Source organism: Triturus cristatus, chromosome 3_1, assembly GCF_964204655.1.
Source record: "Triturus cristatus chromosome 3_1, aTriCri1.1, whole genome shotgun sequence".
In the NCBI taxonomy this organism is placed as follows: domain Eukaryota; kingdom Metazoa; phylum Chordata; class Amphibia; order Caudata; family Salamandridae; genus Triturus; species Triturus cristatus.
This window is the reverse complement of record NC_140583.1, coordinates 426,956,244-428,109,676: the sequence shown is the minus strand read 5'-3', so window position 1 is coordinate 428,109,676 and position 1,153,433 is coordinate 426,956,244. Positions and strand designations below refer to the sequence as shown.

The following is a 1,153,433-nucleotide window of genomic DNA, read 5'->3' as shown; positions in this document are numbered from 1 at the left end:
AACACCACTGCCATTTGGAACTGCAATAAACAGGGTGGGTGGGGCCCTGGTCCCATTGACAAGAGGTCCAGCCATCGCTTGACATGGCTGGAACGTCAGGGCATATCCCTCGCGGTTCAACAACTGGCAGGCACTCTGAACATCAGGGCAGGCAAACTCAGCCTAAGATGCCTAGCGGATCAGTAGTGGCGTCTCCATCCAGAGGTAGTGCAAGGTCTCTTTCAGCAGTGGGGAGAGCCTTTTTTAGATCTGTTCACCACTGCAGTGAACGTGCAATGTCAGCAGTTTTACGTGCTGGAGTTTCCAAGGTGGCTCTCACTCGGAGACGCTTTTTGTCTCGAGTGGAGCTCAGTACTACTGTACGCCTTTCCACCCATAGCACTACTGCCCAGGATTCTCAAGAAAATCAGGTACTACCGGGCCCAAGTTACCCTTTTGGCTTTAGACTGGGCTTGGAGAGTCTGTTATACGGAGCTGTTGAGAATGGCTTTCTGTCCTCCAATCAGGCTGCTCCTACGGAAGAATCTTCTGTCACAGCATCAGGGGAGGTTCTCCACCTGCATCTGGCAACGCTCCGCCTTCATGTGTGGAGATTGAGCAGGGACAGTTTTCGATCTTCCGCACGAAGTTTTAATGTCATCTTAGCAGCTAAAACAACAGTTGATGGACAGAATGTAGAACAATGTCATACATTCACCCCAGTACAGAGATCTGGGCCTAAATCCATCGTTTTTTTGCTCACCATGCCATTCCGGTTTGAACCCAGCCATATGCAAATCAGTCTTGACCCTATGCCTCATGGGAACAGTCCAGCCTGAACTGCCAAGCCAGGTCCTCCCTGGACTGGAAACAAGCATCCTAGGACCGGTTTCGGGGTTTCACCCCTCTTCAGCCAGGATAGCTTGATTCCACTGGCATGGAGAGCACGGGACCCACGTCTGGGCTGGATACTGGTAAAACAAGATGCTTTACACTCCCCCTAGACTAAGCCTGAAGGCTTCGTTGAGTTGGGTGTGCTCTCCACAGCTACCACTTAGAGAGCTTTCTAAGGTTGTCTAAATCACCATAAGAGTTGTCTGGATTGGTGCAGGGTGCTACACTAAGTGTGCACAATATACCAAGCCAACCTCCTACAGCCTTAAAGAATTGTGTTTGTGCAGGAAGTTACCCATTCTATCTAAAGGATTTATACTGTATTATATACAATTCTTGAGCAAATGTATGTACAACCAATGATGAATGAATTTTTTTTTTTTATGAACTGTATGAAGAAAAAATAACAAAAAATACTTTTTTGTGTCTAAAGAAAATACCTTAGAAGTTTGATAAAATAAACAACAAAATTATTTTTGTGATTGAGTGTTCTGTTTAATATTGATATTGGTTTTGTGGCAATTCTGAGCCTATCATGGTCACATTTAAATAAATATAGGTCAGAATAGAGGTTTTCTTTGCTAGCTTTTTTGTTTCCCTCTCCTCTTGGACCTGAAAGCAATTAGGGGGTGCCTTTTTTTCATAGTTTAGAATTCCGCCCTCTGCCATTTCATCTACATTCAAGTTTATTTTTATTAGCGTAGTAACTTAAAACCATTGCTACACAATGTATCAATTAAAAGAAATTTAATTGTGAGGTATGTTATAGGTAACAATTAAAAGGAGTTTGGTTAAAACAGTTGCACATTCATTTCCATTGCAGTTTGTAATGATTTGCTGAATGACCAGCCCGTAATTTTAGGGTTCTCTTCCCCACCTGTCTCAAAAATGTCACCAGGTGGCAGTATAGCTGTGGGTCCCCTGGTGCAAAACAGACCAGCACAGCTTATCTCCGTTTACGAATACCTCTTTGGTTAAAAAATGATTTTAAAAGTTGTTTCCATTCAGCATTCAGTTCTTTACAATTGCAAAGTAGGTGCAACATGTCCTCCTGTGCTATTATGCCCTCTGCCTTTCACATACCACAGCAAGGTATCTTGCAGCTTTGCATTGCTTGATCAAATGATTAATATGGCCCTCAGTTTGCAGAAGACGTTCCACCAAAATGTATGATAAAAAGCCTGTGCTCTGGAGGGGAAAAGGTGAGAGTGATATGGTATGTTATATTAATGTATGTTATGTGGATTGGTAAATAACGCTTATCACCTGAGTGGTATCCAGGCACTGTAGTAGATGAATAGGCCATTCGGGCTCGTAGTTGAATAGCCAGGTCTTTAGTTTCTTGCGTAATTCGAAGGGATGGGGAGGTTGTGATGTGGAGTGTAAGGTAGTTCCAGGATTTGGTGACGATGTAGGAAAAGGAGTGTCCTCATGACTTGCTCCTGCAGATGTGTGGTATTTGCTTGAGGTGGAGAGAGGCTGAGCATAGTTGCATGGTGGGCTGGTGAAAGTTGCAGTGATGGTTAGTGAGGACAGGTCTGAAGTTGTGTAGGGTTTTGTATGCATGGGTGAACAGTTTGAATGGGCAGCGCTTCTGGATTGGTAGCCAGTGTAGCTCTCTGAGGTGAGACGTGAAGTGTGCATTGTGGGGGATGTTGAGGATGAGTCTGGCTATAGCGTTCTGGGTGATCTGAAGTCTTTGTATGAGTTTATTAGTGATGCTTGCGTAGAGTGTGTGACGGAGAGTCTGATGTCAGTGGAGATCCAATCAATTGCGTGGCATGGTTGCGTGGCATGGTTAGGATGAATTAGCAGGAGGAGTTGATGGCATTCACTTGTTTGTCTGTCGTCCATGATAATGGCAATCTTTTTGGGATGGGATTGGGCGTGGGTCCATGGTCTGATGGCCACCATGGAGAGCTCTTGTTCCTGAACATCAGGACTTTAGTTTTATCTGTGTTGAGCTTTAGGCAGTTCTGTGTCATTCCCTTTGCTGCTTTAGACATCCAGGTGTTGAAGTTGGTCCTGATGGTGTTGTTGCTGTCTGTAAGAGAGGGTGTCGTCTGCGTAGGATACAATGTTGATTCTGTGGGAGCTTATGACGTGGGCGAGTGTTGCTATATAGATGTTGAAGAGGGTAGAGCTCAACAATATTTCTTGAGGGAATCTGCAGAGGCGGTCCTTAGGTTTTGAGATTGAGGGTGGGAAAATTATTTGCTGGGTCCTGTTGGAGAGAAAAGAGACCAGCCAGCTCCGGGGAGGACCATGTATTCCAAAGTTGTGGAGGCTTGTGATGAGGGCTTTGTGGGAGACAGTGTCAAAGGATGCAGAGAGGGCAAGTACTCTGAGTGCAGCAGTTTTTCCTTTGTCCATGATGATCTGGATGTCATCAGTTGCTGCGTTTAGGGTGGTTTCCGTGCTGTGGTTATTGCAGAATTAAGCCTGTGAAATGTCTAGCAGGTGGTGTTCGAGATGGATGGAGAGTGCTTCGTTAATAGCTATCTCTACAACTTTTAATGGGAAGGACAGGAGTGAAAGGGGTCTGTAGTTGCTGAGTTCTTTTGGGTCTGCCATGGGGTTTTCAGGAATGCTGTGATTTTGCGTATTTCCAGGTGTCTGGGAAGGTTCCACTTTGGATGGAGGTGTTGATGATCATGGTAAGGTGGGAGCTGATCAGTGTTCTGCTTAAGTTGAAAATATGGTGGGGGCAGAGGTTAGTGGGGGCCACAGAGTGGATTGTTCTCATGATTTTGGCAGTGTCTTCTGATATGAGGGGTTTACAGTTTGTGACCTGGTGGTCCGATTTGGCAGCGGTGGGCTCCTGGTTGATGAGTTCTTGTGTCTTGCGATCAAAGTTGCTGTAGATGTTGAGGATTTTGTTATGGAAGAAGTTGGAGCGGTTTCGCAGAGGTCTTGCAAAGGGGTGATTGAGTTGGTGGCATCTGTGGGGTTGGAAAATTCTTAGGTGATGTTGAAGAGCTCTTTGCGGTTGTTGGAACTGTTTTCCAGTCTGAGCAGTAGGGCTGTTTTTCTTGCATCGTTGAGTTGGGTGTGGTATTTCCTGGGCACAGACTTGTGTTTCAAGTATTGGTATCCCAAGTGATTCTTCATTTTCTCTCCAGCTGTTTGCAAAGTTGTTTGTAGTTTCTAAGGTTTTTCATGTACCAGCTGGCTTGTGTGTTGGTTCTTTAGTGTCTAACATTCTTCAGGGGGATAGGGTCTATGCTGATTGCGATCCAGCTGTTGAAGGCTTTGATGCCTGCATGCAGCTCACCGATGAGCTTGGTTGGTGGGCGGTGAGAGTGTTAGTCCAGTCTGTGTCCTTTATTTTGTTCCTGATGCGCCTGAGGAGATAGGTAGTCTTGGCAGAGGGGTTTTGGGGGTGTACATGAAGAAGTGGATGATACATTGGTCTGTCCAGGTGAGCGGAGTGAGGTGGCCGAACTTGACCTTTTTGTTGGGTGTGAAAATGGGGTCAAGTGTGTGTCCTGCGTTATGGGTGGGGTCCTGGATGATCTGGGTGAGTGCTAGGATCTCAATGCTCTCGAATAGGGCAGTGGGGCTGAGATCTTTATGGTCATCAAGATAGAAGCTGAGGTCACAGAGTAAGGTGATTTTTTCAAGCTGATCGTGACTGGGACTATAGAATCTGTAAGAAGGTTGCTGATGGTGGCGTGTGGTCCAGGTGGGTCAGTAAGCTAGGGGTGCTTTTGATAGAAGTGCGGTTGCCAGTCTGAAGTCGGAAGTGCATGTATTCCATGAAAGGTGTGTCCTCGTCAGTGGAGGTGGTGCAGGTGACAGAATCCTTGTGTATGGTGGTGATCCTCCTCCTGGTTTATTCAGTCTGTCCTGGCAGGAGAACATGTAGACCAGTTGAATGGCTGTGATGATGGTTGGGTTTAGCCATTTCTCTGTCAGTAAGATGATGTCCGGGGAGTGCATCTCTATGGTGTCCCGGATCTCGGTGACATGTTTGCTGAGAAGTCTGATGTTGAGAAGCATGCATGCCAGACAGGGTGAGATGTGAGTGGCACATGGGGAGTGCGTATTGGTGCAGGTAAAATGGCAGTGAGTGCATGAGAATGGTTCTACCATGGAGAAAAGTAAGGCACGGAAGCAGGTGATTTGGCTGTGTCCAGTGTTGAGTGCATGCAGACTGGAGGCTGTGTAGCTGCGGCGTTCAGTCGGACAAGAGTCCGGGGAACTGAGCACATTCCAGACAGGGATGGGTGCAGATGGGTTTCCATTAGCATGCTAGCGGCCAGCCTGCTACACAGTCACGCAGTAGCTGCCATTAAGTGGGTCCTGAGAGGTTGGTTGGGTGAGCACGGGGCGGAGGGTGGGGGATTAGAAAGGGTGGGGCACAGGAGAGGCACCCAATGGAGATGAAGGGGGAAGAGGAGGCAGGAAAGCGCTGTTGTAACAGGGTTGAAGGAAAAGTGGGCACAAGAAAAATTAGAGAGAGTGGAAAAACCGGCACAGAGAGAGAGAGAGAGAGAGAGAGAGAGAGTGGAAAATACGCCCAAAGAGAAAGATTGGAAAATGGAAAAACAGGCACAAAGAGAGAGAGTGCAAAATGTGCAAAAAGAGAGAAAGTGGAAAACAGATACAAAGAGAGAGAAAAGGATGAGAGATGGGCAAAAGGAAGGAGCAGAGAGCAAGAGAAAAGAAGGCGCACAAGAACAAGGCGGGTCCTCAAGGCAACGAGCCTGGATCCAAAAGAGCCTTAGATTCGTCGTAGTACCAGTCCTGGTAAGTGGGAGCTTGGACCTGGGTATAAATGTTTACTCCATACCTAGGATCGAAACTGAGTCATTCCTTCATAATGAACTACTGTGTTTGAGAGTGTATATCAATCCTGTTTTCGGATTCACATTTTTAGGTCTGGCTTGACAGAGCAGCTGTCGCATGATGTTATGTTATCAACCTGAATACAGCTCTCAGGAGTACTATAGCGATGGGATTGGGCTCCACTCACATGCTAGCAACCATGAGTAAATGTTTTGATTGGACAGACGTGTAATTCCACAGAAAAAAGTGCCTCCCCTCCACGTATGTGTAATTATTTTGTTTAATTATCTAGGTGCCTGAACCAGCAACAGTATGGCTGCCTGAGCTTGAATTTTCAGGGGCACACCTGTGATACTGACATTCTGTTAAAATGTCTTAGATAGCTAGATAATTTACAGTGTGAATAGTGTATTGCAGTCCTAGAACCCTCCCCGTTTTGTGTTTGAGAGCAGTATGGAATTCCCTGGTCTACACTAATCTACATAGATGTTGAGGTTCGGCTTGATAGTGCTATTATCGCCTGACCCTTAATGATCAACCAATAAGATCTTTCAAGTACTATGTGAGAGAGGGGTTTAGACTTGATCCACTTGTTGGTCCCCCTATGTACTGGATTTAAGTGGGTCAAAGTTGTGTGCTTCCACCAAAAGTACTTCTTTTATTGCACTTTTTGGCTTATGGCAAAGCATATAATTAATACCGCAGGGCTGAGTTCGCTATGGTGGAAAGCCAATGATCATGGCGTTGTTCATGATCGATTTATTAGAAAATTGTATGATAAAGGCACTAGGCCTGAGGTATTTATTGTGAAAAGCATATGTTAAAGTTAATAGTTATTTAAGTGTGGATTGTTATTAAATATATTAAAGCCTACATATAATTACATTGTTACATGGACTCTCACAATTGTTTATTGTAGGCAATGGATTTGGTGTTGGTTGCCCTATGTGAAAAATCATGAATATTGAAGGTTTGCTCTGTGAGAATCTATGTTAGGCCCTCTTAGGAGCAATAGTATTTTATTTTTCTAGGTATTGTTTTGTAGATCTTTCTAATTGTATAACTGGTTTTCTTGTGAAAAAGCATACACTCAAAACTATAAGCTAGAATTGGTTACGGTGACAAGCTATAGGCCTGTTTGGTGCCCTGGGAAATGTTATGTCAGATGTCCTAGGCATGTCAACGGTTTGTTGCGATCACATTGGGTTACAGGCTATAGACGGGTATTTAGTAACATTAAATCTCAGATTACCACAGTAGCCCAGAGTTTGACCTGGAGCTCGTCCACGGCCAAGCCGGCGAACCCTCACCAAGCTCAGCCTGATGAAGAGCATCGAGGTACCCCAGGAGGAAAAGCTCTGTAAAAGTTTCTAAATCCGATGGTTAAAGTCTTGACCGGCTCAGTCACGACAGTCATGCTGCCAACCTTCAACCGTGCACTGGCCTGGATCCCTGGTTCATCCCGCTGGAAAGCTCCAGGGGTATGACATCCAAAGTTTGACCAGGAGCTCGTCAAAAGGCAAGCCGGAGAACACTCATCAATCCTGGACTGGTGGAGAGCCTAGAGGGATCCCAGCAGAAAAAGCTCCAGGAAAGTCAGAAGGTAAAAACTTTGACTGAGGTCTACCGCGAGGAGTAGCCGCGCAGGACTACATCGCTGTTGGCCAGATAATTTTGACTTTGTCCCGGTCTAGCGCGACCAGATGTCCCAACAGGCGCTCTAGGTTTCTATGTGCTATATAGTGCCACATCTTTAAAAATGCATATCTCTGGTTCCCGAAATTTGATTCATTTCATTTTAGTGTCATGTCAAAGATAAAAATAATTCCTATTTATATAAATTGGTGTTGGATTTTTATTGTGTGTCGTGTCTTAAGTAAATACTGAATTGGTGTTTTTAAATACTTTACATACCTGTCTCTGTAGTTAAGCCTGCCTGCTCGCAGACAAGCTACCAAGGGTTGAGTATGGGAATAATTTTCTGAGACCTATTCTGAGCCATTGACTGTTGTAATGGCCTTCTTGCCTGTGGTAGATATATATTTACTACTACTAATAACCCACTCTCCAACAGATAGTATTTTGCATTGCCAACTGTAACTTTATCTACAGTTGCAATTTTTTATGACTGTATGCCTGATTGTTACCTTGTGGGGAAGCTTGTGCTCAGTACAGTAAGCATGAGTTGGGTACTGTTAGAACTGGGGATCTCTAGTTGGCAATGGTATACACCTTTGTCCAAATAGGGACCCTTCCTTCTAGTCAGGGAAAGGGGATTACACTCCTGGATACCCCCTGCTCACCCCCTTGGTAGCTTTGCACGAGCAGACAGGCTTATCTCAGAGGCAGTGTGTTAAGCATTTGTGAACACATACAGTAACACAGTGAAGACACTACAAATGGACACCACACAGGTTGTATAAAAATAAATATTCTTTATATAGACTTAACACAAGACCACAAATGACAAAATCCACAATACTGTACTCAAAATAGACTTAAAGATGGTAGAAGTAACTTAGTTCAAGTTGATGATAAATGCGAAATGTTTCTCACAAAAGTACCTGGATGTGTAACGCAAAACAAACAAAAGGTTCGCAGGGATGGTGATGCGTCGGTTCCTTGCTTCGGGGGAGGCGATGTGTCGCTCCTCAGTGCTTGCGCAGAGTAGGGGATGCGTCTGGTTCCTTACTGGAGAGGAGGTGATGTGTTGATTCTCATACTGCGTTCCGGTTACGATGCGGCAAGATGGCGCCCGATGCGATGCGACAATCCAGTGCGATGCAATAAGATGGCGCCCTTGATGCGATGCTACGACATGAAGATTATGTGTGCAGACCCGATGGCCGTGTGGCATCTCGACAACTTCTGAGCCACGACAGGCCCTGCAACACGCTTCTCCGGTGATGCGACGGCGACCATTGCGGTGGCGACATGCTTCTCTGGTGATGCGACGGCAAGCAACTGCGGCGAAGACAAGCTTCTCTGGTGATGCGTTGGCGGCCTCTGCGGCAGCGACATGCTTCTCCGGCGATGCGAGGGCACAACTGCAACAGTGACATGCTTCTTCTCATTGAGTTGCGCTTCCAGCTCCCAGCGACATGCAGGCTTCTGCAGACAGAATTCCCAGCAAGGAAATTCAGAGGGCAGCTGGTGGTGAAGTCTTGTAGCCTTGAAGCTTCAGCAGGAGGCAAGCACAAGTTCAAGCCCTTGGAGAAATATTCTGCAAGATGATAAAAGTTCCTTAAAAGTTCCTTCTCCTTTCCTTGGCAATAAAGAAACCACTGCAGGCCAACCTAGCAAAACAGCACACTGGCAGAGGGGCAGTCCAAACTCCTGCAGCTTCCTTGGTTCTTCTCCTTGGCAAAGGTTTGTCTTGTTTTCCCAGAAGTGATCTAAAGTCTTGGGGTCTGGGGCCCCATATTTATACTACTATTCTCTTTGTTCAATGAAGGCAGAGGGTCCTGTACCTAGTCCTAACCAGTTCTGGGTGCATTCTGCCAGTGCACACCTTCTTTCTTTGTGAGTGTTGGCCAGGGTCATCAGACGCACCACAGGAGGTGGAGCCAGCATTGAGGAAGGCAGGCACAGCCCTATTCAGGCTCAGGTGCTACTCCTTCCACCACTCCCAATGCAGATAGGTCTATTCAGCCTAGTGCTGACTCACCCTGTCTCCTGGAGCCCCCCAGCCCCTGTCACTCACAAAACCAGACATACAATACACAAGCTAGCAGAGGCAGGCTGGATGGTTAGGCAAGAAAATACCTACTTTCTAAAAGTGGTATTTTCAAACACAGAATGATAAAAACAACTTCACTAAAAGATGTATTTTATCATTTTTGAGTTCAGGCATACTAAACTCAAATTTTTACCATGTTCCAGGGTCAGTTAGGATTATAGGATGTTATAATCAAACTGCCCATTCTGGCCTATGGGGACAGGTAGCCTTGCAATAGTGAAAAACGAAATAGGCTGTAAATCACTATCAGGTCTTGCCCGACACATCAGGGCATGACCTACCTTTTACATACAATGCACCCTGCCCCAGGGCCTACCATAGGGGTGTCTGATATGTAGAAAATGGAAGGTTTAGGTCAAGTGGGTGCACTTGCCAAGTCGACATGCAGTCACAGACTGCATACAGGCTCTGCAATGGCAGGCCTTAGACACACTTTACAAGCTCCTTCTGTGGGTGGCACAACCAGTGCTGCAAGCCCACCAGCAGTATTTGATTTACAGGCCCTGGGCACACATGGTGCACTATACTAGGGTCTGACAGGTAAATCAAATACTCCAATCAATGAGTCACTAATCAATACATGAATTCACAATAGAGAGCACTTGCACTGAATAACAGCGGCACAGTGCCCAAAGCATCTAAACTAGTAAAACATATCAAAAACAGAGGAGGCAATCAGTAAAAAATGGAAGAGAGACTCACACCAATGGTACCAGGTCTAGCAGGTACTGTGACAAGTCAATGATAACAGATATAAGCTTGATTGCTATGTAGACAGATGTTATGCCAAATGCCATAGGTGTGGTCTGTTTATTTAGTAAAAGGTATTACAAAAGTAGTAGGCCTAGCTTTATTTATTGTTAAAAGCATATGGTAAAGCCTATATTGGCCTCCAACAGTTGATTGTTATCAATTATGTTACAGGCAGTAGAAAGGTATTTGGTTATATGTGATCTCACAGATTGCCATAGTAGGCAAGGGTTTTGGTGTTGGTCATCCACTCTGAAAAACCCTGGGAGTAGAACTTCACATTGATTATTCTTGTTAGGCCCTGGACGGGGGCTGTATACTGTTTTCCCAACTGTAATTTTGAGCATATTTTTTATTATGTAAATGTATGCCTGATGTTTGCCAGTTTATGTGCATTTCAGTAGATATGTGTTGTATATAATGTCAAGCTATTGGTAAATACTAGAGGCCTTGTCAGTTCACTGGGAAAAGTTATGTCGGATTCCTTAGGTGTGATCTATTTATAATGAAAATTTGTGAGAAATCAAGTAGGCATTACTTAAATATTGTTTAAAGGCATATTAAAGGCAATACACTTTCAAGGATTGAATGTTATTGCACTGTGCAAAAACTCATAGACAAATATTTCGATATATGGAATCTTGCCGACTACTAAGGATTTCGGTTTTGGAGACCAACCGAGCAAAGCATAGATAAAAAACCTCATTAAGCTTTATTATTAGAGATTTTTGACAACTGTGTTTTGTACATATTTATAATTTGATTGCAGTATTTCTAATGCTTTCCTTGTGCGAAGGCTTATGGCCAGCACAATAGGTCTGAGTTGGTTTTGATGACAAGGCAGTGATAAAGGTTATAGGCCTGATGGTTTATAATTAAAAGTTACGATAAAGGTTATAGGCCCCACATATTATATTGTGAATAGGCATTTATGGATAGATTGTTATCCCTCTGTATTAAAGCCTACAGACAGGTATCCTGTTAAAGGAAATTTTAAGACTACCTACTGCTGAAATCAACATTTAATTTAAGTATTTTTTTATCATAAACAGCAACAAACCAATATGTTGTGACATTCACCTACTTAGTAGTCCTAGATTTTCCTTCTATATCAATATATTTATCTTGCTGGTCTCCTACAAAACATGTTGTTCATGGTCCACTTTGATGCCCATTACCCGCCGACGTCAAAGCTATAATCCCTCAACTTCCACGCCTGTTAAAACATTTTAAAGATTTTTTTAAATTATATTTGCCAATCCTTCAAAGGGTATTTTAGAGAGGTGAAGCTATAGAGTGCACATCAAATCCTGTTTTTTAAATACCTATATGTTCTTTCATTCTCTCCTTTGGTGGCTGATGGTTCAAACTACACAGATATTTTGCAGGTGAATTCGAAAATGCATACACAAAGAGAAGTGTTACAATTTATAAACATTTTAATAGTAAACCCTTTCCAGTTAATAGTGCAAGTCTGCATAAGACACACAGTTAGTTACATTTCTAAATTGATTTTACAAGAGTACCAACTACTTAATATAGACATTTACATGTTATAGAATATTGATTCAAAATAAGGAAATTGAGGAATATTAATTAAGAGCACATTTAGAATATTATTGATGGAAATTGTAGTCTGTTCTTTATGTTGATTCAGAGAATTAGAAACAGTTACTGTTTGTCTTTAAAGCGTATCTAACAAACAACTTTAATGTTTTGCAATTCAAAATGAATTGTGTATTTCAGCAATGGGCAGCAAGAAAACGTAATTGGACATGTCCTGTATACTTTGTCATGTAAGCAATAAATGAGGGGGCATGGCCTGATGCCAATGGAGTGAGCAGCTGTATTTGGAGTTCCTCGCAGCTGGGCCCAATCTGGCACCATCCTGACCCCTTGCACGCATGCGAGGGCCCTAATATCTTGCCAGACACTGCCGAGTGGTGATTAATATATTTATTTATTTATTTATTTTTTAGATTTATACAGCGCGTACAATTGCCCGTAGGCGTCTCGGCGCTAGAAACTTTGAATGTATTCCCGAGGTTAAGCCGGTAACTATTCTTGATCAAACAGCCAGGTCTTTATCTTTCTACAGAAATGCATCAGGGATGGGCTGTCTTTGATGGATGCTGGCAGGGAGTTCCATAACCTGGGAGCTGCCACAAGGAAGCGTCCATCGCCCCAGTTAACTGTTTTTGTTCGTGGTATTTGAAGGATTTTAAGGTTGTTAGATCGGAGCGATCTTATGGAGGACTGGTATCTGAGATGGGATTTTAGGAAATGTGGACCACAGTTGTGCAATGCTTTATAGAGTATGCACAGCGCTTTAAACTTGATCCGGTTTCGAATCTTGAGCCAATGCAAGTCCCTTATAGTCTCAGAGATTGGTGAGAACTTAGGGATTCCAGACAGGAGGCGGGCTGCAGCATTCTGGATGGTCTGCATTTTGTTGGTCACTCTTGCTTGGGCGTTGATGAATAAGCCGTTACAATAGTCAAGAGATGACAGCACGAGGGCGCTTACCAGCGTCTTACCTGCTGAGGTTGGTAAAAACGGCATGATTTTCTTGATCAAACTAAGTTTGTGATGGGCTGTTGCTGCTATTTTATTTGAGTGGGCCATAAAATTTAATTTATCGTCAAAAATCACCCTCAGATTTCTGACGGTGATGGCTGGTGTAGGTGGTGTTCCGTGCGTGGGGGGCCACCAGGTGTTTGACCATCCTGGGGAGAGATGTCCAAATATGACGACATCCGTTTTTTCGGCATTTAACTTTAGACAGTTAGAGGCCATCCACTCACCGATCGCCCGCATGCCCTCTTGGAAGTTTTCAGCTACCTTGTCTCCATTCCCGTTAATGGCCACTACTGTGTGGCGTTCTCCTAACTTTGTGACCTCCGGTTGCTGGTGAAATCTAACCAGAGCAGCCGTCTCTGTACCAAGATGGCGACGATTGATAAGAGCGACCTCGGCCCGGCAGAGACTGCGGCGTGAAGGAGTCGCCCAAGGAGACAGTGCACCTACCCTCACAGCCGACCTACCCCTGATTGAGACGATTGAGGAGAGGTGGTGACGGCCGGTGAGAGGTGTCTGGCCTGACCTGGCGCATAGCGTTGACTGGGGTGGAGAACCTCTGGGGTCGGAGAGTGAAGACCCTGCATAATGAGGACGAGTGGGCTGAAGTGATGGCGATTGGCTGCTGCCCTACTCCAGAGGACGGCGGCTCGGCCAGTCGACAGCCTGCAACTCTGAGTGAGCCCCAAGGCTTGGAGAGTGCTCTGGGAGGTGGCCTGTGGCGCTGGAGGAGTACGAGCGCTGACAGCCCCTAGCAAGAGCGTGCAGTCAACTCTGCGTGCAGCAACGCTGGGCTATGCACTGCGCCTCCACAAAGGTAGGAGCGGGGATCGCTGGCAGTAGGACTGGGATTGAAGGGACCCCTGCCCGCTGTAAGGCCCGAAGCAGAGGCCCACGCCCCTAAAGAGACCTTGCATTGCTGTCCCGACCTGTATATTAAGTAGGGACTTCATTGAGCGAGGAAGCCCACCCCACACCACCTTTGCAATTATCGGGGCTCAAGCCTTTCAATCACCGGTCTGACCCAACGCCCCACGGAAGAGAAAACTGGGGCATTGAGTGCACCTACTGTGGGACTGTGGGGGGAGACCTCCTGCCTACAGAGAGAAGACACACAATCCCTGACGCTGGTAGTCAGTGCCCAGCATCAACCTCGCAGTTGCCTGCTCGCTCCAGCACATCTTGGGAGACGGGGTTTAGGACTCCGGCTCCCTCGGAGCTGTGAGACTGGAGCGGTAAGGGGATTGGACGCCTCTGGGCACAGGAGATACTGCACCTGCCCAAGGGTGGCCGAACAATATTAGACTGCATGTGCGGACCTAATGGGGAACCTGCTGGCCTGCCCACCTAGAAGGACGAGCAGGCCTGCACATATAGAGAGTGGGTCCTGGCCCTGCACAGCTGGAACCCTTGGCTCACTCATAGAAGCGCAGCTAGTGCCGAACTCGCAGCCCCTAGCACACCATACAAGTCTGGGCCTCAAGACTTTCTGGTGGAGACCGAGGACGGAGAATAGTGGACCAGCAGTACATGTCAAAGACACACCCGCCCAGAACCCGATCTCCGGAGACAATGGGCAAAACCTCCAGACGGAGGGAACTGGATTGAGAGGAGAGGAGTGTGACAGTGACAACTGTGCCGACAATAACGAGACCAGCCAATGATTCTACCCTGCAGGACATACTGCAAGCCATCACTGCCTCTAGGGAAGCCTTGGAACTCAAAATTGATACCATTGGCACTGACCTTAATGTACTCAAGGATAATCATAGGAAATTAGCAGAGAAGGTAACCAATAATTAACGTGCACTGGCAGACCTCACCTGGGGATGTTTGTTGTTGATTTTGGGATGGGTACGCAGCGAGTCACACAGTTGGCATAAACAATCTGTTCTGAAACACATTAAAGAAGGGTGAGTGAGCCTACATGCCGAGAACGGGGGAACCCTTTATCCACACCCAGAATACGCATGACTGGTAACCCGGTTTTTAAGTGCCTGACATGGAATGACAGAGGTATGCATACCATGGCGAAAGGGTACAAGGTGTTTTCTTACCTACATAGGAGGGGGGCACTTATTGGCTATAACAGGAAACACACCGCACTGACAGAGAAGATCAGGCACTAAGGAGGGGCCAGTCGTACTTTACCACATACTCAGAATATGCCAAAAGAGTACTTATATGGGTTTGAACGGAGGTCTAATTCCAGCTTATAAATGCCGTAATTGATACAGAGGGCAGCTATGTAGCAGTGTGGGGTCGGCTAGAGGGTAAGGAGCTCACTTTGATAAACGTATATGCCCCAAACACTGAACAGGGTAAATTTTTTGCGAATTTGTCGCAACGCCTAGCTCCACTGTTGACAACAACGACATTATTTGGGGGCAATTTTAATTGTGTTTCCGACACACTGTTAGACCGCTCACACACACCCCTGCGAGACTCCCAGAAGACCCGTACAGCCAAATTGTTCACGGACTGACAACGGCAATGGGGCCTGATAGACTCCTGGAGACGCATGAACCCACAGGGCCAAGACTACTCCTTTTTCTCGGGCCTCCATGAAGTCCATGTTCGCCTGGATCTGTTCCTTTCCTTCTATGACGTGCATGGCCTGATTGGCACGATTGAATATCTATCCCGCACTATCTCGGATCACTACCCAGTGCTGCTACAGCTGCGGTGGGCACATCCCAGATCCTCAATACCTATGTGGAGGCTCAAACCTGAATCGTTGGAGGGCCAACTCTTCCGCGAAACGATCAGGACCAAAATCACCCAATATTTTGCTGACAACATTGGTACGGCTCTCACTCCCCAAATAGAATGGGATGCCTTCAAGGCGGTGCTGCAGTGATATTGTATTGCTGAGTCAAAGGGGATTAGACAAACTTTATTGACTGATACAGCAAAGGCAGAAGATCGCCTGAGGGACATAGAAACTTGACAACGGGGTTGCCACGAGATTGAACAGGAACTTCTGGCAGGCAAAGAAGAGGCAGCGACCCAGGTGGAGAGACTAAGGTGCTTTGGCTATAGGAACTATATAGACAAAACACATGCAGAATGGAATAAAACGGGCTCTTTGTTGGCTTGGCTGGCTCATCCAGACAAGAGAGGTTCACCCATCCTAGAACTAGAGAATAGGGAGGGTTCTAGAGTATATACACAGGAAGGGATTAATTAGATATTTGCAGGTTACTACACAGCTCTGTATGCTAGCGCACACGTGATCTGCAGGAAACGTGAACATACCTGGCAGACCTTCAGATTCTGCGAATCATGAAGGAGGACTCACAGATGGGTTTCCAGTAGAATTTTACTCCACATATTCTGCTGCGTTGATTCCTCACCTTGTGAGGCTCTACTAGGTGGCTGGCAACACTGGCTACCTCCCAGACACTACGAAAGAGGCTGTCATTGTCCCCTTTCTGAAACCAAATAAAGCTGCCAACGACAAATTGGCTTACCGCCTGTTATCGATGTTAAACATCGATTACAAAATTCGGATTCTAGCCACCCTCCTCATGCCCTTTATGACTACACTAGTGCATGAGGATCAGGTTGGGTTCATCGCATCTTGCAGCACAGCAGGGAATATCAGATGCCCGTTGTCTATCCTGGAGGTGAACGAGGGGACTGGGAAAAAGCTGCAATCTACGCGGTCGACATAGAAAAAGCATTTAACAGCCTAGAAAGGTCCTACTTCTACATACAGATGGCGAAAATGGGGTTGGGGGAGAGGTATATTAATTGGACTAGACTCCTGTACACCGGACCTACGGCCAGAGTCTGTTCAGGGAGAACCATATTGCGGAGCTGACTGGTAGAGTGAGGCACCAGACGGGGATGCCCACTCTTTCCCCCCCCCCTATTATTTGCACTTGCCATAGAACCCCCTGCAATTGCATCTAGAACAGGACACTCCTGTAGAGGACTAAATGTTGCCCAGACCTACCATCATATAGCACTTTATGCTGACGGTTTGCTTCTGTTTCTAGAGGGGGGGAGACATGATCTGGCAAAAGTCTTTAACTCTTCCCAAAGATGCAGACGGGACGCCCCCGAGGTATCTCCAATGCCTGCAATTGGAACCTAGTTGCCTGCTGTATCTCGGAGTCCACATTTACCATACCTGGGCAGATCTATATGAGGGTAATATAGGGAGGGCCTTGTAGATACTGAGATTGGCTATAGACATCTGGCGAACCCTGCCGCTCTTGGTGGCTGCCAGAATCGCACTCCTCAAAATGCTGGCACTTCCCCTTCTGTTGTACTTTTTAATGCACTCCCAATATGGATCCCTGTGGTCTTTTTTAAGGACCTGAGTTCCCAGATCCAGTCCTTTATCTGAGGTTCAGGGCGACATAGGGTTGCCCTCACAACAATGCAACAACCAATGGTTGCGGGCGGTCTGGAGGCCCCGGACTTCGAGACCTATTACATAGCAGCACAGATGCAGTGTCTAGTACGAAGTATAGCTCTAGGGAGATGACAGACGGAAGCCCCGTGAACAGCTGGACCATTGCTACACGTCCTTTTACGAGTGTTCATAAGGGTGAACAGATCAGCTAGGAAAGACCCTCAAGCGCTTAAAGTGCAGGCCAAATGCTGGCATCGGGGGTTGCACAGGTTGGGAGTAATGGTTTCATACTCACCGGACATCCCGTTGGACATGCTACAGGTACTTCCACATGGGGTCAATTGGCGAGACTTGGAAGCTTGGATGAATGCGGGGGTGACAAAGATGGATGACCTCTATAGAGATACTGAGCTATTGCCGTTCGAGGAGCTTCAAAATGAGTTCGGATTACCTTGGGGACATTTCTTTTTACACAGAGCACTTACAACAGGAAACCAAAAGCACTGGAAGATGGGATCTGCGGAGCTCCCACTGCAGCAAAGCTGTTGTCCTTCCTGTACAGGGCACTCCACATGGGAATACCCCGATTTGGGCAAAGGACTGGGATAATATACTAGCGGGAATGTCTCGAGTGTCTAGAAACGCACGTTTCAAGCTGATAAATTACTACATCCTCCATAGAGCCTACCTGACTACTGAATGCATGAATACATACTTCCAGATGAACGAAGCAGATTATCCACGCTGTAGCGAGGCACACGCACATATCCTGCACCTGCCCACAACTGTGTGAATAATGAGAGGGGGTGACACACACTGTAGTTGAGGTAATTGATAGGAAGATCCCTTGTTCGCCAGCCCATTGCCTATTAGGATGGTTCCCCCACACAGCAAAAACCAGTCACTAGTAAATTTCAGGACCTAGTTTTTGTACTAGCGAAGCGCGAAATAACCAGGAACTGGAAATCAACGAGGAGCCCCCGAATGACCACCTGGAAAAAAGAACTCCTGAAGTGGGCAGGGTGCAAGGGAAGGATACTGATCAGGGAAGCTAAAAGAGCGTTGTGAAATATAGAGATGGCCAGAACCTGGGAGGCCCTCATGCATGACCTAGCACAACCGTAATCAGAGACTCCAGAAGGAGAGAGGGAAGACCTGTAGCGAATGCCCTCCAACACTGACACACTAACATCAACCGGACTGCCTATATGGTTCATGTGCGATCTGGACTTCGTAGACCTACATACTGATCCTACATCACATTGCCTCACAAATGCATTCTGGTTGATTGCTGTATACATTGTTCTGTATCACTCACATGGACTATTTCACTGATGTCTTGGGGGGGATGTTCACTGTTGTACTTCTGATGTTAGTTGACTTTCAGATCGCCTGGCAAATAACACTGAATACTACAGAAGAGCTTGTTACATATGCTCTAATTTGAACTGCTGACATGTCATGATATTATTGGAGAAGATTGATAAAATGTGTTTATGTAAGCAATAAATTAAAATGGGATTATGTTTTAATGCTTATGCTGAAACAAGTACTGCAACACAATAGATGTGCTAATTGACATGCCGACTTTTCTAAATGCTGCTTATGTACATTACAGCTAGTGCTAATCTGGAGCACTATATAGCAAGAACTATATGCATTTTGTAGAATTGATGTGTACTGAAATAGACATTCAAATAAAATGTTTATCTGAAAGAGACTATTAGTTATGGATTCCTTACCTTAGAATTACCCCCAGGCGTCAGACTGCATCCGGAAAAAGTTTCTTCAGCAGTACCCCTGCGCGTCGGTAGGTGGCATCAGTCGACTCCGCGGTCGTCGTTGGCGTCATGATCGCCGGAATCTACTGAGACGCCACCCCTGCGCGCTGACATCTGTTCTTCGCCAGCCAGCGCAGAGAGAGCGGTACATCTAGTCACTTTTTGACTGTCCTTTTTCCGACTTTTGTCGACATCTTGTTCGAGTTGTTAGACTCCTGGTGCACAGGGATGTCACATTGGCGAACCGGCTTCAAGCCTTGTGGCTCCTGCCACAAGCTGATGTTGGTGACGGACCCACATCTAGTGTGCCTCTGGTGTCTGGAGCGCGACCACGACCCAAATTTCTGCTCTGACTGTCGTGCCATGGCACGAAGTCTTTGCGGGAGGGGTCCCGAAAGCTTCTGGAGGTCCAGCAGTCCGCTCCGCGCCGCTCAAGGTGCTGATCGAGATGAGCCATCACCACCACTCATCGTCGAAGTCTTTGTCTTGGGGTAAATCGAAGCACAAAAAGAAGGTGAAGAAGTACCGACGCTCTTCGCGTTCTCCCTGTCCACCAGCCAACGCGACACTGGATGCGGAAGGTAGTCGTCCGGCTCCGCCCGCGGAGCCAGTTGGTTTAACCTTGAGCCTTCCCCCCCTTCCTGGGAGCCCAACTGTGTAGTTTTTGCGAAGCCCTCCACTCCATCTTTTGGCAGCCCGACTCTGCCGGTGCGCCTTCGGGCCCTGCGGACTCCGCTGGGGGTTATAGGCCTTCGAGGCCGGAGGCTTCGACCCCGGCACCCCAGGGCCCCTAGGGATCCATGCCTGAATCCAGATCGGCGCCCATCGACCTTACGACACCTCCGGCGCCAAATCCATTGGCGACACCTCCACCCCCTCCGATGCCAGTTGTGTCCCCAACCAACGTCGACCCCAGCCTCCCCATCGACATAGAAACGTAGCCAGACCGGTGTCGACCGATGTCGGTACAGGCGCCGGCCGGTACTTTTGTACCTCTGTTCTCCCCTGGTGTTCTCTATCGCCCTGAGTGGCTACCAGAGGAGGGTGAGGAGGACTGGGAGGGGTCTGTGAACCCTATGGCAGACCAGTTGGAAGAACCGTACTGGAGGGAGGAGTTGGGTGAGGCCTGTGGTCTGGACACTTCTCCAGACCTTGGCATGCTTTCTCCCCCTACCGTGGCTACGGAGGATGTAGTCTCTTACTCTGTGGTGTTGCGTAGGGCGGCTGAGGCCTTGAACCTTGAGTATCCTACTGTGGCGGTCAGGACTAACCTCCTGACCGAGGTGCTTCAACCAGCAGCGTCCTCTTCAGAGCCCTTGCTGCCGTTCAATGAGGCCCTCATGGACATCCTTCTGGGCACTTGGTCCAAGCCCAGCACAGGGACTCTTGTGGATAGGATGATTGCCCGACACCACCGCCCGGCCCCAGGTGACCACATTTTCCACTCCCAACACCCTACCCCTGAGAGCTTGGTGGTTCAAGCTTCGACTTCCAAGGGCGCATTCCCTACTGCTCCACCTGATAGGGAATCCAAGAAGCTGGACCATCTTGGGAAGAAGATGTTTTCTTCCGCCAGCTTAGGTCTGCGGTTGGTGAACACCGCATGTCTCTTGGGCTGTTTCTCCCATTCTGTGTGGGACACGGTCGCCCAGGTGCTGCCACAGTGCCCGGAGGAGGCCCGGGCCATGCTCCCCCGTGCAGTTGCTGAGGTTAGACATGCAGAGAAGTTCGCCATTCGATGTGGACTGGACACCACTGACTCGCTAGGCCTGACACGCTATGCCTGGCTGAAGTCCACTGGCTTTTTTGGTGATGTCCAATCAACTCTTTTGTACATGCCTTTTGATGGCCGTCGCTTGTTTGACAATAAGGTGGACAACGCGCTTGTGTGCTCTAAGGATTCCAGGGCTACAGCCAGATCCTTGGGCCTCGCTACCACCTCTCGCCCCACGCAGTCTGCTTTTTGCCCTTTTTGTGGCTACGGAAGGGGTGCCCCGCCACGTTCCGCCCAGAGCCACAGGCTTGCGCAAGCTGTCCAGCCTCTGCGCAGCCGGGAACGTGGCACCCAGCGTCGTGTGTCTGGGGGCCAGCTGGCAGGCCAGTCAACCAGCGCCCCCTCTGCAGCAGCCTCCAAGCCCTCCTAGTCCGACTTTTCAGGGCCACTAGTTGCCAGTGGGAGGCAGGATTCGCCATCACCTCCCCCACTGGCTCAACCTCACTTCGGACAGGTGGGTTTTGCAGATAGTCCGAAGGGGCCACTCCCCTTCGAGACTACCCCTCCCTCCATGCCATCTGCCTTCCTTCACATGTCGGAGGATCACTTGGCCCTTCTCTGTCAGGACTGTCAGGAAGTTACAGCTCTCTTGGCCAAGTGAGCCATCGAGCAAGTCCCTGTGCCAGAAGTAGGGTGTGGTTGTTATTCCTACTACTTCCTGGTAAACGAGCAGGACAAAGGCCTGTGTCCTATCTTAGATCTCAGGAACGTCAACTGCTTCCTCCCAAAGGAGAAGGTCAAAATGTTGACACTGGCTCTGGTCTTGTCTGCCCTCGACCCTGGAGACTGAATGGTAATGTTGGACTTGCAAGACGCCTATTTTCACATCCCTGTCCTGCCTGCCCACCGGGTTGCCTACAGTTCATGGTTAGCCACAAGCATTTTCAGTTCACCGTGCTCCCCTTTGGCCTTACCAGCACCCCTCGGGTGTTCACAAAAGTGATGGCGGAGGTCGCAGCTCATCTACGCAGATCAGTGTTTCCAGTCTTCGCCTATCTCGACGACTGGCTGTTAAAGGCGAGTTCGCCCCGGGCTGTTGTCTCCTACCTCCAGACTACGGCGGACCTCCTGCATTCGCTGGGGTTCACTGTCAACGTGCCAAAGTCACACCTGATTCCCTCTCAGAAGCTCCGTTTCATCGGGCCATTCTGGATATAGCGCAGTTTCGAGGCTATCGTCCCAAACAGCGAGATCGGGCTATGAATCTGATCTTTCAGCCTTCAGCGGGTTTTGCTGGGCCTCATGGCCTCCTGCATCCTCCTGGTGGACTATGCGAGGTGGCATATGCGGTCTCTGCAGTGGGACATGAAGTTCCAGTGTGCACAGCATCAGGGGAATCTTTCTGATTGCGTCCAGAACTCTTAGGGCACTGCACACCAATTGTAGTGGTGGCTAACGAACCAGGATTGGGTCAACGGCAGATCAACTCTTCCTTCTCCAACCAGAGTTCGCAGTGGTAACGGATGCATCACTTCTGGATTGGGGCAGCCACATGGGGGAGGCGGAGATCAGAGGCTTCTGGGCTCCACATCAACCTTCTGGAGCTCTGGGTGATTTGTCTTGCACTGAAGGCATTCCTTCCTTCTGTCAAAGGAAGAGTAGTGCAGGTGTTCACGGACAACACCACCACCATGTTGTACTGCAACAAACAAGGCAGGGTGGGGTCGTGGACACTATGTCAGGAGGCTCTTCGCCATTGGACATGGCTGGAACATCAGGGCATGTCCCTGGTCATTCAAGATGGGCCGGTTCTCTGAACGCCAGGGCGGACGAACTCAGCCGCTGGTGCATGATGGATCACTAATGGCGTCTTCACTCGAAGGTGGTGCAAGGTCTCTTTCAGCAGTGGGGAGAGCCTTGGTTAGATCTATTTGCCACCGAAGAGAACGTGCAATGTCAGCAGTTCTGCGCGTTTGAATTTTCAAGGCGGCACTCGCTAGGCGGCACTTTTCATCACGGGTGGAGTTGCGGTCTTCTATACGCCTTTCTGCCTATACCACTTCTGCCCAGAGTGCTGAAGAAGATCAAGCGCGACCGGGGTCAAGTCATTCTTGTGGCTTCAGATTGGGCACAAAGAGTCTGGTATCCCGAGCTCTTGAACATGGCCATCGATCCTGCGATCAGACTGCTTCTTCGGGAGGATTTCTGTTGCAGCAGCAAGGGACAGCCTCCACTTCCTTGCGTGGAGATTGAGCTGCGACGGTTGACAGCCTTCGACCTTCCTCCTGAAGTCTGTAACGTTGTCTTGGCAGCCAGGGGTCCCTCCACAAAAATAGTATACGCCTGTTGATGGAACAAATTTGTGGCATGGTGCACAGCAAAGGCTCTGGGTCCTCAATGGTTTTGTTATGTTATGTTTATTTGTACTTCACGCTAATCACCTGTGAAGGTATCCATGGTGCTTTGCAGGTGGGCAGGCAGCTGTCACCTAGTGAATGTGATAGAAAACTCCGGTCTTCAGCTTCTTGCAACACTCGAGAAGCATTGAGGAGGCTCTGATGTGGTGAAGGAGGTCATTCCATGGTTTCGAGGAGAGAAATGAGAAGGTGCGGCCTCCGGCTGTGCCTTTGCAGATGAGAGGTATGCGTGCCAGTGAAAGTCTCACCGAGCAGATGTGCCTGCGAGGTGTGAAGAAGTTTATACAGCTGTTAAGGTATGCAGGGTCAATATTGTGTGGTGCTTCGTATATCTGTTTGAGTAGTTTGAATTGGATGCGTTTGTGGATTGGGAGCCAGTGCAGTTCTCTGAGGTGTGGGGTGACGTGGGTGTGACAAGGCAGGTTGAGTGTGAGTCTTGCTGTTGCATTTTGAATGATCTGGCACTGGTTCAGGGGCTTCTTAGTGATTCCTGCATAGAGTATGTTGCCATAATTGAGTCTGTTGGTGGTCAAGGCCTGTGTAAACATTTTACTGGTGTTGTTAGGTAGCCATTTGAAGATATTTCATAGAATTCAAAGGATATGGAGGTCTGTTAGAACCGGCGGTCTCTAGTTGGCAGAGGTATACACTTCTGACAAACAGGGACCCACCAACTCTAGTCAGGGCAAGGGGATTACACACTCAGATAACCCCTGCTACCCCCTTGGTAGCTTGGCAGAGCAGACAGGCTTATCTCAGAGGCAGTGTGTTAAGCATTTATGACCACATACAGTAATAAAGTGAATACACTACAAATGGACACAACACAGGAGTTATTATAAAAAATAGTATTTTTATATAAGGCTTAGCACAAGACCAAATAACGACAAAAATATACCATAATGTTAATAAATACTCTTTGGAAGGAAAAATAATAGTTCAGGTAAAGTTTCTTCTTAGGTAATAGTTCTTTAGCAACAAAAGTAAGTATTCTTCTGAAACACAGTTCTTGGCAACAATGTGACCCCCACAGGAGTCACACGACGTCGAGTTTACGATATTCCCAAGGTTCGGCGTCGACCGCGAGGAGCGCTACGTCGAGCCTGGAGTTGCAACAGAACCCACAAACACAGTACCTTTGGAAATGAAGAAAACGATGATCCACGGCGTCGAGATGTCGAGGTCGGCGTCGATCGTGCCTCGGATTCGGGTCGATCCGCAGCGGAGTCGAGGGGTGTCGGGCCGGAGCAGCGCTCACGGCGTCGAGATGGGCGTCGAGGCGATGCGGTCAGCAGCGGCGTCGAGACAGGGTCGCTTGGAGCTGGAGCCGAACTCACTACTCACTGGCGTCGATACCGGCGTCAAGACGGGGTCACTGGGAGCTGGAGCCAATACTCACTACTCCTGGCGTCGATAGGGCCCGGCGGCCGGCGTCGAAGGCTCGGAACACTGGAGCCGTTACTCACGATGTCGAGCTGGATTCGGCGGCGTCGGCGACGTCGAGACTGCAGATTTCCCCTGTGCACTGGAAATAACACTTTCCAGCAACCAGCAATTCAGCAGAGGGTGAAGTCCTTTGGCCCTGTGACTTCAACAGGAGGCTGGCACTCTTCCAGCCCTTGGAGATTTTCTAGCAAGCTTTTGAGAGTACACACCAAGTTCCTCTCTCCTTGTTCCTTGGCAAAAATAAAGAAGCAGCTTCAGGTTCCCCCCAGCAAACCGCACACTGGCAGAAGGGGGAGGCAAGTCCTTAGATCAGCAGGCTTCTTGTCCTTGGTAGAGGTTTCCTTGTCAGAAGTGATCTGAGTTCTTGGTTCAGGGGTCCTTTTCTTATACCCCTTTTCTGCTTTGTTCCCTTTGTCCAAGCAGGGAAATTCCCCCCATCCTGGGTTTGTTGTGGGTGTTGCCAGGCAAAGGCACCTGGCCTATTCACTGAGCAGGGCAGGGTCCTCAGCCGCCCAGCAGGAGGCGGAGCCAGTATTGTCACTGGCAGGAGCAGGGCTATCAGTCGCCCTGCAGGAGGTGGAGCCAGCATTGTGTCAGGCAGGGCAGGCTATCAGGGACTACTCTTCCCCCACTCTAAGTGTAGATGCCTCATTCACCCCACACTGACTCATTCAGACCTCTGGAGCCACCCAGCCCCTGACACACACACCAAACCAGCAGAGACCGGTGGATAGTTGGACAAGAAAATAGCCACTTTCTAAAAGGGCTATTTTCAAACACAGAATTTAAAAACCATCCATCCTAAAGGGTGTGTTATTAAATTCTGAGTTCAGGGATACTAAACTCGACCTGCTACCATGCTCCCTGAGTCAGATAGATTATAATGGAGTTAATAATCAGTCTGCCCAGTCTGGCCTATTGGAGGCAGGTAGCCCTTCAATAGTGAAAAACGAAAATGGCTGTAATTCACTATTAGGTCATGCCGCACACATCAGGGCATGACCTACCTTTTACCCACAATGCACCCAGCCCTAGGGCCTACCATAGAGGTGTCTGAAATGTGGCAAAGTGAAGGTTTTAGGGACTGGCAAGTAGGTTTCCTTGCCAAGTCGACATGGCAGTCAGGGACTGCACACAGGCTCTGCGATGGCAGGCCTGAGACACATTTTACACGCTGCTTCTGTGGGTGGCACAACCAGTGCTGCTAGCCCACCAGCAGCAGTTAACTTACATGCCCTTGGCACACGCGGTGCACTAGACTAGGGTCTGAACAGTAAGTCAACCAAGCCAATCATGGTAACACCAATCAATGTATCAATTTAACATAGGGAGCACTTGCACTGTGGCACTGATCAGCAGTGGCACAGTGCCCAAAGCAATATTTCAGCAAAAACATCGTAAACAGAGGAGGCCAACAGAAAAAAAATGGAGGAGAGACTCATGCCAATGATGCCAGGTCTAACAAGGTCATTGCGTTTTTTTTGGGTTGACATTTTAAGCTTGTTATCCAGGATTATTCCAAGATCTCAGGCGTGGGAGGTGGGATTGGTTGAGGGTCTGAGGTTAGTTGGCCGCCAGGTGGAGTCCCAGACAGAGGCTTTCCTTCCGAAAGATCACAACTTCAGTTTTGTCTGTGTTTAGTTTGAAGCAGTTGGTTTTCATCCATGTGTTAACCGTGGTCATGCATGTGGCAATAGACATTAGACAAAGTCCGGGGCACACATTCAAAGTATAAATGTACAAATATGTTTTTTTTCCTATTGGAGGTACAGTAAGTTGTGGTCGACACCAGTAGGTTCTTTATGATGAATTGTGTAATCCCTGGAATAAAATAGAGAAACAACCAGCCGACACGTGTTTCGTCATCTGGGAAGTATCCCATGACTCTTCAGGGCTGTATGAGAAGATTCTGATCGAGCGATATCGCTGGACCGGTGATAATTCCAACCCGGTCTGAACAGGTGTAGTGAAAAAGATTCCGACGATTAAAATGGTGGCAGTACAATAGTGAAGGAGACTGGGAGGACAGGTGGGTCACAAACCCTGTTTGTCGGATCCAAATGGATATAACGGGCAGATAAGTCCATCTTGGGAGTGGTCCTAATGCAATGGTGGTTCATGGTTGTCCGGATCAAGGAGGAGTGAGCGGGCGGGTGCGTCCGTCTCACGAGTTGTCCTGTGTCCGTGGTAGCAATAGAGTATGCGAAGGACCCGTCTCGATTTCCGGTTGCGGAATCAATCATGTGGCAATGTTTTTTGTAGTAGAGTGCTTATCTGACAGGTAGAGTATCAGTTGGGTACCATCTGCGTAGGAGAGTATGTTGATGTTGTTTGATCTGATGGAATCAGCTAGCGAAACATGTAAATGTTGAATAGTGTTGGGCTGAGGGAAGATCCCTGAGGGGCTCCACTTGTGATGTTTTTGGCTTTCGATGTGTATGGTGGCAGGGTGACTCTTTTTATTCTACCTGTGAGGAAGAAAGAAATCCAGTTGAGGGCGGGTCCTGTATGCCTGTTTCATATAGCCTTCTGATCTGGTGGAGTGGGACACCGAGTCAAAGGCAGCTGAGAGGTCAAGTGGTATAATGGCTGCTGTCTCCACGGTCTAAGATTATCCTGATGTCGTTAGTTGCTGCGATGAGGGCAGTCTCAGTGCTGTGGTTTGGCCAGAAACCTGATTGTGTATTGTCTAGGAGCTGGTGTGCTCTGAGGTGGTGAGAGATTTGTATGTTTATGCTTTTTATTACTTTAGCCGGGTAGGGTCGAAGGGAGATCAGGTGGTAGTTTGCTATTTGAGTAGGGTATTTTGAGAAGTTGGCCTGATATATGCTGTCCACTAGTTATAGTGGGCACCTTGTATCAGTCCAAACAACCCCTTATTGGTTATAGGTTAAAGACAGCCTTTATTGAAAGCTATCTTAGTGGTACCTATGGAGAGCAGCCTTCAGGCTAAGTCTTGAAGGAATGTAAAGCAGCTTGTTTTACCAGTCTAAAATCTCTTGAGTCACTAAATGAAAGATATCCACACCAGGTATATATATAAAATATATGTATTTATTACTAAACACACCCTCCTAGTCTCTTTATGAGACTAGAGGTCAAAACACATAAGTTACACTTCAATAATCACAGTAAAATAGCACAAATACACGTCAGGCCCTAGGGGCGAGCCAAACCATATACTAAAATAGTGGTATAAGAACCACGACTTAACTAGACACAATGCCTAGAGCCTGTAGAATCGCTCGGATCCCAAGGAACCACCCAAGGTAGTGACACAGGGGACCCACGGGGGCCATGTGCAGTGTGTGAACACAGCCGCGAGCTCCCGTTAGCTTCTATGGGGAAAGTCGCGGTTAGATTTTTAAAGATTAGGGTCACTTAGAAATGAGTCAGGACCAAACCCTTTTGGACATAGGAAGTTCTAGGGCTAACACCCACGGGAGCACCGGAGTACTCGTGTTACCTCACCCAGGGAAGCCGGGTGCATAGGTGTCTATTGGTGTCGGGTCGCGTCGTCGATTTCAATGGGAGCTGGCGAAGAAGTGCTGCTGCCGTGAAGATGCGAAGTGTCTGAAGAGATCCAAGCCTGGATAAAAGATGAGAAGAACCTGAAAGCAGAGGGGACAGAGTCTGGGTCACTAGCCAGTAACCAGGAAGGCGATGAACAGATGCCCACCGATGTCGGGTGATTTCAGGTGAAAGAGGTGAAGCTTGACTCTTCAGGCACGAGGCGTCAAGGACGACCAGGAGCTGGATTCGATCTGTCCCTTGAAGGATGTCGAGTGCTGCAGCGTCGGTGCCCGGATTGGACACAAAAGCCTAGGCAACAGCAACCCATGCAGAAACGAGAAAGATGCTTTGGTGCAGACCAGCAAGGTCTGGGGGACTCACCACTTGGTAGGGAGTCGGGGCACGTCTGGAGCAACCAGGGAAGCCCAAGGAAATTCAAAGTTACCCCCTCAGGTACCCACCAGTCAACGGACCAGGGATCGCGAAGGGACCTCGAGACGAAACACAAAATGGCAGCCCATGGGTCACTCGGAATGACCAGGCCGACAATCTTTGGTGGATTCAGTGCTCGAGGTGGGGGCTACCAGTCAGCCCACGCACAACTTCAAGAGACGTCGAGAAGTCAATGCACTTGCAGAAATGCACGGTGACCAGGAGTTCCACGCTACTCATGAGGGCTGCGTTTTTCAGCTTTGCTGGGTACTCGGGTCGGCCTCTGAGATGTCTGGAAATCCTCTTCCTGGGCTGCAATTACTTTGGAGTCCGGCGGGAGCTTCGATGATGCAGACCGGCAAATTGCTTCGTTGGTGCCTGCCAAGCAGGGGAGTAACACCTTGACCCCAAGGGAGATTTCTTCAGTCCTCTGGTCTTTAACAGAGCGTCGAAGGTCCTGGATTCGGCTTCAGAGTTTCGTCCAGGGTAATCTAAAGTTCTGGTTACAGAGGTTCCTTACTTACCTAAGGAAGGGGTTGGACTAGCTCTGGGGACCCACCTATGGGAGGGTTTGGAAAGAGGGGTGGCTACACCCATTTCCTTTGTCCAGTTTCACGCCAGAGCAGGGGCTGGAAGCCCCTGAACCGGTCTGAGTTGGACTATGCACAGGGACACCAAATGTGCCCCGAGTGCAGGACTTCAAAGCACTCAGAGTGCTCCCACCCAGCCCCAATACACATAATCCTGTCTGGGAGGTGGTGACACTTCCCTGTGACAGGAAACCTATTGTCCAGGTCTCCCCTGCCGGAGTTTCGGTCAGCAGTAGGAGGTCAGGCTTGTGTCTGTGGCTGCAGCATCCATTTTGTGATGCCAGGGCTCTATTAAGTTTCTACCGGGTATACCAGTGCTGTCATGTTTCTCCCTCTAGCAGGGTGGGATCATACTCCCACACCCTTTACTGGTGTGGGGTATGATTTCAAGTTGTTTGACACCAAACACAACATGTTTCCGTGCAGCCAGTCCAAAGTTAGCATTTACCGTTGGGTTATAATGCACTTAAGAGTATATGGTCAGGCTGCACTACTGACAACCCCGGAGAAGAGATTCCGAAGTCTGCAGAGGGGCTCAGCTCATGCCTGAGCACCCCCTCACATATAACCAAGCACCCTGCCTTCAGGATTGATAAGGCCGGCCATGGGGTGACTGATGGGTTTGTATGTGCAGTATATGGTGAGATATAGTGAACCTATATCTCAGTAAGGGGTGCATGCACCACCTTACCCAGGCTGCAGTAGCAGACCTGTGGTGTCATTTTGGGTGGCTTTCCAGGGGTGGCATAATACATGCTTGAGCCCCAGGTGGGCCTCTGTGGTACCTATGCCCTGGGTACATAGTATACCATATACTAGGGACTTATAAGGGCACCTCAGATCCAATATGAACTGTACCTAAAGTACATAGAATCATTTTAGAGAGGAAGCAGCTAGGCTGGGGCCCTGAATAGCAGGGTCTCAGCCAGACTAAAGTCGAAAAAACAGTGAAACACCAGCATAAAAGTGGGGGTAAACATGTGAAGCAGATCCTACTCTCCTACAGGTATGCTGAGAGTTTCTTTAGCAGTGCGTTGACTATCGCGTGTTTCCAGGCATCAAGGAACTTCTCGGAAGTGATGTAGGTTTTCATGATGTAGGTTTGGACTTTTCTGATGGAGTTGGCTCCCATGTAGTTGATGTGTTTGGAGTAGGGGCCAGAAGGTGCCTCTGAAATTATGATTTTCATGATGCTGGCTGTTTCTTCCATGGTGAGTGTTTCCTAGCTATCAGGGTTTTTTCCATCGATGTTTGAGGGTAGGCTAAAGGTGAGGGTGCAGGGTTTTGGTTGAGGGTCAAATTTGTTCTATTGTGGCTTTGATTTGTTGCTGAAGAATTCTAGGAGGTTGTCTCATAGTTCTTGTGAGGGGGTGATGCAGTTAGTGGTGGTGGCTGGTGAAGTGGTCTTTGTTCTCCAAGTTTTATTTTCCGCTGTTGAAGCTGTTGTCTATGTGCTCTGCTAGGTCTTTGTTCTTTGTTTCTGTGACTTGTTGGTGGCATATCATGACTGTCTTATATGTCTTTTTGTTATTTTCTAGGTACTTCGTTCTCCATTTTATTTCCAGTTTGCAGTATTGTTTTGCTGTGCGGAATTCTTCGGTGTACCAGCTGGCCTGCTTCCATATTATTCTCTATGCATTGTGTTTACTAGGTAACAGGCAGTTGGTGCATTTTATGATCCAGTTGTCCAGGTTTTTGATGTTGCTGATTAGGTTGTTGATGGGAGTTGGTTGATTCAAACGCAGGGTGTCAACCCAGTCCTGGATGCTGCTATAGCTTTGTTTGGCCATATTTGTGATGGTGTGTCTTGTTTGTCCTGGGATGCTGACAATGAATTGGATGATGGAGTGGTCTCTCCAGGTGAGCAGCGTGTTTGCTGTGATTTTAATGTTGTTGAAGGTGGTGAAGAACTGGTCGAAAGTGGGTCCAGTGATGTCAGTTTTAGGTTCTCTAAGCTCTTGAGGAGTCCGGTAGTGTTTGAGCTGTTCATGTCTTCAAGGTGGAAGTTGAACTCTCCTAGTAGGATATATTTGAGGGTTAAGGGAGCGATGCTGTTGGCGAGAGTAGTCCTAGGTCCCTGTGGTCAGTACACAAGGGTTCCTCTTAGAGTGTATGTTGCTGACATTTGTAGTGCAGGTGCTCCATGTGGGGAGCTGTGGCTTCTGTCATTGTAATGTAGTTGAAGGAGTCCTTAAATATAATTGCACTTCCTCCTTAAGGTCTGTGTTGGCGGTCTTCAAGTACAAGTCTGTATCCTGCTGGGTTGGCCGAGCAAATTTAGGTGCTGACTTGGAGGTTAGCCATGTTTCTGTAAGGAAGAGGAGATCCAGAGTGGTGTTGTGTAGGAGTCCCAGATTTCCATGGCGTGTTTGCTGAGGGAGCGGGTGTTGAAGAGCATGCATGAGCTTGCCTTGCGGTGTGTGTTTATAGGTGGGTACGGAAGGTGCTCAGTTAGTGGATGGTGTGGGCATGGTGGGTGTTTTGTTGCAGGTTAATGGCATTGGGTATGGCAAATGCTTCTCCCGTGTGGTGTGGTAGCAGTGAGTAAATGGGTGCCCCAGGTTCAGAGACCAGAGGAGCTCTACGGAGTAGCATAATGGGACCAAGATTTGTGGTGCTGGAAGTGTTCCAGATGCAGACGGGCTTGCCTTTGGTGAAATATAGCAGTACAAAAGGGGGTGGTGATGGACGGAGCATCAGAACCAATCAAACACTCACACCCAGTCAACAGATCTGGGTTTGATCCATCACCGTTCTTTAGCCCACTCTGCCACCCAGTTCAGACATGGCCATATGCAAATCAGTCTGACCCTGTGCCTCATGGGAACAGTCCAGCCCGAACTGCCAAGCCATGCCTTCCCTGGACCGGAAACAAGCTTCCTAGGACCGGTTTCTGGCATTTCAGCCGTCTTCAGCCAGGCTTGCTTGAATCCAGTGGCAAAGTGAGCAAGGGACTCACGTCTGAGCATACCCTGCCAACTTATGGCGAACAAAGCAGTACAAAAGGGGGTGGTGATGGACGGAGCATCAGAACCAATCAAACACTCACACCCAGTCAACAGATCTGGGTTTGATCCATCACCGTTCTTTAGCCCACTCTGCCACCCAGTTCAGACATGGCCATATGCAAATCAGTCTGACCCTGTGCCTCATGGGAACAGTCCAGCCCGAACTGCCAAGCCATGCCTTCCCTTGACCGGAAACAAGCTTCCTAGGACCGGTTTCTGGCATTTCAGCCGTCTTCAGCCAGGCTTGCTTGAATCCAGTGGCAAAGTGAGCAAGGGACTCACGTCTGAGCATACCCTGCCAACTTATGGCGAACAAAGCAGTACAAAAGGGGGTGGTGATGGACGGAGCATCAGAACCAATCAAACACTCACACCCAGTCAACAGATCTGGGTTTGATCCATCACCGTTCTTTAGCCCACTCTGCCACCCAGTTCAGACATGGCCATATGCAAATCAGTCTGACCCTGTGCCTCATGGGTACAGTTCAGCCCGAACTGCCAAGCCATGCCTTCCCTGGACCGGAAACAAGCTTCCTAGGGCCGGTTTCTGGCATTTCAGCCGTCTTCAGCCAGGCTTGCTTGAATCCAGTGGCAAAGTGAGCAAGGGACTCACGTCTGAGCATACCCTGCCAATTTATGGCGAACAAAGCAGTACAAAAGGGGGTGGTGATGGACGGAGCATCAGAACCAATCAAACACTCACACCCAGTCAACAGATCTGGGTTTGATCCATCACCGTTCTTTAGACCACTCTGCCACCCAGTTCAGACATGGCCATATGCAAATCAGTCTGACCCTGTGCCTCATGGGTACAGTTCAGCCCGAACTGCCAAGCCATGCCTTCCCTGGACCGGAAACAAGCTTCCTAGGACCGGTTTCTGGCATTTCAGCCGTCTTCAGCAAGGCTTGCTTGAATCCAGTGGCAAAGTGAGCAAGGGACTCACGTCTGAGCATACTCTACCAATTTATGGCGAACAAAGCAGTACAAAAGGGGGTGGTGATGGACGGAGCATCAGAACCAATCAAACACTCACACCCAGTCAACAGATCTGGGTTTGATCCATCACCGTTCTTTAGCCCACTCTGCCACCCAGTTCAGACATGGCCATATGCAAATCAGTCTGACCCTGTGCCTCATGGGAACAGTCCAGCCCGAACTGCCAAGCCATGCCTTCCCTGGACCGGAAACAAGCTTCCTAGGACCGGTTTCTGGCATTTCAGCCGTCTTCAGCCAGGCTTGCTTGAATCCAGTGGCAAAGTGAGCAAGGGACTCACGTCTGAGCATACCCTGCCAACTTATGGCGAACAAAACAGTTCAAAAGGGGGTGGTGATGGACGGAGCATCAGAACCAATCAAACACTCACACCCAGTCAACAGATCTGGGTTTGATTCATCACCGTTCTTTAGCCCACTCTGCCACCCAGTTCTGACATGGCCATATGCAAATCAGTCTGACCCTGTGCCTCATGGGAACAGTCCAGCCCGAACTGCCAAGCCATGCCTTCCCTGGACTGGAAACAAGCTTCCTAGGACCGGTTTCTGGCATTTCAGCCATCTTCAGCCAGGCTTCCTTGAATCCAGTGGCAAATTGAGCAAGGGACTCACGTCTGAGCATACCCTGCCAACTTATGGCGTACAAAGCAGTACAAAAGGGGGTGGTGATGGACGGAGCATCAGAACCAATCAAACACTCACACACAGTCAACAGATCTGGGTTTGATCCATCACCGTTCTTTAGCCCACTCTGCCACCCAGTTCAGACATGGCCATATGCAAATCAGTCTGACCCTGTGCCTCATGCGAACAGTCCAGCCCGAACTGCCAAGCCATGCCTTCCCTGGACCGGAAACAAGCTTCCTAGGACCGGTTTCTGGCATTTCAGCCGTCTTCAGCCAGGCTTGCTTGAATCCAGTGGCAAAGTGAGCAAGGGACTCACGTCTGAGCATACCCTGCCAACTTATGGCGAACAAAGCAGTACAAATGGGGGTGGTGATGGACGGAGCATCAGAACCAATCAAACACTCACACCCAGTCAACAGATCTGGGTTTGATCCATCACCGTTCTTTAGCCCACTCTGCCACCCAGTTCAGACATGGCCATATGCAAATCAGTCTGACCCTGTGCCTCATGGGAACAGTCCAGCCCGAACTGCCAAGCCATGCCTTCCCTGGACCGGAAACAAGCTTCCTAGGACCGGTTTCTGGCATTTGAGCCGTCTTCAGCCAGGCTTGCTTGAATCCAGTGGCAAAGTGAGCAAGGGACTCACGTCTGAGCATACCCTGCCAACTTATGGCGAACAAAGCAGTACAAAAGGGGGTGGTGATGGACCGAGCATCAGAACCAATCAAACACTCACACCCAGTCAACAGATCTGGGTTTGATCCATCACCATTCTTTAGCCCACTCTGCCACCCCAGTTCAGACCTGGCCATATGCAAATCAGTCTGACCCTGTGCCTCATGGGAACAGTCCAGCCCGAACTGCCAAGCCATGCCTTCCCTGGACCGGAAACAAGCTTCCTAGGACCGGTTTCTGGCATTTCAGCCGTCTTCAGCAAGGCTTGCTTGAATCCAGTGGCAAAGTGAGCAAGGGACTCACGTCTGAGCATACCCTGCCAACTTATGGCGAACAAAGTGATGAGTACAGGCCCCAGCTAGGCCCGCATAATACAAGGGTTCGCTCTCCTGTAACAAAAGCTAGAAGGAAGTTGGCACGGAAACTGCAAATACAAAGACAGAGTTTATTAACCCTTAAGGGTGGTCCTACAACCTACACAACACTCTTTAGTATTGCATAGAGTAGCACAAAGAACTTGCATACACGGTCCCCTTTTATACACAACAGAGGGGCTCATAAGTGGGTGGATACAACATAGAGCAAAATTCATCACCATTTATGGACATTTTCGATGCAGGATCAATATATGGGCGGAGTTAACAATTTCCTAAGCCCGCGAAAACATGGTCAAAAAAGGACTAACTGATAACAGATGTGGTCAAGTCTGGACATGCGCCAGACGGACAAAGGAGCTATTTATAGACTGTTACTAGGCAGATTACAAGAGCAACTAGCGAAAAGGTAGGACTCTTCTCGTGCAAAGCACGTGGAGACATGACAATACAAAATGGAGTCCAGACATTAGTCAACATAAGACAAGAAACATGCTTTAACTAGAGAGAATTCATGTCTTCAGTGAATGCTTAATCATATCGCTGTTTTAGTTTTCAACAGACGACCCTTTCAGCATTTACTGAAGACATTCGGCTTGTTGGGATAATCATCATATATGTCAATTTTCATCATCTCTTCCACTTCTTTGTTTAAATGTTTCTGATAGGTGACATTGGCAATAGCTTTCTTATCAGGAATACAGAATGACACACATAAGAAACAGAGTAAAGGACCACACAGATGCAACAGGAAAACAGAATTGCTACAACAATACAAAGACCAGTTAAAACTTTCCATCCCCATGTAGTAATCAATGCCCAAAACCATCCAGAAAAGGTCCAAGTGCCATTTTCTGTATGAATTTCAGCTGCGATTTTATGCAATTTATTAATAGCGTTATAGACTGATGGCGTGTGGTCAGGAATAAATACACAACAACTACTTCCGATAATTCTACATGCTCCACCTCTGTCAGCTAACATAACATCTAATACCATACGATTCTGTAACGCAACAATTCTAGTGATTTGTAATTCTTCCGTAAGATTCCCAAGAGCAGCAGCAGCTTGATTCGTTACAGCCTCTACAACTCTTGTTAATTGTCGAACCTTCCTACTATTTAGGGCAGCTCCAACAAAGAAAAACAATCCTAAGTTAAAATCAACATACTGCTGTAAGCTATTGTCAGTTTGGTCAACATCATCAATAGATAGAGTACGTTTATACCTATTTACAGTTACATTGTTCAATAACTTCAAGTCTTTATGATAGGATGCAGGTGCTAGGAATACAGGGGGTAATAAGAACGCTACATAACATACTCCGGACCAGCCGGCTGGTAAGCGATAATAACCCTTATTCCCACATACGAAATACGTATTATGGGAAGCTAAGAAAGTACTATTATTTAATCCATCTATATTCAACACAATAATACAGTCACTAACACCAACAGGAATATGACCCACACTCTGAACACACAGGTCCGCTTGAGCGTGTGCCACTTGAATCACAAATTGTTCTTTTCCAGCAGTGTCTCTGGTGTTCGTGAAGATGTAGGGGATTGATTCATTATCTGGTCGATATTCTTCCCACTCCCATATTGTTCCATTCGCTTGTGGATAGCCTTCTTTATCTTGATGACATTCCCTATTAAGTCTAAAAAGTAGTCGTCCCACTGTAGGTTTCCGTGTGGCAAAAAGCAAAGTATACCATGCTCTACAAGAGCCATTATGAGAGAAAGGAAGAGGTATAAACGGCGTTCCTCCTTTCTTCTGATGAGCTGGCATCATACCACATATCCAACAGTTCGTAGCATTTGTAGCAACATGGGTATGATGCAACATCTGGATAAAAGTATTATTCAAATAAGACTGACGATGCTTCAGTTCTTGATACGGAAGGGTATAAAAGTAGTGCTCCTCAGGCACTGGAGTAGTCAAAACAAACAACTCACGGGCAGGAGTCACATCCTCAACAAACCAAGTGGTTATACCAACAATAGCAACAATGATAATAAAACTTGTCGCACAAAAAATCTTCTTCTTCTCCATTTTATGGTAAAAGTCAATATCTTCCTGAAACTAAAGGGTTGTCAGAACTCTTCCCCTTAGGCAGCCGTTGATTTCTTCACCAGCGGGCCAAGACGGGTGTCGCTACACTAATGCAGGGCTGATCCCCCCCCTTGCCTCATTGGCTCTCCGTTTCACTAACCTAAGGGCCGTTCTGGCAACGTGTCCTGATACTGGAGAAAAATCACTTCCTCGGTCTGAGATGATATCTTTCTCCTCCAGGAATCGCTTGGTCCGGGAAGAGCTCCTCAGTGTCGTTCGGTTCCACAGCACGGCCTTTCTCTGCAGTCAGGATTTCTCGATGGTCGGTCAATACAGCAGGCTCCACTAATCCAGGCGGCACTTTGCGACAGTGCAAGGAGTGGATCCAGTTCTTCCGATTGGAGACTCGCACAGCTGTCCTCGTCGCGAGCAAGACTTGCTCAGGACCAACCCATCTCGGCTCCAGACTGTTCGTCCTTTCAAACACCTTGATCATAACATGGTCTCCAGGCCGGAGGTTATGTCCTTCACCTGTGGACCGATCAGGGAGCGCTTCTCGAACCTGTTGATGAATAGAAACCAAATTATCCGTTAACTGTGCCAGATAATCATTCATCATTACACAAGGTACATCATACACTGACTTCGGTTTCGGGGGACCCCAAATATTCATTGGGCGTCCAAACACGATCTCATATGGCGTGAGACCGGTCCGAGAATGCGGTATCGATCTAGTTGACAAAAATGCCTGCGGTAAAGCGTCTGGCCAAGTCAAAGAAGTCGAAGCTTGGATCTTAGCGATCTTAAGCTTCAAAGTACCGTTATATTTCTCAACCAATCCCGCAGACTGAGGGTGAAACACTGCATGAAATTTCTGGGTAATTCCCAGTCCTTTCAGGACATACTTGGTAACGTCTGCTATAAAATGAGGTCCGTTATCACTCCACAACAATCTACAAACACCATATCGAGGGAAGAACTCCTTCAATAGCATTTTGGCTGTAGTCATTGCAGTATTGTCTTTCGTAGGGTATGCCTCAACCCATTTACTGAAGGCACAAACCACTACTAGAACATACTTCAGATTGTTACAGCGCTCAAGCTGAATGTAATCCATCTGCAAAACCTCAAAGGGTGCAGTAGGTGTTGCAAATCCTCCTGCTGGAGTTCGTGTACCCTTTCCTGGGTTATACCTCAGGCAAATCATGCAAGTCTGCACTACCCTCTTTGCCGTACTAGCGATCTCCGGATGCTCCCAAACTCGTGTGAGTAATTTTACAATTGCGGAAGCTCCGACATGCGCTAGTCCATGTGCCATCTGAACCATAGGTTGTACGAAAGCTGTGGGTAACTTCCATTTATCCATCTGCTTATTTCTCCAACACCCTTCATCATCTAATTCGCCATCATTGGACCATTGCTCCCGTTCCTTATCGGAAGCGGTCCTCTGTATCTCCAGCACTTCTCTCCTAGCATCATGCCATCTTTCTGCCTGTGACTTCACAACATACATTGCAGTAGAGCCAGGCTGCATCTCCGTCTCTCGTGCCACCCGGTCTGCCAAAGCATTCCCTTCTCCAACTTTATCAACCACCTTTTTATGGGCACTACATTTAACTATAGCAATCTTCTTTGGATATGTCAATGCAGTCAAAAGGTTGTGAACTAACTCTCCATACATTATCTGTACTCCATGTGACGTTAGGAACCCTCTCTCCTTCCAGAGTAGGCCAAAATCGTGCGCTACTCCGAAGGCATAGCGGCTATCTGTATAAACATTCACACACAATCCTGCACTGAGCTCACATGCTCGTGTTAATGCTATCAGTTCCGCTGCTTGAGCTGATTTCTGCGGTATGCGTGCTGTCTCCACTATTGTTTGTAATGTGGTAATTGCATACGCTGCTGAAGTCGTACCATCTGGTAGCTTCAGGCATGATCCGTCTACCCATAGCTCTCCATCTACATCTGTAAAGGGCGTATCCTGGAGATCAATACGACCCTTTGTCTGTTCCTCAGTCACAAGAATACAGTCGTATGCTTTTCGTGCTTCAGACTGAGTTTCCGGAAACGGCAACAATGTAGCTGGATTTAACGTTGCACACCTCTTTAACGTAATATGAGGAGCCAAAAGCGTCAACTCATATCCCGTTAAACGAGCACTGGTCAAATGCTGCGTCTTTGTCTGATTAAGCAGGGCATCAACAGCATGGGGAACTAATACCAATAACTTATGAGATAACACGATTCCCTCACTTTGGCGTATTGACACAGCTGTCGCCGCAACCGAGCAAAAACAACCAGGCAATGCTCGGGCAACAGGATCAAGTACAGCCGAAAAATATGCACAAGGGCGCTGCTTGTCGCCGTGCATCTACACTAAAACTGATAATGCACATCCATCTTTCTCATGTACATACAATGTAAAGGGCTTCGTATAATCAGGGGTCCCTAACACTGGTGCTGAGCAAAGGGCTTGTCGCAATTGCTGAAAGGCAATTTCACACTCATTTGACCAGGGAAGAGGAATTGGGGTATCTTTTGTCAAAAGTGCTAACAAAGGCTTGGCTATGTGTGAAAACCCCAATATCCATTGACTACAGAAAGAGGCAAGACCCAAAAATGCACGCACATCCTTCTGTGTGGAAGGTACTGGCGTGTCCAAAATTGCTTGAATACGATCTGGTGTGAGTGCACTCCCCTCCTTAGACAAAAGGTGACCCAAATAAGTCACCTTTGGTCTACAGAATTGCAATTTCTTCCTCGACACTTTGTGATTGTGAGATGCCAAAAAGGAAAGCAAAGATAACGTACACTTCTCACACAACTCAGGAGTGTCGGCCGCCAACAAGATGTCGTCGACATATTGTATAAGGGCGACACCATCAGCCAGAACAAAGGAATCCAATTGTCGTTTCAATGCTTGACTGTAAATACTAGGACTCTCTGTATAACCCTGAGGGACTCTACAAAATCTATAAGACCTATTATTCAAAGTAAAGCCGAAGAGGTACCGGCTATCAGGATGAATAGGAATCGAAAAGAAAGCATTTTTCAAATCGATAACTGAAAATGTGGTCGCCGTTGGTGGGACCAGAGTAAGTAACGTCGTGATATCAGAAACCACTGGATACTGAGGTATCACTATCTTATTCACTTCCCTTAAGTCAATGATAAAACGATAAACCCTAGTATTGGTATCTTTCTTCAAAATGGGTAAACTAGGACTGTTTCAGACGTTGTAGGGAACTTCCTCCACTACTCCCACCTTAATCAAATCCTGCACAATCTGTATGAGTGCCTCCTCCCCCTCCTGGGAAATACGATACTGAGGGAGGCGTGGTAATACCGCACCCTCCTGGACACTAATGTGGACAGGCGGAATCACCATCTGTCCCACATCAGTATCCGAAGTGGCCCACAAAGTACGAGGGAGAGAAGCTAATACAGCATCCTCTGCAACCACACACATCCGTTCTGTCATAGGGTGATTATCGTTTAATATCACACGTACTCCAGTAGGGGAGCAGCGGATCGTAGCTCTAAAGTGCTTAAGCATATCAAGACCCATAATGTTGTCAGGCGTGTTCGGGGCAAGCAAAAACGGACAAGGTGCAGAAAGTTGTTCAACACGAAATGCAAGGGGTCGGGATAGAGGGCTTCGAGAGAGTGTACCATCAAACCCTACCGATGTAACCATTAAGCCAGATGGGGGAGCCCTCGGAACCAATTGTTTAGACAGCGCACTGCGAGTAGCTCCTGTATCAACTAGGAACCGATCAGTAGAACCCAGAACATTTGCTGAAACATAAGGACCCCTCTGATCAACCGGCACTTCAACTGATTCCAACCCCCATCCAACGCAATCCTACGCATGCTGCGAATCATGGTACCCAGAACGGTCATTCCCAGACATTTGATACTGATTTTGCCGATCAAATACATTAGGTCTATCTCGTTGCTGCACGTTAGGCTCAAAACGAGCACGATCATTGGAATTCCCTCTGAAATTCGATAAGCCCCCTTTACCTCTCGGCGGTCCCTGACCACGTCCCTGACGGGGTGCATATAGTACCGGACAATCCCTGGCCCAATGACCCAACTGTTTACAATACGCACATTGATTTCTATTAACATCTGACCGACCCGAAGGGGGACCATAGAATCCTCCTCTACCTCTTTCGACACCCCGACGAGGCGGACCATACACTTGTGCTAACATCACCTTAGTTTTCAAATCTTTCGATTTCTTCTCCTCATTCCCCTTCGCTTCTTGTTCCTGACGCTCATAATACTGAGCCATAGTCAGGAGGGATGCCGGAGACGAGGTGGACCAAGAACTTTCACTCGCCTTTAATCGAGCTGCTATTCCCGGTAATAAATTCGCCACATATTTATCAACAAAAAGGTGTCGACCCGTATCATCCGTAAGCGACTGACCACTGAAATCATGAAATGTTTCCTCAAAGCGCGTAAAGAAGTCTGAAACTGATTCATCAACCTTCTGTTTACACAAGGCTAACATATTCCAGTCAATCGTTTTAGGGGGAATAATCGTTTTCAACTTAGTCAAAATAGCAGCAGGGAGATCTAAAATAAGCCGGGGCGGTTTTTGCGCGGGCTTTCTCTCCCTATCCTCATCCTCAATCTCAGACCATTTGGCCTTAAAAGCGGCTTGATCATCCACTTTCCGCACAGATCGCCACATATCCGGTGGTAAAATAAGCCCAAAGAACAAATCTATATCTGCCAAAGTCACAGTACAAGAATTCAAAGCCCCTTCGACCTCTTCATAAAAGGCCGCTGGATTCTTGCGGGGGTCGGGCAATGCATTCTTTAATGCCATAACATCAGTCCTATGCCAGGGAGTATAAACCCAATTATACACAAAATATCCCCTAGCATCGGGGGAAGACATGTCTGAACTAGTACCCGCTCCTTTTGGAGGAACATACAAAGGTGCCGCCTCTCGCATCGGTTTAGCATGCAGTAGTTCGCTCTTATCTGAATGGGAGGTAGACGATTGTTTTCCGCCGACGTGTGAATCCGATTTCTCCTTCTCCCCTGTCTTTTGGCGCGCTCTCTCTTTGAGTTCAAGCATCGCGTCCCGCAATGCAAACAGCCGTCGAACCGCATCGGGTACCTTGGAGGGAGAAAAGACACCGTTACGTAATGCTTTAGAATCTGATACTACATCTTCAGGCTCAAAGACATCAGAATATTTCCGAAAGGCAGTAACCACTTCTTCAGAAAAAGTTTCAACAAAATACAACTTCTCTCTATCCTGCCAACTTCCCAAAAATTCCAATAATTCAGTAAGAGATAACTTGCCTTTAAGCGCGCGAAAAGAAATTTTCCGAAGCTCACCCATACGCTCAGTTGATAACATGGACCGCGTGTCTACCTTATCCGAAACCAATCCAGAATCCTGTGACCTCGGGGCAGACGCGCCAACATAAGGGGGCGGAGAGCGATCTAATAAATGAAAATCATCTTCAAGATTAGTAAGGACAAGATAAAGTGGCTGGCGGACAGCATATTGACCCGAGACTTGCAACCTACGCTCTTTCTCTTGTCTCTCCGCCAGTTCTCTTTCCTCCCGATGCTTCGCTTCCTGTGCTCTCACATGATCATTTTTCCGTTGCTCTTTATCAATCAGCGCTTTCTCACGTTTCTCTCGCTCACGCACTTGCTTCACCCATAACCGTACACATTCAAACATGTCTTGCCGAGCACGCCGTTTACACATACACTGTTCCACATATTCAATCTTACGCATATCAAACGATCCATACAAAGGCCATCGTAACTCAGGATCCTTTTTGGTGTATTTCCTCCACACTGTGCTGTACATTATAGAGGAAAGACCATGCTTCACATACATATCCCTATTAGGAGTCCCCTCTGGGGGGGCTGGAGCGGATTCCTCGAGATTTAACCGGTTTCCAAAGCAGCAGCACCACTTACGGAGTGCGCTAAAAGCAGGCATGCTCAAAAATAATGCAAAATATGCAGTATTATCAAAAATGGCACTTAAACTTTGCGCCGTTCTGATTTAAACAATTCCGGAGAAATATCTCCACATTACCTGCCTATATGTGTTGCAACGCATATATTCTCACAGTAATCAATACAAAATATGACCGGTCATCACAAATCAAACTCAAATAGCCAACCCAGACTCGGAGCAAGTACCGTACAACGGTTCTTACCAATCAAGAGTGTCCAGATTCCAACTGCCAAGTTCCAAAATTCGCCCAAACGGCTATCACACGGCAAACCGACAGAAGAGATCTCAGTCGAGGACCAGCGCCACCCAGATGGTCAGCTCGGAAGGGAAGGAAGAAACCTCGGGATGCCAGGACTAAAAGACGCCGCTGGCAGTGACCACATCCCCGGCCAAATTCCTCACCTTCGTCATGACCAGTCCTTCGAGCATCCGAGTCGCCGATGAGCCCCACGTGACGGGCGCCAATTGATGAGTACAGGCCCCAGCTAGGCACGCAGAATACAAGGGTTCGCTCTCCTGTAACAAAAGCTAGAAGGAAGTTGGCACGGAAACTGCAAATACAAAGACGGAGTTTATTAACCCTTAAGGGTGGTCCTACAACCTACACAACACTCTTTAGTATTGCATAGAGTAGCACAAAGAACTTGCGTACACGGTCCCCTTTTATACACAACAGAGGGGCTCATAAGTGGGTGGATACAACATAGAGCAAAATTCATCACCATTTATGGACATTTTCGATGCAGGATCAATATATGGGCGGAGTTAACAATTTCCTAAGCCCGCGAAAACATGGTCAAACAAGGACTAACTGATAACAGATGTGGTCAAGTCTGGACATGCGCCAGACGGACAAAGGAGCTATTTATAGACTGTTACTAGGCAGATTACAAGAGCAACTAGCGAAAAGGTAGGACTCTTCTCGTGCAAAGCACGTGGAGACATGACAATACAAAATGGAGTCCAGACATTAGTCAACATAAGACAAGAAACATGCTTTAACTAGAGAGAATTCATGTCTTCAGTGAATGCTTAATCATATCGCTGTTTTAGTTTTCAACAAAAGCGGTACAAAAGGGGGTGGTGATGGACGGAGCATCAGAACCAATCAAACACTCACACCCAGTCAACAGATCTGGGTTTGATCCATCACCGTTCTTTAGCCCACTCTGCCATCCCAGTTCAGACATGGCCATATGCAAATCAGTCTGACCCTGTGCCTCATGGGAGCAGTCCAGCCCGAACTGCCAAGCCATGCCTTCCCTGGACCGGAAACAAGCTTCATAGGGCCGGTTTCTGGCCTTTCAGCCGTCTTCAGCCAGGCTTGCTTGAATCCAGTGGCAAAGTGAGCAAGGGACTCACATCTGAGCATACCCTGCCAACTTATGGCGAACAAAGCAGTACAAAAGGGGGTGATGGATCAAACCCAGATCTGTTGACTGGGTGTGAGTGTTTGATTGGTTCTGATGCTCTGTCCATCACCACCCCCTTTTGTACCACTTTGTTCGCCATAAGTTGGCAGGGTATGCTCAGACGTGAGTCCCTTGCTCACTTTGCCACTGGATTCAACCAAGCCTGGCTGAAGACGGCTGAAATGCCAGAAACCGGTCCTAGGAAGCTTGTTTCAGGTCCAGGGAAGGCATGGCTTGGCAGTTCGGGCTGGACTGTTCCCATGAGGCACAGGGTCAGACTGATTTGCATATGGCCATGTCTGAACTGGGGTGGCAGAGTGGGCTAAAGAACGGTGATGGATCAAACCCAGATCTGTTGACTGGGTGTGAGTGTTTGATTGGTTCTGATGCTCCGTCCATCACCACCCCCTTTTGTACCGCTTTGGTGAAATATAACACAACACTACTCTATGTACTTCATCCTCCCGGGTTTGTTTACATTGATTATTTTCTGCTTCACAGTTCTCTTTGTTGTGCTAGTGTTCAACATTGTATCTGTATGTATGTAGATTCTATAATATTAGTGCATTACAGCTTGATTTATCTTGCTTCATTTTCTCTCTTTCAGCCTTCGGTACATCCCTGGCCCTCAACTCTTTCCTGTTTTACAATATAACTGTAGCACATGCACATTGTTCCTCGCCTGCACATTTTTGCAAACCAAGGCTCATTGAATCCTTGTTGAGTACATTGTTGATGGATTACTGGGGGCAATTCTGGATAAGGGTAAATATCATCACTCTATGGGTTAATTAACCTAATGCTTTTATCAATTGAAGACCCCCACCTCTAAACTAGGATAGGCAGTAATCTCATTCCGCAAATTAGATGAGCCACAGTAAACTTTAATCATGTTGGTTGTTTTTCATTACTTGGACCTGAGCTCTCAGTGGCGGATGGTAGGGGATGGGGTGGCAGGGGGTGGGGGGTGGCAGGGGGAGTTGGGTAAGGTGGGGTGGTTCGGATTTAAATAAAAATAAAGCGTATCTGCTCGTTGCCATTGCACTCGCCATTACCAGCTGCCGCCTCTCCTGAAGCAGGAACAGGCAGCACCCAGGCTTCCAGACTCTCCTAGCCAATCATGACACTGCTGATTGCAGCTTTGTGATTGGTCTGAGTGCCGTGGTTCAGTGCTCAGAGAGGGAGTTGAAGCCTGGGCATGTTCTCCACACAGGCTGTAATGCAGCGTTAGTGGAGAACGTGCAAAGTGCACATGACTGTTTGGCTGGCCAGAGCCAGCCAGCCAAACTGTCATGCTCACTTTAGGTGCAGCATCATCCATCCACTCCTCCTCCCTGTGACACGGGGGCACAGACCCGCCCTGGCGGCAACTCCAATACAAAAAATAAAATGATACAAAATCTTTATTATTATCCTTTTTTTTCCTTTGCGCTGCTGGAGCCGCCACTGTAGGTATTGCATGCGAATGGTGAGGCATCCACTTCCTGTAAAGTTTTATTTGATCTCACTCAGCTGCTGACAATTCTGATCCCTCGGGAGCCGAACCCTCAAAATACCCGCCTTCCGGCAGCACCAAATCTGCACTGGTTGATCGGAGTGGCCAGATAAGGGGGGGAGGTTGGATGAGCACAGCGGGGGAGGAGATCTGGCGCCAGAGAAGGCAGTAATCATTGAATCAAATAAAAATGAATCTATTAGTCTCATGTGATTTTCTAATGACATTCTTGAATTAGATTACTTTGACTTGATCCCTTGCTTTATATATATTCATGGCGGAGTCGTTTTACAAAAGTGCAACATATATTTATTCTTCGAAATTGCGCATAAAACTTGACTCCTCAGCGTTTACCCTTAATGACCCTATAAAGTCAATGCAATCGTCCCTTCAAGCCAAAAGCGTTCTCAGACAACAGAGATATTGTTTATTTAAGCAGATTGTATTGCTTTAGAGCAGTCTTTTCTCTAATTTCAAATTGATTTTAATAATCATTATTTAAATGCCATGTGCGGCTGCCATACAACGTTGCATTGCTTTTCACACAAGAATTCGTGTTTCTCTTTCAACTCTTCCCTTCTATTAATACGTTTTTGTCTTTAACTTTCTTGGATTGCAGTTTGTCCCAAAAAGAAAGACCCAGAACGTCCCTGCAAAACTACTTCTATGGCATCGTAGCGTGTTTTCAGTGACGTCACTGGAGGTCGTGTGGCAGAAATGCCACAAGTCTCTCAGGGGCAGGTAGAGATCTGGGTAGGCCCTGCCTTCTGTCCTAGTGGTGCGAGCAGTGCTCCACGGACTCACTAAAAATATGCAATGTATTTCCTAGAACATAAATCCAACAGAACTACATTATGTAGACCGTTACTATGCCCAGGTTCTGAGGAATCCAGGGACACGTTTTGGAGACAGGCTGGAGGCGAGCTGGTTGAAACATCCTGTCAAGCTGTGCTGGGGCTGCAGATAAGTGATACATTATCAATTTTGATTAATCCTGTTGCAAATAGGCTAACTAGTTTTGCACACACAAATCCCGTCAAAAGGAGGTCATTTGATGAGGTAAATAACATTTTTGCAACTGTAGTTTGTTAATGAGTGCACGTTGCCATCGTATTAAAAGATAAGTTTATTCTTTAGAAAGTTACATGCTCTGCATTTTTTAAGTTAGTAGAACCCAGTCAAATGTGGTAATCCCCAAACTGCAGTGACGGTGTTAACAGTAATTTCATCTCTATAGCTGTGCACTTGATGGTCCAAGTATGTTCCTACCTTTTTTAAACTCAGAGGTATGATTTTCAAACTAGACTTCTCAGCTCTCAAGCTGTGCCAGTTTTGCAATTTGAGTTTTGATTTTGCTGTTTACACAAAAAATCACAGCCGGGGCTCCTCTACCCTGGACCACAGTTACATGCTCTAGCCTTCACATGTTTCGGATAAAGTATCTGTGAATGTGTATTGCAGAAAATATTTAAGTCGCAATTGAGATGAATCCTCAAGAATTTTCAAAGGTAATACTACAGCCCGGGAGGGTTGTTTTTTTAATTTAAAAGTGTGTTCTGATGGGGGCGTGGCTTGGACGGCAGTGGGGATGGCTGCCTGAATTTGTCACTCCTTCGGACCAGGGGAAAACACTGTCTTTCCCGAGCCCTGTGACCAGCTGATCGTGTATTTAGATCAGAATAGCACTTTGGAACTTGTCTGGCGCAAGAAGAACCCTCTATATTTGACAGCGGAGGCTAAATAGTCTATTTTTCGGAGGATTCTCTTTGCAACGCGCTACGAAGGAAAACAACAAAATGGCGCCCACCCGAAGGTCTCGATGAAATGGTCCCGTTCGGCTGACCCGATGTCTCACTGCAGGTTTACAACTATCTGCGTAGCCTAGCTGATCGCTCGCACTGATGTCAAGGTACTTTCAGCAACTTCAGTAACTTTGGTGAGCTTTATGTTAGTTTATCGGCGTGCCTGACCCTAAGATGGCGGCGATGCCGAAGGACTACAAGCTACACCAACGTTAACAAACACTCTGTCCTCCCAAAACTATTGTCTGCCCTGGAGAGACAAGAGCGTGTCATGTGGCTGCCTGGGAGTCGTTTGGTGTCCTTTTACAGCGCTGACTATTTCAACATCTGAATGTCATTTAATAATGCATGCCTCGGGATTTGACAACTGGCAGTGTCCTTGGCATTCCTGTTTAACCACTCTGCTGGGGGCCAGTGTTTGAGTTCTGATGCTCAAGTATGCATATCTGTTGTGGGTCTTGCGCAGCATTGCCTCCTATGGTCAGTGCTGCAGCCACAAGTTAACACCGGTTTAGCCAGTGTGTGTTTCTACGTGCGGACTGTGGTGTGAGGGAGCTGCACACCGAGCTGGGGACAGGATCGATCCCCCTTCCAGGCTCGTCTGTGCAAGCTGTCATACTACCTGCTACCACCGGCTGCCTACTTGGGTCAATACCTTTTATCTGCTACACGCTGCTACACTGCCATCTGTCAGCGAGTCCTCTCACACCTGGGCAAATTAACGCAAATTGGCATATGTGTTATGGCCACCTGGAGCTTCATAAGTACCCACATAACGGCCATGCATCACTACAGGGAGCTGCTATTATCTTTATAGGGGGCCTTCTTGGTGCCCTCTTTTTCTTCCCTCACAGCGCTTTTGGGAGTCTCTAGGCAAATTTCACAAACCAAGCAGACAATTAAGGAGTTACAACGTCCCAGGCTCTGCAATCATCTTAAGCGGCTTTTGACGATACCACCTTAGTGCTTACAATCTCTCTCAAAGGAAGCCACTCTGTAACAAGTGTTACCCTTTAACCTATCTATCCATCACTGCAAGTTCATGAACATGGTGGACAGAGACTCCAAACTCTTAAACAAGAGGAACAAAGGCGAAACCTCGTTGTCAGACTCGCCTATCAAAATCAAATCTGACATCAATAGCACACTTGACACGATCCTTAAAAAATTGGCTGATGTTCATGAGTTGGCCAAGTCCACCAAGCAAGCTACAGACACTATCCAGTTGGAAATCACAGCCATTAGAGCAGATATGAATACTGTGAACAACAGGCTGTCTTTAGCGGGGCAAAGGATCAGTGACGTGGAGGACATCTCAACTAAATCCTGTAATGAAATAAATGTCCTAAGGAACGCAACATCTATGCTTCTTAAACAGACGGCTGAGCTCGAAGATCGTAATCGCAGAGGGAACATCTGCATTCTTGGTGTCCCGGAGGGCTCAGAAGAATCCTCCGGATCGTGCTTAGCCTTCTTGGAGGAGTGGATTCCTAAGTTCACCGGCCTTCGACCAACAGTTCGAGCTTGATCGGGCACACAGGTTACCAACCTTCAAGTCCTCCTCAAGACAAATGGTCCGCCCTATTATATGCAAGCCTCTAAGGTACCAGCATACAGAGGCTATCCTTGCTCATGCTCGTAAGTCTCGTCAACTTACTTGGAACGGCCACAAAATTATTTTCACACGATTACTCTAAGCCTACAGTAGACATTAGGAAGGGTTTCCTTGCCCTACGTGACAGATTGAGGAACAAAAACATCCAGTTATCCTTCGTTGGCCCTACTAAGTTTAGAATTGCAGACAACGGCAGACCTCTCTACTTCAATGACCCTAGTGACCTTCAGTCCTATCTGGATGGCCCTTCGACCCAGGACATGGATTCCTCACAATCTCTTTCTAGCAAAAGGAAATCATCACCGGGCCCAGTCTGAAGTTGGTTTTGCCTGCTCTGTGCTACGTGTAGAAACTTAGCTCATTGCTCACATACGCTGCCAGACCTATAGGATGTATTCTGGTTTTGCTGTTTGCTATGTTCTGCACCTGATTTACATCTCTGAGGATAATGTCTTACCTCGGTCGGATGCTTTCAGGTTTATACTGTTTTGGAACATGCTTAATCCTCTTTGATGTTATAGTTTCTCTGCTCAATTCCAATGAGTCTGATACTGTCTGGATTTTGTCGTTGTCGCTGGCCTTTTTAGAAGGACCACTCTAGTGTTGACAGAGTTTTACTGTACACTCAATTCCTCCGGGGGATGGTTTGACGTTCCTGCTGTCGCACCTCCTGCATGCAAATTTCTCAGGGGAGGGAGGGGTGGGAGGGTGACGAGGGGGGTTGGATCGAGAATACCTAGGAAGTGCAAAATTATCTTTGCTTTCATGTAAACTGTGTGTTGGTTGCTCTCTTTTTCTCTATGATTTTCCTATTCTCTTCTGTTTCTCTCTTACTATTCTGTTCTTTCACTGTCCTCCCTTCAAGAGTACATGTATCATTTTGTTCTCCTTGATATAATGTACCTTGGTACAGGTCACGTGCCAATTGTTGCTCTGAAAGTGCATATTGTGTCCCAGTGCTGTGTTCTTCTCCGGGTGTCTGGCTTTTGGCTTCCGGTGGTTGGGTTTGTTGTGCCGCCTACATACATCCCCACATGATGGCTCACAATAGTTCACATACCTTATCAGAAGATCTTAAGATAGTGTCTTTGCATGTTAAAGGCCTCAACCATCCCATTAAACGCCGTAAAATTATTGACTATCTGGCTAAAATGAAAGGGGATGTTATATTATTGCAGGAAACTAAACTGTCTGAAGAGGTTACTAAACTTATTAGATGCAATTGGATTTCCCAAATGGCCTGCTCTCCAGCTGTTAAAAAGAAACGGGGTGTGATTACTTTAATATCAAAGAATTCGAATATTTCTTTAGAGTCTCAAACACACGACAATGAGGGCAGACTGTTGGTTACTTGCTTGAAGAAAGGAGAGGACTTAATCCATGTGGTAAATATATATGGGCCTAATTCTGGTGACCTGAATTTTTGGTCCGGGGTAGTTAGCACCTTGGAAGGTCTCCCTCAGGAAGATCTCATGGTTGTAGCAGGGGATTTCAACATCCCACTAGACCCGATGATCGATAGACAATCCAACTGTCATTACAATGCAACAAGCTCGAATGCCATACTCCAAACGATTTGCTCCGAAATCAACCTGAAAGACTCTTGGCGCCTCCAACATCCAGATACCAGGGACTTCACCTTTTACTCTATCCCTCACAGTTCCTACACCAGGATAGACTATATTCTTGTCTCTGGTTCCTTCACTCGGTTAATCGAACATACGGATATTGCCCCGAGGCTGGTGTCTGACCACTCATGTATTAGCCTTAAACTGGTGGGTTGTCATAACGAACCTGTGCCTAGAAGATGGCGGTTTAATGATGAGGTTCTATCTGATCCGGTGGACAAGAAAAGGATTGAGGAGGCCATTGTGAATTACCTCAGACATAATAACATCTCTGAAACCAACATAAATAATCACTGGGATGCCTTAGACGTATACATTTGGGCCTAATCCAATTAGAACAGGAGATTAAAAGTCTAGAATCAGCTCATGCGAATGCTTTACACAACTCTAATTTACTCACTACTTTGATGCAGAAGAAATATGAATACAATAAGATATTAAGCGAACGTGCGGGGGTGTGGGTCAATAAATTCAAAGCTCTGAACTTATTTGAAGCCAATAAGGCAGGTAAATTGCTTGCTTCCTACCTTAAACACAAACCGAATCAACAGGTTATCTCATCTAGTAAAGACTCTAATGATCAAATCCATACCAAACATAAGGACATCCTCAATACTTTTAAATCGTTTTACCAGCAGCTATATAACAATAACCAAACTTTCAACACAGAGGAGTGCACCAAATACGTTGATAGCCTCAAGTTACCGCAGCTTTCAGAAGAAAACAGATTCATGCTAGAACAAGAAATTAGTGAGTTAGAAATTGAACGGGCTGTAAAGTTTTTGAAGAATAATAAAGCTCCCGGGCCCGATGGCTTCTCTGCATCATTTTATAAGGACTTCTTAGATCATTTGAACCCAACTTTAAAACAAGTTTTTAACCATATTGCTTTTGATGGTACACCACCAGTCTCTTTGCCTGAGGCTAATATAATAGTTATTCCAAAGGAAGGGAAAGATCCAACTATGCCAAAAAACTATAGACCTATCTCCCTTATCAATGTAGATTGTAAGATATATGCAAAGATTCTGGCCGCTAGACTCAATTTGGTTCTCCCTAAACTAATAAGTAGCTCCCAAGTTGGCTTTCTCCACAATCGCATGTCGAACGATAACACACGCCTGCCTTGTCATGTTTTGGAGAATGCCGCTACCAAACCTGAGCCATCAATCGCAATTACATTGGACGCTGAGAAGGCCTTCGTGGACTTTCTTGGAACAGTGTATGCTTTCCTTCAACTTGGGGAAGGCTTTCTCCTCTATGGTTCTGTCCCTCTATTTGAATCCATCAGTCCGTATTGCTGTCAATGGTTCTCTATCCGACCCCTTTTCTCTACAGCAGGGCACTCGACAGGGCTGTCCTTTATCCCCCTCACTGTTCCTGTTGGCGCTTGAACCCCTTATTCAGAGCATTAAACTAAACCCGAGTATTAAAGGTGTGAACATCCATGGCGTTCAAGTGAAATTAGCTGCATATGCAGACGACATCTTAATAGTGACAGAACAACCAGGACCATCAATTGCTGCCCTGATGGATACAATAACAGAATATTCTGCTCATTCGGGGTATAAGCTCAACAGGGATAAATCAGAAGTTAAACCACTGAACGTGCACTGCACCAGAGAAATTCTAGGGGAATCGGGTCTGGCCTGGCAGTCTGGATACATTAAATACCTGGGAGTTGAGCTTGATTATAACATTATGAGTACGTTACTTCAGAACGAGAAAGTATTATTGGAAAAAATTAAAAAACTTCTGGACTCCTGGTCCCCGAAGTTTATCACATGGTGGGGCAGGATCAAAACAATAAAAATGATGGTAACTCCCCAAGTTAATTATGTCATAAATATACTTCCACTCTTTTTGACAGATGATTTTCACAATATACTGGACAATTTCTTATCAAACTTTCTCTGGCGCAACAAAAAAGCTAGGATTAGTATTAAAAAACTGAGGCTTGATAAAACGATAGGAGGTGTAAATCTCGCAGATTTTAGAATATACCAGTATGCTTTTCTCCTGCTTGCTTTTTAAAAAATACTAAAATAGCACTCTTGAAAATAGACCAAAAGTTGGAGGTCAGTGTTAAGGGCTCCAAAATGGAATCATTATGGTATAATAATAAAGTATTCTACAAGGGCAAATGTTTGGACTTCGATTCTTGGCTTAAGAGGGGGGTGTTTTTCCCTTGTCAATTAGAAAATGCCTCTTATCCAATAACGTTCTCAAATCTCCAAGCTAGGTACAATTTAGCCGATATTGAATTCTATAACTTTCTAAAAGTACAAGCGGCCATATCAAAATCCAAACTATCCTCTACCCTGCCTTCGCTACCATTGTTCGTGACTAAAATTAACAAGCTAGGCCATCAAGTTTCTCTGATATATAAACTCTTGTGCCCCAAAACCTCGAATTTCAATGCTCACGTGGTTGAATTTTGGAACATGCATTCCTCTGTTCCTTTAACTGACACATTGTGGGCTAAACTATGGCAATCTGTCTCACGTAACAAGGTGTCTCCAGTACTTTCCCAGACCAAATATTGGCTATTACACAAGGCCTTTTGGACGCCTGCACATTTATTTTCTTTGAACATACGAGATGACGCACTGTGTTGGAATTGCAAACATGAAACGGGGGACGTAGCTCATCTTATTTTACATTGCTCAGAAGTGGAATCCTTTTGGGATAAGGTCTTTGCATTTTTGTCAAAATTATTTAAATGTACATTGGCTAAAGAATTCTCCACCCTGACTATGGGATCTCTGAGGGTTGACCTGGACTCTGATGGCGACAAAGCTCTCTTGGACCTCTTGTTGATGGCAGCAGTGAAAATGGTCCTTGCTAACTGGAAGGACACAAGTAAGGCCTCCTACAAAGGATGGATAAATTGGGTTACTCACCTGAGAGGTGCGGACAATGTGGCCTTGCAAAACTCACCTTGGAGATCCCCTTCTAGACCAAGGTGGTCCACTCTGGACAATTACTTTGACTCTCACAAACCCCAGTGAGCTTCCTTGCAATCCTATTGTATACCCTTGTTGTATTTCATAATGATGAGTTATGTGTGGTTTCCCTTATCTGCACAGGGTACATATGATATAGCTGGATTATCCTGTTGTCAAGAACTTCAAGGAAATGTCTTATGTATGAACTCTTGCTTCTCCTCTGCTCATATTTCTTTTCTTTCTTTTTATTCTTTCCTTTCTTCAACTTTCCTCTCTCTTTCAGGAACGATTGTTAGAGGTATCGCTCAGGTTTAAATTTTGTGCAGCCAATGTATTTTTGCTATTCCAATGTCGACCTTTTGGCATATGCACACCGTGTCCTTATCTTAACATTGTTACACACCCATGGGTTGTTCCTGATTCTCTCTCTATTTCAAAATCAATAAAGCATTTGAAAGTGTGTTCTGATCAGAAGCCTTTGTGCATCAATTGGTGATAGACGACCATCTTCATAATAAATGATCAAATCTAGAGAGTGGATTTTGCTCTTAGTGACTGTCCGTCTATAACCTAAAATCGCCACAGCAATTACTGAGCTATGCACGGAAGGTTTCACAGTCTTAATAAGTTGGTCTATTAGGAGGATTAGGACATTTTAGAGAAATATGGGTAGGTTATAAAGTGATTCTTTTTCAGAGTCCATGCTGTTCAAAAGTTAAATCAATGCTTGCTGATGCGGCCACCATCGACACCTGACATAATCAGTGAAAGGACATTGTTTTGTGAATTACTTGTTGACTTTATTTGGAGTTTTTTCTGTGGGGATCTGTATTGTTGCAATACATTTAACTTTCATAATCTGTAGTAGTGTTAAGAATCTTTGTCTCCCTCTTTATCTGCTGGTTTGTGTATTATTCTATTAGGTGTAAGCTGTGAATTGTCCTCTGGGGAAGTTCAGTGTAATATAGTTTTGTTCACAAAACACCTAAAGGCATGGTGGGTTCTGCAAAGCAGTGGTTTTTTTTGTACACAATTTTTATTGATTTCAATATATTTATTTTATTTATTTGAAGAGTATTATATAGCGCTGGCTAGACCCAGAGGTATCAGAGCGCTTTACATGAGGATATGGTTACAAAAGAACTGTGTTACATAGTTACATTAGTTTCCAGAGCATAACATAGCATAGCATAGAGAAAGACAGTGTTACATAAATACATCCGTTGCTAGAGCATAAAATAACATAGAAAACAAGTCATAGATGGTAGAGGGGGGAAAGTAAAGGGGTTGGAATACATATCAAGTCAGGTAGATATTGTGGTTAATGTCCTCACACCAAAGATAGATAAGAAGAGTAGTTTATTGAAAGCACAGAGAAGCGTTGGCAATCCCACCAGAAATCAGCTTACAGTGGTAACGCTCCAGAACATAGCTGTGTCACTAAGCATAGCAACATCAGAATGGTATAAGTATTCCATACTTAAAGTAACATGACACACCTCATGTAACAAACCAATTTAAGATTACAACACATCCCCCTTCCTTACATAAAGAAAAGAGACGTGAATATTAACATAAAAAGAAACTAATAAACAAGAGCAAAATATATATCAAAAATTCATATAACCACCAAAACATTTGATCACAATTATCACTACTCCCGATCCTCCATCTTAACACATTTATTATGAATCCCCACATACATAATCTTGTAAATATCTCGGTGGACATCTTGACCTTTCAGGCCTAATCCTATTGGTACTGTTGTCACCACAATCACTGGGTGTAGTGTCAGTAACCCTTCCACTAGCCTCCCCATCACTCACGAGGAAATGAGGATTAAAACCCTCACCCTCATTACTACTAGTAGTCCCATCTCCTAACTTCTTCTTCTTATAAAGTGCCACCCTTCTCAAATTCCAATTTTCACCATTGTAATGCGTAACATGTCTACTATGGACAAATTTCACTTTATACGGTCCACGAAACTTGGTAAATCCAGCACTGATACGTCCAGGTTTCACCTTCACCCAGTCATTGGGTTCTATGTTTATTTTATGTGTCAGATCTTTGCCTACCCCTTTATCATCACCACCAAGTCTAGCTAAACCCAAACATTCTTTCATCCAAGCAGGAATTAATTTGGAACTGGCCGTACGCCCCCTCATAACAACAAATGGAATTTTCCCAGAAACTGTATTTTCTGTCGTACGATACGCCCATACCAAATCATCAACCATTTTTTCCACATCCTTTCTGCTTGCCACAGCCAATTGTATCACCCCTTTTATCATACGATTAGCCCTCTCAACCATACCATTCCCCTGTGGGTTGTACAGAGATGTTTTAGTATGCACAATCCCCCAAGACTCCAAAAATGAGGTCATTTCAGTCGAAATTAGTTGAGTACCATTATCAGTGACTAGTTTAACAGGATAGCCTTCCTCCCTAAAAGTTTGATATAAGATCTTTATAGTACTTTTAGTGGTTATCTCCTTAACAAACCTTACAACCAGCCACTTTGATGTGACATCCACCATGACTATCCCAAACTTTAGATTGCAGTTCATGCTGGAAAATGGACCTATAAAGTCCAAACAAACTGTGTGCCAAGGTAATTCAGGATCTACTATTTTGCCCAAATTCAACTGGTTACCCACTTTCAATCTTTTCTCACTCTCAAAACACTCTGCACAAGACTCAACACAATCAGAAATCTCTTTATCCATAACTGGCCACCAAAAGTGTTCTCTTATCCTCTTCTTTGTAAGGGACTGACCCATGTGACCCTCATGAGCAAGTTTAAATAACACAAATCTCATGTCTAACGGAGGAAAAATGTTGTCTTCCTTCATTATAATATTAGCTTCACTATCAAAAATGGACAAGTCCTCAAGAACCTTTAGAAAAGGTCTTACAGCAATGGGAAGAGTACTCTCCCTTCTACCCCCCTTTCACTATTAAATCTCTCACTATTTTTAAACTCCCATCATTGTCCATACTAGTACTCCATTGTTTCTTGTCAATAGCACCATTAGTCCACTCCACCATATCAACAATTGTAGCTACAGCACCCTCACATTGGAAAGACTCAACATTTGACTTATCTACTTCCTCCCAAGGTAAAGGTAACCTAGATAACCCATCCGCGTGGCAATTTCTCCATCCAGCAATATATTCAATTCTGTATAAGTACTCTTGTAAACGAGCAGCTAACCTAGCTAGCTTTGCAGATCCTTTATTCGCACCTCCAGGAGACACAATTTTAATAAGTGGTTTGTGGTCCGTCTCCAATGTGAACTGAAAACCCCACAAATGCATTCTAAAATACTCAGCACCCCACGCCGCAGCCAAAGCTTCTTTCTCTATCACCGAGTAATTTCTTTCAGAGCCAGTAAGAGACCTTGAGGCAAAGGCAACCGTTTTCCTTTCCGAACCATGAACCTGTGCCAAAACTGCACCAATCCCTACCGCACTAGCGTCCACAGTTAAAATCGACCTCAACTTCGTATCAAACGGAGTCAGAATCTTTGCATCACAAATTTCTTTCTTGATCTTTTCAAAAGCAAGTTGTTGATCAATGGACCATACAAACTTATGTCCTTTCCTAAGAAGAGCTTTAATAACCTCCGTTTTCCCCGCAAAATTATGCACAAATTTTGCATAATATTCTATAAGACCCAGGAATGATCTGAGTTGGTCTTTGTCTGAAGGAGCTGGAGCTTTCTTTATGGCCTCCAACAAATCTCTCTTTGGCTTAATCCCACTAGCTGATAATGTATACCCTAAATATTCTACCTCTTCCACCGCAAATTTGCATTTTTCTTTCTTTAAAGTTAAGCCTGCATTATCCATTTTCTCCAACACTTCCTTCAGCACAAGATTATGGTGTTCTTTTGTATCTCCAAACACCAGCACATCATCCTGGAAGTAAACCACATTCTTTGTACCTTTCAACACTGACCCCATCATCCTCTGAAACACCCCAGCCGCGGACGCCAAGCCAAACGGCATCCTGGTAAACTGGAATATTCCCTCAGTAGTTATAAACGCTGTTAACGGTTTGGACTCCACATGCAATTTGATTTGATGGTATGCACTGCGTAAATCCAATTTAGAAATATATCTCCCACCTTTTAGTGACAAGATCAGTTCATTTATATTAGGCAGTGGAAACGTATCTATTACAATATTCTGACTTAATGTGCGCAAGTCCACACAGAACCTGTAACTACCATCAGGTTTGCTCGTGATCACAACCGGTGAAACCCATCTAGATGTTTCAATTTGTTCTATAATGCCTTGCTCATTCATTTCATCAAGCATACGCTTAACCTCCTGTCTGGCAATAATTGGAACCTTTCTCACTCTGTGTTGAATGGGAACAGCATCTGGCTTGAGTACTATCTTATGAACGTACCCTTTAAGTTCACCGATCCCTTCAGAAAAAAGATTTGTCATACTTTCAACAATTCTCTCCGTCGTGATCTCATCTACTACCATTACCTGTTATTTCGCCCTGGGGTTTAAGATGATATGAAGATCATACTGGTGTGCCCAACCTAAAATTGGTGGACCACTACGTTCTACATACACTTTACCTTCCACACACCTTCCCTGAAACACTATGTCAGTGAGCATGTACTTCACAATGTCTATCCTTTCCCCCTGATACCCTCCTGGATTTATATCCTTAGGGAGCAACGTTACCTCTGGCCAGTATTCCTCAAAAATAATTTGAGGAATAATTGTCCAGAAAGACCCTGAATCCACCATTAACTCAGTGTCTTTTCCATGTATTTGAAATATCGCTTTGGGTCTTAATCTTCTTCCCAATGCCATAGTCAAATCATCCTCTTCAACACATAATATCTTATTCAGACCTTTCTCTACACAAGTTGTCACCACATTGTCACCATTATTTTGTACAACCGCTATCTTAGGTCTATTGTTTGTTTTACACGTTTTGTAGAAGTGACCTTTGCGTCCACATTTTTTACACACTTTGTCAAGAGCATAACACCTCTTGTAGTCAGCCATGTGGTACGTACTTCCACACCTGGTGCACATTTTCTCGTGCATTTTGTTATAATCTGGATTCCCTTCATAGTTGTTACTAAACTTTTTAAAGGGTATCACTTTCTTCCCACTAGTCTCATTGTTCCTGTTACTGCTTACAGCAGCCACATCCTCTTGTATCACATTTGTTGTACTTGTTGTACTCTCTTTTTTTCCCATTTCTTTCATACATGTCTCCGACTGTTCCACAACCTTAGCTATATCAATGGCATTTCCTAACGTTGGATTTTTTGCTGCCCACAAACTCTCTTGCATTTTTTTGTTGCAACATTGCACAATAAGCTGGTCCCTAATCATCTCATCCCTCATTGCGCCAAATTGACACTTAAGAGATAACTCACGTAAAAGTGTGACAAACTGATCAATGGTTTCATCGCATCTTTGGGGTTGCGTATAAAACTTATGCCTGCACATTACAATGTTTACTTCCTTAGCATACTGTTTCCTTAATCTTTCTTTTGCTTCATTATAAACGTTCGTGATTACTCTACCCTCACTGTCTGTACCCACAGGTAGAAATCTAAAGGCATGCTGTCCTTCTTTTCCCAAAGTGCTTAATAATAATGCTTTTTTTCTTTTGGCATTAAAATCCTTCCCATCTAGTGCTATTATATAATTTTCAAAAATTTCAATCCATTCGTCCCATTCTATGGGAGGGTCACCTGGTTGTTGTAGGAACAATGGTGGTGGTATTACAGTGCTCCCCTCCATGGTCTATGACTAATTGTTTTCGTGCAATTTCCTGATGAAATATAGTATTATTGTAATCACACCCAAATTGATCACCTAAAGTGTGAACAACAAAACAAACCAATTTCTATAGCCACATGCACTCTTATTACTCCAGCAACGTACTTACTCTTCTACAATATCTATATACCTATATATGTATACTAACTAACTGGTGCCACAACTATTTGCCCAAAAAAATAAAAACATGCACTCGAACTGTATTCAGTATCTGTGAAAATAACATTAATGTTATTTCTCCCTCCTCTTTTTTTTATTTTTTTTAACCCAATTTGCATATATCGTTAATGTTCTTTAAAATAATTACTTTCCCTTCTCAGCGTGTTAGTATTTTGTCCCATTCGTCGAGAAGAGTACTTCGTAAATGTTTTCGCGTTAAATCCTCATTTCGTTGCCTTGGTAGCCGAAGAACACATACACAAACAAAGGGCACGCAGTACGCACATGCGCCAGTGAGCGTAATGATGTAGATCTTCTGATGACACCGCGGCGTGTAAACGTAGTGATGCAAATCCTTTGCTGACGTACCACAACCAACGCGGACGTCGATCCTGATCTCGCTCCACCAGTCTCCCGAACAGATGGCGTCGTTCAAAATGCTTCACGCGCGCTCGTCAATGTCGGGATGTCCTCGCGTTGTATACATCAACGGTAAAGTGCACGCTCACTATTTCCTTTTGAAAGTTTTAACGCTTACCTTTAGATACGGACATCACCTCAATTTAATCCGCATATACCATGAGTAACTCGAATAAAGCAGTACTTCATGTTGAATACACGAAGTTTTGGTCGATTACACGCATATGTTCGCTTCACAGTAGACTCTTCTTCAATATTGAAGGATTCCAGTATGTGCTTCCAGATCTTGGCAATCGCGGTATTTACTCAATTCTTTCACGTTGGTTATTCCAATTGTTTTGCAAGCAAATGTGGATTCTTCTTTTGCCAATTGAACACACAGGTTCACTCTGTGCTTCCCTTGATTCTCTTCCTCTTCCTCTTCACACTCTTCTTCACTCTTTTTCCATTTTTTTACTAAATCTTCATGGTTCAAGATGTGTCTTCCTTGTATGAGGTGTAGCTCAATCGTCGCCATTTGTTGTGGTTAATGTCCTCACACCAAAGATAGATAAGAAGAGTAGTTTATTGAAAGCACAGAGAAGCGTTGGCAATCCCACCAGAAATCAGCTTACAGTGGTAACGCTCCAGAACATAGCTGTGTCACTAAGCATAGCAACATCAGAATGGTATAAGTATTCCATACTTAAATTAACATGACACACCTCATGTAACAAACCAATTTAAGATTACAACAGTAGACTGGTCATGGAGAAGAGTACTTCAGTGGATACCAAAAAAAGTCAGAGTAAGCAAGTCGAACAAAACTGGAGAGGGTCCAGGGATCAACAACAACCAGTGCCGGACATCTTTACTGCGTCAGGTAGAAAATTAGAAATAGAAGGGGTGTTAATGAGGGAGTGAAAGGGTGCCTCACAGTGGCCAAACCAGAAGAGAGGGGTGTAGTTGACTCGGAGGAGGTCTACAAAGGGCAGTGGTCACTCCGGCAGCAAACTGCGCTGACCAGTGGCAAGGATCAATCAGGGGACAGTCGGAACCGCAATATGGAGGAACTAGGACAAGGACCCCAAAAGCTCGTAAACAAGATGGCGGGATTGCGGGTAGACAAAAATCTGATAAAAAAAGCCAGCATTTAAAACCTACCCCAAAAGCAGAGCTGAATGGGCAAGGCAGCAGTCGTTTTTTTTGGGAGGAAAGGTTGAAGGTCATCCAAGTCAGGGGAAGTCAGCAAGGGCGTCCAGGCAGCAGTCCTGGAAGAGGAAGGCAGCTGCAGAGTCAGGAGGGTGAGCAACTCAGGTAAAAAAACGAAAGCAAGTTCAGTGGTGCAGGGCAGCAGCGTCACGTAGTTCTCTTTGCTGCGTTCTTGTTGATTCACGTTCCTGCGTAGCGGGATGCCAGGCAACCGCGTCTCAAGTCCGGAAGGCAAGAGACGGCCGGAGGATACATTCCCCGCCATCGCCCCAGCAGTCACCTAGGAAGAAAGGCATTTTGCTGACCATTGTCGGCAAAATTATCGGTGTTTTGTCATGCACATACATATCAGGTTGTTCCCGAAGAGGGTCTGAATACATTGAATCAGCAAATCTTACACAACAGGAAGCATTGGTTCTAAACAACGTACAGGTAAAAAAGAAATCGAGCAAGTTACCAGGTCTTAGCGCAGTCACAGCTAGTAAGCAAATATTGAAATGGTGAATATGTGTGCCGACCCATACCAAAGGATCCCACATTTTTACACATTGCCAACAATATGGGGATGGAATGGCATTCATATATTAGTTCCAGGTATACCTTATAGAATAATCGATCTAGAGGAGAGATAAGCTACGGATGCAGTTGAAATGTTAAATGAACACAGAAGTTAGCCAGTTATACAACTGCTCACTCGGGTCTACTTTTCTGACAGCACTCGTAATTGGTTTATTAGAGTGTCCCATTCCATTGCAGTTGGAATTCTGCTGAGAACCTCTACCTGCAGAGGGCCACTGATTTGGCTTTACCCCTGGTGTACCCCTATAAGTCTCTAGTAGTCTCTTAGGACAGTTTAACTTGAACTATTGGTACTTTATTCTCTGGCCGTATTTCACCTGCTGTTTTTTTAGCGCCGGGACACCCCTATTTGGGGTAGCTGTCGCGCTCTATAAGCTCTCGTATTTATTTATTTATTTAGTATATGGTACTGAGGTACCCAGGGCATAGGTACACCAGGGGTCTCCCATGGGCTGAAGCATGTATGGTGCCACCCATGAGAGAGCACTCACCTGGGACTACAGGCCTGCTGCTGTGGAAGCACTTACGACAGACATAAGTTTCTTTCTATCTGAGGTTACAACACTTAAACCCTATAAGTCACCCCTAAGGCAGGCCTTTCAATCCTGAAGGCAGTGTGCTGCGTTATACGTGTGAGGGTGCACCTGCATGAGCAGGACACCTCTATAAAACCCTGAAATCGATTCCCCAGGCTTTGTAAGTGCGGTCAGCCATTTTGATAAATATAGTGGCCATCCATCACTATGTGATGGATAACTATAGTGGCAGTGCTGAACCTGAGCATGTTTGGTATCAAATATGTTGGAATCATACCCCAACACCGTTACCGGTGTTTGCGGTAATATTCCATGCACTGGAGGACTGCTCCGGGAAGCCCCCAGTACTCCCGGTAATAGCCTTCCAGGGTTTGCCACAAAGCTAGTGTTGCTGCAGAGCCCAGACACAATTATGCCCTCCTGCTGCTAGGCTGAGCTCAAGCAGGGTATGGTAGTCCAATAGGTTTCCTGTCACAGGGAGGTGTGCCCACCTTCCAGACAGGACTTAATGTTTTGGGCTGGGGTGGGGGCGCTTGCCAGCACCACCAGGCTGCTTTGAAGGGCAGATTTGGTGCCCTCCTTGCATACTCCAGTTGACTCCAGCTCTGGCGCAATACTGGACAAAGAACATTGGAGTATCCTCCCCTTTGTCCATTCTCTCCTATGGGAGGGACCCCTGAGTACTCTTAACCTATATCTTAGGGTATAAATGGGCTTACCTGCGGGTGGGTCCATAGATTCGTAGTGGGGAAGACTAAAGCCTAAACCACGTCACGTTTTGACCATGTGGACACTTGGGCTTCACTGGACTTCGCCTGGAACCGAGACTACATCAAGGAAGATTCCTGCTGCTCCTGGTCTCGCTGTTCTGCAAGTCTTCTTCGTCGTCTGTGTCTGTGCTTGTTCCAGGATCTTCAGCAGGCCTGTGGGCTTCAAGGCCACCTGATGTAATCTACCTTGGAGTGAAGGAGTCACTCCCCTGCATTTGTAGGTACCACAACAAAGTTGACCGGTCTGCTGCTCCTGAGGTTCCACAGACTCGAAAGGCACAGCAACACAGGTGGTGGTTCTGAAACTCCCCCGAGGCCTGACCTGTCCTCTCTGCAATTTTGAGGCCAGAATCCCTCGTCGAAACCGCTGGGACCGAAACCCCATGCACCACGTCGACTTGGGGTTGCCAAGACTTGTTGGCTGTGCACTCCAGAGATCTTCAGGCTACAAGAAGCTCCAGCATCTCTTCCTGCCAAGATCTTTGTCCTCACCACATCCTCTGCACCGTGGGCCTTCATCATTGGTGAGCTGCTCGAGGTCCTCTTGCAACTCCTATGCCTTAGGCCTGTGGGTCCTCTCGAGGGTCTTCTCCTGCTTGCTTGCTCATGGCCTGCTCCGATTTTCCTGCACTTGGTGAGTCCCTTGGACCTTGCTGGTCCCAATGTTGCTCCTTTTTCACTTTCCATGCCTGTTGTAGCTGCCAAGGTTTGTTGGTGTCCTCGCCGGACACCGACCCCCTGGTTCTCGACTTCCAACATGGAATAGCTTGTGCATGGCTCCCGGTCTTCCTCAGCGTTGCCTGGTCCTCACAGCTCCAGAGACAAGGTCACCGTCATAACTCTTGCATCATCCAAAATCCTTGGGCTTTGCTCCTCTGTGCCTCCTGGTCACCTCCGGGTGGTCCCCTCTACTTGCAGGTTCTTCTTTTCAAGAATCCACCCTTGAATTCCACCGGACTCTTGCACAGTCTTTGCCAGTGGCATGTTTACTGAAGCCCTCCATATGGTCTACAGCGTTTTCCGCAGTCACTTCGCACCTATGCACCCGGCTTCCCTGATTTAGGTATCCTGGTTCCTGGGGTATCCACAGGTGGGGTGACTCTCCAACCTTCTGTCATTCACAGGGTTTCTTCAGGGTCTTCTGGGAAGGGTCTTTCTTCAAAACTGTAACCTCTGCTTTCCCATTGACTTCTGTTGAGTACGCAGCTGTGTTTCCCCATTGAACACAGCCTCCATGGGATTCCTGGGTACTTACCTTGCATGGTTCCTTGGGTCCCCAGCTCTTCTTAGTCTCCTTATCCAAGTCCCAACTTCAGTCGCAGTTCGCATTCTACATTCTTTGTATATGGTTTGGCCTCCCCCTGGAGACCACTGTGTACTGTGCTTACCTACCTCTTGAACCTGAAATGTTCTTGTGTATTTGTGTTGATATCTCCCAGTAGGAGATATACCAATATGTTAGTGAGTGTTGTGTAATAAATAGACATATTTTTATAACTACACTGTGTGGTTCTTTTTTGTTTAACCTACACTACATGATTTGATCTGGTAAAACAAGCTGCTTAACACTCCTTCTGGATTAAGCCTGAAGGCTGCTCTCCACAGCTACCACTTGGAGAGCTTTTTAAGATTGTCTAAGACCACTAAAAGCACCGGAAGTGTTGTCTGGATTAGTGCATGGTGCTCTACTTCAATACTTGTGCACCATATACTAAGCCAGCCTCCTACAAAACTGATATACCATCCTGACCAGAATCAACTACTCTAAGAAAACAGGGTCATCAAGCTAGAGTCCACCAGGGCCCATTAGATGAGATGCAGGTGGGAGCCTCTCTTGGCAGATCCGGGTAGCTGTGATTTTAGGAACCAATCTTTTTTTATTGGTAAGAAGTCGAAATGTAATAACACAGCCTCCTGCCTACATCCAATGGCCGGCAGAGTGCGTCCTTCATGGCAAAACACCCCTTTCGTGCCCACAACCCGGAGGCCGCCAGCATTTTGACCGGTATGGCTTTCGTTTCAATCAGCGACTTCTTACTTTTCAGGGGAAAGAAACACATTAGACTAAAGGAAGAAAGAACAACTAGGGTAACACTACAGAAACAAACCCAGCTGTAGACCCACCCTCTTCCGCACCAGTCAATGCCGCCTTGTTGTATCTCAGGCACCCTGAACAGAAGTGTTGGTAGAGTGTCACTCCTAAATTGCAGTCGGTGGTGCAGCAGCATGTGCATCTTGTGGTAGTAATTTAAGGATTTGCAGATATTTAGGGCAAGTGATTTCTCTCATGTCCTTGGACAACAACTGCAGAAATAGCACCCATAGTTTTGCGTAGACGACCTCCTTATCCTCCACAACGAGGGACATCCACTCCATTGCCAAAATATACCACAGATGATGTAGCCAATTCATTACATTGGGAACAGTCCTCGTACTACATTGAGCTAAAATAGCTTGTCTTGCCGCTAACAGGGATAACGCTATTTGCCTACCTCGCATAGACATTAATGGAAAAACTCTTGAGTGTGAGAGACCAAGGAGAGTGTATTCTGGGGATCGAGGTAAGGTAATGCTAAAGACTTTGTCTATGTTGTTAAGGACCTCAGTCCAGTAGCACTGCAGTTTGGGGCAATGCCATAATAGGTGTGATGGAGTGCCGGACATCCCACATCCTCTCCAAAATAGTTCAGATTTGCTCTTGTCCCAACTATGAATTCGCATAGGAGTATAGTACCAGTATGAGAAGACTTTACATGCGGATTCCGCTCCAGCAGTATTGTGTGCAGTGTGATGTGTTCTGTAAAGTATGTGATTCCATTCCTTGGGGGTTAGTGGTCTACCCAGCTTGTTTTCCCAGCGGACTTGCCCCTTTGTGCGTTGGTCGGTGGGTCGCGCCGTAATCATATCATGCGGTTCAGCGATAAGACGGTGATCATCACGTTTGCAAAACAGCCATTTGTCAAACGTGGTAAGGGGGTGAGACATTTTGGTGTAATTGGAGGGCGCAGTGATACAGTGTTACAGTTGGTGATAGGCATAGTCATCAGTCACTAGGAGACCATAGTCTTTCTTGAGCTGCTCAAACGGGGCCAGCCCCTCTGTGTCAAAGAGGGACCCCAACCTTTTGCAGCCCTCTTCTCTCCAGCGCTGAAACACCACTGAGGCCTGTCCTGGGGGAAAGTCCAGGTTATCCACAATGGGGGTCAAAGGCGAAGGAAAGGAGGTCCACCCCTTCTTAACAGCCACCATGTCCCAGACCTTGAGAGTCGGGAAGGTGACAGGGGAGGAATATTGTTAAATGGTAGCGGCAGTCGCAGTCGATAACCTTTCAAGTATTGCCCGGCGGTAATCGCCTCTTATACCATTCGATGCTAAACCAACAAAGAGGCAGGCGCCGGAGACTGGAAGGCAGGAAACAAAGTTTTATTCTCTCCGGAGGAGAACACATCAGATCAGACAGCAAGGTATCGTCACGAGGTGCTCTCTCTGCATCTCTGAGACCTGGCCTCTTATACACACGTTTATGACTTTATTGCAGGGTTATCATACATGGCACATTCTTGAGATCACTTTGATGCATGAAAGAACATCCTCAGAATCCCTGGCTCAGGTCCGATCCCACGCATAGCTTCAGTAGAAGTTCTCACCCCACCCGCAGGAGGAGATGGCTATCACACAGCAGGATATTCCGCCAGTTCCCGGGGGTGTGTGCAACCGGTCGGGTCTCAGGGGGTGGGGGCCTTGATCTGCTGTAATCCCTTTGATGTGGGGTGTTTCCCTTACAGTAGGGGCAATAAACTGCATCCGCAGGGCTAGGTGATGGCCTGGGATCGGTTCGGACAATCGGGCGCGGAGGAAGGGGGTTATCAGAAAGGATGTATGACCATGTATGGGATGAAAGGAGGTGTTGGTCAGGCACGGGGTGCGATTCCATGGCAGGGTCGCGCAGAAGGAGAGGTTTTACGGCCCATGTATGAGAGAGCGGGGGTGGCCAGCGCGCGGGGGATGTTCGCAGCGCCTGAGATGTTCGCAGCGCCTGAGGGGCGCGCTGGTGATCGGCAATGAGCGGGGAGAGAGAGTGGGGTGCCTAAAATGGCGGCCGTGCGTTCGCTGTGCGTGGCGCTGGGGAGAGGCAAGATGGCGCAGATAATGTTCAGTTGTAAACTAAATTTCCACAGTCCTCCCTTTTAACATATCTCGCCAGCTTGCCTGGCCGACATTCACCTTCGTTAACCCTTTAGCTATAATACCGTGAATGTTTTTCATGCATTCCTTAAAAGTACAGAGTTTTTAGGACAGGCAGGAGCAATCTGACACAATTGTACATAGTTACATATAGTTGATAAAATAGGCGAGGAGGTAGTGCATACAAAATTACATCAGCTGTGCCGCATGTCAGGCCCAGGGATAGGAGGAGGGGAGCTTGTTTGAGCACAAACATGATACCGTAAAGCAAAAATGTTTCTGGCAAAACAAGGGATATTTCGTACATTACTTAAGGCCCAGACTTCGTGTGGATCAAAAATAGTCAGCATAGTCGTGTGCACGGCTGGTGTTATACGAATGTCATTATACAAAGTTAGAGTTTCTTAACTTATCAATGTACAGTTGGAAGTGACTGACGCAATATCATGAAAACTCGATTGGAAGATAGTCAATATAAAAAGGTGGTTGGGAGAGGAATTCAACTTAACATGAGTTACAGTCATGGAAGGGAGTTCTTCTTTCCAGTGTCGTATTATAACGAGCCATCACTGGTAAGCTCTTATTGTTGTTCTTCTTTTGTTGGCACTGTTGAGCACCGGCGGTGGAGCTAAGGTCCAGCTCAAATCCAAGTTTTCACGTAGCAGGGTGTGACCATTCGTTATTCTCCGATCACAGTCCTGTTCCCTAACACATTTTATCATAGGTACTTTGAGACGGGGTACCCGCTTTTTGTTCTTCTGTAGTTAAGTCAAATTCAAAATCCATATAAAAGAGAGAGAGAGAGAGAGAGAAGGGGTGTGGCGTGCTTCGGGATGCCGAGGGAAGAGGGGGTGGAGTGGGATCGGATCAAAAAGCGGACCAAGGAGAGCAGAATCTTCCAGCACTGGGCCCATCAATCGGGCCCGACGGGTTGGGACTTCAGGCACGCTGGTCAGCGAGCAGGGGGCCTCGAGATAGCCCTTCGTTCTATCGCTTATCATCCTGATAATGGTGCCTCGTCTCACGCCCTTTTTGCTTCGTTGCTTCCCCCTTGGTCGATGCCATAGATGTTCCATGGTCCGCAGCCAGGCTGTGCGTCACGTCCGACCCCTCTCTTCCGATGGCCGCAGGTTATCTTTGAATGAGTACAAGAAACAAAATCTTAGAGAGTTGGCAGGGAAGACATTTTACACACTTCATCCTCTCTCCCAACCACCGAGTAGTTAGGGAAATGCTTTTGTCGGTCGCTGCATGATTGATGTCTATTAACTCTTATGTCGGTGTGTGTTACTAATCTATTAATCATTGCTGTGGTGCAGGTTTCTGTGGGTGTTCCTGTTCATCGTCTGGCCTGCTAGGTGTCGATTCCTGTGCCCTATAATCGTTGCAGGAAGCCTGACATCTGTTGACTTTCTGGTTTATCAAAAATTCGAACCGGCTTCTCCGGTAGAGACTCGTTCATCTTAACACAAGTTCTGTTAATACACATTTTCCTCCGAGGACTGCTAAGTTTATGAAAAGAAAAAAAATGCGAGGTGCTACTGTCATGGGTTCACAGGTATCTATTTCGGGGAGGGACATAAGCTAAACATTTTTCTTGCTGGAGACAATAGGTAACCCTTATCAGCTTAGGCGATGTACCTTTAGAGAATAAGGTCATCAGCTGTTTTGTTCGAAATACTCTGAGACGGCTAGTACAGGGCTGGGGTTATTTTGGGAGAACGGGGTGCTTAGACATTCTAGTTCGGGGTAATTGGGCGGGGGCAATTCTGGGCGGTGGAGATGGTGTTTGTTAAAGCTCTAAAAACGAAAACCACTGACATATAGTCCCCGTGATGAGGGCCAAATTGGGAGACATCAGTCGTCTTACCTGTCCTTTCTTTCTCAGCCAATTAAGTTCAACATTTGCAGAAAGGAGAGGTAGTAACGTGGTAAAGTACGGTCGTTTTTGTTTCTGTCAATTTGTTCGAACACCGCCGCGTTCGAGGCCAATTATACACATACTGAGGAGGTATGTGTCGCTAATTTGTTAAAAAAAAACAAAGAGGGCAAGAAAGCCTTCAGCGAGGGAGGGAGAGAGAGAGAGAGAGAGAGAGAGAGAGAGAGAGAGAGAGAGAGAGAGAGAGAGAGACGTGCGCATCAAGTAGGCTATTTGGCATACGTACGACACAAAACGAGAGAGAGTAACATGTGTACGATAATAGGCCACTTGGTGCACACACAATATTGGAGTAGCATCGGTCAGTCCTATGTAAGAAAACACAAGCGGGGGAAAGACATAAATTTGGTGATCACGTACACAAAAATACCGGATAGGGCGTGTCAGTACATACATCAAGCGCAGAAACTTAAGACGGAGATACAGGGCTACGCTGAGTATGGGGACCTTTCCTTTCTTGTCCTCTTTCCTATGCATGCTGCGTATTTTTAGTATTTTGTAGTCTATCTTGAGGGGGGTGTCGGACCTTTTACTCCCCTCCCTTTGATTGATAGACAAGCATTTCAATCATACGATGACGCTCTCTTCAAGCGACCCAAGCATGAAATGCATACACATTCATGCCGCATAATCGTAGCACACACGCACAATCATATCATACAGTTTTTCATGTTCCCAATGGTGGTCTGCACTTTGCGCATTATCCCACAACGTTTGTCTATGTTTTTCCCTATATTGAACATGGTGCGGTCCATGTCCACTCCATTCTTTAGTCGGAACTTCGTCGTGACCTATAGAGAGGGAAAAGAGGGGAGGGGATGTGGATCAAAAATAGTCAGCATAGTCGTGTGCACGGCTGGTGTTATACGAATGTCATTATACAAAGTTAGAGTTTCTTAACTTATCAATGTACAGTTGGAAGTGACTGACGCAATATCATGAAAACTCGATTGGAAGATAGTCAATATAAAAAGGTGGTTGGGAGAGGAATTCAACTTAACATGAGTTACAGTCATGGAAGGGAGTTCTTCTTTCCAGTGTCCTATTATAACGAGCCATCACTGGTAAGCTCTTATTGTTGTTCTTCTTTTGTTGGCACTGTTGAGCACCGGCGGTGGAGCTAAGGTCCAGCTCAAATCCAAGTTTTCACGTAGCAGGGTGTGACCATTCGTTATTCTCCGATCACAGTCCTGTTCCCTAACACATTTTATCATAGGTACTTTGAGACGGGGTACCCGCTTTTTGTTCTTCTGTAGTTAAGTCAAATTCAAAATCCATATAAAAGAGAGAGAGAGAGAGAGAGAAGGGGTGTGGCGTGCTTCGGGATGCCGAGGGAAGAGGGGGTGGAGTGGGATCGGATCAAAAAGCGGACCAAGGAGAGCAGAATCTTCCAGCACTGGGCCCATCAATCGGGCCCGACGGGTTGGGACTTCAGGCACGCTGGTCAGCGAGCAGGGGGCCTCGAGATAGCCCTTCGTTCTATCGCTTATCATCCTGATAATGGTGCCTCATCTCACGCCCTTTTTGCTTCGTTGCTTCCCCCTTGGTCGATGCCATAGATGTTCCATGGTCCGCAGCCAGGCTGTGCGTCACGTCCGACCCCTCTCTTCCGATGGCCGCAGGTTATCTTTGAATGAGTACAAGAAACAAAATCTTAGAGAGTTGGCAGGGAAGACATTTTACACACTTCATCCTCTCTCCCAACCACCGAGTAGTTAGGGAAATGCTTTTGTCGGTCGCTGCATGATTGATGTCTATTAACTCTTATGTCGGTGTGTGTTACTAATCTATTAATCATTGCTGTGGTGCAGGTTTCTGTGGGTGTTCCTGTTCATCGTCTGGCCTGCTAGGTGTCGATTCCTGTGCCCTATAATCGTTGCAGGAAGCCTGACATCTGTTGACTTTCTGGTTTATCAAAAATTCGAACCGGCTTCTCCGGTAGAGACTCGTTCATCTTAACACAAGTTCTGTTAATACACATTTTCCTCCGAGGACTGCTAAGTTTATGAAAAGAAAAAAAATGCGAGGTGCTACTGTCATGGGTTCACAGGTATCTATTTCGGGGAGGGACATAAGCTAAACATTTTTCTTGCTGGAGACAATAGGTAACCCTTATCAGCTTAGGCGATGTACCTTTAGAGAATAAGGTCATCAGCTGTTTTGTTCGAAATACTCTGAGACGGCTAGTACAGGGCTGGGGTTATTTTGGGAGAACGGGGTGCTTAGACATTCTAGTTCGGGGTAATTGGGCGGGGGCAATTCTGGGCGGTGGAGATGGTGTTTGTTAAAGCTCTAAAAACGAAAACCACTGACATATAGTCCCCGTGATGAGGGCCAAATTGGGAGACATCAGTCGTCTTACCTGTCCTTTCTTTCTCAGCCAATTAAGTTCAACATTTGCAGAAAGGAGAGGTAGTAACGTGGTAAAGTACGGTCGTTTTTGTTTCTGTCAATTTGTTCGAACACCGCCGCGTTCGAGGCCAATTATACACATACTGAGGAGGTATGTGTCGCTAATTTGTTAAAAAAAAACAAAGAGGGCAAGAAAGCCTTCAGCGAGGGAGGGAGAGAGAGAGAGAGAGAGAGAGAGAGAGAGAGAGAGAGAGAGAGAGAGACGTGCGCATCAAGTAGGCTATTTGGCATACGTACGACACAAAACGAGAGAGAGTAACATGTGTACGATAATAGGCCACTTGGTGCACACACAATATTGGAGTAGCATCGGTCAGTCCTATGTAAGAAAACACAAGCGGGGGAAAGACATAAATTTGGTGATCACGTACACAAAAATACCGGATAGGGCGTGTCAGTACATACATCAAGCGCAGAAACTTAAGACGGAGATACAGGGCTACGCTGAGTATGGGGACCTTTCCTTTCTTGTCCTCTTTCCTATGCATGCTGCGTATTTTTAGTATTTTGTAGTCTATCTTGAGGGGGGTGTCGGACCTTTTACTCCCCTCCCTTTGATTGATAGACAAGCATTTCAATCATACGATGACGCTCTCTTCAAGCGACCCAAGCATGAAATGCATACACATTCATGCCGCATAATCGTAGCACACACGCACAATCATATCATACAGTTTTTCATGTTCCCAATGGTGGTCTGCACTTTGCGCATTATCCCACAACGTTTGTCTATGTTTTTCCCTATATTGAACATGGTGCGGTCCATGTCCACTCCATTCTTTAGTCGGAACTTCGTCGTGACCTATAGAGAGGGAAAAGAGGAGAGGGGATGTGCAGTATTCAAAGTACATTAGCGCGCGTAGACACGAAAAAGTTCTACTTACCACGTACCAGGCTAGCCGCAGGAGTGGGTAATACCACAGACCTATTATTCTTTTCTTCCGAAACAAAGATGCTCTATTTCATTCATCTCCTAAATTCGGGTTCCCTGATCGTACATGTATTTCTCAATCGGTCGTATATTATGGTGCAAGATACCATACCTTGCATTCGGCATATACCTCAAGCTATAGTCGATCATTTTCTGACAACTCTTGGAAAAAAACACGTGTGACAGGTACAAATTCCGTTAATAAAAAGATTCAGGTAAATGGGGTCTGCATTATCTGTTTTCTATTGCTTGGGAGTAACAATCATTTATTCAAAAGAAAACCTTTACCAACCTAGATGATTTGTCATGACACTGATTCCGTAATTCCTTTAAGAAGCCCTTTATTTAAAACAATGTCAGTATACAAATACGGGCCTACAACCGTTCAGGCCGTCCACGGTGTGAGAGGCGTCTCGGCGCCATTTTGGGGCGAGGTCGTGTGGGTTCAGTGCATAATTATAAGTCTTTCCACTAACTAGCTGCCGGACCAGAATCCCCTTCGGTAGTTAGAGAGTTTTTCATCAGCGTCAGCTTGCGTCAGCATGGCGTCACCGCGGTCTTGTAGCGATGCCGTGGTTCGTCCTTGGGGCGGGACAGCAGGCGGGTTCTTCCGCCGTCGCCCTGAATCAGTCTTTCTTTTACGACACCAAACGGAGGCAAGATGGCTGCCGCCCGGGGCAAGGACAAGTTAACGTGGAATAATCAAGAAAAATAGCGACGATTGTCCCCATCGGAGGCCCACGGGAGTCGAATGTCAATGACTCCCGCAGAACCTGCAAAGCTGAGAGGGTGTTTTTCAAGGGGTGGGGCCCACGCCCGAGCAGACAAGCCTCCGAGTCCAGGGCCGTCTCACGGTGGGCTAGGCCTGGATCCGAAGAACCGACCGCCGGAGTCCAAAGGCAGCAGCAGCTCTTCGTTACAGCCACCGGGGTGGGTCCCTCGATCCCTCGGCCGCGGGGACCCATTTCTCGGGTGAAACGCTAATGGCAATCTTAGTGGATCTGCGCCTGAGTGGCTACCCGGCAGGCAAGACTTGAATGGCTGTCCCGTTGCAGCCGGTCGGTGAGTGCAGGGGTGCCCACTCATCTGGGCGGCGAGTGAAATGGCTGGGTGCAACTCAGCTGGCCGGTGAAAGAAACGGCGGGGTGCAACTCAGCTGGCCGGCGAGTAAAATGGCAGGGTGCAACTCAGCTGGCTGGTGAAAGAGACGGCTGGGGTGCCCTCATCTGCTGGCGAGCCTCCACCTGGGGAGGCGGGGGAGGCCCGTCCGCGTCGCTTCCCCCCGCCAGGGCACCCTTCGTTGTTGAAGGAAGAAGAAGAGAATGGGAAGATCCGCACAACGTGGCAGACCCCACCTCGGCGTTGCCAGGGTCTTGGCGCCGCATGTAGCTTCCGGCCTATTCGCACAGTTGTCCGCCACTGATGTCGATGGATTTTTTGCATGGCTTTTATAGCCCAAAGCCGACTAAAAGGACCGCCCAAAACAGGCCAATGTTGCAACTTCGAGGAAGGAGAGGCGAGGACGGTGTCACGCGGACGTAAATGCTTTGGGATGGAGGTTGCAGCAGATTGTCATGTAAATAGTTGTTTAAAACGTGTTTTAACTTGTTCACCCTGTCGGAATGTTGTTATACCTATAAGTTATTAAAATGTTTTAATCATACTACTTTGTTGGAGTGTTGTACATATTTGCAATCTAGTTACTGTGTAATCGGAAAATGGCATAGTCCAATTGTGCGTGATCCTAGTCCAGTTCGGTGACGTCGATGGTGGGTATCAGCAGGCTTCCGGTTGTGTGGGATTTTTGTCGTGTTTACTGGGCGGGGTGGGTGGTAGGGCAGACATGTTTAGGCAGCGAGAGCGATGGAGCCGAGCTACCTCGCGGCCGTCTTGACCGTGAGCTTGGCTCCTTCCCCTAGTTTCATATATCCCACAAAGGGCTATTTCCTAGCGTCTTTTTAGTTTTGTAGGGTCAAAAAAAGATCCCACCAGTGGCCACTGACTCTCGGGGTCCCCCTTTGTATTTTTATGCCATGGCTTGCTATAAGCTACGGCGACTAGTCCATATTTAGTGAACATGTCCTTATTAGGGGTGCCCTCCAGTGGAGCCGGATGGTTCACCTCTAATAAGCGGTCTGGGCAGAACCAACTACCAATCAGTGGGGAGAAGATAGGCATGACGGGTTACAACGGGGACAAAAGTCAGCACTACCTATCTTTTTACTGCTTGCAAAGACTAGACAGAATATCTCTATTCCTCGTTATTTGTAAGCAGAGAATACCTCCAAAGAACCAATATCGAACAACTAGTGTTCGGACAATCAATCAATCAATGGGGAGATAAAGATAGGCACGACGGGTTACAATGGGGACAAAAGTCTGCGTTACCTACCCTTCACTATTTGCAAAGACTAGACAGAATATTTCTATTCTACGTTATTTGAAAACAGAGAATATCTCAAAGAGCACTATCCTTCAAAACAATCAATGTTCGGACAATCAATCAGTGGGGAGATAAAGATAGGCACGACGGGTTACAACGGGGACAAAAGTCTGCGTTACCTACCCTTCACTATCTGCAAAGGGAGAGAGAGAGAGAGAGTATTTCTACTCCTCCCCGTTTGTAGACAGCGAATATCTCAAAGAGAACAATCAATAAGCAATACTAGTATTTTTCCATCAATCAATCAATCGTTTCGCAATTTGTCGTGTTTCACGACCTTACCCGGACCGCGTGGACAGTTTCTCGTCTTCCGCCTCCAGCGCCCGATCGTCCTCTACTCTCCGTTATTGCCGCGGCACTCCTGATGGTTCCCAGTCAGGACCGTAGATCACTCGAGAGAGGTCTGCTCGGAATCAGTGAAGTTCGGATGATCGGCTGCCAGACGAGGGTCTATCGGGCAGGAGCTCTCCCGATCGTCACAGTCGTTCACTCTGTCGTCAGGACCTCTCCCACTGGATCCACGTGTCGCTGATGGGCCCCACGCTTGGGACGCCAATTGTTAAATGGTAGCGGCAGTCGCAGTCGATAACCTTTCAAGTATTGCCCGGCGGTAATCGCCTCTTATACCATTCAATGCTAAACCAACAAAGAGGCAGGCGCCGGAGACTGGAAGGCAGGAAACAAAGTTTGATTCTCTCCGGAGGAGAACACATCAGATCAGACAGCAAGGTATCGTCACGAGGTGCTCTCTCTGCATCTCTGAGACCTGGCCTCTTATACACACGTTTATGACTTTATTGCAGGGTTATCATACATGGCACATTCTTGAGATCACTTTGATGCATGAAAGAACATCCTCAGAATCCCTGGCTCAGGTCCGATCCCACGCATAGCTTCAGTAGAAGTTCTCACCCCACCCGCAGGAGGAGATGGCTATCACACAGCAGGATATTCCGCCAGTTCCCGGGGGTGTGTGCAACCGGTCGGGTCTCAGGGGGTGGGGGCCTTGATCTGCTGTAATCCCTTTGATGTGGGGTGTTTCCCTTACAGTAGGGGCAATAAACTGCATCCGCATGGCTAGGTGATGGCCTGGGATCGGTTCGGACAATCGGGCGCGGAGGAAGGGGGTTATCAGAAAGGATGTATGACCATGTATGGGATGAAAGGAGGTGTTGGTCAGGCACGGGGTGCGATTCCATGGCAGGGGAGGTTTTACGGCCCATGTATGAGAGAGCGGGGGTGGCCAGCGCGCGGGGGATGTTCGCAGCGCCTGAGGGGCGCCCTGGTGATCGGCAATGAGCGGGGAGAGAGAGTGGGGTGCCTAAAATGGCGGCCGTGCGTTCGCTGTGCGTGGCGCTGGGGAGAGGCAAGATGGCGCAGATAATGTTCAGTTGTAAACTAAATTTCCACAATATAGTCCCCAGGCTCTGTGCTTGCGAGGCAACCAGAGCTCTCTCCAGATATTAATTCCAGCTACCGTCTGGTCCATTAAGTTTCAGTTCTTGCCGGATAGGGGTTTGTTCCATTCCTATGTTGCGGAGGCAGGACGCCTGGTAGTAGCCACTAATCAAAGGGAGATCCACCCCACCCAGATTCTTCGGGCAAACCATTTGCGCTTTCCCCCCCATAAAAACTTATTGATAAGGGTCTGCAGTTGTGCTAGCGCCTGCGACAGGGGCGTCATGGGGATCGTTTGAAATATATAAAGAATGCACGGGAGAACTGTCATTTTCACCGCCGCGATCCTACTGAACCATGCTAGATGCAGGCGCTCCTAGCGTCCAGCACTTTGGCAGTGTGTTCCAAGAGATTCGCATAGTTAAGAGTGACTGTTCGAGTGATGGTCGGCGCAAGGTGGATGCGCAAGTACGATATGTCGTGTTGGGACCACTAGAATGGGAATTGTTGCTGTAGAGCATCCACCATAGCTGGGGGCATCGACAAGTTCAATATGTTGTATTTCCAAGGTTGACTTTAAATCCAGACACCTCCCCAAAGGCGAGCAGTTCGTCAAGGAGAGCCGTTATAGTTGATTGAGGATTGGTGAGGGAAAGAATCACATTGTCTGCATAGAGACTTATTTTGTGGACATCAGCCCCAAATCTCAAGCCTTCTATGCGCTTGTCCGCTCAATTACGTTGGGCCAGTGGCTCCATATAGCGCGCAAATAAAAGGGGGTATGGGGGCAACCTTGGCTGGTCCCGCAGGATATCTAAAAGGCGGCTGATTTTTTGCCATTGACTCTCACAAATGCTGTGGGCGCGCAGTAGATGCCTTTTATCCACTTTTTGTAGCTCTCCCCAAACCCGAAGCAGCTCAGGGTATCAAACAAATCTGTCCAGCCCACCCTGCCGAATGCCTTTTTGGCATCAATAGACAGGAAGAAGGCTTGCTTACCCGATCGCTGTATGCTCTCCATAAGGTGGAAGGGAGGCTTAGTATTGTCCCCCCCTTGCCATCTGGGGATTAAACCCGCCTGATCAGGGTCTATGAGGTCTGCCATAAGTGGGTTTAAGCGCGCCGCCAAAATGCCAGCGAAGATCTTCGCATCTACGTTGAGGAGGGATATGCGCCTGTAGGAGCCACGTTCTCGCAGGTCTTTAGCAGGTTATAGAATGACTGCGATAGCCGCCTCCGACATGGAGGGTGTTACTGCTCCCGTCTCCAAAAAGGAATTAAACAGTTTAGTTAAAAAGGGAGCCAGCTCTCTACAAAAGGTTTTATAAAAAGAGGCCAAAAAGCCGTCTATGCAAATAGCGGAATAGAGTAGGTCTGCTGTAGTCTTGGGGAGAGGGGAGATCTCACAGGTGCTCAAGTATGAAAGCGGGTCCTGTGCCGGCGGGCCCTGCCCAGTGTACAGGGTGCCATAGAACGAGCGGAAGGCTTCCACTATGTTCACATCAGCACTCAGTTCCTCCCCGTTTTGATCCCTGATCGATCGAATCAGAGTCTTCTGTGTTTTAGCCCATAATCTGTGGGCCAGGAGCTTACCACACTTATCACTGCTAAGGTAGAATTTGTGGCGGAGGCGAAGAAGGGCATTCTCTGCCCTATCGAGATCAAGATGTTTCAACATGCGCCTGTGGCTCTCCAACTTCCTCCACACCCCCGGTGCCCCAGTTCGTTTGTGTATGGACTCAAGCTCCTCCAGCCCTTTCTCTAGTTCGCTGCGCTTCTCTTTCCGGAGTTTACCAGCTGCAGATATGGCCATGAATTTACCCCTCGTGACTACTTTCAAGGCCTCCCATACTGCCGAGAGCAACGTTGAACCCACATCATTAAGCTGTAATTAGTCCTCCAATTTTTGTTTGATGCGTTGCACCGTGTCCGTGGAATGCTGGAGACCCTCCCGTAAGCGCCACCCAAGGGGAATCGCATGTGATGTCTACGCAGGAATATGTACAGTAATGAGAGCATGATCTGACAAAGATCGTGGCTCGATCGTGGCAGTGTGCAGGTGACGGACTAAGGGAGTGGAGGCCAGAAAATGGTCAAGTCGCGCATAGGTTTTGTGGGCTGCGGAGTAATAAGTGTAGTCACGTACCCCAGGGTGATGGGTGCGCCAAACATCATCTAGCCCATTGTCTGCCAACCACTCCTGACCCTGTGGAGAGAATGCCCCAGTCTGATGTGATCTTTGACCTGATCTATCCAGCTCTGTGTCCATTACTAGGTTAAGGTCCCCACCCACCAGTAACGCAGCATCCTGTGTTGCAAGGACCTCCGTGAGGGCAGTGAGAATAAAGGACTGCTGTTGTGTATTTAGAGCATAAAGTGAGGCCACAGTTAAGTGTAATCCCCCCACTGCACCCGGAACGCTAGCAGGCACCCCTTGATTTCTGCCACAGTTGCTATGACCTTACCTGGGAAGTGCGCTCCAACCAGAATCGCTACACCATTTTTCTTGGGTGGGCCCGCCGACCAAAATTGCTGCGGGAAGCGCCCAGTGCGCATACGTGGGGTTGCCTTCAAAAGAAGGCGTGTCTCCTGCAGATGACAAATATCGCCCCCTGCATTTTCGAGTAAGGATAGCACCGCTGCTCTTTTCACTGGGTTGTTTTGACCCTGTACGTTAAGACTAACTATTTCAAGGGCCTTCCCCATCGGGTAGGTGTGGAGGTGTAGCACTCTGTTGTGCCAGCATCCCGCCACCTAGGCCTATATTGATCCAAAGACCCCCCCTGCTTCAGCAGGGTAGCTGTACAGGAGGGCTGACTGGTGCGGAATACCCCAAAAAGAAATCTCAACTACCAAAAATGTAATCAAAGGGAAAACAAGTGCCATAACATTTATAAAGAACAAAACACAACCATAGTTCATCAGGGAATGGAGGACCAAGGAGGTCGTGGTGAAGAAATCAAAACCTTCTCAGGGGTTTCACTGATACACCTGGTCCCTTTAAACCAACAGCAAAGAAGAGATTGGCACAGAAGCTGTAATATAAAAGACATCTTTTTATTAACCTCAGAGGGAGATTGCGTCATACAGTAATCTCAAGTCACTGTAGGAGGCTTTCTAAGGAGTACAGAGAACAGGGGCCTTATATACCCACACAGGGGCTCAAAAGAAGGCGGTACAAGTACACATGAGAAGAGTTACACACATAGATGGTCATACAGAAAATGCACAGTCAACAAGTAGGAGGAGTAATAAGTTGCTGACATCAGTTAGAACAGCCTGACAGTTCTATACTAGGAGCAGGTGCATTCTACTAGCTAGGCCCTTCTGAGCATGTGCAAGGCTCTGAATGAGGGAAATAGCAAATGGCCAGCACATAGGAAACTAAAATGGCTGCCAAGTACAAAATGGCTTTCAGCTCATGCTAACGGATCCCTGTAATCTTTAACAGTGGCTCGAACAGCAATCCGGGCCGCAGAGATCAGAGGCCGCCCTCGCTCGCCAGCGGAGAGTTTGTCAGCAAGCATCAGGGATAGCCACCCGTGCCCCCCCGGCAGCCCAGCATATTTCCCAATCCGGTGCAGTCCAATTGCGCAGCTCATGGGGTAGCCGGACTTCCGACGGCTGTGATAGTGAGGAGAGCACCGCCTCCCTTTCCTTGGTCATTGTAGCCTGGTTGGGCTTCAAGGCGGAGGCCGGTTTGCCAACTTGCTGCCATCATGTTGCTCGTCGAGAAGCCTGCTCCTTAGGCCCCTCCACCTGCTCCGCTGTCGGTGTGCTATCAATGCCAAGTACCTCAAGGGCCTCCGTGAGCAAGCAGCAAATCTGGTGTCATTTCCCCTGTAGTTTAAAGATGATGCGGAAGGGATGGCCCCAGGAATAGGGGATGCCGCGCTCACGGAGGCAGGATGTGACCACCCTGAAGTCACTTCGTTTGGTCAAAGTGGAGGCAGCCAAATCCTGGAAAATGGAGGGCGTCTGGCCCCGGAACTGGACTGGTTGGGCCTCCCGCACCCTCCGTATTATCCTTTCTTTGAATTGGAAATGATGGACGCACACAAGAATGTCCGGCGGCGGAGCCTTGTTTCCTCGGGGAAGACCCACTCTGTGGACCCGGTCCATCTGGATATCACTCGAGCCCTCCTCGCCCAGCATCTGCTGAAACAGAGCCCCGACATAAGCCCTGAGTTCGCCCCCTTCCTCTCGCCATGGCACACCCCGGATCTGTTTATTATTCCGCCGAGAGGGGTTCTCGAGATCATCGGCATGTGCTTGGAGATCGAGGTGCTGCTCTTGGAGGTGAAGCATGTCTTGCTGCAGTTGGTGAAGTTCCTCTTCCCGGCTGAGTTTGTGCTCCTCTAGCATGGCCACACGTACTCCCACCTCATCTAGATCCCTCCGCACCTCCCGGAGATCAGCAGAGAGCTGGCCCTTAAGCTCCTGTATGTCTTCTTTTATGGCTGCAAATAGTTCCATTATTATGAAATCTGTTTATTGGCAGTTTGTTAATATAGACACAGCATAAATCATAAATGGCTGCAAATAGTTCCATAATAAAAGTCTTAGTGGCCGGGCCATCGTGCCTTCCACGGCCCCATCGAGTCTCTCGCTGGTAGAGGCAGTGGACCTCGGCTGCTTCAGAAGCATTTCTTTCAGTGTTTTGTCCTTCTTGGTGCGTGCTGCCGCCATAGTGCAAGGGCTAAGTGTCCATGCTCCTCTCACTCCCAGCCAGCGACTGGGACCCAAAGCCTCTGGGACGGCCCACTGCGGGGCTATGCCTGTCACCGTCAGTGAGTCAGGTCCTCTCAATCAGCTTGCCGGCGTCCACTAAGGGGGTTTATCACAGGGAGGCTGTGCAAGATAGGCTGGGCCGCACAACACAACAGCCAGGGTCCCCGCCGCCAGAATCAGGCTCCGTGTACACCCGGCCGCATAGGCCCCAGGGGACCCCCGGTCTCCTCCCTGTTGCACCATCAGGCCTCACTCCTTCACGGGCACAGGGCTGATGACTGCTCTGGGAGCTTGCTCCACGTCGCAGTGTGGGCTCGTCTGACGCCTCGCCAACGCGGGCCTGCGTAGTGACAACTCCACCCCTCGAGGGCTCTGTCTGGGCCCACCCAGCCTCTAAGGCCCAGCAGGCACAAAGTGGGAGTATGGTCCAGGCCGTTTCATCAAGCAACTGCTGCCTCCGTCAATGGCCCCAGAGACCGTCGTATCCGAGTTCAGGGCCCGCCTCACAGTGTTTGATCTTGTGGAATGTAGGGTAGGGCCACAGGACCCGAGGAGCCCAACAAGAATCCTGTTTCCCGGGTGTACCAAGGCCCTCGCCTTCTGCCTGGGTGCTGCCAAGTCGACAGCAAGGCCCCAAATCGTTCCCCGTCACCAGGGGCCTCCACTCACTACCATCCGCCGGGAGAGGCTGCCCCCTCACTTGGCTGCGTATGCTCCCCGTCAATCAAGTGTGGTCCGCATCCAGCCCTTGGCACTCAGCGGGTGATCTGTAATGGCGGGTCCTCCTAGATGGCGGGTCCCACGGAGCCCTGCACCCCAGCCTCTGTACTATCGCTAGTCCTCACCTTCTTAAAAGCTACAGCGCACGTTGGTTCAGCACTCCGGGACCCGCCGACCCCTCTGCTCTGCACTGCAACCAGCATCCGTAGCGCGGCAGCCTCCCGCAGCTCCACAGCCAGGCTGCACCTAACAGAATGCGCCTCCAGGCCACAGGCCAGCTAGTTCCTTCCGCTAGGCCGCCTCTCCGGCTCTCGACTCCGGCACCAGCAGGGAGCGGTCCACACGTTGGAAACACGGCAGGCAGGCACAGTACTGATCGCTGGAGCTGCCAGGTCCCGCTACAATGCTCAAGGGCACTGGGAATGGGCTTGATCACAACGCTATAGGGTGGTGGAGCCGGAGGGACATGATCCTGCATCCTACTTAGCCGCCATCTTGGCCACGCCCCCGTAGCTGTGATTTTAAAATATCTGACTTCCAGTAATAGAAAGGATCTTTTGGGGAAAAACTCCAAAGGTAATACGTGGATGCTTCAAGTTTCAACAGAATATCAAGTTGTGAAACGAAAAATGTATGCAGGTCACCACCAATTGTTCGATGCTTCAGGTAGGAAGAACACATTTTACAGAACTGTTTATGATTTGATATGAACCAGTGATAGTCTCTGATACTATTGGGTTAAGATGTTAATAATAAAGAGAGATGAGAAAGTACAACTGAATGCCTTATTAATGTCACTCATAAGATGAAAGTAAAACGAGAAAAGATAATTTGCCTTAAGTAATTTCATATGTGTGAAAATGTTATAGATGCAGTCAGGTCAATCAATTACATATTGCATAAGTTAGCTATGCAGAATTTTCAGGTGATTTTGGAAGACTGCGTCCTGAGAAATAAACAAAACGAATCCTAGATTTCTTCTGATAGCTACCTCCAAACCTCCTACAAAAATGTTGAATTCATTATTGCTCAAAGAGAAACGTGCAGTTTATAAAAAGAAGAGACACGAGGGCTTCGGTAGGAAAGGTACCCATAGTCTCACAAAGAGCCATGAGACAAGCTGTCCTTCCGAGATGTAAGGGAAGATAAAGAAATGGTGAGATGTAATTAAGAAAAGTCTTCAAAAATACCCCCAGTTGGTTAACTAAAGAAGTATACACATACTACTTAGCTCCACTATCAACCTGAGTGTGTTTACTGCATTAGTTTATTCAGTGTCTTAATAATTCACACTCATCCGCTGAGGGCAAAAGAGACCGATGGGAGTGCTCGCTTCTCTGTCAACAGAGCACATTTTAGTAAGAATTCTTGTGGGCTGTCCTGGGGCTTGACTAAAGACCACGGGGATGTTTATTTGCGGTTTGTCTCCAATGAGCACTGACCACAATTAGCTTAGAACACCATGTTCTTGAAGTGCAGAGAAACAAAAGGACAATATTTCTTCTCTACATTTATATTGCTTTACCGTATCCATTCCACAACCTTGTAGAATTGAATGATCTTAAAACTTGGAGCATGTATTTATCCATATTTCATTTAAGATATTGTGACTGAAAAATACTCCTCAGTATCGAGTTTGAAGATCTGCTATTTACAATGTACGGCATTCTATATATACACACTCTCTCAGTATGGAAACAGACTGAATTTAAAGTCAGGACCGGCCTACAGCCAACTGAGCTCATTGAAAATGTGGTTAACTATATTTCCTCCTCTACTCACCGTTTAGCAGATCATAAACTATTAGTGGATGTAAAATCTGAAGATCGTGGAATTACTGTCCATGGTCCAAGCTTTTCGAATATTATTCCATTCTCGAAAAAAATCTTCCATCCTGCCGGTCCCAGTGAATCGTCTGTTTATATCCTTGTGCAGTGTTCTGAAGCTGGGAAACCGTAGCAGAGACATTGCACATGTACTGTGTGCTTTGTTTTACTATGCTGGGTGATGCAAATTCCTTAATTAATGCACGATCGTCTCTGAGGTCTCTCCTAGATAGGGGCAGTTCAAGCTCATATGGCGCTTTAAACCTAATTTACCCTCAGCATGTATGTTGTGTTGTTGGCCCCTTGGCCCACATGCTAAGGAAATGATAACACAGTGCGTGTATAGTACCGGAACAGGCCAAGAGCATGTGCAATCGGGCTCTTTTAATTGGCAGGGTCAGCTGACCAGTGATGCCTGTGTCGGATCGGTGTGGGGTGGGTGCATGGACCAGCCCTCATGGGTGAGGCTAGTGAAACACTAGATTGTGTCCAGCAGGATACAACAATCCTCCCAAATTTTTATTAAAAACAAAAGTCCAACCTGTGGGAAGGAATGAAAAACAACTAAAACAAATTAAGTCTCACAACATCGAGAGGCAGTCCGCAGGACAGTGCTAGACAGGTGCGGCTGGGAGCACTTGGGCATCTCGGCACGCATCCATAATTTAACCAGATACCTCTGGGCATGAATACAGTGCTGATGAAGTTCAGACCCTTCGGTGTCACATCAGTTGGGTGACAGTCCACCTAAGTGATGTCGATCAGTCCAGCGTGCTCCTGCTGTGATGCAGTTGGTGTTTTACAGTTCAAACTTGGTGCGTTTGGAGCGTCTGTGGAGTCCATTGTGAACGCTTGACTATGGTGTTGCTTGATCCACTGTAGACAGTCTTGGTGTGCAGTGACCTGTTGAAGTCCGTCTCCCACACTTGGGCGGAGGCCCCTTGGTTGAGTTGCCATGGGACTGCCTGTGGGCTGCACTGGGGCTGCATATTTGCCTGCGTCTGGACATCCGCAAGACCACCTTGGAGCCACTACCTAGTCACTTGTGCAACGTCAGGGATGGATGTGTCCTGGTCAGAACATGCACTCGCTACCAGGATCAGGATTCAAGCCAGTTGAGCAGGTGATCACTGGTTCTTCAGATCGTTGCTAGTGTTTTTATTGTCATTTTGAAGGGCAATGGTGAAGAACTCCAGTCATGTTACTTGATGCTCCAGGATGGTGGTGATGCACATGGCAATGATAGAATGGTTGCCATTAAATTACCTGTACGACAGGTGGCAATGTCTTTCATGGAGTAATGGTGACTTAAAGGGATCTATGCACCCACGTACCTGGTTGCATAGTTGTTGCAGCTTGTTTTTGGCATGTGCGTTTGCAAGCAGGGATGCCATTTGCTTTAAGCAGCCGGTGACAGCCTGTGAAGCATTGGGGAAGATACACGGTTCGCACATGCAGGTGGCTTATGCTTGGTACTTTCGCTGAGCTGTCCCCCATGATGTCACTGCACCCCGATGGCTGGCTTGTGTTAGTAGATGCACTCAGGTATTTTTTCTTTTATTTATTTGTGGGATTTGTAGAGCGCACAGATACCCCCCTGAGGGGGGGTCCCGGCACTGAGGCTAAACTGTAGGCGGCAGAACTAGTAGGGGCAGAAAATGTCAGATAGGACTTGGTGCTTGTAAACAACCAGGTTTTCAAGGTCCATCGAAAAGTACGTTTTAACTCTGATAGGCGGATGGAGAGTGGCAGGGCATTCCAAAGTTTAGAGGTTCCAACCGCAAAGGCTCTGCCGCCCCCTCCTGGCCCTACGAAAGCAGGGGATGACTAGGAGACTCTGGTGGTTAGATCTCAAGGCCCGGTCATGATGGTTGTGTTGGAGTCTAGCTCTCAAATTTTGCAAATAAGTTTGGTGGTGGCGTTTTGAACTATCTACAGCCGCAGAGTCAAATAGGCGGGATCCCTTAGATAGAGGCCGTTGGCGTAATCCAGGTGGGATGTGATTAGAGCATGGACGATTGTACAGCGGCAATCCAAGCAAAGGAAGTGGAGGAATTTTCGCAGCGTACGCAGTTTCCCAAAGCAGGAGGAGGAGACCTGCTTAATTTGTGCTTTACAGGAGCGATCATTGTCAAATCTGAAGCCAAGATTTCTCACAACAGGTACTGGGGGTGGAAACATCTCCTGAGGCCACCAAAGCACAGGGAAAGGGGGAGATTTTTGATTAAAAAAGAATACCTCATTTTTTTCCAAGTTAAGTTTGTGACAGTTCAGTGACATCCAGGCCGGGAAGGCTGCCTCGGAGTACTGCTCAAAGGAGAACACCAGCTGGGTATCATCAGCGTAGGAGACAACCCTCACACCGCAAGATTCCACCAACACTGCAAGGGGTGAAAGCTATGCGTTGGAAAGGAGAGGACTCAAAGCAGAGCCCTGTGGAACACCGCAGAGCAAGGGCTTCTCGTCCAAAAGAAAAGGGCGGAGAAAGACTTATTGAGACCGGTTCTGTAGATAGGACCGGGTCCAGGACAGGGCCGTGCCCTGGATACCCAGGTCTCTTAACCTATCAATGAGTATGGGGTGGGCAACGGTGTTGAATGCCGCGGATAAATCGAGCAGCACTAGCATAGCTGCTTTGCCCAAGTCGATGCTCATACAGATACTCTCGGATACTTCAAGGAGGGCCGTCTCTGTGCTGTAGCCACAATAGGTAATGGTACTTCTTGTCCCCTTGTTAGTTTCTCATGCGCACTCGTGGTCATCTGTTCTTAAGTGTGTCAGGATTGTCACACTCCTTACTCTCCCTCCTTTTTCTATTTGGCAATATGGCAACATGCCACGCTCTCTTCTTCTTTGGTTTTGCTTGCTGTGTAATGTGGCGTCCGGCCAAAAGTCTTCTTTGCACATGCTGCAAAAATGGCGACAGGCTACATGTTGTCAGCTCTTCTCCCTGGGACCTCTTGCCAGCTCCATTGTGCCTGTTGGACTTCATATCTTCACCTGTCATGGACCACTCTCAGGTCCGGTCCTGTCTGTAAAACTGGGTGTCTCTTCGGTGTGTCATTCATTTTTTGGAAAGCAGTGGAGGTAGGTGTGCTTTGATGAATCTGGTCTGCAGCCACGTCCATACCTTTCTTTTCCTCAACAAGGTATTCCAGCTGCAACTCAGAATCGCTGTGGGAGGTGAGGATCTCCTTTCTTATGCAGTGGTGGCAGCTTGCCACTTGGGGATGTGCGACTCTCCTCATGCCTGTAATGGGCCAATGTGCAATGCAGTCTTAAGGCAGTGTTTTAGGCCTCCTGCGGGGCAGTGTTACTGCGGTTAGGGTGCAAAGCTGTCCTTCCTGTTCTTGGACCACACAAGGCCCCTCCTCTGGGATTTCTCTGGTGCTTCACTCCGCAGATGGCAGTCAACCTTCCTTCCGCCTTCTCTTCGCTCAACGGCATTGTGCTTGCTCCTTGAGACTGCGCCATCAAGGCGCTGGGTTTTGCCTCAGTTCTTGTGCACCTGGCAGGGTTGGTTACTCCGTGTGACATTCTTCTTGATGGGCCAATGGTGGTCATTTGGTTCCGGGGGCTGGCTGGCACAGACTCTTTCGTGCTGTCATTAATTGTCTGTGCATCCAAATGAGTAAACGCTCAGTCTGTCTCATACTTTGCTCATGGTTTTCACTCCTCTCTTGGGATTCCTGCCACTGATGATCAGGAGGTGCTGCTCCGCATCTGTGGAGCACTAACCTCCCCCGTTATCTCTTGGGAGTACTAGTGGTGCTCATGCATAGTCTCTTGCACGGTGTCCTCTGCTGGCACTCTGTCTGTCTGTGGTTTGCCACTAGGAGCCATGCAGTACTTTCCTTCTGCATGTGATGCCTGCCAGTCGCCACCAGGCGGAGGTAGGGGTCGTGCAATGCTCTCTTTGTGCTGCTTTTGGCCTGCAGGTACCTCGGTCTGGCAGGGAGAGCAGTGCAACCTTCTCTTTGGGCTGGTCATAGTGTGCAGTAGCAACTGCTATTTTGTTTGTCTGGGGCAATGTCACAGGACCCTGCAGGCTCTTTGTTGATCAGGGCAGCAGGGAAGTATTGTGCACAGCACCAGTGTGTAATTGGGTCTGTTAATTTGCAGACTGTGTGCTGTATTCTAGTGCAGTAGCTCAGTCGTCCTGTAGGTAGCACTGAAGCCACTCTTGTCAATTCCGTGGTAGCTGAGATGAAGAACTCTCCCTTCATCTTTGCGGAACAGGCCTTTGGCCTTCAGCATTCCTCCCAATCTCCCTGGGCTTCTTCTCGAGTGAAAGTGTATCATCGGCAGTCATGCATGCTGGGGTGCTGTGTCCTAAGTATCCAATGTGTGGTGCTGTGGATGCAAACCACACCAGGGGAAGAGGCCTGGCAGGAGGAAAAGTGCAGAGTACGGGTGAAAGGAGCAGGCTGACAGCATGAAAGGATGAATGCCCACTCACGCGCAGGTAGGGACACACAGTGCCGGTTTTCAACAAAGTGCCTTCTGATGGGCAGTGTCCGCATGTAGTGTCAGTCTTTGTTATTGCGCCATCGAGGCTTTTACTGCAAGCCACGTCCTCACAGGACTCAGGCCAGTTGCTATGCATCCAGCAACTGCTATGTGGCACCGCATCCACCTCTCCTCTCTGCCGCTGTAGCCTTTCTCGAAGGCTGTGGTCCTTACTGGAAAGACATGTGCATGAGGGGTGGCATACAGAACGGGTGTAGCTATGATCGCCCCTTCCAGCGGGCTGCTGCTGCCAACAACCTGCAGATGATATGGACAGCACCGCCTGCCATATCTTCTTCATGCATGCGTGCTGCCTAACGGGCAAGTGAGGGTGCGGGACTGGCATGGTTCTGTCGGTGGCATTCGCTCTGAAAGGGGGCATGCATACGTGCCTTGCTGGAGTTTGTGTGTACAGCTCATGTAAATGTGGCAGCTTAGTGTCGGAGCCAGCCTGAATTTGCCATTTTTTTTATTTTTTTATTTGCGTCGTAAAGACCGCATCAGTAAGAGTCTGGGTGTGGTGTGACCATCAGGCGCTAGGTGGCGCTGCTTTTTCCCCACCGTGGCTGTTTTTCTATGACTGTGAGCCATGCAGGACTGGGGATATAGGTGTGGAAGCTGTGCAGTAATGGTGCAGCAGGGCAGTGCACTGCAGCTTTCTTTCCATGCGGCAGAGACCGCATTAAGCTGTTTGCTTTTCAATTCCCGGCAGGCGATGGCCGGTGACGCAGTCATCTGCCAGCAGCAGGCCTGCACCGCATCACTCGCCAGGTCACTGTGCCCCTCTGGCATTCAGCAGGTACGTGGTGCAGAGGGAACAGACCTGTGAGGGCAGGTTGCTTTCGTTGGCAGCTGCTCTGCACTGGGGATTGCCCATGCGACTCCCTCATAGTTGGGAGGGTGCTCCTTTCCTGATAAACCGGAGAGCAGCATGACGGGGCAGCTTGCTGGCGTATCAAACACGGTTCTGGCTGCACGCTACACCCCTTTTTCTGGACCCTCACCGTGGGGACGGTCAGTACGGCGGGTATCTGAAAGAGACTGTAGTTATAGATTCCTTACCTGTCGAATTACCCCCAGGCATCAGACTGGATCTGGAGAATTTTTTCATAGCAGTACCCCTGCACGTCGGTAGGTGGCGTTGGTCGACTCTGCTTCCGTCGTCTGCATCGTGGTCACCAGGATGGCGTTGCAGTGTCTACTTAGACACCGCCCCTGTGCGCTGACGTCAGTTCTTTCTTTTTCCGAGCCAGACAGCGCAGATCCAGAGAGACCATGCCCCTTAGTAATTTTTTGACTACTCTTTTTTTTTTTTACTTTTGTCGACATCTTTTTTGAGTAATCTTTGACTCCTGGTGCACGAGGAATGCCCATTGTAGGACTGGCTTCAAGCCTTGTGACTCCTGTCACAAGCGGATGTCAGTCACCGATCCGCACCTCGTGTGTCTCTGGTGCCTGGAGCGTGACCACGACGCAAAGTCGAGGTCCGACTGCCGGGCCATGAATCCGAAGTCTTTGCAGGAGCAGTCCCAAAGGCTCTGGGAGGCCCGAAAGTCTGCTCCGTTCGAAGTCCCAGTAAAGAGGAAGGTCTCAGGACTGGTCATGGAGCCACTACCACTCGTCTTCGAAGTCTTCACAGTAATCTGGTAAGTCAAAGCACAAGAAGAAGACGAAGATGCATCGTCGTTCTATGCCTTCTCCCCGTCCGTCGGGGGACGTGATGCGGGACCCAAAGTGTCGTCGCTCTCCAGCTCCGTCTTTGGAGCCTGCTCCAGGGATGGCTCCGTGCTTCCCTCCCTTTCCCAGAGCTGGAGCACCCCCTGCCCAGCTTCGAGCTTTCTACAAAACGCTACGCAGCATTTTAGGGCAGCCCGACTCTGCAGGTGCACCTTCTGGCCCTACATACTCGGCTGGGGGCCATGGGCCTTCGATGCCGGAGGCTCCGGCACCGGAGGGCCCTAGAGGATCCAGATCTGGATCGGCACCGGTCGACCTCACAGTACCTTCCTTGTTGCTGATTACAGTGACGACAATGGTTGTGCCCCCCACTGGCGTCGACCTGGGCCTCACCACTGACTTGGACCCAGTGCCAGACCATCATCATCTGATGTCGGTACCAACGCCGGAGGGTACTTTTGTACCCCTGTTCATCCCTGGTGTTCCCTATCACCCTGAGTGGCAGCCAGAGGAGGGTGAGGAGGACTGGGAGGGGTCTATTGACCCTTCAGCTGACCAGCTTGAGGAGCCGGACTGGCCAGAGGAGTTGGGTGATGCCAGTGGTTTAGATACCTCCCCAGATATTGGCATGCTCTCCCCACCTACCGTGGCTATGGAGTGTGGAAATTTAGCTTGCAAACTGAACATTATCTGCGCCATCTTGCCTCTCCCCAGCGCCACGCACAGCGAATGCACGGCCGCCATTTTAAGCACCCCACTCTCTCCCCGCTCATTGTCAATCGCCAGCGCGTTCCCCTGACACTGCAAGCATCCCCTGCGCGCCGGCCACCCCCGCTCTCTCATACAGGCCGTAAACCCTCTCCTTCTGCGCGACCCTGCTACGGAACCACATCCGACCGACATCCCATACATGGTCATGCCTCTCCTTTGATAACCCCCTTCCTCTGCGCCCCATTGTCCGAACTGGTCCCAGGCCATCACCTAGCCCTGCGGATGCAGTTTATTGCCCCTACTGTAAGGGAAACACCCCACATCAAAGGGATTACAGTAGATCAAAGCCCCTACCCCCTGAGACCCGACCGGTCACACACACCCCCGGGAATTGGCGGAATACCCTGCTGCGCGATAGCCATCTCCTACTGCGGGTAAGGTGGGAACTTCTACTGTAGCTATGTGTGGGATCGGATCTGAGCCGGGGCTTCAGGGGATGTTCTCTCATGCATCAAGGGAATCTCAAGAATGTACTATGTGTAATAAAGCAATAAACCTGTGTATAAGAGACCAGGTCTCAGAGCTGCAGTTAGAGCACCTCGTGACGATACCTTGCTGTCTGATCTGATGTGTTCTGCTCCGACGGAATAAAACTTTCGTTTCCTGCCTTCCAGTCTCCGGCGCCTGCCTCTTTCATTGGTAAATTATCGAGTGGTATGAGAGGCGATTACCGCCGGGCAATACTTGAAAGGTTATCGACTGAAACTGCCGCTACCATTTAACAATTGGCGTCCCAAACGTGGGGCCCATCAGCGACACGTGGATCCAGTGGGAGAGGTCCCGACGACAGAGTGAACAACTTCAACGATCGGGAGAGCTCCTGCCCAATAGACCCTCGTCTGGCAGCCGATCATCCGAACTTCACTGGTTCCGAGCAGACCTCTCTCGAGTGATCTACGGTCCTGACTGGGAACCATCAGGAGTGCCGCGGCAAATACGAAGAGTAGAGGACGATCGGGCGCTGGAGGCGGAAGACGAGAAACTGTCCACGCGGTCCGGGTAAGGTCGTGATACACGACAAATTGCGAAATAATTGATTGATTGTCTGAAGCTTTGGAATACTAGTATTGCTCATTGATTGTGCTCATTGATTGTTCTCTTTGAGATATTCGCTGTCTACAAACGGGGAGGAGAAGAAATACTCTCTCTCTCTCCCTTTGCAGATAGTGAAGGGTAGGTAACGCAGACTTTTGTCCCCGTTGAAACCCGTCGTGCCTATCTTTATCTCCCCACTGATTGATTGTCCGAACATTGATTGTTTTGAAGAATAGTGCTCTTTGAGATATTCTCTGTTTGCAAATAACGTAGAATAGAAATATTCTGTCTAGTCTTTGCAAATAGTGAAGGGTAGGTAACGCAGACTTTTGTCCCCGTTGTAACCCGTCGTGCCTATCTTTATCTCCCCATTGATTGATTGATTGATTGTCCGAACACTAGTTGTTCGATATTGGTTCTTTTGGAGGTATTCTCTGCTTACAAATAACGAGGAATAGAGATATTCTGTCTAGTCTTTGCAAGCAGTGAAAAGATAGGTAGTGCTGACTTTTGTCCCCGTTGAAACCCGTCATGCCTATCTTCTCCCCACTGATTGGTAGTTGGTTCTGCCCGGACCGCTTATTAGAGGTGGACCATCCGGCCCCACTGGAAGGCACCCCTAATAAGGACATGTTCACTAAATATGGACTAGTCGCCGTAGCTTATACCAAGCTATGGCATAAATATACTAAGAAGGACCCCGAGAGTCAGTGGCCACTGATGGGATCCTTCGACGACCATAAGATAGAAGTGCTAGAAATAGCTCTGCGTAGCAATAAGACGATGCCTACTATGCTTGACAGTATTGGCATGTGGCGCAAAGAAGCAACGCAACGGAAAAGGAGGGAAGAAGTAAAAGCAGAAAAGGAATTACGAAAAGCAGCTCACCTTGCCGCTAGAAAGTTAGAAGAAGAAATAAAGGAGAGAAGGGAAACTAAACTAAGACAGGAGCCCGAAACATCAGGCCAGTACGCTGTTAGGACCCCTTCTTTGCTCTACCCTGAGTTATCCTCTAAACAGCGAACGAATGATGAATTACTATTAGGTCCCCCGATCATTTACATGCCCCCTCCATACGCACCCTCCCAATCAGTAGTGCAACACCCACCACCCCCAAACACGAGCGAAAGCAGTACAGGGGCCTCGGTCCTCACGGCCTCCGCGCCGGCCGAGCCTCCTGTACTGAACACAACGTCGGCAATAACGTTGGATGACCCTGAGATGAGAAAGAAAGATTCCACCAGAATGAATCGACTAACGAAGGATGAACGAACAGGAATCGACAAAATAGTAAAGGCACTGGTGGGATCCTTTTTGGCCTTACAAAAACTAAAGTAACGCTAGGAGTTAGCCCTTTGTGGGACATATGAAACCAAGGGAAGGAGTCAAGCTCACGGTCGAGACGGCCACGAGGTAGCCCGACTCCATTACTCTCGCTACCTAAACATGTCTGCCCTACTGCCCACCCCGCCCAATAAGCAAAACAAAATCCCGCACAAACGGAAGCCTGCTGACACCCACCATCGACGTCACCAAACTAGGGCTAGATCGCGCACAATTGGGCTATGTTATTTTTCCGATTGCACAGTAACCTCCTTGTGCTCGTCATCAGATTGCAAATATGTACAAACACTCCAACGAAGTAGTATAGTTATAACATTTTAATAACTTATAAGATATAACAAACACACCAACAGGGTAAACAGGTTAAAACACGTTTTAAAACAACTATTTACATGACAGTCTGCTGCAACCTCCATCCCAAAGCCTTAACGTCCACGTGACACCGTCCTCGCCTCTCCTTCCTCGAAATTGCAACATTGGCCTGTTTTGGGGCGGTTCTTTTAGTTGACTTTGGGCTATAAAAGCCATGCAAAAATCCATTGACATCAGTGGCGGACGACTGTGCGAATAGGCCGGAGGCTATACGAAGCGCCGAAGTTCTGGCAACACCAAGGCGGAGTCCGCCACGCTGTGCGGACTTTCCGTTTTCTCTTCTTCTTTCTTTAATAACGGCTGATGCCCTGACGGGGGGAGGCGACGCGAACGGGCCTCCCCCACCTCCCCAGGTGGAGGCTCACCAGCAGATGAGGGCGCCCCATCCATCTTTTCATCAGCCTGCTGAGTCGCACCCTGCCACGTCGTGTGGGTCCTCCCATTCTCTTCTTCTTTCTTCAATCACGGCTAGGGTGCCCTGGCAGGGGGGAGGCGACGCGGACGGACCTCCCCCGCCTCCCCAGGTGGAGGCTCGCCAGCAGATGAGGGCACCCCAACCGTCTTTGACTCACCGGCCAGCTGAACTGCACCCTGCCGCTGCACGCGACCACCGGACAACGGCCCAAGCACGGGTTCACCAGGATCGCCACTAGCTCCCGACGCGGGGAGTGGGCCCCCGCAGCCAAGTAATCGGGGACCCACCCCGGTGGTGATACCAACCAAACTGCTGTCCTCGCTGCTACTGGAATCACCCCGGTGGTAGTACCATCCGAACTGCCGTTGTTACTGCTGTTGGCTCCTCTCCGGTGGCTGTACCGAAGAGCTGCTGCTACTGCTGCCCTTGAACTCCGGCGGTCGGCTCCTCCGGATCCAGGCCTAAAGCCCACCGTGAGACAATTCTGGACTCGAAAGCTTGTCTGCTTGGGCGTGGGCCCCACCCTTGACAAGATGCTCCCCTCAGCCTTGCAGAATCGGCTGGAGTCATTTGACACTCGACTCCCGCGGACTTCCGGTAAGGACAAACCGCTGCCACTGCTCTTTGCCCCGGACGGCAGCCACCTTGCCTCCGCTTGGTGCAGTGAGAAAGACCGGTTCGAAGCGTCGGCGGAAGAACCCGCCTGCTGCCCCACCCCAAGAACGAACCATGGCATTTCCACGGGGTCGCAGTGACGCCATGCTGACGCAAAGTTGACGCTAACGAAAGTTCTCGAACTACTGAAAGGAATTCTGGTCCAACAGCTAATTCATGGAAAGACTTAGACTGTACTCTGGCCCGACCTCGCCCCAAGATGGCGCCGATGTAGGAGAGGCCTACAAACCCTTGTGGCGTCCCAGTCACGTGACATTTGTGTTAAAAAGAGATATATACATATATATATATATATGCGATGCTTCCACACATGATGGTCGGGGAGGGGCGGGAAGGGAACCGATTTTATGCCGTAGTAGCGTTGCTCATGACACTCGACGCCTCCCACCACGTGGCCGGCCTGAACGGTTGTAGGCCCGTATCTTGTATGCTGACATTGTTTTAAATAAAGGGTCTCTTGAAAGAATTACGGAATCAGTGCCATGACTAATCACATAGGTTGATAAAGATTTCTTCATTTGAATAAATGATTGTTACTCCCAAGCAATAGAAAACAGATAATGCAGTCCCCATTTGCCTGAATCTTTTTTGATTAAACGGAATTTGTACCCATCACACCTATCTTTTTCCAAGAGTTGTTAAACAATGGTCAACCATAGCTCAGGGTATATGCCGAACGCAAGGTATGGTATCTTGCACCTTAATACACGACCGATTGAGAAATGCATGTATGACAAGGGAACCCGAATTTAGGAAATGAAATAAATTAGAGCATCTTTGTCTCGGACAAAAAGAATAATAGGTCTGTGGTATCACCCATTCCTGCGACTAGCCTGGTACGTGGTAAGTAGAACTTTTTCGTGTCTGCGTGCGCTGGGGTACTTTGAATACTGCACATCCCCTCCCCTCTTTTTCCCCTCTATAGGTCACAACGAAGCTCCGACTGAAGAATGAAGTGGACATGGACCGCACCGAGTTCAATATCAGGGAAAATTTAGACAAACGTTGTGAGATAGTGCGTGAAGTGCAGACCACCATTGAGAACATGAGAAACTGTATGGCATGATTGTGCGTGTGTGCTATGATTACACGGTATGAATGTGTGTGCATCTCATGCTTAGGTCACTTGAAGAAGGCGTCACTGTATGATTGAAGTGCTCGCCCGTCGATCAAAGGGAGGAGAATAAAGGGTCCGACACCCCCTAGGATACACTACAAAATACTGAAAGTACGCAGCATGCATAGGAAAGGAGGACAGGAAAGGAGAGGTCCCGATACTCAACGTAGCCCTGAGTCGCCGTCTTAAGTTTCTGCGCTTTATGCATGTACTGTCACACCCTATCCGGCATTTGTGTGTACGTGATCACCGAATTTATGTCCTTTCCCCGCTTGTGTTTTCTTACATGGAACAGACCCATGCTACTCCATGTTGTGTGTGCACCAAGTGGCCTATTATCTTACCCATGTCTCTCTCGTTTTGTGTCGTATGTATGCCAAATAGCCTACTTGATGCACACCTCTCTCTCTCTCTCTCTCTCTCTCTCTCTCTCTCTCTCTCTCTCTCTCTCTCTCTCTCTCTCTCTCTTTCTCTCTTTCTCTCTCTCTCTCTCTCTCTCTCTCTCTCTCTCTCACTCACTCCCTCCCTCACTAAAAAGCCTTCTTACCCTCTTTTCTGTTTGAATAAATTAACGACACATACCTCCTCGGTAAGTGTATAATTGGCCTGGAGCACGGTGGTGTTCGAACAAATTGACTGAAACAAAACGACCGTACTTTGCCACGTTACTACCTCTCCTTTCTACAAATATTGAGCTTAATTGGCTGAGAAAAGAAAGGACAGGTAAGACGACTGATGTCTCCCAATTTGGCCCTCATCACGGGGACTATATGTCAGTGGTTTCCGTTTTTCAGAGCTTTAACAACACCATCTCCACCGCCCAGAATTACCCCCGCCCAATTACCCCGAAATAGAATGTCTAAAGCACCCCGTTCTCCCAAGATAACCCCAACCCTATACTAGCCGCCTCAGAGTATTTCGAACGAAACAGCTGATGACCTTATTCACTAATAATACATCGCCTAAACTGATAAAGGGTTACCTATTGTCGCCAGCAAAAATAATGCTTAGCTTATGTTCCTCCCCGAAATGGATACTCGTGAACCCGTGACAGTAGCACCTCGCACTTTCTTTTCATAAACTTAGCAGTCCTCGGAAGGAAATATGTATTAACAAAACTTGTGTTGAGACAAACGAGCCTCTGCCGGAGAAGCCGGTTCGAATTTTTAATAGACTAGAAGGTTGACAGATGTCAGGCTTACTGCAACCAGTATCGGGCGCAGGAATCGGCACCTAGAGGGCCAGACGATGGGCTGGGACACCCACAGAAACTTGCACCACAGCAATGATTAAAAGATTAGTAACGCACACACTAACATCAGAGTTAATAGACACCAATCATACAGCAACCGATAAAAGCATGTCCGCAACCACTCGGTGGTTGGGAGAGAGGATGAAGTATGTAAATGTCTTCCCTGCCAACTCTCTAAGATTTTTGTTTCTTGTACCCATCTAAAGATAACGTGCTGCCATCGGAAGGGAGGGGTCGGACGTGACGCACAGCCTGGCTGCAGACCATGGAACATCTATGACATCGACCAAGGGGGAAGCTACGAAGCAAAAAGGGCGTGAGACGAGACACCATTTTCAGGATGATAAGCGCGAAGGGCTACATCGAGGCCCCCCTGCTCACTGACCAGCGTGCCTGAAGTCTCAACCCGTCGGGCCCGATTGATGGGCCCAGTGCTGGAAGATTCTGCTCCCCATGGTCCACATTTTTGATCCGATCCCACTCCACCCCCTCTTCCCTCGGCGTCCCGAAGCACGTCACACCCTTCTCTCTCTCTCTCACCATCTTTTATATGGATTATGAATCTGACTTACCTACAGAAGAACAAAAAGCGGGTACCCTGTCTCAAAGTACCTATGGTGAACTGTGTTAAGGAACAGGGCTGTGATCGGAGAACAGTGAATGGTCACACCCTGCAACGTGAGAAATTGGATTTGAGCTGGACCTTAGCTCCACCGCCGGTGCTCAACAGTGCCAACGAAAGAAGAACAACAATAAGAGCTTACCAGTGATGGCTCTTTATAAAAAAGGACACTGGAAAGAAGAACCCATGTCAAAGTTGAAAATCCTCTCCCAAACCACCTTTTTATATTAACTATCTTCCTATCAAGTTTTCATGACGTTGCATCAATCACTTCCGACTGTACACTGAGAGGTTAAGAAAATGTAACTTTGTATAGTGACATTCATACAACACCAGCCCTGTACACGACTATACTGACTATTTTCCACCCACACAATGTCTGGGCCTTAAGTAATGTATAAAATATCCCTTGCTTTGCCGGAAACATCCTGTTTGCTTTACAGTATCCTATTTGTGCTCAAACAAACTCCCCTCCTCCTGTCCCTGGGCCTGACATGCGGCACAGCTGATGTAACTCTGTACGTACTACCTCCTCGCCTACTTTATCACCTGTATGTAACTATAAGCAAATGTGTCAGATTACTCCTGCCTGCCCTAAAAACTCTGTATCTTTAAGGAATGTACGAAAGACATTAACGATATTATAGCTGAAAGTTAACGAAGATAAATGACGGCCAGGCAAGCTGGCGAGACATGTTAAAAGGGAGGACTGTGGAAATTTAGCTTGCAAACTGAACATTCTCTGCGCCATCTTGCCTCTCCCCAGCGCCACGCACAGCGAATGCACGGCCGCCATTTTAAGCACCCCACTCTCTCCCCGCTCATTGTCAATCGCCAGCGCGTTCCCCTGACACTGCAAGCATCCCCCGCGCGCCGGCCACCCCCACTCTCTCATACAGGCCGTAAACCCTCTCCTTCTGTGCGACCCTGCTACGGAACCACATCCGACCGACATCCCATACATGGTCATGCCTCTCCTTTGATAACCCCCTTCCTCTGCGCCCCATTGTCCGAACTGGTCCCAGGCCATCACCTAGCCCTGCGGATGCAGTTTATTGCCCCTACTGTAAGGGAAACACCCCACATCAAAGGGATTACAGTAGATCAAAGCCCCTACCCCCTGAGACCCGACCGGTCACACACACCCCCGGGAATTGGCGGAATACCCTGCTGCGCGATAGCCATCTCCTACTGCGGGTAAGGTGGGAACTTCTACTGTAGCTATGTGTGGGATCGGATCTGAGCCGGGGCTTCAGGGGATGTTCTCTCATGCATCAAGGGAATCTCAAGAATGTACTATGTGTAATAAAGCAATAAACCTGTGTATAAGAGACCAGGTCTCAGAGATGCAGTTAGAGCACCTCGTGACGATACCTTGCTGTCTGATCTGATGTGTTCTGCTCCGACGGAATAAAACTTTGTTTCCTGCCTTCCAGTCTCCGGCGCCTGCCTCTTTCATTGGTAAATTATCGAGTGGTATGAGAGGCGATTACCGCCGGGCAATACTTGAAAGGTTATCGACTGAAACTGCCGCTACCATTTAACAGGAGGAGGGAGCTTCCTACGCAGTGTTGTTGCGTAGGGCGGCTGAGGCCTGGGGCCTCGAGTTTCCTATGGTGGCAGTCAGGACTCACCTCCTGACAGAGGTTCTTCAGCTGGCAGCGGCCTCTTCGGGCCCCTGCTGCCTTTTTTTAATTTATTTTTTAGAAGTTTGTAAAGTGCAAACTAGACCCGAGACATTGGGTATCCGAGCGCTTTACATGAGCACCAGTTTTGTTACAGAAGGACACATTCATTTTTGTTAGGCACAAGGAGATTAAATGATTTGCCCAGCATCGCAGAATCATGAGCGTTGTTGCCGAGACTCGAACCCAGTTCCCAAGCTCTGAGGTCGACAGCTCTAGCCGTAAGGCTACATCCTCTCCCTTTAAATGAAGCCATCACAGACATCCTTCTGGGCACTTGGTCCAAGCCCAGCACAGGGGCTCCTGTGGACAGCATAATTACCCAAAATCCCGCCCGGCCCTGGGCGACCCACTTTTAGTCTCCCAACACCTAACCCCCCGAGAGCTTGGTGGTCCAAGCCTTGTCCTCAAAAGGCGCATTTCCTACTGCTCCCCCAGATAGGAAATCCAAGATGCTGGACCATCTTGGGAAGAAGATGTTTTCTTCTGCCAGCTTAAGGCTGCAGTCGGTGAACACCGCATGCCTCTTGGGCTGTTATACCCATACGGTGTAGGATGCAGTTGCGCAAGTGCTGCCACAGAGCCTGGAGGAGACCCAGGCCATGCTCACACGCACAGTTGCTGAGGGGCGAGACACAGCTAAGTTCACCATCAGGTGTGGGCTGTATACCCCCGACTCTCTGGGCAGAACGGTTCCCACGTCGGTAGCCCTAAGGCGCTACGCCTGGTTGAGGACGTCTGGTTTTTGGGGGATGTCCAATCTACCCTTTTGGACATGCCCTTTGATGGCCGTCGCCTGTTTGGTGACAAGGTGGATTCAGCGCTCGAGCGCTTCAAGGATTCTAGGGCTACGCCTAGATCCTTGGGTCTCACAGCAACCTCTCGCCCCACGCAGTCTGCCTTTCATGGCTACGGAAGGGGTGCCCCACCACGTTCCACCCAATCGAGCCACAGGGACACGCAAGCTACCCAATCTATGCGTGGCTGTGGATTTGGGACCCAGCGACACATGTCTGGGGCCAGCGGGCAGGCCAGTCCACCCAAGCCCCCCTGCAGCAGCCTCCAAACCTTCGTAGTCTGACCTTTCATGGCCACCAGAGGCCATTGGGCGACAGGATTTGCCTCCCTCCATGCCACCAGCACTCCATCGCATGTTGGAGGATCACTTGGCCCTTCTTCACGAGGAAGTTACAGCTCTCTTGGCCAAGGTAGCTATCGAACGGGTCTCCTAGCCAGAAGTAAGTCATGGTTGCTATTCCCACTACTTTCTGGTACCCAAGAGGGACAAAGGCCTGTGTCCTAACTTAGACCTCAGGGCCCTCAACCGCTGCCTCCGGAAGGATAAGTTCAAAATGCTCACGTTGGCTCAGGTCCTCTCTTCCCTCAGTTCCAAGGACTGGATGGTTGCGTTGGACTTGCAGGATGCCTATTTCCACAGCCCCATCCTGCCAGCCTACAGGCATTACCTACGGTAGGCCAAAAGCATTTGCAATTTACTGTGCTCCCCTTTGGCCTTACCAGCGCCCCTCGGGTGTTCACAAAAGTGATGGCGGTGGTCGCAGCTCATCTGCGCAGATCAGGGGTTCCAGTCTTCCCCTATCTTGACGACTGGCTGTTGAAGTCGTCGTTTCCCATCTCCAGACTATGGCAGACCTCCTGCATTCACTGGGGTTCACTGGCAACGTGCCGAAGTTTCACCAGATTCCCCCTCAAAAGCTCCTTTTCATCGGAGCAGTTCTGGATACAGCGCAGTTTCGGGCTTATCATCCCAAGCAGTGAGTCTGGGATATTTGGGCTATGATACCGATGTTTCAGCCTCTATCCCTGATTTTGGTAAGAATGACCCTGAGTGCTCTCTGCCAGGATTAAAAACAGTGCACCTGCGGTATGGATTTAAACCGCATGTGTATGGTGGACAAACGTGGTCAACATGTTTCAGCCGTAATATCCCCAGATCGGGCAAGGCTTTCATCAGGACCTATTTAGATGCTGCTGCTGCTATGGTGTCTTAGTGAAAAAATCAAAAATACAATCAAATAAAAAGGAACCACTAGTGCTCCTAAATCGTCTTCTCAAAAGGTAACTCTACCTAAAAGGAACAGAACCAATGGATCAATGAAATATAACCAATAGATGAGTGATACATAACCAATGGCTTCAACTGTGTTGATATACAAACATAAAAAATAAAGAGAAAAGGTCTTACCCGCAACTGCTGGGTTAGGAACTCCACCTCAACCTGGCAACAGCTCAGGAAGGCGGCACCACACTAAAAAGAAAATCAATGGCGGTGCCTGTGTCAATCGCACATTCATGTACTCCCCACAACCATTATAAATATTCCTGGTTAGTTGATCTGGGTAGGCATAATTATCGGAAAAAGGAAGAGAGAAAACGAGATTGGTGGGCTGATACAAAATGGGCGGTAAACTGATGATCTATAGAAGTGACTCAAACGGATGGATAAAAATATATGCCACTCCTTGTTTATGATGTTAAGCCTTAGGAATAGGAAACAGAAACATAGAATGTCCTGTCTTTAACGCGCTATCAAGTGTAAACTCTAACAATGTGTTGGTACACACTACAAAGAAATTAAGACGAATCTTGCGAAAAAAAGCTAGCAAGTTTGATGACTAAATCGTCTTGTTTAGTGGCAACTGAACCCGGAAGAACATGCTCTCTTGAGCAAGGGACTAGGCTTTGTTCCCTCTCACAAAGGTGATACCTTCATGATCAAACAAGAACTTGATCGCTTTTTGCGCAAGATTCGTCTTAATTTATTTTTCAAAGATAAGACATAGGAGATCTATGATGAGATTGATGCCAATACAGGGTTAAAAAACAAATCCACATTCAACCCTCCTATGCACCAGATTACCACCTTTGAAAAAGTGGTCACGACTCAAGTGACCAATATTTGTGCGGGTTCTGCCTGGCAGTATCACAAAGAAGGAACATCAAGCTATGAAATCACTGGCTAGTGATGACTCAATTACGATTAAAGCAGCGGACAAGGGTGGCGCCATTGTTGTAATGGACACCTCTGCCTACCGCACTGAGTGTGTATGACAACTTGGCAATACCCGCTTCTATACTCCCCTGAAAGAGGTTCCTACAAAGAGGTTAGAGAATGGGATAAAAACACTAGTGAAGAAGGCACTTTTAAATGGCTGGATAACCACACAAGAAGCGTATGTTTTTTTATCAAAGCCCACCCAGTTATTCCATACTTTTATGCACTGCCCAAAGTGCATAAAGAACAGAGACCGCCTCCGGGACGCCCTATTATCTCTGGCCTGGGTTCCCTGCTGGAACCCCTTTCCACTTTTGTGGATCATTTCCTTAGACCTTTGGTCATGGAAATGCCAACATACTTGAAAGACACTAAAGATGTTCTGGGCTGGTGGAAGACGTACAATTCGATATCGACTGTAACCTCCTGGTATCCTTTGATGTGAAATCCTTATACACGTGTATTCCCCAGGATGAAACCCTGGCTGCCATACAAACCCTACTGATGGACAGGATGTTGGATACCATTACCCCGGTGCACTTTATTATTAACTGTGCCCGTTTGGCAATGAAAGAAAAAAAATTCAAATTTGAAGGCTAACTTTTTCTCCAAATATCGGGCACTTTAATGGGGGGTGTTTTTGCCCGAAGCCTGGCAAACCTCTATGTACACATTTTTTAACAGGATAACATCTTCTGTAGCAATAATCCTTACAAAGATCATATACGCTTATAGAAACGCTACATCGATGATGTATTGGTAGTTTGGAGAGTTGTGCCTGAATCCATCATCGAATTTAAGGCACGGTTGAACAGCAGGAATGACTTCCTGAAATTTACCTGTGAATACAGTAACATCAGTTTACCGTTTTTAGATGTTCAGATTTTTCCTACAGAGGGCGGCCTAGGTACTGAACTATACAAAAGACCTATGTACAGGAACTTGCTCTTGTCGTACGAGAGCTTTCATCCTAAAGCTCTTCGTGACAATTTGCCATTTGGGCAATTCTTACGAATCAGGAGGAATTGCTCCTCGACCTCTAAGTATCAAGAACATGCCCAAAATCTGGCAGTTCAACTAGATGCGAGGCATTACCCCAGGAAGCTGGTGAAGAGATCACTGACACCTGCTGCCAACAATAACAGAGAAGCTCTGATTGAACCCAGCAAACCCAAGGAAACCAATAACAGACTGACTTGTGTGAACACTTTTTGCAGTTTTTCTAATAAAATAAAAAAAAGCATTCTTTCGAACTGGAAGATACGGAACATCGGCAGTACCCCGTTGCCACGCCAACTGTTCGCCTTCAAACGTAGTACCAACATTAAAGACCACTTAGTACATACACCTCCACGTATGATGCAGACAGGACATCAACACACTCTCTGGGACCTACCTCCCATGAAAGGCCACTTTCCATGTGGCTCGTGCACAGCCTGCCCACAAACAGCACACACAACTGAAATAGATATTGGGTCAAACAGACCGTGGATACTATCCAATCATACAAATTGCAATAGTGATAAGTTAATTTAACTCATCACTTGCCCCTGTACAATGTGTCATGTAGGCATGACTACACGAAAGGTCAAGACCCGCATTTTAGAACATAAAAGCACCATTCGGTGTAAGAAATCGTCAACCCAACTGACCAGCCATTTCCTTGAAGTTAATCACTCCCCTGAAGACCTCAGATGGACGGTCATTGAGAAACCATCTAACCCAAATCATATCACTGACATTTCCGCATATCTATTCAGACGGGAACATGGGTCTCTCTATGAGTAATGAGAGTACACCATGCGTTATACCTATAGATGGTTTTTCCCCCACAAGGAGCCTAACCGACTCTTGCTCTATGCTAATGCATTGCTTTGGTAACCGCGCAAAGGCATCGCACTGGATACTGACAGTATGTGCTACTTGAATGAATACAAAGCAATGGCTGTACAACTTTACATTAAACCATTGAGTTATGACATTACATACTATTCCAGTTAGGCCGCAGGATGCACTAAATCATGCTAGTGCGACTTATGACTGGTACAACGCTTTGACTTACAGCTGTGAGCATTTTCCTTTTTTGATACAAATTCCATACGAGCATACTATGTGCTCATTCTATAAAGTGCAGATTGTGGGCCTGAAATATAATTCCCATCATGTTAATTTGCACATGTGCTGGAGAGTGACAGTATTTCTTGCCACATGTTGATCGTAGGCTGTTTGTGTCATTCATATACCAGCCCCATTGATTTTGTCTTTTCACAGCGGTACAACACCAAGCGGTCTCTTTTAAAGCTATCGAGCATATGGGCAGAGTACAGACTCTCTTGCTACGGGTTGCGCACTACATTTCCCGGCATACTGGGTGCGTTTCGCTCATGCGCTGTGGATTAGCAGCACCCCCTGATGCATGCGTGTTGCAGGATAATGAGGGCTTTCCACACCGGTTTCGCGTTTGCTAAGGGCTTTCCCCGCATATTAGAGCGCGCATTCCCCCTGACTCTCACCTCTGGTCACAGGCTCTTTTTCAGCACGGAGTACCGACTGAGAGGTGAGTGTCGTGGTGGGGCTTTTCCCAAGCTGTATATTCCCGGGAAACGAACCGTTTTGCGACTATGGGGGTTTGGGCGAGTTATGTTGTATTCGACTCTGTTACACCCCAATAATATGTACAACATAATGGTAGCATTGAGTTAAAACTCTTTGTGAGGACGCCCCATTTTGTTTTATATTTTATTTATTTACTACTTATGTGCAGCCTTCTTTGGTGCCTGCATCAATGCAGGGTATAATAAACAACATGTGCCTGCAGCACTACCCTACACAGCAGCGTGTAGAATCAAGTCTCCCTCATGTATGTTGATAGTACGCTACAATCAACACATGTAGTGTGTACCAACACGTCATTAGAGTTTACACTAGATAGCGCGTTAAAGACAGGACATTCTATGATTCTGTTTCCTATTTCTAAGACTTAACATCATAAACAAGGAGTGGCATATATTTTTATCCATCCATTTGAGTCACTTCTATAGATCATCAGTTTACCACCCATTTTGTATCAGCCCACCAATCTCGTTTTCTCTCTTCCTTTTTCCGGTAATTATGCCTACACAGATCAACTAACCAGGAATATTCATAATGGCTGTGGGGAGTACAGGAATGTGCGATTGACACAGACACCGCCATTGATTTTCTTTTTAGAGCGGTGCCCCCTTCCTGAGCTGACGCCAGGTTGAGTTGGAGTTCCTTACCCAGCAGTTCTGAGTAAGAACTTTTTTCTTTATTTTTTATGTTTGTATATCAACCCAGTTGAAGCCATTGGTTATATATACATTACTTCCTGCCCGCTATCGGCGGAGGAGGAGCCCTCTGACTCTTTGGGCTTCTCCCTCTCTCGGCTCCCTGTGCTCGAAACACAGGACCTGGCTCGCTTAGTGGCTAAAGTGAAATCTGGGTCACCTGAGGATTCTTGTCCTCCAAAGGTGCTCAAAATGATTATTCCTCTGGTTGAGGCTGAGTTGCTGTCTGTTCTGAATCTATCATTGACCTCAGGAACAGTATCTCAGAAGTTTAAGGAAGCTATAGTACTCCCACTGTTGAAGAAAGGGGGGCAGATACTAGGAATCTGAAGAACTATCGCCCCATTTCCCAACTCCCGTTCCTGGCCAAAGTACTTGAACAGCATGTACTTAGAGCTCTTGCGTCATACACTGAACAACATCACCTGCTGCATCATCGGCAAGCTGGGTTTCGGGCGCATAACAGCACTGAGTTAGTTATGCTCTCAGTCTTGGACGATCTACGATTCGCAGCAGACAAGAAGACCCACTCAGCTTTAATCCTACTTGACCTCTCAGCCGCCTTTGATACGGTGAACCATGGGCAGCTACTTGCTCGTATGCGGCGGCTGGGAGTCTGTGGGACGGCTCTTCAGTGGTTCACTTCATTCTTGGAGGATCGTCGGCAGAAGGTCCAATTAGGAGACCTCATGTCTAAGCAGGGCAATCTTCGCTGGGGGGTCCCGCAAGGCTCGGCATTGTCCCCCCTGCTTTTTTAACATCTACCTCTAACCCCTGATTGAGGCTCTGGCAAAGGCAGATTGCCAGGTGTTTAATTATGTGGACGACACTCAGCTAATAGTTCGCATCGACAACTCCTGTGATTCACAGCGGAATGTTCAGAACATTCTCCGATACACCATGAATTGGATGACCTCCAATTCCTTAAAGGTGAATCCAGACAAGACTGAAGTCCTGGTACTCTCCCCAGATTCTTTCCCTTGGTCCAGCCTTTTTTGGCCCCAAGAGCTTGGCACTACTCCAACGCCAGTGCCAGCCATGAAAAGTCTGGCTATCAGACTGGACACTGGACTGATCCTGAAGAACCAGGTGTCTGCTGTCGCGGGAAGTTGCATCGGATTGATGCGTCAACTTCGGAAATTATCAATCCTATTGTCATCCACCACCATGCAGGCGGTGGTGACTGCTTTAATACTATCCGGTCCTAGACTATGGGAGTGCAGTCTACATTGGCCTCCCTGGCACACTTCTGAGGAAACTCCTGGTGGTCATGAACGATGCAGCAAGGTTGATATTTAAATTGCCTCGTAGAGCGCATGCTACCCCCTTGCTGCGTCAATTACACTGGCTGCCTATTAAACAAAGGGTAAGCTTCAAGGGCTTGTGCATTGCACACAAATCCCTGTTTAGTGAAGCCCCCAAATATATCAAAGACTGTCTGAAGCCCTATGTACCGGGCCGCCATCTTCGTTCATCACAGGCCAGTCTCCTTACCTGCCCTCGTTTCAGGATGGCGATATTTGGAGGCCGGTCTTTTCGATCTTTGTACCCCAGATGTGGAATAAGTTACCAGATGACATGCGCAAGAAAGTCAGACTGCTCCCATTTCGGAGGAGGCTCAAGACGATGCTGTTCTTAGAGGCATTTGACCAGGCCTATTAGGATCAATGTTAAGCTTAGTGACGCAACGTAACTCGGACTGTCGTCTATGATGCAGCACTTAGAGACCTTTGGTGATTAGCGCTTTATAAATGTAATCTAACATTAACATTAACATATCACTTATCTATTGGTTATATATCATTAATACATTGGTTCTGTTCCTTTTAGGTAGAGTTACCTTTTGAAGAAGATGATTCAGGAGCACTATTGGTTCCGTATTCTTTGATTGTATCTTTCACTAAGACACCATAGCAGTAGCAGCATCTAAATAGGTCCTGACGAAAGCCTTGCCCGATCTGGGGGTATTACGGCTGAAACATGTTGACCACGTTTGTCCACCATACACATGCGGTTTAAATCCATACCGCAGGTGCACTGTTTTTAATACTGGCAGAGAACACATCAGAATAAAAGTCGCATTTTGTCCTCTCTAGCTAGTTTTATTGTCACATCCCTCACATTTTTACATTTTTATCTTTTATCCTTTGCGCTGCACCCTCACTCACACTTTAGATCTCATCTGTGGATTTAGAATATCATGGTAGAGTACACACCAAAACATCCCTGAGCTCCTCCCTCTCATTGAGAGGGTTGTAGCCCTCAAAGGAACTAGGTTTTCCTTTGGGAGGAGAATCCCAAATGATAAAGCATGTCACCTCTGGTGAGTGAGGGATATTGTCCTAAAAAGGGATTTTCCCACCGCTAGGTCTGTGTGTTATAGTGTGTGGCTTCTCTTTTCACATAACCACTTTTGTTTGAGTAGACAGATGTGTCACTCCTGGGATGGGGCGGCCACATGGGAGAGGCAGAGATCAGGGTACTCTGGTCTCCGGCGGAGTCTGGGTTGTACATCAACCTTCTGAAGCTTTGGGCAATCTGTCTTGCACTGAAGGCATTCCTTCCTTCTGTCAAAGGAAGGGTAGTGCAGGTGTTCACGGACAACACCACCTCCATGTGGTACTGCAACAAACAGGGCTGGGTGGGGTCGTGAACCCTATGCCTTTGGACATGGCTGGAACATCAGGGCCTATCCTTGGTGGTACAACACCTGGCAGGTTCCCTGAAAACCAGGGCAGACGAACTCAGCCGCCAGTGCATGATGGATCACGATGGCGTCTTCACTTGGATGTGGTCAAGGTCTCTTTCAGCAGTGGGGATAGCCTTGGTTAGATCTGTTAGCCACCGAAGAGAACGCGCAATGTCAGTAGTTCCGCTGGTTGGAGTTTCCAAGGCGGCGCTTTTCGTTACGAGTGGAGTTGCGGCCTCCTGTACGCCTTTCCTCCTGTACCACTTCTACCCAGAGTGCTGAAGAAGATCAAGCGTGTCCGGGCCCAAGTCATTCTTGTGGCTCCGGACTGGGCACAAAGAGTCTGGTACCCCGAGCTCCTGAGCATGGCCATCAATCCTCCGACCAGACTGCCTCTTCTGAAGGATCTTCTGTCGCTGCAGAAGGGGGCGGTCCTTCACCTGCACCTGTCCAGCCTCCACCTCCTTGTGTGGGGATTGAGCGGAGACAGTTGACCGCTTATGACCTTCCTCTCGAACTCTGTAACGTAATCTTGTCAGCCAGGCGTCCCTCCACTAAAACAGTATATGCCTGTAGATGGAGCAAACTTGTGGCAGGGTGCACAGCAAAGGCTGTGGATCGCCTTTCTGCCCCTCTTTCAGAGGTTCTCCTCTTCATTCTATCTTTGGCCCAGCAGGGCTCTGCTCTGGGCACCCTTAAAGGTTATCTTTCAGCCATTTGGTCCTTCCTTCGCCTTCCTGATCAGCCTTCTCTTTTCAAGTCTCCCATTGTAAATAGATTTCTGAAGGGCATTACTAATCTCTTTCTGCCTTCTCCTTTCGTAATGCCCCAGTGGGACTGGAATCTTGTCCATACTTATCTTATGTGTGCTCCCTTCGAGCCACTACATAATTGTCCTCTTCGTCTTCTTACTTTAAAGACTGCTTTCCTGCTCGCCATCACCTCACCTCTGCCCACAGGGTGAGTGAGCTTCAGGCTCTGTCCTCCAAGTCTCCCTTTCTTGCTGATCATCCAGACAAAGTGGTCCTTCACACTAGGCCCTCTTTTCTGCCCAAAGTAGTTACCTCTCTCCACATAGGTCAGACCATCACATTGCCCACATTCTTCCCGCCTCCACACCCTTCCAAAGAGGAGGAGAGACTCCACCGTCTGAACCCAAAACGTGCACTGTCCTTCTACCTTGACCGCACTAAAGATTTCCGGGTGGACGATCAACTCTTCGTGGGTTATGTGGGCACAGAGAAAGGTCGGGCCGTACAAAAACCAGTCAACCAAGTCTTTGTAAGATAAGAAGGAAGCTATCATCACAGCTCAGCACTAAAAGATCTTTAGCGGTAAAAAGGAAACACTTCACTTTTTGCCTCGATCACACTAGCATTGCAAAATCTTTTAATTCGTCAGTTGTTTTAAATTGTCAGTTCGTTTTATTTTAATTCATCAGTGTTGTTAAATCACGAGCTCATTTTAAAAGTCACCAGCTCTTAATTGTTAACCTGGTTAAAAACTACAAGTTTTAATCATCTATGGTACATATAGCATAAAACATTGAGTGCGGTAGAAGAGGTAGGGTTAACCCTCTCTACCATAGAGTGCACTCGTTCAGGAAATATGCAGGTTAGCGGTCTAGTACACTGAAACCAATTAACCGGCACCTTCAAATGAAGGACGGCCAGCGGGCATGCAGCGGACGTGTACAGCGGGCGATCCAAAGGCAAGCTTGTCTGAACCCGTCCGCCCTGAACGAGCCCAGGGGCTAGGGACCCGGTACCATCAGTAAACCGTACCTACTCCAGACCTGACCTACTTAGTTTCAATATATCCAGAGCAGCAGGCTGTGACAAGGGCTGGAACTTTGAGTGACAGTCTCAAAGAAGGTCTGCCAGCATTGCAACTTGAAGTGGAAGCCACCTTACATACCAGACTCAAGTAAGAATATTGACACAAAGGAGATACAGACATGGAATTTAGGCCTGATTAATTGCCGCTCCCTTCCCAAACACAAAACGGAAATCCGCATGCTACTAGAGGACACTAACTTAGACGTTTTGTTTGTCACAGAGACCTGGCTTAAAGACCACTCCTCCCCGGACATAGTTATGGCCATGCCTCCAGGGTACAAAATCCTTAGACTGGACAGGACCGGGCAGGGAGGAGGGGGACTGGCCATTTTAGTAAAAAATTAGTACAAGTGTAACAGCGACCCCTTCCCCATTAAGGGATGTGAATTCCTCTATTTCTCAATAGCATTAGCTCCCACATATACTCTATATCGGTTCCTAATATACAGACCCCCAGGCCCTCACAGTGATTTCCTAGAGGATCTGCACAAAATTCTAGCTAGTGCACTCCTAAAGAAAGCGTGTATCACTATATTAGGAGATCTAAACCTACACATGGATGATCAAAATATCCCCAGTGTAAAAAGACTCCTATCAGATCTAGAAAGCCTGCAACTTACACAACTGGTAACAACCACCACACATGAGAAGGGCCACATCTTAGATGTAGTGATCTCCAACGACTCTAACATCAAAATGGCCCCCCCAGTGCTGCTTCCCTGGTCAGACCACCTTGTTATTCCTTTTAACCTAGAAAAGACCAGCAGAGAGCAGGGGAAAGACCCAGCCAAAACAGAAACAATGAAAAGGCGATGGCCCAAGCTCAATTCACAGACTTGGGGAAACATTCTAACAAGCACAGCTTCGCCTAACAACAATGAACCAGAAGGGGCAGAAGAAGCTTATTCCAGATGGGAAGAATGGATCGCCCAGTCTCTGGATAAAGTTGCCCCCAAAGTTCTATCCAAATCAAAAATTAGGTCCAGGATGGTTGGATGGTATAACCCCCAACTATTAGAGCTAAAGAAAAATTGCAAAGAAATTTAAAGGGATTGGAGAAAAAACTATGACCCACCATTGAAAATCAATTATAAAACGGCCATAATAATTTACCATGACAGTATAAAAGTTACTCAGGCTAAGTATTTCGAAGAACAAATTAGCCTGGCCCAGAACTCCTCAAAGGACCTGTTTGAGGTAGTTAAGGCGCTGACCGCCCCCAACCAGAACCTCCACCCCGTAGAGACGTCCGAGGAGAGGTGTAATGAGTTAGCATTCTTTCTCTCAAAAGTTACCAACATATAAAGCACCTTTGGAGCAAATAAGGACGCTATGGCAAGGTTGGGAGGAGGACCAGGAGCAAACCCCTCTGCCAAAACCCCTCTCCACTTTCCAGCTAATAGAACCCAAGGAAGCAGAATCCCTAATGGATAAAGTGAAGTCTGGCTCACCTCTAGATCCAGCTCTGCCCCACATTCTTAAAACAGTCAAATCTGTCATACTTCCCTCCCTGATCAACATCATGAATCTTTCTCTTGATACGGGCATCGTTCCTGCTGCATGGGAACACACTATCATTAAACCCCTGCTAAAAAAAGCCAACACAGACCCATCGCAACTAGCTAATTACTGCCCCATTTCCCTGCTGCCTTTTGTGGGCAAGCTAGTGGAAAACACATCAATAGGTCAATGGCGGAGTTTCTAGAAACAAACCAATGCATCCACCCAACCCAGATGGGTTTCCGTGTACAACATAGCACGGAATCCGCCCATGTGGTGGTAGTAGAGGAACTTAGAGCATCAATAGATAAGGGGAAATCAGCAGCCTTACTTCTCCTGGACCTAAGTGCGGCCTTCGATACTGTTGACCACCAAATTTTATGAAGGAGACTCGCAGCCATCGGGGTGCAGGGAACCACGCTCAAGTGGCTAGCATCATTTCTGGAGGGGTGAACATTCCAAGTATTAGAGAACACCACCATCTCTAAAACCATGTCAATAAGCTGTGGGGTACCACAGGGCTCCTCACTAAGCCCAACACTATTTAATGTATATATGTAGCCACTAGCGGAGATTGTCCAAGAATTCGACATCTTTATGACATCATATGCGGACGATACTCAACTGGTGATCTCCCTGGACCCAGAAAACAGTAGGGACTCCAAGAGATTAGCTCCCTGCATGGAAAGAGTCAAAGAATGGATGACAAAAAGCTACCTAAAATTAAACAGAGATAAAACCGAGCTAACGGTCCTTGGGAATAAACAAATCCCCAGGCCTCCCATAAGCTGGAAGGTATGTTTAGGTAGCACTCCGGTACCCAAAGAAATCATCAAGAATCTGTGTTTCTGGCTAGACGAGGACCTCTCCATGGCGACACAAGCCAAGAAAGTCGCAGCAACATGCTTTGGACTACTAAGAAATCTCCTAAAGATCTTAGACCAAATCCCCATGCAGTATAGGATGACGGTACTCCACTCTTGTCACTTCACGACTGGATTATGGAAACGCTTTATTCCTGGGGACACCGAAATACGTAACCCACAGACTACAAGTGGTCCAGAACACGACAGCGAGACTGCTGTGCAATGTTGCCACACGGGAGTCAGTGAAAACACACTTAAAAGGTCTACACCAGCTCCCCGTAGAGGCTAGAGTCAAATTCAAGGTGCTGTTTATGACCCACAGAGCCCTACATAACAGGGGCCCAGAGAAAATAAAGAGTCTGTTAATACCTTACACTCCAAACAGGTACCTAAGGTCAAGCTCAGAAGGACTCCTAAAACCTACCAGAGCCAAAAGGGAGAGATGGGGAGGAAGGTCCTTCTCCCACCAAGTTCCCAAACTCTGGAACTCTCTGTCTCGCGAAGTTCGATTGCTAGATAAATAACTGCAGTTCAGCAAAGCAATTAAAACCTGGCTGTTCAAACAACACTTTTAAGCTCTGCCTGTTGTACTCAACTAGGTGTCTCTTAGCGCTGGGAAGCCCTAGGGCAGTTACGTCCCTTTCAGATACATCATTGCCAAAGGTAATTAACTTATTCATCAGATGCTGTGCTGGGCTTGCCGCAGGGTTGCTATATGCTCATTCTTTTCTCGCCCCTGTGGGCGCTTCAGGTGCAGAGGGAGTTACAGTATCTGTGTGCAGGTCCGATCTATGTCTTCAGGAGGCGGTGCCGCTTTGCTGGCAGTAACCTGTACGGCCCGAGCACTGTGCAGGGATGCAAATGTCTCTGTTTACAGGCCACAGCAGTCTACTCTGACTGCAGGCCATGACAGTAACGGTTTGTGGCGGTGCATGGCTTCTCTCACCGTTGGAGCAAGCTCAATCTTGGCTCAAAATACTGGCCTCAGTTGGTGCGCTGCACACAAAGCGCTTGGCGACCCTACTGCATACAGGGACCACTTCTGCACATTTCCCACCTGAGGGCACTCTGGCAGCTTCAATGTCGGCACTGTCTCTTCACCCCTCACAGGCGTTGCAGAAGGGGTTTCCACTTCTTGCAGACTGGGTCAGCAGCATAGAGACTCCTCGAGTGTGGTGCAGGCTGTAACCTATCCTCCTATCACTGCTCTTGGTTGCTGGCAGCAGGTGCAGGCTACCCTAGACTTGTTCTACTCCTTCCTCCATGAGGAACAGCTGAGCAACAGGCATGGTACACGCTGGGTCAGACCCGCTCGTTGCCATTGTTGTGGGCTTGGGAAATGATGACACAATAGTGTTGGAACTGGCCACGAGCTCGTGCACTTGTGTTCTTTTTATTGGCAGGATCACCTGACCGGTGACGCCTGTGCGGGGTGGGAGTATGGACCAGCCCTTTTGGGAGAGGCTGGTAAAACATTAGAGTGTGTCCAGCAGGACACAGCAGCTTCAACATGGCAACTAAACTAATTTTATGAACCTTGATAAAGAAAGATTGAGCAAAGGTCAGAAAGGTTTCTGTTGTCCCTGACAGGTTACATAGAGCTGTTCCAACATTGCGTATTAGCCATTCAGCCTTAACCAGGATTGTAACTTATCGCCTACAAGTAAATATGGATTTCTGCAACAAGGTGATTAACCAGGTGTACTATGTTGCATAAAACACAAGTCTGTAACCTACACATTACAGGCTGCCCTCTGAAGCAGTCAAGCGGACATCGAGCATGTGTCACACTCCTATCCTGCGCATCACGGAGAGAGTGTACCGCACGACGACCGCGTATCTATCTGACCGTGTGCCCACTAAATCTGTTCCAGGCTTGTTTTTCAGCCAGTCCCTCTAACTGGATATACACGGGCCCGGTTCTTGCTTTCCCTTGGAGCCCTGACCCAGCGCTTGAACTCCGCTTTCAAACCACAAGCATGCTTGGGAGCAAAAGACTTCGGCTGGGAAAAACGGAGCCTTAACAACCGAACCGTGAAGCCGGGCCCAACATTTGCGACTAATTTGTTTTCTTTGTCATCATCCAAGTATGCTTCACCCTGTCTGGGCCTGGTTACCCCTTTTAAGCAGCCCAGATTTGTTGGTGGGCAGCCATGTGATTTGGCTGTTCAGCTTAAGGTGAACGACAGTGTACACTCAAGCAAAGCATTTGTCAAGGCCAGACCACTGAGGATCAGACAGAAATCAAACCCACAACTTTCCAGTGGCCGCTGTCCCAGGCTGTCTTTGTCTGGTGTCTGAAGGCATTTCCTCCAGAGACTGTTTTTCTTTCCTATCCCTCGTATTTACGAAGGTTCTTTTAACACAGACGACGAAAAGCAAAAGTCGCAGCTGTCCACCCATAATATTTTACATCATTTTTTATTGTACTTCACCCCAGGAACCTGGCTGAAAGGTGGACTTAAGCTGTGTCGGGAAGGCATTATGTAATGTGAAGCCGCAGGCCTCCTGGCACTGGCTGAGGGGCCCAAGAGCACACACCAATGCGACTCATGGCAATGTTATTAATTGAAAATGTGGAACTTAGGAATGTGTTTCACTTTCTACAACTTTGCACTTCTAATTGCGTTTTTTGCAGCCGCTCTGTGTGCCTTCCTCAAGCACAGGGGCTTTCACTGGGAAGGGCAGATGGCAGCAAGAGGGATCTCCTTGGTTAAGGCAAAGGATGAAGGAAAATAGAGGAGTGCCTTTGAAGATTCTGCTCCTGTACCTGCACGTGCAGGGTGGGCGGAGTTAGTGTGGATGAAATCAATGCTAATTCCCTCCGCCCAAGGTTCATAGAGAGACTCTTGAAGCATAGCTTTAATGCCCCATTATAGTACACACATGCTTACTTCTAACCCTGTTCATTTTCTCACTCTTTCACTCTGTGTAAAGTAGTTTCCATATCTATGCAGACATATTTAAACAATACCAACGTTTATTATCTCTCCGTTTATTACTATCAACATAGAGACTGCGGCCAAGATTTATTAAGGTTTTACGTCGCCCTTGCGCCACGCAAGAAGATGCAGGGCGACGCAAAACCTGGAGTGTAATTTACCAAGCCATGCAGCAATGCCACCCTGCGTGGCTTGGTAAATCTGGAGTGACGCAAGGCAGCGCACGTTGCGGCCTTGCATTACTCTGCATGTTGGGTCATTACATGGGTGGAACGTGTGTGTTCCCATGCATCCATCCATGTTTTCTGAAGCATTCCCAGATTTACCAACACTGGTATATATGGGAATACGTCAGAAATGTACACCTTCCCGCATTGTGCAGCTCACTTGGAAAGAGAAAAATGCTTCTAACGATTGTTTTTGCGTAGGAAGGTATCCCTTCCTGCACAAAAACAATCCCGTCTGTAACACAGGCACCCTTGCTCCGTGGCGTAATGGTGCCTGGCGTAATGGTGCCTGCATTGGCGCTGAGCAGCAGATTGTGCACCAGCGCACCTCATCTTGATCAATTTGGTGCTTTCCGGCCCTCTCCATTTCACGCAGCACAGCAAGCTGTCTTGCTACATTGTTCTGCGTGAAAGAAATTAAATCTGGCCCTGGGTACTGTAGAAATGTGTACAAACAAAGTGACATTTATATTATCTGCAACTTTTCCACAGGAAGAAATAGTTTATACTCTGTAAAGTGTGCTTTGCACCCCTTGTCTTAGCAGTACCCTTGATATGATGTTTTAAGATCTGCAAGCACGTTTATCTGACCTTCAAGAACCAGAAAAGGCGGCTCTCGGGTTTGTCATTCTGCATGAATCTCAGTTGATAATGCGTGCTATAGATGCAGCTGCTTTGAAGACTCTCAGGACATCATTTTGTGGTATAGGAAATTGATTAATAGTCACTCAAAGATTCCTACTGATTCCTTATTTTGGCTGAATATTACCGTCCAAGGCATTTTGAGGTGTACTTTTAGGATGCCAAATAATTGTTGGACTTATCTAAGAATAGTTGCATATTAAGAACAATCTACCTACAATATCTTGGAGCATTCATGCCATAGGGCATAGTTGAGAACAGTGAACGTGGCCATTTTTAGGTCGATTATCAGCACGCCTGCGCTGTATGCAAGACCTGTTGCATTCACCAAAACCACTTTATTCCCGCTTGATACATGCCATTGGGTCGCTGCTGCGTCCCTCTTTGTTGCTGCTGTCTAAGTCGTTCACTCAGCCGTACTTCACTCCCAGTCAAAACGAAGGAGCACCAGCCAAGCACAGTCTTCTTACTCTCAGTTTCTTCATCTGTGTTTTAGAGAACTTTTTTTTTTAAAGTTGCTTTATGGCTGTTGCTGCTTCCATCCTCCTAACACCTTCCGACACAAACGCATGGATTTCCATAAGCAGACAGTAAATGGGCACGTACTTTGCACCCCGTCTCTCCTCTTTGGATGTGGCAATTTAGTCCTTTATGTAAGTGCAAGTTCATTTTTTTTTCTCAGTTTTATAAAGCGCAAACTCGACTTGCTGGTATTAGAGCGCTTTACATGAGCAACTGTTGCATTACAGACACACCTTCATTTTACAGGCACGGGGAGGTGAAGGGATTTGCCCTGAATCACCGCATGCTTGAGCCTCCTGCCGTGCGGCTAGATCCAACTGCTGGTCGGGGAGGACGAAGGATCTGTGAACTTCCCGGGATGTGAGTGAGTTAAGCAGTCACCAAAATGATCACTCTAGACAGGGGAGCACGCACCGAGGAGCTCATCTGTGCGCATTGCTGCCCACTCTAGCTCTATTCCTCTTCCATATGACCTCCTCACGCAGAGAGGGCTGTGCTGTGCAGCGAGGTCTCTGTGTGTCGAGCAGAGGCAGCCTCCGGTTCTTCTTATTGTCAGCATTCGGTTTTTTTCTGGACTTGTCCACGCCTCAAGGACATCTTTAGCAGAAGAATGGGGAAGGTGACCGGGAAGGACTATGGCCATCTTTTCAAGCTGCTGATAATTGGCGATTTGGGTGGGACAAACCTTCTATTTAGACTTTTAATTCCATACTTTATTTCTGTCCATCTTTCCGCCCATAGCTCTCAGCTCCCCCTTCCTTTCGGTTTACCTTTACCCTTTTACTCTAGCTCCTCGCTCTTTATTTTTCATCTTTTCCTGAATGTTATTTCATTTGCCTAGTTAAGAAATCAGCATTTTTAAGCCTCGTATCAGCTGAAAGTCTCTTGTCAACTGTATTCTGCGATTAAAAGCTAAAGATCCTGCACTATGCTTATGATGAGGGAAGTCTCGGTGCGCATGGCACAGTCACATGGTAGCAGTAGTTGTAAGCTGAGTAGTCCATTTTCCCTGGTCCACCCAATAGTAACCCATCCATTTAATTTTTGGTTGCCTCTCATTCTGATACATGTAGTGTATTAGGACTGCAAATCCCAGAATGCAAAGCAAACATTTAGCCTCAATGTGAACTCACGCTTGGACCTGAAAAACTTGAAGTGGGTTGGAGGCGATTTAGGGCGTATACAAATACAATTATAATTTTAAGGGATGTTTCTTCAGGTCTGGCCCTAGGTATGGCTTATCTACTCGTGTAGAATTGTGACCATGCATTGGTTGCTTGGTAAGCTCCCAAGTGGGGCTTTGTCAGGTATGAGCAGAGCACCCAGCTCATGGTTGAATTTTGCATTTTGGTACTTTTAATTTCTTTTTTCTTACTATAAGTGCAAGGCTACATGTACTAGAATAACAAAACTATAATCGGAAATTGATGAGCTACTTCCTATGTTTGGCACCATCTTTATGAATTTTGGCCAAATTAATGTTTTCTTGTCCAAAAGCCTGCTGCGCTTACCAAGATAGGTGGAGGTAGGGTAGATGCGAGAGAGAAAAAACTTCTCAAGCGTCCCCTGTTCATCTGTGAGTAATGCACCCATTCCAGATAGTTTCCTTTGTATTTTTGTATAATGGGATAAACAGTTTGCAAGGCAAAAATATGGACTGCAAGACGTATGCATGTTACAGGTAGACCTAAGAGCCATGCTTGTGAATCTTTGAGTGCAGTGTTTGAGAATGGCAGAGCATAAGGTGACTATTGTTGCATGTAATTGGTTACACTGACAAATGCTAGTCTTTATTGGCATCTGGTGGCAGTTTGGCATAGGATGCCTCTTAACCATAAGGCAGCCCTTCCTATCACCTGCAGTCCATCCATTTTGCATGTATAAATCACCCCGGGCATACTGGAATTATCCGTGACATGCAGTCCTTGGCCTGTGATGCTGATACATGTCATTCTGATCTGTACACATTCAAGTGAGGTTTAATCATTGCAAATTATACTGTTTTTTGGAATGTACACAGTATATGTCCATATCCGTACATAAAGCAGTTTAATTTGGGAACAGAAGGTGCATAATAATAAATGAAAATTCTAGTGCTTTAAGGCAAATGTTTCTTAGTTTCTGGCTGTGTCATTTTGAGATGTAGAAACATATTTTTAGTAAAAAGTAAAATCTGATATTTGGTCAAATAGATTTTTTTCCCCGATAAAATTTAAAGCTTCGGCCTGTGGAAAACTATGAATTTGTACCAAAGTAAGTGCAGGGACAAAGTAAATGCACATATTGCCATGTACTTCCATTACCTACATTACAGCACCATTTGTTGGTGAGAGTCCACAAACCAGCATCTGTGGTACTTATTTCATTACTTATGTGGAGATATTTCAGAATTGATCGTGATATCTTTTCATAACGTTAGTATCTCTGTGTGTAACTGTTTTCCAGGCCCTGTGTTTATGTGATTGGTTTAACTTGAGGGATACGCCTATTGAATGAGGACGGATATTTTGAATGTACCTTTTTTGGCTTTTGTTTTGAATAATGAGACCTTCCAAATTTCAGAACCAAGGCATTTCAACTGCCTGAGAAACCTAGAAATTCATCTTTGGAATCATTTCACAGATTCCCGCACGTTGGAGATGGCCCTTTGCAGGGTTATCCCCAAGCGTTTTGCTTCTTCCTCCTATTATATCCTGACCTGCTGTTGTTGGTTTTTGGACTGTGGGCCCTTTACAACTGCTAATCATTGCTAACGTGCATATGCTCTCTGTAAATTGTGTTATGGATTGGTGTTTCCATGATTGGCATATTTGATTTGCTTGTCTGTCCCTAGTAAAGTGCACTGAGTGTGCCAGGGCCTGTAAATCAAATGGTGCTACTGGGCTACAGCACTGGATCGTGCCACCCACCCAAGCAGCCTGCAAATGTAACTTCGGCCTGCCATTGCAGAGCCTGTGTGCAGTCTGGTGCTGCCATGTCGACTTGGCAAGTGTACCCACTTGCCAGGCCCTAACCTTCCCTTTTCTAACATGTCAGTCACGCCTAAGGTAGGCCCAAGGTACTCCTGTGGGCAGGGTGCAGTGTATGTGAAAGGTAGGGCATGCCCTGGTGTGTGTGGCATGTCGTGATAGTGAATTACTTCGTTTTTCACTATTGCAAGGCTACCTGTTCCAATAGGACAGAATGGGGAGTTTGTTTGTAACATCTTTTAAACATAACTGACCCTGGGAACAAGGTAGAGAAATAAAGGTTAGTATGCCTGAACTCAGAATCTAAAGATGCATCTTTTAGTGAAGGTGATTTTTAATTTCTGTGTTTGAAAATACCATTTTTAGAAAGTAGGTATTTTCTTACTCAGCATCCAGTCTGCCTCTGCTGGGTTAGTGGATTGATTGTCTGGATTTGGGTGGCAGGGGCTGGGGAGGAGCAGTGGCTCCAGAGAGTCTGGATGAGTCGGGCTGGGTTGAATAGACTTGGGCTGCATTCAGAGTAGTGGGAGGAGTTTTCACTAGCACCTGAATAGGCCCAGTCTGCATTTAGAGTATTGGGAGGAGATTTCCCTTGCACCTGAATAGGCACTGTCTGCCTTGGACAATGCTCCTGCTGGGAAGCTTCACCAGAGAGGACGCAACTGGTTCTGGCTGGGCACAGACACTCTCTGCCTGAGAGGACAAAGGATTTTGGGCTATAAAAAGTGGGGCCTAAACCCCTGAACTTTAGAACTCTTTTGGACCAAAAAGACTTCCAAGAAGAAGAGCTGGAGAAGCTGTGAGGAGGAACTACCACTTTGCTGAGTGCTTTTCTGTGTTGGCCTGCAGTGGCTGCTTCTGTCTTGGGCAGTGAAAGGACTGGACTGAACTTTCTACAACTTCTTTCTTCGAGAATCTCCAAGGGCTTGAAGTAGAGCTTGCCCCCTGTTTAAGAAGTCTCAGGAACAGAAAAGACTTCAAGTTCTTCTGCCACCAGCACTGGCGACTGTGTGTTTTGTGCTGCAACAGAAGAAAAAGCAACCCGATGCCGACTACGATGCTGCTGCCGACTCCGTGTCCTGAAGCCACTGCAGAGGGCACCGCCGCAATGCTGCACCGCGACCCTGGTCTCACCGATGACATTATCTGACGCCGCCACCGAGCCCCTGCTCGCACCGTGACCTGTTGTCACCGCACTTCGCACCGCCTCGCTTCACGACACCACCTTGGTATCCGCGATACTGCTGCTCCACACCAAAATTGATGCCGATGCTTGCACTGTGGTTCGTGAGGGCATCGCACACCGCACCGTTACACTTTGCACTGCAGCACTCTATGCCTGCTGACGCCAGCACTCCTGACTTCAACCGTGAGGAGTTCGATCTGCAACGTGTGTGACTTCAAGTGCCCGACGACTCCTGCACCGACCTCCAGAACAGACCATTGCGGATGCCGTGCTTTTGGAGCTCAACAAGAGGCCGCTGACACCCTGCATTTCTAAAGGTTCTGTTTTGCGGGTCTTCCCGACACCGTAGTTGGCTCGTGACGCCGCGTTCAGCCAGAACTGTTTGGATTTGTTTGTTCACGACTCCGTGATAGCCCCGGACGGAGCAATGGACTTCAAGGAACTGTATTTCAAGGTTATTTTGATAACTCAAGATTATTTCTAAGTCCTGTATTGTGGATTTCTATTGTTTTTGGTCTTGTCTTAAGTATATACAAATATTGGATATTTTTCTAAACTGGTGTGGTGTCCTTTTGTAGTGCTTACGCTGTATTACTGTTGGTAATGTGCAAATGCTTTACACACTACCTCTAAGATCAGCCTGAGTGCCCTTTGACTTCAAGGAACTGTATTTCAAGGTTATTTTGATAACTGAATATTTCTAAGTACTGTATTGTGGATTTTTATCTTTTTTGGTCTTGCCTTAAGTATATAAAAATATTGGATATTTTTCTAAACTGATGTGGTGTCCTTTTGTAGTGCTTACACTGTATTACTGTTGGTCATGTGCAAATGCTTTACACACTGCCTCTAAGATAAGCCTGACTGCTAGTGACAAACTACCAAGGGGGAGAGCAGGGGTTATTTTAGGAGTGTAACTCCCTTATTCTGATGAGGAAGAAGGGTCCCTATTTGGACAAAGGTACCTACCTCTGCCAACGAGAGACCCCCATTTCTAACACTGCACAACTAGGAGAGTTGTGCTCAATCAGAAAATTATGAATTATTGGACTATTGCAAGAGTGCTCTTCCAGAGTGGTGATCTGTAAAACCTAGCACATTTAGAACTTCTTAAATAATTTGAGAAGAGTAGGGCGATATCGCTGATGTCTCCTTCAAGGTAGGTTTTCTCATACTTACTACGTGCTAAGTGTCACTTTTTTAGGTCAAGCCTGGGCAGTGCATGCGCTGCTCTGCGGCATGCTGTATTGGTGTATGGAATTGAAGTCCCGCCCACTCTCCACCCATATTTGTCATTGGCTTGTGTCATTGCCCTTCGTAAAGGCTGCATTCTGATTCATTATTAGGCTTGTTAATCCCTCCTAAGTACCGCCTTGTCTTCATTTGTAACCTACCATGAGGACTGGCCCTTTTCTTCGGTTGTTACACGGTACATCTTTTTTAGTCTGTAAGCACTATTTTCTTTGATGAGTTTCTCCTACTAAAGGCACAACATGCTTTCCTGCAACATTCAGCGTGCCATGCGTACTTCCACATTCCGAGCAATCTGGGACAATAGCGGCCTCTTCTTTGAATAGGTCTCCTATTTACAAGAGTTGGAGCTATTGGCATTGTAAATGACAGTGCTTTTTATTTATGTGTTAATTAGAAAAACAGATAAATAAAAGGCATTGTCATTTACAATGCCAGTAGCTTAAACTCTCGCAAAGACGACACCTATTGCATTACAAATGCTTGTTCACCCTGTAGATAGGGCTGTTTCTAACAATAGGCAAGACTATGCGGCCGCCTAGGGCGGCAAAAGGATTAGGGCGGCAGAAGGGGGAAACAATTTTCAATTTGAAGGCAGCAGCACCTGTATGTGAGTGCAAGCGCACCAGCTTGTACATGCTGCGCAGTGCACCCTATCATAGTGGTGTGTGGAGCGGGCCGGCGGTACCAGTATATGTGGGTCCCCAGGGCAATTAATCTTGTAGCGAGGGAAAGCGCTACCAATGACGGCCCTGGGCATCATTTTTGGGCCAGTCCCCGAGCGGTGCTTTATATGCAGCAGCCAGTGATGGTGACTTGCACATCGCACCACCCTCTCTCTCGGCGTGCGGGGGACGGACTGTGTTTGTCGGATACTCTGGTGCGTTGGTGAATTGATTACTGCTGCCAGTGCCACACAGTCCTGTCCCGTCATTTACTCCAAGTCCTCCCGCTTTGAAACCCCAGACCGGATGCTCACTCTCTGGACGGACTGACGTAATGGAGTAATACTAGTCACGCTCACGCAGTGTCTGTCGGACTCGGAGACCGGCCGGCGTGCCCTGGGCCTGGCGTGTATGCTGCTGTGGCCCCGCGGGCGCAGCCCGGCCCCAGCCTTCTCTTGAATAGGTTGAGAATCTGATCGAGAGAGACCCACCACTGCTGGTGAGAAGCACGCCCCCTACCCTAATTTAAGTAAGTGAATTTACATTTTTACCTCTCCGTCCAGGCTATACAGCAGCAGCAGGAACTGGTCTTGGTTGAAATGTATGCCACAGTGGGTGTGTGCACTGACCAATGCATTCCTGGCCGGGTGCAGCCAACCTAATATTTGTTAAATTAAATGCAGGGTGGCTGTTTAAGGTATCACTGGTCCCGTTTTTCGATATGGGTGAAAGTTGGAAGGACACCACATGTGAAGTTACCCGAAGGGAGGGGCAGGCCAGTGGAATGCATGTGGATGAGAAAGCATGGAACTGCCTTCCCTGTGTGTTTTATAGTTCCTTTTTCCATGGTGGGACGGTGTGTTACTTTTGCTGCTGCATGAAAGGAAAAAATATGTAAATTGTATATTTTTACTCTTGAAATTAATGGAAATGTTTTTCGAATGTTTGATGTATTTTATTGTTTAATGTTGAATACAAGTTCTTTTATATCTAATGCATTAATTCTTCTAGCCTGAATGACAGGGGGAGAGAGTGATGGTAGTAAATGTGAGGTGGGCGGCATTTTTCAATTCTCGCCTAGGGCGGCAAAACACCTAGAAACGACCCTGCCTGTAGACATCACACTGCATATCTTTCCCCTATAGACAGCATACAACTACCAGTCCTTGGTGGGCAATCTCTCTCGCACATCTGTCCCTCTATCTCTCTGGCAGTTAATGAAATTGAGAATTAGTGGTGTAAAAGCTGGTGAGAAATATGGCCTCACTCACTATCTCATTGCTTTAAACCTATGGGAATCCTCATACCAATAGCCCACCCACGTGTAAAGCTCACTCCCATTTGAGACAGTGGAGGCGGGCTCCTTAGTCCAGCAGGAACTCTCTAGAAGATCTTGTCCAGCAGCGCCAGAAACTCCATGAATCCTCATGAGCGAGGCTACTTGGGGTGGTTCTCTCAGAGGGGCTGCAAGGACCGAATTATATGACTCGTCTCTTTATACCTAAAGTAATTCCTTGTTGGCTCATCTACGGATGCGGAATTCCACGACACGCCTATGGCAGAATATGTTTGAAGCGACTCAGAGTGAGGACTGGCTGTTCCATTTAGCAAGAATGGAACCCAGGCCTCGCCTTCCCAAGCCCCGACCAGTAAGTCAGATGAGAAAAATGATCAAATGTGTATAGTCACGACGTTTCCTGTTATTGAACAGTGGCAGCAGTCTCTCCTTAATTCTGTTTCCAAATTGACAGCCAGCCAGTTTGGATAGGGGAGTTTGTCAACTGCAGGCTTCCCATCAATGCCTGGGCCTGCCTACATAGACGCCTGGCAGACCCTTGGTCTCGGTGGGCCTCACAGGCATCTGAAACCCAAGTACCTACCTCCCAGCTGCTGCATCATCTCATTCTAGATATCTGAGGCTTCATCTGCTGTGTACCTGACGAATAGCTCTCGTTACTTAGCATGCGTTTAGTATACATGCCATTACAACGCGGTCGTTAGAACGACCACGTTGTTAGTTTGCATACCTTCACTACGCAATTCAGAACAACAAATTGCAGAAGGAGGCGCTGGATGTTGGAATAGTATAATTTACTATTCCAACTCCAGTCTGTGCGCACACTAGGGAAGGTGTTGGATTTAAAATCCAACACCTTGTCCCCCACTAACGCAAGTCGTTGTTCTGACTTGCGTAGTAAAGGTATGCGAACTAACAACGCGGTCGTTCTAACGACATGTGACAGGTGGATCTGACAGGGGTACATGTGCAAAGAGAAATCCTCACCTACTTCAGCGCCCTATTGTACTTACATTTTAAGACACATTGTGCCACGGGCAGACCCAAGAGAAAGTAGAAAAAAAAACATGCCATCCATATTGCAGTGGTAACAACCAATCCAAGGAAATGTTTAACATCTTCAGGAAAAATACGAAACACGATTTTTATCATCCAATAACATTGTAAAGTGTTTCAGTTGTGCTCGGAAAGAAAATTCACAAAAATCAGTGATGAAATCAACTGCAGCAAGCTTTAAAATATTCCACAATCTACCTCCACAAGGAGGACAGGGGTCATTACCTTCAAAGCAATGAAAGCAGAGACGTTCTCAAATTTTGCATTAAAGAATGCAGCAAATCTCCTGTTGATTCCACCCAGTTACGTGCATGAAGAAACACTTTTGTATGCCAGCTTTTATGTTAAGGAAATGCCTCTTTTTGCATTTTGTTTTTGATGCTATGTTTTTTTGATTTCTCTGTGCACTGGGGCTCTGCTAACACAACACAAGCGCAAGTGCTCTAATCCTTAAAACATGTCAAAAATGGCTGTATTTCTAATTGGCATATTTAGGTTACTTATAAGTCCCTATTATGTGGTATAAACTGTACCTAGGGTCTGTAGGTTAAATGTCACTAGCGAACTGAAGAACCATTGTGCCACCCATTACAGTGACAGTGCAAACATGTCTGCAGGACTAACACCGTAACCTTTCTATGCAGTTTTAAAACTGCAAATTCGACATGCCAAAATAATCCTTTTTGACAGGCATAAATCCTCCTTTTAAATATTATGAGGCATCCCCAAGTAGGCGCGATGTATGGTATTTAAAAGTCCGACACACATGTAAATGTTTAATGTTAAACATGTCCTTACAGAAAAAAGGTCCCAAAAGCTATTTTCACTGTAGCAGGTTTAGCTGTTTCAAAGGAATGCATTGAGATACAGTATTAAATTGAATAATGTTATCTCCAGCCAAGTAACAGCTACATAATTAATTCTTAGATTAAAAAAATATTTATTACAAGCTCAATTCACTGTCAGATTTGTTATATATACCTTTGGAAAAGGTACTTTTAGAAAGTGACCTGCCTAAAGCCTCTAGAAGCCCATTTGCATGAACTCTCAACTGTCACTCAGGAGCTGAAAAGTCCCCCTCGATGTGGTATGAACTTGTTCCCAGGGCTGAGACAAAGGCGGGTGTGAGGTGAGGTGTTCTGTTCCTCAGGCTTAATGACCCTCTTGACTGTGACCGGGGAACTAGATTCACTTCCAAGAGGCCTACTCTGTCACAAACAAGTGTCACCTGATGCCAGGGCAGAGCTCTCTCTTGTCCACTTGTCAGACAGGCAAAAATCCCAGTGGGAGAGGAGCTGCCCTCGTTCATAGTGACGACAGGGAAGAGGTTGCTCACATCCCCGGCCACACCTCTGATATAAACACAGAAGCTCTGCACAGGGGATAAAAGGTTATGCCATCTGGTTTTAGGTAGAGAGGGGCACTGTGGGAGGTTTTGCAGTAAGGCACAAATAAACTAATGCAAAGTTAGGTAGGCTTACCCCTGGGAACTTTTTCCCTTTTGGATAGGGAGGGAATAGGAGTCAACCCCACCCAAGGCTAGTGCCAGGGATAAATATGGCACCCTGTGCACCCTGTTCAGAACACTACTGGACCTTTGCAATACAAAAGAGGGACTGCACATGCTGTTGAGACCTGTGAGGAGACCTGAACAGTTAGACCTGCTCCTACTTGTACCCAGGTCAAAGAAGTGGACTCCAAGGGTCAGTTGGCTGACCTCCTGTTAAACTACCGGGCCACAACAAGCTGCTCGAAGCTGCGTCAAAGTGTACTCCTGCTAACGTCCTGAGAAACCTGGGAATAAGAAACTTTTTGGCTCCAAAAATCTTTGGAGGACAATCTGATGAAATTGCTTTGCCACCTAGCCAAATATTCAAATTGTTCCTACTTTGAACTTTTTCTCAGCAGCGAATCTGTTTCAGAAAGACATCGCAGAGAGGGTATCTAGCCTTGTGGAACCCTGTTCGGCTACAGTTTGCAGCCTTGCCCCACTGAAGGAATCTGATCTCTAAAAAAGTGACTGAGTCCAAATGTAGAGTTCGTCAAACAAATCCAGCTGGCAAGGGACCTTACCAGGGTCTAAAATATAGGTTTGTCCTGCTCAGAGCTTTCCCACCAAATGTCAACAACTTCACCAGGAACTTGTCCAATGGCTGTCCGGCCTTGTGGAGCTCTTCTCGGTTACAGTCTTCTGCCTTGCCACGCTGAAGATTTTTTACTTCTGTTCCAGAGATTAAGTCAGAAGGCAAAACTTCTGACTGGGGCTAACCCAGCTTCTGTATCTGACCTGCGCTTTATTGCGGCCGGCCTTAAATGCTTCTAGATCCTGGTCAAGCACAACCAGATGACTACGGCTGACAATGCTTGTTGGCTATAGTTTTAAATTTAACCTTTGAAAAATGTATATCATCAGTTCCGACTATTGGATTTTTGTTGTTTTGGTGTCATTTTGCTCATAAGATTAGTCTCTATTTTTGTGAATTGGAGTGGGATTTTTATTATGTTGTTTGTTTCGACATTTTAACTGTTTTGTACTTCTAAATACTTTAGACATTTTTCTTAAGTTAAGCCTTTGTGTTCTGTGCCATAGTGGCAAGGGGTTGAGCACAGGTTTACATTACTGAAACCTGTACTGGTGCTAAGAAGAGAGTGATATTATTACCTTTGGTGGCCCCATGTGTGCCCCAACTAATAATCCACTCTTTAACACTAACAGTATGGACGAACTCATTCTTCTCAAAGTGATTGAGTCCACATCACTAGAAACAGGGAAGCAACTCCACACTAGAAAACAATATTGTACTTGTCGGTATTAACCAAGTATCACCTTATTGGACACCATCCATACTCAACCAAATACTTGTACATTTATTAGAATGGAGCTTACAGTAAATACTGAGCTTAACCTCCTGTTTCCCAAACACAAATTGGATTTTAGATGATAGAGAAGAAAAACCTGTGAAAAACCTGTGACTAATGTCACAGAGAATGTCGCCCATTATAAATGCCACAAAATACTCTGATTCTTCCTTATCCCTCAGCAGCCTATGCTAAGGTAGACCACAACATCCTTTTTGAAAAAGCAGAACTGTCTATCCAGAGCACACTTCCACTGGACTTGCCCCCACATCTCTGAACGTAGTCAACTAGAATAAATTAGTTTTATGGAATCCTACATCAGAAATTTAAGGTGTGATGTGGCTTGGAGGCCTTCTCCGTCACTTGAATGCTTCCCATGGCACATTCAGGCTGATTGCAGATAAAGTAAACTTCCTGCTGAACTCTGATACCCAAATTAACATCCAAAGGGAGAATGACACAAACTGTCAAACAAACATAACAAGATGGCTGGACTGTTTACATCACTGAACGAGAAGAAGTTTCTTCTGCCTAAATTGAGCCACATCCAAGATATCTCTAGGGGGTTTCAGTCTCAAGCACAGTTTCATTCAGCTGGCCTTCAAGTATGCCTTTCTATTGTAACAGACTGTTCACTGCCTTTCTATTTGAATGTTCTTGCCAGAAAGTAATCACAAGCAGACATGCAGTAATGTACAAACACCCAAAAAAAACACAAATGCATGAAGAGGTCCTTAAGCATTGAATTGCAGTCACTGTTTTGAACTGGCTGGTGCTGTCTGGTACTGAGTACCTGCACTTCTTTATTTTGAGAGGAAGATTAGCCAAGTTATTCTCTTCTTATGATCTCCTGTTCTATTTGTTCTCAACTCGTTCCCTCCTGACCTAATCTCATTGGCCTCACCATGCATTCTCAATGTCCCACTAGCTCTCTCTCCAACCTAAGACCACTCTTCATCTACTCTCCACCTATATAGAGCCATGTTACATCTGCAATCCTCCATCTCTTTTGCCTATAGCCTTCACCCATCCCCACCTACTGAACCCCTTTGCAGACCGCTCTCCCCTCTGTGCTTACCCCTCCTTTCCCACACTTCCCTGGTGAAGCCTTTACAGATAAGCTAGCCATCTTCCACATTTTCCAGAGACAAGCTAGCCACCTTCCGTATTTTCCAGAATGCTCTCTCCCCATCTCACTCCACCTGCCTCACCATTCCTTTTGTACCATACTTTACATGCCTGCTTCACATTCCTAGCTTACCAACACTTTCACACTTCTCCCCATCACGTCATCATTCTTTCTTGCTTCCCTCACCCACCTAGTCACTCCCACTCTCCTATGTTGCTCTTTACTACCCTCTAATACCATTAATTCTTCTCTGCCTACCCCACCCTCTAATGCTTGCACCTCTTCCTCCTTTCCACCTCTCTCCCAGGCATCCCATAAAAATCTCCCAAGCCTACCTCAGCCCCCTTTCAAGGCTTTCCCATGCTCCCTTGCAATCTTCCAAGTGCATTCTAACAAACCCCACATTACAATAATGTCCACGACGTGATCACTGCCAAAACCCCACATCGGCTGTCCTTCAAGGAGACCTAGCTAGCAAACGGTTCCACCCATTTATATAATAGCAGATGCTTACATCATGTTAAAGAACCAAATAAGTTGAAGGCTTAACTATAGTGAACAGAGTCTCCTTCTCAACCTCGGACCAACACTTTGATTTCTAATTGCTATCCTTTCTTTGAGAGCTATCTCTGTGTGCTTCACAGATCTGTTTGACTGTATCTAGATCCTATTCACATAGCAAAGAATTGGCCAAAGCCTTCTGCAACTCCTGTACTGCCATCCACCTCAACCACCCTGTATCAACTATCTCCAGGCCTCAGTTAGCTATACCGTCAATGCCATCTTCACCAACCTTCTGGGCAGTGTAATTCTTGCTCTACTCTACATATGTCATGTATATACATTTATACACTCATGTATGACATTTATATAAGTGTTGTCTAACTTCATTAACATGTGTGGCACATAGAAATGAATTTATAGTATGTAATCATTTAAATCACTAGGAATTTACACACATAAGTATATTAGGTTGATTAGTAGACTGATGTAACCATATTCATTACATATTCACTTTATGTTAATGTTGAATAACAAAGGTTTGCTTTTTACTGATTTATAGTGTGCATCCATTTTGATTCTTAAGTTAACTGAACTTGACATTAGGCCTTAGCTGAAAATGGTTGCTTTGCCGCCAGTATGCAATTTTTTCTCCTTTGAAGGTGTGATATTGTGCTTCTTGCTAGCTAGAGAGAGGCTTATTGATATGTATTAGATTGCTGTTAGTGAGGCCTGAGACAAAAACGTTGGAAACAAACATCGAGCAATGATGGTGAGAGAAAACCTCCTGTTCACGGTGTACGAGAGGGATGCAACACTCAAGGACAACAGATGTGTACCTCCTTGTGTGGAGATGGGAACTTAGGGGGTATGTCGACTCCCTTCAGATGCAGTTGTGGGATTGGGTCCCAGTGGTGGGAACGGGATATGGATGTTCTCGAAACTGTTGGATGTACTTTTAATTGGTGTTTCATAGTTAGGCAGATTTGATTCTGACTTTGAGAGGGTGCAGAGCTCTCTGCTTGGTCTCTGTTTCCCTTTTCTTTGAACGTCTACTGAATATTCGAACTATGCTGACACCTCCTATGTTTCCTGTTTAGAAATCCTTTATGGTTTATCTGTCCTAGCTTATATTTAAACTAGAAAAGGAAATGTCTTTATGGAACCCCCTGATCACGTTAATCTTTTTCCTTTGTATCGTAGCTGTTACTATTTTGTATCTCATTTTATTACAGCTTAATTTACTGGAACATTTTGCTCTCCAGACTGTATTGTTGTATCTTTTAAATCTGTGGATACTTTGCATATATGCTGGATGGATAAATGTTTTAAAACAGGGTTCTCCAAAGTGGATCCTGGAGTGCCAGATCCATGCACGATTTTCAGCATATACCCATTTAGATAAATATAGTTATCTTAAAAAGCTCCCATGGATCCGTCTCTCCAGGACCGACCTTGGAGAGCCAAGGTTTTAAATAAACCTTTATGTTTGAGATAGCTGATTCTTGGTCATTGTGAAGCCGCATTGTTTTCGCAGAGACAGAAGTGTATTTCTGATGTTAGCTCCCTTACATCGCTTCAAGTCGACTAACAAAGGTCCATACGATCAATGGGGAAGTCCCATCTAATTGTAGATTTTTTCAGAAAAGCAGTGGAAAACATAATTTGTCTAAAATTGTCTCTTAGCCTTGAGAATTATATTTGTTCCTTGATTGGGTGAGACCCTTAAGCCCATGACTCCAGGCAAAACAAGATGAACTTCCCAACAACTATTATCTTAATCTTCAATCAGTGCCGATCTAATGACTTCAATACTGTAGTTATTTTCAAGGACCCTACATTTTTCAACAAATCAACATTCACAAAATGGAAACAGCTTGCCATGCTTAAAGCTGCAAAGCTGAACCGGGCCACTTATTCCAAATGGATAGAATCAACAAGTTCCACTGGCATGGGAGATAGCACTATCTCTGCCACTTGAGGCTCCAATGGACTAGTATACAGAAAGCCAGGAAGATAATCTATTGAACCCAACTCACACATGACTGTTCTCTCTCTAATATTTCCTCTGCTGAATGAATATCTTTTCAAATCGCTGGCCAGGTATTGCATTAAAAAACCAGCCCAGGATGTACACTACTACCTTGTTACCAAGCTGTCACCTCTTCCGGATTGACTTCTACCAGACAGCAACCCACTGGCCCTCCTCTTCAAGGATATCCAGTGCCCAGTCAGCTCAAAGCAGGGCCTTTTGCTGGATGTATTTGTTCATGAAGTAAATAGAATAATCTCTGTCCCTCCTTGCCTTTCCTCATGGATTTCAATTGGAGGAGCTAGAAGTAGTAGCTTGTCGGGGATAGCGGGAGCAGCAACAGAAAGTAACAAGCATTGCCAATGCCAGTTGGCCCTGCGTACCAATGTGAGGTTTTCTGCTATTGCCAGTGCCTGAGCAGCTATGTCAAAAGCCTGGAAAGCAATAAAAGCATTGCTTTCTATACTTCCAAGATGGCTGCCCCACTGTGTGAGTAATGTTTGACAGGAAGATTGAAAATAGTAAAATATAAACCTTTTAAGTTTAATCCTTTTTCTCTGCCTTGTATTGTTACGCAGAGGGCATCCTTTAGCCCAACGTAGTTTTTCTCTCAATATGTCTTCATTGGTTGAACTAGTGGTATCTCATGGTTTTTCAGTTTCATCTTATTCTGAGAATACTAAAATTGTCATTAATGTATCCAATGATCCCTTCGCTGTTGCAGCAAAACTTCAGGAATACATGTGTGATGTAGAGACCTGCATAAGGACAAATTGCCTGTAACTAAATGGAAAGAAGATTGAGGTCCTGATGTTTGGTAAGGCTTCTAATACCTGGTCTAACCTGTAGTGGTCCCCTGAACTATGAATCCTGTCTATACAAGTAGATTCAGTGCACAATCTAGGGTCTGTTTTGGATAAAAGTCTCTCTTTTGCTACACATATGAAACAAGTTTAAGCGACCTGTTTGTATATTATTAGTGTTTTTATTATTAGGATAACGAGTAAAGTTTTTATTCCACTCCCGGCACGCATAATGGTAATCCAAACACGGATAGCATCCTTATTGAATTTCTGTAACTTTCTGGACCTTGGTTTGAATCAGGCACTGTATGTCAGATTGCAGACTGCTCAAAATGTTGCAGCAGTATTGATTCTGGGGATTCCGAGACATCAATCAGTCTCAGAGGCTTTGAAGCGGTCTGTATTGGTTGCCTATCTGTAAACAGTCAATGTTGAAGGCTTTGTGTATGGCACACGGGGCTTTACATGAAACCTGCTGAGCCTCTACTAAGGCTAGGTTCAGATGGTGTGTTCAAAAGAGATCTCTAAGATCTTTGGAAAAGAAAGATGTGGTGGGTCCAAGAACCAGACGGAGTAGATGCGGGGCAGGAGATCTTTTCCCGACCTCACTGCTAAACTCTGGAATTCTCTTCCCTGTGAAAATAAAGGTACTTAATAATCATTCTCATTTTGGGATGTTTATTAAAAACTGACCATTTCACCTCTAAGGTTGATAGAGTCATTCCTTACTATCAGGACAGGCTTTTCTCAGTTCCAAGATGCCTATGGAAAAAATCTGTTCTTTAGAAATGTTTGTTGTTCATTCATCAATGTGCATTGAGTCATCACATGCGCTAGTGCAGCAAGACAACACAATGCACACTAACTGGTGGTAATCTTGAAGTATAGAAAACAATGTTTCCAATGTTTTCTAGGCAGCTAACATAGCCTCTTGCAATCGCAGAGGGAGGGAGGGGACATCCAAAGGGTAATGGAAACTGCCTTCTGGCATGCCGTCGATGGACACAGACAGGGAAGGAGGGAAGGGCCTGATGGAGAGAGGAAATTAAAGTGTAGAGAACAAATGCCTTCTGAAAAAGACACATATTTTGATAGAGTGATAAATTAAAATAAAACAAAGTAGTTTCATGAGGTCAACAGTGGAAGGCTACAACACAACAACCAATCACAAACATGATATAAGAGTAATACTCTGGAGGAAGAAACATCTCAAGAGACATTAAGAAGCAACAAATGCCAAGCACAGGTTTGCAAATTGACAATACAGCCACCCAATAGAAAAGGAGTAAGTGGCTGGCAAAGTATGGAATACAATAACTATAGAGTACAATGCTGCTTGCAACAAACAGCAAAAGCTGTCCCTAGTGAGAATGCAAAAAGGACACTGAAAAGCATGTTTACTTTCTGCAGTTTAAGAAAGTGGATAAATAATTGGGGTGGGTGACTGCCCACTTCAAGGAATAATAACATTTCTTCGCATGGTGATTCTTCATAGTCACTAAATTAACCAGAGCTCCACCACCTGGTAGCTATGGCAAAGAACAGACAGGCTTAAATTAGGGCAAGATGTAAAGTATTTATGCAGTACCAAAACAATAACAAAGTCAAAACACCAAGCAATAAAAATCCCAAATGAATTGTAAAATGGAATAAACATGACACCAAAACGACAAGAATCTAATATGCGGACTTGGAGATTTTATTTTTTAAAATTTTAATTGGAAATAGCACCAAAAGGTTCTATGCACCAATGATAGTATATGAAAGTGGTAGATCCGGACTAAGGTGAAATTTAAGGCTGACTGTGATGGAGTTCTGTTTTGTCCAAGTGTATTGGTCCTGGCAAAAATCTTGAAATCAAAAAGTTTGAAAAAGGTTCTCAGTCCCAAAATAGAATGGGAATTTGTCAGTGTTTTGAAGAAAAGTCCTCCCTGTGTCTAACCCGGCTGAAATTGTAGCTGCCAACATGGAACCAAAGGCCAGATACCTGAAGCAGGTTGGTCCCGCTGTCGCTCTGGAGCTTTGGAAATGTCATGCTGAAAAGTTCAGACACAGAAAGGGGCTTAGTCGGGAAACACACGCACACTATACACATACACACTCACAGCCATGCATTCACACGTACACACACACACAAACACATCCATCCACTTTACTTATTAATAAACATTCATACATACACGCACGCACCAAACATGGGGACCACTGAGTGGCATGAAACTGAAATTCAATTCAATACTGTGGAACTGGGCTTGGATATTTTTCTAGCAGGTGTCGCTGAAGCTCCGGAGGAAAGGTTTTTAAAGCGAGCCAAACTTTATTCTGATACCCAAATAACCACAGGAGTACAATTATAAGGCTCCTGGGAGTTCCTGTCTGGAGCACGTGTGCCCCGCAATTCCACGCTACTTCCGAGCGGTTGGATTGGCGCATGTACCCTTTGGCTAGTAGGCCAGGACAGATGTGGTGAATTCTCAAACAATTGATGGCTCCAACGGTGGAAAAACTGAACATCAGGATCACTGGTTCAGTATAATACACCGTCGATACTGCGCATTTTCTTTTACATGTTCATGTATCTCACTTTGTTGCCGTAGCTGTATGCTCGACCCTGATGCCTCAAAAAGCTGCTGGGAGGTAAACGCGGCGTCCAGTCAGACTGAACCCACCTCGGTTAGGGTCTCCTCACCAGCGCTTGTACCACGGACAGCCCGGGTCCCTTTGCCGCTTCGGGTCAGGTCGCCGGTGTTGTACAACACTTTGTACCCCACGGAATCCGTTTGTTTATCCCCAGGCTGCTGCTCGGCTGTCCTCGGGACTCCTCCCGCGTGAAGAACGATTGGCTCTGTGCAACTCCGTACCGGCTTGCCTCTGACAGCTCTGTGCTGGCCCCGCCTCCCTGCGGAGAGCCGTGCCTCTGCCCGGCCTGGGCATGAGCAGACTGAAGCAGCGGCGCACCGATCCGGAGCTGACTGTTCGAGATTGTGTTTGGAAGCGGTTTGAAAGGTTTTTTAGACACGAAGCCAATAGGATCTGACTGAGTGGGACCTGTTTTTCGTTGAAACAGCTCAATTCTTTCACTAAATTAACAGAGACCATTTTAGTATCCGGGATGTAGTTATAATATTTTCAAATTCAGTGTTGTTCGGTTTTTAGACGATATTGTATTTTGATGTGAGGCAATGTTTATTTGTGTATGTGCCGCTCGCAGGCTTGCCACTGTTGCTGGACTATTGTGGGCTCTGCACGAGGACGCTACGCTGCTTGGGACGTGCTACTTACCTCAACCATCCTAAACCGGGACTGCGAGGACCAGGCTGCTTGGCGGTGATCGCAGCTGTCTCCTCTTCCCGACTCCTCCTTCAGCAGGTATTTGACGCCTCGCGGCACCCGCTTCGCGGGCGCCGCTCGCAGGCTTGCCACTGTTGCTGGACTATTGTGGGCTCTGCACGAGGACGCTACGCTGCTTGGGGGGTGCTACTTACCTCAACCATCCTAAACGGGGACTGCGAGGACCAGGCTGCTTGGCGGTGATCGCAGCTGTCTCCTCTTCCCGACTCCTCCTTCAGCAGGTACTTGACGCCTCGTGGCCCCCGCTTCGCGGGAGCCGCTCGCAGGCTTGCCACTGTTGCTGGACTATTGTGGGCTCTGCACGAGGACGCTACGCTGCTTGGGGGATGCTACTTACCTCAACCATCCTAAACCGGGACTGCGAGGACCAGGCTGCTTGGCGGTGATCGCAGCTGTCTCCTCTTCCCGACTCCTCCCTTTCCGCCCCTCCGCCTTTTTAGTACAGCCCTGTCTCCGCGCGCAAGCGGGACGCGCGCGGGACCTAGCCCGGGGCGAAGACCGGGCAAAGAGCGGGCCGTTTGAGGCCGTTCGAGCACGGGCGAGCCAGGCCCAGGCCCCACTACTTTCATTTATTCCGGTAAGCCAAGGGCTTCTAGAGGTTCCCCGCTTGATCCATATCATGTGTGCTAGAGAAACTAGAAGTAAGTCAGCGCTAGCTGCTGGAGCTGCCGCCGGCACTTTGGATAGGTATTTCGCCAAGGCGGGCTCTTTGCTGATTGACGAAATTACCATCTTAGAAAGGTGCATCTCCCAGGAGATCGATTGGGTAAGGAGATCTTCCTTGGGACCTCTTGCACAGGCTATTTCTCCAGCTCACGCCCATGACCTCACGGCACCTAATGCAGCCCCTGAATCCGGAACTTCGGAACCAGATCTGCTGATTTCTTCTGTTACTGATTACGACATTTCAGCCCCAACTGAGTCAAGTATTTCTTCTCTTCCCCCACCTAGATTGCACTCCGCTCAACATAATTTAAATCTTCCTATTCCTGATCAGGATGATACCCCTTGTAGCAATTCTCCAATTAAACAACCTAGCCAGGGGGAGCGGGTAGGTGCAATCCCGAAGAGGAAAATAAAAGCGCAAACTATTAGAGGGCATAAGCCCAAAATTGCCAAGCCCAATTTGAGGAGTGTACCTAATCAATTAAGACCAATTGAAACAGGGTCAGATCCATTAGATATACCTGCTCACACACTTCAAAATCACAATCCAACACCATGTGTGGCTGGCTTCTCTGTCTCGGATCTAAGTTCACTCCTGAAGAAATCACTCATTCCACTACTAGACCGTTTGGTTCTAATAGAAACATCTCTAGGGAACCTTCAGAGGGGAATCCAATCACTCCTAGAAGTATCTAGACTAGATAGCCAACAGGCAAGCACAACCCAAACACTTCCAGTAAAAGAAGGCTGTCCTCCACCTAAGCTTTCCCAGCCACGCAATCTTAGTGCACCTATCCCTCATATAATCGAACCCTCGACCGTACCCTGCACTACTGACTCCAGCTCTCACGGGTTGGCTTTGGAACCTAGAGCAGGGACGCAAGATATTGATATGGGACATAGGCCAATCCATCTGCCGCCGGAGGCTGCCCCCTACACTGTCATTTTAACTGGCATTCCTGAACTAGGACCTTCTGCTAAAGAACCAGTTGACGCATTAAAAAATAAGGTCATCCACTGGCTCTCTCTTACTAGACCCCTCCCCCAGGGTATTTATAGCGAGGTTCTTATGGTGAGGAGGGCCCCATGGCTGGGAAATACCAGCAAATCTATCAAAGGAGTCTGTGTACTGATTAATTTCAGGGACCCCCGCACGGTTTCTCATATTTGCAGGTGGCCTCAAATCACTCAGGGATCCTCTATCCAACCCTACCCACTGTCATTTTTCTACCCAGATACGACGCCCGACCAGGAGGAAGAACGCTGGGTACTGGTTGGCAGGAGAGGGAAACGGGGTGGCCAAGGGTTTAGTAGGGACCACCTTTCCATGGTTCCTCCTCGTTATGACTATTTCCCCACTTATAATAGATTTAGTTCTTTAGATATGGTGGATTGACCGCCCGCTTGGGGGGGTGGCGTAGTCCTGCATCAAACCATGTCTTGCATTTCCCTTGCCCATCCCGATACTTCAACTGTGCAGGAGCATTCGACCCACTTGGTTTGTAATAACCCAAATATAGAAGGTCCCGTGGGGGTTATCTGCTCTCCGCCCAACTCGACCATGGCTATGATCCCTCATATCCCTAATTCCTTTTTTAACTTACACAAGGGCCCGAGCTCCGAACCGGCTCTTATCCCAGTTACACACCCCGCGACGGATGCTTTGTCTCCCCTCAAGATTTTATCTTGGAACGTCGCGGGCCTAGCCACTAAATGGATCAATCCGGCCTGGAACTCGTTTATTGGGGATAAAGATATTTGCTTGTTTCAGGAGACCTGGGCAAGGCAGGAGATTTCCCATGCTGGCTTCGCTGTATTTTCTGTACACGCGACCTGGGGGGGGGAAAGGCCGCCCGTCCGGAGGCCTAGCCATATGGGTGGCTATTGATTTGGGGTGCAAGGCCTCCATATTCCCGACAGATTCCGCAGATATTCTAGCCGTACTGTTGGAATGGCCCAACTCTCATAATCTTTTATTAATCAACATCTATGCTAGGCCAGTAAACATTGCACAGGAATCGTCTTCAATTGCGGAGCTAGTGACGGTCCTGGAAGCAATCCCGGAGGGCATCCCCTTTATAATTGGCGGCGATTTAGACTGCCAGTATGAGCCCCTCCCAGGTATAATGGAGGGGTTGACCTCGGAAGAAGATCTCCTGTGGTCCATCCCTCCCCCACAGGCCCCGGCTGCTAGAGCATGCTCCCCCCTAGCCTTACAAATCACTTCCCTGTCCCTCCAATTTGGTCTCAGGGCCTGCAACGGAAGGTTCAAGTCAGATATCCCTTCCAGATGTACTTTTAATCGAAGGGGCAGTGAATCGCGTTTAGATTATGTCATGGTTCACCTGTCTTTATGGACTCACATAAGGGATTTTAGTGTTTTAGCCAGGGAGGACAGTGACCACAATGCCCTTCAATTAGTTTATGATCACCCTGGGTTGGAGGTTAGAGATATTCCAAGGACTAACTCGGAGAATTCCTTGGATCTCGCTAATAATAGGCGCAGAATAAGATGGAAGCACCTAGCCGCATACCACGAGAAGATACCTCTACTATATGCCCAGGTTGTTCCCATATTCGAAAAGAACACTTTTATGCAATTGGGGCAGATTCATGAGGATTTGATCAAACATCTTTCCAAATGTCTAACTAAAAATATAAATAGGCTTGATAGGAAAATTTCCCTCCCCTCCTGGTTTAATAATGCTTGTCGGAAGGCAAAAACCGAACTTCTGCTCCTCATCAAAGAGGGAAAGGGTAAAGATGAAATCAGGGCAAGTAGAGTAGCCTATAAATCCCTGATTACTAATGCTAAAAGTGAATGGGAGCATGACAAATGGGCAAGATTGACTTCCTTCCTGGCCAGTGGAGACTCACGCAAATTTTGGTGTTGCGTCAACTCTGGCCTGGAGGAGCTGACCCCGGCCACACTAGCTAATATATCACCAAAGGTCTGGCAGGAACACTTCCAGTCTCTTTATAAACTACCGCAGGATGCCCCGACTATTATCACCTCTACTTTCCAGCAAGGAGGGACGGGGGAACTCTTCAAGGTGGGTGAGGTGCGCGCGGTTGTAGCCGGCCTGGCATCTGGAAAGGCACCAGGGTTGGATGGTATGCCTGGTGATTTATTTAAACAGGAGCCGGATGTCTGGGCGCCCTATTTAACGATCCTTTTTAATGCTATCCTTGAAGGCATGGCTATTCCGGGTACTTGGCTGGGCGCAGAGATTGTCCCAATCTTTAAGAAGGGCTCTCGTCTGCTCCCAGCCAACTACAGACCTATTAGCCTTATTGATGTCCCACAAAAGATCTTTGGTAGACTCATGTTAAATCGCCTCCAGGATTGGATCGAAACAAATGAGATCCTGAGCCCATATCAGGCAGGTTTCCAAAGGGGCATTTCGACTACTGATCAAATCTTCCGCTTGCACCTCATCTACTGGAAGACGGTTCTCTTCGAGGGCGGCAGTCTATACACGGTTTTCGTGGATTTACGTGCCGCCTTCGACTTGGTCCCAAGGGACAAACTGTGGGCAGTCCTCTTGGACCTGGGGGCCCCGGCTGATATCCTAACGATTCTAAGGAGACTGCATCAGGGGAATTTCGCCAGGGTAAGGTGTGGCAGGGATGGTTCCCTCTCTGATGCTTTCCCCGTTGACAGAGGGGTCAGACAGGGGTGCGTTCTTGCACCTACCCTCTTCTGCCTCTTTGTCAACGGGGTTATAAGCTTTCTTCAAGAGCTGAGTAACATCGACGCCCCCAAGCTTGACGGCAGCAGGGTCCCCGCAATTATCTTTGCGGATGATACCCTGCTGCTTTCTAAATCCCCCATGGGTTTGCAGAGGGTCTTGGATGGGTTCGCGTGTTTTTGTGCGGACCGGGGATTGGAGATCAATGCCGCAAAAACAAAATACATGATCTTCAATCCCCCCCCCAGGACCCGAGCACCCCCCTTTATAGGGACATCAAGTTTAGAACGGGTGTACACATTTGAATACTTGGGGTTGGTATTAAATCAGTCTATGTCCTGGGACCCTCACTTAACTAAGATGAATATGAAACTCTCCCAGCTTGTGGGGGGCATTGCAAGGATGGCGAAAGGATTAACGTATAGGCCATTCGCGCCCCGCTTGCAGATTTACAAAACCCAAGCCAGAGCATCAGCGACATACGGAGCTGAATTATGGGGCCATACTTTGGGATTGAAGCTCCAGACCACGGAAAATAATTTCCTCAGACAACTGACTGTCTTGCCAACTAGCACCCCACTTTTGCCGCTAAGATTGGATCTTGGTTTAAGACCGATTTCAGAGGTCCTGGGTCTCAAACCCCTGACCTTCTGGTGTAAAATCTGGTCTTCCCCGGATCTTCTGAAATATAGAGCTGAGCTGGTGGAGATTCTGCGTTTGTGTAAAAGTATTCCAATCCCATGGCTCAGCTATATTAAACGTATCTGTGAAGCACTTGGCAGATCAGAATTGTGGTCTGATCCGGCATTGGCCTGTCCTAAGGTCTCCCGAAGGTTCATATCCAAAGTTTATTATGACTATCATCTGAATCTGGCAATTACGAGCGCACGAGTGGGCTCACAAACAGCACATTTTTTAGGATTCAAAGACTTTTTTCGCCTTGAGCTCACTTATGATGATATGGGCCCGCCTTTAACGAGGAAACTCTTTATGCAATGGCGCTATAACACACTGCCCCTAAGGGCTTACACGGCTCGGTGGGCACACTCAAACCACACTGCTCAATGCCCCATATGTTCATTTTCTGAGGAAACGGATCTACACATTATATTTTTCTGCCCGGCCTACCGTAGAGCAAGGAAGTACTGGCTCCGCCCCCTTCTGACTAACATGGGTTTCAGATATTTTGACCCCGCTTTTAGAATACTGAAATCAGACCTCTTCCCCTCCAATAGTATTCGCGGTGGCAAAATTTTTAACATCAATGTGGTTTATTCGTATGCGCTACCTCAAGTCTTTCCCACTGAGTCCAATACCCTGATGAGCTCAATTTATTGTTTATGAATTGTTTTTATTGTCTTATTTTGTTTAAGTAATGATGTATATTTGTACTCTTTTATGGCCCTGGTGGCCGAAATAAAGATTTGATGATGGTATGCTCGACCCTGATGCAGGCCATGATACTTGGATATGTCACAGGCCGAAACATGTTGGTCATACACTAACACAGAAGCCTCTAATGACGGCAGCTATGTTGTCAGCTATTTGTTTTAAATGCTGTCACAAGGTAGCTGATTAAAGTTGCTACATAGCTAACCTCGTAGCCAGTTTTAATCATGTTCACTTTAGCACTGCACTACCTATAAAGCACACCACGCTCACAAAGGGATTTAGTTAAAACCACCTCATCTACACTTAAAACATCCCTGTGGACCTCCCTGGCAGCGAGGGGGTTGTAGGTTTGATAGGCCGCACTACAGGTTTTACACTGCAGCTGTCAGGCTACAATGGTAGGCCTGAGGCCATGTTTTCTAGGATGGCACCAACGGTGCTGCAGTTCACAGGTGGAATTTAACTTCCTGGCCTTTGGTGCATTTTCTACACAGTATTCTAGGAACTTGTCAGTGGCGGCCGGTAAGTTTAGGAGGGCAGACGGAATGCACACGTACACACTCACAGCCATGCATTCAAACTCGCACACACACAAACATATCACTTCACAACACTCATTACCAAACTTTCATACATACACGTACGCACACAAGCACCAAACATTAATTAAAAAATAAAAACACACACTTACCTGCAGCCCTGCCTCGGAGGACCCAGGAGGCTTGAGGCTGTTGCCTTCCCTCATTGGCTGCGAAAGAGGGAAGACAGCAGTCCCAGTGTCATCACAGAGTGCGATGGGGTCAATGAGACTGCTGACCCCACCCCACTCTGTGATGAGGTGGCACTGATTGACACTCGATCCTGGACAAGGTTTTAAAACTGATGCACCCAGATGCGAGGCAATCAGTGACGCTGCCCCTCGTCACTGAGGGGAGGGCAACAGGGACCTTTGCCGAGCTGAGGAGATCATGCCCACAGGACCTGTGACTTCCTCAGCCCAACAAAGTACAGCTCAGGCAGCCAGGAGCCTGCACAGTTAACGCATTTCTGGCTGCTGGCTGCCTGACCTGAAAATGAACAGTGTCTGTCAGGGTGACCTTTGTTCCGCCTGACAGACACTGTTAGTGTGGGGCAAAAGGTGGGGGAGGGGCATGGCCCCTCAGCCCCATTGGACCAGCCGCGGCTGGGACTTGAGGGCAATATAAATGTTTCAGTTGAGCCAATTATTATAGGGAGGGGGAGGAGTGTGTTTAAAGGGAGACCACATGCTCTTTATTTCTCTTTTACAGGGGTAAAGTCCACAGAGTATAAAAAAAAAAAAGGAAAGCAAAAATAGGGTCCAGAAAAAGGCAAATAAATAAAAGATGGGACAACAATGCAGAAAAGGAGCATTTCCTACAAGTTTCTTTTAACTGGCTATGTCAGTAGGTTTAGATTTTAAGTGTATCTCAACCACGGCATCCTTTACAGTAAGGTTTTTCACTGAATTTGTGTGTGTCTATGTATACGTGGGTGCATTACACTAAGGCAGTGACAACACTGAGCTGTATGGTCCCTTTTGCCGGATTTTTGAGTGGCTAATATCTTTGTCATAGATTAACCAATATGTGTTCAGTTTAGTCGCAACGTGACTCATCCACTTAAGTCCCCTCGTAATATTTTAGGTAAATTGGCCAAGGAAATCCTAAAGTTACAGGAACAGTTCCAGAAGCTGCTGCTACCAACCAGGCGTGGTGGGGTGGGGGACAGAGCGAGAGGATGGAAATGATAATAATAAAAAAAAAGAACTTACCTCTTCTCCGATGACCGGGGCTGCTGCCACTTTGTTCTCCATCTTCCTCCGTGGTTCGGCACTCAGACAGGGACTGGCAGGCTCCGCATGTTCTCCAGCCAGGCTGTAATGTAGCCGCGAGGGCCGTTCAAAGCGCCATGCACACTGCAGGTGCAGCCAGCACTCCCTCCCCTGTGACGCGCAGGGCGCCCGCCCCGACCCCCCCCAGATTCAGGTGAAAGCTGAATGAAATAAACAAACTGAGGATAAGGAACGTTATTATCATTTGATTGTTTGCATTCGGCTTGCAGCTGAAGCAGTTGGGGACGCTCCTCCGCCTTAGCGGAGGAGCTGCCCCTGCCAGGATCCCATTTCTTATCTGAACTTCCAAAGGAAATCATTTTTAAACTTTCGTGTGAATCCTTATAGTGTTTTATGAGTTATTTGTCAGACAAAAATGAGTTGAATGAAGTTGTATATTTTCCATATTTGGGAAAAGAAATTGATGAATTATTCGAAAACTAAATGATTCACGAATTGCACTTGACCTATGTAATGACTAGTTTTGGTTGAGGTAGCTGTTTTTGCATGCTATACTAGGCAGGCCCTGAACCAAGAGGTGGTTGTTGGGCGCCATGATGTGATTGGCTGCAAAAGATTGAAGGTACTGCACCAGACACCGTTGTACTTAGTGAATAGTATGGGAGCACGCCTTGTAGAGAAAGATCTCCAGGGAGTGTATGGAGGGGGAAAGACAATCTAACCAGGGGTGAGAGGATTCCTCAGTAAAGTTAATTAGCCATAGAAAATACATTTAAAAATAAAATAAAATGAAGGTGAGCAGTTCTCAGACTAAGAGTCACGAATCACAGTTGTTGGAGGTGGTGGCCATGATGCCTTGCAGTTAAAGGGATGTGTCTGTGGCACAAATTGGTGTTGGCTTTAGATGGTGGCTGCGCTTAAAAGTTGAGAGTCATGACTTTTATAATCAATATTTTGGTCGAAGTCTTCTATGCTCTCACTTTGCTCATCCACCAGAAGTATTGTAAATTTGCATTCAATTCATATAGGATGTGGGGGCCGGTAGGGCTTTAGTAGGAAGGGGATTATCACATTGTTTTAATTATGCTTTTTCCTCTCTATTTCTTTGGGGCCCGGTGCAGGGGACATGAAAACAGGGTTCCCTGCCCGCAGTAAAACTGAAGGTAACATCAAAAATTTTTGTGAGCTAGCAGTTTATTAATTTAGTTTGTTATTCCTCAATCAAGAGCTAACTTACTGTTAAATCAGCAAGTGACAAGGGGCAGTAACTGTTTGCAGGCACACCGCAATAATGCCTGTGTTGGCTACTGGTTTACCAGTTATTAATGGAAGCGCGGGCTAAATATAGACGGAACCATGAGTCAATTAAGGATTTTAGATTCAAGACACTTGGAGCCAAACTTTTATTATGTACAGATGACTTGCTTTTCCTGCTCCAAAATTAGACAGAGTGCTGGCCTTATTTATAAACTTTAATACAGAGTAGTTATAAATGTGCAAGGTACAAATGACCATGTGCTGAAAGTCGGAGATACATTGGGATCGATTGCTCGGGCCAATCTATGAATACCAGTACTGCTGGTGGCATGTATGTATGTGTGTGCCTTTGGTCAACCCTGGCTCAGCCAGAGAACCGTAGAGAGCTGTACAGGAGTGTGAGCCCACGGTGCAATGCAAGGATCTGTTACAGACCGCATAAGGGAAAGTGGTGATGCAATGTTCATTGAAAGGTACGGCTTCAGGTATTTTCTAAATTGCAGGAATGTGGGGGCAATTCTGATATTGATGGGGGGAGATTGTTCCAAGGGCTGACAGTTTTTGGGAGGTATGGCTTCTGGACTTCTTCTTTTGGCAGTTTTTAGTCTTAAAAGGTACGTAAAGGTAATTGCATGTTTAAAAATATGAAATACATTGGTTTGCCACTGCCTTGCAGGATCTAATATGGTGATAGTAAGTTTATTTATTTATTTATTATTAGATTGGAAAATGCGTTTTTGAGCATCCTGTACATAGCACAGTCGATGGGTAGTGGAGTCACATCTACCAATGACAGTTCAGCACGAAATTAAGAAAAAGCTGTTGTTTGCAGAGTGAGAACAGCAAGTGCAAACAGGCAAATGAAACACTGTACATCAGAGTATATACAATCACAACAAAAAAGGCTGAGCGTATTTACAATGTGATGCTTCTGTGTCAAAATGCTTAATCGCTTTGTCCTACTATTGTTAGATGTGTGTTCAGTTAAAATTTAAGTCCTGGACCACCCGACTCGATGGGGCACGGCGGAGGCAGTCCGGCCACTGCCGCACCTGCTGTCCAACTTTGGTGGTCAGACTGCCATTGCACTGCTGTAACCACCAAGGAACCACATTCTCTGGCGGCCCCGCAGCAGGCAGGGGCTCACAATATCCTGGTGGTGCCGCTGCTTCACCGCCATTCATATTGCGAGTTTCCATACTGCCAGCGGTGTTCTGGAGGTTATGCTGGTGGTCATGAAACAAAGGGGGCACTACAGGGCCCCATGCCATGCTGGAACGTGCTGTGGGCGTCCTGCCGCAGTGCCTTTCTAAGGCATACATAGATGCCTTTGAAAGGCCCCGCTGCAGGACAGCCATGCCGCCCGCCCGCCAGACCACGAAAAACTCTTAATCTGTCAGGTGGTGGCCCAGTTTGGCAGTCCTGGAGTGAGGCGTGGTGGCCCGCTCCAGGACCGCCAAACTTGTAATCAGGCCCTAAGTTCTTTGACTATCCGGGATATGTAGTTCTCTTATTTCTTTATAGCAGGCGTATTATTGTAATTTGAGGGATGCGATCATCTGCTGCTCTGAATGTGTTGTTTGTGATTAGGGTTGGGTTGTGCCTGGTGTTTGTCGGTTTAACTGTTTAGAGGAACTGCAGGGTTTTGACACAATAGGCAATTTGTTTTGTTGACCAGGTGTGTGCGCATGATTTTCGAGGGAATCGATCAGGCAATTTTGATTTGGATGTGATTTCACTCTGGGGTTTTATAGATGTTGAACTGGCATTTAACAATATCTAGATAATCTTCAACTGCTTGACTTATCACATTTCCATCTAATACTGTGCATGTTTTTTTTTGTTTAAGTTGTAGGGAGAGTTTGTGTTTAGATGGGTTGTCTAAACTGTTCTGAAGAAATTGAAAAAGTAGTTTGGGGAGGTATGGCATGTTAAATCTGTTTAAATGTTCATCTGTGTTATAGTGTTCAGTGATGAGATTTTTGAGGAAGGTTCGTAAAGGTGTCTTTCTAAAATTTGTATTTGCGTTTTTAGATGTGATATTGGTTGGGAAGAGGATTTTGTAGTTGTGCAGACAAGACATTTTGTTTGCAAAAAGGAGGCGTGTGTGGTTTTTCCATTGTACATGAGGAGTTGCCTGGATTTAGGTGTAAGGGTATGGGGGCAGAATCTCTGATTCTACATACCTCAGTCTCACTAATTGTAAGTTATTGTCCCCAGAATGGGAAACAAGTATGCAGACTCTGGAACACCAGGTGAAAATCCAGATATTTTCTATGAATCTTTGGACTATTCTGGTGCCATACTTCAGGGTTACCATAGAATGGACTTCAGCGCCCTCCCCGATCAGCTGCTGAAGGCTGGGCTGAGGGGCTGACTACCAACCTGCCCTTCATGTCAGTCACTGCAAAGCATTCACTTCTCATTGGATGTTACCAATTACAGATGCCACAGTGTGAGTTCCAGTCCATCAAGGAGGGGGTCTGTCAAAGAGCCAGGTTTTGAGGTTTGTTGCGAAGGTGGGGCACAATGTTGTCTGTCTGAGGTGGAGCGGAAGGTCGTTCCAGGCTTTGGCCGTAAGGAAGGAGAAGGCGCGGCCTCCCGATCTGGTCTTTCTGGTGCGGGGGACCACAGCGTAGGAGAGCTGGGCTGATCATAGGGTCCTTTGGGGTGCGTGGAATTTGAGTCGGCTGTTCAGGTATGCTGGTCCGGTGTCGTCGAGGGCCTTGTGAGCGTGGGTGAGCATCTTGAAGGTGACTCTAGCTTCGATGGGGAGCCAGTGGAGTGTGCGCAGGTGCTGGTAGATGTGGAAGTGTCTTGGCAGGTTGAGGACCAGTCTTGCAGCTGCGTTTTGGATGTTCTGTAGCTTGCGGGTGAGGTTTTTGTTTATAGAGTGCGTTGCCATAGTCGAGTCTGCTGGTGACCAGGGCGTGAGTGCAGGACTTTCTGTGTTTGAGGGGGCTCCATTTAAAGGTGTTACGTAGGAGGTGGAGGGTGTGTAAGCAGGAGGACGAGGCGGAGTTGATCTGGCGGTCCATTTTGAGCTCTGAGTCCAGGATGATTCCCAGGTTGCGGGGGGCCACCAGGTGTTGTTCCAGGTGTCGGGGTTTGGGCCCACTATGAGTACTTCAGTTTTGTTGGTGTTTAGTTGTAGGCGGCTCTTTTTCATCCATTTGGCAACGGCTTCCATACCTTCTCAACAGTTGTGTCTGGCGGTGTTGTGTTCGTTGGATAGGGAGAGGATGAGTTGGGTGTCGTCTGCGTATGACACAATGTTGAGTCCATAGGTTCTGACCATGGGGGTGAGCGGAGCCATGTGGATGTTGAAGAGCATAGGGCTGAGGGAGGACCCTTGGGGGACTCCGCAGGTGGTTGGTGTAGGGTCCGAGAGGAAAGGGGGGAGTCTGACCTGCTGCGTTCTGCCAGAGAGGAAGGAGCGGATCCAGTCGAGGGCTTTGTCTTGGATCCCTGCGTCGTGGAGTCTGAATATTAGGGTGAGGTGAGAGTGTAGGACCTGGGGTCTCCAGGCCCTATGGGGCGGTAACGTGACACGAGCGGTCGGGCCACCAAAGTTCTGTGTGTAAAGCAACCATACAACACGCACCTCACATGGGACGAGGAACACACACAATAAGTGACGCCACACTGGAGGAGTTATGTAAATCCTCAAGTTTATCCAAGTAGATCACGTTAGATGCAGTTCATGAGGTAGCAGTACATTTCAGAAGCTGATAACACAATTCCTAGCGATATACAGATCAGTCAGGAGTTATAAATGTTGGTCATACCATAACTGCAATTCATGAAATATCAGTACTGCCTGAGATATAATCACCATTCACGTGTATGCACTCGCGCGCTTCACTTTCCTGTAGCGCCTGAGGGGGGGGGTGATTATAGCGCTAGGCACGCTAATCGGTGACGACCTCAGAACGGGGCATCTAGCACAGAGAGCTACTCGTAATCAAGGACATTTAGCACTTCAATATGGAACATGAATAACAGAGCGCTATTCGTAATCAATAGCACTTAGCACTTTAATATGGGCGCGAATAACAGAGCGCTACTCGTAATCAATAGCACGTAGCACTTCAATATGAAATATGAATAACAGAGCGCTACTCGTAATCAATAGCAGGTAACACTTCAATATGGCACCTGCATAACAGAGCGCTACTCGTAATCAATAGCACGTAACACTTCAATATTGCACATGAATAACAGAGCGCTACTCGTAATCAATAGCACGTAACACTTCAATATGGCACATGGATAACAGAGCGCTACTCGTAATCGATAGCACGTAGCGCTTCAATAGGGCACATGAATAACAGAGCGCTACTCGTAATTACTGACATGTAGCACTTCATTATGGCACAGGAGCAACAGAGCGCTACTCGTTATTACGGGCACTGAGTACTTCAATACGGGGTATGGCAGTCAATGCACCTCACGGAGCTCTTAGCGGGGAGCGCCCGGGACGGGAGGAGCGAGTCTCTCGGCTCCGGTGCAGTTCGTAGGGCACCGCGCTTCAGAGCAGTCACGGGGACACCAGGGAGGGATCCCTCGGCGGGGTCTCTCTGTCGGGAAGACAAGGGGGGCTCCCACGGAGAGGGAACCCGGGCTGAGGGTGCGGTGTGGCTCCCAACCAGTAGGGGGCGCACCGGGGACAATCCCAGCCTCCAGGCTTACCTCGGTCTCGGCGTCGGAAGGCGTCCGCTCCAGCGACGATGGGGAAACTCGGCCCCAGGCCTCGCGCACCTTCTCACACAGCTGCGACGGCAGCGGCGGGGCCCCGGGCTTCTCACAGGCCTCGTGACTCTGCAGGGCACTTCTTCCGGCCTCCGGGCCGCGGCGGTGAGCGCGCTGGCTTCCACGTCACAGGGGGGTGCTCAAGTTAAGGATGGGGGTTCCGCGCTCAGCGGAGCACGCTGCCGGGGGTCCCAGGCCAGGTCAGGGAGCGCAGGGGTCACAGCGCTAATACCTGGTCGATCCCCGGTGGCTCTTCAATCGGCTTTGCATACGGCGTCAGGGGTCAGTCTGGACACGCAGTCTCAGTGCTTGGCATATAAGTTTTAGAGTTCAATCTGGACACGCAGTCTCACTGCTTGGTATATAAGTTTTAGAGTTCAATCTGGACACGCAGTCTCAGTGCTTGGCATATACGTTTTAGAGTTCAATCTGGACACGCAGTCTCAGTGCTTGGCATATAAGTCTCTGTTCTCAGATGTTAGATGAAGTCTTGTTGGCGCAGATGTATCTGGCGCCCTTAAAGGGGTTCTGTTACAGGGGGGTAGGGATGGAGAAGGCGACTAGGTCCTTCCTAGTCAGGCTGGGCAGAGGTTCTCTGGGTCCTCCTACTGCTGGGCAAGATCAGTGGGTTTCACAGGGTCCCTCACTCACTTAAGAGGCAGCACCTAAATCCTGACACTCTCAGAGGCATAATTTCCTGGCTAGGCCCTACCGCCTACACTCCTGGTGGATTCTTCCAGCTCTGCTTCACCCCACTGGCCAACTCAACACAAAAAGTTCCCTCCCTCACTTAAGTAGCCCTAGGTCAGGTGACCTCTGGCCAAGGCGGCAAAAGAAAAACCACACCTCCCTTCTAGAAGGTTCCAGCACATTCCAGGAGCTTCCCCACTCTACCTATGGGACAAAAAGGCGGACTGGAGTCGCAACATTGTTGTGGGGTTCCAGCCAGCTCCTGGCAGCTAGGGTGCTACTATGAAAGACCACTCTGCAGTAGCAGGGGCCTGTGGCAGCCATCTTGGGAGAAGGGAGCACCTGCACCTTAACACTGATTGGCAATGAAAAGACGCCCGGAGACCTAGTCCAACATAAAAATGAGGGTGGAAAAAATGAGGCACGATCAAAAATAGACGGGGAGACCACCCTAGGGCTGACAGGTCCAACAGAGAGACTGTGTCAAACGCCGCCGGTTGAGGAGGATGAGGGCCGCTGTTTCTCCTTTGTCCAGTAGGGTGCAGATGTCGTCTGTTGCGGCAAGGAGGGTGGTTTCCGTACTATGTTTTTTTCTGAAGCTTGATTGGGAGGAGTCGAGGATATTGTGCTCTTCGATGAATGTGGTGAGTTGGCTGTTGATGGCTTTCTCGATGATTTTCGCTGGGAACGGTAGCAGGGAGATGGGTCTGTAGTTTTTGAGGTCGGTGGGGTCAGTCAAGGGTTTCTTCAGGAGGGGGTAGATTTTGGCGTGTTTCCAGTTGTCGGGAAAGAGGCAGAGCATGGGTGCGATGGTGTCCACAAGCTACTACAAGGCTACAATGAGGAGGGACCCGGTGACTGGCCTCGGTGCTCGGAGCTCCTAGGGGGAGGGTTAGAGAGATCAGCTCTTCAGCACCCAGCCAGGTAGGGTGGGTAAGCAGCGGTAATTCTCAGGTCAGCACCAGCATTCTCTGATGAAGCCCCGAGCCGCATCTGTAACCATGGCTTCCCCGCTGCTCAACTCCAGTGACACCTTCAGTCTTTTGGGTGGGTGCTTGCAACACCGGGCCCAGCAAGGCCCTTTTGTGCTCCCTCCTGCACCACTGTTTCTTCTCCCATTTATTACCAGAATGCACAGGAGCAAAGAGGAGAGTAAAGAGGAGTAAGGGTGCAGTGAAACAGCGTCACAGAGATCAAGCATAGAGGTCATAGAAATCTGGAAAGCATACCATATGAGTTCAGGCTTAGAGTCTCATGGGACCCCCAGGTAGGGTGGAAGCAGCCAGTGGTAGGCCGGTGCGGCTTGCATCTCCTGTGGAGGCCCCGCATTTCCCTCTGTAATGTTGACTGTTGCCCTCTGTTTGCTGCACATTGCTCGCTGCCCCCCCTCCCCTAAAATTCAGGCTAATGCCTCATTGGAACCTATAGGCCCACAATAGGAGTACAGTTGTGGTGTGTCAGTTTTTCCTGCTGTCTTCTCAAAGTAACAAGCTTGCAGTATGAGATCAGGTCGCCCGGGGGGATCAACACAACCTTCCTCACATGCTCATTTACAAAAAAGGCAAAAGGCCTCAAAGAAAATGCAAACCTGTTCTCAAAGAGATATGTTACATGGTAATAATATGAATCATGAAGAATTGCCAGCCAAGAATAGGCCATTATCAAGTCCGGAGTGTGCCTTAACTGCTGTGGATCAAATACACAATCCAACTTCCGCCTATGGGACTCACTTTTTTCAGCCCAGTATTATGGAGTATTTTAAACAGTCAGACAATGTCCAGTGTGAAGCTGAGGAGTTTTCACCCACACCTGAATCTACAAATTTGTGTCTACCAATAGTCCAGACTGCCTGTGATGGTGACCTACCCTGGGGTGAAGAAACAAGAGAATTCTTGAAACAGTCTGTTGCTCCTATTTCTGTAAGTTAAAATGCATCTGCTGTAACACATATCCCATATGAAAGGGGGCATCCTCATGTAGTGGTAGCTAAAGCCCAAGTCCATCATGTTCCTGAAGTTTGTCTAGTAAACACGCTGTCAACCCCAACTGCTATGTTGCACCAAAAGAACTATGCTCTACAGGAGGAAGATAAACCCTGGGTCACAACCAAGTGTAATAAGGAATCAAATGATTGTGATGTCTCTTTTATCTGCTTGGGTGAATTTCAAACCAGTCATGGCTCTTCTAAACCTCGGTTGCCTAAAACTGGGAATGAGAGTGTCTGCGAGAGTCTAGGGCTATCTATAATCCAGTCACCAAACAGTAAGATTATTTTAAATCCATTTAGTCTTGGATTATGTGACAGTGAACAGGTCACTAATGTTAATCGAACCTTAACCCATTTAAAGAGTAAATCTATAAACATTGATCAGGGGCCAAAGAATTTAGCTCAAGTAGATAATTTCTTGAACCCTGCAGACCTCTCATTCTTGAATAAATATGAGGTTCCTACTATAACAGATGAGTACCCTGCTAAGCAGCAAAGTATAGATATAAAGGAGTGTGGCGAAACCTGCTGAACACAATGGATGCAATAACTACAGCATTCCATTTTCACTCAAACAAGCTTGACATACAGGTGGAATTATTAAAATCTTTAGCAGTTTATGTGGCGGGCATAGACACAAAATTACATTACCTATCCAACTTGGTGGTAAAAGCTCAGACTGAAGTTAACAATCAATTAATCAAATGTACATGTTCACGTATCCTAGACAAAGTATCAGACCTCCCGACTATAGTAGGGTCTCTCATTGAAGAAGTAAAAAAAATAGTGGTATATTCATACCCAGAACGAACACCAGTTTGTTGTAATGAACTGGGATTAGGCGTGATAAGTATGGGCACAAATATGCAACAGACTCAGTAAAATGTGTCCCCCCATAATACTAGGGTGTCTTTGGGAGATGTTGGGAAGTCGGAAGCATGTTTAGGTATAGCCACTTCAAAAGATGAATGTCACGTTATGCAGGGAAAGGTTAAAGCTGAGATAAATCAGGTTGCTAACTCCTTAAGTTCAGGTGAAAGTTTTAGTGATGTTTCTCTATTATCAAAAAAGGCAAGGAACAGGTTGCATAAGGCCCGGAATAAAACCAAGAAGTCCACCATCTCAGTGGCCTTAGTGGCTAATCCAAGGGACTGTTACCCTATTTTTAAACCAGCTAATCAGAAATGTCAAGGTCAGGATTTCCCCCAAATGGGTGCGGAATCTCACTCTGACTCAATGAACCTCGATCTGAGGAGTGAGGTTCAACTCTCTATAAAGGGTAGTGAAAAATAACTTTCGACTGTCGCGGATATGGCGACCTCTGATATAGTCGGCACTAATAATGGAGCGCTCCCAAAGTATGATAGTAAGTTCCAGATCTGTAGTGGCAGTAAGCAGATGTCGATAAAATGCAGGTAGAGAAAATCTGTCATCAACAACTCAAGACTGTATCATTAGTACACAATGAGATTACACTCCTGCCCAAAGATGATGTAATTTACACCATGCATGGGACCAGGCAAGCAGATATGATAAAGCCCTGTGCCACTCAAAGTCTAATGCCTTTTAAGGAACATAAAATTAACAATTTAGCTTATGATAACAAACCAGGCTCAATGAGATCTTCAAGAGGTATTTCGGAAAACAATACTTCTAATAGGGTGAAATTCGTTTTTCATCCTTTATATGAATCCAGGGACATTCATGTCAGCCGAAATTGGAGTTTGATCCTGAAAATAATTTCAACTATTCCTGATTTATCATTTCTTAAAAACACTGATCTCTTGTCTGTGCAGTTTAAACAAATACAGCCTAATTTATCTCGTAAGTCCACTATAACAACTTGGACTACTAATGAAATAGTGGACAAAATCCTAGACAAATGTGTATTTTATGGAATGTGGCATTAAGGTCGAGAATTGCATTCGTATAAAATACCCCTCGATTCTGGTGGTATTAGCACCAAATATGGAAAAAGAAAGAATGAAGGTGGAAAGTAAAAAGTTAAATCCATGACTTTGAGGTGCGGCCGGCCCATTGGATAAATCATCTTGCAATTCTGCCTTGTTGATTACTAATACTCTGACAGGTGTGCGTATCTGCGAATTGCTACTTAGAAATAATATGCAACTGGAGGATTGGTCTTGGCTTTCAGCTACCTTTGCAAATGTGCATCGAGGAGACAAGAATTGAATTCTGCCTGTTGCAAATTGTAAAGATGGGCAATTGAGGATATGTTCATGGAATGCGCATGGGCTGGCCCATCTATTGCCCAATCCAGATACTTTTCTATTTTTAAACTCTTTAGCAATTTTACTATTCCAAGAAACGTGGACAGAACAAGCAACACCTTTGCTTGGGTTTATTGAGTTCAATCTCTCGGCAGTACGCATTAATAAATCGGGCCGTGCAAAGTATGCGTTCTCATGCTATATTGCGGCTCAACTAAATTTAACAGTAGAAGTAGTTGACTTTCAATTGGATTGGTTACAATGCCTTGTATTGCAGTATAAAGGTCTAAGTTTGATAATACTTAATGTATATTTAAGTGCAAGGAAAAATGAGATTACCCAGTTGTATACTTTATGGGATATCATAAACTCATTAATAATTCAGCATTCCGAAGCTGGATTTATAGTTTCTGGTGATTTCAATTTACATTTGGCCGCTTTAAATCCGGTAAACGTAAAGAGTAATTGTATTTCAAAAGAGTTTTGTGATGAAATGTACCAGCTTGGTTTTACTTTGCTAAAAGAAAAATCCAGATTCGTTCCATCTTTTTGTTTAACTTTGTTTTATTGAGTTTAACATAAGGCAAGCACAAAACAATTCTCTTGTGTCCCATGAAACATGACAAAAAGGAGACCCGGTGCCCGGTCTTCCTGTACACAAGAACACAAGTCCACCAAGGTGCTGTGATGAAGCGTACAGTTGTGCGTGCTATCGGAGCCGAAGCTCCTGCTATCGGTCTCGTGCTGGCCCGTGAAACCCCCACCAAGAACAAACCCCCCCTCCCCTAAAACTCCCCCCACCCCAACCAGTGTGCCAAGGCTTTATCCCCATTAGATGGGGGCATGAAAGCAGGTAAGTGTCTACATTCCAGAAGTGGCCTGCTGGGGTCTGTGCGCCAGTAAGTCGCAAGAGGCGGAGATACTTTGGGCAGGTTATTTAGTTAAATTCCGTTAAGAGGAGCAACAAAATGCGTTGCCAAATTGTATGAAAAGATGCAGTAGACTGCGTAAAAGTGGCATGGATGCGCTCCATACCCAGCGTGTACCACACCTTATGTAGCTAGCCGGTGTGAGTGGGCTGAGTGCAAGTACCCCAAAGAGATAAAATGTGCTGAACAGCTGCATTCATGACCATCCCCATCTGTCGTCCTCTGATTGATTTCAGAGGAAATGTAAGTGCATGCGGAAGCCCCAGTAGTGTGTAGGCAGGGAAACGGGGAATTGCTGTGTCAAAGTGACTGTCAATATCATTAAGGACTGCTGTCTAGTAGGACGTGACCTCCCTACACTCCCAAAGCAGGTGTGTTAGTGTACCCTCCTCGTCACACTCTCTCCAACAGGTCGGGCTGCGGTTGGGATTACCTCTATGTAGCCGCACCGGTATCAAGTACCAGTACGTCACGAGTTTCACCGCCGCTTCCCTACTGGCAGTGTTCCTAGTCGTGTGATGGGCTCTGTAATATATATCCTGCCATTCCTTGGTCGTGAGGGTTCTCCCCAACTCTACCTCCCAGCGCCGCTGACCTGCTGATTTATGCCCATCTGAGAGAGGGAAGGTCATCTTATATAAATCCGTGAGAGGTTTGTGGTCCGACTCATTGGTAATTAGCCATTTTTCAAATGTCGTCAACTTCCTACCAACTAGGGAGCGTATGTCGGGATGTGTGAGCCAATGTCGGAGTTGAAAGTACTGAAAGCGTTGTGGGTCGGTGATGTTGTGATGCTGTGGGATCTCGAAAAACTGTAGAAACCCCTCAAGGCCAAAAAGATGACCCGCCGATCGGCATGCTGATGCTCGCCATTGCTGGAATGCGTTTGCATCCATTCCTGGGGGAAAGTCGGGATTATCGAACAATGGTGTAAGTGGCGAGGGGAAGGTAGTAAGCCCTCTTTTAGTTGCCACTGAGTCCCACACGTGGAGCATCGTGTGGGTTATGGGGGATTGCTGAAGGTATGCAGGCCTGTCCGCGCTTTTTAAGAAGGGTATCTTCCAAAGCGAGGTTTGCGCCAGCGCCCGGTCCTGGAAGAGACATCTCTTCTCTGACTCGGGTCTGCACCACTCCACAAGGTATCGTAATTGGGTCGATTGGAAGTACTGTTGTAGATTGGGGATCCCGAGGCCCCCCAGAGCTGGTGCCTGATAGGATAGGCTTCGTCGCATCCTTGGCCTTTTCCCGGCCCAAATAAAGTGCTGCAGCGCATCTTGCAGCCTCTTGAGGGTGCCCCTGGGGGGAACTACCGGAACGGTTTGAAAAATATACAACATTTTGGGGAGAGCGGGCATTTTTACCGCAGCAATGTGCCCCAGCAGCAACAAAGGCTGTTTCTGCCATCTCCTAAGGTGCCCTAGAATTTGGGAAGTAAGATTCGTATAGTTTAGGGGAACTGTTCGCTCAGTGGAGGGGGTAAGGGTGATCCCCAGGTATGGGAGCTCCGACTGTGTCTGCAAGTCCCCGTAGGTCACAGATGCTGCGCAGGTGATTTGTGAGTTACTGCCCATTGGTAGGAGCATGGATCTCCCCCGGTTCAATTTTAGGCCTGACACCCTCCCAAAGGCCTCTATCTCGGCTAGGAAGGCGGGGACTGACTGTGTGGGGTTGTCTAGCGCGGCCAAGATTCGTTCCATCTTTTAAACATTTTAAACATGGTTCAATCATTGACTATACGTTTATTTCAGAAAATGTAAGCTTAAAACTGATCGAATACCGGTGGAACCCCTCGATTTGAGAGTGATCATAACCCCCAGATAGTTAAACTACAATTCCCAATAAACTATAATATTAGATCTACAGAGCTTTCCAATATGACCCATTCTTCAAATAATCTGAAAAGACTAGTTTGGCATATGATAAACATGAAGAAATAATACAGGCTGCAAAAGCAATAATAAAGGCTAGTGAGCAGTGCGTGGAGGGGGTAGGTTATATGATTAATTAATGGAATTATATAATAACATTCCTGGTGGGAAAATTTTCAATACGAAATCATAAGAAAACGAATATTATATTAAGTTCCCCGAATAAATGGTTTACTTCTAAGATATGCAAGCTAAAAAAATCACTTAATATAGCTGTACAAGACGCCTAATCCAACAGATACCAGTAATCCTATTATGTCTATAAGGACAAAATGATGACACTAAGAAGATCTTATAGACGAGAAGTTTGGGTGGCTAAATCCTTTTACAAAACTGGGCTTCGGAATAGTTTACTTCACGCCTCCAAACAAAATAATGTAAAAACGTACTGGAAAATAATCAACAATCTAGAAAGGGGAGGCAGTAGGACCTATTGTATTAACATTATGGAAACTGAATGCATACATTTTATCACCAATCTGTAAGGCATGGTTTACCCAGTTGGGAAAAAGCAACATGGTTTACCCAGTTGGGAAAAAGCAAGATATGGGTTTTAACTAAGAAAAAATTTGTAAACCCATTACTGAGATAGAGAATGGTACAAGCCTGGGTATGAACAATACTGGGAAATTTAGCAACAGTAGCCCTGAATTGAAGAATGATCTGGATTGTATAAATTGTAATGAAATAACTACTGACCTATGTTTATTATGGAAAAAACTGGCTGGCTGAGACATTCCACAGAAATTGATAGAGGCCATAGTTCTGTTGTACACCAATACGTGGGTTCAGGTTAGGCTGGGTGATGGCACTTTATCACAAAAAATTAAAACCTATAATGTCTTAAAGAAAGGTTGTGTCCTCGCACCATGCCTTTTTAATCTATTTTTTATCAGATCTTCTGCAGCATTTGGATTCTGTTAACGCCCATTTTCCAAGATTAGTTGAGGTGCAAATTAGTTATCTTCAATATGCAGATGATACTATTCTGTGGAGTCAAACCCCTATAGGTCTTTAAAGATTGATCAATGCTTTTGACAATTATATATAAATGAATGGCCTGGATTTGAATGTGAAAAAAACGAAAATTATGAAAATTGGTCCAGCAAAATAAAAGACTAACTCATGGAGGGCCAGAGGTGGGTCAATTGAAGTTGTAAAAACCTATAAATATTTAGGTATTTTATTTGATAAAACAGTACCATTTAAGAATCATTTTAAAGATCTAAGGGCAAAAACTGTAACTTTAATTAATGCTATTAAATGCCTGCATAAATCACTCAATTGCCAATCATAATAACATCTTCTTGAAGTCATGAGAGCAAAGCTCCAGCCAACTATTACATAAGGCTCACTGATCACCAAGGGGAAAGATGCAAAACTATTGGACCTATTTGTAATCAAAGCTTAAAAGGCAACATTTGGGATCCCCAAGTCAGTGGGTCAAGCTGAAATAAGATTAGAGTTTGGTCTCCAAAGACAGTGTATGGTGTCGTAAGGGGCATTTTTAAAATACATGTACTCTATGTTTTAATCCGACCCAATCTCTTTAGCGAACAACTGCTGGCTTGAAATAACTAAATCTGTTTATGCTGCTACCTGGAGAGCGTATATTTTAACTTGTTTACATGAAATTGGCTCACAGATTTGGCTTAATGAATTAATTATGCCGAATTACAAATTAATCCTAAAAAACAAATATAAACTAACTCTTTTAATGTGGATAAAACTGTTTTAGTTGCAAAAACTCATGCATGGACTGTGATCAAATCACATCAGTCTTTACGTATTCAGCTATACCCCAATGTTTGGGATTGATTTCTCATGGTATACTATAATTACTATACTATAATTAAATTAAATGATTCTAAGAGAAATATTGGATACATGAATGCATTTTAACTGCTTATTTTGCACACTACAGCCACCTGAAAGATTTTGTGCCTATGCTGCTAAGGTAATTTATTAGAAACTCAAATAATAAAGATACTGATGCACCTTTATAGCCTGTCTGCACAATGGAAGATACTGATGCACTTTTATAGCATGTTTGCACAATGGAATTGATGTGTACAGCACTTCTGCACTTTCATGTGTAATGATCCAGTCCATGTCTCAATAGATCTTACAGATGATTTAAATACTGATTTATAAGGTTAATTGGATTCTAATGTATAACTATGAATGTAATTGCAAACTGTTGAGGATATTTGTATGGCTGTTTTAAACAGAAGCTTACAAATGGTTTTATGGTTATGGTATGGCCTGTAACTATAGATGTGTTTTATAGGTGCCTACCAGCAATAGGAATGTGATAATGCTTTTATATTCTGTTTTGTTTTTAAGATGTTTTAATTGCAATGATTGATTACATTCTTTATTGCTTGATTAACACCAATCACTTTGCTTAAAACACGTCTATTTAAAGCCAGATGTACCGTCGTTCTTTCTCCTTTCTGGTGCCCGCTTTTCACTCTCCCTCTTTTGCCTAAGCGACGCTTAATGCGTTCAAGCAGGGGATGTGAAAGGAGCAGCTGGGATGAACGTTTCTGTCATCAGATCCTGCCCCCATCCACAAATACATAACAGGAGTGCCCTGCAACACTCTGCTTGCAATAAAAGCTGCAGAATATGTGCCCATTACAAAGCAATTTAGATGGAGACAGTGATATGCCTGAAAGATATACCTGCAGGAAATTAGAATTGTGCATGAGATTACTACATAAATATTTGTTTTATTTTTTGTTTTATTTTCTTGGTGGCTCGAGATTGATCATAAAGTGCAGTGCGGCATAAGTTAAAACATGTGTATAGCAGCCTGACAAAAGGGATCTGGAGTGCTATCTAAATTCAATGACAAAACATGCCAAATATGTATTTCGAAATAGATGCCTTTTACGTAGAGGTGGGCGAGCCAGAACATTAACAGGGAGAGCTGAGCCAAACCCAGGGTGTGGTTTGACTCTAAGAGCATGTGTACAAGCCAAGCAAACAAAATGTTTGACATTTAAATTGTTCAACAAAGCATCACGCAAAAATATGATAAAGTTGATGAAAATTCAAAAAAGTCTAATTATTTAACATGTAGAAGTGTTTCACCCTAATACATCAAATTATATCACTGCACTGAGGAGTATTTATTACAAGTTATTGTTTTTATCATAAACTTAGAAAAACATTATGCCCCCTCCATCCTAACGGCAATGCCATTAGCAAACTAAGAGGCAAGAAAGTTGTTGTGTATATCCTAAATGTGGCCTAGATTCCTATTATACTTGTAGAAGCATTATACACTATTAAATAAAACGCAATATGTTTTTGTACAGAACACATTTTGAATTCTTCAACTTAAAGGTGCTGTCGTGCAGTAATGAAATAAAGGGAGGTATGGTGAAATTAAATATTGCTTAAGATCACACCTTTTGGTCAAGCAGGGAAACCACAATAGATCTCTGTTTTTCTGGTTTCACATTGTGAATTTCAGCAATGAGATGGCTATTACGTTCTCCCGTTTTACATCATGAGTTAATGCTTTGATTTTAAATCTTGCTGCATGAGGTCAGAGTGTGGGTGGCTGTGAGAAGCCTCAAGCGAGTTTGGCTCGTTTTGGGCCTAAGGGTCTAAGAGGACCTCGAGCTGATCCAGAGCACAGCATATGTCTCGAGCCTGGATTGAACCTTCAGTCCTTCAACCAACTCTGTTTTACAGAGACATACAGCCCACTGGCCATGGATTTGAATTCGAATTCCAACAAGGACATCTTTCCCTTTCATCCTTTTGGGATTGATGAAATGGCTAGCACCTAAGAACATTTGCAATCCTGTAAAACTATAAAATATTGTGTAGCCTGTTTAATGTAGAACACAAATTGGATATTTAAATTAAACAGTTTTCAAGAAATGCTATGGCTACAACGTGTTGCAAGTTTTAGCCCCTATAAATAAAAGTCTCAAAAGTACAGATGAGCATCAGTTGTGTTACTTTTTAAAATCACAGCACTTGACAGATATCTAAATTATTAAGTCATGTGCTGTGAAGTAATTGATTGTAGTCATTTGGAATTAGATACAGCTTCAAAAGGACCATCACTAATGCATTTCAAAATCTTTAGTATATATTGTTGTGTTGTAGGTTGCAGTGCACAACTTTGTACCATGCTTAAAACTTTGAGTTATGTGAACTTAACCGGTCTGGCCCAGTTAAATTAGAAAAGTATGGTAACTCCTGCTACAGAAACTCACAACTACTATCACAGGTCTAGTGGACTCGACAGAAAGCCAAGGTTGGCTTAGCAAGAAGGAGACTTCCTTCCTCATTAAGAAAGATCCTAAAATCCCCTATTTCTACAACTTGCCCAAAATTCACAAGGGCATTAGTCCCGTACCGGGCAGACCAATTGTATCAGGAATCGATTCAGTCTTAGAACCACTCTCACAATTTTGTGATTACTTTTTACAACCGTTGGTAAAACTGATACCCTCGTACCTTCAGGACACAAAGGATGTACTACGCCTCTTTTCCCAATTCCAACAATCTGATGAGATCGATTTCCTCATCACTCTAGACGTAGAAGCCCTTTACACCAACATCCCCCAAAGGGCTACTCTAGATGTGATTGAAGAGGATCTCAATGCGACCACTTGGGAGTCACCTACACCCCCAAGCTTCATAATGGAGTGCGCAACACTGGCCTTGATGGAAAACATTTTCGAATTTAAGGGCCAACTCTACCATCAGACACAAGGTACTTCCATGGGAAGTACCTTCGCACCGAGTCTGGCCTGCCTTTACATGGCAGCCTTCGAACGACAATATATCCACCATGAATCTAATCCATATCAAAACAATATACTACTATGGAAACGTTTCATTGATGACATCTTGATCTTTTGGAAGGGGAGTAGTGAGATGTACAATAACTTTTACGAATGGATTAATAATCTCAATCCTTACCTGAAATTCACCATCTCAGCATCTTCCACCCACATACCATTTCTAGATCTGACTATTAAAATCGAGGGGGGGCAATTGACTACAACAATGTATAAAAAAAGCACCGACTGGAATAGCCTCCTACTCTTCGGTAGCCATCACCCTAAGTCACTGAAGGAAAACTTACCATTTGGTCAGTTTCTAAGAGTACAGAGAAATTGCAGCACAGTGGAAGACTATAAAACTGAATCAGCTATCCTTGCAAGGAACCTCACTGCAAGAGACTACCCCTCTAAGCGTATCGCCCTTTTGAGAAAAAGAGCATGCAACAATAATAGAGAAAGCCTTCTAGAACACAGAGTGAAAAATGAGATGACACAACTCACCTGTGTCACGACCTTCACTCCAGCTTTGAACCAACTGACTAGAATATTGAAGAAAAATTGGAGCATTCTTAACACAGGATCCCTAAACTTTGATCAACCACGTTTTGCATTCAAGAAACCTTAAAGATATGCTTATTCACACAAGACCAAAAAACAAAGCCACCAACCAACAGGGTACTCTGTGGCATTTACCAGCAGTCACTGGTCATTATCCTTGTGGCTCTTGCACTGCGCGCACGTTCACATCTGTCCACAAAACCATCACACTTAAAGAAACTTTCTTGTGGGAAATGCGCTCCCACACCAATTGCAATACAGCAAATTGCATTTACCTACTCACATGCCCATGCGACCTCCATTACGTGGGCATGACAACTCGCCCCATCAAATTGAGAATTTCAGAACATCGGAGCAATTTACGCTGCCGAAAAATAACACCAAGATGTGTGCACATTACCTCGAGAAGTCACATTCACCAGACTCCATAAAATGGTTAATCTTAGAAGCATCACCCAACATATCTAACAACAATTTATTTGCAAAAGAACAAAGATGGATACATCGTCTGCCGACACATGATAAAGGACTCAACGAAGATATACCATGGAGCGCCATTCCAATCTAAAAGAATTAACTTGTATACATACCAGTTACTTTTTTCTTTGAGACCCAATTCTAAGTGAATATATACCTGTCCTATTTACAACATTGACCATTTATTACATCTGCCACAAGGTCTAATCTTCACTCGTATATTCACTAGCACCTTAACGAGTCCCAATACTTATGCCTGTCATCCTAAGTTACATGGCTCATTTACGAGATATTTATCTCGCTAATATACGCAAATTGACTTTTTAAATTCAGTTCAATAGGTAAAATCACCTTAACCCATCATTTACATCTAGACCAGTTCACAATAAACTCGTCCTAGATATTCGAATACTACTTTCCTTTAAAAATTTCTTGATTAGTTAATCCATTGCGAGCCACTTTTTAACACCATTTAACAATGGCCGCCGTCTTTGCACAAACATCAAACATAGTATATACGCTCGAACTACCACGTGATGAGGATCCATCACGATTGGTTACATGTGTTAGGGTCAGCTGTCAGGATCATGCTCAATCCCTTGTACATACTGAACTGTAATCTTGTAAATATTGAACTGTAATACACCTGTAGGTATCTTTTGTTGTTTCTAATTGTATTATATTCATTTCTCTTATATGGCACTAATGGGGGAGTCATATATAGGCTTTTGTCTTTTTACATGGTGTTATACTGAACTGCTGACAAAAAGACATCGTTATTGCCCTGTTTGCATCGTGCACGTGTAGCTGTTAGTGTTCGTTTCAGTTGAACAATCACGTTGCCGATTAGACCGTTAACACGGGCTGGAGTCAACATGTGCATCCGCTTTCCTGTATTCCACACGTGAAACCCCAGGTGCACGTTCCGGCGCCGGTAACCGCGAGGCACGTGTACGCAGTGTGTTGGGAACCCCACCCGATCTAAAAACTATTTAAACCCCTTGCACGCGTGAGCCGCCGCTTGCGCTCGTTACAATCTACCCGCTTACCTGAAGTCAGAAGTCATCGCGTCTTCCGCTGGAGCTCCCGTCCTGGAATCCTCGTCCTTCGGTTTCTTCCTGCTTCCGTATCCAGGAGGCTGGTTCCGGTCCTCACCCGCTTGTCTTCCCCTTCGGCAGCAAACGAGAACCCAGCTTGCTCGATCCTGCTTCAGTTCTTAAAGGAGCCACGTTCTACAAAGACAGAAAAGAAAAGAGACACAGTGAGTTAGTGAATTTGCGCAAATCCACTCAGACTATTCAAGTAAGTTCACATTCTTTCTTAAACAAAAAATCAAGACTTATCTTTGTGAGCTTCTTCCTCAGTCAGACAAGAACTTCTTGAAAAAGACCTGAAAAGGAAAATACAGAACTGTAAAGAAAAAAGCCAAGAACCTAGAACATTTAAAGCGTACTATTTATTTTCCTTGGTAATCAGAGTTGAGAGTACATATGTGTAAATATATAGACATTTAAAGGTGTTTTGAGCTGAGTTAAATGTGTTTTGCTTATATTGCAGAGTACAGTATTATTCAGTACACAGAAAGGTTGACTTATTTATCAAGAAAACATTCTGGCAGCTCTAAGACCAGAATTGAGAGGTATATGAATGTTATTTGCGATTATTTGTTACAATGAGAGTTTATTTGACATTTCAAGATTTATAATTGTACACTTTGTGTTTTGCTGTTCAGAGGGAAGAGACTTCTGAGGCGACTGAATCCTCACAACGCGGTAGAAGAGTGGCGTGTTTGTCTCTCTCTCTCTCTTTTGTTATTTTGTCCACTTCCCCCTTCCCTTAAGCGTTTGCATTCAGTAATCCGCATTTGTAGTTGGATTGCTGGAGGTAAGCTCTTGGGGGCAGCCGAGAAAAATCTTCACGTCTCTCAAGGTGACACACCCCAGGCTTCAGGTGAGTGAAGGTTTGACAGAAGCGCAAGCCTTTACCAACCTAAGGGGTGTTGAGAGACATGGATTTGGAAGATGAGGGAATAGATAGTCGTGCTATGACTCAGGCCTTAGAAGAAGATGTTAAACAAGATCACACCTTCACGGAGATGATGCAGAAAATGCAGTTAGAAATTAATAAGTTAAAACAAGAAAATGTGGAGTTGCGACAAGAAGTAGTACGTTATAAGCCAAGAGAGTCTCTATGGGGAGCACTTTTTACACCTTCTATTCCAAAATTTTTTGAATCAGATAAAAAGGCTCGATCTTTTAGAGGTGGCTTGGATTCAGATTCTAATGCATCTCAGCCGGTACAAGTTACAGTTTCGGTTCCTAATGTAGTTCTACTCTCTGCTCCAGAGCGTTTCTTTGGGGATAGTAATAAGTTTAATGTATTTATTAGTCAATGCCAGTTACATTTTATTTGTAAACCGCAGTTGTTTCCCAATGACGCAACCAAGGTGGCTTTTGTGCTTTCTTATCTAGGAGGTACGGCGGCCAATTGGTCTATCCCTTATATCAATAGGAATGATCCTATTTTGCATAACTGGCCTCAGTTCAAGGACACTATGACTAGATTGTTTGCACGGCACACGTACATTCAGGCCAGTGACAACGAATTGCTAAGCTTAAAACAAGGTAAATCAGATTTGTTAACCTATGTTACAGCTTTTAACAGGTTGCTAACTGAGACTCAGTGGCCAGAGGAAAAGCGCACCTCTTTATTTTATAGGGGCTTGCGAGATGACTTAAAGGATGCCTTGGCACATATTGTAGATCTCCCCGATGATTACTCTGAGTTTGTGGATCTGGTGGTCAAATTAGATCATCGTTTGGGGGAACGAAAGGGGGATAAAACACGGTATGAGCCAAGATTTACAGTTGTGAAACAGGACAAAAAAGACTTTGAAGCAAAGTCAACAGAAGGTGAACCTATGCAAATAGGTACTATAAAAGGGCCTTTGACCGTAGAGGAAAAGGATAGAAGACGGAAGTTGAATTTGTGCTTATATTGTGCTCAATCCGGACATTTTGCAAAAGAATGTCCAAATAAGCCGAAGGGTTTAAAAAAGGTTAATGCCCTCACACAGAGTACTTCTGAACAGGAAAACTAGGCAACTCGTCAAGGAGGGAGGTCACTTGTTCGAGTAGGAATCCTTTACAGATCTCCAAAATAACTAACATGGTGCCAAAAATACCACGACATTTTGTTATCCAAGTAGTGTTAATCATTAGCACTCATCTGCGCCATTCAATTCCTGTTTTGTTGGATTGTGGGGCAACTGGTAATTTCATAGATATTAAGTTGGCTCAAGACTTACAAATTCCCACAGAGTGGAAAACTCATCCAGAAAAAGTATGTGCAGTGGATGGTTCCGCACTCTCCTCAGGCATGATAACAAAGAAGACAAGTCCACTTGTTATGGTTTGTCAGAATGGTCATACTGAAAAAATATCTTTTGATTTAATTGACACTCCTACTTTTGGTCTTATTTTAGGGGTGCCATGGTTATCTTTACACAACCCTAAAATAAATTGGTCTTCTAGAACGGTGACGTTAGATTCCTCTCACTGTAGGGAATTATGTTATCAGGAAGCATCAAATGATTTTATGACAATCTTACATTGTGCGAATACAGTAACATCCATTCCTAACATTCCACCTGAATATCAGGATTTTAAGGATGTTTTTGACCCTGTAAAAGCCGCCTTTTTGCCACCACACAGGTCATATGACTGTCGCATAGATCTCATACCTGGAGCACCTCTACCTAGTAGTAGAGTTTATGCACTCACTGAAGAGGAAACCAAATATTTGAGAACATATTTGGATGATCTTTTACTATCTGGATTTATTAGACATTCCACATCACCAGTATCCTCGCCATTATTTTTTATACCAAAACCTGACGGCAGTCTTCGCGCCTGCATTGATTATCGCGGATTAAACAAAGCAACCATAAAAAATAAATATCCATTGCCATTGATCCCTGTCTTGTTAGATCAGTTGCGTAATTCTACCATCTATACGAAGTTAGATTTAAGAGGAGCTTACCATCTTGTTAGAGTGAAAGAAAATGATGAATGGAAAACTGCTTTTAAAACTAAATTTGGTCTATTCGAATACACCGTGATGCCATTTGGCTTGTGTAATGCGCCTGCGGCATTTCAATATTTTATAAATGAAGTGTTGCATGAGTTTCTTGATGTGTGTGTGATTGTCTATATTGATGATATTTTGATTTATTCAAAAGATAAGGAACAGCATATCCACCATGTCAGAGCAGTCTTAAACAAACTACTGGAAAATCATTTGTTCGCAAAATTGGAGAAATGCATCTTTAATGTAGATACAGTTGACTTTCTTGGTTATTGCTTGTCACCTGCAGGAATAATGATGGACCCAAAAAAGGTTAGCGCTATTCGAGAATGGCCTGAACCCACAACTCTTAAAGAAGTGCAGAAAGTTTTGGGATTCGCTAATTTTTATAGGCGTTTTATTCCTCAGTTTGCTGAAACAGTTGTGCCTCTTACCAAGCTTTTACATAAGGGGCAGGTATTTTCTTGGTCTGACCAAGCCGCCCAAGCATTTGAATCTCTTAAACAAAAATTCACCTCTGCTCCTCTGTTAAAACATCCTGACCCAGACTTTCCATTTTTTGTTGAGGCGGATGCCTCACAGGTGGCGGTCGGAGGAGTCCTTTCTCAAAGAGATGTTCAGGACGGACAGTTACATCCTGTAGCTTTCTACTCTAAAAAATTACTTCCTGCGGAGCAGAATTATACTGTGGCTGAAAGGGAGCTTTTGGCTATAAAACTGGCATTCACAGAATGGAGACATCATTTGATGGGGACAAGATTCCCTGTCACTATTTTTAGTGATCACAAAAATTTACAGTTTTTTAGCTCTGTAAAAGCATTAACCCCACGGCAAATGCGTTGGTTGAATTTTTTTAGTGCTTTTGATTTTGTAATCACTTATAGACCAGGTACTCAACAAGTACAATCAGATGTCTTATCCCGATATGGCTATACACAGGAATCGAAAAAAGATCGGGCAGGACCTCCTATTATCCCTCCACAAAAGATAGTAGCACCATTGGTTCAACAAGGGTTTCTTACCGAATTACGTGCTGAACATTTAAAAATAGATGCACAAAGTTGGTTAAAAGATCCTAACCATTCGATACAGGATGGTTTGCTCTACAATAAAACTATGTTGTTGGTGCCTACCAAAGAGTTACAAGATATGGTAGTGGCATGGCATCATGATTCTTCATTGGCTGGTCATCCAGGATATCAAAAGACGCTAGATAGTTGTAAGAAACATTTCTGGTGGTCTTCTATGATTTCAGATGTTAAAGACTATGTAAGTGCCTGCGCTATTTGTGCTAGGAATAAATCTTTGCATAAGGCTCCTATGGGTTTATTGCAACCCTTGTCTACTCCACCCTATCCTTGGCACACAATCAGCTTGGATTTTATAACCAGTTTACCTAGATCTAATGGTTATACAGTTATTTTGGTAGTTGTGGACTATTTGTCAAAAATGGCGCATTTTATACCATTGAAAAAACTCCCAACTGCGGTAGAATTAACAGATGTATTTCTTAAGGAAATAGTAAAATTACATGGCTTGCCCACGAAAATTATTTCGGACAGGGGGGGTCAGTTTACTTCTAAATTTTGGACACATGTGTGTAAAACTTTAAAAATGGAAGTTGCTTTGTCCACTGCCTTTCACCCGGAAACGGATGGCCAAACTGAACGGGTGAATCAAACACTATTGCAAACAATACGATGTTTGATGGCTGATTTCACATCTGCATGGGATAAAGCTGTTCCTGTCGCTGAATTCATTTATAACAACAACATACATTCAGCAACACAATGCACCCCATTTTATTTTTTAAATGGTTATCATCCAAGGATTCTTCCAATAACAATGAGTCCTTCTTCACCTCCAGGAGTTACAGAAAGGCTTACCTCTCTGTTAAACATTCAGGAAAAAGCCATAAAACATTTAAATAACTACAAGAAAGCCATGAAACAACAGGCAGACAAACATAGGAGTGACATTCAGCCATATCAATTAGGTCAGAAGGTATGGTTGTCAACTAGAAATGTAAAAGTGTTAGGTGTCAGAAAACTATTGCCTAGATACATTGGTCCATTTCCCGTAATCAAGTTACTAACCCCTGTGACAGTGCAATTGAAATTACCTCCAGAATATGCTATCCACCCTACCTTTCATGTCTCCTTGTTGAAACCATTCAATCCAAACACTAGATCAGAACCCCCACCTCCTCCACTTCCTATTGATGGTCATTTGGAGTATGAAGTCCGAAAAATACTAGATGTGAAACGCATACAAGGAAAGTTGTATTATTTAATTGCCTGGAAAGGATATGATGCTTCTGAGAATTCATGGGAGCCGGCATCATTTGTGCATGCTCCCAGGTTGTTACGACAATTTCATTTAAAATTCCCACACAAACCACGTCCGGAAGGGAGGCCTTTGAGGGGAGCGACTGTTAGGGTCAGCTGTCAGGATCATGCTCAATCCCTTGTACATACTGAACTGTAATCTTGTAAATATTGAATTGTAATACACCTGTAGGTATGTTTTGTTGTTTCTAATTGTATTATATTCATTTCTCTTATATGGCACTAATGGGGGAGTCATATATAGGCTTTTGTCTTTTTACATGGTGTTATACTGAACTGCTGACAAAAAGACATCGTTATTGCCCTGTTTGCATCGTGCACGTGTAGCTGTTAGTGTTCGTTTCAGTTGAACAATCACGTTGCCGATTAGACCGTTAACACGGGCTGGAGTCAACATGTGCATCCGCTTTCCTGTATTCCACACGTGAAACCCCAGGTGCACGTTCCGGCGCCGGTAACCGCGAGGCACGTGTACGCAGTGTGTTGGGAACCCCACCCGATCTAAAAACTATTTAAACCCCTTGCACGCGTGAGCCGCCGCTTGCGCTCGTTACAATCTACCCGCTTACCTGAAGTCAGAAGTCATCGCGTCTTCCGCTGGAGCTCCCGTCCTGGAATCCTCGTCCTTCGGTTTCTTCCTGCTTCCGTATCCAGGAGGCTGGTTCCGGTCCTCACCCGCTTGTCTTCCCCTTCGGCAGCAAACGAGAACCCAGCTTGCTCGATCCTGCTTCAGTTCTTAAAGGAGCCACGTTCTACAAAGACAGAAAAGAAAAGAGACACAGTGAGTTAGTGAATTTGCGCAAATCCACTCAGACTATTCAAGTAAGTTCACATTCTTTCTTAAACAAAAAATCAAGACTTATCTTTGTGAGCTTCTTCCTCAGTCAGACAAGAACTTCTTGAAAAAGACCTGAAAAGGAAAATACAGAACTGTAAAGAAAAAAGCCAAGAACCTAGAACATTTAAAGCGTACTATTTATTTTCCTTGGTAATCAGAGTTGAGAGTACATATGTGTAAATATATAGACATTTAAAGGTGTTTTGAGCTGAGTTAAATGTGTTTTGCTTATATTGCAGAGTACAGTATTATTCAGTACACAGAAAGGTTGACTTATTTATCAAGAAAACATTCTGGCAGCTCTAAGACCAGAATTGAGAGGTATATGAATGTTATTTGCGATTATTTGTTACAATGAGAGTTTATTTGACATTTCAAGATTTATAATTGTACACTTTGTGTTTTGCTGTTCAGAGGGAAGAGACTTCTGAGGCGACTGAATCCTCACAACGCGGTAGAAGAGTGGCGTGTTTGTCTCTCTCTCTCTCTTTTGTTATTTTGTCCACTTCCCCCTTCCCTTAAGCGTTTGCATTCAGTAATCCGCATTTGTAGTTGGATTGCTGGAGGTAAGCTCTTGGGGGCAGCCGAGAAAAATCTTCACGTCTCTCAAGGTGACACACCCCAGGCTTCAGGTGAGTGAAGGTTTGACAACATGCACACAGCGCCGGGTTAAAACCCAGCACGATTGTTCACTGAATTACCTCCCGGACACGGTGGATTGGGCAGGTTGAGAGATTACGCGCAGTGCTACAATCGTGAGTATCGACTAACATTAGAGTCTTACTGCTACTTTTTACGAGGTTTTCCAGCCCTAGCGACACACGCCTTGCCGTTTCTCAACTTTCAATCGTTCTGCACCGGTAATAGCCATTAGACACTAAGTACCTCCCGCTCCACCATTGATTTATACATTGCGAATAGGTACCCCCGCACAGTATGTAAACTTCTTAATACCGCTCTCATACACCCGCTCAAGGTACAAACTCCATTTCAACTTGAACATCGGTTAACGGAACATCGGCACAAAACCGGCATTGATCCAATCATTTTAGCATATACACCACCCCGGGCCTCAAGTTGTCTACAATTTTTGTGTAGACTCTGACGAAAGGCTATAACTTCACACACGATGAGCAAATAGCATCACCATTATTGTACACGCCACGAGGTCCTGAGCTTTTTAGCTACAATGCGAAAATAGTGTCCCTTAACCGCTAAGACCATACGGCGGTTCTCTTTCAATAGTCATGAGACCATACGCTAATACTGACTTTCTGTGTTAATAACCTGCTGTGTTACACCAATATACACGTGACATCACTGGAATGCTACAAACGGACATTTGTCATATTGCATTTAGCTTCCTCAACAGATATTACCACTAATCATGACGACTACTCAGGGGCATCATCTGTGTTCAACGAACTCGTTCTATCTGACAACACCAACCGCAACATCATTACATTGACAATGAGTGCCAAACACAATCGAATAGTCTATTGATGTGTACCCTTCCTATAAACCAGTGCATAACAGTTGGCTGAATAAGGATGCCGCCTTATAGCTGACAGATCCACTATAGATCAGATTCTGAATGCCTTTTTAATGAATGTGATATAAATGACACAGCAAAAAACGTGTCTGCAGTATAGATATTGTTGTTTTTTCCACTTTACCAGTCATTTACACACAGGAGCTAAGCATTGTGCGTGAATCCATCGGGTACTGTTGATGCCTAGGGACCTTACTTATTGGGTGAGTCCTTGCTTATGTTTTTCTGCTTCAACAATGTTTGTCCACAGGGGCTTATAGTCATATTAGCTCACTGTGGAAACCCACCACTTGTTTTAATTTATTGTTTTTAGTTGCCTCTGAACGCCGTTGGGTTCACCACATAGTTTTATAGTTTAGTTTTGATCAGTCACGATGTTACCTTGGTATTAACTTGTGATGCATTGCATCCCCATAAATGATACCTCTACAATGTTTTTTGTCTCCCAAACAAGTAGTTCCAGGTTACCAACAGGTACACTTAGTAACAAACACTAATGTCATGAGCAAAACCTGATGCCACTAACAATAGATATAGATAGTTCACTTAATTTTGGTCCTGAAGAATCGCAAGTTGATTAAGACACATAGCAAGAAACATGTTGACCCTCAAGCTTTGAAGAAAACGAGGACGCCATCACTTGAGATTTAATACTCAAACAAGTGCCTCGTTCACTGTTTTTACATAGGGTAGGAGACCCCCAGAATAAAATTGCCCTTCTAGATACTCCCAATCCTATTTTAAACACCACACTACGTCTACACAGCCTTGTCCCCACACCGGCACTTCACCATACGGCTGTTGGATAAAAGATCTCCGACAAAGAGCCCCTACTATAGGGAGCCCACGAGGAGTAGCCCATATGATGAAGCATGACACCTGCAAAGGTCAGTAAGACATATACTTGCCTATGCTTATGGATACGAATGTTGCATTTTTCCCTTACAAGGAGGCATTTTGGTGTGGGGCATGTTGACCAGAGGGTTGCTATAATGCAATATTTCAGATGCACTTAAGCTTGGATTGGAGCTAAGAGGAGTGAGAGTTGCGAATACCTACATAGGGGACTGACTCAACTTTGTGGGCTTGTTAGGCACTAGGACTGCTTTGAAGTAGGGGTGGGTCTTTACTGCATCTCTCAATCTCAGGTGGTTTTGGATGTTTCTTATCTTTGCTAGGAGTGAGTTAATTTTTTTGTGGACAGAGACAAAAGTTCCATCAGTCTGTATCTTCCTGAAGGAAAGGACGGAGGGCTGAGGTACCAGTTTTGAGGCCATTGTTCTAGTCTGTGTGCATCACTGAAGCACTGTTTAGATTCCCCTGTGGGCAATGAAAAGTGCTTTGATTGAGGCACATAAAACCAACTATTTGTGGAGCAGGAGTAAAGTGGTCTCTGAGATAGAAGTGAAGCAATTACCTTGTAGTCTTTTGAGTATTAGAATGGCTCATCCATTTTCTACTCGTAAGTACCTTGTTTCAAAAGGTTGTTTAAGGTGATTTATTAGCATTCAATGGTCCACGGCTTATAGGCAATGGTCAATGCCAGATCACTCTTTGCTTACCAGCTTGAGGATTATCTAGGTGTCATCTGTGTAGCTGTAATAGTTTAGATTAAAGGACTTGATGAGGCTTGTTAATGGGCTCAGGCAATAGTTCAAGAGGAGTTGCGAGATAATTGAACCTTGCACCATTCCTGTGTTAGAGTGGAATACATTTACTGAGTACGATGGGCACAAGATGATGCTTTATCTGCCAGAAAGACAGGCAAATGTTCAGTCTAAAATGATTACTTGCAAGATCTCATAGCCCTATAGTAGGTTAGAGTGGCAGACTATATCAACTATTGCATATAGGCCTAGGGGCAGTATGTGGCAACTCCATTCATATTCTGTGATTTTCAGGTGGATATGGAGATGTGTTGTGAATCAATAATGGGGAACAAATGGTGATCCACTGCCAGAATGGAAGGCAGTGTGACAATTACAGGCAGTTGGACATTTAGTGAAAGTAGCTCTTTCTTCCAGTTTGCACAGGAGTGCACTATTGGAGTTTCATTAGTAGCTGGCTTTATCAACTAGATTAAGGTTATTTTTTTTAATGATTTGCTTTGTGTAAGAGGTATTGAGGGGAAGATATCTGAGTTTAGGAGTGATGTTTCAGGCCTGGATAGGGGTGTTAATAGAAAGTTGGATGTACTCTATAGGTGCACAAGTGTCTGATAGGGGAATAGCTGGCTGAGCGGTATTGAGGATTTCCCAGAACTGGGTGGAGAGGAGTTGTTGTCCACCAGCACAGATTGTCTTGTGCTTTGTGGACTGACGATGGAGGTCACTGGGTGACTTATGTCTAAGGTAATGTTCCAGGATATTGGTTATCATGACAAGGTCTGCAAGTGCATCACAAAGTTATTGCTGTAGTTTGGTCTTGGTAGCTGTGGAGGCTAGGTTGTGGAATTTGTCATTGCATTGATCTGACGTCTTCAATTCAGCTTTGCTTTTATTCTTTTACATTTTGTACATTTATACTGAGCAGCAGTATGTTTAGTCTGCTTTGCAAGAAATGAGCAGGTCTTAAGTGGCTGCTCTTAGAGCCATTGGATAGCCTTCTCTTCTGTTATGCAATTGTGATGGCAAGAATCTAGTGGGGTGAGAGTTGAGTGTGATGAAGTAAACTAGTCTGCCAAATGTATTGTTGCTCTTTGATATTGTAAAAGTGGTAATAGTGGCCAGGTTTATATTTAAGGAGATGAGTTGGTGGTTCTCCAGATGATGTGTAGATTTACCATCCAGTCACTGAGTATCGGTGTGGGAACAATTGTGTCCTGAGTTTGTCCAGTACAATGGGTTGTTCTGAAAACCAGTGGAAGTTGGTGAGCCATTGGTCTGACACAAAGAATCTAGTTTGAGGTTTGGTTGGACATTCCAGATGTTCATGGTTCTGAAAATGTAGAGGCTGTTGTATTCAGTTGCATAGACTATATGCATACATAGTTATCAGTAAACACATTGTCATTCTTCAAGCACTGTTGCAAATTATGTTCAAGAATGTTATTACTATTTAATAATCTGCTCCCATTCATTTGTGTTCAGGGGTATGTTGCAGGTTTGGATATCAGCCCAGAGCTGCCATGGCATTTATTTACAAAAAATGCCAGCACTAGTTGAAGTGGCATCCCAAGTTGATCCCTTAACCCATACTCAACACCACAAAAGCTACTTATTAACATCCATGTGAGATGTGGGGGTATCATGGATAATCACACATGTGTGCTAAGTTTCTATCTTTAATGCATGTTATTAGAGCAAATCTTATCAAATATGGGTTGTATTTCATGCTAAAATGGCAAGCATTTCAAATCCAAAAATATTTGGATGGAGTTGTCACAAAGTACCAATGAACGTCTATTCAACATTCTGTGTACTATAGAGCTAGTATATAAGGCAGCCCCCACCAAACAGCAACAAAGTTCATTACTATACTAACATCATATTCGGCAAATAGCATAAAAGTATTGTGTATAGGTTAATGAAGCATGAACAGAACAATAACTAAAGAAATGTGCTTAAAGTACATTATTTGCTTCCTATTTTCCAAACATTCCTTTGGGTAAGGATGCTCAAATATCTTGTAAAACGTTTTTTTTTAAGACCGGTTAGGATGCTGCAACTGGCCCAGTTTGTTTGGATTGTACGATATGCCACAGATTGCTAAATAAAATGGAATATGGTGTTTCACATTGCACCAGGTTTAGTGGCCTAATGTGTATCAAGATAAAATGTTTGTCATTCACTGTGCTAAAATTCCTTGAAGGAGAGCCCCAAAATCCTGTTATGCCGAGAACAATGTTACTGACCCAGTGTGCTTTAAAATGCACTATTTGCCTCATGTAGTCTCATATAATGACTGTGTTTTATGTGCTGTGCCAGAAAAGCAAAGGTAACCCCGTTGCAAGTAATTTTGATTCAGCACTTATGTCTCTGCCTCCACTAATCAACGTGTTAGCCCTCCCCCCCAAAGCGTGAGTCTAGTGGCGCCCCTGCCACAGATTTCTTAAAACTCTAGTAACCAATACCCAGCCCATTATAATACATAAGGGCTAAGTGGGAGCAATATCTTGAGATGCTGGTGGAGGCTGACTAGGCAGAGGCAAAAATGGCATTCGGTAGTCTAGCAGTGTCAGTGAGTTTCAGCTGATAAAGTTGAAATACTGTCATAGAGTGTACTACTCCCAGGAACGTACAAGGACACGCTGTATACATGTTTTGCAAGGTATGGAAGGCTGCATGGGTTTGAGATTGCAGCAGGCAATGTTTGTTTTAATATCAGAGAAATCAACAGTAAAAACCGTTCCGGCAGACTATAAAACACATACAGCCACAAAACCGTCCGACACACTGACCTGTCAAACTAGCCCATTGGGCACTGCCTGATTGCCCTGTAGGCCAGTCAGTTGTTGACTACAACTCTGTAGATTATGAAAATGAAGAGGAGCCCTGGCTCTAATTACTTCCAGTGCAGAAAAGAAATGGACACTTTGTTTTTCATCATATGGCTATACTGCAAGATTCAACAGCACTGGGCTGATGTACCCAATAAACCGGACCAAGCAGCTGGTGGCTCTACTGCACTTGACCCAAAAATTGCACTTCTTGGGCTTATAGACGAATGGTGGAATCCTAAAAATGCAGCGTCCTGATGGCGATGGGGCTTCTTGTGGCATAAAGAGACATAGCGAAATACTAGAACCCTCAACGCAGCACGCTCGATTGAGGAATGGATCACAGGTGTGGACTATTGTGCCATAACAAAGAATGGATTTATAAAGCTTGAGAGTGACCTTACAAGCATGTGAAACTATGAGATCAAATGGTTGGAAGACTTTCGTAATGTCTGCTACACATTGAGCAGAAATATGATATATGACAAGGTGTATTATTACTTAGTTGTTATTCAGTAATATGATAAACATAACTTTCAATCCATGTGTGGATTTGTTAAAACCCAATAAAAAGGTGTAAAAAAAAAAAAACGTTCTGTTGACATTTGTCACGCCTTCAGAGCTGGTGGTCAATGTCAGGGGGAGGGGTGGATGGGGCAGAGCACAGGGAGTGGAGTCCATGGGCAGGCCAGGCTGCTCTCCCATTGGGCTGCACGGGGTCTGTGGTGGCTGAGCTGTGCCCACATCCCCTGACCTCTGCTCTGTGGGCTTACCACATGCAGGTTTGCATCGGGTAAAACTTGGTCCGTTGTTTACATACCCAGTAATCCCTGGTCCAGAAACACCAGACAACTCGTAATATAGCAGGGTGGTGAACCTCAGAGAGTATCACTTAGCCATATGCATCATGATGACCTGAGTAGATAATTCTGTTGAAGCCACTCATGTGGACTCAAGTTGAACAGTTGCCCATTTTACTGAGATGGACAGACTCTTTGCCACCGCCTGTTTACAGCTTATGGATTCCCTAGCCCTGTTCTCACAATGGCTGTCAATGCCTTGCTTGACTGTAGAGAAAATAGAGCACTGATAAGCACACCCTACAGCAATTAAAGTCACCCAGAGTACCGGATAGGTAAGATTGCTCCAGATGGCAAATACCAGAAATGTGTCACCTAACCAGTGATGCTACTCATAGAAATCATTCAATGTTCTTAATCCCACGAAATTTGTCCACACTGTTCGGATTCTACAATTTGGCGATTTTTTATTCTTGTTGTTGTTACATCCAGCACGAAAAACTGCCACTATGCCAACACGTGTTTCGTCTCCCCTTAGACTTTATCAAGGCGATTGGCGAAAAGCTCGTTGTCCAACGTGTTCATAAGAGGACCAAAGTTGTATGTCTCTCCCGGTTATATAAGCATCCAAAAGCTTTATATTGTGATTTTTTTTTCATCAAAGGATATCACAACCCTCTACTGGAAATGATGGCGAAATGATGGCGCACCCGTCATATAATAAGGCTGGGTGTTTGCGTCCTAGGAAGGAGATAATCCTAGTCCTTCTCCTCTTTGTAAAAGTGACCAGTAAAAATTTAAAAGTAGTTACTGTTCTCCTTGCTGTGGTGTGTTCACGCCACAGCAAGGAGAACGGTAGCAAGGTGGGGAACATACTTCAACCAAACTGCGGAGTGGAACTTATCAGGGTTCCTTACCAGCATTTTACTGGTCACTTTTACAGAGAGGAGAAGGACTAGGATTATATCCTTCCATAGACGCAAACACCCAGCCTTATTATATGACGGGTGATAAAGTCTAAGGGGAGACGAAACACGTGTTGGCATAGTGGCAGTTTTTCGTGCTGGATGTAACAACAAGAATAAAAAATCGCCAAATTGAAGAATCAGAACAGTGTGGACTCTGTATATTTCGTGGGATTAAGAACATTGAATGATTTCTATGAGTAGTATCACTGGTTAAGTGAAACATTTCTGGTATTTGCTATCTGGAGCAATTTTACCTATACTGTACTCTGGGTGACTTCTGTGTGAATAGCATCTCCTGGAAGTAGGTGCATTGGAGTGAAGCAAGCACCCCTGAACAAATTACAATGTATAACCATTATTGATTCACACTGTATTACTGTTTATTTTGACACTTTTCGAGTCATTGATTGTGCGGTCCTTTTTTCCTTTTTAGGGAAACACTACTACCAATGTATTTGTAGCCTTGCTTGACTGTGTTTGTGTGTGCTGTATTCTAGCACAGAGTTTGTGGTATTCTGACTTCGAGAGCCAGGTCGTTCTTATGATCTTCTGGGATCTTGGTGGAAAACGCCTCTTGAATGGTTCTAGATTCGTCTGCTGCTGCCTGAGCTTTCAAGGGGTGGGAGGGTACCTGTACTTACCTCAGATTTAGATTTCTGATGCAGCCCTATCTGTACATGTTCACATACCCTGCAAAGACCCATGGATGCTAATGCTTACTAAGACAACACCGGCAAGCACCTCGCCACATCACCCATAGAGTGACAGGCGGTATGCGCCTAACTCACAAAAGTAAATCTACGGATAGAAATTCCATACATATTTACTTTTGCCGACGCCTATATGTGAATTTTTGCCTAAATGCCATTCAGCACCTCTAAGAGGAGATTTACGCCTCTTGGTAAGACTATTTGTCCCTTTCCCTTACATAAGGGGGTGAGACATGTGCAATTCAAATTACAACCTCAAAGATGCTAATAGTTACTTTAGGGGCTTACTGAATGTTTAAACTACTCTGGCATTATTTACGTATTTTGGGGAATTTCGCGTTCCACATGTTACAATCATTTCCTGAAATTAAGGTATTACACCATGCTGCGTAATTATGCGCCTTTCGCTTTAAAAGTTTACCATGAGTGCACAAACTTTCAGAACGTGAGGAGCTTGTTACTCGCTTCACATGTGTTTTACCACAAAATACGTCTTTGCATCAAAAATTGAGCCAAGAACGCATTTTGCACTAAAATATATATCGCTAAAAGATGGATTTGCTTCTTGCCAAATTACGCGTAATTTCACATTATTTACTAACATTTTACATAATTAGGCAGATTTCACACACCTCTGGTCTAAATCCGTCAAATGTATTTTTTTAGGGGGTAGACCGACATTTCTGCACAATAACAAATAAAAAAGTTTAGGGAATCGGGCATCACCTGAAGAAAATAACACGCTTTGAAAACGTTATTGCTGGGAGCACATACGTAGAGTCGTCACCATGGGCTCTCTCCTCTTCCCCTTGTGCTGCAGTCAGTTGGATTGTGCAAGTGGGGTGGAACATGTGAAGTGTCAGGATGTGTTCTTTTGTGTGAGGAGAGTAGTGTGAGATTGATTAATCATGCATTGAACAGTTTTCGTGTTTGTAATTTTCTATGTCTGTGCATCTATTATATTTTCATTGTTATAATGTGATTTCTCTAGGCTTCTGTAACGTTTTCAGTTATGATTTTTATGCACATACATAGAAAATTATGAACATGAAAACTATTAATGAATTTTTTTGCATTCTTTTTTTTAATACTTTTTACGTACAATATCATATATGTGGATGTATACAATGTCTAAAGTGCTTTGACCAATATTTACTTTTTTTTGGTTTATTTGTTTCCTTACATATTTTCTGTACATTTATACAATGGGATGATTATGGGTGTTTCCATTGCCAAAAGTCTAACTTAATATGATAATTATCTACATGTTTAAAATGTTCTTTATTGTAGTTTTTAAATCTTTTTATAATATGTGGTATATTGGTGCCTACTATGTTTAGAGTAACATGGCCATTTTTTCTTTTCTTCTTTAACATTGTTTTTCAGTGTTGTGATGATAGTGTTATTCCTGTCCTCAATGGATGCGATTCCCTTGCAGTACCGGTGAGTGTAAGGTGTGTAACTTATTTCAAGGGTTGAATAGAATGGGTTTGAGTACTGGTTACTGTTACAACTAACAACCTTAAAGTGGCCTTCCCCCAACTTTTTGCCTACCTCCTCCATTTTTCTGATCTAGTTTTTGCTGCCTTTAGGACTATGTGCACTTTACCACTGCCAACTAGTGCTAACGTGCTTGTGCTCGCTCCCCTAAACATGGTAATACCGGCTCCTCCCCAATTGGCATCTTTTTTTTTTTTTTTTGAAACCGTTTATTACAAATCTCAAGAATATACAAATATGGGCCCACAACCTTCCGGCCGGCCGCTAGGAATGGCAGAAACATATGGCATACGTTCATAGAACACTTGGCGTTACAAAGGAGCATAAGCAGGAGTTATCAACATCATGGGCCACAGCCATAATACGTCACAGTACGGTTTCATTTTATACAAACAACAAGAAAACAACACCCACAAGGCTACCCTACAGTCGAAAGTAGCAGCACGTGCTCCCCAATGGGGAACCCCAACTATCAGAGGAGTCCAAGGAGAGGAAGGGAAACAGAGCGAGGACTGGGGGAACCCTGTGCCCGGGGCTAGGGGAAGGGGTCAGCTAAGGGGACGGGGCTGGTGAGGCAGCAGGCAGCAATGGTGGCGCGCAAATACTCCCACGGTAGGCGTTCCAGGGGCCCCACACTTTCACCCATGTCCCAGGCTTACCCCTCGCCACATACACCCAATTGGCATCTTTAATTTACTTGTAAGTCTCCAGTAAAGTGCACTACATGTGCCCAGGGCCTGTATATTAAATGCTACTAGTGGGCCTGCATTATTTAATAGGCAAGGGAACCTACAGGTATATAAGTGCTCCTAAAGGGTCTGCTATGTCACCCAGATTGTATGTATTATTTACATTCATTCATACATTTAGGGGCCCATTAGGATGGCAGGCGGATCGCCCCCACCGGTCCGGCAGTAGCTACCGCCGGCCAAGCGGGGGCGATCCGCCTGGCATCCTCACTAGAATGACCCTCTGCCACATTAGGATGGCTGGGGGGTCCGCGGCGGACGCGAAGACCGTCCACCGCTTTTCCGCTGGTCGACTCGTTGACCGGCAGAAAAATTGCCTGCATATGGTGGCGGTGTCTGCGAGACACCGCCATCCATATTAGGATGCTGGCGGTCAATGGCCTTTCCACGGCGGTGTTGCCCCCATGGAAAGGCATGCGGTCTTTGCATTGGGGGCCCATTGCGGGCCCTCAGGGTGAAGGGGAGGTAGGGGGTGCACATGGGGGGTACCTATGGTACCCCTCCTCATTGCCATGCACTACATGGCAGGCACCATGTGGTGCCTGCCATGTAGGGATCCTTAACATCGTAAAGTGAATGAAAATGATCATTCCAGGCTTCAGCCACAATATTTGGCTCTAGATTGTTTCTCCCTCCCTGATTGCCAAAGGTGACTATATTCCAAAATGCTCTTAGATCTTTATATTTAAGTGCCTGTAGAAGAGACTCCCATTTCGACATACCCCAATCAAAATGTGCCTGTTTGTTCAATCATATAACACAAACAGAAAAAATAAAAGTGGGGAACAACAAGAAACACAAATTTCAAAGCTCAGACCTTTCTTAGTGACTGTAGAAATAATAAACAGGTTATGTCACATTTCAGTTTAGAGTACCAATGCTATCATAACCTAAAAACATTTGCAGTAGTCATGGTACTATTTGTAAATGACATTTCGAACCCTCTTTACAATATGGGGATCATCATCAGGACTTAAATAAATATGCCTGAGAAGCAAAAAATGTCTGTGCGGAAAATGAAATACAAAGGAGAGAGAGAGAGAGAGAGCGGCAGAGAGAGCATTATGGATGGGAAAAAGGGGAGAAAGGAGTTTGATTAGCGATAATTGAGCCATAATGGAAAGCAACGACTACTCAATCCATGAACATACGTGGTCAAGTGTCAACCAAACGTGCATCACACTGTAGATAAAATATTGCCAGACTGTGAGGTAACAAATGCGAGTGGTAAGGTGAAAAACTGGGGAAGCCAAACCCAGAATAAGAAGGTGATTGATCTGTACATGGGTTCAGAGTTCCAGAGCAAAACATTGAAAACAATGGACCTATACATAAACACCCATTGGGGTACTACAGTACTGAAAGAGGGCGGGAGCAGTCCCTGTTGAAGCGGTGCTATATATTCTAAAAAGAGTAAAAAGGCAAAGTGAGTATGCAATAGCCTGGAGAGAATTAACTTAAGGAAAGAGAAATCACAAATAATGCACCTGATGGCAAGATAAGATGTCCAAACAGATAAAAAATTGGACTTCGAGAGAGCAACGAGAAAGTGGGGCTGCAGATCTAAAAACAAATTAAAAGATTGGTCAAGGGCATACATGGTCTCATGGCCGTTGGTGCAAACGTGGTAAGCTAGGGAGACGCCGCTTACCATTAGTAAAAAGATTTGGGAACTTTGACCGGTGCACAGACAGAATATCGATGTCGAAATATCGAATTGAATGAATATCGAGTCAAGAATATCGAGGGTGGAAAATATCGAGGTTAGCCTTTTCGTAGTTAAAATATAGATTTTTGTGTAATGTAGAAATATCGATTTTGTAACTATCTTTATTGTTACGATTGCCTGGCGGACGGTCCAGATAGGCTAAAATGATGGCGGTGCCTAGCAGGCACCGTCCGCCAAATTAGGATGCCGTCTTCAGCCAGCCTTTCAATGGTGGCGAAACCGCCATGGAAAGGCTGGTGGGGATTGGTTTTGGGGGACCGTTGCGCCCCCCCCTTGTGTTGAGGGGAGGTGTGGGTGCACTAGGGGTACCCATGGTACCCCACTACATTTCACTGCACCAGGTGGCAGGCACAGTGTGGTAATAGGCCTCTTAGTTTTTTATTAATTATTATTTATATGAGAAAAAGTAAATATTTTAGTACATTTGTTTTTACATTTTATTAATACATTTTATATAATTTTTTCTATTATTTAGTATATTAAGAAAATAATATTTAATATTTAAAATAATTAACAATTTCTTTTACAAATATCTTTTTATATCATATATTTTTTTTAAAAATATTATATTGGTTGCACATTTACAATAGTTATATTGTAATTTTATATTTTGAAGGTGAGTACATGAAACAAACATACATCTTAATATATATTAAATATTATATTTGTTAGTTTTTTGATAATATAATATTTAATGTATATTTTACAACTTTTTGTAAATTTTTTGAACAGTTGAACGATTCTGATGCTTCCCGACCGAATGGGTTTGGGAGTGGTTTCCGACCGAATTGGATCGGGAGAGTCCAACCCACCAAGTACAATGCATCTGGATGCTTCCAGATATGATTTGGTTAGGCTCCCATTGACTTCAAGGGGAGCCTTTTGTTCCTACCAAATTCATAGGCTCACATTGAAGAAAGGGGTGGCTGGGGAAAATCGGGCCTCCTGTGGCAGGCAACCCCTGGTGCCTACCACACTGTGCATGGCTGGTTAAGGGGGACCCATGGGTACCCCCACGGGCCCGATTGGGAAGGCTGTGGGTTCAGGGTGGGCCACTAGGGGCCCCCAAAGTCTGATTCCGACTGCAGATTGGAGTTGGACGGTACGATTCAGAAAGGCTGTCCAAATCCAGCATCGTACTCGGTCGTTTGGAAATGCGGCCCGTAGAAACAGACAATTCTTCTTCGTACGGCACGGTCATTCCAAATGCCGTCTGGTTGGGATTGGGATATTCCTAACTTCTAACTCGCATCATACACGGTCGATTACAAATCTTTCCGAATTGGTTGGAAAGACACATTCCTGATCTGACCAAGCTACACCCCTGGTGAAGGAGAAGGCAGTGTTGTCTGGTCACCTGAGGAAGTACGTGATTTTGCTGATAGCGGGCCCTCCTTGCCCTCTGCAGAGTTCAGTAATAAACACCACTAGAGCCTGTAGAAGTGCTTGGACTGGCTGTTGGTTGCCCGTCCAGCTCCAGCCCGTCGCTAATTGCCCTGCCCTATCCAGGGAGCAGCGGGAGGAACGCGCCGCACCTGTGCAGGGAAAGCTACAGGTGCCTGCGTGGAGGAGTGTCGCTGCGTGGAGGAGTGTCGCTGCGGTTGCCGCCGCAGTTCGGGTCCTGGTGGGGGTCCCGGGTTCCGGGCCCCCGTCTGCTGTCTGGGGCGGCTCCTCGTGGGCTTGGTGTCCGAGCGTGTCTGAGTGTGTCCCCGCTACGCTTGCAAGGAGGCCAGCGAGGAGGAGTCGAGGTGACTGCCTGACACGGAGGTCAGTGGAGATCACGGGGGGTTTACTGCACGAAAGACAAAGGGGCGCATTACTAAATTGAGGACTCGAAGTCCCAGGAATCCTCTTTGCTGCACACACCTGCTCCCGGGATAGAGCAACGCCTCCCCTATTGACGCTATTCACTCCACTAGCACTTCCGTTGCAGGAGTGCGCGGGAATAGCCTGGGACTAGGGCGGGGTCCGTCTGTGGCCGGGCTGGGCCATTCCTCTTTTGCCTGTGGCCCTAGGTCTGTATTACATCTGCCACAAGTACTGCTGGGGATATCATTAATATGACTGCCCAAGGCACAAGGAGCAATACAATGGCCAGCAGAGGGTTGGTTACTGGTACTTTAGACAATTTTATCGTTAGAGCAAACTCAGTGATTGACCAGGGTATTATCCTTATGGAGCGCAGAGTGTCTCAGGACCTTGCAATGGCTAAACGATCTTCCTTGGGCCACCTTGCCAATGCTCGGACGCCTGTGCATGACAATCTTAATAATATTACCTGCGTCCCAACCCTGGTACATGCTCCTCAGGACGACGGTCACATCTCTTCAACTATAGGCTCCCCAATTCCAGAGGCAACTGTGACAACTGTGGTACCAGAGGTTTCATCTTTCCCTACCTCGCCCGTGAAATCACTGGCAAATCCATCGAGGGGGAATCAAGGAGCGTCAAAATGCAAAAGGAAGCGGGCTGCCACTAAAGTGGATTGTCACAGGAAGACCAGAACAGCGAAGGGCCGGACTAGCAGTGTTACATCCTTAAAACACAAGGGAGGTCCTACCCTGAATAACTCGATTGGCGCGGACACTGACTTATCCCTTTCGCCTCCAGCTGCAAAAGGACCCATGACCCCGGAGGTCCAGTGCCTGGGTGGGGCCAAGGGCGAGTACGATATCCTCATAGAGAGTCTGGGGTCCTTATTAAAGATAGCGCTTGATCCGTTAGATCAGAGATTAGCTCGCATGGAAACCCAGCTCTCCCAGCTACAACAGACTATGGCCGGGAATGGGGTAAAAAGAAAGGAAAAAATGCAGATGGCGGATACAGCCCAAAACAGTCCTGTGCCTACTGGTGTTGCGAGTCTTGTTCATTCTCCTACTGCCGCGCCTTCTATCACAACTGCAAATAAGTCAGCTTAGGCCGCAGGAGCTGGTACAGGGGCAGTATTGGCAGTCAATCTGAGCACGCACACTTTAGACGCGATAGCACCAGAGGAGGGAGAGTCTCTACCTAATTTTACACCTCAGGTTGTGACAAGAATTGATTTACCGCCTGAAACCAGTCCGTATGTGGTGGTTTTGACAGGCACTCCTGAAATTAGCAACCCAGGCCAGGAATCATTTATGTCTTTAAAAAATAAAGTGACCCAGTGGCTCAATCACAATCGGCCCATACCGCATAATGTTAAAAGTGAAGTACTGATGGTACGTAGGATAGCTTGGGTGGGACGCAGTAGAAAAACCATCCCAGGCGATTGTGTTCTGGTTAATTTTAGGGACCCACGCACAGTAGAACATATTTGCAATCGGACTCACGATAGTTTAGGCTCAAGGATCAAACCCTATCCCTTGTCCTTCTTTTACCCTCGATCTGCAACGCCAGTTTGCGCATCGGATTGGTCACTGGCGATGCAAAAGCGGGGTCTAAGGGTAATCAGGGGCGATCACAGAGACCTAATCACCCAAAACTACCCTGTGACCCATAATAGGTTTAGTTCCCTTGAAATGGTGGACTGACTTCATGTGGATAGGGAGCTGAGGGTGGGTAATTCCCATTCCATGGTCCCTAAAAAGATTACTGAAAGTGCAGAGGAATTTGAGGGTGGTTCAGAAAGTGCGTTTCCAATTATCCAGACCTGGGTTCCTAAAACGGTAGAGGGGCTTGTGACTCAAGAAAGTGTGGTGCTACAGCACCAAGCTCAACCTGATTGTGGGGCACAGAGTGTAGGTGAGACACTAGGAAGTGCTGCAGTTACCAAAGCAGCCACGGCACAGACCTCAATTAAAATACTGTCTTGGAACGTGGCGGGTATAACAAACAAGCTACATTGCCCAGAGTGGGGTGCCCTGGTAGACCAGATGGATTTATGTTTGTTCCAGGAGACTTGGGCCAGGGAGGAACACTCAAGAGTGGGATTTGCCACTTATCATGTACCCGCAAGGTGGGGAGGGAAAGGAAGACCTTCTGGGGGATTGGCTATATGGGTTGCTCTTCATTTGGGTTGCGTGGTGGAAAATATGCCCACTCATTCAAAGGATGTGCAGTGTTTAGTGCTAAAATGGCCCAATGGGTATGGACTGGTGGTTGTGAATGTTTATTCGCGGCCAGTTCGGATAGGGCTTGAGTCACCCACAATCGATGATCTATCCCAATTCTTGAGTCTATTGTCAGGGGATTCTAGGCTTTTGGTGGCAGGGGATGTGAATTGCCAATATGAACCTTTTTTTGGAAGTAGCGAAGGCGCGCTTATGGGAGAGGATGACTACTGGGCGATCCCCCAATGTCAGTCCCCACGCCCTAAGGTGTGGTCCCCATTGGCTACTCAGATCACAGCCCTTGTATTAAATAATTCCCTTAGGGCTTGTAATGGCCGTTCAGCGTCCGATAGCCCGTCAGTATGCACATACAACAAGAAGGGGCAAGAGTCCCGAATCGATTACATCACGGTGGAAACCCAGATGTGGTCGATGCTCATTGATTTTAGGGTAGTTGAGAGGGCTGATAGTGACCATAACGCGTTACGCCTGGAGTTGGTGAATCCAGGGCAACAAGAAACTGACTCACTTAATGTAGGAGGGGACGATGAGGGTTTGGGTCTGATCTTATCAGGTAACAGGCGGAGGGTAAAGTGGGGGAGAATAATAGGTTCGGAAGAGAACTTAGCTAAAGTCTACAACATAGTTCTATTACGACTCCTGGAGGTCGAAACTCTAAGCTCCCAAGATGTTCCCAGTGACTTCAATGGAGAACTTAGTGTAATCCATTCAGATTTGGCCAATAGCCTGGCTGAAGTTTTCTACCCCCAGGCACCCACGAGAAGGCCCAGACAACCTGTCTCTTCCTGGTATAATTCAGCATGTAGGAGAGCAAAGAGCAATCTTGTTATAGCAATTAAGGCAGGGCATAGCAAAATGGCGATTCGAGATTGCAGATTGCAGTATAAGGAGGTCATGGGACATGCAAGAAAAGAATGGGACACGGAAAGGTGGATGAACCTAAAGCTAGCCCTGGACACAAAAGATGTGTGCAGATTTTGGTCACTTGTTAACCATGGCTCGGGTGACCTAAAGTCTGCCATAGAACCGAATATTGCGGCATCATCATGGGAGGCCCATTTTAAAGGCTTATATGGGGGGGAAGCCGCGTTGTGTAGTTTGCCCGACTCACAAGTCCCAGTAGACAAGCAGGAGCCCCTGGAGTTTACCCTGGGGGAGGTATTAAGTGTAATAGGCAGACTTCCAGTGGGAAAGGCCCCGGGACTGGATAAATTACCGGGGGATCTTTTTAGACATCAACCTGAGATCTGGGGCCCCTATCTCCTTGTCGTATTTAACGCTATCTCGAGGGGCATGGAAATTCCCAGTACTTGGCTGGGGGCAGAGATAGTTCTGATATTTAAGAAGGGGTCACCTCTGCTCCTAGTCAACTATAGGCCAATCAGCTTAATTGATGTTCAACAAAAAATATTTGCAAGATTAGTCCAGGACCATTTGTTGACGTGGATGGAGGATCACGACGTACTGAGCCCCTTCCAGGCGGGATTCAGAAGGAATACGTCCACTATGGACCAAATCTTCCGACTGACCCTTTTGTACTGGAAGCCGGTAAAGGTAGAGGGTGGCAGCCTCTATATGGTCTTCGTGGACCTCCGGTCCGCGTTTGACCTAGTTCCTAGGGGTAAACTGTGGGCTGTCCTTCAGGATCTGGGTCTCCCGCACCAGATTTTAGTGCTACTCATGAGATTGCATGAGGGGAACTTTGCCCAGGTTCGCTGTGGCAAGAATGGGACGCTATCACAAAGGTTCCCCGTTGGCAGGGGGGTGAGACAGGGTTGTGTCTTAGCACCGACCCTGTTCTGCCTTTATGTCAACGGGGTAATCTCTCATCTGGACAGTGTCCCTGATAATGACGCACCAAGACTGGCTGGTAGGAGGGTGCCGGCGATCATGTTTGCGGACGACACCCTCCTACTCTCCAAATCTCCCATGGGGATTCAGAGGATATTGAAAGGCTTTGGGGACTTCTGTCGGAGTAGAGGCCTTGAGATCAACGCTGACAAGACAAAATTCATGATCTTTAACCCGCCAGTGTATACTCGCGCAAATCCATCACTGGGCGATGTATGTCTGGAAAGGGTTACAACCTTCCAGTACCTGGGTGTTACAATTCATGAAAATTTGTCATGGGGTCCGCAAAAAGCCAAATCCCACATGATACTTTCACAGCTGTCGGGTGCTATCTTAAGGGTTTCTGACTCATCAAGCTTTAGACCAGTGAGTCCTGCCCTGGAGGTCTATAAGACGCAAGCAAGGGCAGCTGCTCTCTATGGGGGTGAGCTTTGGGGTCACTGTGCTGCCCCTCAAATCACCAAAGTTGAGTCTAAATTTGCAAGGCGATTACTATCGCTTCCTCAGGGTACTCCATTAACACCGCTGAGGTTAGATCTGGGACTGACGCCTATTGGAAACGAGCTAGCAGTAAAACCCCTAAGGTTCTGGCATAGACTATGGACCACTCCAGATCTTTCAAACTATAGGAACGAACTTAAGCAGATCCTTAGTTTTAATTGTGTAAGCAAAATGCCCTGGCTTGCGTTCATTAAGCGTGAACTTCTAAGTCTAGGACTACAGTCTATGTGGGAAGGTCCAGATAGAGCATGTGGCCAGATATCACAAAAGATGTTTACTAAAATCTACAAAGGGCAAAAGCTGGAACTTTTAATTACGGCCCCTCATGCAGGTTCCCTCACTAACTCTTTTTTAGAATTCAAAAATTCTTATTATTTTGAGGACTTCATGGATGTTGTCTTCCCGATTTTAGCGCGTAAACTTTTTATCCAATGGCGACATGGCACTTTACCCCTCAAGGCCGTCACAAGCAAGTGGACGGCCTCCTGTAATAAGTCCTGCCCGGGCTGCAGCGGCGATTTAGAAGATGAGCTTCATGTTCTCTTCTTTTGCCCAGCATATACCAAACCAAGAAAATATTGGTTGTTGCCACTGTGCAGAAGTTTGGGTTTTAAACATTGCTTGAATGCTTTTAGAATTTTTAAAACCAGTACATCGAGCCCTATTGTTTTTGCACTTTCTAAATTTTTGCTAGCTATGTGGTGCAAGAGGCGTAAATTAATCGATATCAACTGCTAGCCCCAATGTTTTTGAAATAAGTGTTTGGAATCTGACGCATTTTTAAATATTTTACAGATGAGAGGGTGTACGAAAATATTGCCATGTGTATACAAATGAATTTTAAATGCTATTTGCCTTCCCTTCCCCCTTCTTCCCTTTTCTGTTTTACTCTGTAATCTTTTATGGCCAAACTTTACATTATTTCTCCATTCTTGTCTATGGGGAGTTAGTCTTTTTTCATTTTTATCACTCGGCCATTTTTTTCCCCTTTTTCTCACTTTTCTGTGCATCTGTTTCGTTTTCATGTCAATTTGCAAGACAGAACTTCGCGGTTGGGAGCTGTGTTTCGTTGGTTAAGGTAAGTTTGATTTATTTTACTTTTAAGGTACTTTTAGGGTAGGGGCTATGTAGTAGTAGTGTAGTTTGATTTGTTAGGATGTTAATTGTTCATTTGTGGTGTAGTTAGATGTTGTTTTGGTAGTTTAGCGTTTTATCTGTTTGACGTAGTGTTGGGTAGAAATAGAGTGTCATGTAGTGTTAGCAATATGTTATGTTGATTTAATGTTGATATTAATGCTTGTGGGTTTGTAAATGTTGTTGTGGGAGGGTGATATATTTTGTTTTTCTTTACAGGTTTCCCATTTTGTGAACGGTTGGTGCTGACGATGCATTTTTTTTTTTAAAAGGAAAATGTCTTTTGTTTCTTTGAAACCAGTTAATTTTTTACATCTTTCAGGTTTGTTGGAGCGTTTTTTTTATAAACTAATTTTTGGGGATAGTATTGTTGGAGCCTTTTTTCTACAGTTCTATTTCTGCAGGGTTTTTAAGCTAATTTTTGGGTTTTTGAGTGTTTCGTTATTGAGAGGATTGTGTCATTGGAACCTTTTTACTACAGTTGTATTTTTGCATTTTTGGGGGGCATTTTATTAAATATATTATGTCATACATTTATATGTACGTTCTTAGGTTTTAAATGACATAATTATAATTATTAATTAAAAAAAGTGTTGAATTGTGTAGTTGAAATGTTTTGTGATTTTAAAATGCTTATGATGTTTGAAAATTGTTAAGTTTTATGTTGTATGTATTCATACATTGTTTTTGTTTGTTTACTGCGATTAGGGCTGATTTTAGTTAGAGACTGCTCTAGCCTTAGCTCTTGATAGCTCTGTTCTTTTTTTATGGCTTCTATTAGTATGTGTAAGATTGGTTGTCCTCTTCCTATTCTGGCTTGGAAGGTATTGTGCCATCCTTCCACCGCATTATTAGTTTTAGCTTTTTGAGCTAGAGTGCTATTGTAGACGTTCCACCAGGCGATTTGGAACTTTGGTTGTCTACGGTGCCCTGACCTATGTAGCCTTCCCACCCAAGTGTCTTCAAAGTAGTCTAGGAAGGAAGTTAGTTTTGTTTTGTTTGCTTGGTAGAAAGGGCTTTTAAGAAGCATGTTATAGTGGTTGACTACTTAAGTTGTTGGTGCATAGGCCAGGGCTATAAAAAAAAATTGATAGGCAAAGTTGCTATTGGTGGCGTAATCTATACTTAGGGCCCGATTCCGATCTCGCTCGGAAGGGCCCCTGACGGCATCCGTCAGGAGCGAGTCTGAGTCGCGAGTGTGATTCCCGAGTGACTCGTCCCCCCGTACGAGCGAGCGAGAACGATGAGAATCTCGCTTCGCACTCCGAGCGACTCGAACCCGTCACCGAAACCCTCTGGATGACTACAACATGGCCGACTCGTGCAACACAAGGGGCCGATTTGCGAGCAGCCAATTACAATGCATGCATCAAGCAGCCGGATCCACTCGGAGCATCCGACTCGAAAAAGTTTCGGGAAGCGGACTTTGGGGGGCCGTAGCGGACCCCCCTTCATTCGTAGCCCTACGACTTGGTCACAGGGGGAACCCAAGGGTCCACCATACACATGTATGTATGGTGCGGGGGCACCGACACGTCCCCACCACAGTGTGCACCCTTCTCCGCAATGTACTTTTTTCTCGATGGAAGCCTATGTACACAACGTACAACAGGCTCCCATTGACATCAATGGGTCTCCAAGCGACCCGAGTCCATGAGCGTGTACTTGAATCGTACCCACTCATCTGGACTCCTGGAGCAGGTTTCGCTCAGAAAGCCCTCCGGATCCGAGTCGGATGTAGGGCTTTACGAGCGCGATCAGAATTGGGCCCTTAGAGTAGATTTTTGTTGTGTCTCCAGATACTTTCGTTGAAGTGATAATAGCAACCTTGTATTGCAGTGTGTGTGTATATTTTTAAAATTGACTGAATCATTGCTCGTTCAAAGTCTATGATTGTTTTTTGTGGAAAGTAGTTGTGGGTGTGTTGTTTTATTATTGTAAGGAGCTCTGTGTAGGTGGTATTTTTCTTATTAATGAGTAGTGCATATATGAAGAGGATGTTAGTGTCTTCATATTCACAGTGGATGGTATATAGTTGGTAAAAAGGCTTGGGGCAAACTTTGAATGTGCCATCCATCATCCACGTTTCACAGTTTTTTAGTTTTTGTATGTTGTTGTTGGTGGCAAAGATGATAAATCGTTTTTCATGACTGTTATTGTCATGAAGAATGAATTTCTCATCTATGTGGGTGACAGTGTATTGCAGTAAGATTTCTATTTCTGCAAAAGTTTGGGTTTGTGGGTGGTGTTTAAGCTATAGCTCTTTTAGTTCTGGCTATTAACCTCTTCCATGCGTCGGATGGCCCCCGGCCGTCCGACTTCACAGTGGGCTTGTGCGTAGGACGGCCGGGGGCCGTCCGATTTGCACATTTGTGAAATTCGCCCGCACAGCGGGGGAATGTGCACCACGGCGAAGCGGTTAACCTTTTTAGAGTGGGGATGGATGGTAGTTGTCCTGTGACCTTTTTCAGAGACCCTAGTTAATACGTTTTTTAGTATTTTGGTACTGGTCTGTTGGGAGCTGGTGCTTGCTTCTCTGATTGTTTCTAGAGCATCTCTGACCTCGATTTCTGTCACATTGGGGGGATGGTTGTGTTCCCTGACATTAACTAGATTTGTTACTACTGTTGTGGCTCTCCCATATCAAGAATTGGAGTAGTATTTACTACATTTCCAATGGGTTTTGTTTCCAGGTATTTTTTTCTTGTGTGTAAGTGTAGCCCATGTAACACAGAAGTAGTTTTCCCTTTTGTGGTGTGATGAATTTTTCTCCTTCTGCCATTTTGTTTGTTTATTTGTGAATATATGTATATCTATATATATTAATTATAGGGTCTTGAATAGTAAACATGTTTGTATAATTATTATATTTGAAAATAAACTTAAATTTCTCTTGTTTTAATTTTCTTGTTGGATATTTTATTGATGGTTGTGGTTGATAAACTGGTTTCTTTTTTTCCTGTTGGTTTAAAAGCAAAATGTTATTTTACTTAATTTGATTATTTTGTTTATTTAGTTTCTATATTTATTTAGTTGGGAGAAAAAATACTTACTATTTTTAGTTGATGACGTTTATTTCGTTGATGTTGTATGTTGAAGTTTGTAGAAGCTGTGAAGAGAAAAAGTATTTGTTAGTTATATTTTCCTTTTTTATTTAATTTATTGTTTTTTTTTAGTTTGCTCTATTTGTTGGTTAATTTATATACTTAGTTTTATATTTTTGTTTAATGTTGATTTTGTTCTTGTTTTCGAAGTTAATCTTTGTTTCGAGTTTTTTTGCTGGAGTTTTAGTGAAGCGTAATCTGTGAAATATAAAAGAAAATGTTACAGTTTTAGTTAATTTGATTATTTAGACTCCATTTATATTTTGTTGTAAAACATATACTTACTATTTTTAGTTTCTTTTGTTGATGTTGTGGTTTTGTTGCTTTCTGTAGAAGCTGTTAAAAGAAAAGTATTTGTTTGCTATGTTTTGCTTTTTTATTAAATGTATTAGTTTTGCATCCTTTACTTTATTTGTTGTTTGTCATATACTTACTTTGTTATATGTTTTTTGAAATGTTGATTTTATTGTTGTTGTGGATGTAAATCTTTGAATTGAATTTTCTATTTGGATTTTTAGTGAAGTTTAATCAGTGACATATAAAGGAAAACTTGTTATAGTTTTAGTACTTTTTTAAAGCTAATTTTATGTATTTAGTTCCAAAGTTTTGTTCTTACGTTTAATGAGAGATTTTCAGAATAGTTGTTTGTGTAGTTTTTTTTGTTCTGTTTTCTGTCTTGTAAAGGTTTGTTCTTCCGCTGTGTTTGTCCGTTATACAGTACATTTTGTGTTAATTAATTGATTGTTTTATAGTGTTTATTTTAATTAGTTAGAGTTTTCTATTACTTTGTGTTGGTGTATTTTAAATTTATTGGTCGAGATAGCTTTTTAATTTTTTTTAGCAGTTACCTTTTAATTTGTGTAATATTTATTATGTTTATTTAATGTTTGTTTTTATTTTGTTTATTATTTTTGTTTAAATATATGTGTGGATAAATGTGATATTTACTTATATATGATATATTTATGTTTATTTTGGGTAGTTGTGATATTTTTTTATGTTGTATTGTTTGATTTTTAGTGTTTGTATTATTTAATGTTATTTTTTTTAGTGTATGTTTAAAATGTTTGGAATATGTTATTTTATTATATTATTGAAAATAGTTTATTTTTATGTTTAAATGTTATTTTTGGTATAGTTTACATGTATTTTATTGATGTTTGTGTTGTCAATATTATTTATATCGATGTTTTTGTGTTTCATTTTATTTTAACCCCTTCTATGCCCATGACGGAACGGTTCCGTCATGAGCATCGGTTGCGCTGTGCTCATGACGGAACCGTTCCGTCATGGGCCCGCCCGCGCTCGAACCCTTCAGCACCGCGGGGGAATTCCCGCAGTGCTGAAGGGGTTAATGCTATATCAATATTTTTGTGTTCTTTATTTTTGTTGATATTTTTGTCATTGAGATTTTTTTAAACAATATTTCTTTTATCAATGTTTGTGTTATTTCTGTTTTGTGTATTGGGTGTTTATATTTTTGTATACGATATTGTTGACTCAATAATTTTGTAGTTTGATGTATCAGTGATCCACTGTCGCTGACGCGCCGGATGGACACCAAGCATGCAGTGTCTGGTTGGCCAGAATATGGAGGATGTTGCACAAGAATCTGATATAAATCAGACAGTGTCGCAATATAGAGAGCGACATAAAAAAAGTGTGAATGACATGCAGGCTATCAGGGAAGATTGTGTGACTTAAAATGCAGCCTTCAGTTAAATTAATGTGGTCAGAGGGCAGGTGCCTGGATGCTTTTACAAGCATCCTTGCGTTTGAGGGATACAGTGCGGATGCATTAAATAAGAATAGACGGAAAGTGAAAAGGGGAAAGATTTACAAAGAATAGGAAAATATAAGGCGGCCATACTGTAGTAGGTCATAGATACAGAATCCGGACCAAGGAGTACCTAGAAAAGGGTTGGAGAATATTCAAAAGTCTCATAATCATAGGGGAATGAATCACTACAATCAATGAACCAGAGTCTCACATATGTTGTATTTGAGACCTCAACCACACTTTCACAGTGTGCTGTAAATATTTTTTCTCTGCTCGTGTGGTAAGGTGGGTAGTGTCATCATTGGGTCGTAATCACTTGAGGGTTCGGTTCTCCAAGTGATTAACCAATCTGTCCCCTGTAGCCTCTTTTGTTTGACTTATACCTTGAACCTGTGGCACAACTGCTGAGGAAAGATAGTCAGGTCATCCCTTTTCAGGTCGAGCTTGGGCAACTCATGCGCTGCTCTGCAAGGCAGGCTGTATTCGAGTATGGACCTGAAGCCCTGCCCACTCTCCCCCTGTTTTGTTATTGACTTGCGTCATTGTCCTTCATAAATGCGGGCTTTCGATTCGTTAATAGGCTTGGTAGTCTCTCCTTAGTATTGCCTTGCCTTCACTTGCAACCTCCCATGAGGACTGCTGCTTTTACTTCGGTTGTTACATGGTATGTCTTATTTAGTCTGTAAGCACTATTTTCTTTAATGAGTTTCTCCTACTGCATGCACAGCATGCTTTCCTGCAACATTCAGTGCACCATGCGCGCTTTCACTTTCAAGTAGCCCAGGACAATGGTGGCTGCTTCTTTGAAATGCAATAGGTCTCACATTTACAAGAGTTTGAGTTATTGGCATTGGAAATGACAATGCCTTTTATTGATGTGTTAATTACCAAACCAGATACATAAAAGGCATTGTCATTTACAATGCCAATAGCTTAAACTCTCGCAAATGTGAGACCTATTGCATTGCAAATGCTTATTATTGTAATCTTTAGTAGTAGGATTGCGCTGTGTGCCGTTGATTGGATAATTTACACATCAGACCCTGTTAAAACTGTACCGAGGGTGGAGCAGGTGGTGGCAGACTTCGGGGCTCTGTCTGGGTACTCGGTGAATAAGTCCAAGACGGAAATAATATGTTGGAATATAGAATGCTGGAGAGGGAGAGTGAGCGCAGAGATAAAATATTTAGAGCTCACCATTGTCAACCTAGTGGAGGAAATTCCATCACATAATTTAAAAATGCTGGCTAAGGAAGATGACTCTCTACTGTCTAGATGGAAGAACTTGGCACCAACAATCTATGGGCGAGTTAATTTAATTAAGATGTTGATCCTCCAAAAACGGACATATCTTTTTTAAAATTGCACCCCCCTTACATTCCCAAGATTAATTATAGATAAGATCCAGGGGAAAATAGCCAGTTTCATATGGGCTTCCAGGGGGGGTTAGGTTGGCATGGAAGAAGATGAGGCGAATGCTTGAGACGAATGGCTTTCCCCTCTCAGAACTAAATCTTTATTGTTTAGTGTTTCAGTTCAAGAATCTCGGGAGGCTATTGGGAAAGCCGGATAGCTCAATATGGGAAATGCTATTAGGAGACGTGATAAGAGAGTTTGGAGCTAATGGGTTTTTGTATAAGTTTTGGGCCCTAAATGATTTTTAAAAGGTACGAATGAAGGTCTTAATAACAGATCTTAACCTTTGGTACAAGGTGAGGAAAACGCTTAGCATTGGATATTATTCTGACTTTTCACCAATATGGGATTCCCATGGCACCCCAAAATGCATGAAGGATGGGTTGAGTCTCTTTTAAGGTGGGCAGACATTGTCACCTGGGGAGACCGGATGACAGTGTAAGGGATACTACCCTGGGAAGTCCTGAGAACCAAAGTTGGAGATAGTCTATCCAGGTTCAAATATGTGCAGTTCTCATCCTGGATCAATTGATGGGCGGAATGCAGACCAAATCAAAACATTCACCCCCAGTCAAGAGATCTGGGTTAAATCCATCATTCTTCTGCTCACCATGCCACCCCAGTTTAGACCTGGCCATATGCAAATCAGTCTTGACCCTGTGTCTCATGGCAACAGTCCAGCCCGAACTGCCAAGCCAGGTCCTCCCTGGACCGGAAACAAGCATCCTAGGACCAGTTTCGGGTATCACCCCTCTTCAGCCAGGATAGATTGATTCCAGTGGCACAGTGAGCCCAGGACCCACAGCTGGGCATACCTGGCGCACTTAGGGCGAGAAAGCAAAAGACGTACAATTGATGGACGGAATGCAGAACAAATCAAAACATTCACCCCCAGTCAATTGCATTTGTCACCCCGAGTGAGACGGGTATGCTCAGACGTGAGTCCCGTGCTCTTCCATGCCACTGGAATCAAGCTATCCTGGCTGAAGAGGGGTGAACCCCCGAAACCGGTCCTAGGATGATTGGTTCCAGTCCAGGGAGGACCTGGCTTGGCAGTTCGGGCTGGACTGTTCCCATGAGGCACAGGGTCACAACTGATTTGCATATGGCTGGGTTCAAACTGGAATGGCATGGTGAGAAAAAAAACGATGGATTTCGGCCCAGATCTCTGTACTGGGGTGAATGTATGACATTGTTCTGTATTCTGTCCATCAACTGTTGTTTTTGCATTTGTCACCCAGAGTGGGATGGGTATGCTCAGGCGTGAGTCACGTGCTCTCCATGCCACTGGAATCAAGCTATCCTGGCTGAAGAGGGGTGAAACCCCGAAACCGGTCCTAGGATGCTTGTTTCCAGTCCAGGGATGACCTGGCTTGGCAGTTCGGGCTGGACTGTTCCCATGAGGCACAGGGTCAAGACTGAATTGCATATGGCTGGGTTCAAACTGGAATGGCATGGTGAGCAAAAAAACGATGGATTTAGGCCCAGATCTCTGTACTGGGGTGAACGTATGACATTGTTCTGCATTCTGTCCATCAACTGTTGTTTTTGCATTTGTCACCCCGAGTGGGACGGGTATACTCAGACGTGAGTCCTTTGCTCTCCATGCCACTGGAATCAAGCTATCCTGGGTGAAGAGGGGTGAGACCCCGAAACCTGTCCTAGGATGCTTGTTTCCAGTCCAGAGAGGACCTGGCTTGGCAGTTCGGGCTGGACTGTTCCCATGAGGCACAGGGTCAAGACTGATTTGCATATGGCTGGGTTCAAACTGGAATGGCATGGTGAGCAAAAAAACGATGGATTTAGGCCCAGATCTCTGTACTGGGGTGAATGTATGACATTTTTCTGCATTCTGTTCATCAACTGTTGTTTTTGCAGTTGTCTTCCTGGTACATGACCTCTGTACAGAAGACTGTGGGGAATGGGAATTTAAGTCATCTCTCCTGGATGTAGGATCTAAAAAAAGAGAGGTCGCCATATGGTATTGGTAACTCCTGTAAGCAGAACCTTTCAGGGGTGGACTTACAACCAATATGGCGTGACTCTCTGCAATTATTATACTTGGTCGTTAAGCTGGCAAACCTAAAGTGAAACCACTACTTCACTATCAACAGACTATAGTAGACACCACAAAGAATTGCTACGTTCGCTTCGCTGCCCATCCCCAGGTGTAGGAGGTGTGGCATTTTAAAAGCTAATGATAAGCATATCTTATTTTTGTGCCTTAGGATTAAAGCATTCTGGACTGACATCAAGACCATTTAAAAATATATTTTAGGTGTATTAATAGTCTTAAATTCTTTATTAGTCCTGTTGGGAGTAGAGAAGACCTCGCGTAGCCTATTGAGCATGGAGCAAAGAGGCCTCATGTTCTATTAATCTGTAAACGGTTGATCGATCCATCACTTCTGAACGTTGCATACTGGATCAAAGTAATTAATTGGACTTGGCATAGAGAATGTAAGATAGGAAGGCCTCCCGGGATATGGGTGGATTTTTCTAGGTGGTTTGGAATGTAGGAAAGAACCTCAGGTAGAAAAATGAGCTCCCGTGATTACACGGAGGCACCCCTCCGGGTGACAGCCCCGCTTGGGTGGCTCTGAGCAGCGGAGCCAAGTGCGAATGCAACAGACCTTGAGGCGGACAGATAGAGCGGTCCGAGATTTGCAGACGCTATAGTGTTATGAGGACAAAAAAAAATCAAACATATTGTACAGCATAAGCAGCTATAGCGTTCGTTATATTCTCGCAAGGGGCATGATAAACCACAGGTGAAGGCAGTTGAAAGGGTAATTATCAATTGAAGAGTGCTTAGATCCAGCTCATTAGAAAATTGTCATTTAAGTGGGGGTAATATTAGAGTAAAAAAGATAATGATGTGACCAGGAAAACAATTGCAAGCCATATTTCATCACTAACATTGTGCTAAATCCACATCTGTAAGTGTGGAAAAGAAGCTCATGTAACATGCAGGTAGTGAATTAAACATATTGTTTTAAACATTTAAGAGAATTGGTGACAAGCTAAGGGCACAATGTAGTCCTTGAAGAACCAAATAGTCATTAAAGGAGCAAGCAGGATTATAACAGAGTAGTTAAGTCCTCTGCTCTGTTCAAGCCAGTATGTAAGCTGTTGGTACGAAGTATCCACTTCAGTTCCTCTTTGCTGAGTAATGAGGTCATGTCTGCCCCTCTGGTTGGTGGCTTTACCGCAGAGATCAGCTACCATCGTAGCTCATTCTCTGTATGACCCTTGAGTGTAAAGAGGATTACTAATGGTTGTTGCTACTTTGCATCGAATGAGGCTCCTGTGCTGACAGATACGAATGCACGCATTTTGTGTAGTTTGCACTATATAAATCTGTTCATATGGGCAGGTAATGGCATATATAACAATCATGGAACTGCAATTAGAGAATTGATTTAACATGATGTTTAAATTATTGTGTACAAATTTCTTGGTCTCAACAGGGAAAGGGCAGACACGGCAAGTATCCCATTTATAATGTCCCAAGCTGGGGTTCATACCTCAAATGTCTGGTAAGGTTTGAGCAGGTTTGGTGAAAGGAAGACTGGCCCTGACTAAGTAATCTTTAATACTCCTATTCTTAAGGAACACAAATAAGGTTTGTTCCAACTGAAGTGCATCCACATTCAATTGTGGCCAATGTTTCAGTATACATTTCTTTATCTGATTGGCAACAGGGGAATATGTGGTCACACAAACCATGTGGTCATTGTCTTGCGTGATTTTGTTGTCGAAAGTGCCTCCCTAGGACGGTACCATGCCCTTTTCATGGACTGTCCTACCAATCTGCGTGAGTAACCCCTGGCTTGTAGTTTGGTGCATAAGGTCTTGGCTTCAGAAAAAAAGTCCTATTTATGGGAACAGTTTCTCCTGAGATGGAGGTACTGTGAAAAGGGTAAGGAATCCCTAAGTGCTTTTGGGTGATGGACAATGTAGGTGGAGAGGGTATTCCTCTCTGTGGGTTTGCGGAACAGGGATATAAAATGTCTGTCTACAGATGACCGAATAAGTAGATCCAGAAAGACAATTTCGGACCTGTTGTGGGTGAGTGAGAATTGACATCTGTGCTGGAAAGGCTTAGTATAACTTGGCTGAACACACCTAATGTTACTTCTATCACACTTAGGGCCTGATTAGGTGTTTGGCGGTGTGGGACTGAACTGCAGCTGAACCCGTGAAACTGCCTGCCAGATTAGAGGGTTTCTCCTGGTCTGGTGGGCAGTTTTTTGTCGTTCCCATTGTGGTGAATGGGAATGTTAAATCAGTACCTGCACAGCATGAACTGCTGCAGTCCATGCTGTGCAGGTACTGGGATGCATGCGCACAAGGGGGCCCAACATGGGGCCCTCCTGCATGCATCCCCAGACCCGAGGCAACAGGGGGCCCTTTAGGGCCCCCTTTGCTTCCTCTCTGCCACGGTTTTCATGAAGGTTGAACCACCACGAAATCCGCTGCAGAGAAGAAACTTGTAATATGCTTGGCAGGACTGTGTCAAGCCTGCCAAGTATATTGCTGCTTCAAGACCGCAATGGCACCACCAGGGATCTATGAGCTCTCTGGTTTGAGGCGAACCTAGGGCAGGCCGACAGCCCTACTTGTAATAGGGCAGTTAGAAGACCGCCTCTGCACCCTCGTAATAAGCTCCTTATTGTTCCACCACTTATGTAACCCTCTAACCACGTCTCAGGCCTGCCATTGCAGAGCCTGTGTGTGTGCAGTACACACTGCCATTTTGACCTCACAAAATTTATCTTTTGCCAGGCCCAAATCTTCAATTTTTATACATATGTCACCCCTAAAGTAGGCCATAGGCAATCCACAGAGAAGGGTGCAACGTATTAAACAACCAGGTCATTTACATTTAAGTTATGTTGTGGTAGTGAAAAACTCTTACATTTGTTTTTCACTACTGCAAGGCCTAGTTAAGATTACCTTATTAAATTCTTTTAAATGTAATTCCCAATTGTGAAGAGACAGACTTTTCATGTTTGGCGTCTCTGGAATCAAAATTTAAAATCACAACTCATGGTGAAGTCGGATTTTACATTGCAATTCTGAAAATGCCACTTTTAGAGAGTATTTTCTTACTTTAGCCATTTGTAGCCTGCTGTCTGTCTCCGATACTTGTCTGGGAAAGGTTACAACTGGGCTTGTGTATTCCCCCTAGACAGTCACACACAATGGGAGCTTTGGTGTGACTTGATGGGCCATCCTGGCAGGATGGGAGGGAGGATCTGGCACCCACCTCACTTACACCTGAATAAGCTATGTCCTGTCCCCACAAGAAGGGCTTCATACCCCCCTGTAGTGAGTATGGAGCAAGGGCAGGAAGGGAAGACCTCTGTGTACTTCAAAGGCATGTCTTTGAAGTCTTTCTCACTTCAAAGGCGCAACTGGTTATGGATACTGGACCTCTGATACAACCACTTCAGTACACTTGTGGACCTGTGAAGACTCTGCCAGGAAGAAGGACTGATGTGCTGCTGAAGGACAAGCACTGCTGGACTGCTGCTTTGCTGGACTCCTGCCTTGCAGTTCTGCCATGCTGCCTGCTGTCCCTCTGCCTGGGTGAGAAGGACTAGACCTGCAGCACTTCAACCCAGAGTGACTCCAAGGGCCAGCTGGCCTCTTGATCCGACGTCTCAAAGAGTCTAAAAGACTACGGGCCAGATGTACGACCATTTAATTTTGCGCCTCGCTATTTGCGACTAATTGCGAGGCACAAAATAAAATGTACAACAGTGTGTTTAACACTGTTTGCGATTCCCAATGGGGTCGCAAATTGCGAGGCTCATTAATATTAATGAGCCTCTCGCAATTTGTGAGCCCATTAGAAAGGACAGGCCCTACCAGGGATGGTGACCTGCTGTGCTCAGCAGACCACCATGTCTGGGACTGCTTTGAAATGAAGCAGTTTTTTTTAATGCAGCCGAAAAACCGGATGCGTTTAAAAAAAAAAAAAAAAAGAAACATTTTTGTTTCTTTTTTTAAGGGCAGGCAGTGGTCCCTTGGACCACTGCCTGCAATTGCGGTCGCAAAACATTAGTACATGATTTTGAGACTCGCTATTTGGAAGGGAAGGCCCCTTTCAAATAGCGAGTCGCAAAACGTATTTAGTGAGTTGCAAATAAATTACAACTCGCTAAATAGGCTTTGTACATGGCCCATGATGTTTTGCGTGCACAAATGGGTTCGCAAATCCGTTTGCGCATGCAAAAACGGGTCGTACATCCGGCCCTTCCAACTTGCCTGCTTCTGCACCCGGATGCTACAGACTGTGAGTCTGCCCTGCCAAGTGGTGTCACCTCAGTCCTGGACCCTTGGAAGTGAGGCCTGAGGTGCTTGCTTCAGCAGAAGCCAAACGTCCCCTTTTGAACCGGCACATCGGTGCTGTTGAGTGTATCAAAACCGGCGCATCACCCCTGTTGTGTGGATCGAAACTGGCGCATCGCTCCTGTTGTGTGGATCAGAACCAGTACACTGCTTCTGTTTCATGACTAGAATTGGCACTTCTTCGGGGTGGATCAGCCTCCACCATCGTCTTCAAAACCACCACTGCACAGTGTCTCTTTTCACCGTCGTTGGCATCTTCGCCGCCGCACATCTGCTTTGCAGCTCTGCTCTCATCAGAGGCAACGCATCATCGCTGCTGCATGGATCAGGACCGGCGCAACGCCACTACTGCGTGGATTGATACTGACACATCGCTTCGGCTGCGCACTGCATCTTCAATGTCGACGCAGCCAGGATTAAGGTACTTTTGTTCAATGGTCCTCCCTGGGCCCCTGTATCCGGCTGGCCCTCCATCGGTGTCACCGTGAACTTTTGACATTGTCCCAGACCAGATATCCCAATTAAGCGCTTATTGCTTCTGAGCCCTATTTTAATGTTTATTCTTTAAACACTCATATCTCAAGTTCAACTTATTGAATTTCATTTTAGTCTTGTTTTATTTATTAAATTAAGTTCAAATTTTCTAACCTGGTGTGGAATCTTTTTGTGGTGTTTTCACTGTTTTACTGTTTGAAGTGTTGCACAAATACTTCATACATTGCCTCTGTGTTAAGCTTGACTGCTCTGTGCCAAGCTACAAGAGGGTGACCACAGGTTATAGATTATACAGAATGTATGGACTTCTTGTTGTAGGGGATCAACGGTGTTTCAATCTCAGTGATTTGAGATCATCTTCAGGGCATAGCATATGTGAGCAGGCTGAATCTATAAGAAATATTACATGTGTTAAAATAAGGTCCCTGCGTATTTATTTATATTATTTTACAATAACCTCTACTTGAAATTTATGTGAGATGGTGCTCCCAGAGTGAAAAAAATAATAGTAAAAACAACCTCTTATTACTAGGCACTTAATCAATTAGTACCATTCATGGTCTGATACACATTTCCTCGGACATAATTTATGTGAGAGAGATACGACAAGAACAATGTGCCAATGTGTGAACAAAGTTGCATGAAGTATAGATGTAAATTCAAGGTAGACTGGTTTGAAAATGAGACAGGGGGGCGCGAGTTAATTAATGACAGGAAGAAGCGCGAAAATTAAGAGGAGCATCGAACTTACTCTAGGCCGGGCAATGCCGGAGGGAATGTAGAGAAATAATGTAGATGACCACAATTGAGGCGTTAAAAGCTGTGGCTGAAGGGAGAGCATTAAGCGGCTCCCGTTGGGACTGGCGTCCGACAGTGGATAGCGCTGACTTGATTAGGGCTAATGGAGCCCGTGGGTGAGGTAAATTGAATTAATTAGTGAAAATAGATGCACTTACAAGGAACCAACGCGCGTGTGTTCGAAGAAGTCCTCATGGCGGTGCAAGGAAGAAGCACTCAATCTAGCTTCACCCGATCAATATCTGTAATAATAAAAGACATAATGTGGACTCTGAGCCCATGAGGCATACGTGGCTCTCCTCCTACCGTGCCTTCTTTTTGCCTACAAGGAGGTGTCACAAAAAGGAGTAGGGTTCACCCCCTGTGAAATCAACCATGGCCAACCTGTTAGAGGACCTCTGAACCTTGTCAAGGAGGGGTGAGAGCAAGCTCCCAGAACCCCACCACCCCACCGGATGTGGTTATCTACATGATGGCCCTCTGCAACCAGATGCATATCTTCTGGAAGATGGTATAAAGCAATTTAGAGGCCAGTCAGGAAGCCATGAAGCTCTTATATGGCTACAAGGCCACTCTGGTGGAGTTTCAGCCTGGAACCAGTAGAGCTCAGGGCTCTCCAGGACTGCTGGTCCATATGAAATCAAGAAGCACAAGGGTGAGGCCACCTACTCAGTGGATCTCCAGGCCCCTAGGAGCCCCTTAAGGGTGCTCCATTTGAACAAACTCAAACCTAAATTTGAGAGGTCCGAAGTGAGCATGCTCTTCGTGACAGATGAGGGGGTGGAAGAGGGGACTAAACCTCTCCCTGACCTCCTCTCTTCACAGAAACACAATGGGTCAATGGAAGGTGTCAACCTCTTTTCCACCCTGACCCCAGAGCATCAGAGTGACTGTTACCAGTTGCTGGGACAGTTAGCCACACTGTTCTCACGCACACCTGCACTCACACATCTGTGTGTCCATGATGTTGACACTGGAAACAGTTCACCTGTAAAGAACAAAATGTCAGACAGGGTGAGGGCCAGCATCAAGTAAGAAGTCTCCAAGATGTCGGCATTACGGCTGATAAGGCCTCTAATAGTCCCATGTCCAGCTCTGTGGTGCCAGTACCAAAGGCTGCCCTAACGGGCACCACACCGGTTCTGTGTGGACTACCGAGGACTCAATTCCGTCACTAGGACTGACACATACTCCATCACCTGAGTTGACATGCTCATTGACAGGCTGGACACTGCCAGATTCCTCAGGACCTTTGATTTGACATCATGGAACTGGCAGATGGCTCTGACTGAGGGGGCAAAAGAGAGGTCAGCATTTTCAACCCCATAGGCCCACTTCCAGTTACGTGTGATGTCCTTTGGCTTGAAAAATGCCCCAGCTACTTTTCAAAGGTTGGCTAACAGGGTCATGGCTGGTTGGGAGGCCTTTTGTGCCGCCTACTTAGACAACATTGCCATTTACAGTTCCATTTGGGAGGAACACCTGCATCACGTCCACAAAGTAGTTCAGGCCCTGCAACAGGCAGGCCTGACCGTCAAGGCCAGTAAGTTCAAGACTGAACAGGTTTCTGTGATGTACCTGGGACATCTGGTAGGTAGAGGCAAGGTTCAGACCCTCCAGGTCAAGATTGAAACTAAAAGCAGCTAAAACTCATACAGAAGTGAGAGCCTTCCTAGGCCTCACAGGCTACTACAGAAGATTTGTTAACTGCTATGGCACAATTGTTGCCCGATTAACTTAGCTGACTTCCAAGAAGCAGCTCAGATTGGCGATCTGTACAGAGGCTTGTCAGAAAGCCTTTGATTCCGTCAAAGAAGCCATGTGTACACTACCTGTACTCAAGGCACCTGATTTATTCAAGCAATTCTTCTGCAAACGGCCGCTCAGAGCAAGACATAGAAGCAGGGAATATACTTTACCGCGGAACACTGACCAGGGTCAGACTACGCCAATACTGATGATCTCTTCAGGTTTCTCTGCCTTAGTGAAAAGAACCCCAAGGGTTTGGGTAGCTCTCCTCACTTTCAGCAGGGGGCGCACATGTTAGACCTGGGTCTTTCCCCCAACATTTTGCCTACCTCCTCCATTTTTCTGATATTGTTTTTGCTGGCTTTAGGACTCTATGCACTTTACCATTGCTAACCAGTGCTAAAGTGCTTATTCTCTCTCCCTTAAACATGGTAATATTGGCTCATCCCCATTAGCATATTTTATTTATGTATAGGTCCCTAGTAAAGTGCATCACATGTGCCCAGAGCCTATAAATTAAATGCTACTAGTGGGCCTGCAGCCCTTTAACCATGTGTCAGACCTGCCATTATACACTGCCATTTAGACCCGGCAAAATAAACCTTTTGCCGAGCCAAAAGCTTCCCTTTTTATACATATATGTCACTCCTAAAGTAGGCCCTGGACAACCAAAAGGGTAGGGTGCAATGTATTTGAAAGGCAGGGCATGCACTTTTAAGTTTTATATGTCCTGGTAGTGAAAAACTATCCGATTCATTTTACACTACTGCTAGGTCTATTTCTCCCATAGGAAAACATTGGTATTACCTTATTACATTCTTTTAAGTGTAATTACCGATTGTGAAGGGATAGACTTCTCAAATTTTGTGTCTCTGAAATTACAATTATAAATCACAACTTATTGTGAAGTCGAATTTTACATTGCAACTGTGAAAATGCTACGTTTAGAAAGTTGCCATTTTCTTACTAAGGCCATTAGGTTCCCGCAGCCAGTCTCTGATACACGTCTGGGAAGGGTGAAAGCTGGGCTGTGTGCATTCCCCCTAGACAGCCACACACATTGGGAGCTTAGGTGTGACTTGATGGGCCATCCTGGATAGAATCTTTTTGTGGTGTTTTCACCATTTTACTGTTTGAAGTGTTGCACAAATACTTTACACATTGCCTCTATGTTAAGCCTGACTGCTCTGGGCCAAGATACCAGAAGGTAAGTACAAATTAATTTATGGTTTGCCTGCTACTTACCCTGACTAGGATTGTGGTTGTTGCTTGAATAGGGCTCATACCCCAGGCAACCTACAACCCAATTTCGCACAATTACTGGAGTAGATGTGGTTGCAGCTTTACTGGACTACAAGTGACTTTGTAGTTGTGATTTTGTATTTGCATGATTCTCTTTGTGGCCCTTCTCTACTTCCCTTTGGTCTTTCTACGTTGTAGTAGATTTCTCATTTTACATCCTATTTCACTTGCCTCTCCCACATTTACACCTAAAACGTAGGGATATTTGCATAGAGTTCTTTGCACTCTTGGCAGAAAACTCCACATGAGACAGAACCAGATTAAGCATAGGTCTACTTCTCTACCCATGTCAACTGCATTTAGTAAGTGTAAGTGAAACAGTAATAAGATGTTATCCTGAACTTATGTGAATTGGAGTAAGAGTAAGTGAACTAGTACTTCAGTAGTACTACCACGGAAATCCATAAAGGACTTACTGGCACATGCATCAACAAAGACTTTTGCGATTCCTTAATAGCGATTTTTAAGGAATCGCAATTAAGGAATTGCAAAAGCCTATGCATGTAGGAATCGCTATAAAAATAGCGATTACTACAAATTCCTTAATTGCGAGTCGCAAATTGCGAGTCGCAATTAAGGAATGCCGTCCCATTCATTCCTATGGGCCTCCAGGCCCATAGGAATGAATTGGAGATTGCATGAGCAATTTGCGAGTACCAGTAGGTACTCGCAAATTGCTCATGCAATTTCAAGGGTGCAAGGGTGTCAAAATGACACCCTATTGCACCCCTGAAATTGATCTGTGAACATATGTTGCACACACACATGCTCTAAGGGCATGTGTGTGCGCAACATGAAACTTTGAAAAATGCACAAAAGTGCATTTTTCAAAGTTTTTGCAAATTACCATGAAGTTCAACTTCATGGTAATTTGCTCCCCCTATTAGCGAAATCGCTAATTTTTTCACTTTCATGCATTGCATTTAAGGAATCTCAATTTGGGATTCCTTAAATGCAATCGCAATTTAAGGAATCGCAATTTAGAGATTCCTTAAATTGCGATTTTTGCATTTGGGATGATGCATCCCAAATGCAAAAATACCGGTCGCAAAGGGGCAGATTCTGAGAATCTGCCCGTTTGCGACCGGTTTTTACATTGATGCATGTGCCTGTTAGTGACTATGCCACTGTGTATTCTGGTTCTAAAAACTCAGTTTCTATTGTATTTATTTAACAAATACACACTAGTGAGCAAGGTCTAAGCTCATTAAGTTTTTTCTGTTTCTCTTAATTGTAATGGAATAGGTGTTGGTCTTCAGAATAGATGCATGCGCTGGTCTGCAACTTCATCCTGCCGAATTAATGTGCAAATCTCCAATTTGATTTTCACCCACTGCACCAACAAGTATTGCAAGCCCAATCAGCCTTCCTTTTGTCAATGCATTTTGATCACCTCTATTGGCTTTGTCTATGCAGGATACTTTTAAAATAAACCAGCATTGGCAGAGCAAAGAGTTGCAATGGGCCTTCTTGAAAGTCTATTTCTTACACTTTAAAGGTGGCCACTACAATACATGGCATAATGTTTTTATTAAACATCTGAACATACGCTGTACAACCACAAGTGATTAGTATACCAGGTGTGAAGCCAAGACCTCGGACCAGGCCAGCACTTTCCAATGCAGCTCCGCCTCACCGCCTCTGCCTCGAGTCACTCGCAGGTCAGGGTTCGCGCCAGCCGCCTGCCCAGCCTCCTGGTGATTCTAGCATTGAGTTTAACATTGTGTTTCTGTATTTTAACTAGGAATTTATAGGAACAGTATTTTATCGTTCAGGACTCTCTGAGTCTTATTTTCTTATTGTATTTTTCCCACCTCGGCATTTCCATGAGCCCGCTTTGACCGCCGCTTCTGCCCCTGCGGCCCCTCCCACTCCGACACAGTCCCTGCTCCCGCCGCTCTACCGCTGGTCCCGCCCCCCTCCCCTACTTAATGGCACACCTAAGGCAAACTCGTCTGCGTCCGTCCGCGACCCGACCGCGACCAGCACCAGGAACCCTGGCTCTCCCTGGCCACACCTCTATGACTCCACCGCCCTCCATGCACTCAACCCCGGATGACACACTGACTGCGCAAGATCCTCGCCAAACACCACCCATGGGCAGTTCTCGTGCAGACCCTGCCGCAAATCCTTTACCATCGACAGAGCCCGCTCGACCGCCAAAGGAACGCCCAATGCAAACACCACCGAAAGCCTGACTTGCATCCTGCTCAACGTGCGCTCCCTGCAACGACACGCCATTCAGATTTGGGACCTGCTCGACACCCTCTCGCCCGACATAGCCTTCTTCACGGAAACCTGGACCAACGCAACCTCTGGTCCCAACTTTGCCACCGCCATCCCTGACGGGTACAAGATCCAGAGAAAGGACAGTCCACACCGCCCAGGAGGAGGTCTGCCATCGTTCACAAGACCCCCCTCCGGCTCTCCCCTTCCAGCACGAGTGACCCCCACTCCAACACAGAACACCTCCAATTCCAGATCCAGTCAAATCCCAAGACCACGCTACGCGGCACCCTCATCTACAGACCGCCAGGACCTCGCACCCACCACACAACTACCATTACCAAGCTCGCCGCACCCCACGCCATCACCTCCACGGACTACATTCTACTCTGTGACCTAAACTTCCACCTCGACAACGACAACGACCCCGACTCCACTACTCTCCTCGACAACCTCGCCAACCCAGGGTTGAAGCAGCTTGTCAACACGCCCACCCACAGAGCAGGTCACACCCTCGACCATATCTTCGCAGGAGGAACTAACATCCGCTTCTGCCACACCACCCAGCCCCTCTGGACTGACCACCACTGTGTCCATTTAACCTTCAGCACCACCACCGCACCCAGACCTGCCCTACGCCCGCCACAACGGAACTGGAGCAAGGTCACAGAGGAGCACCTAAACACCATCCTCCGTAAATCCCCCCCCATTTCCGCGCCCGACACCAATGCCGCAGCCAGGGAATTTCACCGCTGGGTCTCCCGCTGCGCTGACAAGCTTGCACCCCTCCGCCCCCCCGCCAAACAACTCCCGCTGAAAGCTGCCTGGTTCACCACAGAACTTCAAGAAGCCAGACGCTCCTGCAGCCACCTAGAAAAAAACGGTCAAACCTGAAAAACCACGGAAGCATGGAACGACCACAAAAGCGCCCTGAAGGAATACCACCAGTGCATAAGAGACACCAAACAGACCTTTGTAAGAGACAAAGTCCAGACCAACGCGACCAATGCCAAGGAACTGTTCAACGTCATACAGCAGTTCGTAAAACCCACCTGCCAAGCCACGGACGTCACACCTTCCCAGGAACTCTGAGACAATACTTCCATCTGAAGATCAAGGCCCTCTACAACGACTTCAGCGAACCGGTGACGAACACCACCCCCCTACCCACCGCCGCCGATAAGCCGACCATCATGTCCTGGGAACCTGCTACCGTCAAACTCCTCACAGCTACCATGAAGAAAACCCACTCAAGAGCCCCAACGGACCCCTGCCCACCGCACATCTTCCACAGGGCCACCACCGTCATCGCACCCGAACTAGGACGCACCATCAACACCTCCCTCAGATCAGGCATCTGCCCAGACGACTGGAAACGGGTGGAGGTAAAACCCCTCCTCAAGAAACCATCGGCAGACCCAACGGACCTGAAAAACTACCGGCCCATCTCTCTCCTCCCTATTGCAGCCAAAGTCACCAAAAGACTCGTAAACGCCCAGCTGACCACCTTCATAGAAGAGAACTCCATCCTGGACGCCTCCCAGTCTGGATTCCGCATGAACCACAGCACCGAGACCGCCCTCCTTGCCGCCACTGAGGACATCCGCATGCTACTCGACCATGGACACACCCCGGCCCTCATCCTTCTAGACCTCTCCGCAGCCTTCGACACCGTCTTACATCGCACTCTCGCAGCCAGACTGCACGACGCGGGAATACAAGGAGCCGCCCTCGACTGGATCCAATCCTTCCTCTCCAGCAGAACCCAGAGGATTTGACTCCCTCCCTTCCTCTCCAAACCCACGGAAATCAACTGCAGAGTACCCCAGTGATCATCACTCAGCCCCACACTCTTCAACATCTACATGGCCTCCCTCGCAGCCATCGTCAGACAGCATGGGCTCAGCATCGAATCCTACGCCGACGACACCCAGCACATCCTCTCACTCACGAAGAATGCCGCAGGCACCAGACTCTGTTTCCAGGAAGGTATGAAGAACGTGGCAGCCTGGATTAAGGAAAACTGCCTGAAGCTAAACTCAGAGAAGACCGAGGTTCTCATCCTCGGTCCCTGCACCTCTGCCTGGAACAACACCTGGTGGCCCTCTGCCCTTGGGAGCCCACCCACCCCTACAGACCACGGAACCTTGGCATCATCCTTGACTCCTACCTCTCCATGGACCACCAGATCAACACCTTTGCCTCCACTAGTTTCAACTGCCTTCGCATTCTCCGCAAGACATTCAAGTGGATCCCCCCCGACTGCAGAAGGACCATCACCCACACACTCATTACCAGCAGACTGGACTACGGCAATGCCCTCTACGCCGGAATCAACAAAACTCTCCTGCACAGACACCAGACCATCCAGAACACCGCAGTCAGACTCGTCCTCGGGACACCGCGCCATGAGCACATGACACAACACCTACGAGGCCTCACTGGCTCCCCGTCGAGAAGAGGGTCAACTTCAAACTCCTCACCCACGCCTACAAATCCCTCCACAAGATCGGACCCAAATACCTCAACGAGAGAGTATCCTTCCACGTACCCAAGAGGAACCTCCGCTCCGCAGACATCGCCCTGGCTGAGGACCACCCCCGCATCCACAGAAACAGCGAGAGAGCTTTCTCCTACATCGCAGCCAAAACCTGGAACAAGCTCCCTGTGAACATCAGATGCTCCCCGGCCCTGCACATGTTCAGGAAGGACCTCAAGACCTGTCTCCTTGACCGATCCGGAGCCGCCCCTTCCACCCCCAGTGCCTTGAGACCCTCACGGGTGAGTAGCACGCTATATAAACCCCTGATTGATTGATTGATTGATTGATTGATTGAAAGTAGTCCATATGTTTCCATCCTTTCAAGATTGGCACCACTTTGTGTGACACAATCTGATGTGATGCAATACAGCAGGCATATTGGATGTATAGAAACTAATGTTGTCATAATTTCAAGACGGCTTAGCCCTTGCCACATGGCATGTTGCATCATACAATGTAGTAATCAGTGGCCACCCCTTTTTATCATTATACCATGTAGTATCATGCAATGTGAAAGTGATCCTATAAGTATAAGATAAAGGCTCTCAAGATGGCCAGTTGAAGCTATTGGTTTTACCAATGCCAATGTGTTATAACAGCATTTGGCACTGGCAAATCAAGTAGCAGCTCTCCCTTGGAATAGGAGAGGAGCAGGGGAAGAATAAAACATTGGAGAAAGCTTGTACCAAGAGGCACAGAAAAGTGTTGTGGGACATCAAGGGCATCACCAAGCCCATCATCAAGGGTCTGATGTGCCTTGAAAGAGTCAAGCACATCGCTGGCTAGTACTTGGAAAGAGGATGGGTTGGGATAGGCTAGGTGGGGTAGATTTGGGGGAATTTGGAGAAGAGTATAAGTGCATTCTAAGTGTACACAGAACAGAGTAAGGAGCTAGAAAGCGCTCAAATGGATTGCTAAATAAAAATAGCATTTGCAAAAAAGAATGTAGTCCCATGACGTTAAACCTCTAAGGAAACACTGTATCTAATTAAAAACTAGGGTTAAGAAGAAATTCTTTGGTGCAGGACGAACACAAGCATATGGAAGTAAGTGATCCAATCCAAAGTAGAGAACTGAGATAGACAAGAAGGCCATCCACTTATGATCAAGACTCTTACCTACAGCCTGCTCAATGTAGTATTGTTAGCAGTTCGAGCTGCTACAAACAGCTGAAAATGTCCGTAGCAAAACAAATAACAAACATTAGCAAAGTCACTAGCTCTCGACTATGTGAGGATGACTGCTGTTCAGTATGGTTAAAAGATAGTGCTGTGGCATAGATTACAGTAGAGTGGTATAGAGGAAAGGAGAGTGGCACATAGTGGCGTGGAGTGGTATAGAGTAGAATTGTGTAGGGTTGAGTGACGTATAGAGGAGTAGCGTAGGGTAGAGTGGCATAGGGCAGAGTACATAGGCATGGAGTGGCGGAGAGTTGAGTTGCATAGAGTAGAGTGGCATACAGTAGAGTGGTATACAGTAGAGCTGAGTAGAGTGGAATGGAGTGGTGAGTAGGAAAGTGGCCTACTGTGGTGTGGCATAGAATAAAGTGGCATAGGGTAGAGTGGCATTGAATAGAGTGGCGGTGTGTGGAATGGCATTGAGTAAAGTGGAGCAGAGTTTAGTGCCATTATGTGGAGTGACGTAGAGTGGAGTGGAGTGGCGTAGAGTGGGTTGGCATTGTGTGGAGGGGAGTGGCGTGGAGTGGGGTAGAGTGGAGTTACATGAAGTGGCATAGAGTAGAGTGGCATATACTGGAGTGGCATAGAGTTTTGTAGAGTGGAGTAGTTTAGAGTAGAGTGGTGTAAAATAGTGCAATTATGGGTGTAAGCAACTAAAGCTTCAACAGGGATGGCAGGAAGGGTGAAAGCAACATAAATAAGAAGCCATATGACTTGTGTTAAAAGTAGGAAAGCACATTGAATGTCCAGATATAATACAGATTTGCTTATAAGATATTTACAAAGGTCTGTTGCAAAAAGATGAGGAAGAACACAGACAAGGAAGAACATGTGTACTTGGTCAATGCCCCAGGAAAGAGCTAGCACAAGAAAGTAAGGGAAGCCTATGGGAGTAAAGAAATTGAAGGATTGCAAATGAGGGTGACAATGAAAACTAATGGTATGCTGTGGGAGGGTTTTAAGCCTACTGAATTGTAACCAAACAATATGTTTTTCAGCACAGCGTATGCTAGACCTAAAAATGTACACAGAGATTAAGATAGTGTCAATCATAGTACGAATAGTGTATTTAAGTAGCTGATAAGACAGGTAAATGTTGAATACTCCACAGCCCAGATACAAGCAAATGATCATGCCGCACATGGAGCTTGGTTTTACACAACTTTATTTCCCGATGTGTAACCATTAACTGAACATTCTACATCATAAATTCTGGCACCCACACCCAAGTACTTACCTCATTGCTCTGTGGATCAAAAGGGTCCCGTCATCTCAAACTCACAAAACACTGCATCTCCCCCTTTGCTAAATAAAAAGTACAAATAATAAATATATGCATCACAGCTCTTCAATGAGTCATTTTGGTGCTCATATCAATCACCCAGATCTTGTTATGTGAGGTTGTGGAGATACAGGAGAAGTGTCAGTGACTGGCAGTGATGACAGAGACACTGGTACAGTTGTTGGGCTCTCTCGACTCTCAGGTGGATAAGTCTCACCTCTGACATCTGGAGCAGGTGAATGTCAAGGCAGGTGCTTGAAATGCGAAGAATCTCACATAATGGACTTTCCAGGGCGGTAAGCAGTCACCATGCGTCCTTTTCTAGTCACAAACCTCAGCGTTCAGCATCAAAAGGAGCATCAGACTTGTGTGTCTGTTTCTGCCTGACATTAACGTGGTCTCCTGTTAGAAATGGGGGTCTCTAGTTGGTAGAGGTAGGTACCTTTGTCCAAACAGGGACCCTTGCTTCTAGTCAAGGTAAGGGGGATACATTTCTAAAATAACCCCTGCTCACCCCCTTGGTAGCTCGGCACGAGCAGACAGGCTTATCTCAGAGGCAGTGTGTAAAGCATTTGTGAACACATACACTAATACAGTGGAACCACTACAAATGGACACCACACCAGTTTAGAAAAATAAGTAATCTTTATCTAAACCAAAACAAGACCAAACCACAAAAATCCACAATACAGTAATAAAAATATGACCTTCAGATGGTAGAAATAGTTCAGTTCAAAGCAAATTGCACTTTTCACACAAAGTACCTGGGATGCGTCACGCAAACAAACAAAACGGGCTGCAGGGGAGGTGATGCGTATGTTCCTTACTGCTGCGCAGGGGAGGTGATGCGTTGGTTCCTTGCTCCGGGGGAGGTGATGCGTCGGTTCCTTACTGCTGCGCAGGGGAGGTGATGCGTTGGTTCCTTACCGGAGAGGAGGTGATGCGTCGGTTTCTTACTCCATGGGGAGGTGATGCACCGGTTTCTTACTGCGTCCCCCAACAATGCAACAAACTTGGGGCTGCGATGCGACGATCTGGCACGATGCGTGGATTCTTCCAGCTCCCAGTGGAAAACAGTCTCTAGAGGTCCAAAACAACAGCATGGACCTCTGTGCAGGTCAGAACTCCCAGCAAGGAAGTTCAGGGGAGCTGGTGTTGAAGTCTTTGTGTCCCTGAGACTTCAGAACAGGAGGCAAGCTCAGTTTCAAACCCTTGGAGAACTTCTTTCAAGCAGGTGACAAAGCAAACAGCAAAGTCCTTTTCTCCTTTCCTTGGCAGTAAGCAGCCACTGCATTCCAACCCCAGACAGCAACCAGCACAGGAGCAATATTCCGCCTCAGCTTCTCCGGCTCTTCTCCTTAGCAAAGGTTCCTCTTGATTCCCAGAAGTGATCTAAAAGTCTGGGGTCTGGGCCCATCTTTTTATACACCAACATCCTTTGTTCTCTGAAGGCAGAGGGTGTCTGTACCCAGCCAAAACCAGTTATGTGGGGCACTTTGCAAGTGCACACCAACCTCATTTATCAGAGTGAGCCCTTGCTCCAGACACAACACAGGAAGGCGGAGCCATCATTGTGAAAGGCGGGCACAGCCTATTCAGGTGAAGGTGCTACTCCTCCCACCACTCCAAATGCAGACCAGGCTTATTCAGCCCAGCCCTGACTCATCAGACTTCTGGAACCACTGCCCTTCTCCAGCCCCTGTCTGTTAACGTGGCAGTGCGCGGTCTAAGACCCGCTCCACCCTCTGGCGCAACAACGCCGTGGTGGTTCTGTCCTCGGCACCAGATATCCCATTGACCGTGTGGTAAGGCACATTTCTCTGGCCCACGGTCCCGTTGGTGGTGGCGCTGCACTGTGCACTGAGGTGCTGTATGGTTATGTTCTGTACTATGGTTGTGCAGGGATTGGTGCCTCCTATGTGTTTATGGGTACTCCTTTGTTTTCTCTTGTAGCCCTTGTGTGTTTTTCCCTGTCTTTCTTCAAGGGGACTACAAGTCCCAGAAGTCTTAGGTGGTGGCCTTCTTGAATGCTGACTGCCTATGAGTCAGCGTGAGCACGTATCTCGGGGCTCACTATCCTGAATCCCCGTTCCTGAGGAGACATGTTTTGGTGCTGGCTGCTGGAGAAGTGGCTGCCAAAAGCTGTGTTTTGCCCCCGAATCAAATACAACAGTGAGTGTCAAGGTAAGACCGGACCGGTCTTAAAGGGTAAGATCTTTTCTATCACATTCACCGGCCGGCATGGAGTTTTCAGCTTGCGGCGCGGTAATTGTATTTACCCAGAAGGGATTGATGTTGGTAGTGCGGACAACACAGTAGGGGAGATTGCTCATAATCCAAACAGGATCATTAAGTGGGCAATGTTTATTTAGTCAGAGTGCATTCATTTACCTCGCTGAGAAGCATTAACAAGCGTGCTATTGAGTTTGAGTACATTCATTGCGCTGTGAAGCTTTAACAAGTGCGCCATTGAGTTAAAGAGCATTCATTAATCGCGCTTGTGAAGAATCTAACAAGCGCGCATTGTAAGGACAATAATTACTAGTATGCTCACTGGAGACTTATGGTTATTCTCACCCTATGCATCACATGATTAGAAGTGCTTGTGAGTTGAATATGTTAGGAATGTAAATTCTCTTTTTTAGTAACTTAACTACATCTCGCTGGCACAAACAACCGGTATAATTGTGACACATTCCCAATTAAACTCCCATGTATAGCTGGTGCATTGTTTTCGTTTAAGTGAACTGTTTTCCTCGAAGGCACACCTGGAGCAAACTTAAGACGCATTAAGTAGAAAAGTCTGCTAACCTATATGTGATTGGCATTGTGTATGTATCTTCTTTTCTTTTACAGATCTCCCTCCCCGCAGACCCCTTCCTTCCCTTCCCTCACCTGGCCACTCCAATACTCAGTGCTATTATAGCTTCTCTGAGTTGGAGCTGCCTGGAGGTGGAATAAACAATCTTCAGGCAGATCCTGAGGAAGGCGCTCCCTTGACACTGTCATCCAAAAGCCAGACATGCAATACACAAACCTAGCAGAGGCACACTAGATGGTTAGGCAAGAAAATACCTACTTTTTAAAAGTGGTATTTTCAAACACAGAATGTAAAAATCACCCTCACCAAAAGATGCATCTTAACATTCTGAGTTCAGGCATACTAAACTTTAGCCTATCCTGTTCATAGGGTCAGTTATGTTTATAAGGTGTTATAAACAATCTCCCCATTCTGGCCTATGTAAACAGATAGTCTTGCAATAGTGAAAAATGTAATTGCCAGTATTTCACTATCAGGACATGCCACACACACATCAGGGCATGTCCTACTTTTCACATACAATGCACCCTGCCCACAGGGGTACCTTGGGCCTACCTTAGGGGTGACTAATATGTAGAAAGGGGAAGGTTTAGGGACTGGCAAGTGTGTGCAGTTGCCAAGTCGACATGGAAGTTCCAGACTGCACACAGGCTCCGCAATGGCAGGCCTGAGTCACATTTTACAAGCTGCTTCTGTGGTTGGCACAACCAGTGCTGCAAGCCCACCAGCAGCATTTAATTTACAGACCCTGGGCACACATAGTGCACTGTACTGGGGTCTGACAAGTAAATCAAATAGCCAATCATGGAAACACTAATCCATAACACAATTTACAAAAGAGAACATATGCACTTTAGCACTGATCAGCAGTGGTAAAGTGCCCAGAGTCATACAACCACCACCAACAGGTCAGAAAAAATACAGGAGGAAGGCAAAAAGTTCTGGGATGACCCTGCAAAAAGGGCCAAGTCCAACAGCTCCCCCAAACATTAAGGTGGCAGGGCTTTCATCCATGGTAGAATGGAGAGTTAACCTGTACTCATGAAGCTTAGACTGAAGAACTAATTTGAGTTCAAGCTTTTCCAGCATAGGACGCTTAGCGGTTTTCCTGAGGGTGCTTATAAATCTCTTGATAAAACCATTCGCCTGTGGCCAGAGAGGTGTGCTTTTCTGATGCTTGACATTTAGATGAGGGAAAAAATCTTTACATTCTCGACTATTGAAAGGCGAGCCATTGTAAGATTTCAAAATCGAAGAAACACCCCCATGTTGCAAAAATACTTTCTAATCTCTCAATGACTCTGTCATGAGTAGTTGGCAACAGATCTTCTGCAAGGGAAAATTGAAAATATTCATCAACAATTACTAGCAGATGATTTCCATTGTGAAGAGGTCCCAAGAAATCAATTGCAATCGTCTCCCATACATGCTTTGGAATATCAGACATGCTTAACGGATATGGGGTTGTTTAAGATGACAAGCAGTTGCACAAATTACATACCTGTAACTCCTTTTCAACTCTTGCATCAAAAGGAGGGAACCACACTAAGTCCTGCAGAGCTCGTTTGAGAGCAACAACTCTACGATATCCCTCATGGGTCAGTTCAATAACTTGTTGTCTCAGACTCTCTGGTATGCAATTCTCGACCCTTATAAGCTGATACCTTCTGGGGTAACTGAAAGTTACTCCTGCACATTTTTGAATTTCTGGTATTCAAGGTTATCATGAAGAAGTTGAGTATGCTTTTGCCATGATTGATGTGTAATAATGTCTTTGAATATTAGAAAATCTCTGTCAGTGCTCGTGGCAGCATTTATTTGGTCCACCAATATGGCAACAGGGGTACTGGATGTCACGATGAAGTTAACATAAGCATCAGCAGCATTAGAAGTAGCGTCAGGACTTTCGATTGGTACACGTGAGAATAGCCAACTAAGTTTTGATCCTTTCCTGGACTATACACAATTGTATATTCATACTCCTACAATTACAACCCCCATCACTCAATGCGAGGGGGCATCTTGGCTTTAGGATTGCCAAAAATGGTGAGCAATGCTTGGTGCTCGGTGACAACTGTGAAATGCTTTCCATGTAGGAACACATGAAAATGCTCACAAGCCCACACACAGCAAGACTTTCTTTTTCAGGTTGTGAATAGGCACTTTCTATTGATGACGAACTTCGGCTAGTATAAGCCACAATGTGTATCGGGCATTGGGGTGTCCAGTGAGCTGGGTAAGGATGGCACCCAACCCCACTAGTCTTGCATCAACACCAACCTCCCTCTGCAATTTCAGATCAAAGTTGCCATTTCAGTGGTGTTCGCAATTGCATGCTTGATTTTCTTGAAGCTTTGCTCACATTCACGGGACCATCAAAATGGAACATTTTGTTTTGTTAAGTCTCTCAATTAGGCACCTACAGTGGCTAAGTAACGTATAAACCTTGAACTGTAACTGGCCATACCAAGGAAGAATCACAGCATAGTTACATCTTGTGGGGGAGAAATAGATGACAAGGCTTGTACTTTATTTTGATACAGAGTCATTCCACCATCATAAAAGATATAACCAAAGAACTTGAGTTTAGTTTTATGAAACTCACAACTTGCCACATTTAAAGTGAGTCCTGCATTGGCAAGTATTCAGCGCACTTGGGTAAGAGATTTATCATGCTCCTTTTGTGTGGCCCCAAAAACTAGTATGTCATCACTGTAATTGAAAGCATTTGTGACGGGCTGCATTATGTGACGAATGACATCATGGGACCTAGAAGTCATTCTCCTTTAATCACCTTGTTTGCTGAAAACAGAGTAGAAGCAGATAAAACTGAATCCGAGGAAGAGGAGGAGGAACAGTCAGAAATGAACACAGGACAATTTGAATTACCAGCTAGACAAGCGATAGCTTATGTAGGAAAAGGAAGATCCTTTAATAAAACAATACGTCCGATACGTCCAGAATGTAACAGAATTTTTCAAACAGTTATTACAAATCCAAGGACCCCTGAACACTTATTCCAGGCTACTGATAAATTACTTCGAGAACGAAGGGGGTACCATGTGCTTGATTCTATGGATGAACAAGAATTAGCCAGGTCAGCAGTACAATGGGCTGACAGCCCTGAAAAATATAGTGATGATGCGCTAGCACACACGTTTCTGAATCTCGTCCCAGACGAACAACGTTTGGCTAGTATATACATGATACAACATCTCCTTATAATATATAAAGGCCAACACTCCGTTCCTGGTCCCCTACCTGATATATTGATAGAACTACTCACGAATAAATGGAGAGGTCTAGGTACCGATCTAATTAAAGTAATTCTAGAATACCGACATAGATATAGTGCCTTTTTGGGCCCAGAACATGATCCAGCTCCTTCCATGGAGAGAAACCAGTATTACATAGACAGACAGAATCCCTTACGCGAAGTACACCCAGTCAGGAATGATGACAATACGTTTAGACGCGTGTTTGTGTACACGCCCATAACGAAAATAGAACTATTAGAAATGAAAAAATTAGTGCCCAGCCATGACAAAGATCCAGCAGGTTTCCACCGTGAGCTAAAAGACATGTTACTCATGGGTGATTATACCTATCCTGACATTATGAAAATATTGAAAGTATTATTGCCTGCCGGTATTTATGAGAAACTCAAGGAAAAGGAATGGGAGGTGGGAGACCAAAAGATTGATTGGACCGCATTAGAAAATGAAGAAAATAACCGAACTGCCGGCGTAGGGCTTGGGGACAAAACAAAAGCATTGCCAGGTCTATTAGTACAAGTATTGCCACGTTTATTAACTACGAAAAAGGAAGATTGGGGAGCAATCTCAGCCTGTAAACAGAAACCCGAGGAAGACACCAGTGATTTTTATTCCCGATTTGAACAATGTTTTGGTATTAATAGCGGCCTGAAAGCAAATAGTGAGTCATATCCACATCTTTTTGTGACAAAACTAGTCGAGAATTCTCTGCCGCAGGTTAAAAACAGAGTATTGAAAGTCGAGAGCACTTGGCAAGCTAACACCCCTTCACAAATGTTACAAATGTTACAGTATCACCAGAATAGAATTAGAGAAGAGCAAGAACACGAACTTAGACGTATGAAAGACACGAAAATGAAAATGCTAGTCGCTCAGTCAGTTCCAGCTGACGGTCATAAAAAGGGTGCAACACAGTCCAGTAATTCAGCGGTTCCCGTTAAAGGGACATGCAACTATTGTAAACAGCCAGGTCATTATATAAACGATTGTGCAGTTCTGAAACATAATATCTCTACGGGTAAAACCAAGGAGAGACCACGTCCGCCTAGACAGGATCAGATCCAACAACAAGAACGTCAGAATGTACAGCCTATGCAAGCTGCACAACAGACCGTACCACAACAACAGTCACAGCCTATTGCTGCAACACAGAACACGACACAACAGATGTACCAGTATGCACAAAATGACTATCCAGAGTATCAGCGATACACATGAAATAGCCTAGAGAGGGAAGTTGGCTTACCCCTTATTGAGGTTCCTGTAGATCAAGAGGGTCCCTATGTACAGAGTCAAGTATTAGGGAAAGACAGAAAGTTTTTACTTGATACAGGGGCAAGCAGAACAACTATAAGTCACGACGAAGTCCCAGGGGCACCCCTCTCAGGCTCACAAAATATTTCCCTTGGTTTTTCAGGAAAGCCCACTATTAACGAAGTATCGCAACCACTTGCATTTACAGTTGGTCCATTAACACGGACTACAGATCTATTGCTTACGAAATCATGTCCAGAAAACTTGCTAGGTATAAAAACATTGAAAGCTCTAGGAGCTATAATATGTTGTTCTCCGGACGGAGTACGACTATTTTTGCGTGACTTTAAAGGTCACTACGTGTCTAGAGACATGGATCACCGGTTACAGAATCTACCTGCACACTTATGGGCACAAGGCCCCACTGATGTAGGTTGTATGCACATTACACCATATCGAGTCACACTCAAAGCAGGAGTGGTATTACCACGAATGCGACAATACAAATTACCTCCAGATGCTGTAGTGGCTTTACTGCAAATCATTGACGAGCTCATCTCACAAGGAGTGGTTGTAGAAACGGACTCCAATATATGTAATTCTCCGATTATTCCGATTCTTAAACGAACCGACCCAAAAGCACCCCCTGTATATCGATTAGTTATTGATCTACGAGAATTGAATAAATGCATTGTACCACAATATCCCGTGGTCCCAGATATCTCGTCATTGCTGACAGCTATTGATTCAGAGGCAACGTTCTTTACTGTAATTGACCTCAAGAACGCCTTCTTCAGCGTCCCAATCGATCCGGAAAGCCAATATTTGTTCGGATTCAGTTTAAATGGACGAAGTTTTAAATTCGCACGCGCACCACAAGGATTTACAGAAAGTCCTAGCATCTACAGCCAAGCACTGAAAAGACAACTTGACAGTATCCACATGCCTGTTAACACTGCACTGCTTCAGTATGTCGATGATCTGCTGATCACCGCCCGAAGCGAACACGAATGTGAAAAAGCATCACTGACGGTTTTACATTTCTTAGCCGACAAGGGGCACAAGGTGTCCCCTTCAAAGTTGCAATTTTGTGCCCAGCAAGTTGTGTACCTAGGGCACTTGCTGTCCAAATGGGGGAGACAGCTCACACCTGATCGCATCCAGTTAATTGTAAACATGCCACCACCCAAGACACAAAAGGAGGTACGGGCCTTCATAGGCCTCACTTCGTACTGCAGGCAGTGGATCCCCCAATATGCATTTTTAGCTAAACCACTCATTCAGTTGACAACACAGGAGGCGGCGACATCGACTGTCCTCCCTTGGACTCCAGAACATACACAAGCCTTTGAAGACTTAAAGAAAGCTTTATGCCAAGCACCTGTCTTAGCGACACCATGTTACAGTAAGCCTTTTACACTCTTTGTTACAGAACGTGAAGGTACTGCTTTGTCAATACTCATGCAGGAACAAGCAGGATCACACAAGCCATGCGCTTACTTTTCTAGCACATTAGATCCCGTAGCTCAAGCTCTTCCTGCGTGTCTGAAATCAGTTGCAGCGACAGCTCTAGCGATTAGGCAAAGCGATTCCATAGTATTAGGACATCAATTGACAGTACAAGTACCACACGCAGTAGAGGTTCTCTTGAACCGGACACAGACACAACACTTGACTATAGCACGACTGACAGGTTACGAACTCACATTGTTCCAGCCACACATAGAAATCAGACGTTGTAGTACATTAAATACTGCCACACTTTTGCCATTAAGTGGAACAGACCCACTGGCACATGATTGTATTGAAGTCATTACTATTACGACCAAACCCAGACAAGATTTGACAGATGTCCCATTACCAGATCCAGACCTGACACTTTATGTAGATGGTTCATGTATGAGAACAAGTACAGGAAAGTTAGTGGCCGCCTATGCAGTCACGACAGACACCGAAGTCATTGAAACAAATTGTATCGACACATTATCAGCTCAAGCAGCAGAGCTTATTGCTCTGACACAAGCCTGTATTCAAGCCAAGAATAGAAAAGTTAACATATACACAGATTCACGTTATGCTTTCGGAGTCGTACACGACTTCGGAGTCCTTTGGCGAGAGAGAGGTTATTTGACTTCTCACGGTGCCAACATTCAACACGGTTCCCTCATTCAAGCTCTATTAGATGCAATACATCTACCTATTTCAATATCTATCATGAAGTGTAAAGCTCATACAAAAATCACCGATATCATTTCCCAGGGTAACGACCTAGCAGACCGAACAGCTAAGCAAACAGCACAGAATCAGACTCATGCAACTGACTTGACAAAGACAATAGTTCCGACGCCGACACACTGCATGACAGTTAAGGATCCCGCTCTTGATGTAATTGACATACAGACACATGCTACACCAGAGGAAATAAAGAAATGGACTGAATTAGGAGGGATCCAAACCGATCAGGGATGGATGACGAAGGGAAAATCTATATGGTTTCTCCCCGACTCAATGGTTCAAGTTATCATTAACACAATACATAGTCCAGCACATCTAGGAGAAAAAGCTATGTTAGATAGTATTCAACACATTTGGTTCAACAAACACTTACGAGCTGCAGCCAAACAGAAAGTCCGAACTTGTATGATTTGTTGTCAGTTCAACCCAGGTAAAGGCGTACCTGTAGAGCAGGGTGGATTTCAACCTCCCGATCACCCTTTTGAAGTCCTCCAGATGGATTATATCCAGATGGAACGATGTCGAGGATTCAAATATGTCCTCGTAGTTGTATGCGCTCTTTCCCGTTGGACAGAGGCGTATCCCGTTTCAGATTACACTGCCCCGACTACTGCCAAACAATTAGTTCGTGAATTCTTCCCACGGTATGGTTTGCCTCGTATCGTGTACTCAGATAATGGCCAGCCGTTCTCATCCGAGCTAATGAAACACGTTTCACTTCTGTTAGGCTATCAATGGAAATTCCACTGTGTCCGACATCCCGAGGCAGCAGGTCTCGTGGAACGCCATAATCAAACTCTGAAAATTAGACTGTCCAAAATCTGTAGAGAAAAAGGTGTCGACTGGATAGTAGCCTTACCAGTTGCGCTCTTTTACATGAGAATGGTAGCACATTCTCGAACAGGGCTATCCCCGTATGAGGTGGTCTTCGGCAGGCCACCAAATATGTGGGGGACGCCTATACCTCGTAAGATCACTGATGTTGATTGTAATATGCTGACAGATTACCTGGCTTCCTTGATGTCTGCACTACAATCTTGTCGTTCACAGGTAGTTGCAGTTTTTCCCGATAACACTGAGGCGAAGCCCCATGACGTGGTTCCAGGTGACCTGGTACTTGTAAGAAATTTCGACAGGAGGAGTCCATTGGAGCCTCGCTGGCAACAACCGAAACTCGTTTTACTGACCACGAGGACAGCCGTGAAGATAGAGGGCCGCAAAGGGTGGTTACACTCGAGCCATATCAAGAAATTTCATGGACTACCATCGGACTTAAACGTTCAGTCCTGCATTCCCTCACAGACTGACTCAAAACTCCCCCTGGTTGAAAAGACAGAAAAAGAAAACTATAAACTGAAACTAAGGTCTAGCAAGTCAGACAATTTGATTGTTTAAGTCCTCTCCAAGGTGAATCGGTTGAATTAAGTCTTTGACATGTATCCTCTAGACCGAATGAGAGAGAAAAATAGACAGAAGCAGCTCAAGAAACATGCATACTGTAAATCACTTCATAGTCACTGTATAGTGACATTGGTGATTATGTTTTTTCTAAATCTTATTATTATTGCTGTAAGTATACTGTTACATATGTATTATCCTATTTCCAAGCGTGCTTTCAATACTACTGCCGAACATTCTTTTAGCGAATTACCTCCGCATGAGTTGTCCTATAGATTTGCGCTGCGCAACAACACATTCATTAGTATGTTACATCATTTCCATCAGACCAGCAATGCTTCAAATTGTTGGATATGTGGCCGACTTCCTCCCTATCAGAAATACAAAGGAGTTCTGCCTCTCTTCCCGTACCCGTTCACACACAATGGTTCCTGTGGAGCATGGTTTAGTTTGATTAACTCTTTAGATTTAAACACTGTAGTTTACCAGAGCAACTGGGTATGGGGAAACCTGAACTCAGCTTTACTTAAAGCCTGTTATCCTAACAAGGAGGGACTTCCCAAAAGAACAGGAACTGATCTAGAAAATGAAGTATATGGATTAGGTAATTTTACACTTAACCTCATGATTCTGAATGTTGAATCTGAAGCTGTACTAGTCTTGCCTGCTATGTCAGTATTACCAGTCAAAGGTGAATTCTGTGTAAGAAAGAATGGTTCAGTACACCTGGGTCATAGTAAATGTACTACTGTGATCGAATTCAGTGATAAAGGCAAGTCTACATTTAGAGCTTTCCGTCATTCCTACTTTATATGTGGTCATACCGCATATATACGCCTACCTCTAGATTGGGATGGTACCTGTTACATTGCATTCCTTCTGCCACCTGTTTTCCTAGCCCCTCCTGATTATCATAGAAATACCAATCTAGTACACCATAGACCCCAGAGAGATATCCCGATTGTTGACTACACTGAAACAGCATGGGAACAATATACAGACTTCAATAAAGGTCTCTTTCCTTACATAGGTGTGGTCTCAAATAGTAAACTGATACGAAGATTAACCAGAACCCTTGAAGCAGTAGTGAATGAAACTACCTCTGCCCTAGGCAACTTAACAGAGGAACAGTCTGCGATGCGGATTGTTGTTCTTCAAAATCGTCTTGTCCTTGACGTCATCCTAGCAGATAGGGGCGGAGCTTGTAAGGTCATCGGATCAAGTTGCTGTGTTTTCATCCCAGAAAACGCGCCATCCGTATATAAAGCCATAACTCGTCTTCACAAGATTGCAAACCAGATACATCAGAATCCAGGCACCTGGACATGGTCCGGTTGGATCTGGAGCGTGTTGTCAGCCTGGGGATGGAAAGTCCTATCCTTCCTAGGTATTGGCCTTCTCATAGTATTCAGTTGTTGCCTGTGTCTACAATGTGGACCAGCGATTTGCGGCCTGTGTGCCACATCGTGTATTCCACGTTCAAGTTTTCATTCAAGATTCCGGAAGAAGAAAGAAGAGCAAATGATGTTACATGAACAGATTGATGGATTCCTGAAGATCGATATTTCATGAAGGGTCCGTAGGGGACAAGGAGGGAATGAGGAAATATGAATTTTTATGATCAATTGTGTCCCCTATCTAGACCCCAACGGCTCCATGTACATGCCACAAGTACATGTATGTTCCCTCCGCTTCAAGCTATGAAGACGCTATGAAGACGCTATGAAAACGCAAATACAATTGTGTCCAACGTTAATATGTCCTCTTTCAGATCTGCCATGAATGGGTCAGATATTCCGTTCCTAAGTATGCCTTGCCACCGTCTTTATATGGTGTACCTTTCACGTTTTCCAGCTCTGGCAAGGTAGGCCCTGAATTCTGCCATCGAGCTTTTCCTGCTTCTGCCTCTGAATGCTCCAGCCTGGACCTGCATCTGTATCCATGAACTTTGTCTTACTTCCTGCGCGGTTAACGGTGCCTAGCCCGGCCTGTTGCCTGCCAAAACTGTATTCAGCCTTCAAGTTATCTGTTCCGCTCCTCGAGAAATGCATTCCTGTCTAGTAGCTTAGGTAAACATCACTCCAGCTGCAGAGCAAAGGGCCCGGCCTTACTGTCTTCTAGCAAGTAATTCATGACTTTCGTTACCATGGTAGGCCCATGCCCCCTCGCATCTCATGTAGACACTTAGACGCTTGTACACGCACTAGCAGTCAGTATAGAATAGGCTTTGTCCGAAAAGACCTTTCCTTCTAGATAATATAGTTCCTTAAACACAAGATATTAGATATGATTTGGGACTAGGTTGTCCTGACATCCCAGACTTCTGTCTCCTCATGTAGGGCTAAATGTCAAGTTCCCTTCACCCTCTAGTTACACGTCAATCTCACGTCATGCGGCTGCGCGCGCATCTCTGCCATGTATTTTTGCTGACTTTGCAGGATTCTCTTATGGATCCACCCATTTGTGTCACCATCATAATGACGTTTTTAGTATACGCCTCTATGCACGCCTATTATTACGACTTTTTATTACGTATGTATATTCTTATCTGTATTATCAAGCTGTTACGCCTCCTGCATCTATCTTAATGTAATGCCTTTCTTATATATACTGATACTTGTCAATAATGTATTGCTGATCCCTTCCTGAACCTTCGTGGTGACGGAACTCGATTGCCTGGTTCGAACCATCATTCCTTTGTAAGGAATAAATACCCTATTATACCCTCGAATACCACGGATTCTGCCTCTTATTTTTACTGAGTTATTCATATTGTATTTTACCGCATAAAAATAGTACAGGTAATTTAAATATTTACCACACTACACTAGCCTTCTCTGGCACTACCACCATGGGTGATACCCTTGGGCTCGGACCAGTGGAACGCTCAATGACGTTGTGCTTTAAGAGTGTCTCAATTTCTTTCTCAACAGCCTCTTGCAAATGAAATGCAATTCGACAATGCCGTTGAGAAATATGATGGATGTCCTCATTTATGTGAAGGTGCCCTTTCATGGTCTTAAGTCTTCCTAGTCCATGAAACAAGTATGGTAACTGATTCACTATCTCGTGATAGGCATTGACATTGTAGTTTATCGAAATCAGCTTCATGTCAGCAGCATTACTGAAACTGAATAAACATGGACTCGATAAAGTGCCTTGCATGACATGAATTGGTGCTTGTACTTTCGTCTTTTTATGCTTTACAGTTGCTATAAATGAACCTTGACTTTGAAGTAGCATTGAAGCAGCCCACGTATACACTTTTGTTTTTGATGGGGTTAAATGTGGGCGCTGGAGACAGTTCATTGTACTTTTCCGCTGGCATAATGTTTATTGTCGCCCCACTGTCTATGACAAAAGGTTTGGAGCACCTATTCACTTTCAGTGTGATTTTGGGACAGCGTTCAAATGAATTTTGCACTTTCACTTGTCGATCTAACTTTGACTGGCATTCTTCCTTGCAAGAAGCTAATCCTACATTTGCACTTAGTCCAGCAGTCAACATTGACATTGCACACCCATCTTCCTCACTGTCGCTTGACAATGACAGTGTTCAAATTTTAAACGAGGAATTTAATGACAATTGATGTTGTTTAGTTTCTACTTGCCTCAACTGATGTTGTCCATTAGACTTTTGTGCGTAGATGGAACATCTCTGGAACTTTCTGCCATCCCTTTTGTTTTCTCGATGTAACTAATTTGACCTTTCCTCCGTTTTGTTTTCTCGACATGACACACTTGATCTTTCCCTTCCTTTGCAAACCAATACAGAAAGGTTCTCTCTCCCACAGCCTTTTCATAACTGTCCAATGGCGGGACACTTACCTTCGTATTGAAAGGAAAATCCAAATCAGAAATGCAACTTCTTTATCTTCTAAAACATTATTTTATGGCCTTTTACCTTGTGTTTCGACTTACTTTTCACACTCAGTGCTGATTTTTTTGGGCTGTTCCAGCTTCCATGTTAGCTGCTGGTCTCTCAGCTGCACTAGCAGTCTTGAGTACTCACTCCAACCTGAGTGTCACTTTCAGCATTCAACGTCTGAAGGAATCGGAGAGACAACCATATATTTCTCAGAGACGCACGACCTCTTCATCTTTGAACTCATTCAACGTGCAATGATTGATGAGCAAATCAAGTCTTTCTACAAACTCATCCATTGTTTCATCAGCTTTCTGCCTTTCTTAGTTGAAAACGTACCTAGCATAGTCGACATTTGGCATTGGATTGAACTTGGTGTTTAGCACCTCTTGTTTTGACAGTACTTCACTTCACCACATGTGGTATTTTCTTTATCAATTTATCTACTCCTTCATCCACTAAATTCTTCAGATATTCAATGATGTTTTTGCCATTTGCTTCTTCAGGCGCATCAATGAAATCATCGAAGGATTCCATCCAGGCAGTCTATCTATTGCCAATAATCTGGTTTTTGATATTATCAAAGAGAGGTGGTGGTTTTAGGAATGCGGCAGCATCATAACCTGTGGAGCTTTCTGCTTTCAGGATCGCTTAGACCGGTGCCTTCGTCATGCACTAGCTGCATGCTAACATTAGGATTGTTGCGTCTGCTTTCTGGTTGCGAATGCAAGTTTCCGCTTTTTTGGTCGTGAGTAGCGGCTTTGTTTCCTGCATGGGTTCTTCACCCTTCTCACCGCTTTGCTTTTGCACCTGGTTTATACTGCCTTTAGTGTTTTTTCCGTCAGAAATGTTTCCTCTTTTAGCGCTTTCTTGCACTCAGCTATCACTACCTTTAGGCTTCTCTGTACCTGGTTGTCGCTGCCTTTAGCATTATTGTACTGTATGAATGACAGCTCTGTGTTAGGCTGTGGTGCAGTATCGCTTGTCTCAACTTTACCAGCAAATTTCTAACCACCGACAACCAAACTTTCTGTAAGGCCTTCACTTTCTTCAGAGACCTTGCACTGACTGGAGCTGTGCTTTGACTCAGCAACACCAATGGTCAATATTCACTTCGAATGAGGCACACGTGGCACACACGAGCAGTTTGCTGGGCGATGACAAACTTTCCAGGAGAGCATTCTCAGTTTTTGGGTCACGGAGTGTACGTAATCCCACCCTCGTCGCCAGTTATAGTGTCTTGCCCAGCCTGGAAACATGCAAATGATCACATCACACATGGAGCTCGGTATTTCATGTCTTTATTCCTTAGCGTGTGTAACCATTAACTGAACATTCTACACCATGAATTCTAACCCCCACACCCGATCACTTACGTCACTCTTCTACTAAGTCCATCCGTGATCAAAAGGATACCGTCATCACTATCTCACAAGACACTAAAGTAAAAGAACTGGCACTGGGTAAATCCAACAAATTTAGGAGTGGTCTGCTTGTTTGGTTCAAGGGGCACATAGGAAAGATCTGAGTGAGTGATGTGGTACCTCAGATAAACAGTCCCCACATGATGATGTTGTCTTTATCCCCTAACGTGGATGAGACATATTAACAGAAATAACATATTGATGGAAGTTACTATAGCCAAGGCATACAATTGTTCTACTTCTTTGGTTTGACATTGTTTTGTATCCAAGGATTATAAAACTTTTGTGTGAAGAACTGCAGAGGCAGATGGCTCAGTGGGGAAGAGAACATCTGCATAAGATGCATACTGTGATATGTGAACAAACACATTTAAAAAAAAATGTTAAACAAATTTTATTGAGTTTGTGAAAGTCAACACAGGATTTCCATAAGATGGTGGACTTATAAGTCATCACATTTGTATGTAGGAGAAAAATTGCAGTCCACATCTTATCAAGTATCTTATGATTTCACACATTAAACAAAAACAACTGCATCAAACTAATCCTGACTCTGCGTCTAGTCACTTGCATGCAATTCTTGGTTACTTACGTCACTGTTACAGGTGTATGGTGAAAGTGTAAACCCTCAATCTTTATTGGAATGTTATAACTTCATTCATCAATTGATGATCTTCTGCAGTGTGCATCTCCATGGGCATGTTCCTATATGTGGTCCACCGTTTACATATTTTGGTGTGCTTCTTTGGACACCCACGAGCTATGAATACGGGTCGTTCTAACTCCAAAGCTTCCCTTCCATGTCGATACACGAGGGGGTGTCAGCCTTCCAGTGTTTGCCAATATCCCATTTTTCAAGGGTCAGGCCCAAAAATAATAAATGTCTTTTATAATGATTACCCCCAAATTCATCTGTGCAATGGAAAAGCGTGAGTTTGGGAGATCGAGGAATATCCCATGTTAATACTGCAGATAGGCTTTGTAGCACCCCCCCCCGTCAAAAGCGATCAAGAGTGGGGCATGTCCATACTGTGTGTAGGAAGGTGCCGTTTTCCGAGGGACAGCGGAGACACCGGGAGAGGCAATGAATCCAGCCCACCTTAATCTTTGTCGGGTGTAGCACACCCTATGTAAGTATTTGAATTTATATATAACATAGGCGGGGGAGATTGAGGCTCCACGTGGTGATTGAAGTGCCTCGGAACAGTCATCGTCATCTATGGGTCCTATGTCCGTTTCCCATGAGGGCCGTAGGGAGGCAAGGGTTGTGGAGCTGTTCATCACTAGGGTCTGGTAGATGTTGGAGATTTTATGGTCCCTCAAGCCCCCCATCAGGAGCTTGTCCTCTAGTGGACTAAACTCGGGCAAGGCTGTCAGATCCTTAATGTAAGGTTGCTAGGCATGACATAGTTGTAAATATTTGTAGAGTTGAGAGTGGGGCATGAGAACTCCCCCTGGAGGTCCTGAAAGGACCTCAGTGTGTGCCCCCCCATAACATCCCCTAGAGTTGAGATTCCAATGTGATCCCAACCGCTGAACCACTGTAAGTCTGCAACCTGAGGGAGTAGGCGGTTTCGCCACAGCGGGTCTCCCGTGTAAGGCGCCCCCACCAGCCCATGCAGTACAACGTCTGTCTCCAGGACAAGATTACCACCTGTGTAGCGAGGGTAGGCCCTTAGGGGCTGATCTGCTGTACAGGAGCGGGTATAGGGATGGTTCTTCCATAATCCACCGTTCGATCTTATATGCGTGTTCGTCCCTAGGCCCATACCAAAATTCATTCAAGACCTGTAGTTGTGATGCTGCATAGTAGGAACGTATGTCTGTAGTGGCGATGCCACCGCAGTAAGAGGATTGCATACACGTGTGCAGGGCGACCCTAGCTGTGCAACCCCCCTCCACATGAATTGGTCCAATGCTGCATTCATTTGCCGAAACTAGGTCATAGGAATTGGGTATGGATGAGATTGTAATTAATATAGTAGTTTCGGCAAAGATACCATCTTGAAGATGGCCGACCTTCCATAGAGTGAGAGGGGGAGTGAGGCCCAATTATTCATCTCAGCTTTGACTTTGGTTGTAGTTATTTCCAGGTTTTTCCTCCAGGAGAGTGTTTGACAGTCTGATACAAAGATGCCCAGCTAAGTAAAACCTTGTGTTACACGCTTCAGACCATCGGGCCCTCTGAGTGGCCATATTTGGGACTTAGTAGGGTTCATGTGAAGGCCCAATGTCTCACCAAAAATGCACATAACATTAATTATTCGGGGCTCTGTCCAGTGGGTATCGGTCAAGAAGAATAGGATGTCATCTGCGTATAAAGCTATACAATCCGATATGTCCGCAGTCCACTCGAACCCACTATAGAAAGTATCACATCTTACCCAGGCTGCTAGCGGCTTGATAGCAAGGGCAAATAATAGAGGTGAGAGGGGGCAACCCTGACGTGTACCATAGACGTGTTACTAGGGAAATAATCTGAAGTAGTTCCGGCCACCCGCACTGATGCTGTTAGGTCTGTATATAGTAATCTAATCAATGCGATGAGGCGGGGGCCCATGTTTATGTCCCTCAATAAGATGAACATATAGATCCAGCTCACCTAATCAAATGCCTTGTTCATATCTACCAAGAGCAGGGCGGCCGAGAGAATGCCAGGAAGATCTTGACCGGTGCTGCCGTTTGTCCTTGGGAGTTGTAGTCTTCCCTGGTTCAGGCAGGTCGCTCCCCCATGCCGCACAGCACCACCTGTGCGTCTGTGCCCTGTGCTCGCTACCGCCGCTGACGCTGTGAGTTCGAGGCCCTCTGCTTCTGTTGTATTCTTTCGTACTGCTGCTTCCTCTGTGCCCCTTGTGCCCCGCTGTTGCCTTACTTCTATTCTATGCCCGTTGTTGCCCTTTTTCTCTCTGTGCCCCGCTCTTGTGTAATTTTTATCCTGTGCCCGTTGTTGCCCTTTTTCTCTCTGTGCCCCGCTGTTGTGTAATTTTTATCCTGTGCCCGTTGTTGCCCTTTTTCTCTCTGTGCCCCACTGTTGTGTAATTCTTATCCTGTGCCCCTTTGCGCCTTGCCTCCTGCCTCCTGCCGCCCCGCCCCCCTGCTCGCCCATTCGCCGCCCGTCTCCCATCTCCCAGCTGCTCCTCCCTCCCTCCTCCCCTTATATGGCGGCTGCGCAGCAGGTGCGCGCAGCAGGTGCACCTAAGGCAAGCCTTCTGCGCCGGCCGTGCCTGCACCGCGCCCAGCACCAGACCCCCTGGTCCCCGCGAACGCCACACCGACAGCCGCCACTATGCCGTCAGCACCCGCCACGCACTCAACACCGGACGACCGCACACCGCCCGAAGCACACCAAAGGACCCTTCTCCTGCCGTAGCTGCAGCTTCAGCAGCCTCTGAGCCGCCAAACCGCCCACCGTGACAGGATGCAGCCACCTCAGATGCATACTACTGAACACCCGCTCCGCACGCACATCCTCCCCGGACGTCGCCTTCCTGACAGAGACCTGGATGAATGCCTCCTCGGCACCCGACATCACCATAGCCATCCCAGACGGCTACAAGATCAACCGCAGAGACCGCACCAACGGAGTAGGAGGTGGAATTGCCATCATCTACAAGAACACCCTCAGGGTCTCGACCAGCACCGATGACACCCTCAGCACCACTGAACACCTGCACTTCCAGATCCACACTGATCCCAACACCACCCTCAGAGGAACTCTCGTCTCCAGACCTCCCGGACCCCGGCCTCAGTTCAGCGACTCCATCGCCGACTTCGTTAGCACACACGCCCATGCCTCCACAGACTACATCCTCTTTGGAGACCTGAACTTCCACCTCGAGAACAACAACAACACCAACTCCACCACCCTGAATGACAATCTCGCTAACCTCGGACTCAGACAGCTCGTCACAACGCCCACCCACTCCACCGGTCACACGCTTGACCCCATCTTCTCCGCAAGCTCCCACATCACCTTCAGCCACACCACCGAACTCCACTGGAATGACCATCGCTGCATCCACTTCACCTTCCGGAAACCCACCACGCACCATCGCACTCAACAGATCCCCCGCCACAGCTGGAGCAAAGTCACCGAAGACCAGCTAAACACCACCCTCGCCCGAAGCCCACCTGCTGACCCCACCGCCACCGCCACCCGCAACCTCACGCGATGGATCGACGACTGCCCCAACACCCTCTCCCCGATCAAGAAACCCTCCAACAGACGCACTAACAAGAAAGCCAGCTGGTTCACCGCAAACCTCCAGGTCTCCAAGCAAACCTGCCGAAAACTAGAGAAGAAATGGCACCGCGAACAGACACCGGACAGCTACGCAACCCACAAGAAAGCCATCCGCAGACACCATCACCTCATCAGATCAGCCAAAAGGGCCTCCTTCAAGGACCGCCTCGACAACAATGCACACAACAGCAAAGAGCTCTTCAACATCGTGAAGGAACTCTCCAACCCCAGCTCCAACACCAACGACATCCCACCATCGCAAGACCTGTGCGACGCCCTTGCCACCTTCTTCCATCGCAAGATCGCAGACATCCATGACAGCTTCAACAACCTGACCGCCCCGACAGCCACCAACACCTCAGACCCCACAGCCACCACCCACATCGATCCCCTGCTGACCTGGACCAACATAAATGACGACGGCACCATCAAAATCATGAGCACCATCCACTCCGGCTCTCCGTCAGACCCATGCCCACACCACATCTTCAACAAAGCTAGCGCCACCATCGCACCCCATCTTCGCAAGGCCATCAACATCTTCTTAGAGACCGCAACCTTCCCGGAGAGCTGGAAGCACGCCGAGATCAATGCCTTACTCAAGAAACCCAAGGTGGATCCGAGGGACCTCAAGAACTTCCGGCCCATCTCCCTGCTCCCGTTCCCGGCGAAGGTCATCGAGAAGACTGTCAACAGACAGCTGACCCGCTACCTTGAGGAGAACAACATCCTGGACCAGTCCCAGTCCGGGTTCCGCAGCAACCACAGTACCGAAACTGCCCTCATCTACGCCACCGATGACATCAGGGCCCTGCTGGACAACGGCGAAACCGCGGCCTTCATCCTCCTGGACTAATCAGCCGCCTTCGACACTGTCTGCCACCACACCCCATGCACACGCCTCCACAACGCAGAGATCCGAGACAAGGCTCTGGACTGGACCACCTCCTTCCTTTCTGGCAGAACCCAGAGCATCCGCCTCCCCCCTTTCCGTTCCGAAGCCTCCGAGATCATCTGCGGCATACACCAAGGATCATCCCTCAGCCCGACATTGTTCAACGTCTACATGGCACCGCTCGCCCACGTCGCCCGACTGCATGCCATCTCTTATGCCGACAACACCCAGCTGATCCTCTCCCTCACCAAGGACCCCCTCACCGCCAAAACCAACCTCCACGAAGGAATGAAGGCAGTCGCCGAGTGGATGAAGAGCAGCCGCCTGAAACTGAACTCGGAGAAGACAGAGGTCCTCATACTCGGCTCCACCCCCTCAGCCTGGGACGATGCCTGGTGGCCGACCGCACTGGGAGCAGCACCGACACCCACCGACCACGCACGCAACCTGGGGTTTATCCTCGACTCAACACTCTCCATGACCAAGCAAGTCAACGCCGTCTCGTCCTCCTGCTTCAACACCGTCCGCATGCTCCGCAAGATCTACAGGTGGATCCCAACCGAAACAAGAAGAACGTTAACCCAGGCCCTCGTCAGCAGCAGGCTGGACTATGGAAACGTCCTCTATGCAGGAGCCTCGGCCAAACTCCTGAAACGACTACAATGCATACAGAACGCCTCTGCACGCCTGTTCCTCGACATCCCTCTCCACAGCCACATCACACCCCACCTGAGAGACCTGCACTGGCTTACCGTCAACAAGAGGATCACCTTCAAGCTCCTCACCCACGCACACAGGGCACTCCACAACACCGAACCGGCATACCTCAACAGACGACTCTCCTTCTACACCCAGAAACCGCCAGCTCCGCTCCGCCGGCCTCGCCCTCACCACCGTTCCCTGCATCCAAAGAGTGACCACCAGCTGCAGGTCTTTCTCCCACCTCACCGCCAAGACCTGGAACACCCTCCCCATCCTCCTACGGCAGACCCAGGACCTACTAACCTTCAGGAGGCTACTCAAGACCTGGCTATTCGAGCAGTAGCAGCACCTTTTCCCCCAGCGCCTTGAGACCCTCACGGGTGAGCAGTGCGCTTTACAAATGTTCTGATTGATTGATTGATTGATAGATGTGGGTCTCCGGAAGATGAATCTGAGTCTCGAGGTGGTGGAGTGCGGGCCCTGATCGGCAGGCGTTAATCCGTCCATTGAAATACCTCCTCCGGTGTGTCGAAGAACAATGTATTATTTTTATAGTTGACTGAGTCGAGCCAGAAAAAGCAGAATTAGGATATTTGCAATTCAGGCGCACTTTGGCAGCAGTAAATAACTGTCTCTGTTGTTCGACTATTTTGGTATAGTCCGGAAAGATCATAATCAGATGGTACTTGAAGGTTAGGGACTTTTGACCCCGGGCTTGTATCAGGATCACGTCGCGGTCGTGGTAGTTAAGGATCCGCGCAATTATGGGGCGGGGTGATCTCCCGGCAGTGGCCTGGCCGCAAGTGCCGGTGTGCATGCTCCAGAATGAAGCAAGACGACAGGGCGTCGTCTGATATCCAAGATTTGAGCCCGTGGTCCAAGAACGCACACATATCCAAGCCTTCACACCCCTCCGGGAACCCCACGAGGCGCAGGTTATTATGACGGGCTCTCCCTTCTGCATCTTCGACTCAAGAGGCCAGCCCATGAGTAAGTCCCTCTAGGGTACGGACTTTGCCTTGCAGTGTCGCAATAGACTCCTCTGCCCCAGATATCTTATTTTCTGCGTGTGTCACGCGCTCTACTGCATAGCGGAGATCCTGCTGCAATAGCATGACATCCGCTCCGACTGCTCCAATTTTGACATCCAGTGTGTCCCGTGCTTGTGTGATCGCCGCAAGAAGCGTGGCATTGTCTGGTATGGCTGTAGGGTAAGGGTATCATTAGGGGTGGTATGGCTGGTGGCGCCTCCAGTGTATTTATCCAATATGCTCTGCTTCGAGGCCTGGCCAGATGCCTGACCTGTAGACATGATGGTAGTTTTGAGGATAGAAGGGAAGAACAATATATATGCGTCTTGATAGCGGGCTTGAGATACTAGGGCCTCAGTCAGACACTGGGGAAGTCTGCGCAACGCTGGAGCATCCCACCCACAAGCCGCACCGGGACCTGGCCCAGCCTCTTCCACAAGTAGGATCACGACCTCAGCCTCTAACGGGCGCCTCCATTTGATTTGGTCCTCTCAATCCAGCGTGGCCCCAGCTGCTTCACTTAGGACTAACAGGTCTTCCACATGGTCTAATTGCCTCTACAGAATTGTAGCAGTAAGCGGAGATCCCTGCCTGTTATCGGCCTAATTACATGGGGCCCCTCGTGGCCCGTGCCCTCTGTACTTTGCGTTGACTGTGGGGGGACACAGGATGTATCCTGATGTAATGAGCCAGTACAGGCTGACTCGCAGATGTCTTTATGTCCTCTCCTATGCAGTTTACTATACCGCTCCATGCGTTGGGCCCCACCGCTCCTCACCTGCTTTGCTAGTAGTCCAGTTTGTGGCGCAAAGCCCGGGCACAGTCAGGGAGAGTCACGGCCGGCAGCCTCACGGCGTCGACCCCAGCTCACAGATCGCGAGCGGCTCAGCAGTCCCCGGCAGCCTACACGACCATGAGGCGTGGCCCGGGCAGCACCTCCACCGCGACCCCATTGGCCATCAGGGAAGACCACGGAAGCTGAGACACCACCCCACAAGGATCAAGGGCGCTCCCTCCACCCAACGGAGTTCTGATCACCGCTGAGTTCCGGCGGGTGGAGTCAGGGCCTCCGCCTAGCTCCAGGGCTACGCAGCACATGAGCGTCGGCACGCCGCTTCAGCAGCAACTTAGGCCGCACCCTCTACTCCGCTGTTGGACAGCCCCGGCCTGGCTTCACCACAGTCTGTTGCAGCCTCAGAGATTCCAGGGCGCAGCCCAGGGCGTGAAGTAGCAGGGGTGTCAAGTAGAATTTCGTGGGCTAAGGATTTACGGCATGATTATGAAGGATTGTGACGGGCTACGGAACCGGGCTAAGACGTGTCCGCCATGTTGGACCGCCTGGCCACACGCCCTCCACATTTCAAATTTTGGAAGCAGATTAACCATTGCGAGACTGTTTCCTCCAAATCATTCTCATACGCAACGCCTATGGTTCTGTTTCCGAACCTGGGACATGAATGATGCACTCATTTTGTTGTAGCTGCAGTCTTACAATTAGTAATATATCTGCACACCTGGTCCATTGTTTGAAGTGGGTTTGCCTGATTGCAGTTAGCTGTCGTTTTTTTTTTGCATGCACATTTCCCACGCCTTAGCATCTGGATGACTGGCTGGGCTTGTAGTTGGCAATACCCTAGCGACAGTGCAGAAGCCAAGAACTGTTCAGAAAATATGTTCCTCTGAACAGGAAATGAATTTCGTAGACTTTATTCCAAACTCTTTCCAAACACTTTTTAAATAGATGATAAAAAGTAGATTATTTAAATAGATTATTTTGCCTTTAGCAGGTTCTAACGAACGTCTTTCTCAACCAACCTTGTTTTCCGCACAACTGGGCACCCACACATCTCCTGTGGCTGCCTTACGGTGGATAACATGTACAGAGGTTTAATAGCAGGGCAGTGTAGAGCCCGGTTGCTTACACAGCCGGAACTGTTTGCACCAATTCGTCAGGGAAATGTGACGTCAACGTATCTTTCCCAAAGTAAAGCATTATACCGCTGTGCAAACCGAACTATTGGCGAGCGGTTGTTTGTTTCCTATGTAGAACTTGGAATGCGTTGTTTTGCAGTTCTTCCAAGAAAGAAACAATTGCTGGCATGCAGTACGGCCCATCTGTAAGTAGTCATTTATAATGTGCTCTTACACATCAGAGAGACATGCGACTGTGAAAAAATGGAGGCGTGGAAGTATTCAGCGGTTTGGCAGAGAACTGAGTTCCATACATGACACAGGTTGCCTGCATGTACGCGCCATATGCGTTATTTGGGAGTGGGCAGAGTTATTCGTGGTACTAAGTTGACTTTCTCTTCAAACCAAAACATTTTGGCGAGTTGACAAACACATATTACTCAATATGTTTCTGTAATAGAATCCAGGAGCTTACCAGCAAACTCACTATGTTCAATGGCCCTTCGGACTACTTTAATTTAATTATTTGTCACTTATGTGCTGTGGGTGGGTACACTTAATGTTTACTGTACCTAAACATTTGTCATCTGACAGCGAAGGTGCTGTACGTCGTCAACAAATCCAGCAGATGGAGTTATTGCACATTAAAGGAAAACTCAGATATCTTATTTTCTGGATATTCGGTACTCTATCCCCCCCACAAGCGCACGAGACATCCCTTGTTCGAATAAGTGTGCTACGCGAATGCCTTCTAATCTGTTTACATTGGGCTTTGTTTGGCACATGTTGATGGCATTCGGAAGCTACATCAAGTGACAGATGAAGGTAAACTGCTGTTCGCCGTTATGATAACACAAAGGTGCCTATTCACAAAAGTCCCTGCTGGCAAATCAGAAAGGTACACGCGTAGACATGCAGATGGTACTTGTGCACATTTCCAGTTTCGTGGAATTCGCAGCAAATTCCAGGACTACTCGTGTGAACCTGTGACTGTCAAATATAGCCTATACTATTCAAATGGATAAACATTTTACTTCATATGGACGTATAGTCAGCCTACATTTGAGTATGTGTAAATGAAACGCATATATGCATTTGCACTTTCAAACTCCCTACGAGAAAATATTTTCTCATCATCGGTTCAACTCCATTCTCCCTTCAATAAGCATTTATCCTGTCCTGAGTATGCCCAGTGCTGTTTTTTCCTTGCCAAAAGTGTGTTTATATCTACAAACCTGCACGGTTGTCAGTGTTCACCCATCTTGGCCTGTATCCCCTACCTGAAATACCCGCAGCCCTCACCTGTGAGTAGATGTCAAGTAGTAAAAATGAAACTTCGTCGATAATAGTGGATTTTAAGTCGGAGCACATTCGTTTAATATTGTGAATTCACATGTTGTCAATTACTGATTTTTCACTTGTAAATGATGATATTTGAGCTCGTAATGACTTTTGAGCGCAAAAACGTTTTGTGGACCCACCGTCAGTGGCAAGAGACAATACCGGAAGTAGAACACCTACATAAATTGTCAACATGTTTTTATTATCCATGAACCAAACCAACTGTCGACAGAAGGAACGCGCACTCTCCGATGAGCATTTCAGCCTCTTCATCCTCTTACTGTATGAACACCCCTGATAAAGATCCGCTTACTAACAGATATTTGTATATATATTTAGGGGTCGTTATAGTCGCTATTCATTTATACCACGGGCCATGATAGCTGTTTTCTAAAGTTGTTTGATCTCCCCCTTCTAGAGGTTTTTATGACAGTTTTCTGGCTTTGTCCGTGGTGCGGGGATTGTGTGTGGGTTTAGAATGCGTGCTTGGTGCAAGCGGGTGAATGGACTAGGTGTGACTGAGTGGGTGAATGTTTGGTGAGTTTAGTTGGCGCTGGTTCTTACCATTGGCACAGCTCTGCCCTGGTGCTCCTTTCTGCACCTCCGTCTTGAGGAGTAAATTGCCTTGAAGTAATCTGATCGAGCATCGCATCTTTGCCCCCCCTACAATCATCCCTTGGTTTTCTTAGAACACCTTACCCAGCCAATCTTAGCTGCTATTGGCTCGTTGCATAACTCATGTTATTTGAATAATGGCTTCCTGCTCCAAAAATTCAGATCCTTTTCTACCCTTGGCACTGCCCACTGCCGTTGCTAATCATCTGCTAATAATCTGGTTAGTGAGAGGTGAATCAACAGGAGAGTCACAAGCCCCTTGCCAGTTCTTACTGCAAGAATACCCACTTGATTAAGGTTATTCCAAGCTTTGAAAAGGCTCAATCATCCTTTCCTTCAGGACCAAAAAAGGATGTCTACAAAACAGGGCAGCCTTCTTGTTAGACTTGGCATTCTTGGCGTAGTTTCCTCTGACTTTTTGTCTTCTGGCCTCCTGTTTTGCTGACTTCATCTCTACTGGCTTTTGGATTTTGGGCACTTTACTACTGCTAACCAGTGCTAACGTGCATGTGCACTGTACTCTAAACTTGGTAGCATTGGCTTATCCACAAATGGCATATTTAATGTACTTGTAAGTCCCTAGAAAGGGCACTATATGTTCCCATAGCCTGTAAATTAAATGCTACTAGTGGGCCTGCAGCACTCATGCCACCCCCACTTCAGTAGCCTTTTAAACATGTCTCATGCCTGCCACTGCAGAAGCTGTGGGTGCAGTTTTAAACTGCCATTTCGACCTGGCACGTTACCATCCTTGCCAGGCTCAAACCTTCCTTTTTATTACATATAAGACACCCTTAAGGTAGGCTCTGGGCAGCTCTAAGGGCAGGGTGCAGTGTTTTTCAAAAAGTAGGACATGTACATTTAAGTTTTACATGTCCTAGTAGTGAACTACTCTTAAATACGTTTTTCAATACTGCAAGGCCCATCCCTCCTATAGGTTAACACGGGGACTGCCTTATAACATTTTGAAAGTGTAGTTTCCCACTGGGAAAAGATAAGAAAATAAAATTTGGTGTCTCTGGAGTCACAATTCAAAAACACTACTTATGGTGAATTTGGTTTTTAAACTGCATTCCTGAAAACGCCACTTTCAGAAAGTTGACATTTTCTTACTTAAACTATGTGGTGCCTTCTGTCTGTCTCTGGGTTACACGTCTGGGGTGCGTGACAGCTGGCTTTCTGCATTCCTTTTAGACTGCCACACACAAAGGCAGAGTAGGTGTGACTGAGTAACTATCTACATGTTGATGGGTCAACCTGAGGCAGGATGAGAGAGGAGCTGACACTTGCACCTGAATATGGCTCTGCCTGTCCCCACAAAAAGGATTGTATACCACCTTGTAGTGAATCTGGGGGCAAGGTCAGCACAGGCAGGGCCTTGTGCACTTCAAAGTATCTCTTCAAAGTCTCTTTACTTCAAAGGCCTAATTGGGTAGTACTGGACCTCTGACACCATGATTGCAGAACAATGCTGGAACTTAAGACATTCTTCCAAGAAGAAGAGCTGCTGTGTTGTAGGAGGGGCTGCCACTTTGCTACCTGCTTTGCCTGAGAGTGAGAAGGACTGGACCTACTCTCTACATCCTTGACCCCAAGTTCTCCAAGGGCTTGCTGGCTTGCCTCCTGTTTTGAAGTCTCAGGGCCATCAAACCCTGCTTCAGCTGCTGGACTCTGCCAACCATAAAGCCTGCCCTGCCAAGAGGTACCAATCCAGTTCTGGGTCTTGAAATTGGGATCAGCAGTTGTTTTTCTACAAAACTCGATGCAGTGAGGACTTTGCGCTGATCAGAACTGACACAGTGCCATTTGGCACCGACACAGCGCCGCTGGTTGGAGGACATCCCTGCACAGGTTGATGACAACGCAGGACCCGACTGCGAGGCTAGATGATGAGGCAGCGCCAGCATCATAAGCTGTACGACCCCGATGCAGGACCCAGCTGTGAGGCTCGATGATGCCACATCACCTGCATTAAAAATGGTTCGATGACGACACAGGACCTGGCTGCGAGGCTCGACATGACACATCTAACCGACTGTGTGGAACTGAACTAGCACATCAAGTATTCGACTCCGGCGCTTGCTCTATCCTACGTGGGTCCTGTAGCCGGTCTGCCCTCGAACACGGTCAGCCTGAACTTTGGATTTACCCCAGTCTATCGCGACCTCAAGTAACCCTTAAGTGGTATTGTCTTTCAAGCACTATATTGCAGTTTATTCTTTAAAAATTCATATCTCAAATTCTACTTTTTGGATTTTTGTCGTTTTGGTCTTGTTTTACTCAAATAAATATTCTCTATCTTATTCTAAACTGGTGTGAAGTCTTCTTGTGGTGGTTTCACTGTGTTGTACAAATACTTAACACATTGCCTCTTAAGTTAAGCCTGAGTGCTCTGTGCCAAGCTACCAGAGGGTGGCCACAGGTTAATTTAGGTTGTGCATCTGACTCACTCTGACTAGGATTTGTGTCCTACTTGGACAGAGTGCATACCTCTACAAGCTAGAGACTCAATTTCAAACACTTCTTGATTGTGTGGACCCTCAATCATTTGTTTCACATATTACCAGGGAAACTAACCTACTGTTCTGTCATGATTATGCTCACAGGGTTTTAAAAATGCAATCAGTGCTGCAAGTAAATTATTTGCTAAAGAGTCCTTTTTAAAAGAAGAAAATGTAAATGTTTTCATTAGTGATATCTTAAGTAGTTCTTCAATGTCTTTTGTCCAACCCTGTCCCTCGTTTTTCCACCATCATACTAGTATCAATCCTGAAATTACAAGGTTGCTGTGTGGGCATCAAATCAAACTTAAAAAATGTAGATTCCTTAACTTTATTCACATCTTGTAGCAAGGTTGAAAACCTACATGAAAAGGGTTGCAACTAATCCCCATCCTTTATTTACACGTTTCTAATTACCTAATTACCCATCCTGGGCCATGCAACCTCTTCAAGATCAACTCTGTCATCGCTAATCTTCATTTCAGGGTTCACGTATGTACCATCATGAACAAAAGGTAACCAGAGCTTAAGGAACCCTGTTAACTTTCTGTAGTTCTCAATTCATATACTTCTCTCAGTGCCTCAACCATAAATAGGAGATTGTTGAGGGGCTAAGACTGGTATGAGGTAAACCACCTTCTCTAATTAGAAGATCAAAGGATGAATGATGCCAATTCTGCCACCCTGACATTTTGCTGAATTCCTGTCCATGAATGTGGACCATTCTTTCTCCTGGTCTTTCTGATGTATTCCGTAATAGATGTCCTTTCATCACAGGCCAGCCTTCACCTATCAAAGGAAGTAAACCGCACTTACAATGTTGACACTGTACTATAGTGAATTGTCAGTACCTACACGGGATGGTCCTTGAGGAAGTACTGTGTCCGTACAGCTTTTTGGGGAATAACGGATTCTTCCATAAATTCACCCTTGGTATTTTCAGTTGGAAAGTACTATATATGAGGTTTAAAAACCTGTGCAATGAGACAATTTGACAATATTATTAATTAAGATAGAATCGATGAGTCGAACATCATTGTCAAACTCAGACCGCTTGAAGCCACTTTAAGTATACACTGTATGATTTTTCTATATGAAGTAGTCATGGCAAACGTTTTACAAACACTTTATGTGATAATCTACTGAGCTAAGTATTTTTCCAATGCTTGTTATTTGAGTAGTAGGTGCCAATGAAAGGCCCTGTTCTAGCGGGCTTTAGTGTCTATGTGCTAATTAAATATAAGATGACCAACCAGCTCTTGCTTTCGTATTTCTTTTATTTCTATGGTGAGCAGCCCTTTTGTGGTGCTGAGTTAAGACCAGACACCGACGTGGTCACATGTGACGGTGGGCAGTGACTGCAAGAGCCAGTGAGATAGTGAAACGTGCATACACTCACGAGCGCACAAGGGTACAGGTATGCCCTAGCGGGGCAGTATCTTGGAATATTAAAACAGAGACGCATTGGTGCAGGGTGGAGTGATCGACCCACGCCCTGAAGAAATTGCCGTGAGTTTTCCTTTGGCAATGAAACATGTTGGCTTTTAATGAGCAGACACACAGCACGGAATAAAATTACATAGCCAGTGTGATCTAGCTCGGTTTTAATTTGGGACGAGCGGAGTAACAGTACTGACCCCGTAGCTCCAATTTTATATGGGTTGATTCTGCCGCACACTGAGATAAATCACCTAGTGCCGAGGCAGTAATTGTCATCATACTCTTGCACCTTGTTCACACATATATTTTTCATTCACTTTTTCACAGTTGTGTTAAGGATTGGTGGTTGCTGATGATGAGAACCTAAGGAAGCAGGCGAATACCATCTTGCTCTCTCCCTTGGTGTTACTTACGTGAAGCACCACCAATCCCCCCTCAGATTTTTCTCTCGTTTTTCCCACATTTCTTTTATAAAAATGTTTTTCACAATTTTTTACTCAATTGAGCTGGTCACACCACATGAGGAGATGGGTTTGACTATGGGGGACGCTATTTAGAAAGAACGCAACAGTCAGTTTTTAATTGTTTAAAAATGGTGATCCAGGTCCCAGTAATACAGACGGTATAGGTGTAACCGCTGGTCCAATAGATTTCTTTGAGTAATTCATAAATGGATTTGAAGGGATCTGAGTATTAGAATCACCATGTAAACAGGTCTTTTTGTTGTGTATGATTACAAGAGTGGGGGATGACCTGTTTTCTACCCCTAAGCTCCTTATTATATGTGAGCAGCACTTTTAACCTGTCCCCGCTTAAAAAGAAAACACTCAATTGTGCCTAACCCAAGTGAAATTAAGAGCCTCCATTCTTTTTAGTATAACAAGCAGCATGTAAAAAAATGTAACATTTGTCACTTCTTTTTTCTTAAATTAATTGTTTTGTGTTTTGAAACTTATGAAATTGCACCATGTTCCTTGCAAAATGTCAGGTTAATGCTTGCAAAGGGCACATAAGCGTGCCAGTGCCGAAAAGTCGCAATGGCACACAGAAACAGAATAGCAAATACTGTATGTGCACCTGCACGCTCATACAAGAGTAGGAGGCACCAAACATGTGCCGCTGTGCACATATACAACGGCACCACTGACATATGAAAGGTGCGCGTGGTGAAGCCACCCTGTTCTGCTACTTGTGACACACAGTTGAGGGAGTAAAATCATACTGATTTTGATGTCTAGGAGAAGAATATGTGAACCTTTACAGTTTGCCAATTTAGCACTGGTGTAACCATTACCCCTGGATAAAAAACAGTATTGGTAGCACATTGTTTTCTGGGGAAGAGCAAACTTAGAGTAAGCTATGTCAGAATAACACTGGAACAGAGAATCCAGGAAGCATTCTTGGAAAGAATATATCAAATAAGATCCACAGATAACTATCTTATCTTCAGAAGACTACTCAAGCGTTGCCTCTTTCCTACGTACCCACCATACTCAAATCACTAATGTGCAGCATATCCCTGTGTATGTAAACATTTATAATTAGATTTTATTTATGTATCTAGATATGTGTATTTCTTAGTACAATATGTATAATATATTACTTGTGATGATATATATATTATTCTTTGATTAATATGTATATAGGTCACTGCGTAATTTTCATATAAGTTATTTGATTAGATTAGAGGGTATCTGTTTTATTTATCACAATATGTAAATATTATTATAACTACTTTATCTACAAGTGCTTCACTATTGAAATATTGAGGAAAATATAACATTAAAATAAAATAAAAAAAGTAGCTATAAAAATACACAAATACATTTGCTTAAAATACAGCAACACTTGAAAGTCTGAGTTTATACAATACAACTTTGAATCTCTATATATTATCTTCCTTATACATGTATACAATTTCTATGTAATTAGATATTTATATATTTATTACTTTACTCCTACTGTAGAAGAAAAAAAACCTTTGAATCTCTCCAATGCACTACTCTATATGCCTCACCCTATGCTTCTCTCAATATATCCTCAGCCTCCACTCCCTGACTCAGCCGAAAAACTCATCCTACTACTATGATCACCAAAATAACCCTTTCAAGACTCTTCCCCTCCTGGCTCACCCCAAACCTCATTTTACTACTATGATCTCCCAAGCAATCCTTTCTAAATTCTTCCCTCATGTATCCCTCCTTTGACTCATCCTAAACCTCATTTTCCTACTATGATCACCCAATTAATACTTTCTAGACTCTTCCCTCTTCAATGCCTCCATTATCCTATTAAATCCAACTAACAGACACGCATGTGCACTGCTCAAATGAACTCATATTTCCCTATACTATTCCACCACTAATCTTTTTGGGTTCTGGAATAGCGTGCTAATTGCCTAAAAGCGCTTTGATGCCTCGTCTAGGGTAGTAAGCGCTATATAAATACAACTAATTAAACAACCTATAGTGTTTGCACCTGTCTTTATAGAACCAATGATGAATGGCATATATTAATGACATGACTATTGAATGAATGAGTGCAAAACAGCACAAAGAACAACACTGCAAAAAACACCAATAAGTAACACATGGCAGGATAAGCTTCCGTCCTGCTAACAGCCATTGGTACAGAGCAAATGCTGGAGATGACCCCAGGAAACCTCATCGGTGAGGGAGAACATTTGTACAATTGCTTTGTAGACTCAACGGACCCGATTCACAAAGCCATTTGGCACCTAAATCAAACTTAGGTATGCCAATGTTTGGGTCCACAAGGCCAGAGTTGCTTTTACAATTCACAAAGCATGAATTTAAACTAGAAAATCAATTTACTCATTTGCACTTGTCCCCCAGTATGATGTAATTTTAGATTGAAGTAAATCTGCCCCCATGAGCAGGTGGTAGTCAGTACACAGGAGAAGTGCCCTGGAAGATTTTTGCACACCCACAACCTTGCAAGTTGATGGGTATTCATAAACCTTTTCACTGACGAATAGGGTTTTTGCAATATTTCCCACTTTTGTACATCCACTCTGTATTTCTGTGCCAATTCAGATAACTTTTCATGTGTGCTTGGAACATGTCTGCTAATGTCTTTGCAGATGAAAAATCATCATCCTGATAAGCATCGATCCTATCAGGGCTTATAGTTCCTATAATAATTTCTTCCAATTCCACCTTGAGACTTGCAACATCAAGGCACTGATGTTTTTTCATTCCCACGGCATTTGTTCCATTTATTCCAACACCTCTATCATTTGCAGGAGTAACTATTCCTTTAAGCCAATTATCATATTCTTGAGAGGTAAGACCTTTTTCTCCTTCTGTTGTATTTCCTAGTAAATCCTCATGCTGACCTTCCATTCTTGCAATAGGTGTAGAATGTCTGGCATTCCCATCGGAATAATGTTTATAGTAGTATTCTTAGTTACCCGTGTTGGAATTACCATACCATTCTCAGGTACAAAGAAAGATTGGGCCTGTCCTAACCTTCCACTGGAAGAATTTAATCGAGTGGAATGTACGCTCGAACTAGTGATAGCTCCGCAGGGAATATTAGCTGGAGTTGGAATTAAAGGTGTCCAGGTAAGCTGTCTCAATCTCAAATCTGAAGGAGTCGAAGTTGAATCAATTACCCCAGTAGGGACAGACAATGTTTGTACATGTTTTCCTCTATTTCCAGGCTGTTATAAAGGAACTAGAGGACCTATAGTCACTGGGACAGTCAAAGCATCTGGTGGATTCAATACAGTCTGATTATTCACATCAGGCATCCCTATATTTCCACCTACTGGCGTGAAGTGGGTGTGCGGGACTGAATCTATGGGCACAGCAGGTGCATCAGGAATTTTCCCCAAATAAAAATTTGTTAAACTCTGGGGTTGATCTTCATTATAAGGTGGTGGATGGTTCAGCAATAATTCATTTAAGAATTTGTCATCAAATTCATGATCACTATCTTCAACCAGAGCTAGTGTTTTCGACTCCTAAAGTTGCCTTTTCTTTTCCTTACGCTTCCCTCCATCCTCTTTCTTTGCACCTAAAATGGGATACATTATGGTTTCCTCTGCTATATCTGTTTTCCAAGCCTTCTATTGAGCATCCCATCTAGCCTCGAAATTTCGCTTTAAGTATTCTAATACTTTCCCTGACATTTCTGTTTCTCTTTTTGATGGGCTATATGTTCCCATTCACTAAGCGCCTCCAATTGAATAGGCCTAGGAGGCAGTTTAATCTTATAACTTTCTCCTCAAATTCTGATATTAAATGTTCCCTATTGTGGGAAAGCTAATGGTCCATCATTTTCACAGTATTTCATCCACTTTTCACGCCATGTACACATGTAATATCCTCTCTCTTTGGACATATACAATGCTGGTGTACCCTTGGGTGGGACCGCTACCCCTCCTTGAGTAGGTACGCGTGAATCCCCCTGCATTAAGCTCTTTAAATTTTTAAAATTTTTACTTTTTCTGCAAATTAAAAATTCTGTCCTTCACAAATAACTCTCCTTAATCAATCGATTTCTCTTACACATCCTTGTTTAGCGTCTTCACAGCCAATATCAGCGTTCCACACTGTAATGTAGTCACCTTATCACAGCGCGGCGTTACAACAACCAACCAATACCAGCGCGGCACACTGTAACATCAATCTCAGTTCTCGCAGCGGCTGGCCCTCCTTTACAATCCTTTGTGCGAGTTTTCACTAAGCAAAAATCTTCACACTATGCAAGCTATTTCAAAAACTCTGTCTGCTCCACCAAAAAAATAATAGATCCTTTCACACAAGAAGTCTAGCCAAATACAATGATCTGACCTACTTTACATATACTTCAAGTAAGACTTCGACCAGCACGACCTCACTCAGGCTGATTCACTATGTTCCCTGTGCACTGAAAACAATTGTAACAACCGTAACCCTCAATCTCACGAAGAAATTCCCCTTCTTTTGGTGGTACTGCTGATGATGTCTCACGTACAGAACCCTCGAAACACAGAAAACAACGTACTCAGCGTATGCCACAGTGAGACCACCCTTCGGTGCATATCCCTGAATCTTAGGCCACGACAGACCCGACCCAACTTTTCTGCAAAAAACGCATCATTCAAACATGGACTCTAACCACTTTGCATAACCTCATACAGCCATTTCACAATACCCAATCTAAGCTTAAGCATTTGCAACACCAAACCCTATTGATATTCACACCATTGCTTTAAACTGTCTTCGTCGTACTCCTCCGTTGGTACCGGCACTTGGACTCCTACAACCGAACATGAATTTTGAGCTTGAGCTTGAGCTGGGGTGGGCAATCTTTGGACAGGGAATTTCAATAGGAATCTCAGTAAAGACCCCCCTATATCCTAACTCCATTGTACAGATAAACCATCCTCTGCTACCAGAATTAGTGCTGCAGCACCACTGCGCTTATTTTCTTAACAAACCCTTTATCTCCTTACGCTACACTTCTGGTTCATTTACTTGGTCCACAGATGGATCTTGCTTTATGCTGAGAGGGGTCAGACATAGGGGATCCAATCCAGTTATCAATGGGGACCAGGAATTAGGTAACTGACCTACAAACTCATAATTAAATTCATGCATATAACTTTCAGAACTAAACCAGTATAAATCAATAATTCAGTTAGAGCTATGCAGAATATTTGCATTAGTATATGCTGTCCAGAGATCTCTCCATTAGAATTCCCTCCTACCATTGACAACCCAATTGGAATGCACAATCAATCAGTGGAGACAAATCATGGAGAGACAGGAACATGGTTTAGTTCGAGTTGGATATAGCATAATTATTAAAAGGAGTAAATAGAATAATATCAGGCATTTAAGACCTAAAAGTGCAGGGAAATCAAATCAATTTCTAAGATTGCCATTCATTGCCAAAGCTCTGGAAAAGTTCAGGAGGGGACGTGAACTGTGACAGCTCAAAGGTACTCTCCCATGAGGGAAAGAAGTGTGGGAATAGCACACATAGTGTATGCGACAGCCAAAGGAAAGCCAGGAGAGTCTGCAAGGTAGTTCCAAAAAATAAGAAGCAAGCGTTCTCTCTGCGACCTTTCATAATATATAATATAATCCTCAAGTTGCGGGGTGACAGCTCCCGGGTCACCTCATCTGGTCAGACCACTCAGTCAGTTTGTCAGTTTGTATAGGGTGATTGTCATGCAGCATAAAGAAGACACATATTATAGCAAAAAGGTGGTGATCATCATGTAAGAGTCAAACCATCCAGTGTATATAACTTTCAATCAATAGTGCTTTTGCAAAAGTACATGTTTGAGTTCACGAGGGCAGTTTCTCATGGCAGATGTTCCCAAAGTAACAAAATTGTTGCAAGCAGTTCTTGTATGAGCTTGGAAACTCTCCCTATGAACCATAGTTTCTCTTCACATTGCAAGTTTGAGAAGCCTTTCCATGAGAACAGAATCAAGCAAAATAAGGAAAATGCAGGCTTAAATTGAATTCGGTTCATGAAATACATAATATAATATAATAAAATTATACATTTTATTTGTAATCTTTGGGACCTTATATGTTTCTTTCAACTTATTTTGCACTGATAAAGCAACTTAGATTTGTTGTAAATAGCACATGTAACAATGACATATTACTGCATTTCCAAAGTACCAACGTATAAAATTATTTCAAAGATTAAATTATTAATATCGTTTCTAATGATTCATATTATTACATGTATGAAGATTATTCCCTAAAGGTTTCAGAGCATTTGATTTTAGCATAAACATGCACCACCCTTTTTTTCTTTTTCATTTGGTGCATAATTTCACCTATGTAAAATACGGAGTTTAGAATAAGACTCCTCAATAACACACAGGGCCGGACTGGGAAGCAAAACCGGCCAAGGTAAAGTGCTCGGCCGTTCCTGGTGGGTTGGGGGTCCGGCCGAGGTGTTAGCCAGGGCCGGTTTTGGCTGATTTTGTTACAGGGGCCGATATTGCAGCTATGCTGCAAAAACGGCCCCCAGTGGCCCAAAACTGGCCCCCGCCCTGGCGGCCCACAGGGTAAATGCCCGGTGCCCGCTACGGCCAGTCCGGACCTGATAACACATATAATGTACTCTACATGACATTAATTTTCATTAATTATTCACGCACATTTTATTTCATAAGTGTAATTGAGGAAAATATCCTAACCCTGTGAATTTATCACCTAATATCTTGTATTATGTTATGAAAAGCTAAACCAGTGCTAGTTAATAGAGAACAATGTAGGCTGTTCGAATGACTTATTAGCATCTAATTTACTCTCGTCTGCATGCTTTTAAGATGCAGTAACTAAGTCTTCAAGATTTTCTCATGTTTTCTGAAACGTATAGTTAGTACACTTAGTGCATGTTTGGCATCTTTTCTCTCAAATGGGTCATACTTGGTTTTATCTGCCAGGTAAAGGGTTCAGCAGTTTATCTGCTTCTCCTATGCTGTCCAGATCTCACAAGAGATAGTTCAGGGCCTTATATGGTGGGCAGCGAGCACCAACCTGACCCATGGCAGGCCACTCTCCCTTCCACAACCAGGCTTCATGTGACAGATGCATCACTGCTGGCGAGGGGAGTGTCATCTGGAGCCAGTAATTCGAGTTATCTGCGGGAAAGGATTATGAAGTCTGAACATTTTTTGAGCATCCCTAGGTGAAATATTGTGGGAAAATGATGAATTAACGGCGGTATATGGACTGAAATTACTGATTCTCCTGGTAATTCCTAATTTCTAGTGAGACCTTGAGGATCTCCCTAATAAGTACAAGTAACTCCGCCCCCGGAGATGTGGGGAAAATAACTGCAACCTCTTAATTAGGGGTGGGATAAACTACCAGAAGGAATTCTTCAGAGTTATATAAAAACTCAGCAAGATTCTGCAAGGGAACAGAATTGGGCACTTTGCACCGATTTTGAGTGCTGGGAGCTTCCTCAGTGTGACTGGTACCATGCAGCACTCCAGAGGGTGCTGCTTCTTTCTGCCTCTCGAATAGAGTTTCTACCCGAGTAGCAGCTTTTTAAACACAAATGGTCGCGACTTGCCATGACTGCCCACGTTGGGAAATCTCATGGGGAAGCATTCTACCACCCAAAAATCACGCTAGGAGATGCAAATTCTCTATTCTCACATGCGAGAATAAACTCTGCAAGGACAGCACGTTCAAAGCAGAACATGTAGTGGGGAAAATTCTGTGAACTATGCCAGTAGAGCAAAAAATTATCCACTCCTAGCAATAGGTGTTTTGTGACACATGATTTTTACTAAATTTAGATTGAGAATACTCAGATTTCTACCTATACAAATGTAGCCTAATTGCTCTTGCAAATTCTGATAGTCTCGCAATGGATTCCTCATTCATGTGATAGCTGAGTGATGCATCATTATTTCCTCAATGTCACTGTTAGACCTGGCCCTTTTGACAGGTTTATCCCCAAAGTTTTTGCCATTTGCCTCCTATTTTTGTGACCCTGTTTTTGTTGGCTATAGGATTCTGAGCACTTTACCACTGCTGATCAGTGCTAAAGTGCACATGCTCTCTGTGTAAATTGTGATAATGATTGGTTATCCATGGGTGACATATTTGATATACTGGTAAGTCCATAGTAAAGTGCACTGACTGTGCCACGGCCTGTAAATCAAATGCTACTGCTGGGCTTGCAGCACTGGTTGTGCCACACACATGATAGCCCTAAGTAAATGTGTCTCAGACCTGCCACTGCAGTGTCTGCTTGTGCAGTTGTAAACTGCCATGTCGACCTGGCAAGTGCACTCACTTGCCAGGCTCTAACCTTCCCTTTTCTTATATGTAGGGCAGGCCCAAGGTATTCCCATGGGCAGGGTGCAGTGTATGTGAAAGATAGGACATGCTGGTGTGTGTCATTTGTCCTGATAGTGAAATACTGTGCATTTCGTTTTAACTATTGAAAGGCTGTCTGTCCCATAGGTTAACATGTGAACTGCCTTGTAATATCTTACAGGTGTAAATTTCCATTGGGATAAAATAGAGAAATGGAGTTTAGGCTCTCGGAACTCAATTTAATAACACGCCTTTTAGTGAAGGTGTTTTTTATTTAATTCTGTGTTTGAAAATGACACTTTTAGAAAGTGGACATTTTCTTGCTTTACCATTCTTTGTACCTATGTCTGTTTGTATACTTACTGTCTGGTTTTGGAGTGACAGTAGCTGGGGATGTGCATTCACTCTAAACAGTCACCTGTGGGGCTAGAAGTGTGTCCTGCCTGGGTGAGTCATCGCTAGGCTGAATACACCTGGTCTGTATTTAGAGTGATGGGAGGAGAATTCACTAGAACTTGATTAGACTGTGTCTCCTTCGCACAATACTCTCCACCCTCTGTGGTCAAGCTGGACCAAGAAGGACAGAACTGGTTTGCACTGAGCTCAGAGACTCTGTAACAAAGACATCAATGAGAAAATGGGGTATAATATTGGATCTTAAACACCAGGACTCAAGATTACTCCGGGAAACAAGAGGGCCCTGCCAAGAAGAAGAGCTGTAGATCTGTGTGAGGAGCATTGCTTTTTCTGTGTCAAGGGTGTGTTGGCCTGCAGTGCTGCTTCCATCTGTGGCAGAGCAAAAGGACTGACCGTTTTGCCCTGCTGTTGTATCTTGCTTGAGAAGGTCTCCAAGGGCTTGTGTGTACTTGCCACCTGTTGGAAGTCTCAGGAAGATAAAAGACTTTCGAAGATCCTTGCTACATCTAAAAGGAAGCTGCTTGGAAGGAGAGCTGGGAAAGCTGTGTGGGGATTACTGCTCCTGATGTGTGAGGGTTGTGTTGGCCTGCAGTTGCTGCTCCTGTCTGGAGCAGGGGAAGGACTGGATTGTTCTTCACTAAGTATGCATGTGTTGGGCGCTTCATTTTGTGGTACAAGCGTGTGGAGATTGCTCTGTGTTGCAACGAGGCACTCTAATCTAGTGCGTGTTGAGTGCTGGTAATGTTCTTGGGGGCCTATGTAGTACGTGGAGAGTGCTTCCTCGCCTGACCCCCAGAAAAAGTCAGTGCTACTTGGGCATTCCCTTCAGCAGGTCTGTGCAGCACTGTATTTCTTGGGCCAAGTTCCCTGCCAATGCAAGGGAAACCCAGCGTGGCTGCTACTGAACTCCGCTAGACCAAGGCATACCGTTGTGGGGGCAGTGAGGACGCTGTGACGTGAGGACTGGTGCAACCAGCTCCAAAGGGAAAGTCTGGTGTTTAAAACATCGCGGGCCCCACTCCTGAGTCATGCCAGATGCTAAGCTGGACTATGGCAGTCCCGAGGGTCCCACAAAGCTTCTCCAATGTCCCCAAACAGTAATATGGGTGAGTGGTGCCAGGGGAAGCCTTGAGACTGATGACATCCATCAACAGCCACTTCGTAGAGGGGCCGCCCCAAGGCCAGGGGTTGCTGCTCCACTGCCTTCCAGTTGAAGAACCTCAGAGAGACGGCTCTCACTGTAGAGAAAAGTACTGCTGTGAAAGAAGCTCCTGCGTGGATGAGAACCGGCCCAGTGTCCATAGGGAAGGCGTCACAATGGGAGGTGAGCAGGTGTGCCGCGTGGTCGTTGGTAGCTGCACTGCGTGGTCGTTGGTAGATGCTTAGGTGAAATTCTGCCGCAGAGGGACTCAGTGAGGTCTCCCCATTGATTTTACTTTCAGGGGCATTCCTTCTTGATGATTGCTGGGGGCGTCCTCGGTGCTGGATGCCTGTTTAGTTGATTGAGGTTTCTGGTGCCCACAGGAGTTACCAGATTAATTGTAGTGGGTGTGCAGAAGCTCCTGTGCCCTACAGTTGGCCCAGAATTACCACATCACATGTAGAAGAAGTGCAGAGCACTATGGCTCCGTGTTTAGGGTGCAAGTTGGTGATTTGTGTTTTACCTTTTCTCCTAACCTGCTTTGCAGTTTATAAGCTGATTTGGGGGATACATGTTGTTTGCCTCACATGTCCATGGCTGGCATGGTATGACCAGCAGACAAAAATTATGCATGACCTAAACCTGCATTTCATGCCCTATTACTATTTATGTTATTTTATGTCTTGTGACAGGACAACCAGTATTACTTCAGGAGTGTGTGTGTATGTGTTGCACAAATGCTGTACACATAGTCTCTGGGAAGCTTTCAAGCTACCAAGGGGGTGAGCAGGGGTTATATTGGGTGTGACACTCCCTTACCTTTACTAGAGTGGTGGGTTCTGCCTGTCTTAGGTGCATACACTAGCCAACCAGAAACCCCATTTCTAACAGTCACAGGAATAAATAGTCCTTATTTTTACATGTCTTTCCGAGAAGAAAATAGAAACAAACGTGATGTAAGAAACTCATTTGATGGAGGAAGTAAGGATTATGCCCTTCACATGAAACATAATATGTGTGTGTTTAGTTGCATCATGTCCAAGTAAATGAGTACATATTTTATTATTAAGAAAATGAAATAAATAATGGGATGTATTTCTAAGGAGCAGTACAGGAGTGCCTGTTATTCCTGCAAGGTATTTCAATTGTTATAAAAGATAATTAAACTATTTTGTGACCTGCCATGTATTTCTTGCAGTCCCACAACAGTCACCCAAAAATTGGCATTTTATTGGGTTTTAGCTTAATGTATTTATTCTTTTACCATTGACATAGCTCAGTTGGACTGATAGATATTAAGGTGCTTTGCAGTGAAAAACAGCATGGTATAACTGGGTTAGACCAAAATAGGGAGCGGTTTCAGGCAATTAGACAGATTATTTATATTTATAACAGTTGCATAATTGTGTTAGAGCCAAGGGAACCTTTGCACAAATTAAGATAGAGATATAAGTTGAGCTGTGTATAGTTGGTGGTGACCATAATCAAAGTTTTGAGATCTAAGTCTATGTTTGCACAATTCCAAGTTATTGTATCTCCAACAGGACCAACCATCCAGATTCCACTAAAATGTAAATACTAATTTGTTAGAAGTGGTTGCATGGATCTGCTCCAAAGTACAAAAAGCATGCCTTCTGAGTAAAGATCTAACTTTCTACCAAATTTGGTGTATTTCTGTACAGGCGTTTTTTTTCTATATAACTTCCCAGAATTCCTGTGGGAATTAATGAGGGAAAAATACATTTTGGGAGCTCCCCATTTTATCAGCGTTCACTTTTGACAGATCCACCTTAAAATTTCCAGGAAGGAGCTGAGGTGGTTAAACATTTTTTGTTAAAATTCGACGGTGCTGAACCTATTAGCAAAACAAAATATGGTGACTGCGACCTACAATATAACTATAACAGTGGTGACCGCCACTGTGACATATCTATATTACTATCTATATACACACACATATATACATCTCTCTTCCTCTCTCTCTCTCTCTCTCTCTCTCTCTCTCTCTCTCTCTCTCTCTCTCTCTTTCTCTCTCTCTCTCTCTCTCTCTCTCTCTCTCTCTCTCTCTCTATATATATATATATTACCTACTGGCAGTTGCCAGTAGGTAGTTCTAGTTAGGACCTATTTTCCATAGGAAATCCGCAACATTCTATTTGGAATAACGTTGGCGACGATTGATGAATCTTCGCAAAAGTTTCCAAACTTTTGGCCAGCTCCGGTCCGCTCCAATCCTGAAAATTTCACAGTGATTCGTCAAGCGGGGGCCGAGAAAAAAGGGGGGTCCCAAAACACGTTTTCCCCATGCATTTTCCCATAGGACCTGTTGACGCAGCTACAGCCCGAAGTGCTGAACGGAATTACACCAAATTTGGCAAAGAGGTAGTCCTCAGTTCAGACTCGTGCCTTTTGCTTAAATGGTGTAAATCCGTTCAGTATGTCCCTGAGAAAATCAAAAGTAAAATCAGATATATATCTGAGCGGAGCCTAACCACACATCTCATCGTGAGATCTGATTGGCTGTCAGCACTTCATCCAAGAAGTGTTGGCAGCCATCTTGGGACCAATATACATGATAGCACCTCATTAAAAAGCATTGTAGTTAAAGAAGGTTTTAAGACTTTAGTTACATTATAAATCATTTGTTGATGGTACCATACTCATTTTAGGAATTGTGGTGTGTTCTAAGGTGATTTTACCATGTGAAAAAGCCTTCTGCTGTGATATCATGAATCATGTTTGAGAGAAAACTTTTTTCTCATGCTTTTCCCACAGAGGTTTGGAAGGTGATCTATAAGCTAAACTGAGAGCATATTTTCTGTAATTCACATTATCTTTCTCAGTCATGTGAGAATGAAGTCTGACATTCTCAGTAAAACATGTACATCCAACAAGGGCAGAGACTGTCAGTTGATTCCTTTGTGTTCTACTGCAGCTTCCCAGAGTGTTCTAAAGAACAACTAGAGCGCTAACAGTCCTACTTATGACAAACGTATGGCACACCTGAAGCCATCTTGGTTGGAATAAAGTGGTAACTCGTAAAACATTTAATTTAAAAAGGAACAAACTGAGGGTGTTCATTTTGCCACAGAAAGTATGATTAGTGCTGCAGAAAGAAACATTGGGGCACATTTTGAGTGACTTCTCAAATCCTCTTCTATTTCATTAAAAAATTCTGACATGCAGACTGAAATATGCTCTTTCAATACCAGCAGCATACTTCCCTGGTGAGTAGTAGCTTTACTACAGTGATCTAATAAGCAACTAGAGTGCTAACATTCTGAATTTATGGCAAATGTGTGACACATCTGAATGCCTTCTTGAGGGAATCAAAATAAAAAACTGAAAGTATTTCCTGCTGAGGAGACTGTAGTAAATGAGGAAATTAGGAAACATCATAACAAATAAGTCTCCCAAAATGGCCACCAGAGACAAACGAGCCCAAATGTAGCCCAAATATCACCCAGATGTAGCCCAAGTATAGCCCAATGACAGAATGTCCCAGAGTGTTCTAACGAACAACTAGAGCGCTAACAGTCTTACTTATGACAAAAGTATGGCACACCTGAAGCCATCTTGATTGGAATAAAGTGGTAACACTTAAAACATTTAATTTACAAAGGAACACAATGAGGGGCTTCATTTTGCCATAGAAATTATGATTAGTGCTGCAGAAAGAAAAATTAGGGCACATTTTGACTTCTCAAATCCTCTTCTATTTCATACAAAAATTCCGACATGCAGACTGAAACATGCACTTTGAATACCAGCAGCAGACTTCCCTGGTGAGCAGTAGTTTTACTACAGTGATCTAATAAGCAACTAGAGTGATAACATTCAGAATTTATGGCAAATGTGTGACACATTTGAATGCCTTCTTGATGGAACCAAAATAAAAATCTGAAAGTATTCCCACTGAGGAGACTGCAGTAAATGAGGAAATTAGAAAACTTCATAACAAATAAATCTCCCAAGATGGCCACCAGAGACAAACGAGCCCAAATGTAGCCCAAATATCACCCAGATGTAGCCCAAGTATAGCCCAATGACAGAATGTCCCAGAGTGTTCTAACGAACAACTAGAGCGCTAACAGTCTTACTTATGACAAAAGTATGGCACACCTGAAGCCATCTTGATTGGAATAAAGTGGTAACACTTAAAACATTTAATTTACAAAGGAACACAATGAGGGGCTTCATTTTGCCATAGAAATTATGATTAGTGCTGCAGAAAGAAAAATTAGGGCACATTTTGACTTCTCAAATCCTCTTCTATTTCATACAAAAATTCCGACATGCAGACTGAAACATGCACTTTGAATACCAGCAGCAGACTTCCCTGGTGAGCAGTAGTTTTACTACAGTGATCTAATAAGCAACTAGAGTGATAACATTCAGAATTTATGGCAAATGTGTGACACATTTGAATGCCTTCTTGATGGAACCAAAATAAAAATCTGAAAGTATTCCCACTGAGGAGACTGCAGTAAATGAGGAAATTAGGAAACTTCATAATAAATAAATCTCCCAAGATGGCCACCAGAGACAAAAGAGCCCAAATGTAGCCCAAATATCACCCAGATGTAGCCCAAGTATAGCCCAATGACAGAATGTCCCAGAGTGTTCTTAAGAACAACTAGAGCGCTTACTGTCTTACTTATGACAAAAGTATAGCACACCTGAAGCCATGTTGATTGGAATAAACTGGTAACACTTAAAACATTTAATTTAAAAAGGAACACAATGAGGGGTTCACTGTGCCATAGAAATTATGATTAGTGCTGAAGAAAGAAAAATTAGGGCACATTTTGAGTGACTTCTCAAATCCTCTTCTATTTCATTAAAAAATTCTGATATGCAGACTGAAACATGCACTTTTAATACCAGCAGCAGACTTCCATGGTGAGCAGTAGCTTTACTACAGTGATCTAATGAGCAACTAGAGTGCTAACATTCAGAATTTATGGCAAATGTGTGACATATCTGAATACCTTCTTGATGGAATCAAAGTAAAAACTGAAAGCATTTCCTACTGAGGAGGCTGCAGTAAATGAGGAAATTAGGAAACTTCATAACAAATAAATCTCCCAAGATGGCCACCAGAGACAAAAGAGCCCAAATGTAGCCCAAATATCACCCAGATGTAGCCCAAGTCTAGTCCAATGACAGAATGTCCCAGAGTGTTCTTAAGAACAACTAGAGCGCTTACTGTCTTACTTATGACAAAAGTATAGCACACCTGAAGCCATGTTGATTGGAATAAACTGGTAACACTTAAAACATTTAATTTAAAAAGGAACACAATGAGGGGGTTCATTGTGCCATAGAAATTATGATTAGTGCTGAAGAAAGAAAAATTAGGGCACATTTTGAGTGACTTCTCAAATCCTCTTCTATTTCATTAAAAAATTCTGATATGCAGACTGAAACATGCACTTTTAATACCAGCAGCAGACTTCCGTGGTGAGCAGTAGCTTTACTACAGTGATCTAATGAGCAACTAGAGTGCTAACATTCAGAATTTATGGCAAATGTGTGACATATATGAATACCTTCTTGATGGAATCAAAGTAAAAAACTGAAAGCATGTCCTACTGAGGAGACTGCAATAAATGAGGAAATTAGGAAACTTCATAACAAATTAATCTCCCAAGATGGCCACCAGAGACAAAAGAGCCCAAATGCAGCACAAATATCACCCAGATGTAGCCCACATGTAGCCCAATGACAGAAGTGTGCAAAACACTTATTTATTGTGTATTTGCAGTTTTATATAGTGCAGACTTGTCAGGTATTGGAGTGCTTTACATGAGCATTGGTTACATCACACAAGCTCAAATTCATTTTGGTTGTAGACATGGGGAGATTAAGTGATTTGACCAGAATCACAGAATGTTGAGCTGAAGCAGAAACTCTAACCTGGTTCCCCAGTTACAAAGTCTGCAGCTCTGGTAGTAACACCACATCCTCTCCCCTAGGTGCAACATTTAATCAAGTGGTCAACTGGATAAAAAAACATAAAGATTACAAATAATTTAAAAGCTCTTTGTCGCTATTTGAAAACTCAGAAAATATGTCCTCATTTTAGTTTTTTAGAGCACTAACCATAATTTTGATGCAAATAAGACCCTCTCATATATGTAATTTCTAAAGGAAATACTCTAGGTATTACAGTTTTGATTACATCAAGAAGACGTCAGGCATTCCACACTTTTGTAATAAATATAGAATGTTAGCAATCTAGTTGTTCATTGGGATACTGTTGAGAGGCAGAGGCCAGGGGCACGGACTCTGAAAATTGAAGGCAGGTAGGAGAGTGCAGAGGCAACAATTTTGCCACACTGGGCAGGCAGGAAGGGCAGTGGCAGCACAACAGACTATGGAGGGCAGTGGAAAGGGGGGCATGGGCAACAAACCACCAATACAGGACTGGCAAGAGAGGCTGTGGCAATATAATAGACCATTGTGGGCAGAAGGAAGAGGCAGTGGTAGTACAACCATACATGCCACCAGACCCGTTTCAGCCAGGAAACGTCCAATGTTTTTAAGCTCAAATGGGCTTTATTTGATCTGTCTCCTGTCTACAATCTCCTCTTTTTCAATGTAACTCAAAGGGGAAAATCAATACCCAAGTTTTTTTTTTAAATCTCCCTCTTACCAAGTTCAAAATGTTTGCAAGTATGGTACATTGGATCATGGTAGGCAGGAGGAATTGGGGTAAGGACATGGACTCGGATAACAGAGGACAGGAGGGACATGGAGAGGTGCACCAAACTGACCCTACATGGCAGGCATCAGGGTTTGCAGCAGCACAATACACCACACAGCGCATGCGGGACGGAAGTGCAGCACAACAATCCATAGAAAGCAATAGGGAGGGGACAGGACCATGCACATGGACAACAGAGAACAGAGGGGACAGAGGCAATGGTAGCTAGCTGACCATAATGGACAGACAGGAGAGAAAGCTGCAGCATAACAGACCATAAAGGGCAGGAGGGACGGATCAGGGGCATTACAATGGAACAGACAAGCCGGGAGGGAATAGGGGTCTGCACATGGAAACAGAGGGCTGGGGGCAAGAGGGCAGGGCAGGAGCAGCAAGATGACTATGGAGGTCAGGCAGGATGGGCACTAGAAACAAGACACACCATGGAGAGCAACAATGAGACTATGATGGCATACACACAGACCATGGAGGGAAGGTGGGAGGGGGTCAGGGGCAGCTAGCTGACCACACAGGGAAGGTGGGAGGGGCCATGGCAGCACAGAAGACCATGCATGGCAAGCGAGAGGGTTAGTGGCAGCACAATGGCTATGATGGGCAAGAAGGAGGGTGCAGGGGCATGCACAAAGGACCATGGAGGATAGAAGGGAGGGTCAGGACCTGGACACAGACAAGAGAGTTCAAGGGAAGGGGCCTCACAACAGACCGCGCGGGGCAGGCAGGAGGAGCAGTTGCAGCACAACAGACCAGGGAGGGCAGAAGGGTGTGGCAGTAAAATGGACCATGGAGGACAGGAGGAAGGGGATAGGGGCATGGCATGTGGACAGGCAGGGTGGAGGTGGCAGGGACAGGTTACAGTCATCTGACAATGCTAGGCAGGTGGGAGGGGAGTGGCAGCTCAACAGAACACTCAGAGTAGATAGGAGTGGCAGGTCCATGGAACATGGTGGGCAAAAAGGATGGAGCAGGGGCATGCACAAAGACATCGGAGGGCAGGGGGAAGGAGAATAGGGGCAGCAAGCTAAGCACAGAGGCTAAGCAGGAGGTCAATGATGGGCCATAGAATTGGGCAATGGAGGGCAGGAGGAGTGGACTGGTACATCATGCTAAATGGAGGGCAGTGGCAGCACATCAGACCATGCAGGGCAGGAGGGAGGAGGCTAGTCCATGGATTCAGACAACAGAGGATAGGGAGGAGGTGGATGGGGCAGCAAGCTAACTGTTCAGAGAAGGTGGGTATTAGGAACTGTATTGTTTTTAAAATGTGTGTATGTGCGAACTACTTAAAATATGAACAATTATGCAGCATAATCTCACTTTTATTCAGGAATAAGAGGACATTTGTGACTGTGACTCCGGGCTCACTTGGCAGAAACACCCCCTGACCCTCCACCCCCCATCGCAAAATGTAATGCCCGTGAAAAGGGTAGGTGGACGTAGTGTTATATAGAACATAGTCCTGAGAGCAGGATTGAAAATTATATAGTATATGGTATAAACTATGCACCAAAAAGTGCGATATAAGATGAACCGGGGCGTGAAATATAATATGCAATACATTGTGCGCAATGACAGATTCATTGGAGAGCACGAGATAGCACAGGCACTAGCGCGTGCTATGCGATATGCGCCTTGGAGTATAATATGCACAGGGCAGTGTTGTGTAACCTAACTAGTCTCTAAAGTTGTAACATAAAATATGTGCTGGGGAGTGTAACGTTGCATATGCACTCTGACAAATATATGGATCCCAGATTGTAATATGTATGGCATAGCGCTGTGCGTTATAACATAGGCATCGAGGAAGGCACGTTAGATGGGGCAATATAACCGGTGCGAAGGTAAGTGTGGCATGACATATTCACGGGGTGATGTTACAGTGCACATGGGCTAGAGAGTGTCATAGCATACGCACCAGCTGGTGGAATACAACACAGAGGTGTGAGGCACTCGGCGGGCACTGGTGGGTGTAACACAGCATTGGGCTCAGCCCGGAGCACGCTGTGACTCTCAAGTGAGGTTCGTCTCCTTTCCAGAGAGTAAAATAAAAAGTATTACACATCCGGCGGTGGATGTGTATTTTATTAACCATGAGGGGGGTTTCTTGCATAATTTGGTCAAATTTTTGTCGAATCCCCTTTGAATGGCTTGGTGTGTGTGTATATTAAATGTGCCTGTCAATAGCTACCCATGTTTGTATAAATAAACAACAAGGGTGTCTACTTGGAGAGTACCCACCGGCGGGGGCGCCGAGATTAGGCACGGTAGGGCGTCAGACACGTCAGAGCTTCACTAGCGGTGTAAATACATTCCATGTGGATTCATTCTATGCATAGTCGCCTTTTAATGAATATCACGCAAATCATCATGGTGATAGGTACATACGGTTTGTCCAGCATGTCCTAGGTGTTTCTATAAATATATATTTTTTTAAAATAATAAAAAACAAAGGCCGGCCCCAGGGGGCCTGAGGAGGGGGGCAACGCATCCCCCAACTAAAGAATAAAAAAAAAAAAAGGCCATGACCCGGAGGTTGGGGTCCCCGGGGCCGATTAAGGCCTTGGGAGGGCCAAATTTATTTTTTTCAACAAAAAAAATTAGGGTGCAGGCCCTGGGGGATGGGGTCCCCAGGGCCAGTGAATTAGAAGAAAAAGGGGGGCCACACAGCCCTCCTTCTTAAAAAAATAAAATAAATAAAAGACCGGCATTGCGCCGGAGGCCACGCCCCCTCCTTGCAGCACTCTGCAAACGCGCCCCCTGGCCAGTTGTAAGTTGGGGAATTAATTCACCTTCAATACTGAGGGTACCTGAGGGCCAACTAGCCCAACAGGTATCTCCAGTATGTGCCAGGGAGCTGCGTTGCAGACAGGTGTTCTGAGGCCACGCCCCTTTTTACACCTCTATGCAACGCAGCTCTGTGGTGCTTACTGGAGGTACCTAGTGGGCTAGTTTGACCCTAGGGACCCTTAGGATTCAAGGGGACTTGATCTCTCAACTTAGAACGGCCACAGGGCGCGTTTACACAGTGGTGAAGGGAGGGTACGGGGCCTGACTTGACGTGCGCAAACACGCCCAGTGGCACGTTTTAAGTTGGGGAAATAATTCCCTTTCAATCCTGAGGGACCCTGGGGGCCAACTAGCCCACCAGGTGCTTCCAGTAAGCGCCACTGCTCTGCGTTGCAGAGAGGTGGTGCAGGCCGTGCCCCTTTTTACACCTCTCTGCAATGGCGCTTACTGGACGTACCTAGTGGGCTATTTTGCCCCTAGGGATCCTCAGGATTCAAGGGGACTTAATCTCCCAACTTAAAAAACGGCCACAGGGCATGTTTACACAGTGGGGAAGGGAGGGGACGGGGCCTGAGGTGACGTGTGCAAACACGCCCTATGGCGCGTTTTAAGTTGGGGAAATAATTCCCCCTCAATCCTGAGGGACCCTGGGGGCCAACTAGCCCACCAGGTGCTTCCAGTAAGCGCCACTGCGCTGCGTTGCAGAGAGGTGGTCTTGGCCGTGCCCCTTTTTACATCTCTCTGCAATGCAGCTCTGTAGCGCTTACTGGAGGTACCTAGTGGTCTAGTTGGACCCTAGGTACCCTCAGGATTCAAGGGGACTTAATCTCCCAACTTAAAACGGCCACAGGGCGTGTTTACACAGTGGGGAAGTGAGGGGACGGGGCCTGAGGTGACGTGTGCAAACACACCCTGTGGCGCATTTTAAGAGGTAGTTTTAATCCCCTGCCCTATTATATACTAGGGGCTTACAGAGGAGGTCATGCTGATCACAGGGGGACCCCAACGCATAGTGTTCCCTAGTGTATGTAGGTGTTTTCACTGTATTCTGAGTGTCTTTTAACATAGCACTGGCTCTAGGACTGGTTAGTCAGACTCAGTTACCACCAGTATCCGTCTTAAAAAGTTGAGGGTAAAGGATGATTTTGCAACAAGGCTTCTTTCTGCTCTTCTGTTTGTTCTTTCTGCACGTTATCCTTCTTCCTGCACTTTTCTTCGTCTTTGAGGACTTCTGTTGCTTCTTTCTGCATTTCTTTTTTTTTCTTTCTGTGCGTTTTTTCTCCTTTCTTCACATGTCCTATCTCTTTCAGGGGCGTTATAGTTAGCTGGACTTTTCACTCGTACAAAACCATTGAAATTCCCCCGTTATAGTTAGTTCAGCTAACTATAACTCGCGCGCCCGCAATGCACTGCTGATGATGTCACATATTACATCACTCATGACATGGTCAGTGACATCACTCATGACATCACTGATGACATCTCAAATGACATCACTCATGACATCTTCCAGTGAATGTGTGTTTTTCTGAAAATTACATATGTTTTATATATGTATATCTCAAGGTCGAAGGAAGAATAAATGGGTATATAAGTGTCTAAATGGATGATTTGTTTTTGAAAAATTGATTGTATAACTGAATAAGTGTATCTTAGTGAATACATGGCTTAGTGAGTAATGTTTAAATATGTAAATATCTGTATCTGTCTCTCACTTTGTGTATAAGTGGCTGCATTGTTTGGTGAGTAGCTACATGAGTGTCTATATAGGTTATTAGTTGTTTTTTTGTGTATCAGTATGAGTGAGTGTCTGTATGGTTCGGTGGGGGGTAGTACGTAGTGCATAGGTGCATGAATGAGTGACTCACTGTTTGTATGTGTTGAAGACAGCATGTGTGCAGGACTGTATGGGTGGATGAGTGTGTGCAAGGGTGTGTTAGTGAATGAATGACTGTCTCAATAGTGTCTTTATGAGTAACTACATATGTTTTAAACTAGTATATGTGACTATTGGTGTATATAGGTGAGTATATGTGAGAGTGAGAGATTGAAAGAGTTCCTGTATGAATAAGTATGTGTTTCTATAAGTGATTGTTTAAAAGACTAAGTATGTGTAAGTTTCTGTAGAAGTAAGTGTGGTGGTGTGTGTACAACTGTATATGCAAGTAAATGGATGCTTGATTCTTTATTAGCATGAGTGACTATGTGTGTGAGTAACTCTGTGGATGAGTGGCATTGTGTAACAGGATGTATAGGTGTATGAGTACATATGATGAGTGAGTACATGTATGAGTGACTGTATAGGACTGTTGGTGAATGAGTGGATGTGTATGTGGATCTTGGAATTACTGAATAGGTTGATGTAACTGGTATTGGTATGTCCATTGTTTTGAAAATTTTAGTTTCTATTTTTGAATGTGTGTATCAAAGGTTATATTAGGGGGAGAGGAGGTCTGCCACTCTATCACAAGGAGGATGTCATCAGTAATGTCATTTGAGATGTCATGAGTGATGTCACTGACCATGTCATGAGTGATGTAATATGTGATGTCATCAGCAGTGCATTGTGGGCGCGCGAGTTATAGTTAGCTGAACTAACTATAACGGGGGAATTTCAATGGTTTTGTACGAGTGAAAAGTCCAGCTAACTATAACGCCCCTGAAACCTATGTTTTTTTCATTGAATTTCTAAGGTTTTTTAAATGCTAATTCCTAACTATAACGTGCCTGAAACCTATGGTTTTTTCAGTGAATTTCAAAGGTTTTTTAAATGCTAATTCCTAACTATACCATGCCTGAAACCTATGGTTTTGTCAGTGAATATATATATACATATACATATATATCTACATATTTATATATATATATATATTCCATCTAATCCACAGGGAACCAGCGAAACCTTTCAGAACGGGTACTTCCGATACATGAGTGTGGTCTCATGTCTTTAATATTTCCATCAAAGACTCTCTTTAACGGGTTTCAGGTATCAATTTATTAACCATACAGATGCGTTTCGTTTCAATGCTGGTTATTGTTGGAAACGTCACTGTCAATTATGTTTCAATACATCGCAATAGGCTATTATTGGTGAGTGAAAGATGGCAAAAGAGGACTGATGCTTCTCCCTGGACACTCTTGGAAGCATCTACTATTACTGCAAATTGTCATTGTCAATCAAAGGTACTCTTACAGTTTTTTACCTTGGGTAGGTGTTATTCCTCAGTGGGTACGAGCCACAAATAGAACTTAATTTCTGGACAAATTAGCAGTCTCAGAGTGACAAACCAACTTTGTTTACCCTCGTTTGGCCACGATATCCTTGCACATTTCAAACCCGTAAGCGCTAGTTGAGTAACCTGCACTTATCCATTCAGTAATGTCCCAAAACAAAGCTGGCGGGCATGACGATCTTTAAAGGTTGCGGCGGTTCTGCCAGTTATAATCATACTCCATCAAATCCACAGGGAACCGGCGAACACTTTTCGGAATGGTTGCTTCCGATACACAAGTGTGGTCTTGTGTGTTTAATATTCACATCAAAGACTCACATCATCCAGTGAGTGTAAGTATTTTCCAAGAGTTTATGATTGTTATATATATATACTGCGCTACTACAAAAGTTAAATTAGTATACTAGGTTTACTACTAATAACTTATATTATGCGAACGGCTGTGTGACTGTGTATCTGTATGTGAGTGGCTGTATAGGTGTGTGAGTGGCTGTATGGGTGTATAAGTGGGTGTGTCACTAGCCATGTGGGTGAGTGAGCGGGTGTATTGGTGAGTGAGTGGGGAGTACTGTGGTACTTTCTCTGGATTACCGTGGTACTTAAAATAAATTTTAAAAAAGGTAATACGTTCAAAATACATTGCACCATATTTTACAAATATAGTGTAATAGCGCATATTTTCTATTTTTAACATGTTTAAATGTACACTGCACAAAAAAAGTGTACGGCTTACAGGGGTAACACCTACGAATTACTGTGCAACTTTTTTTTTATGTGAAGTTGTCCTTCAACTGCTGTAAAAACATATAGAAAATGATAAACACATTTCTATACCTATTACTGCTTTAATACCGCTCCATTAAAAGCCACTACACTCTATGTTAATTTACAGTACACCACTCCACTCTGCTTCACTACACTCTACGTCACTACGTCACTACACTGTACACCACTCTACTCTACACTACACCACTCTACACTATTAGACCCTACTGCACTCCATTCTATTACACTCCACTGTACACCCCTCCACTCTATGCTACTCCACTCTACGCTATTCCAGTGTATGCAACGCCACTCTACAACACTACACTCTATGCTATTCTACTACTCACTGTACTGTACAAGACGCCACTCCAGTTAATAAAACTTTACTCAACTCTACACTGTGCCTGCCCACTCTAGTGCACTCCACTCTGGTATACTATACAGCACACCACTGCCCTATATAACAATTTACTACACTGTCCACCACGTCGCTCCACTCTACTCTACTCTATGATACCCTACCCTACTCTACTCTACGATAGTCCACTCTACTACACTCCACTCAACACCACTCCACTCTACCCCACTCCACCGTACCACTAAATTACACTCCATTCAATTACAATAAACTCTATGATTTTGGACAGATTTATATTAAAAATAAATTAAATCCAAAGATAAAACAAAGGTTAAACCATTGTTATAGTTAGGAAAACTGTACTTATTCTTTCTGTACAAACCAAACTTAAAATACACAAACATTACAAATTGTAGATATGAGAGTTTACTTATGTGGAGTGGTGTTCCTGGTGGCACTCCTTCTGGTCAATAGCAAAGTCCCGCAATAGATGGAGTCCCGCAAAGACATCCTTCCTGGAATAAAAGGAAAGAAAAGACTCAGCTGTTTGTAATCCCAAGAAGGGCCTGTCTCTTTAAATAGGCACAAGCACACAAACAATGTGACTTCGCGGGAGAGGAGGAAAAGAAGAATCAGACCCTGGAAGAGCAGCGAAGCCGGAACCAGACCTGAGGATTCCAAGGGGAAGGAAGAGAACCGACAACCGAAGAGGAGAGAGGTCTCTGGCCATCACTCGAGGAGGAGAGGACCGGTCTGCCTGACAAAGGAGTCACAACGAGACTTAATGTTGGAACCCAGTGGGAGATACCCGGTTGAAAGACATCGAATCAGTACCAGAAGCTGGAGGGACACTTAAATTGTGCCTACCTTATGTGCAATGTAACAAGGACTACATGTCCCAGGAGGCAATGCTGAAGACGATTCCTAACGGAATCTATAGGAAATGAAGGCCCTATGTGAGGGGGATGTAGAGATATTCTCTTTACTTTCTTTGATATTATTATTTGAGTGGGAGGGTTAAGGAAAATATTGAAAAGAGAAGCATTCAGAAGAATATAAAGAAAAGGGTCACTTTAGCTCTCTGTGAGTTTATTTTTTTTCATTCTTTTCCTTTTTCCATCCTTTCCATGGAGTGGAAAGGGGTTCCTATGTTTTCCCTCACACAAACTGCTGACGGATAATCATAGTCTGGGTCTACCAACCATACTAACCACTCACTTTCTCTTTTGCGTCGAGAATACCCCTTGGGTGACCCAGCCACGCCTGACATCCTGTAAAAGAGGAAGAGAAAAAAGACACCTATTATTTATGAGAAACATATGTGAATTACCAATAATGTCTATTATACTAGCAATCCTATATAAATAAAGGACACCATTGTGAAACCAGACATGCCTCCTCGCCTTTACCTCCAGTCCAGTCTCCTAAAAACACCACAGTAAAGTTATACCTTCAGTTTTTACATTAAACACCTCCTTTAAATGAATATAACTTTATTTATTCTTTAACTACAAACTAAAATTAAACTACACAAACTAAAAATTGAAAACTTTGACTTATTCCTTTATTATTTACGCAAGAGCTTCAAATTATTGTAACTTGCGCACCTTCATACACGATGTATTCAATTTGGCAGCCACACTACATTTACTATAACAGTTTGTGTAGTTTAATTGTGGTTTGTTGTTAAAGAAAAAAATAAAGTTATATTAATTTAAAGGTTGTATGTAATGTATAAATTGAAGGTATAAATAAAGCTTTACAATTCGTAACGTTTATGTATTTGGTTTGTATGGAAAAAGTAAGTTACATTTTCCTAACTATAGCAATGGTTGAACCTTTATTTTTTTCTTTGAATATGTATACAGCTTCACTCTCCTTACGACATGAGCACGTGCACTCAAGTACATTAAAGACGTAGTCAGGCTCCAGTGGAAAACGAGTTTTTAATCAAGTGCAATCACTATTGCCACATAAACCCAACACGATTGGGCGTTTCACATGCCTTGCTCACGGGTCAACTTACCCTGTTACCAGCACCATTATATTGATGTGACACACAGTGAGCAAAACAACATAAGCAAAGGGTTGAAGGCACCCGAAACCAATGCAATCATGGCGGCCATGTAGTAGTGAAGTATACATTAATGTATTGGAAAATATTGATCTCAAACATAATTTCTAGCCTCTGTCAGAGCAATGCCAATTAAAAGTAGCGTAAATGTCCATCTTATGGGGAATGCGAGATTGTCATATATATAACGACACCGAGAGTGTTGTATTATAACTTAGTATATAAATAAGCCTGATAACATTCTAAATTTCTTCATGTTGCAACATTGTCCATTGAAAAACAAAACAATGAAAACTCAAGTCATTGAGCCCAAGTAGGCTGCTTTGGCATTGTGTGACATTATGTTCTATATTAAATAAATATATAGCAGTAAAACTTCATGTTAACGTTATGGACATGTTAATAGTGCATCATACTGTCAACCTGATGAGGCCTCAATCGTGCCCAAGTGGGCTAACACCATATAAAGAATGTGGCATGCATTGAATACAATCATTGATAAAACCAGATTTGATAGCCTGTCATGATCTGTATCCTGCTTAGTGTCAGATATATGGTGTGCAATAAATATACTGAACAATAATATAAATTCTTGCAACGTACCATCCAGTCGACAGCAGATTGGTCTTTCACCTGTTATCAACCGCAGGTATTGTAATAGTTAGTGCATATAAAGAGAACTCACATAGGATAAAAACACAACAGATATTGCTGTGCCCAGACAAACAATAAAGACCAAATAGGCTGAATGGGCATGATTGGTTCCCCATTATAAGGGCCACAAAAGCAGTTCTGATGGAAAAATAAAAATTAAACAATGTTGTCAGTCATGTTGTCATGTCCATGCCATATGAGGAAATGCTTCCATCATGGGCATAGGCAATCCTTGATAACCAAATACAACAATAGAGGAAGAAGATAACCAAATAGATAAAGAAAACAGAAGAAAAATATACACGAAAGGCCATATATATATATATAGATAACAGAAAAATGATATTTTAGCTCTTTTTTTCCTCATCTCGTGTCTCTGGACTCAATGGGTGTAAAGGAAAAAAATATCGCCATACAGTTATACACAGACAGGAAAGGATCAGATGATCTTGCCATGCCAAGGTGGGGGCCCCAACCCTGTGTGAACAAAGAACATATGTAGAAAAGTGCAATTAAAAACTATGTACAGATAGTGGACTTCAAATCATCATAGAAAATGTATTTACAGCGAATAAAAACATTCGACACCAAATGTGCAAGACATCTCCCAAAAATACAGAATAGAGACTCAAAACACAACTGTAGTGAGACACTGGGAACCAGTGTTAATCTCCTAAATGTATAGCCATTTCCTCATCAGTTGTTAAGCATCTTGGTATTAAGCTCCAAGATATATCTAGATTCCAGTTGTCTGAGGATTCATGTGCGGTTGTCCTCTCTGCTGCTAACATGTACCCGATCAAGTACAAAGAATCTCAAAAGGTCACTTCTACCATTATGTAAACTGGCAAAGCACTGTGCTACTGGTTATTGTCGGTCTGAGTTCCTAATTGCCCGCATATGCTCCAGCACACGCTTCTTGACCTACTGAACGGTACAACCTATTTACAACTTCTCGCGGGGACAAAGTAAGGCATACACATTTGACAGTTGAGAAATCAATTGATTTTCTTTTCCTTACCTGACAAGGTGGAAAAATATTAGTTAACATTGTGGCTTGATCTGCATGCTTTACATCTGGCACATTTATAGAACCCGTTCATAGTACAACCAGATTTTTTCAAAGTAGAGGCCAATTTGTTTCTACTAATGTTATGTTATGTTAAGTTAATTTCTATAGCGCACGACTCACCTGGGGGCATCTCAGCGCTCGCATAGAAATTTGACCTGAGAGCTGGAAGTTGGAACAGAGTTAGAACAGGAATGCTTTTAGTTGTTTCCTGAAGGTGCTGTATATGGAGATTTTACGTAGGTGCAACAGTAGTTTATTCCAGTATCTTGGAGCCAGATACGAAAAAGCTTTTCCCCCCGTGCGACTCAAACGTACACGAGACACCTGTAGCAGGCCTAGAGTACTGGATCTGAGATTTCTACTCGGTGCATGTTTTATGAGTTTCTTTTATAGATAGTAAGGGCCTCTGCCATTCAGTGCATTGTAAGTGAGACAGCAGATTTTAAATTATGATCTCTTTCTTACAGGTAGCCAATGCAGCTCTCTCAGCAAGGGAGCAGAGGGGGGGCCTGCAGGGCGGTTCAGTATCATTCTGGCCGCCGTGTTCTGAATCACTTGTAGTTTAATAAGCAGCGACTCTCCAACTTCCGCCAACAGAGCATTACCATAGTCTAATCGACTGATGACCATGGCTTGAACTAAGGTTCTGCGGTAATTAGTGGGCATGTAGGGAAGAATTTTGCGAAGTAGATGCAAACTATAGAAGCAGGAGCTAGAAGTGGCAGCAATGTGGTCTTTCATGGTTAAAGTCTGGTCTAACTTTAGGCCTAGATTTTTAACACATTGTTTAGGAACAGGAGTTTCTCTCAGTTGTGGGGGCCACCATTCATCAGACCAGCTAGCTAAGCCTGTCCCTCAGGAAAACACCTTTCCCGAATGTTACATTAGGATGCTCACCTAGTAAGTCAGATAAACTGTCCTCAGTTGATAAAACATCCCAGTATATTTTTAGGATGTTTCAAACTTCACCAGATTTATTGTTGAATGTCAAGATAAATCTCACCTGGTTGGTGGTTTGGGTGTTATGCTAAGGTTTAATGGCTAACAAGTTCTCCCTGTTTGTATTTTGGGCCTTAATAAGGAAAGTTTTGAGTACACCATCCATATAACATCTTTCCTTAAGTCTGGTGATTATGGTCTAGCATTCTGTGTAAAATGTATCAGAGCTACAATTCCTCCGAGCCCACAGAAATTCCCTATAGGGAATGCTGTATTCAAGTTAGGAGGATGACTGCTGCGGGCATTTAGAAGGGTGTTACCTGCAGTACTCTTTCTGTACAACTTGGATATCAATTTGTTACCCACAACCTCCACTTTGGTGTTAAAAAAATCAACACTTACATTGCTGATAAATCCCTTAAGTTTCAAATTCAGCTCATTGTTGTTGAGTTTGGCAGTAAAATTGCTCGCCTGTTCCTTGTCACGCCTTCAAACCAGGAACAGGTCATCAATATATCGGGACCAGAGGATAATATGAGAGTTGTAGTCCTCTATGTCTCCTGACACCTGCTGCTCCCACCACCCCATAAAGAGGTTGGCATAATTGAGATCAAAACTGGTGCCCATCGCTGTGCCCTTGATTTGTCGGTACAGCTTTTTGTTAAACCAAAAAAAACGTATTTTCAAGACGGTACTGAATCATGGTGAGTAATATCTCCGTATGGAAAAGCTAGGGAGCTTGCCCTCAAAAAATGTCTGCAAGCTTGAATATGGTCAGTATGTCTGATACATAGACTGTCAACATCAAGAGATCAGTGATGTTTCTGACCATGTCATAAGTGATGAATATGTGAGGTTATAAGCAGTGCATTGTGTGGGCGAAAGTTATAGTTGGCTCAAGTAACTATCCAAGCGCCCTTTTCACCCAGACTGCCGAACTCCAGGACGGGTGTTTTGTTCCGCCAGCGTGAGGACGAAATCACGTTAAAAATCAAAGCTACCAGGTGCAAAGTAGATTTTATTAAACAAGCAAATGCATTTCGGCACACAGCCTTCTTCAGTGCTTTTTCCTCGTGGCATAAAACATGGCACTTGTTTGAATTATGCCCAAGTTGATTTCATTGGAGCACCACAGAGACATAGACAGCAACGAAGGATTTGCAAACTACTTGGTTTAACTACCAGTTTCACTGGCTGCCATGTCAGTGTGTGTCTTTCCTGCTTTTAACCTTAATGCACATTTCGTTTTTCTCTTGTTCACTTTGTTTTTAAAGTCTCTCATAGACAATACATCATTTCATCTTGCACTTTTGTTATGTAAGTGACATCTAGCACTTTTGTTTTCTCTATACAAGATGAATTTATGGCAACACTTCAGGACATCACTCTTCAATAACTAAATGCGGTAATGGTTTTGGCACACAACCCACTGGAGGTATAAAAGAAATAAAAATGGACTATGTACTCCAGCATGCTTTGGGAGAATGACGTACTGGGTGGCCCACCGGAGGGTCATTATTTCAATTAGCATTCAGTCGAGAGTGATGTCCTGAAGTGTTGCCAGAACTATGCATAAATGCCTGTGAACAAGAGCCGTGGGGCTCGAAACACGTAAGGCAATGAAATTCTTTCGAATGCGGAATGCTGTTTTCCCACAATAAAGGACTTTGGAGAGTTTGTCTACCTCGAGAGTGCTTCTTCAATGAAGGGTAACCTTTTTGGTTTGATATAGTACGGCAGCCCAGCCGTGAAGACAGCACCACCACCAGAGATTAGTGGGACCAGGGGCTCTGAATTCCTCAGAGCTTCTCTACGGTACGGCGGACTTATAAACAATCAAACCGCATCCTTCATTTGAGAGGCCCACTGGAGGGTTTTCAATAACTAAATGCGGGTATAAGTATTAGACCTAAATCCCCAGAGAGTTAGATTACTTCTGGACTCAAGAGGAACCTTTGCCAGGGAGAAGAGCTGAAGAGCTGTGAGGAGGAGTACTGGCCCTTTGCTGTGTGCTATGTGGGGTTGGCCTGCAGTTGCTGTTTCTGCCAAGAAAAAGACAAAAACGGGAACTTTGTTTTGAATCTGCTTGAAGAAGATCTCCAAGGGCCTGGGCGTGCTTGTCTCCTGTTCTGAAGTCTCAGGGACACAAAGACTTCACCCCCATCACCCCTGAACTCTGCTGCTGAGAGTTCCGACCTGCCAGGAGGTGCCTGTTCCAGTTCTGGACCTCTGGAGCTGGAAGAAACCTAAAAAACGAAAGAAATTGAAGCACCACTCTTCTTGTGGCTGATTTTCAGATGCAGCACCGCTGTGCAAGAAGAATCTGCATGCATCGCCACACCACTGCCGAAATCTCCATTGCACCTGTTGCCGCTGCAAGAACCGACACATCGAAGGATTGCGGCTGAAGAAACTGATGCAGTGCCACTCAATGCCTCCTCATCAATCGCTGCCGCATCCAGCATTTCCCTGCATCATACCTGTGCGGCAAGTTTTCCCGACGCATCACCCGTGGATCAGAACTGTCTTAGAATCAACGCATAACTTTCCCCTACAGACCGGATTTGACGCATCACTTCTCCTGCGTGCAGTAGAACTGCCGCATCGCCTCCCCATGGTCTAAGGTACTGACGCATCTCTTTGTTTTTCGACGCTTCATCTCTGTGGCTGTTTGGCCTGGTGAATTTTGATGCATCTACAGGTACTTTGTGAGAAATCACACATCCATTGTTTTCTAGGGACCAAGTTGTTTGAAACCTTTCTAAAGCCATATTCTTTTTACATGTATGTTGGATTTTTGTCGTTTTGGTCTTTTTGAGTTTAGATAAAGATCCTTTATTTTTCTAAACTCGTGTGGTGTCCATTTGTGGTGTTATCACTGTATTACTGTGTGTTTTGAGTACACATATTTTACACATTGCCTTTGGGATAAGTCTGTCTGCTTATGCCAAGCTACTCAGGGGGTGAGAAGGGGTTATCTAAAGTGTGTATCTCCCTTACCCTGACTAGAAGCAAGGGTCCCTATTTGGACAAAGGTACCTACCTCTGCCAACTAGAGACCCCCCATTTCTAACATAACATATCTCATCTGAGTGGCTGTCTGACTTTACCAGTGTGTGAGTGGATGTCTGAGTGGCTGTATGGGTGTGTGAGTGGCTGTATAGATGTGTTAGTGGATATGTGAGCAGCTGTATGGGTGAGTGAATGGCTGTGTGAGTGCCTGTTTTGGAGAGTCAGTTGGTGTGTAAGTGATTGTATGGGTGAATTAGTGGCTGTGTGAGTGGCTGCATAGGTATGTGAGTGGATGAGTTGGTGACTGTATGGGTGGTTGCACAGCTGTGTGAGTTGCTCTATGGGTAAGAGAGTGGGTATTTGAGTGGATATATGGGTGGGTGAGCAGCTTTTAGAGTATGTGTATCGGTGAGTAGATGTGAGTGGCTGTTTTGGAAACTGAATGTGTGTGTGAGTGGCTGCAAGTGTTAATGAGTGATGGTATGAATATGTGAATGGGTATATAAATGGTTCTGTGGGTATGTGAGTGGTTGTATGGGTGAGTGAGTGGCTGTATGGGTACATGAGTGGGTATGTCAGTAGCTGTATTGGTGAGTGAGTGGCAGTGTGAGTGGCTGTATTGGTTAATGTGTGGGTGTGTGAGTACCTGTATGGGAGAGTGAGTGGTTTTGTGAGTTTCCGTATAGGTGTTTTAGTGAGTGTGTGAGTGGCTGTAACGGTATATGAGCGGGTGTGTATGTGTCTGTATGACTGGATGTGTGAGTGACTGTATTGGTGAGTGCGTGGGTACATTAGTGGCTGTATGGGTGAGTTAGTGGGTGTAGTGGGTGTGTGAGTGGCAGTATAATTGAGTGACTTGTTATGTGAGTAGTGCTATGGGTTTGTGAATGGGCATGTGAGGGGTTGTGTAGGAGTGGGATTGGGTACATGAGAGGATCTACGGGGTGTGAATTGGTGTGTGAGTGGTTCTGTGGATGATGTCATCAGTGATGTCATTTGAGATGTCATCAGTGATGTCACTGACCATGCCATGAGTGATGTAGTATGTGAGGATATAAACAGTGCATTACAGGGGCATATGTTATAGTTAGCTCAGGTAATTATAACTACTGAATTTCACTGTAACCTTTGTATTTTTGTGTGAATTTCTAAGGTTCTTTTAATTCTATTTCCTAACTATAATGTCGCTGTAATCTTTGAGAGTGAGTGTGTGAGCGAGTGCATGAGAGTTTTAGTGGGTGTGTGAGTGAGTGTGTGAGTGTCTCAATGGGTGTGTGAGTGTCTGAGTGGGCCTGGGAGTGACTGCCTAAGTGCCTCACAGGGTGTGTGTAGGTGCAAAAGTGCCTGAGTGGGTCTGTGAGTGGGTGCGTGAGTGGATACATGAGTGTTTAAGTGAGTGTCTGATTGGGTCTGTGAGTGGATGTAAGAGTGTCTGAGTGGGTTTGTGAGTGCCTCCATGTGTGTGTGTCAGTCTGTGAGTGAGTGCATGAGTCTTTGAGTGGGCCTGTGAGTGAGTGCAAGAGTTTCTCAGTGGGTCTGTGAATGGGTGCATGAGTGGGTCTGTGAGTGTCTGAGTGGGTTTGTGATTGTCTGTGAGTCAGTAAGTGGGTCTGTGAATAGATGTGTGAGTAGCCAAGCCACATTTGAATGGGGGTGGGGGACCTATTTCAGCCCTGTGGACCCCATCACTTCGGGCCAGGACATATTTGAATAGGGTAGGGAGCCACGTGTCCCCCCTTCCTGAGCCAGTTTTGGTCCGAGGACCCTATCCCCCTAGGCACAGCCTCAATAAACATATTTTTGGGGGTCCAGAGTACTTGCTTTTGCAGAAGCAAACAGCTATGTCCCAGGGGTGAGCAGCCTGGGATATGGCAGGAGCTGGAGCCAGCCCTGGGGGTGGTGATCCACAGGGCCATAATTGACTCCAAGAGGGGGCCCCCTCTCCTTTCATGTTCGTGGGACAACCCTGGGAGGTGGTGGTTCCCGGGGCCCTATGTGGCCCAGAAGGTGAGGCTGCTTGGCCCTTCTCCCATTTAAAAAAACAAAATCTGCCCCCCGGGAGGTGGTATTCACCGGGACCCGAGGGGGCAGCACTGCCCCCCCTCCATTGTGCTATTTAAGCTCGTAGATGTAGTGGTCCCTGGGGCTTAGAGGGGTCCGCGCAACCGCCAACACTGTTTTTTTGTCTCGAGGTGGTGTGGTCCCTGGGGTTTATAAAGTCTCAAGGGGAGGCCCTCTACACCCTCTGGCTTTTTTATAGTATGCCCCCAGGACCTGGCCCACCTGGGAGCCCTTTTGAAAACAAGCATGGGAGCCTGTGCAAATTTTTGGTAAAACAATTTGCTATAAATTTGTTGCAAATTCTTAAAAAAAAATGCTTTTTGCCCAGCCAGGGTCCCTCTGAGGCCCCAAGACCAAGGCTAGGGGTCAGGTTATTCCTACCTTGACCCCTTTTCTTTTTTTCCCCTTTTTTGGGGGGAGACTCGGCTTCAGCTTCAGATGGCTGCCAACACTTCGTGATTGAAGTGTTGGCAACCAATCAGAGCTCTGCAGATCTCTGCATGAGCTCGTTATTATTTGTGAATTGGCCACGACTGCAGATATCTAAATTTAGATTTCACCTGTCAAAGTTATCTCAGGTAACTATAACTCATGCCCTAAAGTAACTATAAACTCATTCTTCCACTATGCACCTAGTTGTCTTGATTGGTCTCATTTCAGATGATGTGGTCATTTTTATCAATGATGCCATAGAACATTGCCATGAGTGATGTAATATGTGAGATAATTAGCAGTGCATGGCAAGGGTGCAAGTTGTAGTTCTTTTAGGACACAAGTTATAGTTACTTAAGATAATTATAACTAGTGAATTTCAGTATGTTTTTTTTACATTTTCACCTAACTATAACTACCTTTTTTTATTTTTTTAAGTAGAGCATAAAGTCCATCGGTGTGTGCGGTGTGGGGTTGAGACAAGCCCTGGCCTGTGGCTGTGCACAGCATGGGGATACTATAGGGCCTTGCTACAGGCCCCACCCCTGGCATGCATACTCCACCTCCCACGGCCCCCTGGAGGCAGCCACCCATATTTAATCATTTACGTTGCCACTCCTCTGGATCTGTGACTCTACGATGATTCTCCAGAGGGCCGCGCTGAGCACCACGGCGGATCCATACATTTGCAGATTTGAAGCCTCTCCACATAGCTCAGTTGGCCCAAGGGATCAGGGTACCCCTACTCTTCCCCTTATATTCTTTTTCTAAAATTCTCTTGGACCGAGCCCCCTACTCCTAAAATGGGGGGGTGTAACATACTCCTCAGGCTGCAGGTAACCAATGGGATCCCACGCTTGTACTTGTAGATCTATCATGAATAGTACTGGTCAACCAATTGCAGTGCAGCAGGATCTGCGGCTCCTCTATGATGGATCCATAAATGGCCTGTGGTGTGAACCTTAATTTCTCTGATTTACACCAAATCACCAAAAGCTCACTTTTTGGACTAAGATCTAGCATTCTGCCTAATTTGATGTAATTTAATTTGGCCATTTTGGCTGTAGCTTTCTAATTCTCCTGTGGAATAAATAATGGGGAAAGCATGTTTTGGGACCCCCCCTTTTCCTCAGGCCCCCTTGATTGATCACCACGATAATTTCCAGGAAGGAGCTGAGGTAGATGAGAGTTTTTTTGGAAGGTTTCATGGAAATTTGTCAAACAGCACTAAATTTATAAACACACCAAAAAATGCCTTCACTACAGAAACATGGTCTTAACTAGAACTAGCTAGTGGTGACCACCACTGGGTTTTATGTATATATGTAGTTGTGAATAAAAGCCTTTTATTGTATCATGGCCTGGTAAAACAATAGAATGAACAATCAATATTGTCCAGTATTACAGATCTAATTTAATGGTGAAAGTAGATGTTGGTAGCTTTAATGGAACAGTAACTTTATAAAAGTGTACTTTGTGCTGCCCACGAGTTATCTGGCTTGCCTCGTATCCCTGATTCAGAGACTGAATTCACATCCCTGACTGGCTGTTAATGAGCCTTCTCCTGGAAGAGAACAACTTGGTTTCTGGCAGCAAGAAAGCTTGAGTAGCATGAGAAGTGACCATTTGGCAGGGATAAGCCATCTGGAAACAGGCTGAAATAGTTGTCAGAATAAATGGATGCTTTCCTAGCTCTCTTACTTTGAAGTGGAGATCCCAAGTGGGGTTGTCGGGAATTCTAACCATTCACGCCCTAAGCCTTCGTAGACTTTCTGTCTGCGCTCCCATCAGGAGAGGAACTAAGTATTAACACCACTGCCAGAGAGGATGAAACCTTATCTTTTATGATAGGGGCTACAAGGAGGGACAAAGCTCTTGTAGTTGTTAGAGGCCTAAGGCAATTTGGGAAAAGGGACAATGATGGGAAGGTTTGCAGTAAATTGAGAAAGGTAGAGCTATAAAAGGAGTTTGGAATTTTGCAAAACAAATGCCAAAATTGTGTGTGGGCAATTCTTCAATTATTTACTAGTGCTCAGAATAGGGATAGCATGTTACCACTGTCTCCTGATATCATTCCTGGACCTGGGAAGACAACACTTAAAGAAAGAAGACCCCGCCTAAAAGCTAGAATAAAAAAGCCCCAAGAAATTCTGACTCCGGCATGAGTCTAGAGCCCGGAACTTCTGTGGTCAAGTGATTGGCCTCTTATTGCTGCTACAATGACACAAAAGGCAGAAGGATTGCTGATTCTATGAAGGCCACTGACCATTGTGTACTGGACCCTGAAGGATCCCTGGCTGGAGCGGGACCTGGTACTTACAGACCTGTTCCCAGGAAATGATTGGAATTTAGGGGGTGATTTAATTCTTGGCAGACAGCCCAGTGTTCCGCCATGGGGATGGAGTAAATTACTCCAGGCAATTCCAGGCAATGCATATTGATTGTGTTATGGGGCTGTGTCAGTAAGATACAGCCCTGTAACACAAAGAAATGTATTACAATGTTTTTACTGTTGCTTACCGCCAGGCTTTACCTAGTGATAAGAAACAGCAAAAAATGACCATGTTGCACTTCTAAATTGGGCAGGCGGACATGTAGCCATTTCTCCAAAGGCCCTTACTCCCCAGGGACATCAGAGAAGTTTGGCCACGACGGAGACAGAGTAGTCGCCTTCATTGCCAAACTCAAGGCCCACTTGCATTTAATTCAGGCAGGCAGACCTTCATATTGACAGTATTACATAACACCAACATATAAATTACCCCCTTAGTCATTTTGGCACACTTGGAAGCGTGAGATGAATTACTGAGGCTTTCCTAGAGAGGATGTATCTTCAGAGTGCAAAATATGGCTATTTGTCCACTTAGAACTTTTTGCCATGGAGATAAAGGCCTTTATAGGGACATCTTAGTAATGGTATTTGGCCTTGTGGAACCCTGGCTGGCTATAGCTTCCACCCTGTCTTGTTGGAGAATTTTCAGAACTCAAAAAGTGGCTGCCTCTGATGGTTAAAGCTTAGAAAGGGATGAAGTGGCAAATCTACTCCAGCAACTAAGCAACCTTGGTGGCTATGAAATGTGGCTTTGTCCTTCTCAGCGCTATTGGCACCAAAATTGAAGCCTTCTAGGAGAGATGAATGACGACATATCTGACTTTGAGGGACCCTCACCACCTTCGGCATCCTGACTTGCTCCACTGGAGTACTTCAAGCTCAGAAAAATCATCTAAGTCTGAAGTTAAAAAGATTGACAGGTGTATACTTCTTGGCTTCACCAAACTTTACTCCATCGTAGTAATTTTTAATTTGTGCCTAAATTTGGTCAGCAATAAAAAGTAACTTTCATTTGTCCCTTTGTGTTTTCTTGGTGCCTTTTTGCCTTAAAACTTGAACAATTCATATCTCTAATTCCCCCTAACGGATTTTATTCTTTTTGGTATTTTTTTCAAATGGGTTCAAGAATTTTATCATGTCTTAGCTAAATTGTTCGCTACAGCTTGAAATGATCATACTCTTCTCTGGAGAATTTCCTGCTGCTTGTGCCATTTCCACCAATGGTAGAGCTAAGATTCTTTAAGAACCAATTGTAACTTACCTAGATTGTGTTTATTAAGGGAAAAGGGGTACTTGTCTCCCAAATTGTTAAACAATTTCTGACATTTATATGCTTACCTTGACAAAATAGCAGTAGTACTGGTGCCAATAGTCAAGACAAGAATATCTTTATTCACCACATTTCTGAAGCATGAAAGATTGAAAATACAATACAAACAATTAGAATAAAAAATTCATCAAGATACAGTTATAAGCGTTTCGGACATGCAAGAGTATAACAATAATGCACTTTTCTTTACGTTTAGTAGTTGCTAGATAAAAGATACAACCTATACAAGGACTATACTGTTGCTGTAAAAAGAAAAGAGCAGGCTACATTGACAAAATTTAAAATGTGTAAGAATCTCTCCTGGGAATTTGAAAGAATAAGCAAAAAACATGATATGTAGAGTCACCTGGATAGACCTCCTATCACAAGTACAAGGACTCATTTAGAAAAAGTGCAACATTTAGCTGGGAAACCAACCAGCAGAGGTAGACGATTAAAATGAAACCTAGCAAGAACAAATCGTTGCTGTCTGTTTATAATGAAGGAAAGATACGATTGAACAACATCATGCGTACGGGCCAAATTATAAGCACACAACGTATGTTTTTGGTCAAAGTAATCCTAGTCAGCATTGTCCGATGATAAAATAGGTGTTTTAAAGTCCCTTTACCAATGGAAAGGCAAGACTCTGTGTGACAAATCAACCCAGGAAGCCAACCTCAACACAGACTTGCTTTACATAAGCAACTGGATGTCTCGAGTAGATTGCATCCTAAGGCATCCTTTATACCTAACTTTTTTAATGAGGTCTCCTCCCTTACACATATGGAAAGCCACAATTTAAGGGGGGATAATTTGGTTCTATCCTCAATGTAAGGACTGCCCAATTCAACGTGGCAATTAGAATTAGTGCAAGTGCGTGTGACCGCCAATAAGTTTTTCAATAAATTATTTTCCACTTGCTGCAAGATATGTATATTTATTGCCCCCAGATGCCTGCCACGTATGTTGCAATTACCATACATTTGCTGGTATAGATCACAGATAGCTCTTTTAATGGTTTTGTTTCAAGTTTTTTACGAAAGCTATGTAGGCCATTGATAGATTTCTCGAATAGGGTTTTCCTATTCGTTAGCATTGGTTTCCAATTATATTTCATATTAAATAGGGATCCTAAATAGGAGAAAGATGCGGTTTCAGATATCTTGGTATTATTAATAAAATGGGAGACCCTACCACATTTCTCCTACCCTCTGTGAGTCAATGTACCTTACTTGCCAACATTTTGAATTAGGTAAGAGGGCAATTTTGAAAAACAACCTGGAGAATTGATTTTTCCCATTGACTTACATTGAAAAAGAGGAGATTTTAGGCAGGAGACAGACAAAAGAAAGTCATTTTGGGCTTAAAAAGATTGGGAATCTGCTGCTGAATCGGGTCTGTTGGCATGTATGGTTGTATTGCCACTGCCTCTTCCTTCTGCCCTCATTGGTCTTTTATATTGCCACAGTCAATCTTGCCTGTTCTGCAAGGTTGGTTTTTGCCCCTGTCCCACTTTCTCCTACCCTCCATGGTCTATTGTGCTGCCACTGCCCCTTCCGCTAGCCAGTGTGGTCAACTTCTTGCCTCTTTTCCCTCCTCCATGAGAGGGTCATATTCCCATAGAAATTATGGTTCGTGCTCTAAACAACTAAATTGAGGACATATATTCCGAGTTTTCAAATAGCGACAAAGCACTTTTAAATAATTTGCTATCTTTGTTTTTTTATCCAGTTGATCACATGATTATATGTTACACTTAAGGGAGAGGATGTGGCATTATGGCCAGAGCTGCAGACTTTGCATCCGGAGAGCTGGGTTTGAGTTTCTGATTCAGCACAACATCCTCTGATTCTGGGCAAATCGCTTAATCTCCCCATGCCTAATTTCAAAATGAATGTGTCATTTTGTAATACAACTGATGCTTATGTAAAGCACTCCAATACCTTTTGGTCAAGTCTGGGCTATATAATACTGCAAAAAAACTATTATGTTTTTTGTACACTTCTGTCATTGGTCTATACTTGGGCTACATTTGGGTGATATTTGTGCTATATTTGGGCTCTTTATTCTCTGTTGTCCATCTTGGGAGATTTATTTGTTATGAAACTCCCTAATTTCCACATTTACTGCAGTATCCTCAAAAGAAAATGTTTTCAGTTGTTTTCTTCGATTTCATCAAGATGACGCTCAGATATGCCACACTTTTGGCATAGATTCAGAATGCTAGCACTCTAGTTCCTCATTCGAACACTGTGGTAAAGCTGCTGATCACCAGCGAGTTAACTAGCAGTCTGCGGCTGACGTTGACAGTGCATGTTTCAGTTTGCATGTCAAGATGTTTTAATAAAATAGAAGAGGAAGATGTGTGAGAACTCACTTAAAATGTGTCCTAATTTTTCTTTCTACAGCACTAACCATAATTTCTATGACAAACTGAACTCCCTCATTTCCTTTCTAAATTAAATGTTTTAAGTCTTGCCAGTTTGATTCAATCAACATGGCTTCTGGTGTGCCATACTTTTGTCATAAGTAGCACTGTTAGCACTCTAGTTGTTCTTTAAAACACTCTGGGAGCAGTGTTGCCAGATTGGGTGACTCATATTTGGGCTGGGTTGTGCGTGTTTTTCCGGAATGAGGCGGTACCCCATCTGTGGTTGCACACTTAAGGTAGGCACTGTGCGCTGAGCTCAATTGGTTGCTCTCCTTCTTTCTATCTGCCTGCTATTTAGCCTGCCCCACTCCCCCAGGCCAGCGCTTACCTCAGCTCTGAAGAAAGTCAGTCACACGCTCACACAGCAATGATACAAGTAGTTACATTAAGGCATGATGACACAAGCGCATTAATGTAGCTACTTCTATGATTATTGACACCGCCCCACAGTAGTGTATGGCTGCAGGGCCATCAATCTAATTCAGTACGTGAAAGCATTTCTAATGACCGCCCTGTTTGAAGAGAATTCCTGATGGCTGCCCCATGCGCAGTGTGCGTCCAGCCCTCCATGAGTGAGGTGACTGGCTCTCTAGAGAATGGAGATTCAAGCTTGGCAGCAACTCTGTGATAATCTTGAAAGAGAAAGTCTCCTCTCCTCTTGTATCTGGCTGGTTGTGCTTCAGGGCCCGCCTAACATGAACGGCGATTAAGGGCTGCCCTCAGGCACTGGAGTTTAAGGTGGCAAAACACAAGCAAAAATATCTGGAGCTATGGGCAGAGGCTGACTGAACTAGTACACGACAGGTGCGGTCTGTGCTGCTGTTCATGGCCATCACAAGTATTCTCGTGGCACGTTTTCCAAAGTACAGTGCACCCGAAGGCAAAGGGGGTAAGTGCTTTAAATCGAAATTCTGAAGCACAGGTACTCACTATCTCAGAGTAGTTATTGATGCTTAGAAGTGCTGGTACTCTCCCCTATAAAGTATTGCACTATCACGGACCAATGCTCGTTCAATTTAAAGAAGTGAAGGTACTCAGTATCTGACAATACATGCCCATTGCAAGCACTGTATTAAAGTCAGGTCCACTGGAATTATGTGGCCGGGGAAGACCAAATTATGCGGCAGGGTAGACTAAATAATGTGACAATAAAAGGAAAGTTATGTGGCGTTAATGTGGCAATTTTTTGTAATATTACTACTTCCTATATTGTAATATCACTTTCTCATTTCATTGCATTAGCAACTAGATTTTAGGCTCTAGATAACATACAGCCAGGATGAGATGCCAGCAAAAGAAAGGTTGATGGCCTTTTTAAGTGACCTTTATGTTGGTCCCAGCTGGAAGTGACAATAGGATCCCCAGCCTCCCATATTCCTCAGGTTTCTGCTTTGAAAGGAAAGCAAACAAGCTGTGGGTGCTGCTGAGTGAGTTCTAGTGTCAGCAAATTACACTGGCATAAATTCATCATGTTTCACTGATGCTGGCCCGGATCCAGATCAATATTTGCTACTGGAACTGTTTGGGTCCCCATCATATTCTGAACTAATGAAAGGGTATACATAAAGAACAGAGTAAAATGCTGATCCTGAACAGGAAATCAATGGCGAGAGATATGCAGATGCAGGATTTAAAAAAGAGGTGGAGAAGAAAAATAAACCCCATAGCCCTAGCCTCACTATCTCCAGAAAGATGGGCATATGAAACTTGCTGTGACTCAGCTTCAAGCTGCATGGGTGCAATTTACATGTGACCACCATTCTGTGTGATGTGCAGAGAGGGCAAGAATTAGATGTGCATGTTGTCCAAAACCCCTTAATGGGACACTGGTAGGCACTGTGAGAAACTCATACTACTTTCAGCCACAGGACATAGTCACCCCCCATCATAAAAACCCACCCTCAAACTGAACTGGCCTAGATCACTGGAGGTTACTCAGTTTACAATGAGCACTATGCAAGAGCCATATGTTGCATGAAAATGAAACTACAGATACACATCTAAAAGAAGCAAATACTTCTAGGAAATGAAGGCTGGAATGAAAATGAAGGTAAAAGACTGCTTTGCTAAAATGAATTACCTTATGTTTTTTACATGCATTACTGAGAAATAAATTCATGCTTTTGCCTTAAACTTTGAGTCTATGAACATAGTCCCTGTTAGGAACCCATTTGAAATTTAATTTTAGGATCTGCCCCACTTAAAGCCCAGGGTGGGTGATAGGTGTGAGGGATCTGTGCAGCCCAGTGAGACTGCACAGGCCAGCAGTAAAAAGTGAGTGGGATAATGAAGTGGAATGGAATGGTAAAAGGGGAGTGATGATGGTGCCAGCAGACTTGAGGGAGGGTTAGTGTAGAGATGTTGGGGACTCACTAATGGTGTTGGGAAAGGGTTTGTTTTCCTTTTTGCTTCAAAAGCCTGGCTTTTATTTGGTCTCCAAACAAACCCATCTGCTTCTTTCCAACACTGGGAGCTTAAGTCTAGTCTGTGCTGCAACACAAAGGCAACAGCGTAGATCCTGTATAACATTTAGTGGCAGAGTAAGTGGGCATGGTGAAAGACTTTTGAGTGGAGGGGACTCATTAGAGTACCTGAATATCTCTTTTCTGACCTTCTTACATTTTTACTAGAAGGAATGGGCCTCTTGTTGTACAGTGATCACCTTTACAGCTTGACAAACCAAGTAGTTCTTGAATTACTTTAACCCCAGGGTCGTAATATGTGTGTCCTGTGTTGAGTTAATCCTGCAAGATCCATCAAATATCCTCCTTTAGAAGCAGAAATACTTAAAGAGTTGCAACATTTCCACACTTGGGCTTAATTAAGTTGGGTTATAATCTGCTCTTGTAAAGTTCATTAATCAGAGCTAGGTTCAGGTTTAGATTTGCGGTGCCAGAAGTTCCAGCTGGAAGGTCATAGAAGGGACCTATCTTCAAAACCAGTAATTATGAATCGAATTTGAACATGATTGCAGGAGTGCATAGGTGCCTATTGATACTCCTCCCATTACACGCATATCATACAGAAATTAGAAATATGGTTAGAATGTTTTTGCATACTTTGAGGGCTGTAACTTTGGGCTGGTTTTTGGGCTGATAGTAGTCCTTGATGGGCTGAATTTAGGCTTGAACTCGGACAGATTTGGGCTCGAAACGGATCTTAAAATCTTGCAACACTGCCAGCGAGGCTGCAGTAGAACATAGGGGTAATCAACTGATAAGCTGCTCCTGTTGGAAGTACATGATTTACTAAGAAGATCAGACTTAATTTTCATATGGCTGAGAAGGTTAGTGGTAATATACAGAAAATATCCTCTAATTGTAGCTTCTGGAGCACCTTCCATAACCTCTATGGGAAAATCATGAGAAAACAGTTTCCTCTCAAACATGATTCATGAAATCCCAACAGAAGGTTTTTTCACAGGTTAACATCACCTTTAGAATACACCACAATTGCTAAAATGAGTATGGTACCATCCAAAAATGATTTATATTGAAACTAAAATCTGTTATCACCCTTTATACGTTCTCATTTTTGTGACTCTTGATCCAGCGCAAGACTGGGAAGTGGGGAACAACATATACCAAAATCCTGCCTGCGTCGCAGACCCGTCGTCACGCACACTCATTCATACACACAATCATTGGTGGGGCCCATAACACCAATTTACACACGTCACTATTCACGAGTCTACACACACAGGAGGGATGAATAATTCAAGCGCTGGATATGTGGGGGAACACTTATAACCTATAGGGAGAGAAAAGTTATTTCTACAAAATATACATACTCATCCGTTGCCTATAGATCCCTAATCTTAAACATCAAGGCACTCCACCCACTTGGTCGACGGACCAATTAGTTGGATTGGTTGATGGTGATCTAGAACCAGCTAAAACACATTTTAAGAATCAGAATCCTTATTGCTCTAAATGAAAAACCACAAACTCATATTTTCTTGTTAATCAATATTTGTTTATCTAATTTTTTCATAATGATTTATATTAGCAATTTGTCTTGTCAAAGTTCAGAATTTCTGGATCAATTTAAGTATATCGCAGAACATCATATTTACCTAATCTGGCTATTTGGGATCCTCTAATTCATTGGCTCTGCATAACCGAGTTTGTCGTAAATTGGCCGAATAAAACAGGCCAAGGCTCAAAGTCCAAAGTCATCTGCTCAGCACGTTACGGTTCCAAATTTATCAAAGGACCAGAAATCGCGCAAGCATCTATCATAGCCCGTGGGATTTGGAAAAGTTTGCAGTCATCAAGTGGTCGGGCAGCATCTGGACCATCAAGAAAAAGGCGTCGCTGTCTGATGAGAGAGCGATTTTTTTTTTCCTAACCCACTATCCTTTTTTATAATGAAAACCAGGTTAACATGATAAATTTTTAGGCCAAGAACAACGGTGATTGGCTGGTTGGGATCGTCCGATTCTTATTCCCAGATTCTCAGTACAGTTCGAGGGGCGAGGTCACAAGTCCGCTCTTGTATCTGCTTGTTCCGGTTTACTGTAAGGTTGATTGTTCCCTTATCTTGGCAGTCCACCAAATTCTTATGCTTGACCGGGAACGTGATGAGTATAGGTCGCTTAGAAGTTCACGATACTGTCCGTACATGCGCAGTTCACTCCGCGCCTCATGAGACAGTGGCCACTTCTGCGTGCGATGTCAGCGGCCATTTTGGATTAGGCCCAGATGTCAACTTAAGCGAAACCAACACTAAAGAATAATGAATTCATAGAAATGATGATTCTAATGTTTAACCCCTTACTAATCCCTCTATGTGCTTGTATTTATCTAGCATATAGCGACATTTAAAGCCATTATATTCACCCTGTTCGATCCTCCACGAAGATGCAAACGTCACAAAGCAACATATCATGCGATATTCTATTACCACATATACTATTTATTAATATGCGTACGGATTTTAGTTATAAGAGTTATTTAGCCATGCAAATAGCAAATCCCATGTGTAGTTTATGTTTGTATAATGTTGATTAGTATACGTGCAACACTCATTTAATAATATTACAGTTAGTAGATTATATAATTAGTATTTTCATGCAAGAATAGAGGAGGTATACAAAATGTTGCACTACCTGCTCCATCAATCCCCCCTTTGGTGATTATATCACCACAATACCTACAATTTTGTAAAATGTATTATAAAAAGAAATTAATTCAAATTTTATTAGTTCCCATTTCTGTTTCACCTATTTCTTCTTCTCTTGCTTTTCTATACATACTATCTTCCATTTCTTCTAATTCTACTTCTTCAAATTCTCTTTCTCGTCTTTTATTCTCTTTGTTTTTCAAAGTTTCTCTTTTTAAGTTTTTCTGTATTTTCTTTCTTTTGCAACATAAACATCCTAGTCTTAAAATTAATACTAGAAAAATCATACATGTTAATGGAAATAGGATCTTACCTATAAATGTACTACCTAATTTTAATGGGAAATCTTTAATAGATGAAAATTTCTTTACAATCTTTTCCCAAACACCTTCAACCTCCAGTGGTGCAATTTCCTCATGCAAATCAGTTATATTTTTAATGTATGTCTTTAGATCTTGACTTTCGTCAGGAATGTAAGTACAACAGTGTTGGACTATCAGCATTCCACAGACTTTACCCTCTTTTGCCAAAATTATATAAAGGGCAAGTCGATTTTGCATTACCATGGCACGCATGGCAACCATCTCTGTATTTACCAATAAAAATCCTCCAGCGGTGCTTGTTGACAAGCGATCCACTACTGTTGATAATTTTCTAATTTTGTGTGCATTCAGAGATATTCCCACTGCTGGTATCAATGCTCCAAAAATGTCTCCCACAATTTCTGACCAAGTTTCTCTTTTTCTACGTGTTAGTTGACTACCTAACTCATGTACACCATCTCTTCCTCTTCCCACATGAAATATCTTTGGGAAACCAGGCCTATATAACATGTGCCATACCAATGGTCTGGCAAACGATAATATGCTTTGTTCCCGCAGATAAAATATAATCCAGGAAAAACTGGATCATTTCTCCTTTAAATCCCCATCCACCCATGATTCGATATGTATCATGGCAATCACTTGTGCCTACAAAATAATTATCATATACAGTTTGATTCCTTCTAATGCACAACTTTCCTTTCTGAGGCCAATCTAAAGCCATTGTTGAACTAGCCTCTCCTTTCAAATGTCTTTCTCTTTCAACATCCCAAACTGTCTTTTCTTCTTTTCCTTCAGGTATTTTCCTTTGCATCTTTAATCTCCTTTCTTCAACCATATCTAAGAAAATCCTTTCCTCCTTCTTTAAGCTACAAGTTAGATTATTTCTAAATATGGACTCTAATGTTAGTTTTTTAGTTTCTAAGAAAAATTCACCTAACACCTTTGCAGGCTTTACTTTATTCAATTTGTTAACTACAGGTACTTGTGAAAATATGTTATCTACATCTGAAAAATAATATTCTAATTTCCCTATTTTGTAAAACAAACTTGCTATTACACTACATGTTATTCCATACGTTACTGGGAGGTGATGATAGGTCACTCCCTCAGACACAGATGCAGGTAAGTGCATGCAGACATAGCAGTCCCTCACGTCTATCGTCTTTATATATTCGTACAGTAATTTTGAAAATACATTGTTAGAGAAATCATTTATAGACCTGTCTTTATGTAAATAATTTCTATCTATTTTAGTCGGATATACTTTCTGAATCTTTTCTACATTCGTTTTATTCTCACTATGTCCTTCTATTGTTTCTAGTGTAACCTTAAATGAAATCATTAAAGCCAACACACTCCATAGAAGAATTAGTAATCCTGTACAACAACAACACATTTTAAATCATCTTCTAAGAAATACACATTTAGTTTTTCTACTTTCTGTGTTTGCCATTTCGAAAAATGATCAGTGTCTTTTGACTTAGCCTCTTCTACTTCACAACTAGTTTTGTCTAACCCAAGGCTCTAAGCACCTACTTGGTTCTATCAGTTATGTCTTTTCCAGTAAATTATTGTCTTTCCACTGGAATCACTTTTGGTCTTTTCAGTTTAGCATTTGATTGTCTTTCACTTTTCTTTCATAATCTTGATACAGAACTTCCTGAACATCCGTTTCTTCTCCAATGTCGGACAAGATAACTCTCAGGATTTCCGATTCTTCGTCTTCCTCAACCACTTCTGGTACAGTCACCTCTGGATTCTCTTGGCTATCCGCCTCTTCTTCTATTTCAGGCAGTGCCACATATGACCATTCCGGCGACTTATACTTCTGGTTAGGTTTTCTCGTTCTCTTATTTTCCTCTGCTGTCGTTTTTTTCCCGTCTTCCAATTTTTCTTGACTAGATACTTCGTTTACTTGTTCAGCTCTAGATGAATTCACTTGTGTCAATCTGTATCGTAATCTCTTTATTTTGTTTGGCCAAATTTCATCTCTTGCTGATCTTTTAAATTTATTTCCCTTATCATTTTTCTCAGCTCTCCATGCTCTCTTTCTCAGGACTCGACCTTCTGGTACTTCTTCATCACTGTCCTCTGATTCTGTTTCAACTTGACTTTTACTTTCAACTGTTTTTCTTTCCACCACTTCTTTTATTTTCCCTACTTCTGTCCCTCCTCGTGGTTCTTCCACACAATCTTCCTGCTGACTAACCGTCCCTTCCTCTAACTAGGTGTTTGAATTCCCTACAACTCCTCGGGGGTCTTCTGCCAAAATCTTTCCCTCACTTTCTGTATCTGGCACATGACCATCTGCTTTTGTTACTTCAGGTGGAATTTCTCTCAACTTTCCATCAGGAACTTCCTTATTGAAAATTTCTTTAATTGTCTCTTCACTGCTATTCTCTTTTCCAGTATGTACCTGTGCTTGTTCAGTCTCTGAGTCTGAGCTGGTGTCAGAAATCTGCAACTTCCTCCTCAAGGGAATGTTCTCTGGGGCAAAGGTCAAATTTGGTTCTGACTCCCCCCTTTCAGGATTTTGTCTTGTTCTGGTGTCCTCAGTATTAGATTCAGAACTAGTTTCTGATTCTTCAAAGTACTCTCCTTCCTTGTTATCCACTGGGTTTGGAATTCGTAAGGTATGACTAGCATGAATCCAGTTCTTTACTCCTGCACACTTCACAGCTGTTGTTGTAGTTAAAATCACTTGTTGTGGTTTTCCCCAACGTGGGGCCAAACAGTTCCTTCTTCTGTGCACTTTAATTCTCACCCAGTCACCTGGGCTTAGATTGTGAGCTGGCTTCTTTTCAAGGGTGGTGGCATCCGATCCAACCTGATGAAACACAGAATGAACGGAGTCAGCCAATCCCTTACAGTAATCCAACACCAAGTCATCAGAGGGAGGCAACAGCTTGTTGACTGGTATGAATACATGCCTCATTGCTCTCCCCATCCCAATTTCGTGGGCACTCAAACCTGTGTTCCTATCTGGAATTGATCTAATAGTCATGAGTACCAGAGGCAAGACATCAGGCCATTTCAAACCTGTGGCTAAACACATCTTTCCTATTCTGTTTTAATAGTGCCATTTACTTGTTCCACCACACCAGAAGCCTCTGGGTGATAGGCACAATGCAGTTTTTGTTGTACATTCAATGCTTCACAAATTAGCTTCATGATTTCATTATGGCAATGTTTTCCTCTATCTGACTCAATTGTGACGGGAAACCCGAATCTAGGGATGAACTCCCTCAATAGTAGTTTGGCTACTGTAATTCCATCACTTCTTCTTGTTGGATATGCTTCTACCCATCTAGAAAACAGGCAGACCATGACTAAAACATACCTCAACCTGTTACAGGGGGGCATTTCAATGAAGTCAATTTGCATTTTGGTGAAAGGCCCTCCTTCTCGACCTATCGTGCCTAGACTTGCCACTGTTTTTCTTCCAGGATTGAACTGTTGACATATAAGGCATCTTTGACAAAGGCTCTCAGCTACAAGTCTGAATTTTGCATTATACCATGTCTGTTTGAACAATCTAAGCATTGCATCTCTCCCTACATGTGCTTGTCCATGATACATCCGTGCCATTGCGGACACCATGCTGTCAGGCATAACTGGTCTTCCATCTCGATAAACCCACACATGATCTGTTTCCCTTGGTGCACATCCTGCTTTTACCCACTGTCTCATTTCCTCATCTCCTGCTTCTTCCTGTAACTGCCTCACTTCTTCCCATGTATTCACAATGTTAGTAAACAACAAGGGACATGAATTAATTTCCTTTTCTTCTGCCCGATTTACAGAATTCTGATTTCGTGCACAATATTGAGCCATATCATTAGCATACTGGTTAACAGCTGAAATATAATCTCCAATCTTTGTATGTGCAGCACATTTCACAACTGCTAATTGCTTAGGCAGCTGTATCGCCTCAAGTAATTTCCAAACCCTTTCAGCATTCCTTATAAGGGTTCCACTTGAAGTCAAAAACCCTCTTTGGGACCAAATTTGGACAAAATCATGCACTACACCGAAGCCATATTGACTATCAGTTATCACAGTCACTCTTACATTCTTTCCCAACTTGTATGCTCTGGTTAACGCAAACAGTTCAGCAACCTGGGCTGATTTTACTCCCTTTAGGTAAGACGCTTCCATTACCGCTGCTACTGTGCATACTGCATATGCTGCACTCAGAATTCCTTCGTCTGTTCTCAAGCATGACCCGTTCACAAACATCACATAGTCACTTTCTGTCAAAGGTACATCTTTTATATCAGGACGTGGTTTGGTACAGAAATCAAGCACATCCAAACAATCATGATCCACATCGTCTTTGACTTCCACATTCTCAGCATCAGGCAATAACGTTGAAGGATTCACATTCAGACATCTTACAAGGCTCACATTCGTTGCTCCTAGGATGACTTTCTCATATTTAGTCAGCCGACTATGCGTCATGAACTGAGTCCGGCTCCTTGTTAAAAGGATTGCCACATCATGAGGTACAAACACTCGCACAGGATATCCCATCACAATTCCTTCACTCTGTTCCAGACTCTTACAGGTGGCTGCTACAGCTTTCAAACAACCAGGCAATGCTACAGCTACAGGGTCCAGTATAGCTGAAAAATATGCAATTGGTCTCCTCAGTTTTCCATGTTTCTGTATTAATACAGAAAGTGCACATCCATTCCTTTCGCTGCAGTATAGTTCAAACTCCTTCTCATAGTTAGGCATGCCAAGTGCTGGTGCCTCACACAAACTGTCTCTCAATTGTTTAAAGGCTGTTAACTCTTCCTTATTTAATTCAATGGGGTCTTTCACATCACTTCTCGTCAGGCGTACCAAAGGTTTTGCAATCAGGGAAAAGTTATTTATCCTCTGACGACAATATCCAACCATTCCAAGAAACATTCTCACTTCTGTTTGCGTCATTGGGGCTCTCATTCCTTTAATTATCTTGATTCTAATCTTCAGTTACTTTTCTCAGTCCTTTTTCAATTTTGTGGCCTAAATATTGTACTTCTTTCTGACAGAACTACAATTTCGATGGGGATACTTTAAGTCCTCCATCTGCCAGATGATTTAGCAATGCTATGGTATCTACTACACAAGCTTCTTGAGTTTTTGATGCCACAAGTAGGTCATCAATGTACTGTACCAGTACTGAGCTCTCGGACATCTCTAGATCTTCTAAGGACTTTTTCAATATCTGGTTAAATATTGAGGAGCTCACTGTACACCCCTGTGGGATTCGGCACCATGCCAAAATACGTTCGCCAAACCGGAACGCAAACATCTGCTGACTGTCATGATGCAATGGAATGGAAAAGAAAGCATGACACAGGTCAATTACTGTATACCATTCCGCATCATGAGGAATCTGATACAAAATCACAGATCGATTTGGTACAATAGGACAACATGACACAACAATTTTGTTTATTTTTCTCAAGTCTTGCACTATTCTAAACGTTCCATTAGGCTTTTTCAGGCCCATAATTGGTGAATTTCATGGACTACTCATTATTTCTCTCAAAATATCTTGCCTAATCATTTTCTCTATTATAGGAGTAACTCCTTCAATTATTTTGGGTGTCAATTTGTACAGAGGAATATTTGGGTCACTTATTCCTTCCTTTACTGTCACTTTTACAGGATCTACATTTTTCATTAATCCCACATCTTCTCCTGTGAAATCCCAGACTTCTGCTTTTACTGTCAGTTCTTTTGGTAGTTCTTCAGGGTTAAATACAGCAAATGCCTCGGTAATCTCAGGTTCCTTATTAGCCATAGTCATTTTTTTTTTGTTTTTCTTTATATTAAACCAATTCGACAGTCATACAGCAGATATTCATTGGCAGGCGTCATCGGTTACAATCGGGCACAAAGTACACAAATCAATACATGTTTCGAACAGAGTTTCGTAACAGTTAGGGGCTTACATGAGCCTCATCAGCAGTTAATCTGCTCGGTGGGGGACACACATCACCTCTGTAGTGGTTCCAAGCTCCCCATACTTTATTCCACTTGCCGGGGCAGCCCCTGGCTACAAACACCGCCTTTTCTCTCCACATGCACCAGTCTAGGGCTTCCCTCCATTTCCCCAGACCGGGTGGCTGTGCCGCGCCCCACAATTTGTTTCTCTTCGCTATCATGAACGCCAACGTAGCCCACTGTGTAGTGCACATGTTGAGATCAGTAGGCTCCCAGACATTGAGCATGCACCTGGTAGCCAGCCAAAGTCATTTTATACAGTACATCTTCATCAGGGGTCTCAAATGCTATACCATCGGGAGTGCAAAATATGGTGCAATTCATTTTGCACAGTAAATCTCTTCCTAACAAATTTACAGGGCTTGAATCACACACGACAAAGCGGTGCATTTCAGAAAATTTCCCTATATTAACTTTTACTGGTTCAGTGAGATACGTTTTAATCTGCCTGTTGGATACTCCAACTGCTTGGATTGTTTCGTCCGAGAGAGGAAGATTTTTAACATCTGCTGACCTGACAGTTGAATGAGTAGCACCAGTATCTACTAGGAAAGTAATATTTTCATCATTTACCTTTCCATCCACAAAAGGACCTGTCTGGTCTACTTCTAGAGTTGCGCCAAGTACGCACTCTTCTTCCTCCCCTCGGCAGCGTCAATAGCTTTCTTCCGACTCACTCTCATCGCGGTGTAGCCAATACTGCGAAACAGCACTAGCGTGCGGCAGCTTAGTTACCTGTTCTTCGTTGTAGAATCCTGTCTCATTATTGTATTTCTGAGGATTTACGCTATGTGGAAAAGGTGGTTTTGGCACCTGATTCTGTTGTGCAACAACCTGCTGCTGTCGCTGTGGTTGACAACTCACCTCTTTCTGCACCTGCAAATTCAATGATGCATTATCACCATTAACACTCGGGGGAAATTTACACTCGGTTTTCCAATGCCCTATTCTTCCGCAATTATGACATGGCCATTTCTTTTTGGCTTCTTCTATATTAAATTGTCCCTTTCCTTTTCCAACATTAAATTTGGGTTTCATACCTGCACCATTTGCCTGTTCAATCAATTGAGCTTCCTATCTTTCTGCCACTTTTACCTGTGCCCACATAGACTTTTCTTTTAACTTACGCTGTTTGGCTTCAATTTCATCACTAAAATATTTTGCATGTCTCAGTACTTCATCTATTTTCTTATTTTGCCAGTCCACTGTATGCTGTTTAATCATTTCACTTATTTCTGGACGCAGCCCATATACAAATCGGTATACAAAGTGACTCAAATCTTTTTCACTCAAATTTTCATCACCACTGAACTGCTTAAAGGCGAGTATTAACCTTTCATAATAAGCATGTACCGATTCTTTAGCTTCTTGATGAGTTTGGTCAATTTTTACCCAATCAGTCTCCTTTGGAGGTACTTTGTTTTTCAGAAAGGCAATTACCTGTTCATAGTTTTTCATTAATTCAGGATCAGGGGCACCAGTTTTTGGATCTCTAGGGTACTCTTGTGTAGGCCAGTTTATCATAATTTTAGATTCTGTCCATAAATCTGCTGGTACTATTATGTCAAAAAGACTATTTAAATCAATCCATAAAAGTTTTGATAACTTTACAAACCTATCCACCTGCCTATACCACTCGACTGGCTTTTTGCGTAGTCGAGGAAAATCATTGGTAAATGACAAAATATCTTTTCTAGTCCAAGGGACATGTACATATTCTCCACCTGGAATTCTCTCATGGGACATTCTGTTACTACCTTTTCCTTTTCACTAACGGGGAAAGCTGCAAATGTTTTATCTGAAACATCATCTCGTTTTTGAAACCACCTACTTTTCCATTTGTCTACATCTCCCCATTTTCTTAACAAAATGATTATGTCTTTAATCTGAGTTGTTCTTCCTGCGGTGTTCAGATTTTCAATATCTTTTTCAGAAAAATCTACTATGGTAGGGTTTTTGTAAAGCCTTTACTTTTTCAAAGTTTATACCCATTTCATTTGCCACTTCTTCTAGTCTTTCGTGTAGATTTCTTGCTCTCCAGGTTATACTTTTACATAAAAATAATAATTCTTCATCCTGATAGGCTTTTAACTTCTACTTCCTACTATTAATTCTTCAAAAACAATTATCATCTTGGCCACATTTATATATTGGGATTCTGTATCTTTCCGCTGTAAACTTCTCAACCATTCACTTAATTCTTCTGAAGTAGGTCCTACAGGATTTTTCTCACTACTTGGTTGTTTTGGTGATCCTGGGACTGATTCTGTTGTCATTATTATTCTATCCACTAAACTTTGATTTACTGTCAAATTTTTAGGCGTACTTTGTTCTGAAATACCTGCTGTTTGTCTCCATGGGTTCTCATCTGAATTTTTTCCTCGCCTCTCGGTCTGTTTATTACTATTATAAGGAATCTTCAGACAATGCTCACTATCCTTCTGTTTATCAAAAATAGGCATTACAGGTCCTATAGTTACAGGAACGGTTCAGGCTTCCACATTTTTGGTCAATTCCCTAATCTTTTCAGTTAACTCTAAAGTGGTTTTCGCTAGTTCAGCTGAATTTTCAATACCCGTTTTACCATGTTGTGTTTTCTCTATTTCTCTAAAAGGATTGTTTCTTCCTACTTCTTGTGGTACTGATTCAAATTTTATATTTTGTGGAGTCTCTCTCATTGGGGCACTTGGTGTCAATAATGTGGAATCTGATTGATATGGGGGTGGAATTTTATAAAACATGTCATCAAGAACATCATCCTCCGATTCATGCACACCATACCCTCCTGACTCAGTATTATTTCTCTTTTCCATACATTTTCTATTGCTAATCTCTTCGGCATTTCTCACAGGAAACAAACCATCAGTCATATTTGCGCTTCACCATCTCCTCATTCTATCATCATGATTCTCCTGCCCATATCATCTACCAAACATATATTTGTACCTTCCGCCACTCCTCTGCCGTTCTCTGTCATGCATCTTGTCTTCCCATTCTGTCAATGCTTCAAACTGAGTTGGTCTAGGTCTCGGTTCTAGATTAATCATTCTCTCTCTTAAATTTCTCAAATCCGCTAAATTAAATGAATCATGTTCCGGAAATGCTAAGACTCCATCATCTTTTGTATACTTTGTCCAATTGTCCAACCAAATACAAGTATGATATCCGTATTTCGCAACCATAAAGGATGTGGGCGATTTTGGTGGGGGAAGCAATTGTCCCTCACTAGTCACAATCGGTTTGTCCTTTTTAAATATACTCTTGATCTTTCCAAACCAGGACTTTTTCTCTTTTTCTGGTGGATCGTAATACATCATTTTCTTTTCCGTGTATCGCTAGATTTCCCTACGACTATTCTGTTGTTTCAACCAATCGTAGCGCAACTCACACTAACGCACCAATCAGGAGCGTCTATGTCACTTCTGTATTTCTCCAATCCCAGCGTGGCATACACTACCGCACCAATCAGGAGCGTCTACATTTCCCTGTAATTCTCCACTCTCAGCGCGGCATACACTAACGCACCAATCAGGAGCGTCTACGTTTCTTACTGACTGGCCAATCCCAGCGCGGTCTTTCTGACGTCAGCTTTTCTCGCTACTCCTGCTGACCCCTCCTTTACAAAATTTATCGGCAAACTTTCTTACGTTCTTTCTGACTGACAAATCTGTTAGTAACGACATAAAAACGCCACCATTATCTGTTTCGCTAACAAAAGAATCGTGAATTACCTTTCTTACAAGAATTCCGTCTTTCCCGAGAGCAGCGAACAATCTGCCCTTACCACGGAATCGTTTCTTCCGATGATAAAGTAGTACTTCCATCTACTTTACCCTTCTAGCAAGCATTAGTTAACTGTTTCTCTAGAATTAAGACACCTTGTTGGAGATGCACTGCTCCTGAGAAATAAAACCAGAGTTTAACAATTAACCTGAATGCTATTTCATTCACGCACTTTCATACGGAAAATGTAGTTAATTCACACAAAATTCTGTCTTTCCCGAGAACAGTGAACAGTCTGCCCTACTACAGAATTATGTCACTCGTTAATAAAGTGGCACTTCCCTCTACTTTATCCTTCTAGCAAGCTTAGGGAACACCTATTACCTTTCCAGTGATAAGCGTAATCAGAGTGCCTTTTGGACTCCTGGTACCTAAGACCAAAATTTCACAGGTGACCTTCGCTACCATACATTTCTCTCATACAGAAAATGTCCCTAGCAGTAACACGCGACGATGTTACCAAATCGAACCCAGACTATGCGTTGTGCAACTCCAATCGTCACACGTTTTCCCCGTGTACCTACAGGGCAACAACAATTCCGTCTTTCCCAAGAGCAGCGAACAGTCTGCCCTACTACGGAACCGTTACAAACTTCCGACTTCCTACATCCCAGAAGCCGTCAAACAACATGGAACTCAACACGACTCAATATAGAGTGTTAATACATAAACCAATACTTATCCACAATCAATAATCAATAAGCAATTTACAAGCAATAATCACCAAACCAATACAATCATAACCATCATACTGCTACCAGGAAAACTGATCCCGCGCAAGACTGGGAAGTGGGAACAACATATACCAATATCCTCCCTGCGTCGCAGACCCGTCGTCACGCACACTCATTCATACACACAATCATTGGTGGGGCCCATAACACCAATTTACACACGTCACCATTCACGAGTCTACACACACAGGAGGGATAAATAATTCAAGCGCTGGACATGTGGGGGAACACCTTATAACCTATAGGGAGAGAAAAGTTATTTCTACAAAATATACATAATCATCCGTCGCCTATAGATCCCTAATCTTAAACATCAAGGCACTCCACCCACTTGGTCGGTGGACCAATTAGTTGGATTGGTTGATGGTGATCTAGAACCAGCTAAAACACATTTTAAGAATCGGAATCCTTATTTCTCTTAATGAAAAACCACAAACTCATATTTTCTTGTTAATCAATATTTGTTTATCTAAATTTTTCATAATGATTTATATTAGCATTTTGTCTCGTCAAAGTTCAGAATTTCTGGATCAATTTAAGTAAATTGCAGAACATCATATTTACCTAATCTGTCTGTTTGGGATCCTCTAATTCATCGGCTCTGCATAACCCAGTTTGTCCCAAATTGTCCGAATAAAACAGGCCAAGGCTCAAAGTCCAAAGTCATCTGCTCAGCACGTTACAGTCCCAAATTAATCAAAGGACCAGAAATCGTGCAAGCATCTATCATAGCCTGTGGGGTTTGGAAAGGTTTGCAGTCATCAAGCGGTCGGGCAGTATCTGGACCATCAAGAAAAAGGCGTCGCTGTCTGATGAGAGAGTGAGTTTTTTTTCCCTAACCCACTATCCTTTTTTATAATGAAAACCACCAGGTTAACATGATACATTTTTAGGCCAAGAACAATGGTGATTGGCTGGTTGGGATCGTCCGATTCTTATTCCCAGATTCTCAGTACAGTTCGAGGGGTGAGGTCACAAGTCCGCTCTTGTATCGGCTTGTTCCGGTTTACTGTAAGGATGATTGTTCCCTTATCTTGACAGTCCAACAAATTCTTATCCTTGACCGGGAACATGATGAGTATAGGTCGCTAAGAAGTTCATGATACTGTCCGTACATGCGCAGTTCACCCCGCCCCTCACGAGACAGTGGCCACTTCTGCGTGCGATGTCAGCGGCCATTTTGGATTAGGCCCAGATGTCAACTTAAGCGAAACAAACTCAAAAGAATAATTAATTCATAGAAATGATGATTCTAATGTTAGCCCCTTACTAATCCCTCTATGTGCTTGTATTTATCTAGCATATAGCGACATTTAAAGCCATTATATTCACCCTTTTCGATCCTCCACGAAGATGCAAACGTCACAAAGCAACATATCATGCAATATTCTATTACCACATATACTATTTATTAATATGCGTACAGATTTTAGTTATAAGAGTTATTTAGCCATGCAAATATCAAATCCCATGTGTAGTTTATGTTTTTATAATGTTGATTAGTATACATGCAACACTCATTTAATAATATTACAGTTAATAGATTATATAATTAGTATTTTCATACACCAATAGAGGAGGTATACAAAATTTTGCTCTACCTGCTCCATCACTCTCAAAACCTGCCTTTCACTGCAATGCATTTCAGTGGCGTACTATCATGTATATTTGTCCCAAGATGGCTGCCAACACTTCCTGGTTGAAGTGTGGGCAGCCAATCAGAGCCCACCAGGAGATCTGTGCTTAGGCTCCGCCCAGATATACAAATGTGGTTTTCCTTTAATATCTCCAAACTACTGAATGGATTTACAGCAATTAACAAACATTATTATCAGAAGACCTCCAGAACAAAATCTGCCTCTTTGCCAAATTTGGTGTAATTCCGTCCAGCAGTTCAGGCTGCAGGTGTGTCTAAAGACTCTATGGGAGTTAACGTGGGATAAGTACATTTTTTAACCCCCTCCCCTTTTTTCTCGGCCTGGCTTGACAGATCACTCTGAAACTTTCCATGCACAACAAGAATCACCAGCATACTTTATCTGTAAAATTTCATGAAGATTCGCAAACTGCACCAAAGATATAGTCAAATAAAAAAATACTTTTCCTATAGAAACTATAACAACTTACTGCCCACCACCAGTAGGAGATATATATATATATATATGTAGATATGTATATATATATATATATATATATATTATCTACTGGCAGTCGCCAGTAGATAGTTATAGTTAGGACCGTGTTTCCATAGGAAATCTCAAAATTCTATTTTGAATAACTTTGGCGCCGGTTGACGAATCCTCGCGAAATTTTCAAAACTAATGGGGCGCTCCGTTCAGCTCCTACCCTGAAAGTCTCGGGGTGATTCGTCAAGCGGGGGCCGAGAAAAAAGGGGGGTCCCAAAACACGTTTTCCCCATTCATTTTTCCATAGGACATTTAGACACAGCTACAGTCCGAACGGCTGAACAGAGTTACTTGAAATTTGGCAGTGAGGTAGCCATAAAGTCAAGGAAGTGCCTTTTGCAGGTCTGGTGTAAATCTGTTCAGTATTTCCTGAGAAAATAGCATTTGAAAGGATATCAATATCTATACGCGCGCACCGTGCGCGCACTGTGCGCGCACCCTGCCGTGCGCGAGCGCAATTCTGATTGGTTGTTAGATGTCGGTAAACATTTGAATCGGTCGAAACCAGGAAGTGTCGGCCGCCATTTTGTCTCTCGCAGTCTGAGGAGGTGAAAAAAAAGGTGGACAGTTCCTGACCCCCTAGCCTAGGTCAGGGGGTCACAGAAGGACCCCCAAGGGAGAAAAATGTATTTATTTTAAATCGCGAGGTGCGCGCACTCAGTGCGCACGGCACGCACTACAACCCGTTGGTGCTCGGTGCGCTAAGCGCACTGAGCGCCCACAGCGCGCGCACGGTGCGCGCACCGAGCGATTTAAAAAAAATAATAATAAATTCACGGTGCGTGCACGGTGAAAAAACAGAAAAAATAAATATAATAAATAAATAACTTAGCATTTAAAAAACCGTACAAATTCACTGAAAAAACCATAGGTTTCACACACGTTATAGTTACGAATTAGCATTTAAAAAACCTTGCAAATTCACTTAAAAAACCATAGGTTTCACACATGTTATAGTTAGCTGGACATTTCACTCGTAAAAAACCAATGAAGTTCCCCCGTTATAGTTAGTGCAGGCAACTATAACTCACGCGACCGCAATCCTCTGCTGATGACGTCAGATATTACATCACTGATGACATATGTGTCTTTATGAAAAAGAAATATTTGTAATATATGTATAGCTAAAGATTAATGGAAGAAGACATGGGTAAATAAGTGTCTAAATACAGTGATGTCATGAGTGATGTCACTGACCATGTCATCAGTGATGTAATATCTGACGTCATCAGCAGAAGATTGCGGTCGCGTGAGTTATAGTTGCCTGCACTAACTATAACGGGGGAATTTCATTGGTTTTTTACGAGTGAAATGTCCAGCTAACTATAACATGTGTGAAACCTATATATATATATTCACTGAAAAAACCATGGGTTTCACACACGTTATAGTTAGGAATTAGCATTTAAAAAACCTTGCAAATTCAGTGAAAAAACCATAGGTTTCACAGACGTTATAGTTAGCTGGACATTTCACTCATACAAAACCATTGAAATTCCCCCCTTATAGTTAGTTCAGCTAACTATAACTCGCGCGCCCGCAATCCACTGCTGATGACGTCACATATTACATCACTAATGACATGGTCAGTGACATCACTCATGACATCACTGATGACATCTCAAATGACATCACTGATGACATCACTGATAACATCATCCATTGAGTATGTGTTTCTGAAAAATGTTAATATGTTTAATATATATAGGGAAATGCCTGTTGAAGAATGAGTGGGTGTACAAGTGTGTAAATGGATGATTTTCTGTGGTGCGTAACATGATTCTATAAGTGAGCCATTAAATGTATCTTACTGCAGACTAGTGACTAAACTGTGTAAATGTCTGTATGTGTCTGTATGTTGGTGTATAAGTGGTTGCATGGTTTTGTGAATAGCTATATGAGTGTCTATATAAGTTATTGATTGGTTGTCTGAGTATCTGTATGGGTGTCTGAGTGTTTGTGTGGGTAGGGTGTGTGTGACTCTATGCATAGATGTGTGAGTGGGTGATTCTATGGGTGCATGGTTTTAAGAGTGCATCTTTGATGGACTGTATGGTTGAGTGAGTGTATGTATTGGTGTGTTAGGGATTGAATGTATATCTCAGTGGTACATTTGTAACTAACTACATATGTGAAAGGCAGTATATGTGCGTGTAAGAGTATATAAGTGGGTAGATATGAGAGTGTGTGATTGTGAAAGTGACTGTATGGATGAGTGTGTGCTTGTATCAATGATTCTATAAGAGTGTAAGAATGTGATACTATTTTTATGAGTAAGTGAACTTGAGTGTGTATAACTGCATAGGTGAGTAAATGGGAGTGTGATTATTTGCATGACTGAGTAGGTGTAAGAGTAGCTCTATGGATACTTGTTAGTGTGTGAGTGTCTATATAAGTGTATAAATATATATGATAGTTTTGTACGGAGTGACTGTAAGTATGAGTGACTGTACAGGTGAGTGAGTGGAGGTATATGAAGACCTAAGAGTTAATAAGTGGGTATGTAATGATTGGTATTGCAGTATATATGGTTTTGAGAATGGAAATCTTAAATTTTTAGTCGGTGTATCAAAGGTTATATTAGGTTGTGAGAAGATGTGGTAATTTTTCACATGGTTGATGTCATCAGTGATGTCATCAGTGATGTCATTTGAGATGTCATCCGTGATGTCACTGACCATGTCAATAGTGATGTAATATGTGACGTCATCAGCAGTGGATTGCGGGCGCGCGAGTTATAGTTAGCTGAACTAACTATAACGGGGGAATTTCAATGGTTTTGTACGAGTGAAATGTCCAGCTAACTATAATGTCTGTGAAACCTATGGTTTTTGCACTGAATTTGCAAGGTCTTTTAAATGCTAATTCCTAACTATGACGTGTGTGAAACCCATGGTTTTTTCAGTGAATTTGTATGGTTTTTTAAATGCTAATTCTTATATTTTACATGTGTGAAACATTTTTATTTTTTTATCTTTGCAAGGTTTTTTACATCTTTTTTTTTTACTTTTTATTCCCTTTAAACACTATGGTAAAATTTAATGCATTCTGCAATATATACATTTTCACCTTTTTTTAAAAAAACAGGTAAGATATAGTAGTATAACATAGTGAATCTTTTTTACAAATTTTATTTATTTATTTATTTTTATTTTTTCCATGCGCGTACGGTAAGCTTACCGTAAGCGCACGTTTTGCTTTATGTACGTAATATTTCTACGCTGTTTGCGTATGGTTACGCAATTTGCGTAGACATCCGTACTTCCTACGCGACGCGTAAGCGCATACTTTACATGCGTACGCGCGCACACACGTTACGCGGAAGTGTTCGAGCGTGCCTGTTATGCGCATGCGTGTGTCTTTCGTACGCGCATGCGTACTTTTACCGTAAGCGCTCCGTAAGCGCTCCGTAAGCGTAACGTACGCGCACGGTTGGTCATGTGATCAAGAAACAACACTTTTGATTGGTTTAAACTACTTTCAGTTCTAGAACCTTCCTACACCACACCCATTCCCCTCATTTCTGCTTGTGATCCCTTAGGAGAAGGAGCTGAGTTGTCTTTGTGATACGATGGCAGAACAGCAGTCCTCTTCTGAGAGTGAGCCTGGTAGCAGCATCATCAGAGAGAGAAGGAGGAAACAAAAGACTTCTTTTGTATGGGAATAATTCACCTATCCAGAGGGGCAGAAAAAGGTAAATGCTCCTTTAGTCACCTGCTCACTTTGTGAGCGTGTCTTATCTAGAGGGAATCCAAGGAAGAAGTATTCCTTTGGAAATCACTCTATGGTTAGACACATTAAGGATAAACATCCCAGGACTTATGCTCGACATACTGGAGAAACATCTCCAGTAAGTCACCCAGGCACACCTGCAGAAGCTCAGCCGAGTACATCTTCGGCAGCTCAGCTGAGCCCTTCCTCTGCGGTGGGAGCATCACCCTTTTCTGCTCCTCTGGATATAAACCCTCGTTTTGGGAGGGTTGCAATGAGGTGCACAAGATGTCATGGCCTTATTGTTTATGCGGAGACCAGTGTTTCCCTCATAAACAATAGGATAGACCAGCACATCTGTGGTCCTTGTTAGTATTCCCATTCTTTCTTTCCTCTTTCCCTTTATGAACACAACGGTTCTTTTAAGAGCCAACCTTACCTCTTAACTTTTTTTTAAATTTTTTAAATGACTTTTTTTTATTATATTTTTTTACCGTACGCGCATTTTTTTTTTTTTTTTTTAAAACCAAAACATTTTTAATCACCCTACAAGGTCCATGAGGGACTACTACAGAAATGAGAAAAGCATAGAGAAGAGTAGTGAAAAAAAGTGAGCATTAAAGTAAATGTGTGATAATTCCAGAAATTTCACACTTACCTGACAATAAAAATAACTTAAACAAAAATAAGTGATTTATTTAACTTTCTATAAAGAAGTTTATTTTTCATATTTTTCCTTTCTGAATCTGTAAAGAAAGAAAAAGGTATTAATATTTAACAATACATTTTAGAATACAGTGCACATATTTTTATATTTCAACAAACATTTTTTTGCCCTTTTTTTGCTGTTTTCAGAATATATTGCATTTTACTGTAAATCGTAAAAGCAATTGCATTCATCACTTAACAGCGGGCAAAAAAAAAAAACAATCAGAAAGATTGTTTAAAAAAAGCCCAGAATCTCTTCTCACTAAAACATACCGTAATAGAAATGAAACATTTGCAATATAAATCTCACGTAAGAACAATAACTAATTTCAGTAAATATCGTCTGAAAATTCTGTTGCATAAGCATAATCACCAAAATAATTTGTGTCAAATAAGTCCACAATGCAAATTATTACCTTTCCTTTAGGCCAAATGGTAATTTTTAAAATATTTTTTGATGACATTTCCAATGGTAATCCAATTAAATTGTAATAATGTTTTGTACAGATGTTGCAATTTCTGTCTAAAATTTTGGTTTCAGAAAAATTAAATAGGAATTTGCTAAATCAAAAGGCAAACGTTGCTTGAAAACCAATTGAGAATCATTACACAGTGTCCAGCCTTTTTCACATTTAAGAAAAACTGTGTAATGATCAGAAGTTACAAAAGGCCCATCATGGAAAATTATTGCAACTGTGACAAAAGTTTTGCCAGAAATTGATAATTGCTGTCCTGTAAATTTCTTTATTAAAGTGTCCAATTTTGTTCCATCCGCTCTACAACGTTACATCATTAAAATTACATACTGTCCATATTTCTTTAAAAATAACGTTGAAAACATGTCTGATTTACATTTAGAACATTCCATGTTGTGATTGGCATCTTTAACTAATTTACTAAAAGTCACTGATTTAGTCTCTGGCAATGTTAAATAGATAAACCTTTCAGAATCAACATTAGAGCTGCATGTGTAGAAACAGTTTTCACAACTATGTTCCCATTTATAAGAGAGACCAAACATATTTTCTATTTCTACCCCTTCATCTTCAAGTACCAAAAGGATGTACATCAAGAATTCCTGTGCATCTTGCTGGACATTTTGAGAAAACTGTGTTCGTCCTGAACAAACATCTAATAGATTTCTAATTTCATTCGCACTTTCTATTTTAGCTTTATCAACACTCAGCTTCTCATAAAGAAGACTTAGCACAGAACAGAATCTTTTTTCATGATTTTCTATTATCTGCTCTTGCAAACTTTCAAGATAAAATACAACATTCAGCACTACATTTGCGTAGCAGTTGACACCAGAGCTATTTTCAAAATGGCAACCAACAACCTCTTCAACATTGTCCTTTTTCTTTTTGCTTGCAATCACATCACTGTCTTTTTGTTTTCTCTTCTGTACAACCTCATTACAGAAATTCTCAATTCTCCTTTTCCGACAAACAACACGTTTCTCCAACACAGGATACTGACCTAAATGAGGAGCATAGGTTCTTCTTAATCTATTATACTCCTTAACACAATTTGCATCAGCACTAACTTTTGAGTCATCAAAGTCTATCATGAATAAACCAGATAATGTTTTCACTTGTGACAAAGCAACATATGCCATACCTTCTTTGAACACAGTAGATCCAATGTTTACAAATGCACTATCAACAGTTAATCCTTGACACTTGTGAATAGTTACAGCATATGCTAGAGAAAATGGAAACTGCTTCCTACGTACATATAAGTCTTTCACAAGCAAAAAACGGACTGAACAACGACTAATGTCTTTTACCTCTTCAATCTGATCAAATTTTATTTTTACAAACTCAATTCCTTCTTTTTTCTGGTAGTTAACAAAACCCACAACTTTACCCATAGCTCCATTCACTAAACCTTTTTCAACATCCAAATTTCTCCTTAAAAATACTCGACAGTTCATGCAAAGATATAGATTTTTTTCTAATCCAGCTGTTTTCGAAATGTTTTTCTCAAGAGAATCCAATTTATTTTTCAGTTCGCCTGTTAATGTAATAGTAATTCTTTCATGTTGGATTTTGTCCACTGCTTCTATTTTATTAATCTCTTCCTTTTCCAATTTCAAAAGTTCCTCATTGAATATTGAGCATTCACGTAGTGTTGGCATTAAGCAGATTACAGTATTTTTTTCTGCAATGTTCTTGTATATTTTCTCTGCAACAATTTCTTCACTTGGAAATAAATTATGTAGCAACCGACTCTGTAATGCTTTTCTGCCAACTTCTGTGAGTACTCCAATTCTGATATCTTTCAGAATACTTCCATATTCTTCATCATTTGCTTGCCTCATATTGGTAGTGAGTTCTTTGTACTCAAATAATGACCAAATATTCGCATTACCAATGCTTCCTAATGACTTCTTCGTGTCCTCATGTGTCACAGTATTAAACACTGGTTGTCCTTTAACTGGAGTGGGCTGCAGTAGATCCCCAAAAACTATAACATGTTTTCCACCAAATAACACGTCATAGTCTCTTTTTAGAATTTGCTGCATTCTTAAATGCACAAAGGCAAGCATTAAGTTTGATACCATGCTTACCTCATCAATAATGAGAACTTGAATCTTCTTCAACACTCTTGAAACTTCGAAACATGCTTCGCCAGTTAGCTTGTGATATTCTATTTTGTTCTCATGCTCCACTGGTAACATTAGCAATCGATGGAGAGTAATTCCTTTTATATTATATGCTGCTAACCCAGTTGGAGCAGTAACAACACAAGATAAAGTTGAATCAGTTTTTTGCTGTAGGTAGCTTCTGATGACTTTAATTAAGAAACTTTTCCCAGTTCCAGCTTGTCCACTCACATACAACCTAATTGGTTCAAATGATGTGCATGTGCACTCTTTATTTTCATGTAGTAATCCGTGATCAATTTTTTTTCTGACTTCTTCATAAATTTGTCGTTGTTCTTCATTCAGTTGTTGTTCCAAATCTGGTAATTCTATTAAATCTTCCTGAGCTTGATTCATAGCCGTTTCCACTTCAGTCATGGCTATTGCAGCTTCATTTTCTAAGATTGGTTGTCCTAGTGGATCTTGACTGAGCGTTCCAGAACTTTGGCTGTCTTGAGAACTGTCTCTAGCTACTTCAGCTGCAATTGTAGCTTCCTGTTCAATTTCTTCGTTTAACATTTGGACATAATTCCTGAAAATACTGCATTCAATGGTATCTTTACATGCATTAAATGAATCCTCATAGCTTTGAAATTCTCCAAGTAGTTCGTCCTCTGAACGCCATGGTTTAAACAACTGTAAAAGTGCCAAGTAGTAAAATTCCTTTTTGTCAGTAGTGTCACAACTCAGCTTTCTGTGATTAATCAAACTTCCTTTTGTTTGCTTCACTAAACATCCTTCCTCACCAATGACTTTATATTTTCCATTGTTGATGTCTTCTGTGGCTTTCCGTAAAAAAATGTAGTTCTGCAGCACTTCATAGAGACACATGTTCTCAAGATGATGACTTCTTTTTGGGTAATATGTGTCCAACATGTTTGTTTTCAAAATATCTGTACTTTCTGGGTCGTTCTCGGCCAAATATTCAATTTCTCCAACAGATTTCAGTACCCGATTTCGCATTCCTGTAAGGCCTAAACTGACCCAAATTATTCTTCTTGATTTCGAGTATAGACTTGCAGATGATAACCTATCTGAACATTCGTAGGATCCAATTTCTCGATGTGATAACATCTTTAAACTGAAACTGTACAGCTTCTTACTGACAGTCTTCTCGTGAGAAATCTCTTCCCACATTTCCTTCAATTCTGTTTTTTCAGATTTAGTGATGTAAGATGTGACATACCGAGCAACAGCAACAGCAATAGAATTGACTGAAACTGTACAGCTTCTTACTGACAGTCTTCTCGTGAGAAATCTCTTCCCACATTTCCTTCAATTCTGTTTTTTCAGATTTAGTGATGTAAGATGTGACATACCGAGCAACAGCAATAGAATTGTCTGCCACATACTGAATATCCATGTTAGCATTCCACATGGATAAAATGACTGGGTTGTAGTCATTTATATATTTTGACTCTTCTTTTCTTCTTAGGTTGTACGTATTTTTGGGAGATTTTCTTGTAATAGTATGTCGCACAGCTGACATAAAACTGTTGACTCTTTCTTTTGAAAGAACAGGTCTAGGAAATCCAAATCGACTTTTTGTGTAGAATTTATCTTTGGTCTTGTACTTCCGTCGACAGTATTTTCCACACCGATGACTTTGGAAACGTAAAACTTGCTCTTTTAACCTTTTCTCTTCTGTGCTTTTAGGTATAGCACATGTTGCATATTCTTCAATGAAAGATAACACTGCTTCATCAGCATCTGTTCCAAATTTTGGAGCATCCTTGATCCACAACAGCATATGAATGTGAGGAGCACCTCTTGCTTGGTACTCTTTTCTCCAAAAGAAATCCACAACTTCTCCAAGTGGTGGATTTTTTTTATTGCAGATGAAGGACATCATAGCCTCAAATCTATGATTGAAATATCTGCAAACATTAACCGGATCCAATGAGCACAGTTCTCCTGCTGTCTTGTATTCGATGTTTTTAATGTTTGAATTTGCCTCTCGTAGAAAATCCAGTAAATCATCCCAAGCGTACTCGGCACAGCTTAGGGTTAGGAACCATGTTGGAGTTCCTAAATTCCGTAACATACATTTCAATTCTCCATGGCGTCGGTACCAATATTCATTCGTCCCACGCTGACAAGCCATCAGATTGATCAATTGTGATTCCAAATGATCATCTCGCTGCTGCACTTTGTTCAAAAAATCCTTAGCAGACACATTATGTAGATGTGTTCCACTTTTTAAAATGTGGTTTACTGCATAAGATAGTGCAGACAAGTCACTTTCAAATAACAGATGGAACAAATAAGGAATACTTTGACGAAATCTGGAATCTTCTGCATATAATCTTGTAGTTCGATACTCAGAAGCAGGAATCTGGACTGGACGTTCATCATATCGTCCACCTTCTCCTGTAGGAAACAGCTGGGGAAAAGAACGAGCTTCCGAACTCTCCTCCCATACACTCACGGGAGTTCCTTGTGCTTTTTTCATTTGAAACAGATCAATGGTGTTTGCCATTACTTCTTTTGAATGAAGAGGATGTATGCTGAAATGTTCATAAATTTCTTCTTCTTTTGACTTGTCAACTTTTTCAATTTGCCCAGTTGGTGTGTCTGTGCCTCCTACTAAATCTTCTTCATCTTCATCTATATAAATTGATTCATACCATTTATTATTCCTTTTCAAATATAAATTTGCTCTTTGTAATTTCCGTACATCTACCAGCTCCTGCCAAATTTTCTTACTCTTTGTAGGTACACCATTAACCAGAATAACTAATGGTTCAGTTTCCAAAGTATCTGTATCAATAGTTTCCATATTTTTTTTCAAATCCAACGGCAAATAGACAACTCTTCCTTTTAAACCTCTCTGTAAATCTGAAGGAGGTAATTTGCCTGTTTTTGGCTCCATATGTACTATGGTCTGGAACGGATGAACACATTGAATGAGTATAGACTCATACGTATTTAAATCAGAAAGTTCTGCAGGAACTTCAACCAATTCTAAATTATTATGTACAGCTCTAGCTGGCATTTTATTTTCTTCTAACTTGTTATAACAGTATTTACAAATACGATGATCTTCACCCAAATCAAAACAATTTTCAAGAAATATATATGTTGCAAAATCCTTCCACTTATAATTATCTTCTTCTTCACTTTTTTTGTAGAGATCAACATTCCTTGCTTGGATTTTGTAATGGCTTCTCCGGCAACAAATACAAGTAATATTTGGTCTTTCATTAGAGATGATAGCAAATTTTGTAATTTGATCTTCAAATTTCTTATTTACGGAGGGTTCTACATTCTCTTCCACATTTTCCTCAATAACTGTGTCATTCCCTGCACTTTCTTGTTCTGGACCAAAGTAACAATACTGAATCTCATCAGTAACCTTCTCAACATCTGATACAGATCCACGAAACAGAGCCTTATTCAACTCATTTAACTTTAGTGCTGGACTTTTAGCAAAATACAATCTTCTCACAAATTTCCTAATTTCAGTATGATGAACTGCCAGCATCCTAAAATGGTGAAAAACACTTTGACAAACTTTCCTAGATAGACAAGCCAGAGAGTGTCCTTGCAAACCAGTATTCTCTCTCACTCTGCATGGATCTAGTCCTTGAAGCACCTTAATCTTCTGTTTAACACTCTTTTTACTATATTCTCTTAAAAACTCACGTAATTTATCAATAGATTCCTGTCGCAAAGTACAAATACTACTACAATTCCAAGTATACACTGGGGCTTTAGGATGTCTCCCGATAACCTCATCTGCAATCACTTCTTCCTCATTTCTTGGAACCATTTTCTCCTTTTCCATTATACAACCATCTTTTACTTCATATGCTAGTCCACTGGTGTCAACTGCATGCCGCAAACTATTACTTTGAAGATAACTCTCTTCATTAAAAAATGGTTCAGTACTTGAACTATGCATCCATTCTCCTAAAAACAAAAGTTATTTCTTTTTACTACTCTTTTCGTTTTGCTTTGTGACTTCATTACATTAACTATTTTTTCTAATGTACGCATCCTGTTCAAAATTAAAATGAATAGTTTTCTTTTTAAATCTAAAGCCTTAGCTACAATGGCTTCAATATATTTTTTTCTCTTGTAAAATTTAGCTCTTTTCTTATATTTTTTCACATCCTTTAGCAAATTGGACATCACTCTTCTCTGAAACATTTTCCTACGGATCTCTTTAAATGCTGATTTTCTTTTCAAGTTAATTTTTATAGCTTCTGCTTGTACATTAGCATTTAGTAAATTCTCACTATTCTCCTGTTGTTTTCTACTTGAAACAGTTTTTCCAATGGGGGCATTTTTTAAATTTTCCTTTTTTTGAATATATTTTTAACGAATTCCTTTGTCTGCTTACCAGAAGACTTTTTCTTTTTCCCAACATGAGCATCTTCAACTAACTTGGGTCCTCCAGTTGTCTTCAAATATACATTTTTTTTCTGTTGTTTTCGCTGTCTTGATTTTATAGGCATCTTATATTTCCTTCACTGCTCTGGAGCAATACCTGAAAGAAACTAAAAAAAAATACCTTTTTGTAATTTAAATATATTACAATATTTGTTATGATCTTTTCTTTTCTTATAACACTATCTACCCCTTTCCTAAAAGTGAAAAACACAAGAAAACCAACACAAATTTAATCTCTAAGAACAATTCCTGTGTGCACACAGACTCTTGGTGTAATTCTAGGCAGAACACGATATTTCATTTGCAATTCAAAAGCACACTTACTTTTTTTTTGTTGCAATTGTTAATTACTCTAACAGTCTGACACATTTTCTGTATAGTTTACAAAGGCAGAAAAGAGCACATGTCCAATCAGCTTTTTTAGAGCATGTACATGTGTAACCTGGCTGACTGACTGCACTCCTGCAAAGATAATGATCCTTGGTGATGTTGAATGCATTAGCGTTTGTCAGGGGGTCCAAAAAGGCCATAAAAGACTCATGCTGTGATTTTACGCAGAAAATGAAATTTGCTTGACAATTTCAAAGCACACTTACTACTGTTTTCTGTGATTTTAGGCAGAAAATGAAATTTGCTTGCCAATTTCAAAGCACACTTACTACTGTTTTTTCCTGCAAGTGTTCAGTACTCTAACAGTCGCATACATTTTCATTACAGTTTTCAGATACAGAAAACAGCACATGTGCAAACAGCTTTTTGAGACCATGAACATGTGTGACCTTGGTGACTGACTACACTCCAACAAAAGAAATCAGCCTTAGTGATGTTGAATGTATTAGCGTTACTCACTGCTACCTGAAACACCACTCACTTGTGAATACTCAGCATGATTCTACAGGATAAACTGCTGGGTGTGTGCTAACAGTCTGCTTATGCAGACTGTGTATTTTCAGTTGCAAGAGACATATGCATGGTTACTTCGCAAAACAACCAGAGAGACACGAAATACATCTCTGACAGCAATTCCTCTGTGCTCTCAGACTCATGCTGTGATTTTACGCAGAAAATGAAATTTGCTTGCCAATTTCAAGGCACACTTACTACTGTTTTCTGTGATTTTAGGCAGAAAATGAAATTTGCTTGCCAATTTCAAAGCACACTTACTACTGTTTTTTCCTGCAAGTGTTAAGTACTCTAACAGTCGCATACATTTTCCTTACAGTTTTCAGATACAGAAAACAGCACATGTGCAAACAGCTTTTTCAGACAATGAACATGTGTGACCTTGGTGACTGACTACACTCCAGCAAAAGAAATCAGCCTTAGTGATGTTGAATGTATTAGCGTTACTCACTGCTACCTGAAACACCACTCACTTGTGAATACTCAGCATGATTCTACAGGATAAACTGCTGGGTGTGTGCTAACAGTCTGCTTATGCAGACTGTGTATTTTCAGTTGCAAGAGACATATGGATGGTTACATCCAAAAAGAACCAGAGAGACACGAAATACATCTCTGACAGCAATTCCTCTGTGCTCTCAGACTCATGTTGTGATTTTACGCAGAAAATGAAATTTGCTTGCCAATTTCAAAGCACACTTACTACTGTTTTCTGTGATTTTAGGCGGAAAATGAAATTTGCTTGCCAATTTCAAAGCACACTTACTACTGTTTTTTCCTGCAAGTGTTAAGTACTCTAACAGTCGCATACATTTTCCTTACAGTTTTCAGATACAGAAAACAGCACATGTGCAAACAGCTTTTTCAGACCATGAACATGTGTGACCTTGGTGACTGACTACACTCCAGCAAAAGAAATCAGCCTTAGTGATGTTGAATGTATTAGCGTTACTCACTGCTACCTGAAACACCACTCACTTGTGAATACTCAGCATGATTCTACAGGATTAACTGCTGGGTGTGTGCTAACAGTCTGCTTATGCAGACTGTGTATTTTCAGTTGAAAGAGACATATGCATGGTTACTTCCAAAAAGAACCAGAGAGACACGAAATACATCTCTGACAGCAATTCCTCTGTGATCACAGACTCATGCTGTGATTTTACGCAGAAAATGAAATTTGCTTGCCAATTTCAAAGCATACTTACTACTGTTTTCTGTGATTTTAGGCAGAAAATGAAATTTGCTTGCCAATTTCAAAGCACACTTACTACTGTTTTTTCCTGCAAGTGTTAAGTACTCTAACAGTCGCATACATTTTCATTACAGTTTTCAGATACAGAAAACAGCACATGTGCAAACAGCTTTTTCAGACCATGAACATGTGTGACCTTGGTGACTGAGTACACTCCAGCAAAAGAAATCAGCCTCAGTGATGTTGAATGTATTAGCGTTACTCACTGCTACCTGAAACACCACTCACTTGTGATTTCTCAGCATGATTCTACAGGATAAACTGCTGGGTGTGTGCTAACAGTCTGCTTTTGCAGACTGTGTATTTTCAGTTGCAAGAGACATATGCATGGTTACATCGAAAAAGAACCAGAGAGACACGAAATACATCTCTGACAGCATTTCCTCTGTGCTCTCAGACTTATGCTGTGATTTTACACAGAAAATGAAATTTGCTTGCCAATTTCAAAGCACACTTACTACTGTTTTCTGTGATTTTAGGCAGAAAATGAAATTTGCTTGCCAATTTCAAAGCACACTTACTACTGTTTTTTCCTGCAAGTGTTAAGTACTCTAACAGTCGCATACATTTTCATTACAGTATTCAGATACAGAAAACAGCACATGTGCAAACAGCTTTTTCAGACCATGAACATGTGTGACCTTGATGACTGACTACACTCCAGCAAAAGAAATCAGCCTTAGTGATGTTGAATGTATTAGTGTTACTCACTGCTACCTGAAACACCACTCACTTGTGAATACTAAGCATGTTTCTACAGGATAAACAGCTGGGTGTGTGCTAACAGCCTGCTTTTGCAGACTGTGTATTTTCAGTTGCAAGAGACATATGCATGGTTACTTCCAAAAAGAACCAGAGAGACACGAAATACATCTCTGACAGCAATTCCTCTGTGCTCACAGACTCATGCAAAAATCACCACATACATCCCCTCTCAAACTCATAACTCACCTTTAAAATTAGTTAGTTGAGAAAGAAATGTGGCACTCAAACAGCAGACTATCAGAGTCAGAATATCAGAGCTGTACACCTCTCTCCTCTGAGCAGAACCAATTAATGGCAATGTTTCCCTCTCTTTTTTCACACATATACATGTTAATTACAAATCTCTGTGCTTCCAACTTTTTTTCAAATGAAATCATACATTTCTATTGGTTGAAAACTTCAACAATTTTCCAAATGTACCCTTCCCCCAACTTGACTTCTGCCTGCTACCATAGCAACAGCTCATGGAACACTGCTGTGAGGAGAGAGGTCAGAAGTTCACCACACAATGTTTCAAATCGAAAGACCAAGAGTGCTTCACCTGTCCAACCTAACAGCAAATCCAAACTATTCTTCTGTGGGAACACAATTTTCTGAACCAATACAAAACATGCTTCTAAAAAATGTACACATACAGCCTAGTTTTTAGTGTAGAATGGTGTAAAACAGCCAATGAGTTCTTTTTATTTAAAAAAAATATGTATGCCTCCATTTTCAAACTGTCTTTCATTTCATATTGCCATTCTACTGAAAGACACCTTCAGAGTGCATCCAGATCTCCTTGAAAGATGTTCACAGTGTGGATTGTAGGTCACAGCTATGTCTTCTGGAGTGAAAAGTATGCAGAAAAAAGAGGTATGGTGAGAGACCTTGTTTTGCCAAATGTAGACATTAAATGGATTGGTCAGAGAGGGTTAAAGTGGCACCAATTATTGCCTTTGGTGAAAACCTTTCAACATCTCCCACAGCCTAACCTTATTATTGTGCACTGTGGTGGAAATGACCTAGGCACTTTAACTGGTGTAGGTCTGGAAATGCTTATTAAGGACACCTTTGTGCAATTGATGTCGCTTTTTCCTCAATCTGCCTTTGTATATTCTAACATATGCCAAAGGCAAAAGTGGAACTGGTCCAACCAATTTTGTAATTGAGTTTTGTATAGCGCTGATTGCACTCCATGGAGCATCTTTGCGCTGCTGAGTAAGAAAAAAGGATCAGATGAAAAGATTCTTATGGTGTTTCGGAGATGGAGTGTTATATCAGATTTTTACATTTTGTGTCGGATAAAGTATAAATCCAAGTTTTGAGGGTGCGTCTGAAAGAAATTTCTGTGGAAATTTGCCGAAGAGGAGACGGCAAAGAGTTCCAGGCTTTGGACCCCAAAACTGCCAGGGCCTTGCCTCCTTTGGTTTTAAGCCTGAACTTAGGGATAGTGAGAAGATTCTCACTTTGAGATCTCAAACATCGTGCAGGGGCATAGTGTTGGAACATGTTTTCAATGTATTTGGGTCCTGTTTTGTTAAATGTTCTAAAGGTAATTAACAAGATTTTAAACAACACCCTTTTATGTATTGGCAGCCATTGCAGTATGTTCAGAGCTGTTGAAGCTGAGGTCCTTCTTTTCCAACCCAACACTAATCTGGCCGCTGCATGTTGTACAATTTGCAGTTTATAGCATACTGTCCTATTTGTTTCCGCGTATATACTATTACAGTAGTCAATGCGGGAAGTAATGAGGGCAACCGCCAACGTCTTTCTTGCTGCAAAAGGGATCAGATCGAAAAATTTCCTGAGTCCCTTTATTATGCCGAAGCAGATCCCTGCCACGGCATTTGCTTGTTGTTTAAAGCTCAGAGAAGGGTCAAATTCTATTCCCAGATTACGGACTGCATTTGCTGTATTGGGGGGGACAGTGGCGTCTTCTGGCCACCATAGAGTTGGGTTGAAAGAGTTGTTTTTTCCAAAAGGTAGAATCTCAGTTTTCCCTGAATTACATTTAAGATGATTTGTGCTCATCCAGTGGAAAGTAGCCTTCATACAGTTCTGGAGTCTAGCTTCTGCTTGGCTGGATTCATCCTCCATCACTAAGATGAGTTGTGTATCATCTGCATATGAGATGGTAGCTATGCCGAAGGATGATATGAGGGTAATCAGGGGAGCCATATATACATTGAAAAGTGTCGGACTCAGACACGAGCCCTGCGGAACACCTGAATTCAGTGGGATTTCTGCTGATCTAAATTGGCCCAAGGTAACCACTTGTCGTCTGTTTGTCAGAAAACTCTTTAGCCAGCTCAATACCTTACCCCTTATTCCTGCCGCGGCTAGTCGGTCTATCAAGATGGTATGGGACACCGCGTCGAAGGCCGCGGATAGGTCTAAAAGTATGAGGACAGCTTTTTTTCCCTGGTCTAGTGCTGTTCTAAGTGTTTCCACGGAGAAATTTAGAGCCGATTCAGTCGAATGTTTTGCTCTGAAACCAGCTTGGTTTGGGTGCCAGATGTTATTTGCCTCTAAAAAAGAAGTGAGCTGTTTATTTACTTCCTTTTCTGTAAGTTTACAGAAAGTAGGGAGTAATGAGATTGGTCGTAGATTAGTGAGAGTGGAGGGGTCTGGTAATGGCTTTTTCTGTAAGGGTCTCACTGCTGCTACTTTCCACTCTTCGGGGACTACTCCCTGGGAAAGTGAGGAGTTAATGATATTATTAATGGTGGGATTTACGATCTCCACCATGGTGTGGAGGACGTAGGGGGGGCAAGGATCAAAGGGAGAACCAGATTTAATTTTAAGAATTTGTCTCTTGGATTCTTCCAGGCTGTCTTCCTGAAAGAAGGATAACTGGCTTATTGTGTTATTATTTTTATTCTGGAACTCATTCAAGGGGGGGGGTATGGGAAATCTTTGATGATCGTTTGTATTTTCTCGTGGAAATAGTCCGCGATATTATTACATAGGGTTTGTGAGGGGGGAATATCTCTCTGCATGTTCTTTGGATTTATAAAAGAATTGACAATATTAAAGATATCTTTTTGTTTATTATTACTGTTGATTATGGCATCGGTAAAAAAAACCTTTTTGGCTGTTTTTATCATCCCATGGTAGTGTCGGCGGGGCATTTTGTACTTGGACTGGTCAGTTATATTATATTTTGTGCACCAAGTCCGTTCCAATGCTCTAACTTTCCTCTGTTCTTCCTTTAGTCTTTGAGAAAACCAAGGAGCAGAGGTTCTATGCTTCTTATTACGCCTTACACTTGGTTTTATTTTATCATTTTCCATAGCTAGAGCATCCATCCATTCCCTGAAGGACGGACTGTCCTTCTCAGGGTTCCCAACTGCTGATGGTCTAGTTTCAAGTGCCTTGGTTAGAAAACCCGGGTTTTTTATCAGGTTCTTCCAGTGAGGCCCACCCTGGGGGATACAGGGCTTCGTCCGTGGTCTATGTTTCATAATTCCTAGGAGTTCGAAAGGGATGTAGCAGTGATCTGACCAGGTTAATTCTTGAGGGGGTTTTACGAGAAGTGTGTCCAGGTTTGAGCAAATGCAGTCAAGGGTATGACCTGCATTATGTGTGGGCATGGTAGTAAGTATTTTGAGGCCAAGGACCTTCATTATTTCCGTAAAACCTAGGGTAGTATGATCTGAACAGGAGTCAAGATGTATATTTGTGTCTCCTAAAATTGTAAAATTAGCAGATTTCAGGGCTAGATCTCCTGTTATTTCTCCTATGCTACTCAAAAAATCAGTAGGTGTTCCTGGAGGTCGATAAATTAGTATTCCTGAGAAGGTGAAAGAGTCATGAATTCGTAGGGCGAAGCCTATGCTTTCCGCACCTTTGATACCTGGGATTGGGAAGGTCGTGCAGCTCAGAGAGTCTCTATGGACAATTGCTATTCCTCCTCCCCTCTGGAGGGGTCTATCTTGTCTGGTAATAAGATACCCCTGCGGAAGAGCAGTTGTCACGTCCGGATTGCTATTTTGGGTTAGCCAGGTTTCTGTCATAAAGAGACAGTCCAGCTCCCTTTCCAGGATTAGGTCAAAAATGTGTTGGGTGTGCTTAGCTATGGACCTGACATTAACAAGCCCACAATGTAGATTTTCCGTTTTGTTGGCCCTTAGGGGGCTCTTTATTAGAGTGTCGCCAGAACTGTTGATACCCAGATTGCAGCACCAAGGTTGTACCCAGTTTCCATGTTCCGTGATGGTATACAGATGGATGTTTTAGTCTGTAATCTTAGCAGGGTATCCCTGGAATATTGAAGGAGTCGGCCAGGGGGTATGGCCCTGGGCCCGGGCGAGGCACGGATGGGCGCAGACGGGCTTACCTTTGGCGCACCTTTGGCGCTCCGCTGCGCCCGTTCGCTGCGCTCCCCGGGAGAGTGCGTCATTTTATCCCGTTGGTGACGTGATGTCGGGGAGGGGCCAAGCTATCGTCTGCTCGCCCTATCCAAGATGGCGGGTCCCCAGGCAGCGCCTACTCGGCTGCTATGGGGCTAAAGGAGGCACAGGTAAGGAGGCTCTAAGGCTCTAACACTAGTCAAGTCTTACTGAGCGTTCCCGCACTCCGCTACACACAGTGTCGTTTGGCAATTTTAAAAAATACAATGCGACAACAATCAGTGCTCAAATCAAGTATAACAGGTTTAAAAAAGCTCCGTCCCGGCTTCCGCCTCAGGACTCTCTCTATACATCCACACTCACTCGGTATGTGTATGGGTTCTATATACCACAACAACTTGCGTTACAACATGCAAGACATTTATAGAGGAGACGGTGTACATTTCAATGATGAAGGGAACAGAGTCTTCCTCTTGAACTTTAGACTCTGCATCGGTACTTACTTGTAGGTACCAAAAAACACTCAATGAACACAACGGCTCTTTTTAGAGCCCCCTAATATCTTAACACTTAAATTTGTTTTTTTCTTCTTTTTTTTTTATTTTCTACCGTACGCGTACGGTAAGCTTACCGTACGCGCACCCTGCGATTTTTTTAAAAGAAAATTAAATGTATTTTTCATACTTTTATGGCCTTCTTGGACCCCCTGACAAACGCTAGGGGGTCTGCAACTCTCTTAGTTGCCCCCTTTCCACGTTCTACTCCTTTTTTTATCAGTGTGAGACACACAAAAAGGAGGCCGACACTTCCTGATTTCGACCGATTCGAATGTTTACAGTCATGTAACCACCAATCAGAATTGACCTCGCGCATGGCAGCGTGCGCGTACGGTAAGCTTACCGTACGCGCTCGGAGCGCGCCTATAGATATATTTATTGATTTAAATGCTATTTTCTCAGCAAATACTGAACACATTTACACCAGAAAAGGCACATCCCTGACCTGAGGACTACCTCTTTGCCAAATTTCAAGTAATTCTGTTCAGCCGTTCGGGCTGTAGCTTGGACTAAAGGTCCTATGGAAAAATGCATGGGGAAAATGCGTTTTGGGACCCCCCCTTTTTCTCGGCCCCCGCTTGACAAATCCCCCCGAGACATTCAGGGTAGGAGCGGAGCGGAGCGCCCCACCTATTTTGAAAATTTCGCCAGGATTCGTCAATCTGCGCTAAAGTTATTCAAAATAGAATGTTGCGGATTTCCTATGGAAACACGGTCCTAACTATAACTACCTACTAGTAGGTAATATATATATACATATATGTATATATATATATATATACATATACATATACATATATATAGATATATATCTACTGGCGGTCGCCAGTAGATAGTTATAGTTAGGACCGTGTTTCCATAGGAAATCTGAAAATTCTATTTTGAATAACTTTGGCGCCGGTTGACGAATCCTCGCAAATTTTTCAAAATAGGTGGGGCGCTCCGCTCCGCTCCTACCCTGAAAGTCTCGGGTTGATTAGTCAAGCGGGGGCCGAGAAAAAAAGGGGGTCCCAAAATGCGTTTTCCCCATGCATTTCTCCATAGGGACCTTTAATCCAAGGTACAGCCCGAACGGCTGAACAGAATTATTTGAAATTTGGCAAAGAGAAAGTCCTCAGGTCAGGGATGTGCCTTTTGAATATCTGGAGTCAATCTGTTCAGTAGTTCCTGAGAACATTTCAATTAAAAGTACATATATATCTATAGGCGCGCACCGTGCGCGTACGGTAAGCATACCGTACGCACACGTTGCCGTGCGCGAGCCTAATTCTGATTGGTGGTTACATGACAGTAAACATTCCAGTCGGTCGAAATCAGGAAGTGTCAGCCGCCATTTTGTCTCTCGCAGTCTGAGGCAGTGAAAAACAAAGGTGGAGAATGTGAAAAGGGGGCAGGGTGGACAGTTCCTGACCCCCTAGCCTTTGTCAGGGGGCCACTGAAGGACCCCCAAGGATGAAAAAAACATTTTATTTTTTTTCAAAAAAGCACGGGGTGCGCGCACGGCACGCACAACGCATCGTGGGCGCTCAGTGCGCGAAGCGCACCGTGCGCCCACAGCGTGCGCACGGTGCGTGAAGCGCACCGTGTGCGCACGGTGAAGAACCTGAAAAAAAAATATATTAATATCAAATTCACTTAAAAAACCATAGGTTTCACACACATTATAGTTAGGAATTAGCATTTAAAAAACCTTGCAAATTCACTTAAAAAACCATAGGTTTCACACATGTTATAGTTAGCTGGACATTTCCCTCGGAAAAAAACAATGAAATTCCCCCGTTATAGTTAGTGCAGGCAACTATAACTCACGCGACCGCAATCCTCTGCTGATGACGTCAGATATTACATCACTGTATTTAGACACCTATTTACCCATGTCTTCTTCCATTAATCTTTAGCTATACATATATTACAAATATTTATTTTTCAGAAAGACACATATTTAATCAGTGATGTAATATCTGACGTCATCAGCAGAGGATGGCTGTCGCGTGAGTTATAGTTGCCTACACTAACTATAACGGGGGAATTTCATTGTTTTTTTCCGAGGGAAATGTCCAGCTAACTATAACATGTGTGAAACCTATGGTTTTTTAAGTGAATATATATATATACACACACAGATATCATCCTTTCATCAAATATCTTTAGGTTCTCAGTTAGTCAGGCTCCTCCCGTAGTTACTCCCATTGTGCATCTGACCGCTTACCCAACATTGAAACTCTGCTTCTTTCTTTCAACAGGGCAGTGAAATGAATATAAGCAATAGACGTATAGTGCCACTCAAAAGTCAGTTTGATAAGGTTAAAGGCACTTGCCAAACAATGGTGTCATCACAACAGTTTCATGGTAATTATAATATATATTGAAAGTTGAAGTTGACTCTTCATCAGAAACTAGCTTTGATATATTTTCTTAACCTGTAGAAAACCGCTATTAATTAGAGCAGCAAAAGTGTGCATGTATATTTTTATTTTGAAGCCACACCCCTCGGTTTTATGAAGGACATTTGAAGCAGTTTCATCTGACTCAAGAGGAACATTAAGTAACAACTTGAGTATTTGAGCTTCATGATAGACTTAGTAATCAGTTACTTCTGACTTGAGAGAGGCATCTAATAAATGTTTTAAGGTCTGCTCCCTTATTAAAGACTTCAACCTGTGACTTCTGACTTGAGAGGGACATCTAGTAATGACTTAAGATAGTGAAGCTATAAGAATGACCTATGGAGATTTCCAGCGCTTGTTTATATATAACTATTCTTCGGTGGATATTCTATGGTTCCTCTCTTTCTCTGCTACTCTTCTTAATTGCTTTTCATCTTCTCACTTAATGTCTTCTTTTTTACTCAATCCCTTGCTTACATACGGACGACTATTCCTTCCCAAAGCTCAACAGCCTGGAAATGCATTAGGGGAGATAAAGGGGGATCCTTGCCTTAGATAACTGGGAAACAAAAGAAATATATAACTTTCAGGTGCTCTTTCAACACCTGGGATTGTTTTAATACAGTTGGTGTTGTCCTTCAGTCTTCTTTGCGGCGTCTATCAAAATAGGACCTTTATGAGGTTCCTTTTCTTCTTTTATCTTTTACCCTTTCTCTATCTTTTACCCTTTCTCTTTTTACTAGGGAATACATCTCAGTTCACCACGCTTGGGCCCCTTTCCCCGTTCTCTTCTCTGACCACAGCCTGTCCTTAGCCCATATGTGGGTTACTCAAGTGGGAGCATGGAACCACCAGTCCACAGCACCTTCTGGGCCCTACTTGGTGGCGCTTCAGTCGCTTCCTTATTCTTCTTGAATGTAATACGCTCCCAGTGAGTGTCTGCACTTGAGTCTGCTTTCTTCACTGCTGTACCTCCTGTCTTTGGCATCGCCTCTCCTCCTGGCTTCCACATTGCACTCTTTCTGGTGTCTTCCTGCTCCACCACCCAAGAGCTGCATTGTCTTCCGATTTATGATGACCCTTCTATTGTTCCTCCCCTTCTATAGTCAGGTTCCTCCCTTAGTTCCTCCCATTGTGTACCTGACCTTTCTGCCTCCGTTCTGCTACGCTAGGGAACCAATGTAAGAAATCCTGTCATGCTCTGACAGAGACAAAGGAATGGAGGAAGTCTCTGTAACCTATACATTGTCTTCAGAATGATTGCTCCAGTTTTATTGCAAACAGAGCATTAATCAGTGTAATAAATTAGTAATTTTAGAAAGTAGATTTATTAGTACTAAAATAGCTTTCTCTCATATGGCACTATGGCGGTAATATCAATTTAATAGCTATCCTTTGGGGTTGCTTTTTGTTCTGTTGACAATGGCAACAACAGCTGAATAATATTGTCTTAGGGTGATTAAGTGTATTCACAAACAACACGTGTGTGTGTGTGTGTACACACACGCACACACACACACACTGTAGAATTCTCACCTTCTCATTTTTATTGCTTTATGGTTTCTTTGTATCTTTATTATAGTCTTTTCCTCTTTAATCACTGTGTCCCTTTTATCCACATTCCATTCCCTTTTAGAACGTTGTTAACAGGAGGAATTAATTGTTAGCCGGATCTCCCTGCTGTGCAGTACGCTGCGCTGTGGGTCCTGTAACCCCATTAACTTATATTTATAATAAATACAACTGTTCCAAGCTCGCTTTCCTTCAGTTCCTGTTTCCATATTGCTGCTTCCCACACCACAATTTGGTACCAGGTGTGGGGTAGCAACCTGCTTTTCCGTATCGCCGTGCACAGCCTTTCGCTGTTGCTTGATTCCGGAGGAATGGATTTAAAAGGACTGCCTTTCTTATTAAAAATATAATAAAAGAAGGGGATGCTCTGCCAAACTTTCATACGGGACCCACAGGCTTCCAGGTGCGTCTCTCTGCATTTTTATTAACTTTAAAAGGCCTTTCCAGCTCGTTAGGCCTCAACTGCCTCCTGCTTTGAAATCTTGCACGCGATCTTCTCTGCATTGTTTGTTGAGCGACCTTACCTTCGGATTGCTGTCTTTTCTCACGCATTCCTTGTGCGTGTCGTTCTCATAGCAGCATTGACTCATCTGATTCTCGCCTGCGTCTCTCTGCATACGTTGCAATAGCAACTCCTCTGGCATTTTCCTGCTGTGGGAGCTCCGCTCCAGCTGTTGCTATAGTGACACTAGCAACCTCTCCCACATTGCCTGGTCTGTGGGAGCTCTGCTCCAGCCGTTACTATAGAGACTCCAGCTGCTACCCTGACATTGTATCCTGCTTTTTGACAGCCATTCTGCTCTATTAAAGGGCGTTCTCCTTTTCTTGGTTATTGGAGATCACTCCGGCCGTCTTTATGTGTGCATATTGGCTGTGGGAAACTGCTCCAGCCTCCTTCACTTCAACTTCGTCTGACTCAGAGAGTGACAATCTTCCTGATCTTCTTTGATGCCTGCAACCTTCAAGAACCTTTATGTTTTTTCTTGGTGGCCATTTTACATTTGAACATTGCCTATATATTATATTTTGCATTAATCTCTTCCTTTTCAGGCATTTACTTATTTATTATTCTATTCTTGTTTACATGGCTACATCGAACAATGCAATTCATCCTCCACCATTTCTATAAAAACCTGGAAAACCTGAGATTAAATGGAAACAGTGGATTCACATTTTTGAAAACTACTTAATGGGTATTGATGGCTTAGGTTACACTCCTGCAAGGAAAAATGCTTTACTCTACAACCATCAAGGCATCGCTGCACATAATATTTTTGATAATTTACCCCCTCTCCTCTCACCTGGTGGTGATTGTGACTAGAATGTTTACATTGAAGCCAAAGAAAGGCTTAAAAAACTATTTTCAGAAGAACCTAATGTTCTCTTAGAAAGACACAGTTTGTTCAAAGGCAAGCAATCTAGCGATGAATCTGTTGAAGAATTTGTAGGTGCTTTGCGGGTGCTAGCCTCAACTTGTGATTTCCAGAATTGTATTGATAAATGTATTAGAGATCAGTTTATTTTCAATTGTTTTTCAAAGAAAATGCAGGAAAGACTTCTCACTTGTAGGAATCCTTCACTTTCAGAGGCAATCAACATTGGTAAGAACATTGAACGCTGTATTATTTCCTCTCAAGCTATGTACAGTGAAGAAGGACATTCTCCAGTGTCTTATGTCGCTGATACTTCTGAAGGTGGTACCATTTCCGCTATCAGGACAGGCAGAGATAGGAACCAATGCCTCGTTTGTTACTGTTGTAGTTCTAAAACCCACACTGGTAACAATCCCTCCTGTCCTGCTACAGGTAAAAAATAAATCCAAATGCAAGAAAATGGGACATTTCCAGGCAGTTTGTAGATCCAGGCAGACTGGTGAAAATGTCAGAATTCACAATCTTGATATACAACCTTTTGCTGACACCTCTAGGGATACTTCCGATCTTCGCAATTGTACCCAAAGATTTTCTAACATCATTCTCACTATTGAAGAACATCATGAATCTATCGAAATAGAACGTCCCTTACTTCAAGCATTCATTGACAGAAAATCTCTTGAGATTATGGCCGATTCAGGAGCCCCCATCACTATTTTAGCGGACACTACCTTTTTCTCCCTATGGTCCGAGTCATTTGTCTTACAAAGTCCAGATATTTCTCCCAAAGCTTTTGGTGAAAAAGATATAGTCTTTTGGGTTTCTTTTACGTTACCTCACAAATTCTTGGTAGAACCATTGATACTAAGATTTATGTTGCTGTTAATAGTAGAGATTTGGTCGGTTGGAATGACTTGGCCAAATTAGGCATCCATTTGAAACCTGGCCAAAAGAATCCTATTGTTTTGGGAGCTCTCCCTCTTCTTTCTATCAACAATGCCGTCAATTTAAATGTCAAGGATGATGATCTCCTTTCTACTCTCAAATCTAAGTTTTATTCTGTCTTTAGCGACAGAATTGAAAGCATTAAGGGTTTTGAGCACACCATTAGATTAAAAAAGAACACATTACCTGTCACTCACAAGGTTAGACCTGTTCCCATTAATGTCAGATCTGATCTAAAGAATCTTTTAGAGAACTGAACCAAGGATGGCATAATTGCGCAAACTGACTCCTCTGAATTGTTTTTCTCCCATTGTTCTAGCTAAGAAGAGGAGCGGTGACCTTCGTATTTGTGTGGATTTGAGGTCTTTAAACTGCGACATCATTGTGGATTGTAATCCTCTTCCTCATATTCAGGAAATGCTTGCCAACATTGGTGAATCAAAATATTTTTTCACCATTGATTTACACTCTGCATACCATCAGATAGCCGTAAGTACTGAATCCCAAGAGCTCACTACATTTGTTACACCTTTTGGAGCCTATCAGTACTTAAGGCTACCTTTTGGCCTGGCTGCAGCGGCCAGTGTTTTTAAAAAAATTAGTGGATGTTTTGTTCAAGGATGTCAGTCATGTTCAAGCGTTCCAAGACGATATCCTAGTATTCACTGAACGTATAGAACAACATTTTAAAAATATGCATAATGTTTTTACTATTCTCAATGCTAGAGGAATTACCATTCAACTGGAGAAATGTACTTTTTGGTTGATCAAATTGATTACCTAGGTCATACCATAACACCTGAGGGCATTAAAACTAAGTTTTGTAATGTGGAAGCCATTGTCCAAGCACTTCCACATCCTGATAAGGATGCTTTGAGATCTTTTCTAGGCCTATGCGAATATTATGCCCGCTTTGTTCCTGATTATGCCTCCAATATTCAGCCCTTGAGGAGCGTGTTAAAAAAAGGCTCTAACTTTGATTGGACTGAAGAAATCAGCACTGCTTTTACTAGAATCAAAGAGCTTGTAGTTAAAGCTCCCACCTTAAGCCCATTTATTTCTGGTCACAAATGCACTGTTACTGTAGCTGCCAGCTAGAAAGGTATTGGAGCAGTTTTTGGACAAAATATTGGTTACAAAAAACTTACTGTTGCTTTTGCGTCAAAAAGTTTGTCTGTTGCGGAAACCAAGTACAGCACTATTAAGAGGGAAGCTTTAGACTGTGACTGGGTTGTCCATAAATGTAAAACTTATCTCTGGGGCAGTCATTTTGTTATTTTCACCGATCACAAACATCTTGTCTATTTGTTGCAAGGTGATGATTTGGGAAGGGCTTCTGCTTGCCTTGTACATTTATTATCCAAACTACTGGAATATAACTTCACCATCAAGCACATACAAGGTGGTAAAAACTTCAGAGCGGACTGCCTTTCCCATCTACCCTTACCTTCTACCGATGACACTGATGATGACTTTGAATGTGTGGTAGCAACCATTGATGCCGCATCCTCATCCAATAGGGTCATTTTAGAGGATGATTGGGTAAATGCCACTGCTCATGATACCATTCGTAAAAAGGTTTGTGATTACATCATAAAAGCGTGGCCCCCCTTTTGCAATTTACTAAATAATTTGAAGCCTTTTGCCCAAATTGCTTCTGAGTTATCTCTTTAAAATGATTTCTGTACTAGGAATGGTTGTTTTATTCAACCTTCATCTCTCATTAAGATTGCACATGAAGATCATTTAGGTATTATTGCCACCTGTAAGAAACTAAGAGAGATTTACTGGTGGCCCTCCATGAACGCACAAGTTTCGTCATTTATAGAGTTATGTACACAATGTGTTGTTTCTGACAAGCATTGGAGAACCACACAAAATCCTGTTTGTTCAGTTCCTTTACCTGAAAACCTTGGACGAAGGTTGCATTGGATTTTGCCGGTCCTTTCAATCTCTTGCCCACCTGTTGTAGGTATTTATTGGTTCTTGTGGACTACTACTCGAAATGGGTTTATTTTTTATTTGTTGAGTCAGCCACTACTCAATCTCTTTTAAGTTTTCTGAAGGATGTTTTTTAATTGGAGGGCGCTCCCAGGGAACTTGTAACCGATAACGGCACCCATTTTGTTTTATCATCCATAAAAAATTTTTTCAATGATTGTGATATTAAACATATTCAAGTTGCTTTGTGTAGTCCATCGGCTAATGGGCTAGTTGAGAGGGCTAACCGCTTCTTAAAAGAAGGTGTTCAAACAGCTCTTTCTTCTGGTTTGGATGTTAAATGATATCTCAAAGAAAAACTTAATGCTGATCATACTTCTCCTCATCCAACAACTGGTTCTACTCCCTTTCAGTTGTTGAGGGGTAGAAAGTGCAAATCTAAACTATTACCATCTTGGCTAGAACTGCAATCTGGTTTCACTAACAAAGGTGTTACTTCTGTTTCTTCTATGCATGACAAGGTAACTTTGGCACAGTATAAACAAAAACAATATTTTGACAATCTTAAACATGTTCATGACAAAGACTTTGCTGTAGGTTCATTGGTCCTCATCAGAAAACCCATGAGAATTAGAAAAGGAGAGTCCATGTTCACTCTCCCATGTAGAGTTGAGAAAACAAGTCAGAGTACTGTTTTGTTGCAGTGAAGGGTAGACTTGTGCCCATTTCTCCCATTTCTGATCTAGAAGCTAATATTTATAAGGAAACGGTGGTGCCAAGTGATGAAAATGATTCCATTCTTTTTGAGTCTCATGTGAGTCCTCATCTCTCTGTGTCTGATTTCAGCGATTCTTCTCATGCCAGTAATTTGAACGTTTCCCTAACATGCAATTATGTTTCTTCCTCTCTTTCACAGGCGTTGCCTACTAAAAGGATTTAAAAGTTACCTGCACGTTAAAATGATTATGTTATAACTTAACTTTTTGTGGGAAGGGAGATGATGTAGCATTCTCACCTTCTCATTTTTATTGCTTTATGGTTTCTTTGTATCTTTATTATAGTCTTTTCCCCTTTAATCCCTGTGTTCCTTTTATCCACATTCCATTCCCTTTTAGAATTTTGTTAACAGAAGGAATTCATTGCTATCCTTATCTCCCTCCTGTGCAGTACGCTGCGCTGTGGGTCCTGTAACCCCTTTAACTTATATTTATAATAAATGCAACTGTTCCAGCCTTCTCTTTGCTCCGGTTCCTGTTTCCATATTGCCGCTTCCCCACACTACACACACATACTGGCATACACACATACATATTCTTTCATTTCCTTTCGCATTAAAGGCTGTCCAAACCACTGTCAAATGTAATCTGATGTGCCTTGTTCTCTGGGGTTTCGTTCAATGTGGAGTGGTATCCTGCATCTGTTTTGTATGTATAGAAGCATTTAAATCTGCAACGTTTCTTGTTCTTTATTTAGTCACATCCCTGTCTTGTTAATAACAATATAATTTGTTTAAATGTTCTTATAGAATTATTGGCAATGCTGGAAGTTGTTTAGTGTACACAGTTCTCGAGCTATCCAGTGCATATGCTTTAGTATCCTTATTTCTAATGTGAAATGTAATTGCAAATACAAATTTCAAGAAAACTACTACTCTCTGTCTCCATGCAGCTTCTTGTATGGGCCAACTTAACAAGTTTAGAGGCATCAATGTCTATGTAGGATTTCAGGTACATATCTGGTTATGCAGAACAAAGCAATTCATTTAACTTCAGAAATGACTAATACACATATCTCTCCCAAATAAAATAAATACTGTCCTTTGGGAAATTAGTGAAGGGTGATATGTAGGGTTTATGGTTGGCAATAAATCTTCTACACAAATTTGGGAACCCCAAGACACCATGTACAGAGTTACATCTCCGACACCTAACTGAACAGCACTGCTTGAGCCATATTGTATATCAATTGCTTCCTTTCTCTTGAAATAACATAACCCATGAACTCAATTGACTGAACTTGAAATTAATTTTTCTCAAGATTGTCATAATACAGCTATCCTATGTCATACATTTTCTTGAGAATGTTGACATAGCATCAAAATGCGGTTCAAATAAATTACCACAAATACACATATGACGACTCAATGTACATCCTCTACAAAATGAAAAAATGGTGCTCGGCCAATGAAGAGGCCAAAATTCATAACAAAATATTTAAATTGACCCAATCTGATTTTGAAAGCAGTTTTCTGTTACGCTCCATTCTATTCTATTCTCACCTGATCATGTCTCTCTACAGGCAAATCAGGATCTCTTTACTTGCTCTATCAATTCTCCAGTGATAAGGCTTTACGGTGACACCGTTAAATGAAATAAATAAATAAATCTGGTATTTGTAAAGCACAAACTATTCACCCATAAGGGTCTCAAGGCACTGGGGGGCCGTCGGGGAGATTAAGTGAGCTATTGCCCAGAGTCACATGGTGCTGAGCTGAACTGCTGCCGGCGCGGGATGATTGAACCATGAGCCCCGCCCTGCGCCACACCTCAAATACTGTTAAGTAACCTATAGTCATCAATCAATCAATTAATGTTTGTTTATTCGGCATGTGTAGGCCATAAAAGCAGAAAAGCAGACGTACAAATAAAAACAACCACAGACTAGTAAAATCACAGTTATACATGATCAGGATAAAATACACAGTGCATTAGAAAATTAATTTCAAAATTAGCTGCAATCCTTAAAAATCTTTCTAAAACACGAAGAGTTAAAGTAAAGATTTCTAAAAAACAAGGGGACTGCAGAAATTGAGAATAAATATGGAATCTGGTTAAATGCTCAAGCTAAGACCTGGCAACAAAAGCCTCTAATTTAGGGTCCGTTATGTAGGCAGGGAAAAAATCGAGACCTCCTGGGGCATTACCTCTGGCGATAGCAACAGAAAATCAAATAAGTGTAGTTACAACAGCCAGTCATATGAAAAAAGTGAAAGTGCAAATTTGCAGTACCAAGTAAATAAAGTGCAAACAGAGGGTCCTCCCCTTTGCAATCCCCTCATAGCACCAAGTAAAGTAGTGGATAGCCACTAATAAAATGGAAACCGTTTTTTCCAAAGTCTGATTACCCCAGCAAGAAAGCATGCTACCCCATAGCAAATTGAGGGGGAAGACAACAATTGTAAAAACATCAGGGCTGGTCTGACTTGTGCAAAGTGGCTATTTCGCACCAGCGGCAGGATGAACTGGACCTTAAAACCTGATAAGAATCACAAAAGAGCATACAATGCAACATATCTTGGTCTGAAATATTTGTCACAAGGGCAGTGTTTTCGGTCGCCGTGTTTGTGAAAGCTACTGGGGACAGCTAGGGACCAGTGGATTTGATTTAACCTGAACCTTGTTAATAAAAAGTGGTGGTGGGCGTTGGTGACAAAGGACAGGTAGGGTCCACCCCCCCTCCCCGGGCATGTTTTCACCAGAGCATATTTTGTCACGGTGGATTTGAGTAATTCCTTACCCTCTCTTTCACTTTGCCACCTAGATAAAAACAAGTTTTTGAAGACCTTGAGCTCCCCTTCTCGCAGCTGTATGGGGGTTGTGAACAGATCTGTGTAGCCCACACTCATCAGCATCTGCTTGACATATCTTAACCATGGTATGCCTAGTGCGCCAGCGAGTGAATTACAATCCTTGATCACAAGGTGATTTAATTCAAGAGCAGGGCTGGACCAGATTCTTAGCCATCGGAAAATCGGTGCTCGGGAGATGGTGTCGGTGATATAGCCGAGGCCCGCCCTCCTCATGTACCACGAAAGATATCGTGGAAGCGGGAACGGCGTGGAGGCTATGTAAGAATTTGTTCTCAATCCCTTGGAGCTCCCCTGCGTCTTAGTACCCCCAAACGTCACACCCATAACATGCCATTGGGATACACTTCTCGCAATATATCTTGGCCATAGCGTGCACTGCTTTGGCCTGAGCCTTTAAGCAAAATTAGTAGTCCCTCCTACAGCTCTCAACAGGGTATTCTTTTTCAGGGACTTTTGTGCTAGCCATGACTCCTTATCATTGAAGAGGACTTTGAGATACGGAAATGACGATACTTTGGTGAATTCAACCCATTGCCATACAATTTGGTTCTGGCAACCTTCTTACATCCGATCGTCATTGTATTGGATTTCAAATAGTTGGTAGACATATCTAGGAATCCATGAAGTGTATAAAAATGTTCAGAAGATGTTGCAGCCCCACAGCAGTCCGTGCGATCAAGACCACAGCGTCTGCATACAAGAGGGCTGGTGTGAACTTAGAACCCACTTTTGGAATATCCCCACAAGAGGCTATCAGGGCTTCCCCCAGTTTATTAATATATAGTGTGAATAGCAGGGGAGTTAAAATGCATCCCCGCCTTACCCCTCCCTGGACCTCCCAGGAATCTGACAAGCTGCCATTCTCATCTCACCTTACTGAAGCTGATAGGTTAGAATGTGAACTATGTAGGAAGGCCACTTTCTCAGGTTCAATACCCATGTCCAGGAGAATGGGCCATAGTTTAGATCTATTTACTCGGTGAAAGGCCGATGTAAGATCCATAGAGGCAAGGTGCGGACATCTCCCTGGCTACAGTGTATTTACTTTTGATCAACGCTAAGTTACTATACTGGTCCAGGGTCCCTCTCCTTTCTTCTTCATGAGAAGCAGAATACATTTAGTTTCAGAGCACAATGGTTGCATGAAACACTACTGCATATTTTCTCAAATTCATGACTTCAGCATTTTCCTTTCTTTCACAGGTAACGTGTAGATATTCCCATGCGGAACTGCTTTTCCAAGGAACGGGTCTTTTGCAGAGTTATATGGACTGTGCGGTGGGAACGTATCAGCTTCCTCGGAATGAAGCGCATGTACATGTATAATGTCTTCGTCATTGTTGGAAGAGGTTTTTTGATTAAAACATTGTGAACTACATTCTTTACAATTCTATTGCGTTTTTTTTTTCAACTAATGACCCGCTCTGTAGGATTAGCACAGGTCCTCCCAGAAAAATATAAAATACAGAAACACCAATCACACCACACAGATATCTCTTCGGGTAAATATAATCTGCATCTTCCGGTTTCATGTTTGGTGAGGGACTAAACCGGAGCTGGATTGCCACCCATCAGTTAGCCTTACTGGCTCTTATATGTGTCTTGTTCTACATTTGTAATATGATCATCAACAAATAATAGAGAGTTTGATGTCAATGCCTCAGTAAAGACTTGGTAATTGTATTACACCTTATCAAACCCCCCTAAGCATCTCCTCCCTCAGCACAGCCTCCCGATACATTTTGAATGTGCACTGCTGTAATGATGACACGTTTCACTTGCTGTGAATTCATGTGCTTCTTTTTTTCCTACTGTAATGAGTGCCTTTGGTGTGGAGATACACCATGCACATCTTTTCTGCCGCCCCCACTGCTAAGGCCCTTCCGAATTACTATGGACCCAATTCACACAAAAAGAAGGAAAAGCACAGGTGGATCTCAGCCGCCGCCTGAATGTACTTTTCTTACTTTTGATTCACTGACATTCCAGGATTACACCTGAAAGTCTGTGCCAGGCACAGACTTCCAGGAATAATTCGGGTATGTTCATGGGCACAATTCATAAAAAAAGGAGTAAATATTCACCAGTGCAGTTATGCCTTTTATGCTGGTGCAGAAGTTCTAATCTTTGGATGGATTCCCAGACATTCCCAGTGGATCACCTCGAAAGCTGCATTAAGTGCATCTTTCCAGGCGTACTTCCGGGAATGTCATATGACAATTCCCAACTGCTCGTATTCCCCCTGTAGAGAGTTCTCCATCTCGGAATGAAGCCCCATGCGCAAGTGCGCATTATTACTTTTTTTTCGTCTGTAAGAAAAAAAAGTCCCTGTGGAGAATGCTCTTATCATCCAATATGTTATATGATGAAAATGTAGCGGTAATGAACATCTAGGTATACTAAAATATCTGTCTGCAAATTCAATTGCGATAGATACCTTCCCAATAATCACAGGATATATCAGTGCAGGTATAGGTGTTCTTGGTCTTTCAGAAACATAGCAGAAGATCTTTAGCTGCTTGGCATTGGCCATGAGCATTCTAGTTTGGGAGATGGGACATTCACCGCCTTCACTGACCCCTGGGCAGCAGTGGGGTGTCAGGCAGCACCCACTGCAGACCAGTGTGGGATTCCCAGAGAGGCATTCTCGGTGCAGCGCTCTGCGATGGAGCAGGCATGCTTGTTTATGTATGTCATGCAATACTTCAGGTTTCCTTAGACACAATACTCCACCGTCTCCTTCATACCGCCCTGCGTGCTCTGAGGTACCAGAAGTGGCAGTGGTGCCAGGAGGCGATGCAAGACACTCTCCTCCACAGAAGCCACTGCTGTGGAATTTTATTAAACGAGGATGGACAGACATTCCCATAGTAGGTGAGTGTTGTATGAGTCTTCTGAGTCTTTCTCTTCCTCATGTTATCAGAAGAGCTCAATTTCAGAAGGTCCCAGAGGCAAATGCTTTCAGAGGGAGAACCTCGGAGGAATGCTGTCTTATCTAAGTGCAGAACCTCGTGTTTCCAGAGGAGGAAGCAAGCCCGTGTGTGAGTGAGGCGAAGTTTATACAATTAAATACATCATTCCCACTCATGCCTCTGATTCCTCATTCACTGAGACTTCAGCTATCTGGAGAGAGTCTCCATTCTAGAACCCGTGGCTCACCTCTATGATCTGGGAGTGGCTGAAAACAGTTTCACTTGATTCAAATATAGTCCATGGTTTCAGACCTGACTGGAAAGACATAGGTGATAGGAGAAGATGTCAGAATGTGTCAAACAGAAAGTTTAACATGGACGGCATATGCAGGAACTAACATATGTGGCATATGTCTCGGGGAGGCTGATCAATGATTTCCAATGCCAGAACTGGCAGTTCAGAGGTGAATATTTGTGGGGTCACTTTCTACCATGAGAATGCAGTCCAATTATTTTCCAGCTTCTTTTTTGCTAATGTAAAAACATCATCCCTGACCTCAATAGCAAACGTTGCTGCAGTACGACTAATGTAGACGAAGACTTGGAAAGTAAGGTAGAATAGGTTCAGAAATCATCCCAGATGAAAACAATAGACATGGAGCATTTCGGAAGATCTCTTCCAGCAGTCCTTATTGCAATTAAATATTTTATAAAAAATGTATTTCACTTTCTACTAGATGAGAATTGGTGTCTCTGATTGTTGGGGAGCTCCCATTCACATCCCAATTTCCGACCAGATCGAAAATGTGTGTCCTTTGCCAGCATTTGCCAATGGTATGTCAGATGTGGTTGAAGTAGGGGGGAGTGAAAGTGCAAGCGCTCCAAAGTTGTAGCCCATTTAAAAAGCTGTTATTCAGTAACCTGTCAGGCCATGATGAGCCACCATTAAATATAGTGTCCGCAGTTCAGAAGCGCAACATCTTGCATAGAAAGGACCACTTTCTATTCCTGACTGCCAGCCTCAAATCTTTAACATGAATTATTGCAAAGATTGTGGCGCCTCTGTTGGGAACGTGTCAGCACATGGCAGATTGAACCATACAAAGCTGAACAACTTGTTTGTGCTCTCTCTATCTAAAGAGAAATGGGCACAAGATATTTCCAGAGTTTGCAGTCTGTTTCAAGAAAAACAGAGTTTCCCTGTACTGGGAAAAATATCACCTGGGCCTAGTATAGGATCTTCAGTATGTCATAGTATGAATTTGCACTGATCTACTCCATTGTAGAGAATGGGATATTCAAGCTAGAGGACCACTTGATGCATTGTTTATGATGGCCAAGACTCAAGCATGTCTGTTGTTCAGATTCCAGATGCATTGACTGAGGTGTGACCTTCGCATTTCTGGCTTAGGTTTCAGAAATATGGAGGAGGAAGAAATGTCACCCAAAAGGAAATATTTCCCTACATTTCACATATTCTTCCTGAGTTCCAGCAACATCTCTTGGGATTGGTGTGTTTTCCTTCGGCAAACAACAGCACAGCCTGGGATTAATTCAGTCACCAAAGTGGCATAGAATTCAAACATCTGGTATTGGTCACAATTTCAGCCATAAGATGACTGAAAAAATTTGATGTCTATTTTGATCAACATATTTAACGATTTGACTATAAATACACAGACACCCTCAGCTTATAATGCTTAGGGTGGTTGTAAGCTGGGTTCCCTTTTCTCATGACTTCTTTTGTCCCACCAGATCTTACTAAGGCTTTGCAGAAAGTTTGAAGGGCCTGTAGAGGGCATCTCTGACATGGCATACTTTAGTTGCTGTATTTTGTTCCCAGTTTCTGTTCCCAATAACCTAGTAGACTGGTGCCCTCTCTTCCTCTAGGTCAGTCAGGACCTTTGTTTGCCTCCCTACCAATTCCTCTAAGGTTTCTGCTTTCAATAAGAAATTGGGGAAAATACTGCAGTGACTGTACAGGGTTTCCAAATGATATGCTGGATTCCCCTCCTCAAGTACTGAAATACAGGTCGGGTTCTCCATGCATTTTGGAGTCACTAGAGGTCTCCTTTGCACCTGAAAACTGAAGTTGAAAGAATGCTGAGGGTCCTTAAAGGAAGTTTATTCGGGTGTCTAGCAGTTCAGAACAAATCCTAGTCTGAGGGTGTATGACCATTTTAGAGCTTCTTACAAAAAATCATTTATTGCCAAGTTACTAAAATGTTGGAAAAATTAGGAAGATCTGGTCTTTCCGTTCCTACTGGTAGGGCTACTTGAAGGTTAAGATTCCACCTAAGAGACTATAAGTTGTCAAGAAGGATTCTTAGAGAGCCCTGGTGTAGTCGTACAGGCTTAAAGCCATAGGCCTACTGGTGACTCAAAGGATTGGCTATGATTAGACCCATGACTTGTTCTGTAGCTCCTCCTTGGAACTACCCTTCATCCATGAAGCTTTTTACAGAGTTACTTCTAAGCCCCTCAAGTTCGTCTCTCTGAAATCCCTAGCTTGTTCGTTTTGATAGCAGTAATAACAGCTAAACATCATGGGGAACTGTTGCCCCTTGTCTATATTCCCCTCCATCTCAGAATGGTTGCAGATGGAGTGGTCCTTTAGCTGAGCCGTACTTCCTTCCCAAGGTAAGATGGGAAGGGAGGTAGCTGCCAATCCTGATCAGAAAGTACTCCCCCCTCTTTGTTTCCTGCCCCTACTTCTTCTGAATACATGATTCTGCAAACCAAGATGTCTATAGGACTCTTTTGATCACCGTTGCCAGGACAGAGACTTAAGTCACTGCGATATCCTCTCCATTGAGTTTGGGGTAGGTCTTTTTCCTTCCGTCTGTGACAGAAATTGCTAATTTCCTTTTCCCTCCTCTGGCAGGTTTGGTCGTTTCCTTGTCCATTCTACAAAGGTCTACCAGAGGCTTAGTGCCTCTTGGGTAGAGGTCACCCTGCGTCTTTCATTAAAGGTTTAATGTAAGTGGAGATAGAGACTTACAGTTTCATGCTAACGTATTGTCTTCAGCAGCAAGCCTGTAACTCACAGGCAGTGTTTGGAGATAAATAAATTAATTTGTACATTTTGCATTATTTGGAATCATGTATCCTTCTGTACAAGAAGGTCCCGTCATAACAAAAATGTTTTGGTACCCCCTGAGTCAGTAGGAAATGAATGTGTAAAAAGAAGAATGCGATGTTCTGATTATTTACCACAGATCTTCATTGGAATTAGGCCAAATCCTTCATCTTGTTCTTTACGTCCCTCTCTCCCACCTTTAGTGGATTCCTGTGCTCTGAGTTGTACATTTTACCTTTGTACCTTCATGTGAGGGGTTAGCCATACCTATTCATTGTCTGCCCACATGACAGAAGGGAGAGCCAGTGGCATAACGAAATTTGAAGGGGCACCCCTGCAAAGTACATGCGGGCCCCTCGATGCTTCAGACCCAATCTGGAGCTCAAAAGCCAGAGAGCTGCCAGTGCCGAAGAGGACCCCTGTAACTCAGGTGTTCACCGCATCGCAAGGACTGCGGGGGCTTTTGTTCCTCCACCGGGGAGAGCCCAGTAAGAATTCAAAATTAATATGATAGCAGCAAGGGGATGTGTAGGAGTTTGTGAGAATAAGGTCTAGGTAGTGGCAGCTCCCCTGCTAAGGCGGAGCAGAGTAGAAATTCAAGAATTAGGGGATAAACTTAAAACCAACACAGCTGTGGATGAGGCAAAGTTAAAACTAGATAGCTTGAATGCTGAATTGCATGATTTTGAGGAATACATTGTAAAGAAAAAAACGGAAAAACTCAGGAAGGATATCAAATGGTTCACCCAGGAGAAGGCATATCCATATCTCAGAGGCAACTATTACCAAGAGTGGCAAAATGAAAATGAGTCACACACATATGTCCACAATAATAAGAGAAAAGTGGTTACCTTCTCTGATACTAATTCATCGGAATCTGAAGGTGATGTTCCTAATAACTACGAAGATACCTTCCAAGGCCAACGACCCTACAGAGGAAGAGGTGGAGATTATCAACCCTATTATCAAGCCCCACCTCCTTTTTTAGGGAGAGGCCGAGGCCGGAACAGAACTCGCTATACAAAATCAGACAGGAGAGGGTACCAGCAAATGGACCCTCAACCTCCTCAGATGTATATGAGGACCAGAAACCAACAATATTGGAGGAACTGAACAATGTAGCCAAAACAGACGCCATACCTATTTTCAATATTTCCACCCATATGTTGAAACCAGACGAAGCAGCCATCCTGAGCAGAGGACTGTCCTTCGTACCGAATACATACTGCAATAAGTTTAAACTCATGCAGGACATTTTTTCCTTCTTCAGGAAAATTCGCCTCAAGAAATTCTTTTCAGGCAAAGAAGAGGGAGATCTAGACCAAAATTTATCAGAATGTAAATTAAAATCAATATTCACACCCACTTTGGAGATGGTAGGCCCAGAGGTCTCCATCTTTGAAAAATCTGTCCTTAATGACATCAACAAACCTATGAGATACAACTATTACAGCAAACCTAATCTAACAACTGGAGAGAGAACTGCCCTCTTGAAATTCCAAAATGCATCGGAACTTACCATAAAACCCTGTGATAAAGGTGGGGGCATAGTCCTTATGGACACCAGTAAGTATGAGGAAAAAGTTCACCAAATGTTGAACGTGGCTGAACATTACAGGCCCATTAAATCAGGGGCTATCACTAAGTTGAAAGAACTTATTGACCGTGCAACTAGTAAGGCCTACGCAGAAGAAACCATTTGTGAGAAAGAATATCTGTTTCTGAACAAAACCAATGCAATAATTCCAGCATTTTATGGTGTGCCAAAAACACACAAAAATGCCTTTGATCCACCACTACGCCCAATAGTTTCTTCTATCAATTCCTCGACTGAACCACTATCTAAATATGTGGACAAGTTCTTATGTCCATGAACAACTCAGTACAAATCCTATATTAAGGATACAGGGGATATCATCAAAAAACTGGAACATGTACCCTATGATCCCAACAACGAGATCTTGGTCACGCTCGATATTGAAGCGCTTTACACTAATATACCGCAACAACAAGCAGTTGAAGCAGTAAAGACTCTCCTAGAAAGAACACCAGGAGATAGACCTGACACCTTCATAGTGGAATGTTTGGAAATAGTGCTGAAAAATAATTACTTTGATTTCAGAGGGGACCTCTATCATCAAATAAAAGGGACAAGTATGGGGGCATCTTGTGCCCCGAGTGTGGCTAATATATATATGGGCGAATATGAACTGAAACATATTTTCAATGAAATAGCTCCATTCTATGAGAATGTTCAAAGATGGCATAGATTCATCGATGACATTTTCTTCATTTGGCGTGGGGATGAAGAAACCCTGACTACCTTCATAGACTGGTTAAATGCCAGCGACAAGAACTTGAAATTTACCTGTCATAGAAGTACTGTATCAGTAGAGTTTCTGGATATAATCATACAAGCAGAGGATGGTAAGATCTCCGTCAGTTTCTTCAGGAAACCTACATCTAAGAACACTATTCTAGCACACACCAGCTATCACCCGAATTGTCAAAAAGACTCTATCCCCTTTGGCGAGTTCCTGCGTATCAGACGTAATTGTTCTAACATTCAAGATTTTGACAAACATGGGGAAGACCTAAAGCAGAGACTGCTCACACGAGGTTACCCCAAACGTCTGATTAGATCTGCATATAAAAGGGCACGCTACTACAACCGAGATGCCCTTTTAGCAGGATATACTCGCCCCAAGAATGACAAACTGGTTTGTGTTGTGAACCATTCAACCTTCAATTTTAAAATAAAGAAGGTCCTGAACAAAAATTGGCATATTCTAAATGCAAAGGAAGAGCAAGAGATTATCCAAAAGCCTATCCTTGCACACCGCAGAAATCGGAATCTTAAGGACAGCCTTGTAAATACGAGCCCTAAACAGAGACAACTAAATTTACAAACTACGTTAGTAGGACCCCCGATCCTAGGTAACCACAAATGTGGCACATGCATTGCCTGTGAGAGTGCTGTAGTCACTGAAATTTGGAACTACCAAGGAAAGACAGGTAAACTACGTGACTTTACAAATTGTAGGAGTCAAAACCTTGTGTACCTTATATTGTGTCCCTGCGCACTCGGATACGTAGGCGAGACAGGTCGTGAGTTCAGAACCCGTTACAGTGAACACAGATCTGCTATCAGAACTAAAAAACTATTAAGTCCTATGGTCCAACACTGCATCGACTTTCAACACAATGAAAATGAACTGAGATGGTTGATCTTAGAAAAGATAAAAAACATTCCAGGTAAGGATACACAAGAAGTGAGGAAAACACGTGAGACCTATTGGATCTATACTTTAGATACAGTTAAAACCGGTCTGAACGAGGAAATAGTATGGCACACAATATAAGGGGTTCCTGCACCTCACATAAACGTTCATCATGCCCCGTATCCCATGTCTTTACCGAATACAATAAGTTGTTACATGACCACAATGTCTGTTTTATCCCCAACACGTCCACGCAGAGTATGTCAACCTTTACTGTGGGGTGGGTCACCACCTGATGTACAAACATGAACAAGGTGAAATTGGGAGAGTGGATAAGCAACTAGAGGCCATCGTACGTTATTGCAATCATGGACTCCCCTTGTCCATTTACAAATATGTTGATCGTCTAAATGTTACATTCAGTATGCACTGGGCTCAACACATCACTTACTATCTATCGCCTTACATCTGCTTTACCCCAGCATATGCATACAAATATTAGCCTTATCTAAGATGGCGGCCGTGTTCCGTATAGGATTTTGTTTAAATAACTAAGAGCAGTCAAACTACTCGTAACATGGAAATCGGCACTAACCCAACCTAAAATGGCGACCAAGTTTTGCGATATAAGTAAAGTAATATAAACCACTTTGGGTCGATCAACATATTAGGAAATGGCTCCATTTAAGTATATGAGCAGGCTAGACATCACTTTCTGGCTCCTCTGCAAAACTGGGCAAATATTTGCACCCATGTTTCGTAATATTTCGGAGACCAGACAGAACCCGCATAGAGCTTACTCTCTCAATCACCACTCCAAGATGGAGGCATTGGTAACACAACCATTTCCGAATAGGATACGTTACGCAGTCGCGCTATGCAGCCCGTCAGAGTGAGCTGCAGATGTCTCGCATTAGTTACTTTGTATCAGGACTGGGAAGAATATATAAAGGCAACAGTATCGCTTGCCACTTTATCGGAGCCGGACCACGTTAGGAACTTTTCCTGGTGGACATACGTCACTATCGGTAGGTAAGACATCATGGAGAGAGATAACATAGATCACTATTTCGTAATAGCAGCGGGAACGTTATCTTATTATTAAACAATCTACTTGAAAGAAGGTAACTAGATCGGAATAGACGTAGTGTGGTCGAGGAACTGTTTGTAATGCCCGCGAGATACCCACCCATTATAGGTAGAGAGTCAATATGGTAATTAATACAAACAAACGGCTCTGAGAGGCCCCAGCGGGAATGAGTAGGGTAGAGACCATATAACAAATTTCTTTTGGGGCGCAAATATCGTAAGAATAGTGGTTGCTGTAATAGCATACAGGATTGAACAACTGTAAAACCCGGCCCCGTGGTCATTCCAACCAGTGAATTTTCCCTTATTCCCTCTCTCCCCTATACCGCCGATCAGGGCACCAAGAGAGACATCATCGACTTCGATGCAGTTATCTACAAAAGCTGTGGCTTGTGAGGAAGTAAAAGAAATAAGAAAAGACCACAAGGAAGAGAGACTAGGATACGTATAGAACAAGTAGGTTATTAATAACAGATTGATCCTTCTGAGAATGGAACATTTAGCCCACTCCGCATTGCTCATAATTCTTGAGGTAATAACTCCTAGTTTCCATTGTTGCATGCAGGAAAGCAAGTACCATATGAAGGTTGCATTCAACTGTGCCCCTCCGAGGAAAGACCCCGAACATCCTTTACGTGGTGGCCCTACGGTTTTAATCTGCAGACGCAGTCCGACTAAGGTATACACAAGATATGTAAGACAGTGATACATGGGACAAGTATACAGCCATCAAACATGAACAAACATAATAAGCTCAGTCAGTGACAATATGATAATTTCTCTTCACAGCACCAGTCAGAGTAAAGTTTTAAACAAAAGAAATTATATGATAATGAACTACAGCAAATGGGTACTGTTACCCGAATATTGACACAAAACAGGTAGATCAAGTTATTTTTATTATGTACTTGACTCTGAATGAATAAGGAGAAGTTAGTCTGAAGCATTATACTGTACACTAACAATTTGTATAAAGCGACAATGTTTCCAAGATGCATATGTGAAGTGGTGCAAAACCAGATGTGCTAAGAACCTATTTCCTTTCTGTCTCTTGCCTATTCTGCTCTTCTCTCTTTCTCCTTATAAACCTTTTCAAATGCAACCTAGAGAGTATTAAATTCAGTGGCGCTATTGCTGGCTTGACAGTTAAAAAAATTCTCCTGAGTTCTAATTTTTGGAGATTAATCGTACATTCTACTGTGGGATATAGACATGGTAACATTAGGCAATAATATGTTTTTAATATTATCCAATTTATTTTCAGATAATCAGGCCCCCCACCCTTGCCCGTGACAAAAACATGTAGCAACAGGTCCTGAGGAAGGTGGCATCCAAAGAAAACTAGGCCACCGAAACGTGCGTCGACCAGCTTGTATGAAACACCCCAACGTTTAGCATAACATCAGAGGATTTAGCGGCCCATCCCTGTTGGACGAGCCTTGTGCATGCTGATCCTTTTCTCTTTGGGGTGTAGTATGAAAGTTTTTGTATGAAAGTGATATGCATGTAGTATATTCAGAGGTGTGATTGGTGTGGGGATATCTCTTGAACTAATGTTGAGATTTGTATGTTTTTGATAAAAACTACTCTTTTCTTATTCTTGTACTAAATAAGACATAACTAATTCTGTATAGTTTGTCTTTTCACAATAAGAGATGAATTTTATCTGGATGAGAGAACAATGTAAAAAAGAAATTAAACAAGTAAAAAACAATTAAAAAATAAATAAAACAGATAAAATATACGTACATAGTTGTTGTATTTTCTCCATGTGTACCCACAATAAGTAAAAGCAATTTAGGTCTAGAGGGATACTGTATATTATAGTTTGTTGTTTCTTGTTCCCCCTGTTCCCTGACCTTAAATTAATTTGTTAGGGGGTTACCTTATTTCATAGGAGCAGAGTTTTCCCACTGCTTTTTGGGCAGTGCAAAAAATAAAAATTAAATTATAATAACAAGACATTGTTATAATTTTATTTTTCCTTGCGGGACTCAGAGTCAGGTTGGGTCGGGGTGGGTTGATGCTGAGCTCACCAGAGTGAGAAGTGGTTGGCACTCTATAAGTGCGCATGACTATTTGGCTGGCCAAACAGTCATGCGCACTTAGCATATTTTCCACCTGGCTGTGTTGCACAGCCCAGTGGAGAAAATGTCCAGGCTCCCATGCACTGCCTGCGCGGGCCAAAGGGCCACTCAGACCAATCACGATGCTGCTCATGCATCTTTGTGATTGGCTAGGAGAGTCTAAGAGCCTGGGTGCTACTGTTCCTGCTGCAGTGCCAAGTGAAGACAGAGGAGAGGCGGTGGCAGGCGAAGGTAAGTTTATTTAATTTATTTTTCTTTCTCCCCCGCCTCACCACCCCCGTTCCGAGGCAGCCGCCACTGGGTCTAGGAAGCTCAGCTTTGATTTGTTTCACAATTGTGATTTATTTCAGTGCAGTCATAATTAAAAGGAAAACAACTGATGTTTTAGCCCAAGGTCTTGACCGCATTCATTTTTCTCTCTTCCAGGTAGGTGGGTTGGCAGTCTGGCTGATGGTTCTTAGAAGGAAGGACAGAGACAACACAGAGCAAGTATTTAATTTCAAAATTAAATTAAAAAAATTAGCATACTTCGGTGTACGCATCCTCATCAGGAGCCTCTTCTTCATACTCACCCCACACTCATATTCGCTCCACATTTTCTCCACACTCTCCTTCCTAGAGCTTTAAGAGGGCTGGAGCTCTTCGGGTCTCAGACACGGCTGTAATTAAAAATGGACATTGAAACAGGTCTCTATTGGGCCCTATATTCTTGTCCTTAACTTTAATGGCAAAAACACTGATCGCTTTCTGAGAAATTCATGTAAAAATGTTAAGGTAATCCATGTCAGCTTCCTGTGTATATTCCATGTTTTACTTAATCTTACATTTCCTGAGAGTGTTAGTTATTTCCATGATGTTGTGCTTCTATATTTTTCTTTATGTAGCATATTACCCTTGTATAGTGCACACTTTCAAATGAGTTACGCCCGAGTATTTATAATCGGCTACAAAGGAGAGCTCTGGAATTGAGGCTGAAGGCAGTGCCATTTTCTCACATTGCCTGTCAGTGGGTCAAAAACGTGTTCAGAATACATACTTGTAAAGGAACTGTGATTTTGATTTTGGGTGAAAATCCTTCTCAAGCAACAACCACAATCCTTATCAGGGTGAACTTCATAAGTCACTAAATTAACCTGTGCTTATCCGTCTGGTAGCTTGGCCCAAAGCAGTCAGGCTTAACTTAGAGAGAATGTGTAAAGTAGTTATGCAACACACAAACAGTAACAAAGTGAAAACACAACACAAGATAAATCCCACACAAATCTAAAAAATTGGAGTTAATTTTAATAAATAAAAATGATATCACAATGACAAAAAATCCAATCCGTAGAACTCGAGATATGCAATTTCAAAGACTTCGCTAAAAGTAGCCCCAAAAAGCTTAAAGCGCCAAATGGGGTTATCTGGTCACACTGGAACTGGACAGAGTGACAAGTTCAAGCCGATCGTGATGGAGCACCCGCCAGGTGCAGGATCAAGTTTGGCATGCTGGGCCTGGTTGTATTTGTACTGAGATGCAAGGTCCTGAGTTGTGCTGCATCAAGTTGCGTTGGGTCCGATGGGGCCGCCAATCAAGAGCTGCAAGGGGCTGCAGTGAGTTGCATTGTGCTGCTTCTGTTCTGATGAGGCTGCTGATTAGGAACGGTGAGATATAGTGGTGCAAGGTCCTGTGTTGAGATGTGTTAAGCTGCGTCAATTACTATGAGGTTGCCAATCAGCAGCTGAAAGGTGCTGTGATGCAAGTTACTGCATTGCACTTCCTCGTTTTCGTCGTGCTGCGTCGGGTCTCAGGGAACCCACCGTTGGGCCAGAAGGAGTACATTCTGATACCAACCAAGGGTCCAGGACCTCGGGGACACCTGCTGGGGATCAGGACATTCTTCAGCAGAGGCCAGCAGCAGGGCAGAGGCAGGTCCTGTTGAGGCTGAGCAGATGCTGGACAGATCTCATGAGCTTCCACAGTCCCTATAGATCAGAACAGGAGGCCAAACAGCTAGCCCCTGAAGTCACTTTAGTGATTCTGGGTTCAAGGAGCATGTCCAGTCTTCCTTCCTTGGGCAGTAGGGCAGTCCTTCCTACAGCAGGGCAGTGATTCCAGCAGCAGGGCAGTCCTCCTTCCAGTATTCCACAGCTCTAGAAGTGATCTGAAGAGTTGGTTTGATGGTCCTACCTGGTAGCAGCTTTGAACTGGGAGAGTTCTAGACTTCCACTCACTTCTAGTTCTGGGATTTCCTTCCTTCCCCTGCCCTGGCTCCAAGGGATGCATGGTAACAATAGACAAGCGTGAAGTCCTTTGTGAGTGTGCTGAGGAAGCCCCTTTTAATTGCAAGTGTGGTAGGTGACAACTCCATCCATCCCATTAGGTCAGGATTGCTCATTCTGCCAACATCTAGTCCCCCTTTGTGATGCTGTCTGGGAAGGATACACAAAGATCAACTGCAAGCTACACCTAGTCTTGTGAGCCAGGATATAGGCTGCAGGCACCAAATGATTAGGACAAGAAAATGCCAACTTCTAAAAGTGCAATTTTCAGAATTGTGAGTTAAAATCCGACTTTACCATTTCATAGGATTTGAAATTACAATTAATTTAAAAACACATTTGACATTTCTTCCTGCTCCCAATTAAATGTTTTCACTTATTAATTTTAACAAGGTACCCCAATGTTATCCTATGGCAGAGGTAGGCCTTGCAGTAGTATATAGGGAATTTGGCAGTTTTTCACTACCAGTAGATATAAAACTTAAATAAAAGTGCATGTCCACGTTTTTAAATATACTGAAACCAGCCCTATGGGTGTCATATATATTAAAAAAGAATGTTTACGACCAGCAAAAAGTTTATTTTGCCAGGTCGAAATGGCAGTTCAAAACTGCAAACAGGCCTCAATGGCAGGTCTGAAACATGTTTTTTTAAAAGGCTACTTAAGTGGGTGGTACAATAAGTGCTACAAGCCCACTAGTAGCATTCAATTTACAGGCCCTGGGTACAAGCAGTACTTTTTTTACTGGGGCTTATAAGTAAATTAAATGTTCCAATTTGGTGTAAGTCAATTGTACCATACTTTAGGGAAGAAGCACAAGCACTGTACCACTGGTTAGCAGTAATAAAGTGCACAGAGCCCTAAAGCCAACAAGACCGAATTCAGCAAAACAGGAGGGGTGAGGGCTAAATGTTTGGTGGTGAGCCTGCAGAGAGGGCAAGGTCCAACATGACCCCTTCCAGCCTAAAGCCAGGGTAGACTAATCAATACCTTGATGTGCTTCCCTGCTTAGGGGGATAGAACATGTACAATGGGCCTCTACTACAGAAGAACGTCTCAGTTTTATACCCTTCTGAACCCAGTTGGTTCCCTATGTCAACACTTTCCTGAGCCACTGGACTGACCTTAGGAAACCCTTCATCTCATCTGTGGACACGCCTAACTTTAATTTACTCACAGATGAATCCTAGTATGCAAACAGTACCACCATGGCCAACATAGTGATGTGGCCAATTCCACCCCTTTGATTAAACTTCTCTGTCGAACAGAAGGAGAATTCTGTTCATAAGGACAACAACCAGCAGAGTCCACTGACAGCTTTCAGTGTCAAGAGCCAGGCCCCTTGGGATATCCACAGCAATGTGGAAGCTCCAAGCTGGTGCCTTGAATAGGCCTCACTTCCAGCCTTGGGGCTATCAAGGAGTTTCCTAACTGCTCTTGAGGTTTCCCACACCTCTGAGGTTTCTCAGAGTAGGGCGGGACAGCCCTTGGTGTTAGGCACCATACTTCTACTCACCCTCCCACCAGCTCAGGGGTGGGAGGGCTGAGACTGCCCACTCAGCGCAAGGTTTGTACCCTGAGGCTGAACAGGTGTCTGGCAAGCCAGGACTTCCAGGGGGAAATCCCCACCCCCATCAAGAGTAACATACTGTCCGTGTCATGCAGGGAATGCCCGGTGCAGGTCTCCAACCCTTTGTATTTGTGAAAGCGCATGGAACGCATACAGGTCAGAAGTGGCCTCACCAGGGTCAGTCATGGGGTGCTCACTTCTGAGAGCTGGTAATGGGTGATTTGCTGGTCCTTCCACTGTGGACTGTTTCTACCCCCTGCCCCTCCATTTGGGCCTCCATAGTCTCTCATTAGGAATAGTACCTCCGGAAACCAGAGCTTTCAGGGTCGCTTGAGTAGCCGATCCTCTTAGCTCTTCTAATACTGGTGGTAATTAACTTCCCAGAATGCAGGCAATGGACATCTGGAACTAACTATTACACTCCTCTAGGCCACTTAACTACCCATTCTAGGGACACCAGAGCCATAGGGTGAAAGAATTGCTGCCCATGAGCCTGACTTACCCTAGACACTTGTCCAGTACACTGCTCTGGAGAAATCTGTCTTTTCACCACCATGGTCTGACTAGCACAAGTGTCCGTTAGAGGAATGACAATTATCCCATTTATTTATTTATGTATTTTTTTTATTTAATGTATGCATATTTATGTTGCACATACATTACTGAAAGGTGCTAGAGAGTTTTACAAGAGAATTATTTTGTTATTGGAACAAATACAACTTTAAGGAATTAAAAAGGTGGAGAATACAGCATGGTAGATCATTACATAAAACAAAATGTACAAGAGGTATTTACAAGCGTAAAAAGGATTGAGTTAAATATCTTTGTCAAGAGTTAATTACAGTGTCTTAGTCAAAATATCGTTGGAGGAGAAGGGCTGTCAGACCCGTTTCAAAAGTAGCCACGGAGGTTGTTGTGTCTAGACTTAATGAATTCTAGATTCTGGTTGCGCTACCCAAGAAGGATTGTGCCATACGATGTTCCTTTTTAAAGTACAGGGGTTCTAGCAGCATTGCTTAGGCATTTCACAATGGTCTTGAGCTGCCTGCTAGCTTGAGTTTGAGTCATTAACTGTTACCCAATGGAAGAGACGACTCCCACCCTCAGGGATCACAAGTTTACCCTTGGAATACACCTTCCAGCTGTACCACCTTCTCCCATGGACTATCTACCCTTAAGGCCACACTGACCACCCCTATAGAGTTCCCAGTACTGATGGTTTCTTGCGGCAGAGTTTCCTTGCTTGTATCCTAACTCAGAACACTCAAAGCAACAGGGTTTGAAATGGTGCCGCCTGGGTCACTGCCCACCTGAACTTTCTCTCTGCTTCTCAGAAGGGGCATGGAAACCCTTTCCCCCCACCCTTCTCTGGGACCTTGCTGTGTCTCCCTGGACCGCTCCCTCACTCTGCTGGGGGAAACCTGAACTCTCCTTCTTGGGGTCAGTCCCAGGTACCTTAATTGGGACTCTGGTATTGAGCCAGTGGTCCACCTTCTTTGCAAGCCCCCTATGGGTAGTTAGTTTGCTGTCTAATAGGTGCTGGTGTAGCTCTGGAAAACAATGACTGAACATGTTCTTTCTGGAAAACAAATTGTACAGCTCATCAGAAGTGTTTACTTCACTACACTTCATCCAGCCACCCAGTGCCTTGCTGAAATACTCCACAAAATCTGCACAAGACTGGCGCGAGCGTTTCAGGCTGTCCTTGAACTTCAGCCTATACTTTTCAGGAGCATGTCCATACTTTTGAATAGGGGTGGTCTTTATGGAGGTATCTCATCCTGTCACTCTTCCCTAGGGCCAACAAGGAATCTCTCCCCTCTGTAGGTATGTTCCTCCCGAGACTTGCTCCTCAATCTCCCTCGGTGACCCTGTGCATTTCTAAGTTTACCACATAGGGCTCAAACCACTTATCTATGTCGTCTCCCACTACAAAGCTAGTCATCACATCGTTAGGCATGTGGACTCTCCTCTTCTCATGAGACACTGCGGATTTGCTGCCACCATTGTTGATGGACCCCGTGCTTTGCTTGGCATTTAGGTCCAGCTCTTGCTTACTCATTTTGTGAGCGAGCAGCATTTTCTTTTCCTCTAGGACCAGTTTATTTTCTTTTAGTGCCCTGTCAGCTTCTGCCTTCTCCCTTACCAATACTCTCTTTACCTCAGCATTCACCTTTGCCAAGGCTCTTGCTGCTTCATACTTTTGTTCCTCTACAGCCCTCTTGGCAGCTGCCTCCTCCATCTTGAGTTTAGCCATCTCCAGCCTAAATTTCTTTTCTGCTTTCCTGATGCCAGTTCCTCAGGTAACAGGTTGTGGGCAGAGATGTTTCTGCCTGTTCTTGATCTGTCAGGGAACCTTGCTCCTGCAGGCCCTTCTCTATCCTCTGGGGCCCCAATCAGGGGGTTGGCATACTCCCCTTTCATCTCCTCCTTAAGGGCCACCTCCTCATCCTCCTCCTCCTGTACCGTAAACTGTAACTGGCGAGCCTCCTTCCAGTCCCTAGAAGCCTTCTGGAGCCTCTTCTACCTTTCAACCCTTATTTGCTGTAATGCCCTTTCTGTGAAGACTCCCTTCAGCTCAGCTACAGTGTAACTCTCCGGCTTGTTGAGCTCAAACTCCATGCTTCCAGGCAGTGCCACAGGTGCACAAAGTCCGTGAATTTGGAAAAAGCAAAGGAAGCCAATCAAAGAAAATTGAAAAAGGTTGAATCTGGTAACAAGTTCTTTATATGGGATTTTAGTGTTGCACAAAATCACTGCATGGTACTGCACAAACACAGGTACTAGATCCCACAACTAAGCACCAATGTAAGAAATTGGGTTTTTGTTTGAGGGGGTTGAAAACCCTTCTCAAGCAACAATCACAGTCCTTATCATGATGAACCACAAAAGTCAATAAATTAAACTGTGCTTAACCCTCTAGTAGCTTGGCACAAAAACAGTCAGACTTAACTTAGAAGCGATTTGTAAAGTATTTATACAGCATGCAAACAATAACAAAGTGAGAACAAAACACAAGAGTCAATTTTAATAATTAAAATACCAGAATTAAAAAAATCCAATTCTTAGAACTGGAGATATGCAATTTCAAAGTTGAGTTAAAAGCAGGGCTAAAAAGTGCAAAGTGCCAAAAGAGGTTATCTGGTCACGCCAGACCTAGACAAAGTCACAAGTTCAAGCCGACCATGACGGAGCGTGTGCTGTATACAAAACAGAGTTTGGCCTGCTGGGCAATGTACCGGATTCTACATGTACTGGGATGCGAGGTCCTGTGCCGAGTTTGATTGGTTTCAATGGGCAACTGATCATGAGCTGCAAGGTGCTGCGTTTAATTGCAACACACTGCATCAGTTCCTATATGGCCGCCGATCAGGAGCTATGTGATGTTGTAATGCGCGGTCCTCTGTTGAGATGTGTCGCATTGCGTCGGATGTGATGAGGCCACCGATCAGGGTCTGCGAGGTTCTGTGATGTGAGCTACATCAGGTTGCGTCACTGTGCATCGGTTCTGAGGGAACCCGCAGTTTGGCCAGGAGGAGTACATTCAGTTGCAAACCAAGGGTTCAGAACCTGGGAGGCACCTCTTGAGAATCAGGACTCAGTCCAGCAGAGGCCAGAAGCAGGGCACAGGCAGGTTCAGTTCGGTATGGCAGCTGGCAAATGCAGGATAGGTCTCTGGAGCTTAAGTCTCGGTAGCTCAGAACAGGAGGCCAGTCAGCTAGCCCCTGGAGTCACTCTGGTGGTCCAGTCTTCCTTCTTCAGGCAGCTGGACAGTTGTTCTTGGAGGGTGACAGACCTTCCAGCATCAGGGCAGCAGAGCAGTATGTCTTCTGAGTCTTCTACAGTTCCAGAAATGAACTTAAGAGTTGGCATGAGGGTCCAATATTTATACCTGGTGCCAGCTTTAAAGTGGAGGACACTCAAACTCCCCCCTATCTGGTTTTGGAATTTCCATCCTTCCCCAACCCTGACTCCGATGGGTCCGGGGTGACAATAGACTAGTGTGAAGTCATTTGTGAGAATGCTGAGGTGTCCCTTTGAAGTGCAAGTGTGGTAGGTGACAGCTCTACCCCTCCTATTAGGTTAGGGTGACCCATTATGTTAATAACCAGTGCCCCTTGTATTGCTGTCTGGGAAGAATACACAAAATCCAACTGCAAGCTACAACTAGTCATGTGACCCAGGATACAGGCTGCAGGCACCAAATGGTTAGGAGAAGAAAATTCTAACTTTCTAATGGTGGCATTTTCAGAATTGTGACTTAAAATCCGGCTTTACATTAAAAGAGTGTTTTAAATTACAAATAATTTCAGACCAAACTTGGCATTCCTACCTGCTCGCAGTCAAAGTTATCACTTTTTCAATATAATAATTTAACCCAATGTTATTCTATGGGAGTGGTAGGCCTTGCAGTGGTAAAAAGGGAATCTTACAGTTTTTTATTACCAGTACATGTAAAACTTGAAAGTACATGTGTCCAACTATTTAAATGCACTGACTTATATGTATTAAAAAGGAAGGTTTAGGCCTGGCAAAAGGTTTATTTTGCCGGGTCGATATGGCAGGTTAAAACTGCACACAGGCTGCAATGGCAGGCCTGAGACATGTTTAAAAAGGCTACTTAAGTGGGAAGTACAATAAGTTATGTAGGCCCACTAGTAGCATTCACTTTACAGGCCCTGGGTACAAGTAGTACCAATCAACTTGGGATTTATAAGTAAATTAAATGTGCCAATTGAGTGTAAGTCAATTGTACCATGTTTTAGGGACAGAGAACTGGCACTTTAGCACTCTTTAGCAGTAGTAATGTGCACAGAGTTCTAAAGCCAACAAAAAATAATTCAGCAAAACAGGAGGGTTGTTGGTAAAAGGTTTGGGGGAGACACTGTAGAGAGTGCCAGGTCCAACAATGGTCATCCAATCCTTGGCCACTCTGAAGAGCACACAGACCAGTGGTCACGTACTCCAATGCAGTTGTGATTCTGTGCAAATGTGTGTGAGGAAGGTACACTGTTGTCAAAATATTGACAAGGCTAAAGTAAAAGAGAATGCAGTGCTTATCGGTGAGTGGGTATGTTGTGCGTTTGGCCGATGGTGAAGACAGTGCTTAATTTGGGACAGTGGTTGTCAGAGCGGGCCACCAGCACTTATTCTTGGGGAGTGGCACTAATTTTTCCACATCAGACATTTCCCGAGAGCGAGCAAGGGAAAAGCACATAAATCAGAAAGACAGAGGAAGAGAAAGGTGGAAAAATCATTACAAAGGGACAAAGCAATAACCTGCAGGAATGAAATAAAGTTGGAGGTGGTATTTGGTAGTGGATTAAAGAGGCCTGAGGTGGATGTAAGAATACCAATCTTGGTTTTTGGTGCACCAATGTTTAATTGCACTTGCCACTGGCTTCTGAGCACTGGCTGAAGTGAGAGAGCTGTGAGGTAGTACATTCAGAAGGGAGTGAAAAAAGGGTACTGAAAAGAGATAAGGTGTGTGTTAGACTTGGCACCTTGGCGTGGGTCTCCCTTCCATTTTTCGCTGTTGCCTCATGTATTTTTGCTGGTGTTAGTTGCTCAGGGCACTGTGCCACTGCTGTCCAGTGCCACAGTGCAAGTGCTCCCTATTGTAAATTGATGTATGATTTGTGATTCCATGATTGGTTGGTTTGGTTTACTTGTCAGACCCTAGTACAGGGCACCAGGAGTGCCCAGGGCTCGTAAATCCAAATGCTGGTGGTGGTCTTGCAGCCACCCACAGAAGCAGCCTGTAAACATGTGTCTAAGGTCTGCCATTGCAGAGCCTGCGTGCAGTCTGGTACTGTCATGCTGACTGGGCAAGTGCACCCACTTGTCAGTCCCTAAACCTTCCCTTTTCTTCATATCAGACACCCCTATGGTTGGCCCATGGGCAGGGTGCATTGTAAGGATAAGGTAGAACATGCCCTGGTGTGTGTGGCATGTTCTAATAGTGAATTACAGCCATTTTCGTTTATCACTATTGCCAGGCTACCTGTTCTCCATAGGCCAGAATGGGCAGTTTGGTTATTACATCTTATAATCTTAACTGACTCAGAGAACATGGTAGAAATTCGAATTTAGTATGCCTGAACTCAGGATGATAAAATACATCTTTTAGTGAAGTTGCTTTTAACATTCTGTGTTTGAAAATGCCACTTTTACAAAGTAGGCATTTTCTTGTCTAACCATTCAAACCTGCCTCTACTAGGCTGTGTATTCCTTTGTCTGGTTTCTTTGAGTGACAGGGCTGGGGAATTCCAGGAGACATGGTGAGGTGTCCCAGTGGTGAATATAGAGATCTGCACCTAGATGGGTGGGAGGAGTTGCACCTGGGACCTGAATAGGGCTGTGTCTGCCTTCCACAATGCTGGCTCCACCTCCTGGGGAGCGGCTGATGTCTCTGCCCTGCACAGTGAATGAAGAGAAGGAATCCTTTCAACAAAGTGCTCCACGGCTGTACTTGTCTTCCCCAATGCTGGCTCCACCTCCTGTGGGGCGTCTAATGTTTCTGCCCTACACTGTGAAAGGAAAGGAGAAGTCTGGTAAACAGAGTGCTCAGGAACTGGTTTGGACTGGGCAAAGGTCCCTCTGCCCTTAGAGGACAGAGGATTTTGGGGTAAAAGTATTGGGACCCTGATCCCAAGATTTTAGATCACTTTGGGAAAACAAGAAGAACCTCTGCTGTGGGAGGAACCAGAAGAAGCTGAGGAGGAAACTATCCCTGAAACTGGGGGATTGGCCTGCAGTGGTTGCCTTACTGCCAAAGAGAGGAGAAAGGAACTTTGTGTGTACTTTTGCTCAACTTGTGAAGGATCTCCAAGGGCTTGGAAAAGAGCTTGCCTCCTGCTGAAGTCTCAGGAACAACAGACTTCATCCCCCAGCCCCCCAGAGTTCTTTGGAAGTGCCTGCTGCTGTTGTTGGGCCTTCTGAGGGACTGCGTGTCGCAAGGAGTTGGAAGCGCGACTCAAAAAGGAGAAGCGTGCCGCCGTCGGAGCTGTTGTCATCGCATCTCAAAAAGTGTGTTGCCGCTGCAGCATCGCATCGAGCAGAAGCGTCTCGCATCATCCAGGAAGTGTCTCGCAACGCAGAAGAAGCGTGTCGCCATCGCAGCCATCGTAGCTGACGCATTGCACCGCATCAAGAAAAGCGCCTTGCATCCACGGAGAAGTGTGCCGCCGTCGGAGCTGCTGTCGTCGCATCGCGTAAAGGGGTGTCGCCGCTGCAACATCGCATCAAGCGGAAGCGTCTCGCAAACGTCAGAGAAGAGTGTTGCTGCCAAGGCCGCTGTCGTCGCATCGCATAAAGTGTGTCGCCGCTGCAGCTAAAGCATCGAGTCGAGTCTTCTCGTAACATCGGAGAAGCGTGCTGCATCTGGAAGATCTTCACGTCTTTATTTCTTTGCACCAAAAACTTAATCGCATCAACATCGTTGCAACACTTTTGTTGCCCTGCGTGTCGCATCTAAAAGGTACATCGACTTAAAGTGTCGCATTTAAGAACTTAAGAGAACTAAGCAAAATTCTACCATCTAAAGTAACAGTATTGTGTGTTTTTGTCGTTTAATGGTCTTTTGGTAAATCTATGTAAAGAATACTTATTTTTGATATAAATCCTGTGTGGTGTCCATCTGTAATGTTGTCACTTGGTTACTGTATGTGTTCACAAATGCTTTACACACTGCCTCTGAGATAAGCCTGTCTGCTCGTGCCAAGCTACCAAGGGGGTGAGCAGGGGTTATTTTAGGAGTATACCCCCTTACCCTGACTAGAGGAGAGGGTCCCTATTTGTCACAAGTGCATACCTGTGCCAACTAGAGACCCCCAAGTCTAACATTGGTGGTCAGCGGTGAGGATTCTGGACTTGCATTTGTGACTCATATACAGTGATTGGTGAACACTACTTAGTGAGTGCAGACCATAACGCAACCAATACTTGTTGGTAGATTCTTTTTGGGACTTTCTATTTTTGAGTACTGCCAAGCTTAACCATGGCGGAGAAAGCAGCATCCATAGTCTCTGTTGAGAATGAATGGGAGTGGGAAGAAGAGAAACTGGAAAGCTACAAAGTACAACAGCTGAAATTCTTTTGCAAAAAATGTAATGTTTGCACTACTGGATGCAAAAACAAGGCAGAGTTCTACAAGGCGCTGAGGGCCTGGGTAGAAGCAAGGAATGCCACTGATGATGGTAATGCAGAGGAGCAGCTGGATGGGCCAGTGGGTCCAAGAGGAAGGAGAACCCCTTTCCCTGCTGGTAGCAGTGTTTCTGGTAAAAGTCTATATCCAGAGGAGTTGGCAGATAGAAAAGAGTGTAGGATGCACGAATTGGAGCTGACCAAGCTCAAGTTAAGTGGGCAGTTAGAATTTGAAATGCAAAGTAGAAAGTTAGCCCTAGAAGAAAAGAAGCTACAGTTTGAACATGAACAGATTTTGAGGGAGTTGGAGGTGAAAGCCCAGAACTTAGGGAGTACTCCCTCTGGTGGCAGCACACCGTCCATGCCTGTGGAATCTAGAGTGTATATACCTAAAGATGTAGTGAAGGAATTTTTTTTTTAAATGATGATATTGGGCAGTGGTTCAAGGCCTATGTGGTAGCCATGTCTTCCCACCGGGTTTCTGAGAAGGATTGGGGAGCCGGGTTGTGGGGGCGGTTCCTTAGTGAGGGGCGGGACACACTGCTACACTTGCCTTCTGATGTCTATAATTCCTATCCCCACATGAAAGATGCATTGATGTCTAGATATGGTTTGACCCCTGAGATGTATAGACAGAGGTTCAGGGGTTGCACAAAGATAGCAAATAGTACCTATGTTGAAAATGTCACTTTTTTCTGCAGAGCATTGGATGGTTGGGTGAAGGGTAGGAAAGTTGATGATTTTCAGGGCCTTCTTGATTATTTTAGGAGTATACCCCCTTACCCTGACTAGAGGAGAGGGTCCCTATTTGTCACAAGTGCATACCTGTGCCAACTAGAGACCCCCAAGTCTAACATTGCATGGGAGCACTTGTCAAGTAACTGTTTTCCTGAGCTACGCCAGCACCTGATTGATAGTAGGTTGACTAATCCTAGGAATCTTGCTGAGGAGGCGGACCGCTGGGTCAGTACCAGGGTCCACAAGGGTCACTCAGCCAAGAGTGGGCAGGGTGCCCAGCAGAAGAGTATGGGGGACAAGGGTAAACAGAGGGAGTTCCATAAGAGACCTGTTAGACCTGGCACCTTGGCGTGAGTCTCCCTTCCACATTTTGTCGTTGTGCCTCCTATGTTTTTGCTGGTGTTAGCTGCTCAGGGCACTGTGCCACTGCCAACCAGTGCCACAGTGCAAGTGCTCCCTATTTAAAATGTTTATGTTGGTTGGATTCCATGATTGGCTTATTTGGTTTACTGTCAGACCCCAGTAAAGTGCACCAGGAGTGCCCAGGGCTTGTAAATACAAATGCTGCTGGTGGGCTTGCAGCACTGGTTGTGCCACCCACAGAAGCGGCCTAGTAAAATGTGTCTAGGGTCTGCCACTGCAGAACCTGCGTGCAGTCTGGTACTGTCATGCTGACTGGGTAAGTGCACCCACTTCCCAGTCCCTAAACCTTCCCTTAACTTCATATTAGTCACCCCTATGGTAGGCCCAAGGGCAGGGTGCATTGTACGCATAAGGTAGGACAAGCCCTGATGTGTGTGGCATGTCCTAATAGTGAATTACTGCCATTTTCGTTTTTCACTATTGTAAGGCTACCTGTTCTCCATAGGCCAGAATGGGCTGTCAGAATTGTTACATTCTATGATCCTAACAGACCCAGGGAACATGGTAGAAATTCGAGTTTAGTATGCCTGAACTCAGAATAATAAAATACATCTTTTAGTAAAGTTTATTTTAATATTCTGTGTTTGCAAATACCACTTTTAGAAAGTTGGTATTTGCTTGCCTGACCATTTCAGCCCGCCTCTGCTATGATGTGTATCTGCCTGTCTGGTTGTGTGAGTGACAGGGCTGGGGAAACCCAGAGGGGCAGGGCTAGGTAGCCTGGAGGTGAATAGGAAGATTGGCAGTCAGATGGGTGGGAGGAGTACACCTGGGCTCTGAATAGGGTTGTGCTCTGCTACCACAATGCTGGCGCCGCCTCCTGCGGAGCGGCTGATGTCTCTGCCCTGCACCCTGAATAGAAAGGCCGAGTCATGTCAACAGAGTGCTCAAGAACTGGTTTGAACTGGGCAAAGGCCCCACTACCCCAGAGGAACAAAGGAATTAGGGGTATAAGTATTGGGACCCTGCTCCCAAGAAATTAGATCAGATCCTGCTGAAACAAGAAGAACCTCTGCCAGAAGAGAAGGAACTGGAAAAGCTGTAGGAGGAGTAACTGTCCCTGACCTGGGGGATTGGCCTGCAGTGGTTGCCTTGCTGCTGAAGGAGAGGAGAAAAGACTACAAAGACTTTTATTTCAACTTGTGCTTAAAGATCTCCAAGGGCTTGAACTGAGCTTGCCCCCTGAACGAAGTCCCAGGACCAGTGGACTTCATCCCCAGCTCCCCAAAGTCTTTTGGAAGTGCCTGCTGCTGTTGTGGGGCCTTCTGAGGGACTGCGTGTCGCAAGGAGCTGGAAGCGCGACACAAGGGAGAGAAGCGTATCGCCGTCGGAGCTGTTGCCGTCGCATCTCGCAGAGAGTGTCGCCGCTGCAGCATCGCATCGAGCGGAAGCGTCTCGCATCGTCCGGAAGTGTCTCGCATCCACAGAGAAGCGTGCCGCCGTCGGAGCCGCGGTTGCCGCACCTCGCAGAAGGGGTGTCGCCGCTGCAGCATCGCATCGAGCGGAAGCGTCTCGCAACGTCGGAGAAGAGTGCCGCTGCCAAGGCCGCTGTCGTCGCATCTCGTCAAAGGTGACGCCGCTGTAGCTGACGCATCGAATCGGGCCTTCTCGCAACCTCGGAGAAGCGTCACGCATCTGGAAGATCCCGTCTTTATTTCTTTTGCACCAAGAACTTCAACGCATCTGCATCGCTGCAACACTTTCGTTGCCATGCGTGTCGCATCTGAGGTACATTGACTTAAAGTGTCGCATTTAAGAACTTGAGAGAAACTAAGCAACCTTTTACCAACTAAGCAACCGTATTGTGTACTTTTAATCGTTTAATGGTCTTGTGATAATCCTATATAAAGAATCCTTATTTTTAATATACCTACCTGTGTGGTGTCCATTTGTAGTGTTGTCACTGGGTTACTGTATGTGTTCACAAATGCTTAACCTATAACGCTCTGAGATAAGCCTTGTCTGCTCGCGCCAAGCTACCTAGAGGGTGAGCAGGGGTTATTTTAGGAGTGTAACCCCTTACCCTGACTAGAGGAAAGGTTCCCTGCTTGTCACACGTACCTACCTGTGCCAACCAGAGAACCCGGATTCTAACAAGACCCCAAAGTAATCCCCAAGGGAACCAAGGGAAAGGTTCTCAGCCTCCCCCCCAGAAACCGTCAGGGGCCCGATAGGTCCACCTGTTCAAAGAGGGCCCCCGAGATGCTACAAATGTGGAGAACTGGGTCATTGTGCCAATGATCCCAAGTGTCACCTGTTTGGAAAACCAGCACCCACTGGTGCAGCCCCCCGGCAGACGGCTAGTGTAGCCCTGGGTGAGGAGAAGGGTGCCCAAGGTGGGTGGGGTCCCGCAGAGATGTCCCTTGTCTCATTAGGAGACTGTGAGGTGGTCCCCAGGATCCAGCTGCCTGATAACACTAAAAATTACTGGCAGTGGGGGACCATCAATGGCCATAGAGTGGAGGCTCTGAGAGACACAGAGGCCAGTGTGACAGCTGTCAAGTATCACCTGGTGTCTCAAGAGCAGGTTGTCCCTGGAGCATTCTACCCAGTTGTTGCCGCTGACAACACAGAGGGTCACTGCAAGATGGCTCAGGTTCCCTTTGAGTGCGGGGGGGTCTCTGGAACTCTTCAGGTAGCTGTGAGGCCCGCCATGCCTGTTGACTGTTTGTTAGGGAATGACTTGGAGAGCTCACCTTGGGCGAAGGTGGAGCGGAATGCCCATTTAGAAATGTCGGATATGCCTGACTCGGCGTGTGTGACCACCCGGTCAATGGCAGTGAGTAAAGGTGCTCAAGAGGACCTGGAGCCTGAGAGGGAGGCCCAGGTACCTGCCATCCAGAGTAGAGGCAGGGGCCGTGGGAAACCGGCCCCTGAAGTTCCCACGGTCCAGGAGGGAGCAGACCCTGAAGGGGATGCCCTGGAGCCTACAGTGAAACAGGTAGCCGAACTGGGGGACCTGCCTGAGCTGACCCATTGGCAGCAAGAAGGAGGACCCTCCAGGGAGGAATTCTGCAAGGAGCAGAAAGAATGCCCTTCTCTTGTGGGTCTGCGGCAACAGGCTGCAGACCAGGCAGCAGGTGATCAGTCTGGATCACATTGGATCTACTGGGAGAATGATCTCCTGTATACAGAGCCTAAGGTTGCTGAGCCTGGGTCAGCCCGTGTGCTGGTGGTACCCCAGCGCTTCAGAGCCTTACTACTGGGGCTGGCTCATGATGTTCCATTGGCAGGACATTTGGGGCAGGGCAAGACCTTTGAAAGGCTAGTCACCCATTTTTATTGGCCCCAAATGTGCAGGAGTTCAGACACTCACTGCAGGAAATGTCAGACTTGCCAGGCAAGTGGTAAGAGTGGGAGGAAGCGCAAGGCTCCTCTCCAGCCATTCCCTGTAGTCAGCACCCCCTTTGAACGGTTGGGTATTGACATTGTGGGGCCACTGGACCCCAAGACAGCCATGGGCAACAGGTTCATCCTGGTCTTGGTGGACTATGCCACCTGGTACCCGGAAGCCATACCTCTGAGGACAGTGACGGCCCCCATGGTGGGATGAGCGCTGATGGGAATTTTCTCCAGAGTGGGATTCCCTCACGAGGTAGTGTCTGACCGGGGCACCAACTTCATATCCAAGTATATGAAGTCCCTGTGGCAGGAGTGTGGTGTAACCTATAAGTTCACCACTCCTTACCACCCCCAAGGAAACGGGTTGGTTGAGAGATTCAACCGAACCCTTAAAGGCATGATAATGGGTCTTAAGGAACCCATGAGGCATAAGTGGGACGTCCTCTTACCATGCCTACTCTTTGCTTACCATGAGGTGCCACAGAAATCTCTAGGGTTCAGTCCCTTTGAGCTTCTCTATGGCCACCCAGTGCGAGGACCTCTAAGTCTGGTCAAAGAAGGCTGGGAGAAATCTCCCAGGAAACCTCCCCAGGATGTATATAGCTACATGCTGGCCTTTAGGAACCAGACTAGGCATTTCAGACAACTCGCTGAGGCGAATCTGGAAGCCAGCCAGGAGGAGATGAAGCGGTGGTAGGACCAGAATGCCACTCTGGTTGAGCTTCAGCCTGGACAGAAGGTGTGGGTCATGGCCCCAGTGGAGCCCTGTGCGCTCCAGGATAAGTGGACCGGCCCCTTTGAGGTTGTGGAGCGCAAGAGTCCGGTTACCTACTTGATGGAATTGCAGTCTCCCAGGAGCCCCTTGATGGTCCTGCATGTCAACCGCTTGAAGCTCCACTTGGAGAGGTCCCAAGTGGGCATGCTCTTGGCAACAGATGCTCGGATGGAGGAGGAGACCGAGCCTCTTCCTGACCTCCTGTCAGCCAGAGAGCTAGATGGGTCAGTGGATGGTGTCAACCTCTCTTCCACCCTGACCCCTGAGCAACAGAATGACTGCCACCAGTTGCTGAGACAGTTTTCTGATCTGTTCTACCTGGTTCCTGGTGTCACTGATTGGTGCGTCCATGAGGTGGACACTGGGGACAGTACACCTGTGAGGCACAAGGCCTACAGAGTGACTGACAGGGTGAGAGCTTGCATCAAGGAGGAGGTCTCCAAGATACTTGCGCTAGGGGTAATTGAGTCCTCTAGCAGTCCTTGGGCCAACCCAGTGATCTTGGTCCCAAAGGCTGCCGCGCCGTGTGCCACACCCGAACTCCGGTTCTGTGTGGACTACCGTGTGGCTCAATGCAGTCACCAGGACTGATGCACACCCCATCCCCAGAGCTGATGAGCTCATAGATCAGCTAGGGGCTGCACGGTACCTCAGCACGTTTGAATTAACATCTGGGCACTGGCAGTTTGCCTTGACGGATGGAGCAAAGGAGAGGTCAACCTTCTCCACACCAGATGGGCACTACCAGTTCCGGGTGATGCCCTTTGGGATGGAGAATGCCCCTGCCACCTTTCAGAGGTTGGTCAACCAGGTGTTGGCTGGACTGGATTCGTTCAGTGCCGCCTACCTGGATGACATCGCAGTGTTCAGCGCCAGTTGGGAAGAATATCTGCGCCACCTGTGGGAAGTATTGATGGTGCTGGGGAGGGCAGGCCTCACGATCAAGACGAGTAAGTGCCAGATCGTGCAGGGTTCCGTGGTGTACTTGGGACACCAGGTAGGGAGCGGCCAGGTGGTGCCCCTGCAACCCAAGATTGAAACCATCCTGGCTTAGGAGCCGCACAAAACCCAGACAGAGATGAGAGCCTTCTTAGGACTCACGGGTTACTACAGGAGGTTTGTCAAGGGGTATGGCAACATTGTTGCACCCTTGACAGCACTGACTTCCAGCAAGCAGCCAAAGAAAGTGATTTGGACTGACACCTGTCAGGAAGCTTTTGAGATCTTAAAAACTGCTATGTGCCCAGCGCCCGTGCTCTTGGCACCCAACTTCTCCAAGGAGTTCATAGTGCAAACAGACGCTTCAGAGCATGGTGTGGGGGCTGCCCTAACACAGATGAATGAGGAGGGCCTAGATCAACCTGTAACCTTCACCAGTAGGAGGCTACTTCCACGGGAACAGAGGTGGAGTTCTATTGAGCGTGAGGCTTTTGCTGTGGTCTGGGCACTGAAGAAGCTAAGACCCTACCTGTTTGGGAATCACATCCGGGTTCAGACAGACCACAGGCCCCTCAGATGGTTGATGCAGATGAGGGGTGAGAATCCAAAGCTGTTAAGGTGGTCCATTTCCCTACAGGGGATGGATTTCACGGCGGAACATCGACCCGGTACAGAACACGCCAATGCTGATGGTCTGTCCAGATTTTTCCGCCTTAGTGATGAGAACTCCCTGGAGGTAGGGTAGTTCTCCCCACATTTCAGCTAGAGGGGACACGTGTTAGACCTGGCACCTTGGCGTGGGTCTCCCTTCCATTTTTCGCTGTTGCCTCATGTATTTTGCTGGTGTTAGTTGCTCTGTGCCACTGCTGTCCAGTGCCACATTGCAAGTGCTCCCTGTTGTAAATTGATGTATGATTTGTGAATCCATGATTGGTTGGTTTGGTTTACTTGTCAGACCCTAGTACAGTGCACCAGGAGTGCCCAGGGCTTGTAAATCCAAATGCTGCTGGTGGGCTTGCAGCACTGGTTGTGCCACCCACAGAAGCAGCCTGTAAACATGTGTCTAAGGTCTGCCATTGCAGAGCCCGCGTGCAGTCTGGTACTGTCATGCTCACTGGGCAAGTGCACCCACTTGCCAGTCCCTAAACATTCCCTTTTCTTCATATCAGACACCCCTATGGTAGGCCCAAGGGCAGGGTGCATTGTAAGGATAAGGTAAAACATGCCCTGGTGTGTGTGGCATGTTCTAATAGTGAATTACAGCCATTTTCGTTTTTCACTATTGCAAGGCTACCTGTTCTCCATAGGCCAGAATGGGCAGTTTGGTTATTACATCTTATAATCTTTAACTGACTCAGAGAACATGGTAGAAATTCAAATTTAGTATGCCTGAACTCAGGATGATAAAATACATCTTTTAGTGAAGTTGCTTTTAACATTCTGTGTTTGAAAATGCCACTTTTAGAAAGTAGGCATTTTCTTGTCTAACCATTCAAACCTGCCTCTGCTAGGCTGTGTATTCCTTTTTCTGGTTTCTTTGAGTGACAGGGCTCGGGAATTCCAGGAGACAGGGTGAGGTGTCCCAGTGGTGGATAGAGAGATCTGCACCTAGATGGGTGGGAGGAGTTGCACGTGGGACCTGAATAGGGCTGTGCCTGCCTTCCACAATGCTGGCTCCACCTCCTGGGGAGCGGCTGATGTCTCTGCCCTGCACAGTGAATGAAGAGAAGGAATCCTTTCAACAAAGTGCTCCAGGGCTGTACTTGTCTTCCCCAATGCTGGCTCCATCTCCTGTTGGGCGTCTAATGTTTCTGCCCTAAACTGTGAAAGGAAAGGAGAAGTCTGGTAAACAGAGTGCTACAGAACTGGTTTGGACTGGGCAAAGGCCCCTCTGCCCTCAGAGGACAAAGGATTTTGGGGTATAAGTATTGGGACCCTGATCCCAAGATTTTAGATCACTTTGGGAAAACAAGAAGAACCTCTGCTGAGGGAGGAACCAGAAGAAGCTGAGGAGGAAACTATCCCTGAAACTGGGAGATTGCCCTGCAGTGGTTGCCTTACTGCCAAAGAGAGGAGAAAGGAACTTTGTGTGTACTTTTGCTCAACTTGTGACGGATCTCCAAGGGCTTGGAAAAGAGCTTGCCTCCTGCTGAAGTCTCAGGAACAACAAACTTCACCCCCCAGCTCCCCACAGTTCTTTGGAAGTGCCTGCTGCTGTTGTTGGGCCTTCTGAGGGACTGCGTGTCGCCAGGAGCTGGAAGCGCGACTCAAGAAGGAGAAGCGTGCCGCCGTCGGAGCGGTTGTCGTCGCATCTCGTAAAGTGTGTTGCCGTTGCAGCATCGCATTGAGCGGAAGCGTCTCGCATCATCCAGGAAGTGTCTCGCAACTCCGAAGAAGAGTGTCGTCATCGCAGCCATCGTAGCTGACAAATTGCACCGCATCAAGAAAAGCGCCTCGCATCCACGGAAAAGCATGCCGCCGTCGGAGCTGCTGTTGTCGCATTGCGTAAAGGGGTGTCGCCGCTGCAACATCGCATCGAGCGGAAGCTTCTCGTCAACGTCGGAGAAGAGTGTCGCTTCCAAGGCCGCTGTCGTCGCATCGCTTAAAGTGTGTCGCTGCTGCAGCTGAAGCATCGAGTTGAGTCTTCTCGCAACATCGGAGAAGCGTGCCGCATCTGGAAGATCTTCACGTCTTTATTTCTTTACACCAAAAACTTCATCGCATCAACATCAACATCGTTGCAACACTTTCGTTGCCCTGCGTGTCGCACCTAAAAGGTACACCGACCTAAAGTGTCGCATTTAAGAACTTAAGAGCACTAAGCAAAATTCTACCATCTAAAGTAACAGTATTGTATGTTTTTGTCGTTTAATGGTCTTGTGGTAAATCTATATAAAGAATACTTATTTTTTATATAAAACCTGTGTGGTGTCCATCTGTAGTGTTGTCACTTGTTTACTGTATGTGTTCACAAATGCTTTACACACTGCCTCTGAGATAAGCGTGTCTGCTCGTGCCCAGCTACCAAGGGGGTGAGCAGGGGTTATTTTTGGAGTCTACCCCCTTACCCTGACTAGAGGAGATGGTCCCCATTTGTCACAAGTGCATACCTGTGCCAACTAGAGACCCCCAAGTCTAACAGTGAAAGATATGTAGATTGATGAGATGTGGAAAGAAAAGGAGCATACATGTCCAACTGAGTGAACAGAATGGGAGTGATTGAGACACTGTAAAGACCACTACTCTTTCCACATGCTTCAGTAATGTTTAATTCTGTCTGACCATTTCAAAATTGGAACAAAATCATTGTTGTTATTAATTTATCCTAAACAGCTAACAACCATTGACAAAGCCAATAGTACTAGCTGGTTTTAGGTGTGTGTCAGTTGTTTTAGATATCTGGTCACAATAAAGAAAGCTCAGAGAGTCACCACTATTGGCATCACAAAATATACTTTACGTGTTTAACCCCTTCAGTGCCCGCCCCTTTCCCCGCCCAGTGCCGGCCGTTGCATTAGCGGGCGGGGTCTATGACGAGCTGGACTCGTCATGGGCACAGCGCCACCGCGGCCCATGACGAGTCCAGCTCGTCATGGGCACTGAAGGGGTTAAGCCACACCTCCTTTTAGAGACCCCACAATTTTTTCATCCCACTTAAAGCCCTGCTCCTTCATGAGGTGTCAACACGACCTTTGGGTGAATGCTCGCTTGAGGTGTTCCCTTTTGGCTCTCAAGACTCAACCAGGTAGCCTCAGTCCTCTTGGGTTGTGGAAGGCCAATGCATGACCACTGGTAGAGTCTCCCACTCTTTAGTTCCAGCTGTCCTTATCAAGAACTACTTCTTCCTCTGCAGTATAGGCATCCTCTACAACACGTGCCTCGGTTGCCAGCTGAAAGTCTTGTCTCTCTTCTTTCTGCTTGGCATTTCCAGTCCTTTAGTTTGGGATGGGGATCCACGTTGGTGAGTTTTCTGGTCCTTCTGACTGTTCATCTTCTCATTCGTGTCTTTCTGCACTCCTTTCGTTCTCCTTCTCTCTCTCTCCCCTTGGCAAAAAAGAGTCCTTCTTAATTGTTGTCAGCCCTTCCTTCTGTCTCCTCCTACTCCGTCCCTCTCATTGTCTTTCCTTCCTTTCTACCCTTCATTGATCCTGTTCTATTTCTTTCTCCAGGTTTCCTTGTTGTGCAGCAACCAGCACTGGATCAGAAGTAGGCTGGTGATGTTGGCTATTTGTCACTCACCTCCAATGCCGATGGGAGAACACCAAGAGCCAGCATGAAGTTACATTTAATGGTCAGTGTCTCAGTTTGGTGAGTGCTTTGACTGACAGAATAATATTTTTACAATGGGATCTGCATTTCTAGCTGGATGCTGAGGTAAAGAATTCTGGTGGTAGCCTGGCAATGACTCAATGTGGAGCTGAGTACAGAACCCCCCTCCATTGATAACCATGTCTCGTGTATCAGACAGTGCAAGCTGTCTGGTTGCAAAAGGTATTTTGTGAGCTTATAATGGGCCTGCAGCCATTCTTTCCTACCATTGGTTGGCCATATTGTCACTTGGATTTTCTTGCTTTGTTTTAAAGACTTGAGTTTCTCTTCTCGTGTTTGTCTCTCACATGGAGCATAGCCTCTTTACAGTCCTATTGATTGGCTGACTTGTATTCTTCTTCAACTCACATTTAGGGAAATATCTTTTCTTCTTCTTTCAGCACTACATGAGAATGCACGTTTTCTAACTCTCCCCCTCCTGTGCTGGTTCTCCTCATCTAGCACCTGCTCCTCTCCATCCTATGTTGCTCCCCCACCCTCCCAGCTTGCCTGTAAAATCTCAGCAACAGGGATAATTCTGCTGGGAAATGGCTAAAGAGCAGTGCTTAATTTGTAAACAAATAAGTGCCAAAGCACTCGTCAGGAGGTCAAAGCAGCTTGCAACATTCATTCCTCCTGCCAGCACTGCCAATTACTGTACCAACACAACTATTAACCATCACACTCCTACAAGTGTGACAATTCATACTTTTCCAGGCCACCCAAAGCTAAAGAAATGGCATGGGTGGCAGATATTAGTCACTTTAGTGTATATCGAATTAATGAACAACTGTTGTTGTGTTAATCTCTAAATTAGACAAACAGCACCACCATAAGTGCCGGTGTTGACAATTAAGTGATGTGCCGACCACCAGGAACCTTCAGCTCAAATTAAGCACTGTTGAAGAGCAAACTTTAAGGATTTTATCTCCTGCATTACACACATTGCATGATAGGACAAGCTTAGGCACAAAAAGGGTTTAGTAGCACTGGGGTAGAGACATCTGCTGCATTCCCATACTTGGCATCTGAGACCGCGATATATGACCAAACCACGCATGCCATTTCCACTCATGCCTGTACAACATGACTATAACAATGCATATACCTTGACCACGCATGCCATTACCATGAAAAAGTAAGTATTACCCAGCTAAATCTTTTTTTTTGTGATATTATTTACTGGCGGTCGCCAGTAGATAGTTATAGTTAGGACCGTGTTTCCATAGGAAATCTGAAAAATCTATTTTGAATAACTTTGGCGCCGGTTGACGAATCCTCGCGAAATTTTCAAAACTAATGGGGCGCTCCGCTCAACTCCTACCCTGAAAGTCTCGGGGCGATTCGTCAAGTGGGGGCCGAGAAAAAAGGGGGGTCCCAAAACGCGTTTTCCCCTTGCATTTTCCCATAGGACCTTTAGTCGAAGGTACAGCCCGAACGGCTGAACAGAATTACTTGAAATTTGGCAGAGAGGTAGTCCTCAGGTCAGGGAAGTGCCTTCTGCATGTCTGGTGTCAATCTGTTCAGTAGTTCCTGAGAAAATAGCATTTAAAAGCATATAAATATCTAAAAGCGCGTACCGTGCGCGCACCGTGCGAGCACCCTAACGTGCACGAGCATAATTCTGATTGGTGGTTACATGTTAGTCAATGTTCGAATCGGTCGAAATCAGGAAATGTCGGCCGCCATTTTGTTTGTTTTCAGTGCGAGAGTGAAAAAGGACGGTGGCGAACATGAAAAGGGGGCTGGGTAGAGAGTTCCTGACCCCCTAGCCTTTGTCGGGGGGTCCCTGAAGGACCCCGAAGGCAGAAAAAAAAAATATTTTTATTTTTTTTAAATCGCGGGGGTGCGCGCACCGTGCGCGCACGGTGTAAAACCAAAAAAAATAAAACAATAAATAAATAATTGAATACGTAGTTTATTGTAAAATAAATCTATAAAAAAATTATAATACATACATAACTTAGCATTTAAAAAACCGTACAAATTCACTGAAAAAACCATAGGTTTCATACACGTTATAGTTAGGAATTAGCATTTAAAAAACCTTGCAAATTCACTTAAAAAACCATAGGTTTCACACATGTTATAGTTAGGTGGATATTTCACTCGTAAAAAACCAATGAAATTTCCCCGTTATAGTTAATTCAGATAACTATAACTCGCGCGACCGCCACTCTATCACAAGGATGATGTCATCGGTGATGTCATGAGTGATGTCACTGACCATGTCATGAGTGATGTAATATGTGACGTCATCAGCAGTGCATTGCGGGCGCGCGAGTTATAGTTATCCGAACTAACTATAACGGGGGAATTTCATTGGTTTTTTACGAGTGAAATATCCACCTAACTATAACATGTGTGAAACCTATGGTTTTTTAAGTGAATATATATATATATATATATATATATATATATATATATATGTATATATATATATATATATATATATATATATATATATATATATATATATATATATAAAACCTACTGCCAGTCGCCAGTAGGTAGTTATAGTTAGGGCCTAGTTTCCATAGGAGAAACGTTTTTTGATTTGCCAAACACTTTGGCCCCGTTTGACGAATCTTCGCAAAATTTTCAAAACTAATGGGGTGCTCCGTTCAACTCCTGTCTTGAAAGTTTCGGGGTGATTCGTCAAGCGGGGCTGAGAAAACAGGGGGGTCCCAAAACGTGTTTTCCCCATGTTAATTTCCATTGGAAACTTTAGACAAAGCTGTAGCCCAAACTGCTGAACGGAATTACACCAAATTTGGCAAAAAGGTAGGTCTTCAGAAAGAGACCTTTTTTTTTAAATGGTGTAAATCCGTTCAGGATTTGCTGAGAAATTAGAAAAAGAAAAAGTTTTGATATCTATGGCTGCGGTGGGTTCGCGAACCCTCCCGAGCACGAACTTCATTCTGATTGGCTGCCACACTCTAAACCAGGAAGTGGGAGAACTGAGTCACAAGAAAATAATTTAAAAAAAGGTTAAAAAACAAGAAAAGGGGGCAGGGTAGAAACACCCTGACCCCCTAGGCCTGCTCAGGGGGTCCCACAAGGACCCCCAGGGCCAAAAAAACATTTTTTTAAAAATAATTTCGACAGTAATCGCGTTGAGGTCGCGAATCCCGCCGCAATTATAAAAAAAGAAAGAGCACGGGCTCCCGTGCTTCGTTTTGAAAAAGCCCCCGGGTGGGCCAGGTCCCTGGGGTACTCACAAATTAATTAGTGGGGGCCCCTGCAGCCCCGGGGACCGCCACCTCCCCGGGGCTTATTTTATTGTATGCGGGGTCACTGTGGCTCCCCAGCATCCCCGGGGACCGCCACCTCCTCGGGGCTGTAAAACAAATGTGTGTGGGGGTCCCAAGCCTCCCCACACGCCCAGGGGACCACCACCTCCCCGGGGCACTCTATATTTAAATTCGGGGGTCCGTAGCGGACCCCCAGCCACGGGAACCACCACCTCCCCAGGGCTATTTTGACATAGGGAGGGGGGCCACGCGGCCCCCCTACTGGAGCTCTTGATGACCCTGGGGACCGCCACCCCCCCAGGGCCGGCTCCTGCAGTGTCCCGGGGTGCCCACCCTGGGGCACTGCTGTTTGCTATGGCAGGGCGGGAGCCATGCGGCTCCCACTCTGTCATAGCAAACACTGGAATGTGCTATGACATTTTGGAAGCGAGAGCAGGTTTCCTGGGTCGTGCTGGGGGTAGTGTTTTAGAGTTTAGGGTAGTGCAGTGGTGTTTGTGTGGTGTAGAGGGTCATGCTAGGGGTAGTGTTTTAGGGTAGTGCAGTGGTGTTTGTGTAGTGTAGGGGGTCGTGTTGGGGTAGATTTAGGGTTTAGGGTAGTGCAGTGGTGTTTGGGTAGTGTAGGGAGTCGTGCTGGGGGCATGTTTTAGGGTTTAGGGTAGTGCAGTGGTGTTTGGGTAGGGTAGGGGGTCATGCTGTGAGTAGATTTAGGGTTTAGGGAACTGCAGTGGTGTTTGGGTAGTGTAGGGCGTTGTGCTGGGGGTGGCGTTTTAGGGTTTAGGGTAGTTCAGTGGTGTTTGGGTAGTGTAGGGGGTCATGCTAGGGTAGTGTTTTAGGGTTTAGTGTAGTGCAGTGGTGTTTGTGTAGTGTAGGGGTCGTGCTGGGGGTAGTATTTTAGGGTTTAGGGTAGTGCAGTGGTATTTGTGTAGTGTACGGGGTCATGCTGGGGGTAGTGTTTTAGGGTTTGGGTAGTGCAGTGGTGCTTGGGTAGTGTAGGTGGTCGTGCTGGGGGTAGATTTAGGGTTTAGGGTACTGCAGTGGTGTTTGGGTAGTGTAGGGGGTCATGCTGGGGTAGTGTTTTAGGGTTTAGGGTAGCGCAGTGGTGTTTGGGTAGTGTAGGGGGTCGTGCTGGGGTAGTGTTTTAGGGTTTAGGGTAGTGCAGTCGTGTTTGGGTAGTGTAGGGAGTCATGCTGGGGTAGTGTTTTAGGGTTTAGGGTAGTGCAGTGGTGTTTGTGTAGTGTAGGGGATCATGCTGGGGGTAGATTTAGGGTTTAGGGTAGTGCAGTGGTGTTTGTGTAGTGTAGGGTGTCGTGCTGGGGGTAGTGCTTTAGAGTTTAGGGTAGTGCAGGGGTGTTTGTGTAGTGTAGGGGTCGTGCTGGGGGTAGTGTTTTAGGGTTTACTGTAGTGCAGTGGTGTTTGTGTAGTGTAGGGGGTCATGCTGGGGGTAGTGATTTAGGGTAGTGCAGTGGTGTTGGGTAGTGTAGGGGGTTGTGCTGGCAGAAGTGTTTTAGCGTTTAGGGTAGTGCAGTGGTGTTTGGGTAGTGTAGGGGTTGTGCTGCGGGTAGTGTTTTAGGGTTTAGGGTAGTGCAGTGGTGTTTGGGTAGTGTAGGGAGTCATGCTGGGGGTAGTGTTTTAGGGTTTATGGTAGTGCAGTGGTGTTTGCGTAGTGTAGGGAGTCATGCTGGGGGCGTGTTTTAGGGTATAGGGTAGTGCAGTGGTGTTTGGGTAGTGTAGGGGTCGTGCTGGGGTAGTGTTTTAGGGTTTAGGGTAGTGCAGTGGTGTTTGGGTAGTGTAGGGGGTCATGCTGGGGCAGTGTTTTAGGGTAGTGCAGTGGTGTTTGTGTAGTGTAGGGGGTCATGCTGGGGCTAGATGTAGGGTTTAGGGTAGTGCAGTGGTGTTTGCGTAGTGTAGGGTGTCGTGCTGGGGGTAGTGCTTTAGAGTTTAGGGTAGTGCAGTGGTGTTTGTGTAGTGTAGGGGTCGTGCTGGGGGTAGTGTTTTAGGGTTTACTGTAGTGCAGTGGTGTTTGTGTAGTGTAGGGGGTCATACTGGGGTAGTGTTTTAGGGTAGTGCAGTGGTGTTTGGGTAGTGTAGGGGGTTGTGCTGGTGGAAGTGTTTTAGGGTTTAGGGTAGTGCAGTGGTGTTTGGGTAGTGTAGGGGTTGTGCTGGGGGTAGTGTTTTAGGGTTTAGGGTAGTGCAGTGGTGTTTTGGTAGTGTAGGGAGTCATGCTGGGGGTAGTGTTTTAGGGTTTAGGGTAGTGCAGTGGTGTTTGCGTAGTGTAGGGAGTCGTGCAGGGGGCGTGTTTTAGGGTTTAGGGTAGTGCAGTGGTGTTTGGGTAGTGTAGGGGTTGTGCTGGGGTAGTGTTTTAGGGTTTAGGGTAGTGCAGTGGTGTTTGGGTAGTGTAGGGAGTCATGCTGGGGGTAGTGTTTTAGGGTTTAGGGTAGTGCAGTGGTGTTTGGGTAGTTTAGGGGTAGTGCTGGAAGTAGTGTTTTAGGGTTTAGGGTAGTGCAGTGGTTGTATGGTGTAGGGGGTCATGCTGGGGGTAGTGTTTTAGGGTTTAGGTTAGTGCAGTGGTGTTTGTGTAGTGTAGGGGTAGTGTTTTAGGGTTTAGGGTAGTGCAGTGGTGTTTGTGTAGTGTAGGGGGTCGTGCTGGGTAGTGTTTTAGGGTTTAGGGTAGTGCCGTGGTGTTTGTGTAGTGTAGGGGTTTGTGCTGGGGGTAGTTTTTTAGGGGGGTAGTGTTTTAGGGTTTAGGGTAGTGCAGTGGTGTTTGTGTAGTGTAGGAGGTCGTGCTGGGGGTAGTGTTTTAGGGTTTAGGATAGTGCAGTGGTGTTTGGGTAGCGTAGGAGGTCGTACTGGGGGTAGATTTAGGGTTTAGGGTAGTGCAGTGGTGTTTGGTTCGTGTAGGGGTTGTGCTGAAGGTAGTGTTTTAGGGTTTAGGGTAGGGCAGTGGTGTTTGTGTAGTGTAGGGGGTCGTGCTGGGGGTAGTGTTTTAGGGTTTTCGGGTAGTTCAGTGGTGTTTGGGTAGTGTAGGGGGTCGTGCTAGGGTAGTGTTTTAGGTTTAGGGTAGTGCAGTGGTGATTGTGTAGTGTAGGGGGTCATACTGGGGTAGTGTTTTAGGGTAGTGCAGTGGTGTTTGGGTAGTGTAGGGGGTTGTGCTGGGGGAAGTGTTTTAGGGTTTAGGGTAGTGCAGTGGTGTTTGGGTAGTGTAGGGGTTGTGCTGGGGGTAGTGTTTTAGGGTTTAGGGTAGTGCAGTGGTGTTTTGGTAGTGTAGGGAGTCATGCTGGGGGTAGTGTTTTAGGGTTTAGGGTAGTGCAGTGGTGTTTGCGTAGTGTAGGGAGTCATGCAGGGGGCGTGTTTTAGGGTTTAGGGTAGTGCAGTGGTGTTTGGGTAGTGTAGGGGTTGTGCTGGGGTAGTGTTTTAGGGTTTAGGGTAGTGCAGTGGTGTTTGGGTAGTGTAGGGAGTCATGCTGGGGGTAGTGTTTTAGGGTTTAGGGTAGTGCTGTGGTGTTTGGGTAGCTTAGGGGTAGTGCTGGAAGTAGTGTTTTAGGGTTTAGGGTAGTGCAGTGGTTGTATGGTTTAGGGGGTCATGCTGGGGGTAGTGTTTTAGGGTTTAGGGTAGTGCAGTGGTGTTTGTGTAGTGTAGGGGTAGTGTTTTAGGGTTTAGGGTAGTGCAGTGGTGTTTGTGTAGTGTAGGGGTCGTGCTGGGTAGTGTTTTAGGGTTTAGGGTAGTGCCGTGGTGTTTGTGTAGTGTAGGGGTTTGTGCTGGGGGTAGTTTTTTAGGGGGGTAGTGTTTTAGGGTTTAGGGTAGTGCAGTGGTGTTTGTGTAGTGTAGGAGGTCGTGCTGGGGGTAGTGTTTTAGGGTTTAGGATAGTGCAGTGGTGTTTGGGTAGCGTAGGAGGTCGTACTGGGGGTAGATTTAGGGTTTAGGGTAGTGCAGTGGTGTTTGGTTCGTGTAGGGGTCGTGCTGAAGGTAGTGTTTTAGGGTTTAGGGTAGGGCAGTGGTGTTTGTGTAGTGTAGGGGGTTGTGCTGGGGGTAGTGTTTTAGGGTTTTCGGGTAGTTCAGTGGTGTTTGGGTAGTGTAGGGGGTCGTGCTAGGGTAGTGTTTTAGGTTTAGGGTAGTGCAGTGGTGATTGTGTAGTGTAGGGGGTCATACTGGGGTAGTGTTTTAGGGTAGTGCAGTGGTGTTTTGGTAGTGTAGGGAGTCATGCTGGGGGTAGTGTTTTAGGGTTTAGGGTAGTGCAGTGGTGTTTGCGTAGTGTAGGGAGTCATGCAGGGGGCGTGTTTTAGGGTTTAGGGTAGTGCAGTGGTGTTTGGGTAGTGTAGGGGTTGTGCTGGGGTAGTGTTTTAGGGTTTAGGGTAGTGCAGTGGTGTTTGGGTAGTGTAGGGAGTCATGCTGGGGGTAGTGTTTTAGGGTTTAGGGTAGTGCAGTGGTGTTTGGGTAGTTTAGGGGTAGTGCTGGAAGTAGTGTTTTAGGGTTTAGGGTAGTGCAGTGGTTGTATGGTGTAGGGGGTCATGCTGGGGGTAGTGTTTTAGGGTTTAGGGTAGTGCAGTGGTGTTTGTGTAGTGTAGGGGTAGTGTTTTAGGGTTTAGGGTAGTGCAGTGGTGTTTGTGTAGTGTAGGGGGTCGTGCTGGGTAGTGTTTTAGGGTTTAGGGTAGTGCCGTGGTGTTTGTGTAGTGTAGGGGTTTGTGCTGGGGGTAGTTTTTTAGGGGGGTAGTGTTTTAGGGTTTAGGGTAGTGCAGTGGTGTTTGTGTAGTGTAGGAGGTCGTGCTGGGGGTAGTGTTTTAGGGTTTAGGATAGTGCAGTGGTGTTTGGGTAGCGTAGGAGGTCGTACTGGGGGTAGATTTAGGGTTTAGGGTAGTGCAGTGGTGTTTGGTTCGTGTAGGGGTCGTGCTGAAGGTAGTGTTTTAGGGTTTAGGGTAGGGCAGTGGTGTTTGTGTAGTGTAGGGGGTCGTGCTGGGGGTAGTGTTAGGGTTTTCGGGTAGTTCAGTGGTGTTTGGGTAGTGTAGGGGGTCGTGCTAGGGTAGTGTTTTAGGTTTAGGGTAGTGCAGTGGTGATTGTGTAGTGTAGGGGGTCATACTGGGGTAGTGTTTTAGGGTAGTGCAGTGGTGTTTGGGTAGTGTAGGGGGTTGTGCTGGGGGAAGTGTTTTAGGGTTTAGGGTAGTGCAGTGGTGTTTGGGTAGTGTAGGGGTTGTGCTGGGGGTAGTGTTTTAGGGTTTAGGGTAGTGCAGTGGTGTTTTGGTAGTGTAGGGAGTCATGCTGGGGGTAGTGTTTTAGGGTTTAGGGTAGTGCAGTGGTGTTTGCGTAGTGTAGGGAGTCATGCAGGGGGCGTGTTTTAGGGTTTAGGGTAGTGCAGTGGTGTTTGGGTAGTGTAGGGGTTGTGCTGGGGTAGTGTTTTAGGGTTTAGGGTAGTGCAGTGGTGTTTGGGTAGTGTAGGGAGTCATGCTGGGGGTAGTGTTTTAGGGTTTAGGGTAGTGCAGTGGTGTTTGGGTAGTTTAGGGGTAGTGCTGGAAGTAGTGTTTTAGGGTTTAGGGTAGTGCAGTGGTTGTATGGTGTAGGGGGTCATCCTGGGGGTAGTGTTTTAGGGTTTAGGGTAGTGCAGTGGTGTTTGTGTAGTGTAGGGGGTAGTGTTTTAGGGTTTAGGGTAGTGCAGTGGTGTTTGTGTAGTGTAGGGGGTCGTGCTGGGTAGTGTTTTAGGGTTTAGGGTAGTGTAGTGGTGTTTGTGTAGTGTAGGGGGTATTGTTTTAGGGTTTAGGGTAGTGCAGTGGTGTTTGTGTAGTGTAGGGGTTTGTGCTGGGGGTAGTTTTTTAGGGGGGTAGTGTTTTAGGGTTTAGGGTAGTGCAGTGGTGTTTGTGTAGTGTAGGAGGTCGTGCTGGGGGTAGTGTTTTAGGGTTTAGGATAGTGCAGTGGTGTTTGGGTAGTGTAGGAGGTCGTACTGGGGGTAGATTTAGGGTTTATGGTAGTGCAGTGGTGTTTGGTTCGTGTAGGGGTCGTGCTGAAGGTAGTGTTTTAGGGTTTAGGGTAGGGCAGTGGTGTTTGTGTAGTGTAGGGGGTCGTGCTGGGGGTAGTGTTTTAGGGTTTTCGGGTAGTTCAGTGGTGTTTGGGTAGTGTAGGGGGTCGTGCTAGGGTAGTGTTTTAGGTTTAGGGTAGTGCAGTGGTGATTGTGTAGTGTAGGGGGTCGTGCTGGGGGTAGTGTTTTAGGGTTTAGGGTAGTGCAGTGGTGTTTGGGTAGTTTAGGGGGTCGTGCTGGGGGTAGTGTTTTAGGGTTTAGGGTAGTGCAGTGGTGTTTGGGTAGTGTAGGGGGTCGTGCTGGGGGTAGATTTAGGGTTTAGGGTAGTGAAGTGGTGTTTGGGTAGTGTAAGGCGTCGTGCTGGGGTAGTGTTTTAGGGTTTAGGGTAGTGCAGTGGTGTTCATGTAATGTAGGGGGTCATGCTGGGGGTAGTGTTTTAGGGTTTAGGGTAGTTCAGTTGTGTTTGGGTAGTGTAGGGGGTCGTGCTAGGGTAGTGTTTTAGGGTTTAGGGTAGTGCAGTGGTGTTTGGGTAGTGTAGGGGGTCATGCTGGGGTAGTGTTTTAGGGTTTAGGATAGTGCAGTTGTGTTTTGGTAGTGTAGGGGGTCGTGCTGGGGGTAGATTTAGGGTTTAGGGTAGTGCAATGGTGTTTGGGTAGTGTAGGGCGTCGTGCTTGAGGTAGTGTTTTAGGGTTTAGGGTAGTGCAGTGGTGTTTGTGTAGTGTAGGGGGTCGTGCTGGGGTAGTGTTTTAGGGTTTAGGGTAGTGCAGTGGTGTTTGTGTAGTGTAGGGGGTCGTTCTGGGGGTAGTGTTTTAGGGTTTAGGGTAGTGCAGTGGTGTTTGTGTAGTGTAGGGGGTTGTGTTTTAGGATAGTGCAGTGGTGTTTGAGTAGTGCAGGGGGTCGTGCTGGGGGTAGTGTTTTAGGGTTTAGAGTAGTGCAGTTGTGTTTGTGAGGTGTAGGAGGTCATGCTGGGGGTAGTGTTTTAGGGTTTAGCGTAGTGCAGTGGTGTTTGTGTAGTTTAGGGGGTTGTGTTTTAGGGTAGTGCAGTGGTGTATTGGTAGTGTAGGGGGTCATGCTGGGTTAGTTTTATAGGGTTTAGGGTAGTGCAGTGATGTTTGGGTAGTATAGGGGGTCATGCTGGGGGTAGTGTTTTAGGGTTTAGGGTAGTGCTGTGGTGTTTGTGTAGTGTAGGGGTTCGTGCTGGGGTAGTGTTTTACAGTTTAGGGTAGTGCAGCGGTGTTTTTGTAGTGTAGGGGGTCATGCTGGGGGTAGATTTAGGGTTTAGGGTAGTGCAGTGGTGTTTGGTTAGTGTAGGGGCCATGCTGGGGGTAGTGTTTTTGGGTTTAGGGTAGTGCAGTGGTGTTTGTGTAGTGTAGGGGGGTCATGCTGGGGGTAGTGTTTTAGGGTTTTCGGGTAGTTCAGTGGTGTTTGGGTAGTGTAGGGGGTCGTGCTAGGGTAGTGGTTTAGGGTTTAGGGTAGTGCAATGGTGATTGTGTAGTGGAGGGGGTCGCGCTGGGGGTAGTGTTTTAGGGTTGAGGGTGGTGCAGTGGTGTTTGGGTAGTGTAGGGGGTCGTGCTGGTGGTAGATTTAGGGTTAGGGTAGTGCAGTGGTGTTTGGGTAGTGTAAGGTGTCATGCTGGGGTAGTGTTTTAGGTTTTAGGGTAGTGCAGTGGTGTTCATGTAGTGTAGGGGGTCATGCTGGGGGTAGTGTTTTAGGGTTTAGGGTAGTGCAGTGGTGTTTGGGTAGTGTAGGGGGTCGTGCTGGGGGTAGTGTTTTAGGGTTTAGGATAGTGCAGTGGTGTTTTGGTAGTGTAGGGGGTCGTGCTGGGGGTAGATTTAGGGTTTAGGGTAGTGCAGTGATGTTTGGGTAATGTAGGGGGTCGTTCTGAGGGTAGTGTTTTAGGGTTTAGGGTAGTGCAGTGGTGTTGGGGTAGTGTAGAGGGTCGTACTGGGGTAGTGTTTTACGGTTTAGGGTAGTGCAGTGGTGTTTGTGTAGTGTAGGGGGTCGTGCTGGGGTGGATTTAGGGTTTTGGGTAGTGCAGTGGTGTTTGTGTAGTGTAGGGGGTCGTGTTTTAGGATAGTGCAGTGGTGTTTGAGTAGTGCAGGGGGTCGTGCTGGGGTAGTGTTTTAGGGTTTAGAGTAGTGCAGTTGTGTTTGTGAGGTGTAGGAGGTCATGCTGGGGGTAGTGTTTTAGAGTTTAGCATAGTGCAGTGGTGTTTGGTAGTGTAGGGGGTTGTGTTTTAGGGTAGTGCAGTGGTGTATGGGTAGTGTAGGGGGTCATGCTGGGGTTAGTGTTATAGGGTTTAGGGTAGTGCAGTGATGTTTGGGTAGTGTAGGGGGTCATGCTGGGGGTAGTGTTTTAAGGTTTAGGGTAGTGCCATGGTGTTTGTGTAGTGTTGGGGTTCGTGCTGGGGTAGTGTTTTACGGTTTAGGGTAGTGCAGTGGTGTTTGTGTAGTGTAGGGGGTCATGCTGGGGGTAGATTTAGGGTTTAGGGTTGTGCAGTGGTGTTTGGGTCATGTAGGGGGTTTTGCTGGGTGGAGTCTTTTAGGGTTTAGGGTAGTGCAGTGGTGTTTCGGTTATGTAGGGGGTTGTGCTGGGGGTAGTGTTTTAGGATTTAAGGTAGTGCATTGGTGTTTGTGTAGTGTAGGGTGTCGTGCTGTGGGTATATTTAGGGTTAAGGTTAGTGCAGTGGTGTTTGTGTAGTATATGGGATCGCATTTTAGGGTAGTTCAGTGGTGTTTGGGTAGTGTAGGGGGTCATGCTGGGGGTAGTGTTTTAGGGTTTACGGTTGTGCATTGGTGTTTGGGTAGTGTAAGGGGTCGTGCTGGAGTAGTGTTTTAGTGTTTAGCGTTGTGAAGTTGTGTTTGTGTAGTGTAGGGGTTCATCCTGGGGGTAGTGTTTTAGGGTTTAGGGTAGTGCAGTGGTGTTTGGGTAGTGTAGGGGGTTGTGCTGGCGGTAGTGTTTTTTAATTTAGGGTTGTGCAGTGGTGTTTGGGTAGATAGACAACAATAGATCTCGCAAAGCGTGCAGTGCATGCGCTGCGTTCCTAAGCGAGACCGAAAAAGCATTGCATCAAGATGGCTGCCAACACTTCCTGGATTGAAGTGTTGGGAGCCAATTAGAGCCAAGCTCATGCTTGTGTAGTTAGGTCCTGCCCAGATATATAAAGATTGTTTTCCTTTATTATCTCAAAAACTACTGAACGGATTTACACCATTTAAAAAAGACGGTCTCTTTCTGAACCAAGGGCTACCTTTTTGCCAAATTTGGTGTAATTCCGTTCAGTAGTTCGGGCTGTAGCCGTGTCTAAAGTTTCCTAAGAAAAATAACATGGGGAAAACACATTTTGGGACCCCCTTTTTTCTCAGCCCCCGCTTGACGAATCACCCCGAATCTTCCAAGACAGGAGCTGACCGGAGTGCCCCACTAGTTTTGAAACTTTTGTGAATATTAGTCAACCGGCGCCAAAGTTATTGGGAAAACAAAAAATGCTTTTCCATGGAAACTAGGTCCTAACTATAACTACCTACTGGCGACTGCCAGTAGGTAATATATATATATATATATATATATATATATATATATATATATATATATATATATATATATATATATATATATATATATATATATATCACCTTAATACTCTTCTACCATATTTCCTTCCATCTGGATACTGGATGCTGGAGACAAAGAGCATATATATATATATATATATAGATATATTTCAATCCAAAGGTTGCCCAAAAGCGGAGACGCACACAATGAAAGGCAGACCCCAGTTTTCACAACGGAGTCTTTATTCGGCAATCAGCAGACACATCCGGATATTTCCTCGCCTCACCCAACATGTTTCGGAGCTCCTGCTCCTTGATCACGGGTCGTGGCTTGCTCAATGTGCAGATGCGTAGGGAGGTAGTCTCTTAATTAGCTATATATCGCCCTCCAATGGGCCTCTTCCTCGCTTTACTTTCTGGGGCTTGCAGTCCCTACGCTAACATATTACCCTGGATGGGTTCTGCATTAAGAACAATATTTTCAAACTCTTGATAGAGCCTCCAGTGTGCTTGCTGACGAAATTACTGCTGCCTTTTCATCCTGTTGTGGAGACTCCCGTGTGTCAGGAATCGACAGTCCGTGGTGTACCTGGTGGTGCTGTCTCCCCGACCGAGGCTGGCCGGTAATATTTCAATCCAAAGGTTGCCCAAAAGCGGAGACGCACACAATGAAAGGCAGACTCTTGATAGAGCCTTCAGTGTGCTTGCTGACGAAATTACTGCTGCCTTTTCATCCTGTCGTAGAGACTTCCGTGTGTCAGGAATCGACAGTCCATGGTGTACCTGGTGGTGCTGTCTCCCCGACCGAGGCTGGCCGGTAATATTTCAATCCCGTGATCAAGGAGCAAGGAGCAGGAGCTCCGAAACATGTTGGGTGAGGCGAGGAAATATCCGGATGTGTCTGCTGATTGCCGAATAAAGACTCCGTTGTGAAAACTGGGGTCTGCCTTTCATTGTGTGGTCAATCATTACACTTGTGAAATGTTTTTTTTTCCCATTTAAACCCATTTCCTCATGTTTCATTACATCACTTCCTGCTTCTTATTTGCATTGCATTCTGGTTATTATAGTTCCATTATTTTTAGTAATTGTATTTTACTTAATATATAAAAATCACCCTAGTGCGTGTTATCAACAATTCATTTTTTCTTCCTCCTAACTTATTATGTCTATCAATTGCATTCATTATAGCCATTTATTTTTATGGACCGCTTTTACTAAAAATAATGTAATGATTGACCCTCGTGAACAAGATCTTTGTCAAGATTGAAACGCGTAGAGGAAATTTTACTGGAACGCCTGATTAAAATTGCAACATTGCTAAAGAGAAATGGATTTGGCTGGGTTCATTTCTGTGTGCGAGCGAACTGTTCTCTGACTGGGGACACATTTGTGGATATATATATATATATATGAACAAGGCAGCGTGAGTCTGCTGAAACGCGTTGATGTTTTACCTCGTTCATGGAGAATAAAAAGACCGAGTGCCAAATTTTAACTCTGGAGTGCTGGATGTTTATTTCATAAATGAAGTATACCTATAACTGGATATATATATATATATATATATATTCACTGAAAAAACCATAGGTTTCACACATGTTATAGTTAGCTGGACATTTTACTGATAAAAAACCAATGAAATTCCCCCGTTATAGTTAGTGCAGGCAACTATAACTCACGCGACCGCAATCCTCTGCTGATGACATATGTGTCTTTATGAAAAAAAAATATTTGTAATATATGTATAGCTAAAATTTAATGGAAGAAGACATGGGCAAATAAGTGTCTAAATACAGTATTAGCATCAGCAGAGGATTGCGGTCGCGTGAGTTATAGTTGCCTGCACTAACTATAACGGGGGAATTTCATTGGTTTTTTATCAGTAAAATGTCCAGCTAACTATAACATGTGTGAAACCTATGGTTTTTTCAGTGAATTTGCAAGGTTTTTTAAATGCTAATTCCTAACTATAACGTGTGTGAAACCTATGGTTTTTTCAGTGAATTTGTACGGTTTTTTAAATGCTAAGTTACTTTACGCCATTCGTGGCGTGCGCGCCCACTTAACGCAGTTCGTTCCGTGCGCGCACCGCGTGCCCACGTTACGCTGGATGGGCCATGTACGCACGATGCGCTTCGCGCACCGTGCGCACATGGAGGACATATTATGCGCTTCGTTGTGAAAGGTAATGTTTGATTTTTTACATGTTCTGATATGCCATCCACAACTGGTGCCCTTCGGGCACCATTTGCACACAGGGTTTGGAGAGTGTGGATATTTTTTTTTTTTTACCGTACGCGTACGGTAAGCGTAATCGGCGATGTTTCAAAAAAAAATTAAATTGACTTTTTTGCCTTGGGGGTTCTTAGGGGACACCTTCATCATGGCTAGGTGGTTGGGAGCAGTCTAAACAGCCCCTTTACATGTTTTTTCCCTTTGTTTTTCATCTTCCCCCTCAGAGTGCGAGATAGAAAATGGCGGCTGCCGCTTCCTGGTTTCGACCGATTCGAATGTTTACTAAGATGTAACAGCCAATCAGAATCGCGCTCGCGCACGTCACCGTACGCGTACGGTAAGCGCACGGTAAGCGCACCGTAAGCTGGCTCAGATATATATATTGATTTAAAGGCTATTTTCTCAGAATCTACTGAATAGATTTACACCAAACCAACAAAAGGCACTTCCTTGACCTGTAGACTACCTCTCTGCCAAATTTCAAGGAACTCTGTTCAGCCGTTCGGGCTGTAGCTGTGTCTAGAGGTCCTATCGAAAAATGCATGGGAAAAACGCGTTTTGGGACCCCCCTTTTATCTCAGCCCCCGCTTGATGAATCCCCCCGAGACTTTCAGGGTAGGAGCGGAGCGTAGCGCCCCATTAGTTTTGAAAATTTCGCGAGGATTCGTCGACCGGCGCCAAAGTTATTCAAAATAGAATGTTGCGATTTTCCTATGGAAACAGGGTCCTAACTATAACTACCTACTGGCGACCGCCAGTAGGTAATACAGGTATACATATATATATTTATCCCACACTTGCAGTCTCGACAAAATCCGTGTCAACGGAAAATAGAAACCACGCAGATCCAAAGTAAGGCACAATTGTTGTTAATTTATTTCAAAGCCGAGTCTTCACAAAATCTGACGCGTTTCGGGCATCCGCCCTTGCTCACATATATTTATATATTACCAGTCGCCAGTAGGTAATATAAATACATATATATATATATATATATATATATATATATATATATATATATATATATATATATCAGTCGCCAGTAGGTAGATATATATATCAGTCGCCAGTAGGTAGCTATAGTCAGGACCTATTTTCCATAGGAAATCTGCAACATTATATTTGGAATAACGTTGGCGCCGATTGACGAATCTTCATGAATTTTTCCAAACTGTTGGCCAGCTCCAGTCCGCTGCTATCCTGAAAATTTCACGGTGATTCGTCAAGCGGGGGCCGAGAAAAAAGGGGGGTCCCAAAACACGTTTTCCCCATGCATTTTCCCATAGGACCTGTTGACGCAGCTACAGCCCAAACTGCTGAACGGAATTATACCAAATTTGGCAAAGAGGTAGTCCTCAGTTCAGACTCGTGCCTTTTGCTTAACTGGTGTAAATCCGTTCAGTAGTTACTGAGAAAATTAGAGTTAAAAAGATAGATATATCTGGGCGGAGCCTAACCACACATCTCATCGTGAGATCTGATTGGCTGTCAGTACTTCATCCAAGAAGTGTTGGCAGCCATCTTGGGACCAATATACATGATAGCACCTCATTAAAAATCATTGCAGTTAATAGAAGGTTTTAAGACTTTAGTTATATTATACATCATTTGTTGATGGTACCATACTCATTTTAGGAATTGTGGTGTGTTCTAAGTAGGGGTGGGCGGAATTTGCGGAATTAACCTCCGCAAATTATCGCGAGATTGCAGAAAATCTCCGCAAACACGCCGGAAATATCGCGAAGATGCGGAAGTTTTTTGCCGCCTGTTCGCGGTATTTTTTGCGTGTTCGCGGGTCGCCAACTTACCCATGCGGTCGCTCATGGGCGCGGCCATCTTGTTTTCACTTGTCCCGCCCTCTGGCGTTGTTTACTTCCTGTTCCGGGTCGCGCAATGCATGTTCGCGGTCGATATTTCCTGTTCGCGATCGCTTTTACTTGATCGCGTTGCTTTTTGCTTGCTCAGGGAGAACATATCGCGCGAACTTGCGCACGTGGTCGCAACGGGCGCGGCCATCTTGTTTTCCACTCTATTGCATGGTTCTGGGGCCTGATTTTCAATCCTCCCTAAATCTTTTCAATCCTTTGTTTATAGCCACTTTTTTCGGATCTTTATTACTTATTATTTCTCTAACTATTTTCCTGCCTCTATATTTTTGGTTTTTGTGTACCTTTTTTTTTGTTTTTTAGCTACTTTTTCTCTTTGTATTGCCTGCTATTTATTTCCTTTACTCCTTTATTTATTTTACCTTTTCTTTCCCGCCCCGTCCCCAGAACCATGTCCAAGGGCAGGGCTGTTCGCCGGCGCAGCCAGAGCCGCGACCGCCTTCCTTGCGGAAGGCGGCGCCCACAAGGGGTGCATGCACGGGCCTTATTTGGGGAGGCGGAGTTGGCTGCACTAATTTTCTTTGTGCAGCGCCACCTCCCCTCAACCCTGGCAGCAGGTGGCAGGCCTGGGTCCGGGTACGGCCTCCGGGAGCGTCGGCAGCGGTGGGGGAAGGTGCGCCGGGCAGTGTCTCGCATCTCTGGGGTCCGGCGCACCCAGGCACAGCTGACGCACCGGTGGTCCGACATCCTGGACCGTGAGCAGGACCTGCTGGACCTGCTAGGAGTGGAGGTCCCGGGGCTTGGTGAGTACCTATTTAATTATTACAACTTTGTGTCTGTTCTTCTGCTCTATGTTATATATTGCGAATATCTTTTTTTCCTTCCAACCAGATAGAATGTTGCTGCTTGCAATACATTCCAGGTTAATAATGTTTAAAAGTCTTCTGTGATTATGACACAGGTGCTCTTCTGCGCTACTACTAATCTTACTTGTTTGCAGCTTTGCGTTTGCGCTTGCTTAGCGTGATTCTTTACGAGTTTATTTTAGAGAAATTAAGTTACGTAATGCTACAGTGACTCATGTCCACTCCTTACTTTGTCCTGTCACTAATAGATAGGGGCGGATTGATACATAGGTTTAGGTACTTTGTATGAGCTTCTAATTGGTTAGTGGTATGCGTGATGCCCCCTCACTCAGTTACGTGACGTGCTGCTAGTACGCCAGTCTTTAGAACCTTTCTAGTTTGTTCAATGAGTGGAGGTAGGCTTTGCAGTTACTTAGCAGTAGCAGATGAGCATCAATCAAACCAAAATTGTGTATATACAAAAAATGTAGTCATGTTAATGTGTCCTCCATGATTGGATCATACACATTGTTGAGGAATACAGTCGAAATGCATACTTAATGTACAATTGGCATGCCTGGAATAGGTGGGCTAGGTTGGGTGGTAGGTTGTACTAATACTTAGGCTTACTTGTAACTTAGTTTTCTGGAATCAGAATGGAAGAATGGATTACTGTTGATAAATAGTAACTTAAGTAGTCGAACTGCGAATCCCCCGATATTACATGATGACCAGATGAGATCGGTCAATGTAGTTATTGCAATTGTTTACATTAGTGTTTTTTGACCGTTGTTGAAAAAAATTGTATTTGCTTAAGTTGACACCATCCATCAATGTTTGTCTTTCTTATATCTTTCCTGTTCATCAGCACCCAGGGGCAGACGGGCAGGGACTGGGCAGTCGGCGGGACAGGAACACCACGAGGAGGACACCGCTGAGGGCTCCTCTGCTGGCCCCAGTAAGTCTTCTTGTTTTTAATAATATTTCTTATTCCATAACTTTTACTGCCCCATTTCTCCCGAACTATAGTGTGTTTCCAAATGCTATTTTTTACCACCAATTATCCTTCGATCTGTACGGTTTCAAAAAGCTTATCCCTGCCTCCGCTATGATGACTGAGTACTACTACATACTATCAGTCTGTCTGTCTGTACTGTAGTAGCTAGTCTTGCCCAGTGCCACTCTTTGTGAAAGGTTGTAATATAAAACTCATATTCACCAGTAGCTCGTACAATCCGTTGGGTCGTTGTCTTGTACTACTTTTTACTCTTGTTGATGTTTAGGCTTTGAAAATTCACAGCAACAGCCCTACCAGATTTCTTAATATTTTGATATGATACCCTATAGGACATACAACTGTTGTCGGGATCTTGCACATACATTTGCACCAGAAAATAGGATGTTGGTGATGGTAGGTTGGACCTTCCTTGCACACCTCAATCAGAAATTCCGCACCCACCACAATTCCACTGCTTGACTATAGTACTGTCTTGTCATACCTATTAGGTCTCGGAACCCTCCCCCCAAGACAACCAACAAGTAGACAACCCAGAACATTAACACACCCAACCTCTGTCGTGGAAGCAATTCACATGCACACCCTTACTTTAATTTGCTCAATCGTGTAAGTTAGTCCACTCCACACCAAATACCACAAAGTCTATGTAAGTTTAAAATTTTTATTTCAATTTGAGAAGGTCTGTACACTGTTATCTTAGCAGCACCAACCGGCAAATCAATAACATTAAAACAAAATACATTGTTACACTAATACAGTTGGGAATTAAATCATGATAACTGAAGTGGTGGAAGGCAGCACCACCATCCCATAGCAATTTAGTTTATATACATTTATAAATGAAGATGTGAGTGAAGGGACCCCTCACCTCAGAAGAACCTAGTACTGGTAGTTGGTGCATCGTTCAGAAGCTCTGGTTCGTAGAAGCGAATCTTGCGTCTGTAATGCGAAAAAAGGAAATGGTGTGCGTTAGTATATTGCAACTTGCAAGCATTTCTCAGCCGTGCCAAAAAGTGTAGCATCTATGGATAAGCAATATGGACTAACAGTAACAGTAGTACACCAGTTCTTCCTAAAAAAGTGGCTTGTTAATGTTTGTTGACCGCCTGTACGCAGCGCGTAGACTAGACAGTAGCAGTGTGAGGCAGGTCATGTGGGCTCAAAGGTGTCTTAAGAAGCTGCAAGGTAAAGGTAACGTCACATGTGCATGGCTAGGGCTAATCAAGCAAATGCTACAATGATCATATAACTTAGTGTCTACTCTACTACTACCTGATTTGTACTAGTGATTTATGTTAGTATTAACTCATTTTTCAACCTTGCTACTGATCAATAGGGGGGAGGTGTATATGTTGCCTAATAAATGTGTAATGTTTTCTAGGCGCACTACCGACCACCATTGCTGGGGCCAGCGAAGGCGACGCAGAGGGCGAGGATGCGGCAGTTGCAGATAGCAACGGAGGGGGAGTGGCAGCACCAGTGGCAGGCGGTGGTAAGTTAGATTCATAATCTTTAACTATTGTTGAACTTGACAGCACACTCACTGCAAAGGTGTACTGTATGTATATGTATACTGTAAAGTTGTGAATTAGGGCCCCATTAGGATGGTGGGCGTATTGCCCCCGCCGGGCTGGCTGGAATTCACTGCCGTCACAGCAGGGGCAAACCTCCCGCCATCCCTGTAGAAAATATTCAGACATGTCTAGGCGGAAAAGGGTTCAATATGGCGGTGGTGTCTCTCTCACCACACCGGCAGCCATATAATCTGCATTTTGGAATGCCTTTGCGTGGCGGCATTACCGTCCGCCACGGAAAGGCATGCACACATTGCAGAGTATGCTTGGGGGCCCCCATGGAGGGTACCTACCGATGCTATGGTACCCCCCGACTTTCAAAGCAAAACGTGACAGGCTCCGTGCGAGGCCCGTCATGTTGTGCTTGGAAAAGCAGCACAACATTTTAGCATTGCTTTCAGCGTCACTGTGCCGGGCGCATCATCCTAATTAATTGTCCCCACGGGACCCCCACCCTTTTTAGCAGTCGGATGGCGGGCGGACAAAGTCCGCCCTCTATCCGATGTCGTAAGTAAGTATGAGTTCTTGGGGACGTTTGAAGAGTGAACTAGAAGACTAGAATTCCCTTTAATTGGTATAGGACTAGGAGCCAGAGTATTGAGTAACCAATGGCCTCATCTATCTGATTTCAACTCCGCTTTGAAAGTTTTATGGAGAAGAGCACCTGGTGCACTGTTCAACTAAAAAGTGTAAGACAGGTGGAAGGAAGAAGGACGGGCGACATTTAAAATGTTATGTACTACTGTGCTTTATTTTATAGTGCTACTCTACCATGCCACTATGTGTATAAATAATTACCTTGTCCTACTGTTTTATTAAGACTATATTTTACAATTGTCTTGTTTTTTTCTTTTTGATACACAGCTACTCCGAAAATCAACCGGAAGGAGTTGGCCGCCAAGGCACGGCGCCGGAAGCTGGAGGCAATCCAGCAGGAATACCGGCGGCTGGTGGTCCTAGCCGAGGAGGAGGAGGAGAGTGCAGCAGCAATTGAAGCCTCCTCCAGTGCCCCGGGCCCCAGCCACCGCCCTCCAGCGGTACGGCGCCACCGTCTGGCGGCTGCCCGCCGCCACCGTGCCATCTCCGGTGCCCCCCCCCACTGTGGTTGCAACTGCCGCGGCCTTAGACGCCGCGTCGCCCATTTAGAGGACCAGATTCGTGTCCTCCTCCAGTCCCGCCCCACCAGTTAGTCCCTGTCACTGCCCCTTTTTTAATTCCTGTTTGTTTCCTCACTCGTTTGGGCGTTCTCTATTTCTATGGACAGTCGTTGGGGTTAGGGAGGGGGGTGGGTCAGCTTTTGTGGGTTTAGTTTATTTGTTAGGGTCAATTAAATATATTTTTCTATGTTACATGCAATGTTGTTAATGTTTTGTAGGTGGGGTAACTGTTTTACATCACACTGTTTCTTTGCTGGTGCATGGCCGCCCATAGCGTGTGTTTGATTTCAATAATTTGCTGACTGTATAAGACACAAACAGATAGATGCGACACACCTCACTCATTGACTGGTCCTACTATGCATTCTTTGGAGTGGTGTTTGAAACTGACATCATTGACAACATGTCCATTATTGATTCTGCCTCCCCCAAACTTCTCTCTTACCGGTGCTTGATGTTTATGTCCAACTGTGGCACAGCACTGGCTGCATGGTGAAGATGGTTTCCTTTTTCATACATGCCATGATTGGGGTGGTGGTGGTAGTATAGTAGTAGTATACACTGGCAGGGTAGCAGCATTTCCAAAAAAAGAAAAGGAGATAGTCAATCGCCTTTGAGAGACTGTTAGAGGAGTAGTTGAATGAAGTACATCACAGAATTTACCGAGCAACAATTATATGCTCAAATATTTGACAAAAAAAATGAATGCTGGATATTATGAGGATAGCCTACTAGACAGAGTTACAAACTATAGTTTTGTCGACTTGGCTATGCCTACAGTCTAACAGTTAGTGCTGTATATGAGGAATGACAACAAACAAATCAAATCAATGCCGGCAATTCATGCTGAGGTATATGTTCCTTTGTTAAATAAAATAACCTGTGAAATATCCTACTCATGGGTGGGCAAGCAGAAGAAGATCATCGCTCTGCATTGAAATTGAAGTAGTGTTGCTTTCACCACATCCGCCCCAGCAAGTGTGTGATTAAGTATTGGTGTACATTTAATTTAGTTACACCTCGACAATAAGTCACACAGCCCGGGGGAAGAGGGTTAGGGTCCGTTGATTGGATGGGAAGGGGGATTTTGGGAAAGGTTTGACATAGAAAAACAGTATGCATACATAGACAAACAAACGACAATCATTGAAGACTACCATACCATATCCATTCCATATGTTAAGGTATAAAAAAGGAAATGCATGCATGATGAGACCCGGATTACATACACTTCTATTTCTTGTTCTGTTCCGGCCTTAAAACTTTAACAGATAGCAAATAGAAATTTTAAATATTGGTAGTGAAGAATCGTAAACACAGAGCAAACGTAATGATGATTGATAATAACAACTCCAAGAACACACTGTTGTAAAGAATGTATACAAGATATTAATCAAATTATTTAAAAGAAGTGAAAAGTGGATACTGTTACTGTGTTATCCTGGTCAAAAATGTGGACTGGTTTTTTGCATCTCGGCATTCCTCTTGCTCCTCTCGTCCATCAATCTTGGGTGTGTCGCCTCACCACTCGCCACTGCCCGGCTGGAATAAAAAGGTGATTGATTGGTAAGGTAATTAATATGCATTGTAATGTTTTACAAAGTTTTGGACAAGGCCCGGCCTGTAATTTTAGATTGAAAACCAAAGGGGATATTCAGAAAGAAAGTGAAAACAAATGCACAAGTGATGGTGTAGTGCAACAAGAACACTTTCCGAGGTGGCATGTATGCATATGCATCATCTCTACTGTAGTCTGTTTCCAGCATAGACCTTCAACAGTAACAGGAGAGATCAGGCCCACAGTGCTTACCATTAGCACATCCTACGTTAACACTTTAGAGTCCTTTTTTTTTTCTCTCAAAGAGTTGGACAAACGCAAAGCACATTATCCATTCCAGACATAGCATTTTACAGTTAAAGTTAGTAAAATCAATGCACTGCAGTCATCCCACCGCTACACTCTATTCAACTTCTACACAGACATTTGGGTGTGCTGTGGTTGTGGTTCACGTGTTTACCTTTAGGCTTTTCCGTTTTATGCCACTCATGAAACATCCTCCTGACTTCATCATCAGCTCTGATACTTCTACTGACTGAAGATCGGCCTGCAGTACAAGTGTAATTTTTAGAACACAACAAGAGTAGAAATATAAATATTACTGACTTGAGTCATTCTTTATTGTGTACAGAAAGATAGATTAACACTAGTACACTTTGACATCATTCACTTTGTGCACAACAAACAACGCAAACACAAAGATCAATAGCTCAGAGTCAGGTGTCCAATGCATGCCATTAATTATCATCATTTATTACCTGTTACTTCTCATCTTAAGTTAACGGGCCGTCTCTTTCGCCATCATCATGACGGACGGTGCTGTTTAAGTCACAGTCATTTGCATTGCGCAGCAGATTGAGTGAGTCCCCTTCCTGTATTGAATTAAAAGCAATGTATCACCAAGATGCAGGAGAAGTACACATTTCTTGTTTGCCAGAAGAGGAAAATTAGTAATTACTAGTGTGTTCTGTAGAAAGTTGATTAGTGGCAGTGCACAATTACATCAATTCATGCGAAACACACCACAAAATCTACATCATTCAGTCTGCTATTCTGCGGCCAATGCATGGCATCAATCATTACCTGTTGCATCTCATCTCGTTAACGCTGCAGGCCGTCTCTTTCGCCATCATCATGATGGACGGTGCTGTTAAGTCACAGTCATTTGCATTGCGCAGATTGAGTGAGTGCCCTTCCTGTATTGAATTAAAAGCAATGTATCACCAAGATGCAGGAGAAGTACACATTTCTTGTTTGCCAGAAGAGGAAAATTAGTAATTACTAGTGTGTTCTGTAGAAAGTTGATTAGTGGCAGTGCACAATTACATCAATTCATGCGAAACACACCACAAAATCTACATCATTCAGTCTGCTATTCTGCGGCCAATGCATGGCATCAATCATTACCTGTTGCATCTCATCTCGTTAACGCTGCAGGCCGTCTCTTTCGCCATCATCATGATGGACGGTGCTGTTAAGTCACAGTCATTTGCATTGCGCAGATTGAGTGAGTGCCCTTCCTGTATTGAATTAAAAGCAATGTATCACCAAGATGCAGGAGAGAAGTACACATTTCTTGTTTGCCAGAAGAGGAAAATTAGTAATTACTAGTGTGTTCTGTAGAAAGTTGATTATTGGCAGTGCACAATTACATCAATTCATTCATGCGCAACACACACAACAAAATCTACATCACTCAGTCTGCTTTTCTGCGGACAATGCATGGCATCAATCATTACCTGTTGCATCTTATTTTCAGTTAATGGCCAGTCTCTCTCGGCTCTGAAGGAGGATAGCTATAGAAGTCATCAGATTCATGGTCCACTTGTTTTGGAAGGACGAGGAAAGTTTGAATTTGTTGTTACCATCATCCAATCATCATTCATGAGGGAAATGGAATTAACCAGGAGATGCAGTATGATCGAGCGGAGGAGCTGGATTCTGAGGACTGTAGTGTCAAATGGCAGACACCTGAAACTTGTATCTTAAATTAGAAGATTAGAAGACGGTGATAATGCATTGGTTGCGATTCACAAGTTTATAACCGGAACAACAGACACAAACAAAGGGGGAAAAAAGGGAGGAAGACAGTAAGTGCGAGCCTAATTGTCAGGGAAGTATAGCTCGTCCTCAAACTCTGGGGGATCGTCCAGTAGTAGGTAATCATCTGACACAATACTTCCGTCACCTGAGCCGCTGTCCTCATCTTCCTCTGTTGATTCATGCATTGTGTAATTCGGTGGTATGAAGTGCTGATTCATTTTGATCATTGTTAACCTCTCCACGTTTTTGGGAGATAGACTGGTCCTTCTCAAGGTTACAATGGAACCAGCAGCACTGAAAACACGTTCGGAAGAGACACTTGCGACAGGGCAAGCCAGATAGCTTATTGCCAGCCTGCTGAGCTGTGGCCATTCAGACCTTTTCCTATACCAATACTGCACTGGGTTTTGATCAACGTACACCTCTGTTGGGTCGTCCAGATAGGCCTGGACCATCCGCTCAATGTTCAGGGTTGCTGCTGGTAAGCTTTTGTGCTGTTTTTTCTGTGCATCAGCACTGTGCTAACGGCCCATCTTTACATACCAATCTGATAATGATTGTACTCGGCTGAATGATCCAGTTATTGTTTTTGTAGTCGATGGTGATGGTGAGTGTTGCGATTGTGAGCCAACCGCACTGCCCTCAGCCGACGAAGTTGCACTTGATTCTGCATGGCCTGCTTCAGTATCAGTACTTGTTGTGGGTTGATGTGGCGGGCTTTTAATTAGCAGCCCTTCGTTTTCAAACTTGATGGCTGCTTCAGCTATACAACTTTTGTAGCGGGCAACATCAGTGTCGGAAAAAGAAAGGAATAGTCCTAATTTTGCACGTGGATCCAGAACTGTGGCACAAATGTAATGGTCTTGTGACAAAATTTTATTTTGTATCCTTACATTTTCTGATAAGCGCCTGGATAAGCTCTCCACCAAGTCATGGGCTTGCCTTCTGTCCTCTACACCTTTGTAGGATTCAGACACATTATTCAGCTCATGCTCTAGCATTTGCAACAATGGGATCGCTTGGCCCATTGTACAGTCCTCCTTGCTGACTTCACGTGTGAAGACCTCAAAAGGAGACAGCATCTCAGTCAGGCATTGAATTAGGGTCCATTGCTCCCTCTGAAGGGTCATGCCTTTAACACTAGCATCACTGCTTCTGTACCAGACATAATCATTGAGTGACCTGTGCTGTTCGTACAGACGATCAAGCATGTAATACGTTGAGTCCCAACGTGTTGCCACCTCCTGGATGAGTGCCTTGACTGGCACCCTACGCTCACGTTGGAGGATCCTCAGCTGCTTCCGAGCTTTAAAAGAATGGCTGAAATGAGTGCATATTCTTCGGCAGATGGACAGTAAATTGCTTACTATGGGTTCTTTTTTCAGAAAGTCTTGCACTATAATGTTTATGCAGTGTGCCAAACACGGAACCCTGAAATAGGAACCAAGTTCCATGGCCTTAAGTACATTACTGCCATTGTCTGTGGCAACAAAACCAATACCAAGCCCTCTGGGCTGCAGCCATTCCAAAACCTTGGTGCGAAACTCTTCTAAAATGTTTTCAGCCGTATGAGATTTCTCCATGGCGAACATGGCTACAGTTGCATGTTTCCGAGTACCTTCAAAAATCGCAGCTGTGTCAACAACACCTCGTGCAGATAGTTGATCTTTAACCCCCACAAAAGAGATCCAGTGTGCAGTGATACACATGTAATCTGTGGCTTGGCAACTGGTCCACATGTCTGTTGTCAGGTGGATATTGTGCACAGCACTCTTCTGCAAAGCTTGTCCAACCAATTCCAGCACATCATGATGTAGTGCCGGAACAGCAATTCTTGCGAAATAGGACCGGCTTGGAACTTTCCATTTCGGGCAGATGGCAGACACAAATTCAAGGAAACCCACCCCTTCCACAAATGAAAAAGGAAGAAGGTCCAGCGCTAACATTTTAGCCAGCTTCGCATTGTACAATCGTGCCGTTGGGTGGTTGCGTTGGAACTGCCCCTCCAACCTAAACATGCTGTCAATGGTAGGCTGGCTTACTTTCCTTAGTGGTGCCATTAACCCACTAAGGCTCAACGACACAGATTGTCTCATTGAGGTACTCGCCGCCGGTCGCCTTGGTGTCTCACCCACACTCTGAGTATGGCTCTTACTGCGGTGCCACTCTGATGTTACTGAGGAGGATGTGGGCGTTACCACTGCAGTGACTGCACTACTGGAGACAGGGCTAGAAATGCCTCCCTGTTCTTCACCTGCCACCACAATAATATCGCTCCCTGATTCCTGACCAACTTCAAAGGGTTTAGTTTTCCTACTTTCTTTTAACTTAAGTAGGTGATCCTCCCACACAATAGTGTGGTGTATTCTGAGATGACTTGCTTGTCCTCCGGTACCATAGTTTGTACCAAGCTTACCACGCCGAACACCTTGCCGACAAATTGCGCATATAGCAATGTTCTCCTCCTTGGCGCTAACAGAAAAGAAGTCCCAAACTGGGGAGGAGAACTTTCTGGCACTGCTGGATGTGCCACTTTCAACACCAGATGAACTTGAGGGGGTCCTTGAAAATATGTGACCCTGTCCACCTACACTGTGACTTTTACTACCACTTCCTACTGAGGTGGTTGAGCTGGATGTAGGTCCCTGCCGGGCCTTGGAAAATATGGCAGCTGGAGGTAGTGGTGGTGTAACCTGTGTTGGTGAGATCCGTGCTGCATCCCACTCAGTAGCAGCCTTTCTGGATAGGGTTAGAATGTCGGTCTCCAATCCCTTTGGGGCGGGAGTAATGTGCGTGATGACTGGCTCGTCTTCATCAACATCATCACCCCCCTCTTCTACATCTACCTCCATAACTCTAAGTTTTTCTGGGACCTTCCTTTTCAGAAGCAATGTCTTGTGGCGTACTTCACTCTCAGACCGAGCTGGTGGGACCCAAGTGTCATCACGATCATCAGAAGCGGGGCTTGAAGAAGAAGATGATGGACTAAGCCTCCTTTTCCTTGCTGGTGGTCTGGAAGACAATAGATGTTCTGAAACAGTGGTTTGACTTCGCTCCGCTTTGTCTGCAGGAAGCTCGATTTCCTGAAATGCCCCTACGTCAGGAGCAACAACTACTATGGTGGGCTGTTGTGGCGGCTGCTGCTGTTCTGGTTGCGGCGGCTGCTGCTGCTGTTCTGGTTGCGGCGGCTGCTGCTGCTGGTCTGGTTGCGGCGGCTGCTGCTGCTGGTCTGGTTGCGGCGGCTGCTGCTGTTCTGGTTGCGCCGGCTGCTGCTGCTGTTCTGGTTGCGCCGGCTGATGCTGCTGTTCTGGTTGCGCCGGCTGCTGCTGCTGTTCTGGTTGCGCCGGCTGCTGCTGCTGTTCTGGTTGCGCCGGCTGCTGCTGCTGTTCTGGTTGCGCCGGCTGCTGCTGCTGTTCTGGTTGCGCCGGCTGCTGCTGCTGTTCTTGTTGCGGCGGCTGCACACTGATCTGCTGAGTTTGCGCCTGCGTTGAACTTGATTGTGTACTACTTTGCGGTAATGACATTTCTTCAACATCGCTGCCCGTTAGTAGACTGGCTACCTCTGCGACAGTAAAGCCCTTGGGCCTAGGTTGGTGGGGTTGCTGGACCGCTGTGCTGCTCCCAGCTTGGTTCCCGGACAACGCTTTGGTGCCAAAAAAAACCTTGGCCGGCACACCACCAGTCGTGGTTAATGGCACTTCCTTTTTCTGTTCCTTCTTCTCACCAGCAACTTTCTTGGTACTGGACCTGGTACCTTTCTTTGGGGCCATCTTATTCCGACGTCAGGCAGGAGGCAGATGCACAACAAGTTCTGGTCACACGTGGGCGTGATGCGCAGCAGGACTTCTGTCTGGCTGGCAGTACAACGGGTAGCCAGGTGATGCCGATGACACCTCCTACTCTGTCTTTTGTGCACCTAAAAGCAAAGAAGACAGGAGAAGAACATCAGTGAAATGTTGCATTTGTTTTTGTGGTTCAGTTACTTAGTACTGTACTAGTGCAAACAAAAGATAGTCTAGCCATTTATGAATTTTTTTTAACTAGAGCTATGTTATACTACTAGTACTGTGTACAGCCACACTACACTCTCAGGAAGGTGATGTCTAAAAATTCAACAGATCACATAGAAAACACTTGATCAATAAAGCTGTGGCTACCTGCTCTGGTAGCAGTGGATGAAAGCAGGCCTGCTGGCAGACAAGGCCAGGCAAGCTTGCAGGCCTAGGCCTCAAAATGGCCACCAGCCACATGGAGAGCCCCAACAACATCAGCAAGGCCACCCCAAAATACACACTTCCCCAACTCAATCCAATGGCATCCATGCCCAAAATGATGTCTAAAATCAACAGAACACACAGAAAACAGTAGATTACTAAAGCTGTGGCTACCTGCTCTGGTAGCAGTGGATGAAAGCAGGCCTGCTGGCAGACAAGGCCAGGCAAGCTTGCAGGCCTAGGCCTCAAAATGGCCACCAGCCACATGGCGAGCCCCAACAACATCAGCAAGGCCACCCCAAAATACACACTTCCCCAACTCAATCCAATGCCATCCATGCCCAAAATGATGTCTAAAATCAACAGAACACACAGAAAACAGTAGATTACTAAAGCTGTGGCTACCTGCTCTGGTAGCAGTGGATGAAAGCAGGCCTGCTGGCAGACAAGGCCAGGCAAGCTTGCAGGCCTAGGCCTCAAAATGGCCACCAGCCACATGGAGAGCCCCAACAACATCAGCAAGGCCACCCCAAAATACACACTTCCCCAACTCAATCCAATGGCATCCATGCCCAAAATGATGTCTAAAATCAACAGAACACACAGAAAACAGTAGATTACTAAAGCTGTGGCTACCTGCTCTGGTAGCAGTGGATGAAAGCAGGCCTGCTGGCAGACAAGGCCAGGCAAGCTTGCAGGCCTAGGCCTCAAAATGGCCACCAGCCACATGGCGAGCCCCAACAACATCAGCAAGGCCACCCCAAAATACACACTTCCCCAACTCAATCCAATGCCATCCATGCCCAAAATGATGTCTAAAATCAACAGAACACACAGAAAACAGTAGATTACTAAAGCTGTGGCTACCTGCTCTGGTAGCAGTGGATGAAAGCAGGCCTGCTGGCAGACAAGGGCAGGCAAGCTTGCAGGCCTAGGCCTCAAAATGGCCACCAGCCACATGGAGAGCCCCAACAACATCAGCAAGGCCACCCCAAAATACACACTTCCCCAACTCAATCCAATGGCATCCATGCCCAAAATGATGTCTAAAATCAACAGAACACACAGAAAACAGTAGATTACTAAAGCTGTGGCTACCTGCTCTGGTAGCAGAGGATGAAAGCAGGCCTGCTGGCAGACAAGGCCAGGCAAGCTTGCAGGCCTAGGCCTCAAAATGGCCACCAGCCACATGGCGAGCCCCAACAACATCAGCAAGGCCACCCCAAAATACACACTTCCCCAACTCAATCCAATGCCATCCATGCCCAAAATGATGTCTAAAATCAACAGAACACACAGAAAACAGTAGATTACTAAAGCTGTGGCTACCTGCTCTGGTAGCAGTGGATGAAAGCAGGCCTGCTGGCAGACAAGGCCAGGCAAGCTTGCAGGCCTAGGCCTCAAAATGGCCACCAGCCACATGGAGAGCCCCAACAACATCAGCAAGGCCACCCCAAAATACACACTTCCCCAACTCAATCCAATGGCATCCATGCCCAAAATGATGTCTAAAATCAACAGAACACACAGAAAACAGTAGATTACTAAAGCTGTGGCTACCTGCTCTGGTAGCAGTGGATGAAAGCAGGCCTGCTGGCAGACAAGGCCAGGCAAGCTTGCAGGCCTAGGCCTCAAAATGGCCACCAGCCACATGGCGAGCCCCAACAACATCAGCAAGGCCACCCCAAAATACACACTTCCCCAACTCAATCCAATGCCATCCATGCCCAAAATGATGTCTAAAATCAACAGAATACACAGAAAACAGTAGATTACTAAAGCTGTGGCTACCTGCTCTGGTAGCAGTGGATGAAAGCAGGCCTGCTGGCAGACAAGGCCAGGCAAGCTTGCAGGCCTAGGCCTCAAAATGGCCACCAGCCACATGGAGAGCCCCAACAACATCAGCAAGGCCACCCCAAAATACACACTTCCCCAACTCAATCCAATGGCATCCATGCCCAAAATGATGTCTAAAATCAACAGAACACACAGAAAACAGTAGATTACTAAAGCTGTGGCTACCTGCTCTGCTAGCAGTGGATGAAAGCAGGCCTGCTGGCAGACAAGGGCAGGCAAGCTTGCAGGCCTAGGCCTCAAAATGGCCACCAGCCACATGGAGAGCCCCAACAACATCAGCAAGGCCACCCCAAAATACACACTTCCCCAACTCAATCCAATGCCATCCATGCCCTAAATGTGATTGAAAATGAAATATATTCAAAAAACAAAAGGAACAGTTGCTTCATCATGCACACACACACCCATGAGGCCATGCCCATGGCTAGCTCGGGCCTACTACTACAACCCACAAAATTAAAATAAATTAAAAAAAAAAAAAAGGAATGATGATAATTAATTATCAAAAATAAATTGTAGTTACACAACAACTGCAATGCCCACAATCAAACACAACAACCACTTACTTGTAAAATATCCTATTCCAAAAATCCTGAAATCCAATTGCAATGATGCAGCAGACAAAAAGAGAGATCTTTCCAGCTCCAAATCCAAAGGCAGAATGAGCAGGAGATGGACAAAGCACTGGGAGGAGCCTGCTGGACAGGAACAGGAAGTTGGAGAATCTGTGTCACTTCCTCCCTCTCTCCACTTTGTAAAAAAAAAATGACTCCTGGAGTCCTTGCACAAAAAAGGAAAGCCAAATGTGAATGTAAGGAGTTCTTTTCATCCAAAATCAGTATTTGCAGATGGTTTCATGCTGCTAGAGCCGATATTCCTCTCCAAATTGTAAATTTTACATTGTTGAGTTCTCCACCTTCACATTACTTCCGCCGGCGTGTCGAAAACGATATGATCGCGTTCTCTTCTTTGTCCCTGTCGCGTTGGATATGACGTGTTCGCGGTCTCTTTCTCCTGTTCGCGTTCGATTTCATGTGCCCGCGTCCTCATTCTCTGGCTCGCGATGTAGAATGACATGTTCGAGATCTCAATCTTCTCATACTCGCGCGGTGCATGATCGCGAGAAGAAATACCTGATCGCGCGACAAATGACGTGATCGCGTGAAAAATGACTTGAATGCGGCCGCGAACTCTCGCGAGACAGCGCAAAATGGCTACCAAAATCCAACATCTCGTGGAGAACGCGACCGGGTCAAGAAAACTTGTCGGAGAACGCAGGGATTCAGGTAAGGCGATCGCGCGCGCGCGAGAATGTATTGTTTTACAGCGCGAGCAAGAAAAAAATTATCGCTAAGCTGCGGAATGCGGAAATTTTGACATTTTCGCGCTTTCCGCGGAACGCGAGAATGCCAAAATATCGCAACTTCCGCGAACGGAACGGAATTTTGGCCCAGGCCTAGTTCTAAGGTGATTTTATCATGTGAAAAAGCCTTCTGCTGTGATATCATGAATCATGTTTGAGAGAAAACTATGTTCTCATGCTTTTCCCACAGAGGTTTGGAAGGAGATCTAGAAGCTAAACTGAGAGCATATTTTCTGTAAATTCACATTATCTTTCTCAGTCATGTGAGAATGAAGTCTGACATTCTCAGTAAAACATGTACATCCAACAAGGGCAGAGACTGTCAGTTGATTCCTTTGTGTTCTACTGCAGCTTCCCAGAGTGTTCTAAAGAACAACTAGAGCGCTATCAGTCCTACTTATGACAAACGTATTGCACACCTGAAGCCATCTTGATTGGAATAAAGTGGTAACTCTTAAAACATTTAATTTAAAAAGGAACAAAATGAGGGGGTTCATTTTGCCATAGAAAGTATGATTAGTGCTGCAGAAAGAAAAATTAGGGCACATTTTGAGTGACTTCTCAAATCCTCTTCTATTTCATTAAAAAATTCTGACATGCAGACTGAAACATGCACTTTCAATACCAGCACCAGACTTCCCTGGTGAGCAGTAGCTTTACTACAGTGATCTAATAAGCAACTAGAGTGCTAGCATTCTGAATTTATGGCAAATGTGGGACACATCTGAATGCCTTCTTGATGGAATCAAAGTAAAAAACTGAAAGTATTTCCTACTGAGGAGACTGTAGTAAATGAGGAAATTAGGAAATTTCATAACAAAAAAGTTCCCAAAATGGCTACCAGAGACAAAAGAGCCCAAATGTAGCACAAATATCACCCAGATGTTGCCCAAGTATAGCCCAATGACAGAATGTCCCAGATTGTTCTAACGAACAACTAGAGCGCTAACAGTCTTACTTATGACAAAAGTATGGCACACCTGAAGCCATCTTGATTGGAATAAAGTGGTAACACTTAAAACATTTAATTTACAAAGGAACAAAATGAGGGGGTTCATTTTGCTATAGAAATTATGATTAGTGCTGCAGAAAGAAAAATTAGGGCACATTTTGACTTCTCAAATCCTCTATTTCATAAAACTATTCTGACATGCAGACCGAAACATGCATTTTGAATACCAGCAGCAGACTTCCCTGGTGAGCAGCAGCTTTACTACAGTGATCTAATGAGCAACTAGAGTGCTAACATTCAGAATTTATGGCAAATGTGTGACACATCTCAATGCCTTCTTGATGGAACCAAAGTAAAAAACTGAAAGTATTTCCTACTGAGGAGACTGCAGTAAATGAGGAAATTAGGAAACTTCATAACAAATAAATCTCCCAAGATGGCCACCAGAGACAAAGGAGCCCAAATGTAGCCCAAATATCACCCAGATGTAGCCCAAGTATAGCCCAATGACAGAATGTCCCAGAGTGTTCTAACGAACAACTAGAGCGCTAACAGTCTTATTTATGACAAAAGTATGGCACACCTGAAGCCATCTTGATTGGAATAAAGTGGTAACACTTAAAACATTTAATTTACAAAGGAACAAAATGAGGGGGTTCATTTTGCCATAGAAATTATGATTAGTGCTGCAGAAAGAAAAATTAGGGCATATTTTGACTTCTCAAATCCTCTTCTATTTCATAAACAAATTCTGACATGCAGACTGAAACATGCACTTTGAATACCAGCAGCAGACTTCCCTGATGAGCAGTAGCTTTACCTCAGTGATCTAATGAGCAACTAGCGAGCTAACATTCAGAATTTATGGCAAATGTGTGACACATCTGAATGCCTTCTTGAAGGAACCAAATTAAAAAACTGAAAGTATTTCCTACTGAGGAGACTGCAGTAAATGAGGATATTGGGAAACTTCATAACAAATAAATCTCCCAAGATGGCCACCAGAGACAAAAGAGCCCAAATGTAGCCCAAATATCACCAAGACAGTAGCCCAAGTATAGCCCAATGACAGAATGTCCCAGAGTGTTCTTAAGAACAACTAGAGCGCGTACTGTCTACTTATGATAAAAGTAAGGCAGACCAGAAGCCATCTTGATTGGAATAAACTGGTAACACTTAAAACATTTAATTTAAAAAGGAACACAATGAGGGGGTTCACTGTGCCATAGAAATTATGATTAGTGCTGAAGAAAGAAAAATTAGGGCACATTTTGAGTGACTTCTCAAATCCTCTTCTATTTCATTAAAAAATTCTGATATGCAGACTGAAACATGCACTTTTAATACCAGCAGCAGACTTCCGTGGTGAGCAGTAGCTTTACTACAGTGATCTAATGAGCAACTAGAGTGCTAACATTCAGAATTTATGGCAAATGTGTGACATATCTGAATACCTTCTTGATGGAATCAAAGTAAAAAACTGAAAGCATTTCCTACTAAGGAGACTGCAGTAAATGAGGATATTAGGAAACGTCATAACAAATAAATCTCCCAAGATGGCCACCAGAGACAAAAGAGCCCAAATGCAGCACAAATATCACCCAGATGTAGCCCACATGTAGCCCAATGACAGAAGTGTGCAAAACACTTATTTTTTGTGTATTTGCAGTTTTATATAGTGCAGACTTGTCAGGTATTGGAGTGCTTTACATGAGCATTGGTTACATCACACAAGATCAAATTCATTTTGGTTGTAGACATGGGGAGATTAAGTGATTTGACCAGAATCAGAGAATGTTGAGCTGAAGCAGAAACTCCAACCTGGTTCCCCCAGTTGCAAAGTCTGCAGCTCTGGAAGTAACACCACATCCTCTCCCCTAGGTGCAACATTTAATCAAGTGGTCAACTGGATGAAAAAACATAAAGATTACAATTAATTTAAAAGTTCTTTGTCGTTATTTGAAAACTCAGAAAATATGTCCTCATTTTAGTTTTTTAGAGCACTAACCATAATTTTGATGCAAATAAGACCCTCTCATATATGTAATTTCTAAAGGAAATGCTCTAGGGATTATAGTTTTGAATACATCAAGATAACGTCAGGCTTTCCACACTTTTGTAATAAATATAGAATGTTAGCAATCTAGGTGTTCATTGGGATACTGTTGAGAGGCAGAGGCCAGGGGCACGGACTCTGAAAATTGAAGGCAGGTAGGAGAGTGCAGAGGCAACAATTTGACCACACTGGGCAGGCAGGATGGGCAGTGGCAGCACAAAAGACTATAAAGGGCAGTGGAAAGGGGGGCAGGGGCAACAAACCAACAATACAGGACTGGCAAGAGAGGCTGTGGCAATATAATAGACCATTGTGGGCAGAAGGAAGAGGCAGTGGTAGTACAACCATACATGTAAACAGACCCGTTTCAGCCAGGAAACGTCCAATGTTTTTAAGCTCAAATGTGCTTTATTTGATCTGTCTCCTGTCTACAATCTCCTCTTTTTCAATGTAACTCAAAGGGGAAAATCAATACCCCAGTTTTTTTTCTAAATCTCCCTCTTACCAAGTTCAAAATGTTCGCAAGTATGGTACATTGGATCATGGTAGGCAGGAGGAATTGGTGTAGGGACATGGACTCGGATAACAGAGGACAGGAGGGACATGGAGAGGTGCACCAAACTGACCCTACAGGGCAGGCATCAGGGTTTGCAGCAGCACAATACACCACACAGGGCATTCGGGACGGGAGTGCAGCACAACAATCCATAGAAAGCAATAGGGAGGGGACAGGACCATGCACATGGACAACAGAGAACAGACGGGAAAGAGTCAGTGGTAGCTAGCTAACCATAATGGACAGACAGGAGAGAAATCTGCAGCATAACAGACCATAAATGGCAAGAGGGACGGATCAGGGGCATTACAATGGAACAGACAAGCCAGGAGGGAGGGAATATGGGTCTGCACATGGAAACAGAGGGCTGGGGGCAAGAGGGCAGGGCAGGAGCAGCAAGATGACCATGTAGGTCAGGCAGGATGGGCACTAGAAACAAGACACACCATGGGGAGCAACAGTGAGACTATGATGGCATACACACAGACCATGGAGGGAAGGTGGGAGGGGGTCAGGAGCAGCTAGCTGACCACACAGGGAAGGTGGGAGGGGCCATGGCAGCACAGAAGACCATGCATGGCAAGCGGGAGGGTTAGTGGCAGCACAATGGCTATGATGGGCAAGAAAGAGGGTGCAGGGGCATGCACAAAGGACCATGGAGGATAGAAGGGAGGGTCAGGACCTGGGCAGAGACAAGAGAGTTCAGGGGAAGGGGCCTCACAACAGACCGCGCGGGGCAGGCAGGAGGAGCAGTTGCAGCACAACAGACCAGGGAGGGCAGAAGGGTGTGGCAGTAAAATGTACCATGGAGGACAGGAGGAAGAGGATTGGGGCATGGCATGTGGACAGGCAGGGTGGAGGTGGCAGGGACAGGTTACAGTCATCTGACAATGCTAGGCAGGTGGGAGGGGAGTGGCAGCTCAACAGAACACTCAGCAGATAGGAGTGGTAGGTACATGGAACATGGTGGGCAAAAAGGATGGAGCAGAGGCATGCACAAAGACATCAGAGGGCAGGGGGAAGGAGAATAGGGGCAGCAAGCTATGCACAGAGGCTAAGCAGGAGGTCAATGATGGGCCATAGAATTGGGCAATGGAGGGCAGGAGGAGTGGACTGGTACATCATGCTAAATGGAGGGCAGTGGCAGCACATCAGACCATGCATGGCAGGATGGAGGAGTCTAGTCCATGGATTCAGATAACAGAGGATAGGGAGGAGGTGGATGGGGCAGCAAGCTAACTGTTTAGAGAAGGTGGGTATTAGAAACTTTATTGTTTTTAAAATGTGTGTCTGTGCGACCTACTTAAAATAAGAACAAGTATGCAGCATAATCTCATTTTATTCAGGAAGAAGAGGACGTTTGTGACTGTGACTCCGGGCTCACTTGGCAGAAACACCCCCTGACCCTCCACCCCCCATCGCAAAATGTAATGCCCGTGAAAAGGGTAGGTGGACGCATTGTTATATAGAACATAGCGAGCACGATTGAAAATGAAAACTAGATATAGTATATGGTATAAACTATGCACCAAAAAGTGTGATATAAGATGAACCGGGGCGTGAAATATAATATGCAATACTTTGTGCGCAATGACAGATTCATTGGAGAGCGCGAGATAGCACAGGCACTAGTGTGTGCTATGCGATATGCGCCTTTGAGTGTAATATGCACAGGGCAGTGTTGTGTAACCTAACTAGTCTCTAAAGTTGTAATATAAAATATGTGCTGGGGAGTGTAACGTTGCATATGTACTGTGACAAAGATATGGATCCCAGATTGTAATATGTATGGCATAGCGCTGTGCGTTATAACATAGGCATCGTGGAAGGCACGTTAGATGGGGCAATGTAACCCGTGCGAAGGCAAGTGTGGCATGGCATATTCACAGGGTGGTGTTACAGTGCACATGGGCTTAGAGAGTGTCATAGCATACACACTAGCTGGTGGAATACAACACAGAGGTGTGTGGCACTCGGCGGGCACTGGTGGGTGTAACACAGTATTGGGCTCAGCCAGGAGCACGCTGTGACTCTCAAGTGATGTTCGTCTCCTTTCCAGAGAGTAAAATAAAAAGTATTACACATCCGGCGGTGGATGTGTGTTTTATTAACTGTGAAGGGGGTTTCTTGCATAGTTTGGTCGAATTTTTGTCGAATCCCCTTTGAATGGCTTGGTGTGCGTGTGTATTAAATGTGCCCGTCAATAGCTACCCATGTTTGTATAAATAATCGACAAGGGTGTCTACTTGGAGAGTACCCACCGGCGGGGGCGCCGGGATTAGGCACGGTAGGGCGTCAGACACGTCAGAGCTTCACTAGCGGTGTAAATACATTCCACGTGGATTCATTGTATGCATAGTCGCCTTTTATTGAATATCACGCAAATCGTCATGGTGATAGGTACATGCGGTTTGTCCAGCATGTCCTAGGTGTTTCTATAAATATATTTTTTAAAAATATAATAAAAAACAAAGGCCAGCCCCGGGGGATGGGGTCCCCGGGGCCATAAGTGGCCTGAGGAGGGGGACAACGCAGCCCCCCTCCTAAAGAATTTAAAAAAAAAAAAAAAAAGGCCATGACCCGGGGGTTGGGGTCCACGGGACCGATTAAGGCCTTGGGAGGGCCACATTTATTTTTTTCAACAAAAAAAGTTAGGGTGCAGGCCCTGGGGGATGGGGTCCCCAGGGCCAATAAATTAGAAAAAGAAGGGGGGCCACACAGCCCTCCTTCTTAAAAAAATAAAATAAATAAAAGACCTGCATCGCGCCGGAGGCCACGCCCCCTCCTTGCAGCACTCTGCAAACGCACCCCCTGGCCAGTTGTAAGTTGGGGAATTAATTCCCCTTCAATACTGAGGGTCCCTGAGGGCCAACTAGCCCAACAGGTATCTCCAGTATGCGCCAGGGAGCTGCGTTGCAGACAGGTGTTCTGACGCCATGCCCCTTTTTACACCTCTATGCAACGCAGCTCTGTGGCGCTTACTGGAGGTACCTAGTGGGCTAGTTTGACCCTAGGGACTCTTAGGATTCAAGGGGACTTAATCTCTCAACTTAGAACGGCCACAGGGCGCGTTTACACAGTGGTGAAGGGAGGGGACGGGGCCTGAGGTGACGTGTGCAAACACGCCCTGTGGTGCGTTTTAAGTTGGGGAAATAATTCCCTTTCAATCCCGAGGGACCCTGGGGGCCAACTAGCCCACCAGGTGCTTCCAGTAAGCGCCATTGCTCTGCGTTGCAGAGAGGTGGTGCCGGCCGTGCCCCTTTTTACACCTCTCTGCAATGGCGCTTACTGGACGTACCTAGTGGGCTATTTTGCCCCTAGGGACCCTCAGGATTAAAGGGGACTTAATCTCCAAACTTAAAAAAAGACCACAGGGTGTGTTTACACAGTGGGGGAAGGGAGGTGACAGGGCCTGAGGTTACGTGTGCAAACACGCCCTATGGCGCGTTTTAAGTTGGGGAAATAATTTCCCTTCAATCCTGAGCGACCCTGGGGGCCAACTAGCCCACCAGGTGCTTCCAGTAAGTGCCACTGAGCTGCGTTGCAGAGAGGTGGTCCAGGCCATGCCACTTTTTACATCTCTCTGCAACGCAGCTCTGTGGCGCTTACTGGAGGTACTTAGTGGGCTAGTTGGACCCTAGGGACCCTCAGGATTCAAATGAACTTAATCTCCCAACTAAAAACGGCCACAGAGCGTGTTTACACAGTGGTGAAGGGAGGGGACGGGGCCTGAGTTAACGTGTGCAAACATGCCCTGTGGCACGTTTTAAGTTGGGGAAATAATTCCCCTTCAATCCTGAGCGACCCTGGGGGCCAACTAGCCCACCAGGTGCTTCCAGTAAGCGCCACTGCGCTGCGTTGCAGAGAGGTGGTCTAGGCCGTGCCCCTTTTTACATCTCTCTGCAACGCAGCTCTGTGGCGCTTACTGGAGGTACCTAGTGGTCTAGTTGGACCCTAGGGACCCTCAGGATTCAAGGGGACTTAATCTCCCAACTTAAAACGGCCACAGGGCGTGTCTATACAGTGGGGAAGGGAGGGGACGGGGCCTGAGGTGACGTGTGCAAACACGCCCTGTGGCGCGTTTTAAGAGGTAGTTTTAATCCCCTGCCCTATTATATACTAGGGGCTTACAGAGGAGGTCATGCTAATCACAGGGGGACCCCAACGCATAGTGTTCCCTAGTGTATGCAGGTGTTTTCACTGTATTCTGAGTGTCTTTTAACATAGCACTGGCTCTAGGACTGGTTAGTCAGACTCAGTTACCACCAGTATCCGTCTGAAAAAGTTGAGGGTACAGGATGATTTTGCAACAAGGCTTCTTTCTGCTCTCCTGTTTGTTCTTTCTGCACGTTATCCTTCTTCCTGCACTTTTCTTCGTCTTTGAGGACTTCTGTTGCTTCTTTCTGCATTTCTTTTTTTTCTTTCTGTGCGTTTTTTCTTCTTTCTTCACATGTCCTATCTCTGTAGGCATAGTTAGAAATTAGCATTTAAAAAACCTTTGAAATTCACTGAAAAAAACATAGGTTTCAGGCACGTTATAGTTAGGAATTAGCATTTAAAAAACCTTAGAAATTCACTGAAAAAAACATAGGTTTCAGGGGCGTTATAGTTAGCTGGACTTTTCACTCGTACAAAACCATTGAAATTCCCCCGTTATAATTAGTTCAGCTAACTATAACTCACGCGCCCGCAATGCACTGCTGATGATGTCACATATTACATCACTCATGACATGGTCAGTGACATCACTCATGACATCACTGATGACATCATCCTTGTGATAGAGTGGCAGACCTCCTCTCCCCCTAATATAACCTTTGATACACACATTCAAAAATAGAAACTAAAATTTTCAAAACAATGGACATACCAATACCAGTTACATCAACCTATTCAGTAATTCTAAGATCCACATACACATCCACTCATTCACCAACAGTCCTATACAGTCACTCATACATGTACTCCCTCCTCATATGCACTCATACACCTATACATCCTGTTACACAACGCCACTCGTCTATAGAGTTACTCACACACATAGTCACTCATGCTAATAAAGAATCAAACATACATTTACTTGCATATATAGTTATACACACACCACCACACTTACTTCTAAAGAAACTTACACATACTTAGTCTTTTAAACAATCACTTATAGAAACATATACTTATTCATACAGGAACTCTTTCAATCTCTCACTCTCACATATACTCACTTATATACACCAATAGTCACATATACTAGTTTAAAACATATGTAGTTACTCATAAAGACACTATTGAGACAGTCATTCACTCACTAACACACCCATGCACACACTCATCCACCCATACAGTCCTGCACACATGCTGTCTTCGACACACACAAACAGTGAGTATTGTATTGTATTGTATTGTATTAGGGATTTGTAACGCGCACAGCTACTCGGAGGAGTGTCCCGGCGCGGTACCAGCAAGAGAAATGAAGAGGGAAAAAGAAAAACTAATAGAATAAGAAGGTTTTGAGTTGTTTCCTGAATAGGATGGGATTTTGAAGGCTGTGGAGTTCCAAAGGAAGGGAGTTCCAAGACTTAGCCGCCAGATAAGATAAGGAGCTACCACCTTTTCTTGTCAAACGGATTTTGGGCACAGACATCAAACACACATTCGAGGATCGAAGGTGTCTGCCCGGAACGTAAAACGAAAAACGTTTCCTCAGGTACTGAGGGCCGTGTTCGTAGAGTGCTGCATGGGCTGTCACCAAGGCCTTGAAAAGAACTCTAGCTTTTAGTGGCAGCCAATGTAACCTACGAAGATGGTGTCTGACGCTGGTGTGCTTGGGTAAATCCAACAGCAACCGTGCTGCGCCATTCTGCACCACCTGCAATTTATCAATAAGATAACCAGGGAGACCAACATATAAGGCATTGGCGTAGTCAAGGCGGGAGGTGACCAAGGCCCGGATTACCGTTTCTTTAGTGGCAAGGGGCAGCAAGGGCTAAAATTTCTTGAGCATCTTTAAAATGCCAAAGCAAGTACCAGTCAGTTTACTGATTTGATTATGAAAACTAAGTTTTTCATCAAACCAGTTCCCCAGATTCTTCACAGGGAGACCTGATGGAAAAGGAGGTGAAACGTCGACTGGCCAACAGGTATGGAGGAACCCAGGAGGGAAGTCCCCGAAAAACAATATCTCTGTTTTATTTTCATTACATTTCAACTGGGCTGAATTGAACCAGTTGAACACCGCAGACAAACAAGATCTAACGTGGTCAGTACAGGACTCATGCTTTTTCCAAGTAAACAAAAGCTGGGTGTCATCAGCGTACGCTACCACTTTAGCACCAAAGTCCTCTGCAAGCTGAATAAGCGGGGTCATGTAAAGATTAAACAACAGCGGACTTAGTGTGGAACCCTGAGGGACCCCCGTGAGAACATCTTGGATAGTAGAAGTAAAAGGGGGGGATCCACACTTGCTGAGTTCTACCGGTGAGAAAGGACTTAAACCAATTCCATGCGGTGCCGATGATGCCGAGCTTGTGAAGTCGGGCGAGAAGCAGGGCATGGGGGACGGTATCAAAAGCGGCAGAGAGGTCCAAAAGGACCAACATTGCCCTGCCCCCAGCATATAATGACTCCCGGATGGCCTCAGAGATTTCAACTAAGGCAGACTCAGTGCAATAAGAGGCACGAAAACCCGATTGCGATGAGTGTAATAGGCCGTGTTGTTCGATATAGGCCGTGAGTTGTTTGTTCACAAGTTTTTCACAAACTTTGGCAACACCAGGCAATAATGAAATGGGACGGTAGCTAGAAAGGGTATGAGGATTAAGCGTAGGTTTTTTTTTTATAAGAGGGACCAGCATGGCCTGCTTCCATGAAGAAGGACCCGTAGCCGACCCCAAAGAGGTGTTGATCAGCTGGTTCACCAGGGGATTAATGATATGGGCCGTGCAAGCCAAAGTTTTTGCAGGGCAAGGGTCTAACGGGGAACCAGATTTTAGAGTAGCCAAGGCAGCCAAAGACTCCTCACAAGATATAGCAGAAAAGGAGGCAAAAGAAATTTCAGATGAAGAGGGAGAATAGGAGTCAACAGACGGATGCAAGGTCTGAACTGCTGGAGGGTCAAAAAGCAGTTGAAGAGATCTAACTTTGGACATAAAAAAATCCGAAAGCTCTTCACACCAACTAGACGAGGGTGTGTGCACGTTAGTCAGAGCTTTAGGGGAGACAAAACTTTTTACAATATTAAACAATGCCTTGGCATTATTGCCAGACAAAGCAATACGGTCCGAAAAGTAACATCTGTTAGCCGCGGTAATAGCCGCATAATAAAGTTTTTGAGCTTTTTTTAATTCCATCTTATCCGTGACATGGTAATGTTGTCGCCATCTTCTTTCAAGCCTTTTGCACTGTTGTTTCTGCGATTTAAGCACAGGCGTGAACCAGGGGCTGGACAATGGCATGTTAGGGCGACGAGGTCTGACCATAGGCGAGAGAACACAAACCGCCCTATCAATCCACTCGTTAAACTGCCCCAAAGCCAGGTCCAGATCTTCCGAAAGGTGTGGCAAACGGTCGGCTAACGCGGTGCACAGAGATACAGGGTCAATCTTCTGGGGAACCCTGTAGGGAGTCGGACCACGAAGCCTAGACGAAGGAAGACCCTTGGTGATATTCCACGCAAATGGAACCAAATAATGATCAGACCACGTAACAGGCAGCAGAGGATTCACTACCACCGGGAAACTAGAGCAGACTACATCAAGCGTATGGCCAGCACTATGGGTGGGAGAGGAAACATATTGGACCAATTTGGCAGAATGCAATAAAGAAAGAAAGTTACGCATATCGTTCCCCTCAGGGTTATCCATATGGATATTACAATCGCCAAGGAGCAGAAAGTGAGAATAGCGCACAGCTCGAGGTAGAATCCATGTGTCCAGCAGCGTGGGAAAAGAGCCTAAAGGGCCAGGAGGGCGATAGAATACAATCCCACCTAAACAATAATGGGGGGAGACTTTTATGCAGAAATCAAGAGCTTCAATTTCAGGGGTGTCAACAAGTTCAGAGAAACGGCACTCCCATTCTTCTCTGACAACAACTGCCACACCTCCTCCTCGCCCCTTTGTCCTATCTGCACAAGCGATTTTAAAACCGGCGGGGATGGCTAATTCAATAGCTGGCCTGGAGGATTGAGTTAGCCAAGTTTCAGTCAGAAAGAGAATATCAAGAGGAGCATCGGTGAGCAGCTCAAAGATGTCCTGGCAGTGTTTAGATAACGACCGCGCATTTATAAGGGCAGCCCTGATATTGAGCGGGGCCTTTCCCACCACGGACTGACCCGAGACCAGAGCAGGGGGCAGTGGTGAGGCGAAACCACACTTAGTGCAGTAATAGGAGCTAGTGAGTTCAGCATCCCACCTTATACCACAGCTACAGGGATTATTGAGTGCCAACAGGTCATTAAGGCTATAATGAATGTAGTTACCACAGTTAAAAGTAGCATCAGGAACAGGGGGGCTGGCGCTGGCCGATGCCGGGATGCTGACGGGCGCAGACGGGCTTGCCTTAAGCGCGGCTAGCGGCGCCCCCGCTGCGCGCTCGCGCTATGCGCATTTGAAGCCTCAGCCCTTTGAGCCACTAGAGCACGCACTAACTAAGATGGCGGCTCGAAGTGGCACCACCAGGAAGTGAGGGTGACCGAGAACGCGAGTAAGAAGCAAGACTACGAGAAATACTCCCCCCAAATAAGTTCCCACACACAGTTCGTTTTTTGTTTAAAAAGTTTTAAAAACCACAACCATACACATTACATTACATTAAAAGCTATTCGTATTTCCTTAAGCAGAAAGCTGCCGTAACGGTGATAAATCAAAAGCTCAAATGCTTTCATGCACCTATGCACTACGTAATACTCCCACCAAACCATACAGACACTCAGACACTCATACTGATACTCAAAAAAACAACTAATAACCTATATAGACACTCATGTAGCTACTCACCAACCCATGCAGCCACTTATACACAAAGTAAGAGACTGATACAGATATTTACATATTTAAACATTACTCACTAAGCCATGTATTCACTAAGATACACTTAATCAGTCAGTTATACAATCAATTTTTCAAAAACAAATCATCCATTTAGACACTTATATACCCATTTATTCTTCCATCGACCTTGAGATGTACATATATAAAACATATGTAATTTTCAGAAAAACACACATTCACTGGATGATGTCATCAGTGATGTAATCAGTGATGTCATTTGAGATGTCATCAGTGATGTCACTGACCATGTCATGAGTGATGTAATATGTGACGTCATCAGCAGTGCATTGCGGGCGCGCGAGTTATAGTTAGCTGAACTAACTATAACGGGGGAAATCCAATGATTTTGTATGAGTGAAAAGTCCAGCTAACTATAACGCCCCTGAAACCTATGGTTTTTTCAGTGAATATATGTATATATATATATATATATATATAGAACATTTTTTTTTTTTAAATCGCAAGGTGCGCGCACCGCGCGCGCACGGCACGCACTGCGAACAGTGGGTGCTCGGTGCGCGAAGCGCACCGAGCGCCCACAGCGCGCGCACCACGCGAAGCGCACCATGCGCGCACCATGCGCCATCCCTCACCTGCACCTTCAGATCTAGATAGTTGACTTCCGTGGTGCTAATTTCATATGTGAACCCAAGATTAAGATTATTATTGTTGAGTTCAGAAATGAAATCCTCAGCTTGTTCAATTGAACCTCTCCAAATTATAAAAAGATCGTCGATGTAACGGTGCCACACAACTATGTGTTCGGCCCATTTTTGTCTTTCGTCACTAAGGGCCACCTGCTCCTCCCACCAACCTACAAAAAGATTCGCATTGTTTAATGAATTATTTAATACATAAACGTATCAATTGAACACTATGAGGTTTTTGCTACAATATGCACACCGATCCACGGCTCAATTTTATGAACATTTGTAGCTTTTCATGACACACAATTGTCAAGCGACATTTACAATATGTTTAGTTAATCACATCTTGATTGCATTCACGATGAGTAACAATTGTGTAGTCTTGACGTTGTTGATTTAAGTCTTGAATGTCGAGCGATAAACAAAGAAATGTGTTTATCCATATAAGTTGGTACGTTAACTTCACCCTGTTAAGATGGCCGCCATGTGATAGATAATATTGCATTAGCTGTACTGGTGGGGGAAGTGACGTCAATGGCCTTTTGAATTTAAAATGTTCTCGCGCGGCTAGCGCAACTAGACACTGAAGAAGGATAACCTGAAACGCGTCTGTCTTTTGTTTGTTGCTGAATAAACAAATCTACGGATTACTCCCTGAGTGCTGTGCTTTGTCCGAGAGTGCGGACTCTGTTGGTAGCGTTGATATATATATATATATATATAGATACACAGATACATATACATACCTTACTCCACTATCCTTCTCAATCCAAATAATCTGACTAACATATCCACCATTCAAATTACTTTCATATTTTCACTATACTAAATCACCACTAATCCTTTATGGGTTCCGAAGTAGCGTGCTAGTCCCTGAAGCACAGAGGTTCCCCTGCAGTGTTGTGAATGATCCAAGCACTGTGGTTCAGCGCTCAGACGGGGACTGGGAGCCTGGGCATGTTCTCCACAAAGCCTGTATACTACAGTCCGGTGGAGAACATGCTAAGTGCGCATGACTGTTTGGCAGGCCCAAGACTGCCACCCAAACTGTCATTCGCACTTAAGTGCATGAACCACTCCTCCCCCTGTGGCACCAGCCAAGCCCTAACCCAGCCCCAGAGCTCTGAAAAATAAAATGATAATGACAATGTTATTATCATTTTTATTTTTCCTCCTCTGTAGCGGCTCCTGGAGGGAGTGCTGCCGGGCGGTGACGCAGGGCAGGGGAGGGGCAGGGTAGGGGGTAGTAAACTCCGGATTATGGCCGAACGGAGGTAAGTATACTAATAAATAAATAAAATGAATTTTGTTGCACGCGCTGCATCGCCAAATGTGATGCAGTGTGCGCAATGAAATTCGTTTTATTTATTTATTTGTATACTTACCTCCGTTCTGCCATAATCCGGAGTTTACTACCCCACAGCTTTCCCCTCACCCGCCCTGCGTCACCGCCCGGCAGCACTCCCTCCAGGAGTCGGCCTGCCTGGTTGATAAGTATTTGAAAAATAAATCAAGCCATTCATAAAGATTGAAAACACTCAATTCTATGTACTGTTTTGAGAGACCATAAGACATGTTTGGTTTTCCTAAAGTATTTTGATTTTTTTTCCCTTTTACTTTATAAAACAATAAAGACAAACATTGGCAAAGCCAACAGTTTGGCTAATGGATTATAAAGACGTACCTATTGGTTTTGCCAATTCTTGGTCACTTGGGCGTGGCACAGCCTTACTTGCAGCAGCACAGATCGAGCATGGGACTCCTTATCAAAGGGCTTGAATGAGGCAGTATATCTGTGCCTCACGCCTGTGGAGCCTTGTTGAGAGAAATAAATGTACCAGGGGGTTTTCCATACTGGCCCGAAAGAAAGCTAAACCCTCTTCCCACTGACTCGCTGACCGTCCGAGGGCCTGTTTGGTTTTCTGAATTCTTTGTCAGCTGTTTCCGAAGTTCCAAAACCTGAGTAGAACTTCAGTTTGACTGTTTGCATTTTCAGGGGGGAACAGACTTCACTCTAGTCCGGGCTGGCTCGGCTGCCTGGCTGGGCTGCAGAGTGCGCGCTCTGTAATATGCACTGCTGGCTGCAGTTCGAGAAACTTTACACCGCATCAGCGGAGCCTCCTCTCTGGGACGGGCCTGAGCAGGGCCGGTGCTCAGGCCAGCTCTGATGGGCGCGCAGTATCCCCCTCTCTCTCGCGCTCTGTTTCTGTTACATTTTAAATCATCTGTCACGTTCGTGGGCGCTGGGCTGCGATAGCATGACTGCACGGTGAAGGCATCTCTTGGAAGCCTTGTCCATGTCCCCCGGGCGTGGCGGGGCATCCCCTGCGCGCGATCAGCCCCAGTTTTGGGCAGGGCGGACAGAAAGCCTCACTGCGTAATGAATACTTGGAAACCCGTGGGGAGAGCGCGCATTTTTTCGATGCCTCATTAAAGGGTCCTCTCTGAGTTTGTTGTGCTGTAGTTTGTCAGTCGCCTGCTGCTCCTGGAAGGTCCGTTCTCGGTGCTGCGGGGCCGTGGGAGAGGCGAGCAGTGTGCAGGGGAGCAGGGGCAGCGTGGACTAGGAGCTGGGAGCCGGGCTCGGCAGCGGCAGGATGCGGCTGTGCGGGCTGCTGCGGGCGGCGCTGGGATACTGTGCACTGCTGATGCTGTCCGGCCTGACCCCAGGCCAAGGTGCTGTAGGAGAGCCCGAGGCAGACGGCGTGAAGGAGACCAGAGCCAACAGGGCCAAGCGGAGAGGAGGAACCGGAGGAGTGGGCGCAGGTGGAGCAGGCCACGACGTGCTGAAAGGGTAACGCGTCCTACTTTATCAAGCGCTAAATCCAGGGCCGGTGCTGGGCCAGGGTGTGCATTTTAGGCATCCCTAAATAGCAACGGGGTTTATTTTTGATGACTAGCAAAGATGTGTTGTGCAGCGCAGGGGCCGCAAGGTGCCCAGCCTGATGTGCATATACCCAACCCTGTTTAATTTTGCACTACAAACTCTTGGCTGCGTACTTTCCCCTCATAAACACAGGACCGCAAGTACCAGAATGCAAGTAACGCCTAGGGCTGGGCTAGCGTCACACACCTGACTTGGGACACCTGATATCTCTCATAGTATAAGATATGCTCAGTGTGGGGAGTGTCCGAAGGTTAAGCGGGTGCATGGGCAGATGCCGCTGGGGCTGGTGGGTGGGTGCAATGCTTATTGGCGTTTATGGCGCAAGGCTGTTATTATTTGATGCCGCTAAAGATTTTTTCCAAAATCTGCCTACAGTTTATTTGAATCTGCACTCTGTTGGTGTTTAAATGCCGCAAACAGCAAACGTTAAAGCACAGCTCGAGTTCAAACAAAGGACATGAGAAGAGCTGCGTGTCCGCGTTTCGGTGACATCGGGTACTCGGGAAAGGAGGCTGCGTTTCGAGGCTACCTTTGTTAAAACAATACTAACTGTCCAATCTAGAGAGCTGGTTGTCGGTTGGTGTTTATGTTAGTCCAGTATTTGCATTGTGTCTGTTCTTGATGAATTTAGTAACCAGGCTTCCGTTAAATCGTATGCAGTGAAGAAATATCCAGTACTTTTTGCACCTTTAACACCAGGGCCGGGATCACGCGAGTGTTACGGTGGTGTGCGTTTATACTAGGTAACTAGGTTTACGGGCAATTTCCCATCAGTATAACAGTCTGTCTGCATGGAAAAACTGGCCCCAAAATGTTACTTCTCTGATCAGTCTTGTCGTCGGTATAAGTGTTACTGCAATTTACCTGACTCAGTGTAACAGTGTGCAGTGCATCACACAGCACGTGATCTGTTCAAGCTTTATTCGACAGGTAACAGCGGACGCGTGAATGAATCACTGTGTTCCGACAGGTTGCCGTGCGCGTGTGAATCACTGAATTTGGACAGGTTGCAGTTCACGGATGTGCGTATCGCTGTGTTCAGACGGGTTAAAATGAACGAATGCGACCCCCACCCTATCGTTAATCCCTAACTGCTGCCCTATTGGTACTTCTAACGGCACCTCGGGGTCGTGAGTGGCCTGTAAACTCCTTGGTTGTCTGTTCACGATCCTGGCTGGCAGTTGCGATCTCACCGCGGTCCTGAGGTGCCTGGTCGCGGTCCAGAGATGCGGGTTAGCGGTTCTTCGTGACTGCGCAGCACTGAAGTGCCAACAGTCGCGAGCTCTGAGGCTTCCATTAATCACTAAAGCGCGTGGGCTTACGGAGGCAGCACTGGGCCTTCTCGAGAGCGTCTGTGTGCACGAGACAGACCTCTACGATCCGCAGCGTGGGGCCGCCACTAGGCACCTCAGGGCCGCTAACCTGGAACTCGGGCCGCCACCAGGCACCTCGAGGCGGTGAACCTCCAGGCACCCCATAGCCGCTCCCCATGCACCTCGGGGCCGCTAACCTGCTGTTAGGGCCGCCACCAGGCACCTCGGTGTCTCAGTGCGCGAGTGAATCGCTGTATTGGGACACGTTACCGTGCGCCTGTGACTCACTGTACTCGGACAGATAGCAGTGCACGGATGTGCGCATCCTTGTGTTCGGACGGGTTAAGACGGTTTTAGTTGTACTAGGGTACCCTGCCTGAAAACCAGCCTCAATCTCCAAAATGTTTTTTTCTTAATTTACTTAGTGGGATCACCATCCTCAACATCTGGTCGCGCGCTCGTTCCTCACACAACTGGTTGACAAGTATGTATTTGCCCCATACTCTCCAGTCTCGAGGTGTCACAGCACCTCATTCACTTCGCACTCTCCTTCTGAGGTGTTTAACGCCGTATTCACCTCGCAGTCTACTGTCTTTTGTTGTAACAGGACCTTATTCACCCCAGCCAGCCCCACATGTCCCGAATTGTCACAACGCCTCATTCACCTCACTCTCTCTCAAAGAGTGACACCACATCACTCACTCCGCCCTACGATGACTGACCCCCGGGGGCTCGCAGTTATAGATCGGCGTTGTTCTCTGGGACACTCCACGGAGTCATGGGGTGGGGCTTCAGGACTTCTCCATTCTGAACACTCTTGGCCATCACAAGCAATTTGTGCAAACCCCTGGTTGAAATGAACAGTGACTGCCCAGGGATGGACTGTTCAAGAGGAGCACCATGAGGACAGAATAACGCGGGCGTCGGTCTAGAGGGGCGTAGTAATGAGAAACTATAGACTGGACTTTCTGCCTCAAGCGATCCCAAGTGGCTAACATGTATACACACAATTGTTTGTTGGAGGGGTTATAGAGCGTCAATTACGCGCATATAAGCGCACCTTTCATGTCACTGAACTGAATAATTGGTGACGGGTTTATATCCCTGTGCAAATGAATTTCCTTTAATGGACTGAGGTTGATAAAATGAGTACCATGTTGATGGATAATAAAGGCACTTTTAAAACGCGTAAATACATCCAATCCGTTGTGCTTGTTCTACAAATAGGAAATCCATCCATCCATCTACTGTCTACCCCTGTTCATCTTTTTCTTTCCCTCCGCCTGTCCCTGCCCTTCAGCCTTCCCACCCATCCGGAGCACATCTATCTAATCGTCCATCATGTTACCACTCTGTCTGACAACCTGTCTATTCATCTACCTATCAGTCTGCCCCTGTAGCTGCCCGTCTTAATCCTTTCCACCCAGCCACCCATCCATCCGCATACCTGTCTAACCATCCTTCCCCCTGTCTATCCTCCCTTCCCCCTGTCTGTGTTTCCATTCGTCCAGGCCAGTGAGGGGTACGCCAGTGGAATGTCTTTGCCTCTGCCCCAGTGTCCTAGACTATCACGCCCATGCCAAGACAGCTGAACGCCTCGCATGCCCTTGGAATGGCAGAGTTTCACAGGAAAGGCAGCGCATTGATGTTTACACTGTTGGTTGCATTTACTCATTGCCCCTCCGAACAAGGGCACTGTGTATATCTCTGACCGCAGATCTCTAACAAGGTTTCAATTATTGGCTCAGGCGCACTCGCTGCAGGAATGAGCACTCAAAGGTTTCCGGCTGTCCTGGCTACGTGAAGTTAACGTATCTCACCGGAAGTGACGGTCTACAAGCGCAAGAACCTAGACAGGCGGCAGCATTCAGTAGATTGCATCTGCCTGAAGGTGAACGCGGTACCTCACCAGGGCATGCGTGCCCAGTGACATGGGTGAAACCTGTCCAGAGCCATGGCAGATTTTCAGCATAGACCCATAAGGTTAGGAAATCAAATTCAAAAACAGTCAAACCACTTACTATAAAATGTCATTCTTTATATCGAGTCTTGGTACAATTTAACAAGAGAGGGGGAGGCAGTTCCAATGTCTCCTCTGCTTAGTCAAACTAAACTCTACAAAAAAGTAATTGATGAAATGCTTGACTTAATCTCAATGACTGGTAATTTACTTGTGGTGGCATCCCGGTTCATTGTTATTTTTCACTCCATGCTCCCTCAATTTGGACCCAGCCATATGCAAATCTGTCTTGTCCCTGCTTCATTGGCAACAGTCCAGCCCGAATTGCTAGGCAAGGTCCTCCCTGAACTGGAATACAAGCAACCCAGGACGGTTTCACCCTAGTTGGGGTTCATCAGCCAGGCATAGCTTGGTTCCAGTGACACTGTAATCGTCCCGTCCATCGCTGGATCCAAACTGAAGTGGCATGGTGTGCAAAATAATAATGGATTGGGATGCGGCCCAGAGTGATTATCAGTGGCTGTGACCGATATAAGTATTCCGGCCATCACTTTTTTTGTATGCTTTGGTGTGTGGGAGAGGTATGCCAAGGCGCGGGTTCCCTGTACACTGTGTCACTGGAATCGAGGTATGCCTAGCCGATGAGCCCTAACTAATGCAAAACCGGTCCTGGATTGCTTGTGTTCCAGTTCAGGGAGAACCTAGCCGGGCAGTTCTGGCTGGACTGTTCCCATTGGAGCAGGGTCAGGATTAATTTGCATATGTCTGGGTCCAAACTTAGGTGGCATGGTGTGCAAAATAATGATGCATTGGGATGTGGCCGCAAGTGATTACCAGTAGCTGAGATCAAACATCAGTTTTTTGGGATACTTTCCTCTACACAGTCGGCACCATCTGGACTTTGTATTAAGTTGACTATATAGGCACACCCTGTGACTTCAACTTGCCACAACCTACCTTAGTGTTAGATATGACCTGCTACCATGGGTACTGCACTGGGATGAGGTCTTCAGCGTGCTAACCTGCATCCATAGGCCTCAAACTCAATTCCAACACGTGGTGTACATGGCACATGTGAGTTGCAGTCTTCTTGAATTGTACTTTTGTGGTCCTTCAAAGATGAAAACATCTTTTAGATGCGATGGTGGTGAAAAGCAAAGTTGCTCAGAATGGGTGAGCTGAGCATGCTTCAATAAGGCGCAGTGATATAAGCTATGGAGTGGCGTAAGGGGTGTATAAACGTATGCTCAGAGCCATGAAGTAATTCTCCTTTGGGCGTCGCCCTCTTATCAATCATATTCACGTCAGTAGAGTCGCACTATGTGCAAAGCTGAATGACTCCCCTATTATAGTCCATCCTTCATTCACTTTAATAAGAATCACCCTTCTAAATAGCAGGTTTCACCCTCAGTCGTGAGCCAACAGGTAGATAGGTAATTAAAACGGCATGAAAACGATATAAACAGACAAATGCAGCGAGTGTCCTGATATTCTAGAATAGATCTGGTCTCTTGGCTCTGAGTTGGACACCCTTGCTCTGCTGTGTGGATTCTGGTTATGGCCATCAAGCTGCATTGTGCATCACCCCTCCCTCCCTCTCCTGGGCGCACTGCTTTCTGCTGTCTCGCCATGTTCTCGTCAAAATTGCGCCAAACGCAGCTAAGGGGGAGTTCGTGGCTCTAAGTTTTACAAACTTCTACTGATATTTAAAGAACTACGCGGCATTATGAGCTGATCCCAAGTGCGCGCGCGCTGCCTGGGTGAAGAGCACCATATGATAAGGAGAAAAGGGACTTTTCTTCAGTTCAGCTTTTGGGGCGCACAGGTTGTGAGAACTTCTAGCTATGTGCACCGTGGTGTCAGTTCATCGGCCTATTGCGTGTTGATCCTTCGGAGCGCTAGATATGAAACTCTTCGCTAGGCGCTGCAATCTCATGAGGCCTACATTACGCTGTGAACTTTTCATGCATCAAAACACAACTCATCCTAATTTCAAGGTGGTGTCGGGGGTCACAGTTGCAATCTTACTCTAATATCAAGTTATGGGCTTTGGGGTTCATGAACAATTAAATGGGCTTTTCTCACAGGGCCTGCTTACAGTTACATAAGAGCACACGCAGCCCCTTGACGCAGAAAGATGCAGCGACTGTTAGTAGCGCTCCATGTAATAAGCATCGAAAGGCCTCAGACCCCCTGCATTCACGGCATTGTGAACCATGACCTGTAACTGTGCACAACAGAAAGTGGTATTTTAATAAAGACGTAACCCTTTCCACTCTGTCAAAAGTGCTTAACTTAATCCACCGGTTCGAGTTTATACAGTTACAGCTCTATTCTGCAATCAACACCTCCAAGAATAAATCATTCCTGAGATGGAAAATGCCCCCTTTTTCGGGATATAGGATTAAGATGTTGAGTGAAAGACGACTGGCATGCAACAAGGGCCTAGCCGGGCCCACAGAAAGCTTCTAGTGCAATACCACTTTTCTAGAAAGAGATGACACCACAACGCAAAAGCGCTTCTCGAACCTTCTATCATTACAGATGTCAGTCAGTCACAGTTTATTTTGGTTGGATGAACCATAAAAGTGCACAAGACCGGCATTAAAAACGATATACACACAAATAACAGTGCAAATGTATAAGTGAATTACAATCATAAAACATCCATTAACAATAATGTGCGAGGAAGTTGAGACAGTTCAGTTCAGTTCATAAGGCTTTATTCGGAGCTTAAAGACAAAGTCCATAAAAGCACATACATACATATAAAACAACATCATCATTTTGACAAATCAATCTAACATTTAAAATACTTTAAAACAGTTTTAAAATGACATACTTGGCCTTGCTTTAATGGCCCGTAGAAGAAAAGTGGCAGTAAAAAAACAGACATCAGGTGATGGGTTGAATAACAATTTCATAGTATCATTTACAGTCCTAACTCCATACTTCTTAAAAACGGGTTTTAAAAAAGCTGAATGAATATTCCCATAAAATGAACAAAACAGTAAGAAGTGCACGGTACTTTGTACAGTAATATTGTCACATGGGCAAGGGCCAATTGGGTGTTTTCTAATGCTTGGAAATGCCACCAAATGATGAACAATACCAAAACGGAGTCTTGTCAGAACGAATCTGTGGGAGGGTCTGGAAACAAAACTCAAGTACGGTTGAAACCCTGTCGTTTCACTGAAACTTCCATAAAACCGACAGGTTGTTAAATTACCACTAATCCTCCCTCGCTTCTCGTTCCTATAGTTCATAAAAGCAGATTTCAACTCGTTTTTGGTCAAACAAGAGGCGGCATAGTGATCCTCTATTACATTGAGATCATAAATTTCCAAAAAACTATCAGAAACAAATTTAACCCAAGGAATCTTTAAATGGTTATCGATAGAGAGACAGTCTTCAATAATAACTCTATTTAAAGAGGTCTCTTCCTTTACCCAAATTGCACGCCAAAGCATAAGTGGTCTAAGGGCTACGGAGTCTGAGAGATGTTGGATTCCGAACTCCCTATGCACCAAGTCGGTAGAAGCCGAAGTGGGTAGACTTAAAAGTCTTTTGAGGAAGGTATTTTCCTCCACTTGTAGACTTCCACTCTGGGCGTGCCCCCAAATACCAGCACCATAGAGAGTAATAGAAAGACACCTCATTTGATAAATTTTCAGCATGTCCATGAGCCGTTTATCCCCAAGTTTAGAAGCAAACTGAAACACCCAATGGGCACTTTTCGCCATTCTACCCCTTACATAGTTAATCTCGCTGGACCAACTACCTGATTTGGAAAAGGTGATACCTAGGTAGTTGAAAGAGTCCACCGTTTGGACCTTTTGCCCTTCGATGAAAAAGGAATGTGGTTTTTTACAACTATTACCACACTCCATGACAAAGGTTTTTGATTTATTGATCTTCAACTTCCTGTCCTTGATGAACAGAGAAAATCTGTCCATTAGACGTTGAAGGCCGATAGGGGTCCTAGATAAAATAACGGCGTCGTCAGCGTAAAGTAGAACAGGAATATGAAAATCAAGGGTTTTAGGGGTATCAGCCGCTACAGTTTTTAAGACCGAGTCAACCTCATTAATAAAGAGTGTAAAAAGTAGGGGGGCGAGTACACACCCCTGCCTGATACCACGTCTAGTAGGGAACTTAGGAGTGCATTCTCCTCCCGGGCCATAACGGACACTAGATCTAAGATTGGCGTATAGCCGGGCCAAGAAGTGGACAATGCCCTCCGGAGCTCCCATTTCCAGAAGTTTCTCCCATAAAATCTTGTGGTTCACCATGTCGAAGGCGCTACTCAAATCTGCAAAGCAGAGAAAAAGAGAACCTTTCTTGGCCTTCGTATATTTCCCTATTAGAAGTTCAAGGTTAAGGCACTGTTCTACTGTCCCCCGTCCCTTCCTGAAACCATATTGAGAGTTTGCCAGTATGTTATTAGAATCGGCCCATTCTTCGAGTCTGACCAGGAGCACCCTACTCATGATTTTTACGGAGGAATCTAGAAGGGAGATTGGTCGGTAGTTCTTAGCATCCCTCCTCTCTCCCTTCTTGTAGATAGGTACTATAATGGATTCCTCCCATGAGGGTGGGACACCGAAGCAAACTGCTGCGTTAAACACATTTGTTAGCAACGGGCCCCAAATCTCAGGTTCTTTTTTATAGACATCAATGGGCACCCCATCTGGCCCCTGGGCCTTACCTCCCTTACTGGCAGAAATACTATCCTGAACTTCAAAGATGGTTATATCTAAAGGAATGACAGGCCAGTCACCTCGATCTACATCCAGGGATTTATCCGACTCAAAAATCATGGAAAAGTGGGAAACCCAACTTTCTGCACTAACGTTAGCAGTCAGCTCAGACATCTCCTCATTTTTAAGAAATGGACAATTAACTGTTGCCCAGAAAAGAGAGGAGTCTGAGGTTTCAGCTGCCTGGTCTAACTTGTCCCAGGCGTCTTGCCTTAATTCGGCCTTCCTGTTGACAATAGCTGCCTGATAGGTGGCTCTAAGCCCCCTAACCAAATTTATGTCTCTAGGTTTAGCAGCAAGTGCCTCTTTGAGACCCTTAAGTGCAATGGTGCTAGCATGGTCAAACCATCCCTTTTGCCTGCACGATTTGCCCTTAAGGAACACTGTAAATTTTGCCTCGATAGTAGTATTAATATTAATAAACTTAGGGATAGTTACGTCCGTCAGTTCTTTACTCTCTAAAATAACGGAAATATCGTTAAGACAAATATTAATAATGGAGTTGGACAAGATATCTGCTTTACCCCCTTTCCACCTAATTCTAGTACCGTTGGGACGATGGGGTTCGATATTAACTATTATGTTAGGTTTGGGACCCCTTTTCGCCTTCCATAGTACGGCCTCCATAGTTAAACAGTTATGGTCGCTGATTAGGTTATCTATTATCAGAGGGGCTGTACACCACTGGTTGAGGCTAGATGAGATGCAAATATAGTCAATCACAGTATTTGCATTCCGGCCCGTGAATGTAGGGATGATTTCACCAGAGGCACCCTTCAAGTTCTCCAACAATTCCAAATCATAAGTCATCATGATTTTATTTAGTGACTCTCCGTAGGAATTGTGGGGAAAGTGGCAGACGCCTTCCCCCCAACAATTAACAAAACCACAGGCCCTATGGACAGGGGATGAACATACAACAGTGTTAAAATCCCCTAGCCAAATGAAATCAAACATAACATTGTTGCCCGTAACTATATCTGCCAAAGCGGACTCCAAAGCAAAAACTACCTCGTGCCTAGAATTGTCAAATACGTTATTATAAAAATTGATTAAAAGGGTATTTCTACCCAGCTCCTGAGAAAGCCATAAAATCTGGTAAATGGGCCCCAATGGTTACATGTTTCTTAACAATAAGTGGCACGTCCACAGAGATCAGAGTCAGAAGCCCACCCTTAGCTCTGCCTGAAGTGGAAGCCACAGCCGGCAAATGATAAGAAACAAAACCCAAATAGTTAATGGGTACCAGACTCCAGGTTTCCTGAAAACAAATAATGTTAAAATTATTGATAAAATCAAACCATCCTAGACAAGTATCCTTATGTAAGAGGCCAGCAACATTCCAACATGCAATAGAGCACCGGCCTCTATTGTCTAATATGGTGGGTGTAGTTGGATCAATCCTGTCCCCAACGCCAGTGATCGGACTTACTGGTCCGCTGTCCATTGAAACATCAATAGGATTAACATTGGGGTCTTTTAGACCAATGGTCTCTGCTAATTCGTGAGCCCCCCTGGTCATACTACAACTTCCCTTTCCCATAGAAACAGTCGCAGTCCCAGGGACCACCGAAGGTAGCCCCAGTCAATCATTGCAATCAAGACCACTCAGGGGCTGAAATCTATTGAACGTGGGAATGGTAGGGCCATCATACATATTCAAACCTCTAGACCTCCCCTGATAACGCTCAGCATCCGGTTGAATATCAAAGTCTCTATAGAAGAACCCCAGGGGACGTAGGGATATTCCTTCATCTCGTATGGGAAGAGAAGCAGCTTTAATCAGCGCCGTGGAGGTTAATTGCGGATTTCGAAAGTTGATAACTATGCAATCCCCTCCACAGGTCTTGTGTGATTTCCCCACCCAATTGGTTCTTCTAGTGCTTAAAATATCCCCTGAGAGTGCAATTGGAAAACCGCACTGCCTGTGAAGCCAATCCACGGTTTTATTCTTTAGAGAGGAGTGTGATTCAACAAAGCCGTGGTTGCTTCCAGACATGCTTAAAGGGGGGACATTTGTTAACACTGCTACAAATGGTGCACAGGACGGTGGTAGATCCGGCTGGGGGCTACTGAGACTGTTGTGATTCACATTGGGACCCATCTGCTTTCTTAGTACTGAGCTAAAGGAAGGTTTAGCTTGGGCCGGCAACTGCAGGAGGGAGTTAGGTACAGCAGGAGTTGCAACAAGATCATTCCCTGAGTTAGAGTTACTGCTCTCAACCGTCGTCGGGTCAGATATGTGAGGATTAGAAGACGCAACAGCAGATACAAAATCTTTTTCGACAGTAGTTACTACCTTTGCGGTATTTAGGAGGGTATCCACTAAACCACCCAGTCTGACTACTTCGTCAGAGATTGTAGCAAGTTTGGTCAGTAGGGGTGTAACAAGTAGATCAAGATTTGCCTCAATAGCATTAAGCAAAATATCTAGTTGCTCATTGTTCAAACTGATCGTGGGACCATCCAGTAACTTAATTTGATCCTGCTGAGTATTGGGCAACAAGGGGTCAATTCTTTTAACAGGGCGATTCCCCCCTCGTTTGGGCAGATTAGTTTTGCTAATAATCCTGCAAGAACGTATTGATCTTTGTGGCCTTGGGGCCTGCACATTTGGGGCTATTGGGTCTGAAGAAATTTCTACATCTGATTCTACTTCATTGATGGGCATGGTAGTGACTATTGGCTCTCTTATGGTGTCATTGGTAGTAACCAATACGGGACTGGCCATTGAGTTCGTGTGGACACTAGCATCAAGACTGGAGGTTGACTGAGATACTGGTTCGATAGGGGAAGAAGGGCCTATACTTTGTGGCCCTGATCGTCCTAACGACTTCCTCCTTTCTTGATTGATTTTATCCACCATCTTTACCAGATAGTTATCCATAGTGGACAACGCAGCCGCTGGTTTGGCTTTAGGCATTGAGAAATCGAGCTATGCCAGTACCAAAAATGCAAAAACAGGATGACACGACAATAATCAACAACCTATTACCCAAGGCAAAATAAAGCTACCCAGCACAGAGGGTCACGTCGACCAATACCACTATGTCATTCACTGCCCCTCACTCATAGCAGTTACGACACGGCAGGTCACACAACCAATTGGGCAGAATAACAGCAACCGGTATACAGTCAAGGGTAATGGCCCCCTCCTACCCGCTCCTGTCCCGGACTGTCTCAGACTGTCCGCCCTTTGTCCGGGCTTCGTCCTGGGCGTCCCGCGGCGCGTCCCGCTCTGCGAGGGGCGGTTGTTTTTAAGTGATCGGAAACCAATAATCGAGGGTGTAGGCAGGAAGGCGGACCTCCGCGCAGGTGTGCTCACGCACGGACTCCTGGACAATGGAGTCCCGTGCGATGTTCTTCCCGAGCACACAGCGATGTCAGCCACAGCAGTCCCTGGTCTCTACCCCTCCGGGGGTGATAAGCAGCACAGATCGGTATTGGCCCAGGTACGTCAAGTGCGAAGCGGGACCCGCGTCAGCGGGTTCCGCGAGCCGTTAAGAAGGGTGTGGGCAGGAAGGCGGACCTCCGCGCAGGTGTGCTCACGCACGGACTCCTGGACAATGGAGTCCCGTGCGATGTTCTTCCCGAGCACACAGCGATGTCAGCCACAGCAGTCCCTGGTCTCTACCCCTCCGGGGGTGATAAGCAGCACAGATCGGTATTGGCCCAGGTACGTCAAGTGCGAAGCGGGACCCGCGTCAGCGGGTTCCGCGAGCCGTTAAGAAGGGTGTGGGCAGGAAGGCGGACCTCTGCGCAGGTGTGCTCACGCACGGACTCCTGGACAATGGAGTCCCGTGCGATGTTCTTCCCGAGCACACAGCGATGTCAGCCACAGCAGTCCCTGGTCTCTACCCCTCCGGGGGTGATAAGCAGCACAGATCGGTATTGGCCCAGGTACGTCAAGTGCGAAGTTGAGACAAAAACCAGAGGAACAAAAAACCTCAAAATAGTCCATAAAGAAGGACTCATAAAGGGTCTATTATGTCACTCAGGAAGTCTTAACAGCTTACTCATTTGCAGTGGAGGCTCCTCCACTCAGGCGGAGGAGCGTCACCCCACTGCGTCTTTGCGGTGCGGGGCTGCTCTGCTCTCAGAGCAGGGGAAGAAGTGATGGTACTCTGTAAAGTGCACATGAAGGTTTGACCGGCCCTCTCGGCAGGCCAAACAGCCATGTGCACTTTGCATGTTCTCCATGCACAGCGTCGGATTGGTAACGCGGGCGATTGGGCAATGCCCGAAGGGCCAGTGTCCGAGCTCCAGCTGTAGGCTGTTTTTTGAGCAGCCTGGGGGGGTTGAGGGGGCGATTTAGGCAGTTTCTGCATTGCTCGATGCCGCCTGTGGCCCAGTGGGTGCCTGAGTGGCCTTTCTGGAGGTAGATGGGCATCCATTACCTCACTTTTATCAACGGCAGAGGTGTCACTCCCTTTCGCTCGCTGGGCCGGCCCATTAATATATGCATATTGAGCGGGGGCAGGGGTCCTGAGCAAAAGCGCCCTCACTTGTTTTCAGGTGTGTTTCACTGGTGTGAACTAATCAGTGCATTTTCTTTTAAAGCCCCAGCTCCCCACCTTTTTTATAAAATTTCCCCAAAGCAGTGTATTGCGGAAAGGCAATATGCAAATGTGGGCCAGCCTGCATGGAGAACATGCCCAGGACCCCTATTCCCCATTTGAGCGCCGTGCCACGGCACTCAGACCAATGACAATGCTGCATTGTAGCATTGTGATTGGGCAGGGGAGCCTGGGTGCTTACCAATCACAGTGCTGCATTGCAGTGTTGTGATTGGTCACGGAAGCCTGGCTGCTTCCTCTTCCGGCTGGAGCGGAGGGACAAGGATGACGAGGGACAATTCTGAGAGACGCAAGGAGGTAAGTTTCCTTCTTTTTTCTTTACTTCCACTCACCCCACAACCCCCGATCCGTGCCAGCCGCTACTGCTAATTTAGGGTGGCAGAAAAAGTACTTGCTAGGATAAATAAAGTTACGGAAATGCAGTACAGTTACAGTTCGAAAATACATATAAAAATGACTGAGAGTCATAAAAGTCAAGTAAAATGCATATGATTAAAAAAAAAAAAGCCACCCACACATTATTATAACACAGATAACTTTACAGACCGTTTTTCCTTGGCCTGAGAACGCATTGAATATAACTAAAAATAAAAAAACAAGCGTTTATAGAAGGCATGATCTGCAAATAAAACATAGCTGTCTTATAATCAGAAATGTTGTTCTCCTTAAAAAGCCGAATCAAATGCTTTTATCTAAAAAGGCTGTAGAATTTACAGAACAACATTAAGTACATAGTTGGCTGCTCAGAAAAATTGTCACAAGGACACAAAGCAAGAGCCGTGGGGTGCCTAACAGGGTCAGGGAAAGCAACCCAATTATATAGAATGCTGTCCCTCAGCCGAGTTAATAGGGTCCGCTGGTCACGGTTAGGGACCCATATGAAATAGGGTTCCATTACTGATCCGACATCTAAAGGGCAATGCAGACAGATAGTACTTTTGTCAGCTTCGGTGCAGATCCTGGAATGTCTTATCTGTAGAAGTGCAGGCCCAGGGTCGCAGTTACGGTAAGTGTGACAGTAAAGGACACAACGCAGTTCTCAGTTACTGGGCTACACCATAGAGAACCACGTGCAGTCTCGCCCACCTTTATTTATCCCCTCGGGGCGAGCCCGCCCCCAGGGGTGTGTGGATGCGTGTATTAGCGCAACATTGTAGTGGAGAGCCCGAGTGGCTCTCTACATCCCTCCTTTGTTTTAGCTATATAGTCCACTCAAAATCCACACTCATGGAAAAGTATAGACATAGTCTCTTAGTCTATGGCTAGGCGCCGGATTGGGGCACAGCCCATACCTCGGGCACCTGGAGTAAGAGTCGAGTGAACTGTCCCGCAGGAGAGTCCCAGAATCACCCGCCCCGATGTCTTGACTCCCGGACCCCTGGTTGACCTCCTCACCTGACTCGGACGATCGTCCACTGGCCAGAGGGGAAGCTGTTCGGGTGGGAGACGCTGGAGCCCCGTCCCGGGCCAGATCAGGATCTTCGGCCTCCAGGCCCGTCTCCGGCACCACCTTGAAGCTTGACACATTCCTTGTGATGGCCAGCGGGCCCCGACGTGCCGTGATCATGGTTCCTTGCACCCCAGTCACTGCCCACTTCTCGGGTTCATAGGGGGTTCGGAACTTCCAGCCGGGGTGCCGGTCCTTAATGACCACACAGTCTCCAACCTTGAGTTCCATGTCCTGGGCTCGGCGAGCTTCACTCGCCTTCCGGTTCGTCACCTCTCGCCTGGCCTGAATGGCAGCTCCGTCTCGCTCTGCTGGAGTCCAGGCGGGATCCGTCGGGATGCTGTCCCTCGGGGCTCTTTTGAACAGGAGGTGCGTGGGTGCACATTTCGTGGTGCTATGGGGGGTCTGACGGTACACTCCCAAGAACTGACTTAAGGCTGCTTCCGGATCCTCCCCGGCCTCCACGGCGATCCGCAGTGCCCGGTTGAGTGTCCTCATCAGCCGTTCCACCTCCCCATTAGCATGCGGCCACAGGGGTGTGATTTTCTGGTGGCGGATGGTCAGGTACTCATGAAACTCCCGCCCCTGAAATGGGGGCCCGTTGTCCGACTTTATCTCTTCGGGCAGTCCCATCGTTGCAAACACGCGGTCCAGAGCTCTCTTGACTTGGGGAAATGCGGTGGACGCAATGACTTCCACGATCGGGAACTTTGGAAGGGAGTCAATCAGAACCATCATCTGCCGTCCATGCGGAAAACTTCCAAAGTCTATGCTGAGATGCGTCCATGGCGACGTGCTTGCCTCTTCGGTGATCACCCGGGCGGGGGCTGGATCCCCTCCAGTGATGGTGCAGGCATGGCACTGCCTGACCATTTCATCGACCTTGGTGTCCATCGCCGGGAACCACACCTTGTCTCGGAGTCGTGCTTTGGTCTTGGCCGTGCCTTGGTGGCCCGCGTGCGCAAGTGCTAAGACCTTCTGCTGGAGGCTCTCTGGGACCACTATCAGCCGTCCCCTCAGGATGACGTCTTTGTCCCCCACGCTGATTTCACTCCGGATGTGCCACAGTTGCTGGCGAGCATGACTGACCTCTGGCCGCAGAGCCCGAGCCCCATCGAGGAAATGGGTCCATCCCTCACGATCTAGAGCTTTCCGGACTCGGGTAAGAGTGGGGTCTTCCCGGGTGGCTATGCCGATTTCTTCTAGTCATCGCTTTAGGACAGGCTTCTTGCGACACAATACTCACGAACGCCTCCGTGTGGCATGTGTCTTCCTGCACTCCTGCATCAGGGCTGGACTTTGGATGTCTGGACAGGTAGTCCGCAGGGTTGTGGGCCCCTGGCTGGTAGACCACCTTGAACTGGTACCCCTGCAGTTGGACGGCTCACCTTTCGATTCTGGGCGGGGCTAGCCTCGCCGATCCCGTGAACAGGGGGAGCAGAGGCTTGTGATCGGTGACCACTGTGAAGTCTTGTCCGCAGAGATACAAATGGAAGTGCTGGCACGCCCATTTGATTGCCAGCGCCTCTCTCTCAATTTGGGCGTACCTCGTTTCAGTGTCTCTCAGTGCCTTGCTGGCATATGCCACCGGCTTCCATACTTCCGAGTTGTGCTCCTGCAGGAGGACGGCCCCCAGGCCCACCGGGCTGGCGTCCACCACCAGTTCCGTTTTCCGTCGCGGGTGGAAGTATGCCATGATTGTCTTGTCGAGGAGCCCTTCCTTGATCTCTTGGAACGCTTTATGGGCCTCAGGGGTCCATTCCCATGGTCGATCTTGGCACGTGAGGGCACGCAGCGGTTCAGACATCGCGGCCAGCCGGGGAATGAACCACCCACAGTATGTAGCCATTCCGAGGAAGCTTCGCACTTCGGTAGGGCTCCGAGGGGTGGGTGCCGCTCTGATGGCCTCCGCTTTCTTCGCAGTCCGTCGCGCGTGAACGTATATCCGAAGAAGTCCACCCTGTCTTGATAAAACGAACATTTCGCCTTGTGCAGGGTCAACCCGCACTCCTCCAGCCTCCTGAGCGTGGCTCTCAGGTGAGCATGGTGCTCCTCCAGGGTGTTGGAATAGACCAGGATGTCATCGCTGAGGTTGATCACCCCTTGCAGTCCCGACAACGTCTCTCGAATGGCGTTCTGGAATACTTCTGCCGCAGAGGAGACGCCAAAGCTTAGCCTCTTGTATCAGCGGAGACCTACATGTGTTGAAAAGGTTGTTATGTATCGTGTTAGACGGACCGGGAGGGTCGGCCGAGGACAGGAGGAGAGGTCTCCGGGGAGAGCCGTCTCCAGCGATCGTACAGACGAATAACTTCCCCCCCACAGATGTACACCACACAAGGATAAGGTTTAACGTTCTTTATAAGCGATCTCTTAGGTACGATAGGATGGTACAAGGAGGTCTGGACTCAGGGGTCCCCTCAATTCTAGTCTCTTGGTTGGGAAAGGGGGTAGCGGGACAGTCTGGTTACCAATCTGGTAGATGCGATGATGGATAGCTCACAATCCTCGAGCTCGGTGTTCTAGCTGGACGGGCCGCGGCAGCGCCAGCAGGTCCCGTTGAAGGTGGTCGTTACACGGTCCGCGGCAGCGCCAGCAGGTCCCGACAAAGGTGGTCGTTACACGGTCCGCGGCAGCGCCAGCAGGTCCCGACAAAGGTGGTGGTTCCAACGGTCCGCGGCAGCGCCAGCAGGTCCCGACAAAGGTGGTGGTTCCAACGGTCCGCGGCAGCGCCAGCAGGTCCCGACAAAGGTGGTAGTTGCAACGGTCCGCGGCAGCGCCAGCAGGTCCCGACGAGGATGGAGGATGTAGAAGGCCGCGGCAGCGCCAGCAGGCAGGACGATAGTTCACAAGGCAGGGCTACGGCAGCGCCGGTAGTCCGTCAAGGATGAGTTCTTCTCGGTGTCTCTCGACTCCAGGATACAACTGCCTTCCTGCTCTGGAGCTGTCCTAGTTATAGGTCTGGCGCCCTTTGATGTCCGGACCCTCGCACTTGGAGGTCGGGAGGTCCGGGATGAGGGAGTCCAGACACCCAGCAGGGGGGTGGAGCCAGCGCCCGGGGAGCTGGAGGGCGATCGGCACCTGGCGGGGGAGAGCCATCGACACTTCTTTCTCCCATCGACCTGCCAAGTGGTCCGTTCACCTCCTGGGTGGATGGTGGTGCCGGGGCCTGGCCAGGCCCAGGGTTAGGGTCGAGCTGAGGCCACGCGGCCTCGTGGTGCAGTGTCCAAGATGGCGGCAGGTCCGGCCGAGGGAGCCGGTAGTGGTTCGGCCCCATGATACAGAGATGTCCGGGGGCAGGAGTTCCGTCTGGAGACGGGGTGCGGGTTGTTTCTGTGGGTAATACCTGGAGGGCCGGGGCTTGGGCCCTGTCATGCGGGGAGGGAGCAAGCCCTTCATGTGGCCTGTCCAACATGCGTCCCCCCCAGCTGAAGGCGGGGAGAGTCACCCATCCTCTTGGGGACTCTCCTCGTCGAGGCGGAAAAAGCGTGACAGGCCATCTGCGTTGGCGTGGTCTTGGCCCGGTCGATGTTCCACAGTGAAGTCCATCCCCTGCAGGGAGATGGACCAGCGCAATAGTTTGGGGTTTTCCCCCCGCATCTGCATTAGCCATTGCAGGGGTCGATGATCTGTTTGCACCCGGAAGTGGGTACCGAAGAGATAGGGCCGGAGCTTTTTGAGGGCCCACACCACTGCGAAGGCCTCCCTCTCGATGGTGCTCCAGCGCCGTTCTCGGGCCAGGAGGCGTCTGCTGATGAAGGCCACCGGTTGGTCAAGTCCCTCGGGGTTCAGCTGGGAGAGGACCGCCCCGATGCCATGGTCGGAGGCATCTGTTTGCACAATGAATTCCCGACTGTAGTCGGGGGCCTGGAGCACCGGGGCAGTGCACATGGCGGCTTTCAGCTTCTCGAAGGCCGCTTGACAGTCTGGGGTCCAGTTGATCTTCTTCGGGTGGTTCTTGGATGTGAGTCCCGTGAGGGGCCCCCCAGTGCTGCCATAGTCCCTCACGAACCGCCGGTAGTAGCCGGTGAGCCCCAAGAAGGCTCGGACCTCGGTCTGCGTGACTGGGGGCTGCCAGGACTGGATGGCAGCGATTTTGAGTTGCAGAGGGGCCACCAGACCGCTTCCCACCTGGTGTCCGAGGTAGGTCACGGATCCCTGACCAATTTGGCACTTGCCGGCCTTGATTGTGAGGCCGGCCCGCTGGAGGGCCTGCAGGACCTCTCGGAGGTGGTGGAGGTGGTCGGACCAGTGGCGGCTGTACACAGCGATATCGTCCAGGTAGGCGGCGCTGAACTCCTCGAGCCCCGCCAAGACCTGGTTCACTAGTCGCTGAAAAGTAGCTGGGGCATTCTTCATGCCGAAGGGCATGACTTTGAAGTGGTAGTGGCCATCGGGGGTAGAAAAGGCGGACCGTTCTTGGGCCCGGGGTGTGAGACCGATCTGCCAGTAGCCCGCTGTCAGGTCGAAGATGCTGAGGTAGCGGGCAGCCCCCATGCGGTCGATCAATTCATCCGCTCGGGGGATGGGATGAGCGTTGGTTCTGGTGACAGCATTCAAGCCCCGATAGTCGACGCAGAATCGGAGCTCAGGAGTAGTGCCGGGGGTAGCAGCTTTGGGGACCAGCACGACCGGGCTGGCCCAGGGGCTGTCCGAGGGCTCGATGACCCCGAGCGTGAGCATCTTGGATACTTCCTCTTGGATGCAGGCCCGCACCCGATCTGGTACGCGGTATGCCCGGTGTCTGATAGGGGGACTGTCCCCAGTGTCCACGTCGTGCAAGCACCAGGGGGTGACCCCTGGGGTGAGGGAAAACAAGGCAGCAAACTGCAGCAGGAGGTCCCGGCAGCCTTGGCGCTGTTCCGGGGTGAGGGCATCGGAGAGCCGGACCCCGTCCACGGAACCATCTTTCTCCCGAGTCTTCAGGAGATCAGGGAGAGGCTCGGAGTCTTCTTCCGTTCCACTGTCTGTAGCCATCAGGAGGCTGAGCTCCGAGCGCACAAAGTGGGGTTTGAGTCTGTTGGTGTGGAGGACCCGGAGGGGGTTCCGGGGAGATTCCATATCGATGAGATAGGTGACGGGGCTCTTGCGTTCGACCACTTTGAAGGGCCCCGTCCACTTGTCCTGCAAGGCACATGGTTCGGTGGGGGACATCACCCACACTTGTTGGCCAGGTTCGAATTCGATGGAGGAGGCATTTTGATCGTACCATTTTTTCATGTCCTCCTGACTGGCCTCAAGATTCGCTTTTGCCACTTCTCGGAATCGCCTGGTCTGATTGCGTAGGGTCAGGAGGTACTTGAAGACGTCTGGAGGGGTCTTTAGGGGGGCCATCTCCCAACCTTCTTTGACTAGGCTGAGGGGCCCTCGCACAGGGTGCCCGTACAAGAGCTCGAAAGGGCTAAAGCCGAGGGACTTCTGGGGAACTTCTCGATAGGCGAAGAGGAGGCACGGAAGTAGTACATCCCACTGGCGACGGAGGGGCTCTTCCAATCCCCCAATCATTCCCTTGAGCGTGCGGTTGAATCGCTCGACTAGTCCATTTCCTTGAGGGTGATAGGGGGTCGTGAATCGGTAGGTGACCCCGCACTGTTGCCAGAGGGACTTCATATACTTCGAAATAAAGTTTGTGCCTCTGTCGCTGACGACTTCTCGGGGGAAGCCCACCCGGGAGAAGATCCCCATTAAGGCCCTGCCGACCACCGGGGCTGTTACAGTTCGCAGGGGCACAGCCTCGGGGTAGCGGGTGGCGTGGTCCACCAGTACCAGGATGAACCGATGTCCTTGTGCTGTACGGGGGTCCAGGGGCCCCACAATGTCTATTCCCACCCTCTCGAACGGGGTGGTGACAACTGGGAAGGGTTGCAGAGGTGCTTTGAGTTTGCGGCCGCTCTTCCCGCTGGCCTGGCACGTGGGGCAGGACCGGCAGTGGTTGAGGACGTCGTTCCTCATCTTTGGCCAGAAAAAGTGGGTCACCAGGCGACTGTAGGTTTTGTCCTGGCCCAGGTGTCCAGCCAGAGGGACATCGTGGGCCAAATTTAACAGGAAGTCTCTAAAACGGAGGGGCACCACCAGCACTCGACTGGCCCCTAACTCCGCGATTCTCTGTTCGCTGTACAATAGGTCCTTGTCCCAATAGATCCAATGGGCTCCGGTGGTGTCCCCTGCGCTTTGGGCGAGGGCTTGCTGGCGGAGTCCCTCGAGGGAGGGACAGGTCTTCTGTTCTTGACGGAACTGTTCCTGGGTGGGCCCCCCTTCTTGACGCCACTGAGCCAGGTCGGGAAGGTCCTGGGGCTGAGCGACCCCTTCGGGGGTTTGCTCTGGGGGGTCGGTATAGTCGGTGTCCTCTACTGGAGCGATCGGGGGAGGAGGTGCAGGCCATTCTGGTTCTTCTGGTCGGGGGATGGCACGGGCGGCCATGGACCGGGTGGTTACGCACGCCCAGTCCGGGAGGCCCAACATCCCCAGGTGTTCTCTTCTTTCTACTGCGGCCCACGGGGAACTCTCAAGATCATTCCCCAGGAGACAGTCCACGGGGGCATCATCCCGGACCGTCACCTTCAACATGCCGGAGACTCCTCCCCATTCGAAGGGGACGCAGGCCATCCGACATAGACTCTCTGAATTGTCGGCTGAGCGGACGGGGCAGAGAATGTTCGGCAGGATCTGCTCTGGTTTTACCAGGTGACAGCGGACGGCCGTCACACTGGCCCCCGTGTCACGTAGTGCTTCGGCCCGGCGCCCATTAATGTTCACCCACTGGCTATATTTTCTGGTGTTGGCGGGTAGGGGAGCCCGCGGGACCATGTCTCTTCCCTCTAGGCACGCTAGAACCATGGCGGCCGGTTCCCACTCTTGTTGTGCCTGTTCGTATTCTTCCTGTTCTTCGGAGATTGGTTCTCCCCCCAGGGCGGTGGCAGCTACCTGGCGGGGTCTCGGAGTTTGGTTCTGTGGACAGTTCGGGTCATTGGCGTAGTGGCCGACTCGCTGGCATCGGTGACACGTGACGTTGGCTCGGAACCCCGGGCGCATCGGGGGGTTGCCCCGGCTGGCCGGGGGCGGGGTGCTGGCGGCGGGAGCGGCCGGGACGGTGTCTCTCCCTCGTCCCTGGCCTCCTCCACCTCCTCGGGGACGGTGCTGACCTTGGTTGTTCCGGTGCTGTTCGTGTGGCCCTCTCCGGCCCACTCGGGTGCTTTCCCACCGGTCAGCTTCGGCGGCGAGTTGCCGTGGGTCAGTCAATTTACTGTCGAGGAGGTGCTGCCTGAGCTCGACGAAGCAGTTGTTAGAGAGGTGCTCCCACACCATGAGATTAAAAAGTTGCTCGTAGGTCGTTACGTGGCTTCCCTTGATCCAACCCTCGAAGGCTCGGCTGAAATAGTTGACATATTCCACCCAAGTTGTACCCGGGATCCGGGTGCAGTCTCGAAACCTCTGGCGGTACATTTCGGGTGTGAGCCCATAACGGGTGAGGAGGGCAGCCTTCATGTGGTCATAGGATGACATCTGATGGTCTGGGAGCTGTAGCAGGGCATCGCGGCCTTCGTTGACGAACCTCCCCCATAGACCGGCTCCCCAGTCACTTCGATCGATCCGGTGGGAGGTCATGGCGATCTCGTAGGCCTTGAACCACTGTTGTATGTCGTCCTCTCGGACATACTCTCGAACGACATCCTTGGGGATGTGGACTTTCTTTTCTGTCGCTCCCGGGGTGCGCGGTCGCTCGGGCACCTCCGGTTCTTTGTTCTGCTTCCGTAGGTCTATTTCTGCCAGTTTGCGCTCGTGTTCGTATGCTAATCTCTTTTCTTCGAGCTCTCTCTGCCTCTGTTTTTCTTCCCGTTCTTCTCGGAGCCGTAGATGTTCTAGGTTCAGTTTTTGCTCGGCTAATTTTAGTTCACCGTCCATTTTGAGCCGTGCCATTTCTAACTCATGTAGTCTGTTTTTTTCTCTCTCTTGGATCTCTTCCTGCGAGAGGCCCGTTCCTCGCTCCTCGGGAGCCGTGGCGTTCCTCTCTAATGCTGCAATGTTTTGGCCCGGGGATCTGGCGGCCCCGGTTTCTGCCCACGACTCAATGGCGTGCTTGAAATCGTCTTTGGTACTCAGGCCGGTGGTAGCAATGCCTAGTTCCATGCAGAATTGTTTTAATTCACGATGGCTGTACTCTTCCAATTTCTCCATCTGGAATTTCTCGGTGGATCCGCTCTCTTTGGTTGACATTGTGGTTTTGTCGTGGGGTGAGCTACTCTCTGTACGATTACGCGTTGATTCGGATCGCGCCGCTGGCCACCAATGTTAGACGGACCGGGAGGGTCGGCCGAGGACAGGAGGAGAGGTCTCCGGGGAGAGCCGTCTCCAGCGATCGTACAGACAAATAACTTCCCCCCCACAGATGTACACCACACAAGGATAAGGTTTAACGTTCTTTATAAGCGATCTCTTAGGTACAATAGGATGGTACAAGGAGGTCTGGACTCAGGGGTCCCCTCGATTCTAGTCTCTTGGTTGGGAAAGGGGGTAGCGGGACAGTCTGGTTACCAATCTGGTAGATGCGATGATGGATAGCTCACAATCCTCGAGCTCGGTGTTCTAGCTGGACGGGCCGCGGCAGCGCCAGCAGGTCCCGGTGAAGGTGGTCGTTACACGGTCCGCGGCAGCGCCAGCAGGTCCCGACAAAGGTGGTCGTTACACGGTCCGCGGCAGCGCCAGCAGGTCCCGACAAAGGTGGTGGTTCCAACGGTCCGCGGCAGCGCCAGCAGGTCCCGACAAAGGTGGTGGTTCCAACGGTCCGCGGCAGCGCCAGCAGGTCCCGACAAAGGTGGTAGTTGCAACGGTCCGCGGCAGCGCCAGCAGGTCCCGACAAGGATGGAGGATGTAGAAGGCCGCGGCAGCGCCAGCAGGCAGGACGATAGTTCACAAGGCAGGGCTACGGCAGCGCCGGTAGTCCGTCAAGGATGAGTTCTTCTCGGTGTCTCTCGACTCCAGGATACAACTGCCTTCCTGCTCTGGAGCTGTCCTAGTTATAGGTCTGGCGCCCTTTGATGTCCGGACCCTCGCACTTGGAGGTCGGGAGGTCCGGGATGAGGGAGTCCAGACACCCAGCAGGGGGGTGGAGCCAGCGCCCGGGGAGCTGGAGGGCGATCGGCACCTGGCGGGGGAGAGCCATCGACACTTCTTTCTCCCATCGACCTGCCAAGTGGTCCGTTCACCTCCTGGGTGGATGGTGGTGCCGGGATGTCGGGGCCTGGCCAGGCCCAGGGTTAGGGTCGAGCTGAGGCCACGCGGCCTCGTGGTGCAGTGTCCAAGATGGCGGCAGGTCCGGCCGAGGGAGCCGGTAGTGGTTCGGCCCCATGATACAGAGATGTCCGGGGGCAGGAGTTCCGTCTGGAGACGGGGTGCGGGTTGTTTCTGTGGGTAACACCTGGAGGGCCGGGGCTTGGGCCCTGTCATGCGGGGAGGGAGCAAGCCCTTCATGTGGCCTGTCCAACATATCGGCTGCTGGGATCCAGTTCCAGCTGGTGGTATCCCGCATTTAGATCCAGCTTCGAGAACCACTTGGCCCCGTTGAGATCTGCCACTATGTCGTCCATCGTGGGGGTGATGTGCCTTTCCCTTTTTACCGCGGTGTTGGGCAACCGCATGTCGACACAGAGTCGAATGGCTCCGGGCTGTTTGGGCTTGGGCGCCACGACCAGCGGGGACACCCAGGGCGTGGGGCCGGATACCTTCTCAATTACGTCCAGTTTCTCGAGTTTCCTCAGCTCCTCTTCCACTTGCGGGCGCAAGTTGAACAGTACCCTCCTGTGTCTAAGGGCTACCGGCCTCACGGAGGGGTCTATGTGCAGTTTGAACCTCTTGCCCTTCAGTTTGCCCAGGCCGGTGAAGAGAGCTGGGAATTCTTGGAGTATGTCCTCCGCGTGGGAGTCGTGAACTTGATTCGCAAAGAAGACCAGGCCAAGGTCCTCGGCAGTGTGACAACTGAGCAGCGTCCCCTTCTTGCCCTCCGTGACATAGAATTGCGTCTGCGTGGAATACCCTCCGCTGGCAACGGTGGTGGTAATGACACCACGGAGAGGAAGGGGGTCCGTCCCTCCGTATGTGTATATTCGCGCCTTCGACGACGCCAACGGGGGTCTTGGAGATAGTCGGTCATACTGGTCGGAGTCCATGACATTGACCGACGTGCCTGTGTCGATGAGAGCCTGGATCTCTGCACTTCCCACGGCCTTGACTTGGATGTGCCAATGCTTAGTGACTGTTGACCAGGCTTCCCTGCCTTGGGCCGTCGAGTTCCGCCCACCAGGGAGTCCTCGCGCTGCAGCCGGCAGCCGAGAGCGGCACAATGGGGGATTTCCCCACAGGCAGCGCGAAGGACAGCCTGCCTAGGCCCCCTCGCCGGAACTGAGGCGTTGCAGAGCGCCGGGGAGCGCGCGTGTGCTGCCACTCACCCGGCCAAGCATCAAAACGGCACCAGCAGCTCCAGACGAGCGCTCCAGCATGCGGGTGGGCTCCGCCGACAGCAGGTTTCCGCCGGAGGCAGGCCGCCTCCTCCACCACGCGGGTGGGCACCGCAGGCAGCGGCAAAGACGATCGCGAGGTGGGAGCGCGACCAGCGCGGGTGGGCTCCGCCTGCTCCTCTTGCTTCTCCAGCAGCGTTGCACGCACGGGCACGACCGGCCTCGTCGCCATTGTAGAGGTGCGGGCCCAGGGTCGCAGTTACGGTAAGTGTGACAGTAAAGGACACAACGCAGTTCTCAGTTACTGGGCTACACCATAGAGAACCACGTGCGGTCTCGCCCACCTTTATTTATCCCCTCGGGGCGAGCCCGCCCCCAGGGGTGTGTGGATGCGTGTATTAGCGCAACATTGTAGTGGAGAGCCCGAGTGGCTCTCTACATCATCCACTTCCAATAAAGGTCTCTAAGTGTTTGACGAATCGCTAAAAAGAGAGCCTCCGGACAGTTGGAGAAATCAGGATGGCCAAATACTTTGCTCATCTTTTTAATATATTTTAACCAATGGTTATGATCCACCTTGTCCAAGTTCAAACAATCCCTAATCACACTGTGACTAAAGTGTGCTTCAGGCTTGAGCCAGATTGCCAGCCACTACAGAAGGGGACTCATTCTAATGAGGTCGGAGACATAAGTTCTGCGTGGCAACGATTGTTCTCAGAGCTACATGCGACCTATCGCGAGCAATCTTATTCTCAACGACCTCAATAGCTTTAAAATCTCTGGTGCACCAGACTCCCAACCATAAGTAGCTACTGACAGGCATTTAGTTTTACATATGAGCATAAACTCATTTGGAGTTTTGTTTGTGAACATCAACAAGCCCACCACAGAGCGGGAAAACTTGCCTGCAGTAACAATACCTAACTGATTCCATTAGAAATGGTCGGCGAATAGTATACACTGCGAGGCTCTGGAGAGTCTGAGCATTAACCTTCATGTAAGTTTAACTACAGGTGGGCACCCCCACACCTCGCCAGTTCTAGAGGAATTTTCTATGAAACCCAAACACGATTAGTGTATCGATTAAGGTATCTCTGCTTGACCAAGAGCATTTGCCACATATACCGGAGGTGGGTTCGGAGGGGTCCTCACGTTTTGGGTCCCAAAGGGTCCTGAAGAATGCAGAGTGACCCTTTCTTTTGGTCACACCTCCATCGGCAGAAACATGTTGACACTTTGACAGTAAAGAAAGTGTGAAGGAATCTTAATTCTCTCCTCTCACCACCATCCTTCACATTCTTAATCTAGCCAGATGGCCCGTAATAAATTTGGCAGTGGGTATACATCTGAGCTAGTTTTAACACTCACTGGCTGCACTTTTATTCAGTGATCCCAATACTGTGTATTTGTTTGTATTGTCTTCCCCTCCCTGTTGCTCCACCCCAGGCGTTGGCCTGCGCTGGGGTGTCTGTAGCACGCTCTATGATGAAGCATGTCACAATTTTGTGAGTGAGGGCAGTTTTTTCACATTGGACACGTGCCTTTGGTTCCTATGTATACACTGTTTATATACTTCTCCTTTGTGTGTTATTCAATGACTGAACGGGGAGGCTGGAGTAGGGGATTTATCCCCTCCCCCCTTCTTTTTGTGGATATATTTTTCATCAAAAAGTATACTTAGGTAGGGAAAAGATGAGTCTGGTTGAAGTTTAATGTAATTTAAGATAAAGTTTTGCCTTTTTTGAGTCTTGTACCATAGGACTTTATGTGGGTTTTAGAGTGGTTTACAGTTAATTTCAGTTTGTCCATCTGTCACACATAAGAACCAAGGAGTTTCTGCAAGCCTAGTTTGGTCTTAGCAGTTAAAATGGCATTGTCCGCGTAAAGAGGTACAGGAACCACACGAGTTCCAATTCACGGGACGTCAGCATTTAGGTTGACTAATTGATCTTCAAGACCATTATTGTAAAGTTAAAATAAAAAAGGCGCTAGAACACAGCCCTACTGTACACCCTGGATAGGAGAAAACTATAAATAAGTTCACCGCAGGGCTGTATCTAAGAAAATTTACCAAGGCAAGCTCAAAACCCATTTCCGCCATGAAAATCCAGAGTTTGGCATGGTTCATGTGATTAGAGGCAGACCGTAGGTCCATAAAGGCAAGGTGGATTTGTCCTTGTTTAGCCAGAGTATATTTATTGATAATTAGCTGTTGGTTTAGGCACTGCTCCACAGTGCCCAAGCCTGCCCTAAACCCAAATTGCAAATCTGACAAGATGTTATTGTCCAGGGCCCAGGTTTCCAGCCGCTGTAAGATTATTCTGCCCATGATTTTTGATGTAGAATTTATCAGGGAGATAGGCTGATAGCACTTAGGGGTCCCTCTGTCCCCCTTCTTAAAAACTGGCACAATTACAAAATGTGACCAAGATTTTGGGGAGGCCAAAGATAGAATGCAGTTCAGAATAATAGTTAAAAGAGACCCCCAACAATCAGTATTATCTTTAAAAAAGTCAGAAGGGACCCCTTCAGGACTCCGTGACTTGCCAGTAGGGCATCTGCTGACAGCTTTCATGACCTCTTCCAGCTGGAATGCCAGTCGCCCATTTAGAGCAACCAAGTCACCTGTCGCAATGCGCTCAGGTCAAGAATCTTGGTGAGCAGTACCAAAGACTACTTTAAAGTGTTCAACCCAACTAATGCGGCTAACAACGAAGTCCTTCTCACTTGCAGGAGAGTCATTATGCACACCCTTCTTGGCCATAATTCTCAAATAATGTGCCAAACCAACAGATCATTGACTCATTTGAGTGATAAAGTAATTAGATTTTTGGATAACCTTTGATCATGTCAGTGTCGAGCACGTTTATGTCTGTTAATGTTTCGCATAACCTGTTGAGATACATCAAGGACACTATGTAGTGCAATAATATTTCTTCTTACCAGACGCTTTCTGAAATATGGCACTCATGTTTTCAGAATTCTGTAGGGCCCTCTTCAATACTGGGATTATCTGGTGGTGTTTTTTAGAACCTTGCGCCCACCACACATCTCCCAATCCGTGCCTCTGCTTCCTATCTTTTTTCTTGCATATGTGCAACATGAGGGAACACACACACATGCAATAGGGCCTAAAATTCACATTAATGTTTTTAGTGAAGAGAGTTTTCTCTGCCTTAAACTCTCACATACCCTGCACACCTTTAAAACTGTAAGTGGCCTATGGACCATTGATGTCACAGAGGATATCACATGAGATATCAGTGATGTGATGGGTTAGTCAATGAGTTAACAATGGATGCGACCATCTACAGTGATCAAAAGGTTATATCTTTGAATCCTCCATGGCACACTCAGCCTAACATCTTTCTCTTAAAACTTTATTTAGTTACAACAATACAGTCGCATTAGTTTTTTATGCAATTCTCACAATTGAACCTGCAGTTTACAGAAATGCTATTGAAAAAATTAGTTACCAAACATTTGCAGGTGTCTTCTATAAAAGCATTGATTTTCAAGTAACTGCCGCACAAAATTCTCATTAATTTTACTGTTGTCCCCTTCCCCCCACCCCAATAAAAAAAGATAAATGGAACAAAATCCTAAATGTATTGGTACATGAGCCAGATAATACAGATAATGTACACAGGTGGCCTTAGCATGTGCAAAGAGGGCTCCACATAGTCAAAGCTTGAATCTAACTGTCTTTAGGTCATCCTATAATGCCGCCCCATGGGCTTTTATTAGTATTGGAATAAATGTAAAGCCCTTGTTCGTGTTGGGTAGGCGACTAAGGGGCAATCCCTGAGAGAGGTAATAAACTAAAGCGCCCCATATATATTCAGAGTTCTTAAAGGTATCTGATAGAATATCTGTCATGCGTTCTATTGTTAGAGCCTGCCACAGGCGAGCATGCCATTGTATTAAAGAGGGGGCCTCTGTCCTCTTCCATGTGCCAGCCACTGCCATTTTCACTGCCCCCAAACACAGCCAAAGAATCAATCTATCCTTTGTTCTTTGATGCTTGAGAGAGTTGTCCCTTAGTTCCAGGAGCATAGAACCTGGATTATTTGGCACCAGGTACCCCAAAGTCTCCTTAATCTGTGCTAGGATTTAAGCCTAGAAGGGTTTAACCGAGGGACAATCCCAACAGATATGCATAAAATCTCCTAGCATACCACAGCCTCTCGAGCACATTTCAGATGTCATAGGGAACATTTTCTTTAGTTTGGTCAGATATAGGTACCAATCATAAAGCACCTTGTAATGGGCCTCTCTTATTCTTTATATTATTATTATGGAGTGGTTGACTTTAGGTATGTCCCTCCACAGCTTACCCCATTGGGCGGTGGACATATCTTTGCCTTGTGTCTTCTCCAAGAAGATGATGTGTCTTGGGCAGGGGTGGTCGAGAGTAGTAGGGACTATAAGAAGGAAATGGTGCCCTTCGATCTTTCTCCCATTTTCGCAAAGCGTTCAATAGGTGTAAGGTTCCTCTTAGAAATGGGGGTCTCTAGTTGGTAGAGATAGGTACCCTTGTCCAAGTAGGGACCCTTTTTCCTAGTCAGGGTAAAGGGGATACACTTCTAAAATAACCCCTGCTCACCCCGTTGGTAGATTGGCACGAGCAGACAGGCTTATCTCAGAGGCAGTGTGTAAAGCATTTGTGCATTCATACAGTTATACAGTGAAAACACTACAAATGTACACAACAGTTTAGAAAAATAAGTAATCTTTATCTAAACCAAACAAAAATCCACAATACAGTAATCAAAATAGGACTTTTAAAAGGGTAGAAACAGTTCTGTTCAAAACAAATTGCAGGTGCGACACTCTTCACACAAAGTACCTTGGATGCGTCACGTGCACAAACAAAAACCGTCACACGGAAGGTGATGCGTCGGTTCCTTACGCCCAGGGTAGGTGATGCGCCGGTTCCTTACTTCAGGGATGGTGATGCATCAGTGCCTTACTGCCACATAGGGGCGGTGATGCGTCGGTACCTTACTGTGCGGGGAGGTGATGTGCCGGTTTCTAACTGTGCGGGGAGGAGATGCGTCAGTTTCTTACTGCGGCCCCAGCATTCTTGCAGGTGTGGCACCCAGATGCAATGCGTAAGGATCAGGGATGCGTTGGTTTCTCCAGCCACTGTCCCACAATGCATTGGTTCTTGCAGCCGCACAGCCGGGCCTGCGTTGGATTTGGTGCAGTGATCTCAGACTTATCTGTGCACTCGATGCGGGGTACAGCGATTTCTCGAGCCACGGGCAGGTGCTGCGTCGGTTTCGTCGCTGATGCGTCGGAAACAAGTACAGGTGTGTCACGCTTCTCGTCGTTGCGTTGCTTTTCCAGCTCCCAACAGCCAGAACAACCTCCAGAGGCCCAGAATAGCTACACACACCTCTTTGCAGGTCAGAACTCCCAGCAAGGAAGTTCAGGGGAGCTGGTAGGTGCCGTCTTGGTGTCCCTGAGACTTCAGTACAGGAGGCAAGCTCTTCTTCAAGCCCTTGGAGATCTTCCTCAAACAGGCGACACAACAAATAGCAAAGTCATTTTCCCTTTCCTTGGCAGAAAGTAGCCACTTCAGGCCAACCCCAGACAGCAAACAGCACATGTGCAGTATTCCTCCTCAGTTTCTCCAGCTCTTCTCCTTGGCAAAGGTTCCTCTTGATTTCCAGAAGTTATCTAACAGTTTTGGGTCTGGGCCCCTCTTTTTATAATACAAAATGCTTTGTTCTCTGTGGCAGAGAACTTCTTTGCCCAGCCAAAACCAGTTCTGTCCTCTCTGGTGCAGCTTCCTGGCAGGTGGTGTAGACAGCATTGCCCTTGGCAGACCAGGCCCATTCAGGTGTGAAAGAAATCTCCCCACCCTACTCTGAATGCAGCCCAGGTCTATTCCGCTCAGCCCTGACTCACCCTGGAAAGGCATGACACACCGCAACCCCCCAAGTGGCTGTCTGAACAGAATGCACATCCCCAGCCCCTGTCACTCCAAAGCCAGACAGTCAATACACAACCTAGCAAAGGCATACTGGATGGTTACACAAGAAAATATCTACTTTCTAAAAGTGAGATTTTCAAACCCAGAATGTAAAAATTACCCTCACTAAAAGATGCATCATAACATTCTGATTTCAGGCATATTAAACTTTATCTTGTTCCCATGAGCAGTAACGCTCATAAAATGTTATGAGCAAACTCCCCATTCTATCCTATGGGTACTGATAGCCTTACAATAGTGAATAACGAAAGTGGCAGTATTTCACTATCAGGACATGCCACACACATCAGGGCATGTCCTACTTTTCACATACACTGCACCCTGCCCACAGGGGTTCCTTGGGCCTACCTTAGGGGTGACTAACATGTAAGAAAAGGTAAGGTTACGGCTTGGCAAGCGGGTGCACTGGCCAGGTCGACATGGCAGTACCAGATTGCACACAGGCAACACAATGGCAGGCCGAAGTTACATTTACAGGCTGCTTATGTGGGTGGCACAATCAGTGCTGCAGGCCCACTATCAGCATTTGATTTACAGGCCCTGGGCACCCATGGTGCACTGTACTAGGGACTGACTAGTAAATCAAATATGCCTATCATGGATTTACCAGGAAGCACTTGCACTTTGGCACTGAACAGCAGTGGCAAAGTGTCCAAAGCCTCTAGACCAGCAAAAACGAAGTCCAACACACAGTAAAATAACAGGAGGCAAAGGCAAAAATTCAGGGGAAACCCACGCCAGGTCTAACAGTCACTAGTTGCTGCCTCCTTCATATCACCCCCTAACACCCACTGTATGAGTTGTGTATAATGGTAGTGTTCCAATGCAGTAAAATGAAAATGTCTCAGACAGTGCTTAAATGTCAGTATATCCCAGTTGTGGAAGAGGTCCGACACAGTTAGACAGCCCCCTTCTTTCCATGCACCTAATGCTCCTGGGTGTGAAGCTGGAGGGAAGGCTGGGTTATAGTGTATCAGCGTGCATGGGGAGGGAAAGGTGGTCCAAGCAGCTGTACGATTGACCTTGTCCCAAACTTTAAGTGTGGTTCACGTGGTAGTGCTCAAACATGTGTTAATCGGGTGGTCCTTCTTAGGCTTCCAGAGGAGATCCCAAATACATCTCCCTGCCACTGCCCAGTCCATGTGGAGCCAGTGTTTATCAGAGATTCTTGTGGACCATTCTTGAATTACCATTAATTGTGAGGCTTTATAGTATAGGTGCAGGTTTGGCATTGCTAATCCCCCCAGAGTTTTCGGCAAACGGAGCTGTTTATATGGGAGACAAGCTCTTTTACCCTGCCAGAGAAAACGTATGAACATAGAGCGTAAGGTGGGAAGGAATTTGTGATCTAAATCGATTGGCAGTTCCTGAATTAGGTACAATAGTCGAGGGAGTACATTTATTTTTATTGCGTATATATGGCCCAGCTATGAGAGGTCTAGGGGAACCCATCGTCAAAGGTCAGTTTTCAATTGTTGAAGAAAAGGGGGATAATTGGCCTTTAAAAGATTGGAGAGTTTAGGTGTAATTTTAAGTCCCAGATAAGTGATCTCTTTCTTCGCCAACCAGAAAGGAGTGTCCTCTACAACCCGTTCCATTTCAGATTGCGGTCGCTTCAACTTAAGGAAAAAAGTCTCATTAATATGGAAGCCGGATGCCAATTCGAAGTGTTGGAGCTCTGTCTGTAGGGGTCTCCACGTATTCATAGGATCAGTAAAAGCCATGAGTACATCATCACAAAGAGAGAAATCCTATGTTCTTCTCTGCCAAAGTTAATGCCCCGAATAGTGGATGTCGATCTAATCTTAGCTGCAAGAGGTTCAATGCTAAGGGCAAACAATAGCAGACAATGGGGGCACCCCTGTAAAGTTCCTCTCTCCAATTGAAAGACATTGGAGCTCTGGTCCTTAGATAGTTGGCCCTAATCATGTCCACAAATCGGTCACAGAAGCCAACATTTCATAAGGTATGAAATAAGAAGGACCAATCAACCCGGTCAAAGGCTTTTTCTGCATCTAACGCCAAGTATTGGCTTTTTAAGTAGCTTTTTCGACCAGGTGGATCACCCTTCAGAGATTATCATGTGTCTGCCTACCTGCTATGAAGTCAGATTGATCTGGGGGAATGAGGTCTGGAAGCAAGCGGTCCAGCCTAGAGGCTATGGCCTTTTTATATAATTTGACATCTAGGTTAAGGAACGCTATTGGCCGGTAGGATTCACATTTTTGAGGATCTTTCCCTGGTTTCAGGATGACTGAGATTAGGGCCTTGCTCATAGTAGAAGACACCCTTCCTCCCTCTGTCATAGAGTTAAAAAAAAGTACAAGATGGGTGAGTAGCTCTGAGGCAAAGGTCTTGTAAAACTGGACTGTCAGCCCATCTGGCCCTGGGGATTTATGAAGTTTGAGCTCTGTAATGGCCGTGCAAATCTCTTATTTAGTGATGGGTTCTCCCAATTGTTCATTCTGGGCTTGGGTTACTTGTGAAAGACATACCCCCTCTAAATAGTCTAATTGGATTTTCTCAGCTGAGGTCTCCTGAGTGTATAACTTTCTGTAGTAGTGGCCAAAGAGTTGGGCCTTTTTGGGATCTGTGACTACTCTTTCTCCTGTGCCAGACATGATGTCTCCTATGCATTCTTTCTTCCGCTTAACCCTCAGTTGTCTGGCTAAGTAGGACCCTACTTTAACTCCCTGTTCATATGTAGTGCGTTTGAGCCTCAGGAGATTTGAGTTAAGCTCTATTATTGTAAATAGCATTAAGTGTACCTCTAAGTGTTGTTGCTTTTCTTAGTAGTGGTAGTGCTGGGTTTTCTTTATGTGCCTTCTCTGCTTCTCTCATCGCCTTCTCTAGTTCTAATCTCTCTTTCGTTCTTTGTCTCTTGAGGGCCGTGGTCATAGCAACGCATTGACCCCTAAGCACCGCTTTAAAGGCATCCCAATTGTTTATTGGGGTAGTATCTCGGGGGACATTCAGATCCAAAAAGTCTTTAATGCTGTTTTGTAGGTCATCTCGCATCAGCTTATTGCGAACCAAAGCCCCCCGGAAAGAACCAGTGGCGATGTTTTGCTGCAGCTGCATCCCTTGTCATAGTAATAGTAATTGGGGCATGGTTGGATATCGTAATCGAGTGGACGGAGGCAGAAGTTAAATCCCTTGTCAGTGCCTAATTTACGAAAATATAGTCTAAGTGGGAGTATGTGCAGTGGGTTTGTGAGAAGAAAGTATAGTCTCTCCCAGTGGGATGCATTGTGCGCCATGTGTCTATGAGGCCCAGGTCTTTGAATTCATGTTTCAACACTCTCGTAAAGCTACCAGTGGCGGCCCTATGAGGATACTTACTATCTATGCTTGGGTCCCAGGTGAGATTGAAATCACCCATCAGCACTGTATCCTCTTCCGCGAATCCACCGAGCAATGTCAACATAGAGCTAAAAAATTGTCCCTGGTTACTATTGGGAGCATATCCAGAGGCAAAAGTGCACATTCAACCATGGAGTCGTCCCTTGACCATGACCACCCTCCCTTCCCTATCTGACTTACCTCCCTCTGGTTGAAACTTCAACGTTGAGTGGAACAGTAGGGCGACCCCATTATGTTTTGATGGTGCTTACAATCTATAGATATCGGGTAGACTCTGTGGTGTAGCCTGCAATCCTCGAATCGTTTCATGTGTGTCTCTTGCGAAGCTACTACATCATGCCTTTGGTCTAGTGGATATTTCCACAGTTTGTGCCTCTTGGCTTGGGAGATAAGCCCTTCAACATTCCATGTTAATGAGGCGTTCCCTCAGCCCATTGTTCCTGTAGAAGTTGGTAAAGTGTCTGTGTCCATGTACCCTCTAGGTTAGAGAAAAATAACAAATATAAAAAAATAAAAAAAAAATACGTTTGAACAGGTGAACAATTGCTATATGGTCCTGTCTTCCCCGAAAGGAAGAACATCCACATGGGTGGATATGTCGTTTCATTAGTCTTTATTATCGATGTATTACATCATGAAAGACAATTACAATACATAAAAGAAATACATAATTTTAAAAAATACATAGATTAAAAAGAAGAAGAACATGTGCAATATACACAGCAATATTTCAGTACCTTAATGCCTCTTGGTTCTGATAAACCAAACCCAAGCCAAAAATTTGGCAACAGCGATAGCAACATATTCGCTAGGCTCAAATCTCAACATTTCAAGTGCTTCAGACCCTCGTCTGGTGCCCAAAATTTGACATAATGGTTTGAGCCATTTAGCTCGGGGTGCAGCGTAGGCAGGACAAACAAAAAAAATGTGTCCGACAGAATCAATACAATCAAAACAATTTTTGCAGAAGTCGCTGGTCATGCCCTTCCATTTTTTGGTGAAAGAGTTGGTCGGAAGAGTACCTACCCTAAATTGGTGGTATAGTTTCCTGTCATAAGGTCTGGTGATGGTGTCCCAGTAAGCTTCGAGGAGTGGAATTCTTTTTAGGGCTAGGAACCTTCCTGACAAGGACTCTGCGGTAGCTGTGTTAAAATGTTTCTGCTGTACCATTGACCAATAAAGGCTCTTAAAATCTTTCTTAGAGGGAAAGGGTTCGTTGGCGGGATCGGACCATAGGTTGCCTAACCCCATAGATTCCAGGAGTTGTTTGGTCTGTTTGAACCAGGGAATGTTGCCAGCCCCCAAGATGGCTCGCACATCCAGAAAGGCCTTAGCATAAAGGTCCAACTCAGGGACTGTCCATAAACGCCTCCAGAAAGCCAATGGTTTGAACCTTGCAATATCATCAAACGAGTGACAACCAAGGTCCAACAGGAGGGGTTTGACAGGGGTAGAACAAGGAAGCCCCGTGAGCAATCTGAGGAATTTATATTGCGCCTTAACCAGAGGAGAAAGATCTGCGAAGCCCCAAAGTTCGGCGCCGTAGAGGATCGCCGAGTTGATCCTTACATTGTAGATTTTAATGGGGGGACCTATCATTCTCGACTGGGATTGCTTATGTTCTTTAACTAGGCAACCTGAAAGCTGAGCAAATTTTAGCGATAGAACGTCAATTTGCGGTCTCCAATCCAACTTATTTTCAAAAACTACCCCTAAGTAGGTCATAACATTAGTACGTTCCAGCAAGGCTTTGTCCATACAGACATGGCCCTTTACACCTCTCCCTTTATTAAAAACCATGTATTTGGTTTTGGACACATTGACAGACAGATCAAAATCAAGGCAGAATTTCGTGAAGACGTTGAGTGCCACCTGTAATCCAGACAGGGTCTGGGAAAGGAGAAGGGTGTCATCGGCAAACATAAGGAGGGGTATTTTTGTACCTCCCAACGTTGGGGCGTCAGTCGATGTGTTAGAATAATACTTAACTACACCATTAATAAACAAAAGAAACAAAGTAGGAGCAAGGACGCACCCCTGTCTTACACCCCGATTGACCCTGAACCGATCCGTAACCTGGCCCTGTTTCCCCCAGCGAACTTGTGCAAAGTTGTTGTCGTGGAGCCTAATGATGATATTCAGGAGATCGGGAGGAAGCCCTAGCTCAGCCAATACGCTCCAGAGTTTCGTCCTATTGACTAGGTCAAAAGCTGACCGAAGGTCTACAAAGGCAGCGTATAAAGTACCGCCACACAGGTAGACCGTTTTCCAGACAATTAGTTGGAATTTAAATGCCTGGTCGATGGTACTAGTACACGGTCTGAAGCCAGCTTGGAGGGGAGAGATGATATCCTCCTGCTCAATCCAAGCCTGTATTCGTGCCAAGATCATTCTAGCGATAATTTTCTGGACCGAGTCAATAAGGCTGATTGGGCGGTAGTTCCCCGGGCATGAACGATCACCTTTTTTGAAGATGGGAAGAATCTCAGCCCCCCCCCAGGAGTCAGGAATATCAGCCCCTCTGGCTACAGCGTTGGCAAGGTGGACAATATAAGGCACCCAATTCCCTAGATCAGATTTAAAAAGATCCGTAGGTACACAATCCATACCAGGCGCCTTACCACTTGGAATCTTACTTAAGGCCTTTTCAACTTCGGCATTGACAAAAGTCAATGTCGAGTGAAGGGGAAGATCCCTGGTTATGGCTGGAGCAAAACCCTCAACCAGTGGGGAAACCGAGAACTGAGATTCAAAATGAGTCACCCAGGCGTCCGGAGAGACGTGATTGGTCGGAACCTGACTGTTCTGGGAGTTGCCCCACTTGACAATATGCCAGAAGAGGGTTAGATTCCGGTGCTTGCTAGCAGCCAAAAGATTATTCCAGTGGTCGTTGTCCCACTCTTGTTTGGCCTTGACTTTCGCCTTATTGTAGGTTTTCCTAGCCAGTCTGGTATTAACTGGATCATTATTAGCAATAGCAGATTTTAAATTGCTAAAAGATTCACGGCACTCTTTGTTATACCAGGATAATGGCTTTAAAGTGGCAGATTTCTTAGCCTTACAAGGCTTGGAGAAAAGAGATTTGAGGCCAGTGAAAAGATGGTCATGAACACGTGTGGTTTTACCAACAACATCCTCGATACTCTGGAAAGACTGTAAATCAGCCAGAGCACCGGATACCTTGGAGCTAATCACTGACAGTAAATCGGCATCAATTGCAACCTTGTCCCAGCGAACGCGCCGTCGATCATTAGCTAGGACGGCTTCCGCGGTCGCTATTTCGGTGGGTTTGGATCTATGTGCCGGGCAAAGTAAGAGACTTAAGACCAACGGGTTGTGGTCACTCTCTGGACGGTCTAATACCGCCATATCACTTAGTGTTGACCAGAACTCGATTTTAACAAGGGCATAATCAATTCTGCTGTTGCAACGTCGGCCATCTGAGAAAGTCATCTTTCCACCCTTATCCGACGTGGTCCTCCCATTTGCGGCCCTAAAACCCCGCTCCATGCATAATCCCATCCACTGGGTGGCAGACTCGGTCCACCTCTTGATGGGAGGGAGATCAAGAGGGGGAATATTTAAAATCGCATCCACTTCCCCAGTTAGTGGATCTAGAGTAGAAAGCAGGGGTTCGAAACAACAATTTAGATCGCCCACAATATAGACATTGGTGTAAATATTAATGGTGTCCAAGAACCCATCTAATAATAAAAAGGTGTTAGTACCACGTCCACCGGGGAGGCCTCTGTTATAAACATTTATAATTAAAACAGCGGGATCGTTGTTATGTTGCAGGGAGATAATTAGTATGTCGGGGCTGTCAATAGCTAGTTCCTTGAGTGAATACCCAAGGGATTGCCTAACCCATATACAGAGCCCGCCGGACGGACGGCCCCTGATGCCACGAATGGCCCCCTTAGAGAAGTTTACAAACCCAGAAAGATAGATCGGATCCACCGCCCAGGTTTCCTGGAAAACCAGGATATCGTGTGTATATACCCAGCCTACCCATTCTTCAGAAGTTACCCTACTACTAAGGCCCGCAACATTCCACGAAACCAGGGTCAAAGGCATGGAACTAGATGGCATGGCACATAGTGCTGCAGAAACGGGACCAGTAGTGACTGGGGTTAATACAATATCGATGGGGCCCCTAGTCTCACTTTCGGGTAGACAAGAATCAGTGAGAGGGGAAGGTAAACTAATTGGTTGAGGAGGCGGGGTGCTGGGAAAGAAAGCAACCAAACCAACTTGACCACCCCGAGAGCCACCACTCCCCTTGTGCACTGAGTTAACTGGGCCAAGGCAGCCTACCAACGGAAAACTAGAATTATCCTGATAAGATAACTGTCAATCAACCCCTTCTAATGAATTCAGGGGTGCATAATAATTTGACAGTGGGAGTTGAAAATCCGGCCTTATCAGACGGTGGGAAGTCCCATTGACCCTTTCCCAAGCAAGAGACATGTCACGTATTGCGGCAAAGGGTTTTTGTGGATAAAAGTATGACAAGTCAACCGTGGATATGCCCGTCCCTCTCAAAATGTTGGGAAAGGAACAAATATGCCTGACAGCCCTGGGGTCACGGAAGTTAATAATCACACAATCATCCACCACCTGTTTGACAGTACTGCCCAACCAACATACCCTACGAACAGTCATTATTTCAGCCCCTAGACCAGCTGGTAAAGGCCTGTTGGTATTTAACCAGTGTGAGACTTTGTTCTTCAGCTCACTATGACACTCGAACTTTGACTGAGGGAGCCGAGGAACACCCACCATTATGACAGTGTAAGGCTGGGACTCGGGTGGAAGATTAATAGATGGAAAATTTTGGGGGGAATCAGCTTCCTCTATGTTGGACTTACTGGTAGAAATAATATTAGAATTGATGGCAGTATTAGTGTGGCGATCTGTTTCTCTCGGGGCCTCAGTATGGGCCTGGGGACGAGGAACATCCACCACCTGAACATTAAGAGCCGGGTTATTAGGTAAAGCTCCGTCCAAAGATGTAATGGCCGTGGGAGCAAGTCTAGATTTGTCAGCAATGTCTAAATTAGAAGAGGTTACATGATCAGTAGGGGACACTGCAATCTTTTCCAGTAAAAACGTATTGGCTAAGACCATACCCTCTAACTTCACAAGCGACGTAGCGAGACGAGTAACTCGCTCTAATAGTGGGAGGAGTAGTGATTTAAATAGCTTCTCTACAGGCTTGAGAAAGTCGGAGGTAAAAGAGTCTACATTGGGTTGAACAGAGGGAGGGTGCGGGGACTTAGAACTAACAGATGCCGACTGAGAACTAGCAGGCGTAGCAGGGTTGGAAGCTTCGCCGGTAACTACAAATTTATGAGGGTTAGACACTTTAGATGTTTTAACACGTTTCCCCTTGGGAGGGGCTCCCGTACGTTTCCTTTTACTTGAAATGTATCTGGGCTTATGGACCTGAGTCATCGCTCCAGCAGAAGGCTGGTCGAAGGTGGGCTGTTGGATACAAGTGCCATCGATGGTTTGGATGCCACTAGTAACTGGGGTACTTATTGTCTCATGGAAGTCCACCGACGAGCAAGAATCAACAGTGACTGGAGGTACATTTGAAGTAATACCTGACATAATAGAATGAAGTTGGGGCTGGCTATTGTCAGGCGAGACCGCTGTCATAATGTTGCCAAGGGATGATCTTTTAGCAGATAGTTCCAGGGACAATCTTTTTTCTGTTAATATAATCTCGTGTTCGAGAACACGAGCAGCTCTAGTAATAAAGTTGTCTAGGGTCCCTGTTACTTGACCCCCTATACTGCCCCGGGCCACCTTCCTGCCAGACCTTAAAGAGGTCATGGTTTAGGGAAAAAACAAACAAACAAACAAACTCGGAATGTGGTAAACTGATAAACCTCCAATGGTTACAACAAAATTAAATTGACTAGATATGTCAACATCCGCTAATGTGAGGTGAAAATGACTTACCATAGTAGATCTGTATAAAGGATTTCTAGTAATACAATAAAGGCGGTTGAGGTAGCATACCCCCAAACCACTGCGTTACAGCGAGCATTCAGAACTGTTCCTAAGTCTCCAATCAAAATAAACACTCTTATGTCCCATGGAGATTACGATAGGTCAGGTCTCACCGATGTGTCATCTAGGTCAAATCACAGGAAGTAATCAACTTCTGTGTCGAGTGCATCAATGCTTGCAGTGTCGGTGCAAGCGTTTCCGAGATTCCCAGTGTTCAGTTCCATTCACTTCCTTTCCATAATCTAGGTTCTCTCCCTCTTCTCCTCCATCCACTTGATCGTTAGACAGTGTTAGGTCCAGGATATCCACTGCTTCCCAGAGAGTAATGTTAAGGTAGGACTTATCCTGTTGTGTGAGAGTGATACCAAAAGGATATTTGACGGAGTCTTTCCTCAGTTTGTCTGGGATTGGGCAAAATTGTTGGCGGCGAACCAAGGTGGCAGGTTCTATAACCTGAAACCGCGCACATGTGAAACCCTGAAAAGACACATCCCAGCCCTCCGTGCCTCCTGGACGATTGCCTCCTTTGTTTCAAAAGAGTGTAGTTTTATCAGTAAATCTTTTGGCCTCTTACTGCTTCCTGAGTTTGGTGGCCCAGCTCTATGTTTTTTCACCTTTAGTCCGGTCGAGCCCAACAATAGAATAGACCAAGTATGAATGCCTCCAGATCTGGTCCCTCCACGCCTTCTTCCACATTGCGAATGTGGATGTTCTCCCTTCGAGAACTGTTCTCTAGATCCTCACATTTTAAAAGAGATGTCTAAAGGTGCATTTGAAAACGTTTCGCTGCATTCTCTTCCTTGGTTAAGCATTGTTCCAGGTCTTGCATTTTAGTTTCAAGGTCCATAGTGTGGGTGCCCACCAAATCCACATCTTGCTGGAGGGAAGTTTGCTTTGGATATCCGCTGGTAGGCTTTCCTGGGATGTGTTCATATCTGACTCCAAATCTTTCAGCAGTTCTCATTTAAACTCCCTTAAGGACTTCAAGAGGTAATCCCTGGTAAGTGCCATTTTGTTGTCTGTACCCCCCACAGGGATGACTGCCCTCGTGTCTGATGGCACAAAGTAGTTAGAGACCTTGTTAGCCTGGCTTTTCTTTGGAGGCATAAAGTTGGGAGATGTCTATATCAAGCTATTGTAACTAAGGAAAATAATACCATGCACCTCGCCTGGTCTGCAATTACTGTTGAAAGGGCTGCCAGTTTCTCCTGGTCGGGGCACTAGATGGATCACGGGTCGCCTAGGAGCGTTGTATCTCCCCATATAGTCTGAGTCAGGATGACACTCCCGTTTATGTTCTAGTGTCCATTTTCCCCAAGGGGTATTTCGTTGAGGGGGATGGATTCGCGCTGCTCCCTTCATATGCAGTTGATAGGAAGGCCCTTCAGGGGTTCAAGCGTCTCCCTGGGCGAAGAGCGGGCCACCCATAACGCTTCTAGTTAGAAGGTTCTAGTAGATTGGATCCTTCCTTCAGTGGTTCAGGATTTTGGCATGGTGGTTATTGTAAGGCTCAGGAGTGTGGGGCTGGCACCACTTAATGGGAAAGAGAGAAGTAAGCTTGCTCTCGGACAGCAGCCCCATCCCAGGGAGCCGCCATCTTGGAATCAGGCAGCCGGGATCACCCTGTTTCCGATCCTGTCTCGTCCACTGTTCAGCGCCATGATATCCTGTTTAATAGTCCCTGCCTTCGGCTGTTGAAGGCACTCACCAATGTGATGTCTGGTTCTTCAGGACTGCTCCATTCGGCTCCGTTATGAAGGCTGCGATTGAGGTAAGATTCTGCTCTCTGCCTTCTCTGGGGCCGCTCGACTCTCCATGCCAGTCTAATTCACCGCCGCCAAACGCTCTCTCCCCACTCGCCACTTTATTACTCTTGGGGTGTCTGCGATTTAGTTGCCACAGAGGTGTAGCGTCTAGCTCTGGGGAGTATGTGGGCCTCACCTGATTCGAGCCACGCAGTTGCCCTGGTGTCTCATCCGGTCGCATCCACCTAACAGTGGCCAGATTGTTCGGTCCTTGGTGGTTCCATCAGTCAGTACTATTGAAGCGACACCGATGGTGTAGTGAGGAGCTTGCAAGGAATCCTTACAATGCGGCATTTATCACTCTTACAAAGCAAACACAAGGAGACAATGGTATGGAGCGCTGAAACTTTTCAGACACTCACCCCCAGTCACAGATCTGGGTTGAATCGAACATCATTCTTTCGCTCACTTCATCACCCCCGTTCAGACCCAGCTATATGCAAATCAGTCTTGACCCTGTGCCTCATGGGAACAGTCCAGCCCGAGCTGCCAAGCCAAGTCTTCCCTGGACCGGAAACAAGCATCCTGGGACCGGTTTCTTGGTAACACCCCTCATCAGCCAGGCTAGCTTGAATCCAGTGGCAAAGTGAGCATGGGACCCACCTCTGGCCATACCCTGCCAACTTAGGGTGGACAGAGAAAACACAAAGACTGGGGTGGTGAAGTCAGCTAAGGAATGATGATCGATTCAAGCCAGATCTGTGACTGCGTCCATCATCTCCTTGTTTTTGCTTTGATTTATCACTCTTACAGCAGAGCCCTCATGGTTCACAATAAACATGGCCTGACCAAGCAAATACACCAAGTACAACTTCGACACTAAAGGGGTTTCCAATATTTTTCAACTCCCTCAAAAGTGTGTTCTTTTTCACTAGTCACTGTGTCGTGGTGTATTAAATTTCAAAGCCAATGTCATAAACCATCATAAAACCTGTCCCACCCACAAATAACAGGAAAAAAGTGTGGGAAAGGAGAGAAAGCACCTCACGGTCGTAACACCAAGGGGGTTGGTGGCTGTTACTCACCGGCATACCCGTTTATCATCATAGGTTACTTTCTCTCCATACAACAAAAGAAAAGTGTGTGCATTATTGTGAGAATCTCCAACCCAATGAAGTATAAAAGACAGTGCAACCCAAGTGTAAATGAACTGTCAGTGCATAACGTCTTTACAAGTACCCAATGGACCCCTGTGAGAGTATCAATATGTTGTTCTCACCATTAAAAACCGGTAAGGCTTGCTGGCTCAACGTAACTTTATTAAGTGCTGCAAGCTTTCCCAATTAAAAATGGTTTTAATCAAACCATAATCAATTTTCTTAAGCCAACATGGCTGGGACTCGTGGTTCACGTCAGCTCGGCCATCTTGGATTGCCACTCCCCCCCTTACATCTTATTGAGGTTAGGAAATGATGTGCTGTAAATTGGATAGTAGGAAAAGCTGTTATTTAACACGCTTGGAAATGGCAGGATGTGGTATGAAGAGCTATACAAAAAGCTATATCTATATTGTATAGACACACATCTGCCTTTTTCCTTCTTTGATGAAGGACCCCTAACTGCCTCAACTTTCATAGGTTCTTCTTATAGCAACGGGTTCACCAGAAGCTCTGATTGCCAAGATGAATGAACTCTGGGTATATTTAAATAGGTTCCTAGACTTCCTTTTTTCCGTCTTTCTTGTAATCTGTGCTCAATTAATAGCACCAAATCAATTAAACAGCAAATTAAGTAAAATGCTGCGAACAAACTAAATTATCCTTAATCTCTTACTTCAAACCATATGGAAAAAGAGTAATTTCAGGTTTTTCGACCCAAATAGTTTCAGCTCCTATTTATCAAAATGTGTTCACATAAGCCAATACATCCATTACTCCCTGATGAATAGAATATGGTGCTTCCTCAGCATAATACTCCAGGAGAGGACAACCAAACATCTTCTTAAATTCAAGTAGGAGTGAATCATTGGCCTCCAAATAAGCATCCAAGGTTGTTATTAAAGTAGTTTTCTAGTCAAGTGCAGATCCTTTGATGAAACCAGTTAAGACCAACCTTTACTCAATGTGCAGGGAGAAAAGCAAAACTCTCTTAACTTCACTAAAATTATAGAAAAACGTGGGACACTTGAAGGAACTGATGGGATATTAGTAGGTCTGCTACACTACCTAACATTTGAGGTGCAGTTGTTAGAACTCTTGTGCTTGGTCCTGAGAGAGAACCACAGTGTAATCAGTCCTAAAAATATGTTGATGTTACTATCTGTCTTGGACTAGACACTGAAATGTTGTGAAGTTCTACTCTTGATAACCCCAAGAAAGGGCAACTCCTCCCAGTACCAATGGTGCACTGAATAGTTCATGTGAAAGACGCCAAGTGTCTCCTTTAGAGGGTCCTAATTTAGGATGAAAATGCTCCACACAAAAAAACACTTCCTAGTTAATTTTGTAGAGTTGAGAAGCTAGTCACTCCACACACCCTACTCCACATACCCATCATCTGAGACAGAGGTCTCAGTGGAGAGGGCAGTCTCTCCCCACACCCTACTGCTGGCACCTGTCATCCAAGACAGAGGTCTCAGAGGAGAGGCCAGTCCCTCTTCACAGCATACTATGGACACCTAACACCTAAATGATTTGCACACAGGATATATTCGTCAGCCATTTAACCATACATACAGCATAAAAAATTATTAATTTACTTTTCTTAAAACCTAGAAATTCACTGAAAAAAACAAAGGTGAAAGTAACGTTATAGTTAGGTGTGATAAAAAGATCTGTTTTCATTTTGTTTTAAACTTAGAAATTTATTTAAAAAACAAAGGTTAAAGTAACATTATAGTTAGGTGAATTTGTCAGTGACAACATTAAAGTTTTAAACTAAAAGCACAGAAGTTCACCAGTTATAGTTAGCAGCGCTATCTATAATATGAGCCCCACCATGCACTGCTTATGAACTCACATATGACATCACTCATGACATGTTCTATGTCATAATTTTTTACATTGATGGCATCTTAAATGACATCATTAATGACCACTGATGACATGGTCCAATGAATGTCTTAATTTGTTGCTAATTGGTATAAGTGTTTACAAAAAGAATGTGTCCCTCATGCACCATAGGTGTGTAGAGGTGTTGAACACTTATACATCTTTGTATTATACACTAACTCTGTGTACAGGTGACAGTTGACATGTGTTCATTATGTTACACACACATTTTTTGGCACTGCAGAAAAAGTTCCCAGCCGGGCAAAAATTCTACATACTATATATTGTAAGTAGCCTTAAGTTATTGGACAGACTCATCTCAGCATGCCAATTTTACTTAACATAGAAGGCTGTGTGCACCAGGTACTAATTATGTACATGCGCTTGTGTTGCTTCAGAAGATAGGCTATCTGTAAAGTTTTCACCACAGTAATTAGTATTATCTTTAGCACCTTCAGATCTTGGTTATTTAATTAAATAGTCACTCTTTGGACAAGTTTTGCATAGAGTGTACACAGCTCTTATTAGATTCTTTTTAATACTCTGTGGTATCCTTATCATGAAGTTTCACTGCCTGCAAACAGTACAGACTAAACATGACATCACCAATGACATCTCAAATGACATAATTGGGGTTTAGGGATGGCTAGGGGTATAGGGTGGTTGGAGTAATATTAGGGCTATGGGGTGGGAAGGGGTATAGGGTTGTAAGGGTATTTATAGGATTTAGATGTGTAGGGTGGTAATGGTATTTTTCTATGTTGGGGTTTTTAAGGGTATAGGGCAGATGTTTTTAAACTGTAGGGCACACTCCCCTGAGGGTCCGTGGATGGGTTCCCAGGGGAGTGCAAATGCCTCTGCAAGTGCATGCAAATGAAGATGCCCTGGAAGTGCGGCCTTGTTTATTTGCCGCATTTCCAGACTTTGTTTACATGGAGCCCTTGAAGTGGAATAAAGAGAAGTGTAATCAAAGTGCTGTGGAGTTGGGGGCCAGCAAGTGTGGTGACAGTGTCAGAGATTGCTAAAAATAAATAAAAGAACAAAATAGTCTGTGTTTTGTTATTACACTGTCGGGTAACTGCGTATTAAATAATTCACTAACAGTTTATTTGAAAAATAAATGCTGGTGAAACTAACCAGTAAAAAATGTAGTCTTTTAGGTTATGAAACCTCAGTTTAGCAACTACCATCACTGCAGATGTCTGTGTGTGTTAGAGCTGAGTGACACATAATTGAACCCTAGTTGATGCATTGAGGAATTGTTCCCCTTTGTCTTTATAGTCAGGGCCACTGAAATTATACGATTGTGCAGCTGTGACATTTTTCGCATGATTATGGAGTTCCGCATTTGCCACATAATCCATCATCTGTTACGTAATTTGCAGATTTTAACAAAAAATGGTTTCTAGCTTAAATGGCTCAAAAGTTATTAAAAATGAAGCAGCATGTGTTGCCGCGCAGTGGAAGGCCCTTTGCAAAGTTTGACTGATCACCTTTCTGCTGTTTATTGCTATCTGTTGGTGTTAAACTGGCATGTATGAGGTGCAATCTGTCCCAGGACAGCGTTAACAATTGTAAAAATGACAAAATAATGCAGTAATACGATCACAAAATGTTCCACATTATGCCACATAATTTGCCTTTTGTTGCAGCATTTTATTAGTTAACCCTGCTACATAATTTGGCCTTCTGCCGCATAATTCCAGTGGCCCTGTTTATAGTGCTATGAGGTCCCAGCGTGTGGCAGAAAGCACTGTGAATATGTAAGTCATTATTTTAAAATAGTTTTTTTACACATTCTAAGCTAGTCTGCTGCGCAAAATGATGCAGTGATTGAGATAAAACAAGTTCTTATAAAAAATAGTATGTAGTATACTAATAAGTAATCAGATGGTATCTAATGCAAGCATTTTTATAAGTGTCTCCATTATTCCAGAACTCAGCTGATAATACCCCTACATTACGTCTTAAAAAGAATACATTTTTGCCACCGGGAAGCTTTAAGCAAAGCCACTGGAACTATGCCGCAATAAAGGGGACTAAATTATGTGGCAGGGTTAACTAAATTATTCAGCAAGGAAAGGTAAATTATGAAGAGCAATGCAGCACATTTTGTGGTTAGCATTACTTCATTATTTTGTCATCGTAACTCCTGGCAACACTGTCAGTGGAAATATTTCAACTCATTAGTACCAGTTTAACACCCCAAAACAGCAATAGGCAACTACAAGATTACCAGTCAATCTTTGCAAAGTGCCTTTTATTGCTCTGGAACACATTGCCACATATGCAGATTATGCAGCAGATGATGGATTATGTAGCACATGCAGTAAACCCATAATTATGCAGAAAATGGTGCTGCTGCAGAAACTCATAATTCCAGTGGCCCTAGCTTTAAATGACTCAATCAGTTAACAGCTGCTAAGACGGCTTGTTTCTTCTTTAACTCTCTGCACTACCACCACACCATTCACATTCAGGCAGAGGCACCTCAAAGTTAGTATTAACTGTTCAGGGCAGTTTTTTGTGTGAGCCCTGAGTCTGTGGGGTGGCAGGGAGAAGGCCAACAGGGTTGCATTTGCAGCCATGATTAGGGGTGGGTGGTTACCTCCTCTCCACCTGCGGAGTTTGAAGAGGTTTTGTAAATCCACGCTCCGCTTGGAGAACGGACTTTGGCAAAAACTCCACCCATCACCACGTAGCGGAGTTTACTAACACTCACCTCGTACATTATGCAGTATGATAGACACAGCTCAACAGCCCCGCCACTGAGGAGATCCTGTGTTGTAAATTGAAGGCAGGTCAGCGACTGGAGAGCCTTGTTCCAGACACTTAAGCACTTCTCTGCTTCATTTTTGTGATTTCTGGATGCAGAACAAAGAGCCTGCACATTTAGCAGGTTGCCGGGAAGTGTTTGTGTGATATTCCCTTCAATTACACCGGCAGTGGGGTGATAACAGAGCTCAGGCAAATTGGCATATCTAAGTGCCTTATTCCATTCACAGTACGCTCAAAATACCTACATTGATGCTGTGCTCACACCGATAACTACAATAAATGAGTCCCCATGGTCACAGAAACGTCATGATGGGTTGCTAAAGGCTGAAATAGCAGAGAGGAAATATGGCAGAGGTCTTCTTTTAACCTTCAGTAAATCCCCATTGAAGAAATAGGATTAACCTTTCACCTAAAAGTGCTCAAACTATGCCAGGAAGTAGACCTCACTGGGTAGACTGACTTGGAGGGCCTGATTCGCAAATATTTAATTCGGAGAAAATTAGAATGTGACGAATGAGGGTTCTTTATCTTTATTAGGAATGGAACTTCTTTAATAGGTTTACCGAATGGGATTCAATTGGAGCACTTCCTTTGCGTTTACTGCGGGATGTTAGAGTCCCTCTGTTCCCACAGCTGCTATGTGCGAAGATCTGCCCTGAGGCAAAAAATCTGCGTCTAAATAAACAATAAAACATTAACACAAGAAACCACCACCTGCCATGTGTGTACAGAACGTGGCGTAAGGAAAGTATAGCTTTCGGCGTAACAGGAAACAGCTTTTTTGTGTACGATTTGCATCACATGCCTAACACAGTTACTTAACGCTTTGCCCTTGTGACTATTAGTTTGTGACTTCTCAACAAAAACATATTTCTTACAAGTGTTTTCATTGAAGCATTTCCATTTAAGTTTTGTGTAATATCAATATGGAAAGCCAGTATATCCACCCAGGTGATAGTGCCATATAATAAACTTACAATCAGCTCGATACTGGGCGAACTGTTCCTGGTTTCGAAAGGACAGAAGCCACCAAGGGGGTATATTTGGGAGCGGAGGAGGAGGGTGAGTGTGGGATGCCGTCTCCATCCTCCCAATCCTCTGCTCTGCTTTTGGTGCTCCTTCAAAGCCCCTTGTGCTGTTGCCGTTGCTGGAGATGATGTCCTGGGAGTCACAGACCGGGCTCCTAATTGTGCGTGTGGCGTGGAGAGGATGAATTAGACCTGGGGAAGGAGGTGGCGCAGGGCAGCAGGTGGCTGCTGTGTCAGAGCGGGAGCAGGAGGCTTCTGGGTAGAACTTATCTGCTCCCATCAGAGGTGTACTGCCCCTGAAAGACTTATCTAGAAATCAAGAGGAAGGGCCCGGCCCCCCTTTCATCTGCCTTCTCCAGTGCCTGCGTGAGTTGGAGCCCAACTTGTACCTGCCCTCACCCTCGTCTGCACTTGAAATACTGCGTGTGCCCTTTGTGTCTGTGCCCTGAGCTAATCTTCCTAATACAGTACTCCACCCACTTGCGGAACTCAGTGGAATTCCACAGAGTTTTTCAGTAACTCCATGGAATTCCATAGAGTGAAACTCTGCGAGCTCCGCCCAGGCCTAGCCCGGATCCTCTGGACCCCTCGGGCCTTACAGTAATGATCCAGGAGAAAGAGGAAAGGAGCGAGATTCTTGGATAATGTCAAAGTGATGGCCCAGCAGTAGCGGCTGGTAAGGAATGGGGATGGTGGGTTGAAAAAGGGGAAAAAAAATCCACTCACCTATGCACGGTCACCGCCGTCTCTCCTCCACTTCTCTTCCCGGATGCAGGAAGCACACAGGCTGCCCTTAACCAATCACAACGCTGCTGTCATCAGCATGACAGCAGCGTCATGATTGGTTTGAGCAGCATAGTGCGGCACTCAGACAGGGAGTGGGAGCCTGTTCATGTTCTCCACCCAGGCTGCGCAATACAGCCGGGTGGAGAACATGCTAAGTGCGCATGACTGTCTAGCTCAAGACGGCCGGACAAAAAAATCATGCACACTTAAATGCACCAACCACTCTTCCCCCTGCTGTCTCTGACGACAGCTCAGCCCCGCCCTGCCCCAAAACTGGCTTCAGCAGGGAAAAATAAAATGATACAGACATTGTGTAATTATCATTTTTGTTTCCTTTTTTGCCCTGCTGATAACCAGTTGGACGACACTCCTCTGCCTTAGCAGAAGAGCCTCCGCTGTGACCCAGAATAAGCAGCACTGTTTGGTACTCATTTGTATGTTTACATATGGCCAGAGACAGCTTCATCAGAGAGATACCCCAAGGAAGGGGATAATGTAAGTGGCCTTTATAAAAACAGTTTTTTTTAAAATGGCCATTCACTAGTGCAGCAGATACTGCTGCCAAGTGTGCCTATCCTTCCCATGATGGGAAGGATATGGGCCATCTTGGAGGGGGGAAAATATGTTTCACATTGAAGGAGAAAAGAGAAAGGGAATTAGTAGAGAGAGAGAGAGAGAGAGAGACAAAAGTAGGAAAAAAGGGACAGATCAAGAAAACATGTACAAAAAAATATACTTGCGATATGGTGTATTCACATTTTTGGATTAAACAATACTAATATAAAAACAATGTCCACAAAGTATATCATTTGCATATAAGTACAACAGGTGGTTGTGTGGCAATATATCCATATTGGGAGAGTTAATTTCAAGCGGTGTCAGGTGCTTATGAGTTAAAATGTAGCAACTCAAATATCAGGCCTCCAGAATACATATATTTATAAAATAATGTGATCAAGTCCCCTGTGAGGGACGAAACGCATCATGGCTACTGCGATCTGTTGTGAGCAACAATAAAATAGCCATCAGAACGAACTACTGTGGTCCGTGCTCTTTCTTTTGCGGTGAGAAGTGAGCGAGATGATAAGAATTTTCCTGGATATATATATATATATATATATATATATAGTGATATATATATATATATATATATATATATATATTTTCAATGAAAAAAACATAGGTCTCAGTCATGTTATAGAGATGTCATCAGTGATGTCATCAGTGATGTCACTGACCATGTCATGAATGATGTAATATGTGACGTCATCAGCAGTGCATTGTTGGGGCGCAAGTTATAGTTAGCTGAACTAACTATAACGGTGGAATTTCACTGGTTTTGTACGAAATGCTAATTTCTAACTGTAACGTGTCTGAAACCTATGGTTTTTTCAGTGAATTTCAAAGGTTTTTTAAATGCTAATTTCTAACTATAACATAGCAGTCTTGTTTTCAGAGTGGTGGAGAAAGGTGAGCGTGGCCTTCAAACACCTTTTAGCAATCCCACTGTGTGGGATTAACTGTAGGTAACAGGAGGTGTAGTTAGCCCCCAACGTCAACCTTGGGGGCCAACTACCCCTTTTATTACCTCCAGTAAGTCACGCACAGCAAGATTGCTAACTTGTTATATTAGGCCCGCCCCCTCCCTGCACCACTGTGCAAACACGCCCCCTGGCGCATTGTGAGTTAAGGGATTAGGTCCACTTGAATTCTGAGGGTCCCTGGGGGCCAACTAGCCCACCAGGTACCTCCAGTAAGAGCCACCGAGCTGCATTGCAGAGAAGTGTAAAAAGGGGCGTGGCCTTGGACCACCAGGGACCCTTAGTGTTCAAGGAGACTTAATCCCCCAACTTAGAACGCGCCGGGGGCACGTTTGCAGAGAGGTGGAGAAAGTGGGCATGGCCTCCGGTATCCCGCCGGCTTTTTTATTTTTCCTTTCTTTAACAAGAGGGGCTGTGTGGACCCCCTTCTTTTACATATTTGGGGCCCTGGGGACCCCATTCCTCAGGGCCTGACCCCTTTTTATTTTAACTAAAAATGGGAAGGGGGCCGCATGGCCCCCCCTTACCAAGGCCAATTTCAGCCCCGGGGACCCCATCTCCCGGGGCATGGTCAGACTTTTTTTAAAAAAATTTTAAGTTTTTATTATTTGGAGGGGGGCCACATGGCTCCCCTACTCAGGCCAATAATGGCCCCGGGGACCCCATCCCACGGGGCCGGTCTTTCCGTTGGGGTCCTTGGGGGGAGACCCAATGCCCCCATGGTCTCTCTGGCTTCCCGCCTCCTGCGGGAGCCGGCATTGCTTTTAGGCAAAGGGAGCTGCAAACATGCAGCTCCCCTTGCCCAAAAGTAATTTGCTTTGCTTCATTGAAGCGAGAACAGGATTTCCTGCACTCGCTTCAATGAAGCAAAGCAGAGTTTGCAATGACAGGGCGGGAGCTGTGCTCCCGCCCTGTCATTGCAAACAGCACTCCGGGACATTGCAGGAGCCGGCCCTGGGTGGTGGCGGTGCCCAGGGCCATCAAGGACTCCTAGAGAGGGCCCCCTCCCTCAATTTACATAGCCCCGGGGAAGAGGTGGTCCCCAGGGCCTGGGGGTCTGCTACGGACCCCCGCATTGAAATAAGGAGGTGGTGGTCTCTGAGGCGTGTCCCCCATCTTAAAAAAAAAAAAAAAAGAAATAGAGTCCCGGGGAGGTGGCGGTCCCTGGGGGTGTTGGGAGGGCCACATGCCCTCCGCACATAATTAGCATAGCCCGAGGGAGGTGGTGGTCCCCGAGGCTGCTATTTCATTTTAGCATTGCCCCCGGGACCTGGCCCACCCGGGGGCCTCATTAAAATGAAGCGCGGGAGCCCGTGCTTCATTTTTTTTATTATTTTCGGCGGGATTCACGACCCCAACATGAATTCTGCCATTTAAAAAAATAAATAAATGCTTTTTTTTGGCCCTGGGGGTCCTTGTGGGACCCCCTGAGCAGGCCTAGGGAGTCAGGGTGTTTCTACCCTGCCCCCTTTTCTTCTTTTTGAACCTCTTTCTCTCTGTTTTTTTGTGACTCGGTTCTACCGAGTCACAAGATGGCTGCCAACACTTCCTGGGTTGGAGGGTTGGCAGCCAATCAGAGTGAACTACTGAATGGATTTACACCATTTATAAAAAAGGTCTCTTTCTGAACCAAGGGCTACCTTTTTTGCCAAATATGGTGTAATTCTGTTCAGCAGTTCGGGCTGTAGCCTTTTCCAATTTTTCCTATGGAAATGAACATGGGGAAAACACGTTTTGAGACCCCCACTTTTTTCTCGGCCCACGCTTAACAAATGGCGCCAAAGATGTGTGCAAATCAAAAAAAGCTTTTCCTATGGAAAATAGGTTCTAACTATAACTACCTACAGTGAACCGCCAGTAGGTAATATATATATAATATTCAATTTAATTAAAAAATCTTTATTCGGATATTGATATATCCATAAAACCACAAGTCGCATAATAACAGAAGGGACTACATAAATCCATTAATCGTAAAAACAATAAGGTAAAATCATACATAACAAACATATTAAGACAAGTAAAAATAGTTAACGATAAAAAGCCCTATCAATCATTTGAGGTATTGTGAGCTGAATAAAAACTAATCCAAGACAATATCCATTAAGTTCATATAAAACATGACCACAAGATATCAAATTAGTTCAATAAAACGAGTTTCATAAAGTGCACATTGTGTTTCCGCGCGTTCTGCAATTTATAATAAAGTGCCTACATGAACAGTTAATTCATCATCTTCAATTTTCATGTAGGCTGCATCTAAATGAATAGGCAAGATGTTTTTAAAAAATGGGATTGAAACAGTTTTGTGTATTCTTTGTAGAACTTACACAAAAATAGGAAGTGGAGTGTTGTTTGCCCACTCCTATCATCACATGGGCATGGTAATTGATCTAAATTACCAGTGTACCCCGAAGGGAAACACAATAAAAATGTAACTGTGCCAGCCCTTAAACGGAAGAGTAGTCCCCTCTCCCAACCACCTATTGATTTTAAAAGGTAACTAGATGGTATATTTGATACATCCGCAATGGGCATATAAATTACTACAGACGTTTTCTGGGCCTTTCTTTCATGTCTTATAGTTCTGTAATGATCATAAAAAGCCGCCCGGAGGACTTTTAAATTCGTACCATCAATTATAGGTGGGATTTTTAAAAAACAATTCATGGTTAATCCTACTCTCCCTCACTGAGGCAAGCCATGGTATTTCTTTTCCCTTATCACACTTGAGACATTCTCTTATTATCTCTCTAGTGAGGGACGCTGCAGGGTTTTTCCAGATAGCGAGCCAAAAAAGGGCAGGGTGAGCCTTTATGTAATCTTCAACATAGTGAAGAGGTGTGGCACCGCGGCCAGGGCGACTGACTCTGGAATCTGAGGATCACGGTTCGATCCCCGACGCCGGCGGCAGATTAGCCCAGCACCATGTGACTCTGGGCAATAGCTTGCTTAATCTTCCCGACGGCCCCCAGCGCCTAGAGACCCTTACGGGTGATTGTTCGTGCTTTACAAATGTGGATTATTATTGGTGTAATTTTAATTTGGCATAGCACATATATTGAGGTGGAGATCAGTGCTCCCAGGATTTTTCTACAGAATCTATTTTGTTTGAGCTGGATTTTGTTACTCTTTGTGTAGCCCCATACCTCCGCACCATATATCGCTGTTGGAATGCACTGTGTTTTATAAATTTGCAAGAGCGCTAACATTATCCCTGTCATTTTGGGCTGTGGTAAACCAAGAATTTAATTAATAACTTTGGTAAACTTATTCCTGCTATATGCCACATGGTCAACCCAAGAACTATTGGCAGAAAAAACTAGCCCCAAATAGGGAAAAGTGCTGATGCGTCTACATTAATAGTGTTTAAAAGATACTTTTTTGGCCCACAAGGCATAATAAATGATTTAAAAAAATTAAAACACAAATCTAAACTACCCATAAAATCCACAAAGCCCCGCACTAAAATACTTAAAGTATTTAAGGTATTCAGTGTTTGGCCCATTAGGACCGCATCATCGGCATAAAGTAGGGTGAGGACTGGCTTACCATTAATTCTGGGGACTTAGTAAGTGTGATCAAAGATTTATGCAAATCATTAATATATAGAATAAAAAGCAGTGGGGCCCGGACACACCCCTGCCTTACCCCTCTGTCGATTCTGATATCATCTGAAACCTCCCCACTCTTATTTATCCTCACACAAGCTCTCAGGTTCTTATGCAGGTAGGCTAAAAAATTTACTAAAACCTCATCTAAACCATATTCTAAAAGGGTAGACCATAAACGAGACCGGTTAACAAAATCAAAGGCCGAGGTGAGATCCATAAAAGCCAAATATACAGGGGATTGCTGGGCTACAGTATACTTCCCAATAATTGAATTGAGATTCAGGCATTGTTCAATAGTACCTACTTTACTTCTAAATCCCAATTGGCACGGTTGTAAAATACAATCCTCCTCGGCCCATGTCTTTATCTTTTTATACAAAATCCTCCCTAAGATTTTCATAGTATTATCTATCAGGGAGATTGCCTATAACAGTTAGGCTGGGAATGGTCGCCCTTTTTGAAGATTGGTACAATAGTACTTGTTGACCAGGTACTTGGAAGTGGGTCATTATTAAATTATTAAAAACGTTTAATAAAAGCGGCTCCCAGAACTCAGGTTTAAACTTAATTAGATCAATGGGCAAACGATCAGGTCCTGGGGCTTTATTTCCCATACTTTGATTAATAGCATCTTCAACTTCCTGTATAGATACTGAAGTTCCCGGTGAGGCCTGATACTCTATAGACGACTCATTCTGTGTTGGTACTGAGTAGATCATAGAGAAATGGGCTACCCATGCCTCACTAGTTATATTGCAGCTAATTGAAGGTAATGGTTGGCCAAGGGATCTCATGTCTTTAACCTCAGCCCAAAAAGCATTCGTATTATTTAGTATGGTGGCCTGTGCTAGGGCGTCCCAGCGCTCATTCACAAGTTCTTACCTTTGTGAGACGCCTACCTTATACTTTTTCCTTAATGATTTAACAAGGGAGGGATTTCTGGGAGTTGTTGACAGTGCCCTACGAAGCTGTATATTAATTAGTGAACATTCGCCATTAAACCATCTTGGTCCATGTTGTACTCCCAGGATTGGTTTAGATAGTATTGATTTAATACCCTCGCATAGTTTTGAGGCGGCACCAATTACCTCCGTTTTAAAATCATGTAATGACAAGCATGAATCGATAAAACTCGGGTAGTCCCTAACCATCGTAGAAAAGAGATCTGTGTAGTTGACTCCTCGCCAAAACAGTCTTAGGTTATCTGTCGAGGGTGTCAAGTTCCTTGCACCACACTCATTATTTTATATCGTTTTTGGAGCAATTCTCAGTTCTATTTTAATAGGATTTTGCTTGCCATGAGTAGTCGGGACAACCTTGGCTTTCATTACACAATCCTCAAGGATAGGGGAAATAAAACGTAATCTATAGTAGAGGCACTACCCCTTCCTCTAAATGTCGGTTCAGGGAGGTCATTGTTGTTAGTTACAGCAGCAATTTCCATCACATTGATCAGATTATGATTAAGCAAATGATCACGTAATACAGTACCCCTATTACATTGATGTATCTTGGTACTAGATCCTGTAGTTGAGGTGATATCGCTAGGAATTTTAGCGTTCAAATCACCCCCCAAACACATATCAACAGTATTACCAAATCTGTTATGGAGTGTAGGGATGAAATAAAGTTGAACAAATTAACAACATTTATGTTAGGTGCAGAGTAAAAATAATTATTGTATAAATTAATTAAACATATAAATCGGCACCTAAATACCTTCTAGCTCTGGCCCATCCTTACATCCCCAAGCGCAGTCTTCGTTCACAATCACATTCCAACTTTTGTGTACCAAGATTTAAATTGGCAAGAATGGGAGGCAGATCGTTTGCCTACCTTGGTCCGTCCCTCTGGAACGCACTCGCTCCTTTCATTCGAAAAGAGGAAAACTATGTCAGGTTTCGAAGAAATGTTAAGACCTGGCTATTCGAACAATAACTAGAATAGCTAGTAATCGCCCCTGACATTCTTTTGCTGTATCTCGGCGCCGGGAAACCCTTTTTGGGTAGCTGTTGCGCCTTACAAGTTCAAAAAATAAATAAATAAATAAAATAAATACACCCCTTCTATATATTAACACTTGAAATGTATCATCTATAGTGTCTAAAACCTTTACACTACCTCCAGCAGCAATATTGACCCAAATTGAAAGGCCACCAGATGAACGACCAAGCTTAGGAATGGGGGCAAGAGTGTTAAAACATTCAAACCCTTCGATATATAAATCTTGTGTAGCCTAGGTCTCCTGAAACATAAGAATGTCCTGCTCTTGTACAATATCTAGCCAATCTGGTAAATATATTTTTGACTCTAAACCAGCAACACTCCAACTTAGTACTTTGAAATTGCAATCATTAGTTACTTTATTTAACATAACATATTCAATTGGCTCTAGGGGATGCACATCTGTATTTGGTGTGAAAGTAGATTCATTGGTTACCAAAGGTGGTGTTAGTCAATCCTGGTTATCCAAATCAGACAATGGTTGGAACCTATTGTGCGTGAATGGGTGAGAGGCATTGTTTATCAAGGGCCCAGGGACCGGCTTATAAAAATAGCCCAACAGTAATGGGTAGATATGCGTGAAATTGGTAGTAAAGTCTTCCTGTGCCCTCAATAATGATCTAACCATGTACGGCCTGCGAAAGTTAATCACCATGCAGTCCCCCTCGATGTTCTTCGGTGACACCCCCACCCACCCTACTCTTCTTACCATGATGATATTATTCATATCTGATACCTTAAACCTCCTATGTTTGGATAGCCAGTTCACATATTTGTTACGTAATTGATGCCAGGTCTCCCCCGGTTCTTTGTTAAGGGTTGTCACCCCTGCCAGCAGTAAAACATAGGAGCATGCTTCTGGAGGCAGTCCCAGAACCTCCATATTAGGATCATAGTGTCCCTTTTGAGGTTAGGTAAGCTACAGCCTGACTTTGAGTTCTCTCCGGATAGGCTAATCACCGGGTTGGACTGGCTAGTGGAGGACAGGTTTTGAGCAGTCCCAGATATGTTGTGTGCATTTTTAAAAGGGGGTCGATTTTCCTGCTCATCATTAAGATTGGGTACAAAGAATTCTTTAACTTTGCTACATGTTATACATGAGTTCTCAGATGAAGGGCGTTGAGCAGAGTTGGGATTGGGATCAATGGATCAGGTCTTCACCCAGCATCAATTAATAAGGGCAAACCCTTCCCTGCGGTGGCAACAGTCTGAGTAGTCTCTTGTCCACTCATTTTGTTAATTATGGTATCCAAATGGTCTAAGCGTTCTTAAAGTGAGGTGAGGTTCTTCTCTATCAACTCTCTAATTCGTACAAAAACAGTATCAACAATGGTATCAAAAACAGCATCCCCGTAGACACTATGTGTTGATGTAGAAGATACAACATCAGTCTGTGTACTAACAGAACTAATTTGTGCCACCTCAGGGTTATGGACAATCGATGGAGGCTGTACCTACGAGCTCAAGACAGTACGTGATGAGCTTGAGCGAGTGGGTTGTTTTCTTTTAGAACTAGTGGGCTTCCTAGGCTTCCTTTTACGCTTGGCCCCTGGAACTGTGGCGGGCACTAATGTGTCCATGTTTGACTGCGATTCAGGCATATCAGCACCCTTAGAGCTGCAACTAGAAAAAGCTATATTGTTAGCACTAGTTCCCTGGGATGTCGTGAAGCTGGGTGTAATTATAGGCATATAACTGGCTGCGGATTGGGTAGCTAAATCTACTGACGACCCTCCTGCTGTTGGACCATTCAGTAATGCCTCACTTCCCAGGGATAAGCGTCGTTCAGTGAGTTCAATTTCACTAGAAACAATGCTAACAACCCTTTCTAACATGCTATCTATACTAGTGGTAGCAGGGCTCAGTGTCCCTGTGCGCTTCCCCGTGATTAACACTTAAAGACCGTTTCGAAGTAGTGGGACACTCACCTCAGTCACTTAATCACTAACCTTTTGGTAGATGAAAGAGGGGTATCCCACCCCTGCCTCTTCCTGGCAGTGACGGGCGCAGATGGACCCGCCCTTGGCCCGGGCTTTTCCCGCCTCCTGGAGTAGAGCCTGCTGGTTGATGTATGCGGCGGTGAGCAAGCAACCTCCCGATGGTTTAGATGCGGAATTATATATATATATATCTATATATATAATATATATATATATATATATATATATATATATATATATATATATATTACCTACTGGCGGTCGCCAGTAGGTAGTTATAGTTAGGACCCTGTTTCCATAGGAAATCCGCAACATTCTATTTTGAATAACTTTTGCGCCGGTCGACGAATCCTTGCGAATTTTTCAAAATAGGTGGGGCGCTACGCTCCGCTCCTACCCTGAAAGTCTCGGGGGGATTCGTCAAGCGGGGGCTGAGATAAAAGGGGGGTCCCAAAACGCGTTTTTCCCATGCATTTTTCCATAGGACCTTTAGACACAGCTACAGCCCGAACGGCTGAACAGAATTACTTGAAGTTTGGCAGAGAGGTAGCCATAAGGTCAAGGAAGTGCCTTTTGCAGGTCTGGTGTAAATTTGTTCAGTATTTCCTGAGTAAATAGCATTTAAAAGCATATATATATGTGGGCGGAGCCTAACCACACATCTCATCCTGAGATCTGATTGGCTGTCAGCACTTCATCCAAGAAGTGTTGGCAGCCATCTTGGGACCAATATACATGATAGCACCTCATTAAAAAGCATTGCAGTTAATAGAAGGTTTTAAGACTTTAGTTACATTATAAATCATTTGTTGATGGTACCATACTCATTTTAGGAATTGTGGTATGTTCTAAGGTGATTTCACCATGTGAAAAAGCCTTCTGCTGGGATATCATGATTGAGAGAAAAATATTTTCTCATGCTTTTACCACAGAGGTTTGGAAGGTGATCTATAGGCTAAACTGAGAGCTTATTTTCTGTAAATTCACATTATCTTTCTCAGTCATGTGAGAATGAAGTCTGACATTCTCAGTAAAACATGTACATCCAACAAGGGCAGAGACTGTCAGTTGATTCCTTTGTGTTCTACTGCAGCTTCCCAGAGTGTTCCAAAGAACTACTAGAGCGCTAACAGTCCTACTTATGATAAACGTATGGCACACCTGAAGCCATCTTGCTTGGATTAAAGTGGTAACTCTTAAAACATTTAATTTAAAAAGGAACAAAATGAGGGGGTTCATTTTTCCATAAAAAGTATGATTAGTGCTGCAGAAAGAAAAATTAGGGCACATTTTGAGTGACTTCTCAAATCCTCTTCTATTTCATTAAAAAATTCTGACATGCAGACTGAAACATGCACTTTCAATACCAGCAGCAGTTTTCCCTGGTGAGCAGTAGCTTTACTACAGTGATCTAATGAGCAAAAAGAGTGCTAACATTCTGAATTTATGGCAAATGTGTGACACATCTGAATGCCTTCTTGATGGAATCAAAGTAAAAAACTGAAAGTATTTCCTACTGAGGAGACTGCAGTAAATGAGGAAATTAGGAAACTTCATAACAAATAAGTCTCCCAAGATGGCCACCAGAGACAAAAGAGCCCAAATGTAGCCCAAATATCACCCAGATGTAGCCCAAGTATAGCCCAATGACAGAATGTCCCAGAATGTTCTTAAAAACAACTAGAGCGCTTACTGTCTTCATTATGACAAAAGTATGGCACACCTGAAGCCATCTTGATTGGAATAAACTGGTAACACTTAAAACATTTAATTTAAAAAGGAACACAATGAGGAGGTTCATTTTGCCATAGAAATTATGATTAATGCTGAAGAAAGAAAATGAGGGCACATTTTGAGTGACTTCTCAAATCCTCTTCTATTTCATTAAAAAATTCTGACATGCAGACTGAAACATGCACTTTTAATACCAGGAGCAGACTTCCATGGTGGAGTAGTTTTACTACAGTGATCTAATGAGCAACTAGAGTGCTAACATTCAGAATTTATGGCAAATGTGTGACATATCTGAATACCTTCATGATGGAATCAAAGTAAAAAACTGAAAGCATTTCCTACTGAGGAGACTGCAGTACATGAGGAAATTAGGAAACTTCATAACAAATAAATCTCCCAAGATGGCCACCGGAGACAAAAGAGCCCAAATGTAGCCCAAAATCAACCAGATGTAGCCCAAATATAGCCCAATGACAGAAGTGTGCAAAACACTTATTATTTTGTGTTTTTGCAGTGTTATATAGTGCAGACTTGTCAGGTATTGGAGTGCTTTACATGAGCATTGGTTACATCACACAAGAACAAATTCATTTTGGTTGTAGACATGGGGAGACTAAGTGATTTGACCAGAATCACAGAATGTCGAGCTGAAGCAGAAACTTCAACCTGGTTCCCCAGTTGCAAAGTCTGCAGTTCTGGAAGTAACACCACATCCTCTCCCCTAAGTGCAACATTTAATCAAGTGGTCAACTGGATAAAAAAACATAAAGATAACAAATAATTTAAAAGTGCTTTGTCGCTATTTGAAAACTCAGAAAATATGTCCTTATTTTAGTCTTTTAGAGCACTAACCATAATTTTGATGCCAATAAGACCCTCTCATATATGTAATTTTTAAAGGAAATGCTCTAGGTATTACAGTTTTCATTACATCAAGATGATGTCAGGCGTTCCACACTTTTGTAATAAATATAGAATGTTAGCAATCTAGTTGTTCATTAGGATACTGTTGAGAGGCAGAGGCCAGGGGCACGGACTCTGAAAATTGAAGGCAGGTAGGAGGGTGCAAAGGCAACAATTTAACCACACTGAGCAGGCAGGAAGGGCCGTGGTAGCACAACAGACTATGGAGGGCAGTGGAAAGTGGGGCAGGGGCAACAAACCAACAATACAGGACTTGCAAGAGAGGCTGTTGGAGGGAAGATCTATTACGGGTCAAGGAAGCTAGGGGCGGTCCCCAGATCCCCGGGAGCCACCACAGAACTGAGCAGGAGAGTGAGTCAGGGACAAAAGGGGCACCTTAATTTGAGCCGGGGTGCCTAGGAACGCTTGCTCCAAAAATGAAGAAAACAGACATATGAGACATGGAATTGGAGGCAGAATACAATGGCAGTTTAATGAGAAGATGCAACTTCAAAGAAACCGCAGAATAGAGACATAAAGTACAAAATACAGAATCCAGATAATCATACAGCTGTCATAATATTCTCTGTATCTCAATTAATGTACTGACAGAGAGAGAGAGAAAACACATCTATAAATGCATCATGAGAAACAAGTTACACCAAGGAAAATGTTACCTAGGAACACTCACGTTTACTCTTAGAGCAAGCATTCCTGCAATTACAATACAAAATCTTTTAAATGCAAAAGTAAAGAGAACAATGGTTAAACATAACATGACATTTCATATAGGTAAAATAGAATAAGATACTTCAAGCAAAGCAGAGCAAGACATTTTAAGCAAAGGAAGACAAGAGCTCCCAGCTCTTGGGGAAAACCTGCACTGCCTGTTAACCTACATACAGACGGCGAGGTAGTCCGTCGATATCTGTGGGTGCTCCCTTTTTATATCATTTTGTGGGCTCCTTTGCACGCTACATCTACCTACGTATGCTACCCAAAAGCTTCGTCTGCAGATTTTACCAGACATTTCGTCATTTACCCACTTAATGCTGACAATGGACTGGGTGAAAAGGTCAGTCTCTCAGGCCAATCGCTTATCGTAAGTTCCATAGAGCAAGCAGAAAATAATGGGTATTGTACGGGAATTCAATATATTTATGTATAAAATCTCCTCAGTTCTCCTAACTTGACGCTCTGCGGTTGCCACTTCCTTAAAAGCGGGAAACCTGCCCAGGAAGCAAGTACCAGTCCAGGATGCAGCCTACTGTATGTCGACAGCTTCAGGGGGATGTTGAACTTTGATACCGAGCACGGAGCACTCGGGTAGGGTGGGGGCTACTAGTTTGGATCAGAAGGCCTCGCAGACCTGCCTTCAGACTGCTATACACTAAAATTGCAGAGCTATGGTCAATTTAACAAAGAGGCCTACATATTGAACAGAAGGGCCTACACAGGGGTTTTATGCTGGCTGAGTGGTAAGGATGTCTCAGGATAATTATATAGCAACACAGGACCCGCTGGTCAATTTAATACGGCCTACAAATGCAGCTGGCAGGGCAAGGACAAGGGTCTCATACTTCAGGTGTGGACAGAACGGGCCAGGGGCCCCCTGTGATACAAAATCTACCCTCCTTCAAGGCTGTGGCAATGTAATAGACCATTGTGGGCAGAAGGAAGAGGCAATGGTAGTACAACCATACATGCCAACAGACCCGATTCAGCCAGGAAACGTCCAATGTTTTTAAGCTCAAATGGGCTTTATTTGATCTGTCTCCTGTCTACAATATCCTCTTTTTCAATGTAACTCAAAGGGGAAAATCAATACCCCAGTTTTTTTTCAAAATCTCCCTCTTACCAAGTTCAAAATGTTCGCAAGTATGGTACATTGGATCATGGAAGGAAATGGGATAGGGACATGGACTTGGATAACAGAGGACAGGAGGGACATGGAGAGGTGCACCAAACTGACCCTGCAGGGCAGGCATCAGGGTTTGCAGCAGCACAATACACCACACAGGGCATGCAGGACGGGAGTGCAGCACAACAATCCATAGAAAGCAAGAGGGAGGGGACAGGACCATGCACATGGACAACAGAGAACAGAGGGGCAAGAGGCAATGGTAGCTAGCTGACCATAATGGACAGACAGGAGAGAAAGCTGCAGCATAACAGACCATAAAGGGCAGGAGGGACGGATCAGGGGCATTACAATGGAACAGACAAGCCAGGAGGGAGGGAGTAGGGCTGGGGGCAAGGGGGCAGGGCAGGAGCAGCAAGATAGCCATGGAGGTCAGGCAGGATGGGCACTAGAAGCAAGACACACCATGAAGAGCAACAGTGAGACTGTGATGGCATACACACAGACCATGGAGGGAAGGTGGGAGGGGGTCAGGGGCAGCTAACTGACCACACAGGGAAGGTGGGAGGGGCCATGGCAGCACAGAAGACCATGCATGGCAAGTGGGAGGGTTAGTGGCAGCACAATGGCTATGATGGGCAAGAAGGAGGGTGGAGGGGCATGCACAAAGGACAATGGAGGATAGAAGGGAGGGTCAGGACCTGTGCACAGACAAGAAAGTTCAGGGGAAGGGACCTCACAACAGACCACACGGGGCAGGCAGGAGGAGCAGTTGCAGCACAACAGACCAGGGAGGGCAGAAGGGTGTGGCAGTACAATGGACCATGTAGGACAGGAGGAAGAGGATAGGGGCATGGCATGTGGACAGGCAGGGTGGAGGTGGCAGGGACAGGTTACAGTCATCTGACAATGCTAGGCAGGTGGGAGGGGAGTGGCAGCTCAACAGAACACTCAGAGTAGATAGGAGTGGCAGGTCCATGGGACATGGTGGGCAAAAAGGATGGAGCAGGGGCATGCACAAAGACATCGGAGGGCAGGGGGAAGGAGAATAGGGGCAGCAAGCTAAGCACAGAGTTTAAGCAGGAGGTCAATGATGGGGCATAGAATTGGGCAATGGAGGGCAGGAGGAGTGGACTGGTACATCATACTAAATTGAGGGCAGTGGCAGCACATCAGACCATGCATGGCAGGAGGGAGGAGGCTAGTCCATGGATTCACACAACAGAGGATAGGGAGGAAGGGGATGGGGCAGCAAGCTAACTGTTCAGAGAAGGCGGGTATTAGGAACTTTATTGTTTTTAAAACATTGTGTCTGTGCGAACTACTTAAAATATGAACAAGTATGCAGCATAATCTCACTTTTATTCAGGAAGAAGAGGACGTTTGTGACTGTGACTCCGGGCTCACTTGGCAGAAACACCCCCTGACCCTCCACCCCTATCGCAAAATGTAATGCCCGTGAAAAGGGTAGGTGAACACAGTGTTATATAGAACATAGTCCTGAGAGCACGATTGAAAATGAAAACTAGATATAGTGTATGGTATAAACTATGCACCAAAAAGTGTGATATAAGATGAACCGGGCGTGAAATATAATATGCAATACATTGTGCGCAATGACAGATTCATTGGAGAGCGCGAGATAGCACAGGCACTAGCGCGTGCTATGCGATATGCGCCTTGGAGTGTAATATGCACAGGGCAGTGTTGTGTAACCTAACTAGTCTCTAAAGTTGTAATATAAAATATGTGCTGGGGAGTGTAACGTTGCATATGCACTGTGACAAATATATGGATCCCAGATTGTAATATGTATGGCATAGCACTGTGCGTTATAACATAGGCATCGAGAAAGGCACGTTAGATGGGGCAATATAACCCGTGCGAAGACAAGTGTGGCATGACATATTCACGGGGTGGTGTTACAGTGCACATGGGCTAGAGAGTGTCATAGCATATGCACTAGCTAGTGGAATACAACACAGAGGTGTGTGGCACTCGGCAGGCAATGGTGGGTGTAACACAGCATTGGGCTCTGTCAGGAGCACGCTGTGACTCTCAAGTGATGTTCGTCCCCTTTCCAGAGAGTCAAATAAAAAGTATTACACATCCGGCAGTGGATGTGTGTTTTATTAACCGTGAGGGGGGTTTCTTGCATAGTTTTGGTCGAATTTTTGTCGAATACCCTTTGAATGGCTTGGTGTGCATGTGTATTAAATGTGCCCGTCAATAGCTACCCATGTTTGTATAAATAAACGACAAGGGTGTCTACCAGGATTAGGCACGGTAGGGCATCAGACATGTCAGAGCTTCACTAGTGGTGTAAATACATTCCACGTGGATTCATTGCATGCATAGTCGCCTTTTAATGAATATCACGCAAATCGTCATGGTGATAGGTACGTACGGTTTGTCCAGCATGTCCTAGGTGTGTCTATAAATATATATTTTTTAAAAATAATAAAAAACAGTGGCCGGCCCTGGGGATTGGGGTCAAAAAAATATAATTAGGAGACTGGCCCTGGGTTATGGGGTCATCAGGGCCAATAAATTAGAATAAGAAGGGGAACCAAACAGCCCCCCTTCTTAAAAAACTAAAATAAATAAAAGACTGGCATCGTGCCGGAGGCCATGCCCCCTCCGTGCAGCACTCTGCAAACGCGCCCCCAACAGGCATCTCCAGTATGCGCCAGGGAGCTGCGCTGCAGCCAGGTGTTCTGAGGCCAAGCCCCTTTTTACACCTCTCTGCAACGCAGCTCTGTGGCGCTTACTGGAGGTACCTAGTGGTCTAGTTTGACCCTAGGGACCCTTAGGATTCAGGGGGACTTAATCTCTCAACTTAGAACAGCCACAGGGCGCGTTTACACAGTGGTGAAGGGAGGGGACGGGGCCTGAGGTGACGTGTGCAAACACGCACTATGGCATGTTTTAAATTGGGGATATAATTTCCCTTCAATACTGAGGGCCCCTGGGGGGATAACTAGCCTACCAAGTGCTTCCAGTAAGCGCCACTGAGCTGCATTGCAGAGAGGTGGTCCAGGCCGTGCCACTTTTTACACCTCTCTGCAACGCAGCTCTGTGGCACTTACTGGAGGTACCTAGTGGGCTAGTTGGACCCTAGGGACCCTCAGGATTCAAATGAACTTAATCTCCCAACTAAAAATGGACACAGGGCGTGTTTACACAGTGGTGAAGGGAGGGGACGGGGCCTGAGTTAACGTGTGCAAAAACGCCCTGTGGCCTGTTTTAAGAGGTAGTTTTAATCCCCATGCCCTATTATACACTAGGGGCTTACAGAGGAGGTCATGCTAATCACAGGGGGACCCCAACGCATAATGTTCCCTAGTGTATGTAGGTGTTTTCACTGTATTCTAAGTGTCTTTTAACATAGCACTGGCTCTAGGACTGGTTAGTCAGACTCAGTTACCACCAGTATCCGTCTGAAAAAGTTGAGGGTACAGGATGATTTTGCAACAAGGCTTCTTTCTGCTCTTCTTTTTGTTCTTTCTGCACGTTATCCTTCTTCCTGCACTTATCTTCGTATTTGAGGACTTCTGTTGCTTCTTTCTGCACTTCTTTTGTTTCTTTCTGTGCATGTTTTCTTCTTTCTTCACATGTCCTATCTCTGTAGGCATAGTTAGAAATTAGCATTTAAAAAACCTTTGAAATTCACAGAAAAAACCATAGGTTTCAGGCACGTTATAGTTAGGAATTAGCATTTAAAAAACCTCAGAAATTCACTGAAAAAACCATAGGTTTCAGGGGTGTTATAGTTAGCTGGACTTTTCACTTGTACAAAACCATTGAAATTCCCCCGTTATAGTTAGTTCAGCTAACTATAACTCGCGCGCCCGCAATGCACTGCTGATGACGTCACATATTACATCACTCATGACATGGTCAGTGACATCACTCATGACATCACTGATGACATCTCAAATGACATCACTGATGACATCACTGATGACATCATCCTTGTGATAGAGTGGCAGACCTCCTCTCACCCTAATATAACCTTTGATACACACATTCAAAAATAGAGACTAAAATTTTCAAAACAATGGACATGCCAATACCAGTTACAACAACCTCTTCAGTAATTCTAAGATCCACATACACATCCACTCATTCACCAACAGTCCTATACAGTCACTCATACATGTACTCACTCATCATATGTACTCATACACCTATACATCCTGTTACACAATGCCACTCATCCATAGAGTTACTCACACACATAGTCACTCATGCTAATAAAGAATCAAACATACATTTACTTGCATATACAGTTATACACACACCACCATACTTACTTCTACGGAAACTTACACATACTTAGTCTTTTAAACAATCACTTATAGAAACACATACTTATTCATACAGGAACTCTTTCAATCTCTCACTCTCACATATACTCACATATATACACCAATAGTCACATATACTAGTTTAAAACATATGTAGTTACTCATAAAGACACTATTGAGACAGTCATTCACTCACTAACACACCCATACACACACTCATCCACCCATACAGTCCTGCACACATGCTGTGTTCAACACATACAAACAGTGAGTCACTCATTCATGCACCTATGCACTACGTAATACCCCCCACCGAACCATGCAGACACTCAGATTGATACTCAAAAAACCAACTAATAACCTATATAGACACCCATGTAGCTACTCACCAACCCATGCAGCCACTTATACACAAAGTGAGAGACTGATACAGATATTTACATATTTAAACATTACTCACTAAGCCATGTATTCACTATGATACACTTAATCAGTCAGTTACACAATCAATTTTTCAAAAACAAATCATCCATTTAGACACTTATATACCCATTTATTCTTCCATCGACCTTGAGATATACATATATAAAACATATTTAATTTTCAGAAAAACACACATTCACTGGATGATGTCATCAGTGATGTCATCAGTGATGTCATTTAAGATGTCATCAGTGATGTCATGAGTGATGTCACTGACCATGTCATGAGTGATGTAATATGTGACGTCATCAGCAGTGCATTGCGGGCGCGCGAGTTATAGTTAGCTGAACTAACTATAACGGGGGAATTTCAATGGTTTTGTACAAGTGAAAAGTCCAGCTAACTATAACACCCCTGAAACCTATGGTTTTTTCAGTGAATTTCTGAGGTTTTTTAAATGCTAATTCCTAACTATAACGTGCCTGAAACCTATGGTTTTTTCTGTGAATATATATATATATGTATATATATATATATATCTATATATATATTTAACCTACTGGCGGTCACCAGTAGGTAGTTATAGTTAGAACCTAGTTTCCATAGGAAAAGCATTTTTTGATTTGCTAATAACTTTGGCGTTGTTTGATGAGTCTTCCTGAAATTGTCCCCAAAAAATGTCTATTCAGGTCAGCTCCTATCCTGAAAGTTTGGGGGTGATTCATCAAGCGGGGGCTGAGAAAAAAGGGGGGTCCCAAAACTCGTTGTCTCTATGTTAATTTCCATAGGAAATTTTGCGACGAGCTACAGCTTGAACTGCTGAACGGAATTACTCCAAATTTGGCAGAAAGGTAGTGCTTAGGTCAGAAAGCGACCTTTTTAAAAATGGTGTAAATCCGTTCAGTGGTTGCTGAGAAATCAAAAAAATTAAAGTTTCGATATCTGGGCGGAGCCTAAGTCGCGTGCGCGAGCTTCCCTATGATTGGCTGATAGCACTCCAAACCAGGAAGTGTTGGCATCCATCTTGTGGCTCGGTAGAAGCGAGTCACCTGAAAAAGGAGAAACAAAGAGAAGGGGGCAGGGTAGAAAAACCCTGACCCACTATATCTGCTCAGGGTGTCCCAGGAGGACCCCCAGGGCCCAAAAAATAATTTTTTGAGCTCTGTGAGTCAGTCTGTAGGCACGACCCTCTACACTACCCAAAGACTACCCAAACACCACTGCACTGTCGTAAACCCTAAAACACTACCCAAGCACGACTCCCTACACTAGCCAAACACCAGTGCACTACCCTAAACCCTAAATCTACCCCCAGAATGACCCTGTACCCAAACACCACTGCACTACCCTAAACCCTAAAATACTACCCCTGCACAATCCCCTTACTACCCAAATACCACTGTTCTACCCTAAAGCATAAAACAGTAGCAGTCCGTCCCTATCTGTACATGTGCAAGTCAGTACGTTAGGTGATAGGTGTGTCTCTGCTAGCAGGGCCGTTGGCCTGTTGGTGTCCCTTTACGAGTTAGACTGGAGCTCACCCTCTGCGAGCCAGCATGCTGGTGTGCGTTTGCGAGCCGACAGCCCGTAGCTCACACTGTGCAAGCCGAGCCGGCGGCCCGTAGCTGTCCCTGTGCGAGCTGAGCCCACGGGCCGCAGGTCTCCCTGTGCTAGCCGGATCGTAGCTGTCACTCTGTGAACCGATATTAGTGTTTACTAGTTGGAGCTACATATAAGTGCGGATGCTCGATTTCCCTGATCTGTGAAGTATACTCCATCACTTCTGTAGATATCAGCCATATGAAAACGTATGTTGTTGTTGTAGATCGACCCCATTCTATGGTCTCTGAGGTATGCAGTCACAGCTTTGTTGACATTCTTCCTAGATTTTTCAATCTGAGAACAAAATTGGTTTGACCATTTCCACTTCTGTCTTTGGCATATATTGGAATATACAAAGATAGTTTGAGGCAAAAGCAACATCAATTGTCGAAAGGTGTCCTTCATTAGCAATTTCAAACCTAGCTCAGTCAATGGGCCTAGGTCGTTTCCACCACAGTGCACAATCATGAGGTCAGGGTGTTGGAAATGCAAAAAGGTTTTAACCAAAGGCAACAATTGGTGCCACTTCAATCCTCTCTGTCCAAACCATTTAATGTCCACATTTTGTAAACCTAGGTCTATGTCAATACATCTCTGTTCTGCATACCTCTTGCACCAGAAAACATAGCTATGTCCTACGATCCACACTAGCATTTTGAAGGTATGGCTGGGAGGAATGGATAGATGTCTGAAGCTCATGCAGTCCGTTCGTAGAATAAGAGCTATGTTTAAAAATGGGGAACTACTTTTTTTTGCCATACAAAACGATACCTGATTGGGAGATGAAAAGCATTGATTTTTAAAAGTAGGGTGCACATTCGTCAACTCAACCACACCTGCTACTTGCATTTGGAAGGCACTGTTCGAACTTAAAACAATCGTGAACTTTTAACCTGCGCATGCCGTTAAATATTCGAGAAAATGTTGCAAAAAAATATCGTTAAGCTTAAAAAAAATTATGAACTTTTAACCTGCACGTGTTGTAGAATGTTCTAGAAAGTGTGTTGATAGAATACGTTGCACTTCTGACTTCTATGTGTCCTTGAATATTAAAAAAAACTGTTTATATGGAAAATTTTTAAAAAAAGTTTTGAAACCTAAAAGAATCAAGGAACTATTCTAATTTGTTCATTACATGTATTTATGTGTGGAGCAACAAAATTACAGACACAACAGCACCAGGAAGAGGAAGAAGCAGGGAGTGGGGGGACAGGGGGAGATGGGCACAATGGCACACATGCACAATTAAGTACTGCACAACTATAGACAAACCATGGCCAAAATGAAACACACCAACAAGGAGCACAAGTCACACAACCCGCCAACATCACACCACCGAACAAGCAAAGAAGTGAAAACCACACTGCCTGAAAGGGAGAAGGGTGAACAAAAGCTCACATGAAGGGACAGCTCACACACAATGCAGCACACACACATAGGAAGCAGAGTACACCAACATCCAACACAATGTTGTCCAAACACAAACATTCGCACAGTCAAACACAGGACACAAATGCACTCGCCTGTGGCAGATAAGCGTCCAAAGCGTCACTACGAAACAGGCTTGAGCCGGGAGACAGGTGGGTTTTTTACTTGTACTGTATACTTGCTAATTTGCACATTTATTGCATTTTTTTTTAGGCATTTTAAGGAAGATTTAATATTCTCTGTTCAGGTGCTTTTTAATTCTCTGGCTATCATTCACTATTTGAGGCTTACCTGACCGAGTGTGATTGTCATCTGGGTCTTTTACCGCTGATCGCGTCGCTGAGCTCCTGGCAGTCTCGGCACGACCGCCATATTGAGGATAGCGAGGTGAGCGGTCTAGTGTTTGGCTACCCCACGCTATATTTGGACCAAATGGGGCGAGCGCACAGCGGGCGTGCCGGCGGCGTGCCCGTCTGCGCCCGTCCGCGCTTAGCCCGCGCACAGCGCCAAGACTCCTGATCCTCCGAACTCGGGTACATCTTCTCATATTATTTATTCCAGAATAGCATTGTTAGGGTTAATTGGGGCAGAGAAAGACCCAAATTGTGTCTGTCTGTCCTTTAACTCACGGCCTAATTTCCAGCCAGCGGCCTGTTCCACTTGTAAAACCTCGCTTCCTAAAATTCTTTATCTAGCACCCCATGAGCTGAGGAACCTTGGGTCAAAGTCCGGGGGCCATAAGGCTATGGTCTGTAAGTGCATGCTGATTAATGCAAGATCATTGGTCAAACATAGCACTGAGTGTGCACAACTAATTGAGGAAAAGGACATACAAATAACATTTATCACAGAGTCGTGGACTGATGAATCCTCAGGGCCGGACCTGTTGAAGGCCACTCCACCAGGATTTGTGTGCCATACTGCCGGTGGCAAAAAAGGTAGAGGGCTAGAACTGACCAAGCTCATTCAAAGCGGCCTTCCACCCAATACTTAATGCAGGTTGTGAGGTTTTGGCCTTCAATTGTAACCTGTCCTTCTACCACACCTTTAAAGGCATTTTAGTATATAGACCCCCGAGCACTAAACATCTCTTCATTGCTTCCATTGGAAATCTGCTGGAAGACAGCATCTGTCTGGAGTCCCTCACTATCTTGGGGGATTTTAATTACCACCTGGAGGCTCTTCTTAATCCAGACACAGTCACTCTTATTGATACAATGAACAGTGTAGACCTTAGACAGCAGGTCACTGGCCCAACACATCTGGCTGGACATACCCTGGATGGCATTTTTTCAAACCATCCAGGCCTCCAGGTTACAGGTGTACTACCCATGGCCTGGACGGACCACTCGGCCGTCCAGTTTGAACTAACCCTTAAGGCACAGTATCTAGGGGGGGCAAGGGCTAAGAAACGGATTGATATCCGACCCTGGAACAAAATGGATAGGGAAGCTTTCCAGGAACTCCTTATCTCAACATCTATACATTCAAATTTAAGGAGTGGAGGAAGGGACGACCGCTTATACGAAATGGGTAGAGAATGCTTGTAGCAAACTAGCCCCAGTTATTAGTATCGTGCCCAAGAGATCGACTCCTTCCGCCCCCTGGTTCTCAGATGAATTGAAAAAAAGAAAAACTCAAGTGTAAACACCTAGAGCGTTCCTGGAGGAAAGAATACAAGGAAGTAGAAAAGTTAGGCTATAGAAAGGGCCTAGCGAACTACAAGCAACTTTTGTTTGCCACTAAGCAATAAAATTGAGCTGGCAAAAGACTCAGCCAAAATATTATTCAAAACGGTCCTAGATCTCTCCTCCCCACACCCGGTTTCACTACAGCCTAGTCTGGAACTCTGCGAACAGATTGCCAAATTCTTCCTGGATAAAGTAGAAGTGATCTTTTCGGCACTTAATGGATCAACCGCAGTAGGAAGCAACTGGGAAAAGGAGGATCTGGGGCGCATCAATGCTCCTGTCGCAGCCCTCGAGAGATTCGAGACCTTGCCCATAGACCAAACACGTTGTCTTCTTGAAACTGCTAGATCAGGGTCACCATATGACCCCTGTCCAGTGGCTGTTACCAAACTAGCAGTAGAACCCATCATCATGGCACTGACACCTGTTTTTAATGCCATGATTGATACCGGGCTCTTTCCTAGGCTCTGGAAGGTGGCATCAATTCTACCCCTTCTAAAAAAGCCTAACTTAGACCCGGTCGATCCCACAAATTTTTGCCCAATATCTAGGCTCCCCCTTCCAGCAAAAATGATAGAAAAGGCACTAAATACACAGTTGGGTGCATTTCTCCATCGAACCAAGGCCCTGGACCCAACCCAATATGGCTTCAGAAGTGGCCACAGTATGGAGTCAGCCCTCATAAAAACAACAGATGAGATCAGACTTGTCCGCGGCCTTTGATACGGTCCATCATGATCTTTTGGTGGACCGATTAAAGACATGCGGACTTCGGGGCAAGGCCCTGAATCTCATAAAATCTTTCCTCACGGATAGATCACAAGTGGTATCCATGGGTAAATACCATTCAAGGCCTTTTGTGCTGCCCTGCGGGGTTCCACAGGGGTCGTCATTGAGCCCGACGTTGTTCAATGTTTATGTTTCGTCACTGGCCTCTATTATTAAGACCTTGGGTTTTCAGCTCACATCCTATGCTGATGACACCCAAATTGTGGTGTCCCTTCGGCCAGGACAGGAGGGGGCATGGACAATCGTTTTCATAAATGCATGGTGGCAGTGATTGGCTGGATGGCAAAAAATTGCCTGAAGCTCAACTCTAATAAAAAAGAGGTGATAATATTTGGGAATGCTCCTAATTTCTGGAATCCAAACGGGTGGCCCTCTACAATGGGAACACTTCCTACCCCGGTAAAGAAAGTAAAAAACTTGGGAATAATTGTCGATGACAAACTGAATCTGGACGACCAAATCAACTCGGTTTCATCATCAACTGCCTTTGTTTTAAAGACATTGAAAAAGATTCTGCCTTGCTTGCCAGCAGGGAGTCAGAAAACAGTGGTTACTGCTCTTGTCTTGTCAAGGCTTGACTATTGTAATGGCCTCTATTTAAACATTCAGGAACGCTACTTAAATAAATTGCAAAGGCTACAAAACGCACCCGCCAGATTACTCACGCCAGATTACTCACTGGGGTGCCTAAATTCGTGGCCATTTCCAATGAAATTAAAAAGTTACATTGGCTCCCGGTTAAAAAGCGTGTGCTCTTTAAATCCCTGAGTACCGTTTTTAAAGCACTTCATGGTACTGGACCAGAATATCTGCAGAAACAATTTAACTGGTACATACCCACAAGAAATTTACGTTCATCAGGAGCCAAAATGGAACCCGTGCCGACCATAAAAAAGGTTTCTTGGGGAGGATGAAGATTTGTCTTCGGAGCTGCCAAGGCGTGGAATGATCTTCCGGCCCAGCTCAGAAACTCACCTGTTGTCTTTCAGAAGGACTCTGAAAACTTGGCTGTTTAATAAATAGAACTCCTTCTTGGCGATGGCCGAAAAGATAGGTAACTAGCGCCAGGACACCCCAGGGTAACCGTTGCGCTTTACAAATTAATTTAACATAACATAACATAACATGAGAACGAATAAGTACAAACCCACAGTCCGGATGGGGTAGCAATTCACGTATGGCAGGCAGCCAGAGAGTCCGTGACACACACATTGGCATACAAATGAAGACGCAACACATTTGTAGAAAAGTGAAAATGTGGAAACTTTATTAAAAAAAAGTGCCTGTCAGTACGGCCAAGAGTAGTCCCGCGATATGCAGAGAAATGCAGCAGCATGCCTGAATAAGGAACGTAGAAAAACGTCCATGTTCACCTTGGGGTAGTCCATCACCAACACACGTCAGTGTCAAGCAGCATTGGTTGTCCGCACCTCGGACATGATACAACACTAATACAGCCATGTCCACTGTTGTTTTGGGATGTGTGACCAGATGTACAACGTGCAATGATGCGGGGGGACACATGCAATGTGGCACATCGAGACGTGGTTGCAGGTACCTTGTCACTCGTCCATGAACGCGAGTGCAGCTGCGTAAGCCATTGTCTCTAATGAGTGATGGTTGGCCACAATATTTGACATGTCGTCGACGAAATCCATCAGCTGACCAGGACAGATGTGCTGACTCCAACCACTGTACCCAATGTGCACCAAAGCAGAATCGGGAAGTGGGTCAGTTTGCTCACTGCATACTTCGTCACATGCAATCTCCCACACCCATTTCCCAACATGTATGCCAAACATCCATGCATGCCATAAACGGGCATCACCATGACACTACTGGTCGTGGGACAACAAGGGGCGCACATACCCGTCGTAATCCATGTCAGCTACCCACTTGTTGGAAAGGCACACGCCCCTGCACCACTCGGATAGGCACGTGCGACATTGCAATACAGGTTGAACGCAGGTGACGTCTGCAATGCAGAAGCTCAGCCGGTAAGTGATCCGCAGTATTGCCAAAGGCCGTGCACTCAGGACATGCAGCAGACGTGCAAATTATAGATGGATGTGAATGGAGTCGACCATGTGTTTGGGATGCTCTGCCATTGCGTCAGTGGCTCTGCTTGTAGCTGCACTGGCTTGCCATGTGCCAGTCTTGTGGATGAAATGGCACAGCTTGGTGCAATGAGCCGGGTCTATGTGCAATGGATGCAGGACAGGGGTGTGGTGGGAGTACGTGTGAAGGCCATTTCACATACGTTAACTACGACAAAGGACTTTTGAGTGTGGGATGTGTACTCGTTGTTCTCAAATCGGGCAGTGCGTAGTGTGGGAGACGGGTGCAAATATTATCGTATCTGTCAGAGGGGGCTGGCCACTTGCAAGTTCCTTCTCGGAGCAGCAGATGTGCTAGCACAAGATAGCTCAGACAAAGAACCTTTCATCTCTACAGTAACTTCTCCAGCTGCATTCATACAGAATGTGTACAAAGGCCGGTCGTGGCTGTTGTGGGATGTCTGTGACCCTGGTCATCACGGATGAGATGCCCAGCACGTGGCACATGGGCGGGTTCACTGTGTGTTACGTTGCCAAACAGCTGCTCCTCCCTCCCACGAGCCCCCACACTTTTGTACGGTGCAGTGTTGTATCCCATGCACTCCTACGGCACACCATTGTAATGCCTATTCGCGCATGTCCTGCGGCATTCCAACCTCACCGTGACACTGCAGTTTGGAGGTGGTGCATGCCACTTTACAACATCGACTGCTGCGGCCCTTGTGGTGGCCACACCAGAACACAGAGACACACTTACCGCACTTCCTGAACACGGACATGTCCGAGACACTCCGTTCCTCTTGCCGGATAGGCAGACCCCTGCGCTGACCTGTGTACGCCAGACCAGCACACGCTGCTTGTGCATTCCACAGGATGCGTGCGTAGCTACATGTCCAGGCTCACTGCCAATGCTGAGGTGACATGGTAACGTCCGCTGACACTGTGATGTTGCAGGGCCCGTGCCTATCATGCTAACACAATGACCACACGGACACACTTGCTCAGATGCGGGTTCGGGGGTCCTTGGCGGTCCTGGGGTTGTTGCGATGAGTGTTATGGACCTCATGGGTATCCGTGTATCATACTCATTGACTCTATGGCACCTGTGGGTGTTTCGGTGTGGCTCCTTTCATGCTGCAGGTAGTCGTCCTGCTTAACACCAGCAGAAAGGTGTAAAATCCCTGGTGCTAACGCGGCTTCTTGCCGGAATTTGTTTTGCATCGCAGTTGTTGTGAAAGTTGTGATGTGGTTTTTTTCGTGTACAGAAAAATAAACAAACTGGGCAGTGTATCCCGTCAAGATCCAGCACCTGACCCACTATTCCTAATCAATATAAATACAATGACATTCCTTCTTTGATTTTGTGTGTACACTGTAAGTGCTATAAATACCAAGATTGAGGAGTGTAGAGGTGAGGCCCTCTACGGGCATAGGAGGTGGATACGTCCTCCACACAGAATCAGTTACAAAACAAAAATGAATCGGTCCGCTGGACCCTGGTTTTACCTTACATAGAAAACTAAAAAATGAGTATAGGAGTAAGACTAGTGACCGGGGATCACAGATCTTCCTGTCCCGCAGCGGGGTGGGAAGACCCCTATGATGAAGCATGACACCAAGGGCCATTTTGGTGTGTGGGGGGTATTTAAACAAACACAGTGTGTGTCCAACCACAGTAGGATACACACCTTCCACCACCCAAGATATCTGAACCCAGGTTCTTCTTCGCCCCCCCACCCCCTCTTTCCCCCCAGAGGTGGATCCTTTTGTTTTGTACCTACACTGTAAGTGCACCCACTACCACAGTGCAATTCAATACAGGATTTTAGTATTTAGAATAAATCGCAACGGTGCACCTCGTGTCTTTTTGCACGGGAACGCCTACTCTGCATTTGATTATCAGCACTTTAATGCAACAAAAGTTGAGATAAATCTAACACACTATTCAGAAGCTGGTGCAAACTGCAGCCATCACCAGTATTCCCGTGATAACTGCCCCAAAATTTAACACCATGGTGGACACCATGAAATAACAGTAATAAGAACGAGAAAGAGTCACACAGCTCTTAAGTAACAACCAAAAATGCTATTGATTTTTTTTTTTGCAAACTTTATTTTTTCGTAAACGTATATATAAAGGATAAACTAAATTTAACAAACTAAACACAAAACAACAAGGTGGAAGACTCCTGTCAGAACCATGAATGTTGACTACACAGCCTGGAAAATAAAGCACAAAATAAGGACGTGCGTAATGCGCATATCAAAGGAGTGAGACACAGAGAAGGAAAAAAAAGCCAGAGAGAAAAAGAGAGAGAAGGAAAAAAAGGGAGTGAGAACGGGAGATGGAGAAAGAGAAGGAAAGGAAGGAAGAGAGTGAGAGTGAGAGAGTGAAGAGAGGGAAGTGAGAGAGAGAGGGAGAGAGAGAGATACTGCCGACCCTGCGCATCCATGACCAAATAATTACCTGCTGCCACCGGAGTGTCTACCAGTGGGCACTCCATGTGCCCCTCAAAGCTCCACGGCCCGGCAGATCTCACAAATGTCGCTGAGTCCTGAGTCATGAATGGTGGAGACCACATCAGCTTCTCCGCGGCCCGGCAGATCTCACACATGTCGCTGAGTCCTGAGTCATCAGTGGCGGAGACCAGATCAGCTTTTGGTGCCGTTAACCCTGTGCAACTCAAGTCCGCGCCACATGGTGGTAGGCCCCTGATGGCCACATCAGCTTCGGGTGGCACTAACCCTGTGGAACTCAAGTCCGCGCCAGCTGGCATCTCTCCGAGGTATTTCTGACAACATATCGGAGTTCTTTCTGTGAGAGATACCCCTTTCACGCTGCCTCTCCCTACATCAGCAGGTAACACACCTTCTTCCCACATTACCAACATACCCCCAACAACCTTCTTGGGCCTGGAAGTGTCCCTGTGCAGTTGGACAAACAAGAATCTTAGTCATGTATCGGTTTACATATAAAACATTTTATTTAAAGAAAACAACAACAAATAAAACTGAAGGGAGTCTGGTGCTTTGGTTGCTGCCACGAAGTTGGGGTCACTGCCATTCAGGACTCAGGACACAGTTCCACATGTGGGATTGGCTTGTGTTGAACAGGGTCAGTGGCACCACGTGTCGCCGGCTTGTGTTGAACAGGGTTAGTGGCACTACGTGTCGCCGGCCTTACATATGGAAATATGCCTCACTGACCGAAAGGAGTCTGGTGCTGTGGTCGCTGCCACGGACTTGGGGTCACTGCCATTTAGGACTCAGGACACAGTTCCACATGTGGGATCGGCTTGTGTTGAACAGGGTTAGTGGCACCACGTGTCCAAAATTCGAATTGCGAGCTCTGCTGCCCGCAGTGTAGAGTGCTAATAAGTGTTCGTTTGCACTTGAAAATGAATTTGGTGATTGTACTAAAGCTATAACTGATATAAAAAATGTTCTTGAAGAAAGGATACTAAAAGGATATTATGTAGATTGTAGGCCTGTGATAGTTACTTGCCTAGTGGACTCTGTAATTAATGAATCAATACTTAATTTTAATTGTGAGCCCTACTGACCGCAGTGTAGGTGTATCATGAAAAGATGAAACAAGTATAGAATACACTGACGAAGTGTTGTATTTTCTGAGTACAATCTTCTTGTTAGAAATTAGCATTTAAACACGTGTCGCAGCTTGTGTTGAACAGGGTTAGTGGCACCACATGTCCAAAATTCGAATTGCGAGCTCTGCTGCCCGCAGTGTAGACTGCTATTGAGTGTTCGTTTGCACTTGAAGATGAATTTGGTCATTGTACTAAACTATAACTGATATAAAAAAAAGTTCTTGAAGCAAGGATGCTAAAAGGATATTATGTAGGGTTTAGGACTGTGATAGTTACTTGCCTACTGGACTCTGTAGTTGATGAATCAAGAAATAATTTTAATTGTGAGCCCTGATGACCGCAGTGTAGGCCAGAGGTAGTGGTCAGCAAGGGCCCATAGCCACGTGGCGTTAAGTTGAGGTGCACAGTTAGTGGCACCAGAAGCATTGAGACTGTATGAGCCTGTGATGAAGCTTGGTGCGGACGGGCCGCACTGGGAGCAATGTGTCTTGCCTACTGGAGTGCGTCATGTGCAATCGGGACTCTATGTGAATTGTGAGGCTTGCTGACTAGTGTAGGCCAGATGTAGCGGTGAGCAAGGGCCCGCAGCCACGTGCATAGGTTGGTGGCCCCACCGGCCTGTGTAGTTCAGGTTCAGTGGCATCACGTGTCGCCGGCCTTCCATATGCAAATACCCCTCACTAATCGAAGGGAGTCTGGTGCTGTGGTCGCTGCCACGGACTTGGGGTCACTGCCATTCAGGACTCGGGACACAGTTCCACATGTGGGATCGGCTTGTGTTGAACAGGGTTAGTGGCACCACGTGTCGCCGGCCTTCCATATGCAAATACGCCTCACTAATCGAAGGGAGTCTGCTGCTGTGGTTCTCTCACAGAGTTGGGGTCACTGCCATTCAGGACTCAGGACACAGTTCCACATGTGAGATCGGCTTGTGTTGAACAGGGTTAGTGGCACCACGTGTCGCCGGTCTTCCACAGTGTTGGCCGGAGGCAGCGGTCAGCAAAGGCCCACAGCCATGTGACGTTGACTTGAGCTGCACAGATTGGGAGCATTTGGTCTTGTTAACCCATTATAGTCTCTTACACAATTTGCATCGCTACTAATCTTGAATTGTGAACCGTGTTAACCCCAGTGTAGGCCGGAAGCAGCGGTCAGGATGGGCGCACAGCCACGTGGCGTTGAGTTGAGTTGCACAGTTAGTGGCACCTGAAGCACTCAGCGTGTGCGCACCCTGCGATCATGCGTGGTCCGGGCGGGTCGCAGTGGCAGCAATGTGTCTTGCCTACTGGACTGCGTCATTTGCATTTGCCACTGCTTCTGAATTGTGAGCCCTGCTGTCCGCTGTGTAGACCGAAGGCAGTAGTCTATAGAGACATAAGTCTGCGGTGCTGTGCTGCTGGGTTTGCAGGGGGCCTGTGTCGAGGAGGCCCGCGGTTATGGAAGCAGCCACGTGGCAGGGTGAGGGCCGCCTCTCTGTCAGACGCTTTGGCCTTCCCACAAGTGAATCACGCCCAGAGCCCCAGTCTATTTATTCATACTCCTGCTTTTTGGATCGCATTGCAGATTTGGCTGGTCCTTGAAAATATAGGGAAGTGGTGTTTTTGTTTTTTTTCCACAGGAACGCCTACTTTGCATATCATTAGCGTTAGTTGTGGCTCTCATTTGTGGCGATTTTTTTGGCGGAAGGTATCGATGGAAAAGTGGTGAGATTTGCAGTTTTGACCAGGTTGAGAATGGGATGATAATTTAAAAACACAGAAAAAAAAGATAGGTTTAATGAACATTATAATTAGAAATTAGCATTTAAAAAACCTTTGAAATTCACTGAAAAAAACATAGGTTTCAGGCACGTTATAGTTAGAATTTAGCATTTAAAAAAACCATTGAAATTCACTGAAAAAACCATAGGTTTCAGGCACGTTATAGTTATAAATTAGCATTTAAAAAACCTTAGAAATTCACTGAAAAAACCATAGGTTTCAGGGACGTTATAGTTAGTTGGACATTTCACTCATACAAAACCATAGAAATGTCCCCGTTATAGTTAGTTGAGCTAACTATAACTCGCGCCCCCGCAATGCACTGCTGATAACGTCACATATTACATCATTCATGACATGGTCAGTGACATCACTGATGACATCTCAAATGACATCACTGATGACATCATCCACGTGAAAATCTGATGCACCTCATCACACCCTAATATAACCCTTGATACACCCACTCTAAAATACAGAGTATCATTTTCGAAACCTTCAACACACCAATACCAGTTAGTACATACCCACCCACTAAGTCCTATCTCTACACACACATCCACTTATTCACCCATACAGTCACTCATACATCCAGTCAGCCATCAATACAGCATTATCATATGCACTCACATATCTATACATTATCATATGCATTCACGATTGGCTCCTGAGGCGGAAAGCCGGGAGCAGGGACTAACTGGTTTTAAATCATTGTGATGTGATACTGTGTATTTTAACTGTTACCCCCACCTACCTGAACATTTGGCTTCTCAGAAACAGCGCTACGCGCTGCAACGACTCCCTTCCTTCGGCCGCCATTCCCGAGGGCGAGGCGAGACACGCCCCCTCGGCTGGCCACGCCCCCCGACAACCATACAAATAGAGCGCGCCAACGCTAGGCGCCGCATTCACGATTGGCTCCTGAGGCGGAAAGCCGGGAGCGGGGACTAACTGGTTTTAAATCATTGTGATGTGATACTGTGTATTTTAACTGTTACGCCCACCTACCTGAACATTTGGCTTCTCAGAAACAGCGCTACGCGCTGCAACGACTCCCTTCCTTCGGCCGCCATTCCCGAGGGCGAGGCGAGACACGCCCCCTCGGCTGGCCACGCCCCCCGACAACCATACAAATAGAGCGCGCCAACGCTAGGCGCCGCATTCACGATTGGCTCCTGAGGCGGAAAGCCGGGAGCGGGGACTAACTGGTTTTAAATCATTGTGATGTGATACTGTGTATTTTAACTGTTACCCCCACCTACCTGAACATTTGGCTTCTCAGAAACAGCGCTACGCGCTGCAACGACTCCCTTCCTTCGGCCGCCATTCCCGAGGGCGAGGCGAGACACGCCCCCTCGGCTGGCCACGCCCCCCGACACCCATACAAATAGAGCGCGCCAACGCTAGGCGCCGCATTCACGATTGGCTCCTGAGGCGGAAAGCCGGGAGCGGGGACTAACTGGTTTTAAATCATTGTGATGTGATACTGTGTATTTTAACTGTTACCCCCACCTACCTGAACATTTGGCTTCTCAGAAACAGCGCTACGCGCTGCAACGACTCCCTTCCTTCGGCCGCCATTCCCGAGGGCGAGGCGAGACACGCCCCCTCGGCTGGCCACGCCCCCGACAACCATACAAATAGAGCGCGCCAACGCTAGGCGCCGCATTCACGATTGGCTCCTGAGGCGGAAAGCCGGGAGCGGGGACTAACTGGTTTTAAATCATTGTGATGTGATACTGTGTATTTTAACTGTTACCCCCACCTACCTGAACATTTGGCTTCTCAGAAACAGCGCTACGCGCTGCAACGACTCCCTTCCTTCGGCCGCCATTCCCGAGGGCGAGGCGAGACACGCCCCCTCGGCTAGCCACGCCCCCTCCAACCCCCCGACCCATCGGCATAAAGCATGTGTCTTGGTAGGAAGCGCAGCGGACGAGCGCAGCGGGCGCGACGTTTGCGCGCCGAAGGCGCGCCAAAGGCAAGCTCGTCTGCGCCCGTCCGCGGCCGGACGGGGCCAGGGGCACGACTCCATGCCAATTCTATCTCCTACTCCTCTGAGGAGCTTATCACCCTCCAGGGCCACTTGCCACTCTCGGACTCTGTCCGTAGGCATATTACTTCCCTAGGGATCGCACCCTCTCCCACTCCTACTCTGCCGTTCTCTCCGCCCGTCTGTTTCCCGCAATGCCCTCTCCCACCCGGCCCTTCCCCTCCCACCCAGTCACTATCCATCCTCTTGCTTAACACCAGGTCTGCGGTCAAGCACCATCATGAGCTCTTTGTCTTGCTTGATTCTGAAAAGCCTGACTTACTGCTCTTGACCGAAACCTGGTTCTGTGACTCCTCCCTGCCTGTTCTTTTGGCTACCCTCCCTCCCTCCTATGTGGCCTTACGCGCTGACCGCCCAGCAGGTAGGGTTGGCGGTGGAGTGGCGATTATTGTTCGGTCGGAACTAAATTTTCAACCCATCCCCTCCCCCCCTATCTCCTCCACTGAATTCCTCACTGTTCGTTCCCTCGCCCTCTCCCCTCCTATCACCTGTCTCCTAATGTACCGTCCTCCCCAGTCTTTGCCTCTATTCTTGCCGGCTCTTCAAGACCTTTTGGCCAACATGGTGGTCAATTATGCCTCGGTCCTGGTATTAGGGGATTTCAACTACTGGCCCTCGGACCCTTCTGAGTGTACAGCCTCGAAAGAATTCACAGAGACTCTCACATCCTTAAATTTCATACCACACATCTCTGTTCCCACTCACTCTCACGGTCACACTCTTGACCAGGTCTGGTCTCTTAATCTTCCAGTTTCCCCGGTGACGGTCTCCCCCTGTCCCTGGTCCGACCATGCCCTTATCTCCTTCTCCGTCTCTCTCAACTCGATATCCAAAGTCCCCCACGCCAAAAACACCTGGGCGCGGAATTGGAATAGAGTTGACTTTTCCACTCTTATGCCTCACCTTCAGAACTCTATCCCGTCCCTCTCCGATCTCTCGTCCGACTCCCAAGCCAACACTATCAATACTTGGTTGGTTAGAGGTTGTGACTCAGTGGCTCCCCTGCGCCGCATCTCCGTCCGGCGACCAAAGGAGTCTAACAGGTGGTTTAATGACCACCTAAAAGAACTAAAGCTGTCCGCTCGACAGGCAGAAAGGCACTGGAGGAAAAATTATTGTCCCTCACTCAAATCTCTTTACCTGAAATCACTCGCCGACTATAAGATCGCAATCATTTCCGCCAAAACCTCCTATTTCTCAACCAAAATAATGTCTGCTGAAAATAAACCTAGAGAGATCTTCAGCATAGTGCAGGACTTGGCTTACTCCGACAAGGCTTCACCTAAAATCCCCCCATCCCAGTCCCTTTGTAATCAACTTAACACTTACTTCCTCGACAAAATCGCTACCATCAAAGCCAACATTCCCCCCCCCTCATCAGCCTATGTCGACCCCTCTCCTCCTACTGTTCAAAACCTTCTCACCTCCATCCCCCCATCACTGAAGAGGTATTCCTAGACTTACTCCCCAAAGTAAAATCAGGCTCTCCGGCAGACATCTGTCCGGCGCGAATTCTCCAACGAATCTACTCCTCTTGTCCTGAACCCCCCATTACCTTTCTTAACAGCTCCCTAGCGCAGGGAGTAGTGACCCCTACGCTCAAATCAGCCACCATAGTGCCCATTTTAAAAAAAACTGGCGCTGACCCATCCATCTCAGCCAACTACCGCCCCATCTCCCTGCTGCCCTACTTAGGCAAGGTGCTGGAACGTTATGTCACCACGGTGCTCAGCACCCAAGTAGAGGCCAATGGGGGTTTGGCTTCCCGCCAGGCTGGCTTTCGACCTAGGCACTCGACTGAATCAGTCGTGGTATCAGTCCTGGACAACCTCAGGAAGGGTATGGATCATAACAAACACCAGGCCCTGGTACTCCTCGATCTCTCGGCCGCATTTGACACGGTAGACCACACCATCTTACTGTCCCGTGTCAAGGCGGCTGGAATTGAGGGAGCAGCCCTGGTGTGGCTTTCCTCCTTCCTGAGGGACCGCACTCAGGCGGTCCGGCTCGGAGATTTTACAACCATACCACTCCCCGTCACGTGTGGTGTCCCCCAGGGTTCTTCCTTGTCCCCCCTACTATTCAATCTCTACATCTTCCCCCTCATTTTCGCTCTTCAACAGCTGGAGGTCACCGTGTTTAACTACGCGGATGACCTCCAGCTCATCTTTGATCTATCTTCTTCTCCCCTCTCTGTTTCCAGCTTCCAGTACACCATGATATTCATCAGGGACTGGATGAACCATAACCATCTCAAGTTGAATCCGGATAAAACCGAGTTGGTTCTTACCGGAGGTTCTTCCAGTCCCTGGAATTCTCTTTTCTGGCCCCCTACCCTCGGCCCTGCCCCCACTCCTTCTACCACGGTCAAAACTCTGGGGGTTAAAATGAATAATCAGCTCACCCTCCACTCTCAAATCAGCTCCGTAGTCTCCTCCTGCTTCCTCACTCTCCGAACTATCCGCACTGTCGCCCGCTTCTTCTCCCCCCAGACACTCAAAATGATCATGGCCGCTCTAGTCATATCACGACTGGACTACGCCAACGCCCTCTACAACGGCATACCAGCATACAGCCTAAGGAGGCTACAGGTAGTCCAAAACCAAGCCGCCCGACTGGTTTTTGGTCTCCCACGCTACCACCACTCCACACCCCTCCTCAGGGAGCTTCATTGGCTCCCGATAAAGGAACGTTCTCTGTTCAAAACCGCCTGCATGGTTTTCCAGGCTCGTCAACGCACCGCACCTGCTTTCATCTCCTCACTAATAACAGAATACGTTCCCTCTAGACAACTTCGTTCCTCTTCCAAGTCCCTTCTCCAAATCCCACGCTTCAGACGCAAAAAGTGGGGTGGGTCCAACTTTTCCACCCTGGCCCCCACGTTCTGGAACTCCCTTCTGGACCACCTACGTGCGTCTACCCACTATCTATCCTTCCGTAAGGATTTAAAAACGTTTCTTTTTAATCAGGCATTCCCAGTCTAAACCCCCTCTCCGGCCCAATCCCGGGCTCCCTTCTGTCTCTGTAGCCAATCCCTTCCACTAGCGCCAAGAAACCGTTCGGTGCACGCTGCGCTTTATAAATGCTTTTTAAATTAAATTAAATTATACAGACACTCACACACTGCCTCTCATTCATAGAGTTACTCACACACCTAGTCAGTCATGGAAATAATCAATCAAACTTTCATTTACTCATCTATACAGTTATACACACACACCTCACTTATTTAAACATATACTAACACATACTTACACTCTAATACAATAACTAATACAAGCACACACTGATCCATACAGCCACTCTCACATATAGTCATTTATATACTCCAACACCCACATATACTGCCTTTCACATATGCAGTTACTCACACATGTACCAATGAGGCATTCATTCACTCACTAACACACCCATACACACACTCACCCATCCATACAGCTCTTCACAGATGCACTCTCGAACCTATACACCCAGTGAATCACACATTTATGGACAGTTACACCTAACCCCACCTACCCACACAGACACTCAGGCACCCATAGAGATTCTCAAACAACTAATCAATAACCCATAGAGATCCTCATTTATGTACTCACCAACCCATGGAACCACTTACACACCAACTGACAACTGTTTTTTTAAAAGATATTTTCTAACTCTAATATTCTATAATTATTTCCTTTTTTTCATTTTAATTTAATTATGTAATGTCCTATGTCTTTAAAAAAATATGTATATTTTTTTCCCCAAAAATACTGAAATCGCAAACCCATCGTGTACCGGTGGGTGCGTGAATTCAAACCGCCACATTGGAAAAGTCAAGAAGTAGTCGCGTCATATACGTATGGAATCGTGTCATGTGCGCGAATAGTATGCGACGGGTGCGCGGTGCATGGCCCCGCGTAACATCATATACGTATGGGTTCGTGCCATGTGTGCATTTCGTATGTGACATGTGCGCGGTGCCGGGACCCACATGACGTCATATACGTTCTGGGTCGCGCCGGGTGCGCGACTCCCGTAAAAAATGTATGTTTTAAAACTATATATATATCTTAATATATATATCAGAGCAAGAGATTATCTAAACTATTTTTTAAAATAATATATGTGTTTTTGTAATGAACTTATATTATTCTATTCTATATTATATTATTCTTAAATATATTTTAGTGAAGTCGCGTTGGGTGCGTGCTGGTTGCGCGTTCGGTGCACGACTCCCAAGTGACTTTAAAAGAAACCATTTCATTGGTTGACAAGGTTTTTCATTATAGAACTTGCAGGACCCCACTCTTAATAGTCATTCTCTCTGCTGCATCAGAGGAGAGACACCTGCTGTGTTTTTAGGAGCAATAGTGAGAGTTCTTTTGGTGTTTATTTGAAAATGGCTTCTTCTGACCATGCAGTAGAGCTTCCATCTGATGAAAAATATATGGTTCTACCTCCTAAAAAAAGACCAGAATCAATTGTGTGGTAATTCTTCACAATTCCGGAGGGTGAAATAAAAGTAAATGTGAGGAAGGTGAGCTGCACGCTCTGTCCCAGAGTGCTATCAAGAGGCAGTGACAAGAAGTACTCATGTGGCACCTCTAGCATGTATAAACATCTGCAAACTATACATCCTAGACATCTTGCAAGAGAACAACTTCGACGTGCTAAGGAGGCCACACCACAAACTAACCAGGGAGCTGGTACCAGTACTTCAGGAGGCTTAACCTCTGCATCTCGTGGTCCGGATATCCGTCCAGAGTTTGCGACACTCAAACAGCATTGTATAAAATGCAAACCCATTGTGGGGAACAATCAGTTGACGCTGTATGTTCAGCAGCAAGAAATCATTGCTGCAAATTTTTTTTTCAGTTGGAATGACATTTTAATTCCAAAAGTTTAAAGTTTTGTCTGTTTGAATCTTCATTTTTAAAAAAATACCAAATAAATCTCAAAATTGTTTAAAAAACACAAAAAAAATTACAAAACAAAAAAGAAGAAAAAAAACAGCTCTCTTCAGAACTACCTTATTTGGTTAAAAAAGAGAAATAACTGCCTGCGAACATCTGGGTAATTGCTAGAGTACATGTGTAGAGCATGATTGATTCTAAGAGTGCATGGGTAGTGACAGAGAGATGGCTGGACTGCATGAGTAATGCACAGGTAATTGTAGGTCTGCATGTGTTAGTGCCTGTGTTATTGCAGGAGTACATGGGTACTGACTAGATGATTAGACTACTGCAAGGAGAGTGCATGTTGATTTTATAAGTGCTTGGGTTTTGGCAGAGTGATTGGATTAGTGCATGGTACTGGATGGATAATTGAAGGAGTGCATGGGGATTGACAGTGTGATTGCTGGACTGCATGGGTACTACCTGGGTAAGTGGAGGAGTAAATTAGTAGTGTGTACGTGGTTACAGGACTACATGTTTAGTGCACATGTGATTGTAGCACTGCTTGTGTTAGTGCCTGGTTCATTGCATGAATACATGGATAGCGACAGGATACCTAGAGTGCTACAAGGAGAGTGCAGGGGGAACTTATAAGTGCTTTGGTTTTTATAGAGTGATTGGATAAGAACATGGGCCTGGCTGGGTAATCGAAGGAGTGAATAGGTAGTAACAGGGAGATTACTGAACTGTATATGCAGCACTCAAAGGATTGTAGAAGTGCATGAGTTAGTGCCTGGGTAATTGCACGAGTACATGAGTACTGACTAGATGATTAGAGTACTGCAAAGAGAGTACATAATGCATTTGTAAGTGCTTGGGTTTTGGCGGAGTGATTGGATTACTACATGGTACTGGCTGGGTGATTGGAGGAGTGCACGGGGAGTGACAGTGTGATTGCTGGACTGCATGGGGACTACTTGGATAATTGAAGGAGTGAATCAGTAGTGTATAGGTGATTACAGGACTGCATGGATAGTGCACATGTGATTGTAGTACTGCATGTGTTAGTCCGTGGATAGTAACAGAATACCTAGAGTGCTACAAGGAGAGTGCATGGTGAATTTATAAGTTCTTGGGTTGTGGCAGAGTGATTGGATAAGGACATGGGACTGGCTGGGTAATTGGAGGAGTGCAAAGGTAGTAACTTGAAGATTACTAAACTGTATAGGTAGCACTCAAAAGATTGTAGAAGTGCATGAGTTAGTGCCTTGGTAATTGCATGAGTACATGGGTACTGACTGGATGATTGGAATACTGCAAGGAGAGTACATGGTGCATTTCTAAGTGCTTGGGTTTTAGAAAATGATTGGATTAGTACATAGTACTGGCTCAATGATTGGAGGAGTGCCCGGGGAGTGACAGTGTGATTGCTGGACTGCATGGGTACTACCTGGATAATTGGAGGAGTAAATCAGTAGTGTATAGGTGATTGCAGGACTATATTGATAGTGCACATGTGATTCATCACTGCATGTGTTACTCCCTGGGTCATTGCATGAGTACATGGATAGCAACAGAATACCTAGAGTGCTGCAAGAAGAGTGCATGGTGAATTTATAAGTGCTTAGGATGTGGCAGAGGGATTGGATTAGTATATGGTACTGGCTGCGTGATTGGAGGAGTGCGAGGGGGTGACAGTTTGATTGCTGGACTGCATGGGTACTACCTGGATAATTGGAGGAGTGAATCAGTAGTGTATAGGTGGTTACAGGGCTACATGGATAGTGTACATGTGATTGTAGTACTGCATGTGTTAGTTCCTCGGTCATTGCATGAGTACATGGATAACGACAGAATACCTAGAGTGCTGCAAGGAGAGTGCATGGTGAATTTATAAGTGCTTAGGATGTGGCAGAGGGATTGGATTAGTATATGGTACTGGCTGCGTGATTGGAGGAGTGCGAGGGGGTGACAGTTTGATTGCTGGACTGCATGGGTACTACCTGGATAATTGGAGGAGTGAATCAGTAGTGTATAGGTGGTTACAGGGCTACATGGATAGTGTACATGTGATTGTAGTACTGCATGTGTTAGTTCCTCGGTCATTGCATGAGTACATGGATAACGACAGAATACCTAGAGTGCTGCAAGGAGAGTGCATGGTGAATTTATAAGTGTTTGGTTTGTGGCAGAGTGATTGGATAAGGACATGGGACTGGCTGGGTAATTGGAGGAGTGCAAAGGTAGTAACATGGAGATTACTAAACTGTATAGATAGCACTCAAAGGATTGTAAATGGGTACTGACTGGATGATTGGAGTAGTGCAAGGAGAGTGCATGGTGAATTTCTAAGAGCTTGGGTTTTAGCAAAGTGATTGGAATAGTACATGGTACTGACTCGGTAAATGGAAGAGTACACGGGGAATGACTGTGTGATTGCTGGACTGCATGGGTACTACCTGGGTATTTGCAGGAGGGAATCAGTAGTGTGTAGGTTTTTACAAGTCTGCATGGATAGTGCACATGTGATTGTAGCAGTGCATGTGTTAGTCCCTGGGTCATTGCATGAGTACATAGATAGCGACAGGATACTTAGAGTGCTGCAAAGAGAATGTATAGTGAATGTTTAAGTGCTTGAGTATTGGCAGAATGATTGGATAAGGACATGGAACTGGCTGGGTAATTAGAAGAGTGCATAGGTAGCAACAAGGAGTTTAGTAAACTGTATACATAGCACACAAAGGATTGTAGAAGTGCATGACTTACTGCCTGGGTCATACTGTGAGTACATGGGAAGCAACTGGATGATTAGAGTGCTACAAGGAAAGTGCATGATGAATTTATAAGTGCCTGTATTTTGGCACTGTGATTACATAAGGACATGGCAGACTGAATAAAAGAGTCCACAGGGAGTGACATGAGGTATTGATGGACTGCATATGTAGTGCTCTGGAGATTTTATCACTGCATCCGTTAGTGCATAAGTCATTGCATGAATGCATGGGTAGTGCTTGGATACTAACTGGGTGTTTGCCCAATATAGAATCAGTAAATCATTTCTCATGTACTAAAATCACATATTCACTACCTTTGCACTCCTGTAATTAGTCAGTCATCTCTTAATAATTCAGTAAATATACATACAACTATATAAATACAATCTGAACACATACATGGGACATTACATACTATCTAGTGAAGTAGAAAAGTACAACATACCAGAAAGAGTAAAATGTGGTGGTTTATTTTTGAGCTACATCTTGACTATTAAATCTAGAAATGTGCGACATCATCAAACTATACCTCTCAACAGACTTAAGAAAGAAGACTAATTTACAACACCTTTTATGAGCATTTCTAAAACCACACTTTTATTACACATCTTCACCATTGTATCTAAAATTATGTGGCATCATTCAACTATACCTTTGCTCAGACTGCAAAAAGAAGCATAATTAACAACACCTTATTTCACCATTCTATCTTAAAACATATGGCATCATTTAACTTTACCTTATGTACAAACTAATAACTGAAACATAATTATTAACACCTTATATTAACAGTTTTCAAAATACACATTTCTACCGCATGTTCCACCAACTATCTAAAAATATGAGGCATCATTCAGTTATACCTTTGAACAGATTTAAAAATATATATATTACTGTACAGACTGTTTTTTAAACGAACTTCAAGTACAATTAAACTAATTCCAATATACACCACTACATTTAATAATATATTTCAAACAACACAGTTTTAGAACAATGTCAAATCTTTTATAAAGAAACCTCAAAAATATATAACTCACCTTGCAAATAAATCTGTTGAATGAAATATCTCACACACTCCGGCAGGATTTTCTGTTGCACACAGTCAATATAAATCACCAGACTCTGCAAGGTGAAATCAGTAATGGCAAGATTTCCCTCTCTTTTTCTATACAAATACACATAACCAACAAATGACATTGCTTCCCAGAGATTTTCAAATTGTAAAACACATTTCCATTGGTCACAAATAATATCCCTTATCAACTGACTTCTTTACCCCTTCTGCTTAATGTCAGTTTACATAGCAACAGGTCATGCAACATTCAACTTAACTGACAGGTCACAAGTTCACCACACAATGTTATGTTATGTTAATTGTCATTTGTAAGCGTGTTATCAGCCCTGCCCTAGCCCGGGTGGAGATGGTATAAATTAAATTGTGCCCCACGAATCCAAAAAGAGTACTGTCTTTAGCTTCTTCCTAAAGGGAAGTAGAGTATGCTCCTTGCGGACATTCTCTGGCAACTTGTTCCAAATTTGGGGGATGGAGATTGAGAAAGCTCTTCCTCCTTTGGAGGACAAGCAAAAGTGAGGGCAGGCCAACAGGCTGGCCACTGCAGACCGTAAAATTCGACTCGGATTGCATTTGACTAGGCGGTCTTTGATATACCTCGGGGCTTGTCCATAGATGGCTTTATGCGCAATGCAGAGGCCCTTAAACTTTGTTCTCTGCCTGACCGGGAGCCAGTGTAGCTGGCGTAAAAGGGGGGTGGCATGAGCTCCTCTAGGCACTCTGAAGATTAGTCTGGCAGCACCATTCATGATAACCTGTAATCTGGCCAGCAGTTTTCCCGGGAGACCGATATACAGGGAGTTGCCATAATCTAATCTCGACAATATTAAGGCAGATACAGCCAGTCTGAGTGTGGCGAAGGGGGGCAAGTTTACGTAGCTGTCTCAGCAAGCCGGCACATGTGCCCACTACTGCTGACTCCTGCTGGGTCATGGATAGCTTGCCGTCGATTTTGATTCCCAAGCTATTTACGGCCATGGCTGGCTAGTTGCCTAGCTCTTGTGGCCAGAAGAGATTGTTCCAGGGATTGGCGTCAGTATTGACGGCCAGTACCTCTGTCTTATCTGGGTTGATTTTGAGGGAATTGGCCGTCATCCAGTTGACCGTGAATTTTAAGATATTTTGAACTCTTGGTGGCCGGTCGGGGAGTTGTCTATCTGGATGATAATTTGGGTGTCATCGGCATAGTTGTAGATCTGGCACTCCATCTGATTCAGCGCAGCTATCAGGGGCGGGAGGTAGGCGTTGAAAAGGAGGGGCGACAGTGCCGAACCCTGTGGTACCCCACATGGCAGTGTGCCTGGGCTGGACACATGGTCAGTCAGCTGTACTCTCTGGGAGCGGCCCCTCAAAAATGATGTAGGCCACGCTACAGCCGTATCCTGGATGCCCAGCTCTGAGATCCGCGACAAAAGTTGGTCATGATTGACCGTGTCGAATGCCGCGAATAGGTCCAGCAAAATCAGGGCACATGTTTATTTTTTATCTGCCCTCAATCTTAGTCCGTCTAGTACCGACAGCATAACCAATTCCGTGCTGTGGTGGGCCCTAAACCCAGCCTGGTTAAATTGTAAGAGATGGTTATCCTCAAGATGGAGTGACAATGAGTAGAGTACATGCTGTTCCAGTACTTTTGCAAGAAATGGAAGTTGGGAAATTGGCCGGAAATGTTTCAAATTCTTTGTATCAGCCCCAGATTTTTTTAGGAGCAGAATGACGCATGCCTCCAGTTGCAAATGACAACAGCAGGTGTGGTTGGCTTTGCAAATCATGACCTTATCCTTTCTCCTGTACCTTCCAAACATTTTTTACTAATCAATAAGAAACTTGCTTTTTAAACAAAGTAAAATGTACCCTATTTTTGAATGTACAATGTTCTTAAGCAGCCACTCAAATCTCTACTTTCTTAAAAACACCATTTTGTCCACCATTTTAGATATCTCTCATTCTACCAACTGACTACCTCAGCTACAGACATCTTTTCATTACCTCCAGTCATCACTTCAAGATGCTTTCAGTGTGGAAAGCTATGTTTTCTAGTGCAAAAAGTATGCTGAACGCAGAGGTATTGACAAAGACCTAACTTTGAAAAATATAGACATTAAATGGATTGGACAGAGAGGATTAAAGTGACACCAATTGATGCCTTTGGTTAAAACCTTTTTACATCTCCAACCCCCTGACCTTATGATTGTGCGCTGTGGTGGCAATGACCTAGGCACATTGACTGGGGTAGGTCTGGAAATACTAATGAAGGACACCTTTGCAGAATTGATGAAAATTTACTTCAAAGGCAGTAAGCCATATGGAATTATTATGAGAAGCATTTGATAACTCCAATAGGCCAAGGGTCGATTGCATTACATTATATTACAGGCTATAGAAAGGTATTTTGTTACATGCCGTCTCACAGATTACAGTAGTAGGCACTAATTTTGGTTGCCCCCTCTGACAAACGCTTGGAGTTGAAGATTTGTAATATGATAATCCTTTTTAGGCCCTTTTCACAGGGGTTGTCTATTGTTTTGCCAACTGTAATTTTGTATATATTTGCAATTCTATGACTGTTCCTGATGTCACCAGTTTATGTACAATAGAGGGGGCCTCAGTTTGTCAAGGTGAAAAGCTAGTGATTAAGGCTATAGGTTTCATTGCTTTTTTGGGAAGAGTTATGTCAGTTGCTAAGCTGTGAAATGCATTACTAAAGCCAATAGATCTTTATGGGTGGATTTTTATTACACTCTTTTGTAGACAGGTATTTTGTTACATGAAATCTCAAAGATTAACATGGAATGCAACAGTTTTGTTGTTGGTGATTGTAATGGTAAACATCCTATTCACCGACTGCGTTACAACGCATGTCCTTACCCTGCATTTTTTACTCCCCAGCAACTTTTACAACGCAGGGATTTACACTGCAAGCCATTACAACGCATTCCCCATTACAACGCCCCGGTGGAGTTAGAATAGTAAATTGCGTTGTAATGGACAATGCGTTGTAATGACTTGCGGTGTAAACCCCTGTGTTTTAAAAGTTGCGACGGAGTAAAAAATGACGGGTAATGGCACGCGTTGTAAACACGTGCTGAGTAAAGTGTCATATTCAATTGTATTACATTCAGTTATTAGGAAGGGTGTGAGACCTTCACAAGTAGAAGGTCCACAATAGTGTCCTTACTGGGAAGTGAGTATTCCAGTGTAGCAATTGACCCTCAGGGTAGCGAAGCAGAGCAGACAAAGACCTACTCTGAGGAGGTGGTGTGGACTATCAATCGCAATTAGCTGATGCACAACACTCAATAAATTATTGTCCATTCTGTTATTTTTCATTTAATTATTACACACTCTACCAAATACTACACAATTAGTTACAAATATGTACATCAGGTAGATGTAAATAACTTTAGTAACATCCTTATATCACATCTTACCCTTGCAAGGTCCTAAACCCCCAAATCACTGTAGCCCTCACTTTACCAGATGCAACATCATAATATAAGTAGGTGCTATTTAAAATAAGGCAGGCCTTTTGGCTTTGTCAATGGGACACCACATCACTATATATAAGGTAGGCCTTCTGGGTTTGTGAGGGTGCCACATTAGTAAAACCATGATCACATTTTAAGTTTTATCATTAAAATCAATCATTATTTTCAAATGCATTCTTTAGTAGCATTGCACTGCTTATCAAGAAAATAATCAATAAAGCTATTTATTAAATATTTCAGATACAATCACAAACTGCGTCAAAGCCTCTCTTTTGCACTACTTGGGCCACATAATGTAGCAATAGAACCAAATGATAGGGTCCCTGCAATTCCTAGCCAATTAACAAAAGCACCAGCTCTAATAGGGTTTGAAATAGTTGTAAGCCTCTCCTAAGGTCATGACTTCAGTGACCCAGGAGACTTAGGCTTGACATTTAATGAACACTTCTCTGGAGGGTCTACTGCACTCCCTGCAACCCCTACAACACTTATACAATTAATTGGTGGTGGTCCTGCCTCTCCATGGAGCCCCACAAGGAGGTAGAAATCTGCAAACAAGTAATTGAGAGGCATTATGAGGTGCTCCCTTGCCGGGAAGAATGCATATTTAAATAGCATCTTGCTTGCTGTGTAGCTTCACATTGTTCATGTTTACTTTACTTTTCTTTTTTAAATCCTGGGTGTCAGTGCCCACGGTCACCTGGTGCTGCACCGTCTTGGCGGCAAATCATGGAGCCTGCTCTTGGCTGCACCATGTGGCTATCTATGCAGGCTGCACTTCTAGTTGCTAGGGTAGGAGCTAGCATCTTTATTCTCCTTGCCTGCTCCATGCTGCCTGGGTGTTTATGCTGCAGTGACCACCCCCTTGCTCCTGGACACTGTTGTGGGGGGTGGTGGTGGGTACAATGGCATGGGGGGTGCAGTGGTGATCCCCTCTCTTCCTTCTTCACATCAGGGTCCTGGAATGGGACCTCGGGCCCCAATCAGTGTTTTCGCCAGGCCCCCAGGTACTGGGTCCCCGGCAGCCAAAGTTCTGTTTGTGGAGGAGCCCCCGCAATGTAGGAAATAAATAAAGATGCACTGACCATCAGTGGCTTGCCCCTCCAGAGTAATTTGGAACACATTCAGCGAAACGCCACACACTTGGTTCTCCTCCATTCAAAAGTCAGAGGTCAGATCTTTCCAAAGGCATACTTCTGGCCCTGAATGGGGCGGATTATGTTGATCTTTGGCTTGTTTTGCTCCTGGTGGCAAGCTCTAGCCACCAGAAGCCTTCTCATCAGGCCTCACAGCATGCATGTTGTGGGTAGCTGAGTCTCCTGGCTCCAGAAGCCAGCCTTGCTGTCTGTCTGGCTCCTGGTGCTCCTCTCCCATTGGTGGAGGCATTTTGCACAGTCCCTTTGCCTCCAGCCAACAGCTCACACTCCTGCCCACACTATCAGGCTCCATAACCTACTAGCTGTATAGAAGGAGACTTGAGGGAGGGAGGGCTTTGGAGTCGAGGCCTCCCCCTAACTGGTCATCAGGGAAGCATTGATCCCTGCCCAGGTGCAGTGTGACGAGCTCATTATCAGATGCAGATTTTACCCACTCCTCTTTCGTCTTCCAGGAACTAGGTCAATCACTGATAATTGCTCCTTTGTGTGGGAAAGCCTGTGTTCCCTCTGTTGTGGAGCAGAGTAATAAACTCTACCCAGTAGGTGTAACAAAGGCCTGGAACCCGATTATTACCTGAGACAGGGAAATATATATATTTTTTATTTCCCGTAAGATGTATGTGTGTGTTACTGGAACTTGCAAAATAAAACTCGGCGTGTATGTTTTACCCCAGTTTGCCACCTTCTTGGACTGTGTAGGCCTAAGCGGAGCAAAACTGCACCTTAAGGCAGATTTCACCTATATGTATAATGTAGTGAAAGCACAATAGATTTTCTTGTAAACCATACTGACCTATCGATGAATGGCCACGGTGAGAACTTAGGCTACTGGTTGAGGAGGCAGGTGAAAACTTGCTCAAGCAGCAACCACAATTCTTGTCAGCGTGAAGTCACAAGCAAACCCCAAATTAACCTGCGCTCAAACCTCTGGTAGCTTGGCGAAGAGCAGACAGGCTCAACTTGTAAAGTATTTATGCAGCACAGTAATAAAATGTAAACACAACACAAGAAAAATCACACAAATTTAGAACAATAGAGTTGATTTTAATAAATAGATCATGGCCAAAATGACAAAACTCCAATAGAATCAGACATATGAAGTTTAAAGATTTCAGTGAAAAGAAAGGCTGCAGGCCATCGCAGGCATAGCAGAGCAGCAGTCCTTTAGAGCAGCAACCCCGCAGAGTGGCAGTCCTTTCAGCAGCACAGCAGTCCTTCTTCCTGATAGAATCCACAGGGCTAGAAATTTACTGAAGAGTTGAGTCTAAGGTTCCAATAACTATACCTGGTGCCCACTTCAAAGTGGAGGAAACTTCTAGAGGTTTTCACCCCCCTGAGGTGTAAGGCATCCCCTTCCTTCCTGTCGTGGCTCCAGCTTGTCTGGGGTCATAAAAGACCAGTGTCAAAACCTTTGTGAGAGTGCTCATACAGAGCCTTTGTGACAGCTCTCCCCCTTCGTTAACTCAGAGTGGCCCATTCTGCCAGCACCTAGCTTTTCTTTGTCTCATTGTCTGGGAGCAATGCACAAAGACCAAACGACAGATACACCTAGTCATGTGACCTAGTAAAAGGCTTTAGGGAGTACATTGTTAGGACACGAAAATGCCAGTCTTCCTAAAGTGTAATTTTTGGAATTGTGACTAAAAATCCAACTTTATCATTAAAGATGTCTTTTAATTGCAATTCTTTTTTCGACCTGTCTACCTGCTCTCAATTGAAAGTTATCACTTATTAAATGTAATAAGGTAATCCAACGTTATCCTATGGGAGGGGTAGGCCTCACAGTAGTGAAAAACAAAATTAAGACTTTTTCACTATCGGGACTTGTAAAAAGGTACATGTCCAACTTTTTAAATACACTGCACCCTGCCCTCTGGGCTTTGTAGCGCCTACCCAAGGATTGGCATATGTATTAAAAAGGGGGTTTGGGCCTGACAAGCGGCTTACCTTGTCAGGTCAAACTTGGCAGTTTAAAACAAACTGCACACACAGGCTGCAATGGCAGGCCTGAGACATGTTTAAAAGGCTACTTAAGTGGGTGGCAGGCCCTCTAGTTGTATCAAGCAACAATGTCCCAAAGGGCATCAATACGAAATAAACTAATCAAATTGATCATTACAATACTGAAAAACCATGTATTGTATAACCAAATGAATTATGACACAAACAAAAAGAGGGTACAGACATAGCCAAACACAGAGAATCAAATATATTCAGTTGATATTATATGCAACTAAGAGCTGCATTAAATATGAAATGTAAAGGTGCTTACTGTACAAAATTAACACACTGCTTGTGAAAATCAGGTGAGCGGCACAAAGTGAAACACATAAAACCAGGAGAATGGTGAAAAGAAACAAATCAATCAATATTGTCCATAAATCTAATAAGTCCAACATTTCAATCTAATTTCATTGCACAATAAATATCACTTTTCAGTTACAAGTGTCAACGGCGTTTCTACCTTCTTTAATTTAGCAGGTCACTATCAGGACAGAATGAGCACAATGAACATGATTGCTGCCTGTATCAAATCCAGGGATGAGATAGCTGCGAATACCTCCGTTCAATTGATGCATACTAAAAGGTGTCCGTAAGTTGTCTCGCACAGAACAACATCAAAAGGAGATGAACTCTAGGGAAACCAATTCCTCTTACGAGAAAAGCGAAGCCGGGAAGTGAAAGTACTGGCCTCCACAAGCATTTAATATAAAGGCCCTGGGTACATGTAATACCAGTTTACTAGAGACTTGAAGTAAATTAAATGTGCCATTAGGGTTTAAGCCAATTTCACCATGTTTTAAGGAAAGAGCACAAATACTTTGGCACTGTTTAGCAGTGGTGAAGTGCGCAGAGTCCTAAAAGCCAATGAAAACAGGTTCAGAAAACAGGAGGGTGAAATCAAAACGTTTGTGGATCGCCTTGCAGTAAGGGCCAAGTCCAACACCCACTAATAACATAAGACTTACCCCAGGTAAATCCCTGGAGAGTCACTTTTGCCCCAGGCTACCTATGAGCAATAACGGGCTGCACATGACACCAGTCTCACAAGTGAAGCCTGCACACGTTTACACATGTGTGCATACTTGGTCATGTGTAACCAGCCCATAGCCCTTTACCTTAGTTGTGCTACAGCGGTCTTATCTTAAATGGCGGACACTGGCGTAAACACAATCAGTTTAATTTTTGTGAAATTACTGTGGATGAGACTCAGATAGTGAGACTCACTCACATTAAAGGTCCAAATCCGAGTGATCAAAAGCGAAAAACCCTGGTAAACTAAATGAGAATAATTTATTTGTAACAGTTATCCCTTTGAAACAACCCTTGAGATATAAGGTTAGTAATGAGGTAATCCTTTTTAGACAACCTTACATGGCGTGGTGCCTGCTGGGCCTATGATAAAAAAATTAAAAAAATAAAATATATATATATCTCCATGCTCCAAGTACACCCGCTTGGTGCACTCATGGACGGGTGCTACATATATACACTTACTTAGAGGATCTTTGGGCCAGCCCTTTTCTGCCTGTTCAAGTGTCATTCTCATACTGCTTCTTTCCATGACATACTGGGTTACCCCATTTCTGCCATTGGCTCTGTGAATAAAAGCATTTGTCCTAATCACATGTGCACACCTGCTTGAAAATGAGTGTGATTTGTTGTCTGTGCAGGTGGCCAGTCCTTTAGATTTCCAACTTTTACTGCTATAGGTCCCCTATTATTTTTTTAGTTCTCCTTTTTGAGCATTCTGTAGATGCCCATAAATTCTACTGGGCTGCTTGCTTTCGCCTCATTTTAACTGCAGTGTGACACTTCCTTTAGGGCGAGTAGTATTGCCTATAGATTATCATTGGTTGATCATTCCAAGATGGCCACCATGTCTAAAAGTATGATGCTGGCCACCTTGGTTTAGTTTAATAGTGATGCACTGAACATTTTAGCATTCAAAAATGACTTCCAATCTTCGAATGCTTACTGACTGGCAACCTTGGAATGGTATTGTACATAGTGTGTCACGCCAACGTGTTGTTTTTATATATAGCAGTTATGCTGGAACTTCAAGACAGTGATGCAATATGTACATTACTACTGAAAAATGACCACTCTCTACTATGTTTAATTTTATTGTTGTATTTCAAACATAATCCCACCAACTCTAGGTGACAGCATTTTTTGTTATTTTATTTGCCTTTCATATGCTTTTGGGAGTTTTTCTTTTTTATTGCAGGTGGGTAAATGGAATAATGAATTAATGGGTGGATGAATGGATGTTTGAGTGCAAGAATGAGTGACAGAGTGCATGCATGATAACCTATCGAGTGCCTACATTTATCAGTAACTCAAGAGACACTTTCACTTACAAGCCAGACCCTTTGGCATTTACAGTGTGTGTTCTTTATCTATTATTTTCTTTTTTCAAAAACAAATACAATGTTTATGGTACACTATTGTAAAACTTCGCTGATGAGGATGCCAAGTTGCACAGCTTGTTGAAGTGCTGAAATGATTGTAATACATAGAGGCAATGGTCAATTACATAAACAGGCTGCTGTGTAAAATGTACTCCGATGCCTGTAACTACAAGCAGTGAATACAGTCATAATCTGCTAGGTGGAAATTTCTCTTGTTATTAGGGCTCCAGGAAAGAGGTCTATTGTGGAAAAAGTTGCAGTCTCGCTCTCAGCAAGGAGTTACCAAGCAAACATAATTTCATCATTAAGGATATGATAAAAAAAAGTGCCAACAGGCAATATCAAGAGTGCAGATTGGTAGATAATAAAGACGAAAAAAAAACGAAATTGAAGATGCTGTACACATGATATCTTTGGAAGATGAAGAATGGGGATAATAAAAAGTGTTACAAACTGCTTCGAAGAAAAAAAAATCCATTTGGGTTTTGAGCAATTACTGTTATTAATTATCACCGGAGCAAGAATATTAATTTGCAGCTTAGCAAGAGTTCATAACTTGCGTCTATGTAGTGTTATTTTTATAGGGCGTCTGTGGTTATAATTATTACTGATGGACTTTAAATCTGAGAGCTATGCCTTCTGTTATTACCACAAATGAGGAGTTGCACGCGAGAATGAATAGTTTGGGTATTTCGTCAGGAAAGATACTTTCATAAAAGCTAAAATAAGCACATGCATTACCTCCAGAGGAAATTCTAATTCTGCTGAGTTTCAAAATAGCATTCGTTCTGTAGATGAGGGCTTAAAGCAAAAATTCATCAAGTAGTTCTGCTGTTTTCATATCTATGTTAACTGATTTGCATTCTTTATTTACCAGAAGATTTATATTTGTTTTGCTTCAATTACTAAATTTACCTCCAAGACCCTAATAAAAATGTCGATAATGTGTTCAGTGGTTGGGATTCTAAGCCCTTCAGAGTTCTCCATAGGGGATAATTTCTGTGTCCGATAAATATCCCCAGGTGAGTTTCATGGGGTCACACCTGCTGACATTTAATGGGGAAAATACCCCTTTATTAGTGAAACAATTTGGGATTTGGTGCGATAGGTACCGTGTTATGCATGTCATGCCCCATTTCTATATATAAACTTGAAATAGGAAATATGTACTAGTCCGTGTAAATACATAGTTTTATGGTGTTGGCAGATATCGATCTAGTAAATACCTAAACTTGATCTGGGACACTCTTAATAAGGCCCTTAGACATTTTTCAGATTAAAGTTCTGTCTGATAGTCTATAACGACCCAGCAGCTATTTCTCTTTTATTTTTGGAATATATTAGTTTTTGTTTAACATCATCCTAAAACACTAGGATGTCAATATTCCTATTTTTACAAATTGCCTAGTGGAATGGAAGTGATGAAAGGAATATTTAGCAGGGGTATGTGGCCTTCTAAAGTATCTCAATTCACAACTGTTCCGTTTTTCTTCTCAATCTCACAAGATTAATGAATTACGTAGTTTACAATTTGTTTAAATAGCAATACTTCTTTAGTGCCAGTGGGACATTTTTACTGTTGCAATAGTGGCCCACAGAACCCTCATCCACATTCTGACAGCCGTGGCCTGTGCAGATAAGAGCGGTGGAGCTGGATGGGTGGGGGATTTCGACAGACGATGACGAGGGAAAATTAATTATTTATTTAATTTTCGCTCGTCATCGTTGGTCGAAATCCCCCTCCACCCGGCCCCACCGCCCCACCCCTCTTACCTGCATGGGCCACAGCTGCATTCTGAGCCATGAAAGAGGCAAATCCTAAATCCAGATTTCCTGTGCCTCAATCCCTGACAGCATCCCTTTCTGTGCTGCAGACTCTATTTTCCATCCCATCCCTATTGCTTTGTGCAGCATGAGGGTTCAGACAAACAGTGCATATCTCCCCGGCAACGTTTCCCACCAACAGAACATTTTCCTGGTGGAAATGGTCACTGTTGTCAAGGTCGGGGGCTATACTTCAATTCAGAGAAAGTTTAATGAATTCAGATTCCTCCGAAAGTTTAACCCATGGCAAAGTTGGATGAGGACTTTCAACTCTGTTGCACATGTAAAAATGTGTACCTTGTATGTATCTGGGGCTGATTAGTAATTATAACTGTTAAGAAACCATGGTTCTGATGTATTAATGGCAGGTCGCAGGTATTGGGAGTAAATTACACACCCACTTTTTGTGATCTACCTATTATTTTGAGATGCAACCTGTGTACTAATAGGTCACATCACAAAATACCCATTTGAAGGGGATCACTGAATGAGCTGAGTAATGAATATTAATTAGATAGGTCATTATTTCTCTCCCCTGCAAATGGCTGTAAACACAGTGATGGCGATCTGCAAGGACAGCAAACCACCATCACTGCATTCACACTCCCAAAGGAGAGATCTTTTTTTAATGCAATGTTCCTTAAAGGAACAAGGGCTGCTTTAAAAAATCTTTCCTGTTTGCTAAGACTCCCGATATAAGTACCAAAATGGAAGCTCCCCTTTTGTTAGTGAGTTACCATCTACTTAGCAACTGCAATCCATTGATACATCTAATTGGGAATCACACATTTACAGTGTATGCAATGCCCTCTTCTCATTGTGATTAAAACATGACAAAAGCCATTTTGCAGTGGCAACTCTCTTGATTTTATAAACTGCAGGATTTGCAAGTGGGTTTGGGATCGCTAAATGGTTTGGTACATGTGGTCCCTGGTTCCTTTTCTGCTTAGGTAAAATGTATAGATCAAGTTGTGATTAGAATTTAGGGTGCAATTCACCAAATATTATCTGCATAATCAGACATAACACTTCAGAATGAAGACAATTCATTAGTGCATTTTGTTATCCACAGTCATAGTGAGGAGGGGCAGCAGTGGGACACTGGATTCCTCAAGGGGGATAATGGGGGCTGTCAAGGGCTGTACATAGTAGTGGGTCTTTTTCCGCTTTCTTAGAGGTTTTTTGGGAAAATTGACTGCTTCCAGAAGCCACCCTGTCTGCCATGGGTGGGATCCAGGTTACTGAGAGTGTGGTTTCCAGAAAGGGGATGTCCTTTCCTAGAGTCTCTAAGAAAGAGGCAAAAGTCCAGACGTCCATAAGTTCTGATGCACACCAACATTCATATATTATTTGGGTATCCAGGACCACAATACCACAGTTATGAGTTTCCCTTTCTGTCATAAGCTTTGCAGGCCACTTCTAACAAGGTTAAAGTTGAGTATCTGCACAAGATGAGGACTGGGGAAGGGCTAGAGTGGGCAGAGCGTGGGAACAAAGAATAACTGCATCCCCTGTTGAAGACTACATGGGACCAGGGCTATGGTTTACATTTAAGAGTCACTCAATTGCCCAGGGCAAGCTCTTTAAATATTGAACCCTTTAGAACATCTTATTAATGTGAACAAACTATACAGCTTGTCATTTCAAAATAGATACTATATGCAGATTGACATTTTTCATGCACTGTCAAATTTGATTGAAGTGTGGTTTTGAACATCTTCAATAAAACCAAGAAACCTGGTACCTAACACTACCCTTCTAATAAAAACGATTTACAAAAAGAAGACTAACACTACCCTTGGCAATAATATATTGAATACTTTTAGTTATGCCTATTCTGTCACTACCACAGATGCAAGCACTAATATAAATATATAGGAGCCTATTCACAAAGGACTTTTGGTTCTTATGAAGTAGTACTCTTTGTAGTACTCTTTTACATACTCTTATGTGCCTTTGGGAATTGGTGCCAAAACATCTAAAATGTCAATAAGATTAGAATATTAAGGGACAATTCATATACAGTTAATGTAAATAGATAGGACTGTTCCCTCTTTGCACTTTTACGTATAGGGAGCTGGACTTTTTTAGGGCTGTTTCACAAAGGCATGTAACAGTATGTAAAAGAGTACTCCTGTATTGCTACTTCCTGTACGCAAATATTTTTGTGAATCAGCCCCTTGAAACGCTCATCTACCCTCATTGAACATCTTGGCATGAGGGAACAAGATGTCAGATCAAACCAATTGTAGATTAGCAAACATCCAAGTAAGGAGAAGAGCCAGGCTGTGCTTTTTAGTGGTCTGTAGAAAGCTCTCCCAGGACCTGGGTGCTAAAATACAAAAGGTCTTGAGAGCCCTTCTGGATTCAAAACTGCAGAACCAGTGTGAGGCCCGCTGATGTGAGTCTAAGCCTCTGGAATTTAACGAACTAGAGGATGGGCCCTAATTGTCACAAAAGCATGATAAAAAGCCCCCTTGAACTTTATCACTAACACACTGACTATCGATCAAGAGCAGAGACACAGTCAATCTGTCATGCCCCCTAGAGAAACTATGCCACTGTATTGTGAATGAGCTCCAGTTGGTTGAAAAGTTTGGCTTCTGTTAACAGATGTAGTGAGTCACCCTAGTCCAAGCATGAGGGTGATAATCACCACAACTGGAGATATTCTATATAACTGTGTAACATTTAGCAATATTTGCTCAATCACATTCGCAGGAAATGAAAAAAGAAGGCAGGATGCCAAAATGGCATTGACTGCTAAAGACTGGAATAGACCCACATCAGTCTTAATCCCCAGATGTGTACCCTGTTACATAGGTGTAGGAGAGTCATCCACCTTTTGAGACCAAAATGAATGTCCCCGATGGTAAGATCCACTTAAACTGTAGCTGGTTAAGGTGGATGTCCAGACTCTGACTTCCTGGAGGTGGCAGAGGGAGATGATAAATAAATACTGAACTACATGAAAACGTGTTTACGGCGATATCTGTTGCTAATGTCCTTCATGTAGAGACCCTTTAAACATTGAAATCGAAATGGTTTAAATGCTTTTGTGGGGTTGGAATTCCTTCTGCTTGCCATATAAAATCCTGAACATTTTCAGAAAGTCTCTACATCAGACTGGCACAGCCCCATCTATCACCCTAATTGTCACTCTAAGAAATTAATTGGGCATAGGTCCTGAGGATTCATGCACATATGTATAAGGAGGCAGTGACAATTGTCCTGTTCATCTCTACAGGAACAAATCAAATGCTTAGAGACAGGTTAAGAGTCCTTTGCAGTTTACAAAACATTTAACTTTTTGTTTGTGATTGGGCGTGTTTTTACACTCCATCACTAGATAGTAAGGCCTTGATTCTGTTGGCTAGAGGTTTTCGACCCTTGTGCAAATCCCTGTTTGCACAGGAGTGTTGATTCTGAGCTGGGTGGTAACTACTTCACCCTTCAATACTTTTTAGCAGATCAAACCTGCTGGAATTTGATAGGGGAGAGCAATATGGTATTTACAGTTGCGTGTAAATATTGGTGTGGTAAGCACCAAGAGCTGCATATTTTCCCCATAAACCTGGAATAGCTGATATTTCTTGCACCCAATAAATTCTGAACCCCTGGGAGTCAGATTTTTTCAGGTATGATAAAAGCACCTACTTCTCTGACCATCCCGGAATCAGGGCCATTGTGTATAAATGTAGGGGTGGGGCTTAGCTCTGGCTATGTTGAGAAACAAGCATGAAGACGTGCACTTACAAGAGCTTGTTCACAAATTAAGGGCAGCTGACAGAACCCTAAGCTGCATGAGCTCTTGTGACCTTGGAGGTGCCAATAATAGTAACTGGTGAGCTAACAAAGAGGATCTTCAGTTGAGAGACTCATGGAGTCTACAAGAAGAGAAATTCCAGTACATTCACCTTGCAATGTGTATAACAAGCAAGAGGGATAACAAAAAGATCACAAGAAATTACCAAGAGAAGACTCGCCAATTAAAAGCACCAGAATACAGAATACATCTCTAGAACGTCCTCTGACACAGAAACAGTCCTCAGTGGACATAGTCACTTTGGGCATCCTTACTAACAGTATAGTTTTCACTATCTTCTTATGCCGATCATCTCCAATTGACATGTTTGCATGCACATAAACTTCCATGTATTTATGAGGTCTTACTATTCATGTATAGATTTTAATTGAAAGTCTGTATTGTCTTGCATTAGTGATTGTGATATACTGTGCTTATTGGTCTTTAATAGCGGTCTGAGATGGCCCAGGTGATTGTAGCGTCATATAAAAACAGTACATTAGTAAATAAATGCATTTGGTAACCAATAATTAAACGTGAATACACCATTAGGAAATGTTTATCAATGCTGTACTCTCGTTACTATCAACCTCGTCACATGACATGAGTTGAGCAACCTGACCAAATAGTCACTGTGAATGGGCGGGGACACATCCATGGGTGCCTAGGTCGGTAATCTTGGCTCTTACCTAGGATACATTTTTTTTTAAAACAAATTTTATTAAGTTTTTAATTTAGACTGTCCATTACATTTTGTGTCACAAGTCAGAACAACGTACAGATAATCGTTTCCCGGATTGGGTTGAGTTAGCATTCAATAACTTTTACATGTTTATCTTGTCGCACTGACAATCTATCAAATGAAAACTGCAGCTTCTACAAAATTTCGTTCTCTATTTGGGTCAGTATAACAGTAACTGGATCCAGTGCACCGCAACCTGCTACCAAAACGATACCCCTTTCGGCCCTTACCTAGGATGATAACAACTCAGAGCACCAAACAGTAGAGAAGGTACATCCCATTTATAGAACCTAAAAAGCTGGACTTAAGTGATTGAATAATGAAGCTCTTCTTTCCTTCCTATCAAAAAGTCTTGCGTGTTACTACCACTTGATCCTCGTATTGTAGAAACAGTTATTTTTCTTTAACCCTCACTGAGGAGTTTCTTCATTCATCTGAGAACACAAATCATTGTGCCCCAATTGCAATATGTTAATACATAGTTGAAAATGTGTTGTTTAGTGTTAGTGAGCATCAATAGTTAAATGATAATAATATCAAATTAATGTCAGCTGAATGTTACGAGTATGAGCTGTCTTCATGCCTCTTAGACTTTTTAAACTCACATTTATCTAATGTTTAATATTTATATCGTTTTGACAACCCAGACTTATTCAGGAATGCCTCACTGAAGACTCTTGCACTGAGCTCTAAGGCTTGGAAGTCATTCAAAGAGAATATGGCATCAAAAGTATTTCATATTTCACCCCTATATGGAACAATGCATTCTTGGCGGACATCTTTAATGATTCATTGGATATTCCATAGGGGGAGACGGCTGTACCTGCCTGTTTCGATTTCCTGCCAATGAGAGAAGCATAAGCAGAATTACAAGATGTAACTTCTGGAAAGTTGTTTAGGCTCAATTACTTACACATTTAGAGCTTTCAAGGATCATAAATCAGCAATGGAGACCTTCTTGGAACAGATTTTGGAAAATAATGTGCTTATTGTTAAAAAAAAAAAACAATGATAGAACCAAAAGCATTACAACTGACTTACTTGAAATTCCATTGCAAATAATCCATTTTGTACTACATTCACAATATTGTCTGCAAAATCCCTTCTTCATTTAGTGGGCACTGTGTTTTGCTTACTAAAAATACCCGAAATTTCATGAAAGTGTCCTTGCTACATGTAGAATTGCTATCCTGGAAAGTGTGGCATGCTGAATATAAGGGTTGAGTATTGGTGGCACACAAAAGACACTGACAGAAGTGGAGGGAGTTACTGAAATGAGCTGCAGACCCAGAGAAACTACTGAAAGATCTAAAGTAAAGTCTATTGCTTCTCATCACACGCTGAAGGTAAATATACCATCTTTATATGCAAGTATGGTACAGGGAGTGCCAAGGAGATGTGTTACAATTCCAATGTTTTTACTGTTTTCTCTACGACTCGGGAGAATAAAATTCTTGGGCAGATTTATAAGCCCCTTGCGCCACTTTTGCGTCACTTTTCCTATGTTTCACAGCCTCCTTGGAAGAAACGTATGATACTGCATATCACTCAGCAATCTCACAGGTTTTCCCATTCCCATTTTAAATGACTGATATAGGTTAGAACTTACTACAGAGTTTTAAAGCGACATTTATTTCAGATTGTAAATAAGAGCATCTTATACAATGTTTTCTTTACCATCATTTTCAGTATGAGCTCCCATGACTGTGACCTACAGGGGTCACCGAAGTTTCAGGACATTGCAGACTTCTCTTCTGTAATTTTGCAAATTTGTGAACATTTCACAAACTTTCCAAAGCTGTTAAGATTTTCTCTCTAAGATTTGCATCTCTAAAAGCATGGATTTTGTGAGTGTAAAACAGCTGCATAAATCAGTACTATGCAAGTTTTAAATATGAATTGCATTTTGTAAACATATCTTCACAAATTATAATTTGGCACAAGTTAGGATCCCTAAAATCCCATACCAGATATTTCCTACTTATGTCACCAACTACAACAGAAAATCCAAAACGGAAAATATATGATTGTCCCACACTCAGCCACTGTCCCTCAATGGTCAATGCTTCTATGTTGCTGCAAAAAGAATGCGAGCCAGAGGCTGTAGAAACAATGCTGCCTTCAAGTTGACTCAGCTCTTGGGGATGTTTAATTCCACACAGGCCCAACAGTAGGCCAAACCGGAAGTCACACACTGTTTGTACAGTACCATGCCAGCTCGCCCTTATGATCTTTTTAAATTTACCCAAAGGGCATGCTTTTCAAAAAATAACTTACATTTGCAGAACCTAAGGTTTATTTCAAATTAAAAGATGTGAGTGGAATTCTTGAAGATTGTGAACTTTGAAAGCTTTTTTTAAAGCCAAAACCAGTCACTTTTGTGAGCTTAGTAGACAGAAAAATATTTCACACACCTCTAGGTACAAGTTAAATGTTCAAAGCCCGGAAAGTTAACAAATGCCTTCATCCTTCTGAGGCCGATAAATTGAGCACTATAAATTTGACTTAAACTCGTTAATAGTAATTCCTGTTATGTAGAAAGCTACAAAATGGCACAATTGTGGTATTAATTGCTACGTAAGAAACAAGTTATTATAATTGTAAACCACATATATTGCAAACCGTCAAAATAATATGCTAAACATAGAAAAAATCAGAATTGTTGTTGGGAGTAAAGAAACCAGTTTACATTGGTGATTGTAGGTTAGAACAAGTCAACACTTTGATGACTAAATGTCAATGATTCCATGCTTAAAATAAACAATCATTGGTAATGCATTGGTTTTGCCTATGCAATGAATAAAGAGCTGTTTTCATTAATCATTTTCTGTGGAAAGCAAGGAGCTCCCTGACAGATAACACAGGAGTGGAGAGGATGTGGTGCAGTGGCCAGAGCTGCTGACTGGAAAGCTGGGGATCCCAGTTCGAGTCTTGGCGGTGTCACGCAACATCCTATGATTCTTTGCAAATCAGTTAATCTCTCCGGGTGTTAAATTGTTATATAAATATGCTGCAAGAGTAAAAGGCAAAACTATATAAAAATATAGTTCCGCCAAAGCGGATGTTAACAGTATTTCGGTGGTAGGAAACTGATAAGAGAAGCAGAGAGGAACAAGCATTGGTAAATGCAGAAAAATATGCTACAGTCAATAGAAATGGAGAAAAGGTAAGTGGCACGCACAGGAACCAATGAGAAGCCAGGAAAGGGAGGAGGCAGGAGGTATATCCTTTCTAAGTTTATATTAAGAACAATAGATTTCTCCAGCACAGCGCAATTGCTGTGCAGGCGGAAACTAAAAATCTTACCTCTATTATGGACAATGAATATTTGAATATATATTACGTCGCTTTCGTGTGTTGGGTATAAGCTAGCACAGTTGCTGCATTTTTTATATAAGGAGCACCTATCTACCTGCCATGAAGTAAGGGCAAGTACCAAAACCTACTCTTGTTTTAACTATCGGAATTGAATTCTGTTTCATTGCCCGTAAAGCTACATCAATAGTAAAACTATTAATTGTATGCTACAATTTTGTCAATGTGTTGTCTTCTTCTAGACTCTTATTCGTGGTTAAATATACAATGACACACAATAAAAATCTAACTCTGAAGGACTGTTGAATGATGAGCAATAGATGGTGGGAAACAGTAGGTATGGATCAAGGCTCGTAGTTAGACATTTTCTGAAGGATATCTTCAAACTGAAGATATTGTCAAAGTGGATATGCAGACATTGATTGATCACCTAGTTAAGAAAAGATTTTGTAAAGACTATACAGTAAACCTGTTGAAAAAATTGTGGTTTTACATCAGCATCCTGTGGGCAGGATGAATGGCAATTTTGAGTTTGGTGAATGGTAGATTTCTAAATGACAGTGTTTGTCTCTGGCTATGTGGTGGATCAATCTATGATAAATTAGAGAGTCTTGTTAGTGACAATGTGTGTTGAAGTCACCTCTGTGAAAAGTAGCCATGGAAATTGTGTTAGGCTTTCATGGAACGGTAAGTACCACCATATAGCATTCTGGGGAACACTGCTAGAACTTTAGAGAGACTAGACATGTGGGCACTGACTACCTAATGTACCTGTATTTTTCATTGCCAACATGTAATGATAAATGTGGCCAGCATTGGTAAATTGTCTATATGAAATGTCTCAGTCAGTGGGTTGTTTTACACAAGATACAACCACTTTGGGGGAGAAATTTCTGCTGACTTGGTGGAGAACTTAAACTTTGTCAAATATTCCTCCACTGTGTTGGTAGGGAAGTAAATCCGTCACAATGGCAAATGGTAAGTCTCCTGATGTAGTCAAAATCTGTACTGATCATTCCAATTTGATTAGTCCGCAGGAGTATCCTACTGATTTACATTGCCAGGTTATGAGAAATAGCTTTGTTGTATTTCATATGGGTTTGTCTCTGATCTGGGAAACAAAGCAAATGCTTGTACAGGAAGTTCGGTTGTTTAGGTTCTGTAGCTATGACATTGAATTCTGGTGGAATGGTCCTTTCAGATGCATAACACTCATGTAACTTTGCTCAAGGCATTGATGAATACTCTGAGGGCTTACAATGAAAGGATTGTGCCTAATGTTGTGACTTTATGCTGATTATACTGATTTTTGTGACTATAGTCAACACATTGTAGATTTGTGTATTTTGGTCTAAAAATTATGCTCTTGTTTTTGTCTCAGCGTATACACTAGAATGTAAAAAAATAAATGCACTCTTATAAAAGTCAATTGAAAAAGTCTCTTCTAAAAAGCATTTCTTGTTAACTCCATGAGAACTTGATGTATTAAGCTATTAATAAAAACTGCCCACTTCAAAACCATTGAAAGGCTTTGTGGACACTTTGGATTAAATCCTGAATAATAAATAAATAAGCATGTGAGCGTTTAGCTTTGTGAGAATAAAGTTCATGTGAAATATGAAAACTATGTATTACGAAAGTATTCTTTGGCTAATCGTGAAACAATTTTCCATGGCTGCCCAAAAAAAAAACATTCTCATACTTGCCGTAAACTTCCTTAGAAGTAAGGGCTACAAGACTTTGGCAAATTTTGCAGTACAAGAATTTTTAAAATGCGGTTCCCTAGTTAGCAATGGTTTGCACTATTATCCAAGTAGGGACCCTTCTTCCTAGTCAGGGTTAGTGATACACTTCTAAAATAAACCCTGCACACTCCCTTGGAAGCTTGGCACGAGCAGGCAGGCTTATCTCACACAGGCAGTGTGTAAGCATTTATGTACACATACAGTAATACAGTGAAAACAATACAAATGGACACCACACCAGTTCAGAAAATAAGTAATCTTTATCTGAACCAAACAAGACCAAAACAACAAAAATATGACTTTTAAAAGGTAGAAACAGTTCTGTCCATAGCAAGCTATAGATGCGGCACTTTCAGCACAAAGTACCTTGGATGCATTGCAGTTGAAAACAAAAAAAGCCATAGGGGAGGTGATGTGTCGGTTCCTTCCGCCCAGGGATGATGATGCGCCGGTTCCTTACTCCAGGGGAGGTGATGTGTCGTTGCCTTACTGCCATGCTGGGGCCGTGATGCGTTGGTTCCTTACTGAAGGGGACGTTATGCATCGGTTTCTTACTGTGCGGGGAAGTGATGCATCGGTTTCTTACTGCGACCCCGACGTTCTTGTAGATGTGGCACCCCAGTGTGGGATGATCGGGGAAGCATCGGTTCTTGATGGCGTGGCGGCCAAGATGCTGCATTGGTCTCTCCACCGCAGTCCCACGATGCGTTGGTTCTTGCAGCTGCACTGCAGGGCCTGCATCGGTATCGGTACGCTGTTCTCGGACTACGGAGATTGGTGCAGAGGATTTGGCATGCAGCGATTTTCCCAGCAGTGGGCAGGTGCTGCGTTGGTTTCTTTGGCGATGTGTCGGAAACAGGTGTGGATGCATCGCGCTTCTCGTAGTTGCGTCTCTTTTCCAGCTCCCAACAGCAGGAACAACCTCCAGAGGCCCAACTCAGCAACAGGCCCCTCTTGGCAAGTCAAAACTCCCAGCAAGGAAGTTCAGGGGAGCTGGTGGTGAAGTATTTGCACCCCTAGACTTCAAAACAGGAGGCAAGCCCTTGGAGATCTTTCTCAAGCAGGAGACAAAGCACAAAGTACAGTCTTTATCCTCTCCTTGGCAGAAACAACCACTGCAGGCCAACCCCAAACAGTACACAGCAAAGGAGCAGTACTTCTCCTTCAGTTTTCCCAGCTCTTCTCCTTGGCAGAGGTTACTCTTGAATTTCAGAAGTAATCTAAAGTTCAGGGGTCTGGCCCGCAACATTTATAGTCCATTTCTGTTTGTGCTCTGGTGTGATAGAGGCTCGGTGCTCAGTCAAAACCAGTTAGTTGCTCTCTAGTGCAGCTTCCCGGAAGGAGTTGGAGACAGCATTGTGTAAGGCAGACAAGGCCCATTCAGGTGAAAGGAAATCTCCTCCTCCTACTCTAAATGCAGCCCAGGTCTAATCAGCCCAGCCCTGACTCAACCAGAAAAGGCAGGACACACCTCAACCCTCCTCCCCCAGTGGCTGTCTACAGTGAATGCACATCCCCAGCCCCTGTCACCCCAAAGATAGACAGCCAATTTCACAAACAAGCAGAGTGGTATTGTCAAACACAGAATGAAAAAATCATACTTACTAAAAGATGCAGCTTTATATCCTGAGTGCATGCATACTAAACTTTACCTTCACATCTTGTCCCAATGGAAAGTAATATTTCTAAGATGTTAATAAACTCCCATTCTATCCTATGGGACAGATAGCCTTTCGACAGTGAAAAACAAAATTCCCTGTAATTCACTATCTGGACATGTTACACACATCATAACATGTCCTACCTTTCACAGACACTGCACCCTGCCTACAAAGGTACCTTGGGCCACCTTAGAGGTGACTCATTTGTCAGAAAAGGAAGGTTAGGGCATGGCAAGTGGGTGCACTTGCCAAGTCGACATGGTAGTAGCAAACTGCGCACATACACTGCAGTGGCAGGTCTGAGAACCTTTTGCAAGGCTGCTTGGGTGGGTGGCACTGTCAGTGCTGCAAGCCCACTGACAGCGTTTGACTTACAGGCCCTGGGCACACACAGTGTACTGTACAAGGGACTTTGTCGTAAGTCAAATAAGCCAATCATGATAACATCAATCCATAATAACAATTTACACAGAGAGCATATGTCCCTTAGCACTGATCAGCAGTGGTAAAGTGCCCAGAGTCATAAAACCAACCAAAACCGGGTCAAAAACAGGAGGCCAAAAAGCAAAAAGTCTGGTGAAAAATCAGCTGAAAAAGCCAGGTTTAACATGAATTCATAAGAAATAAAGAGATGCAGAAAAGTTTTGATGATAACAGGTAAAAACCTATGGTAAAAAAAATGTTTTGGAGACAGCTTTTGCTGCAATACGTCGGAAGTACTGTTTTTTAAAAATGAAAACAGAAATTCCCCTAAGACTGTATGAACATGGGGCGAGTCAACATTTAATTATAGAATTGGTCAAATGCATCATATAGGTATTCAGTTTCTTCACATGTTACTACAGAGAGATTCCCTTCTGTCACAGCACGAGTGTCATGGGTTTTTAGGAGAAAGGTTGGTTACCAATTCATAGGTATAAGATTAATTTCTCCAAAACAGGAAAATTATATATTTCCCGGGGTCGAGTGCCATGTCAAGTTTCAAACCACTAATTTTAAAGTCTCAGTTCTTGTTCTCTAATCTCCAGTGTTTAATTTGCAAAATAGCTGCTGGGAATCCCGCTGCTGGCACTATTAAATGTCAGCTGAATTCCACTTCAGGCCTCTTTAATGCACTGCCAGTAACTGCTTGTCCCTTTTTTGCTCCCCTTAGGGTCCCTGCTCTCTCCCCTCGTGGCGGTTTTTCCGTTTGTCTTTTCCTCCTTTTTCCCGTTTGTCTGCTCTCACCCTATTTCACGAGGGAAATGCCTGATGGAGAAAAATAAGTGCCGGTCCCCAAAAGTGGCACCCACCGGCTCAAACTAAGCACTGCTAATCTCTATTTCTTGCACCTTTGGTGTGCTTGTTACTTCCATTCTGTATCCTGGCACAGAATCACTCCTCCTTTCAGGGTGCCTAGTATGCCTCTCAACATTTTCTCACCTTCCTGTTAAAATGAAGTATGAAGTTCAGGCATTATTTACTTTGAGAGACTCTGAAATTAGCAAGTGGGGAAAGAGCGATTTATAGCACAAGACATGTGTAAGCTTGTTTTATATGAGGCAAGCTCTTAACCTTCGACCTTTGTAAAATCAACACATAATCACACCATATCATGAGGTCTCGTTGCCCTCCTAACTATCCTCACTGCAGTGAGTTGACACAATAAATCTTTAGCCTAAAAGGCTCTCCATTAAAAAAGGAATCCATAGCAGGCTCCATGCATAGCACCAGAGTGAATTCTGGGCTGTCTGACATCACACTGCGATGTTACCGAATTCCCGTCACAAACACGACCACAGAGTGAAGAAAAGCGTCAGTCGGTGATCTGAAAATCCACAAAACAGGAACAGTGCAGCTCTATTTTGTAGTTTCCCTTCTCTGGATGATTTCTCTTCATTTTAAATTGCTTTATATTTGTATATGTTGTGCAGTCCTTTCAGTCCCCCTTCACCTGGAGAAACATGTTCGTCGTTTAATAATCTTGTGTCAGATTTCTATTCCAGGTCTTTAGCTGTGCTTTCTCATGAACCTTTAGCTGTGCTTTCCTATAAAAAAAAAAAAGAGATGCCAACGCCACTTGTGTTTCAGCCTCTGACGTATGTGGAATCCAGCACTTGCCAGTTAGAAGTGGCTCGGGAATACAGTAGACGCCCTCTACCTTAAGTTGTTGTCCTTGCGGAAATAGACGTTCTAAATTTAGAAACGCACTGTTCTGTTTAAAAGGGAATTAATGAACTGTCATCATACAGTTATTACTGGGAGAAGTTTCCAACAATAGAAACTAGAGTATATTAGGAACACCTGAGCCCTTTTTTTTGCATCTGGGCCCGGGCATGCACCAATCACTTATTTGTTTCTGTTGCATTCGCTTCACGTCCATGTTGCTTATTTCGTGGTGTATTTGACCTGCTCAGTCCTGCCTGAGGGCTATTTCTGGCCTCTTCTGTCTTTGGCCTGAAGTGTAACAGACCTGTGTTTTCAAGGATTTCTGCTTCTGATTTGTTCCTTTTGGTTGCTTTCAATGCCCTGCTTTGGAGAGCCTTCTTCACACTAAAATGTTTTTCTTATGGTTGGCTACTCTTTCTCTGAGAAAAGTATAAATTCATGCTGTGTCTGTGAAGTGCTTCAGACCCATTTTCCCCTCTGCACCTGCCAAAATCAATAACACGGCGAAATTACTAGTCTACAGTTTATTCCAGAACTAAATAACCTCAGGAGCTCAATGCAAGCATACTCTGACCAAGGTGCAGTATTATGCCTTTTTAGGTCTTGCCTGAGCCAGCGCTGTCGCGATGCTCTCGCAAGAGCTTTTGTAAAAGGGGGATTTGGAAGTGCAAACCAGTGCTTTCAGGCCGCCAACTACAGTGCATGTGCGCCGGGCGCGCGCACCATTTGGCAGCCTGCGTGATCATTTTGCGGCCGCTTTGATGTTCTCAGTGAGCCGCGCGGCCACTGAGAACATCAAAGCGGCCACAAAATGATTACTTTCGCTTTGATGTTTGATCGCGATCACTTTCACTTTCGCGGCCGCTTGTTCTAATGTAAACCCGTTTCGTTCTTTACATACTTCTCGCTCCCCGTCTTTATTTCTCATCTTTAAACCCTCGCGTTTTCGACTCTCAGACGTTTCTTCTACTTAGCCTCATATTCGCGCGCCACTGGCTTGCTTGAAGGGAGCCCGTTTTCAGTGACTGTGGGCGCGTGATTTGTACAATTAGATGCAACTTGAAACGATTCAGCTCTCTGAACACTCATTCGATTTTATGATACTGGCAACGGAGGAGTGACCTGACATAATTTTGTTGCGTTTCCTTAGCAGCACAAAAACAGAGGCCTTCAATTTAAAGGAATAGCTGAATTATTTATTACCCAAGTCAGCAGTTCTCATTACCGACCTCGGAAGGCTGATTGGCTGACACAGCTAAGAGTTTGATGGCTTTCAAATCCGTGATTAAACTACTTCGAACCCGCTCATCGACCCACCAAGCAATCTAGGCCTTTTGTTTTTTTGCATATTTATATAGCACGAACTCGACCCGAAAGTATCGGAGCGCTTTACATTGGCATGGGGAGATTAAGTATTTTGCCCAGAATCACAGGATGTGGACGCGACCCCGAGGCTCGAACCCTTGTTTCCAGCACCAAAGTCGTCAGTCTAGCCGACGGACCACATCCTCTCCCCTGATAGTTTGACTTGGCACCGCTCTGTGAGTCACCTGTAACTTTTGTAATGCAACCCATTGCAATATTACAGACACACTAAACATCACAACAGGTGTATTTTGTGTTAAAAAAGCTCTCTTTTATTTAAGTCAGTAGACTTGATATCAGCACTGGAAGAATGAAAGGATGAATAGGCATAACGCTTTGCAGAGAAACAAACTTATTACTAAGGTGCTGATTTACAATTGTGCAGACAGCGTACTCTGTCACAGATGTGGCGGAATACCCTGTCCCCCAAAACCTTGCCCCTTCCACCTTATTTAGACTTGGGTAGACTGCCAGCTTCCGTTGACGGAGCCGCTGTAGGCTCAATCGATGGAAAGCTTCCGCCGACGGCCTGATGGAGAAGGGGCCATTAGAGGAAAGACTTTCCACCCCTTTCCTTATTAAAGGTAAATCCTGCTGGTGAAGGACGAATAAAAAACCAAGCATTTGCAATGAAATAGGTCTCGTAATTACGCGAGTTTGAGCTATTGGCATTATAAATGACAATGCCTTTTATTTATGTGTCTGTTTGTAAAACATAAATAAAAGGCATTCTTATTTACAATGCCAATAGCTCAAACTCGCGTAAATGCGAGACCTATTGCATTGCAAATGCTTGTTCCTACTGGGACCTAGAAAACGAAAATTGGATCTGCCAAAAGTATAATAATCTAACAAGTTTACCCAAGCAGCCACCTGTCCAGCTGAACATAACCAAATAATTTGTTCCGTCACCTGGGGCTACTTCTTAGACCTAAAGAACCTACATTTGCAATATCTTTGTGGCACAATAAATATATCACTCTAGCATGCACAAACATTGATGGCTTCTCCGAGACCTCGTCTTTCATCAACCCGTCGCTGATGAGCCTGTCTTCTGATCCAGCCTCGAGCCATGCCCCGTTGAGGACTATTGTCACTATTTTTATTGAAAACTTAAAAAAATTCACATTTCTGGTTCGTATTGGAGTTTTGTCATTTTGTTCATTAAAATATTCTCTGATAATATAAATTAGAGAGGGATTTTTATTCTGTTGTGTTTTCCATTTTTTAACGGTTTTGGTACTTTTAAATGATCTGCACATTTTCTTAAGTTCAGCCTGCCTGCACTATGCCTTAGCTATAGGTGACTGACCTCAGGTTAAAGGTACTGAAACGTTTAATGGGCGTTACAAGGATAGTGACATTATTACTTCCCACCATAATTAATAGCCCACTTTTTTACAGCATTATTTACTTTCAATTGTTCATACTGCTTTTGGGAATTGCCTTCTGCTTGTACCAGAGCTACCAGGGATTCAACAGAGACTCTCTGATAACTGGGTTTTGTGACAAGAATGTCTGTATTAATCTTGTAGGTGGTCACACCCTCCCAAATGGACAAATATCATATTGCACTCAGTGGCCAACGGCGCAGGTAAGCGCAGTGGGACAGGGCAGGTTGAGATGGGGGTAGGTCGACAGGCGATGGAATAGGTAAAATTAAATAAATAAATAAAACCTATTCCATCGTCTGTCTACGTCCCATCCCGCCTCTCTCCACTGGCCCACCGCGCTTACTGAGCCGGCCGTGACTGATTACACTCTATGTTTTTATGTTTTAAGTCTCCTTTAGCTCTACTTTTCCATTTGTTGTTTCTTCAGGTATGCGCTGTAACCTATGCTTTTAAGTGTATTGATTTTGATAATCAGGGTACTTGTTACATTGTTTCTCATTCTAAGTCCTTTCGTGTTTTTAAACAGCAAATAGCACCTTGCATTTTTCAGCAGTTATTTTTCATTACTTGGCCTCAAGATGTGTACTGCTTCAGAATGGGATTAGATCACTCATATTGGCAAACCTAAAACCAAGAACATCAATGTTCCACCATTACATCAGCGAACACTGATAACGTCACAATAATTTGGCTGGAAACAATGTAATGCAACTGGTTACTCCATGTTATAAATTACTATTCCTGATTTTACTTTTTAATAAACATGTTCTTTTCATAACTGCAGTTAGCTATCCAAACTATTCAAAATTCAGTTGTTCTAGACAACCATCACTCTGCCAGCAGCTTTGTGTTTGCAATGGAAATCCATGTAAAGTTGTTCACGAAATGTAAACAGAACCCACCCGAAGTGCGAAGGTAAGATGCAAAGGCATGGACTTTAAAGCAGCTTAGTAGGAATAATGGAATGTATTATCCATACAAATAAAGGTTTTGACTTTTGGAAAGTCAGCTTTCCAAGACGTGCACTTCTAAGATTATCCTGCCTTAGTGGGGAGAAGAAAATTGGACAAGGATACAAAAGCATTTTGTTGGCAGAAGACATATTTTATCTAGGCCAACATTATCAAAAGTGGGTCTAGATGGGTTGCATCCATGTTCGATTTTCATGATGACCACAAGCTAAATGATATCAGTTTAGAATAAATGTTTGGAATTGTATTTTAAAAGAATAGCGTGTAAATCTGCAATAGATCTGGCCCACCTAAAGCTACACTAGCCACCCATGGCATATGCAGTTAAAGATGTATAGAATTATAGATTGGTATGGTAACAGTGAATAATGGGGATATTTTGCACCAAGGAGATTTGAGTTCATCAAATAGAGAAGAGTGAAATTTGCTTCAAGCCTTGTGTGCCTGATCCCTGGATCACTTCTTGGCGCCCTACATGGCACTGCAGCCACCTTGCAAGGCTATTCCCCTTTCACTGTCCCTGCTGCCACCCTCCTTCCCTATCAATGATCACTAGAGAATGCATCCTTCAAAATCATCTTTCAGGCTCTTGATTGTCCTGCCTGGGACCTTCGGGAGAAGGAAATGATCATGGGGAGACAAGGTAACCATCATTGCCTAGTAAGAAAATGGGAAATCTCTGGATACAGCCAGTAGGCTGAATTATTTTATTCTTCATAAATGTGCCCACAGCTTTACCCACAATTATTTCTCAGGGTTGGCCCCATATTCCATCAATAGGCCCTCAACAGCCATCAGCCTCCTATTTGCTGCTGAGGAACAAGGAGATGGAACTGCAAAAGTAAATCAGATTCTTAAAGTTGGGTTTGTGTTTTTGTATGCCTCTATGCAGAACATGGAAATCAAACTGTAAAGCACTTTTAAGATCTGTTTAAAGTGAGCTTTATTGCTGGCTTCCTGCATAACTCATGTACAAAAAAGGAACTATATTCAAATATGTGTGTTCAAGTATATTCTCGACTTGCAAATTTCATGGCCGTCAAAGTTAGTTTTAATGTATTTACAATAGCATGTGCATTCTCAGGATTTTTTTGATTCTGCATTGTGTACATTCAGTGTAATTATTTTTGGGGTGTATGCTGCTCCATTGGCGGTTGTGTACTTCGTAGTGAGACTTACAAAGCAAACTGCACAGCTTGATAGAGGCTTACCCACTACACTGTACTACATTGCAGGGACACTAACTCGACACATTACACTGTGTCCTGGGAGCACTGAACTGCCAAACTAACCCACTACACTGCATCCGATGGACACAATCAACCTTCAATACACTGTTTCCTATAGGAACTTACCTCCACATTTAACTGATGTCACTGCATCCTGTGTACACTCATTACACTATACCCTAAGGACACAAACAAGGCATACTGCACTATAACAAGCCCCATACTGCACTGCTTTCCAGGGGTTTTAATCCACTCCATGGCACCCCCTGGGAAGAAACCCATAACACCATACTTTATTCCAAGGACAGAAGCCCACCACACTGCCTCCTAGGGATGCTATTACACCATACCACACCACTGCTCTTGAGACCCTGATGTCTGTGAAGGAATCTCCTTCAACATTGGGGTGTCTGGTCTAACATCTTAGGAGGATCATCACTGTGTACCCGAGCAGAGGTGCTTCAGCTAGAAAAGTTGAGAATAATAGTGAGTCACGTTATCATTCTGGTGAGAACATTCAACACCAATCTCCATCCCTTAATACATACAGGTGCCATGGTGTTACGCCTCTCTCCTAACCTCAGACAAGAACCCATGATGTTTGTCAGTGAGTGCTACCGCGCTATTTTTTTTGTTGAGGAGTTGTATATAGCTCAAACATGACCCGAAGGTGTCAGAGTGCTTTACAGAGTAAGCACAACCAGATAACACGAGTAACATGAAGAATAAATAAAAATACATTGTAATGATAAAAAAGAGTAAACGATGTACAGCAGGATATGTCAACAAAATAGCAGCAATTACTCAGGTAACATAATAGTAAATAAAAATACAAAGTACCAGAATAAAAAGGATGTAAACAAAACAACATACAATAGAATATGAGAACTGTAGGTTCTGAGGTAGAAGAAGGAGGGAGTTACAGGGTGAGGAGAGTAGAGGCATAGTTTTCCCAAAGATAGTGATTTTATGAAATTGTTTATATTTTACCATCTATTTTTTAACAACACAATTCCATAACGTCATACATCAATTGAAGCTTTCGACAACCGACCCTGTTTGTATATCCTCTCTCTGAATCAATATTCTGATTGATAATGCCTGGCGTATGTAGTGTGCTAATAAAGTGCAAAAGTGCTTATAACCTGTGTCCTAAGTTCTATATGCGCCCAAAATATTGACCAAAGTCACGTTGGTTAATATTAGTATTAAGTAAGTTTCATTTTTTATTTTGGTTTATAGTTTTAGTTTAATTTGCGCGTAGGGGTATTGGAGCCCCAATACCCTGTGGTAGGATATGTGTCACTTATGCTTAGTTGCTGCATGGTCTGTTAAGGGTATTTGGCATACGACTACCATCAGCTGGCTTGGTTTTAATTTTCTAATGTTTCCTATTTCTGCACCTTCATTGTTACTTGTTGCCAATGATATTTGTATAAATATTCGATTTGTGCAAATTGCAAGTTGTATTTAAAATAATTAAATATATATATACATACAATTTGCTGATTCATTGGCTTATGTGCAAATTGTGCAGGATCCTTGTTAGTGTAATGGTGCAATGTGCAAAGTAGCTCATGAGTTCCTCTTAGGTTTTACATATATATATATATATATATGGAAATACACACACACATATATATGTATATAGCAAAGAAATGTTCCCACGCCACAATTCTTGACTATATATATATATATATATATATATGAATTCACCAAGTTGCTCCTGCTGACAGCCAGGGGACCCATGGAAGGTGGCACGTACGCCGGCGGAGCGCGCCGGAAAGTAAGTTCAATTTCAGAAAGTAAATGATCACGCGCTCTCAGTCAGCGGACCACAGGACACAAGAAGGGCTCCAAGGGTGTTTATTTACGACGCGTTTCGACTTACACAGAAGTCTTGCTCACGTAAACTCACAGTGCTCAGTGACAGACGTAATTAATAAAGTTGCATGGCGCTAAACATCAACAAGGGACAATGCAAGTCGAATAAACTGTTAAAACACGGCAGACATCTTGTAATGGTCACAGATCAGCATTTTCTGCACATTCAAAGCGTGACAAGCTAAAATCTGCCCCACAAAAAATAAACAATGGTCTGGAAATGAAATGAGATCTAATGTCATGAGAAAAGTGGGCATATAACAGTAAAAGAAGCCTGAGCCATGTAAACAGAGTTCCGTGTTCAACAGGTGCGCATGCGTCTGCAGGGGAGGGTTGCTAGGTTACCAAAATTGTAACAGAGAGGACTTGTCTGACAGGCAATGTAAACACAAGTGTGCACAGACGTGCGTAGTACCAGTCTACCCCCATTCTAGGCTGTGGTGGATAGAATGGGCCGGCGTGTGAAAGTCTAACCGGGTGACTGATAAACAGCAAGTGCCAATGTGTAATCGACAAAGTGCCGAGGACTCCGGCTCATAAATAAAGAGCAAAAAGAGCGAAAAGAGCAAAAAACTGCTACTCTGCCTAAAAATGAAGGCGTAGATTGTATGTGACACAAAAAATGTAGCAGCCGCGATCAAAAGTGACAAGGGCAAGTGTCCCAGCTACGCTGTAAATGTGTCTCAAGCCCTACGTACATACGACAGTCTTCAAGTACATCCCCCCAAAAAAAAAAAAATATACCATCCACTCAATGCTTAAGGTAACAAATACAGAAGGAAATAATTGGCAAGTGCCAGAAGGTACTTAATGCAGATTCCAGTACGTCTTCAATCAAGGTGCTCAGTGTGCCGGAGGGGAAAAGGGTAGGTTGCCCGTGAAGTGAACGTGCCAGTGTGTGGGCCCCTTCCTTTCCTCCTGTGGAGAGAAATAACAAAGATAAGAAAGGTTAAAAATACATGTCATGTATAGGATCTCATGTGCACACAGTTCTAACATTTGGAAGGAGGAGATCTAACACACGGTATGCAAACGAAATAGGGGAAGAAAGACATCCATGGTAATCTATAACAGTCTCAGACTAGAGGCATAGGCAAGAGCAGATTATTCCCTAAGATGTATAGCAAGTTCCTCATCCTGGTTTAACCCACCCGGTGCCTTGGTCTGAAAATCTATGATGTATTTAGATTCTCTTTGCCTGAGTTTGAGTACTCTGTTGCCACCCCTGGGATTGGTATATATTTGTTCCAAAATAAAAAATCTCAGGAGGGCAGGATTGGAAAAATGTACATCACCAAAGTGTCGGGCCACAGGGTATTTATCATCTTTGTGAATGATGGCCCGGTAGTGTTCAAGGACACGCTTTTTGGCTAACAAGGTGGTGCTCCCTATGTACCACAGTTTACAAGGACACTCTATGACATACACAACAAAAGTAGTACTACAGGTGAGGAACTGTGCAATTTTCTTGGTAATGCCGTTGTAACTGATGTTCTTCACAAGTGTACTGTTCTTGCATGCCTTGCAGTGCCCGCAGGGAAAAAATCCCTGTAGGCCGTGTTCGTGTATGTTAGAGTAGATGGTAACATCGCTGTGGACTAGCATATCTCTGATACTCTTGCCCTTTCTATATGTAATCGTGGGCCTGTCAGGTAGCGATTCACCAATTGTGTGGTCACATTTCAGAATATCCCAATTTTTGGTCAGTACTCTCTTGATGCTACTAGAATCTGAGTTGTAGGTCAGGATCAGGCGTGTGGTGTCTTCTACATTATCAGTGGGTTCACCCTCTCTTTCTGCGATGGTATGGGCTCTGGATACGGCATCTGCTCTAGTTTATGCTGATCTGTGACCATTACAAGATGTCTGCCGTGTTTTAACAGTTTATTCGACTTGCATTGTCCCTTGTTGATGTTTAGCGCCATGCAACTTTATTAATTACGTCTGTCACTGAGCACTGTGAGTTTACGTGAGCAAGACTTCTGTGTAAGTCGAAACGCGTCGTAAATAAACACCCTTGGAGCCCTTCTTGTGTCCTGTGGTCCGCTGACTGAGAGCGCGTGATCATTTACTTTCTGAAATTGAATATATATATATATATATATATATATATTTCTTGGCTATAACAGACAAAAATAGCAGTGCAACCTTTGATTAATGCGCTGTCCCCTGTGCAAGCGTGATTTTGCTGCTGCATTGCTGACAGTGCATTTACTGTAATAAGACACACTGTCCTGGTCGGCACCTACTATACCTGCTTAAAGTGTGCTGCTGCTCCGACCATGTCTGTGTGCCCCTACAGGCTCTGGTATTTATTTAATATATTAGTGTTTGAGTACGAAAGGGAAGGTAGAGGACAGTGGCAGAACTCTTTTTCATATATTTATATGAAGAATGTGAGTTCTGGGAGCATGGCAGAAAGCTTGGAATGTTTAGGTCCACCCTGGAGACAGCGTTGGCTGTGTTACCAGCCTCATGCAATCAAAATAATTCATGAACAAAGTAGCCGTGGGTCTGCCTCTTCATGCCACGGTCTGTTGAACTGTCATTCTAATTGTCTTTCCAACCACCACAGCAAACAGCATGGGGTAATGGTTCAGTCCACTTAATTGTCAACAATAAAAAAACTCTTGGAGAAATCAATTCATTCAACCCTTCCACACTACACTTCTTTCGGGCTCATACACCCCTTCACACCCGTCTTCAAAAGGGACCCAAAAGACAATTCTTAACAATTGGTATTTAATATATCACTCCAAATAAAAACAATTTATATTAAAAAAAAAATTAATGTATTTTGAAACTATCTAAAATTCCACAATACATAAGACATACACATTTGTCATTAAAGGTTTGTTAATTTGAAGGAATCAAAAGAAAAGTTATGCTATCTGAGCATTTTTTGGCATGTGGCTCATTGTTCCCAAAATTTAACAGAAAAAAGAGCGTTGACGCGTTTCGTTGGGTTGCCAGAATAGAACCACCTTCTTCAGGACCACAACACATACTTGTATCCCTCTCAACGAATATGCAGTGTTTGCCTGCATAAAAAACAAAACATATATCAGAAGAAATCTCATATTTTTTTTAGTACAACCAAATCATACAGATACAAAAGATAAATTGCTCATCATTAATTCACAATTATGATTTAAAACATTCATCTAAATTTGATATCTTAACAATCCATTTCAAACCAATCTATTTTTTCTAACAAGTGTTAATACCAAAAAACATTTCTTAAAAAGAATAATTGTCCAAAAGGTCCACTCAAGACTGGAGTGCAAAATTTTCACTACCCAGCCTTCCTACACATTCATGCTCATATTCAAAAGAAATTCACTCACCAACTGTTTTCTTAGGTGAGGCACACTGAAGACCGACAAAGCTGGACTGATCCACTTGAGCTTTAAGGATTAGCATAAAGCTAGGGATAAAAAATTGGCTCAACATTAGCCCAACTAAAAACTGTACTAAAATCACCAATAGTGTACAGCCAGAGGTTGTTCTATACACATACCTCTATTATTTATTGCTCCCATAGGTATTTGGAGCATATGATCGCGAATGCAAATACTGATGGGCCTCACATTGTTGTTCTGTGGGCACACTTCCCTTCAGTAAAGTCCTACAGCCAAGAGAGAAGAAAAGAGCCCGACAACCCGGTATCAGTACTCTAATAGTTGGAGATAGAAATGCCATTAAATATATATATATATATATATATATATATATATATGTATATTCACTGAAAAAACCATAGGTTTCACACACGTTATAGTTAGGAATTAGCATTTAAAAAACCTTAGAAATTCAATGAAAAAACCAAAGGTTTCACACATGTTATAGTTAGCTGGACATTTCACTCGTAAAAAACCATTGAAATTCCCCCGTTATAGTTAGTTCAGCTAACTATAACTCGCGCGCCCGCAATGCACTGCTGATGACGTCACATATTACATCACTCATGACATGGTCAGTGACATCACTCATGACATCACTGATGACATCTCAAATGACATCACTGATGACATCACTGATGACATCATCCAGTGAATGTGTGTGTTTCTGAAAATTAAATATGTTTTATATATGTATATCTCAAGGTCGATGGAAGAATAAATGGGTATATAAGTGTCTAAATGGATGATTTGTTTTTGAAAAATTGATTGTGTAACTGACTGATTAAGTGTATCATAGTGAATACATGGCTTAGTGAGTAATGTTTAAATATGTAAATATCTGTATCAGTCTCTCACTTTGTGTATAAGTGGCTTCATGGGTTGGTGAGTAGCTACATGGGTGTCTATATAGGTTATTAGTTGGTTTTATGAGTATCAGTCTGAGTGTCTGCATGGTTCGGTGGGGGTATTACGTAGTGCATAGGTGCATGAATGAATGACTCACTCTTTGTATGTGTTGAAGACAGCATGTGTGCAGAACTCTATGGGTGGATGAGTGAGTGTATGGGTGTGTTAGTGAGTGAATGACTGTCTCAATAGTGTCTTTATGAGTAACTACATATGTTTTAAACTAGTATATGTGACTATTGGTGTATATAAGCGAGTATATGTGAGAGTGAGAGATTGAAAGAGTTCCTGTATAAATAAGTATGTGTTTCTATAAGTGATTGTTTAAAAGACTAAGTATGTGTAAGTTTCCGTAGAAGTAAGTGTGGTGGTGTGTGTATAACTGTATATGCAAGTAAATGTATGTTTGATTCTTTTTTAGCATGAGTGACTATGTGTGTGAGTACCTCTATGGATGAGTGGCATTGTGTAACAGGATGTATAGGTGTATGAGTACATATGGTGAGTGAGTACATGTATGAGTGACTGTATAGGACTGTTGGTGAATGAGTGGATGTGTATGTGGATCTTAGAATTACTGTATAGGTTGTTGTAACTGGTATTGGTATGTCCATTGTTTTTAAAATTTTAATTTCTATTTTTGAATGTGTGTATCAAAGGTTATATTAGGGGAAGAGGAGGTCTGCCACTCTATCACAAGGATGATGTCATCAGTGATGTCATCAGTGATGTCATTTGAGATGTCATCAGTGATGTCATGAGTGATGTCACTGACCATGTCATGAGTGATGTAATATGTGACGTCATCAGCAGTGCATTGCGGGCGCGCGAGTTATAGTTAGCTGAACTAACTATAACGGGGGAATTTCAATGGTTTTTTACGAGTGAAATGTCCAGCTAACTATAACATGTGTGAAACCTTTGGTTTTTTCATTGAATTTCTAAGGTTTTTTAAATGCTAATTCCTAACTATAACGTGTGTGAAACCTATGGTTTTTTCAGTGAATTTGCAAGGTTTTTTAAATGCTAATCCCTAACTATAACATGTGTGAAACCCATGGTTTTTTCAGTGAATTTGCAAGGTTTTTAAAATGCTAATTTCTAACTATAACGTGTGTGATACCCATGTTTTTTTCAGTGAATTTGTACGGTTTTTTAAATGCAAATTTTTTTTTGTCATTATTTGTAACCCTTTGTATAAAATAATATATGTACTATATCCTGCATTATGGAAAGGTTTTTTTTTTTAATTTATTTATTTTTTTCCGTGCGCGTACGGTAAGCTGACGGTACGCGCTTCGTACGTCATAAGTACGGTGCGCGTACGTGAGTGACGTACGCGTACACCCGGAAGCAACGTCGCGGGTACGCAGGGGCGTGTAATGCGCATGCGCGATTGTGACATACGCGCTGCGTAAGCGCACCGTAAGCGTCACGTGCGCGCACGGCAGGTCATGTGACTTACAAAGAACACTTTTTATTGGTTGAAATTACTTTCACTTCCAGAAACTTCCCACACCACACCCATTCCCCTCATTACTGCTTGAAAGAACACTTTTCATTGGTTGAAACTACTTTCAGTTCCAGATTCTTCCCACACCACACCCATTCCCCTCATTTCTGCTTGTGATTCTCTAGGAGCAGGAGCTGGATTGACATTGGGATACAATGGCAGAACAGCAGACCTCTTCTGAGAGTGAGGCCAGCAGCACCACCATGATCCAGAGAAGGAGGAAACAAAAGACTTCTTTTGTATGGGAGTATTTCACTTTTCCAGAGGGGGAGAAAAAGGTGAATGCTCCATTGGTCACTTGCAAACTTTGTGGTCGTGTTTTATCAAGAGGAAATCCAAGGAGGAAATACTCCTTTGGAAATCACTCTATGAAGAGACACCTCCAGGACAGACACCCAAGGACCTTTGCTCGACATGCTGAAGAAAACCCTTCAGTAAGTCACCAGAGCCCAGCCTCAGATGCTCAGCCGAGTACATGATCGGCAGCTCAGCTGAGCCTTTCCTCTGATGTGGGAGCATCACCTTCTTCTTTTCCTGTGGACATCAACCCTCGATTTGGGAGGGTTGAAATGAGGTGTACAAGATGTGGTGGTCTTATTGTTTTTGGGGAGATCAGTCTTCCCCTTATTAACAATAAGATAGACCAGCATGTTTGTAGACGCTCATAATACTCCCATTCTTTCTTTCCTCCATCCCTGTATGAACCCAACGGCTCTTATAAGAGCCAACCTTACCTCTCAACTTTTTTTTTATTTTTTCTTTGAAACTTTTTTTTATTTTTTTTTACCGTACGCGTACGGTAAGCGTATTTTTTTTTTTTTTTTAAAAACACTAAAAATCAATTACCACATCTCAAGATCCTTGAGAAATTAATAACTAATTTTTTAAAATCTTTTAGAGATAAAGTGGACCAGACCACAAAGTATGCAAGTGACCAATTGAGCATTCACCTTTTTCTCCCCCTCTGGAAAAGAAAAATACATTATGAATCCACTTTTCAGATTCTGAAAACAGCACATGTCCAAACTGCTTTTTCAGACCACCACCATGTGTAACCTGGGTGGCTGCCTACATCCCAGCAAGGGCAACCAGCCTTAGTGATGCTGAATGTATTTGCATTACTGGCTGAAACCTCAAACCCCACTTGCTTGTAAATACTGTGCATGATTCCACATGGTAAGCAGCTGGGTGTGTGCTAAGAGTCTGCTTCTGCACCAAAAAATGACTCCCCCTTTTTACTACTAATGCAACAATGAAATCACCAGAGCAGTACACAATAAATCTCTGCCTGTAATTCCTATATGCACACAGAGTCATATTTTCACATTAGTCACAAAACGAAATTTCTTTGCCAATTTGAAAGCACATTTACTGCTCTTTTTTTTGACAAGTGATAATCACTTTTACAGACTGACACATTATGAATCCACTTTTCAGATTTTTTTAATTGCACATGTCCAAACTGCTTTTTCAGACCACCACCATGTGTAACCTGGGTGACTGCCTACATTCCAGCAAGGGCAACCAGCCTTAGTGATGCTGAATGTATTTGCATTACTGAGTCCAACCTCAAACCCTTAAACTATTCTTTTTTTATACCAGTACACCTTAATTTATCGTGAAAACATAGTCCATATTATTTTACATGTTCCTCACATTTAAATTTCTCCCAAAACAGAAAATGATAAACACAACTTCAACAAAAGGAATTCCATTTCTATTATTCATTTCTTAATTTACCATATACATCCCCTCTCAAACTCTAAACTCACCTTTAAAATTAGTTAGCTGTGAAAGAAATGTGGCACTCAAACAGCAGATTATCAGAGCCAGGATCTCTTTTCTTTACACCTCTCTCCTATTCTCTTTCTATTGGTTGAAAACCAACCCTTTTCCAAAAGTACCCTTCCCCCAACTTGACTTCTGCCTAGTACCCTTCCCCCAACTTGACTTCTGCCTGCTACCATAGCAACAGCTCATGGAACACTGCTGTGTGGAGTTAGGTCAGAAGTGCGCCAAACAATGTTTCAATTCCACAGAGCAAGAGTGCTTGACTTTTCAAACCTAACAGCAAATCCAAAGTACTGTTCTTTGGTAACACATTTTTCTGTACCAATACAAAACATGCTTCTATTAATTTACACATGCAGCCTAGTTTTTATTCTAGAATGGTATGAAACAGCCAATCAGTTCTTTTTTTTATGAAAAAAATATGTATGCCTCCATTTCCAAACTGTCTTTCATTTCATTTTCCCATTCTACTGAATTACACCTCCTGAGTGCATCCAGATCTCCTTGGAAGATGTTCACAGTGTGGATTGTTGGGCACAGCTATGTCTTCTGGAGTGAAAAGTATGCAGAGAAAACAGGTATGGTGAGAGACCTTGCTTTGCCAAATGTAGACATTAAATGGATTGGTCAGAGAGGGTTAAAGTGGCACCAATTGATGCCATTGGTGAAATCCTTCATGCAAATCCAACACCCTGACCTCATAATAGTGCACTGTGGTGGCAATGACCTAGGCACTTTGACTGGGGTAGGTCTGGAAATGCTTATGAAGGACACCTTTGCACAACTGTTTTCACTTTTCCCTAAAACTGCCTTTGTGTTTTCTAACATATGCCAAAGGCAAAAATGGAACTGGTCCAATCATTTCTGTCCGCAGATTGACAAAGCAAGAAAGCACGTCAACAAATCTGTTTCTGCTTTCCTCCGTGACTATGGTATGGGTTCCATTTACCACAACAACTTGCGTTACGACATGCAAGACATTTATAGAGGAGATGGTGTACACTTCAATGATGAAGGGAACAGAGTCTTCCTCTTGAACCTTAGACTCTGCATCGGTACTTACTTGTAGGTACCACTAAAAAATCACTTCATAAACACAACGGCTCTTTTTAGAGCCCCCTAATATCTAAACACTTAAATCTGAATTTTATTTCTCTTTTTATTTTTTTTTTCTACCGTACGCGTACGGTAAGCTTACCGTAAGCTTACCGTACGCGTACCCCGCGATTTTTAAAAAAAAAATAATAAATGTTTTCTTTGAACTTTTCTGTCCTTCTTTGACCCCCTTACAAATGTTAGTGGGTCTGTAACTCTCCACCTTGCCCCCTTTTCAAGATATCACTCTTTTTTTTCTGAGTGAAAAACACGAAATGGCGGCCGCCGCTTCCTGGTTTCGACCGATTCGAATGTTTACTAAGATCTAAGGGCCAATCAGAATCGCGCTCGCGCACGCCACCGTACGCGTACGGTAAGCGCACCGTAAGCGCACGGTAAGCTGCCACAGATATATATATTGATTAAAAGGCTATTTTCTCAGATTCTACTGAACAGATTTACACCAAACCTACAAAAGGCACTTCCTTGACCTAGGGACTACCTCTCTGCCAAATTTCTAGTAATTCTGTTCAGCCGTTCGGGCTGTAGCCCTGTCTAAAGGTCCTATGGAAAAATGCATGGGAAAAACGCGTTTTGGGACCCCCCTTTTATCTCAGCCCCCGCTTGACGAATCCCCCCGAGACTTTCAGGGTAGGAGCGGAGCGTAGCGCCCCACCTATTTTGAGAAATTCGCGAGGATTCGTCGACCGGCGCCAAAGTTATTCCAAATAGAATGTTGCGGATTTCCTATGGAAAAGGGGTCCTAACTATAACTACCTACTGGCGACCGCCAGTAGGTAATATATATCCTAAATGTTTCTTCTCACGAAACCTCAACTTTTCTCATATTCATGTATAAACCTACATTTTAGTAAAAAAGCTACTCCTTTCGGGTATGTTGGCCCGTCATTGAATTGACCCCTGATAGCAGGTTCTTTATGTAATATCTTATAATGACGTGTAGCACTTACTAAGTAATACTACCTCCTCGTATGCAAGCTTGTTCAAAATTGGACTCCTTAGTTCACTTAAGCCATTGGCTTTCTTGCACTGTGAGCGACTGCATTTGTGAGTGACTGCATTTGTCTGATCACATGTGGTGAAAAAGAAGTACACTTCAGTGTCCGAGTTGATGGGCGAATATTTTACTTTGCTAAAGCCTTTTTTCTTTTAATTAGGTATCCTTTTTATGAGAAAAAAACAATTGGATTCATCGTTGTGTGTTTAGCTATGTCTTTAGGTTACAGTAATTTAAAGTTAATAAAAAAACATAATTTACTGTTTATAGGGTTGGTATATCTGTTCTACATACACCTGTCTGGCTGGTAGAAAGCACCTGTACTATTCCATCACAATTTTTTCGACAGTTTTATTTCTATGGAACATTTTTATTACTAGCATCTGGCCACTATGTTAAGGCTGCAGCATGTTTTCTTTTTCTTTTTTGGGCAGGTTCTTTACAATAATAAAGAAAAGAAATGAACCCTCTCACCAGCAGGCCAATGCCAGACCGATTGGCTTTGCTAATGATTGGTTGCATTTAATTTTGGGAAGAGAATGTGCAAAGAATCATCTCATAGGTTGAGGAGACTTGGAGTTGCCCCAAGTATTTCCTAAGTGCTATACTCCAGATCCCACAACACTGTGGTCCCGCCCCTCCACCCACTCAAGCTACCAGAACTGCTCCTTCTTTCCCTTTTACTGAAAAGTCCTGTTAAAGAGAAATCTCTAATACCCATCACATGCTTTCATTTCTCACTGTCCATTCGTGTCAGGACGCCACTCATGGGCACGTTGCTATTTACCATTTGATGCAACATTGTACCATATTTGTGCTCAACAAATTGATAAATACACGTGCATAAATATGCATTTGTACGTACATTCTGTGAGTGTCGAAAATATCTGGGCTGTCTTTGTTAAAGGGGACATATATCCGAGGTAAGCAGCCTATCTTGACACACACACGGTGGGGGATTGTGGACCTTTCAGAAATATTCAACTCACTGATGCATGGGCGCAATGGAAGGTGGAACTGGAACTGAAGCGTATGAAGGAACTGACATGATTTTGCTTGAGGCGCTGAGTGCTTGATGTATGAAAACTCTTATTGTAAATGCAAAGCACCCTCCCATAATCTCCTCTTTCAATAAACTGCCTTTACAAGTGGCTCAGTGTTCATGCGAGCACGCTGCCAAGGTGGATGCCAGCATCTGCTTTCTTGCCTGTGGCAGTGCCCTCCCCATGTGTATGCATCGAGGCTGGCTATACTTGGCTCCTTCAGGTGATCTCGGTGCACACGGCAGTCATCTGTTTTCCTGGAGCTGCTGAGGAGACCCTAACTGTGTCTTGTGTTTGCCCTCTTCTTTAAATAGAATTTAATGCATGAGTGCCTCAAAATATTCTTTATCTGCAGAGCCCATATGTCCACAGATCTGCGTGTAGTAAATCACAGATGAAGAGTGCTGAGCTAGAGAACACTTTGAAGTAATTCACGTGCTGAGTTGCGGGGTACCCTCACCTTAATTTACATGTATCGCGCGTGCAGTGCTAATTTGAGCTGAGATCCAATGTATCACTATATTACACGGTTTATGGAGTGCTACCCTGCTCCATTTATTTTTCCCGGTGTCAGTCCTGCTGTGCCCCAGCTAAAACTCAGTTTTCGTTTTTTGCCCGGATAGACAGATCCTGCTCGAGACAAATCCTGCTGACAAGGGCCGGGCTGGCCATAGTGGGCAACGGGCGTTTCCCTGGTGGGCCGGAAGCGTTGGGGGCGGTTTTGGACTGGTGGGGGCCATTTTTGTTACTGGGGGCAGGTTTTGCAGCAGTGTTGCAAAATCAGCCCCTTTTAACAAAAGCACAGCAGCAGTGTACCCGCCAGCTGCCGCCCCCTTCCCCCGGGCGGGTCGGATGAAATTGCCAGGGCTGGTTTGCGATCACAGTCCGGTCCTGCTGCTAAGCAGAAAATGCAGCAAAGCGGAATATTATAACAATATTCAGTATATAGTTATTCGTTTTCTATAGCGCTCCTGCACTAGGGAAAGTATACATTTAAAAACAGATACACGTTTCATATTAACAGGTAATTGGACAAAACCAGATAAGGGGTGAATAAGGTAAACAGAAGAGTATACTTATTTCAGGTATGACTGAAACATATAGACTGTCAAATGTTGTTTGCATGACAAGGGAAATCGATCCATTGAAAGAGAGTTCCACCAAGGGTTTTCCGCTCCTGCAATTGATTGTAGTTAGGCCTGCGCAATTTTGAACTTAGGTGCTTCTAAGTGTAAGTCATTCCAGCTTCTTAATCCTCTTTGCACCCCTGAGATGTTGAGTAGCTGAGTCATTTATGAGGAATTGTTCAGACAAAGGGCTTTGTGTGTTCATTATACTATTTTAAATTAGATTGTTGCTTCAATTAGTAATCGGTGTAGACACCGTCTGTGCGAATTAGCACCAATAGAGCTCTTTATGTATTCTGGCCCTAGATGTGAGTAAAGCAGGGTTATTGGTTGAGGGGGGTGGCAACCACAATCCTTGTCATGGTGAACCACAAAAGTCACCAACTTAGCCTGTGCACCAAAGTGGTCAGGATTAACTTAGAGGCAATGTGTAAAGTGTTTATGTTGAACTTAAACAGTAATAAAGTGACCACACAGCACAAAAAAAAATACCAAACCTACCTAGAAAAACATAGAATACATGTTAATAAACGAATACCAAAGTGACTTGAATCCAATCAGTAGACTCAGAGTTATGACTGTTTAAAGTTTTTAGTGAAATCTAATACCTAAAAGATCAAGCAGCAACCACAGGTATCTGGTCCGTTAGACCGGGTCAAAATCCAAAGTTAAGGCAAACTAATAGGGAGCGCGGGTTTAATGCAAGAGGTTGATTGGGCCTAGTCTTCACATACCTTTGGACTTAGAAAAATATGTGTAGAAAAGTTCCTGAGAAGTTATAGTTCAGTGGGACAAGGCAGCAGGCTGTGCCCCAGGAGGATAAGTTGATGCTGGGGAGCCATGAAAAAGCTAGACTTCCAAGCCAGGTATGTCATCGTTGTTGATGAGGAGCAAATCATCGTCTAGCCCAGTGGAGAGTTTTACCTTGGGACTTAGACAACGTTTTGGAGGTTGAAAATCTCCAGTGGGACAAAACGTTAAGCTGTAGCTGAAGAGGACTCCAAGAGGCCAGACACTTTAAAGGGAGGTCCCGCTGAACAGGATGTGCTGCTGCAGAGAAGAATATAGCTGGTGCTACTGCAAAGTCAGGCTGACCGGTGATGTGTCTGGGGGAGCACCCTATCCTACCCACACATTTGGTTCTGGAAAGATCTTTAACTCCCTTGTCAAGGCTCCCAGAAGTCTGGGATGACAAAAGACTGAGTTCAGGTTCCTTTGTGTGTGCTGTAGGCAAGCTCCTTTGACGTGTAATTGGGGCAGGGAACAGCTCTGGCCCCAGCATTCCTTGTAGGACAGTCAATCTTGTGCACACCTAATTCCCTGTATGTCCCTCTGTCAGAGGAATACACAAAGCCCAACCGCCATTCACTGTCGTATGACCCAGGACACTGACAGAAGGCACAAATGGTGAGGACAGGAAAATGCCAACTTTCTAAAAGTACTTTGAAGAGACAAGGGCACCAAAGTGTATCTGAAAGGAACCTTGGGTGTAAGTATATGTCTAGGAACAATGGTACCTCACAACAAGAAATTCATTTTTTTGTTTAAACACAGAGATACAATGACATCTATTTTTATATATCAAAATTGAATATTTATATTTTAATACACTAAATAAAAACATATATAAAGACATATAAAGTGGGATCATTTACAGCAAACAAAAAGGAGGTTGCCAAACTCGGCAATTAATCATGTTGGCCAGAGTGCAAGTAGGCATTGTCGGCTAAGCAACATACGTATTAGCACCATAGCACTTTGTGCTTACTAAACATTTTGGGACTGTCAATGTGCTTTAGTCAACAAAATTTAGATCCCTTAACTAGATAATGGGATCACCATCAGGACATTAAATTGATGCCTGAGAACTATAGTCGCTGCAAGGCAAGAGGAAGGGGAGAAACAGAGAAAGAGAAAGAAAAATGTAATAAAAGAAATTAAGAGCAAGACGTAGGCACATGTAAAAGTAAAGCATGCACTAGTGGAGAACTTTCTAAAGGTGGCATTTCGCAATTGTGACTTAAAGTCCGACTTTACCATTAAAAAGGACTTCCAATTAAAATTCATTTGAGTCCAAACAGTTTGTGTCTACCTGCTCCCAAACCAAAGTTAGCACTTATTAAATGTAATAAGTTAACCCAGTTTCAATAGAAGAGTTAGGCCTTACAATAGTGAAAAACTTTAGGAGTTTTTCACTACCAGTGCATGTAAAACGTAAACCCACGTGTCCTACTTTTTAATGAAAATACACCCACCCTATGTGCCTTTAGGGCCTATGTTAGGTGCGACATATGAGTATTAAAAGGAAGGTTTGGCCTGGCAAAAGGTTTATTTTGCCAAGTCGAATTGGCAGTTTAAAGCTTCACTAAAGGCTGCAGTGGTAGACCTGAGAAATGTTTTAAAAGGCTACTTTAGTTGATGGAACAATGAGTGCTGCATGCCCACTAGTAGCATTTCATTTTCAGGCCTTGGTTACATACTGTACCATGTAGTACCATTCACTAGGGACCTAGAAGTAAATTACATGTACCAATTAGGTGTTGGCCACTTTTAGTGAGTTTTAGGGAGAGAGAACACAAGCAGTTTCCTAATGCCGAGAAAATGAATTCAGCAAAGAAGGAGGGGTGAATTCAAAACGTTTGGGAGTGACCTCGCAGAGAGGACCATGTCCAACATGGATGATACCGCTTCATGTAATCTACATGTCATAAGAATAGAGTCAGACCTTCCAGTAACATAGATGTACCACAGTCATGCTTGTGTTAATCATTAAATTACTTCAAATAGTGCTTGATGTTGGATGCTAAAACGTAATTAAAAAACAGTAGCGCACCATAAGGAGAATAGGAAGCAGGTTTTTCCTCTATAAAGTAGAGACGGATAGTACTGACTGAAAAGCTCTTTATGAAAAGCCAGAGTAGATCATGGATAGAATAGGAGAGGAGATCAAACTTTTAAAGTCTTCACACCTGTCATGCTGTAGCAATTTGTATGTGCTGCATTTTGTTATTTGGCAAATAGTATATATGTTCAAAACAATGAAGCAGGGCACACTGGCTAGGTCCCAAGTTTAGGTGGAGAGCAGCTCCTTTTTATGGAGCACCCTACAACACCACCGACGGTCTGAACCTGCTTAACTGAAATATCTGTTTCTCTAGCAGGGTTTTTAAGCATAGGATTAGCACAATGCTATCAGGGCCGGACTGGGATCCCAAAGCAGCCCAGGCAATGTTGGCAATCAGGCCTGAATGCCTTCTGCGCTCAACTTGAAAGTGACAAAACCTTTTGCCATTTTTACAGCAAAGTCATTAAGCATAGCTTTTACACAGTGCAAGAGCTGGAAAATGACAAAAACCTTTTACCACTCCAGGCACAGTATTACCATTTTTGACTGTTACAATATCATCAAAGTCATCCTGGAATGAATAATCAAACCCTTGACACGTGTTTTGCTATAGTTAGAGCCCATCAGAAGAGAGGTATAGGTTTGTCTAGACACAAGGGCGTACCCAGTGTAATTGAAAACAATACCCTTTCAGGCTTAGAATTCCAAATAAATTATGCAAAAAAGGAAGAAGGGAACTCTGAGCAGTTCCCAAGTTTATATGGAGCACCCTACAAGACAACTGACACTCTGAATTTGCTCACCGGAAAAACATGTTTTTCTAGCATAGTTTTTAAGCAGAGGATTAAAACAATGCCACCCACACTGAGCTAGAAAGTGACAAAGCCTTTTGACCAGCCGCGGTCGGTAGTAAGAGTAACTGCAGGGCGGTGACGTGGGGAGGCGGAGGGGCAGGGTGGGGGGTAGTAAACTATGGATTACGGAGGTTTACAGGTAAGTTTACATATAAATTAATAAAACAAATTTCGTTGCGTGCACTGCATCCCCAAATGCGATGCAGTGCACGCAACGAAATTCGTTTTATTAATTTATATGTAAACTTACCTGTAAACCTCCTTAATCCATAGTTTACTAACCCCCACCCTGCCCCTCCTCCTCCCCACGTCACCTCCCTGCAGTTACTCCTACTACCGACCGCGGCTGCTTTTGACATTTTTACAGCAAAGTCTTGGATTAGTAAAATACTATCCTGGCCAAAGTATAATGAATAAAAGTCACCCTGACACATGTTTCGCTCTAATTAGAGCTCATTAGAGAGGTATATCTTTATCCAGACACAAGGGAGCCTCCAATATATGTCCAGACATTACCCTTTCAGGCTTAGAGTGCCACATAACATTTGTAAAAGAAGAAGCAGGGAACTCTGAGTAGTTCTCGAGTTTAGGTGGAGATCAGTTCCTTTATATGGTGTACCCTACAACACCACAACTCTTTGAATCTGTTCTTGTCAAATGTCTGTTTTTGTATCAGAGCTTTTGAGCATAGGATTAGAACATTGCCATCCATGCCCAGCTATGAAAAAGCCATTTGTCCTTTTTACTGCAAAGTCTTTAAGCATAGGACTAGGACAGTGCTAGCTACATCAAGTTGAACAAGCATTGGCATAGCCAAAAGGTCTCGCCTTTGGGACCTAAGTGTTTAGCCATGCAACAGTTGCATAACTAAACACTTATAAGGTCGCAAAAGCGAGACCTATTGGCTATGCCAAGCGGCCGTGCGGCCGCGAAAGTGAAAGTGATCGCGATGCGCTCAAACATCAAAGCGGCCGTGAAAGTGAAAGTAATCGCGGTGAAAGCAGCGCGCGCGCCCGCGCACATACACTGTAGGTCTAGGCTGGCCTGGTAGCACTTTTTGGTGCCCTCTCAATAAGTCTCATCAGGCGAGACTTAAAAATGACAAAAGTCTTCTAACACTCCAGGCACAGCATTACAGCTTTGGATTGGTAAAAACCATCCAAGCAACCTGAAATGAATAAAACCAACCCCTGACATGTGTTTTGCTCTAAATATGTATATGTATATGTATATATATATTTTCAAGGTATGTAGATGTGGATTTAAGAATAATCACTCCTTACTTCATGTTATCCTTGCAGAGAGAATTCATGTTAAAACTGAAGCACATACTGTTGGCTGTTATTGCGTGGTTGTATTTTTTGTGAACATTTGTAGCAATTTACTTTTGAGATGTTTCTATTCCGATGCCTTCTAACTAATATATGTGACCTATTTTTGCATTTGTAGACCCAATGTTTGCGGAACACGCTACAGTGCATATTGCTGTCCTGGGTGGAAAACCTTACCTGGTGGAAACCAATGCATTGTCCGTAAGTTCACTTTTAAAACCATCATATCTTCAAATACTTTGTTCCTTTCTCATTGGTTTTATAGGAGACATTGAATTTAGCCATGATTCGTTTCATGCGCAATCCTTTAGTAAATACCTTCAAATGAATAATTGTTACTAGTCTTACCTCGATAAAAGTTTCATTTTTTTAAATATATTGAGGCCTTTTCACAAAAGTAATTTTGGCTGTATTTTGGTTTACGACTAAAAGTATATCATTTTCACATGCCATGAATTCATACAGGAAGTCTTGGTATGAGTAAATGCATTTTTTACAGTGTATTTTGCTGCCACAAGTGTGGAGAATTCTCCAGCCGTTCAAAGGTAGGTTTGCCTTGAAAGTTTGGGAACTCCCCCAAATACTTTTGTGAGCATTCCAAATTCTGATCTGACCTCTAGCTATCCTGGAAATAGTTGGAGATTTAGTCAAGCCAGTTTACTCCAGTCACAGGCTAATGTATCTCCCCTTCTCGTATGGGAATTGGATGTGATAGCCCACAGATGTGCTGGGCGTGAAGAGGAAGAAGTTTGTCCGTGGGAAAAAAAATTTGCCCGTGGAGAAATATTTTTACATTTGCACAGGAGGCTCTATTCCACCATGAGGAAATTACGATAAATAAAATTCTGCACAGGAGGAATAGAACCTGTGGGGCATGTGACAAGACATTCCAGTGCTATGTGTACTACTTGGAATATTGATAAATTGAAAAAAGTAGTAAATCTGCTCTGTTCATAGGGGTACTTCTATTGGAGTTGATAGAGCTTTTTCACGAATAGAGCCCATTGTATATTTTGAACCGGACATAATTATGTGATGGACAGGCAAATTATGTGGTTACTTGAGTAACTGAGCTCATCTGGTTCATAAACATTTTACTATAGATTTTCTCATTTTAACCACACCTCCTGAGTGTATACAGGCATGAGAAAGCAATGGCTCCAATGTCTAAATCTTAGTCCCTCCAACAGAGTTCTCGAGGACCAAATTCAGAATTGCATTTTAGTTTCCTATAATTAGTATTCATTATATACATTTATAAAAAATGGATTGTAGTTTCACAGAAACTGCTTTCACTGCTGACATGGCAGAAACCACTCAATGCTACCTGGTCCTGGAAACCATGGAGACACGAAGAACTGGCCAGCATTTTGTTTTTACAACAGTTCTTAATTGATAAAAAAATAAGACACCCACAAACGTTCAAGAAATACCTGTTACAATAACCAAACAAAATCTAATAACATAGTCTATCAGAGTGTTGGTTGAATAGCAGATAGGCAGTGGATAAGACAGAACACTACTCACTGTTGATACAATAATGACTTACATTTTTTATTTTTTTATTTATTTTATTGGCATTTCACAAAAAATGGCAATACAAGAGTACATCAGCAGTAGTATACATAGATGCTTTGGGTTCGTTTCAACCATTATGTACCTGTTTAACCATGCTTTACAACATTATCGCATACAGAACTTCCTGTGTTATTGCATAAATTGATACCATATTTCGCGACCAGATTCTTGGACATGCCTTTTATTTCAACGTAACTACCTCAACACCCTCGCCCAGCGGACGTTCCTTGGATTTTTATTGCATAGCATATTATCATAGATATAATTCCAATTTTTGTGTGTTATATGAATTTTGTGAGCCAATTGTCTCGGTCTGTGAGTTCGTATTTGGCTTAGTCTGTAGGTCATTTATCATCAATGACCATGCTAGGAGATTGTCCACCAGTCTTTCATCTTTCCTAACTAGTTTCATTCTTACACACTCAGCAGTGGCCCATTCACACATATCTTTGACCATCTGTCTACCCTTGGGACGTTGGTCTTCGCCATTCAATCGCAATGTGTCTTTTTGCCATAATTAAACCCAGCAGAACAAATTTCCTGCTTAGCTTCTTATTTTTAGGTGTAGGAAGCAGCCCCAGTACCACAGTCCGTATCTCTCTCGGGATTTCCCACGCTGATGCCGTTTTTAGGTCTCGCCTAGTGACGCAGCGCATGCGTTGCTCGCTTGCTAGATCTATTGTCTTCGTCTTAGCTTCTGAAGCGGGGTGGAAGCTCCACCCATGCTTCTGATTGGCGCGGGTCCAAAATGCATGATTTTCATTGGAAGGGAGGCATGTTTTGTTGCCTCCCTGTCTCCTGCTCACCGTGCCTGCCCGGACAGGCGATGTGCACGCGTAGGGCTCGCGGCGTTTCAGCACAACGTGCACACGCGTTTACTACTCTGCTCGTCTCCACCCCCCATTTCCTCCTTTTGAACTTCCTCTGCTGCGAGTGTGATTACGGACCACCGACCGACCACCTTGATTTCCGTTCTTTGTGCGGTTTGCTGTGCCTCGTTTCTGCAGTCTGTGGTTTGAATGCTCACCTCCTCTGGTCCATCCCACCCACCTGCCCGCGGCGCCTCAGTGAGCTGTACACTCGAACTCATGTAGGTCTGTTATCTGCGCGCCTTTTCGATATGTGCACTATTCGTCACGTATCTCTTGTTTATAATTAAAATAACCCGTTTCTTAAGTAGCAGTTGGTAGCACTGATTTTCTCGGTTCCATTGGGCTGTAACTCACGGGTGTTGGGACCTGCCTCGCTTTAAGCGCCCTCGGGGAAATGAAAGACTCCACTGGCCTGCCAGTGTTTACAGCACTGCAGCTCCTACACAAAGCGGAGCAAGGTGTGCCTCAGCCCGCGGATGATGGCGTCACATACCGAGACCTCTGCGCCAGCTGTGCTGACCATTCGAGCTAGCTTACTTAAATTCTGCTCGGCAGGCCGTGCCAGGTGCTTGAACCCACTGAGCTGTTTTACTGAAACTGTAAACCCCCAGGGGGATTGCGGCAGTGGGTAGATTAACCGATTTAGCAATCTTAACAGTTGTAACTGAGGCCAAAGGATGCTGTTGCTCAACACATGTTTCCTCAGCTGGCAGGAGTGAGGGCACAGGAGAGGGGCGGGAGCGGCAGTGTAGCTCAATGAGTGCGGATCGGAGGGGGCAGGTGGTTAAACAGGGTGAAGCAGGGAACCATGACAATCACTACTACTGCCTAAACGTTCTCTGTCCATTAAACCGTGCTGAGGACAAACTTCATCCGGACTGTTTTTGTACTAAATATCGCCTGCGGCTATCTCACTCACCTGCTGTTCTCCCTTTCTTTCTCGCTCCATTTCCTTCCTCTTGCTTAGTTTAACATCCTTTCTTCTTTTGCTCACGGTCTTTACCTTTTGCTTCTTACTGACTCCCTGTCCATTTCAATTCTGACCTTTGCATCTGTTCTCTATAATACTCTTTCCCTCCGTCCCTCTCTGCCCTAATATCTTCTGCTCTCCACATCTTTCCAACTCTACCTCATTTCGCTCCTCACTCCTCTTCCACTTCGCATTGTCTTTCTTTTTAGCCTCCTTCTGCTTCTTTACTATTTGGTCCACCTTTCACAATCCTACTTCTGTTCCCCCTCTTCTTCAATACCCTTTCTGGGTAGTTTCTTCAATTTGTACTCAATATTCCGGTCTTCCTTTCTTAACTTTTGCACTCTTTTCTTCCCTCAGTTCACTGCCCTTCTCTGGCAAGAGGGAGTATTCTGTACCTCAGTCAATAAATTTTCCTGCCTCGGTGTTTCATACGCAGCGTTTGACCAATAAATGTATGCTCTGGTGAACCGTTTTTATTCATTTGTTTTGAAAAACTGCAAGCGGTGCATAAATATGCACTTTGTACGTATAGTTCTTGCTTACGAGAAGCAAGGCTGGCAGTAAAAGAGACTGCGAGCCTTGCTTCTCGTAAGCAAGGACTATAAGTACAAAGTGCTTGTTTACTCACAGCTTGCAGGTTTTCAAACGCATAAATAAAAAGCATTGTCATTTACAATGCCAATAGATGATAATCTCGCAACTGCGAGACCTATTGCATCGCAAATGCTTGTTATTTTTTGCCACACTTCTTCCCAGAATTGTGTCACGTGGGGGCATGCCCAAACTACATGTACAGAGTCCACCTCTGCTTGCCTACACCTATGGCATTCTCCTGATCGTTCTGGGTATATTTTGCTTAGGGCCTTTGGTGTGAGGTAAGCTTGATGACTGTATATTGTATAAGTCTGAAACGTGCATTGGAGCAGCCCAGTTTTACCCCTTCGTGTATCTTCTCCCATTGTTTCTCTGTGATTTGTCCTCCTGTCGCTTCCTCCCAGTTCGGTTGCACAGTGGATTTCTTGGCAAGTCCTCCCTAATTGTCCTGTATTAGTGTTTTATCATGTGGCGACCTTCTACCATGCCCAACATTACTTGTAGGGTTCTCGTTATCGGGGGATTCTCTGGTAACAATGGCCAAATCTCTCTGGCCACTTGTGAAATCTTAGCATATTGTAGGAATTGCCCCATTTCCAACTCGTATGTACCTTCCGCATTTTCCCACGTGAGGAACTGGCCATTGTAGTATAGGTTATCCATCAGCATGCATCCACCTGACTTCCACTTGTGTACCGACATTGACTCTGCGATCTTAGGAAATCCTGGAACCACCCACAAAGGTGCATCGAGCGCATATGGTGCGCGCTTCACCACTCTTCTCACCGTATTTTCCCATGTCTCCGCCACATGCCTGGTAAGGTACGGAGATGACCAGGGATTACCTCTCCCATGCATTAATAGCTCGGGCAGTGACCCTCCCTTATAGGATCCAGGAGCCTTTTTTCACAATTGTCCAGGTCAACCAAACCAGTGAATTCCATGATGTAATTGTGAGGCCATATAGTAATATTCAATACAAGGGACTTCTACCACCCCCCCAACTGCCATAGTCTCTGTAATGTTGAAAGGCTAATACGCTTGCGTTTATTGCCCCACAGTAGTTCTTTTAGCAGGGTCTCTGTTTGAAAACATAATGCGGAATTTTATAAAATTAATTTTGTAGAACGCACAACCAGCGCGGCACTATGACCATTTTTGTAATTGCAACCTTGCCCATCAAAGATAAAGGCAGGTCTTTCCAGAAACTCACCGAGTTCCGTACTCCCTCCAACACCTTGCCTACTTTGAGCTCTAGGAATCTTCCCACCGGTTGAGCCAGAAGCATAACCCAGGAGGGTCCTCAGTTCATGGCAGCCCCACTTCCGGTATTGTTTTCACTGGTTGGTCTATCAAACATCCCATAGGGAGCACCCTCGATTTTTGGGGGGTCACTCGGAGACCTGACACCACCCCAAATTCCTCCAATGCCCTTAGCAGGGTTGGTATTGCCTCTTGTGGTTGTTGACAGTACAAAAGGGTATCATCAGCGTACATTGAGACTATATAGTTGGCGCAGCCCACTTTTATTCCCCATGCTTCCAGGCGGGTTTACAGCACACAAGCCAATGGCTCCATTGCCATGGCGAATATCAGAGGCGAAAGGGGGCAACTCTGCCTAGTGCCCCTCTTCAGCTGGAACACCTCCGAAACTCTACCTTCCACTTTAACCCTGACCCTCGGCGAAGCATAGAGTAACTGCACCCAATTGATAAACGCTGGTCCCACAGCCATTTTTGCAGCATGGCCCAAAGGGCCAGGACACAGAGTTGAACGCATGATGTCCAGGAGAACCAGGGCGTATTCTTCCCGTCTCAAACCTGGATCGTGCCATACATGAGTCAAGAGTCTTAAATTAAGCATTGTATTGCGGCCTGGGATAAATCCCGATTAGTCCACGTGAATCAAATGTGCCATATATGGTAGCAGTCTACCCGGCAGTTTTCCGCTCAGCACCTTCACGTCTATGTTTAAAAGGGAAATCGGCCTGTATGAGTTTGGTTGTGTAGGGTGCCTGTCTGGCTTTGGGATCATTATTACCAGGGCTTTACACATAGAGTCCGGTATTTGTTTCGTATGTAGCGGTTCATTATATACTTCCACCAGTTTGTCTGCCAGTATAGGTGCGTATTGTTGTTAAAATTTCTGCCGGGAGCCCATCATTCCCGGGTGATTTCCCGGACTTTAAGCGTTTTATGGCCCCCAGCACTTCTGCTCGCTTGATCGGGCCCACTAGTATCTCTTCCCTATCTTGCTCTAAGTCGGGCAATTCCACTGAGGCCATGAACTCTGCAATTGTGGTGTCCAGAGGTTCGGCTCCCTGCGCATAAACTTTAGTCAGGTGACTGGCCAAAAGTTCTGTGATTCTTGTTTGTGTGTAAGTCATTTTCCCCTCAGCATCTTGCAGTTGCAGTATTAGTTCCGTGGATCATTCTCATCTCAGTAATCTAGCTAATAGGGTGCCTGACCTATCCCCCTCCCGGTGCAACCTCGGACGATACACCGTATGGTCGTAATTCTCTAGATGTTTCCTTGTCTCCAATAGTTCAGCCTTCACCCCGTGCCATTCTTCAAGTATTTGTGGGTCAGCATATAGTCTCTTTTCTAACCTAGGCAAGTTACACTCATGTTTCTTCATATCGTTTAATTGTTGTTGCCTTACCCCATATGTCATGTGTATACATGCACCCCAGAGTATCACCTTTGTGGCTTCCCATTCGTATGCTCTATTCGTGGCCGTCTCCCAATTTTCCTCAAAGTATTTTGTTCTAGCCACGAGACTGCTTTCTCAAATGGAGGGTCCTGTAATGCCTCAGTTCGGAGGAGCCACATACGTATGGCCGCTCTGGGTTTCTGGCTCTCAAAGCTGATCAAATTCTGTGAGTGATCTGAAATATACCTTGCTTGATATGTTACCCCCTTCACGTACCTTGCTAATGTTGGTGAGATGAAACAATAGTCCAGTCACCTGAATGTGTTGGTGGCTGGTGTATGGCAGGAGAATGTTTTTTGTGTAGGGTTACCTTCCTGACATATATCTAGAACACGGATACTCATAGTACGGCCCGGGGGCCGCCAGCGGCCCGGCAAGCCTTCCTTGGCGGCCCGCAGACCTTGCAGACATCGTACCTGTGCTTGTCAGCAAACACCGTCAAGCTATGGGGGCCGGGTGATTCTTTTAAAGACCATTCACTTGCTAATGAGGCTTTGTTGTATTTCACCTCTTCTTAGCGCCCCTGCATCTCCCCTCTGATTGAGAGGAGATGCAGGGGCGCCAAGAAGAGGTGAAATACAACAAAGCCTCATTAACAAGTGAATGGTCTTTAAAAGACCTGTGAAGTACTCGGTGCGGCAGTGGCTGTGTGCGCCCGGGAAGCAGCCTCAGCCCAGGGTGACACACGCGTGGGGGGGGTGAGGTGACAGAGGGTGAGGAGGACAGCAGGGTGTGACAGCAGCGGGTGAGGTGACAGAGGGAGACAGACAGAGGGAGACAGATGGGGACAGAGAGAGGGAGATGGAGGGAGGGAGACAGAGACAGACGGAGGGAGACAGAGAGAGGGGGACAGAGAGAGAGGGAAACAGAGAGAGGGAGAAACAGAGAGAGGGAGTAACAGAGAGAGGGAGAAACAGAGAGAGGGAGAAACAGAGAGAGGGAGACAGACAGAGGGAGACAGACAGAGGGAGACAGGCAGAGGGAGGGAGACAGAGAGAGGGACGGACAGAGGGAGACAGGGGGACGGACAGAGGAAGGGAGACAGAGGGAGGGAGACAGAGGGAGGGAGACAGAGGGAGGGACGGAGACGGAGGGAGGGAGGAAGACAGAGGGAGGGAGGGAGACAGAGGGAGGGAGATAGAGGGAGGGAAACAGAGAGAGGGAAACAGAGGGGGACGGACAGAGGGAGGCTGACAGAGGGAGACAGACAGAGGGAGACAGAGGGGGAGGGGGACAGATAGAGGGAGACGGAGGGAGACAGAGACAGACGGAGGGAGACAGACGGAGGGAGACAGAGACAGACGGAGGGAGACAGACGGAGGGAGACAGACAGAGGGAGACAGACAGAGGGAGGGAGATAGAGGGAGGGAGACAGAGGGAGGAAGACAGAGGGAGAGACAGAGAGAGGGAGACAGAGAAAGAGGGAGACAGAGAGGGAGGGAGACAGAGAGGGGGAGACAAGCAGAGTGAGTGAGACAGAGGGAGACAGAGAGAGGGACATAGAGAGAGGGAGACAGAGACAGACAGAGGGAGACAGAGGGAGGGAAACAGGGAGCGAGAGGGAGGGAGACAGAGAGAGAGAAAGAGGGAGACAAGCAGAGTGAGTGAGACAGAGGGAGACAGACAGACAGAGGGAGTCAGAGGGAGGGAGACAGAGACAGACAGAGGGAGGGAGGAAGGCAGGGAGAGAGAGAGGGAGGGAGAGAGAGAGGGAGGGAGACAGAGAGAGAGAGAGGGAGACAAGCAGAGTGAGTGAGACAGAGGGAGACAGGGAGGGAGAGAGGTAGAGAGAGAGTGATAGCGAGAGGGAGGGAGATAGAGAGAGAGAGAGAGAGAGAGAGAGAGATAGAGAGATAAATAGAGAGAGAGATGTGTGTATACCGGGTCTGGTGGCTCAGTGGACAAAGGCGTCCGCTGCAGGGGCCTGTGTTCAACCTCATGGGCATAGTTATTTTTTTGTTGTTCTAGCCCCGTCCCCTCACCCTATTGCCCCGCCCCCACCGGTGCGGCCCTTGGCCATAAACCACACTGTAAATTTAGCCCCCGAGAGAAAGTTTGTGAGTACCCATGATCTAGAAGATGCATTTCCTTTAACATGTCTGCCAGTGTTCCTGTTATATGTGGTTTAGTAAGTAGTCGAGGGGGTTCTCGGTCTAGATTCCCATCAATAACACAGTTTACATCTCCCAACATTATTATCGCCTCCCCCATGTACGGCGCAGCTGCTCTCATAACAGACAGGAAGAAATATGTCTGAATTCAGAGCATATACATTAATGATACACAATTCTTTCCCCTCCAATGTGCCCTGCACAATCACATATCGGCCTTCGGTGTCTATTGAGAGACTTGAATGGGACACCAGGTGCCGCCCATCTTAAGGCCCCTCTTGCAAATCCGGAATATGTAGAAGCAAATATCTGACCCCTCCATCTGAGTTTCATACACGGGATTGTATCCCCCACACATGAGTTTCTTTTAGACATGCAATCAACACTTTATATCTCTTCAAATATGCATAAACTCTTCTGCGCTTCTCATAAGCTGCCAATCCCCGAACATTCCCTGTGATCGCTTTTAATGCTAAACCTGACATTTCCACCAGTTTTCACCACCTCCAAGCAACACAACCTCCTCCTTCACAGACCACTTGTGTGGTTGAAATACCATTCTTCCGGACTTACCCAGGAGACTCAGGGTTCTCAAGGACATCCAACTTACGCCAACTGTGAAAATTAAACAAACATTCCCCTCCTCGCAACCCATGGGCAACCCAGCTACACTCCATACTTCTGTATCACAACAAGTCCGAGCTCACCGTGGCTGCGCCATGCCACCCTAAGTAACTTTTGCACCTACATTACAACTTAGAATGCTTTACTGCTAAGCTACTAGCAAGCAGACAGCTAGTCGGTGCAAGACACAGCCTCTAGCTCCCTGACCATGATCCGGTCCCTACCGGACGTGAGCCGGACCCCCCCCACCGGTGCCCCTCAGCTATTATCCCCAAACTCTCCATATTCCAAATCTGTTACATTATCCACATTGCAAGCACTTATTCAAAACATCAACATTAGAGTTCAGTGTCCCCGTTCAAGACGCATACGCGCCTGACAGGAGAGTGTCTGAAACCATATCTTGTGACCCCACCACAGAGTCCTGGTTCCCTTCTCGCTACAGAGTTCCGTTAGTATGCACTTGTATTCTTCCAGGGCTGCCCGCATGTTCTCCTTGAGTCTTACGGACCGTTCGGCCGTTATCATTTGCTCAACCTCCTCTGTGCCATGATCCATCAGCACTGCCTTGGGGGCCCAACCCCGTGTCCACCAGGCTGTCTCATCCACCCATGTTGTCGCTGCCTCTGCTGACATAAAAAAGTTTGATTTCCCTTTGTGCTCCACCCGCAATTTGGCTAGATATAACTCAGGCCAGCCTCCCTCAGTCTGCATTTCACCACTAGGAATGTTTGTCTTTGTTGTTGTACACGTTAAGTATAGTCGGGGAAAATGGCAATGTGATGGCTTTGGAAGGACAGTCTTCTTTTTGCTCTGGTGGCCTGAAGCATAATGTCCCGGACTCTATAGTTGAAGAATTGGGCTATAATCGCCTGAGGGGGGGGCACCTGGATGAGGGGGTCAGCCCCAATGCCCTGTGGGCTCGCTCAATGTTAAAAAACTTTGATAGCCTTTTAGGGGCAACTTCGTTAACGATCCACTCCTCCAAGAACAGGTCCACGGCTGGCCCTTCCACCTTTTCAGGAAATCCAATGAAACGCAGATTGTTCCTGTGTGATCTTCCTTCTGCGTCCCAGGAGCGTTCGTCTAGATGCGCCACTCCATGTTGTAAATGCTCCGATGAGTCACTGAGCGATCGTACTTATTGCTGCATAGTCTCCACGTTTTGTTCCGTAGCGGACACTCTGGCCGAGACCTTATGAAGATCGCACCACAACAGGTTCACCTCTATGGCCAGGGCATCGATTCTGTGTACTACGTCTTCTATGGATGATTGAATCGCCACCATAATCTCCGTCAGAGATGAGGACTTATCTGAAGGGTGACCCGTTGCATCTTCTTGCTCATCTGGATTCGCGGCTGCCCCGGCCGCATCCGGCGGGTATGGCTGTGCGTAGTTGAATATCTTATTAGTCTGCATCTTGCTAGTCTTTTCCTTTACCATTTCTGGGAGGTTTCAGGACCAGTATTCCCCTGTGAAGTGTGCAGCGTGTCCAGCCGAGGCTCGCGACCCCTTGGACTCCACACTGGTTCCCCAAGCGTCTGCTCCGTCAGACGATAAGTAGCTGTGGGCCTTCTCTGCTGACCCCCCCAGAGGCAATCACCATCAATAGTAATGTCTCGGGCTCCAACAAAGCATGTCAAACCACTTTTCCGTTGCTGCATCCCTCTTCCTTTAAGTGAGTGTGGGCCTTTAGGCAAAACTTATTGTGGGCAGTCATGCCCCACTCGTTTCTTTTTACCTGGGCCCCAGCCTTTTTATGTGCTTGCAAGTACTTTTGACTTTAACATATGAGGCCTTCCAGGGGGCACGCCCCGTATGTAGCACCTGGGCCCATCAGTACCATACCACAGCCCTTTTTCCTTGTACCTGCTTCTGTGTGTGGCAAAATGTTGTAGGTTCTCCTTCCTTCGCGGGCCGAGTGTACGCCTGACCGCGCACACTCCGCTACTTGTGAGGCGTTGTTGAGTGCCTTCTCACTATGTCCCAGGCTTCTTCCCACTATCGAAGCCGCCGGCTCTTTTTGCCCCTCAGCAGTGCACCCTCAAAAAACCCAAGGTGGATCCGAGGGACCTTAAGAACTTCCGGCCCATCTCCCTGCTTCCGTTCCCATCAAAGGTCATTGAGAAGACTGTCAACAGACAGCTGACCCGCTACCTCGAGGAGAACAGCATCCTGGATCCGTCCCAGTCCGGGTTCCGCAGCAACCACACTACCGAAACTGCCCTCATCGCCGCCACCAATGACATCAGGGCCCTGCTGGATAATGGCGAAACCTCAGCCCTCATCCTCCTGGACCTATCAGCCGTCTTTGACACTGTCTGCCACCGCACCCTACCCACACGCCTACACAACGCAGGGATCCGAGACAAGGCTCTGGAATGGACCACCTCCTTCCTCTCCGGCAGAACCCAGAGAGTCCGCCTCCCCCCTTTCCGTTCCGAAGCCACCGAGATCATCTGCGGCGTACCCCAAGGATCATCCCTCAGCCAGACATTGTTCAACGTCTACATGGCACCGCTCGCCCACATCGCCCAACTGCACAACCACAACATCATCTCTTACGCCGACGTCACCCAGCTGACCCTCTCCCTCACCATGGACCCCCTCACCGCCAAAACCAACCTCCACGAAGGAATGAAAGCCATCGCAGAGTGGATGAAGAACAGCTGCCTGAAGCTGAACTCGGACAAGACGGAGGTCCTCATCCTTGGCTCCACCCCCTCGGCCTGGGATGACTCCTGGTGGCCAACCACACTGGGTGCAGCACTAATACCCACCGACCACGCACGCAACCTGAGGTTCATCCTCGACTCAACACTCTCCATTACCAAGCAGGTCAACGCCGTCTCATCCTCCTGCTTCAACACCCTCCGCATGCTCCGCAAGATCTACAGGTGGATCCCCACCGAAACAAGAAGAACTGTCACCCAGGCCCTCGTCAGCAGCAGGCTGGACTACGGAAACGCCCTCTACGCAGGAGCCTCGGCCAAACTCCTGAAACGGCTACAATGCATACAGAACGCCTCTGCACGCTTGATCCTCGACATCGCCACAGCCACATCACACCCCACCTGAGAGACCTGCACTTGCTTCCCGTCAACAGGTGGATCACCTTCAAGCTCCTCACCCACACACACAAGGCACTCCACAACACCGGACCGGCATACCTCAACAGACGACTCACCTTCTACACTCTGAACCGCCGACCTCGCCACCGTCCCCCGCATCCGAAGAGCGACCACTGGCGGCAGATCGTTCTCCCACCTCACCCCCAAAACAGGGAACACCATCCCCATCCTCTTACGGCAGACCCAGGACCTACTAACCTACTAACCTTCAGGAGGCTACTCAAGACCTAGCTATTCGAGCAGTAGCAGCACCCCTCCCCCCCAGCACCTTGAGACCCTCACGGGTGAGCAGCGCGCTTTACAAATGTTCTGATTGATTGAATAAAGGGCAAGGTAGTGGGAGAAGAGTGTGAGGTGGAAAAAAAGGAAGAAAATCAATCAAGCACCAAGGACATTATTATCAATGTGTTCAATAAGTGGTGTCTTCAAAATAGAAGTCCTGGGACATCTAATCTGATTAAAAACAGTTGAAAGCAATGATTGTAAACCACCGGGCACTTGTTAACAACACCTACAAGACAACGTGGTGGTCCGTATTACATAGTTCACAGTGATACTCCATTTCCCATTCTCATAATGGGTGGATGCCTCTGTCTCTGTACTTCTGGTAGTACTTCTATGCAGTACTTAAGTTAAATGCAAAACAATAAAAATCTTAAAACAAGTTAGCAAAAGAGAGTAAACGCTATTAAACAAAATGATACTAAAATGACTAAGTTACCAAAATGAGAGGGGAATCAGATATATGAATTTTTAAAGTTTTAATTAGCACCAAGAAGCACTAAGTGTAAATGATAGTCAATGGTTACCTTAGAATAAGACCAAGGTGCAACTTGACGCTAAATGCAAGGGTGTGCCGGACGGATACACTAACCAGGTTTGTCCAGGTCAAAGAATTTACCTTCTGACTTTAATTCTTTAAGATCCAATCAATAACAAGAGTTAAGAGTACACTTCTAAAGGCCCATGATACCAGGGTGTCAGGCAAAAGACAACTGGAGGTTCAGTCAACGGCTAGTTGCCACTGTTCAGCTGGGCAGTTGCAAGAAAAGGTATCTTACAGTTTTTCATGTCCCTGTTGCTTTGACAGGAAGTCAGCCATCTGAGCTTGGAATGCACGTCTTTGTTCAGGGTAGAAGAAGAATAGCAGGTCCAGTCCTCTAGACTCTTCTCAGGTATCAATCAACAGGTTTAGTTCTCTTCTGATCTTCCACAGGTGGAGGGGTATTCTCAAGTAGAAGCCTGGTGATTCTACATTTATGTCTGGCACAAGCAAGTGTCTGGGAATTACCCCAGGGAACATTCTAACTAATGTGGTAAATGTCATCACTGCCCACTTTGGGTATTTTCAAGATGGCCAAAGTCTTAGGCCACAGTAAACCTGAGCTCCGAGGGCTCTGGGTGGATGTGGAGAGTGTACTATCGTAATCTTTGTGCCCAACCCACATCCAACGCTAAAATACAGTTTTAGGCAGGCACTATACTCCCAACAAACTGAGAGACAGAAGCCTGGTAGAACAAAGCTGAGCTTTTAGCATCCTGATAGTGAATACTCACAAATTGTTTTGGAATTTAGTTTCCTTCCTTTGAAGTACTCCCCAAATTTCACATAAAAAATTCACAGCAAACCTGTCAAGCAGGTCTGGCAATGCAGTAGGATCTGACACTCTGTTGTCAACGAGAGGCCTACTGTGACGGAGGCTGGTTTGGCTTGGGAGGTGGGGGGTAAAAGAAGTGTGCAGCCCTGGGTGTTAGCTACATCTGCTTCTGACAGTGTAGGCCTCTTTGACATCACTCAAGTCAAAGTATAGCAAAGGATGTATTCACATGACACCTGTGATGAGGAGAGTCGGTAGAGAAAGAGGTCCCATACCAAGGAAAAGATTTCCATCTGGTCCTAAACTCTATATAATCTCTGTTCAGACAAAGTCACTTTCAACATTTCAACAAGCCATCCATTCAGTTTGGGAATGGCGGTCTTCCTCCAATGTCTCATAATAAAATTAAGATCTCGGCAACTGAGAGGCCTGTTGCTAGCCACTGCCTTTCATGATTTGAAAGTTCTAGTACATATGACACATTGTGTAATAGAGCCTGGAGACCAGAAGTTACAATCACAAGACTACAGTCTCTGATAATTTTGCCCAAATATTAGACCAATAATGTGCAATATATGGGCAGGAGCAGAAATTATGCGCAATTCAATTGACTTCCCATCCAACAATCTCAGTGAGGGAAAAAATCGACACTATGTAACATGAAGGGCATTCAGTTACAATTATGCAGAAGTTTAAAATATAGGAACTTAAGGCTTGCTTCCCTGACATAATAGTTCTGTGTTCGGATTAAGTAAGCCAAGCCTTCTTTAAGGTATTTGGTCCGTAGAGAAGATTGCAGTAGTGTATGGTGATCATGAAGAGTGGGCTGGAGAAGAGGTGGCATATGAGTACCTTGTAAAGGAACGAGATTTCTTCCTTGAAAAGGGTATTTATGTATAGGGAGTCCTGTAAAACCAATAGGGGGTATCCCATTCAACTGTCAATATTTGTATTAATCTTTATAATTCATCCCATAGTAAGTACGCATAGTTTGGAAAATACCTCTTCAGAATACAGATGGTCTAGCTATCTGCCAACCTTAGCTACTTACTGCTTCCATTAGATTAGTCTGTTTCTAATCCGTACACAAGCATTGTGCCAGAAAGTGGCTTAAAAGTGAATTAACTGGCCAACCTTCTGCAGTGCATACAAAAACAATAGTTGCATCTAGGAGCAACTACCATCTTTATGATCTATACTGTGCACCACAGGGATAGATTGAGTTAAGTCCACCTATCGTTATCATTCCACGATTTAGAAATCAGCAGGGTAAGATTGTCCAGGACTCTCTTGAGTTAAAGACATACGTATTTCTTAATGTTATGCCCCTAGACAGGCTTTCGTGGTAGTGCATGACAAGGGAAGGCCTCACATTTCCCCAAGTTGATTCTTTATCCAATGAACCCAGAGTAATCTAGTATTAAAGCAATAACGGCAGATAGTAAGGTGGTGGGGGATGTTGCTGTCAATAATATGTCATCTGAAAATAGAAGAGCTTTGACTGACCCAAGTGCAGTAGGGGGGTTCCCTGGCTTTCTGGCATATCCCTGATTGCATCTCATAGTGGCTCCAGAGAAAGGAGAACATTGAGAAGATGGGGGTAAATCTGATGGGTCCCTCTTTCCACCTTAAATAAGTCCTGACAAGAATCTGCTGCAGTTGATCTTGCCTGGGGGATTATACAACCATCGGACTTTGGAAATGAAGCCTTCTAATACAAATCTTGCCAGAATGCATAAAGGGTAGCTCTATTCTATGAGATCAGATGCCTTTTCAGCATCGAGTGAAAGAAGGGCCGGAGCATCCTAGTAAGAGAGACCTGAAGATTCATAACAGTGTTCCAGAAGTTTCAGGTGTTTATGGGATGAACATATTAGCAACAAACCTACCTAGAAGTCAGGCATTGTACAGGGGATGACTTTTCAGATTCTAATGGTCAAAATATTTGTAATATTGTCAAGTCATTTGATCAAATATAATTCAAGAGGGTCCTTCCCCTCTTTAAGGATACGGAAGATAATAGCCTAATTGGATATAGGAACTAGGATCAACTTTCTTCACCTTCTCAAAACACTACATGTGGAATGAGAGTCAACAGGGTGTTTGGTGATTTTATAACATTTATTATGGAAGCTGTCCTACTGAAGGGATTTACAGGTTGGAAGATCTGAGATAGTTGCAGGTATTTCTCCTATATAAATCTCTCCCACCAATAGGGCTTGCCCTTCAGATGTCAGGGAAAGGGACATTTTAGAGTCCAGGGAGTAGTCCTGAAGTCTGCATGCAGTAGGTACATCAGGGTGGTGCTGTTTCATGTAATAAGAGGCAAACGCCTTAGCTATGTCTAATAGAAGTGATGAGGCGAGGCCCTCAGACTATGGCCATTTGTGCTTCTCTTTGTCACAGTAAATGCTTATAACCTTACACCTTTTTCCACATATCACAGTGACTTCATTAAACTTTTTCTAAAGGCCTTGGCTATGTAAAGCAGGTTAAGGAACAACCTTTCAGCTCTCTGAAGGGCTGCAGTGGAATTAGCATTGCATTCACTGGTAAGTGATAGGACAGATTTCTCAAACTTAAGCTGTTCTACACTCACATTTCACCAACCAATGGTGGAGTCTTCATCTAAAGGTGACTTTCTCTGCTTTCCAAAGAATCTGGGGTTAGGAGAATGAGGGAATCAATCAGATATAAATACTTAGATGTAACATTTGAGTATAACTTTCTCTCAGGGAGTTTATATGTATTTGTTTGCATTCCTCAATATGCTAGTAGTGGGAGAGTGTGGCTCAGGCCAAAGCATAGTGGAGAACTGGAGAATTGCGGAAATACCACCTTCTAGATTAACATTGGATTGAGCTCAGTGAAGGGAGGAGTTGTCTCTGAGAAAATAGTTGATGAGTTGTGATGTGTTAAGGAGCAGTGGAATAGAAAGAATAGTCTTTTTCTCTGTGGTGGAGTAGCCACTCTAGATAAATGAGCCCCATCATAAATCAAAACCTTATCATTATTATTACATCTGTCCACTAAACCTGTTTTCTCTGTAAGGAGCTCCAGTACTACATTTCAGTCAACACCCACAATAGTTTGGATGTTACCAAATTCTGGAACAGTCTTGATCTGAATTTGGTGCATAGACCATCTATAAATAAATATAGTGTTTAACGTGTTTATTTCCCTCGACAAATCTATGGTCATTGTCAGTCCAGATTTTAAGGAATTTATGGGGAAGTGTTTTCCTAAGCCGGATCACTAGCTCACATTTCTTGGAACCATTGGAAAATTGTGAGGAGGTTTCCTGAGGAGGTTTCAGTTGACTACTACTGACCACTCTGCTGGCCTAGTCATGTTTTTGCTTTTCAGATTCTAATAGGGACAGATCAGCTTCTTGAACAAGTGTAGTGTTTTTTCCTTCAAATAACATAACATTTTCTTTCTCTTCACATAATGAAGCAAGCCATTCACTTTACAGGTCATAAGTCAGACAAGAGAATTATGAGGGGCAGACATTACCAGTAGTAAACATTTTTGTAAGAGGAAATGAGGATAGAAGGAACAGTTAGTCTGGAAGGGTCAATGCAGGCTGTAATGAATGTGAAGCTTCGCATCATAAATGTAGTAGATTATGCCTGACCCATCGGGTTTCCCCTATGCAAGTGCAAAGAAAAACATGAAGAGAGGGATATCAGGTGCCTCATAAATGTGTATAGAGTCTCAGGTATTTGTGAGTCACCTCAATGGAGCTTGAAGATCAGTATGTCGATGCAGAGGGTGGTACTTTGATGCCTTAAAGTATCCTGGTTGTGATCCTTGGGTCCTGCCCTTGTCTCAGATGCTGCTGATTTAAGAAAATCCAGATGTCCTAAGTACATCTGGGCCCCAATATTAAAATGTTTTGCCATGTAACATAATAAACGCAACCACCAGGTCGAAGAGGCCATATTTGAAGGCACTCTTCATTCTAGGTTGTAATTTCAGGGATTTCCTGCATTTTATGTCTGTTTCTGATGAATAATCACCCAACAAGTATATAAAGGGCTCTTCAAATTGGAATGGTTCCCCCTTCCTTTTAGCTGTGTGCAGGATCATTTGGTGATGTTGGTGATGTAGTAAGCGTGAGACAAGAGGGCTGGGCTTTAGTTCGGATTGGTTGGTTCAGGGTACGATATTATGTGCCCTTTGGAATATGAGGGATTCTATCAATTTAGATTCCAACAAAATAGAAATAAATGCTTGAAAAGTTGTCTTTCTGCTCCAGGGGATCCCACAAACTCTTATATATTCTCACCCTCCGCTATACTCCAGATCCTTTATTTTGCAATTTAGATGCCTGAGTTCCTGGCCCAGTCAGGGCCAGTGGTTCGTCTATTCTCAATTACATCAATCCTCCTCTGTGTAGTGTTGATGTGATTACTGAATGTGGCCAAATTCTGATGACTAGACTTTTCCATAGAAGATACTTCGGTTACTGTGATCTCTAGCTTACCCATGTATGTTCCATTACAGGACCTTTGTTTCAAAATCATGTCAAGAGTGGTTTCTGGAATCTTCCCAGTCATCTAATGAAGAGATTTTTTACGCCCGAGAAATCTTGGACAACTGGAGCTGTTGTGGTGGCATAGGAGGGATAATATGGGTTGCTAGTTTTGCCCATGTGTTTCTTGGTGACAGAATATATGCTGACCAGATGTCATGAATAGGTTGCCACAACATTCAGTAGAGTTGTTCTACAGATATACCACCCAACACCTTGCAGTATTTCAACATTCAGCTTGTCATACATGTTCCTGCTCATCACTCATTGCCTTTGAATACTGCAAGGCATAGACCAGAGGTCTTCAAACAGGGGGAGGGCTTGCCCCCCTGGCTGGGGCCTTAATTGATCTCGGGGAGGAGTGCGCCAGCTTCTGGCCAAAAGAAACATTATGCTGATGACAGTGACAGAGATTTGTTTTAAGTGATAAAATGAGTGGCATTATGCCACTCTGTAATGGACCATCACTTGTATCATTTGACAATTATATTCTGGCTGGTAGTGGGTGTCTAAAAGGAAGGGTCTCCAAATATTCATAAAACCTCTCCCCTTTGCCCCTTTCTGATAATCCCACTGTGGATACTTTTACACTTTAATAAGACCTGGCTGACCATACGTTTAGGAATTATGCTTTTGATTGCATGTTCAGATTGGGTTACAGAACTTAACTGCAATGGTTAAACATGTTGCAACATATTTAAACATTGTCAATTTAATAGACTCCTTGTTGAAAGCTGCACTGGGGGAGGGCAATGATTATTTTTTTTTACATGGGGATGAAAGGAAAGCAGCATTAAAAAGTTTGAAGACGGCTGGCATAGATGTTGGATGGTAATCACCAAGCTCAGAACCCAAGATGAGGCATTGCGTGGCTTGGTGTATTCAAAGCAAAAGGGAGATGGGGGACAATAACAGATGGTTTTATGATTCACACAAATATATTTTCTACAGCCTTGGTTTCAATATTGTTCAAGTGAAGTGAGGATGACTACCTTACATGAAAAGACAAATTCACAGTATTTTCAATGGTTGAATAGTATGATGGTCAATATACCCACTTTTTTGTGGCTGTAGTATTGACAAATTGGGGTACACACTTATTTGACACGAATCGTTTCAATGACCAGTTGCAGGATAGAGAATAACATCAGTAGAAGCAGGTAGATTTGGTCAGACAGTCAGAAAGACATTGCAGCTAAATATCTGGAACACATGGGTCAGAGTCCTCCAACACAAGCAGAGACTTGAGCCTTCATGCAATATAAGCAGCATCCAATGTTTACCTTAAGAGAGCATATACGTGCGTATATGTGTTTCCCCCCCTTGCTGTTAGTGAGCACGTAGAGGCAGGGGAGCACTGCACCATCACCATATCACTGTGGTCCAGGCTGAGTGCTTTTGTCCTTCCCTCAGAGTGTGTTTGGCCTGTGGAGCTGCCTCAGGTAGGGAACACTCGATTGGATGAAGTGTAGGATGGAACTTAGCCACCAGGAGGAGAGAGTCACCAGGTAGTATCAGCATGCGTTTTTGGTGCTGCATTTTCTCTATGTTTACAGTGGGCTTGCAGCTGAGGTGCTGCTCTGAACACCGATTTGTCTTCCTTATGGCGTTGGATAGGCCCACTATCACTGTTGCTCATATCAATGCCTTTCACAAAGTCTCATCTGTCAAGGGTATGGCTAACCGCTGCATCCTTCAGTGCCCATCAATACTCTTTCTATCAGAACACTGTGGTTGGCTTCACAGCTGTTATAGAGCCGAAAATAATTGTCATTGAAAATGAGCTATTCATAAAGCACGTATCTTGCTCAGTGTCAAAGCTCCACCTCTCCAGGCCAGCATTCTTCTAGTTTTTCAATGATTAACCTCTAAAGCGGGAACTGTACTTCAAAAATTAAAAACTAATGTTCCTGATGTCCTTGAAGTTTCTCTCAGCAGGTGGAAGACAATGACAATATTTTACTGTCATCGACTCTGTGCTCTGCATGCCGGTCTGGGGGAGGTAAAATATGTTGGTGTGGTGGGGCTTCAGATACCATGTGTGTCTCGGCAGAAAAGCATCTGTGAGGGTGTTTCCAACTGCATGTCCAGCTGTGTCTCCTTTTTGGATACAGTATGGTTGCCCCATATCTAGAATAAGTCATGAGAACTGAGAGCGAGGTGGACTGGGATGTCACCTATCATTGCCAGATGCTCCTTTACTGCTAGCTGCAAATTAACTCCCGAGTCTAGAAACTGCTTAAAGTTTCAGAAGCAGATCATTTAGGTCAATTGCAAATGACCATAAATTTTCAGGTTCTTTGCCAGATATAGGCATAGCTGATTATTAGTAGTGCCAAAAACTCTTCAGTGGTGAATTAGTGCTTTAAAAAATAGACTGCTAGGGAATATGAGAGCTCACTCAATAGAAAAAATATTTCGAACCATGGCACCTGCAGGATATGGGAAGATTGGGAAATGCAGTAATGTGCCAACCGTTGACTCATAGTGGCCTTTCATGTTTTCCTTGGATCTGTTAAATTTGCATGAATCACATTTGAATTATGCTATAATTGTTGTATCTGGTAAGTGAAGATGATTCTAAAGCTTGGACATGCTTTCTTTGCAGCCATTTGTAGGCATTCCTGTGGAGACGGATTCTGCTCAAGACCAAATATGTGTACATGCCCCACTGGCCAGATAGCACCCTCCTGTGGATCAAAATCAAGTATGTTGTACTTTTTTCTATTAAGTTGAAGCCACTGTATTTTGTGTGTTTATTTTCTTCACATCAGTCTCAAAAGCAACAAGTAAACGTGCCTGTTGATGACAGGGTACATTCAGAGCAGCACAGAAATGCACCCCTGGGTCTAGAATGAGATTGAAGTGCGGGGAAGTCCCTTTTAAAGGACGGTTTCCCTCAACCGCCTGTAGGTGGCATGCTTCATCATTGGGTACCCTCCTCGCACTGCGAACCTAGTCGCAGTGCGGGCTACAACCCCATCACTGAGAGGGAGGAGCTCAGGGATGTTCTATGGTATAGCCAAGAGGTATTCTAAAACCCTTTAGATGAGCAGGGTGTGGAGGGAGTGAAAGGGGGGTGTGAAGGTGTGATAAAACTAACTCCCTGGGCTTTTCAAACAACCTTTAATAGGATACCCAGAGGTCATGATTAAAAGAGGTGGGCTATGGCAGGAGGATTCAACCTGTCATAGACTCTGGCTGGTCAACATGTTTCAGTCTTTATACCCTTCGTAGAGGTGTTGTGGCTTTCTTCAGGACCAAAACATGCAAACTAAAGTGAAGGAACCACACATACAAAACTTTAGAAGGTGGTTAAAAAAGCATACAACCAGCTAGTAGGTATTTAACCATTTGAAAAGTCTGCTGGTCAGCGTCTTTCCCGTATTGTCTGGTGAGCTGATGGCACCTTATCCTCGGCACACACACTCGAGGTGGCATCTAAATCCTTATGGATGGCTCCCTCTCACTGGTACAGGGCACCCAGCGTAAAATTTGCATTTTTCCTTGTTTAAGAAACAGCCATTCTTTGGCTCTGGCTTTACCAATGAATTCTGTAACAACGTGGAGTGCTGGTCTCCCAGTAGCTTGTTAGTTAGCATGTCTGAAGAAACCAGGTAGCCGTAGCTGCCTGGACACAGGGAACTCCATGATTAGGACGCATAGGCCAAAGTTTACATCAATAATCAATTTTCAACAATAAAAATGATCAAATAAATAATCCTCAAAATTATCATGCGCCTTTTTTATTAGAAAACAAACACAATTAATTTAACATTCAATACGTTAAGTTCTAATGACAAATGTGCCTTTGTTGTCTTATTCCAATTCAGTCCCAATGCATTTGGGTGTCTAGCACCCAGGGACACTGCAAAAACAATAAATAAATATATATTCACATGTGTTATACTCTAGTTTAGACATAAGACTATTTCCAGTCTCAATCCATGGTCATAAATAAATCCATTACACAAAGATGTATCTTTAAATTATGAGTGAAATTAGTTGAGTGTACCAACATCAACTCTTTAATAAAGATTAAAAAATTATGATAGAAACATGCCTGAGATGGTGTGTATCTAGCATGCACCGATGGAACCCAAGCCAGTATTATCATTCAAATATTAGTGCAAATGTAATCCCATAAATAGCGCAAAGAAAATGTGACCTTCTCATTCCTACGCAAAGTATAGAGTGAAAGATTTGGTGACTGCACGTAATGTTAGGATATTAAACATTGTGTGCTAAGTGTTCTTAATTCATGCCTGAAGCACTTACACGCCTGATTGATCCACTTCAAAATGCTGTAAAGCTAAATAACTAAATATTGACAAAAAGTTTGTGATGTGTTTATGCTGAAGTAAATACTAAAACACCAAAAAAAGAGTGAAAAGAAATGAGTGGGAAAATAAAGTTTCTTTACCTCCTTGTAAACTCTTTGTTTGCCACGTGTCTTTTCTGTTAAAGTAACATAACCGAGACCACCTGCTATGCTGTCTTTCTATTTGTGCACTGAAACTAAATATTAATGATCAATGAGTAATAACTCAAAGTAAATTTGACTATGTAACATGAGAATTGATGTGAGAATTAATAGATGAATACCTTACCACACGTTTGTCCGCTATTACTCACTCTCAAAACATTGAGTCGGCATCCTGTGACTTCCAAAGTGGTACTTCCTGAACATGTGTATTACACGTCTTAAGAACATAGGAAGTGATGCAAAAGTGAACCAAAAAGAGCCTGACGATGTTGTTCTCCCAATATAAGTACTATGGATTAGCATAACCAAAACATAATAAACGTCGTGAAGAAAGAAAAAGCCTGTTCATATACCAATGTTGTTTCTTTTACAAACAAACCATGTATTTTCGTACAGGTCACCACAAGAAATCTGCTGAATAAATTAAATGTAGCCCAAATATACTTTTTATACATGCTATGCATATTTATAAAAGTCATTGCATTTTGCAACATTAGAGAAAAAGACGTAAAAAGAAGAAAAGGACAAAACAAAGGCAAAAAAAAAACATGAGCAAAAAACGAAATTACGAACCCATGTAAAATGTGCGTGGGAAATAAACATCTGTCATCATTAATTCTTTTAAAATATAGTGAAAGCATATGAAATATTGCAGTGCCAATGGAGATACAAAGCAATATGTTGTCATAAGCCTCACAAAGTATAATAAAATAAAGAATTTAAGATTTTGTAATATATCAATGAATTTAGGTCTATTAAACACTGTATACATAATGAATTTCCTAAAAACAAAGCCAGCAGAATCAATATCCTTTTACTGTTGTTACCTAAAGACGTGTTATATAAACTCTTTTTTTATGTAATGATGATCCTATGTGACATGATTTAGCATGTTTATCATCCATGATACACTCAGATTTACATATCAAACTACATACAGTACACTGTATCAATGAAAAATCTATTGGTAACTGAACTGTCCATCTAAGTCGGTCAAAACATTAGAAGTATCCTATTTTTATAGTGTCATGTCCTCACTGTTTGCTTCAACTCCTCATGGCCTATAAAAAAGACGGCATTTCAATTTTGTCATTTAGACCATTAGGTACTAAACAATCCAGATACCTTATCCAAAACGTTTCTCATCGTAATAACTTTATTCTTGAATCTATGTGCTTGATAGCCTGAATGCATTCTAAAACTATAAAGTGTAACAGTAAGATGCTATGTGAATAATCTAGCCAGTGGATCACTAAATGTGAATTACGGTTTCCTGTTCTTATCATACTCTTATGTTCGGTAATTCTAACCTTAATCTTTCTTTCTGTTTTGCCTACATACACTAGACCACATGGACATTTGATGCAATAGATCACCTTTTCAGCATTGCAATCTAAAGTGTATGGTAGTTTGATCAATTTGCCTGTGCGTGGGTCCATAAAGATGGTGCCTGTGATAACATTCCCACAATTATTATTGTTATGTCATGTATTCACCCCATTGTGTTCTTGTTTTTGTTCATAATGGCAAATAAACGTTTGTCATGAAATAGACCTTGTAAGCCTGGTTCCATCTGTAACAATTCCTAACGTTTTAAAACCTGACATTTGAATTCACGAGCTTTAGTGGACAATTTTAGGACAAATACCTCACGTTTCTTTAAGGTTTTGTTGCTTGTACATAATAATGTGTCCCGTGAGATAGTATCTACTTGTTGGATGGCTGTATCAAGTATGTTGTTTGGATATCCCATGTAGGTTTGACAAAAACTCTGGATTGTGGCCTGGTAAGTCTGTTGATCAGATGTAATATGTTTGATGCGCATGAATTGCGACACTGGCAAGTGCTTCTTCAGAGATAGTGGATGAAAACTATCATATCTGAGTGTATTGTTTCTGTCTGTTGGGTTTTGAAAGACGCTAGTTGACAATCCTGTTGCTGTGAGTTAAATATATACATCTAGAAAGTTGATGGTAGTTTGACTGATTTCATGTGTAAATTGTATCCGAGGATTACAAATATTTAATGTGGGAATGTTTTCTTCCAACATATTTATGCTGCGTGTTAGACCTGGCATTTCTTGGCGTGGTTACCCCAGATTTATTGACTCTACCTCCTCTATTTTTGATGCTGTGATGGGATTCGTTTTGCTGGCTTAAATGCTTGGGGCACTTTGCAACTGCTGATCAGTGTCAAAGTGCAAGTGCTCCCTGTATAAAGTGTTATGGTAATTGGTTGTCCATAATTGGTATGTTACTAGGAAAGTCCCTAGTAAAGTGCACTATGTGTGCCAGGGCTGGTAATGCAAATGCTACTAGTGAGCCTGCAGCACTAATTGTGCCACCCACACGAGTAGCCCTAAAAAGAGATCTCAGGCCTGCCACTCCAGTGCCTGCGCGCAGTTTGTTAACTGCCTTATTGTCCTGACAAGTGTACCCACTTGCCAGGCCTTACCCTTCCCTTTTTATGCACATCAGACACCCCTATAATAGGCGCAAGGTACTCCCCTGGGCTGGGTGCAGTGTATGTGAATGGTAGGACATGTACTGAGGTGTGTACTATGTCCTGACAGTGAAATACTGCCAAATTCGTTTTTCACTGTTGCAAGGCCATCTTGCCCATAGGACAGAATGGGGAATGCTGTGTCCCATGTTTCCAGCATATCTTCCCATAGGCATAAGATGGGGAGATGGAGTTTAGTGTGCCTGAACTCAGAATTTAATAACACATCTTTTTGTGAAGCTGGTTTTTAAATTGTGTGTTCAAAAAAACACGCTTTTAGAAGTGGCTGGTTTCTTGTCTTAAACCATCCTGTGTGCCTCTGCCTGGTTGTGCATTGACTGTCTGGGTTTGGGTGTGACAGGGTCTGGAGAGTGTCCTATCACCAGGGAGGAGTAGGTGAGACAGCAACAGGCTGGCCTGAATTTGATGTGAGGGGAGGAGTAGCCTCTGGATGTGAAGAGGGCTGTGTTGCTGCCACCAAAGGATGGCTCCACCTCTTGCGGAGCGTCTGGGGCCCAGACCCTCACGATCAAAGGAAGAGGGTGTGCACTGGCAGAAGGACACCCAGGTCTGGTATGGACTGGGCTCAGAGCCCCCTGAACACAAAGACTTCAAAGGCATTTAGGGGTATAAATGTGAGAGCTGAAACCCCGAACCAAAGACTGAACTCAAGCCTGAAAAGGATTAAAACTACTTCATGATCAAGAGGAACCTCTGCCAAGGAAGAACAGCTGAAGAGACTGAAGAGAAGGACTGCCCTTGCTGTGTGTTCTGGGGCTAGCCTGCAATTTGCTGATTTGACTAAGGAGAGGACAAGGGCCTTTGCTATGTGCTGTGTCCCCCTGCTTGAGAGGACTTTGCTGTGTGCTGTATCCTGAAGTAACTTGTCTCCAAGGGCCCAAGAGAAGCTGGCTCCCTGTTTTGGAAACTCAGGAACATAAAAGTTTCCTAGTGTGTCTCAGCGACGCTGTGTGTGTGTGTGCTTTTTGCAGCCAGAGACCGTTGTGAGAATTGCCCCGTAATCGTGTGCCCCGGAGCAGTCTTGCGCTCTGCTTTGATCAACAGACAGCGTAACCAGAAGTGCTGCGATCGTTATCGCCATCGGCCCGGACCGTCGTCCCAAGGTGGAGCCGTGAGAAATCACCGCCGGCAGCCCAAGCCTGCCTTTGCCAAGGAAAGACCTGTGAACCTTCACCATCGTGGGTCTGAGGTCCTTTGCCCAAGATCAACGGAGTTGCGCCGGGAGCCGATCAGCTGTGAGGCCGTCCCTGGTAGCCTGACTCTCACAGCGAGAAGCAGCCGCCGCCAACCCAAAGCCGCACAGCGTGACGCCCAAGCCACGAGGAGAAAGACTGCACCCCCCCAGGTAACGCACAGCAAGCGTGCGTGTGTCACCGCCTGGGGCGAAGTGCGTGCTATGAGAGACCGCTCTTGGCCTTTCCCATCTTTGCAGCGCAAGCCTCTGCTCAAGTCAGTATTGCGGCCCGTACTCGCAGAGGAATGGCAGTACCGGGGTCGGATTGGGGAGCTGCACTTTGTTTCCTTCGTAACAGGATTGAGGGCATATTTTGGCAACCGCTGACCTTGAGTCAGCCAGGAGTGGCATAGGGACCTTCACGAGCACCGCGATCAGTGCCGAATCATTTTTACGATCCGCATTAGTACTTCCAATACGAACTGCATTATTACTTGCTTTTACGATCTGCATTAGTACTTGCACTACGAACTGCCTTATTAATTGTTTTTACGATCCACATTAGTACGTGCACTACGAACTACATTATTACTTGCTTTTATGATCAGCATTAGTACTTGCATTACAGACTGCATTATTACTTGTTTGACAATCTGCATTAGTACTTGATATAAGGACTGTCTTATTTCTACATTACGAACTGAATTACGAACTGCATATCATGGCATTAGCACTGCATTAGATCATCAGAACTGCTCATTAATACCGCAAAAACCTACAAGTGATTATTGGCCTAATAACCGGCCCAGTGAAATATTACGAATACGCACATGCTGGATATTTTTATCGTTTGGTCTCATCGTATTTCTTCTTGATAAAGATACTGCTATTTTCCTAAATCAGTGTGGTGTCCATTTGTGGTGTTATCACTATGTTACTGGGAGTGGTTGCAAATATTTTACACATTGCCTTGAAGATAAGCCTGGCTGCTCGTGCCAAGCTACCTGGGGATGTGCAGGGGTTATCTAAGAGTGTGTCCCTCCTTTCCCTGACTAGAAGCAAGGGTCCCTATTTGGACTAAGGTACCTACCTCAGCCAACTAGAGACCCCCAGTTCTAACACTGCCTTTCCAGATTAGGAATATATCATCAATGAAAGGTGGTATAAAATTAGATGATCGGACCATGCTGTATTGTCAAAGATATGCTTCTTTTCGAATAAAGCCATAAAGACATTAGCGTAAGCAGGTGCCCCAGCAAAACCCATGGAAGTACTGCTTCGTTGAAGAAAGAAATTATCTTGTCAAGTGAAATAGCTATGAAACAAACAAAGGTGTAGCAAGTCCAACAAAAAGATTTTGTTAGCTCTGATCCATTCTACAGCTTCCAATCCCAATAAAAGTTGTTCTCTCCTGGTAGTCAATTTTAACTATTTCACTTCACACACTGCATTACGTACTTTCACCACACTGCTTCATGCTTCACTGATCTTAGGAGATCTAGCAGCTAGGATTATTTTGAAAACATCCGCGAGCTCCTCCTGAACACATCTAAGGAGTTGTAGCTCCTTGGATGCACTAGGTTTGCAGCCAAGAGGAGATCCCAAATGATGAAGCATGCCACCTCGGTGGTTGACGGGATTCTGTCCTCTTAAATAGGACTCCTTAGGTGCACAGTTCCCTGTTGTTTTGCACACTAGTCTGCCTGTACTCTCTTTATAGACCCACAGATTTAGTGTTTTGGTATATATGGAGTGAGGATTGATCCGCGCAGGTCTTTAAACTTCCCCTAGACCCCTTTCTCTACTTGGTTTCGCACTGAATTCCTCATAGTCAGGCATGTCCAAGGATTTGGTTGTTTCTGGTATATCTTGAAAAAACCATCTTAACCGGAGTTTTCGCATGAATTTAAACAGAGCAATCTCTGACTCCAATATGTTGGTATGGTATGTAGGTACAAACAAAGTCCCTCTGTTCAAAACTGCAATTACATGAGAGTTGAGTTGGGTTGACAATAAGTTAATGACTAAGTTTTCGATTGACTCCTGTGTGTTAGTTTTTCGTTTTCAACCTGTTTTTTCTGAGCCTCTGCGAGTTTTTCGTTTGATGTTGTTGCTCCTTGGTTGTGCTCTGGTGGTCGATTGGCTGCTTGACTGCTCAATAAAAAAGACACCCTCAGTTGTATAGTGTCATGAGAAGAATTAACTGGTTTATCACCAGTTTCGTTAATGGCTGTAATCGGATGTCGGGAAGCTTGAATGCCAATATCAGACACTGAATTTTCATCAGATGTACCTGCTTCAGGTTTATTGTACACTCTTCTCTGTGCATATCTCTGTCCATGTATACATCTCATCAAGGTTGCAATCTACACTATCACGTTTAAACTTGCATAATTTTCTAGCGTGTATGTCTTTGGCATGTTGATCTAACTTAAGGTTGATATCATCCAATGTACTTTTCCAGGTCTCTGTGTCGACTCCGGTGTCCAAATTGTTTTTAAGGTCATGTATTTCAAATGCTAAGTCTTTAAGAATGTAGATAATTCTTCTATGATTAACAGTATGAGGTCTAGCGAACATTTGTTTAAAATGGCATACCAGCGTGATATAAAGTGTTTGTTAAATTTAAACAACATAGGTTTCAATGCTATTCTTAGTCCTCTTGGGATCCAATGTGCTTTGTGATACTGTATAAGTGTAGTGGCGTGGAGTCGTTGACTGATCTCTTTCTTAATGGTATATTCTAATTGCTTAATCAGTTGTGTAATGGTACCAGGTGACTTACAAAATGTCATGGTTTCTTGAATTAGAGAATAAATGTCTAGTGCCTCTTCATGTGTATATAACTTAGTGCCAGGTCTATTTTCAGTTAAATGTGCTATGTCTTCAAAAGGCATTTTTTTACCTTTGGTGCACAATTGTCAGTAAGCCTGCCACATATCCTGAGTTATGAACTCCCTTGTTTAATTTCTAAACTATGATTGACATCCAGTGGTGGCTGGTGACATTTGAAAGTGGTGAGGTGTGAGAGTTGGGTATGACTTTTATATGGTAAGCAACACAAGCAAGTTTAAAAGACAAAACATGGGGTCCAGGGTGGGTCACCTTCTGAGAAAAAAATGAAAAAAGATTTGCAAATGGTGCGTTTTAAAGTAAATGAATGCAGTGATAAAGCAAGGTTTATAAATCAGTAGGAATGTTTAGTCTTAAAATATTAAGCACATTACAAACTGCCCCATATCTTGAGCGATAATATGTTCAACAGTTACTGTAATGTACAAAATTGTACAGTGTGACAACTTCAGCCCTTTAAAGTATATGCTTGCCTCGTGTTTTACACTGCAAGCAGCATCAACTTTGGAAAACAAATGTTCTAACCAGGCTTCGGGAAGCACCCACAGCTCCTGGCTGCAACCAGTCATATAGAAATACGTGCAGACAGGTCTTTAAGTGGGTTGAAAAAAGTGGGGCTCGCTAAAAGGAAACATGTAAAAAATAATTCTTCTAGTGCGCCACCCAACTGGTATTTGCTTACTCTCTAGGATACTATTGCATCCAGATATATAACACAACAACTGACATACACCTAAAACCTGTCAGTATGATTGGCGTTGTCAATGGTTGTTAGCTGTTAAAGATAAATGAGTAACAAACAACATTGGAAATGTTTCAATTCTGAAATTGTGAGTCTGTGAATTAAATAGTATTGAGGCCTCTGAAAGGATTCCGTTTTGTGTGCTTTATATTAGATATGTATGCCCTTTTTCTCTGCACATCTCGTCCATCTACACATCTTCAACCTCCTCTCTTTCCTCTTCAGCACTCTCTTTCCACTCTTCCTTGAATGCACTTCCTCGCATTTCCCGCACTTCACTACTTTCAAACATACACTCCCTCACACTTAGGCAATTTATTTCCTTTTGCTTTTGCCTTGTAAAAATGTTGACATCTGTGTACACATATTTCCCCAGAATGTCAGTTGCAACTGGAATAAATGAACATTGTTCTGTGTGCTCTGCAGAGAGGCTATCCCACTGACAGGCACCTTGCTTTGGCTTCAGTCTTCGCACCAGCACGCTCAATCAAAGCCTCTCATAAACACCTGCCATGGCTCAAAGTATGCACAGAAAAAAAATACAGATAAACAACAACATTATAAAATGGCTAACTCTTGGAAAAATGCAAGATTAAGTAAAGCATGTGAAATAAGAGAGGAACTAAATCGCTGACATGCATTGCCTTAACGCTGTTACCATTCATTGTTTGTAAATCCATCCACTTTTTTGGCGTCAATCTTAACTTAAGAGCATGAAGGCAGGGCCAGTTTTAATGTCATACATCAGATAACTGTCTACTGTAAGCACATATTTCTCGCTTTGCGCTTGATTCGGATATTTGGATCAACTTCGCAAGGGAACAAGAACCCTGCTCGTTTTGTTTTTGCACTTTTCATATACCACATACAAAGGTATTGGAACACTTTATGTGAGCATCAGTTTCATTACACAAGGACACATTCATTTTTTGTAGGAACGGGGGAGATTAAGTGATTTGTCCAAAATTACAGGATGTTGAGCCGATGGCCAGACTCAAGTCCAAAGTTAGCATATCTGTCCCTTACACCACATCCTCTCCCCAAACCACTGACATTTTCAATAACACCTCTGACCAATACATGTATGACATCAGCTGCCGTTTTATCAATAACATCACTAATCGGTTTACTCATGACCTCAAAGGCAAAATTATCAGCAGAATTGCTGGCTTAGTTCCCAACACAGATGATCTCAGCCACATTGACATAACTGATCATGTAACCTGTGATGTTGTAACTCTAGCAGAGAGAGATTGGGAAATACCCTCTCAGAAGCTTGCTGAAATGCAAGCCATGCCTATAACAGGGTTAGCATTCCTAGCATTGCTCTTGAGAAATCCAAGCTACTTGAAGACCAACCAGGAAGAAAGATATTCATGATAGAATGGAGCTGAATTCTCGCATACCAAAAACCAGCCGTTAAAATTTCATATCCTCTACAAGATAGTGATGCACAAAATGGTGCACAAGGTTTGAGAGGGGCCCTTGTCACTGCCCTATAAATTTCAGTCAGACCCCTTGATAACCTGCCCTGAAGATGAGGTACCCCAGTCAGTGAATAAGTAAGGCTTTGATACCCTGCCCAGTCTAAAAGTAACAATTACAGAAGTCTGAAAATGCAGAGCTGTAAAAATAAATCAAGCTAGCTCTCTGCGCATCCAAATAATGCAATAATTCTTCCTACAGAGATGAAGGAGAAGGATAAAAAACAAGTAATACTATATCCTGTGCCCCACAAACCATGCTAACAACATTGGGCAGAAAACCTGAATCAGGCTGAAGAACTACTGTCTCATAAAATATCTTTCAAAAAGGAGGTTTGAAAAAAGGAGTCATCAATTTCACCCATGTGGTAGCCCGAGTTAAAAGCAACTGAGAAGGCAAACTTACGAGCCAAGAACTCAAGGTTCGCTTTATCAAGTGATTTAAAAGGAGAAACGTGCAGAGTCAGCAGTACCAAAGGTAAATCCTACTGACTGGAACAAAACAAAGCAGATAAGAAGGCATGAAAAAAGCATGTAATTTTCCCCATGATTGCCTCCTGGCTCACATAATGTATTACTCACCCGGATCGCCTTGCAGGTTGATTTAAGCCAGAGTCACCACATGGTCAAACTGTACATGAACATGGTGACCCTTTAGTTATCACTGAAATTAGTCAAAAGAACATCTGACAGTTCCTTCCAGTTTGAGAAGAGGTGACCTTCCATGAAAGACCAACGTCCCTGTCCAAGCATAAAAGGCATCCCCAAACTGAGAGGAAAATTCCTGGCCTAGACAAAAGGCGCTATGCACCAAATTAACTGAAGATGGAGACCAGGGGCCATTGCACCCGCATTGCGTTCCCCAGGGCCCTTTTGTATTACAGAAGAGGCCACAGACACTTGTGCTGGCCCTTCTGTGATTCCAATAGCGCTGGCGCACTTAAAGTGCCAGGGCTATCTGCAGGGGGCATTTCCTCATTTGCATGGGGACTTCCTTTACCTCTGCACCCACGTCGTATTACAGACGCTGCCACAGAGGCAAAGACGACCTCAGGAGGTTCACTGAGAGTGTGCCTGCTGATGGACGCCCTCTGGCAGGGGGAAAGAGGGTCCCATGGTCTACCAGACATCCCCTTGCAGGCAGGTGCAGTCGCTGACTGCACCTGCCTGCAAAGGGTTCTCTTATTCCCTTCAAAATTGCAGGCGGGTTGCAGCCTGCACTGTGAAAACACAGAGTTGCTATAAAGCAGCTGTTCTGTTTTTCACCTGAATGCGCTGCCCCCAGGGCAGCAGGAGTTCACAGCTGGCCTTGGGGCAGTGAATTCATCGCAATAGGGCACATTTTCATTGTTTACACCGGATGCAACTTTAACTGAAACAATGTAAATGCGCTTATTGTGTAATGTGGCCCCAGATGACGTTAATACCACCACCTCGAAGTCTTTGGATGCCGGCACCAAATGGAGATGGGGTTGGGCAAGATAAAGGCAAGTGCAAGATCCTTCCTCTGGAAGGAACCAGCTGATATTTGGGAAGGTTGATATAAAACCGTTGACAGTCCAGACAGAACCAAAGAACACTTAACCTCCTCAAGAGATGAAGCATGGAGTAGTTTATTATCCAAAAAAAGGAAATCACGTTCAACTTTGCAGATGAAAAAGGCCTGCAATGGATGCCACCACCTTGATAAATAAGTGAAAAACATTCCAAAAGTCAAGATCCAGAGCTTATAGTGAACCTTCTAAATAGAGAAGCAAGTAGACATCCGCAAGAGAAATGGTCTCCATTTAAGCAGCTTTCTTTATAATTGGAATGATCTCAGTTTTGAAGGATATTTTCTGAATCCAGAGTTTGGCCCTCTGAAAGTAGATCATCAACCAAAAACCCACCCTCTATCACCTTGGATACTAGGAACAAAATGGAATAAACTCCATTTGGTCATTCCTCCACAGGGACTTGCACCACTGCAAAATTCAGCAACAATTACTAGACAGACTGAGCCATGGTCATCCTGCTGATAAGATAATGAGGCCACAGGGCAGAAATGGCCCTGAGTCTGGCAGGTGAGAAGCCAATTCAATATCTTTCTCTATTTGAAGGACCCATTAGGGGCCACTACTGGCATAGTCAGGATTCCCCTTCTGATCAACACATTCCGAGCTAGCTTTCCATCTGGTGTTGCTTGACAGGTGGTTGAGGTTGTCTCCCGGAAGATAGGCAAAACAGGAGTCTAGCTAAAGACCTCTAGGCAGCAGACTACTGGTACTGGTGAAAGGACTAAGAATGAGTGTTCTCCTTGGATATTTCAAAGCCGCTTGTCCTCCAACCCAGTGTCAAACAGTTGTGTACCCTCAAACAGGAACCATAGAGCAGATGACTTCTATGAAGCATCATTATGCCAGCTGTTTAGAAGCACCTCCTGTCAGGGCAGCAGTGTGGATCACATCAAACAATATGTTGGATAAAAAAAACTGACATTCATTAGTTTCCAACATCGTCAAGCATTCTGTTACTGCCCTAAAGAGTTATTTAAAGTCTTGTAAAGTATATGCCCCATGAATGTCACCTGCAGTGCGATATGCAAGGTCAAAGTACATTTTCTTCAAGTAAGAATCCACCATCTCATTTGTCTGATTTTTATGAATGGCTTCCTCTGCAATGGACATAATCGCCACTTCGCCTGTCACCACTAAATCCATAGGCGATGCAACAGGAAAAGACTTCTCTATGCCTTTAATTAGCTAGAACCGTGCCATAACCTAGGCAAATTAATATAATCACACAGGCTTACATCATGCACTCCCTGATGAAGAGGTAATCCCAAATGAGTGAGCAATGATGTGGCATAGGATCTGAAGAAAAGCTAAGTTCATCAGATAAAAGAAAATATTTCTATGTTTCTGAGGCAGCACACATAGCAACAGTTGCTTGATAGTACAACATTGAATGCACATTGGTCCTTCATTCTCACTATCCACTTGGTTGTTATACTCTCCAACATTCCAGGGCCCACGTTCAGAAGAGGGTGATGTTAAAACTAGAATAATATGTCTGAACTTGACATGACAAGACAATTTAAAATACTTCAATTGTTTCAAAATACATTGATTGGCTACAAGAACATATTTTGCAGCATTATGTAACTGTTCTATCTGTTAAAAAACATATTTCCTATAATATTGGCAGTGTTCCTATGTATTACCTTATTAGGAGTGCAACAGAAATCCTGATGCAGGACAAGTGGGAAATGCTCCAGAATAGGGATTCCATCTGAAAATAATATAATTTCCCAGGTTGTTCAAGAAACAATTTACTACAATAAATTGGCATAATTTGTTATGGGGTAAAGCACATCATTCTGAGTTTTGCAATTTGGACTGTGAAAAACAGCGCATTACACAATTCCCAGGAACCCAACACATAAACCAAGTTCTGGTGGACTTATAGAGTCAAATCCCAATGACCCCTAAATGGAGGTAAGGAGCTGTGCATTTTCTGTTGTATTTCATTTCCAACTGCAGTTGACTTTCTTAAAATGGTGTCAGCCATTTCAGATTGGGGTAAATTAGTCTTTCTTTTATGCTGGTGGATGGTGCCAACTCAAAATAAGGTATTTACTTCCCCTGTGTCCATGACTTCCTGCTCATCTTAATTTGAGGAAAAGTTTGTAACAGGAAACGCGAGCCTGTATGGACGTTGGGGTATAAGTGCAGTGAACCATTTAGGATCATGCATGAGCCTTTTTCCAGGATCCTTTCCATGCTCTTGATTGATGTGTCTCCCTTTCATAATGTTTCACCCATTTTAATCATCACAATTGTTAATGTGAAGGGATATGCCTCTACATGCGAGTGAAGATCTTGTGTGCTTCCCCTGGTCCCTATTTTATAGATATTAAACCTCTGCCATTCAACTGCTTATGGTCCTACATTTTCTCCCTACTTGTCCAGACTAACCCTTTCAAAAACCTACCTTTAGTTTACATACATTTATTTGCCGATCTCCAATAAAAAGGACTCCTTGGATTCAATACAAATGTTAAGTGGCACCTTTCTGCAGTTAGTTGTTGCTGTCCTCAGTTTAGCATTGGCAATAGATAGGTCACTCGCCTTAATGCAATTGGTATATTATTTGATTCTGAGTCCAGAGAAGAGCCTCAACCAGATAATCTGACCTAGGCTGTGGTCTTATGTATTGTATTTAGAATTCCATTTCAAAAAGGTCTGTTTGGTAAGAAAAAAACCTCCTAATTTTGCCTGTTTTTGCCCCAAAACAGGCAATGCCTGAAAAAAGAGAAAACACAATTTAGTTATTTTTACTATTGAGAGTGTGGAAATCTCAAAGATATCGTATAAAGAGCTCCATCTTGAAACTTACCAAGAGACTCTTTAATTTCCACGCCAATTTCTTCTTCAGGTCAATTCATGAATTTTTGCCACCGTGTTAGAATGGAGCACAACCAAAATACATTTCTAAATCTGTCCTCAACTTATAGAATTAAATGTTCAGTCAATGATCAGAGGTTTGGGGAAGTATTACAAGTTTTATTTTCTCAATAAGAGATTAGTCTGTAGTTTTGTCTGTTTATTTAGGTTAGTTAAATAGGTCTGTTTACAGAAATATCAAGAACATTTGGTCAGAGTTAGCATGCAAAATAACAGAGTGTTCCATAAAGGAACGAATCCCCATCTTAATCTGAAAGGACCCAACTTATCCTAGCCAGAACCTATAAAGAGTTCCTGTGTAAAAGAGCACGAGAAAATTTGGAGCAACTGGCTAAAATCTATAATAGGTCGAACTCCTCATCAAGAGCAGTTCTGGAAACTCAGCCAAGTTACCTAACAGCTGCAGTAGAAACCGTCAATAGAGGTGGAAGGAAATAATCACATCAGTAGCTATGGTCAGCATGGAGAAAGTCTCCAAAAAGGCATCAGAATAACAGAGCTTCACTGTTAGCAGTAACTCACAGTAATTTCAGGCGAGTGGCACAGTTGAATGCTAGAGGTCATGGCAGGGGAAGATGTACATAGTATGCATTGCCTCTCTTACTAGGAACATGTACTATATAGAAAAGCACAAAACATGTTTCAAACTCTGAATGTTGGATCATCTCTATCCAATAGGAAAAGATCTTCTGATGGTCCATTGTCTTCTTTCGCAGTTCCCACTTTCAAAGTCCATATCGAGATGCTGTTATGTGATGTTGCTACAGTGTATTACAAAAAGAAACATCTAGGAAGGTTCTCATGAGGACCTTTGAAAGCCTACGGTGTTATCTGTTCAGTGTCCCATTGTGTAACAATGAGCTGCTCTATGAAATGAAACATTAATATCTAGCATGTCCTGGTTAGATCATGAGACTTGAACCTACAGCAATATACTTGTTGATTATAAGCATGTGGCAGAGGTAACTATCTAAAATACGATTAAGTCATATGATGTGAGGAAGGAAAGAAATACATTTTGCAGCAAACAGCACATTTCACAAAGATGGTAGGTTGTACAGTTCAATTAAAACGTTAAATCAGCATTTACAAAAAGGCATTTCTTTTATTAAAGGGAAAGGAAGGAATAACAGAAAATATTGAGCCTAGCAGTGAAAGAACAACAGAAATGGTAGCTTTCTGCAGAAATAAACAGCATTTTTCTCTTTTTGCACGTTTAAGAAAAGCACATGTTCTCTAACCTTTATACTGACATGCATTTCCTACGTTAATGTTAAGACACATTTCTACATTGTCATGTGGTAAATGTATGTCAAAAATATACCTCCCATCTGATGGTTTTATTAATCATCACATATCTAGGTTTCTTATTTGTCAATTTCACAGTGCACTTTCATCATCCGTTGAGGCTCGTTTTTTTCTTTTTAAACCCCTGAATTTCAAAGAGTCCATGTGATCATCATTCATAATGCTCATCAAGCCCAGATCCATCTCATTCAATTTATTTTCCAAGTTTTCCTTTCTCTTGCGAAATATGTATCTACAGCTCAGAAATAGAGCATAAAGAAATATTAGACAAAGTTCCACTATCACTATTGGCATTAGAATAACATTCACTATACCCTTCCTGCTGTTGAAAACTAATTTGCAATCCTGACAACTCCCTTTTCAAAATGTTCAAACAGTTTCCAATTTGTGCAATTTAGGTTCTAACCCTGATATATTCTTTGTGAAGACTTCTATTCCCCTACTCACGTCAGGTATGTATGTACAGCAATGAGCTAATTTAAGCAGTTTGCAGACTCCACCCTTTTCTAAAAGTAAGATGTCTAAGGCAAGTCAGTCCTGTAAAACCATTGACCGTATAGCAATTAGTTCTATATTTAATACAAGCTAAGCTCCAGATGTGCTGGTTTCCATTTTGTCGACAACTGTTGACACCGTTTTAATCTTTTGACCATTTAAGATGACGCCTACAGGTGAAATGACAGCTCCAAATATGTCTCCTACTTGTTGAGCTCCTGTGTTGGTACTATGTTTCTGTTTGCTGATGTCAATGCATCCAAACTCATGGTACATGTGTGGAATTAGAATGCCAAAATAGCAGATTCCCTCCCAGTTAACAGGCAGTAACAAGTAAGCATTCTGTCCACAAATGTAATAAACCGCTGTACTAGCATTTTCGTCTCCCTTTAAAACTTGCCAAGATCCCTCTTGTTAATTCGAATGTGTGTTCACAAATACTGATCCCGACATGTCTAGTTCATTTGGGTGTCCGTCTTCTGTATGCACACATTTTCCCTTTGTGTTGGCTGTCAAGTCTCAGTTTAGGGTTAGCCATCTTCTTTTTAAAATACTTTTCTTCCTTCTTCTAAGTATTCTATAAATACATCACTTTTTGTCAGTTGTTGTTGTCATGTTAGTGTATATCTCTCCTAAAGCCATTATAAGCCTTCTCTATTGATTGCACTGAAAAGGTTAAATTGTTTTTGTAAGCCTTCACACTATCTATGGGGAAATAAAAAATACTAGGCTGTGTCCATCTCCTTTACTCATGTTCTCTATTAATGATACCCTAGAAGGTATTAGATCATGGTTAGAATAGAACGACTCAAAATGTCCACACCTATAAACTAATGAAAGTAAGATGCTGTAAGAAATACCATAATATAAAGGTATGTGGTGATAGGTACCTTCTTCTGAAACTGATGGAGGTTAGTGTATTCTTGTACTAACTTTGAATAAACATTAGTAGAAAAATAATTTTAATTATAGCTTACAAAGGAGTAACTAAAGGGTTCTTCCCTAGTATTGTAAATAGGTGTATTAGAGATGTTCTTAGCATGAGGCTCTGGCGCTAGGTAAAATTCTATTAGTACTATATTGATCATTATTACTGTTATTGCAAAACTTGAACCCATTAAATATTTACACTTATTTCTAATGCAACATGTTCTCTGAGTACGTTCAAAAACTCACTTGTTTTAGTGCGTGACTTCTTTGGCGTAGTTAATATTTCTTTTTTTCTTCTGCAGTCAACCTTCTAACCAGACAATCCTTAACTCTACTCCATCTTCTTCTAAAATGTGTTCCCTATTTTTCTCTAACTTTCAACTCTGGCCTAATATGATCTTCTGCAAAACAAAGAACTAAAACATCAAACATCTAATAAGCGCCACTTATTATTATTGTTTCAGTTCTATTTAGATTCAAGTTTTTCTGCAAATTACTTTCATCTGTCTCATTTTCTCCTTTTCAAGGAGGTTCAAATAGTTCAGGATTCACGTTGCACAAATGTTCCAATGTGACATTCAAAGCAGTGTTCACGTATTATGACCATTCAGGTGCTGAATATCTGCGCCAGGGCATTCGTGCTCTTTACGATCTTCTTAGGTTTAGCTGGTTTAGATCTATGCCTACTTCTTCGCTAGAATCAGCCTCTTTGAGTATTATTATCAGAATTTGAGCTATTGAAGGACTTCTTCTTGGATTTGTGTTTTCATAGCTTTGTGGCCATTCTGCTTGTCAATTTGTTTTCCTTTTACCAGTGCTGGTTCCTTCACCTGGTTCTTCTCCTTGTCTTAATATCACATCAGATGCACTTTTACTCTGTCATTTGATCTCTGCTTCTTTTTCGTTAGACATATCAATGCCACTCTGGGTACTTGCACTTGACTTTCCATCAGCTGATTTTCACCCTCTTCTTTTCTAGTGGCTGAACTGGCACAGGTGCTGTTGGTGGGGGTGGTCCCTCTATTAGGGGGGCAAACACCAATGGTCTTCATTCAGGTTCATATACCAAAGGCACTTCTTCTGAATTGCTCACTCTTTTGGTGTGGGAAGCATGAATCCAGTTTGGGACTCCAGCACACTTAACAGCAGTGTGTGTAGTTAGGATAACCTGAAAAGGGATTTTCCACCTGGGTTCAAGGCAAGTCTTCTGAACGTTCTTCTTGATCATGACCCAATCACCAGTGTTGAGGTTGTGGCACGGTTCTTGATGCGGGTCTTGTGTGGCAGCTGAAACCTGATTAGAGAAAGAATCAATCACATCAGCCAATCCTTTGCAATAATCCAATATTATATCACCAGTGATATTCAAAAGAGCATTTGCGGGAACAGCAGGTAATCTCATTGCTCTGCCCATCAATATTTCATGGGGACATAACCCTGTCATTCTGTTAGGGGTGCTCCGGATACTCATTAACACCAAAGGTAAAGAGTTTGGCCAGTTTAGAGAGGTTGATGTACACACTTTGTTCAATCTAGACTTGAGGGTACCATTTATTTGTTTAACAATAAGAGAGGCAGTGTAATCTTTGTTCATTGTTAAAGTGCGTTCCTCTATCTAACTGAAGAGAAATCAGCATGCCAAACCTAGGTATTAATTCCCGTAATAACAACTTAGTTACAGCGAGACTGTCATTTCTTCTAGTTGGGTAAGCTTCCACCCATCTTGAGAAGACACACACAACCACTAGGATATTTCTCTGCACATTATGTACTGGCATCTCAATAAAATCCATCTGCATCCTGTTGAATGGGCCACCTGATCTCCCTAATTGTGTTAGAGTGACCTGTGTTCTTTTCCCTACATTTAACTGTTGACAAGTTACACACCAATGGCAAATCTCTGCTGCCAATATTCTGAATCTGAGGTTGTACAAACTCTGCCTGAAAAGTCTCACCATTACATCTCTCCCTAGATATATATTAAAAAAAAAAAAAATCAGGTGTTCATCCTTAATATCAGGGCGTGGTTTGGTACATGTTAGAACTGGGTGTCTCCAGTTGGCAGAGTTAGGTACCTTTGACCCAATAGGGACCCTTGCTTCTAGTCAGGGTAAGGGGGTACACTCCTAAAATAACCCCTGCTCACCCCCTTGGTAGCTTGACACCAGCAGACAGGCTTATCTCAGAGGCAGTGTGTAAAGTATTTGTGAACACATACAGTAACCCAGTGACAACACTACAGATTGACACCACACAAGTTGTATTATAAAAATAAGTATTTTATATAGACTTAACACAAGACCACAAACGACAAAAATCCACAATCCTGTACTTTAAAAATGGTCGGATTAGCTTAGTTCTCTTAAGATGTAAAATGTGACACATTGAGTTCAATGTACCTTTGGATGCGTAACTCTATACAACGAAAGTGTTGCAGGGAAGGTGATGTGTCGGGTCCCTACTGATGCGTAGGGGACACGTCGCTTCTTCTCGGCGGGGGGAGGTGATGCGTCGGTTTCTTACTGCGCTTCTGTGGTGATGCAACCCGCAACGCCGTGAAGCGATGAAGATCCCGTGCAATGAAGCAAAAATGGCGGCTTCTCCTTGATGCGACACGATGCATGCACGCCCGACGGCCATGCGGCGACTCAACGATTCTTCTGAGCCACGACAGGCCCTGCGACACGCTTCCCGGTGATGTGGCGGTGTCTGATGTGACGTCGATCCTCTTCTCCGGCGATGCGAGGCGCTTCGGCAACGATGCGACAACTGCAGCGGCGACATGCTTGCCCAGCAATGCGACGACAGCGGCTGTGACACGCCTCTCTGATGATGCAACGGTGTCTGGTGCGACGTCGATCCTCTTCTCTGGCAATGCAAGGCGCTTTCGCGTTGTGAAGTGATAGCGGCAGTTCTGCGACACGCTTCTTCTTCGTGCATCGCGCTTCCAGCTCCTTGCCACACGCAGTCCCTCAGAATGCCCAACACAACTGCAGGCACTTCCAAAGAACTCTTGGGGAGCTGGTGGGTGAAGTCTGTTGTCCCTGATACTTCAGCAGGAGGCAAGCTCTATCTCAAGCCCTTGGAGATACTTCACAAGTTGAATGAAAGTAGCACACAGTCCTTTCTCCTCTCTTTGGCAGTCAGGCACCCACTGCAGGCCAATCCCTCACGGTTAGGGATAGTCTCTCCTCAGTCTCTCTGGTTCCTCTCCTCAGCAAAGGTTTCTTCTTGTTTCCCAAAAGTGATCTAAAGTTCTGGGGTCTGGGTCCCCCTTTTTATACACAATTTCTCTTTGTTCTCTGAAGGCAGAGAGGCCTATGCCTAGTCCAAACCAGTTCGGGTCAGTCCTGGAGCACTTTGTTGACAAGACTCCTTCTTTCCTTTCACAGTGCAGGCCAGGGACATCAGACGCACCACAGGAAGTGGAGCCAGCATTGTGGAGGGAAGGCACAGCCCTATTCAGGTCCCAGGTGCAACTCCTCCCTCCCATCTGCATGCAGAACTCGCTATTCAGCCCTGTGCTGACTCACCCTGTCTCCTGGAATCCCCCAGCCCCTGTCACTCAAACTCCAGACAAGGAATACACAGCCTAGCAGAGGCAGGCTTGGATAGTTAGACAAGAAAATACCCACTTTCTAAAAGTGGTATTTTCAAACACAGAATGTTAAAATCAAATTTACTAAAAGATGCATTTTATCATTCTGAGTTCAGGCATACTAAACTTAGTTAGGATTATAAGATATAATAATAAAACTGCCTACTCTGGCCTATGGGGAACAGGTAGCCTTGCAATAGTAAAAAAACCGAAAATTGCCGTAATTCACTATTAGGATATGCCACACACATCAGGCCTTGTCCTACCTTTTACCTACAACGCACCCTACCCTTGGGCCTATCATAGGGGTGACTAATATGCAGAAAAGGGAAGGTTTAGGGACTGGCAAGTGGGTGCACTTGCCCAGCCAACATGGCAGTACCAGACTGCACACAGACTCTGCAATGGCAGACCTGAGACACACTTTTACAGGCTGCTCCTGTGGGTGGCACAACCAGTGCTGCAAGCCCACTAGCAGCATTGGGTTTACAAGCCCCAGTGCACTGTACTAGGGTCTGACAAGTCAACCAAATCAGCCAATCATGGAATCACTAATCCACACATCAGTTTACCAAAGGGAACACTTGCACTGTGGCGCTGAATAGCAGTGGCACAGTGCCCAAAGCATCTAACACCAGCAAAAACATATGAGGCAACAGCAACAAATGGAAGGGAGACCCACACCAATGGTGCCAGGTCTAACATGTGTCCCCTCCAGCTGAAATGTGGGGATAACTACCCTACCTCCTGGGAGTTATCATCACTAAGGCGGAAAAATCTGGACAGACCATCAGCATTGGCGAGCTCTGTACCAGGGCGGTGTTCCACCGTGAAATCCATCCCCTGTAGGGAAATGAACCACCTCAACAGCTTTGGATTCTCACCCCATATCTGCATCAACCATCTGAGGGGCCTGTGGTCTTTCTGAACCCGGAAGTGAGTCCCAAACAAGTATGGTCTCAACTTCTTCAGTGCCTAGACCACAGCAAATGCCTCACACTCAATCGCACTCCACCTCTGTTCCCGGGGAAGTAACCTCCCACTGATGAAGGCTACAGGTTGATCTAGGCCCTCCTCATTTATCTGTGACAAAACAGCCCCCAGACACTATGCTCAGAAGCGTCTGTTTGAATGATAAACTCTTTTGAGAAGTTGGGTGCCAGGAGCACGGGCGCTGTGCTCATGGCAGTTTTCAGGGCCTCAAAAGCTTTCTGACAGGCGTCAGTCCAAATCACTCTCTTGGGCTGCTTCCTGGAAGTCAGCTCTGTCAAGGGGGCAACGATGCTGCCATACCCCTTGACAAACCTCCTGTAATACCCAGTGAGTCCTAAAAAGGCTCTCACCTCTGTCTGGGTTTTGGGGTGCTCCCAAGCCAGGATGGTCTCAATTTTAGGCTGTAGGGGCGCCACCTGGCTGCTCCCAACCTAGTGTCCCAAGAAGACCACGGAACCCTGCCCGATCTGACACTTACTTGCCTTGATCATGAGGCTTGCTCTCCGCAGCACCATCAACACTTCCCAGAGGTGGCGCAGATGTTCTTCCAAACTGGCGCTGAACACTGCAATGTCATCCAGGTAGGCAGCACTGAACTCTTCCGGTCCAGCCAACATCTGGTTGACCAACCTCTGAAAGGTGGCAGGGGCATTCTTAATCCCAAAGGGCATAGCCCGGAACTGGTAGTGCCCATCTGGTGTGGAGAATGCTGACCTATCTCTTGACCCATCAGTCAAGGCGATCTGCCAGTACCCAGACGTTAAGTCAAACGTGCTGAGGTACCGGGCAGCCCCTAACCGATCGATGAGCTCATCAACTCTAGGGATGGGGTGCGCGTCAGTCCTCGTGACTGAATTGAGCCCTCAGTAGTCCACACAGAACCAGAGTTCTGGCGTGGCACCCGGTGCGGCAGCCTTTGGGACCAAGACCACTGGACTGGACCAAGGACTGTTAGAGGACTCAATCACCCCTAACGCAAGCATCTTGGAGACCTCCTCCTTGATGCAAGCTCTCACCCTGTCAGTCACCCTGTAAGTTTTGTGCTTCACAGGAGGGCTATCTCCAGTGTCCACATCATGGACGCACCAATCAGTGACACTGGGAATAAGGGAGAACAGATCAGAAAACTGTCCCAGTAACTGGCGACAGTCCTTCTCTTGCTCAGGGGTCAGGGTGGAAGAGAGATTGACACCATCCACTGACCCATCTCGCTCCGTCACCGACAGGAGGTCAGGGAGAGACACTCAGTCTCCTCCTCCATTCCAGCATCTGTCGCTAAGAGCATGCTCACTTTGGACCTCTCCAAGTGGGGCTTCAGGCGGTTGACATGCAGGACCCGCAAGGGGTTCCTGGGAGACCGCAAGTCCACCAAATAGGTAACAGGACTTTTGCGCTCCACCACCTCAAATGGTCCGGTCCACTTATCCTGGAGCGTGCAGGGCTCCACTGGGGCCATGACCCACACTTTCTGACCAGGCTGAAGCTCCACCAGAGTGGCATTCTGGTCGTGCCACCCCTTCAACTCCTCCTGGCTGGCTTCCAGATTCGCCTCGGCGAGTTGCCTGAAATGCCTAGTCTGGTTCCTGAAGGCCAGCATGTAGCTATATTCATCCTGGGGAGGTTTCCTGGGAGATTGCTCCCAGCCTTCCTTGACCAGACTCAGAGGTCCTCTCACTGGGTGACCATAGAGAAGCTCAAAGGGGCCGAACCCTAGAGATTTCTGTGGCACATCACGGTATGCAAAGAGCAGGCATGGTAAGAGGACGTCTCACTTACGCCTCATAGGTTCCTCAAGACCCATAATCATGCCTTTTAAGGTTCGGTTGAATCTCTCAACCAACCCATTTCCTTGGGGGTGGTAAGGAGTGGTGAACTTATAAGTTATCCCACACTCCTGCCACATGGACTTCATATATTTGGAAATTAAGTTTGTACCTCGGTCAAACACTACCTTTCTAGGGAACCCCACTCAGGAGAAAATTCACATCAGTGCCCGTCCCACCATGGGGGCCGTCACTGTCCTCAGAGGTATGGCTTCCGGGTACCAGGTGGCATGGTTCACAAAGACCAGGATGAACCTGTTGCCCATGGCTGTCTTGGGGTCCAGTGGCCCCACAATGTCAATATCCACCCGTTCAAAGGGGGTGCTGACCACAGGGAATGGCTGGAGAGGAGCCTTCTGCTTCCTCCTACTCTTTCCACTTGCCTGGCAAGTGTGACAGGTCCTGCAATGAGTGTCTGAACTCTTGCGCATTTGGAGCCAATAAAAGTGGGTGACAAGCCTCTCAAAGGTCTTGTCCTGCCCCAAATGTCCTGCTAACGGCACATCATGAGCCAGCCCCAGTAGGAAGGCTCTGAAGCGCTAAGTTACCACCATTACACGGGCTGACCCAGGCTCGGCAACCTTAGGCTCAGTATATAGGAGATCATTCTCCCAGTAGATCCAATGTGACCCAGACTGATCACCTGTTGCCTGGTCTGCAGCCTGCTGCCGCAGACCCACAAGAGAAGGGCATTCCTTTTGCTCCTTGCAGAACTCTTCTTTGGAGGGTCCTCCTTCCTGCTGCCAATGGGTCAGCTCAGGCAGGTCCCCCAGTTCAGCTACCAGTTCCCCTGAAGGCTCCAGGGCATCCCCCTCAAAGTCTGCCTCCTCCTGGACCGTGGAAACTTCAGAGGCCGGTTTCCCGCGCCCCCTGCCTCTTTTCTTTAAGGCAGGCACCTGGGCTCCCCTCTCAGGCTCCAGGTCCTCTTGACCACCCTTACTGGCTGCCATGGACCGTGTGGTCACACACGCCCAGTCAGGCAGACCTAACATCTCCAAATGAGCAGTTCGCTCCACCTTAGCCCAAGGTGAGCTCTCCAAATCGTTCCCTGATAAACAGTCAACAGGCATGGCTGGCCTCACAGCTACGTCAAGATTACCAGAGACCCCCCCACTCAAAGGGAACCTGAGCCACCTTGCAGTGGCTGTCTGTTGTCAGTGGCAACAACTGGGTAAAATGCATTGGGGACAACCTGCTCTTGAGAAACCAGGTGACACTTGACAACTGTCACACTGGCTCCCGTGTCTTCAAGGGCCTCCACTCTATGGCCATTGATGGTCACTAACTGGCCTGTACTTCTGTTATCAGGCAGTTGGGTCCTGGGGACCACCTCACAGTCTCCTAAAGAGACAAGGGACATCTCTGCGGGACCCCACCCACCTTTGACACCGATCTCCTCCCCCAGGGCTATACTCGCCATCTGCCAGGCTGGAGCACCAGTGGGTGCTGTCTTTCCAAACTGTGGGTACCGGGGATCAACAGCCTTATGGCCCACTTCACCACAGGTGTAACACCTCAGGGGTCCCCTGGGAACAGGTCTACCTGCCGGGCCCCTTGCTTCTTGTCAGGGGGAGGCTGGGAACCTTTCACTTGGTTCCCTTGGGAATTACTTTGGGGCCCTTTCTGGAACTCCCTCTGTTTACCCTTGCCCCCCCCACTCTTCTGCTTGGGACCCTGCTCATTCTTGGCTGAGTCTCAAACGTGACCCTTGTGGACCTGGGTGCTCATCCAGCAGTCTGCCTCCTCAGCAAGCTTCCTAGGGTTAGTCAGCCTGCTATCAATCAGGTGCTGGCGTAGCTCTGGAAAACAATTACTTGACAAGTGCTCCCATGCAATTTAATCAAAGAGCTCCTCAAAATCATTCACTTTGCTACCCTTCACCCAACCATCCAATGCTCTGCAAAAGAAAGTTACATACTCTACCCATGTGGCTGACTCCAACTTCTTGCAATTTCTAAACCTCTGTCTATACAATTCAGGAGTCTACCCATACCTGGGCATCAATGCATCTTTCATGTGGCTATAACAATTATGGACTTCAGAGGGGAAGTCTAACAGTGTATCCCGCCCCTCACTAAGGAACCCCACAACCCCGCTCCCCAATCCTTCTTAGGCACCCGGTGGGAAGACATGGCTACCTCATAGGCTTTGAACCACTGCCCAATGTCATCATTCTTATAAAACTCTTTCACCACATCTTTAGGAATATACACCCTAGCTTCCACAGGCATGGACGGTGTGCTGCCACCAGAAGGAGTAATTTCTAAGCTCCTTGCTTTTAATTCCATCTCCCTCAAACTTTTCTCATGCTCCAGTTGCATCCTCTTTTCCTCTAGGGATAATTTCCTAGTTTGCAATTCAAATTCTAACTGCCCACTTAACTTGAGCTTGGTCAGCTCCATCTCATGCATCCTACACTCCTTCCTGTCCTCCAACTCCTCTGGGGACAGGCCTTTGGCAGAAACATGGCTACCTACTGGGGAAGTTGCTCTCCTCCCCCCTGGACCCAATGGCCCTTCCAGCTGCTTCTCTGCATTTTCATCCCCTTCCTCATTTTCAGGGGTATTCCTTGCTTCGATCCAGGCCCTCAGCGCCTTTTGGAACTCATCCTTCATGGTGAGACCAGTCATAGCAACTTTAAATTTCCTGCAGAAGTGCTTTAGCTGTCTCACATTGTAGCATTCTAGTTTCTCCTCTACCCAGTCAAAATCAACAGATGCTATGGATGCTGCTTACTCATGGTGGCTAAACTTAGCAGTTCTTTGCAAAAATCGAAAATCCCAGGAAAAGCAATCTACCAACAGTATGTGGTTGCATTTGGTCTAAACTCACTAGTAGTGTTCACCAATCACTGTATATGAGTCACAAATGCCACCGCTGCTACCAATGTTAGAACTGGGGGTTTCTAGTTGGCAGAGGTAGGTACCTTTGACCAAATAGGGGCCCTTGCTTCTAGTCAGGGTAAGGGGGTACACTCCTAAAATAACCCCTGCTCACCCCTTTGATAGCTTGGCACGAGCAGCCAGGCTTATCTCAGAGACAGTGTGTAAAGCATTTGTGAACACATACAGTAACCCAGTGACAACACTACAGATGAACACCACACAAGTTGTATTATAAAAATAAGTATTTTTATATAGACTTAAAACAAGACCACAAACGACAAAAATCCACAATATTGTACTGGTAGGATTAGCTTAGTTCTCATAAGATGTAAAATGCGACACTTTGAGTTCAATGTACCTTTGGATGCGTAACGCTATACAACGAAAGTGTTGCAGGGAAGGTGATGCGTCGGTTCCTTACACGCAAGAACGGTGATGCCTTGGGTCCCTACTGATGCGTAAGGGATGCATCGGTTCTTCTCGGCATGGTGAGGTGATGCGTCGGTTTCTTACTGCGCTTCCGTGGTGGTGCGACCTGCAATGCCGTGATGCGATGAAGATCCGGTGAAATGAAACAAAAATGGCATCTTCTCCATGATGCGACACGATGCGTGCACGCCCGACGGCCGTGCAGTGACTCAACGATTCTTCTAAGCCGCGACCAGCCCTGCGGCACGCTTCCCGGTGATGCGGCGGCATCTGATGCGACTTCGATCCTCTTCTCCGGCGATGCGAGTCGCTTCGGCAACGATGCGACAACTGCAGCCGCAACACGCTTTTCCAGCGATGCGACGACAGTGGCTGCGGCAGGGACACGCTTCTACGATGATGCGGAGGTGTCTGGTGCGACATCGATCCTCTTCTCCAGCGATGCGAGGCGCTTTTGCGTTGTGAAGTGATAGCGGCATTTCGGCGACACGCTTCTGCTTCGTGCGTCACGCTTCCAGCTCCTTGTGACACGCAGTCCCACAGATATCCCAACACAACTGCAGGCACTTTCAAAGAACTCTTGGGGAGCTGGTGGGTGAAGTCTGTTGTCCCTGAGACTTCAGCAGGAGGCAAGCTCTATCTCAAGCCCTTGGAGATACTTCACAAGTAGAATGAAAGTAGCACAAAGTCCTTTCTCCTCTCTTTGGCAGTCAGGCAACCACTGCAGGCCAATCCCTCACTGTTTTGGATAGTCTCTCCTCAGTCTCTCTGGTTCCTCTCCTCAGCAAAGGTTTCTTCTTGTTTCCCAAAAGTAATCTAAAGTTCTGGGGTCTGGGTCCCCCTTTCTATATACAGTTTCTCTCTGTTCTCTGAAGGCAGAGAGTCCTTTGCCTAGTCCAAACCAGTTCTGGTCAGTCCTGAAGCACTTTGTTGAGAAGTCTCCTTCTTTCCTTTCACAGTGCAGGCCAGGGACATCAGACGCACCATAGGATGTGGCGCCAGCATTGTGGAGGGAAAGCACAGCCCTATTTAGGTCCCAGGTCCAACTCCTCCCTCCTATCTGCATGCAGACCTCTCTATTCAGCCCTGTGCTGACTCACCCTGTCTCCTGGAATCCCGCAGCCCCTGTCACTCAAACTCTAGACAAGGAATATACAACCTAGCAGAGGCAGGCTTGGATAGTTAGACAAGAAAATACCCACTTTCTAAAAGTGGAATTTTCAAACACAGAATGTTAAAACCAACTTTACTAAAAGATGCATTTTATCATTCTGAGTTCAGGCATACTAAACTCGAATTTCTACCTAGTTCCCTGAGTCAGTTAGGATTATAAGATGTAATAATCAAACTGCCCATTCTGGCCTATGTGGAACAGGTAGCCTTGCAATAGTGAAAAACGAAAATAGCTCTAATTTACTATTAGGACATGCCACACACATCAGAGCTTGTCCTACCTTTTACCTACAATGCACCCTACCCTTAGGCCTACCATAGGGGTGACTAATATGCAGAAAAGGGAAGGTTTAGGGACTGGCAAGTGGGTGCACTTGCCTAGTCAACATGGCAGTACCAGACTGCACACAGGCTCTGCAATGGCAGACCTGAGACACACTTTTACAGGCTGCTCCTGTGGGTGGCACAACCAGTGCTGCAAGCCCAACAGCAGCATTTGGTTTACAAGCCCTGGGCACACTCAGTGCACTGTACTAGGGTCCGACAAGTCAACCAAATCAGCCAATCATGGAATCAGTAATCCATACATCAGTTTACCAAAGGGAGCACTTGCACTGTGGCACTGAATAGCAGTGGCACAGTGCCCAAAGCATCTAACACCAGCAAAAACACATGAAGCAGCAGCAAAAAATGGAAGGGAGACCCACGCCAATGGTGCCAGGTCTAACAGTACACAATTCTGTGAAATCAAAAGAATCATGTTCACTTTCATCACAATTATCATCATCAATTACAGATAAATGCGTAGAAAGGTTTAGCACTGTGCATCGTTTCAAAACAATATTGTCAGGAGAGAGTATCCTGCTCATATTCGGGAACCTATTATGCGTCATATAATGTGTCTTTGTTCTCGTTATCAGTAGATCCACAGAGTGCGGGACCATGACATTTAAAGGGTATCCTATCAGTATGTTCTCACTATTTTCCAAACTTGTTCTCACTGCAGCTACCGCTAGAGGGCAACCAGGAAAACCTGTTGCTACAGAGTCAAGGGTAGTAGAAAAATAGGCAATAGGCTTTCGAGCTCCTCCATGTGTTTCTTGCTGCAAAACAATGTGTATCTTTTTGTGTAATCTGGCATTCCTAATGCTGGGGCGCGGCACAATTTCTCTTTCAGCTCTAAGAATACTTTTGTACATTTGCTGTTCCATGGAATCGGATCAGACATCTGTGTGTCAACCTCAGTAGACGCTTAGCTATCAAGGAAAAGTTTGGTATCCACTGTCTACAGTAACCAACCATTCCCAAAAACATTCTGATTTCCTTTTGAGTTCATGGTGGATTCATTTGTGTTTGAAATGGTGGTCTCTATTTGGAAGTGGTATGCACCCTCTCAAAGTAGGGACCCTTCCTCCTAGTCAGGGTAAGGGAGTTACACACCCAGGATAATCCCTGCTCACCCCCTTGGTAGCTTGGCACGATCAGTCAGGCCTATCTCAGAGGCAATGTGTAAAGCATTTGTACAAAACACATACAGTAAAACTATAAATTAACACCACACCAGTTTAGAAAAATAAAGTATCTTTATCTAAACCAAACAAGACCAAAACAACATGAATCCAACATACACAACTCAAAATAGGACTTTTTAAAGGTGTCAAGCAATTATGTCAATAGAGATCTATGGTTGTGTGATTTCTACACAAAATACCTCAATTGCTTCAAAATCCACAAACATCCGGAGAGGTGGGAAGCGTTGGAAAACACAGTGATGCGTCAGTTCCTGAGTCCTTGGGGAGGCAGTGCGACAGTTCTGCTGCACGCAGAAGAGGTGATCCCTCGAATCTTGACTGCAGGCGGAAGTGATGCATCGATTCCAAGACGGTTCTGGTCTGCGGGTGCTGCGTCAGGAAAAACTTGCCACACAAGTGCAATGCATGGAAATCTGGGACATGCTGGAGGTTGATGCGACAGCGGCAAACAGGAGCTGCATCTATTTCTTCAGCTTTTGTCCCATGATGCATCGTTTCTTTCAGCCGCACAGCAGGACTTGTGTCAGAGTCGATGCAGTGGTCACGGTCTTCAGAAACCTGCACGCTGAACTCAGTGAGCGGCGATTTTTCAGATCGCTGGCAGGCACTGCATTGATGTTTTCATCCGCTCGGGGCTGTGCGCCGAGATTTTCTTCTGCACGGCGGTGCTGCATCAGAAAATACAGCCGCAAGAAGGGCGAAGCACCCATTTTGTAGGTTCTTCAGTTCTTTGAAGCTCTTTGTAGAAGGAACAACCTCCAATGGCCAAGAACTGGATTTAGCACAACGAGGCAGTTCAGAACTCCCAGCATTGGAGTTTAAGGATGCTGCAGGTGAAGTCTTTGTGTCCCTGAGACTTCTTAACAAGAGGCAAGCTCTACTTCAAGTCCTTGGAGAATCTTCTTAAGCAGTATACCACAGCAAGGCAAAAGTCCAGTCCTTTCCACTGCCACAGACAGAAGCGGCAACTACAGGTCAGCACAGCAAAGCAACATACAGCTGAGGGTATGCACTCCTCCTGGCAGCTCTTCAGCTCTTCTTCTTGGCAGGACCCTCTTAGTCCAGAAGCAATCTAAAAGTTTGGGGTTTTAGTTCTAATAATTATATTCCTTTTTAGGTCTCGCCTGAGCCAGCGCATTCGCTGCTCGGCGAGACATTTAGTGTGCGGGCTTTTAAAAGTCCGACCACATGCTTCTGGCTGGCATAGAGCGTGCGGTTACGCGCACAATGACGAGCAGAGGCGCCATCTGGCTTTCCTCTCTCGTCATGGTGCGCACACATCGCACACCACTCGCCAGCCTGCTTTTACCGTTTTCCGTTGCGCGCGCACTTCTCAATTAACTTCCTCTTGCTTGCTCTCCAGCTCTTAGCAGTAAAAATAAAATGTATCCTGTTTGCAAATACAGCGATACACATGATTATGGTAGGCTTTTAAGATTCTATGTGCAGTAAAAAAGCATAGCCAAGAAAACATTTACGTTTGGTTTTCGCCCATATGGATTCAAAAAAATGTTAGAAGGAATACCAAACTCGGATGCTGCCTGTCAATTTTATATGTATTACAAAGGCTGGAGGGATGTTCCTTTTCCCTTGGACATCATACGAATGAATGAAAATAGAGTGGGTGGTCTAGGAACCAGTGAGTATGTTTCTGTTTGCAAAAACAGAACGCAAATTTTGTTCAGTGATTGTCTTTGATTGAACAGGTTGAAATCTGGTGAAATCAGGGTGGCTTCCCCTTTGTCTGGTATAAAAGTTTCAATGTATGTTATGTAATCTCTTCTTGGACAGTGACTTTGCTTTAACTAGGATTGTACACTTTAGGGACAGTTCCCGGGCTGATTTACTTTTCTCACAGGCTACTTGAATGGAAACTATAGGAAAACAAGAACTCTCTATTAAGTAATACACTATTCACAAAGGTAATTTTCGTTATTTTAAGCTGCTGTTACAACCACTGGCAAAGTCAATAGGTTTCGCATTCGGGACCTAGTAGACTTGCCAATGGTTTTTAGCCATGCTGTGCAGCATCTATGAAACTGTGCAGCATGGCTAAAGAAGAATTACAAAAAGCCTATTACGCGGCCACTAGCGTCATATCGTAGGCATGCACACTGTGATGCAGGCCATTCGTTTCTTTTTATTTAGAGATCTCATTGGTAACTAAAAATAAACAAGCATTGGCATAGCCAATAGATCTCGCCTTTGGGACCTTATAAGTGTTTAGCCATGCAACAGTTGATGTTGTTGCACCAAGAAAAGCGAGACCTATTGGCTATGCCAATGCTTGTTCCCTTTGAAGTCTTTGTAAGAAAGTCTGTCTTGCTCAGTAAAAAACAGTTCTGTCCTGGTTCATCCGCACTACAGGGGGTGGAGACAGCATTGTGAAAGACAACAACAGCCTATTCATGTGTTAGTGACAACTCCTCCCACCACTCTAGACCAGGAAGTCTCATCAACATATGCAGGGCATACGTCAACTCCCTTTGGGTGAATGTCTGGAGTGAATGCACAAACAAGCCCCTGGCAGTCTAAACCAGATGTTGATTCCATAGGCAGGCAGAGGCACAGGGTGGTTATATAAGAAAATGCCCACTTTCTAAAAGTGGCATTTTCAAATACACAATTTAAAAAACAACTCTCAGGGAGCCCAAAATACAAATCTCTAGCTGTTCCCAATTGAAAGTTACACTTGTAAAATGTTACAAGGCAGCTCCAATGATAGCCTATGGAAGAGCTAGTCCTTGCAATAGTGAAAAATGAAATTGGCAGCTTTTCACTATTAGGACATGCAAAGCACACCAGTACCTGTCCTACCTTTCACATACCCTGCACCCTGCCCAGGGGGTACCTTGGACCTACCTTAGTGGTGACTTACATATAAGAAAAGGGAAGGTTAGGGTTTGGCAAGAAGAGTCACTTGCCAGGTAGACATGGCAGTTAAAGACTGCATGCCCAGACACGGTAGTGACAGGTGTGAGACATATTTGAAAGACTACTTGTGTGGGTGGCACAATCAGTGCTGCAGGCCCACTAGTAGCATTTAATGAATTACAGGCCCTGGGCACACACAGTGCACTTTACCCGGGACTTACCAGTAAATCAAATATGCCAATCAGGCATAACCATTTATAATCACAATTTCCACAGGGAGCACTTTCACTTTGGCACTGATCAGCGGGGTAAAGTGCCCAGAGTACCTAAACCTTTAAAAACAAACTCCAGCATGCAGTCAAAATGCAGGAGGTAGAAGCAAAAAGATGGGAAACCATGCCAAGGATGCCAGGTCTAAATATTTGCAAGATTGTTTCCACTCTCTCTGGAGACACTTTCCTAGCTTCCTTCTCAATAATGTGTCCCACATTGAACATCTTTTTGACAATACTGCAGTTTCCCTGTAGACACTTTGCATCTGTTCTCAGCCAGGTGATTCAAGAGTGCCATGGTGTCATGTTTACATGCACCTCGCATTTCAGATGTCACAAGCAGGTCACAATTGTTTTGCACAAGGGTTGACTTTCCTGCCATTTTCAGAATTTCTAGATTTCTTTTCAGGATTTGATTAAAAAGGTATGCTCTCTGTATAGCCTTGTGGGATCAACACCATGTTAATACCTTCTGCTGGAATATAAAGGAAAAAGACAAATTGGCTATCCTCATGCTATGGCACTGAGAAGAAAGCCTGACACAGGTCCATTACGGTAAACCACTCTGCATTGTATGGGATTTGAAACAATATGGTGGCTGGATGCAGTACCACAGGACAACTGGACACTACTATTTCATTTACTTTTTGTAAATCTTGATCTATCCTGTATTTACCATTGCGTTTCTGCAAGCCCATAATTGTTGCATAGATGTTCAATTAGCTCCCTCAGGATTCCTTTTTGTAACATGCATCTATCACTAGTTGTATTCCTGCAATCATCTCTGGTGTCAAATGATATGGTAGTGATCTGGGATATGCAGCATTTGTTTTCACAGTGATTCGAACTGGTTCTACATCTTTAATGAGACCAATGTCTTTGCCTGTACAATTCCGAACTCCTACATTCACTGTTTCTCTTAAATCTTCAGGTAATTCATGAATGGCCAGCAAAGGAAATATCCCAGCCTCCGACTGATGTTTGATTATTTTAAAATCTACATCCACATCATGTGTCTGGAAATCTACACCATCTGGTGTGCAATGCATAGTGCAATTTACCTTGCACAATAGATCCCTTTCTAGCAGGTTTACAGGGCTTGAATCACAAACAACAAATTGGTATTTTTCTTTAAATGACCCTATTTGTACTGGAACTTTTTCAGAAACTGGGTTTAGGATTTGTTAATTTGTAACTCCTACAACTTGGATAGTTTTGCCCGAGAGAGGTAGGTCTGGGAGTTCCACTGTTCTAACAGTGGAATGGGTTGCACCGGTATCAATAAGAAATGATACTGGGTGTCCATAGACTTCTGCGTCTACATATGGCCACTCTGGTCTATCTCTAAGACTGCAGCATTCACACAATCTTCCTCACTTCTCAGGCACCATCATTGAGAATTATCTGAACCAGAACTTTTGTTTTCAAATAACAGGAATTGTTGTAATGCATTCTGGTTTGGTTCCTGAAATTGTGGTATAGTATTCTGAAATGGATTGGTATTCATTTTTGGCACTCAATTTAGATTAAGCCTTGGGTTTCCCGTTTGTGCAGGTGCATCAGGTATCATTGTAGCCTGTCCTTGCATTGGCATTCGCTGTACGGGCACATTTTTAGTTTGTATAACTTGCGGCATCTGTACATTTCCTCCAGCATTTTCAGAATTATATCGACATTCCCTTTTACAATGCCCAACTCAATGACAGATGTGACAGACAGTAAGTAACCTTTTGCATAGTAGCAATCTCTGCACCAGAACCTGTACCCGCAGGAACACCTCTACCCTGTGACACATTAATTCCTCCTTGATTTCCCTGAAAACCAATCTGCGACATAACAACTCCTTGCTGGTGTCTTTGATTACTTGCAAAAGAAGGGTCTTGAAAACCTTTCTGAGCTAACTTTGTCTGTGCCAACATGAATTTCTCTATATTCTCTTCTGCTTCATGCCGGAGTTGTCAGTGCAATATTTTGCGTATCTCAGAATTTCATCTTGTGATTTATTCAGCCAGCAGATCACGCTTTGTGTTATGTGTGAACAGATCTCTGGTTTCAGTCCTAAACAAACCTGGATATGAAAATCCCTATATCCTTATCCTCAGGATAATCATGTCCACTGTGCAGCTGAAACACTTGCAATATTTTCTCATAATATTCATGCACAGTTTCCTTCGGTCCGTGGGTAGTTCTTTTAATCTTTAGCCAATCCAAATCTTTTGAGCCGTACTCTGCCCTTTAAAAAGGTAATTACTATTTCATATTTTCCATCACAATAGGCGAGGGTGCATCAGTTCTAACTTCCTTCACTCGTTCTTTCTTAGACCATTGTACCACAGTCTTACATTCAGCCCATAAATCAGCAGGCACTACAATGTCGAAAATCGTATTCAAATCAGTCCACAACACCTTTGAAATCTTTATGAACCTTTCCACTCATGCATACCACTGCACCAGCTTGTCTCTCAATTAGGGAAAATTATTTGTGAATGCTGCCAGATCAACTCAACTCCAAGGAACATGTATATAAATTCCTCCTGCTATTTCTCTCCATCCATCAGTGCTTGTATCATCTGTGAATTTTGACAAGTTGTAACAAATCTAGATGTGGCCTAATTTCTTCTTTTGGAGGAGCACTCACAACAACTCGAGTTGTAGTCTGAGGAGGAACGATAGGTACCGGGAGTGTGCTAGTCACTGCAGCTGTAGGTGTCATTGTAGGAATTATAATATAGCCGAGTCACAACTGGTGGTGTCTGACCTAAACTAGCACCTAATTCCTTCAAATCAACAGGGGTGAAACACCATGATGTTCAACCTCACTCCTCATAGCAGTTCACCCTCCTTTACAATTTTTGTTCGTATTCGCACAGTTTTTACAAATAACCTCAAAAACTCTTTCTTGTTTGCTCTACTAAAAAGAAAAAAAGTTTCCCAAACATTCAGGAATATTTTCAACAACCGCACGTCAAATCTTGCCCAGCGTGAAATCACCCAAATCAATGCAGTTTCCCCCGTTTGCGCAATTAGGTTCCACTAACACCAATAAATATTAATCATTCAAAGCAAAGCTCCTCGTCACTATGTTAATGGTATAGATGATGGTACCTCACACACTACACGTTAAAATAGGAAGGAGTAACAGAAAATATTGAGGCCTAGCAGTGAAAGAACAACAGAAATGGGAGCTTTCAGCAGAAATAAGCAGCAATTTTTTCTTTTTGCAAGTTTAATAAAAGCACATTTTCTCTAACCTTTATATTGACACGCATATCCTATGTTAATGCTAAGACACATTTCTACATTGTCATGTGGTAAATTTGCGTAAAAAATGTAAACATCTTCACTAATATTTATTCTTTTAAGGTATGTTAATTAAGAGAAGCAGAAAGCATCAAACCATTGCCTAAAACCTATAGTTGTATTTATGTAGCGTTGCATACCTCGGATGAGGTGCTGAACAGCCGCGGCCCTTGCCGGTAAGAGCGATGGGGTCGGGTTGGGGGAGTCGACAGATGTCCTAGAGGGAAAATTAATTAATTTGTCATCATCTGTCAAAATCCCCCCGCACCCGGTCCCACCACTAATACGTGCACGGGCCGTGGCTGGTGCTGAAGCACCTGTGCAGATGGGTAGGATTCTACTCTGTAAAGACTACTCTTGTATAGAGGAGCATTTGTCTGTCATGTGGCTTAGGCGACTAATGCATTTGTGTTGGACATAAGGATCAGAGTTATACTTACTATTGTGTTTTTGTTTCTGTGCCTTGGCTTATAGTGATAGATAGGACTCCTAGGCTTATAAATCACTACTGCATTGAAGACGAGAAATGCCGGAGTGCCGCGTGGACTGTGTGGAGAGTTTCATGTAATGCACACATGCAGGTTTCTCATATGGCGTCATCAAGAGCATGTTCCTGCTCTTATGCATGAAGCTGTAAAGAAGAGTGAGAAGTAGCTGTAAACACGGTGGAGGTTGCCATCCTTAGAGTTGTTTGTTCAATTGGAAAAAAATTAAATAAAATGATGATTAGAGGATTTTGAATTGTAATGGACAACAAACATTTATTTGGATACAGAGTTCAGCAGAGGAGAGTCGTAGATGTTATGGGCCTCTTTCAGTACTGCAAGAACTTACTCACAGTTTAATATAGGGTTCCTGGTGGTGATAATACAATCCAGGCTCAGTTCGAAAGGCCATTGCTCGGCTTAGTGGCCATAATTTGCATACTCCCATGACTTTTCCATTGAGGATTGTGGGCAGAATTCCTGCCAAGATTTTAATGAAAATGTTTACCATTCATTTTCATCAAAGTCATGTTAACATTGAGACCATGCCTAAGATTGTTGCTCAAAAGCTCTTCTTGTGCTTTTCATGCTCGCACTAATAAAAGTCTAATACTGCCTATCTGTTTCTCAGCTTAAAAGCAAAATGATTCATTCCCAGTACATGACTGCAACTTCTAAGAAACATTAATGTCATGTTTATTTTCGAGGTACTTTTGCTTATCAGTCGGTTTCTAGGGACTGTGCGACGCTGTGTTTTTTCTAAAGAAATCAACAGCAAACTTTGGCAGCCTTGTCAACATCCAACTTTCAAAAGAAATACTTCTCGTACACAGTTGACTGCAGTGACCAAAGGTTAACAGGAAATGCCCAAGATGGCCGCTTTCCGCTGTTATTTCAGCTCAGCAAACAGAATGAAGAAATCACATATTCTGCACTGAGAATTTTTAATACATATATTTCAGCTAGTCGGACATAACCTGATGTTGACAATTAAATGTGCACGTAAATTCAGATTATTTCCCAGAACGTGAAGCCAACAGTTTAACCTGTTTTCAGCTTGAAAGGGCTACTTTATATGAAAGGCAGTACCTTAGATACTGTGAGCTTTTTCTTATCACAGCTTGCAGTTCAAAGTCATTGAATCAACTTTGGTCCTCCTGTGGGAACACGAGCTTTGTTTTGGCATGGGTCTCGCCTATTCAAATGAACGTCTGTCTCTGAGTTCCTTTCCCTGCTTGACAGATGATATCATTTCCGTTTCCATGCCCAATCCCTTCTGTTTTTGGAACATTGCATGAAGCTCTATTAGGCGATGGCTTCCATGCTGTTCCAACTCCATTCTTTGACAAAAAGGCTTTGACTATCTTTGTAGGTAAATTAAGCAGGTCCTTTTAGGATAATGTAGCTTAAGATGCAGACACCTGCAGTCTTTAACTCCCTGCCAATGTGGCGAATCCGTGTTAAGTGAAGGTGCATGCAGTAAAAATGTTCTGTCTATATGCAGCACCTGATCCATTGTTTTTAAGTAGGCAGTCAATACTTGCCAACCCTATTGATCAAGGCAGTAGGCTATTTCTTTTTCAGTAGCTCTACCGCCTACCAATGTTTGCCTAGAATCCTACAGATTTTTATGTTGCTAAAGTAGGCCCTTGCAATTTCTGACCCCACAAATTTGAAAAAATAATAATAACAATACTGAACACAGCTATGGGTTAAATGACCTCAAGATCACTTCATACAATTTGCTTCGTCAAAGAGTAATTAGAGACTATTAAACTAACTGGCTCTTTGTACTGCAACTGTATGAATATGCTACCTTCACAGCAAAAGCAAAAGTGAAAGTAGAAGTGCACAGAAACAGCAGTGCTGTCACTGCTGTTCCTAAGTTTTGCGGATTACTTCTAACAGCAAACTGTATTCGATCGATCTGACTGGGCTGCCTCAGCAGCAGGTGAGCTCTCCAAGGCTGTGCACGCGGGCTGTCTGCAGGGTCTGTAGAGTCCGGCTGGACACGTTCTGTCACCAGCCACTCCCCAATGGCTGCCATCCACACTCACCCCACACCCATCCATCACAGGCGTCACTGGTCAGGTGACCCTGCCAATAAAATGGCCTGGGCGCACATGACCTGGGCCAGTTCTAGACCCGCATGCATCCTTTGTGATGCATGCGGGTCTAGGTCCTAGAACCCTTCAGGGCCCACTTCTGGGAAGGAGAGGGACGTCAACAGAGTGCCTCACATGCAAGTCAGTTACTTTCAATGCACAGCAACCAGTCTTGCCACAGAAACTATGTGCATGCAACTACTTAAATCATGCAGATCAATAATTTTCTGTGATTATGCCAACAAGCATGTATAAAACATGGAAAGTCCTACCTGTGTTTGGTCCTAGAATATTGGCAAGTATAGTATTCACTGCTGTCAGAAGAGACAGCGCACAAGTAACTATTCTTCCTAGCTTGTCTGATGAACGCTATGGGAATTTGGGGAACAATTAAAAAACAAACTAAATATAAAACATGTGTATAATTTTAATTACATTTATATGTATGTCACAGTGCATAATAAATTCAAATTCAAATTTCAAAGCTTTATTCGATATTCTGTGAAAAACAAGGTGAAAAACAGGATTAAAAAACAGTGTTGATACAGATCGAGCATATCGTATTTGGTAAAAACAGATATAATAAAAAACATATAAAAACTGATGTGTACATGAATAAAGTGCATTACATAGACTTTCTGAATTTTATCAGGAGTTATAAAAAGCTGGATGTAGCGTGAGCCACTGAGTGGTTCTCTAGCTGTTGCAATCTCACATAAGCAGCTCTACAAGAGCGGAGGCCCCACTCTTTAAGGATTTGTCTCAAAATAATCCTTCATGGAACAGAATCAAATTTACAAAATAAGAGACAGTGCAAATTAGATTGGGGCGATGAATCATCACAGGGGCAGGAGGGCAAGTCCCTCGACCAATTATTGCAAGATGGAAAAGTAACAATACGGAAGAAAGTACCAAATCTAAAGCGTGTTAGCAACATTCTTGAGAAACAGGTTAGGTCACCAACAAGGTACATTTGCGGCCCAGGTTTGATGGTAATTTCCTGGTATGTCAACGCAGTGTTTTTTAGTTTTTCTATTGACCATCTTTTGTTAGCTAGATGTTTCATGGCCAGTTGTTTCAATGATTTTCTAGAAATCAATTCCATAGTAGATGGGGTAGAGAAAAACTCGGGGTGGCCACACTCAGTCAACAGGTCTTGCACGTGGGACAACCATTTAATATGTCTGACTCCATCCAAGGTGAGGCAGTTAATAATTAAATTGCGGTTTAAAGCTGTCTCCGGGGCAACCCACACCTTGTGCCATAAAAGAATAGGTGCAATTTTAATGGTGTCAGAAATAAAAGGGATACCTAATTCAATGTGGGTACAATAAGTGGCTGAGGATTTTGGGGCTCCCAGCAGATATCTGAGGTATTGATTTTCAATTAATTGAATAGGTGTTATATTTTCAATACCCCAGACGCCCGATCCATAGATGGCCGTGGATGTACCCTTTGCCTGATATAGTGTAATTAGTTCTTTGACTGGTCTGCCACCAAGTTTAGCTGCGAAGTTGTGCAGTGCGCCAACCGCTCTCGAGAAGGCTAATTTTCTCGCTTTTACCACTGTGTGCCAGGTGCATTTCCTGTCAAAGGTTATTCCAAGGTAGGGAAATTTATCGGTGGTCTCCAACCTCTTACCCTCAAGGTATATAGAACAGGGTACTTTCTTGGAACCGTGCCCACAGGAAATGATATACGTCTTAGAAGTGTTGACTTTTAGCCCCTTATCATTCATATAGGTATTACATTTTTTGACAGCTCGCTGGAGCCCCAGCCTGGTTTGCGACATGATAGCCGCGTCGTCGGCATATAGTAGTATGGGGACAGGGTGGCCCTGGGAGGAAGGGAAATCGAAAGGGAATCCCTTGAGGTGCTCGCCAATAGAGTTTATATATAGAGTAAATAACAGGGGTGCAAGAATGCACCCCTGTCTTACTCCCCTCTTGATGGAAAATTTGGATGAGCACTCACCTTGTTTGCCAAAGCGCACCCTGGCCCCAGCGCCCCTGTATAATTCCTTGATAAAATTTAAAATTGATTGGTTGATGCCCAGGCTCGACATCGTGGACCAAAGTTGGTTATGATCCATGCAATCGAACGCAGAGCTCAAATCAATGAAAGTAGTAAAAAGGTTCCCCTTCCTGGCCTGGGTGTACTTAGAAATTAAAAAATAAAAATTTAAGCTCTGCTCTACTGTTCCTATGCCGGTGCGGAAACCATACTGGAGGCTGGATATGATGCTAGCTTCCTCAGCCCACAGTTGGATTCTCTTTAAGACAATGCGACCGGCCACCTTCATTAGTGCGTCAAGAAGGGAAATAGGCCGATAAGAGGTTGGATCTTGTCTATTTCCCTTCTTGAATATCGGAACTACTATGGCCTCAGTCCATGTTGGTATTATCCCCACTTGGCATGCGCTATTCATGACATTGGTTAAAAGTGGTACCCAGAGGTCGATTTCGTGTTTAAAAACATCGGATGCTATACCGTCTGGGCCGGGCGCCTTTCCTAAGGGGCACTCGCTGATTGCCATTTTAACCTCGGCGTAGGTAAACAAAATTCCCAAAGGATAAGCACCCATACAAGGACTTTCCACATTTCCGAGAGTAATGGTAGGAACGGGAGGTACTAATAGGGAAGGGGTTTCGTTATCGTATAGCTGTTCAAAGTGACTGACCCAGGCTTCACCATTTATGGCGATATCTATCGCGACGGTATTGTTTTTATCACGAAAAACAGGAGCGTTAAACACTTTCCAGAAAGCGCTAGAGTCCCTATTTTTGGAGGCTGAAATTAAGGCCTGCCATGCTTCTTTTTTCAGTGATTTCTCCCTGTTTTTTATTGCCAGACGATAAAGTTGTCTGGCTTCTCGAATCTCAGGAGGGGATCTAGGAGTAGCGTCGAGGACCGTCTTCAAATTTTTTAGTGCAGTTGTACACTCATGATCGAACCAGCCAGAGTGGCAGCTCGATTCCGGGCGATGATATCTGGTCAATAAGTGTTTTAATGCTAATTGGATTTTTGAAAAAGAATCCAAAACTATTAACGGGTCGACACTGGGGGAGAGGCATATGAATATTTCCTTCCTTGTCTTCGATAACAGTTTAGTTAAAAGGCCCACGGGATCAACCTTGTCCCATTTGAGGGTGTAACCGTTTTTGCGCGCAAGGGTGATCGAGAGTTGGTAAGTGGGGTTCATTTCCTTCCGTATCCGCTCTGGTTCTGCCTTTTTTATGGAGAAAGAAATTGGATAGTGGTCTCCGTGAATGACATCTAACGTCTCCCAGTGCATAATAAATAAATACATCTTATTAATATAACATAAGTAGAGGAGTGTATCGCTTTATGCCTCTTTTCTATGAAAACACATTATGTAAATCAGACTATAAGAAAGTATTACAATTTATTTAGATATAAAAAGACTGCATGTCTCTCTCTATATATGCATATATAAATATATGTATGAAAAAAAAAATATATATATATATATGTTCACTGGAAAAAAACAAAGGATAAAGTAATGTTATAGTTAGGTGAGTATTTAAGTGGCAACATTAATGTTCTGAACTAAAACAAAACACAGAAATTCACCAGTTTAGTTGGCAGAGCTAACTGTAAATTGCACCCCACCATACACTGCTTAAGACCTCACATATTACATCTCTCATGACATGTTCTCTGGCATCATTTATGACATCCCTGATGAAATCTCAAATGACATAATTAATGACATCACTTTTATTTCTGTTTGTTTCAGTGAATTTCTAAGCTTTTTTATTTTTAAACAAAAACAGATCTTTTTATCACACCTAACTATAACGTTACTTTAACCTTGTTTTTTTCTGTGAATTTCTAGGTTTTGTTAAATGTAAAGAAATATTGTGTTATCATATGTAAAGCCTATCCCCCTCCCCCGTGCACAGCCTGGCCAAATGCCCAACAGCCAACCAACCCCACACAGTGCACGACCTTTGCTGCATGCAGCATAAGGTTGACCTTCAGGCCCGGGGACCCCATATGCGGCCCAATACAAGAAAAAAGGGAAGGGGACTGCGAGCTTATTAGGCCCTGGGACTCCCATTCACTGGGGTGATACCAATTAAAAAGGGAGGTGGGGTGTTTGGCCTCCCTCTCCCCCGCCTCCTTAGACCCTGGAGACCTCATCCTCCAGGGCTTTATGTATGCTGTGCTGCTTCCCTCCTGAGCCTCATTAGGCCCTAGGGACTTGATCCCCCAGGGCAATGTATTTTATAAAAGGGAGAGGGGGCACTTTGCCCCCTTTCCTGATCCTCATCCTCCAGGGTCGCTTTTTTGTTTTAAATGGGAGGGGGTACATGGTGGAGGAAGCATCCTCCTGTTCTTCTACAATTTCCTCCCATGCAACATCAACTTTCATTATTAGTAGTGTGTGATGTTTCAGGGTAAAAAGGAGGCAATGTGGTGAAAGGAGATTTACCATGCTTTGATTGTTTCGGCTAGGACCAAAGCATGGCATAGATTTGAAAATTCTCATTTTGTTCATCCAGTTCAGCACCGTAGTGACTACTAGTCTATCCTGCTTGCATGCTAATAGCATTGGTTTCTGTTTTTGTCAGAATATCAAAGAGTTTTATTGGCCCCCTTAAAGCTGCCCTTCAGGGATAGAAAATAAAGTGTAGGCTCTCTCATTGCCCAAATTGCGACCTCATATGTTCTGTTTTAATCAGGCTGCCAAGTAAGGTGGCAGTCTACATTTTGTTGGGCCCACCACACCTATTATATAGTAAAATAAATATGTCAGTAATATTCTATCCAAAACAATCTGATTTGAACAATGCGAAAAAATTATCTGGGGAAGGGTTTCTTCTTGGTGGTGGCTTGATGGTACCAGAACTTACTGTCGATGTTGGTGCAAATTCAGTTTTTGAGGAGGCAGAGGGAGGTTTATCAAAACCCTGTTGTACTTCAGTTTTCAAAGACTCTTAGGACCAAACTAAGACCAGGTTCAAAATTTCTATGGCAAATAACTCAATATGGTTCCAGAGTCTTTGCTGTTTCCATGCCACCAGTCTGCTGAAACCATCTTCTCCCAAAAGGGTATGATCAGTGCCATTCAATTGCAAGTGTGCAGGTCTTCTCTCTCTCTCTCTATATATATATATATTGTGTGTTTCATGTGTGGCCTTTAGGCTGCCAGATGGACTTCACCAGACCTTTAGGTAGTGAATTAACATGTGAAGCCTTCCACCCACAAAGAGGATTCTTGTTAAACCTCTAAAGATAGTGCAGACATACAATATCCCTTCTCAAAGTAACGGAGCCAAACATAAATACTGTAGTTGGTTTTGTATTTAAGCTAAATTACATTTATGCTTTAATGTAGATGTTGCTCTCCTTTCTAAAGACTTCATCACAAAGTAACAGTTACATGTATTTGATAAATATGTGTGTTCCATAGCAGAGCCAACAACATTCTGTACAGCATCTAAGTAAACTGATGGGTACAAACAGTGAGGAATTTTATCTTGCTCCACTGGTTAATTGACTGGCATTTAAGCATCAGGACAGGATGTCCTGCACTACTTCTGCTGTCTTACATGAAGCGGGTTATTAATAATTTGCACAGGCCTCAGTGACAACCTAGTGCCCTCATAAGGACTAAGAAAAGGCCTAGAGTTGGAAGGAGCGGTACTAACAAGATCAAGGCATGGCGTTTTACACAGCACATGGGCCAAGGGCTCTATCTCATATATCAGCCCACAGCAAAGATAACATAAATCAGGAGGTACAAATCAAAAAGTAAAGAGGGGACTACACACAAAGGCAGGTGGGTTTTCCCCAATTCATTTCTACTCCATATTGGTATTGAGATGCCCAAGATGATATGTTTGGAATGTTATACAGGATTAGTCATTTGGTTCTTATTTCTTTCTGTTGATGGTATATGTCCATTTGAAATCTTTGATCCTTATGTTTTTATCCCAGTTGCTCTTCAGTTAAATATCGCCAACATGGATAGCAGTAGAAGTAATATAATAAGGTACTAGATCTTCTGCTTTGTATCCAGGTTATGACACTCTTAAGCTAATCAAAGGTCTTTATGTATTTTTCTTGGGAGGGCAAAGGATAATCCCATTTAAAACCCTCTTTCATAACTTTGGCTTGAGAAGGTAATCTCTTATTTTAAGATATATGTCTACTTTGATCTCGATGGTTCAGCGCTATTTCATAAATGCTTACAGTACCCTCAAGTTCTGATTATCTTGCCATGGTTTTTACTGCGCACAACATCCTGCAAGACGGATTGCAGGGCTGTGCCAGACTGTTTCTTTTATGATATATATATATATATGTGTGAGTAGATCAGAAAAGTGTTCCCAGCCCTGTTTCCTGCTGCCTCACTCAACTATTGATTCCAAAAGATCACATCAGCTCATATTCAATTCTGGCCACTGGTCTCTGTACATTAATCAACCTGAGACTTGACTTCCTACTGCCTCATAAGAATACCTCTAAACCACTAGTTCTCTTGCAAAAACGTAGTAGAGGAGAACAAGGGGGTGAATGAGAGGGGATGGTTTAGTTAACCCACATGTTATAATTTATTCAGGACAATCATAACCATGAAGGATAGAACCTGCTTATCTCATTGCTCATGATTATTTCTGAACCCCGTTCCAAACCTTAGAGCAGAAAAAAATGGTTGATGTGAAAGGCTTGATGAAAATCAATTTGATTACACTTAACAGATCTTAAACCCGTTCCTCTGGATATTCTGCTCCGGTGGCCTAACACCAGGGAGAAAAGATGGAGTATACCCTCTCTAGTAACGTCCAAACATGCAACAAATGAATTAATTTATTTTAATTTAGTTTTCATCCATTTGGTAAGTCTTTATGCATTTAAACACATTCAGTTTTCCAGAATGCCAAAAATACTGGCATCCAGAGCAAAATGTTTCTTTTTCTCACCCAAAACAAGGCCTCAAGACTAATATCTGGGACCACATTACCTCCGCTTTAGTGCAGCTACATGGGCAATAGTACAAGAAAGAATCACAATATTATGATTGGCACTCTGTTTCTTGCACAAGCAAGTCCTTTCACTGACTGGGTGCTTCATTCATCCATTTGACACTAATTAGGGCTGGTGAGAACCATAACATGTCACTTTTCAGAGTTATGAGTTTGCAGTAAGAGAAGCAAATTGGGAGAATCCTCTTCCAGGTTGCGAGAAAGTGAACTATTAATTGGGGTGGATGGTTGTCCACCACAAGTCTTAAAGTCCCTAACCTGTGAGGTCCAGTCTTTAAACCTGCGCTCAACCCCTGTGACACAAAGAAGACAGGTGTAAAAGTTAAAAGCACAACACAATAAAAATCCCACCCCAATCTATAAAAAGAAAAAAATATGTAATAAGCAAAATGACACTCAGAGAGATAAACATCCACTAAGTGGAATTGGTGATAATAATTGTTTATGATTTAAGTGGAAAAAGAGCCAAGAGAAAACATTGCGTTAATGATAGTCAATGGTCACAGTAGACCGGGACCAAGGTGCAATTTCAGGCCAGCTGCTCTGGAACCTGGGCCGGATATACCAAGGAGATTAGTTCTTGTTAAAGTCTGGAAGTCAAAAAAGTTTGACAAAGATTCTATGTCATACTAGTCTGGAGAAAAAGTTTTAAAACATTTTGCAAACTTTCTTCTGGTGCTTCTAAGGGCCCCAGGTTCTCAGGAGAGACTCTTTGAGACTCACAGAGAGTCACTTAGAGTGTCACAGGATGTCAGGCATAGGCCAGCAGGGTCCAGTCTAAGATCCAGTCCAGGGCCAGTTGCTTCTAGTTAGCAGGGCACTTTAGGAAAAATGGCCTACTGCAGCATATTGTGTGCCGCACAGGTGGTTGTCCATCTGACCATTTTAGCTCACTTCTTTGCCCTGAATACAAGTTGGAGCAGGTTCAGTCCTTCAGGTCTCCTCCCAGGTCTGAAACAGAAGGTGGAGTCCAAAAAGTCCTCTAAGAATAGTATCTTGGGGTGACTACTGGACCCTCCCTAAGCAATGTGGTAAGGGTCCAGGAGGTAACCTTACCCACTTTTACAGTAGTTTCCATTTGCCTTACTGCCAACAGGCCCAAAGTGCCATGTGCTGGGGCATTTTCAAAACTGCACAAGCGCACAAGTCTTTGGCCACACTAAACTTGGGCTCCAACATATTTTCCAACATCTTCTGCCTTTGTACCTTTTGCTGGGAAAAAATGTGCACATAATTTATTCTGAGCCTTTTTAGCAAATTAAGTATTCAGTTCTGAACCTGGTGTAGGAGATTAACATCTGCTTCTGTCAAAACACCCGCTCTATTCATGTCCCAATTTAATAGGAGTGCTTTTAAAACTCTTGAGTTTAGAACTCTGCCCTATGCACAATTCCTTGCAGGGTGCCTTACCAGCATTCCACACAGTGTATGTCCTTTTATCCCTAATTAACTTTGAAGTAAGGGGAAATGTCTGTCCTCATTCTTTTCAAGTAATCCTTTTTTCAAAGTAGCATAATACAACAGCCATATCCTAGTTTTTGCCACTGGCGAGCCAGCTCTATTGGTTAGCTCCATGAAGGGACTATCTAGTGTAGCAATATTGAAATTATTTAAATTGTCAAACCTAAAATACAAATATACAATCTATTTATGAGAAGGTATTACAGAAATCCAAATCAATCGAATGATTCATACTGTAGATGTTTTATAAAGCCAGCTAATGTACACTCATTTCAAATATGCTTCAGGTTTAATAGTTTTGAAAGAGCAGTGTTGGACTTATCCACCAGTGTGTACCATGCTTGCTTTATTGAAGTCTCCTCCAATCAGAGTGTGGGGGAGATTGCTCAGCGATCTGAGAGGTCACGAAAAAGGGGATTGGGAGAGTAACAATCCTACGTGGGCAACAGGATCTAATATTACACCTTAAATGAGGTGTGGTTTGGAAAGCAAGGTGTCGAGCTATACTTTGAACTAGATAATGAAAGGTGCCCAGTGGATTAACTGGGATGTCACTCTACAATCCTGAAGACACATAGCAGGAGAAGCTCTGGCATGTTGTTATCTATTTCTTAGATATCCTAGTTTCAATACTGAAGAAGCTAGTATATTTTAACAGATCCATCCTAATGTTTGAATATGGATGCCATATATTGCATTGCATTGCCTTGTTTATTGTGTATAATATGCAATCAAATGCCATCTCATCAGCTTCAAGCACAGCAAATAATAGGATAAAAATGCAGTGGGACTTGAAGTGGATGCACGTGGGGATAGGGAGTCTTTGGCGCTTTTGGATGCACGTTCCACTCTATAAAACTTATGGAGACTCTTGATGTGCATGCTGTGCACATAGGCTACTACTCCAAGGACATATGTGCTTTTGTAAAATGACACAAAGTAGTATGTTGCCTGTATCAAGATGCAATGGGACTACTGCTTGTGTTCAATTTTGAATTCATCCATCATGGCAGAAATCAGTTTATAGAAGGCAACTACAATGTACGTCATGAAGCTGTTTGGGCCAATGACAATGGGAAAAACAGGACAGGATCAAAATGCAACTTTGCAGATGGATTCAGGGTTCCTCCCTCAAAGGATTTCACTGTATGTAATCATCAAATGTTTAATGTTAATTCTGATATAGCCACAGGCTTAAGTTCAACCTTGATGGCTTCAAAGGCAATCCCAGGAGGGCTGGTGCTTAGTTGCCAAATGATGCTTGCAGTTCGTATACACCAGTGCCAGTTCCTGAAAGGCCCCATAATCTCTGCTGATACTTCACAGTCTACCAGCACCTCCACCAGAGATCCACTCACACCTCTGATTAAATCATCAATTTGTGGTGCAGTATTACAGAAATCCAAATCAATCGAATGATTCATACTGTAGATGTTTTATAAAGCCAGCTAATGTACACTCATTTCAAATATGCTTCAGGTTTAATAGTTTTGAAAGAGCAGTGTTGGACTTATCCACCAGTGTGTACCATGCTTGCTTTATTGAAGTCTCCTCCAATCAGAGTGTGGGGGAGATTGCTCAGCGATCTGAGAGGTCACGAAAAAGGGGATTGGGAGAGTAACAATCCTACGTGGGCAACAGGATCTAATATTACACCTTAAATGAGGTGTGGTTTGGAAAGCAAGGTGTCGAGCTATACTTTGAACTAGATAATGAAAGGTGCCCAGTGGATTAACTGGGATGTCACTCTACAATCCTGAAGACACATAGCAGGAGAAGCTCTGGCATGTTGTTATCTATTTCTTAGATATCCTAGTTTCAATACTGAAGAAGCTAGTATATTTTAACAGATCCATCCTAATGTTTGAATATGGATGCCATATATTGCATTGCATTGCCTTGTTTATTGTGTATAATATGCAATCAAATGCCATCTCATCAGCTTCAAGCACAGAAAATAATAGGATAAAAATGCAGTGGGACTTGAAGTGGATGCACATGGGGATAGGGAGTCTTTGGCGCTTTTGGATGCACGTTCCACTCTATAAAACTTATGGAGACTCTTGATGTGCATGCTGTGCACATAGGCTACTACTCCAAGGACATATGTGCTTTTGTAAAATGACACAAAGTAGTATGTTGCCTGTATCAAGATGCAATGGGACTACTGCTTGTGTTCAATTTTGAATTCATCCATCATGGCAGAAATCAGTTTATAGAAGGCAACCACAATGTACGTCATGAAGCTGTTTGGGCCAATGACAATGGGAAAAACAGGACAGGATCAAAATGCAACTTTGCAGATGGATTCAGGGTTCCTCCATCAAAGGATTTCACTGTATGTAATCATCAAATGTTTAATGTTAATTCTGATATAGCCACAGGCTTAAGTTCAACCTTGATGGCTTCAAAGGCAATCCCAGGAGGGCTGGTGCTTAGTTGCCAAATGATGCTTGCAGTTCGTATACACCAGTGCCAGTTCCTGAAAGGCCCCATAATCTCTGCTGATACTTCACAGTCTACCAGCACCTCCACCAGAGATCCACTCACACCTCTGATTAAATCATCAATTTGTGGTGCAGTGTAATTTACTAATGAATAATATACCTACATGTGCTTGAAGCTCCCTTCGCCACATAATATCCTCAGTGTTATGTTATGTTAATCTGCTTTGTAAAGCACACGACTACTCAGCAGAATGTCCCGGCGCTCAGGCTAAGGGCAACAGACCGTGTCACCCATATTGGCTGCCTGAAGAGCCATGTCTTCAGTTTCCTCTTGAAGGCAGCAAGATTACTGACCAAACGGAGGTCTGTTGGAAGCTTGTTCCAGATGAGTGGCTCCAAGTAGGAAAAGGATCTCCCGCCTATTCTACTGCGATTGATCCGGATCATTACGGCAAGGCGCGTGGCGGATGAATGCAGGGTACGCGCTGGAATATATTCGCTGATCCTCTCTCTGAGATAATCTAGAAGTAACCCTAGACAGGGAATATGCCACCTGCCCAGGATATAAGAAAGCGGAAATATCTCGCTATATATAGAAAATGAATTTCAAAATGGATCGAGGTTCAACTACATTTTTTTTTAATATATATTCATCAATTCTTGTTTCCATTTGATTGAATTTTATTGAACAACACACAAAATACATTATATATGTAAATACGGAACAAAAATATATGTTTTGACTAGATAAAAACAAACACAGTTATATACATACATTGGATAACAACAATACATATGTAAAAGTCTCTCTTCTCCACCCCTCATATCATTATACAAATCCAATCACACCAATTGAAATCTTACCCACTGCACAATCATTCACATCCCACTAACATACTTCAGTATCATAAAAATCAAGCTAAAGAACGTAGACAGGAAACACAACCTAGCAATCCAACCTTCTAGTGCTAGATCTGTCAATGGAACATTTCTTATGACTTTTTCTAACAGAATTCGTAAATGGATGATAACTTTAATCAAAAATTGCTCATAGTCTGTTAATTGCACATAGACTTTGTTATACCAGTTCTTTCACAAATAAATATAGTATTCCTGGCTAAAACGATATATACCCCACTGTATACTCTTATCATAAGGTTAACATTCTAGGATGATTACTGTGGAAATAGTGCAGCGGCATCATCTGTGTCTCGTGTGTTGCAAACGCCTGCCTGCAGCATTAACTGCACTTGTTGTTCCCAGCTAAGATAATCAGGAAATAAAAAGTTGACATTCTACAATCTTGCCTTCAGCCCGTAAAGCCTTATCTCGATTACTTTGACATTTACGTCAGAGAGCCGGAGGAACTCTACTCCAAAACTATTTCCTGGCTTCATATAAACCTTACCTTTCAATGCTTACCACTCCGCTGGCAGAGGGCTCAATTCATGTCTCTAAAGTATTAAGTAAACATTGGCTCTGCCTTCATTCTCTCCAGAAGACAACTAATGTTTAAAGGAAACAATTTAGAAAGCAGTTGGTGTGTCAATAGATGAACTTACAAAGGAAATGGCTTGACTGAGAAGTGAAAATTAGCTTTTTTTTAATCTTACCAAGTGTTAATTTGCAGTCATAAAATAATTGAATCTTGTGCACTTTTATCCCAGTGACGTAAAAGTCCTCTTGCAGCTGTTTGAGGTGCTGTAGCTTACACCGGAGGTCAGTCGATGAACCCTTGAGGTCCACTTTGTCCTGGGTACAAGTGGGAGCACTTCCAGCACTTCAGGTCCCCTCACAGATTCCAAACAGCAAGTGCAGTCCTTCTGTTCTTCAACAGGTCCAGCAGTGTTCTAACAAAGGTGTCTTAGGGTGCCACATTTATGCCTGGCACTATCTTGTGGATGGGGATAACTCCTTGCCCCTCCCTAGCCATAAGGGTAAAGGCTCCCAAGGGCACCCATACCCATTTTTGCAGCAGTTCCTGTGTACCTTATTGCAAACATTCTCACAGTGCCCCTCACTCACTAAATTAAAAAGCATTTGAAATGCCATAGGTCTTGCATTTGCGAGAGTTTGAGCTATTGCCATTGTAAATGACAGTGCCTTTTATTTATGTGTTGGTTTTTAAAACAGATTTTAAAAAAAGCATTGACATTTACAATGCCAATAGCTTAAACTCTCACGAATGCGAGACTTCTTGCATTGCAAATTCTTTACAAAAAAAAAGCATGGCGGGCTTTCACTTTAATGGCCGCCACGCCCCTTTCTTTAGACGCGGCTCGAATAAAGAACGGTGCGTAGCCGCTATTAAAGTGAATGTGCAGTATGGGGCACTTTTCCTAAAAGAAAGCATTTGTTTGTCAAGTTGACAATTAAATGTATTTTTTTTGTAAAAGCTCCCCCTGCCGTACTTTTAATTTAAATGCTGCCATGCCCCTTTCTTTAGATGTGGCTCGTATAAAGAAAGGTGCACAGCCGTCATTAAAGTAAAAGCGCGGTATGGTGCGCTTTTACAAAACAAAAGCATTTGTTTGTCAAGTTGGTCATAAAAATGTAAAAGTGGTCGCCGTGCTGAAACCGTAGCAGGGCGCCCGGAGGCAAAGCGGGCCCCCTTGCAGGAAAGCACTTTGTGCCTGGAATAGAGGAAAATCCTTTGAGAAAATAGTGCTCACAGACTGTAGATAAAATAGAGCATGTAAGAACACAAGTAAAGATTCCAGTCCTCATGGGAGGTTACAAATTCAGACAAGGAGGGACTAATAAGCCTATTCATGAATCAAAAGCAACCAATTAGAAACAACAATAACAGGAGCCAATTGAAGATGGGCGGAGCTTTAAGTTCATACCTGAATACAGCATGCCTTGCAGAGCAGCGCATGAGCTGCCCATGCTCAACCTAAAAATTGAGAACAGTGTCTACAGCTTGATTATTTTGTTGTTATTGAATTCCACAAGTCAATTCCAGCCAATCGCGGCTTTGCCTATCAGCTGCCCATTTTCTGAGCATTGTGGCTTAATACTGATTGAACATTTTGCTAGATGTATCTTATGAATCTGTCCTTTTTGTCTTTCTCACTTTTCAGTACAACACTGTAACGTCAGATGTATGAATGGAGGAACCTGCAATGAAGACCAATGTCAGTGCCAAAAGGGATACACAGGACCACACTGTGGACAGCGTAAGTCTTTTTTTATCATTTATAGAAAGTCCTTTGTCTGTACCTTTTTTGTAAGCAAAACATTACCATTTTTAAGAATCAGTATGTAATCAGTCAGAAAAGGGCCCACAGCGTTCCTTTTTATCAGTTAAAATAAGTTTTCATTCCACTGGAGACTCCGAAAAATGGAACGATGCCCAAGTAAACCCTTTATTTCGACCAGTTCTCGAGAGTGTTAAGATTGTGCTATTCACTACTTTAAGAATCTGTTTTCCCAAGATTTTTTTCAATTGCTATTATATTTTTGTATATCAATACTGAAGAATCTATAAATTTTTGTGATTGGCACAGAGGATGAAACAGAAATAACAATTTTTTGTCATAGATGGTTTTGTTTTATAAAATAAGGTGAATGAGTAACCATTTAATTCAATTAAAAAGTCACAATTTAACCTTCAGCTTAATTTTCAAGTTACAAAACGTTGTTTTTAAGTTAGAAAGAGGCAATATGAGGTTTATTTCTAAGTCCTTTTTAGGTGTTTGCCACGGTTCCGTGACTTCACTGCCACTGAGTGGGATCAACCTAGCAAAAAAAGGTTCAGCTGAGTTTTATATGTTTTATGATATTAATGTTCATGGTGATATTGAGATGGTTTTTATTAGCTTATAACAATAATCATCAATTGAGTGTATGCAACAAAAAGTGCAGGGAAGAGTGTCAGGAGTTTGGAAAAAACGTGCAGATATCGATGTGCAATTCTGTAGGTAAAAGTCGAAATATTTTTTTAATACCATGCATGGTAATTACCGTACCCTATGGGGCCACTACTTCCGGGTGCAGCTACCAGGAGCTCGCGCTCACTCTTGGTGATGCAGCACACTCTGATCTAGTACAAGTGACATTTGAGTGTGACACAAGATCCACGGCCGTTCACTCTTCGGGTCTATGTCAAAATATGGGATTGAATACATTAGAAAATGAAAGACCCTAGTTATTGTCCTCAGTGCATGCAAGATGGCGTAGTTCATTGCACAACTGAATCTCATTAAGGATTTTCTTCCCACCTGGCAGCTGTTTGTGAACATGGATGTCTGAACGGAGGAAGATGCGTGGCTCCTAACCGATGTGCTTGTATGTATGGCTTCACTGGATCCCAGTGCGAAAGAGGTAAGACGCTCTCTGTTACTCCAGTCTTGTGTCCACATCGCCACTAAAAACAATCTTTTCTGCTGTCATCTGCAAGTCGTTGCAGCTGTATCTAACATTAGAATTGTTTAGCCAAGTGCTCCCTTACAAGCAGTGCTTTAAATGGGAAAGAAATAGTGCAGGTACTCATTTAAATGTGGCGAGTGGGCGGTGCTTGGTGCGGGGCTAAAGGCAAGACATGCCAATGCTTATTGACTTCTATACTAGTTGCAGCATATACCAAAACACATGATAAATGTGTTTCTATAAACAAAACAGGTTAATTTGTTATACAAAACTAAAGCCAACCACAGTGATATTTTAACATTTCCTTATTTTGTAACATTTCTCTCGCTTTTATCGCACACAAAAACACGTACATGCAAGCAGGCAAACAGACACACATAAGCAGACACTCACACTAAAGAATCAGGTGGGATTAAAGCCTTTTTAACCTCCTTACCTCCAATGGTTTCTTCATTGCGCTGTCACTGGACTGCCTCGATTCCTTGCAAAACAGCATGATGGCAAACACTCGGATATCATGCAAATGAGCCCACGCTGAATAGTTCCGCGGAGGCTCAGGTCAGTGCTAGAAAAGTGCTTTGGTGGTCAAAGAGACAGGGTACCACCACTAGAGGCCAATGCGCCTACCTTTCATGAGTACCGGTACTCTCCACGGTAGTAGAGAAGTGCCGGTACTCAGAGTGATAAAAATGAGAAGTGCTGGTACTCAGTACCTGTGAGTACCGGCCTATTTAAAGCACTACTTACAAGCCTTGCAGTGCAATTTGTCTGTGCTGTAGGTTGTTTAAGCCTGTTTGCGTTGCAGCCAAAGTTGTGCTAGGACCTTAGGAAACCCTGGGGTTACAAAACTCCTGAAGCCTTACTCCAGAGAGAAGGTTATTGTAATGCTGCGAGTAGAGCATTACAATTCCCCGCAGTGTGGACCTTCCACAGTTCTGGACATAGAAAGGGTTTCTGGGTCTAGATAGGAAGGGGCAACAGTCAGGGCTTTAAATGGGATGAAAAAACTGGGGGGTCTCATAAATGGGGGTGGTCAATGTAATTAAGGGCTTAAAACAAGTAAGCTAAAAAACTGTGTTGAGCATAGTGTGCCGCCCGACTTTTATATTGTTGTTACTGTCATTGCATCCAAATATATGATACAACAAGTAACATCATACCTACAACAAGTCAGGACTATTGGCTTTGTCAATGGTTGTTAGTTTCATAAGATAAATATTAGTTGCATAAGGTAAATAAGCAGCAACTATGGCTTGTATATAATATTGAAAAAGATTCCACTTACAGCCCTCGTGACACCACGACAATGTTGCTGCTCCTGAGTTTCAAAAAGAGAAGGGAAATTTTCAAAAAGAGAAGCGAAATCCAGAAAGAAAATTACTCTCTTTAAAGGATTTCCATTCCCCTACAACGCTCACCTGGCATGACGTCATGCCGTGACTTCTCCACTAGTGAGAAGTGAGCAGTGTGAGCACGCGCACATCGATGGTGCTGCTGTCACTGCAGTCCGGAAAAAACGGACCGCGTGTGCCAGGGCACAAAACAGAGCCCGGTAGAGACCCGCTTCGAGGCCCCCATTAAACAAGCATTTACAATGCAATGGTCTCGGCATTGGTAAAGTTAGAGCTATTGGCATTGCTCATGACATTATTTTTGTTTATGTTTTTAAAACATTTAAAGAAACGGAATTGTCATGAGCAATGCCAATAGCTCTAACTTTAACAATGCCGAGACCGTTGCATTGTAAATGCTTGTTAGTTGATGGTCACTGCTCAATACCTGGGCATGCACCCTTTTTTAGTGGGAAAAACTTAAAACATATCATTCCTGCACTGTAATATAAGGTTTAAACGTACTACTGTAACCAACTGGTTTCACCTGCCCCTACTATGTAGGCAAAAAGAGTACTTTGCAGAGGTGTCAACTAATTCATGGGACCTTAACTCCACGAACACCTACTTCACAGCAGGGCTTCAAGCTAACAAAAACAACCCTCGTGTTCGCAGCGGAGGGTGTCACATTACAAACCCTCACAACCAACTCATTGCCTTCTACAACCAGGTAAAAGTAATCTACACATAACTCACAAGGCTGGGGTAAAAATAGTACAATTGCTAAAATATTAAAAAAATGAAAATATAGCAGCGACTTCCTTGTACGGACTTCAAACACCGCTGTCCAGATGACCCCCAGGGATTAGCTTTCTGGCTGCAAATAAACAGAGCAGGTAAGGCGTAGGGCAAACATCCGGGCCTGTGGCGGGAGCAGGGCGCAGCCGCCCATTCCCAGCCAATTAACCACTTAGGGAGCAGCTGTGAAGGCACCCCCGGGGAGCCGCCGGCACCAGACCCCGGCCGGCCGCAGGTAGCGCTGCAGGGCGCCGAGACGGAGACTGGCACCGACGGTGCACGCTCCAGCATGCCTCGCCCTGGGGCGATAATGTGCCCCCTCAGGGAAGCCCTCTCCCAGCCCCTTAAAGTGTACTTAGCCCTCAGAGGGGGAGCCCTGAAAACTAAACCAGGGCCCAAAAACCTTTTAAGAGCCATGCGCCTCGAAGGAACCACGTCCTCGCTGCATGTAGCGCTTTAGGGCCATTAATTTAAGCCGAAACTAGGGAACCGAGAGAACTACCTTACAAAACAGTTAGCACGTTTTAAACTACATAAGCTAGACGTCAGACAACCATTTCTTTATTTCAAATCCCATCTGTGCAGCCAGCCACACATTAAATTATGACGTCAGCATCGTACGATAGGCTGCAATATAATCTACATAGAGGCAGAATATTACCATTCTCACACGTCACTCCACATCCGGGGAGTTGGGAAACACCTGGAGGAGGTTGACCAGAAATCAATGCACCCAAAGCCCATTATTGGCACCGAGAAACATAGACGTTTTAAAAGTGGTTCACACGAGGGCTCTGAGGCCCGAGATGTCCGCGGCCATAAACCTGACACTACTGCCTTGGTTTCTTCTGCGTGGGGAGGCAACCTTAACTCGTAACGATACGTTGCCCCTGCTGAGAAGGCATCACATTAAACCAGGCGTGGGACCCCTCCCCCTCTATAGCACGAGCCCTGCAAACACCGGGAGTTTCCAACTTTGACGCTCAAGTCTCCCCAGCGTGGCTCGAAACAACACGAGGGTCAGTGCACTCCGCGGGACTTACTGCAAATGCCTGCGTGAGAAAGAGGAGCATTGCTGCAGCTGCCACCACTGTCCTGGCCATGGTGAGGAGTCCCGGGTCCGCGGCGCCCCTTCTGCTGTCTGGAGCGGCTCCTCGTGGGCTTGGTGTCTGCTGGGAGTTAGGAAGGGGCACTGGCTTCTAAAACATTTTATCCAACCTTCACCTTTAGCTCCCCAGTGAGCAGCTTCTCCCTCCCAGGGCGGCGCCTCCCCCCGGCCCTCCACGCTGCGCCCAATCCTAGGAACGCCACAGCAGGCACTCCCTCCCGCCCGGCCCTCGGCCTCATTAAAGCGGACCCCTGTTTGCAGCATGCCCGGGCCACGCGTGCCCCCGCCACGGGAAGCGGAGGCGGCAGCGCTCCTGGGTGGCAGACGTGAAGCGTAAAACAAAGAGCACATGTCATGGAAACCAAAAATTACTCAGAGCCGCGCTTCGTAGCCATCTGAGATTTACTGAACTTTACTCACTACGAGAGGAGTTTTCAGGGACATCATAACCCCGCAGCCAAGCCCCATTTATATACGTATAAATTACCCTACCTCTGTACTTCTTCACCTGAGCTCTCTTTTAAGTATTATTATTATTAAATTATTATTAAAATCTTATATAGCGCGCAGCTACCCTTGGGCATCCCGGCGCTTCCAGACACATCCAATCCAAGATGGGAAACAGCAATAGAACGATTATCCAGGGAATAAAAAGGTTTTAAGATCTTTGCGGAAGCGCAATGTACAGGTCTCAGCGCGCAGTTTAATCGGGAGCGAGTTCCATAGCTTTGCTGTATTAAAGGAGAATCTTCTGCCCCCAGTGCGGGCCTTTTTGACTCTAGGGACGGATAGGAGGTGTTGCCTATCTGAGCGCAGCTCTCTTCTTGCTTTATGGGCCGTAACTAGATTCCTTAGGATGGGGGGGCCTTTCCCTCGAAGAATTTTGTGAGCCAAGCAAAGTGCCTTAAAAGTCACTCTCTCCCGCACAGGGAGCCAATGCAATGCCTTTAGTGCCGGCTTCGCAGATTGCATCCTCGGGATGTCCATGAGCAGCCTTGCCGCCGCGTTTTGGACCTGTTGCAGGATCTTAAAGGTAGATTCAGGGGCACCCAAGAAGATAGCGTTGCTGTAGTCAAGTCGAGATGTTATGAGACCCTGGATCAGCAACTTCCTTGATGTTAACGGGAGAAGAGGGAAGATTTTCCGAGCCGACCTAAGTAAGGCATAGCACACTCCTGCTGTTTTCTTGGCATGGGTACGGAGGGACAAGTCCGGTTCTAACCAGACTCCAAGGCTCTTAATAGCTTCCTTGGGGGCAGGGGGCTCACCCATACAGCCAGGCCAGCTGAGGGGGGGAAGTAGGGTAGATTTACTTCCCAGCAGCAGTAGTTCCGTTTTTGAGCCGTTTAATTTGAGGGAGGACTCTCCCATCCACGTGTGAACATCCACAAGACAGGACTTCAAAATGTCTGGGTTGTCGGCCAGATGGGACAAAGAAACGACTAGCTGCGTATCGTCAGCATAACTGACGATTTTGATGTTATAGGGGGAGACTACACCCTCCAGCGGGGCCATATAAACATTGAACAATGTAGGGCTCAACGAGGAGCCCTGTGGCACTCCACACTGGAGGGGCATTGATTTAGATCTCTCCGATCCATCCCAGACCTGGTATGTTCGCTCCGATAGGAAGGAGCTCAGCCATCGCAGAGCCATCCCAGACACCCCGACCTCAGCCAGCCGCTGTATCAGCACCTGGTGGTTCACGGTGTCAAATGCTGCGCTGAGGTCCAGGAGGATCACTGCCACTGATCCTCCTGTGTCTAAGATCCGTCTGGCCTCATCTACGACCGCCACTAAAGCTGTGTCAGTGCCCTGGCCTGGGCGAAATCCAGTTTGGGAGGGCTGGAGAAGACCATTCAGCTCCAGAAAGGCAGACAACTGCTTGTTGGCCAGTCGCTCAGCGACTTTGCCAAGGCCCGGCAGCAGTGAAATAGGCCTATAATTTGAAAGGACCGTGTGATCCAAATTGGATTTTTTTAATAGAGCCCTAACAACTGCCATTTTCCAGGTGGGAGGGACCAGGCCCTGGGTAAAAGAGGCATTCATTAGATCAGTCACAGGGGCTGCGATGGTCGCTGTTGCCTGTTTAAGAAACTTCATAGGGACTGGATCCATGGGGGAACCACTTTTAATCAGCGATAGAGTTTTAGTAACGTCGCTCACTGACACTGGGCCAAAGTAGTCCAGGCCAGGAGTGCTAGCTCTTTCCTGGGTTTCCCCAGTTCGCTTACCGTGATCCTGCGCTAAACTGGGCAGGGGAAGAGAAATTAAGATTTTCTCTATTTTTGTGTTAAAGAACTCCGCAAGTTCCGAGCTCTTTTGTTTATCATGCGGAGCAACCGGCTCCGGGACTTTGAGCAGTTCTCTAAGCACTCTAAAGCTTTCCCTGGAGGAGCTGGAAGCAGATTTAATCCGATCTTCAAAGAAGAGAGCCTTCGCAAGTCGTACAGCTGACTTGTAGCCCCTCATTGCAGCACGATATTCTTTCCTCCTGAGATCGTCCCAGTTCTTCCTCCATAGCCTCTCCATCCTTTTGCATCCTTTCCTGAGGGTGCGTAGTTCGACCGAGTACCATGGAGCTGAGCCAACCCGTTTCTCCCTCTTTTGGACTCTCTTTTTCGGAATCAGAGTATCGAGGGAGGCGGATAGCCAGTTGTTAATGTTGGAGTCGGCCATAACTGGATCCGATACGCAGGGAGGGATCGTCTCTTCCAGTTTCGAGGTCCACTTCTCCACCGACAGTCTGGACCACGCTCGGTCCACCAAGAAGGCCTGTTTGGCACATGTCGGTAGTGGATCAGTTAGCCAACAGGCTGGGACCAAAAAATGGTCTGACCAGGGAAGAGGGAGGGCGGGCTTTGCCGAGAGGAGAGGGATGTTCGAAAACATCGGATCAAGTAAATGTCCTTTTTCGTGGGTGGGCCCCGAGTTGATTAAATTCAAGTCACACTCTTTTAAAACGCTCTGGAGATCCCGAGCTGTTTGGTCAGTGGGCTCGTTGAAATGAAGATTCAGGTCGCCCAGCACCATAAAATTGTCTGTTGATATGGCCAGAGTCGTAACTGATTCAACTAGGGAGCTCACAAAGTTGCCCACGGGGCCCGGGGGGCGGTAGATCAGCAGGCCCGAGATGGACACCGTCGGGGATATCCTGAGGGAAAAATGGCAGCTCTCACAATCCAAGAGTTGACCATTCTGTACCCTACAGACATACACATTCCTATAGATTATGGCAAGGCCACCTCCTCGCCCTTCTGGTCTATCAACATGACAGATCAGGTAGCCTGGAGGAAGGGACTCCACGATATCTGCGTCGGAACTCGGGGTCAACCACGTTTCCGTTAGCAGCAAAACGTCTAGGGCAGAGTCTTGGATAAGAAGGTTGACTTCTGTCGCATGACGCGGGAGGGATCTACAATTCAAAAGGCCTATCGCCAGTTCTTTTTTACCTATAGGGGCCAGGGGATTTCTCCTTACCTCATTAGTGAAGGGGGAGGAGGATCGCCGCGAAAGGTCCTCACTGTTAGGCAGTGCATACCGAAGCGCCATCAGTTCTGTGCGATCGTAGGAGCGAAGCGCATCCTTAGATTTCGCCATAGTATCTTGCCCTGTGCCCGTCTGGGCCCGGACGGGCACAGACGGGCTGGACTCTGGCGTGACTCCGGCGCTGAGACGGCGCTTCCGCTGCGCGTCACCGCTGCGCGTTGTCATAGCAGCTTTAAGTAGGGGCCCCGCCTCCTGTGTCTCCAACTAGAGCACACACGGAAGTGGCGACTCTCCAGAGTCCTCTACACTACCCCCAAGATGGCGGTGCTGCAGTGTCCTGGACTGACGGCTAACGGCCTGCGAAAAGCGCAGTGAAGGTCACAGATTAGAGTGCAAGTAAGTGCTACTCTGGCGCTCGTTAATACGAGTGAATGTTTAGAAAGATTAAATGAATACACAAAGAAAAACGCGCGCTCAGTTTAAAAACGCGCTGCCAATTCTGCGTGCTGATTCTAAATTTAAAAAGCACCCACACTCTGTTTACGCTGGCGATTCGTGCTATCCACTGCGAGTTTGATGAGACGATGTCAAGGAGCGAGCTGCTTGTTCCCCTCGTCTTAAGTAGGGGCCCCGCCTCCTGTGTCTCCAACTAGAGCACACACGGAAGTGGCGACTCTCCAGAGTCCTCTACACTACCCCCAAGATGGCGGTGCTGCAGTGTCCTGGACTGACGGCTAACGGCCTGCGAAAAGCGCAGTGAAGGTCACAGATTAGAGTGCAAGTAAGTGCTACTCTGGCGCTCGTTAATACGAGTGAATGTTTAGAAAGATTAAATGAATACACAAAGAAAAACGCGCGCTCAGTTTAAAAACGCGCTGCCAATTCTGCGCGCTGATTCTAAATTTAAAAAGCACCCACACTCTGTTTACGCTGGCGATTCGTGCTATCCACTGCGAGTTTGATGAGTATTAGGCTTGGGGATTCATAACCATATTTTGTGCCGACACATGAGGTGACGTCACACAACCTCTTAGGAAAAAAAGATATGGGCGCGTCGCTTGAGTTCCCTCTACCTCCTTTGTCCAAGTAATTTGAGGTGACTCCACAGCCAAGACAGGAACAAGCACACCACTGCCTTTCTCCGAGGCGAAGCAGAAATGCCTCGGAGAAAGGCAGCGGCATTTTCGGATTCGGGGGCGTGTTTTTCTTTTCTCTCCTCCAGCCATTGGCTGGAGGAGATAATTAGAAAAGTTGCAAAAACACGCCCCCGAATCCGAAAAGGACGGGGCCTGTACGGAGTGACTAACCTCTTCTCCAATGGCTGGCCAGCATTGAAGAGGCCAGCCAATGGAGAAGAGGGGAGAAGAGGGGCGGGTTCAAGCCCCTCTTCTCCAAGTCATTAAATCTCGCGAGCGAGACTGCGCAAGCGCAGCCTTCGCTAGCCGAGACCTAAAAACTGCCGGTGTTCAGCACCCGTGAGACCCAGCTCACTGAAAGCCCTGTGCACAGTGCCCGAGAACCACCACATCATGGAATGTGTAGCTGAGCATCCACAATTAAAACATGCAAGACGTCGGAGCCCTGCTTGTGGTCTGTGTTGTTGGATGTTTAAGGCGTCCACATTGCAGTCTGCAATTTTGTAGAGAGTCGAAACGTCATGGATTGAATTGTTTTTCTACCGTGACACCTGAGGGTGTTACAGAACATTTTAAGGTCATGCTCTCAGGGGTGTGAGACAGGCCACAGAGGCACAGACTCCCACACCTTCCGGGGCCCCCAACCAATGCAAGTGCCCCCATCAACTCGGGCTATTGAATATCTGTGAGATATTGGATACTCAGGCCCCTCATCACATTCCGCAGGGGGCCCTGCCAGTTTGTGTTACACCGCACGCACCACTGGCTGCCCTGTAGACGTACTGGTGTCTTACGCACACAATGGTTTATAACTTGGTGGTGATTGGCCTTCATTTTAGATGCCTCTTTTCGTAGGCTGGTCTGGGTTCCCCGATTGATATGCAGAATCTTTCACCCTGAACAAATAGAGCAACTCATTGGATCCATGGCTAAAACATGCACATGAAAATACACCATTGTAATCATAATAGCAATCGCTAATCTTTTAAAATGCCAGTGTACTATCTAACAGCCAGGAGAGGAAAGTTTCCCAGATGAACACATTCACTGTGTAAAGGCGCTGTAGGGCACATTGTATACAAACCCCTGCAGATTTGAATCAAGGCAAGCCCAGAACCTAAGATGTTTCATTTGAAAGAGGTGGCTTTTAAGAATGGTCCATGAAGCTTTGGAGCCTTGAATGAGTCTACCAGGCAAGAGGCAATCAGCTGAAGACAATTGATGCTGTCCCTTCTAATGGGCTCGCCAAGGCAGGGTTCCGCACACCAGTGGCCATTGATCGGACATGAAGCAGGCTGTACAGGTGGCATGAGTTCACGAAGATAATGTTCTCTTGGGGGAAAATGGTCTGGTCGCGATGTGCATAAACCCTGCACCTGTTGGGAAGAAGGTGGTGATGATGGTGTTATGTACAGCAACTAAGATGACAGAAAGCAGAGACAAACGTCTGCTTTATACTTACAGCAAATACAGAAGTGCGTTTACAATGAGCATATCAAACAGCCTACATTGCAAGCCTGATATCATATAATTTGGAATAAAGCATGGGAAGGGTAACTTGTTTTTTTTAATGAAAAAAAAATACTTATGAAAGTTGCTATTACCGTGTTTATGCTCTGATGTGCTCTCATGCCGGCCACCACAACCGCCTGTTGTTTTACTGTGTGCATAGTAAACAGACAGACTACTGTCTTTTGTTTTTATTAAAAAAAATATGTATTTATTTTTGAGGGAGTTTCTTAAAGTTCTGCATGTTGCATTACAGTAAGTTCAGAGCTCTGGGTGAGATGAAGAAATACAGCTTGATGGTTGGGAGAGTGGGACTAGAGTCCAGTTAGGGAGGGTGAGTAACCATGTCCCATAGTTGACACAAACCCTGTTCTCATGAAGGGAAGTCTGAAAAGTTCAAATGAAGGAGATTTCTGAAATTCTAGTGGTTGGGTCAACTCATGGTTCTGGGTCAAGAGCACACAAAGAGATCTGCCTCCGTTTGTTATCCTCTTGAGGGATTGGTAGTTGGTCCTTTAGGCAGACATTGAGCGAAGGTCTCTTGTTGACTTGAGATCAAGATCAGTTTCCTTAGGTATCCAGGGACTTTTACCCACAATGTTTTATGAATGGTGCACATGCCCCAAGCAGGTCAATGTCATCTTGGTGAACTAGTGGTGAGCATTGAGAGCTGGTTGTATGTGGTCTCACTTTCAGATCTTAATTCAATATGGGATGATTCGTTCTAAAATCTTTGGATCCTGAAAATGAGGCTCTTAGAAAAGCCAAAGTAACAGTAGTGACAGTGTTCTAGGGTGCGTGGGCTTCCAAAAATTCAACTCTGGTTGCTGTGATAGAGTCGGAGTATTCTCCAAAGAAGGGAGAGCTGCACGTTCATACCCTTTGTTACGGTATCGACTTGAGCGTAGTATGAGCATACTGCCGTATACTGCGACCCTATTATTGCAAAGCAAATCTCTTTGAGTATACTACAGCAAATAAGCTCAGTGGTGCCTCACAAACCTGTAAGACTGCATCATGGTCCTACAAGTGCCTCCTAGAAGGTGAAAGTGGCTACTCATACAATAATTTTATAATATACTGTTAAACGCATGCTATGGATATGATTTTTTTCTATTTCGCTTTACAAAAAGGTGGCCATAAAGTAATAGAAAATACAACTGTCAATTTGTATTTTAATAGGTAAAATCCTTTCCTTGCCTAATTGGCAGGTAGTTACTTCTCACAACGGTTTTCAAGCTTCACAATGCCCATTCTTGGAGTGGTGTGTGAGCACATCCTTTTTGTCAAATATTTCCCAGGGAAGGGTAAATTGTTTGGATTAAGGTTGCCCTCACCAGATTAGAAACAGGAAGAAGCCGTTTCTGTTGTTCCTTGGCTGTGCGCCCGGCTTGTGAATGGTGCCCGGGTGGAATGTCTGTCCCCTTTCCTGACAGGTTGGCAAATAAGGATGGAAATCCCTCCTTGCCCTGGAACACATTATGCGTTTCCTAGTGCAGAGATATGGCTTGCAATCAGTGTCTAGTGTCTGATCTTTGATTTCCAATAAATAGGTTGTTATTCAGAAGGACACACTGAAAACATCATCAGTATATATCGGCTGCATATTGATTCATCAAATCCTGATTTCTGTAATTGTGTGCACATATTAAGAGGGAGCTCAAAGCTGTCAAATCACTGATTCATTATGTAATTCATAAATCAGCCGGTATGTGCGTAAGGTGATTGAAATGTCATGGAATGAATAGACGTTCTGTGTGTGTGTGTTTCTGTGTGTTTGTGTGTGTTTGTTATTCTGTTTGTTTTTGTTTTTGAGCGCTCTGCACTGCCAAGCACTGAAAAAATACACAAGACCGTGGCTCTCTCTTCTACTTATAAGAGGTCTATAAAGTACATTTTATAACATAATGTTTATTCCAGCTGGTAGGCAGCAGCAACGTATCGTACATAAATCTGGAGCATTTCAGAATTTAGATGTTATAACAAGCCAATAATCAGGCATCTGCAGTGCAAACATGCACCAAAAAGGAACTTCAGCGACTAGCAATGCAAACTTCAATGCATTAAACTGAAATAAAATGACAGAGCAGTAGCGCTATTTTGCCAGGAATAATGTAATATGAGAAGACATTTTTAATTGCTCTTTTGATAGACAAGGGTTTAGGGCAGCAGGAAATAGTGACTGTTGGCCCAACTTTTTATTTCACTTTATGTGACCTATGATGCTAGAACTGAGCAAATATTTTCAAAATTGACTGTGAATATTCACAGGTGAGTATGACCTTCTCAGGTTCGGGGGGGATGACCGGCAAGTATTCACAGGCAAATTTTAGCCCTGAATAGTAGTGCATTGCTCTCACCCTCTCCATAAAAACGGCAAATGTACAAATGTATAGATTTTATTAATGAAATTCATTTTGTATGGTTCACACACTGAACATACATCACACTATTATAATCTGGGTAACAATGTCGCATAACCAAAGCACCAGAATTCGTCCAAAAATAATACTTCTTCAACAGTAGTGGCTGCTACTGAATGGACGTGGGGGGCGGGAAGGTGGTCGGGGAGTGGAGGGGGGATTAATAAAAATAATAATAAACAATAACAAAGAAAAGAAAACGTACCTGAAGTCGTGGTCGCAGCGGCTGCGTCTTCTCCACCAGGAAGCAGCCAGCCTCCCAGAATCCCTTGACCAATCACAATGCTGCCTTAAGCATCATTGTGATTGGTCTGAGCGCCGTAGTTTGGCGCTCAGGCAGTGGCTTGGAGGCTGGGCATGTTCTCCACTAAGGCTGTATAATACAGCCTGTGGAGAACATTCACAGTGCGCAAGATGGTTTGGCCAGCCAAGACGGCCGGCCAAACCTTCATGCGCACTTTAGGTGCAGCCATCACTCCCCCTTCGGCCTCGCCGTAAGGGGAGGCCAGCCCGCCCCACCCAACCAGCGGGGATGCACTGCAGTGCAACTAAAATAGAAAAACAAACATGATAATAACAGATGGCCCGTTATTATCTTATTTTATTTTTACTCTTCACTGCTTAAAGCAGTGGGGCAACGCTCCTCCGCCTTAGCGGAGGAGCCGCTCCCATTCTTGAAAGGCAATCAAGGAAATAGTTTCAAGGCTTAGAAAACACAGTGACTTGATAGCTATGCTTAATGTACTGGATTAAGGCCTCCTAATATTTCAGCGTAGTGAAAAATCTGTTTAAAAAAAGTCTCAATTTAGAAAAGCTACATTCATAAATGTTTTAAAATATTTGCTTATAAAAGGTGGAATGCCGAGCTGATCGCAGAAGGAAACACCAAATAGAAAAAAGTCTGAATAGCACATAAGAGAGTATGCATGAAAAAATGCACAAAATGAACTCTAAAAGAGATAGTGATGTGAATAGTTAGACAATAAGGAAGGACAAAACAAAGGGACGAAAGGAGGAGAAACAAATGAAAGAATACAAGGTAAAGGGTTTTATGGGATACCAAGAAACCCAAGTATAAATACTTTCATTGCGATGTTTTATGTGTGAAGTGTTACACATGCTGCTGATTTCAAAGAATGCTTTCACCACTTGTGGGCAGACGAGGTCACTTGGCGAGGGTTTACAGGAACTTAGGGAAAACAAGCATTTGCAAAGCCAATAGGTCTCGGCAATCCGAGAGCTATTGGCATGGTCAATGTTAATGCCTTTTAGCTATGTTGAATAGCAGCATGTCTGCTGTTCAGCATGGCTGAAAGCAAAGTAAAAAAGGGTGAAGCCTGTAGATGTGTAGAATGAAGGTAAGTGTGAATGTGTAAATTCACATGGTGCGTAACTATGTTTTAATTGCAAAATCGTTTCAACAAATATAAAGTTCTTGCCTATTTTAAAATGCATTGCAGAGTATTCAGCAAGAAGCCACCTTTTTTTTGTTTTGTGCAGTTTTACCGAGATCAAACTCGACCTGAAGGAATCGGAGTGCTGTACATGAGCACCAGTTGCATTCATTCATTTTTAGGAAGGGAGGCAGTGGTTAGCCCAGAATCACACGACATTGAGCCGATATTGAGATTCAAAGCCGGCTGATCAAGCAGTTAGGCCACATTCTCCCCCAGTGCTTATAAAAGGGAACAGTGAAGAGAAAAGCTTTTAATAAACTAGACAGCAAGCTTTTCTACTGAACCTCACACAAAAAGAGGGGGAGGAGGAAATAACCTTACTTCGCCCGCCTCTGGGTATACCTAATCACACACTGAGAAGTAAGGAAGTGTAGATCGCTTTTAAAGAAAGATAAAGAATGGCAAAGTGCAATGCTTCGAAAAAACTGCCATCACCCACAAAAGTATGTGGCATGCTTCATCATTTGCCCAATGATGAAGCATGCCACATACTTTTGTGGGCTAGGGCAGTTTTTCAAACCATTGAACTTTGCCATTCTTTATCTCTCTTTAAAAGTGATCCACACTTCCTTACTTCTCAGGGTGTGATTAAGGTTTTCTACTGCACACACTTATAAGAAAAATCACATCAATAAAATGTGTAGTTTTGTAGTCCTTAGTGGAAGTTTAAATTGTTGATGCAATCGTGCCTTAGACATAAATCAGACTTTTAGAGCGTGCATTGAAATCTGACTCATGTTGCAGAGGCGCAGCATCTCTTCACATGTGCAGCTGTTATCTAGGATGGTGAGGAAGTCAAGGGAGTGGTAACACTCGATGTGCAGTTGGAACAGTAAAGCGAACAACCGCATATCACTGAAGCAACATTCACGTGGCGTGCTCGATCGTAAATAAAAGGAGCAAGTCAAGGGAGCAGTTACGTGTGCCTTACTGTTGCAACGCTATTTGGGGGCAGTGGAGGCGGGAGGAGACGAAGCTGGTAAAAGCACAAGCACCGTGTCGAGTACTGAAAAACAAAGAAAGAAGTAGGTCCTAAAATGGTCCTAAAAAGGGAGCAGTGGTTGCTTACAAGAACTTGGTCCATCCTTTGGAGGCAAGGCTAAACACAAGAATAGGCATGACCATGCATGCCATGGACAAATGGTGAAAAGAATGTGAAACAGACGATGGAGCAGGCGGGAAAAGTCCGACACTGCACCAATTCAAGAAAGGCCTAAAGGACCTGGTTCTTTGAATTACCCCAATGGAGCTGCTCACACCCTCCCCTTAGCGCCTTCAGACCCTAACAGGTGAGTAGTGCTCTCTATGAAATCCTGATTGATTGATTGATTGATTGAGTAAGCAAATGGGAAGCCTGTGGGCGGGTTGAAGTCCACAGATTAAACACAACACGTCTTTTCGAGACAGCACATGTGCTGTCTAGCCTGAGACCGAAAATGAGTAGAATATGCAGTGGAGGGAAATGAAGGAGGCAATTGAGTGTTGTGTGTAGAAGAAAAGGGTATTGATGAAAACAGTGGGAACAGACCAAAGGCAAGCTTTATCATACATGCCAAAGAGGTAGGACTGATGGTGGACTCCGGATTCATGTACACTACAATGCTAAAGTCCTTGTTTAAAGAATATTGACTAGTGAGTTGTTACACCTGGAAGATATACAGCACAAGGGATATAGTGGAGAAGATATAGATATTTTAGGATTCATGTGGGCTGAATTTGTGTTGAAGTGGCAGTCAGCAGAAGGCAAGGTGTATGTGCACAAAAGGGACCAGCAATCTTAGATTGGGTGCAACAATATTACTTCCATATTGTTTAGATGCTAAGTTTGATGAAAAAGGTTTGGCTGTTCAACAAACTCAGGCGGGTAAGGGTATTTTTCAAGGAATGCAGTGAAGTGTTTAGGAGAAAATAGGAATTCTCAAAAGATGTGGTCATAAAATAAAATTGTTGGAACTTGTCATACTGGCCATGAGGTGCATACCTTTGGTGGCGAGGGCCAAAGGAAGCAATTATTGGTAGAAATGTAAAAGGAGGGACGTATTGAGGCAGTAGAAACCTCAAAATGGCTCTTGCCCTTTGTTATTACAAAAATTGTGGATGGCTGGTTGATAGTCTGTGTTGACTTGAGAAATTTCAATCAACATACAATGATGACGAGTGTAGTTCTTCCGAACATCAATCCAATGGTGCTATTAAGGAGTGACATAAAGTCTAGATTTGAATTTGGCCTATCATCAAATCAGACTACACACCAAATGAAAGTCCCTAACAACGCAAATAAGGATGCAGGGCATGTTTGAGTGCACTAGATTTACTTTTGAGTGAGTGTCAGTAGCCAGCGTCTTTCCAACAATGATGACGAATGTGTTCAAACGCAGGAAAATGTTAGATTTTTCCAAAATGATATATCAATACACGGAGCCACGGAAGAGAAACATAACTACACCTTGAAAAAGATCCTATAGATTTTGAAAATGTTTGTCTCACTCTTAGAAATGAGAAATGCGCGTTCCTATTAAATAATATTGACTTTTAAGACTGCACAATTTTGAGCCAAGGGGTAAAACCAAAGAATGATTTTGTGAGGTCAATTCAATTGTCCCCACCCTAGAAAACAAATATTAACGATTCTCATTCATGGGACCAGTAGAACATAATTTTAAGTGTACGTTAAACTTTGCGAAAAACACATAATCATCGCGGGAATTGTTGCGAAAAGGGAAGATGTTTAAGTGGTGGATCATACAAGAATTTCATTTCAATAGAATTAAGGAACAAAAGTTGTGTGTTAAGATATTATGCCAGTTTGACATTAAAGCAAAGAGTATACTCACTGCAGCATCTGGTACACATGAATTATGAGTTGTACAGTATCAAGTGAAAGAAGTTAAAAGGAAGGCTGGTTGCCTTTGATTACAGGTCCTCAAACACAGCAGAACACACCTACTCTGTGATGGAGAGGGAGGATGGATGTTTAGTGTTTTCGGACGTACTCGTTAGGGTTAATCTTTACTTAGTGTATGGACAATGAATTGTTTTTAAAAGTACATGAGGTAAGTGAAGAGATAATACTTATGCAAGGTTGGTCACGATTGCCTCAAGATTAGAGGAGTTTCACTTTGAGAAAGAGCATGTGGCAGGTTGGAGGAATGTTCACATTGATTGCGTATATTAAATGCCTTTGAAGAAGAGAGATTTGGATCTAAATGCAGTAAAATGTAATTTAGATGAGTGTGTTGTGGTGTTCATAGAAGATGCTATAAAGATGGGCAGAAAAAATCCATCAGATGAATAACGGGACAAAGTTGCTGAAAGTGATCTCATGATGCATTAAATTATTAAATATTTTAAAACATGTTAGAAGAGAGAGGGGCATTTGGTTGCAGGATTGTGAGTGTTTCGAAAATTGAAGGATGAGTTGAGTTTGGGAGTTTCAAAGAATCTGGTATCAAGAAAAGAAAGGTTTGCATCACTAGCTGGATTAGAGGAAAGTTGTTGTTAGTGCAGGAGGGACATTTAGGAAAAACATTAACAAAGCAGGGTAGAAAAAAAGTATTGGTGGCCAGGAATAGATAAGGATGTTAAAGGTTGGGTGGAGAACTTCTAATTATGATTCAGCAGTGAGAAAAGGTTGAAAGTGAGTGGAGGTCCAATGGGAAAGTTTAAGGCATCGGAAGCAGAGAAATCTTGTTTCTATTTTACTGGACCTATGGATTACCTAAGATTTTGCCACGGTTGTGGTAAATGTTTTTCCAAGGTTTGCTGAAGCAGAATTTGTGAGGAAATTAATACTGAAACAACAATAAACATATTGAAGATTTTGTTTCTAAGAGAAGGATACCCGTTACAGATAGTGATGGACAATGGTATACAATTACCTTCTAACTTTATGCATATCTTCTTAGCAGGTGATAATATCAAACGTGATGACTCCTCTGTACAGTCCACACAGTAACATAATAATTTAAAGGGCAAACAAATTGGTAAGGGCAAGGTACGTCTGGGACAGAAAATAGGCCCGGGCACCAAAATAAAAGTGGCCCCCATTAGTGAATAAGATAGCTAAAAATAAAAGCGGTCTACATTTGCAGATAAGGGCAGTTTTGAACTTGTAAAGACACTGTATGGGTGTTTTGCAAGGCATGGGAGTTTGCATGCATTTGTGCTTGCTGCAGGCAATGGTTTTGGTTATATCAGAGAAATTAACAGTGAAAAACTATACTGAACTGGCCCTATAAGCCAGCCCAGCTCTGGTTAAGGATTCTGTTCAGATGGCATTGAATGAGAGAGCAAACTTGAAAAGTGTAGTAGGAGAAATGGTAGGGGCATATTGCAGAACGAGGAAAGTTCTACAGTATTTACTACAGTTTCATGTTGATGAGTGGCACAGAAATTTTGGGCAAAGAATGAAATCTGATAGTGTGCCATTTGAGGGATATGTTGTGAGAAGTGGAGGGGAAAAGAGAAGGCCTGGAGCCAAGGTGGACTAGCATACTGAGAGAAGAATGAGAAGTGTGCCTGCATGGCTATAAGACAATGGCCCTGATTATGAGTTATGATTACACATGTGCAAAGAGTCTTGGTGGCGGGAACTATCGTTTCCAACAAGTAGTGCAGTACATGTTTACTCCTATTATAAGGTACACTCCTTGGAATGGGGTATAACTGTGTAGACACAGAACTGTGTGGTATTATGCACGATAATCAAAGGTTTCTGATGGAAAAGCCAGCTGAGGCTTCCTCTGCAGCCGAAATCTGGTGATCTGGCCACCTCTAAATGAGGCAGAAGAACTAAGAATGTGGCTGTGCAGGAACTCTGACAAGTTACAGAAGGCTCCTAATCTGCCAAACTCTAAATGAGAACCTTAAACTTTTAGCAGATGAAGCCCCATTAACTTGAGACATAGGTATCCAGACATTAACACTGTCATTCAGTTTTCTTCTGCCCACTACACTAAAGGATGGGGTATTGGTTCAACCCACTTCAGCCATTGACTAACTTCACTGTGAGTGACTGCATTCTGCTCTTTCACAAAGAACACAAAGTAGTTACTTTCAGTTCCAGGGAATACTATTCAAAGTGTGCTTTGTGCAACGAATAAAATATTTTTGCTTTTAATTCATGTACATTTTTTTATGTTTACCGATTGCCTGACAGCTACTCAAAAATAAAGTTTTATAAAAACAAGCATTGACGTAAACAAAAGGCTGGAAACACAGGGATTACAGCTAAACCCTCATTCTGCAGGGAATTTTTGTATGCACACTGTATAACTATGTGAGTATTCAGGATGCCAGTCAATCGCTTGTGGTTCTCTTCTGTCTCTCAATTAATATACTGTTGTTACTGGAATTTCTTTTGATACAATTTAAATTTGTTTAGTGAATGTCCTCACTCTGGTTGCAATAAGTATCTTCTTTGACGGAGTCTGCTCAAATTGTTAGTGGCAAATTTGCCAGCATTAGAATTCAGTTGTTAAAGAGGTAATAAAACACAAGACCCAAAGACTTTCCGTTCCAGGCACCAGGTGATGAGTTATCTCATCTGTTTAGTGGGAGCAATGGAAAATGGAAACCTGACAATCTTTAAACTCCAATGCAAACTTGATTAGTCATTTACACTTTTCACCTCACATATCAATCACATAGCCTGCCTCATATAGCAGTTACTGTCATAAACCAAGTAACAGGGAGACTGGGAGACCAAGATGGCGGCCGCTTCTGTGTCCGAGTGAGATGGACTACAGCACTCTCTAGGACTCCCTTCCCTGTGAACCCCGGCTGGCTCTGGTTACCTTGCTGTCTTCCCTGACTCCTCTGCAATGAAGCTGATGCGGTCGTGAAGAAGTTGGCACGGCGAGGGCGGTGAAGACGGCTAAAAACGCCATTGACGGAGTGGAGCGGATCGCTGGAAACCGCGAGCGGAGTCGAAGCGACCCGGAGCGGAGATAGACGGGAGGAGTTGCGGATCCGCGGTTAAACCCGCGGCGCCTACTGATCTCCGTGTCTGGCAGATGGGAGTTGGCTGTGCTGTGGCTGTTACAGTTACTTGATACTACCCCCCACAAACGCCGAGTGGGTTTACTTACTGCTGGGGTTGGCTGCCACCATCTTTGCGATGGCGGGGGCAGCAGTGATTTTGTGAATGGTCTTCGGTGGCTCGGGGAAGAGAGCAGGCTCACGGTGAGGCATCTCTGGGCTCGGAGTGACTGGGAAGCCCAGGACCGGAGCAGCGAATCTTTGAGAAGGGCGTCCAAAAACGCTAATTCCAGTGCACCTCCTAAAGGTCCAAAGACGCGTGCAACCGCCGCCGCTACAGCGACATTAACTGCGGCACAAATAGCTCTAAATCAGGACTTGACTGGCGCATTGTCATCTGTACAGGAAAGCTCCCGCTTCACTAGCGAGTTCGGCCTCAAAGAGCAACCCGACTCCTTGGTCAGGCAGGGGGCGGCGGTTACTGGCTCTGACTCAAGAATGGCAATTGCGGGGATTTTAAAAAAAAAAGAAGCAGGGCTCCAGCTCAAATACAAACTCGATTCAAGGTCAGAACCTGCTGATACCGCTGAGCAAGAGCAAGGACAAGGGAACACCTGTCAGTATACTAAATACATCAAAAACGGCAGCGAGCTGCTTACGGACTCTCCCTTCTGCCTCTTTGTCTAACGATCCTTTAAACCCTGTGGTCGAAAATAATATCGAGCCACAGATCAACAATTCCCATGACTTACTCTCTATGGCTTAACTACTTCAGAACCTGGTGACTTGGTTATGGATAATCACCCCATTGTAGCAGAAACCGCCATGGAGGCGGATTCCTGTGGCTCTGGGGCTAAATTTTACTCTATGTCGGATGTTTCAGCCGTCTCAGAGGGGGAAAGTCTGGTTCTCGATTGGGCAGATGACAGAAGTGGCACGAGCTCTGCGCCTTTCGAGGAGGAGATTAATTCATCATTACAAGAAGGGGGAAGCATGGTGTGAAAGGCGCAAGACTTGTCTCGTCCTATTAATCCCTTGCTAGGGCAAGTTATAACTAATGATGGATCACCTATTTTAGAACCTTATACAGACTCCCACACAGCAGTACAGGCCACGCTGCCAAACAACACCACCGTAGATCTGAAGCCTTTCTTTGAAGAGACTGATAATGCCGTGACATTATCGGCAATATATCATGTCATTATGTCACACCGAGAGGAGACAAAGGCGGAGAGCCTCCGAGTTCAGGGAGCAGTACGCAAACTGCAAATACGGTGCGACGCGTGGCTAAATCCTGCTCGGAGCTATCAGCTAGAATAGGAGAAGCTGAAGGTAGAATTTCCTCATTAGAGGATGTGATGGTAGTTCAGAAGGCTGATGTGTCTGCCCTCCAATCGACACACAATGACATAAACTGGAATTTAACTGACATTGAAAACAGGTCAAGAAGAAATGACCTGCGTGTACTTGGTGTCCCTGAGGGGTTAGAAGGGAATGACATTCGTCAATTCGTGATTGAATTATTCACTGATGCTTTTCCTGAGCTAACTAACTCGAAATGGGAGCTTGAGCTATAGAGGGTCCATAGATTCCCCTTTCAGATGCGGGCAGGTTCTAGAGGGGTAGCAACCAAGCATAGGGCAATTTTGATTTGTCTTAACAATTTTCTACTTTGTGAGCATTTATACGACCTAGCACGCCCTAACCGTAAGCGGAGAGCTAAAGGTTGCGAGTTTTTTATGACTCCTGACTGCTGTCAGGCCACAGTACAACTTAGATGGCATCTTCGCCAATTAATCCTGCCACTGCAAGCGAAAGGGGCACAAGCTTATCTATTAAATCCTGCTAAGCTCAAGGTTATAGTTAAGGATAAAATCTCATGTTTTACCTCTGAGATAGCTGCGAAGGAATTTTTGGGGACACTGTAAGGGTTAACCTGAGGCAGTGAGACCAGCGAGATTAGCTCGGTATTTTCGCAGGGAGTCAGGGGAGCGGGAGAGCGTTTACTCCTCTCTTTCCATCTCTAAGAGGGACTATTCAGTCCCTTGGTCTCTTTTGGGTGGGTTCAGGGGGAGGTGGGGGGGTAGGGGTACTAGCGGGGAAGGGGGGTTGGGGGGAGGGTGTGGGGCAAGGAACAGAGGGAATATAGCAGTACGGTGGAGGGACCAGTAAAGGCACAAGGCATGGTATGGTTAAGTAAGCTTTTCTTAGCTATAGTTATGTTGGGGGAGTCTCTGGTGGAAGCAAGTCTTAAGTACACCAATACTTGGGGGCGATATCTATTTGGTTTGACAGCTCTGATAAAGCAAGATTTGATTAAAGATGGGTAAATTTACAATTTGTTCGTGGAATGTGTGTGGGCTGAATAACAAGAATAAAAGAGAGATGATGGCTCAGATTATGAAAACAATGAGGGTAGAATTGGTATGTATTCAAGAAACGCATATTGCATGGAACAATAGGGCCTGCCTTAAAGATCTCGGCTTAGAGCTAGTGTGTTGTACACGGCAAGGGTCGAATACAAGGGGTGTTGCTATCTTTAAAAAATATGGGTGGGGGGAATATAAACGTGTTAAGACTGATCAATCTGGCCGGTGGGCTGTTATCGAGATGAGGATAGACGGTCTTCTTTTCACTTTGTGCTCATTGTACGGGCCTAACTCCGACGACCCCGACATGCTGAATGACATCAGTATTGAATTGGCTTCATGGCCTTCTCCTGTACATCTGCAAGGAGATGAGAGCATTATTAGCAACATGGAGTATTAGGGGAAAAAGACAAAGGTTTTCAAGGCCACTAAGGGTCTCCTTAATGATTTTGGTCTAGTAGATGTCTGGTGGTTGAAAAGATCTAATGACCCCGGTCATACCTTTTTCTCCGCCCCTCATCAGAAACATGTCCGACTGGATTACTTTTTTACTGCCTTAGAATTATTGACTAATGCTAGGATCAACATTCAACCAAAAATAACATCTGACCATAACCCTATAATTATGGAATTAAATGTAGAAACACTGTATAGACCCTTAAAAAAAAACTGGACATTTGAGCGACGGTTATTGCTTGACCCTGTTTACCAGGAACAAATCTCTAAATGGATAGTGGAGTTTTTTTAAAATTAATCGCGGATCTGCTTCAAGGGGTATGATACGGGACGCTTTTAAGGCTGGGGTGTGGGGGGAGACCCTTAGCTTTTCGATTAATAAACAACGCAGAATAAAGGCAGAACAGGAGGAGCAGTTGAATAAACTGAGAGTTTTAGAAGTTACGTTTATGACGGCCATTACTACTACTCAGGATTACGAGCAGATAGCAAAAGATCTGGCCGTTCAGAAAATGAAGGTCTATCAAAACTTTGCTACCGCGGTAGCGGCCCAAGTGGCGGTTCATCGTTCGGATTTATATGAGGTGGGTAAAAATACGGGTCGTCTACTGGCTAAAAGATTAAAGCAGAAGGAGGTTGCTAGGAGGGTGGATTCAATGCATGACGAACTAGGGCAAATCCATTCAGAACCCGCAAAAATCTTGGAGATTTGTAATAATTTTTATAGTCATTTGCATTCAAATGAAGATGCTACTGATATAGAATGCAATTTTGTAGGGTTCTGGGGAGATAATGAGATCCTAAAACTAACTCCAGAACAAAAAGAAGGGCTAGAGGCCGATATTTCTCTTGAGGAAATAGAGGCAGCAATATTATACCTTGCGGTAGGCAAGGCGGTTGGCCAAGATGGGATTCCTTTGGAATTTTTTAGAACCTTTTTTTCATCTCTAAAAAATGAACTGCTGGCAAAGTTTCTAGATACTCAGAAGGATTCACCCCCTCTGTCCTGGCAGAAATCAAGAATTACAGTATTTCTTGAAAAAGACAAGCCTCCTGCGTTGCCTGCCTCATACAGACCTATCTCATTAATTAATGCTGACATTAAAATTTATTCCAAAGTTCTAGCTGCTCGTCTATCGAGTATTATCTCCACCCTTGTCTCACCACTTCAGCACGGGTTTATCCCTGGCTGCGACACGACTGATCACGTTCGTCGTATGATAGCATTGATGGACTGGGCAGATGCTACAAAGACCCCTATTGGAATCATCCTGCTGGATGCCGAGAAGGCATTCGACAGGGTGTCTTGGCCTTTCCTTTGGGATGTACTGCATCTGAAGGGTTTTGGGCCGGGTATACTTCAAGCTATTAAGTCACTGTATCATACGCCTGTCTGGTAGAGAGTCAGAATATTTCACAATAAGTCGTGGCACGCGGCAAGGCTGTCCCAGCTCACCTTTATTATTTGCCTTGTATATTGATTTCTTTCTGGTTAAATTAAATCAGTCCAATGACATTAAACCTGTAGAAGTGGGTAACATTAAGTATAGAGCGCTGGCATACACAGACGATACTGTTATTCTTACTACTGATATTCCTTCTGCTCTTTCAACGACTGAACACCTTGCCTGGCAGTATGGGTTAATGTCTGGCTATAAACTAAACCTGACTAAAACTCAGACGTTATGTGTGGGGGGTAACCCTCCGGATGGTATCTCTACCGTCTCGGAAGTTACCTATTTGGGAATCAAGTTGTGATCACCCGTCAATAAAATCCCTGAAATTAACTTGAACCCAGTACTAGATAGAGTTAAGGCTACTTTAGAGCGAATGAACAATTTTGATCTGTCATTGCATGGAAGGTCAAACGTTCTAAAGGTGCTGGTGCTCCCCAAACTTTTATATCTGTTTAGAACCATACCACTGAAATTTCCAGCGATATACTTTAAAAGGCTTGAGAACATTAGTTCTAGATTTTTATGGTTTCATAAAAGGCATAGAAGGGCATATAAAAAGATGGTGCTCCCTAGAACTGTGGGAGGCTGGGGGATTCCGTATTATTTGTTTTATTACTGGGCGGCAGCATTGAAATTTATGTTTCCACTTGTAGTGGGAGAAAGGGCTAAGCTGTTGCCCTGCCACAGTCCATCAATCTATGAATTTGGATTGGGTGAAAAAGCAAATTGCTGCTTGGTAAAATTTGCGGAACCCAGCTATTATAAAAAAACAAGTTTAAAATGTATAAGGCTGCCTTCGCTATCTGGAGGCGAGTTAAGCGGCTTCTAGCTCTTCCGAAAATAAATGCCTATATCCCTTTTGAGGCTTTAGGGATACTCCCACCAATTTTTCGAGACTATATTATTATCAGGTGAACGCAGAAGGGGATCTCCCGTCTAGGAGATCTCTGTCCTGACGGCCAATTTTGATCTTTTACAGAGCTAAAATTATAATATGGCTTATCAAAATATGATTTCTTTAAATACTTGCAAATCCGCAGCTTCTGTAATACATCAGCTCCAGATGGCATGCACCAATTTAGAAAATTTCCCTTAATTGAACAGCTGGGGCAAAATATGCCCATTGGTTTCTTTTATTCTATTTTGATAAAGTTAATGCCTGATGACTTACAGCATTGCCAGGAAAGGTGGAAAAGGAAGTTAAATATAGAGACAATTGCGTTAAACACTTCTATTGCCTTGGCGAATGAAATTTTAATGACGGGCAGGATGCGTGCACAACATTATATGGCTATTTATGATTTATATTATACACCGGGGAAGATCGCGAAATGGGGTACAGGAGCAGAAACTAAGTGCAATAGGTGTGGTACTCTAGCTGCAGATGCTGTCCACATGTTCTACTCTTGTTCAAAATTGGGGGATCTCCTATCCTCAATTCAATCCTTTTTGGTAGTGGTTGTGGGATCACCAGTGTACATTACTGGGGAGATGGTATTGATAGGAATTAAAACAGATGCTGAAATGCAAAGAAGATCGAAGTCTATAACTTCCTTTCTGTTTATCTGTATGGCGATTCTCCGCGCTTGTATTACGAAAGATTGGATCGCCCCTGACCCTCTGTCATTTTTTGCTTGGAGGGCCAGACTTTTGGCAACCTTTAATATAGAATCTGCAATCTACAAGACAAAGGGACTTAGAAAGAGAGCAAGGGGCTTAAAAATGTGGACGCCAAATACAGAATGGATTGAAGAGTCTGTAAGATAGGGTATATTGTGTGATATTATCTTTGTTGATTAAGATTCATCACTGGGGTCTGCTCTATTGCTATCTCCATCTGGGGTGCTTGGGCCTGTGGGTTCTGTTTCCCCCTTCATGTATTCTTTTGTTGATGCAGAACGTCGGCCTGTCAATTCACTATATTTGATTTGTGTGCTCGTTATGGTTGCCACCTAGACAGTGTTCTGGACTTTAGAAATGTGACTGTTCCTTGTACAAAATTATTCAAAATTAATAAAAAAAATACAAAACAAATCTCCAGATGTGTAAGCACACGCCTACACATTATGGAAAAGTGCAACTATAAAAAAAAAAAAAAAAAACATTTAAAAAAAAAAACAAGCACCAGAAGGCACCTATTCAACGTTTATGGCAGTGATTACATATTTCTGATTACTTTTCTTATCGAGATCACAAATATCTCAGAGGTGGTGTCTTGACCTTAAGTTCTTCATTCCAAATCGAAGAACATTAGCCAGCCAAGAGTTGCAGAAAAAATAGTTCTTTCTAATGATTTTTCCTAGCGTCCCTCAATGGAAATGTATGTCACTTCAGAGGGAGAAGGCTCTTTCTGTGGTCTAACTCAATGTATGGACTGGAATATCAGCAGTTTATACTCAGAGGAATGGAATCTAAGATTGCAGTTTCTGAGATTAAAAACAAAGCTCACTTTCATGGGGAACAGTTGGAACACTGCGGTCTAAACCACGAGTGTTCCGACTCTGCAAGGCCTACAACGAATGCCTTAACCAAGCATGTGCATTAACCACGCATGTGAGTGGAGGGTGGCTTGGGATTTTTTTGTTGGCTGGGGGGGAGTCAGGGGCAGTCTGGTGGGCTGGGGAGTTGGTCAGGGGTAGTTTTGTAGCCGGGAGGGCCTGGGGTAGTTTTCTGGGCTGGGCGGTGAGTTGTCGTTTTCTGGACTGGGGGGTGGGTCGTGGGTAGTTTTCTGGGCTGGGGTGTGGGTCAGGGGTAGTTTTCTGGGCTTGGGGGTTCGGGCTAGTCTTCAGGGCTGGGGGGTTGGAGGTAGTCTTCAGGGCTGGGGGTCAGGGGTAGTGTTCAGGGTTGGGTGGTCGTTTTTATAATTAGGAGTTAGGGTATAGGCCTCAGGGCAGGGCAGGGGGAGGGGAATGGGTAGTTGGGGTCGTTTTTAGCACTTAGGGGAGGGCGGGGAAGTTCTTAGGGCTGGGTCAGGGCTGGCCATGGTCAGGTTAAGGGCTAGGGTTAAGGTACAGGGTTTTAGGCATTAGGGCATTGGGAGGGCACAGCGTGGGGGTTAGGAAGGGGTAGGAGTATTTGCTCCTCAGGACGGGAGGGAGGCTGGGGGGAATTTGTGCCTTAGGGAGGCGGGGAGGGTGTGGCGACCTTAGCCACACATACACCTTTACCATGCATGCCTTTACCACAAAAAGTCGTGGTAAAGGCATGCGTGGTAAAGCAATGCTTGGTTAAGATGTGGTCGTTATTTAGACTGAGTTGTTTAGGCATGCGGGGTTAGAGATTTCTTTCTTCCCTCATTAAACTCCCTTTCATAGTAGGATTACACCATGCACAGATGTAATTATATCTGAATCAGATACCAGGAGGCAAAGCAGTGATGCCAAAATATGTGAGTTATGATCCTGTCAATTGATCTTTTTCAATAGGTGAGAAATAGCGGATGATATAGTAGTATATCATTTTTTTAAATTGTTGGCTCTGAAATCATGATATGGCATCTTCCAAATGTTGTGTTGATCACCCTTTCTGACTTAAGTTTTCAAGGCCATGTTGACCGATCTCAATCGTTAGAGGGGGAAGCACTGATGCGGTCAATAGTGTTTTCGGTGCCCACAGTGAGGCTTTCTATTCGTTTTATCTATCTTAAAATTTCAGCCAACCCAATCTGCTCTTAATATTTGTTGTTTATTATATATCTTAATTAACATGGATTGTAATACACCTTATAGAATGGGTGTTGAGGCTCGAGTACTTCAGCCTGCTGTCAGTTCATATTAAACATTGACTCAAAATTCATGTTCCAAGTGTCGCAAATCATTGAAACGGTGTCACTACGTAGCAGATGTTATATCTCAAACACGAGGCTATGCAGCTTAGCAAAACCACGTGCCGAAATAAGTTTATAGTGTACAGCACGCTTGATTTATGGAAGTCATGGCTACATCTGCTGCTTGTGAACAGATGTGGAAAGTAACATACATCACCACAGCGCTGGCTGGCGGTGGAAAATAGGCTTCAGTCGCAGTCCGTGGGTCTTCATTAATCTCCCAAAAATATTCTCTATCTGAAGGATGAGGTCACGGTTTAGGCTCTTCTCTCAGTTTAGGCAGGATTCTGAGGACAGACACAGTATTTAGTATGAATACTACATTGACAGCAGTTTCATCACGAGATAACAAGTCACAATTTGATGTTGCCTGTGAAATGTAACATCATATGTGCAATATTGTGCTAGTTGCATATGCGCTGTATCCTGCAACGATAATGAATACATTAAAGTGAAACTTCTGGTGCTCAGGTACAGTAGCTGCCGACTCTACTAATGTATAGAATTACTCATAATAAGTGACACCACATATAAGACTAGGGTGATGTCCCAGTTGTCTCTTCTTATTCAATTTTTACCAATTTCTTTATTTTTGTTTTACAAATCTTTTTATTATGAAAAGAATAAGAAAAAGGGGACATATTACAGCTATAGTTATCACAATCAGCATAAGTACACAATTACACATCTTACATTATCAGGACGTTCATCTCCACGTTTGCCGCGTCATTCACCCATTTCTCTTTTGTCGATTCCCCACCATGTCATTGGACTCATCCCACCCCGGGGGTCTACCAATGGATGACAGAGCATCCCTCTATTTTCATATCAGCCGTCCCAAATTTTGGTCCATTTATGTGGGCAACCTCTCCCTTCATACACCGCCATCTCCACCTGCGCATACACCAGTCTATGTTGATTTCCCAATTTCCGAGTGCTGGCACCGCTTCTGTCCTTCAATTTCTAGCTGTGTTAAGGTTGACCACCATTAGGCCTAATGTGACCCACAATCGGTGCCCTGCCATTAGCTTTGCTGTCTCCCAGGTGTTTAATATTAATGTTAATAAACACCATTGAGGCGAAGCCTCTACCTGTGTCCCACACAACGTCATCATACGTGCTACGATCGCCTTCCCATACCTCTGGATTTGTGGGCAATCCCACCACAAGTGTAGAAATGTGCCCTCTTGGCAGCAGTTCCTAGGAAAATGTGCTGACTCGAAGTTTGACCATTTTTACTAGTGTCGTACATGTATAATATGTCCTGTGTAGGAGCTTCAGTTGGACCAATCTGAATCAAGATCATATTGCCACCTCCCGGGGGGATGCGAGGAACTCCAGCCACTCCTCATCATTGAAGTCCCCTAGAACATGCACCCATTTGGTCTGCACTTTGTCTAGGGTGTCAGGGGAATTATGTATTAGTTTACGATAGGTTAAAGATATAACCTTTCCCTTTAAATAATCGTCTATTAACCTATCCTCGAGTGGCAAGGAGACCGGGAGATCAGTGCCCTTTGGAATGGCCAGTCGTAGAGTGTGCCGTATCTGAATATAGCGGAAGGTTTCAGATTACATTATCTCGTAGTCCCTTTGCAGGTCAACAAAGAGCCGGACCTTCCCATTCACCCACAGGACATCCACCCTTGAGAGGCCAATTAGGTCCCATTTATCGATGCCTGGGTAATTCGCCAGAGACCCTAACTGCACCTTGTCCCATAATGGAGTGGCCTGGGTAATTTTCTCTCACCACCCAAGAGCTGCTGATGCCATGTGCCATATCTTGACTGTGCCAGATGATGGTGTGGCTGCCGGCACTCCTCGTTTGCCTCGATAGATGGCCCTGAGGTATCCCCCCGACCCCATGTTGTATTTGTCCATTCTATTGGCCGGTTCTTCTTGTGTTGTAACTTGTGTGTACCCACTGATTAATCACTATGAGTTGCGTCACCCAGTAATAATATTGTAGTGCCGGCAGAGCGATCCCTCCGTCATACCAGCTTTTGCTCAGTTAGGTAACGCTATGGGAGGAGGCTTCCCATCCCAGAGAAGTGTTCGTACCTCTGTTTCAACCACTCTGGACCAGATAGGGCATGTTGTGCAAAATATATAAGAAGCAGGGTAGCGCCATCATTTTGTATAGTGAGGCCCTGCCCAACAACGACAGGGGCAAAGACCTCCAGTGCTGGACGCCCTCTCGAAGACGACTCGAGGGTATTAGGTTGCGTTCATAAAGGACTACGTTGTCTCTAGTGACATAGATTCTCAAGTATCGGAATCCTTCTGTGTTGACTCTTGCTGTACATATTCTGGGGAGCTTCGGTGTTGGCCCATAGAGGACGTATATCAGTGATTTATCCCAGTTTTTGATATAGGGTAAAAATATGGAACACCCTGTTTCACTAAGTAGAGAAGGATGTCATCTGCATAAAGGGAGATTCTATCCTCCCATTCAGCAGTCCATTTAAGTTCCCTAATAAGTTGGTCACCCCGTATCCACACCGCTAGTGGATCAAGGACCAGTGCAAATATCAAAGGAGAAAGGGGACAACCCTCCCTCGTCCCTCTTTGTAATTTAAAGACCCCCGATCGTCCCCCATTTACTGTCACAGTACTTCAAGGATTACACTGGTTGCCAATCCACAAGCATATCAGATTTAAAATCTGCTGCGGATTCAAGGCTTTCTTGATACATCCTCACTAAGTATGGGGTAATTTTGGATGCAGTCAGTTTATAAAGTTAAATCGGTAAGCCGTTTGGGCCCATGGCTTTCCCGTCTTTTAATGCTCAGATAGCCTGCACTACGTTGCTGTCTGTAAGGCCTACTTCTAAACTATCCTTGTCTGCTGCCTCCAGTGAGGGCATATCTAGAGTTACCAACAGTTCCTTCGCTTCCATATACGTTGTGTGCGCCGATGGTGTATATAGTTGCCTATAGTAGTCTGCAAAGGTGTTTGCAATTCCCTGCCGGTCTCGCACTGCTTCACCCTCTTCTAGAGTGATCTCGAATACCCATTTGGAAGCCTCTTCTCTCTTGTCTAACCACGCCAGGATCTTATCCATTCTTATACCTCCACCTCGTACAAGCGATGTAGGGTTACTCAGTGTCTGTCTCTTGCCGCGTCCTCAGCGATATCTCTATATTCTTTTTGTTTAATTCGTAACCTATGCTGTGCGTCTGCTGGATCTGGCAGTAGCAGTTCCGCTTCCAATTTAAGGGGGTCTCCTTCGATGGCTTCCAGCTGCTTTCGTTTTTCTTTTTTATGTCCAGCAATCAACCCCCTGGCCTCTCACCACCGTTTTGTAGGCATCCCACAAGACCTGGGTCGACTCTACCGAGCCTTCGTTTTCTTCGAAAAAACAAGTCATCGCCTTTTGCATACAAGCTCAGATCAGCGGTATTTTCAAGTACTATGGATGGAGTGCTAGTATATTATCACTGGGTAAGGGTTTGTTACCATAGCTAGTACAGATCGGAGAGTGATCAGAGATTCCCCTTGGGAGATGAGCCGTGTCCCCAAACCCTAGAAGTTCTCCCACCATCCCAAATTCATAATCTATACGGGAAAAGCTCCTGTGTACCCCAGAATGGAAGGTGTACTGGCAGGTTAGCGGAATCCGTATCCGCCATACATCCACCAGTCCGACAGAAATGCTTATAGGAGCTTCCCGGAGGGGTCCTTTTGTCTTGCTGGCAGGCGGTCCATTTCACCACTGAGCGCTACATTACAGTCTCCCCTATGAGTAGCTCTCCCTGCGGTAGGGTGACAATATGTGAGCCAAGGTATGCAAGTGTAGGCGCATGGAGTCTTGGGGGTATATAAAGGGACGTAATATTGAATGGTCGGCCCTACAATATCCTGATAGTGTTACAAATCTGCTGTGGGAATCATGTGTGACTTTGTGTACAGTAAATGGAAAGGATTTTCACAAGAGGATGCTTACACCTCTCGAGCCTCTGGTGTAGCGTGCATCTGCTACCAATTTTTAGTTCCATCTATTTAGTGCACAATAAGTGGTCCCCTGTATATGAGTTTCCTGTAGTAGCACTATATCAGGAGTATGGCATTTCAGGTACTGCAGCAGTACTCCCCTTTTAATTTTATCCCCCAGCCCATTCACATTCCAGGTAAGGATTTGTCGCAACTTGACAGGAGTGGCGTTTCTGGATACGAAGGATGCGGAATCGGGCATCTTAGAGAGTGATACTGCTGCTCGTATCGTTGGACGAATTTATAATATGATTGATATTGGAAGGATGTGACATTTTGACGCTACTTAGCAGATAAACGATTCTATTTTACGTAAATCGAGATATTTACCTCGTTAAATGACCTTGAATTGTGTTTCCTGTAGAATTACAATTGAAAAAATTACACATATCGATATACCAGTTTCACGCCCTGAAGAAGTCCCGTGGTGTAAGAAACGCGTCGGCTGCTTTGGCTGTCTTGGATGTTTTAATGTGTATATGGCAAATGAAAAATAAAGAAGAATGATTTGAAAAGAAAAAACACAAAGGACATGGACTGATTTAAATTATACTGTACCTTTTGGGTGGTGCATCTCGTGCTGTGATTTCAAGGATTTTAAATTTACCGGACACTTGTGTCATATTCAAATTGTCATGCAACTATAAAGATTGGGCGCTCAACCCGGAGGTCTGACAATCTCGGAGAAGACCCCAGTTCCATCAATAAATAATTGAGAGTGATGGGGAGCTGCCGAGGGCAGGACACCTTTACATAGGCTCTCGGAGCCACCCTGGAGAAGTCCTGATTAGCTACATTCTAACATTTAAGACATGTGTTGTGTGTCTGTGTCACTATGCTTAATACGCTGTCCTATGAAAACATATTCAGCCAACTAGCATATCAATTCCCCCCTCCCTGCATCGTTGACTTAGAACTGCCCACCCCCCCACTTGCAGAATGCCAGTGTATCCCATTCCTCACCTCCCAGTTTCTGGGAGCGTGTCTCAACCGTCCCTCCGCCCGTAGCGCCCCCACCTGTACCTGTACCTATACCTATACCATACTGTACCTGGGGGGGCCTAAACATCTCACTTCCTTCCCAGGCAGTGTCCAACATCACATGGAGCACCCGACTCCGAGTTCTCGAACATTTAATTGATACAGCTGTGAGCCCTACGGAAGCTAGGAGTCCGATTAACTCTCTGCAGCAGGAGTCGTCTCCTGACTCAGTTGCAGTTCCTGGTATTGCTTCTCCTTGTTCCTTCTCTGTTGACATGCACTAGATCTCCAATTACCGGGTTGTTGCCATGCATGTGCCCATTCCCAGGCTTCCTCCGGGGAGTCAAAGAACCACGGCTTTCACTCTACTATCACACGGAGTCTGGCTGGGAACAATTGCGTATTTTAGTTCTTTTTCATGGAGTACTCTTTTAACCTCCAGAAAGGAGCTGTGCATCTTGTGGCATTGTCATATTTTAATGGGGGGACTGAGCGATCAGTTTATAGTATTACATCTCTGTCTCTGTAGTTGAAGATCCTCACCAATATTGGATGTGGGGGTGCCCCTGGTCTTGGTGGCCCCCCGGGACACGGTGGGCCTACTCCACCGAGAATTAATTGGAAAGCTTGTGGGGCCACAAATGTTTCATGATGAGGTCTTCAACAAACAAGTTCATGGCTGGGCCTTCCGCCTTTTCCGGAGCCCCCATAATTCTTACATTGTTCCTCTGCGCATGCCCCTCAAAATCCTCCAGCTTAGCCTCCAGGGTTGCGGACATGGTCTGGAGTTCTTTTACGTGGGTTACAAGTACCTTGGTAGAGGATTTTCACACGTTCACCTAAATTACGAAGGTCCGTATGCATTAATGTTACTTCTGAGGCGACCTTGTCAATCTTGCTTTCCATAGTGGATCGGACACCCTGGACTGTCCCCATTATATCTTGCAGCGCCAGGGCCCCCTCCTCCACCACTGCTTTTTGCTGGATATTGCCTCCCCAATCCATCGGGACATCCGGCTTGGGCTGTGCAAATTTATCGAGTTTCATTTGGTGCATTACTTTAGGTAATGCTTGCCCATCTACCCTAACTCTATCAGGTTGAATGCACCCAATGTGGTCTGGACCACCCAGCAAGGCCTGCAAACTGTAATGCAACTGGGGCGGAACCAGCCAAAACAGCACCCTATACACCTTATGCTTTCCGAGTGCTCAGAAATCACCCCAGTGAACCCTGTGCCTACCAATGACAAGTTATCGCACCACTTTATCAGCCTTATTCTTTTCCTGGTACCCAAATAACATCATAGTGAGTTCCTGTGGCTCCTTGGATCACCTACACGCTTGTTTTACTAGAGACTTGCGAGGTCCAGTTTAAAACAGCACTTTATACAACATGCACTTTGGGGGCCTGGCCACATTTTTAACTCAGCAAATGTTAGGACATGTATGCTTAACCCGTAAGTACAGAAACTAACATTTTAAATATTTATGTTTTTAACATGTACGAATACTTTTTGAACTTTCACCAGCTTACATTGTGTTTTTCAAAGTTAATTTTGTAATGGTTTTAATTAATCATTAAAGAAATAAAAAAAATAAATTTTATATATATATATATTTTTATTATTATGTTACTTTCCAAACTATCCTCTCATACTGGTAGCCCCACCTGCCAAACTGTTCACAAATCTGTCTGTCACCATCCACCACCCATGTAATCTTTCATTGGCTATTATTCACTTTACCAATACTTTTTCTCTTCTTCGCAGAAATAATATGAACTCAATTCAAATTAGAGTTTTCTATCTCAGACTGACAAAATCACCATTCTTCCATAAAACTGTGGCGAAAGCAGAGTTGACCTAAGTAATTAACCACATCAACAGAAACTACCGGCTCTACTCTTATCAGTTGGCTTGGGGCAGAGATATTGCCCTGACCTGATGATGCCATGCCAACAATAGATGATAAAAATTGCTGGTTACTAGTAGTTCTTGATCCCTCAGCACCGATTACAGATGATCATGCAACATACTTTTCAATATCCATTCACAGGGAGGTATACTTTTGGAATGGTTCTTTATTTTCCTCTCAGGAAGATCCTAGATGCCAGAACAGCTAGGTGTACCATAGGAGTGAGTGATTCTTCATCCACTTATATGTAGATGAAACCCAAATTAACTAAGAACGTCTTCTTAGGCAACATCTCAAAAGCCAACAAGTCTTTCCTTGATAGAGTAATAATTACATTTGTAATTTCTTAAAGTATACAGAATTATTCTGCTTTATCCTATAATTGTTTCAGATTTTACTGGGTGCAGGGATCTTCAGTGTGGCAATGCCAACTCCTCATATTGTCACAGCATGGTTTGGGCTTAAAGAGTGCAAAAACTCACTTCCCAGTCACTTAAATCCTTTTGTCTCATGTCTGCATCTTCTTTTTCTCACCTCTGGATTTTCTTGCCGCCCCTCGGGAGAGACATCAGTATTCACAATCTCGTATCATTGTGCCTTACCATTTTGTTGGCTACTCATTTTGGGGTGCTTTCCGTTATCCATGGCCACGTTTCTCTCCCGACATTCCTTTGTGGATCATCACTTCTTCTCCGGTTTTCCTCCCAGGCCTTCAGTCTCTAAGACCCATGTAGCCCAGTTGTCCACCTTATCTACAAGGACGGTTTCTCACTCTTTGTCAGAGAAGGCAATTTGGTCTTTGTGCTTGCTTTTCTTGGATCCTTTTGTGGTGTTGATCAGGCTGATTTGGCAGTTAAGTGGTGGAAAATCGAAGTCCTTTTTGGTTGCTTGCTGGAGAACAGTTACACAAAAGCCAGTGCACTAGTGCCAGCATGGATTTTCCCATACTTTACTATAAAAAATTACTGTAGTGTTAAAGAGCCTTATTACATATTGATCCACAAAACTCGGCTTCCTACTAACTAAATCCTGTTTGCAGTGAGTGTGTGAGATCTGTGTATAAGAAGAGCTACTTTTATTGCACTGCAGAGGGTGCTTGTGATTTTTAATGGAAGTTCAGAGACTGAGACACCACGTATGAGAGTGTTTTATTGATAAGGCTGAGTTGTCGCACAGATGCATCATGTATGTCTCATTTCGTACTGGAATTCTCCTTGAGAGTTCTGAAGCTGGTCCTCTCCAATCCACATACCAAGTGACATTTTAAGGATTTGGGGGCACTGGGCCAAGTGTATTTTGGGGGCCTCTGTTCAGAACAACTTTAAGATCCAATTTCAAATCTTTTATGCTTCCTTGGCCATGTCACTGGCAGTACACAGGCACACTGGTCCAAATTCTAAATGTGTTTGCATCTAATATTCAGGTTTAGTGACGTGTTTTCATGTCACTAAACCTGACAGCAGTAGCTAACTAATATTTTTGCGAATAATATTTGTGACCCCTCCAATTTCTCACATGTGCGGTCCTGTTTTGATCTAAAAGATTGTTTTTATGGATTTTGCATGGTGTTGAAAAACACAAGCATTTCTCTGCAAAATGTCAGCAACAGACTCCCATAAATCACCCACATTAAAAGTAAATTAAAGGAAAACGGTATTTAAAACAATCTGTTTATGAATAATTCAAAGTCATTAGGGAAAGACACTCTGCAGAACAGGGCTGGTTCTTTCTGGAACGCTCCTGAAAGGCTGGGGTACTGGGCCAAGGTCCACTTTGCTCATGCCTTAAAACGTCTCTGCACATACCCAGTAAGTGAATGCCTACCTCTGTAGACATGTATGAAACACTGAGTGTTGAGCTGTTGGGAAACAGTCATCCACTGTGACTTCATGTCCTAGAAGCTGGCTATTCTGGTGACCATTTTATAACTTCTCTCTGAAGCTCACTTCTTAAATGAGAGTTATTTACTTAGTGTGAATATCCTTTCATGCCCATTGCATTGTACATCTGAGCAAATGCTGAAATATTGAAATGCTTGTTTATTAGCTGATTGGAGGTAAAGACTTTTTATTAATAGAGCCGTTGATCTAGAGAGAATGAAGTTTAACAAGTATTTTGCACACTTCAATAGTCATTCCTTAGCCTCTTCTTGTGTCATAAACCCCCCCAGCTGTGCGAGCATCTCACTGGCCCTCTCTTTTAGGTTAAATTTTGTTTTTATTGACATTCTGTATCAGAGAAACAACGTACATTACAATTAATGCCTTCTTGGCTTCTGCAAGAGAGCCCCTTTTTACGCAAACCTATGAACATTTGCCAACAAGCTAGTAGGTAACCTCCCATCCTTGCCTCCCCCGCTGTTGGGAGGGGTTCATAAAGTCTCTGAAATGTCAGTTGTCTGCTGAGTCTTTGATTAAATAGCAATGTCAAGAACAAAGGAAGAACAAACCGAGAACCCATTCCCCCCTCCTCTCCCGCCCCTCCCCCCAACTGGTGTGCTTAAGACTCCGTTCGTGTCTGGTCTCGCTGTGCGGCCGGAGCGAGTGTGATGATCATTCTACCGTGATGGGCCCTGCTGGGGCCGTGAGTCGGTGGAGGCAAAGGTACCTTGGGCATGTGACCTCATTCATTTCCTGCGCCAACAGAGAGACCATCGGTTGCCAGACTACATTGAAGCTTGTTGCGGAGTTGGAGAGGGACGCTTGGATCTGCTCCATCCCTAAGATGTACCAAAACCGGTGGAGCCATCCCGTGTGTGTCAGCCGCGTTTGTGTTCGCCAATGCGATAAGATGTTTTGGAGTGCTGCTCCCATTACCAGTCCCATCTGTTTCCCCCTCTTGGACCGTAAACGGTATGTGAAGGGATTGGGGCGGCCTAGCACCACGTAACTCGGAAACCTTGGAATCTGTGTCTCGAACTGTCGGTCCACGTCGTCTAGGACCGCCGCCCAGTAGCCTGCCAAATCCCTACATTCCCATAGCAGATGCACCAGGTTGCCCTCCCCCCGCAACCCCACCAGCAAGTCGAACTACGGTCTAGGTTCCCTTTGTTTAAACGAGCCGGTGTCAGGTACCAGTACGTGGCTATCTTGACCGCTGACTCCTTGCTTGCAGTGTTGCGTACGATATGATTAGCCCTATAATAAATGTCATTCCATTCTTTTGCTGTAAGGTCCCGACCCAGTTACTTCGCCCACCTCTTCTGGCTGGCCACCAGCGCCCTAGGAGTTTGAGAGCGCAGCATATCATATAGTTCAGAGATCATTTTCTTATCTGTAGTCTTTGTTATTAACCAACGTTCGTACTTGGTCAATTTTCTGCTTACCTGTGGGCGAACCTCCGAGTGGAGGAGCCAAACGCGTAGCTGCAAGTAATGCAACCTCTCAGTTTCAGGAATGCCATAGTCCTGGCACAGATCATGGAATGAGATAATTTCGTCCTGGTCAAAAAATTGACCCGCTGCTTTGCACCCCTGAACACCTTGTCGTCCCACCCTGGTGTGAACTCCTTGTTATCTAGTAAAGGAGTCATAGGGGAGGGGAAAGAGGAAAGGCCTCTCTTCTCAACAACCCATCCTACACCCTTAGCAGGGTGTGCGTTATGGGAGAGTCCTGCAGATTTTTGTGCCTGGTCACTCATTTTAGGAAAGGGACCTTCCACAGGGATAGTTTCGCTAGCGCCCGATCCTGAAACAGCCACCTCTTTTTGGATTTCGGCCTACTCCATTCTACTCCATTCTACGAGATATCTGAGTTGTGCTGCTCTACCATATTCGGGATCCCTAACCCTCCCTCCACTGGCCGTAAGAAGCCAATTTCCCTACGCATCCTGGGACGCGCCCCCAGTCAAACGAACTGCTGTAATGCCTGTTGTATTTTGTGTAGTGTACCCTGAGGGGGCCACACCGGTATGGTCTGGAAGAGATACAGTGCTTTTGGGAGGATGGACATTTTAATTGCTGCTACCCTCCCTAGTAGTGATAGTTTGTGGTGTTTCCACTGTTGCAGTTCCTGGTTAATCTGCATAGTTAATTTGGAGTAGTTGAGCTTGACCGTTTGTGAGACGGACGGGGCTATCTCTATGCCCAGATATGGGATGGATGGCCTGCTCTGTATCCCCGCGTAGGGGCCCCCTTCCGGTGTGGACACTGCCCTGTGTTGATTTAACCAGAGAATCATCGATTTACCGACATCAACTCTGAACCCGGAGACGTGGCCAAAGGCCTCCAGCTCCTTTAGAAAGGCAGGGACCGAGTGATCAGGGAATTCCAGGGAGGCAATAATGTCGTACGCATACAAACTGATCGCATGGTGCTCCCCTCCAAAGGGAATGCCCAGAATATCCGGGTTATCTCTTATCCTTTGTGCCAATGCTTCTATGTACAAAGTGAATAAGAGGGGCGAGAGCAGGCATCCCTGTCTAGTACCCCTCTGGATCTCGAAGGGGCTAGACGATACCCCGTTAACTCTGATGGTCGCCGTGGGAGCACTGTAGCAGCTTGATACCCATGACCTAAATCTTTTCCCTACCCCGATATGAGCCAGTGTCCTATCGAGGAATTCCCAGTCCACCTGGTCAAATGTCTTTTCGGCATCTACCGATAGCAGGAGAGTGTCCATATCTGTACGGTGCGCTTTGTCGACCAACTGTAAAATGCATTTAGTGTTGTCACTGCTCTGTCTGCTATAAATAAAGCCTAACTGGTCTGGTTCTATGATGCCCAGCATGAGAGGTCCCAGTCTAGCTGCTAGCATCCCGGTAAACAATTTCAGGTCCATATTAAGGAGCGACACCGGACGATTGGAACCACATTGTGTTTTATCCTTCCCGGGTTTGGGCAGCCCCACGATGGAGGCTGCCAGCATGTCTGGAGGGATCGCTCCAGGTCGGGTGAAGCAATTGAAGAGGCGTGTGAGGAGTGGTGCCAAGATCTGGCAATAAGTTTTGTGGAACACAGCTGAGAAGCCGTCGGGCCCCGGTGCTTTCATTAGCTTGAGGCGCAAAATCGTCCCTATCACTTCCTCCACCCGAATCGGAGACTCCCAACAGTTCTGCGTTTCCTGGGGCTAGGGCCTCCAAATTCACACTCTTGAGATAATCGGTGATGCTTAGGCCCTGGGGGGTTTCCCGCCGGTATAGTTCAGCATAAAATGCTTGGAAGGCCTTCGCTATCCCCTCATCATCCTCTACTGTCCGTCCATCACTCATCTGTAGGGACTGAACCTTCGTGTGTTGCGTGCGCGCTCTCAACTTACTCGTGAGCATACGCCCTGTCTTATCGCCCCCAATGTAATATGAGTGTTTGAGCCTAAGTGCTGCATATTCAGCTCTGTCCAAATCCAGCCCTGCCAGCTGGGCCCGTGCCGCTTTCAACTGGCGCCAGACTCTTGGCGCCCCCGTTCTACTGTGAACCCTCTCCAGTTCTAGAACCTGTGCCATTATCTGGTCCCGTTTCGCCTTGCGTTTTCTATTTTCAGCCGCTGAAATGGCTATTCATTCCCTGCGTACCGCAGTTTTAAGGGCCCCCCACAAGGTGGACAGGGAGATAGTCGTTCAGTTTCAAGTAATCAGTTATGCATTTGTGTATCTGGTCCCTTACCGTCGCCCTGTGAAGCACCGTCTCCCGCAGCCTCCAACCCTGCCACAAGGCTGGGGTAACCCCAAGGTCACCGTCACCTCATCATGGTCAGATAGTGCTGCCGGGGTCATGGTCACGTCTCGCACCAATGCATTCAATTCCATTGTACCTAGCATTTGGTCGAGCCGAGTGTAAGTACCATGGGCGTGTGAGTAGAAAGAGAATTGAGAGGTGTGTGGATATGCCACCCGCCAAATGTCCACTAGCTCCCTAGTTTGTAGCCAGTGTTTCCCCTCTGTGGACAATTCCCCTATTTGAGAATGCCGTTGGCTTGATCTGTCAGTTTCTGTGTCCATCACTAAGTTGAGGTCTCCCCCCACAAGTACCCAACTCTCTTCTGTGCTCAAGATCTCCGAAAGGGATGCCTTCAGGAATTTCTCTTGCCCCACGTTGGGTGCATAAATGGTTCCCACCACCATAGGTGACCCCCCTATCCAGAATTTATATGCTAAGAGGCACCCCTTCACTTCCGCTACTTTGTCCCCCACCCGCCCAGCAAAGCGCCTTGCTACTAGGATGGCTACCCCTGCTTTTTTGTCTGGGGAAATGCCTTGGACCTCATCCGGTGCCAATCTTTGGGGATGAGATGGGTCTCCCAGAGAAGGCACACATCCGCTCACAAATTCTCTAAGTAGGACGGTATGGATTTCCGTTTATTCAGGCTGTTCAAACCCCTTACATTGAGGGTGACAAATTGTAGTGTAGTGTGTCATATGTTGCGAGTTATGGGTGAGAGCCATGTCCACGAAAGCCCCTGCCCCCCCTACGGTCTTGTGCCCCTCTCCGCCCTCTCCCTGGGCTTCGCCACCACTCACTCATTGAGCCGGACCCCTGCCTGTAACACATCAGTTCCCCCTCCCCCTCCTGCTGAAGCTCTGTGATCTCTTCCTCTCTTGCCTGCTCCTGTTCTTCCATGCCTACCACTCTCTCCCTCAGTTCATCCATATCTCTCCGGATCTCCCGTACTTCCCCCAACACCTCCCCCTTAAGCATTTGGAAATCCTCGCACAGCGTGTTGAAGAGCGTCTCCAGAAAGGACCGGGTGATCGGTGCCTCTGCGCCTACCGGGCTGGAGTGAAGCTGCTTGGGTGGTGAGGATCGGCAATTCCCCCACCGTTCCCCGGAGTGCTGTGGTTTGGAGACCATTTCCTTCAGAGATCTGTCTTTCTTCCCTCTTAATGAGGACATGTTGGCTCTGGGGGATGTAGCTGTTGCAGTAGGTGGCTGACCTCCTTTCGTACCCTGGGCGCTGTCCGCTCTCCCCTGTCCCCGCCGTTCCCCCGTGGGCCTTCTTCTGGAAGTTGCCCCGACTATGGTGGCACTCGTCTTTTAAGCGGGCCTGTGTCGTGTCTTCGCCCCTAGCTCCGTTGGCCTACCGCGACAGATGATGCTACAATCCCGTCCTGATGCTAGAAGGGGACCAAGTCCCATCTGGGTGAATGTATTTCTGTTGCTCCGTCTCGGTTATCCCCCTGCGTGTCCGGTCTGTGGTTATGTACACCCGGCTTGTCCCCGCGTGCCCCGCCTCCGCTCAGCTCCCGATCGTCGTCCCTCTCTCTTCCGGGGGCCGCAGCGCCAGTCGGTCCCTCTGACCGAGACGGCTCCTCACCACGAGTGCACCAGCGTCCACTGGGCCGCTGTGTCGCCGGTCGCCTCCCAGAAGACTGCGCTGCTGCGCTGCTGTGGGGCCACTGTCCTTTTATGATCCGCTTTGGATGCCCCTATGCCATTTGACTTCACCGGTCCGTCTACGATGTCCGTGAGGGTATGGCTATCTCTGAGGCTCTGGCTAAAGCTACCTCAGTGAGCGAGTGCCAGGCGATGATTCTGGCTGTTACCTCGAGCAGGCAGACCGCTGCCCTGTACCGCTGATTCGGGACACCAAGGTCACTCAAGCCCCAATCTTCTCGTGGCCCTCTAGGCCTCTCACCGGACTCTGCTCCATTGGGCCAAGTGTGGGGCACCTCGCGTTTTCTCTTCCCGTCACCAGTGGCTACTGTGAGCTACGCGTTCCTCTCTCCAGGGCCGATAGCTAAGCCCTTGTTTTTCCGTTCTCCCCTCCAGAACAGCCAGTCCCAGTCGCTCCTCACCGTGCATCTCCTCGTGGCCAGACGGGTTGCGTCTTCCACTCCTCTCCGGCCCCGTCTTCTGCAATTGCCCGCAAAGGGCGCCCCCCGGCCTGGGGCGAGCCTGCTCTCACCCAGCAAGGAGCTCACGAGCCCAACCAGTCTACCTGCACCTCCTTCTCTCCGGCCCCCGTCTTCTGCAATCACCCACAAATGGCGCCCCCCGGCCCGGGGCAAGCCCACTCTCACCCAACAAGGATCTCAAGAGCCCCACTGGTCTACCGCCTCCTCCTTCTCTTCGTATGGGGGAGTCGAGTTTCACGCCACCAGGCCTCGGCCTTCTATGCCTGCCACATTGGGCCGTGCCTCTGCTCCCAGCCTTCTGGCTCTCTCTCCCCCTGCACTCAGGACGCACTCCGGGCCGAGCCACCACACGCTACTTCCTCCGAGCTCCATGCCCACCAGCGCCAGTCGCTACTTCTGGCCGGCGTGCTGTTGGGACGGTCAGCCCCCCTTGGGCCTGTATGTGCTGCCACGTCTGCTAATGCGCGGGCCCCTCCTGCCACCCCAAGTGCCGACTGCTCCTTTGAGATGTCCCTGTGGGACAGAATGCCGGTCCTTAGGCCGGCCAGGCGCCAACCAATTGTGTGGCCGATGTCCCTTGCGCCGCGGCTCTGCTCTCCGTTGCCCCGCCTTGATCTGGCTCTGTCACTCTGATCCGAAGCCCAGGGCCGTCCCCAGGCTGCGCTCCCCTTCCCACGCCGGGGTAGCCGCTTGTCTCCTTACCCCGCTGGGCCTAGCTCCGGGCTCCGCCCGGGGCTCCAGTCCCACTCCACTGCTCCCGCTGATCACTTGTGTGCCGTCTTCGGGAGTGTCCGCGCCTCTCAGGCTCAGCAGCGGGCCCGACTCTCTGCCTCATCTCAGCCCTCCGGCTCCAGGCACCATTTTCTTCATTCTGGGCCGCGGCCGCTCTCAGAAGAATCGGTTTTAGGCAAGCCCCCAGCCCCTTCGTCGCCTTCTTGATTTGCGCTGCCGGGCTGGAGGGTGTCCCCCCTCGACTTCTGGGCTCTTTGGGAAGGGCCGGTGCTATACAAAGCTATTACGGGCATTTGGGAGCGGGGAGATGATACAAAGCACGTCTTACCTGCTCTCCATCTTGGCCACGGCCCACCGGCTGTCTCTTTTGAATTTATTTCCTGGTGGAGGAGAAGACACCAAGGATGGTGATGAGAGATGGGCATCCTTGCCACTTGAATCGGGCAGAAAACCTGGTACTCTCCATTGTGCATATTGACGTTAAAAAGCACAACTTCAAAATAAAATGTTGCTTTTTTAATTCACCATACACTTGCTGCATCACTTTAGAAGGCAGAGAACAGCAAGGTGTTCTATTTCCCCAATCAATCATGCACACCAAGACCTTTTGTGGTATTAGAACAGGTGCAGTTTATTCACATCATAAGCTGGTATATTTTATCACGATAGTATTAGTCATTAACATGCTCAGTTCTTTTCTTATCTTACACTTCAATGTAATGCATTCTGTTCATAACTGGTCATACAGTGTACCTCTTATCTTTAGTGCATATTAATAACCATAACTTGCATAACCTGCAATGCATTATCCTTAAAGTCATAACATCTCTTTAATGGCTTTCATAAATCACTTTTAATCAACTGCTGTGACAGCTCTCCTTCTGACGATTACTTGGTACAGCGGGTCATCGCTTCGAGGCTTCCCTTGCTAATAAATGTCTGGCGTTCGTAGCCCTGCGCCCATGCCAGGGCTGCAAGTGCTGTGTCTGCCCAGCGCTGACCATTTCTTACCCCTTTGTTTACCCTCAAGTGTCCCTGCCATGAGGCATCCCAAGGATCTTGTTCGCACAATCGTCCTTTTATGTCCTTGTGTGAAGACCTTTATTGTTAAACCTAGTCACTCCCCACCCCCTCTTCTCCTTGCGGCTGCGACGCCTACGTTATCTGGTGTGGGTGGGGTCAGTTTTTCCATGTGACAATGCTGGGGACCGCTTATCCCACTCACCTTTTGGCCGTGTTCGTGGCCACGCCCCACTACTTCGATTGGTCCTTTCAAACCATAGCTTGTTTTTGGTCACTTGTTGACCATTTGTTTTTGTGCGCTTCGCACTTTGCCGCTGCCATGCCCCTTGTTTGCTGCCCATGAGGATTGGTTAGGTGCCGTCTCCCTAGAGTCTGCTGCGCCTTCCGGTCCGGCTGAATGGGGAGGTTTACAAATGACCTTGAAAGTGCTGTGATCAGGGCTGTGTGTCATCAATGAGAAGGGATAATGTAGGCTCTTAATCCACATTTTATTCTGTCTCCCCTACCCCAGAGTAAGCGCTTTGACAATGCAACATATGCACTGCAAAAACCTTTTTCTTCACTGGGACTTAAAAAAGGTAAACATGGCTCTAGCACGGTAGCAGAAGCAGGTAGCGTTTCTAAATATAAAATAGATTATGCTTCTGTTCCTCGTAAACATTTTTTTTAAACCTAAATACACATTTTCTAAGTCAACATCTCTTTTGGTGGCAGAGTGGCATGCTGGATTCTGGATGTCAAATCCAGCCACAGGCAATGGACGTATATTCGAGAGAGCCATGGGAATTCCGGAAAGCAAACACCTCTCGGCTAAAAATATAACTTTTTCCTACCTATGTAGGTTTGTAGATGGAAACGGTCTAGATTGAATATACACTTTAGGATAGCTCCAACAACATTTTGGTTCTTGTTCATATTTTTCCTCGTGACCATTAGAATCGGAACATAAACTGTTTTAGTTCTGTGAAGACCATCCTCCACTTAGTGCAGCAGCTCTGTGGAATCTGTTTAGTAAAGTAAATAACCATGTGCGCATAGCTGCAGCAGCGTGTGCTAGATATTCGTCTAGTATTTAAAGCAGTTTAGCCTTCTCTCTATGTATTTGCACATCAGATCCCTGTTATACAGTACGTCTTGCTTCATACACCTGTATGTTTTGTGCAGGGTACCCTGATGTGTAAGATCTGTCTCTATGTGGTGCAATGGGGAGGCATGGAGTATTAGTCTGGGTACACCTAACGCTGACATGTTACACCTGAACACATATTATGGTGGTGACCTTAGTAATGTACTGAAATAGACTAGGAGTTTGGAAGTCGTTTTTTCCTGGTGGGCTGCCGATTACGGGGGCTGGTTTCTGTGTTCGGTGGACTGCAAATGACCTAACTGGGAAGCTACGATGAGCCTATTCTAGTTGTGGCCTCATGCCAGGTGGGACTGGTCTGAATCTTTTACCATTGCTGGTTTCCAGTCTAGTACTGTTGATAGGCTCTGTTAGCAGGATTGGGCTGATGCGGTTTACAGTCTGGCAGTTTGCAGGTTTTGCTACTGTAAATACATGTTGCAGCATATTGCAAATGGCGGGCAACAGGAGCAAACATGCCTGGCCTCTATGAAGTTCATCTTCAAATAGAACAATTCAGTCTCTTTGTTTTTTACTTTCTAGAGTAAGCTCATAAAACGCATGCCCGCTAACATTAGCAGTCCGAGCAGCCTGCCTTCAAGTGTGCTGTGCACATTGCACCAGGATTGCGTGCAGCTGACATATATATAACTTGTGGTTTCCATATTCCCCTTTCAGTACATCCGGTGTCCAAACTATGACTATGGCAGTCTAACAAGGACCACAATGGCCGGGGGTATCATTTTTCCTTTCCATTTTTGAAAAAATAAATCAAGGTGTAATGAAATTGGTGTGTGCTCCCTTTACAGTCCTTCCCTTGCCCCCTCGTTTTATTCACCCAGGCAAGTGGTCAGTTATCCCTTGTGAGACTTTGCACCCTGTCCCGAGCAAAAGGCAGACAAGTGTGTTCAAGTGCCTGGCCTGTGCCCAGCGTCAGACTTCTTATGCTGCACTGCCTCTTAAAGTAATCCTCTTTGACAGACCAAAACACAATTTGAGCAGTGTATATGCAGCAAATCAAATGCGACACACTTGAGATATTTTTTATAACCATACCAAAAAGTAAAACTAAAGCAAGATTAATTGGAAACCTAAACAACTAAAACAACATCCAAATGCCTACATTCGCAATTGACCAAATAATCAGTAACCTTAATTTGTCATTATAAATTACTTGAACATACACATTACAGGGTCTCATGAAACCTAATAAAAAATAATATTAGAGACCATGACAGAATGATACCCCCATGCAATTGTGTTGCCAATCTATCAGCAGCACACAAAAGAACAACTAACAAATAACCTCCTATACATGTATATTACTGTACGTGCTGATGTATGTTATTGCATACAGACCTGTTACCCACTGCTCCCTAGCCAACATGCCAGGAAGATTTTACACTCTGTAAAAGTCTACTTCTTTAACCAGCACTCTTGAACTCCTTCACTACCACATTACACCACCAAATGCTATTAGAGTGACAACTGCTTTTTCACCAGCAAATACTTTGCAGATCCTACTCTGTTAACTTAAATCACAACTCAGGAACATTGACCAAGAGGCAAATCACCCCTTTACAGCAACTAAGCTGTTGTGGTGGCACCTGACCATCATTTATTTGATTGCATATTTTGCCCATTAAGGTCCCATCTGGTCTACTGCTCCTCAGCCCTCAAACTTAGATCTTTCATCAAAACTAACATCATAGTAATATTTGTACCCAGACTAATACTCCATGCCTCCCCATCGCACCACACAGAGACAGATCTTACACATCAGGGTACCCTGCACAAAACATACAAGTGTATGAAGCAAGACATACTGTATAACAGGGATCTGATGTGCAAATACATAGAGAGAAGGCTAAATGTATTTACAGTAGCAAAACCTGCAAACTGCCAGACTGTAAACCGCATCAGCCCAATTCTGCTAACAGGATCACATGGACTCCACAGTATCTCTTGGCATAGTGCCCATTGGGAAGTAATGGAAAGGCGTTGGCACTGGAGTAAGACCGAAGTAGTTTTGCATGGTTTCGCCTTACAGAAAAGTTGCTAACTTTCGCAAAGGGGATACTACTATCCTTGCCGGCAAACGGGAAGTGTTGTGTACAGCAAGCAGCACTTTATGCACCAACATAAGTGCCTAATTACACAGCCTTTTTAGGAAATAGATGGAACTCATCAACAGTACTAGACTGGAAACCAGCAATGGTAAAAGATTCAGACCAGTCCCACGTGGCATGAGGCCACAACTAGAATAGGCTTATCGTAGCTTCCCAGTTAGGTCATTTGCAGTCCACCGAACACAGAAACCAGCCCCCGTAATCTGCAGCCCACCAGGAAAAAACGACTTCAAACTCCTAGTCTATTTCAGTACATTACTAAGGGCACCACCATAAGATGTGTTCAGGTGTAACATGTCAGCGTTAGGTCCACAGCCATTTGATCCCGATAGTTCCTTATGTTACCCAATGAGGGAGATTCAGCCTAGGAAATGCATCTAGAGCGGCATGCTGTGCCTTGCACTTACCACATTCAGTTTGGCAGCAATGCATACCAACAGCAGTCTAGGGGGCCAGACTTTACAATTTCAACTCTTTAAGCCACATGAATATCACATAATCGGACATATGATGAGTTCCATCTTTTTCCTAAAAAGGCTGTGTAATTAGACACTTATATTGGTGCATAGAGTGCTGCTTGCTGTACACAACACTTCCTGTTTACCGGCGAGGATAGTAGTATCCCCTTTGCGAAAGTTAGCAACTTTTCTGTAAGGCGAAACCAAGCAAAACTACTTCGGTCTTACTCCAGTGCCAACGCCTTTCCATTACTTCCCAATGGGCACTATGCCAAGAGATACTGTGGAGTCCATGTGAGAAAGGAAGATGTGTGTGAGTAAAAGTTGCATTTTTTTTCTCCAGAATGCAGTCTAGCTAGGCTGTTTGTTTATGCCAAATGTTTATTTCAAGTCATTCTGCAGTTGTGTACTTGAAAGTTTGGTTGGCATAAGCCCTGTTGGCATTGCATTTTGGGAAACTTACATGATCCAGTTGTTTTCTCTGGGTATTGAGAACACATACCACTGTACTGTTCATATTCCCATGCAAATAGTATTACTTTATGCATATTTTGGAGATGGGTTAAGTTGTTTGGAGTTCGAAACCTAGAATTAGGTAGTGTATTGGGTTCAGAAACATTAAGAAATATCTACCGTTTAACCCACAGTTGATGGTTATTGAAAGTAATTGTTAATTTTGAAGGCATTCAAAATAAATCTGTTAAATGAAACTCCCAATATTTTTATGGAGGTGGAAAATAATTAAACATCTTACTTTTGTGTATTGATAGTCTCTCACGTGTCTGCTATTTTATTATTAATGTATTACTATTTTCTGTACATGGCAATCATTCCTTCAAAGTACATTCAGGTACACATGAATCATTTAACCAAGACACTTGTTATGACTACCTCTAAATCTAATTGGACACATTAGGTCTTAACACTGCGGGCCGGATTCACAAAAGTAATCAGTGACGTAGCAAGGGAGTGTGTGGGGGATGGTCCGCCCTAGGCAGCACAAGTTTTGGGGACTGCTCTTACCTGCGGCCGGCAAACGCAGGGATCGGCAGCAGCCTCCCCTTAGCTGAGGCCATCGCTGGGAGGCAAATACATGGATAGGCAGCACCCCCGCTTTTAATATACTGCAATAAACACAGGGATTACTTTTAAATAAATCAACTTTGAAATGCAGCCTTTATATTTTTGTAGCAAGTTACACTTTTGTAGTAAGTTTAACACTAACATAGCGAACCACTGGTACTGCAACACACTCAAATAGAAAATAATAGATGTAGGGACTTCAAGTAACATGTTAAATTAATTTAAAAATATTTAAAATAGTTAAAGATGTAAATACATATAATGTAATGTTAAAAAATACTAAAACTATACATATATATGTAATATTTTATAAGTATATTTAACATTAATTTATATACTAGTACATACCAACTGGCTAGGAGTGTCAACGGCCCTGGCTCAGAAGACAATATCCTGCCTTTGAGCCCAGTAAGGGACAGTTTCTTCCCACCTGCTGTCGCCAGACTTCCTCCTGATGGGACTCGTAGTCCCAGGGATCACCACACCTCAACACAACCCAGCTGAGGCTTAGAGGAGGGGCCCCCTGAGGCACTTATAGCGCCATCACTCTTCCTGCAGCATCGGACCGTTTCTTGCTGCATGCTGTCGCCAGACTCCTCCTTGGTGGGACTCGCAGTCCCAGGAATCACTGCAACTCAATGTGACCCAGCTGAGACAGGGAAGAGGAGCCCCCTGAAGTGCTTATAGCGCCATCACTCTTCTCTCAACCCTGGAATGTTTCTTACTGCCTGCTGTTGCCAGACTTTTCCCTGGTGGGGCTCGTAGTTCCAGGGATCACCACACCTCAATGCAACCCAGCTGAGGCATGTGGGACATAAAAGTTCTAATGGTGAGACGATGCACTTGAGTCCGGGACACATATAAAAAAATCATCTGGAGACTGAGTTATTGTAAATTTTAGATACCCATTTTTAGCCCGAAATGTATTGTTTGGTGCATACCCACAGTGAGCTCCAAGGAGCAACCTTAATTTGGTACCATTGGTCTTCTTCTATAATCAAGCAAGCCCTTATTTCAATAGATCAGAGCATTTTGCCAACGAAACCTGTAATGTTCTTGCTGACTGCACTTAAGACTGCCAGCAGTGGTTGTCTCTATGATCCTTTGAAACTCTTCCCTCTGGCTCAATACCCAGGTCTTTTGCCAATGGCCCAGCTGTTTTTTGTAACAGACCTGCAACCTTTTTCTCCATCCCAACTTCTAACAGATTTGACGCTCTCTCCTCAACTGCTCGACTATCCAGTATGGATATTTACATTTTTTCTCCGGGCCTTGTCACCATGGATATTTCTTCCCCTCAAACCCTCGCCAATCCACCCACAGGCTGTAGACTCTCCTTACTGAGTTGGAACGTTGCGGGTCTTTGAGAGATGGTAATTTATTAGCAAATATGATATTGTAGCCATGCAGGAGACCTGGACTGCCTCCCCAGTTAAAATAGATGGTTATACCTGTTATTCAATTCAAGCAATTGCTTTTTCGCGAGGGAGAGTGGTGGGCGGTCTTACATTTTGGGTTTGTTCAAACTTATGTATGGATGTCATATTCATTGATACTGCATCTGCATCTTTACAAATTTTGCAGTTTTGGGATAGACTTACCTGTTTTGTATTTTATGTGGGTAACTTTTGCAATAATGATTTTGTTAATTCGAACTGTATACTTTTTGCTCAGTCGTTTGATTTCCTCTCTAATTTGTTACCACCTAAGAGTAGTCGGATAATACAACCACTGTACATGCTGTGCGCATATTTTAATACTGAACTGGGTGAACCAATATTGAGAGTCAGGCCTTCGGATGGAGATGCTTAGGTAGTAACCCGTGATGAGGGGGGTGGAGAACTGTCTAGCTATTTAGCAATGCACAACTTAGTCGAAGCATTTTGTGAGGGTCCGTTCCAACTACCTAAACATAGAGGTCATAATTGACCTTCTACAATAGATTACATTTTGGTGTCCAGAAACCTCTTTCACCTTTTTTGTAGTGGGGGGTGTGTAAACGGATTGGGACGACAATAATACACTCTCCATTTTGGGATTTCTCCACCTAAATAGGCCACATCCCACCCCAGCGAATCTACCAGTAATGGCCTTAGGCTGATCTGGAGAGTTAGTATCCCATCCAATGTCCTAGCATCCCATTGCAATCTTCACCAAGGACATTTTTTAATTGTTTAGCGAAACCTGCAGTGACTCTATGTTGTTATCTTGCAACATCCAAACTTTGGCCATAAAACAGTTTCTTTTAAAAAACAATTGGGCTATCATGAATGTACAACGGTGGTTCGATAATTCATGCTCTATGGCTAATCGCAATCTAAGATGAGTTTTATCCATTATCACTAGAGTGCAAGTAGATGTCTTGGCCGCCTGCTTGGCCTGCAAACATGGAAGAAAAGGAATGAAGCTCTGCATACAAGTGATTGGGATCTGTTAGAGACAACAGCAGTGGGGGGCAATAGCAGTATTTTTTGGAATAGAGTAAAGAGCATCAGGACAAGAAATGCATGCACTAGCTCCCTGCTCCATTGTAACATCTTGGGGGCAGATTGGTTTACACATTTTACAACCATTTACTATTTAGGAGAGAATAAAGAGTTAGATGGTTCCCTACAAACAAAGTTATTTAGTTATTTGCCACTTTACATATCGTTGTCTGAGGTGGAGTTGGCCATATGTCGGGAAAGGGCCTGAGTCGGATGGGATCCTGGTCAATCTCCTAAAATGTAATGTAGAGGAATGGGGTCCGTTCCTCTTCCTACATTTTTAATAGCTCACTGAACACTCATATCAACCAATCTTGATCTCTATCGACCATAGTGCCAATTTTTTTAAAAGCGGATCGTATGGCCCCAAATATTAAAGCCCAATCTCACTCATAGACAGTACAGTCAAAATAACTGGAAATCCCTGCTCTGAAAACTCCAGACCATCCAGAACACTGCTGCCATCTTCGACATCCCACGACAAGACCACATCACCCAGCACCTACGAGACCTGTACTGACTCCCTGTCAGGAAGAGATTCACCTTCAAACTACTCACTTAAGCCTACAAATTCCTCCCCGATACGTCAACGAAAGAGTATCCTTCTATGCACCCAAGAGAAGCCTACGCTCCGCCGACCTCGCCCTTGCCAAAACCCCTCGCATCCGGATAGACAGAACTGGAGGAAGAGCATACTCCTACATCGCGGCCAAGACCTGGAACGAACTCCCGCTCAGCATCAGATGTTCCCCCTCTCGACAAGCATTCAGGAAGAGCCTCAAGACCTGGCTCTTCAGGTGAGACGGAGATGCACAGTATCCCCCCAGCCCCTTGAGACCTTCACGGGTGAGTAGAGCGCTTTAAAAATCCCTGATTGATTGATTGAATATCTGTTTTAAAATATAATCTTTTTTAAAAGCGGCTACCAGAGCCAGGAGAATGAGGGAGGGTTAACATATCACTTAAGGTTGTGATGGACTTTTTTTATATGATTGGCACATGTTTCATGTGATTTTCTTTTTATTCCTTTTATATTTTTAATCTTGCTCTTAGCGTTTCACTATTGACAATTTGCAAAATTTGTTCACTTGTATGAGCACCTTATGTATTTATTTTTGGTCACTGATATTCATTGATTGAGATATTTTGCTGTTTTAAGAAATGTTATTCATTTGATGTTTCAACTATGGATCTTCTTTTAACGATGTTGTATTATTTTGCTGTCCAATGTTTTTTTTTCCTTTTATGGCCTGTTTAGCCAAATAAAGATTTATTGACTGATTGATAGAGCCCAGTAAGGACAGGGTGTTGTTAACTGCTGATCACTTAGCCAAGAGTCGCTATCCCGAAGTGGACAGGAACAACTGGCAAAAAAAGGAAAACTTTAGCACTACCTCATTTGACTTGGAGATGCAAAGGAGAGCTTCTCCTATTTAGCTCCAGTACCATCCTAGACATCCAGGCTCCGGTCACAGTGGGGAATAAACCCAGTTAATACCCATTCGGGATATAGGAAAGCTCAACTAAACAGGGGAGAGACTAAACATTTGAAGACAGGATTACCTGAGAGCAGAATGGTTTTGCCATATCGAAACAGGGGTTACTTGGTAATTTTATAGTATAGTAAAGAGGAAGGGCTGCAAAAGGAAGTTGGGCACTTTGAGAAAATAGTAAAGGATGTCAGCATTTCTCCAATCACTGGCTAGTGCGTGTGATAAATCTGACACCTCAACCACCACATCCTCAGAACATCCCTGCATCTGGGAAGACCTTAAGTCTTGGAAGAGGCTAGACTCCTGTTGGAAGAAGATAACTCCCTCAAAGATTCAAGTACTCTTGGATTCCTGACTCCTCCTTGCACCAAGGGACTGGTACTGCTTTCCAAGGGTCAAGTGGATGGCCACCTGTATGCCTGCTTTTGGGACACAAAAAGCATAAGGGCCCGACTCTAAGAGGACTGGACCCTGCAGGTCACTGCAGGGAGACCTAGGGCCCTATTATGTAAAGGGGGCACTTAACCAGTTTGCGCCCGGCGCACCTTAATACAGATAAGCTGGGTGCAAACAGGGAAAGTGTGCCCTATTAAATGGAATGCCCTGCCCTAGGGGCAGCACATTCATGTGAAAAACAGAGCTGCTCTGTGTTTTCACAGTGCCGACGGCAACCCGCCTGCACTTTTAAATGGGGTTCGAGATCTCCTTGCAGGCAGGTGAAGTGAGGGGTTTCACCTGCCTTCAAGGGGATGTCTGGGAGGTCCATGGAACCCAATTTCCTTCCTCCAGAGGACTGCAATCAGGGGGCACAGTGAAAGCGCAACACCTTTTAGGTGGTGCACTGTCAGTGCGCCTCCTGAAAGCTTTATTGCCTCTGTATCCTCGTCTATATTATGAAGCAGGCGCAGAGGCAAAGGGATTCCCTCATTTGCATGGGACCATGCCCCCATGCCAATGAGGGAACACCCCCTTGAGGAGGCGCTGGCACTGTATGTGCTCCAGCGCTTTCAGTATTACAGAAGGGTACGCACAAGCATCTGTGGCCCCTTCTATAATACCAAAGGGCCCTGGGAAGCGCAAAGCGGGCGCAAACACCTTTTGCGCCCCTGGGGCACTTCTATAGTCTAGAAGACTGCCCAGTTGAGTTAGGAGTTGAAGGACTTACCAAAAGTCCCTGCTGTTGAAGAAATGTCTGTGTTAGTCTTTTTTTCTACTTCCAGGACACCAAAAAAAGGTGCTGCGGCGTGCCCAGGAACGTTGCACCCTAGATGAGCAACAAAACTAAGGGCCCTATTTATAAACTGATGGATGGTGTATTATCCTTCGGCCTGGCGAAGTACTCTACAACTGCCATGCCAAGGGTACTCCCTACTGTATTTATATATGTCAGTCGGAGTAGGGGACATATCTAGCAATTTCAGGAACCGCTCTCACAGTGGTTCCTGGAAATGCATTGAAAATGTAACTGACGGCTCCGTCAACATGATAGAACCTTACGTCATAATCTCACGGATTCTTTTTTTCATTTTCAAAAACAAAACCTCAAAGCGGGGTTTTGCCATGGGGCATTTTGCAGATTTCACTGCCCCTTACTGCCAGGGTTTTCCTAGCGGTGATGGGCAGCGAAAACTGGCATCTATGTCTGCCCATCTAAATTAGGTGGGGGGTCATAGAGGTCATCCTCTGATGGACCTTAGTCCTGTGGGCCATTGGAGGGGTGAAACCACAATAGTCTCCGCCATCATTGCACCAAAGGTCAATCGGGTTCAGTGGAACCTAGTGAGAAATGTATCTGGCCTTGTGGAGCCCTGCTTGGCTACAGCTTCCAGTTGAGGTTTTTGTCTTCCATAAAGTGACTAAGGACCTAATTACAAGACTGGAGGTCCACAGACCGCCAGACTCATAGGGGCTTGGTGGTGGCTGTCTTCTGCCTGCCCTATTACAATTAGGGTGGTCGAACCACCATTGCCTCGCCACAGTATGGATTCAAGAGCCCACAATATGCTTGCTGGGACCGCTTCGGTCCCGCCAAACATATTACGTGTTTCCTCTTCGCCACAGTTTTCATGGCGGTTCCATTGCTATGAAAACCATGGTAGAGAGGAAACAAAGGAGGCCCTACAGGCTCTCCTGGTGCTTCACGCCATGTGGATACACATAGGGGGGGACAACATGCGTGCCCAAGTTTGCAAAAGACACACAATTGATGAACAGAATGCAGAACAAATCAAAACATTCACCCCCAGTCAAGAGATCTGGGTTAAATGTATCATTCTTTTGCTCACCATGACACCCCATGACACCCTACCATATGCAAATCAGTCTTGACCCTGTGCCTCATTGGAACAGTCCAGCCTGAACTGCCAAGCTAGGTCCTCCTTGGACCAGAAACAAGCATCCTATGACCGGTTTCGGGGTTTCACCCCTCATCAGCCAGGATAGCTTGAATCCAGTGGCACAGTGAGCCCGAGACCCACGTCTGGGCATTCTCGCCGCATTTAGGGCAAGAAAGCAAAAGACACACAATCGATGGACGGAATGCAGAGCAAATCAAACCATTCACCCCCAGTCAAGAGATCTGGATTAAATCTATCATTCTTTTGCTCACCATGCCACCCCTGTTTGAGTGCATTCACATTGAGGTGCCCATTTTTAGAGGCATTGCTGTGGGAACTCCCAAAAAAGTCTGCCAGACTCCAGAAATACTTGTAATATGGCAGGTGGCCTGACTATGGGTTTGCTGTTGCGCAACGGTGCAGACGCGGCGCCGCAATGCCAAATTCGTAATCAGACCCTAAGTCTGAAGGTAAAACCATGGACCAGAATGAGGCTGCAAATCCAACTTGACGGGCAAAGCACCCTTGGTGCACATGAACTCCAGCTTTTTCCTGCTGGGAGCATTTGGTGCCAAAACCGATTGCTTCAGTGAGAGCTTGATGACAATGTATCTGAGTTCAATGGACCTTCTCCAGCCCCTCCGCCTCACTGGAAAATTTTGATTCCATTTTATAGATTAAGTCTGAAGGTAAAAACTTTGACTGAGATGACCTGCTAGATGTACCTGACCTCTGCTCCCTCATAGTTGGCCTGAAATTGCACTATGTCCCAGTCAAAAGAGAACAGCTGTTTTGCAAGGGTGCTTTATTTTGTCTAGACGCTTTTTGCCTTCAAACTTTAAAAAATCATATCTCTGGTTCTCCTTAACCTATATTAATGATTATGAGGTGTTTTTGCTCTTTGCTTTGTATCTAGAGTTTCCTAAATCGGTCTTGCAATGTTATTGTGTTGTGTACTTTACTATGCTATTGTCCGTACTGTTCAACCATCTCATGCACTTTGGAATTGCTTGCTGCTTGTGACTTCGCTACCGTTGCCGAGCACAAGAGTTTTGGCTTAAGTGTATTGTGTAAATTAAGATGTAGAGGGTCACATTCTACCAAATTCTTTACCCAATTTGTGACAAAATTTCTGTACTTTTAAGAATTGTTACAAGATTTTTTTGTTTAATATGTATTCTAATCCAGGAATTCCATCCTGGCTCTGATATATTGTCTCCATGAAAACCATTAGATTTTTGTGGAAATCGTCTGCTTTTTGTGTAAATGGTTTATTTTCCGATTTAGTGCTTTGTCCAAAATGAGGATTACCAGCCTAGGGTGGTCAGGCTGGTGTTTTCCATTTTGTAGGACATGCCATTTCTTCTTCTCACCCAACACGCATGCCAAAGTTGTCCCATTGTTAAAAAAAACCTACACTGGACACACCTATGCTGGAGAACTTTAGGCCTATCTCCCTGCTTCCCTACCTGGCTAAAATTATGGAAGCCCATATCAATATCACACTGACCAAATATTTGGAGACCAATCAGACCTTAGATAAATCTCAGAGTGGATTCCATCCCAGGCACAGCACAGAATCAACCCTTTTGGTGGTCACGGAGCAGCTGTGGGCTACGTTAGACGACAGCAATAACGCAGCTCTATTTTTACTTGAGCTTAGCGCGGGCTTCGACACAGTCTCCCACAAAATCCTTTTCCAACGACTTGAGGAGATCGGGGTCAAAGGCACAGCTTTGGCCTGGTTTGCCTCTTTTTTATAAGAATGTTCCTTCCAGGTTCATGCCCCCACCTACCAGTCCAGTAACTACCCTCTTAGCTGTGGTGCCCCGCAGGGCTCAGCCTTAAGTCCCACTCTGTTTAACGTGTATGTCTGCCCTATGGCCCTCCTGGCTAAAGAGTGAGACATTAAAATGGTATCGTACGTGGATGACACCCAGCTGGTGTTCACCTTCTCCAACAACCCTGCTTTGAACCAATTGAAATTTCGTGCCAATGTTCTGGCCATTGCAGACTGGATGGCAAACAACTATTTACATCTTAATTCGGCAAAGACTGAGCTACTCATGGTCGGCCGGGACACCCACAAGTGGGATTACCAGTGGCGGCCTGCCACTCTGGGCACCCCACCCATGCCGAAAAAAACACAGTTAAAGACCTGGGGATCCTAGTGGACACCGCCCTCTCATTTGAGCCCCACGTTAAAAAATTGGCTGGCACCTGTTTTGGTCTTCTGTGCGGCCTAAAGCCCATATTGGGTTTTTTTTATGCCTCCACCCGCCAACTGATAGTCCAATCAGCGGTCCAGTCACTCCTGGATTACTGTAATGGCCTTCCACTTGCCGTAAATTAAACAGTCACTGCAAGACTCCAACGGGTACAGAACGCAGCTGCTCGCACTCTGTTTGCCCTCCCTAGGATATGTCATACCTTGAACCTCCTTCGCTGCTTACACTGGATGCCAATTAAACAGAGTTCAGTTCAAAACCCTCTGCACCACGCACAGGATTGTACCCGGCCAGGGCCCCCAAATCCTGCAGGGACTTTGCTTCCCTATACGCCTCAGCATACGTTGCGCTCCACTGATCAACATCTGCTGTGTATCCCACGGTTCCGCCGTTGTAGAGCCGGGTGTCGATCCTTTAAATATCTGGCCCCTGCACTATGGAATTCCATCCCTCTGGATGCCCGCCGCACACCTGACCACTGGGCCTTCAGGAAACCGGTCAAAACCTGTCTATTTGCTTCCATCTAGCTTCACCCCCCTCCGGTTTCCGGTCCGCCAGCGCTGGGACGCCCTGTTGCTGGGGCAGCCATGCGCTATACAAACCCACTTAACATAACATAACATAACAAGGTAATGATGATGGAGGGCACGTTAAATGCTACTGTTTAATCAAGGGTGAATCTTGATCTGAGGCAGTCTACTTCTCCGTCGCAGAACCTCTATTAAGAGCTGGTTCAGAAATCTCAGACCTGAGATGATCGCTCCCTGTGCAACGGCGATGCAAGCGAGGCTTGGGCTACACAATCGCCTTCCAGTTACATTGACTACTGATGGTTCTGCCTTCCGATTCGATATCAGTCCAATAACAACTCTGAATATTGCTCAGCTATGCACTTCTTGTCCTCTTCCATATAGTCTTATCTTTCTCAGATCACGGCTCCATGTTTACCCTAATTGGCAACTTGGGAGTTACAAGCATGAGAAAGGGCAGTGCCACAAATTGCAAATGCTTTGGCTGCCATGTGGGAACTTCTGGCAACAGTTGACTCCCAAAAGGACTTGGAACTGAACCTCTGTCACAAGGGTGGGAAAACAGCTTATGTCTGGAATCAGTATTGCATTTTAGCTCCTTCCTGAAGCGCGCTTGATTGCTGCAGGGCGGCTGGCTGAACAAGATGCTGAAAGGTCCCTGCAGTTGAACCCACGCTCAATGAGTGCCATCGGGAGAGGTGTTAGCATTCTGCTGTTTATACGAGATGTCACTAATGGAACGGGATTGTTTAAGTTAGACGCCAATTAAAAATTCCTGTTTCTTTATTATTTACATTAGCTATAAATTGGTTACCAAGTTTCTTGAAAATATGCCTTTTCTGTCTCAACCCTGGATGGACAAAGAAAGGGAGACGGCTCGGGCGTTTTCCAGCAGCAGGGTCCTCTCGGGGCTGGGCCTCGACCCCCGCGAGTCCTTTCAGCCCTGTGCTTTCCACGCTGCTGCGGCAGATTAATCCGGCCAGCTCAGCTCTGGAGGGTGGAGGCCCTTGGTCGCCGGCCAAAGAAAGTGAGTAATAACTGACCTAATGTACAGAGCGCATGAATAACATATTCTTTTGGTAAGAAATTTATGTTTTACAGGGTGTGCAAGAGTTCACATCCCCTTTTTCACATCTTCCAAAGATGTTAAAACACGCAGCTGTTCTATTAAATTTCTAATTCAACAAAGACTCGAATGCTAAGTATGCGTTAGATAAAGCTGCTGAATGGAGTCCAGAGCTTGGAGGAAGAAAAAACGTTTTTAATCCGCCCTGGAAACAGCTGTTTTAGATTGTGGAGAGCAGTATCTTTCCTCATCGCGCATTCTTGCTGTCTGTCTCGGGCGGGCCAGCCTTGTGTTGAGCGAGTCCCATTGTTCAGCAGACTGGGGACCGGCCCTGCACACTTTGATTGCAGAACCCTCTTTCTAGTAATGGTGCATTCACGCTCACGCCGGAGAGAGGCGGTGCTGCGGCATCTCAGGGATATAGAATGTGCTGCAGACCGAGTCAGTACATTTCATTAAGAGAAAGAATCATTTACACAGAACAAGAAGACGATTCCTCAGATTGGCGCTATTTGGGCCTCATGTAGGTAGCCAAATACCGGTCGGTAACGGCCGATTTTCGGTAATTTTACCGTTACCGACCGGTATTTTGGCTAATGGTATGTAGGGGGACAATTTTTGGTGTCGGAATTTACCGAATCGTTAAAATTACCGAATCGGTAATAATACCGAATCGGTAATGTTACCGAATCGGTAACTTTTCCGAATCGGTAATATTACCGATTCGGTAAATTCCGACACCAAAATCGAGATGTAGGGGGAGTGTGTGGGTGTGTTTTAGAGTCGGTATTTACCACCAACTTTTAGTTGGTGGTAAATAATTGAAGTATGTATTTATGCATTTTTACGCGCGTAGCAGTGTGCAATGTGGCATACATACATGCCCTTAGGGCATGTATGTGTGCCACATGTGCACACATGGCCGAATCAGGGGTGCAACAGGGTGTCAATGTGACACCCTGCCACCCATGCAAGTGTTCCCCCCATTACCGAATCGGTATTTACCGATTCGGTAATGAGGCATACCTTCCCATCAATGGGAAGGTATGCCTCATTACCGAATCGGTAAATACCGATTCGGTAATTACCGAATAGTAACGAATCGGTAAAAAATACCGACTCATTACCTACATACGAGTTACCACTTCTAAAATACCGATTCGGTATCGTTCGGTATTTTAGAAGTGGTAACTGGTATGCTACCTACATGAGGCCCTTTATGTGAAAAATACAAATAAATTGCTGTACCATGAATTAGTCACATAAGCCATCTGCATCGTTTAAAACAACACTATTTCATATATTTTTCTAGCAAACAAGTAGTTTGTGAAACTTTAGTTTTAACATGTTAAAACCCTCTAAGATATGTAAATCGGTTTAAGGCAGTTACCATATCCTTTACTCCTTGATATGTTCAATTTTGTATAAGGCTCGGTAGTTACAGTCACAATTCTACCTTTTTGATGTACAAGGTCTCCATTTTAGTCGAATGCACTAATGTTTTTCACACTAATGTGCTCATTAGCCTTCGCAGAGGCGAATCCTCCGCTACGGCGGAGGACCGTCGCCCCACCTGCCTGCAGCGCAAAAAAATAAAAATAAATCGAAGATAAACCCTTGTTTATTATCGTTTTATTTTTAGGTCGAGCCTGGAGCAGCGCATGCGCTGCCTGATCGACTTTTAGTAAGGGGATTTTCAAAGTGCTACCCACAAGCTTTTCCTGGCCTCAAGCTTGCGTGCACGCTCGCGTGCATGTGCGCAGCTGCCATCTGCCTTTCTTATCTCTTCCTCCGCATCGCTGGCCATTACTTTCAATTTCGCGGCCTCACACATCACGATTGTATCCAGTGCAACCCCGGTCAACTGGATTTCCCAGCAGCAGCACTTAATTTTCCAACACTGCAACCCGGCTTGTGGTTTTAAAGTTTATTCTATCTACTGAGCTAGTGGCTTAAGCAAGTGCTTCGGTGTGTGGTGCTTTCTCGAGACCCGCCAGGAATATCAATGAAACCCTTGACACTGCTCCCCTTTCGCCAACACAAAGAACTACTTTCTCGGTGTATTAACCTTTTATAGACTGCCATGGATATTTGTTAAAAAGAATTATGCAAGGCGCATTTCAAACAGGAAGGCTGTACCCCGCTCACGTCAATCTGTGAATGAAAAACAATTACATATAAACACAGTAAACAGAACCACTGTTCCAGCGAGTTCAGAGTAACCGACTTTAATAAATATGAAAAACAAGCCGAGATTCAATCTGACAACACAAACATCTTACTTCAATTTGCCGCACAGCCCTCATTTTAAAGTTGTCTTTCTGAAGATTAAATGTAAAGCGATGTAAACAGGCAGAACAGAGCGCGCTTGCCATTCTTAATTGCGTCGGCCAGCTCTGACACTTTTCTCAATGGCATGGCGACAGCGTCCTCCGGCACTCTGGGGCTCTCCACATACTTCACCCTCCGTATTGGCCTTGATTCTTTTTCTTGAGTCAAGTCTTGTTTTTTTTTCTTTTCACATGCTTATTCTTTTCCTCTCCTGCTCCATGTTACTCTCTCCCTGTTAGTTTGCTTCCCATCCCTCCACCCACCGTGTTGCTCCCCTTCCCCCATGCATATCCTGCCCTCTGTTGCTTCCGCCTCTCTCCTATTGCTCCCCTCTCCCGTGGCATTTGTAATCCTACCCCCTGCGTTGTCCCCTCACCCTCCACTGTGCTCGAGTCTTTTTTTTCTCTTTTCGCGTGCTTGTTCTTTTCCTCTCCTGCTCCATGTTACTCTCTCCGTTAGTTTGCTTCCCTCCCCTCCACCCACCGTGTTGCTCCCCTTCCCCCACGCATTCTCTGCCCTCAATCAATCAATCAAGGCATTTGTATAGCGCGCTACTCACCCGGAGGGTCTCAAGGCACTTTGGGTGGGGGGATCCGCTACTGCTTGAACAGTCAGGTCTTGAGTTGCCTCCTGAAGGCGAGGTGGTCTTGGGTCAGGCAGAGGTGGGTGGGGAGGGAGTTCCACGTCTTGGCGGCCAGGTAAGAGAAGGATCTTCCTCCCGTTGTGGCTCTTCGGATGCGGGGAACGGCGGCGAGGGCGTGGCTGGTCAATCGGAGCTGGCGTGTGGGAGTGTAGAAGTTGAGGCGGTTGTTGAGGTATCTTGGGCCTTGATTGTGGAGAGCTTTGTGTGCGTGGGTGAGGAGTCGGAACGTGATTCTCTTGTTGACGGGGAGCCAATGCAGGTTTCTTAGGTGTGCGGAGATGTGGCTGTGTCGGGGATGTCCAGGATGAGTCGTGCTGAGGCGTTCTGAATCCTCTGGAGTCTTTTCAGGAGTTTTGCAGTGGTTCAGGCGTAGAGGGAGTTGCCGTAGTCCAGTCGGCTGGTGACGAGGGCCTGGGTGACCGTCTTCCTGGTTTCGGTGGGGATCCATCGGAAGATCTTCGTAGCATGCGTAGGATGTTGAAGCATGACGAGGAGACGGCGTTGACTTGTCTGGTCATGGAGAGGGAGGAGTCCAGGATGAAGCCCAGGTTGCGTGCGTGGTCCATTGGTTTGGTGGAGCTGCCCAGGGCCGGGGGCCACCAGGAGTCGTCCCAGGCGGAGGGCGACGATCCCAGGATGAGGACTTCCGTCTTATCTGAGTTCAGTTTCAGGCGGCTGTTCCTCATCCACTCGGCTACTTCTTTCATCCCTTCGTGTAGGTTGGCTCTGGTGGTGGCGGGGTCGTTGGTGAGGGAGAGGATCAGCTGGGTGTCGTTGGCGTAGGAGATTATGTTGAGGTTGTGTTGGCGTGCGATGGCCGCAAGGGGGCTCATGTAGACATTGAAGAGGATGGGGCTGAGCGAGGAGCCTTGAGGGACGCCGCAGATGACTTCGGTGGCTTCTGATCTGAACGGGGGAGGCGGACTCTCTGTGTCCTTCCGGCGAGGAAGGAGATGATCCACTCCAGTGCCTTCTCTTGGATTCCGACGTTGCTGAGGCACTGCACTAGGGTGCGGTGGCAGACAGTGTCGAACGCCGCGGAGAGGTCCAGGAGGATGAGGGCCGCTGTTTCCCCGTTGTCGAGCAGGGCTCGGATGTCATCAGTGGCTGCCAGGAGGGTGGTCTCGGTGCTGTGATTGGCTCGGAAACCGGACTGCGAGAGGTCGAGGGATCCATTCGTCTCGAGGAAGGCGGCCAGCTGTCTGTTGACGGTCTTCTCGATGACTTTAGCAGGAAACGGGAGGAGCGAGATGGGGCGGTAGTTTTTGAGGTCGGTGGGGTCGGCTGATGGTTTCTTCAGGAGGGCGCTGAGTTCGGCGTGCTTCCAGCTCTCCGGGAAGGTTGCGGTGTCGAAGGAGGCGTTGATGATGTCCCGTAGATGGGGAGCGATGACGGAGTCGGCCTTGTTGAAGACGTGGTGGGGGCAGGGGTTGGTTGGAGATCCGGAGTGGATGGAGTTCATCGTGCGTATGGTCTCTTCGGTGTTGATCGGGGTCCAGGCGCGGAGGGTGGTGGTGGGGGGCGCTGGTGCGATCGTCGGGTGCGTCGGCTGTGTGCTGAAGCTGTTGTGTATGTCTGCGATCTTGTTGTGGAAGTACGAGGCGAGGGAGTTGCAGAGGTCTTGCGATGGGGTGATGTCGTTGTTTCCAGCGCTGGGGTTGGAGAGCTCTTTGACGATGTTGAAAAGTTCCTTGCTGTTGTGGTCGTTGTTGTCCAGTCGTTCCTTGAATGCTGTTTTTTTGGTGGTGTGGATCAGTTGGTGGTGTTTTCGAGTGGCGAGCTTGAGGGTGGTCATGTTGTCTGGTGTCGGGTCTCTACGCCAGGCTCTCTCGAGGGCTTGGCAGTTCTTCTTGGAGCTCTTGAGTTCGTCGGTAAACCAGGGTGCTTTCTTACTGCCGGGTCTGCTGGGCGGGGTCCTAAGTGGGGCGAGGTCGTCTGCGCAGTTGCTGATCCACATCGTGAGGTAGTTGGCGGCATGGCTGGGGTTCGCTGAGCTGGCGGGAGGGTCCTGGCTCAGGGCTGCGGCGAGCTGGTCGGCTGTGATCTTGTTCCAGCTTCTGCGTGCAGCCTGTTGCTGGTGGTGGTGGATTGTGTTCTTTCTGAAGCTGAAGTGGACGCAGCTGTGGTCCGTCCAGTGGAGTCCGGTGGCGTGGCTGAAGGAGATGTCCTTGCTGGAGGAGAAGACGGGGTCAAGCGTGTGGCCGGCATAGTGGGTGGGGGTGGTCACCAGCTGCTTGAGTCCGAGGTTGGCGAGGTTGTCCAGCAGGGTGGTGGTGTTGCGGTCGTTGTTGTTCTCCAGGTGGAAGTTGAGGTCCCCGAGGAGGATGTAGTCAGCGGAGGGGAGGGCGTGCGGGCTGATGAAGTCGGCGATGTCTTCGCTGAATTGTGTGCGTGGTCCCGGGGGTCTGTAGATGAGGTTGCCTCTGAGGGTGGTCTTGGGGTCGGTGTGGATCTGGAAGTGCAGGTGTTCGGCGGTTGTGAGGGTGTCGTCGGTGTTGGTCGTGATGCGGATGGTGTTCTTGTGGGCGATGGCGATGCCTCCTCCAGTCTGGTTGACGCGGTCCCTCCGGGTGATCTTGTGTCCGTGCGGAATGGCGATGGCGATGTCGGGCGCTGAGGAGGCGTTCATCCAGGTTTCCGTGAGGAAGGCGACGTCTGGAGATGTTGTGTCGAGCAGGTTCCAGAGTTCCACGGCGTGTCTGTGGACGGAGCGAGTGTTGAGTAGGATGCACTTCAGGTGGTTGCTGCTGGTGCTCGGCTTGGCGGGTGCGGGTGCGGTGCAGGTCCGGATGCAGGAGAAGTTGCAGGAATGGCAGCTGAAGGGTCCGTGGGTGCGTCTCGGGGTGGCTCGGTAGCAACCGGGGATCCGACCGGTGTTGAGTGCGTTGAGTTCGGTTGCTGCGTAAGTCCGGCGGGTGGGTTGGCATCTGCGGGGGCCAGGGGTCCGGGCGCTGGGTGCGGGCCAAGTGCGGACGGGCGCAGACGGGCTTGCCTTTGGCGCGCCTTCGGCGAGTAGGGGGGGCGGAGCGAGGGAGGGGCAGCTGGGAGGCGGGAGCGGGGCGGCGAATGGGAAGGGAGTCAGAGGGAAGGGGGCGGGGCCGCAGGGGGGCAGCGGCGGGGATCGGGGAGGTGGCGGGAAACGCGACCGGGGCTGGGCACAAACAGAGGAAGAACAAAAACGAAATAAACATAGGGCAGGGGCTGGGCACAACAAGAGGACCGCAGAGGGAATAAAATAAAAATTAATACAGGGAAAACAACGCAGCGCAGCAGAGGAACTACCACAACAGCGGACCAGGAGCACAGCTGCGGGCAGCGGCGGCACTCGGCGGGATCGGGGGCAGCCTGGGCTCACTCACGGAGAGTGTGCGCGGTGCGTGGGGTGACCGGCCCAGAGGGTCAGAGGTCACTGCTCACCACCGCGTGCACTCCGCAATATATTGCCAAGTGGAGGGAGGAGCAGCTGGGAGGCGGGAGCGGGGCGGCGAATGGGAAGGAAGTCAGAGGGAAGGGGGCGGGCCGCAGGGGGGCAGCGGCGGGGAGCGGGGAGGTGGCTGGAAACGCGACCGGGGCTGGGCACAAACAGAGGAAGAACAAAAACGAAATAAACAGAGGGCAGGGGCTGGGCACAACAGGAGGAAGAACAAAAAACGAAATAAACAGAGGGCAGGGGCTGGGCACAACAAGAGGACAGCAGAGGGAATAAAATAAAAATGAATACAGGGAAAACAACGCAGCGCAGCAGAGGAACTACCACAACAGCGGACCAGGAGCACAGCTGCGGGCAGCGGCGGCACTCGGCGGGATCGGGGGCAGCCTGGGCTCACTCACGGAGAGTGTGCGCGGTGCGTGGGGTGACCGGCCCAGAGGCTCTGTTGCTTCCGCCGCTCTCCTATTGCTCCCCTCTCCCGTGGCGTTTGTTATCCTGCCCCCTCGCCCTCCACTGTGCTGTCTCTCACTCATGCTGCTCCATTTCCACTTGACTCCAGAGAGGTTGAGGACATTTGGATCAGTTTCGCCGGGGGAAAGTGGGGGGCAAATGAATTGCGCGACTCTTGATAACTTTTGTTGAAGTGCACAACTGCCCCCTCTAATGCATAACTCCAGCTATACTGCTGCTCTCCCAGAGACCCTGCAGAAGAGCAAAGCGGACATTCCTTCCTTCTGCTCCACAGCTTCAGATTGGAAACTGAGGATTGCACAGGTTTACTACATTACAATTTGTAGTTATTCCTATGCGGCCGCTTTTAGCTGCCTATAGGTGAAAGCTTGTTGTGACCACAGAGCTTCCAGTGGGATGAAAAACAGTGGAATGGCCTTAGTAATGAAGGGCGTGACTTAAATCATGTGAACGGCTATCCTGTGCTTTACAAAGTGTGCTGTCTGACCGGCATTGAGGTGCCGTTTGTGAGTATTCTGATGTTGCTTCCAGACTTATCACACAACAGCAAGCGCGTGCCTAAAACAAAACAAACCAGGCCTGGCTGCTTTGTGAGTGCTTGTTTGCAGTTTGATATAAATGAGGGCCAACAAGGATTCTGTTGTAAATTTTTAGAACTAGTCATTATAAATGGTACACACGTGACCATCACAATGTGTGCACTGGAGAGAGGCCAAAGCCTGGATGATCCTGTAGTCTGAACACTGTTATGGCTTGCACTGCCTTCAGCCTCATCTCCAGTGCTCTCAGTCTTGCCCCCCTTGTGAACACCCTCCCACCTCCAGAACTCATCAAAATGTGACTCAGCTGACATATACTGCACGAGTAATGGAAAACCCAATGACTCAGCAAAGAGTTTGCCAATGTTAACAAACTCAAAGTCTTTACTTGCATAAAATATGCAATGTGCGTACAGTGACTTGATGCTAAAACCAATGGAAATCCATCAGGTTCCAAAAGGCGAGGCCTTTTGGCTTTGTAGTGTGTTTTAGTGCGAAACATCAAAGAGCTATGTTGCCCTTCATGCATGGTTTGTGCTATTTGGTCAAACCCTAAACGTGACCTCCAAATACTTGTAATCATGAACCCACACATTGAGTCATACACGTTTCGACTCATCATCCCACATATTCCTGTGTATCCTAAGCAGGCGATCATGTTGATCCCACCAGCACCTTCCACCAAGAAACGCCCCAGACCTGTATCCACGCAGTAGTAACACGAGGCCTATCCCATCGCTAACTGCTGCCCAGTGGCTATTACTTGCCTAAGAGATGTGTAAGTAACTTCTACGTGCCCGCATGCAGACTTGTCAGGTACCACAACTCACATGCTTACTGCTCATGGAACATGACTGAGCCACCCAGCAAGAGAGAGATACTAGAGCACAAAAACCAAAGAACAAAATCACAGGAATGACTGACTGTGGTCTGAGATAGAAACCTTGGAATCCCCTCTGGAGCTACAACATTGTATTATTGCAGCCTGTTTGCCTTACCAGCAGCATCCGGATGTCAGCAAAAAGGTACTGACAGATGCACCTACCAGTCTCGGACAGTAATGGCAACAGGCTGCACTGTAGGAAAGTATAACAAGCATTGGCATAGCCAATAGGTCTCGCCTTTGGGACCTTATAAGTGTTTAGCCATGCAACACTTGATGTTGTTGCACCAAGGATATTGTGCTGGATAACTAAACACTTATAAGGTCCCAAAGGCGAGACCTATTGGCTACGCCAATGCTTGTTTCTCTCAGAGGCGAGGCTTGGGGGTGGGGCCAGCTAGTGGAGGAGTGTTTTGAGCTGCTGTTCAGTGCGAATGGCAGTTGGGCCGGCCATCTCAGGCCGGCTAAACTGTCATACACAATGAAACTGTTTGGAGAGAGCAGGCACAGGCTCCCAGTCTAACTGGGAGCGCAAATCACCAGCATTCAGGCCAATCCTGACGCTGCTCTCAGCAGCATGAAAGCAGTGCCAGGATTGACCCTAGTGCACTCTGGGAGCCTGTGCCTGCAAAAGAGAGGGGTGCGATGCGGTGAGGCAGGTTCTTAAAAATGTATTTTATGTCCGTTCCCACCCCCTCCCCCTGACTCTTCCACTCAATCCACACACCGGCCGTTACTGCTTTCTAGGGTATTCTTTCACCGCGTGGGTGCTAGCTTCCAAATTTAAAGGGTGTAGTAGGGCCTTCTTCTCACTTCTAAAACCCATAACAGTAGTACACATTAACCATAGCTGCACCTCTTGAACACATCCTGCACACGCTGGGTGCCAGAGGAATCCCTTTCCATGCTCCTGTTATAGCTGCAACCTGTTTGCAGTAGTGTAAGCCAGTTCTTCATCTAGAGGTTCTCACAGGCAAATTGAGGGATCGCAGGCACAAAAATATCTTTGTCTGTGCCATTGATCTTTAGTTTATCAATATCTTCTCAGTGTGACGACAAACCAACAGCTTTAATGACATCTCTTATCCGTGCATGCAGGGAGCACTTCTGGACATTTGGATCATAACAGCTGTTGTCCAAACCATAGTCTTTAAAGAAGCTGGTCAAGCTGAGCATGAAAGTATAGTGTAGTGAGTTCTGATTCCAGAAAGTTGACTTTTAGTCTTAAAGCATCATAGCAAAATAATTAGTCGTAGTTTACTCACTACTAATTTATTTTCTTCCCTTTTTAGGAGGATGAAGAGTCGATTAATGCAAATTTTAGTCTGGGCAGCAGGTTATGGTATTCAGTGATCTCATATGTTCTTTGCAGTAACCATTTACTTCCACCTGTGAGGAGAGCAAAATCAAAGTAACTTCCAGGGTTTAAATTGGGGAGAGGAGTTAGCATAATGGCTAGGGCGGCGACCTTGAATATGGGAAACTGGGTTCGAGTCTCGGCAATTGACGCTGAACATCCTGTGATTCTGGGCAAATCACTTAGGGCCTCATGTAGGTAGCCAAATACCGGTCGGTAACGGCCGATTTTCGGTAAATATGCCGTTACCGACCGGTATTCAGACAAGTGAGATGTAGGAGTCCAAAAACCAATTTTCGGTAAATATGAGGCGGTAAATACCGATTCATATCTTCCGATTTCTAAAATACCGATTCATATTTACCGAATACATAATTAACGAATCGGTAAACATGAAGTGGTAAATATGAAGTGGTAAAATTGTAAAATGACATGTAGGAGCACTCGGTAATTAAGAAATCCAGTAAAATCGGTATATAAGAGTGGGTAAATAACACGGATTGAAAGCAGGTGGTAACCATCAACAGTGCAGATGAGCAATCCCAAAATGCAACAGCGTGGACAACATGCCCGCTATGTACGTCATTGCAAGGCGCCTACATCTACAGGCAGCAGGACTGAGGGTATGGCGACGGGAGGAACGCATCTACAGACAGCGCATCACACAATTCCAGCTGACTGATGCAGAGACACATGACAGGTACAGGCTACACCCCGAAACCATCATGGACTTAATCAGGGACCTGCACCCACTCCTGGACCAGCCAATCAGAAGGGCGCACGCCATACCCCCACATGTGCAGGTGCTCTGCAGCCCACATCTGTTGGCATCCGGCAGTAATCAGGTGGTGACAGCTGCGGTGGGTGGGGTATCCCAGAGTTGGCCGTCCCCTTCCTTCAGGAAGTCCCTGGATGCCATGATGCAGAGAATGCACCACTACATCAGCTTACACAACACACAGGCTGCACTGCAGAAAACAAAAACAGACATTTCTCACATGGCACAGTTCCCCCATTCCATTGGCTGCATTGATGGTACACACATCCCAATCTGTCCACCAGCTGACACAGAGCACATCTACAGGAACAGGAACTCCACCCACTCCATCAATGTGAATACCGAATTGAATGAATTTGGGAATGGTCCTGTGGGTGGCAGAACCAAAAGGTGGGCGTATGCTATTCACAACGAAGTCTGCAAGTTGTCGCACAGTGAGGCGGCTTCCAGTTTGAGAGCTACTGACCAAGCAAACATGGAGAAGGCTTCAGCCGTCATAAATAATAGCTCCAGCACTCTCACTTCTAGGATTCATACATGAGACAATAGGCACATGCAAGTACACGGCGCATGCAATGTACAAGCCCCGATTGTGGCGTGCGTCCTACGAGGTATCCCAGTGCCTGTGATGACACCTTCTTACACTCTGCTTGCAAACGGTATTTATTACATTATGATTGATGAAGCGTGCTGCGGGATGTGATTGAGAATCCCGTACATTACTGTCTCGCATGAAGTTGGCTGCTGCAATACTGTTCTTATTCCACCCCCGCATGTGCGGCGGGATGTTCCCATCTGGCCTTCGATTCCAACCTTGAAAGCAGAGTTCAACAAGTGGAGCTGAATAGAGCGCCATTGTCCCACAAAGAGGTGCCTTTGACTTCCTCTCGTGAAAAAGTTGTCCTTCACGTTGCTAATACGCGCAGTGATGTACAGGCGCCTCTGAATACTGACCTCCCCCTGCATTTCGGCTCTTTGATCCGAACTATTATCAATGCCTCGTCCGCCACCGGCCTGGCTCATTTTTTTAAACATGTGGGCTCGGATATCGTGACCTCTTTCCAAACTATTTTAGGTGTAATTCCGGCATTTGTACATTCACTTTTCCCGTGCATCTTTGGAGGTGTCCCGCTGCTTCTGGCGCTAGTGGCAGGTGTGCTGCTTTTCCTTTTCATACTCCGGAATGGCTGCTCCTGCTGTGCCACACGAGCACCTGTCCCGTCTGCATCTTCTTCGTGATAGGATGCTTGACTTCTATGGTACTTTGCCATTGGCGACTTTGAGCCTGGCTTATGGATTATCCTTCAGGTATTCCTACTTCACCTGCGTACAACCTGTATTGCACTGCCTGGATTGTCCCTTTGAATGGCCTCTGGATTTGTGCTTGACCAACATGGTGTCTCCGGTGCCGGATTTCGATCGACTGATGAGGCCCTTGGTGTCTCACGAGTTGGCCTGTTCTGGTGTCCGGATCATGGCGTGTGGTGCGGCGCATGGTATCCTGGGTAATTGGGACATCTCAGCGGCAGCCTACGACTTCTTGTCCATGAGCTATTTTGAGGAACATTCCGGGTGCCCTCTGATTGTACTAGAGGCTCCGTTGGTTGGAGAACACGTATGTTCCTTTTCTTTACTTAATTGGATGGCTGAGACTTTTAGTGGCCCTGAAAACGATTTGTTGTTGGAAGCCGTGGCCACATTTGCTGCCTATACATTCATGGATTAACTGGATTGTCGTCCATTGCGCCTGTGCTACTGGACAGCACCCTGGCGCAACATTCATTTCTGTTATTCATCGTTTTACTCTTCCTGATGGTCGCCTTGAGTTTTTAACTATACTTGCATTGTGTTTTTTGGGATTTCATGCTGCGATTAATTGGACTTTCAGACTTTGGCGCTGCATTGGTTACGCCTTGTTCTGCTCTGACGTAACTGAACTCTGCGTTCTCTCTTTTCTTGCCTATTACATGTTGCTTCGCTCAAGGGGGCGTGTAGTGAGTTCTCCCTGAATACGTACATACATTGTTCAGTTAGCATGACCACGTTGAATGTTCTGTAGCCATATTTTTGTCTTTGCACACGACACTGCGTTTACATGTTCTTTCTTGAATAAACTGCTGACTCGAGACTTCCTTCAGACGAGTGCATTCTGTTGTTCCCATCCAAAGCTCTGCGCAGCGACCTTGGTCTGTACATGCTGTGACACACAGTCTGGAATTTTACACTATGCATGTTTTCAACTCTAGGTTGTTCGACCCACTATTTAGCCATGACACACGCGCAGCTGCACATACCTGTGAGTTGGTGCTTTTCATATCACAGACATCATGTTTATTGGTCAGACCGAAGACGAGCCTTCCTGCGAGACGGCTCCTGATGCTCCTGTGATGTGATTTCACTGAGCTGATTTGTGAGGTATGGGGTCCCCTATTCAAGCCTGAGAGGCCTTCTATGATGACATGATTCTGATGTTGGCTACTTAGTTAAGGGAAGGTGGTAGTATCCTCGGTATTTTCCGAATCGCTATATACCACCTCGGTATTTTCCGAATCGGTAAATACCGCCTCGGTATTAACCGAATCGGTAAATACCACCTCGGTATTTACCGATTCGGTGAATTCCGATTCGTATTTACCGAATGTTACCGAATCGGTAACTGTTACCGAATTTTTACCTACATGTAACTTACCGATTCTTATTTACCGATTCGGTACGGCTCGGTATTTAAGAACCGGTAAAATTTATTTACCTACATGAGGCCCTTAATCTCCCCGTACTTAACAAAAATAAATGTGTCCGCATGTAATGCAGCTGGTGCTATGTAAAGCTCTCTGATTCCCGATACCTTTGGGTCAAGTTCGTGCTATATAAAACTCTGTTGAAAAAATTAAAAATAATAATAATTGCTGTAACATGTGGCACATTACTCTGTAGTTCATACTTCTTAAACCATGTGGGTCTCTGGACTGTTTCTTTTCGCTTTTGCTTCTAAAACCAGCACACCTCTTCCGTGAAGCAGCTTGTTGGATTAGACCCTTCTTAGTGGATTTCCCTAAAGCTTTTTGCTGTTTTTCCTCCTGGTTTTTGCTGATTCTCTTTTCGTGGCCTTAGGACTCTGGGCGCTTTCCCACTATAATGCAGTTTGAAAGTGTGCACGCCTTTCCTACACATGCTAGGAAGTGGTGCTTACTTGACTGGTTTAGGTGTTGTACCTGTGAGTGCCCTGTAAAAAGGTACGCCACATACCCAGGGCAGGTATTGCACTGGCTAATAGTGGGGCATAGCACTGATTGTGCCACCCCTCCGAAAAGCCTTTCAAACATGTATCAAGTCTGGCATTGCAGTCCTGTGGGTGCACAGTTGCGCCTATGCTCAGGTTGGCATTTCTAAATCGTTTGCCAACCCTGAGTGGGCCTTTCATTACCACTAGAGTACCCCTAGGGTAAGTTCTGAAGGGCGCAGTAAGTGGTAGGCAAAAGGTAGGGCAGGTAAACATTGGTGTTCTATACCCAGGTATTGAAGTACCCCCATGTGAGATTTCCCTACCTAGGAGGTCAACTCTTCCCATGGGACAACCGTGGGGATTTACTGATTCTCTTTTAGTGGCCTTAGGGCTCTGGGCACTTTTCTACTGTAAATGCATTGTGAAAGTGCACGAGCCCTTCCTACACATTTTAAGAAGTGGTGGTTACTTGATGTTTTTAAACATATCTCAAGCCTTCCATTGCAGGCCTGTGAGCGGGCACTTGCACGTATGATGTTTTTAAAACATGTCTCAAGCCTGACATTGCATGCCAGTGTGTGCGCACATGCCCCTATGATGTTTTTAAACTTGTGTCAAGCCTGCCATCACAAACCTTTGTATCTGCAGTTGCACTTATGCTCTGGTTGGCCTTTTTAAACCACTGGCCAATCCTGAGGGGATCTTTCACTACTCCTAGAGCACACCTAGGATAAGTCTTGAGGGGTGAAGTAAGTGGTAGGTGAAAGGCAGGGCAGCTACACATGTGTGTTCCCTGCCCAGGTAGTGAAGAATACCCATGGGTGTTTTCATTACCTATAAGGTTTGCTTTTCCCATAGGTTAACCTGGGAGAATTATCGAAATTACTTCAAGCTGCAATAGTGGCTTGCAGTGGAGCAGCCTCATAATGTTTCCTATCATTGGATTCACAATGACAAACCCTCTCCTGTGGTAAAGGAGGATGTGTCATTAATAGCTTAGAAGTTTCACTTCTAGAAAGTGGGCAGCTCTCTGCTCTAAAGCTCTTTGTGTGCCTTTTAGCTTGAGTCCAGTCCACACTAGTTGCTGGGAGAGGACATCTCTGCACTCCCCAGCAACAGCTATAAACATTGGGTATGCAGCTGGAACGACAGACCTCTGCCATTTGAGGGCATAGCTGGATATATTGGAGCGAGAGATTTTGACACTTGGCCTCTGGGAAGCCAGATCACGGTCCCACTAAAGATTAAGATTTATATTCCACGGCGTCATGACAGACAGGATTGAAATTTAGGGGAGACATCTGTGGTTCAAAGGAATCCCACTGAACCACCCCCAACTTCAAAGACACACTTCAGTATAACTACTGGTGCAATACTTGAGTAGGGTAGAGATACACTTTTGGGGACGTGGGACCGGATATCCTGGAACTGCGTGGTGCACACTCCCAGCAGAATCTGTTGTGCACAAGGAGGATTACTACCATTGGAAGGGACCGTGCACCCTACCTGCATTGTGGCTCACCTGGGCTGACTACCTGCTGCTGTGTGGCACCCTGAAGTGTGCTCTCCAACGGCTTGTTGGCTTGCCCCCTGTTCTCTTGTGGAGGTCTCAGGCACATCAAAGACCTCCCGCGAGGGACCCACACTGTAAACGTGTGACACCTGGAGAGCGGTGCCCTCTTAAGTGCCAACATTGTCTGATGGATTCCAAATGGTAGCTCAGCATGACCGTGGAACTAAGTATTGTGCTTGGAGACTGGATTGCCTCTTGCAGAGCCCCAAAAGTATTGCCCTCATCTAAAGAGTCTAGCTCCTGCATCTTGGGGACCTCAACACACATAAGCGTCTTGTTGGTGGTGAGGGGATTCACAGGTTGTGGGATCAAGGGTGGGCCGCTTTGTCGATCGTGCCACATCTCTCTCTTGCAAAATGCCGATTGCATGCTCATTGCATGTGGGGCCCGATTCACAGGTTGCAACCCTGTGAGGCAGAGCGTACTCATAGTACTGCCTCATTCTACCTCATGTGGCACTGGTGAATTTGCGCCTCTGTGTGTCACTGGAATTCTCTGGTGTGACCCGTATCAACACGCACCAGGTGTTGTGCCTCATTTCCAGGGAGTTACAGAATTTACAACTCTTCACTGTATGTGACCGGTATGTCTTGTGCGACCCGTATCAGCGTGTACCAGACATGGTGCCTCATTTCCAGGGTGGTATGGAATTTGCTATTCTTCGTTGTATGTGACCGGAACTGTCTGGTGTGACTTGGATCTACGCGTACCAGACGTTGTACCTGATTTCCATGGAAGTATTGAGTTTGTGACTCTTCATTGTGTGTGACCTGAACTGTCTGCTGCGACTCGTATCAATGCGCACCAGATGTTGTGTCACATTTGGAGGGAGGTGCGGGGGAGAGGATTTGTGTTCCATTGTGCCCGAATTGCCTTTGATCGACGTGTGTTGTAATTTTCTGCGTGTACGCATTTTTGATATCGTTGTGATCTGTGGTGCATCCTATAACTGTGCGGTATTGAACTGTAATAGTTGCCAGGGTGGGCCTAGTACTAACAACCTTACGCACCGCATAAGTGTGCTGGGGGTTAAAGTAGGATCTTTCTCAAGTGTGCATACGACTGATATCATTTTAACATGGTTGGGCCTAGTACTGCTAGTAATATTTTCAAATGTGATTTATGCCCAGAAATGCATGATGTTCATGTTGTGTTGATTAATGTGTGTGTTAAATACAGTCTTTATTTACATACACACCATTTTGTGACACTCAGTATATTTATTTTGTGAGAGTGCTGTGTTAATATTTTAAACATTGTCTCTATGATAACCCTGACTGCTCAGTGTCAAGCTAGCCAAGGGTGAGCGCAGGTTATACAGTGGGTGTAATCACCTACCCTGGACGGGAGTGGTAGGCTCTGCCTGGCTAGGGTACCGCCTCAGCCAACCAGAAAGTGCCAGTTCAAACACAGCTGTTTTACAATTTATAAATCACAAATTCATTCATTCATGCGGTAATTCATTCATTCATTCACTCACTCATTCATTTAGCTATAATATCCAAGCAGCTGGATCTAACTGGGCTCCTATGTGGTAATTGTTTTTGGGAGTTCTGGGGGAGCTAAATCTCTTGGGGTCCTTGAAGGAAGATGGGGAACGCTACACTGTCATATGACAGCTCCAAAATGTGCACCAAACATATTTGTTCAGTGTTTCAGCAGAGACGTTTGCCACTGGAGGCTGTGAGGATGAGCAAAGAGATGCAATCCAATGACAACTGCAGCAGCTCTAAATAGTGCAGGCCCACAAACTGAGACACAAGGATGCAGTCCCTCACTTTGATGGAGCTATATGAGGTTGAGCTACGAGCTTAGCGAATACATTAATTGCGTAGAAGGCTCTGTCCACATGGAGTAGTGGCCAGTAAATTGGGTCTGATGAAGCTTGGTCCTACCTGTATGGTGAGGGAGACAGTTAGGGAGAAGATGTGCTAGGAGTGTGCAAAATGTCTAGCTGGGTAATCCTGTTTGGGAATTATCTCCATGTTACCTAACTGACTGACACCATAATGATCATTTCCCTCATTTCTGCTTGGTGATCCTGAGATTTGGGAGACGTGTTTTTACTGCCTTGTGGGGAAAATGAATATATCAGAGGAATTATATAGTTGAGAGATGGAAATTATTCAGCCCGAGAGAGTTTCACCAACCCAACAGGGATAGAAAGAGTTGGTGTATGAAAGAGATCCGTTAAACAGGTAAATATCCTCTTCACAGAGTGACTCATTAATTCTGGCCATGTTGAGAGGCCATCAACACACTTGTCAACAACAAAAAGGGACTTAAAAGGAATAAAGGCAGGGGGCACTAGATTAGGGACTTTAATCTATGAGTTGGAAACTGATAAGAAGGCACAACAGAAATTTAAAAAAAATGTTAAGTTTCCCCACCAGAATATATGGAATTAACAGACTGAATATTTGAAGTTTACAGATGGAAATTCCGAAGCAAGCTCCCTGAAAGGAATCCCTTTTCTCTAATACACAGGGGTTCTTGGGGTGGGGTTGTCAAAGGCATATAGATTACCTTCCAAGGCGGTGAGAGGTGACTCAGCCTATGGGCACGATAATTGACAAACTGGATAGTTCGATGAAAAAGTAGGAAGTTCTGGGAGATGCGAGTATCAAGCCAGAGATGATCCTTGATGATGGTGACTTTCTCCCTTCCTCGAGTTACACAACAAAGAGAACATAGTTGCAGTGTGTATCAATGATTTTGATCATCCTAAGGACTGAGGCCTTCCTGTGCTGGCTCTTGAAAATGATTGTTACTTGAATGTGAGATCTCACATTTCACGCAAGTGGAAGTGACTGAGTTGGTTTTGACTTGAAATGGAAGGAGTCTTCTGCAGATTCCCTTGGATGAATGAGTAATTAAAATGCAGTAATGTACCTTCTGTGTATCTTTAAGTACCTGGACTGATGCTTTTACTCCAACTTTGCCTTGCCTTGGTAGGGTCCTGTAGGCTGCTTTTATTTTTGGGTGCTACATGCGGTCATAAACTGGGACTATGTTATCGTCAGTTTAGTCTTCAGGGTATTTAACTTAAATTGCCTCCCCTAAGTATAATCGTCAATTATGACTTTGTTGTCTGCATACATCACCATGGGGAATTACTTAAGCTTTATTTTTGGAAGTATTTGCTAATGCATAATTCTTGCACAATGCTAGTCACATGAGGGTTGAAAGGAAGGGAGACAAGAATGTAACCCTGCTTTAAGCAATTGCTTGCCTATTTTCATCAATGTATCAATATGCAGAGGCTTAATGAGATATGTGGAAAATATACTGTGCCTTTGCAGGTAAATTCAGCCATAATCTATTCCTGTGGACATTATCAAAAGCCAACTGAGCTATGTGTCTGGGTGGAAATGTGGGTGGCAGAGAAGCACCTATCTTGACCGAACTTAGTCAAAAGCTTGTAGGTCTGTGCTTGTCCATTGTAATACAGGTCACAACGAAATAAGCCACATTAAATATTCCCAGACAGTAGTACCTGTGCCTACAGGATAATCTCTGACATCACCATTTCTCCCAAAATTGGGCCAGTCATGAAAAGAATCACCCTATGTATCTGCAAGCTACATACGAGTGGCATTCTTTGACCTCCTGCCAGCATCTCAGAGTCGACTGGAACCCATGTGCATAATCTTGACCTTAGGATCTAACAAATCCAGCAAGCTCTCTAAGCTTCACCAATGTCCTTAATATGGTGGTTCACATATTTGGCATGGCAGTTAAATATATATGAATCTGAATCTGGGTAGCTAACACCTTTTCCTTTATTCTGCTCTCATCTACCCTCTGACAGTCTTACTCAAATTTGTTTTCATTACTTAACCATACAAGGATAGGAAAAGCCTAGCATTATCATAGCCCTCCTTTCAGGTGGAGAGAGCTTTTGTTCTAGTGCTCTCTTTGATTGTTTTCATTATCGGCGTTTGTAGGACAGTTGTCAGATCACCATGGCCGTGTGGGAGAATCCAAACCTGGGTCTTCTGAGGATCCCAATTCATCTGCTGACGAAGAGCCATAGATTTCTCAGTTGCCTGTTTTATACACCTTTGGCTAGGAGGGTGATAGCACTGGAATGGAACTCTCATTACCAATGCTTCTCTAACCTTATAACAGACAAATGTCATGTTAAGAGCATACCATACATCTTGTATGCTAGGTCTGAGTCTTTTGACAGATTTTAACTTCCTACTGCTTGATACCTTGTTGCTTTTCCTGATTGAGATCCACAATCTGCCTGAACCTCTCTGAGCGAAGTAGGGGGTCACTTAATTTTGCTGAGAGGTCAGGTTCTAGATTGACGCCTTCCATCAGACTAAGTCAAAGGATGTATTACCATATTCTCCAGTCTCAGCCGTCTCCAGTTTTCTGCTCATTGCTAAATTGACTGCGGAGACAGTTCACCTTAACAGAGGAGCAAAGAACCCGTTTGAATTTCAGAAACAGGTCTTCATCTTTGTAACCCCCTACTAGTTAACTAAGTAAAATCCTTTATTAAATAGTACCTTGTAGAGTAACCATGGTCCTCAACCTCTCATGCACAGGGTGTCAAAACGAAATGTTCCACGTCGCGCTCTGTGTGATGTGGTGAGTATGCGCGTCCATCGCAGAGAGGCAAAAGCTTCGCACTGTCCCAAAGCCTCCAGAAGTTGACATTCACTGGCTGTTTCACTTGTAATTCTTTGCCGCACTAGAGTCAGGGATCTGCCCGAGGGGAGAGGCATGCGCACTAGTGAGCAGTCAGGGAGCCCCACTGCCCTAGCCAGCCTACAGCCGGACTCCTACCAAATGAGGGACAGCTAAGTAAAAACAGTCAAGAATAGTGCAACCACCACAAAAGCAAGCACGTAAAGCAAGACAGCATGAGGAACTTTCTACCCCCATTTAACAAAGGGGGGAGGCTTAGTTATGTTAGTTCCTGTCACTCTTTGTTGGACTGGTAGAGTTATTCACATCCTGAGGGGTCGCTTCCACTATAATCCCTCGAGAAGTGCAGTGTGTTTATGTTTAAACATATTTTTACTGCTCCAGGGAGGTAAAGAATATACGAGCATAAGAGGAACCTTCAGCTTTGACAGAATAATTAAAAGGTTAGCCAGTAACAATGTAGATGCTGTGAACTGCGGCACTAAATACTCTGATCAGTGGGACTGTAGGCATGCTGCAATTCTAACTAAACTACATTTTATAATTAGGATTATTTTTTCATGTTCTTGCACTTATATAAACAATTCCATTATTTTGATTAAGGACAATCGTTATTTAATCATTTTTAATATGATGGAAACATCAAACGGCTGTAGTTTGTCGATAATTCGTGGAATTCTAACTCCATTTACAAATACTTCTTCGAAAGAGCTGTACGTTTGGGATCCTGAATACGAGCCTATGTTTGAAAGGCCTTGCTGTACTTAAAACAGTTTACCCACTTGTGCACAGGCTGATAGACGCTCCAGAGAGATGTCGCAAGAAATCAGCACCATCCGGCTTCATAACCCTTCTCGTGCTTTTCCAAAAGATTTGCCTTGATTGTCCATGTTTAGGACATGTTCCACTTAAAGACAACCCCTGCGGTGACATTATAAGAAGAGATGTGTTAGAAAAAGGTTCTCAGGACTTCTTCTGTTGTTTGGTGGAAGTCCCGTTAATGCTCTCCTCTAAATTAGGCCCTTGGTGTTCAAGGAGATGAACCAGATCGCGTATCTTAAGGTAATTCTTGTGGCGAAAGACATTTCATTATTGCCACCAGAATCAACACAGCAAAGTAACTCTTTAAGATGGTGAAGGTATGGTTCCCCTACTGTCCTTCCTTCAGAGACTTCATAAAGGAGGGTGGATGCAGAAATATCAATATCTGAGCTAATGAGATTATTCAAATTCATGACAATTTGTGCACACCATTACTGTTCACGGTCAATCATAACACCAAAGCACCTTTGTTCTAAATGCATCATATGGGTTTCTCCCCATGGCCTCATTCAGCTTGCAGCTGTGTTGAAGTGGACACTTACAGTTTGTTTGCATGCCAGTCACTCCTCTCCAGAAAAGAACTTTGGCAGCATGTTACAATTTGTCATCTGTAGCTGGGGCCCGTGTGCAGCTGTAAATTCTCACTTGGAGCAAAGGGTTAAGATAGGCTTGTTTGCATTCGACAAGCAGGGTCACACAGCCATTCCTCATTTCACTCACTCATTTCAATATATGTTTCAGCCCGGTGAGGCATATTCAGTCAGTTTTTAACATGTCTTTATTAATTTGTACATCTGACTCAGATTTATCTATGTGTTACAGTGGGAAAGTGGATTATTAAATTAAGTGGATGGTAGACATACTTGAATAATAATAGCACTATTCCTTACTAGGTCCAGGTACGTATTGATAATTTAAACCTGAGCTCAACCTTGGTACCTGTAGCACAGAGCAGACAGGCATAATTTACGAGAAATGTGTAGATCATTTATTGGTACCAAAACAGTTAAAGATAGAAAACACACCACAATAAAAATCCCACTCCAATCTATAGTAATAAAGAATATTTTAATGAGCAAATAGACACCAAAATAAAAAAAATCAGATGTTGGAAACCGGAGATCATTTTCCAAAGTTTGGGATGTTTCTAGAGTGCCAACTGCGGGTATTTGATCGAGCTAGACCGCGTCAAAGTCAAACATTAAAACCAACCGCAATGGAGCGTGGGTCAGCTACATGGACTAGATTCGATAAAGGAAAGTTTTACTCTCTGACTTAGGTCCCCATTAGGATGGCGGGCGGACCCTAGCGGTGCTGGGACCGGCCGCCAGTGGGCAGCGGTCCTACACCGCCAATTAGGATGCGACCGCCAGGGTGGCGGTTGCATCCTAATTCGCTGTAAGCAGCACCCGCCGCAATACCAAAGAGGCATGTTGTGCATTGCCATGCACAACGTGACAGGCACCGCGCGGTGCCTGCCACCTTGGGCATGGCAATGAAAGTGCAGACACCCACCCCCCAAGCCCCCAGGGCCCCCAACAGGCCTCCTAAGTCAATTTCTGCATGCCTTTCCATGGCGGAGTCTCCGCCATGGAACGGCATTCCCACCGCAGTCATCATAATATGGATGACGTGAAGATTACCGACCGGCGGTAGCCCCCGCTATAGTAATATGGCGGGGGTAAATTGTGATGTGAAGGCGGGTGGATCGCCACTGCCCACCATCATAATGGCCCCCTTAGTCTCTGAAATGGAAGTCGAAGATCCTCAGCGGGGCAAGACAGTCGGCTGTGGCCGAGATGGGTTCACAAGACCAATTTGCGGTTAGATGTAGTCCTGGTGAATTGACTTTTGGTGGGAAAGCTCTGAGTGAGAAAGAAATTCGAAATTTATGCTCACAGACTGTCCCATACCAGCCAGATACTTTAGTTCCCTTCACCCACAGAAGACTTCAACCTTTAGATGTAGAAACTTTTTTGGGAAGGCAGGATCCTTTGAGGGGAACAAACCAGCAAGTTAAATCCTACTGGCAGTTCGACATCAGCACCTGCGGCCAGGTATCGATCATGTTTTATCAATCAATCAATCAGCATTTGTAGAGTTACCGTACTGTTAGTCCTGGGGGTATCACAGTGCTGGGGTGCGAGATCTCTGTCGACAAGCCAGAGAAGAAACAAGCAGAAAATAGCAAAACAGAGGGCAGAAATACAATCAGAAACAGCAAAACAGAAGACAGAAAAACGACTGAGCAGAAAAATCGAAACAGAGAAGGAGAGGGCAATACAGAGTGCAGAAAAGTTAGCAGAAAAGGCCAAATAGAGGGCAGAAAAACAAGCATAAAAGGCAAAACAGAGGGCAGAGAAACAAGCACAAAAGGCTAAACGGAGGGCAGAAAAATGAGCAGAAAAGTAAAACCGGAGGGCAGAAAAATGAGCAGTAAAATGCAAAACAGATGGCAGAAAAACAAGTAGAAAAAGGCACAACAGACCAAGAAACGAGCAGAGGAGGCACAAACAGAGGGCAGCAGGTAGACAGGCAGCAAAAGGTAGCAGACTGCAGGCAAGCTGAACAGGAGAACTTTCGCAGGGGGAGATGGCATGAGGATCTGACCGAGTATACGAGGCTGTTACGCTCGCATTTGGAGAGAATACTAACCCTTCACACATATATATATAAGGTTCCAGTACTGGGTAGTGGAGAAATGGATAGATTACTCCAATTATAATAATGCAGATTCTACTATAGCTCATCTGAAATAAGATAAAAGAGATTCATCTTTCTACAATAATTTTTAGAGAGTATAGGATCATATGTGTGTAGATTGATCTGTCAGTTTTATAATACGGCCCTATGGAATGAGTTCCGCTCTTTGACACGGTTGTGCAAAGATTACATAACATCTACAGACGTGGATGTATCCCTCAATTCAATAGATTGAATGCACATCTCATGGGAGATTTTAGCGTTTGTCCTGAAGAAGGTGGTCTTTTATTTTGTGACTTCCACTGAAACGCGTCGACGCATGATCTAGAAGGCAGACTAGAGATTGTGGGGACATCTGTTTTCTGAACAACTAAGTATTGGAACATATGTCAAGGAATATAGTTGATCCGGATCTTTTGTCATCCTTTTTTAGCCGATAAGAAAGTACATTTCTTACATGTTCTCCCCATTTTGCTTTTTAATGTTTTTAACCAGGGAAATTTATTTATGTTAATGTTTGTGACTATCTACTGTTACCGTTTTTTTTTTGTCATATTGAAATAAATATTTGTAATGTATGAGAATATTTTATCGTGTCCAGGTTCAGGTGTCTTGTTCTGGTGACTAAATGGTTTGGTTGTGAGCCACTGTGGAATTTTGAAGACGTGCCAAAAGGAGGAATACTTGTTTTTGACTGTGGAGCTGGCATGAGGACCAGTGTTAGCCTCTGGTTCTTTTTACAAAAATCCTTAAAAACGTTTCTAAGTCACAGCTTTTAGAGTTAGGCAGGAGGAGTACACTTTGACACCTATCCAAGACACCACTTGAAGTCAAGACTCACTCCAGGGGAAGCCACCAGTAGGATCCAGGGCCAGTCCAGTCGGAACTGGTCAGCTGGGCTCTTCAGCAAGGTGGGTTTCTTGCGGTTTTGTGTCCCTGTAGCTTAATGGGAGGCAAGCCAACTAGCCCTAACAGTCTTCTTTTCTGTTATGCGTCCAAGTGGGACATAGTTCAGCCCTTTGGGTTTCTCTCCACAGATTACAAAAGGTGTGGTGCTCTTTCTGAAGTATAACAAGGATCAGCAGGTGCAGTTCTTGAACTCTTTTTCTCAGGTCTAGCACTGTTCTGAATACATGGGTGCCACACTGGGTGCCTGACACTAGTTTGTGGCCTGGGAAACACCTTGTCCAAAAGGGGAAAACATTCTCAAAGGCAAGACTACCCGCTTTGAAATAATTTCATAGGGGTTTGGCCCTAAACAATCCCACAGTGCCCTGCTCTGCCAAAATCCAACATGGAAGAATCTTTCTTCCCTTAGTCAGAGTTCTGTGAACACCACCAAGGTGTATCTAGAGAAATATTACCTCCCCCCGCAAAACAGTTTTATAACAGGTTTTCCGTTCACTGGGATTGGTGCCACACCGGCTAACTTGACAATGACAGGGGCAGGCCTAGTTGTGATTTACATCTACCTGTTCCAGGGGATGTCCCTTTGAAGCCTATGAGATCAGTAGACACATCACCCAGGCCATCCTGGGTGATGTTGGGCCATTCACACCTCCCAGCACCCTGCCAGGTGACAGTTGGGGATTAACTCTGAAAGGGGTACTAGAGGCTCTAGGCGGGAAAATGCAAGCTTTCTAAAAGTGGCCTTTTTAAAATAGTAATTTAAAATCTGACTTTAGATTGAGCATCAGATTAGATTTTAAATTTCTATTAAATTGAGTCCTTGACTGTGGATTTAGTTATTCACAAACTAAAGCTATTCATTAAATGGTGTCATAATGTAACTCAGTGCTGTTCTGTGGGAGAGCCAGACTGCTCCCAGTGAAAACAACTATAGAGATTTTTCACTGCTAGAACTTGTAACATTTAAGAACACGCCCTACTTTTTAAATCCCATGCGAGTTCAAACTGCAGATTTAAAACTGAACAATCAGGCTGTAGGGGCAGGCTTGAAGACATGCTTTGTTCTGTCACCTTTGTGGTGGCATAAAAGGTGCTGTAGACCACTAGTGACATTTAGCTCACAGGCCCTGGATACACAATGTACTATATACTAGGGACATATAGGTAAGTTGAAAATGCCAATAATTGATTAGCCAATTTTACATGTTTTTATATGTTGCAGCACATACACTGTTAGAGTTTGTGACTGGTAGCTGAATGGAAGTTGAAACCTAACAGTTCTTTAAAATTATGTTTTGACCCGAGGTCCACATCATCTGCAAACATAGATATGATTGTCCTTGTTTAGAAAGTGAACTGTAAGTGAATTGACAAGTAGAGATGATGGTTCAGGGCTCGTTCTTTAAATTGAGCCACCTACATAAAGGTCCACCATACATATCATAGAAACACCATAATATTGTTTTAGAATAAGTGATAAGTACCAAGTAGGACTACATCAACACACTGAATCCGGCCCTTTATGCATACCAGGCCAAACTGCATCTGCAGGTAGTCCAGAATGAGGCAGCAGAACTTGTTTTCAAAAAGAATTAAAGGGATTTGCTTAACCCTCTGTATTGACTGGCATTTATCAGACGAAGAGAGTTCAAGGTACCTGATGTAAAAATGTATCCACCAATTCTTATCTTAACGAGAAAATTATCCATGGACACTGGCAGGCTTTTACAAGTTGCAGTTTCTCCTGCAAGTGTTAAAATTCAAATGTTGAGGGGAGCAGAGGTTCTCAGCACTTTGCCCCGAGGTTTGGAATGCTTTCCCAATTCACAATATGCATTCTTCTCATCCAATTCCAAAGGGCTATAAAATCCGAATAGTTCTGTTGCCTGTCCTACTTGCTTTCAGAAATAGAGCAACCTTTTTGAATACTCTTGTAAAATACAGTATAGAATGCAGATTGTTTGCAATTTCTTCTGTCCAGATGTCAGCATTTCACGGGGAAAGAGCCCCTGACCTGTAGTGGAAATAGTCCTACAAGAGAAAGAGAGCAAGCACTGCAGAAGCAGGCAGATTCACTGTCAAACCCCATTTGGGGCCCACATAGCAGAGAGTGGTTGGGACTAGTGGGTCCCAACCTTGGTGGTTTTGGTTGTTTGCCACTGGTGTCCTGGGCATTGTCCTACTATATCTCTGCAAACTATGCAGAGTGTACCCTTTCTGCAGTTGACAATCAGGGTAGTGAGATATGTGCAGGGAAGTAGTCGGGGAGCAAGAGCAGTTAACCAACAGAAACAATGATGTGTTGTCCAGTCCAGTTCTCATCTTTTAGTTAAAAGGAAGTATGTGACTCTCAAAGCAAAACAAAATATTATGTAGTTCAGTACAGGTCTCAAGAATAGGACTGTAACCTCGCATGTCATCCTCAATGAGATGAACACTTTTCTCACCCCCGTGCTCTCTTCCTGTCTACGTATAGGCATTAATTATGTTTCCAAGTGCTTACAGTCATTGCTTTCAAACAATCTATTACTGTGATCTAGGCAGGATATAACAACTGACAGAACTAATTAAGTTTGCAGATCTAGGAGAAAGGCCAAGATTTTGCACTTTGCTGCCAAATAATTCATCATATTTTGGCCACCATATTAACTTGTGGTCCAGACATCACTGACAAATTACTGTTGGTTTTAACATTTCTACTTTACCAAGTGGACATGCCATTTCCAGTGGCCAACACTCTAGAGCAAGGATGGATTCAGTCTTCCTCACCAAAGTGATATTTGGTTTGGTAACTTTTAAGGACGAGATACTTTGTTTTCATTGCAACTTTTAGTGTGCCTCAAACAAGATGTTCTTCTCAAATATGTGAAATTAGTTTGGTGGTGTTACCTGACTCCTGATTGGAGCGTGTTTTTTTTAACCTGTTAGGTTCTCCATTTTAAATAACACCACAGCACTTCAGCCGATCCAGGAAATATATTGGCTTCTGTGTAAACGGAGAGTCTTAGCTATACTGGGGCCCTTAGAGCAGTTAATCATTTTTACTTTCTAAGATAGTCCCTCTTTTCCTGTTGTTGAAGTATAGAAGGTGTAAGTGGGTAATTTGTCATCGCCACTTGAAATATGGAAAATGTGCATAATGGTCCTAGGAGGAGTTAAGTAGTTACCACCTATTCTTTTTTTGCTCCACTCCAGTGCACACAGAAACTTCACACAAACCTTTTAAAAATAGGAACCAGGAGGTTCTACTTCATCAAGAGGCGCTCTTTTTTATGTCTTGGCCAACATCTTAGAGGATTTATTAGCTCAGTCTTGTCCACATAAGAGAATTCTGTTTTTTAATTTTGAAGGAAGAGCCAGTGTGCTAAAGCCCAAGCCTATGTACATCTCGGAGAAGTTGCACTACTCTCATGGCACATGTGTTTCTTGTTAAATAAGAAAGAAATCTAGCAATCAACTGCATAGATTTGATACATATTTTTGGGTCTGTTAGTAAATATATAATGTATTATATCACTCAATCAAAATTATTGTAAAACATTTAAAACCAAAATGTTGAATTTTGTAATTCTTTTTGTTGGTGAAGATTTCCACTTGGTAACTTCTAGTGTCCATTGATTTACTCTATTCATCTGCCTCAGCTTAATGCCCTTAGCGAGTTCCTAAATGTTCTTCGTTACATGCCAACCCTGCTGCCGGTTAGGATGCTAAGTAATGCTAGTTTTCTGGCTCGTTTATGTTTGTTTCACTACTTACAGCAGAAAATCAAAAATATCAATTCAAAAATCACAATCAAAAATATTTTCTATTTTTTTAGTCTCCTTTTTGTTTCTATGTTTACACTAGTTTGGAGACTCAAATTTTAAAATGTTAAAGCACAGATGGGGAGCATTAAGTGATACAGAAGTTTGTATTTCAGGGCGCATCCCTTGCGGTGTCCATTAACATAAATAGTGTACATTTTATTTCACAGTAGTGTAAAGAAATAGACCGATTCCTTGACATTTGTCAAATCGGCCCAATATAAATTGTTGACAACTAATTGTATGCATCAAAACCAATCTTTTAGTGAAAGGGCTGCATGCAGTCTTATAATTGTGAAAAGACCTCAATGAATGCAAAGATGCAAAATGGTTTTCGTTATAATTTATTGTTGCTGTCTGTTTTATCTTACATTTAGTATTTTCTAATGTTCAGGAACATCTTCTACTTTGATAAAAATCCAGGTGGTGTGGCTTGAAACATGTCGACCTTTAGGAAAGCAGGCACATAATACCCTTTTTTCCTATTTTTTTAACCATGCCGAGTAGAGGTAGGAATAAACAGGATTCACCTACTAACCAGGTATTTTTTAAATTACACTCCAGCACAAAAAAACCCACACTCCTTTTAAACACCTTCTTTGTCCTTGTATAAAATCAAAAGGAGCTCCAACATAGTCCGTAGGTCGCAGCACACTCCAATCTGCAGCAGAATGGGATGGACCCAATGATGAAGCATGCCACCAAAAGGTAAACTAGGTGGGTGGGGTTTTTTACAAGAAAACCTTGTTTTTCTACAGTGGAGAGTTGGTCCGCATGTCAAAGCTGGGCTACCTTTTTGTGAATGAGATACTTCTTGAGAAGGAGGAACCCAGTATATCCTCTCCCCCCCTTTTTTTATACGTTCACAAGAGCCACCACTGTGGCGACTCCTGTGAAGGCACTTAAAGTGTGATGTGCAGCTGCCATCTTTTAGGTAAACCAGGCCCAAATACATTTGAAGACATTTGGATTACAATCTGCATGATACCAGATGGTACACTGAAAAGACTGAAGTTCTGGTGGCAGGCAACAGGTCAGCTTTCTAGTCCATTTCATGGTGTCCAGAGAATATGGGATGAGCCTTGGTTCGATAAGAAAAATGTAGGAATTAAGGAGCCATTTTTGACTCAGTTTTTGCTGGCTTCTCAAATAGCTAAAGTCAACCCTTGTATTTTAGGATGCTACAAATTCTGATTAAAACCCTTCCTCTTTTTCTGGTCATCTGCCACAAGATTGTGATACAGGTACCAATAACGTCTCTCCTGGATTACGACAATTGACTGACTGACTACATATTTTGCAGAACATGGCTGCTGGACTCATTTTGGGAGGCGTAGCTGCCTGTTATCACCTGACAAACCTTTGCTGGTTAACAGTACATACACAAGGCTGGTTTAGGTGCTTTTGTTTAGCATATTTAATCCTATTATTAACAAGAACCAATGTTTCTCCAGAAGAAAACTAAGAAATATCTCCATTCCTTCCTGCTGAGATCTCAGCAGCTCTTTTTTTTTTAAATTCTCAAGGCTCGTAAAGCATGTTTAGGTGGTAGATCTTTTTTAAAATATGCACAACCATAGTTTACAATCAACTGCTGCCTCTGATAAAAAAACAGAAGCTAACTACTTCAAATTCATAAAGCTGACTTTTCTTAAATTAATCTATTTTTAAATCAGTTCTTGATTACCTTTGTTTCTTGCCTCCTGTTTTTATTTTGTTTTCTCTTCCTCCCCAAACACCTTTGCCCACACCTGGATGCTCCTTGCTCTACAAATCTTGCAAATAGAGGTGGTTAAGCTGCCTGTTACAATAATGTCTGCTAGAAATGCAAGCATAGATAGTGCTACGGCACAGTGAACATATTAACCGCATAAATATCTGGTTCACATCGATCACATCAAATACAGCAGGGGCAGGTACAGTGTATCACACTCGAGGCAGTTTTTGGTGGGTCACAAAAGTACAAGCAGTAAATAAAGATGCCTTTAAATTCTGTCTTTATCTTGTCACATTTGCAATGCTTCGAAGACAGAGGTCAAATGTCAGACTACGTCATCTGAAAAATTGCTGATTATGTTTTGTAACATGGGGATTGGTGTTTACAAAATCTTCTCACTTTGTAGTAAGAGAAAGAAAATGTAAATGAACTATATGACAATCTTGCTGGGGTGCAGGGAGTGTGAAAGGAAATGCTATTGGGTGTCATTTTTTTGTAACTCACAACAAAATGGATATTTCTATAAATGAACTGTACACATTTAGCTATTTGGAAGGCAAAAATTAAGCACATTTGTTGTCATTCAGCAGTGTGATGGAATCAAAGATTTTAATACATTCAAAAGAAATGAAGACACTTTACTTGGTGATGCACAGAGGATAAATATTCCCTGAAACATGATTTCCACTAATTATAATTTGTGTGCAATATAGTTTTATCAGTAAAACTGCATGTCTGAGACAAATCTAGTGGCAATTCAATAAAAAATATGCTGACCGTAAATGACAGTGGGCTAACATATGATGCTTTAGTTACATTAAAAAATCACCAGCCTCATGTCCATGTAAAGTAAGGTGGGCCACAAAAGTTTGCCACTCCAACAATTAGGCTGTGGTTCTAAAAGTTTTGGAAGCACTGGTCTAGTAGATAGATAGCAGCTACCTAGCCCACCTAAGAGAGGGATTGACAATGTTTCTAAAGTCACCTGTTATGGTGCACACAGTGCAAATGTAAACCATAAGAATAATCTAACTGGAGCTTTGGGTAATTTTTTTGCCATTAATATACATGGAAGAAGGCTAAGCGTTTAACTATTCTCATGATTAATTCTAGGGCATATCCCTTGGACAGATCCAAAGCCAATGGGCTAAACTTGGAAAGAAGAACAAAATAATTTAAAGATCACATCTTTTACTCTGTAAAATAATGGCAGTCTCCCAGCATATATATTATATATTAACACAAATGTCAGCAAATCAACATTTTCAGTTTAAGATTTAGGACTACAATTTTGGGACCACACCACGGTTTTCCTTAACAATGAAATGTAGTTTTATACCCTTGAAAGAAAGCAATGGTCATTTGATTTAAACCTAAACAATGTTTATATTGGAGCATTGGAAGAATTAGCATTTCGACAAAGCCCATCTGTCATGTGCAATTCCCCATGACACATTTTATTTGGTAAATACTTATACTGTTTGAGAACGCAGTATTCTAAGAACACTTTAGCAAGAATGTGGTGCTTGTTTGAAAGTTAATATCTTCTAGCACTGTCTGTTCAACTTGTTTCCTTTGCGTGGAATCTATGAAACCTACTTATAAAAGTAATAAACTGGAGCCAATCAGTTCTTTTTAAGCAGAACTTTCAGACCACGAAGGTTTTTGCCCTCGTAATCACGCCCACTTGACAATAGTTGTGTTTCATGTCTTCTCAAATTCAAAAAAGCATCTCCAGATGTTCTTCCATTGAGAAATGAAGGACAGAAGTGGATTATCCACCCAGACTTACAGATGACAGATATATCTGTTAAGTAAATGATTCTTCCAAATTCCAAGTCTGCACTTTTATTCATTATGGAAATTAGAAAAATCTGTTGTAGTTTGCTATAGCTGGATTCCTTCCTAGGTTACAACTGTTTCCATAGAAAGACTCTCCTCTCCCTACACCATCTGCAAATACTGGAGTGTTAAATGTGCTGGTGTACATTTGAAAACGTGCTTGGAAGTGGGAAATATATATTTGTCTGTAGCGTCAAAGTTAATCCTACTCCTTGGAAACTTCAATACAAACAACTTTTTCTAGCTCTCATGTATAATACAAAAAAATGTGCACGTCTTCCAAATTTCTCTCAGTCAAAAGTATGATCTCCCCATGTAAAAATCATCAGTTTGTGTCAAATAAGATCTGTACATTATACTGTTACATTGAATTAACAGAATTGTTAAAAAGATAAGATATTTAAAAGCATTTTTTTAAATCAAAAAGATCCCCGTACTCACACTTAAAACACAAACCAATTTTCTTTTTTTCTTCATATTTACCTTTTAGTAATAAATCATTTATTTTTATAAACTATCCATCTATTCTCTCGATATACCCCACAATCCATGGAAAGAAATACAGATAAATCTTTAAAAGATATAAATGAATATTTTTACATTTTATTAATAAATACAAATACAATAAATTAATCTTTATCTAAAACTTTCCTAATTAATGGATTACTCAATTAATATCTATTTATATATGTATGTATTTTAAAAAACAAACCACCATGTATATTGGCTGTATATAGATGTTTGCTTTGTGGCAAAGCTTGCGCCTTGCAGTAGGCCTGAAAATTGTATAGTGACAATCCAATAAAGGCTGTAGGCCTGATTGGTTAATTGGAAGAAGCTATGTCCAAAGTCTTTATCTGATCTGTTGATAATGAAATGTTAGGACAAAAGCAGTACTTATTTACCAATAAAACCATATTGTAGTGGCTTGTTAGTAAACTGTGTTAAAGCCTGTAGACATATATTGGGTTGCATGGATTCTCTAGATCACTATAATATGGAAGCGGTTTATTGTTGGTTACCTCTTGTACAAAACTCTGGTGGTAGAGGATTTGCACTGTGAGACTCCTTGTTCAGCCATCTTAGGAGTGGATGTATATTGTTTTGTCAGCTCTAATTTTGTACATATTTATAGTTTTATGACTATTCTTAAGGGGTCCCTTGTAAGAAAGTTTATTCTCAATATAGTAGGTCTGATTTGGTATGCATCAATGATGAAGGAATAATAAAGGCATTAAATGAATGAATTCATTAAGAAAAATTATGTCCGGTACTATCAGTCCGATCTATTTATTTTGAAAACTTAAAACATGGGCAGTAAGCTTGACGTGTTTGTAGTGAAAACCATATGTTAAAGCCAATTGGCCTTTACAGTGGCTTGATGTCCCACTGTGTTATTGCATATAGACCAGCATTTTCTTACATAGAATCACAAAGATTACTGTAGTAAAGGATTTTGGTGTTGTTCACTTTCTTTGATAAACCCAGGGGATAGAAGATCTGCACTTTGATAATCCCTGCTGGACCTGTTTAACAGTGCCTGGTAGGTACAGTTGTCTGCCAGGCCCTGATAATAAAAACATAAAAAACATACATACAAGGTCTTTGGACAGGTCTCTTTTGTCTCTATGCGTTTCATTCACATTCTGCTTCTTTCCAATGCCCCAATACCGGGTAAATGGATTCGCTAATTTCTGCATTGGATATTTTGCCCTGCGAATGCCAGCCTTTTTCCGATTACATCAGGGCACTTCAGTGTCTGGGCTTGTGGCCAATAGTTTAGTTTTGCATTTTTATCTATTATAGGTCTTTTAATTTCTTATTCACACTCTTTTCTCTTCTCTTTTAGTGCCCTACAGCTCCCGCCAGGCAGCTCTCATCTAACTCATTTCCTCCCCAATTAGCTGCATCCTGTACAGCCAAACTTTCTAATCTGGGCAGACCTCTTGGAATGTTATGGTCCATAGTGTATCATTGTTTACCATACAATGATGCTCACCATGCTTAAAAGCTGTAGAAAGGTTGATTAGTAGTACGATGGATGGGAGTCTACCACAAGTAATAATGTCACAAACATATTAGGCTCAGTTAAAGGTTTGAGTAACTAAACCTCAACTCAACCCTTCGTAGCAATGGCACAGAGCCAACAGGCTTAACTTAACAAAAGCATGTAGAGCATTTAGAATTAATAAAATAGTTACAAAGTCAAAGACCGAATGCAATACAAATCCCACTACAATTTATAAAAATGGCGAAAAATGTATTAAGCAAAATGACACCATAATAACAAAAATCCAATAGGGAATTTTTGCGATTTAACTGAAAAAAGCACAAAGCTTCAATGGTAGTCCAGGGCATAGTAGACCATAACTGGGGAAGGCAGAGTGTGGTGGAGCCCGGGTCCAAAATGCAAAGTAGATTGATCCCGCAGAAGCCTGGAAGTAGACAAGTTCCCCAAAAAATTCTAAGTTACAATCCAAAAACGTAAATTTTTCATTTTCATGAATCTCTTTTCCGTGTGGGACATTGCTGAATTTGTAGCCACCACTGTGGAACTTAATGTCGAATAAAAAAAAAAAAAACTGTTGCTCCCACTGGAGCTTTTGAGGTTTTGGTTGAAAAAGTTTCTAAGCCCAAGTTCAAAAAAGGACACTCATAGCTCCTCTGTGGACACTGGAGAAAATGTTCCTAGGACCTAGTCAACTAGTCTTTCAGTCGGTCCTGTTTGCTTTACTGCAAACAAGCCCGAAATGCAATGTATAACAACAAATCTGAAATGGGAAAAGTCTTTAGCCACACTAAACTTGGGCTCTGCAGGCTGGTGGTGTGTAGGGGAGTGGACTATGGAAATCATTAGTATCCACCCACAACTAACAGTCAAATCCAGCTTGATGAAGGCCCTGTACCCACAACACAACAAACCAGGAAACAGAACTGTGGTACGACAAAAGCAAGGTCCTTCAACAACCTGACAGGGAATACAGAAGAATTTTCCTGGCATCCAGTTTGCTCTTCTTTTAAGTGCACCATGGTGTTACATATGGCTCAAAGAGACCTGTCAGTCAGCATTTGACGTGGTGCCAATGGGATGGCAGGCCAAGCCTTCTGCTGAGCTCAAAGCAGTCATCCCTGTCCATTGAGATCGATTTGTCAATCATAGTGACCTATTGTGTAACATCTGGGAGGAATTTCCTGTTTCACTCACTTCTTATTGATAGAGGCTCGGGGAAGTTGGAGGGTTAATACAAATTCGCCCCCGGTAACTTCAGGCAAATAAAAGTTACTTTTCCTTTATATTTATTACAAATCCGACTTCATTATTCAATTGGATTTTTAATAGCTATAAAAAAAGTGATTTAATCATTTTCTAGCTGGTTTCCTTCCTGAGATACAGTATGAGTATTTTAATGTGTATGCTAATTTTCTACATAGGACACAAGGGACGTGAAAATAGCTTTTAGGGCCTTGTCACTGTAGAGACATGTTAAAGTTTTATATTTCCCTCTTTAAATGCCATACACCCTAGCTAGAGGGCTACTAGGCCTATTTAAAGGTACCATACTAATTTCAAAAAAGGAAGTCTTTCTTTACCTGTCAAAAAGGGCTACCTGAAGCCATGTTTTCCACTGTCACAATATAGCACAATAAGCTCTGCAGTCCACCAGTAGCATTTACATTTTCATGCCACAGGTGTATTTCAGCCCCATATACTTTGGGCCTATAGAAAAGTTAAGGTTGCCAATTAGGGGTACCCCAATTTCTGCCAAACATAAGAGGTTAGAGCACATGCTCTAGGAATCTGTTTAGCAGTGTCCCAGTTCTAAAGTTGAAAAAATCCAGTAGCATCCATCCAGAAAAAAATTGGGGTGATCACAGCAGGAACAAAAGCATGATGTTGGCTGTCTTGAGTCTGTACAACAGCGATGCTGTATATAGACTTTAAAATTCAAAGATAGTCAACCAGTTTGATGTTTGCTGAGGGGAAATCTTGGAATGTGCATAGTGTATCATTGCATTTACTGCTCCAAGATGGCCAACAAGTGGCTTCAAAACATGCTACCTATATTTGAACTTTAAAACAATGATATACTTGTACAGTAGCATTGGAAGACAGATGCCAGATTTAATTTTATTTTTGAATTGCAAGCAAATGCCTTCCAAGTTTAGGCGCCAGCATGTTTTCATTTTTAGGTCTCGCTGAGCCCAGCGCATGCGCTGGCTCGGAGAGACATTTTGTATGTGCGCTTTTTTAAGTGCTGCTTGCTGGCCTAGCGCTTGCGTGCACGTGAGCGTGCACGCGCGCAGCCGCCATGCGCTAGGCCAGCCAGCAGCACTCAGGAACGCCTTTAGCGCATCATCGCGATCACTTTCACTTTCACAGCGATCGTGATTCTGATGACTTTCGTGGCCAATGCTTGCATCCTTGTTTTTTGGGAAAGCATTGGCCGTGCGCGCACACAACTCCCGCTTCTCCCGCCGCGCACGCGGCCAATGCTTGTTGGAATTCTCAACGGTTTTCCAGGTTACGGTTGGAAACTTGGGAAAGTTGCAGATTTGCAGGTACGCTGCAGGAAAACCTCTGAATTCCATGTACAGAAACCCCTTTACTACGCTCATGCCAATTTTGGAGATTATACATTCCCCTTCCCGCGTTAGGAAAGGATTTACTCCTACCCTTGTCAGGAGTAAACTTCCGACTTTTCCACTCGTGGTGATTGGTCAAAGAGTAGCTTGTGAACACCCGCAAACTTACAATGCACCCCCACCTTGTATCGTCCGCTCCTTATCACAAGAGATTGCCATTTGTAGGTTTACTCACACAAAAGCGTTTGTGTGAGTAAATCCATTTTTGAGTGTAAAAATATCGCTTTAGAAAATTGATTCTGCGCTTAAAAATAAGGATAATTGTGCATCCATGTCTGACTTAAATGTGCACATATGCCCTGAGTGTCTCTAGCTCTGTCTGTTTTTCACTGCCCCTTTCCTGCCTCTTTCTCTGTATACATGTATGTGCTCGCCACTGCTTCCCTTCCTCTTCATCCATCCATTCCATGCACTGTCTCGCTCTTTATTCTTCATGGTACAGTCTGCTGTGTGCTTCGTTCTCTACCGATTGCATCCTGTTGCACAGTGATTGCTAATCAACAGCCCAGGCTAGAGGTAGTGAGCTGTGCAGTCAAAGATCATGTTTAAAATACAGTAAATGTATAGGGTTATTGAAAATCAGGTTGCTTCCCACCTGATTTGAATAGCTTATGTTAAGTGGATGTTGAAGCATAGTTTTGGTCAACCCTGCCGCATAATTATGCCCTCTGCCACATAATTCCAGCGGCTTTAACCATAAGCAATGCCTTCTCGGTCCAGGCCACTTTGCTATGAGAATATTAGGATTTAATGTGATGGTTTTGAAGTCAGACGCCATCTGGCCGAGCTGTCGCTTTCATGCCCAAAGCATCGTCACGCACACATCACGCAGCATTAATTTGTGTCAAGCGAAGGCGAACATATTGGGCCTGCCAAGCAGCAGGCAGGGGAGGTGGACAGCGGAAGGTAATTGTATTTTGCGCATTGTTTGGCTTACTGGGAGCATATGGAAACAGTGATCCAGAAAAGTAGGTAACATTTATAAAGCCTTCCTTACAGACCTCCCTTTTCATAGCTTGATGACAGCTGTGCGGTTAGGGGCCTTTCTTCGGGGAGCTGGAAAGGGTGCTTGTGGTGGGAGATGTAGGCCAGAGCTCAATTGGCACTTCTGCACAGCCCTTGCCACCTCCAACTATGAATCTGCATGGACAGAATTCTCTGGAGAAAGACTTTTATATCCAATGTTTCGATTTTGTTCTGTCGCTTCATCAGCCCTTTTTTCATTTATTTATTTTTGTTTCCCAATTTGGTGTGCGTCTCCCCAACTTTATTTTCTCAACATGTGCAAGACTGTGCAAAGGGACCGGCAAATACAATTAACAAGCATTGGCATAGCCAATAGGTCTCTCCTTTGGGACCTTATAAGTGTTTAGCCATGCAACAGTTAATGTTGTTCCACCAAGGATATTGGGCTGGATAACTAAACACTTACAAGGTTCCAAAGGCGAGACCTATTGGCTATGCCAATGCTTGTTTTAATTTGATTCTCTTACTTTATGTTTCATATTCTTGTAGAGTTTCCGTGTCTCTTTTAATGTGGATCAGTGAATGACTAAACACAAGAGTGAGTCAGTGGGTGGATGAATAGATTTGTAAGTGCAAGGGTGAGTAATATATTGCATGCATGATGCTTTATTGTGTGCCTAAACTCATCAGTAGCAGTAGAGGCAATTTCAGTTATAAGCCAATGCTTGTTTAGGTTTATTACATTTAATGCTAAATTGCGTTCTCCACTTGGCACATAGATAACAAATATACCGTTCTGCAAGCTGATTCTTAAAGCCTTCAGGTGCTCCGTGAGGCACCGTAGTATGATGAACCAAAAGGTAGACACAGCGGCATAGCTAGGCCTTATGCCGCCCCTGGCGACCCATGCGTTTGCCACCCGCCTCAACTAAATATAAGAGCGGGGGGGGGGGGCGGAGGGGGGGGTGGCGGTGCTGGCGTTTCCTGCCTTTGCCGCCCTGCGATGGCTGCAGGTAAGAGCGTGGGGAAGGGTAAGGCCTCAATCCCCTAAACTCGTACCCCCTCCCCTTGCTACGCCACTGGGTAAACCTCAAACGGAACACACCTTTAGAACACAAATGGAATGCTTAGAAATAATGAAATGCAAGTTTGTCACAGGAAGTACCAGGTATGTGTGTTTTCAGCGGAGTGTAGCAGTGTCTATTTTTTACTCAATGTATTTTACTGTCTGAGATGGAAATGAGTTTCAATAACAGGGATTCATGTGTCTACCATGCACAACAGAATTATTATTTGCCGTCGAAAAACATTTTTTACTTGTATCTGCTGAAGTAGCATAATTTTCTTCGTAACCAATGTGTGGTTAATATATAAAAATTCCAAATGAGTTGAATAATTTGCCTTAAGTCGCGTACGCTCATCCTCCACTGCAGATGTATTCCAGTGGCCCTGGAGGTGGCTCCGCATGCATGTGTGTTGCATGAAGTCACTGGTGTGTGCTGCAGTTGCGCTGGCACTTGCATGTACTGAGCAGAAGGCACTCACTGCCCTGCTAAATGACCAGCGCCAGGGAACTTGTAACTGGGGGCAGTATTTGTTTTCAGAGGTACACAAGCTACCATTGCACAGAATCTAAATCGGGGACATTAACAGTTGCTATGTATTAGCTTAAACAGATTCACTTTTGTTTAAATGTACTTTCTTTGAACTTTACTGTGTATCTTTAATGGGTTAGAAACTCAGCCTGAAGTTGTTGGCAACGGAATGTTAATAACAAATAAGCTAAGATCATAAAATAAGATGATAAAGCGGTAGTGGGGCCATTTACTCTACAGTAAGGATTGCACAGACTGTGACACAGCTCAGCCAGCCTGTCTACAGGACACCCTGGGGGCTGCACTGCTTTGATCATCCAATTGACACATTCAGGCTTTGGGTAGGTCCTGTCGGACCAAAGGACATGCAGATCCCGATGCTGCTACATCCATTCTTTTGGTTTTATTGGAAAGCAACTGATCTACCTTATATTGTCTGCATAGCTTCACTTCAAACAAGGACAACATACCACACGGGGCGGGGAGCCTGCCATAAGTAAAAATAGGCTAGGAACCTGTGTAACTCATAGGAAAAAATAACACCTCCTGACAGTTTATTGAGTGCAGCTCCGTCAGTAAAATGTAATCCAACACTGTCAGTAACAATATAGTTTGTAAACATTAAATTATAATTTCAATCTAATTCTCTGCCAGAAGTTCTTGAGACTGTCTCTAGCTTTCGCCATTGGCACAGCCGCAACAAGGATGTTGATGCAAAAGCCAATATGTGTAGAAAATCTGTCTTTTCTACATGGTCACCCAAGATTGTTTGCCTATTTCTGGGCCTTCTCTTTGCTGACCGTAGAACTCTATGCACTGTTACCCCTGCTAAACAGGTGTAAAGTGTCTGAACTCCCTTTCAGTAAACATTGTTAACATTGACTTATTGTAGATTGACATATTTAACTTGCCTAGAAGTCCCTAATATATTGTGTACAAAGTGTACCCAGGGTCTGAGAGTTAAATACTAGATTTGAGCTGTAGTGGCTATTGTTCCATCCAAAGAATGTGCATAGCTTCAAATCTACCATGTGTAGCCTGAATGCATGAGCTAAAAACCTGCTATCAAACCTGTCAGAATAACCTTTTTTGACAGAGAGCTCTTTAGACTTGATCCGCTGGATGATTTTGAGCTCCATAAAAACTCTTAGTCTGAAGGTAAAATCTTTGTGCTACTCTGTGTGTGTATGTTGCACAAATATTGTACGCATTGCCTCTTCAGATAAGCTTGACTCATCTGTGCTAAGCTACCAGAGGGTGAACACAACATATCTTTTAGTGTGTATCTAGCTTATCCTTACGAGAGTGGTGGTCCCTGCTTGGAGAGGGTGCATACCTCTGCCAACCAGAAACCCAATTTCTAACGGTGGTCATGTATTGTATTTATTTGTATGCACTCGCCACAAACCCAACTGTCTCTAGGCACCAGGACCTGTTTCAAAAGATCATCAATGCATATCAAGTAATGGAGTGCAGCTTTAATAAAAGATTTCATTCTTAAAGACAACTATTCTATGAAGGTAACATTTTTCAGGCTTCCCATCTCAGATGATAAGACATTTCATATCTCTGGGCCATTCACTAAGAATCCTCATTCTCCTTTCCACCAACATTCAGTTTTAGAAACTCTCAAGAGTTCTTAGTTGGGTGATCTGACAGCTCTGGTAGGGCAATATGTAACCAGTTATTCTTGAAGATAGAAATGTCTTATATTCAACTAAATGTATATGAGGCAGACATTTTTAACGTAGATTTACATGGTTATTGCTAGCCAGTAAAGGCCACAAGTCCTATTGAGAACTGTCCAATTTCTTGCCATGCAGAAAAAGATGTGCTATGCCATTTTGGAGTTGCTGCAACTGAGCTATTTGGTTCTAGGTTGTACCAACATACAAAGCATTGACATAGTTTATCTTCAAATTAACAAAAATGTCATATCTGTATTCTGTGATGTGTTTCGTCTATATGTGGATTGATTAGGCAGTCACATTTTGATATAACAGGGATCCGAGATGTGCATTTACATTAAAGTATGTATGGCAGGGACCCAGAGGTTTTATTTGGCAAACGTGATCTGTATACCAACTATTTCTCCAGGCTGCATCTATGTCATGGGCACATATTTTGGCATTTGATCACAGCAATTGTTCTTTGGTCTTTCCTTCATTTAGTTATAAGCAGTTATAATGAATCCATATTGCCTTCTCATTCAATCAATCAAATAAACTTTATTCGGCTGGATTTGCCATAAACCCACACATCAGCATAATATAATATAATACATTAAAAACGACATTTAAACAACATAACAGCAAATATTAAAATAATACACAATCACACAAATAATACACAATCTCAATCCATAAACATTTGATACATCACCCTGACATACAGTTAAATAAATCACCAAAATATTAAAGTACATAGACCATTTATTTCTCACCTAATGAATAATTCCACTCTTTCTAATTTTCATAACTTGCCTAAAACAATTCATGACCGAGAAACAAATAAGCCTAGAACTGAGTTGTTGGAGATAAACCAGGGCTGGTCTACATTGTTTAAAGTTTAAAAATGTAATCAATGGTAAAATATATATTTTTCTAGGGGCGGCATAAAAATTACAAATTAAAGTTTAAGGGAGAGAGTAGTTGCTCTGAACAATTGTCACATGGGCATGAAGGTAGATGCCTGTAATTGCAACTGCCTTCTTCGAAGGCATATAGATGATGAATGGTACTCAACCTAAATCTTGTCAGTAAAAACCTGTCTTATACCTTCCATATCATATAAAGATATGGCTGTATTCTAGGCTAAATTATTAGAAGGGTATGTTTAGCCACGGTCGCCTTGCTAAATTCCCTGGATTCCCTCTCATCAGATCTTGCCCTAAGAATCCCACAGAGAAGATCTCTCTTATTTATATCCTTCAAGGATTCTGAATTCTCAAAGAGGGCAGGCAAACCTATGCTATCACACAGAGGCTTAGTATAATTAATGCTAGGAATTTACCGTGCTTCTGCCAAAGCCTTACAATCCGTAATTCTTCTGTTTAGTCCAAACTGCTTTCTGTAATAGGAACGAACCAATTTCAACATGAAAGAAATAATTCGAACAACTCCGCGGGAATGAAAGCATCTTTTTCAGGCACTTATTTTCAATGTGTTGAATCATATCTACATTGGAGCATCCCCCAATGCCTGCTCCTTAGGTTGCCCTACCATACATTTACTTTCATAGATAGTAATCAGCTCCTTTAAAGGTTTGGAACCCTATGTGAAAGCAAATCTTAACACTGCCGATATGACTTTATCGAAATTCCCACTTCTATTCTCAAGCAGTGGTTTCCAGGTGTTTTTGTCACTAAATAACATGCGTAAGGGCCTTATTTCGAGTTTGGCGGTCCAACCACCCAAACGCCAGTAGTCTTCAGACTGCTGTATGACGAGTTTACCGCAGTGCTAGCGGTGTGGCTGCAGAGATATTGCAGTAGTAAATGACAACAGGAGTATAACCCATAGACCAGGTTGAGATCTGGATAAGTAAGCGAAAGCTAGCAACCATGTCTCAACCGGATTCAATGAAGAAGGCAAATACACATGTATGTACACGACATTACAGAAAGGAAAGAAGAAGACTCCTGGTAGTTTGTTCAAAAGTGCTCATGGCATCATATATTTGAAATCGCAGTTCATACAAAACAGTTATATCAGCACTGTGAGCATAAATTGCAAAGGCAACCCAAAGAAACTTGGTGCACATTGTGCTCGTGACACAATAAGTGACGGCGCAAGTGACAAGTGGAAAAAAACAGCGAAAGGCACAAGGAGACAAAGTGATAAAAAAATATCTGTACAAGAATAATTGGTTCAACAAGAAAGGTTATTTTCAGTGATTGATCATGGTTTAAAACAATTTTATGAACCAAAGTTGAATATGCACCGTGAGTTGCGCTGGTAAATCGGTCGACAGCGTTTTGATTCTATTTATTCAGGATCATCTTCAGGACCGGGTTGCCAATTTAAAGGTGCTGTAGGTCGAGAGGCGCAGTGGACAAGGGTTTGTCCAGTATTGGGTCAAGAAACCGGCGTGAGTAATAGGATCCGTGGGTATGGCGCAGCATGGAGAGGAGTCTGCGTATGGCCAAGGATTGGGTAGGGGTATCCCAATGACCTCCCAGTGTAGTACTGGGAAAGGCGAGTTTCGAGTCACATGTGGACACCGCACACAAACGTGGCGGCCCGGCGCTAATCCCAGTGCTTTTCCTGCACCCGGATTAATTCCACTCCTTAAATTATTCCTAATTATGTTTTTTTCCTCCTCGTGACCGACGCAGTGGATCGGGGACCTGACCCTGCAACTCACCTTTCCCAGTACTACAGTGGGAGGCCATTGGGATACCCCTACCCAATCCTTGGCCATACGCAGATGCCTCTCCACGCTGCGCCATACCCACGGATCCTATTACTTACGCCGGTTTCTTGACCCATCACTGGACAAACCCTTGTCCACTGCGCCGTTCGACCTGCAGCACCTTTAAATTGGCAATCCAGTCCTGAAGATGATCCTGAATAAATAGGATCGAAAAGCCGTCTACCAATTTACCAGCGCAACTCATGGCACATATTTAACTTTGGTTCATAAAATTGTTTTAAACCATGATCAATCTCTGAAAATAACCTTTCTTGTTGAACCAATTATTCTTCTACATATATTTTTTTATCACTTTGTCACCTTGCGCCTTTTGCTGTTTTTTCTTGTCACTTGCGCCGTCACTTACTATGTCAAGAGCACAACGTGCACCAAGTTTCTTTGGGTTACCTTTGCAATTTATGCTCACAGTGCTGATTTAACTGTTTTGTATGTACTGTGATTTCAAATATATGATGTAATGAGCACTTTTGAATAAACTACCAGGAGTCTCCTCCTTTCCTTTCTGTAATGTCGTGTACATACATGTGTATTTGCCTTCTTCATTGAATCCGGTTGAGACATTGTTTCTAGCTTTTGCAGAGATATTGCGGTGGCGGTAATTACTTTTCCATGCATGTCAATGCATGTATCAGCATTTCGACTGCATATGTGTTGAATGCACACATATGCATGATACACGTGGAAAAATACCACCTACCCGATGCCGCAGTCCAGGCATTGGGTATATGGTACAAAAAGGACTTACCTGTATATCACCGCAAACAGGGTCGTATTTCTTGGGAGGATGCTGCTGTGAAGGGGGGGGGGGGGTGGGCAGGAGAAAGGGAGCCATGTCGAACTCTGCCTGAAAAAAGACGAATAGGGTGAGTACGCGCCCCAAATCCTTTGTTTCCACCAACTTGAAGCTTGCGGTCCCATGGCCCCGGTCAGCACGTCGTAAAGCCAATGGGCAGTTAAACTCCTCTGTACAGCTGGTTTTCCCCCACTGTGACCCTAGCGGGCTGCTGTGTGCTGGCGGTGTCAGCGGTTCAGTCGCAGTCTTTACAATGGCAGTCCATCCAACTTGTAATACAGCAGTCGGACTGCCTAGGTCATGTTGGTTGGACCGCGAGTACGGTGGTTCACAGACTGCTACACTCATATTAAGGACCTAAGTATTGAAAACATGTGTGTTGACGGCATCTTATTGCCCTTCAAAGAATGAGAACCTACCCTCTTATTTCTCTCTCCGATGCTCATTGTAAGCGATTTCCCACAGTTCACTGTCATACTCAACTTATCCATAAAAGAGAAAATGATTAAATTAATTGCTGGAGGGTCTTTCCTGTCCACCCCATCAAGACAGCATAGTCTGCATATAGCGAATATGTAGTGCACAAGACCTAATCTGTGGCATTTCCTTAGCCATGGACAATAAAAAACGTTTCAAAATTATTAATATACAAGATGAACATACACAGTGCTACACACTTGCCTAACCCCTCTGCTGACCTCAAACAAATCCGTGCATTCTCCCTGTTTCCCATTGCATACTCTGGCTGTGGTGCTGCTAAACAGTTGTTGTCCAAAGTCAATAAGCAGCCTATCAACCTGCATCTCTGTCATAAGATCTCACAGCTTTAACGCAAATTACTCTATTGAATGCAGAAGACGGGTCCAAAAAGGCCATATGCAAAGACCCCTTTTTTACAACAGTCCATTTAGTCACCATCAGATACAAATTCAAACACTGCTCCACCGTTCGGTTTAAGTCTTTACAAAACCCATACCATACGTTTTATTTTTACAATCATTTTCATTTATTTTTTTGGTTTACATTTTTTTATTACCTTTTAACACTTTAGATACAATGAAGCATAGAAAAGTGTTCCAATTTCGAGTTACACGCATAAGTAGACAGAGACAATTTAGGCACTTGAGTATACATTCGTAATTGCTATCCTTCTTAGCTGCCATTATGTGTTATCACAATCCCGGTATTGCACATGTGTTGAGGCTATCTGTGGCAGACTTATGTGTCCTGGGATGTGTCTATATGTCTATAGTTTGGTTATGGGGCTACGCCTACCCACGGTTCTTGTGGGAAATTTAGCATTCTGCTCAAGTGAGTCGGTGACTGTCCCTGTCCCCTGTTGAAGTTATCTGAACTGCTGGTTTGTATCCTGAACTGACAAAACTGGTTTTGAACTGGGGTACTCGTTTGGGATCAGCGGGGAGGGAGGGTGTGTGTGCAGACGGGAGCGGAGTAAGTAGGTCCTCTGTGTAGGTGTGAGGGGCTACTCTGGTGGCTGGTGACTATGAGTACGGGGGGTAAGGGAGGGAACTTGGCTAATTCCTCTATCGGGTTCTTGGGCAATGCCCTACGTTGTGGACTGTGAGGGGGTTTCTGCGGCAGGTGTGTGCTCTGGCTCGTTATGTCTGCCAACTGGTTCTGTCGGCATGGCAGATGCAGTCTGGGAATGGGGGACTCGGCTGGCTCTGCTCGTGTGGTTTGCTGACTGAACTGGAATAGGAGTTGCGCCCATTCCATGGATGTGTGGTGTTTGCGCGTTCCCTTCGCTTCCTCCTCCCGGATCGCCTCTTCCTCCGCAGCACCCCACTTTTTGACTGCTCACCCCCAAGCCTCCACCGGGTGTACCCCCGGAGCTCACCAGTGCATGGCTATAGCTCTCTTTGCCAAGACAATCATTTTCAGTTTATTCATTTATTGTTTGAGCTGTCAGCCTTAAAATAATTTAAACTTTGATTTAAAACAACTAAAAGTAAAAGATTTACAGATTAAAAACATATACAGTACAATCCACTGAATAACCTAATAACATTTGGGCACTATATTCCATTCCAATAAAACCAATCAACAAATTCCTCAAATATGTAAAAGTGCAAGCGCAGAGAAGCATATACAGTACAGTACTAGGCAACTTAGTAACATTTAGGTACTGTGTTCCATTCCAATACAAACAATCAGCAAAGTCATCAAATATGTATAGGTACAAGCGCAGAGAAACTTCAAAAAACACATACAGTTCAGTCGGAGTCTTACTTCCAAAAGGACATATACAGTACACTCAACTGGACAACATAAATGAGTTAAGTTGTTTTTCTCTCCAAAGCTACAATCACAGTGAATAGATCCAACAGCGAGCCTTGGATTCAGATGAAATAATCCCAAGCTAACAGTATACCCAAGCCTGTATTTAACATACAGCATTCGCTTGACTTCTTGATATATCACATCCAGATACCCAGTACAAGGAGAACCATAGGTGTTGCTAAAATATTTACACAAGATAGATCCTGGCCTCAGTGCCAGGCACTTCCTTGTCTGCATGCATTCATAGTACCAATCTTTAATCAGATCTGCAGTGCCCTGCCTTCCTCTACTTGGATCTGTTCACAAGGACTACATCTGCAGCTCTTTTAAAGTATTCTGTAAATTGAGAGACCATGTGCTCCCCCTACGATCACCACTGGCGGTAACTTTGTCTAGAATTTTCAAGTATATTATTGCCCTAGCATTTCTTATCAGCCTAACCCAATAAAGAGCTGGCCTGAGGGCTGCTATTTCCGATATAGGGGTGAAACTGAGCTCCACGTAGAGTGCCAATAAAAGAGTGCCTGACCCCAACAGTAGCAAAGCTCTTAGAAAGTTATTCTCGGCTACTTGGAGTGATCGTACATTCACATGCCTCAAGAGCTCTGCACCATAAAGTGCAGCCACCACTGCCTTTTGTATATCTGCTGGATCACACTAATGCTTTTGGCACCAGCCTTATGCCTGAACTTTAGGACCGCGCCTAGCATTTGTCTCAGGACTATAGTTGCCTTCTGTTGTTGAGTCTCCCAGTGCAGGCTCAATGAAAACCAAATACCCTGGTAATCGAACTGCTTACGGTTTCTAAGGGCACACCTCCAATCGTAGGCGTCCACCTGAAGCTGGAAGACGGCCTCAGTACTATGCTCTCTGTTTTACCACCATTCATGCTCAGTGATTTATTTTGCAGTATTTCTCAAAAAGCTTTAGTTGACTAAGGGTGGCATTTTCTGTTCACGCTGTTCAATATTGCATCATCTCCATATAGTAGTATCGGCACGTCCTTCCGGCTATGGTGGGGATGTCTAAGGAATCTTCTACCAGGCAATCTGCTACACCATTTAAAAAAAGGCTAAAAAGTAAGGGCAACAGCACACACCCTTGTCGGATGTCCTTTTAAAACGGGGAAGGTTCTGTGCACACCCCACCCAGGCCACACCTTACTCTAGCCATGTTACTGGTATGAAGAACCTTTATAGCTGTTATCAGGGTGATATTGACTCCTAAACCTACCAGAGATTTCCACACAGGTTCTCTTGGTCAAAAAAATCAAAAGCTGTTTTCAGGTCTACTGCTATTAGATAGAGTGATGACTTTTTAACAACTGTAAATTTATATGAAATCATTTGTAGTCAGAGAGTCTGGTCGATGGTCCCTATTCACAACCGGAAGCCGGCTAGCACTTGTGTCATAATCTCATGGGCATCCACCTAGCCCTGGAGGTGGTTGAGCAGAACTTCACCCAGGTCTTTGCATGCTCCATTCACGAGGGAGATGGGGCGATAATTGGAGGAACTACCCACTCACCCTTCTTATGGATCAGTATAATAATGGCAGAGCACCATGAGGTGGGGTGTGGCATTGCCAGCAAGCGCTGAGTTCAACACTTTAACAAGGACTCTAGCCCACAAGTGGGGCTCCTTGCGATAAATGTCAGTAGGTACAAGGTCTGGGCCTGCTGCCTTGTGTTTCTTCATAGCATTCAGTACCCTTTCCACCTCTTGTACTAAGATGTCAATTGGACAGACCCCATGCATATATCCTCGCATGCTGATTTGTCACCAGACGGGCCTATGGGGTTGGCTCTGTATAGGGTGCTAAAGTGACTGGTCCATGTAGGTGGGCCAATATAAGTTTCTATAATATTTACTGTCTCCATCTCCACCCGGGTAACCAGTTGCCAAACTATTCTGGTATTTTTTACGTACGAAGCCCCCCTCAGTTCTGCACAAAATGCCGATTGGTGCAGCAAATTCTTAGTTTTTAGAAGATGCTTATACTCGCTCCTGCACTCTCTAAATAACGATTCGCTTTGGGGGCTACAGTGTCACCACAGTAGGGCAAATAAGACATCTCCCTTCATTCTAAAACAATCTTTGTCATATCAGTCAACCCTGCACTCAATCTCCCTTTGTTGTGGCTCCAATTAGCTTAGACCACAGAGCCTTCAGCTCATTTACCTTTCCATCATAAGCTGCTAAGATTTCCCCATTATCATAAGTCAGGGAGTTCAAGATTGTGGCTCAGTACTTATCCATTATGCATTCTATGAGGGGGAGTTTGAGTAGGTACTTCTCATTGCTCCATCTTATTCTACTCCTGCTATTGGCTGGGGTGATCACATGCCTGTAACTCCTCTCTCTTGCATTATTTGCACTGGCATACCACCTCAAGCACAGCTTCAAACACACCATACTGTATATCAATTTAAATATTATTTTCATCTGCCCAATTTTACAGCCTGGTCAAAGCAAGATTGAGATAGGCCTTTAGCAACTTGATCCCGCTTTTTTCCCCTTTTAGAAAATAGGCGCTATAATGGACTGCGATAAGGTCAGTAAGGGGCCAGACACATGTGTTTTCAGCTCCAAAGATGTTAATAAGTCTAGGTGCCCAGAAGTCGATCTTATCAAAAAAGGCATCTAGTGGGACGCCATCCTGGGCCTTTCCCTTTTCTAATGACCCTTATCAACCCCATCACTTTGCTCAAACTGAATTCTAGTGGGATCTCTAAGGAGTTTTCAGGTTTGTGCCTTCTCCCCCTGTTCCTCAACCTCTGGCACCAAAACGCCTAATCCACTCCTCTGCCGTGATAACCGTATCAAGTGATGAAAAATCTACATCGTTAAAATAGGGAGCAATGAATAGCTCCGAAAAGGCCATGCTATACCAAGCATTCTCTTTAATGCTTAGTTTCCTAATATCCAGAGCGTTCGTGTAATGCCTTCAGCAAGGCCTGACTAATACCATATCTCTGGTCCTACACCATAAATATCTTTTTAAGGCTTTGTAAGCTTTTGTGCAATAAGAATCAAACCAACCCTTAGTTTTTCGGCTGTTGTTTGCAAGGGCATCTTATCAATGCTAGCTGGAAATAATATGCTATCTCTTTAAAAGCATTAATTACAACATTCCCTTCCGCTGTTTTATCCAGGTGGATTGCTAAAGAATTAGCGCATGCCCATAATAAATCAGAGAACAGCCTTTCATTGTCCACTGCCTCCCATTTCCAATTTAGCCTTAGGATCTTCACCCCCAGGAAGTACAGATAAACATTAAAACTCACTTGAAACTTTTTAGGCTCAACAATAGAGGCTTATGTTCACTCAAACCTGACATAAGAATTTGAAATAAATCTGTATAATGATTAAGATTCTCAGAAATTTAAATATAATCAATAGTACTTCCATGACCATTCCCAGTGGAGGTTAGTGGTGCCATAAATGGTAAGGAGTAGACATCATTGTTAGAATGGGGAACCTCTGGTTGGCACAGGTAGGTACTTGTGACAAGCAGCGGTCCCTTCTTCTATTCAGGGCGAGAGAATTACCCCTTCAGAACAACCCCTGCTCACCCTATAGGTAGTGTGGCGCGAGCAGTCAGGGCTAAACTTCAGGGCGCTGTCGGTTAAGCATTTACAATAACACACAGTAAATCACAATGATCCCCCACAAACGGACACCAGGCGTAAGTTGTATCAAAAATACGGATGCTTTATATAAAAGATTCTTTGTTACGCAGGCATGTACAAGACCATCAATAACGGTTGTGAAATGGAAGCCACGAGATGATAATTAGGCACTGTTCTTTTCTTTGGTAACTTATTCGATCACGAGCGCTTCACAGGGCTCGGTTGAGTCGGTCCAGTCACGATGATGCGCAGTGCACCCGGGGTACAGTGATACGGGGAAATCAGAACGTTGCGGACCCCGAGTCCGATAGAGAGTTCACTGTACCTGGGAACGTGCGATGTGCTTGGACGAGTCTTCGGGGGAGATGCAGGTTCTGCACCTCGCGGGTCTCCGGATCAAGAATTCAGCGGGCGGCTCTCGGTAGACAGGTGCGGCCCAGGGCCTCCGACATGGACTGTGCGGGAGGTCACTGCGGAGGGCGGCACGGTCAGACTCAGGCTGGGAGGTGAAGCGGGGCGGCCGGATACGTTACGACGTACGGGCGGCCGTCCGAGGCTTGATTTCACTTCCCAATTAGAAATCCGGCGGGAGGGCGAGAGGGCACCAGGCACGCTCCAGTGGCAGGCAGGTGACAGGGAAGCGGGGCGGCCAGACTCGATGGGTCCAGAGCGACTCAGGCAGAGCGGGGCTCTCGGCGAGGGGAAGCGGCCAGTCTTCTGGGTGTCACGGCCATAGGAGGGGTGGCAAGGTGCGCAGAGCACTCCGGCGGGAGAAAGCACACGGCTCGAGTTCTCAGACGAGCGGAGACACGGTGGACCCACTGGTCCTGGGGTTCAGCTCAGGGGGCAAGCTCTTCTTCCAAGCCCTTGGAGATAGTTGAAGAACAAAGTGCAAAAGTCTCTTTCAGTCTTTTTCCTCTCCTTCCTCAGCAAGGCACCTACTGCAGGCCAATCCCTCAGGTCAGGGAAAGTTACTCCTCCTTCAGCTTCTTCCAGGTCCTTCTAGTCGGGCAGAGTTCCTTCGTGGTTCAATCTGGATCTTATCTCTTAGGAGCCAGGCTCCTACTTTTATACAGTGATTCTTTTGTTCTTTAGCGCCAGGGGGCCTGGGCCTGGCTCAGTCCAGTTCTGGAGTACTTTGTTTTGGTGACTCTGCTCTTTCCTTTCAGCAGCAGGGCAGAGACATCAGCCGCTCCACAGGGGGCGGAGCCGGCTTTGTGGTGGCGGAGCACAGGTCTATTCAAGAGTCAGGGTGTACTCCTCCCACCCATCCTGGTGCAATCTCTCCACCCACCACCTGGCAGCCAACCTGTCTCCTGGAATCCCCCAGCCCTGCTCCTGTACTGTTGCTAGGCAGAACACACACCCACAGCGGAGGCGGACTGAGATGGTCAGGCACGCAAAGGCTAACTTTCTAAAAGTAGCATTTGCAAACCCAGGATATTAAAATAACCTTTACTAAAAGATGTATTTTATCATCCTGAGTTCAGGCATACTAAACATGACTTTCTACCATGCTCTCTGAGTCCACTGGGGTCACAGCGTGTAGCGATCCCAGCAGCCCATTCTGGCCTATGGAGAGCAGGTAGCCTTCAATAGTGAAAAACGAAAATGGCTGTAATTCACTATTAAGACATGCCACACACATCAGGGCATGTCCTACCTTATGCCTACAATGCACCCTGCGCTTGGGCCTACCAGAGGGGTGACTAACATATAGTTAAGGGAAGGTTTAGGGACTGGCAAGTGGGGACACTTGCTCAGTCAGCGCGACAGTACCAGACCGCGCGCAGGTTCTGCAGTGGCAGATCCTAGACACATTTTTACCCCGCTGCTTTGGTGGGTGGCACAACCAGTGCTGCAAGCCCACTAGCAGCCTTTGGATATACAAGCCCGTGGCACCCCTGGTGCACTCTACTAGGGACTGACAGTAAACCAAATATGCCAAACATGGAAGTCAATTCACATAATACATTTTACCATAGGGAGCACTTGCACTGTGGCACTAGATGGCAGTGGCACAGTGCCCTGAGCAGCTAACACCAACACAAAAACACATTGAGGCACAGACAAAAATGGAAGGGTGACCCACGCCAATGGTGCCAGGTCTAACAATCATTGATAAAAATCAAGTTTGCCTTAAAACAAAACCCATTCAATGCCCCCTACTCCCTATAAACTGTGTGTAAGAAGTGAGTCAAACCTTGTCCTTCGTTATTAATCATTCCACAAAAATACTTCTCATCTAAATTGTTGAAATCTCTTTATCTCTTATCTCAAGGAAAACCCTCCAATCCTTCTCAACTTCCACCACCTCCCGTGCACTAGAGGAGGAGAAAAGATTATTGTAATAGTTAATTAACACTTACACTTTGTCCCCGTTAAGGTCTTATCTAATCAATTGATAATTCAGGACATACATTGCCTTTTTAGAGACAGCAACAGTAACCCAAATTAAAATTGCCACACCACCCTTACCTCTAACATGAGTAGACTTACTGGTAGAAAAACAGAACGAAGAGTAACCATCCAGATAAAAAGGGTAAATTGCTCAGGTTTCCTATAAACATACTATGAAATAACACTTGATAAGATTCACCCAGACTGGGTCATCCAAGTTCCTCTTTATCCCTGCTATGTCCCAGCAAAGAAGCTTCAACCTATTGTCCTCCATTAACGAATCCCTAGAGCAAGGTCGGTACAAATCCCAGAAAGTGGTTCTCTAATAGAATCTCCTTGTGAGCAAGCTATTACATTATCTGCTTCCCACACCTCTCTAGTTCTCATTGGTTTTCAATACAACCTTGCTTACGGCCATTGTCAACTGGGATTTATCAGAAGTTTAATTTCCTGAGCCCAAAATAACTATCATCCAATTAGCTGAATAAAGGAAAATCAATGGAGACAACAATTCAGAGGGAATACCCAGTCTCCTAAGTGTTTGCCAAAGAATGGAATGATCAACAAAATCAAAGGCACTGTTTAAATCAACAAATGCCACTTAGACCTTCACTTTACGCAACCACACATACATTTTGCCAGTCACATGTAATCTCAAGATGTTTTCCATTGTAGAGCATGGTTTCCGAAAGCCAATCTGCTCAATAGACGATAACTGAGCAGAATCCACCCCAGAATCGATTTGATGTAATAGACATTTGGCAAAAATTTTCCCAGTCACATCTAAGATTGTGATGGGGTGATAGTTTATAAGGAGATTACGATCCCCTTTTTTATAAAGGGGAATGATGTTACTACCATGCCAAGACTGGGGCACTGTTTCTGTCTTTAAACAGAAATCAAACAGTGGCTTCAGGATACCTGCTCATAAATACAGAGCAATTTTAACAAAGCAGGCGGGTAACCATCAGGTCCCTGGGTGCGTCTATTATTTAATTTAATAATGGCTTGGACAATTTCATCAAAAGAAAATCCAAGGGAACCAAAGCTTATTTTTAAACATCTAAGTCCCAAATTAGGTAAATCGGAAGAAGAACATGCGTACATGGCACATAAATTAGAACAACAGATTTGTATAAAAAATCTAGGTAATCCATCTACCAAAGTATGAAAAGATGCAAATGGGAAAACTTCAAGAAAACAATCAAATCTGGATAAATACTTGCATTTGTCACAATGATTAAGTAAAACATGAATTTCTTTTTCTGCTTCTATTTCAGTATGAAGGTGGTATTTAGGTAGAAATAAACAGTATATTATGCTCATTATAAAGTTTGAAGGGCAATTTTGCTGAAATTATTTGGAATTTGAGGGAGTATTTATTTATGGCCAAATTAAAGTTTTCCTGAGATGACTGAGGATTTGTTGTGTATTCTCAAATAAATATACAGCAGAACAGAATTTACAATGGTTAACGATTGTAGTTAGGTTGGAAAAGGCAGAATTATATTATTATTACATCAAGTAAAAATATTTATAAAACCAAGAAGTGTCTTTCAAGACACTTTTACAGGGGATTGGCAAATCTAATGAGAAACCACTTTGTGCCAGAGCAAGAAAGAAAAATACAAAAACATGACAGTATATACACTACTGAAGGAATTGAGAGCAAAAATAAAACATCATCCTGGTCCTATTAGATTAGGGAGAATTGCATTAAATAACATTTTACATGCATATGTTCGATCAACGTACTGTCTATGTTACAAGAAAAAGTAGTGCATCAATAAACATTAGCAGAGTAAGGGAAGTTGTTTCTTACAATGTAGAGTAGATTTAGGGGCCGATTACGAGGTCGTTTGGAAACTGTCCCGAAGAAATCGGTTTTGGACTAGTTTCCAAACAAATCGGGTCCTGTGAGTCCGGACGACCAATTGCGATGCCTCCCAACATTGTTCTGTCTGACACGCATTGACTTCAATGGGAGCCTGTATTCTGAATGTGAACACAGGCTCCCATTGTTGGGGAAAAACCTTGCACCTGTAGCTGGCACCCCATGGTGCCTACCACATTGTGCATGGTTGGGAAGAGGGGTCCCTTGGGTACCTCCACGGGCTACATTCGGATCCCTCCGGGTGAAGGGGAGCCCGCAACGGGCCCCCAAAGACAAATTCTGGCAGCCGTCTTGGGCAAACCGAATCGGAACGGCTGTCCGAATCGCTCATCGCAATCGCTCATCCGGAAACCGAGTCCATAGAGCTGTACGAATTGGCTCTGAGAGATTCAGGCTGTCCGGATGCATTTCGGAACTGATTCGGTCTGGTCGAACGGTTTCTGGGCATCGTAATCGGTCGTTGGGAAAACTGTACGATTCGGTAGGAAACAAGGATTCTGAATCGACAATACTGAATCCCATCCGGAGCCCTTCCTAACGACATCGTAATCAGCCACTAAGTATGAGTTCCCCTTTCTAGTCAAATGTTATCTTCTCCTTTTTCTGCAAATTGCCTGTTTCATGGTAAAACATGCACTGAGATCAACACCTCTAGTTGCCCTATCAACAGGTTTGGATTGACCTATAGGGCAATCTGGTAGATCAGTGTGTGAGTCGGTTTTTTGGCTGTGAGACAGTTTTTATGGTCTGGTGGGCCAGTTCTGTTGATTTCCCCGATATTGCTTCAAACATTAGGTGCAGCAAGCACAAATGCCTGCAGTCTTCCATACTTTGCAAAACACCTACACAGCATGTGTGTACAAGCTGTGTAGGTGTTCTCTCATTGCAGCTCTGTCATTCTTCTAGTTGAATAACTCTCAGGCTGCTGATGTTTTGAACTTTCTCAAATATGTGTGGTGATTTTCATTATGTGTTTACATAATACTTTCAGGACCCCAAAGTAACAGTTGACTGAAAGGTATTAATGTATTTTGAAAGGTCTGATTGAAATACAGTGTAGTCATTTAAAATTTCATGGTAAAGTCAGGTATTCTTGGAGACTTTGATGATGGGGGTTGTGTTTCCTCTCATGACGTTGCAAGTTGACCACCACTAGTGCACTTCTGAAAAGTGTGACCTAGGCAGAGTGTTGGAGGGGAAGTAGCATGATAAAGTTATGGATTGTGTGTGTGGCTAAATGATTTCAGCTCTACAATTGGCGAAATCTCTGAGCTATTGCTGAGACATTTTTAGCAGAATCTTTTACTTTGTCCAAAGTGACAAAGGAATGGGTGTGTTTTGTATATATGACTCTTGATTAGTATGTTTAGTTCCCACTGTGGTATTTTGGAGATATATTCAGTCAGTCAGAAACCTTTATTCGATTCCAGGTGAATCATAAAAGTTCACAGGAAAAACATACAATCATAAAATAAGACAATATTTACAAAAGAGCATAAAAAATATCTTCGAAGGCAATTAAACACCTAATTACATACTTTTACATTGCATATCGTTTCCTTATTATAAAAATAATTTTTATAAAACTAAGCACAGAGCTGTAAATGGTGGCATTTGCTAAGGAATGCAAATAATTAAAACCCTCTTTATGGGAGCGAAAACAGTTTTCGTTTAAAATTGGTTTAAGAAAGCGCGCCCTGGGGTCTTTATATAATGTGCAAAATAGCATAAGGTGCATAGTATTTTGTTGGGCTGTATTATTACAAGGACAGGGGGGTAGCCTCTCACACAACCCCACCTGTTTTGGAAAAGCCACAAGAAAGTGCAGTGTGCCTAAACGAAATCTTGTCATTAAAAAACGTGCATTGCCCTGCAAGCTAAAAGACAAATAAAATTGTTGCTGTTTTAAGAAAGGGGGGTCTGGTCTATCTGTAGGCCTAGATGATATACTCAACTCAGATCCAAAAGCTTCTTTTATGGACATTTTCATGTTTGGCGGTATACACTCAGGCTTATCATAAAAATCTTCTAATCCTATCTTATAAAAGTTTGTTGGAGATATAACATATTTATATTTATTATGCTTGAAGCTGCTGGTCACATCACTGTCTTCTAAGTTTAACATTAAATTTTGCCATGTCAAGGTCTTGATCGAACTTATTGGACTTTGTATCTTTGTTACTTTGTGCTAGGTTTCACTGAAGATGTCCCTCCCCAGTATTTGAAGACTATCCATTTAGAACGGTTTGGGTTCATGGTCTTATTGTAGGCTTGGCATTTGCTGTCCCTTATTTAAGTAGTTATGCAGACCCACCTTTCCAGCAAAAATCACATAGCAATTGATCTGTGATTATGTAGGGTGTGAAGATGGCTCAGAGGCTGTTTGAATAAGAGAAAAAACTGACATATTTGAAAGTGAATTAGGCTTCCTTTCACTTTACAGAAAGCAGCCTTTCTGAAATAGGCGTCATTTGCATCTCAACACATTAAAGCATGGCTACACATATGGATGGTTCGCTCTTGATGACAGCTTATCTCATTGTTCCAAAATGTTCATGTAAATACAATTATCTGCAATACTATAGCTATGTCTACTTTTCCAGTCATCATGTCCTTCAAGAATCCAACAGCATGCCAGTCATAAAACAGACAATGTGAATGAAATCATTATATATATATTTGGAAATATGTGACTGTGCAGTCACATCATAAATAGTATAATTAGAGACTAGGAGGATAATTCATATTGCGGTGCATAGTCTGTGTCTGTTGAAGTAATTCAAGTAGTCCTGACACTGTGCTAGTGCTTGTCCTTTAAAGCTTCATTTGTAGTTTTCATGTCTTCATACAAGATAAAAGTTATCCATGCGGAAGTAGAATCACATCACCCACATTGTGAGAAATGCACTAGCGCTTCCAGCCCACTACACACTCCTCACCTTTGCCTCATTAACAACGCATCATCCTATCTGTGGGGAAAAAACAATATCCCAGTAGCCTTTCCAAACAAGCCATGAACAGATGAGAACAATTGAAGACAGATAACATCATGTTCAGTGCTCTATTGCTCACCAGCTATATTCACACTGCATAAATAACAATGAAAGAATACGCTTCCAGAACTAGTGGCCTTCAGATATTCTGGCGTGGTCATCTGATTGGAAAGGATTCAGCCCAGTGGATTTAGGTACATTTTCCAGCGTGGTATGAGGAGCCATCCATATGTCTAGCATGTAACCTTGCCTAGCTAGTCTGGTAATGCTTGTTACAAGAATTGCCAAAATAGAAGGACCTCACATTGGGTATGTTGCCTGTTACAAGAATTGCTAAAACAGTTGGCCCTCGGACTGGGTGTGACATTAAAGACCAACTTCCTAGTTATTGACCATAAGAATGATTACACTGCAGTACCGACCCTGTTTTATATTACCCAGTCATGGTGCACCATGCGAATATTTGTGCCGACATTAGCATGGCATTTCTTCCAAAAGCAAATGCTCTGCGTTTGTGCTGAGGATGCATACTCCCCCTGGGATGAGAGCGGGTAGATATTGCACCAAGCTACTAACCAGTTGCAAACTTTGCTTAATACACTGAAACAAACTATGGGTCTGAACCCTCAGCTAGAGAAGAGGAAGTAAAGTATAAGGTAAAGTAAATGTAAGTAAAGTGTAAGGAAGTAGGACTGAGGCATGAATGGTGAATATAAAAAGTGCTTTTGCTAGAAGATCCGTGAACATAGTGGAAACTAGTGCCTTTAACCAACCTCAGTAAATGGGTTAGCCTCCTATCTCCATCTCACCCAAAATTGTCAGTTATAACATAAGTGTAGCAGACTAATATATTAAAAGTCATATTTTGTTGCCTAGAATCATCTACAACAGTTGATACTTTAAAGGCTCACCGGTCAAAAGTTCAAAGGGAAATTGAAATAAATAAATTGTAGCATGCTGTTTGGTACAGTATTGTACTGAATATTTCATTTGATTCCTCTGTAAGAATCGTTGACATTGTTTTACTGTATTTACCCAGGATAACCTTTGCTAAGCTCTTGAATCATGAGTACCATCTGTGTTTCTGGGAACAGACTTCCAACTAGCAGATGGAATACCCCTAAGCAGACAATATTGCTTCATTTCTCAATTAGGGTGGCCATTTTGTTTTGTGACAAAAAAATCAGGAATCAAATATTGTACAATTAATTCACTACAAGCAGTGCCTCTGCCATTTGAGATGGTAAACTACCACAGGCAGGTTAATTTTGAAAGAGATGAATGTACCTTTGTCTCGCACTGATTTTCTTCTTGTCTGGTAATATGCAAAAATATTGTATTGCTCACGGAGGTTTGAGCTGTCCAAGCATAAATCAGTTCTTGTTCATTTGTATGCTTTTGGTAATGCTCTGGCTCTGTAATGTTATGCTCAAAGCTGAGTTTGATCCAGTGGCACATTTGAATTCCAAGAGCACTCCCCCACTGCCATCTTGGAAACAACTTAGAAACATCAGTAGAAATAGAAGAATAAGCATACTGTATCCAGGGCATCACTAAAGAAAGATGATAACATTGTGCTGCAGATATTAAACATTACAACAAACAAATGATGGACGGAATGCTGACAATGCATACATTCTCCCCCAGTCAAGAGATCTGGGTTAAATCCATCGTTCTTTTGCCCACTACACCACCCCAGTTTAGACATGGCCATATGCAAATCAGTCTTGACCCTGTGCCTCATGGGAACAGTCCAGCCCGAACTGCCAAGCCATGTCTTCCCTGGACCGGAATCAAGCATCCTAGGACCGGTTTCTGGCTATCAGCCGTCATCAGCCAGGATAGCTTGACTCCAGTGGCGTAGTGAGCACGGGTCCCACGTCTGGGAATACCCATCCCACTTAGGGCGAAAAGCGTTACAACAAACAAATGATGGACGGAATGCTGACAATGCATACATTCTCCCCCAGTCAAGAGATCCGGGTTAAATCCATCGTTCTTTTGCCCACTACACCACCCCAGTTTAGACATGGCCATATGCAGATATTAAACAAGCATTGGCAATGTCAATGGGTCTCGCATTAAAGGAATGTTAAATGGTAATGTGAAGCGTTGCAGGTAAAAAATAGGTAATGAATATGTATTTGTGTGGAAGCAATGAACTTTAGAATAATATTGGAGTAGGTCAAAAGGTCAGGCGACAGTTAAGTTGTAGAGGCAGACCTAAAAGTCCATGTAGGTTAATGACTGCTCTCTTACCATCTGTGCAACTGCCAGAGAAAGACAAACACCATAAATGATCTAATTATCTTAAAACAATTTAAATAGCATTACAATACCATGTGTGTGCCCCTGAAAGTTCAACCTCAGGCAGCTGGATAAACAAAACTATCACAGCTGCAAGGGGGTGAGGCAATGTTTTTTCGGAAGCACACAACGTCTGCCCAATCAAAACATGTACTACTAACTCCCAACATGTTTGCAGAGCCAAAGCCCCTCTATAGTGATGCTCCCATAATTGTCTGGCAATAGCTGCAGTGTCAAGCCAAACTATGAAAAGAAATGACATTTAATTTGGAGTTGGTTGCCCAGTATACTACCTTAAAATTATGAATACCTTTTTGTTCATTGCACTCCTTGCCCGTTACGTGTTTGGCAACAAAAGCTAAACGGTTCTTCTCAGTTGTTACACCAGCGTCACTCAAAAAATGTTTCTAGAGAATGCAGTGAGGCTGATTGCTGGCTGTGATTGTACTACTCCAACGTCCTGTGTTGTTCTTAGGAAGGCTCTTAGACCGATGGCAGCTGCACCCACTTGCTTCTGGTTTCCATCTTCTCAAGAGTCGATTTCTCTCATGCTCTCAAGGGATTTCAGTGGCTGGTGCTTAGAGTGCAAACAATATTTGAAATCTTATATCTGATGCCTACCAGTGAATATAGTACCATGTCTCCTTTCAGAAACATGTTAGCCCTGGTCCGTGAGATTTGAATACAGATTTGTCTTGTAGGATAGAAACAGGGGGCCTAAAGGAGTGGGGTTACTGTGTGATGGTTATGTATGTGTCATATGCCTCTCAGTGAGAATTAAAATAATGGAACTCCTGGTTTCCATAGATAATTACAGAACACTGGTATGACATGGCAGCTTATCATGCATTTATCTTAACGCGAACGCTGACCATGAGTGGCAACATATTAGTGTTATACCATCACACTATACTCACTTAGCACATGAAACTGTTAACTACAACTGAAAAAGGTAGAACAACAGCTAATAACTGTGATCTAAATGTCCCACATTATGACAATTCAAGTCTTTCTATTTTTAATAACATTAAGCTTGATACAAATACGTTGGAGACCAGTCGTATGGCACCTTAAAATCATTCTAAGCTTCCTACTAATCAAGGTTCTGTTTGTCTCAATGAATCTGGTGTATTATAAGATTTACATACTACACCTCAATACTGGGTTGTTAAAGAGACTTATGACGGGTTACTTTTATTAAAAATGAAAATGCAAAATCTAACATGGTTACTTACATTGATTTCTGTGATATAGAATTGGTTGATTTTGTTTAATATATTTTTCAACTCTGTGTTTTGTAGTACTTTTCGTTTGAATATCAGAATTTAGTGAATGAAAAAGCTTGCAAAATAAGGTTACATTACTTTTAAGTGGTGCAGAAAGCAGAAACTAACAACTCCCATGAAGAATGTAAACTTTGTATTGTCTGTATGACCCTTCTTGGTTGTCCAAGATTGGTACTAAAGCTACCAATTGAATACTGTATGGCGTCAGTAAAGATGTGTTTACGAAATGACTTACTGATTTTACAATTGAATGGTTAAAACCTTTGATGATGTTACCATTCATGTTCTGAGAAGCCACTCTATGTGAGGGATTTTGTCCAAAATTTCTTGAAGGGTTAGCTGTGATTTAGGAAAATAGTGTGAGAAAATTGATCAACATCCTTGATGTTTGCCTTTGGGTACTGATAATATTAAAACAAACCAGAATCTAAGATGAGCCACATTTTGATTAGTGTAAGATGTTTCCTGCATAATTTGACTATATTGCATTAACTAATTAAACCCTGATTCTGTTTTGGGTTTGAAGAGTTTACTATTACAAGTAATTGTTTTCTTCTGTACATTGTTGAAAAATGTCCTCCTGGAGGTCCATAGCTTTGGCAACTGCCAAAACAGGTAAAAATTTGCATAATAAAAAAGAGTGGTGTGATCAGATTAACACACTCTGTGAGCCTAAAATTGATGGAAACATTGGAATTATATTATGCTCCAAGGTATGGTAAAAACTGGTTGTGTCCCTCTGAAACATCTCATACAAGATTACAAAAACGTAGTTAAATTAAAAAATGTCAGATCTCAGTGTAACAGCTGAGCTTTTTTAACAACTTTGAATATTTGTCACATTTTGAAAATTATATTAACAGCATCCTGCATAAGTGAATATTTTCAGGAAGGAAAACACAGTACAGACTTCTTTGCCCTTGGACAGGCTCAGGTGCAAAGAACTATTGCAACCACAGAGAATACTATGCATTATGCAGTGAGGATATACATTATGCAGTTAGTAAAACGTTCCGGGGTTTCCAAATTGGGAATCACATTCCATATTCATCATCAAACACGTAAAACTGTCATACACTGCCACCTTCTATATTATTGAAAATATTTCACTTTGGGACATGAATTTCAAATCAGGAATCTTTGTTAGCCTATTCTAATTATTGTTTTGAGGGAGACAAATCACTACTCACCAATTTCCATAGTAACAATGATCTAATTGATCAGTCATCCGGGTTAATGGAACAGTATATTTTTAATTCTGTTTTAATAACTAATAAAGAAAACTATGTCTTCAGTCCAGATTTAAACACTAAGGGGCTGATTCACAGAACTAATCTGAGACAAACTCACTACTTATGGTATTCACAGACTGCACTCACGACTACTAACTTTACGTTCTCACTCGGCCTGGAATTTCCGCACCCGGAGCAGAATTTCTGCACCTGGAGCGGAAATCCCGCAATTGTGCCGGAATTTCCACACTCGGGAGAGAATCTCTGCTTCCAGCCGGAATACCCACAATCTGGTGTTAATTGACTATGTCTGTTGAATGGTGGGGATGGTAGGCACTTGGACAGGTGATAAGCAATGAGGAAATTGCACAACCGGCCAGAATGCGGGTATTCCAGCCCGGGAGCAGAGATTCCGGCACAATTGTGGGATTTCTGCTCCGGGTGCAGAAATTTCGCTCCAGGTGCGTAAATTCCGGCTCGAGTGCTGACGTAAAGTTAGTAGTCGTAAGTGCAGTCCTAAATGCATTCTGTGAATACCATAAGTAGTAAATTTAGGATTTTGTCTCAGATTAGATCTGTGAATAGGCCCCTAACAATTTGAAAGACATGCACTGGTGACTGGAAATAATGCATATTCCTTTCATGCTTTTTGAATCACTGCTTCAAATAAACTGTGAAACTTCAACATGGAACTGCATAAACTGTGTCAGTAGGTCAATCAATCACTGTAGAATAAGTAGACAATAATTTCACATATGTTAAAGAATGTTTGTTTATACCCATGCTGCTGAGAGTCTTTGGCTCCATGGGTTGGTGTAAAAATCCTCTAGTGAACTACATAGCTTAAATTTATGATGAATTTAAGGTGAGGCGCATCAATTAGTGAATAATACAATGCATGTAGCAAGGGATCATGTAATGGGAAGCGTTAAGAGGAAGAAAAAAAGGACGATAATAAATGAAATATCAATGATTTCAGCTATTTTTATGCAATGCATATGTCATGCCTACTTAGATTTTTTAGTAGTGCTTACATAATGCCTACATACATTTTGTATAATTAAACATATATTTTATTTTGAAAATGGTTGTACTTACTCACATGAGTAGGCATTACGCACTGAACAATCTAGTCTCGGAATGTCAGAGAGTTCAATTAGAGCTGGGAACACCAATGCATTTTGATGTTTTACCATTACTTGATGTTTAGTCATATTAAAAAACATCCAAGACCTTTTTAACATCTAGGGCCAGATGAATCAAAAAAGCATTTTGCGATTACCAAATAGGAATTTTTACCAAATCGCTATTTGGTATTCGCAAAATGCTATATATGTAGGAATCGCCAAAGTCTTTGCAATTCCTTAATATTACCTAGTAGCAATTCGTTTAATAGCGAATTGCTATTAGGTAATGTTACTCCATTTGTTCCTATGGGTTAAAAGGCCCATAGGTTTACATGGTTTTGCATTAGCTAATTTGCGATTACCTAATTAGTAATGGCAAATTAGCTAAAGAAAAGCCAATGGTGCCCGGGGGCATAAGGCCCCCCGAAGCATCGCAAAAAAAAAGAAAGTGTGCATATGTAAAGCATACCCATGATCTAAGGGCATGTGTGTGCTACATAGCGCTCTGAAACATGCAGTTTTGTGCATTTTTCAGCGTTTGATCATGGTTACCATCAACTTGAAGCTAATAGCGTTTCCTAAATGCACAGTTTGCATTTAGGAAAGGCTTCTTCCATGTGCATTAGGGATTTGCAAATTGCAATTCCCTATTTGTATTAACAATTTAGGTTATCGCAAAAAATTGCGATGACCTAAATCGTGAAAATAAAGCATTTCATACGCAAAGGCCATTTTGCATTAACAACCGGCCAAATTTTGTGATTTGCACCGTTTTGGAACGCAAAATAGTTTCATACATCTGGCCCTTAATGTTTTATGCTCCCTCTTTAGTATTTGACTTAGGTTTATAGTCGATGTTATACCTTAGTGTTCTCATCTTACTTCAAGTAATGCCACTTGACCTCTGTGCAGTGTGTCTGTGATGCTTTTGCTCCTAATATTATGATAGCTTCACTGCAAAACACTACTACTCATATATTATACAATTAACAGTGCTGTTTTTATAAATAAACTGATATAAACATGATCTCTTTTAAACATCATCAATTTAATCTGTGTTTCAATCACAGAAACCACATTCTTGAATGTTCAACACTTAGCAGAAATTCAATGTCATGCTTGAGACATGTTCATGCTTGTGCCCAATGCATTTCGGTCCATTTGGCCCATTCTTCAGGGGATGAATCTGTAAATGAAATAAACATTTGTTCATGAAACATGAATTCATTAGGCAGGGTAGTGTATTCAACATTAATTATCTTGTGCTCTGAATGTACACATGCGTTGTAGCAAACTTGTGCAGGACTTAAAAGATGTGAGTGAAAAAAGGAAAGACCTACGGTTTCCTTCCTAGTCACAGTGGTTGGTTTTCACTACTGTCATCTTTATCTTTGGTTCTTCCTTTTTTCACTCACATCTTTTAAGTTCTGCACACGTTTGCTACAATGCATGTGTACATTCAGAGTCTCAAGCATGAAATGGAATTTCTGCTACGTGTTGAACATCCAAGAATGTGTTTTATGTTATTGTAACAGATTAAATTGATGATGTTTAAAAGAGATCATGTTTATGTCAGATTCTTTATAAACACAGCACTGTTAATTGTATAATATAGGAGTAGTAGTTTTTTGCAGTGAAGCTATCATAATATTAAAAGCAAAAGCATCACAGACACAGTGCACAGTGGTCAAGTAGCATTACTTGAAGTAAGATGAGTATGAAATAAGGCATGACTAGACAGCATGTCTGCCTCTGTGGCACGCTTAGTTTACAGGAGTATAGAAGCTAAAATTATAGAATCAGATTAACAAGGATTGCTCCTCTCCAACGCAAAAGTATATCTTAGTGTACTGCCTATATATCATTCTTGAATTTAAGAGACATTTATTTAAATTCAATCAATCAATCAATCAATCAGAACCTTTGTAAAGCGCACTACTCACCCATAGGGGTCTCAAGGCGCTGGGGGGGGGGGAGGGGTGTGGGAGCTGCTACTTCTTGAATAGCCAGGTCTTGAGTAGTCTTCTGAAGGTTAGAAGGTTCTGGGTCTGCCGTAGGAGGATGGGGAGGGTGTTCCAGGTCTTGGCAACGATCTGCCACCGGAGGTCGCTCTTTGGATGCGGGGGACGGTGGTGAGGGCGAGGTTGGCGGAGCGGAGCTGGCATTTGGGGGTGTAGAAGGTGAGTCGTCTGTTGAGGTATGCTGGTCTGGTGTTGTGGAGTGCCTTGTGTGCGTGGGTGAGGAGATTGAAGGTGATCCTCTTGTTGATGGGGAGCCGGTGCAGGTTTCTCAGGTGGGGTGTGATGTGGCTGCGGCGAAGGATGTCGAGGATCAGGCGTGCTGAGGCGTTCTGAATGCGTTGTAGTCGTTTCAGGAGTTTGGCCGAGGCTCCTGAGTAGAGGGCGTTTCTGTAGTCCAGCCTGTTGCTGATGAGGGCCTGGGTGACCGTTCTTCTTGTTTCGGTGGGGATCCACCTGTAGATCTTGCGGAGCATGCAGAGGATGTTGTAGCAGGAGGATGAGACGGTGTTGATCTGTTTTGTCATGGAGAGAGTAGAGTCGAGGAAGACCCCCAGGTTGTGTGCGTGGTTGGTGGGTGTTGGTGCTGCTCCCAGTTCGGTCGGCCACCAGGGGGTGTCCCAGGCCGAGGGGGTGGAGCCGAGTATGAGGACTTCTGTCTTGTCTGAGTATAGCTTCAGACGGCTGCTCTTCATCCACTCGGCGACGGCTTTCATTCCTTCGTGGAGGTTGGTTTTGGTGGTGAGGGGGTCCTTGGTGAGGGATAGGATCAGCTGGGTGTCGGTCATGCAGTCGGGCAACGTGGGCGAGCGGGGCCATGTAGATGTTGAACAATGTCGGGCTGAGGGATGAGCCCTGGGGTACGCCGCAGAAGATCTCGGTGGCTTTGGAGCGGAAAGGGGGGAGGCGGACGCTCTGGGTTCTGCCGGAGAGGAAGGAGGTGGACCAGTCCAGAGCCTTGTCCCAGATCCCAGCGTCGTGGAGACGTGTGCGTAGGATGCGGTGGCAGACAGTGTCCAAGACGGCTGACATGTCCAGGAGGATGAGGGCTGCGGTTTGTCCGTTGTCCAGCAGGGCCCTGATGTCACCAGTCGCGGCGATGAGGGCAGTTTCGGTGCTGTGGTTGATGTGGGACCCAGATTGGAACAGGTCCAGGTTGTTGTACGCCTAGAGGTAGTGGGTCAGTTGTCTGTTGACGGTCTTTTCGATGACCTTCGCCAGGAACGGGAGCAGGGAGATGGATCGGAAGTTCTTGAGGTCCTTAGGGTCAGCCTTGGGTTTTTTGAGTAAGGTGTTGATCTCGGCGTGCTTCCAGCTCTCCGGAAAGGTCGCTGTCTCGAAGGAGATGTTGATGGTTTTCCGGAGATGGGGTGCGATGGTGGTGCTGGCTATGTTGAAGATGCAGTGTGGGCATGGGTCTGACGGAGATCCGGAGTGGATGCTGTTCATGATTTTGATGGTGTCGTCGACGCTTATGTTGGTCTAGGAGAGCAGGGGATCGATGCGGATGGTGGCTGTGGGGGCGGAGACCTCCGTGGCTGTTGGGGCGGTCGTAACGTTGAAGCTGTCGTTGATAACTGGCTATTCCATTGTCACGTAATGCAATGTTTGTAAGGCGCAACTTTACCTAAAGCATACTACACAAAGAGCTTCCTAGCAAAGAAAGGGTGTTTTGCATGACGTCTGTCCTTTATATTGTAAAGGGACAGCTTTTTAATTCCCTTCTGAGGGAGTTATAGCATTAGTGGGACAGTGAAAGTTAAATCCATTGATGAGCCAGATAGAAACACCCATTGGCAAGCCAATAGATCTTTAGGTGGCTAAGCTATAGGCTTTGCTAATGCTTGTTGTCATTGGCATAAAAATGCATGTATCAAATACATGTGCACGAATATCCAGTATTGAAGAAAATCCATTGCAATATCGGCGTTAATGCACTTACATGCGTTGTGATGCATATGCATGCATGAGATGCATCATGAGCGTACATGTGGATGCGAGTCAAAAGGTATTTAACGCATCTGATCATTATCGGATGCGTTAAATACCTCAAGCTTCATTACATTTCGACAGGTCAATCCTACAGAAATTTAACACAGGAAATTTACACAGCATTTAGATTTTGATGTGTTAAACACCAAAATCCACATGTTATTCCCCAATGGCTTGTAATAGGTGCTATTTATCACACCTAATAAATAACAAACCACAGGGTATCATTATTTACCAGGTGCAATAAATAGCACCCTTTACTTGTAATTAGGCCCATAGTGGCTATTTTTAATTTACTTTTCTAACCTGGCAGCAATCATGTTACATGGCTAGATTAAAATAAAAAAGGGAGTAGGTGGGCCGGGTGTACATTGCAATTGCAAGTTTCTTTTAAAAAAAGTAATTAAAAAAGAAACACAGTGTCATTAAGGAAGGAGTAATAAGATCAAACAGAGAGGGCACATGGGGAGTCAAAATGAAGTGTTCAAAGTACGGAAAGTGAAGCATACAGCCTGGGCACATTTTGCATCTTCTGTACCATGGGGATCAGGGTGGGTAAAAATAGAGAGAATGTGGGGTGAAGGAGTAAAAAAAAGAATGCAAAGAGGGGAGGATCGGAGTGCTCAGTAGCACATAAAATAAATAATCCCCTCAAGTATGCAGGTTACAACTAATTCATTTAGAACACTGTGAGACTAAAATCTCTCATTTTATGTATTAGATACATTAGGTCTGCCTACGGACCAAAATATAATCTGCAATCCAAAAATGCAGGATAGAGGGCACTACTCCAAATGCGCCTGGCACATGTACAGGTTTCATGTAGCAGATTATTTTACTGCACTAGAATGAGGCGCCTGCATGATGCACGGCCTGGGAAACAATGCATAGAAATTTGAATGGTGTGGCTATTTCAACAGGCACCTCTCAGCAACCATATATGCCCTAATAGAGTTGATATACCCAACAATATTGCAGCACATTCTACAAACGTTTGTCAAGTAACAAGACAGACAACAGAAATTTGCATTTTCATAGTTCAATCTGGAAACCAGTGGGAAGATTACAGAGAGACTTCTAAGTGAGAAAGAGTTTCTGAGCAAATTTTATGTAAAAGTTCCTAGAATCTGAACAACATGTGGGTTAAGAGACAGCAATCAATGTATTAGAACATCTAGGTTCCCAGAACACCCACAGATGCTATTCTGCATCAGCTGTTACCACACAAGAGCAAAAGCAAGAGAACCACCCGTGAGTCCATCATGAACCCACACATCCATTTACTCTGAGGAAGGACGGAGGCTTTTTGCTTGGGAACCATTGGTGCCAGTTGCTGACAGGGATGTGAGCTTCAAGGGATGTGAGCAGAAAGGAGAACCTGTGTGATAGGAGAGGAGGGTGCAGTTTGTGGGTACATGTTTTGTACATAGCTGTCTTTTTTAGCTAAGGGGATTATAGTGATGAATGTATTTTTGAAACTTTATTATGGCTTGAGGGCTTTGGATAAGTACCATTTGTGTTCCAAAGGTTCTTCAGGGATTGGGGTAAAAGCCTCAGAGCTAATTGTTTAATAGACACATTTTGTTGTTCGTTAAGAGAAACAAGCTGTCTTGGTGCTGATTCAGATTTTGACTGGACGTTAGACGTTTCTCAATCTCTAAAGAAGGGTCATCCAGGGCATCTTTCGTCTTGAAATAAGAGCCTCAAAGCTTTAATGGTGAGCGTGAAGTCCAGGATGCAAGCCATCAATGACGATTAGACCTCTCATAGATTTGATATTTTCCAAGCAGAACTGACAGCCTAAATAACTTAGAAGATATTAATAAAAGGGACAGAACCTCTAGCCAAAGTAGTCTCCAAATTTAGTTGGCAAATGTCTATTATGTATTGATATCTATAGAACAGAAGCTTAGCAGGTAGCATTGGAAAGCTGTACTTCAATGGGAATGAATGCAATTGCCTCTACAATACAATTGCAATAGATTGCAGATTGGGTGTGTAAGGTAGGATTTTACATATTTCTATTACACAAATGCATTACGAATCTTTGCAGATTAAGGCAAGGGGAGCTTTAGCCATTTACCCAGAATCCTGTGCTTTTTGGTTAATTGCCAAAGCTAGGGGGGAAAAACAAGGTCTTCAAGTTTGGTGGTCAGCAATCCAGACTATTAGAGAGTAAGACATGATAGTCACCTATACAGCATTCCAGAGGGGGATTTAATACTTATTTGAAATTTCCTGGAGGTAAAGTGAAGAGTCTGGTCAAACTGAATCTCTTGTCTGCACGCAGAGATATGGGTTATGCTCTTGGACATGCAGCGGCTCATTGAACTATAAGAGTCCCAACAACCCGACTCTGTACAGGTTATCTATAAAAAGCAAATAATACCATAATGTTGCCTCAAAGAGCAGATGTGTTTATGAGCTTGATAATGCGCAAGGTGACACCTCATTGTTCCTGAACGAGTGGAAATATTCGTAATATCTACATGCATAGTTAGTGGTGAATCTGTTTAAGTCTCTACATTGGAAGATTAAACAATCGCAGCTGCCCTCCCTGTGACAGGCGCAGTTGCTTAAAGGTCTCATGTATTCTGGCGCCTCAGCAGGCTGCAGGATGGGTGACATTTGAGTGCAGGTGAGAGCAGGCAGTAGAGTTTCCTTTCAATGCTGCCTAGCCACAGAAATTCGGGATCATTGTAGTTGTAATCACTTTAACAGCAGAGTAACGTTGCTCTGCATATTTGCTGGATTTTGGTAGTTGGTTGACTATGCTACTTTATGGGGCTGAAGTAGTTTACACCTGTCAGTGTTGCTCTTTACTCTATTTCTCACCTTTCATGGCTCAGATGGCAAAATGAGACTGGTGTTTAGGCCGGTCGAACGCCACAATTAAGATTATTGTAGATGAGGGGGATTGTGTGTGGTTCCTCTAATGGTATCAGACATTTAAGTGAATCTGTTGCAATGGTATGACAATGCTTATTCACCAGCTGTCCACATCGTCTCTAATACGGATAAAGTACATGCTAACTGTATAACACTCCCCATGAGACCTTGGTTAATTACAATATTTCAAGTATAGTCACCAACTTTGGTTCTGCTCTCTACTGTTGGCACCTTTTTCTACACATGCTTGCTCTACCACTGAGATGTTTATTTTGTTTTTACTTTTGGGATGTCCAGTACATTTTGTTGTTCACTAATTGCTTCGAGGTTTGTAATTATGCTGTAATTGTACCAGGATTAACACTATTTACACAAAAACTATATATTGCCTGCATCTCCCTTTTCAACAGTATGCCCTCATTTGGAGCTTGGCGGTGCAGGTGCACTGCCGTATATCAGCAGTGCTGCTGCACCGCTAAACATGCAGTTTTATTGTTCTGTTTAGAGTAAGTGAAGCATTGTGGGCAAAGAGACTGTGTCTCTGCTGGCTCCACCAATGTAAACCTCTGACCTGGTGATCCATCTGCCAAAGAGCCGTCAGACCACTTCTTTTTCTCTTCACCTAACAGGGTCTTTTTTGTTTAGAGAAAACATACTCTCATTATAGGAGTTTGTTTTCTCTAAATAAGACATTTTGTAGAGCGGATGCTATAAACATGTCATCCCATCTGAAAGCCTGCAATGATATGAGGGGTACCGCTGCTGGTGGGGCTGTCAGACAGGCAGATATCTCTCAATAGGTTGGTCAATCTATGCTTGGGTGGTGGAGGCCATTGTCTCTGCCCCCTGCCAGACCACCCAGTAGGGTCAAAGTCACCTACATAGTGGTAGAGCACTGGATACTTCCATGTTGGCCACTCATAGGTTGCTGATATGCACCACTTGTTACACATTCATCTTCAGTATACGATGTTATGTTCTACCTACGATGAACATTGTATCTGTATTTTGAGTTGTAATGGGAAACTGGTATTTAATGTTGAACTCATTGCAGCCACAATGATATGACCAGAATTGCACATGATAGAGGGACAATGGCCCATTCCACCTTTGTCTGCCACATTGCTGGGGTCAAACATGGGAGAATGATGGCTTGATGTTCTGCTACTACTGTAATGGAAGCCGCTCTTTTAGGTGTGTTAACTCTGCATCAGTCAAACGCTGTGCTAAAGCCACAGGTTCTTCCTACTGGTTGCTCTTTATCCAAAACTGGAGAGCATGGTGAATGTGCACTAACATCCAGTGGAGGCCTTTAGGTCCTCAGGGGTAACATCAAATATGTCACTGCCTCGCCCTTTTTGATGCCAAGCATGTGGTCATGTGATAGACCACCGTGAAAAGGCTATGACACTGGTTGTCTTTTTTCTGGTGTTCTTGCAAACCCAACAAAGTGACATTTCTGGTTCTTTAATTCATTTGTGGATCACAGGACTGACTTTGGCAGTCTGTGTGGCATACCTGTACTGGGCAAGACCCATCCTGATGAAGAGCAAGGTTGTTGGAGGTATACATGTCTACTGTCATAACCACATCCTACACAGTCTAACATACTCAGGGAGCTTCAAGTCATGTGGGGCCCATTTATGTATCCTAATATGACTGTAATGCTACTTGCCCCTCTGAGATGGTGCCCAATGTGTCATATTCTTGTGAAAAATAAGAAAGCTTCAGCAGAGGTAAAATGGTATCTATTGATGTGTTACTTAAACCTAACAAGAACCTCCTTCTTTTTGTCTCCATTCAGATTACAGAACTGGACCCTGTTTCACTGTGGTAAGCAATCAAATGTGCCAAGGTCAACTCACTGGAATTGTTTGCACAAAAACCCTTTGTTGTGCCACCGTTGGAAGAGCATGGGGCCACCCCTGCGAAATGTGTCCCGCCCAGCCCCACCCGTGCCGCCGTGGCTTCATTCCAAATATCCGCACCGGAGCCTGTCAAGGTAAGCATGGCCCACCCATTCCCCAGGGGTGGGCGGTTGAGGCTGTGAATGGGTTGACCCTGAAGGAGTTACTTTGGCCTTGATAGACTGTCCTCATTCCTTCTACAATGCAAGTGAGGCGAATGGAAAAGTCGCGTCAGAGTCATTCCTTCGTGACTCACCGATGCTGCTCATGGAAGTCTATCGTAACTCGGGTCTGGAGGAGCAGCCAGAACTGTAATGAGTTTCTGACTGCCAACAACTCCCTCATTGGATCACCTAGTGCTGCTTAGGAACTGGTTCTGTGGGAATGGATTTTATGTCAGACACTTTAAAAAGGCACATCATTTGTGAAAGTAGTTTTGATGACTATTACAGTCTCTCATTTTCCATTCTTAAATTGAAGCCGTGAGCGTCCAGCTTGTACAGTGTTTCTCCTGAAGCTGGTAAATGGCCAGGGTCTGCATTTCTTCTGGCTATAAATCTGCTGTGAGATCTGCTCTCGCCGAACCCACGCAGATGTTGCTTGCTTGTTTCAGAACATGCCTCACGATAGAAAACCCTTACACGGCTTTTGGCTTTGGTTCCAATATGTCCAGCTGTATAAATTCTTTTATTGTCTGGATGTCTGGTTTTTGGAAGGAAGCATTAGAAAAAAGGTGGAGTCATGTACTTAACTCTTGTTCAACCTAGATTCCTAGCTTTATAATTATGAGCGTTTTTAGCAGAAAAGAAAGGAAGGCAAAATGAAGTAAGAGATTCTGCAGCCGGGTGCCTAGTGATTTTCTATTTTTTGTTTTCTTGGCCCATTTTTCCTTAGAAACGTTTCTCTTGGGGAGGATCCCTGGTTCGATAGCTGTCTGCTCACCAGAGAAACCTGAGGTCTGAGCCCTAGTTTGTTGTGATGGCGTTCAGTTTCTCCAGCTTTTGTTTTAAGAGGGTGGGGCACGAAATGCATCTCCATCACCTTGCGTCTGGACAGGATTAACTATTGGATAACATGCCGAAGGGAGCAGGCGTTTTTTCCACAGTGTCAGAAAAGTGGCTGCTTTTCTGTCTCTGCTGTGGAAACAGATGCAAAGGCAATTTTGAAAACAGTTCGCAGCCGTGCCTGACGTGACCTATGCTATATACCGGCAGCCATTTTTAGGTCAAAGCCTACCAGACAGCGCAGGTGTCTCATTGGCTAACGACATCTTGGGGTCATTCGGACAGTTTGAACGGGAACGCATTTCACCCATTGTTTACCATTGGCTTTGCAAATTAAATTTGATTGCCTTCTATTTACTTGCTCTAATTGTTTTAGGCTGTCTATCTTGCTTTCTTCCCTTCCGTTGCTCAAATCCTATTTACTGTATTCATACACCAGTACTGAAATTCTGTAGACAGGCTTTTTGAATCTTTTTCTTATCTTGTTACATTTATCGTGCAATCAAAGACAGAGGTCAGTTGTCGGGCTCTGTCTTCCATGGAGCTTAGTGTTTACTTTTCTTTCTCTGACTTCAAAATGACAGGATTAAAAATGACAATCATGCTACCTACTGGAGGGTCTGCTTGAGGAATGCTGTACAGTGTTATTTTTTTTCTAGGTCACCGCAATATTTAAATGTCTGTAAATGACCTGTTCAGATATTTCAGAATATATTAGAATTGAGACATCATACATGAAGCACCTTTTTTAGCGTTTCTGAAGTGTGGGAGAAACAAATATTTTAATATGATCAAAACAAATCAATACACCAGGTGATGCTATTTCCACACATCTTCGTATGTGTGCAGTATATATGTATCAGTAAAACTGTATGTCTGTGCAAATGTAATGGTCATTTCAATTGAAGATGTGTTACCACACCATGAATACTCCACTCTTTGCCACTGCACTCTACTCTGCACCACTCCATGCCACTCCACATTGTGTCACTGCACTCTACTCTGTACCACTCCATGCCACTTCACTCTATGTCTCTCTACTGCACTCTTTGCCGCTGCACTCTACACCACTCCACTCTGTGCCACTCCACACTACTCTGCAACACTGCACTCTGCCAATGCACACTACTCCAATGCACTCTACTCTGTACCATTACACTTTATGCCAGTGCACTCTATTCCAGTCCACTCTACAGCAGTCCATTCTATGCTACTCTAATCTACTCTGCACTCTACACCACTGTACGCCACTGTACTCTACTGTGCACCAGGTCACTCAACTCTAAAACAATCAACTCTACGCCACTGCATTCATCTGCACTCTACTCCACTCTGCGCCACTTCAGTCTAATCTGCTTCACTCCACTCTGCACCACTCCACTCTGTGCCATTGCACTCTATGCTGTGCTACTCTGCCCCGCTCTACTCTAGACCACTGCACTCTACGCCACTCTTATCTAAACCACTGCACTCTACCCCAATGCACAAAATACCACTTTACTCAAAACCACTGCACTATAAGCCACTGCACTGTATGCCAACTACTCTGCAACACTGCAATCTACACCACGGCACTCTATGAAACTCTATACCATTGTCCTCCACGTCAATACCCTCTATGCTACTGTATTCTACTGTGCACTACTGTCTCTACACCACTGCTCTCTGCACCACTTTAGTCTGCGCAACTGCAATCTTCACCACTGAACTCACCACCACTCTACTGTACACCACCACACTCTATACCACTGCGCGTTATGCCACACTACACCATTGGGCTCTATGCCACTACACTCTTTGCCACTGCGCTCTGCATCTCTCCAGGCCACTCTAATCTATTCTGCGCCAGTGCACTCTACACCACTCTACACTACACCTCTCTCCTCTACCCTGCATCACTCCACTTTGCGCCTCTTCACTGTACTCTGAAGCAATCCACTCTGCAACACTGCAGTCTATGCCACTGCATTTGACTCTGCACTACTGTACCCTATGCCACGATACTCTGCGTCACTGCACTCTACACCACTTTACTCAAAAACAATGCACTCTATGCCAATCTACTCTGCTCCACTATACTTTAGGCCACTCTACTCCAGCCAACGACACTCCACTCTATGACACTCCACTCTACGATACTCCACTGTATACCACTCCACTCTACAACACTCTAAGCAACTCTACAACACTACCCCACTCTACGATGTTGTACGCAATTCCATCTATGCCACTCCATGCAACTTTACTCCACTCTGTACAACACACTGCTCCACCCTACACCACTCCACTCTATGCCACTCCACTCTCCTCTATGCCACTCCACTCCTTTACACTCTTTGCTGCTCCATTCTATTCTACGTCACTTGACTCTACAGCACTCTATGCAATTCCACTCTCCTTTACTCTATGCCACTCCACTCTACCACAATCTACTCCGTATCAATGCTACTCTACTCTATAACACTATTCTCCACTCTATGCAACAAACTCTAGAACACTCTTCTCCACTCTACGCAACACCCTCTACACCACTCGACAAAACTGTATGTCTGTCCATTCTATGACACTCTACTGTACTCTGATTCTCTACTCAACTCTACTCCCCTCTACGACCGCCCACTCTGTGATACTCTACTCCCTCCACAACACTCTGCACCACTCCACACCACTCCACTCCACGCCACTCCATAACACTCCACTCTTTTCCACTTTACAACACTCCATTTTACGCCACTCTCCATTACCCCACTAGCGTTTAGCCATGCTGAACAGCAGCCATGCTGGTGTACAACATTGCTACAACATATTGGTTAAGCCAATAGCTCTTGCATGGGCAAGACCTATTGACTTTGCCAATGCTTGTTATATCAACAGCCAAACCCTGCCACACTTTCTTGATTTACCTGGAAGTGGTGCAGGGTAAAGTGCAGAGTGGAATGTGAAACACCATCAGAGGGAACTATATGGTAATGGGTAACTTCTAGATCTTTCATTCAAGTACTTATATGAATAGATGATCGATGTAAGTTATGGATGAGAAATGTACATCACAGATGATAAAAATTAAAACCATGGCTGGATTAATACCCAGTGATTGGGATTTTATTGTACATTTGCTGTTTTGTCAAAGCAAAACATTTTTTTTAAAAGGGTCTTCTGATTTTGGTTGCTTCAGCAAACAACAATGGTCACGTCATAAAAATGAGACAAAAAATACCCTGTCATAACATGTGATATTGTGTGAATTGGAACTTGGTGCAATTTAGCACCAGCTATGTAATGCTTCTTGTGGCTGATCCCCAACTAACCTCAGATGCACCCCAAGACCTTCACTTTTTTATCAGGTGTCAGCGAGAGTCCATATAAATAAATACTCTCTATGCCACAGAGTGTTAGAAGTTCCAGGACGAAAAATGTCTCTAAACCTTAAAAAGAACCCCAGCCAAGAAAGCTGTGGTTTGACTTTTGAAATTTCTAGACATATGAAATAGTCCTGCAGCTTTGGCAGAGTTTCTCCACAGGTATTCCCCTACCAGCTCAATAAAAGTGTGCTGTAAGAGGAACCTTATGTGCAAATGTCAGCACATATGTTTTGAGGCATGGGATAAGTGGGATCTAGCCCAGGGCTCCTATCCTCCAAGTTGCCCCCAGTTAAAGTCAGATGGACAGTGGAAATTTGTGTCATAATAAAGTTGCTTATAAAAAACAGTTCCTTTTTCTAAGTTGACCGCCGAGCACGCTTAACAGAAACGTAAGACCACATTTACAAAGAGTTTGAGTGGGGCACAGTGACAAAGCAACGCAACATCTTGGAAGAGTATTTACATTTCAGCAAAAAGGTTATTTTTTCTCTGAAAAAGTGTCCTTTACTGATTGTAAATAGCACTTTGTGCCACTTTGCTTCGAGGGAGCGTTACTGTAGCTCTTGTCTCTCTCTACCTCACACCCCTCTCGCTACATTACCTCTGCATATCCACTGCTCTCCCTCTCAATAGCTAACTTCTCAATTTACCTCATCATTAGTTCACTACCTCATATCTCCACCCCCTCTTTCTCTCGTTCTGCCTCTCTTCCCTCTCCTTCACCTTTCTAAATAGCTCACTCCTGGAGACTTCTCTTCCACAACCTCTACCCCTTTCCTCTGTCATCAACTCCTCTCTTTCACACTCACACAAAGACATCTCTAGCTCTCTCTCTCTGGATCTCCTTCTCCGTGTCATCTCATACCCTCCAACTCAATTATCTCTCTCAGTTGTTTTCTTTATAGATCGCTCTGCCTCATCACCGCTTCCTCTTTTTTCACCTCACAACTCTTCAGCTCTGCATAAACCTGCAATAAGTGGCAGACACCTTCATTGGTGAAGAGTAGATTTATTAGAAATGAGCGCAAACAATCACCCTTGACTGGTCCATGCAGTTACACACACAACAAACCAACGGATAGTCCACAGAACTCTATGGGTCCCCCACTCAAGAACGGAATGCACACGTCCACAGAACCCCACAATCAGTGCACACATAGCTAAAACAGAGGAAAATACTACATTGAGTTTACCCTTGTACTTTTTTTTTAAAGCACTCTAACAAAACTAACTAAAATACTAAAAATGTAATTGCTGTCAAGGATAAGAAAACACAAATACAGAAAGGAGTACAAAAAAAATATATATATATAAACACAAAAAACAATACAAATATCAACATTTTACACTCTTATCAATAATGAATTATTAATACAAGGATCTAGACACCCATCTGTACTAACAGAATCTCAATGGTACCTTACAAACCCTAACACTCCTCCGTACAGGTTCGTCAGGAGCTAATGCATTACTTGCATTTTCGTCTAATCCACGCAGAGCCTCAGTTTGGAGCTCCTGCACTTCTCATTTGCTCAATTTACTAGTAAACCCATGATCTTTTCCCAGCTTATCCTTTGGAGACCTTAAATGTGCTTGTTCTGGAACTTAGTCCAACTTAGCTGTGTTCCCCCAATTGAGTCCTAGCACTCTTGCAGCATTATCACATACTTTATCTATAACCACAGATTCCGAAAACTTCAGGTCACATTTATTTTCACAAATCCAGATGTTTTAATACAGACCCAATCACCCACCTTAAATGGGCACACCTGAACATGTTTTCTTGCATCATTCTTTTACTTGGATTGAGCACTTTCAACATTGCATTTAATCATGTCATCACGACATTCATATGTCAACTCCCTTTAAAAACGTATTAATCCATGCTGGGCTAAACTGTGCTGTAGGCATCCTACTTTTAAGAGGCTCAAACTCGGAAACTCCTGTGGTAGAATCGGGTGTGGTTCTATAAGATCACTACATAGACTTTACAGCACCATATACACTTAATAGCCAATGCCCACCTTACACACTCACCAAGAACCCTGTTAAGGCCTTCTACTAAACCATTAGTTTGAGGTTGGTAAAGTGAACTCTTAAGATGCTTAATCGAGCCCTCAGACAAACATTTCTCCACATCACCCGACACAAACTGTACCCCATTTTCCTAGATGATCTCTTCAGGAAAACCCTCACTCTTTAAGAAAAAGAATCACTGCTTTAGAGTTCGTTTCACTAATGAACTTGACATAGGGCCATTTCGAATAATAATCCATGAGAATCAAGGCAAAACAGAAATGATGTGATAAGACATTGAACGGCCACACTAAATCAAAACACAGTTTCTTCCAAGGCCCCATTCAATAGGCCTCAACGGTGGTGTGATCGTTTTAAGTTATTTGTCACATGTAGAACACACAAGATACCCCTTGACTAAATGATCAGCCTCACCATCCATCTGTGGCCATCAATATGTCCTTCATGAGCTTTTTCCTGGATCAAACACCTCAATCCAAATGAAGTACCAATTTGTCATCCCCCCTGAGCAACCCGTCACCAATAGTCAACTCATCAGACACTTTTGAAAAAGGTTGTAAATTCAAATGACTTCTCTCTAGGCCCCCCTACTCTAACAAATTCCATTACCTCTTTAAAAACCCAATCATTTGCTGTGCTCCTTTTCCACACATCCTACGTGAACTGACTGACATTTTCTGCTTCCATAGCTGCAAGCACACAACACTCATCTTCAGTCTCGCTGGTTGCATCCTCTTTTCCAACAATATGATTTCTCGACAAATAATCGTCCCTCACATTTTTCCCTCCAGAAATGTGAACTACTTCAAAATCGAACTGAGGCAACCTAGATGCAAATCAGTGCTGCTTTTGAAATTGGTGCCATATAAAATTTCAATCAACGGTTTGTGATATGTTTGTAAAACAAAATGTCTCCCCCAGAGATAGCACTTACATTTCTCTATGGAAAACCGGCAGGCCAAGAGCTCCTTCTCTATCACAGAATAATGAATTTCTGCTTCCCTGAGAACCTTAGATGCAAACCCAATTGTATTCTCTATATCACCAGAGTTCTGGGTTAAAACAGCACCAACCCCAAACTTGCTTGCATCCACCGCCAACCAACATTTCATGTTATGGTCATATGCCTTGAGTGCACTCACAGTGATTAACTGTTGTTTGATGTCTGCAAATGCAGCAGCACACTCAGCATTCTATTAAAATTCCATCCTTTCTTTCAATACTTTAGAAATTGACCTAACCCTAGAGGCAAAATCCGGTATAAAACATGAGTAAAACTCACAAAGACCCAAAAAAGATTTCACCCCTAATTTATCTACTGAGGGAGATGCTTCCAGAAGAGCATCAGCTAATCCTGGTTTGAGATGAACACTCTCCTCAGAAACTATGCGTCCTAACTTTTCCACCAAAGGTTTTAAAAATTAACACTTTTCCCTCTTAAGAACAACAGCTTTATCACATGCCATGAAGACTCAAAATGTGGTCATGTTCACTTTGACATCTCACACGAATCAATAGATCATCCTGAAAAGCAGAGAAATTATTAATCCCCTTTAGTAATTCAGTCATCAGCCTCTGGAACACTGACTTTGCTGACGCCAGACCAAACGGCAGGACTGAAACATACTTAAAGAGGAAACAAGCGCTGTCAAATGCCGTGATTCAACCTGATGGTAAGCAGCCACTAAATCGAGTTTAGTGAAGAGCCTTGACCCAGCAATTTTTAACAACATCTCACTAATGTTGGGAAGTGGGTGTGAGTCTGCCCAGATCTCTTTATTGAGAGCCCAAAGATCCACACAGACTCTCAACTCACCATTCTTCTTTTTGGCACCAACAAGAGGCGAAAGCCACAATGAGTTTTCAACAGGTTCAATTATTCCTTTCACACAGGGCCGGCTTTAGGGCGGTGTGACCGGTGCCACCGCACCGGGTGCCGACTTCACATGGGGGTGCCTGTTTGCTGAAAAGCACCTGCTGCTGCCTTCCTGGCCTCGAGCAATTTTCAGTCAACAATTAAAATGTCAAGAAAACTCCAGTGATTAATGTTCTTCCAGGCAAGATCAGAGTTTTTTGTCTTAGTAGAAGTTTTGACTCGTGGAAGTTTTGAAGGTAGCACTGAGGGTTAATATGCCTACTGCAAATAACATGTACCATGCAGATAACAAAGTGAATATAATGTAAACAGGTCAGTGGGTTACTGCTTTTGTCAGAGACTTCCTTTTGTTAGTTTCAGTTTACAGTTAGCTATTAACTGTCATCAAAGAACTGCGTGCAGACTTCAAGGTATAAATTAGAGCTATGGATTTTTTCCCCAGACTTTCATTATTGTAATGTTGCAAAAAGGATTCATTTTGGGTACAAACAGTTCTTGCTATTAAAGAGAGCCCCAATCCATTGTGTTACATCTTAAATTCAGAGTTTGTGCTTTTCCAGACCAAGTACTCTGCAACATTTACTATACACTGATTTACAGACCTACGATTGATTGTCTCTGTGAATGCGTGTGTTATCTAAAATGCTTTGACACCCTTCACTTTTATGAGTGACGCTATAAAATTAATAAAATGCAGCTGAGAGAGAGGTTATGGAGACTGTTAAAGGGTGGTAGTGAGGGTATCCGTGACTGAGGTGGTCATTGGGGGCGCCAAAAAACATTGTCGCACTGGGCGCCACCAGTGCTAAAGCCAGCCCTGCTTTCACATGCAAAACCTCCAATTTATTTTCTAACTTATCACATACAGTGAAAGGGATGCCCCTCAACTTATACTTTACTGGTATAGCATTTGCCTTCGTCTTAATTTTGTGCTTCAATCCTACAGTTTTTCCTATCTCACCGGAAAATACTCTCGGGGATTCATTCAACAGTAACTCAATGTCACAAGAATCTCTAATCACCGTAACCTGTTCCTTAGTTAATGGACGGAGAATCATACCAAACAATCCATTGTGTAACCATCCTAAAATGTTCAGTCCCTTCACAGCCACATTAATTTTGCCACAAACATTTCTCCCTTTAAACATTATGGTTTCCTCAAAGAAACCCCGGAGATCAATTTTTCTGCTTTTATATGAAAATGGAGATCTATCAGGTGGAGACAATGACCGTCCCGGCCAATTCTGTTGGAATCGCTCTTGGGTGATCATCGTGATTCCGGCTACAGAGTCTACCAGAAGATAAACCTGTTTTTCTCCCACCTGAACATACACATAGGGGTCGTCGCACTGTTCCTGGTCAACACTTTCCATATTTCTCATGGCTTACAACTAAGACCATATCTTGGTCTTCACCCATTAGATTGTCCACTTCAACTTCATAACCATCACACACAGCTGAAATCCTACTTCCCTTATGTCTCACACTTTGACACACTTAAGCAAAATGCCCAATTTTTCCACATGGACTACTTGGTACATTTTTAGCTGGGCAAACTCTACCCCCTTTGTGATTTGCCAGATTCCCACACCTGAAACTCATGTTACTTTGTTTAAAAAATGAATTCTACTGCACAGAATTTGAAAGAGACGATGCCGATTGAGCCGCAGTTTTGTACATTTTTCTCTTGTCGTCCTTTGAAAGGACTGCACTAACCGGGCCAACAGTTTTGTCCTCCAGCTCCTTAGCTGACTTGATGGAAGTGTCAATGCTATTTGCAATCCTGATCGTATCAGACAAAGAAGCACTCTCCAATGATAGTAACCTTTGTATAATGGACTTATCAGTGCAGTGACAAATAAACTGATCTCTGATAAGTTGCTCTGCAAAATTTTCAACCTGGCCTTCCGCTGCCAACTTGCGCAGAACAGAGATATACGTATCAACATCTTCTGCTGTCTCTTGAAGAACTTGTGCCTTGACACAACCAGACTGGGAGCAACATCAAACTTTTGTGCACATTTTTTATAGCTTCCTCATAGAAATCTGGATCATCCACCCAATCAACATGAATGTCAGAAAAATGTTTAAACGTGTATCTGCCCTTAAAACCTAACAAGTGCAATAATAGATATCTTCGCTTCTCTGATCTGAACCTAGAAGCACCAATCGCTCATAAGCATCATACCACTGCCTCCCCTGTATTGGTGGATCCCCGGGTGTCTCTAAAAAAGGTGGTGGGAGATTTACTGACTGCATAATAACTCTCAAAAATCTGAAAAATAAGGTGTGATGATCAGCGCAACCAATTTGTAACCATACTGAATGTACAAGAAACTATTTTCTTTAACGTGCAAGAAACAAGTTTTTTTTAAAAAAATCCTTTTTTTTTTAATTCTTTACCTCTTATTTTTTCAAGAAAACCACTTTGATATCGTACTTTTGTAAATGTTTCCAAGAGTAGAAATGGTATGTGGCCAGGTAGTGATTTTTATGCCTGGAGCATACTGCACGCGAAGGCTGTATAACAATGCAACTAGAACAACACTGACCCAATTGCACAAAATGGCCGCTGTTTTTTTCTCAATTCTTTTTTAATGGAGGAGGGCAATTTTCCTGACGATCCAATGTTCCAGTGTTCTTTCCCAATTGAGTAAGATGGCTGCCGTAGTTAATGCTAGTTTCTATGGCACATGTGGCTTGTTTTTCTGACTTCAAGCATCCTCACTGCATGCGTAGAGGCCCTTACCTACAGCCAATGTCAACTTCCTCCAAAAAATGGGCTCTAGCTTACACCTTCTTTCTATGGGAAATAGATTTACATCCGCACGCATCAGTGTGATCTCCTCCAATGCCGGGCAGGTCATCTTGGCATTCCCCGAACCACAGGGGTACCCACACTGACACCAACACCCGATATGGTGCAGTGCTGGAGCACACGAGCACTAGAGCAATGCCGGTAACCTTTCTCTTTTTCAAAACTGACCGCTGGTAGAATGAGCAGCTCCTGTTATCCGCTCCTCGTAACAAGACTGTGGGTTCTGTCCGTCAAGGGTATCAGAAGTCCACTCATCGCCAGGTGTAATAAGTGGCAAACACCGTCGTTTGTGAAGAGTAGATTTATGAGAAATGAGCAAAGATGATCACACTTGACCGCTCCAGGCAGAGTTACACACACAACAAACCAACAGACATTCCATAGAACTCTGGGGATTTCCTACTCCAGATTGGAATGTCCAGGTCCACAGACCCCCCCCCCCACTAATCAGTGCACACATAGCTAAAACAGAGTAAAATACAAAAAAAACTTCACTTCTCTTTCTCTCTGTTCCACATATATCTCTTAACTTCTTTTTTCTCTGTACAGCACATTTCTCTTCCTTCAACCCACCCCCTCTCTACCTTTCTCTCTTCCCCACTACTATCTTTACACCTATTTTTATATACCTCTTCTCACTTTGGTCGTTTTCTACCTTGAATCTCGTTGTTTTTCTTGTCTGTCTACATCTACTGCTTACTGCTTTTAACTCTAAATTCACCACTTTTTCTACATTACCTATCTCTCTCTCTCCCTCTCTCTCCCTACCTCGCCCCTATGTGTATCTATCTCCATATCTCTCTTCTTCTGCAGACACTGTAAAGCCTTACTCACTTCACTTCCTATCATCTCTATCTACAACTCCCTCTTCCTACCTTTACTTATATTTCCTTTTGGCTAGGTCACCCTTCTCTATTTACTTTACTTCTCTCTGTACCTCACTTATCTTTCTACATAATGTCTATCTCCACCCCCCCCCAGAATTGTGCAAACAGCAAAAAATGAAGAGGTACAAATCCCTGCAGCTTTGTTTTTCACAGTTGCATAAAGAATACCAGTAGAGAAGGGGGGATATATATGTGATTAGTAATATTCAGTAACTAACGAGACAATTTCAAGCACTATCTCCATATGTCTAATTTTAATATTATACACTGGCCACTAAATATCTAAGAAGTCACCCTTGGCATGCGTTTCCTACATTGGTAGTAACAAGCTCATTAGACACTGAATTGTGCGTGAAATGTGTTTGTTTCAGGTAACAAAATCTATATAAAAACTGGAAAAGAACTTCTAATGGGCTGGTGGACATTTGACAGCTTGAGCTTTGATGTGGTATTCTGTTCCCTTGTTTCTGAAAGTTTAATATATAATAAAATATTGGCTTGACTCAGCTGAATAGATCAGTGAATTCAAAATTGCTTCAAACAGGGGACCCCAAAATATATCTTGCCAAGGGTCCCACAAATCCGTAGAATATCCGTTTCAGCAGGACCACCTGTAACTGGCTGATTCAGATGTAGAAAAATCACTGTACAAGAGTTCCCCATGCCAAAATATTCTGAAATGCTCAGCAGCTTCCCTATCTGTCAGTGCTTGGGCTAGCGTGTATAATTCCATGAGAGTTAGGCACACAATTGTACCTGAATGTTCTCTGATCTGTCTTGGCATTCCTTCCTTACTATCATTCACATAAAAAAGTCTTTCAGAGTGGACACTATTACCTCTTGTGTTCCATCAGCGTTCTCCCCTGGTTGAGCTGGAAGCTGTTCTGACTTCACAGTAGCCCTAGTAGTTGCAGGGAATATATGCTGTTTACACTTGTCTTTTGCTGCATTTGCTTGTTGGATTTATGCTTCAGGTGGCTGAATGTACACAAGGAAAGACAGCATCCATTATCCCTATTCCAATTTGCTAATTGTCAAGATTAAAATAAATAGAGATAGTCTCTGACACTCACCTGCATAGGTACGATCTGACCATTCACCTGCAAGGAACAATGGATATTTTAATTACTAGCTTTCCTTGTCAAAGGCCAAGCCCCTGTACCGATTCTGTCTTTACAAACTTGTTTCAATATCTGCATACTTCTGATCAACCATGGGGTTTCTACCCTAAGGGCCCACAGGGAGTTACCTTATTACAGTAGATATTATAATTGCAGGAGTACTAAGTCAGGTTTCTAGACATCTGAATGAAAACCTCAGGGTCCTCAGCCTACAAGTCTAGGGACAGCACAAGCTCCCTCTCTATCTAGTAGTGTCTGCTGCCTATTCTCTAAAGGCTATATTCAGTAAATGGTTCTTTATAAGAACACTGAAGTCAATAGTCTACTTGCAGGAAATTAAGTAGTAGTTCAGACACAAAAAGCAAAAGAATCTGTACAGCCAGCTGGTTCCTTTCATAGACTGTATTTTAATCTTATCTTCAAGGAAGCTCAACAAACGTCGACAGTGTAAGAGGAAATAGCTGACATGTGAGCAATCTAGAAAAAAATAGACGCAGTTGGCTGTATGTTGATAGTGTCTTTAGATATATTTTTCCATAAATGCCCAAACCACGAAAGTGAAACGAAAAACGATGTATACTTGGCGCATTAACGGTACTAATTCCCAACTGTGCTACTGAGTTGTGTACGCTTTTGTTTATTTTTTGATAAAATAAGTCTATAGGAAGATGTGGCAGTAACTCTAAACAACTTCTTGTGGCTATTTAAAAACTCTCTACTTCAGAATTCCCAAAATTATGAGCTAAGAAGGATCCTAAGCTCCTCTATCATCAAGAAAAGAATATTGTAACTACTAAAATTTCAACCACATTGGTAACACTCCAGAGGGTTTTTTCTTTTTGCCCTCTGTTGTTCTTCGAGGCCTGCTAAACAGGCTCAGTCCCTGCATGCTCCTTATGGTCTGTCTTGACAGCACAGCTAGTGCGTAACATTTTCCCCTGAAGCCCACAAGGTGCGGGGAAGGCCCCCTCCATCATTGTGAAAGGCGGCGGGCCGGCCCCTGGCCTGTGAGCTCTATGTACTTTGCAGCCCCCCCCCCTCAAGTTTGGTATGCCACTGAGCACAGGTCTCGCCAGACAAATATTGGAGAAACACTATAGAGGAGCTTTTGCTCTCCCTACATGTTGGGAGCCAAGAGTACATATTTTGATTGGGCAGAAGTTGTGTGCTTCCACAAAGACTGTGATTGCTCTCCAAGCAGCTTTGATCATTTTGTTTATTAATTTAGCTGCCTGAGTTTGAACTTTTAGGGGGACACACATGACATTGTAAAGCTATTAAAGTATCTTAGATAACTAGAGAAATTATGGTGTTTTCTCTGGTAGCAGCACAGATAGCAGTTTGGCAGCCATTAATGCACAGGCCAACTGTGAGTGCACAGGAGCCCCTACCACAGTTAATCTGGTACCTTTACTGGTCACCGGAACATCCGTCCTTTAAACGGGGGTCCTCCATCGAGGTCTCACCCCATCTGTGAAGCCAAATACAGTGCCCCTAAACTGACCAAAACTGAGGGGGGGCACCCACTGCGTGAATCGCCCGGGAGACCTTGCTGGGTCCCTCATATGCCACAGAAGCAAAGGTCGCTGCCAGTAATGGAGGTGCAGGACAGCCTCCCATCTCCCTTTGACCAGACTCACCTCCTCAAGCCAAAACAACAGCGGCGTCCTTGAAGTCAGCATGGGATGGCAGTGCGACTCCTCCATGGCTGCTCGATACAGGAGACTTCCCTCTGTCTCTGAAGCACAGCACCCTCGGCAATCTGGGTGACCCTCGTGTCACCGGGGCCCCCTCTGCTGTCAGTATGGTGCAGCACTAAGCCGCACAGGAGCTTCGGAGATCAAGCTGATCCGCTTCCTGTGGCGGCCGGCACATCATCAAGGGGAAGCCTGGTCATCACAGCAACGTGTCCTGAGGGCCTCCTCTTGAGCTCAGCTGTGGCACTTGGAACCAGCATGCGGCGTCGAGAAGGACAGCCTCAGAAAAACTTGAGAGACTGCCGGATTTGCAGAGACTGCCCAAAGCGTGATCAATCACAGGTGCCTACACTCTAAATTGAAGCAAGGAAAAAGCACCTACCACGCACTGGGATGAGCCAAGTTCAGCACTTTACATGCTCTGAATAGGAACACACACTACTATTGGGCAACAAGCAGCATTGTTCTGGGATCCTTGCCAGCCCACCCATCCCTGGAGAGCCCAGGGGGCACGAAGGGAGGGCAGGCAGGCAGGCAACAGGCTAGCACACTGGTTTCCTTAGCATAGTGTCAGTCTTTCTAGTAGCAAACTCAAAGTGGTGGTTTTCCTGGCAGCACAGCAGTTCCTCCTGGTGCAAAATGTAGAGCCAGCAGCGTCTGGTACAAGTCCCACACAGTGTCTAAAGAACATGGGGTCAGAGCCCTATATACTTATACTCAACATTTATTTGATGTGGAGGTAACTTCAAAAGAACTTTTAGAAGTGCACAACACCCCCATTCAATCCCAGCTCTGGCTCTGGACATCGGAAGGGGGTAAACGAGCCCTTTGTGTGAGTGCAGGACACAACCTATACAAATGTAAGTGCGGCCCTGCTCCCTCTCTCCCAGCCTAGGAAGACCATTCTGTATGCAGATGAGTGCAGATGCAACCCCGTTACACCCAACCCTTCCTGTGTGATGGCTGTATGGAAGGTATGCACAAGCCCAGCTGTCATTGTACCCTAGACGTGGATTGGAGTCAGGCTCCAAAGCACAAAGAGTCATAAGCACAGTGAAATGCCTATTTCTAAAAGTGGCATTTCTACCATAGTAATGAAAAATCCACTTACACCAATAAGCAGGATTTATCACCACTATTCCAAAAATACCAAGCATGGCTACGCTTCTCCTTTCAGATCAGAAATTACCATTGAAATACAAATCAGGGAATTCCCAATGCAAACCTATGAGAGGAGCAGACCTCACAGCAGTGAGAAACCAGATAGGCTGTTTATCACTACCAGGACATGCCACACAATGAAGGCACATGCACTACCTTTTAACTTCACAGCACCCTGCCCATAGGGCTACCTAGGGAGTACCTTATGGGTGACCTATGTGTAGTAAAAGGGAAGTTTTCAGGCTTGGCAATTAACTTTAAATGCCAAGTCACTGTGGCAGTAAACTGTGCATACAGGCCCTGCAGTGGCAGAGGCCTGAGACATGTTTGAAAGGCTACTTCTGTGGGTGACGCAAGCAGCACTGCAGGCCCTCTAGTAGCATTTAATTTACAGGCTCTGGGTATATGGGATACCACTGTACAAGGGACTTACAAGTAAATTAAATATGCCAAACAGGTGCAGACCAATCATACCATGTTTAAAGGAGAGAGCACATGCACACTACCATTGATTAGCCGCGGTAAAGTGCCCAGAGCCCTAAAGCTAACAAAAACAGGTTAGAAACTATACAGGAGGAAGGCAAAAGGTTTGGGGATATCGCTGCAAAAAGGGCAAGGTCGAACACATCTGTTAGCACATTAATTCCAGACCTATTGGCTTTGCTAATACTTGTTTATTTTTCTTAATAAGATGTCTTGGTGCAAATGGTATATCCAGACATCGACCCCATGCTTGCTGTAGCATGTGATTCTGGCTGTCCTTCAATGAGTAGATCCAATAGGCCGAAATCGGTCTGAGGCTGCACTTGTTCCTGTTCATCTAGGCAGTGGCTTAGCTGTTTGGCACGCCTGTTTGTATTGCAGGAGGAAAAAGTGATTTGCATATGGTCCTTGTCTGCAAAAAAAGGGTGGAAAGGAATAAAGCATAGATTGATTCTCAGGAGCTAATATTGACTCTAGCATTTCTTTGTTTATCGCAATGGTTAACATTGATGTTGCTGCTGTTGTCCCTGTTGTAGCTGCACTTATCGCTGCTATGGTTTCTGCTGTTGTGACAGTTGCTTCTGTGGTTACAGTTGCAGTCAACACCCTTGTCCCAGCCTTGCTGACCACTGTTGTTGTTTTGTTTGAAAACTTATTGGCAGCTATTGTCACTGCTGGGTTTTTCCAAATGATCATGGCAGTTGCATCAACTGTGATCACTACTGGTGTGGCAGTTATTGTTGCTACTGTCCTTACTGTGGTAGCAGATGTGGTTGCTTCTGTGGTCATTGTTTAGGGTATAGCTGTGGTTTCTGTTGTTGTCCATGCTTTTGTGCCAGCTGTTGTTGCTGATGTTGTCCCTACTCTTGTGAGAGCTGCAGTTACTGTCATTGTGGCAGTTGTTGTCCTTGCAGTGGTTACAACTGTGGTTCCTGCCGTTGTGCCTGCCATGATGTCATCTGTGATTGCTACTTTTATTAGAAGCTACTCTTGCAGTTATTGCTTTTTCTATGGGACCGATTCTGGTTAATGCTGTGGTTCCGGTTATTGTCACAGCTGTGGGCCCTGCTATAATCCCTGCTATAGTGGCACCTGTGGTCCCTAGTGTGAACCCTAATGCTATTAAAGCTGTGGTTACTGCTGTGGGCCTTTCTGTTCAAACAGCTGTGTTGCTGTTGTGGTGGTTACTGCTGTGGCAACAGGTGCTGCAGCTGTGGCCCTTGTGGTGGTGGAAGCTGTTCTTGCTCCTGTTGTTCCTGCTGTTGTGGCTGTTGTACCTGCATTGGTTACAGCCGTTGTCACTGCTTTTGTCTCTTCCTTGCTGACATCTTTTATTGTTGCTGTAGTCCATGCTGTGGTTACAGCTGTTGTTGTTCCCTTCATGATGGTAGCTGTTGTTGTGTCTTTATGGCATGTTTTTGCTGCTGTTGTCCCCGTTTTGTTGATTGATGTGGTTGCTGCTGTAGTTCCCAGTGTGTTTGCACTTGTGGTAGGTGCTGTAGTTCCTATCATTGTGGTTGCTGTTGTACTTGCTGTGTTGGCATCCATAGTCTATTCTCTCTTTACAACTTTGATAAAATCTGTTGTTACTGCTGTGGTCTCTGTTGTGCTTACCAGTAGTGATGTAGGTGTTGTTGCAAGGGTGGATGCGGTTGTAGACATAGCTGCTTTATCTTGTGTTTTGTCTCCTTCTGTTCCCTATATGTGGCAACTGTTATAGGTAAAGCTATTGTGAAGGCTATAGCTGCAGCTATGATGGCTGCTGTATTTAGTGCATTTGTCCCGCGTGTGGTTACAGCCATAGTCACTGCTTTTTACCAGTGGCTGTGGTGGCAGCTTTGGCTGTTCCTGTGCTATCTGCTTCCATTACAGATGTTGTTACTGATGCTTGCAGATCTATACTGTGGTACATACTGTGCTTGCAGAGATGTTGCTGCTATGGTGATGGCTATTGTGGCAGTTGTAGCTGCTCTAGTGACAGCAGTTGTTAATGCCAATGTCCCTACTGTAATGTCAGCCATTGTCACTGGTGTGGTGCCTGCTGGTCTGGCAGCTGTCATTCTTCATATTGTTATTGCTACATTTACAATTGTGGTCACTGCTGTTGTTTGTGCGTTTCTGGCAGCTGTTGTTGCTGCCTTTCCTGCTGCCATGGTGGCAGCTGTTGTTTCTGCATTTGCTGCTGCGTGGTGGCAACTGTGATCACTGCGATGGTTTAGGTTGTGGCTACATGAGCAATTGGCAATTGTGGTTGCAGCTGTAGTCATTGTTGTTCCAGAGCTATGGATATGGTGTTGGTGACACCTGCCATTGGTGCTCTGATGGCAGATGTGGTTGCTACAGTTGTCCCTGCTGTGTATCTGCACAGATGACATGGGTGGCATTGCAGGCAGAATTTGTTTCAGGGAAGCTCTATATTCCATTAGCACATTCACCAATGTAAAAGCATACTACAAAATCATAAATGCACAAATCAACGATGAAGCCCCTCTTTGTAATCTTTTCTGCTTTCACTCAAATACTAGTGGAGGGCTAAAGGTGTCTATTGCATGAAAGCATGGCAAGAACACGTTGCCAGCATTTGATCAGCAGAGTAAACTATTTTTATGAGTTACTCTTGCTCAAAGTTAAAATGTAGGTCAAGAAGTATGTCCTGACCCAGAACATTTTTATCAAGAATAATTTGGTTTGGATGATTTCCTTCCAAGGACATGGCTGTTTCTCTTTAATGAAATCCTGAGCACCAGTTATCCCTCCATCAAACACAATATAATTACCAGCTATCGTGCATGGAAACTTACACAGTGAGAACACAAAAGGGAATGGAAATATTCAACTAACAAAGAAATGCCCTTTTGTACTCTCTAACTACAAATATGCGCCGAGCCATTTCATGTCCCATTTGCGATGCTCGCATTTCAATAGAACATATGAAGTGCCATATCCTGTAGGTATAACCGGTTTACTCATCTGTCCACTGCGGCAGGATGGGGATTCAATGCTGCCTTGTGGAACACCTGGTTACTGTTAGGTGTTGTTGAAAGCCCTTGTGGGTTCAGCATTGAAAGATTGGATAGATCAGACAAAAGGGGGGGGGGGGGCGGGAGGTAGCGATTATTTATCGCAATTCGCTTGAGGCCAGTTGCACACCGGTGAATCACCTAGAGTGTGAGGTACTTAGTCTCAGCACAAGTCTGAGCAAATCCTACACATTTCAAGGATTGCTAGTCTACCGACCCCCTGGCCCAAGTAGGAGCTTTGTTGATTAAATCCAATCCTTCATGGAATCCAACATAACGTATGCAAATTTTACGCATGTAGGGGACTTCAATTTTCATTTAGAGTCACCCTTGGATGCAGATACAGGCTATGTGGTGGACACTCTTAATAGTTTCAATTTACCCCAACGAATTGAAGCACCCACTCATACAGCCAACCATACACTGGATGGTATCTTTACAAATAATGCCAACCTAGGCATGGAGAAGATCCTTCCACTTCCATGGTCGGACCACATGGCCATTTATTTTTCTATTTCGATTCAGTATAATAGAGCTGAATCAAATAGCACAGCTAGAGGTATTAAGTACCGGCCATAGAAGGATACCAAGGTGGATGCTCTACAGGAGGCTCTCTCCAACTCTGTTCCTGTTTCTGTCAAGGACATAGACACTGCAGCAACCAGCTACACGCGCTGGCTGGAGACAGCATGCAGCAAAGTAGTGTTTGTGAAAACACTAAAGAACCATAGGAAAAATCCATCTGCTCCTTGTTTTCTACGGCATTGAAAGCAGCGCAACTGAGGTGCAGGCGGGAAGAGCGCTTCTTTCCCCGGGAAAAAAGCCACGTACAAAAAAACCCTTGCAGACTATAAAGAGCTCATTAAAGCCGAAAGACTAAATTCTTAGCAGAGAAAATCAGACTAGCAGTTAATTCCTCCAGGGAACTTTTTAAAACGGTTAAAGATTTGCTGAAGTGGAACAAAAGCAACTCCTTTGTGATGAACAAATCTTTCTGCAACAAACTGGCAGATTTCTTCCAATTTAAGGTCAATTCCATCTTTCAGGTATTTTCTCAGCAGTCTCCCAGTACTGACCTCACCGTTAATTTGGAAGAGGCCTTGAGCTCGGGCACATTCATTGGCCATGAGGCATCTCCCACCTTTGAGAAGTTATCTCTTCTCACGCGGGATAAAACAATCCTCATGAGTTCCATCAAGCCTGGGGCCCCCTCCGACCCCTGCCCTCCAGGGATTATCAACAAGCTGGCTAATCAGGTGATTGGGCCACTTATAGATCTACTGAACCAAGTACTGAGCTCGGGCACTACCCTGACATCTGGAAACCCTCCCTGGACCCCAAGTTGGTTGACAGTTATAGACCAATTTCTAGACTCCCGTTTCCGGCTAAGGTGTTAGAGAAAGCCATGAATGTGGAAATTCTAACCTTTCTGAACTCCCATCAATTGCTGGATCCCGCTCAATACGGGTTTAGAGCGAACCACTGCACAGAGTCCGCACTAGTGGCCGCATCAGAGGAAATCTGAGTGAGGGTAGACAAGGGCGGCAGAGCGGCACTAATTTTACTCAATCTCTCTGTGGTGCAGCGGCCAGGGCAGCTGACCTTGAAGCACAGGGCTCATGGTTCAATCCCCGGCTCCGGCGGCAGCTCAGCTCAGCACCATGTGACTCTGGGCAATTGCTCACTTAATTTCCACAACGGCCCCCCAGCGCCTTGAGACCCGTAAGGGTGAGTATTTAGCGATTTACAAATACGGATTTTACATTTGCCGCCTTTGATACGGTCCACCACATGCTTCTTAGGAAACGCCTGCACTCCTTGGGTTTCAGGAGCACTGCACTATCTCTGCTGAGCTAATTTCTTGAAAATAGGCAACAGTGGGTCAAGATGGGAGAGGTAAAATCCAGCCCCTTTTCCCTTCCGTGTGGGGTGCCTCAGGGTTTAGAGCTCAGCCCTACTCTCTTCAACGTGTACATCACCCCCCTGGTAAAGCTCATTCTGACAGTACTATCTTACTCAGACGACACACAGATAGTGGTGTCTGTCTCATCTCAGTTTGAAAACGTTCCAACAATTTTTGCAGTTGTATGGCTGCAGTGGCAAGCTGGATGAAGGAGAACTGTCTTAAATTGAATTCAGAAAAAACGGAAGTATTGCTCTTTGGCAATGAGACCTCCTTCTGGAATGCATCCTGGTGGCCCCTGGAGCTGGGTGACCTGCCCAAGCCGGTACAGGAGGCAAAAAATTTGGGAGTCATCTTTGACACCAAACTATGCTTTGATGCTCAGATCAATGCAGTGACCTCTGGGGACTACGTTATGTTACGGGTCCTCAAAAGAATTCTCCCTTTCATTCCAACTGACCTTCAGAAGTCCGTAATGCTGGCCCTCATTGGCTCTAAACTGGACTACTGCAATGCCCTTTATCTTGACACTTCGAAATACCTGGTAAAAAAATTGCAGTCAATACAGAAGGCGGTAGCCAGACCCCTTCTGAATATCCCCAAGTTTAAACCAGTATCTCATCTATTACATGGCCTTCATTGACTACCGGTGGAGAAGAGAATCTCATTTAAAACTCTGTGCCTAATGCACAAGGCTCTTCACGGAACTGGCCTCCTCTATTTCCAGGAGCGATTTTCCTGGTGTGCACCTAGTAGAACGCTCAGAACGAGATCGGCGCATAAGGTCCTGATTCCCAGAGTTAAACAAATAAACCGGGGTCGGCAGAACACTGACATTCCAGGGGGGAAGTTATGAAACTCCCTTCCTCTAGCCCTCCGATCCCAACTCAGCTTGCAGCTATTCAGAAAGCAGCTTAAGACTTGGCTTTTTCCGCAGGTAAATAACTAGGTCACTCAGACCTAACTTGGTTGATGCTTCTTCCTCAGTCCTTGATTTGTCTAGCGCTAAGACACCTTTGGGTATTGCACGCTCTATAAAACTATTTCATTCATCCTTTCATGTGGGGGTGGATGGGGATCACGTCAGTTCTATGCAATACATATGTAGTTATTCTATGTTAGAAAGATCTCCTGGTTCAAGATGAAGCTGTTTCGTTTCTGGGACAGGGCTACAGCAGAGCCCGTGATAAACACAAAATCAGACTGTGGCAAAGCTCTGCAGTGTAATCCTGTCCAGCCTGCTTAGGATTCTTTTCACCTGGACTGGTATAAGTACCAGCAAGTTTCTTTGCTACATGAATTTCACGATGCTTTTTTACAAGGGCACTGTATTTGGGAATACTTATACGGTCATAATCCCATACCACCACAGACCTACCACCAAGGGAACTACCTGCCACAGGTGGAAAAGCTTTACAGAAGAGGAGTGAGCCCTAGGCCTCTCTCTGCACTGGCACGACCACACCAACAACTTTCCGAAAACCATCAAGAGCCTCAACAGCTAAACCACTGCATGCACCGACATCTTAACTCCCCTCATGTGCAACTCAATGGTAAGATCCCTACCAGAGGCCAGTTAGCACACAGAGGAACTCAGGTTGAAGAAACGTCACTGCAAGCAGCCTGGCTCCTTACTCCTTCTTACTCCTCAGAAGTCCACAAATTTAGCTGTAGCTGTAGAGTGCCTTAGGATTCATCCCCCAACCCCACCCTCTTCAATGCTTACATAATCCAATCTGACCAGTGTCATCCGCACACATGACATCAACATCCTTTTCGATGCTAATAATTTTAGAAATGGGGGTCTCAAGTTGGCAGTGGTATACACCCTGTGTAAGTAGGTACCCTTCTAGTCAGGATAAGGGGATTATACATCCAAGATAACTCCTGCTCACCCTCTTGGCAGCTTGGCACGAACAGTCAGGCCTATCTCAGAGGCAATGAGTAACGTTTTTATTCAAAACACACAGTAACACAGTGAAAACACTACAAATGGACACCACACCGGTTTAGAAAAAGTAACTTTATCTAAACCAAACAAGACCAAAATGACAAAAGTGCAACATACAGAACTCAAAATATGACTTTTAAAAGGTTTCAAGCAATTTAGTGCATAGAACTCTATGGATGCAGTGATTTTACGCAAAGTACCTCAGATGCCTCAAAATGCACATGGCAAAACAGCTGCAGAGGAGGGAAGCATTGGAAAACACAGCAATGCATCAGCTCCTGAGTCCACGGGGAGATGCTGTGTCAGTTCTGCTGTTAAGTGTTGCGTTGAATCCAGACTGTAAGAGGTAGTGATGTATTGAAACCCAAGACAATTCTGATCTGCATCTGAAAAGTTTGGTGTACTGGTGCAACAAATGGAAATCCATACGCACTGGAGGTCGCTGTGGAAAAACAGGTGCTGCGTCGATTTCTTCAGCCTCATAGCGGTGGTGTGTGGAAATGTCTCCCACACAGCGGGGCTGCGTCGGAAAAACAGGTGATGGAAGGGTGATGCTTCGATTTTGATGGTTGAAAGCAGGTCTTTGCAGCAGGGAAAGCCCCCAAGGGCCCAGAACTGGATTTGGCACCACAAGGCAGGTCAGTACTCCCAGCAGTGGAGTTCAGGGATGCTGCAGATGAAGTCTTTGCTGGTCCTGAGACTTCTTAACAGGAGGCAAGCACACACAATCCCTTGGAGAAATGTCACAAGCAGGATACACAGAAAAGGTCCAGCCCTTTTCCTCTCCAAAGCAGAAGCAGCAACTGCAGGCCATCCCAGCAAAGCATTACACAACAAAGGGGCAGTACTCTTCCTCACAGCTCTTAAGCTTTTCTCCTTGGCAGAGGTTCCTCTTGACCCAGAGGTGTTGTAGATGTCTGGGGTTTTAGGTGCAATACTTATACCCATTTTGTCCTTTGAAGTAGGCATTCTTCAAAGGATTGTCTTTGAAGTGCACAAGTTCTTGTCCTGTCTGGTCTTTGCTCCAGACACACTCTGAAGTGGGTGCACTTGCCAGACATGGCAGTTTAAAACTGTACTCAGAGACACTGCTATGTCAGGCCTGAGACAAGTTTACAGGGCTACTCGTGTGGGTGGCACAACCAGTGCTGCAGGCCCACTAGTAGCATTTGAGTTACAGGCCCTGGGCACAAACGGTGCACTTTACTAGGGACTTATCAGGGCAAAATGCTTGGGGATAAACCTGCAAAAAGGGCCAAGTCCAACACACGACACACAACTCATACTCTCCTTCTCGGACAAGACCCTCAGCACAAGAAACATGTTCGCCGCCTGCATGACTGAAGTCACTAATTCAATTAAAGCCAACTGTCTCAAGCTCAACACCAACAAGAAAGAAGTAGTCATCTTTGGCAAGAATACATCACCATGAGACTCCAATTAGTGGCCGGCCAAACTCGAACCCATACCCAGCATCCATACCAGGAACCTTGACATAAACATTGACAGGAAACTGGTATTGAATGCACTAGTCAGTGCTGTTCATACAGTCTGCTTTCACACCCTGTAGATACTGAGGAAGATCTTCAAATGGCTCCCAAGAAAAACCAGAAAAACTGTCACTCAGGCCCTAGTCACCATCAAGGTGGACTATGGGAACACCCTCTATGCCAGGATCACCAAGCAACCCACTAGAAGACTACAAATCATCTAGAACTCGGCAGCCAGACAACCTCCCACACAGAACTCGCATCACACCACACCTCAGGGTGCTCCACTAGCTCCAGATACACCAACGTGCTCATTTCATAATTCTCACACACACATTGAAGAAGGCACTACACAACGGAGGACCCACCTACCTGAACAATCGCATCTCCTTCGACCAACCACCCACCCAGCTCCACTCTGTAAGGCTCCTAATCCCACACATCCCACTCATACACAGAACCTGATCAGGAAGATAGTCATTCCCTTACATTTCTGTCAAAGCAATGAACAGCCTCCCACTACACATTAGAGCCTCCTTCTCTCTTCTTGAATTATGCAAGTAGCTGAAGACTTTTCAATTAACCAACCTACTATAGGCAGGGCTAGGCACACAGCGGCTCAGCGTTAGGATACCCTCACGGGTGATAGTGCGGTTTAAAAATTAACATAGCATAACAGCATATGTGGTAGTAAGTTGAGACTAGCCTCTGATGTAAAGTTGCATAAGCGTTCAATCTGCTGCGGTATGTTGTTATGGTTTTTTGGATTGCCTATTGTCCCCATGGACTGCATGAAAGTATTATATGATAAGCATATTGTTGATCACAGGTTTTCAGTGAGTCTTCCATGTCCTACATGCTTCCCTAAATATCACCATTATTTGGAGCAACTCTCACCTTCTGCTGAAATTTAGGGTAGACTTTGCCCCACAGTAACTTCTTTCACAGGGGGTGATTTTGGCAATCTATCCGTACATCTTCCAATAGCACTATACTGTAGTTTTGCTAGAAACGAGGAGGGGTATATTTTACAATGCATTTGGCCTCACTGATCTGCTGTAATTCTGCTGTTACATAATACTGTTTTTAAATATTTGAAGTCTGTATCTTGCTTATAGCTGCACCAAGATTGCCATATCTTGTCATAGTATTTATAATGCATTATTAGCATAACATGCTTCATTCCTCTCACCTATGTGCTATTGAAAGACAGTGGAACACAACAAGATGTTCACTGTGGGTAACACTTTAGCTAGATAAGAGCTATTTCATAAAGGCCTTCTTGAAAGCTAAGACTTCGTCAGTGTTGTACGGTCCCTAATTGCATCCCAACCACAGAAATGGCCCAGTCATCTAACTATTCTCATCGAATCTTGTTTTCGCACTAAGTCTGTGTCTAAGGAGTGATTATAGCAAATAGGAAAGTTGTTACATCCTCGCATGCCCCTGCATGGGACCTTTGTTCTACTCGTTCTGATGTATCAAATATCTGTGCATGTTATGATCTGTGTTCTTATTCCATTTTGGAACTCAGGGGTTATGTTAGCTTGGTGTTCAGTTGCACAGGACCTTCCTGCTGACCAGTCTGGTATAAATACTTGAATCTTGTTACATGCAATAATTGGCAACGAGTGGAGAAACACGCCTGTCAACAGCTGTGTGCAGCACAAGAGCGGTGTATTCCTGAATCCACAAAATGGATATGTGAGGTATGCAGTGCTTTTTAAAGCAAAGAACTGTGTTAGGTGATTCAGCCTCTTCGTTCCGGTCGAAACCTGGACTTGCGGTGACCACCAGATCCGAAATTGGAAAATGTATACTATTTGGCCACTGCGGGGAATCAGCGCATAAATAACAGTAAGGACGGAGCGAGCGCATATTTTTTAAAAGCAAATACCTGAATTTCATGTGCGTAAGCCTGCTGGGAACTTAGAACATACAGTGCTGACGGAGGATTCCAGCGCTGACTCCATTCGAAGAGCATCAACGTGACGTGACGCATGCAACGTGGTGACGTCAGACGCAACGCGGCGGCTATTTTAGTTGCATTGTTGTGTATTAGGAGCTCCATAGCAATGCTCCATAGCATCGCTGATCGCACACCTTCGGAAACAACACAGAGTTTCATTTTTGTGGTAAAACTGAAGAAGCATTTCATGGCTACAACTGGTATTTGGTATTTGAGTGTAAATATTGTGGAAAATGGTCATCATGGTGCAAAGTTGAGAGATTTGTCCCTCGCTGTCTGGTTCACAAGTAAGTTTTATTTTGGTGGGGGCCTCACTCAAAGAACAAGTGACAAGTTTGGTATAACTTCTTAAAACCTTTATCCACACATAATTACATTTGTTATACTACATATTTAAAACGTTGTGATCCTGTTTAAGATGCAGTTTGATCCACCTGCAACATTTTTACAAAGCAAAGGTGAACCCCCAGTTCCCTGGACAAGGTGGAAGGAAGAATTTGTCAATTATATGAGAGCAATTGATGGAGAACGCATGGGTGCAGAGAGGACACCCTTTTTTTTTTACATTGTTCGGGATCTGAAGGACAAGTTATTTTTACATCTTTACCTCAAGTTAGAGCTGCTGCCAATGTTTATTAAGAAGCTCTGCAAAGAATGGAACAGAGATTCAAGCCTACTACAAACATCGATAGGTTCAAATTTTATAACAGGGCACAAAATGAAAATTAATCTTTTGATGACTTTTTAACTGCACTAAGATCTCTGAGCATGCAGTGCAATTTTGGAAATATGGGTGATGAGATGATCAGAGATCAGATTATTGTTCATGTTAAAAGCAAGAAAAAATAGGAATAATTATGGGTAATGGGAGATCCAAAACTTTCGGAAGCTATTTCCACAGCCAAGGCTTTGGAACAGTCTGAAAAGTGGATACACACTGTAAGGAATGTGAACAATAAGACAGAGAAAAGCGAAGAAGTGTGTGCAGTCAAATGTTTAGAGGATCAGCGCAATAAAGCTTCCAGTTCAGGATTAAATACATCTCACACGAGTAACAATGGGGGTTTGAGAAAATTTCACAGAGTTGATAGAACTGGAGTTTGTTGTAGGTGTGGTAGTAGAACACATATGGCGTCTTATGGGGGATGTCCAGCATTAAATAAGGAGTGTAGAAAATGCGTGAGAATGGGACACTTTGCTAGTGTGTGCAAGGATCAAAGGAGAGGTGCACCAAAAACACGTGGCAAAGTATCTTGCACATCAGAAAGATGTTACAGTACGTATAATGGTGAAATGACTTGAATAAACATAACAAATGAGTAATTATCTAATTAAGCTTTATCATGTGATTTTAAACTATATAATGGATCAAAAAGGAAAGAAAGACACTGGTATAGTCTGAGGATTATGTTTTCAATTAAATATAATGTGATTTGTTCCGTGTGACGGTCAAATCTGATTGTATTTGCCAAACGACGTGACTGTTGTTGCATTCTTTGATTATGACAGATGTGGATGAGTGCCAAGCCATCCCGGGCATGTGTCAAGGAGGAAATTGCATTAATACTGTTGGATCCTTTGAGTGCAAATGCCCAGCTGGACACAAGTTTAATGAAGTTACTCAAAAATGTGACGGTAAGACCTTCCAAAACCCACTGTTCATCTATGTGGAATATTATAAGGCACCCAGCTTAGCGTGAATGTCCCTGTTCAGGTTTATATGCAAATTCCCTAATACGTTTACATTTTTTTTAAATGGGTGATATTTTTCATGTTGTGCATTGAGTTTATTTATGGTATCTGTACTTGTTTTTTTATTAGGTAACACTTTGCACCTGTAAAACTGCATAGAACAGAATTGTATGTGATAGGTGGAAGTTCAACAGATTTTTATCTCCATAGATTTGTGATTGAAGGGCTTTTGTTTGTTTATTCGCACCATTGGTTTTCATTCATCTCACGTTTTATGACAAATATAAGTACAGATTTAGGTGCCTTTTTTAACATAATATAATAGAGATTCACAGTATCTACTTATTCAATGTCTTGCTTTTATAGAAGTCATTCAGAAGTAGCATTTGAGTCATCATCATCACCTCTAACTAACAGAAAATGGAGGCTGCTAGATGGGTGCATCGGCCCTTATTACAAAGGATCCAGTAACAATAGTCACCAGCCATATCTGTATGATGCAATCTCAGATGTTCATTCTCCCTTTGAAAGGAGGAATTGTTGGGATGTCAGACTCAGAACCCCTGATTCTCCCGGGAATTCCGAATTCTAACGGAGACTCTCAGGATCCATCTTGTGAACGCCCTCCTCCCCCAGATGCAGAACTGAGCTCCCTTCGGGTTGAATTCCACCCAGGTAATGATATGTAATGTGGTGCAGGTGGATTTAGTGGATGACCTGCATTAGGTGCAAGATATATGAGCTGTCAGTGCTTTAATGAGTGCTGAACTCATCCACAGCATTTGGCAGTGTTTGTATCCAAATACAATAAATTGACATTGCCTCCTTGAGGTTTACAGTCCAAGCATACTACCAAGGCAACATCTGGAAAGAACAGTATTTTACTGACATTAGTTTTGTATTGTGACAAATACCAATTTTGATAAATGTCCCCCAAAAATTCAATTCTAAAGCAGTTATACGTCGAATAGTAATGAAAATCAACATGTTCTCAGTGTACATGTAAGCAGTATGATCCCTACAACTCTGAGCCCGAAATTCCGGTTCTGCCTTATCTCTTCAACTAATGACCCTAAATGAATGCAACACATCAAACGTCAGAGAGGAAAGGTTTTCCCCCAGTACTGAATAAAGGTGCTGTCAGCCCATTCGTAATGACATATACATTTATATAACAAATGAATATTGGAGCAGTCTTGCACTTGTAAAAAGACAAGATATTAATATGGTACCCTAGTAAGTTTCATTCCAACCACTCAGTGGCATATAGTCCTTGATTGCTCCTTTTTAAAACAATAGTCCAGAACTCATAGGAAGTGGTAAGTCGGTTCTTTACTCAGTCTAAACATGATCAACATGGAATATAGTTGAGACAATCATATAGGATACAGATGATTTAGCCGACACGTGTTTCTTCCTGTCTTGGACTCAGCTCATTTACTCATGTATACAATGACTTGTAAGGCAAAAACGTGTTTGCATTTGATTGACTTGCCATTCAGAAAAGAATGCCGAGATACTTCCAGGTGACTGTAACTTTCATTGTTCCCTAGGGTTGCTCTGTGAGTTCTCTGTTCTAAATTATCTAAACATCTCTTAAATTTACTCCAAGCGTGAAAGTCGGTATGAGTAAATTTCCAATATTTGGGAATGGGCTAATCTTTGCTCATCTAGATAGGTCCCAGGAATGCCTTTCTCTGCCAGCCTCCCAGTCTGCATCATGCTTTCTACTGCTCCTTAGTCCTGGTCCAGTTTATACAGTACCTACTTTGAAGAGATCTTTAATGAAAAGTGGAAGCAAGGTTGGTGAAGGAGCTCCACAGATTCGGGGCGCACTCAGGCATCCATACGAATAGGGTGACATTCTGGATCTAGTCGTGACTGAGGGGGTTTCTGCGTTGCATACCTCACCTCTGATTGCTTGGCTTCCTGTAGCTCCCACTACATTCAGCTATCTTGGGGTTAGATTGTACTGAGACCATTAAGATGGGCTCCAGGGTGATCCTGGAATGGGGCTGACGGCTGCCAGGTCCTTAATTGGGTTTTGGTGCAGGCTTCCCCTGTCAGTGATGGGCCAGGCAGCATTTGCTAAAATGGTTCTGCTGCCCAGGTTCATTGCAAACATTCCACTACAACTTACGCAGCATTTCTTCCAAGAAATGCCTTAAAGGTCTTCCCTGGACTGGAAATAAGCATCCTGGGACTGGTTTCGGGGTAGCAACCGCTCATCAGCCAGGCTAGCTTGAATTTAGTGGCTAAGTGAGCACCGTACGAACAAGGCCTGACGCACTCTCCCAGTCAGAATCTTAGATGGGAGTACCCAAATCTCTCTCCTAGGCCCCACATGCAGGAAATGGTCAAGGGTGCATATCACTCCTAAGGGGTTTGTAAAAGTTGTAATTTAGTGTTGTCTTTCTCCCCACTCAATAAGGCAGTCTAGAACCCCACAGGGCTGGGGAGCTGCAGGAAAATGTGTCCAGAGGTCTCTTGTCACACTCTCCAACTTAGTGTAATATAAAAAATGGGCTGGTCCTATCCCAAAGGAGTCCTGTGCATCCTGGAAGGAGATGAAGGTATCCCCTGGGTAAATATCCCCCATTTCCAGACATCCCCGCTGACATTGTTGTGTTAGTGTTCCTAAAGAGAGCTGGATAACACAATTTTAACTCCCTACTGAAGGGGGCTCTACGGAGTAGTTTTTGGACTACCTCTTCCATGTTTCCCCCATGTGCTTAAGCAGATATAGAACTGGGAGCTCCTACCTGCCCCCTTGCATCAACAACTGGGGCAGAGTTTTGCCACAGAATTTAGTCCCCAGTAGCTTTTTTCTACCAATTGTCTGACTCTGTTAGCCATTTAACTGCATGCTGCAGGCTGCAGGTGTGCAGCGTGATAGTAGAACTGCACACCTGGGACCGCCAATCACTCATCTCCAAGTCCTTCTTTAGCTTTGCAAGTGCCACCCTCATGCACTTACCCGCTCAGAGGATAGTCACCAACAGGCTATCCAGCCCGTGGAAAAATCGATCCCTCAGTAGGAACTGAGAGTTCTGCACAAGGTACAGGCAGCGTGGTGCAAAACCATTTTTGCCACGGCCACTCCGCCCATTACAGAGTGAGGAAGCCTATTCCAGAACTCAATGGAGCTCTTCAAACCTGTCAGCACCCTATCTATGTTCTGACATTGATTCTGGGTCTCAGTATGTGTAACCCAAATACCCATGTATCGAAAACCATCCAATTTCCAGTGAAGAGCCACATCAAGCAATTAATCAGGGGTTTATAGAGTGTGGCTACTCACCGATGAGGGTCTCATGGCGCTGAGGTGGGGGGGGGGGCCTGCTGATCCGGCTCTGGTCTTGTGGATCTGTGGGACGGTGGCCAGTGCCGGCTAGGCACAGTGAAGGTGTCTGGCGAGTACGTGGATTGAGAGGCAGTGGTTCAAATATGCTGGTCCTGCATCATGCAGCGCTTTGTAGGCATGTTTAAGGAGCTTGAAGGAGATTTTTTTGTTGACTGGGAGCCAGTGGCGTTCTCAAAAGTATTTGGTGATGTGGCTGTGGTGGGGGATGTTGATGACCAGTCTGGCTGCTGTGTTTTGAACGTTCTGTAGTTTCCTGAGGAGTTTCTGGGTGGTGCTGGCCAAGAGTGTTTTGCCGTAGTCAAGTCTGCTCACTAGCATGGGTGGCTGTCTTTCTATATTCAGTTGGGATCCATCTGAGTGTCTTTCGAAGCAGGTGGAGCTTGTGGAAGCATAATGAGGATATGGCATTGATCTGGCGGTTCTTTGTGAGCGAGGAGTCCAGTATGATGCCAAGGTTACGTGCGTGGTCTGTGGGGGTGGGAATATTCCTAATGCAGCAGGCCTCCAGGAGTCATCCCAAGCTGAGGGGGTGTGTCCTAAGATGAGTACTTCGGTCTTGTCCAAGTTGAGTTTGAGGCAGCTATTTTCATCCAGTTGGCAACAGTTGGCAACAGCCTTCATTCCGCTGTGGAAGATGATTCCGGCAGCTGTGTGTTCGTTGGTGAGGGAGAGGATCAGTTGGGTGTCATCAGCATAGGAGAGGAGTCCCCCTGCCATCTAGTCAGTGTCTTGATTGCCCCAGCCAGGAGTATACCATGTAGTGCGCTGCAAGGTGGGGGCTTGGGTTGTGTAATACTCCATGGTGTTCCCTCGAGTGGCCCCTGTCTGCTTATTCCTTCCTGTGCTCTGGGGCTGGCCTGGGCATAGTTCACGGAGTTTTGCTACGCGGAACTCTGCGAAGTTACCAAAAAGTTCTGCGAAGTTCAGCGAGTGGCGGAGTGCAGTGCAGTGCTAGTGCAGTGCTGGTACTCCTGCCGCTCGGGTAGAAATTCTACCGCCACGGCAGCTCGCGCTCGCGAACTTATCGTTCGCGATCGCGAGTGGGGAAAAAACTCCGCTGCACATCGCAAAGCAGAGTTTTCTGCACTCCGCGAGTGCAGAAAACTCTGCAAACTCCACAAACGGACCAGAGTTCACTGCCCAGGCCTACTATGGGGTCAGGGTCGCAATGTGCACTCGCATCCTTTATGACTTTCTAACTGCAGTCTCAGGGAGGCTCCTACTACTCAACCCAGGGGGTAAAGTAATACAACTGATAATAGTTGATCCCACCCAATTGTGTAGACCCAGACCCTGATGGTGCTGGCAGGGGTAGCACTATCCCTGGCAGCACATGTCCCATCTCAATTACTGGCAGGCCCAGGGATCATCAGTGCTGTCCCATGCACTTACTTCTTGTCCCCAGCGGACCTCTAGGGAGTCGCATGTTGTTCCTCACCAGGGCAGCCACCTTGGAGGCCACTCAAATGGTGCCACACCCAGGCAATGACCTGCGGCAGCCCAGCTCACCCCCGCTGGCTGCAAACTGCATGGGAATCCCCCTGGGCTTGGCCCAATTCCTCACAGCTGCCGTTCTGGGTGCAGTCCACTCCCCCATGAGGCACCTGTCAGCATGACCCCAGCTGGGGGAACAAAGCTGGAGAGCAGCCCCCCTGTCACTCTTTGAGGTCCTCAGTGTTGCAGTCCTCTCTCTGCTGCCATTCCAGCTAGGTCTGCCTGGCCGATCCGTGCCGCAGTGCGCCCTCTTTCAATGGCGTGCCACGGGTTTCAGTGGGGCCACATAGGAGGTACAGACAGGCCAATGGTGGCACATCCCCAAGTCCTCCCGGTCCAGCACAGATGAGGCACCAGTCACAAAATAACAAGCAGCCCTCCCCAGTCTGCAGCAGGCTGCACACCAGTCTGGGGTGTGCTCCTTCGGCGGAGGCCAAGGCCTCACACCTGCCCCCACAGCAGTCACCCCGATGGTCAGCCAGCCTCCTCCACCATCAGTGAGGAGCCCCCCTAACGCCAAGAGGGGGCACCCTAATCCTGGCATCGAACCCCTAACCCCAGGACCCGCAGCTCTTCCAACCCTTAGGGCCGCCCAACAGAGCCCTCCAGGCCTGCCACGAGGTGCCACCTACCACCCTACCAGGGATGTCCGTGGTCCATCCAGCAGGAATTCGAGGTACAGAGGTAAGGCAGAGGTGTGCGCCATAAAGGAATGGGCCAGATAGGCTTATTTATGCCAGGATTATGCAGGATATTTCAGGGTCGGCCGGCAGCCTCTTAGGAGCGTGTCCTATGTGCAGCCATGCCCCCTATACTGTACAATGTAAACACTTAATCAGTAAACTGGGTTTATCATTTTTAGTCCACGCTGTGCAGGCAGGAGCAAGCGAACACCCACAAGGGATGGGATTATTGTCGCACCTTCAGGAGGATTTGATGCAATAAGGTAACAATAATACTCATTTAAAAAACAAACTATAACCGTGCCCATGCATGCCTCATGGCAGGTCTTGTCACAGAATGTATGAAGAACATCATCTATGGAGGAGGGGAGGAGGAGGTGGAAGGAGGGCAAGGAAGACCAATCAATTTCACCTACGGGCACCACGACGACCCGCACCCTCAGTCCTATCAGGGTTCAGCTCATTTTCGCAGCCAGGACTTGGCCCCACAGTCTGCCCCTCCGCAGAGTCAACTGCAGTCCCAGGGGACTCACATTTGTCAACCACTTCCTTCCAGGACGGTTCAATAGGTCTGTGATTGACACCCCTTACTTCCTCCCTCTGTAGTACCCTTTCTGCAGTCTGTGCCCAGCGTGTGACGTCAGTCACCCGTGTTCCCACACTAGGTCTCCTGGGTGATTTCCAGCCATGGTCACTTATCGCTTGGCTAGGGCCAAATCCACTAATTTATTCTCCATCTTCTTGGGGCCCAGCCTATGGAAGAGGCCCAATAAACAAACTGCAGGTGTATTTAGGAGTGTTCTAGACAGAGTCCTATTAAAACACAAGATTACCTTTCCCTAGAACCCAGTGAGCCCAGAGCAACTCCAAGTCCTGTGGACAAAATCAGCATCCAGTGTCGCACAGCGAAGCCATCCTTTAGGCTCCCCGCCATAGATAGTCTGTATCTTATGAGGAGTAAGGTACGTCCTGGGAGTGTAATTGAAATGTATGCATTTAAGAGATGTATTGCGGGAGACTTTTTGTGGATGTGCAATCACCCTCCTCCATTTAGCATCAGTCATGTCCAGGCCCAAGTCAGTGGCCCAGCGAGCCCAAAGTATGTCCAATGGTTTCTTAACCAGTCCATTCAGAGCGTTATAGAACCACAAGACTAGGCGAGAGCCCGTTCCCAGCATCAGGAGAAGCTGATCGACTGCATGCGTGGGAGGTTCTGCTCTTGCAACACCTCACAGGTCCCCTAGGGAATCGTAGGTAAGAAATTATCCCACTGGCAGGCATGTTTACTCCACCAGGTCTCCAAAGGGCATTAAGAAATAGAACTAAAAGGAGTCACCCAGGGTCACAAACCCTGCCTCCATCCAGGAGTCTAGTTGGCCAGCTGAAAAGAATGGAGCGCCTGATGGAGGCCCACCAACGGGAGTTCAGGGGCAGAGGGGGTCATCATACCAGTGTGCAGCAGCCCACATTGTCAGCAGGGCAGTGGACAAAAGGATTACCGCGTGGGGAATCGGAAGTGTCAGGCCAACAGCTTCGCCAGCAGGAATCCTTGCTTGGGCTCAGCACCCAACTGGCTGAGCTCCTGTAAGCCCACCCCATCCAGCCATTTTGTAATCCGCTGCAGCTGAGCTGCGAGAGAATACAATTCAAAGTCTGGTACTCCCAGGCTGCCCTCAAGTGGGGGGCAGCGGAGGATAGCTAATGCAACTTTCTGGCACCCACCATCACAAATCACTTCCCGCAGGAGTGCATCAAGCCTCTGAAAGGATACCAGGATTTTCACTGGGAGGTTTACAAAAACGTAAAGAAGTCTCAGGAGGATGAACAATTTAGAGAGTGCAATGCGTACCATAGTTGTTAGCTTAAGAGTGCACCAAAATGAGACACAGGACTTCAGAGACCAAATGCCCCCCTCCCCAGGTTTTCCTCGCAGAGATCGTCCATGTTGTGGAAGACCTGGATGCCCAAGGATTTAACGGTTCGCGGAGCCAAAAGTATATCAGGTAGACAAGAAACAAGACGACCCATTTATTTTTGGGCAACAGCACACATTTTTCCTCATCAGACTTTGACCCAGAACAAGAAGCTGGAAGAAAGTCAGGATAACAGTGGCAAAAGTAGAAAGAAGGGATAGGAAAGAATGTGCAGGAGTGAGTTTGAGTGACGGCGAGTACCTAGTGATGGATTAGAGATGAATGAGAGGGAATCATGACTGTTCAGCCATAGTATTCGTCACCATGGTCTTCAACAGCTCTAACGATAGTTTCTAGACACATGTTTTAGCCCCAGCACTTATTATTTTACAAATAAGGCACTGGTTTCACTAAATAAGACATCTGTGTCTTGTTTCGAAGCCCTAGAGTTGTGCATTTCATCAATACACATAAAATGTGCCAGTTTAGGAATTTTAGACCTTTCTAAAGTAACTAAAGAAATCATTTCTTCTCTTGCTGTTATTTTCCTTCATGTGTCCTTTCTTCCTCCACCCCACCTTCCCCACACTGCCTGCATTCGTTATTTCTGGACCTTCCATTTGCATTTTTAATGTTCCCACTGGTGTTGTAAATCCTCCACTTAAGAGGTTGTGAGTTACACACATGTAACTACGTTAGTCACTCTTAATTCTAGACTTACGACAGTTTTGTAAACATGAAGTGTCTAATTCAAGTGTATCAATTTTTAGGTATTAATCATTCATAAGCATGCAGGCCTTATGTGTGGTATAGTAATACAGATTCCATTATGTTTATCAGATAACAGAACCATCACAGGAGAATAGAATATAAAAAATGTGGTATGGAATGATTCGGTTGATTATTTTAAAGACCACCGCAGAGCATATGCTTTGCGGACCTTATATATAAATATGGTATGCACTGCACATATGCGCATCATTCTTTAAATTGTCATTAAAGAAACACTCATGCTCACTGAAGGCATTTTTTTCAGATATCGATGAATGCAAAACCATCCCTGGAATTTGTGAAGCAGGTGAATGTGTCAACACGGTCGGCAGCTACTTTTGCAAGTGTCCCCTAGGTTTCTACACTGTGGCAGACGGATCAAGATGCATTGGCAAGTCAAAACATTCTCCTAAATAATATATGTCTCGTTGAATGTAATGGAATTCACTGTAACTATTAATTTAGATTAACAGTTTAACTATATTGACCAGTTCTTTACAAATACATTGGGGTTTGGTGCCAGTCACTCTTTAGGTGTGGTAGCATACCATTTCTGATGTTTGTCATTTGTTGGATTGCTGATAAAGACAACAAGCATTTGCAATGCAATAGGTCTCGCATTTACGAGAGTTTAAGATATTGGCATTGTAAATGACAATGGCTTTTTTTAATATAATTTGATAATTAACACATAAATAAAAGGCATTGTCATTTACAATGCCAGTAGCTCAAACCCTTGTAAATGTGAGACCTATTGCATTTAAAAGAAGGAGCCGCCATTGTGCTGGGCTGCTTGTAAAGTGAGAGCGCGCATGGCGCGATGAATGTTGCAGGAAAGCATGTCGTGCCTGCAGTAGGAGAAACTCAAAGCAAAAAGAGCTTACAGACTAAATACAACATACCATGTAATAACATAAGTAAAAGGGACAGTCCTCATGGGAGGTTACAAATGAAGACAAGGCGGTAATAAGGAGGGACTAAGAAGCCTATTAACGTTGCTGTGAACATTCTCAGAGTTTTTTAAATCTCTGTTCATATTACATTTAGATTGCACTGGTGTGTGTCTTTGTATTTGTGCATATAGCTTGCACTGTTGCACTCTGTGCTATACATTTTGCATTAGTGAAGCTCCTTAATATTTCTATGTGGTGAGATAAGGCGTCAGCTTCAGGGCACTCCTGTTGGTGACACCCAATGATGGCTAAACACATTAAAATAGCGCTTTTCAGGGTATGGTGCGTCGTACGGTAGCAGTGAAAATTTTCACAACTTTTCCCTTGCAGTGATTTAGGCACCTGTTAATTTTGTCTAAAGCGTGAGGAAACTTTTAAACAGAAACCACAACGATTTGCTTTGCCAAATGCTTACCTATAGTGCCTCTGTTGCCTGTTTACACTTTGAAGAGACCTCTGGCTCTGCTCGTGCATGACGAGGCGCTGGAAGCCACAGAGAACCGGCCCACTTAAAGCCCCGGAAATAGCGCTTTCTATAGCTGAGGTAAGGCAGTAAGTTAGGGCTCCACCAACAAATTACCAGAAAATGTAGGAACATAGGCTCTTATTTACCGAACAGGGTTCCGGCTAATGGCAAAATGCTATTTTCCCAGTAGCACAGAAAATCCTTGCCCCCTTCCTGCTGCCGGTTTATTCTAGGGTTTCATAAAAGAAGTGCCTGTAAGAGAGGTTCATACTCAAAGTCAGTGTAGTGTCTGCTTTCCCAGCTGGACCTGACATACAACAGGTAAGCACAGGCAGCCGCAACTCGCTTCAGTGACACACAGAACAGGTAATGCAGCTGCTTTCCTTAAGTACACAACAGGTACAGTGCTCAGAGCTGCTTCTTCATTCAATGTAAGCCATCGCTTCACTCCAATGATATCATCCTGAAATTGATGGCCTTTGCACAATAAAAGTGTTTACATACCTCAAGCTTCTTTTTCTGCTCCATAACCTTCTGTAAGATTTCCTTCTGTTTCCTGCTCAATGGTTTCTTCAATGAAATGTCCTTAGTTGCTTGTTTCTTTGCTGATTTTTTGGAGAGCAGAACTAGAGCACAGCTTGTAGCTACTACCTTCAGTCGTCGACATATTTCCGTTACTGGTGCGGGTAGTGCATCATTGAGGCACACTGCCCTGTTGCTGGGTGTGCAGCGGCTATTTTTACATTGACACAAACATGGGAAATAACTGGTGCAAATTGAAATTATACTGTTTTTGTGCATGCTGTTTAAAAAACAAAAATACGCTATTCCCTCAAAGTTATTACCAGCAAAATACTGGTAGTACTGTGAGTGAAAAGTAAAACCACGAGTGTAGTTTGCACAAAGCTCTAAAATAGCACTGGAAACAAATAAAACGAGTGAAAGCAATCTGCGGTACCATAAAGCGGGTTTGGGCTTTCATTTAATGTTCTTCCCGAAATGTGCTCCAGGCAACACGTTAATCTCTTTGTACGCCGTGTATGTGCTGCACATTTGGAGGCTTGACAATAACATGCTAGTTGGGGCTGAGCAACACCATCACTGCCGTACCAAAATGGTTAAAGGGACTGTAAGACGAGGCAGTGCAAGGAAAACAAACTGCGAGGGGCGGAAGGAAGGAGACAATGTAAATAAAAAAATTCAAATGAAAAGAAGCCGGACAGGTAAATTACAACAAACTGGTGTCCAGCACCTTAGCATTTACATTGGAAATGCTGTGCTTCTGTCAGATGGTGGTCAGAAGGTGGAAACAGCAAGGGTCCGGGACCGAAAGCAACGTTTAAAACAAGCGTTGGCCGCGCGCGAGCGGCCAGAGACGCAATATGTGGTGGGGGAGGGGGAGAAGCGGGAGGTGTGTGTGCGCGTGCGTCATCGTGATCGCGATCGCTCTGAAAGCGAAAGTGATCGCAATCGCGATGACGCACGAGTTTTCAAAGTGCTGCTGGCGGCCGGCTGCGCGCGTTCACAATCGCGTGAACGCAAGCGTTAGGCCAGCCAGCAGCACTTTGAAAAGCCCACATACAAAATGTCTCTTCGAGCCAGCGCAAGCGCTGGGGCTCAGCGAGACCTAAAAAGGATGGACTCATTAGTTCATAGACAGGTGATCTTCCTGATGCCATGCAAGCACCTTATGAGACTATCCCAAAAACGGCATTGTTTCAGGAAGATGATAATGCTAAATGGATTCAGTGAAATGAATTAAGAAGGTGAGCATATTTTGCAGGCTGGGCTAGAAGGCTATATTGAGAGCAGTATGAGTAAAAAAGGATCCAATCTTAAATGTGACTTTTAAAACAAATATTAGGGATGAGGTTATGTCAGGAAGAGCTGATAGAATGATAACACTATGCCACACTGGGGCTGCCAGTTCCATTGGCACCCACCAGTTCATCGTTAGCTGGTGTCAACGCATTGCATCTCAAAGGACCACACTTTTAACAGAACACATATTTGAGTGTGGGATTTTTCATGCTCCCCCAGAAAACTTTAGGAACAACCTTTAGAAATGTCCCTCAGTAAAATATATGCCCGAACCAATGAAAAGTCAGGATCATTCCAAGCAGGTTGTATTTAGTCCGGAAGTGACATTAGACGTGACTCTCTAAATTACCTGTGGGTCAATCAGATATTGGTAAATGTAATAGTCTATGTTGAAACCATGTCTTTTGATCCAGGAAACACAACTTTGATACTGTGGTCCATTTCGCTTCTTCATCATCCCAGATGGACTGACCACTCTACCTTGAAAACAAATAAAAAATGACCGAAAATTTAGAACACTGTTGTAAGGTCAAAGCTGGACCTCAGCTGATAGCGGGCAAGTCACCAATTGTGTTTGTACACTGCTTTCCTATGTATTACGAGAATTAGTCAAATAAAATCAAACATATGAGGGTTGTGGATCCTTCAAATCACAGTCATTTTGTAACCTACACAACTAAAGCTGCCAATATTCTGACATATATTTATCACAGATCAATTTCATCTGTTCAGTTGACTGAACCAGATCAAAATATACACCCTATCATGATTATTTGTGGTGTTCTTTTGCATTTGGCTCAAATATTCTCGCTGCATTAGATACTTTGTAGTGTATTATTATTGTATTGCAGTGAATGTTTGAATGAAAACTTGGAACCAAAATTATGTGGGATATTTACAAAGGCACCATTACACACAAGCAAAGTTCACCTCGAGGAAACGTGAATAACGTTGGTCGGTAATGTTCACCCACCTTTATACAGTGCAACATTTCCCCACTTCACGAGACCTCGCAGTCAAAGTTTGCAGCTTTGCCCATTCCTGGTTGTCATTCATGAGAAATATAAGAGCGCTGTCACTAACTCACTAAATCATGCACTGACACAAAATTACTTGGTGTGTTTCATCATTGATTTCACTTGTGCATACGTTGGCCTGAGGAACACTTGTGAATTTTGAAACATAGAAAAACGCCAAGACACATCAAGTAATCGAGGATAGTTCTATTTTAGATTATCAGCTGTGGGTATGGCCATTCATATCTACAGAGACCTGGTGGGGTTTGATTACATCGATATTACTTTAAAAGACCGCACAGATATGGAATAATTTTGTGAACATGGTATCGTCAAGTGCATCGGTCTTGGCCACAGCTAAGGCTAGTGGTGCTTGTCATCAGAGGGTAGACAGTTACACTGGAATGTTGACATTCCATCTTCCAGGCACCGTTCTACAAATATAGATTACTAACACTACTTACAAGACAATGGTACCCCTTTCTGTTCTTGAATACATCAACATTTTATTTCACATTCCTAAATCAGCGCTCGATTCTAGAGTACGAGAAACACAAATGTATGTTTTAGCAGCATTAGATTTGGAGTGAGATGTGGTGTCATGCAAAGTTCAACATTCATAATAAGGTTAATCGTGACTTCCCCTCATAGCATCTTGGTGATCACATGTGCACTTTTAACTTTTTTGTCATTAAGAGAAATGGGCAAGTAAAAATGTACTTGTGCAGCAGTTGTCGCACCCACCGTATCCTAGAGAAATGCGTATATTTTTAATTTGATTAAAATATGATAAGTAATTCTTAATGTCCTCTTTTATTTAGACATACGCCCAGGGTATTGCTTCAATGCTTTAGTGGGCGGTCGCTGTACAGATCAAAGGCAACAGCTCTTACCCAAAGTGCAGTGCTGCTGTGACAGTGGGCGGTGTTGGTCACCAGGAACCACCAGCGCTCCTGAAATGTGCCCTATCCGAGGAACCGGTAAGGCTATTTACAGCGTTATCTTAAGATGTCCTATATGCGTAACTTACATTTAAAGCACTTTAGCAATTTACAGAGCCTCTCTGCACATGTATTCTTTTTAAACTGATTCTCAGACTGATGTGCAGAATGGACTGCAGACTTTTAGAAAGCAGCGATTTATTTTCTGTTCTGCAAACACGTATGCTGCAAGTAGAAATTATATTTTCTGCCACTACTAATCGAAGCCTTTTAGTTTACAGCAGTTTATTGGTTGTTGCAGTTGCTGCAACTGAAAGATTGAAACATTTGTGTCAGTAGGCTCTTTCCCTCACAAGCAAACAGCTGACCTCACGCTCACAAACCTGGTGGCAAACAGTATTCAATTATTTAATTCCACGTTAAATGTTAAGAAATGATGTCTCACAAATTGTGTCCAAATGTGTCCTATCTTGCCACAAAATGACACTGAGTGGAGAAAACAGAGTCAAGGGTTGAGGAAGGCAGAGAGGGAGAAAGGCTGAGATATAGAAATAAACAGAAATGAGACAGAGTGGGTGAGAACAGTGGGGCACATGCATCAAAGGAAAAACCGGTCGCAAACGGGCAGATTCTCAGAATCTGCCCCTTTGCGAACGGTATTTTTGCATTTGGGATGCATCATCCCAAATGCAAAAATCGCAAATTGTGATAGAATTTAAGGAATTGCAAATGGCATTTTTGATGCATGTGCCAGAGTGTTCTAGGGCACCCCTTTGTAAATTGCCAGCTTTGCCCATGCCTGGGTGTCACATTACTCTAAGTAAAAATACAGAAGGGCTCAATGGGAGGTGCTACCTGTCTTTGGAAGTCTATCTTGCTCCCACTAAGGGCAGGAACTAATACAGAATCTTCTGGTGTGATCATAAGGGTTGTATGACGTTACAACACATTCCGTTGCAACGCATGCCTTTACCACGCATGCGTTACAACGCAAATGCCATCACCACGCATTTCCTTTACCACGAAAATGCCTTTAACCCGCATACTTTTACAACGATTTTCGTTGTTAAACTATGCATGTTAATGGCATTTTCATGTTAAAGGATATCTCCGATCCCTACAAATTAACCCTAAAAATGTACCCTTAAAATTTAACCCTGCGCGACACCAACCCCTCATTCCCCCTTACCTCTCCACTCCAAGCGCTTCTGATTTGCGTTTTACGTTGTTAAGAGGAAGCGGAAGTGTCTTTCCGTTTCCTCTAACGACATCGATTGCCTCCACATCTTTTTTCTTCTTTAACTGAAAACGACGGAAACAGGTGCGTTTTTTTCTATTTTTTGGGGGGGGAAGGCCCCCCAAGCCCCCTTTTTTAAACCCACGCTTTTTTAAACCTTTATCACACATGCCTTTACTCCATATCTCGTAGTAAAGGTATGCTTGGTAAAGGCTATTTGTGGTAACCACACATGCGTTGTAATGCATGCGTGGTTATGGTTATGCGTGGGAACAGCCGCGTTGTAGTGGCCGTTTCCTGATCATAAGCAACGTGTACTCTTACAGAAAATGAAAGAAGGTCTGCCTGAGAATGAGACATTCTCTCTAGTATGGAAGATTAAAAATCTCACAAAATATGTCAATGAGTTACAATGATTGAAGGTTAGGAATGAATAAAATAGATAGATATAGAGGCTATAGGTAAGCAATATTTACATAACACTATAAAATACAGTACTATACATTTGAAGACTCGAATTGAAAGACTCAATGAGATTTTTCATCTTCCTTCTAAATTATTTGAAGAAGGAACACTCCGCACGACAGTAAAATGGAATTGCACACTTCAAGCACACTCCCAGATATTGATTATTTTAGAGATTTTTTCCTTCTAACGGAGGTAGTTTTGAGTAACAGACAGATTGTGGGCACACCTTCAGGTGAGTGGTATATCGGACCGGTAATGGAATAAGGACGCTAGTACAAAAACATTGGAACAAGGACACCAGACATAACTCTTTATGATACACATCAGGCTCCTTCCTAGAGCGTTTGGATTTAACTGGTCAGACATCAAAGTTGCTGACGCCAATGGAGAGATAAAGTAAGGGAACTGCTGCGAAAATGTGTTTTCTGTTTTTGATTTTCTCTTTTATTCTACAGATGTAACAACAAACACATTTTAGCAACAATTTGAAACATAACTATGGGGACATAAATACAGAGAAACCTACAGGGATACATGTAATCAGAGACATGGAGACAGTGGCAGTGGGGCACTGGGATGCAGTCACGTATAAACACACGTAGGAATTCTGACAATGGGAAAGAGACTTAAGGATGCTGACCTGGAGAATCAGACAAGAGAATCTCCTTCCACGCACCCAATCAAAACCTACGATCCGCCGACCTCGCCCTCATCAGAATCCCGCGGATCCGCAGAGCCAGAACAGGGGGAAGAGATTTCTCCTACATCGCGGTCAAAACCTGGAACAAGCTCCCGATCAACATCAGACGCGCCCCCTCCCTGAACATCTTCAGGAAGACACTCAAGACCTGGCTCTTCAATTGAACGGAGCTGCTTACCCAACCCCCACATCCCCACAACCCCTGGCACCTTGAGACCCTCACGGGTGAGTAATGCGCTTAGAATTCCCCTGATTGATTGATTGATTGACATGGAGTCAGCATTCAAAGTGATTATGGCAAGAATAAAAGGGCACCTACTGACTAAAACATACACTGGTATTTGTACATTGAGATGGACTCTGGGAGCGTGGACAGCGAGACAGAGACTTTTGGCCGATTGGCCTATGGACACATGGGCCACTGACATAGTGGCATGTATATGTATGGATTGACATTGGAACACAGGCACTGGGACAGTGACACCAGGAGATGGGCCCAGAGAAAAGGACATAGAGAAAACCTTTGAACCAATGGCACTGGGACATGAATACTGGAATAAGGCTGTTGAGAGAAGAAGACTAGAACAATGACACTGGAGATTTTAACATTACAGTGGCACTGAGACACATATATTGAGGCAAGGGCACGTCATTGGTGTGAGAAAGTGAACTATTAATTTGGGTGGATGGTAGTCCACCACAAGTAACAATGCCACTATTCGTGATAGGTCCAATAACAGTTTCAGTCATTTTAACCTGAGATCAAACCCTGGTTGCTATCACACGGAGCAGGCAGCCTTAACTTAAAAAAAGCCTACAGCATTTAAAATGACCAACACAATATTAAAAAAACACTCCAATTTATGCAACTAGAGGGTATTTTAATGAACAAAATGACACCAGAACCACAAAAATCCAAGATGAGCAACCAAAAGTCTGAATCTTTACATTTGTAGATTAAAACAAGCTCCAAACTGCATTAAGTTCCAACTACAGTCATCTGGTTGTGCTTGACAAGGACAGGGATAGGTTTTCAGGCTGACTGCGATGCTGTGTGCGACGGATACAAGTACAAGGTTTGTCCCAGGGAAAAAATTACATCCTCAGCCTTGCAGTCTTCAGGCTGATAAAAGAGTGGGCTGGCAATGAGATAAGGGGTTCAGGGTCAATGGAATCCAGCACTGAGAAGCTGATCAGGAGACTTTGAAGTATTTTTGTCCCAGAGGTCTTCGAACCTCGTCGAAGGTGTGTCAAGGGTGCTGCGGGATGGAGTCGAACTGGCCTCGGCTTCTATGAATTCCTCTTTTGAGTGAAGAATGTAGTGAGGGCTACGGCGATGTCAAAGCCATTGGTGATCACCCTCGGAAGATCAGCTGGCACATTGGTCCTTGTCCATTGATGGTTCTTCAGCCAAAATATTTGTAAAACGTTTAAAAGACTCAAGTTTTCCCACGATGTTATGAGGAGTACACTTTGACACAGCCAACAGTCCCACAATCTCAGGAGGAGCACTTTGGGGTCATGACTCACTCCAGTAGAAGCCACTAGGAGAGTCCAAGGCATGTACAGTGGAAACTGGTCAGCTGGGCTCTTTCAGGAAAGTGGGCTTCTTCAATCTTTTGTGTCACTGTAGCTTAAAAGGAGATCAGCCAACTGACTCTTGGAGTCCACTATTTTGTCCTGGGTACACGTGGGAGCAGGTACAGCCCTTAGGATTTTCCTCACAGGTCTTAACAGTAGTTTCAGCCCTTCTTCTGTCTTTCCACAGACCCAGTAATGTTCTGAAGAGGGTGCTCAGAGGTGCCAGATCTAGCACTAGTCTGTGAGAAGGGATGATTCTTCACCCCTCTCTGACCAACAGGGAAAAAGCTCCCAGGGATAATTCTACCTACTTTTGCAGAAGATCTCATGTGCCCTGCTACAAACAAGTACTCTTCTCTACCCAAAAACAGATGGCAGAACCTTTCTTTCCTTGTGTAGAGCTCATGTGCCCACCCTCAAGGCATGACCAGGGAAATGAGCTACTTGTCCTCTGTGATTACTCTTAACCAGCTCTGGGGGCAACTCTACTCCCACTGGAAATGGTGGCCGGCTAGTTAGAGGAAAGAAAAAGGGGCAGGCCCATATGTTAGCTATATTTGTCTGTAACAAAGTAGGTCTCTTAGAAGATAATTAAGTTCCTGAGTACTGTTCAGAATGTCATACTGTCAAAGGAACATAACACCTACCCACACCCCAGGTCTGCGTGTCAGCTCTGGGAACAACGTCAAATCTCATCACGGAGCTATTCAGCTACAGTAAAAATAGCTTTTGGGACTTTGTCACTGTAAGGACATTTTACATTTAACTTTTACATGTCCATGCACCCTGCCCTATTGGACATTAAGATTTTCTTAGGGGTGACTAATTAGTATTTAAAAGGCGGGGTTAGGCCTGTCAAAAGGGGTTATTTTTGACAGGTTGAATTTGCAGCTTAAACCTGCACAGCCAGGTAACTTATGGTAGGCCTGCAGCCATGTTTTGCACTGTCTCTCTAGTGGTGACACAATGTCTGAGAAAGTTGTGCAATTACATTTAACTTATAACCCTTTGTACCATATACTGGGGACATATGCACGTTAAATATGTCAATAAGGAGTACAGCCAATTTCAACATGTTTTTAGGAGTCAGAGAACATGAACTGGGGACTATTTAGCCAAGTCCCAGTGCACAGAGTAACAAAAAACAGTGGCATAAGTCCGATCAAATTGGGGTGATCATGCAAAAAGAGCATAACAACCTGGAAAGGCCATCTGGATTGGCATGGTTAGTCCCCAGTCTATGCTCCTCTGTAAAGTCCGTACCCTGTATTTGAGACAACCTCAAATGTTTGGGGTACTCCCCTCTTATTTGCATAAGCCATCTGAGAGGCTGTTATTAGTTTAAACCCTGAAGTGAGTCTCAAACAAGGAAGAGCTCAGATTCTTCAGTAAACAAACCACAGCAGCGACTTTCCTCTCTGTTGCACTCTAATGTAGCACTCTGGAGAGTAGTCGCCTGCTGATAAAGGCAACTGGTTGATCCTGACTCATCATTTAGCTGTGATAGCACTGTCCCAATCCCATGTTCTGAAGCATCTGTATGGACCACAAGCTCTTAGCTAAAATCAGGTGACTTGAGTACAGGTGCTGTATGCGGTGCCTACTTAAGGGTGTCAAAGGCCCTCTGACACTCCTTGGCCCATAGACTATCAGAGGGCTCAATGGGTCCTAGGGACAACCTTTTGGAAATGTCATCCTTGATGCTGGCCCTTAGTTTGTCTGAAAGCCTGTAGATTTTGTTTTAGACAGGTAAGCTGTCACCAGAGTCAATGCCATGAACACATCACTGGGTCAGTCCATGTGTCAGTGAGAACAGTGCAGCACACGGCCCCTATAATTGATGATCTTCTCTTTGCTTCTGCACTTCCAGTTAAGGGAAAATAACTACTCCCTCCACTGAATAATTATTGGTGTTGCGATACATGAGGTCTGGAAGGGGTTCACTATGCTCCATTAGTGACCATGAGCTTGAGCATATCCTCCCTGTCAAAGTGGGGCTTTAAATTGTTAACATGGCTCCCTTTGTGGGGGGTGAGCAAGTTTCACCATGTAGGTGACCTCCCAATCTTGTCAAGTACTGTATAGGGCCCAGCCTATTTGCCCTAGAAGGCTCCACAACCCATACATTCTGACCTGGCTGATACTCCACCAACATTGTTTTTTGGTCATACCAGTGTTTGAGAGGTTTCTCCTACCCCTTTTGGGCAAGACTTAAGTGACCTCTGATAGGGTCCCTGTGCACATGATAACTTCCCCTCCCCTTTGTGGTACTTCCCTATAGGTAAATAAAAGTCATGGGAGTAGGAAATCCTATTTCCCACAGAGTTTCTCAGACAATTGTATAATAATACAAGATTAGGGTCTTGATGAATCTCTCCATAAGCCATTGTTTTGGGGGTGATAAGGGGTGATGAACTTATGAGTCATCCCACATAGCCTTCAAGACCCACTATCTGAAATCACAGCTCTGACGAAGATACCAGACAGGGTCCTAGCCACCACAAGCGCAGTCATGATCTTCACAGAGATGGATTCAGGATACCTAGTGACATAGTCAACTACCACCAACATGAACATGTTCCCTAAGGCTATTTTAGGATAAAGGAGCCAAACAATGCCAATCCCGACCCTCTCAAAAGACGTTTCCACCACAGGTAGTCAGATCATGGGAGTCCTGGTCTGCCCTCCTTTGTTGCCACTGGCTGCACATGTGGTGCAGGATCAATAGAACTCCTTCACCTTCTCAAACATCTGGGGCCAGTAAATGTGGTTGACCAACCTGCCCTAGGTTTTGGTCTGTCCCAAACGCCCATCCAGTTAAGTTTAAGAGGAATTCCCTGGACTGCTGGGGGACCACCAATCTCCTTGTTGCTCCAGGTTTGGGTCCCTAGTCTTGCATAACATACCTCTTCCCAGGTGATCCTGTGGGTTCAACCGGTATTACCCGCTCCTGGACTTCAGCCTGGTTTCAAAGGCCTTCAAGGGTTGGGCACCCACTCTGCTTTTGACAAAATTCCTCCCTTAATGGTCTTACTGTGCCATGCAGCTCAGAGGGTCTCTCAGGATAGACTCTTCTTCCCCTTTAGGCTCCAGATCATCCCCCTTATGACCAGATTCCTTCTCGGCTGTGGGAAGGTTTGAGGCTGGTTTCTAATGCCCCTCCACCTTCTTCTTGGTTGTGAGGACCTGGGCAATTGTTCCAGACTGCAGGCTCTCTTGACTTCCCTGACGGGCTGTTTGGGACCTTATGGCCACACCCACCCACTCAGGAATACCTAAAATGTCTGCAAGAATCTCCTTTTCCACCTTAATTCAAGCAAAGGTTGCTAGATCAACCAACAGACACTCCATGGGTATGCCAGGGCTCACAGCTATGGTTTTAAGGTCACTACCCCCACCCCTGCTCAAAAGTGACCAGGGATGAAATTTCACCTCATTGTCAACATAGACGGCCCTATGGAGAGAATCTGGGATAATCTGCTTCGGGTAAACCAGCTGGTTCCTTACTGTGGTCATTCTGGCTCCTGTATCTCTTAGAGCCTCTTTGTGTTCCCGCTGATGATTGTCAATTGCCTGTACTTCAACATGCTGGGAGGTAAAGTGGCCAGGGCTTCAACATCCACCTCACACACATTGACTACGGTGGCTTCAGTCCAACCCTTGGTTTACCGTGGGCAAACTTCCACCCTCAGTTCCTATACTTGCAAGCCCTTGGAACTGCCCATCAGTGTTTTTTTTTTAAACAGACTGAGTCTGGCTTGTGGCAGTCCAGGCACACCCCAGCCTTATCAGGGTCATAAGGTTTCTTTACACTGTACCCTATCCACTTGAGTTTGGAAATGGCACAGGACTCCCCCTGTTAGGTAGACTTTCAGGTATCTCGTGAGAACTCCTTTTTATTCTTGTTGCTCCCCTCTTTCCCCTGAAGGGAGCTGAATACCTTTCTTGGGATCACACAGCTCGGACTTTTTAGACACCCTAGTGTACACCCACGTATTGGCTGCCTGTGGTCAGACAACTTGGAATGTTCCACATGTTGGTGTAACTCTGAATGATGATTACTCAAAATGTCCTCCTTCATGATCAGATTATATGACCCATCAAAGTAGTGACTGTATTGCATTTCACAGCCCTTTAGTGCCATTATTCAAGAAAGTCAACCCAGGACTGTTGTGTGCCTTTTTTGTGTATATACTGAATCTTGTTCAGGTTTCCAGTATTCTTCAGGTGTGAGACCAAAATTCTGCATAAGGGTATCCTTCATGTGAGTGTAGGATTCAGCTACCCCAAGTTCTAGAATCAGGAGTTTATCCCTTACCAGTGTTGCTGCTGAATCCCACAGTAAGGCTCTCCAGTGTTGTTGACCCACTCTGTTCATTCTTAAAGCTCTTGCATAGAAGGCTCACCATTTGTCAATGTTGTCCCCCACCACAAAGCTAGGCACAATACCATTGCAAGCGAGAGGTGTGTAGCCCACCCTGTAGACACCTCCCTATTGCTACCACTATTTTTATCGGACCTCAGGAGTTCTAAGCTGGCCTTTTTCTCCACCAAGGCCAGGCTCTTTACTTCCAATAAAAGTTTATTTTCCTCCAGTGCTATGGCTGCCAGTGTGGCCTGCTGCTCCCTTGCTGATTGCCTGTCACCGAGCTCCAACTGGGGTATGGCAAGTTCAGAAGGTCTTGTGCTAGCAGAGCCCACTTCCCTCCCCGGATGGTACACCAGATAATCCATTTTCGGACTGGTGGTCCCCTGCGCCTTTATCCTCTCTTGTTGCATCCACTGTATCTTCCTCAGAGGAGATCTGTGCTTGGTGGGATTCCTCCCATTCCTTGAGGGCCTTTTCATAATCCTCCTTTTTGGCATTCTGGACGAATTTCAATTACCTTTCTCATCATGTCAACCACTGAGAGAGTTGTCCAGGAACCGGAACCAACTACACGTTCCCTTAGACTTTTAAAAGTTGCAAAAATGTGAAACTAAAATAATTTTGAAAAATCAAAAATGACCCAGTCAAAGACCTGATGACAATAAAAGTCAAAAATCAATTTGTTTTTTCTGTTCAATTTAGGGATTTTAATTTCCAACTTAATAGCTTAGTGGTACTGCTAAAACACAGGTTCTGCTGCCCACCGCTGAACAACAATGTGAAAAAGTGGATTATTAGTTGATGTGGATTGTAAGATTGGCCAAGGGCTTCTTTAGAATTGTATTGAGGACTTTATGTTTCTGGAAAGATGGCTGTGTTGACGTTAAGGATGGGGGCGAGGGCTTCACTGATGGGAATCGCTCCTTTGTCGATAAAGGCAGGGGTCAGTCGGGCCCTGAAATGTCTGGTCTTTATTATCGCTGTGGTTTCCACTATGCTGATGGTGTTCTATCTGGTTATCATGTTGTCTTTGTTTGTCACTGGGAGACTTCTGGTGAATGTCAGAGAGTTTGGTTGTGGGGTGAAGTTGCTGTATATGGATATGATCTTAATGCAAAAGTCTGAGAGGTTGTATCACTGATCTTGATTTGTGCTGCTGCTGCTGGTGGCTGCTGTGGGTGTGGTAAAATCCAATTAGCTTGTAGTACCTTCTCAGGGCGGCTTTGGAAGCATCCTTTTCCACATGCCGATGACTGATTCTCCATTTCCGTGCCAGTTGTTTGCAGTGCCACTTGGTCACTATGAGGTCTTCAGTGTACCAGCTGGCTTGTGTTCCAGTATTTGCTGTGTAGCTTTGTTTGTAGGGGGCCTAGGTGGCGGCACAGTTGGTGTTCTATTTGTTGGAGTTTTTGATGTTGCATGCTAGGTGGCCTGTGAGTTCAGCTTGTTCTGTTGAGGGCTTACATCCAATCTGCCTCTGCTAGTTGGTTTCAGTGTCGGTGTACTTAACCCACTGTGGGGGTTCTTCGGCATTGAAGGATGAAACTGACTGTGATGAGGTTGCTCCAGGTGACTGGCCTGGGTGTGTTGATTGGGATGCTGTTGAAGTATGTGAAGACGGGATCTAGGATATATCTGGTGGCGTGGGTGGGATCCGTGATGCATTGTTAGTCCTGGGTTTCCGAGGCTGTCAAGGAGTGTGATTAAGTTGAGGTCTGTCCAGCCTTCTAGATGGGAATTGAGGTCTCCTACAAGGATGAATGAATTGGAGTTGAGGACTAGTGCAGTGATGAAGTCTTTAATGTTGCTAGCAAAGTTCGCTCGCCAGCCTGAGTGCCAATAGACCAGGGTTCTGTTCAAAGTAGATTTGCTGTGATTTGTATTTTAATGTTGCGGTGTTCGATTTAATTCATTCCAACTCCTGTGGAGGTGGTGAGTTACGTTAAGTTGCAGTCCCTATAAATAGTGGCAATTCCTCCTCCAAGTCTGTGTAGGAGCTCTTGTCTGGTGATTTTATATCTGGCGAGGATGACGGCAGTGATGTCGGGTGTTGATGCTGTGGTCAGCCATGTTCTTGTGAGGAAGAGGAGGTCTGGGGAGTCATCATCCAGCAGGTCCCAGATCTCTACGGCGTGCCTGCTAAGCAAGTGAGTGTTAAGGAGCATACATGATATTGGTGGATGGGGGGGTCTGAGTGTATTTGTTGGTAGGTGTTTGAGTGGGAGTTGTGTTGGATTTCGTGTGTATGTTATTGGTGGAGTTACGGGAGCTGTGGTGCAGGTAAAGTGGCAGAAGGAGCAGTAAAAGCTGTGTGGTGCACCATTGGAGAGTAGTGTGATGTCCGGAGTTCAGAGCATGAAGGAAAGCGGTGGGGTAGTGGTGGGTAAGAGTTTCTGATGCAGGGCATGGATGAAAGCAGACGGGCATGGCTTTGGATGCCTGCTGTTTGTGTACCCTGCGCTTCAGCGCTGCAAACACTATTAAGTAGGTCCTGGGAGAGGGAAGGAGCTCAGGAGGTGGTGGGTGGGGCTCAGGAGGAGCACGGTCAGCAGAAGAGCAGAAAGGAGAGGCGCCAGGATCAGGTAAGAAACAGGGGAGGAGAGAGAGGGCGCAGACAGGGCCGTAAAGGGGCGGAGGAAGGGACATGGCTAGACAGGTCTTATAGGGATAGAGAGACACAGTGCAGAGGTCACAGATGGTAAAGATGTCAGAAAAAGAGTGAGGTAGATCGCAAAGAAGAGCAATAGAAATGGCACAAAAAGCGAGACAAATGGCAAAAGGAGTGAGAGAAATGGCACAAATTACACAGAAAGGGCAAGAGAAAGAGAATGAAAAACCCAGAAAGATCAAAAGAGATGGCACAAAAACACAAAAAGATCAAGAGAAATGGCACAAAAGACACCGAAAAATCTAGCGAAATGGCTAAAGAGCAAAAGAAGTGGAACAAAAAGTCACACAGTGAGAAGAATGTGTGAAAAACAGGGAGAATAAGGGGGTGAGAGCCGAAGCAGGTTCTTTGAGGTTCTGTACCCAAGTCCACAAGGGCCTGCATTTAGGCAGGCAAACAAAATACATTTAAAACATTTTCTAAAATAATTAGTACAAATCCAACTTTACTAGTGAATTGAATTTGTAACAAATAGTTTAAAAAGTCCAAGAATAAACTTTGTAGCTGGTTCCAAGGCAGATATCACATTATTTAATTTGAATATTAACTCCCAATTCTTTCCAATGGAACGGCTAACCCTGCTACAGTAAAGCAGGCTTTGTCACTGTGAGGAAATGTTTTACATTTATCTTTTACATGTCTTACTTTTAAATAGCATGCACCCTACAAGTGTGCGGACAAAAAAATCTAGTTTTAAATATCGAGATACAGAAACGTCAGAAAAAAATATTGTGATATAATTTTGTGATGCAGAAATATCGTTGATAAGAATATCGATTTCCTTTAAGGTAAGTAAGATAGTTTTTAAGAATATCTGTGTTGTGAATATTGTTTTCAATAGTATAGTTGTAAAAAATATAGTTTTTTTAAATTATCATTGAGCTTTAGTTCTTTTATTAATTTTATATGTTAAATATTGTTTGTATAATTGTCGATAATATTTTTAAATACAGTTATTAATTTGAAGTGATTTATAATTTTTTATTTTATTGCTAATAGTAATTTAGAGTGTCATAGTGAATTGTGAGGCTTGTAGGGGTACAGGACGGGAAGTTAATTAAGTATAATTAATTTTACAAATATTTATTAGTTTATTAATAATTATTTAATTGATTATTAATGATATAAATGTGTAATAATGATATGTTTGAAGTTCTTTGTTAGGTGAAGGTTGCTTGGTTTGTAGGGGTACAGGGCGGGAAGTTAAGTATAATTTATTAACAAATCATTATTAATTAATTATTTACTTAATTGATTATTAATTATGTCAATGTAATAATTATATTTTTTAAGTTATAGGTTGGGTGCGGATTGTTGGGTTAATGGGGTAAAGTGTGGAAGATAATTATTAATTAATAAATAAATGTATAAATAATAATTAATTGCATAATTAAATAATATTTCTGGAACCAGTGAATTAATGATTACATATTTTATCAATACAACATTAATTAGTTATTAATTATGTTAATTGTGTTGCATTTATTTTTGTATTATTTTGAGTGTGGGCTGCTAGCTTTGTGAGGGTATAATTTGGTAAGTTGTAAGCAATAAATAATCGCCAATTTGTTTTAATTGATAATTGATTCTTAAATTGGTTAATAATTGTTAATTGTTTAATTGTTTTAATATAATTTTCTCTGGTTAATTAATAAGGTTTATATTAAGAGTTTTATAGTTTTTATTAAATCAGTACAGTTATGTTTAATATATGTTATGAGTTTGAAGTGAAGTACTATCCCTACTGTTGCATAGACTGGAGTACAAAGAGTAAATTTACCCCTCTAACGTCCAACACTTTCCCTACTAGTGTATAGACTGGAGTGGCAATAATACATTTTACCCCTCCAGAGTCCAACGCGTTCTCTTCTATTGTACAGACTGGAGTGGTAATAGTCAATGTTACCCCTCTGGAGTCTAATACTTTCCCTACTGTTGCACAGACTGGAATGGGAATAGTACATTTCACCCCTGTGGAGTCCAACGCTTGCCCTACTGTTGCACAGACTTGAGTGAGAATATTAAATTGTACCCCTTTGAAGTCCAACGCTTTCTTTACTGTTGCACAGAGTGGAGTGGGAATAGTAAATGTTACCCCTCTGGTGTCCAACCTTTTCCCTACTGTTGCACAGACTGGAGTGTGAACAGTATATGTATTATTCCCAGATTTTAATATTTTTTAATGCTGTTTAAATATATCATATTATTTATTATGTGTTTATTTGTTTAGTTTTATATATTTATGTGTGTGTTTTTTGTATAATTTTGTTTTCAGTTATTATTCACATAATTAATTTTTGTAATGTATTTAATATTTTGTATTTGATTTGTTTTTTTAAATGTATTCACATATAAATATATATTTATATATGCTTTTTAGTGTAGTAAATAAAAAAAATCATGTAATGTAAAAACTATTTTTAGTGTTATATATGTTTATATAAATGTATGTGTTATATTATATATGTATATATACATATACAAACATATATTTTTATGTGTGTATGTTTATATAAGTATATATATTTGTGTATAGTAATAATTGCTACTTAAACTTAAACTCTATATGTATTAAAAACCGATATTTGTGTTATGTTTCTAAATGATATTAGTGTAAAACGATATATCTTATTTCAATATTTTAGGGAAACAATATTTCTGACACAATATTTATGTCCCTCGATATTGTTGGAATCGATATTAGCCCAGAGATCCCACCATGCCTTATTGGGCATTAAAGCTTACTTAGGGATGACACAGTAATATTTAAAAGGAGGGGTTAGGCCATTCAAAAGGGGTTATTTCAGCTGTACGAAAATTGCAGTTTAAACTTGCACAGCCAGGTAACTGGTGTCAGACCCGCAGTAATGTTTTGCAATATTACTATAGTGGTGGCACAAAGTGTGCTCTAGTCCACCAGTGAGATCTAATTTAGAGGTCCCGGGGAGATTGTCTACCATATACTAGAGACTTATAGGTAAGTTAAATATGCCAATCGGGAGTATAGCCAGTTTCAAATTTCTTTTAGAGGTCAGAGCACAGAGGCCGGGTTAGCAGAGTGCCAGTGCAAGTCAAAAAACAGCAGCATTAGATCAACAAAAAGAGGACGATAGTGCAAAAAGTTTAATTGTCCTAACAATGGCAATGAACAAAGACTCAAAGACAAGGACCCTCTAACAATAACATCGGAGCAGGAATACTGTAAAAAGTTCAAGATGGCACTGGAATGTAGATACCAAGACACAGAAACAGTGACACAACCCACAGACAGTCACTCTGAGGTATACGCACACCTCAGAAAGACTTTACACTTCTTCCACAGAGAGTTGAGAATCTCAAAAGTCCACGTACACCCATGCATACTCAATTACAGAAGTGCATGCTCATTATAGCCTCAGGTTCACAAGCATAGCCACATGACACAGCAAATTCTTCTATGTCCAAGTACTAACTCATATGCTAGTATACATCCTCAAATGAGCAGTAAACCCTCATATGCCCAGCATCATGTCCCAAGGTAGAGCCTCACATGGGAAAAACAGCCACTTATGAGCAAATGCAGCACTGCATGCAAGAAATGTAGGCTAATATGAGCAATACAGCCTCATGCTTCTATTCTGTCCACCAACTGTTCTTTTTGTATTTGTCACCCCGAGTGGGTCCCGTGCTCTCCATGCCACTGGAGTCAAGCTATCCTGGCTGATGAAGGGTGAAGCTCCGAAACCGCTCCTAAGATGCTTGTTTCCAGTCCAGGGAGGATCTGGACTGGCGTTTCGGACTGGACTGTTCCCATTGGGGGCAGGGTCAAAACTAATTTGCATATGGCTGAGTTCAAACTGGAATGGCATGGGGAGCGAAAAAACGATGGATTTAGGCCCAGATCTCTGCACTTGGGTGAATGTATGACATTGTTCTGCATTCCGTCTATCAACTGTTCTTTTTGCAACCATCATATGCCCAGTTATAGCTGCATTTTCTCCTCATACTTTTCCTTACCTGAAAGAGATTGCCCATCATTGTTATCAGTGTTGACCCTTGAAGACAGAAAATGGTTTCAGTCCTCTGATTCTTCCATCTGGTATGCGCCTCCGGTTACAGTGCTGAAGCCTGAGTGGTGGTAAGAGAGTCTAGTGGTGGGCATGCTCTCACAGACAATGGCATTAGTCCTCTGGTGTCTCCATCTGGTATGCGCCTCCGGTTATAGTGCTGAAGCCAGAGAGGCAGTGAGGGAGTCTTGCAGTGGGCATGAGCTCACAGAGAATGGCTCCAGTTCTCCGGTGCCTCCATCTGGTATGCGCCTCTGGTTATGGTGCTGAAGGCTGAGAGATGGTGAGGGAGTCTAGTGGTGGGCATGCTCTCAAAGAGAATGGCTCCAGTCCTCTGGTGCCTCCATCTGGTATGCGCTTTCGGTTACAGTGCTGAAGCCTGAGGGGCAGTGAGGGAGTCTTGCAGTGGGCATGCTCTCACAGAGTGTGGCTCCAGTCATCTGGTATGCACCCCCGGTTATAGTGCTGAAGCCTCAGAGGAGGTGAGGAGTTCTTGCTGTGGGCATGCTCTCACAGAGAATGGCTCCAGTCCTCTGGTGTCTCTATCTGGAATGCGCCTCCGGTTATAGTGCTGAAACCTGAGAAGCTGCGAGGGACTGTTGCGGTGGGCCTTCTCCCACAGAAAATGGCTACCGTCCTCTGGAGCCTCAATCTGGTATGCGCCTCCAAATATAGTGCTGTAGCCTGAGAGGCGATGAGGGAGTCTTGTGGTGGGCATGCTCTCACAGAGAATGGCTCAAGTCCTCCGGTGCCTCCATCAGGTATGCGCCTCCGGTTACAGTGCTGAAGCCTAAAAGGTGGTGAGGGAGACTTGCGGTGGGCATGCTCTCAGAGAGAATGGCTCCAGTCATCTGGTATGCACCTCTGGTTATAGTACTGAAGCCTCAGAGGAGGTGAGGAGTTCTTGTGGCCACACCCACCCACTCAGGAATACCTAAAATGTCTGCAAGAATCTCCTTTTCCACCTTAATCCAAGCAAAGGTTGCTAGATCAACCAACAGACACTCCATGGGTATGCCAGGGCTCACAGCTATGGTTTTAAGGTCACTACCCCCACCCCTGCTCAAAAGTGACCAGGGATGAAATTTCACCTCATTGTCAACATAGACGGCCCTATGGAGAGAATCTGGGATAATCTGCTTCGGGTAAACCAGCTGGTTCCTTACTGTGGTCATTCTGGCTCCTGTATATCTTAGAGCCTCTTTGTGTTCCCGCTGATGATTGTCAATTGCCTGTACTTCAACATGCTGGGAGGTAAAGTGGCCAGGGCTTCAACATCCACCTCACACACATTGACTACGGTGGCTTCAGTCCAACCCTTGGTTTACCGTCGGCAAACTTCCACCCTCAGTTCCTATACTTGCAAACCCTTGGAACTGCCCATCAGTGTTTTTTTTTTTAAACAGACTGAGGTGCCGATCACGATCCGGTAAAAAATGTCCCCGTACGACTCGTATCGGGTCTTTTTACCGTACGAATCGTACAAGTGCCGTACGAACTGGCAATCACGATTCGCATGGTAAAAAGTCCATACGAACCGCACTGGGAATATTTCCCCACACGTCCTCGGGTCGGAAAATGTGTCCGACACGTCCTCGGACGATTCACCGTACAAACGTGAAAGGTGAACTCCGACCGGGGAATCACGATCCATCCCGGGCGTCCGAATGTACAACCGTATGGTGAAAAGACCGTCCGCACCGAACTCCCATAACAACCATGGAGACGTCCAAACAGGTGCCCGGTACGTGCCGTACCCCCCCCAGCCCCCGTAGGTACGCGCCGACCCCCCCCCAGCCCCCGTAGGTACGTGCCGACCCCCCTGTGTGTACACCCGTGTACGGTGCGTACCCCCCCGTGTACGCTCGAGTCGGACCCCCCCGTGTACGCTCGAGTCGGACCCCCCCGTGTACGCTCGAGTCGGACCCCCACCCGTGTATGTACGGTGCGTACCCCCCCGTGTACGCTCGAGTCGGACCCCCCCGTGTACGCTCGAGTCGGACCCCCCCGTGTACGTTCGAGTCGTACCCCCACCCGTGTATGTATGGTGCGTACCCCCCCGTGTACGCTCGAGTCGGACCCCCCCGTGTACGCTCGAGTCGGACCCCCCCGTGTACGCTCGAGTCGGACCCCCACCCGTGTATGTACGGTGCGTACCCCCCCGTGTACGCTCGAGTCGGACCCCCCCGTGTACGCTCGAGTCGGACCCCCCCGTGTACGTTCGAGTCGTACCCCCACCCGTGTATGTACGGTGCGTACCCCCCCGTGTACGCTCGAGTCGGACCCCCCCGTGTACGCTCGAGTCGGACCCCCCCGTGTACGCTCGAGTCGGACCCCCCCGTGTACGCTCGAGTCGGACCCCCCCGTGTACGCTCGAGTCGTACCCCCACCCGTGTATGTACGGTGCGTACCCCCCGTGTACGCTCGAGTCGGACCCCCCCGTGTACGCTCGAGTCGGACCCCCCCGTGTACGCTCGAGTCGGACCCCCCCGTGTACGCTCGAGTCGGACCCCCCCGTGTACGCTCGAGTCGTACCCCCACCCGTGTATGTACGGTGCGTACCCCCCCGTGTACGCTCGAGTCGGACCCCCCCGTGTACGCTCGAGTCGGACCCCCCCGTGTACGCTCGAGTCGGACCCCCCCGTGTACGCTCGAGTCGGACCCCCCCGTGTACGCTCGAGTCGGACCCCCCCGTGTACGCTCGAGTCGGACCCCCCCGTGTACGTTCGAGTCGTACCCCCACCCGTGTATGTACGGTGCGTACCCCCAGCGCTACCCGCTGGGGGTACGCACCGTACATACACGGGTGGGGGTACGACTCGAACGTACACGGGGGGGTCCGACTCGAGCGTACACGGGGGGGTCCGACTCGAGCGTACACGGGGGAGTCCGACTCGAGCGTACACGGGGGGGGTCCGACTCGAGCGTACACGGGGGGGTACGCACCGTACATACACGGGTGGGGGTACGACTCGAACGTACACGGGGGGGTCCGACTCGAGCGTACACGGGGGGGTCCGACTCGAGCGTACACGGGGGGGTCCGACTCGAGCGTACACGGGGGGTCCGACTCGAGCGTACACGGGGGGGTACGCACCGTACATACACGGGTGTGGGTACGACTCGAACGTACACGGGGGGGTCCGACTCGAGCGTACACGGGGGGGTCCGACTCGAGCGTACACGGGGGGGTCCGACTCGAGCGTACACGGGGGGGTCCGACTCGAGCGTACACGGGGGGGTACGCACCGTACATACACGGGTGGGGGTACGACTCGAACGTACACGGGGGGGTCCGACTCGAGCGTACACGGGGGGGTACGCACCGTACATACACGGGGGGGTTCGACTCGAGCATACACGGGGGGGTTCGACTCGAGCGTACACGGGGGGTACGCACCGTACACGGGTGTACACACAGGGGGGGTCGGCGCGTACCTACGGGGGCTGGGGGGGGGTCGGCGCGTACCTACGGGGGCTGGGGGGGGGGTCGGCGCGTACCTACGGGGGCTGGGGGGGGGGTCGGCGCGTACCTACGGGGGCTGGGGGGGGGGTCGGCGCGTACCTACGGGGGCTGGGGGGGGGTCGGCGCGTACCTACGGGGGCTGGGGGGGGGGTCGGCGCGTACCTACGGGGGCTGGGGGGGGGGTCGGCGCGTACCTACGGGGGCTGGGGGGGGGGTCGGCGCGTACCTACGGGGGCTGGGGGGGGGTCGGCGCGTACCGGGCCACCTACTCTGGTCGATTCGCGCCGTACTTCGCTTTTGCGGCACTTTTTGGGTGCCGTGAAAATATTGCCGTCCGGACTGCTGTCGGTTCGAATCGTAATTCCTGGTTCGTGAAACGCTGCCTGAAAGCGTCCCGACGTCACGTCGCAGCATTCCCGGATCACATTCGTATGTATATTTTCGTCGGTCGGTGTTTTTTACGATTCGTACGGAAATGGTGTTTCCGTGCGAATCGTAATTCCATGTTTGTACAGTTTTACAACCGGGTACGAGTCGGACGGGGAATTCGCTCCGACCGACGGTTCGTACGCGGTTTTTAACGGATCGTGATCGGCACCTGAGTCTGGCTTGTGGCAGTCCAGGCACACCCCAGCCTTATCAGGGTCATAAGGTTTCTTTACATTGTACCCTATCCACTTGAGTTTGGAAATGGCACAGGACTCCCCCTGTTAAGTAGACTTTCAGGTATCTCGTGAGAACTCCTTTTTATTCTTGTTGCTCCCCTCTTTCCCCTGAAGGGAGCTGAATACCTTTCTTGGGATCACACAGCTCGGACTTTTTAGACAACCTAGTGTGCACCCACGTATTGGCTGCCTGTGGTCAGACAACTTGGAATGTTCCACATGTTGGTGTAACTCTGAATGATGATTACTCAAAATGTCCTCCTTCATGATCAGATTATATGACCCATCAAAGTAGTGACTGTATTGCATTTCACAGCCCTTTAGTGCCATTATTCAAGAAAGTCAACCCAGGACTGTTGTGTGCCTTTTTTGTGTATATCCTGAATCTTGTTCAGGTTTCCAGTATTCTTCAGGTGTGAGACCAAAATTCTGCATAAGGGTATCCTTCATGTGAGTGTAGGAGTCAGCTACCCCAAGTTCTAGAATCAGGAGTTTATCCCTTACCAGTGTTGCTGCTGAATCCCACAGTAAGGCTCTCCAGTGTTGTTGACCCACTCTGTTCATTCTTAAAGCTCTTGCATAGAAGGCTCACCATTTGTCAATGTTGTCCCCCACCACAAAGCTAGGCACAATACCATTGCAAGCGAGAGGTGTGTAGCCCACCCTGTAGACACCTCCCTATTGCTACCACTATTTTTATCGGACCTCAGGAGTTCTAAGCTGGCCTTTTTCTCCACCAAGGCCAGGTTCTTTACTTCCAATAAAAGTTTATTTTCCTCCAGTGCTATGGCTGCCAGTGTGGCCTGCTGCTCCCTTGCTGATTGCCTGTCACCGAGCTCCAACTGGGATATGGCAAGTTCAGAATATCTTGTGCTAGCAGAGCCCACTTCCCTCCCCAGATGGTACACCAGATAATCAATTTTCGGACTGGTGGTCCCCTGCGCCTTTATCCTCTCTTGTTGCATCCACTGTATCTTCCTCAGAGGAGATCTGTGCTTGGTGGGATTCCTCCCATTCCTTGAGGGCCTTTTCATAATCCTCCTTTTTGGCATTCTGGACAAATTTCAATTACCTTTCTCATCATGTCAACCACTGAGAGAGTTGTCCAGGAACCAGAACCAACTACACGTTCCCTTAGACTTTTAAAAGTTGCAAAAATGTGAAACTAAAATAATTTTGAAAAATCAAAAATGACCCAGTCAAAGACCTGATGACAATAAAAGTCAAAAATCAATTTGTTTTTTCTGTTCAATTTAGGGATTTTAATTTCCAACTTAATAGCTTAGTGGTACTGCTAAAATACAGGTTCTGCTGCCCACCGCTGAACAACAATGTGAAAAAGTGGATTATTAGTTGATGTGGATTGTAAGATTGGCCAAGGGCTTCTTTAGAATTGTATTGAGGACTTTATGTTTCTGGAAAGATGGCTGTGTTGACGTTAAGGATGGGGGAGAGGGCTTCACTGATGGGAATCGCTCCTTTGTCGATAAAGGCAGGGGTCAGTCGGGCCCTGAAATGTCTGGTCTTTATTATCGCTGTGGTTTCCACTATGCTGATGGTGTTCTATGTGGTTATCATGTTGTCTTTGTTTGTCACTGGAAGACTTCTGGTGAATGTCAGAGAGTTTGGTTGTGGGGTGAAGTTGCTGTATATGGATATGATCTTAATGCAAAAGTCTGGGAGGTTGTATCACTGATCTTGATTTGTGCTGCTGTTGCGGGTGGCTGCTGTGGGTGTGGTAAAATCCAATTAGCTTGTAGTACCTTCTCAGGGCGGCTTTGAAAGCATCCTTTTCCACATGCCGATGACTGATTCTCCATTTCCGTGCCAGTTGTTTGCAGTGCCACTTGGTCACTCTGAGGTCTTCTGTGTACCAGCTGGTTTGTGTTCCAGTATTTGCTGTGTAGCTTTGTTTGTAGGGGGCCTAGGTGGCGGCACAGTTGGTGTTCTATTTGTTGGAGTTTTTGATGTTGCATGCTAGGTGGCCTGTGAGTTCAGCTTGTTCTGTTGAGGGCTTACATCCAATCTGCCTCTGCTAGTTGGTTTCAGTGTCGGTGTACTTAACCCACTGTGGGGGTTCTTCGGCATTGAAGGATGAAACTGACTGTGATGAGGTTGCTCCAGGTGACTGTCCTGGGTGTGTTGATTGGGATGCTGTTGAAGTATGTGAAGACGGGATCTAGGATATATCTGGTGGCGTGGGTGGGATCCGTGATGCATTGTTAGTCCTGGGTTTCCGAGGCTGTCAAGGAGTGTGATTAAGTTGAGGTCTGTCCAGCCTTCTAGATGGGAATTGAGGTCTCCTACAAGGATGAATGCATTGGAGTTGAGGACTAGTGCAGTGATGAAGTCTTTAATGTTGCTAGCAAAGTTCGCTCGCCAGCCTGAGTGCCAATAGACCAGGGTTCTGTTCAAAGTAGATTTGCTGTGATTTGTATTTTAATGTTGCGGTGTTCGATTTAATTCATTCCAACTCCTGTGGAGGTGGTGAGTTACGTTACGTTGCAGTCCCTATAAATAGTGGCAATTCCTCCTCCAAGTCTGTGTAGGAGCTCTTGTCTGGTGATTTTATATCTGGCGAGGATGACGGCAGTGATGTCGGGTGTTGATGCTGTGGTCAGCCATGTTCTTGTGAGGAAGAGGAGGTCTGGGGAGTCATCATCCAGCAGGTCCCAGATCTCTACGGCATGCCTGCTAAGCAAGTGAGTGTTAAGGAGCATACATGATATTGGTGGATGGGGGGGGTCTGAGTGTATTTGTTGGTAGGTGTTTGAGTGGGAGTTGTGTTGGATTTCGTGTGTATGTTATTGGTGGAGTTACGGGAGCGGTGGTGCAGGTAAAGTGGTAGAAGGAGCAGTAAAAGCTGTGTGGTGCACCATTGGAGAGTAGTGTGATGTCCAGAGTTCAGAGCATGAAGGAAAGCTGTGGGGTAGTGGTGGGTAAGAGTTTCTGATGCAGGGCATGGATGAAAGCAGACGGGCATGGCTTTGGATGCCTGCTGTTTGTGTACCCTGCGCTTCAGCGCTGCAAACACTATTAAGTAGGTCCTGGGAGAGGGAAGGAGCTCAGGAGGTGGTGGGAGGAGCACGGTCAGCAGAAGAGCAGAAAGGAGAGGCGCCAGGATCAGGTAAGAAACAGGGGAGGAGAGAGAGGGCGCAGACAGGGCCGTAAAGGGGCGGAGGAAGGGACATGGCTAGACAGGTCTTATAGGGATAGAGAGACACAGTGCAGAGGTCACAGATGGTAAAGATGTCAGAAAAAGAGTGAGGTAGATCGCAAAGAAGAGCAATAGAAATCGCACAAAAAGCGAGACAAATGGCAAAAGGAGTGAGAGAAATGGCACAAATTACACAGAAAGGGCAAGAGAAAGAGAATGAAAAACCCAGAAAGATCAAAAGAGATGGCACAAAAACACAAAAAGATCAAGAGAAATGGCACAAAAGACACCGAAAAATCTAGCGAAATGGCTAAAGAGCAAAAGAAGTGGAACAAAAAGTCACACAGTGAGAAGAATGTGTGAAAAACAGGGAGAATAAGGGGGTGAGAGCCGAAGCAGTTTCTTTGAGGTTCTGTACCCAAGTCCACAAGGGCCTGCATTTAGGCAGGCAAACAAAATACATTTAAAACATTTTCTAAAATAATTAGTACAAATCCAACTTTACTAGTGAATTGAATTTGTAACAAATAGTTTAAAAAGTCCAAGAATAAACTTTGTAGCTGGTTCCAAGGCAGATATCACATTATTTAATTTGAATATTAACTCCCAATTCTTTCCAATGGAACGGCTAACCCTGCTACAGTAAAGCAGGCTTTGTCACTGTGAGGAAATGTTTTACATTTATCTTTTACATGTCTTACTTTTAAATAGCATGCACCCTACAAGTGTGCGGACAAAAAAATCTAGTTTTAAATATCGAGATACAGAAACGTCAGAAAAAAATATTGTGATATAACTTTGTGATGCAGAAATATCGTTGATAAGAATATCGATTTCCTTTAAGGTAAGTAAGATAGTTTTTAAGAATATCTGTGTTGTGAATATTGTTTTCAATAGTATAGTTGTAAAAAATATAGTTTTTTTAAATTATCATTGAGCTTTAGTTCTTTTATTAATTTTATATGTTAAATATTGTTTGTATAATTGTCGACAATATTTTTAAATACAGTTATTAATTTGAAGTGATTTATAATTTTTTATTTTATTGCTAATAGTAATTTAGAGTGTCATAGTGAATTGTGAGGCTTGTAGGGGTACAGGATGGGAAGTTAGTTAAGTATAATTAATTTTACAAATATTTATTAGTTTATTATTAATTATTTAATTGATTATTAATGATATAAATGTGTAATAATGATATGTTTGAAGTTCTTTGTTAGGTGAAGGTTGCTTGGTTTGTAGGGGTACAGGGCGGGAAGTTAAGTATAATTTATTAACAAATCATTATTAATTTATTATTTACTTAATTGATTATTAATTATGTCAATGTAATAATTATATTTTTTAAGTTATAGGTTGGGTGCGGATTGTTGGGTTAATGGGGTAAAGTGTGGAAGATAATTATTAATTAATAAATAAATGTATAAATAATAATTAATTGCAAAATTAAATAATATTTCTGGAACCAGTGAATTAATGATTACATATTTTATCAATACAACATTAATTAGTTATTAATTATGTTAATTGTGTTGCATTTATTTTTGTATTATTTTGAGTGTGGGCTGCTAGCTTTGTGAGGGTATAATTTGGTAAGTTGTAAGCAATAAATAATCGCTAATTTGTTTTAATTGATAATTGATTCTTAAATTGGTTAATAATTGTTAATTGTGTAATTGTTTTAATATAATTTTCTCTGGTTAATTAATAAGGTTTATATTAAGAGTTTTATAGTTTTTATTAAATCAGTACAGTTATGTTTAATATATGTTATGAGTTTGAAGTGAAGTACTATCCCTACTGTTGCATAGACTGGAGTACAAAGAGTAAATTTACCCCTCTAACGTCCAACACTTTCCCTACTAGTGTATAGACTGGAGTGGCAATAATACATTTTACCCCTCCAGAGTCCAACGCGTTCTCTTCTATTGCACAGACTGGAGTGGTAATAGTCAATGTTACCCCTCTGGAGTCTAATACTTTCCCTACTGTTGCACAGACTGGAATGGGAATAGTACATTTCACCCCTGTGGAGTCCAACGCTTGCCCTACTGTTGCACAGACTTGAGTGAGAATATTAAATTGTCCCCCTTTGAAGTCCAACGCTTTCTTTACTGTTGCACAGAGTGGAGTGGGAATAGTAAATGTTACCCCTCTGGTGTCCAACCTTTTCCCTACTGTTGCACAGACTGGAGTGTGAACAGTATATGTATTATTCCCAGATTTTAATATTTTTTAATGCTGTTTAAATATATCATATTATTTATTATGTGTTTATTTGTTTAGTTTTATATATTTATGTGTGTGTTTTTTGTATAATTTTGTTTTCAGTTATTATTCACATAATTAATTTTTGTAATGTATTTAATATTTTGTATTTGATTTGTTTTTTTAAATGTATTCACATATAAATATATATTTATATATGCTTTTTAGTGTAGTAAATAAAAAAAATCATGTAATGTAAAAACTATTTTTAGTGTTATATATGTTTATATAAATGTATGTGTTATATTATATATGTATATATACATATACAAACATATATTTTTATGTGTGTATGTTTATATAAGTATATATATTTGTGTATAGTAATAATTGCTACTTAAACTTAAACTCTATATGTATTAAAAACCGATATTTGTGTTATGTTTCTAAATGATATTAGTGTAAAACAATATATCTTATTTCAATATTTTAGGGAAACAATATTTCTGACACAATATTTATGTCCCTCGATATTGTTGGAATCGATATTAGCCCAGAGATCCCACCATGCCTTATTGGGCATTAAAGCTTACTTAGGGATGACACAGTAATATTTAAAAGGAGGGGTTAGGCCATTCAAAAGGGGTTATTTCAGCTGTACGAAAATTGCAGTTTAAACTTGCACAGCCAGGTAACTGGTGTCAGACCCGCAGTAATGTTTTGCAATATTACTATAGTGGTGGCACAAGGTGTGCTCTAGTCCACCAGTGAGATCTAATTTAGAGGTCCCGGGGAGATTGTCTACCATATACTAGAGACTTATAGGTAAGTTAAATATGCCAATCGGGAGTATAGCCAGTTTCAAATTTCTTTTAGAGGTCAGAGCACAGAGGCCGGGTTAGCAGAGTGCCAGTGCAAGTCAAAAAACAGCAGCATCAGATCAACAAAAAGTTTAATTGTCCTAACAATGGCAATGAACAAAGACTCAAAGACAAGGACCCTCTAACAATAACATCGGAGCAGGAATACTGTAAAAAGTTCAAGATGGCACTGGAATGTAGATACCAAGACACAGAAACAGTGACACAACCCACAGACAGTCACTCTGAGGTATACGCACACCTCAGAAAGACTTTACACTTCTTCCACAGAGAGTTAAGAATCTCAAAAGTCCACGTACACCCATGCATACTCAATTACAGAAGTGCATGCTCATTATAGCCTCAGGTTCACAAGCATAGCCACATGACACAGCAAATTCTTCTATGTCCAAGTACTAACTCATATGCTAGTATACATCCTCAAATGAGCAGTAAACCCTCATATGCCCAGCATCATGTCCCAAGGTAGAGCCTCACATGGGAAAAACAGCCACTTATGAGCAAATGCAGCACTGCATGCAAGAAATGTAGGCTAATATGAGCAATACAGCCTCATGCTTCTATTCTGTCCACCAACTGTTCTTTTTGTATTTGTCACCCCGAGTGGGTCCCGTGCTCTCCATGCCACTGGAGTCAAGCTATCCTGGCTGATGAAGGGTGAAGCTCCGAAACCGCTCCTAAGATGCTTGTTTCCAGTCCAGGGAGGATCTGGACTGGCGTTTCGGACTTGACTGTTCCCATTGGGGGCAGGGTCAAAACTAATTTGCATATGGCTGAGTTCAAACTGGAATGGCATGGGGAGCGAAAAAACGATGGATTTAGGCCCAGATCTCTGCACTTGGGTGAATGTATGACATTGTTCTGCATTCCGTCTATCAACTGTTCTTTTTGCAACCATCATATGCCCAGTTATAGCTGCATTTTCTCCTCATACTTTTCCTTACCTGAAAGAGATTGCCCATCATTGTTATCAGTGTTTACCCTTGAAGACAGAAAATGGTTTCAGTCCTCTGATTCTTCCATCTGGTATGCGCCTCCGGTTACAGTGCTGAAGCCTGAGTGGTGGTAAGAGAGTCTAGTGGTGGGCATGCTCTCACAGACAATGGCATTAGTCCTCTGGTGTCTCCATCTGGTATGCGCCTCCGGTTATAGTGCTGAAGCCAGAGAGGCAGTGAGGGAGTCTTGCAGTGGGCATGAGCTCACAGAGAATGGCTCCAGTTCTCCGGTGCCTCCATCTGGTATGCGCCTCTGGTTATGGTGCTGAAGGCTGAGAGATGGTGAGGGAGTCTAGTGGTGGGCATGCTCTCAAAGAGAATGGCTCCAGTCCTCTGGTGCCTCCATCTGGTATGCGCTTTCGGTTACAGTGCTGAAGCCTGAGGGGCAGTGAGGGAGTCTTGCGGTGGGCATGCTCTCACAGAGAGTGGCTCCAGTCATCTGGTATGCACCTCCAGTTATAGTGCTGAAGCCTCAGAGGAGGTGAGGAGTTCTTGCTGTGGGCATGCTCCCACAGAGATGGCTCCAGTCCTCTGGTGTCCCTATCTGGAATGCGCCTCCGGTTATAGTGCTGAAACCTGAGAAGCTGCGAGGGACTGTTGCGGTGGGCCTTCTCCCACAGAGAATGGCTACCGTCCTCTGGAGCCTCAATCTGGTATGCGCCTCCAAATATAGTGCTGTAGCCTGAGAGGCGATGAGGGAGTCTTGTGGTGGGCATGCTCTCACAGAGAATGGCTCCAGTGCCTCCATCTGGTATGCGCCTCCGGTTATAGTGCTGAAGGCTGAGAGGCGATGAGGGAGTCTTGCGGTGGGCATGTTCTCACAGAGAATAGCTCAAGTCCTCTGGTGCCTCCATCAGGTATGCGCCTCCGGTTACAGTGCTGAAGCCTAAAAGGTGGTGAGGGAGACATGCGGTGGGCATGCTCTCAGAGAGAATGGCTCCAGTCATCTGGTATGCACCTCCGGTTATAGTGCTGAAGCCTCAGAGGAGGTGAGGAGTTCTTGCTGTGGGCATGCTCTCACAGTGAATGGCTCTAGTCCACTGGTGTCTCTATCTGGAATGCGCCTCCGGTTATAGTGCTGAAACCTGAGAAGCTGCAAGGGACTGTTGCGGAGGGCCTTCTCTCACAGAGAATGGCTACCGTCCTCTGGAGCCACAATCTGGTATGCGCCTCCAAATATAGTGCTGAAGCCTGAGAGGCAGTGAGGGAGTCTTGTGGTGGGCATGCTCTCACAGAGAATGGCTCCGGTGCCTCCATCTGGTATGTGCCTACGGTTATAGTGCTGAAGGCTGAGAGGCAATGAGGGAGTCTTGCGGTGGGCATGTTCTCACAGAGAATGGCTCAAGTACTCTGGTGCCTCCATCAGGTATGCACCTCCGGTTATAGTGCTGAAGCTTAAAAGGTGGTGAGGGAGTCTTGCGGTGGGCATGCTCTCACAGAAAATGGCTACAGTCCTATGGTGTCCTAATATGGTATGCGGCCCCAGATATAGTGCTGAAGCCTGAGAGGCGGTGAGGGAGTATTGTGGTGGGAATGCAGTCACAGAGAATGGCTCCAGTCCTCCTGTGCCTCCATCTGGTATGCACCCTCGTTTATAGGGCTGAAGCCTGAGAAGCGGTGAGGGAGTCTTGTGGTGAGCATGCTCTCACAGAGAATGGCTCTAGTCGTCCAGTGCCTCCATCTGGTATGGGCCTTCGGTTATAGGGCTGAAGCCTGAGAGGCGGTGAGGGAGTCTTGCGGTGGGCATGCTCTCTCACAGAATGTCTCCAGTCCTCTGGTGCATCCATCTGATGTGCACCTCTGGTTATAGGGCTGAAGCCTAAGAGGTGGTGAGGGAGTCTTGCGGTGGGCATGCTGTCACAGAGAATGGCTTCAGTCCTCTGGTGCCTCAATCTGGTATTCGTCTCCAGATATAGTGCTGAAGCCTGAGAAAGCCGGTGAGGGAGACTTGACGTGGGTATGCTTTCACAGAGAATGGCTCCAGTCATCTGGTCTGTGCCCCTGGTTATAGTGCTGAAGCCTGAGAGGTGGTGAGGGAGTCTTGCGGTGGGCATGCTCTCACAGAGAAGGGCTTCAGGCCTCTGGTGCCTCCATCGGGTATGCACCTCCTGTATTAGTAATGAAGCCTGAGAGGCGGTGAGGGATTTGGAGCAATGTCATTGCACAATTGTGATGCCATGCAAAAGCATTCTCCTGTCACGAAAGGGGTTCATATTTACATGCGCCTATAATGGATGAGCGGTCAAACCTTAGTGGGGATGTGCTTGTCATGCCACCAAATAGTAGAAGCCAGTTCCGTCCAGGTCAGTGTGATCAAACGCCCTCAAGTAATCCCCTCTAAAAAATGTTATATTCAAATGCGTTTTAGAAATCGTGTTTGTGGATATTCCGGGGCAATCTTAGGCCTAAAGCTAATCTTACGTTAACGATCTCACTCGGCATCGCTCAGATTCATGGGACTATTGACGCGTCTGAAATACGGTTGTTTGCAAAAGTCTCCACGTTCATTGTAGAAGAAAACAGGTACTGAAGTCATCGGATGAGATTACTTCATAAAACCACTACCATTTTGTTATATTTGTAATTGGATTCAGTATATGGTCTCCTTTTATAAAAAATTGTAAGGTCTGCAAGCCAACAGTTCGCAAAAACAGAGCCTTTGCACCAGCGGAAGAATATACAAACCCCCTTTTTCTATTTGGAAAGTGTTTCCATCTGGCAACCAATTATAAATTGCAAATAGAGGGAGTGTGAAAGAGACATCCCCTCTTCTCTGAGGGAGTTCCAATGGTATGCATAATTCTGTACAACATATTTGTTGTTTTTACAAATCATTATTCAGGTGCTGACACCCGAACTGGGGGTAGGGAGTGCCTGATTCGCCAGGGGTATGCTGCGCCTGTGGGATAGCTTCAACTTTGTGAATATATATAATTATTTTTTTAAAGAAGCACCACTTCATGTATGGGACACTGGTTACTTTTTCTTTAAGTTTTCTATCTCGATTGTGGACACAGAAATGTACGTTTTTGCCCTGTATTCCCAGACATTCACAGGGGTCTCATAGTGTCTCCTTCGCAATTGATTTCTTTAGTCAGCAGCCTTGACAACTTCCTGTGAATCCACACTTTTCTATGCGACTGATTTGCACATCAGTGGCACCACAACATGCTGGGGAGATCCCAAAAAGTCAGTTTGCAGCCTTCACCCACTATTTGTGACCTTCTGAATGCTACGTCAGGCTCATAGTGTCTCTTGTCCGGTTGAGACCTCTGCTGTACTGGCCTCATTTTTAGGCTTTGGATGAGTTGAAACCTTTCAGAGATGCCTTGCGTGGAAAGTGTTCAGTTTTTGGTGCCAACATTTTTCTGTGATTCTGATATGTGTATAGAACTCTAACACTCTGGGCCTTTGACTCATATAGTGTATGGCATCACTGATTGCTTCCAGGATTGTCACAAATTTGAGAAAATCGTAGTGGCCACGGGTTGAGACCAACAATTTACAGTCTTTCACAAGGGACCACTTCCATTGTGGTTCAGTATGGTCCATCTCCTTATAAGAGAAGCTAGCATCACAGGCTCAGAGCGGCATAAAGATAATTGTAAGAGAACATTTGATGGATTTACCATATCACCATTGATGCATCCATTAGTTCCTCGCATCAGCGGGTAAGGAATGGACAGATGTAGTTCTGTGGTGCTAGTTATACTTTCATTGATTCGTAGGGATAACAGATCGAAGGAAACCACCTTTCAGATGGGATTTATTTGAAGGTTAGCAGAAACAGAACCATAGGTCTCTCACCACTATCATGACTTGAATGTGAATTGTTATTTAACAGACCGTGTCTGTAGACCTCCAGAAAAAATAGAGGGGTTCATAAAGCGCTAATTGATTTTTTTTTACTGTGACCCATCCTGTCAGGCCACTGGTACCAGTAGTGGCCCTCACTGTAGTTGCTTACGTCGGGATTCACTTAGCCTCTGGAGGTGGTTCCAGTGTTGACAATGTTTAATTGTTGCGTTGTCTCAACCACCCGGAGGTTATACACATGATGATTGGTATTGTGTTACATTTTTCACAACCTCTATGCCTCTTAAAGGAACAATCTCACACTTGTGTTGTTAATCTGTTTTGTTTCAGATGAGTACCGCAAACTTTGCACAGTAGCAGGATTAGTGCCAGGTGTCGGGCCCGGTCCTGCTCCAGGTCCTGGTCCGGAGAGACCTGACTTTCCCGGCCCTCCAGTCCATCCTGGTGTGCCGCCTGGTGGTCCATTTCCTCCATGGATCTACCCTGGACGATTACCAGATGTGTACCCTTCTCGTGGACCACCAGGTAAGATGAATTAACACTTTTAAGAATTTAAATATTCCCATCCCCATCAGAACAAGCTTGTCTGCGCGGCTCAGGAACATAATATCCTTTTTCTGATACGGAAGCTTCTACCACTGCTTCAGCGATTTTTAATTGAAAAGGAGGGTTTCCTTATATTTAAAGGGGTGTGCCTACATGAACACGAGTTAACCTCCTTTGCCTATGCATGGGCTTCCGCCACAGATGCACGCGCGATTGGACAAAATGGATTCAGGGAAATGTGCAGAATGTCCATGCTTATGGGAATCTTTGGAAGGGTGCATTAAGGATCCAAAACCTCTCCACCTTCATCTGTCCCAAAGAGGGGCAGTTAGTATAGTCATACAGTTAGTATCCCCATTCGTGTGAGGGAGCGGGCTAACCTCCCCCAAAAGAAAAGATGGGGTAAAGATGAAGCCATTATAGCAAGATGTGCATTGTACATTGTTACACATAACATGCATTGCAAAGACAACTGTACGCTATCACTTTTTAAGCACTTAATTTTACAATATGTTTACTTTCAGTGATTTTGCCAGTGAATTTGACCGACCAGGGATCAGTTGATTATTGTGTATTATTTCGGAATCTTTGCCTTAATGGACGTTGCATTCCAACACGTGGGAGCTATCGCTGTGAGTGCAACAAAGGATTCCACCTGGATGTTCGAGGAGAATGCATCGGTATGAGCAGTTTAAAAATAATTGTTTTATATATGTAGAGATTTTACGTGTTATTACTGATCTGGGATTGAAAATTGTGCATTGGGGATGGTTAATGACCCTGAAGAAGGCTAGATCAGGAGAAACAAAAGTAGTGAATGTGTTTTGCTTAATCTTTGCTCTTAGTTTGTGGTGGCTACCACAAATCCACATTAATATGACACCTGGTCAAAAGATGGATCCTGCTAAAATTACCACGTTTACCTTGTTCACGCAATCTGAATAAATAGAACGTTTTATGAAAAATCAGTTCTGCAAACTGTAATTTTAATTCCCCACCATATAATCAAAAAGGGGGATTCCTTTCAATCCCAATTTGAAAGTTGAAATGGTGTATTTGAAGCGATGCCATGCGGTACTTAAAACATTTCAGGCCTCTGACCTTTCTTCCTCTTGAAATGTAAAATAATATATTATTTAATTAAAAAAGAAAACATAATTCGTATTCTGTGCATGCAACAAGCATGCGTTTGAGACCCTCTGCAAGTTACGTCCATGAATAGTCATCATTTGTTCATCCTTGGCAAATTCGCAGTGGTAGCCGACCTACAAACCTATGCATGCGGCAGTTTCCGCAAGTAATGGCATGGAATTCACATAGATTCCTGCCTTACTCCTGCCTTTACAATCTCCTGAGTGGGTACACCACCTATTTTGCACGGTGCACAAAGACTAGGGGTTGGAAATGTATGGACTTTTGATTGTCTTTTAGTTTCTAGTAGTTTATTTAACACAAATGTTTCTCTTTTATGCCTTCATGTGAATTTCATTTGGTGTGCCTGTCTGTGCGCACATACTGCAGGACTTACACCTTCAGATGTATGTCAGATAGGATTAGAATCAATAGATAGATTGTAGAATGTTTGTGAATATACGGATGGTTATGGCTTTGGGCTTGTTAATCTTTTTATTGGATCCCCTCTTTTGGGAACTCAGATTGGTATTAACTGAGGACAGTAGTTTACGTATGATTTCACAGACTCAAACACGACAAGAAAAGAACATTGAACTTCACGAAAGTTATTGCACAGTTCCAAGTTAACTGATATCAAGCAGTCTATTTAATTTCAGAATAAATCATCAGAGCCGCAGCTTGAAATTAAATTCATCTCATCCACGAATTAGCAAATCTTGAAATATGGTTTGCAGTTTATCACTTTGGCAACATAAAAAATAAGGCAAGCACCATGTGCAAATTATGAGTTTCGCCAAATATAAATTAGACTTAAACCTAGAAAAAGCTTTGTGAATATTGACTCATGTGTTAGCCACGGCAAATGTTGTTAAACGCACACCATTAAGTGGTAATTTGTAACTATCTACAGAGCTATGGGCCTGATGTATGAAAGGTTTTTACCCATTCTGTGCCAATGGGAAAATGTGTTAGTACATATGGGCCTATATTGACTATGTTGACAGCCCATAGTTCAGAGAACTTTGTAACTGGCAAAAGGGTCTGCAAATAATCTTTCAGCAGGCTATTAATTCATGGGATTTAAGTACAGGTATTACTGACATGTTATAGGGGTCTGCAGAAATGCTACCCCCTGCACAAAAAATAGTTCAGTATGGTGGCTTTGGCTGAAGTGGGCTCAATGCATTGAACGATATACTGGCTTATGTATCAAAACCAGGATGTGTAATCAGATCATGAGATGCAGGAGGTACAGGCCACCTTTGGGACAACCTCGTTGACTGGAACCGTGCTTGGCATGATGAGATTTAATAGTTCGTTTGCCAAAATGTACCCAGGAGTACATGATGTTTGTCCGAGATGCCTGCAGGAGAAAGCTGACTTCTTCCACATGGTACTGGAGTGCGATCAGATCCAGCAGTACTGGGTGAATGTACATACACTATAAAGGAGATTTCTGGCAAAAGTGTTGGCCTATAACCTTTGAGCTGCCTACTGAGACTAATGAGCCACCCAAAACTATTAAAATAAGAATGCAGGTACTGTGACCTGGCCCTAGTGGTTGCTAAATGAAACATAGCTACAGCTGCAAAGCACACACCGCTCCTGCTGTTGAAAATAATTAGCTGATGTGAGGAAATGAGCTGTTGCAAAAATGGCTACATTACTCATATAAAAGAACCTTACGGAGAGCGCTTAAGCAACATATGTGTGGGACACAATCCTGTTAGACATGGGAATAAAACAAATAGAACTCCTGAAAGTATCCTGGGCTGTTATTAATATTTTCTTTGATATAGGATCATAAACCCTACTCAATGCATTCTCTAGATGTGGCTGAGAGGGGTTTGGGGCAGGGGACTGCCGAGGCCCGGAAAGTTGTTCGTGTTAAAATGTGTGGGTGCCATGAGCATTGCCAGTCTTCGTACCCCAGCTTGCTCTCCTTCTCCCTATCGTCTCTTCTTCCTCAATGTCATGTGAAACCTCATATGCTTAAATAAGAAGAAATAGGTCTCTTTCAAGGAATTCCCTATTTGCTTGACTTCTCACCTCGCACATGCCGGGTGTTCCTTCATAGCCACAATACACGATGCTTACACTACCCAGTTAGCAGTGACAGAACTTGGGGAATGGGGTAGTACTTCAGTTTGTTTGACACTCATAGTCTTTCTGGGCTGTAATTTACTCCTTGAAGTGTATCAAGGTTGGGGATTTATTGCTGATATGTTATGTGAGGGAGGCTTAAGACTTAATAAAGAAAACGTTTAAATGAAGGATGGTATCCCACATGATTAGAAAAGGATACTTTGTTATCATTAACACCTAATGTTATAGGCATCTGTAAAAGTAATACTCAGTTAGGGTAATTGTATATTTGCATCAACAGAACATCCATTATTCAGCACTTAAAATAATGATTCCTATTTACAAGCTAATCATGTTTATTTTACACTTCTCAAATGCTATATTTGTTTTACAGATGTCGAAGAATGTGATAGAAATCCGTGTCTCCATGCGGACTGCGTTAATACACAAGGATCATACATATGCAAATGTTATTCTGGATTTCAAAGCACAGCCACTAAAACAGAATGCCGAGGTAAAACTGAGTACATCTTGGAGTATTAGTATGTGCGCTTGTAATACTCATTTATGCATTTTCCTACTGTAGGCGTGGTTTCCTTCAACTCCACCTTGTTATGAATTATAAAATTAGAACAATATCGTCATTAAGGCATTGAAGAACGTGGAAATACTTCAGTTTGTTGGGTGCCTGAACTAGTGTTCAGCTTGGTCCATAATACTTGAAACCAGAAGATTTTTTTATACAGGTTTTGATTAAGTATGATGGTGTTTCATCTGGAAAAATGTAGTAAATGGCATTTTTGTTAAGTATCTCGTTCTGGAGATACATCCTTTTTGATATCCTTTAATCGCTTTGATTTAATCTTAAACATTAAAAAAATTGCAGGACCAGATGATCTTGTACTGAAAGATATTTAGCAACAATCCTTTATTCACTGGAAATCATAGTATATTGACTATCCAGGGGATTTGCTAAATCACAAGGTTGTTCTCTTATGAAATTCCCACAATTCTAGTTAAAACTGCAATTCCTTCTGATAGTTTGCAAAATTTTCTGTATATGGGTCTAAACATTAAAATTGGGACATTCGTGCCTCATTTCAGTTGTTGTAATAAAAAAGACTGCCAGTTCCATCCTGTTTCAAAATTGAGAGGAAAAGTGTGTTGTGCACATCCATTTTCAGTGCCAACTAGCACTTACAAGGAAATATTGGCACTTGTGAGTAATAGTGGAACTCTCTATATGCCAAACATCAGGAACTCCACCAGACAATATCAGCATCACTTGTGAGGAAAAAGTGGAAAACTCAGTTGGCCACTCCAAAAGTCTATGCTCATGCGATAAAGGCTTTGAACACCCCTCCAACTTTCCATTCCTGCTGTCCAACTTATTTGGAAGCAGTCGTTTCCCATTGCTCTGAAAACATTAAATTATACATGCACCTTAATTTGGTGTTTCAACACCAAAACCATAAAGCTTTGTCACTTTGTATTTAGAAGTGAAGGACTGTTTAGAATGGGAAGAATTAACAGGCAGCCAGTCATCAGCTTTTAAGATAAAATTGGCTTTTCTGACAACTAGGTATCATACCTGTGGACAGCCATATTTTAAAATGTTTCCTAGTTAACACGTGCCTACCTGGATGTTTTTTGGGTTAAACACAGACTCAGCCGTAATGACTAAGGTTCGGTTATAAATAAGAATAAGGTTCATTGATACATATGTCTCAAAAAATGTGATTTACAGGCTTTGTGCATATTTATTCATCAAGAGGATCTTTCTCTTGCACAGCACTTAAAGGAAGTTCTAAATCTCTCCCTACGATATCACATACAAGTGAAATCTAACTACAAAACACAGGTGCATTTTAAATTTCATGTATGTTAAAATCCCACACCTCAAATAAAACACTGAAAATAACTAGAACAATAAATAGGATTGTTTTTCATTCACACAATTCGATTCAGAGTATATGAACATGCAATTAAAAAATGAAATAACATTTGCTGTACAAATAAGTTAAATTGTGTATTAAAATATCATATCCTCTGCACCACCTTTATTTTTTGTGAAATCATTGAAAGTAAGATTATTATTTTTAATCATGCTATCAATGCATATTCCTGTTCAGTGGCGGCTCGCAGTGGTAACACTGTGGGGCAGTGAGGTGGGGCGGGATGGGGGTAGTGGAGTCCGATATACGATGGCAAAGGTGAACGTAAATAAATAAATAAATATCTGCCGTCGTATGTCGAACTCCACTACTCCCCCACCCAGCCCCGTCCTGCCTCCCTGCCCCAGCGTTACCTCTGTGAGCCGCCACTGCAACTGTTACTCTTTCCTTAATAAACAGCAGGGAAATTACCAATTATAATCATTTTCAAGAATCAAGCAACAGTCATTTTCCAATTAATTAAGTGCAAAATGTCAAATTGTGCCCCAAAGTTCTATTGGAGAATATTGATGTTTTAATATTCATAAGTGTAGTGATATCCAGCCTGTATGAAAAGCTCATCTGTTCCTGTTATTTTTCTTGTCATTTTTCTATTTATATTATTGTATGTGTTTTAAGGAAAACAAATTACAAGTTACGTTAAGGACTTGGAAAGCTACTCACATCTGAAATGGTACAAATTGAGATGTCTGACAATGACATGGTTTTACAGAGATTTGTACTAAAACAAATTTCTTTATTTAATTGGCATGGTTTTACGTTGTGCAGTAACATGAGGTAGTGTTAGTGTTGCTACTAAACCAACAGTGCTAAGTCGGCTGATCCACATAACAGTATCTACATTACCATCATCGTCTGTGTTGTTATCTTCAGGGGTACTACTACCAGTAGTACAAATACTGGTCTATTGATGGTGTCCCTCCATATCGTCAGCGAGGAGGACAACCAGGATTTTTAGTCAACATAAAATCAAATTATAATGGGAAAATTATAATTATCCTTTAATTTACTTAGTGAATTATAATGTAGCATCATATAGCTGTGTGTATGCAGGAGCAAGTGAACATAGGGACATGGGATTGAGGATCATCAGTCCTTGACATTGCTCTCAGCGCATGACTTTTCATCTTATCCCATATTCATTGTAAATTACTCACTTGTATGGAGCTTTTCTATGTGATTTTCCAGTTATGTAAGTATGATATGGTTGCTATGTAGTATTATTATATCCTACAGCTTACTTGATCTCCCACCACATTATCTCTTTCTCTGAAGCTGTTCATTGGTGTGATTTCGCCTAGATGAGAATGTGAGGACAAGTTGGATATATCACATCATCAGTAACTGTAGAACATCTTACTTGATGTTATCTATTTCTCAGTATGTTTGTTTTTACACCAGTTTTGAGCTTCCAGCCGGTTCTGAAACCCTGTGGTGCATTTTTACAACAAATCTAAAGAGTATTGCTGTAGTAGTCTTCAACTAATATAACACTAAATTGTCTGTTTAGAATAGGTTAACAAGAAATTAAAAGCTTTTTTGTGAATGTATGATTAAGATGGAGAGTCATTTAATACACCACATTCAAGAATGCTTATGGGGTTGTCACATTTACCAAAAGCATCAATATATAAGATTCAATATGTAAAGTTGGTTAGAACTTTTAGAATTGGTCAGCTGTTCTACACAATTTGTCAATTTCATGTATTAAAATTGTTCTTCATAATTGCTACAAATTTACTGCATACCAATTTATGGGCACATTATTGTAAGTCTTTCTCAGAGCTGTGAATTGTGTTTCTATCTGTAATAAAAATGGGTTCTCTCATTTAAAAGGATTACTCTTGACTGTATGTATATTCATAAATAAATATACATTTAACCTTATCTGATATACGACACTAGACCTGCCAACTTCAAAATAAAGTTCACCATGTGATAAGGAGAGAGAGGGGATTGATGCTCAGAACTGCCTAAGAGGCCCTCTGCTCCCCACACCCTCACCCAATTGTCCTCCTTACCCCTAAATAAAAAAGGTTGCAGAGGGTGTTTTTACATCCCTTATAGCCGGAAACCCACTGAGTACAGGGGGTGCTGTACCGCTTTACCTCCCACCTTAGGATATCGGCTCTTCACATGTGACCATATGCAGGGAGCTGATATTGTGTGACACCCATTGGCACCATGTGAGTTGGCAGGTCTTCTAAACTGACTAACAGAAAGAAGTCCCATGTAAGCACCCAATATTAATGTCCATCATGTGACAAAAGTAAAGAAATGCTGTTCCCTAAGCTTAAAAACATGCTACCATTCCTGATTATTCATTCCTGCTCTCACAAAAAAAAGGGCTCAAGCACACACAGTGTACATATGTATTCACTGTTCTCATTCATTTAAAAATTATTTCCATTTATTTTCTTTCTAGATATTGACGAGTGTCTACAGAATGGGCGGATCTGCAATAATGGACGATGTGTGAACACTGATGGCAGTTTCCACTGTGTCTGCAATGCAGGATTTCATGTGGCAGCTGATGGGAAAAACTGTATAGGTAAGAGCTTTGGCCTTCACTTTTGTGTAAGCACATTGATTTTCACAATAAAAGTGTAATGTATGACATTGTATAAACTTTTCTTTTGTTAAATTGAGCAGTAACTAATGTTTTCCAAGTAAAAGCTTTAAAGAACAAAAAACTGCTCTAATTTGTAACTGTCAAAACACAGGGTCAGATTCATAAAGGTAATTTACACTTTTGAGTAATTTACACTTTTGTGTAATTTATACTGTTACAAAATATTTTATTATTAAATAATAAATATGTACTATTTTGTTGTATATTTTTAACATTAAATTATATTTATTTATATTTTAACTATTTAAAATAAATTAATTTACCATTACTCCCTATAGAGTTTTACCTCTATTATTTTTTATGTGCGGTGTCGCAGTACCAGTGATTTGCCATATGTGGTGTTAAACGTACAATTTTGTTTAGTATTAAGTTACACACTTATTTTGTAAATAGGTAAAAATATTGAATTTACTGAAAAGTATAAATCACTTGAAAGTGTAAGTTACCTTTATGAGTCAGGCTCCATAATAATGCGATCTGATATAACATTTCAGTGGATAATTATACCTGATTTCTAGAAGCCGTTGTATTGAATTGCAGTGGTGTGTCTCAGTCTACTATCTTCACAAGGTTCATGAAATTGTAACAATAGATATCGTTGAAGTGTATTGGTTAAAGATATTTCAATTTGTAATGTGTAGTACACAAATAACCCCTATTGTGTAACAATTACCTTAAAATGTTGAATTGATTTAATTCATAAATAGAAAGTCTGTTTTATCGCATGAATAGTGTGAAAGCTATTCGAGATTTCGCTAAGTAGTATTTTTTTATGTTGTTGCAAATTTCACACATCACAGCAACATATACAAAGCTGTGCATTTTTAATTCATTTGTCTCAAGGAGCAGTGAATTTACCCGGAAAGCAGTGTCTATCAGGGACTATTATAATCAGTTTGCCCTTCATGGGCAATTCTGCAATAGAATAGTAGGTTACATGGCTTGGGGCTCTTCTTCTACTTATCCTTATGCCAGGTGCAGTATATGTGCACCCTCAATAAGACATAAAATGGATAATTGTTTAGTAAAAAGACAATCAGCTGTGTCTTTGTCAACATGCTTTCTCAGATGCTAGCCTCGTCTGACCTAAGACAGTCTGTGTTTGGACTGTAATTAATGAGTGCTTGCCTCCTAGACCTTTAGTAAAAAGCAAGGAATGTTCCTATTTATCTTTCTCATGGCTCTTGGAAGCCTTTCCAATGATCATTGCATATGTTCAGTAATTTCAAAAACGGTTCTTCAAGACATTTTTGGAGACATATTATCCTAATGATTCAGCTCAAAGATCAGGTGCCAAAATTCCTACTTGGACTTAGAACATGGTTAACTTTTCAACGCAGCCTGGAAGGGAAATGAAAATACACCATGGGACTCATCTATCAAACTCACCAACCCTTGGCGAAGGTTAAATTGAACCACTAAGGAGCTTTTCATTTTTCAAAGTAAGGTCACAGTAGTGTGCAAAACGAATGCACAATGCAATGTGAATAATATTACTGTTTTAAAACATATAATCCTCTCTCCTAGCAAACACATTTGAGCTGTTTTACAACCACAAGAAGCCATCATGTATATTTCTTTAACAGCAGTTGATACCTAGACCTAGTCACTGCATGATTTTGAAATTTCACAGTATGCATAACTTCATAAATAATTTGTCCAGGAAGTATGGGGAAACAACTTACGCGGCGATTTCTGCAATTAGGGTCAGTACTAGCCAAAAAAAGAATAGCAATTTGGTGGATGAGCCCGAAACCCCCCACGATGGAGAGTTGGGCAAAAGACCTGTGCGAATGGGCAGCGGCAGAGTTAGTCCGCATGAAAAACGTTAGGAGAGATGAAAAGCTGGAAGACGATGCAAGGGCCTGGAATGCCATGATATTAGAGATCCCTCACATCTCAGGGGGTGGAGGGAGTGACGGTGAGCCAGGTAGATGTGGAAAAGACAGCAACAAGTGGGAGCCACTCGGAAACCTATCATGTAACAGATATAACACATTCATGAGAGGTACTCTGTCATGGGACATCCAATGTAGGAAGGATATTATCAGACGACCCGGGGGTGGTTCAAAAGAAAAAACAAATGATAATACATTTGTCCAGGAAGTATGAGCAGTTGGGGGGTGTGGCCAAGCAAGAGGATGGTGAAGTTGCCGATTGCGAATGTGCCCATTTTAAAATCACCCTCAATCCCAACTACACTATGACAGGCTTATTGATCTATCGACCCCCAGGTCCTTCTAGGGTGTTCAGAGAAGCTCTTACTGAGACAGTCAGCACCTTGTCTGTCAATGCTTCCGATTTCACAGTCACAGGGGATCTTAATTTACATCTGGAAAACCTCACTGACCCCGAAGTAACGATCTTTCTGGACGATCTCACAGCGTGTCAGCTTGATCAACGAGTATTAGGTCCCACTTACTCAGCTGGCAACCTATTAGACCCTGTTTTAACAAATACACCTTCCCTCACTGTCCTGCCCCCTGTTCCGATGGGTTGGTCGGATCACTATCTAGTCCCCATGTCTATTCATGGTATCACGCCGGTGCGTAATTTAGTGAAAACATTCTCTCTTAAATGTCCTTGGCGTAAACTGAATTGGGACCAATTCCAAACCTACCTCGCCGCCACCTCCCCAGCCATCCCGGCCGAACCCAAATAGGCCAATTCGGTCTTCTCTAACTGGATTAGTCAGTCCTTGGATAGCCTAATTCCAGCTAAATTGTCCATGAATCGACAATCTAAATCTAATCCATGGTACAATACTAAATTAGCTGCCTTATGCAAAATCTGTAAAAAGCTGGAGAGAACTTGGAGACGGGACTTTGATCCGACCTCCAAGGATCTCTACCGTGCTGCCGTTAGGAGATACCATAGGACCATCCAATTTGAGCACGCAGCATTCTATGCCGGGCTGATCATCAAGAGCACTAACCCGGCCAAGAGCATTTCCTCGATAGTCTCAGATCTTAAAATCCAGAAAGACGTCGCAGGCCCGCTGATTACATCAGATCGGCAGTGTGATGAGCAGGCAGCCCACTTTTTTAGGAAGGTTAAAGACATTTATAAAAGCTTCCCATTGGTCCAGATAGGCCCCCTTGAGACATCCTGCAATCATACCAATGGTATTCTTGAGGTTTTCCCCCCTACCCCTCAAAATGTTTTACTCACACTCTGTTCTAAAGTCAAGTCGGGCTCTCCTGTTGATCCTCTGAAGCCCAACCTATTACGGAAAATTCTATCCACTATCATACATCCTCTGGAACAGGTGATCAATGGGTCCCTCTGCGCAGCGGTCGTGCCTGTGGCTTGGAAATAGGCCAGGGTAATACCGCTGCTCAAAAAACCTTCCTGAGACCCTAAAAAGCCAGAATCCGTTCAGTCTATCGCCTTGCTACCTTGGACGGTGAAGATCACGGAGGCCTACGTTAACTCTCTCCTCACGGAGTATCTCAATTCTAACCATGGGCTTGACCCCTCTCAAAATGGTTTCCGCCCCGGCCATAGCACCGAGTCAGCACTTTTGGCCGTGACTGAACATCTCTGGAAAGCCTTAGACACGGGGCAAACGTCGGCACTGATCCTTTTGGATCTTAGTGCCGCATTTGACATAGTGTCTCATGCCACTCTGCTACGTCGTCTGGCGGAGGCGGGAGTCACTGGCTTAGCATTGAAGTGGCTGGCATCTTTCCTCGCGGACAGGACGTTTCAGGTGATAGCTCCCCCTTTTGCCTCTAGCACCCTTCCTATAGGCCAAGGGGTACCACAGGGCTCGTCCCTGAGCCCTCTGCTTTTCAATCTTTACGTTCAACCTCTTGCCGGAGTTGCCAAGAGCAGAGGGCTGACCATGGTCTCCTATGCCGACGACACACAGTTGGTGGTGGCTCTCTCGAGCGACCCTGAGCGGGACGCCATGAAATTTCAGGGTGATCTCATGGCAGTCGCCGAGTGGATGACCACCAACTGTCTCCAGCTGAATGCCAACAAGTCGGAGGTGTTGTTGGTGGGAAAGGACCATGATCGTTGGAACGAGCTCTGGTGGCCAAAGAGCCTAGGCACTGCCCCTGCCCCTAAGCCTGCAGTGAAGAACATAGGGGTCTGGATGGACGCTTCACTCAACTTTCAGACTCAATCTAAAAAGGTGGCGGGAACCTGCTTTGGTCTGTTGCATGGACTCAAACCCGTCCTGGGTTTCTTCGATGCCCCTACCAGGCAGATCATCATCCAGGCTCTGATTATGTCACGACTAGACTACGCCAGTTCATTGTATCTGGGAGTTAGAAAGTCAGAAATACAGAGGCTACAGAGAGTCCAGAATGCAGCCGTAAGATCTCTCCTCGGTCTGCGTAGAGCCTGCTCAGTGACAAGTGCCATTCGCCGTCTCCACTGGTTGCCTGTGGCTAGGCGAATCGAGTTCAAGGCACTCTGTAACCCTGAAATTGGCATCTCCGGAAAACCTGAGCGACCTACTTTTACCCTACACCCCCACACGCCAGCTCCATTCCATGGGAAAATCACTGGTAGCGGTCCCCCGCGCCGGAGGCCGTTCCTTTCGGAACAGAGCTGCCATCCTTTGGAATTCTTTGCCGGCCCACATCCGGGGGCTCACTAACTACCTCCGATTCAGGAAAGCCATAAAAACGTTTCTCTTTCCCACTCCATAGGCCTTCCTGCGCCCTTCCGCGCTTGGTCATCTCTCTGCTGTTCAGCACCGGGACGCCTCTTTGCTGGGGCAGCTGTCGCGCTATATCAAAACTCCTAACATAACAATACATGTGTTCCAAACTCTGACATCTGTAGCCATAACTAAAATTTGCAGAATCTTGCACATAAAAAGCTGATTTGTGACTCATCCTGGGAGCAGATAGATTCCTGGCACTCAGCAAATGAGAATTTCAACCCACACTTGTCAGAGATAGAACTGGACTTGGGCCAACTGATGAGAACCCGTCCTCAAGCTCTGGATGTTACCAATAACATATTCATAGGGTTCTTCTTTCGGACCGATCTCCTGGAAAGTCAAAAAGCCAAATAACTTTGGAGAAGGATGGGTCTATACCCTACAAACCAGGACGGTGTCAACTCAGATTTTAGTCTTCAAAATGTCAGTTTTTCCTACAAGTGATTTGTTCCCTTGGATATAGCTTTTATTTTAAAATTGACAGTAGTGAGCATTAATGCAAGATATGTATTGCTTCTCTTTAGCATCCAGTAATTTATTTACACTCACTCCTTCAGTACGCACCCTCACACGCCAGCTTATCAAATTGATTAAATATCTACGAAATAGATTGTCCATTGCCTGTATTTTTTTAATCTTGGCCAAGGCTACTAGTACTGGGTCTCTGATCAGAGGGAATGACCTTGAAGGCTCCGGGTCTCTCCCTTTCTCCTTTAATTTGGGAGCATTGATATGTTTTGTTTTCCTACTTCTTTGGGATCTCTTAAAATGAAGTAATCCACTGGGCTTTCTATCCTTGTCCGCTTGCATCAAAATGCCATTCTCATCCCTTCTTTTTGTGTCATTTAGTTATACGTCTTGAGCTGGCTCGGCTTATCCTTCTGCCTTGGGTAGCTAGACATGTGGTAGAGCCATCTCCTTCATTATGTGAATTTTCTGGTCTTTTTCTTCAATACTGGAGCCTTTCCTGCCAAGGCAAGACTACGAACGACTCCCTAATGACTGACACGTGAGACTTGTTTAGACAGCAAAACAATCACTCCCCAAGGCACCATAGGGACAGTGCATCAACCCCAGCAGTCCTGATCCCTGTGGTAAAAAAAGTTGCCTGCCCCCTACACTGCAAAAGTCCACCAATCACCTGATGGGGGGAGGGGGGGGGCAGCAGAAATAGTCTACATTAGTTGTCTCCCTATGAACACAAACTGGAACGCCACATACACCAGTTGAAGGGCCACAGAGGTTTGAGAAGTATCAATACTCCCTCGAAACAGTGTGGTGAGAAGGTCCAGAGCTTATTCCCAGGGAAAGGAATAGCTTGAATGTGGCCTCTGAGCAGGAACCCAAGGAATAGGAATCGGAATCCATGTGCTGTGTGCTTCACATTGCAGGAGAGCATCTGAGATTGTTATTTGTGTGGCACAGGTCCTAGAAATACCAGTATCTGAACTTTAAGTTGCATTTGGGAATAGAAGCAGAGAAGACATGCTGCCATTTTAGGCAATTGTCAGCAACTGGTAGGAATTGTCTGTGAATTAGAAGGGGCAGGGTGTCCACAGTTAGGCAGTTAAGTAGTTAAGGAGCTTGGCAAGAATTAGTCTAAATGAGAGAAAAAATGCAAAGTGGTATAGGAGGAACAGCTGAGAAAATCAGTTATGCAGAACCTAGACAACAAAGGGGGAAAGCATAGAGATTGCTGAGTAGATATAATGTGAAATATGGACATGGATGTTTTTGGGAATAGTTGTGATAAATATTCCATCAGTTGGTTCATGATGGAAAATCAGAATAGCTGAAAGATCATTTATTTTCAGTAATTCTGATCTCCTGGATTTCTGCCAATAAATTGAACATTCTGGTCAGCGTGCAAACATAGCTGGAGCAGTGCTCACCTTCCATGAACGCTTCATGGTCCAGGAATGCATATTACATTTGGTAGGTTAGGCATTGGGGAAATGGGAGTGCCACAGCCGTCTGGCTACAGGACTGTTCTACATCCTTGATTTACTAATAGAAACAATATCATCCACCCATCCCTAGTTTTGAATAGTGATGTGGCCAGAGTGAGTGAACTAGCTTAAATACGACGTAAGCAGAGAAACACTCGCCTTGCTGTCCTCACTTTGAGTGATCCAGTCAGGATATGATTAGAAGACGAACCATTAACATATTTTGACACAACATGCACACTGCCCTAAACAGTGTGATAAGAGCCAAGCTCATGCTGTTGAGCAGAAAGACATCTCCCATTTATCCACAGAAAACGCTGGAGTGTAATCATAAAACAAAATCTTCAGTGAGGGCATAGGAGTGGTTGTGACTTCAAAGTAGAAGAAAGGGCAGTTCCTCTTCTAAACAGATGCACCCAGCCAAGCAAACTCAACAGTATCTCAGACAATCAGCGGTCCTCGGCCGAGGAGGAAATAAGTAACTGCACAGGAGTACACTGATCATTGGGCAATAGCGTTTATCTGTATAAATCTAACTATGGGAGTATCTATTTCATATAATATGAAGATTCCTCAAGTTGACACAACGCTGGTATTCTAGCATGATCTCTATTGATCCAAGTTGGAATTACCCATTTAGTCCTTCGACTAGCCTCTTCATGACTAAATATCAGTGCTTCCGTCTTCCACTGATATGAAATATGTTGCTTTGATTTAGAAGCTGAGAACTACACTGAGGTCACACATATTCAAGTAACTATTAAACCAATATGCAAGGTAACAGATTACCAAGTTCCACTTATGAGCGCTACCTGTGGACACCATGGTGGAAAAACCATGCCATTTGGAAGACTAGTTTTTTCAGTTGACGTAGCTCAGGTGTCGAACTCCTTACACCTTCTACCTGGCTCTCCTTTTTTTCTAGTCTTTATGGACGTGTGTCTGTTGTCCCTTCATTCTACCACCACTCTGTGGAAGTAACCCAAATTTGTAACATTTACTCTTGTTTATCCTAATGTGCTGTTTTTTTTTTTTGCTATATACACGTGTAGGACCATTATACATAAGTTTCAGATTTTTAACGCTTTACCTTATCCGTCATTGGTGGATTCTCAGTCCTGCTTTCCCTTATTACTCTGTTTTGTATTACCATATGTAAATGAGAGGCAATGTATGTATACATTAAGTGCCGGTTCTATATTTCAGACATGGATGAGTGCAGTATAAGAAACATGTGCCTGAATGGGATGTGCATCAATGAGGACGGCAGCTTCAAGTGCATCTGCAAGCCTGGGTTCCAGCTGGCACCGAATGGGCGTTACTGCACGGGTATGTACTGCACATCTTCAGATGATGCTCGAATAGGCGCTACAGCTTATCAAAAATCCGCTTTCACCAATGAACTTGATGATACTCAAATGTGGAAAATAACTTGCAAGTTTGTTTCTTCTATTTTCCTAAATTGAGTTGAGACAGTTGATATATATTCAAAATTAGGTCTGGTCATAGAAAATATAACTGACCCTGCAGAGTTACAAACAGCTGCTGCCAACTTTTCACTGTAAAGACATACTTTTCTTTAGCTATGCCATATTCCAATGTTATGCATTAAGTACCCAACCCTGTAGGCTTACACGGTACAATTGCAAGTAGCTTATTAAATGTTCAAAAATAGGTTTTGTGCATGGCATAGCACATGTTGCAATGTCATGTGCTATTGCAGTAGTTTAAACTGCGGTCTAACCAGGAAACAGTGTTTTTTTTTTCAAGCCGTACACTATAGTCACATATGTGGAGGGGAGGTAAATATCTCCTGTGGCCCACATATGACATTTAACTACCGCACCACTGGTGCACTTCCTTCTCCAACTTTACATGGCCTTACTTGAAGACCAATTAGGGTAACTGATTTCACAGTATATATGTGTGACAGAGCAAACGCCCTGTGGTACAGAATGACCTTTACCAGGGCAGAGTCTTAATTTCAGCAAACTAGAAGATAGAAAATACATTGTGACCGTGATGGAAGACGTGCAGTGCTATAAGTGAGCTGTACGAACGCTGTATGAACTTTGCTAGACGTGACGGAGTTGACTGACATATCGATCTGGGGACATCATATAAGGCTTAGGTTCCAGTTGCACCTGTAGCTGTGTGAAATCTTTCAAGACTTCTTAAGAGTCACTCAGGCTGGAGCAAATCCGTAATGCCTAAGGCGTCCTTGGACACTACCTGATTATACAGTGCGATTCATCTGGAATCCAGAAGTGTACAGGTTCATATTTTCAGTGGGCACAGCTACTACCTCAAGCCATCCTAAGCCATCGTCAATGCCACCTGGCCTTCCTTCAGATCCCGCAAAAAAACACTCTTGACAGACATAGAATGTTTCCAATACCTAATTCCTGATTGGCTGTTCAACTTATCATATATTTTATTCTGTTTTCCATTTTACTGACAATAACGTATTGAGTATAGCTAATACATTTCTTGTATCATTATTAGAGAAACATTGTTTTAGAGTAAATTCTAGTACTTGTCATTTCCTACTCTGCGGGGGCCATGCAGCACAAGGCTTAAAAAAATGCAATGCTGTCCTGCAGGTCTGCACTATTCCACGCAGCTTAGAAAAAAACATTTCTGAACACGCTCCAGAATACAATTGTTGCATTTATAGAACGTTTGGAAACGTAAATAGATCCAGGGATTTTGTTGAGTATTCTGAATTTTCTCAGATTTTAATTTTTACATATCAGTTTTTGGGAGGTTCCCACTGGCGCACTAGGTGTCTGAGCATTTATCTCAGTATTGTTCATCCTACAATTTTAAATATTTAAACTAGATTTATCGCACAGTGACCAATAATTTTTTCCAAATTTGCAGCATTAACATTTTTTGATATTTTAGTCAAGCAGAATGATGTGCATTGCTGAACACGATGTTCTCTGGAAGCATTTTCAGGTCATAAAGGCTACAAAATTGCAGTCTCCCACGGAACACATGACAAACAAAACGACCCAGCACGCAGCACATTCTTTATCCAGTACTAAATATGTTTAATGAGGTCAGCGTAACATTTTCTTTTTATGTAAAGCGGTGGGTGCTTGTGGAATATGATGCTTTAACAGCATTAATAAACAAACACGCCAGAGAAAAATATACAAATATGCTTGAAAAAAGCAATGCGTCACTTTTTATTGCGCCACCCCTTGCGACATGCTGGATGCATCATATTTACAGAATGAAGCATCATGTCGCAAGGAGATACAGATACGTCAGTATTTCTGACGTTTCTGTAGGCGCAAAAAGGACGCATTGCTGGAGTGTGTCACAAAAGTGATGCAACTCGAGCAATGGGTCATTTCACATGGGCAAGTCCCATTTCAAATGTGCCTGCGTCAGTCTTACACCTGCCGTGAGGCAGGCGTAAGATATTGATGCATTTGCGTCCTAGAAGTGGCGCAGTGAAATCTCATAGATTTCACTGCATCACTTCTACGAGGCTTATTTGCCTCAGAACGCCCACCCTGCATACATTATACCTGGCGCAGGTATAATGTGGTGCAGAGGTATACAAAGTGACGCATCTACTTTGTAGATATGAGGCAACATGGCGCATTGTTTACGCTGCTGGTGTGTCACAAAAAGTGAGGCACCGGCGGCGCAAAAGTGACGAAAGGGCTCATAAATAAGCCCCTAAGTCAACAAAGTTACATCCACCTCCTTCTGTTCAGTGAAGCTACTCAAGAAAATTGAAAGATATCTGCCATTTCAGCTCTTAAAGACAGTAGTGATTTCTCTTCTACTTACAAGACTTCACTACTGCAATAGCCTATACCTTAATTCAGTAGGCTCCCTGAAGAAGCTTCAGACCCTGCAAAATGCTTCATCACGTTTTCTTCTTAAAATCCCCAAATTTGATTCAGCAAAAGGGGCCATCAAGAAACTTCACTGGTTACCAGTTAAACAACGCTTTCAGGTTCAAATCCCTTTCCATGGCCGATAAGTTACTTCAATTCTATGGTCCACCACTTTTCAAGGATAGGCTGGGATTGTACATCCCCGGCTGAACCCTACAGTCCGGCTCAGCTAAGAATTAAGAAGTTCCCTCTTTTAGAAGAACATCTTGGGAGTTTGAGGGTGTGGGGAGTTTCTTCAGGACCACCGCCCTACTCTGGGTAGCCTACCCTTCGAACTTAAAACCGCTCCATCACTCAATTTTCAGAACAGCTCTGAAAACATGGCTCTTTGTACAGCAATAGGAGGCCCATTACGAGGACCCCAGAATCTGTACCTTCATGTCTTTTCAGTGCCAAGACGCCCCCGGGCAGGAGACTGCGCTTAATAAATCTTTCATTCATTCATTCCCTTGCCACTACATTTGGGGTTCTGTACCCTCCATTTGGGAGTGGTAGACTCAGAAAGCTAAAGTGTCAGAGTGCCTGTGGTGGTTACCCCTCCTGGTTCTCCTGACACTTGGGGTAACTCATTCCCCAGAATGCAGTCGATGGGAATCTGGGGAATAACTATGACCCTTCCTTGGGTCACCTCCCCACCCTACCTTGTAGCCAAGGCCTGGAACTACCTCCCCCTCCACCTGCAGAAATCCCTCACACTGCTCCAGTTCAGGAAGTTCAATTCCCGACTCTTCGGGTAACTCCAGCACTCAATGGAGCCCCCTCCCCGCCCCAGGGCCTTGAGACCGTTACGGGTGAGTAGTTGCACTTTACCAACCCCTGATTGATTGATTGACCCCAGTCTAGGGACATCAGGGCCATAGGGCAGAGACTCGTTCTTCTACAACCATGGTCTTGCTAGCCCCAGTATCCCTGAAAGCAGTGGTTGGAACCCCATTCACCTCCACCTGGTGGATGTGATGACTCACATTTTCAGGGATCATCAACTCACCCTCTGAGTCTGTCTCCCAGCTGCTGGGAGACCCTGGCATGTTCTATGACCTGCCCCTGAGGACTGCCTTCCCGTAAGACCACATGGGCTCTTATGTCTACCTCTCTGGGGTTGATCTCATGAGTAGGTTTCCTCTCCTCCATGGCCAGTCTCTTTTCTTCACAAGCCTGCTCCAACATGGCAAGCTCTAGCTTTAATTTTCTCTCTTCTCTCCTGTCTGTGCTAGCACCTCTGGTGGCAGGCTCTCTGAGGAGACACTGCTCCCTGCTCTGGTAACCACTAGTGCTCCTGGCAGGTCGTTGGCACCTTCCATGGGCAGTTCCAAAGCCACTTCAGACTCCAGATTTAGGTCACCCTCCTCCTCAGTGATTTGATGCTCTTCCTTTGGGATGTCACCCCCTGCATCCTGGGTGTTTGCCCAGGCCCTCAAAGCTTTCTGTAGATGCACCTTCCTAGTGAAGCCCCTTGTAGAAACTTGGAAATCCTTGCAGAAATCTTTCAGCTGCTGCACAGTGTAGAATTCTAACCTGATCAGCTCTGACTCAATTCCTGCAGGTGCGGCTTTCCCAGATAGAGACATAATTTAGCACAAAAATCTAAAAAGGCCAATCAGGGAGAATTGAAAAATGCTTGAATTGGTCTTAGGTATAGAGCTGTAGTGAACACTGTGTTACTATATTGTATTGCACAAACACAAGTCTTATCCTCACCACTGATCACCATGTTAGACATTGGATCTCTAGTTGGTAGAGGTTTGCACAATCCTAGTCAGGATAAACTTGATACACACTTTAAATAACTTGTGCTCATCCTCTGGTAGCTTGGCAAAGAACAGACTAGCTTAACTTAAGAGGTAATGTGTATAGTTTTTGTGCAACCCACATACACAGTAACACAATGAAAACACCACTACAAGACTCAACAGGTTTAGAAATATAGAGAATATGTATCTGAGTAAAAAAAAGAGCAAAATGACAAAAATCCAATCAGTAGAAGTCGAGATATGGATTTTTAAAGGATAAATGCAAAAATAGTGCTTGGAAGTCAGTAGAGGTCAAAAGGTCACTTGAGGACGCAAGGGACTGGTACAAATCCATAGTTCAGGCTGACTGTGATGGAGGGCAGGCCGGCTACGACACTCACGTAGGTCCCACTGAAAAAGTACCTTGGCTGGTGCAACCATCGACGATGAGATCACGATGCGTCAGTTCCTATTCAAGCAGTGGGTTCCCGATTCATAGTCGTAGGGCCGCGTAGGTTGTTAAACCGTCATCATCGAACATCCTCTGTGTTAGCTTCGAAGGGCGATGCGTCAGTTCTAACTGGGACAGTGGTGACGATGTATCAGTTTTGGAGTGGGCACCTTAAGCAAGGGTAGGACTCACTGATGGCAGAGTCCAACAGCACCAGCAGAATTGCATGAAGTCTTCTGTGTCCCTGAGACTTCACAAAACAGGAGGCAAGCCAGAAAGCCCTTGGAGTAACTCAGGTTTCACATGAGATGGGTCAAGTCCTTGTCCTCAGCAGGGCAGAGATCAGCAGGCAGCAAGGGAGCTCAGCAAAGCAGTGACACCGTTCCCCAGAACAGTCAGTTAAGGCAAACTGGCAATCTTTACAGCACAGCATAGCTTTACTCCAGCAGAGTTCTTCCCTCGTTCAGTAGTGTACTGATTTGGTAGGCTCAGAGCCCCGGTACTTATACCCAAAAGTGCCTTTGAGGTAGGGGGTGACTTCAAAGCAACTCCCTGAAGTGCTCAAGGATTGCTTTCAACCAAACCCTGTCTACCAGTCTATCTGTGGGGGATGAATCATTGCTTTGTGTATGGACAAGACACTACTTATTGAAGTGTGTTAGCCTCACCATTTCTCCCTGCCCTAGAAGACCTATCAGTATGCAGATGAATGCAGACGATTACTCAGATGAGCTTCACCTTTAAAACACTTTGGAGCGGTAAATCCTGATTAGAAAAGAGTAGCTAAATTATGTTTCATATCTTCAGAATGGTAATGATAAATCCTCTTAGTGGTAAAGATGAGTTTGACATCACTATTTTAGAAATGCCACATATAGAAAGTAGACATTTCTGTACTCTAAACTTTGTTCTGTGTGCTTGCAGCCTGTATCAAATACACGTTTGGACTGGGTGACACCTACATTTTGTGCATTCCCTTTAGACAGCCATAAACACAGGAAGGTGAGGCTCATTTGTATTCTGAGCTCGCATCTGCATTCAGGGCTGGGTTGAAAGGGATCCTTGTGCACTTCAGAGAGTTGCTTTGAAGTCACCCCCTACATCAAAGGCACTTTTAGGTTAAGGACTGGGGCTCTGACCCTACTAAATCAGTACACTACAAAGGGCTTGCTGGCTTGCCTCCTGTTTTCCGAAGTCTCTGGGAAACAAAAGGCGTCTTGCAATCCTGAGGTGCCCCCTCCAGTCCCGGTCCTCATAAGAGTGCTCTGCAGCTGTTTTCTCACACACTGACGCATTGTTACCACTGCGCCGATCAGAACCGATATAACACTGTTCTATGCTGACGTTGCTTGCTCAGCCTGACGACGATGCAGGAACCCACTGTGTGAATCGAAAACTGATGCACCATGCTCTCGTTATTGATGCTTGCTCCATCCAAGGTACCTTTTTTAAGCGGGACCTACATGAGTCTTGTAGCCATTCTGCCCTCCATCGCGGTCGGCCTGAACTTTTAATTTGTATATGTCCCTTGCAACCTCAAGTAACCTTTTGACAGCTAGTGACTTCTAGGCACTATTTTAGCATTTAACCTTTAAAAATTCATATCTTGACTTCTACTGATTGGATTTATATAGCTTGGGTCTTGTTTTACTCAGATAAATATGCTGTATTTTTCGAAACCAGTGTGGATTCTTTTAGTGGTGTTTTCATTGTGTTACTGTGTGTGTGTGTGTGTGTTTTTACAAATATTTGACACATTGCCTCTTAAGTTAAGCCTACCTGCTCTGTGCCAAGCTACCAGAGGGTGAGCACAGGTTAATTTAAAGTGTGTATTTAGCTTACCCTGACTAGGATTGTGGTCCCTAATTAGACAGGGTGCAAACTTCTGCCAAATAAAGACCCAATTAATATCAACACCTTAATGCATCTTTGTTCTTTTTAGTGAATTGAGGGCCAGGGCTCATTGTGCAATTCTCAGAAATGATATGGAAGACCAGATGTGGATATACTTCAGGACTGTGCTTCTCATGCCTAAATGAGGGTGTAACAATATCTAGTGTACTGAGTGAGGTATTCACCCAAGAGCATACTGTAACATGTGCCTTCATATGTTCTTTTGTCAGTAAAGAAATACACGATGGACCAGTCTTCCCTTCCTCACATATGTGTGTGCATTTGTGGCAAACTAATTTTGGGGAACCACATCAGTGGTTGTCAACTGCTCTCCACAAATATAAAGGGAACCCTTTTCCAGAAGATGAGGCCCATCTAAAAAGATTGGATTGTGCCAAGGATTACACGGCATCCACATTCACTTATGTACATTCTTACTAGCCAAGCAGGCTCCAATCTTTACTGACTGTAGGGAGCTGGATGATACATGACTGTGTTGTTACTCATAAAACACAGTTTTTTTAGGTCTATGACATCAGGTGGCTGAATGCTGCCCACCTGGAAGAAAATCATCTGTCTATTTATGCTCAAACACACTAGTTTGTTTAAGACGAAAACCCTCACCCACCCTTAGGTGGCATGCCTCATAAAAGCGTTTCTCCTCTCAGCTCTGCCAATAATTGTGGTGTGGACTACAACTTTCCCACAGGAGAGGACCTCTTTGGATAGATAGGTGTTGTTGAAGACTGCAGCAGGGAGTAGAGTGGATTAGAACTACATTTTGGTATCCAATACCCTTACTCACCCCTAAACCCTTAAACACATTTACCACCCAATACCTTTCCACACCCCTAATCCCAATAAAAACCCTTACCACCCTATACACCTACCCACTCCTAAACTCTAAAAACACCCTTACCACTCTATACACCTACCCAACCCTTAACCCTAAAAACGCCCTTAGAACTCAATACTGTTACTTGCCCCTAACCCCTCAATTATGATGTGGAAATGTAGGACATCATGTCTCCTCCATGAAAAATGTCACAAAACCACAAATCACATTTCTATCTGGGTTAGGGGGTTGTATGTCAGAACCACGCATTCCCCAACCATGCATGCCTGAACAACGCAGTCTTAACAACGATCACGTCTTAACCACACATGCCTTTACCACACATGCCGTTACAACGAATTTAGTTGTAGTGGCATTATTGGTAAAGGCATGTGCGTGGTTAAGGTTACACCCTAGCCCCTGCCCTCAGCCCTAAAACCCAGCCCCCTGCCCTGTGTACGACCTCGACCCCAGCCCTAAAAATACTCTACCCCCCCCTGAGTTCCAAAAAGAAACCCCAACTGTAAAAAGGAACCCCCAGCCACCCGGCTCCGCTGCCCTGAGCCCTGAAACCCAGCCCCCAGCCTTGAAAATGGCCCGAATACCCCGCCCTAAGCCCTAAAACCTTGATTCCAGCCCTAAATAACACCCCAGCCCCCCGCCCTGAGACCTAAAACCGCCGCCCCAGACGTAAAAAGTACACTCTCCCCCACCCCTAGAGCCCTAAAACACAGCCCTGCTACCTACCCAGCCCCCCACCCGAGCTCTAAAACCGGCTACCCCACCCTATAGAGTACCCTGACCAACCGTCGTGAGCCCTGAACTTCCTGACCCCAAAACACCCAGGAATTGTACTCACTAAGCTGTTCGCAAGAAGTCCCTCCAAGTCTGGAACACCTCCCACCCACCGCCCATTCGCTTCAAGTCTAGAGCGCTACGTACCACTAACGTCTAAACCATTATTGCTATTTCCTGGGTTAATTTGACCGGCCCATTATGTATAGACTACAATCTTAGTCATCCCAGAGAAACTCTCTAGGTTGGGCTGGGGAGCCTCAGTTTGGAGTTCACATTCATACCCCAAGGGGCAGGTAGCTAACATCAACATGCCCCTCTCCACTTCAGATTTGCCTCACTGGCCATCCTTTATCTTCCTTTGAGAACTTTTCTGGGTGATAGCTTTGGCTTTGTGACCTCTAGTGCTTACTCTGAATTAGGCAAGTCACCCCCATATACATACTTAGGCTTTCCTGTTTTCAGTTTCAATTTTTCTGGTCAATTCTGGTGGGGTTTTTTCAATACCTTAAAAAACAGTGTTTATCAGTGGTTACACATTTTCACGCCATTAAAAAACAACAGAAACAGTGTTTTTCCGGTGTTTATGGAATTTGAATTTAATTTTAATTATTGCTTGCCTTCTGCAGGTATAGATAGCGTGTGCACAGGGTATATGAGGTCCAAATACATTTTTACTGCACCAGAATGGGCTACAAAGTCAATAGCATTCTTCATTATCTCCGAAGAATGTAAAGAGGCTTTCAGCATACCATCTAGCAAGTGACAAGGATCTCTTTAAGGGAAGCACTTCAGTTCAGGTATCGATTTTGACAGGTCATCATATAACTTTTTCATATACATAGCTGAATTACTGCAAATACAAACAATATCACTCCAATCTTTATTGAACTTGGCAGGAACTTTTTTCATCAGCATTCCAAGTGACACTGTGTTCCATGTTTACCAAACGTCTGGTGTCATGTTTTCACCACTATCTCAGATGCTTGGTGACAACATTTTTTTCACATATACCTGTCACTACATCTTGCTTTGAATGTATAAAGCCTGGGGTATTTGGCAATTCACTTACAATCAATACTGACTCACTAGAAAAGGGGGCTGATGGATCAAAGAATTTCACCCATTCTCTGACTGTGGGTAAATGTGATGGTACATATTAGGAAAGATTATTATGAAACCAACCATTTTACCTATCTGTGGAATCAAATGTAGCCAAAATATCAAATATGACTTTGATATTTCCTGATTTTCTACAGTTTATAAAATAACTAAATAAGACCTAAAACATGCATCTAAACACTGCATCTTTAGACCAAAGACCAAAAAATTGAAAAAAGCAGAAGGAAGAAGAGACAATGTTTTAGTGACATCTCTAAACAACAAAACTCAAGAAGAATAATGTTAGCCCAGTCTTTCTCGATGCTACTTTGTATAACAAAGTTACATTGTATTGGCCCTCATAGGAAGAAATAAATATGACTCTTTCACTAATTTTTTCCTTTCTTTGAATGGCACTTAGTTTGTGGTTGCAAAGGTGTTTTTTCAGTGTTTTTTTATATTTACACCGGTGATGGCTATTTTCCTTTCGGTGAGGGTTTATCAGTTATTTTAGGTTTAAACCTAAAACCAGATAGCCTATACATACTGTGTTGTAAGACAAGGGACTGCAGCAACTCAAACATGTGCACTGACCTTCATTACACATGCAGAATGCTGTGAAATGCCTCACGGGTACCAACCTTTACAATGCAGGCATTAAAATGCAATGTGTTTACCACACAATGTGTTTACCACGCATTTATATGCGTGGCATCTTATATATACTTAGCCTGCGTTGTAAAGGCCTGCGTGGTAAAGGTAGATAAGTGGTAAAGGCTTTGCAGTGTAAGGCCATTAGGTGGTGATGGATGTGTGGTAAAAACATTGAAGGGTGGGTGATAGACATTTTTAAATCATCACTGCTGCAGTAACAGCGAAAGCTCTGATTGATGTTTCTACCAGAGAGGAGTTTCCCAAGGAAGAAGATGTCTCTAAAAGAGGAACAATCCTAATTTACATGAAAATTATCAGGGATAAGTGCGGTGAAACTTATATGTTTGCTTCACTTTTTCCTCTAACTGGCTTTGAAGAGACACAAAAAGGCCCCTAAAACATTTTTAGGACCTGGCTGACCACTGAGGAGAAAATAATTGATTCTCACACTTAGCCTTATATTCTCCTACAAGCAGCTCCCAGAGATAGAGTTACGATTCAACTCCTTTTGATTTCTGATTTTGTATTGTCTGGAAAGTAAATCCCATAAAGCTCTGCACAAAATGTGCAGGACCTCAGGTCCAAGACGGTTCAGTCATGAAAAATGCTACAAACCAGGACGTCATTTATGGGCTGATCAAACACAAGCATGATCAGAAAACTACCTTGGCAGATTAGCAACCTGATAGGTATCCCCAGTGGTTCTTTCATGGCAATAGACTTACACCCACTTCAGATATGTTGAATTGGGTACTGCTTCTAATTGTAGATGAAAAGGAAGGATAGCAAGATGCATCAATCCTCCTGAATCACTGAGCTGCTGTAAGGGAGGGGCAAGAGTGGCTTATTGGATGTGTTGCCTCCTATCTTCTAGAAGTTAGTGAACTGGGTCCTATCTGGTATGGAGAACTTCAATGACACTTACTTGGTACACTGCTGTGTCCAGTGCCACCTGAAAGGCCCAGCTGCCTCTTCTTAGGAAAGTATTTCACACTGTACAAGGAGACCACCAATCATTTTATTTTTATTTGAAACGTTTTTGAAAAGGTTTATATAGCGCTGGCTAGACCCGGAGGTATCAGAGTGCTTTACATGAGGAAGAACATTGTTTTAGAACATAGTTACACAGTTACATCAGTTGCTGGAGCGTAGTTACATGAGTTACAAAAGCATATCATAAGCATAAGGATAAACAAAACAGGCAGGGGGAGAGAAATTCAGGGTAGAGAGGGGAGGAATAGGTGAGGTAGGCAAAGAATGAAGGAGAGAAGAGGTGGGGGAGGGGTAGGAGACACAGCGTGGAGACGAAGAAGTAACAGTGTTTGACATCCGGCTGGGTAGGTGACGGCTCCCAGCGGTAAAGGGGTCATTTCCAGTCCTCCGTTATATGTGACTTCCTTGTCGGGGTGGACTCTCTCAGCGGGGTCTCTGAGACTCCAGGGCATAAATGCTGGATCCCTCCCCAACAAGGGGAGAGGAGTGCTTTGGCCATGGGCACATTCTGAAGAATGAAGGAGGGAAGAGGTGGGGGAGGGGATAGCAAACCCAGCGGAAACACAGTGTGCTATGTCCGGCTGGGTAGGAGACGGCTCCCAGCGGTAAGGGGATCTTTCCCAGTCCTCCACTATGTGTGACTCCCTTGTCGCTGTGGACTCAAGCAGAGGGGTCTCTGAGACTCCAGGGAATAAATGCTGGATCCATTCCCAACAAGGGGGGTAGGAGTGCTTTGGACAAGGGCACACTTATGTAGGCCATTTTAGGGACTGACGGGCTGGTAGAGAAATAACCTTTGATAAACAAAGCAGGCAGGGGGAGAGAAATTCAGGGGAGAGAGGAGAGGAATAGGGGAGGTAGGCAAAGAATGAAGGAGGGAAGAGGTGGGGGAGGATTAGGAGACACAGTGTGGAGATGAGAAAGTAATAGTGTCTGACATCCGGCTGGGTAGGTGACGGCTCCCAGCGGTAAAGGGATCATTTCCAGTCCTCCATTATGTGTGATTTCCTAGTTGCGGTGGACTCTCTCAGCGGGGTCTCTGAGACTCCAGGGCATAAGTGCTGGATCCATCCCCAACAAGGGGAGTAGGAGTGCTTTGGACAAGGGCACACTTATGGAGGCCATTTTAGGGACAGACGGGCTGGTAGAGAAATACCCTCACTGTAGGAGGGGAAATGCGAGTTGGGTCATTGGTTCAGTAGCCTGGAAGACTGCTGCCCCTATGCAGCCAATGTTGATGGTAGTAGGTGAAGATCAGTAAAATTAAATATGTGTTGGCACCAATTTTGATCTACACTGTAGCAGCTAAAAAACCCGATGGGGGATATGCTCGAGGTCTGGTCGAGGTCCAATTTTTGTCCAAGAGTAGTAACTCATCGAGTAAAAGGAGCACAGTAGCACAGGGGTTCCATTTGGCCAATCCCCATTTTTTATCTTTTCCCTTAGTATTCTCAGTGGCCCCTAGGATATTCTCGTTGTTTCATCAGGTGTCTCCAGGATTGCCTCAGTGTTGCCTCAGTGTTGAGGGGGAGTTCTACCCTAGTGGTGCTGCAGTGATTCGTTGCATAAGAGGCCAGTCCAGTGATCTAGGCCTATTCACGTATGTGCTGTGGAACAATTGTGTAAGGGCAAGGGCCTGGGGGTGCATTTGATGATGAGATGCACAAATTTAATTGATCCGCAATTTTGTATTAGATGCAGAGTTGCCCCCTCTTAAATGCGCCGCCGTCCTGAAGGTTTAGGTGAGAGAGATTGCTCGAAATAAATTCCCATAAATCAAAATTGAAACAGCTGTTGAACAAAGAGAATTACCAGGTTTCAGTCAGCAGTTACACTGAAAGGACTGCTCCTAATGTGCCCATGCTAAGATGGCCGCTGCTAAGGTTCACTCAGTACTCTTTCTATTTCTATGAGGAAAGACAGGTGAGGACTTCTTCTGTCTCTGGTATTTGGTAGTGGAAGCTTTAAAATGGCTGCTCATGCTCAGGGAAAGACAAAAGAAAAAAAAAAGAAAATGGTACCCATCCGGATGGTCCTACAGTGAATTATCACAAAATACACCAATTTATATTAGCTGCCTCAAAGTGTATTAAGCAACTCAATTTACCAGCACCAAGGCGTTATGCCAGACGTCCTCTGGGCCAGGCTGCAAACCAATCAGTCTACAGAGGGGGCAAGACCACCAGGGAATCCCGACCAGACTCCGGTCCCAAACAATGAATGTCTCACAATGATTAAATTATCAAATAAGTGGCTGACATGCAGAACACACTAGTCTAGTTGGGCTACCAAGTTGCCAGTGGGAACATACAGCCCCTTAATGCTAAGGAATACATTGGGTATCATTAATGTGGTTTTGCTGCATTGATGGGTTGATAACCTGACACTTTTTAAAGTCAGCATTCTCCACACCTGAGGGACTCTTTACATTTAATGTGTTGTCTGTTACCTCCCAGAGGGTAACACACTGGGTCTTAGCTGGTTTGGAGAACTTCAGTGGAAGCTACTTGGATGGCATTGCTGTCTTCAGTGCCATATGGAATTCCCAACTTGTATTTTGTCGGAAAGCAGTTCATGCACTAAACCATGATCTGTCTGAGTAAATGCATTGCTTCCTTCAAGTCCCACAGCTCAGATTAAGTGCCATCATTGAGGTGGTTACATCTCAAAAATAGGTTTCTGACAAACAGAGCACTATTTGGTCAGATGCTATTCCAGTTTCCTGCTGGAGACCTCCCCATAAATATGTCAAAATATTTCTCTGCCCACATATGCAAGACAAATAAAACCAATAGCAGTAGATTGCCTGTTCCTTCACATACGCCTAAATTCAAGTGTAACAACGAGAAAGGCAGGTTTGAGAAGGCTGCAAGGGGTTAGTTGAACTCATGCTTTAGGGTCTGCTCCAACTGTATCAGCCTTTGAAGATACTTAAGCCCTCACTGCTGAGGCATTGCAGTTGGAGCCCAGAGATTCCCCTCAGAAATCTGGAATTACTGGCGCAATTAGTAATTACAAATTCAGTTCCCATGGTAATTCCTCATTTCTCCTCAGCTCTTTCCACAAAGATTTATTTCACCGATGCCATGTAAATTCAGATACCTAAGGAGGCGCGTAAAGTGCGCCTCCTGATTCTTCACGCTTTAACAGCTGGCGGATAACAAAACAAATGTTTTAACTTTGTGTGATGTCCGAGAGACCCACACACAGCAATAACATTGAGTTCTTTGCTAATATTGTCTTAATATTCCAAAACCATAGGCTAAAAGCTTCAGTCTTATTTACAAGCCCCTTGCGCCGCCAGCGCGTCACTTTTAATATGGGAAAAAGTGATTCACCGGCGGCGCAAGGCGCTTGTAAATAAGTCCCAGACACTATAGCAGGCCAGACTCCTAGGAGTCCTGGCACTGGAGTGATAACAAGCACTGTGTTTAATCTGTCCACATCTTTTTTCCAAGGACCAAGGGTCCGCTACATGGGGTGTCTGCCCAGTGCCTTAGTACATTATGCTCCACAGGGCAAAGATCCCAATGTTTCCACATGGCCTTTCTCAGTGCAGTGTATATTTTAGCTAATCTCTATGTTTTTCTAAACATCCTGATGTCTCAAGCAAAGCCTGAAGGCTAAACTTAAATGACCTTTGAGCATTTACTTAACAGTGACTTCTATTTTAAGGTAGAATTTGTGTCATAAATCGCATACCACATGAACGGCCTTTTGTATCTAATGATACAACATAATCGTATCACTGTGGTTTTTTACTGTGTTTGCCCTTTTAAGGTAAAAAATTGTCAAACATGGATTCATTTACAAGTCACAATTTTGACTTATGAAATATTCATTTCCTAAAGTATTAAGAATTTTTTCCTTGAAACAAAATGTAGTCCTCACTTCCTTTTCTTTCCTTTTACAGAGTTTTTCATCCGAGTCAGGAACGAGTATAATTTGTAGATATTTTCAGACTCCCCTGCAATTTTCTTTTACTTTTATTATCATATAATGCAATTCAAGAATGATAAACATTAATAAGAGATGGAAATGAAACATAGACATGACTTACACAAACCCTCATATGAAAAAACGCAGATGCTGATGTGAGTGCCTGGAGCAAAGCCAAATAGTTCAAATCACTCAAGTTTTTGTAAATAACACATATTGTTAAGTACTTCTGGAGTCTTGAAAAATGTTAGGGTTAGGAGATAGTACTCCACACAATACAAACGTCCCCATGCCTGACATCAGTGGCGTAATGGAAAATGATGCCCCCTGCAAAGTGGGATAAGGGCCATTGAGTCTCAAATATCTTATAGATATTCACTGGCCTTTGGCCAAATGGAGGCCCCCTGCTGCAGGGGCTACATGGGTCTGCATCACCTCAACATGTATACTCGTCATGTGGATCAGATGATGTGCTCATTAAACCGTGGGCTTGTTTGGAGAAGCCACTAACAACAAGGACACTAAATCCTGCTCTACTTTACAAATATACATAGGGGTATATTTATGAAATTATCGTGCAGTAAGTCACCTTGCTGCGCTGCATGATAGGGAAAGGGCAGGAATGCGATGTACTTAACCATATATGGCTCATTCCTAGATTTTTTCCACCGCTGGCGCACAGTCTACTGCCTAGCACCAATGCAGGTACCGTTGCACTATTTCTCCTTGTCATGCCTCGCCTGGGAAGGCGAGCATTATCACGCATTCCCAGGTTTAGCAGTGTTGTTAAATCTAGGAATGTGCCTAAATCCATGTGTGGGCTGTATGGGAACACCCATGCTCCACCCATGGAACGCCTTTCCAGGGCAGAGTAAAGCAACACAGCAATTTACTCTGCATTGCATTACTCTGGATTTATCAAGCCATGCAGGGTCGCTCAAGGTGGCCTTGCGTGGCTTGACAAATCCGACTTAGGTTTTGCTTCGCCCTTGAGCCCCCTTGTGTGGTGCTAGGGTGACACAAAACCAGCATACATACGCTTCTGAGTACCTGAAAACTTTGCCACAAAAATGATTTGAGCCATCAGCTTATTTTGACAGCATAATGAGCTGTCTACACCAAAAGGAAAATGTATCAGAGTATTTTGGAAGATTAACGAGCATACCAAATAGAATATTATGCCACAGTAATAAACGTGCGATATTATTATTGTGACAAAGGTATATGCCCATACATCAGAATATAGTGGCCCAGTAATATGCCCGTCCATCAGAATGTTTATCCAATGATAATGCCCTGCTATTCGAATGTCGCTAACGACACTATTCCCATCCTGTTAGAGTACTGAGACAGAGTTATATGTACCACCATTAGAATATCAGGCTTTGGTAATATGTTCAGCCATCAGAGCACTGGGCAGTAGTAATAAACTCATCCATCAGAATATAGTATCACAGTGAGATATTCTGAGCCTTCAGAACATTACACCCCACCCCTCCGAATCCTGAACCGCAGCTAAACTCCCAGCCATCCGGATGCTGGTCAAAGTGAATATGCTCATTCATCACCACGTTGCATAAACTATTATGCACAGCTATTAAAATATCATTTCACACTAATGTGCTTACTCTTCAAAATACTGAAATATATAGAAATGCCCAGAAATATGGATTTTGTTCTAAGGGAGTATCCATCAGTAAACGGGACACAGTAAAAAAGACACAGTAAGACTACTCTGCCATTGTGGTAAAACAAGACATCAAAATATTGCCCTTTAGTAATATGCGAGTTATCAGATTATTTTAGTATATTGTCCTGCCCACTTTTCGGAATTCTCTACTGCTATACATACTCATTCAATACAGTACGAGTCCTGCATCCACCAGTTACCACAACATGTATTGTTGGGGCTGGACCACAGAAGTCACTTCCGTGGACTCACCTCAGAGAGTGTGGACCACGGTGGGGTGAGGAAGAAAGAATATGTATTCCTTATGGAAATCAGAGTCCATTCTATTACTAATGAGGATTCTCTCCCTCTGTATCTCTCTTCCTCTCTCACTCTCTCCCATTAAGTGGTGGTTTTGTATGAAGTCAAAAGCTGTCCACAGGAAACTGGAGTCTGGACATTAAACCATTTGATATAGGCTGGCAAACAAATCACTAGATTACAATCTGTGACCAAGAGATGACCGGTCATGGAACCCACGTCTCAACACCTTTACCCACCTAGATCCATGTGGCAAAAAGGGGGCTAGGCCAAATCACAGTAATTCATCCTGTTTCTAGTGCAGGTCTGAGAAGTAAGCCATCTTTCAAGGTTAAGAAAGAGTTTCAGGGGCCATCATTGCTACATGTAGAATGTGAGGCACTTTCCTACAGGAAACATCTTTCTGCTATGGTCTAAAAGATATAAACAAAAAACTACCTTGACCACATTACAAAAATTGCCTTTAATCAGACTATTTTCTGGCACTTGGCAGTGTGGACCACAAGTTGGATGCCCCTGCCAGTAGCAATCTGCCCCTGGATGGTAAGTCACTGCTCGGGCGGACAGAGTCCATATGCATGTTGCCATTGGAGTGATGTTGGGTGGGAACTAGGTGACTCTACCGACACCCAGCAAGAAAGCCAACATACTTCCCCTCTCTGCTAGTATTGTCACTGCCTCCAGGCACTTCATTGGCATGTCAGGATAAACTGAACGTGCTGGGCAGTGAATATGCAATTTTTGCATTTTATGCAATTTGAACTGGTGGATTTTGAGTTAGTGAAATGTGATTGATTGAGGGCCACAGACGGTACCTCACACTGGCATACATAAAGCCCACTCAGGTGTGCAAAATGATGATGTGCAGGTACACAATAAGACTTTAGTGTGGAAATCCAGACTTTTATTCTCTATATCTACTTGCCCACAATTGTTCTGTAGGCGCCTTGCAGGCAAGAAGTGACAACACTCAAATGTGGATCGGTCTTAGCAGTTGATTTAAGGGATGACGTGGCTCTAAAAATATAGCCCCCAATTTAGGGCTACATTTATAGTGCCCATATTTTATGACCACAATTGAACCATGCCACCTCAGCGATGTGGCATTGCCGGCACTGTGTTTTTCTCCTTAGGTGGCTACCATCATGCTGACAGTGAGGTTTTCAGGTTAAAAACAGCTACCACTGGTGGTAGCAAACTCTAAGGGGTAGGTTCCGCATGGAAGACATTGCAATACAGCACATGTTATGTTTATCTATTTGTTACCTATACAGGTATCCTGGCACTAGGAAATTTACACTTTTGCACACAAATATATCCTATATTTGAATTTAGACAATGAAGGATCATAAGCATAATTAGGAAATGTGGAATAAGAAGCAAACAATAAAAATCTGGAAACCAGAAACAGATCTAAAACATTTGTCACTTATGAGGTTTTTGGAAAAATATTACTGACTTAACTTCCATTGGTTTAGGAATGGGGAAACAACCTTTACCACACATCCATTTTAGTGTTTTAGAGGGGAGTAGATATAAAGCGGTGTACAGGAGACTTTATAGTTTAGGGGTGGGTAAAGGTAAAAAGAGGGATGGGTGATTTTAGAGTTTATTTATGGTTATAGATAAAGGGTATTAAAGCCCTCCCTTTAACTAAAAAAGTTCCAAAATCTTTCAAACTTCACTGGTTTGGCCTGTCCCTTAAACCTTAGTAGTATGCAGCGTTAATAATAATATGTTATGTTATGTTAATAAATTTATTAAGCGCAACGGTTACCCTGGGGTGTCCTGGCGCTGTTACCAAATCCTATATAGCTCGGTTACCAAAGAGCAGACTGAGGAGTAAGCAGGTTTAGTGGATAAATAGCCATGTTTTTAGTGCCCTTCTAAAGGACAGCAGATCTGACAGATTTCTGAGCTGAGCCGGAAGGGCGTTCCAGGCCTTAGCTGCCCCCACAACAAATCTTCTGCCTCCCCATGAAAGTTTTTTTATCTTGGGGATAGTGGCCAATTTTGCCCCTAGTGATCACATATTTCTAGAGGGTATATACCACTTTAGATGCTTTTGCCGATAATCAGGTCCGGTCGCATGAAGCGCCTTAAAAACCGTGCTTAAAGTTTTGAAGAGTATCCTTTTCCTGACTGGAAGCCAGTGAAGTTTCTGGATTTCTTTAGAGATAGGTGCAAATTTAGGGATCCCAGTAAGTAGTCTGGCCGCTACGTTTTGTAGCCTTTGTAGTTTGTTCAGAAAGCGTTCCTGGATGTTTAAATAGAGACTGTTACAGTAGTCCAGTCTAGACATCACCAAAGCCGAGACCACTGTTTTCTGGCTTCCTGCTGGCAGGAAAGGCAGAATTCTTTTCACAGTCCGAAGAACAAACGACGTAGAGGAGGAGACTGAATTAATTTGGGCCCCCAGATACAGCTTGTCGTCTACAATTACTCCCAAATTTTTTACTTTTTGAACTGGGACTGGGAAAATCCCCATGCTAGCAGGCCACCATTTAGCATTACAAAAGGTTGGGGCATTTCCAAGCACCATGACCTCTGTTTTATCGGAGTTCAGCTTTAGGCAGTTATCCGCCATCCAGTGACTCACTGCCATCATACAGTCATGAAATCTATTGACCAAGCTGCCCTCCTGACCTGGCTGCAAGGATACCACAATTTGGGTATCATCTGCGTAGGATGTTAAGTCAAAATCAAAGGTCTTAATAATGGGGGCCAATGAGGACACATAAATATTAAACATGGTCGGGCTCAGGGACGAACCCAGAGGGACTCCGCAAGGTAGAATAAATTGTTTTGAATGGAAGTCACCCATGGAAACCACCTGGGATCTGTCAGTAAGAAAGGATTTTATGAGATTCCAGGCCTTGCCCTGAAGTCCGCATGCCCAGAGCCGATCCAACAAACGGTGGTGGACCGTGTCAAAAGCAGCGGATAAATCTAATAATATGAAGGCTGCCCTTCCTCCCGAATCTACCGCAACAGTGTTCCCTCCATTTTCTAGGCTGAGGAATACATTTTGATTTTTCTACAATTGCATGTTGAAAACCTCCATCAAGGATCTGAAATCCTTGATGGAGGTGAACGCATCATTGATTGATAGGAGGAGTGCAATCTCCTCTGTAGTGACTGTCGAAGACAAGTGAGTTCTTTCTTGTTTTCCCCTGGTCTGAGGGCAGAGTCCACAGTTCTTCCTTTTAAATGCTGCTGAGGTTGCTAAGGCATCAAATCACCTACAAGCCCTACCCATTTGGCCTCACCTCTTCTATTCTGTTCTAATCTATTATTTTCTATTTTGGGGATTTATATAGTGCATGCCTATCGAATGGACCTCCCAGCACTGGTAAACCTCTGCTCTTGGTGTTAGTTGCCTGCTAGAATAGATAGGATTTGAGTTGGTTCCTGAAGCTAACTTTGGAGCTGTCTAGCCTGATGTGGACAGGACGTGCGTTTCATAGTTTGGAGGCTAGAAATGTGAAGGAACTTCCCCACCTCTGGCTTTCTTGACTTTAGGAACAAGGAGCAGTTTTTGACCTTCTGATAGCAAACTACGCTTCTGCACATAGGGGGTTACGAGACATTGTATGAGCCGGGGACCTTTTTTATACATGGCATAATGGACCAAACAGAAAGATTTGAATTGTGTCCTCTTTTGGATTGGTAGCCAATGGAGAGCTGCCAGAGCGGGATCCCTGATGTTCGCTTGTGAATATTGAAATATGTACATACTGCTGCAGTCTGTACTAGTTATGTATTTGGGACTGCTTAAGTACCGGGAATTACCCTAAATCAAACGTGAATTAATAAGTCCCTGAACTACCACTCTACGTGTAGGTGCTTTGAGACAACTAAGTACTTTTCTTAAGAAGTGAAGAAGTCCAAAGCATCAACTTGCTAACTTATTCCATGTTACTTGTATGCAACAGCATCCCCACCATTTTTCAGGCTAATGGACAGTGTGGTTTCTTTAAAATTGCACTTTGAAAAAAGATGTGAAATCCTTCATAGAGGCGAATGTATTTTTGTTTTATTGGAGCACAATCCCTTCTGTAGTGACTGTCCAAGACAAGTGGGTTCTTTCTTGTCGTCGCCTGGTCTGAGAGCAGAGTCCACAGTTCTTCATTTTAATTGCTGCTTAGTATGCAAAGGCGCCAAATCACCGACAAGCTTTGCACGTTTGCCCTCGTCCCTTCCACGTGAGTAGTATGCAATAGAGCTGGCTACGGGTGGATTGACCACAGGGCTGGCCACAGGCCCAGCTGACAACCCCCTGCTGTGCAGAGCCTAAGGCTGTGCGCAGTGCGGGGTTGGGTGCTTATGGGGAGTTTGCTGCCGGCCTGACCACAAAATACACCTGTAATTTGAATTTAGAACTTAGGAGTGCAGCGTCCTTTGTGTAAAATATATATATATATATGTATATAAATGTATCTATATATATATCGATGTAGATAGATAGATAGATAGATAGATAGATAGATAGATAGATAGATAGATAGATAGATAGATAGATAGATAGACAGACAGACAGACAGATAGACAGACAGATTTTACATGCTTGGTAAAGACCAGCATAGGAATGGAATGCTTGCTAATATCATACAGTCATAGTTCGGACATCCTGCCCGAGTGTTGCCCACGTTTTTCATTTCCCAAAGCGTATATTATGATGTCATGTAAGTCATACACTGGTAAAGTAGAATGTGGAAAGTTGTTTGGACCTGCAATCTACAGAATAACAAGTGAAATACAACTAGGTACAGAGATAGAAAGCCATGCAGGAGAAAGCATTAGTGCACAGACGGATGTTTATAGAGCTGTAGGTCGTACCAGGGTACAGACATACGAAGCCAAATGAAATTTAATAGGACCTTCCAGCACTGCAACTCCCTGAGTATGACGAAGCCAGTTCTCTAACCAACCCAAAATAATCCACTTATATTGCTTCCAATTACAGGCCTGCTGACCAAGACATTTTGGAACCGTTTCTTGTGTTTCTGAGCACCAGACTTTCACTAAAAATGTGAGCTCTCCTGGAGTGGTGCGAGGTTTTCCACTTTCAGCTTTGGGTTCCTTGTTGCTTCGTAACTTTGAAGGCCTCTCACTTGGAGTGCTAGATTGTCTTTAGATCTATAGGATTTGAGAGGAGCAGGTGATGCAGATAAGAGCAAGAGCAGTACTGTTTTTGCACAGGGTCCTATGATACTAATAATTCAAAAATAATTCACTTTACTATATCCCTAAACAAGGGTCCGATTTCACTCAATTCGATGCATAAGTGCCCAAAAACTAATTTGTGGATAGAAAATTCCGGACCATGTTTCAGTGCACATTTCTGCCTGGAGTCCCATGTTACTGCAGTGCATAGTCCATCGCTATGGGTGACTGTTTGCTGTAATAGCTCTGTGATTACGGTGGGAGAGGTTTCCGAATAATAGGGGACTGTAACACTGCAAACCTTACCCAACACTTGCACACCAGACGTTTGCTGGCAGGGCTTACACAAGGGGGGAGCGACAGTGGCGGCAGCCTCAGAGAGGGGGCTGGTGAGGCGGGGGTCGAATTAAAAAATAAAATAACTTACTTTCGCTGCCACTGCTGCACGCCTCTCATCCGTCCTCTCTGTCTGCACTGGCAGCACCAAAGCAGACTCTCCAGCCAATCACGACGGTGCACGAGGAGCTTCGTGACTGGTCCGAGCAGCCTGTTTGGCAGGTTCTGGGAGCCTGACATGTTCTCCATTGGGCTGGGCAACATAGCCAGGTGGAGAACATGCTAAGAGTGCATGACTGTTTGGCTGGCCCAAGGGGGCCGGCTCAACAGTCATGTGCACTTAGGGAGTGCAAACCACTCCTCAATCTGCTCTTTCAAGCAACCTGGCTCCAGTCCCGCACAGAAAAATAAAATGATAATAATGTCTTGTCATCATCGTTTTATTTTTATTTTTCCACTGCTCAAACAGCAATGGGGCGACGCTTCTCGCCTTAGTGGAGGAGCCGTCACTGGAAAGGGACACCATTCATAGGCCCCATGCTTTTCAGGGACTCCATGCGCAGGCAGAACATTTTTTATTTAAAGAATATGAATTTAAAACAAGCATGCTGGCTTTATTAAAACAATGATGTGTAACTATCAGTCGGGCGGACCCTTTACAACCAGGGTAGTCACAGTGTATCAGAAAATATTCTTGAACAACAACTAATTGTTTTTTTTTTTTTTTTTTTTAATTTTTATTGAACAATAATTCGGTTACAAGCACGGGCCTACAACCACCAGGGCCGGCCGCTAGGTACAGAATGAAATATACATTTATCATGGCTGCAGTCAAGTCCCGGGGCGCAGCCCCGTAGTGGCTCCGGATAGTTCTAAAGGAACAGGAGACTTAAGTCCAACAGACACAAAAACTAAAAGAAAAACAAAAGGCGAGGCGTAAGGGCAAACAGTGCGGGTCAGGCTTCCTCCGGGGAACTCCAGTGCAGACCATTAAGCAGCCGGCAAAAGGAAGGAGTACCGGGAGGCTGGGGACGGGGGGGGGGTCAAGGGAGATGAACGTCCATATGTAGTTATTCCAAAAGGTGCCAGGAACCATCAGAGGTCAGGGGGACATGGCGATATCGGTGTCCACCAGGGGGGGCGTACAGATACCCCCGCGATACGCATTCCATTGCCCCCAGATTCTACCCCATGCCCCCGGCTTACCACGGGCCACATACACAGTCTTCTCCCTGAACATACACCAGTCCATATTCTCCGTCCATACTGACACGGTGGGCGGCCGTTGGGCGCCCCAAAGCTGCGCTATATCTCTCTTGGCAATCATGTTCCCCAGGGCCGCCCACCGAGTCTGAGCCGCGCTGTAATCATTGGGCTCCCACACATTCAGGACACAGCGACGCACCTCCGGCAGCAGCACAACCCCAGTGACCTGTCCCATAACCATATGGACCCGGCGCCAGTAGTCCGCCACCTCGCGGCACTCCCACAGGATATGGAGAAAGGTGGCGCTGAGCCCACAACCCCGCTTACAGAGCCCGTCATCGGAAAATCCCATCGAGACCAAGCGAGGACCCGTCACATACACCCGGTGAAGAATCTTGAGCTGTACCAACCGGAGACGGGCTGGAATGGCGACCTCCTTGGGGGACGACAGTGCAGACTGCCAGTCCTCGTCGTCCAATTCCACCCCATCCCCCGTCCAAGCCTCCCGGAGGCGCACAAAGAGGTCAGCCCGATGATTAATCAGTTTTTTATAAGTTAAAGAAATAGTACTGTCAGGGACATGTCCGTCAAGTATGCGGTCCTCGAGGGGCGAGGAAACCGGGATCTTGGTCCCCTCCCCAAAGACCGAGAGCAGGGCGTGTCGAACCTGGGCATAGCGGAAGAACTCCCTGTCCGTAAGCTCGTATTCGGCCTGGAGCACCGCGAAAGTCTTAACCGTGCCCTTATGCCACAGGTCTCCCACTTTGCTGATACCAATCGTATCCCACTGGTCAAACCCCTTCGTAGTCCAGAGGCTGCCCAGGCGGTCGGAGGCAAACAAAGGAGTAGCACATGTTAGTCGCTCACTCCAGCCCGTGGCCGCAGTGGCAGCCCTCCAGGTCCGCACCGCAATCTTAGTAGGACCCGTAAGGGTCCGGCCAGCCGAGCGGGAGTAAAGCGCCCTGTTATAGTTCCCGCCGGGAAGCAGGAACTTGTCCATCTCATATGCCGGATTCAAGCCAGGCGCATACGTGGCATGGTTAATGGCCGCTAGCTGCGAGGCCCAATAGTACCTGCGAATGTCAGGAAGCGCGATGCCCCCGTCGTACCAGGGGAGAGTAAGCTTAGCAAGAGCAATACGCGCCCGCCCGTCCCACACCAGTCTCCTCTGCAGGCTCTCCACCTCCCGAAAGTTGGCCACTGGGATAACGTCGAAGGAGTTCTGGAGTGCATAGAGGAACCTGGGAAGGGACATCATTTTGAACAGCGCAGCCCGACCCAGCGGGGACAGGGGCAGCCTGCACCACCGGGCCGTGTCCTCTCGCAATCGCCGGAGTGGACGCAGGAGATTCTGCTCATAGCGAGCCACCGGGTCCAGCGAAACGTATATCCCCAGGTACTTAAAGCCGCTCAGAGATATTTGGATCGGAAGCCGAGGCGGCAGGAGAGGAGGACCACCAGAGATAGGATAGACGCAGGATTTAGACCAATTGATCGTGAGACCCGAATTGTTCCCAAAGGAAGTCAGAACGTCAAAGAGGACGTTGAGCGACTGCCGCGGTGAGGTGAGATACAGGAGAATATCGTCCGCATACAGCAAGACCCGATCTTCGAAGCCCGGGGCCCACCGGATCCCTCTAAGCGAGGGCTCCCAGCGGAGCCAAGCAGCGAGTGGCTCCAGGGCGAGAGCAAAGAGCAAAGGGGACAACGGGCACCCCTGCCTCGTGCCCCTGCCGAGGGCAAAGGGCCGAGAGACCCGCCCATTCACCACCACCTGAGCCATGGGTCCCGTGTAAAGAAGCTTCACCCAGCCAATAAATCCCTCCCCAAAGCCAAATTTAGCCAAGACAGCCCAGAGGAATGGCCACTCGATGGTGTCAAAAGCCATCGTGGCATCCAAAGAAACCAGCACGGCCGGTTCGGAGAGGAGCTCCGCCCTGGCCAGGGCGCCGTGGAGACGCCGCAAGTTAAGAGCGGTGTTGCGATGCGGGATGAAGCCGCATTGGTCCGGATGAATAAGATCGCACACGACGCTCAACAAACGATTGGCAAGGACTTTCGCCAGGATTTTAGGCTCTGCATTTAGCAGTGAAATAGGCCGGTAAGAAGTACAGCGGTCTCGCGGCTTGCCCTCCTTGGGGATCACGACTATCGTGGCCAAACGCTGGTCAGCCGGAAGGGAACCCGCCGCAAGAGACTCACGGAACATGCGACTGAGGAAGGGCGCAAGCTTATCAGGGCGCAATTTATATAGCTCAATGGGCAGACCGTTGGGACCCATAGCCTTGCCCGAGCGAAGGGAGCGGATCGCGGTCGCTATTTCATCCGCCGACAAGGGGGCGTCCAGCCGCTCACGGTCCTCAACGGACAGGCCGGGCAAGGCAATATCCCTCAGTAGAAGGCGAGAGTCGTCCTCATCTCTGTCAGTCACTGGGGAGTACACAGCCCGGAGGTGGTCGGCGAAACATTCCACAATCTCATCCGGCTCAGTCACACACACACCATCCGCAGCACGCAACTCCGAGACCACACGATTCACTCTCTCCTTTTTGTCCAGCCACGCAATCAACTTTCCCGCCTTGTCCCCGGCGCCGTACAGTCGACCCTGCTGCTCCCTATACATAGTTTTGGCCGCGTCAGTGACCAGGGACCTATATTCAAACTGTTTCAGGCTAAGGGCATGGAGCCCGTCCGGAGTGACATTCGCCTCCAAGGCCGACTCCAGCCCCGAGATGTCAGTCTCCAGCCTCACCACTGCCTCACTCTTGACCTTCTTAGCCACCACTATCTGGGCGAGGGCGTGTCCGCGGATCACGGTTTTAAAGGCTTCCCACAGGGACATCGCAGACGACACCGACCCCTCGTTATCAAGGAAGTATTGGTCCATAGCCTTAACCAGGCTGTCGCGAGTCGTAGGGTCTCGCAGGTACCATGGGTTAATGGGAGCGATCCGCCCTGCAGACCGCGACCCGGTGTCAAAAAGAAGCCACAGCGGCGAATGGTCGGAGATACCCCGCGCCAGGTGCCTGACCTCTCTAATCCGACCAGTCTGCGCCGCGGGCATAAGGAAGTAGTCTAACCTAGAGAGACTCCCATGCGCCCCCGAGTGAAAGGTGAACTGACATTGGGTCGGATGCATTAATCTCCAGCTATCCACCAGGCCGAAGGTCTCCAACATCCCACCCAGCCATGCCTGGGCAGCGGGGAGGGTCCTTGGTGGGTGACGATCCAGTTCACCCGAAACCACAGAATTAAAGTCCCCGCCCATGAGCAGGAGGCCGTCCGGAAGGTCAAGCAGCATTCGACCCAAGTCAGTGAAGGTGGAGTTCTGGAGGCCCGGGGGGACGTAGACTGAAACCAGGGTAAGGGGCTGCCCCTCCCACCTCCCAATCAAACACACATAGCGCCCTCTGTCATCCGAGACTATCTTAGTGATCTCCACCGGAAGGGAGGTTCGTAGGAGAATGCCCACCCCCCTGGAACCAGTTGTGAAACCAGAATGGGCTACGAGGCGATATCCCCCCCTGTTCATTGCATGACAAACATTGCCAACCAGATGCGTCTCCTGGAGAAACACCACATCAGGAGTCAAACGACGCAAATATTGCAGCACTACACCCCGCTTGATACGGTCCCCCAACCCATTGACGTTCCATGACATAAGCCTCAACCCGTCCCCCCCCATCCCCTCCAATAGATCAAGGGTCCCCCAGCCTGCAGCACAGTTCCCAGATGTGGACAAAAATCAATACCTCGCCCTGTAAACAAAAAACACACAACAAAACAACCCCTCCTCCCCCCCAACCCCACCCCAAGTCCAACTCCCCCCACCCTGCACCCCTGCGGGCCAAAAAACCCCCCCAACTTGCAGTGTGCCTGTCGCCCCACTAACCCCATTCTACGAAAAGACCCCGGAGGAGGAAAGGGACCCGTCCCCGCCCGCCCCCCTCACAGGTCCTGGTGAAACACAATATACAAAAGAAGTAAGACCCAACTGAACAGTGCAAAACGGCAAAATCAAGGACCAAAAGTCATTCTAAAGGGGACCCGTCACCTGCGGTGCCCGCAGAGGGTCCGGGACGGCCACCTCCGTCAGGCAGCGAGTCCAGCCAGTCACTTGCGGCCACAGGAGAGTCAAAAAAGGCTGTCCGATCCCCATGTTCCACTCGGAGTTTTGCAGGGTAGAGCATCGAATACTTTAGGCCCAGCTCGCGGAGACGACGCTTCACCCCTTGGAATCCCATCCGCTGTTTCTGGACCAGTTGCGTGAAGTCCGGGTAAAAATTGATGGTCGAGTTCTCGTGACGAACCGGGCCGTGGGTCCGTGAGGCCTGCAGAATAGCGTCGCGGTCCCTGTAGTGGAATAGTTTGGCCACGATAGGCCTCGGGGGGGCCCCCGGCCGTGGCCGACCGCCCGGAACTCGATGGGCCCGCTCCACGGCAAAGAACTTACTTAGGCCAGCCGGGGACAACTGTTGCAGGATAAGTTCCTCGACCACGAGGTCAACCGGGCGGCCGTCGGAGGACTCCGGTACACCTATGACGCGGATGTTGTTGCGTCGGGCCCGTCCCTCGAAGTCCTCAAGCCGCCGGGCCATATGATCGTTGACCACCCTGATGTCTCTAAGCGCGACCCGCAGATCCGACACCTCCGCACCGAGGGTGGAGGTCCGTGTATCGAGGGCCTGGACCCTCTCGTTTGTTTTGGAGAGGTCGGCCCGGATCAGGGTGACATCAATCGCGACGGTGTCGATCTTACGGGCCAGGGCCTCGTATTGCGTGGCGATGGTTTCCCTGATGCCAGCAATGGCGCCCATAATGTCCTGCAGGGAAAGTTCCGTAGAGACGTTCGTGCCTCCCCCTGCAGCGTCCGGGGGGAGGCCAGCAGCGCCAGGGGACCCTCTGCCCTGGGTGTAGCGGTCCATGTTGTTGCTCTGGACCGCTCCCCCGCGGAGGGAGGCCTTGGTCTTGCGCCCCTCGGGACCCCCTTTGCCCCCCATGTGAACACGGCCACTCAAGGGGACCTCCAACCAAGAGGTGTAAGGGCGCCAGCAAGAAGACCTCAAAATGTCTGTATAGGGGGTCCGAGGCTATAGGCACTCTAGTGGCAGGTGGAGGAAAACCTCGTGCAGAGGCCCAGGAAGCACCTCTCCACCCCGAGCGCACCCGCCAGCTGGTCTCCTGAAGTCCAAAACCGAAACCGAAAGTGGTGGATCGGCAACTGGTACCGCGCTGAAGCCGCTGTTGTTCAATTGCAGCCCGGCCCCACGAGTCACCTTCACCCCGGTCACCTCCGTCGGGTGGGTCCCAAAAGTTCCGACGACGACAACTCAGGATTCCCAGGTCCGAGTTGATTTTTGAAAAGAGATATGTGCTCAGCTGGTCTTCATCTCCCAGATTCCATAAACCACATCAGGATATTCTCAGGATAAATTCCGAGGAGCAGAAAGGGTCCGGGGAGCCCTGTGCTCACGCGACCATCTTGGATACGCGCTAGGCTCCTCCTCTTCAACAACTAATTGTTAAATTCGATAAACAAGTAATTACCTATATGATTTGTAGCCAGTATGCGCACAGCATAAAGGAAATTAATTAGAATAAAGAGCATGCAACTGCATCAGTGATTAACAATTTTAGTATATTACTGTAGATCCAAAGATAAATATAACGGTGCAGTGCTATTGTTACAAAGGCTAAGTGCTGATTATAATTCTTGCGGTGCAAGTCATTTTATATACACGCAAACAGGAATGCTTTAACATAAACAACAGGCTGCATTGGTCATACAGTATTGCACCGCATTTGTATGAGCCACGGAAGCCTCATAGTTATACACAATATGAAAGAATAATGCAGTCTATATTGCAAACAGTTATTAACATTTCAACCCCAAAGATGTTTTTTTATCTTCAAACCCCTCTGACACTCAGTCAAGAGCCTCAATGGGGCACCAATATCAGAGGCCGGCGGTACAGGTGGTAGCTCACCTTCTGGATGAAATCATGCTTAGTCAATAATAATCCACTTATTAACACCTAGTAATTGCAAAATAAAATAGATTTTTTTTAATGCAGCAGTACTACATAAGCTTCCAATATAATTTTGAATCATATTTAAATGCCTGTGTCGTCTGCATTGAATGCATGACTAAAACAACAGCTGCCTATGTCCTTGACAGTAAAGCTAATGCTTATGCACTATCCTGGGCCTTCTGATCTTCTGGATAAACTGTATTTCACAAATAGATGCATAACTAAACTCAGCTGGAGGACATCTTAGGCCCAATGATGGAATAACGTACCACTAGGATATGATTTTAAATGGGTCAAATAAAAACTACAGTACATATTGCTGTAGCCACCCCTCCCGTTCTTCTCTCTTCATCAACTTTGAAAGACGGGTACTTGCAGTCCGATTGCTGACAGTCAGGCAGTCTGATAAATGTTCTCAATAATGCAATAATAATAAGCAAAATTCTACAAATACAAATTATTATCAAACTAAATCTGTGCCTTTGAGTAGTAGGATGTATTTGTTATCGAAAAATGTACATTAAGTGCATTGTGTAATAGAATTGTTTGAAAATAACATAAATGTAAAAAGTACCGTAGCACTGGAAAAGTATGTTTTCACTGTACAGTAAAGTAATATTTGAATACAAATCCACACTTCAAAATTAAACAGAAAGTTGTTGATGTAATTGAAGTCTTTTAAGATTAATGAATGATATTTTGAAAAATGACATTTTATTGTGTTTAGTTTATTAAATGACCCCGAGTAAAGTGTTACATGAATATAGAAATAAATCTATTTGCCATAAAATTTTCAGTATAATTTAGATCTTTCCAGGGTTCGGCATGTACACCTTTTTTTATAATCTCATTATCAAATACTCTCAGAAATTGGCTATGAAACCAGTCTTAAGCCTATCCAAGATGTTATCCAACCAACAGTAACCTGAACTTTCCAGACTGGTGAATCGAGTCAGACCTTTAGAACATTGTGATTATTATTACTTTTTATTCAATCAATAATAACTTGCACGTGTCCTATATTTGCAAATCAATTACATTGATCCATGCAGAGACACAGATATTTTGAAACTGAGTATAAATAACTAATTTGAGAGTAATATAACGTTTTCGGTACGATCAGTAATAAGACATGTATCAAAACTGTAAGTACATTTTATTTTTTCATTCCTGGTCACTGTTGGCTGTGGTCTTTTTTAATGTGCCTGCAGGCGCCTTTGTGTGATGAGATTTCATCTCACGATTTACAGCACAAATGCAATCCTCTTTGCTAAGGTTAGTAACGACTCAGCAGCCTTTATTGAGAGTGAGGTGTACTATACCTGATATTACTGCATTTGAGAACCTTTTTTAAATCATCAGTGCTTGCTGTTGTATACTGAAACGGAGGCAATGACAATTTGCTTCATCTGTTACTGTGTGATATTAGGAGCACAATTCCAAACAACTGTCATTTGCTGGAATCAACTATATCAAACCCTCAAAACACTACCATCGCTCCGTGAGGCAATGATAACGCTTCTCCTTAAACTGGACAAACCTTCAGACTGTCGTGATTCCTATCGCCCCCTTTCTCTAATTGATACGGACAATAACATTTTCGCAAAGTTATTGGCTTTGCGTCTTCTCCTCCTCATGCCCCTCATCGCCCTCCCTGATCAGTCCAGTTTCATTCCTGGCCGCGCCACATCCCACAACCTCTGGACCATATTCTCTGTCCTCCATCTGTCCTCCATCAGATTAATCCTAGCCTCCCTGCAGTGGCTGCTCTTCTCGATGCCACCAAGGCATTCGACACCCTCGAGTGGCCCTTTTTATTCTTTCTTCTACCGCGACTCAGCTTCAGCAACATCTTTATTCGTAAAATCTTACTCCTCTACACCCACCCCTCCGCCCGCCTTCGAATCAATGAACACATTTCCGATCCCATTCCGATTGAACGCGATTGAACGCGGCACCCGACAGGGGTGCCCACTCTCCCTATGCTCTTCGACATCGCGATGGAGCCTCTCGCTGCCAGACTCCGGCAACACCACACTCAGAAGGGCATTGGCTTTTCGGCCCGCGCCCTCTTGGTCTCCATGTACACGGATGATATTACATTGTATGTCCGCCACCCCCAAGAAAATCTCAGTCCCCTTGTGCACGAGATAATACGGTTTGGTGGATTCTCCGGCATATAGGTGAACTGGATTAAGTCAGATCTGTTCCCTCTTACTGATGCCACCAGGTCATTCACCCCGGACTTTCCTTTTGTATGGGCTTCTGGCCCTATTCGCTATCTAGGTATTTGGCTGAGCAGGGATGTGGATGACATTTGGAGGGCCAACTTTGGATGTGCGGTGGACTGGCTCGAGTCCAAAATACCTCACTGGAACTGGCTCCCCCTGTCGCTGGCTGGTTGTATAGCCATTGCTAAGATGGTAGTCCTCCCGAAATTCCTTTACCTCTTTTTGAATATCCCTATACCCCTAACTGCCCATTTCTTTTGTAAGATCCGCTCCCTGATCATATCTCTTGTCTGGGCTGGCAAACAACCCAGGATTGCATACAATATCCTTACCCTCCCCATGTCAGTTGGCGGCATGATCGCTCCCAGTTTTAAGCTTTATGCCTTAAGTGCCCAGGCCAGCGTTTTAAATTTCTGGATTCACTTCCCCTCCAACCCTCTGGCATGACCAAACATGCCGCCCGCCTGAGGCTGGTGACACTGGCGGATCTCTACCCGGAAACACGTTCTATTCTCTCCCTGCCGCCTCTGGTCCCATGAACACACTGATCTTTTCTCAGCTGCGGGCTATCTGTAGGGAGTTACATCCCACGTTCCCCCAGCCTCCACCTTCGATGTCCTCTTTTGACTTCTTATATTCATCTCCCACTCCCCGGAAGTTGGTGACCAAACTATACACCCTTACACTGATCTTGCTCGTGTGGCATGGGGCGAGGATCTCGGTGTGGACATTTCCCAAGCCGATTGGCTCTATTGCTGCAACCAGACAAAGAAACTATCTCCCAACTATCGCCTCCGTCTTATACACTTCAAATATTTACATAGGCTCTATCACACCCCTGTTCAGCTACATAAATTGGGACTCATCCCTAACGATAGGTGCTTGCGATGCTCTGCTCCTGCCGCGGACTTTTCTCATCTTGCTTGGTTGTGCCCAAGGGTGTCGGACTTCAGGCGGGAGGTCTGCGCCGCTATTACTGAAATCACCTCTACACTGGTTCAGCCCGAGCCGTTATGCCTGCTGGGCTTTGTTAAGTTTTCCCCGGACGCCTCTCGCCGATTGGTCGCTATGCTGCTCCTCCTTGCACGGCATAGGGTGTCCATGTGTTGGGGTCGTAGACCGGCACCTAAGTTCGCCCAGTGGCTTGAAGATGCTTCAAGATGCCAGACCCTTCTAACTGAATTCTGGGACCTCATGCCTGCGAGATCTCGCCCACTCGACATATGGTGCCCCCTAGTGACATACCTTCATACCCGATCACATCTGAGCCAGACTGCCTCTCCCGTGCTCCCCATCGGCACTCTGCCCGCGGCGGCAGCCGGTGCTGGTCAGCAGCCGCCTCCTTCCCTGCCCTCATCACCCCCTTGCTTCTTCCCCTACAATGCTGTCACCTTATCCTACAGCTATGTATTAATCACTCGTACTAGCAAAACACTGAATAGCTATTAGATGGTTAAACCCATCCCCGCCGCTGTTTAGTGAATGGTTACGAGACATGATGGCATGGCCTACTGTCGAGGAAGTTAGACTGAAACAGATCTGATGTGATAATAGGCTGGAGGATGGCTTAAGAGCATGGAGACGTATGATAGCGGAGTTGAATACTCAGGGTGACACACCTACGCAGCAGAATGCACCCGAGTAGATAAAAATGTATCCAATATTTTTAAGTTATGTATCATATAAAGAAAGTGTAAGATAAAATAGGATCAGATCATGGAATAATATGCAAAACCATTCAACCATAGGAGTGACACATGTTTCACGTGTCAATCAGCTATACCATGCTCATCTCTACAAATGTTGAAATTACTGATCGAATCCTAGACCTTTTGCCTGTTGCGGAGGAGGGAGGGTAACAAAAAAAAAGGAGAGCGTTTTGTTATATGTTTCAATATCAAGTAAAACAAAAACAGAATACATGCATCAATGTGTGATGTTACAAGATCTGCCATTATTTCATGACATCTGATGATGTAAACCAATAAAAATATATATTTTTAAAACCTGTCTTTTGTTGGTATAATGTGTCCGGGGTTTGGCACAACTTATGGTTCCATGTGTTCTCCATGTATAATAATGCTGACTTAATTTTTTTCCATTCCAATAGATATCGATGAATGTGAGATTGCCGGAATCTGCATGAATGGCCACTGCGTGAATACCGATGGCTCCTTCAGATGTGAATGTTTCCCCGGCCTAGCCGTTGGCCTTGATGGCCGCGTGTGTGTTGGTAAGACAATCCTTCTCAGAGACCAACTATGCTTCAAAGACTTAACATCATGCCACTAGGAAAACATTTACATAATAGGAATCATCACCCTGAAGTTCCTACTACTGTAAACCCGACTGAATGATGTGCAGTTCTCCATTGCTATTTAGTTAGGAAAATGGCCGGGATCACAGCCAGCACTCCCCCTATCTTGCTAACAAGCATAATATTTCTGCTGGTTTAGGCCCAACTGCAGATAGGGAATTATCAGAATGCAGACCAAGCAGTGTGAATAAATAATTAAATAATCAAGTCAGCAAGCCTTTTCAATCTATGTACACAGGATCTGGAAAACATCCTTATATTCATCAGGACCCCCCCAATGCTGGTCCAATTTAGGAAAGAGTTGCTCATCCCTTTGGCTGGGTTTGAGCTATTCAAATACCACACACATACATACATACACTATACATACTCTTATACACATACATGCACATACTTATAGGAACAAAATAAAAACTAAAACAGTGGAAATCTACATGAAACAGCATTTACTAGTATTCTCACATCTCTCTTGTTCCTTTTAACAGTTCTAATCCTAAATGCTTTCCTAGTCAAAATAAATATACCTGTTGTGACACAGTTGTTGAAGTGTGTGGGCCATACTAGCTAAATTGGTGTCATGCTCTCTCCTGCTGTGAGCAAGCCCACTGCTTGGTAGAATATAATACCCATCATGCACAACACCACATGCCAGGCTATATTTGCAAAATGAATATGCAGAATGAGTATGCATGTCATCACACTGCTCTGAAGACTTTGGTCTGGGTAGTGTAAATGCTCTTTATGTTCTGCCAAATGATGTGTAGTGACACTATGCGTCGGCTCATAAGAGCCACTGCTGAACCCCAACCTCACTCAGGTATGTCCCCCATCAACATATTCATGGTATTATAATTGTGTGTCTTTAGCATACGTCCCAAAAATATATTACCTTTTTGAAACATGTCAAATCAATGTGTAGAGATTGTGCTCCTTGAGGTGGAAGTACAGATAGAAATCCTGATATTCTAAAGATTGGACTAAAGTCATAATTATCGCAGTGAAAATCTCTGCAAAAATGTGGGGCCTTGTTGGAAGGTGAATTATTAGTAGGGGTAAGTAGGCATCTACCGCTAGCAACCAACGCCATATTAGATCCAGACAAGGTCTCAACAACTTATTCCCTTGCTCGACCATTGGTAGCTGGCAACGAGCAACCAAGCTTAACTTAGTCGACAGGTGTGTGAAGCATTTAAAAACACTGGTACATTAAATAAGTAAAACACACACACACACAAAATACAGAACCTATTTATAAAAATAGGAACTATTTGTATGATTAAAATGGCACCAAAATGACAGAAATCTAATATTGGGAAGCAGAGATGTACATTTTTAAAGAATGAAAACTTTCTAGTGCTTAAAAACATAATAGCACCAATTTTGGACATCTGGTCGCACTTGACTGGAACACAGTGAAAGTTTGAGGTCGGCGGCGAAAGAGCCCTCGTCAAATACACTAAGCGGAAGGCCCCGATCAAAAATTTATCTTTGCACTTATAAACTTTTCTGGAGGATTTTCTCTCAACATCGATCGGGTCGCTCCAGTAGGCCAGATTCACAGCGGCTTCATCGGCTTGATTCCTCGGGAGCCCCCAGTCAACTCCTGGAAGTCATGAGTTCTGGACCTTTCAGCTGGACTGACCTGAAATCCAAGCCATGTCGTGGTGTGAGGTAGTCGGCTGGACCCTCAACGTCGGGTCAGTACCTTATGAAGCTTTTTCTAAACGTTGCTCCAAACTTCTGGAACTTCTTTCTGAAGTTCCTCTTGAGGGTTAAAAGTGTCCACAACACAAATCTAGGGTTCCAGAGTTTCTGAGTTGCTCCTCGGAAGTTGGGACTACAGTTCCAACAATGCACCTAGCCAAATACTTAAAAGTCCACTGTACGCACTCCTGGCTGGGGACTTCTTGAGGGAGATGTTAAAGGTGAGTTCTGTTAACCTGTTGCTTTCAGGGAGTCCACTCCTTAATCCTTTTGAAGCAAGGCAAAGTCCCCAGGGCTGTCATTCCAAGTATGCAGCAGTAGCAGTCCTTCAGAGTGCAATCCTGTGTGGCGCAGACCAGGGTTCCTTCGGGGCAGCCCTTCTTCTCCTTGTAGTTTCAGGCAGCAGATCTGAGTTGCTCTGCAGCTCTAACATATTTATTCAATGTTCTGGGGCAACAAGCCGGGGGACACCCCTGACCAATGGCATACAGGGTGCCACCAAAAAGCATGACAGCTTCCTCTAAAGTGTGACATTTTCTCTTACCACAAAGCACTGCACGTTAAAATTCAAGATGGAGATTTTCTCTCCTTCGGAGTAAGAGCTGGCTAAAGCAACCCACTGGTGTGGCTCATTTCCCCTAACACTCCCATTCTAGACCTCCTGCAAATTCCACTCTTGGGGCTGCTATCTGCCGTGGTGGGGTACAGGAAGAGGGGTATGCCTGGCTGGCATTCCTTACTGTCCTGCTCCTTCTGAAGCCTAGTTCGATTTACCCAGCCCCCTTCCTTGCCTGTTCTCTACAGCTGCAGAGCTCCCCGATCAGATAACCTCTGTCTCTGTGCAGGTCACTTATCAAGTCATCAAAGCAATTTTGCTAAGCCTCTTACGGCTGCTCAATCAGGAGAGGCTGCTAGAAGGCTGGAGTTTGGCTCACAGAAAATAAAGTTGTATAACTTCCTTTCTGTATTTGTTATGATAAATTCAACAGTGGCAAGTTGTTGGATTTATTATTACCAATCTTTCAAGTCCTTGAAATATTGTTTTCGTTCACTCCAGTCAACAGTTACACTGTATTACAGTATTCCCATGTTAGCCTTTGGAGCTAAACTTGCTACAATGGGGAAAAACAAAATTGATAGTTTTTCCCTCACTGGGGCATATAAAACCTCTTTTAAAATGCCCCTGCTTATTTGCTTGGGGGCACCAAGGGTAGTAGGGTAGACCTTAGGGGTGACATATATGTAAAAATAAGATAGTTTAATACTTTGGAAGGACCTTTAAATCCAAAGTCAAATTTGCATGCAATTTCAGTTTAATAGCAACTTGCAAAGCACGGCTGACTTTTAAAATGACAGCAGGCAATACAGCAGTGCAAACTCATTAGGAATCTTCTAAACTTGATTTGATAGAAGTGGGTGCAATTTGTACACCAACTTCTACTGATTACCTTGGTATTTAGTGAACCAACCTATACAGACTCGTAGTGGGACGCAATTCAATCTACCTCATTAATATGCATGGGAAATTGAGACCTTCTATAGCTGATTAGAGCAACAAGCATGATGAACCTGCTGACATCAGCAGACCACCATGTCTCAATTGCTTTGAAATAAAGCAATCTTTATTATTTTTTTTAGAATGCACTCTCCTTTCCTATTTGGAAAACAGGATGCATTTTTTTTCAATGACTACTTTAAAAAAAAAAAACAATGGTGGAGGTGTTACTTGTAGACCCCTTCCTGTTTGCAAATGGTTAGCACCAAATTTGATTTGGTGGTAAAATATGAATGTTTCGCAACAGTATTTCGGTCACAAAACATTAATAAAGAAGCCCTTTACACACCCCTTGCAAATACTAATCCTGTATTTATTCTAAAACCAAAGCAAAAATTGAATCTGTTTTGCACAGTTTATATTGTTGTGGAAAAATGTGGCTACCACAGAAAACAAAGACCATATTTAAAGGCTATTAACATAGAACATGTTCAGGTAGATGAATTATGTTAACAGCATGAAGCTTACTAGTTTTCGTATGCAAAAGTAAGTGCATATGTGCTAGTGAAAGAATCTCAGGTGTAATACCAATGCCCTTTTTGTCATCTAGATACGCATATGCGAAGCACGTGCTACGGTGGTTACAAGAGAGGCCAATGTGTGAAGCCGTTACTAGGAGCCGTTACGAAATCCGAATGCTGCTGCGCCAGCACTGAGTTTGCATTTGGGGAGCCGTGCCAACCTTGTCCAGCGCTAAATTCAGGTACAGTAGCAATATCTTATTTACAAATAACATGTTTTAACTTTAGTATTTATGCACAGTACTCATGGAATTCCGTTTTGCAAATGTGTGACCTGAAGCAGGCAAGTCCCTGGTTTTGATAATGACGGGGTGAAGTGAACCTGGCCAAAGTCAATCTATAGAAATTTCGTGATGATGCGACGTTTGCCGAGCTCTCATAGGTTGTTTTTTTTATTGAATTCTCCTTGTTTTATCACCTAAATGTGTCTCCCTGACTTTGCAAATAACAGTAGACATCTTTTTTAAATAGTTTTTTGTTAGACACAATGCTGAGGATTCATTCATGAGTTGAAACACATTACACAAACTCAGTAATATATTTAAAAATTACGCTTCACTTGTAAAATGTAAGTCAGTGTTCTGCATTGTAGAGATCTGATTGGTCCTCAAAAGTTGTTCACCCAAAGCATGGTCTTGCTAAGCAGAACAGGGACTTCGACAACAAGATCGCTAATATTTGCAAAACAATGTTGGTAATTTTTCAATCTACCACCATCAGGGACATCATAGCGTCTGCTTCAATTTTGGTGTCTACTCTCAGCCTGTTCAGTCCACTTCAGGTGTATTGCCCAAATGAAACAGAAGTGGGGAGCTGGCTTCTCATTGATGTATGTTCAGCAAAGTTCCTGAGATCTTCACACCCACATCTCCATTTTCATTAACTCTTCACATGATTCAGTTGCATCTCCCTCTCTAAAGCACTATTTGAACCCTGCAGATTTAGGGAATTTTTACCTTATTTCATACTTGTCCTATCTTCCCAAACTCCTGGAAATAGTAGTGATGAATTACAATAGTTTCGGAAAGTTGAGATTTTCTTGATCTACTCGTGGTTCCAAACTAGTCAGGTGCACACAAGTTCTACTAATGGCACTGTCTATCCTCGCTGATGATTGATTCTTCTGTGTGGTAATTCTTTGAGATGAATAGATTAATTAATTAATTGGGCATTCCTAAAGAGCACATCGGCCCAGATGCATCCAGGTGCTATCCAAGCAGGTTGTGGATGTGCTGTTCTCAATCAAATCACATTATTGTGTAACATACATCTAAGACACCTGATGATGCTAGACCTATACAGACCTGCACTTTGTAATCAGAGCGTGGGGTTTCCTCTGGGATGATTCTTTCTCAGCCATTTGCTGTCAACTCAGGTCCTGCTTCACAGTGAGGGACCCAACCATTCTGCGGACCCCACATTGAAGTCATGTCTTGATGCACTCTGATTCTCGGGGAAATACTTAAAGAACGCTTGTCTTTCAAAGCACAGATGGGTGGCCTGGTATGGTCCTGCTGCTTTCAACTGTGATGTATCTTTCTGTAAGTCTAAGAATCCAATTACGCTCATTGTATTTTCTCAAGAATGTACCATTTTAATGGTGTGTATTTGGGAATTCCAAAGACCAGATATGTCTGTCCTGTCTCTGTTGCTGGCTCACCTCCACTGGTTGCTGGTAGAGCAACACATCAAATTTAAGGGTGTCTCAGTAGTGTATAAGGGCACACCAGTCTGTATGCCTGAATTTCCTGACTAATAGATTTTAAAACGTCTGCCCTGTTTAGAGCCTATGTTCCTCAAGTCTTGCTTTCTTCATTTACCCTCCTTCTACAAGGTCCGAACTTCCCTGCATCTTCACCTCTGGCAGCAATACCTTGTGCTGAAATTGAAGGCTTGCCTGTTTGCCAGTTAACTAATGCGGGCAGTCCCTCTGCTATTTGTGTTGCTCCCAGGGTTCAGTTTTCTTAACACCATAAAGCCTTGGGTGAACATTTGCCTTAAAGTACATGTTTAAATGTGTTGAATGGGTGATTGAAGTTTACAGACCTTTGACTGCTCTAGTGGTCTCACTGCTTACAGATACTTTCTTAATTCGTTTGGGCTGCTGGTTGACTGGTGGATTGCTCAATGGGTTTCTGTTTTTTGGTGCATGTGATGTGATCATTTGATTGGTGGATTGTTGGCTTCCAGTTTCTGGAATGCTCTTTGCTGGTCAGATAAGGATTTCCTAATGGTCTGACCGATCCGTGCCACTCATGTAGACTCGCTGGCAGCTTTCTGGCTCTGTAAGAAAAAGTGTAATAAAACCACCAGTATTAGAATACACATAAAACATCAATCCATCATCATCTACCGCGCTCTTGCTCTAAAAATAAGTTCAGCAGTTGAAAATATTTCAAAAGACAACCCATTCGGGGTAGGCCAGATTTTCAGAGATGTGTGAAGGCCATTATTTCACCTTTACAAATTGTCTACCCAAATTTTTATATATCAGCTGACAGATTTCAACGCAGACATCACATGGGGTAAAGCCAAATTAACTGTAATTAAGTCAACAAAAAGGTTACAAAGCATATTCACCAAAACAACTGTCAAAACCTTTTGTTGAACAGATGGGCTAAATCAACAATCAACTATATCGTTGTGCAGCACCCGAACAGACTTAGAAAATATTTTGGCTTTCCCTATACAAAGGTTACTGTTTAGCTTTAATGTTCACCCCTGCCCTCGTACCCTACAGAAAACATAGCACCCATCCTGAAATAATAGCTGAATATACAAAGTGTGAATACAGTATAACAACCTGAGTAGGGAGGTCGCTGAAGAGGATGTGATAGATGTACCTTGCCCCATCATATGCCCACTTATCACTGATGGAATCCAGATGTTCTTGGGCCTTAGTGCTTAAGAGAGAGCCTCCAAGATGTGGGCGCCAATGCGAGTCTTTCCTACTTAATTCAAGGGGGCGGTGCATAGAGACTTGCAGACAGTGGAACGCTTACAAACAACTCTGCCCATGGCTTTGTGGTTTAGGATGCCACTTCAACCAGAAGCTGGCAATATAGGACCATTATGCATGTTACCTGGTAAGTATGTTTATATTAAATGTTTATTTTTGGGCACTTAGGATGAAAAAGTAGTTTTTTGAACTGATGAAGTGAAACACTGTAATATATTGTATGGCTTTCTATAGTTAAACGAAAAGAAAATAAATACGTGGTTAAGAATGTAGTATTTTAGAAAATACCCTTTACTTTCTAAAAAAACACATTCTAACTAGAGAATGAAAATTTTAGCCATCAGTGTGCACTGATGGGCATTAGAATGTTCAAGCTTTTTTCACCTTTTATGAATAGATTGTTGATTGAAAAAGTGAACAATAATAAACCTCGAAAGAATGGTTTGGGGCTACCTTTATATTGATGATACTCATATTTCACAGGACCCATGAAATATTCTCCATATTTCACAGGGATCTTTGAAATATGTTAGTGGTCGCTGTTAAACATGGGTTTTATACCATTTCATTTTGTGTAATGAAAGCGCCCAAACATCTATGTCCCTTTGGGACTCTGCCACCTAGATGGAAGGCCTTTCATTTGGGACTCTCATGAAGATATCGACTATACTGCATGACACCAGTGACAGTGGAAGGAGCAGAGGATCTGTTTGGAAGATCTTTCACCTTTTAGTATTTTTAAAGAAACAATGCAAGCCCCTCTTCAGCCCTACTCCAGTTCTTTAATAATTGTGTCCAATAATCCCTGACAGACGCCCATCATATTCATTTATCAGTTTCTGTTAAAAGAGGAAGATCATTGGATAAATGAATAAGGCTAAACAGACTTCTTTGCCTTCCTTCCAGATGAATATCAGGCGCTCTGTAGCAGCGGACCTGGGATGACCTCGGCAGGAAGTGGTAAGAATGCATGATAAACTTCTCTAAACATGGATACAACAGAGTAAAAGCTTCTGAGATGAGCAGGAAGGGTGGAGGGGGATGACTTTTTAAAATGTCATGTGAATGAACAGAGCAAAACAGCCATTCCTGAATGTGTGTGTGTAGATGTGTGTAGTGTGTGTCACATTGCAAAAGGGTCCACTAGGAAGGAATGTCCTCAGAATCTGTTGGTCCTGGTGTAAACCAGTGAGCCCCCTGAACATTGAATGAACAGTATGGATGGGAGAGAATATCAAGGACAGAAGATCAAAAATGAAATATCGACAGGTAGAGGTGTAGATTTCTATATCTAGCACCACATATATGTACCCACAGGTGACATCTTCAAGGTACGAACATGTGGAGTTAGGAATAATAATTCTATACCTCTCTATATGCACTTACCTTTCCATATGTTGTCCCTCCATATTCTGCCCTTGATATTAATATGCTACAATATTGTTGGTAGCAATATTAAGTAGAACAATCATGAAAACCACAATCATGAGGGACCAGCAAATCCCCGTTTGGGCGCAAACTCCTCTGTGACCCCAGAACAGGATTATACTTTGTGCTCTAAATGTGGGTATTTGCCCCTGAGATTTGCGGCTGAGGAAACCCAGTACAAATGCACTGCTAGTGCATGAAGAAGTGGGGAATAACAATCTCTCTTTGCATGTTGATTCCCCTTCTCACTTACCTGGATGCAAATTGTGCACCCACCAATTTGCGAAGTCATTGCTATCACAAATTTGCGGGGATGCAATTAGGACATGCAGAATGTGAGCTCTCTGTGATTGGGGCCATAATCTGGCACAGGGGAGGAGGCTGGTAAGAGTTGAAAATGAAAGAGCGCGTCCTCCACTCCTCCTCTAGAGATTTTCTGAGCTAGTACGAATAGGAGCCTGAAAAGTGACTATCTGCAATTTATTTCAAGTCTCTGTATCCGGCCCCAAAGGAAAATAAAAAATAAAAAACTATTTCTGAGATTACCATTCTGGTTTTATGTCATAACATTAAGCAAAGGGAAAGATTTCTTGAATTGTTTCAGCAAACATTAGTTCCAATCTCACATGCAGATGTGACTAAAGCACATCTTACAAACGAAATCATTTCTGTGCCACCCGTGACATTTATTTAAAGTGTGCATTAAGCATGGAACTGTACAATAATCGCCTTTGCTATTGGCACTCCAAATCAAAGGCAATATTTGGCCAAGTTTCTGTAGCAAAACATTAAATAGAAAAGCACAGGAATCTGTGCAGATGATCGTGAAAATGCACAAAGGTGTTTCACAATGGCAATTATTAGCACAACTACACAGCGGTGGCCGGCACAGGTAAATGTGGTGAGCCGGTGAGGTGGGCGGAGCAGGATGGGAGGGGGAGAAGTCGACAGACGACGGAATAGTTATAATTAAATAAATAAATGATACCTATTCCGCCGTCTGTCGTCTCCCCCCTTCTGCTGCGCGCTGCCTCACACCAACACCTCACCGCTCTTACCTGTGCTTGCCGCCGCTGCAACTACATATAATTGGATCCATGAATTTATGTTCATCCGTCCTGATTGCTTAGAACATCTATTCAAAATGTGTAGGGATTTGTCCTTGTCCCTCATGTCTCTGTGAATTGTGTCAAGAGCTCAGTTTATGAGTGGAATGGGAAAGAGAGGTATTTAAAGCACCTGGTAAAAACTGACACCGTTAGGTGGGTTATTCAACAGGTATGGCAAATACATCCAGGTATTGGAAAATGAGGAATAGCATGCAGAATTGGTGTTTGCCACACCAAATTCAGCATTGATCCGAATTCTTTTCGTGGCAGCTGTCGTTAAGGTTCCGCCACTTTGACCAGTCAATACCCCTTCCTTTCTGATGCTTGAGTAGCCTTTCTTTCTTTGGGCTCAAAGAGAAGGTCTCCGTGTCATTTCAAGAATTTCCAAAACTTGTGTTTAGATTTCACAATCTGCACTTGTTAACAATACTCCATTTCACAAAAATGCTCTGTGATTATCTATTGGTAGGGATACTGCAAGTACAGACAGAGCAGATGGTAGGAATTGCATCTGGTCTTAATAAGGCCCTGTAGTGTTGGCAGTGGCATGCATCAGATGCCAGACACATGACAGGTGTTTCAATGCTATACTAATTTCATTTGCGAGCATAATGTAATCATTCATTATACTTTTTATTGGCAGATATTAATGAATGTGCACTGGATCCTGATATTTGTCCAAATGGAATCTGTGAAAATCTGCGTGGGACATACAAATGCATATGCAACTCTGGATATGAAGTGGACTCCAGTGGAAAGAACTGTCTAGGTATTACTTTGTTTAAATAACGCCCAGTAGATAGTTTCATTTACTTTACATTCTATTGTTCGAGTAAGTCATTAATCTTCAGATAAATTAACGAAGGTGATGGTCAATTGATAGCACTTCCTTGTAAAAGTCTCTAATAACTTAGCACTTATTGGAGTTTCTGGAATTATTAGCAAGCCCACATCACTCTCCCAAGAGAACCCTTTGGATTAACCTGTGACATTTAATAATTTAGTAATATGGAACTACTTTTCAATTAATTACCATCCATTATGTTTTCTCTGTGCTCCTTCTTTAATACTTTAGTAGACTCCAAGTGGTGCAGAATGTGGCGGCTAGAATGATTCTCAACCTTACTCCTAGAACCCATATGACCCCGCATTTAAAAGCGCTCCCTGGCTCCCCATTTAAAAGAAGGTTCTCTTTAAAACGCTGGTCCTGGCTCATAAAGCCCTTCATGAGAAAGTAGCAGTGTACTTGAAGATGAACATTTGTGCTTACGCCCCTCCAGGAATTTACAATCTACTCCTGGCTATTTAGTCAGAATTCTAAAATCTGCCTGGCCAAAAACGGATGGTACAAAAATTAATGTCACAGTGGCGAACCGTCAAACCACATACAAAAACAGAAGAAATTATTTGTTAGCTAATCAAATGTAGACATCACCATTAAATTATACCAACTAAGGTTGTGATTTTATTTCATCACAAAACAGGAGATAATCAACTCGTAAAGCACAATGTATTTCATTTTATACAATTTTTGAAAGAACGGGTGCACAAGGGATGGGGTGGCAAGTGCACGGGAGGGATTTGTGATAGTGATGTGAAGAGGGAAGGTAGTGCGCATATATACATCAGCAATCAATATTTACAACCTATCCAGCCAGATGACTGGCTTGCACACATATGACAAATCATAACATAATTGGAGCAGATATCAAATCTCTACCATCCATGTTTGACAGTAAAGCAAAAAAAAAAGTCAAAGTTTCGACCCCTATAGAGAACAGGAAACTTTGCGTCTTGAGGGTGGGGTCTTCATTAGAACTGACATGAGGGAAATAGGGAGGCACCAATAAGCAGCAAGATCACTTCAGGCTGAAGATATGAATGCTGGGCCTCATGGGCTCTCAGAATGTTCATCGGTGTTCGTGGGTTAGATTACGGAGGCCACGGTTGATTAGTAACCTGTGGATGCGGGCTGCTGGCAGGAGACAAATTTGCAGGTGCCTGAAGTGATCTTGCTGCTTATTGGTGCCGCCCTATTTCCCTCACTTCAGTCCTGATGAAGACCCCACCCCCAAGGCGCAAAGTTTCCTGTTCTCTATAGGGGTCGAAACGTTGACATATTTTTTGTTTGCTTTATTGTCAAACATGGATGACAGAGATTTGATATCTGCTTCAATTATGTTATGATTTGTCATATGTGTGCAGGCCAGTCATCTGGCTGGATAGGTTGTAAATATTGATTGCTGATGTATATGCGCACTACCTTCCCTCTTCACATCACTATCACAAATCCCTCCCATGCACTTGCCACCCCATCCCTTGTGCACCTGTTCTTTCAAAAATTGTGTAAAAATGAAATACATTTTGCTTTACGAGTTGATTATCTCCTGTTTTGTGATGAAATAAAATCACAACCTTAGTTGGTATAATTTAATGATGATGTCTAAATTTGATTAGCTAACAAAGAATTTCTTCTGTTTTTGTATGTGGTTTGACGGTTCGCCACTGTGATATTAACTTTTGTACCATAACTTACCCAAGTCCAGTGGCCTATCAGGTTACCCCATTGCTATATAACTCTGGCCAAAAATGGAGGCAGATCCTCACCTACCTTGGCTTGATGGCCTGGAGCAATCTCCCCATGGAACTTCATTCCATTTCTGAGCTATCTGTCTTGAGGAAAAAACTAAAAACCTGGCTCTTTTCAACAAGCTTGATAGGACGATCAGCACTATTTAGTAGCCAACCTTACATTCCAGCACCAGGACACTCTTTGGAGTATGCATGCACTTTACAAATGCCATTCATTAATTTATTCACTATAATAGGTGATCCCCATTCATGCAGATCGGGCAGTAAAGCCAGGGGCCTTCCCACCTTGTCCTGTTCGTTCTGGGCCTCACTGTGTACTCTTTGTAATCAAAAATCCTAAGATGCTCAGTAAGATGCACCCATTTTCCCTGCTCCACCAGAAATGTTTCTTTAAGCTCCAGGTGTTCTGGCCTTTTTTTCCAATTCCCCAAGGGTTTGTTCCTGCTTTTCGACTTCCCATGTTAATTCTGTGGCCTCTAATCACCACTTTGAAGGCCTCCCATTCCACTAATTTATACAAGGCAAAACCCTGACTCTCCATAAAGTAGCTCTGGATTTCCTCCCTGATGGTGCTGCCAAATACTTAATCTGCAGAGGCTTCCACCTTCAAAGGCGAAGCTCAGATTGTGGGTTTGATTCTACTCCACTGTATTGCTATAATCAGCAGGTTGTGATCAAAATATGTGCTGGACAAGGACTCAGTGTGCGTAATCTCTGCATGTACTCAGGGGTGCATACAATCTTGGTCAAGTACACATGCAAATAATCCATTCCAGAATTAAAGCTCCGTAATCAATTGGAATGGCACCCCTGGTCCGATCCAAATCAGCACCCTTCTGACATATGCAGAAGAATGCATAAAGTACACTTTCCCTCTCCAGCGCTACTGCAAGTCTAGCTCTTTTGTCTTAATTAAATGTATCTCTTAAGACATTGTAACCTAAGCTTCTCTGTGCCTTATGTAAGCCTGAACCTTCTATTGTTTGGCTATGCTGTTGAGCCCCCTTACATTCCATGTGAATTTTTCCAACTTTCTGCTAAGTGAGCATTGGAACCTTCAAGTTTTCTGCCCCTTGCCTGACAGATGTCTCCCAACTGCATCGACCTTGCACCCCCTCTCCTTGAGGTCACAATAACTTATCACAGTGACTGTAGCTTCCCAGGATCCCGAACCTCAATAAACAATAAACTGTTTTCCAACACATCCCTCCCTGGACTGTAGAGCAACAGCCCTCTCTCCAAATCTGTAAAACAAATCCCAGTTAATACACTACTTCAGCCTCACCAGTCCGACCAGGCATTCAGCATCTATAAAAATTGGGTTAACTGTGATCCAGTGTCCTATAATGTCTTCCGGAACCACCAGACACACATCATGTACACCAATACACAGCAAAGTAGCAATCCTTGTACCCCAGGTTTGTGCTGGGGATGTAGCCCCACTCCAATCCGGGTTTTATTTTCAAATAACATAATCCGCATGCCATGTGGGTCACCTTTAGCATCCTGTGAATTGTTAATATTCATACCTCGGGTTTGAGGATGAATTCCCTTCAGATATACCCACATCATTGGACAGTTGTTGCCCACCATGCTGTGATTGCTGACAGGGATCTCTCCTGCTGATATTGTTGGTGCAATGGTTGTTGTGGTAGTTAGTTTGGTTTCTCTTCGTCTAATGCACACCTGTGTGCGAAAATTAATATCTGATAGAGACTACTAACCACAGATTCCTTCACGTAGAATTATCCCAAGGCCTGAGACTGGATCCAGAAACGTTTTGCCACAGCATCCCTGCGCGCCAGGGGACAGGGCGACACCACGCGACTCCGCCTAAGCGTCGTCCGCGTACGTGACATCAGCGAGGTCACATAAGCCCCACCCGGCGCGCCTATGTCAGTTTTTTCCATTTCCGCATGCAACGCGGATCCGGTCTTGCTACGGGCCTGTTTCGGGCCCTTTTTTCTTCATCATTGTCCTTCTCTTGGTGGAAGAGTATGCGAATGCCTTCGGGCTTCAAAGCTTGCACGTCGTGTGGGCATCTCATGTCGGCGATGGACCCTCATCGCATTTGTATGTGGATTTTGGGGGAGGATCACGGCACCACGGATTGTGAGGCGTGCCAACAGTTGAAGCCGAAGTCGCGGCAGGAGCGCCGAATGAAACTTCTCTCTGCGCGTCTCTCCAGGTCGACCTCCTCCCCTCGATCAGCCACGGCTGACGGCTGTGGTCGTCGCCATCGCCCTTCCCTGATGTCGCGAGAGCGTCGCTCACCGGTGGGTAAGTGTCGCAGTTTGTCCCCGGGGGCCGGGTTTCGGCCTGCCGGGGGCATGGACCCTCTGCGGGTGATGCAGCCCATGTGTCCTCCTACCCACCGTTTCCCGGTGATGAAGCATCGAGAGTCCAGATGGAGACATACGCGGTGGCTTTGCAGGCCTCGCTGGCGTCTCCTCCCCCTTTCCCTCCTGGGGCGTCAGCGGTTCCCTTGCCTTGCGCGGGGCCTTCTGCGGCGCAGCCGGTGGCTCCGGCCCCGACTGGGTCGGATCCAGGCTTGGAAGATGTGGTGCTGTTGGGGTGCGGCTCCTCTGGGGTCCCTCCTTCACACCACAGCATCTCTGCCTCGCCGCAAACTCTCACGGGAGTCCCTGTGGTGTCACGTGAGGTCGCCGGGGCTCAGGTCCCATCCCCAAGCCCCTCTCGGTCCCTTGACAAGGCATCTAAGGCCGAGGTGATGCCGCTATGACGCCGGCAGCTGCTGGACCGGGCGGCGCCACAGGAGTCGGTGGACTCTCCTCATCCCGCTCCGGGTCGAGGCTGGGAACGAACCCCTTACCCTGCTCCAGGACATTCTCATCCCTCCACGCAGGCAGCTGCCTTGTTGGAGGGTGAGTCGGAGGTTGGGTCAGCTCTGGCAGCGCCGCATGGCTCGCCGGACCACCTCTGTCGTATACTGGGCCGAGGCTGGCGGAGGGCTTCGTGTCACTCCCCTGGTCCTTCTCGTCCTTCCACGCAGGCGGCTGCCTTGGCGGAGGTTGAGTTGGTGCCATTCCGACGCGGCCCCCTGTCCAATGCGACTCCGGCCCCGCTCCAGTCCCCAGCGCAGTGTGACTTCGAGGAGCCCTATATAGCGTCTCCTTTGGCGCAGGCTGGCGTTACCGCTCTGCCTCAGGCGGCGGACTCTACGGCTCATGACAGGCGTCGAGTTGCGGATTCGTCTTTGGACACTCCCTCTGCTCCGGAGGCTGCCTGTATATTGGTGCCGTCCTCAACGGAAACTGGCCGCCGAGTGGTGTCTTTTTCACCGGCATCGTCGAAGGGTGGCTCCCCGCCATTTCTGAGGCCGCGGTGTTCGCCGGAGGAATGGCAGGTCCCCCATTCCTCGGCTCCTCCTACCTTCCAGGTCTGGCCCCTGCTGCCCGTTCCGCTTGGCTTGGGGGACGGCTGCCTTAGTCTGCAGCCGTCGCCCACTGAGGAGCTGCTTTCTCCGCCGCGGGGCCCTACAGAGGCGGGTGCGGATACTCTGCGCATGGGTGACACGATTGCTCATTTTCCGGCAGATCATCTCTTGGAGGTTCTCCACCAGGGCTCTGGTGGGAGGAAGATCTTGCTTCCCTTTGAGGGTTCGCTCCTTTCGTCCCTGACGGGGGCTTGGGGGCGTCCTGCCTCAGGGGATCCGGTGCCTCAGCACCTTCTACACCAGCAATTTCCGGTGCCGTGTGACCCAGCGTGTCTTTCCCTCCACCCCTATGCCGCCAGTCCTCTTTTGCGGACCGCCTTTCCCTCCCAGCTGCTGCTGTTGACTCCGCCCTCCTGGGAGGCTCGCTGGCTGGACTCTTGGGGGCGCAACATGTTTGCCTCGACCGGCGCAGCCCTGCGGGCCCTGAACATCTTGTGTGTCCTCCTCTTGTCTGTGGGACTCGGTTGAGTCTTTGGGATCCGCAGCTTCTCAGGAGACTGTTCAGGTGGACTTACGGTGTCATGCGTTGGATGGCTGGGAGCTAGCGGCGTTCATCCTTCACTCTGCTCTGGACATCTCGGAGGTGCTGGGCCGGGCCATGGCTTCCTTAGTTGCCCTCCGTCGCCATGCTTGGCTTCGGGACGGCGTCTTCCCCGAAAATATTCGGGAACGGCTCATTGATCTCCCGTTTGATGGTAGCCTGTTGTTCCATGCCCCAGCTGACTCTGCCATCCAAAGGTTCCTGGTGGGGCTCCGTCATCCTCCCTCTTATACTCCTCCTCCTCCTCCTCAGTGATTAAGGAGTTGAGCTGGTTCTGGTCCTTCTTGGGATGGTCGCTCTTGCGGTGGAGTGTGTTTTCTGGCCATTGAGTCCTCCTTGTGGGGACTTTGGCAATGTTGGCTGCTGGACGGCCCTTGTTCGCTGTGTGTGTGTTTTTTGCTAGAACTGTTACACAGACTTGGCCCAGAGATTAGGCCTTCTGTTTTTCTTTGGGCTGATTGTCAAGCTGTTCGCGAGGTGTTTTCCCTGTGGCTCTTTTGTTTTTTCTCTGTTGCGGAAGTTCTTCCAAAGAGGGTTCCCATGTCTTGGGACTTAACGTACCCTATGTGGGGTAGTGGTAGCTGTTATACAGCTTGCGCTCTGCTGGGGAGTTCTGGTGGCCTGTTCTCCATGGCGTTTCTGTATGTTGCTTTGCTTCGTGTGCGCGGCCCTTCGTGGGGGTGTGTCCGGCCCTTTCCTCTTCTCCCTGCTTGGGATAGTTCTGTGCCCTCCCTTGTCAGGTGTTGCCCACTCATTCTTCCTGGGGCCCTGGGCTGGTTTTTCTTGTTCTGGCGGCTTGTCTGTTAGCACCGCTCTGGTTGGCCTATTGCCTTCCATTTGGTGTGGCTTAGCCTTCTTTTCCCTTGTTTCCTTGGGCCCTCTGGGCTCTCCCCCTGGCTTTGGAGGGAAGCTTATTGCTTTGAAGGGTGTGGGGTACTTCGGCCTCTCTGGTCTGGCCCTTGGTTCCTCTATCTTGAGTGTGAAGGCCCCCCTTTTTTCTTCTTCCCCCATCCCTCTGGGGTTGGTGGTGTTCTGCTTGTGGGGGGCTCCTCTTGCCTGGGAGGGGCCGGGTTATTGCCCGATCCGCAGGTCTGGTCCCCTGTGTGATCCTCTGTCCTGTTATGGCTGGGGGGGTCCTTTCGCAGACCCTCCTTCCCCGTGGGTATTGCTAGGGTATCTATTCTACGTGAAGGAATCTGCAGCTAGTAGTCTCTATCAGATGTACGAGTTACTTACCTTCGGTAACGATGTATCTGGTAGAGATGATTCTAGCCGCAGATTCCTTCACGGCCCACTCTTCCTCCCCGTTCTGCGATGACCCATGGATTGGTCTCGGCACTCGCCTCCAGGTGGGGGGCTGTGTCTCTTGTGAGTGCATTCCTTTGCTCTTGGCGGGTTGCTCCGTCTTGTTGCTGTTCCTTCCTCCCCTTGGTTCTCTGGAGGATGGGGTTATGGTGCTCCTGTGCCCCGCTACTCGGGCTGCTCCAGGTTTGGGGGGGGGGTTTACCTTCAATCTCTGCCCTCCCTTCCTCTTGCTGCTGGGGGTCCCTGCCCCTCTGCCGTCCTCTGTCTGGGGGTCACCTGGCCATGCCCTGCCCTTGTTCCTTGGAGGATGGTTGCCCTCTGTGCCGGGGTGGCTTGGAGGGTTGTTGTTGTTGTTGTCCTCCTGTCTGTTCTGGGGCTGGCTCCCATTCCCTATTCCCGGGTGGGAGTTGTAGGCCTGCTACAGGTGTCCTGCCCTTACATATGTTCCATGTCTCCGGGGGAGGTGGGGGGAAGGCGGTTACATGCTGGCAGGGTGGCTTCTCGGGGCTCTGCTCTGTTCTTTATTCCGCCCCTGCCTTTGGAGGCTGCAGTGTTGCACCGCTCCTTATGGTGTCGCTTGTCTCCGTTCTTTGTTTCTACTCTTTCGCTCACTGTTCCCCTGCTCCTACAGTTTGCCCGGTGGCTCCGCGTTGTGGCACGGAAAAGTTCTCTGAAGATAACTGAGGTAGGTGCGCCGGGGTGGGGCTTATGTGACCTCGCTGACGTCACGTACGTGGACGACACCTAGGCAGAGTCGCATGGTGTCGCCCTGCCCCCTGGCACGCAGGGATGCTGTGGCAAAAAGTTTCCAGATCCAGTCTCACGCCTGGGGATAATTCTACAATAAGGAATCTGCGGCTAGAATCGTCTCCACCAGATACATTGTTACCGAAGGTAAGTAACTCGTACGTCTGCAAGCTCTGCATTAGTTCGTTGTATTTGCTGTTCTGCCCAGTCACACACTTTTTGTGGATCAGTGAAAAACAGGGTGTCCTGGGCAGAGATTCATTTCAGTTTTGCTGGAAACAACAAGCCACATTAGACTCCCATTTCTCACCATTTTTTCTCAGCTTCAGCGAGTGCTGAAAATTTCTATTTTATAGTCACAGTAAAGTTTGGAAAAATAAAACCCTACTATTTACTACTGTTAGTTAGCTTAAGTTAGTTAGCCACTGTTTGCTAGACATGGTGTTGTATATGGTCCCTATCTTAGAAATGGAGCAACCACGCCACCACAAATCATGGAGAAGACCTGGGTGGCAGCAGTTTTGGCATCACTCTGTGGACCCTCTCCAAAGCAAAGAACAAGATCAGCCTCTCAGACACATTGTTTTAGCCAGTTCTACAGGAAGGTTACCATACATAACTTTCCCTTTGAACTTTTCCGGTTGGCATACTATTCTTAAGTTGTTGTGCCTTTATTTAAGATATCAGAACAGTTCAGTTACTTACTGCATCTGTTTATGCAACTCATATGTGTGCCGGACTAGCTCAGTGAGTATTGCCTCAGTTCTCGAGACCCAGTTTGACATTTTCCTCTGATAGGCCCTCAGCAGATTCAAATCCAGTACTGCAGTGTCAATCTTCTGCTCTAATGAATCCCACGTGGACTTGATAGCGGCCAATATAGTATCCAACCTTTTAGGAGTGTCATGGGTTGGGGCATCCCAGCACCATGAGCAGAAGGCATCCGGGCCTCCGCTTGAGGGCCTACTGGCAAGCGTCTTCATGCTTTAGTTGCCTTCCCATGGTTGTATGGCTGGGCTTACCCCTATAGTGCTCTGCTGCCGTGCAGGTATATCGGCTTTTATTTCTGCTTAGACTCCCAAATGCCCTTGATTGCCTTCAAATTCTTCATACCAGGCCCCAACTGGGAAGGTCTGCCCCCACCCAGAATATTCTGGGCCGGTAGGAGCAGACAGCTTTAGGCAGTGCCCCCTGCAGCATTGAAAATAAATGCCTCTAGTGCTTTTTCCTTTTTGGCTATCCTCTTATGTGCCCTCAAAGCAGGAAGCACTCGCCAAGTGCAGCCAAGCCGGCATCACTCCTGCACCTTCTGTCCTGCAGGTCTCTAGTCGACTTACCACAGCACACTGCTGCTGTTCTCCTGTGGAGAGTACGGGGGCAGGAGGAATCAAATCGGTCAGGTCACATCCTCTTCATACAGCCGCCAGGCTATGGTTTCTTTTGTGGGAGCACATACATTTCGCACCTGTGTTACAGTCCCCAGCTCTTGGAATCCAGACAAGGGATCGCCTCACCTCACATGAGCCAGAGCAATCCACAGGCCTGCAGGGGCTCAAGGCAACTGCTATGGCCCACCATCTTGAACTTAGCGCATGGCTCCAAATATCCCCGGAGATCAGCAAGAATCTGCCTGTTGCCTGCAGGATGATCCCATGTGGGACAAAGGGAAGGCAGACAGACCTCTTGCTCCAGCTACCCCGGGGGTTCTTTAATGTCATGGAAGGAAGTAACCACACCTGAATGGGGGTAGACTTGGTGAGAAGAGTGGTGTGCTACAATGTCTTGTTCAGCGGCATCTTAATAAAAGGCTAGTGGACTGCTCCATGAAAGAGCAGTTAGTAGCGGAGGAGTGAAGCGGCAGTTCTGCATTGGGTATGAACTCCCTCCATCTAGACTTCTCCACATCCATTTTTAAACTGCTGCACAGAGTAGAACCTTTGGGAGAAGGACAGACACACACACAGTGGATGAACTGTAACTAGAGTTGGGGGACCTAGTCTAGACTGGTACTTCAGGTCTTTTGTTGGATTCCATCTCCAAAGCTTTAGGTGTTAGCTCTTAGCCTCATTTTAAGGAACAGTACAGGATGGACTTACTGGGGTCCCTGAAGAAAGATGTTCCACTTCATCTTCTGGTGCTTGGTTCTGGTTGTTGCTGACCTACGAATGTCTTCCACAGACTCCTGCTAGACAGACAGGAACCCTGCTAGTGACTGAAGGCATCAGGAGGTGTGGACAGAGAGAGTGATTTGCTTAGAAGTCCATAGAGTGCTGCTGCAGGTAGACTCTTATTTAAAAGACTGGCAAGGGCTGCCTAGGAAAGCCAGTCCTGTCACTTACACCATGCTGTTGCTAACAAGGAAGAAACAAAGGTGACAAGGGGCTGTGAAGAATTATCCAAAGCAACAGAAAAGGTCATCAAAAATGTGATTTCCATGAGGCCCACAAGAACACTCCTGGTGGCTGAAGCCCGCCGCCAAGAGCCAAAAAATGACCAAGTCCCTGTTAAGTTGGGCAAGCAGGCACAAGATAGTCCTAAAGATAGCTAGTCTTAAAAAAGTTGTAGAATTAATGTGTGCCATACTTAAATGCTAGCATTGGGCACATTGCGGCTTGGTGGCACCCATTTATATAAATAAACCCCAGAGGTTCTATGGGACCAGGAGTCCTTTTGTGTTATTTCTTTCTAATAATCCATTTGAGATGGGGAAGCCCCGGTACAATTCCCTGCAGATGGTGGAGGGACCGGAGAAAGAAGTTGATTTCCCCAGGGCGGCACTTTAGCCTGAAAAGTATAGCCCATCCTCTTAGGGGTTTCAAAAGACCATCATCGAGGATCACATCAACATACCTTTCCCATTCCCCATACCCATGTCTGGGGAAAAGTGGAGAGAAGAGCAGCCAATGTCCCCTCCCAGTGCAGAAGAATGTGTGCTTGAGTGTGGGCTTCAGCAAGACTGAGTGGGTCCTGCAGCCTCCTGTATGGTCTGAGGAAGCACTGGTACAAAGACAGGGGCACCCACTGAAAGTAATTCTATGCCAGTGGGCACATGAACACTTAAAAAAAACAAGCATTCGAGAACCCAATAGGTATTGCATATGAAAAATATTTTCTATGACATTTTTTTATTATAGAACTTTTCCCCAAAGCAATAAACATTGTTTAATAGGGACTATTTAAACAAAGAACTCATGTTTTGGTACACTTTTATAGAGTCTAGTCACTTTTTTAAAGATCCTTCTTATTCATTCTTTTACATGTTAATTATACATGAAGGCTTGGAATGTTCAAGCATTTCCATAATCAAAAGTGAAACACTGAGTTACCCAAAGGATATAATGTTATAATTAATAAGTAGAACACAACAATCCAAATTGAAAAAATTAATGTATTATCTTTAAAAGATTGCTGTGTCCTGTAAGTGTCCAAACAGTGAGCCTCGTAAATGCAAAGATAGGGTTTAGCCTTGAGGTCAATTTGGAGTTACCATTGTGAAACTAAAAATATTTTTCCATATTGCACACCCCGATTTCATTTTGAAGTAGTTATGCCACAAGGGGGTGATTAAAGTATATTCCTTCATTGTTCTACTGTATATTAAGAACTGTTCTTGTGTTTGGTGCTCTAATGTTTGTAGGACAGGACAGTATATTATGACAGTGCCTGGTAACATAGGCAGTGGGCTCCATTGAGAGGAAGTTTGTTGTTTTGAGTACCCCAGCCTCTCTCATCTGCAGCATCCATTTCCTACAGTTGGTACAGATCTGAGATGGCATCCATGCTGCTCCTATTCATCCTACCATCAGCTCTGCAGCCTGGCTCACAGCGGCATAACATGAACAGCAGCATTGATGAAGGGAGCACAGGATGAGCCAAGGAGGGACATGCCTGCAGCAGTGGCAAATCTGGCAATACATCCCCTAGTGTCTACCATGGGAGGGGATTGACAAAACATCCGAAAGCCCTACTGCTTTCATGAGTGGAAATAGTAGAGAGGAAGCAGAAACCAGTTTTTGCCTCTCACCAAACAGTCCTTCATAAAAAGTAACAAAATAGAAACAAAGGGGCTTCAAAGGGGTTGGCCATTATTCTGAAACCACGCTTACAGAGTGAAAGACTAATGATGAACTACTTTAAGATCTCTTACCAGAACTGCTGCCTCCATAATTTCTAGATCTATTGGTAAGTAGAAAAGCACATCAGGATGTTGTGTGATAATCTTGTAATCTCGGCAGCCATCTTGAACTAGTATTCTTCTACGATGAAAAGGGCCATTGGCCCTTCCTTAAGAAAATACATGTTTAAAAAGCCCATCAAATCGGGGTCAGCAACAGCTGCAAAGAATGTTCTGAAGAGTGCATCATCTTAAATTAAAATTAAGTTCTACCATTAGAAACATTTTTTCTTCATCTGTCGATTAGATATAACTATACGTTTACATATGACATGAAAGAAATGGCTGCAGGATTACAAGTTTCTATGAAATGTGTGAAATGTTTAGATGCTTAAAAGATTGTAGATTATTCACTGGAAAAATGTCATTGATAAGTCATTATTCAATCTACAATCTTTGTTGTTAGGGCTAGGAATTGCTAACATTGTACTGAAGGTTTTTTACCATTGTGTAATCACAATTGGATAATGTCCAAAAAACAATGTATAAAAACTTGCATCCAGTTAAAAAGGCCAGACATGATGGTGTCTTCTACTACATTTATTAATAGTCCATATAGTTATTATTTCTTTTGGATTGGGCCTTGTCTTTTGTCGCAGATAAGACGTAGCAGGAGTCACAATAAACATTACAATAATGGCAGTAGCAATACAGAAGAAATGTATTAATATAATTTGCTTAATCTCATTCTTGGTTGCAGATATTGATGAATGCACACTGAACAGGTTGCTCTGTGATAATGGCCAGTGCAGAAACACCCCTGGAAGTTTTACCTGCACCTGTCCAAAGGGATACGTATACAAGCCAGATCAAAAAACATGTGAAGGTAAGAAAACTAAAAACTTTAGATTCCTTTTTCTTCAGAGTTACCCTGTTGATTATTAGTATATGTACCAAATTGGTCTATGGCATGTCTCTTAATAAATAGCGTGTCATTCTGAACCATTAGATAAGAAATGTAGAAGAATGATGCTGTATCATAAAATTACACTACGGGTAGAAGATAGGCCAATGCGACTTCATCGCCCAGACCCTGAATCATTTGAATTTTCAAGTGCTTTTGGGTTTGGATGCTTACTTTAGTTTTTGAAAGTTTAGTAGATTGAACTTGCTGGGCACTTTAAAATAAAATATTAAATGACGTGAAGGGGAGGCTGTACATGGGGGCTTCATTCCTCGGTTGGCGGCACCTGGAGCTACTACTCTCAAAATACGCCTTTTAGTGCTGCCTTCAAAGTATTGTAAATATCTAGCAGTATAATTCTCTCCAGCACCTGGAGTTACTTCTCTCCATCTTTGTGGCTTTGGCTAGCCGGCTGAAATTTACTTCGGGTCTCCTTGCGCCTTTGGCACAGCCGGCAGGGGCCGGAAGGAGCCCCTGTCATAGGGGCAAGTTGCTGCAATTCTTAATTTTGCACTGAAAGGGACAGTCAGCAAAGGTCCTGGATGGCCAGACAATCCTGGAAGGCATTCCAAGAGACTTCCCTGCATTGGGTCCATTGGCACCATAGCTCCCTGAATTTAAGGAGAGGGAGCGTTCTAAGGGTGCACAATTGAAGTACAGCATATACCAGGAAAACGGTTATACATGGTGGAGGTGGCGGCTCAGTAGCACTGCTCTAGTCACTATGTACAAAAGGAGGAGGCATGTAAATTTATTGCAAACCTTCAAGTGCTCTAAAAACTGGTTGGAAATGGTTGGGGATAGTCATTACACCTGAAATTAGGGAATCTTCAGGACCTGAAATAGTTTTGACCTAATGTTATGATGAGATAAGCCATGTTGGAGTTGAACGCTCTCGGAAATGTGCAATCCTCAGCAAAAATCCTGGCAGTTTTGTTCAAGGACTTTGTGGGAAAGCACTTCAGGTTCATTGTGACGGCGGCTTCTGCAAATGTGGGTCAAGTGGTCTCCCCGTAGGAGGACCCCTAAATTTATTACATGACCAGAAAAAGGAGGCTTTGGACTTATTTGAAAATACTGAAGTGATACACCACTACTTTCCTCCTCTTCATGCCTGTTCTGTCCTTCTGAGCTGAGTTTTGCGAGCTCTGAACAGGGTTACAGGCTAGCGGGGTGACCCCTGGAGATTAAAAGCAATAGGGAAGTACTTGTTAACGGACACCCTAGAAGAATTCTGGCTGCTATGCCCAATACAGCTTGTGTGTCACCTCACAGTGCAGCTCAAGGAACTATGACCACTTCAGCTGCAAATATGGACTCTTCATTCACTGGTCCCTCACCGATACTGGATGTTTTACTATCAATATAGAAAACCTTGCATGGACTATTTGAATTTTCACTTGCTGCAAATGAGTCCCTGAGAGCGGAGGCTGGTATACTGAAAGAGATCCACTGTGAACTAAAGTCAATTAACTCCTGTTTGCCTACACTTGTAATGCCAGTAGCCTCCCAAACTGTGGAGCTTGGTGAGGAGGTACCAGCACAAGTGGGGGATCAGGGAAGACCTATGCTGATGAGAAGATGGAATCATGGTTGGGCCAGAAATTGGCGTTTATGCTGTTTTAATACAAGGAAACCTATGTCAGTAGAAGACCAAGCCGATCAGCCACATCCTGCAAAGAACCAATGGATAAATAGAAGAGTATGTCAGGGTGTGACAAAGAGAGCAAAGGGTGTGGCAAAGGAGGACGCGCCCAATTGCAGTCGGGCGTTAGTAGAGGCTTTAGCAATAAACGTAATAAAATGTGAATTAAGGGGCCCACATGTTCAGGAAAATGAGTTCAGGTAACCATGAGAAATCCCTCCCCACAAAAGGAAAGGAACCTTAAGACAATGAAGTGCCAAGATTTCCCAAGTACTGGACAACTTTGTCTAGAGTCGGACCAAGATCAAGCACAGATCTTGGCGGGGATCCCAGAGCAAAATGCTTGTATTTAGGTGTGGCCTGTAAGGGGAAAAAGGCAAGTAAATGGAAGCTGCTGAACAGGGCCAGCTTATTGAGGGCATTCTCAACCTGTAAGGCATTGGAGGAGCTTAGGTCAAGGGATAAAGAGCAAGTAGCCTTCAGAGATTCCAAAGCAAGAAGAGAAATCACGAAAATTAATTTTAGTTCTTCAGTTTAAGTGGGCTTGGTTTTGTAGACTGGAGATGAGTTCAATAAACTTGGCCTAAGAATAGTGCCTGTAACAGAGGTAGAGACGCCTTATCTACAGTTGCCGCAGTTGGCTAATCATGTGGCCTTAATTTGGAACAACTACATTTTTTAATTGGAGCAGAGGTACTGCCGGCCCTTTCCCACTTGGTGGATTATAATCGGAGTACCCTTGAGGTAACAATTTACCTACTCAAGAGAAGGAGTGTTAGACCCAATCCTACGTCGCAATAGATTTTTTCGTCTAAGTGTGGATAGGGAGAGTGTCTTCTCATGGGGCAGGGGGTGGCAGGTGTATTAGTTGGTGCCTCATCCGCTAGATTGTGAGTTGTGTCCTGGAATGTCTGTGGGTTGGGAAACTTAATTAGAATGATAGATCTTACTAAAATCTGGGAAGAGAATGAGATAATCTGCTTGCAGGAGACCTGGTTAGCGGGTGATCTAATCCATTGATGCAATTTGTAAAAGAGGGAAGAAAGATGGGGCCTGGGCGTGTAAAAGGTGGGTTGATGACATTGGTATAAAAAAAATGCAGCAAAGTAGCAAGAAATATACAGACAAGTAGCTAGACAGTGTGGCAAGACCGGGTAGCTCTTATCGTTCACAATAGTCTGTATTTATTTACTGTTTCTCTCTGCCAGCCAAGTATTTCTGCTCACAACTGGGGACTGTTAAAATGTTCTCACCCTTAGTTTTTATAGATAAAAATTATAATGTTCAATTTAATTTCAAAATGATGTATCAAAACTCTTTTAGGTTGTTTTGAGACTTTTGTGATTTAGTACATTATCCAGTGACTTCCTCATAATATTTAATTCAACTGTATACTCACGTGTCCTGATGAAGGCTTGTTTCTACATTTTAACAATCCAAACATTGCCTAATAGTTACATCGACTTCTGTTCCTCCTGTAGATATTGATGAATGTGAGTCCAGTCCCTGCATTAATGGAGTCTGCAAGAACACACCAAGCTCCTTTGTATGTGAGTGCCCCACCGGAAGTACTCTGGATACAACAGGAACCATCTGTGTTGGTAAGGAACACAGACTTTCAAACAGTAGTAGTTTCCATTGTTTATTTGTTGATGATATCCAAGGGTATTTCCGATTCAACTTTTATTAAGCATATTTGTAGTTCACAAGCAAATGATTTACAACACAGTTAAACGTTTACATTGAGTAAAGTAAACATTAAATCATGTGGAATGTTAGAATGTTCATGCCCAATTGCCTTGAAGCAATCATTTGTTAACAAATACACCTAAAAATCAAAGTTGCAATATTAGATGTGAAGATAGTAAAACATGGAATATAGTTGGATCCTGAAATATAGGTTCTGTAAGTGGCCTTGTCAAATCATGCAACCTAGTCTTCTTTTCATCCAGAGATTTAGACTAGGGCAAGGTTTGGGCCTGTTATGTGGCTTCATGGTCTGCCTTTATCGTGAATGAGCTTGAAAAGACGTCCTTCTTCATACATAATGGCAATACATTTCTTAATTGGACAGCTCTCTGGTATCTGTATTTTCTGGAGCATCTTCAGCCATACGCTTTGACTATACTGGGTAACTTTGTAGATCTTATCCATGCCACAGGTTTGTTTTGCTTTTGAGTCAATGCTCACTTCCCTCTTTCTATATATCAACACAGACTTCTTGTTATCCGTTATCTGCACTCTGAGGATGATGTTTTAGAAAATGGACAAACTCACCTTTAATAGACAGATTGACTCAATGATCCACAGATTTCTCCCTCTGTGTGTTCATATTTAGGACACCTTTTATTTCTTGGGGTATTCAACTTAAGTATCTTTTCATTTGATGTAGTCTTGGCTGTTTTATGGTCTCTGCATGTAATTTAATAAGACCTCCTTCCAGTGGTGTAGCTTTGGGTTGAATTGCCTGAATGTATTTCAGGTATTTTATTTACATTCTTGACTTCATGTACTGGCACTGCAGAAGGATTAGGATTTAATTATTTGAATTTATGCTTTTGCACAGAGTATTTGTTTTCTTTTCTTACCACTCCCTATTTGCCCTAATTCTCTGCTTCTTTTCATGTGAACTCTAGATCACATATTTCAGAATCATCTGGCTCTTCCATGCTGAACTACTTTCTCTGTAACCCTTTTGCTTCATGTCTTCTCTTATTGTTTGTCTTTTATTGGGTCATTCTTCCCTCCACCCCTAGATGGTGTACCCCAAGGTAACAGGAGCATTGTGAGTCATGTGGATGGTCCCATCTAAACACGTTAGTCAGGTCATTCCTGTTCACGAATGTCTTTAATTGTGTCTCCTCTCCCTCCCTGTGTTGTCTACTGCAAGATTTGTCACATAGGCTATCCATAACGTCATTAAGGTCCCCTGCTATGATGTGCAATGAATCTTGTGTGTTCAAATGCTTCTCTCCCACTTCAGTGAGCATGTTTTCCTTCAATGTTGGAGAATTGTATAGACCAACAAGTGTAAGAGTTTGTTGTCCGCAGATGCCTGTCACCCCAGGGAAGCACCTATTTGGGTCTTTCCATTTTTTCAATGTCTTGAATAAGTGGCCCTTTTTCATCATAATTGGCACTTCTCTAACGCCTATTGTAAATCCCACCAATGTGATCAGTTTGTTTTTCCCCTTGGCCAGAAAGGTACATCCAGCATCTTTCATATATGTCTCCTGCAACAGGCTGATCTCTGGTTCAAATCACCTGAGGAATTGTCCTACCATTACATGTTTAATTCTGTCCACCAGACCATTAATAGTCCTCATCCCAAACTTTGTATTTAAATTTTACCATTGTCTTCTCGGACATGGTTCCCCCGTAATAGTATATTGTGAAGGGGTCGAGAGGCCTGATGTCTATTCCCATTATGTGTGGTTACATCTCGACCTTAAACATGTGCTTTTGTGAAAGTCCCATCTGACAATGCATCAGCCTTTCCCCCGACAATTAACTTCCAGCTGATGGATACAGAACAGACCCAGTCTATTCCATGTAATTGTCCCCCCATACAATTAATTCAAGAAATGTTGGCACCTCACCACCCTTACCTCATTCTCATGTTGTACCTGATCTCTGGAGCATTTGTTTTATCATTTGTCTTCATGGTGCTGTGGTGTCTGATCTCCTGCAGCATCCTCTGTTGGGCCTTCTCTCTCTTTCTTCCACCCCTAATGAGTCAAACCTTTTATCCTTCGGTCTGGTTATCCACTCCCATTTTGTCCTTCTAAGTCATTGTCCTACACTTCTGATAACCTACTTGTCCAGCCTAAGTCCTGTGATCTATTTGTGGTAGGTTGGTGTAGCTACTTCTGCTCTGCTGCCTAGTCCCATGCAACTTCCAGTGTCTCAAAAAAGTGAGATCTAAAGCCATGAATCGTTTTGGGTTTGGACAGGTAAAGAGGCATGTAGCATAGATTCATTGCCTGCAGTTTCTTTTTCACTTTGTCAAAAGATTTCCACTACTTGCGGACTTTTCTCAAGCAGTCAAAGAAGAAAATAATATGTGGGAAATTATACATTACATTTCTCTATTTTCTGGCCATCTTCAGTATGCTGTCTCGATCTTTCTAGTAGTGCACTTTCACTATGATTGGTTTTGATGCAGCTCTGGGTGGGGGGCATTGAGTTATGGTTCTGTGCTTGGTCCACCACAAAACACTGTGATAGATACTTTGGTGGAACCAGAGTATTTAACCATTCCTCCAGGATTAATTCAACAAAATCCTGCTATCCACTAAGTCAAGGTCCCCGAAGGATCCATGCCCACCGGCCGTTATGCATGTGGTTTCCGGGTCTATGAGCAGACATTTAACTCCCATTCTAAATCAAGTAATTGAGTAGGGGAGTTATCCGTCGGTCTGGAAAAAAGCCTGCATTAGACCAATCTTGAAAAAGCCGGCGCTTGATCCATTGGAGGTCAAGAACTATCGACCTATCTCGTGTCTGACAATTGCAGCCAAAATTCTTGAAAGGTCGATAAACCAGGAGCTGACGTCATATCTAGACGTTAACAACCTGCTGGACTCAAGTCAGCATGGCTTCCAGTCGTGTCATTCGACAGAGACTGCGCTTGTCATGGCAACAGAGGAGATTCGGAGACAGGTAGATGGGGGGGTGAGCTATCCTCATCCTCCTGGACCTATCAGCAGCATTTGACACAGTGAATAACCCGGTGTTACTGTGGCGGCTGAAGGCGGTGGGGATTGGTGATGCGGCTATGTCGCTCCGCTCCTCATTTCTAGAGGATAGGGAACAGACCATACATTGGGAAAATCTACAAACTGAACCCTTCCTTCTCCCATTTGGAGTGCCACAGGGAGTGGCACTGTCACCAACTCTGTTTAATATATATGTCACCCCACTCGCAAGTCTCATCAGACAGCATGGTTTCTCGTTTGAGCCTTACGTGGAGGACTCACAGATTATCATCTCTGTATCTAAACAGTCTGAGTCTGTTGCTGCGTGTTTCCATGCTTGTCTGACTCACATCATGAGCTGGATGAGCAGTAACTACCTTAAAATCAACACGGATAAGACGGAGGTGATGGAGTTTTTTGACGGTCCGTCCCTATGGAACCACACTTGGTGGCCGATAGAGGCTGGCGAATGTCCGGCACCATCTACTAAAGTTAAGAATTTGGGGATTATTTTTGATGACTAACTTAGCTTTTCGGCCCAGATAAACCGTGTAAGCTTCACTTGTTTTTTCATACTGAAGCTTCTTCGGAAGGTGTTCCCTTTTATTCGCAGGAGCTAAGAAAAACAGTGGTAGTGGCCCTAGTTCTATCATGCCTAGATTACTGCAATGCACTATTTATAAGCATTGACAAGTCGCAGGAGGCCAAATTGCAGTCTATACAAAATGCCGCTGCGCGGATATTATTGAATATCCCGAAAGGCCACTCTACCTCCGCTGCCATTAAATCGCTGCATTGGCTTCCAATACAGCAGCGTATGGAATTCAAGGCTTTATGCCTGGTTCACAAGACACTAAATGGCGGAGGGGCAGCCGACCTCCGTAAATTTTTCCATTGGTACATTCCTATGAGAAGCCTCAGATCCTCAAACACAGGTCGCATCTGTACCACCAAAGTCTGTAGAGCCAGATGGGGAGGGAGGAGTCTATCACACTGTGCAGTCCGGCTATGGAACCAACTGCCTACCACTGTGAGACTTCAACCAAACAGGCTAATGTTCAGGAAACTGTTAAAAATGTGGCTGTTCCCCAGGGCATAAAACAGCCGGTATAGCTGTTTGCAGTCCCTCTCTTCTCTCACTTTGCACCAAGACGCCTCGGCATTCGAGCGCTTTATAAACTTTATCCTTTCCCTTATCCTTTAGGTTGTGCTCCATATGTCCCCTCCGGGAGATCTATGATAAGCAGATTGGAATCTTCTGGCTGCCATGTCTTCAATTTTATCCTAAAGTCATCTTTCAGATCCGAAACTCTTGCCTCTGTGACTCTGCTATTTGTCAAGCCCACATCTACACCCACTTCCTCTATATTGTTTTTCAAAATTTGTCGAGTATCTCAAGTTGGCCGCAAAATAGTATATGTCGATAAGAGGGCTCCTTCACTTGCTGTTGTTTCTTTTGGATTCAACAGGTCTCGGCCCTTCCCATTGGTCCCGGTCTTGTTGCCCTATCCTGGAAAATTTGCCAATGTAGCCCTCTTTCATAGGGGTAGCACCTTCACTTCACAACATCCTCTATTGTTTTCTTTCCTCTACTGTTGGCCCCTTTGCTACAGTCATGGCCTGTTGCCAGGGCCTTCCCCTGCCTTTTCCCTGTTCATTTAATCCATCATGGGCTGGTCGGGAGGTTCAGTGGGCAAGAAATGGACAGGTTACATTACTCCCCCCTGCCAATCCACATCTGTCCAACCACTCCACTTATTTACATCCTTCTCAGCTTTCAGCACCAGTCTAGTATGCGGTCCCCACCAGGGGCCATGTGGGAGATGGCCCCACTCTGTATCTTGCTGATGGTTACTAGGCTATAAGCTTCTCTTCCTGGCTCCCTCTCTCCTAAGGGCCCGCCCTTCAGTGGCCCAAGCGGCCTTTCTCAACTCTTGCAGGGGGCACCTGGGTTCAGTTCCTTTGGTGATTCCAACCATCCATCGAGGCTCTGTCTTCTCAGGGGGGCCTGTGCCATCAGGGCCTGTAAATCACAGCCCTCTTGTGCATGGGAGCCACAGCGTCACATCCCTTCCTGGCTTTCCAGTCACAAGTGCCTTGGGTCGCTCTGCCCCGAAGCCCTCATCGTGGGCGCAACTCACTGTCACTGGGGCACTCCTACCCCCCTCTGTGCCACCTATGTCCATTGCACCGGGATGACGGCCCTTTGATTGAGACAGAATAAAGGGGGTTTGGGGAGGAGTCCAGGAGGTGACTGCCTTTAGACCTGTACAGTCCTGGGGGACCCCAAACAGTCCTTTTGAGGTAGACTTGACAATCTCCACTGGATGGTGCTTGCCCTCATGCCCAACTCCCTCGGGCCCGCACCGGACCTGACTCTCCATCCCAGTGTGACCCACTCCGCTCCAGCCCTTCACACTGTCCTCCAGGAATGAGAGCGGCGGGACAGTGGAGATCTGCAGCTCCCAGCATACAAGAGCCCTCTGTCTTACTTACACCTTGAAACTAAATGCTAACCTTGCAGACCAATGTCCTAGGTGTGAATGTTGTGTAGCTCTTAGGAAAACAAAGCCTGTTGTTAAGGTTTCAGAAGAGGTATGATAATCAGTCCTGATTAATTGACCTTGTATTTTGCGATAGGGAATACTGGGTGGGCTGTGGGCGGCTAAACCGCGATCAGAATCACTTCTGGCCATCATCCCCGGATATGTCACGCTCTGTGTCTGCTCCAGCTGAACATCTAAAATCCTCATGTTAATGTATCTGCAAAAATAACATTCCATGTGCATGAATTGTCAAAAATGTAGGTTACTGTGTTGTTAACATAGATGTCTGAATAGCCCAAATGACACTGTACTGTTTTGCTCTACTTAGAAACCATCAAAGGCACGTGTTGGCTGCACTTTGTGAATGGACGCTGTGAGGTCAACATCAATGGCGCGACCCTGAGGTCCCAGTGCTGTTCCTCGATGGGTGCGGCCTGGGGCAGCCCCTGCATCCCCTGCGAACCAGGTGAAGCATACTCACATTTCCAGTCCTTCCCTCCCCTATGTTCGTATGTGCACCCTCAAGCTCGGAATTGGGGAATATCCACAATACATGTGTCGGTGGACGTTCCATATGTTTTAAGAGCATGTTCTGGATCACAGATGTGTGTCATAGCTGTGCTTTTTATTTCCAGACCCAGTCTGTGCCAGAGGATTTGCCAGAAGTAGGGGCACCATATGCGAAGGTGAGTCGTGTATTTAGCATTTCTTAGAAATGGGCTTGAAAATAAATATTAGAATTATCCCAGATGAAGGCTTTGCTTGTGAAAACGCACAATTCATGTCTAGTTCTGCATCACAACAAATCTTGAAGGCTGACTGACTCTATATTGTGGTCGAACCACATTAATATTGCATTGAGTGTGTCGAGGTGACCTCTCTGACGCAAGGTAAATATATATTTACAATCCTTAACGCCACATCTTCTTACCTGAACTTGCCTTGTGATAGGGTGGTTGGGCCGATGCAGTCAATGCAACATTATTGTCGTGATATAATGCACGTGACATAGTGGTATACGTCTCGAGCAGGGGATTTTACCGGCACACTGGTGGATGCCATCGCTATCTGCACGAGCCGCGTCATCATTTGTTGAGGGATTCCCATTTGTTCCGAGTGTTAGTTGGTGCTAAAAGTGAATGTGCTGCCTTCTTGTGAGTTAAGTTAAAACCGATTTCCTCTTAACTCTCCCATCATTTCAATGTGAAAAAGCACATGCAGAAAAAAATAGGAATTACGAAAATTAAACACAGTATTCCTGAGAATTACGAGAAGTTCATGAGACAAAAACTTCTCACCTTAGCACACCACTGATAGATATATTTAAGTCAGAGGACTAGTCCGAGGCAGTGACTTCCAACAAATTTTCCATATGGTATAAAGGCCTTTTGGGCTCGTGACATTGACAGGCCTCACAGTCATTTGCAGCACGTGCTGGCAGTGACACCCCGAAAGCTTCAGATTGCAGGCTCTCGATACCCTCGAAGGCCTGTACCATGGTTGACCTGATATGGCTTTCCCTGACAGCTGGATTCAGGGCCGGCTTTAGTGCTGGTGGCGCCCTGTGCGAAAGTGTTTGTTGGCGTTCCCCCCCCCAATGACCACCTCCACCCCCAGGGGTATCTCTCGCTTGCACCCTTTAACAGTGACCAAGTCTCCATAACCACACTCTCTCAGATGCATTGAATTAGTTAGGGCTAGAGGGTTAGTACAGGGGCAGAGGGGTAGTAGAGGGCTAGAAGGGTATTAAAGAGGTAGAGGGGGAGTAGATGGGTACAGGGCTAGAAGGGTAGAAGGGGGTATAAGATGGGTAGAGCGATAGTAGAGTGTTAGAGGAGGGGTAGTAGAGTGGTAGAGTGGTAGAGGGGTAGTAAGGAGTAGAGGTGTAGAAGATGTGTAGAAGTGGGGGAGTATAGGGGTAGTAGAGGGGTAGAAGAGGGTTAGTGGAGGGGTTGAAGAGTGGTAGTAGAGGGGTAGTTGAATGTAGGTGATAGGTTCTATACAACCTTTATATACAACCTCCTCTGTGCGACAAGGAGACACGGCTGTGTGGGTCTGTGTTATTTCGCAATGCGTGCCGTGTCCCTGGTGTCCAGAGGGTGTAAGGCACCGTGGCAAGTGAAAAGACAGGCGATGCGTCTCCCTTCCCCGCCATGAAAGAAAACAAACACGCGCGCGCGACTCACGCTAAAGAAGGAGGCAGCAGGATCATGTGCCTAAAAACGAAAGGTGCCTCATTTGTAAGCTCTGTCTCTTAGCAATGTACAGACCACGGAAGAAGACCAAAATACATGGATTTTGGATTTAAGCTTATACTGGGATTTAGGACTAGGAGTTAGACAACAGGCATATGGAAGGAGAGGTTCATGAAAGCAGTATTTGGGAAGGGTTTGGAAACTCCTTTTTGTGGAAAAGCAAATGTGTTTCATTTGGGTACATGGAGAGTAAAAACGCCGCCGAGGATCGAGTAGAATCGTAACGCCACACATTTGACTGAAATGGGTTGAAGTCTGACAAGTGATTATGAGGAAATGAGTTGAGTAGGACACGACATCCGGTTTTATGGTGTAGAAGCCCACCAGAGATTTGTCGATAATGAAATATGCACCTGGCATCTAGGAAAGAGGAAACAGCAACAGAAGCAGGACATCAGGCATTTGGGGAGGGGCAGAAGCATAGTATTGGGGATTCGAAGAAGCACATTTTTCAGCATTTGTGGAAAGGAGTGGATGCAGGATATTAGGCTTTGCAGGGAACTCTGACACCATGCCTTTGATGAGAGACTGAGATAAAAACGACACTAAATATTGAGAATGGGGTGTAGCAAATGTGTGCGCATTTAAAGCAATAAAGAAGATTCAATTATATACAGCGCGTAAGGGAATCGCCAAACATGCATGCGTTGCCATTAACCCCTTCCATGCGGGGCGGATTCCCCCGCTGTGCTGAGCGCTGCTTGCGCGGGCGTGGTCATGACGGAACGGTTCCGTAATGAGCACAGCTCAACTGACGCTCATGACGGAACCGTTCCGTCATGAGCACCGAAGGGGTTAAAAGCAATGCAATGCGTGCATGTTTTTGGCTGAAAAGGCGCATCGATGGCTAAAGGTCTTTCTCCTTTGGAGCGCATGTGCGCTGCGTAGGCGAGACCTAAAAAGGCTGGCAGCCAACGCCAGACCTATTCGCTTTGATAATGCTTTTTATTTTTTTTTGTAAAGTTGTTCAAGTTTTATATAGACGGATAACGATAGTGAAAAGAATGTGAGCAATTGGAGTTGCAAAATGAGAAAATATTATAATTTCCACACTGGTAAATTATTTGAGCAGCTATGTGCGTGTTCCGTGTAAGTAAAGGGCAAGGTTCCATCTCAGGCATCAAAATATCTGGTTTATCTTTACCTGTCCATGCCAGGCCTCTTGGGAAAAGGACTTTTTTTTTTTAAATCGCTGGAATAGGCCCCCTTCAGAGACGTCTGCAAATGTCCATCACTAATCAGATTATCTACGGGATTCCCAAATGTACCACTATAGGATGTGCCTTTCAGTGAAGGCCTCAATATGGATACTATACCATGTGTTGTCTATAGTATTGTATTTGTTTTGATGGCAAATTGTGTTTTGTTTCCTGCTGCACGATCCTGTTTGCGCTAATTGTTTTTTCCCCCTTGCAAACAGATGTCAACGAATGCGACGTATTTCCGGGCGTGTGCACGAACGGGCAGTGTGTCAACACCCTGGGCTCCTTCGTCTGTCAGTGCCCGAGCGGCATGACCCTGGACTCCTCTGCGCGGACGTGCATCGGTAGGACTCCAAGCTGTTGCAAAGACAATGCACGAGTCGTAAATTAATATTAAATCCCAGTGAACATATATTTTAGTAGAAGTTGATATGTAGGTTTATGAAGGCATTTGATAACATTTCCCTTTATTGCGTGCAGTCAGAAATATAAACTTAATATCATATAACTGCTGTATTATTTTGTACTAACACCTACTGTGTGCATCGGAGGCTACTCAGTGCATCCTGGGACCGCATTAGCGTTGGTGGATGGCATTATGAAGCAAGAATAGTCACAGATATCATCTGTTTAAATCAGAGCTCAATTTGCAATAAAGGAAGTTCGGGGGGGGGGCAACGAATTTGTCTGGGGAATTCAGTGCTTGGCGCCACCTACTGCACCCACTGGGGCTTCCATTTGCCAATGGAATTTGGCAGCTATTTTGAGAGCATAGGGTAGCTGCAAGGCCCTGCACTTCCCACGCTTGTTTTATGAATGAATGAATGAATGAAAGGGATTTCATGTAGCACACAGCTTCTCAACAAGCGTGTCCCATCGCTGGGGGAATATGTGGGAGGACTCTGTGGCGCAACTAATTCCTGAAAAGCCACGTTTTAAGATGTTTCTTAAAAGTAGGGAGGTCTGAAGTGGCTCTCAGTGTAGTTGGTAATCTGTTCCACGCCTGTGCGCCCAAAACACAAAAGACCCGCCCCCCCATGCAGGACAGCGAACTTTAGGATTACAGACAGGATCGGAAGAGGAGAATCGTAAAGTCCACGCTGGAATGTAGCGGTTTACGCGCTTATTGAGGTAGCTGGCTCCTAAGCCATGAAGGGCTTTGAAAAATTATCACCAGGGCTTTGAACTTGATTCTTTCCTTCATTCGCAACCAATGTAGGGTTTTAAGGATGGTGGCCATATGGGACTTGGGTTTAGGTCTAAGAATAGCCCTGGCCGTTGCATTATGTACTACTTGCAGGCGCTTGATGAAATAGCCTGATAGACCCAGGTACAAGATATTAGCATAGTTTAGTCTTGACATCACCAAGGCTTGGACCACTATCTTCCTGTATCAGATGACAGAAGAGGTAGGAATTTTCTTAGCATATGAAGTATGCCAAAACAGGAACCAACCAATGCTTAAACCTGGGACCCCATGGAAAGGGCACTATCAATGAAAATGCCCAGATTTTTAACCAATGTTTGGGCTGAAAGGGGGTCAGATATCTCCTCCGGCCACCATAAACTCCAATTACTCGCTACTGGCTGGCCAAAAACAGCCAATCTCAGATTTATCCGGATTGCATTTCAAATTATTTACTTTGATCCAGTTGAACACCTTTGTGAGACTGGATCTAATATTGACTCCATCAAAGTTGGCTCCTTTATTACAAGTGAAATTCAGTTGTGTATCATCTGCGTATATAATCTTGCACCACTATCCTATACTAAGGGTCCAACAGAAGACATATATAGATCAACGAGGGTGGGGCTGAGAATGGAGCTCTGGGGTACTCCTACCTTCATGGTAGGCATGGGAGATGAAAAAGGAGGTGACCACATTTCCTGAGATCAGTTGTTCAAGAAAGAAGTCATCCAGGCTAAAGCCGTCCCACCTATGCCCAAGTTACTCAATCTATCAAGAAGTCTCTCATGTGGAACCGTGTCGATGGTTCCACATGAACTAGGGATCATTGCAACCTAACTTGTTGAGAACCTCAGAATGTTTCTTAGCATGAAATCTCCAGCTGGTGGGAGGTACCTCTTTTGCTTTCCCAGGCAGGGTTGGTGGAGCAACATGTAAGGGTAGGGGAGGAGCACTGAAGGCCACCTTAAGTAGGATAAGCTTTTGTTCTACTAGTTATGGTGAGCATGGAAAACCCTGCAGGCTGACCTTTAATGATGGCAACCCCAGTTGGCTAAACTATGTGATCTAGAGCGAATTGATTCTTGCTTCCCTAATTGTTAACATTTGAAGCACATATATCTACTTAATAAGCTAATCTTCAGTGTTAGGTGCAACATGAAAACATGAGACATCTATATAGGGGCCTGTGACTAAGTAAACTAATCCAAGATTGAGTTCTCATGCGTTGTGCTAACTCCATCTCCATCCTTCCCCTAGAATGATTAGCTCCATCACTAGCGATGCGTGGCCTCTATTTGGAGGGAAGAGGCAAGTTTAATGGCTGGACAGGGTAGGTAAGTTCCCCTGCTGGTATAGGATTGAACACCTTTGTCGGGTCACTACGGGTGTCCGCATTCCTCTTTTTCATCTATGATAAAAAGGCAAAGCAGTGTTTGTAAAGCTGCTTTAAGCAGAACACCATTGATGCTGTTAGTCGTCCTCCTACCCCTTGTGGTAGTAAAGGATGAGCCAGTCTCACGCACCCCACTCGGCACAACTCTCCGCAGAGTGCAGATCTGAATAGGGCCGGCTGTAGCACTAGTAGCGCCCGGTGCAGCAATCACTTTTGGTGCACCCACCTCCCATGACCGCCTCCCCGGATTCTCTCCCTACCACCTGCAAAAGTGCCCCTCATCTTGCCTATCATAAGATATTGCTAAACACAGCGCCCCCTGACATCACAGCACCCCCCTCCAATGGTTAGCGCCCAGTGCCGCCGCACCAGTCGCACTGCCCTAAAGCCGGCTCTGGATCTGAAGAAGGAACTCGTACTATGTCACTCGAGACTTCTTCGTGTTCTCCACCAACCCCTCTCGTTGCCTGCTAGCCATCATCATCCCGTCCCACCCCACCAGTGGGTACGCATGGATGTCCAGCAGCATCTCTCCTGCCTCCTCTGAGTCCACAGACCGATTACTGCTACAGTGCAGCCTCCTGCCTGAAAAGTGTCAACCACTGCATGTCAAGGCTGTGATTGTCAGCAGTAACCACTGCATGTCAAGGCTGTGATTGTCAGCAGTAACCACTGCATGTCAAGGCTGGGATTGTCAGCAGCAACCACTGCATGTCAAGGCTGGGATTGTCAGCAGCAACCACTGTATGTCAAGGCTGGGATTGACATTGAGCTAGTAAATACTGGTATTATTTGAGGCTTTAAAGAGAACGGGACCACTGCACGTGTATATCTAAGTGTCCAGAAACATCAACTAGATCCATAAGATCAAGTGAAAATATCCAGGGTTTAACATTGATAGCAGAAGGTCTCTCTCACCTGTGCCATATGAAACCTGTGGGAGGAAAGAAATAATTCAATTTTGAGTTTACTTGGGGCATAATAACATTTAGGTTAACGTAAGTCAATTTTATCCCACTGCCTGTGAATCAGTAATCCTTACGGGAAACGTCCTCAGGACAAAGCCCCCATCAACGGCTACGGACTCCCAATAATGGCCTTTGGTCCTATCACTTGAGAGCAGGCTCCATGGACTCTGGGGAGGACCAATAGTTATCAAGCCCAAGTTTCTGCAGGAGTGACTTTAAAGTTTGGAACCAGGGGATCTTCTCTAAGCAGCGTGTAGGCATCAGATCTCTTATACCTTCTCAATATGGTTCTAGGGCTGGGATAGTTCTCAGCTTGTGCCAGAAAGTAAGATGTCTGCATTCTCTTTCACTGTCCTCGACAACACTCCCATTTGTGTACTACTTATTCTAATGGGCCGCCCACTCGACTGGTGTACACAAAATTCAAATTCAGTTTTTGGGCAATTTAGGTAGACTGCTGCAGTCCTCCAGAAAGGTTATTAACTTTAACAGTCATGGCTTCATTTAAAGAAGACCACAAGGAATGTTCCCACTCATTTTTGGCTCATGCCAATACCTGCTTATACCTGGCCCTACACTTCATTATGTCTGAGCGGGTGTTAGTCTTTACTGCAATTAGGAGTTTGCTTTTGGCTGACCTGCATTCACCGGTGTACCAGGAAGAGGTCTTGGGCCCCTTCTTACCGCTCGTGTAGTTTTGCCTAACAAATCACTGATTTGAGAAAACAGGGAAATGTGACTAGAGCGCAACACCACCCTCCTCTATTCCGCTGGGAGATAAGATAGATAATCAACATGTTTCTCCTCTCTGGGTTTGGCTGCCTCTGGGGCTAGAGGATTTTTTCCATCCAGTTTTACCTGATGGTTTTACTATTGTTAGCTGGAAAAAGGCAACCCAGATCCACATAACCCTGGAGTAATGGTTTTGTAGCTGAGTTATCTAAAAGTGTCAGGGTTAGTGCATGGTGATCACTATTGGATCTGTCAACCACTACCATGTCTAAAACGGCTGACAAGAGCTGATTTGATTTGATTTGAAATTTGTAAAGCGCGGTAAATACCCTGGGGTGTCTAGGCGCTTCACTTCAACCAGAAAATAATCAATTCTGCTATGGTGGCCTGAACTATTAAATGCCATTTTACATTGTTGGTCTGAGGGAGTCCTACAATTTGTAACTCTAAGTTCAAAGTTAAGTGTGGGTGCTAAAACCTGAGCTGCTTTGGGGGTCCATCTCACACTAGGTATGTTTAGTTGTGGAATACAGCACTGGTTGTCACAGTCCACTGATAAGTCGGAAGGGGTGTCTGTTAGGGGTTCAAATCAGTTCAAACCAGTCTTTCACAAGAAACTCAAGACTTGTTTCTTTAGGCAAATTTACAGCTGGCCAGGTACACCACTTAAGGGTCAGTACTGGAGTTTGCATTTATTGTGCGGGGACACTCCAGTTGGAGTACCCAGGCCCCTTATAAATCACCTAATAGTAATAATAATAATAAATGTGGTGTTTAAATACCCAGCCACCAGCAAGAGACCATTCCCTGTGAGCCTCGATAAAGATTCCTTTAATACATTTAAAACCCTGGTCTCCGAAGTGCTATTATAAACATTGAACATTTTTAAGATCAGCCCTGATGGGAGCTCAAGGCGAACTGCTATAACATCAAGGGAAGCAATGGAGATTTCCCTGATCTTACACGGTAGGGATGTTTTGACCCAGATTCCCAGCCTCCCAGAGGGTCTGCCCTTTCCACTCTGTACTGCATTAACACAATAGGAAGTGTACCCACTTCTATGAAAGGAGAACAGGCACCATGTCTCTTGGAAGAGGCAGATGCTGTGGGAATCTAAAAATTTGCCCCATTCCACCTCGGAGAGCAATTTGATGATCCCTGCTGCATTCCACTATAATATTTTAAGAGATGGCTGTTGGGCCAAAGTCGCGGTAGGGTGATCTCCAGTCGCCAGCTCACCACCTGGGTTAATATCCACAGGCAAATGTTACTCCTTTCAAATGGCTGCCCAGGAGGCCTTGGACAATTAATATTTAGGTCTGCTGATTGGACCAGCCATCCTCAAAGGATCTCTCTACCTTACCCAATATCCCTTAGCTTCAGAGATTAGTCAAGGAGGCGCTCTAGTGGCCCCCCAATGTTATCCCCCGTTTGAGCAGTTCCACCTTTGTCCAAACTGACTTTGGCCCCCAAGTTAACACCCGTAGATGCGGGTGTTAACTTGGGGGATGGTTCGTGAATCGATGGCCACACGACCATCAACTATCTATGTATATCAATGGGGAAACATATCTTTTTTTAAATTACCCAAGCGGTTAAGAAGTAAGTACGCTAGAATTTAAAAATTCTGGTCCTGGTTCAAACCTTCTAAGACAAACGTTACTGTGTGAAATCATTAAAATCCTGTCTCGTGTATTTTTTCAAACATGTAGAAGTGTTCTAGGTGGTCTCAAGCGTCCAACCCACATTATCTGCACGTTAGAGAATAGTGAGCACAGGCCAGTGCCATTCTGTCATCATGGAATGAGATTTCACGCCCAGCAGTGCAGACTCTCCCTCCCCCATGGGTCGGGGGTGTTGCCTCCACAGCACAAAACCATAATGTTATGTTTGAAACCCGCCCTCCTCTCCTCTGAGAGCGAACTTTCATAACTCATTAGTGAATGATGATTGAAACTAACCTCACAGCGCCCCATAGTCCCTGCTCAGACTCCCCCTACAAAACAATTGTAATTTGTAGAATTGAAAGATGGCAGACAAGCTCTTCACATAGCACGTGTCTTTGAGTGACAACACATGTATGTTTTCTTCACTTGCCAACAGATATCCGCTTGGAAACCTGCTACTTGAAATATGAAGATGAAGAATGCACCACACCTATGGCGGGCCGGCATCGGATAGACGGCTGCTGCTGTTCTGTGGGGGCAGCATGGGGGCCTGACTGCGATGAGTGCCCCCTCAAGGGAACACCAACGTATGAGAGCCTTTGCCCAAGAGGACCTGGCTTCGCTACCAGGGGGGAAGTGATCAATGGAAAGCCATTCTATAAAGGTACACAAGGCAGAATCCCTACTCATAAGTGAATGAGTCATCTTTGACATGTGGGGGGCTGGAAGTGGGGGTTTGAGGCTAGTCATCAGATTTATGTTTGTATGTTTTTATTAATGCATGAAGAGTAGTAAAGTTGGACCATTTCAAGAAATAAGAATGGAAAATAAGAAGCATAAATTATGCAAAACATAAAGAGTACTCTATAAACCTGTTGGTCTAGGTGCAGAGTAATAATCATCCACCAGCAGCACATTCTTTTCCGAACACTTTTTGCTCCACTTTCTGCTAAAGTGGTTATACATTTGTTTTCTAATTTAATTGATTTATTTTAGTACTTTATGCAGAGGTGGATGGCATTACTGAAAACCTTTTGATCATAGCTGGACCATCTTTAATATAAGGTGATGCCAATGTAAAAGTATGGTTTGTGGCGTGAAAGTGGATTACAAATACTAGTATGTGATGGAAAGGAAGGAAAATGCATTTGAGATAATATTGCCACACACACAAACACACTGCAGTATCTACTTAAATCATACATTTTAAAATCGAGGCACATCATTGGATCAATGAAATACCATCCACCAGAGGCCAGCCTTTGCCATTCCTTTTAAAGAATTGCTTAACTTGGATATGTAACATGCGACATGGTTTGATCCTTTCGTCCTAGTAATTTGACCTAGAGAAAGTGGAATATTTGGCAGATGGTTTGTCACTTCCATACATGTTTATACGACTGACATGCCATGACGTTTGTCAGCTTGTGTCTATTCAGTTGGTCGGTCCATCCCTCCTACAACATGCATATTTATATTTTTGTTTCATTTGATACATTCATAGGCTCCATGCTCAATTTTCTCTCTTTTCTTAATATGAATGTTGAAAAATTGTTCATTTATGCTTCAATTCCATGTCATGTGGAAAAATATATTGACTACCATGTGACATCTGTACTACTGTTCTGCCTTCTCGTCTTATACAGACCTGACCGTGAAGGTGCTTGAGTACCTTGTCTCCTATGCTCCATACTGCACACCAGAAGGTTGTGGCAGTAAAATAAATCAGATATGCTCATAAATTCCTTTCAGTGCTCTATTATTTGCATATCTTTGCAGCATTCAGTTAGTTGAGTTTCCAGCTCTCTAGGTTGGGATTACGGTATTTTAGTTTACTGGCATTCTCTTGACAACATCCCCTAAGGTATAATGTGGTGTCCGTGCACCTTGGTGGTCGGTTACTCCACAATCTCCCTGAAATCAGGGGTCCCAGTGGTTCCACATACAGGTTCAAATTTGCGAGTAAATGAATTGAACCTTGAGGTACTCCACTCACCAGTGGGAATGAAGTAAGTAGGGCAGATTCCACCTGCTCAAAATACAATCTTCCTTTAGGACAGGGGGCAATTACTTCAGAACAAATGCTCCGGTCCCGATACGCATGGATAAAGGATGAATTAGAACCTTATGTATGGTGCTATCAAAAAATGCTGAGCGCATAACCAGGAGGAAGGTGTTACCAGGACTGAGACTGTTCAGCGCCTGATCTAGTACAGGCGGGTTGTACCCTCTCTAGTATACTTATAGCTGTAGCCCAGAGCGGTAGCAGATGAGAGACATGTGGTTGCTCTGGGAGCTGCTAGTTTACCACCTTCTGAATTATGTGCCCCAAGACTCGAAGGTTCAAAACAAAAGTTAGATTTTGATGGTGAGACTTGGGCTTTCTTGACCTGTGAATGGTCTCAGTCTTGAACAGGGACTCTTTTACATCACTTGGCAAACAGATGTAACACAGACCAGTCCTAAAGCTGCCACGGCGGAATCCTCAGTGAGAGATGCAGGTTAATTGACAAGACATTATGTAAAGTTTCATGATGGATCTCTGTGGTGTAAGCCAATAAAGTAAGGCTTAAGATTGCCTTCTGGCAGGCTTTTCAGGGGTCTCTTGGGATTGCTTTCTGTTTAGAGGCAGGGCTCGCCCCTGTAAAAAGTATAGGTCTTCAGGGATGAAGCAGGGGCTCACTTTATGCTGAGAATATCCTGCAGTTAAGGGGGATGAGAACCCAAGGACCTTCTCTCATGCCATCATTATTTCTCTTTTAGGTCTCGTTTTTGTCTTTATTATGTGTGAGAAAGTCTCAGGCAGCCAACTATAGTGATTGAGCTCGTTGCAGCTCCTCTGGGAGGTATCACACAAGCATCCTCCGGAATTAGCCAACGTGGCCCAAAGTGGAACTCAGCAGTAGAAATGCAACATTTCTTTTTTATGATAGTAAAACATCTCCAGAGGCACTACAACAGTTTATGGCACTTTAAGCTACTTTGTCAGACTCCTTGGGGCCTCTGGGGGCATTGTTAAGAGTACCCCAAGATTATGTTGCTGAGGGATGTACTCTAAAGTCCTCTCATCCTTCTAAGAATGCAAATGCATAGCTTTACTTCCCTGCTGCGGTTTTTAGTACACTCTGTAGGTTTTTGTAAGCCCCTTTAGCTTTGCAGATCCTATTGTCATTTTCACCGTCCATTCAAGTCATTTTGTAAACCTACCAGCTTCCCAACACTGCTTTCCACGGCAGCAACGTTTCTGCTCCTATTCAGTGGAGTGTTTACAACCTTAACCGTCACTTAATTCATCATCTTTATCACATTTCACTTGGGGGCATATGTATCAAGCCCTGGGCCGATTCTCAGAATTGGCCCGTTTGCGAACGGGAAAAGGCCTTTTGGGATGTATCATCCCAAAAGGGCATCACAAATTAGAGAATCGCAAAATGTGCGATTCTCTATTTTGCGATTGCATTTAAGGAATCGCAAATGGCGATTCCTTAAATGCAATGTATGAAGTACAGAAAAGGTGCGATTTCGCCTTAAAGAATCGCAAATTACCACCAACTTCAAGTTAAGGAATGCCAAGGAATCGCAAAATATTTGCAAATTTTTTATTACATCCCGTTTTGCGATTCTCAAATAGCGATTCCCTAAAAACCGCTATTTGAGAATCGCAATAATGGTATTTGATACATATGCCCCTTAGAGGCACCGCCTAGATGAGCCTATGATTTTCTATCTCATTGACACCTTCTTCTCACCTGGTATCATTCTCGCATAGTAATGATGTTTGAGGCAAGGTGGTAATGCTAGTAGTAGAACTCTTGTGATATTGTGTGTATTTTTATGCTGGTCCATTTCTGTTATCCGTCTGTCCATACATCTGTTTAGGTTGTTTCTCAGTGATATGACATAAAAACATAAAGCATCGTGGAAACTACGAATATTACACACATACCATGGCAAATATGTAATGTAGAAAATACCCTCACCTTGCCTCCTTTCCACAACCTCCTCTCGCCTATTTTTCCTGACTCCTGATTCCTCGTCAGAATCCTTCAGCTACAAACTCATACGAACAAAGGGCCACATGCATCAAGGAAAAAAATGGTCGGCCCCTTTACGACCGGTATTTTTGCATTTGGGATGCATCATTCCAAATGCAAAAATCGCAAAATTGTGATTGCATTTATGAAATCGCAAATTGCGATGCCTTGAATGCAATGCAAGATGCCATTTAAAATAGCGATTTCGCTATTAGGTTCCGCTAATTACCGGAAAATTATACCTGATGGTAAATAGCAAAAACTTTGAAAAATGCACAAAGGTGCATTTTTTAAAGTTCCAGGTTACACATAGGGCATGTGTGTGCGCAACATGTGTTCACATATCAATTTCAGGGGTGCAACACAGTGTCCTTTTGGCAACCTTGCACCCTTGACATTGCATGCGCAATTTCTATTGATTTGCATGGGCCTCTAGGCCCATAGGAATGAATAGGTAGCAATTCCTTAATTGTGACTCACAATTTGTGAGTCGCAATTAAGGAATGTTTAGGAATTGCAATTTCTTTTAGGGAGGCCTACATGCATAGGCATTTGCGATTCCTTATTAGCAAATCCTTATTTTTCGTTAATAAGGAATCGCGAATGACATTTTTGATGCATGTGCCAGCAAATTCTCGAAGGTGTGTGTATTATGGCTCACTGCTTTTACTCGTGTATTACAGATCTCTGCTTTTTCTCGTACCAAGTGATGGATATGTCATAAGCACTTTTAAGTTGCCTTTACATGTGATGTCACTATGTTGCTTCTTTCTCTTTGCAGTAAAAACGAATTAGCATTGCTGCTCCTGACTTGATACTTTATTATGATCAACTACAATCTCCATGAAACTTTTTTAATTAGGAGTTATTCAGTATGACAGCATTTCACCAGCCAACAAAAGAGTTTTACACCCACAGCAGTATTATGTAACAAAGCTCAGCGTTAGATACTGAGACAATCGTTGAATACATTCAATAGGTAAAATGGATTCAACGTTCAGCAGATTCACTGACTAAGTTGACATCAAAAGGCAGATTTGGAGGGTTCAGAAAGGGCCAGTTTAATCTTTCTGTACCAAATGCACGCGAACAGTGCAGTTGATGGGTTGAGACGTAAGGTGCGCGTGTTCCTTTGCGCACATGGCAGAGCTCATTTGCAATGGAGGAAGCCCTGTGCGAATGAACTCCACCACTGCCAGGTGAGGAACAGACTTGAGACCAGCTGGGCTATGATGGTCTAAAAGTTACCATCTTCCAGTAGGGTTCGGAAAGTCGTCCAGATGGGGTGTTACCTCTTTTGCGGGGGCCCCTCCCTGTCTCTCATACCAAGGGCAGTTAGTATCCGGCAGCACACAATCAGCTGGTGCTCTGAAACAGTCAACCTAGGCCCTGTTAGGCTTATGTACATTCAGTAAAAATGTGCTCAGAGCATTTTATACCAAGTGCAAGAAACCCAGGTCCATTATCTAGAGGGCCCCCATTATGTAATGGGGCTCTGCTGTTTAGAAAATAATTTCCACGGGTAAATTCTTCTTTAATAGCAAGGCATCTTAATAAAAATTAAAAAGTTATTTGTTGGTACCTATTCATATGCAAACATAGTTATTAAATTCAGTTCCCAACTTTGAGCTGAACCGTGGCTAATACTCTTCCTGCAAGGCATACTTTCTGCGTTGAGCATCCAATCTGGAGGCGTTTAATTTGAGTGCCTCGCGTGAGTGTCTGCTTTAGGACTTATGCAAATACCTTCACATATTTGCAAAAGAAGTCCAAAGCCCTGTTATTTACTCAAGAAAGAGGCCTGACAGGGCACACGCCTTGGCAATGCTATGGAGCTATTATAAAATTACTATTTATATCCCAGACATCCATTAAAAGGGTTTAACTCTCAATGGCTTAGAAGATTTACTATGGTCTCGATTGCTGTGAGAAGACTCCTTTAGCTATAAATCCAGAAAGAGATGTAAAACAATGTTGTAATCAGTTTGAGCCGCCTGCGGATGGGGACCTTCTAACAGATATTTAATTTTAGCCTCTGGATTCCCAGTAGAGCAGTCCTGATATGGGATCCTTCTAGTAGTGAGGTGAAAGGGTTGTTCTCTGTGCTCTAACAGGGGGTACGGGAATCACTTCCATCACAAGTAGGGCTCACTCTTGACCTTCTTGGGGATTTCAGAGTCAAGTGCAGATTACTTGTTTCAAAAAGTTTTCCCACAACATTTTCTCTTTACACAAATCCTTAGGAAAAGTTGAGTGCATTGAAAGCCTGGATCATGCAATGATCCCTACCGTGGTTTGTGTTCAGCTCAGCACTTCTATCCGTATTCCTACCTGCCCCCACATATGTTAACAGAGGGGAAAAGACTTGCAGCCATGAGCAGCTCCTTGAAAGACATAAAAGGCATGTGACGTAGAGGTACGAATGGTATGTGGTTCTGACCATGGTGTCTCCTCTCCTCCTTCAGACATCAACGAGTGTAAAATGATCCCCAGTCTGTGCACGCATGGGAAGTGCAGGAATACCATTGGGAGCTTCAAATGCAGATGCGACAGCGGGTTTGCAATCGATTCTGAAGAAAGGAACTGCACAGGTAAGCGAATTCACAACTCTCCTTCAAACGTTTCGATGTAGATTTAAAAATACAAAAATGGCTTTTGAATCTAATGTCCACCTGTTTTGGGTCCTTTGTAGATATCAACGAATGCCAGATATCTCCTGACCTGTGTGGCCAAGGCAACTGCATTAACACTCCAGGGGACTTCGAGTGTGACTGCTTTGAGGGATACGAAAGCGGATTTATGATGATGAAAAACTGCATGGGTAAGTTTAAGGAACACTTATTAGACAGTTACACTTCTATAGAAACTTCAGGCTGTTAATGTGTTTGAAGATGTATGACTGTCCAACAGGCTGGAGAAATATTTCAGATCAGCGAAGGGCCCTACCTGAATATTCCAGCCCATATATTCGGATCAGTGACGCATAAAGTCACCCTCATCTATGATCATGAAAAACACACTAAACTATAGATTTAGACCAATGTGTACATGTACAAGGTGCCAGGGCCAAATGTAGCCCTCTCGAGAGCCTGTATTTAAGATAACTCGGGTGAATTGGACAGTGAGGGAAGAGACCGTGTCTATTCACTAGCATGGATACGCTTTTTGATCAGGTTAATTGTACATGCTGAGTGCTAAGCTAAGCAACGGTGCACTGGTTCACGTTGCCAACCAATGACAATTATTATGACAATTACTTTCATTATTTTACACAAACACACACATATATATATATAAAGTAGATTCACGGTGACTTGAAAATCAATGAGGGACCAGTATTCGGGTGAACCGAGGCGGGTCGTTGGTAGTTACTTCCACATGGAGGTGTGCCTATGTGACTTGATATTTCCCTAGTTCATAATGGGGCTAGCTGGGCCTTGCAATCCAATAGTTGGTTCTTCCCTGTAGGCCACCTAGGTATTCTCAGAGCGATATTGATTAAGTTGTTTCTCGACCTAACCTAAGTGGAAAAACATTAATGTGGCCACTAATGAGTGCCTTTCACCACATTAACTTTTCTGTTTTTGTATGCACAAATTTCTTTTGTGTCGTCTGAGAAGTATCAGGCTACTTTTAAGGGCCATCATGCACTGACTCTATGAATGGGTGGACTTGGTGATCTGTTGAGAAATTATGCATTGTGTATCATTAATACTGTGTTATATATAGCAACATGAAAATAAAACCCTTTAGCACCCGGATTGGAAAATAATTGAATCCTCTCCCAGAAGCCCATCAAGGCATTATCATCATTAAACTACTCTCTTCTTAACACCAAAGGGTTTAGAAATGAGGATAGGAAAAGCAAATAATGAAGCAAACTGGTGGCTTACTAAACCATAAACCATAAAAGCTTACACAGTGTGACATTTGATAGAGTTAGAATTGTGGTACCCATCCACTTCAGAGCACTGGATTCCACCCCACCGGGCCATGCCCAGCAGAGTTGTGCCAGTACAATCTGCTTGGATACTGCCAAAGAAGCAAAAGAATACTTTGTTTAGAGAAGCTATGATAATATTACATGTATGAACATTTAGCTCCTTCTAACCACCACTATGAACACATGAAGCTCAGCACATCATCATCTTGATTGCTGTACAATACCAGAGTACCGCTTGTCCATCTTGATGTTTAAAAAACTTATTGAATGAATGAATGAAAATGTATTGTTCAGTTAATAAAAATTTACAATGTAACACATTTATACACATTTCATACATATTACCATTATTAAACAATAATCAAAACACATGTAAAATAAGGGTTAGTCCCACGGTAAGAACACGCAATTCATCTAAATAAAATGTGTAAAAAACCTACACGTCATGTGCATTTACTGATGACACAATCCACCTACTATTTCCTCTACCTACGGTACCCCGTTTATTCTGTTTGTTACTAACTTGCAACACTATGAGTGGATCTAACCATTCATATTGTGTAGCATACAGAGTCCTAGTCTGTTTATTATTAACACCTGGTTTTACCGAACAAACCTACCACAAGCGAGCTTTAAGGTACAAAGTGCCTATTTTATAATACCCTTGCAAGGCCTGCCAATGCGAAGCCCTTATTATTTCACGGTGTTCCAATTATTTGTGTATTAAAAACTATGCTTCACTCATGTAAGATTTACCTGCCCTTCTAGGTAATTTATTTATCTGCCCTTCTAGGTGTTTTTTCATGAATTAACAGATTAATTACGATAAGAGCCCTTTACTGGGCACTATTAACCAGTTTCCTCTCTGCTATATCTATGAACTTTAAAAATCTTCCAGTAAATTGTAAAGCTTCTCCCTACAAGTAGGCTATTACTGCTTGGCGGCATGTTCGTATAGCTTGACGATTAAAGTCCTGCCTTAACAGACTTTTACCTTCAGCTGATAAAGCAGGGCAACTACAGACTAAATGGCAAATATCTTCTCTCTTGTAGTTGCAGAGGTGGCATGACGTTTCACTACTCAGCTTTTTCCAAGCTGGTGCATCCCTGTAAAATTTAAAATCGCCAAGCCGGAGCCTCATTAGCTTCAGCTTAGCATTTAGACCATTCAGGTTCCCTAGATTATTCTGAGGGTGTAACTTGACATATGTTGCAATTACCATCCATGCATGGGATCTTTGCGCCAACGCCTCTCTGTCCAATAGTGATGATTTTTTTTTTTACTGCACCTATTAATAACTCTGGTAAATGCAGCCTGAGAGAGGGGTAAGGCCCATAGTTGCTCTGCCTTAAACGTAGATAAGGCCAGATTAAAATATTCATGGGTCTGCATGTGTTTATGATCACCTATTGCCTCCCAAACACCTGTCATAAGTGTGGAATTATTATAATTTCTAAGTCTGTGGCAGAATTTCAAATATGCCCCTAAGCTGTTTAAGTGCTGTCTTCTAAGTCTAAACTCTAATCGAAATTGTGCTGGTGATGCCTGCTGAGGGAGATTGAACAAGCGACGATTCCTTCCTGTCACACGCTTATCTATGTTGTTATCAGACTTCCCTCTTAGAATCTCCACGCCGTATGTCAAAGATGGCACATGTTTAGCTGACATAACTCATAATTTCAATAGATTCTTTTTTCCTACTTCAGAGCGGGTGATAGTAAGCATTTATTATCAAAAAAACTTATTTTTACAGAAGGGATAGAAATCGGGAATTTTGAGGAGGGTTCAAAGGAATCTTTCTCAGTCAAAAGGCTACCTAGCCAAAAATAGAAGAAGCAATTAAATATTTCAATAATAAACAAATACAACTCATTATTAGATAATGTACTAGGCAACTGCCAGAGAAAGTTTACTGTAAGGAGTATTACTTGAGATGCCATATGTTGGGGACAGGAATCCCCATATAATTGAAAACTGGCACAAAAAATAGAAAAATATTGTATGATCCAAAAATAAAATTCTTAATGCCATGGAAGGGTGTCAAAGATTTCGATGCATGTCAACGTGCATTTCAAAGGTAAAAAAGGAGGATGAATTCACAAGAGAATTCAGACACATTAAAAGAATGTGATTGGGCGGCTAAACCTTTTAACTAATGCGTAAACATGGCTGCTGTCGATCAGTGCATCAGCATGTGCCTAGAGGCAGAAGGGAGGGGCACGGCTAGCTTCACTAAAGCAGCCGGCGGTGGCTGTGTGCACTGCTCAGTCATACTGTGCTTCTAGCTTGAAACCCCACATCACTAATCCCCTGCTTCTGAGGACCTATAGCAGGACTAGCTTCATGGCAGTTAAAAGATCAGCTGTTGACTAAGGCAGAGGTGGAAGGACTGGTTGAAATACTCATGAAACACTGGGTGCTGGAGTGGCAGAATTAAAGTGCACACTAACACCAATTTTGCAATGGTTTTGTTCTCATCATATCACAAATTTACTGTAGACTGGGTATTTCTACACCTTACCACCTTGCCCCCAATCACAACCGACCACAGGTTAATGCAGACATTCTTTTTTAGTCATCCATTCATTTAAATATAGATGTATGCACTACTATTGATGATTAATGACAGGAGGTATTCAAAGAGAACATACACAGAGAATATGACAACAGAGACTTCCTGCTAGAGCCTTCCAGTCTTTCCTGCAAAGTAATGATGCACAGATACTACCCATTCTCCTTCTTTTCCTGGCCCCAAACAACATACTCAAAACAAGTTAAGATTAAATATGAAATGTTCGAATGATCCATATATTGTTATTATTTTGCAGATATCGATGAATGTGAAAGAAATCCTCTTCTCTGCAGAGGCGGCCTTTGCCTCAACACTGAAGGAAGCTTCCAGTGTGACTGCCCTCCTGGACACAGCGTGGCCCTGGATGGCTCAGCCTGCATAGGTACAAGGATGTTGTTTCTGTGGTGACATCCAGGCAGTTTCTAATCAGGAAAGGGTGAAACCTATGTTAGTTGTAAATATAAATAATGGAAAGAAGTAAAGGAAAAGCAAGAACATTATGTCAGCTGGCATGTGAGAACATTCATTTGTAAAAATGTCCCACATGTGCACTAACTACATCTCTCAAATAAGCAATATTTGGAAATCTTGTGTTCTGAGTACACGTGATTAGCATATGAAACACATAAATGCTAAATAACTAAAGGTGAGAGGGTTCTGCTTTATATATAAAATAATGAGGGTATAGTGTATTAGTCATATTTTACATTCTGAGAATGTGGCCTTAGATGCCAGATGTTAAACTACAAATGCCTTATGCAATTACAGATTCATTCTGTTTTACAACAAGCAGTGTGCCAGGGAAAGCCACATTTACATCCTGTGGCATTAAACACTTCCATAATGCCAACACTTCTAACAATATGCACCAGCCTCTCTTTTTTGCCATCAACGATGTGCAGTCATTAGCAACTACTAAAAGCGTGCATTTACTATCGCGTGTGTTTTGTTTCCTCCTCTAGATATTAATGAGTGTGAGCTAAGCGCCAATCTGTGCAAAAATGGCCGGTGTGTGAACTTAGTCGGACGTTATCAATGTACGTGTGATCAAGGATACCATCTTACAGCAGACAAATTATCTTGCATTGGTAAGTCCACAAAATTGAAAGCACACATTGATAAACGTGTTCAGATCCAAATAAACAGTATTAAAAGATAAATTGCAATTTTATGTCATCCTCTTACTCTTTGGCAGCTGACTTCCAAAATAAGCGAGTGCTAAGGGTGATTTGAAAAAAAGAATCGTCCTTTTCCCATTCTTATCCGCAACAATATTGAGTTGCAATTTAGTATTAAGCTTTTCCTCACTGGGATGTAGAGTAATGGAGGTTTTGAAACCATGAACAATGGAAAACATTTCGACGTTTACTAATATTGCAAAACATATTTCTTTCCATCTATGTAAACGTCTTGCCTTCTGCCGCACTTTCTGTTGCATATATTGTGATTTAAGTCTAACACCCCTTCCTGTGTGAGGAAAGCATCACAAAAAACAGTAGGAATTCTACTCCTATTCATTGCAATTCTGCGTAGAAAAGCTCAGCGAAGGGTACACTTGCCTAGGGTTATTTTGCAACATTTGCCGTTATGCATGGAAAAGCTCTGCAAAAGCTACATTTACACATACAATTTCTGCATAATTTTTCCAGCGTGGATGGGTTCTGTTACAGTGAACAATATCTTGCTATGTAATGACAGGCCCCTTGGTATGTGGGAACATCTTCACAAGGACGAAACCATATGCAATCTGGGAAGCTTCTCCTCTCTTTCTTGGTTGGAAAAAACCTTTTGCATGACCCATTTGTTCAACTGTGGGGCGTTTATCAAATGCTGGTCAAGTGGCTGCTGCTCCACTTTCCAAAACAACTTTTAGGATCAGAGGGTAGAAACTCACAAAATTAATTATTTAAAGGTTGCTCAATCTTGTGGTCTTAAAGTTTTTATATGAACCTGTTCAAAGACCTCAGAAGTGTTGCAATATTCAGAAAAAAGACCTGGCACCATGTGGATCCAGATTTATTGGTTGTAAAACCACACGGGATTCCTAATTCCCCGGGGTATTGCACATAACATAACACTTGTATAGCGCACTTATCACCCATGGGTCTCAAGACGCTGAATAACAGACGATTATTGTTACCCAACTTAATGGTACTCATTTTATCGACCTCAAATGGATGAAAGGCTGAGTGGACCTGCCGGGATTTGAACCTGTGACCCCTGCAGTGGATGCATTCGTCCACTGAGCCAACAGACCCGGCATGCAATTACCACGTGCAGTGGGCAGGTGGTAAATGCATGCTTCTGCCCCAGAGTGGGGTTGGGGTACAGGGAGTCGGTGTGGGGAGTAGGGGAGGGGAGGGAAATATAGGTTCTGGAAGTGGGAGCAGAAAAAAAGAACCTCGTGATTTTTCCAGACGGAATTACCGGCTGGAAAATTAGGGTCCAGTGTTCTACCAATCCGGAAACCTGGCAGCGGGAGGAGCAGGCCGGCCTGGATCACGGGTCTGGCATGCAGCCACTCTGCTGCAGGTGACTCGCCATCAGGGCTGAGTGTCAGATGAGGTGACCCTGGAGCGTCTTTATGAGATGCAAGGTTAGCTTTAGTGGCAACTCTTTTTATTTGTGGTGTCTGCGCATTTGAGAGAATCATCATTTTCACATTCCTCGATGACGTTGCATTTTCAAGACTTCCCACGCATCAACATGCACTTCAGGATGTGGTATGTGTCATTTTAAATGTCAACCACAAGAGCTGCCACTACTGTCTAGCGCTGCAATAAAGTGTGGGTCAAATGAGTTCTGCTGAACTATTAAACGCACAGCAGGCGTTCATTTTGTATGTATCCGAAGCAGTATTTCCTTTGGCATCGTGTACGTATCAATCTGGAATGCAGGAGGAAGCGAGCTGAAGCAGAATGCAAGCGGGATAGGCGAAAGCGCATCACGAAAGAAGCGCCTTGTCGAACATCGGCCTCACACAGACCAGCATCGCCCTCGATCACACCGCCTGTTGTTTCCTTTTCAGATATTGACGAGTGCGGAATCATCAATGGCGGCTGCGACACCTTCTGCACGAACTCCGAAGGCAGCTACGAGTGCAGTTGCAGAACAGGATTCGCCCTGATGCCTGATCACAGATCATGCACAGGTAAGTTACTTTCCAAGTTTCAAAACCTATAGAAATTAAAAGTGTTGGTCGTAAAAAACACAATTTCCTTTCAACAGAGCCGCAAACTCCAAGAAACGTTCTTTTTGTCTGTAAAAGTCATCAATATGGATTCAGTTGTAATGTAGAGCAGAGTGAAGCATACATATGTTTTCTAACATGCATATTGCATGCAGATACCCAATAGCAATGACCCAGCTCGTAACGTACAATAAGCACAGCTGCTAAGAGATCGCGCGAAAGTGAGAGTGTCGGAGTGATTGCGTGTAGGACTCTGCCCGTGGTATATTCATTCCAGAGTAAAAGTGCTGTATAAGAAGAGCTCCCTCTGCAGGAACACAACGTTGGTGCAGCTGCTTTTTGCTGTGGATAGATGAAAATAAACTCTACAGAAAATGAAAGGTGAAGAAAGGGGATGAAGGCGGAGAGAAGTGATAAAGGAAGGTGCAATTTTAGAATATAGATAATATAGAAGAAACGTTAGAATGAGAAGAAAAAGGAATATAAGAGGAAGGGATGAAAGATCAAAAGGAGTGAGCAAGGAAAGTAAAGAAAGTAGGCGAAAGCATGGAGTATGAAGAAAGGATTGATGATGAGAGAAGGCAGCCCTGCTGAGTACTGCTGAGTAACTGGACCCTGTACCTGTATAGGAGGACTTGAGGAAGCCCAGCATCATTCTGAAGCACTCCAGCCACGGCACAGGCCAGAGGCGCGCGACCAGCTTTGGGAGAGAGGAGTCTTAAACTCAGACCCCTCCCAGACCCTCCCAGACGTGCGAGTGCGCCTTGTCCCTCCCAGACGACCTGAGCACCTCACACTTTCATTGACTACACTGGGAAACCACGTATGGCGCAAACAGGCCGCAGTTCATTCTATCTTGTGTAACACATGGTTTATCGAAACACATTACTTGGTTATTATAATACAAATCATAAATGGACAGTAGTTACACAGTCATTGTACTTACTGATACTTTGACAGCCAGACGTGTCCCAGCCCCATGCGGTGGCCCCTTAGCAGGTGTCCTGTGTTTGCGGCTTCTAGGCTTCCCTTGCTACCTCGATCTGTGTGAGTGGCTGTCCCGTCCATCCTGGGCTGCAAATTCTGTGACCGCTTAACCCTGACCCTTGCTGACCAAATGCTTACTCCCAGTGCCCCTGCCATGAGGCATCTCAAGGACGCTCTTTGAGCCACTCTTTGACCTTTGCTGACCAATCGCCTACTGCCAGTGCCCCTGCCTTGAGGCATCCCGATGACACTGTTTGAGCCATCCTTTGACCTTTGATGACCTATCGTCTACTGACAGTGCCACTGCCGTGAGGCATCCCGATGACACTGTTTGAGCCATCCTTTGACCTTTGATGACCTATCGTCTACTGTCAGTGCCACTGCCGTGAGGCATCCCAATGACACTGTTTGAGCCATCCTTTGACCTTTGCTGACCTATCGCCTACTCCCAGTGCCCCTGCCATGAGGCATCTCAAGGACGCTCTTTGAGCCACTCTTTGACCTTTGCTGACCAATCGCCTACTGCCAGTGCCCCTGCCTTGAGGCATCCCGATGACACTGTTTGAGCCATCCTTTGACCTTTGCTGACCTATCGCCTACTGTCAGTGCCACTGCCGTGAGGCATCCCGATGACACTGTTTGAGCCATCCTTTGACCTTTGATGACCTATCGTCTACTGTCAATGCCACTGCCGTGAGGCATCCCAATGACACTGTTTGAGCCATCCTTTAACCTTTGCTGACCTATCGCCTACTCCCAGTGCCCCTGCCATGAGGCATCTCAAGGACGCTCTTTGAGCCACTCTTTGACCTTTGCTGACCAATCGCCTACTGCCAGTGCCCCTGCCTTGAGGCATCCCGATGACACTGTTTGAGCCATCCTTTGACCTTTGCTGACCTATCGCCTACTGACAGTGCCACTGCCGTGAGGCATCCCGATGACACTGTTTGAGCCATCCTTTGACCTTTGATGACCTATCGTCTACTGTCAGTGCCACTGCCGTGAGGCATCCCAATGACACTGTTTGAGCCATCCTTTGACCTTTGCTGACCTATCGCCTACTCCCAGTGCCCTGCCATGAGGCATCTCAAGGACGCTCTTTGAGCCACTCTTTGACCTTTGCTGACCAATCGCCTACTGCCAGTGCCCCTGCCTTGAGGCATCCCGATGACACTGTTTGAGCCATCCTTTGACCTTTGCTGACCTATCGCCTACTGTCAGTGCCACTGCCGTGAGGCATCCCGATGACACTGTTTGAGCCATCCTTTGACCTTTGATGACCTATCGTCTACTGTCAATGCCACTGCCGTGAGGCATCCCAATGACACTGTTTGAGCCATCCTTTAACCTTTGCTGACCTATCGCCTACTCCCAGTGCCCCTGCCATGAGGCATCTCAAGGACGCTCTTTGAGCCACTCTTTGACCTTTGCTGACCAATCGCCTACTGCCAGTGCCCCTGCCTTGAGGCATCCCGATGACACTGTTTGAGCCATCCTTTGACCTTTGCTGACCTATCGCCTACTGTCAGTGCCACTGCCGTGAGGCATCCCGATGACACTGTTTGAGCCATCCTTTGACCTTTGATGACCTATCGTCTACTGCCAGTGCCACTGCCGTGAGGCATCCCAATGACACTGTTTGAGCCATCCTTTGACCTTTGCTGACCTATCGCCTACTCCCAGTGCCCCTGCCATGAGGCATGTCAGCCACTCTTTGACCTTTGCTGACCACTCGCCTACTGCCAGTGCCACTGACTTGAGGCATCTCCAATGACACTGTTTGAGCCATCCTTTGACCTTTGGTGACCTATCGCCTACTGCCAGTGCCCCTGCCGTGAGGTATCCCGATGACACTGTTTGAGACACTCTTTCTACTGGGCTACTGATCTTTTCTGTTTGTCTTTGCGTGCTGTCTCCACCACGATGCCGGTGGTTCCTCGATCATTCGCAGCTCCCCCTTCGTCCATTCGTCTACGAGATCTCTGGCTGCTCTAGCACCCTGACTATATTGATAAGGAACATACCCATGCCTACCCTAATCAGGTGTACCCCTTCTGCTGCTTGGCATCCTGAGGTTCCTCCGGCTATGTCTCATGAATCCTCAGCTGTTTGCCTACAGGTTTTTGCCATGGGGATGTCCCGCTTTCACCTGGACCTCTCCACAGTCCTGTGGTCAAGGACCCCCTTCCATTTGCGACGCGCTATGATCCCTGACCATATGGTGTCCACTGTGCTGATCAATCTAGCACTGACTATGAGGCCAGATAGCATGGCCCCACAATGTCTTCTACCCCAAGACTGCCAGGTCATTGACCCCCCAGTGTTCTAGTCCGGCTTCTCGTTTTCCTTCCCGCTGCTGCACTTCCCGTACGGCTGGCCTCCGTTGGCCCCATGTCAAGCCTGGGCATACAAACCCGGTTACTGCTGTGTTGTGCAGCCCCTATCCCTTTGTACTCCCACTGTGGCAATGCCCACTGCCGTGTTCTCACGATGTAGGAGTGACCAATGGTCTCGACTCTACACAGGCCGACTGGTGGTCCCACTGCAAGGGAACACTCATAAGATACTTGCGGGCTGAATGTAGCATTCCTTAAGTAATCGCACATGCAGTACGCGGGGCAGCAGTCACTGTCCACGAGGCAATGCAGGCATAGCCGAGCATTGGCTCGGCAGCCCTCGGTGGCCACCTGATGCCATAATTGCACAGATTAACTGTCCGAAACGTACGTTCCCACTTACTGGTGTCAGCGCCATCCTGCATACCACAAACAGTGGTTGGGGAGCAAGGAGTTGCCCTTTGATTCCTGCAGTGCTCTCGCGCTGCCACATAAGGCTGTCCTCTAGTGACGTCTGTTCCCTATGCACTGCAGTGTGCCTCGGAGCTGACCATTCCACGGCCATCATCTGACTTCTAGCTCAGTTCTGACCCAGTCACAGCCTCACCATTGACGCCCCGTAGAGAATAATCTGCGCCCTCCCACACCCGCGATTGATAATTTCCAAGACCTATCACAATGGTGCAATGCTTGCGGGTTCTCTGACCCACTACCCAAGTGCACTTTAGATGCCTGGCCCGATCTTGTAATAGCCTTAAACTAAACAAGCTAGGCCTTGTTTGCCTGCTATAACATTCTCCTCTACCCGTGTACTTCCTTACACATCCTCTCCCTCGTGGGTGCACTGGCCACTAAATACTTCTCAAATGGCCTCTAGTCTCTTCTGCGTGCCCGCAGTCCTATCCCCACGGTTACGCATATCGCTCAGTGGTGGGCCACTTCCATACAGCCTAGAACACGACCGCCTTGTGGGGGACAATTCCAGAGGGGAGTTCCCACAGATGCGGCCCGCGTCAGCGGAGGGGCCGCCACCATTGGTGCACATCACTTCTCTGCTCAAACTGTAGGTAATATTTATGGCACACTTCAAACAACAGCTATTTAAACCAGTGTTCCAAAAATGCGCAGCCTTGTGTTCGGAAAAAAAGTATGTGCGAGGGACATCTTTAAATTTATGATGTTTGTAATGTAAGAATGCAAGCAGAGAGTGCTGTCGGCTTCAAGTACGTAAAACATACTTTAAAAAACGGCGAAGCAGATTTATGAGGACTCCTTGAGGTCACCCTCGCGCTAGCACAGCCGCTGTTATTGCTGTTTGGTTGCCTAGCAACAGCACTACGTGACGGGTGGCCACAGGATCTGATTTCACGAATCCAGATGCGGCTCTGAAAGCATGCTCTTCTTTTGATAAATCCGAACCAACAAGTGTTCTCGTTCAGGCTTGAATGAAGGATCGGCGGCATATTTCAAAGCATCGATAGAGCAGCGTGCGAGCACCCGAGGGACGGGTCAGCTCACTAGTGGTCACCGGATGGGAACTGATGTCTGTTCCCTAGTGCAAGGCATATGGCCTATCGATGATTGGCAGTAGTGAGTGACCTTTCATTCAATTCCGGGTCCTGCTACTACAGAGTGCTGTGGACTATCGCTTCTAGCAGTGAGTTCTCAGTGAGCCACTGAGGCTTTTTACACACTTGTCCCAGATGATGAGGAAGAGTGAAGGTTATTTATGTGGAGGAGAGCTCGCCTCGGCCACATTACAGCATAAGGCTGGTTTTGAACTGCTGCATATCCTGGAAGAACAGGAAGTGGCAGGAGGCACTGTGCCCCACCCAGATGCTGAAGAGCCTACAGAGCCCTGCTGTTTCCTTGCACAGGGGCGCACACACACTGGGAGAGGGAGACACATAAACCAACACTTGTCATATAAGTAGCTGCAGCAACAAATCAAGCATTGTTGACCTGTTTATCTACTAGTCCTGAAGCGCGAACAAAGAAAATGATGTTTTTGGATGTGCGCCACAGAATATCGTTAGGACAGACTATCAAGGGCAACACATTGAAAACAATTATTGACAGGTGTGTAAATCTAGATTTTCTACACCTATCACCACATGTATGTACCAACTCTGTACATATGTCTTCAAGGTACATAGATGGGAGTTAGGAATAGTACATGTATTCTTCTCTATATGCACTTACCATTCGATATTTTGTCCTTCAATATCCTGTCCACTAAATCTAGATTCTTATACCACAATATTCTGGGGTCAGTATTTATAATACACCCAGCCTTTTGTAATTATGCCCTGAACATGTTATGTTGTGTCTTCTCATATAGTGGTATTTGCTGTAATGGGGCACCGTCCTTATCTGATGTCCTTTTTTGAGCTCTATCTTTCCAATGGCAGTGCCTATAAGGATACCGCTTCTTCACATCTCCTATAAAGTCTTTGCATCAAATTCGGAATATGCATATACCTTAAGCAAAATAATCCTTGATCCAGCCAATTAAATACAGCTATCCTCTTCTGCTCACTAATTGTTGATCTTTAGTCAACACTTCCAGCGACCCAGAGAGAGGTTCCAAGGGAATAGCATTTCCCCCAGGGCTCTCCCTGTTGGGGAAGTCACAGCTGGCTGAGCTAGGCTGAGCTAACCTGTGCAAGATTTCGCAAGAGACTCTTTTCAAACAGTTTAGAGCAGCGCTTAATTTGTAACAAAATAAGTACCAGGGCCCTATCCAGGAGACCACTGCAGCATGTCCTGTCCATGCCCCTGCGAGAGCTGCCAATGACAGCACCAACACCACCACTAACCAACACATTCCTAAAAGTGTGGCAGTCAGACTACTCCATGCCCTACAGCTAAAATAATGGCTTGGGTGGCAGGTATTCTTCATTTTTAATGTATACCGAATTAATAACTGTTTTTGGGTTCATCTCTAAATTAGGCAGACAGTGCCACCATGTGGCAGACTGTGATAAGCCCCAGTGCTGACAATGAAGTGCCCGTTCAAACAACCGAAAAACACCGGCTCAAATCAAGCACTGGTGTAGAGCGGACTTTTCCAGTTGTGTAATGCAGAACATTTGCTGGGCTTGTCAGTCAGGCTTTGGTTCTCATCATAGTACGACACACAGGCTTCCAACATTGAGAATGTGCCAAAATGTAAACATCGCCCAACTATATCCTCAGAACCCTGCCATATTATTTATCTTCAGTTCGACCTGTGTCGTCTTTGCGCACGTAGCCCTTCTGCGTGCGGTGTGCGCATTGTGGCAAGGCCGAATGCAGCAAGTGGCTGCGAGATCCTGACGTGTGTGGGCAGAAGAATCGTTCTCTTGTAGGGACGTTCTTGGAAAGTATGTCTGCCTGGCAGCTGAAATGAGGAAACAGTGGGAAGGCTGAAACGAGTCGAGCTCAGCTGGGAATGTGACATTTTGGCAAAGGCTCGCTGGACACGAAGCAGAACTGTTGGAGCAGAGGGCAAGGGTTTTATCAGCACGCAGAGTACGACGCGCCACACAGACTGCACACAGTGTCAAGGCAGAGGGCATTCGTCTCCGTGTTGGCCTTATGCTTGCTGTCTGTGTGCTTAGGTCTTATGTACCTCCCCGTTTTAGTACTAAATCACGTTTACAATGGGCAGCACACAGTTCGTGGGAAGAGGTGGGGACTACTAGAAAAGACCTCCGTTCTAAAATAAAAGGACTGCAGAAAGACAGGAGGGGGGGTCATGCCTCTTCAGAATCCAAAACGATGCCCAGGATGAGAAAAAAAGATATGGTAATGATGGATGACGAGCTGGCGGTTCAAGAGCGTGAAGTTTATCATAGAAATCGGGCATGGGTTGAGAGGACTGGAATTGTAGAAACGTGAAAGAGATCACAGGTCTGCTAGTGATTCCCGGACACCAAGAGAAAATCCACCCCTGAGGTGAAAACGGTGATACATGTGAGAAGTGATGCACGCTGCAGCAAGGCCAGAGATTGAATGAGAGTGAGAGGACCTGACGTGTAAGACTGAGGTGGGGTTTGCACTCTCACAAGACCTCCGCAGTGATATAGTAATGTGGCAAAGCCTTCAGGAGTTCAGACGATGACAAGCCCCGGGGGAGCGTGTGCTCATTGTAGCCTCGTAGAGCGGCATTTTCCTTTGCTCCGCTGAGGCACTATCTGGGCGCCATTTTGAGTAGGTTAATAGTCTAGGTGCCTGCTTCCCTCCCGGCAGCTATTTAATGCCCACTGCATAACAGACGTGCCACTGGCGACCGGATTGCGGCCAGCGCCAGCCCCATTACCCAGATGGATAGAGGCAAAGTTATTACATGGGTGCAAGATAGTCTCATGACCCTGAAAGGAGAGCCGTGCTCAGGTATGTCTTGCACTGCATTGTAGAGGATGCATGGAGTACTGCTGCTCAGCCTTCAATGTTACTCTTAAGGTGCGACCAGAGATAAATGTAGAAACAGAAGCTCACTCCATGCACCAGAACTCAAGGCATTTTGACATTAAAGCTTGTATTATCAACTGCAGGTCTTTACCAAAGCATGAAGGTGATATCTGCCAATCCCTTATAAACAATGCGTGGGATATTATTTTCCCAACAGAGACCTGGCTTAGGTAAGGAATTAACTCCGATGTGGCCCTCACGATTCCCCCAGGCTTTTGAATTGTGTGTGCCAACAGAGGGAGACAGGTTGGGGAAGGGATGGGCATCATTTTTAAGGGCACCTTGGAGATTCGTACCTCCAAATTGGGCCACGTAGGTAACATCGAAGGCCTAATTTGTTGCACCAAAATAGCTGCATCCTTCTCCTTTGTGGGGCTGCTGCTCCATAGGTCGCCAGATTTCCCACACAGCCACGAGCCGAAGCGGGCTCATATTATTGGCCAGATGTACCTACACTATGCTAATTTTACAGTGTTGGGAAACCTTAATCTGCATGTTGATGATTCTTTATATCAGCACTTAATGGCTGTAACCGGATTCAGTTGGTCTCAGCACCTACCCACAAAGCAGGCCATGTGTTGGATCTCATCTGCTCTCATATGCAGGATCTGAGGGTTGAGCAGCCGCTGCGTATGGTTTGGATAGACCATTTTTTGGTCACGTTCAGGTTTCGTTTTAAGGCTAAAAGTTTAGCCAACATAAAAATTACAGAAGTAAAGATTAACTTGAGCAGGGTCATCACTATGTCCTTGGGCCCGGTCCTTGAAGAAACAATGCCACAATTAATAGGCAACCCCGACAGTGACGCCACATGTTTTAACACCTGGTTGACGTCTGCTCTTGACCTGGTGGCTCCACTGAGGTAAATTATTTCTGCCAGAACCATCTCCTCTGCCCCTTGGTTCTCGGCTGAACTCAGACAGGAAAAAAGCAGCTGCAAAAGGATGGAACATGAGTGGAGAAAGTCCTATCTGCCTTCAGCTAAACGTGCCTACAAAGAGGCCCTGAAGAAGTACCATAAGCTTTTAAGATGTAAGAGGAGGGATGATTTTCCTAGATGTATCGAGAGTGCAGAACACTATTCTAAAGAAATGTTTAGGATTATTAAAACCTTCACTCATCCTACAGCGTTGGATTGTTATTTTTACCCCTCCCAGGCCATGTGCTCTCACCTGTCAGAATCCTTTGAGGATAAAATTCTAAAGCTGTATTAGTCATTTACACCAGTTGCAGAATCCCTAAGAAGCAACAACCACCTTTTCCCTTATAACACACCACACATTTTCTCAGAATTTCTCCCTGTAACAACAGAGAAGACAGTGATCGAACTCATGAAATGCAAACCGGGTTCCCCTGGAGATCCTTGTTCAGCTAGATGGTTCAGGTCTCTGGCCTTACAGCTCAATCCCGTACTCAACCAAATTTGGAATGCGTCTCTTGAGATAGGTATTTTTCCAGCTTTGTGGAAACAAGCCTATTTGTTACCACTGTTAAAGAAACCCAATGCTGAGCTCGAAGTTCTTAGCAACTTTAGGCCAATTTCCCTGCCGTCTGCTCTGGCAAAAATTCTTGAGAAATTGGTCCAGCAACAACTAACTTACTACAGAGACTGCATTGGTAGAAGTAGCCAATTCGGAGAGAATGTCTGTGGACGGCAGTTCTGCTGCCATGCTTGTGCTGCTGGATCTTTCAGCGGCTTTTGATACGCTGTCCCACTCAATCCTGCTGGAAAGATTTGAACATATGGGTGTACAGGGAGTGGCACATGACTTGATCCAGTCTTATCTTAAAGACCGTGGTCAACAGGTTTTTCTGCCCCCTTTCTCTTCTCCAGTCAAACAACTTACCTGCGGAGTGCCTCAGGGCTCAGCTTAATCCCATTGCTGAATGCAGACAAATCAAGGTCTTGTTTTTTAATCGTGCATCTCCTCCTCCATCGTGCATCTGGTGGGATAGGGAGCTGGGTCCCCCCTCCCCCCCAAGGACTAGGTTAAAAATCTTGAAGTGAGGTGGAAGAAGTACCTCGCCCTTGTGACAAACTGCCTTATTTTTTTTTCACGGCCTGCTTTGAGAAAATGAGAACTATCAGGAAATTCTTATGTTTCCTGCCTGAAGAGAGCCATAGGATTACGGTCCATGCATTGGCTACCTCCCAACTAGACTATGCCAATTGTCTGTACCTGGGTTTGCCAGGCTATATGACCCTCATGCTACAGACGGTGCAGAACGCAGCTGCAAGGCTTATCCGTTGGGTCCCTTTTCGCCAGCACTTTTCTCCTCATCTGAGACAGCTTCACTGGCTCCCTGTAGCCAGGTGGATTGAGTTTTAGGCACTCACCCTTGCTTTTCAAGCTTATCGGGGCAAAGGCCCAGGATACCTTAGGTCAAGGCTCATCCCATATTGTCAGGAGCGGACATTGAGATCTAATAAGCAGTGTCTTCTCAATGTTCCCCGTTTCACAAAAATGCGACAAAGAGGCAGGTCCTCCACAGTAAAGATGGCTAAACTGTGGAATGCCTTGCCCAGTCACATGCCCATGTTGGATACAGAACAGGCTTTAAAAACCTGGCTCTTTAGGCAGGGGGAGTAGTATCTGGAGCTTCTCAGTCCCTCTAGTCTGTTTTTTAGCACTGAGACACCTCTTCTGAGGTAGCTGTACGCTCTATAAGCAGCCGTTGATTGATTGATGACCAGTGGAGGGTGGTACACATGGCAGTGCTAGAAATCTGTTCAGTCACAAATTATTGAGGGGATTAAAAGAGACACCTTTGTGTGCCACTGGAGAAAAAACATGTTTAAAAGTCACTAAGTGCACTTTGGCTGCAGCAGTGTCTTTTATGCCTCCAGTTCGAATTAAGTCCCAGATTGAGACGGGTGTGTCCTCTGAATATTGAAGACTGAATATCGTAAAATGGAAATATTGAGGAGAAAATATTGAAACTGAAATATCAAAAGGCAAGCAAGTATAGATTTTGTAAACCTAACCATATATGTACCTTGATGATATATATAACTTCAAGGTACGTAGATGTCGAGTTAGGAATAGTAAATCTATACTGCCTCTATATGCACTTACCCTTTGATATTGTGGCCTTTGGTATTTTGTCCACGAAATTCTTGTATCACAATATTTGTGTGGTCGATATTCAGTACTTGTGTCACTGAGAACACACTGGAAATAATGGTGAAGTGGAAACAGGATACATTAGAGTGGAACCTCTAGATTGTGGGCTAAGAGATACAGTTGAGGGGGCAACCTGGTTCCATTTTGTCAAACATAACAACCAGGTGTGGATGGTTTAACATTCACTTTGTTGCACTGCTCACGAGGGGTCCCTAATCTAGTGATGTTTTCAAAGGAAACCAGATTGTTGCTATTCAAAGAGTAGTGTTTGGTGTTTTAGACTCTTAGACTCAGCTTTTGGAAAGCTTCCACCTCTTGCAATTAATCTCTATCCCCTTTCCCGTTGATGACACAGAAATGTGGTTGTTGAGCAGAACTCTAAGCCCCAGCATTAAGCGATTCTAAATAGTGGCAATTTTCCTAATGTCCACAGCACTATGTGTTCAACCCAGGGAAGCCCAGCATGTTATGCACGATTGACAGTTTTGGATGCATTCCACCTTAGTGATGAAGATAATTGTTTTGTACAGCTGCATTCTGTCCCAAACCACGACTGACTAATTGACTAAAATGTTATCCGGTTACACCCATTTCTCATGAGGACAGAAATGTTTGTCTTTGTTTGTGGGATTTTCCTATTGATATTTCAATGATAAAAAACTATGTAATTAGAAACAGAGCTGTATACTGTAGATCATGGAAGTAAACCTACGCGTCTTGTATAATGGCATTATTTTGCATTTGTCTTATTTGCTTGATCTGCTGTAGATATTGATGAATGCGAGAACAATCCCAATATCTGCGATGGAGGCCAGTGCACCAATATACCTGGAGAATACCGATGCCTGTGCTTCGATGGATTCATGGCATCTGATGACATGCGTACTTGTATAGGTAGGTAAAACCTGGAATTTCCTAAAGAATCCACGTACACAGCATTTAAATTCAATTGTCTATTCAAAGATGGCTATACTCATATGACATTTTTTATCTGACACAATGGATAACACTTTATTACATATACTCAGCAGTATGTACATAATGTATAATCAGTCAAATATGCATGCAGTTCAACTATATATAGTGGTACACACATACTATTTATAGATATGCATATGTGACATTATAGTTATGTGAAATTGTCAGTCTCAACGTAACTTTTTAAACTAAAATAAAACACCGAAATTCACTAGTTATATTTAGTTCAATCAACTGCTTATAACCTCACATTTTACATCACTGATGTCATGTGCTATGACATCATTGATAACATTATTGATGACACCTGAAATTACATAATTGATGACAATACTGTGCATGGTGGGGTTCTATAAATGTAACTATAACTGGTGAATTTCAGTTACATCACTTCTACCTTTGTTTTTTTACTCATCTATAGTGGAAGGCTCTTTTGCCCAGCTTTTTTGGATAAACCAGGTGTGAGTTTTTACCTCAGAAAATTACACATATTTATGCATTTTATTCCTACTTCACATCCGCTGGTTTAGGAACAGTTAGCATGTGCGTAGAAGACCTCTCTTGCTTCCTGTGCACCGTAACCCAGATAAAAGAGAATAGTTTAAGGCAAAACCTTAAACGCAGAACAAATGAAAAGTAAATTTGGCCACAATGCTAAATTTTATCTACATCATTATGAAAACGGAATGGGTCATTTGACAGGAATCTGTCACAACCCATAAAGGTTCACCTTTGCGATACAGACATTTCACAGTAGAGTCAATAGATTGAAATCATTACTGAGTGGTTTACTCATTGAGCAGAACCAGGCTCCGAATCTTTTTTGCTATTTAGTAGTTATGTAGTAACTAGGGGTGACATTTACATTTTGACCTGAGTAGTTTATACTCTTCGGTTCTGTCCACTCAGCTGTGTTGATCAGAGCGGAAGGGAAATTTCCCTAGATTTAAATTGCTTCAAAAGTTACTGATAGGATAAACAGTAATCAAAATGTGCAGTTTTCATTGCCTAGTGCAATGTATGGCTACAGATGCCAGCTCTAGTGTTGCATTTACTTTATAGTTGTGAACTGTCCAGTAGCAATAACTCTAAGATAAGCTGCACTGATCTTTAATATTCACAGAGGGAACGGGTTGTATTTAATATCTCATCTGATGAACGAGGCCATGTCAGCTCTAGTTCGAAGCTTCTTGGGACTGCTGTCAGTGATGGATGATAACATGAATGGCAAGGACTAAATTGACCAACCTGTTACCCAAAGATAGAGGAGCTCTTCCTGAAGATACTGAAGTTTGCTTATTGTCTCTTCTGTAATCCTTCCACAGACATCATTATTTGATACTATTAGTTTACTTCAGGAGACAGGCTAAAACTCTCTCATGGAAAACAGTGTTATTTCTGCACAGGCACAACACTTGGTCATTTGTCTGTGAAATACCCCAGACCAGCTCTAATTTATAATTGACCTCAAACACCAACAATTAAAGGAAAAATAATGTACGATTCCCACTGCCTAGAAGTGAAAAGCAGCACACAGTAGCTTACATGTTTACAGAAATGGCAGAGCAGTAGTCTCTCTGGCTACTTGACAAGATGGAGTTCCTTTTTCGGAGTGTGTCTACCCACTCTAAATTAACTAAATACGTGAGGTCAGATAGAAGTGTGGAAATGTGTGCTTCAGTCGAGTCAAGAATAACAGTGAAACATCTGCTGAGACAATTCAATCTTCCTCCAGGCACAAATTTCCCTCTTAAAAGCGTTCGGAGATAGACTCTTTCTTAGAGCCAACAATCTTCCTTTTATATTAATGTCTCAGTAATGGTACCTGGATAATGATAGACTCTTTCTTAGAGCCAACACTTTTCCTTTTATATTAATGTCTCAGTAATGGTACCTGGATAATGATAGACTCTTTCTTAGAGCCAACACTTGTCCTTTTACAGTAATGTCTCAGTAATGGTACCTGGATAATGATAGACTCTTTCTTAGAGCCAACACTTGTCCTTTTACAGTAATGTCTCAGTAATGGTACCTGGATAATGATAGACTCTTTCTTAGAGCCAACACTTATCCTTTTACAGTAATGTCTCATTAATGGTACCTGGATAATGATAGACTCTTTCTTAGAGCCAACACTTTTCCTTTTATATTAATGTCTCAGTAATGGTACCTGGATAATGATAGACTCTTTCTTAGAGCCATCAATCGTCCTTTTACAGTAATGTCTCAGTAATGGTACCTGGATAATGATAGACTCTTTCTTAGAGCCAACAATCGTCCTTTAACAGTAATGTCTCAGTAATGGTACCTGGATAATGATAGACTCTTTCTTAGAGCCAACAATCGTCCTTTTACAGTAATGTCTCAGTAATGGTACCTGGATAATGATAGACTCTTTCTTAGAGCCAACAATTGTCCTTTTACAGTAATGTCTCAGTAATGGTACCTGGATAATGATAAATTGAATCACTGGATATTGACAGAAGCGGAACAAGTTCCTGACACCCCAGCCGTGGTATCTCAGAGGAGTGGGTGGCCATATGACACTACAGTACTTCGCTGTAGACAAATGGATATGCCACGATTACTGCATATACATCCGTGTTGTAAGTAGCGGGGAGAAAGAAATGTGACAAAATATCTTCAACTTTAAGGGCCTCATTCAATTTGATGGGTGCAAAAACTGGAGGATGTCCCATCCTCCTTGTTTGGGTTGTGTACCCATACATACACTATACATAGATTGGATGACACATCCACCAATTTTTGGCAGATATCCCACATCTGCTAAACTCTAAATAGCAACTTAAGCCCCATGTTACGAAGTAGGCAGAGTTGTCTGACATTTCATAGTAAATATTACATGTCATTGAAGTGTGTGTAAAATCAATCAATCCGTCAATTTCAAGGCGCCATCTTACATATCACTAAATATCCTTAATGTGCAACTCTATATCATTTGATTTTCCAGATGTTAATGAGTGTGACCTCAATCCTAACATTTGTCTAAGTGGGACCTGTGAGAACACTAAAGGATCCTTCATTTGCCACTGTGATCGTGGATACTCAGGCAAAAAAGGAACAACTGGATGCACTGGTAAGCCTTCCAATTTCCCACTTAATGCACCGAGTGACGTATTCTAGTTAGTTGCCAAAACACACAGATTTAGGTAGATCAACGATTTAGGTTCTTTGGATTTTTCCCATATCTCTCCATCTACATGGTTGATCACCATTACACGAGCATGTTGAATGTCAACAAATGTCATGTGCAATATTTTACAAGTACATATGTTAGCAATGTTTTGAAGCGTTTAAATGTCTTACAAGCCAAGGTATATTTCGCCTGACCTGAGTTAAGGGTTTATTTGTCTAATTATGACGTAAACCAACGTGACAGATAAGTGATGTGGTCTTGTGATACGAAACACAGTTGGCAGAAATGTTTTGTGGTCGTATGATGCAAAAATACTAAATAAATAAGAAAAATACATGTAAAAGGTATGCGATGTATTGTATTGGGGCCCATTGGCAGCAAACCAGGTCTCTTTACACATCTTTAAACAGCTTATAATATCTAAGTACAAATATTTAATGTTTTCCCCTACTTCATAACTTTAAAAATGAATTTAAGTGGCAGTAAAAGCAAATTATTTGCCATCTGTATTTTCAGGATCAGGTAAAAGGTTTTAAAGGAGAAATAAGTAAAAACATTTTGTTTTATTTTTGAGACTTTTATATAGCGTGAACTTGACCCGAAGATATCAGACCACTTTACATGAGCACCAGTTGCATTACTGAGGAACACATTCATTTTGTTAGGCACAGGGAGATTAAGTGATTTGCCCAGAATCACAGGATGATGAGCGTCCCTTACCGAGACTCAAACTCAGTTCCCCAGCTTGGAGGTCGACCGCTGTAGCCGTTAGGCTACATCCTCTTCCCTGGAAGAAATTGCACTCATTAGAAAAAAACATATTAGAAATAACAGTAATTTTAGAAGTTTTGAGTAAATGGAAACATGTATTACAAAATAGGTTAGTTAAGCTTAGTTATAGATAACTAGTTTTATGTTTAAGAAGCCTGATAAAAGCATACCATAATGTTTTAACCAGAAGTGACAGAATACCAGTATTTGACCCCATTGCCAAAAGTACATTTAAACAATGGCTTGTTTGAGAACAGCATACTACAGTTCTTCAGAACACCACAAAAATGTAAATGTCTTTCCCACCCTATTTTGACCTGGCAACGTGCGACTTGGCAGTTCTCAGTGATGCCCGCCTGAGAAACAGGCTAAACATTTATGGTTGCTCATGATGCACGCTTAAGGGACTACCCCGTATCCCTTGCTGCACTCACGGGGCAGGCACTAAGAGGGCTTGGGCTTTGAGCTAAGGCTCAGATGAGAAATAGCTGCTACTCTTATTGGGCTGCACTTTTGCGTGGCCTTCGGTGACTAGTGATTTCCGATGACACCACATTTCTGACACCAGAAGGAAAATTGATACTGGATGTAGTGTCAATTTTACTAAGTAGTGGGTTAGGAGGCTAACAAAGACATTAAAAGAAGGGCTCCAAACCAAGAATAATATGCAGATTAACACATCAACTGATGTTTATAAAAAATGAGCTTGCTACTGTTATGCTGATTGCAATATAGTGGGCTTCTGGATTCAAGAAGCCCGTCCGCCATTATCAGCCACAGCAGCTCCATCAGATCAGTGTAGCTTTCTTCTAGTGGTTCCAAGCAGGGTTTTCAGTGTGTGGAAGCTTTAATGAATAACACCACAGGGAAAATTACTTTGTGCCACTGTACAAATAATCTTTATCCTTTTACATAAGCGCCTCCAAGTTGTGGTGCACTAGGCATCTGGGAATCCATTTTTGACAGGATTCCACGGCTTTCAAGGAGTATCACATTTAAAATGGCAAGCGTCTCTCTTTCCTAGATTATTGAACTCTTTAACTATCATTAGAAGATGTTCCTTCCCCTTTAGTAATAGGTTGTGACAGCTCAAATTATTTCCAATTACTTCAGCAGGAAGTTGGTGTTTAGACTCAAAAGTCGGCCAACTCAACTCCAGAGGGAGTAGGAGTATTAGCAAAGACAAAGGGATGTTGCAGCCTGTGTGCTGCAAGTTGGATGCTCCCAATTCTATTAGTTGTGCATGTACTTTATGAAATGCACATGTAAATCGATATTCAAAGCAATACAATTCTGTATTTCTGTTTGATGGAACAGCCAGGAGTTATACAATTCTGTATTTCTATTTCCTGGAGGTGCCAGGAGTTATAGACTTGGTGGTACAACAAGCAGTGGGCTCTGGTTTTAAACCTGGATCCAATGTTTTAGTAGCATGAGCGTGATTTTGTAGGCAGCTATTACAGCCTATTCAAATGTTAATACCATTGGTTATTGCACAAACACACACAGACTATGCTTCATTTGCATGTCTAATTTTATTGTATTCTTTTATTTGCATCTTATGTAAGCTCGTTTGAAGATTTTCTAAGTAGGACATTTGTAGTGTCATGGATAGCAAGACGGTCCAACAAGGAGAACATGCATAGATCCTGCGACCCATTTTCAAAAGTGACCTCCTTTTGATTAAAAAAATTATAAAACGTCTTAAAAATCGGAAGACGAATTTAAAGTAGTTAGCCCCCCCCCCAAAAAAGCAAATATAATTGGGTGAACGTGAATGGAGAAAAGGAGAAACAATAGGGCTGGAGTCGTTTTTCCTCTTTTTGCCACAACTGCCCATTGCTGCAGAATATAATAAGGGAAGATAGGCCAAAAAGAGACCTTTCAATCTAAGGAGAAATGGGCAAATAGGAACAGCGGGATGTGAAACACAAATGTTTATTCTCAGCACAGAAATCTAAGTGAGTGTGGTAAGCATCACACTAGGTCTGATAAGATAAGGTGTGAAATTCAACAGGAGGCATCTCGTATGACCTATGACAGAAGCCCCAAATCATCATGAGCTTTTCTTCATCTGTTGTACTCACAATTATTCTACAGGGTCAAGTGCAGAGTGGTCCTATGCATATTCCTGCCTGCATCATAGGTGAAGAGGAGGTTAACGCATTATCCTTGTCTTCTGCTACTGTGCTTCGGTCATGAACATGGTAATTTGAAGTTCCAAAGTCTGATAGAGGAAGGAAATTTAACAACAAATTGGAAAGGAACTCAGTGAAAACAAACTCCCTGGAGCTCCCCAGTATTGTTCTCAAGGCCAACAGGTTTCTGCCAGTCCAGCCAAAAAGATTAACTGCCAGGGTAAGGATGCAGCCAAACGAGTAGATAGTGACGTTGTTGCCTTTTAAAGCAAAGGCAAGCAGTTGGAAGAACTGTCTGTGAAAGAGATGGTAAAGCAAAAGGCGAACTAGAATTAGAGAAAGAGTGAATCAGAGAGGGAAGACAAATGGAGAACCTAGAGAGGCCTAATTCCCTTCCAAGAGCTTCCCAGCACTGATAAAACGAAAGCGAAAGTAACAGAAACCACAGAATCAGTACATCACACTTATGACAGCTCGTGCTTCCTAGAACTGCGTGAAGGTGATCGATGACATTAGGTCATCCTCCTTTGGTGGCGCCCCGGTAGTTGAGATAGGTTTGGCAGCGCAGAAAAGAAGCGAGCAGGGAAGAAAGAATATAATAGGTAGTGCTAATTCCGACCCACTTCTGTTGAACTAGATCAGCATGCTTCACAAAAAGAAAAAACATTACTTTTTTGAATATGTGTGGCGGTACCCTATTCTCTCAACTGTGACAGAGTCAAAGAACACTTTACACTTTCATCAGATCAGCTAGGTATCATTTGAACGGAATCCAGTCTCTTTGAAATTGGACTCAGCCAAATAAAAAATTGTTGCATTCTGAGTAACAAATACACTGATAAACATGCGATCCGTGCAGACTGAAAACAAAAACAGAAGCCTGAGAAGAACATTTAAACAAGCATTTGCAATGCAATAGGTCTCGCATTTGCGAGAGTTTAAGCTATTGGCATTGTAAATGACAATGCCTTTCATTTATGTTTTAACCCCTTCGCTGCGGCGCGAATTCCGCCGCAGCGCTGGGGGTGTTTGGGGGGTTTGCGGCGCCGCCATGCTCATGACGGAACCACGCCGTCATGAGTCACGGGCGAGCTGTGCTCATGATGGCGTGGTTCCGTCATGACTCCACCCACTTGCGCTGATCGCCCGCACAGGCGGGGAAACAGCACCGCGTGAGCGGAGCGTCCGCCAACGGCCGCAGCATGACGGAACCACTCCGTCATGAGCACACAGCGCCCGTGGCTCATGACGGAGTGGTTCCGTCAGAAGCATGCAAGGGGTTAAAAACCAACACGTAAATAAAAGGCATTGCTATTTACAATGCCAATAGCTCAAACTCTCACAACTGCGAGACCTATTGCATTGCAAATGCTTGCTATCTTTTATGCCAGCCTTATGGGGGAAAGTGTAATCTTTCTGCACAACGTCACTTTGAAAATAGTTTTAATACACTGAGAAAGTTCACTGTATATTACAATCCGTGTTGTTTAAATTTGTTTGAATTGCATTTATATAGCGGCTACTATCACAACTGAATTGTAAAAAAAACAAGCACCTTTTACATTTTCAAACTGTGTTATCCCCGTGTCGGTATTCCTTTTATTGACGAGATTCAAATGACATAATGTTGCCGGCTCAAGATGTGGTGACTGCTTCATAAAGTCGTCTTTCTTGAATACCTAAAGCAAATGCCTGGAGGGTTAGGGGATGGGGGTGCTTGACTCTGGCTACACATATGTTTATTTGATCTTCTTTCCCTGGCGTGGCAGTCCTGCTGCTGGGGAAAGGCTTTCTAATGCAGAGGCAGCCAGGTAAGGAGACATGACAACAGTGGGATGTTATGGGTCACGCCTTCCTCATCAGGCGGAGGGTCGGATCTTGGGATGCAGGACATAACGAACCCTGCAGACTCCAAAGAGGCTTTTGTGCATGACAGGCCGCACCTGTACCGTGTAAAATAAGTTCTTCTGCAGGAAATGATCCTTTACTTATTGTGGCCCTCAACAGAAACCTGCGACTTGTTTGCAGGTTGGTGTTTATTGTTAAGTCAGTTCGACCCACTGACTTAACAATTCTTCATAGTATGTCTGTTTTCATAATCTGCTTGGATATACCAGAAGGCTCTAATAGCTTTCTCCAAGCAACCGCGGAGCCTGCGTATTTTGTGTACACGGGAAAAACAGGTGAACTATTATTTTTCTTTGATGCTCTGGCCATACATCTCCCCACCCTTAGAACATGTCTAGTACAAGTAAAACAAGTTGCCTCGGATTGACTGTGAACCTCACTGGCAGCGGCGGTGCACGTCTGCCTTGTGCAGAAGAAGGCGCTGCGAAGTCGGAGAAAGAGCTGCAGAGTTTACTTAACGCTCTAGGCAAATGACACCTGATTTGTATTTTTTTTGTGTATGTGTGTTTTTTTAAGGCATTGATTAACGGAAACTAATTTTACAATTATAATGAATTACCCGCTACTTCCTTTGTACAGTTTCGAGTTTCTCTTCCCCTGATGCCTGCCTGCTATTTATGTCACCCCCTGAGGCTGGTTGATGGGTGCTTGTGCCCGCAGGTGGATGGAATCACCGCGCTGCCTTCTCGTTGCCACCTCTTTACGAGTGCGACATTTCCGTGCCCGTATCAGACGGCGGCTGCTGTGAGGAACTTCACCCTTCGCGGAGCCGATGGCGTCGGGCTGTCCAGGCGAGCCCAGGGGAGCTGTGAGTGTGCACATATGCTGTCCGGGGGAAAGTGCACATCTCCTGTCCCCCTTCCAAACTCAAGTTGACGACAATAGGTCTCGTCAAGGCGAGCAACGCGCATGCGCTGCGTCGCTAGGCGAGACCTAAAAACTGTATAGCAAAATCCAAAAATCGAAATGATAAAAATGTGTCCCAAAATCGATTTTTTTTTTTTAGTTATCATATATTTTGCATGGGGCACGCTTATTAGATGTAGACTTTCATGTCTTTTCAACCATTAACAAGCATTTGCAATGCAATCAGTCTCGCCTGTGGGACATTATATGTATTTATCTATGCAGCACATTAGCCTGGGTGCTGAATCATCTACTGTTCTTTAACATGGAGGGAAAGTAAGCACCAAACTACGTAACACTCCAGGTATGGTAACACATGGAGAGAAATATTGCCTTTCAGTGGGAAATGGTATAGTCCAAAGCTCTGTTTTTAATATAAAATCAGGGCCTTTAGTGGTCATATCACTGAAAATACAAGATTTGAAAAAAATATTATTGTCTATGGGTGCTTGTGGATGACAATTTCTATGGACTGGAATCTAGAGAATGCTAAAGTGATTCTGGTATTTTACTGACCTCTGCTGGTCGTTTTCTATCAAGAAAGTTAAATATAGACAGTTGCCAGAAAAATTATAAAAAGAAAGTCCCTCAGCAGAAAGCAATTCGGTATTTTACTGACCTCTGCTGGTCGTTTTCTATCAAGACAGATAAACAGAGGCAGTTGAACAGAAAAAAGTACCTAAGCGGAAGCAGTCAAGTCCTAGGGCTGATCTCCAGAGCCCACAAAGTATATACACGTATAAGTATATATTAAGTATATACTAAAGCATATACAAGAGGCCTGGAATGCTCGACCTAAAAAAGCAGCAACGATTTTTATTGGTTTTTGCTTCCAACACCACAAGTATATGAAATTTTGATGTGAAACATTTTTTTCTGTGAGAACAACAAGCTAATTTCCTCTGGGTGCTATTACATTTCTGTCTAAATATTTCTTCTCCCTTGTCATTACAAACTGTTTCCATTCCAACAAATAAACATGTTTTTCCCACTCACATAAGAGAATTCAGAAAACGCCCACCAACTTGCAGTGCAGTCCTCTCCTACACAGATGTTCATCTTGTTCTCTTTTGTGAGAATGTCGCTTGAGTTTAGAGTAATATTGTATTTCTTCACTCAACACATTTTAACAGTGTATTTTTTACACGTATAAATAAGTTAATCTGCTTTAAAATATAGCATGGCGGTATTAAAATCATAATCTCAGCAGCAAAGTGTGTTTTTCCAAATGAGGTTGCCATTTATCCCTCTCTGTTCACATTGGTTAGTTTTTGGGAGTTATGTACCCCTGTCTGTAAATGTTAGTTAGGTTATGGGAGTGATGGTGTCAGCTGATTTTTTCAAAATAGTGTCAGTATTTCTTTGTTTTATCCTCACACCTAGTCTTGTACTCTCTGCAACAAAGTATGCTTATTCAAAGTTACCAATTTGCTGCACCATGATTGAAACACATTTCGTATTGTCACACACCTCGATCAACATCTCCCATACAGGCCAAACTAACCCAAAACTCTGTCAACCATGCAGTCAAAATAGTATCTGGGAACGCGATGCAAATCAGTGTGCTTTGTAGTAAGCGCTATATACATTCTACAGCATACATCGTGATATTTCAGGGATGCGATTGCTCTTCCATACCACTTTTATAGAGCGCTGAACCTGTTATCTCTTGGGAATGACAACAAGATACCTGTTCAGTAAAATGTCTGATTGGTGTGCATGAGGGGGAGAAGATTTCACATTTCTTGTTTTCTGGGAGGCAGGACTAATGAGGTGGACTTCGTCACACAAATCATTAGAGATTTTCTAACGGTTAGGGTGGTCGAAAATACTAATCTGAATACTCCACTTTGGAGGCATGCTTGCAACCTGTCTTCAAGAAGACTGTAAGCCCATGTGATGAACAGATCTCTAAATGTTAAGGAAAAGATACCCTTTTGATCCCTACATGGAATCCCTCACACACAATACTTAGTGCTCTGACCAGGTTTTACAGTAGGTGAGTGTATTTGACATCAGGATACCTACAAGTTTAAAATAGAGGTCCAAATCTTCAGTTACAACATGTAAACACAAGCCACTGTGAACCAGCCAGGTTATTTATAGCTCAGAATAATGTGTAGATACTGCAGTATCTCAGAATGAATATGCCATGTAAGTGTATTCTACTGTTTTTGGCATAATATTTTGTCCCATAAATGGACTTTGGCTGTTCTGCTTAATGTGGTATGCCTTGGGTTATTGTTTCTCTGTAAGACTGTATGTTAGGGTACCTTCATTTGAGAGCTCCCTACTTTCTCAATCCTGCCTAGACTAATGCTTCCCAGGTTTACATTTTATTTATATGTAGGCATGGGATTCTGTGCAGTTTTTAGGAAGACGACTTGCCTGAAACCTATGTCAGACCTAATGTGTATAATGACCAGCTCTGCTTTTTGGTCTGGTTCTTCATCTCCTGAATGAAAGTCAAATCTAAATTATATCTTCTTATTTATAAGAAATGTAGACTTTGCCTAGAGGGTGGGGAAGCTTTTGTCTCTCTCATACTGAGCAGGAATACTATTGCAACAATATATTATCAGTAGGGTAAAACTAACCAGTTTCACAATGGTATAAACCCAGCTCATATTCCCTGGTAGGGAGTGCACAATGCAATGCTTGGTGATTTCTGCTTCACAATGATAGGAAGAACTGATATCGAAGGATCAAAAATCAATGCTACTTTAAACTCTTAGCCTTCACAAGCCAGTCATGCTTGTGGTAACTTTTCTAACTCCTCCTGAGCCGGCTGCGGTTAACTGTCAGAGAGGAAATGAGTGCTGCGGGGCCTGAGTATTCCAGAGGAGGGTATCTGCCCACCCGAGTGGCTGGCTTTCCTGCCATGTTGAATCCTTTGGGCATACTGCACCAACGCCACTTAACTACCTCAAAATAATTTCATGCCTTTTTGGACTCTCTCTTCAAAGTTCTTTTTAACTTTCCCTTACAGTACCTCTTGCTTATGGTTCTCATGCCTGTATTTAGCCTTGGATGGAGTTTAGCATCTGCTTTGGGCTTTTTTCCCCAAGTAACCAGACTACAAGAAGACCCAATCCCAGCACGCTGGGGGCCAGTACCATCCTAACACCATCTGTGGGGTGAGCGTTGATAAGAAGGACTTGGGCCACCTGAGAGACGCCATGGAATCGAGCTTCCTTTTGTCACATGCCCTTCATGCTCCACCAGGTGGGGATTCGGTGCTGGGCTCTTCACTGACTGTTACTGAAGTAATCCTAGTTAGTTTTTTTTGTCCGCCTATTTATATACTTAATTTCAGTGAGTCACTATGTCTGATTTGAGGTTGTAGGTGGATGCCGAATCTGGACCGATTCCTGAGTTGCAAAAGGGGAGGACCCTCCTTCACACAGAGCATCATTGAAGCACACCTTTTTTGCAGATTAGGAACTAAAGCCTGCGGGCCAACTTCGAAACTAGCACCCACAGTCAAACAGAGGGCCTTCTCAGCCCTGCCACAGAGGTGGGCACCCAAGGCAGTGCTCACAGGCAGATGTGTGACACCACAGATAGCCACACGCAGCACGCAGCGAGGAACACCTGGTTTTTCATGCCAGGGGCAGACCGGCACCTACCTGCCCCCACCACTGTAGTAAAAGCCAGGCACCCAGAGGCATACTTCCACAGTGAAACTGTGCTATGTGATCAGGGGTCTGGCCTCTGGAAGTCAGCCTCCATGAATTAAAGCGTGTTTCCAGGTGCTCAGCCTGGGAACCCCACTTTGCCACCTTAGCAGGTGGGCACGCGAGAGACTTTAACAGCAGTGGAGGCAGGCATCTCTACGACCAGCCCTCCTGGACATTCCTGAAACCCCAGCCTAGCCACACCGGGCCAGGCCACCAGGTACCTTACAATAACGGAGGGTTGCCCAACCTGCACAGCAGACAGGGCTGGACCACTCCATGTCAATAATCCCTAGTTTAGATGCAATGCCGAGCCATGACTGCAGGCTGAGCCTCCCCCTGGCCCACGTGGGAGGCACTGAGGAGAGAAGAGCCAGGTTCACATACACCGTCAAAGTGACTCACCCACTTCCGGAACACTCAGAGAAGCTCAAGCACCGGAGGCTGCTTTTTCTCCCACCCCTTGTAGCAGTTCACATGGAGCAGGGCATCTCCACTGAGAGCAGCCAGGGTTCCTTTCTGGCCCCAACTCCTTCTTATCCAGGCTGCCCTTCTGCCCAAGACATACCACTCCTCAATCACTCGAAACCCAGACTGACTGGGACTGGCGGGGATGGGAGAGCCCAGGTGACAGGATCTTTAGGTGGGGTCCCAGCCCATGAAGGCGCTGCAATTCATTTACTCCCACAGTCATGCTGGGAGAGCATTGGTTCCATTTTGCAAGGGCTGTCTGTTACATCATGCCACTTACAGAGGTGCCGAGGGTTACCTGAGGTCGAGGTGCCTGCTCAGCTCCTGGACCTCACCTAAATGCCGGCAAGTGCAGACCACTCCACTGGTGAGGGCGCAAGAGAGGAAGGCTGGGTCCTCTGCTTTGAGGTCCATCTGGGAGGCAGACAAGGGTTTGGTTTGGCATCAGTCACTCCGTCCGCTACTTCTAACTTGAGGTTATGACCTACACCCGTTCATGGGAAATAATTACAATCCCAAATCCCCATCTCAAATGAAGTTCAGCAGGTTACCCGCACCTGTCGGTGAAGGGTAGACACATGCTGATCAGTTCAGTTTATCACATGTGCAGCCAGGCCATCCAAGGGTATCACAGACCTGCTATTGCTCGACCTCGTGAAGACGCCGACTGCTGCGGGTCAAGTAACTAGCATGGAGGAGTTGTTCATTATCGGAATCAACCAGACAATTTACTCCAACAACTAAGAAAGGCTATGCACCACCACCACAGAAAAAGCTATCAATTTGCCAATCATTTCCGTGTCCGGGCAAGATTTCCCATGTTAAGTCAAATCAAGCCGCAGACTCCAATCCTTTTGGTGCCCTTCCGTCAAATCCTTTAGGTTTTGGGTTTGCAAACATACTCCCCCTTGAACCCATTGAACCCAATGACTTTGGTTTCCTGGGTGCTGCTCAGTGTGTCATGGAAATATTGCCACTGGATTGCTAGTCGGCATTGTTTCTGGCTGGAGCTACGACGGTATCTGATCATCTTCAAGACTCCTACTTTCATGCTTGATTAATTAAAACTTTTTTAGAAAATGCTTTTACTTTGGTTTGTCTTGTGCCGGTCTAAGAATTTCACCTCTGGCAGCACAATACAAATGGTCCATCCATTCCTTTTAATCATGGCCCCAGTTCTCAAAACCAACAAAATAGAACCAGTGTCCTATTCCATAGTTCCTAGCTGAAGTATTCAGGTGAACGGCCTGCTTTGACACTCTAACTGTTTCAAAATAAACGCTACGGAACCCCAGGACACTCAGTCAAGAGCATCAAGAGGGTGCAGAGAGGTAGGTTCTGGGACAGGTGCCATCTCAATCCCAGGTTCAACATATGAGATTTTTTACTGCAGCAACTTTAATAAACGCTACTGGAGCTGGAATGACCACAGCTGCTGGCACCAGATTTGCCCTCCAATGGATACTTATTAAAGGATTTAAAGTGTACTCATTCCAATTACAAGGTTAAAAATCGCCCTGTGTTGTTATTTTTCATCACTTCCTCCCAGAGTCCAAAGTGGCTAATTTGTACACCTTCTACCTTTCTTGGATGTGGTAGCCATTTCTCTGGCTCCCTCTCCAGAATCAAACCCTGATTCCCTGTTGTCACCATGGTAGGCACTTGTATCATTGCCGTCTCGGGACGTGCAATTGATTGGAGATTACCTAGAGTCACCCAAGCGACCAGGTCAGCCTGTTTTGGTTTTGATCTGATTAATGCATGCATGCCATGAGGTCAGCACTCGCTTGCATGTATTAGCTCTAGAATTACCACAGTTATCCAAGTAACAGATGGTGTAATCAAAGAAACAACAACTGATTAAAGAGTTGTTTGCAGTTTCACTGTACTGGCTGAGTGTACTGATACGTGCATGTCGTAATCTTTGAGGCAAGCTATGCTACTGGTAGGATCAACCAGATAGCTACAGCTACTGGACAGGAGGAAGAGCCGCGTGCCCATAACTTCCCTTGGGAGCCTGCTGTGGGAGCCCTGTTTGCCTGAAAGGGTCTGGGGGACAGGACAGTGTCACAGGTACTGGTGGGTCCATCCTGTTCTATGACAGCAGATGGTAAGAGACAGTCCAAGGTGCAGCCTGAGCATGACACAGGGGTGCTGGCCAGAGCAACCAGTTCACCCCAAAGTGGGACTTTCCAAGCTGCTGTGGCAATATGCTGGGTTGAGAAGCTCAACTGACAGGCGTATGGGCCTCAGACTGCCATGTGGCATCCAGGACTAGCATCACCCAACCCTATCCACTCTGGCCAGACCACAGGGTAGGCACAAGCTAACATGCTGCTTGGCCTTCGCTCTACTGGGTAACCTCCACAAAAGAATGACCCTCGAGCCAGACATTAGAAGCCGTTTGCTTGAAATAACAGCTGAGGCTGGCCAATCATTCCATTCTTAAATGGACCAAGTATGCCTAATCAATCAGAATACAGTGCTGGCTACATCATCCTCGAGCATGCCACCATGCATGAGGATGTCAGCTTGCCCATTGGACAAGGCTGGAAGGCGTCTTTTGACCAGGGCCCAGTGGCTTGTGTCAGACCTGCCTGGGCCCTTGTGGGACCTGTGGAGCATAACCATGTGAGAAGGAGGTCCCTAGCAATATATATATATATTAATCCATAGGAAGATTACCTGCCTTTCTTTTAATCAATACACAAAGCATGACAGAGGGGGGACATTCGGAAAAATGCATCCATAGCCCTGAAGCCCTGGCTGTGCTCACAGAGTCAAATGATCCATCATCAGGACTTTCAGGTCAGCCTCACCATCTGGGTGCACAATTCATTCCTATGGCATGTGTGACCACATGGCTGGGCTAAGAGCGACCAGATGGCCGGGCTTGAAGTACAGCTATCTGGTCGTACCATGTCTCATGATTGGGCTTCCACTCACCCTTGGAGAGTCAAGGGTCTCCCTGAGCAGGATTCTCGTGGCCCTGGTTGGGCCTCAGGCATAGGGCTGTCGTGAAGGCTCACAGAGCTTTCACCCAGGGAATGTAGCCTGAGGTCTTCCATCCAGCCCTGAAGCCCTGGGTGTGCTCAAAGAGTCAAATGATCCATCATCAGGACTTTCAGGTCAGCCTCACCATCTGGGTGCACAATTCATTCCTATGGCATGTGTGACCACATGGCTGGGCTAAGAGTGACCAGATGGCCGGGCTTGAAGTACAGCTATCTGGTCGTACCATGTCTCATGAATGGGCTTCCACTCACCCTTGGAGAGTCAAGGGTCTCCCTGAGCAGGATTCTCGTGGCCCTGGTTGGGCCTCAGGCATAGGGCTGTCGTGAAGGCTCACAGAGCTTTCACCCAGGGAAGGTAGCCTGAGGTCTTCCACCCCAGTGTTGCTGGAGCTCAGACTTGGGGTCCAGTCAGATCTCTTTAAGCCCCACAGGCAGGGGAGGCCTGGCAGGACCAGCGGGTCCTGCTCTGGGCACTTTGGGATACAGCCGGCCAGGAAATACAGCCTATGGTCAAGGACTTTTAGAGGTCTCAGGGCCGGTCAGAGCTTCTTAACATGGGCCGGCAGGAGAGATGTTCTCAGCCAGCAGGACCCTGTCTAGTTGTTGACGAAATTTTCATTACACCTGAGTAACTAGCATAATTGTTCATAAGGAGATCTACGTAAAATTACTGATACTACGCTATATTACATAATTTCAGGAGAAACTCAAGATACACCATTCGGGTAATTTAACAAACATGTCAGGTAAATATTTTTACCCAAACAGTAATTTTCAAACGCAAAACTGCAAATCTGAATGTGAGTGGCAGTGTTTTGAACATGAGCCACTGGAAATAAATTTGAAATTACATTTTCGAGATGAAATTTTTACCCGAATAGACCATTCATGTAATTTTCTAAGTGCGAGATGCAGTTCGTGTAACTATGGATAATTTTGTGTAATTTTTTTGTAATTTCTCTGGATAATGCTACTTGAAATTTTGTATGTTACCTCATCCCTTAACCCGTCCTGGGCACTTTGAGACGCAGGGGACAAAAAATAGAAGCCAGGACAGGGGCTTCCACCTCCGGCCTGCCAGAGCTCTGACCGTGGGCCCAGTCAGAGCTTTTAACCTGGTCAGGCTGGGTAGTCCTTTATATGCCTGCGGTACTCTGTCCTGGGCACTTTATGACACAGCAGGCTGAGCAAGGGAGCCAGGGTCGGGGTCTTCTAGCACATAGCCTGCCAGAGATCTGACCCGTTGCCCAGTCAGAGCTTCGGATCTTGGGTAGTCAGCAGAGGCCTTCCCAAGCCTGCTGAACCCCGTCCCAGGCATTTTGGAACACAGTGGGCCATAGAAATGGAGCCAAAGTCCAGGGGCTTAAATCCCCTGGCCTGCCAGAGTTCTGACCTGGGGTCCGCTTAGAGTTTCTTTACACAGGCGGGCAGGGGAGGCCTTCCTCCTTGCAACATGGTGGTCTGGGAAGCGAGACCATGGACAGTCGCTTCCAGCCCTGGTCCGGATGGAGCTCTGACTGGTCACAGCTTCTTCACCCAGGCGAGCAGGGGAGGTCTTGCTGGGCCTGCGGTACCCAGTAACATGGATGGCCAGCGCACGGACCTCAGGTCCCGGTGTCCTCACCCTTCACCTGACACAGTATTACTCATTCTTATAATCCATGCATGCTGAGTAACAGATGGAGACCTTTGAGAGAATGTATCTGGCCCTCTGGAGCCCTGACTGAGCCTGAAGCATCAAATGAGACCTTTCAGACTTCCATTGCAACTTGGAATTCTGAACACATGTCACATGAAGGAAGTGACGTGCTTTGTTGATTTATTTCAAAACATCACCACTGACGTTGGCATGACACATTTTGCACCACCCATATAGGCGTTGTAAATGAATCCTAATTAGAATTTCTTACCGCCCCGCTTTGATTAAAGAGAAGAAGGACATTTCACATTTATTTTCATATTGATGTATATCCCTGCCACAGTGTACTGACACCTCTGGCTAGAGCTACCCTAACTCGTAGATAAACATGTTAGTTCATGGCCACAGATTTTTGGCTTCTCTCTTCCATATCTATATTTCTGGCATTTGCATCATATTTAGATACCATGAAAATTTACTTCTGCTATCTCTTTAATATAATCAATATCACTGATGCAGCATTTTCTTCTAGTGCATTTATTTAAACCTGCAATTTTGTATAAAGATTGCGTGATTATTTAAATGTTGAAATTAGCAGATATGCCTCGGTGAGTGAATGCCGGTTAGGATGCTAACAGACTGTGCAATTTAGTGCATTGCAAAGCAAATATTTTTATGGCTGCAAGACTTTTTGTTATTTCAGATGGCAAAACATTTACTTTTCTCAGACTATTCCAGGGAAAATATGTCTGATGTCTGTCTATGCAAGATATGGGGTGCACATATGTTTCTAAAGTTGTTTTAGGTTGATTGTCTAGCTCAAATACTTGCAAACATCACAGTGGACCTGGCCACACAGGGAAGGCCTCCCTGGGCCCTCGGGACTCCGTCTGGGGCACTCTGCCATTCGGCAGGCCTGAGGACAGCGATCAGGATAGGAAGGCCCCGATCCCAGAACCCACCGGACCCAGTCGTGGGTCATCTAGTCGCAGGCTGAGAACCCGCCAGACCACAATGGGGTCCAGGGTACCCTGTCCCTAATAATCTGGAGGAAGGCTACCCTCCTTTCTTGTTATCCATGTCACTGAGTGACAGAGGGGAGCACAGGCGCTAAAGCACCCATCCTCCTAGAACCCTGGCTGGGCTCAGGGAAGCAAATGAGCCCCCATTGGAACTTCCTGGGTGGCTCAGCCATCTGGTAGCACCAGTGGAAAGCATGGCGTGTGATCAGGTGTTCAGGAGCCCCAGCTGGGCCCAAGGAGGGCCCTGATGGAACTCTGCCTGGGGCCCGAAGGCACCTTATCATGCTGGCGAAGCGGGGGAGGACTCCCCGGTCATGTGGAACCCCAACCGGGCCTTTGGCAGTGGAGCCCGGGGGGAGAGTGCCCACCCTGTGAAGGCTCCTAGGGTCTGGAAAATGATAACACTTGTTCTACCAAGTTGTTCCTTTAGAGCTTGGTCCCTAGCTTAGCCAGCATCCAGGGAAACCTAATCATCCTAGGACTATCCAGGGTGGGTTGACTTGCGTGGCTTTCACCACATTTTATTACCCAGAATCCCTTGCAAATCTCAAACTTAGACTATAAAAAACACATTTTCCCCCCATTTCTGTGATTGAACGTTCTGAAATCTGCAGGGAGCCACACACCTGGCATTCCCCCAGGTCTCCCGAGACAAATGGCAGGGGAATCGAGCTTCCCCTGCTCCCGTGGGTGAAAACAAAATGTAAACCAAACCCCACTACTGTGAACAGCAAAGGAATTTCCTGGACGTGTGCTGAGGACGTAACAGTTACGTCCTCCACACACAGCCACCATGGTGGAGGACGTAACTGTTACGACCTTGGCACAGAAAGGGTTAATGGAATAAATGACTGGCGTTTTCCCATCTAATTTTTTTTAAACTTCTATCATAAATTGAATCATTGACTAGCAGAAATGCTAATTTGTACTTCTGGATTACCCCAGGATGTATTAATTATTTGGTTTCCAAGGGTATGAGAGGCAATACGTTGTAGGTTGTTTTACAGTATATATACAAAGTACAAATAATTAGAGAGTCCACGCTGAAGCTTGTATTCTTAGGCGGTCTTTAATCTTGAGATGCTCAGAGTTCAATACAGCCAACGCGTTTCGCCCAAGCATGGGCTTCTTCAGGACACGGTAGGGAAGCCAATAAAGCGTTAATGAGCATGTGAGGTGTAAACGTAGAAACTCGAATATTTGTGCAAGTGAGGATCTCACAGAGTGTTTACTCTGATGATCCTGGGCAAATGAGGACATTTGGGTAATGCCTCTAGTTAAGCTTATCCCTGGTAGGGCGATTTCTGGTACATTGAAGAAGGTCCTATAGTGGGGAGCCTTCAGTGCCGGTACGTCCATCGGAGTAGATCGGTGATTTGGTTTGCCTTTCTGCAATTTGTTTCTACTCAGGGTCAACCATAGTGGAGGGTGTAGCGGGATTGCCATTTTAGTTGATCCTCAAGCTCATAGGGCTAGTCAGATATAGGCATGTTTTGTCTGACAGTAGAAGAGGCATAGAAACACATTTTTATAATGACTTAAGTAGTCAAAGTAGATTTGGTCTCTATGGTCTGCTTTCTCTGACAATAGTAACACACCAGTTGTAAGGGCACATCTCTCACTCTAAAAGAAACCTTTCAGCATTTGGATCCCGTGTAAAAGTCTACTGCCGCACTACAACTCCCGGCTTCTGGCCTTTAAGCTTACAACAGTGATAACTAATGTAACTCATGGGTGGACTGGTGCATGCCAGGTTTTTGCAGTAAGACATATTTATAGTGAATCTAATGGAAACAAATTTACATAGCCAGTGGCTATTCTGAAAGCCTGCTATGGATCTTCTGTCCTCCACCTATGGTGGACATTCGTGGATCTAGAGTGGTGGTGATCTCCCACTTTTCAAAGCAGCCAAAAGAAACTATGTTTCTGACAGCACACTTGTTGATTTGACTTTTTCGACAACCAACAAAAAATGTGTCTTTTGGATCTGAAAATGCTGCAAGTGTGACAAGGGATTTGAATTAAAAGTAATGCACTCAATTTTGGATCACAAAGAACACACTTGGCATTATCATTGCAATGTCCTCATTTCACCCACGTGGCAGGGATGCTGGAAAATTCCATTGTTTTAGACCATCAGAAATAGCTACAAGAAGGTAGCAGATTGCAGTATGTGGCCGCAAAATGGCCTTGTTGCTAGGGAAAAGTGAGTGTCTGAATGGCAAATTGTACTTTTGCCTGAGGATTCCAACAATCTTTCTGCCTGATGCTACAATCACTGGCATTCTTGTGCTTATTTTAGGGCATGTGACTGGGGTTTATCAGGCCTACAAGATCTATTCCTACCAGTATTTTGACATATGCATAGAGTGGGCTTTAGCTTTACTGGCTGGGAATAATACTCTTTCACCTAACACTATTGACTGTTTGTGGATGTATCCTTCCACCTACAATTGTAATGCAGGAGGGCCTATTTTACAAATAAACAGTATGCTTAATCATTACATATTACATTTATTATCTCATGCAAGCATTGTACACCTTTAAGCAAATCTTTTTGTTATTCTTTTTTTCACAAAATCTACATTTTTGGATTTTTTGCTTGACTTATAATGTCCCAAACTGAATGAAGGCTGCCTTTCCATCCAATGTTCATTTCATGTAGAACAGGATTATAATGGAGGGAGCCTTTCCTGTAGCTTTGCTTTAATTTCTATCTAAAACAAAGATCCAAACGACTCTGCACCAGATCTGCTTTAATAAACCAATGTGTAGAAGCACAGATATGCACAAAGGTGAACTTCAGCATGCCTGTGTTGTACATGTTACAACATTAAATGCAATCCTACTGGCTTTATCAAAGCTTGTCATTGTATTGTGACGGGTGGTAGGAATCAGTGATATAACTTATCTTTCCTGTCCTTAAAAGGTGATGCTGGAAAATTCCATTGTTTTAGATAGCAACAATTTTAGGCTGATTGAAACTGGAGTCAAAGTTGTTCTGAACCCCAGTGTGTATCTTTGAGTTTTAGGAGGTATGAAACTCATCAACATGCAGAGATTAGTGAGGATTGCTCAGTGTTGTTGCTCCTAACTTAATCGAGCTCAAGGAGAAAGCAGAGGGGATCCCACTCAAAGCTTTCCGTATGAGTGAGCTGCAGAACATGTTCAGTATGTTGCACATTACATATAAATATTTTATGTAATACATTGAAATGATCATATATGTGCTTCTTCATATTAGTGTGAAACAAGTGGGCAATGCACTTAACGTCCTTGTTGGTGTTACATTTTGATCAGTGCAAGCACCTGCATTATCTAACCATCACCAATAGCTACAAGAAGGTAGCAGATTGCGGTATGTGGCCGCAAAATGGCCTTGTTGCTAGGGAATAGTGAGTGTCTGAATGGCAAATTGTACTTTTGCCTGAGGATTCCAACAATCTTTCTACCTGATGCTACAATCAATGGCGTTCTTGTGCTTATTTTAGGGCATGTGACTGGGGTTTATCAGGCCTACAAGATCTATTCCTACCAGTATTTTGACATATGCATAGAGTGGGCTTTAGCTTTACTGGCTGGGAATAATACTCTTTCACCTAACACTATTGACTGTTTGTGGATGTATCCTTCCACCTACAATTGTAATGCAGGAGGGCCTATTTTACAAATAAAAAGTATGCTTAATCATTACATATTACATTTATTATCTCATGCAAGCATTGTACACCTTTAAGCAAATCTTTTTGTTATTCTTTTTTTCACAAAATCTACATTTATTGGATTTTTTGCTTGACTTATAATGTCCCAAACTGTATGAAGGCTGCCTTTCCATCCAATGTTCATTTCATGTAGAACAGGATTATAATAGAGGGAGCCTTTCCTGTAGCTTTGCTTTAATTTAAAACAAAGATCCAAAAGACTCTGCACCAGATCTGCTTTAATAAACCAATGTGTAGAAGCACAGATATGCACAAAGGTGAACTTCAGCATGCCTGTGTTGTACATGTTAGAACATTAAATGCAGTCCTACTGGCTTTATCAAAGCTTGTCATTGTATTGTGACGGGTGGTAGGAATCAGTGATTTAACTTATCTTTCCTGTCCTTAAAAGGTGAACTCCCCATAAGGCTTTGTTTAAAAACTTGTAACTTCTCAAGGGCTCTTCAACTGTTGTATGACATTGTGGCATGGTTGTGCTGTCATTGTTCTGCTCGGCTGTAGTTTAGCATGAACAGTACACTGACAAGCATTAGATAAGAGCGTGAGATCAGGCAGTAGTGAGGCCGGATGAGTTATTAAAGGTCTTGAGTACATTTTAAGAGATTCCTTTGCATGATGATTGTTTCCCTTGCTTTGATCAATGAAAGGAATAGGAGGGTGTCTGTAAGGCTTTGACAAGGACTCATCTCGAGACTAAAGCAGTCACAAATCAATCTGTACCTGCTGTATAAGATCAAAAAACAGCAAAACGTTTTTAGTTACAGTATCTGAATAGCAAAAGCATGATAACCATCAGATCAATAAGGTAGTCATCTGTTGAATAAAATAAATAGGAAAAATAAATTGGAAAAAAAAATATCAGTGTGCTAGCGGCATTGCATATGTCTAACATGATTATGTGGTGAGGTCTTGAACAGAGAGGCACTCAGCTTTAGTCACACAGACTACGGAGCAAAGACTTTGTGTAGAAGGACAGAACCATCGGTTCTCCAGGAGTCCCATTCACAATAATGAAAGAGCCTCCCATTCTGAAAATGACACTTGGAATTAGTCTCAGAGTGCAAGTGGAAAAACCATCATGGCCTGTGAATGGACTTGTGTTCATGTTGCATTGAAGCGAGACATGCTGGTGAGCCTTATCCCATTGAACAAATACTCATTTTGCCTCTAGTCTGTCTTCTTCTGCCTGGACTCTCTCACAAGCACCAGATGATAGCTGCAGAAAGATTTAGGGGTGTCAACCCCCAAGAAAAAATTCCCAGAGAATCCTTAATGTCTAATAATGCCCAAACAACACAAGTTGCTTTGGGCAAGACTTCAGCATAGTAAATCTTGTGAAACTCCTGGACTAAGGTACATGGTCTTAAACTGAAGGAGGTGTGCACTTGACATAATGCATAACTTCGACAAGGAATATCATGCTTCTGTTCTTCTGCTAGTTTTGAATAACACAGTCAAAGATAGCTAGGTGTGCCTTGTGTGCTAAATAGGCCATTTGCTGTGTTTCCCTTCCTACTTTTAATTAATAAATAACTCCATATGAGTTACATAATATTATTACTACTCAAGCATTGCTAGGCAAACCTGCACAAAAAAGATTTGAATGAATAAACGAGAAGTTGTATGATTCATGCATCTTGTAGTAAAGCCAAATAAGTCACCCAATAATCACAGTAGAATTTGACAAACATAATAATTGATCACTGAGTGTGTTATTCGAATGGAAAATAGTCCCTTCTGCATTCGAAGTGTAGCACTTCATGTAAGGCAGACTCATACACTGAAGAGGCAATAGAATGAGCTGAGAGTATAAATATAAAATCAACTTTCTCAATGAAGAATTCTGACATTTTCAGACAGTGGCTTCATGTACCTGGGCGCCAATCACTGGTGGATGGAGTGATATATGTCATTATGAATACACCCACCTGGCACTTAATATCCCAAAATATCAGAATACTGAAAAGGAGTGACATTGGTCATAGGCACAAATAATTTTGCTTTATTTGGTAAAAAATAGAACCACCTCGGTTGTGGAGTGTACCACATTCCAGGACAGTTAAGATTCTCCCTCAGTTACAGCCTCATGCTCTGAGATGTGGCATACTTAGCATGGAAAGGGCAAGTTACTATTTGGGCATTTTTTCCATTAAGCTGTGCAACATTTCTTGGAAAAATTAAGATTTGTTTATACATAGGAGCACAGAAGATCAGCATAGGGCTCCTGAGAAAAGCCAGCAGAGAGTACAAATGAGACAGAAAGACCAAAAGGATTTAAAATGTTAACATTTATCTCTGTACTGCAAACTCAATTTAGCTCTACAATGTATGAGGAAATGCAATGCCATGCTTTATGTCCAAAACTGTGTTCTCTCTAAAGGAACCATTCCATCTTTCTAAAGGTATTTAGGGCCGTAATTTTATAACATAAATTTACCAATGCTGTCTATAATACAAATCATGGGGCCGGAGAGCCTGCAACTCAGTGCCATGTACCGTAGTCTGTTGGCGTAGTTAGAGGTACCCCACCACTGTGACCTCTTTATGATCCAGGCAGTATGGTAACAAGAAATCACCACGTCTTTTACTCGCATATCACAAAGGACTCAGTCACTTTCCCCCCACCACTCACCACCTTCTCATTTAACTGTAGGATTCTCCTGGGTGGGTTGGAGAAATGCAATTTTTGCCCTGTCCTTCAGTAGTGCGCCTCATCTTGTCAAATACCAACACTTCAGTACACTTCTGGACCTGTGAATACTCTGCTAGGAAGAAGGACTACTGTGCTGCTGGAATGACTGCCACTCTGCTGCTGCTGGACGGCTGGACTGCTGGACTGCTACTCTGAAAGACTGTTACCCTGTTGGATTGCTGTCCTGCTTGTCCTGCTACTCTGCCACCTTCTGCCTGGGTACAAAGACTGGATCTTCAACTGTCCCAGGAAGTTTTGGCTAGAAATTGCTCTGAGAAAACAGAGACTGGGACCAACCTTCTCGCCTATCTGCCCGAGGTGCATTGCTGGTTGAATTGACTTCTTAGCTTCTCCCACTACGTTCTTCTCCGCAGCAGCAGATCCTTTTTCGAGATCCTTTGCTCAAGGGCTATCCGACCCCGTGGAACTGTCTTTGGCTACAGCCCTCTGCTTCGTCCCGCTGGAGATGTTTTAGTTCCATCTGCATGACTGAGTATTCCTATTAACTCTCCGATAAACTAGTGATCATTGTTATCATATGATTATTAGATGTATCACACTGGACCTCCCCTGAGTTTTCAGTATGAGAAATGTGCTGGTTAATATAAGCATCCCACAGTTTGTATCATTTAATGCTGCAAATACATTTGAATGGGGCTCTTCGTTTTTAATGCTTAGCATTATCCAAAAGATGGGATCTGATTGGAACTTCATCTTCATAATATGATTTTTGCAGGTCAACCCATTGAAAAAAGTAGATGCTTGGAAACAGTATATAATTTAGTGTGGCAAGTAGAAAGGGTGTTATCTGGCAACACACCTTATGGGCAGTAGTTGAACCACTTGCTTAGCAATCAAGTGCCTGGATACCTCCACGGGTGACACGAAGTGCTCTACAAATCTGCTGATTGCTTGATTGATCGAGATTTAAGCATGGTCCCAGAAATATATGGAGTAAGAACACAATCTCCTCTTATGTACATAGGGCCTCATGTAGGTAGCATACCAGTTACCACTTCTAAAATACCGAACGATACCGAATCGGTATTTTAGAAGTGGTAACTCGTATGTAGGTAATGAGTCGGTATTTTTTACCGATTCGTTACAAGTCGGTAATTACCGAATCGGTATTTACCGATTCGGTAATGAGGCATACCTTCCCATTGATGGGAAGGTATGCCTCATTACCGAATCGGTAAATACCGATTCGGTAATGGGGGGAACACATGAAAGGGTGGCAGGGTGTCACATTGACACCCTGTTGCACCCCTGATTCGGCCATGTGTGCACATGTGGCACACATACATGCCCTAAGGGCATGTATGTATGCCACATTGCACACTGCGACGCGCGTAAAAATGCTTAAACACACACATTAATTATTTACCACCAACTTTAAGTTGGTGGTAAATACCGACTCTAAAACACACCCACACACTCCCCCTACATCTCGATTTTGGCTTCGGAATTTACCGAATCGGTAAAATTACCGATTCGGAATAGTTACCGATTCGGTAACATTACCGATTCGGTATTATTACCGAATCGGTAATTTTACCGATTCGGTAAATTCCGAAGCCAAAACTCGTCCCCCTACATACCAATAGCCAAAATACCGGTCGGTAACGGTATTATTACCGAAAATCGGCCGTTACCGACCGGTATTTGGCTACCTACATGAGGCCCATAGTGAGCTGCTGTGTTCCACAGATCATATTAACTGCACACCATCCAAACTTTTAAATGGATTGCCTTTATGGAATATTCTGACCACAAAGTGATTTGACATAAATCAGAGAGTTTCTTGTTTATTAATTAAATTATTTGTAAACATAACACCATATATCTTTTAATACTTTCACACTTCTTGCTCATCACTCTATAGAGCTGCTTACAGCTCCATATCCCTACATTCTATCACATTCACGCTCCACCACATTTAATTGAACATTACTGATTCCACTGACTTTATTGTCACTGTTCTACCTACACTTTTGTAACCCTACATTGCTCTTGTTAGTCCCCTTTCCTGAGTCATCTTCCACTATTGATTCTTGGCCTTGTCAAAATGCAATACTTGAATCAATAATGACGTTTAGTTTGAGCAGTCTAGTTTGTTAAAAATGTGCACAAATCAATCTAACATCATGTAACAACTTGTGGATCTCCAATAATGTCTCAGTAAGAGATGTGCTCAGGTGTATTAATGTTGGAAATAATTGAATTGATGCCAGGTTTCCCCAAATTTATCACATGACCTAAAACAGTACACAAGTTTAAATTGGATGCAATGGAACACTGTCCTGGTGAGTGTCCTCCTAAGTTAAATTTCATCCACATACATCTATTCATCCACATTCTATGTTTTTCACAAGTAATTGGTGTTATTGGGGCTAGGCTTTGTAGAGTATTACCCATTCATTTTCGACAAATGGCATCTTCCTCTGCATGTTTATTACTCCTGCACCCAAGACCACCAAAGCAACTTTTGCAAGATTAGTCCTGGCATTGGCCACAAGAAACATCTGCTTGAAGTGACTATGAACAGCATGTTTATCAGGGTTTTTTCTCTGTCACTTTAGGTGCACACACTTAGGGTTTGACTTTAACTGGGTGATTACTGATTCTGTTTTTGACCTTCTTTGGCATATGTATGAACACTTGCCCATATGTGCTATTTGCATAGCAGAAAATAAGCCAAAATGCAGTGGGGGCACTATACTGTGCTGAACAAATAAGATAGAGAATCTAGGAGGGGGTGCCAGGGTCTGAGAGGGGAGGCCACCTATTTACTGTGGTATGTGTAGTATTCTATGAAGATGTGTGTCTTCACTCTTTTTCTATATTGAAAAGTGGTACGGTGGATCTGATGAATGCGGGGATGTTGCTTCAGATCCAGAGTGCACAAATTGAGAAGGCCTGCTGCCTGGTTATTTCTTTCTTGCACTACTTCGTCTGTAGTCTGATGGTGTCATAGCTGAGGTTGTGTTGAGAGCCATCGGAGATGATGGTTTTGTCAGGAAGGTAGGTGAGGATGCTTGGCATCATATCTCTGTAGATAATGCAGCTGGACATGAGGGTTGTATGAGCTGGCAATGGAGACAATGGAAAGAAAATTTGCGTGGTTGATATATTTCTTCAGGCTCTTGATGAGTTGTGTATGTAGGATGACCTAAATGAGTTCCAGTGTGGAGTCTGAGTGGCTGTAGAGTATGAAATAACCATCATCAAGATTCAAGAGTACAAGGGCATGAATGGAAGTTCAGAGGTGGCTTTGTGGGAGAAACTGTTTTACTTTTGATAGTACAGAGAACTGGTATTGGACCATCTTGGTTTTCTTGGTGGGTTGCTCCTTGATGACGATTCTGTGTCAAGAGTGAATCTGAGTGACTTGTTGGTTGAAATTAGATTTTAAATCGATTCAGGTTCATGCACTCAACCTTGGTTTGGGCAACTTGTTCTTCTTTGTTATTTGAAAATAGGAGGAATTGGGTTTCTGTGGCTTTAGGTTTCAGGTAGGCCCTGGGCATCTAGGTCTGGATGAGTTATAGGCCATGCTTTAGGCAGGGGATATCTAGAGTGGAGGAGAATTTTATGTAGAGTTGTGTGTCATCAGTATATTGATGGATTTGATTCTGTTAATGGTGATTAAAGGTTGAAGGTGTTCTATGTAGAGACTGAAACGTATTGGAGGCAAGAGGGTACCTCTTGGGTACCCTCTTGGGTACCTTAGGGTAACTTATAAGTGATGAGGACCTACTGGGATCTGGAGGAGCACATGTGAATGAGATTGTGTTAGTTGTAGAAGTGAGAACTAGTAGAGGATGTCACCGATGAATTCCATTTGAGAATTCAGGGTTTGGATGAAAGTGGAATGGTCGATCGAGTTGAAAGTGGCCTGCAGGTCTAGCAATGTCATGAGGCAAAAATTATTTTTATCTGTGGTCAATAGAGTGTCATTCATATTTAGGTAGTTCTTTCGATGCTGCAGAATGTCCTGAAGTAGGATTGGTAGGAATGGCGAGGATGCATCCCTGGATCGGCCAGTAGTTGGTGAGTTATGAGGGTCTAGTGGGGGTTTCTTAAGGAGTGGTAAGATCTCTCCTGTCTTCAGAGTTTGTGAAATGCGTTGAGTAAGGGAGATATTGACCATGTTGAGTAGAGGTGAGAGGGTTTGATGATAGAGGAGATATCCTCTTCATAGGTAGCTTTGAGAAAACTGAGGATGTTTCTAAAGTCTGTTTGAAACAGAAGTTTGAACGATGAACAGTGTGGGATCCAGAATGGATGGGTGGGTGTTAGAGGAGAAGCAGGCTTGAGGTTGTTGAATTTTCAGGTTTTAATCTCTGTAGAACTGGAGGAATTACAAATGTCTGTCAATTGTGGAATTGGGTGGTAAGGTAGGGAGATGACGCAAAGTGGAGAGAAAACTTGAATCTGGTTCAATAAATCAATCAATCAATTAATCAATCAATCAGGGGTTTGTAGAGCGCGCTACTCACCTGTGAGGGTCTCAAGTCGCTGGGGATGGGGTGCAGCTCCAGATCATAAGAAGAGCCAGGTGTGAGGCTCTTCCTGAAGGTGTGCAGGGTGGGGGAGTGTCTGATGTTGACTGGGAGGTTGTTCCAGGTCTTTGCTGTGTGGTAGTAGAAGGCCCTTTTGCCTGCTCTGGTTCTGCGGATGCGTGGGGGCTCTGCCAGGGCGAGGTCGGCAGAGCGGAGGTTCCTTTTGGGTACGTGGAAGGAGACTCTTTCATTGAGGTATTTGGGTCCAATGTTGTGGAGGGATTTGTAGGCGTAGGTGAGTAGCTTGAATGATACTCTCTTCTCGATGGGGAGCCAGTGTAGGTCTCGTAGGTGCCGGGTCATGTGCTCGTGTCGTGGGGTTCCGAGGACGAGTCTGGCTGCGGTGTTCTGGATGGTTTAGAGCTTGTGTAGCAAGATTTTGTTGCTTCCTGCGTAGAGGGCATTAAAGTAGTCCAGTCTGTTTTATGAGTGCGTGGGTGACGGCCTTTCTGCATTCAGGGGGATCCACTTGAAGTTCTTATGGAGGATGTGGAGGGAGTTGAAGCAGGTGGAGGTGACGGAGTTGGTCTGGTGGGTCATGGTGAGGGAGGAGTCTAGAATGATGCCGAGGTTCTGGGCGTGGTCCATCGGCTTGGGTGGGTTTCTGAGCGCAGGGGGCCACCAGAAGGTGTACCATGCAGTGGGGGAGGTTCCAAGGACGAGGACCTCAGTCTTCTCCGAGTTCAGTTTTAGGCAGGTGTCGTTCATCCATGCTGTGACGTCTTTCATTCCTTCTTGGAAGATGAGTCTGGTGTCTTCGGGGTTCTTTGTTTGAGAGAGGATGAGCTGTGTGTCGTTGGCGTAAGATACTATGCTGAGCTCATGCTGTCTGGTGATGGCGGCGAGAGGGGCCATGTAGATGTTGAAGAGCATGGGGCTGAGTGAGAATCCTTGGGGTACTCCACAGTTGATCTCTGTAGGTTCTGAGAGGAAGGGGTGGAGTCTGATCCTTTGGGTTCGACCAGAGAGAAAGGAGTGGATCAAGTCTAGGGCGGTTCCTCGTATACCGGCGTCATGGAGTCTAGCTGCGAGAGTGCGGTGTGAGCTGGTGTCGAAGGCTGCGGAGAGGTCTAGTAGGATGAGGGCCGCAGTGTGGCCCTGGTCGAGTAGCATCGGTGGCGGCAAGGAGGGCGTTCTAGGTGCTGTGGTTGCTGCAAAATCCAGACTGGGAGAAGTGGAGAATGACGTTTTCTTTGATGAAGGTGGTTAGCTGGGCGTTGATGAATCTCTCTGTGACTTTGGCTGCGAAGGGAAGGAATGAGATGGGCCGGTAGTTTTCATGTCTGTCGGGTCGGCTGAGGGTTTCCTGAGGAGGGGCTTTACCTCTGCCCGCTTGCAGTCATCAGGGAAGATGCTGGTTTAAAGGGAGGCGTTTATGGTCCGGCCTAGTTTGGGTGCTATGGTGGCGGCGTCTCTATCATAGATGTGCCGCGGGCAGTGGTCCGTGGGGGCTCCTGAGTGGGTGTTCTTCATGGTCGTGGGGGTGTCTTCGGTAGTAGCGATTTTCCAGGTGGTGATGGTCGGTTGGTTGTCGGTGGTGGGGAGACAGGTGGTGACCGGAGTCTGTTCGCTGGAGTTGTCATAGAGGACACTGATTTTTAGGTGGAAGTAGGAGCTGAGCTTGTTGCTGTGGTCCTGGACAGGTGTGACATCTGTCGTTTCACTGGGGGTTTGGTGAACTGCTGTATGATGTGGAAGAGTTACTTGGCATTACTAGCGGTAGTGTGGATTTTGTTCTTGATTAAGGTCCGCTTGGTGGCTCTTATGCGCTGGTAGTATTCATTCATGTCGGTCCTGTAGTTGTTCTGGTCTTCAGTGGTTTTCCTGTTCCTCCATAGTTTCTCGAGGCGTCTGCAGGAGCGCCTGACTTCTTGGAGTTCGGTGGTGAACCAGGTAACCTTCAGGGGGCATTGTTTGACGGGGTGGCGGAGGGGTGCGAGCTTGTCAGCGCAGCTGGAGATCCAGCGGTTTAGTACTTTGGCTGTGAGTTGGCGTTGGTGGTGGGGGGGGTCGTGGCGGAGGGTGGTGTTGAGGTATTCCTTTGTGATCTTGCTCCAGTTCCTTCGAGATCCGTGCGGGGTGGGTTTGGGTGAGGTGGTGGTGTTGAAGGCGAAGTGTACGCAGTGGTGGTCTGTCCAGAGGGGCTCCTTGGTGTGGCTGAAGTGGATGTTTGTCCACCCTGTGAAGATGGGGTCGAGGGTGTTTCCTGCTCTGTGGGTAGGGGTGGTGACGAGCAGCTTCAGTCTGAGGTTGGCGAGGTTGTCAAGGAGGGTGGTGGAGTCAGGGTCGCCGCATTTGTCGAGGTGGAAGTTCAGGTCTCCGATGAGAATGTAGTCTGTGGAGGCGATGGCATGGGGTGCGACGAGGTCGGCAATGGTGGTGGTGGAGGAGGTGCAAGGCCTGGGGGGCCTGTAGACGAGGATCCCGTGCAGCATGGTTCTGGGGTGGTTTGGATCTGGAAGTGGAGGTGCTCAGTGTTGGAGAGGAAGTCGCTTGTGCTCGTGGTGGAGAGTTGGAGGGAGCTCTTGTGTGCGATGGCGAGTCCTCCTCCTGGGTGGTTGGGGCGGTCCTTTCTTTCTTGTATCTGTCGGGATGGCGGTGGCAAGGTCGGGGGCGGAGGTGGCGTTGGTCCATGTTTCCGTAAAAAAGGCCACGTCTGGAGAGAGGGTGTCGAGCAGGTCCTAGATCTCCATGGCGTGTCTGTGGAGGGAGCGCACGTTGAGGAGTATGAAGGTCAGGGCTTCGGCGGTGCGGGCGTCCGTTGTAGGTTCAGCGGCTGAGGGGGGGCTGTTGATTGTGAAGGATTGTCGGCAGTGTCGGCAGGAGAACTGGCCATGGGTGGTGTTCGGCGTCGATCTCTGGCAGTTGTTTTTTCTTCCGGGGTTGACTGCGAGGTGGGTAGTGGAGTTGTAACGGTGGAAGGTCGCAGATCCAGGTTTCCTGGCGCTGGCCGCGGGCGGGTCATGAAGGGGCACAGACCAGCTTTCCTTTGGAGCGCCTTTGGTGCGCCAGCGGTGCACCCGCTTTGCGCTTCCACTGCATGGCCGCGCAGCGGCCAGCATTAAATAGGGAGGCACAGCTGGGAGGCACAGCTAGGAGGCGGGAGCAGTTATCGGCGGGGGAAAGCCAAGGGGGGCAACAGCGGCGGGTGGGGAAGCAGGAAAAAATGGGCAGAGAGGGAGGAATGGTACAATAACAAACAAAGGCACAATAAGTGAAAAGAGAATAAAAAGCACAAAAGAATAAAAGCACAATGAGGAAAGGCAGTCAGAGAGACAACGGGGCAAAACCAAGAAGGGCGCAGCCTAGGAAGGAGCTGAGGCTCGAACCCCTACCTGCACTGAGTCCTGCCTAGGGCAGATGCACAGCAGCCGGAGCTACGGAGGGAGAGAGCAAGTCCCTGGCCGAGGTCAGAGGTTGTGTTCTGATGAGGTCCTTAATGTGATCATTTGTCTGACATTGCACTTCCTAATCACTAGGTGTGGACTGGCCTGGCAGAAAGTAAGCCATTATTCAATAGAGGACTAGCACATTAAGCAGCAGCATAAAGACAAGTAATGAAAGTGTAGAATCCCATCACATCCTCTGCACTGCAGAATTCCTTATTTTGTATACTTTAAAGTGATGTCACAAGAAGAGTGATAACACAACACCTACAGACCACAAAATACAACTTGGGTTAAATGACAATTCAGTTTAGTTTTTGTAGTTAAAGATGCTAAAAGGTAACTGTGAACATGCCATTTGTCAATTAGACACGTTCATGTAATTTGTTTATTACAAAAGTAAGAGTAAAATATGTGATGTAAAAAATAATTTAGTATTTAGGAAATATAAGGTCATTTTCTTTGGCAGGAAAGTAGACATGTATTCTTTGTTATGGGACAGTTCTTTTTCTCTACAGGCAGTGGTTCAAGAAATCATATAACTGCAACGTAATAACACATTTGGACTGATTTCCCATTTAATCTTTATATGAAAAAGTTATATTTGGAAGAGAAAACTCACTTTTAAATATCTATTTGTTCAAAGTAAATGCACACCAGTGCACAAAGGTGTCTTTAGCCCCCCATCAGTGCACCTTTCAAGTATGGAGCAGACTGCATTGAAGTCTAGTCATACCCAGGAGTACTTATAGTAACCACTTAGGCCTAGATTCAATAAGGCTTCATGCCAGCTGCAGCAAAAGGGGATTTCACGATTGAAAGGTGATCTTTTCACAGAAGAAAACATGGTTTTGTGCTACTTTCCACCAACGGGGGAATTACTGGGACTGATCAGCACAAAACTCAGATAAATTTGAGGCAATGAGCGATCTACTATGACAGTGAGACTGGGGTTTGAATCAAAAACTAATGGCTACTTGCAGGAGGGGCAAACAAGGAAAATGTGTTGATGTCTCCCAAAAACCAATGGATCACGTTACATGTGTGCTGCCGTACACAGCACACACCCAGTTCACAGCAATCTTTGAATTTGTCTACGCGTAGGAATTGGTAATGAAAGGGTCTGCCTCCAGTACAAGCTGGGCAGCAAGCATACACTCACCTTTGCACCATGCTGTCAGGATATGTGGTGCACAAGGAAGCCTGTTTTTGCACCAGTGCCGGAAATTACATCATCTGTAGGCCAAGCTTCGTAGCGACGGTGTTTTCCTTTGTTTCCTTTCCTGAGAATTACAGCAAAGTGGGATCTCATTCTGCGTTGCACGAAAATACCAAATCTTGGCCATGAACTTCCTGAATGTGAAAGAACTTTAAAAAATCTGAAAGACTGCCAGACACAGAAAAATTAGCTCAATCATAAATTTTGGAGGTTTACAAAAAAATAATATTTCAGAAAGAAAAAAGTGGTTAATAACTGGATCGAATCTGATAAAAAAAGAAATGGCTCACAACATCATATCAAGTACAATTAATTGCAATAGCACAATTCGTACTGGACAAAACATTCATCAATTGGGCTGGAAGACATTAGCTTGCTTGCCATAACCAGACTGCGCATTATCTTTTCCATGCCATATACAAGGCATACCTCACTTCAAGCTGGGGCATCTCTTCTGTCTCATAATTAATCTAGCTAATTAAAACCAGGGAGTGATTTCCACCTTGAGTAGAAAAAAATAAACGTTTTTTTTTAATTCCAGGAGATAATCCTGTCCCCGAAAAGACTGGTTAGCACTTTTACGCCTGCATCCAGTAGTACTGAATTTCCAGACAGTGTGTACTTAAATGAGGCTGCGTTCCTACCACGTAACGGAGGGATTGAACAGAACATTAAATGCAATCTGTAGGTCACTTAATATTGTGATTTCAGAAATCTGTGCAAGTTAGAGGTGAACAGCTTGCTGCAGCTCAAAGGGGTATACTTCCAGGTTGAGATCTTGTCCATCAACCCCATGTAATGCAAATAGTGATTGAAACTGAAAATTACCTTTGCCGATTTACAGGTTGTATGCTACTTATTTGCTAGAGCTCGTTAGTGCTTACTTTAAGCTACTTTTGTCGTAAGCTTTCCCCTATAATTCTCTCCTTATATACATTAGTTATCATCAAGTTTTGGTAAATGTTCATGTTTAACCTCTGTCCATATCTTATAGGACCTGAAATAAGGCCCCTCCCTTTCAACTATTCTGTAACAATAAGCAACCTTTAGTCGCACAAATCTCTCCGAGAAATCACATTGTGTGGTTGACATGGTTACTTTCTCAAATTCCCTACAAAATAAAACTACCATAATCAGTAATGTCCTATTCTTTTTTTTTTTTTTTTAAATGACCCTAATCTCTCAGTCGGAAATTAACAAATTTATAGAGATGTTAAAACCCCTGATTTTAGGCTGATTAGGCCCAGGATAACGCTCACACTTTTCTCTGAAGATCCGCATTTGGGCATCACTTCTTTGGTACAGACAAGAATAAATCTAATTATTTCTAGAGCTTTAGGTATTAAGACTACTCATTGGAGTTACAAACAGTGATAGTATGTGATCCTTGCCCTTTTCCTTCTTTTATCTCTGCTGATGCTTCCAAATGTGCAAACTCAAAATTTGCTGAACCAAATTTGCATTTTCAAGTTTTTGTCACTGGGCTTTTCTGAGAACATCCATACAATAATGTGCAACATATCTGTTATAAATAGAGTTATTTTAGTAAAGGTATTCTCTTCAATTACACAACTGTACAGTAGTAAGATTAATATTGAATCATGTTAACAGGTGTGGCATTATTAATACTTATCACGTTCCTTTGCTTCACAGATTTAAATGAGTGTGAAATTGGAGCACATAACTGCGACAGACATGCCGTGTGTACAAACACGGCAGGAAGCTTTAAGTGCAACTGTGGTCCTGGCTGGATTGGGGATGGCATAACGTGCTCTGGTAAGTTTCATGAAACTATTAGAGATGCCTTTGCGTCATTTAAGAGTCAGTGATGTATATTTAGAGTGGCCACATTGGTCGTGCCATCACTTACGAAACATTGCCATAGACCCCACATTTTCGTTGATTTAAATGAGAGTTGAGTAGACTGCCTACAAGATTTGCTGTGGAAATGAATTGCTATATTTCTCTCTGAGTTTGACTATTGAAGTAGATAGGACCAGATAAATATTGCCCCATTATGGAAATCCCTTCCTGCATATCTGTGTGAAACATAGGGGTGTTGACTGAGTTTTCCCTACCTTCACAACTTCCTATGCCACCCCTGGAAGACGGCATGTTCCCAGAAAAGCTGTTGAAATTTTCTTGATACTAAAGTCGTTCTCAGCCGTAAATGTTCAAATGTCGTGAGTTTATGAATCAGGATCTGGGATTTGTGCCCACTGAGGTCAATTGTTTGCCCACCCAGGTTAAATATAGCTGTGAAACGGTTACAATTCAGTCCAAAGAGATGCAATATTTGTTCAGGTTATTTTAAAGGTGCCTATCTACATAATCTTTTCAAGATATTTAGCTTTATGAGACTATACTAAATTGTATTTTAAACATCAAATCAGGGAAGAAATATTGCTTAGGAGCACATTACGACTTGGGCAGAGTGTGGTGATACCGCCCTGAGTGATTAAAATCAGGCATCTTGTATTAAGCCACCAATTCGTTAAACAGCACTTTTCAGTTTGAAAACACACTAAGTGTCAAAACTGATGTCAGTGCTGCATACACCGTGATGATTTAGGGACATATTTTAAAAGTATTGCCATAGTTGAATTCCTGTACGCTCACTGTGTATTTTTATGGAACAGGTTGCACTGTGCTAGGTACAGAAGAGTGAACTGTGTAGCCCATGTCCTTAGCCACTGGTCATTTCTAACTGAGCCATCTGGTGAAAAAAGGGTGAAACTCATATGCCACATTGTAGTTATTGTAGAATGAAAGTTTTTGTACAATATTTTCTTGAAAATAGTCAATGTGGACTCTGTTCCATGACCTTCAACATGACCTTATACTCATTGACCAACTCTCCTTCAGAGTCTACGTTTATAGTCATAACTTATATTTAAGGACTATTCTTTATGTTAGGCTAATACCGCCCTCACAACAGCCCTTTACTCTCATATATCAATGCATCATTTACACTTATGGATTTTTTATTTATATGCTTACATATAGTACTGTTTGTATTATTTTGTGTTGGGCTAAGCCTTCTATTATAACATTAACAAGTATAGGACTAGATGTACGAATATCTGGTCACAAAATAGTGGTCACAAATTACCTCTTTAATATCAATGAGGAAGGCCATAAATTGCTCCTTGCTATGATTGGAGGCCATCGCTGGGATAGTGGCCTGCTGTTGTCGACTTGTAAAACTGAATTAGCACATAAGAAAAAGCATTTTAGTGCTCTCTGAGTAGGAGAGTTTGTAACTGTTAAAATGCTTAGCACACATAGATCCTAATTTTTTTAATCATTTGTACTTTTTTAGATGTGTCTAAAATGATTAGATGAACATACTGCCATGATGCAGGCTTTAAACAAAGCTTCTGGTGTAAGCGAAGAAGGATTTGTATTGTAGTAAGGCAATGTATTTGAATAATAGTACTGGCACCCAGACCTGTGGGCTCCAAAGTAAATATATAATCAAAAAAACACATTTGGTACCATGATTTTGACTAATACAATATATGTTAAAAAAAAGGTGATGTAGCTGACTATGTATTCCCTCAAAGTCACCGAAAATAATCAATATTTTTTCCTGTTCTTACCAGATTTGGATGAATGTTCCAATGGAACACACATGTGCAGCACGCATGCAGAATGTAAGAACACCATGGGATCATACCGATGTCTTTGCAAGGAAGGATACACCGGAGATGGCCTCACTTGTACTGGTGAGTTTTCATTCAGTGATAGCAACTGTAGTGTTTGTTCGCCAAACACCTGGTTTCTTCTGATCCAGAGCTTTGTAGTCCACAGCACAACTGCACATGCTATCACCATCTAACGCAGTCATTTCACGTTGCTGTATAACCTATATAATCAATTGATATTTTTTACCGCAATATTCTCAAAGGTTTATAAAACAAATTTATAATTGCTGTCCCCATGGTTATTTTGCTTCATTGATGTAATTTTTTTCAGGCTTGCAAAGGATAATAAAAGCATAGTAATTACTCATTAAATGGTTAGTACTTGATTTAACAAAGGCTAAAACAACGCATAATATTAGTATTATAACCATATTTTACAAACATAATAAGTAAAATGTTAACATATTTACCTTAAGTATTTTAAATAATATCCAATTCATTCCATTGTAATGAATCAAAATTTGGAAAACAACTAGCAGTTTGTACAGCGGGTTAAATATTTTGGAACTTCTAGAAGATATCAGACACCATAGATTTATTTTTATTCATTACTATTGCTTTGCTTTACAACAACTACTCTAATCCCCTTTTCAGTAGCACACAAGCCCACATTAGCCAGTGAGCAGTTTTCAGAGAGAAGTGAAGTAAACAATTTACAAATATTAATTCCATTCGTGCTGGGCCACTTACAATGGCTGCCACAGTTTCTCTGCTGATTCATCAACGTGATACAAATCAATCACTGACCCATATGCACCATTTATTGCTTGCAGAATACTGATCGCAATTCATAATCAGTACTTTTGCGAACAGTAAATAATTTTCCAAACCAATCTATGTACAAACAGCTTGGTTGAAATATTTAGATTCGGATTGGACCACAATCTGACCTGCCTCTTTAAAATTATTGAAGCAGGTTGCACATTGCTACTCACTGATTGGAGGCCATCACAGGGATGTGATGAGGTCAGCAGACCACAATTTTTTATAATTGCCTTCTGCCTTTCAATACCGTATTTATTGTTAATGTTTGTTTGGGAGTTGGCAGTGGTCCCGTGTTTTTTAACATTCACAAAGGGGAGGAGGACCCAAAGGACTACTTCCGTTTTGGGATTAGTTTACCAATCCAACTAGAGAGTCGGTAACTTTCCAATGGTTTGTGACCGCTATTTTGGTTCTAAACCACTGATGAATATGCTTAGGAACTGCTGTTTGGAAGTGAGGCTTATAACACGCCCCTTTCAAATAGCCCTTTCTTTAACCATTTCTAAAACAATTTTAGGAGTCAGAAAAAAGCTCCTGATTTCAAAAATGGATTTTATATATTGCAAAAAGTATTTTTGCAGCAGCAACCTCCGAATTGGAAAATCTTTGGCCAAAAAATGCTTCATACACCTATCACAGTGTTTTGCTGTGTTTGTTTTCAATCTTTTAATAAAACACTGTAAGCATCATGTTATTCGAAATTTACATTATCAGCTCAGAGTCTGAAAATCCATTGTCCCTTCTTTTTAGGGCTTTGGAGGGTATGCTCTCCACCCCATAGTGATAGGTTAACCTTATTGATAAGCATGTAAGTGAGCACAAAACATTTCTACTCTTGATAGTTCTTGTCATAGTTCCTAGTGTCACAGACATGTCCCATAATTTCATTAGCTATACCACTCACATATGTGGGGGTCATCGAAGTGCGTACATGACATCCGAGAGTTGACATTTGCTGGATTGGGTATTTCTCATCATTGGTAAATTGAAAAATATAAACCTATTTCAGTAAATTATTACACAATGAGCAATTTTTATTGCCACATAGCCTATTTTTGATATTAGTAAGTATTGTCTTTTGAGATCAGTACTGCATTTCATTGACCACAGGTAAATGCTTCAGTCGATTTGAAGGTAAAATTCTTTGCTACTGATAACTGGAGTACACACGGTGGATTTACAGTAAGTAAATTCATGTTGGCAGGTCCTTCTTTGATCCCACAGTTCCCTCCAGCTCACCAGTATGAGACACAAATGCTTTCTGTTTGTTTCACAATACCAAGAATAAATGCTGAGGTTTCAAAATACCAAGAATAAATGCTGAGGACTAATGCCAAGATGCAGTGGCAATGTTTTTCTTGGTGCCACGTTTGAATATTGGGCAATGTGAAGGAAAGTTCATTAAACTTTTTATATTTAAAAAAAACAAGTTACTAATCTTTATTTCAGAAGCCGAGATTTGACTTTTCCCCTATCTCTCTGCTTGAAGTTTATTATTTGACGTATTGTTAAACTGGAAACAGAATAGGATGATCAGTAAAAAGTAAAATTTTCTAATTGCAGATGTCGACGAGTGTTCAGAAAACCCAAATCTGTGTGAAAATGGACTGTGCCTTAACATCCCTGGAGGATATCGATGCGAATGTGAAATGGGATTTTTACCAAACCTTGATGGAAAAACATGCCAAGGTAAAGTACGCATTCCCTAAACAAAATACATTTCCATAAAATTGTATTAATTCGGATTGAAATGTAGAAGCCTTGTGTTCTTCTTTCTGTGATAGGTTGCATTCATCAACGATTTCGCTCAGACATGACTGCCTAAAGACATAGTAGTTTTGGGGTGGTGTAACAAATTATGTCTTCTCCCAAAAGTAGAATAAATAGTAGTGTACTATCATCCAGGCATGCATGACCATCCCACCATGAGAATATTGGGCATAAAACAACACATTTGGCAAGCATGCATGTTTTCTAACGCAGTGAAGTGGCCATTCAGGGTTAAAATAGAAACAATTTCAACATTGTTAGAAATTTTATTATTATTTGTGGTGCGCGACTACCCACCTTAAGGAATAATCACAGCCCTTGTCAGGGTGAATCTTGAGTCACTAAATCAACCTGAGCTCATCCACCTGGTAGGTATGGCACAGAGCAGACAGGCTTACTCTTAGGACGAAGTGTAAAGTATTTATGCGACACCGAAAAAGTAATAAAGTCATACTGAAAAACAATAACAATTTCAATCCGAATTAGAAAAACAAAGTAAAATGTAACTAACAAATTGACAAAAATCGAATAATGGGAACTGGAGATATTCATTTTAAATGTTTTAAGTAGCAATAGCGCCAAGAAACACAATGTGCCAATCATAGTCAATGGTTGCTATAGACTGGGTACTAGGTACAAGTTGAGGCAGGATTTCATGGAGCGTTGGTCAGATACACCACCCAGGGTTCTGGTCAAAGATGTTATCTTCTGATTTAGTCCTTTACGTCCCAATCCATCAAAGGAGTACACTTTGAAAGCTCCCCTGGACATCAGGGGAAGCACTTAGAGACTGGCAGAGGCCAAAAGCAGGGTCCAGTCGCCACTGGTCAGCTGGGCAGTTGCTGGACAGGCCTCTTGTACTTTGTTGTATCCCTGCAACTTCAACCAGAGGTCAGCATTATGACACTTGGAGTCCATTTCTTTATCCTGGGTACAAGAGGGAACAAGCCCAGATCTACAAGGCTCTTCTCAGGCCACAGATAGAATTTACAGTCCTCTGTAAAAGTTCCCATAGTCTACCCTACATACTTTGGGCATTTTCCAAATGGTAGAAGTCTTTGGCCACTCAAAACTTGGGCTCTGAGGGCTCGGTGTGTGTATGGGGAATATACTATTGTAATCCTTGTGTCCTCCCACATCTAACACTAAAATCCAGTTTTAAGCAGCCTATACACCCACAATAAACCTAGAGACAAAAGTATGAATGGACAAAGCCAGGTTCATCAGCAACCAGACTGTGTATGCAGAAGAGTAGTCTTGCAATCCTGTTTGCCTTCCCTTCAAGTGTGCCCCCAGTTTTATGTATAAACCTAGCAGACCTATCAAGCAGTGTTGACACTCAAGCAGGAATTGATACTGTCAAAAAGGAAGCTCACAACCATACATATTCTGTTATGTTTGGAGGCGTTATCTTTGCCCATACAGGTCAGCTATTGTTTGCTCCTGGGAGGCATTTCCCACCTCTTTTACACCTATTCAAATGTTATTCCTATCTGAGAGAGGTTTGTGACAAATGTAAATTAGCCTCCAGGAACGTCCGGTAACTTGTTCCTGAACAATTATTACAATTCCAACTTCACCACTGAATTGGATTTTTAATAACTATTAAAAGTAGTGGTTTAATTATTTTCCTATCTTGTCCCCTTCCTGAGATATAGTATTAAGATTTTAATCTGTATTCTGTTTTTTTACATAGGACAGCTATGCCTGCCAAAATAAAAAAGAAATTGCTTTTGGGTTAGTCACTGTAAAGAAATGTTAATATTAAATTTCACATGTCCTTTTAAATACCATGCACCCTGACTAGTGGCCTATACGAGCTATGTAAGGGTGACTTATAAATGTTTCAAAGGAAGGTTTCAACCTGTTAAAATGGTTTATTTTGACAGGTCACATTGCAGTTTTTACACTCCTACAGTCAGGCTATACTTGAAGCCATGTTTGTACTGCCACTGAAGTAGATGGCACAGTAGGAGCGGCAGTCCCCTAGGGGCATCGACCTTCTAGTCAATGGGTACAACTTGTACGATATACTAGGGACTTATAGATAGGTAAAATATACTATTTAGAAATATGCCAATGTAACCATGTTAAAAGGTGGAGCACAGGCACTTCACGACTGGTTAAAAGGGGTAAAGTGCACAGAGTTCTAAAGCCCGCAAAAATTTATGGTCCAGCTAAAGGTGAAAAATTCGGACTGACCAGGCAGAAAAATGTGGATTTCATACAAACATAATCACCTAACTTACTAGGATCCTATTGTGTATGTTGTACTTTTCTTTATTGAACAAATGGTGTAATTGTATACAGATAGATTACTTCTTTTTCATCCTTTAGTACATCTTGAACTTGCTTCAGGATGTTCATAGGTAATCTTAGTATTCTAGATATGTCATTAGGCCTTAAATGCCATCTATGCCCTCAGCAGATCCTACAAGCTCCCTAACCAGATTGGCAACCTGTAGTATTTTGTACATAGTAGACCAGACCATGAAGACGGTGGAGGCCATAGACCAAACCTCTAAGGATAATATTGTGGAACGGGTGGCGTGAATAGCACCAGCTGCAATTGGCAACTACCGCTGCCTGTTATAGGCACCTGTTACTTAGTGTGAAAGTAACACCTGATTGTAAAATCCATCATGGTGGATCGCTATTAGGGGTAAAATTGGCACTAATGGTAAATTCCTTATCAGAGTCCCTTAACTGTGTTACTTCTGGTAAAAATAATGTTATGTTTTCCAGCCCGAAATAAACTCAGCTCTGAGGCAGTCTTTATGAGCAAATGTCATAGCTAACTGCAACAATGTGAAAATATGAGCTTAAGGCTGTTGGGGCATGGTGACAAATAGGCTTGGTGATGATGGTATAACTTTTAGGTTGGTATTTATATATATTTTTAGTTGTGTTTTGTTGCTGGATAACCACCCACCACTTGGAAACCCAGCCTGCCTTCAGACAGGATAAAGGTGTTCTCCCCAAAACCTTTACTCACTTGATAAGAGTTTAGGTCATAAGGCTTCTACTCTGAATTGAATACGGATTAATTGTTCTATCTGATTTGTGACTACATTTGTAATTACAATGAATATTACAAATAATGAGATCATCAGCTATAGAATGTTAATTCTTTTCCAAATAGGCTAACTAGCAGATGTTTCAAGTCTAAATACCCTTTAACAAACATGTTTCAAACCTGTCCAGAAGAACCAAAGGGAGGAGGATACACAAAAGTCTCAGAAATATCCCAGCATCAGAGCAGAAACCAGAAGCTTTGGATCATATTTGTAAAAAAATAAATACACCCAGATGTAACATGAACTGGCAGAGAGGGATTATTGATTACAAGTAGGCATTAAACATGTAGATGAGGACTGGTGAGATTTGTCCACCATAGGTAGAGAAGCTCAATAGTGCGTACCAACACAGATGCAGGTCTCTGTGACAACTTCTTAAGGCCTAGTCTACAGATACATTGGTAGCCATTGAAAATGACTTTTTCTGGTGTGTAGCTGTCACTTTTCTATAGTAATAGAACATCACATTAAAACTGGTAGTTCCCACTTGCCACAGAGTCTTATTTGTTGGTCATTATGGGACCACCAGTTGTAAAGGATAGCTGCTCCTGATGGGTCCCATTTTGTTGTTGTATGTAAAGAGTTACTAGGAGTTACTAGGTGGATTCGAAGGGTCTTTATTTACAATCTTTTCAGTATATCTTTGCCATGCACCTCAATAATTACTGTGAATGCCGAGAAATGGTTGTTGTGTTAGTTCACATGCTTTTTTTTTTACTATTTATGAATTTTAATTCTAACTGTTAAGATAAGAATGTAGCTATATATATTATTTTTGCTATTAAGTACCAGGAAATAATGCAACATCAAAAGTAGATTTTTCAACTCACATTGAATTATTCAACAACAGTTAACTCTGTTCCATTGCTATTATTTTAGATATTGATGAGTGCACCCTCGCCAATATATGTGTGTTTGGTACTTGCAAGAACCTTCCTGGCTTCTTCCGATGTGAGTGTGACTCGGGATATGAATTGGACAGAAGTGGTGGGAACTGTACAGGTAAGAATATTTACATCAAATGCCTATTAATATAATCTACTAGAAATAAACTGGAGTAAATGCATGGAACGATTTTATTGAGAGCACAAGGCCAATATTAAATATAATAAATAAACAGTGGATTAACTGCTATCTTTGGGTTCTGGACCAGTGTGCTGGTTGCCGTCAAGAAATCTAATACCTTGTCTGGGGTAGTTAGTGCTATATAAATCCAATCCCAATACAGTACTCTAGGAAATGGGTTCTGACAATTTCACTTTTTGACTATCCAGTTACTGTGAATGAGTCTCAATACCTGTTCTTACTCTCAGTAAATTCTGTGTAAATGGACAGGCTGATGTCGGTCTCAAACATAGCTGCAGTATGTTTCCTTCTCAGGGCATTGAAGGTTTGGTTTCCTGTAGGTCTTATGGCTTCTCATGCTTGTTATCATCACCAAATGAGCCTGACGGCCCCTCAAATCTATGCCCATCTCTGCATTGAGGGAGTGCAGGGCAGTTGAGTCACTCCCGATCCCCAACTTGCTAGACGTCCTTGGATGTAGTTACAAAAATAGTCACTCAATCCTCACTTGTAGGCATTTATTGTAGCATTTGGTCCCTTCTGAAACTTAGAGAAGTTAGGGACTTACTTACATTTCCTGAGCAAAACTCAGCTAAATGCATCCGCTCCGCTCTGCTCTGCATTTCACTTGCATTACCAGACAATTACCAACTAGTCAGATTAGACAGGGAATCCAGGTGTTGGAGTTGAGATTACATTTCACAAACCGGCAATAATTCAACTCAGTAAATCACTTGAGGATTGGGAATGGAAATTTGGGTTTTTAAACTTTAATTGGATTCAGGCCCTCATTGGTTGGGTGCATTAATTTACCACCCTCCAGGGCCCAGGAATGATTTCAGCCATATGCTGATGAAATGCATTGCTCCCCATATACTTTCATTGGAAAATTTCCTTTTGTTGGGAGACTTTAATTTCTATGGGGAAGAGGTCTTCAAATCAGAGATAGGGGCCTTTTTGAAGCCATGGAGTCCCTAAATCTGATACAACTGATTAAAGGCCCCACACACACTGTGGGCCATACGTTGAATCTGCTTTTTACTAATTCACCTCTGTTGGTTATTGAAGATCCTCTCCCCCTCACATGGACAGATCATTCTTTGTTTAAGTTCCACATTACCATGGCAGATTCATTAAAGCAGAAGGTGCTGCTAGTGAATCATCCATCTAGAATTTGGAGAAATATCACAGCATAAACATTTGCTAGAACTGTGTCTTGGGAAATGGTGACCCAAAACTCTGTTATTGAGGCTGCGTTAGATCATTATCATCTGACGTTGTCGAGGACTTTCGACAAACTTGCTCCCTTAAAAAACCTCCAAACATTCTTCTGACAGGTCCCATGCGTCTTGGTTCATGAAGGATTTATGGTTGCAGAAGGCAGTTTGCAGAAAACTAAAGAACAGCTGCTATTTGGCAGCGGAACGTGCGCCGAGAGACATCTTCGGGGGTGATTCGTGGCACTCTACAAATGAATATCATATCACATCAGAGTGCTAACCACCAGTGTCCACCTTTTAAGATAAGATCCACTGATGTGCAGCTAGGGTAAGAGGCTCTGGAGTGGTTACAAGCAAACATGTGAGCACAGGCATGTGCATGTGTCCTGGGTGAACGCATGAGACTACTATGTAGTTCAGCCTGGTATCTGCACACAGGTAGCCTATTGCAGTATTGACCCTTCAGGGATTGGTACTGACCTGGTGTAGGCTTTGTATTGTGAGTGGGCATTCATAGTGTAGGTCTGTAGTGGTTTCTGAAAGGCTGTGCGCTCGCAGCATTATGCCTTATGGTTGAAAGCTGCACCACTGACGTTCCACTATACTAAGACCTAGAGAGACCGGTCAGGTATCAACTTTAGGGTAAATGTGTACACCAAGTCCTGATCCTCTGTCATTTTTGCGATAATTGTACCCCTTATGGCACTTTGACAACTTATATATTTCCCTGGCTCGGGCATCATTATATTCCAGGCCCTTATGCCCGCTATTGGCCCGAGTTAATTTTTTTGCTGGCTGGAAGAAGGACCAAAGGCCTCACCAAAACATATGAGCCATGTGACAGTGCTTGGCTCAATTCCAGGTTAAGGCAGGCGTGGGACATAATACGCATGCACTAGTAAACTCTGTACACTGCACCTCGCCTGGGCAAGCCCACAGCCACAAAAACAGAGGAGAAAAGCCAGACCTCTAAAGCCAAACACGGGAGGGCTTTCCTTTGATGCTTTGGTGGGAATGCATCAGGCAGCTGTGTCAGTTGGGGGGGAAGCTGAGACTCCCAGGGAAGGTCTTTTCATAGATCACCTGAAGTCGCTGTGTTTCTATATCCCCGATTGCTGTGCAGGAGGGTCGGGCAGGGGTGGAGTGCTGATGTGGCACTCTAGGAATGGGCGGAGGGTCCTGCCTTTCAGAACTTTATACCCCAAATTAAAACAATGTGCACAAAGGTTAGACCCTTGGGAAGACACTGGACCTGGAACTCTAATGCCAGAATAATGCCCAGCAGGAAGGAAGAAGACCCCTGAATTTCCACAAGGATGGACTTTGGGACTCTAAAACCTCTACTGATTCCAAAGACACGAATGGGTCTCTTTAGAGCCAGTGGTGCTGGATTCTTGATGCCCACTGAGGCACAGTAGGGGAAATGGACATCATCAAAGAGCATGAAGAGTATGGACAGAGGACAGCTGTGGTGAATCAAGCTTCCTATTAAAAAGCTAATTTAAAGCCTGAGGGGCTTGAAGAAGATGCTACTGGGGCCCAGAGCACACTGTCGATATCTCCCTACCCATGGTCATGTGAGCAGGAGAACAAGGAGTATGCCCATTCTGCAGAACCACATAAAGCTGTGGTGGCTGAGTTGTGCAGTACTGGTCTTCCCATGAAGCCCAATAGTTGGCATATGCTGGAAGCCTCATCAAAGAGACAGGGGTGCGCAGAATCACAAGCCCACATGTTGAAAAAAAGAAAAAGCCTCACACAAAGCAACTCATAAAGTATTCACTGCCTCGGGCTAAGGAGTGCCCCCATAAGTCATTGCATGGGTTAAAATTTGCATATTGTCTCTTCTGTGCTGCCTCATGTAGGGCAGCATCACCACCAATGTTGGCCATCAGTTTTTGGGTTGATTGCTGGAGGTGCAGAAGCCACAAAGAGCATTTTCACAAAAAGTAGACATTGGCATCCCAGGGGGTTACAGTGATGCCTGCGGCAGAAGTTACCTTAGCACTCCTAGAGCTTGTGCTTTGGCACATATGGTCTGGAGGGACTAGAAGGCTACTTTCTCAGTGTTTGATGTGCTCGTGACTTCATGGTCGTCATTTATGCATGGCTGCTGCACAGTCTCCTGTCTCTGAGTGCCGCTGAGCTTCTCCTCCCTCCACACCTTCACACCTTCACGTCCTGAGTCTCCAAGGCCCCAAGTCTCTGAGTCCCTCCATTGCCTTCCCCATTGGTACCTTTCTGCAGCTAACAGAGACAAGCATTCTCAAGGAGCAGTCCCCCAATGGTCTTCGCCTATCCAGCTGGACGTCTGAACAGTTGGTGACAGTGACGGAGGATTGTTTAGGAGAAGATAGAAAGTTGTTTTGCTTGAGCTTTGGTTTCACACTTGGGTTTTTCCTCCAGGCATGCCTGGTGCTTATGATCGGTCCTCGCTACTGAGTGGCCCCCTCTGGGGAGGAGGTGAGTGTGTGTGTGCGGCAGCGTGTAGTAGTCTTATTGGAGTGCTCTGCTGCAATGAGGTATTTGCCGGGGGGTGCTCTTTTACTGGGTTTGAGCTCTGTTTGGCATGTAGAAACTTTTTAAGGGTCCACAATCAACGATCTCGTACCAATACAGAGTGACAAAATCCCGACTGGAGTCCATTAACTAGAAGTAAGAGACTGTGGCACTGTTGGAGCCTTATAAGACAGTAGGGCGGTGGCAGCGGTATCGTTTTGCACATATTCAGAGGGTGGGCGATAAGATGATAATTCTCAAGTTTAAGGTCAGCTTTTGGTCCAGTAGTATTTGTGACGTCTGTAACATCAGAGAAACAACTGAATAGACATCAGGTTGTATTGGGCTGCAAATTTTGTCTTGCCTTCCGACTCATTGTTGTCATAAGTCAGCAGAAGCTGGGTGTTATCTGCATAGGTTTGCCTCCGAAAAAAACAGGTGAGGCACACAGCCTGTAATCTGTGACCCAGTAAGGAACCCAGCCAGGCTAGGGCTGTCCACTCCACACCAATAGAGGCAAGGTGATGTAACAGGATCTCATGTGAGATCATGTCAAATGGCGGAAAGAGGTCTAATAGTATTAGGACGATGTTATGGCCAGCATCTAGCATACATTTGATGGAGTCTGTCATTTCCAAAAGCATTGTCTCTGTGCTGTGGTGAGCCCTAAAGCCTGATTGTGAGGGGTAGAGGAGATTGTAGGTATCCAGGTATATCAATGGTTGGGTGTTTACGATCAATACTCTTGGAGACCCCCGGGAGCAAAGAGATAGGTCTGAAATTAGAGAGGGTTTCTGGGTCTGTATTTGGTTTTTTGAGGAGGGATGACATGAGGAGGAGCAATTAAAAACTATTTCTTCCTGACAGTATGTTGACTATAAGGCTGTTGGCATATGTCCCCTCAATCTGCCCAAACCCAGGTAAAAAAAAACATACCCACTGCCTCCGTGTGCCTGCTATTGGTTGTTAATGTGTCACATCGAAGGGATTGCATTTTCTTGCATACCCTTTTGCATGCCATAAATGGGTTATATTTTTAAATGATATCAATATCCCTGTGTTTCAGATGTGAATGAATGTGCAGACCCCACAACCTGCATCAGTGGAAGCTGTGAAAATACACCTGGTAGTTACACCTGTGAGTGCCCACCGGACTTTGAGCTGAACCCAACACGTGTTGGCTGTGTGGGTAAGATATCCCTTTTATTTGTTCTGTTTTAGCAAAAAAAACATCATCCCTGCACTGTGTTTATTGTTGTGTTGTATTTTTTCACAAAAACGGGCATGTGTCCTTTTAAATGAATTTTGTCTTGGTGCCTTGCTCTCCTGCTGAGCAGTGGCATGCACGGAGGCACATATAAAAAAATACAATAGTCCAATGCCTTTTATCCAGACGTACGGAACACTTAGATTTGTCTATCAAACCTTCCGTAAGATGTCCTGTAATAATTTGCAACCATGACTATCTTGAACAAATCTGGCTTTTCTCATTCAAACTTTTTATTTAACATGTTCAATGTGATGCAATAGATCAACAATCCCAAACAGACCTCATCAGACAAAGATTTATTCTGGGATCCTTGTAGGATTTGCAGTGGCACATCTTCATCATCTCATAGAATCAAGAAAGAACCCTGTGTTGCATTTCATTTGAATAAAACAATGTTCACTTAGCATAGAAGCATGCATGTTTGGGGGTTGTACACTAGTCCTAAACCCATAATAGGGATGTTTTGCTTTGACTCTTTCTCCCTCATGCTGTTTTATAGCCTCCGAGCACCGACTGCTGATAGCTGAATTACTTCAAAAGTCCCAAAATTAGCCTCTCTTCAGTGTATGGGGAGCCCTCCACGAGGCAAAAATCTATTTGCTTGGAGCTCTGAAAGTCCTTGTTTCAAAGTGTCGGGGGAGCACAGGCCCAGTAGTCCCCACCTACTGTGGATATTGACTGAGAGTGCGTCATTGTGTAGGACTAAAAAGCTCATAGTATGCCTCTTGGAGGAGATAAATTATCAAATTGAAATATACAGGTTCTCCTATACCTCATCACAGGATGCTCACCTATCGCTTGCACATCCTCTTCTGCTAGTTGTTTGTGAGTAATGGTGATACAAAATTGACTATAGAAAACAGCATTTCTTTGCATTTTACTGGACAGCACCTAAACATGTTATATTGTTTCAAGAATGGACCTTATCCCTACTTTTGAATTCATATTACAGTGTCTATCTAGATTAGAGAGATGTTGTTCTTTCCATATTAACAGGCTCAAAGAACATAAAAATGGCTAGCCCTCGCCATAGACAAAATGATGACCATACAACTCTAATGGCTAGAAAAATAAATACACCGACATTAAACCAAAACCCGCATGAAAACCACTGTTTCTAGATAGCAAGGACCCTGAGAAAAAAGATCAGAAACACGGATTCCTGGATATAGGAAGACAAGTGAACTGTGCACAGCCCTCTGACGCTCCACAAATTCTCCTACATTTTACAACTAGGTGCATATGTGACTAATGATTAAGATAATTAGAACCTTTGCAACACCAGTTAAAGCTGTTTACTCGCTCTTAATGACAAAGCCATTAGAATGTAAATGGCTAGAGGTAGGATTATCAAAACACCCCATGTTCGTAGAACACCTCTTTTTCTGAGGCAAATCAGTGTATCCTAGAAGTATTCATTTTTGTTCAATTCAATTAACCCAATCAGGCTAAAACATCTGTAAAAATGATATGTGAAAGCAAAGACCAGAAATGTTGTATCCCAGTAACATAGAGCCATCTAATATATAGGGTGATTTGATCAAAATAGAAACAATTGCAGGGGCCCCTTATAAAGTGTTCGACACAGTATCATTTCAAGGCTTCATTCCAATTGTATGGGGAAAGTAAGAAAAACTATGGGGCTGATTTAGAGTTTCAAGTACGGTGTTAACTACTTTAGGATAGCAGAGGACAGTACCTCCGACATCCTGAGGGACCTCCACCCGCCAATTTTAGAGTTGTCTGCTGGTCCTGTTGACAACTGTCTTCATTGACAAGAACTGCAGCATTTTGAAGGAAAGTACAGTCAGGCATGATGGCCAGCTAATAAACATTTTTTAAAAATGTTTGTTTTTCAAAAACAAACTCCTAAATTACGAGTTTGGTTTTGAAAAACAGAAAAACTAATGGTGCCACACGTTTGGTATTTTCTTCCAGGGTGACGGGGTCATTCATTTTTTCCTGTCCCTTGCAGCCAGGTTTTAGTCTAAATAGGGTAGATGATATAAAGTCCTTCCCTCAATGGCCTGTACTTTGTTGGGCCTTCAGAGGATGTATTTTATTGAGAAGCCACAAGTAAAGGAATCAGACTATAATTAATTGAACTGAATGTCATTGGGATATGAATTAATTTTACCATAAAATAAGAGAAAGATATATAGGCATCAAAACACAGAAGAAAAGCAACTCACAGATCTGTATCCATTCACTTCATTCAAATATTTCAAGAAATAAGACACTGAATAAACAGACATTTTGTGACCTCCATTATTGTGACATACTGCTCGATCATTTCATAGTTCCACTTAAATGCTCATTTTCCAGACATGGGGTGTGGATCCACTTTTGAGGTTTCAGAACTGATTTGGGGCACTCATTGGGGTGTTTCTCTTTCAAATATAATTTTCTGTCTCTGCCTCAGACACAGCCTTTGTGCTAGGTGATGGCTTTGATAGAAGCAGCAATAGTGCTACATTAAACAGAAGTATCCGAAAACAAGGATACACTGAAGCATGAATTCTAAGCACCTGGCTGTCATCTGTCTTTCTGAGTAGTCATCAGGTACAGACAAAATGGCAGCCATGTTTAGAAACTTTGACACCTTTAGCAAAAAAAAACTATGACTTATTACTATTGCTTCTACCATCTACCAAATTATCATCACTCAGGAAGAACTAATCAGCAGCCGTTTGCTAAAGAGGACCTCACAGATTATTTTGGGGTAGCCGTTACTCCATTCTCCCTCAATTCAATTCTGGGTCTCCATCCTTTATCCTCAGGGATGCAGTGAATGCACTCCCACTGTATAGGAAAGCATTGTCTACTCTCCATCACGCCATGCAGAATGCATCCCACTGGCCCATGCACTAAAACTTTAATCACACAAGGAGTCTTACTACTACGCACTTAGAGGCAGATTTACTAAGGACTTGCGTTGCCCTTGCGTCAAGCCCCTAAAATGGACTTACTAAGCCACACCAAGCACCTTGCATGGCTATGTATAGCTTAGTAAATCCAGAGCAACGCAAGGCAGTGCAAATCGATACCTTGCGTTACCCTCTGTCAAAAAGGTATTCCATGGGTGGAGAATGGGTGTTCTCATGCACCCACCAATAGATTGGGACTAAATCACAGATTTACTCAGGTGAGTAAATCTGGGATTGCGTCAAAATGGTAATCAATCCCAAGTGAGACGTAATAGGAGAATTATCTTTATTGCTCCTCGTGACTTCCTCTTTTTATCTTTCTATGCATGCTGCATTCTGCAGCACACATAGAAAGAGGCCAATGCCTCAAAGGATTGTATTTTTGCAGGAAGGTGCACATTCCTGCACAAAAACAATCCTACTCTGTTAGACCTGGCATCCTTGGCGTGGTTTTCCCCAGTCTTTTTGCCTCTGTCTCCTGTATTTTTGCCGTGTGCTGGATTTTGTTTTTGCTGATCTAGATGCTTTTGGCACTTTGCCACTGCTGATCAGTAAATGCAAGTGCTCCCTCTGTAAATTGTGAATATGGATTGGTGTTTCCATGATTGGCTTGTTTGATTTACTACTAAGTCCCTAGTACAGTGCACTGTGTGTGCCCAGGACCTGTAAGTTAACTGCTGCTAGTGGGCCTGCAGCACTGATTGTGCCATTCACACAAGCAGCCTTTCAAAGGGGTCTCAAACCTGCCATTGTAGTGTCTGCGCACAGTCAATACTGCCATGTCAGCCTGGCAAGTGCACCCACTTGCCAGGCCCTAACTGTCCCTTTTATTACATGTGACTCACCCCTAAGGTAGGCCCAAGGTACCACTGTGGGCAGAGTGCAGTGTATGTGAAAGGTAGGACATGAACTGATGTATGTGATATGTCCTGATGGTGAAATATGGTGTAGTTCGTTTTTAACTATTGAAAGGCCATCTGTCCCATAGGACAGAATGGGAGTTTATTTATAACATCTTATAAGTATAACTTTCCATTGGGAAAAGATAGTAAGTTAAAGTTTAGTATGCCTGAACTCAGAATATAAAGATGCATCTTTTAGTAAGGATGATTTTTACATTCTGTGTTTGAAAATACCACTTTTAGACAGTGGGTATTTTCTTGCTTAGCCATCCTGTGTGCCTCTGCTGGGTTGTGGATTGTCTGTTTGGCTTTGGAATGACAGTGGCTGGGGATGTGCATGCCCTGTAGACAGCAACTGGGGGGGGGGGGTGAGGTGTGTCCTGCCTTGCCTGGATGAGTCAGGGCTGGGCTGAATAGACCTGGGCTGCATTTAGAATAGGGGGAGAAGATTTCCTTTCAACTGAATAGGCCTGGTCTGCCTTACACAATGCTGTCTCCACCTAATGTCGGGAAGCTGGACCACAGAAGACAGAACTGGTTTTGATTGAGCACAGAGCCTATCTGCTACAAGAGAACAAAGAGAAATGGAATATAAATATTGCGGCCCAGAACCCAGGACTTTAGATTACTTCTGGACTCAAGAGGAACCTCTGCCAAGGAAAAGAGTTGAGAAAGCTGAAGAAGAAGTTCTGCCCCTTCGCTGTGTGCTGTCTGGGGTTGGCCTGTAGTGGCTTTTTCTGCCAAGGAGAGGACAAATACTTTGCTGTGTGCTGTGTATCCTGCTTGAAGAAGATCTCAGAGGGCTTGGAGTAGAGCTTTCCTCCTGTTCTGAAGTCTCAGGGAAACAAAGACATCACCACCAGCTCTCCCTGAATTTCCTATCTGGGAGTTCTGATCTGCCAAGAGGTGCCTGTTGCTGAGTTGGGCCTCTGAAGGTAGTTCCTGCTGTTGGGAGCTGGGAAAGAGATGCAACTATGAGAAGCGTGATGCATTCGTACCTGTTTCCGATGCATCGTCGCCGTGCGGGAAGAATTTCCACACATCACCATTGTGCCGCTGAAGAAACCGACGCAGTACCTGCCCGCGGCTAGAGAAATCGCTGCACGCCAAATCGCGTGCACTGAGCTACGAAGTCCGAGATCACCGCACCGATTCTGACGCAGGCCCTGCTGTGTGGCTGCAAGAACCAATGCATCATGGAACCGTGGCTGGAGAGACCAACGCAGCGCCGTTGTCACCACCGCTGCATCAAGAACTGAAGCATCCCCGATCCCCACGCATTGCACCGGGGCACCAAGTCTACAAGAACGCCTGAGCCGCAGTAAGAAACCGATGCATAACCTCCCGCACAGTACAAAACTGACTCATCACCTTCCCTTCAGTAAGAAACCGATGCATCCCCTCCCCTGCGTGGCAGGAAGGAATAGACGCATCACCTCCCCTGAAGGAAGGAACCGATGCATCACCTTCCCTGGGCGTGAGGAGCTGGCGCATCACCTTTCCTACGGCTGTTTTTGTTTATGATTTTGACACATCCAAGATAGTTTGTGTTGAAGGTGTTGCATTTATAGTTTGCTATGGATACAACTGAAATGCATCATATCTTTGTAGAAATGGCTCTCTTCTGCTCTCTCCCTGTCACACAACTAGTTGTTTTGCTGCCTTGCATTACATGACTTCTAAGTAAATCTGCCCTTTGCTACATATCCACCTCACATTGGCACACATGGAATGTCAGTGCAAAAATCTGGGGGTCACACAGAATCCCTCTTTGGGCCATCTGAAATGATCTATCTAGAGCCTCCATTAACCCGTGTTCTGCTCAGCTGAGCCTTCTTATGATCTTGAGCTTCCTTCTGCTGATTCCCATCTGAGTTTCTCAAAACCTTTTCTGCCATCCTTCACAGACCACTCTCAATTTCACACATCCAACTTTAAACTGCTCTGCCAGGTTTAAGTCCACATTCTCTCAGACCATGTCTTCTACACTCAGAGGCCAGTGTGTTACATTCCCAGCTTTTTCTTCCCTTTGCATGCCCTGATTTTTCAGCAAATACTTTGAACAAGGCTTGTGGGCTACTACACCAGTATCATTCACTGTCTCTTACAATTATTGGACCGGCAGCACTAATCAAAATGGCTATTCTTCCTTTGATAGATTTTAATCATAATATTTGGAAAAAGATATACAATCATGTTTTAATGAGTTAGACCAAATGACACCACTGTTTGGAGAAGCTTTTAAAATTCCAAGAGCTCCCATTCTGGTTTTTTAAGTGCTGGCATGTGTATGCATGCCCAAGGCAACCAGGGTCCACTATGCCCTGGTACTGGGACTGTCTCTACACATCACTGAGGGGAATGGGTGCCCCACGGGGAGTACTGTGCTCAAAGAATCTACAGCCAAGCTCCTAGGAGAGAGAGATAGCTCTCGCCCCCACCACGAAATGGGAGTTGTACAAACTGGTTGCCCCATTTAGACTCAAGTTCTTTGACAGACAGTGGGACTTGACAATAGGCTCTGGGGCCAAGAGAACAGAGGCAGGACTCAGGAATGGCCTCCATCCAGCACGGAATTTCCTGCCGTTTAGGCCTTAAACAAATACCATTATCCTGGCAGATTGCCAGCAGGTCTGCGAAAACCCATAACACATGGAACCCGTAACATTTCTCGTTTGCTAGATAGATACATCTCCCTGACCATAAAAACACATGCCTGAAGGACAGGCCTCATGCTTCAAGCAGTGCGGCCCAAGATGGTTTGTAAAGTTCAGATAAGGTTTCTTCCCCCTTCTCTTAAAGACCCCATCCTCGCTCCCCAGATTTCACATCAAGGTTTCAGGGTACACTTGATGTCTCATTGCAATTCCCCACAGACACTCCTGTAGCTTCATGAATAACAAAAACGTACAAGTGGCATTCCCCAAAACACTCCAGTGATAGAAACAAATACAGACAAACACATTCTGGGTGATTTATGAATGTGGTATTCTGTGCTGGCTGTGAGAAAGGTCTGCCCATGAGGGAGCACAGGAGTGGACTGAAGCATACAGATTCAGTTATTCCAAGTAAATGTTTTCCACCTTTGTAACAGTGATGGCGTATAAAGTGCAGGCACAAGGACAGTAGAGACTTTCAAACCACATGATTTAGTGGTAAAAAGCCAGACGAAAAAGCAGTTCTGACACAAAAACACTGCCTTAAGCTGTCGTTATAGTAGTTGCTTAAATCAGTGTGTTCTAGGGATCTTTGAATGCCTTTTTACGGAGAGCTGATGTTTCAATGCTGAGATAGGGGTCTGTTCCTAACAGGCAAAACACTTCAGAACGGCAGATCAACCAGCAAAATTAACTTTGTGCATTTGATTGGATCGCCACACCAAATAAAACTATCATTTTGTGTATTCAACAGTACAGTCATCAACATACATTTATAAACTTGTCAAAAGTACCATGGAACTGGTTTTCAGAGCTTTGCTGCTGGTGTTGATGTGCTGCACAATAATCATACAAACCCTTTGTATTTACCTACAGCCTGGTATTTAGTGTAGGCAAAGGCCTTGCATAGAAATACTTCAGTTCTCTTCTCCTTGGCTCTATATCTCATGAAGTGTTCCAATAAGGACTCCTCCTCTTTCTAGAGAGCACGACTGCCAATCACAGGTCATATCAGCTGTTGTGGTTCCTTTTGGCAGAATGTACCCTCTTTCTGAAGCGATCAAATTGCCAGTAGAGGAATATTTGGAGGAAAACCATCAAAGTGACAATAGTTTGTTAATGTAATGTAATATAGTTGTATTATTATAGCACTTACTACCCCTGAGAGCCGTTTTATGGTGAGTAGCTCACTACTCTGGATACATGGTAAGTGGTTAATGTATTATTTTTAGGTCAAAGCCTACCAGACAGCGCAGTTGTCTAGTTTACTGATAATATCTGGGGGACATTCTGAAGGCTTCCATGGGAATGGATTCCGCCTATTGGTTACCATTGGCTTTATGGTTCGTAACTCAAATTGGTTGCTTTTTATTTGCTGGCTTTTTTTTGTTTTACGTTGTCCAACTTGAGTTCATCACGGTGTCAAGGGGAAGGCGATGCAATGGAGCATACTCTGCTATAACTTTCTCTGGGCAACCTCCAACAGTTGGATCCTGAATAGAAAGGAACTGGTGGGAAATGGAAGGGCGAGGGTTTGAGACATTATAAGCAGATGGAATATCAGACAAGAAATGTGATAGATTATAAAATACAAACAGTGCAGTAAATCACATGAGAACGTGCATCGTGGCTGAGTGCACATTTGGCGCTGTGCACTTGCGTAGGCTAGTGCTTTTCAAACATTGATGGGCAAAAAAGAAAGACCATTCAAGCCAACCGGTCTGTATAACATTAGCGTCACATTTGTAGCTCCTAGACTCACTACCCACCTGAGCACCAGCACAGCACCATCACCTGAACATCACTCAGCACCACCTTAGCATCAGTCAGCACCACCCTAGCATCACTAAGCACCACCTCAATATCACTCAGCATCACCTCCACACCAGCACGCCACCACCTCAGCATCACTCAGCACCATCTCAGCGTGCCCTCGGAATCTGGCATCTTTTGATTCTCCCCTATTGTCCGCCCGATGCTCATTGTTGTAATTCAGGTACTATTCCCCAACCTCCACCCTCCTGTCGTTTTTGTCCAGCTCCCCCCCCATCACAAAAACAACCTATAACAAACAAGCATTAGAACAGGCAGAGAGAACTTGCCAGCATTGCAAGGACATAAAACTAGTAAACATTTTTTATGTTAATTATTTTTTTAATACGGTCGTTCAGTTGTACATAAAGTCTTCTTGGTTATATATAAGATAACATACTTATTACACTTTTTTATTATACCTCTTCAACATGGTGTATAGCAGCCATGCTGTACAACATCGCTTAAAGACATTGGTAAAGCCAATAGCTCTAGCTAAACACTTATAAGGTCCAAAGATGAGACCTATTGGAATTGCTAATGCTTCTTTTATTTATGGCTGGCTAAATAAAGACCTCCTTCACTCTGTTTATCCGGCTGCTGGTCAAATTGTACATCAGCTATACTATGTAGTGTATGGCCGGCAAAACAGCAGAGATTAGTTACTATTTTACCGGCTCCCGGGTAAATATCTCAGATTTTGTACTATTTGCAGGCAGCCTAGTAAATAGACACTTCCTTTTGAAATAGAAAGCTCTGTATATGCCTGTAATTATATATTTGGTTTGTCTGCCACGATTAATCTCCAGACTCCCTCTGACTAGGCTTGTTTGCACTGAATTGTGTGGAATATACTTGCTCATGTGGCAAAACGCCTGAAAACAAAAGCATTGCTCACTTCTAAGTATTGTTTGGATGCTTTGCTTTTTAATTTGTTTTCCTGTATATAGTGATAAAGTGAGCAATTCGCCAGTGCAAAATCTGCGCCCTTACTGCCAGAAACCTGGTTTTGCTTCTGAGAATAATCATCCAGGTTCTGAATTTTCATTAATAAAATTGTAATGTTTTAAATCTTTTGATTAGACACAAGGCACGGAAACTGCTTTTTGGATGTGAAGCCACGTGGGGACAACGGAGGCCACTCCTGCAGCAATGAGATTGGCGTTGGCGTTTCTAAGGCCTCGTGTTGCTGTTCCCTCGGTAGAGCCTGGGGCACCCCCTGTGAATTGTGTCCGCCAGTCAACACAAGTAAGTCTGTCATTTCACTTCATGTGTCAGTGTTAAGGACCATGGGATTATACTAAAATATTTAAAGATTATACCAAAATATTGAAATAGAAGCAGACCTGTGAATTATCTCCATTTTGTGAAATGCATTAGGAGTTGAGAACAATATAAATCATTGTAGATCACAGCTGTACTGCAAGTCAACAAGCTCCAACATTCAATTGCAGCAGACTTTAGCTCTTGGGGGCACCTGCAGAATGTTGCTCTTTGTAGGCAAACTGCCATGATGCATTAAATGAATTTTAACTCTTAATACTTTTATTGCAAGAGGTCTGATGTATAAGAGCAAAGGGAAAACTACAAATTATTTGTGAAATATTTTAATGTGCTAAAACATTTCTGTTGTTTATTAGCTGAATATAAAGTTTAATGAGGGGCATTGCCTGGGTGGCAATGGAGATGATCGCATAATCCGTATCTCTGCCGCAAAGCCCAGCAGGTTCAAAGATCCTGACTCATCCAATGCCAAACTGGGCTGGAAAGAGGCTCTGAGACACCCGGGGACCTCGACGGCTGCGTTTCCATCATCCGCCCCAGAGTGCAGGATGTGGAGGGCTCGGAACAGGTCGGAGGGGCTGTGCCCCACAAAATAGCATTGCTGGGCCAAGCACGGAGCTGGACGGAGAGGCCATGTGCAGCCAAGAAGAAGAAAATTGGGCTCCAGGTCGGGGACCAGAGACAGCCGGAGTGGCACTGAGGAGTCGGAGCACACCGGGGCCCGTCGGTGGGGCACTGCTGACTACCGCCCCAGAGTGCAGCACACAACAGGCAAGCTGAAACGGTGATGGACTTACCGACATGGCCGTTATAACCTTGAGCACAACCAAGCACGGCATAGAGCCAGGCAGCCACGTGAAGATCTGTGGACCATGGTCGAGGGAAAAGACAAAGCGGGTACCAGATTGGTGACTGGAGGAATGCAGTGGAAGACGGATGAGGGAAATGAATGCCCCCAGATTTGGTATCTATGCCCCTCCCATGAGGTGAGCTTGGCCCTGAGGGGCAGGCGGCAGTACAGTACCAAGGCTGTGGAGTAGGAATCATCAGGTTGCTTAGCACAGAGATGACTAGTGGTACGCCACATACAGTGGCACAAAGCTCATCTGAGGACTGAAAGATAAAAGGCCTACCAGGGGATAAGTGTGAGTACGGCTGGGGAACTGCAGCCTCTGAAACCCCAGGTGGAGGGAAATACTGAAGAGCTGCAGTCCAGTGAGAAGGAACTGCCCCTAAAAGCACAACCTACCAGCTCTTACCAGCATTGATGATTTAATTTATTTAAGAAGGTGGTTGCTTTCTAGCCCTTGAGTGAGTGCTGGTGGCAGAGGGAGTACCATAGAGTGATTATCGAAGGGCCGGGGCTTGGCGAGGGGTTTGGGGAATGGTGCTCCCAAAAGGAAAACAAAATAATGGAGCAGGACAGTGGGGTGTCATGCTAGATAATGACCACTGCTACCAAGATAGAGGGAAAATCAGATTCAAGCGGCAATCCGTGACACCAAGACTGAGCTTGAGCACAAAATCGAGGAGGTGGAAATAGAAATGGGTCTGCTCCGAATTGACCAGGAAAAGGTTGATGGAGAGAGTGAAGGAAGCAGAAGAATTGAAACGGTAAAACTACAACAACTACAGAAAGAAGTTACCATTGTGATCCCTGTGTATTGACTGACTGGGCAACAAAGTGGTTTACCCAAGAGATGACAGAAGGTTACTTTAAGGAGAACAAGGATTCAGTGAAATGGAGGGTAGTCCTTAGGTAGGAATACAAGATGGTGGTGAGAGGCCAGTTGATATCTCATAAGGTGGGAATAAAGAGGGAAAGGGACAGGGGAGGGAGCTGGAAGACAAACTACTGACCTGGGAAGCACAATATGTGTAAAGCCTGGAACAAATCTGGCTGCCCTAATAGAATACACATGGGACAAATGTAGACGATTGGTGCAACAGGAGTTCAAGTTAATAGATAAAGCTAAACAACATAATCTAAGCATATCTACAAGGTGGGAAACAAGGCTGGGAAACTTCTTTCGTAGCAGGCAAAGAGAGATCAAGGGCAGGGTTGAGTACAGAAAGTATCCTCAGCAGGAGGGCAGCTAATGGAATCAGCTTGGGAGATAGCACAAACCTTTGTAGACTTCCTAAAAGGACTATGTGCCCCACGCACTCATAGTGAATGGGGGGAGCCTGGATGCCTTTATCAATGATATCCCCATCACTAGGAAATGGAGGGAGGGAGGCAAGGCAGCTCATAGACTGGGAGAGACAGGAGGGACTGCCTCCATAATTCTTTAAATGTGTATGAAGCCAGATGGTATGGCTTATTAGAACCATACTCTAAGAGTACAAAGCAGTGGGTTAGTTCCCATGAGACCTACAACAGTCAATAGGAAAACCGACTGAGTTATGCTCCTCATAGCTCCTCATATATACTGATATTTATCTTTAATATCAAAGCAACACATTTAGTGATGTATTAGCTAAACGCCTGATGCGGCTGAAACATGGTATTATAGCCCCAGATAAATCGAGCTTTATGCTCTACAAATCAACTAGGCATAACCCCGGGTGGCTATTCAGATGCCTGGCATACTAGAAAGGGATGAAAAACCCAGCAGTGATTCTAGCACTAGATGCTGACAAAGTGTTTGATTTTTGGAATGGCCATATGATGGTACTGTTGGAGCATGTGGGCTTTTGCCCCTCCTTTCGTGTATGGGTGTAGCATCTGTACACCCACAGCCTGGGTTCAGGTGAATGGCATACTGTTCAAAGAGTTTGAACTAGGGAAGGCAACTCGGCAGGTGTGCTCCTTGACCTCGCTCTTGTTTACAGTGGAAATGGAGCCAGTGGCCACCTGAATTCGACAAGAAGCTTAGATCTGGGCTCTCTGCAGGGACCATGATAAGGATTGCTATTCTAGGATCTGCATTAAATGGGACGAGTGCTACCTGTAACCTCTAGCGGTGTGGCAGTCCAGTAAGGGATGGAACTGTCCAATACCAAGAGAAGAAAGGGGTTTTACCTACCTGGGGATCTATGTAACCTCAGACCAGAAATGATTCTATGACTGAAATTCTGGAAGGTTGTTGGAGGATTATAGAAAAGACATTGGTCATTAGCGCCAGCCGCCATTGTCCTTTCTGGGTAGAGCGGCACCTTATAAAATGATATACTTGCCGAAGTTCCTTAATGCACTTCAAAACTCTCTCTTCCAGGTCCCTGAGCACTTCAGGGATGGTACAGGCTGAACCAAGATTGTTGCTATGGGATGGGGGAGTACGGCGAGTAGCATTGTCAGCACGGACTAGGAAGCCCTTTGATGGAGGCATAGCTCTACCAGACCTACACCTATACTTATGGGTGACCCAACTAGTGGCGGTCACTGACAGGCCATTTGTGGAGCAAAAAAAGCCATCACTGATGGCGGACTGTAGGACTAAGGACCTGGAGGGCTTTATTAGGCAACTGTATAGAAAGGGAAAACTTACTATTCGACCGACTCAGACGGTGATGGTGATCGAGGCGGGGAGAATAGAATGGCAGGGTAAACTGACATTAGAAGTGCCATTATGGGATGCAGAGGCCCTGGCACCCCTTTGAGGGGTGGAAGGATATAGAAAGTGGGACATACTGGGCATCTCCAAGGTGGTTTATCTTTGGAGTGACAATGAGATAGTAACCTTTGCAGACCTACAGACACAGTATGAGCTAACAGGAACTCACTACCTGCAGTACTTACAAATTTGGCACATCTTGAAGGACTTTATGGATATAATGGAAGACATTCCTGATGAGAGACCCATAGAATACAGAGTACCATATGTCCCCCTCAATCGACATGCACTATCCATAATATACAATTTACTGTTTGCAAAAAGTCTGCCACCACTGAGGGTGTTAGGAGAGAAGTGGGAAGTAGATCTGGTAGACTGGAAGACTAAGACTAAGGGGGGAACCTGCAGGTACCCCAGGGGTGTGGCTATGTGGGCTGGGTTTCGACTGGACCAACTGAAGGTCTTCTATAGAGCCTGCTACACCAGGGCTAGGTGACATGCAATGGGCAGTACCTTCTCACCTCCACAGATCACTGCCTGATGGGCTGTACACCCAGAGGCATGTTTATGCACTCTCTTTGGTAATGGCTTAAACATCTGTTATTCAGCACCAAGAAATCCTTCTGGGTGGACATGAGCGTTACAAATACATGTTACCTTATGTTATGTTATGTTATGCTATGTTATGTCATGTTAAGCGCAGGAGTTCTGGGCGAGGAGTTGCCCTGCCATCATGCTTGGACTCTGGGGATATCACGATTTGGACAAGTTTGTAATGTGGTACTAATGGTGGCTAAACGTGATGTTATACTGCAATGGGGAAGTGATAAGGTCCAGATAGTGGGAAGATGGGAAGACAACATGGTCTGGTGCATGCGAGCAGAGGCACAGATATATAAAGTGAGGGCATGCCCTTAACAATTCACCAATGTTTAGGCAGAAACTTGGCAGATAAGACGATATAGATGATCAAGTTTGGGGTCCCTGCAATGGCGCGGGGGTGTTGACTATGAAGGTGCCACTGACGGTGACAAAGCTGTGGTTGATGAGAAGTGTACAGACTACTGGAAAATATGAAGCAGTATGTAGTGGAATTGCGAACCAGCATTCGATTGTCGGACATGAAAGCTGTCTGATGGGGAGGGGGTTGTTCTTTTTCAAAGTTATGTGTTTGTCTAAATGAAATAAAATAAAAAAGATTAAAAAAAATATAAAGTTGATTGTCCACTTTAATCAATGCCATAGATCATGGGATAACACAACAATACCTAAAAGTAAGCATGCTTTGTGTGGTCATTGTCTCCAGACTGTGCAACATGATGGGAGTTGAGACAAATGTAAACAATTCTAGACCATAGCTGATCTGCAAAAAACCTATTCTAGTATTTACTTGAATTTCATATTGGCTTCATGCAGACAGACTTTCATAATGTGTTGAAGGAATCTTGGCACTTAATATGTATGCTGTAAAAGCTATGATTTAGTAGGGAAGTGGGAAAACTACAAATTATTTGTCACATATTTTGACATGCTATTATACCTCTGTTTATTTTATTAGCTGAATATAAAGTTTTATGTCCTGGTGGAGAAGGATTCCGACCAAATCCCATTACAGTCATACTGGAGGGTAAGAAGGAGTTCCAACAGAATTGTGTTTACACTATGCAGCGCTCGCAGCGATTCACAGGACATTTTGTGACCCTAAAATGTGGTTGTTGTGTCTCTTCCATAGACATTGATGAGTGCCAAGAGCTGCCGGGGCTTTGTCAGGGAGGAAAATGTATCAACACGTTTGGTAGCTTCCAGTGCCGATGTCCCACAGGCTACTATCTGAATGAAGACGCCCGTGTGTGCGATGGTAAGGCGGCCTTGCAAATATTCACCACCAGCATTCCATCCTCTCAGTTTGGGCACAAGATACCTCCAAAATTTCGGAAATATTGACAATCAATTTAAAATTTGAAATAAAACAGTTTTGATAAATATACTGATAAAACCATTTTGGACAAAATTTCGACTAATTTTAGGCGGTTTTGCAGAGCATCACACAGATGAGTTTTCCAAGTATCATTGGTTAACATTAATTTCCCTGGGTTCACAGTGGTATAGTGTGTTCTTTGTATTGAATGAATGAATGAAATCCAACACATGACGTGAGGTCAAAAAAGTAAAAACGTCAAAAGTATTTTATTATGATTTGGAACTCAAAGAGATCCAAAAAAGGGGACGTGAGGAACGTTCCCTGAGTTGTTTAAGGAATACAGGAGGAGGCTTCCCCCACATGGTGGAAGCATGGGGTTATCAACAGATTTAACTGATGTAATGATGTAATTGTCTCCAGACTGTGCAAAATACTAAGAATTAGGAAATACGTAAATGATTCTAGCTCACAGCTAATCTGCAAACTAACCTATTCCTAGATTTGCTGAATTTGATGGTACTCAGAATAATTTTAGAAGAGAACTCCCAGAAAAGGCTCATTAATTCAGTTTTCACTCCTCCCTTTTTAAACTCACAGATATTCGAACAATACGGTTTTTCAGAGAGCTTGATTCACAGTGGGGTTTTTTCAGTTGGTCTTTGCGATCTAGCCATGACAATGAATTCCAAAAATAACATTATAGGGATGGACCAAATCACAGAAGTATCCAAGCCTGCTCACCAGAGCATGTTACTGGCAGACAAAGGGCAGACACTGGCAGACACTGGCAGGCAAAGGGAAGACACTGCAAGACAAAAGGCAGACACTGGCAGACAAAGGGCAGACACTGGCAGGCAAAGGGAAGACAATGCAAGACAAAGGGCAGACACTGGCAGACAAAGGGCAGACACTGCAAGACAAAGGGAAGACACTGCAAGACAAAAGGCAGACACTGGAAGACAAAGGGAAGACACTGGCAGACAAAGGGAAGACACTGCAAGACAAAAGGCAGACACTGGCAGACAAAGGGCAGACACTGGCAGGCAAAGGGAAAACACTGCAAGACAAACGGCAGACACTGGCAGACAAAGGGCAGACACTGCAAGCAAAGGGAAGACACTGCAAGACAAAAGGCAGACACTGGCAGACAAAGGGCAGACACTGGCAGACAAAGGGAAGACACTGCAAGACAAAAGGCAGACACTGGCAGACAAAGGGCAGACACTGGCAGGCAAAGGGAAGATACTGCAAGACAAAGGGCAGACACTGGCAGACAAAGGGCAGACACTGCAAGACAAAGGGAAAACACTGCAAGACAAAAGGCAGACACTGGCAGACAAAGGGCAGACACTGGCAGGCAAAGGGAAGACACTGCAAGACAAAGGGCAGACACTGCAAGACAAAGGGCAGCCACTGGCAGACAAAGGGCAGACACTGGCAGACAAAGGGAAGACACTGCAAGACAAAAGGCAGACACTGGCAGACAAAGGGCAGACACTGCAAGACAAAGGGAAACACTGCAAGACAAAAGGCAGACACTGGCAGACAAAGGGCATACACTGGCAGACAAAGGGAAGACACTGCAAGACAAAGGGCAGACACTGGCAGACAAAGGGCAGACACTGCAAGACAAAGGGAAGACACTGCAAGACAAAAGGCAGACACTGGCAGACAAAGGGCAGACACTGGCAGACAAAGGGAAGACACTGCAAGACAAAAGGCAGACACTGGCAGACAAAGGGCAGACACTGGCAGGCAAAGGGAAGACACTGCAAGACAAAGGGCAGACACTGGCAGACAAAGGGAAGACACTGCAAGACAAAGGGAAAACACTGCAAGACAAAAGGCAGACACTGGCAGACAAAGGGCAGACACTGGCAGGCAAAGGGAAGACACTGCAAGACAAAGGGCAGACACTGCAAGACAAAGGGCAGCCACTGGCAGACAAAGGGCAGACACTGGCAGACAAAGGGAAGACACTGCAAGACAAAAGGCAGACACTGGCAGACAAAGGGAAGACACTGCAAGACAAAAGGCAGACACTGGCAGACAAAGGGCAGACACTGCAAGACAAAGGGAAACACTGCAAGACAAAAGGCAGACACTGGCAGACAAAGGGCATACACTGGCAGACAAAGGGAAGACACTGCAAGACAAAGGGCAGACACTGGCAGACAAAGGGCAGACACTGCAAGACAAAGGGAAGACACTGCAAGACAAAAGGCAGACACTGGCAGACAAAGGGCAGACACTGGCAGACAAAGGGAAGACACTGCAAGACAAAAGGCAGACACTGGCAGACAAAGAGCAGACACTGCAAGACAAAGGGAAAACACTGCAAGACAAAAGGCAGACACTGGCAGACCAAGGGGAGACACTGGCAGGCAAAGGGAAGACACTGGCAGACAAAGGGCAGACACTGGCAGGCAAAGGGAAGACACTGCAAGACAAAAGGCAGACACTGCAAGACAAAAGGCAGACACTGGCAGACAAAGGGCAGACACTGGCAGGCAAAGGGAAAACACTGCAAGACAAAAGGCAGACACTGGCAGACAAAGGGCAGCCACTGGCAGACAAAGGGCAGACACAGCCAGTATATGGTGCTCTGAATATCATCCTACAAAACAACATATACAGAATATGGTCACATGTAGGTAGGCAAGTATAGATTTACCATTCGTAACTCTGCATATGTACCATGACCATATATATCTTCAAGTTATGTTAATTTAGGAAAAGTAAATATAGATGATAAAGTATAAGTAGGCAAGTATAGATTTAGTACTCCAGGTCAAGTAAATCTTTATTTTATCAGCGCATTCCCATAGCAATTAGAAATAATCAAGAAGAACCTCACATTTTAAAAACTGAGTGTGATCATGAGCACCCTGAAAACCATCAAGCAGTACAAACAATCTATTTGTTGATATCTTGTCGACTAATTCATCTTAATGTATGACCCGAATAGCATTATGATAATAATACACGAAATAAAATGCCAAAAGAGTTTTTAAATGGACAACCAGTGAATCTAATTAATATTAGTAGCTAAACGTTCAAATGAAATAAAAAATATTACAAGCTCAAAGATCCAGCCAATGCAGTTCCTATACCAATGAGCTGTTCGCATTGATAAAGTGCATGCGTAAACTTTAAACGTAAAATAATAAGGCTCAACGTGCAAGAGATCTGCCAAGACTTTGCAACATGAATCCAAAGTAGAGTGCCTGTGAAATGCAATATTCGCAACCATAAAACAGCTTGATGATAACGGCGAGGCGCACAAATGAAATGAGGGTAATTATACAAGCTGACGGATCAAAACAATTCACATCTTGTACTGATGAGCAATTCACATGATCAAAGTGCTTGCCGAACATTAAACAAGAAATAATAAAGCTTGACTTACAAGGAGTCAGACACAACTTTACAACGCAAGTCCAGAATAAAGTGCCTGTGTGGAATGGTGGTAATAACTCTGCATAGAGTTTAGTGGAAATTATGCTTGCATTCATGTGATTCATTTGCCCATTGCCTGGATGCGTAAATTACATGCTAAGCCTGCTGAAAGCTGCACGGATTCCTTATTCATAATTATGCATAATTGCAAAATGGTGCCCTTATTCCAACTGTCTGGCCGGTGCCCTGCTAATATGTGAGCATTATACATTGTGAAACATGTTGATATGTTCTGACCTCATCTGTCCCATTGAAAACTTTCTAGATATGGGTTAAATTCCATAGCCAATATTAGAAAACATGCATAAAACCAGACTAATAATTTATAATCTATGTACGCCATCATACATGCAGCGGTTTAGAGCTTAATAAAACCATTTCGATTTACATATAACAGCTACAAGTACTGATTTGAGACTACTGGAAAGAATCAGTTACCTGTACAGAATTGAAAATAATTGTATTTATTTAATGTATTGTTTGTATTTTAAACAGATGTCAATGAGTGCGAAACTCCTGGTATTTGCGGCCCTGGCACCTGTTATAACACAGTTGGAAATTATACCTGTATCTGTCCTCCTGACTACATGCAGATCAACGGCGGAAACAACTGCATGGGTAAGCATAGGTTCTTATTGCTTGGAAAAACAGAATTTAAATAAATTGTATGATGCCAGGGTTTTTTTTGTTGCACCTTTCATGACAACATTTGTAATCATAGTCTGTTTGTTGAGTGAAGTAGTGCGACATTACAACAACAGCAGTGTGTCTTGAGTCACAAACCCCAGAGTTAGAGCCCCACGGTACACTGCACCTGTGGGGAGGTTATATTAAGGGAAACACTGCCCCTTTCTGTCCATTCCCAAGGCGAATCAACATGGAATAGCAGCTCTACACCTTAAAAACGTAGTATTCACACACAAGGTCTTTTTCTTTGGTGTGCTATGCTTAGACGTCACGGAATAATATTATGTTCAATTGATTTGTGTCACCTCGCTTCCACAAAGTCCACCACACACCCGGGCCCTCATGCGTTTGTGTAGAATGCAATGGCTATTGAAAGGAACTACCTTGGCATACCTGGTGGCTCCTATGCCACATTTGCTTAGGGTAGGCGCTACACCTTTCCACTGCGAGCCATCAAATGATGGACACACGAGCAGACAATAAGCCCTTGTGGCAGTCTGAAGAGTATTCCAGCCACCACTCCTGGACTGGGGCATCACTCCTTTCCAAGGAGGGAGCAATCATTTGACTGATGACACATTTCCCCCCTGCCCTGCTCTTTTCCCCCAAGAGAGCATTGGGGAGTTAAATGGAAAATAATGGTACATAATTAAGAAAATGTAAATGATCTAACAATGTGCATCTTTTTGCCAAAATAATATGAACTAACAGTTTGAAGAAAAGTGAACACAATATAATTCCTTTATATTGTGGCTTGTCTGTCTCCAGATTATTTTATATACTTTAAATAGAGTTAAGTTACCAGAGTTGGGGGGAAAACGTTCTGTTTTGCTATTTGTCATAGATGCACGTGCCACACTCCTGTACAATCCAAAATCCTTGGGTTTCAGATGATGCCTAATGTCCACAAACAGTCCCATTGCACCCTTTACAAAAACACCACACAGGGAAGCATTTACAGCACTGTCTCCTCCTAAGAAATACAAGTATGTGTGTGAGAGAGAGAAGACTGTTCTGAAGGCCCCTTACTGAAGGCATCTCCAAGCCTCGAGATCAGAGCCTGCCTGGCCTGGCGATGCCTATTTATGCCAGGATTCCAAAGCCATTCCAGTTGCCCCTGTGAAGCTGCCATGCGTGCTTCTGGAGTGCAAGGTTCCTGCATCCATTGCCCTATTAAACTGAATCACAGATAAAAACAACTGCTGTTTGCAACACTAATGCCATCGACCTTATTGGCCAGTGATCCTGATTCAGGTGAAAACAGGAGTTTGCACCAGACTTGGTATTACAATTTGTACAAAATTACACCACATGCCTGTCAGATTTTACCAAGCACATTCCACAGAAAAGCTGTAATGGGATAAATGGTGGGTAATAATGCAGTGGGGAAAAGTGAATACTCCTAGGGTATTTTTGTTTTCCTCTGCGATATTACCACATCGAATTGGCAAACATGTCTGTATCGAGACTATTATTATTATTTTTTATGAACTTAAAGTTGGAAATTACTTGACCATCCACCTAATGGTATACTTGAATGATATCATTGTGTATAGCTTCCTTTTTTTACTAAATGTGCATGTATGTATACATCATTAAATATATGGGTGTTTTGTTTACCTACAGATATGAGAAGGAGTTTGTGCTTCAGAAATTATTACGCTGACAATCAGACCTGTGATGGTGAATTGCTTTTTAACATGACAAAGAAAATGTGTTGCTGTTCCTACAACATCGGGCGAGCTTGGAATAGACCGTGTGAGCAATGCCCAGTTCCTAGCACTGGTATGTATATCTATTATCACTAAAACACGACCACATGAATGTTTATTGCACATTTAGGGAAATCCAATCATACATGTGATTTCACCAAAAAACCCTATGGGTAGCAAAAGTGACGTCACACGCCCTTTGAATTAAACTTTCCCTCACACACACAGCTGACACATACACACACATTCGCATTACACACACACTCTTACATAGACACTCTCACCCTCAAGCACGCACACAACATACATTTAAAAGCTTGTTTTACATACCTTAGCTGCCAGATAGGATTATATTTCAGCTAATTGAACTCCATTTTTATTACACTAATAGTGAGAAATATAATATATATATTATTATCCACTATTAGTGTAACAAATGAATTGACAGACAACAAAGAGAGTGCAGCCCCAACTGAAGTCCATAAGGAAGAGCGGCAACTGTGTTCTTGGCACTGTTTTGCCACCTCTGAGGCCAAGGATCACAAAGGCAGTGCCAGGGGTTGCAAGGGGCAAGCCAGAGGTCACAGCTGCGACCCTGGCAACCCCTACTTGACGTCTATGAATGATTTGTAAGTACAGGTGCACTATATCGTACTTACTTTAAAAGCATTTTGGGGTTTGCAGATTAAACTTGCAAAAAACCAGTGCAAACAGTTGAAAGATACAATTAGCTTCACTCAAAAGGGTATTTGTTCCTAGAATTTAGAGGATGTGCTGAAGAGCTAAGTGTAAGGTGCGCATCTTCTGTATTCCCTCATCACTAGATGCAGTCTGACTTTAAGAAAGGCTCAGGGATGCCTCCTCAACAATTGCAGACACAGAGATTCACTGTGTTCCCTGTCAGCAGTGGCGACTGATATTCTTGGTTGCTCTCTGCTATTGTAGTCCTGGATTTATAACAGGAAATGCAAAGACTACAAGACCCAGAAGCAGAGACAAAGCAGACCTGGGTAACCTGGCACAGAAGTGTGAGGGTGTCTTGAGCTCTCTGAGAGAGGAAGAAAGCTGATTTTAAAGTGTGTGGACATCTCTGGGATGTCAACCCTGTCCCTGGGTCTGGGTAGAATTCAATATGCCCAATAGCTAATTCAGTGTTTTTGGGGCAAACATCTGCTCTGCTACAAAGTACAAATGCACGTCTGAGCTGGTACTCTGAGTTCTGAAACATTGGTACAGAAATGGGAGCGTTCCCTGCACTGCCCCGAGCTGTGGAGGGGCCAGGTGGAATCAAAGATTAGAAACAACTGTGGCAATTATTATTTTTGGTGTTCATGCCATTTGCAGTGTGTTTTCCTTACAACTCGTATCTTGCTGCTATAGGAGCACTCCCCACTACTACTCTGTGCCACGTGAAACATCTGCTCACGTTTGTGGAAGTCCCACTCTCAGATACGTGATCTCTGCTTGCGAATCCTAGACGGCTCTACATTTACACGTTACCCATATAAAATGGCCTAATAATAAATGTCAATATACAAAATGGAGTTTAGTTTTAAGCCTCTATTGAACTTGTTGTGGGTGTCAGAACACTTTGATTGGACACGTGATAGCAGTATTCCAGTGTTAAATTTCAAAATTACCACAAAAATATGAAAACCTGAGGTTGACCACCCTACAAGGGGTCAGTTTGCAATACTGACACATACCCATTCTGTCCAGTCACTTGCTTGGTATTCATTGTGCTGATGAGGAGTGGCACACAGCAGTGTCAGAAACTGGACACCCATGGGAATCGCCTAACTTCAACCCTCTCCAGGCCTCAGGGTAAACAGTGCACCCAGTGTAGAAAAACACAGCCGCATACAGTGCTCCTGCTCTGTGAATGAGTGACTGTGCACCCCTACCAAACATTCCCTGTACTCTATGGAGCAGCCAGCTCATCATTGAGCAGTGGGGCAAATGCCTTTGGATTAAGCATAAAAGAGACATTTCTTCTCTATAGGTCCAGTGGCTTCTTATGTAAAACAGTGATTAGACTATAATTCCGAGGAGCACATCACTTTTACACTGTGATTAATGCATTAACATTCATTGTGCAATGTTACCTAATACACGGCAACATTGAAAGTGGTTCATAGTAGACAATATTCATACTAGTAGGCAGCAACAAGTGCATAAAGGATTAGCAATCCAACAACAATACCTTCAAAGACTGAAATTCATATGATGTCCATATACTGACCTTGATTTCCTTTCCTTTTGTTTCTTTCATTTAGTCTTTGCTATAATTTGTTTGCTTCTTAGCATATCCCCCAAACTGGAACAGTTAGTTAAACATTGTGGCTTCCTTCTGGATTTACAATTCTTCCTGTATGGTCACACGTTCAAGTGCTTTCAAATTGTTGCTTTACAACTTTGTCAGGAAAGTACAGTATTGTAATTCCTTAATTCATACCAGAGCTGCCAGCTAGGCCTTAAGTCGTGCGTCACAGTGATGGGAGGCAGTATTCCACTTTCCTATATAGCTCACACCATTGTCATACCTGATGATATACTCAAGTGCTATGTTGTCCATTTCAGAAGAGCTGGTTATCATGATTTAATCTTATCATGCCTGTTCTTGTCCCTCTCCACTATTGTCCTCTTGCGCGTTGCGCTCCTTTTCACGCTGCACTATTTTATTAGAAGCGCTTCTCCTCTGCCATCCTGTGTAACTTAATGAGCATCTGCATAGATCATAGCACTTTTCTGAGCCAATATGCTGCCCACCAAGAAATACTGCTTGTGGAAAAAGCAAAGACCAGAAATCAGATCTTGTTAGCTTTCACGCTCACGTTTAGGGATGCTCTGCCCTTGGGTAACCAATTGGCTCCATTTACCTACATTTTTAAAGTAATTAACAACCCCACATTTCTTTCCTCCACCTATAAACAGAAGACTTCGAAATCTTCAACATTTAGTGCCCTAGGTTTATCGTTCCCCTGATCATTTGTTCTATTCTTTAGTGAATTACTCTGCTACTTGTAGGCTCGTATGATTCTTCATGAATTTAATAGATACATAAATGTACTCAATTTTCCTCATTGCTTTTGCTATCTTTTGATTACGGACTCACCTTTTCTGGTTAGAAGCCAGAGTATGTTGAGATCTGTAAACAAATATGTTCTCCATTTTGCAATCGTAACATATATGAGAACTTTAAAATTGATGGGAACCGTCTGTCTTATTACAGAATCTTGATCTAAATGGCACTACAAGTGACTGTACATGTGCTTTATCTCAAAATTGTTTATCAGACTTGCTTCACATCAGTCTTTAGCCCAGTCTTGCACATGCTTGCTAAATAACACCATGGTTTGCATGGGCTCTACTATATGCAAGCACTGCTTTGCTCTAGGCTTTCTGTAGCCAAAATTTCAATTTCTATTATTTGGATTACAAAATGTATTCCTTAGTTACATACTACAGTTTTCCTAATCGCCACTCTGACTTACACTAGGCTAGCTTTACTACAACATTAATTCACCACAACTCCATCTTAGTTAAGAATTGCTTTACTCTGGCCATTTTTCCCCACATCTCACATCTAAGTATTAGACTGGCCTTGTATTAAATCAGACTTGCTTTGCCAGTATTTCTTACTATAACCCAGCTGTGCATTAATTCAGTCTTATTTAACTGGGGCCTCGTTTAATTTGTGCCTTAATTTACCCTAATTTATTTTGCCATGTACCTATTTTCATCTATTGCTGCATTGTCCTTGCCTTGCTTTGCATCACGTTACATTTACCCCAGTCTTGTTTCAACGTACCAATTCGTTAACCTTGCTTTAGTTATATAAACCAATTGGGTGTAGTCAATGCAAACGTACAGTTGTAGTAATGCTGATAGCCAGTTCCACAGTGCACAGTCATAATGCAAGCAAAAAAAAAGGTCCATAAAAAAGGCTACAAATCTGCAGCAATCCCACAGAAAAGGCAAATTTGCTGCCAAGCCATTAACAATTTCAAGGTATTGGCTTTAAAAAGCTTGCTAACGATCAGAATTCAGAAAGAAGGAAGTTGTACTAACGTGACAAATAGCAGATGAATGTAATAGTAGTATTTATCCATTTTCACTATCTCTTCTTTTGCTGTAGATGAATTCACATCTTTCTGCGGAAGCCAGAGGCCTGGTTTTGTCATTGATATTTACACTGGACTACCAGTTGGTGAGTAATTATTTATATCTTCGGATTATCTACAATCTACTCTCTAGGATTTCGAAAAAGAAAATATTATTATATTTTAAAGGAAATAAAAATATGACGTGTCATCCTCTTTTTGTGAAGTCAATCTTGAGCAGATTTGTTCTGGGTGGTTATTTAAATTTGCATATTCTGCTATACTAGAGTATGACATGGGACTAAAATGGAGTTGAAATAGATAGACATCTGGTGCTCTTTAATGAAAACGTATACAACTACAATACCTGTAAAATGTATATATTATAGAAATGAGCATTTCTGTAAGAAATCAAGAAAAATATGACATTAGCATGAGAATGCTGTGTCTTATTTGGAGAATGCGAACAAAGAGAAAAAATAAAGTTTACATAACAATTCTACTGTTACTAGGTATATATTTGTTAACATTATAAATAGTATGGGCGTTGCCATAAGGCTAGCTAAGCACCTCAAGCAGAACTCTAAACATACGAACGGTGCATTGATAACAAGCGGAAGAGCTTAATAGCTTGTCAAAGATGCAAAGGTTCAGAAAACCTAGTGGAGGGGAATAGATGCTAGTACTGGAAAGTCCGGTTTACTGAAAGAGCATTCATGTCACATAGGATGAGAAGCTGGACTCAAATGCTAAGAAACATTGAACAAGCTCAGTTTTTAATCGTTTGCTCATTGATTTATGAATCATTGTTTTAGTAGTTTTCATGCATAAAATATCAATGCAACATGTGGCTATACTCTGAAAGGAGCTTTTCAGAACACTGCTAAGAAGCTATGTCCTATGTAAGACAGGCACTTTAGTCTTCGATGGCATAACATCACCACCTCGCTAATAAGCAGTGCAGGCTGCATGGCATTGGGCCAAATAAACGCAATTGATTTCCTTATGGTAACTGGTGGCTATGACAGGCATTAGGTCTGTGCATAGATAAATGGCTTACCCACCTTCATGGTGTTCATGTGTGATGTTCCAACGAAACTCGGAAACAAATTCTAAAATGTTATGGGTAAAGATCATGCTGATTTCTCTTTAGAACTTAAATCTGCTGGGTGCATCATTTGTGTGTGCCAGTTTTTGCACTTTGACAAAATTACAACTCATGGGAAAATTGAGAATACAAATTCATATATTTTTCAATGGGGATTTGAAATGAAGACATGACAATGGAAGATAGGTAAAGGCCTAACTGGATTTCAACTTGGTTCACATAAAACACACTGAATAATCTTGTGCAATCTTGTGTAGCATGATTGTTAAATGTCAGAAGTCGAAATTGTGTCTCACTCAAAAGTCAGTTATGTGGGTTCACTCTTTAAATCACATCTTGTAAGAAACATGTTAATACTATTTGAGGATAATCTTTTTAAGACAAGTACATTTTAACTGTTCATTAATAGTCATTTGTGCAAAAGGAGTCTTTCTGATGACTGTATTTTCATTATCATGGGAAAGGGATTTCCATTAAACAAAGAGGGATTACCAAGGATGATATGCTATTTTTGCTGTACAGGTTATTTAATACCTGTACTCAGAACTTATTTCAAATAGCTGCTTATTTATTATATGAAAACACATTTTCTGCGTGGAAACCCAGCTAATGGATTATAAATGGATTCTCCTGAATTTATTTACACCCTTTGAATTTTTAGATATTGGACTAAATGCATCCAGTGGAGAAAAACAAGGTGGATTCTACAATTTAATTCAATGTTATAACTTGAAGTGGTACATGTTAGTAAAGTGTTCTTTCCTGTAAATTTAGTCAACATGGAAATTAGCTCTGTAGAGGCCTTCCGAGGTTCTACTGGAAATCATCTGCAACTAGTCAACTAAATCTTTCAGTGTAATTAGGCAAATTAACTCTATTTTTAATTTTTTTGGTTCTCCCAAAATGGTTGATTTTATAAGAATATAAACTTCACTTTCCATGATATCACTGCATGGGAGTCAAAAGTAATCATCAATCTGACAGGTTTCAATAAATGAATGCTCCTTGTGCCTGCCTTTCACATTTAGATATGTTGGGAACAAACAGTCCTTATTGTGAAGACCTTCCTTTGACTCTGTGTTTTTCCGGTTTCAGATATTGATGAGTGCCGGGAGATCCCTGGAGTTTGTGAGAATGGAGTGTGCATTAACATGGTGGGCAGCTTCCGGTGTGAATGTCCAATGGGATTTGTGTACAACGACAAGCTGCTGGTCTGCGAAGGTAATCATTTCACATGTTCCAAGTCGAACTCCGGAGTTTAACACCTGATAACCACAATTGCATGAATGCACATTTGCATTAATAGGTAAAGTGTAGATAGTGAACAAATATGGCCAATCCAAAGTTTTGCATTCTTGCACTCAAATATTCTTTCTTTTTGTCTTGAGGTATCTGAACACATTAGGGCCAATTTACAAAATAAGTAGTTGATGTACACTCGGAGATTTAGATCTTCATTCATTTCTAGTTATTTATTACTTTTTGGAATTCATGAATTACGCCTGGAATTCGCGTGGAAAGCCATGCCTGGTGCAGGTTTTCATTTGGATTGCTTGGAAAATCAAGTGTGTGATTTCCGAATTGTTATCCTATTTCCGCTCTATGGAGTTCTCTGTGACACAGAATTTTGCACTTGTTGGAATAAAATCCCTTGTGAAAATGCACATTTTTTCATTATGTGTTTTCTCTGCGGGGAAAATATTTTTCCCATGGAGAAACAAATCCCGTTCCCCATACCCCACACAATTTTGGATGATCCTTTCACCTTCCCTTCCTGGCAAGCGCTGGGTATGTTTAAAAATAGGACTGCCTGGAATCTCTTTCTGAAATCTTGGTGGGTATAAGGAAGGTAAATACGGCACCACAGGAGATCGTTGCATTTATTGTTAAAAGCAGGAAATTACAAACATTATTGTGTCATTTCAGTACAGTTCTGGAGTGATGAGCTAGTATTTGTAGCAAATAATTCCATGTGGATTCAAGTTTAGAGGACATTTAACAGTTATTGCCATGAAGAGATATTCATTGACAAAGTATTTCCCAATTTATAAACTTCTAACATGTCAACTTCAATGGGAGATATGGTTAAAAAGCTGATGTTCTCAAAAGGTTTGGAAGGTTGGGCATATTGAATAAATGTTTTCTTTACATTAAGTCTTATGCATGATGAAGCTTTAAATGTTGTTATTCTGTCTAAATATCCTTATTTCATTTTGATAGATATTGATGAATGCCAGAACGGCCCAGTCTGCCAACGGAATGCCGATTGTGTCAATACTGCAGGCAGCTATCGCTGTGAGTGCAAACCTGGGTACAGGTTAACATCCATAGGGCAGTGCATCGGTAAGTATTTTCATGAACTTTTTTACTGGCGTACTAGACGGATGCCATTTTGTGCCAGACATGAATTGCCAAAGGTGTGACACAGCCATGCAGCATCATTAAGATTAGAGGTCTAACATAGGTGCTAACGCAAACAGGAATGGGGTGCGCTGCAGAATGCCAGGAGAGACTTCATCACAACATGTCTGACAGCCATGTTGTCAAATAATCTTCCCTGAATACCCTTGCTTTCTTTGTGTTTGCTGCTTCGCCAGTGAAAAAGTAAGATTTTATCATCCTTGAAACCATTTAGTAAACCGTGTATAATAGTTTTGAAACTGGCAGGATTGGTGCACCTTTATAGGACTCTTGTTATGAGAGGCAAAGGTCCCTTTCACAAACGAATATATAAGGAGTAGTATAACACAGAACTACACTGTGAACTGTGTAGGATTTTCCAAATGGGCAATTATTTTTATCAAACAGAAATTCGGTAGGAAAAACAACATATAAATAGAGTGCATGTGGGTAAAAACAGAGTTGGAAATCAACAGATTTCCAGACCTCAGGCATTTACTTTCATAGTGAATTCACATATATATTTTTACAGCAGTCGCAATTGTAAGAAACATCTTATGCTCCACACAAATCATATTACACATAGTACCATAATGGTAAATATGTATTTTTTATTTTGTCCTGAAAATTCCGTTCTATGGTGTATCTCCTGTATGAGTTGTGGGTGGCACAGGTGACATCACGATTGTTCTGTTGTAACATAACAATGTCACAGGGGCCGCATCTGAGCGTATTATGTATGTGGTTGATACATGTAGAATTGTGCAAGTGGTGTTATATAGTATAGTATAGTTGAAAGTAGACAAGTGATGGGCTGATTTGAACTCTCTGGAGTTCCTTAGACCGTGGGCAATTTCCTAGCAGGTATTCTTCGGCTGGCCACAAAATTATGTTGGTGAGCACGAGCCAATCTTGTTCTAATAATGGCGGAAGAAACCCAAATGGCCACAAATACTATGACCATAAGAGTCCTGACATTAACCAGAACCAGTCAAGTTCTGAAGTGATACTGCTGGACTGTTGAATGATTTAATACACCCCTGCTCAAGTTTCCCCATCAAGCTTTATTTGCAGTTTAAGGAATGCTCATACACCACCATGTCTTTTCTATTGTTTCGTGAAATCAAAGCATGAAAGTCATCTGCAAACAGGGCAAATAATAAAAACCATGCCTCTTCTGCGCCTTGTAAAGTAACACACTGGAAAGGTTTCGTGTGTTCTTAATTGAGTTGTTATTGTAACGCATTCATTGAAATAGCAGAACAGGAAAACCATGGAAAAAATCTGATATGAGTCACAATGCACTAGCACACATTGGCACATACGTTATTTCCGTCTATTTAATTCTTACTAAAAAATGAATAATTGTGCAATCAACTTCAATCAAGATTAAAGTGGGCAGTAATTGTAAATAAAATAAAGTTTTCTAAGGACCGAAGAGTCTTCTTAAACAGAAACAGCAGCCATGACCGCGGAGCCTGGACCTACAAGAAAGGTTCTGTGAGGGAAATGCAGTGATTGACGCTGAGGTTCTCCATGCATCACTTGCTCTATGACTCAAAACACTAAAGAATTATATCTTCACTGCAACTCTGTTCATAAGCTGATCTCGAAAAATAACCAATTTATGGGATAATTGAAACTTTATTTGTGGCAAAGGTTTCTGGAAATGATCTGTATCATAGTCAAAAGAGCTCATATTTAGCCAAACTATGACTGAAGCCATAATAGCGCAATCAGGCCAACGTGTTTGACCATGGTCCCACCCCGTGCTTAATTTGAGCCGGTGGTTTCCGGTGCTCAGCACCAGCACTTAATCATCAACACGGGCACTTTTCATGAGCACCTGTTAAGGACACATTCATTTATTATTTATTGCCATGGTAGGCACAGGGAGATTAAGTGATTTACCCAAAATCACAGGATGTTGAGCGTCGTCAAGACTCGAACCTGGTTCCCCAGCTCTTAAGTCAGAAGCTCTGGCCATTACACCACATCCTCTCCCCACTTCCATAGTTAGTGTAGTTGGTTCTGTTTTAGGCAGCGCTAACTGGAGCTGGGCTGGCACAAGCTGCCTCCCGACGACAGACCCGGCAATTATTTATTTTACAAATTAACCACAGGTCCCACCTTAGTATAACCAACGATGACATGTCCCTCTAGGAGTGCCACTTTACCCCCTCCCACAAATATCTTCCCTGTTCAGAAGGATGTTGCCTTTTTGTGGTTAGTGTTAAATATGTCACAGTTTCCTTTTTGATTGAAATGCTACCTGCTTTCATAGTGCCAAGTTCAAATAATCTCTTGCTTTTCCGTAGAATTTTTGAAGTTAGGCTCATCGATGTCATTTGCAAAGATGCCTGTCGTAGCAGAGGTAACTCACGAGGCCTCTGACCCTGGTGACATCACAGATGTAATCATTTGTCCCACCCATCATTAGCCTTTCATTTAGCACTAAGGGATAAAGGGGAGAGCAGTAGTGGAACTGAGACAAAGAGAACAGGCTGATAGATGTCTGTGTACATTCTGTCCTTGATGCTGCATTCCTGACCCATGAGACTTAGGAAGGCCTTGGCCAGGGGTGTCAAGGGTCAAACCCACTCTGGCAACACCTGAATACCCTTAAGTAAGTCCATGCTGAGGCTTGACTGGCCTTTGGAGACACTTCGTTCTGAATTAATTGTTGTCAAGAGCTACAAAGTCCCCATATTCAGGGACATAACAAGGGGTCTATTAGGATGGTGGTCGGATGGCCGCCGAGTCGGCGGCAGTCAGCCGCCCGCGTCCGCAACCCAGAAAACCGCCGGTCCCATTAGCATGGCGATGAGGACCACGGCGGTGAGATTTTCTGCCCACCACTTTTTCACCTGTAGTAGACCACACACTTGCCTGGCGGGCTGAGCTAAAATGGGGCCGGTGCAGGGTCAAGCTCCACCAGCATGATTATGATGCCTGCGGCAGCCAGCTTTTCCGCGCCTGTGGAACCGCCATGGAAAGGCATGCGGTGAATGTCTCTGGGGGACCATTGCGGGTCCCCAATGTGTTTGGGGGAGTGTGGGTGCACTGTGGGGGTACCCATGTCCCTGTACCAGGTGGTTGGCACTGTGCAGTGCCTGCCACGCTGTGCAGGGATATGCTGGACATGCTTTTTGAGACATCACAGCGGTGCTGCTGGCAGCAGCAACCGCTGCAATGTTAAATGCCGCGATCATACCGCCGCGGTCGAATTTCGACTGCGGAGCATGCTAATTGGACCGGCGGTTATGCCGTGGTCCTAGCAGGCCTTGTTTTCCCGCTACCATGGTGGTCGGAGTGATTTTCGGACCACCATCCTAATAGACCCCTTAGTCCATTGCAGCCTCATTGGTTCATTGGGTTCCAGATAGTTAGCAGGCTGCACCTTAATCATATTTGCTTAGGAGTGACTTACTAAATTTATCAACAGCAAGTCTGTATCCTCCTAGCCAAGGAAATGCTTTCTATTTAGAACTCCATCCAGCATAATTCAATTTAAAATAAATAGTGTGTTAGCATCACGCCACTGCCTATAATTTTATTTTTGGTTACTATTTACAAGGAATATACGCTGGCTTGGTTTTACATGTGCTACAATGAGCTTATCCACATTATCCACCTGTTATATATAGTAATGTTTAGACAGATATGTTTATAGACACAATGCATAGAAGTTCAGTCAGTATTTAGCTTATTTTGTGTTCTTCTATTAAGTACTGTATGTAAAACATAATGATTTTTTTATAGATCGAAATGAGTGCCAAGAAATCCCCAATGTATGCAGCCATGGCCAGTGTATAGATAAAGTCGGTGGCTATTACTGTGTTTGCCACAATGGATTTAAAACCAATGAAGACCAAACTATGTGCATGGGTAAGTGACTCTTCTCTATTTATCTAGTTTATAAAGCAACACACATAGGCAATAGCCGTCTCCAAGAACTTAGTTTTGGTTTGGTGTGATATCAAGATACTAGCAATGATGACCTAAGATGTTTTGATTTAGGGTCTACAGCGACCCCCTCCCTCCAGGTCATTTCAAACAATGTTCTCAGTCCTGAACTTTCTTGTAATCTCCTAATGTATTCTGAGTGTTGTAGCTGGTTTTACTTTTCTTGAATTAATTAGTCTTACACACCTGAAAACCGTCATTTATAGGTGAAAGTGTCTGTATTAACCTGGAGTAAGGTCGTCACTCCATCTACTATTGAAATTGATGCTGAACCTTTGGACTAGACCAGGAGGCAACAAGTGTTGACGTTGACCTGTGCATTAGATTAGATAAGGTTGAACTAGCTGCTGCCTGCAGTGAAATATTCTGACAGACAACAGCAATATTAATGTATTTCATGTCGTGATTCCTAGCGAATGAATATCAGAAGGTTGCCTAAATTATCTATAATTAGATTTTTAAGCAAGACAAATCCCTTTTTGTGAAAGACCCAGGTGTGACACTTTCTTCTACATCACATGTTGATTTCAGAACCTGAAAGCTTCAATATTCACATGTTCAACTGCATATTCCACAATGAGAGACTTTTATAATCAATGTGTGTAATAATGTGTGAAAGGAGAGAATTAAGATTTTTGGCTTCTACAGGATTTTGCTAGGTCATGTGGAGGAGAATATAAACAGGCATGGTCCCCATTATTTTTTTAAATGTCAATTTGGAATGGTCCCAAAGCATTGCCTCTTAAAGAGGCTTTTACATCCCTGACCTAGACTGCCTTGTGAGATGACTTGCCAGAGGTCACTCTGACCCAGCAGCATGCAAACATGCCACGTAGCTCTCTTTCACCATTGGTGGCCTCTGCTCATATTGTTGTAGTAAGTAGAGCACTGAACTCTCCCTGTCTGAACAAACAAAGACGTGTAAACCCAAATAAGCAGGCTGATGCTATCACCACACGTGGCATACAAAAGTGTTGTAATGTTAGTACAAAAAGTAATGTCATCAAGCTTAGAAGACTAGCAGCTATCTTGGTCGGTGCTGGACTTGACTGGGGCTTTATGCAGACAAGAGGGTGGTTATATAAGGCTGCCCGCAGTTCGTCCGTGGGCACACAGTGGCAACCATGCTGTATATTTCGCTATGGGTAGCATCTTGATTCCAAGGATAGGTGAGAATGAGATAATTACTTTCTAGAATGGCCAACTGTTGAGGATCAGGGAGGCTACGAATACATTTTATCTTGTTAACACCAATCCAAGATTACAGAAAGCTAGTGGGATGTCAACTGAGGCTTGTCTCTTTTCATGCTAGAGCTGCTCCATAGATCATTAATAGAGGGCTTGGACTTGATTGTGCACTGTTAATACACTCTCCTTAGTTAAGCACGTAATAGAAGTTCATGAGTTGAATGACAATTGGAGCTGTGCCTGGACCTCTGAAGATTCAGTACCTGGTTTGGCTGCTGACTGTCCTCCAGATTATAATATTTTCCAATTATCATGCCATGATTGAAGAAGTGGTAGTTTTGCATTTATTTATGATAGGCCGGATGTCAAGCTGTTGAATCTGAGTCCTTTTCCAAAGGCCTTACTGTTAGATTTTACCTTAACCGTTAACGCTATCTCCCAAAGCTTCTATTGGGTGCAATTGTTGCTTTCGCCCTCCCAGCATTCATTTGGACTTTGCTGATTACATTGCTGATTTTCTAGCGCCTTTACTGATTAGTCAGACATTTATAGCTTTGAGTGACTGGCTGAAACTTCCCAGTAATTGCATGCAGCATCTCTAATTAGTATGTTGTCTGTCTATCTCATACAAACAGTGAATTGGACCACACATCAAAATGGACATTGTTTGCATTTAATTTTTGCTCCTGAGAAGCTTGTAGAATATGGTGACATCATTCTACTAGTTTGGTCAGATCACTCTTTGATCAATTTTTTAGACTGTGTTAGATGCTACGGAAACAGCTTGGCCTCTTACTAAATAGTCACATGCTGAGTGGGGCACGGCCTTCAACGGCCCGTGGCAAATGATAACTGCGGGCCGCGACCGATGTGCTGAGAGCACGGCGGCACGGTGCGACTACTCTGTGGCCCCAGGCAAAAATACAGCACTCGACCACGGCCCCATTACGCATGAAAACTGCCTGAGTCATTGCGGCCTGTACTGGGAGTTGGCCGGTGCGGTGCCTACAAAGGAGCCTTGATTGTGACCCTGGTGGAGCAGTGGGGTGCCAAATAATTGCTATCCACGTCCCACTTCACATCGCGCAGACCCACTGCAGGTATGTGGAAGCTTCAGTTTGATTGTCATGGGGCAAGAAGCGCCAGTTCAGCGGAGCAGGAAGACCCAGAAGAGCCGGCCCCAGACTCAGAGACAGGAGGGGATATACGCCAAATATTAACTGCAATGCAGGCCACATTAACCACCATTGATGAGAAGATCTAGCCCTAACATACCGGGTGGACAGGCTGTCAGAAAGGATGCACAAGCATGCAGAATCCTTGGATATGGTGGAACGTAGGGTGTCAGACACCGAGGATGCTCAAAATACCACGGCAGATGCTCAGCGAAAGTTGGAGAAGGCCCTAGCGGTGATACAGACCAAGGCAGAGGACTTAGAGGCGCGCTCTAGGAGCAACAATCTCTGTATACTTGGTGTTGTGGAGACCACGAATACAGGTAATATGGAGCGCTTCGTGGAATAGCTTTTGATTGAGCTACTGGGTGCTGAGACCTTCTCCAATATATTTGTGGTGGAAAGGGCACACAGATCACTGGCACCGCAGCCACCGCCAGCAGCAAGACCCCGACCAATCATAGTAACGCTCCTAAATTATAGAGATAGAGACACTGTGCTACGCTGAGCCAGGGACTATGAAATCTCAGCTACGAAGGTATGAAAGTCTCTGTATACCCTGACTTCACGTCACAAGTCCAGGAAGCATGAAAGAAGTCTGCACCAATAAAGAGAAAGCTGCAAGATATGAAAGTGGCCTATGCTATTTTATACCCAAACAAACTTAAAATCACTATAGATGACAACTCCAAGATCTTTGGGGATCCCAAAGATGCACAGCAGTGTCTGCTACATAGGGCCAAAACGAGCAGTCAGCGGGAAACACCCAGAGGTGGTGAGAACGATTCAGGCCACACCTCAGGTCTGGATGATCCAGGTTAAGACATTGCATTGTAGAATGGCCTACCTAACTGTATACTTCTCAATCCTATGACAATAAAATGAGCTGGTGGTCTGGGCAAATTATGGAAGAGCTCTCACTAAGTTAGAGCATCAGGTGGCCCGCTGGATCCGACTACCACTGTCATTGGCGGACGGCATAGTGATTCCAAACATGATGTTTTTGCCCCGTTTCTTGTACCTTTTCCTTACCATCCCTATTCCCCTTATGCAGCAATTTTTCTGTCTATTACAATCACAGCTTAATGCACTCACTTGGGCAGGCCACCAAGCGTGAATCAGCTGAAAAGAGCTGACGTGCCCCTATACCCAAGGGGATTCGGAGCTCCAGATCTACAATTATATTATCTGTGCTATTGAGAATGACATCACACATCCCAGCCCATCCCTCTTGCTGCTCACATTCCACAAGCAGCTACTGGGGCAACCCGTACAGAGATAAACCCGGTTCAAAGCACTATAGTGGCCTGGCGAGCACTAGGGAGACGAGCCCACAAGCTCACACTCTAAACCCCGGCTCTCTCACCAGAAAAACACTTGAATATATCTGTAACACGAACAGAGAGTGAGGACAATATTGGCTGAGATTGGTTTGCGCACTATGGGTGACCTGTTCCATGAAGAACAGTTTAATAATTCCCCATTTATTGTCCAGGACACTATGACTACTCCGCTGACCATCTTCACCTACTTAAGACTGTGCCTGGCGTTTTAAAACCTATATCCATCATTCCCTCAGGAACCCCCAACACTTTACACCTTGCAGGTACTGCTGCAAGCACCCACATGCGCCCGCCTTGTCACTAAACTTTATGCTACAGCACAACAAGAGCAATACAGGCTTGTCGAAAAAGTGATGGACAAATGGAATACCATGTTAGACACACCATTATCAGTTGAAGACGGGGCTTTCTGCTGCTCGCTAACCTAGATGCTCACGTCTAACTGTAACTTGCGCATTATCCATTTTAACTTTCTGCAGCAAACATACTACACCCCAATGCAATTGTATAGATATGGCCTTCGTGAAAATGATACATGTATACACTGTGCAGAGGCACAACCAGGCTTTTTGCATGGGCATGTCCTACAATCAAGATCTATTGGGGTGAGGTGCTGAAGGTAATGGGAGATATGCTTTCAAAATCATTAAACAACACTCCGCAACTCTGTCTACTAGGATTGTTAAGGGTTAAGTCATTGTTAAGCCGCAGGCTGATATCCATCGCCCTTCTACTGGCCAAACGACGAGTTGTGATGAAATAGGGTAACAAGAAAGCTCTCAATGTTAAGGACTAGATAACTGACTTTGTATACTGCAAAGAGCAGTTAACGACATATGCAGAGGAACTACCAACAGCCATTTGGGGTCCTCTGAGGCAATATTTACAAGCACAAGTGGTGGTTTAGGAAGAGAGGGTGGGTTGGGGCTGATTGCATACTGTTTTCTGGTAAGATATGTATTGTGTATGTGAACAGGTTCAGTACAGAATGCTATTGCCTTAAGTTCTCAAGATATATCATACTATACAGTGAATGCAATGGTGGGTCAAAGGTATCCAAAATTGAAATGTGTTAATAATTTGTAAAGCTACAAATACATTAAAAATAAAATTTTAAAAAGGATAAAGTCAAGAAGCAGTTAAAAAAGTTTCTGTAAACAACTTAGGACAACTTGTTTTTAGTAAGATTGTTTCTGCTCTTACTGCTCCTCCTTGTTCCACTCAGACCTTTGAGCATACACAAGAGCAATGCAAAAATCTCTCTAGTTTTTCTAAAAAAAAAAATCCATAAGATTTGAATAGTTTTGAACCTTCTTCAAGCAATTTAGTTAGAACGGAGCGACTTGTGCAGGGTCTTGATTCTGTGGCTCTTTGCCTTTGCAATTTGATTTATTAACTTTGGAGGATCTCACAGAGCAATCCAAGTGTATTTTGTTGGGTTTGCCTCTCATACGAATAACGTCAGCCATTTGGAAGTTACCAGTAACTTGATTGGCACAACCTCCTCTGGAGATCTGTAACAAATTGATTTTGAAAACTTATGCACCGGATGTCTGGAAGAAGGGGATGTTTCTTCAAAAAAGCCAGCTGTCGACTCTTCCAGTATGAGCAATTACCGCTCTATTTTCTGTTCTACCATACCCGGTTAAAGGTTGCAATTAAGCTACAAATAGGCATATTTCCTGACTTTTGAAGTTAAACAATATTCTGGATGAGGCTCCAACGGGCTTTCGTCCATCTCATGGGACAGAACTGCTTCAGCGTCTATGCTAGATTCAAAACAGTCTCCCATGATAATTTGTTCATCAGGTTGGCTGAGGCTGGCATTTATGGACTGGCTTTACATCAGATTGAAATTTACGTAAATGGGTCGCGACACTGCTCGTCATGCTGCAAATAACCCCAAAGGATTCTGGATAGTGTAGTGGCTACGGTGAGTACGCCTACGCCACGAGTATATAGAAATATAATGCCATCCCTGGACACGTGTTTCGAGGTAATTGCCTCTCGTCAGCAGGGAGCAGGTAGGTATGCGGGGTGCCGATGACTGCCATATATATAGGTAAAATACCTTCCAAGGCGCGCAGGTGCAGACACCGGGCTCGTCAGCCAAAGTCGCTCGAATGAGCTATTAGTAATTTACGTAAATGGGTCGCGACACTGCTCGTCATGCTGCAAATAACCCCAAAGGATTCTGGATAGTGTAGTGGCTACGGTGAGTACGCCTACGCCACGAGTATATAGAAATATAATGCCATCCCTGGACACGTGTTTCGAGGTAATTGCCTCTCGTCAGCAGGGAGCAGGTAGGTATGCGGGGTGCCGATGACTGCCATATATATAGGTAAAATACCTTCCAAGGCGCGCAGGTGCAGACACCGGGCTCGTCAGCCAAAGTCGCTCGAATGAGCTATTAGTAATTTACGTAAATGGGTCGCGACACTGCTCGTCATGCTGCAAATAACCCCAAAGGATTCTGGATAGTGTAGTGGCTACGGTGAGTACGCCTACGCCACGAGTATATAGAAATATAATGCCATCCCTGGACACGTGTTTCGAGGTAATTGCCTCTCGTCAGCAGGGAGCAGGTAGGTATGCGGGGTGCCGATGACTGCCATATATATAGGTAAAATACCTTCCAAGGCGCGCAGGTGCAGACACCGGGCTCGTCAGCCAAAGTCGCTCGAATGAGCTATTAGTAATTTACGTAAATGGGTCGCGACACTGCTCGTCATGCTGCAAATAACCCCAAAGGATTCTGGATAGTGTAGTGGCTACGGTGAGTACGCCTACGCCACGAGTATATAGAAATATAATGCCATCCCTGGACACGTGTTTCGAGGTAATTGCCTCTCGTCAGCAGGGAGCAGGTAGGTATGCGGGGTGCCGATGACTGCCATATATATAGGTAAAATACCTTCCAAGGCGCGCAGGTGCAGACACCGGGCTCGTCAGCCAAAGTCGCTCGAATGAGCTATTAGTAATTTACGTAAATGGGTCGCGACACTGCTCGTCATGCTGCAAATAACCCCAAAGGATTCTGGATAGTGTAGTGGCTACGGTGAGTACGCCTACGCCACGAGTATATAGAAATATAATGCCATCCCTGGACACGTGTTTCGAGGTAATTGCCTCTCGTCAGCAGGGAGCAGGTAGGTATGCGGGGTGCCGATGACTGCCATATATATAGGTAAAATACCTTCCAAGGCGCGCAGGTGCAGACACCGGGCTCGTCAGCCAAAGTCGCTCGAATGAGCTATTAGTAATTTACGTAAATGGGTCGCGACACTGCTCGTCATGCTGCAAATAACCCCAAAGGATTCTGGATAGTGTAGTGGCTACGGTGAGTACGCCTACGCCACGAGTATATAGAAATATAATGCCATCCCTGGACACGTGTTTCGAGGTAATTGCCTCTCGTCAGCAGGGAGCAGGTAGGTATGCGGGGTGCCGATGACTGCCATATATATAGGTAAAATACCTTCCAAGGCGCGCAGGTGCAGACACCGGGCTCGTCAGCCAAAGTCGCTCGAATGAGCTATTAGTAATTTACGTAAATGGGTCGCGACACTGCTCGTCATGCTGCAAATAACCCCAAAGGATTCTGGATAGTGTAGTGGCTACGGTGAGTACGCCTACGCCACGAGTATATAGAAATATAATGCCATCCCTGGACACGTGTTTCGAGGTAATTGCCTCTCGTCAGCAGGGAGCAGGTAGGTATGCGGGGTGCCGATGACTGCCATATATATAGGTAAAATACCTTCCAAGGCGCGCAGGTGCAGACACCGGGCTCGTCAGCCAAAGTCGCTCGAATGAGCTATTAGTAATTTACGTAAATGGGTCGCGACACTGCTCGTCATGCTGCAAATAACCCCAAAGGATTCTGGATAGTGTAGTGGCTACGGTGAGTACGCCTACGCCACGAGTATATAGAAATATAATGCCATCCCTGGACACGTGTTTCGAGGTAATTGCCTCTCGTCAGCAGGGAGCAGGTAGGTATGCGGGGTGCCGATGACTGCCATATATATAGGTAAAATACCTTCCAAGGCGCGCAGGTGCAGACACCGGGCTCGTCAGCCAAAGTCGCTCGAATGAGCTATTAGTAATTTACGTAAATGGGTCGCGACACTGCTCGTCATGCTGCAAATAACCCCAAAGGATTCTGGATAGTGTAGTGGCTACGGTGAGTACGCCTACGCCACGAGTATATAGAAATATAATGCCATCCCTGGACACGTGTTTCGAGGTAATTGCCTCTCGTCAGCAGGGAGCAGGTAGGTATGCGGGGTGCCGATGACTGCCATATATATAGGTAAAATACCTTCCAAGGCGCGCAGGTGCAGACACCGGGCTCGTCAGCCAAAGTCGCTCGAATGAGCTATTAGTAATTTACGTAAATGGGTCGCGACACTGCTCGTCATGCTGCAAATAACCCCAAAGGATTCTGGATAGTGTAGTGGCTACGGTGAGTACGCCTACGCCACGAGTATATAGAAATATAATGCCATCCCTGGACACGTGTTTCGAGGTAATTGCCTCTCGTCAGCAGGGAGCAGGTAGGTATGCGGGGTGCCGATGACTGCCATATATATAGGTAAAATACCTTCCAAGGCGCGCAGGTGCAGACACCGGGCTCGTCAGCCAAAGTCGCTCGAATGAGCTATTAGTAATTTACGTAAATGGGTCGCGACACTGCTCGTCATGCTGCAAATAACCCCAAAGGATTCTGGATAGTGTAGTGGCTACGGTGAGTACGCCTACGCCACGAGTATATAGAAATATAATGCCATCCCTGGACACGTGTTTCGAGGTAATTGCCTCTCGTCAGCAGGGAGCAGGTAGGTATGCGGGGTGCCGATGACTGCCATATATATAGGTAAAATACCTTCCAAGGCGCGCAGGTGCAGACACCGGGCTCGTCAGCCAAAGTCGCTCGAATGAGCTATTAGTAATTTACGTAAATGGGTCGCGACACTGCTCGTCATGCTGCAAATAACCCCAAAGGATTCTGGATAGTGTAGTGGCTACGGTGAGTACGCCTACGCCACGAGTATATAGAAATATAATGCCATCCCTGGACACGTGTTTCGAGGTAATTGCCTCTCGTCAGCAGGGAGCAGGTAGGTATGCGGGGTGCCGATGACTGCCATATATATAGGTAAAATACCTTCCAAGGCGCGCAGGTGCAGACACCGGGCTCGTCAGCCAAAGTCGCTCGAATGAGCTATTAGTAATTTACGTAAATGGGTCGCGACACTGCTCGTCATGCTGCAAATAACCCCAAAGGATTCTGGATAGTGTAGTGGCTACGGTGAGTACGCCTACGCCACGAGTATATAGAAATATAATGCCATCCCTGGACACGTGTTTCGAGGTAATTGCCTCTCGTCAGCAGGGAGCAGGTAGGTATGCGGGGTGCCGATGACTGCCATATATATAGGTAAAATACCTTCCAAGGCGCGCAGGTGCAGACACCGGGCTCGTCAGCCAAAGTCGCTCGAATGAGCTATTAGTAATTTACGTAAATGGGTCGCGACACTGCTCGTCATGCTGCAAATAACCCCAAAGGATTCTGGATAGTGTAGTGGCTACGGTGAGTACGCCTACGCCACGAGTATATAGAAATATAATGCCATCCCTGGACACGTGTTTCGAGGTAATTGCCTCTCGTCAGCAGGGAGCAGGTAGGTATGCGGGGTGCCGATGACTGCCATATATATAGGTAAAATACCTTCCAAGGCGCGCAGGTGCAGACACCGGGCTCGTCAGCCAAAGTCGCTCGAATGAGCTATTAGTAATTTACGTAAATGGGTCGCGACACTGCTCGTCATGCTGCAAATAACCCCAAAGGATTCTGGATAGTGTAGTGGCTACGGTGAGTACGCCTACGCCACGAGTATATAGAAATATAATGCCATCCCTGGACACGTGTTTCGAGGTAATTGCCTCTCGTCAGCAGGGAGCAGGTAGGTATGCGGGGTGCCGATGACTGCCATATATATAGGTAAAATACCTTCCAAGGCGCGCAGGTGCAGACACCGGGCTCGTCAGCCAAAGTCGCTCGAATGAGCTATTAGTAATTTACGTAAATGGGTCGCGACACTGCTCGTCATGCTGCAAATAACCCCAAAGGATTCTGGATAGTGTAGTGGCTACGGTGAGTACGCCTACGCCACGAGTATATAGAAATATAATGCCATCCCTGGACACGTGTTTCGAGGTAATTGCCTCTCGTCAGCAGGGAGCAGGTAGGTATGCGGGGTGCCGATGACTGCCATATATATAGGTAAAATACCTTCCAAGGCGCGCAGGTGCAGACACCGGGCTCGTCAGCCAAAGTCGCTCGAATGAGCTATTAGTAATTTACGTAAATGGGTCGCGACACTGCTCGTCATGCTGCAAATAACCCCAAAGGATTCTGGATAGTGTAGTGGCTACGGTGAGTACGCCTACGCCACGAGTATATAGAAATATAATGCCATCCCTGGACACGTGTTTCGAGGTAATTGCCTCTCGTCAGCAGGGAGCAGGTAGGTATGCGGGGTGCCGATGACTGCCATATATATAGGTAAAATACCTTCCAAGGCGCGCAGGTGCAGACACCGGGCTCGTCAGCCAAAGTCGCTCGAATGAGCTATTAGTAATTTACGTAAATGGGTCGCGACACTGCTCGTCATGCTGCAAATAACCCCAAAGGATTCTGGATAGTGTAGTGGCTACGGTGAGTACGCCTACGCCACGAGTATATAGAAATATAATGCCATCCCTGGACACGTGTTTCGAGGTAATTGCCTCTCGTCAGCAGGGAGCAGGTAGGTATGCGGGGTGCCGATGACTGCCATATATATAGGTAAAATACCTTCCAAGGCGCGCAGGTGCAGACACCGGGCTCGTCAGCCAAAGTCGCTCGAATGAGCTATTAGTAATTTACGTAAATGGGTCGCGACACTGCTCGTCATGCTGCAAATAACCCCAAAGGATTCTGGATAGTGTAGTGGCTACGGTGAGTACGCCTACGCCACGAGTATATAGAAATATAATGCCATCCCTGGACACGTGTTTCGAGGTAATTGCCTCTCGTCAGCAGGGAGCAGGTAGGTATGCGGGGTGCCGATGACTGCCATATATATAGGTAAAATACCTTCCAAGGCGCGCAGGTGCAGACACCGGGCTCGTCAGCCAAAGTCGCTCGAATGAGCTATTAGTAATTTACGTAAATGGGTCGCGACACTGCTCGTCATGCTGCAAATAACCCCAAAGGATTCTGGATAGTGTAGTGGCTACGGTGAGTACGCCTACGCCACGAGTATATAGAAATATAATGCCATCCCTGGACACGTGTTTCGAGGTAATTGCCTCTCGTCAGCAGGGAGCAGGTAGGTATGCGGGGTGCCGATGACTGCCATATATATAGGTAAAATACCTTCCAAGGCGCGCAGGTGCAGACACCGGGCTCGTCAGCCAAAGTCGCTCGAATGAGCTATTAGTAATTTACGTAAATGGGTCGCGACACTGCTCGTCATGCTGCAAATAACCCCAAAGGATTCTGGATAGTGTAGTGGCTACGGTGAGTACGCCTACGCCACGAGTATATAGAAATATAATGCCATCCCTGGACACGTGTTTCGAGGTAATTGCCTCTCGTCAGCAGGGAGCAGGTAGGTATGCGGGGTGCCGATGACTGCCATATATATAGGTAAAATACCTTCCAAGGCGCGCAGGTGCAGACACCGGGCTCGTCAGCCAAAGTCGCTCGAATGAGCTATTAGTAATTTACGTAAATGGGTCGCGACACTGCTCGTCATGCTGCAAATAACCCCAAAGGATTCTGGATAGTGTAGTGGCTACGGTGAGTACGCCTACGCCACGAGTATATAGAAATATAATGCCATCCCTGGACACGTGTTTCGAGGTAATTGCCTCTCGTCAGCAGGGAGCAGGTAGGTATGCGGGGTGCCGATGACTGCCATATATATAGGTAAAATACCTTCCAAGGCGCGCAGGTGCAGACACCGGGCTCGTCAGCCAAAGTCGCTCGAATGAGCTATTAGTAATTTACGTAAATGGGTCGCGACACTGCTCGTCATGCTGCAAATAACCCCAAAGGATTCTGGATAGTGTAGTGGCTACGGTGAGTACGCCTACGCCACGAGTATATAGAAATATAATGCCATCCCTGGACACGTGTTTCGAGGTAATTGCCTCTCGTCAGCAGGGAGCAGGTAGGTATGCGGGGTGCCGATGACTGCCATATATATAGGTAAAATACCTTCCAAGGCGCGCAGGTGCAGACACCGGGCTCGTCAGCCAAAGTCGCTCGAATGAGCTATTAGTAATTTACGTAAATGGGTCGCGACACTGCTCGTCATGCTGCAAATAACCCCAAAGGATTCTGGATAGTGTAGTGGCTACGGTGAGTACGCCTACGCCACGAGTATATAGAAATATAATGCCATCCCTGGACACGTGTTTCGAGGTAATTGCCTCTCGTCAGCAGGGAGCAGGTAGGTATGCGGGGTGCCGATGACTGCCATATATATAGGTAAAATACCTTCCAAGGCGCGCAGGTGCAGACACCGGGCTCGTCAGCCAAAGTCGCTCGAATGAGCTATTAGTAATTTACGTAAATGGGTCGCGACACTGCTCGTCATGCTGCAAATAACCCCAAAGGATTCTGGATAGTGTAGTGGCTACGGTGAGTACGCCTACGCCACGAGTATATAGAAATATAATGCCATCCCTGGACACGTGTTTCGAGGGATGGCATTATTTCACATACTCGTGGCATAGGCGTACTCACCGCTGCCACTACATTATCCAGAATTCTTTGGGGCTATTTGCTAGTATGACGAGCAGTGTCGCGACCCACTACGTAAACTATTTAAAGCTCTTTCGAGCGACTTTGGGCTGACGAGCCTGGTGTCTGCACCTGCGCGCCTTGAAAGGTACTTTACCTATATATTTTGGCAGTCTACTTGGCACCCCGCATACCTACCTGCTCCCTGCTGACGAGAGGCAATTACCTCGAAACACGTGTCCAGGGATGGCATTATTTCACATACTCGTGGCATAGGCGTACTCACCGCTGCCACTACATTATCCAGAATTCTTTGGGGCTATTTGCTAGTATGACGAGCAGTGTCGCGACCCACTACGTAAATTACATCAGATTGAGTCTTGTCCTGGATCCAGATTCCAAGTGCTTCACTAGACCCCTTTTGCTGCCCGAGTTGATTCATTCTTTGTGTCAAATTCATGAGCTATGTGAATGACAGTGAGAATTTAATTTCTGCAGGCAACACTGTTGCTGATCCATGTCTGTTATTTCAGATCTGCATGGTGGCAGCCGCCTCTATATTGACAGACAGTTCTTTCAAATTCAGTGCGGACTATACAGAGGTTCTGAATTTTCCTGGACATGGCTCTCCTCAAGCTTGCTCCTTGATTTTTGTCAAACCTCCTTGGTCGTTTTACCACCTTCGTCAGCAGCAGTGTGCAATTTGGATTTTCATTTTGACGACAAGCTGTCCTACCGTTTTTGCCATTACAAGCTCGAGCGCTAGGGTTTAGGTGACAATTTTTAGCCACATGGTATACCTTAACTCCTTATTTGTCAACTCTCCTCTGGGCTGCTGAAGCGCACCTCCAACGCATTCAGAATGTTGCTTTGAGACTGTCTCTACAGTTGCCATGGTTGTCTTAATACTCTTTATTGGCTGCCTATCTCCAAATAGATGCCTTTTCAGTCTCTGCCTGGTGCATCACTCTTTTTATAACTGGGATCCCTGCTATTTGCAAAGGAAAGTTTCACTATTATCTTGCAGCTTATAAGTTGTGGTCTCCTGGTGATAATTTCTTCCACAGTTTCATCGCGTAAGATTAGTTGACAGCCTTAAAGACATGGCTTTTTTACACAATAATGCAGATTTTTTGCTAGCCTTATTCCATGGGTACCAATATAGCTTTTTAGGTTACAACGTGCTATATTAACATAAAATACAATGACATAACTTGTAGTTGGGTGAAATGGGTTAATTACCACAGTTTGAAAAAACACTTCTCTGAAATACAACTGGCTCATCAGCATCCTCTCAATCATTGGAAGGTCAGGCTATCCTCACAGGTGTTCTTCAGGCAAGTTGCCCTCTCACACTTCACCAACATTGGTTTTTTTTTTTCTCAAGATGGAACCTCGGTCTGTTCCCTTTGAATGTCTTTCAGAACACAATAGAGACATATGCAAATATTTCTCTATGCATGACCTGCATTTTTTTGTTGTTTGCCCGTCTCTTAACTGATATGTATTTTCGTCCCTTTGTCTGTTCCCAAGCATGCACTCCCTTGAACCAAAGAAGGGACAGCTTCTTATGAAATGCTGTGTGTTTTGTCCGCCATCAAAAATGACAATGCATTGATTAATGTTTGATGGAGGATAGTCATTTCTCCATCAAATTGTGTCCAGTTGCAATTGTTCCTGACAGATCACAGCACCCTTTATGGAAAGGGTCCTGTCCTAGAGTAAATTGCACCTGCCCACTTTTAGGGCCACATGTATCAAAAAAGCATTTTGCGATGACCAAATAGTGATTTTTACCAAATCGCTATTTGGTAATCGCAAAATGCTATGTATGTAAGGAATCGTCAAAGATTTAGCGATTCCTGAATATTACCAAATAGCGATTCGATAGATAGGTATTCGCTATTAGGGAATACTACACCCAAAGGCCCATAGGTGCGAATGGGTTTGCATTAGTTAATTTGCAATTGCCTTGTTGGTAATTTAAAATTAGGTAATGTAAAGCCAAGGGTGCCCGGGTGCCTAAGGCCCCCCTGAAGCACCCCGAAAAAGGAAATAAATGTGCACATGTAAAGCGCACACATGCTATAGGGGCATGTTTGCACAAAATGGCACTTTGAAAAATTCATTTTTGTGCATTTTTCAAAGTTTGACTTGAAGTCTATGGTAATAGCATATTCTTAAATGAACAGTTTGCAATTAGAAAATGATTGTGCTAAGGGAATCGCAAATTGCAATTCCCTATTTGTAGTCACAATTTTAGGTAATCACTATTTTTGCAATTACTTAAAATTGCAACTACAAAGGCTTTCATACATCTTGAAAGGCTATTTTGCATTCTCAAACGGCGGAAATTACTGATTCGCACCATTTGCGAATGCAAAATTGTTTGAAACATGTGGCCCTTAGTGAAGTAACTTTCTTCGAAGAGGTGGGACAGTCATTAGAAGGATACAGATTGTTCAATAAATACAGGTTACTCATTGGTGTTGGCGGTTGGTTGCAGAATTCAGGCTTTTCCATGAACAGCTAGAGTGGCTTTACAACCTTCATAATTAGTATTTCTCATTAACTAAATAGTTTTCCTACTCTATCAGTCAACCCAAACCTTTGCCTATTTTGTCTAAATTCCAGGAGCTATAAAGTCTTCTAGCTGATGACACAAATATGTTTTTTTCAATACAGCTACTTCATATTGACTTTGGAAGACCAATGCCACGGTCACTTGCTATCTTAGAGCAAATTAAAATTACAAATGTGAAGCCATTATTAGTTGGATAGTGCAGGATAAACCAACACCTATAAAAGATAGTTTGCTATCAACACCTGACACCAGCGTACAGAGGATGGTTGGATCGAGCGCTCACCAGGGATTCCCAGGAAAGAAGCAGTAGGAGAAGAAGCAAGGCCTTGATCCTCAGGAGCAGAATCTAAATGACACCAGTTCCGTCAAGACAGACTTAATGCAGGTTTATGATCTGACCTGTGGATTGGGATTGCCATTGATTCGAAGAGTAAAGTGCGCCCTTTGCTCTTATGCTCTTGCTCTTGCGCACCAGTTTCTCATTTCAATAGGCTGAGGGAGGAGCCTGTATACAGACTCAGTACTGACTGCCTATATACGCACATTTCTCTATAGCTGAGTTAACACACATATTTTTAGCTAGATGGATGAATTGTAGGAATTCACCAATGAGTGAGGAAAGGTGTTGTACATCAATGTGGTTTCATGTGTAGCCACAGGCTCCTTGCCTAGTGACAGAGGACTCGGTAGCAGTCGGCCCATACCATAACTTCTCCTGAAGGGCTCTCTGATCCCATGGATAGGCGATAGGGTGGATCCGGGCATCCAGTGTTGATTTTCTGAAGCCATGTATTCTGGCAGGCGAGGAGAAGGCACTTATATAGGCAGTGTGCACATCCGACAATAGTGGCTTGTATTTTCCACAGAGGCACACTAGAAGTAGTGACACCTCAAGTGCTTGAGATGCCACTTGTGCAAACCGGCCCAATGCACAGTAAATGTACTAACAGCTCCAGATGTACTAAAATGCTGCCAGCTGAATCAAAGTTCAAGATTCAGATTCTAGGTCTTTTTCATCTCCTGGTTGCAAAGAGGTGAATGCGTGTTTAATAACTTCTACATTGCATTTTATGTCAGGGCCCAAAGTTTTAATATACTGCAACTTTAGGTATGGGCCTGTTATTTCCTTTTGAGATTAAAGGTTACACATAAAATGAACTCCAGTTGATTCTGTTTTCCATATGGCTCTTAACCTTTACCCATGACCAAGATTCTCTTCCTAATTCAATAGCTATATATAAAAATATGATTTGCTGTTTTGCTATGCTTACCACTATCAGTGCATAATGGGCATGTACTCTGTGTGTTTTAGATGTCAATGAATGCGAAAGAGATCCATGCGGAAATGGAACTTGCCGAAATACCATTGGTTCATACAACTGCCGCTGCTTCGATGGATTCATTCTGTCCCATAACAATGACTGCATAGGTAAAGTGCTGTTGTATTGTGTACAAAATCTCTTTTTCATAGAGAGTCTCAGCATAATTGCATTATTTACCAAATCTGATCTCACAATGCTCCTTTCCGTGCTAGTTCTGACTGATACTCAGAATGAAGTATAAGTGTGAGGAGGAGAAAAAAATCAGAATAACTACGCCTATTACTTTTCCTTGATGATGATAGGTTTTTACTAAGATTGGTGTTCTTTCTGTGTTTTAATACTGCTTTATATTAAGAAGTGTACTTTTATAGTATTCAGTTAGCGATGTAGCTATAGATAATGCAGTGGGTGCAGTTGCACTGGAACTACGGATTGTGTGGGGGTCTTTCTAAACCAAGTGTGGTTGTCTTTTACTACCCAACCAGAGGGCATTATTCCTGCATTCATTAGGGCCATGGCACCATTGCACTTAATATTTGATCATTTGGTTTTTCCAGATCTCGATGAATGTTCTACTCTAAATGGACTCCTGTGTAGGAACGGTCGCTGCATAAATACAGTTGGATCTTTCACGTGCCTGTGTAACGAGGGCTACGAGGTGGCTCCTGATGGAAGAACCTGCGTGGGTAAGTCAATCCGTGATACCAATTGCTATGTAAGAGGAAAGCAATATATTTCTTTAGGAGAAACAATGTTCATCAGCCCTTTAAAGAATGCATATATTAACTGGATATATAAAAGGTACGTTTCTCCTTAAACAAGGCTGGTATGCAAGTGTCTTCTGCAGGTTATGAAACACATGACCTTATTGTTAGGTCTGTTGGAGCTCCAATGGTGTCTCTTTTAGGGACTTTGATTTCTGTCTTGAATTTACCAGAAGAACAACTTTAGCTAAGAATCTAGGGCAGCATGCTATATGCTCGCTCTTGTGAATTTATTGCTGATTTAGGGAGAAGAAGAATACAATGTAGATACTTATGAAGACTCGAAAGTGGTTTTTTTCCTTGCAAATGCAAACAAGTGTGTGACATTTCTTGCTGAAGACAATGAAGTGCAAAATCACAGATGTGTTAAATTAAGCTAGAGTTGTGTGAGGCATGCTACATGGTAAGGGGGAGAACAAACCAATGTTGGAATATACTTGACTATTTGATGTGTCTAGCTCTTCCTGTAGGATATCAATGCAAGTGCTCTTGTTTGTTCAGTAGTCATTAGCATACTGGCTTCTAAATGCCCCTCTCAAGTCCAAGAAGATCAATTGATAATATATCTTAAACAAGAACCAGGAACATTTATGTATGGACCTCTCAGGATCATCAGGAAAATCAAATTTCTTCTTCCTGAAGATAGCCTCACGACAGTAATCACTGCAGTCATTTTGTCTCGACTTGATTACTGTAACGGTCTTTATCTTAACATCCAAAAAAGACATTTTAACCGACTACAGATCATGCAAAATGCAGCAGCCAGGGTCCTTTTGGGCACCCCAAGGTTTGTTTCGGTGAAGAAAGGACTTCGGAAACTCCACTGGCTCCCGGTGAAACAACGCGTGGAATGTAAGGCCCTTTGTATGGTCTTTAAGGCCCTTAAAGGATCTGGCCCTGCTTACATGAGACAACACCTTCAATGGTATGTTTCCAGCAGAGCACTGCGCTCGCCCGAGGAAAAACAAATACAAATTCCACGGGTCAAAACAGCCAGTTGGGGGGGCAGGAGTTTCTTCTGTTGTGCCGCAAAGTCCTGGAATGGCCTTCCCCTCCACCTCAGAAGTGCAACCGCGCTCCTTTCGTTTAGAAGGGGGCTGAAAACCTGGCTTTTTTCCTAAATCAGTCATTCCTTCCAGTAACCAAGCAGGCAGCTCCCAGCACCAGTACACCTTAGGGTAACAGTGCGCTTTATAAGCTTTATTAACATTAACATTAACATCACTGATTTGTTATGCTTGGCAAATCCAGCGCTCACTGTTGAGAGCAGTTTGTTATTTCTACACTTAGATTGTTATGTGTCTACCTTGTCATCAATGCTATCTGTAACCTGAAGGTTTCCTAAAATACCATACTGGCTTGAGTGTCTCATTATGGATATAGCTAGTGTTAGTTATAATAAGGACTTTAAATCGACAGGTAAAAGACCCAGCTTATAGGACCAGTTTTCTGCAGAAAGGTCTATGTTCTTCTGTTTTGTGCTTCAAACATCCAAATAAAAAACAAAGAGGGGATAAAAGACAACACTTCCTGCTCCATCTCATAACCTAAATTTCTTCTAAGATGGTCTCATTCATAACACCAGGGTGTCTTTCTATCCCACATAATTCTAAACATCTAATGACTTTGTTTACCATGCCATTTTCTTTAAATCCTCCAAAAAAACACTTCTCACGTCCAAATCCTTTCTTATGCATGTATTGGTAACATGACCAGGGTCTCTTTCCTTGAGGTAACTCTAACTGCCCCAATATCCTTGTGTGTTATTCCTGACTTATATCTCTCCAATTAAAAACTTTGTGTGCAATAACCCTAAAACAACATGTTGAAAGATCTGGTGATAAAATTATAAAATAGCCTCACAGCCGCATTCAGTAAATATAATGAGTGAGAATATTTACATTTGTTGATTTTAACAAAGTCATTGCATCTTGACCTCAAATACTGGGTGCATTTCATTTAACCAGTAGTTCACTGGAATAGATCAGTTGGCTACATCTCTTGGTAGGAGTCTGTCTAGAACTGGCGCTTTCCTGTCCTTTGAATCTTTCATAACCATTCAGCATTGCTGTCTTTAGCTTTCTTGTTTGTTCTCTAGCAAAACATAGCAATTATGGTTTACATAACCATCTTTCCATTTTCTTCACTAACTGTAACATAAACTGTAACATAAATTCTTATCTGTAAATTCATGAAGAAAAACTTGCACATAGGTATTGTGGCCTTCCACTCCATATTGTTTCCCAGGACCTCAATCATCTTATAACAATTTTGCTTAATAGAATGTGCAAAGCTATTTAATTCCCAATATTTAGACTCAAATGCAGCTTTTTTTATATGAATTGAATTTTGCAAGTGGCCTCCCAGACTTTTCTGAGGAATGGACTGCAATATGTTGGAATCAGAGTGAAGGAAAATGTATCCATGTTGGAAGGATCGAACTCTAAAAACAAATTATATATCAAAGGTTTTGCACTAATACTGTCAGGTAGAGCCATATCAGAGTTTTTTTGCGTATTGTAGGAATTCAAACACTTGTGAAACGATCCCTCAATGGCTCAGAGAGACACCATCTCAAGCTCTATACATACATCAAAATAGTGATGAAGTAACAGTTTCAGATAGTCTCAAACACCTTATTGCCTGAAAGCTTCTAAGATACATCCAAGATTCTATATCACAGCAGATGTCTGGCAGTCACAAGAATATTGCATAGAATGCACTAATTAAGGATCCCGGATTACCCCTCGACCCGTCTCCACCTTCCCCTTCACCCATGAACCTAAGCTTAAGGTAATCATCACTGTGTAAAAGAAGCATGCCCATAGGGTAAATATGGTAACAATTTACTAAAAACAACCAGTTGGGAGAGGAATGTGAACTAAGAAGTGTATGCCAAACATTCTTACAGTTATGCATGCTTGAACTTTGTTAAAATATTGAAAAGTTCCCCTTTGAGCAAGGAAGGAATGAAGGAGTGTTGAAAGTTAATATTTTTTCAATTTCAGCATAAGACAAATGCCTTGAACACTGAGTATAGAGAGCTCCATAATCAACCAAGCATCAGTTATAAACATCATTTGAGAAAACATCTATTAGTCTATATACTATCAGTTGGACTGTATTCAATCTAAACATAATTTGAAGTATATTTCATTTCAAAACTAAATTGAGGAGAAAACATTAGAGGAGCAAACATTTAGTAAAATTGAATAATGTGTGTTATATTTTGATCAAAAGCCAATGTTAGAAAGAGATTTACTGTTGATAGCTCTCACTGACCAAATGTGCATACAGATACAAGCAGATAATATAGACATATTTCAAGTTCAGCTGAAAATGCAGTTTACTGCTGCACTGTTAATGAATCTGAGTGCCACTCTCAGTATCCCAGCCAAAAGTGGAGACGGCAATCTGTCAGAGTGCAGGTGGGAAAGCCCCTGGACCGGACAGGGTACACACTGACCTCATAAAGTGTAACAATGTCTGTGGAGACCCTTGATTACAACGCTTTCAATCTCTCTTTGAACAAAAGCATCCCCAGCTCTTGGGACTTGTCCACCATTGTACCCATCTTTAAAAAAGGAGACCGTATGACACCTAAATGCTACCACCCGATTTACATTCATTGATAGTGCATTAAAAATAATAGGATTATTCGAAATTTATGATAGGTTGGTGTCTGGTAATTTCCTGGGGTACAAAATCCCAAATTCAAATTTTGTTTTCAAAGTTATATGCTGTATTTAATAGTTGCCAGAAGTAGTTGAGACAAACAGCCAACACGTGTTTTGCCTGTGTGGCCAGCCGCCCAAGGGCTTCCTCAAGGCTGCTTTTGGGCAAGCAGGAATAATATTGTGCATAACATATGTGAGAGCATATTCAAAAGATACGATAGTGAGGTAGTGAGGGGTAAGGAAGACATGGGATTGCGGGTAATGTAAACCAGTATAGTTGAGTCAACCCCGATAACAGATGGGGATTGGACGAAAGAAATAGGGAGAGTGAATTGGAAAAGGGAAGAGGGGAAGAAAAGAGGGGCTGGGTGGATAGAGTACAAATAAAGTCAAATGTCTATGAATTAGAATCATCATTGTGTAGTGTTGTTAAACAAAATATGGTGAGACAAATTGACTATCATGTTTGGCATACAAGAAACCGGTGAGAGACCTCTACATATTGTAAAGCAAGGACCAAATTTCAGATTTTAGGCATACAAGCAGACTTCGTAAATGAAAGTAAGGTACATATTAAGGCCTCTGCCAAACGTCAGAAATATAACGTGCAAGTGTCCTGGACGATACATCCTCATTACAGTATTAGCGGGGAAAATACTACATTATTTTGACATGCCCAGAATCTAACACCTAATTATGTAATGTATTTTGTTTAATGTAAGGCTAAGCGAATGTAGGAATTGGTAAAGCAAGACTAGCCAAAAGTATAGTAGGCAGAACTTATTCTCATGGAGCAGAGAGTCAAAAGAGGTAAGAAATATAGTGTGCCTGTCAGGGCAGAGGGGTACCAAAAGATTCTCGTGCTCAGTGTGTCTTGTGAGAGAAGGTAGTCTGTGAAAGAGATATGAGCAAAGGGAGATGAAGCAGCAATAAGTGAGATGGTGTAGTCATGAGATATATTGGCAGATAGGGTCTCTTAATGGAAAAGCCTATGGGCTGTTGCATTAAGAAAAGGTATTATGTGAAGGTGTAGTTTCAGTAGGGGTATTGCTACGGTGATCAGAGAATCGATAGTTAAAGAACATCAGAAATGAAAATAATAGGCAGTGTTGTTTTTAACTGCGTTACTACATGGGCCCAAGATAACGACACTCTCTGCCCCTTTCAATTTGGCTTCCGTCCTCGGCTGGGTACAGTGGAACAATGTCTAAATTTGTTACTCAATAAGTACACGTTTGTAAGGCGCTACCCACTATACCTGGCTTTTATGGACCTCTCCACAGTCTTCAACTGCGTTAGCAGGGCCAAGCTGTGGTTGATGTTATTGGACCTTGGGGTGGAGGAGACACTAGTAAGCTTTTTGCACATGTTACATGAAAATCTAGCCACGAAAGTGCACGTTAGCCAAAACGGTGAAATGTCCACTGACGTTTCCTATGAACGAGGAGTTTATCAAGGCTGCATCTTGGCTCTGTTACTTTTTAGCATCTGTATAAATAGTCTGTGTTCTCCACCTGACCTTGGCTCCTGTAGATATCCCTTAGATTGCTCACATCCAGGTACCCGCGCTGTTGTATGCCAATGACGCAGTCCTACTGGCACAAACACTTTATGGATGCTTGGGGACCGCTTTGCCTCCTTCATGAGTAGTTTAGATCTGGCTGCGAACTTTGGGATGTCACACATTATGACTTGTGGGCCTGGCAAAACAAACACTTCCAAGCTTTTAATAAAAGCCAATTGCTCAGCAACATGAATGATTTTGGCTATTTCGGGATAGTTTTTAATTCCATGGGCTCCTGGCAACTGCAGCTTAATAGCTCATGATTCAAACATAGCAGAGCGGCTGGCGCAGTTTTGAACTCTACCAAGGGCCATGGAGAAAGGGATCATTTCCCAAATGTCTAAATATTTATAATGGTCAGTGCCTTTCCGCAGCCCTATACGATGCAGGGGTTTGAGGATATCTTAATATTTCCTACCTCCAAGCCGAGCAAAATCGTATACATCGGAGGCTTCACTATCTCCCTCCCTCTAGCTCAAATGTCATCATGCACTTGGAGCTAAACTTGCAGTACATATCAGATAAAGGAAATGTGGCTCCCCTGTTGTTGTGGTTTAGCATGTGGGTTAATCCTGATGCCTCTCTATGTAAAATTATTATTATCTACTGTCTTCCCTTGGACAAGAGCTGCACAATCCCATGGCTAGATTATATTTCAAAAACCTTTTCTGCTATGGGACTGTATGCACTGTTCACGACCCCCTAAAACATCAATAGGGATGACAAGTCAAGGGTTAAGCACCATTTCTCAGAGCTTTGTACAACAAAAAGGCTTCATATTGAATTAAGTAAGAGTTCTGTGCGGGGTTATTATATGTCCTTGGCGTTTCTTGAACCTGTACTGTACCTGACCCTAGATCTTACGCACTGGGAGAGATCCCTTCTCTTCCGCTTCAGAGCAGGAACAGTATGTGGCTTTTGTGCTTCTGAGAGGACTGCAGCACTCTGGGGGGGGTCCCTCTCTGTATTGACCATGTGATGGCTTAGCTGAACAAACTTTGTAGCATTTTGCGCTCTTCTGCAAATTCGTTAACCCTCTGTTTCAACACTTTCTTAAACCCGTATTAAAGTCATCAGGCCACCGGAAATGTAGAGAAGCGCTATTTTATCTTCAGGTGCTGAACAGCCATGATGTATGTTTGAGGGGTAGCTCATTCCTTAAAGCTGCATTGAAATGCAGGAAAACCATGGAAGGCTAGATTCCTGGTGTGGCTCACTCTCCCACATCATTACACATAAGCAAACTGTTCCCAAAGTAATGTTTAGTATGTATTTTTATTTGGTTTTATTCTGTGTTTTACTTTGTCTAACAATGCTGCTTCACCTTCTAATGCACTTTATCGATCGTATAGGGATTTTAGACTTTTACCATGACTAATTCTCTTTTATGGCCAAATCAAGATCTTTTGATTTGACTTGAATTGATCTGAGTGAGCCACAATATTGGTACCGATGGCTCATGCACCTGCTAATGAATCATCTTCTGTTTGGGGTACTTATACTTCGGTCCCTTTATGAAGGGAGAATCACATATCAGACTGTACTTTCAGTTCATAAGCTGGTTTGGGTTTTGGTGCCACAAGACAAAGGTGCATGGGCAAAGTCTAGAAAGATGTTTTGACACAAAAAAATAGAGTATAGTTTGCAGTGCCTAATATTGAAATATTGTAGTATAGAAACAGTCTGTCTTCATCCTACCCAAAAACAGAAATAAAAATATGCATGTTAGTCCTTAGATTGTAAAACATTACTCATGATAAAAGTATAGAATTCTAATCAGCTTTCTGTTTTTATAGACATCAACGAATGTTTAGTGGAACCTGGAAAATGTGCCCCAGGAACATGTCAGAATCTGGATGGTACTTATAGATGTATCTGCCCTCCTGGATACATTTTGCAGAATGACAATTGTGAAGGTATATTTAATATATTACCAAACCTAAAACATAATTGAGAGAACTGTCATTATCCATAGTCCAAATGAAGTCAGGTTCATGTACTTGTTAGTGTCTAGTAAAACAGAGTACTTACTTGTCAACACATAGCAACTTTCCAAGGTAAGAGTATATTGTCTATTCATTAAATTGCTTAAAAACTATTGTGTAACTATACTGTCATGTGTTTGCAACATAAAGGCACAGCACACAAGTTGACTCTGCATGAGAAAAACACATATAAATGTGCCATCACGTGAAGGATTGCACAAAGGAAACACTGTATATGAAAATTGGTTAGGGTAATAGGTGCCATGCTTGGAGAGCCAGATATGGCTATGGTATCTTTGGGGTGACAGGTAAAATGGAACAGAAATTCATCACAACAGATGATTAAGAGGAACTGAAGTTGATTACGTTTACTTCAAAAATTCCAGCAGAGTTAGTCGGGAGATATGAAGACGCCATTGGAATTAACTATTTTGGAAGTAAATCCAAAAAAGTGTATTCGCCTCTGTGTTACGAACACACTGCCATTTTATTATTCACTGAATGATAGGTCAGGATATGCTGAACTTGACTACATCTAATGCCCAGAGATTGTAGATTCCTTTTTTGGTGGACTGTCACTGTTCAGTGCATATTAAACATCTATTATTTTGAATCTGTGGCATAACAATAACAAGCTCTTGTGAAACAGGTCAAGCGTTAGCTGGCATAGCACATGTATTGGAGCAAGATATATAAAAAAATATATTCAGCCTATAAAGGTTATGACTATTAGTACATAACTGTTTTAACTGAGCGCCACACAAGGAGCTACACAATGGTTTTAGAATAAAATAATATACACAGGGAATCATGTTTTGTCATGTTAGGTGTACAACTACCTGAGTTACTGCTTCAATTCCTGACTGGTAATGATTACAAGATTTCACACAGTAGCTAGGGTGAATTAGCTGTATGTGTTCCTCGTTCCCACTTGTACACCCAATGCATTTTCCTGAATTTGACTGTATTTCACTCTTCATTGTGCTGTGCTTTTTTGGACAATCAAATGCATTTTCCATACCTTTTATTTTGCTTCACACATCGCCAGTATAGACTCTGATAAAGAACTTTGTTAAATTGAAGTTGGGAAATTGCAGTGATCATGAACTACTTTCTGTGAGGGAGTTATCACAATTTTGGGTCAGAGAATTGTTACCCTTGTCTCACATCTGTGGTTTAGGTGCTCTACAACTAACATTGTGTAAACATTTTTTAGATTAATAACGTCTAACCTTGTTTCTGAGCGCAGAAATATCAGGATATCCTATGTAAGACAGGATTTCAATGCATGTAGTTAGACAAGTCAATTGGTAGTTTATCTAGTATAAGATAACTGACTCATTTTATTTTGCTTGCCTGTTTCCATTGTGTTTTCATTTACTTAGATATTGATGAATGTGTAGAGGAACCAGACATCTGTGCATTAGGCACATGCAGCAACACGCCTGGCAGCTTCTTGTGCCTATGTCCTGATGAATTTGTGTTATCGTCCACTGGCAGAAGATGCATAGGTAAGTTGTGATGTGTCTACAGTTGATATGCAATTCCATCTTTATTAATATAAAGTACACTCATTTGGGAAACAAATCTCTACACGTTTTTCTCAAACATTGGTGTGTTTATAAAAATAAAGCTCCCAATGTAATTCTGATCTTTTTACTACTGATCCTAATTCCCTTAGACACTCATAAGAATTGTTTATATATTGTTGGAAAGTTGGAAATGGTTATGAAACTGTAAATCACTTGTCACAAATATATGTTAACGTTCTTAAATACCATTACTAAATGCACAAAAATATGTTATTGTTTGTGGAAAAACATATACTTTTTTCACAGCCTGCTTCATAACTGACTCTTCTATATTTTTGACTAGGGGAGATTATATGTGGAATCACAACACAAACTTTTAAAACACAACAAAATGTGCCCTCCTTTTTAGGTACATGGGTCTCTTTTGTAAAAGGGTTGTAAAATGCCTAATGTGACTAATTATGTAAAACAAGTTAAAAACATAAGTATTTGAGCTTCATTTCTAGCTAAAAAGATTCAAAGCAACTTTTTATTTTATTAACAAACAGTATTATCTGTATAAAACCATTATTAATCTTCAGTCAGATAATCCCAACTGCTGGAAAAGTTCTGCATTTAATTTGTGGGTTTCAAGACATTAAGGTGCCGATTCCGATCCGGTAAAATCCGGGTACGAATGGTCATACGGAGCATTTTTTCCGTTCGACTCGTACCCGGGAAAAACACCTTACAAACTCGCAAGTACGATTCGCACAGAAATACCAAATCCGTACGAGTCATAAAAAACACCGACCGGCAAAAAAATACATACAAATCTGAATCTGGACGGCGCATACGCGACGTCCGGACGGAGTCAGGCAGCGTGTTATGGACCAGCAAGTACGATTCGTACCCACAGCACTTCGCACGGCAATATTTTTACGGGACCCAAAAAGTGCCGGAAAAGCTAAGTACGCCACGATGCACGGCGAAAAGGGGGCCTGGTGCGCACCGTACCCCCATACCTACACATCCGCACCGTACCCCAGCATCCCCCCCTTGTCCGCACTGTACCCCCAGCCCCCCCCATGTCCGTGCCGTACCCCCAGACCCCCCATGTCCCCGCCGTACCACCCCCGTATGTACGGTGCGTACCCCCGTATGTACGGTGCGTACCACCACCCCCCGTATGTACGGTGCGTACCCCCCGTATGTATGGTGCGTACCACCACCCCCCCGTATGTACGGTGCGTACCACCACCCCCGTATGTACGGTGCGTACCCCCCGTATGTACGGTGCATATCGCCACCCCCCGTATGTACGGTGCGTACCACCACCCCCCGTATGTACGGTGCGTACCCCCATATGTACGGTGCATACCACCACCCCCAGTATGTACGGTGCGTACCCCCCGTATGTACGGTCCGTACCACCACCCCCCGTATGTACGGTGCGTACCCCCCGTATGTATGGTGCGTACCACCACCCCCCCGTATGTACGGTGCGTACCACCACCCCCCGTATGTACGGTGCGTACCCCCGTATGTACGGTGCATATCGCCACCCCCCGTATGTACGGTGCGTACCACCACCCCCCGTATGTACGGTGCGTACCCCCATATGTACGGTGCATACCACCACCCCCAGTATGTACGGTGCGTACCCCCCGTATGTACGGTGCGTACCACCACCCCCCGTATGTACGGTGGGTACCCCCCGTATGTATGGTGCGTACCACCACCCCCCGTATGTATGGTGCGTACCACCACCCCCCGTATGTACGGTGCGTACCCCCCGTATGTATGGTGCATATCGCCACCCCCCGTATGTACGGTGCGTACCACCACCCCCCGTATGTACGGTGCGTACCCCCATATGTACGGTGCATACCACCACCCCCAGTATGTACGGTGCGTACCCCCCGTATGTACGGTGCGTACCACCACCCCCCGTATGTACGGTGCATACCCCCAGCGCGTCCTGGGGGTATGCACCGTACATACGGGGGGTACGCACCATACATACGGGGGGGTGGTGGTACACACCGTACATACGGGGGTACGCACCGTACATACGGGGGGGTGGTGGTACGCACCGTACATACGGGGGGTGGCGGTACGCACCGTACATACGGGGGGTATGCACCGTACATACGGGGGGTGCTGGGGTACGGCGCGGACATGGGGGGATGCTGGGGTATGGTGCGGATGTACGCGGGAGGGGTGGGAGGCTGGGGGGGCCGTATGACTCGTACCCCTCGCCCAGGTGTGCCCGGGGTAGGGGTGGTACGCAGTTTGCTCCGAACGGGACGTTTTACATGCGGTTGTATATTCGGACGGAGCGTATTACCTGCGTTTGTATATTCGGACGGACGGTACGGATCGTACCTGTGCGCTCGGACTTCAGTTTTACGAATCGTACGTAAAACTGTCTGGGGACGTGTCGTGGACTTTTCCCGATGTCATTCGTGTGTATTTTCCACGTAAAAATCGTACTTGCCCGTTTGTACGGGACTTGTACGATTCGTACGTAAATAAATACAGATACGATTCGTACGGGAAATTTTTCTACCGGATCGGAATCGGCACCTTAATGTTAAAACGTTTTTAAAATGTTAAAAAGTAATTCCAGTTTATCTTGACAATTCAAATGAAATGAATACAAATACATACAAATGTTACTTATTATTTTTATATAAATTGGAAAACATATGCTATACTCCAAATTGCACAATCTGTAAAAACAATGCCTTTTACAAATGGATGAAATATTATACACTCTTTTCCTAATAAATATAAAGTTGTAAAAATACATTAATCTTTCATCATGCAGTAAATGTGAACTGAAAACATCATCAGACCCATACCAAATAAACAATACAGCGAGAATTGCTATGCTTTTTCTTTGGATGAGCTTCATATAATATGCTTTTTCTTTGGATGAGCTTCATATAATCTGAAATAAAAATCTATGATGGGTGCCAGATTGCTTCCGGTTTAGGGACAGTGGGTTTCACGGAATACGTTTAGTACTGTTTTCCTTGAAAATTAATGCCACCTGGTTTGTTGATAAGTCGGATGATACATATTAGCTGTATTGAGTTCTTTTGTAATTCTATTAATTAACTTGTGATAAAGAGTGTGTAAACATGATTTTATTTTCTTGCAGACTTAAGAGCAAGCTTCTGCTTTTCGAAGTTCGATGAAGGAAGGTGCTCTTCTCCAAAACCCAAAAACCACACCAAACAGGAATGCTGCTGTGCCATCTATGGTGCTGGCTGGGGCGATCCATGTGAGATCTGCCCAGTTGAAGGAGATGGTAAGTTGCAGACAGATGGTGCTCACTCAAGTCTGTAATGAGAGGGATAATAGACCAGGGATTCTCATATCAGTGAATTGATTCCAGCAGGGTCCTCAGAATGGTACAATGGATTTGCCCAGCGAGGCCAGTTTAATCAATTTGTAACACTTGCAAAACACAGTCATGAGTTAGCACGGTCACATCACTATTTTATTTTAACTACTGAAGAAAATTTAAGCTAAATGAAACAAAGGTTTGAGAAACGCTGGTTTAGTGGAATACACAAATAGAACAATAGCGATCATGATTAAACCGTTCTTATTATTAGTACTCTAAAGTTCACGTGTACTAGGCCTTTTTCCAGTCACAAAACCTATGATTTACAAAGTCACATGGTTTGTCTCCATAAAATGGTATAGGGCCATGTACGAAATCCCTTTGATGAGTCAGCAAAGCATTTCTAACTCACAAAAGGCATTTTATAAAATATTCTGAATCACAGTTAGTACAGGTTGTGAAAAGGGCATCCCCTCTAATTGTGATTGGAAGTAATGTGTATCAATGATTTACGACTGTTTGCCTTTGTGACTCATAACTGGCAGCCAGCCTTGGGGAAGAGATGACCAGAGAGGTTTATAGAGGACTGAAATGAAAAAAAAAATGTTTAAATTCATCATCTCTCACTTTAATGGGCTACTTTGTAAAGCAAATGCAAGGATGGTGATATATACTCCAGATTTTGGTCAGGAATAACTGTGCACCCATTCGATGAATGTCCACAAAACTTTGCGGACCTTTTGCTTTTTCTACATGGGCAGATGATGCATAGTTTCGTGGTGATTTGTTAAGGGGGTGCAAAGAAAAAAGGGGAGGGCTCAAAACATGTTTTTCCAACAATGCATTTTCCGTAGACCTTTTAAAAAGATGTTGCGCCAAAACAGCTGAACGGATTTCATGAAATTTGTCAGGAATATAGATAATGGTCTGGAAAGGATCCTTTTTGCTATTTCATGAAAACCCATTCAGTATTTTTTTTAGCTATACGTCTCAGAAACTTGGTGATATCTCAGGCTGCGGTACACTACTACATTATATTTAAGAAGAAATATAGTACAGTTCATTTCTTTTACAATTTGTACATTTTCTTTTGATTTGACACTTAGGCCCCGATTAGGATGTTTGGCGGACTGCCATCGACAGGTTGTTGGTGGTCGTCTGCCCGACAGCCAGGAATACAGTCCGACAGCTGCATTATGATGCGGTCATTGGGAGCGCAGTGGTTGGAGGGACTGACTATGCTCCCACAGGCTCAAGGAGCCTGTTGGGGTGTCGGTCCGACTGTAATCCCTACAATGGGAGAATTGCCTGCACCGCCGTAGGGATTACGATGTCCCTTTTCCCTCTGCCTTTACATGGCGGTCTGACTGCCACGTAAAGGCAGATGAAAGGGACTTTGTTGGCTGCCAGCAGGGCCCCCGTCCCCCTTGAGCCTCAGCTATAGGCCCGGGAGGGACATGTGGTGCCCCTCCACCCCACCAAATTCCCAGGCACCATGTGGTACCCGGCGCACGGTGAACGGATGTTTGCAAAATGCCTTTTTCCATTGTGGCTTGTGCTGCAGTCCTTTTCTGGGCCACAGCACAAGCCGCAATGGAAAATGGCATTTTTCCAACTGCCTACACAGTGGTTGCATCCTAATTAGGTGGGTGGAACTGTCGAATACATGTCGGACAGTTCAATTACCGCGGTGATTGCGGTCGGACGATCGACCATCGTAATCAGGTCCTTAGTCTGCATTCTGGATTTTAAGGGGAAATATAGTGTAGTTCAGTAAAAATTAAATATGCACAAAATTTTTAAAAAACATTCTACTGCACCAAAATTCCCCTAAAAGCCGGAACGCAGGCTAAGTTTAGTCTAAACTATATTTTGCGCTTTCAATTTTGGCCGATTACGATCTCTCTAGGAAGGCCTCCAGACGGGTTCCGGAATGAGAAAATCCTATTCGGAGCATATGTTTCCGACCGAATCGTCTCCCGTTCCGAACGACCAAGTACGATGCGAAGATCTGGTCTGCCTCAACCTAATCGTTTCCGAACCCGATCCTGTAAGTCCAACTTGTTCGCAGCCGGGCAATGGAGCCGGCTTCCGAAAGAGCGAGTACCATGCACGATTCGGTCTCCGCGAGATGAAACGGCTGTGGGAATCGGACTTCAGGCGGCTATAGCAGGCCCCCCTTCATCCGGGGCCCTCCGAATTGATCAATTGGGGGTACCCATGAGCCCCCCTTTCCATGTATGCACAGTGTGGCGGGCACCATGGTGTGCCTGCCACAGAGTGTATGCATTTCCCCACCCACCCCTCTGTGCTATGGGAGCCTGTGTATGCGTCCTGTATACAGGCTCCCATAGAGTTCAATGGGAGTCCGAGCAAAAAAAGTCTGTCACCATACGCGTTCATCGGAATCTGTCGTTCAGACTTGCGGAGCGCAATTCGCTAGTAAAGCCCTCTGGATCTGGGTCGTATGGAGGGCTTTCCTAGCAAGATCGTAATCGGCCCCTTTGTCTGTGTTTTGAGTTGTACGGGGAAATGTGGTGTAGTATAGTGTACTTAAAAAAATGAATGTGTAAAAAATAAAAAAAACACATTGCTACGCTATATTTCCTCTCAAAACCCAGAACACAGACTAAGAGCCTCATTTTGATGGCAGGCAGACTGTCACCGACAGGCCATCGGTGGCGATCCGTCTGACATCCAGTGTATCGGTCAAACCGCCGTATTAAGATACTGACGGTCGGAGCGATTTGGGCAGGAGGAGAGACTGCCACCTCCGACAGGCTCAAGGAGTCCATAAGGGCGGCAGTAGGAGGCCAATCCCTATAATGGGGGCAGTGCCTGTAGAGACACCTCCGTAGGGATTAGGATGTCCCTTTCTCCCAGATTTTACATGGCAGTCCCACCGCCATGTAAAGGCAGACATAAAGGGACCCGTGGGCCTTCGCTATGGTGCCAGGAGGGCACATGTGGTGCCCCTCAAACATCCAGGTACCTGTGTGGCAGGCACCACATTTTACGCAATTCGACTCTATGCTAATCAACTCTACAAGACTCTAATTTATGCCACTCCACTCTGCACCACTCCAATCTTTGCCACTTTATGCCACTCCACTCCAAGCCATTCAACTCTATGCCACTCCATTCTACATCACTCTACTGTACGCCACTCCACTCCCGTTCATGCTATTTCAATCTACGCCACTCTATGTCACTCTACGCAACTGATTTCTGCGCTATTCTGCTCTACACCACTCTCTTTTACACCGCTCCACTCTGCACTACGCCTATCCACGCTATTCCACTCTGCACCACTCCACTGTATATCATTATATGGCATTCCACTCTTCTGTGTTCCACTCTACGCCATTCTATTGTCACTCCATTGTACGCCTCTGTACTCTACGCACGTCCACTCTACCGTATTCAACTCTACATCACTCCACTATACATGACTCTATTCCACTTCACTGTAAGGTATTCCACTGGACGCTACTCCACTTTATGTCCCTCCACTCTACTCCATTCTACGACACTCTAATGTACGACACTATATATCACTCTACACTACTGTACTCTGTGGCAGTCTTTTTAATGACACTCCACTCAACACACCACTCAATTTAGTATGACCTCCATACACACTGTTAGCAACTCGCTAACCATGCTACATTAACTATTATTCACCACTCTACCAAGCATAGTGTTTTATAACTGATTTCATTACACATGCCATGAGTCTTGTTAGAAATGCTATAATTAAATATGCTATCAATCAACTCGGATTTGTAGTGCGCGGCTAATCACCCGCCGGGGTATCCAGACGCCAGATTTTGTAGTAAAAGCTCTCATTATTTCTCTGTGTACTTACGTTTTTCAACTCCCTTACATTAAAGATTATTGTGATTTATCTGACTTGAATTACCCTATTTTATGAATTAAAAAAAATAGATTAGTTTGACTACAGTTGTGCTTTATTCAAATGTTGAGGGCCTGCCATGGTTCTTATTAGTCAAAGTGGATAAACCCCTGGACCATAATTAAAACTAATTTTTAATGTAGTCCACATGCTTGGGGCATTTGAAAAGCCGTTAGACACTGCAGCATCATTAACAAAAGAGATAAGTTGCAAACATAGCTGGCCTATAGTATTAATAGAAAATGCAAGGGGTTCTAGGCTCAGGGCAGTGGTCCAGCTGTACTTAAAGAAATATGCATTTTCATTTCATTATTGGTTAAGTAAAGAATTGATAAAGTGCTGTGTCGACCATTGATATCGCCTTGGTGTGCTGAACTCTTAATCAGGCAGGGTCTCACCAAATTACACACACATTTGTATAGATTGAAAATGGTTTTAAACAGATTACCCATGGTTATTTTGTGAAAATGAGACAGCATTTTCACATGCATCATTCCTCAGGATATGTTTTTTAAAGTTAGGCCCATACTTGGATATGCACACGTTAAATGTTTAATATTCATGCCGGGATCTTGTGCTTGGCAAACCGTAAAACCGACTAGTTCTGCTGGTAGGGAATATATTCCATTACTAGTTTTCAACAAAATGTGTTACTTGCGTCAGATGTTCTAATGATCGGTCCAGTGGCCATTCCTTCCAATAATATGCTATTAAGCTAGCTGAGAACATATTGTGGCTTTGGACCAGTAGATATGAGCTTGCCAGATGCACTGGCAGTGTGTTGCCAAATCTAAATAATATCTCTGTGAAAGATCTGAAAATTGCTGTGAGAACTGTAATTGTGAAATAACGTTAATGTTGTATTGTTTCTAAGCCTATCATCATACTGAAGGATGATGTACATGTGCACACATTCACAATAAAATCCACGTTTTTAATAATGTTTTGAAGTTTAGTCTGGATGAAAAGATAAAAACTGTGAGCTGTGCCAAGCATTCTCCAGAGTAAGAAAGACTGAAAAATTGGACCGTAGTCTCTTCCTTCTAAAGAGAAGTTATTAAGTATTTCTAGTCCTAGACTATGCAGCGCGTGCGAACAGACTAGGGCGTTGATCCTTATTTCAACCTCTTGTACATGCCTGAGTTCTATATTTGTGATAGTTACTCGGTTCATTTATGGGAATGGCCGATGTCACTGTGCTGAGGGCAGGGGGCGAGGGGTGGCAGGAGGTGCCAGGTACCCGGTTTCAAGGTCAGGGAAAACCTTTCCCACCCATAGACCTATAACATACAGGCCTTAACAAGGAAATTCGTTATAAAGGCATGTGTGGTTAAGGTATATACTTTGTAAAAAAAATGTTTGGTACAGACATTTGCTTTGTAACGCATGCGTGGTAAAGGCATTCACGTTATTACTCATGCGTGGTAAAGACACGCGTTGCAATGGAATGCATTGTTCTGTCATACATCCCATATTTACATCTTTACACACTGCAAGATTACCTTATAACACTGGGACCGCTTTTCTGGCAGTTCCTGCTGCCAATAGGCCTCTGCAATTAACAGATTAGATGTACAAAGCATACCTGTAATCGACGGGATTCTTATTCACAGACATTTCAAAAGTGGCAAATGTAAAGCATGCACGGCAGAAATACATGTAAATGACGCACAAGGCAAGTCATGAGCAGGAGGGTTGCTCACGGTCAACTCCCATGTGAAAAATGATTTGTATATACTCTCAGTGGCCGGTACGCAGGCTTTGGCACGTGTTGTTAATGTTGACAGACATTTTGTCGCCTGCACGGCAGCGCCAAATTAAATCCCTATGCAGTCGTAGGTAGGGAAATCGCTGTCAATAGTTTGGGAAGGGAGCAGGAGTATGGGGGGCGCCCCGTTGAGAATGCATCACCTTAGGGCAAACACTGGCGTCGAAAGAGAGCCAGTGTTTGCCACACCATGAAATGTACGCAAATTTCACTGGCCAGTTCTTCAATGCTCCGGTTTGAAATATACGCTTAGCTTTAGGTTCCAGCTTGCAGTTTAAGGCATCTTATATTTTGCAAGGGCAATGAAAAAAATTGATGAGCAGCTCAAGTTTAGAACTGTTAACATCAAAATCTTTGAATTTATTAACTGGTATAGTATTTCTTTGCGGACAGTTTACACATTTTTGAATGTGGTGTGTCCATTTGCAACCATAGAAAAAGTGTTACTCGGGCACTCTTTCTGCAAGGCACTTCCTTGGGTCCATCATTGATCAACATCTGACAATGTAATCAAACAATCCTGTATTTTCCATGGTCTTCAAAACTCACAATGCTCTGTAAAAGTGAATTCTGGGAGTCTTTCTGCTGGACGCTATCCCACTACCTGACTTTGAGTCAGGTGTCAATGACACCGGCTTCCCTCCTACTCACTTGTAACATGTTCACAAGCAGACATCTCCTGCAAGTTTCAAGAGCAGACCTATGAAGTGTAGAGTTGGAATCTCCTGCACCTTGTCTGCTGATAAGTTGGTTGCATTTACAGAAAACGATTCTCTTAAAAATGCACCCGTTTTATTTTACAGAGGCCTTCAAACAGATTTGCCCATTTGGAGTTGGGATACGCCTGGGACCCGATGATGAGCGGCTTGGTATGTTCCTCTTAATAACCTAACCTAAATTGTGTCATTCACATAAATTATCAAGTTAAAATGGCAAGAGGCGGAGGCACAATAATATGAGAAAATAACTGTGAACTAGACTAGACTTTCAAAACTCTTTCTGCCCCTCCTTTTCCCATAATACTACCGCTTTATACCACTTACCCATATTCTCATTCTACAGGAGTTCTATAAACCTGGAAAATATAAAAGGATCCGGAGAATTACAAATAGTTGGAAAATGGACCTGCTCCCTACCTCCTCCTATTCCCACCTGCACTTACCCCATCCCATATTCTTTCATTCACTTCCTCTCATCATCAGTGCAACCTCTTCCCTGCTCAAAAAGAGCTGCACAATCACATGGAGATTAAAATGGGCAGATCAATCAAACCAGTAGTTCCTCACCCTGACTTCCTTTCCTATGTATTCTGCCACATTTGCATTTCTTCTGACCATCACAGCCAAGGCATTCTCTCCACTCCTCTTGCTGCCTTCAGTCCGCCATGTTCATTAATCCTAAATGTAGTAGTGTGAAGGTGGAAAGTGTGATGTCTGCAGCTCTTTAGTGGTTGCTTTTACTTCGATGTTCCCTTCAAACTTCTTCTGCATATTCCCTGCCTCCCAGAATCTTGATCAATTCCAGAGCAAATATTTAATAACAGAAAGACCTCTGACAATGCAATAAGCAGGGGTACCAGGAGACCCGTGGGCATGGCGGTACCACCCTGGTGTTCAGTGCTACATGCCGAGAGTCTGTTTTGCTATTTTGTCTATCCTGACTCTTGCAGATTTTTTTTTTTGGTGTTGTTTCATTCTTTTCTCATTTTCCAAACTAAGATGTGGATGAATGTGAAGACCCAGAAAGGTGTCTAAACGGACAATGTATCAACACCGACGGATCTTATCGCTGTGAATGTCCCTTCGGATTTGAACTTTTTGGCGTTGAATGCAGAGGTAGGTATTTTTGTGCAAGAAAAGATTATATCAATGCTAAATTAAATACCTTTATTATTTAATTGATAACTCTAGCAATTAGGAAAGTAATCTGTAATATTACGAGTCCACTTTAGGATTTTTCCACCCCGTGTATAATTAAACACATGATCTGTACTGCAGATGTCGATGAATGTTCGGTCGGGCAGCCATGTGGAAATGGGACTTGCAAGAATGTTGTTGGAGGATTTGAGTGTACATGTGATGAAGGTTTCGAGCCAGGACCAATGATGACATGCGAAGGTAAAAACTCAGAATTCCTAAATATTTCTGTTGCTTGAGATTGGTAAATATAGGGGACTTTTTGCTCCTGTTTTTGCCCTTAGCCCATTAGTCAGTATATAGGAGGAATGACGTTTAGAACTTGATGCTATTTACTGATAGAATGTGAGGCATTGCTTTGAGGATGCAGCCATCGTGTCTGTGACATTTATGTAAAAGAGGGTAGAAGGCAAAAAGCACCCCTGTGTCATGGCTTTTTAGATGAGAACTACTTTGATAATGCATCTCTCAGGCTTATGTGGATCTCTGTTTCAATTTTCTTGTTCATCTGTTTTGACCTGTGGTCCAGCTAGAAAGCAGCTGAGTACAGTATAAAAATATATGCAGATGTAGCTTGTGTGGGTTTGCTACTGGGCTTTTCACTTTCAGTGGCATTTGCTTTAAAATATACATTTGTGATTCTCTTATGTGTGAATGAATAACAGTGATACTAGAGCAATGAAATGTCACTTTTAGACATGGAATTACCCAAAAGGAAAGAAAGTGGGACGTTTTATGAGGAGCCCCTTCAAACATCAAACTCAAACATGACTCAAACCCCACACATGACAGTTTTCATCCTCAAACATGCTTCGAGAACCGCTTAATTCCTTACATCTAGAGAAGATATCCCAATGAACAAAAATAACATGTGCCTTTGGGACGCAGTTAGAAGAGGTTTTTCCCTCACTATTTACGTTACTGAAACAGATTACCAGTCTAGAACCATAGGAAAGAATCTCGACTCTGGTCACTCTCTCAAAACCAAGGGGTACTCATTTGTCTAACCTAACAGCGCCCTTGCACCACCCGACAGCGCCCTTGCACCACCCGACAGCGCCCTTGCACCACCCGACAGCGCCCTTGCACCACCCGACAGCGCCCTTGCACCACCCAACAGCGCCCTTGCACCACCCGACAGCGCCCTTGCACAGCTCAGATATTCCTCACCCAACCAGGCCCTGGCTCATCCCTCACACGCATCCCTGGTAGCTTGTCTGTCTTCCTTAGTTATGTGATCAAGCTAAATATGCATGCTTATGTCCTGTCCTTTTGGTCATGTTTCCTGTGACTCAACTCTCAGTCGAAATCTGTAAAAGTGCCTCTTTCTATGTCTCTAGTAGCCAAGTTCACAAGCATCATCCCATTCCGATGGCCCTCGGAACATTAATCTTCCCATTCCTCTATGCGCTGTGCAGAGATCCTGTCTACCACGCAAGAAAGGAGTGCTCTAGTCACCCTTGCACCAACCTGAGCCTCAGAACCTTCTCTCTGAGTCTCGGTCTCCTGCCCACAACCATTGTGGTCTTTGCTCCCCTATCGATCCCCATTAGATGCTATCCTATTGTTCCTCTCCGTGTCCTTAGAGAGGAGCCCCATTAGATCCCACCCAAAACGTTCTTCATACTTCTTATCCCTCTTCAACCCTACCTTTGCCTTCCAGTTACCTCGCTGTAGCAGAATTCCACACCCTACACCACGGCATATTCCTTCTCCGATGAGAAATCTTGCTCTGATACTGGAGGGAGAGTGGTATGAGCAGAATATGTCACTACATTAATCATGTTCTGCATGAACCAGTCTTCCACAGTCAAAATGGAGACAAACAGAAGTATTGCATAATGTGTTAGTCTGAGAGGTTTCACAGATTTTAGATAACATGGAATTTGGGAATTTCTCAAATGTCACCGGCGTAAGGAAAATTTGACCAATTTGGCCTACTGCAAATCCCTCTCCCATTATATTATTGGCCCGAGCACTACCGCAGAGGGGAGATAGGCCCCTCTGCATGCTCTTGTCTCCTCGCATTATCATTACTCACTTGCATGACTACCCTTTGTGAATGGTGAATACATAGGACCATGTTAAAAATGACGCAAAGGTGGCGCAAGTTCCTGGTAAATAAGCCCCATAGTTCCCAGAAATAGTGAGACAGTACGTGCTTGCTCCACATGGCTTATGCACCGGTGGCCATCTTGGAAGTGTCCTGTAGAACAACTCGGTAGCGCTCACCTCAGCAGTGAAAGAAAGATGGGACTGAGCAGAATGGTCTCAGTGGCAAGTTCGTGCTGACTCAGTGACCATCTTGGTATGTTGGGGAGCCACAAGCTCTCCAGTCATTTCTGCCAATCTAAAGCAACATTTCTGTCAGTTCTTTCGGAGACTCTGATGAAAATACATACATTTGACACTCAGAACAAATGCAGTAAGGAAAAAAAGTGTATTCAGATGCTATGCATAGTGCCTACTAAGTAGTTATTTTTTTCTTTTGTTGACAATTGTTTCCTGTTTCCAACCACACAGATATCAATGAATGTACCCAGAATCCTCTGCTGTGTGCTTTCCGATGTGTGAACACCTACGGAGCATATGAGTGCAAATGTCCTTCTGGCTATGTGCTGCGAGAGGACAACAGGATGTGCAGAGGTGAGCTGGGCCCAAAATGTTTCCACACCTGCAAAGTAGGAGTAGTTCACCAAGTATTTAGGCTTTTCACCCTAGTTTTATTTTGTTTTACTACAAACTCTTTAACATGCCTTTAAATAGCGCTGCATAAGATTTGTGTAGATTAGCAAAGTGTTTAATATAAATGATTTTTCCACAATAAGGATCACATTGTGAGTTATTTTTCACTTTTGTCATCAAATTATTGCTATAATATTACACTGCTAAGTACTTATGTGTTTCCGTCTCTTATTTCCTTTTTGATTGCGATCATTTTATGTAGTTCAGTATTTGATTTCATTGTTTATTTTCTGTGCATATTTTAGTAGGACTTCCTACTCATAACATCCCGATCGACATAAAGGCCATTGTCGCTGGTACCACAGGCCCTTGAAGGCCCGCTGTAGCACTATTGGCCCAAGCTGAAGAGGTCCAGTGACATGGGAGGGGCATTTGTGTGGCTGATAAAGCCCATTTCAATGGCCTGCATTAAGGCAGTTATCACACTCTTATGCATGTGTGCGGAATGATTTATTTAAAAGTTTCACCTGTTAGACACTGGGGCTTTAAAAACTCCTACGGCTTCCTGCAGCTGCCCCTGCCTTTTACAACTGCCTCTGCTGTGCATGTATGCTATTGAATGAGGGTCCATCACACCAGAGTGTAGGGTCCTGGCTGTAGCTGTCATGGACGGGCAGTATGAGCTGTGAACAAAGGGAGTGTGAAGCTTCTGCGGCCCTTGCCTCTCCCTCAGCTCTGCCACATTTCCTTAATTTATTTGACAAGAGAGAGGCTGAGAAGAAAGGTACTGAAAGGTTTGCTCCTCCATTGGGTCTGGCTATCACTGCAAAACCATCCACTCTTGCCCCTTGACCTCAGCCTCTGCTTTCCTGGCTCTCTTGCATCACTCCACACAACCCCACACATCATGAGGAAAGTGAGAGACTTAGACTATAGATTGGGGTTTTCAGATGTTGCCGACAGTGGGTCTGTCTGAGAGTTCCATAGGCTCTTGCTCCTTTGTCTTTCAGGGAGCTCTCAACATTCCAATATTTTAATATTAAGTTATTTTTGCTTGAAAATAAACAGCCTTTAGATTTCTCCTCATTCATAGTTTTCTGTTAACACCCACAGCTTTCACGTTTATTTTACTTTGGTTTTGCAGTGTGATCTGTTAATTAGCTCTTTGTGCAGTCTGATGACCCGTCTTGTAACCTGCGGTGATACTTTGCTCATAGCATGTTTGACCCATGCAGCGACAGACACTGAGCTCCATAGACTTTCAAAGCTATATGAGCTATGACTAAATACATTGCTTTAAACTCCTTTCCAGATCAGAACGAATGTGAGGAAGGAATACACGACTGTGATGCCAAGCAAATGACCTGTAAAAATATGATTGGAACATACATGTGCATTTGTGGACCTGGATACCAACGCAGACCAGATGGTGAAGGGTGCATAGGTACAGTATGGGTCGCAGATCATGCACCATTCTGCATTAAATACGATGACGAAAGCATTGCATTTTGAACTGATGCTCACAGCCCATGAGTTTGCACAGAATTACCATTAGACAAAGAAAGAAAATGCTCCCTGTTATGTTTAACCCTGTAACCTGTGGTGTTTTTTGAACGCCATTCTGATTTCCATAACATTACATTTTATAGAAGAGTGTTCCATACAGTCAGTTTCCTCCTTAAATCTCATGTGTGGCATATTCCACAGACAGTTCATTGCTCGCATGCATTTACATATCTTCATTTGCAACACATAAAAATGTGTACATACACCATCTTTGCTTCGGTAAATTAAGCACGGTTCTTTCATCTAGTGTGTTGTGCCACATCTTTACAAAACTTTTATTCATCAACAATATTTAAGTGATCTCCTAAGTTATGAAGCTTCCATGAGCAGACCAAGGAAGCTTTTTATTAACGTTTTCCATACATGCTTCGTCTAGTCCTTGTGTACAATAAAAGGGGACAACTCGGTAATCAGTGAAAGAAGCAGCGGGTGCCAGGTAGAACTTACTCTACTAGCGTGAGCCTCACTACCCATGGATAATCTTTGTTTAAATAATTGAGTACAAAAAGAATACGTCATATGCCCATAAGTTTTCATTCGGAGCACCAACATTACAGCATAATACTGTATAATAATTCATTAGTTGTAATTGGCCGTCGTCTGACACAATTATACGAAACCTACCCACCTTCCCATCAAAACAAATCCCCATGATAATACCCCCACATGATAACGGACTAAGGGCTTGATTTAGATGTCGGCAGATAGATTACTCCATCAAAATGGTGATGGATATCCTGTCTGCCGAAATATAAATAATGTTATAGCCTATGGGATTTAAATTTCGGAGTTCTATTTCTGTGGTGAAGTCCAAGGGTCCAGCATGGCAGTCCTTCTTCTTCAAATGTTTCAGGCAGGGATCTTAGGAGCTTCTGGAGTTCACCCATATTTATTCTCCGTTCTGGGCTGGCAATAGGGTCGCACACCCCAAACAATAGCGTCAGAGTTGCCAACTTCTGCTATGACCACTTCCTGCGAAGTGTGGCATATTTTTTACCTAGAATGTACTGTTCTAACAAAAATCAAAATGGAGAAATTCTCTCCTTCGAGTGTGTGTCAGTATAACCCAACCCAGGTGTATGGCTAACCTTTGACTACACTCCCCTTCCAGCCCCTGTCCTAATCTAATCCACGGAGCTCCCATCTGGTTGGGGATTAAGGAAGTGGGGGTTGGCCTAGGTCCTGTGACATCTGTTTTCCAGCCTTTGAAGTCCAGCTTATCTCCCCAGCCCTTTTCCTTTCCCTGACTTTCAAACAAGCAGATCTCCTCCCACCAAGTGACTGTATTGCTGCCCACCTACTTCACAGCTACTCAGATGAGAGCCTGGCTGAGGCTGAGAAAGGCTGACCAGTCAGAAGAGGCTGCTACTGGGCTGCCTCAGGTAACTTCAGGATAGTAAGTTCTAAAATTACTTTCCTGTGATAGTTATATTAAATTCGATCTTGGCAAGCTATTGGATTTATTGTAACCATTATTTTGATCCTCCAAATTATATTGTCAGCTAAATCCAATCAACGTTTGACTGTATTGGATGCAATACAGCCTTCCCATGTGAGCCTATGGTGTTAGTAGCACTATAACAGGGAAAAACGACTTTGACTGATTTTCTCTACCAGTTCATATAATCCATCTTTTATTTTGGCCTTGCTTATTATAACAATGCACCCTACCCTTGAGGCACCTAGGGCAGACCTTAGAGGTGACTTATATGTAATAAAAAGGTAGTTTGGGATGTTGGAAGTACTTTTAATTCTAAAAGTCGGATTTGGGCATTTTAAAACCAGCTTGCAAGGCAGGCCTGGCTTTAAATCACACCAGACAAGGGAGGAGCCTAGCGCGCATCCAAGATGGTCGCGTGAGCACAGGGCTCCCCGGACCCTTTCTGCTCCTCGGAATATATCCTGAGACTATCCTGATTTGGTTTATGGAATCTGGGAGATGAAGACCAGCTGATCTTATATCTCTTTTTAAAACTCTAATCGGACCTGGGAATCCTGAGTTGTCGTCGCCGGAACGTTTGGGACCCACCCGACGGAGGTGGCCGGGGTGAAGGTGACCCGTGGGGCCGGGCTGCAATTGAACAACAGCGGCCTCAGCCCGGTGCCAGTTGCCGATTCAGCGCTTTCGGTTTCGGTTTTGGCCTTCAGGGGAGCAGCTGGCGTGCGTGCTCAAGGTGGCGAGGTGCCTCCTGGGCCTCTGCCCGGGGCTTGCTTCCATCTGCTACTGGTGGGCCTAACGCCTCCGACCCCTACACCGACAGCTTGTGGTCCTTTTGCTGCGCCCGCACACCTCGTGATCGGAGGTCCCATTGAGAGACTGCGCTCACATGGCGGGCAAAGGGGGTCCGGAGGGGCGCAAGACCAAGGCTTCTCTGCGCGGGGGGGCGGTCCAGAGCAACAACATGGACCGCTACACCCAGGGCCGGGGGTCCCCTGGCGCTGCTGGCCTCTCCCCGGATGCTGCAGGGGGAGGCACGGCCGTTTCTGCGGAACCTTCCCTGCAGGACATTATGGGCGCCATCGAGGGCATCAGGGAAACCATCGCGACGCAATATGAGGCCCTGGCCCGTAAGATCGACACTGTCGCGATCGATGTCACCCTGATTCGGGCCGACCTCTCCAAAACCAACGAGAAGGTCCAGGCCCTTGATACACGGACCTCCACCCTGGGTGCGGAGGTGTCGGATCTGCGGGCCGCGCTTGGGGACATTAGAGTGGTCAACGACCATATGGCCCGGCGGCTTGAGGACTTCGAGGGACGGGCCCGACGCAACAACATCCGCATCATTGGTGTACCGGAGTCCTCCGACAGCCGCCCGGTGGACCTCGTGGTCGAGGAACTTATCATGCAACAGCTGTCCCCGGCTGGCCTAAGCAGATTCTTCGCCGTGGAGCGGGCCCATCGAGTGCCGGGCGGCCGGCCTCGGCCGGGGGCCCCCCCGAGGCCTATCGTGGCTAAACTGTTCCACTACAGGGACCGCGACGCTATTCTGCAGGCTTCACGGACCCGTGGCCCGGTCCGCTACGAGAACTCGACCATAAATTTTTATCCGGACTTTACGCAACTGGTCCAGAAACAGCGGATGGGATTCCAAGGGGTGAAGCGCCGTCTCCGCGAGCTAGGCCTGAAGTATTTGATGATCTACCCGGCTAAACTACGAGTGGAGCAGGGAGAGCGGACAGCCTTTTTTGACTCTCCTGTGGCCGCAAGTGACTGGCTGGACTCGCTGCCGGACGGGGGTGGCCGGCCCGGGCCCTCTGGGGGCATCGCAGGTGACGGGTCCCCTTAGACTGACATTTGGTCCTTGCTTTTGCGGTTTTGCACTGTACAGTTGGGTCTTACTTCTTATGCATACTGTGTCTTACCAGGACCCGTGAGGGGTGCGGGCGGGTTCGGGTCCCTTTCCTCCTCCGGGGTCTTTTTGTAGAATGGGGTTAGTGGGGCGACAGGCACACTGCAAGTTGGGGGGGGTCTTTGGCCCGCAGGGGTGCAGGGTGGGGGGAGTTGGATTTGGGGTGGGGTTGGGGGGGAAGAGGGGTTGTTTTGTTGTGTGTTGTTTGTTTACAGGGCGAGGTATTGATTTTTGTCCATATTTGGGAACTGTGCGGCGGGCTGGGGGCCTCTTGATCTATTGGAGGGGATGGGGGGAGACGGGTTGAGGCTTATGTCATGGAACGTCAATGGGTTGGGGGATCGTATTAAGCGGGGTGTTGTACTGCAATATTTGCGTCGTTTGACTCCTGATGTGGTGTTTCTCCAGGAGACGCATTTGGTTGGCAATGTCTGCCATGCGATGAACAGGGGGGGATACCGCCTCGTAGCCCATTCTGGTTTCACAACTGGCTCCAGGGGGGTGGGCATTCTCCTGCAAACCTCCCTTCCGGTGGAGATCACGAGGATAGTCTCGGATGACAGAGGGCGCTATGTGTGTTTGATTGGGAGGTGGGAGGGGCAGCCCCTTACCCTGGTTTCAGTCTACGTCCCCCCGGGCCTCCAGAACTCCACCTTTATTGACTTGGGTCGAATGCTGCTTGACCTTCCGGACGGCCTCCTGCTCATGGGCGGGGACTTTAATTCTGTGGTTTCGGGTGAACTGGATCGTCACCCACCAAGGACCCTCCCCGCTGCCCAGTCATGGCTGGGTGGGATGTTGGAGACCTTCGGCTTGGTGGATAGTTGGAGACTAATGCATCCGACCCAGTGTCAGTTTACCTTTCATTCGGGGGCGCATGGGAGTCTCTCCAGGTTAGACTACTTCCTTATGCCCGCGGCGCAGACTGGTCGGATTCGAGAGGTCAGGCACCTGGCGCGTGGTATCTCCGACCATTCTCCGCTGTGGCTTCTCTTCGACACCGGGTCGCGGTCCGCAGGGCGGATAGCTCCCATTAACCCCTGGTACTTGCGGGACCCTGTGACTCGTGACAGCCTGGTTAAGGCCATGGACCAATACTTCAGTGAAAACGAGGGGTCGGTGTCGTCTGCGTTGTCCCTTTGGGAAGCCTTTAAAACTGTGATACGCGGACACGCCCTCGCCCAAATAGTGGTGGCCAAGAAGGTTAGGAGTGAGGCGGTGGTGAAGCTGGAGACTGACATCTCGGGGCTGGAGTCGGCCTTGGAGGCGGATGTTACTCCGGACGGGCTACATGCCCTTAGCCTGAAACAGTTCGAATATAGGTCCCTGGTCACTGACGCGGCCAAAACTATGTATAGGGAGCAGCAGGGCCGATTGTATGACGCGGGGGACAAGGCGGGAAAGTTGATTGCGTGGCTGGACAAAAAGGAGAGAGTGAATCGTGTGGTCCCCGAGTTGCGTGCTGCGGATGGTGTGTGTGTGACTGAGCCGGATGAGATTGTGGAATGTTTCGCTGACCACCTCCGGGCGGTGTACTCCCCGGTGACTGACAGGGATGAGGATGACTCTCGCCTCCTACTGAGAGATATTGCTCTGCCCGGCCTGTCCGTTGAGGACCGGGAGCGGCTGGACGCCCCTTTGTCGTCGGATGAAATAGCGACCGCGATTCGTTCCCTTCGCTCGGGCAAGGCTATGGGTCCTAACGGACTGCCCATTGAACTATACAAATTGCGTCCTGATAAGCTTGCGCCCTTCCTCAGCCGCATGTTCCGCGACTCTCTTGCGGCGGGTTCCCTTCCGGCCGACCAGCGCTTGGCCACTATAGTCGTTATCCCCAAGGAGGGCAAGCCGCGAGACCGCTGTACTTCTTACCGGCCTATTTCACTGCTCAATGCGGAGCCTAAAATCCTGGCGAAAGTCCTGGCCAATCGATTGTTGAGTGTCGTGTGCGACCTTATTCATCCGGACCAATGCGGCTTTATCCCGCACCGCAACACCGCTCTTAACTTGCGGCGTCTTCACGGTGCCCTTGCCAGGGCGGAGTTCCTCTCCGAACCGGCCGTGCTGGTTTCTTTGGATGCCACGATGGCCTTTGACACTATTGAGTGGCCATTCCTCTGGGCCGTCTTGGATAAATTCGGCTTTGGAGCGGGCTTTATTGGCTGGGTGAGGCTCCTTTACACGGGACCCATGGCCCAAGTGGTGGTGAATGGGCGGGTCTCTCGGCCCTTTGCCCTCGGCAGGGGCACGAGGCAGGGGTGCCCGTTGTCCCCGTTGCTTTTTGCTCTCGCCCTGGAGCCGCTCGCTGCCTGGCTCCGTTGGGAGCCCTCGCTCAGAGGGATCCGGTGGGGCCCGGGCTTTGAAGATCGGGTCTCGCTGTATGCGGACGACATTCTCCTGTATCTCACCTCACCACGGCAGTCGCTCAACGTCCTCTTTGACGTTCTAACCTCCTTTGGGAACAATTCGGGTCTCACGATCAATTGGTCTAAATCCTGCGTTTATCCCATCTCTGGTGGTCCTCCTCTCCTGCCGCCTCGGCTCCCGATTCAAATATCTCTGAGCGGCTTTAAGTACCTGGGGATATACGTTTCGCTGGACCCGGCGGCTCGCTATGAGCAGAATCTCCTGCGTCCACTTCGGCGATTGCGGGAGGACACGGCCCGGTGGTGCAGGCTGCCCCTGTCCCCGCTGGGTCGGGCCGCGCTGTTCAAAATGATGTCCCTTCCCAGGTTCCTCTATGCACTCCAGAACTCCTTCGACGTTATCCCAGTGGCCTACTTTCGGGAGGTGGAGAGCCTGCAGAGGAGACTGGTGTGGGACGGGCGGGCGCGTATTGCTCTTGCCAAGCTCACTCTTCCCTGGTATGACGGGGGCATCGCGCTTCCTGACATTCGCAGGTACTATTGGGCCTCGCAGCTAGCTGCCATTAACCACGCCATGTATGCGCCCGGCTTGAATCCGGCGTATGAGATGGACAAGTTCCTGCTTCCCGGCGGGAACTACAACAGGGCACTTTATTCCCGCCTGGCTGGCCGGACCCTTACGGGTCCTACTAAGATTGCTGTGCGGACCTGGAGGGCTGCCACTGCGGCCATGGGCTGGAGTGAGCGATTAACATGTGCTACTCCCTTGTTTGCCTCCGACCGCCTGGGCAGCTTGTGGACCACGAAGGGGTTTGACCAGTGGGACACGATTGGTATCAGCAAAGTGGGAGACCTGTGGCACAAGGGCGCGGTCAAGACTTTCGCGGTGCTCCAGGCAGAATACGAGCTGACCGACAGGGAGTTCTTCCGCGCCGCCCAGGTTCGACACGCCCTGCTCTCGGTCTTCGGGGAGGGGACCAAGATCCCTGTTTCCTCGCCCCTCGAGGACCGCATACTTGACGGACATGTCCCCGATAGTACTATTTCTTTAATTTATAAAAAATTAATTAATCACCGGGCGGACCTTTTTGTGCGCCTTCGGGAGGCTTGGACTGGGGATGGGGTGGAATTGGACGACGAAGATTGGCAGTCTGCACTGTCGTCCCCCAAGGAGGTTGCCATTCCGGCTCGTCTCCGGTTGGTACAGCTCAAGATTCTCCACCGGGTGTATGTGACGGGTCCGCGCTTGGTCTCGATGGGATTTTCCGACGACGGGCTCTGTAAGCGAGGCTGTGGGCTCAGCGCCACCTTTCTTCATATCCTTTGGGAGTGCCGCGAGGTGGCGGACTACTGGCGCCGGGTCGTCACGGTTATGGGACAGGTCACTGGGGTTGTGCTGCTGCCGGAGGTGCGTCGCTGTGTCCTGAATGTGTGGGAGCCCAATGACTACAGCGCGGCTCAGACTCGGTGGGCGGCCCTAGGGAACATGATTGCCAAGAGGGACATAGCGCAACTTTGGGGCGCTCAACGGCCGCCCACCGTGTCAGTATGGAAGGAGAATATGGACTGGTGTATGTTTAGGGAGAAGACAGTGTATGTGGCCCGTGGCAAGCCGGGGGCGTGGGGTAGAATTTGGGGGCAATGGAACGCGTATCGCGGAGGCATCTGTACGCCCCCCCTGGTAGACACTGATATCGCCATGTCCCCCTGACCCTTGATGGTTCCTGGCGCCTTTTGTAACAACTACATATGGACGTTCAGCTCCCTTGGCCCCCTTCCCCCCCCCCCTCCGCCCCCCGGCCTCCCGGTACTCCTCTCTTTAGCGGATTGCTCAATTGTCCTGACTTGAGTTTCCCGGGGGGAGCCTGTCCCGCACTGGTTTCCCTCATAACTCGCCTTTTGTTTTTTATTGTTTTTCTTTTTGTCTTTGTGATTGTTGGACTTGCGCTTCCTGTTCCTCGAGAACTATCTGGAGCCACTGCGGGGCAGCGCCCTGGGAACTGATTGTAGCCTTGATATGTGTAGATTCCTTCTGTACCTAGCGGCCGGCCCGGGTGGTTGTAGGCCCGTACTTGTACCCGATTTACTGTTCAATAAAAAATTTTTCAAAAAAAAAAAAAAAAAAAAAAAAATCACACCAGACACCACAGCAATGCACACTTAAGTGCATTAAGTCCGCTGGTGTCTCCAAACCAACATGCCCTACTATATACTAGGGACTTACAGGTACACTTTTAAGGTCAATTAGAATTATACCAATTACCACGTACCTTTTAAGGGCAGAGCGCTTGCCCTGGACCTGGTTAGCAGAACCCAGGGCACTTTCAAAGTCAGTAGCCACCAGCATCAGTCAAAAATAGGGGTGATCAGCGCAAAAAGGATGACTTTCCTACACTATTGGTAAGTGAGATTTATCTTTATTAACCAGAATTCTGTGGTTTCCCGTTCTTAAAAAAAAACACAATATTGGTGGCTGCCCATGATTCTGGGACCGAGGCTCCCTGCTGAGCTTCCAAGAAATTGATAATCATATCCCCCCAAGAGAATCGGGTAAAATACCCAATTAAACTCCAACAGGATCCTATCCAGTTCTTCTGCCTTCCCAGATGGCAGAGAATTAAGGGCCTCTTTCAGTTCCTCCACTGCAAACGGAGTATCCAAATATGGCTGGTCGCCCTTATCTAATGCTGATTCATTGACTAATTTGAGATACTGTTTAATCTTGCTGGAGGAGGGGGGAAAGCCTTCTTGACAGAGTGCTTGATAATTTTCTTCAAACACCCTGATAATAAATCCCAGAGTGTTAAGCTAATGCCCATCCTTATCCCTTATAACACTGATGATATTATGCAACTTTTTCTGATGCGTTTTCAGCGTCAGGACCTTTCCTATGCAATTACTATATTAATAGCTCTGTGCCTTATGAATGTTTTTGATCTCTCTGCTATCTTTTTAGCGTGATAGCTATTAATGCTAGCCTTAGTAACTGCAATCCTTTTTAGGAGCTTATACTCGTCATGTCCTTCAATCATGGCCTTAACATGGTCAACTTCCAGTTTGGCCAGCTCCTTGTAATATTCTTTGCCTTGATTTGCTTGTATTTTATGATTGTAAAAATCTAAACTAAATGTTTCCCCTTTAATATCAGCTTTCAAAGAGTCCCACATAATATCCACAGCTGCACTCCAACTACTTCTATCTATAATGTCTATCAGTTGATGGTTTGTGATACAGTATTAGGTAAAGAGAGTTTTTTCCTTTTTATTGTATAGCCCCTTTAATGCTTTTGGGTATGGGCAAAGCCTTTCCTTGATCTCAAGTAACTTAGTTTAATTTAGCCTTTTTGTCACTACTACTTGTAAACAACCATGGTGGAGTGTTTGATGGATCTTGCAATGTGAATTCAAAGTGCAGGTGAGAGTCTTCCTGTTCTTGGGATGCAGATTGTTGCTTGCTGGTTGTTTGTTTTCTTTATTGTTGGCCCTTTGAAGATGGGACATCTGAAGCTCCACTAGCCTAGGTTGGTGTGCTCAGTGGGTCTTCAGTTTTGGTAACCACTCATGTGTCTGTCTTTAGAATGAAATCAAGCCACATTTGGAAGAATTTCTAATCTTAGAGATGCCCAGTGAGATGTATGAGTGGTTGTAGGCGGTCCTAAGGTTTGGTTGCTATGTGGCATCAATGTCTTTCTGTTCTTAGTAGGCAGATTATTGTCTGAAGGTGGAAGGTTATAATAAAAGCAACAACTCTGAATGGGAATCAGGCCCCATGGCTTTGCATTAACCTATGTGAGTGTGAGCGGTAGTTCTTGAGTTGTGATTACTGTGTGTGTGTGTGTGTGCTAGGGTCCTTCTATCTTTACTTATTTTTGTAGGCAATAGCCTGTAACATCAAGTGAGACATAAGACCAGGTTTCATACAAAGATAAATAATCGAGTTAGCATGGCAACATTTAGCCATTTTTAGTTCTGTCCTGGTTTTAAGCGATAATACCATTTGCACTCTTTTTGCGTTTCCTACAAAATTAATGTTTTTATTTTCTTTAAGCCAGTTTTTATTGTATTTCTTACTGCTTAGTGTAATCTGTGCTTCCGTTGTTGCTGTTAACTGTAAAATAATTCAACACTTTGTTTTGTTGTCTTCATTATGGCTTTAGCCATTTTGGAGAGTTTGCAGCCTGTACATTAGAATCAATGTAAATTGTTTGTCTTGTTTCAAAATTAGATCAAAATGAATGCCAGGCGAAGCCCGCTGTCTGTGAAAATGGGCGCTGCATCAATACGAAGGGAAGTTTCAGGTGTGAATGCAGTGACGGATATATCGTAAGCGAGTCTCAGAATGAATGCATAGGTAAGTACATTATTATGTTCTTTAAAAGTGGCAGAAATGTTATTGAAAGATAAAGTGGCATGAAATCACCACTGCCTATTTATGTTTTCAAAAAATGACACCTGATTATCTGTATTCAAGTCATGGTCTTCAGTCTTGGGTCTTGTCTGCTCATTATCTGTTTTGGGCTGAAGGTCATGGATAAGATGGTTTCTTTAGAGGATATGTTCTTGTTTCTTTTGCATCCTTGCTTTTCAGATACCATAGCACATCCATTGTCCATGAACTCACTCTCCCAGTGATGCATTTCCTTTCCTATTATCTTTTTCGCAGACAACCGACAAGGGTACTGTTTTGCTGAAGTCTTGCAAACCATGTGCCAATTGGGATCCAGCAACAGAAACACTGTCACCAAATCCGAGTGCTGTTGCGACGGTGGTCGAGGTTGGGGTGCCAACTGTGAGATCTGTCCTCTGCCTGGCACTGTCGCATTCAAGAAAATGTGCCCCCACGGGCGAGGTTACACAACGACTGGAGAAGGTACAGTGTGACTATGAATTAACCAGGGACATAGCTACCATCAGTACAGAGGATACTGTGGCTGTGGGGCCGAGTGTTGTGAACAGCACACTGTACTCTGAGTATGGATGCCTTTTACTACCTAACCAGCGGTCAGGTGGCACATTGTCCCACCTTGCATTAGAGCCCAGGGTACCCTTGATGCGCTACTGGAAGTAAACGTTCCTAAGCAACCTTTGTACAGAAGTTATCCTGTGAATTGGAATCGAGGATTTGAGTCTAACGTGATTTTATCCAGCGCATGTCCGGCCTGCTACCTGCTTTTCAAAGGTACTAGCCTGTTTTGGAAACCTCCCGATTTCCTAAGAGGCTAGTACTTATTTCTGTGACTGCAGTCTTCCACAAGCCAACCGAGATCTACTTTGCATTCAGAGTATGCCCAGCATTGCTGCATGACTGGTTGTCTGTGCAAAAATACAGCTGTTCAATCTTCATGTGTGAGCGCCTAGAAAGCTATCATGTACTTTTTTTTTAATTCGTGTTTTTTAACAGGCACCTTTGATTTGTAAACCACACAGCTAGCTTGTCTAAAGCTATACTGAGCTTTTAACTAGTTTCCAGTAGAATACCCATGCGGTAAACCAACATTCCTTTATAATTTAATTTTACATGTTGCAATTCACATACGATGATGTCAGCGGATTTTAGATGGAACATAGTTTGTGTTATGCGGCAAACACTTCAGAAGGAACACACGCTTAAAACCTTTATGGCATCCATTTAATATGTTTTCAATAATATGGCTTGAGTAACACTTTGTTTCAGTGTTTAGATCGAAGGCAAGTTAGGCAAAATAGGAGGTAAACGTTCCAAGGTATATCTAGGCATACTTTCAGAGAGCTTTCGCATACCAACAAAGAACATTCAATTCACTTATACACATAGCTATTGAGTTTTGTTGATGTATCTACACTCATTACTACTCAGCACATTTCATGCACATTTGCACGCACCTTGTAAGCAAGTTTGACTCACCTTCATCAACTAAGCAAATTGCATTAATCTTTACTCAAAGTTTGGCAAAAAACTAGATTCACTTCTAAACACATCTACCATCCCCATTTGATTCATTTTTCCAGCTTATTAGTAAACAAATGTAATGTGTCTTCTCACATACCAAATAAGCATATTTGATTCATCTTCACGCATGCCTACTAAAACATGTGATGCACTATTTTACCTACTAAGTACATCTGAATCACCTACACACATGACCACTGAGTTAGTTTAATACACTTTTCACATTTATTCGAAGCTAATAGCCAGATATGCAACATGGTTGTATACTGTAAGGAAAGTCAAATTATGTGGCAAAGGAAGGTAAATTATGTGGCAAGGCAAGTTATGTGCATATTTCTTGAATAAATACAAATTAGACAACCCATTATATGACATCATTGTCTAGCATGATATTGAACCGTGTTTATAGCAGTTTGAATAACCTTTGTTACATTTGAGCTAGATACAGTTCAGACTCGCCTGTAGGGAAATATGGTTGTGCCTAAATAGCTGGTCTGACAGGTCAGTGGGTGGGCCACGTTTTCCTATTTGTGGGCCTTTTATTTTACCACAGACATTGGCTGCAGCAAGCACAAATGCATGCTGAATCCTATACCTTGCAAAACACCTGTACAGCATGTCTCTACAAGTTAAAAACTGTCCGATGCAAGTATGAGCCACTTTTTTAGGTATTTGATTCACTAATACATTTAGACCTAGCTAATAAATTACCTTAATGCTGTTTCACCATTACCTACTACGCACATTTGATGCACTGTCACATATACTTACGAAGATCATTTGATGGACCTTCACAAATAGCTATGAAGTACGTTTGATACATCTTCAATAAGCTACAATAAGCTTGCTGTATATTTCATGTGCCTTTACACAAACCTGCTAAGCACATTTGATGAGCCCGTAAACAATACCTACTAAGAGCATTTGATGTGTTTTTATGTCTATCTATTAGGAATATTTGACATATCTTTGTTATACACCATCACAATTGTTTACTGATGATCAGAATAAAAATGGAAAGCTTTACTTGTCTTCATTTCTCTTCCCTTCCCTACAGACATTGATGAGTGTAAGGTTCTTCTTGACATCTGCCGCAATGGAGAATGCATCAATGAGAGAGGATCATATCGATGTCAATGCAAAATTGGATACACCACAGACATCAGTGGCACTCTCTGCTTGGGTACGTTTTTACTGTTGTTCATTAGTGTGTACAGAATATAAGAGGCTAGTCTAGAGAAGTATTCAATTCATGCTGATTCTGTTCAGCTACTTAAGCCCATCGGATTTAAAATATTGTTTTATTTTTGTAAATACATAGTGATATCTTTAATATTAATGACAATGGTGATATAATCAATATACAAAGTGTAAATGAACATAAGTCAAACTAATGGTATATTGACCCCTAATATTCAAAAACATTGAAAACATGCCTTTAATTTATAGATCTGGATGAGTGCAGTCAGGCTCCAAAACCGTGTAACTTCATCTGCAAAAACACAGAAGGGAGCTACCAGTGTTCATGCCCAAGAGGGTATATTCTACAAGAAGATGGAAGAAGTTGCAAAGGTATAAGAAAAATGGTGGCATGGTTTTTGATTTGTAAAGAATGCATCTAAGTAGGAGTCTTTTGGAGTTACAGGTCCTGTTCCAAGTGAATAATATCACTGACACTTAACACCTCAGATTAAGGAATGCTGATTTCATGTCAGGAAACTGTGTAAGAATATCAGCAACAAAAAGACCATTGTGCCAAAACATTGAGTCCAGAATTTAAAATACCAGTATATTGTAAAGGTAAGTATATATGGATAGGTATAGAATTACTATTCTTAACTACACATCTTTGTACCTTGACAATACATATTTTCAATATATGCAAGTGTGCAGTTAAGGGTCGTATATCTATATAGTGGTAGCTGCTATTTTAGATACAATATTGTGGAAGGACAACAAACTTAAAATTCTGATAATACACCCATCAAAATGTTAAATAGTGTTACAATGGTAATATTCTTTTCTTTATTTATTATTGCTAAAGTAGCAAGCAGAAGAAAGTCATCTTCTAATTGTAAAATGAGAATAATCCTCTTCCAGTAGACATTCCTCTTATTTGCCGCTGCTTTCAGTAAAGATCTCTACTTTTCAATCCAGACGTTGTATTATTGTACAGAAATGCCACTTTGCTAGTATTTAATCAATCCACTTTTTCCTCAAAATTACACTGTAACTTTATATCTTTACAGAGCATAACTTATCTTTTATAACCCTTACCTCAGCTCTTCTTTCTTGACTTGCTCTTTGTGTGCTATTTAATCCTTCTCTCTTACTCTTTCCTTTTGTCTGCTAAATTTGTTTTGTCCCTTAATTGTGGGTTTAGTGTCAAACAGACATTGTTAGTTCTAACTTTTCCTGTCAATTGATGACAGTCACTTGTTTCCCACAACTGCTCTTTCTTAAATAATCCCATTTGTGTCAGTGTGTCTTGAAATGACTTAACTACCACTGCAATGCTTGTATCCCAGTGTAACATTATTTTCTCTTCTGCTCTTCTTACATAGGTCACATTGCCTCTGCCTAGTCCCACTCCCACTATCCATATAGATAGACCCAAAAATGCAGGTCTGAGTTCTCTCTAAGACCATGTATTTAGGGTCCACTCAGTCGACTCCAAAAATTTATCCCGCAGAGACATTAGGCCCTGGTACAAACACATCATGTGTCCACCCGTCTTTCTGTCGAGCACCCTTCATTTATTGATCCCATTAATATGGTACCTATGAGGCTATTCTATTTTGACATACCATATTCCTATGCCATTCTACCTGTTATCTGATTAATTGTACTGCTGTTCCTTAATGTCATTCAGGGTGTTGATAATTTACATATCTTTTCAGAATGCCTCTTTATACACATAAAATTTGCTCTTCCGTCCTTCAGATTTCCTTTCCCAGAATGATTGAATAAAAGGACTAGCCCATACAAAAAACATTCCAAAATATCTCCTTTCTTTCTGCGTTCACTGTTGGATGATATCATATGGTGAAATACTTAGCAGGATAATTGAATACAACATGTAGTTCAGTTGAGTAGATTGCATCATTTGTAAGAACACCACATATCTAACTAGCTAAAAGAACAGTCTATCCAGTCTTTGTAGGTTTGTTTTTATATTAGTCTCCATACTTGGTTATTATCAGATTGATTGTTATTCTGATCTATCTATCTAGAGTTAAGATGAGCATCCTTGCTTTCTCCTAGTTTATAAGACATACCAATGTGATGCCTTGTTAGTCAAAACTAGACTGGAAAATATACTCATACATTATAAGCTGTCCTCTACAACAGGTACAACAGTATATAATCACCATCCAGGGGCAGCTCCTCCATGGGGGCGGAGGTGGGTTGCCCCACTACTTTCTCGCAGTGTGAGAAGCAGAAACATAAAATTGTATATAAATACCATTTTATGTTTCTGCTTCTCGCAGTGCGAGAAAATAGAAGGGTTTGGTTGGGGGCAGGTGAGTTGGTGGTCCTGTTCTCAGGCAGGGGAGGAGTGGCTTGCCCACTGCTGAGAGCGCTGACTGTTTGGTCAACCCTCTGGGGCTGACCAAACCAGTCATGCGCACTCTCCCTTTTCTCCATGTAGGTTGCATGGCCTCCCTATAGACGCCTGGCTGGTCGACGTCCTGACTAATCACAAGACTGCCATTGCAGTTTTGTGATTGGCTTTGGGGAGGGGAGGGGAGGGCGGCTGCCTGCTTCCTGTTCAGGAGAGGAGCAGAGACGATGCGGGACCGGGCAAGGTAACTTTTTATTTTTGATTGTAATTTTAAATTAAACCGCCCCTAGCCGCACAACCCCTCCACCGCGCGACCCCCGCCCTCCCACCTACGAGTCATGCCAGCCGCGACTGTCACCATCATCTACATATCATATCATAGATGTTTAGAAATTGAAGTATTGCTAATGAAAGGGAGACTGAAGACATTCCTCTCTGATGGAATATCTGAATATCCTGAAATATTGACAACTAACATACAGACACTTAGACTCATACTCTAAACAATCCATGCACTCATACTCACGCATTCATATATTGTAACTCATATAGGACATTGTAAATCAAGAACATGGTTACAAATGTGCAGACCAAGGACTTCATTAGTATGCAATCTAAGCATTATATTAAAATTATTATATTTTAAATCCCAGATAATTTCAGGTATTTGCAGGTGCTAGTCATTAATTTAAAACTGAGTTGAGAACTTCCATTTCCTGACAAGAAATCTTTTCTGCCTTAAGACCACAAATTACCCATAATGTTTTATAGCTGTGAGTTGTTTTTTATGCTAAATCAGAAATTGAACAGTATTATCAACATTATTAGTTTGATTTCTAGACTTGTCACTAATTAATTTATCCAGAAATATTTTTCAACCTTTCGCACATTCAATGACTGGGCCAATAATTTTTCACTTCAGTTCAAAATACTTTATTTCAATTACATAAGCAGTCATAAAAGTACATCAGAAAATCTTCAATAAAAAAAGGTAAAAGAAATAGTCACGGTATGGCCCATTAAGCAAATACATTGCAGAAGCAAAGGTGATAAGTGCTGCAGGAGAGTGACAATGCATGGGAATAAAAAAATGAATCAGTATAGGTCCTCAGATATTCTAACATAAAGTTACATCAATACAGTCACATCTTTAAACCCATTCCAATATTCTGGATATATCATAAAAAAGTGATGTAAGTACAGCTTAAACGCAATAGATTTCCTTTTAGCAAAAGCACATTTTAGAAAGGAACCGATATTTACTCATACCAAGGGAGAGTTTAGCTTTCGCCAAATAACCAGGGCAGTGCCTCTTCTTCTGATTCCACTCTCCTTTAAAACTGGGATTGAAAACCTTTTAGTGAGGGAAAATGATATTGAAAAAAAAGGTAAAATGTAATGGACTCTGGGGGGGGAGGGGATTCGTTACAAGGGCATATCAGAACCTTAGATGAGTCAAATTTACCAACGGGGAAACCGAGGTGCCATCTAATAAAACCCAGCCTAAATATTGTTAAGAGTAGTCTGTCCCAGGTGTTATCCACCCCTTCAAGGTACGCCTCTTCAGCTGGTGTAGTTAGGAATGTACTCCCTGACGGTAGATTTTAATAATTCGTTTTTCTCCTTTCGTTACTGCCTCATAGTTTTAAAAGATTTCTTAACCCAAGCCACGTTGGTTTTGATTATGGAGGCAGATCTGGAGAAAATCTCCAACCTGCCCAAAGTCACTAGTTCCGTCTTAATGCATTTTAATCAGGGGATATTCTTACCATGGCCACACACAAGGCAGTCTAGAATGATCTCCCTATTGAATGAAGCATGCAGGTTAGTCCAGATTGCGCACCATAGGGCAAAGGGGACCAGTTTGATGATGTCCACCACGTACTCAACCCCAAGCTCTTAGTGAACAAAGGAGGTTGCGCATGCATAAACACCCAGGAGCCACCGAAAGACTCGGTATTCTTCGCCCTTCAGGGCCTTAATATTGGTGTAGCTCCGTATGGTCACCCCATAGGTGAGGTTAGGAAGGCATTGACTCCTTTAAACCTCCAACATAGGGGCCACTGTTTTTTTTTTACCCGATTTGGGACGCTAAGTTATGGATATACCCAGCTGTGCTAACAAATCAGTGGCATGCCTTAGTGGTGTAGGATCCCCAGTTCCCACTGGTGTCAAAACATGCCCTAATATGAGAAATCCTGCGTAGGGACTGCAGGATGGCCTTTCAGATATAAATTACGCATCTTATGGTTCCTAGGACCACAGGACATTGTAAATCTCTTAGAGTGATTAGTGGAAAGGCCAAGTGACCAATACAAGTGGCAGATTCCTGGAACATTATGTTAAGACCAATTAAAAGTTCTAGCAAATAAAATAATGGCATCTGCATATCACAACACTGGTACCTTTTTCTTGCCGATGAGACGAACATCCCAGGTTATATTTGAAAGTGCTGTGCCTAAACCATTTGGATACAGAAGGATTAAGATTGGGGCCAGGACACAGCCTAGCACACCCTCTTCTCGAGATTAAAACTATTGGTCCACTTACCAGCAGGGCCAAACCTTACTGAGGCTGAGAGATCATACTTTAGGGCTCGCAGAACTTCCACTAAACCTCCGTACACCCTCATATTGATTAATATCTCCGACAGTTTTGATCTAACTGCGCTTTCAAAGGTGCACAATAGATCCTTGCAGGCCAGGCAGGTGGAGCCCTGCTTGGCAATGTTATTTTTAGTGATCAGTAGGTGCAGGTTCAAACACTGCTCCACCGTGCCAAGACCGTCACAGAATCCATACTGGACCTCCGACAGTGTGTCTGACTCCCTGTAAAAGCCAGGTGATTGGGGTTACCTTTTAAAAAAATGAGAACTATGATGGCCGTGTGCCAGGAGTCTGGGAGGCCCTCTTTAACAAAAGCATTACAGCAGTTGCACAGTAGGGGACTCCAAATCTCTGGTAGGGATTTGTACAAGTCCATAGGAACCCCGTCTGGCCCTGGGGCCTTGTTTAATGGGGGCTTGATAATAGCCTCCCACACTTTTTCAATGGTGAATTCCAGAGCTAAGGGTAAAGCCACCTGTTCCTCACATGGCTGATTAGGGTGTCAGAGCCGTACAGTGCTTTAAAATTATTTACCCAATACTCAAGGCTAATTGAGGTGATAACTGAGTTACTACTAGACCCATTAGGCTCAATATTGTTAATCACCACCCAAAAGGCCTTGGTGTCTTTCAGTCTGCATGCTGACACCAGCCTCCCCAAGATTAGTGTTGAAGCTCCTTGCACCTATGTTGCTGGGCCATCTTGTAGGCTGCTCTGCACTGTAGAATTTTGCACTTAATCCATGGGCTTCTCCCTCAATTCCTTATAAAGATTAGCCAAGGCCTTCCTGCAAGATTTATGAAACCATTTGGCCTCCTGTTTCCCTTGTCTAATCGACTTCACGACAAAACTGCTTAATGTCTGCACCAACAGAGAAAATTGTTTGACCAGACACGAATGCTTGTCTGGGAGAGTAAGGCAATTAATAAAAGTGTTAAGATGGAATACGCACAGATGGAACATAATGGCAAATAAATCATTGTTTCTCCAAGCCAACTGGAGACCCTGCATCTAAACAACTAAGGAGGATAAAGTCATGGCCTTCACACCGCTACCTCCCTTGCCAGTCTATAAGATGACACTCAGAGGGTTATGGTCGCTATAAATTCCTTGAGGCCTGGCCCATTAGATCTCTGGATACAAAATATAGAAAAGGACTGAGCCATAGTCTCAATCTATCAATGTCACTTTGAAAGGTTAGAGAGGGTCCTGGAATTCACAGACATTAACAAGGTGAAATAGGTTCATAAAGCGCATAAGTGCAAGGGTCTTTTGGTCCTTCCCCCGGTCTATGCACTCTGAGTTATTGGCATCAAACAAGGTAAGGATATTATTCTCCTTGGCAGTCCTCAGTTCTGTCTGAACGTCACCACCTAAAAAAGATCTGATACTCTTTGTGCATCAAGGGGAATGTGCTATACAGGTCCAAAATAAAGTCAGAGAGCAATTTAATGTTGGGGCTAGAATCTGATCCAGTGTTCCTATTATAAAAATGAATAAAAACAATAATCAAAGCACTTGGCCAGGAGGATAAAAAGCTTGGAATAAAGTGCTATCAGTGTAACCCATACACATTTTGCATGCCAAGGTTACTCTAAACAGTGCTGCAAGTCCCATCCTAGCCCTACCAAAGTGAGATTTGAGTACAGGGACCAAATAAAAGACAAAACCATCCAAGCTAAAATCTTCAATAGCCCAGGTCTCTTGGAAGAAAATTATGTTGTCATTATTTATAAAAGTGACCCAGTTCTCGCAGCTCACTTTGCTGGCTATACCAGCAATGTTCCAGGAGAGTATGTTTACCTCTTTCATGTTTTTGGCTAGTTGATGAACCTACATCCATAACTGAGTTAGTGGCAAATGAGCTAACCAGTGTGGGGCAAACTCCACGGAATATATCCACTATCGGGCACAAATCACAAATGGGTGACGAGCGATATAATGTGCTTTCAGGTCTAGGCACCCCTCAGATGGCTGGTGAGCACTGAGCCAATCAGTGTCAGCCATGTCACCCAGGGTCTCAAAACGGTCTGGACAGGGATATTATAGGGTGATGGCTGCGATGGCATAATACCGTGAGGTCTTTACCAGATTTGGGGGTATCTTGCCGTTTCTCTATAGAAATAGCCAAGAGGCAATATCTTCATATTGCCAGGCATGCAATGGCCTTGAAGGGAAGTCCTAATCAGGTTACCAACAATTTTTGGGTATCTAAGAGTTACGACACAGTCACCCACAAGTCATATCTGGAAGTAAAAGTTGGGGCCAGGACCATCACTCTCCCTGCTGTCACGGAATTAACCCAGGCACTTGGGATTGGGCCAGATACCTCATAGGCCCACCGAGCATGTGTTAATGTTGGGCAAGATCCACTTGGGCCTTCAGATAAACTGGCCCAGTTGCCCATACCCCCACCAATGGTAAGTCCACTAACACTCGGTTGGAAGAAGGAACTTCCAGCAATTGGGAAACCAACGGTTGCTGGATTCTGAGTCAATTTTACATGGAAGTCATACAGTTTCTTCTCGATGAACCGCAGGCAGCCATGGACATCCTGCAACTTAGAATCCAGGAGTAATTCAACATACGTCCTGAGCTGGGCAAACAGAGAACTAATAGCCTCTTCAACTGAGGTAATAGTAGCAGGAAGTGAAAATGGGGTTGGAGTAGGTTGGCTTGGGGTAGTGGCAAACTTGTCAGTACCCCCCGCTTAACATTCGGCAGCTTATCTAGTTTTGTGGGCTGCCCATTAGGGCATTTGCCGCAGATGGAGGTTTACCCCCAATGCCTCGAGTTGGCATGGGATGGCACAAGAGGGCCTCCTCAGAGGTTGGTTTATCGGCCGGATGGTTCGAAGAGGCAGAGGCAGCGGGGGAAGAAAGAAAGCCCCCACAGTGAGTGGGTGAAAACGCCCCTCAATCAATCAGTCAGGCAATTGTAAGCGCGCTACTTACCCGTGAGAGTCTCAAAGCGCTGAAGGAGGGGGAGAGGTCCGCAGATCTGTTTAGCTGAAGAGCCAGGCCTTGAGGGTCTTCCTGAAGGTGTTCAGGCGGGGGGGAGCGTCTGATGTCTGACGGTAGCTCGTTCCAGGTCTTGGTTGCAATGTGAGAAGGATCTTCTGCCTTCTTCTGTGGATGTGCAGGGTTTTGGCCAGTGCCAGGTTGGAAGATTGGAGGTTTCTTTTGGGTACGTGGAAGTTGAGTTTGTCGTTGAGGTATTTGAGTCCGTTGTTGTGTAGGCATTTGTAGGCGTGAGTGAGGATTTTGAAAGTGACTCTTTTCTCCACGGGGAGCCAGTGGAGACTTCGTAGGTGTTGGCTGATGTGTTTGTGTCAGGGGATGCTGAGGACGAGTCTGGCGGCAGAGTTCTGTATTGTCTGGAATTTGTGGAGTAGGGACTTGTTGATTCCGGCGTAGAGTGCGTTTCCATAGTCCAGTCTGCTGGTGATGAGTGCATGGGTGACTGTCTTCCTTGACTCAGGGAGGATCCACTTGAAGGTCTTGCGGAGGATGTAGAGGGTGTTGAAGCAGCTGGAGGTGGCGGCGTTGACCTGTCGGTTCATGGTGAGTGATGAATCGAGTACGATGCTGAGGTTCTTGGCGTGGTCTAAGGGAGTAGGTGGGCTTCCGAGGGCGGTCGGCCACCAGGTGCTGTCCCATGCAGAAGGGGTGGTACAGGGGACGAGGACTTCTGTCTTCTCGGCGTTGAGTTTCAGGCAGCTGTTGGTCATCCAGACTGCAACGTCTTACATTCTTTTCTGGAAGTTGAGTTTGGCAGTGGTGGGGTCTTAGGTGAGGGAGAGGATGAGCTGAGTGTCACCGGCGTAGGACACGATGTTGAGGCTGTGTTGTCGGACGATTGCTGCGAGGGGGGCCATGTAGATGTTGAAGAGGGTGGGGCTGAGTAATGAACCCTGTGGGACTCCGCAGGTGGTTTTCGTGGGGTCGGAGAGGAAGGGTGGGAGTCTGATCCTTCTGGCTTCTTCCGCTGAGGAATGATCGGATCCAGTCCAGGGCTCTTCTATGCCTGCATCGTGTAGTCTGGTGACTAGTGTGCGGTGGGAGACTGTGTCGAAGCCGCTGATAGGCCGAGTAGGATGAGGGCTGCAGAGTGGCCTGGTCCAGGAGGGTGCGGATGTCGTCTGTGGCGGCGAGTAGGGCCTGACAGCCTCCTTTAAACAGAAAGGATTTCCTTATTAATAATACCCACAGCTTTTTTGATAAATCTATCAAGGGTATTCATCTTTTTTTAGTGGTGGACCCATCCAAATTAAGGTCAAGTTTACACTTGACCATCCTGCCAGACTGATTGACAGGCACTTACAGAAGTATGACTTGGTTCATTACGGGCACAGAGGATAACTAGTGAATGAACAACATGATGATCACATTACCTTGAGCTGCAAAGCCAAGAAAATGGGCCCAGCCTCCTCTGGGCTCTGACAGCTGCAGACAGGCCTGCTCTTGGCATACTGAAAAGCTCTTCTCGGGTGTTGGAGCCCTCCACCTCTGCTCGTGTTGCCTTCTAGGGGTTTTGGTTCCTGTCGCGGCCCCCAGGAGTCAGTTTTCCGCACCTTTGGGAACCGGCATGTTGAAAAGCACTCCCCGGGTGTTGAAGCTCTCCTCCTGTGCACGTTTTACCTTCTGGGGATTTTGGTTCCTGTTGCAACCTCCCTGCGTCACGAGATGTGGCAAGATTTTCAGGTTCCTGCACCTGCGGGAACCCGGAGCACTGAAAAGTGCTTCCCAGTCTCTGGAGCCCTCCTCCTGGGCTCCTATTACCTTCTGGGGTGTGTGGTTCCTGTCACAGCCCCCAGAAGTAACAAAATGCTGCAAGATTTTTGGTGTCCCACACCTGTTGGAACCCGGAGTACTGAAAAGCGCTCCCCAGGCATTTGAGCCCTCCTCCTGGGCTCTTGTTGCCTTCTGGGGTTTGTGGTTTCTATCGCGGCACCCAGGAGTCATTAAATGCAGCAAGAGTTTTCGGCATTCCACGCCTGTGGGAGCCCGTTGCTCTGAAAGCAGTCTCCAGGCGTTAAAGCCCTCCTCTTGGGCTCATGTTGCCTTCTAGGTGTTATAGTTCCTGTCACGGCCCTCAGTGGTCACAAAATGCAGCAAGATTTTCGATGTCCTGTTAATTTTCGATGTCCGGGTAATTAAGTTCCAGCTTTTGGCCCTCTAAGACTCTCAAAACATACCCTATCCAATAAATGCGCTGTTTGCATTTTTAAGGGTAACTAATGAGCTTTAAGAATAATTAGCTATTGGCTCCATTGTTGGTCTAACAAACATTCAGCTCACAAGCAGTCTTTTCAGTCTTTAGTTATTTAAGCTTTTGAGTATGTTCTCTATTTTGTGGGTATGTATGTTTAAAGTCAAAATTTACCTGGTGATCTTTACTAATTTAAGGTTGCCAAGAAACAGTAGAACAGAATTTTTCTCTTCCGTTTCTTTCAGCAAACAAATAATCTTTAAGACTCATTATCTAAATACCGGATTGATACATTATTATGGCCTTGGTAGGGATGGTGTGTAGGTCATTCAACAATTTAGTCCTTAATTTATGTTTTTGTATTACAAAGTGCTTAATCTGAGTGGTCAAAATATTTTCCCCTAATGAAATGTTATCCTCAAATTGTGGGTTAGTTTAAGAGTATTATAGTGAATTTGGTTTATCTTCATTTTTTTGTAAATCCTTCTTGTAAATTAGATGCTGTCAAATGCTATTGATTTTGGGCTGGAGTTGTGGCAGTAAAGAACAATAATAAAGCCATTCTCAGTTAAATCCTCCCATATATGAGGATGCTATAATTTGCATATTTCATTCCAAAGCAGAAGCAGTATTCCTTTAACTTTAGATTGCCAAATCCCCTTCTAAAGGGGAGTTTCAATGTATCCAGTCTAATATCTGTTTACATATGTGGTGGTCAGATAAACAAAGTCACCATAAATTGCATTTTCATGCAAACGGTAATTGTGTACTTCGCACAAATAATGTTAAAAGCATATACCATTCTAGGGAGTATCATCTTCTGTAGTGGCCCCACCAAGTACCACACACTAATATTCAACTATTAATGGAGGTGTACTTTGTAGACTTGAATTAATCAGTTCTGGATATTAGCACGATTTGGACTTCTGGTGATTAAAATCAGTGAATAAGTCAATCAATCAAACAGGACTTATAAAGCATGGCTAATCATCTGTGAGGGTAGCCAGGCGCTGAGAACCTGCTGCTTTAGGATGGTTAGTTGAACAGACAGGTGGATGAGGTCCAAAGGTGAAGGGGAGGTCATTCCATGACTTCGCAGTGAGGTAGGAGAAGGAGCGTCACCCACTGTTTGGTGGATGCAGGGAGTGTGTGTGAGGGAGAGGGAGATAGAGCGCAGGTGTTTGGAGGGTTGGTGGAAGTTCAGGGGTGGTTGATATATGCTGTTCCTTGGCTGTGTAGGGCTCTGTAGGTGTAGATCAGCATCTTGAATTGAAATCTTTTCTGAATGGGGAGCCAGAGGAGCTTTTTGAGGTGGGAGGTGATGTGGGTTCTCTACGGGAGGTCGAGGATGAGTCTGGATGCTGAATTCTGTATGGTTTGCAGTCTCTTCAGAATTGAATAAGTAAGTCTTCCTCCCTCTGTCTTGCTTCCTACCTGTTCTGTAATGATTATACAGCAAGGCTGGTGTACATATTGGATGAGATGAGAACAGAATAAGCACACCATCTAAAAGTTTTGGGCTTTTGTTTGCCAATGTTTGGCCTAATTTAACACCCAAAAAATTATTATTGCTACATATGGCTACTGCAAAAGGTTCAAGAGCAATTTTAACAAAAGGAGGATAAGGGACATCTGTAATTAGTGCCTATATGAACGTTCTATTCTTTAGATAACAGACCATTAATTTTAAAATTAATTTTAATACATAAATGGTGCACATTACAGCTATTGCTAGAGGTTCAGGGTTGGTGTTCACAAGTAGGAAAGGGATAATCACTGTTAAACATCTTCCCTGTGTATGGAAGAAGGTTTTTTGTGTTTTGTAACACACATCTTGAGTATCAGCTTCTGCTTAGTTGATTGAGTGTGTTGTGGCTATGAATCACACCTTGTCCTTGTGCATCAACACGTATTTACTTCTTTTGCCTTTGACCCAGAATCTTCACTGTTAGATTCACCTCCAACAATGAGATTAGTCCCTTTTGGGGATCCTGAATGATGAAGAAATTCCACAGCAAATCAGTCTAGACCCTGCTCCCCATGGAAACGGTCCAGTCTGAACTGCCAGGCCAGCTTTTCCCTGAACCATAAACAAGCATCTTGGGACCGGTTTCAGGGTATCACCCCACATCAGTTGGGCTAGCTTGAATCTAGTGTTGTAGCGAGCATAGGACCCACGTCTTGGCATACCCATCCCACTTAGGTTGAAAATTACAGAAAACAAATGATTGACGGAATGCTAAACAAATTAAACATTCACCCCTAGTCACAGATCGGGGTTAAATCCATCATTTTAATTAGGTTGTGGGGATAGACACAAAATCTGACAAGAGTTAAGTGGAAAGAGGGAATGAACATATGTATGGAGGGGCAAAGGGTGGTGTTTGAAGTTAGGGGCAGCCTAAAAATGTTTGGCTAACTGAGGAGAATAGCTAACATAATATGGATTTGACATACTATAAGGTGTTATGGAACACAATATTCTAACAGACTAAAGCCATAGTGACAACCCCGGAGAGGAGAAGCGAGGAGAGGAATCTAATGGAAGAACCAGAGACACACAGCCTGCACAATTAGGGTAGAGATTGATGGAGGGGGGTAGGGAATTCTCTATGGGATGAAATCCAATCCTTATTCCCAGAATGTACTGTGTTCTGGATAATGTGCCTTTAACTTCAATACAAACAGTTAATAAAAAGACCCAGTGAGATCAGTCACTAACCTAGCCACTAAACCATACTTTCCTGTCTTAAATATTGTTGTAATGACTGCCTGGGTCACCAAATTCATTTACTTAAATAACGAGTCAGCAACAAACTAATGGCCTTCTAAAACTCTGACCCAAAGCCTTCTGTGCTTGTGGATTTGCTAGTCTTCAGGTCCTTTATTAGGCCTTTAACTTATTCTCAATATTAATAGGAGCGCTAGGAGGCCTCAGGGTAGCTATGCGCTATACAAATCAAATTTCATTCATTCATTCATTCAATAGATTGCATTGAGGCCTCCTTACTGCAGGTCAACAACTTTGTAAGTTTAAACTCTTCAAAGAAAAGTTCCAAATCTTCCAGTGTGTGAATAATCAGGTTCCCATCCTTTTTTTGGCAGTTTCTCAGAGCCTTCTCTTTTATATGGTGCCTTGTGCTCCAACACGTAGGCTTACCTTCATGTCAAAATGCTATTGAGGACCCCGAGATTTTTTTACCTTGCAATTTGGATTTTAAATCTTTCACATCTGCTTTGGACCCTGTTTTTGTTCCTAATCTCTTGATTTCACTCTGTACATTATTCGTACTGTTTACTTGCTTAACAACCCTTAGTAACACACAAAACAAAAATTAAATATTTGTATTTTTGAAAATTAAAAAATTGCTTGTATCTGCTAAATTAGAGGTATACGTTTTGCATGCTCAATAGGCACAGTTAAAAATAAAATATCCATATTAACTCTATTTATTGTGAAAATCAATATGAGTGTTAATTTTGTATATTCTCTTTTTATTAATTTCAGAAGTACAATATAATCTAACATGTGACTTGAACATGAACTCAATGATCTTTCTTTTCAGATCTTGATGAATGTTCCACAAAGCAACATAACTGCCAGTTCATATGTGTTAACACTATTGGAAGTTTTGCTTGCAAATGCCCGCCTGGATTTACACAGCATCAGACAGCATGTATAGGTGAGTGACAAGAAGACACAATGGTTGGATGGCAGAGTGCATATTATAGCTTTTAATTTGTGAACTGTTGGAGCACTCTATGTCCTCAACAATGCTCACTGTATACACATTGTTAGTTAAGAATTGCTGTGCCCAATGGTGCTCCACTGAGCTTGCAACCCATCCAGAAAATGAATCTGAAAGGATTTTTATGATGGAATATGCACCTCTGCTTCCAAACATAAATGTCTCGCAAAACGACATATAGTGGCTTGTCCACAATCCTTGTTGTTGTAAAAAAATTTTATTGTGTTATATACAATTTCCATAGGAGAACCTTTGCATCCTGTAATACAATCCAGATCTTGATTGGTAAATATATGTAATTTAACGTCTGTGCTATTGTTAGCAATACATTCTTGTAGATTTTTGTTCGTCTCATTACCAATGCACTCCAGGATGCCCATTGGTAAATGTGTGCAGTCCAGTGTCATAATAATGCTGCTTATGTTTATCCATCTTTGTATCTGTTTCTTGAACATTTGTTTCAAATTTTAGTAGGAAACTTTGAATCCAACACAATTGTTTATATCATTTGCACCCACCAACAAATTGTTTGTCTCATAATCAGTTTGTTTAACAATTATTTCAATTCCTATTTGTATTAATTCATTTTTAGCCAATGCAATTATTCCTTGATACTATCATACATTGTCAATACAAACCTGTGTGTTATGTTCATCTCATACATTTTCATCAGTTGTTCAATTTCAGTGCATTTTATCAATCTGAAATCTAATAAAAAAGCCCTTTAACAACAATGTAATTCTTCTCAATTTAGAATATAATGGTAACTGATGCGCTTCACCTTGTGTCCAACTGTTGGAGACAAATAAATCTTTTCTCCAGACAAGTAAATATGCTTCATACTGCTTTATCTCGGAGATACTGTCAGATCAATAACGCCCATTAGTCATGGCACACTGCCTTACAGAGGAATGGCATTGAAATTGTAATATGTAACTGACAATAGATGCTCAAAAATGCCTTGGGAAAAAATCATTATAATTACATAGAAATAGCAAGTATAGTAATAGTATTTGAAACGAATATATATTATATTTGTTTGTGACATAAAAAAAACACAGGTTTGTATTGACAATGCATGGTTGTGTCATGGAATTATAGAAAAGGTTTTACAGATAGAATTTGAACTGAACTCTCAACAAATTGGTTATGATCTGAATGATTACATTGAATACATAGATTTTACAAATGAAACATGGAATGGATGTGCATAAACAGAATGTCACTGAAAAAACATCACTGGATAGCATTTTGACCAACACACAACATGAATTGTATTATAAAATATAAACTTTCTCAAATGGAACTGGAAGAATTTCAATCAAATGATGAAGTAGTAAAAAATCCAAGAATTATTCCTAGATTACTATATAGATTTTTTACTATATATTGATTGATTTTCCAATCTCACATTCCAATAAAATAAAACCACAGCTTTTAATGGGGGTGCAAAAAATTACTGGTGAATTGGTGTACTGCTCATTAAGTTATATATTTTCCCACAAAATGTTAAGGCTGATTTCACCAATTGTGCACAGATTTTTAGCAAATGGGAAAGATTTTTTTGGGTAGTTCATGAGTTGCAACTCACTATTATTGGATGCCATCACAGTGATGGGGGGCTGCTGTTGTATGCAGAATAGCATGTCTGTGATCAAATTGAATTAAAGAACAGAGGACTTCTGTTTCCCCTAGACTACTGCCACCTCCCCAACAACATTTTTTTGCATTCACAAAGGGGGCAGAGGGGTTTGTGAATATGTCACTACCCCAACTTTTCAATGTTATGCAACTGGATTACGTTTGCACAACACTGATAGATCCCATAACAAATCAATGCTTGGAAGGGACACAATAAATAGGACCCTTTTTGAGTAGATCATTTTTATGGGTTTTTAAACTAATTTTGTGAATTAGTAACCTATTACCGCAAAATATGTTAAGAGCATAACAAATATTACCATTATGTGTTCGCAAAACCTGTGATTTTCCGAATCGCAGATTTTGCAACAGCAAAATTACTTCAAATAGCAGGCCCCTTATTGAAAATCTGCTGAATTTATAAAATCAATTAGATCTACCTGTAGCATTAAATTAGAGATCAATGATGACAAATTTAGTTCATAGAAGTGTATTCTTAAAATATTAAAAGTGATATTTGATTTTCACAAGCACATACGAAAAACGAAAGAGCTAACTAATCTTAACATAATGAAGAACTTTTAAAGTGATGAACAATTTCCATTTTAGAATACCAATGATTCTGCACAAAGCTATAATTCTATAAATAAATAAAATTATATAATAAGAGAACAGATATCACAGAAGTGTACAACAGCCTTCAGTTCATAAACTGGCCTCTAGCTGGGACATGAGATGGTGATATCCACAGCAATGTGTTTAAACAGCCAGTAGCCATCTCTAATGATAATTCAAATGAGGTATATTAACTAAAATATAAATATATTTTTGAAAATATGCATATGCTCTGGATCCATTGAATTTTATCAAAGGCCGTACTGGTATGAAATAAATTCATAACATGCATGTTACTAAAACTGTTGTGGTACATACAAGGTGTAAGATAATGGTTGAGAACATATATTTAAAATGAGAAGCAAACAATGGCAAAATATAATAGCAAAATGTGAGGTTTATAAAAGCAGTGCCATCATTTCACCACAACCATGGCAAGAATGACAATACTTGCCCTTTTGATATCATGTCATGCCATTTCACCTTTAAAAAAATATATATTGGAGACTCAAAGTTGCAGCAATGTTTATTTCTTTTGGGTATTAATACCCATAAACCGTTGAAAGAGAAAAAGGTACCATTATAAAATCATATAAGTAATTCAAAACAAGGGTCAAGGACCATGACAAACAGTTTCATGCCTAATAAGCCAAGCAGAGAGGAGATACCGGGAAATGACAACCACCATTTCAGTTTGAGTACTCAGTCTTCAGTACCTTTAATGCTGGCTTTGTATTGCAAACACCCGTCACTCTTAATGAGGGCAACAACCATTTCCACCTTTGGGCAGTACACACGGCACAAAAGAATAACAAGTGTATCTCATCTTCAAGGCAATGTATATAATTGGAACAGAGGGTTTACAGAGGTGGATTACCCCAATTGTAAACAACACTGTTTATTAGCAGAATACCCTTTATCAGTTTGAGATACAGAGCCTTAGCAAAATTAGTGTTATATCTAAAAAGGCTCAAATTGGCGTGAAGTTCTGAGTAGCAAAATTATCTTAGTCAATTTGACATGTGGATGTTTCAATCGGTTTTCCCATTGCTTGACCTTCAAGACCAATTAGCCCCAGTGTTTTTTATGTTTTTACACCATCCCAAGGCTCAGCTGTTTGGATGACAAATCAAAGCATCCCTGAGATGGCTATGTTCTGGTGCACCCCAGAAGTTTATCCGTTATATAATGGTTTGAGATTATCACAGCAGCTAATATTGGGGATCCCCATGTCCAAATACAGAGGCAATGTGGGAGTGCCAGAGAGAAGTCTCAGCAGTCCTTTGAATAACTCTCTTACACCGAATGTCGAATGGGGAAGATCTGAATGCCCCCATAAATCGGCTCCATGAAGAGAAGTGCTCTGGCACTGGTTTTGTATCTCCGAGGCAGGAGACACAAGTTGTCCCTCATTTTCTTCTTTGAAGAAAGCTGTTGAATCGGCCCTCTGTACCTCTTACAACAAGTGGCTTCAGGAGATGCTAGAAAACAAACTAATTGCCAGAAAATAATACACTTACACTTGCTACAAGCTTGTTAACCAGAATGACATTATTTCTCACACCTTTTTGACTGAACATCATAAGTTTGCTTTTGTCTGTATTAATGAGAAGACCTTTGTCTTTATGTAGATCCTTGAGAGTCTAGGAGAGCAAGAGAGTGTTGTTGGCCAATAATAGTGTAGCTAGCTTTGTTCTTCGTTTTAATTAATGAGTGATTGATATCATGTGGAAATAACTAACTGGCAAAACTAGTACAACCTAAAGACAGTAATAATTTTTTAAAAGATAAGCTGTTAAGTTGGTTGAATTACCTCACATGTTTTTATAAGTAGAAACACAGACATAGCAATTACAAATGACACTTGACTGCAAAAGTGAAATTGTACATCTTTCAAAACAATTAAATTGTCTCCATTTTTAGGTCGCGCATTCGAGACTGCTTGTATATACTTTAGTACATACTTTAGTATATACTTATATGTGTATGTACTTTGTGGGCTCTGGAGATCAGCCCTAGGACTTGTCTGCTTCCGCTTAGGGAATTTTTTTCTGTTCAACTGCCTCTATTTAACTGTCTTGATAGAAAACGACCAGCAGAGGACAGTAAAATCCCAGAATTGCTTTCTGCTAAGGGACTTTCTTTTTTTATTTTTCTGGCAACTGCCTCTATTTAACTATCTCAATAGAAAATGACCAGCAGAGGTCAGTAAAATACCAGAATCAATTTAGCATTCTCTAGATTCCAGTCCATCGAAATTGTCTTCCACAAGGACCCGTAGATAATAATATTTTTTTCAAATCTCGTATTTTCAGTGATATGACCACCAAAGCCCTCATTTTATATTAAAAAATGAGCTTGGACTATACCATTTCCATCTGAAAGGCAATATTTCTCTCCATGTGTTCCCATAACTGGCGTGCCACGCAGTTGGGAGCTTACTTTCCCTCCATGTTAAAGAACAGTAGATGTTTCAGCACACAGGCTAATGTGCTGCATAGCTAAATACATATAAGTTCCCAAAGGCGAGATTGATTGCATTGCAAATGCTTGTTTAATGGGGTATGCCGGTGGGTGACAAGCTAGGTTGGAATATGGAAAGGGAAGCTCAGTAAGGCAGATTACTGACCCCTAAAAACCCCTCTATGCAATAATAAAACACAAACATTTTGTACAGTCATGCCGTTTTGTAGCATCACTCATAGTTTAATTATATTGATGCAAGAACTGGTGCCAGAAATGTTCTCATTACTCCAGCAGTTTTTGTTGAAATTGGATGTACATTTTACATGTGCAGTTAAAAAAGACATCTCTGCGGTCCTCTGAATCCAGAAACTTAAAAAAAAGAATCTGTTTTATGGAGTTTCAAGTGCCTGTGATCATTGCTAATGGCTGCCAATGGGTTTCAGCTGGATTGCACTGCCAGATATTGCCTCATATAGTTGGCTTGTTTCAACCTGTTTTAATGATACATTTTACACCAGTCTCCATCCAACTTCAAACTATGTTTTGTAGGTTTTCCTGTTTTATGACAGGAGTAAGCAAAGGGAATGTACTGTGTAAAAGGTCCTAGTACAATATGAAGAAACCCTATAATAAATAAAGCTCCCAGATGAAATGCAAAGAGCACTAAATCGAGCTATAAAAATCTTGGGGAAAAATACTGTATTGCACTGTGGGTTATAAACCAAGTCCATGGTCATTTAGATTGGAGCATTAGGGTTAAGGATGAGTACAAAGAGTGTTTGCACTAATTTTACCATTAAGAGATGAACCTAAATAGGGCTAGCTATTGAATTTGCTCCTATATAGTAAACGCCCTAGGAGCACAATAGCCGTTAGTGCCTACTTCTTGCTCTTTGAGGCACTTTCTTATTATAGACAGAGCTGAACATGCATGTGTGTCCACTTCTATAATATCAATTTTTGGAAGTTTTGTCATGCATGCAGGTGTGGCCCCCCACAAATGATGATTCACTTTCCCTTTGTGCCTGTACCATATTACAGACAGCGAAGCCAAGGCAAAGAGTATTTCAGTGGTCACATAGACTGTGCACCATATCGAGGCAGGTCACAGTGTGCCCCAATGTAAGAAATTGGATTATTAGTTGAGGGGGGAGGAGCCTCACTCGAATAATAAACACAGTCCTTGTCAGGGTGAACTACTAAATTAACCTGTCCTTAACCATCTGGTAGCCTGGCACAACATTAGCCAGGCTTAATTTAGAGACAATGTGTAAAGTATTTATGCAGCACATAAACAGTAATAAAGTGAAAACACAGCAAAAGAAAAATCTCAAACAAACTTCGAAAAAGAGAGTACATTTCAATAAATAAAATCACTCCAAAATGACAAAAGGCCTATCAGTAAATCCAGAGATTTACATTTTTGAAGGTTCAGGTGAAAATAGCACCAAAATGCACAAAGCGCCACTCGTGGTCATCTGGTTGTGTTAGACCAGGGGAAAGTCACAGGTTCAGGTCGATAGCAGTCAAGAGGAGGTCAGATACTGGGACCAGGTTGGTTCCACTGAAGAGTTACCTCTTATTTAGTACTCCTATTAATCCATATTCTTCTCCCTTTCCACTGCCTCTTAAGGCCAACTCGTGTGCTCTGCTTGTCATACAATGACATTTAACATTATATGCCAGGGTGATGGTCAGGAACCCTGATGTTCACCCTCCCCCCTCCCAATCTTACTGACCAAGCTACGCCCCTGAATGTAAAGTTGAAAAATTGACCTTAGCTCTCTTTTGGTCTCAAATAATAAATTGGAAGAGTAACAGAATTAAACTTCTTTCAAAATAAACTGCAAGACCATGTATATTCCATGGATTTATCATGCTATTTAAATACTGATAAAATTGCATTTTGAATTCCTAGTATAGGTCCTTTAAAAAACTTGGCAAAAACTACAAAATGTCCCCACTTAATAGAGTAAAAGAACAGGTCCTACACTGCTCAGAAAGACAGTATGTTCTTACCTTTTTAGGAATCAGTCATCTAGATTAGAGACATGATATTTCTCAATGATGCCATCAGATCTACCTCCAAGAAAAACATTATTTGCTATTATAGAAGCTGGAAAGCACTCTGCATTAAACATGGAAGGACCTGAATAAAAAAATCGCATATTTGCTCAATAATTGCTATGAGAACACATGAGTCGTGGACAGTCCCCAGTTGATCATGAAATTGCGTCCATATTTTATGAAACTACCCTTGTGAGCTGTAAAGTATAACTTGTTTAGTCCAGGACATATTCCGTGGAAAAAATAAAATGAGAAAAAGCTATTTGACTGGTAGCTATAAAGACCATGAAACAATAAATACAATACAACATCCTTAAATACATACGTGATAAAATATATAAAAGAAATATATACAAGATACCCCTAAGTTTTTTTCTCCATTTATACAGACAATTCATTGTTCATTACATCTTGCTCTGCAGGTGCCAAGCATGTAAAATACAGATCCACACTAAAAACAATTGAGCTTCTCAGATCAGATTTCATTATCCGTAAAGCATCTTTGTATTGTAAAACCCATAACAGGCGGCATATCGGTATAATCTGCTTTTATTTGTTGAACCACATGATTGGGCTAAAAAGAAAAGCAGTGAGCCTCCGTTTCCTTCTGTACTAAGTCCGCTAGGCAAAATTCTAAAAATCAGAAAAGAACTAGAAGTAGCCAGTTACGCGTAAAATTCAATAGCTCTATTTTATTTACCAATATTTGGGCGAATATGGAAAAATGTTGTCTCAAAAGGGCTTGGAATTTGGAAAAATTTTGATCTCCAAAAATAATCAATTATATATTCTACCCTCACAGAGCAATACCATAACTCCATTGTATAAGACCAAAAATGTGCCTTAAGAATATTACCTTCTCCCCTGGTGATGGAACTGGTTTAGCCCATATCTTGTTTAAGCCACAATGTGGCACAGTCACGATCCAGGGCCAAAAGTTCTTGTAAGCACAATCTGTAAAGAGGCAATTCCTCTTTATACCAAATTCTACATCAGTATAGCAGTGGTCTAAGATTAGTTACATCTGCTCAGCCTTTAATACCCATGTGCAGATGCAATGCTAACATAGGGACACTGTGTACCAAATTAAAATTGATTCTAACAGTACCACAAAATTGTTCTCTTACATGTCATATTAGTGTACACGACATATATTTCCCCAATATTACATATTACATCATTCCATATGAGCACTAACTGTATGGTACCATATTATTGTGGTCTAAATATTGTCGTTCAAGATTATAGTGTCTAAATAATGTTAACAAAAATAGCTCTCCACTGGAGTAAGTCATGTAAATCTATTTTTTGTACAATATTATTCCACGATATTTATGTCAGACAATATTTGTGTTGTTGATATTCTGACATGCAACCAGCAGTTCTAAGTCTTAAAATGATATGTCATGTAGTAATCTCCACGATCATAAGATAAGAGAAATGTATTTTCCCCAAAACAAGCCATGAAGTTGCATTTGGGAAATATCACCCTATGGGCATCAAACTATCATCTGGGTCAGCCCCGAACTATTCTCTTTTTCTTGAGGAGGCCATTGGTGTGGTGTACTACTACCCATATCTAGTATTCCACATATGCATTCAAGCCAGTTGATGCTTATGTTTTGCTTGACCTATCTGCTGTCTGAGAAGGGTAAAGATAAAGAGGTGCTCTTTGGCTACTCCTAAATCTATTCCCCCTCAAAGGAAATGTGAGAGAACACACCACACAAAGGGCACACAACTGTGCCAAAGCCATGTGATAGTATGGAATAAAAAAGAATTTGTAATTATATATGCTTCCCTTGCCTGTCCCTTATTCATATTTAGTTTGACTCACCTCCTGTTACTACACTGGCACTAGCTTTGCAGCCGCGACTTTGTAGTTAAGTCCTTTTCTTAAAGCTCTGCAGCTGGTTTATGCTATAGACGTTCCTTCATTTACTGACGTCAGTCACCTAAAATAGGCTCCTTGAAGAAATCTACCAATAATCCAGCTTGCTAGCTTTGGTAAATCAAATACACCCCCACATCTATACAGAATCCAAAACATCCCCACTCTCAAAGTGTTAGAACTATGTGAATGCACATAACATAACATATGAGGAAGGTAGTTCAGCACTAGGAGTGGGCAAAGGGCTGCATATTTATGCATATTAATGCTCAACAAGGCATCTGAGACAATTCACTGACTTCCTTTGAAAAGGTGTTTATGCATTTGAAGATAGCTTTCCTCTATATTTTATGCTGCACTGGACAAGCTTTGCGTTACTTTGAGAACATGTTCACCTTTTAGCTTACTGGTGCTTTATAAATAAATAGAACATCCATAACATGGTGGGTTTGATTTTCATGACGTATGTGATATGCTAACGTTTTTAAGTAGTTTTTTCTTTAAGGAGTAAGGTGGGTCAAGTGACAGGAAAATACATTCTGATATCCATGTTTACTTCCAGATAACAACGAATGCACTTCCGAACCTCAACTTTGCGGCACTAAAGGCGTTTGCCAGAATACACCTGGGAGCTTTGCTTGTGAATGTCAGCGTGGCTTTTCCCTCGATCAAAGTGGCTCCAGTTGTGAAGGTAAACTATACAATGACACATGGGGGATGATTCACATGTGTGTGTTTCTGAAAATCTAATTTATTTGGGCAAATGGGTCGATTTACAGTTCTAAGGAGAAAAATTACATTTCATCGGTAAAGCCTGAAAATCATTTACAATATTATTCCAGAATTATTGTGAATGAGTTAAATGATTTATTTAACACATGAGTAAAAATTACTGTTTATGAGTAAATTCCATTCAAGGGATGAGGAGTGGGCGTTCCAGGTTGTGTCTGCTTGGAATGTTTGTGAACATTTAATACATGAGTTTGTTGCCATTCGCTAACTCCCCTTCAACCTTTTCTCGTACTGGAGAATATTGGAGATTTACTCATCAAAGTTGAGTGATATAATGGAAAGGATTTTCTCTTGTGCCTAATTTGAGTGGGTAGGTTTAACTGGTGACAACAGGCCCTCAATTGTTTGGACTGGGACACATTTGTTATCATCAAACTTTAACCATAAGTAGGATAGAGAAAGGTAGAGAAAGAGAGAAAGGGATGAAAACAAACCCTCAATGGTGAGATAAAGAAACTGGAAGTTTAAAGTCGTAGAATAAAGAATCACGGGGTAAAATAAAAACTAGGGAGCTTTTCCATTCGGCAACCCTGTCATTTGATGGTCCTGATGGTGAGCTCCTACAGAAATGTTTGGATTCCTGCATTTCTGTTTTCCACAAATGCAATACTGGACTATGTACAATTGTGCCAGAGGAAATTTCAATGCACAGTCATACCCCAGAATTCAGAAACCTTGCCTGCAGGTGTAAGATATTTAAAAGCTGTGTGAAATGTACTACCTTCTTTTGTGATTCAGCATAAGCTGTTTAGTGTAATAGCCATTTAGTACAGGTGTTGGGTCTGCTTTCAGCATTTAAATCTGTACAGAAATTATTTTTAATTGGTTATCACTGAAAAAAACATTTCCACTGATTGTTGTATGGCAGAAAAGACCCACATCCGGGCATACCCATGGTCATTTAGGTGAGGGCATTATATATTGAGGTACTATGTTATTTACCGCCCTAACTGGGACGGGTATGGCCAGGCGTGGGTCCCGTGCTCACTTTGCTATTGGAACAAAGCTACACCTGACTGATGAGCCCAAATCAAGCAAAACCAATCTTTGATTGCTTGTGTTCCGGTTCAGTGAGGACCTGGACTGTTTCTGTTGGAGCAGGGTAATTTTTTTTGTAAACAGATTTTATTGTATTTTGATTATGAACACATTGTACATGACATTATGTTGCAGCATCACATATTCCTGTGCTTGGTGCATGTTAGCCACACAGTAATATTCGCTAATCAGTTGGCATTTATCCAATACAACAAACAGCTTTCTTAACTCCCTCCTCCCACCCATTTCCGGTTTTCCTGTGTTGCGCCTTGTTTCAGCATGTTTCAAAGTCTGAATGGCTCTTGGCTCCTTGTGTCCATGAATTCTCAAATCTGGCTTTGGTGTTCTCCCTTCCAAAGAGTCCCATTAATACTGGAAGGATCCAGCTTCTGCTGTTGAGCTGACAGAATGCTGTTAATGGCAGTAGGATGTCCCCTCCTATCGCCCTGTCAAAGGCTGAAACTGGCCTAAAGGTGCACGCTGCGGTTGCCACATATTGGCAGGTTTTGTGTGAGGGTGGCTCTTCTAGTCCAGTTTTCCAGTGTTTGCGGAAAGCTGTTGTCACTGCCCTGTGAAGCAGGAAGTGGCCCAGTGGTAAGTCGAATACCATTTGAAGTTCCTCGAACAGGAGCAGCTCCCCCGTTTCTAAAGAGGTTCCCTATTTTTGTCACTCCTGCTGTCACCTATTCCATCAGCCCTCTCCAGTCTCTTCCATGTGGTAATGAGGTAAGCAAGGTGATGGGGAGCTAAGGTGAATAAGGGATTTAACGCCTCATCTTTTGAAGGCAACGCATCCAGCATTTACTCATGACTTGAAGCTCTCTTATGTCGTGGGCTGCATGATGTCATGTTTGCAAAAGCACCCCACACAACCTGTCTAAGGTGAGGTTAAACAACCCCAGCGTTCTCGCTGGGTCCTGTCTCTCTGCTGATCATTGTGTGAGCCACTGCAGTTGCACAGCCTACTAGTATTCTTCAAATTCTGGCGCCGCTAAACCTCTGTCATTGACCCGACGTTGCGGTGTGGTTATAGCTATTCTGCTGTGGCCTGCTCCCCATATGAATTCTGTGGCCAGGGAGTCAAGCTCCTTGAACACCTTTCTCTGTATTCAGTACGATGAAATACAATAACAGCCTGGGCAGTGCTAACCTCTATAGTAGAACCACTCTACCAGCCACAGCTAGCGGGAGCGTTTTCCTAAACTCTATGTTTTGCCTTAGTGCTTTGATTGTTAGGTTCACGTTGCCCTCTAAGAGGTCATTATAGTCATGGAAGATGCTGCCCGATAGAAATGGAAAGCAGCCAGGTTTCCATCTTAGTTACCCTAGCCCCAGTGGGGGGAGTTGGCTTGCCACTGTTAGAAACAGGCTAGATATCTACCAGTTGACTGGGATCCTGGACTGGGCCTGAAGTAAGGGTGGGCGGAATTTGCGAAAGTGCCTTTCGTAAAATATCGCAAAACGTCAAAAAATCTCCACGATCACGTGAAATTACGCGTGATCGCAGAGATTTTGTGCTGATTAATGCGTTACTGAATTTGGCCTTCAACTCGGGCACCTGCTTTATTTATATCTGTAAGACTTACAGATATAAATAAAGCAGGTGCCCGAGTTGAAGGTCAAATTCAGTTTAAGTGCTTCCTGTTGAGGTTTAATTTTTGTGACAGGAGCATCGTGCCAGAATGAATCCTGCCCTGCATATTTATCCAAGAAGATGCCACCGTTTTGGGCAATGCCTCTACTCAACGGGAGTACTTTCTACTAGCTAATCAGTAAGTGCTACCTCGTTGGGTAAATGTATAGTGCTTTTCCTACACTACAGCTGCGTAAAGGGCCAGGAGAGTTGTCTCCAGCGACCATGTGTGTCTGTAACTTCTAACATCACAAAACACAGCAAATAATTATTCTAATACATAAATATTCATCGAACATTGCGTATTTTAAATTAACACAACTGCTTATTTTCTATTTTCCATATGTTGTGTGGGCTGGCCCATGGTATTTGAGAATGTTCTGGTCATAAAAGCTGCAATGTGGCAAAATACACACATATATCAGATGTCATGGTCAATGAGGCCCCACAGACAGCTTCTTCGATTAATTGATAGTAATTGTTGGAAGAATCTATTTAAAGTGAATCTACAGCAGACAGTGTGATATGTCTATCCGATGTGGAAGCGGACAAACATGATGTGTGCTTCCTCCTGGGCCCACGGTTCGTGCATCTCCGAGTATTGCCCTTTTAACATTACTGCAATAATGCTATGAGATCTGCTTAGGTGAGAATAAATTATTTACTTTACCTGAAGGTTTTCTTTTGAATTATTTATTTTGAAGTTAAACCTGGTTCGTACTTGTTTCTTCCGATAAGCTTTTATATTTTTTTAAGTTCATGAAAAGAATATTTGTGAAGGCATTATTGTAGTCTGGAAGTCCAAGAGACAGCTTGCACAAAGAAAAAACCCAAAGTGATGCAACCATATGTGTTATTAATTAACCATCACATATTACGCAGACCTGTTCTGAATTAAGAAGCAGTGGTTTGCACTGGAATAGTAATCTGTGTAAGTGACATCCAGAGTGGTCAGAATTCGATTGGCTCATTATGCAAATCAGCGCCACAGGATTTCAAACATGTTTTATTCACTCGTCCTGGGCCTGTAAGCACGAGACGTACTTATAACACTGAGTGGTAATCGAGCTCTGAGTTTTATATCTTTCCATGACAGTAACAGACATATCAGATTTATATGTTGTCTTAAAGTTTCATACACTTTTGCTATTTTAACCATGTACTGCTGTATCTATCTATCTTTTCTTTCTGTGAGGTGTATTGTTTTGTTTGTCCACATTTTGTGACTTTAATCAACAAGAACAAATACGTTTGAATAATGCTGTGAAATGCTAATGCGGGAAATTAACACTAATGCAATTCCTTTAAGACGTGCAAGCACTTTCTCAACAACCGAAAAGCAGTTATGCAGGAATCTACGTAATTAATCGGTATTTTGTGGTGTGATGTGAGTAATGCAGGGTGAGACCACCTCGGAGTTACTTTGGTAGGCACTTGAGAGGTAGTGGCAGTTACACTGGTAGTTTGAGGGACGAACTGGGGCTGCCTTGCTTCAGTGCTTAATTTGTGCCGGTGTTTGCCTGCTCTTGACTCCTGGCACTTGCTGTGAGAAGAAAGGCAGCATGTACACACTATGTCCAGAGAGCAGAGGTGGGAACAAGAGATGGCCGCAGGAGGAGGGTGTAATGTAAACAGTCTCAAGGGTCAGCAGGAGATGCTTGGGCAGGAGTCACAGCACTAGAGAGACAGAAGGATTGAAGAGGAGAGAGGATCGAGGGTGAGGCAGAGCCTGGGGATGAGACAGGAGGCAGGATAGAGGGACAGAAATGCACGAGGCACTGAGAGCTTAAAGAGACGGGGACAAAATATGACAACACAGGGGTCAGAGAGAGATGCAAGAGCAGAGAACGGAGGGGACTAAAGAGTAAGGGTGGGCGACAATTTCCGTTACCTCGCGGAGCGCGGAAGTTTCGACATTTCCGCGTTCCGGGCGTAACGCGAAAATGTCGAATTTTCGCAATTTCCGCGAGCGGAACGGAAATTGACGCCCACCTTAGCCTGAAGTCACCCAGCATTTGCTTGGCTCTTCCCTTGTGTTCCTCAGGAAGAGTAGCCAGTCATTAATATATACTGCTATGGTGATCATTCACTCAGATCCTTTGGTACCAAAGTTCTTGTCGGGCTTTATAGGCCAAGGGCTCAATTGCTAGGGCAAAGAGTAACAGGGATAGGGGGCACCCTTGATGTGTCCCCCTGCCAAAAGGATATTTGTCATAGACAGTGTGACCTGAACGTACTCTTTCCGTGGGGTCTTTATAAAGCAGCTTGTTCCAGTTCAGGAACCCGCTCCCAAGTTGCATCTGCTCCATTACTCCATTGAGATATGACCACTCTAGGCTATTGAATGCCTTTTAAATGTGGACACTAAATATAGCAGCTTGTTCGTAGTCATATGTGTCTGTTTCTAGAATCGTCAGCAGTCGCCTAAACTTTAGGGCTGTATTGTGACCAGGGATATATCGCGCTTGGTCTCAATGTACTAGCTTGGACATAAATTACATGAGCCTATTTGCTAGGATTTTACTCAGTAGTTTATAGTCTATCTTGAACATGGAAAGTGGTCTGTAGGCCCTGGAGTTGGTTGCTGGTTTCCCCGGTTTCAGGAACGGGATCATTATCGCTTCTATTGTGGAGCTGGGTAAGCTCTCTATTGTAGCAGGGTAATGACTGATTTGCACATGGCAGGGTCCACATGAAGGTGGCAGGATGGGTAAAGGAACAATAGGTTGGAATGCTACCCCAAGGGACTGCCAGTGGTTAAACCTATTACAAGCATTCCTCCCCATCACTTTTTGTGTGCTTGCTAATCAAGAATTTAAACTCAGTAATTTACTTAAATTTCATTACCTGAGTCCTTATTTGGGTATTTTGGGCTGAAAGATGGCTTCTTCTGAATGTAATACTTTAGCAGCACTATTGCTAATAAAGATAAAAAGGGTAAAATGTGTCTTCTTTTTAGATGTTGATGAATGTGATGGACACCATCGGTGCCAGCACGGCTGCCAGAATATCATTGGTGGATTCAGGTGTGGATGCCCACAAGGATATCTCCAGCACTACCAATGGAATCAGTGTGTTGGCAAGTTCATATTTATTACTAATGCTAAAGCGATATGTGATTTTATACATTGTTTCAATAGACTTTTCAAGCTAATCCTCAAACAACCCACATGTAACGCATGAGAAGTAAACCAGGTTCTATATAATACTATAATGTAAATGACATGTAAGAATTTATTGTATGGCTCGCTGCTTTTTTACATATAGAGATCTCAATAGCATCCATTTCTTCACAAAATGTAAGACTTTAATGACAATTCTGGTTTCTACTGTAAGGGGATGCAAAGTAACTTCCCTAATATAGAATGTACATTTAGACGATCCTTTACATTTCTGTAATTACTGTTTTATTTTTAACCTCTTCCAAAGAGTCTCTAATTAGGTTTTCAAACTTAGCTTTGATTTGGCAAGTGACAGTAATAAATTCTGTATTTTGGAGGAACTGAGGAGTAAGATGTTTGCCTCACATATGCTATGGCGCCAGAAAACATACAACTTTAAACATAGACCAGTTTTTGTTGCTACAAAAATTAGTTATTGTGCTAATTGAATAATGTTAGTGAGTGCAAAACAGAAGAAACATATAGTGTATATGTAGGAAGAAATTCTTTTAAATACGCACACTAATCACCCACAACCTGTACTACATGCTTTAGAGTCAGAAAAGATTTTACTTTTCTCATCATGATATTTAGATGAGAAAGCATCATTTTCATATAAAAGTATAGCATTTAAATTATATCTTTGAATGCAGAAAGACTGCTTTGGTTCCAGGAGTATTGCAGCAACTAATTTGCTCCTTTCTGTAAATCAGCAGAAACAAATTTGCTTTTGGCTTCTTTCATATGCATTTATTATCCTTGGCCTCTCCTTAGTGAGTGCCATTTTTCCATTTTTCATACGCGAAAGAATGATGTTACCGTTCCATGCTTCCCCACCCATCTTTTTTTGGTAGATCACATATATCTACGTGTAACCTAAGTTAATCAGGCACAAAGTAACACTATCTTGTTCTCTTTCCATTTTTGAACATGTACACATTGAGGGACTTTCCGGGTGTAAATTATTTTACATCCAATTTAGCTATTTGTGAACTGTACTGGATTTCACTAAGTTTTAAGTGACAATCTGCACAGCTAACGCTTTATTGTACCATTCTGTTCATTAGTGTATGTATTTACTGTGCTTCCCAAGCTGTCTTGAAAGGGTACAGTAGGTTATAGACATATTGCAATAGTTTCATGGTGTATGCTGAAGACCAAGAGGGACGGGGCTAGACTCTTGGTGGCATTGTGAATTGACCTTCTATCATTTGTACCATGTATGACAGGAGATGCAGGCAACATATGGAGCCAGCTGGCATTATTTTTAGTGACCCAGAAGAGGTTGAATTGGAAGAGCCAACAAGAGTTAAGGCCTATACCAAATGCTAAAATCTGTCCCCTCTCATTCTTATTTGAATTGTGTTTAATCTGTATTGAACATTATATCCCTTCAAATAGTGTTTTCATAATCACCTTAGAGTTTGCAGTTTCGGATAGCTGGTGCACTTAAGATGAATCAATCAAGGACTCTACATCAGATGCACCTGTAGGACTTCATGGTGTTGAAGATGACCATTTCCCCTACTGATATGACTAACCACTGTATTGACGTTGAGGGGCATATGCATCCTCTCAGTTCAGTCTGCTAACGTTATCTTCCACATGCTGATACAGGCAACACCTTTCCCTCAATAATCATACATTTAGTTACAAGCCATTTATAAAGGTTACATAGAGATATTTTCTACCATTCCTACTTACTCTACATTGATTTTAATTTAATTTTAATTTATTTTGTTATTCAGATTCATGTTATGACTAAACACAAACATCCTTCTTCTTTTAGACTAGGCCTGCCAAGCTTTCCAAATACTCTGGAGTCTCACAATCTGTTTCTAGTATTTCCTCACTGCGGCTCACTGTACGAACCCCACCAGGACTACAAACAGGTTCAGAACCTTCTGCCTTATGCAAATGTATTGTGACAACAGCCATGCTGTTTGTGGTCTTCAACTCTGCTGTGGATATATATGAGGGGCAATGCCAGTTTTTTACTTGCCTCACATCATCAAATCTGCTTCCTCACCAACATTTGAGTCAGTATGCCACTTGCCATTGGCTAATGCTACAGGTGCTTAACATAACACACATGGATGGTTGATCTCTGGAGATTATCTCACCTAGATTTCTCTTCAGCAGAAAAACTCAGGATAAATGTCTTTCTTGTTTGAAATCTTGCGACGCCTCTTCCCAACACTTAAATTGAATGTTTACAGCACCATAAACCAGGATCTTGTAAGCAATGTACAATCCTAACTAGATCATAAACATTGCTCATTACTTAGAGCACAATAGTAACTACTTGATACCGAGTCGTTTTTCTGCTGCACCTTGGACAGAAGTTTGACTGAAATCCTTTTGAGAGGCAGCTGCCAGTGACATAATAGTTGAAAGCAAGCACATAGTCCCATTCTTTGACTATGAAAGATATGTTTGTCATGGTGAGCTGTGGACAGTGCAGGGAGGTTTTTTTGAGCTAAGGGATTATTGGGCAGCCCCAAGACTGCATTGGAAGTTTCCTCAGATAGGACTACAGTCATTCTGTTGAGAGAGACGGGCCATGAAATTCGGATTGCTCCTACTACAATAATAGAGAGCCCCCACGTTCCAAGTCATCAATAATAGAGACACCCACCACTCTCAGTCATGAATAAGATAGGCCCCGCCATTCCTAAGCATATTTCAATATTTCACTATGCAGTTGGTCTGGACTTCAAACCTTACCCTCTATTGCAACTGTGTTTTCGAAGCTTTACGAATCCATTACTATTTCTAGAATTTCTAATCGGTGAACTTCAGTTTTCAGTTCAAGAAAATTATTTTACCAAACCAACCCTTTTATCATAGACTTTAGGAAGTTATCCTGAGTAAATCTTTGTCTCTTGGAAATTACTTCACATTTTATAGCAGCAATCCACTAATGTCTTTCCGTAGAGCTGTGTTTTGTCACAGAGCCCCAGTTTGCCTATCTGGCAGCCGGTGTCGGGACTATTGAGTCATAATCATTTGGTTTTTTCATCCAGACATGCTTGTTTCATTTCCAAATTATGACCTTAGAGCCCCAGTTAGTTGATGTAAAATACATTTCCAAACTGTAGCATGATTATACAAAGCAAATGTGGAGTTCAAACTGTTTGTAATTGCTAAGTGGTTATGTGTTTTTTTTATTGCAGATGAAAATGAATGCCACAATGCCCACATTTGTGGAGGAGCTTCATGCCACAATACTCTGGGGAGCTTTAAGTGCACATGTCCCACAGGATTTCAGTATGAGCAGTTTGCTGGGGCCTGCCAAGATGTTAATGAATGTGGCTCCTCGCAGATGCCGTGCAGCTATGGCTGTTCGAACACCGAGGGTGGTTATGTCTGTGGATGTCCACCTGACTACTTCAGAATCGGACAGGGGTAAGGGATTCCAATTCCACCACTCCCACTTGTGTGTTCTTCTCTTGAGTATGTTTATTCTGTTCTGGTGATCAATAGCATACCTTTTAGCTACCTTAATGGGTTCCTCTGTAGAAGGACGTTTCTGAGAAGGACGCTAAACAAAAGGGGGGCACTCACAGCATTAATACAATAATGTTAGAAAAAAAGAACTCAAGAACATCTCAAAGACATCTCTTCCAGATATTCTCATACCCGTCTGATACGAAAATAGCTTATAGTCACAAGTTCAACCTGCGTTCCTACCCCTCTCACTTTGCTTCCTTGTATCACACAAATACCCACCTGTATGCACCTTCAAATTATTTCTGACCATTTCTTCACTGCCACACTCTTCATATCCAGTTGTGCTCTTTCCATCCATAATTACCAATTCTCCACTCTAACAACCGTCAAGAGGGCCGCATCATCCTTTACATGGGGCATAACCTGCTCCCATCTCTCATGCTATTCAATATATATGAAGTCACATAAAAAACAAGGGGGCATATTAACAAGGCGGCGCTATAAAATTATCGCCGCTTTTGCGGTCGTTTTCGGCCGAAAAGCGGCGATAATTTTATCGTCTTATCAGCAAAGACACGCTATTGCATGTTTTGCTGACTTAGCACCCGTTTCCAGAATGCCTAACTTTGCATCGCTAATGAGATGCAAAGTAGGCGTGGCTGTGAAGCCAACCAGGGAACATATCGTGAAGGCAGCTTCGCGATATTAACAAGGAAGGGTAGCGATTATTTAAATCGCGTTAAGTATGCCTTAACGCAGGAATTTAACGTCTGTTAAATTCCTGACTAAGGCATACTTAACATAGGGGGTGGATTCTGTGGCTAACACCACAGGCCCTATCATCTAGGATATCACCGTTTTCCACCATGTAAAACGGCGATATCCACACTATCTCTGGAATTTTTATCGCCTCGGCGATGCGCGTTGTTGACAACGCGCTAACCGGGCGATAAATTCCAGAGATAGCCGGCGATAAATATGCAAGCGCTAAGCGCGCTTTGCGGTATTTATCGGCGGCCTTTGTTAATATGCCCCAAGAACATTGACATAGTTTTTTTATGGTGGTTGAGTTCTTTTTGGAAATATGGTTGAGTAAGAAGGTGTATGGATGGTCACTTCAGGTTTGATCATAAAGATAGAAAATAAGGATGGGTTGGTGAAGGTATGCATTCTAAAGCTCATTTGATCAGTAGCATTAATTACGTTTTAATAAGGACTGAAGAAAACTCCACTGGGGGATTTAGGTTTTCACTAACAGCAACTTTTTTTTAAGGTTATTGGAAAATGGTTCTGTTTAGCGGACACTGGATCAGTGCATTTTACTATCATGAAAAATAATGAAGGACTAGAGCAGGATCCTTCTTTTCCAAAATTCCCATCTTTTTAGATTTTAAAATGTTGAACGTGCAAAGTGTCTGACAGGAAGAACATAAAAAAAACGTGATTGTTAGTTTAAGGCAACAATTGCAAACAAAGGGTGTAGGACATGTGGGGAGAGCATCAGAATGTGATGTTTGTAAAAAAACAATGATTATGCATTAAAAAAGATATTATACAGCTCTCCTAAGTAGGACACGGTCTGTGTGTGTGTGTGCGAGTGTGTGTGAGTGCGTGTGCATGCGTATGTAAATTTGAAGCAGGATCCTGTATAATGAATGTTCTTAACGTTTTTCTGTAATTGGTACATTTTAAAAACATTGGTAAATGTTGGTCTGCACAAGCTTTCCACACATAGGGCTTGATTATGAGTCTGGCATTCCATGGACCACCAGATTCACGGTGGTGAGGCGGTGATGGTCCAGCCACCGCTGCACTGGCGGTCTGACCACCCTTTTACAATTAGGGCTGTCAGATGGCCATTGATCAGTGATCTCTTGCCGTGGTGCTGTGGTCTTGAGGCTGGAATATGCTTGGTGGGACCACCGCAGTCCTGCCAAGCATACTACGCATTTCCTCTCTGCCACGGTTTTCATGGCAGTTTCTTTTCCATGAAAACCGTGGCTGAGAGGAAGCATGGGGGTTCTACAGGCACCCCTATTGCTTCAGGTTCATGGGGTGCATGCAGCCCCCTGTTGCCTCAGGGCCCTTGAATGCATGCAGGGGGGCACATGTTGTGTCCCCCTATGTGCATGCACCCCAGTACCTGCACAGCATGGACTGCAGCAGTCCATGCTTTGCAGGTACTGCCTTTGACTTTCCCATTGCAGTGCCTATTTCACAGCTGTGGGACAGCCAAGGACCACCCGCCAGTGACAAAAAAGTTATAATCTGGCGGATGGTGCACACATGGGTTTGGCAGTATGGAAGCGAAGTGGCGGCATGGTGGTCCTGCTTCCGCACTGGCAACTTGTAATCAGGCCCATAGTCCCCACAAACACATATGTGCCTGTGCTGTGCTCACAAAAGGTTTGGGTGATAGTTTCCCCATTGTTTCCCTATTCATGTGAAAGTATTATCTCTGCTAGTGTTCGATAATATTGACCATACCAATATTTTTGTCACAATGGCTGACCTTCCTGTGTCCCCTACCTATGTGTGAGAGGTTTTATCCTGCTTATGTGTGATCATGCTCATTTTGTCATTCTGGCTCTAGAATGGCTTATAATATTTTTTACTCTTGCTGCCTGTATGTGTGATATCAATTATTTTCCCTATTTGTGTGTGTCACAATTTCCATCATACCTATGTTTGCGATATCGCAGGGCTACCCTAAACATGATTTGTCACCCAATGCATGAAAAGCAGCTACTCTGTGGGTGATGGTTGTCACCATGATTGACTGCTGGATCTATTGTGGACACCCTGCTCAAAATGGAGTAAGCTACTGCAAGTGTGTTAGGACAGGAGAACCGATCAATTACAGCAGTTCTCCCCAAGGGCAGAAGGGAGGGGGCATTTGAGAGCCCCTCCCTCTGCCCGTTCCTTGGTGGCCAATAGGCTGGTCTGTTTGAGAGTACACCACCGTCTCATCAGAGAATTTTATGTTCAGCAAGAATGGAATGCTGGCTGGATTGCCAAGTCCTTCAAAGTAGGTAGTGTTTTAATACAGCAAAAACGCAGTATCCCTGGTTCTAGCTGTTTATTTTTCATTTTTTTTTTTTTATATATTTATTGAACAGACCAAGAAAGAAAATACATGTGCATCCTATATCAATGCGTCATCTGTGCATTTTTCGGAATTTAGTCCAAGATCTGGTATCCAACTTACAAAGATCCGCCTCTCCATCTATGCATTACAACATTTCCAACTTTGTCAATGATTATAAGCGAACAAGACAATCAATCAGTACCTCTAGTGGCAGGCACTGTCCTTACAGTGAGCAGATTAATATGATACACAATTCAACCCAACCCCATCCCCCCTCCCCCCATCCACAAACTAACTAAGAACATTGGTGTCGCTTTGTTTATTTTTCATTTTTAATGTGAATTTTCATTATTGATTGGTGACTGTTGCTTTTCCTGTTTATCCTATTTACCACTTCAGTGGTGAACAGAAGTAAATAGCACTAGAGGCGTCCCCTCACTTTGGTGGGTCTTTCAACACTCTTACTATGGTAGTCCTGTGAATGAAGAACTGCAGCAGACGATGTCTGATGATGGAGCCAACTGAGCCTGTGATGTTGGAAACGAAGAGATCCATTTAGAAGCAGGGATCAAGAAGGGTGGCCGCTGTAGCATCTGCAAATTTATAGTAGATGCTCCTCTTTTGCCTCCCTCTAAATGAGCCTGAAGTGACAAAAACATCTTGAAGACCTAAGCTCCAGGGTGGACAATCTATGTTTTGTTAGGTGAAGCTCAGTGCAAGGACTGAATTGTGTTGAAGTCTTCTTGTATATTATCTGGAAATTAAACGGGTTTGTAGACTCTGCTGAAAGTGAGATAAACCACATGATCAAATTGAGGCTACATGAGCGTTTACCCTAGGTCTTTGCAGTCTTTGACAGGGACTGTTGGGCCACATGCCAGCAACATGTAAAAGGTATATTGTAATCAAATTTATGTCCCTTGTACTGACCAGTAGGCCTTATTGGCACCAGGCCACACAGATTGTACCAGACTGGACTGCACAAAGATAAAATGACTGCCATTTTACAGAAGCACAAGTGGACTGAGCCAAAAACATAGGTTTCAGCATGACAAATAATGGAGAAAACAAAATGATTGGGAATTCCCACTAGGCTGTTTTAATTATTACCCTGCGGGTTCTTCTTGCTGTTACTGTGAGGCGTTGTGCTTGGTGAGAATCTTACTCCATGAAATTCACTCTATTCATGTTTGTGAATACGTAAGACATATTGCATGTATACAAGTAACTCTGTGTGAGACTCTCTACTTAAGTGATACCCACCTGTTAAACATTGCTTGGTCTAGCAAGACCCTATGGGCCATATTTGTTAAAGGGTTGTGTTGCTTATGCACCACGCAATGGGGTGCATGTGCAACACAATTCTTAAGTGCAATTTATCAACCACGCAAGTCCACATTTCTTGGACCCGAGTGGCTTTATAAAGAAAAGCAACGCAGTGCAAATTGCTGCGTTGCGTTACTCTGCCTCAGGAAGCCATTCTATGGGAGGTGTTCCCACGCAACACACATGGATTTTGATGCATTCCTAGATTTACCACAAGTAGTAGACCTGGAAATAAACCAAAACTGCTACATCTCCCCATGTGAGGCGTAACAAGGAGAAATGTGTGCATTTCTCCTCATTTGTATTCTTCTTTGCAGGCATCCTTGCAAATTACTTATCATAGCCTTACGTCAACAACATCCCTTTCCTATATAGAGTAAAGAAATGTGTTATTTGAAGGACTCTATATCCAGGTCAACCAAATAGTACAGATACACTTTGCACTGATTAAATAAAACACAAAGAACTTTACATATTCAGACTGTTATGATTTTTTATCAAAATTCTACTATTAAAACATCAAATTCTTGTAGGAAGAGTTTTTTTTAAAAAGGCTAGTCCTACACAAAACATAAAGAAAGGTAATAAAACCTCTTTTCTTTTATTTCAGCTGTACCTAAAATGTGCTATATACAAAATGCCATGAAAATACATCTGATTCCAAATAGACAACAAATTGAATGCATGCGTATGTGTGCATATCTGCATGCATGCATAAGTGAGTGAGCTGGCAGAGAGCGAACAGCTTCAAAGTGCATGTCTGAGCACCAGGTTGCGGCTCTTTGGTTAAGCAAGAAGGATTTCAGGGGTCTAGTCACCATCTGCTTTTTGTAGCACGGTTTGTAGTACTACAAAATGCTATTCACACTCCTACATGAGGAGTTTACTCCACTACATCTTTTTCTGTGCAGAGAGCTCTGCCCTGAGCTCTGCCCTGAGCACCTAATTTCACATTTTAGTGGTAAATGTAGGAGGTACAGAGGACAGTGGTTAGAACATGGATAATACGTTAGGAGGGGAACAGGGAGGGGTTAAGAGAGAGTCAGGGAGGGATTTAGGGTTTAAGTAGACGTCTACCGGCACAGAAACAATGAAGCTAATTTCAATTCACAAAATGCACTTCTAAAGCTACGACACCCAATAAGGGACCGAAAACGGTAGTAAAGTGCTCCAGCTCAGAGCTTGAGCAAGTGCAGCACCGTGCTTGGCTAACCACTGGTACTGCAACACCCTCCAATAGAAAGTAATGGAGTTAGTGGACTTAAAATAAAAACCTAATAGGAAGTAATGTTAGCTGAAATTAAATAATTAAAATAGTCAGCAACATAAATACATACAGTTTAATGTTAAAAATATATAATATATAGTACATTTTTAGCAAGGTTAAATTAAAAAATAAATTCCTAACTAAAGGAAAAAAATATTTTATCATTCATAAATAATCATTAACAGTGATGTATATAATTCATTTAAAGAAATGTACATATATTATTATATTAATGTACTTATATTTAATAAACTTTGTTACATTAATTCATACATTTTAAATACAGTTATACAAATATTTTATAATGGAATTAAAACTATCTACAACTTTTATTAATTTTTATCATAAAATTCTATGCATTTATATTTTTCAGTATTTCCAATTATAAAATTAAAATGAACATTTTTCCCTATGGGGTTTACATTTAAAACCCCGCCTCCATTATTTTCTATTGGGAGGGTGCTAAACTTGGTACAGTTTTTTATTTTTTTAGTAGTAACTTACACTTGTTAGTTAGGTTCCACACTATTTCAGGGGTTGAAGATGTGCAAGTCTACATTTTTTTAGGAACTTTACTCTCAGATGTTATGAATAGCCAAAAGTAGTAATGTTACTCAAAAGTGTAACAGTGAATTTACATATGTAAATTACACACAAGTGTAACCTACCTTTGTGAAAGGCCGCGTCAGTGTTTTCTTGAATTAACTAAACCTTGCATGCTGCCCGTCGCATCCCCCAGTTACCTAAGATCAGCAATCACAATCCGTCTTGTCAGTCATTCAGCAAAATATGACTGCTTAGTGGCAGATTATAGATCAGTACCTGGCTGTCCCCTACTGGGAGCCTATCAGCACGCTTTCTACCCATACTCAATACTTCTGCTTCATTTTTTGTTTGGTAGTTAATTTAATTCTACTGTCCATGCAAGATGCCCTCATGTAATGTGGTTTTAATGTGTATATTAAAATAGCATATTTATCGTTTAACAGTAACTTAAATTTGTGTAACTCTTCTATTCATTTGGGTTTTCTCTGGCATTGATTTTTCAAATTATGTAAAGCGCTCTGGCACCCAGGGCCTTGTCCATGCTATACAAAAACTACAAATAAATAATACGTCATTTTATTCTCAGGGCCCTCTCCTTTGGAAATGTCATCCTTTATGTCTACATATAAAAGAAGGCTTTTTAAAGAAATCACTTTATATACCCTTCTTTTGACAAATCTTTGGACTGCCTCTCTCCTGATTTGCAGTCTTTATTTCTGGTATAATTTCTTTGTCCCTCCTCCTGTGTCACCACTCCACTTCCCCCAATGCTACGCAAAAATCAACTATTTAAATAATAAAATAAAATGCAATATTTTAGAACTATGTCATAGTTTGTTACTTAGGGCACAGACTAAATGCTAAAAATGAGTAGCCACATTTAGAAATTCACTTAACATTACGAGAAGTGGCTAGTTCAGGGAACAATGAACCTTGTGTGTTAGAACAGGACACTGTCTTTGGGGTGGCATACACTAGAGTATTGCATTGTAGGACAGCCTTGTGTCATAACAGGGGAGCAAAGAATGGCCAAGACCAAGTCAAAGCTGCAGAGCACTGGCGAGATGTTATCCTGGATGTTAAAGCTGCTCCTTAGACAGACTTGAGCTTTATTTGAAGCGTCATGTACTGGACCATTGTTAAGGGAAAATGCAGAAGCAAAAAATAGCCATTTAGTAATATTGATCCTCTGAAAAGGTTTGTTTTGGAAACAAATTTTGCTCCCTCTGTTAAGGGCCACAAGCAGTGGAAGCAGGCGCAGGTAAGCGCGGTGGGGGCTGTGATGCGGGGTGAAAGGGGGCAAGTAGACAGACAACGGAATAGGTAAAATAAATAAATAAATAAAACATATTCTGTCGTCTGTCGACTCCCCCACCCAGACCCCGCCTGCTCCACCGCCCCACCACGCTTACATGCACTGGCCGCGGCTGGCCACAAGTCAAGTTACTTTATAATAACATAGTTAGATAAAGAAAAGTTTCAAATGTTGTGTTGGTTCAGGACAAAAAATGGTTGATAAGATTGTCTGGAGAGATAGCGATAACTTTAATTAAACCAATGCGAGGTACATATTGATGTTTTGGACATAATTCAATGTTTTCAACACCTCTTCTCAGGTTTTTGGGGTAGGGCCCTGTGAGGTCCCAAAAGCTTATACCTATATTTGTATTATCAATAGATTACTTGCTTTGTTCCAAAACAAGGACATTGTTACCTCTACAGACACTGTTTCAGTAATTAAACTTTTGCTGTTTTTTTCTAAAATGCCTTTGAGCTTTTGAAGAATTCTACCTCTCTTTGTGTGTTTTTGGGAACAGCCACTGTTTGTCTGGAGCAGGACTGGGCAGAAGCCAAGACCAGCCAGACACTGAGGAGGATGATGAGAACGCGCTCTCTCCAGAAGCCTGCTACGAATGCAAGATCAATGGTTACCCTAAGAGGGGCAGACATCGGAGGAGTGCCAATGGGACTGGTTCAAATGATGCAGAGGTACCTTATGACTCATAGATATTTATTTTGGAATAATTGCTTCAAAATTATTCAGAATCACAGATGGTGTTGTTTCCATGTACCATCTACGGGAGAGGAAAATGGTGGGACAAAATAGAACTTTTTATGCAGAACAGCGGTTTCACCCCGGACTAGTCAGTGTGCTCATGAAGTCCTCTTTTTATGCTTCTTGTAATCATTTACCTCACCCACTGCATTTAAACTCATAATGTTCGTATAAAGCACATAACACAACGCAAGAGGTAATGTGGATTTGTTTAGGGATTTATTTTTAAATTGAGCAAATGAGTTATTTGGCAATTGTAAAGAGATAACTTGTTGATGCTTTGTTAGACTTGGGGTCTCTAGTTGGCACAGGTATGCACTTGTGACAAATAGGGACCATCTCCTCTAGTCAGGGTAGGGGGGTACACTCCTAAAATAACCCCTGCTCACCCCCTTGGTAGCTTGGCACAAGCAAACAGGCTTATCTCAGAGGCAGTGTGTAAAGCATTTGTGAACACATAAAGTAACCAAGTGACAACACTACAGATGGACACCACACAGGTTTTATATCAAAAATGAGTATTCTTTATATAGATTTATCACAAGACCATTAAACGACAAAAACACTCAATACTGTTACTTTAGATGGTAGGATTTTGCTTAGTTCTCTTAAGTTCCTAAATGCAACACTTTAAGTCAATGTACCTTTTAGATGCGACACGCAGGGCAACGAAAGTGTTGCAACGATGTTGATCCGATGAAGTTTTTGGTGCAAAGAAATAAAGACGTGAAGATCTTCCTGATGCGGCACGCTTCTCCGATGTTGCGAGAAGACTCGACTCGATGCTTGAGCTGCAGCGGCGACACACTTTACGCAATGCGACGACAGCTGCCTTGGCATCGACACTCTTCTCCGACGTTTGCGAGACACGGCGGCACGCTTCTCCGTGGATGCGAGGCGCTTTTCTTGATGCGGTGGAATGCGACAACTATGATGGCTGCGATGGCGACACTCTTCTTCCTCGATGCGAGACTCTTCTCTTGATGCGGTGCAATGCGTCAGCTATGATGGCTGCGATGGCGACACGCTTCTCCTTCTTGAGTCGCGCTTCCAGCTCCTTGCGACATGCAGTCCCTCAGAAGGCCCAACAACAGCAGCAGGCACTTCCAAATAACTTTGGGGAGCTGGGGGTGAAGTGTGTTGTTCCTGAGACTTCAGCAGGAGGCAAGCTCTACTCCAAGCCCTTGGAGATCCTTCACAAGTTGAGCAAAAGTACACACAAAGTTCCTTTCTCCTCTCTTTAGCAGTAAGGCAACCACTGCAATCCAATCCCCCAGGTTCAGGGATAGTTTCCTCCTCAGCTTCTTCTGGTTCCTCCCTCAGCAGAGGTTCTTCCTGTTTTCCCAAAGTGATCTAAATTCTTGGGATCAGGGTCCCAAAAACTTATACTCCAAAATCCTTTGTCCTCTGAGGGCAGAGGGTCCTTTGCCCAGTCCAAACCAGTTATGGAGCACTCTGTTTACATGACTCCTTTTTCCTTTCACAGTGCAGAGCAGAAAAATCAGACGCGCCACAGGAAGTGGAGCCAGCATTGTGGAGGGAAAGCACAGCCCTGGAGCAATTTGTTGACATGATTCCTTCTCTCCTTTCACAGTGCAGGGCAGAGACATCAGACGCACCTACGGAGGTGGAGCCAGCACTGTGGGGGGCAGACACTGTCCTATTCAGGTCCCAGGTGCAACTCCTCCCTCCCATCTAGATGCAGATCTCTCTTTTCACCACCGGGCGGACTCCCCCTGTCTCCTGGAATCCCCCAGCCCTGTCACTCAAACTCAAGACAAGAAATACACAACCTAGCAGAGGCAGGTTTGAATGGTTAGACAAGAAAATACCTACTTTCTAAAAGTAGTATTTTCAAACACAGAATGTTAAAACCAACTAAATTCGAATTTCTACTTGTTCCCTGAGTCAGTTAGGATTATCAGATGTAATAATCAAACTGCCCATTCTGGCCTATGGAAAACAGGTCGCCTTGCAATAGTGAAAAATGAAAATGGCTGTAATTAACTATTAGGACATACCACACACACCAGGGCATGTCCTACCTTATACTTACAGTGCAGCCTGCCCTTGGGCCTACCATAGGGGTGTCTGATATGAAGAAAAGGGAAGGTATAGGGACTGGCAAGTGGGTGCACTTGCCCAGTCAGCATGACAGTACCAGACTGCACGCAGGCTCTGCAATGGCAGGCCTTAGACACACTTTTGCAGGCTGCTTCTGTGGGTTGCACATCCCGTGCTGCAAGCCCACCAGCAGCATTTGGATTTATAAGCCCTGGGCACTCCTGGTGCACTGTACTAGGGTCTGACAGGTAAACCAAACCAACTAATCATGGAATCACTAATTCGTACAATAATTTACAATAGGGAGAGCATATGCACTTTAGCACTGATCAGCAGTGGTAAAGTGCCCAGAGTAATAAAACAGCCAACAACAGGTCAGAAAAAATACAGGAGGAAGGCAAAAAGTTTAGGGATGACCCTGCAAAAAGGGCCAAGTCCAACACAACCCCCTTCCAGCCAAAACGCAGGGTAGAGCAATCACTACCTTGATGGGCTTCCCTGCTTTGGGCGATAGAACCTGGACCTGGCCCGCCACTGCAGGGGCATATTCCAGTTCTACGCCAATCTGAACCCATTTCAATTCCTCTGTCCATACTCTCAGGGCCCACCAAGCTAACCTATGTGGACCCCTTTTCCTAACCTGTGGACCCCACCTGTTCAGCATCTAACCTTAACTTGCTCACCGGTGTGTCCCAACAGACAGACAGCAAAATGCCACAGTGGCCAATGACGGTGTTCAGTGATGAGACCCAGGCCTTATGCCTCTCAGGGCTCTCAAACCTCTGTGGCGTCAGGGAGCGGGGGGCAGTAACCCCAGGTGCCCGGCACCCTTTGTCCATTCTCCCTCCTGTCAGGTCAGGTATGACATCCTGGCAATGACCCACCAGTCCCAGGCCTGTACCCGGCAGCTGGACAGGAGACTGGGATGGGCTTTCCCACACCCAGTCCTCCTCCTCCTTGTTGGGGCTCTGTACCCTCCCACCTGGAGTGGTACCCCCTTCTAGAATTGCCAGGGCACCTGTGGCAGGTATCCTGCGCAATTCGCCCACCAGTTCAGGGGTTCTATCCTGCAACTGGGCGCCCAGTTCAGGGGGGACACCCTGACCCTGGCCCTCCAACCTAGGGTCTAAACCCTTCAGTTGAGCCGGAGTCAGAGGCGAGGGCTCCCTCCCTCTGCACCCCCTTCCAGATGGCTGTACCCTCCCACCTGGAGTGGTACACCAAGAAGACAGACTGGTAGGGACACTGATTACAGATGTCCCTCCCTCCAGGTCAGACAACACCTGAACCTGACTTTCCAACCTAGGGTCTAAACCCTCAGGCTGCACCGGGGTCAGAGGCGAGGACTCCCTCTCTCTGCACCCCCTTCCAGAGTACTGCACACTCCCAACTGGAGTGGCACTGCCAGACACCAGAACTGATGGAGGCATGCTTACAGACCCTGCCAGTTCACCAGACACTAGGGGATACCGCACAACGGGCAGCCCCTCAGGACAGACTAGGCTCCCCACCTGGTGTTCCCTTAAAGAACTATCCAGGCTCTGAGACTGAGGTTGGGCACTACCGGGACATAGCCCATTCTCACTCCTTCCCCTTAAAGACAGTACGTGAGGCCCTACACCCCTCTCACTATTACAGGACCTAGCTGGGCTACTCTGAGCCACTTCCACCACACTGGGTTTGAAGATACCTGAACCACTCTTCTTGGGATCACTCCCCAATGCCTTTCCAGACCCTCTGGACTCCACCAAAAGGTCTGCCTCCAAGGTGAGCTCCCTGCGGTCAGAGAATTCACTCTCCCACAGGTGTTGGCTTAGCTCTGGAAAACAGGGACTTACAATATGCTCTCCCACAATTGGATCACACAGCCCCCTAGCAGGGTTAACCAAACTATCTTTCACCTCACCATCCAGTGCCTCGCACATATCCTCCACACCCCTCTCCTGAGATTGGCAAGACAGTATCTGACTGTCTCTGTCACTCAACCCACACTCTTCTGGGCGGTCTTCACACTCACACACCAGGATCTCAACCATGGGGGAATCCCTCCCACCACTAGGACTATGAACCCCTGTGGCAGTTTCCCAATTCACCTCAAGAACACTGCGCACCACTGGAGCTACCTCATATCCTTGAACCTCCTGGGTTAACCCCCTCCTTCAAGGCGCCACATCTCTAGGTGTGTGTACTACTCTCCCAGCACTAGATAACTGTTATTGCTGCCACCATCTGAGCTGGATTCCTCCTCCCACTCAGCAAAGCTCCATCTCTGAGCTACACACATTTCTTGTTGCTGGGCTGAGACACTCATGGCCTCAAGGCTCTCGAGCTCTAAGTCAAGCTTCCTCATACTCAACTCAGCTCCATTTCCATTTTCTTTTCCTCTAGGGCTAACTTTCTAATTTGCCATTCCAATTCTAACTGCCCTTTTAACCTGAGCTTGGTCAGCTCCATTTCATGCATCCTACACTCTTTTCTATCTGCCAACTCCTCTGGAGATAGACTTTTACCAGAAACACTGCTACCGGCAGGGGAAGGGGTTCTCCTTCCTCTTGGACCCACTGGCCCTTCCAGCTGCTCCTCTGCATTATCAGCATCAGTGGCATTCCTTGCTTCTACCCAGGCCCTCAGTGCCTTGTAGAACTCTGCCTTATTTTTACATCCAGTAGTAGAAACGTTAAATTGCTTGCAGAAGAATTATAGCTGCTTTGTAGTGTAGCTGTCCATTTTCTCTTCTTCCCACTCAAATTCAGTATTGCCAGAGACTATGGATGCTGCTTTCTCCACCATGGTTAAGCTTGGCAGTACTCAAAAATAGAAAGTCCCTAGAATTAATCTGCCAACAAGTATTGCTTGCTATATGGTCTGCACTCACTAAGTAGTGTTTACCAATGCAAGTCCAGAATCCTCACCGCTGACCACCAATGTTAGACTTGGGGGTCTCTAGTTGGCACAGGTATGCACTTGTGACAAATAGGGACCCTCTCCTCTAGTCAGGGTAGGGGGGTACACTCCTAAAATAACCCCTGCTCACCCCCTTGGTAGCTTGCCACGAGCAGACAGGCTTATCTCAGAGGCAGAGTGTAAAGCATTTGTGAACACATACAGTAACCAAGTGACAACACTACAGATGGACACCACACAGGTTTTATATCAAAATGAGTATTCTTTATCTAGATTTATCACAAGACCATTAAACGACAAAAACTCTCAATACTGTTACTTTAGATGGTAGGATTTTGCTTAGTTCTCTTAAGTTCTTAAATGCAACACTTTAAGTCAATGTACCTTTTAGATGTGACACGTAGGGCAATGAAAGTGTTGCAACGATGTTGATGCGATGAAGTTTTTGGTGCAAAGAAATAAAGACGTGAAGATCTTCCAGATGCGGCACACTTCTCCGATGTTGTGAGAAGACTCGACTCGATGCTTCGGCCGCAGCAGTGACACACTTTACGCGATGTGACAACAGCGGCCTTGGCAGCGACACTCTTCTCCGATGTTTGCGAGATGCTTCCGCTCGATGCGATGTTGCATCGGTGACACCCCTTTACGCGATGCGACGACAGCAGCTCCGATGGCAGCACGCTTCTCCGTGGATGCGAGGCGCTTTTCTTGATGCAGTGCAATGCGACAACTACGATGGCTGCGATGGCGACACGCTTCTTCCTCGATGCAAGACTCCTCTCTTGATGCGGTGCAATGCATCAGCTACGATGGCTGCGATGTCGACACGCTTCTCCTTCTTGAGTCGCGCTTCCACCTCCTTGTAACACGCAGTCCCTCAGAAGGCCCAACAACAGCAGCAGGCACTTCCAAAGAACTCTGGGGAGCTGGGGGGTGAAGTCTGTTGTTCCTGAGACTTCAGCTGGAGGCAAGCTTTATTCCAAGCCCTTGGAGATCCTTCACAAGTTGAGCAAAAGTACACACAAAGTTCCTTTCTTCCCTCTTTGGCAGTAAGGCAACCACTGTAGGCCAATCCCCCAGGATCAGGGATAGTTTCGTCCTCAGCTTGTTCTGGTTCCTCCCTCAGCACAGGTTCTTCTTGTTTTCCCAAAGTGATCTAAATTCTTCGGATCAGGGTCCCAATACTTATACCCCAAAATCCTTTGTCCTATGAGGGCAGAGGGGCCTTTGCCCAGTCCAAACCAGTTGTGGAGCACTCTTTTTACATGACTCCTTCTTTCCTTTCACAGTGAAGGGCAGAAACAACAGACGCGCCACATGAGGTGGAGCCAGCATTGTGGAGGGAAAGCACAGCCCTGGAGCACTTTGTTGACATGATTCCTTCTCTCCTTTCACAGTGCAGGGCAGAGACATCAGACGAATCACAGCGGGTGGAGCCAGCACTGTGGGGGACAGGAACTGTCCTATTCAGGTCCCAGGTGCAACTCCTCCCTCCCATCTAGATGCAGATCTCTCTATTCACCACTGGGCGGACTCCCCCTGTCTCCTGGAATCCCCCAGCCCTGTCACTCAAACTCCAGACAAGGAATACACAACCTAGCAGAGGCAGGTTTGAATGGTTAGACAAGAAAATACCTACTTTCTAAAAGTAGTATTTTCAAACACAGAATGTTAAAACCAACTTCACTAAAATATGTATTTTATCATTCTGAGTTCAGGCATACTAAATTCGAATTTCTACCATGTTCCCTGAGTCAGTTAGGATTATTAGATGGATTAATCAAACTGCCCATTCTGGCCTATGGAAAACAGGTAGCCTTGCAATAGTGAAAAAGGAAAATGGCTGTAATTCACTATTAGAACATGCCACACACACCAGGGCATGTCCTACCTTATACTTACAGTGCACACTGCCCTTGGGCCTACCATAGAGGTGTCTGATATGAAGAAAAGGGAAGGTTTTAAGACTGGCAAGTGGTTGCACTTGCCCAGTCAGCATGACAGTACCAGACTGCACGCAGGCTCTGCAATGGCAGGCCTTAGACACACTTTTACAGGCTGCTTCTGTGGGTGGCACAACCCGTGCTGCAAGCCCACCAGCAGCATTTGGATTTACAAGCCCTGGGCACTCCTGGTGCTCTGTACTAGGGTCGGACAGGTAAACCAAACCAACCAATCATGGAATCACTAATTTGTACAATAATTTACAATAGGGAGAGCATATGCACTTTAGCACTGATCAGCAGTGGTAAAGTGTCCAGAGTCATAAAACAGCCAACAACAGGTCAGAAAAAATACAGGAGGAAGGCAAAAAGTTTAGCGATGACCCTGCAACAAGGGCCAAGTCCAACATGCTTCAATTAAATTAATCTCATGATAAACATTCTAAGGACATGTTATAGCCTTAGAGCCCACCATAGCGGGCTGTACTTGCCATTTAAGGCCTGCTCCCGCCTTTAACAAGGGACTGGGTCTTTAATGGCCGGTAGAGCCCGCTACGGAAGGCTCTACGGCTATTAGAACATTTTGCCCCTAGTGGACAGAATGTTCTAATTTGTGAAACATAGGCCTTATGGAGCCCGAGGGAGTTGAAATCCCCTCTGGCTCCGTGAGTCCTTTTGTTCACAGTAAGAGCTGTGAACAAACAGTAGATTGTTGGAGCTCCGGGCTTCCACTGGCCATTAGAAGCCCAGAGCACGACATTGTTTTCAATGGAGCTCTCAACTTTCCAATGTTCTAATCAAACATTTGTTCATCCTACACACAACATAAAGACACACACAAAGTGCTGGCTTGATTTAGTGCAATTCACTAGATATTAATGAATTGATTATTTGATTACATGATTCATTCAGTGACTGATGTGATATTCCATGGTGTGTGTCATTCACTGGGTTATGCTTGCATATTTTGTATTTGTGCAAAGAGCTTAGAGCGTGTTGTTCAATGTCAAAGTACTTATTTTTTGTGTTTTTTGAAGGATGAACTACAGTTGGAGCCTCCAGTCAATTTTGCAAGCTGGGACATCGAAAAAACAGTTGCCTTCACCTTTAACGTGTCCAACCTAAGCAACAAAGATCGCATCCTGGAACTCACCCCGGCTTTAACAACCCTGACGAACCACAACCGATACATCATTGACTCAGGGAATGAGGATGGCTTCTTCAAAATTAACAAAAAAGATGGAATAAGTTACCTTCATCTCACGAAGAAAAAGCCTGTGTCTGGGGCCTATTCATTGCACATTGTTAGCGTGCCCCTCTACAAACAAAAAGAACTTATCTTACTCGAAGACAAACATGACAAAGACTACCTCAGTGGTGAGATAGGGGATATCTTGAAAATGAAAATCCAAATCTTCCTTCATTAATTCACCTACTAGAGACCAAACATTTCAAACCAAAGATTGACAGGTTGGACTCAACATTTTTCCCGTGCCGGTTCATTATATCATTGGTACAAATCCTCATGGGCTTCAATGAACTAGTACTTTTATAATATCAGGTAATCAAGGTACAGGATGTACACCACAGCTCAGAACAACCACTTTCTCAAGCTCCCTGCTTGTTTAGCCAACCTACCTTGATATGTTGTACCATGATGTGTTGAATCTTGAAACGGGACTTGCTCATTGGGAGTTGGCCATTGATGCTGAATCATTTCATCCTTTCGGCAGAGGTGCAATCATGTGCTCTCAGTTTATGCACTGCTCTGTAACTTTATTTCCTAAACTGCTTTGCCAACTACCACATAATCAAATCAAAGAGTTATCGTATCTGTTGGTGCTAATAATTTTCCAAACCTAGTTTTATGAATGCACTGTAATATTTACACAACTTAGATGTCAAAGTTCAATTACTCAGTCTTAATACTTCATTAATTTACAACCAACCATCGTTAGCTCAGTAGCCTAATTCAGTTATATCTATATTTTATGTAAATTAAGTCTGTGTACTGTAACCATGCTTTTTTATCATTGAAGCATTTGTAAACTAGATTAAAACCCTTATTTGAGGGTTTGAAATGGTGCTTATAGAACCTACATCTTTTTAACTGTATACACGAACCAGATTGAACCATCACACAGAGGTCAAAAGGAACCAGGATCCCTGTCAACATTCCGACAGTAATCAGTGCCAGGAGTCATTCCATATGTATCACTTATCAACACCACCCTATTGCTCATACAAAGGTTTTCATGTCATAAAAGTCACAATAAAACAGTGTTTTTCTTTTAACCTCTTCTTTTTATTTTTGTGCATAAGACCGAACTCAATGGGCATGGAGTTTATTGATTAGAAAAACAAAATGAATTACTTAGGTGTAAATTCTTTTTCCTTTGGTTACTTCTCTTTAGGAGGATAACGTCTGGAGAGGACAATAAATAAAGTCGAACTACTGAAAGTTGTCTTACCTTAAAAATAAATACAGGCCAGGTTTTGCATTCAGTCAGAGTTCTTGAGAAATATCGTGTTCTGAAAGTGTCTTTTTAATTACCCAAAGCTTTTTGTTGACTTAAATCTCTTGGCATTATTCTAGATTTCTATTTTTTGTTCCTTAAATGTGTATTACTCTAGGTAGAATAATCATAGGCGTAGCCAAAAGGCCTGGCTTGAATTTTCAGTGATAAGTCCGCCCACTTGACATTTTCCTGGTGCTGAGGCCTAAATAATGTATGTGTGCAGATATGGAAGGGAGGGGCAACTGAGGTACGGGCAGATATAGGTGCAGCCATGAGGAATTACGAGTATGGAGTGATTAGTCTAGGAGAGGTGCAAGGAAGGGAAGGCGTGGACTTTAAGAGATGAGTAAGGGTGGGCGGTGAACTACGCTCCGCCAGCGGTGTTTGCTGAGTTTTGCCACCTCAGCACTTCGCTAACTCCACCACGTGGGGGAGTTTGCCCCGCCACACACCCCTAGTATTATGCTGCCTTTTAAAGACAGAAGAGGTGTATTGTTTAGTTATAGTTTGTTATGGTAGCTAGCATTTATAGAGCACGCTCCTGTCATTGGTGTAGCATTGTGGCACTGCTCCCATCTATCTTTCGGCATAGATTTAAGATGTAAAGATCCACCTCTCGGGGAAGAGGGTGGGGGGAGAAAATAAGTATGCTAATGTGCATAGGCATCTTGTCAGGGGATTGGGTGGTGGTTGTTCATCTTTAATCTAGCTATAAATAACAAAATTAGGGAGTGCAGAGGAAAAGCCCTTCACGGGCATTGGAGGTGGATACGTCCTACAGACAGAATTAGTTATAAAACATAAAGATCCATCTCTCGGGGAAGAGGGTGGGGGAGAAAATAAAGACCTGGGTTCAGATCACTAAGGTGGTGGCGTGTGTGTATTCCATCACTGCTTTTTCAAAAGCCAGTAATTCGATGGGTATGGTGGAATCCAGTGGAGTGAAAGTGGATTTGGGTCTTAGTCCAGTGTCAGATAACTGGTTATTGGTGGTGACCTTGTCAGAGAAAAAAGTTCTTAGCTTGAGCTTGCGTATGAATTCTTTGATTTCCAGGCAGAGTTTGAATTTATCCACTCTGTTAGTTGGGACAAAACCCAGGCCCTTTTCCAAAGCTTCCTTTTGGGGTTTTGTGAGTGTCACAGCTGTAAGATTGACTACTAGTTGTCCTTTCGGCTGGTGGATGGTTGATTCGATGCTGCTGTCATGCTCCGCGTGGATACCCTCGCCAAATCCTCATGATCGTTGTTCCAATGGACCTGATTGCCCCTCCGATTCCTTCCTCGTGGTTGTCCTTGGCGCATCTCTAAAAAAGGAGGTGGACCATAATAGTTGTAATCCTGTGGAGCGGGGTTCCAATGTTGGAAAGGTACTCCCATCGGTGGTGGGCCAAAAGGGTACTGGGTGTAGATGGGTGGTCCTTGGTAGCCACCCCAACCTCTTCCTCTTTGTCTGTAGGGTCTCTGTTGTTGACCTCTACCCCTTTGGTTCCTCGGGTTGCTCCCTCTGCTGGAATAGGAGTCATTGGATGCCGTATCGGTGAGGTCAGAGTCCTCTCAGACCTTACCAATTACGGCTTATCAGGTTCCAGCAGACCATCTTTTTGAGCAACTTCTACAGGGACACGTCTAATCCTATGCGTCATTCACATAGGCGGCTTCACCTTGGCCGTGCCCCGTTTAGTCTACATTTTTTGAGACTCAGGCATTAGTTTAACCTCTTTGGTCCTACGGACCGTTATATGATGCCTTTATTCTCGGAGCTCCATGATATAGCGTTTGTTTTTTTATTTTTTGATCAACATGTGCATTTAATTGATATACTTCCGCTGTACCAGCAACCGAGTGGAGTTAGCACTCTAGTTTTTCAGCACGTAGCACACCCGGAAGTAGAACTACGATCCAGGTGATACGACTCTTGCATTTACAATTTATTAACAGCCTGCATAAATAGAGTATCGTTAGTACTGTCCCGCATTACAGCGGAACCACGGGATGGACTCACATCGAGACAGGTTTTTGAAAGGGCACGTAAGTACGGCACAGCCGTTCTGGGGAGCTGACTTTTCGTATCCAGTACGATCGTCGTGTAGAAGGTAACAGCCATTTCTCGTTCTTCTTTTTTTTCCCCCACTAGCTTTGAGTTATCCTTGACCTATCCATCCGTTTCTAAAGGTTCATGAGGCATAGACCTTCCATGTACATAAGTATGTACCAGATTTACAACACGTTGTCTCTCTCTCTCAATATAGAGTTACTCACCAATCCATAAAGTGTGTGCTTTTTGTTTTCTGTTTGTAGTGTCTTGTATTGTTCTTTTTCCTTACAGGTCACCGCACCTCTTTTCTGCAAAGTTAGATCTACTGTTAGATTTCACGTAATGTCACTTTCTGGCGCACCGCTTATGTTTGCAGGTACCACGTATCATGTTTCCTGGGACACTAAGTGATCAATTTTCATTTTTCTTTTCAGACACACAAGCATACCATTAGGTATGAAGATGCCTTGCTGCATCGAAACATGTTGACATACTAGGAGTAACCTCACATTACGCAGGACATCTCCGCACCACTTTCTTTTAACAGTACCAGCCTCCCTTGACCTATTAAAGTTTTTTATGTCAAAAGATGCCAGGTTCTTTTTAAATACACTTACCCACATTCACTTCAGACCCTCCGTTTACATCACACATAGCACTTTATCATCAGTGCTCCCGCGTAGTCGCAGGTCGTAGCACGCCCCGTCCCGCAGCGGGGCGGGAAGACCCCTATGATGAAGCATGACACCATGGGAAATTCTGGTGTGTGAGGGGTATTTAAACAAACACAGTGTGTGTCCAACCATAGTGGGATACACACATGCCACCACCTTAGTGATCTGAACCCAGGTCTTTATTTTCTCCCCCCACCCTCTTCCCCGAGAGGTGGATCTTTATGTTTTAACTAATTCTGTCTGGAGGACGTATCCACCTCCAATGCCCGTCGAGGGCTTTTCCTCTGCACAAGATGCCTATGCACATTAGCATACTTGGACACGAACTGGGCTTGCTGTGTCAGCCTGGTATTTAATGCAGGTGCAGGCATGTGCTGCCAAAGAACAAAAACCACATGAAGGTAGTACAGTAGGTGCGTGCTTTGCATCTTCTGAGAACCTGGGCTGCTGGGCTGCCAGTTTATTCGGGGTCTGACGTCACAGCTCAGTGAGTTGCCCTGACTTGCACCCAGGGCAGGTGAGACACGAGGGAAGAGGGCAGATATCCCGCCGAGCATCTCTGCCCTGCCAACAGGCTGTGGTTACCAAGCCGAGACTGGAGAGCTCACGAACACTGCTGGGGTCACCACACCCCTCTCCCGGGGAGATTATTTCCTCTGTCGTGGCATATCTGCCTGGAGTCCATGGTACCCACCCCAAGCATCTGCACTCAGCCCTGATCATCCTTGACGCCCTCTCTAGCTCACAGACTGGCTCCTTCCAGGCGCTTTTTGAAGACATTCTCAAGTGAATAAATCTGAATAAAAAAGATACCTCTGAAAAGCATTAGAAAGAGGGGACCGGCTGACAAAATGTCAACATTTATTTAAAAAAATGAGGGCCCCTAAAAAACCGGGATAGGTCGGAAGCAACACCAACCCGGGCATCCCTCTCACCCCTCAGTCTGCCCTTCATCATCCCAGTTCTCTGCACTCCCTCACATTCACTGCCCTCCTCTTCCCAGTGATGGCTGGCCGGAGCTCGGCTGTTAATGATTAATTAAAAGAAAGTGTCCCAGCTGTCTGGCATGATCTCTGATGCACAGAAGACCCCCGGGGCCTCTGAGATTATCCCCGCACGAAGGAGGTGGGAGGTGAGGAGAGGACTACCGACAAGAAGAGCAGACAGAACTGGTCACACCATCGCCTAGACCAGAGCTCTGTGTGACATGTCCCGGGGGTCTTTCACGCATCGAGTCAAGGGTACCATGACAGACAAAAGAAACCCGGAGGCATCTGACACATATACCGACAATTAATTAACGTCAAATAACAGGGCAGACAATAACAGCACAGAAAATGCACAAGGAAAAGCCTACATCCTAGCGCTTCGATGCGTGCTACAACCACCTTATTGTGAAGGCGTACTTTTAACGTTTATAACATAAAACTGGGTGATTTCAGTGAAAATAAAACTCTTATCCAACAGCATGGACCTTCCTGGGTGCGGAGTGACTGCTGTCCGCTTCTTACTGTGTGCCCCGTAGGCTCCTGTGGTGACCCTTAGTGTCCTTGACAGGGCCCGACAGGGCCCGACTCGCCATTCCACACCTGTCCCCCAGCAGCAACCATGATGCCTCCCACTCTGTAGCAGCAGCAGCCCGGCAGACCCACGGCCTGCTGGAGAGCATCCAGGCAACAGTCCAAGGCCAGTTGGCTGGTAGAACTGTCAGTCACAGGCAAGTCTGGGTATCCACCAATTATAACTGCACAATACCTGTTGCCATAGCTCGACTGAACCGTACTCTCCAACCATGCGCCTGGTTACAGTCAGCTGGAGCACTAATAGTTATTAAGTACACGGGCAGCTGGGAGCGCCAAGCTGCTGGCATCTCTGACTGTCCAGGAGCCGCTGTCGGGACATGAGGGTCCCCTGGTGGAGGCCTCCCTGCTGGCCCCTTAGAGTCTGCCTGAGAAGAGCACAGAGCCGCACCACAGAGCTGTAGGTCCACCGGGCCAGCACCGGGGATTCTACTACGCCCTTACTAATTTTATATGAGCCTGGGGAGAAGCTGCAGACTAGGGTTGGTTCTAATACTTTGAATGGGCATGGGCTGTCCTGTACTGTTCCCTGCACTTCTCAGCACTTGTGCAATACATGTAATGGGGGAGAACTGGAACTTCTCAGCAGCAGCAAATAGTCACGTACGGCCGAGCGGATCTCTGCAGAATTCAAGGGAGTTGTAATGTTACTCCGCAGAATTCTGCGTAGTGCAACTCTGCGAACTCCGCCCACCCCTGGAGATGAAGACTGAGAGAAAGAAATGCAGGGAGAGGTACAGGCATAAAGGATGCGTGGAGTAGAAGAGGTGCGAGTAGAGAGTGGCATGGCCAGGGAGAACTGCAGTTGAGAGAGGTACTGTCCGGGAGATTTAGAGGCAGAGGGAAATGCAGGTTGGGAGAGAGGCCAACAGGGACCGATGTGGACAGGTAGAGTTGTGGCTGGAAAAGGTATGTCTTAGAAATGGCAGAGGTAGGTACCTTTGTCCAAATAGGAACCCTTGCTTCTAGTCAGGATAAGGGTAAAACAATTATAAAATAACCCTCTCACCCCCTTGGTAGCTTGGCACGAGCAGACAGGGTCATCTCAGAGACAGTGTGTAAAGCATTTGTGAACACATACAGTAATACTGTGAAAACACTTCAAATGGACACCACACCAGATAGAAAAATAAGTAATCCTTATCTAAACCAAAACAAGACCAAACGGCGAGGTGACGATCCGGATGATGCGTGGATTCTTACAGCCGCACAGCAGACCTTGCGTAGGGATTGCACTCGATGTGGCGTGCGGCGATTTCTTGAGCCGCAGCAGGCACTGCGACAGTTTCTTCAGCGATGCATTGGAAACGGGCTTGAATGCACAAACTCAGTTTCCAGCCCTTCAAGATTTTCCTCAAGATGACAAAGCAAACAGCAAAGTCCTTTTCTCCTTTCCTTGGCAGCAAGTAGCCACTGCAGGCCAACCTCAGAAAGCCAACAGCACTGGGGCAGTATTCCTCCTCAGCTTCTCTGGCTCTTCTCCTTGGCAAAGGCTCCTCTTGATTTCCCCAAAGTCTGGGGTCTGGGCCCAGACTTTGCTCTCTGAAGGCAGAGAGTGGCTGTAACCAGTCAAACCAGTTCTGTCCTCACAGGTGCAGCATCCTGGCATGAGGTGGAGACAGCATTGTTTAAGGCAGACCAGGCCCATTGAGGTGAAAGGAAATCCCCTCCCCTTACTCTAAATGCAGCCCAGGTCTATTCAGCCCAGCCCTGACTCATCAGACGTCTGGAACCACTGCCCCTCTCCAGCCCCTGTCATCCAAATGCCAGACATGCAATACACAAACCTAGCAGAGGCACGCTGGATGGTTAGGCAACAGAATACCTACTTTCTAAAAGTGGTATTTTCAAACACATAATGTAAAAATCACCCTCACTAAAAGATGGACTTTACCATTCTGAGTTCAGGCATACTGAACTTTATTTTCCTACCTCATTCCCAGGGCCAGTTATTTTTATAAGATGTTATAAACAAACTCCCCATTCTGTCCTATTAGAACAGGTAGCCTTGCAATAGTGACAAACGGAATTGGTAGTAATTCACTATCAGGGCATGCCACACACATCAGGGCATGTCCTACATTTCACATACACTGCACCCTGCCCACAGGGGTACCTTGGGCCTACGTTAGGGGTGCCTAACATGTAAGAAAAGGGAAGGTTAGGGCCTGGCAAGTGGGTGCACTTGCCAAGTCGACATGGCAGTACCAGACTGCACACAGGCTCCTCAATGGCAGGCCAAACTTACATTTACAGGTTGCTTTTGTGGGTGGCACAATCAGTGCTGCAAGCCCACCAGCGGCATTTGATTTACAGGCCCCGGGCACACACGGTGCACTGTGCTAGGGACTGACTAGTAAATCAAATAGCCAATCATTGAATCATCAATCCATAACAGTCAATTTGCAAAGGAAGCACTTGCACTTTGGCACTGAACAGCAGTGGCAAATTGCCCAAAGCATCTAGACCAGCAAAACGAAGTCCAACACGCAGCAAAAACACAAGAGGCAAAGGCAAAAAATGCAGGGGAGACCCTCACCAATGGTGCCAGGTCTAACAGTACGGGTTGGGTAGATGTAGTCAGTTTGCAGACCGTGAGAAGCATTGGCTCTGAGAGGGCTACAGAGAGTGCCGTCTTAATACATGGCCACCTTGGAGCCCCATGAGCATAGAGGCCAGTCGCGGCCCCTTCAGGTAAGAGAAGTGGGGCCAGGTGTGGGGGGGGGGGGATTTCAACGGATGATGAGGAGGGAAAAATAAATAAGTAAATAATTTCCCCCGTCATTGTCCGTCGAGTCCCCCCCCCAACCCGGCCTCACCACCCTTACCTGCGCGGGCAGCGGCTAATAAGGGTGGGAGGAAAAGGTTCAAGCAGGTAGAGGTCCTGGAGATGTCCATGCTGAGCACAGGTTGGGAGATGTGCAAGTAGAGGTATGGACAGTAAAAGGTATTAGGAGGGAGAGATACAGAGAAGAGGTGCAGACTTATGGAGGTGAGGTGGGCAGAGAGAGGTAGAGGCATGGAAAGGTTCGAGCTGAGAGATGTTCAGCAAGGGAAAGGTAGGGAAATGAACAAGTGCAGGCTGGGAGAGGAGTTGGCTGAGGTGAACACTGGTAAAAGTGCATCAAGGGAGAGGAAGAGAGAAAGGTAGGTGAGGAAGAGTGCTGGCTTACAGAGCTATGAGCAGGTAGAAGTGCAGATAATGATAATGTTGCATGGGTGCAGGCTACAGAGGTGTGGGTCGGGAGAAGTGCATGCAGGGAAAGGTGCAGGCCAGGAGAGGTATGGACGGGGAGAGGTGCGGGTAAAAGATGTTAAGTTAAAATGGAAAAGCGTTGCCATATTCACAAAAGAAAAGTTAATATTTAGAAGTGTGCCAAATAAAAGCACATTCTTAAGGCTTAAAGAATGAAAACCACAGCCATAATGTTTATATATTAGCAGGAATATAAAACCTTTGACACAATGTCAGTTTTGGTGCATTTTACAGAACGCCTATGTGCGCAGGTTCCTTCATAAATGCATTTTGTACATCTGGCTTTTTTTTTAGTTTTTAGGAACACAAATGCAGAATGGCAATAGAAACTTTGACACGTGTTTTTCTAGCGTCTGGCACTTTTACCAGGAAAAAACATGCAGAAAATCTGGCTTTTGTAAAATAATTGCCACAAATGTTTTTAGTTCTTCAAATTATGTTTACTCCATCATGTTGCGACATTCTTGATATTAGAAGTGTCTTGATTTAACATCCTGCAGCGTCTACAGCACGCTAATAGCGAAAAGATTAGTTTTGGCCATTATTTGTTATTCTATTGTTCAAAATATAATACCATACCTACTGGGATCCAAATGAGACTATGCAGCCATCCCCAAAATATGACAACCTTTTTTCAAACCATATTTTATTGGCATGTAATCATTATTATCACAGACGTTGCTTCAAGATGAAAACGTTCTTGACACAAATGGTAGCTGGTCTCAAAATATGACAACCTTGACACACAGTCCATCCAAGTAATGGCAAAGCATGAAAAACACATGCAAACCAGTGCCTGATGGGGTCTAACACACACCCGCTCACTCTATGTATACTTGAACTGACCACATGAGGTCTTCTGGCCATTACATCTCTCTGTGGCCGGCCTAAAAAAGAGAAACCTCCTGGAACCTCGTCAGGTCCCGACCGAGGATGCACAGCAATTAAATGTATTCACCAACAGAAGAGTTCCAATAATGTTCTAGTTTTTAAACCATTTTATTGCCTCAAGTTAAATCCATAGTTCATTTCGTCCAAATAAATCCATGCTTCTATATTTTAACCACAAGTTCAACAAGTGCCTATGAGGGCTTTTCTTCCAAACACATGGGGATTCACTATTGTTCATGGCACGATGAAGCATGTTTCACCCAATGCATTCCCGGCAGCACCTGCCCTTCTTCAGGGGTAACTACAATACAATGAAACACGTCAATCCCCATTGAGCGTCATAGACTCACATATACTGTTATTATGTGACGCGCACCTCTGCAAGTGTCATTTACCCTCTATTTACATCCATCCATAATAAAGTGACCAAAACAAAGCAACCCGAACGTGTACATGCATGATTTCATCATTCAGATGAACTGAAATCTTTAACCTCATCTTAATACTTAGAAACATGCTCTGTGTCAATGAACCCTTACCTCATATTGCAAACAAGAACATGCCAGTACACGTCTGTGCCCCAAGGAAACAGTGTCGTTGCTACAACATATCGCCGGCTCACAACTAAAATGTGCAAAGTACCTTCAACCAAAACCGCGCATCATCATGTTCAAGACAGAAGTGCAAATGTTCAATCAAGAGAACATGAACATCCCAGGTGTATTTGAATCCTGCAACATGACAAAAAACCATGGGGCATATTATCAAGGCCAGGTGATAAACTTATGGTCGCTTTAGCGTCCGTTTTCGGGTGTAAAGCGGCGATAACTTTATCGCCTAATCAGCAAGGACAAGCTAGCGTGTGTTTTTCTGACTTAGCCCCCGTTTCCAGCACGCCTAACTTTACATCGCTAATGAGATGCAAAGTAGGCGTGGCTGTGAAACCAACCAGGGAAAGTATCTCGAAGGCAGCTTCGCGATATTATCAAGGAAGGGTAGCGATTTTTTAAATCGCGTTAAGTATGCCTTAACGCAGGAATTTAACGTCTGTTAAATTCCTGACTAAGGCATACTTAACATGGGGGGTGGATTGTGTGGCTAAGACCACAGGCCCCTATCATCAAGGGTATCGCCGTTTTCCATGGAACATTGCTGGAGAACCAGCGATGTTCCATTGAAAACATCGCTATTGCTAGGATAATTATCGCCATTGCGCTGAGCGTTGTTAATACAGCGCTAGCATGGCGATAATTATCTGCGATAGCCGGCGTTAATCATTTTTACGCTAAGAGCGGCCGTTGATAATATGCTCCCATGAAACTAAACAGAATACAATGCTTGCTGCGTACCCTATCCCAAGTCCGTCAAAATAATGAAAGTGAACACATGCACACGTTTATCCACACCAGTTTTCCTTATAAATTATAATTATTTGCACAAAACCAAGTATAAAAAAACGAGACATATCTTTATCTGATAGATATACTTTTTTTCTTGGACAAGGCACCTTTTTTATCTAAATAATATGATGTGACAGCGCTAATGAGGAAAGAAGAGGCACAATGCCATTTGTATACATGACAGCAAATACTCAAAGTGTTAGAGAAGAATTGCTCTATGATCTTAAGGGACTTGAATTCCATTACAGCAGGTTCTTCTGGAAGAATAGAGGTGAAATAGGCAGGAAACATGTCATGAAGGTAATTGTGATAATTGATTTTAGCATTTAGGGGCCAGATATACAACCCACCAATTTGCAACTCGCAAATTGCGTCAAATTTGCAACTCGCAATTTGGGAATGCACAACAGTGTCTGAGACACTGTTTGCGATTCCCAATGGGGTCGCAAATTGCATGCCTCATCAATATTCATGAGGCAAGCACAATTTGCGACCCCATTGGTAATGGCTAGCTCTCCCAGGGATGGTGGCCTGCTGGGGTCGGCAGACTACCATCTCTGGGACTGCTTTTTAAATAAAGCAGTTTTTTTTTTTAAATGCAGCCCGTTTTCCTTAAAGGAAAATGGGCTGCATTTTTAAAAAAAACTTCCCGTTTGTGAGTGGTTTACCACCCTTCTTTGAAGGTTGGTAAACTGCGACTGTTTTGCGACTGCAATTGCGGTCGCAAAACAGTCATCCATAGCTTCAGGAGTAGCTATTAGGAAGGGGCGCCCTTGGAACGCCCCTTCCTAATAGCGCGTCGCTAATCCTATTGTGCGAGTCGTAAATTGATTTGTGAATCGCAAAATAGCATTAGTACATGGGCCATATGTTTTTTGCGGTTGCCTACGGATCAAAAACCCATTTGCGCCTGCAAAAAACGTTAGTACATCTGGACCTGGATCCTCTAAAGCAATCTATTTGCTAAACAGTAGAAACAATAATGTAAAACAATAGGAGAAAATGCAATTTACAAATATATAAATGGTTTCCAAATTGCAGTTTCCATAGATCAATTTTTGTTGAATGGAGATATTCCTGTGCCCATAGTGTTGCTCTGTTATTTGCATCAGGATGTTGGCCCATTTTATTACACCGCTCAAGCATCAGGGGAAGAAAAGGTTTTTAGTTTGTAGAAAAGGTAACAATGTTTTCCCACTCTCTACCAGGCATGCCCCTATTAAAAACATGGATTGTAATTAAGGGATCATACCTTTCCTCTAGTTTTGCCAGGGAAGGCGTTTGCACTACTTATTTATGCATTTATAGTTTTAAAAAGATACCATCAAAATAGAGACATCTAAGAGCATTTGGTGCCTGAAAGTGGTGTAGCGAATGTAAAGCGCCAGCTCAATGGCAGTAGAGATGGGCGAGTATAAGAAACTAAAGACCGAGATAAGCGATCTAATTCAAGATCAATGAAGCGATGAGAGGCCTTTTATAATGACAGGAAAATAAATATGCAAAACAAGCAGGAAAGGAAAGAATAGAGTAGAACCCTGAGTCCAAAGAAGCTTTAAACAGAGAAGTAAAAATCATCTCAGACCTACACTCTCCCTACTAAGTCTCTAGGTTGTTACGGGATACAGGAAAGTAAAAATATCAAATATGTTTTCCCTAGTTCCTATAAAGGAATCCTTTTGATGTTTTAGACACATATGTTTTAAGATTATTGGATGATATGTATCTGAATATTCCCAGATTCTTAATAGAGTTCCAAATCTTGAATGACTGCATTTCAGGATTCAAAATAAAAAGGCATCAACCACGAGACAGTGAAATTCTCATGCCAATATGTCATGTTTATCTAATTTAACAAGAACAACCAAATCAATTACTAAATTCAACATTTATACTGCACGTTAAACAATGCACAGTTTTCATACTAGAGAAACTAATATCTCTGTAAATGTCATGTACATACATAGCTATTTGGGGATTTTCAATAAATGTTCCTGCACATTCTTACCTCTGGCCATCAGTTGAAACATCAGTGGTTATGCCTTACCTGGCAACATGGCTACCAAACTAAATTAATCTCCCTTTCTACATTTACTTTAAAATCGTTTCACCTTAACCTGGAACACTTATACACATTCGAAAAAAAAAATGATTTTAACAGGAATGTCATTGATCTACCTGGCAACCTAAATTCATATTGAAATCATAAGCTGGCACTTTTAAGCATTAAGTGCTAGATAAACAGGCCTATTTTATAGTCACAAACACTTTGATTGAAGGTTTTTTTTCATATTATCAAGACTATAGTGTGATAACAATCTACTGTTCGTTGCCTAATGGCTTTACCATATGCTTCATACAATCAATAAGTCAGGGCTACCTCCTTTGTATTAACTACTCACAACAAACAAGCAAGAGCTATAGCATTATACATAACAATTCCCTGCACACCAATCAAGCCTATAGCTATCTTCTATACTCATGGTTTGTAAAAGAGGATAACCAACAGC

The 1,153,433-nt window shown here is 44.4% G+C and overlaps 1 protein-coding gene and 1 pseudogene across 1 annotated transcript; one reads left to right on the top strand and one right to left on the bottom strand.

Annotated features, from left to right (window-relative positions):
• Positions 1–418,374: 418,374 nt before the first annotated feature.
• FBN1 (fibrillin 1) lies at positions 418,375–1,140,863 on the top strand. Its single transcript, XM_085644212.1, has 65 exons — positions 418,375–418,702; positions 558,311–558,393; positions 579,533–579,631; positions 632,841–632,936; positions 633,988–634,083; positions 764,822–765,019; positions 793,213–793,338; positions 801,886–802,011; positions 806,698–806,856; positions 837,405–837,599; positions 838,145–838,300; positions 841,234–841,353; positions 845,220–845,345; positions 853,263–853,385; positions 887,439–887,561; positions 891,455–891,607; positions 895,291–895,344; positions 897,565–897,690; positions 910,438–910,563; positions 913,768–913,887; positions 919,858–919,995; positions 920,165–920,215; positions 923,205–923,330; positions 929,372–929,599; positions 935,435–935,560; positions 935,662–935,790; positions 939,742–939,867; positions 940,448–940,573; positions 942,514–942,636; positions 954,347–954,472; positions 957,528–957,653; positions 990,497–990,619; positions 992,449–992,571; positions 994,879–995,004; positions 999,042–999,164; positions 1,004,013–1,004,135; positions 1,013,598–1,013,762; positions 1,018,914–1,018,982; positions 1,019,088–1,019,213; positions 1,023,231–1,023,353; positions 1,025,049–1,025,207; positions 1,029,273–1,029,344; positions 1,031,441–1,031,566; positions 1,032,566–1,032,688; positions 1,036,508–1,036,633; positions 1,053,117–1,053,233; positions 1,053,684–1,053,812; positions 1,060,928–1,061,047; positions 1,062,502–1,062,627; positions 1,065,797–1,065,946; positions 1,072,473–1,072,538; positions 1,073,388–1,073,504; positions 1,073,667–1,073,786; positions 1,076,109–1,076,231; positions 1,077,583–1,077,714; positions 1,087,780–1,087,905; positions 1,088,218–1,088,424; positions 1,090,541–1,090,666; positions 1,090,933–1,091,055; positions 1,104,432–1,104,548; positions 1,113,857–1,113,985; positions 1,119,717–1,119,836; positions 1,123,095–1,123,326; positions 1,131,416–1,131,587; positions 1,139,606–1,140,863. Exons 1-65 carry the CDS (start codon positions 418,506–418,508, stop codon positions 1,139,993–1,139,995), a joined length of 8,676 nt encoding a protein of 2,891 aa, XP_085500338.1. The 5' UTR covers positions 418,375–418,505; the 3' UTR covers positions 1,139,996–1,140,863.
• LOC146860357 (18S ribosomal RNA) lies at positions 968,502–969,543 on the bottom strand (annotated as a pseudogene).
• Positions 1,140,864–1,153,433: the final 12,570 nt, after the last annotated feature.

Bases quoted from the DNA above. Each gene is read 5' to 3' on its own strand.
- FBN1 (XM_085644212.1), top strand. From the start codon at position 418,506: ATGCGGCTGTGCGGGCTGCTGCGGGCGGCGCTGGGATACTGTGCACTG. The intron at 1,090,667-1,090,932 runs GTACGTTTTTAC...TTTAATTTATAG, and splicing joins CAGTGGCACTCTCTGCTTGG to ATCTGGATGAGTGCAGTCAG. The intron at 1,104,549-1,113,856 runs GTGAGTGACAAG...GTTTACTTCCAG, and splicing joins GCATCAGACAGCATGTATAG to ATAACAACGAATGCACTTCC.